Source organism: Furipterus horrens, unplaced genomic scaffold (assembly GCF_987537825.1).
Source record: "Furipterus horrens unplaced genomic scaffold, mFurHor1.1.pri manual_scaffold_15, whole genome shotgun sequence".
NCBI lineage: Eukaryota > Metazoa > Chordata > Mammalia > Chiroptera > Furipteridae > Furipterus > Furipterus horrens.
The window spans coordinates 610913-1727647 of record NW_028327185.1 but is presented as its reverse complement, the minus strand read 5'-3'; the positions used below and the strand labels follow the sequence as shown (position 1 = coordinate 1727647).

The following is a 1116735-nucleotide window of genomic DNA, read 5'->3' as shown; positions in this document are numbered from 1 at the left end:
CATGCAGAGAGTTTCTGGTTTGCCTACAACCCTCACAGTGATGCTGTGGAGGAACGTGTGTCAGGCTCCATCCCTGTCTCCCCTCCCAGTTAAGGACCCATGGGGGGTGGGGGGGCAGTGACCCTGGACACCTTGGCAACAAGGCAGCCATCGGTGCCTGAGTTGGCACCTGGCTCTGGGCCACCAACTCAGCTGCCTCTCTCTGGACACACAAAGCTATTTCTAGGCAAACCACAGCCAGCCCCTGTCTGCCTTCCTGACCATTAATCTTGCTTTTTATGTGTAAGGGTCTGGAAGTAAGTACTAATCGGCTTTTTCTGGAAGGACCAAAACTTTAAAGGTTCACACAGAAAGGGCTAGAAAGACAGGGGGGAAACCATAAACTCAAAACTGTGACTCTGTGGGAGGGACCCCCCCAAGGACCATGGAACAGAAGATTCCTGGTGCCTCTATTTTGCTCCAAACCCAGCTCATCGCTCCCTACAATAAAACATCCTGCAACATTCCTGGTCCTGTCCAGGGGTAAATACACCGATGGTGATAAAAGTGCATCAGGAAATCTCAGACTATGGGAAGAAAGGTGGAAAACTCTGTTTTTTAGGAATGGAATCGTTCCCACTCCCTGTAAACTCAATGAAGGCAAAGGCCGTCTACGCACAGATTCACCCCCGGTGTCGAGCGTAGTCCATACTGAGTCAAGTCAAATGGTCGATAAGTATCTGACAAAAAACTGAGCTCTGGTTCATAAAAACCTGGTCAATCAACACCGTAAACAAGCCGCCATGCTAAGTACTAAAAGGGACCCACGGCTGAGCATTCCATAGACTCTGCGGCAACCTAGAAAGAACATTCTTGTGAAGACGAGAGGCACGGAGGGCAGACCCTGGCGTTCAGCAGACACTTGACACACGGCGCCTTCACCTGTGGAGCGGGGCTAAGACGCTGTCTCATTGGCATTCACGACTGTTAAATAGTGGGCATTCTACTTCCAAGGCCTTTCCTCCAAAGCGCCTGGAGTCGATTGAACTTTGAGTCCCTCCCTCCTTAGAAGAGGCGTGGGCCCCCCTTCCCTCCAGCACAGGTGACCGGTCGGGCCCGCGTTGCTCGCAGGTAGACACTCGGAGCCCAGGTTGTCGAAGCGTCGCGAGCTGCTGCCTGGGCGCCGGCTCACGGTCCTGCCCCGTGTCCCAGGCCAGCGGCTCCGCAGCGTCGTGCCCAGGATGAAGCACCAGCCTGAGCTGACCTGAGCCTGCCCTGCCCTCAGGAGCCTCCCTGCAGGTGCTGGTGTGTGATGGGAGCACTAAACAGATGTGTCAGAAAAGCAAGGGACCCAACGCTACGTTTGTGAAACACTCGGCAGAATGCCTGCTTATAATAAGCCTTGGATGACGTTATCTAACTTAATAAATACTGTCTACTGAAGACCGATACAATGAAACTTTATTTTCATGTGTCATTTTGGGCCCCTGCTTCTTTGATAGATCGACTAGATGTGGATGAACACTTATAGATCAGATTAAAGTCACCTCAGCTTCGCAAAACGTGTGTAAGTATATGTGGAGGACAATAATGCAATGGGAGTTATCCTACACGGTGAAATTACAGCTGATTTTTAGTTGGTTTTATTTGCGTTTCGGTTTTTATATTTCTGGTGAACATGTACTAATCTTATGATTAGAAAAAATCACAGTTGACCCTTGAACAATGCAGGGTTAGTGGCACTGAATACTTACGTGGTAGAAATTCTCTGAAAATTGTTGACACCCCCAAAACAGCTATAGATAGCCCGAAGCCTTACCGATAATATAAACAGTCAACACATATTCTGTATGTTATATGTATTACGTATTGTAGTCTTACAGTAGCGTGAGCTGGAGAAAAGGACCAGCTGTGTACAGCGTAACAGATGTGCTAAGACGGAAGGACCGAGCGCGAGGTCCTAGATTCAGAGGCGCGTCACGGAAGGATGGAGTCGGAACACCCAGCCAAGCTCAGCACCTGCTGAGGTAAGGAACCCACGTCTCAGGCCACCCCCCCCCCACCCCGAACGCCTTGAGTGTCCGGCCTCTTCTTAAACTGGCTACACTGTCGTCACCGTGTGTGTCTTACCACCGCTAAGGAGGAGCTCTAAATAGGGGAAGTGTGTGCTCGGCCCTTTTCTTCCTTGTTCTGCTTTTATTCTGTGGTCTCCTCCACCGGCATTTTATCCCCAGAGTCTTTTTTTGGTCTCTTGCCCGTTGGGGAGGCTTTGTGCTTTTTAGATTCTGAAAGTATAACCCACAGCCGCTCAGCCAGGCACACAGACACGCGGTAGGAGGTGCGTCCGTGAGCCAGCGCGGGAGGAAGCTGTTAGGGCCGCCTGCCCGTCAGAGGCACCGAGACGCTGGAGTTCACGACTGAGGTGTGGGCTCCTTCCTGTTGGCAGTTCACGGCGGTGCCCGCGTTAGCTTCATGGACGTGGAGAAACCGTGGTGGTGGGGGGCACTCCGGCATCTTGGAATCAAGTCTCCCGTGTGGGGGACGCTAACGGGAGTGGGGCAGCCATGAGCTGACTTCCCCTCCCGGGTCTGAGCAGCTGTGGGTGCCCTAAACCCGACACCCCAGCTGGGCCCAGGCGTCTGCAGGCTGACGCTTGTGGTCACAGCCTCCTGAGAACCACTTCCTGGCTCTGCCCCCTGGGGCCTCAGAGCCACCGTGTTCTGTCAGTCATTCCGGAGGGCCACCAGCACGCCCACGGCCCCAGCACGTGCAGCAGTTCTGACGGGCTTCCTTCTGAGTCCCCAGAGACGCTTCTGCTCCCCTCGTGGAAACAGCACCCGCGGCTGAGGGTGAGCGGGGCGTCCACCAGAATTAAACGCTGTGAAACTGGGCAGAGGAGTGCCTCCGATTCAACAGGCTTCATTAAACTCGGTGCAAAATATCCATTTACGATGGGGTTGCAGGGAGAAATGTGGCCAAACTCAGTGGCCGCTGCCCAATTTCAAAATTTATGAAATAATTCCTCAGAAAAATAAGTGACTTCCAGTTACGAGGAACAGCTCGGAAGATTGTGCGTAGGGTCCTCGCCCATCCCACTCAACTGGAACGGATTTATCTCCACGAGCTCTTCATCAGCAGAGAAAGGAAAAGAAGCTTCCTCTGTGTGGCTAAACTCAGAATAACATCCTCGGGCCCATTCTATCAGAACAAGCCTTCTTAAAGACACAAAGATTTTATGGCTAACATATCTGATATAATTGTGATCTATACCACCTCCATCGGACAACCTAGGAATGTAAAATGTACTCTTTTCAGAACTTGCCATAAACATTCGGTGCCCTCAGCTCATCTCGGTTACGTATCGCTGCTATAGTTCAGAAAATATGAAAGAGAACACAAACGTGTGGCCTTTAAAGGTTGTGTTTAGTGTTTTCATGTGTGAGGATAAAATAGAGGAGATCCGTTTCAGGCCAGAAGCACAGGTCCAGCCCGACATGTAGCAGGTAATCAGTCATTACGTGTAGAATGAACGAGAAAATGGTTGGAAGACCGCGGTGGGCGGGGCTCCCCCCCAAGGTTTAAACCCAGCGCTGGTAAGCGGGCGTGATGCTGAAGAGGGCCACGCGTGTGCTTCGGGGCCAGTCGCCTGGCTCGGGTTCCCAGGTGCGTCCCTTATTCGCGAGTCGAGGAGCGCCCCCAGGTGGGGTTTCCTCGCCTGTGGAGGAGGGCGCCCACACTCCCGCTGCATGGTGGTGATAAGGGTCACGCAGCAAACGCCCAGGCAGGGCTCGGAGAGGCAGCACATAGGGTCCCATTCGACCCAGAAGGAGTCAGGCCAGGGGTCTCCGGGGGGCCGGCATCTCTGCGAAGCCGCCTCAGCCCCGTCGCTCCTTGGAAAGAGGACTGAACTCACCGCCACGGTGACTTCTTCCTGCAGCTCAGCTCTCTGGCACGTGGGACATCTCCATGAACAGGAAGAGAAGAGCTAGCACAGGAAGCCATTTCTGCTTCCAATCCACTCTTAAGGAGACGCTTTTTTCCACATTTTCAAACGTGTTGATGAAGGTTTGATGGCAAACGTATAGACATCGCACCAGGTGTGTCCACACACGTATGTCACTGCGTGTGTTTGCATGAAGGCTGGTGGGTCACCACACGGGACGTGGGGTGCGCACGTCCCCCGGGGACAGCCAGAAGGGAGTGCCTGACTGTGTGGTGAGGGGAGAGCTGGGAAGGTGGCTGATGTTCAGCATGATTTTAAAATCAACCTTCCAGTTAAAACTGCAGCGATATTCCCAAAACGCTCCACAGAATTTAAGACCTTTCTTAATTTATGAATTCTACCAGTTCACCCAAAGATCATACCAGATTCTGAGAGAACGTGGCCCTCACATTATCCAATGAAGAGCACAGCAATGATGAGAAGCAAACACACTTCAGTGTTTGGAGTTCAAGTCCAAAGAGCTCATTAAAGTAGAAATATCTAGTGTGTGGGAAGCGCAGGAGACCAGAGGAAAGTTAATTTACTCATATTTGCTTTCAAAATGCACTTATTAAAAATGAATTACTTATTTCTGCCCATTCCCACAACAATGTACATCCAAGGCCATTGAGGCTTTTCCTGAATCTAAATTTTTAAAATACGAGCACCCGTTTGAAGGCAGCTTTCAGCTATTTTCCTCATGGCAGATCCACACGGGACACAGAGCACAGTCACCGATGAAAGAAGAGGTAAAATTCACCCAGGACCCGTGGCACAAAATGGGTGCTCTTAATGAACTGTTAAAAAGCAATGAGGAGCTATTAATACACATATTCTCAATATGGAAGAAATTTGGAAGACGTGAAATCAACACCTGAATTGATCCTCACTTTGTACTGTGGCGTCTTAGTTGTCTATAAAGAGCTTATAGCTATATAATTATGTGATGAAGTTTGGAATGATAGACCCACTAGGCAGTGCACTGAATAATTAGTAAACTCAGGAATACAAGATGAGTTACGCTTTTGCAGAGAATTCAAGAAACCAGAAACAATGCAAAAAATTTTCTCATGCTGAGATTGTTCAAAATCTAACTCACACACACACACACACACACACACACATGAAGTATTTCACCCCAAATGACATTTTAGGGAAAAAAATGCATGGGGGAGGGACACTGGTATTCAGAGGACGCTCAAGCTAAGCGAGAAAGAATTGATGAACTCTCAAACAAGTGCAAATACACTTTCAAAGGACCCAGTTCAGGACGACTACATTTTCAGGCCCCTCAGTGACCTCGGTCTGCCCCAATCAGATGTTAATGACAGCGAGTGTCTCATTTGCTACCAGACCATACAGCTCCCTGGTCACAGCTCAGCGGTTTCTATTGATTGGCCAGAGCTCACTGTCACATGTGAGGGTCGTTGGTGTGAAAAATAATGCAATAATTAATAAGTAATAATACAAGCATAAACTGTGTTTTACACACTCGAAGCTGTAAACTTACTTTTGCCCCATCTCACACACACACACACACACAGTGGGACCTTCATCAGCGTTTGCATCAAAGACCAGCCGTTTGGATGGTCATGATAGTATCTATTGTATGTTATACGTTAGTGTGCGCGATCTAAGGACATCCCCAGCAGAGAGGAAATAGAGAAAAAAAACAGTTTTCCGGCTAGGACGAATGTTTTTATTCTAAGCTTAATGTTGTGATTAAAACAAAATTCTCAAGAATGGCATTTTCGCGATGCGAGGGACGTGAGCATTCTAAGCTACGAGAGAAGGATTTTTGAAAACCCACCACGCAAAGCCCCACGTCGCGTGACATCCCGCAGAGGCAGAGTCCGTGTGCAGGTATGAGCGCTGTGTTGCTGGCTGGGCTCACGGAAACAAGGCTGCTGGACACAGAGGGGATTCGCAGTCACCGGTTTCCTCTTTCCTGTCCTGTCCCACAGCTGACAGGCTTCCTCTGTCTCGTTTGCTGGAAAGCAACTAGGTGAAGATCATTGCCTCGAAGTCTGTCATAAAATACTGCAGTATTAGCACGGGCTAGCGTGAGAACCATTTTATGTTTCCCTTGCCTTATTTATGTGTGAACTCTCCACAGGATAGACCATCAGCCCGGCTCCAGACGGACTCGGAAAGTCCTCGACGCTTCTTTAATCAGATTTGGAGCTTTGGCAGTACTTCTACACTCCTTATGTGTGTACCCCCGAAGAGGTAAAATTACTGCGCTGAAGAGAATACTCGTCTATGTCTTTATATATCAGCATTCGGAGACGGTGCGTACTTCTCTGTCGGCATAATGAGAATACACGTATTTAGAAACTGGCGTTCTAAGTACATACGATTAGCATCCATAGGCATATTATACACACGGCTCATATGTTTCTCTAGTGAGAAAGCCCTGTTTCCTCGACAGCGCCCGCTCCAGCTCAGAGGCCCCCAGTGTACATGGGGGGTCGCATCCGCAGTACTCACAGCGCAAGGGGTTAGGAAAGATGCCCTAACAGGGGAGCAAAGGCAAGACCTGTCTTCTTACGGTTTCCTTTCCTGATGGAACCAAAAGCAAAAGGACTGAAAAAATAACGTCTTTTCCTAACGCTGCACCCACACTGGATGTCTGTATATGTGTAAATACTCGAGCTGAGTATGAACGTCTATGTTGTTCAGGCTTTCCTGTGTTTGCTTCCGAAGCATTTACATTACGGCCTGTTTATGAGGGGCTCTAGGTGGGGCACGTGAGAGCCAGTGCAGACAGGGTTTCTATTTGCATCTGAATGGCCACCCTCGAAAGTCTCATTTTGAAGGAGGGTGGGAAGAAAGACTAGCAAATGTAACTTATATTCCACAGGAGGTGACAGAGAGTCCCCACATATATTTTTCAAACTGGGGACAAGGGGAGGAGGTGAGTGGCTACTTTTGCCCTTGGAAGAAGACAAGGGCACAGCATGGCCACCACCCCACCTCGCTTCCCTGAAGGGAAAAATCAGTCCATGGTTACTGTCTTCATATGGTGGACAGTCATGTTGCAGAAAGTATTAATGAGGTTTCTCTTTTGTTTCAATGTGTACAAACCATCCAATCTCAAAGACGCTACATTTTATTTCCCATCTGATTCCCTCACATTTCAAACATGAAGATGAACATTTAAGCATAATCAATGTGCCAGAATTAAGTGGGGGGAAATAGATGATTGGATGTGCTCTGTGTCAGAATAATTGTTAAAATGTTAAACCATATTTCGCTAATGATTAAAAGGAAAAAATAAAAACTCACACTTAATGGGACCAAAAAAGGCATTTGTAAGCTCCGACAGTTGTTATGATCCAGATGTACATTTTCACATGCATTAAAATGAAAGTATTTATTATATGATTAGTATATATTAAAATGTATCCACTGATATTAACAACTATTAGCATTTAATTAATAGATTAATGTATCCACACTTGTTGTTTTAAAAGTGAGAATGAAGTTAGTCATAGTAAAAGCATATTCACTGGCTTCTTTAAGAAGACCTTGTGGGCGGTATAATGAAGAAACACAGTCTCTCCAGCTTAACCAGACTGGCTCACATGTGGCTGTTTATGTTACCATACCAGCTAATTAATGAGCAGTTAATAACTGTCATTTGATCACCATATGGCCAAACTAATTTCATTATTTCTAATGGCCAAAATAATGGGAAGAGCCATTTTTCTGCATTCTGTCAATCTGTTTAGACCTTATGTCCACGTTTGATCAGTAATGCAGTGACCCAGCTCTTAAACTTCAAACTGCAGCTTGCAGTGGTATCTATTTATTATAAGAAAAGTGCTAAATCTAAGCGACTTTAATGTCCTGCTCCTTCTACCCGAGAGCAGAGATTCCGCACCTGAGCGCCGAGGTTGCTGTCTGCCGGCCTCGGGAGCAGGCACGTCCAGACACAAGCGGGTACTTGGAGGATGTACAGACACTCAAAGGACAGTCTTCTATAGACGTAAAAATGAACGGGACTCTGCAAATAGAACTGCAAGGAAGCAGAAGAATCGGACCATAGAGACCTAGCCCCCAAGGAAAGACCTGTGTCCAGAGCTCAGCTCTTTAACCAGGACCGTGTACATCAGCACGAAGGCCACGTGGGCCACTCAGCTGAGACTCGCACCCCGAACTTCCACGGTCAGGGCACGTCTGTTGTATTTTGGTGACTTACACCTCTGTTCATCTGTCCAAATGGCGAAAGGCCTGATTCCAAGGTGCCAATCCATAGGAAGCAGGCACCAGATGCGCATGGGTTTCAAGGAATGTTTAAATAATAAATAACACTAGTCAGTTAAGGGTTTCTGGCCGTCAATAAACAGGTCAATAGGATGATCATTCTTTTGACGCCGAAGTAAATGGTGCACAGATAAAGGAGATCATAGTTCCTGGCAGGCGAAGGGACTAGATGGGAATGTCTCCTCTACATTTCTGTTTTCATCGTGGCCTCCTTTAAATGGAGATTTTTGTTTAAGGCCTTTTCTGTTCAATAATGAACCTACGTTAAATGGCCTGAATGGGGCATGCGGGTGGGATCCATGAAGGGAGACCTGATTTAGGGACAGAGAGGCATGGAAAGTCACCGGGCCCTCTGGGTTCTGTTCCCCTTGGCCTTTCGGCACATCTCTGAATGGCCCCACGTCTCATGCTCTTCAACTTGAAAATGAGGCACGTGGACTACGTGAGCGCTCCGGCCTTCTTCACGATCATACTTTCTAGAACGTGTAGAACGTTCTCCATTCCTCCGGGCCCATATCAAAGCTCTTCTCTGTGGGCTTCCGCTCTCGCCCGGTCGGGATTAGCCCCTTGGCTGTGCTGCTGCAGCCCTTGGTTTAGAAACCTCTTAGTGTCTCTAGCACCTTAGAGAGTAAATTTACATCTGTTTGTGATCTGTCCCTGTGAAATGTGTGGGGAGCGTCTCAAGGACAGACATTAATGTTTTTTCATTCCTGATACGTGGCATATATAATAGTACCTACTGAACAGATATTTATTACAGTAAGAACAGATAGATATAAGTATGCAAAACACTAAAACAACAGTAAATAACTTTAGAAAATATAATAGAAGCACCTGCACACACATTATGCATTTGTTTGTTTGTTTGTTTTGTTTTGCACACTTTAATACTCTGGGGTGAGTATATCTTGCCCTCAAGCATAGGGAGCAAATTTGTCCCATGATAAAATTTAGTGCTTTTAGTGCTTTTTAAATTTATGCATCAATACTAGCTTAGGAGACGTGTCCCTACCAATGTTCTATAATTAGGAAATGATTCTGATGTTGTTTGAGAGGTTGTACCTAATTATTGCTTTCAGACACTCTCTTCACAAAGATGTTTATGTCCAATCTGTCTTCTTGTCGATTTCAGCATAACTCGGCTGGGGTCCGTTTCAGGACAAGCCTGGCTCCTCTCTCATTCCCTGTCATCAAGGTCATTGTCTCAAGGGTGCCGCTGGGTCAGAACCACCCTATTCCCTCCTGCTCCCCCTGTGGCACCCACACCAGGGGCCTCCCGAGGTGATCGGAGACCCCGCCAGCCTCCTTGCTCTTGTTTCCTCACACGCAAATGCTTACGGGCTGACTTAGGACGCAGAGTCTCTTAACAAATTCTACTCTAAGGCTCAGACTTAAAGTGACAATTATTCCTAAGAGTCCATAACATGGGCCAGGAAAGGAGTTTGGAGAGCTGGCCTGAGCCTAAGTCCTGCCTCTCTGGGTTCTTTCTGCTGGGCGTCCTTTCAACTGTCCCACGGGGTCTACTCACAACAGTCCGCGTTATTGGCAGCACGGTCCCGCGACCGGTCCTGCCTGAGCCTACACACTGGGTACCTGGCCACCTGCGGTTCTCGAAGAGAAACAGAAGCCTGAGGTCCCTAAGATTCAGGAAGATCACTCTTTGGGAAAGAGCTGTGAGGCTGTTAGTCTCAAAACATCGTGAAATTCCTGCAGGTGTCGTCCAAGATGCAGGATCAAAGAGCAACATCCATTGTTGGATAAAACCATAAAACCTGAATAATTCCAAATTATTTACCTGAATTATATAGTTAACAGATGGAAGTGTGTTTTCATTTCCTAAATAAATATTTAATAAAATGACCTCACAAGCCTTTTTTTTTCCCCATTATGTGCTGAAGTTTAGTCAAACGTTGAATATTGAGCAATAATGGGTCCTCTGATGGAAAACGGTAATTTTGCCTGAAATCATGTTTTCTCTACAGCCCTTCTTTATTTAAGTAAGTTTGCTGATCTGATATTAGCCTTCATTCATATTATTTTTACTTTAATTTTTTTAATGGCAATGAGTTAAAGAGAATTTTATAGGCTAAATTACAAAAGCTCATATTGTACACGCTATTTGTTTAGTCTCACCAAATTTTTCTCAACAGACATAATCTATAACCACATAGAGTTTGTAGGATCTTTTTAAAGAAAAGAACAGAAAATACAAATCTGATTTGAGCTTGGCTCAGGATCTGAAATAAAATGTAGGAAAACCAGAAGTATGCCCATTAAACTAGAACCTGAGCTTTAGCTGGAAAACATGGGTGTCTATGAAGGAAATATCAAAGCTGCAAGTAAGTATATGCAGCTTTAGTTATTTAAAATTTTTAAAAGGAGAAATTGGAAAAGCCTATGAAGACCGTTCCAGAGATTTTACATCCCCTGGAAGGAAGAGTACCCCCCCCCCATCTTTATTTCCTTGCAATTAGCATCATGACATTGCACAGCTATTTATTACAAAAAAAATATGCCCTGTGGCCTGTGGCAGATAATTTTCCAGGTAAAATGGAATGTAGGCTATGGGCCAATGCATTCATTTATTTCCTAAAATAGTAACATCCTAAAATCTCTACAATGAACTTCGGGTCATTTCTAAACAAGGGCCAAGTTCAGAATAACTTAGAGGCTTTAGTGTGTCTGTCAGAAAATATGTTGGGGATATTAAATGCTTGGCACACAAATACCATTTAAAATAGTCAAATGCACATCCAGATTGACCTTTAGATGGATATTAATATTCTCATTATGCAAATATGAAAATAAACCCACTTAGGGTTTCTTCTTTTAATAAAATCAGGCGAAAGCCAATTACATGCAAATGTATTTAAATGTCTCTAAAGTGATAAAGAAGTGTGTGGCCCGACGAAGCATTTCGTGAGCCTGATGAGCGACACTGAAGGACTGGGCTGAACATGGGCTTCTTTTGCGCCTTTGTCCCCCTCCCAGGTTTTCTCTTTTTGTGCATTTTCAGAGAGATTTCGTCACCACGAGTCTGATTAACTCACCTTCCTTGCGTCAGAATGCTATTTCGCAAGAGCTGGGGATGTGATCTCCACGTGTCTCTTCCGAGCCTCTTTCTTTACATGGGGACATGCATGTTTGGCCAAGAGCAAATGGAAGTCGCGTTGCAAGAAGGTGTGAGTTTGGTACGAGGTTTGGTGGGTTCCAAAGTTACGTAAGTGCAGCTGTGAGCTGAAGCCCACGCCGGCTCCCCATTCGCGATGCCTCACTCTGGATAACGCCGGAGGCCGAGCTAACTCAGACCCCAGAAAAGTGAGCGGACGCCCGGTCTGCATCCACTGAGCAGCTCCAGGTGGTCTTTTCCATCCGTGGATTCCTTAAAATCCTATTTCATTTTGGTTTAAGCCGAAAAAGTGAAAATTAAAAACGTGAACTAAAGGTGTACAAAGAATTACTTATATAACTATTATTTTTTGTTTTTCCTATGTGAAAAAAGAAATAATACGATAGAGGAACTTTCAAAATCCATTGGCCTTCCGTGGGGTTGATGGAAGAATACGACCCAATGGAAAATAATTCTCTCCTAAGACTCTGCACACAGCGGCACAACAGTCGCGTTACCCATTGCGACTATCATAAAGCCCACAATGAGAATGCAGTGTTAAAGGAAGAAGACGCAGAGGCTATGGCTTTCTAGTCTCACGTCGCCCAGGTCCTTGAAGCCTGTCCTCTCCCGGGAGGAGCTTTATATTAAATCAGCGTGCCTTCCTCCTGCCTTTGCCGGGGACTTGCAGACAGAGGCAGAAGCCAACCCTCTCCCCACCGCGTGCAGATCCAGCCCCGTCCATGTGTTACCGTCCCTCCTTCCTGCGTCGGTGACGGGGCCACCCCACCAGCATTGGCTCCCCACGCAGCCCCGGGGCACGGTGAGTGCGTCGCGGTCCCGTGTGTCACTCCCGGCTCCCTCTGCCCCGCGCCCCAGCCGGGTGGGCTGCCTCGCCCCTCTGCTGGCGAGAAGGTCAGCCCGAGGTGTCTGCTTTCTTTCTCACGAGAACAGGCAAGCATTTATTTATGGGTTTTCCCTTAATGCGTTCCATATTACAAAAGGCCAAGAGTACCACATTTTTTTAAAAATTCAGATTTCTTGAGAAACAGGGAGGCGGAGAGGAGGAGGGAGTGTGAACTTGGCAGACTGGGTTGAAAATACTTTGCGAAAGGAGCCCCGAAGGGGCCGTCCGTCCAACTCCCACCATTTTGCCGTGAGAAGGGAATGTTTTTTCTGGCTCTGAACGTATGTGACTCTTAAATGTTCTCACAGGTTGAAGTAAAAAAGAAATAACTGAATGCATACACGATCATCCATGACGGAATTGTCTCTCTTGATTATAAAGAGAATTTTTTATTTTCCTTATGGAAAGCATCACGTACGGCTGGCTTTGCTCAACCCCCTGAGAATGCAGAGCAGGGCGCTCAGGACGGGGACTTTCCCCGCGTTTGCGGGGTCTGGGTCTTGGGGGGCTGGTCACAGAGCCAGGCAGGCACCGGCACCTGGGAAAAGGCCATTCACACGTTGTCCTTCTCGTGATTGTTTAAATTCGTTGCTAATAATGGGACTGGAGTGTGAATGAATTGTTAGCAAGGGGGCGCATTTTGGGGAGCATCAGGGAATATTACGGGGCAGTCGCTGAGACCCGATAGCAGCGCTGCACTCCCAGCAGATGCCCTGTAATTACTGTGTTTAAAATCCTGGGCTTCAGCGGAAATTATAGCTTTTACATTGTCTGCCTTTAGAAGTCATACTGGAAATTTATTCAGTTTATTCTCCTGCCCTCTCTCCTTTGTTCTGACTCTGCCACTTACGTTTGGATTTAAATATAGTCTTTTTATGAATTAAAACAAGTCGGCAGTTGGTAGGCCGTATAGATGTTTATGAAATAGGAAAACTGGCTGCAGGAAGATTTTAAATGGCCATTGATAAACAGTTTCTATTGATATTATTTACCGGTTACTCAATCCTTAGTTTCTGGAATTCGGATGCTTTCGCATCTCAGGCAGTCCTCGATCTGGCGTTTCTGAAAGCCGCGTCCCAGCTGACGCGCGCCCGGCCGGGCAGGAGAATCCGCTTCAGGGTCTGCTGAGGCCCGTGTCCGCTAGAATTCCGTAGCATCTCCTGATTTCTAAAAGCAGCGCTCACAGCGCACTTCAATTCTCCTTTCAACACTGGCCCATCGCAGCGGGCTTTGTTCCCATTCGCTTTAGAGACAAGACGTTAAAATGAGGGGAGTGCGAAACCCTCCCCCCCCCCCCCCCAGTGAGCACTTGGACTTGCAGAGAGAGACTGGGGAAGCGGCACGCTGTGTCCTTGACGGCCGCGGCGGGGACCCGCTTGACGAGCCACGGAACTGCATCGCACACGCAGGGGACGGGGCCAACGCGCCCCAAAGACTTCGCACGGGGGCACATGGTTCTAGAGGTAGCCCAGAGGTCACTTCGTAAGGGACGCAGATGTCAAATCGCCATGTGCTCCTGAAACCAGTGTCACGCTGAGCACCAACCATCCTGGAATTACAATTTGTGTCACGTACACTGAAAACGCCCCGTGTCATCCTCCTGACACGTTTGTCACCGCAAGGCCAAGGGCACTGTTTGGAGAGGAATCCCTGCTCCCGCCTCAGAGCTGCTCACTCAGCCACAGGGTCAGTCATTGCAGGGAAAGCAGGACTGAAGAAGAAGAAGAAATCCAGCCGGTTTCCTTGGGTGTAGGTCCCTGTCCTTCCCGAGCGATAGGGAAAGTTTAATCGGGTCAGGAAAACAGAACAAAAGCAAAAGGATGAGCGTTAAGAGAAACAACTCCAGCGTGAAATAGAACGATCTCCAGCCCAGAAGGAGATGCGCTCACTGCTCCAGCCGCCGCCCACGGCTGCAGACCATGTTGCTAATACAAAGGCCACTGAACATCCCCAAGGAGACCTTGAACTTTTTAATGGACTCAATTTTTCATTCTAACATATTTGGGGAATTTTAATTAGACTTCGTAATGAGCTCTGAATCAATTATTAAAAACCAATAGCTTTAGAACTTCTGAAATACTTCGATAGGTAATCTGAAGCCCCCGACAGTCGTCTGCTGGGCGCTGATTTTTGACACATGGCGGAGCCCAGGGGGCTTTGCTGGTTGGAATGCCGCGGCCCCCACCTTTGAAAGGCTTGTCGCATTCGCAGGGGATGGGCACGTGCGCCTGACAAGGTCGTATTCTGGGTAAAAGCCAACAGGCCATGCTGAGGTGCACCTCCCTGTGCACAGACGGGCGGCTCTCAGCAAGGCACAGATTCTCCCCTCCGGGAAAAGGGTGCTCTCTGTGAGTCAGTTAGGTGCAAGGGACAGCCTGTGACCCAAAACTCAATGTCACCAGTGCCCCTGGGATGCAGGTCACCGCACCTGGGAGAAGAACAGCCCGCCAGGCCCGGGTCTCAGGGTCTTCACAGGCAGAGCCAACAGAGGGTGGAGAAGAGACGACAGGCCTGGGGACCAGCGTGGGGCTCGTTAGAGACCTGCCTGGGCTGTCCCCGTCGGAGATGAGGAGGTGCTGGCTTAGGCCTCGGGTGGAGATTTATGCCCCCTGCAAAGATGTGGATTCAAGTACTCCATGGTTTTTAATAACTTCATGGGGGATAGGAAGTAAGCATCATTTTACACATTAACTTATTGGTGGGCAGACAATAAATGTTGTTTGATATAAGAAAATATGACTTTTTAAATGTTTTGAAATATGACTTAAGTGAGAATTTAAACTTTTATAAAATATATTTTCATTTCTCCAGAAAATTTAATTACCCCAAAGTTAGAATTCGCTATGCTTCTCTAAGAGCCTTCTGCTTTGCAAAATTATTGGAGCTATATTCTCTTTGAATCTTCATTTAAAATGTTGATTTTTTTTTTAACTTGCAAAATCTTCCAGAATATGGGCTTTCAGTAACCCGAGGAGTCGTCAACGGGAGAAACTGTACAAGAACGAACGAATTTACAACATTCTGAGACGGGAAATGACAGACCTCCCTCCCCAGGGCGCAGATGTCGGCGGGAGAGAGGGAGCGGGTCACCCCCCAGCCAGCCCCGCCTCCAAAAAGGGGCGCGGTGGGCGGGACTTCGGGGTGCTCTGAAGAAGAGAGGTCACCGCGCTGTCCCTAGACCGCTGTCCCTAGACCGTCGGCGGCTTTCTTTCGTAAAAACGGAGAGTTGCAGCTATAAACAGAAAGACTGAGACCAAGTAACGGACCCTTCACTACCAGCCCGGCAAAGCTCTCAGCGACGTTTGTTATTTTAGAAAAGTATATGTTCGCCCGAAGAGGAACCACGTCGTTCTGGCTCCCTTCCCTCCCCTCCTGCCAAATGCAACATGAAAGGCTTTACTGAGACGGCCGAAATAAAGGACAGATTGAATTTGTTATACTTTTGTTAATAAGCTCCAATAATTCCACTTCTTCTCACAGAGTTTAACGGGGAGGGGTAATGCCGTTCACGGCGTTTGGAACAAGCCAGGCGTTTCAAGAGCGTCGAGGTAAACGAATGGAGAAGAGCTGAGTTAGAAAACGTACAATTCTCGAGTTCAAACGCACAGCCCACCATGCTACGGGAAAAAGTAATGTATCAAATATTCAGATTATTTGTTGACATAAACATTCCAGAAGGAGACGTATTCCTTATTAGTAATAAGTGGTAGACACTGACTCTTGGTTCCTTTGGGGAACAAACTTGAGCAGCAAATAGGAGGAACATTTTGCAGAGTTTTTCTCTGAAATGACAGGCTACTGCCCCGTTGTGGATATGGGGCAGCTAAAAAGGTCCCATACGGCTGCAGCGCTCGGCCCCGGCCGGTGATTACAGGCTGCGTGGTGTCTCTGCTTAGCCAGGGCCCGGAACCATAATTACCGCAGGACTAAAGAGAACCAGAGCTCTCCTCCGGTCCAACCCTATCATTTCACAGTTGGAGAAACTGAGGCTTGGCGGCATGAATTTGCTCACCCACCGCCACTGGCAAGTTGGCGACGAAAGAATGAACCTACGTCTCCTGCCTCTCAGAGGGGGCCCCCTGCTCCCCAGCTCTTGGCCTCTCCTTGTAATGGAAACATTTCAGGTGTTTCATTGACATGTACTTTTTCCTTGTTTTCCCAACATCAACGTGGCAATGATGGGGACCTGGGATTAATCGTTACTTTCCGTCACACGTACGTCGTGACATCTGTAAGAATGCATCTGTTACCCTCACTGAAAATTTGCTTTATTTTTCTCTCTCACTTAAAAGTCACAGCAGCTAATAAATGAGTATCTCAGAAACATAGCTGTACAATGATACCGTTTGTTGTATTTCTTACATCGCTTGACATTGTTTTAAGTAAAACTCATCATCAGAATCATCCGAGCAATCCCAGGAGAACACCACCCTGCCCACCGCGGGTCGCGGGCACCGGGCGAGTGAGCAGACTTGAATATCATCTTAAATACTGAACACAAAGGCACACACACGTGTTCACTTCACATAAACGCACCGTCTCTCTCTCTCCTCACCCCAACCCCAATAAATTATGTTCTTTTTTTCTCATTTTATATCTTCACAGTTTTCTTCCTTAAGAACAAAATTCGATGGGTCTCTAACAGCTCACCTCAAGCAGCAATTATTTTCCAAACCTAAAAGTCAGGACGTGTAATTAAATACCTCAGAATTCAGAGCGTGCGCCTATTCCTTCTCCTTGCTGCCTCCTTACTTACTCATTCCTACTTTTTCCAATAAAGAGTTTTTAGTCTTACTATGCGCCAGGCACTGTCCCGGGGGCTCGGGGTACAGGGTGGTTAGAGGCTCCGGCACCTACCGGTGCTGTACACCCAGCGGGCACTCAATGTGGCAGTGCAGAAAAGATGGATTTGGGGGGATCACTTCAGTATGAAAACAGGGAGCCGCCCTCCACCCCTCTTAACATGCGAAGGACACCCCAACATGAGACATGTAGGAAAGGCTCCCCATAAAAAGTGCTCTGGGCAGATGTCATGATTCTAAGTGGGACACTTCCTGTGACTGAGTGACAAGGAGATAAGCAATCAGCCACCTGTCGCCGGCTGGGTCTTGCCATCTCTTGTCAACCACTGGAGAGTCTCAGCCACACACCGCACGCGTGTACATAACTGACTCTTCGCGAGGCTACACTCTGTTCATCAGCTCTTTCCCGCCGTGGGAGTAGCCACACAGTGGGTTTGTCCGTCCTGTGCATTCTGGTTTTGAAAGAATTGGGAAAAAATGGCCTAAAAAGTATGAATTTATTAGCTGCTAATTTTTAATTTTATTACTACAAATATCGCATCACACACCGCAGAGGACTAGATTCCCTGACACTGTCTCTGTGTGGAGAGGGCCGCACACCCAGCAACACTTCCTTGCGTTTGTCTGACCAGGACACAGCAGCCACCAGACCCTACCGTGGGCTCTAAGCGAGGCTCAGCAGCCGCGGCCGTGGCTGCCCTGGCTGCGCGGGCGAACTTCGATCCCCAATTTTCATCCTCTGAAAAAGGAAGCGACCGTGCGTGCAGACGTTCTGTGCGCTATAGCTTGAAAATATTTATAAAGTCTTTGGAAGAAACTGCAGCGACTATACATATATATTTGGACATTTTTCCTTTGACATATGTATATGTACATATGCACATATATTTATTGGTGCAAATATGATAGAAAAACCCCAGTATGAAATTTGAATGTGGAGTAATCGTCGTCGTCGGCAGCCGTCCATCTCGAGAGACGATGGTGTAGCTTCTTAAGAGTCTATCTGCACCGCCGAGAATGGCTGTGCAGTCCGACTCGGGAGTGACACGGTATCTGTCTCCTCCCGTGTTGAATCGACATCTTGCGATGACGCTGGAGTGTCCTCTCCAGTGAAGCTGAAGCTACAGAGCCTGGGCAGGGTGATATGGAGGGTCTGCTGTTGCCCATGCAGCAGACCCCCCCTCTCTTCGCAGCTGAAGGGTCCAAGGGAAAGACGGAGTCAATACAGCTTGGCTTCAGGTGCGCCGCAGGAGTTGCCGGTGTTGACTACAACGTCAAACCGCCTTAGGGACTCCGGCTCCGGATTTTCTGTCGGGGTTTACTCCCTTAGCCTTTCCCCTGAAGAGGTATGCCGCAAGGCAGCGGAGGTTTTTTGGAGTCAGAGTTTTCCTTCTCTGATGTGCCCTGACTGGAAGATCGAACCAGCGACACTTAGCTCGCAGGCCGACACTCAATCCACTGAGCCAAACCAGCCAGGGGGTGGAGTAATACTAAATATAGAATTTATCATTTATTTATTCATATGCTTCTTCCCTAGCCCCCAAATACTTAAAACATGTCACACTGCATTCTAGTGTGACATCCACAATGGGGTAAGTTTCCTGCACATGTAAAGGCCGTATGGCACATACGAACTCAGGCATGCGGGCACTGACTCCCTCCCACCTGCTCGTCCTTCCCCAGGCCCACGAGTGCTCAGCGGGTTTCCCATTCCTGCCACGAAGCATCTCTGGATCTTTAAGAGTGCCTTTCCCTCTCATCTAGAGGACATCCTTGGTGACCAGACGTATGTCATCAACACTGGAAAACCAAAGTCATTTTCAAGAACCTGGTAGACACGGGCAGGGTTTCTGGGGGCAGCTCTGTAGGAAAATTAGCTGAAAACGGTGGACTCCTTCAGCAGACGCTGAGCTGAATAATTGCAGTGTGGTGAGCTCTGTCTCCTCTGACACTAGCTGCCCCGCTGCACATTGATTAAAGTGTCATTAGAAAGAATGAGGGGCCACGCACATGTGTGTTATCCGCACTATTTCAGTCTTGGTTATCCTGAAAGACCAAACCGTTTTTGAGAGACTGGGCTTCCTTTGGTGCCTCTTCTGCTGCTTCTGGGAAGGCTTGGGTACAGTCCCCAGCCCCCCACCCTGAACTGGCCCGAGTGACAGCTGGCAACTCAGCAGTTGGCCGAGGGACGAACTAGAGCGCGGTCTCATTCACGGGCTTCTCTTGTGAGTCCGGCTCTCATCCCAGAAATGCTGTCAAGTGTTGAATGACGCTCAGGAGCTGCTCCACTGCCGTCACGGAGCATTCTGGAAATCAAGGCCCCATCTTTCTATAATTCCTCTTGGATTATTTTGGCAATGAGAAAAAAATACCTGTCTTGAATTCTTCTCTCCCTGCCCGCTTTGCCCTTTCTCTCTCCCCGAGAGCTAATCATTGCACAATCCAAACCACACACGCCGCTGTGACATGGCTCATCTCTGCTGTCCCCGTGTGTCTCTCTATGGTGGCCCGTGGCAGCGTCCTTGACAGACCTGCAGGTCCTTCCATTACGGTCCTCTTCAACCAGGTGGGTTACTGGTCATCTGTAGTGCGTGCCTCTAAGTGTGACATTCTCCTACTTCAGTACCCTCAGCCCGTGTTGCCAAAGTTTAAATTTGAAGTGCTTTGGCTGCCAAATGACACCTGAGTCCAGCAAAACCATCTCTTTAAAGGAAACCCATCACCTATTTCCTCCTGAGGCTCTCATTTTAAAATCTGAAACCTTTCAGGCAACATCGGCATCACTAAAAACAGTAACAACAGCAAAATCACAGTGTTCACAAGCACACGTCACCAGCCTCAGTCACGGTTGGCATCGGACCTCGCCAGTCAGAATCGTTCCTGGGACGTCCCCGTACAGACCTCGTCACAGTGTGTTCACAGGTGTATTCTGGGATGTAAACGACCAGAAGCAGTGACTGTGACCTCCAACCACATTCACATCTCCTGTCTCTACCAGGAGGCAAAGACTTTTTCCTCTCTCAGTGAGAACTACATGTTTAGTCGTAATAACTGGAAAAATTAGGAACAAATAACAGTCCAAACTTTGAAATTAAAAAAAATCACATTTTTGAAAATTAAAAATATCTTTTTTACAAATATTAAAAGTCTGTGTAATTGATGTACTAAAATCATATGGACACTTAGCAGTATTTGAAATGTAACCCCATCCATGAAATAGCACGCAAACCCTAACTAAGCATAAAAAGGAGAGAGAGGCAAGATGTTCAGAACATCTTAAAAAGTTATCGGTTGAAAATAAAATCGTTTTTAATACATTTTAGTCATATCAAGACAAGTGAGCACAAAGAAACAAATGTAAATGTTCTTGCTTATAGTAGCTATTATCCCTTTATATTATAGACTCGACAGATGACTTGCATGCATAACCTTATTTAATTGGTCAAAATATTTCCAAGTTAATATTACAACTTCTCTTTCTCAGCTGAACGGTAGACGCTCAGTGATGTCCAGGGAGCGCCCTAGATTCTGAGACAGACGCAGAGACAGAGGCTGAGCTGGGATACTAACCTCGGTCTTCTGCTGAGTAAGAGTAGAGTTCGCTCTCCTACCTAACTTACTTTAAAACCGGCTGATCAAATAACGGGGTCTAAATAACTGTCTTTTTTTTTAACTCAAGAAAGTAGATACTTTTAAAGTAACCCCAACTTTCTAGGCGCACACAGGCCGCCGGATCCCCCTGTGAGTTTTGAGGCTCACGGAGGGCTGGGTGAAAGGCACGGAAGATACTTCGGGGCAGGAAGGCACCAGAGAGCAGCCAGCAGCGGGGTTCAAAGGCCGTGAACTGTTACCTCCGTGAACACAACAGAGAGGCTGGGTGGGAGGGGGTGAGCAAACAGGGGAGAAGTTTGAAGAAGCTTAAAGAAGGAGAGACACAGAACCGAAGGCCCTTTGCCGGCTCTTCTCGGGCCTGGCCTGGACCAGAGGAAGTGCTTCATCGAAAGGGCAGCGCAGGGAAGGCGTGGGGGAGGGGGGAGCAACAGCCACGCGCCGGGCGTTCCACAGACTGCGCACACTCCCCGGCCTTCCCTCGGGGCTGCCGTCTGCGCCGTTCCACTGATGGGAGGGGGCTCACCCTAGGATCGGTCGTCCTCCGGAGCCCATGGGACCAGAAGGGTGTGATCACCCGCAATGATATTAAAGTCCTGTGCCTTCAGAGCAGAACTGTGTGTGAATTAGTGGGTATGGGAACGTCCGCATGTGACGTCCCGGGCCTGAGCAAATCCACAAACGTCACATATTTTCTCTGGAGCAGGAATCTGTGGGCGCTTAAAGGGCATCTACACCATTCTGACCACCAACTTGAATCTGGCCTGCGCCCCGTCACCGTCGCCTCACGGACTGAGCCCACTGATGGCCGCGCTGACAAAGCACAGTGCGTTGGACACCAGACACCGGCAGGGCCGTCCGGCCGCCCGGGCCGGGGCTCGCTCCCCCAGCTGTGCGAGGAGAGGCCTGGGTGTCTGCATGGCACCCCCCCCCTTAATGCTTGAGTCCTGGGAGCCAGCTACGTTTCAAAACCCAAAAGAGCCGCCGCAGAGAAACAGACGACAGTGTGGCGAGGGGCTCACAGGAAGACCCAGCGAGAATTCAGGGCTCGCTGCGCGGCTGTTTGCAGCCGAAAAGGTCGTTCCTGAAGCTGCTTTGTCGTCCTTCTCCAGCCAGCCTGGCCTTGTCCTCAAGACACCCCCAGTCAGCCCAGCAAAGCACCACGGGGGACTGGGCACGCTCGTAGACACACAGAAATGCGTCCCTAGAAACGCGTCAGCAAGCAAAATGCAAAGCCCACGAGAGAGAGTTTTGAATTGTCTTTAACCGCCGTCAGCTCAACGGGAGGACGATTCCCAAGCACAGCTCCGCTGAGGAAGGCGGACAGCGTCTGCGCTGTGGCCGAGGCTGACCTTTCCGGTGCCCGAGGGGGACGTGGAAGTGGTGGCAATGGCCAGGGGTCTGGGAAGCGGGCTGACCCAGGCGACCTGTGTGAGAGGCGGCAGGTGCAGGCAGCAGGCGCGCAGGGCGCAGGGGCAGCCTCCCTGCTCAGACTCCGGGCGCCGGGGGAAAGCCCACGGGGTAGCGTCCTGCTAGACCAGAGCACCTACCAAAAGGGAACCCATTAACCGGGCAGGAAGGTGGAAAGAAGACACACAGCAGCGCTCTGTCCGTGCGGACGGCCTCACGTTCGAGGTCACAGGCCAGGCTGTCTGCCTTTGAGGTCGGTGCCCCAGTAACGGGACACGAATCGCTGCAGCAAATTGCCAATCCGTTTAAACCCGGAGGAAGAGAACATTATGAAGGGCCCCCGTGTCACGCTGGTGGGGTTTAATTTCCACTCTCCGGGGCATTTGCTGCTTTTTCCTTCTTTTTTCCGCATTTCATGCAAAAGCACATAATTATTGCACCCGACTGAGCATTAGCGCTACAGCCGCGGTAACATTGTTGAAGCTTGTCTAGTTTCCAAATGTTTAAAACGAAATGACGCTATACGTCAAAATATTATGGAAGAATAATCATTTAAAAACATAGTCATGGACGAAACCGGCAGCCACGCCTTTGGAGGAGAGCACCTCCAGCGTTTCCTCGAAGGATAAAATATGGGGTGGGACGCGGAGGATGCATAGGAGATGCTGGAAGACAAAGTAACTAAAAATAGAAGAGAGGACTAAACAAAGCCAGGATGGAATTATTCTGACTATGGTTCAAAACGCTGCAGTGGGAGTCGCCGCGTATGGTTACCAAACACGAGCTCCGCACACCCGGGTCCCGGCCCCAAGCCCCGGGGGGCCGGCCGGGGGCGTCGGCCTCCCCAAGTGTGCTTGCTCCTCTCGGGCGTGCGGACAGCGGCCCCAGGCTCACAGGGTTTTCACAATAATTGAGTGGCAGCAAAGCAGTGCTCAGTCAGTGCACAGCACAGGCGACTCTGTTAGCACTTCTAACGCTTATTATGAATATTTATATTTGTTACATTTTAACATCTACCACTGAAACATATATCATACTATCTATAAAATGACACTTTTATTATTTACAACAAGCATTTCCATTTCAAGGCGTTCATCAGAGCCGGATTGTAAGATGTGAGCTTTGTTTCATTTTGAACTTCCTTTCCAGCCTCCGCCGGAACTCATCTAGTGTTTCAATGTGACGAGGCGTCGTCTTCACCTGAAACATCTTTTCCGGGAAGACCTGCAAAGTGCCCAGCGAGCAGCTCTTGTGGCCTTAAGATATCTGGGTTCCCCTCTCCCCGTCCCCAGGCACCTCCCCCTTCCTCGGTGGCCGGGGGAGTTGTGCAGACTCCCCGGCTTTCAAGTGTGATCTCTGGGAAATCTGCCCCCAGCTGGACAGGGCTCTTTGAAGAGCTGTTGCATTTCCTGTGCGGTGAGGCCGCCGCCCCAACGACAGCTCCGGCAGTGCCACCGCGACCTGCCCCCCGACCACCGGGCCAACGGCTGCTCCCCGCGGGCCCCCGGCTCGGGTCGCTTGCAGGGGAAGGAAGTTCTCACACACTCGGTGGCGGGCTGTTCGCGCTGATAGCATCTCCTGGGACCTGACCTTGGATGTACAGCTCTCATTTGGAAAAAAAAAAAATGCAACTGTCAAGCAGCAGCAGATAAGACCCCAAATGAAAACAAATGCGTCTCTCTCTCAGAGTCACAACAAGATAGTTATTTGTGTTGCTGCTCTTGGAAAATATAGCTCTTTACATTTTTCTAAAGATCAAAACTAATGCATTACTTGTCTAGTTGCTAACTTGAATCAAATTTTAATGTAATTAGATTCTCAGTTGTGTGTTTTGTGGATAAACGTACTATTTTTAAGTAGCAACTATCGATCTAAGAATAGAAAATAAAATTGGATTGACAAACATCAGTGCCATCATGACTTGTGACTTGTTAATGACTTGCTGTCTTATTAATGAGTACAGAGTTGTGGGGACCAAGTTCATGATCTCTGCTCCGCTGAGGGGAGACCACCCAGCCTCACCAGGGCCTCCCGCTGTGGCAGAGTCAGGCAGCAGCTCGGACAGCACCCTGACCTAGCTGTCAGACACCTACTCATTTCTGAGAAGCACCAAATAGGTTTCCCATGATGCCCTTGCAGACAAAATAGAATGAGTGGACGGCGGGCAGGTGATCACAACGTCCCGTGTTCGTTCAAAGGAACCGCTCCCAAAGCTTGTCAAGTTCTAAGCCACTGTCAGCCCAGAGTCAGCTGTCTTGTGACATGCATTTGGCTACTGTTTTAGTCAACAGTTTATCCAAAGACTTAAATAAAAGTAAAGGCACACTTATTATCAAAGCCGAGGCAGTAAAATATATTGAGATTAAAGATAGATTTAAAGCCTGGTACAACATTAATACGATACAGTTGGGAGAAGCGCGCCATGTTAGAATCACGTCCTGAAAGGCCATGCGGTTCCAGCACTGATTTTATGAGTCAGGAGACTGATGCCCATAGAGGTGACATCACCTTCCTGAGGTCGCTGAGCTGGCTTTTCCCAGAGACAGGCTGGAGCTCCGCACGGCTCTCCCTGTGCTACCTCCGTACCCCTTGGACTTCTCTTGAGAGCCTCAGAGTTACCCTCAAATTCCCCTCAGTGCGCACACACGTATGTGTAAAATAAGAATAATACGCCAATATCCTCAGAGAGCCTCAGAATTCCTCTCAAAACCTGATTTCTAATGTGCTGAATTCTGAGTAGACCTTGAAAACTACGCTAATCTCGTGGAATTCTGCATTCTACACAAAACACAACCGGCAAAGGCAGAAGGGAGAGGCGCAGCGTCTCTGGCAACAATGGCTCTCCAAACTGTGATGTGACATCCTTGGGCGCTAACTCGGGGTTTGATCCCATCAGCAGATGTGACGCATTCAGACTGGGTGGCTTTTCGGTGGTTTTTGTCCTACAGTGATCGGGCCTCTTCTGTGACACTTTGTCCAGGGCTGGGCTGTCCCCTGACAAAGAGACAGTGGTCCTCCCAGAGCCAAATCACCTGCATTAGCTATACTGTAAAATGAGTGTTTATTCATTATTTAAAATCAAAATTTCTCCTAAGATCTTAACTCACTTATTTATCACCATTCTTTTTCTTCCTGGCTATCTTTATAAAACAGAGAGATCAAAGGACATTTAATTGTCCCGAATGGAGTTGTCAAGACCACGTGCCACTCTTGTATGACAGGCAGAGAGGCCATAGTTCTTCGTGAACAGTTTGGACAAAGTGCTACACATTTTTCAGACTTTTCAGTAATATTTTTATTAAAGTTTGTCTTAACCATCTCATTCCTCGGTTGTACCTTCTCATTGCGTATTCTGTCCAGAGTGCTCAGGGACATGGTCATGACAAGCTCCAGAAGAAAGAAATCCCTCCCGGTCCATCCTGGCCTCGAAACAAGGCAGAAGCGTGTGAGGACCAGTTTTCGGTAATGACACCGCCCCTTCATTAGGGAAACACATTAAATTCACCTTAGACTTCCCACAGACTGCCATTACCATTATCCAGTTCTGGTAATGAGTTTGGCCAGGTATTTTTCTCTTTGATTCAAGCTGCTTTCCCCAGAGAAATCGCCTGTAGGGACGTAATCTTCTCTATTCAAGTGGCGGTGCCGGGACCGCTGACAATCCCGGCCCCCGAAACCTCTGAAATCATCCAGTCAGATAACGGCTATTAATGTAACGTTCAGGAGGTTGCGAAATTGACTCCAGATGTCTAAATCATCTGCATTCACACGAGCAGGAAGTAACTCAAATGTACGTGGGAAGGGTGGGGCAGAAGTAGGTGTACAGCTGTGAGTACATGAAACGCAGAGTTGATTCTTGTGTTATCATTTATTAATGATTGTATTACTTTCCATACAAACAACTATACACGTACTTTTGCCCGACCCTGTAGGCTTTCCGACGAGTGGTGGTAAAACAGTTGGGCCTCCACATGCAAAAGAAAACTAAACGTAGAGCCTACCTCTCTCAGAGAGATTAAGTCAAGACGCACTGCAGACCTACCTGTACCGTGTGACGCTAGGCAACTAGAAGATGCGTAGAGAAGGCCTAGATGACCTTGGATGTGGTAATGACTTTATAGGTGCAGCACCAAGACCTGACCCATGGAAGAAATAATTCCTACTGGACTTCTTTAAAATAAAAAACTTCTGCTCTGCAAAAGACATTGTCAAGAGGATGTGCAGACAAGCCACAGACTGGGAGACAATCCTTGCAAAAGACATAGCCAAGGGACGCATGAACACTTTTCCTGATTAAGCAACACTATTCAACATACAGTATGTAAACAACACATGCTCCTGGGCTCACACTGGGGTTACGTCCCAATACACCCATTTAAGTTAAAAATCCCTAAGTCAAAACTGCGTGTAAGACATTTGACCTACCAAACATCACGCTTAGCCCGGCCGACCTTAAATGCGCTCAGGACAGTCACCATCAATGCCTTCCTCTCCTTCCCACTAGAAGAAGACACAGGTGGGCATTTTGTAGACATGATGGGATACGAGACACAAAACACAATATCCAAACACTCTGGCCCCCAGTCCGGTGTAGAGTGTCAGGTGTTAACCTTCATGACCACGTGACGAACTGGGACCTGATACCTGCCCTGCTGCCCAGCCATGAAATACAGGTGGCCAGCCCTGGGTCACTTTTTGAAATAAAATGTTAGAATTTTTCCACTTTATTTGTGACTGGGGAATTTTAATGTATGAAGTTCAATGGACAAAGTGTGACCGGAGCAATAGTGAGCAGTGTTACAGATGTGTTTTGGGCAATCAACAGTTTGAAAGAAAAACAGGAAGTTCTGATGCTGGCCCGCGGCTGAGGTGTGTCACTGTTTCACAAGCAGGAAAGCATGTGGTCAGCCCCTCGGACCTGTCTCCCGTGTAAGGCCACACCCCAACTGCCCCATTTTCAGTTTTACTGGGGGACACGGGCGGTCCCACCCGGCTCTGCCGCTTCGTGCCATACCAATGAGGTGGCCAGGTTTATTGGGTTCCCCAAGCTCTTGACTATTTCTAGGTAGATCTCACACATAAATAGCATCATCATTTTAAGTGTGGGTTTATTGCTTACACACTGAAAAGTACAATTAAAGTCACTGAAAAGTCACATGAAAACCTGCACTGTTCCATGGTCCTTAACAGTCCTTGGTTGGGTGTGTGAGCTACATCTCGCCGTTCTGAGCTGCCGGCCAAGGCCAACCTGCAACCTTCGAAGCCTGTGTGCCAGGTCGTGCACTGGCGTCTGGACATTGATGAAAAGTGGGAGCCAATCTTCTCTCTGACAGCTGCTTTGCTCACGGAGGAAAGTGAATGCAAGGCTGTCTATGGGACATGCGCGTTTCTAAGCTCGGTGCGGTTTACCTGCAGCGACTTCCCTCGGAGACCATGGCCAGACGTGGTCCCCCACGCGCGGTACCCTTCCCAGTGTGCGAGGCGCTGTAACAGAACATAAGGCTGGGTCACACACTCGCCAGCCTCACGCCGGCAGCGGCTGAGAACGGCCTTTGCGTGCGAAGAGCTCAACATTTCACTCTTCCCATGGAACTTGGGTTCAGAATTTTGCGAGGCATGCCGTGTATCAACAGTGAAATGCAACCAACAATCTAAGCCTGTCTGGATAAATGTCTAATCAGAGATATGTAAAAGCATGTGAAGGATTAAACAGATTCATAATTAGCAATATTAACTATAGGAAAATGGCGACGTGTGTTCTATATTTCTGCTTCTTCGAGTTACGGACACACCATTTTGGACAGACACCCTCGGAGGCAGGCCGCCCCCACCGGCCTCACAAAGGCCACCCTCCGCGCTGTGCTGCTAAGCTTGCCGGCCTGGTCATCTCATTATGAGCTCAGCCAGCAGTGTCTTGGAAAGCCAGGAGAGACTCCAGCAATCGGCCTTCCTCCCCTTCTGAGAATCCCACCCCGTAGGAAGGACAGTCCGCTCTGTCTGTACACGCACGGAACACGCCTGCCTCAGCTTCCACGTGCGAAACTGGGAGTAATTGGCTGTCGCTACTACAGCCCCTCGATGTTTACTAAGGACACAGCCACTGGCCAGTCCTGACCCTTCCAAGCGTCCCCCCATGACGGCTGTCCCAGGATCTCTTCACTCTCGCCATCCTTCTCTAGAGAAATGGTAGTTCAAACTTATGTTTCAAACTCCTCCCCAGAGACCGTATCGCAGATAAACGTGGCATTTATCCTTCCCTCTGGCTGTGCGGTCCAGGTCTTCCTTGAGCTGAACCACCGGGGAAGGCACTTGGATTTTTTCATTAGTGGCCACATTACACGACCAAACATGCAAGAGCCAAAGCCACTGACACCCCAGGGTGGCAAGACACTCTCGCTGCTTGGCGTCCTAGCAAATGCGTGTCGCCACGTCCTTACTCAGGGGATACACTGAAGACGTGGAACGGCGCGCAGGGCCGCGCGAGTCACTGAAAGCTTCTCTGTCTACCCCGCGGTTCCCAGAGGGAGCTCAACCGTGAATCGAACGTGACGCCCTGAGCACCTGTGATGGAAACTACGCACTCAACGTCCAAAACGCGGCCACAAGGCCCCGGCGTCTGCGGTTCTGCTTGCGCCTCAGCGAGGTGCCTCCTTTCGGTCTCCCGCGGCCCCCAGGTGGTGGTGGCTAGTTAAAAGCAATCCGTTCCCCACCTTTCCCCCAAAATCTCACTCATATAAAAATACAGGGAGTTTTCATGTGGGGACATACAAAAACGAAGGCTCAGCTGCCGAATGCTCACCTCCCTTGTCATTTTACCAACCTTACCAAAGCCCTTGAGAAGGTCAGATGGACTCAGGACTTGAGCGTGTTCTTTAAAAAAAAAAAAAAGGTAGAAAAGGAATACAATCTCCCCATGTTCTGGATGCCAGTCAGGAGAAACCACTACCACAGCGAAGGGACAGCCACGCGGCCGAGACAGCTACCCTGGAACCTGCTGAAGTCCCCAAAGCCTGCTGGCATCCCGGGGACAAAACGTGGACGCGCCGGGAGCCCCTCCCCCGGCCACGTTTCAGTCCGAGAAGCCGAGGCGGTGGCGGCAGCACCAAATTAATAGGAGGGAAAACCAGGCACCAGCCAGCAAGGCATACCCAGCAATTTCCCGTCCGCTCCCCAACTATTTTTAAAACGTTTACAAGTAACGAGACCCCTCGTTCCCACCGCACCCTGCTCCGCGCAACTGAAGGCCAAATGGCCCCCTTTCCTTGGACAAAGAGGTGGTAATGCGCAGTCACGGGACGTGGACTGAATGTACGAGAATTTAGACAAATTCCTCCGGAAAAGCTTCGGAGAATTGAGGGTGAGATGAGGACCACCTTTCGAATTCCCCTCACATTTAAAGGACACATCTGGTGGCATCTGGTCACTGTGGGGGAGGGGTCTTCTGTCCCCACACAGCGGAGGTGACAGAGGTTCTGTTCCGGGGCCCACTGACGCCCCTGCCTGTCCTCAGCTGGCTGGTGACCACAGGCCTGACTCATGAAAGCCGAGCCCGGCTCCTAGGGCTGCAACCCTGGGCTCTCCTCTGGGCAGACGCTAAAAATAACGCCCCAAATTTGTAGTTTTCAGGATAATTCTGGCTCTGGTTTTGGGATGCCTTGAGTTGGACCTGTGTCTTCTACCCCCGATGCTGTTTGAAGTTTGACCTCTGGATACACCAGCCCTTAGTTTGGACTCAGTGAATTCACATTAAGTTATTTTGGTTTCGTAGCTCTGTGAAAAAAAGAAACGAGTGCAAATATTTTGAAGATTTTTAGCATACAGGTTACCTAACATGTTTCACTTAAGAAGCAAGGTCCGTGAGAAGAATGTACTAATTTACTGAGGCTTACCACATTGCTGCTGTAAATTAATGCAATATTTTATTTCCAGCAGCTCCCCTTGTGCTTCAGACATAGAAAAAAGAAGTGGAGTCGGGAAGCAACTGAAGACATTTTTAGGCTCTGACTAATTTTCCAACTTTCATCTTGTGGGTGCTAATTATATGCGCAGAAGGGTGAAAAGTCTCCCTCCGTCCCCCTGGGATCCTGTGACAAATAGGGGGAGACTCCCAGTTTCTCCGCGCCTCTGCCCAGCAGAAGGCAGGCACGTGGGCGGACGAGAAACCCGGGCTTTTCCTGGGAACCGGGAGGCAGCTGGTGCCATTGGAGGCATCGCCATCGGTCCCCACGGCCAAGGATGACCCGATTTGTGCCTCCTGGGTCACGCATTTGGATTGTGCGGTCCTGGATTCAGAGGCGTGATTAGACCTGCTGCGGACCAGGGCTGGGGGCAGGCCAGGGAGCACGATCTCTCCCTCAAGCCTGTCCCCAAAGCCTCCATCTAGAGAAGGTGGGAAGGGTGACGTGCACCTATGGGTGTGGCTTTCGGAACTGTGTGCATGTCACCAGTGAGTGGGTTGGTCTAACGTTAGATGCCAAATGTGGTCCAAACTCTCCTGGAGATTTCAGTCCTTGGAAGGGCACATGAGATGTACAACCTCTCACAGACACACCTGCCCAGTAGCCCCACAGAAGGACAGAAGTCCAGGCATCCAACTCCACGGGAGAGGCATGTGTCTTAAGGGATCGTCTCCCACCAGGAAAGGGTGGTGATCTTCATCCTCCCTCCGTTGTCCCCAGGCACAAAAAAGCCCCTTTCTGTCAAAATGGAAACGGATGGCTTTGCTAGCCCTGCCCAGCCCCGAAGAAAACGCATTTCACGTCATCTGTGAGTCCCCACACTGTGCCCAGGCGCTGTGATAACCCAGCCTCTTGGCAGGGAAGGGACTCTGTCCTCTGTCTCTGCTCTGGGCTTTCCTGCGGCAGGACAGTGCCTTATTTATCAGTAAGAAAGGATTTGCTGTGCTCAGGCACTCGGCGAATTTTCTCAGAGACCAGATGGGGAAGGAAAGGCTGTAGAAGCAGAGGAGGTGCGGAGGATAATGCGGGGGGAAGCCGACAGGTTATCGGGTAGCGTTTCATGAGAACAGAAAGGAAGGAGGAGACAGAAATGGAGGGAGAAGCGGGGGAGTGTGTGTGTCCAGGGAGAGGAGGGAGGCGGGGAAGGAGGCAGGGAGGACGGGCCGCCCATGGGAGACAGACAGACGGCAGCAGCGAGCCGTGTGGGTGCTGCTGAGCAAGAACCTCCGAGGGCTGTAACCTGAGCCTGTGGGAACGAAGTCGGAGGGAAAGCTCGTTACTTCTGCACACGGAGGGAAGGAAGCGTTCGTGGGAAAGCAGAGCAGGCAGTCCCCAAATGCCTGTTTGGAAATGCAGGCATCAGCAGCAATGCACTGAGCAGGATGCCGCTGGGTGTGGGGGGACAAGACCGGTCACGGGAGACCCGACGCGTCTGACGTCTGACCCGGACTTGGCGGGGCGACCCACGGGGCTTTGTTTCAGGATTATCCCATCTGGTCCTTGTCAGGGCCCCACAAAGACCACAGAGCAATTGCCAGGAAACTGAATTCATCAACGAGGACATCGGTCCTCTTCTCAAGGAACCGATCCCAAGTCAGGGTGCCAAAACGCAGAGAAGAGGGGACAGACAGGGAATGGGGGCGATGGTGGTGTGCGCGAGTGGTGACGGCCGCTGTGTCTGCTCCCTGGGGCGGCTGCCCTTGGCCTGCGCATGGGGGAAAGGGGCCAGGGATGCAGCTGCTGTTTCCACAACGCGCAGGCCCGCCCACACAATGAAGAACCCGTCCACTCAAATGTCACCAGTGCCACAGGCGGACAATCTTTGTATAGAGTCACCCCCTTATCCACGACGGAAATGTCCCAGGATCCCTGGTAGATGCCTGAAGCCTTGAGTGGTACCAACCCCTATGTGTATGATGTCCTTTCCAAGGAGACACACCTATGATAACGCTTAATTTATAAATCAGGCACAGTGAGAGGTTAACAGTAATAGCTAATAATAAAATAGAACAATTATGATATACTGTAATAAGAGTTACATAACTATGGTCCCCCTCCAACCCCCCCTGTAGTTGGACTGATGACCAGGAAGGCTGCTAAGTGACCAATGGACCGTGGTATCTACATCCTGGCCAGGCCAGACCAGGGGGACAAGGGAGTCCCTCCATCTACTAGAAATGGCGTATAATCTAAAACGTACGAATTGTTTATGTCTGTGATTTTCCATTAAATATTCCTGGGCCCCGGCAGACCATGGGAGACATAAAGTATAGGAGGTGATCAGGTGGGTCAGGGGGATATACTGTATAAAGTCTACAAAGGATATTTATTTAGGCAAAGTGCTCACTAAAATAGATAAACATTAGACAGCATTTGCACAAATTTCAAATGATGCTCTTCCCTTGCTGGTAAGGAGGTAACTATTGCCTTGTTGCGCTATCTAAAAAAAAATCAATAAATTTAACAATGTCTGTTTCAGTAGGAAATAGTCATTGCTCAAAATAACAAAATCAAAAGTACGGAACACCTTCCCGAGGAAATGAACCAGTTTCTTCAACAAGTGCATTGTAAGGAACACACACAAGAGAAAGGAAAGGAAACCCATTGACCAAACAAGACTAAAAGGACATACCAGCCAATCGCAATAAATACCTTTTGTTTGAATTCTAATTCGAACAAACACCTCTTTAAAATTGTATAAGACAAGAGAGAAACAACAATAAATGGACTTTTTATCATATGAAGGAATTGTAAGGTTTTGGGTGTTATAACAAAATAATATAGTATGTGATAAAAAGAGAATGTATCTTCTAAAAAGATACTAAAACACGGACTGATTAACTGATATATTATCTGGAATATGTAAGAGGTCCTGGTGTATATGGAAAGTGATTGGTCGTTGATAATTTTTAAGCTAGGTGATGGATGATAGGGATTTATTAATATGCATTTACAAGTTTCTTTAATTTTGGATATTTTTGATATAATTACTAAAATAGTTTTTAAATGTCACCTTTATATATATATATTTATTTATATGTCATATATATTTATATATATATTTATATGTCATATGTATTTATATATATATATTTATATGTCAACCCAATCTGTCACAGAACTAACACTGCCGTGTGGTAGAAAACGTAGTTGGTCAATAACTGGTGCTCCATCAATTGATTATTCATTTGAGAAAAAGAAAACTGTCTTAACCTCTGCCCGCAGAAGTCCATTGAAACTGACGCCAACCTAAGAGCGCGGGGTCACCCTGTGACAGCGTCAGAGGGAAGCACAGCGACCATCTCCATAGCCTGAGTAGTTCAAGTTTTTCTAAACACCACACAGAGAGCTGGAAAATTAAAAGGATAAATTGGTAACTTCTGTTGCTCAAATGGGGAAATTAAAAGACGAGAAAAGGAAGGTATTTACAAAACACTTTTCCTACCAAAAGTCCTATTGATGTAAAGAACACTGAAAATCGATAAGGAAAATAGAAAAGCGAGTGGAAAAATAAGCAAAACACGTAAGCAATTCACGTAAAAATACACCCACTGGCCAGAAAGAAGTCTGGGGAAAGGGGCCCACGCCTGTCGTCTGCCGGCCGACGAGAAGACACCTCAGGCGTTCACGAGGCTCTGCGGCAGCGGGAAGTGTCCTGGGATGCTGGCAGGGGACAGAGAGTCCTACCACCTCCGAGGACAGGCCCCTGGCTGCAGCCTCTGTGGCTGCGTGTACGCACACACAACCCAGCAGTCCAGAGCCTAGGCACGTACCAACACACACACGCGCGTGGGCACCAACACTCCGTGCCGGAGCGCGCAGAACGCTCGGGCCACGGAACACCACTCACAGGAACAAGTCACATATGACCAGCGGCGAAAATAGCCACCAGTCTCCCGAGCATGAGGTCAAACACGAAGCCACACAAAACAAAGTAAATGCAATATGATTTCATTTTAATCGACTTTAAAGACAGAGAGGAGCCTGGTACCAACTGGAGCTGAGAGGGTGGGGGTGGGCCCTGAGGCACTGGCCGCACCCCCTTGCTGGTGTATGTCTGGGTACACCACACATCTCTAGTAAAATCACCTCGGAGCCCTGCTAGCTCGACTCTGCGGACAGGCCCGGCACTCGCTCCGGAGAGACTGCCGGTCCCGGAGGAGCTGCAGGCTCAGTCCCTTCTCAGCAGTGCTGGGGACCCACGCCTGACAGCGGGGCGTGATGGCGGAATAAATGTGTCCTTAGAAGCAGAAAAACTAAATCACGGCAGAAAGTCTAATGTGGCCCCAGACTGGCGACGGATATCAGTTCTGATGAAAAAACTCAGAGAAACTGGAGGGAGAATTATTACTGTATCTTCTTGATTGTCAAGTAGTATCTCAAAGTAGAGCGAACCAATCAGGATACGCAAAGATGTACTTGATTAAACTATGGAATGTATGTCCCATGTCTGCGGAAATATAAAACTCGGATTATTCTTTGTTGTTAGCAAATGAGTCTGCACACAGCTCCCCAGGAAACGGCCGCGGCCAGTTTGCAGAATGAGACCTACTCTGAGCTCCAAACAGCTTTAAGTGGGTTTAAAACAAAAGTTCCGTCAAACACAGACTAATCGGAGCAGAACTTCCTGATTTGTTACTTGGATATTTGTTTGTTTTGTTGTTACTCCTTAACATCTTCTATCAGAAGATGATTCGTCCATTCACACGTTAAGGGTCCGGAAGCAGAGCCCCCTCAAACCATTTTTACAAGTAAATGTAGTCAATACTTTACTTTTCAAAACCAGATTTATTATTAGTGTTGTGCCCAGAGTGGCTTTGAGAGATATAATCATCTGCTCAGGAACGAGCCCACACGAGAGAAACTAGACCCTGAGTGGCCGCGGGATCTTCACTCTGTGGGCTCTTTGCAAGGCCCCTCGGTGACAGGAGGGACCTGTAACGGTGGCCCCGGGAAACCTTTAGCCCGACCCACTGTTTGACAGGCAAGAAGAGTGAGGAGGACCCTTTCTCGCAGTCCGTGAGGGCTACAGCGACGATTTACTCTCCATTTTCCCCACAGGGCACCAGACACCTGCTCACCTCTCCTGTAACCCTTGGCAGAGTCTCACGAATCAATACGTTTTAATGGACGGAGACTGTCCGTGTGGCTGTCGGGTTAGTAATCTGAGACCCTCATTCCCAGGCACCGGGGCAGGTCCATTCTAGTTTTTAAATGAACTGGAAAAGTCGAAAAATGTCTACAGCCTTCTCTATATAGATACCAAAGAACTGACTAAACACTAAACCAACAATGCGAATCACTATAAACAAATAAAAACAGAAAGACCTGAATTCACAAAGAAAAGCCTGTTTTGCAACATTACGCATTCCCTAGGGGTATTCCAGGCGCTTCAGACCCCATGACATCATTTACAGACGACGCCCGCTAACACCCCCGAACTCACAGACGCTGCGGACCAGATTCCCGGGGCTTCACGGCTCCGGACCCTCGTTCCCCGGTAGCGGCGGCTGTTTTTCCCAAGGCGGACGCTCTGGTTCAGATAAAAACTGAAAACTAAACAGGGAGCGAGGTGGGACCTCAAGGGTGCTCACTCATCAGCATCCCTTGCTTTGGAAGCCCAGGGAGTCCACGTGCGCACAGCGGAGGGAGACAATGCTCACTGGGCCTGTCCGCCTTGAACCTGTGACTTACCTTCGTGGTTCCCAGTTTCTTCACCTGTAATTGAGGAACGTTCCATTGGAAAGCCACCAGTGGCTTTTTATCTCTCCGAGAAATAATTTAAAAAACAAAAAATAAATTTTTAGAAATCCATGATTTTAGGTTCCTCTCTCTCTCAACTCTCTGAGTATTAATTATGCGATAGGTGGTTTTCTAACTGTTTTTCATGTATTAAGTCATAACATCCTCAAAAGATCCTTACCAGGCAGGTTACATTTTGATATTCTTCTTATAAATAATCTGAAGCATATACAGCTTAAGATTAATTTGTGGTAAAAGTGGGATTTGGACCCAGGCAGTTAAGTCTGTGTATTAACTACTTTGCTACTTTTCTCTAGATTCTTCCAAAGTGTTCGGTGAAACACTAGTTCTTCAAAATTATTGTGAAAAAAAAGGGATTCATGGTCTGTTGGTGATGACTATTTCATTTTTAAGGGACAGAAATACTCATCCTAACCTACCTAAACAAAAAGACAAATTTTAAGCTCAAGCAGCTGAAATGTCGGGGGTGGCGGTAACTCTGGTTTTAGGAGTTTGGACTTGGATTGTGTCATTGTGATTTGGTTTCTCTGCCTTTGTCTCCGGCGGCTCTGTGGGCACCGGGGACTAGAAAGATGGCGCCGGGAACCCTAGTCCCACACCCTCGGCCCTCCCCACCGCAGGGAGTCACGGGCTCTTGCATGAGTCCCAAGAAAAATATATTTGTGTCATCTGATCTCTGAGTGGTTCACATGTCCACCTCCGGATCAATCGCTGTGGCCGGAATATTCCACTGCCTGGTTTTGTGCCTGGCGGCCTTACTCCACCCTGGTTCTTGGTGGAATGACCTTCCCCAAACCCACACGGGTGAAGAGTGGTAAGGGAGTGTTTTCCCAGACAGACCGGGGTGTGGTTTCTAAAACTGGTTGATGGATGTCAATAAATGTCCAAGACGCTTAAGGATTATTTTAGACATATTTTATGACTCATTTCTACCTCACAGGTTATTAATGCATGTGACTACCCTCAAACCTCCAAGGGCTGCAAGACAGTAGTTGTTCAACACATCATTTTCCACATCTCTTTGTCATGGAACAAACTGTTCACACTACATGTAGTAACATCCTTTTGAACTAGTGTTCTGCAAAACGAACATAATAAAGGTGCTGCAAACCACTAGCCCGGGGCCTTATTTCAGTCATGTCTGCAAGACCTCTCAGCTCCGAGGCCCCTGGGAAGGAACTGGGCCCAGTTTGCAACCTCGTTACAATGCAAGGTCTCCTTCTGCCCACTCCTGCCCTCCCCACTTCCTTACCCATTTTTCCACACACACTGCCCATCTCAAAATCTGTTCTCAGGGACTCTTACCCAACAAAGCCTCAGCCACTCAAGATCTGGTTGAACAGGCCCAATCTTTTAAGCATATAATTAATTCCCCTCTATTTATCAACAGACATTATTTCAGGCCAGATTTCCAGCCTTTTAAATAGTTCGTGTGTATTCAGGACAATCGAAGGTTGTTTCTCCGTTTTCCATGCACACACCATTTCAGGCTATGGCTTGATTTTGCAATTCATTTGAGCATTTAACCCGTTTGCTCAACAAGCCGCCTGGGGTTGGGATGAGCAGATTTTAAGCGCGCTGTGGCAGATTATAAAAATGACCCCCCCCTTCTTCCTATCTGTCTGCATGCTCCGTAGGCCGCTTTGAATGGGCCATAGCAACTCTGTCATCAGGAGATGGGTCTGGTCATGTCACTTGCTTTGGCAACTGGAATATTAATAAAGAGCATGAAGGCAGAGGTTTGAGAAGTGCCTCCACTTTGATGTGCGCCCTCACATACTGCTCTTTTGAAACGTGAAGCAGCCCCATTAAGAAGGCCTGGCTTGCTTACCTGGGCCACAGAGCGCACACGGAGCACAGATAAGCCATGGCAGGTCAGCCAGTTCACCGAACACCAGACAAGAGGACGAGGCCGTCCTGCAGCCGTGGATGTGCCCAAGCCCAGAATAACCACATAGCTCACCCACACAGTCATAACAAATAATAAATACTTGTGGTTTTCAACCACGACATTTTGTTCAAATTTCGCAAAATCTAATAGAAACGCCTTGTAAATTATACAGACATTCAAACTTGTGATTCTGCTTTCCACCAAATATTTTTATAATCCCATAAGCCTATCTTGGAAGGGTTTAATGAGCTTCATGGTTAAAAACATTATGTCCTTGTTGAGTTTCATCTTTTAATATCGATCAATATAAGGCAGATTTATGTGAGTCAGACAAAGTCAGAGATGTAGGAAATACGAAACGAGGGATTATCTCAATGACATCTGTATTGGGTTAGTTTCTAAATGTCAGAAGTGAGTCTCCAGTGGAGCCCCCCAAATATCTAATTATAATATACTTGGTTCACCTTTTGCGAGACGTGGGACATAGTGTCCTCGTAATTTTGGACTCTTATTCCATTTTGTTATTAATTTTAAAAAACTATTTGTCATGAACTTCTCTAGATAACCCAGCTTCTAAATATTCCCTTCCTGCCCACACGAAAGTTAGAAATGGTCTCAGCTCTCCAACGTCTCCTCAGAGCTTATGTCCCCAATATGTCTCTCAACCTGGAAGGGGCTCCAAGCAACTGTTGTCAAAGGGACCGGGTAGCCCAGCCCTTGATTTGAAATGCATGTATGTCACTCACTCCCAGGCTAAAAATACTCACAAAGGTATTACCTCCTTTGCTTTATTTATTTTTGAATTGCGTCTCCTATAACCTAGAAGTGTTCCAATAGCCTCTACCTCCCTGAATTGCTGCGCGCAGGCCAAGCCTTCGTTGCAATATCACGGCTGGAGTTGGAAGGAGGGCGAGCAGCCTTCCGGGCTCTGCCTTGGGTCAGTGAAATGTATCCGTAAGCGCAACAAAGATCATGAGTGACCATCGACATATCCAGTGGTGCTGAATTTGGCATTAGTTCTGCTCACAGACGCAACAGTCTTAGATGTTTGGGATCATGGCCGATATCATAAACCGAAGTGGAGAATTCAGTTAAGCCACTAAGCACGGCTGAATTTCAGCAGCTTCTTAATTATCAGCTTCAGAATGGATTTCGGAGGTGTTGATGAATATCACTACCATGCGCAACCCGATTTCAGAGGAATTACGCAAATTTAATCTTACAGAAAGACAGAGTTTTAAAAATGCATTTCATAGCTTGAACATTTCTCAGCTACTCTATGGTTTCAAGTATCAAGCTTATTCCTAATGAATTTAACTTAAACAGTGCAGCTAGGAAAACTCCAAATTATTTACGTCTCTTTAAAATGCTTCTTGTAAACCTATTTCATTATGGTTAGGACATGGATCTGGGAAACTTGAACTCTTGTAAACAGAAACATATGACAGAAGAGAGGGCAGCTCATGAAGACGGAGCCTGAGGTTCCTTCTGTCCCCCCTCCATTCTCTCCCCCCACCCGACTCTTTCTGGAGAAGGTGCCTCCCTCTCTGGGTGAGTACAAAGAGCCTTTCAAATTAAGTTACGATGACTCGCTTTACTGAATTTTCTCACGTAGTTCTTGGATTTGGAGACATAATTTAATCTATAAAATAATAGAGAAGAATGCCATTTTATATTGTGTCACAATTGAATTACGTGGGTATGAAATGAGAAAAATGTGCGTGAATAATGACATTTGGGTCACTTATGCATCACCCGGTAAGAGTCTTGTTGCCGCATGACTGTGGCTCTCAAAAAGGCAAAACTCACGAGGCACGTCAAATAAACTCAATGTTCTTTCTTAAATAGTTTCTTTTCAAAATTAAAGTGACTGTCTAAGCACATGCTCAAGTTTACGTAAAGACCCCAAAGTAAATAAAATATAGGTCTGCTCGTGAGGTTGGCGACCAGTAACAGGTCGGTAATATGTCGGGTTACACGTGTTCGGAAATGGACATGGGATGTTGAAACAATAAAATAGAGACATTAAACTACCACTGTCAACAAGTCCTTATTACCCATATCTGTATGTCTCCTTGTGCTGTTTTTGAAGCGGGAGCTACAATAGCTAGGTCAGTCCTCATTGATCTGTGCTCACAAATAGACACTGCTCTAGGCAACTGTCCATTTGTTACATAGAGTTGATCAATTTGTAGCTAAAGCAGCAATTTTGAACAATATCCCTGCTAAGTACTTAGTCATCAATATGGGCTTGAATAGTTAATCTGACAGTTTTGTCTTAATGACTAAAACGTCTATTTGATCAATTCAATTTGGCCATTTATAAGGTAATCAGTTGTTTTAATTATTGATCTGTAAATGACATATCCAGGAAATCACATAAGCTCAGTCTCCGGCTCTTTTAGAATAAAATTCAAATGTATTTCTGGTCAACTACACCTCAGATTCACAGTGTGCCGCTGTAGACTTGGGTCACATAAATAATGGGAAAAAAATAAAGTTTTAATTCTTTAGTTTGACTTTTAATGTGGAAAGTACAATTGAAAGATTTTTGTTCTTGATTTCCCTTTAAATGTTCATGAAAAGAATCTGAACTGAAATCCCAGGGACATGAATTCACATTGTTCAGGTGCAACATGGAAATTCACAGTCACTTCCAGCACTGACGACCTACACGTGCCCCTCCCTAGCTTTAGACTGGACAGGAGTTTAGATGGTTCATTAGAAATCATTTATTCACTTCTTTAAATTGAACATTAAGTACATTTGACTGTAACTGATCAGGAAATAATTGGGTAAATCCTATATTTCCATTTAATTAATTAACCCAATTTTACTTATATTAGCAAGAAACTATAATATGCCAAATATTATTTGGGACACATGGGGAAAGACAAAAAGAATTAGGGCAATAAAAGTCCATCACAGTGTTTCCCTTAATAAAAAGTAGGCTGCTTTCCTTGAGCGTATTCTTCCGTCCTCCCAAATAGCCAACATTTTTTAAGTGCTTTTTCTCTCTGCTATAATGGAGGAGGGAGAGAGTTCTCTATAGATAGATACTAGAATAGTTTTTAAAGTTTAAAAGTTTATTTCTGAGAGGTGGGTAGGGCTATGGGAGTCATAAGGATATGGTGGAGTAGCTGATGGTGACTGGGAGACCTGTGTGAGGTCCCAAGGTGCTTACTCTGAAGAAGACTGGGGTGTTATTGTCCTGTGTACAATGTTTCTTGTATCCTGTATCTTCTTCAATAAGTGTCTCTGTTTTTCATATTATATGGCTAGCTACGTTCTGGACAAACCTCAAATAGTCAGGCCAGGAAACTACTGAAGTATCATACAAACAAGAATTGAGTGGATGATACATTTAAAAGAAAATTTATATCTTCATAACAATGACTTGACGTTTTTATTTGTAATTTTCCTGTGAAATAGCATGGCAGGTATTATTTATCTCATTGAATTTGTTTGGCATGTTAGTTATTCAATCAGGAAATTGAAGGTGGATTTGGGATAAAACTTAAGTATTCAGTGTTTATCTCTCTCCCAATATTGAGATGAGAATTATAACTGCTATTTTATCTTATTGAGTTCTGTTTCTTCAATAATATCATCTCTGCTTTAATACAGCGTTCTGTTTTGTTTTTTAATTTGTAGACATTTTAGTTATAAAAAACAACGTGGGAGATTTTGCGAGACTTCATTAAATTCGTGGCGCACAAATCCACTCAGTCTGGTAATTTGGAGGACGCGGTGTGATATGCTTTCCCTCCCAGCCTCCACGTACCACCTTCTCGGAAGGAGGAAGGACTCAGTTCGGATGAGTTGCTTTATTGTTTTACTCTTCTGCTATTTAAACTTTATCCTATTTTTTCCATTTCCATGTAGTGCCCTGATCCCCCTCCCCGGATACTTTGCTTCAAAAACTGTCAATTACTTTTAAGAAGGTGAGTTACTGAGACATGAGTAGTTATTGTGTATAAAAGAAACTTTCCATTCTATTTTGAAATAAGAGTCGTAGCAATTGATACTTTTTCAATAATTTGTGATTTAATCAGCAGAAAACAAGATGTACAACCTAGTAACCACCTGCATGTTATGAGACATAATGCCATTATAATTAGCAAATGCTCCCAGCCTAGTTCTGGTACTACAGACTTTAGTGGTTCTTAAGTTTATTATCTTCAAGATGCAAAATCTTATGAGATCAAGAGTTATAATGATAAAAAACCTTTCCATCTAAACTGAGACCACATGTTTAGTCTCTTCTAGGCTAAGCTTTGTTGATACAACTATACAGTTTGTGATCAGCTCGGACCAAGGACGGGAACCCTTCGGGACTCACTGGTTTCTAGAAGTGGTTGGACTATCCATCTAACCCCCAGCTCTGCATCCTGGGCCTGTAACTGGTTAAAGAAGAAAATAAAAATCTTTAATGAGTGTCTATTATGCACCTGGTGTTTTATATTTATTATCTTGATTAAATCTTAATTTAAAACTACAGGCTAGGTATTGAAATTCTAATATTTCAAATGAGGAAACTGATGCTCAGAGAAGCTAATTAACTTGTCCTAAGTCTTGTTTATAAATGGTGGGGCTGAGACATAAAACTAATTCATTTGTCTTTGAAGTCAGTGGCGTTTTCAATACATCAAACTCCCCCACCACCGCACAAGACCTACAAGGGAAAGCTGTGAACTTAAAAATTCTAGGGCATCAGAGCAAACTCGCTGAGTCAGTGTCTGACTGTGGTCCCCGAAAACCCTGCTGAGGTCCCCCCCCCACTGAGCCCACGTGCCCGGGACCCCCGAGCCCGCCCCCCAGTCATGGTGCATCCCCTTCCATCAGCCCCACCAGTAGGTGGTGAGATGCTCCTGGGATATTTTTTTCATTCTTTGTGGTCAATTTTTCATTCTTAATGACGAAAACCAAGACGCTCTTGGCAGAGAGAGCCTGGGCGTTGTGCAGTGGTTGGATGAAGATAGAGAATATGGATCAATCCAATGGCTGGCACTGAGCTGGGAGGGTCAACGTGTTGATTGACAGTGAGTGACACGGTCAAAATGGTCTTGACAAGAGAGAACGAGTTGCCACATCCAACAGTGTAGGAGGGAAAGATTCCGTATCCTGCAGAGAGGACCATCGCTGGCCGCTCGTGAGCCGCAGAGGGAAGAAGTGGGCTTGGCCGAAGACATGTGGAAAAGACCACCCCTCTCAACCACAGAGGGGAAAACCCTCAAAAAAACTTAATGCGGTCTTAGGCTTAGACTTAGCAGAATGAGGGAAAGCATAGCTTTGCGTTTCTGCCCCTTCGATTTTGTGCTGGCTGGGCACTGTGTGTGTGTTTAAAATGGGTCTTTAAGGTCATCGGAAAGGATGCGTAATAATAACAACAGGGAGGACCCCCAGCCCGATCGCAGGCTCACCGCACCGCTAGAGTTTACTTGATGAATGATGGTACCTGTTAACCTGACCTATGCAACATCTCGAGCAGGTGGTGATAAGAAGCTCCAGGCAGGATGGTTGGCGGGGACGATGGCTGGTGGGCTTGTGTCTCCTTTTCTGCCCCTTCTCCTTAGCACCTTAAACACAAATACTAACGATCAACACATCTGCTTGACAAATGCAGACTGGATGATGCCGTTAGAGGCGGAACAACTTCTCCCAAGACGACTGCACTGGGCACCGCAGAGATTTTTAAAAGATAGATATTGCACAGGTTGTGCGTGTTAGTATTATGCAGAGATACAACCTTACGTGCTGCCGAGGGCTGAACCAAGAGCTCACAGCCCCACCACAGATTTGATCTTTGCTGTGAAGACTTTTCTTCATTTGAAGATCATTGAGAGACTAATAATGAGACTCTTTTGTTAAAAACCCAGCAAGCTCCGGGTCTTTTTATTTTTTCAAGTTTTTTCTTTGGTTTCCCTTTCTTCTCCCATGTTCTACAATAAACAGCAAGAAGGGCGGTGGCCCCTTCAGAATCCTGCCTGGAAATCATAGCTGGCACCCCCACGCCTCCCCATCAGGCTGATCTTTTAGTTCCCCTGTGGCCGCGGGCGACTGTGTCACTGAGCATCCCCCAAGCTGCTCTTCCCTCCGACCCCCCGTCATGTTTCCTGCACCGTCCCCGCAGCCCTCACCAGCAGCTGCCGTCGGGGGCCTCGACCTTGAACTAATGGGCTCCTTGTGGCCCTTTGAACTTTCTCTGACGCTTTTCTCAAGCTCCTGCCAGCTGTTTTCTCACCTGCATCTGGCCTCTGAGTGCCACGTTGTAGGTTTGGTTACGGCAGCATCTCACGCCAAGCACCAGCGTCATTACAGGTGCGATGACCGACCGCATGACAAACCATCACAAATGAGCAGCAATACAACCCCGCGTTGTGGTCCTGGTGTCTCTGCATCAGGGTTTTAGGCAGGCATCCCAGGCAAAGACCCGTCTCTGCCACGCTCGGCTGCGGCTGGGGCGCCCAGCACCTGGGCCAAATATTTGCCAACCAAACCAGCAACATAAAAAGTGTAATAACGAGGCAGGATTTACCCGGGAATGCCAGATTGGTTCCACATTTGAAAGTCAGTATAATTCACCAAAGTCACAGAATAAAGGGAAAATATAGACCAATGGGTAAAATAATGCGGATTCATCCAGTCCATAAACAGACCTACGTGTACAAGGTCATTGATTTCCACAGAAGTTCCAATATTCGCAATGCTAAACATCTTCTCTCTTTCAACAATGGATGCTGGATCAACCGAATACCCGTAAGGAAAAAATAAACTTTGACCACTACCATGCAATGCATGACAAATTAATTTGAAATGGATCATAGACTTAATGCTAAAAGCAAAACCTCCAGGGCTTCTGGAATAAAACGTCAGAGAAAATCTTCAATGTGGTGGTAAATGATTTCGAGATAGATTTTTTTTAACTTTAAGAAATAAACATGTATTTTTACAAATCAAATGCTTAACCAGGGTTTTCTTACAGTGATGAGCAGTCCTTCTGGCTAGATATATTTGGGATTCAGTCGAGTTAAAATTAATACATAGAAACCAAATAAGCTAGAGAGCATCGTGTACTTTATTAGATTTAAAAATGTCATATCCATGAAAGATTAGTAAACAAAGATGTTGTTAGATATGAAGGAAATCATTTTAAGAGTCTAAAGAAAAATGACAGCATCTTGAAATTGGGAACCAAATATCTTCATGGAAGGTGAGTCGGTTGGCATTTCTGCATCTTGCTGGGCGGGCTGGAGCGGACAAAAGCTCCTCGTTCTGGTAATCCCTCGGCAGCTCCAGGCCTTACGGGGAAAGACGTCAGGAAAATAAAAAGGCAATGAGGGGAATTGCTGATATTTCTAGACGGCGTGTAACCCCATCTGGAGGGCAGAGGACGGAGCTTCAGCAGAGATGGGCTTTGCCCTGGAACACGCTGCAGCAGGAGGAGCAGGCAGGGCTGTGGGGAGCAAGTGAGCCCAGGGCGGACTTTCGGGAGTGTGCGTTTGGTGACAGAGGGTTCCTCCCTCCTGCCTCGACGGAACGGAACACGTGTCCATGGATAGTAAGGGTTCGCTGTCCTGTCCTTTCTGGCCCCCAGACTGAGGGCTGTGCTAAGCTCCTGCACTGGCTCAGGTCAGTGTTCTTTCCCCTCCACACGTTACGGTGCAGGATTTGTTTTAGGTCCAAACCAGGGGGACTGAGTCTAATTCATCAGCTAAGTCCACTTAAATACGACCCACGGACCCACTGGGCCGTGGTAAATCGGTTTTAGACTATCCAACGATTGTTCTTCAAATACTTCTCCTCTCTGAAAAATTAACACAGAAGCATTTTTCTGTTGCTGGATCTATCAGTTATTTATAGAAGGCTTCCGGGGGTTATCTGGTGAACGAGGGACCCAAAAAGACGCGTATGAGGAGCGGTACTGTTTTTACTTGACAGTGAACCTGGACGTCCACGTCTCTCTCCCCGTGTCATTGCCCTCACATGTTTCCTCTCAGCGACATGTCCACAGAGTCCCTCTCCCAGCCTTCTGCTCAGATGACCTCTTCTCCTCGCATTTGATTACAGAAGACACATTGGGGTTGGGTGGCCCCGTCCTGTCCTTTCTTGTTAAGGCCCTGTCACCACGCTCCAACGGCTTCGTGTCTGACTCCAAGGTGGCCTTTCACGGAGGCCACTCTTGCCTGCAACACACACATCGTGCCTACAGGAGGGCTGGGGACGAGCGCCCGCAGCCGCTGTCAGCTGAAGGGCACCCCGGCTGCCCTACTTACGGGACAGCCTTTGCCTTTCAACGCCACACGGGATGCGGGTACAGCAGAGTTGCAGAGAAGTCCCTTCTCGGGGGACGAGGACCCACGTGAGCATGAGGTGGGGGTGACATTTGCCAAGAGGCGAGCGCTGAGCGCACAGACAGGAGGCTGTGTGGCCGGCTGAACCCAGGAGCGTCCCCTGCTGCGGCGGGGTGGGTGGTCTGGAGCATTTCGGGGTGTGCTCAGCGTGTGCTAACGAGGCCATCGGTGGCACACGGCCATGTTGTTGTTACAGAACGAGGGACGCGTAACTGAGTAGGACCCCGAAGTCCCAGCCGCGCCGCAGAGCAGGGCTGCAGGGGCCACTTGCCAGTGGCAGGCTCCGTCCTAGTGACATGAGGGGTAAGAACACCACCTCCATCCACAGCAGCACAGCCTTGCCCTTTCCAATAGGACAAGTGTGGAGAGTTTGTGTGTGTGTGTGTGTGTGTGTGTGTGCACGCACGCACAGGCGCATGGGTGCGCACGTCTAAACGGATTAAATGAACGTTCACAACCAAGTTCAGCGAAGTCATCAGATGATATGAAAAAGAATTACCAACCAAACCCCCTCATTCTCAAAACGCAAAACTGTATTGACAGGAGCCAACTTTAATTTATCTTTCTTTAGAAAGTGCCCGTGATGCCTTATATTAGAGAAGGATTTTTTATCCTTTGAAAATATTTCAACTTATACATTTATCCTTACTTTTATTCTTTTCGGCATAAATGTAAATAACTTTTGACATATATGTTAGCGATAGACAATGTGCCTCAATAATACAGAAATCTAAAGAATTCATAATTTTATTATGAATATGTAAAAATATTCCAGAAATAAAAGTTAGCCCCATGCATCTGTTAACTAACTTATGCATAATCCCAGGCAAGAAAAACCTCCACCATCAAGACAAAAACAAGCCTCTGATTTTTGCCTGGAAAGGTAAGCAGTCAGTGAAAAAGGAGGTCAGCACATTCACTGGATTGCTGGACATAATCAGAGCTGACAGGCAGACAAGCCGGAGTCCAGGGCTGCGGGTTTGAGATTTGAATGTTTCTGGAAAGATGGCATTTCCTGGGAGACGGGCGAAAATTAATACGATTATGCTAATTTACAACATAACTAAAAATGTTTTGTAAGACAGATATCATGGAAGACTAGTGTTAAAAAGTTAAGTAAAATGTAATTATTCTAATTGTACATTTGTTGTGTATTTTTCAAAATCAGTAACCTTTCCCAATTCAGTTCCATTAATGCGATTATTTGCAGACGAGTATCATTGGAATAAGGTATTTTTTTAAGGCCTAATCTCAAAATGACGGTAACATTTCAAATACTACATAATATTTTTAGGTTCATGCAATAAGAGTATTCTAAATGATATAAAGAAAATAGGTCTCAGCTAGTGCAAATGGTATTTTGTTTTTGAAAAGACAGTTCTATGTAGATTTAATACTTCTGAATTATTATACTTTACAAACTTCACCGTAAGTTTAGAGGCTAAAATGAGAAAGCTAGAATTTCAGGGACGGGCGATCATGGATTTGCTCATGCAGGTCACGTTTTCAACGCTGTCTCGTTCTCAAATGGCTTCTACAGCCCTTGAAGGGCCACCACACTCTCTGGGTTTCAAACTGATGGCAACTGTCTCCCCCAGTTGAAGATCCCATGTCTAATATGCTGTCTGCAAAAGTAGCAATAATAAAATAAACGCATCCCTCTGAAGTGTACTTCAAATCTATTAGTAATGGCACTTTCCGCCCTGGCAATTTGCATAGAAACCCATGAAGCAAAGCAACTTGCAAATGCCTTCCAGTAAGATGCTAATAAGGCCACAGGGAAAAAATATTATTTAAAATATATTCTGCGTAATACCACGTGTCTTTATCTAAGACAGGCTGAAGGGTTCCTCTGTTGCTTATACTGCAAAACTTAGGAACATGTTCAAATAAAATATTATCTTCCCCCTTTTTCTGCAGGGAGTTATTACACACTGCTCTTAGCTAGTCTATTTTTAGGAGCCAAAAGCAGCGGGGTATGTCAGAAAGGGCTGCTTCGTGAATTACATATTTGTCCTTTTTCTACTTGGCTACATCCCCGTCGGGAAAACATGGATTAAAATGACCAAGAGACAGCACCACACACCTGTCGGGACCACTGAAGTCCAGATCGCCGGCGCGCCAACCCCTGTGAGGACGCCACGTGGCGTGGCCACCCCGGCAGCAGCTTGGCTGTTTCTTCCAAAACTAAACAGACGGGAGCCCACGCCTCAGCACTCAGGCTCCTCGGGGCTTCCTCAAGGAGACGGAAGTCTTGCGTCTACACAAAGCCCTGCACGTGGGAGTTTACAACAGCGTCATTCACGATTTCTCCGAACTTTGGGGCAACCAAGGTGTCTTCAGCGGGTGAGTGAATAAAGGAGCTGTGGTCCTCCCAGACAGCGGAATATTGTCATTTGGCACTAAAGGGAGACGCGCTATGAAGCCATGAGGACAAAGGGAGGGACCTAAAGTGCCCGGTACTGGGGGGGAAAGCCGGTCTGAGGACTACCTGCCGCGTGATGCCCACCACGTGATGGTCCAAAAAGGGCAAAAGGCCGGAGACAGGGAAAAGGTCGGTGGCCCTGGGCGCAGGGCGAGAAAGCGATGGAGCGGCGTGGCACGGGACTCTAGGGCCCTGAGGCTCTTCTGCACAGCAGATGACAGTGGGGACGTGTCGTGACACACTTGTTCCGGCCCGCAGACTGTGCCACACGAGTGACCCTGATGCAGACTCCGGGCTCTGGGTGATGAGGGCGGGTCAGTGTGGGCTCGTCATTTCCACAGAGGCTCCCTCTGGGGGGAGGGGGTTGGTAACGGGTCAAGTCCGTGGGTGAGGTCAGGGAACACACGCAAATTCTGCGTTTGCGGCTCAGCGTTGCTGTGACCCTGACGCGTCCCTCAAACAGAACGTCTACTAGAGGATATGGGGGGGGGGGTCACTTAAGCATGAACTCTTCAGGGCCGGTTACTGTGCATCTTTGTCGACCAGCCTTTCTGCGCAGAAGTCTGACTTGCACGCAAGGCCTGACGCCTGGATGGGGACGAGGCTCAGAGGCCCAGGTGACTCCACGCTCTTCGGTCGGAGAGGCCAGGCCGGGCCACAGTGAAAGGGAAGCCAGAGACAGACCTCAACCTGCCTCTCAGGAGCTCCGGCCCCTCCCAGAGGCCCCTCCCGTCTCCTCCTTTCCCTCTCTTTTCTTCCCATATTTCTCCCCAGTTCTGAAGAGAGCAAAGGGGGAGACGTCTCTGGCTGGGAAGCGATGGCAGGTGTGCCCGGCCCCGGGAAGGCTGCTGAATGTTTCTCTGTCTCCTGGTCGCAGCAGACCCAGCACTTCCTGCTTCTGAGCTCCGGCCGCATCTAGTGGGAAGCGGAAGGCCCTCCAGGCCTTCATGTAACCAGATCTCAGGTGCTCTCCCTTCTTCGGCCACCTCGGCAGAGCGTCTCCACCCTGTCTGTCCTGGGAAAGGCAAGGTCTCCTTTTTTCACTGGAATGACTCCCTTGGGGCTTGCGTGTCCTTTACCTTCGGTCAGCGCAGCAGATGGAATGTCACGTGCCTGGCTCGGGGCCCTGAGGCCAGCTGCCTCGCCCAGAGGGTGCCTTCAGGCCCGCCCCCGGACCATGTTTCCAGGGCTCTGAGCTCGTGCGAGAGCGATGAGGGACTGTCACTAAAATGTGGGTGCGGAACCTTGGACATCATGCTATTCAGGAAGCAATCGAGAAACTGTTTTTTCCTTTCCACCAGTTACACATGGCGGCCAACGTCTTAGAAAAAGGATGGAAGACAAGGAAGAGTTTTTGTTTTGGATATTTATTTCCTCTGCTTTTATCTTAGTTACATCAGAAGATTGGTACTAAACACCGCATGCTTTTCAAGTAACGTAACAGCCCGGAGAGAACCTAAGGCAAGCTTCACAAGTTCTCAAAACTAGTTGGGCCGGGGAGATGCCTTCACTTCCTGGGTGCACGCTGGGTGCCATGGGGTGTTTACAATGTGTTGTCATGTTTATTCCCCACAATCTACTGTGACCCCTTCTCTTCAGCCATCGAGACCTTGTAGACTTGGGATGAGGAGCATCTGCCCAAGTCGACCCGGCTGGCGACTGGCAAAGGCGGGATCCGAGCTCCGCTGCTGTCCCGACCGTCACACGACTGACAGGAGAACTCACACGCTGGCAGAGTTAGCACCAAGTGGCAGTGACCTTGAAAGCGGCGAAAACACACGTGGATATTTTGAACAAGGCTTACGTGGGTCTAAATCTCAGTGTAGCGGTGTAAGAGACGTAGGACTTGGGACAAATTATTTCAGGTCTCTAAGTCTCAGTTTCTTCCTCGTAAACCAATAAAACCCACTTCGTAGGACGAAATGGACATCACCCTGCAGCACGTATTCGCCATCGTGAAAAGAAAAACGCACATAAAATCTGTACCGGGGTATTTGGGGTCACCTGCTGCACACTCAGTCATAGATGGTGAATAATTAAGTCTCATCAATGTATTGGATAAATGTGGATCGAATGCCACTTATGTGCCAAGATTCTGAGACACTCTGGCATGACCGAGGTGAGTGAGACCAGGCCGGTCCCAGGTACCGTGTGGAACACGCGGTCCAGCGGGGAACACAGGCACCAATAAAAGTGTGTTCCTGGCGTGGGGGACAGAAGTGTGTGATATCACATCTATAGCCCAAGAAGGGAATAATCAACTTAGAGAGGACGGCAGGGCCCACCACCGAGCGTCCCTTTCACCGTATCCATCTCTCTCCCAAGCACGTGGTCAATACACACTTGTTGGCTGATTGCTGATGTAACCTGGCCTCACTCAACACAGCCCCTGCCATTTTATTGGTCCTGATATTACACTTATCAAACCATTCCCTTCCCTCTCCTAGGGGCTGTAGCACTGTGGCTTCATCTGAGCTGCTGAAATTAAGTTTATCTCTCTGGTACGGAGATGTCAAGAACTGCCGATGGGCAGGGATGATGCTCCAGATGGGACGTCCTCTGGCTACACGCAGCCACCACCTCTGTGCGTGGGAGCTAGGAGGCTGCCTTGTACCCAAGCCCTTCACTCTGAATGGATGTTCTGTCTCTCATCAGGGGATGGAGTGCTTTCTACACAAGAGGCGTCTGTCTCTTGCCTGATTTAGGTCTTTACTCTGTGTTCTGAGATTAAAGGTACATTTCTAAGTCAGATGAATCAGTGTGAAACAAGTCAAGATGCATGATTACTTAAAATATTCTGTGATCTCTTAGCGTTAACCACAAAATCCAAAATTAAACTTGGCTACACCAGGCGAAGGCCAGTAAACCAAGTTAACAGTCACCTGTTGCATGTTTCCTCCTTTGCCAACATTCCCTGAACATCTGCTTTCAAGCAAACTTTTTTGGTAATGTTTTTAAAGAGACAGCAGGAGAGCAAAAGCAATTCTAATTTATGCAAGTGTCTCGCTGCCCGGAACGGAGTCAAACACTTTGGACAACATCTATTTGCGGTTCTTGGAAATTCAAATAAAAGCATTCATGTCTGAAGCCTTCACTAAATCCCTGATGGAGCCATGGGCTTCTGGGACAAACGTGAAGTACTCTCTGCCCTTTGGGTGTGTTTCTTCTGCACCGTCCCTATTTCAAGAACTTCCTCGGGTCACTAACTCTGACGCTGCACACTGGCCTCCTGATAGAAATGAGTCTGCAAACCGGGCCACGTACAAACTGTGCTGGGTGCCCAGGTGCAAAAATTAAATCAGCCCCGACTCATCGCTGTCCTTCACTCTCCCCGCCCCCCCCCCCCCCCCCCCCCGTCCCACCCCAGCCTGGGCTTCCCCGCCTGAACAGTGGAGACCCAAGGACTCCAGCATCCATGTTCTTTTGGAAGGAGGAAGCCAAGTAGCCAAATGGATGGGCGGCATTGTCTGAGTCTTCCCTCAAGTGTTCACTGCTGCGTTCCTTCCTGCCCATGGCTTCTCTCTTCTTTCCGTTTGATGACTTCTGCCAAAACGTCTTCCCCAAAATGGGAGGAAAGGTTCTCCTATGGGGTGCATATAGAAAAGGCTTCATAAAAACCCTCCTCTTCTCCAAGAAGTCTATGCGAGAACCTACAATGTTAACTTGCTGAATCTTACTCTGAGCCAGGAGGTAAACAGCAGATAAAAGAACACCATTTTCTGTTTTTTGTCTCGGTCAGGTGAAAGCTGAAATGATTTGCGTTAAATCCACATGCAAATCAGCGGCATGACGGCCAGAATGTTCTTTACTGTCTTTTTTATGGCAGTAACTGTTCGCGCGGCCCTACTGGCCTGTGACAAGTGAATGCAGACACAGTCTAACTGGGCTTCCGTTGTTTAAACAAGTGGCAGATCTGGGACGAGCGTCTTGATCTTTCTGGCTCGTCACTCGTCAGCCTTCCCACTGTATTGTACGTTCCCTCTGAAGACTGAAACCCCAGATCGGGGGTTCCAGCTCAGGGGCCGCGAGAATTTGTGAAACATGCGACACCGGGCTCTTTAGTTGAGGACACCGACCTCCCTTCCCTTTGATCGTCAAATAAAAAAAGGACAGCAGCCAGCACAATAGCCGTCCCACGTGAAGGAATCAAAATTATACTTACTTTCTGTCAGATTGGCAAAAATATACCTTTTAGTAGGCTGCAGAATTTTAGTGACTAGTTTCTGTGCACCATGAGGTGAAAAAAGCTGAAAATCGTGGCTCTCAATCATTAAGGCTAAACACTTATATTTATCCTGGAGAACTGGTTATAAACTAAACATCCTTATTTAAATGAACGTGGACATGTAGGTTTGGAGAACTCAACTTCACAATATTATTTTACAGAGTGTTAAATCGCTACATCATGTAATTTTAAAACATGGCCACCATTTTTGTGAACATTCAGCTGCATTCAGTATTCAGCGTAAGTACTGTAATGCCGTCATCATCACAGGCCGACTCGCTGGGGACGCTCAGTCTCAAACACCCATGTGCACACGACGGCAGCTCTAACGGCCGATGTCACGGCAAGTGCCCCAAGGACCATAAAGGACGTTTTTAACGCCCTGCCCTGCGGAGCCGATAATGGAAGGAGGAGACACTATGAACACGAAGTCGCCTCTGACATGTGCTAAAGTGTGTACAGTTATGTGTCAGCCCTAATGCAGTTGTCCGCAAACGGGACATAGGGACAAGGACTAACTTCTCCAAGGCAAGTAAAACTTACACCATCTAATTCGGCAGCGCCTCCAACAGACAGAAAGTATAAATACTAATGTTTTCTAATCCCAATTCATACATTCAATCAGCACTTTTAAAAATCTGTTACAAGCAAGGCTTCATGTAATGCGCTGTGGGGAACACAAAGGTACGTGGGAAGGGAATCAACACGCCCACCGGGGGCACCGCACCAGTCAGACTGCGTGAAAGGCCCGCGGGTTCAGGGAAGGGAGCGACCCGTTTCCAGCTGAAGAAAAAGGAGGAAGTTCCAAGGCATTTGGCTCAAAACTGAAAGTGACGGAAAAGATGTTTTGAGAGCCGTCAGGGAAGGACGCGCGGGAAGGAGGGGTAAGAGCTCAGAGAGAGGAAGGAAACAAACGTCTTGGGGCAGTCTGAGATCAGGATGCCTTTCTGTGAAGTAACCAAGGAGCCCAAATGTTTCTCCTTTGCCTGCCAGCTGCTGGCTCCTGCCGGGTCACCCAAAGACACGTGCGGACAGAGGCAAAGGCCAGACAACAGATAATCTTTATTTCTGGGTCTGAACCAGGGAGCGCGAGGATGAAAACTCCGTTCAGTGTGTCCTGTGGGCTGGAGGGAGGTAGATCAGGAAACGAGGTGCAGATGAAGCAGACACTAAGCGCCTTCTCCAGCAGCAGCGCATGGGCGGGCGCGGCAGCCGAGGCCAGAGCCCCGGCAGAGCCGGCTGCTCTCAGGGCGGGAGGGCAATCGCTCACTCAGTTTCCCACTTACGTCACTGGCGGGAGGACCCCGCTTTAGCTGACACAGAGCCAGGGGGACGAGGGGGACTAAATGAGGGCAGGCGATATCAGAGGGCAGGTAGCAGGCACTGGGGGCTGGGCATGAGGTCAAGACTGAGCATCCATGTTCGTCAATCGGACCTAGACCAGAGCCTTTGAAAGCTGTGGAAACACATGTGGCCCTCACGAGGGGCAGAGGGTGCTTAAAGATAAGAACCTCTGGGAGCCCCTCTGTTAAGGGAAACGGCAGGAATCAAAACAGTGAAAAGGAAGGAGCCACCTTCCGGGACATTTTCCTCAGCCTGCCACCAGCTGGGCTGCGTCCTGCAAACCGAGCTTTCACAGACGTGTCCAAGAGAAGATGTGTTCCAATAAAATGCCCCGTTCTCGGCTATATAAATATAGTACCCACCTTTGTGACACAGAAGTGGGACTTTTCCATGGTTTCCTGAGGCCTGTGTCTAACTCCCTCCCATGAATATGAAACCAGCTTATTTCATCATCGACACCACTGGGAAACAGAGAAAAGGAAAAAGGAAAGTGAGAGAGAAGCCTCGGGATTTAGGGGGGAAAACGATAGTTCTCCTGTCTCTGCAAGTTACCCCGGGGTCTGGCAGTGAAGTGACGCCTACGGCTCGTTAAGGACGCACCAGGTAACTTCTCCCTGTTTATATTGACGGCAAGTTTTAGCCCATGGACTCTCAGTAGAAGAGACATCTGTCCAGTCAGGAGTGGGTTCTCTGTGGTTTCTTTTCCACAGCCGGGGGGATTTTAAAGTCTCCTGTTGCCATGGTGATATCACAAGATGGAGCGTCCCCGGGTCCCCCAGCTGCCAGGTATGTTAGTTACCTGTTCGCGCTCAACAAATTACCATCAAATAAGCATTTATTGGCCCCCAGTTCCGGAGCCTCCCCCAGGGCATTTGGATAAGTGCTCCAAAGGACAGTGAGCGACGGTCCCCAGGATGAAAGCCACGGTCTCTGCTCTTCCTCAGTGAGATGCTCAGTAACGTGGGCCAGTAAGTCCGGGGCTCGGGAACAGAGGACAAGCCAAGGAGATGTGGAGGGGTCAGCACAAGCAGGCGGGGTCCCTGGAGACCACCCTTAAGGCTACTTTCTACACCAAATGAAACAGAAACACCCGTTTCTCTGGTCTGGTGTTTCTGTCCCACCAAAAGCCATCTGTTGAAATTATACCCCCAGGGTGCAGTGTCAAGAGGAGGGACCTTTGGGGGGCTAGGGTAGGATGTGGCCATGGAGTCCTCATGAATAGGGCAGTCCCCTTAGAGAAGACGCCTGCGACAGCTCCGTCACCGCCTCCACCTGAGCGCTCCAGGAGAAGACAGTCGGCCACCCATGGAGGGTGTGGGCTCTCAACAGACACCCGGTCTTCCAGCGCCATGACCTTGGACTTCGAAGCTTCCAGAACTCGCGAATCAATTTCAGTTCTTTATAGGGTCTGTATTTCGTTACCAATGAATCAAGACACCCACCATGATGCAATGTCATGCAAGTAAGAATCTTTTTGCTGCGTGCTCTTGAGATTTCTGAGGTTATGGCTCCTTCTGTATCATTTTATCTGTCATGACCAATAGAATCGAGTGGATTCCTGGCAGTCCACGGAGATGATGGGGTATAACATGCGTCCAGGCTGAGGTCAGCTGTTATGCCCAGAACAAATCTGTGAACGCACCTTGGTACCCTGCTGTAGACACACTATGTGCACCGCCCCCATTCTCATTTTTGGTGTTGACTGTCCTGTACGTCACCAAACCCTGTCAGGGCTCCTCAGTGACGTTCTGTGATAGAATCTTTTTCCGTGGTTTCTGTGGCTGCCTGTGTGCATGGCTGTTGCAACACGTCTCAAGATTTTACAAACAGATGGTCTTTGGCTTCTCCTACAGACTGCCAGCGCGAGAGAGGAACTAACAGCTTTCTGGAATCTTCCATAAAACTCGACTTCCTCCTCTTCCTTACAAAATGGATTTTCTTTTCTTCCCTCACACCCCAAGTTCTGATCATCCAAAGTAGGTCAGGCGGCAGCATCTCAAAAGCTCCCAACAGCTCTGCTCACAGAGGGTGTGAAGTCAGACCCTTTTCAAGCATTCGGAGTAAAAACCAGCGCTCGGGACAGAAATCCAAAGTGGGTTCACACAGTTTCCTAATGAAGCCACACGTGGCCTGGGTCCTCTGACACAGGGGGACGTGGCGGTGCTTTTGGAACTGGTTGCCACGGACCTTGGGAGGTACAGTAGTCATGTCATTACGGGGAGTTTGCTGCTTTTCTGCGCCGGCCACGCCTCTGGGCTCTGAAACTTTATTCGTGTGACGAGGCCAAGAAGCGGTGTAAGAATCAAGTGAGCAAAATACGACCCCTCAGATACATCTGAAACGGAGCAGCTAGCTCACCAAATAACTTAGAATGCGCGCTCTTCACCGTTCTCTGTGAGGGCCGTTTCTTTTTCGTTTACGTTACAGAAAGTTGAAAACCAATGAGGACCCAGCCTCAGGACAAAGCGGGGGTTATATTCAGATAATGCTCGGTGTTGTCCCAAGGGTCCCGAGGTATGGTCGCTGTCGCCTGACCCAGCCACAGCTCTGCGTTATGGATGTTTATGTAGCGCGGTGCCATGTTCTCTGTAGGAAAAGGAATTAAAACTTCAAAAGAAGCTTGGGCTGGTAGCTTGTAATTCAAGCTCCTTGGGACCAAAAGTTTGCACTGTGTGCCCATTTTTTATTTTAAATGAAAATACATATTTTCCCAATATGCCATTTCAGCCCCACAAAGAGAAGCAGTCAGGAGCCTTTCTGGGGAAATATTTAAAGAGAACCTTGAACATTTGCCAAAAAAATGCCTTTAAGCTCTCTTAAAACAACTCAGATTCGGGAGTTTATTTCCTCATTAGGGTTGTAAGGGACTTGGGCAGACTTTTATGAAGAAAGAAAAATTCCTTTCTGGGTTTTGACTCTAATGGCTCCTTAAGTTATTATAAAACAAAAGCTATCACAAGAGAGGGACTCGGGGTTTTGCAAACAGCCCGGAAAGGCAGGCCGCACACTTCGGGAGAGAGAACGCAGCAAGGGTGTGGAAAAGGAACTGGCAGCCAACATGAACATACTTAAGAAAAGAAACTCTCTTTGCAGACAATGAACTAGGAATAAATCCCCCTGGAGCTCTTTGGATGACCCGAGCTACACGGGCACCTGGGACGGGACAGGTTTGCTCTCGGCCATGGCGCCGCCCTGGGAGTGAACACAGACGCCCCGCAGCTGCGCCGAGACAAAGGGGGCCCCCTGGGCCAAGGGCCGCGCCTGCTGTGACCTCGCTCCCTCCCGATTCCGGGTCCCCACCGACCCAATCCAGCTCTTCCTACACCAAGACTAACTCCGTTGTCAGCTTCCCCCAGGAAGTGCTGCTGTTTTCCCTACAAGCGCCGACCTCGGACCTGCGGGACCGCACTGAGCGAGCCGGCAGCTCTGTACGACGGGCCTTCATCGCCGGTGGTGCCCCCAGGGCCCAGGCCTGACCCGCCGAGGTTCTCAGAGTAGGGACACAAGTTTGTCTGACCACATGGAGCTGTTTCAACCCCTACTCAGGTGGGCCAGAACGCCACACGGGCAGCGTTGGAAGACAAGTGCCTCCCGACCCCACCGCCCTGGGGAGGACAGGGCCCCCTCCGCCAGACTCCGATCTGGCCCCCCAGTTCGCAAAGCCACATCTAGCCTGTGGCAGGGCTCCCGCTAGGCTGTGTCGGGAGAAAGCCATCAAATGTGGGACAGCTGGGGACCTCACTCCTCCCGTAAAGAGATTCTGCGGGGATGGACCACGGGGCCCCCTAATGTCTTGTGATCGAAAGACTAGCGTGCGTGTGCCCGGGGATAAAACTACGTGAGAGGCGGTGACAAACCCGCACGAGTGGGAGCAGTGAGCGGTCAAATGCTTCAGAACGCCGGAGGCCGGGGCCACCTCTCCAGGTGAAGAACACGAGGACATGTCTGAAGGGAAAATAATACATGGAAAAGCCCGTGTCGGATACGTGTTCCCGTTCAAAAACGCCACGCACGGTTCCGCGAGCCGTGCTCCGCTGCTGCCACAGGAAAATAAAGCCGCGGCAGGCGTCGGGGACGTCCGGGGAACACGGGTCTCCGGAGAGGCTCGGAAACACAGAGGGACGCCGTCCTGGTCACAGCAAGCGCTGCGGTCCCGTTCCCGTCATCGGTGACGCCGGCCACGCGTTTTCAGCCCGTCGCTCCCAGAACTCGAGGACGTCATCGCAATTCACAGATAAGCTTTTTAATCTCTTTTTAAGGACAGGCCGCTTCCTGCAATATCAGTGTGGTTTTCCTTCAGGCCTCCGTGAATCTCAGCGATCCTGAGCTTTAGGGTGCTGCTCTTTAATACCAGGGTTTTACATACGATAAGAACATGAGCGAACATGAGGTAGACATGCGGTAAAACTCTCCCTGGTGATATGCCGAAGTGTAGGAAACATAACACACATGCTCGTTTTATCTCAAATCCCTTCTTCTGCTCAGGGAACAGGTGCACCGGCCAGTTACCTCTCAGGCCTCTGTCCGGAGCTTTCTTGAGCAGTAAGGGCAGGGCGTATAGGCGTATTAAATTATTAAAACTATAAAGAATAACATGTCTATAATCATGTATTTCAAAATACCACTTTGGAATTGAGCGCAACATAGCGCTGACTACAGGGCGCCTGTCACTGCCCAGAGACACAGAACACACTGAGAGTCTGGTGGGTTTCTCCGTCAGCACGATGACACCCTGGGGGGGTCTCTGAAGCTGCCTGCACGGGGGCATTTCATGTTCTTTGCAGCGGATGGGGTGGGGGCGAGGAGAGGCCCGGCTGTGTGAAGGAGACTTGGTGGCTCTGTCCCTCCACCCGAGCCAGGAAAGAAGCCCGTCCGAGGTAACCGCAGACGCAACTTCTGACTTTTCGGTGTGACAACGACGTTATCTGGGTTAGCTTTAAACACACTAACACAGGCATGCTTTGCAGAACTCCCGGGAACCTCCGCGCCCGGGCTGCTGCCCTAACCGGTGACCTCTGCTGCCCCCCGCCTCCCATTCAGGAAGGGGAACCGTCCCCGGCAGAGCCGGAGCCTGGGCGGCGGGCAGGGCAGGGCGCGTCGCCGGGCGGGTGGGACGCGGTGCGCGCTGCGGCGCGGGCGCGTGGGTAGGAGCCGACAGGCCTCTGGACGTAGACGGCGGGAGCACGTTGGAAATAAAAGAGACTCAGGACAAACGTAATGCAGAATTCAAACACAGACGTTGTTACAAACCCGGTCCGCACTTGGCCGTGAGTTTAATTAAAGAAGGGAAAGCCTTCAGGGTTGAGAAGTCCAAGGTCCCTGAAAGAGTAAATGCTTCTTCACGCTTCTCCGCACCCACAAGAAGTTTTGTGGAAGGACATTTAACTTCACCACCCACTGCTCCTGGAGGGCTTCTGGATTCGAAGTTGATACCAGTCCATCCACTTAAAAATGTTTTCTAAAAAGGGTCTGAGCAAGGGCGGCCTAGGGCTTCATCTAGATCATGAAACCTTTCAAGGAATCCCGCGGGTGACAGTCCGCGGCCGCAGGTGCACAGATGGCCCAGGGGCGCCCCTTCCAGGGCTTCTCAGAGCAGCGGGGACACCGGGGACACATGTTAGGCGAAGTGAAAGGAAGTGAAATGTGGAGGCGACCGCAGCGCAAATACGTTAACTCCTGGGGTCTCGTCTACGTCCAGGGAAGCTGATTTATGCCATCCAAGGGTCTGCAGAGCCCCCGCCTCACCTACCTTAGAAGTCCCAACTCGGTCCCCTTCGGAATCGCTGCCCAAAGCCCCTGGGAGCACCTGCCTTCTCAGGGTCCCCACCACTCCTGCACGGTGGCAGGTCGTGCACCTGACAGGCGCCCGCTGGCCTCTTCCCAAATGGCCTCGCTGACCGGCTCTCCTGACCCAGGTCTGGAGCTTTGCCTGAGATCAGACTCTTGGGCGTTATTTATCGTATCATTTGCTACCTTCTGCTGTAACGACGGACCTTTCTCTCCGATCTTGGCGGCCAACAGTGTAGGGGGCAAGGGTACCACACCATCTCCCACCCTGCCAAGTCCAGCCCAGCATCCGCCATGTTTTGTAGTGGTCGTTGGGCTCTGCACGAAGAAGCGCTCACAGGGTGCTTGAAACACATCCCGTTTAACCGGGTGAGTCGGGCTTCTTTGCTCCAGAACTTCTGAGCAGCCTCGAGATGCTAATCTGCATCAGCTCACACCTAGTAAGCCGGGCGGTGGACTCCGCTGAATGTTAACTCCCGTGTGGACACATGGCGGTAGGTGCCTTCTCAGCACGTGGTAGAAACTCCCAGAATGTTCGTTGAGTAAATAAGTACACAATCGTTTGATGCTATAAGTTGATTATATTATCCTAGAGTTTAGATTTCTCTGTAGAAACAGCACTGCTCAGTGGTAAAGCTCTGCCCACGAAAAATTAGAGTCTCTGCGTCTGCTGGGCAGCGAGACACACGCCCATCACACACCTCGCCTGCATGTCTGTCCCCTGTAACAAGCACCTTGGCAGTGCCTGGCAATGGTCTTGACGCGCGTCACTGTGTTCACCTACAACTCGCAGGGGACACGTATGATTATTGACTGAAACCATTATAAAAAAATATATAGCAGCTTGCTTTGGGGTGGATAAAAAGACCTGTTCTGTCTCGTTTTGTCTGAGATGTAATCAGTATTTTGGGCCGTAATGAATAAGCCTTTCATTTTGGTGTAGTGGTAATTCTTATATGGAGCAAACCATTTCCTTGGAGGGAAAAAAAAAGGCTCCTTACCCTCAACTGTCTCCCATAACTAATTCCTTCCAAGTCATGGGAAAAAATAGACGTATTCTCTGACTTTGGTTTCTCTCTAAGTTCCCTGAATATATTTAATTAAAACCTTCCTCTAAAAGCCCATGAAACAGATGTTGGCAGCCCTGTAATCTGGGCCATTCGCGGGAGCCGTCACCTTGCGGTAGACGGACGCCTGGGTGGAAGGAGCCCTCTGGGTCGTCACCCTCTAGGGTCACTTAGAAGTCTGCCCTGCTTGTTTCACGGGGCTTTCCTGACTCCATAATTAGACATCTGTCCACCAGGGAGAAGCAGGCCGTGCTATTGAGTGTCTCTGCATTTTCTCACTCTGCCCCAGATTCCATGTGCATTTCTCACGAGAAAGATTAGACACCTCCTCCGTTTGGCTACCTCACACAAAGGGAACTTGTTGACAAGAATATCTGACCCCAGAGATTCCAACTGCCCACCTGGAAGCAAAGTTCCCACGTTGTTTATCGGCTGTCATGGCCTCTGTTCCTTGTATTTCCTGGCAACAGGTATCCATGGCGAGCAGTTGTTACAACAGAACAATAGAATTCCATTGTGCTCGGCACACTTTAGGGAAGGGCATTTGAAACCATCACATTCCATCCGTACTTATGAAGCAAAAACTACTAGTTTGGATTCGCTGATTTGTTCAGTGCGTCTCTACTGCGGGCCTGTGGTGCTCCGCGCCCTGAAGATGCAGCAATGGGCCAAAGTGGCGCCAGGTCCCCCTGACGGAGTGACATCCACGCCCTCAGCAATGCACGTGTGTCTCTGGCCCTCCTCCAGGCCTGTGCCCCCTTGCCAGCTTTTACGGGTACTTTTCCCCTGAGAAATTCTCCACTTCCCTGTTTGCTCTGAATGAAGTCAACTCTGGAATGAGAAAAACAGTAATGCTGACCCCCAGCCCCGAGCAGAGGAGGCTCACGTGACAACCGGTGGGGCGGGGAGAAAGGACTGTGCTGCGTTTCCAACGACTTCAACATAACACGTGTGTGTCCAGGAAGCTCACGGGCCCAGCGCCACCACGGAGTCAAGTCTAGCTTACCCTCAGTCCCCCGACCACGCAACTATGACTTCAGTAAAAGGTGACCCTGTGTGACATTTTCACCCAAAATTGTGATGCGTGCTTTAACTGATCTCTGGTGGGCAGACGTGTGCAGGAGAGGGGCGCTCATGGGGCGTGTTCTTGGCTCCCGACCGGCTACCCCACGATACAGACGGTGTTAGGGGAGGTCTGAAGAGCGTGCAGAGTCCGAATTTTAGAGGTGGGAGAGACAGCAGAGGACCTGCGACCCCCAGCTCGGTTCTGTCCACACGAGATGTGAGTCATGAAGAACAAGATACCCCACCGTTGCCTTTAGGGAAGTGCTGGCCCAAGCAGACTTTCAATAACAAACTTCCAATAGGCCACAGAGAAAAGAAGCAAGATTTTCATAAGGCAAAATGTATGAAATTTAAAAGACAGGTCTTTGTTCTAAAATTGTGCTTGTCATTTCTCTTCTGGGCCATCCAACTGATTTCTTCTTTTATTACAGGATGGCCATAAAAGATGGTAGCATTTAATCTGTGCTTGGCAGAATAAAAGTTGAGACTCTCTGTCCGATGGCATTTTGGGTTTTTAGTCGGGTGGGTTGTGAAATCACAGAGTCTGGGAACCGCTGATTCGTACCTTGAGGTCAGGCCAAAGGTTGACATAAACTCCGGGCAGTTGTCCCTTGTGTCCAGTTGACAAAGGAGATCGTCACCACCCTGAGCAGGGTCGCCGTGTTACCAGCCCACGGGTGCGTCACACCTGGTTCTCCCGGGTTCCAGAATGGAAGGGCATCTTTTTGTCTTTCCAATCTACTTCCCGGCGGGTTACGCCCGACTCTTGCAGCCCACGACTGTGACTGTACTGTAGGCAGCAAACGCCTAAATTAGAAGAACGGCCCATGCGATTTTCAATGAGGGAAAAGGTAATATATTTAGAATTAGCAAATTAAAAGTGAAGTGTGAGGTGATACCAGATCACCCCATTTCACAGCCTCCTCACCAGCTGTGAACTTGACCTGAGATTGAGAGGGAGTTTGGCTGGGGTGTGAGAGCCATTTACTGGGAAATTAAAAACCTGATTGTGATTGTCCTTCTCCCACCCAGTCAGGAAGAGAGCCTGGGTGACAGATCTGCTCAGACACGGTCCCCTCCCTGCCTGTCAGCTCTCCCCACCCTGCTGCGGTCCCCCCTTCACCCCGTGACAGCCTCACGCCGCGTGGTCTCTCTCCCCTGTTTGCCACTCGCCACGTCTGTACCTACTGTGTGTCCTTCCTCCAGCCACCTGCGGACACCTGTGAGCACATGTCTCTGGGGTGGAGACACTCAGGCCCCTCCATGACTACCTAGGTGGCCCACAGTGACCATCGGAGATGTAAGGCCTTTCCAATCTAATGCCACCCGCGTTTCTGGACGACCAGCTAAAATGTTCACACGCGGAATAAAAATAAATCGCTTTCCCTGAAAGGAGAGGGGAGAGGACACTAATCATTCCTGCAAGTCTCCCAGGTGCTGGAGCGGGTCACGCACATGGTCCCATGTACTCCTCCCTGAAACCACCAGACGCTGCCACTGTTAGATTTGCAGGGAGGAGTCTGGGGCCCAGAGACCACGGAGCACATGGAAGTTCATCAGCGTAAAGAGCGGTGCAGCTGAGGTTCCAGTCTGTCTGCCCCTCCGACTTCTGCTTTCTCCCCTAATTCAGCGCTGCCTCCTCTTATTTCAAGAAACAAACTTTTGTTCCCGACTCGAGTGAATACCAGCCCCAGGGGGTCAATGGGGACCATTTAGCAAAAGAACTGAACGCTTCTCGGAAGCTTCCAAAATCACAGCAAATATAAAAGTTTGGTGCAAAAATAATGTCCAATTTCGAGGTCTATTTTAAAAATGAGAAAGTCCATGATTATGAAAATATGTATTCGTTAACATAACCTCCTTTGCTTTCTAGAACTTCATTTCATCTGCCAACTGGCTTATAAATGTCACACTTGTAAAATTCTTTAGCTTTTGAAGCAAAATATGAATCCAACTCATTTTCAACCTCTTCTCTTGATGTCAACCTGAGACCATCAGAATGGTTCTGTAGTCCCCGAGACAAGTGACAATCAGAAGGAGCAAGTGTTTCTGGACGACCGTCTTTTGGCTCGTTTTTCTAACTGAAATCCCCACTTTGGAAATGGGAAAACCACCTCCTGCAGATTCTTTCAGTCACTGCGTCGTCCCCACAAGCGCTCTGAGTAGACTTTGCTGCTGTCCTTGCATTGGCACCTTTATGAAACTCACAGAGTAAAACATTTCTATGTGGTCTTTAGACGGGACGAACATGGGTGCGAATATTGCGGACGGTTATGAACAATACCTCAATAATCTGAAAAAATAAGGTATAACTCAGTCACTGTGACATCAAAAAATTATAAGAGGCACAAAGTTAATAAATACTGTCTAAAGCTTTCTTTTAGAGAAGCCGGACATTACTTCTGCACCAGCCTGCCATCGCTGGCCATTGACCTGCCCCTGGTGGGGACGGTAGCTCAGAAACTCCAACCCTCACCGATAGAAGCGCCCCAAGCCCCAGAGCTCTGCTACCGTCCCTCACGTTGTTTCAGCCTGATGTTTCGGAGCCAAGACTGGTGTCTGAGTGACCGCGTCTCCTGTGGCTAGGAGTCCACAGCCCAGAGCGGGAAAGCACCCACCAGTGGGATATTTTACCTCCACTCGGCAACGGAACCCAACGGGACCAGGGAGGTGAAGCAACCTTCTGAAGGTCACGTGGCTAAAGCAGGGCAGAGGGGCCAAGACCAGCCGTGTTGGTACGTGTGGACCTTCTCCGGGATTATTTGTTAACCAGGCGTTTTCCTAAAGCAGAAAATAAATGAGCCCCAGATTGTCTCATAGGACACAGAACATAAATGCATTATAAAGTTTTCATCATCGTGTTAATATTTAACAGCTTAAAAAAAAATTACAGATGCTGAGTGTTGACAAAGATCAAGGGCTGTAATACTGCAAAAACGTAATTAAATACATTTGGAAAACTTAGGAGTGTTAGCAGAACAGGGTCCCGAGGACGCACAAACAGGGACAGGACAGGAAGAGAAGATGCCGGCGGGGTACCAGACCCACCCCCTTGTCCGCGTGGACGGCGTTAATCACGACGGTCCCTCACTGCTGAGCCGAGTCCTTCACACAGGCCCGCAGGCACCACTGAGCAGCGGGGAGTCGGGGAGGGAGGTGACATGCGTCTCTTCACAGCACTAACCACAGAGGAAGGGGACCAAGAGGACATCATTGTGGGACTATGCGGGCCATTCAAGGGGACAGAGTCCACCGGAGCTCCCGAGCGTAGCTCACAGACAGCCTCGTGGGAGAGGCGCACCGGGGAGGCTTTGGCAGGAGGCTCAGTCGAACCCTATTTTGTGGTCACTCTACATTCCGAGTGTGCGCTCCTCAAGCCCGGGACCTGTTTTTGAGAAACGTGTGAATTCTTTTTCCCGGTTTCATCTTTCCCCCCACTTTTTTGAACGGGGCAGTCCTCATCCTTTGAACATGGGCTGAGTGGTCGCAGCGGGCCTCAGAATCACTTACAAATTGAGACGCTCAGATAATCTCACGTCAATCTGCTCCCAGCGTCTGCACATGCCCAGTTGCCTGCATACAAGCAGAGGGCTCGCTTTTTTTTTTTCCCTAAGAGCATTTTCAGCAGCTTCAGACTTCTAGGCCTGACGCATACCCAGAGCCCTTCCTTCCACACCGAAGCACTCTGGAAAATGGGAAGAGCTTGAATAATTTGAAATTGCCCTGTAGATGGCTCGGAGCTTATGTACTTCACAGACTGGAGGACCCTCTCAATTTGGGGAGCATGTCAATCATCTTAAATTAAGTATGTGCATCGAGACTTAATTCTTGGTTGAATTTTGACTTGCAGGCACCCTACCTAGGCCAACCGGAAAATAAGGACAATCTTTATCCGGAGACATGCCTAGGAACCCACTTTCATTTTCAAGGACATTGTTAGTGTGTTTCTCATTTCTGTCTGTGAGTAAATCAGCAGAGCAAAAGTATCACAGGTTGAAGAGGAATATTTGCTCCACACACAAGTTAACCTTGACTATGTTTGCTACCCTTGAATCTCAAAATATTAATACAGCAGTGTGCTTGGCTCAGAAAAATTACAGCCACGTTTCCACAAGGCTGACACTCGGCCGTTAGACTAAATATCGTGACTGGCAGGACTTGACAGCCGCAAAGTACTCCGCCTGTTCTTGAGCTGAACGCGCTCTGATAACGAGAGACGGAGACAGGGAGAATCCCCACTGGGAGGCACCACAGGGCTCTGGTTTTAGAAAGCACAGGTGATTGCATTTGGGGTGAAAAGGGAGCACCTGCTGGTATCTATCAAGTCTACAGGGTCGTATCCACCACATGCTTAGATGAGGGACAACGCGCTCAGGACGCTGGAATTCAGGGTGCACTGAATTAGCTAAGCCCCGCCCCCACGGCATCCCCTAAAAAGGAAAGATGGGTAAAGTGGAAGGGAAAGAGCCTGCCGTCCGATCTCACGGAGGAGGTCCGTGGGAAGTCTCCCGTGAACGATGACAGGATGTGACCTGCGTGGCACCTCCCCCTACACACTCGTAAATTACAGTCACCGTAACAGCCATGAGAACACAGGAGGAGGATGCGCGGAGCCAAACAACAAAAACAAGACCCGGATTAAGGGTATTGATCATCCGCCTCAGAAGTGACAACGCAAACATCGTAAAAAGGTTAGGAGGTGCCCCCCGCCCCCCTCCATTCCCCATGGAAACGGACATGACCGTCGCTGTGACTGACCTTAAATCCGCTGCACCTTTTACAGTCTCTCGAGTGTCCTGTCTCGTGTCTGGAGCATGATCGGGAATCATTTTTTATTTAATAGAAGGATTTATTTCAAGTAAGTAGGTGCCTAAGTTCATGTGCAGGGGAGGGGCTGCTTCCTCTACGTGGACTCTGCAGGCAACCGAGAGGAGTTTGTCTGAGGAAGCAGGAGAAAATCAAACCCACGCACGCTCTGTTCTGCAGCCGAGAAGCGGGAGAGCACCCTTCCCCACTCTGCGCCGCACGTGAGTGGCCGCGGGGCGCCTTTGCAGCAGGGACGAGGGGAAGAGACACATGGCGATCGTGCCTCTGCCTTGGACGAGAAGTTCAGGCTGGGTTTGGAGGAGGGGTGAGGGTCAGGCTGGGTCAGACACCCGACCTCCCGGTCAGGCCTCCTCGGTCCGCAACGCACCAAGGCCGTCCCCACGCTCCCGCTCTTCTCTGACAAAAGCAGCCAAAACAAAGCATTTTAATACCATCCGGACTAATTGGGCTTCCAAGTTAGACTAAAGGAACATGCAAACCAAAAAGACATACAGCCCCTCCCGTGTTAGAGCAGTTAAAAGGCACATTGTGCCCAATTCACGGCACATGTGAAAGCGGCGTGACGCAAATTATCCCGCTTTCCAGGCGTCAGGAGAATCACTTTTCCAAACGAACAAGATTACACAGCACAAAGAATGTTTGAATCGCTGCTGTTTTGTAGCCAACAAATCCAAGCACACATGCGCAGAAGAAAAAAGGAAAGAAAGAAAGAAAGAAAGGAAAACAGAGAGAACAGCCTGGGAGGAACCACAATGGCAGAAGCTCCCGGACTGGATCTGGCCCATTACGTGCAAGTGAAAAATTCCTTTGTGAGCGCCGCGTCCGGAGCAGACTTCACGGCGAAACCTGACAGACCAGTCCCTGCCCAGACAGAATCCCCGGCACCTGCAGGAATGTGGTGTGGGCGCCTCCAGGAGAGCTGGGTCTCAGGCCGCCAGGCTGGCAGGCAAGAAGTCCCCGTGCCGGGTCTGAATACAAACTAGGCGCAATTGGGTACAGGATGGACAGGCCAGTGCAAGAGGGCACACACCCCTCCGGGAACTTGAGGGTCCCATGCCCCAGAATTCCTGCTGTGCCTTCGGGGCACAGTTAGCACATATGAGCTCAAGAAACCCTTTGTCTATCTGTTGTGAGATCCCTATCGGGCTAACGCTTTCATTTTTAGGCAGTGAAGTCAGTCAGATCATCGCTCAGAAAACGTAATATTTAAGAAATGAACACTGTAAAATATACAACATAAATCTATTAGAAGAATAGCTGATATCCCACTACCCATAAGCGTCCTTACGCATCATGCCAGCACAACTAGTTTCAGGAAATGGCCTAAAAGACATTTTTAAGTTTATTTTTCTGGCTCCATGTTTCCTCTTCATATTCAGGCTCGGGAGGTGTTATTGAGAGAAATGGGTTATTTTATTTTTCCATTTGCCTGAGCTGAACCACGATTTTAGTTAAGCTCCCCAAACAGTAAGACCTCCCCGACCACGTGATACTCTCCCCCAAAGGTGCTGGTGTGCGGGCGTGGCCCCCACAGCCACCGTCCCGTGGTTCTGGTGACATTATGGAGAAGGCTCAGGGCTCCATGGCTAAGGCAGACTATGGGGTGCCCACATGACAGGCGTGTTTGTAAACACACAGCGCAGGCCGTAGTCAGGGGAGCACTGAGCCTCTCTGTGAGCTGTGTGCCTCTTGTATTTACGTGCTGGGCGCAGACGAGGACACCGGCCGGGCGGGACTGGCTACGGGTGCGTCCGGAAGGCCAAGGGTCTCCGTGACGGCGTGAACACCCGGGAGAGACGGATGGAGAAACCAATGTTTAATCCAAACACAGCATGGATCGGAGGTTGATATTAAAGGGAAAGAAAGAAGCACACGATGTTTACGCTGTAGAAGTAACCATTATGCACATGTGGGGACTGTATTGCCATTGCATCGCCTTCTAAGACAGGGAGTCTGAGATGCATTTGAAAACCGAGCCACAAGTCAGCGCGCAGAGGGAAGGGCTGAGTGAGGCCCCCCCGAAACTAAGAGAACATTTTCTTGGGTCAGGCACAAGCAGCAGCCACCGAAGCCCAAGCCCAGAGAAACAGACTGCGGACAAGCTGACCCGCTGACCTAACTCGGTGCCCCTTTAGCTGCCGGACAGAGTTCCCGAGAACAGATGGGAGAACGTCAGGCATCTTTCTGGAGATCCTCGCTGAGAAAATGCCTTGGATGGGTTGTGGGGCCACGGGAATATCGTCTCGGCACGCACCATAGAGCACCGTAGACACAGATGACTTGGCGGTGTGCTCCTGCTTTGGGGAGTCCTGGGCTTGTTAGGCTCTGGCCTCGGTGAAAAGGAGGAATCTTATTAACATTTGCAGACATGGTTTGCAGGTCAGGTTGGAACGCCCAGTTGGCCTCGAAATGGCTAATAACATTTATGGCTCTAGGTAACATGAATATATATATTCATATATGTGTGTGTGCCCACACACATGTGCACATGCACGTGTGTGCGTGTGTGTAGACATATATATCACGTTTATCTTACAGGTCACCCAGCCCGCTCAAGCATCACCCACATTTACCATAACCCCACGCACTCCCCTGCAAACCTGGGCCCACAATCCCCTCCTGGCTCTGACGGCTGTTCTTCCCATTTGCTCCCTTAGGCTCCGGGAAGTGCCCACCGGCTCCCTGCTGTTCTCTGGCAGACGCGGCCGCCTGGAGTCCCACCGCTCCTCCTGCACACGGGCGGACACCCCGGGCTGGCTGTGGTCCACGGGTGCCCTCTGCCTCTGTACGGTAGGGTCCGTCCGGCGCCTGAGTTTAGCTTCAGACACACTTCCCCGGCGTTTGAGGGTGTGCCGCCCTGCCCTGGCGGCTCTATTTCAGTGCCGGGATTTCAGGGCCATGAAAACACTGTCCCTTGCCCTCGTCTGCAAATTACCTTCCAGAGAAACGTTTTGCCTTCTTATCATTGCTTGTGTCAGTGAAAGATATTCAAAACCTGCACTGATCAATCTGTTAAACAGCTGCTATGTTGTGAAGGCGTTACATGATCCTTTCTTGTTTTCTTAGTTGTATCAGAGTACGGAAAGGACACTCACATTTCCATGCCTGTTAACACATATGCCTGAGCCTGTGTGTGTGTGTGTGTGCGTGCATTTATGCATACATGTCACAGAGGAAGACCACTGCGGCCTCTTCCTCCCCGCGCTGCGTTTACACTGGGAACGTCTTTCTCTACAACGAAATCCATCCGAGGGAAATCCCCCATCTGCCCGGAGGGAAGGCGGCAGACATTCTCGTTATTCGTGGTAATGGTGGGAGGCAAACTCAGTTTTAATACTTTCAACACCAGCTTTGAAAGCGCTTTTTGTGCAAAAGAGCTAACATATGATAAAACGATCATTTGGATAAACTAGGAAAAACTGCAGGACCTACCTGAATTTCAATTTTCTTTGATTGCCAGATGCAATCATGCTTTTCAAATTGGGAAACGTAAGCCTTTTTCCCTTCACAAGTGAAGCGGGAAGTCAGCTGTCTGCTCCAACGCCTGAAGCGGCTGATGCGGGCCAAGTCCTCCTTGGGATCCGTGTCACGCACTGACGCATGAGCCTGTGCCGGCGATGAATGCAAGGAGGCAACTTCACACACGTCGTCTTTAGAGATTTATATTAGGAATGAAAAGTAACCTGCAATGCAGAGGCACGAGCCGCCACCATCCCGCAGGCCAGCACGCAGAGCAGAAAAGAGAGAGCGGAGCGGCCCCTGCCCGGCACACACGCCCCGCACCCCGCAGCGGGTACCAGCTGCCAGGAGAGTGTCTCTGTGGAGTAGTGGAGCCACGGGATGGCCTCGTGCAAAGGGAGGAGGGGCCAGAGACCCAGGTCTTAGACCTGCCGCTGCTACTGAGCTGTGCTTCCCAGAGAGACTCACTGGAATTGTCACACTGACTCAGTTATTTCCTAGAAAATATGTCAGCTGTCACTGCGCTCCCCAAACGCTGTGACGTGGCTAGCCAGCACTCATTCCCGCGCTCCCAGTCCACGGGACACTCCCAGAGGCCTGAAGGCGGGACGTACCTCCTGCCCCGCACGCCTCAGCCCCCGGGAAGGAGGTGCCTCTGTTTACCCTCCGACAGTTAGGGGAGGCAGCTGTGGCTCCGGGTCAGGCCTCTGAGTCTTACGGGGAGGGGACTATCGACGAGGCAATGACTAGATATCATCCCTGCCACTGTGGTCACTTGGGAGCACCTAGGCGGTGACAGGCCCGCGGTGACAGCTGCTGACTTCCTGGCGGCCTCGCCTCCGTCGCTTCTGAAACAACCTTCTACGGTGGGCCCGCTTGCCTCTCCGTTGGTCCCGTGAGCTGCGGTAAGTCCTGCCAGGCTTTTCCCTCTCCTGCTTCCCATAAGCAGCCCGGGTGCCGACCACTGGCAACCATCCCCTTGGAGAATAGCACCTTTGTGGTATTCAACCCAGACCTGACGTGGACAGAACTAACCATTTAAGTGAAAAGTTACAAACCATCCATACAGACGGATAGCCGCAGGGGTGTGAGGGACAGCTCAGAGAATGCCGGAAATAATATTATAACCGAGTATGGGGCCAGGTGGGCCCTGGAGATACTGTGGACCCCTTTGTAAAGCACGTGACTGTCCAAGCCCGATGCTGCGCGCCTGAGACTCGTACAGAATAATATTGAGTGTACACTGTAATTAAAAGATTAAAATTAAGGTAAAGGGGAATTTATCAGATAATATCTGGTTTAAAGATAGTGGATCAAAGAATGGATCTTTCTGCTCTTCTTTTAGAAAATACCTTTGCCCCGGCATCACCGGAAAGGAAAGGTGCCCCGCAAATGGGATGAAGGAAGAAGGGAGAAGGAAGGTGGGGGAGGACTGCGGGGACCCCCGGGCTTGCTCTTTGTTGGGTTCCAGGCCCCTCTGCTGTGCCCTCTGCCACCTGCCACCTGCTACCACCCGCCAGGTGCCCCTCGCCCAGCTGCTGGCAAGGTCCAAAACAGCTGGCAATTGGCTCAGGTCCCGAGGACCCGCGTTGCCCTTCTCTGTGTCTGGGGCCACCTCACTGCACCTTAAACACCCAGGACAGCAGGCCACGACCCGGTGCGGGGCCCTCGTTCTGCCTCAGCGGGCGCACGCACATCGGTCTCTGCGTGGGCTGGGGCCTCCTAGCACCAGGAAGGCCCAGGATGCTGCTGCCCCTTTCCAGCCGCTCCTCTGTCCCTCTCCTCCGCCCCACTCCCTCATGCCCACTGGACGAGGGTCATGTGCCTGTCACTGCCCTACAGGCACCCGGACCAGACAGAAACAAACCACACCCTGTACATTTGAGGGAGATGGCAGTGACTGTGGCAGCTGCGGGCACATTGGTACCACTGAGTCACACGAGGCTGCGGCAGGGCAGGGGGACACACAGGCTGTGGGCACCTCCTGGCCACCCTAAAACCCCAGTCCTTTCTAGGAGAGAAAGAAAACAAAAAACAAAAAGCGCCAATGTGAGAGAAAAAGATCAGTCGGTTGCCTCCTGCCCATGCCCGGCCCGGGGATTGAACCCTCAAGCTCTTGACGCAGGACAACATTCCAGCCGACGGAGACCCCTGCCAGGGCTGGACCCCAGTCTTCTCAGAGGAAACATGTGCTGCGCGGGGGTGGATTATGAGGTCGCCTTGAAACCCACTCCCACTTCATATTTTGTACGTGCCTACGAAACATGTTTTTGTAACACGCGTGTGGTTTGGACACTGTATGAAGTAGCAACACCCCTCACAGGCGGTCGCCTGTCACCGCCCTGAAACCACGGCTCTAACGAGCTAAGAGGCCAGCACCCCGTGCGGATTACATCTGCACTTCAGACCGTGTGACTTCGCCCCGTTTGGGTTTGGTCATTGTCATGGGCTGAATCGTGTCCCCTCCAAAGAAACGCATGTGAACGTCCTACCAGCCCCCCACCTCCAGCTGCAGCTGCGTTTGGAAATAGGGCCTTTACGGAGGTCACTGAGGCAAAATAGCTCCCGTGGGCGGGCCCTAATTCAGTAGAGCCGGTGTCCTTAGAGGAGCGGAGGCCAGGACAGACACACGGAGAAGGGGCCACCTGAGGACACCGGGGGAGGGTGGCCGTCCACAGGCCGAGGAGAGAGGCCTCAGGAGACACCAGCTCGGCGGACACTTGTCCCCCGATGTCCAGCCTCCAGACTGTGTGACAGTAAAGCTGCTGCCCAGGCCGTCCAGCCTGTGGTCCTTTGTCACAACGACCCTCGCAAACTAGCAAGTCCTTCGATCTAAATGACCTAATGTTCCTATTGCCAGATTTCTGCTCCTCGTTTATGATAATTTACTGAAACAAATGTCTGGACTGGGAATCAGATGATGTGTGTTTGCACTCGTAGTTTCCCTACTGAAGACCTTTGGTAAACAAAGAACTTCTCTTGGCCTGAGTCGTTTCTCCTGTAAAATTAGAGATTTGTCTGAATGCGGATGCCCTTTGCCACTTCCCAGAACAACTCCGCTTCTATTAATATTTCATACCACGGGCTTATGTAAGGTTTCACTTGAAGAAGATGACTTAAATTACTTAGGAGATTTTGAAAACCACTGAACCAAAACCATCTCTAAGACCACAGCCGGAGTCTGCAATTCCATGTTTCAACCATCGACTCAGTTCACTGTCTTGTGATAACTGTCAATAATATTATATTTGGAAACATGGGAACTTTGTGAGTCTATGATAGGCCTGGTTTACAGTTAATAGCTGAGCGGCTTCGGCCTCATTTAGGACTTCATTCCTGAGTTAGCCAACAGGTATTTGATAATTAGCAAATAAATGGAAATTAGATTCTACAACAGAGTCCTTCGAACCCTCATGACTAATTCAAGATACATCTGTAGGGCAGCCTCTCTTTTATTACATGCTCTTCATGTTTAAAAAATAATGTGGGCAAGGCAGGCCTTGTAGAAACTGTTCACATTTACAAAAATGGCTTCCTCGGGTGCTTTCTGGAGTGAGTGACCTTCAAGGAAAATGCAAACGTCGTCCCCCTCTTCAGTATATTCTCATCGATTTTCTAAAGCTGGGAAGAGTCACAAAATCTAACAAGTGCTGCTGTGGCCTTTTGAGTCTCATTCAGTAACATGTCAGGGTGGCCAGGGATGCTTTATTTTTAACCTCATTTACCACGTGTCTGCCACGGGATGAGGACAGGTTTGGGAGCCACCGCGTGACTCAAAGCTGGTGGCGAGTCAGGGCGGGAGGAGGCGGGCAGCGGGGAACACCTTATCCCGGGGTGGGACTGCGGGCAGCGAGATGCAGAAAGGGGAGCGCGGGCGGACGCACCCCATCTGGGCCTCCCAACATCGGAATCACTCTCACTGATCCCCACGGCAGTGGCTAAGGTCTCCGAGGAATCATGAGCATGCAGATCCACGTGACGGCCCAGCGCCGGGGCCCCGCCTTGAACACGGTTTCCTTAAAACAAACTCGTCCGAGAGAATGCCCACTGACGGGCGCTGTCCACCGTGCCCGGGCACTGCCGCGATGACGCTCAGAGGGTCCTGTGAACCCCTCCAAGGATGTTTGGAATAATGAATGGACCGTGTATGTCCCTTGAATTTTTCTGGAACCTTTCAAAATGCCAGACATCTGGCAACCCCAGAATAAATCAAAATTCCCCGTTAGGCCACATTCCTTGCTGATGAAGCCGAGTTGAAAAGGTACCCCCCGCTGCACGGGAAAGTTGGGCGCAGGGCACCTCCTGCGGAGCTCTGTGGGTCTCCCCCCCACAGCCCAGATCAGCGTGGTTCCTGCTTCACACTCACACCCACCCACCCCGCCCATCACCCACGGACACCACACGCACGGGACACGCAGCAGCACTCAGATCCAGGTCTCCATCAATAATGACAAGCATGTCCATTCCCCTCCTCCGCTCTGCTGGTCCTCTACGCCATTTTGTCCATGTTTCTCTCTTCCATCACCACACTCTTCCATTATCTGGTCCAGAAATCCCCCCGATAAACAGAGCCGCCTCTGGGGAATTCTGTGCTTTGGGGTGAGCGCCTCGTTTTGCTATAGGAGCTGCACCATTTCACCTGCCGAGGGTCCGCAGCTACCTCCTGCCGCCCCAGGGGAAGGGTAGGGGCTCTGCCTCCCCCGCCCCCACCCCGCAGCCCAGCGGCCCTCGGGGTCCGCTCGTTACCAGACAGTAAGGAGCCCAGAAGTACTGCAATATCACAGTATTGACAGTGAGGAGCAGCTATTATTATTTTTCCATTATGTAAAAGCCATTATTGTAAGATATTTTAATTTTTTTATCCAAGCAATTTTATCATCATCATGAGAGGTTTTTATTTTTTAACCAGATCGTTTTACTCTCCAGGCCGATGGTTAGAAATACTATGTTCTGCCTCATCTGAGTCTTGCCGTTGCGTTTGCATCTGGAAATGCCTGTTCGTGAAGGTCCCGCTTGGTCATAATCTAGGGTCCTTCTGCCAGACTCGGCAGACCGGGGACCACACTCCTGTGGACCTGGTAGAGCAGGAAGGGGCGGCAGGTGGGCGTTCTCTAGTCACCGAGTTCCGTGTTTCTCCCAGGTCAGGCTCTGAGGACGGCGCGCGCTCCCTGCTTCAGTGTTCAGTGCAGCTCCCTTCCTGCCCCCGACCTGCTGGCAGGCACCTGTGGGGAAGTCCTTGGCCGTGTTATGTCTCAGGCAGGTCATTTGGAGAAGTGGGAGAGGTCGTTTCCACTAGGCTACACCCGCCGTGTGCTTCTTAATAAAAATGTTTTCCTTAGTTAATCTCCTCTGCAAAACAGTGAGCGGAACGTCTTCATGTGCAGAATGAGAGCATTTGCAGTCCAGTGAGGGAGTCAGCCAGCTATTTCCTTTATTTACTGGCATGTTTTAATCTCAAACTAATTTAGACTCTACTACTTTTAATTGATCATTAATACCACATATAAATTTAACAGATACACAAGCATATACGATGGGAAGGTGTTTACCTCTCACATAGAAAATAAGTTATAAAACCGCCTACAGCCCTATTTTTATCCCTGTATTAATCTCCCAATACCCTAATTAATTGTTAAAAGTAGTTCAGATGCAACTACTATATCTTGGTTTTTCTCATATATTAAAAAAGTATCACTCACTCAGGATTTTGTTAATTAAAATCAGTACACATTACCTTACCAAATAAAATTTTGAAATATTATTTCAAAACTTACTGGTAAACACCACAGCGTTTAGTTTAACGTGATGTTTACCATCAAAGAGTCAGTGTTCTGAACAGCATCTGCATGTCGCTCCTGAGTGCTGTGCTGGTTTTACAAAATTGGAAGAAAAGATTATTATATATAATGTATGTCTGTGAAACGCATGTTTTAATAACTAATTTCGGTTTGTTAGTAGATATTTTGTAGCTCAAGATAAACAGAATCTTAGAAATAGTAAAATGCATCTTGTTAAATATATCCTCTTCCCTACACTTGCCCCGGGCCAACCTCTGAAGCCAGTGTGGTTTTAGTACATGTGTAACCCAGCAGAGATTCACTTTTATAACACGCTGAACTTTTAGCTGCAGATTCCGTTTTAAAGTCAGCCTTCCAAAAATGTCCTGTAGTTCGTCTGCTCTGATCTTCCTACCCACTCCCTCCCTCATCCACGCGGCGCATGTTGCCGAGTGTCCGTTACGTACACAGCGCGGCTCGTTCCTGGGGTCCACACGGAAAAGAAACGGACACGCGCTTGCTCTCTCTTCCTGTGACGTGGCAGGTCAGAGGCGTCCAGCCCTAACCTGACTACGATGAGAGCAGGACGCAGGCAGCAGGCTGGTCTGGACTTAGGCGATGGAGCCCGGAGGAAGGAGGAGCGGCTGTGGGCCGTGGGGCCGGAAGGGAGACGCACGTTCACTCCGGCAGAAGCAGAGATGGGACAGCGGCTCAGGAAAGCCTGCAGTCTACGGAGGAAGTCAGAAGGGTTTCACGGGGCTGGGCCTCACGAAGCAGCAGAGGACAGAGCCCGGGAGAGCGTGGGACCGACAGAGAGGGCCCCGCATGCCCATCTAAGCTACCGGGACTTTGATGACTCGTGTGGCCAGCAGAAGACAAGCTCCTACTGTCACCCTGCCGTGCCCTACAGGCCTCCGCCCTGACCAGCTCTTCAGCTGCACCTAGAGTTGCTCCGTGCACATTTATAGGTGCTCACTGCACTGAAGGGGGTCCCACGGTGCCCCCCGGGTCCCCAGCTGCCACGGCAGACGTCCTAGCAGTCCACACGCAGCCTGGGGTCGCTAGCTCCATGCCTTCGCGTCCTCTCTGGGCTAACACACTCTTCCTTCATCGCCACAGCCCACTCACAATCCCCCAACTCAAAGTGAACCCCATCTTCTCTGCGTCCTCTGTCACGTTCCCTAAAGCATTAGCGATGTTCTGCAATGCAGCGCAGTAACTCGAGTTATAAACCCTTCTCGACGTAAAAGGGAGGGCGCTTACAGCAGTCGGTGAATTTCGGTGAAATCGCGCCAGAGTTACAGACCGACGCCGGAGAGGACGGGGTAGATTCGGCGGAGCCGATGTGAGATGAGGAGGCAGGCTCAGCAGGTAAACAGGGAAACCTGGGCTGTGCTTAAACCATCCAGAGAAATCAACACGTGCACTGCAGAGACATCAGAACTGCACAGAAGAAGGCCAACCCTGCTCGCTAGCTCCTTTCCCACAAAGAAGGGAAGAAGGCTACAACCCTGCGCCTGAGCCGTTCCCTAAAGCTGGTGGCGAACAGTGACTCGCAGGTCTCCTCTACCAGCTCCGCCGCGTGGGAGACATGTTTTCGCTGCCTGTGCCCGAAAGCTGGGGAGACCTTCGCTTTCTACAGCTCAGGGATCCGAGCGTGTGGCCAGGCTGTTGCCGCCCAGAAGTACCAGGTGACTCTGCGGGCCGCCACGTACGCACAGCTGGCCACGGCACGCCTCTCTGGGTCGTCCAAGTTTACCGCGTGTCGACTCAGCAGTTCCGGGGACTGCAGACGATCCAGGGACAAGAAGGGGCAGGCTGTGCTGGTGGCATCTGCAGGGGGCCTCCGGCCTGGGTTCTTGCTCCGTCTCTCCGTCAGCCGTTTGTGGCTTCTTGGTCTTTTCAGCCCTGGCCGTGGAGAATGCCGTTGATGGGGAAGTCGTCTGCCCAACCTGGGCAGGTCTTTGAAAGCTGTGCGCTCACGGAATGTGAGTCTGCAGGTGGCCAAATGTCAGCGGGTTCAGACCCGGCGTCGTTGCAGAAACCCTTCCGATTTGCAGCCATCAATGAGATGTGCCAGGCTTTTATTTTTAAATCCTTCACTGCCCACTCAGAGTGGCTAAATTTAGATTTGTTCCACTATCTGTTCTACTCATTTAAACAACCGAAATTACAAGTTAGCCTACAAAGTAAGGACCCACAATAGGGTGCTTCCTTAGACCAAACGATCTTCAATGTGCAGAAGTGGGGGTCTTCTCAGGGTCCTCAGCGGCACCAGGGCGAGGCCCCGCTGGTCCTACCTGCTTACAGTTGCTCCCCTGGGCTCCTCACTGGTCTCACGGGGTGTTTGATCTTCTTCTGTGATTGAAAGTAACAACCATTTTTTGCTCCAAACCTTGTTTAGTACTTAACCCCTTCCTCCCCCCCCCAAACAAAAAAATCTCCCATGGCGTCTTAATGTTCTCTGCCTCAGAGCTGTAAACATCGACCCAATAGCAATGCTGGTGCTCAGTTGAACGGCTGAGGCCTAGGGCAGCTTCTCTGCAGGTCTGGGATCAGGGAGGCAGGAGCCGGGCCAGGGCTCAGGGAGCCCCGCAGGAGCAGCCACCGATGCTGCCGCCAGCCACCTGCCCACCTGGCCACCTGCAGCCTGGACGGGACCTTTAACCGGAGAGGGCCCACGAGCCCCCCCGTCTAGCCGGTTCCGCCACTTCCCCGGACAACAGGGCAGACAGCGGGAGTCCTGTTTCTCCATTTTCTGATGTAAAAGGTGAAGAAATGTTCAAAGAGTTATGAAAAGTATAATAAAGTCTAAGGTCTGTGCTTAAACCAAACGTGGTGTGTGTGTGTGTGTGTACCATTCTCAGGGCTCTATAATGATTTAAGTAAATTTTAAGATTTTCAGATGTAACGATGACAATGTGAGGACTCTCTTTTGACCAATTAGAATTGAGTGCCTTTGAGGATCTGGACAAACCTCCTAATTCCTTTGAATTCTCCAATGTTGTTTGACATGTAAACACTCAGTGAAATTATTGGATTAGCTAATTAATTAATTGTTCCTGCCTACTGCAACAGCATTAGCCAAGAAAAAGGTTCTATTCTAGTGCTTCAAAACCTGTGTTCCCAAATTATGAACCTCATTTTTTCCCTCTTACTTAGAGAAGACTCGAAGGCTTGAGATCAAACCATGTACCTTGCAAGGCTAGACTGGAGTAGCCCACTGCTGTGGCTTGACCGTGACCCTCAGCCTCAGCTCCTCTCCAGATCCTCACAGAACCGCTGATGTGCAGGGCACAGGATCCAGACCAAGCCCATTTCAAGTTCCCTCAGTCAAATGCAAGTGGGATCATCCACCTCAGAGAGCCATCCTTTGATTTTGACAGCCAAGAAATTCTTTCTGGCTCCACTTTCAAGGAAAACCAAGACGTCAGAAAGAACGAGAGGTGGGCAGAGCATAAACACTTTAAAAATGTATTCATAAGCTCCAGCAGCGCATGTTGGCAGGACCGGCTTTTCTTTACAATAACAGGAGGGGGGTTGTATCATTCCCCGTGGGCTCCGTAACTGTACAGTCTCGGTATTGATGGGTCACTGGGGAGCATCAGGGCTGATGTTTCCCAACTTGGTTCTAACGCCACTCACCCAGATTTCCTTGCCTGCAAGGAATCTGATGGGCACAGGAAACAGGGACAGGAGTTTCAAATCCCGTGACCAGAGCGCAAAGGCCCTCAGGAGGAGAGCAGCAGCCGGGGGTTTCCCCGAGAGCTCTCCCCGCCGCCGGAGAAGAGGGCTGCGCAGAGCAACGGTGGCCAGTGGTGGGCAGAGAACCTGAGCCGTCGAGGTACGTGCCAGAGCAAACATGAGCTCAGGATACTGCTTTGTACTTTATGGGGTCATAAAAGCTTTCTTCTGGAAAGTTCAAAGCCCTCGGCAGACATTTCATTAGTCCTCCCTCGCTCCTTTGAGGTCCACAGATGGCAAGTGTAATTATTGTCATTTTTATGAATGGAAAAAACGGAGGCACCGGAGGTTAAGGAACGCGTTCAAAGTTACATAAAATCGCATGCACAGAAGACCGCAGCAGCCCTCCCCCCCACCCCCCGAGGCTCCCTTAAAAGCCTTATGACCTTTCTCTCTGGTTTGGTCTTGGATTTGCTTTTTCCAAAGAAACTGCCTTGAAAGACCTCTTCTACTCATGAGTTATGCTGTTTCTGCAGGTTTTTTCAATGGGGGGCAGGGAGTTTTGAAAATAACACGGTCTTGGCCTAAGTCCCAAATAGCCCAATCATTCTTTCAACGCTCCAGGGAGACTGCATGGATCAAATTTATTATGTTTTTCACCAAATTTTCAGATTAGTTTCCGGGAGCCCCTACTTCCTCTAGAAGCTTCCCTAAATCCACATTGCTCAGTCCCATCCTGGGATTTAACCTCTATCTGTTGACATGAACTCGCCACAACACAGCTACGCATCTTAGAAAAGATGAGTCACGTGGCCGGCCGGACGCGCCCAGGGAGGAGAAGGGAGCCCTCTCCCGTGACACCAGCAGGGACCGCCAAGCGGCCACCCTGAGCCACGCGCTGGGCAGCGAGCCCCGTGTCCTGAAAAGACACCTCTGTGTGCCGGCTCTCAGGGCCGAAGCACAGGAGAAATAAGTGGTCAGAGCAGCGGAGGGGAAAGAGCTGGGAGGGACTGGCGAAGGGGGCAAGGTTAACCTCTGAGAAGACCTTAGAGAGTGGGGGCTCGGCCCTTTCTGCCAGTCAGGATGTCAGAATCAGCCGGCGTGGCCACGGAATAATAGTAACCAAACCTGAGCGGGTCGGTAACGACGTAAGATTGTGCGGTGTGAGCATTCCTGGAGGGCTGTTGTTTTCTGTTGTTGGTTTTTTTCTCTTGAGTTTACCTCCCAGATAAGGGTTCTGGATAGGGCTGTTCGGGGCCCCTGGCTGCATGAGGCCTCGCTGACTTGGTATCTCAGCTCGGACGTGAGTCACGTCCAGTTCCATTTGTTAGGAGGCTGCAGGGTGACGTGCCACTTTTTCCACGCGTTTTTCGTCTAAGCACAGGGTGTAATAAGAACCAATGAACACATAGGAAGAGGGTTGCGTTTGAGCGTTAAGGATACTTTCGAGAAGGCGCATTTCATCTACTAATGGTCTATACAATGGAGCTAGGAAAAATGGCACGCAGGCAACCCTGGCCCTCTGAGCGCTAAGATATGAGTTGAAAACTAAACACTTGACCGCCTGGTAAGGACCATTGAACGGCATTTATACCGCCGGGGACCATGCAGTGTTTTCCCTCATCGGCCTCCATAAAGGAACAAAGTGGAAACCATTAGCCAAAACAATTGGTTTAGCTTTATCCCCTAGGTGACCGATTGCTCTTCTATCAATCTAGGAACATATTTTTAGGTAAAAATGCCATATTTCCCCTTTGGCGTTTGATATACTAAAATAAATACAGATTTCTAAACACTTGGACTTTGAAGCTGGACTCAGCCTCATTCGGCGGCTGTCGAATGTGATACTGATTTATTAATAACTCCCACATGGTGAAAAGAACAATCCTTTCCAGACCTTCAGCATCTTCCAACGTTGCCGCTCAGTGTCGCGATGAAACAATTTTCGTGGTCATTCTTACCTAATTCCTCTGTACAAGACTATACTGACTTATTTCACTTATTATCAAGTCACATTGCTCTGGAGTGCTTTTTTTTTTTTTTTTTTTTTGCTTTTGTTTTCTTTTTTTCTGCTAGAAACTACTTTATTCCCATGGGAGGGAAACACAGGGCTTGTGTATAACGCAGCTGCAAGGCAAACGTAAAACCCAGTGCTCTGCTGTAAAGAGACCTAAAATCTCACTTCCTGGACCCGTTGTGAATAATAGCTGCTTCTAGGCTTCGCCATCTTACAAAAGTCTTTCTTTTTCAAAAGAAAAAAAAGCCTGTCAGTATGGCCCGTGTTATGAAACACTTAGCAGAGCCCCAGAGCCGGGTTTTCGGAAGTAGTAACATTTGTCATATTCTGTTACCACCATGACTACGGCCGTGTGTAAGAAAAAAGGCTTATTTCACGAGGGGCATAACTGAGAAATGTAACTTCCTATGACTGACAGATGGAAACGCTCCCCATCGCACAGACTGCATTTTGATTTTTCTGCTGTGCCTTCTTTTCTTTCTGATACTCCTACAAGTACCGTCTGGGAAGTGACTCCTTCCCTGGGCGCCCATTAGTATGGCTGCTTCCCCGTAACACGGGGCGGGGCAGAAGCAGGTGCGCAGCAATGAGTGCGCAAAGCAGAGTTTATTGCTGCACAGTTATCCATTCCTTATTGGGTTATTTTCCACACAAACAGCCGTACACCTATTGGTGCCCCATCCTGCGTATAAAATATCTGCTCGGTTCCGGGGTTGTCTGCAATGCGCCTCCTCCTACCCCGAGGCCACTTCTCCCCTGGAGTCACCGAGGGCTCTAGAAGGACACTTCGCTGGTCCTTGTCTTCCGTCTTCCCAGTGTCAACACCTAATTCCTCAAATCGGCTTTCTGCGGAACGTGCAAGACTTACTCCTCATGTATGTCTTATGTGATATTTCTAATACAGTGAAAAATTATTAGGGGAACCCCAAATTATTTCAAAATTAACCATATTTTGACCCATAGAATATATTCTATTTCTTATCTTGGTAATATAGTATCTCATGCATGACATGGCAGGTTGTAAATTTCTGACAATAATAACAGAAATGATAATTACATCTAACACTTAAAACGTGTAATATGTATTTTATACTTTGCTAAGAATTTCTCATGGAACCCTTACAAAATCCTTACAACCATCCTTAATTTATAGGGGGGATAATACTGTTCCCACACTTCAGATATGGAAACTGAAGTTCAGGGCAGATGAGCAAATGACCGTGGCGGGCGAGCTCGGTCGTAAATCTGAGCCGCCGGATTCTGAGGCTGCGCCCTCGTCAGCATAAACTTTGGTCAGGAATTCTGTCCAGTTGCTTAACTGGTTTTCAGTACAACTCTGGAGTCCCAGCCCTCGGCCCGCACATTTGCTTTGCTCGTTAATTCTCATGATTAATTTTTATCTGGAAGTAAATGATCCAAAAAACGATGGCAAATACATTTTGTTTTTCTTAGTAACTGCATGTTATGGGGGAAAAATGCCTCTAAAACTTTCCTTAGAAGAATTCTGAGGTTCCGTAGAATGTCTGAGGGAAAGGCTCTCTCTCTCTCTATTGAATCGCAACCAAGTTCAGCTGCCAAGATGAAGCTGGTGTCGCATTAACGTCTCTGCTAAATGGATAAAACAAATTTATCGAGATATGTTGCGAAGGTGAAATTTATAGCTGCAGGTAACCAATAGGAAGATATGCCGCTCTCCTACTCCATATGCAACAAAAATACTCAGAGAAAACTTCAGTTCCGTTTCTAACCTTCAGCTTTCCAAGGACACACATCTTTTTGTACTTAATAATAAGCTTGTGAAACTTTGGTACAGATGTTGAAAGTAGACATTTTCTATTTCAACTCTAATAAAATGTGACTAATAATCTGGTTTACCAGAGATCGTTTAAAGCCTAAAACACATCAACACCGATGTTGAAAGCACATTGAACATAACTCATCCTCGGGCTCGGGACGTGCTCCGTGACTCCACAGTGCCCTCTGGTCCTGTTCGTGGGCACTGGTTGTAAAACACGGTCCTGAAAGCGAGCAGAGGCCGCCTGCCGAGCGGAGGGGGGTGGGGGGAGGCGCGACTTCTCAGCTCTGACCTTCACCCGAAAAGTGGGGATGATGGCAATATTACCCATGGTTCTTCAGACACCGTGGAGCACACAGTAAGTGCTCCATACGTACTCGTTACTACTGTCACTGCTATGGTATAAATTAGGGAATGGACCCAAATCCCTCCTGTTGCTGAAGACAAACACTGAGTTTTGTTTGTGTGTGTGCTCATATATGCATGCAAGTATGTTTATTTTATTTCGACAAATTCATATTTTTGCTTATTTTCTTATGTTTTTCTTAAGACTAAGAAAGGTCCTTCTTGCACCAAATGTAAATATTAATACGCCTGCTATGTGAGCTGTTCTAGGTATTTTACTGTTTATCCTGGTTTGCCACGTTGTGGGCTGAACACCTGTGCTCCCTCAGAACTCACACGTTGAAGCCCCGCCCCCAGGGTGGCAGCACTAGGAGGCGGAGCCTGTGGCGAGGTGTGAGGACTGGATGGGGTCAGGAGGGTGGAGTCCTTGCGAATGGGATTAGTGCCTTTCAGAGATTCTCCAGGAGACTCCCATCTCTGCTCCCCACCGTGGGGCGATGCGACAAGAAGGCGCCATCTGCGACTCAGAAGGGAGACATCACCAGGACCTACCTCGGGCACCCCAGTCTCAGCCTTCCAGCCTCCGGACTGTGAGGATAAAGTTTCTGCTATTTATCAGCCCTCAGTCTATGTACTTCGCCATAGCAGCTCAAACGAACATGCTGCGTCTTCATCTATATTGCCAGGATAATTAATTTAAATAACATCATACCTTTAGCATAAACTCTCCACCTTTAAAAAATGAGCAGGGAGTTTTGGAATGCCATCCATTGACTTTTTATAAATAAATTCTTTTTAAAAGTGTCAACTGATGGTCACCAGGTCCGTGAAAAGGTGTTCAACCTCGCTGATCACCAGAGAAATGTAAATCAGACCCACAATCAGCTACCACCTCACATCCGTTAGAATGACTGTTACCAAGAAGACAAGAAATCACAAGTGTTGGAGGCACGGAGAAAAGGGGGCCCTCGTGGCGGAATTATAAATTGCTACAACCACTATGAAAAACAGTATGGATGCTCCCCCCAAATTAAAAATGGAACCGTCCTATGATCCAGCGATTCCACTTCTGGGGATTTATCAGAAGAAAGTGAAAACATTAACTCAAAAAGGCCTCGGCATCCCCATGCTCCCTGCAGCGCGATTTACAAGGGTCCGGACATGGGAACAGCCGAGGTGCCCACTGAAGGGCCGTGGGTGAGGGCGTTACGTGCGTGCAATGGGATATCATTCGGTCACAACAAAGAAGAAAATCTGGCCATTCGCAGCGACGTGCACGGACTTCAGGGGACATAATCAGACAAAGACAGACACCGTGTGACCCCTCTTACACATGAAATCTAAAAAAGAACAAAACCCAGGCTCACAGATACAGACAACATTGCTGGTTGCCAGAGGCGGGCAGTGGGGAGCGGGGGAAGGGGGGAAGGGGGCCAGAACAGGAAAAGAGCAAAATCGCGGGGCATCAGGGGCGGCGGGAGGTAACCGGGCTAGCCACGCGCGTGCCGCTGAAGCTGAGTGGTGCTCAACTGGGTTCCCGGCCCTGTTTTTAAAGAGAAGTTCATGGGTCTCCTCTCTGAAATGCTGAAGGACAGCCTGCGCTCATACTACTTTTCTCGAGGGAGATCTTGTTTTCTACGTCTGCTCCAAGAGGGGAGGGCTCGCACTTTAGACTTCGTGCCCGAGCGGGGCGTTGGAGAGCGGGTGGAATTTTCACCCCGCGCGGACCGGCTGCTGACAGCTGCGGAGGAGATCAGCACCGGGGCCGCGCGCCCAACGAGGAGCAGACCTCGGTATAAACCTGGGGTTCTGTCTTTGGTCGTCTTCGATCTAAGCCGGCTGGAAGGACTAATAATGGCAGTTATAAGCAATTGTCTGTTAAAGATGGGCGCGTTAGAGCTTAAGACATAATCACTGACTCCAGATATCCAAACCAATTTCTAAAAAGAGCTACATTACTTAAGTGTGAAAATATTTGACTTTTCTTCTCTTGCCAGTGCTTTTCCTGCTATCTGTCAGCACAAGGAGCCCCGACATGCTGTGAAGGTCTGTGTTTTCAGTCTGCGGCCCCACGGGGAAGAACGGGGGGCCTCTGGGTACTGAATTTAGGGCTGGGTCTTGGCAGGTTAGATACAGGTCTGAGAAGCATTCAAACGCTCTGTGGATCAACCACATCAAGTCAGAGCTGCGCATCTAGCCCGTTACCAGGCCTCCCACGTAACGGGGATGAGATCGCTCTGTGTGAATCTAGAGGGGCTTGGGGCCTCACCTAGGACCCGGGAGATAAAAAAATAAAGAAAAAGGCAACCCCTCCCCACACCAGTGCTGAGTCCTGCTGCTGGTTTTATGCGATTAGCAAACAAGCCTGGGAACCCGGCCGGCAGTGCAGAGAGAAAGCATGCGCGCTGGGCCGACACTCCGCGGCCGCCTCGGAGCCAGAGACAGCAGGTCTCTGCCCACGTGGAGGCCCCTGAGACGTGAGGTCTGAGCCGGAACGATGGCCTCTGGCCCTGGGGGGACCGTCTAAGTGCTCTGCCCCCACATGCTGACCACGGGAGCGGTGGCGGGAGCGAGGGACGGGCCTTGCGTCTGGGAAGCCCGTCTCTGGCTGCGGCGGTCACGGGCCCCACGAGGCCCACTCTCCGGGGGTGGGAGGTGCAGCTCACTGCTGGTAAGGCTGACACCTTCTGCGTCCTTCAAACTGAAGGCTCGGGGGGCTGGCACATGGTTAGTGTCCTCCCCTCACACGAAGGTTGTGGGTTCGAGCCCCCATCGGGGCACAGACGAGAAGCAACCGATGATGCATCAGTAAGTGGAGCAACACATGGGTGTTTCCCTCCCCGCCTTTCCCTCCCTCTCTCTCTCTCTCAAAAAGAAAAGAAAATCAAACCAAAGCCTCAGAATTCCACGTTTCCTACACAGTACCTGCGTGACCAAATAATTTGAAATCTTTGTAGGAAATACAGCGGGTCGCAGGTGCCAGCTCTCGCGTGCACTCGACACACCTCACTGGTAGAATGCAAAGGCGGCCCCTCCGGGTCTGGAGCCCGGCTCGCAGCCGGTAAAGCCCGCTGGCCGCGGGTCTGCAGGAGCCCAGCCCCCTGTCGGCAGGAGCGTCCGTGTGCAGGACGAAGGGGTCTCGTGGCCACGGGCCCTGCCTCACGGTAGCGACCGGCCATTGGCATCACTCAGACATAACTTCTTGGGATGAACCACTGAATTTCACGTGCTAATAAATTACTCTATAAAATACATTTTTAGAAGTTTTTCTGCCACAGATGAAGGAGGAACTTGGCATTTAAGAACTGGAGGTACGGGACACTGTACATGTTAATGAAGCGATGTGGCCACTTGAAACTCTTATGAAGAATTAGTTCTTGGTGCACCCGAGGCTGAAGGGCACGGATGCAGCACATCCGTAACCCCGTGATTATTCTGAGCCCCAGAGAGGAGGGCTGAGGACAGCAACGTCGCTGGCATGTCACGGATTTCTCCAACCCAGCAGTTCTCAGAAATCCTGGTTTGCTTTCAATACACCACACCCACATTTCTCAATTTTCCAAAACAGCCCCACACTTTCCCAGCAAACCATCCCCACTCCTGCGTGTGCACGCTTCCTGCCAGGACGTGAGCTTTCTCCCCAAAGTGTCTGAGAGATACGAATGCATCGGAACTTTTTCAGCAGAAATAAATCCCTGACAGTCACAAGAACACCGTGACCCCGGCCAGGCCAGGGTCCCCATCAGCTGTCTCGGGGTGCGTGGAGGGATCAGAACCGTGAATCCTGCCCCCCGTACCCCAAACCTCCAGGACTGGGGACTGTCCACGTCCGTCAAATGTGAACAATCTGCCCAGAATCTGAAGACAACGAGGTGAAACCCTGTCAACACGGAAAAAGGTGTCCCCTTTGCAGAGATAACCCTTTTTATTTTTGGCTGTGTGCTTAAATATCCTTATTTTCATTCACCTACTGAACTTCTTCCTCCATTCTCCAGCTCAATGATTTAGTGGCTGCATTTGTCTGAGCTTGGCTGGCCCCCGACGCCCAGAGGTCAGTGCAGGGGTCAGGGGGGCACACTCACCATCCCAGTGACTTGGCATCAACCCCATGCTTTTCCCACCACTAACATTAATAGTGAGTGACATGGGATGGTGGCAGCAATATCAGGTGGCCCAGATTCCTCCCCCAACCTCATTAATTTCTTGTATTCTTGCTCCTTGATGGTTGTTCTAGGCTGGTGGGCTCCCCGCTTCCTCTTCTGCTGTTCAGTCTCGGCGCATCCTCTTTGATCAACTTGACCCAAAGAAGCTCTGGGTCAGACAAACCCCACGGCTGGCCAGAGAGGATGGGAAACAGCATTCCAGGGTGTGTCCCGCCTCCCAGACGGTGGTCAAGGGCATTGGGTCCTTCCAGCCATTCTAGGGCTGTGGATGGGGACAAGCAAAGCCAGCACTTGGAGGTCAAGTTCCTCTTAGGATTTCGGGAGATACATCCTTTTCTATATCCACCTCGCAGGCCAATCATGAAAATATTGTTACAACTTACTGATCTTTTCTAAGGATATATCCTATGACCGTTTCTGATCAGAGACATGGCTGGTGCCTGCATCAGGCTAAGACCCATGCCCTGGACTGCCACCTGCCCACGCCCGAGTCCTGCTGTGTCCCTCCACCTCCTCCTGTCCTGCCTCTCCAGTCGTCCCCTTCGCTCTTCTCCTGAGGGTAAATTAAAGACCCGTTCTCCCTACGAATTCCTTGGTTTCTGAGTGCTCTGCTGTCTTCGTAGCTCAGTGACACTGCCTCGTCTCCTCGCCTGGGCCCTGGGATCTTATCTTTCCGGGGAGCGTCACGTGGGTTGTTCCCCGACTGACCTTGCCCGCAACTGCTGTACAGTATGTGCTCACATTCCACGACCGTGTCACTGGGAGAGTCACAGACTCAAGGGTCTGCCTGCCGCATCCTGTACCTCAGTGGACACATTTACTGTAGACATGCAGCCAGGACGTTACCTTGGAGGCTCCTGTCCAAGAAAGCGCTCTGACCCAACACCCCAGGGCAGGTGCGCTGTGCCCACTGGAATGACAGGACACAGTCCTTGTCTGTGGTTTGCAGATGGGCCACCAGAGTCCCACGCGACCCTGAGGGCCGTCCCTCCCCATGAACACGGCGGCATTGTCTCCTTCTGAGGACAGGCCGCTAGCTCTGGCGGCTCCACCTTTACCGGCAGGTGGTTTGACACACACACACCCCCCACTGCTGCCCCCGCCCCCACCACGTCCCCGTACCTCCAGTCTACCCATATGCGTTGCTTTGCTTGGACATGACTGCTTCCTAGGTATTCAAAGGAACACCGCTCACAGGCCTCTGGGCGTCTTCTGAGCCTTGACTTGCTCATTTGTCCCAGGTGGAGGTGACCGAAGCTCCAAAGAGTCCAACACATAACGAACACCAAGTCTCCACGCGAGTCCTTACCCTGGGTCCATGCAGCTGAGCCTCAGGGGACTGCAACCTCATGTCGCCCCATGGGACCCCATGTCTCTGCATGGCACTCAGCTGACTTCCTCGAGGACTCTCCAGACTTCAGCAGGGTGATACCTCCAGGCTCTTGTATTTTCTCTTCCCTCTGCCTAAGGCTCGTGCCCAGAGACTCACAAGTCACTGTCCCCTCATTCACGTCTCTGGTCAGAGGTCTCCACCCAAGAGGGAACTTCCTGCCCAGCTTCCCTATCATAGCCCCCCACTTGCTGGTTCTCTGTCCCCTTTTCCTGATTCACTTTTTTTTCTTTGAAACACTCACCGCTGCACACTGTCCTGTTATGTTATTCTTAGCGCGCGGCCCGCAGCCACCACGTCTGAGCTGCGGGGACAGTGCTGCACCCGCGCGCTCTGCCCTACACCCGGCTCCCGGACCAGGGCCGGCAGGGGCGTGTGAGACGCTGGGCAGGTCCATGAACGACGGGCGAGCCAGACGCAGAACATGTCACGGCCATTGAAAAAGTGTGACGAGGAGGTGAAAACTGGCACCAACTGAGCATTTTCCATGAAAAGTTATCACAATGTGAAAAAAATCATATGGCAAGTAATTTGGTCATCCTACGCTTGCAAAAAAATTAATGTAACAAAACTAGCAAAAATGACAACTTCTTTGTAAGAATAGATGTTTAGTGATTCAAACCGTTCCCTGGACCTTTTCATTGTTGGAGTGGTTTTATTTTGTGTCAAGACTGTTAGGCCTTGGAAGGAAGGAAATAGCCATACGGTAGCTTTACCGTCTTGGGTTTTTCTGCTTCTTTCTTTCCTTCCATTTCCTTGGTCTGGGACGTCTCGGGCCACCTGTAGCTGACATTCAGGACCGCTGTAAAGGCCGGGTTTCTTCACCCTCATCAGGCCCTTCCTATTCCCGAGCGCCGTTCCTTGGTCCTACCCGGGAGATATTTCTCCCCGCCTTTATCTTACTAGGGACTGCAACTCCGATCCTAGTAGAAACTTCATTGATCCTGTTTTCTGGTGGCATGCTTACTTAAAAAGGAAATCCAAATCTCAGAACAAAGGACTGACTTTCAAAAGGTGGAACTGGAGAATTTTGGCTTGATAAACAGAGAACTCGGGCTTCCAGGGTCCCTCCAGGACACGGTCCTGCCTGGCGTGGGCGCGGAGCTCAGGGGTCGCTCAGCCACTGGGGCCCAGGTACACGGCTTCATCTGAGATACAAGCACGTAACCGTCACATTAGCCTCAACGCGCTTAAGGAGGGAGCGGGCCGAGCATGTTCAGTAGCCACAGCTAGACCCCCGATCTGTGATCACACGTCAGGCCTGCGAGCACATCAGGACATTTTCTCCGGGACAGGCAGCGCTCTCCAGAACGATGCCTGCTTCCCGCCCACCGGTGCGCTCGTTTCTGGCAAGAACCCTCCAGCCTGCTCACTGTTAACGTCAGCTGCGTAATGCGCTTTGACACTGTTTGGGATTTCCTGCTAAGGTAATCTGACCTCGCGCAAGTCAAAATTGAAGCATCCAAGAACACCTTGGAAATGGAAAAGTTCAAGTGCAATCTTGAGTCTACTTGACCCAGTCTTTGGTCCTATACCTGCTACAATCAGCATTATAAAAACAAAAACCTATGGCTCGGGTATCTTCAGGTCCACAATTTGGGAGGGAGATTGTTTTCTTAAGATTTTGGGTTCTTTATCCCATTAAATCACACTTTGTAAATTCCCCTACATTATTTTTTTTGGACTAGAATGGGGTGAGAATAAGTGAATACATATTCTCCTTTCTACTTATTTTTAATATTTTCCTTAAATTCTTTCGCTCCATCTTTTGTTTTTCAAATCCGAAGGTGAGGAGGTTGATGGAGTCCCTATTCTGATCTATGCTTACTCAAAAGTGATGATTTAATAGTCTCAATTATTGTATATGTTTTCTTAGTGTCACAGCTCCAGGTCCTAAGTGTGCCTCTTACTCAGTCGATGAAATAAGTGCCCGAGTGTGTAAGATAACCCGAAGTGTCCTTTCCATGAGGCAAGTTTCAGGAGGAGGCGGAATGTGAGTAAGAGCAGTCAGACCTGTTATGTGACAGATTCATTCAGCCTCTTTTTTTAATCAAAAAAGTCCACTTGACCTGCACAACCTAAAGCCAACTCTTATTGCGCTCAGGTCCAGCTACACCCAGATGCAGGAAGACAGCTCTTATGGCCTCAGGTTCTTCCCATCTCCGTGCAGGAGTTATTCTCAGATATAAAGAATATTCCTCAGCTCCATTAGATTCAGCAACTTGGAACTGGGCTACCTGTGGGGACCTACTTCTCATTTCCATACCTGGCGTCGCCATGAATAAAACTGCCCTGCACCACGTCTCCCTCGGGCCTCTCCCTCCAGGACATCAGGTCACATTCCTTTCTGCAACCTGGGACCTAGGGTGGGTCCTCCCCAGGCACGGACATGCAGGTCACAGGATGGGGAGGACAGAGGGGAGAAACTGGACAAGGATCCGGCGCCCCCCTACTTCCTGATCAGTATTCCAGCTCCTGCTGCCGAAACATACGCAGCGACGTGTTGAAATTTAGGGCCGGCTTTATGGTCCCATCTGGCCTTAATTCTGCATCCATGATCGTACATCAGGAATCGGTCTACGGTTCTGGTTTCTGTCCCTCTGTTCTGTTGATCTGAAAATGAAATTCTACTCCGCGCTAAATGAAGACGTTGGCTATGCATCGTCTTTATATCATTTTTAAATGAAACAGATAAAATTTAAATCTTTACGGTTATGTCTGGAGTCAAAGGATTGTCTTTGGAAACAATGAATCATATCTTCCAATGTGTACCCAACACCTGCTTTCTTCACGATCAGGTTTTTCTTTTTCCTCCATTATTAAACTTGGCGGGATCGGTACTGGTTCAGCACCTTTGGGGGGCGCGGGACAATCCAGAGCACACGGAAGAGGTGGCCCCTGGTGTCAAGATCCTGAAGAAACTGTGATGTGCTCTTGTGCGTAATTGCACGCTGGCCAGCGAGGAGGCGTTTTCCTCATCGCCTATCAGAGCTGCTGCTTTTGTTTACAAGATTCATCCACCTCCCTCCTTCCAGAACGGCCCTTTCTTGTGCTGAAATAGGAGCCACACAAGTTTCTGCAAAGAGCCCACCGGGTCCAAAGAAAAACCCTTTCCATTGGAGAGAGGAGGACACTGGAAGGTGTTTGGCCCTTGGGGGCTTTATAAAACCCAATCAACCACCCGAGGCTACATGTGGGTGTTTCTCAGTCACATCCAAGAACTCGGCCGCTGGCTTTTGTTTCGGGTTGGAATGCATTCCCACTGCTGGGGAAATTGAGAAGCTAGTCATTTTTTAAAAACTGACACCTTTGAAGCAATCCCTCTGTAACAGAAAATGAGATTTTTTCCCAAATCAGCATAACAATGGGAAGGGAGTAATTTAAACAAAGGACGTGAGTGTCTTCTCTGCCTTGTCCCGAACCCTAAGCCGCTCCGCTTGCCGCTGTGGGCATGAGTCGTGACCACAGTCACCAGATGAGTGGCAGCTGGCACCGGGCCGCGTGCTCGGCCGCGTGCCAGCCCGGCCCCGAGGCAGGCCCTGCTCAGGTGTGATTCCATTTATTCCCGCCAGGCCAGAGAGCAGGGCTAGGAAGCGGCCTGGTCACAATCCGGGCAGCATCTCGCCAGAGACCACGCTCTCTCACCACGACCGTGTCCGCCAGCAGCTGGGCTTTCACAGGAGCCCTTTCTGGCCCTGACCCTTCGGCTGAGCTTGGCCAAGGCCAAGGGAGAGGAGGGGAAACGGGAGATGCCCGTCCAATCACCATCTCTCACAGGATCGTGCCTGCTCCTACTGTCCTCACAGCAGACGGGGCGGCGGTGGGACTCGAACCTGGGACCCCAGCTCAGACCTGCACGTGGCATGAGGCAACAGCAGATGGGGCTCTCTGTGCACGTCCCTGTCAACTTTTTATTTTACAAAAGGAAAGCAAAGGACAGGGGATGATATTCCATTTTCAGCGACACACTCGGCCTTATGGCCCACCCAGCAAGGCTCTGGTTCACGCTCAGCCTCGTGGTTAAGTGAAAAGCACAAAAACAGCCACCCTCGTGGAAAGGAGAGAAATCGCCAGCAGCCTGAGGACGCCAGCGGGCATCTTGCAGGGATATTTGTAAGGCAAGGACATCAGAGTTTCTGATTCCCGTTTCACCCCCTTGTCAACCTGAACGAAAATCCTCATTAAAAACAGCATTTCCTGCGGTGCCACCAGGACGCAGTGACTACCAGAATGGCCCTTCCCAGCTGTCCACAGAAGCCCAAGGAAACTATTTATCATGCAATGACGTCCAGGTCTTCGTTTCTACGCTGTGATGAAACCCCGTTAGTCTGCAGGAGCCGCCTTGGTCCCCCCACTATGTTTGCTCCCATAATCGCTAACCCGTCAGATGTGATCGTCTACTCGTCACTGCAGAAATGTATTATGAATTTAAGTCAGAAGGGGGAGAAGGTGGCTATTCATGCTTCTGGAAAATGCATACACGTGTGTGGAAGTTTCTAGAGAGATTTTGTGGGACTTTTACGTCTTTGTGATTTGACATGAGACCTCGTTGTCCCCCATATTATCTGACTTAAAGGAACAGCCGTAGCTAACTCTTACTGAGCATGCGCTCTGCGCCGGGCAGTGTTCTGCGTGGTTTTTAGGTTAACAAAGCTCACGCCAACCCACATGGTTGGTACTACGGGCAGCCCCACTGCACAGACGCAAACCGTGGCTCCCCAGGGAGTAAGGGGACCGCCTAAGCCTCAGACCCCAGCGATCTATGTCTCCAGTGGGTTTGCCAACATGGGCACTGTTGACATTCGGGGCCCAGTTGGGGGTGTGTGTTCTGTACACCCTGCAACAATCAGCAGCCTCTCTGGCCTCTGCTCTGGATACCCATTCTCAAAGGGGGACAATATTGCCCCCAAGAGGTCAAAACTTGGTTCTGGGGTGCAAGATAAATCCTGCTTTTTAAACAGATAGGCGCGACGCATAAGCAGATGCGCGGGATACGCGTTGTAAGAGCGCTTCCCGGGAGGGCTTTAGGGGGGACACCTTACGAGGCTCCTCGGGAGAGAAGCCATGAGAACCCAGGGAGAGGAAGGTCAGAGCCTGTCATCTCTGTGCTGCGCGGGGACAGGCCGAACCCGAGCTGAACCCCAATGTCAACGCACCCCCCAAACGGTCAAGGAGACACTCGCCCCAGAAGGAGACCCTTCCCTTCACCTTCCTGCAGGGTCGACGCCCTCACCTCATCCCCAGGGGTTGGAAAACGGGGCATGTTGCGATCTGGGTTCAACCAAACACTTCAGACTATTTTTCAAACATTCTCATTCCAGCAAAAACGACAAAACGAGATTTGCCAAGAGCTATTTTTCTTAAACTTTTTAATCCTGGGTGTATTTCAAAGGAAATTTATCCATATGGTTCTCATTCATTTACTCTTAATTCATCAAGCTGTTGCTGGGTAAAGCCGCCTGGCGACCAAGGAGCTTGTTTTTCTAACTGGAACCAGGACGTGGGCTTTGCGTGGCTGAAGAGAATCGAAAACCCCTTAAGTTTTCTCCACTTGGCTAAATGTAATTTTCTCTCTTTGCTAATCATTAATTCAAAGTCTACCTTTTTGATGTGAAGTGTTTTACAGCAGCAGAAATAAGAGGGAAGAAAAGACCCTTTGCTAAGAGAGAGACTCTCAAAACTGGAACGCGGGAACACGGATGTGGCCGGAAAATTGCACGTTTGCAGACTCCACGGCCGCTGCAATCTGACTTGCGCTAGGTTATACTTAGCAATGCAGGAATTACATACCTCTCTCAGAAGGTGGGGTTGTAATTGCCAAGTGTTTCTCTGTTTGGGATAATACTGTATATTTAGGAGACTAGCTAGCAGCCACTGGCCCCTCCCTCCTCCCCTCCCCCAACGAGCTTCTAGCTTTCCTTTGAACGGACCCCAGCTCTGCACAGAAACAGTGGCCTCATTGAGAGCGGCCGTGGACCGTACTATGAAAGGTGCCATCGAAATCCGACCTGCACATCGCGCACAATAAATTATTCACCATCGACTCCAGAGGTAAATTTTAAACTTTTAGACATGTCATTTATGGAAAAAACACTCACTGGTTTGGAAAGAGTCCTTCAAAACCCTCAAAAAGTTATCTCTCGAGAGCCTTTATGAAGAGACACACTCTCTCGTCTGCGAGGGGACGGCGGACACTTCCCACCTCTGTTCCCTTGCCGACCTAGCTTCTACGTGGTAAGCAAATGTTTCAAAATAAGCAAAAACATCAAACTCAAGGAATAACTCATAAAAGGTATTTTAACACAATAGGACGACGTGGAATTCCACCCACATAAGGCTGATGTAGAAGCGTTTCCAAATCATTGTGTCCCACACACACTCGTAAGTTAAGAAATAGGAGGTGGCCCCGTCTCCAAATCTGCCGAGTCAGAATCTCGCCGCGGGGCCCAGGAACCTGCACTGGACGGGCTCCCTCGCTAACACTTGTGCGCAGTCATGGCTGGGCCTCGCTGATCTGGCGGAAACTGTGGGCCATCAGGGGCTGAATTCCCGACACAGACTTACGTGAGGCTGAGATCTTAGCCCGTACCATCTTTGCCAAACTATGACAAGCAGACAGGCCCTCAGCAAACGCAGCCGGAGCAGAGAGAGGACAGCTCCCAGGCCCCTCTGGCCCCAGAGGGGTGGGGTCCCTCAGTGAGGGGCAGGGGCTGCTCACACAAAGGGGGCATTTCAGCTGCAGGCGTCTCCGCTGCCCCTGCACAGAGAGAGCTGTAGGGACGACGGGAGCCATGTCTGGGCCCCGCTGTCTCCGTAACCCTTAGCTAAGGGGGTTTTCAGGGACAAGGTCTTCCTGCCGGCAAGCAGTACTAAGCTAGCCACTGGGAGTCCAGTAGGAATGGAAAGATGGCCCTTTTATTTCCGTCAGGCTGTATTCTAGTGACAGGAGGGAGTGGGCCACCGGCTGCTGCTTAACCCCCTACCCCCAAAATAGGAAGGTAATGAGTGCTCTCCAGCCGCAGGCAACCAGGCCTTAGAATACAGGGACATGGGACAGGCCCAGAGGGGCCACACGACAGGCTGGTGCTCCCGGGGGCCTTCTCCATGTCCTCTGCCAGGGTTCCCATCACCAGCTCTCATCCAAAGTTTCGTGGAACCGAAACCCGCGACATAACCAAGCTGCTTCTCTGGCAATATTTCTAATATTTAACTGTGGGGTTTTTTTTTCCCCCCAAAGGCGAATTGTTTCTGATCAATGACCGCGTCCCTTTATTGCTATAACCTCCAAGGAGACAGCAATGAAAGTACACAAGAATTAAATTAATCATTATCAGATTTTGGTGGTAAAAAGTAAATATTGTTGCTCTTTTCAGAATTTAAATTAATTCTAGACGTGATAGAGGCTCTTGGTATGTTTGTGAGATAATTAAGTGCAAATAAAATTTTCAAATGGTTTAAATACTTTCCTCTCGAAATGAAAATAGCACCCGTCCCTTTTATTTAATAGATAAAATTAGATTCATGGGGTGTCACTTCAGTTTGTTCATTTTAAAAAGTCTTAGGTTTCAAGCTTGGGAAAGTCCCACTTTGAGCTTATTACATTTCAAAGATTCCAAATGTCAAAACTCACAGTTTTCAAGGCTGACGAAGTCTATCGGGGGCCCCGGTGCCTACGGGAAGTTGCTGGAAGCCACCGTGATGATTCCGGGCAATCTCCCAGTGGCAACCCCTAACCCTGACCCTGACCCGTTAGGGAAACACCCAGAGACCCTCTGCAGGAGCCGACGGCAGGAGTACCACCCAGTGGTCGGGAGCAGCAAAGTCTGCAGGACCCGGCCGGGAGGCTCAAAAACATTCGTAACAAAGGTTCTCTTCCAGTTTTTATCTCAAAAACATTAATTGTCAAGGAGAGGTACAGTGAAGGAAAAGATTAAAGAAGCAGCCCCGCCAGGGCGACGTGACGAGGGATGTGAGGGTCGCCTCCACGGACATCGGCGCTCTGGCCCCTTCAGTCCTCTGAAGCCTCAGTCCAGGTCTCCGAGCAACAGCGTTTGGGTTCTCCGTGCATCTGCGGACATCCCTCCCCATCGTCTTCACCTGAACGTGGCTCGCTCACTACGTCACTCTCAGTAAAGCAAACACAAAGGATTATGGACACTGTCACCTGTACGGAGACAGAGCTTGGGGAGCTGCCCGCGTTTCATGGCCATAGAGCCAAGGGACCCTGCTGACAACCCGAAGGGACCCCGGAGGGGTGGGCGAGGCTTCCCCACCGACCGCACAGCCTGCGGGATGGTAGGGCCTGTAAGACCTACCACTCCTCTTCCTTTTCTGGACATCACGTCCCATTCGGTCCCTGAAGCGTAAGGCCGGGGTACTATACAAGGGCGACACAGGAACGGCTGGGCACCGGGACTCACTGGGGCGCACAGACATCTGCTTTTCTTCCCGGTCAAAGGGGTTAAAACAGTGGTTTTTCCCATCGCCGCCTACGGAGTCATTACCTTTCCCCAGGAAGTTTACCTGGTTCTGCACATATTTTACTTTCTAACCATAAGTCGGGCGGCTCACTTAACTTCACCTCTCTACAAGGCCAGGTCACGCCTTTGTCCCCCACTACAGACGAGACCGTTGTTGCCGAGAGAGGAAGAGAAAGAAAAAACCAGATGAGTGCCTCATCCAAGTCCGTGTGGCTTTTAAGTGACAGAATCGGGCTTCAAATCTCAGCAAGCTTTAAAGCCTCAGTGAGACATAATGTTAACCGAGCAGGAAATGAAAGCCAGAGAAAGAAAATAACTGTTTTTAAAAAACTAGAAAAAATAAATACAAAAATAAAAGAAATAAAAGATGCTAAGAAAAGTTGAGACGAAAACTAAAACATACAAAGTTGAGCTAAAGTTACGGAGAACCTGTGAGGCGAACACTGTAACCAGCTGAAAGCAGACTGGAAAGAAGCAGAGGTACTTTTCCAGGGTTTTAAACCCTTGTTGGGACTCTGAGCTGGGGTGTCTCCCGCAGCGTGCAGTCCCCGCTTTTAAGTGGCAACACCGACGTGACCCTATAGGTTTGAAAATCCCTCAGAAGGAAAATGGCCGCTCACACTTAGTTTGTTCTTACTGTGTGACAGGCAGTGTTCTTAATCTACATTTACGGCATCACCTGATTCTCCACTAATTCTGTCTGCATCATCCACAGATCTGTTTCACAGAGGAGGGACCTGAGGATGTTAAGGAACGTGTCCAAGTTTAGACCTTGAGTACAGGACGGGATTGGGATTTTGAGAGTCAAGTTCAAGATAACAGAGAAAAAGATGTGGGGATGCGGGAGTTGCTGAAAACTTGACCTTGAAAGGCAAGAGGCAGCTATTTAAAGAGAAACCTGAAATCGTGGCGGTTTGCCAGGTGAACACCCTTATCATGGCTCCGAGAAACCTGGGTGAAGATCGCTGTCACCTCGCAAGGGCGTGGCATCAGCTGCGTGGGGGGGCGGCTCGGTGTGGCCTGGGACCGACGGGCGTGTTCACGCTGGTCCACAAACAGCAGCAGCGCCGCACAGGCCGAGCGCGTGAGGCCCCTTGAAGATTAACGACGGCTGTCAGCACAGAACCACAGAGTAAAACCACGATGTTTGCGCAGATTTTCCGCCTCGCCCTCTTTTTAAATTAATCTCTGTTTTAGTGTGAATAAAATTATGCAAGGAAACGCAGCATGTCCTGTGAGTCCATCAGTAATGCACGGGGCACCCGCGTGCCGTGGGTTACGCTCCAAACAAAGAGGAGAAGCTGCTTCTTTCCCGGACAGGAGGGGCCGCGGGCCGACGGGACAAAGACAGGTGACGGAGTCTCGTCAAAGCATCCGTGTGTGCCCTGAGCCACGTTGTGCAGAGCAGCAAAGAACAATGAGAACAATGGCCCTCACGTCGGGTAAACAAACGCAGACAACAATCTTCCTGGTGTGACGTAAGAACGTTCCTTCCAGGAACTGGCTGTTCATCCTCGGAGGGAGCTTTGTATCATCATGAAACCAGAGTGGTTTCGGTGAAAGTCACGTCCTCAGACAAGAGCATAGCCTCTGCTTTGCCAAGACTTTGCTTTTATAAAGGAATTTTCTTTGCCTTAATCAATACAGAGCCATACAACTAATAATATAAGGCATTAAATAATAGAGTGTTTTCTCTCCTTCAACTCTTCTTCACAGTGACTTGTTGTCTGCGTTTCTTTAATTATATTTATGGGGGGGACACTGGTTAATGACATTATATAGCTTTCGAGTGTTCAGTTCGATGACACAGCATCTGCATATTGCATCGGGTCAGTGTGTTGAAGTCAGCATTTGAAAACCAAAATAAAAAGAAAGGTTGAAAAGATCAGCTGATTCTTGGATCTGTCATGTAAATGAACCCTTTCCAAGTTTGCAAAGTAATGTCTATTATTGTAATTAAGGCTTGGGAAGCAAATTCAGAGAATAACATCAAACCTAACCTTTTCCTGAACTGAACTGAACCTTTTGGGGTTCACAGGAATTCACTCGGAGCCTTGAAAAAACACTCTGTTTTTAATTAGAACGACTCTCGGCAACAGTCCGTTGTCATCATCCTGTGTGAACCCGGCGTGTGTCAGGCCGGCGCAGCTCAGCGCGGCGTTCCGTGCTTCTTGCCTTCTGACCTCCATCATTCCCTCGTGCTTGGGGTCTATTAGCGATTAATTGATACAACGATAGGATTCATTAACATAAATAACAACAAGTAGGAAAGATCAAGAACTTAGGACAATTTTTTAATTTAGAAAAATGACTTTATACAACCTAGAGGAGGCCAAGAATCCTCACAACAGTTGCTCTGCTCCCTCCTCCCAGGGGTCGGGGGGCAGGGAGCTTTGCCTGCTGCGTGGCTGTTCGTGCCGGACTGCGGGATTCCAGCCGCCTTCATTTCCAGTTCGAGGCTTTACCTTTAGAGCCATGTTTAAAATGGTCTTATTCAAAACAGTCACCTTCTGAAATGCCCCTTATCACTTCCGCTTCTTCGGGTCTGCTTCCCCCATGCCTGCTCTTGCTTGAAAATGTTGTTTAATCCCGCTGTTATCTCCGGTTGCTTGACCTGGCAGTTGATTTGGTGACAATGCTGACAGTTTCTCATTTAATATTCAGACGCAGGCAGAGCGGAAGGAACCAGGGGACAGATTGAGTGCACATTGTCTTTATGGAATAAGTGGTTAACATAATGGTCTTGCAAAGTATAATAAAACATGAGTCTCTCTCATATTTGTGTATATAAATAACATGTCCTGATTTGAAATACATTAAATATAGGATATAGATATTATATGTGATATATGTTATATATGTGGTATATATGATATATTTTACACACACACACGTACACACACAAATTAGAACAAATCCAATATGTCGCTCAAAAACTATATAACAAGTGCCTAGTGAGGCCTTCTGTTGCAGGAAATGGACAGAAACTTCCCGGATGCACCTTTTCGATCACAGAATTTCTCACCTACAAGGGGAGCAGAGCATCAGGGGGACAGGAAAGGTGTGTGACAATGAAGTACTCAGTGGGACGTGCCTAGTGAATGTGGTCAGAGCAGCTGTCCAGGGAGAAGTGGCCTTTGCCTTTGAACTTGATGAGCAACTAGGATCCAGAAATACAGGCGGGGTCGCTTCATCCCAGGAAAGGAGAAGAGCCTTACCGAGCACACGCGAGGAAAAGGCCCCGGGAGGCGAGCGCTGTAGGGTCCCAAGAACACGGGTTCGCCTCTTTCACAACATTTCCACGAGAGGATGTTTGCAGTGAGAGCCCTTGGCACCTCTAAACAGAGAACTGCCCTAAAATAACAGCACTAATAATAATAAAGAACAAGCAGGCCAATGGCCGACCTGCAGACGGCGCAAATGGCCAGTGCGCGTGTCTTGCTGGCCCCTCCACAGCCATGGAAAGTGCTGGAGACTGGGCCACCCCACGAAAGGAAGACCAGGGGCCCCTAAACTTGAGACAAGTTCTATCAGAGACTTTAAAACGCCCAGCCACAGAGATTCGAGCGTCAGTATGGAGAGCAGTAGTAAATATTAATACCAACAGTATTGTTGCCGTTGTAATATTAGAACTCGTCACATCAGTATCAATACTCCTACTAATGGCCGCGTGAAACATCGGTCCCAACAACAGCAGTCACAGCAGGACGTGAAGCCCCGTGGGGCCGGGGCTTGTCTCCCAGGATGCGGGGGGGCACGCCACGGGGGAGGCGAGCGCCGCTGACGGACAGGTGTGTTTCCCTGCACAGGACGGGACAGCATCTCAGGGACGGTTCAGGACCTTTTCCTCCCACCGGCTCATGGCTGAAGCCTGGGCCGCCCACGTGCGGAGCCAGACTCGAGGAGGAAGGCAGCTCGGGCAGCGAGCGCAGGGATTATTCCTGAGTGTCCGTAGCCGAGACTCCCACCCCGCCCTCTCTGCGTGCCCCTCACGCCCCCGCAGCCAGAGCCTCCCGTGTGGTTCAGCCACGTGGGCAGCTGACGAGGGAGGCGAAGATGGGGGTGGGGGGTTTAAACCGCTTTCCTTTAATCAATTCACAAAGGTGAGTCACGGTGATCAGGGGAAAGGGGACCCTGGAGGTGTGCCCGCGGTGGCAGAGAGAGACTTCAGCTTTGGAGGGGAGCCCGCCACCAAGCTCAGGTTCCATGAGCAGCCAGAGTCGGGGGGGTCCTGAAGGGCCGCCCGCCACCAGACACTGCCACCCCCTCCGTCTGGGCAGGGCTCCCTGGAGACAGCTTAAGAAAGAGAGATGCTGGCGGGGGTGGGCCGGGGGTCGGGGTGGGGGAGCTGGTGCAGCTGCGGGTCATTAGCGAGGATCGCAGCCGCCTCCTGAGAGGAAGCGGAGCGTGAGTATCCCTTTCCCTGCGAGGAGCCATCTGGCCAGGGCGGTTTCAAGCCAACGCCAGGAAGGGAATTTTATCCTTTTCTGACTCTCAAGTCCCAGCACGGACCACACCTCGGCTTTGGCTTTGATGTTTGGGGCGGAGGAGCCCCAAAATAAAAGCCCACCTGTGGGCGAGCAGCAGCGGCCGCAGCAGCGGCCCGGCGATGTCCTCAGGGAAAGTTCACGGCCAGCGGGGCGCCTGAGCCTCGCTGGACGCCGAGGGGGTGACTCACTGCCGCAGCCCGGGGCCCCGGGCCAGCTGCCTCTCTCTGGGGCCGACGGACCAGCCCTATCGTTGCCGTCTGGTAGACATGGTAATGTGCTTATAATCACCTCTTTGCTTAAAACTCCAGCCCTAATATTTATTTAGAAATAAAAGAAACTGAAGGAAATATTTTCAAGGCAAAGAAAAAAAGGAAGAAAGAACCACCTTCCAAGCCCAGCTGGCAAATGGGGCCTAAGTGAGCCAAGAACTCAGGCATTCGCACCCAGAAAGAACAATTTTGTCCGCAGCGAAGCCCCATCTGTCCTTCTGTTGAGCATTTAAGGTTGAGCTTAGAGTAACAGGACTGAAGAGGAACACAGACGGTGACACTGAGGGAGAGGACACTTTGTGCAATCCGAGCCAGGAAACAGTGTCTGTCTGCGCCATGTTAGTTCATAGCCTGTTTAAAGGACAATCGAGCATTTTAAATCAGTAGACGTTTGATAGCGAGACATCAAGTATACATTGGATAGAGGAAAAATAAAGCCCATGTAACTTTATGGGTGCTATTTTTAGACATTACTTAAAAGCGAAGGAGAGATTTTTGTTGTTGTCTCGATTGGAGCCATAAAGAACAGACGAGGTTTTATTTGCTCTCCTCGGAGGTATTTTTAAAGTTGCATATTTAGCCCTGCTTAAATTGATCAGTCAAGTCATGAGGCTAGAAGGCTGTTAATGCTGCCTTGATGTTCAAAACCTTTTTGTGGGAGGTTGACTCAGTGAATTATGTCAGTTAGATTTTTTTTTCCCTCAAGATCTAACTGGAGCTTGGTTTACAAAACGCAAGGCGAATCCAACAAAAATAAGCTGAGCACAGCCCGCTGTCCTCATTTGGCCCGCCGCGCTCCTCCCAGGCTCTCTCCCTCTGGTGGCAAAGGTTTTACTCCGGGGTTCTGAAATGCCAGGGCTGGCTGTGTTTACGTTTTGAATACCTAGCCATGTGGAAGCTTTAATTCTCTATTGACACAGCTTGGAATGACGTGCTTCTCGGTGAACGGTCCAGAGGGAATGTTCTGGATTCACAAGCAGCTGATGCCACCCTTTCTGCGCTGACGGGGAAGAAAAAAAAGAGGATCAAGTCTGCACAGTCACGTAACGGTCTCACTGCTGCTGGAAAAACTTGTCCTAAAATTGTCGGCTCGTTTTAGGGACAGTGTTGCTAGAATGAGGGACTCGGTGCCTGTTGTAGTGACCGTGCTCCAAGAGGGAAGACCCAGGCAAAAATAGTCACGGTCGTTGTCAAGAGACGTTGCAGCCCAGGACGGGATAAAAGGAAAGCGCGTCACCTTGGATTCCCCTGGGGAAGCCTTCGGAGTCTGCAGCGCCTGGGACCCGCTCACCTGCATCGCTGCTCCGGGGGCGCTGCCCACCTGAGCGGAGGCCGAGCCCAGGCCGATGGCGGCGCTGCCCCACTTCCTGCGCAGCCCGGTGTCGGGCTGACGCCACAGAGCCACCTGTCCGTGAAGAGCTGCGGGGAGGGAGCCATGCCCCGTCCCCAGGGACGCCCACACCTACTGAGACCGTGACCCCCACAGCCCAAAGGTCACCCCCACCCACTGTTCCTGTGACTCGCTCAGCTTCCATGCTGGGACCTGTGAGATTAGTCTGCTCAGCTCCTCCTGGAGGTTCCAAAAACACTTCACATGGCCCGAAACACAGCCCTTGGTCTTCCCTGGGGTTTCTCCCGGCCCTAATCTTTCCCGTGTCGGCACATGGCCCCGCGGGTCCCCTTCTGTCATGCACGGAGTCATCCTTCATCCTTAGCTCGCTCTCATGCCTCACATCCAGTTCGGCGCCAGCTCCTACCAGCTCTGCTCCCAGAACACACCCGGGGCCCCCCTGTCCCTGCTGCCACCTCTACGGTCCAGCCCATCACCGCAGACGAAGGCAGCAGCCCCCGCCGGCCTCCCCGGCGCCTCCGCAGCTGACTCAGCACCCAGGCGACTGTGCGGGTTCATACGAGCGGTCGCCTCCCTTTGCCTGGGCCTCCCAGGGTCCTTCCTGGGCCCTTAGGACCGGCGAAGCCCTCCGTGAAGCCTCCCTCACGGCCCCGCCCACTCCATCCTGTGCCCGTCTCCCCTCTGCTCCCTGGTCGCACCCACGCGGGGCTTCGTTCCCAACACAGGCCAAGTTTGCTGCTTCCTGGGACCCCCTGCGCTTCCCGGAGGGGGCACAGTGAGACCATGAGACCAGCGGGGCCGCGCGGGCCACCACGCTCCTCTCTTCTCGCAGCGGCGCCCGTGGGTCTGGGCAGCTTGGTGGCTCTGGACAGCGGGGGACTCAGCACTGCGCGGCCCGAGCGGCTGAGCTCTGTTTCTGGTCTCATCACTTGTTCAGCGTGTGACTTGGAGAAAGACAGACTCTGGAGGACTTGATTCTTTCGCCTGTAAAATGAAGAACTGCTTGGTGTCGTCCTGAACGCCATGTACGTTCCTGGCCCAGAGGGAGCATTAAGTGAAGATGCCGCGATGGTGACATGGTTTCACGGGCGACTTTCAGAGAAGAACGCCACTGCGGACCATCTCAGGAGACGCTGCAGTCCTCTGACTCGGGGAGGGAGGCCCTTCCAGGCGGCCGGCCTTGTTCCCTCTGCCACTGCGCTTTGTTGTCCCTCTGCACTTGAACTCTGAGTTCAGCACAGTTTGCTCTCAAAATAATGACTTAAACGAGAGAATGCCAAAAAGCCCAATCTCCCCCGGGCCATCATTGTGATAAATGCAGACTGTGTTCTGAGAGAGCGATCCATTGACCCAGATGCACTGAAGTCGGCGGCCTCCTGCTCGTGGTTATTGCTCTGACGAGTGTTTGGCCCCGGGACTGATCCTAGAAACAAGAGAGGCTTTAGTAACTCGCCGTAAATTTCCTCAAGAATGTGGGGTGCGTTTTGAACAAAACGTGCAGCTCCAGGGTGCACGGGTCTGCTTTTCAAAGCCCTGGGAAACGTGCAGAGAGACAACCCTCGCTCCTTCGAAGGTACGAAAGGACAGACGTCTTCTGTGGTTCCCGTGATGAAAAGAGGCAGCGCTGTCTGGTCGGAGGCTGAGAGACCAGCGTGCCTGCTTCCGCTGACTTTAAATAAACCGACTATGAATACAGTGAATTAAAACATGTTGAGATAGTGCCAGGATTTGGTTGGAATTACGATTCTGGAAAGTTGGAAGGAACTCTCCCTGACCTCAGGCGCCTCTCTGACAACAGTGGGCTGGAGGGCCATCGCTGCCGCACCTGGAAACTGGAGGGGACAGAGTCACACAGACAAAAATTCAGGATCTTTGCAGAGTGCTGCTCACTTCCGGGCTTCGGCTCGTTCCCGATAAGAACACGCGTACGAGGGAGCGTCCTGAGACCAGGCAAGGAGCCACCTGGAAGGAGCGGGCTGAAGTCCCCAGGGCTCACGCAGGACCTAGAGTGGCTGGGATCCTGCCAGCTAGCATGGTAAAATCTTGGAATACATACAGAATTGGGTCAAGCGCTCAGAGGATAACACCTCCATTGTGGGTCCAAACGATCCCCAGACCAAAAGCTGCTCTGATCCTGCCCAGGAAAGCTTAAAGCAAGTCTTGACTAAACCTTTCTCTCTCTAAGTAACTTGACTGTGCCTTAGAAAAAAATAAAAATGCAGTAATAAGTAGAACAACAGTAAAACATGGGACAACTTCAAGCAGCCTAATGCTCATGTAGCTGGGAGGCCTGCGGAAGAGGAGAGAGATGGGGACATAAAAAATACTTGAAGAAATACCAGCTAAAGTTTTTCCAAATTGGATGAAAATTCTAAACCTGCCTGTCGAGGAAGCTCACACCACAGCGTAAGGATTCTTTGGGAAACAACTCATAGGCACATCATTATCCAACTGCTTAAAGCCAGAGATAAGGAGAAAATATTAAAAGCAGGAAAAAAGATGTATAGAGGGATGAAAATGAAGTTCTTATCAAAACAAAACATGTTTAAGCAATAGAAAGCATTCAAAGGAGCTCCCGTCAGCCTGGAGTTCTGTGCTATGCAAAACTATCTCTCAGAAGGAAGGTGAAATACTTTCTTCCAACACACAAAACCTGGAAGTATTCTTTACCAACATGTGATACAGGTTAAGGAAAATTCCTCAGCCATGGGGAAAGTACTAGCCTATGGAAATCTGTAGAATGAAGAACATCAGAAATGGGAAATATATGGAAATTTTTTACCGAGTCTTTATTATAGTTTAAATAACTTTACCAGAGGATTGACTCTCGTTCGTTGAGAATTGACACGGGGTCAAGGCAACTCATGGGGAGAAAGGACGGCCCGCTCAACAGACGATGCTGGGACAGCTGGACATCAACACACATGCACGTGAACTTAGACTCATACCTTATCCCACCTACAGAACCAGACTCAAAGAGACAAGGTGAAACCGTAGAACTCGGAGTCAAGCCTGGGATACAGCCTTCCAGACCGTGAGCTAACCGAAGCTTTCTTAATTATAACAACAAAAGCAAAGTCCCTACAAGAAAAAGTGGAACACACTATTTAGGGTGCAGGGAAGAAAGAAACTGCCAACCTATCACTCTGTACGTTACAAATTTCCCTGACTGCAGGAAGGCTGTGAGAGCTTTTGGTACAATCTGCTTACATTTAATTTAAAGAGCATGTCTCCCGGTAAGTCCCTTCTGGAATAAATGTATAATGTGCACACAATAAAACTAGTTATATGACCGTTGCACCCTTAACTTATAGAGCATCTATTGGACGTGTTTCTAATTTGACCTCCCTTTGAGATTATTCTGATTCTTCCTGAAATACGGCCAGTTACAAATCCCTGCATTCTCTTATCTGACTTCAGACCCAGAGTTGTTCATAATTATCAAATGGGAAGCTATTTAAAAATAAACCAATAAACACAATTATCAGCAGGAGTAATAGGGGTTCACCCACAGCATCTAGGATCAGGGGCGTTCCCGCCCCAAAGGAGGCCTTGGTCACGGTCACCGCCGGCCCCCACTTGCCAGCTCCCTTCAGCAACAATACACCCGCCTTCCCAGCACCCCGCCCCGACTGGCGGCCGCCGAACCATCCTGCCCGATGAAAGAACACGAAGCAGCATCAATAGCCAATAAGATGCCTCTCGGCAGTTGCAGAAGACACGTAACAGCTGTGTCTGTGAGCACAGAAAAACTGGGTCGGAGGTGGCAGGGCCAAGACGTGCAGATGGACAACATCACAGACACTGGGTGTTTCCAGCCCACGGCCAAGGGCGCGCGCAGTTTATTATTCCCTTTGATGTCATTAAACACTTTCCAAGTTGCATTTCCGTATCCCAGCCTGTCCTCCCGAATTGATTTATCTTGAAGTCCAACTAATGACTATTCACATCCACTTCAAAAACAAAATCGTGTTCAGATACTCATTGTTCGTCTTAGAAAACTACGAACTGTGATAATGTCTCATTACCATACAAAGTATAATAACACGTAAAAACTGAAATCTGCGATAGAAGAGCAGATAACTTGTTTTGGACGAATGCTATAATATGTCGAAGTGACTATTCCATTTTTTAAAAAGTTAAAGAGAAGCCGCTAATTTGGGGATGATATTATTTACATATTTCATGGAATTTCTTTCTTTTTCTTTATTCAGACAGTTGCCATCGAAAGACACATTACAAGCTCGTCCTTGCTTCAGGAGAATAGATGAGGTGACATTGGCCCAGGGGGCAAGGAATTCTGGGTTGCTCATGCCTTTCCCTTGGCGTTGCCCCATGATACTAAACACAGGGTGTATTTTAGGGTTTTTTTGGCGGGGTGTTTTTTGGGAGGATTGGTTTTTGTTTTTTGGCCATTGACAGGCTAATTACTTCTGGAGTAAGACCAGCGCGTAGGTTTTATTTTAAAACTTAGCACAGCCCTTCCCTGACGCTCACAGGCAGAGACAGATGTTGACCTGAATGAATCAGACAGCGTAATTCCACTCCCAGGGCCAGGAGCCGGGGCTGACCTTTCCGCCGCTGCCCTCCCCGTTCAGCCATAACTTTTCAGTATTTGGTGTACCCCAGTCTAGACATTTACTAGAAATGCTGCTAAATCAAATTAGTTGAAATACTGCAATGTCATGTTTTAACAGCTTTATGGAGCTACAACTCAAATGTGATATAATTCACCTATTAAAAATGTGTAATTCAATGTTTTTCATGTCCTCACAGGAAAGAACCCACTCCCATCAGCAGCCCCTTCCATCCTATCCCCATTGCTAGACAAGCATTTGCAAGTTTCTAGAGATCTGCCTCCTCTGGATATTTTATAAAACGGAATCTTACAATGTGTGGCGTCTACTGACAGACTTCTTCTATTTATCCCAAAGCTTTCAAGGTTCATCTCTGTTGCACTTCATTCTTTGTTGACCGAATAATGTTCCATCATCTGGATATACCATGTTTTATTTATTCATTCATAAGCCAGTGAACGTTTGGGTCGCTTCCGCTTGTGGCTGTTACGAATAATAGTCCTACACTCACTCGTACAAGATTTCGTAGGAACGCAGGTTCTCGTTTCTCTTGGGCAGCCCCGAGGAGCGGAGCTGCTGCCGACAGCCTCTCTCTTTGACATCTTGCCACGTCATGCCTCAGAGCCGCGACACGGGTTTACATTTTTCCCACCAGCTGTTTGCGTCCTCCTTCCTCCACAGTCTCTCCAACACGCACCGTTTGACGGTGACCACACAGTGGATATAACGTGGAACTTCGTTGACCTTCTGGCTCGCACCTCTGTATAGACTCATGATGCTGCCTGTCCATTGGTAGAGAAAGGTCAGTTCAGATCCTTTGTGCATTTTTAAGTTATATTGTCTCTTTACGGTTGAGTTGTAAGAATTCTAAATATGTTCTACATACAATTCCTTTATCAGATAAATAACTGACCATTTTTTCCTTTTCTATGGGTCTTCTTTACGCTCTCTTGGTATGTGCACTATCACGGTCTCAGCAGGTACCACACCTGGATCGGAGGAGACCACATGGGAAGCAGCCGGGAGGCCCCTCCCATCGGAGGCCAATGGGACCCGGAACTCCCATCCCTGCTGCTCGGTCACATGGTGCCTCATGCTTCCCACGGAGTGGCTGGGATAGACGGGACGTCAGCTGAGTTCACGAAGAACAAAGAATGCTCTATTGAAATAAGGCTTTACACTTTGTGCGTATTATCTTCTGTTTTCCTCCATCAAAGTTTTTACCAGAAGGGAAGATGGAAAAGAAAATTACCCAGGTAAACATGTTCACACCAGACTCTGATGTTTTAAAAATTAATGCAAAGAAATAAGACAGTCTCAGGAGGTGTTAGCTTATACAGACAACGGTGTCTACCAACGAACAGATATGTTATGAGTAATACATGGATAATATTAATAAACAAGTTCACTAAAATAAACAGAGGCTTAGCCCAGCACAATAATAAACTTCAGAGGACTCGGGGTAGCTCAATGGGATGAGACTCCTGCTGGACGAGAAGTGACAGAAGTGAGACTCAAACGGGCGTGACCAGCGCTGGGGGTGATGTCCCAGTGGCCCACCCGGAGGAGCGATGAGCCTGCAGTGGGACCCCTGGGCCCCGGAGTGCATTCTGCCTGGCGCTCGTGAGAGGACAGCAGAGGGAGGATGAAGAGACCGACACGCGTCAGTGTAACTACCCGCGAGACAGGAGGGAGTGACGGACGCTTCCTGGACATAATGCACAGACTTGACAAATACAACGTGGAGATTCAAAAACAGCAGGACGGTGCTTCCGAGGGGAAAAGTGAGAATATTTCAAAAACTCTTTTCTTGTTTTTCTGAAAAATTTAACCCCCGTGAATGACCTTTCAGGGGGGAATAAAGGCAGTAAACAGTAAACAAATAAGAAAAAGCTGTAGGTATTGATAAGCTGCTGTAAAAGTCATAAAAGTATGCTAATAAAAAATCATACACAGCTACTGTTTGTCACTGGTAAGAGATGACAGAAAGAAAAACTGAGTTTTCTAATCTTTTGTTTCTAACTTCTCTGTCAAATAAAATTATTTTTCCTACCAAAAAGAATGAACAAACTTTGATAAAATGAATTTAAGTCTGAGATTAGTAAGATGATAATAAACTGTACTTGGATTCTCTCTTCTAAATCTCCAGAATCCATTATAAATGGAATGGAATGCCTTACATACCAGATAAATATGCTGTCATCAGGGCAGACTGATGAGTCAAACCTCATATGATATTATCTGATAGCAGTAAATATAAAAACTTCAGCTTGTGGCCAAAAAACACTACTGCGCGGTACACAAGAGGGAAGACATGCTGCTTTTCCTACCCCATTTCATCACCGGACAAGGTCGTTCAAGTCTGCGTGATGAAAGGCTAAGAGCAAAGACGAAAATAGCAACAGCTGTGCTGCGCCTGCGGGAGGGGACGGTCGGGACTCGGGTAGGAAGCCAGACTCTTGTCAAGGATAAGGCAGAGATGAGTTTGGTCAGATACCGTGTTACTTAAAAAGACACATCCGACTGCAGCCTGAAAACACCAGAATCATAATCCCTAAGATGATCAATAATCAAACCCCAAGAAGACAGAACACAGACCCCGAAGCAGCATGTAATCGATCCAGACAAATAATTATGAGCAGACTTTCTGTCTTCTAAGGACAGCTGGCGTCACCTCGTACCTAGAATTGCGTTATGGCCTCCGGAAGCCTAGCACGACCAAATCAGGTCTGGGGGTTCTAACTTACAGCAGCCTAATTTGAGCTAGAAGATGCAGACACCAAAAAAGTTACGACAATCATACCGGTACCATTCATAGGCCTTTAGGTCTCGGTACCTACGTTTAACTGGGACATCACGGTGCCCCTGGCGCTAAGCCAACACCGGGAACACATCAGTCGGGGTGCAGGGACCCAGGGACCGCACATACAGCCACGCGGGAACACAGCTCTGGCCAGGTCCCCGGGGGCAAGGGCGCCTTCCTCAGAGAGACGGAAGGTAAAGGAAAGGGAAGTGCCGGATTCGTTCCCCGTAAGGAGGTGTCAGCCTATGACACATCCGGTCCCCAGAACGGAAAGAGGCTTGTCCTTGAGTTAGTTTTAGGTCACCCGTTGGACCTCATGCAGCACTTCCCCGGGAATCATGGGGCAAGTCGTGGTAAGTTTGCTTCTTTCCACCTTCCTGCCCATCGGAGCCAGGGACCCCGACTTCCCCCCCGGGGGCCCTGCTGCAGCAAGGGCGGGCAGGAGGTCCTGGGAGACAGAAGTCCCCCGGCCACAGGCACTGTGAGGTCCGTACTCCCCTCTGGGGACTGTTCTCTTCTGCTCCATCTTCTGTTTCTGACCATTCACGGCTCCCACCCATGCCTGTCTGGTAACTGCAACCACCAGCCAGCCATGATCCCCAAGTGTGTGTGTGTGTGTGTGTGTGTGTGTGTGTGTGTGTGTGTGTGTGTGTGTGTGTGTGTGTGTGTGTGTGTGTGTGTGTGTGTGTGTGTGTGTGTGTGTGTGTGTGTGTGTGTGTGTGTGTGTGTGTGTGTGTGTGTGTGTGTGTGTGTGTGCGCACGCGCGCACATGCGTGGTGTGAGTGTGATTTTCTAAGGGTGTGTTATGGCTGTGCTGCCATTCTGCCTTCAGGGAAGGACACAGGGGGGTTCTTTGGCCTGAGCCACAGAACTGGGACCTGTTCTGTCCCAAGGGTTTTACCCGAAGGACGCAGTGACGTCAGATGTGAGTCCTCAGGAGCTGAGCGGGGAAACGGGGTGAGAGACCACGTGCACCCCTCTCTCCTTCCCTCCCCCTTTCTCTGTGTCACAGCTCGTCCTTCTGCCTAAATGCCTGGCCTGAGCCCTCACCGCGGGGCAGAACCACATTCCTGTGAAGGCCGGGGGAGCTGGGACTACATTCCTGGGGAGGGCAGAGCTGGAGGGTTGAGCAATTAAACATGGAAAGCTAACGAGTCCAAACAGCCGTAAATACTGAATACGTTTTTACTCTAATGAATTATTTCACATGTATTTAGCCTATAGATTCAATGCAATTGCAATATGTATTAAAATCCAATGATCTTTTTATAGAAATAAAAATTTAAAAATATACCTAACATCAAAATTATCCTAATGGTATCTTTAAAACAAAATACAACATAAAGACAAAAATCGAGATAAGAAACAGATTCATGGTTCATAAAAATGTGTCGGTTATTTTATTTTATTTTATTTTTTGCATCATTTGGGCCTCGTGTATTTATAGTTTTGGTCAAGCCTCACTAACTTGGAACATAAGCTCTTATTTTTGGCTACAAGTTCCTCAATAAAAATGCCTCTTTAGTGGTAGAAAGTATCTTCCTGTCCAACAAATACACAATGCATAAAATATTAAAGATCTTAAAATAGCAAAGTGGTATGATGCCAGAGAGAAGACTTCTTCTTGCCCGTGGAAGCTTCCTGATCAAAACAGACCTGTTCTGTCCTCACAGAAATCTAAGTGGGGATTAGCCTCCTCGTCCCTAACCAGCCTGTACCATAAGCCAATGATTATTTACGTAATGCTTGCGGCAGCTACAGCATTTAATATGCAAGAACTCAAAAGCCCAGCTCCCATCAGAAAATGCAACTTCAATATTAAAAACTCTTAAATAAATTTTCTAAAACCACATGAATCCAATGAAAAAGAAACTCTGTTCATCAAAACATCATTCGTGTAACTTAAGTAATTCTAGACAAGGGAGCGTGAGCGCTCTAAAACGCAGTTTCTCGTACAACGATAAAACAGTTATTGAAAAGATATGTGCTATTAATCACAAATAGCTGCCATTCCAGCAGCAGGAAGGGAACCTAAACGCTTAGACCACTAACTCCCACCACACAGAGTCTGGCGAAGTGAGATCCCATGCTTAAGAAGCCAAGTGAGATCGCCGCAAATCTGGGAGAGAAGTGAAGAGATTCTGCCTTTCTTCCCTAACAATGTGCCTGTTCGATCATTTTTTCTGGGGGGAAAAGAAGGTGTTAAGAACCAGAACAAGCGTGCGTTCAATTCAATCCACGACGGTCCCTTTTATGCCCACTCCATCTCGTGACACCCCTCCAAGACGGACGGCAGTCAGCAACGGCACCCCCAGCGCCTGTTTCGCCACGCTCTGTTCATGAGTGACCGCGGTCTTTAACCATTTTTACCATTTGGTCTTCACTTCCCGGTCACATTTTTGACTCTCTTGTGTTTGAGCTCAGTGTACTGGGGTGACTTTGGTTAATACAATGACGTATGTTCCAGGTGTGTTGTTCGGTGGTGCATTATCCGCACACGGCAGTGCGCGCCCCCTGCCCAGAGTCGAACCTTCTTCCGTCGCTACGCACTGACCTCGTCACCCTTTCCTACAGCCCAGCCCCTCCGCCCCCTGGTAACCGCCGCACCGGGGACCGTACCTGCGAGTGTTGGTTCGTTTTCTTGTCGGGGCACATGTCTTGACTGCAGGGCATCACCAGCGCAGGGTGATGGCACAGATAACTGCGCGGTTGCCCCGAGGACCCCGCTCCTCGGAAGGCAGAGCGCGGCGCCCCCCTGGGGGAGGGCGTGTGGCACAGGCATGTCCGTCACCGCTTGATCGAACAGTTCAGTGTTCTTGGGACTTCGACTCCCGTGTGTTCTGTGATGTGGGCACAAGAGTTGAATTGCTCTGCTCAGTGAAAGGGACCACCCGGCAGCAGTCACCAAAGCCACCACTCAGCAAAAAGACACCCGAAACGTGCTGCCTGGGGAGTTTTCGGGTGTATTACCGGGAAAGAATGAGTCCACTGGCTCGGATTCTGCCAAGATATATATATATCTACACTTATTCCTTCCCCATGCCCGCCCCTCACAAGTGAAGACACCCCCTCCTTGGGAGGAGCTGCAGGGCAAATCTGTAACTAATATTCGTTAAGCAGAGCATGACGAGTGGGTGCTGCTTACTCGGTGGGTACGATGAGACTGATTTGGGAACACGGGTGAGAACAGAGCACCTCCAAAACGTGCAGGTCAAGGGAGACACGTTCGATTAACACTCATGTAGTTCTAACGACATGCCAAGCCCTTTCACGCGTCACGTTTCACCAAAACTTCTCCTCTGCCCTCGGGTAATGGACTTAGCCCACAGAATGCAAGTGATTTCCCTAAGATCACACTGCTAACAATGGATAAACTCTATCTAAGCTCCAAATTCTACTCTCTTTCCCCCGAACCAACACAGATAAAATAAAGGCTCAATCTCCAAAAGAGATCTCAACTATGTCAAGATTGTTCATAACAGGGTCTTCGATGTTGAATGTCCATGACTGTCCCCATTTGAGGCAGAAACCCAGATGGTCTCCTCCTCTCGCTGGGGATGGGATGACAGAGCCATGGCAATGGCCCTCCTGAGCCTGTGTCCCCATCTCAGGCAGAGATCTGACCACTGTCTCTTGAGAACCACGCCTGGAAAGTGTAGGATCGCATAGAGCCTTCTCCCCTGACATACGCTTCTCTGACAGGGTTCAAGCCAAAGCCACAGGGACCTGCTTCGCATCTTGAAGTAGTTAGAAGAGCCTTCAAGGAGCAGAGAGGGACCGTGGCAGGCTGAAGCCGTCTAGTGCCACTGAGCCTTTCCCTCGGAACCCTCGCCCCTGGGCAACAGCACATTCAGCACCGTGGGGGCGGGGGGGCAGCCGTATTCAGCAGATGCAGACTCGAATAGAGGAAGAAAGAGCTGATGCAGTCATCCACTCTCCCAGACCCAGGAGCCAGGGATAAGACACGCTTTTTTTTTTCCCCTCCTTTTTCATTTGCAGGTGCGATCATTTCCCACTAAATGGCAGGAATGGCTCTCACGCAGGCAGTTACCACGCACGAGAATTTTCCCAGTCACCAGATGGCACGCGTTTCATACCCAGCTTGTGGAAATAAGAACTGAAATCATCTGCCAATAAGTTGCAGGGAAGTTTTCCACCGTCTCCTTAGGTGACCTCATTTAAGGTTTTGAATTTTTTTTGAGGTCAGAAAGCTTATAAATATTCAGGTCCTCGTGACTCACTTGCAGAGCTGTGGTGGCGGAATTCTAGAATAACACTAGTTAGCCACCACTGAAAATATTCCAACTGTAGCCTGCTGTTGACACAGTCCCTCCTCACCTGAAGGGAGACGCCGGAGCCTAAAAAGCCACCAACAATGTCACGCTCTCTGACTGGAGGCATCATCACTCACTGTGGGTACAACATGTTAGCGGATGGAAGCGAGTCTTGAAATTACACTTAAAATTTTTGTTCAGAGGAGTCGACATTGTTTTGGCCTCAACAGTACCATTACCTCACCCAGCGGCCACGTCTCCAGCCGCTCAGAGCCAGGGACACACAACCGTGGGGTTTTTGTCGAAACTGCTGGGAAGAACTGTCTCTCTTTCCCTAGCCCTGGCCGGGGAGCTCAATCCTTCAACACGGTAAATGTTGTTTTGGCCTCCGCAGGACTGTTACCTCGCCATCTGCTGGTGGGGTTCTAATCTCCCCTGGGACGAGATCCCTGTCCCCCACCCTCCCTAGCGGACAGAACACTCGTATCTGCGCGTGCCTCAAGGGGGGACCCACAGGGCACACCTGGTGGTCACATGCCCCAAGCCAGCCAATCAGAGCAACTGAAACACAACCATGAGATTTTCGTTAAAATTGTTAAGAAATGTCTTCCTTTTCCTGGGGACTTAAAGGGTATAAACGGTAAAAATGGAGATGCTGGGGGACAACTTGTTCCCATGTAAAGAAGCTTGTTGGAGAATAAAGCCAAAGAGTGGGAAGAGCCCCCAGAGACAGAGGAAGAGGGAGGAAGAGAGAGAGAGAAGGGGAGGGGAGAACCGCAGGCGCCGCTGGGGTCTGACTCTCCTCCCAGGGTGTTTTCAGTCGGAAGACACCTTACGGTCCCTGTCTACTTCGGTCGGTGTGAGCTGTGCTTCCCGCTGCTTGGAGCCAAGAGCCTTGAGTTACATGCAGCACATTACATTTGTGCTCCCTCTGACGCTGGAAAAACAATCCTATGTGCCCAGGCATTGATTAAACCATTCTATGGGAATTTACTGCTCAGATTTGGAATGGAATTCATTGTCTTAGAAATACAAATCAAAAACTCTCCTTCTGTCTCAATGAACCAAGACACGTCTGGTCTGCTGCCCCAGGCTCATGCCAAGAGCCGGCCTCATGGAGCCGGCGGGCCCTCGAGGAAAATTCTCTCCCCATCCACGGTTCTCTTCCTCGGGAACAGCTGGCCCTCTGTCGGTGCTCCTTATCACGTTCGTTGCACCTCTCTGGAGACTTGGCTCGGCCACTGCTCTCCTTTTCTCTGTTTACAGTGTCCTGTTTCCATTGCTGGCGCTTCTCCTTCTCCTTCAAGTATCCAGGCACTTGAACGTGCGTTGGGACAAGAGCATCCTGGCTGCTGCTATGGGGCGTCACCAGACTACCAGCCTACGTCCGGCTGTGTCTCCCACTGAAGCTCCTGTGATTAGGTTTGGCCACGTGACTCAGTGTGGCCAGAGTGGGGAGTGAAAGGGACAGGTGTTCCTTGAGCCAGAATACGCAGTCGTCAGGGCAAGGCTGTCCAGAGGCCCCTTTCTGTCCGCTGGGACTTGTCAGTACACGAGACAGTGCGTGGTCCATCACCTTGGGACCCGAGGTCAGGAGCCAGGGCAGAGCTCCAGCCGCAGCACAGGCAGCGAGGAAAAGCCGGTGTTGCCCGTCACGGCTGCGGCTTACACTGCCTCGTCCTGAGTGGCACGCTTTCCGCGTCACCTCCGTGAGGCTGCACACTCCCCCGCTGGCCTCTGCCCCTACAGTTCACTGTCCAATCAAGTGTTCTAAGGCTCTGGTTGTACGCTACTGCCCCCCCCCCCCACGGCTCTCAGTTTCCCTGTATGGTCTTAGGCCAAACTGCTCACTTTGGTGTTGGAAGACCACCATCAGCAGCACACACACCCCCATCACCCCCATGCTGATCTCTGCTCCCAGCCCGGAGCCCGGGGTCCTCGCCCCAACCACATGCCAACTGCCTCAGGCGCCCCCCCGCCGCTGCCTCGGCCACCGAGAACCCCTCAGCCTTCGCAAACACACGTCCGATTGTGCCTCCTCTTCTTCGGACTTCATCCTGCAATAGCCCCTTTGCCTTTAGAATAAAACACACCCCTCCGCTGTCAGCCACGCCCCCAGCAGGGGGTGAGGGCGTCCTGGGCGCGGGGTCCCTGCCTGCCTCTGGCCCATCTGCCGCCCTTTGCCTGATTCCTGGTCTTCAGCCCGAACGGATTAATTTCCGCCAGTTCTCCAAATGCACCTGCTCCCTCACCTTCCGGGGAAGGGATCCTGACTGCCGCCTCGCCCTTGCCCAGCTTGGTGTTCCTCCTCTAGGTCCTTAGAGAACCCTAGGGATTCTTTTATGACATCATAGTACCACAGGGGAGGTCTCCCCGCCGGGCCGGCCATGGGCACTGGGCCGGCTACTCCTGCGGTGTTGGCCAGGCCACAAAACGGTGGCATGGGGCTCCGTGCTGACGGCTGACAGTTACGTGTGATGCTTTGATTCTCTCCTTCAGGGAGAAAGGGCCCCATGTTTGGAAGGTATGCCCCATCCCTTCCTTTCTTCAGGGAATTGACCTTATCCCATAGGCCCCACCCTTCCCTTTTCCCATAGTCCTCTGTTCCTGCCCCTCTTTTTTTTTTTCAGTATTTTTTAAAGACTTTATTTATTTACTTTTACAGAGAGGGGAAGAAAGGGAGAAAAAAAAGAAGAGATTGCCTCTCGCACACCCCCAACCAGGGGCCTGGCCCACAACCCAGGCAGGTGCCCTGACCAGGAATTGAACCAGCAACTTTGTCATAGGGAAAGTGGGATTGTAAAGGCTGTCTTAAGAATCGCTGGGAGTTTTGAAGATGCCCTCCATGTAAGATGCCACAGTGGCCCAGGCAAGTCGGAAAAACCTCAATCTGCTTATCCGTCTGTCTGTCTGTCTGTCACGTGCTAGCCAGTAACGCTTCGTTACTCAGCTCCCCGTTTCCACCGCCGTCGCTGTTACAAGGATCACAGAGCTTGGTTTTGACCTCCTCACACTCTTGGGCAGACGGCTCCGGCAGAACTGGCCGCAGCAGAGACCGGTGCTCCGAGGCTCCCGTCGCTGAGCACATGAATAAATTATCAGAGCGTTCGGCTTCCTCCTGCACGCTCAGCAGAACCCTCGCCTCCTGCTGCCCGGAGAAGACGACGCCATCAGACTGGTGGGCCCGTGACACCTCACTCCCAGCCTCTGGGCCAGCGGCCAGCTGGCCTGGGACGGTGCCTCCCACAGCGTCTCCGAGGCGCCTGCACCAGGGGCCCTCATTCTCTCTAGAACTTGATCTCCTCACTCTACTGACCCCCAACCATCAGTAGGGATTGTCACTTAGCGCTGTGGCCTGAGTCCTCCTTCTGTGGCTGGTTCAGTCTGGTGGAAGCTGGGGAGCACTTGTGGTTTGAACACATAAATCAGAGTCCCCCAGTGCTAGAGACTGACCCTCCCTGGCTGGGAGGTTCTGCTACATCTGTGGGACTACATCGTCCTAAGCCAGATCACCGCGATCTTCTCCTCGACCTTCAGAGGCTTCCCGTTTTGTTCCGAGTCAGTAACAGCATCCTTACGGTGGCCTACGAAGACTTCGAGGATGCTCCTGCCTCGGGGCCCTGCTACCGGCTCCTCCCTCTACCGGGATGGTCCTCCTCCATCACCCCCTGCACAGCCTCCCAGTCCCCACTCGGCCCAGTGCCTCCTGCCCGGGGACGTCCAGCACCGCCAGCACTCTCTGGCCCTCTCTCCTGCTCCATTTTCCTCCATAACGCTTGTCCAGCTAACAGATCACCGCTTGTCCTGATTCATGGATTCACTGCCTGTCAACACAGGCTCGAACGTAAGCTTTAGAGACCGTGGTTTTTGCCGGGCGCATCCTTGCTTCACCTCCAGTGGTTAGAACGGCACCTCACACACCATTGGAGCTCAAAGTCTGTGTTGAATGAAGGAATAACTCTGCAGTTCGCTGTGCTTCATCTCATTGGCCCATTTTATCAGTGTTTCTGGGGACACACTGTGTGCAAAGCACAGTTCTATGGACAGAACAGGTAATGAACAGCGGTCGAGGGCCCTGACCCGCTGAAAATTCACGCTCTCCTTGGGGACAGGACAGAGTCCCGACCGAAGCCCTTGGAGAACACAGCCAGGGCGTTTCCACTCGGGATGCCCTTCTGGTGGGAGCCGGCTTCAGACACAAACACAGATGCTTGCTGTCGCCACTGACTTCATCTCGGGTCCCAGCCGTGGAGACACGGCAGCTCGTCATCAGTTCCCTAACTTCCGAGACAGTGTGTAGAACACGGGGACTTTCCCTGACACAGCCCCAGCCCCGTGGCACCCGCTGCTTCTGTTCTGCACGGTGAGGAGTGAGGGCCGGGCAGCAAGACATGCGCTTCTGCCATACACACGTCTCCGAGCGCAGAGACCCCGGGACGCTACCAACTACCAAGTGGGAGAATATATCCTTCTCTGCGAAATGGAACTTCCCAGTAGAAAAACCCAGCGCGCGTTTTCTCTGGTTCTATTCAGAACAGAGAGCTGTAACTCTAGAATATGGTTTTTTGAATCAATGGACTTTTTTGAATTAAAAATATACCCCACTTAGGTGTGTTAACTTTAAAAACCACCCAAGCCTTTTTAGGTCCGTGGGGAAACGTGAACATTGAACATTACTATTAAAATGCAAATTAGTTATGACTTTTACATTCTTTCTCTGTAGAAGAGAAATAAATAATGATTCCTCAGTGGTGTTTTCTTTGCTATCTCTGCTTGGTTTTCTTTGCCCATCGGTGGAGCGCTAACCCAGTCACATTCCACTCACGGGGCGCGTGTTAGTAACTGTCACGTTTCAGTAAGCACGTGAGTAAAAAGCACTGAACCATGTGCTTGTTCACAGGCTAACAGCGACCTCAACACGGACATTTCCTGAGTGTGTCATTTGAACATATCATTTCCATCTTGTTTAATTTTTTTACTTTTTTCTTTCTTTTTTTTTTTTTTTTTTTTTGGCTCACATTTTCGGACGCTGCTCACCTGTGCTTCCCAAATCCGCCCCGGGCCCACGTTCACTCACAGCGGGAGAACGGGCAGCGTGTCCATGGTAAAGCTCAGTCTCGGAGGTGGACTTGGCTCCGGGCCGCTGCCTTCACGGGAGCTGGTACTCGAAGCCGACCAGCCGATACCTTGTGCACAAGTTCAAGTTCATTCTCTTGTTCTTGAAGCCAGACAGAAGACCTGACCCCCCCCTCCGCCCCCCGCCGAAAGGCCCTCGAGTGGAGGGGCAAGCCACTGCATTACGGCAGCAGGGCTCAGCGCGGCTCCAGGGTGTTCCTCAAGGACGCGTTTTGGACGGTGGCCTTTACAGGAGACACTTACTTTGGGTAAAAGCACCAGGAAGGGATCCCTTCCGCTGACTTCAGGTGCGTCGTGTCTTTCCCAGGTGATGGTTTGTGCCTTCGGCTTATTTGTAGATGACACAGTGGGACGCGGTCCTGGGCTGTAAGCTGTAGCCTGGCAACAGCTTTGTCCTCTAACACCGTTAGGGTCCAGTTTCCACTCACCCTGTTCCCTAGACTGACCTTCTTCCCAGAATATATTTTGCTGAACATCCTCAGACACTCCTGTTGGAGCACAGAATATATTCAGCGGACGCCATTTAACCCTTTGAGGGCCAACGCCGCTGTGAGCGATGGGGACAAATTATCCCAGAAGTGCCAGCGTCGCTCCCAGCGGCTCTTGTTTCGGTGTCTATCCATGTCAATAGCAATGGAATAATTTGCATTTTATATTTTGTTCCCTTTTTTTGCACCTCGGGTTATATATTATTGTTATAACTTTTTCTCATGTTGATCCAGATTTCGAATTACACATGGCGCTCAAAGTGTTAAAAACAGACATAACTCAGTAAACTTTATTCGACACCCACTTTCGTGTTAACCACACACACAACTGCTGATGTCTGAATGAGGGGACCCCCCAATAATTCCCATATTTCTCATGTCCAGACCTTTTAACCTCAAAATACAGAACGTGGCTCCAAAGATAGGTTATTACTCCAAATTAGATGTTAAATTATATATATTAAACTTGTATCGGTCTTATAAATTTCTTTTAATTTGTTATTGAATTTACTGAAGTGACTCTGGTTAATGAGAGTATACAGGTCTCCAGTGCTCAATTCTGTGACCCAGCAGCTGCATATTGTATTGTGTGTTCACCACCCCAAGTCACGTCTCTTTCTGTCCCCGTTTACACCCCATGCCCCCTTCTCCCCCCTCCCACTCCCTTCCCCTCTGTTAACTCAACGAACAAAGTATTAATAGAAACGCACACATGGACACAGAGAGCTGACCGGCAGCTGTAGAGGGGAGGGGCCTGGGGGCCTGGATGGAAAAGGTGAAGGATTGAGAAAAACCGAAAAACAAGCAGCTCACAGACACTGGTCTTACAGATCCCAGCTATAGTCTTGGCAGCAGGGCCCAGAGAGCTGGCTGGTGGAAAGAAATAACAAATTCTTCCTTCCCTTGTTTTGTCAGAAGTCCTTCCTTCCTCTGTCACAATGACAATGCGCTCTTCAACCGGACGCACGTGAGTCAGAGGCCGGCTCTGGCCAAGGGCCGGGCGGCAGGACCCGCCCCGCTCCGGACCGGCTCCGATGGCCACGCCAGCAGCACCGCGCGCCAGACCCCGGCACCTCGCAGAGGCGGGGAGGGGACCTGACCGCCCTGCTCCTTCCTCTCCGGGAGACCAAAGTGCCCGCCTGACGGTTCAGAATCGTGTCAAAACCCCCAGAAGGAATTCTCTGCAAGAAGCGCACGTGGCCGGAGAGAAACGGCCCCGGCGGGACCCGGGGCGCGGCTGAGCACGTTGCTGGGTCCCCCGTGCGGTGTGCGCACAGGATACAGCTGCACCCCGACCCACAGAGGGGCTCTCCCGGGTGCCGGGCAGGGAGGGGCGCAATGGCTCCCCGCAGCAGGGGCATCCCAAGGCAGGGAGCCCGGTAACCCACCGTGGAGAGGGAACACCCAGCGCACGAGCGCAGGGGAGTTCCAGAAACACGCTCGGACGCGCACGCGGTGCTGATAAATTAATAACACAGCCTCGGGCGTCCTGCCAAGGAAACTGCCGACACCGTTGGACTGCCGTGAGGCTCAGTCCTGCGCTGAGAAGTCACACTCCACCCCCCTTCCCCAGCAGAAAACAAGAGGGATATAAAAATGTAAATATAATGTAAATTATAAATACATGCATACAAACCTCCCCATCGCAATCTAGCCCATGGGTTACATGAACTTCCTGTTTTTCACATGGTCTGTTTTCCGGTACACTAAGAAACTTTTTCTGGCTCATCGAGATGGAGAATTTAATTAACTAAAAAAATGGAATCGATCCCTCTTGGAAAGGGGTCATGGAATGTCCCCAAATTAAAAAGAGGAGCCCAGCTAAATCAGTTGTCACTTTTGGATTCTTTCTCCAACACTTTCTAGCAGACCAGGCTACACACCAGTCAGTCTGCCCGGGAGTTCTGGTCAGAAAGCATGTCCTTCAGACAATCACATGCATTACGAAGTGTTTCCCCAGAGCTTCCCAGTGCCCACCTGGCTCCGTGTGTCATTAACAGAACATTATTGACTAGTTCCCCTGTGTTTATTTTATGAAATGTTTTTTTTTAATTTTTTAAACCCTGCCACCTACCAAAAAGATAAAATCAAATCAACAAGTAGAATTAAATTAAGAAGTTAAAGAAAAGAAAAGAGGAAGAGCCCGTCCTGAACCCTGCAGGTCGTTAGTGGTTCCTGTCCGTCTGAGCTTGTAAATACTGCGCCTGTTCTTGGAGATAAGGAAGGAGCCCTCTGCCTCTGGCTTCCCTCGGCGTTTTACAAATTACTGGTTCATTCATTTACCCAACCAATATTTACTGAGTGTTTATTATGTGCGGGCTTTCTGAGAGGGCCTGTCCATTGTTCCTCAGTGTAAACTTCAGAAGAACGCGACCTCCTGACGAACCCAAACCTTGGCAGTTTTTTGAATGTGGAGATGCCGTTGACCGAATGCCACCGTTAGGACAAACCTCTGACGAGCGGTCGCTGTGTTTGCTTTTGTATCTGTTCCTTCTCTCTGAAGTTAGAAGCTTCTGCGAAGCAAGCGTGGATTCCAAGTTGTCCTCCTTTCTCCTGGTCACTGCACCGCACAGAAAGCTCTCGATGTTTTCTACAGATGTTGGCGCAGATGCACACAGGCAAGAATACAAAATATATTTATTTATTAGAGCAAAATGCAAAACATCGGTTGAAAGAGTAGAATTAAGTAGAAAATGTCTATTGTCTGTAGTCAACGCAACCGACCATCCATCCAGCCATTTAGCTCTTCATCCCTTCTTATGGAGGTCCTACTATGTGTTGAGAATGGTGCCGGATCTAAAATTAAAAGAGTAAATACACCAGAAATGGACTAATCTTGGGGAGAGTGTAATCATCTGAAGGAGAAAGTAAACAAATAAGCAAAAAACAACGTGTTGTGTGTGATAACTGTGAAGAGGGAAACCAAAAGGCGTCCTAGAGAGAACCACGGGGAGAGGGGGGAGGCGACGTCTCACCAGAACCGGTGGGACGATAGTATGTGAGTCCCATTCCGGAGTGCAGAGCGGTGGGCAGAGAAAGGACGTGGTGGCAGCTGAGGTACTGGGTTAAGCAGAGCCCCCTCCAGAATTCACATCGTCCCAGAGCCTCAGAGTGTGACTTTGTCTGGACATGGGGTCTTTGCAGACTTAATCAAGCTGCAGTGAGGTCCCACTAGATGACGTGGGCCCTCATTCAATGCTGTATCCCCATAAAACAAGAATTTGGACACCGGCGTAGGAAGAAGACCGCCCAGTAACAGAGGCAGAGATTGGAGCGATGCTGCCGCAAGCCGAGGAACACCAGGAGCTACAAGAGGCAGGAAGGATTCTTCCTTAGACTTCCAGAGGGAGCGTGGCCCTCCCCGCACCTTGATTTTGGACGTGTAGCCTCCTAAACTGTAAAAATAATAATAATAATTTTCTGCTGACATCAGCCATTCAGTTGATGGCCATTTGCAATGGCAGCCCCAGGGAAGCTACCCACCTCGGAGATGTCAGGACACTTCCGCTGGCACTGCTGGGAAAGGGGACCGGTCTGGGTGATGCTCGTCAGACTGTCATGCCATGACATGGGCTCAGGGACACAGATCACCGCTGATGGTTTATTGGAGCCCAAAGAGGAAGGAAGGAAAGCAGACAGAGAGAGAAGGGGAGGGAGGAAGGAGGAGGGGAAGGAGCCGGTGGAGGGGACACCTGCTCACCGCCCTTCCCCGCGCCCTACAACTGCTTCTGCAGAGCCGAAGCGACGGTATGGGCCCCAGAACTTCCCAAAGCAACACTGCGCTCGGTCAGACGGTGCTGACGGCGGGTGAGCACAGCGGGGCCTTGGACCCGAATGCAGCCGGGTGTTGCCCGTGCGTTGGTCACAGTGCGGCTATTGGCGTCACCCCCCACGCTGTGAGAAAATAACTTATAAAACGTTTCTGGGCACTTTCAAGGAAACCTCACACTCCAAGAAGGTGCGCAGCATAAAATGGCTTGTCTCAGCTTCTCGGTTCTCAGGTTGTAGCAGACGCTTCTTGACACTTTCAAAAAAAGAAAATCACGTTTGCCGTCCCTCGCCCAGCCCAAAGCTGGACTCACGTCTACAGAAAGTCCGAGCAGTTTTTACCAGTCTGGGTCTTGTTCAAGTACATTCTAACCGCTGCTTCTGAATCCTGTAGACCAGCAGTTCTCAACCTGTGGGTCATGCCCCCTTTGGGGGTCGAACGGCCCTTTCACAGGGGTTGCCTAAGACCATCGGAAAACACTTATATAATCACATATTGTCTTTGTGATTATGTTCAATTGGTAACAATGAAAATACACCCTGCATATCAGATACTTACATTACGATTCATAACAGTAGCACAATTACAGTTATGAAGTAGCAACAAGAATAACGTTTTGGTTGGGGGTCCCCACAGCATGAGGGAGTGCATTAAAGGGTCGCGGCATCAGGGGGGCTGAGAACCGCTGCTGTAGACCGTGCACGGGGTGCTTGATCAGGTCAGACGGGGCATTCTGAAAACGCCAGCCACACAGTGGGGCTGCCTGATGAATGCTACCCCAACCCCACCACCCAGGAGAAACCTTGTCCCCTGGAGTTCTCCCTGCAGAAAGCCACCGGGGCCTCTGTCACATGCAAAAAGGGAAACTTACCCTGCATCTGTGAAAACTGACTGGCAGGGACTCATGGGAGACCCAAAGGTACTGAAATACAACAAGGCAAGCAACTGTTTTTGCGTAAGAGCCCCCCAAATATAGGGTTATGGAGCTAGGGACAATGATGAACATACGCAAAACACAGCTAACCTCTCCCCTCTCTCGTGGCCCTCTTCAAATCTCAAAAGAAAAAAAATGAATCCAGCAAAACTCACGTTCATCCAAAATGATTTTACTCTGAAGATTTGTAAATATAAGTTCAATGCAGCAAATGGTCTTTACGATTTCTGTGCTATGGGTCGCTGGAGAAAATCACTACGTTTGAGCAATAAAAGCAAAGCTCTGGCTTTTAAAACTAAATTCCCAGGAAAATTCAGCACTGCCTTCTTACTCAACTATTTACTGAATCGATGTGGCTGGTTAATGTTTTTACTAGCAGGGAGAAATTCAATACAGAAGCTCTCTCAGGAGACTCTCATGGAGACGAGGTAGATAAAGTTAGGGTCACGGGGCCCAGGAACACGGAGCAGGGCTTTGGAAGCCAGCCTACGCTCTTCAGAAAGCGTCCCTGAACGAGAGGACTGCTTTAGGGCAGAGCAGCAGAGGCGGTTGGACGGCAGAGAGTCTATTTCCTATGAAGAAAATTAAAATAGCAGCCACGGTGACATAAATAGCCTGGCCTTTTTGAGAAACCACACAAGTTCTTTGGTAAGATGACACCCAACGGATAAGGGAGGTTTCGCTAGGGCGGCGTGGAGGGGAGGGTGTTGTGGGCAGGGAAACAGTGTGTGGGAAGAGTCTGGGGCGCGGGGGAGCCAGGTACCCCACAGACCTGAAGCAAAGCCACTGTGGTCGGAGCCAAGGAAGGTCACGGGGGGCGACGGGGAGGGGCCGGCTCACACTGTGTCCCCTGGGCACGTCGAAGACTGTGCTTTGTCCTCAGTTCACGGAGACACTATTCAGGGCCCTACAGAGGGGTGCTATTTTTAAATGGCCATTCGGGACACCAGGTGGAGAGTGGGTTCTGAGCAAGAGTGGCCGCAGAGGAGACAAGGGCAGGCCTTAGCACTCGCCCAGGAAAGCTGAGGCGGGGGTTGGGGCCAGGTCTGTGGGCTTGGGGTTGAAGGCAGACAGACGCATGGATACAAGGGACGGAACAAAGCCAATTCGGTGAGAGGGTTTATTTGTTCTCCAGCGATGGAAGCAGACTGAGGACTTCTAAGACTCGTAGTGGGGACGGACGGGGCAATAGTGGGGGAGACTGGAAAAGGGCGGGCAGTAGGGATTTTTCTTTAATCGGTCAGTGAGAAAACAAAAGAGAAATGCAAAACATACGAAGGTGTCAGCGAGCGCGTTCACTGGGTGACCACGAGCAGGGGTGTGCAGTGTTGGCTGAGCAGGGCTTTGGCCCGCAGACGGGGTGGAGAGCTGGGGCTTTGACGAAGGGATCACAAGAGACAGATGGCAGAGGATGTGGGGACGGAGTCATGGATCGGTTTCTGGCTGGTGGTGGTGACGGCGGAACGGCCAGGGGAGCGTGGGGATGGCCCTGGGCTCGGGGAGAGGTCTGGATGAGGCAGAAAGAACCAAGGTCACCACGATCCAGGGGACATTTGAAGTCACAGGCTTGGGTGATGGCCCCTCGTTTCCGGTCCTCCCCTCCAGCGGCGGTACCAACTGCGGCAGCTGCGCCCACAAGGGAACGTGAGACGCAGTCACGCCCAACACGAGAATAAACCCACGTTTCCCACGCTCTCCACCTCAGCCCAGGTCACCGGCGGCCGCTGACACAGACGCTGAAAGGCAGGCGGCCCTGAGGGACACCAAAATCACCCACGTCGCGGCCCCCACACCGTAGGCTCCCCCAAATGCATTCAACATTGGCCAAAACAACAGAACACCCCAAATGAGACTGGGATCGAAAACGCTTGAGGAGGAAGAAGGAAAAGAAGGAAAGATGGTCTCTGGAAGCAAAGAAATTCAAAACTCAAGATAAAAATGTTCAGACAGTTGGGGGTGAGTCCATCACACTCCAACCACATTTGCGTGGACGTGGACGCAGGAATGCGAAGGGCTTCCGAGGCTCCCTCTCCACGGGGTCTCGCATGCTCACTTGACATGAAAACGGCATTCGCCCTTCCAAGGACACCCTGAGTGCCTGGTCTTGGTAAGTCATGGGCACGCCAACGGCCTCCTTAAATGCCCATCACAGAGCTATTGCTTTGCAGGGTCCACGGGAAGAGCAGGAAATCGTCCTGAAACTTTCTAACGTCATGTCACTCAGCCCCGGGATCACGCGGCTCTCCAAGCCCCCACGTGATCCGATCTGGACGTCGAGAAGGAAGGCGTCAGGGAGAGCGCGGTGTTGAGGTGGCAATGGGAGGGAAGGGCCCGGGCAGCGCCCCAGGGACCCCCCAGGAGAGGCCTGAGGAGGAGCAGGTCACGAGCCGGAGGTGAAGGCTGAGCTGCGGGGCAGGGCGGCCGTTCACGGGCTCCTAACGAGCAACGCTTTTCCTGGGTTGCTTTCGAAGGCCACACAAATCTCTGAAGATGGACAACCTATTCCCGGTTTGTCCTGCTCGGAACTGACCCACCCTGTGTTTGAAGGATGGCCCTTTTGGGGTCTCTGGCAACTCCCCTGCCTTCCACCTCTCAGACACACACCGCGGTTTTGAATCGCAGCACCAGGGGCTCTCGGGACCCTGGCGGAGACCCTGTGTGGGCCCCGAGTCTCGCGTTCATTGGAAACGATGGCTCTTCAGCTCCCCACCTAGTCTGCGCTCTCATTCCCCTCTCACTGATGTTCGTTTCTTTTCAAAGATTGCAAGTTCAGACTCATTCGGTCTGGCCTTTGCCCTTCGGCATTTAGTTCCCGGGAGTAACATTGTTGGGTCTTGTTTTCGAGACTATTTTCCTTTGGCTGTGCAGATTCACAGATAGGATTTTGAATGGTCTTGCTACGGAGGGTCAGTTTACTGTAAGAGACTTTCTTTATACCATAAACCGCAGCTTCATGACACTTAATCATTATTTTAACTAGCAGGCCAGCAGTGAGTGTTTTCACAGCCACTGGTCACCACTCAGTGAGCCAGCCTGTGGCCCTCTTTGGGTGGGAGGGATCCACGCTGATAGGATCATCCTTGTTTTCAATAATTAAAAGAACCAAGGCGTCTTATTATAAGAAAACACAAGACGTCTTTGAAACACCTAACTTCTAATGTGTCTAGAAATCCAATCCACTGAGATGCTTTTCTCCAAATTGAAGAAAAATAGAACTGCTCCCAGACTGAGGCTTGGGCGTGTCAAATTTCAGCCTCCAGTAGATTTTTGATGGCAAACTTAGAGATCTCTGGAAATAAGGATGCGCGCAGAGTGGCTGACTCAGCCTTCTGCAGGGAGCGCCTTCCTGGCTCTGGTGTCCCTGGGTCTGAGGCCAGAGACACCGGATCCTGTGTCTTACTCTCAGAGGAAACAGGATGAAAATTTGATCAGAAAGTGCCTTTTGTCAGCTAATATGTTCTCCATGATGTGTTAGCTAAGTTGCTAGGGAGTACAGCATCCCCCAAAATTACTTCTCCACATCTGAGGGATTCCTGGATTCCTAAGCCAGTTTGGGGGCTCAAAACAGGATTTTTCAGGTAACTGTGCTATTTTAAACTGATAAGATTTAAAAAAAAATTAAAGAACGCCATCTTTGCCTGCTTTGTTTAGAAATAGAATACAAGCTCAGAAATAAAATGAATATCTTTACCATAGTATTGCAAAGCTTTTCTGCCTCATTTTCTGTTCTTGGGATGGTAGGTAAGTTAGTTCAGGAAGCAGAAAATAAAAATTTATATTACAATATTACTAGGAAAGCAAGATAAGCTTTTATCTGGACAATAATTTTGTTTCACCAAATAATTTTACTAGTAATAACAGGACATAATATTTGGAAATTCCACCCTCTATGAGCCAAAAAAAAAAAAAAAAAGAATATTGAACTCCAGACTGCATAAAACTTTTCAATTAAAAAAATAAAAGGCAAAGGCCTTCCTATGATTGTTTAATTGTAACTTACACAAAGTAGGGTTTAATTTGAAGAACTACGTCATTATTCATAAAATATACATCTTGATTTACGAAGAAATACAATCACTATAGAGTTCTATTTAAAGTTACAATCAATTTTTAATATTACGCATTATATTAGTTTTTGACAAAATTATTGGCTTGAAACCACACACCCATCATCACGCAACCGGATGTCAGCGTTTCGGGACAGGGCTCCCGAGGCGGACGGCCAGGTGTCGGGAGGGCCGCACTCCGTTCTGGAGACGTGGGGGCAATCCGCGGGCTGGGCTGGCCGCTTCCAGACGCTCCCGCACCCTTCGGCCCAGGCTCCTTCCTTCATCCCCAGAGCCGGCAGCAGGGGGTCCGGCCCCACTCCCCTCTCATCCCTCCAGCCTCTTCTTCCGGCCTTAAAGATGTCCGTGTTTGCGCTGGGCCCAGGTGGGAAACCCAGAGTCGCGGGAAGAGGCCCCGGGGACTGCAAAGCCACAGCTGTTTGGGAAAGCCCAGTGGACCGCGTGAGAAGTCGGGGTGTCGGACCTAAGCCAGCGAGTGGAAAATAAGCGTGCGTGTCCCACCTTCGTTCCTGAATGCAGTGCCTAGTAACCCTAACACGTGTGAAAGAAGCTGTAAAACAGCAGCGTGTGTTTATGTGCACCGGAGGCCAAGGGAAACACACAGATATGATTTTATGTGGTTCAACTTTTAAATTGAGGAGGGTGTCTTTGAATGAGAGGGCACGTTTATTGCCCCCCAGCTGTCTCCGGGGCCTGACGCCACATTCTCTGGGCTCTCTCCTGGCTCAGCGCACAATGAAGTCCTGGGGCTGACTTCCGCCTGCAGCAGACTTCCAAGGCTCGGTGTCCGCTGCTAATGTTAATGAACATACGGGCCTGTGTGCATTCAGTGTTGGAGTGCCGCACGGACAGGCTGGGGGGCCTGAGAATTCTGACTCCTAAATGTGCCGGCACCAAAGAGCGCTCCTACAGCCCCCGCCGGAGCAGGGCGCCGGCTCGCTGTCACCCCTGCAGTTACGCACACGTAAGAGCGTCACAGGGGCTGCACCACCGAGCCACGGGCGGGACAACGAAAGGCAGGGCACCACTGAGCCGAAGGCAGGGGGGCGTGTCAAAGCCAGGGAGAGCCCTCGCCCTCGTACTTCAGGGGTGCAGGGTCCGCGGTCCACCGATGCGCTTTGCTTTTGAACCAAGGGAACATTTCTTCAGAAAACCCAACTCAGCTGCTCGCGGCATTCTGGCCCAAGTGGCTAGATCTTAAAATGCATTTTGGAGCAGAAAGCAGGGATAATACTTGGGAAAACTGACCTTAAAAAGTTTTACAAATCCAAGTTCAAAGAGGGATCTAGAGGTTGCAGAATCCATCATGGTGGGCTCTCTCCGCCCCCCCTCCTTGCTCACACACACACACATAAACACACATACACACATCACGCACACACATACCCCTCAGGGGACAGTGCATACATGGATAAACGGTACCTTCGGAACCCCGGTTTTCTCTTCTGAAACATGTAATTACTACGCTTCCTTCCTCACAAAAACTGGTAAAATATTAAGAAAATGAGTCTATGGCGTTCTGCAGACGGGCAAGCACTGCACGAGTATGCGCCGTGCTGCGTCATCACCGGGAGACAGGGCCTGCTGGGGTGGGCTTGGTTCTAGCTCACGCACACGGGTGCGGGGCATCGGTGCTGCAGGGTGATCTAAACACGGTGTCACCGAATCCCCAGCCCACTGGGGCAGCTGACCTCTGCTGTGTCCCTGCTGAAATAATTCCGGTAATGGACATGACATTTTTAGGTCATTTATTCCATTAATGGAAACAAATTTTCTCCTTACGTTGAATTGAAATCTCCTCCGTAATTTCTAATCTGACCAGACTCAGAGCTCAAAAGGCTTCCTCTATTTTCTCTCTTCAAATGCGCTATACAAGTCCCTACGCCTGCCCTGGCCAGGTGGCTCAGTGGGTTGGAGCGTCACCCCTGCATCAGAAGGTTGTGGGTTCAATCCCCGGCCAGGGTGTATGTGAGAGGCAACCGATCCGTGTTTCTCTCTCACATGGATGTCTCTCTCTCCACCTTCCCCTCTCTCTAAAGTCAATAAACATATCCTCCGTGGGCATTATAAACACAAGGGCCTCTCCTGGCTCTGGTCTGAGGGAGGAGACATTGAGATGCTTGGTTGAAGGTGAAGGAAGAGGCCCTGAGCCAAGGGATGTGGGTGCCCCCAGAAACCAAAAGCGGCAGGAGACAGGTTCTCCCTGAGGGCCCCCAGAGAGGCGCGCGTCTGGGCTGGGAGCTCCGTCTTAGCCCAGAGGGACCCCTTTCAGCCAGCGCAGGAGGGGCGCTCACAGCCCAACTGCCCCCCAGGATTTCTCTTCTACGGCTAAAAGCCTTGACTCTAAATGTGAAATCCACTGACGGATTTTCTTCCCACGTTAAGCAGCCCCGACTCGCCTTTGGGCCAAGAAGGAGGCTGTGGACGGGCGTGGCCGCCTGTCACAGACCTTGGAGCTCCCAGCAGCTGAGACCCTCGCTTTGTCAACAGGACAACCCCGCTCGTTGTCCCTCTATTGAATTTAAAAACCCACCACGCTTGCTTTTCAGATGTTCCCTTCTATGATCTCAAGAAAACTGTAAAAGACATTTGACAGCTTTCCACCCAAAGGCCCCAGCCTGGGAAAGATATTTATCGTGTGACCTTTGGGAAGAGGCAAATGTTACCATTAATTAGCAGGTGTCCTCTGCTACCCCTTCTCGTGACCTTGAGAGCAGAGCAGGAAACATTTGTGTTTATTTGTCCCCTCGCGGGATGGCAGCAGCATGTGCCCGCCGTGGCTGCGGGCGGACACCCGCACGCGGCCGAGAATTCTCGCTGAAAACCCCGAACACTGGACACTTCCTTTCCCTTCCCTTCTGTGCAGGAAACCCCCTTTCCTACAAGAGGGGCAGCACCGCGCTGTGCCAAGCGCTTCGCAGCATAATGGTCTCCCTCCTTTCCTGGCTCCCAGAGGAGCATCGCTGAGAAAACCAGGCAGTAACAGCCACAACAAAAAAAAAAAAAAACTGCCCACTTTTCACGGAAACTGCTCTTCCTTTCTTCTAAAATTTTTTAGCAATTTTATCTTTTGAAATGTAAATACGTGTGAGAGTTCAGAAAAAATACCCAGTTATTAACATTTCAGGTATAATTACTACTCTCCGAACCCCCGCCTTCTCCGAGACTAGTTTTCTTTAAGAGCACGATTGCCTTCCGACTCGGGTGGGTCCTCGGGCAGCTTCGGTAAATGCCTGAGGCGGGACACCAGTGTCAGGCTGGGCGAAGGTGCTGTCACTGATGTCCCGAGGTGTGAATCTGGGACGCCGCTGGATTTCCGCACAGAGCGCCGCCGAAGTGTCGCGCCGGTGGCCTGGGACGGGCCGCGTGCCAGTGAGAGAGCGGAGCCCGTGACCCCTGGGGAGTCAGCGCGGACAAGCGGTCGTGGGCGTGGAGGGGACTGCCGGGTCTGGGGCAGCAGCAGACACGTGGCGTGGCCGCCTACGTAAGAACCAGCCCGAGAAGCTGCTGCCTTGCGAAGGCTGGCAAGCCCTTAAGGAAGGAGCAGGGTGCTCCCCGTCCCTGCGGGTGTCTCAGCTGCTGGGAAGGACAGACTGTGAGGGCCTCCGGGGGGCAGTCCGGCCCAGCCAGCGTCCTGGCCCCTGTCCGCGTCCCTGGAAGCCTTTCCGACTGCCGCTCTCCGCTGGAGGCACTTCCACGGATGCAGCTTTCGGGGCGCTGAGCGGAAGCTGCTCTCGTCAGTGCCGAGGGGGCCTGGGAGCTGAAGTTCTCGGAGCGCCTCCCGACCCTCCAGCTCAGGAATTCTTGTGCACTTCGGAAATCTTCGTTTTGTGAGTGATCTTCAACCCACGTAGTGGGTCCCAATCACTTCTGTATTGATCCGTTCGTTTGCTTCATGGATTCGGCGGGGATATCACCTGAGCATCTGCTGTGCTCTGAGGACCGGCTTCCATGCGGCACACATCCAGGCACATAGACAGCCCTGCACGGAGAACACGGGCGGGGAGGCTTTGACCAGGCCCCTCGGCAGCGAGGACGAAGGGCGCGCTCCGTGGGCAGCCAGGCAGGCTCCCGAGGGGACCGTGCCCCGAGGCCTTGGAGAACAATCCAGGCCCGCGCAGATCAGATCAAAGGGAGGATGGAAAACAAGCCCCTGGGTCTGGCTGAGCCCAGAGCATCCCACGAAACTACACCGTGAGCTACAGGCCCCAGGGGAGTTACTTCACTTCCACAGCAGATTCTCTCCAGAGACTTTGGTTTTATCAGGAACTGCCCTGAAGTGGCTGCCAGTCAAATTTCTTGACTCAAGTAACTGCGAAGAGAGTTTCCTCAGACTTCAGCCTCCTATGTCTGACCCTTAAGAGCTTCTGTTCCCAGAGACATGGCCTCCCCTCCGGTCACTGTAGCTAAACTGCCTATTTTCCTGTAAAACCCTCAGTTCCTCCTGCTCCCTGGTTCCGGGCACCGGGCCCAGCGACCCTTCCTCCCACTCACCTTCCCCGGACTCTCCTCTTTCTTTCGGTTCATTCCCACGAACCTACAAATTGGCTATGATTTCTTCTCTCTTAAAAAAATAAACAAGCCCAAGGAAACAAGAGAGCAGGTTTTCATCCCTGTCCCAGCCCAATGCTGCCTTATTGGTACGTTTCCTTTTACAGTAAAAATCCACGAGAGAGTTCCCGGTCCCTGTCGTCCTACCTAGTGACCCAAAAGTGAAAGGACGGTTTTCTCTCTGAGAGTCACCAAAATGCCAGGGAAGAACTCGGACTCGGCGGGTCAAAGGCCAGAACCAGTGACCCACTCCGGGTCACCGGGCCACTCCTCTGGGGCAGAGAATCCCAGTCGTGAGCCTCACCGGAACAAGAGGCGGGAGCTCAGTGGGGCTGCCGGGCTAGGGCCAGGCATCACAGACTCTCAGAGGCTAGAATTATCCAAGGATGATCATGACACCATCTTACTTCCTCACTGTTTCCTTTGCTCTTGGCCTCATCCTGATTTCACTTCATTCCCTCTTCTATCAGGCACATGGTGTTTGTTAAAACACTGTCTTTAAACAGAATATTCAGAACCCAGAAAATATCACCCTCAGCCCTAAAACGCCAAAAAAGGGCGAAAGTAAAAGCGGGGGAAGGGAGTGCTGACGCATCCGCCGCTCATGTCTAGTCAATGCTCCACGGCAGCCGCAGCCAGGACTCACCTGCGTGTCACGCCTGACGTGTGCACGCGTCCACACCTGCCAACCAGCACGCAGACCTCCCAGACAAGGTCTGAGCAGTAACCGCAGCTCAGACGTGACCAACCTGAGGGATGAAATGTTCGCTTTCTGGGGTCACGAGGCGACCAGATGGGTGGGTCCTGAGTCAAGTCCTGGATCTCTGAGTCTGCGCATTATAAATGTCTTCCTCTACCCACTGCTCACTCAGGAAAATTTTACTAGCAAGTAACGTTTTTTATCACCGGTGCTTTCCCAGTGGCTCTGTTCTTATCCAGCACCCAGTTAGCGTCATCCCAAGGAGGTAACTCCAGAATTCTCTCCCGCCAGACAGAGTCCCGTTCTCGGCAGTGCAGCCACACAAATGCCCGTTTCTTCCACGCTGTCCACACAGGGGAGTGATGTGCGAGGACCGTGTGGGCGTTCGGGGCGTGCCCCCCAGCCCCCATGGCCAGTGTCCCTAGACAATATTTTATCCACTGTGACGGAATCCGTCCTAAACCATAAGGCATGGAAATGCCAAGATTAACGCAAGACGGGACGTTCATCCACCTGTCCCGGTCTCCTCTCCCGCGGGGATTCATCAGCGTTCCCAGAAAGGGTTTCGTAAAAGACTTAAAAGCAGACTCACGCTGGCTCGGCTGCGAACATACACCTCCTACCAATTCTGGGCAAGAAAACACATTCTGTATAAAATTAGGTACTAGTTTCTAGATAACACTTCCCTTCCCACACATCAGTGACAATATCGTCACTAAAGCACTTGAAGTCACTTCAAGTGTATGATGGGGATTTAAGAACATGTCTCCTAAGACCGGGAAAACCCCCGTGTAGACTTGAGAGCTGTCACTTACGTCTGTGTGGCACCACGAAAGTGACTTGTCTTGTCACTGCCTGCCTTTCTTCGCCTGGAAAAAGGAGACGCGGCACTAGGTTCTACCGCTGAGCTGAGAGGGATAAGCCGGGACAGCTGACACCAGAGCATGGGCCCACGTGGTGAGCAATGCCGTTGGGACACCTGAAACAATGAGCTAAGACAGCAGTGACACCCACACTTTTCCACGGTGCTTAGTAATGAACTTAGGCTCAGGAGGAAGAGCAAGCCTTGGAAGACTCAGAATTCACGGAGGCCCAGGCCCCGTGGACAGGGCAAGAATAGAGCTGACCTCTGGGTCAAAGCACGGGCAAGTAGAAGGAGAAACCTCAGACATATGTGAGGACCAGAAGCTCTGAGTGACAATTAGGTCACCAGGCAGGGCAGGCAGTGCAGGGAAAACGGGGAGCGGAGGAGCCAGGTCGGGCCTGGAGCTGGCTGGCTGGAGGCAGATCTGGGTCTGGTGGGCCCTGCTGGGACAGCAGAGTGAGCTGATATCGTACCACAGAGGTCACAGTCTCCTGCCTTCCCACACCCAGCACCCTCCCTGGTTCCCAGAGCCTTTCACTTGACTCTTGGGGTACGATCCAGCCGGATGGTGTTCATTATAAAAATAAGTGTAGTGGGTAGAGTGGCGGTTCCCCAAAAGATGAGTCCACCATGAAGCTGTATATATGACCTCGTTTAGGGGGGCGAGGAGGTGTTTGCAGATGTAGTTAAGTGAAGGATCTCAAGATCAGGCCACCCTGAATTCAGGGGGACTGACAAATCCAATGACAACTGACCTTGGGAGACAAGGGAAGACAATGCCCGGGGACGTCCCACGTGAGAGCAGCAGCAGAGACTAGAGTGACGCACCATAGCCAAGGAACCTGGGGACCGTGGCGGCCACCAGGGGCTGAGCTGAGGCGTGAGGCCGACTCTTCCTCCGGAAGACAGCAGCCCGGCCACGACCGGTCTCGGACGGACTGCTGGCCTCCAGAGCCGATCGGGAACCCACTCCCGTGGCTTTCAGGCCCCCTCTGCCCAGTAAGTGTTGGCAGCAGCCACAGAAGACCCACGCCGTGGGCTGGCTCCGGCGGGTGAGTTAGCCCGGCCCACGGAGGAGGCAGGGCCGGGCCCGGCATTTGGGGCGTTCAGACTGCGTCTACGTGACTTGCTCGCAAATACAGCTGCGCCTTTTAATCCGAGGACAGAAGCAAAAGATTCAAATAACAGGGGAGTAGTTTAAATGCCCCTCTGAAAACCCGGGGCTGCGTACGTGAGGAAGCCCTGCCCCGGGTCCGTTTTGAGTTCTCAGACGGGCGAGTCTCACTGAGGTTCCGCCTCCAGGTCCGGGAGGAGAGACAGACCCGGAATCCAGCCTGAGCTCGCCGGGGGCAGGCCCGCTGCTGACGAGGTTGCCCTCCATGTTACTTTTACATGCATAACGACTCTCATCACCCCTTCTACTTGTGACACTCTTATTTGCCTCTAATTGACCCAATTAATCAGTGCGACGGGAAGTAGTCGCTCACTAGCTGTCAGGCGAACCTTGTCACTTTGTGACTTCCTTGGGCGCACAGCCACTCAGCTCCATTAGCTGCAGCGTTTCACCAGCAGCCTCTACGTCCCCCTGGAAAACTCCTCCCCGTGCGTCCTTTCTTCTCCCCCCCCCCCAGACAATGACACGTCTTAATAAACACAACGAGGACAGAGCCAGAGTCAGCTACGGCGAGCGATCATGCTGCTCTTGAAGGTTCCATACCATCTGCTTCGAAACCGCACAAGTCCCATCCTCTCCAAGTGCCCTTTTAATGGCTGGAGGAGAAACCAGATTTTCTGGTTGTCCGCAAAGATCGGTAGCTAACTGCCGCTAATTACAGTAACTGTCACCTCTCCTCGCTCACGAGGGGAGAACGGAGGCAGGCAGTCCCTGCGTGGCAAGTCTCCCGTGAGATTCTAGCAGGCCCGGGCACCAAAGGCGTTAGAGTTCCCGACTGTCCTCCCAGGTCTTTGGGAAAACTCCTGACTGCAGAGGGGGTGACTTCTAGATTGTCTGGGGGTGACACAGACATGTACACAGGACGCACTGGCCCCCATCCCAGCCGCCTGTACTGCAGGACAAAAGTGTGTCTCACGTCCCTGACCTGGCATGAGCTCAGGTCCCCGTCTTGGGACTCGGGACCCGCCCTTGGACCACCCTCAGTCATTAACGTCGACAACAGCAGTGGTTGCTGTCACCAAGTGCCTGCCACATGCCACGTGCGTCACCTCATTGCTCATCATCCCGGAAACAAGGTATTATCATCTTCACGGCACAAACAGGGAGCTGAGTCTCGGAGCCGTCCCGGGGCTGACCCTGTGCCACCCGAACAGTAGCCAGGGACACTCGCTAGTAGCCAGGGACGCAGTCCTGTTGGTTCGGACTCGACAGCTTGGGTGACAGTGTTCCCATGAGCTGCTTGGATGACATGAGCGGGTGATGCTGATGGTCACTTTGCAATGCTCCTGCTACCTTCCCAGGCTCCTGGTGTGTGTCCGCCTGACCTGAATGCCCAAACCTAGATGCCAGGCTAATACAGATGCAGAACTACCCCTCCAAAGCGCAGAACTATCACAGGACAGGTGACGCTTAAGAGTCTAGTTACCAAAACTTTACAAGAACCTAGTTAGACGATCGTGAAAGGCCATTCTACCAAGACTCTGGTGAATACACGGTCACAAGCTTCTCCCACGTTACGCTGACCCCTGCCCGGTTGAGTTCTAACCTAAATTCCCATCAATCAACTTGGTCATGGCTTCTCACTTTGTAAACAACTGTCTTCTAAACACACACTTTTCTTCTAAAGTGATTTCAAAAGTGGATATGCTAGATGTTAGGGGGAAGAAAGGTAAATATACGATTCTCAACAGGAAAGAAATGACACTTCTTCATAAGTCTGAAGAGTCGCAGTCAGCGGGTCCAGAGGGACATCGTTTTCACCGCAGACACGAGGATCCCAGAGCCTCGGCCACGCCTCCTCGGCTCGAGGAGAGAACCGCGTGGGCTCGGCAGCATTAGCTAACTGACAGACGAAGGGGAGTGACTCACGTATAAACGGGGAAGCACCCCAATGCCGTTTTTTAGATTAGCTCTCTGTACCCTCGTTTTCCTTTTAACTTGGGGTGCACGCTGTTGACTTTCAACATGAAACGGACTCCTTGCTTATCCTTCACTTCCAACTGGATGTACACACAAATCGAAAAGCTTTACCTACGTACTGGCATGTATGCGGGTGGAGAGCTGCAGGGATCTCAGAGGCTAAGGGTGTTTTCTTTGGAGAGAGAACTGGGAGGCGGGGAAGTCTTCACCTCAGGCTACTGCCGGCCCCGCTGTGAGCGTTTCAGCGGGAGCTGCTGCCACCCAGAGGCCGGCAGCCGGCACGGTCCCACGGGCACTCTGTCATCAGCCAGGAAGAATGGGGACGGCCTTGCAGTCTGGCCCATTCAATCACCCCAGGACGGGAAACCGACGCCCAGAGTGAGCGTCCCCAGGGCTGGGGACCCCTGCCACCGTGAATGACGAGACCCCAGCAGCAGCCTTCAAGGCTCTGCCCAGCAAAGGAGAAAACAGCTCCCGGTGGGAGAGGGCTGGCCGCGTCCACAGACCCTCCCAGGGCGAGTGGATGAAACACCTGGAAAATGAACCTTCGACATTTCTTCCAACGTATATTTTTTTCTCGCGTTGCGGCCATGTGTCAGCTCCATGGGGACACTGAACGTAGTGTTCCTGGTGGCTGAGGGAGGCGGCCCGTGAGGCCCTGGCACAGGCAGGGCACGGAGCTTCCTGGCTGTGAAAGTTGCCTTTAGACCCTCGTCGTCCGTCCTACGAAATGGTGCTCAGCGCTCGGATGCAGACTTCCGAGACAAAGCGTGATGTGTATACAGTCAGTGATTCCAACGCGTCCGTAAGTAAAATCCTGAGCGACGTCGCACGGCTGGAACGTGATGGCGTCCCTGACTGGCTCCGACGGAGAGAACACGGTATGTGTTCTTCTAGGACGAACACGTCAGAATCACGTGGCCGCCCGATTTGACTGCGGGAGGGTCAGTTCGATAGGCAAACCCCCTCTGTCGCCAAACAAATACCTTAATTCTGGAGTGATTCTGCTTGTTGACAGTTGGTTGAAAATCCAAATTCAAAACCTGATTGTCCTGTGTTTTTAACAACAGAAGTAAATAATGACTCCAAACTACACTGGCTGTTCACACACACTTTCCATTCCTGTGACAGGGAGAGAGATCACTTCTTTGAATAATACTTTTCAAAACTTTGAACACACACACACAATCGGATGATAACTCAAGTAAAAACACAAGCCCTGTGTTAACCAAGCTTACTTCGATTTTTTTACCCAACTTACTCTAACGATTTCAGTGTGGGAACATCTTGAATCAAATAAAAAATTTATAATTAGATAAGAAAACAGTACAGAACAACATTTTTACTCCACTAAAATTGTTTATTGCGCATGCTAGAAAGTTATTAGAAGCCCACATTCAAAAGGGGGAGCGGGAAGGGCTCCACCCGTTGGTAAACAGCTTTGGCTTCCAGAACACCCCAAAACTACCCTTCCGCAGCTGCGCGCAGAACCCCGGCCCGTTGGGGACCGCGTGAGCAGGGCTGACGGCGCCCTCTGCTGGTGTCCGGCTGAAGTTGAAAAGGGAGAAAAGGGAGAAAAGGGAGAAAAGGGAGAAAAGGGAGAAAAAGGAGCGAGGCCTGCCCTTCCCGTCCCGGGGAACCGCCCTCTCCCGGTGAAAGAGGCAGAAAACCCGTTCCTGTGTTTCCCGGCTCGCTGTCTTCAGACGCCGTTCCCTCCGAAGCCCGGTGGCGCGGTGGCTTCTTTCTGACAGGCTCCAAATGACGAAGGCCCGAGTCGGCCCCAGGAAAGGAGGTGGCCACATAGAATGGGAGGGAGGAGCCGGGAATTAGGGGCAGAAACGGCATCTGTTTACTTGCTTGATCCGTGAGCCATTTGCAGGTGGCACAGGAAGGGGTGCGGGGACCTCTGACAAGGGACAGGCGGCAGGGACAAGGGCGTGGGCCACTTCCCCTCCTCGCTGACTGCGCACCTGCACCTGCGCAGGTTTAGTTTCAACACAGACGTCAGGGGACCCTGACTCCCTGCGCTTCTGACACCTCCACGCACCCCTCCTGCTCCAGGCCTCCGTGGCCCTCATCAATGACATCGGCCTTCCTGTGTCCCCGCGTGCCTTCCTGGGGTCCGGCCTGCCGGCGGCGACCGTGAGTCCCCCAAAGTCAGACAACTGAGGTCGTGCCCCCCTTCCCCCCAGACAAAGCCAGCCAAGGGCCGTCCATTGTTTCTAAATAAAGCGGGTCTGTTTTGCTCCCCAAATGCCCCAGGAGCTGGAATAAGGCCGGCACAGAGTAGGTGCTTAACGCCACATTTTCAATGACTCAGCAACAGACAAGCAGGAATGGACGAAGGCAGCATCCGCACAGCTTTCCAAGAAAGGGCGTTCACCTCGGAGGAAGCGGGGACTGGGGGGTAACTCTCCGTCCACTTCCGTGAATTCACGTCGCTTCTCTGCATCTTACTTGTCACACGGACCAGGGGTCCTAGGTCTGAAGTTTGAACGGGTCGAGGTCTCAGGTCTTGCACACACATGTGTGCCCCCCCCCCACCCCCACACACACACACCCCAGATGTGTGCTTGGAGCAGAGGGGTCCTGCCTTGAGCTGTTTTCTGATGACACCACATGACGCATGCAACAGGCCCCTGAAGAGCAGACAGGACGCTGAGCACTTGCTCTGTGCCCGTCCCAGGCTAAGCCTTTACAGAATGATTTCCAACTTAAACCACGGTCGCTCGTTTACACTTCCATCTTGGTTGGATGCAGGGCGGTGTGACTGTCCTGAATGTACAGGTGGGGGAAGTGGGACACAGAGTGATGAAACGTCACTCCCGGAGTCAGGTAAGTTAGCAGAACCCCCAGCCACCCCAGGACCAGGGACATTCAGCAAAGGAATGGCGGGGGCTGACAGGCTCTGTCCGGCGTGTCCCCGCTGAGACCAGGCGTGAAGTCACACGGGAGATGTGCGTGTGTCGGAACACCAGGGCCCTGTCAGGAAGGAAGACAGGGGAATGGATGCCGTGTGGACAGACAAGAGCGTTGCCTACAAAATGAAGGCTCGGTAATGACAAATGTCCATCGCTAACAAAGGCACCGCTGAGCAAACGGTCCCACATCACAGAAGTAAGAGACGGCGAAGCTGCTACAAGTGAGGACAACGTGAGCCGGAGGAGAAACGCCGAGAGAGACCAGAAAGCACTGTAATTGTAATTACGCAGTCGTCCGTGCATATGAACGAGGAGAAAATTGTGTTTACTTTTTTATTTTTAGGTTCCCATTATTCCTGATTTATTATTGTTTGTGTAGCAAAGAAGAAGAAAACCAGCAATCAACATCAATTTTCCTGAAAACCTACACGAGACAAACGCTCTAAATATAAGATCGCCAGAGCCAGAGCCCCGGACAACGGCACAGAATGTTTCGCTCACCACGTGCTGAGAATACTGACCCTCAGGAAAAGCACAGGGTCCCCTCTACACCCCGTCCTCTGCCCTGCTAGCATTTGCCCGGGTGGGCATTTTCCTCCCACTGCCTCTCATTCCTCAGTTCCAGAGCCTGTCTCTCAGTCCACGGTCACCTCAAAGTCACACCCACGACGCTCTCCCGGTTGGAAACATCAGCAGAGTTTATCCCTCCGCTCGGCGTCTGAAAGAGTTCACACCGGAAGTCCTGGGAACACTCGAGCGTTCAGTAGCAGCTCTGCCCAGCTCAAAAGCTCACGGGTCACATATTTGGCTTGAGGAGGAGGAGGAAGTGGCTTTGGGGTGCACAGCGGGGGCGTACAATTCCTTTCCTGGCATTTCAGCCCATACACTGAAACTTTTTTAATTAAAAACTAAAATCCCATGGGCCTCCTGTCCTTTGCTGAACCGCACGTGTGGCTGAGGTCGGCACCTGCACACGTGGCGTGTGCTGCCCATCACGTCGTAACTGGTTGTTTATCTCTGTTTTGGGGACTGTGCTCCCCACACAGATGCACTTGAGCTATAGTTGATCGTCTTGGGGCTTTGGGATTGTTTTCCTCCCCTTGATGCTTCAAACTCAAAATACATCAGTAGCGCCCATGAATGTCTGCATGCTGACCAGGGTGTAAGTGGGACTGAGCTCATCCCAGACAAACCTTCCCACTGGACAGCGCTTGGCCGGGGGGCTCTCTGTCTTTCAATATCATTTGCCACAACATGGTGACAAGGCCAAGTGTGTATGACATTTATTTGGAACTATCTCATGAAGACATCACCCCTTTGCCCTGGTCACCCCACTCCTGGACGACTTCAAGGCCCGACCGAAGAAAACAGGGGCCTGAAGGTCGCCAACAATATCCAGTACGTGGATGCTACAGGAACACCTGCCAGGCGGAGGATGGGCGACAGTCAGTGGAGAAATAAAAGAGATGAGAAGGACCTCTGGTGTCCCCAGGGACAGAGCTCGCAAAATTGTGGAGCCAATCCCAGGAGGGCAGAGAGAGAACCTCTGCCGATTTCCCGCTTACGTGTTAAAATATTGGATTCCAAGCAAAAGGAAGATCAGCATAGGTCTCAGACGGCCGCCGGGGAAACAGCACAACATGAGGAGCTTGGGCAGGAACACGGGGGCTTCCACTCCGTTTGTGCTGTTTTTATCTCTAAGCTACAGTGTGAGACTATGAGTATCTATTACATCAGTTTTGTCATTTTTATACCCAAACTCCTTCATGGAAAAGATGGCTTATACTCCAGGATCCATGTGTGAGCACTAGGTCCCTCATTACCGGGTGACTTTGAACCAGTGAATCAGCCCATCTGAGCCTTATGCGCTGGGGAAAAGTAGTTAAAATAACGCCTGCCGTGCGGACTTCTGGAGAGGACTCATGCTCTGCTGTTAACACACGCAAGGCCCTTCCACGGTCCCCGACACGGAAGTCTCTCAGGAAGTGGGGCTCTCGTCACCGGCACCCACCCCACCCCCGGGGAGCTGTCTTTGGGACCAAATGATTCCAGAATCAGGCCGTACTGCAGCGCCACCCGAGGGTGCTCCCCGGCTGCCATAAAGCTCCCAGCCCCGTCCCCATCACACTGTTGCAAAAACAGGCGGTCCCTGTGGGACTCCGCATGGCACCACGTCAAGGGGACCCCTGCATTGAGTTAATTTGTGAGCACACGAGCAAAATGATCAGAAAAATCCCACTCCTTTGCTCACAGTGAAGAAAACATCTCTCCAGTAGAGCTAATTCTAGATGCGCATCTAAGTAAAGTAGGAGAATGAGCTGTTCCCAGCCTCAGAGGTTTTCATAATGCTCCTCTTCTCCAGGAAATGAACGCGCTGGCTGGGGAGGCCTTCGGCTCCGCGTCCACAGGCAGCATGGAGTTTCTTATTGCCCTTCCTACCGAAGAGGGAAAATAAACACACCTTCTAAAGGCAGGCAAGGGAACAAAGGCTATTCTGTCGGCTCTTCTGACCCAGTTCAGACCCCAGAAATATCTCACGGTGAAAAAGAGAAAAAAACGCATTCGTATGTTTCATCAGACTCATTTATGATTTTTGCCATTATATTTCACTTTTCCTTAAAACCAATGTTTGTCCTGGCTGGTGTGGCTCAGTGGATGGAGCGCCGGCCTGTGAACCAGAAGGTCGTCAGTTCAATTCCCAGTCAGGGCACAGGCCTGGGTTATGGGCCAGGTTCCCAGCTGGGGGCGTGTGAGAGGCAACCACACATGGATGTTTCTCTCCCTCTCTTTCTCCCTCCCTTCCCCTCTCTCTAAAAATAAAATATTTTTAAAATAAATAAAATAAAATAAATAAATAAAAATATGTTAGCATGCCAACTATTGTGAGGCTTTATTTCTTCTAGGTCTGTCCAGCCCCAAACAAATATCTGAAGCCGGAGGAGAAAACGATTAGGAACGGAAATGATGGCGGAGCCCCCACGGGAAAGTCACACCCCACAGGCAAGAATACCCCTACTGACCGGGGGGCCAGCCACGGGCCTAGTATTTGCAACGGTCCGCTTTCATCTTATCCTTTCTAAACACAGAGAAAATAATCGATAAAATCCTCAAAAGGACATAAGTGTTAAATAGGAAGTCTTAATTATTACTTTCCGTTCCAATATGCTTCTCTTCTCCCCGCCTTTCCCAATGGTTCTCTGCCAAGAAAAGGAGACTGTCTGTCCTGAGATAGTGCAGTCAGGTTAGAACATGGACCCAAACGGACTGGGATGAGGGGTGAGAACAAGGTCGCTGTGACTGTCCTGCCCAAAGAGAGCAAAAATGTCCCCCCTCCAGGAGGCCCTCTGGGGGTGGGGTGCCCCAAATGGGGATAATGCTCTTTGCTGCCAAGGCTTTTCGATGAGGCCTGGAAAGTCGTGGCTTACGGTCCAGATCTGCACGTCCAAGGTGCTACGTGACATTTTTGTCATCCCGCTTTACTTGACTTTGGAACGTTAGGAGACATCTGTCCTGAAGAGACGCTGGGACGACCTCTTTTGTCTGCACCATGATCTATGTCCTCTGAAGAAGAAGGAGTCCGGGGGGCACTCTGTGACTGATTCTGAAAGCCCTTCTCCAGCACAGTGGGGCGGGGTTTTAGGCAGGACCTGACACGGGCTGGTCTCGCGTCTGTCCCCATAGCTCTCCTGGGTGAGCAGACAGAGGCCGCCGCACAGAACTGAGCTCCCCCGCTCCACAGGAAGTCCCGCTGAGCATCCTATCAATGGCACAGAGCGACCCACCACGGTGAGGTTTAATAAAGTTGGTAGCTCGAAAGGACAATCCCAGGACGTGTACCACTAGACCCAATGCCTCCAGAGCAGCGTGGCATCAGCTCTGCCTCCACACGCGATGATCTATTTCAACGGCCTGGGAGCAGCCACGGATCTGGCAGCTCATGGACAACTGAAGAGCAATGGCCTCCCCGGAGAGCGGGGCAAAAGTGGCTGGGGGCCCACTTCTAGTGCCTGGGATTGAAAATGAGCTTTTGTGTGAGCCCGAACCCAAAAAAGGACGGGTTCTCCTCTTCCTGAATATCTCTAGAATCTGCTGCTTTAAAAATCTGTGCCTGTTGATCAAAGCAATAGATTCTATCACACGTAAGCCATGGCTGTGCTAACGCAGCCCACAAGATGGATGGGGTGATTCTCAAAATCCTAGATGTGATTTTCCACTGCATTGGACCAGCTAAATACGGGCATTATAAAGTGCTTTGGCAACAGTTTTCTCTTCATTGTCAGCGGGGATTTTTCTGAACACTGACAGAAAGAGGGAGGAAATCCTCCAAAGAATGAAATCATTGGAGTAAGTTCGAGTTGTATATTTTTAGACAATCAGAACAATTCTTTGAAGGTAGTTTGTGGTAATAATTTTATGCATGTTTCCTATATGGCCTGGAGTCTGCCTCGAGCCCACTTCCTGGCTGCCTGCCCTCCTGCAAACACCGTGAACGTGAAATGCTGCCACTCAGAATCGTCTGCGAGGCTGGCCACGCGCCTGGGCCCGTGCCCCAGTGGCAGGCTGACTACGGAAACAAACCCCATGGGCAGACTCAAGAGACTGCACCTAAGTGAGCCCTGAGCCCTCATCCCCCCAGGAGCTGCCGGCATGAAGAGGAGGGGACCGTGTTCTGAAGCCCCCACGGGCACCCCCGATGGAAGCCCCGAGCCAGGCACGAGGGTGCTAAACCCCGTCCACGGGACAGCCTGCGGGCCGGGCATTCTTCTCCCAGCTTAGCCAGGGAAACACACAAAGGTCAGCAAAGGTGAAGGTGCTTCTTGGACGTGTCCTAGCCAGAGGCAGCTCCCCGGTCCAGCACCTCCCTAGACGCGCCCACTTCTAACTCGTCCGGCCACCGGCTGGCTCACAGGCCCTCAAGTCGGCGGCAGCGGAGTCCGAGCAAAACTCAGCGCAATAGAACAGCGTCCCCAGCGGAGAAGGAGAGATTCCTGTTGTCACCCATCTTTGACCCCCACAAACATGCCTCCGGAGAAGCCACCCGGGCCTGAGCAGAAGCTCGGGGAAGGACCACAGCGAGAGATGAGTGTGACGTGCCATGTGGACAGGAAAACCAGAAAGAAGAACGTTTAACTGTGTTTGGAGAAATAACTTCCAATTCCATCTCTCCCGGTAAGTGCCATCCCTCTGAGTGAGTGGGGCTGACCGCCGCTGTCCAATTATAAAAACAGAAAAATGGTAAGAGACCATTTGAAATCAAATACACAGTGATGTGACCTTCAGTGCCTGGCAGAAAACCCTTGTTTTCAATATAAAATTATGCAATTTCCATCGATGCGAAATCGGCTTCTACCGAACAGCACGAGGCAAAGGGCGAACTAGGTGTGCAAACCTCGCTTTGGATGGGCCTCCGGGGGCAGGACAGGGAGCCACGTGGCATTCATAGACGATCCTGACAATGTGTTTGTAAAAGAAAAAAATGACTAAAAATAGGCATACCAGGCAGTCTACGATCTGGCTGCGCGTGAAGGGTAAAGCACTCGGCCGACTCTTCAGACGTTTTCTCCAGGCCGGGCTGTCCAGGAGGGGCCCGCCTCATGGTGGTGGCAGGGACGTCGCCGCCCTCCTGGGAGCGGAGGACTCGATATTTCTCTGTTACAGCCGTCACTGAGATTCTAGCATGACTGGCTTATTACTTCGGGTTAAGACATTACGTCTGGGATTTCTCATACAAGACGCAAGTACTGAGGGCGTTCACCGCAGGAAGCCCTAAGCCCGGGAGGGACTCGGGGGAGAAAGCACGCGGGTCAGGGGAGAGAAACCCACGGGGAAGCCCGGCGCGCGCAGCTGGACAGGGAGGCGTGCCCGGGTCACGAGGAAAACGCTGAGCAAGGCGGGCCACGCGGAGGGCGCCCTGTCCGCCCCCCGACGCCTCCGGGGAGCAGGCGGGCCGGTCCAGATGTTTGCCATCGACGCGGGGAGACTCGGAGTGATCTCCACCTTTAATCCCGAAACATTTTAATTGTTTAGGTCTGTTCACGGACACGTCAAGCGTGGTTGAAATTAAATGAGATATTGCATGTGAAGTGATTTGTATCAACTCTCAAGTATGAAACAGATGTTACTATTTTCACGGGCGGAGAAAGCAAGGGCAGGGGCTTTAGGGATGAAGGGTGAGGGAAGTGGCTCTGTAAATACACCCAATTGTATCTGGCAGCATAAGCTCCGTGGGCCCAAAGGGCAATTTCGTCCTCTCTTACCCGTGACAGGTATCGCTCACTGTGAGCAGAAACAAAGCGGGTCTCCCTGCATGGACGTGGCAGGGCCATTATGTCTGTCGTGCGGTGGGCTCTCGTCTGCCCAGGAGACACGGGGGCCTCACCTACGTCAGGTAGGGGAAGAGCGGCACAGAGCAAGGTCCACCAAGCCGCGAGGTCTCGTCGCGTGACTCAGAGTCCACCCCGGCGACGGCCTGGGAGGCACACTGATCGCCAGCCCCCCTCAAGCAGCCTCTTGTGAACCCTGGTTGAGTCTTGGCCAAGTCAATGTGTGGCTCCCAGAATGAGGAACAAAACTGTCTAAGATGACTCCCCTTGTGCCGCGGGGCTCCCCTGGAACACTGCGCGCTGACGAGGCCACCCCTCAGAGGGAGCTCAGGGCTCTGCGTTTGCCAGCCCCCTTGTCCAGGGCTGAGCTGAGGTCCCCCGAGCCCTGCCCCACGGATCCCTCCGCTGTCATGGCAGCGGAGGTGCCACACAGAGGCTGTAACTGCCCTCTAGCAAGGACAGCCTTCTTCATTCCCGCGCGCACCCTCCCGGTCTGCCCCTCGGCGCCTTTCCCGTGCCCCGTGGCGCCCAGGAGGACGTGGCTGGATTCTCACTCAGCCTTCAAGACTGAAGGCTGCCAGACCCAAGAAGCTCACGGAGCCCTCGCTCTGCAGTCAGGAGATGATCTGCTGTGGCTTTTATTCCCACCAGTCAGCGCACAGCGATGGGGACCTGCGGACTTTCTCTCTGTGGCTCCTCCCAGCAGCTGCTCCGTTCCCCACTCACAGCAGGAGCTCAGTCCCTGAGCAAAACGGACGTAAGAGAGCCAAGCGAGGCACGATCGGGGCTGGATTCACTTCTTCAGGTGCATTAATCCAGAGACTGCGTCCCAAGGACAGGACTGAGTGGTAGGTCCCAGCGGGCAAGGGCACCGCTCGGTTAGGTCCTCTCAGGGACAGCGGGGGGTGTGAGGGAGCTGGGGTTGCAGGTCCAAACATGGCGGTGACTGACAAGTGTGGCTTGGAAGCCAGAGGGGCAGTTCCTCAGATAACGAGCCTTGGCCACCAAACGTCACGCCCCGGGCAGGACACGGGATGATACAGGGTCAGCACACAACAGATCAGCCCCGGGTCCAACGCCAAGGGCTCTGAGCAGGGCTGTCTGTGAACGGAAAGCCTGTGACGAGGGCAGGTTTCGGATCGCGGGGCGACCCAAACTCCAAGCTCACAGCAAGCCAAAATAAGTTGCTAGTGTGGACCGAGAACAAACAGGTTTTGAAACAACGGAAGGAGCTCAGAGGGACTTCACTAAGACAGCACCCTAATATCTGTTAAAAGTGCGGGCGCTTGAAGGTCATATAGAAATACCACATAAGCAGAGTGTGCTCCTGTATCTGCCCACGTTCTTTCGATGCACGTTCCAATATGTGAAAATCATGCCGTCATTCCAGCACGTCCATGTCTCAGACCCACCGAGGGCTGCTGTGAGGCCCTTCAGGGCTGCGTGGGCGGCGGGCGAGCTTTCTGGCAGGGCCGCGGGCATCCGCCTTCAGTGCTGACGTGAGCGCCCTGCCCGCTCCAATCAAATCATATTGATGTGAGTTCTTTAATTCTATATTTCTTCTCATGTCTTAAAAAGGGATGCCTTTAAATCATTTGCTCTCAGTCTACAGATTTATTTACAAGAAAATCGAGCTCCGACGTGAAGCACAGCCCAGGGGCTTGAAGAGTCCTTCTTGCTGCAAAACTGGCTTCCTGCCCTGTCACCGCAGCCGCAGACTTTGCCGGGAGGTCGGTCCCTTCCCCGAAGCCCCCACCACTGTCGACGATGGCAAAGGCGCCACGTTCGTAAGATTCCACACTCCCAGCCCAGAGCGGGGCGTTAGGCAAACGCTGTCCCGTAAACTACTTTTCCATACTCTTTATAATCTCTGTGCGAGCTCATTTCAGTTTCTTTAAAATATTTTTTTCACATTAAGAACATTGAGAAATTTACTCAGACAGTAAAATTAGCAAATTACCTTGGATTTGCAATTCTATTAATTGTTCTCCTCTTGTGTTTCTTGGCAGACTCGGGAGGCCCTGTACAATGGAGCTCTACCTGAAGTTGACAAAATATTTTAGGCCACTGGAAATGTCACTAGCGTCATTTTCCAGGCCAGCTTCAAATTGAAAACATGTTCCGACTCGGCACACAATGTTGTCACACACAACTGCTCCTCGGTGAACTCCCGGCAATTCCAATGGCACTTTTTTAAGTAAAACTACTTGTGGGTATGACATGTGGCGATTTCTGACAGACCAAATGAAAAAGAGACTTGTTCAAAATTGCCCATTTCTTTTTGTTAAAAATATATTTCAACAGCAAATACGAATTTGATGTGGCACACTAGAAAACGGAGGTGTCCCCCGATGCTCCGTCTGGTGTCCAGGTCAGCCAGTACCCTCCTCGCGTTCACTGGGGAAAAGCGCAGAGATCTCACAAGCAGGACAGAGATGCGATCTTGTGTATTGGCTTCTAGCTTCACGTCAGGCTCACAAGACTTTTTCATTAGAATAACGGGATTCTATTGTCGTGGACCGTCTAGGTGGGTGGACCCATCTGTGACTTGAGTCCTCAGATAGCAAATGGGAAACCAGGAGACAAGAACATGAAGATAAGAGGAGGAGCCAGGAAGCGCCGCATGCAGAGGCCCAGCCCCCGATGTCCACGGGGGAAGGAGGCGCGCGGCGAGAGAGGTTGCGGGAAGCAGGGGAGGTGAGGGCTGAGAACGCCCAGTCTGACCGGGAGACACCTGCACGGGAACGCAGTGAGGAAGGGAGGGACTGATTGATTTTAGCGCGCTCTCTGGTTTATCCCTGCGCACATGGCCGCCCCATGTCTAAATGGACGTGGGGATTTGCAGAGGGGCGGTTTTTTATGAACTTTACTCTTCTGTTGGCCATAAAATCTTACTATCCCTTGCATTCCTTTCGTAAAGCTCTCCTTAACCTTTGCAGATATCAGCTGCCTGTCCTCAGTTCTTTTCTCCAAAAAGAACGGCTGATTATTGAAAAACCATAAAAATCTTAAACAAAGAGTTGAAGGAAAAAGGAGAAAGCCCAGTGAAATTCCAAGACACAAAACTCACGCAGCATCTGTAGCCTTAAGGAATGTCTGTCAGTGACAAACCCAGTAGAGGTGACGGGCTGAGTTTTACCAGAACATTCAAAACACAACACTTTTAAAGCCCCCCAAGAAGATGTCTTAAACTGATTTGGTTAGGCATCCTGAATCCAAGATGGAATAGCAAGTAATGACGTGCCAACACTCAGCCGAGAGAAGACATCTGATTGGATGGCAAAGGCCAGGGGAGGGGCTTGGTTTAGGGCGCACGTTCATTAATTCGTTGGAAGGGAGAGTGAACACTTACAGGTTATTGTCTGAAATGGCACTAACGCTGATGATACTACAGGTGCCTAAAGGAAGAAAATAAATACACCAGGGCCTGGGGAGTTTAGGAATGTTAGTGAGTGAAAGAAAAAAAAGATTTAAATAAAATAAATGAAGGTTTAAAAAAACTTTTTGAAGAATAAGTCAACTGTGAAAGTGATAAATAAAAAGTAGACATCGAGCTAGTCTTGTGGTAACTGGGCAACATTACAATTAACAGAGATCCTTATAATTTTGTGTTCTGAGTGTCTGCCTTATTTGAGGAGATTCCGTCAGTCGTCAGGTATTATTAGTGATTCTTTCGGGGACGTTTGATTCCCCTTGAATGCTAAAAGTGTTCTCCGTTCTGGTCCAACACACAGAGTTTCTAAAGTGAGTTGCTTAAACACACATCATCCTTTGCAACTACTTCTCTGTATGATTCGTGGTTTTCCTGAAACAGTTTAACCAAAACAAACACGGGAATCAACAGTCTGTTGAGATACAATGTCCGCGAGGGGAGAGGGCCGGGGGCAGCTGCCGACTCAGCTCCTGAACTCACTCTGTGCGCACACAAAAGAACTCATTACTTGATTTTTATTAAATAAAAGGGATCAAGTTCAACTTCTAAAAGGACGTTTATCCCGAAAGAAAGAGCACTTGTTATCCGTTCTGTGTGCTGAGGTTTCGATCAGCGTTTTCCTTGACAAAAGGAACCTGCCGTCGGAGAATTTAAGGATCATCTACTCCATCCGGCTGGAGCTCGGTGAGCAGGCAGCGGCCGCCTGCCGTGGGGGCAGAGCAAGCCTTGATCGAGGAAACTACTGCTTGGTCACTTTCTGTTGCAACAGCCTGAGGCAAAAATACCTTTTGTTTCATTCCATTATTCTCCAAAACAAAGTCCTAGCAGACACACTCACCTGTTCTCAAGGTCATTGGATCTGCAACATCCTTAAGAAAAGGGGGATGAATTTATCAAAATGAGGTCATGGTGGCCAGCACAGCGCTGCATATTTTATTACCTCCTGCTTATAAGCTGCAAGGAAGCTTCTGCGTTAGCCTGTGGTGATGCATTTGACCTTCTCCCAAACATCAGACTCAGTTACCCTCTGCCTGCCTGAGATTTCCATGGGTTTCTTCCACAAACAAATCAAGTCATCGACCACCAAACCTCCTCCACCCACAAAGTGCAGGATGGCAACCCCGTCTTTTTCAGCTGCTGGCACTAAAGTCCCTACTGTCCCCTTGGACTCCTCCACGCCTCTCCTCGTGTACATCCAATTCTCAGGAGATTCTGTTGGCTTTGCCTTCAAAATTGTTTCAAAATCCAATTCCATCTCACTTCTTCTAGTCCTCCCTGCCTGGCCCAGGTCACCAGCCTCTGTCCAAGACTCTACTCCAGGGTCCCATTGACTGAAAATAATAAAACAATAAATGACACTTGGACATCTCTGGCAGACGTGGAAAGGCTCAGACACGTTTGTCTGGGAAACTGTAGCTGCCGATTGGCGCGTGAAGGACAGGTGAATGCTACATACCAAATGTCTGTAACTCAGATAACCCATTAAAGGCTTTGAATGGAGAAGCCCAGGGAGAGGTCCACGTCACGCATCTATTCAGACAAATTCTGTACCTTCTGTCTTGTTTTTCTCATCTACAAAAGTGAGGGTGTTGGTGTAAAAAAGCTTAAAGGTCCTGCTTCCACTTGGGGAGCCACAGGGAAGAGGGTGAGGACTCAGACGGGTGTCCCCAGTGGGTCCTCCCCTGCTTGGGGGCTGGGCCGCCCATCCCGGCTCCCAGTCCTTCAGATTCAGAGATGATCTCTTATCCATGCACCCAGCCCCAGTTAAACTCAGCGAGACTTGCTCAGGCAAACTGGCGTTGCAGGAGCCTGGGCTGTAAACCAAAGGCCAACCACTCAACCTCCGTGGAAGGAATGACGGCGGACCGATTCACTGCGGAGGCTAAATGCAAGGCCGGGAGTGTACATGAAGAGCCCAGATTCAGAATAGCGGAGCTGAACTACCGTCAGAGAAGGAGAGCTTTGTGAGGCGGACGGCTTCCTGCCACACTGGGAACCTGTCCCGGTCTGCAGGGAGGACACCTTCTCCCTGTCCTCCCCTGACGCCATTCACTACCTGGGCCTCCTCCTCCTCCTCTCGGCCTCTGCGTAGAGTGTGGCGCCTCTGCTAACCTGCCCTTGCCTCAGATACTCACATTCTTGTATAACTGATGAAGTCTCTTCTTTAGTTTCATCTCAGACACGGAACTAGACCCAGGACCCATCTGTCGGCCCGGGCTTCCTAATCGACAAACATACAAATCCTCTTTGGGACAAGAACATCTTCAGACAGACCTGCTGCACAGAGACTCAGAACACTGGCTTTGGGACCAGACCGGCTGGGGTCGGTCTGTAAGCAAATGGGGGCGCATCTGTCCACCCCTCCGGGCCTCGAAACCCACACCCGTGCCATAGGAATGGTGGCACCTACTTCCGGGTTGGTTGAAAAGATCAGGACATAATGTGTATGAAATACAACGGCTCAACGCTGAACAGAGAGGGTCATCCACATTTTCGATCACTTCCCACTGTGTCTCTACAAACGTCAGTCTTCCACGTCGGACTGAATTCTCCTCTGTCTCAAAATCGGGAGACACCTGGCCAAGCTTCCACGCTGGCCGCCCAGGTCAGCACTAACTTCGTGCCTGTCAACCCATGAACAAGGCACGATCCTATGCCACATTCTCTCCATGAACCTGGCTGCGGGGAAGTCCCGCCACAGCTCAGAGCCCATCACTGGTTCTAGTTTTCCAGCCACGGGGACACAGCATTCCCCCCGCCCCCGACGCAGCATGTGGTCCTCGGCCGACCCCGCCCGTTCGCGAACACGAGCCCGGCCCCCCCACCCCACCCCACCCCCATCACATCCGATATAAACCCACCGCACCGTGCAAGGCTGCTTTGTCGGAGCTCGTGGGAGTTAGCAGCCTGGGCCACGCAAACGCTGGCCTTTTAACTCGCGACCACTTTTCATTACGTTTCTTTGTGAGCAGAATCTGTTTGTGGCTAATTAAATGTGGCTTTCTTAAACCTTTGCAGTTGGTAGCTTAATGTATTTTTGTTTTACTTCGAGTACAAAGGCCGTCGTCTGCTTTTGTTGGCACGGGTGTGGGCCCGCGGGCCAGCCCCGTAATTGCGTTCCCTGCACTGTGTCAGCGGGCCTGGCCGTCTTGGGCTCAACAGGTGGGGCCCGAGAAGGTTCTGGCAAATCAAAGAGGCGGGGCGGTTATTCCTCTTGTCAAACGGTAATTAAAAACAGAGGCGTGGAAAGTGAAACTTACATTTCCCGGCTTTCAACGGCGCTCGGCACCCAGTACAAATCATTTTCTGTAACAAAGGCCCGTTAGGGAGCAAGCATGTCGTCTGCCTGAGTGTGCGACCCTGTCGTCCGTGAAGTTCGCTCCGTGACCCTGGGGTGTCAGCCCTGCCGTGAGAGCTGTGGCCTCTCTACCTTCCTGGAATCCGGGAGAGGGGGCCACAGGCCATGCCACAGTTTGAAGAGGAGATTCAAACGTCATTGCCTACTGCCTTACAGAATGGTAAGAAAATCTGAGCGCAGGGATGACCTGCGGAAGGTATTGAAATACAGACTCCTGTGCGGTAAGCCCAGGACCTGCCTGCACAGAGAATGTGCATTTCTAACCAGCTCCCAGGTGACTCATGCTTCTGGTTCTCACACACACACACACACACACTTTGAGTGGCAACGCCCCGGTGTCCTTCTTGGACCTCACATTGGGGAAGACCAGAGCTCACAGAAAAACAGACTCTTCACAGCAAATTTATTAAGACAAACAAGATCCAGGACTACGAGGCTCCCTTTACTCTGCCCTTAATGGTCCATAAAATAAAATCTTATTTAGGATTACAACATGCGCCATCAAATACATTCAATTGACCTGTTTTTGCATTTGGGAATGATTTTAAAAACTAGAAAAACACTATGCATCCTTGATAAACCTTCCTGCCTTTTATTTCTCAGAGAGAATCAAAGATGCTAAGTATAATAAAAACGTGGGTCCGCATCGTCTGGAGACTGTGTTTACCATGTGTTGAACACGCAGGCTGAAATCACGCTGAAACATGTAATTTACTACAGAGCTTGCCAACAAATTACACATATTTTGTGAAAATGCTTGAATTTGCTTTGTTTTTACCTAAGACACTTTCACTTGTGAAAGGTTTTTCAAATAGCCTAACGCTTTCCCTCAGTAAAACTTTCTATGTTTACAAAATAATAATTTCTCAAGTCTCAAGTCACAGGGCGGGTCATGTTAGGAAGTACGGTAAACCCACATAAGTGTGTAAATGAATATGTACAAGCAATTGTTGCCCAGTTCTCGCGCATGTGGTATGTTGGCGGGGAATCATTCCATGCTTGTCGGGGCCTCCAGGAGCAACGCGTCTCCGAAGCTGTGCCTGTCGGCGGTCAGAGGGGAGGGGGACAGGGCTGGGTAAACACGGCGAAGGGGGTCAGCAGAAACAAAACACACCGAGAAGCTCGCAGACACAGACAGCGGCGTGGTGACGGCCGGAGGGAAGGGGGCGCGGGAGGAAGGAGAGGGTGAAGGGGCCTCCGTGGTGATGGAAGGGGACCTGACGTGCGGCGGGGAGCCCACCAGACAACGCACAGATGACGGGCTGCAGAACAGCATGCCGCAAACCCGGGTGATTTTATTAAACCACGTTACCTCCATAAATTCAATTAAAAATAAATACAAACATCAGCTGATGTCCATAAAAAAAAAAATTTTAAGGAATATATTATGGGGATTTTTCAACTATTTATATGCAAGCATTTAAGTCAAGTCATCACCTTAATTAGAACCGTCACCACATTGGGGTCTGGTTTTTAGCCCGATGTGATTTAAAACGATGCTCAGCTCAGCAATCATGGGATATAATCAAGGCAAAACTGCTTTTTATGTAAAAACATAATTAGCTGTATGATCAAAGGCGGAATGGAAAGAAAATGTATTGATTTTAGTTGTTGTTTTTTTTTCTTTTTGGAAGCATTAATTATATTTGCCTTTTAGCAGGACTGTAACTAGCAACTTAAGCTCATTTAAATTGTTACCAATATTTTAGCAAATGAATTGTTCAGAACTGACTGCTCTCCGCTTTACCCCCTTTGAAATCCCCTTTTGGTTTATCCAGGGCCAGTTAAAACGTTCAGCAGAATCTGGGTGTGGCGTGTCCCTCTCGGTGGATTCTGTTGTTCTGCCGACACTAAGTTTTGTTTGATTTTGGTCAAGACCTGTCTGAGGAGGATTGCAAAAGAAGTTGCTAAGCCGCTGTTTGGGGAGTGGCCCGGCTCTGTTCTCTCTCTCCTCACTTCTCTCCTCTCCTCTCTCTCCCCTTCCCCCCTCCCTTCCTCTCTCTCTCTCTCTCTCTCTCGCTCTCTCTCTCTCTCTGTCTGTGTCTCTCGCTCTGGGACCATCCAGGGCACGTGCATGTCCTCTGTCCCTCTCGCTGGCCACCCAGCCCTGTGCCCAGCACACAGGCCACTCCTTGCACGTGACTGACGAGCTCACGGAGATCCGCCCCATGGACCCTGCCCACCCCCTAGACTCACCATCGCAGCCAGGGCTGCCGTGGGGTTAGCGCTGAAATGGGCCAAGAGACGTTCACGCACGAACAGAATGTCTATGCTCTGAACACGGGCTTTCTCAAAGGGGCCCAGCCTTCAAGGGCTCACAGATCCTGCGGATTTAACACTGAGACCACGGGTCCAGCCGTCAACGTCGCGCATCTGCTGTGGGCTGGCTTCCCCAGGGTGAGCAGCTCAGCTTAGGGACAAGTGAGTCGCAGAGTGGCCGCCGCTGACCTAGCAGGCTCAGGGCAGACACTAACAGAGGCGCAAAGAGGACGCGCCGGGCGCTTTCTGGCTCACGTGCTGCATGCAGATTAACAGAGCAAATAAAAGTGAACTCAGGGGGAACTTGGGTCAATGTACTGTCACGTTTTCATGGAAATTTGCTGGAAATAAACTTTAATTGGATTCTTATTGCAGTTAGTCAGCTGTGTTTGAAACATCTTTGACGTGAAGGAGATCACTGACTCGCATTTTAGAAGAAATGAGTGGAGTGGAACATTTTTTTAAGAAGCCTCATGAATACAAATGGATTTTAATGGGGGTCTATCTTCACCTCGATGCTTGTATATAACTTCATTAATATTAATGAGGGGAGATATACACGTTTACGGGAGGTGAAGAGACTCTGGTGTTTACTGCAGGATTGTTCCAGAAGCGTGGGGCGTTGGACTTAACCAGCACTGCCGGGACGAGGGACGGAGCGCGGAAGCGTCTCCAAGAGCGACCCCTTTTTCCTGCTTCCTCTCTCTTAAGCTCACGCTGCTGCCTGCAGGAAGAGGGGATGTTCAACACGTGCGCTTACTTGTTTGTACAATTTCGCTCCAAGGGACAAGCTCGCATCCTGTATAAATGATGGATAAGAGGGAGGGGCAGTGTGGCAGGTGGCCTCGCGTCTCCAAGGGTTGAGGTCCATCCCTGTAAGTGGACTCAGACCCTCATTCAACGTCCGCGCATCTGGACGTCCTCTGCACCTCTCTCCAGGTGCTCTGAGGTCACCAGGGATGTGCTAGTCACTGACCTGTTGGGGTCGGACATGAGTCACATCAGTGAAAAGATGGCCTGGTCCTGCTGGGCTGGTCACCTTATCAACGTGTGGCCAGACCAGTGAAGGACACCTGAGACATCATTTTCCTTTATCAACCAGGGAATGCATGAATAAGTGGAACAACAAATTGATCACTCTCTCTCTCTCTAAAAATCAATCAATAAAAAAATTTTTGGAAAAAGAATAGTCCTTGTATTCCTTTGGTCATATTAACAGGTGTTGGTTTGAACACTGCTCCATACGGAGGGCTCAGACCGCTCAAAGGCTTCTTGTTTTGGTTTATTGTGGTTCACGCAGGACCCAGGAGGCCCATGGTGGGTGGGGGTCAAGGAACCTCTGTGAATCCAGGTGGAAAAAGCAGGAATGGGAGGAGGGAGCTGAGCTCGGCCGGAGAGAGCACACCTGTCCTCTCTCCCGTCCCCGGACTGCGCCCACGCTCTCGCGGTCCCTGACCATCATCTCCTGGACCTGGTTAGATGCAGTGTATTTGGGGGAACATTAAAAAGAGAAACATGCAGAAAATGTATTTAATTAGAAATAGAGAAGGATGAGGGGGATAAACGGTAATCAAAAAAATACAATCAAAAAATTAAAAACTAAAAGAAAGGCTCTGAAGTTTACGTGAAAGGTCTTGTCGAAGTCAAAGCTACGATGCTCGGTTTTATCACCAAAAGTCCAAAGGAACTTTTTTACCTTTCTGCCCCTCCCCACTCCGGCCCTGTCCTCCCAGAGCTCCTCTGGTTTGGGGACCAGCGATAACACATTAAATTTCCACCCAGTTACACATAAAATATATGGCCTGTGGCTTATTTATTAATAGCGAGTCCCTCCTTGAACAGCGTGTTTGATATTAGGAAACAGCTACATTTATTCTGGGTCCAATGTGCTTAATACATAGGCAAGCAAGCTACACAGTGTTGTTTAGATTTTTTTTTTTTAATTAAGAAAAAAGTGCATTCACGCATGGATTCCCTAACTTATTTAACAAGTACTCCTCAAGCTCATGGTGATTGCCAGGCTCTGTCCCAGCTGCCGGGGACGCAGCGCGGACAGAACGCAGCCCCCGTTCTCATGGAGCACGCGCTCACCACGGGGAAGCAGACAGCACACGGCAGGTGCTGGTGAGTTCAGGGAAGGGGAAGGAGTGGGGTGAGGGTAGGAGAAGGGCAAGGGGCTATTTTAAACAGCGTGGATGGTCAAGGAAGCCACCTCTGATGAGGGGACAGGGGACAGCGGAGGGAAGGATAACGGTGTCTCCTGCATCCCCGGGACGTGGTCCAGGCACCTGACGCCCGCTCGGCCACACCAGGCCCGCTGCCAGACCACAGCAGGGCTGCCCCCGCTCTCGTCCTGAGCGCTGGCTCCTTAGAAACTATTTCACGTTCACCGGGAAGCCAAGCCGATCTTCAGACCTTTCCGCCGCTGTCTCCAGGCTACAGCACCCTGGAAGTGTTAAACTTCGTAGAGAACAGATAAAGAGGTCGTCGCAGGAGGGTCTGAACTTTACTATTGGCCGTCTGCCTTTCTGGGTATAGTTTTCTAGACATGTCCTGCTGGAAATCTCCCAAAAGTGAGAATAGAGAGCTTATGAGACGCATTTTAAGCCTCTATTTCTTTCCTTGCTCTTTTCAACCCATCTGAGAAAGAGATCTAACCCTTTGTCGAATTGTTTGTTTAAACTCCCCAGAAGAGGCCCACCCGCCTTCTTATCCTCTGGCTTTGCCACAAATCAGGGCGTAACTGGTAACAGACACATCGGCCAAGTGAAAGCGTCATTCGGGGCTTTCTGAAACACACGGTGGAGACGCGCTCCTCGCACAATGAATTACGGGGCACAACTCTGTTCTGCAGCCCCCCTCGTTCAGAGCGGAGCGATCCCCACTTCCATGGAGTGCTCACCCTTGCCCACCGCAGACCGCATGGCGCAGGAATCGGGCCCCCCACATTCTAGACCAGGTGCAAGTTTCAAAGACACCCTTCATGTCTGAAGAGGCGCGAAAACACTCTGATTTGAGAGTTGAAACAAATTGGGGTGTTTCTCACCCTCCAAGCTAATTCTGCTGCCTTGATAAGGACCCATAAATTTGTGAGTGACCAAAGTGAGTCTCCTGTTTGTAAAACGCTATTACTATTCCTGGAACCAGTGAGAACTGTGTCCCTGACTCACAACTGTCGTCGTCCTGGGATTGGGGTCCGGGGCGGCTACTCTAAGACGCGGTCCTGCGCACAGCCGAGAGGGCGGAGATGTCGCACTGGTTTCTTGTTCACGTGTTCCTGCTCCTCGCTGCCGCTCGCTGTTCCTTCTGCTCGTCCTGTCCCTTCAGAGCCTGGGAGCCCCGGGCTGTTGAATCACATAACCGGACACAGGCGGGTTTTGCTCTGGCTGTTTAGGGAGCTGGGGCTATTTTTCATCTAGAAGATCACCAGGCAATTCCCTCCAGGGAAGCTGCCGCGTGGTCTTTCTCCAGGCCGGTTTCTCTGCATTCCGCCTTCAAATGGGAACGCGCACTGGGAGGACTGGGAGACGGGCCGCGGGGACTGGGTGACCTCCAGTGTCATCTGCAGGGTTCTATGCGGGCTCCCAAGCCGAGGAAACCCCGTCCGCATCCCCTCTGTCCTCCACAAAGACACGATCTTCTCTAAAATAGTTTGCTTTCCACGAGGAGGTCAATGGTAGAAACCAGACCTCAAGAAAGAAACTCAAGGGAATACTAACAAGAAAAGGAAGAACAAAGGCTCCTTTTCTTCACATACGTTCCAATGCACCCCTCTCTGCAAAGCAGCAATGACCTCGGCACCTCCCTGAAGTCCCCGGGACAGGCGCACCGAGCCTCCCTGTCCCCAGCCACACGCAGACTAAGCAGCAGCGGGCGCCGCAGGAAGGCAGGGCTGGGTGTGTCTGCGGAAGTCCACTCTCTCTCACCGCAAAGCGACAGGAACACATCTGTCCTCTGAGGACGCCCGCTGTAAAATACCGTTGGACACATTTTAAGCATGTCACCCTCAAACAAGAGCATTTTTCTTTTCCTTCGTGAAAATATAGGCATCACCAAAAATTTTTCTAGAGGGCCCCTTCATTCAGTCTCTTCCTCCGGGTCCAGGGGCCACCTTTATGCCTCTGACGCCCATGACAAACGTGTAAACCTCTTCTTCTCGCCCAAAACGGCACGTGAGTGGCATCTGGGGGCGGGGGCGGGGGCGGTGAGGGGGGATCAGTGACTCAGGCCCTTCTGAGCCCCCAGGATGCCACGCCCACATCTTACCCAGCGCGAAAGTGACTGGGAGGGTCCAGGAACACAAGACCACCTCATTTCCACGGACAAAAAGCCTTTCGTGACCTTCGGAACGTCATTAACAGAGTGGCGGGAACTGCCCAGACAGCCCCCAAATCCACCTGCACACCACGGTGGGCGTCCCGCTCGCTGCACCGTGTTTGGGCACCACCAACAACACCACGACAGATGGAGGGGGTGCCCTCAGGGCTGCACGGCCACTAGCCTCTCTTCCCTCCACCGGGACAGCCGAGCCACCGGCCGCGGTGGGGGCCCCGTCTGCCGTGCAGACAACTGATTAGACCTGACTGTCTCCAGCCTCTAATGGACTTTGGGGCCGGATCCCCCAAGAGGTAAAATACATCCACGTGAACAGAGGCCGGTTAAAGGATAGACCTGCTCTTCAGTGCGGCCCCAGCTCTCAAAGAGCTCCCCGGTGTTCGGGGCACGAGATTGAAAATGACCAATACCCAGATCATGTGTTTAAAGTGACGCCCTCACTCAATCTATTTTTTTTCCCCTGCCACGCATGGTCTTACAAACCTTGGGAAGATCCCTCTCCACACACACAGCTCTCTCTTCTGTTTATTTGGATTTAATTTTTCTTCGTCCATTCAGTCTACTGGTCGCATGGGCTGTACAAAACTTCTTTGGATTTAGGTAGTGAATTCCTCGCTGTTTGGGTTTGCCCTGAAGTTTTTAATTTGTGGTAAGAAGGCAGGCTATCAAAGAGAAAAACATGACAGGAAATACTTCAGACAAAAGAGAGAGAGTCATCAGGAAAGAGATGCTGGAGAAAGTACCCCACAGAGCAGAAGGCAGACATAAAAAATTGCGTTTCGGGGTGCCTTTTTTGTACTTCACATGATGCATAAGAAGAAGAACCTGTCACGGCCCCAGAAACGCTGACGGAGCTACTTCCTCGTGTGAGAAGCGAAGATCAATAAGGAAAAGAAAACTGTTAGCGTTTTCCGTGAAAACACTCAGAAGCCGTGACGCGGGTCCCTGGCCGGCCTTCGGAAGAGGGAGCGTGAACACCCAGGGAGACGCGCATGGGGACGGAGGAGAAATGACACAGAAACCGCCCGTCGCCCAGGAGAGAAGACGTCCATGCGGCCCTGACCCTTGGACCCTTGGATCGAGAGGCAGACGCACCTCTGAAGAACAGAATTTTAATCACGGTCTCCCCAGACACAAAGAATATCCCTTCTGAAGGGCGTTCTTCTCTGTGTTCCGGGAAGATGATCCTCGGGGCGGCCTTGTCGTCCACAGGATTCACCCCAGAAAGCAGCCTCCCAGGACCCATTTTCCTTAAAGACACAGGGAGCCGGCGGTCCCCGGCGTTCGCGCAACAAAACCCGGGGACGCTCTGGGCAGCACACTGCGCTATGCGGAGGGAGGGGGCACGAGACCCATTCCCGTTCCTCGAGGTGCCTGGAACCTAGAAAACGGGACAAGCAGGAGCGAGGACACCTGTCCAAAGCCACCGCCGTGCGTCCCCTCCCAGCACAAAGTGCGGGGTGTTTAGGGGCGAGAGAACCACCGTGCCCTTCTGGAGCAGAGAGAGCTTCGTGGGTGGCCGACTCTGAGCTGCATGCAGATGCAACGTGCCCCTAAAATTATCTTAAAGCTTCCAACATTTCTAGAAACTCGGTGTCTGAGGGGAATGGTTTTCCTAGGTTTGCTGTCCTGTGTGTGTGATGGTACAGCCTTTCTCAGACCCACACACTGAGTCTTAAATCAGGGGCTGGTGAAATTTCTCTAGGAAGATCCAGATGGCGCTTGCTCACGTGTTCGTGGGATGTATTTCCTCTGTTGCGATTATCCCACACCACCAGACACTGCGGAAGCAAGTGAGCAAGGCTGTGTTCCAATAAAACTTTATTTATAGACGCTGGAATCTGAATTTCATGTAACTTTCCCATGAAACAAAGTATTTTTTTCAACTATTTAAAAATGTTAAAAACTGTTCTTGGTACACAGACTGAAAAAAAAACAGATAGTAAGCTGGATTTAGCCTCCAGGCTGGGGGTCGTCAGCTCGCGATGCTTTAGAGTTCTAATATCTCATCCTAGACACACATTTCTTTGCAACTTTCTACCTATCACGTCTTCTGCAGATTTCATCTCGGTAAGTAATGTCTGTGGAGCACCCACAAAGAAAGAAAAACCACTTCCCTCCCTGCGCCTGTTGGTAGTGACACTTCTCTGAAGCATCTCGGCCCTTCCCGGGTGTTCTCGGAACGAATCACCAGTGTGCGCGCGGGACAGCGTGCGTTAGGGTTTTCTGAAAGGGCAGGGCCACGGTTTCTGGCTGCGCGTCACACGCCAGTGCCCTTCCGGGTGCTCAGCAATGTCGTGCTGAATTCTCTGAGCAACGGCAGCCTCCGGGCCAGGGAGGGCGCAGGCCAGCGTGTCGGGGGTGCCTGGAAGCACAGCATGGAATGAAGCACAAAGAACAGGCTGCCCCACCCCGACAGGGGATGGAGCGCCGTCCACGGGGACCGCCTCGGCACCGGCAGGGCGGCACCGTCTGGCGCGCGTGCGATGTCGTAGCTCTGCCCCATCTCGGTTGACGCTTACTTTACCCAGGGGAGGGACGTGTCACATTGTCTCCATTTCTAACAGTCTGAAGGGATCACATGACTCACTTGAGTTAATGTTGCTGCTGTTACATGACATTGAGTGGGCCCCGACTCGGGGATCCTATGAAGGGGGGACGCCCATGGGGCCCTGTCCTCACAGCCCTGCTCAGCCCTGCGGACTCAGCCCGTGGCTTCCCGCACGAGTCCGTCCACCTCCTGCTGCCTCTGTTTCCCCAGCATCACTGTCTTTTCCTAACAGCCCCGTCTCACCTGACGTACCCGACGGGGGGGGGGGGGGGGGGGCAGCGTCAGTGTCGCCAGCTGCCTCCAGCGACGCATCAGACTGCCCTGGCCCTGGGGCCCGCTCGCCACCCTCCTGGCGGCCCAGGGTCTCCGCAGAGCTCGCCTCCAGCTCCGCATTCCCAGCGACTCCGTGTGGTCCGCTCGGCCTTCCCCACTGTCCCCGTGTCACCTCCCTGTGTAGTAACCGGGGAGTGAGGGTGTGGGCGGCCTCAGCCTGGTGTCCACCGTGCGCTCGGCCACCTTTCGGACTCTCCCGTGGCTGCCCTTCCAAGTCTCGGCTGTCCCTTCAGTCCTCATTCCCTTGCTTTCTGCGTTAACTGAGGTGATAGCGTAGATGGGAAAAACGACACGTAACCCTACATCCCCGCCCCCGTCTCCAAATTCCAAAACCGTTTCGTGTGCTGTTTCATGTCTTCTTGAGTCACAGCTGTCTTAGCCTGTATGTTATGTAATTAATTAGTAAGCAACTAACCAAGCAGATGAAACGTTCACATAAAAGAAAATGCGTATCTATCATTACCCAAGGGCCACTCACTACTGAGCCAGTATGTAGATGTAGTGCTGAACACATACACTGTATCACACATGCATTGTACCTCACGTATGTGCATTGTATCTCATGTACATTGTATCTCACGTATGTACATTGTATCTCACGTGCATTGTATCTCACGTACATTGTATCTCATGTACCTTATAGCTCACGTATGTACATAGTACCACACAGATGCTGTGCACAGACAATTCAAACTTTTTTTTTCACTTAGTTTAAATGGGTAGCATCCTATTTCTATCCCCTGAACTTCTTAAGAGGAAAATAAGTGAACCTCTTCTCCTTTTGCTTCAGGTAAAATTCATAAAACAGAGACATCTGCAAAGAACATTCAACATCGCTGTTTCCCTTTGCCTCTTTCCTGGTGTTGGCGTGAAGATGTCATCTTTGGAATGGCCCACTGGCTCACTGCACAGGTCACATTAGGGGCAGAGGTGGCCCTGGGCCTCCGTTCTTGCATTTGGGAGTCCCTCAAAGGCCAAAGCCGCACGCCACATCATCTGGGCAGAGGACACCTTATTCTTACCCTCCACAATGCAAGCAACTCACAGCCCCTCTCGGTCTCTGTGAACACAAATGTCACTGTAATGGGGAGAGCGCTGAAGGGACAGCGGGTGACCTGGGGCTGAACCGAGGCTGGTGTCAGGTCTGAGGACAGCTGGCACCCCGCCTTCAGAGCTGGTCCCCTGGAGGCTCTGCAAACCTTCATGGGGCGGGGGGGCGGCTGGTGTGGGCAACAGGAAACTAACGAGTCGCCTGCAGGCTGGCCCAGCAGAAGCTCTGACTGTCTCGGCACGAAAGAATTTATTTTTTGACACCAATTTCTAAGGGCGCAGCATTTTTAAGGAGACAGTGACCGTTTCAAAGCCTAAGTTTAACGGAATACACAGTCCGAGCAGGAAAAGTGTGTATTAAACTCACTGCTACCCTCATATACTATTCGCCCCAGAGGTTACGCCATGTGGGTAGCTTCACCAAATGTTTCCTCCTTTCAACTTTCTCCATTCAGTCCAGTAAGACTTCACTTAGCAAAAGCTGGCTCTACATATTCCAAGTATTGTTCTTCAATAAATATACCTAAGACACGACTTTAAAATTGTACAGTGATTAGAAAATTATTCTAACTGGGAGCTTGCCTGCAGAAGCCCGATTTGAATGTTCTGTAAGGTTACAACCATGTCTCCAGCACAACAAGAAGGACCGATTCCAAAGCTGTGCTGGGCAGAAACCCTTCCAGGTCACAGGGAGGTAGGTTTGGTTTCACACAGTATCGGCTGATATTAGAACAAAATTATGGGGACACAAGGGATTTGTCACTTTCCCTCCACAGACTCAGGCCGAGAGCAAGAACAATAACAGCCGCTGGTACTGAGAGGAAGGTCTGCTCGGGGCCCCACCCTACAAGTCAAGGAAACTGAGGTCCCACTGGGGTCAGTCGCCTACCAGACTGTCGAGAATGGAGCCAGGATTTGAACCCAAGTCTGACTCAAGAACCCGTGCTCTTACGCACCCTTCCTCACCCCCGAGACATGTCATGGGTCACGTCACTGCTCAGAGACCCAGCAGAGCATGGACCTGTGGTCCACACGGACACCCCTTCAACCTGTGAGGTGACAAACGTCATCAGTCATGTCATTGCAAGAGACCCAGCAGAGCGTGAACCCGTGGTCTGCGCTGAACCTGGGAGCTGACTGACAACCACTGCGTGCTCCCTGCCGTGGGACAGTGACCTGCTCTCCCCACTCGCCCCTAGAGGTCAATCTGCCCAAGAGCCATCCCAGGGGATGCCGCTGCCCAAGCTGCGGGCACGGGGCGGTCCTACACTTTAGAGTGTCAGTCCCCAACTCCCTACTCTATCAAAGCTGTTTATACGTCGGAGAGAAGAGAGTGTGGTTATGGAGTCGGGGACTCCTATGAATTCCAGATCTGGAACTTTCTTCCAGGTGAATTTGCAAATGTGTAAGCTAGGAATGCAGCTGTTTAGAAATGTGCAAACATCGGTATCTCTCGTGTTTCCCTAGTTCACAGAAATCTAGCCCTGCAGGAGCTATAACAAGCCCTACGAGAGTTATAACACGCAACCTCCAATGGGGCCTGACGCCATCAAAAGCAGCGTTGACCAAGAATGGGATCCTGCCAAAGAAAGCTGCACGGGGCCCCTCGTCCGCTCCGTGGTCTCTGCATCCGAGAGCGGTTTGCGTAAAGCATCAGATCACACTCCGACGCTATCATCTGCAGCGCAGTCCCAGGACTAGCCGGGTCCCGGTACCTTCACGATCACAAAAGAGGCACGACTCTTCCAAAACATTTTGTGCTTAAAGCTCCTTGCTGCTGTGGTCAATGCCTCTGAGTATTTTTAATAGTAATAAGTACAGTGTTCCAGTAGGAAAGACAGTTACACCCGCCCCGTGTATCACTGAGTAGCAGCTGAGTCTCAGGAAGGTAGCATCGAGGAGATGCTTGTATCCAAACCCAGGCGATGCCTCCTACCAGAAGGAGCAGGCTGACCTTGCCCGGTGTCTGTCTGTCGGTCTCTCTCTCTCAAGCAGATAAGTAAAAATCAAAAGAGGTGAAAATTATAATAAGCACTCCAATGCTGTGCGGACACGTATGTAGCCCACACGCTCTTACTGCCCTGCCAGCGGACTCCAGTTCTGTCCAGCAGGCTAAGGAGACCCGAACCTTGGCGTGGCCTTGTCTTCGCGCTCAGCTCCTGGGGGTCCCTTCCTGCTCTGCCAAGTGCGCATTCTCGTCCTCAGAAGGCTCCCCTGTCCATCATGGATTCACACCCGGGCTGGGCTGCCCGGGAGGCAGTTTTTCCCGCGTGGAGAATCCACGGAGGGGAAGCAGCCGAGGCTGCGAGGCCGGCACTGCCCACCAGGGGTCAGTCACGCCGTTCGCACGGGCCACACCTGCGCCCCTGAGCACGGCGGGGTGCGGGGTGCTCCTCTGTCCCGGCACAGGGGGGACCCGCCGCCGGGTGCCTGGACACCCCGGGGCGTGGGCTGCAGCCTTGCACCCGCGAGAACCGCGGCTCTGCGCCCTGGAGGCCCGAGTTCTTGGTGAAACACAGGCTTCCGAGGGTGTCACTCTCGGCGAGGACAGCGGGGGGCACTTGTGAGCGACGGGTGACCCCTTGGGAAAGCCATGCGTCGGATGCCTGGGCTTGTGCAGGAAGAACAGTTCTGCTACGGGGGACTTCCAGAATATTCCAATGCACAGCTTCCCCCTCCCTCCCCCGAATGCTGACTGCATTGAGAGTAGAACGTTCTTGGGGGAAAAGACAAAACCTACTGGGTGGCTGCTGCCAAAATCGCAAGTGAGTTCTGTTCCTCCAGACACCTGATGGCCTCCCCTCGGGGAAACGGGGAGTGGGGTCTGTAGGAAAGACCCTTAGGATTTTCAAAGGAAAATGTCATGCAAGGAACTCACTGTTTCTGACAAGGGACTGAAATGACACCTTCCCGACTATCGGATCCTCTGGATTGTCAACACGATCCACTGACGGGTCAGCAACACGCTCGCTGTCACCAGGCGCTGTGGCTGAACCGTCTCCCCGTCACACCAGGAATTCCGCACGACTCCGGAGTGAACGTGGGGCGCAGAACTGAACGAAGGCCCGTGACAACCCTGGGGAGAGTCTCGCTTCCATCCGCAGCAAAACCAGGACTGACGTGGGTCGTCTCCAGTGTTTTGCTCACTCTGCCAGTTTGAGCTTCTGTGATGCAAGTGAGTTCTTTCCCACAAAACAAGAGAAACCCTTCCCGATGCCTAGCCTAGCGTGCCGGCTGCTCTCAAAGACAGAGAAATACAAATCTATGTCACCAATGACGCTGCTCCCCAGCGGCCCTGGCCCCTGGCTTCTGCGGTCAAAAAGTTTATCACTTTCCCTCTCACGATCAACACACGTCCAGGGTGTCCCTTCCAGAGGCCACTTCTCAACCCGGACCCAGCTCTCCGTCCCTGTCCCCAGATCCTGCGGTCCCACCCGCACAGGAACCCCCATGAAGAAACGTTCACTGGGGGCGTCACGTGTCCTCCATCATGGGGCGGCCGGGATGTAGATTCCAGAACCATCGTCTGGGGAGAGTGGGGTGCACAGACAGCCGCTCGGCCAGAGCACCCCTTGTGTGGTGCGTACGTCAGAATCCTGGGAGCCCCGGGGACCCAGGGGTTCTCTTGCTCAGGGGACAGAGTCCAGCCACCATTTCAGGGTTAATATTGTTTTATTCTCTCAAAAACCTTATTGCTGAGTGTTGCCCGCTGAGAGGGAGCACGCACGGAAGTAAAAAGCCAGCCCTGCTTCCTTTATGCCTCGGTGTCCCACTCCCCGGGAGAGAGTTCACGCAGAAAGCCCAGGAAGACACTCAGCCAGCTCAGCCCACGCAGCCTGTGGCCGGGAAAGGAGCCAGGAGGCCGTCTGAAGGCAGGCACTCACCAGCCCTCACCCTGAGGGGTGCGGTCGGGCTCTGGGCGGGCAGACACACACAGCAACTTACGTCTTTCCAAAGGCAGGACACAGCGTTCGGGGCTAGAGGACGCCTGTCTCGCACGTCCCACTCTGTAAGTGGGTCTCACTGGGTTGAGCAGCCCCTCACAGGAGCCCGGATAGTCAGAAACACGTCTTTCCGCGAGCCCCAAGTGCGGGTCACCGAAGTCTCCAAGTTCACGTAAACACAGTGACGGGCAGTAGGAGACTACTGAGCTACCCAGCGAGGTCACTCCCTGCCAGGGCGCCAGGGACAATGCAGGGCCACCAAGGACCAGACGGAGAGGGACTTCTGGGCAAGCGTGACTCTTGGAAGGCAGGAGGAGGAGGTATCAGACACAAAGGAGCCAAGGTCCCAGAGGTGAAGATGACGTGCTTCAGCTCCCAGGGCTGGATGAGTCACCAGTCACGGGAAGCCTAGCCCAGCGGTCGTTCCAGGGCGCCATGTTCTTCTGAGCGGCTGGGCTGGGACAGAAGGGGCGGGCCTTCGCCCAAGGGCCCGATGGACGGGAAGGTTCCGGGCTCCGTGCACACGTGACCCGTGCGGGTCTCATGGCAGCCTTTGGGTGGCGTGGGCTCAGTGGTACAGAGGAAGAAGCGGAGCCACGGGCGGGAGTAACTTTCTCACCTCGTTACCCGGGAAGACAGGGAGCCTGGCTTTGGACTCGGGTCTGTCTTTTCAAAAGTTCGCTCTACTTTTTAAACTATTTATGTGGCTGCCCGTTCTACTATGTTTCTTTTGTGCATGTGTTTTCATGGTACCTCTGCTTTTTCAGTCTTAATAAGCATTTTCCTAATTAGAACCGTGTGTGCCAGATCTTGAGATATAGGAGGTTGCTTCCTGCCAAGTTATCCAGGGGACATTGGGAAAACCACTCAAATACTTTCACCAAAAACCGGGGGACACATTGTCATGAGATGCTACCGGAGTGGCATTAAATGGGTCATTGAATAGACACCTAAACAGAAGACTGAGCAATGGGATCATCTAAATTTTAATTACCTGTCAATAAACTCATGTTTTTTACAATACTGAGCAAATACTTGGTTACCACCTTATTCACACCACCTCACTAATCTGATTAACACCCGAAGGCAATCTGAAGTCATTGATAACAGTCAAAATGTGCAAGTAAGAGATTATCTTTCTACAGAGAAAATATTGTTGGCAACATATATTGCTGTAGAAAAGATGACTGAATGTTCGTTTTCTTTAACACTTAAGTTATATTTTCATTGCCAACCAGGGGCAAATCAGACTGTCAGTCCTCTTAGAAAGTGAGATACTATGTCTAAAGCAAACATTTTATTCCTTAGCCACTGTCTTGAAGCAAACTGTTCAAATCCTGATTACATCCAGGCATGAGAAATGACCCACTTTCCTTTAAACAAAGGGGACCCTAAACTGCATCCATTCAGGCCCCCAAAGTGCTCAACGCAAAGGCAGACAAGCTGAGGATTGTTCCCTCTCCGGAAAACTCTTCATCTGCATCCTCTCCCATTTCCGCAATGTGCTGACCGCCCCGCTGGGGAGCACGCCCCGCGCCCTTGGACTCAGGAGTGCAGCTGCCCTTCCACTCCGCGCCAGGGCCCCCTGGGAAGTCGTCCCTCACTGCGGACTGTGGCACCTGTGCCCCTGACCACTCCGCCCTGTGCTGTCCCCACAAACGTGTGCCCAGTCCCCGGGCCCAGGCACACAAGCTGTCCTCTGCTGGAGGAATGTTAGAATTCCCCCAAGCGCTGGCAAGGAAATAGTTCAATGTAATCAGAGGATCTTTCTTTGTTCTGTTTCTCCCCCGAGGGGAATTCATCTCTCCGAGGTATTCCATGTATTCTTTTGCTCTTCCCGAGGTCACACAGTGGGCTTGGGAAGGGGTACAACTGACAAAGGCCACAGAGGGTCTCCTTCGCTGCTGACACAGCCCAGACGCGCCCCTTCTCCTCTGCAGCTCTAGTGGAATACGTCCCTCCATTTAAACTGTCTGAAACTTGGCTGTGACAGCTTCAGCTACGGCTGCCCTGCCCCTCCGCCACCCAGCACCCGGAGGGCACCTGCATCTAGTCGCTGGGCTCCAGCAGCTGTCCCACCCAAGCTGCAGCCCCCAGGCCCCACATGGCTCAGCTCAGTTCTCCCCACACACAGCAAGTCCTTGTCCTCCCGGGGCCACAGAGCTCCCAGCAGAGAAGCCAGCCTCCGCTGCACATCTGCATAAGGTTCTGGGCCCAAGGGGCTCAAAGCCCTGCTCCCCTCTGGAGCAGTGGGAGCTTACGCCAGTCAGTTGACCCCGCTGAACCCCAGGGTCATTGTCTATCAAGAGGTGGAGTCAGGCCAAGTGCCTGGGGCTGCTGGGAGCATTCACCCAGGGGGTGTGCATGCACTGCCGGCCTCATACCTTCCTGCCCACACTGGTAGGTGGCACCTACTGAATGTCCCCAAATCCCGATCAGAGCGAGTGGGCAAAGATGCAGACAGAGCCACTCCATGGCAGGGGGGCCGGCACGGTGCAGACAGCCGGGCGTGGGGCCACAGCTGTGGGCAGATGCGGTTCCCAGCGCAGCCAACGCCAGGGTCCCTGGGACAGCTGGGCGCACACAGGCTTCTGGGCCACGCGGGGGCTTGGGGGGAGCCCCCAGTGCTGTCGCTACGGGTGGGGGGGCCACATTTAAAAAGCACCACTTTCAAGACACGAAAATAAGCTGCTCAGAGAAACAGCGGGTATGAAAAATAAACAAGCATCTCACGATGAACAGAACCCACTGGGGGAGTTTTGGGGACTCCCTGCAGGGAACTGCGCCCCCAGCCCCGTCAGTTGTCGGGGCTCAATGTTAACACTTAAGATGTAGCTGGCAGAGGTTGACCTCCCTACACCCTCCTTTGGCAACCATCATCACCTCCCGTGCAGTGGGTGGTGACAGGTGAGGGGACCCGTCCCAGGCCCCCTGCTGACCAGTGGTAGGGACGGAGCAGCCGAGCTCTGTCAGAATAACCCCGTGCAGGGCCAAAACCTGAGTATTTCAAACGCTTCTCCCATCCCTGGAGTTGGTTCTTCTGCTCCTCCTGCCTGAAATGCCTTGTTGTGCACACAAACACTGTCTTTGAAGATGCTTGTCAGTCAACACTCTCCTGGAATTTTCTGAAGCACGTGCCTGCCCCCTGGAATGTGGAATGGACCACTCGCCCTTTCTCTCTCCTTTCGCCACTAACGATACACAGTTGTAGCGAAGCACCCATGAGCCTGTGTCAGACGTAGCTGTCACATCCAAAGCTGACACCGTGCTTAGTGGCAAAGACTGAATGCCCAAGACAGGGAGCAAAGCAAAGCCGTCCTTGCTGGATCTGGTACTAGGAGTACTAGCCAATGCAATGAAGAAAGATTTTTTTAAAGGCAATCAGATGCTAAAGGAAGAAATAAAACTTTCTATCAGAAGACAACAAAACTGTTCAAATAATCTACAAAGCTACTGGAACTGAGAGCTTAAATCACAAACATAAGGTCACTGTACATGAGGAAATTACACTGCTGTATAACCGTAATAAATAATTAGAAGTCAAATTTGTTTTTAACGTCTCATAGACGCCTTGACCTACACACGCATGTACGCATTTATAGCAGCTGTATTCACTCATCAAAGCCACTTGTGCTGTTCTTACCAGAAACGCATAACCTCAAACTAATCATGCAAAAGCCCAAAGTGAGCTGTGTTGCAGAATAACCGAGCAGTGCTTTTCAAACGTGTCAAAGTCATGAAATGCAAGGAAAGACTGAGAAGATGTAACAGACATAAGAAGTAAGGAGACAGACAACTCAGTGTGATGGGAGGTTCCAAGTGGGATCCTGGAAAGATAAAAGCGGAAAAGCTGGTGAAATCTAACTAAAACCTATAGTTTGTCTGATAATATTGTACTCGTGGTAATTTCTTAGTTTTGGCCATTTTACTGAGCCCACATAAGGTGCTAATATTAGAGAAATCTGGGTGAAAGAGAGACCTGAACCCCGTAAGCTCCACATGAACCAAATATCTTAAGCACAGATTCTCAAAAGCTTCCGAGTGGAAATTATTCAATGGTGAGTTAAAGAACGCATTAAAGAATGTATCCTTTTCTGTTTTCTCAAGCTTCCTTTTGGCTGGAATCCCACCCTTGATACCAGAGTAACTAGCAGGACAGAAAAAGGCACATTTTGAAGAGCAGGCATCAAGCCATTGCACTTTTTAGGTGAAACACACATCCAGGCTAATCCTGCCTTAAACACATCAGATCGGAACTGCAGAGAGTCCAGCATCACCGTCCCCGGCCTGTGGACAGCAGACGTGTCAGAGAAAGAATATCTGTCACCTGTCGGTCAGGCAGGTTATATCCGATCCTGTCCAGTCTCCTTGAATACTGACTGATTCCCCAGTTGCCCAGCTGAAGAGAGAACACACCTGACCTGACAGAGGTGGATCAGGTGTGGCATGTGCTCAAGTTCACAGTCACGGAACACGGAGCAGCCCGTGATGATCAGTTCAACTCAGAGGGCATTCCATGCGAGAGTCAACCTGGTTTCGTTCTCCAGGAGATGTTTGCGCTTCCCCTGGGCCCAGCCTCTGTTCCCTGGGTGCTCGGGCCTCGGTGGCCTCGCACCCCAGAAAGCCTGTCCCTGAGCGTCCACCTTGCCCCCCGCAAATGCGCAGCGCACGCTAAGAACACCGTTTCCTTCTCTGAAGTCACCAAGAGAAAAACTGACCGGGTGACTAGATCGTTGGGAAAGCTTTATAACCCACTGATTGTTTTCAGAAAACTTCTAACGATATTTTTCATACAAGAAAATGGTTTTTTTTCTGACTGTAGCTGATGTGGAACTTAAAATCTCAGCTCACACACAGATACCCAGTGATTAAAACAACCTCTAAACTTAGAGCTAGTATTTATTTAATCCACGGGGCAATTTCTTCCCTCCATATTTTCTAATTAAATTCTAAATTACTTTCTCTACTATTTTTCAAGCAGTCCAATTCAAAACTATGCAGACTACCATAGTCCTTCGGTATGCACTTTCAATGTAGAAAATTCTGACCTCTGAACTTCCAGTTCTAGTTAGAACCTTGAGACAAAGAACACTGGTCCCTGTCGCATTGGCAAGATGTCCGTGCATCAGTGGAATTAACTGTAATGCGTAGGGACCCTTCAGACACGCCCATGGCGTCCCTGTAGTTAAATGTCTGCACGTGGACCCGGGTAGTTTATTTCTGAGCCTCCTTACATAACCCAGTACTTGGCCAGAGCGGGGCCAGGTCCGCTTTCACTCTGACGGCGAGCGCACAGTTCGGCGTGCTCCGCGCGCGCAAGGACTCTGCTGCCGGTGTATTTACAGCCCAGCGCCCTGCGCGGCTCCCCAATCGCCGGCGCGTCAGGTGCTCCATCAGCCCGTCAGCTAAGGTCAGGCTCACCTCACCGGCTCATCACCGGCTTGTCTCTGCGCCGCGTGCAGGCAGGAAACCTGAATCTCTCCAGTGCTGACCTTACTGTTTTCCGAGCTATTGATTGTGGCTCTCCAGCCCCACCGCTCAGCGGGGTCGGTGTCTGGGACGGGAGAGGCAGGAAGGACGCGCCACATCCCTCTCCGTCCCCGACTGCCCTGACTTCTCCATCAGTTCGATTGGGGCGTCATTAGAATGAATCACTGCCGCCCGCGGGGCTGGCTCTCCCCCGCGCGCCCCGGTTCCGGCCATGCATCAGCGGCCGCCCCAGCGCGTCGCCGTGAGCGATGGGCGGCGAGGAGAGGGGAGGTCAGCGGCGAGCGGGCGGGTGCTCACAGGAATGATGAGCCAGTCGGTGAGAGGCGAACAGGTGGCAGGTCCCAGCGCCCGCAGCGCCCGACGTAAATCTCCCACCTGACGTCCCCTCTGGGGGAGACAGACTCCATGAATCTTGCTCCCGCCGCCGGAGCAGCTTCACACAAGGGTGCCCCGTCCTTACATAACTCTCAGCCTCAGAACGCTTTTCTTCTCGGAAATAGATCTATATTTTTCCCTGCGGTTGTTCCACGCATTAGATCTTTAACAGAATCATCATGAGAGGGAGGCGCCTGGGCTCATGCACACTTTCTCCCAGCCTGCCTCGTCCCAAGGCTCTGATTGCTTCGGAGACACTCGTCTTCCCGGAATGCGGAGACTCCTCCGGGCCTGGGGCTAAGCGAAGGGCATACGAGTCGCACTTGACCCTCGGCCACACTATCTTAGTGTCCCCACTTCATAGCGGAGAAGGAGGAGGCAAAGGGACAGTGAGCGCTTGGTCACAGTCACGTAACCCCCCGGGACCTGCACCACTGCGCCTGGGCTTCACTTCTGTTCAGGGCAAAGGGACAAGTGAATGGACAGACCAGCTCCCCACCCACCACCACTCAGCCTGCCCCTGGGCTGGGTGCTGAGAATGTCACTGTCCTCGGGGGTCACCGGGTCAGAGCCTGAGCCCACACAGTTTCATTGCCAGGGGGCAGCTGGGATAAACGGGCACACATGCCTTGCTCATTCCGGATCAGACACTGAGTGAAAGTCTTCGCCTACTGCATCAAATACAAACTGACAGCTCCCCGAGGTCCCCACAGCTGTTCTCCCCGTTTCTTGGATCAGAAAGACAAAATCAGAGATGTCCACTCGCGGGTCAAGGACAGCCATCTGTGACGGGGCGGGTGTGAGATGCAGTGCAGATGGCAAAGTGCGCAGCTGTGCAGATCACGGGCAAGATGTCCCAGGAGAGCAAGGTTCCCTCCAGCTGGGAAAAATCAGGGGAGACTTCCTGGCAGAAGCAGCATTTGACTTAGAGCTTGAGTTCTAAGGGGAAGGAAGAAAATGAGCTGAGACACAGAGGTGGAGAAATGCCGGCAAATGCTGAGAACCGTGAATAACACGAAGGGAACAGCAGCTGACCGGGGCAGTAAGTGAAGCTGTGCTGGTAGGTGTGGAAACCTTGAAGGTTGTCGGGGATAAAGGCCCGTTTTCTCCCTCCTTCAGGTCTCGGGTGGGTGGGCGGCACATCCCACTTCCTAAGCCAAACAGGAGCCAGTGGGCAGGGAAGCTAGCTGCACCGTGCGGGTCAGAGGGAGGAAGGGGGACCAGCTACCCGGAGGTCAGAGGAAGATACTGCGTTTACACACATAAAAATGGGTTTGGCACACACACCACCGCTGCCGAATCTCCAGAACTGGTGGTTTTAAAAATCAACCGAATATAAGCTCTCCCTGACTGATGCTGCATCTTGTAGATGACTACCCAGGACCACGTGAACTTAGCAAAGACCCTGAGAAATGGCTTCTGGTACTTAGACAGGGAACCCGCCCTCCAGGGACAGAGATACTGGAGCAATGATGTTGTGACTTCTGGGTGCAAACAAGAAAAAATCATATGACGCTTAGTTTAATGGTTGAAGGGGTTTCTGAAATGCGTACGAAGTTTTGCAGGAAATCTCAGTGGTTTGCAGAGCTTATAAAGACGAAATGAGCTGGACATGCCATCTCTCCCAGAGCAGGCACTCAGGAACTCGGAGCTCTTAGCGCCTGAGAAGAAATGCTTCCAAGGCTCACGATGTATGGAGTAACCAGTGCTGGTCCAACCAGAAACTGGCAGATGTCCAATGGCATTGCAACTATTCAAATATATTCCATATTTTTGCCTCTTAGAAAACTCAGCTACAAGCAGATGCCCCGGGAGGTTTGATTGACACCCCAGTGGCATTTTCCCCACCCTCCACAGTGGCTGTCCCCTGCCCCAGACAGGACCAAGCAGCCCAGGTTACAAATGGGGAGGTCCACTCTGAGGCCAGACAGCTGAGTGTTAAGTTGACAGCGTCCCTTAGAGCTGTGCCCTTTCTGTCCCCATGTCTCTGCTTCTGTGAAGCCGGAACAATGAGGTGCACACCTTAATAAGCTCCCAGGGTCACTGCCTGAGCTGAGGTGAGGAGCGGCACTTTGGAAGGCGTCTAGTGCAGGAAGAGTGAGGTAAGCGGGAGCTCTTCTTATCGGCCGTGAACTTGGATGAACTGGGTGCTGGGAAAGTCTTTTTCTCCGACAGGACTTTTCCCTTCACAGCACATTAGTTTGCCAGCCATGATTTAGTTAGCATGCACAGTCATCCAGACAGCCGGTTCTCAGCTTCAGATCAATAAATAGACAATCAAAAAGAAAAAGGAATTAAAGTTTTCATATCTATGTCGCCCTCTCTCGGAGGCGCCTTCCCAATAAATACTCACTGACGCTCCATCCATAGTGTGACGATCACACTTCCCAAGAAACAGGCGGCGAATGAGGAGATGTTCATTCCAGTCCTTGAGGACAGACGAGAATGAGGGCGATTTCTGATCAGAGCATTGAAGGAAGGTGGTTTGAAAATCTCTCATCGGTTCCAATAAGTGGAAGGTTTTCCCTTCGACGGGGACATGGCGCTGCCCTGCCCGCCTGCATGGGCTGCATGCATATCCTGTTCTTCGCTCGTGAGAGCTAGACACCTCCAAACGTGGACACCCGACAGGCCCCCTCCCTCGGCATGAAGGTTCCGGACATGAAGGCAGATCCCGGAGCATCCTGGGCTTCCAACAGCTGGTCGGACAAACTAGCACCTCCTCCACCCAGGGCAGAACTGACTTTCACTTTTCTCCCCGGTGGCCAAGAAAGAGTGAAGGAGAAAATCCCTCTGGTTTAATCTGCCCTTTGTGAACAAAAATATGAACACAGAGCCTTATCATCTCTGAATGGCTCTCCCTGATCTCTTCATTATTAATTGATCGGTTTTAAATGATCCGTGAAGTCAAGACCCTTTGGTCAAGTCCTTCGTCCTCACTGCAGAAGACAGACACCCTGGCTTTTAGAGTCAGCCCTGTTTCCCTTTGTGTGCTTCACCTGAGAGCTGTAACGCTGACCAACGTGCTCATCATTCGTCCGTACAGTCACGCATCAACACTACTTGTCTACCTTGGCTCTCCCAGGGCAGCCCCTTCGGGATCCGTGGGCTTCGTGCAAACATGGCCGAGTCCAAGGCCGCCCTGAGCACAACCGGCCCCGACGACAGCACAGAGAGGCATCAGGGAACCCCGGTCACAAAGATACCAGGGGCTGGACCCGAGTTCCCACAGAGCAGTGCTTCCCTTACTCAGCCCGGCTGTACGAAAAGCAAGCCCCCTTTTCCATGTCCACAGGGGTCCCGTGAGTGAGCTGAGGACCCCCGCACGCCTCTGGCCTGGAGGATGCAGGCCAGACGTTACACAGGGAGTAGCGTGGATGCTGACGTTGGAAAGGGAGCGCTTTTCACGGGCGCAAGCGAGGAGTCTACATGCCCAGAGAGAAAAGGAGTCAGGAGAGAAGTGCCCTGTGCATACGGGACAGACTAAGTCCAGCCAGCCTCCCCGGGGTGGCCCGGGCAGCCACGTGATCTGTGACCGCCAGCTCTGATGTCACCCTCTGAGATCCGGGACCTCTGATGAGTAAAGATACCAGAACTTACATCAAAATGGCTTAAAAATAGGAGGCAGTTCTAACTTCGCTCTGACCCAGCTGGCTCTGGGCAAGTTTAGACAAGAAGAATCGCGCTTTCTCTGGAAAGACAGTGTTAAAACAGGACACACTTCCTCGGCCCGCGGTGTCTGGGGGCGTGGGGGCGGGGGTGGGGCCGGAGAAGGACAAGATTAGTGAGTGTTGATAGACTGTGGCCCAGCGCCTGACTCGTGAAATCCAGTAGGAAGAGGAGATCACAGCGGCCCGTTAATGCAAACCACCCACGGTGCTCATGACCTTCTGGGGGATCAAAGTGGAGGCCCGCTCAGCCCGGGCGCTGCTGACAGCCGCCTGGCTTGTTAGCGTCCCCGCGCTCTCGAGGAGGGCGCAATGGGCCCTCTCCTTCCAGCCGGCGATCGTGGCGGCCACCTCGTTTTGAAGTGCTATTCCTTCCATAAACACAGCTCAGTGGGCATTTGCCTGGGGCTAGGGCCTCCCCGGGTATCATCTCCCACGGGGTGAATTTTTGTAACACCTCCTCTTACTATCAGGATCATAAAATCCTGGAAGACACAAGGCATGCCATTTTCCTTTTCCAACCTGCAGCTGAATCCGCGGGGGTCGGAAAGGCTGCCGCTCACCTGCCACCCACCGCCCCCTCTTCTCCTTCGCCACAGCGGGGTGGCTGCTCTGAATGGTCACCCTCAGGGCGTTGAGGACGAGGCCTTCTGGGTCTCAGGTCAACGACCCCTGAGTGGGGAGGAGGGCGTTTGAAGGCCCGGGTCCACGTACAGAGTCTGTGTGGCCTGCCAGGACCCCCATTCCCTTGACACGGGTGAACGTCCCCGCACCGTTCACTGTCTGAGGGCTTCCGTGCCATTGCGGACGCTCACGCCAGCTGTCAGCGTGGCGCACGACAGAGAAAATGCCAGCCGGCCTCCCGCTGCCTTTGCGACTGCAACACCACGTGGTCGCTCCCACTGGGACGAAGGCACTTCCCGCGTCCTTCTTTTTCTTAAACCAAGACTCAAAGTCCATCTTGTGGAAGGTGTTCACGTGTTGGTAGAAAAATAAACATCTCACCGTATTGAAAACGAATCCCTGCACGGTGCGATTAAAGGGTCCCCTGTCCCTCGACCTGCCCACTCCCAACATGTGACAGTCAATTAAATCCATTTTACTGACGAGCGTCCCATTATTAGCAGTGACGTGCCAGGCTCAGTGAGGCCCCGGGACACCTGCTCAGAGACCCTGGGACAACTGAGTCACCAAGGGGCCGTTCCAGCCACTGTCCTTGCGGCCACGTGTCCTTCCCCTGTGCACGTGGCACTGGGAACTGTCACAACCCCTCCAGGGAGCAATGGGAGGGAGCAAAAGTCTATGTTCTCCCGACGTTTCTCATTATGTGGTAAGAGCCTTCAGCTGTTGCTCTCTGGCATCTCTGCTCCAGAACAGAAGATGGGCCTGATGAGAAAGTAAACATGAAAACAGCGGATGACAACTGCCGATCGCCTTGGCCATGAAGCAGGCTCTGTCACCTCAGGGGTGGCCCGGAGCTCCTGCGGCCGAGGGACCAGAGGTTAAGGCGGGGGCAGGGGGGTGTGAAGAAACGAGACTGGGGGCCCCCCGCAGGGCCCGGCTGGGGTGCCTAGATGCGCTAAGGGAACCGAGGAGGCGCAGCTGCCCCCTCGGACCTCCCTTCGCCGTAACGGTGAGTCCTCCTGCGGGTCTCTCTGAAGGCCGCCAAGGGCCATCGCCTCAGTTTTATCCCACGGTCAGCGCGCGTCAGTCCCTGAGCACTGTCCTTCCCTCCTCGGGAGCACACTTACAACTGCCACTTCAGTCCAGCAACGACGTCAGCATACTCCCAGCAACCTCGACTCTTTTCCGAAGATTAAAGGAACAAAAAGCGCCCGTTCGCTCTTCATCCGTGACTCCTGGGGCATCTGGGAAAGTCCTCATGTTGCGTTTAAAAGCGTCTGTGTCATTTGCAAATATTTGCCCCGTGGTCCACGTTACTTTCCAACATAAACGGACCGCAGAGGCTGAGCTACGAACCAGACATTAGACTGCACCGCACAAACCAGCGCCCCCACGCCCGGCACTACAGTAAGCTCAAGTGTGCACGTGTGTGTTCGTGGGCGCATCGCCGAGCCCCCCACGGAGCTGACACCGTCTAACGCAGCAGAGCTCACAGAATTTGGTCCCATTTGCACTTTGGAAATTCCATCCTTTTAGAAGTTGTCAAGTATTCACAGAAGCTGAAAAGATGGGCAAAAATTTGCATCGATGGGTGTTTCTTATCCTCCATCAGGAAATGATGTACTTGAAACTCATTACAGATCTTCACAGAAGCCCGACGGCACGCGCCTGGGGCTTTGCGCTCATCAGCACAGCCTGCGCTGCCTGCATAATTCATATCTCTTGTGTCGCGTTTAATGTATCACATGAGTTTCCTGTTAATTATGGAAACAAAAGCACATCTCCTGTTCTAAGAGCATAATTACGAAAATGTTGCAAAAACTGGAGAAGTTGGACGTCGACCCGTGGACTCCTCTTTGAAACCCCTAACGTGGGAGAGTTATTTTCTCTTGCTTTTTAAAAATCAGCTTAACAAACAATGCCTCTTTCTTCCCTTCCACCTGACTCGACAGAATGATCTAGAGGCTCCCTAACACAGGACGCAGGAAATAATAGAGACGGAGGAGGAACCAGTTCTATCATCCCTGAACATGGAGACAAATAAATAAAATGGCCTCAGGACGTTCCAGCACAGACTGAGCTTATTCTGTGGGTAGGAGGACCAAAGCGGTTCGCTGATGAGTGATTCATTAATTTTTCTCTTGGAGACACATCATTTTTTATGTGTGTGCAGTTCATGGAAACACAAAATTCCAGAAGGACCCCGAATGTCCTGGCCGCCAGCAGTCCAAACTCTCTTCACGGACATCCCCCTTCATCGAGAGGAACTCTATCAGGCCATTAAAATTCTAACCGCTTCGTAATGGTAATCAGACTGGGGAGGCGCCTTTGTGAGGAGCACGCGGGGTTCATGCACCCCGGGCCGCGTGGGAAGCCGTTCCCACCTAGGGACTACTCAAGCTCCAGTCGTGGGAGGCGGCCTCCCCTCTTTGGTTGCTAATTAAACAGGCATAATATTAAAACTTAATTAGCTACACAATTAATATGGCAGACTTGTCGTGGGTGGTTTTTGTGCCTCTTCCCCTGACCCGCAAGAGAGACACTTTTTGGCATAAAAAGTTGGTGGTTGAATTGGGCTTTCTGCTTAAGAAATGGGTGGGGTAGGGTGACTACACTCAGCAGGAACTTTTCCACCTAGAAGCTGAAGAGACAGCCTTTCAGGTCCCCAAAGTGGCTCTTTGTTGCCACAAAAATCTCTATCTTAAAAAGTGGGGTGACTTGTTCATTAATGCATAAAACAGGCACAAATGTATCGTATTTTTGGCTCCATAAGACGCACTTTTTTTCCCCCAAAAGTGGGGGGCAGCGTCTGTGTGTCTTATGGAGCAAATATTGCATCAGAGACCGTGTTGTGTATTACCCAACCTGGGGTTCCCAGAAGAGCACCTGAACCTTAACGTCTCTCCTCATTTGTTAATGACAGTGATGATGGTTCTCAACACCCCTGTTGACTGCTGTTCACTTTACATGGTGGAAATATTATTCTGTGATATTTTGTTAAATATTTTAGTACACCATTTGGTTCAGATTTTTTTTTCTTGTTTTCCTCCTCTACATCTAGGTGCGTCTTATGGTCAGGTGCCTCTTATAGTGCGAAAAATACGGTCCCTACTCATTGATTCATTCATTTATCTGCAAGGACTGCCACACACTGACATGGTTCTAAAAACAAACATACAACTTTCTGTTTTCTTCGCAGGAATAGTGACTACATTTTATCACCGATCACTTCTAATGTGTTGGCAGGCGCTGCTTACCAGCTCACACGAGTTCAGCAAACATGAATAATAAAGCAATTATTATTAACAGTATTATCCTTAGAGGCCATAAAGGACGCAGGGGGGTTGCAATCTGTGTACAGGTAGGTGCAGCACCTGACTCAAGCATCACAGACTCCCTCCCAGAGGCTTGTACCCAAAAGAGAAGACTCCTCTCCCCGCAGGGGGCATAGGAAACGCGTCCTGGTGAGCTGAGGGCCAAGAATAAGACTGAGGACAGAGGTCTGAATGTGACGTGTGTCTGCGGGCCACCAGCGGGCTCATGAAAGGTGTGGAAGTGTTTTCTAGGTAGACCTGGCTAGAAAGACATCCCAGGCAAAGACACCAACTTGAATCAGGAGCATCCTTCCGGACATGTGTGTAACTCATCACGGTAGGGGCGCAGGCTGCATGGCTGGGTAGGGAGAGGCCCGTGACAAGTCCTTAGGAACTGGACTGGCTGGGCGAGAATGTCCACAGGGTTTTGTTCTTCATCGATCTGTGTTTCTCAGAGACAAGCTACGTCTCCACGCCTACGCGTTTGCATATCTGTGTTCCACATGTATATCTGCGCACTCCTAGTTCTTCACGTAAATACGTATGAAGTCCATGGACGCAGTGAACCCTCTGAAGTCAGGACTTCTCTTTATTCGGTTATAACTACTGCTGTGCGGTCCTCATGCATCTGACCGGCACCCGAAGTCCCCACTCCAGTGTGTCACTTTCGTTTGATAAAGAAAAGCCTGACTGATACTTTCATAGAGGTTTTCAAATCCGTGCCTATACTGAGGGTTTCCTCATCAGTGGAATTCTGGAATACACGTGGCCCACCAAGACCAGGGTGTCGGGGTCTGCGCGGATGTGCGGAGGCAGAGGTTTCTACCAAAAGGAGAAAAGCTGAGGCTTTTTGATGAAACAAACTTAGCTTCTCGGCCCGGGCACATGGCGTCACGACCATCACGCCTGCTCCTTCTCGATCAGAAAACCAGGGTGTCGTGAGGAGGAGGAGGAGGAGAAGGTGGAGATGCGGACACACCCCGACTCTGCGGAGCCGTGTGTGCGTTTGCTGACCCCCTGAGATGACGCCCTGAGGCTGCAGCGCCACACCCTGACGGGACCCCTGCCTTTAAGGACTTCACAGCTGCGCGATGTAACCAATAAAGACGTCAAAGGCCATCCGTCCGCACGGGGACGGCGACCAGCTCGCGATGCCGTCCACCCCGACAGTGGCCTGTCTAGAGTTTACAGCTGAGGGCTTTGCTGAGGCAGGAAAAACAGTAACACAATCCCCACTTTTTAAAAATGTACTTAAAGAGCACCTCTTTTAAATAATTTCAAAATTATGAGATTCGTGATTAGATTGGGTTCCATCATGAATTTGAACAGACGAACGACATGTGTGGCAAAGCTGTGAATTCCGGCTCCGACTCACAAGAGTCTGACTTTGCCGAGTGGCTCTGATTGAAGCCCGCCCTTCACGAGCCCCAGGAGAGGGGACGGCAGTTAGCAATAGCCTGGCTTGTCCTCTCCCTCTGCCCTTTCCTCCCCCTTCCTGCCAAGATTTATTCCCTAATTTGTTTCCTCTGCCCCGTGATGGATCATTCCAGGCCTGTGACTTCATGCTCACGCAGACCAGGCTGCAGGCGGCACGCACGGGTCACACTGTGGGGGACGCCGCTCCTGCCCCGCTGCAGGGGTCAAGGGCCTGGCTTCAGCATCCCTTTCTCGTCACCTTTGCTGTTTACATTTGGGTTCACGGCCCAAACACCCTGGGTGTTCATTCTCTGCAGAATCGAGCAAACCCTAAGATACAATCACTTTAATGCGAGGGGATCAGGGAATGACTCCCAAGCTCAGGATGGTGGGGCAGAGGTGGGCTTAACCCACCCGCAGATGGATGGGGGGACGGACACTCAGTCTCACAGCTTCCTGTACGTGGCACGCCCGCCCTGCAAAAGTACCCTGGACTTCGTTTGGGGAAGATGCCAATCCAGATTTAGCAAGGCCGCTGCTCTGACAGTAAAACACAAATTGATGCACTCAGAGGAGATGAAGCGGCCGGGTTTCCCCAGGGTCTCAAGTTCAGAGGCGAGCGCCAAGCTTGGACGCGGGGACCCGGAGCTCAGCGGAAGGCGGCAGAGCGGAATTTTCACTGAGTGGGAGGTTCCCTGAGACCTAGAAGTCATCAGTCAGTCTTTTTCTTCTTGGGGTCTGCTTTTAGAATAAAAGTAAACCATCCGGGGGTTGTTCCCATGAGCTTTGCACTGCAATACCTAAAAAAAAATATTGGTTACTAATTGGAAGAGTTATCTGAGCACTCTTTGAAATTCTCTCCCAGATTAATGAGGGCATGTAGGACATGGAGGCGCACAGAGGGAGACAGACGGGGACAGGAGACCCGTGAGCACCTGACACACACGTGGCATGAAGACGCTGTGAGGCGGTCCCCACGAGCGACCCGACCAGCTCCCATCCCAAGCAGCACGAATTCTGCCGCAGACTCTGGGGTCCCCTGTGACATTAAACCAACCCTGTGTGTCTGCACCCGGGGTTCGTTTCCTTCTTCTCCTTCCTCTTCTCTACGGCTGCTGACTGTGAATCTTGCCCTTTCTGAACGGGAAGCATGTATGTCTTTGTCCGTCATTCAGAGTTTCCGTGAATTCTTCCGACTTGAAGCAGATCCATGCCGTCACGTGCAGCGCCCCCGCTGCGTCTGTGGGGTGCCCCCCATGGGAGCAGGAGGCAGAATGACAGCGAGGGGACCTTGAACTCATTAAATGTTTTACGAGGAGGTTCCCGTTTCCAGAAAATGTATCAATTTGTTTTCCAGATCCTCTCCCTCCACATTCGTTCATGATGAAAGAGGCAGGTGTTCTTTTATCTCCCCGAGAGCTTTGTTTTATGGAAGACTCGGGAAACAGAAGACAGTTTGTAACCATGAAGTGAATGCTCCCCAGATCAAATTACTTGGTAAAGAAAGTTTCCGCCCTCAGTGAAAAGCATGACCGGAGTGATGCTGACGTCACAGGCTAATGCATCCCCAGCCAGCGGTACCCAAACATGTCACGCAGCAGGATTTTTGTCCACGTATTGATCCTAATAATTTACTTTTTCCCTGAGAGTAGAACGATCACTCGCTTCTGGAAAGTTCACCCACCTCGGTGTCGATAGATTTACCCCTGTCTTTGTGTGCATGGCCACAAACAGAAGAGCCCATATCTCCAGGGCCCAGTGGGCATCGGGGTACGCAGGGACGTGTCTGACTGGGCGTGCGGAACAGAGGCGGGAACACAGAGGACAGCAGATCGAACAGTGAGGAGAGAGAGGCAGTTTAAAGAAACGCTGGCTTTGGACCCAAACCATCCATCAGAAAAACAGCAAAGCTCCTCTACAACGTAGAAGATGCAGACCACTTTCCTGACGCCTAGCTGAGCCCCGCACAGCCTGTCAGGATCTGCAGACCTGGTGCTTTCACGACTCATGCGTGGTTGGCGTAATTACGACTGTGTGTGGAGCCCTGTGCATTCCCGAGCTCACAGAATCACCCTTTGCTCGTCCTCAATCAGGGCGATCAGGGGAGCAGGCTGCCAGTCGGTGCCTAGGTCGTCTGTTTTACGATTTACCTAATCCGTCCTCGTAGCCCCCTCTCCGACCGACTCCGAAACAATATTGATCTGCTCTTTCCCAAAGCAGGTGAGCCAGGTCCGGATTGAGCCTGTCTCTGCCAGTAACGGCTTCTCCAGGAGACAGTTCTATTCAAAATGTTTCAGAGGCCACGGAGTTATGCGTCCGTTGATGGGGACAGAGGGAGCAACGGGAACAGACAGGCAGCCTCAGCTGGCCGCTGGAAGCCAGACCGGGTCTGGTATTGTTGAAAGGGTGGATGGTAGATTCTCTGCCCTATGGAAAATAGTTTGCTAATACATCTTGACCCAGAACTTATTAAAAAATCCATTCCCTTTTTAATTCAAGTTCATAATGCCCTTTGGAATTTCCATTTAGGCATTTCTTACCAAAATAATAGGGAGCTTTAGTCCGGAACATGGGACACAGTCTCTCGTATTGACGACTTCCTGACATGAGGGCTACTCATTTGTCGTTGGCGGATCGTGTTCGTATTCTTCAGAAAAGGGAGGCGTGGGGGCATATCTGTTCCTTCAGAGCGGACCTCAGATCGGTTTTGCCTTCCTCGCGTTCATCTCGGGCGGTGCACACGCTCTGTTTACGGGGGTGCCTCCTGTGCTTTACAGGGTGAGGCTCCGCCCCGAAGGGGCTCATAAAACCCGCGCCCTGGGGACAGGCACAGGAGGGAGGATGCATAGTCTGGCCGCCTACACTTCCGTTGGCAACATCAAAGGTCGCCGGTGGCCACCACTGCTTGTCACGCACCAGAAGCAGCGGCCGCCAGGGACGGTCACCTGCTCCCCTCCTGACACACCCCCGAGACGAGCACACACGCTCCGTGGAAAACAGCAGCCCTCCGCTCCGACACGCTTCCTCCCCTGCGCCCGGCTTTAAAAACGCATCCGTGCCTGCGGTGCCAGCCTGGCTGCAGCGCCCCGCGACCTCTGCACGCAGCCTCCCGGAAGGCGTGGGTGGGCTGGCCGCGGCGGTGCCCCCTCCCACCCGCAGGGTCTCGAGAGCGCAGGCCTCTCCCCCACATTCCTGAGTCCTTGACATCCCCTGAGAGGCTGGAACAGCTCGCTCCCCGCCCCGAGGTGGGGCTGCCGGCAGGTGACGCGGGCGGTGCCCTCTGCCGTCCTGGACTGCATGACCAGGGGACCCGCTGGGACAGCCTGCTGCCCGGTCCTCCAGCCTCCTTCTAAAATACTCCGCTAGCCCAGGACTGCCTGGCCCCTGGCTGTGTTGGTGACTGTCCCGGGGGACCCGAGGACCCGGTGAGTCCACTCAGCAGACACGGCGTGCTCAACAGCCTTTGCTTTTACCATTTCGTGCCAACTAGGGCCACACATTCCCCGGATGGACCCCGCTGGCCAACGCAAGGTGACGATTTGGGGCTCAGCCTGGAAGTCTCCAAAGGGCTTCAATCCGTCACATATTTATTGCTACTTTTTCAAAAAAGCATCGAAGCAGCAGGTATGTCTCTATCTACAGAGACTGTAGGAAGTATGTGAATTACTACTGGGTGACCGCAGCTGCGGTGGGGGAGGGGCGGGGAGTCAGGTCTGTGGGGAACGGCGCCCTGTTACACCGGCTTTCACTTCTGGCTCTTTCATGAATGATCGCGTCTCCTTTCTCCACGTTTCAGCCCCGGCCTCTCCCTGGAGGTAACAGCCAAGAGGACGTGGCCAATCTCCACTTAGCGGGAGCGCCCCAGAGGCCGGATCAATGCCTTTTGGGGGGTGAGGCGAGCACTTCAGGCCGTTAGCACTTACGGATACATTAGCCTCTCTTCACTGTCCATCATTACAATGGTTTTTAAAAAAAAAAAAGGGAAACTGCTCTTTTGCATGAATATTTCTTTCTTCCTCGGTGTCTCACGCCATTCCCCTCTCGCTCCTGCTCGTCCTTGAAGAAAGCGGCTGGCGGCAAAGTGTGAGCCTTCCCTTCTCTTCCTCGCTCCCTCTCATGGGGGTGGGCGTGCAATGCCCCACTGCCCGTCGGAAAAAGACGACGTGGTTTCTGAACGAACAGGGTTTGTTTGCCCAGGTCACGGTGTCCCCGCTTTCCCGATAAGGGGACCGCGAACCTCGGGGCTGGTCCACGGTCGCAGGACCAGGAAGTGCGGGACCGGTGCGGCGCACGCCCGCGGGCTCCGGCGTCGGCCGTGGCTCCCACTGGCACGCGCGGCGTTTGAAACCGGCCGTAACCACCTGGGACAGCAGCGATGCTCAGCCTCTGGGCCGCAGGAATGTTGAAAGCATTTAACAGCAGACGACCTCGCCAGAGCACTGGCCTCCTTCCCCTCCGATGGTCACACTAGAAAGCGACAGCAGCCGGCACAGCAATGGCCGTCACTGTGAACGAGTCACAACGATATATGTTTTTGGTGTGCCACAGGATTTTAGCGGTCGGTTTACGAGCCATGAGATGGGAAAGGCTGAAAATCACCGTTACGTCGCACTGCACCTCTGGGAGCTAAAGAAAAACGAGGATCCTGAGCCTCAGCCCTTTTGACTGGTCCCTGATGCGATATTTATTGAAATTAATTATTCAATGGTTGGCTTCGCTGACCCACTCACCGCAGGACTGAGAAGTCCTCTCACCAACCTCCTTTGCCTCTAAAATCACACGGGCAGCGCTATACCAGACAGAGGGAAGGCGGGCGAATCCCCGCGCCAAGGACGCCGCTGGGCGAGTGACCGTCTCATAGGTCCCAAGCGCCGCAGAGAGAACACCTGTCCTGGGTACCACGGCCGGGGCTACGGGAACCGGACTCACAGCCAGGCACCGCGACGCCGAAGCCCAGCCTCTTGCCAAGGGGGTGACCCATTTTTTCCATAAAGAGCGAGACAGTAAATATTCTCAGCTCTGCAGGACCTACAGCCTCTGTCACAAGTCTGCCAGGGCAGCCATGACACTGTGGCAACAAGCCTGACACTGTCAGTAAAACTTCATGCACAAAGGCAGGCAGGCAATGAGCAGGTCTGGCCCATGGCTCTGGGGCAGGGCCAACCCGTTCCTGCGTGAACCATCTCGTTCTGAACCCCTGAAAGTTTGGGGTGGCTGCTGCACTTGGGTGGCCCCTGGTCATACACAGACCTCCTCATTCAGTTCGCAGCCCAAGCAGGCGGTCACTGAAAATGCAGGGTGTCCCTGACAGCGGCTCGGGCTGCAGCGAGGACTGCCATTTGAAGTATCTGTGGGGACAGCCCCGACTGCACGCCCTGAGGGGGACACCCAGAGGCTGTGTTTCACATGGTGGTCGCCTCCCAGGCTCTAAGTTACCAGGAAAACACACCCGTAGGCTCTAACCCAGCGGTTCTCACCCTTCCTAATGCCACGACCCTTTCATACAGCCCCTCCTGTTGTGGGGACCCCCAACCACACAATTACTTTCGTTGCTACTTCATTACTGTAATTTTGCTACTGTTATGAATCATCATGTAAATATCTGATATGCAGGATGTATTTTCATTGTTACACATTGAACATAATTAAAGCATAATGATGAATCACAAAGACAATATGTGATTATATAAGTGTTTTCCGACGGTCTTAGGCGGCCCCTGTGAAAGGGTCGTTCGACCCCCAAAGGGGTCGCGACCCACGGGTTGAAAACCGCTGCTCTAAAGGATGCCCCTCCGCAAAGCACCTCGCTTGGCAGTTCAGGTGTCCGTGTCTGAAGATCCGGCAACTGTCACACAGTCTGATGATCCCGGACAGATGTGGGGATAAAATCTAAGCTGAAGATATTCCTGGGGATTTAACCTAAGCTCAGAGGCACTTCCGCCAGCCATACAGCAAGTCAGAGTCTGGAAAATGCCCTGCCCTGGCCGGTCTGGGTGTCCCGCTGACCCCCGCCGTTGCTGGGGAGCACGTCAGGGTCACGAGAGCTCCTGAGTGCGGCGTCACGGGAACCCAAGGGCCTTTGGTCCCACTCCGCCTCCCCGAACCCTGCAGACCAGAGGGGAAGGGGCTTCTGCAGAAATCCTGAGGGGGCCCCGGGCGCATCCTGCCCCTGGTGTTGGGGTGGATGTGCCTGTTCTGCAGAACCTCTACTTTGTAGGGGGGGGGGTGTTTTGTTCGGGTGGCACCTTACAGACCCAAGTCCCAGAGAAACAGGCAGTAACAGTGAAGTGTCCAGACAGACGGACAGTCAGGCAAAGACGCAGGCCTGTGAACTCCTCAGGCCACTGTCCCCACATCCCAACGCTGGGGTGTAAAGGCAGCAGCTGGGATTGTGGGTTTTCCCCTCATCCACGGCCTATTTATCTGCCTTCCTCCGCCTACCCAGCCCCTGGTTACCTGTTTCTATAGCTACTGATAGCACAGCCCCGTCGGAATGCTAATGGAGCTCGCCTCTCTCGTCCTTACGTTACAGAACATAGAAAATTGCGTCCTTTAAAACTTAGTGAATTCCTGCTTCTCAGTCGCTCTCTTTCTGATGGAACATCTAGCTTACCACACCCGATGTTTCCGTTTCCATTTGCAAGGGGGCTGCTACTGGTCCGCGTGCACATGACAGGGCAGGTGACGTTATCTCTTCTTGAACTACATTCTGGGAAATAAACACGTACCCTCATCTCCCGTGCGGAGTGAGAGATAATGAAACATGCATGTCTTTGCACAAATCTTTTTTGCTATTGCTAGGTATTAAGGGAAAGTGTGTTATGTTCACTTTGGAAAGTTCAAATCCTGATTTTTAAAAAAAGTGTGACATGCACTATAGGTATTATGATTAAAAATGTTCCACCCTGGCCAGGCAGCTCAGTTGGTTAGAGCATCGTCCCAACACACCAAAGTTGTGGGTTCGATCCCAGTCAGGGCACATGTAAGAATCAACCAATAAAAGAATCAACCAATTATTACATAAATAAGTGGAACAACAAATTGATCTCTCTCTCTCTCTCTCTCTCTCTCTCTCTCTCTCTCTCTCTCTCTCTCTCTCTCTCCCCCGCCCCCTTTCTCTTCCTAAAATCAATAAATTAAAAATTGTTTTTAAACAAGTCCAAATGTTCTCCTTTTTGCCTAGGAGGCAGAAAAGAATTTAGCAGTTTTTTTCTACGACTCCATCCCCTGAGGGCATTAAGGAGTCTCGCGGGAGCTCCTGCAGAAGACGGTACAAAGACAGAGGAAGACTGTGGAGAACTGGGGGGAGGTGGGGCACCCAAGGTCCACGGACCCTGCACTCTTTCCAGATAATTAACTCACAGCACATTCAGCCTCGAGGGGACGCCGGCTGTTATGCCGCGGGGGAGACGGAATAAAGTGTTACTGACTTAGGAGTTCTGCTGGGCCAAGAATTGACAGCAAAAACCACCACACGTTCCACGTCGGGACGGAGCAGACCTCTGCGAAGGACAGCGGGGTGACGGAGTGCCCTCCGGACACACTTAGCAGACGCAACCCACCCCCACCCCGCCTCCCAGGTGTTTGGAGGGCGAGGGGGGCCGAGCAATTAGAACCAGCCCCCACGCCTCGTCACTATTGACAGGTGAGCACTCCAGAAATCAAACTCGGGGTGTGATAATGATCCTGCTTACAGGAAGGGTCTGAAATAGCCCCCATCCTCTGCCAAACCCAGCCATTAATATTTATTAAATAAAACATGAGCGTGCCATTAATTGTAAACGACTGACGTGAATCGAATATTTCTTCCTCCTGAAGCGTGGAAATCACAGTGGGGGGGCCACGCGGGCCTGAGGTCGTGATATTCTGAAGATGCGGAGAGAGCCAATCCCCAGGTTAAAATCAAGTGGCTTCTCTGACTGGTACCCCAGCACACGGGGGGAGAGACCAGACAATGAGCAAAGTCAACTGGATTCAAGTTCCCGGGGGCCAAGGACAGCTCTCTGAATGTCTCAGAAGCCACAGTCCTTGCACCTATAAAGCAGAAACAAGAACACGCGCCCTTCTTGACCCATAGGGCTGGTGACAGGAATACATGGGATAACACCTGGGGAAGCGATCGGAAACATTATTCAATCCATTCAATCCTACTTAACTATGTGATTAAAATTATTGTATTTGAACATTTCTTTTCGATAAGGACTTTTTTTTAAAGGTGATGCATTTCTAAGCATGGCTTCCTGACATAGGGCAACTGCTCTCCACTTTCCCTAAGTGACTTATAATAACCTCGTTTACCCTGAAACACCTGTGTTAGGGAGGGAAAGACAGGGGGGAGGTGTGCCTGTCGTGGGCAGAGCAAGAAACAAAATTCTAGGAAGTGGTACCTAAGCACCGGGACGCTCACGACCCCAGGGGCCAAGGCAGCGCAAGGTAAGTCCTTTCCCCAAAGTGAGGCCTCTGGGTGGCATGGAGGGTCCCATCGAGCGCCCTGCCCAACGTGATCTGTCTCCTTCCACACGGCTGCCAAGTCCTTTCTGGCCCTATCAGAGCACTGGTGGGACCCCCAGTCAGTACCTGCTGATCCGTAACAGTTCTTATCACCATAGCAATAGGGTTGCTGTAGCAACACAGTGTCCATCGGAGTAGCCATGACCATGGGCAGGTGTTTAAATTTAAAGCAACTGAACTTGTCAAACTAAAAGTTCGGTTCCTCAGTCCCCCTCCCATAGTTCAAGTGCTCGACAGGGACACGGGGCCGGCTCGTGGCCGCTGAACCGACAGGCGCAGACTCAGAACACCTCTGTTCTCACAGGAGGCTCCAGACTCAGGACACGCCCTCCTCGCAGGCGGTTCTAGCAGACTGCCTGTTTGCAGGGGGACGAAACGGGGTAGGACCCTAAACTCACAGTTTTCATCTAGTGGCAAAAAGCCAGTTACTATCTACAGACACAGGTTAAAACTAGAATTCAAAGATGAAATAAATGCTGTGAAGCTGAGCCAGAGAATAAGAAGTTTGGAGAAAGTGCAAGAATGGATTCGCGCACCCCAGGGTCCCACTCGGCTCTACCGTTCCCCTACATCCAGCTCAGACAACCTGTGGCCACTGGCCGGCCCCATCTCCCTACTCTCCGAGCCTCAGCCAAGTCTCAAGATGCCGGGCGTCCCCAGAAGCAGAGCCTGGCCTGGATATTCACAGAGGAAGGACTTAGTCACCGGCTGCTCTGGGGAGGGGCGGGGGGGGGGGCGGGGGAGGGACACAGCCTAGGGCAGAGGAGGACCCATGCAGCTCTGTCATCTGGATTGGAGGCCACCTCTCCCTGATCCACAGGGAGCTCTGGGAGCTGCCCCGCGAATCCACAGGGCCTCCCTCCCTCCCTCCTTCCATCCCTACCACCCACGGTCTAGGTGTTAGTCATGCAATGGTCACCGAGGTATGGTTTCCACATGCGTGCATCTCGCAGCATAGAGGGAACTCTGAATAAACTGTAACACAAGGAGAAAAGGCAGTCACAGGAATGGGAAGTCACAAAGAAGGAATAATCAACTCAACGTGAAGAGTGAGGGGCCAGGTGGGCAGCAGAATCCACGTCCCAGCTGGGCTGGGAATGTCAGCTGAAGTCCGCCAAACGGACCACAGGGAAAGCCCACCAGGCCAAGGGAACAGACGCGCAAAGGCTCAGAGGCGGCGCGCCATGGTGAGGCACGGTCGCTCGGCACCAGAGAACCTGACGCGTCTCTCTTTGGCCACCGAGTGGTCCCCCAGGCTAACATCAGCTTTGAATAAAAATTCTAAAACTATATATATATATTAAATATTTTTAGAGAGAAGGGAAAGGAGGGAGAAAGAGAAGGAGAGAGACAGCGACGTGAGAGAGAAACCTCAATCGGCTGCCTCTACCACACGCCCCAACTGGGGAATGAACCTGCAACCTGCCCTGTGCCCTGACAGGGAATCGAACCGGCAGCTCATCCCTTTGTGGGATGATGCCCAGCCAACGGAGCCACGCTGGTCAGGGCAAAAGCTATATTATTTTTCAAGTCCAGGACGAATAATGCATGTAGCATCAATAAGCTACACTTTCAGCTACAGCCTACCTCTACAGAGGCAAAATTATAAAATGATAGAGCATTTCAATTTGCTCATCGTTGCAAACCAGGCAGGGATCAGGCAAAAAGAGGGACAAATTTCATTTCTAGGCAAAGGCAAAGCAGAAAACAGTGCACTGTTTAATTTGCTTTTTAAAGCCGCTCTCTCCTTTCCCTCCCCCAGCCTATGGCCCTAAGTGCCCAGATCACGGCTGCCTCTCTGCCCGGCTCCCCGGCGCGGGGTCGTTGGCTGCCTTTGATGGCGGATGCGCCTGACGCTACCATGAAATGTTTGCTTGGGAAAGCGCCAGGGCGGTGCCCACACGGAGCCCACCCGCCCACTGCCCTCGAGGACGTGGGGGTCCTGCGGACATGCGGCCTGAGGTCACCCGGGGGCCACTGTCCACGGCCCATGCATGGGCGATTTTATGGGGCCTGCGGAGAGATAAGGGGGGCTGCAGCTCCCGCGGCCGCAAGGTCAGCCCTGCAACCAAAAGTGAAAACAGAATCCGCAGGAGGCGGCAGGATGTGGCCGGCGACAGGGGAGAGAGTGGGGGGGACAGAGACAGAGGGAGAGGAAGAACGTACTGGAAGAAACCACGGCTGCTCCCGAGTCTCCTCGCCGTCACGTGGAGCGGTGAAGCGCACGTGACGTGTTTGTCGGCAGAGAAGCCAACGGAGCGGGTCCCGTGCCCGCCTTTATTGCCGGGCTCCTGAGCATGATTAACTTTTACACCCCCCATAAAAGATGATTTACCGCCGGGGTGGTTTGCTCTGTGTCAGGGTTCAGTGTGCTTCAACACTCCCCCGCTCATTAAATGAGATATTTTTACTTAATGAGCCAAGGATGGCCTTTGTGTTTCACATCCGAATTGATTCCTAATGCTTTATTTTTATCACAGTTTGGTGTGTAACCCAAAAAATTGCAGGCTTCATTTCACGGCATCAAAGGAAAACAATTTCGAAGACGGTTCAGTCCGTGTGGCGTTTTAAGGGATAAGAAACGGCTTTAACCTTCACTGACCATAAAGACCGAAAATCTCCAGCGTGTGCAATTAGAAAATAATTCTCCTCACACTAGTACGCAAATCGTGCCATTTGGGGACGGAAGTGTCCACAGATTGCTTAAACCAAAGCTTCCCTCTAAGCCGCTCAGATACAAAGTTTCGATTGCATGTGAAACAGAAAGTCTGGGCACAGCTGTGAGGCTGGGGCCCGGCCTGCGGGAGCGCCACCTTCTGACCCAGGGCCGCGGGAGAGGCTGGCCGCCCGACCTCTCTGTCCACGCAACGAGCCAAAGCTGGAGAAGTGAAATCCCATGTTTTCTAAATAATTTCCCAAGCCTTTTGTGGTCTAAACAGCTAAGGGTACTTGGCTTTCACCGGGCAGGGGGAGAGGAGAAATAAGAGGTCTTTGGTCTGAGTCCTACAGACAGAAGTGTCATATGAATCCCTATTATTTATAACTCAATATATACATAAGTGTATATAGACCTTCATGTTTTGGAGAGCAGCACCCTGGATACACAGCTTACTGAGACCCTTACGACCCCACGAGGGAGCAGAAGACCGCCTTACGGGCAGGGAAGGAAGCAGGATGAGAAAGACTGGAGAGCAAACAGTGCAAGGCCCGTTCTCAATTCATAGTTTAGGAAGTCTGAGCACTGCCCCCGGTTCTTCCTCACTCTATCATCCTCTCCTACCTTTTCAGACCATGAACATGACCGTGGACTGACCAAGCAACCAGCCCTGTTAGTGTGGCAGCGGCCCCGCTCAGCAGCGCCCGGCGGCCAGTGCGCTGAGGAAGTGCCCCCCGCAGGGGCCTCACGGGCTCGGGGCACACCTCCGCATTTTTAAATGATGGGACATCCTACAGAGAAATAATGGGCTTGCCCCGGGGTTCCTCAAATTATTAAGAGTAGGGAAACTTTCGGTCCCAAACCACCTCGAAGCATCCCTTCGAAGGAGGGCTCCCTCCACCAGGCTTTGGGAGACCTAACAAGTGTAATCGCCAGTGGCTTCAGTGAGGGGTTTAGATTTTAGGAAACATCCTTCCTACGCCTTACACCCCGGCACACTGCGGGAGCCAGTCCCCTCTCGAGGAGCCTGCCGCCGTCCCTCCTCGGCAGAGCTGGCCGTGAGGTCTGCTGGCCGAAAACAAGGTCCGCAGGTCAGACCTAACTTTGCCGCCGGGTAAACTGAAGTTGAATTATGGTTGCCTCTCGGGGGTCCATCCTGTGATTTGAAGAACAAAGGACAGCCTCGTTCAAATCAGAGACTTCGTACCATTCAAACACCCACGAGCAAATTTGTCTCACGTCACGGTTAGGCTGCCCTCCAAGAGCGCCGGCTCTCCCGGGCACGAGGGTGGACATGCAGCCTCAGCAGCAGGGTTCGGACAAATTAAACCAGCACCCGCACCTTCGGCGGGGGCACGCTCTCGCCCAAGTCTTTGGTGGGGAACGCTGTGACTGCCCTGTCCAAGCCCTTCCCTGCTTTCTGGGAATTCGGCACGCACAGGAGCTGTGCTCCCCGGGGCTATAAACCAAAGAAACCGCTGAAGCCATACATGGGATAATTAACACGTGATTATGCTGACACACTCTTCTAGGGTCCGGTAACATCTGTATGGGCTGCGATAAGCATTGATTATCTGGAGTGATGCAAATATTTGAGGAGTTAATAACAACCAGGGATTCAGCGCACGCTACAGCGCCAGAGATAAATCACCGGAAATTCAGACCCAAGCAGGCTTGGGCATCAGCGTTCGCGGTTAATGACTAACTAGAACGCGCGCACACATGTCTTCCCTCCAGCGGAGCGCACGCAGACATGTCGGGAGGAAGCGGCCCGCCCGGTCTCCGCACATCCGCGGGGTTTCCGTACGCACGGAGGGGGTGCTGGCCACCTCACCACAAAGGCTGAATTGATCCAATCCATCAAGTACTTAACGTGCACTTTTAAAATCATTAAAAAGTTCTTTGAATTATTAAGACCTTTTTTCAAAAGAAAAAAAAAAAGCCCACCACTTATAAATCTTGCATTCCCTGCGAGGGTAATTTAAGAGTGCTGGGGTCAGCAGCTACCCGCCTCTACAGAGCGAAGACTCTGAAATTTCCCCTCGAGTAGGGACTGCTGGTGCGGGGCCCGTCCTTTCTCTTCTTCTTTTTCGAAGGAACTCTCACGCAGCCTCACAGTGGGGCAACTTCCATGCCTCGTGAGCCGTATTTTGAAGAGGGAACACATGCCTAATGCACCAAATGGGGTCTTTTTAACTTTTCAACATGAGCACAGAAAGACCTGGTGACTTGTGAGGACCCCTCACACATGTACAGGGGGGCGCGTGGAAGCACAGACCCTCCGCGTCACCCGCCAGCCGGGCAAGCCTTCCCCCAGCCTCCCCTATCACCGCTGTGCTTCTCCGTTTCCTTCCCCCCGGCCCCCCACGGGGCTCCCAGGAGGCCCCCCTGCCTGCAGCACACACCTCCCTCCCTCAGCTACCTGGGTCCCTCACAGCACAACCCAGTCTCCATATCCTCTGAACACCATTCCCTGATGTCCCCGCTCTGGGTCAAGTGCATTTTCAAGGCACTCCCACCACACGCTGGAAGCCGCGCCAGGCACGCAGTCACCAAGTCGTACTGAAGTGGCCGTCTGTCCTGTATGTCTGTCCCTAGGCCACAACTTCCTGTGAGCAGAGGCAAGTTTCCTCCGTCTGTATGTTCCCGGGGCAGCACATATGGCACCCACGCAACACATGCTCAGGGGATGGGGAGTAAGTCAATGGCTGGCATCTTGGTGACATCATGCAACTCTGAGGAGGACCCGACCAGCGGTGTCCCACGTCCACGCTGGAACGCAGACTTATCCTAAGAGAGCTTCAGGGACCCAGAGGGTCTGAGACTAGGTCTCACCCCTTGGGGACCTAGCTCCCCGGCGGCACTACAAGCAAAGCGAGAAGGAGCCAAGAGAAAAACTAAAGTCAGCCCAGACTGGCATCTTAGAACAAGACCGATAGGTGGGCCTTAGGAGAACCAATATTTCCCAAACTATCATGAGCGTCCCACCCCTGACCGATGCCACCCCCGAGTCTTTACTCCAGAGGCGGGGGTGGGGGGAACAGAAAACATGTCCGCAATGACACATACTAGAATATCTGCAGCAGCCTCACTAGTGAGAGCCAGGAAGTGGGGCCCACACCCCAACCTCAGTGTTTTTCTCCATCTATTGCCAATCGGTGCCTGAAATTCCACCAACATGGATGAAATGCACCATGAGGGAAAAGCAAAGAAGCCAGTAAGTCAATAATTTCCCCTCCGTGGCAAAATAATATAATAGAGCCATTTCAACTGGCAGGTATCTGAACATGCATGTTCGTGGCAGGTACGGGAGACCAAACACGGAAACAGAGCCCAACTGGCAGGGCATGTGAATGACCGTGACCGCCTGGCCGCCTCCGCTCCATGCCCGGAGGGTGCTGTGCACTGACAAGCCAACGCGGCTCGCTGGGATGTCAGCAAGGCCGTGTGACCCCTCTGGACCTCTGTGACGTCTCCCTGACGCAGAGGCGACCTTCCCGAACTGCATCCATCTCGGTTCCAAGAAGGGCCACCAGGTAGGATCCAGGCTACCTGGTTCCACTTGGCATTTGGACCAACTGAGTTTTCCTAGTGTAAGTACATCCTTCCTATTGCTCGATACAAACATACACTATTAAAAAACCACACCTGCTATTCAGATGCAAGTGGGCATTCCGTGTGTTATTGCTGTGTGTCTGTCTTCTGCTGGGTCTGCAGGCAGATACAGGCTGCCTTTCCGAGGGGACACCCACGGCCCCTCCCAGGCCCTGCGGAAGGGCAGCCAGGATGTGGGGAGCGAGGACTTTGAGCCAGGTGTGTGTGATGGTGGCCCAGGCTTTGAAATCTGGCCTACACCCCGCTGAGGTCCCGCCCCAAGACACAATGGTGTTTACCCCTAAAGGCAATCTCGTCTTCATAGACACACGTCGCTCACGGCTCGCTTTGTCTTGCCTGCGGACGTGAAATCCATTTCCCTTCCTTCCTAACACAAGGTATCATCTTGTGCTACTTTAATTTCTTCACGCTCATGCCTACCCCCCCATTTAGGACTCTTTGTTTAAGCTTTTTGTGTTTTTCTTAAAGACCACGCATCACGGGCTCGGTCTATAACCCGGCCGCCTCCCCGCTGCTGGAACGGTTTGTGCAGCTCCAGGGCTCGGGCTCATTGTGTCTTAAGTCATTATCCTGTCCTTGTTGTTTGCAGACTTGTGGCCTCTGAGATTTTTCAAAACAGCTCGGGGCCGAAAAAGACATCTTCACAATTGCATAAACCAGCAATCCGCAGACCCAACAATAGGGCTTCGTTGCATCTTACAAAACGACTTTAATTACCTTCCGATTGCCGGGTGTATTCAAATCGCCTCCTCCTCATCTACGGCCCGCGGCCGGCCCAGAAGGAATGACAATGGTGTTCTGGGAAGGCCGCTCGTAATCGCTGCCTCCGCTCCGTCAGAAATGAAACGAGGAGTGGATTTGTATGAAATGTTTTGTGAGCTTTATGCACTAAGGTAGCAGGGAGTGGTGTCGCTGGGGAGAATGCCGGCTGAAAGGCTGGCAACCGGAGACTCAGTTTTGTCCCGTGAGTCCTGGCCTTGGCCCCCGCACGGCAATCACATCGCCGAAATCAGCTCACGACGTCCCAGGCCTCTGGTTGACTCTGACCCACTTACTCTGATAACATCTTCTGTGTGCATTTCCCTACCCTTGGCCTCGCTAAGAAGATAACATGTGTGAGGACCTCTGTGACCACATCCCTTGATTATAAACTCCACATCACTGCAAAAAACAGGCCACTTGCAAATTCTTACTTTATAAATAAAAATAATGTAGCTGCTATGGACTGAACGTGTCACACATCAGACACTGTGTGGAGTGCTACATCTGTGCCCTGTCACGTCTCGATGAGACATTTCCATGAGCCTCACTCCACGGAGCTGGAACTGCGTCGGAGGGAAGTTCAGTCACTTGTCCAAAGTCTAAAGCAAGTGGCAGAGTCAGAATCCAAACCCAAGACTCCAAAGAAGCCCAGGGGCCAACCTGGACTTTGCAGTGGGGTTGGGGCAGTCTTGTAGGACTGGAGCCTTGCCCCGTGGGATCTGATGAGCTCCCCGGGAGATGGGGTTAATTCTCAGACATCCATCTGGGGTCAGGCCTCTCTTGCTATTGTGTGGGAAAGCCCTCCAAACATACACACACACACACACACACACACACACAGCGGAAATGGTCTCCAAACACCAAAAGATCCCTCCAACTCTTCTTAAGAACTCCAACTTCCTCTTCTAGAAATTTCTACCTTCCCTCCACATTTCCTTCAGAGCCATCCCCCCCTTGGTGGGGAGAACCGGCAGCAGGCTTGCTGGTCTCGGGCGGCATGTCCTTCTGGGAGACGTTGGGGCCCCAAGTCCATGCATCCGGGATGAAGACTCTCCTGCTATCGGTGCCCACCAGCCTCTGCCGCTGTGGTTGCTGCCTGGTGCCGGGGACGACTAAGTTAAGTCAGCATCGACCTCTCTTTCTTGTAGTTATCGGGGAGAGGAAAACACACCCTTGCCTTCAGCATTTCAAACAGAAATCAAAGTCAAGGGTATCTGCAGAAAGAATAAGTAGTCCTTTGCCAGACTTCATTCTGAAGTAAGAAACGCACCAACACTAAAAGCAAAATCACCAAATCCCATTGCAACGTTTGCAGAATTAAAGAGTAAAGAAGGCTCAAGGGACCCGGACGCCTACCAGACACAGCGCACACCCGCCGTGAGTTTGTAGGACCATCTGCCAGTGGGGGGTCAGGTGCCCCCTAACGGGCCGCACTGCCCTCGCCAGCTCTCACGCGTAAAGGATGAAACGAGAATGGACCGACAACTCTCAGCTCTCAAAGGAGAGCGTGTCCAGGCGCTTTCAGATGAAAGGCGATGAGTAACAAGTGGCTCTGGGAGTTAGATTCCAGCGACACATCTAAAAAAGTGGCGCAACAATTGACCTTCATGTGAAGGTCACTGCCCCCAGGCCTGCGGGTTCCCTATGCACACCCTCGAATGCATCAGCGGGAGGGCCAGTCCGCGGGGGGTGCCCCGCGGCTCTCCTCCCAGCTCTCTCTGCCCCCTTCACAAAAGAAAGGCCTGCTTCTCGCCCCTTCCAAGTCTTACCATGGCGCATCGTCCCGGGGGGGCCAGGGCGGGGGGCGAGGGAGCAACGGGACGACAGGAAACAAGGACGCCCGCGAAGCCTCCGTCCATCAGGACGGATCTGCCCCTCCCAGCGGTTCTGAGACCTCACCGCAGCCAAAGGCCATGAGCGGTGGCAAATGTTCCCATTCTTTATGTTTCCTGCGTGGTCACGGTGGCTTCGATGGCTTCCGTCACCAAATAAGCATCTAGCAGAAGACGTATGAAATAGCCCACGAGAGACTCAACGCGAGGGTTTACATTTTTCGAATTTTTTAATTCCAGTTTATGTTTGTCTACTTGAGATACCCAAAGCGAAGAAAGTTAACATCTCTGAAGACAATTTTTTATATGGATTTTTTCTTTTATTTTACAACTAAAAATGTATGCTCATGAATTGTATCTTTTACTGATTCTTTGTTCAATTCCACCCGTTCGTCTTGAACTTTAACAAAATCGAAGTCATCATCTCCTTCTTTTCTTAATCAGCTTTATCATGTCAGTGGGACCTTTTGTAGAAAGTATAAATAATATATTCGTGGGTTTTTTTAACTTATCTGAGAAATTTTACCTTTTCATAGGAAATTTCAGCTCATTTGTTTTTGGTTACTAGGAGATTTGCTCTTTCTTCTGACAATTCTTCTTCCCTGACTTGTTTCTGGCCGGGCCGGGAGCTGTGCGCGGTGGCCCTGTCTGCTGCGGGCCCCTCATTCGCGACTCTGAGGCCTGGGACCACCAGCCTGCTTCCTGCCCCCGTCCCCACGTGTGGTATCTTTTCCTTTTAAGGTCGTGTTTGTATCGGCATCGAGCTTCTCCCCCCAAGTTAAAAGCATTTATTCTAAATGCTGCAGCTCAATGGTTTTGAGATGCCCTAGCATTTCTCTCAGGACACAAAGTCTCCGCCTTGAACCCTGACTTCTGTTTCACTCACCAGGTGACAGATGTGAGCAATTGTTTTTCAAGATAGGAAGAGGAATCGTAGAATCTGGAGTGCTGGGCCATGAATTATGTGTCTGGGGACGTGGGAGTCAAAGTCTCTCTTCCGCAAAACCTTCTGATCCGTGACACCGTGGAAGGTAAAGCTGAGCGCGCCTCGGGCTTTCAGAGGCCACCTCCTTCCCTTCTTACGTATGTGCATAAAGGGCTTCTTTAACTTAACTTGCAATTAAGGGATAGGTTACTTGCCAAAATACATTAACGTTCCCTCCTCAGATACCCCCGGCTCCCCTCGCTGACCCCCCCCATGACAAGACCGAAGCCGGGCAGAGACAGCAAGCGTGAGAAGCGTCATGGGTCCACACGCGTGCTTGGGCCCCTCGGCCCCCGACCCAGGTCCACTCCCCGAGACCTTCTGGGGACCGTGTTCCTGCCTGATGCCTGCAGAAGGCTCTTTTCCTCTGCAAATTTGCCAGAGTCCCCACCCTGCCCTTCAGGGCAAGAACGCTAAATCAATATTCAATTACTTATGACTCTCGATGTTTAATTAACATGGGTCTCAACTGGAAGGCTCAACGGTCCTTTGAGAAGTCATTATCAGGGGTGTTATCTTTGGCTTCATGAAAGACACGCACTTAATTATTGATCAAGCGTGCGGTTTGCGTGGCGTTACACCTCCAGGCGCCCGGTGGGAGAGCTTATTAAGCAGACCAGAACCAACAGCTAAAATCCTGCTGTGGTCACTCTAACAGAGGCACAGCCAGGGAAGGGCCGGAGTGCCCACCCACACGCAGGAAGAGCTGGCCAGAGGTCGCCGCGGGAGCACCGCACGCCCCCACAGTCCTCGGGAGCCGCAGCTCCCTGTCAGGCTGCAACGCCACGTCTTCAAGAAAAAGTGGGACTCTTGAGGCCAGAATCCTTCACCTTTTAGAAACAGTTGACCCCCTTCAAGAAGCTAGACATCCTTTCCTGCACCCAAAACGCCACGTCCAAATGACGTGACAGGATAACAACACGGACGGGAAGAATATGATGACTTTCATCTCCAGAACAAGGAAGGCAAAGGATCGTCAGCTGTGGCAGGACACCCGCCATTTAACAACACCCCCCCAAAAAATAATAAAGCACTCCACGCCAGACGGCCTGCTAAGAACATCTATCAGTGGTACCCCTGTCTTCTTCACAAGGGCCCAGGCAGGGAGGTGTTACTGTCTCTGTTCTGGGGACAGGGGGGCAAGCGTGGTACCTGGGGTCACCAAGTGGTGAGTGAGAGAGGGGCTCCCACCCACGCGTGCTGTTCCCCCTCAGCCAGGCCCCTCCTCCAGCCGGTTAGGGGGTGCAGTGTTACAGCCACAGGTGGGAATGCATCTTTTAAATCCTCGTCTCGGTCCCGCAACTATCACAAGATGCGTGCGATGGCTGGCAAGGCCGTGTCTGCACCGACAATGTCTCCCCGTCTGGACGCGGCTACAGCCTCTCCGCGAGGAACCGCGTCTCCCCACGTCCACGCCGGGGGAGTGCATCCCGTCGTAGCCCGGGTTCGTATTTCTATCACTTGAAAACAGCTTTTGTCATAACCAAACTCTCCGTGCGTCTTTGTTTCTCCATCACAGAAGGACGGCGAAGGAGGTTAAACAGGAAATTGAGGAAGGGGGAGAACACAGGAGCCTCTGTGCGGCCGACCTTGATTCGGAACGAACCGTTGGGCTGCGAGCAAGCCTCCTCCCGGGCTCAGTGCGGCCGCCCGGCTTTGTTCCGGGCGCCCCTTCGGCCCTGACAGACGGGGGCCGGCGGAGGGATAATTAGTTCCCCGTCCCACTGACGACCTGGTGGGAGCATCTTCTAAACTACCTGCATCTCTCTGGCCAATGAAATAACACGGAAATATAAATGTTTCATGTTGCTATCAAACATTGATAATAAAGGTTTTAATATTCATGGCTACCTTTGGCAGGAGAGGCACAGAGAGGGAGGGATGGCCTTTGGGTACTGCTGCCTGGGACGGCGGGTATTAGGACGTCCCCGTGGGGACAGGGCCTGGGCATGGTGCCCTTAATCTTCTTAGCAGTCCCTTCCCTGCGTTCATCCGGAACCGGCTTTCTCTCCAATTCTCACAGATCCTCTTCTTCTCTTTTAATATGAGGCCCTGGGCTCCTTCACGACCGGGTATGAAATGACTCGGCAGTCTTCTGTAGGCCCACGGGAGGGGCTTCCCTGGCTGGGTCCTTGAGACGTCATCGTCGCCGTGGCTCCAGGCAAAATGTCTTCCTGTGAACATCAAAGTATTCTGAGCAGTTCTGCAGACACCTGATGAAGGTGAAGTTCAAATGCTGGCCCTCGAAGCAAGGTGGGCCAGGGAGGTAGTGTCCAAAACCCGACGGAGCGCAGGCTGCCCGAGACCAGCCGTCAGAGGGCACGGCCAGGAGTGGGGCGCCAGCCCAACAGTAGGCGCGCCCTTGCGAGGGATGGTGACACCGGGCACGGTCACAAGGAGGCTTGCTCAAAGGTTGCACGACTCCTAAACGGCTGAGCGGGGACTCTAACCCAGGCAGCCAGGCCCCAGGACCAGCCTCTCAAGTCCTGCACTACCAGACCCTGACCCTGGGAGAGGAGCGAAGCAGGGAGCCGGCCCACGGCACTGCACGCAGGATATCCCACGGCCACCGGTGACCACGGGCCTCGCCTGTCACTGCTGATGCAAGGGCACCCAGCCTGCGGCGGAGCTGCCCGGCCCGGCCCACTGACCCTCGGAGCCTACACACAAGAGTCCGGACTGTGGCCTCGGCCGCTCACCTGTGCCCAGCCGGCCGACGATGGGACCCACTGTCCCCGCCCTCCCCTCCTTCTTCAGGCCATCCCGGTCATCCGTGCTCTTTCCCAGAATCCTTTATGGGAACTTTCTGTCTACAGTCAAAAACCGTCACCAGCCACCCTCCTCCCTGGGAGGAAGGAGCCCCCTGTCATGGGAGCACCCACAGTTTTCGGCCCCCGTCCTGTGAGTTTCTGTCTTGCCTCAGGATTATGTAGGTTCACAGCTATCCCCCCACCAGTGGGTAAGCACCCCTCTTCCTTCCCTTCCCTCCCACGCTCCATAACCCCCGAGAAGAGCTGGGGCTTGACTTCCCGCAGCTCACCAGGACCTGTGTTCCCAGCCAGACTGCACGACAAAATTCCACTTTGGGAAAAACTGCCTCAATTTACGTTCAAAAAAATGTTGTGCTTTAAAGTCATGCTTATCATCCTTTGACCCTGGTGGGGTGGCACAGGGTGACAGGTTGCCACGGCACCCGGTGCTGTGCCGGATGGGGCCTGATTTCAGGCCCCACAACTCCTGTCACAGTGACGCGATCGGTGTCGGGACCGGCTGAGGTTAAGCCGCCGAGCGGTGCCGTCAGGAGAGAAAACGTGGGGACGCCCCTCCTCGCTCCCCACCGAGGACGTCTGCCTGGCGGCTTTGCGCCTGAAGGGCCCTCCCCAGATGGAGATTTAGGAAGAAAAGCAGGACGTGAGACACACTGAAATCATGCCCCGTGGCGTGGCCCCCGCTCCCCAGGGCACACGGCTGGTCCTCCAAGCTCAGCACGAGGGGCTCCGTCCACAACCCTGCTCCCCGGGTCCGCAGCTGGGACGGCACCGGGCACGGGGACCGTCGGCGCCTCGGTGGCTCCCAGCTGTGCAGCCGTCTCGTCTTCACACGTCCTACCCGCCACTAGACCCTGAACCCTCCGCCTCTGCACGTCGCTGGGACCAACGAGGAACGAAGAACGTTCAGTGAAGTGGAGAGCTGCCGTATTCATAGGCTGTTGGGAGGTTAAAAAGACCTCAGAATTGTTAGGTAAACCCCTGGCTTGGAAGGGGAAGAAAGTAAGTGGCACGGAAAAGAGACTTCCCAAAAACAGGTGTCTCTCACAGATAAAAACAGACTAAGAATTCTGGGTGCCAGCCCCCACACACAGTACGTTTTCTTCTGGACGTAAAATGCTACTATTAGAAGCCCTTATTAATAGTTACTATGGAAGAGCTTTCAAAATGCCACAAGCCCCAACTGCGGGTGGAAGGTTTTATTTTTCTACGTGGCTCTGAACCTACTGGGTGACTCAAACTCAGGTCACTTTCCGGAAGTCGTACAAACCAAGGTTCTTCTCTCTTCTCCTTTCTCTCCGTCAGCCTACAAATTATGCAGATGAAATAAAGTAGCCTGCAAATAGTATCTTCTTCATGTCTTCTGATCTCACCCTTGACCGTGACATATCAATGGCAGGAATACTCAGGGGACAAAGAAAGGGAATGAGGGTCGGGGCACAGAGCCGCCCCAGGAAGTGAGGAGTGTACCGCTCAGAGGCGTGAGTCTCTCCTCTGTGACCAGGAAAGCGGGTCACAGTGCAAGGACCCACAATCTGCCCGTGTCAGCCCCGGACTCACCCCCTCAGACCTCAGGCTGCTTCCTCCCCTGGGACGTCACCCGCCTGGGGCCAGCGTGCAGACAGACAGCACTTTGAGGTCCTTGGACGCCGACCAAACAATCCATCGAGCAGCTGATTTTGCCCCAATCGGGTGGCATTTTCTAGGCCCCAAGCAAGAATTTTAATGCCTCATGCGCTTCCTGACCAGCACCCAGAACAGAGTCCTCGTGGGACGCTGAGGGAGCGCGCAGACGGCCAGGAAGGAACGCTCGCCCGCAGAGCCGGGCTGCACCCCGTTTCCCTCCCCGCGCACCAGGGCGGCTCTCTCTTGGCATCTAGAGCCACTCAGGGTCTCTGAGAGACAGGTTGGATTACACCGTTTCCTGCCGGCCAATCAACACCAGCGGGGCTGAGTGCGGGGGTCCACCCTCCCCCTCCACCCTTGGGACTCCATCAAAGAGGCCACCCTGAAGTTTCCGGCCTGTGGGCCATGAGCTGAGACTCGTCCGTCAGTGACCTCAGCGTCAGCTGCTGGGGACACCGTCACCGCCCCTGCCGTGCTGGCACCTGTGCAGACCTGCTTAGGTTTCTGCCGCACGGACGGGTGGCCCGTGCGCAGCACGCAGGCTGGCGGCCCCACGACCCGGCTGTCCCGGGCCCGCGTTTTAAGCCAACAGAGCAATAAAAGCATCCCACTGTCAGATGGCGTCGTTTCTGTCTGGACAGGATGTCATAGCTGCTGTTCACCCTCATTTCTTCCTCTTTCCATGGTTTTCACTGTCTTGAAGGCAACTGCTCCCTTTTACTTTTTGATAAAAATTCCAATGTATTTAAAGTACCTGCATTTTCAGATTTAATACTAAGGGAATGAACTTAAAACAGTCGTTGAATTTCTACAGCTTTAATTATCTATATTCTCCTTTGTACGAATGCAGTTTTAAACATATTTTAAGAAGTTTCATTTTTTTAAATGAGTAAAAGTATTTCAACAAAAAGACATACTTTCTAGCGCAAAAATAGGTTGTTTTCTTGGAGTTTAAGAGACATAATCTCCTTACAGAAGTTTATTTATTATATGTTTTAATTTACTAAAAAAATTCATCTATTAGTAGAAGAAGACGATGCCAATAAAACCATCTATGTGAATTTTCTTTTGAGATTTTTTTCTCAATATTTTCATGTTTAGAATATTTTTAACTTACAATATAAAAATTTTTTTCCCCAGGGTCAAGATATATTGATGCAAACATAGTATTATTCAATTATCTATGGCCCTAGAATAGAATTTCTTTTGAATTAATTCCTGGAGGGTCCAGAAATTTCTCTCCTATCCCCCCAAAGAAGAGTGCTCCCCAAAACTTTTACAAATATGTCCCCGTATAAACACCACCTTTAAGACAATACGAGGGGTAAAAAAGATGAAAGTTCTCTGCAGTGTCCAGTTTCCCGATCAATATATTGAAGCTCTGGGATGTTTACACTGCGCGGGTCACTTCAGGGAGACGCAGAGGAGAGTCCGGGGCTGCCGTCCGGGGCAGAGACAAAACAAGAGGGCCCTCCGCTCCCGGGCACCAATTAAAGAAATACTGAGGGACTTTGATGCAGCCCAGAAGCCTTCAGGGACCGCGGGCTTTTAATGGACAGTAACAGATTTCAAACACAAGCCGTGCGGGGCCGCACAGAGGTCACTTCTGTTTTGAAAGTGTCCTCGAGTTTTTATTCATCGTGACCCGCCATGATCACTCGCTCATTCATTTCATCAGCAAGTCTGTCTTTAGCAGCTACAAGCATCAGGCGCGGGGCGTCCAGGGAGGAGAACTACAGCCCCCGCCTCCCTGAGCAGAGACACCACGGTAACGGGAGCCCCAAAGCAACAGGGGGTGCATCCGGTGTACGGCGGGAAATCCCAGGAAACCATTAAAAACACACAATAAAAAACGGCAAAAGGCAAACATGAGTGTCCCCAAAGGTAGCATGCTCTCCTTAAAACATTATCATTTTTAGATTTGGTTCTTAAGAAAAAAAGCAAAACTCGACTCTACTTGGCTTTATAAAAATGAAGGACAGAGGGTCCCCCAGGCCAGGTGGGGGCCCTGAGTCAGGTGCGTGGGGACCCCTGAGACAAGTATGTGGGTGCCCTGAGCCAGATGCGTGGGGCCTGGGACAGGGAGCCCCTTGCCACAGCCTTGCAGACAGGAACTGGCTTCACGACTAGATGTGAATCACCCCCACAAGGGCAGGACCCCGAAGTGCTCCCTTTGATCCTGGGGTGCAGGCCGCTGTGACACCCCCGAGGGCTACTCCACAGCTCGACTCAGACGCCGGACCATCGTCACGTGCATCTCCAAAGCACCGACGGTGGCGCAGGGTCTGCACAGGCGTTCTCGGTTCGCTCATTGACCGTTCTCCTCTATTTGGGCGACCACCTCCCGCGGATGGGAACCCGGCTCCCAGAGTGAAACGCGTTTTTTACCTCAAGCAGACGGACCGGAACTCACTCTGCCCGAGAGCAGAAGCCGCCGTTACAGCCACTTCAGTTCCCGTGAGTGGCCCAGAGCACTTAAACCGGCTCAGAGGAAACCCTTCCACACCCCACCCCACCCCCGGTCAATACCGAGGCCCGGTGGGGCTTCCCTGCGATCCAAGCTAACCCTTCCCCCTTCCGTGAGACTAATTAGATTTTTTCCCAAAACCATCCAGGCTATCGATTTGAGATCTGAAAACAGTATTGACGTATAGCGGTTACACTTGAATAAGAATTCACCACAGAACTGTTGTAACTGAGAGAAATACAAAATGCCCACAACTTTTACCGCTACAAGATTTTGATTAAAAAATAGTAATTCGCTTGTTCTAAGCCTTCTTACAAAATCCAGGCTTCCTAAATCAACGAAATTACACAAGAGTTTTTCCCAATGCTTTATAATTCAACTGAAGTGTCTTCTTACACTGAAATATATTTTGTTTATCCCTGAGAGTACAAGGCTCTTCCCACAACCCTTGTTTATCTGAAGGCTCATCATGCTAATCTGATGGCATTGAGCTGTTCTCTGCCTTTACTGTGTATATACTTATGCGCGTGACCCACGTTTACAAAACAGGAGCAGCACCCAAGGCCATCTGCAGACTCGCAGGCGCTCATCAGAGACACCAGAATAAAAACACGAAGAACACGCCGCACCCTGCTCCCGGGGTGCTCGCTCTGCCAACGCCAAAGCGCCTTACCGAGTCCCCGCCACCCCGGGTGAGGGGGTCCTGATTACGTCTCCATTTTATAAAGGAGCAAGTGGGTGCTCAGCGGCCCACGGGCCCCCAGCGGAAGTGTCTGACCTAGAAAGAGCCCTGCCAAGCCTCTGCCCCTCTCTTTCTAGAGCCAAAAGGGCAGAGAGATGCAGTTCAACACCTCAGCCCCAGTTTTGTCTTCTGTGAGCATCCCCAGCATTTGCTGCCAGAGCCTTCTTCAGGCATTTTGTACAGATTTCTTTTAATGACCCTAAAAAAAAAGAAAGGAAACACCCAGTCCTGCTCAGGAGGATTAAAAACCCCTCAGGAAGCTTCCCCCGTCACCGATCTGCCAGGAATGTGCTGCGGCCTCTGATTTGGTTCCCTGGGGCCATGAAAGGCTCCCCGGTTTCCACCTTAGAAGTGGGGCTCCCCCAGGGTGATGGCCCACACCGGCTCACAAGCAAAGCTGCGGTGACACTCGCTGACTGTCCCATCCATCCACACACACGTCCCCAAGAAAGACGGTCTGCTCGGGGCCAACTAGGACTCTGAATCGCAGGCACCCCGGGACACTTGACTCAGCAGGGCTGTGCGGAGCAGGTAAGAGGGGCTGCAGCAGAGATAAGGGAGGGTCCTAACAATGGGGTGCCTGTCTTCCTTCCCCTCCAGCCAGGACATGATGGCTGTCCCCAAGCCAGCACGAGGCACACCACTCTCCCCGCACCCAGACCTGCGTATTTTCCGAGACGGTAACCGGCCACAGAGACTAGTCCGGCTTGCCTCAAGGTTGCTATGGGATTCTGTCCTTTGTTATCTTCCCACAGAAGACAGTGACCGTCATTGTGGGCTGAGGCGTGTCCTTCCGAAAGACACACTCAAGTCCTGAGCCCCAGCGCTTCTGGAGGTGATCAGATTTGGAAACAGGGTCTTGGCAGGTGCCACTTCATTAAAATGAGGTCAGACTGGGTGAGGACGGGCCTCGATCCAGTGACTGGTGTCTCTGCAGGGGGCAGACAGAGCGGGGCTCCTAAGCTGCCATCAGCGACCAGACACTGAGGACGGGGTCTCCCTGAGAGCCTCGGAGGGGTCATCACCTCGCTTTCAAACTCCTAGCCCCACACCCCGTGGGAGAAGAAAATTCGGTTGTTGGCAGCCCCCCAGTTTGTGCCAGTGGGTGACAGCGGCCCTCGGGGACAGATCCAATGAGTGATCAGGAGATGTTTCTGCACCCAGACAAGCACTGCTTTGCAAAGAAGGGGGCAGACCTCTGGTGGGGGGGGCAGGGGAGGGGTCAGCCACAGGGGCAGGAAATCAGTCTGGGGCAGTGACTGCCGGAAGGAATATTTGAATTGGATCTTGCAGGGTAAACAGGAGGAGCACGTTGGGACGAGGAGACAGAGGAGGCTTCGCAGAGAGGGCTGGCCGTGACCCAGGCGTGGGGCCGCAGGGCTGGCTCCTGTGTCCATCCGTCCATCCGCTGCTGAGAGAGTCTCACTCCCCTCCCCGGCCAGGCCGGTGCCCTGCTCAGCTGGATGCGGTTCAGCAGAAAGGAATGCCAGGCTAATCGGAGAGTCTGTCGACATTGTGACTCTGAACTTCGTTATCACCACATTTACTTAATGTTCTCAGAACATTCTAACCCCAGACAGAAGCCCAGCCCGTCAGATGAGCGTCACCCTGTCTCTCATGGGGTGAGTTTGCCACCGTCCCATGTGACAGTTGCCTGGGATGGACCCCGTTCCATGACCGCAGGGTCCTATCTCACCGCTCCCACAAAGTAAACTGCTTTTAAAAAATAATTATGGTGATGATTCGTGGCAACCCGCCCAGAATCGTGTTCAGCTTTGAGCAGGAATAAGACCAGTTTCCCCCCCTGGACCTGTGTCAAGGCAACTGACAATGGGGAGACACGTTCCAGGATCAGGAAATAGGTGGGGACAGTCACAGCCCCTCAGCAGACCTGGCCACACGGCTGACAGAGTCATGTGCCTCCTCCAAGGAGGCCATGCAGACGCTGGGGACAGTTCTCCGAGAGACCGGCTGCTCTGGCTTCCCAGGGTCCTCTGTGAAACGCAGACACCGGAGAAAGAGCAGGCGTCCTGAGCACGGTCCTAGAGCAACAGCCTCCCCCTCATTCAAGTTCAGCTGGGCAGAGCAGACCAGCGCCACGAAGGGGCTGCCGCGGGCTCGGTCCGCAGAAGGCGCAGGAGGAGGTGCAGGGAGGAGAGGCGGGCAGGTTCGGACCCCAGATGTGCCTCCCTCCCAAGTTCGCATCATTTCATAATAAAATCTGCAGCTGCTTTCTGAAAGTAGAGTGAATTTACGCTTGGGGCACATGACTGATATTATTTATATCTGGAATATATACTCAGCTATTGTCCCTCAGAATTTAAAACATTTAGCACGTGGAAAACCACTCATACGTAGGGGACCAACAGCCAGAAAACCGGGGGCAGCCCCATCAGAATCCCGAAGGAGGCAGAGGAGGGAGGGGCACGCACCCTGTGTCCCTGAGACCAGCTCCGCGCGCCCCAAGGCCGCCTCGGCCCAAGTCCACGGTCACGGCTGCAGCTGTTCCTGGCACACACGGAGGTGGACCCAGGCCCCTCCCTTCATGGCCCCCCTATTGCCCCTGGAATGCGCACCCCGGCCAAGACCCGTGGTCTAGAACAGCGTGATGACATGGTCTGGAGGGGGATGAAGAGGGACTGAATGTCCCTGAGCCCTGAAACCAGACAGTTTGTTTTCACTCGACTCTGTCACTTAGTTTTCCTGAGTCCAGTATGAATCAGAGGACAGGAGAGACTCTCAAGCACAAGATTTAAAAAAAAGAGATCCAGAGACCTGGTGGTATTTATAGTTTTACAACCCTGAAGCGTGTATCTAAATATAAATACCCAGGAGAACACAGTTCTTTTATCTCACGCTATTTACCATCACAGACGAAACAAACAAGAAATGCAAGATAGTGTTCGGTGCACCTGTTGAAGGATGAGCTAAAGCTGTCTGGCGGGGTTTTAACCATTTTTAATATCCACCCCCCCCCACCCACACACACATTCACACATAGATATTACACATGCATGTATACACACGTGCCCATGTATACACATAAACACACTTAGATTTACATAGATACATGTTGGGACTTATCCACATTCCCAAGCTTCCATCTACTTCCTTTTCTGTGCCCAGCCCAAGGACACCAGCCTCCGTCCAGCAGATGACTTCCGACCCCACACACAGTCGGGGACGGTCCCCACTGAAGGCGCGGGCACGTCCACCCCACGCTGTCCAGCGGGTCCAGCCCACCACTGCCCCCTCCTAAGTCGGCGCCGCCCTGACTCAGCCACACGCCCGGCCCAGCGGAGATGTCCCCAGGGCCCCAGGGGCAGACCCGAGAGGCCACGGGAACCTCTGAGGGCCGCCGCTGCGGAACACAGGTCCTCACCAAGACCTGGTGGCTGGGCTCAGCTCCGAGACAGATGGGGGGGACGGCCCCGCCACAGGGAGCCCAGCGAACGCTGAGTACCCCCAGAGTTTGCTGCCAGAGCCTTCTTCAGGCAAGAGGCCAAGCCGCACAGAGCGCAGCCACGCACCAGACACAGGACAGAGGAAGCCAAGTCCCTGCGCTCGGCTGGGGCAGAAGGACATTCACGGCGACCCCGCAGGGAACACGCCCCTGAGAAACCGAAACGTCCCGGGAAACGGAGGCCGCGCGCCTGCCTCCCGGAGAGCGCTTCGCACAATTCTGCGTGACCTTCAGGGAACCGGGGTTTTCGTCGGCTTGCAGCGACTGGCCCTCGTTCTCTTCACGGACGCCGCTTTTCAAGTCACGGGCGCCATAGCGCCTTCGCCGCCCCCTGACCTTGGACGCTCTGCAGAGAGCGAGCTTTGGAACCGCGAACGAGCCAGGAGCGCTGGAGCCGCGTTCCCGAACGGCAGCCTCACGGCTTCCCCACCCACCAGCGCCTTAGCGCGGTCGACATCCGCCTGATGGTTTGAGATCCGTGACCCGGCGGGTAAGGAAAACGGCGTGGACTAAGGGCGTGACGTGAGATGTTCAAGAATCCGTGAATGAGCCTCATTTCCGAGGACCGAACGGGACCTACAGTCTTTAAAAAACTTCTTCCTTTTCTTGGTTTTTCAAGTGCTTTTTCTCCTCTCTAAGTCTCAAACTCCCTGTCTTCAAAACGCACGTGAACATCTGCACGTCCTCTGCTCGCCTCTTATTTGGGAGGGACGGTCAAGCTTATTTATCATCCTCTGTCCTAACCCCAGAGATGAGGAAGATGCTCGCTCGCTTGCCTGGTTTGGATGTTTATTTTTTACACTCTAGTGCCCGTTGGGAACCAGTGCCCTGGTGACAAGGACAGCAGGACCCCGCCCCTGACCACAATCTAGAAATCTCGGCGTCAAACGCCACACCATGGCGGGCCCCTCTCCGCCCCACGGGCCACAGCTGCAGAGCTGGCTGACGGACGGGCCACCAGCCCCGGGCGGCTGCTGGGAGGAGGAAGTGATGAGGGAAACAATTTGTAACAGGAAGAGATGGGAGCCCAGGGAGACTCTTGATGGATATTCAACCCCCGAAAGGAGGAAGCAGCGTGTGGAAGCCCCTGCCGGTTCTTTCCAGGCGCTGAGCGGAAACGCGACACAAGAGGGAAGGGATGCAGCGAGGATGCGTTTGGTTGCTTAGCGACAGAGGACGGAAGCCACCGGGCAGCGCTGAGGCCATCTGCCTCCTCAGTGAGACGGAGCAGAAGCGGCTGTTTATAACAAAGAAAACAGACGGCCGCAGAATAAAGGAGGTTCCGTGGTCCTTTCTGTGAGCAGGCTTGGTGGCACGGCAAACAAAATATTTCGATTAATATTTCAATGTTATTTTGAAGAGCTGATTTTCATACATGATTTGTGATGCCTCCACCCCTTGCTTCGGATCAAGCACTCACCCCAGAACTTTCCAGAAGGGCTTGGTGGGGTGAGGCTGGTGCAGGGGGTAGCATTCATGAACTTTGGGAGACCCAGTTCAGCCCTAAAAGTCCAATAAATAAAACACAGTGGTCAATGGGCTCTTACAGAAAAGTATATGTACCCCCATGGAACAAGCCCAGACCTAGAAATGATCAGAACTGGACTTGGCACCATTTCTGATGGGGAGACAGAGGGTCTGATCGGAAAGAACCAGAGCACAACATCAAGGAGGCAGAAGTGAAAAACAGGAGAATAAGAACGTGTGATTTCTATACATTAGCAGGAAAACAGATGTAGTTGGCTGATGATTATAGAATCTGTGCTTCGTCTTAAATACAGAATAGACAAGCCTGAGTGTGAGTGTGGCGAGGAGGAGGAGGGAGGGGAGGGAGAAGAAGAAGGAAGAGGAAGGCGGGGAACAGGGCGGGCAGGGCCACCCGGTCATGGGTTCCAGTCCTGCCTCTGGCCTTTCTGTGCTGCAGGCCCCGGGGAAGTGACCGGGGATGGTCGGCACCCGAGTCCTGCCCTTCGCAGTGAGAGTGATCGTGTCTGCTGAGGAAAGCTGTCCCGGAGGCCCCTCAGCTCAGTCCCTGGCACGGAGAAAATGCTCCACACACCAGTGACAGCTGCCAGCGTGCTCAGCGGTGAGTCACCCCTTACCTGTGCCAGCTACCGCCCCGCGCACCTCCCCAGAGGGCCCCGCGGGCTTGCGTGCACCGTCACCAAATGGTTCTGATGCTCCCATCCTAAAAGCCCGTGGCTGTTCCGAACTTTATAAAACTGAATGTGTGTCATCTGACACAACACCCTTCGTACGGCGGTACCCCCACGCCTCACACACAGATCGCTCTCGAAACCAAACCATAATTTGGGATTTCATAAAACTTACCTTCAGCCGGACCCTAAGGTCGGCAGGCGAGTTCTCTGGTTTTATGACAGCCCAAAACCCGACGGGTATAACAGGGAATTGGAAGTAACCTCCGCAGCCTCTGCCAGACAACATCCTAACAGAACAAGTCTGGCTTCTTGTAGACGTAGAACTTACCTCCCAACCCTTTCCCCAAACCACCCCCCATGGCAATAAAACTGAAAAACATTTTTTTAAAAGGGCATAAAGGAGTTTCTATAAGATAGACAACTAAAGAGAAGTTAAAATGGTCCATGGTAGAAAGAGAAATAAACAGAACTTGGAAGCAGAGAGCTAGGAGGGCAAGGAGAGAGGCAAGGTGCCCGTCAGGAGCAGCGCAAGGAGCTGGGGCATCCTCACCCGTGGCCGTGAGGGGCCGGGCTGGGCAGCCGCTGCTCATGGCTCACAACGCGGCTCATCCGCAAGGCCACCCCGTTTGGCAGAGGGAGACCCAGGTGATTCCATATCATTATTTCCACCAATACTCCACTCGGAAAGGGAGCAACACGAATCCATCTGGCTTACAGAGGCAGTCACAGGCAGTAAAAACACAAAGAAAAGCAAGGACGTGATGAGGAAGGACATCAGGAGAGTCGTTGCCGTAAAACCACAAAGACCCACGCGGGGGACTGGTGTGGAGCCAGCAATGGGCTACGTATGGGCCCGGCTGGCAGTGAGCCGACCGTCACTTTAAAACCAGCCGCTCTGCCACACATGACTACGGTCTGCTCCCTCCTGTGGGTGTGTGCTGGGGCGTTACTTAACGGAGACAGGCAAGGGATGACAAACGCAGACCGGAGCCAATGAGGCAACGCATTCAAAATTATGTTTTAGGATATATACCTTTTCCCAGGTAGACTTCTATACCCAGCCAAACGTGCATCCAGTCTGAAGGTCGCATCGAGACATCCCACACGCTCCAGGGGCCCGAAAGGCATTCCTCATGTAATCTCCCTCACCAAGCTACTCGCGTTTCAAAAACGAAGCAAACAAAAACCGCCCCAATGACTACGGGGAAAATTAGCCTTTGCCCAAGACATTTGATGGCTTATCGGCGAAAAGTATGAACAACCCAAACGATCTAAGCACTGAATTTAAATATCGCCGACACGGTGATACATCCCTAATGGAAATATTAAAATGCACTCGTGACCCCTGTTCTCATTTTCTCTCGCTGGTGAAGCAAATTCACACACATTGAGCTGCTTAAATAAATATAAGTTTGGTTGCTTACAGTTCTGGAGGTCCGAGTCCAAAATGGGTCTCGCTGGGCAGAAACCAAGGTGTGCCGCTGGTCTCTGTTCTTCTCTGGAGGTTGTAGGGGAAAAAATTCCTACCTTTTCCTGTGGACAGCAGGTCTACATGCTTTCTTGGAGGTCCTAGGAGGGGAAAAAATAAAGTCGTCTTACATTTCCCCTGGGCAGCAGGTCTGAAGTCTTTCCTACGGGTCCTAGGAAAAGTCTGCTTTCTTACTGTTTTCAGCCTCGAGACGCTGCCCCTGCCTCCGGCTTCCAAGCCAGCACCAGCCGGAGAGCACAGCACGTTACCGTGACCTCGTACCTCCGTGTCTGTCTGTCTCCCACGCGGAGGCTGCATTGAGCCCACATGGTTAACCCAGGTTTCTCTCCTTCCCTGGAACCAGCTTTAAGCACTTTGCCCTCATAATGGGGCCTTTGGATGGGAACATATTTGGGGGTGTTATTCCATCCACCCCAATAAGTAAAACTGAACATCGGGCGTGTTATTTTGAAACAGAGGAGCAAATGCAAAAGGGGAAACTGGAGCGGCGAAAGCGGTGGCAGCTCCAGGGAAGAACTTGGCGGCGGCGGGGAAGGAGCAAGGGACAGACTGCACCCTGAGACTTGCAAGCCTGTTTGATTTGATGAGCTCTATACAGGAATCACTTCCACATAAATAAAAAAAAAAAAAAAACAGAGAAATGAAAATACTTTGCACGTCTAAATCATTTCTTTTCTAGAGGAGCGCATCGAACCCGTGGACGTTGCTTTAGCTGCTTCGGTTTCTTTCACGAACTCAGCGGTTTTATTTCTGCATCTCAGGTGTGGAAGGCTCTCCAGGGCCCAGAGGGTAGACAGCTAACCTGCTCGCCCGGCCGCCTCACGCACCCCGGGCCCAGCACACTGACCTTCCGTGTTTCTGAGACATTCAACCTCAACGGGATGCTCTGCATTTCACCTGACAACCCTATGGGCAGGGAAGACCCTGAAAACTCCCCGCACACCAGGCTTTCTAGCAAGTCATTATTTAATGAGAAACCACTGGGAGGCTGCTCTTAAAAACAAAGAATCCGGGGAAGTAATTTAGCAAAGCAAAGGTTCATTCTATAAAACACTTATGCCCACGTTTGCACCCTTGAATTTTTGTAATACGTTTCTCAGAGTCTCCTTCACTTTTGAAATAGGGAGAAAGAGTCGGTCCTGCTTCAGTGTTGCAGACCCCAACCACAGAGACACACGTGTTCACAAAGAGGCGCGGGTGGCACAGGGGTGAGCTTCAGGCATCGAGACAAAGGCACTCCAGCGGCGGAGGGGGGGAAATTGCCTTTCGAGGACACCATTTTAATCAGCCGGAATGTGATCAACCCTGTGGTTGACTGTTCTTTAAACACAAGATACTAGGTCTGATTCTGTTCTTGGTTGAAGGCATAATATTTTTATTAGATAAGCTTAAAGATTGCAGAAGCCAGCAGACTCCCGGGTTGTCGCTGTGTTCTGGGGCACACGACCTGGGCAGGGGAGCACGTAAAAAGAAACCCCCAGCCCTGGGGAGCGGCTGCCAGCAGAGCTCTGTTTCTCACCCTTCAGAGTAGCCCCGCCGTCTATCAGCACCAATTCCTTCTCCAGGGCTAATGTCAAAAGAAAGGGAAAAAAATAGCTTTCCGTGTGATGTAATGCTGAGTAAGCCCGGTGTGAACCGCCAGCGTTTGGCAGGGGTTTGTTCTCAGATGAAGCCTCACCTTGGCTGAAACTGACGGTCCTGGAATCCTATCAGCCCAGCTGAGCTGGAGAAGTCATGACTGAGGTCACATTCACCTTAGACCCACACGGTGTTTAGGAAAAGATATGGGCAAGGATGTCCTTCGGACCCATCCTTGGAAAAGAACACCAGCTTCTGGGGTGCACACATGGGCCACCGCCCCCCACACCCAGCTGCAGAATGAGGGTCTGCTCAGCCTCAGTCCACGCCAGGGCTGCGGTCACTCGTTTGGAAGCTGAAGGCCATCACCCTTTTCTCTAAATGATCACCGTGGCGAGCGGCGTGGGCTTTAGGCCTCGTAGAAGGAAACGCTTAACTTAGGGTTTTCCAGAGACATCGCTTCTGAGTCTAGGGAAGTGACTGGGCCGGGTTTCGTGCCTCAGGTGTGGAGAAAACACAGAACGTCCCCACAGGGGGACAGGCTCAGAGGTCATGGATGGGGGAGAGGCACAGCGTGGCCGGAGGCAGACGCCGAGCAAGAGCGGGGGAGGCGCCCGCACGTAGGTTCTCAGTAACAGACAGAGCGCCCGGAGCAGTGGCTCGCGGTCTGGTTTTGGTTTTGTTCTGTTGTTTGCTCACCCACGGTCTGTTTCCAGCGTCCATTTCCCTGGTCTGGCCACAACACCCGACCTTTTGCTTCGGGAAACTTCTCCTCCCCAACATCGGCCGCTGCTCGGGTCGCGCCGAAGAGAGTGGAGGGGAGCAGGCACGCGTTCTGGGCGGGGAGACTCTCAGCGCTGTGGCATCTGCACCTGCGTGGGAGAAGGCACCTGTGAGGACGAGGAGGGGCTGCCGAGGGATGGGGAGGTCAGGAGAGTGTGTGCTGTGGAGGTCATGTTTCTAGAAGGCGTCAACAGCGTCTCAGCTGCTGAGAGACCAGGTGCAACGGTGACTGGAAAATAGTCACTGGCAGGAGGGTCTTCAATCATGGGAGAGAGCGCGGTGTCTGCACAGAGCACTAAGTCTAGACGCCACATGGACATGCGCTGGCAGGTCAGCAGAAGGTGAGCAAAGGAAGACCGTGGAATAGACACTTCTTCCAACTCTTGGGAGGTGTCAGTGGGAGAGAAAGACAGCCAATGAGGCGGGACTGGGAGGGACACAGGGCTCGTGGGAGGTGTGCTGGTTTTGAACTGGATGGACTCGGGCATGATGGGAAGAATCTAATGGGGAGAAGATGCTTGAAAAAATAGAAGTCATCAACAGTGTGCAGTTCCCGGGAGGTGGAGGGAGGGGGCCACAGGTTAGCAAGTCCTTCAGCCGAACGGGGGTGACCCACAGGTACACATGAAGACAGAACAAGGTGTTTGGTGTCCAGAAGAAGAGGACCTTCTCGGACAATGGCTTCCATTTGCTGTCTGCAGGAGTAGTTACGAGAGTGAGTGGCATCGGGGACCGAGGAGACAAGAGGTGATGGAGAAGCAAAGTTGGAGGAGAGGCTGAACTGCACCTGGCCGCTCCGCAGGTTGAGTGTTAAACTATAAGGATTTGTTTGCCCGTGGACTTGGCATGCCCATCAAAGCAGCTCAGTGGAAGAACCATATTGGGGACCATTAAAAATGTTTCACTCTCGAAAAGCAGTGAAGTAAAATGACACTCCTAACCCGCCAGTGCTAGGTGACAGTCAGAAGTTTGGGTAAATGCCGGTTTGAAAGACGACATGGAAAATGACTCCTGAAGCTGAACATGCATCTGTATTGACACTTGGTTCAGAGTCTCATCACGCATAAGAAGCATTCACTGTTATAAACCGAATCTGTGTAAGGAAAAAAGACGGGCTGTGCAAATACATAAGTAAAGCCATGGCTTTCTCTTTGTGCTTGGTTGTAAAAGCCTTATTCCATTGCAAATATTTTGAAGGTATCATAAACAACCGTCCCCTGACATAAATCAGACCATATACCTTGCAAAGCAATATTCGCTGATGTCTATTACCTGGCCGTGATTGATGATCTGCTGACCCCAGACTCACTAAGTGCTAAGCCAGGCCGGGCACAGAGAGCCGTATTGGTTCTAAAAATAGCGGGGAGCTGTTTTTAAGTCAATGCATTAGTGGTTTAGAGTGTTTAACTACTCATCCTAAACACATATGCACAGTGTGGAATAAAAGTAATTGCTCGCTGATTGCATCACTGTCGCCAAAGAAGCGTGGGAGGGGCCAAGGTACCCACTGTCAACGCTACACTGGTCCATCGATCTTCAGTAAAAGCCAAAAAGGGGGGAATCTATTGTGAGTTCCAAGCCCATATTTATCATATCAATTTTTCACGAAATCAATCATTTCATCACTGTTTTTTAGAAATCTGCCAATGGTGTGCTATTTTTAAACGTTCTGACTCTTCCTTTTTCTCTTTAGATTCTCCCGTCTAGCTTTCCATCCGTATCTTTTCTCGTGCATGTAGTTTCATCATCTGTCAACACCCACTTTAATTTTTTTTCATCAAACCTCAGTTTCTTTTTGTTTTTCAATTAAAGCTTGTATTCAATATTATTCTTCATTAGCTTCAGGTGAACAGCATGGTGGTTAGACAATCACATTCCTTACAAAGTGGCCCCTGGGGCTTCCAGTGCCCACCTGGCCCCACACGTAGTTATTGCAACATTGTCAACTATCTCCCCTGTGCTGGACTCTACGTCCCGGTGACTAGCTTGTAACTACCGACTGGCACTTATTAACCCCATAACCTTTTACCCAGCCCCCTCGCCCCCCTCCCCTCTGGCAACCGTCAGTCTGATCTCTGTGTCTATGCGTCCGTTTCTGTCTGGTCAAAAGCCCATTTTAAAACTCACCACCTCCATGAAGCCTTCCCTGATTCCAGTTAGTAACCTAACCCCTGTCTCTGTCTCCAGAGCTTTTTCTGCTTCCAGCACTGAGCACAGATCCTGAGATTGTCATCCCCATAAAGGGCGGGTTTTAAAAGGCACTAGACTAGAGGTGGACAGGAAAATAATTTTTCACTCCCTCTTCCTTTCTGGCCCCTGGAAACACCCACGACTGTGTGAGCACAGCTCAGCTTTAAGACGAGCTGCCTGTACCGGACAATTTGATGCATCCGTCGTAGGCGGATCTCTAGCTCCCACCGTGCGGGCAGAACCAGAGTTCTCCTCTGGTCCTACTCAGTAAACTTCAGGGGGGAAGTGTTTGTTCCCGTGGTTCTACCTGCTCCCCGCAGGCTGGTCAACCCCCAAACCCATGCCGCTGGTGTGGACGCCTCATTTTGGTTCCACAAATACGCTCCTTGCAGACAAGGATGCTTCCCACCGGAGAGCGCGTGAAGATCTCAAACTCGGTTATGTTCCCACTCAGACTCCATACTCCGTCCCATCTGGGGTTCTTCCCACTCGTGGTCAGGCCACCCCGTCCGCTCCCCACAGCCCGTGCCCAGAAGCCTCCTCGACGCTCCACTGCTCACTCCGGCAGCTCTGCGCCTCTGTCCCCAGAGGAGTCCCCGCCACACCCCACTGCCTTTCTTCATGACTCACTTTTTCCCAGGACTCCCTAGCAAGCGCTGGCCTCCCTCTCACCAGGAAAGACCCATCAGAATGACACTCTAGTCTGTAAAATCCAAAACAACCCCCCACCGCCGGTAGGACAGAGTCCACTCGCCTGACGTCAGGTCACGTCCTTCCGTGACGGGCTCCTCCCGTCCTCCGTCTCCAGCCCGCACCACGGAGGCAAGAACTTCTGGCCTTCACACCTCCCCGCACGCGCCCCGCTCTCCCACACCTCCACCTTCGCGCACGAGGCCGGGCCGCCCAGAAAAGCCCACGGCCCACACACCCCACGCGCCCCACGAGCCCTGGTCAGAGATTTCTGGGGCTGCGTCTGGGGTGTTGCCTCTCCGACAGCCAGCCTGACCTCTCGGCTCGGTCACCAGGCAGGGTGAGTGCCCGCTGAGCTCTCAGGGCCCGCGGGGCTAAATGCCACGTAGCTCGTCGTCGCAAAAAGAATGCCAGTGCTGTCTCCTCCGCTGCGCTGGGAGCCCCTTCCCTGTACCTCCCCTCATCCCTCCGGTGCCCAGCACGGCCCTGGCCCGCGGCCAATGTCCTGCTGACTCATGAGTAAGAACCGTCATACTTGCCATTTAAGCAAGACGCCACAGTCGCTGGGTCTCTTCCAGGGCTGAGCCCTCTGATCTTTATCATTGGTGAAAGGTCCCGATCGTTTTACCTGGGACTGTCCAGGCAACACACACACTCACTCCTTTCCTGCCTGGGGGCCCGATGTCACAGGCCTCCTGTCACGTAGAGGCCACTGTCCCAAAGGCTGCCGTCCGTGCGTCATCTGTTTCTCAGAACTCGCAGGGATGAGTGGGCATTATCTTCTCTTAGAGCAAATGGCACTTCAGCCAAAACAAGCTCAGCATCCACATAAAAGTCGGAAAGGCTACAAATGGAGCAGAGAAGCATCCCCAGTCCCCCCCTCGGGCTCGGTCTGCCAGCTGCAGCCTGCGCCGCAGCTCTCCCGCGCCCGACCACTCTCCGCCAGGAACCTTGTCCTCGGGGCCGACTCGAATGGGAGCTGATTACAGCAACGGCTGAAATGGCCCCGTGAGCACGCGCCCCGCACCGCGAGGACACTCGTGCCGGCTCACGTAGCCGGACGCCGGGTCTGCTAATGCTCTCGGCCGGCTCCCCCCCAGCGCTGCTCAGCGAATGTCAGCCCGCAGTTACGGTAAGAGGAGGCGCAGGGAGCCTGGAGGGACAAAGAATCAAATCCATCCCCGGGAAGATGTTTGAAAACCATCCACTCGTGGGAGGAGGGACGGAAGGGGCGCATTTCAGAGCAGATGGCTGTCAGGGGTCGGCTCAGGGTTCAGCTCTTGGCTAGGCAGCTCTCTTTTGTTGGACTGCAGTGAGACCCCAGCCCCCACCGAGGTCTGCGATGGGCCAGGAAGGGACAGGCCAGTCCCCAGCTCCCTCTCTCAGTTACCAGCACATGGCTTCCTGCTTCCTGAAGAGAAAATAGAACTCTGAAGACTTAATTCAGTAAGGTGTTGTCAGAGCACAGGGGTAACCAGCTGGGTCTTGAGCAAATTCCACCAAAACAGAAGGAAATATGGAATAAACGGACCATGACGGGCCGTCACGTCTCTGGACAGAAGGCGGTTTTCCTTCCCACTCCTGTCTCCCCTGTCGATACGACAGGTCCCCTCCTCGGTGGCCCCCAGGGACGCCCGCTGCTCCCCATCCTCCCTGCACAGCCTCCTCGGTGCAGTCTCTCAGCCGGCCCCCAAACTGTCCCCTTCTCCCCACCCAACGAGAGACCTGGATGCCCCCTCTTCTCCTCAGCACCCAAGCATTCCCACCGCAGCTGCAGGACTGTGCCTTCTGCCAGTAGGAAAGGGATAGAGCCTTTACCTAAGCTCCAGAGAACCGCATTCCTCAAGACGCTGAAATTATCTCAGTGTCTGCTCGTCGGCGGTGAAGGGACCAGGAAGTGTGTGAACAGAGACACCTGTTCTTTCCTGCTTCAATGGCCACCGCAGAAAATACTATGTGAACGTCGCCAGTTGGACTCAGTAACCAATGTGACATCCCTCTGAAGCCGTTACCCAGCCCTGGCCGGGTGACTCAGTCGGATGGGCATCATCCCGCAAAGCAAAATGTCGTTGGTTTGAATCGTGATCAGGGCACAAGCCTAGGATGCAAGTCTGAGCCCCAGTCGGGATGCTTACAAGAGGTGACCGATCAATGTTTCTCTCTCGTGTCAATGTTTCCCTCCCTCTCTCTCTCCCTCCGTTCCCCTCTCTAAAAATAAATAAATAAGGTTAAAACAAAGAGTCTGCCCAGACACGATCATCTGCTCTGACTCTTCGGCGGAGCCTGCCATGTTTCTAGCCGACGGCAGGATTTCCAGTTTATGCTACACAGACAGTACATTTGACATGATCTTTCTAAACTTCGGCAACATGTCGGTGACCTCCAAACAGCAACTTCCATCCTCCAGCAAAGAATCATCCGTGCTGAGCATGGAGAGCGATACAAAAAGCATTCTGACTCCAAAAGTCAAGTTTAAGTGAGGTTTGACTAGAAAACATTCTGGTTCTGTGAGTTTAGAAAAAAATACTGTACTCGTGGCTGTTTCTCATTTGAGTGGGTTGAGTAGGTTAGCACAGAAACGTTTCTCCATTGGCTGGTGGTTAACTGATCAATTTATCGTTTCAGAAACTGAAGTCGGTCAGCCAGGCCCAGGTTTGGGCCCCTGGTTCAATTCAGTTCAAGTTCCTGGTAAATGTATTCTCGGAAAAATATATGATTCCTAAACTACCACGTGCTAAATATCCCAGCTTCCTCAAAAACCACAAGTCTTCCACAAACGTCTCACTCTGATAACATAACAAGGAAATAGCCCAGCAAGAGGCCGCCGTGTGCCAGCCCGGAGTGGAGCAGACCACAGCGAGTCTAGGAGGAAAGAGTGCATGTCATTTAAATGCCAAAATGAGATCATGTGTAAAAACGTCTTAGTGCAGCGCCCAACACCAGTATCCATTTTATTCTCTTTTCCCTTTTGTATGAGTCAGACTGAAGCCTGAGACAATGGAGAGGTTTTGTGTGTCTGGCGTTGAGTGCTCTGTTTTATTATTACCCATTTTAAGTGGAGAAATTCCACTTCCTCCTTCATGTTCGCTAGGAACTTATCCACCTCTCTTATAATGAATCATGATTAAATCAATCTAGATGTCATAAGCAACCAAATGTTACAGAACCCTATTCAGCAGTTTTTGTGTGGGTGTTTCTGTATAACAAGATGTTCACGATGTACGCATATATACATGGTAAAAGTGAAGAAACGTACAAAAATATTGAACTTGTCTAAGGTCAAGAATATAATCAAGAAGTAGGAAATGAGTTCTTTTCTCCCCAGACATTTGCCTCAGCCTGAGACGTCACAGGAGCCCCGCCCCAGGGCGCTGTGAGTACTCGCCTACATCGGGGGCCGCGGGCACCCGGACTTGGGTGTTCCCGCTTTACGGTATATCGGACATAAATCAACTTACTCTGCAGCAACATTTGCGAGCGCACCCCTAAACATGAGGAACTACCGATTCTAACCCAGCGGCGTGGGGCAGCCCTACGGCCCAGGCAAAGGCAGCCGCGCCCTCGGGACGGTCCTGATCACAGACCGTCAGGGCGGCTCACGTGCATGGACCCAGAACAACCAAATGAACAACAGCTGCACGTTGGTAGTCATGACATAACCTGAACTCGCTGACCCAAGCCCGGGGACAGAGCTGCAGGGCAATAAGAGAATCAGACAAACACATTTTTCTGGAGCGTTTGCAGCCCGGCGTGAACCGCCCGCAGAGTAAGCACAGGCATCTGAGGGACGTTCCGCGGGGACCCGTCCGTCTGGTTCCAACCTAACTCCAGAGCCGAGGAAAGTCCAGAATCTCGCGCGCGGCTTCCCCTAAATTGCTCCCAAACTCCAGCGGCCCATGCCATCCGATGGGGGGATGGCAGAGATGCCACTGCGGGGAAGGGAGGGTCCCCAGAGCCTGTCCTTGGTCCAGCCCCAGGTCTCGCTGACGTCCGCCTCCCGCTTGGCCTGCGGCCCCAGCAGCACAGGGCACGGAGGGAAACGGGGTCTGCAGTGCAGCCTTCAAGGTTCAAAATCACTGTCCTGGGTTCTCTTCTCCCGAAGGCCAGAGGGTGCTTTCAACTCCTGATTCCGGGGAGACTCCCCTCTGCCTGTGCCGACTGAGTGGGGGCCACGGGCAGGCAGCTCAGCCTGGAAACTCAGACACCGCATCCTGCTCCCCAGCCCGTAGGGCCTCTCCAACTCACACACACACACGCACACTCACACACGCACACTCACACTCACACACACGCACACTCACACACACGCACACTCACACACTCGCACACACGCACACTCGCACAGACACACATGTGCACACACACTCACACGCACGCACACGCACTCACACACAGACACGCACACGAGCACACACACACACGCACTCACACACATGCACACACACACGCACACTCACACACTCACTCTCATGCCCCCGGGAACACTGGCCAGCCGCCCTCTGAGGGGATGGAGCCACCCTGTCCCTCTAAAATGACCTTCATCGTCCTTCCTTCTCTCCCACTTGCCCTGTCTAGTTCTCCACGGCAGGGCCAGCGCCCAGGACGGTGGCCGCTAAACTCTGGCCGAAGGACGCACCCACCCAGGTGGGGGTCCCAGAGCCTCCTGTCTGAGCCTCATTTTTCCAACTGCTCCATTTCCATGGGTTAAATCCCTCATAAGCAAGTCAAAGGCAAGGGTTGTCACAATTCCCCAGAGAATTCAGGTGCAAAATACCCACTTTGACCTCAAATATCCATTTCAAGAGAACACGAACCTTTCCAGTGTCTTCGGCTCTGGACTTTGCTTTTACGTGTAAATCTGGCCACACACACCTTCTTTTCTGCCTCAAGTGGGCACTGGGTTTCCCCGTCTCGCCGCAATGAGGGAGTTTCAGATGGAGGAAGCTCTGAGGAAGCAGGGATACGAGTGTGTGTTCACTGGTTCCCCAGGAAAGACTGAGAAACAGCCCAGTCTGCCCGCGGCTCGTGGCTGAGAGCGTCCGCCCACTTAGCTGCAGCTGTCTCTGCTTTGGAATGACCAGGTTTGGTTAATAATAGGTAGTTCCTGCCATTTCTCAAAATTAGATACTTTTCTATGATTCCAGGCTGATCTACAAGCAAAATCCTCCCTCTTTGCCTTCACATTAAGGAAGAAAGCATAGTCCTTTCTAAACCAAGTCTTAAGTGCGTTCCCACTGTTGGTTTCTGTTCACCACAAAGTCATGAAGATTTTTGTAGACAAAGCCTTTACTGAAAGGATTTTATCATCACCACGTGCACACCAAAATGCTGTCGTCAGATCGAAGAGGGACGCATATGGCCCAGCCAATATCTGTTTGCATAGCAAATACAGGGGCTTATGTACACTGTCCCTAAATCCCCACATCAGCTTTCAGAGAGGTCCTGGTATAACTGCGTCTGCTTTACAGGTGAGGAAACGGAGGCACAGCTGTGGGGAGTGGCGGGGGGCGGTGCGGGGAAGGACCTTGCTTCAGCTTATAAGCATCAGGTGCAACCCTGAGTTCTGGGCAGGACTGCGGAGCTCACAGCAGAGTCCCTGTCCCAGTCACTCCCATTGCAGGACTTCCCACCCTGGGACGGGGAGGAGGATGTAGCCTTCTTTAAAAAAAAAAAAAAAAAAAAAAAACATAAAATGTATGGATACACGGATTCACCTACTGAAAATGAAAATTGCCCTATGTCAGAAGACAGCATATAATTTAAAAGGCAAATAAAACCCGGGGAGAACACTGGCCACGTCCGTGACAGACGCGTGCGTCCCCTTCTCACAGAGCAGTCTGGCAGTGAGAAAGTCACAGTCCCCAGGAAGGAGAGGGGGCGGAGGTCCGAATGTGCCCTGCGGACAGAGTCAGCGCAGCCTGACTCTAGGATAAAGGCAAACTGAAACAATTTAGGGGTATAAAATTTGGTTTTTTACACTAATATTTCCACTAAGGCAGCTTGTGGGAATATAAACTGGCACATTTCTTGAAATTTTTTTTTCATTTTTTTTTTCAGAGTACTTGGAACAGTAAATCACTCATAAATGAGGAAAAATATTGAAAATTGTGAAACTCTTGATTATTGCTGAAACTAATACACAAGACACATTGTATTAGACTCAAGTTTTGTTTGTTTAAATTTTTCGTATTAAAAATGTTTTCAATTTTTTTAATTTAAAAACATTCAACTCTTTTTATGCAACAACTCAGAAAGCATATGTATAAGATGATTCATCTTGGCCTTATTCATAGCAGCCAAAAAAGTCACCAAAAATACATTTCTAACAATAGAACAATGTTTTTAAAATACTGCCAGATTACTATAATGAAATATTAAGCAACCATCAAAAAATTATATTTATGAAGAATGTCCCATGGCACGAGAAAATATTACTGGTAAACATCAAATAGGAACAAGAGAAAGCTACAAGATTTTACGTTCCTTTAAAACATATGTATGCCCCTAAAAAGCCTGAAAAAAATTTTCTCAAATTATACACAGGTTTTCTTTGACAGTAGGATTATAATTTTTAAAAATTTTTTATATCTCTAAAAATGTTTTCTACATTTTTCTACGTGTAGTAATATTACAACAAGGGAAAAATGAAATCTAAACATTGAAGACAGAAAAAAAGCAAGAAAGGCCCACAGATGTAAAAATTCACACATCGCCTGAGTTCATTCAGCTGAGTTCCTTAAACATGCGGCTACCCTCACAGAGGTGGGCAACACACAGGGGACCTCACGCCCTGTCTCCCTCACAGCCCACCTCCCCTGAAAGGACGCTTCTCCTCATCAAATCCTAGAACTTTAGAAGGCCTGGTATGTGACAAAAAAAAAAAAAATCTTGCAAACCGCACCTTCAAATGACTTTGGGACGACCACCTGAGACCCATGTGCCCAGCCCACACAGGGGAACAGAGTTAAGTTGAGCCGCAGGTGACGGAGGCCGTGTCACAAGCCTCCAGGGACCTGGGGGCTGGAGCACAGTGGGGACCCCGCAGGCTTTCCCAGCCGAGCACGGGGCATGGTTATGGAACGTTCTCTGGAGGTCCGAGACTTTACAAACCACATAAATAGTATCAACAGCTAATGACAGAAGTGGTCATTCCTCCTTGTAGTTCATTAGCATTCATGTCCACTCCTTTTTTTGTTCGTTTGTTTTTTAATGTTTTTTCTACATAGAAAGTCTGCGTGACCCCTCCCAGCGAGTTATTGCTTTTCTGCGGCCAGCCAGCCATTGATCGGGATCTGGAGGTAGACAAGATGGCCGGGAACTGCGTCTCCAGATGGAAGACATTTGAGGAAAATTCAACAGAATGTCAAAATGTTTATAAGAAATATGAGATGAGAGAGTTGTGTGATACAGAACAGAGAGACAAAATAAACAAATTTAGTCCTTTGCCACCTCCTGAGTCTCATTCCAAACCCCCGGACTCCCTGAGCTGAGAGCCTGCACTTGCCCCGCCGGGGGGACAAGGGAGCTGAGCCGAGAGCACACGGACCCACGGGCGGCGCTGAGCCTCTGCGCCCCGGCTCTGCCCGCCCGGCGTGAGGAGCCCAGCTGTGAGCGCCAGCCCTTCGGGTCCATGCCAGCGGCGGGGCTCGGTGACCATGCAGCAGGGGCTCGGGGTCCGTGGGGATTCAGGGGGTTGACTGCAAAGGGTGCTTGAAGGGGACGGACCAGCTGACAACCAGTAGAAATATAACCTTTAGGATATGACAGTTCCAGTTATTTTTAAGAGTGTGGTTTTAAACAAGCAGAGATGAGATTTTAAAACCACAGATGAAAACCCAAATACTTCACATAGTTCTCCCTCGCGAGTGGGCATTTCAAACATTTACCTTGCTTAGCTCAAATGACATTTTTCTAAAGGGAGGAAGCATACATGGGTCTGTTACTCACTTGTGTGTTTTTAAATTTTCCTTTAACCGACTTTTTTGAGCAGTTGTGGGTGTCCAGCAAAACCGAGGGGACGGAGAGCACTCCCGTGTACCCCTCTGCTCCCGCCCCCACACACACAGCCCGCCACTGTCAATGGCCCCCACCAGACGGTGCGTCTGTTGTCACCACGAACCCACACTGGCATGTCGTCCTCACCCAGCGTCCCTGGCTGACCTGCGGGCTCACGCCTGGTGGTGTCCGTCCATCCTGCAGGTTTGGACAGACGACCTGTGCGCTCCGCTGTCCTGTCACACAGAGCAGTGTCCCTGCGCTGACCTCCCTCTGCGCTCTGCCTCCCGTGTGGGCTGGTGTTGTTGTTGCTGCTGCTTTATGCTTTTAAACACCCACCCTCGCTGGTGTGGCTCAGCGTCCTGAGTGCGTATCTGCAAACCAAAAGGTCGCTGGTTCGATTCCCAGTCAAGGCACAGAACTGGGTGGCGGGCCAGGTCCCCCGTTGGGAACGCACAAGAGGCAATCACACATGGGTGTTTCTCTCCCTCTCTCTCTCTCCCTCCCTTCCCATCTCTCTAAAAATAAATAAATAATTTTTTAAAAAATCCAAGCACACCCTTCACGGACACCCTCCTCAGGAACACTATGGGGGCCAAATTCCAAATGTCCCCACAACGATGTCTGGCATTCAGCCTCAAAGAGCAGTTGCATAAGATTATTAAGTGAGTAAACGTAGTTATCTACTGCTGTTGTTTTGGGGAAAAGGTCTGGCATCCGAGGCTATTCATCATCAGACTCGTCCCTCCCTGTTGTTTCATGCCTGCCCATCTGGTTCTTCTTCTTCTTCTTCTTCTTCTTCTTCTTCTCCTTTTTTTTCTTCTTCTGTTCTCTCCTTAAAAAAAAAAATACAAGCCCTGGCCAGGAAGCTCAGTTGGTTGGAGTGTCATCCAAGAGTGACAGGGTTGTGGGTTTGATCCCTGGTCAGGGTCCATGCAGGAGTCAACCAACCAATGAATGTGTGAATGGGTGGAGTGCAGATCAATGTCTCTGTCTCTGTCTCTGTCTCTGTCTCTGTCTCTCTCTCCATCTCCCTCTAAAATGTAGAGAAAGAAAGAAAGAAAGAAAGAAAGAAAGAAAGAAAGAAAAGAAAGCACAGTCCCGTGCATAGAGACACAGCTCAACAAATTCCTTGCATTTTTAACTAAAAGACACCAACCCAAGCCTGTGCTACACCCACTGTAAGAAAAGTAGGCTACAGTCAGCAGACCACAAAGTCCATTTCTTATGCCTTAACTGAACTTGAATCATAAACCTGGATCAGTGAGGTTCACTCTGGCTAATCCAGGTTTGTTTCCCAAGCAAGGATTCCCAGTCAAGAACCACGCACACCGATCCCCACCTTCCCAGATGATTCAATGGCCCACCGCTGACCGGGCCAGCCTTCCCCAACTCCACAGCCCACTGGTGCACCGTATTCCTGCACAGGGAACTGGAATTGCATCCGACAGACCAATTATTAGCACGAGGCTGTATTTCCTCTGAAACCAACCTGCCCTGACATGCCTTAATGAAAGCCAGCTCCCGGTCCTGCCGGAAAACAAAGTACTTTAAAAATATTTCTGTACAAACAAATATATTTTCAGCATAATCCTGCTGGAGTTCTGTGCATGTGGAAGCAATCAGCACATGAAAGGACTGGACGGAGGAAGGTGTGTTTTGGGGATGAGAATAGCCCGTCTTGGTGGGCAGAAGGCTATTTTCTGCCTCAAAGCTACTTGAGTGCCGTCATAAGAAAAGCGCCCCTTTTCTTGGGGAAGCCCATCCCTCAGGAGAAAAGAAACTATGGCTGGAGATCATTAGCCAGTTTTATTTTATTTACCAAGATAAGATTTATAGCTTCCAAGTAAGAATCGGCTCATGTGCACTTCCATCTATTACCTGGTGACCCGGGGGATGTGACCGGGTCTCTTTGTCCCTGCTGGGCTCTCCCAACACAGTGAAAATTCCTGGACACCACTTGCCCCAGTGACCTCGATGGAACGGCCAAGTCCCAGCTCATTGCTGATCGGAACAGTCACAGGGCTAACGAGAGAAAAGTAAGGCATCCCACGACAGTGGGAAAGGGGGGGTTACTTCTAAAGAGTGTTGGGGGAACTAGACAGCCAGACGGGACACGGAGGGCAAGACACGTCCCGGAAAACCAGGGTTTATGCCTTGTCTGCCGGAGCGTCTCCCAGGGCCGCGTCGTGGCCTAGCCCGTGCACCCAGTGATACTTCTTATGTAAACGAGGGAAGAGACAGCAAGACAACAAAGACCTCGTATCACGAGCCTTTCCCGCCCTCTCTCAGGGTCATCCTGGTTACACCCAGAATGAGGACCAGGCAGGGCCAGTGCAACCAGTTTAAATCGGAAAATTCCATCACGAGCGCAGGCCCCGGCGTGACAAGAGCAATGCCTGAGGACTCGCTAGGAAAGCATATTTCAGGGGAAAACTATGTCCCTCCGAGCGTCCCTCTGACAGTCAGCTAACCCAAAATTCCCCTTGGAGCCAGCTCGCTGTGGCCTCACGCAGAATCGTCCTGGAGCTTTCCGGCCAACATGTCACTGTGTCCCAGACAGCAGACAAGGCACACTGTCCCCACAGTGCCAGCCTGGCAGTCCGAAGGCAAGAGCGAGACCACACCACTTGGTTTCGTTCAACGTATATTTAATAGCTTGTTCCATCTAGACTGACGCGGGAGGAAGGGGCATGGGACAAAGGGGAGCCCAGGCACCTGGAGGGCGGCCCCCTGAAGGAGCCGGCCACACCAACCATTGACTCCAGTGAAAATGGAGCCCAGGAAGCTCACGGACAGGTCCCCCACCCAGTGACTTCACACGCAGGCTGTCCTGCCACGCCTCCTCCCATCAGCCCCACACCTGAGGACCTCCTGGGTGCGCCCCACTTTGAGAAGGACGTCCCGTCCTTTATCCCAGAGGACGCTCACAACAGCCCATGACGATGTGGGCACTCTCCCTACCTCCACCCACAACTGTGGGCCCCGTGGCTGAGCGAAGCCACTCACACGGCTTTTCCCCCTTCCCGGGACAAGCAAAGTCATTTTCAGGGACCCTGATGCTAACCAGGTCGCGAAGGACCCCTCGTTCAGCGCCGTATCAGTTAACACCAGCAGATAAGTTCTTCAAAGCAAAAATCTTATGTTTTCTCCAAGTACCGACCGAACCCATTCAGGCTCCAGATCGCTGTAGGCAAAGCCCTGCGCTCTGGACAGCCTGTCAGGAATGAAAGGTCACAGTCTTTGTCCTTGAAAGACGCACACATTGGCACAGGTTTCCTTGAGGAATCCAGCTTTAAGTGCATGAGAATAAATAACAACTCAGTCAGGCTGGGAGACAGACTAACCGCAATGCAGAAGGCCAGCGAGAACGCTGGCCCGTTGCAGAAGCAACTGCCCGCTGAGGGGCACGGACGAGCTGGGCCGTTGAGCGGCAGATTCTATAACGTCACCTCTGCCCAGGCGCCGAAGACTTACCCGACGGCTCACTGCTCGGATGGGACCCGCCTGCTGACTCAGAGAGCGCGGCCAGGGTGGGACCCCGGGGCTGTGGCTTCTGCCGACGGGCGGGGCGGGCGCTCGCCTAGCCTCCCTGCGCTCCGACTTCATGACCCCTCGCTGGGGCGAGTCAGTTAACACCGCCTAGAGACAGACTCTGAAAAATAATTGTTCTCCTGGAAGGACAGGAGAAGGCTTTTCTAATGTCACAGGGAAAATCTTTACACTCCGGCATGAGTCCAAGGGATTCAAAGCAGCCTGTGGAGACCAGACCCCACGTGGAAGGGGGTGCAGGGGGAGACCCCCATTGGCCTGCAGGCCACTAGCGAGGGGTGTTTCATACGCAGTCTGGCAAGGCCAGGTCCGCCCTCCAATGGGACGGTCCCTTTATTTTGCATGAAATATTACTAAAATTAATTAAGCACTCGGGCATTACCTGATTGCATAGCTTCCTGGAAATCTACGCTTTTTTTCGAGTCGTTGCTCAATTAAAAATAGAAGAGAAGCTTCGTGGAGGTCGCTATGCAGCTGAGGAGGCCGGGTTTCAGCCATTCTGTCCGTCTTTTATGTCACTAGAGAAAACAATGACCGTTTGGGTCTGTACCTGCTCCAAGGCCGTGAAAATAGACACTGAACATCAATCTACACCTCAGTACTGTCAGATTGGGGGGCTTCGCTCACCAATACAAGATACTGCCTCCGCTTAATTTTATTCTCAGCCAAACCATCATCAGAAAGCCTGGTTGGGGACAGGGACAGGGACTGTCTGCTCAGCAGTGTCATCAGACCTGGTCAGAGGCTGGGTCCCAGGCCTCAGCACTGCCCGCTCCCGGCTCCATAAGCACCTAGTTCAGCCCGGAGCCTCCTCCTTTCTCTGGAAGCAGCCCGCGAGCGCCCATATAATTCTCATCTTATAAAAGAATTCATTTGAAGGTGCTTTGAAAGTTAATGGTTAAGCCCATTGTTTGTGGTTCCGTGAATATAGGTCACGATAGTCACCAGCCTTTAGACAGAAGGTACATACAGAAGTTAGAGCGGTTCAGGACCTTATTACAACATGTCTATCAAACCCAGAGGAACAAACAATGTGCCTGATTGATTTAAAAAAAAAAAAAAAAAGCCTGGCCGACAGCTCTCCATGCACCTTTAGCCCTAAACCTGGCCCCAGATGGAAACTGGAAGCCGAAGGGGAATTTTCCTGACTCACCTCCCAGGACCAGCCCCCTCCGGGGCAGTGCTCAGAGTCACATCCCAGAGTCCCATCTTCCCCCTCGCAGGTATAGCTGCTGGTGACCCAGAAACGTCCGCAGGTAGACAGTTGTCCCAAGACGCAGAGCCAGACAAGCCGCACCCACCCTGCCCCCAACAACACCCCATGTCAACGGTCCCTTCCGCTTCCAACTCTTCCGTCCCTGCCGGCTCTCGTCTTGTTAGGGGACCGGCCGTGTCCTGACGCTGCAAGTGAACAGGACCCTTTGGGAATCATGGAGAGAATAGTCACCTTTATTTCTCACCCTAATACTACAGCTGAAGTCACTCAGCAACAGTCACATGACTCTTTGAAGCCAGTGGGTAGCCTGATGGGGACTCATCACAGTCAACTGTTGTCCCCATGGGACCCTGAACCCTTTAAAAAGGGGGAGAACAGTAATGATACAATTAAACACTAGCTAGTTTTTAAAGTGATAAAACTCTTTACATTCCAAGATAGAACTTCAAGTGCTTTCACCACGCATCTACCGAGGCACACAAACCCACACACGCGTGTCTCCAGCTGTGGCGTGGTGTCTTAAGCCAAGCCCAGAAGACACGCTGTTTGGTGTAGATTATAAGAGCGGCAAAGGGAAACTTCATGAAGTTAGAAGGTACGGCTTTTATGTCAAATGTAGGAAAGCACATATTCCGAGAAGGGCGTTGGGGTGATGTCCCACCCCCCTCAATGCCTGAAAAAGCAGACTCATCATTGCAGCCGGTCTTTACAGATTCGGAACCGGAGCTGAGAAGGAAAAAACAGCATCACCAAAAATGTAAGGTTAAGGTCACGAAACTGTGCTCCCCCGTGTTTGGGCAACAGAGGAACCTGTTTTCAAATGCACACGCCTCTTGCAAAAGCGCCTTCAGCTGTTTAGATCACGGTTCAGAAATGTTTTTGAAAACTATTCCTCCTTTAAGAAGCAGCACTTCAGGCACCTTGGAAACTATCTCCTACAACACCCAGAAAGTGTTCATGGGAAAGCAGTTCCCGTAGAACTTCAAAAGTTGTTCGCACAATAGGGCTTTGTCCCTCTCAGTGACCAGAGGACTCAGCCAGATCCTTGTAGTAACTCAGAATCGTCCACCCGCCTTCCGGAACAATGATGGCCGTCCAGCTGAGGCTTAGCATGAGGTACAGGGTATTGTGGGTCCCTAAACTGGGCCAGCTTCTGATCGTGTTTTTACTGATGGCAAATAAGATAAAACCAGGCATTCCTAGCTTGTTATCGCACGGCTTTGAAGTCCATTCTGCAAGAAAATATGTTTAATCCTCAAAGTTATTTCACACACGCAAGCACTTCCCAGAGGTTTCTGCCCTTTGCCTTCCATTCCTAAACTCAGGCACATCTCACGTACCTTCACGGGTCGCGCCGTTAATGAGCGGGACCTTCGATTAGAGCCAGGACATCAGCATTTAAAAATGGGCGACATCTATAGTAGCCTGGGGTACCCTACGATGCTTCTGTGCTCTACCAGCCTCACCTGGTTCTCGAAAGTTAAGGCCAGGTCAAGCAGTCAGTGACCCCACCCCCACCCTGGGCCCCTGCGGGAAAACTCCGGGTGCCCAGCATCCCCCTCACCAGACCACACTCCATAGTTCACCTGATATCCCATCAACTGTGATATCAAAAAAAGACTTCAAAGCGGCTTTAGCGAAATGGGAACTCCCCCTGTTCCTCCCAAGGCGCCATTAGAAGTTTTTCTATCAGCACGTACGCAGGTTTAAGATGAGGAAAGGGTTGTTACCAAGTCCGGGCTGCTCAGTAGCTTTCTAGGTCTAGTCGAAAATGTCCAACATCCCTAGGACAGAGGGACAACTGCTGCCCTTATTTTGCAGTTGAAGAGACTGAAGCCCAGAGCGGTTAAGCAACTCAGCCAAGGTCATCCCGCATAGCTGGGCTGCAGTCAACACGGGTGTGGCCTTCGGCACGGAACCTCAGCACCTTGCTGTCTCTGGGTGACCACGAGCACATGCTACACAGGCATGTACGTACACTCACATACACAGAGACACGCATGTACACACTCACACACACGTATACACATACCCGCACACACATACAGTCAGGTAGAAAACGGTGCTGGCCCACTTCTCTGATCCACAAGCCTCCTCTCACCTCCTGCGTGGGGCTCTTCCCCACCTCACCCCCCAGCTTTGCAAACTCTGTCTCCCCTACTTCTGGGAAATCCATGCTGCTAAACGGCGCCGGTATTACCGGGCAGGAGGAAGATATAATCTAAGGGACGTTGGGACTGTACTGGTGGCTTCCCCACCCCCGTCCCTCCTCGCTCTCCCTGTGACCATATTGTGAGCTCAGCCTGAGGCTAAATCCTGAATATTCTCACTAATCACCATCCTTCCATTCCCCTTCCCAGAAAGTGACAGGTTTAGGACAGGCTGCGGCCAGGACCTCGCCCGGGACGAGAGAGGACTCTGTCTGAGTGTTAGTTACCGGGAGGGTTGCTTTCCTGATGACAAGAGAGAGAATAGGACACCGTCATTTCTCCCACGGGATGTGATTTCATCGTCTGATGTGATTCTTGGGGCTGCAGAGCCACCTGGCAGCAAGGGAAGCCCCCAGAGGGCAAGTCAACACCCCGGCAATGCAGGTCAGAGGCAGCAAGGGTCCCCATGACGTCATCAAGCCCTGCGCGACCCTGGAGCCGCCCGCCTCTCAGGATGCCAGAGAGACTGTTCTCCTTGGTGTTGAAGCCAGCTCCTGTGGCTTCCTGTCACTTGCAGCTTCACAAAACCAAGAAAAAGCAATGTTTTTAAAGAGATTTACTTTTGATGAATAAAAGAGGAGGCTTTCTTTGAATCTGCCCCCGTTTGGGCAGCCTCTCCGCAAGAACCTCAAAGCTGTGATACACCCCTGACTCTGAAGTCAGACCCAGAGACGCAGAGTCGGCCGGCGGGACTTTAGAGTCCTCGGTGCTTGAGCTGCGGCCACCCCGTGACAACACGTGGCCGCGGACGTGGCTGGAACTGCCATTAAAAACCCTGCTGCCTGCCACCCGAATCCTCCCGTCTCATTTTAGAAGAGTCCTCCCTTTCCTGATACGGTGGCATGTGGCTTTCTTGAAACTCACAAGTTCAGGGCTTTAAAAAAATATGTTTTCACATGTTTTAACCTTTAGTTCAACTGTTAAAGTTTTCCACATTCATCTGTTTAAAAACAAAGCAGGGTTTGGATTTGCCGTTCATTGCCTGGGTAACGTCCCTGCCTCTACGCGATGCGGGGCTGCCCATCCCCCACAAAGCACGGAAAAGACCACGTCTCGTCCTGTGTCCCCCTCCGGTCCTCAGTTTTCTTTCCACAGTGACTCACAGGCAATGAGATAACAGGCAAGACTCTGCAGACAGTCCCAGCCTCGGGACCGTGGAGGAAAAAGGGCGCGACCACTGCTGCCCTTCAGCCTGGCCCACAGAGTCAGGCCCACGCTGTCATCTCTCAGGGACATGTTGACCTTCTGGATCAGCCACAAGAGAATGTCAATTGCCGTGTGCCCAACTAGTAATGGAGCAGCCTAGAGTCAGGCTGGCTGTGCCATTTACCACGGTGACAGATGGGACACACTCGACCTTGTTGGACAAACGCTGAAGCCAGGCCTGGTCCAAGCTCCACAGAGGGTCAGGGAGGCGGGGTGACGGGCCCCGAGGCTCCATCGGAACCAGACAGACTCATGAATCACCGCTCCCTCCTTGACAGCGGATTGACCTCAGATTAACAACTGAACTTCACAAATCTCCACTTGTCCCATCCTTAAAGCAGTTCCACAGGGACACTTGCCCCATGGACGAATTAACATCACTTACCGCACGCAGGTGCCTGGCATGATGAAATGAGACAACCGGCATCAGAACTCAGCCCAGTGCCTGTTCCCCGCGCGGCAGACAATGCCACCCTGCAGCCTGCCACCGGGGCTACGGTCACCTCGCTCAGTTTCCCCCAGGTGACCAGCCCGGCCCACCACAGAGACCCCCGCCCCTCCCGCTACCTTCCGGTACTTTCCCTTCCTCTCCTCCGCCACCTCCCTTGCAGGTCAGTCTCGTCCCTGCAAGCATTGGTCTACGGCCTCTTTCCTCTCTGTCCCCTCAAACGACATTCCCGTGTGATCTTTCTCTGAGTGCTGCGCAGGGTGTGGGGCAGGCAAAGAAAAGACGCTCGTCTCAGCAAACAAGGACAGAGAACGGAAGCCGGCCCGAGACGTCCTCCAACCGAGGAAAACGCCAGGCGCTGCGTGAAGAGCCCGTCACCGGGGCCGAGGCCGCCAGGACCCAGGAAGAACGGGCCCGCCACGTCTCAGGTGCCACACCAGCCCCGCGCAAGACCTTACAAATCTAAAATACACTCATACCTAAGTAAGGACTGCTTGACTGCTGAGGGTATAACTTAGTAGATTCGCGGAAATAAAACGAACAGGAAAAAGGAAACCCACCTCTTAGAAACGCATGTTTATTCCTTTTTTCACATAGTAAAAGAGGACCTTTCTAAGTATCTTTGGTGTTCTTTTTTCCCATCTAATCCTTTCTCTTTGGGTTTTATTTTGTCTTCCTCAAAATGTAATAAAAACGATAACATATTTACGCCTTTATGTTGTTATAGGCAGTAGAGTGGTGTTTTGATCAATCACAGATTTCTAGGTGTTGAGAAACTGTATAAAGGATAGATATTTTTAAATTCTACCTTATTTATCATTTTTGATTATATATTTTCCTTTTTCAGCAAGAAATGACAGGTCAAAAACAGTGTCTCTTAGAATAACTGAGTACACTCAAGATCAAGTCATAGAGCCCCATATGAGATTTACCCACATACAATATTTCATTCTAGAGGAACAAACAATTTGAAAGTTTTATGCAGCTGGTCTCTCAGATAAGGTTAGGTAATATACAACACTCCACATCGTGAACTAAAAATGTCTGACGTCTCCTTCGCGGGTCCATATTTTATAAGGTAATTACTACGTGACCCCGAGGGATATCACATTGCATGCGCTATAGACGGTTCAGCTATTTGCCTAAATGTTTTAAAAGGTCTTAAATGAAAACAAAATGATCCTGAGTTGATTTCCTTTACTCTAAACAAAGAGGTGAGCCGTGAGACACCCGACACAGATTGCAGGTCATGATAACCGTGGGCAACTCAACCCAGGGCTCCCAGAGAGGCCAGCTGTAGGCATCGCGGTCACCAGCAGAGGGACCGAGGCTGTTTAATGATTAGTGCTATAAAAAGTGAGCAGTATTTACCTGTGTCCCGGTCACTTATCTCCCGGCCAGGTGCCACATTTCTCACAGTTATTAAAAAGCTTGGGGGTGAGGGGGTTGTTAAGGAAGCCAATTTTTTTTAAAGTGTCAACTAGCCCAGGTCCTAAATAAAATCAGTGGCAAACGCCTATTAGGTAAAAGGACAGGTCAAAATGCACCATTAAGCAATGGTTTGGCAGGAAGTAACTGGTTCAGTATTTATGTTCTTTCCAAACTCTCCAGGACCTGGGGCAATCAGTGCATTTGCATGATAAGCACCCAAATTATAAGCGCCCTTCGAGGTCCTTCTTGGTAGACGCTCTAGCACAATGCCCACCAGAATTCCGATTTTACAAGAACATCAGTTCCTGACTGGAATGTCACAGTGCCTCGGATGAGTGTTTTCCGGAAGTTTACAGTGACTGTAACTCATTAACTGAGCCTGAACATCATCCTGCAATATGGGCCCACATGACATAGTTAAAGGCCTTTTGGATTTTGGCAAAGATGCCTTGGAATCATTAGTTATCTGTCAATCATTGACGAATCCTTTCTGGAAGCAGTTAGCAAATACTGTTTTATGGTCCCAGACATGGAGTCAGTATAAAAGCGTTCCGTGGTGGTTCTCAGGTGCGTTCCGCACGACCGTGACAGCGTCCGAAACAGAACGTGGGAAGGGGAAATGCCCACCTTTGCCCAAAGGCGGTGGTCAGATGGTGCCCTGACTGAGAAAATCAGTCACTAAAAGCAGACGCTGTGACCTGTTTCGTGTTGGCCCCCCGCTCAGTGGGAACGTAAATCCACAGGAACTGTTGCCGGCGCTGAGTTCCCGGCAGCTGATATCTGTGTCACGTGTGAACGCTACTCCCGGCCCTCTTTCACAAAAACATGTTCCTTTCTCACAACGCGCTGAATATCTACTTCTATTCTCCTGAGAGATAAGCTTCAAAAGACCAGGTTAACTCATTAATGTGATGTTTCCTCAGCGTGCCAGTCTGCTCTGCAGGAAAACAAGGCAGAGAGCGACAAATAGCAAGTAGCGTTTCTACAAGGTTCTCGTAGGAGTCAGTAAGGACCTAGTACTGCTATCTGTCAGCCCTCGATGGTCTCCGTACATTTTGTAAAATTATTCTGTCTCATCAGAAGCATATCTCAAACCATGAAATTCAACCATTTTGTTGTTACATGTTTTATGAGCCACGTACAAAGAGTAAGAAGATCAAAGCAAATCACTCTATAATGCTATTAAATTCTAAGACTCCTAGGAGACCTTCTGAAGGGTGTCAAATAGCATCTGTGACTAACACAAAATAGAAAAAAGGAAACTTGGGAGTTTCCCAAAATTCCATTAAGGGAGATGTGTCTCTCCCGGAGGACCCAGGCCGCATGTCCACATGTTTTAATGACATCAATGTATGAATAAAGCACTTTCAGTCATGACACGGAGCACTTTGTATATGTTTTTTCTTTATTTCTTACAAAACACAAAAACAAAGCACTAGTGGAGTCCACAATTTTTGTCATTTTTATCCTGAAGAGCTCGAGGCTCAGAGAGGCCAAGCATAACAGGGCCATATGTGCTCTAACATATACAAAGGTGTATTTTTAGTGTTGTGCCATGTTACTGTTTGGTTCCTTAAAGAAATAACTACAAAGAACTGACATGAGTGAGTATAATCACCCAATTTTTTTAGTTTAAAATACATACTTACTTGCCCAGCTAAAATACTTCACTTCCCAGACTCCCTTGCAGCTAACCGTGAGTCGCTGTTGAATTTCTGCCTGGTGAGATGTAAGCAAAGCTTTTATGTGGTCCTTCTAGGAAGTGTCCTTAAAGAGAAGCATGCCTTCTCTCCCTTCCTGGTAGTGGCTGCTAGAACTCTGGCAGCGCTTTCGGAGCATGAGGACATGGGGGGTACAGTGGAAGGAACCAGGTTCTGGACAAATTTGTGGAGCCATTGTGCCACTCTTGGATTGTCTACCTCTGAACTTCTTTTATAAGAGAGAAACAGAAGTCTTATGTAAACCTTATTAAACTGTTATTCTGGTTTTCCTATTATATGCAGTCAATCTAACCCCCAAAATCTAATTTTGATGGGGAAAATGCTGTACACAAACATTTTGAGTTTTCCAAATAGAATATCAGGCACACACAGAAAAAGTTTGCTCCATTAGCAAAATCCAAACAAACAAGAAAACAATATCAGAAAACACAGGAGTTGTTCTAAGAGTCCAGGTTTTATCACTTTAGAGAACACCAGGGATATTCACAAAAACCTAAAACTACCCTTGTTTATTTGAGTAACCGTTTCTTCATGGTAAGGAGTGATCCAGATTTTTCCATGGATTTAAGCAAAGAATAACTTCAATTATGGAAAAGGTCCCACACATTCATCCTGTTGCCAGCACTAACCTCAACGGATACGTTTTCTTTTACTGGGGGTACAAAGACAGGCTGCCTTTTCGACCAACAGAGCGGCGCACGGACCGACCCGGGGGACCCCCTCGGCTAAGGAACAAGCCCGATGAATTCGCTGCTGACAAAACAGGAAGAGACAAGTGGCCCTAAGCATGGGACGGCTCCCTGTCAAGCCTCCAAGTGTCAACCCTATCTCTGGTCATCACTTCAAGGGTTGACACCCGCCAACGTTATCATCTAAAACATATTTACAGAGGTCAGCAGAGCAGCATCTGCCCTCCTCTATGCAAAGGGGCGATGACATCAGGGGGCTGAGTCACAAGCCTCGGCTGGGTCAAGGGACTGAAGCCAGCTCGGAGTTCCAGCCGCTGCAGCGTGGGGTGTCATCCCCTGAGCCCTCAGTCCTGCAGCCTCTCTCAGGGCCCAGCGAGCACCGCTCCACTTCGGAGTTAATCATTTCTTGGCCATTATCTGCAAAGAGTTCTTATCGGTTTTGCTGTCACTTTATAACAGGGTCCTCTTATCAACCTGCATGGAGTCACGAGGCCACGTCGAGCCTATGAGAAGTTTCCATCTTTCTAATTAGACACCATCATGAAACTGGGTACACGGTTTACAGCAGGTCACGAATGCTCCAAAAAGTACAGAGTCCAGGGAGAGACTTACTTGTAACTTTCTGAAATCTTGGATTTTATTTTGGCTTTTTTTTAACTTTCACTACGGGTCACTTTGGTCGTCTGAGTCCTCCCGCAAGCCCACAAACTTTGACAAGCTACACCTTTTCTTATGCTCAATGATTTCTGTGCTAAGCCAAAGGACTACTAAGAACTTCACTGAGAATGTCTTCTAATTTGGACTCTAGGGATTTACAAGAGCCTCCAAAGCATGGACTTACACCTGTTGGTAAGTAGGAGTTGCTCTATTATTTATTTATTTATTATTCTGCTTTTACATCAATATGTGTAATTTAATCTCGCTGATGCATTTAGTATTTTCACTGCTTTTCCTGCTGTGTTTATTAAAAGCTCATAAGCCCACATACACCACACATTTATCTTTTTTGAAGTTCAAAAAAAGCAAATGGATAACTCAAATATGATTTATTATACCCACTGTGTTTGGATATCATTTGATTTGTCTAAAATAGCTGGGAAAACATATCAATTTCACCCCAAATATTTTCTGATAATTTTAACAAGAAATAATAAGCTAAAATCTGAACAGTTTGAAACAAATTAACCATATGGACTGATCAGTCACTGATCAAACTTTACCGGATGACTTTCACGTATTTGTGAAGTTTCAAGCCACACCACAGTGCGATGTCTCGTTCATCACAGACACTATAGAAAATCTCTTCTTTTTCTGGCAAATAAAAGTCACGCCAAAAAAAAAAAAAAAAAAAAAAAAAAAACCACCACCACCATATGATGTTGGTTAAGGATTAGGAGTTAAGGATTACTGTCTGTTTTTCAAAATAGTGGCCATCTCTTGTTTTAATAAACATGAGTAAATACATAAGGATAATTTTCATTTTTTTAAAAAGTCACAAACTTGTTAATGTCACAGCAAGAATACATTTGATTAATCCTGAAAGCCAAGGGCCAGAGGGAAGTGAGTCCCAAAGGCCCGCAACTACTGGTCTCTTGAACGTCCTGTCCCTCTTCCCAACCCCAGTGTTTGAAGGCCGAGCCTTTCCTGGGCACTGCCCTGGGCTTTCTCGGGGTTCCCTGCGAACGGCAGGGCCTGTCCTGCGCTCCGCGCCCCAGCTCATGCGGGACGAGAAAAACCGAGGCTGCGGCTCTCATGTTGCTCCCTTGATAACCAGCTGACCCCTCTGAGTGCAGTGATTGCTTTTTTTATGGGTTCACTACACCCTACAGTATATCAATTGAGGAAATGGTTACCAAAAAAACGTCCTGTACCGACGGAAAAGAACGCCCGGGAGAGGCACGCAGGGTGCACCGGGGCACCGATTGCTCTGCAGATTAAAGAAGACACGGGCACGGGAACGGGGCTGACAGGGAAGCACGAAAAGATTCCAAATTATTTTCGCTGGCGACAGGTCCCTCCAGGCGGCACCCGCGAGGGGCGTTCCGTGGGCTCGGCGTCGGGGGCGCGCGGCGAGAGCGCGCTCAGCCGGGGACGTGGGCGGCGCGCGGGGGGCGCCCAGAGCGCACGGGGACGCGCGCGCAAGCCGGGAGGGGCCCCGGAGACCACACACGCCGACGGCCCGGCGCCGCGCTCAGACCAGGGGGTGGATTCAACAGGGTCCGGGGTGCGAGGAGGCGCGCTTGCGTTTCCCTCTGCTACCGCGCCCCGCGCCGGACACCTGCCAGTGGTGGGGTGGGGTCGGGGGGGCGTAATGGGGGCGTCGGCTGGCTGCAGAGGCTGGGAACCCACGGAACGCCCGCCTCCCGGGCAGCCTGCTGGAGACTGCGCCTCAGCACTCGGCCAGCATCCCCAACACCCTAAACTTGTCCAAGCGCTTCCCTGCGCCGGGTCCCGGGTGACAAAATTGCAGGCCATTTTCCGATAAACGAGACCTCTTTCCGGGTCTTGCGCGCAGTCACTCGCCCCTTCCCGGCCCAGGCACACTCCTGCCCACTCCTGGGAACTGCAGCCCTACAGGTGCTTGCGAGAGGTCACTGTTTGGAACCTCTGAGTCACTCAGGGGCCGCTGCCGGCAGAGCCCACGCATCCGCCGGGCAGCGTCGGAGCAGCGCTGAGGAGTCCCCCGGTCCCGGGCTCGTGGCTGGACAGTCACCCAGAGGCCTGGCGGAAAGGCAGAGGGGCCAGTGGGGAGTCACCAGCCTGAGCAGCTGACTGCAGAGACTGACCCCCTTCCCTGAAGGCGAGCTGCCTCCTGCCCAGGGCAGCCCCTCTGAACAGACCCCACGGGCACAGCTGGGCAGTGTCTGAGGTCACCAGGCAGCTGTGAGATGGCACAGGGGACAGAGTGGCTCTCAAAACTGAGCCCCAGGCATGGCGATGCCAGTCAGCGTTGCCCACTGGACATTAATTCTGTGTGTCTACCAGCCTGTGGGCCTGTTTGTTTTAAAAGCTGTCAGTGTGGGTCCCAGCTGGACAGGCGAGCGCTCTGCCAGCACACTGGCCGGTCCTGAAACACGTGCCCAGAGGTCTGCACTGACAGAGAAAAGTGGGAATGTGCTCCGCGGTCCCTTCTGCCTCCCCCAGAGACCAGCCTTCAGTGCCAGTGACGTGAAGGCAGCAGATGCAGGCTGAACCGCATTCTTGGTTTCTGGCTCGAAGCTTTTTCCTTCCCCAGACGGTGATCCACAGGGCGACACGCAGAACTAACTCAGAGAAAGAGAGAGCAAAAACAAAGCGCCCGTGCAGATCCACCGGAGCCAGACCTCTGCTAGGAAACAGGTCCTCGAACCAGCACTCAGGGCCCCACCCACCACGTGCCGAGGAGTGCCTTGACTTGCATTTGATTAGATGTATGCAATTCTTGGAGTTACGGGCACTTACAGGATCTGTTATACACACTCCGTATCAAAGGATGTATTATCCACAGGAAGTTCTGTGAGGTGAGGGGTGGGAACCCACCACAGGACATCAAGTCGCTGTCTGGTCCCCTCTGCATCCTGGAGTCTGATTTTATTCCAGTGACTGCCTCTGGGAAGCTGTGTGCCCATGAGGCTCTCTGCCATGGAAAGGGAGATAGTCCATGTGTCCTGCTCACCTCTAGAAAGACAGACGCCCAGGCCCAGGCCCTGACTCTGGCTGCTGGAAGCTAAGCTCTGCTGCCTCCTCTCCTTTCCACCACAGTGCACCCCCAAGACGGTGCTTCCAGGCACCTCTGCCCCAGCCTCCACCCACAGCTGCGATGTGAGTTAAAGGATTTCCTTCGTGCCTCTTTGAGTAAACCAAGACATTTGTGGAGGAAGGGAGAACCTCTAGAGAGGCTTGGCAGTGTGTTCTCACGTGGCCCCTCCACCCAGACACCCTGTCTGGTATTATCTGGGACTCGGCCTTGACCTTGAGCTGAGAAGGAGAAGGGCCCTGGGAAGGCTGCCACCCACCCACACGACCAGGGATGCTCCCCGAGCCCAGGACCCGCCCCCCCCCCCCCCCCCCCGCGCAGGATGAAGCTAGGTCTCTGCACTGCGCGGCCTTGCTCTGCACCTTCCCTGAGAAATCAGTTCGCTTCAGGAACTTGGGAGTTTGGGGGGGTACTGTGGTCTGGGGAGGCCCAGGGCAGAGGTCAGAGGTGACCCGGCAGTGTAAGCCCAGGAGGTCCTTGGGGACTATAAGGGACCAGACACCTTCCTAAAGGCTGCCTCCTTCTCTGTCTTGGGGGGTGGGGGGACTCTGGTAGGTGTGGTTTGGGGTGACTGATAAGAAAACCCACACCTACCTACGGAAGGGCACAGGCAGTTTGGGAAGCAGCTTCAGCTGGGGGAAGGGACCTGGCCCCAAGGGCTGGGAGCACTGCAGCCGGTCACCTTAGCATGGCTGCCCCACGGTTCCCTCCGGCCAGTTTCCTGACAGAGAGGTGCCATTTGGGGAAAGTTGGGGGGAAAGAGAGGAAACAAAGGAGGGCTCAGCTGCACCCCAGCAGAGATGCTGCTGTCCTGGCTCACTCTGGTGAGAGGTGCTGGTGAACTTTGTCCAAATGCTGTTTCCCTGGTGAACGTGCAGTCAGAAAGGTCAAGTGATTTGCTCAGAGCCACACAGCTCTCCGGAGAGTGAACTGTAAACAGAAGGCAGAGGTGTGGTTCTGACACATTTGCTCTTCCTTCGAGGCAGCCACTCACTCCCCCTTATTGATACGGTAATATAAAGCAAGTGGGTGGGCTTTCTCTGCAAAGGCATCTGGGATGAAGGCAGATGTTTGTCAAGGGCTCTTTATCTCCCTTTTCATTCCACCGGGGAAGTGAGACAAATCCCCCGGAGACCTCAGAATGGCAGGCGGGCATGAGGGTGGAGACAAGGCCGGGAGCCCCGGGGCCCAGCAGGGGGGGAGGAAGTTTCCCTTGTGTGCTGGCCGAGGGTGAGAGGGATTGTGGGGGAAATTCAGTGCCTCTGCTGGTTGTCATTGGTGGGTCTACGGAGGGAGGGACCCATCCAAACTGAGTGGCTGTGTTTAGAGAGAAGAGAACTTTCCCCCTGCGGAGCCAACCCCAGGTCCCATGGGGGATGGGACAGGGAGGGTCACCACCCTTTCCCTAAACACTTTGGACAAGCCTAGGTGTGTCTCCTGCAGAGATGCCGGTCACACACCCGACTCCCTGGGTGCTGATTCCAGTCTCTGGGCCCCACCTCTGCCTGCGTTTCCGACAGGATGGGAAAGAAAGCCCGTGGGGACCCCCGCCGGGTCCCCGAAGTGATTTCTCAGTTTCCAGACCAGAAACTCAGGGGAAAGTGAAAGACCTTGGCCCCACCTCAGAGCACACTGGCCACCATCTCTTGGTCGCACACGTTGTCTGTAGGTTGGAAGGCAGCGACACGCCCCGGCCACATCACGCTAACACGTGCGACACCCCCCAGCCACATCACGCTAACACGTGCCCAAGCCCATGGGGGCGGTTCCACAGCAAGTCTGCCTTTCCAAACACCCACTCTCTTGGCTGCCCAAGAGGGACTCCAATTGCTTGACGCCACAGCTCTGCTCCATCGTCCTCGCTCTTTGATCTTGACACCCCTGGCTTGGGGCTCTCCCAGGGCAGGAGCCCGCGGTCCGGCCCAGCATGGCCAGGATTCGGGAGCGTGCCCTCTAGAAACTTCCAGTCTGGTCGGGCTCCAGTAACAGGTAGTCTGGAAGAACCAGGCCAGGCTGAGGAGGGGCTTGGGGACCCAGGGAGTTGTACTCCTAGTGCTCAGTGCTGGGCGGCCTGCTGGCGCCAGGATGGGCCTCCAGAACATCCCTCATTGTCCCCACGGTGTCAGGGTGGTCCCAGTTCTGAGTTGGAGTTGACTGCGCATCTCCATTTCAATCAGAGAGGAAAAGGTGGATTAGACTGGGCCAGTGCCCAACATGGTGTGCCCAGCCGTCTCGACCCCCCAGGTCCCTCAAAAAGGCATGGGTGCTCCCAAGGCGGGAGGCACTGGGCCCCTGGGTGGATACAGCGCACCCCAGAGAAAATAAAGTCAAAAAGGGAAGCCTTCATCCAGGGAGCAGCAGATCACCAAAGTCGGGGCTACACTGCCCAAACTCACCTTTCCCAGGGGGCTGGAGGCGCTCAGGCCCCGGCAACATGGGCACGATCGGCCCCTGAAGGCTGCAGCCGCCGGGGTGGAGTCGGCGCCCCGCGGTGCCCCCAACAGGGTCGCGCCGGCCGCGGCCGTTATTTACACGGGCGGTAGACTGGGATTCTTTTAAAAAAAACAAAGCAGGACTTCTCACCTATTCAGGTTTATTTCTTCAAAGCCTCAGCCAATACAAAGTTCCTTGGAATTTACGGGTTTGAGCTGAAACTCAGCTCCTCTTCACTGAACATCAAGTGCTGGGGACTCGGGGCTGGGGGACCTGCTCAGGAGAGGACTCTGGAGTTCCTGCTGAACCTCATTTTCAGAGGAAAGCGAGTGCTTCTCCTGGGCTTTTGAGCGGGAAGGGCGAGGAAGGTAGGCGAGCCCAGGTCAGGGGGCTGAGAAGCGGCCCCTTCCGGAGTTTCTTCTAGAGATTTTGTGGGAAACAACCTCGGCTTTCTCTGCGGGGCTGAAAAGTAGACTCGTGCTACGAGAGAAGTAATGAGCTATACTGGTTTCTTAATGACACCAGAAAGTAGGACGGGAGGAGGCTTGAGAAATTGTTTCCAAGTCGTGCGTGGTGCGGGGGTGGCGGGCGTCCCGCGAGGCTTCTCCCCTAACCGTAGCCCCAGGCCCCCAGGCGCCGGAACAGGTGTATCTTCCACTCCCGTCGTCTGGGGACCAGGAACCCTGAACCACCGCTGAGGACCTTGACGGGTGTCCCTTTGCAGCCGGCAGCGCGGTCGGGCCAGGGCGGACTGCTCCCGGAGCGCGCGCGGGGAGTGCGGGGCCCGCTACGCGGAGCCGGGATGCAATGCGCCGGGACTGCGCTTCCCGCGCTCCTCAAGGCTTCGGGAGCCCCCACCCCACCCCGAGCCACCGGCTTTTGTAATTGCAACCGTCAATCAAAGCTTCCAGACCGCAGGAACCGCAAGGAGGAGCCCTGGAGACGCCCCTTGTCGGAAAGAAGGCCGGGGCAGGGGAGGGGAGTGGGGCCGAAGTCTGCAGGCGCGAAGGGCAGGCACTCGCATCCAGCACCAGTCCGGTGGGTGTCTGAGCTTGTCCCCACCATGGGGCGCTGTCCCGCGGAGAAGGGGGTGCCCTGTCATTTCAACCCGATCTGCGCATCTGTCAGTCAGTCCAGACCACCGCGGGCCTCAACGTCTGGGTCACACAGGCCCTGTCCCCCGGCCACCTCAGCGGCCTCCCCTTCCTGCTCACGCTTTGGCCTCTGCCACCGGGACCTCTCTCCCTGCCCCCACCCTTCCCTCCGGGACGAAGCAAGGCTGCACGAGCGGCGCCGGCTCCTCTTCTCCAGCGCTCCTGGGGAGAGTGTTCTAGAAGGCCCAGATTAGCCACAGGGCACAGGGCAAGTGGGTCCCCGGTTCTGAGAGGTGGGAGGTGGGGCGCCCAGCGGAATGGAAGGGTCAAGGGACCAAAGCTGAGCGGTCACAGCAGAAGGTGCTGGTGATGCGCCCTCCCTCTGCTCCGATACAGAGCGACCCGGGGAAACGGAGTGTGCCCTTCTAAGAAGAGCCAGCTCCAGCGGAAGACCGCCCGCCCCCACCCGAGCGCGCCTGATCCGACGCAGGAGGGGTAGGGGAAGCGGGTTCCGAGGTTGCTGAGTGGATCTGGAGGAGACCCCATGCGCTCTCGGTGCCCCGTGGTTTTGTGGCTCACGAAGCAAAGCGTCGGCCTGGACCTGACCCCCCTTCTCGTTTAGTGAGGAGATGGAGGAATGCCAGTTGTCCTTTCGTCCCCATCAGTCCCCGTCTTTGGGTTGGCCCTAGAAGATGCTCTGGGTTAGTACGGACACAAAGTTCTCCCCGGCGCTCAGCCTCAAGTCCAGACGAGGCGTCGGCCACATACCCAGGCTCTACTCCTTCCAGTTCTTCCGCCCCGTCCCCACCCGGCCCCGATGCCCTCCCAGCAGAGGACCCGGCATCTGGAGTCCCCAGAGCTACCAGCTTGGTGTTGGGGAGGCGGCGTAAGTGCCCCCATAAGCTCTTTGATCACATGAGGAGGACGAAGACCTAAATGAAGGCTTTGTACTAAACTGGTTGTCAGAGCTGAATCCACAGGCAAAGCCCTGATTTGGGCCCTGAAGTTAATTATATTACATGTAATTCCCAGTGACACTCAAAACAACTAGTCACCTACTATTGCCGAAAATAGATGGACATGTCAGGAAAATCTGAGCATCTTAATCATCACTAATTTTGGCAACTTCAGGCCACTCCCCTTTGCAAACTAATGGACACCCCCCCCCGAAGTTTCGAGGTTTCTCTGAAACCTGAGACTTATTGAAGCCAAAATTTCAGTAAGGCAGATGGTGACTATACACCGAGGAGCAAAGGGACAGGTCAGTGGAGGGAACCGGTGCCAGGCATGGGGAACGGCCCCTTCCTACCCAAGTGCGACTCTGCACGGCAGAGATTGGAGCATTTCTTAATTCACCACAGACTGCAGGCAGCCTGCATGTGTGGTCTCTGCCATCCAAACAGAACACGGTCAGACCTCTTGAGGTTCAGGTCCGCCCCCTCCAGCGTGGACTGCGGTAATGACCCGTCTCCCGGGGGCATTTCACGCGCAGTCAGGAGGCTAGAACAAAACGCTTTTCCTCTCGCTGGAATAGGATCTGAAAGCGTGTAAGATGAGGCTGGGCTGGAGGCAGAGGAGCTCGCTTAACAGATGGTTCTTTAAAACTTTACGAAGTGCTGGGCCTCCGGGCCTCACGGGGCTCGACCCACTGAAGGGACGCCAGAAAGGAAAGGGAAAGCCCTGACTGACGTTTGGGTGCCGCACGGACCGTGGTTCGCCCAAACTTGGGAAGCCTGTCGCCACCATAATCCTGGGCTGGGGAGCTGGGGGCGGGGGGCGTTTTTAAGTGGCTAAAGAAACTGGAAAAGAGCGGAGAAGCAGGGGTAGCTGTTCCTCTAAATTTCGGCAAGTGAGCAAACTCTGGGCGGCGACAACGTGGCTGTCCCCTCCAGGGGCCAAGCCGTTCCGCCACTCCAGGGCGCCAGGGACGCACGCGGACTGAGTGTGTCTGGGAATGAAGCCTGGAGACTGGCGAGGCGGTCCGCTCCGCTTTTGAAAAGAGCAATCGACTGACTTCAGCATCCTTCCCTTTAGGTTGTTGAATAGGGTGTTTAGCCCCCCTCCCCCCAGCTCAGCCCCTCACCCGACGTACACACGAGGGCGCACCCCCACACCCCATCCCTCCTCTCGGCTCCCGCTAGGCTCCCCCTCGGCTCACGGAAACCGCAGCCCTAGCCTCCCAGCCGCAGCAGCTGCTTTCAGACAGAGGTCGCCTCTCGCCCGCTGTTAAGACCCGGAAGCATCCAGGTCCCCCGCCCCGGGCCAGGGTGCGGTGGGAGGGGGGTTAGGCGGGGTGAAGAGGTTGGGGCAGGCGCGGGGACCCGGGCGTGCGCCGCCTCCTCATTGGCTGGAGGCTGGGGTCCGACCGGAGTCCGGAACCCGAGTCCCCAGTCACTGTCATCAGCCCTCACCGCCAGCTCCCCTGCCCCGACCCTACTTACCTCCCTTCTCCTCCTCATCCCCTCTTCCCTTCCTGCACAGCCACACGCCGGGCTGCAAAGGGCTGCTCGGGGACCCACGAGAGGCGTGAAGGAGGCGGGAGAGCGAGGCAGCAACTTCACAGTCCTCACTTGTGACTGCGCGCGCCGGGGAGCAGAGCAGGGAAGGGGCGGAGAGGAGGGGAGTGCTGCGCGCCAGGGAGACCCCTGCCGATCCCGAGCCCGGCGGTGCGCGCACGGAGGGTGGGAGTCGCCGAGCCGTCCGGTTGCAGAGACAGCGGCCCTGGCCGCGCGGCGGCATCTCAAGCCGGCTGCTCGTGCTGCGCACCAGGAGCTCGGCGCGTCGGGATCCGTGCCCCGGGCAGCTGGGCCCTCGCCGCCGCCGCCGCCGCCGCCCTCGCCAAGCTGAACCAGCGCGCCCGGGCTCCGCCGGGTCTCGAGCCTTCTGCCTGCTCCTCGCGGCTCGGGGCGCTCAAAGCTGCGGGGCTGGACGGGCGGCCGCGGTGCGGTCTCACAGCCCCGGAGGAGGTGGAGGCGCGCTCCTGAGAGGCGGCGGGCGATCGGACCCCCGCGGCGCCCTTTCCTTCTTCCCGCCGGAGCTGAATCTGTGCGGACGCGTCCAGGTGCGGGGCTTCCTGCCGACACCAAGCCCCGCTCCGCGCTCGCAGCCGCGTGTCATGCTGCCCAAAGTGGAGACGGAAGCCCTGGGACTGGCTCGGTCGCATGGGGACCAGGGGCAGATGCCGGAAAACATGCAAGGTAAGCGGCGCGGCCCTCGGGCTCCTGCTGCCTCCGCACCCGGGCTCCGCGCGCCTGGTGTGGCCGGGCCGGGTCGCTAGCGGGCGGCAGGCCCCCTCCGCAGGCAGGCAGAAAAGTTGATGGCTCTGGAACCACGAGGGGCGGACGTTTTCCGAGCACTGCCTAATCTGCCGCTTCTAATTAAGGAAAGAGAAGCTTGGAGCCCTCTGGCCACCCGAGCGGCGGCTTCAGGCTGAAGGGAGTTGAGAACGGAAAGGAGTGTCTCACTGGAAACCCGCGCGCATTCTCGGTCACCGGAATCAGTGGGGAGGAGACCGGTGCGCTAGTGTGGAGGACAGTCTGCCCAGGGAAGTCCCCTGCAGAAAGAGAAGGTGACCCTGGCCAGGCTTGTCTGAGATTTTAGAATGCAGATGCGCACCCCCAAAGCCCAGGGGTGTACTCTGGGAACTGGCTCCGGCCCAGGCAAGTTCAGAGGAGCGGGCAGAACTGAAGAACCAGCCGGCCCCGACCGCATGGTCTGCGCGGGTCCTGCCCGAAGGTGGGGGGGGGGGGCAGTGTAGCTTCACACCTCGTCGCAGCCCGAGAGCGTGGGGCACAAGGAGTCCTGTGTATTTTTCCCAGCTCCTGGTCGCTGACAAAAACAGCAGCTCTCCCTGGCTCTGTTTTCACCGAATTCCCAAATAGCGACTCTGGCTCTGGCGGCACGAAGCCCTTCAGAAGTGTGTGTCGCAGGGGCGCGGGCGGGGAGGGAACAATGAATGCTAGGAAGCGCTGCCCGGCTTCCACCCTCGCCCCAGCCGGCGCGCAGGATGTACCGGCAGGCAAGCCTGTGATCCCTGCACGCTTCCTGCGGCCCGCGAGCAAACTTGAAAGGGCCGGGAGGTGTGGGGACCGGAGTTCAGAGCTGGTGCGCTCACAGCTCGACCGCGCTGGGGAAACTGGGGCGGGGGTTGGGGAGAGCTGCGTCAGGCCTTGGGTCTCCAACCTTCCAGGAAGGGTCTGGGCTGAGGCCCCTGAGGCCAGCTTATGAGTTGGCTGCGGAGAGAACCGGGTTTGCCCAAAGAGGCCTTTCCTGGTGGTCCCTGGGGTCCCCGCGCAGTGGCGGCCTGGGGGCGCGGCGGGGAAAAGCCAGATCCGAGACCCTCCGCTGCCGGGGAAGCCCTGTCTGGGGACCCTCAGCCGCCAGTGCAGCGAGAGAGGATCCTTTGGGAGACCTTGAGGCCGGTGCGATTTTTGAGCCCAAAAAGGAAGTTTCTGCTTTTCATCGTGGCTCCTGTATTTCCGAGGGACCCGTGGAGACTCGGGAGCGTGAAGTCGGGGAGGCAGGAAGAAGGGTTTGAGGGGATGATGGGGGGGGAAATGCCACTGTAACATTTTTTTTGTAAAGTTTGACAGGAGCGTTCTTGACATGAGCTTCCGCGCCGAAGCAGAACGTTCATTTTCCCTGTGTCCCGGGCTCCAGAAGAGCCGCTGGCCGCGCGCGCACGCTTAGCCTTGGGCTCGAAAGTGCCTGGCAAGGCTTCCCCTAGGTCACGCGGCCCGAGAGGAGCCCCTGAGGACGCGGACCCCATTCCCACGTTTGCCCTTGTCTCAGCCTGGGATGAGCTATAGTCCGACAAGGAGGGAGAACCGGCCGCACAGCGCGGCGCGCCCAGCTTCGGGGAACTTCTCCGCGGGCCTCTGAGGCCCCAACTTTGCAAGGCCCCACCCTCCCCTCCACTTTCTCAAGATAGGGACTTCTTTGTCCCAACGGACTCCGTTCTCCAAGCGCCTACCCGGGTTACAGCACCTGGGAACGTCTGAAAGAGGCCGGGCGCGGCCCTTCGGAGTCCGTCTCTCAGCACGGCTTCCGTGTTTGAGTTTTCCAAGAAGGTCCCCACCCCAGCCCCGGTCTTTTCGGTGTAGGAGCCCCACAATGGGCTCCGAGTCCCTGTAAATCGTGGCCTCTCTGTGCCCCTTAGCTGCGAAGTCAGAGTTGACTTTGTTGCAAGACAGGGAGGTAGAAAATAACCGACTCGGTAAAGTGCACTTTTCTTCCGTCCCTAAAACATGCCTCAAACAATAGTCGCTAGTGTTCGGAGAGATGGGACTGCAATCGAACTTCAACCTTCAACCTCCCCAAGCCCCCAGGTTCTCAAAAGCTGAGCGCGGGCCCCTTCGGGCTGGCGCCGCTGGACCCGGCGCGCGGCTCCTTTTTCTTTTTCTTTTCTTTTTTTGTGCCCGAAGCCCAGCGCCTGGCTCTGCTGGAACATCCCCTCCCCTCCCCCTCCTCCCACCAAAACTCTGCCTGACTCCAGGTTAAGCCCCAGCCCGGAGCTCCGAGTCTGCGAGGCTGGACGCCCGCTACCAAGTTCCACCCCTCCCGGGGCCCGCAGAACCCTTACAGAAAAAAAAAAAAGAACTTTACTTAACAGAGAGAAAGAGCAAGTCACTGGCAAGGAGGCCACTAAGGCAACAGCATGGCCAATGGCCGGGCACTGCGGAGACGGGGGGCGGCCACTTCTCTTTCCTTTTTGGTAAACAAATCAGGAAACTTCTGCTCGGTCATCGGGTCCCCATCCCCCCACCCCCACCCCGCCCCCTGCAAATGCCACTGATTAACTTAAAACAAACTGAGTCGGTGTTTGCGCGCCTGTGTTAGGGAAGATTGAGCAACCCGAGACAGGCTGGTGCGCCCCGGGGGTTCACAGGACGGTGCCCGAGGGCGCGCGACCTGTCCGGGCCGCGCAGACTCGGAGTCTCGGGAAGGGGCCGGACCAGGTAAGGTCTGGGGCCGCTCTGGCCACTGCCCCTCTGCGCACAGACTATCCACCTTCGCCGAACGCAGACGCTCGGCGGGGCTTCGCGGCTTCGTCCCGGGACGGCGGTCACCCGATCCCCGCGGTGCGGTCCGCGGCCTCGTCTCGGTTTAACTTGAGCAGGGCGATCTCGGGCTGTTGATATTTTGCAGTGCTGATCGAAAGGTGTGAAGTTCATTTCGGGACTTCAGTGGTTGGGACGAAATCAAACCCTCCGGGGTCTCTTGTCCCCTGTTTTTCACCCGCTCCGGGCGTCTTCCTTTTTTCTTTTCATTTCCATAGAAGATTTTCAAATGGGTGGAGATGAGTATCCGGAACTAGAGTTCCGATTCGGTTAATCCCACAGATCCGAACAGTGGGAGCCGCGGGCTGTCGGGAAAGGGGGCTACTGAGAACCGGGTTTCTGGGACTTGATTGAGTTTCTCGGCCAAGGGCTTGCCAGTCGGTGTGGCTACGTGCTGGCCACAGACTTCATTCTACTGGGGGGGGGGGGTATTGGGTGTGCTTGTTTCGGTCCCTCAGGCCAAGGTAACATTTTTGGAACTTTTAAGGAAGTTTCAAAGAAATCCGAAGTTGTTACTTTAGACAATTCCTGTTTCTAGTCTGGTTGCTCTGTAGACTTGTTTGTGTTCAACCGTGGTCAGTGTAGAAATGTTTCAGACACTAGAATTATTTTTCAATTTAAAAAATATATGAGCTGCCCACTCCTTGATGCTGAAAGATGTTTACTTTCTCTGAAGAACACCTGGGTGAAAATTACTTTAATTTTGTATTTTCCCTGGTGGTATGTGCCCACACGTCACCAAAATGCTTTTCACTGCCGGGGGAGCACCTGCCTGGGGAATTAATTGGACCCGTGGGTCTCCTTCTCTTCTCTTTCAGCGTCTCAGTTTAAAATGGTGAACTACTCCTACGACGAGGACCTGGAGGAGCTCTGTCCCGTGTGCGGGGACAAGGTGTCTGGGTACCACTACGGACTCCTCACCTGCGAGAGTTGCAAGGTGTGCCTGCATGCTGCTGCCTGAGACTCTGGGCGCTCGGGGGTGACTTGTGGAAGCTAAATGCAGACGGTCTTTCTGGAGACTCGATCAAAACCCGAGAGAGAAGGAGTTAGTCCTGGGGAAGTGCTTCTTAGAAATATGTGTCTGGTTTAATTCAAAAGGCAAAGAAATGTATGCTGTTTAGAAAACTTTGCCAGTCTCATGGCTTTAAAGTATTTTATTGCGGTGGAGAGATGTAGCCAGAGCGATACTTCTATTTCTAACAGTCCTAAATATTGATTTTGCTTGACTTATATATATTTAAAGCATCGTTGTTCTTGAGCGGTGCCATGACGGAGTGCTTCCCAAATACCTTTTAACTTCAGAGGCTTCTGTGCTGAGGTTCCAACATTTATTATCCCCAGACATAAAAGTCTAACGTCCCAACTGGATGATTCCACCCTGATTTACTCCAAAAATAATTTTTAAGATTTTTGGAAATTTATATCCTAAAAGAACAAGAAACCAAGTCTTAGTTTATAACAGAATAGTTTCCCTAAATATACGACCTATTTAAATGGAAGGAAGCAATATGAAATGTACTATATTGTTGCTAATATCAGCTGGGCATTAAGGGTTTGTCTCAGACCTTTTTTATGTATTCCCAGTAAATTTGACACTCGCTGTTTTTCAATGTATTTTTTTTTTTTAAGTGGAAAACTCAGTACAATTACTTAAACCACTGCCAGGAAAATGCCTTCGTGCTCAACAAGGCAGATTGTTTCCCTTTGTGGCTGGTAGGATGGACATGCTGGTGCCACTGCCACTGTGTCCTAGAGCTGCTGGTTTCGTTTCAGGCGACGTTCTGAGTGCAACGCAGGGAAGCGTGTGCTCCGTGTGAAGCCCCATCGCCGGCTCTTCATGCTTGTTCATTAGTTTCACTTTTTTTTTTAAAACAGTTCCCACACTGCAATGCATTCCAGTGGAATTATGAACACTTTCCCGTTTTTACTCTTCAAATCCTTTTGCTTTTAACCACCTAATGTTGACATTTGGAAAAGATCTGAGAGGTTCTGCCGGTCAGTCCTGCCACCGGCATTCTGCGATGGTTTGTCTCTGGGGCTGTCCCAGGCCCCTCAGACCAGGCCGGTGGCCCCACTACCTCCCTCTGGATGTGAAGGGGGACAGGGGGAAAGCGGCGGGCCACACAGGATGTATTTTTCTCTGACTGTGGGGATGAAGTGCCGGGGAGCCAAGCCTTCCCCAGGGTGGAGGTAATTCTCCAGGAACAGAACTCTGAGGCCAGAAACCTCTGCGCTAGGCGCCGGCGCTGCTGGGGAGGGTCGGTCGTGTTAAAATCTAAAACAAACCAGAGCCCCACAGAAGGGCTGCGATAGTGCCATGGAAAGATTGGCCGGTGATTTCCTTAAAATGAAGCCATGGGAGACACGGGCGTTTGACTTATAATACGTCTCCCTATTTTCTCTGTCTTGCAGGGGTTTTTTAAGCGAACTGTCCAAAACAATAAGAGGTACACCTGCATAGAGAACCAGAACTGTCAGATCGACAAAACGCAGAGGAAGCGCTGTCCCTACTGCCGGTTTCAGAAATGTCTGAGTGTCGGAATGAAGCTGGAAGGTAAGATTCTTCTAAACCCTCCTGCCCGTTCCTTCTCCAAGGGCCTAGAATCTAAAGCAACACTGTATTTACAATAGAGTCACATCATTTTCCTGGTCTTTTAGCCCGACTGCTGGTGATGCAAGCCTTGGTGTTTTTGTCGGCAGAACTACTTAGTTTCATTTTAACCCTGGTGAAACCAACCAGGAAAAAAAAACTTAGTATCAGTTGTGCTCCTCCCCCCGTCCCCTGCTTTTTTTTTTTTTTTTTTGTTTGAGGAGTAGCTGTCTTTGATGCTAAAAATAAAAATCGGTTAGATGAAAATAAGGCTCAAGTGATTCAACAGAGAACAAATAAAAGTGAGCTGCATAAAAAGCCCTCAAGTTTTCAAATCAGAATAGCCTCGTACACGTATGACTGGAGTCCTTTTACATACATGTGCCCATTATAAGTATCAACCATATTATTGGGTTAAAGCCTTCGCTGTCCAAAGGAATGTCTCGTGGAGAGCGTCATTTTGTACAGTGTGGGAAAGCGGGGTTTTTTATAAATTTAAGATAATGACTGAGCCTGCAAAAATTTTTTTAAAAAGAAGTCAAGGAGTAGAAGACATGAAAAATAAGGAACGATTCAAAAGCCACATTAAACCTGACGTTGACAGGGCAGACCCAGGGCAGGTTGGCGGACAGTGAGGTCCGCGTGGGACCCACTGTGCTTAGCTTGTAGGTCGGGGGTGACAGTGGTGTGTGGCTGTCCTTCAGACGCACGCCTGCTGGCTCCTCACGGGTTCCACGCGCTGCAGATAAAGCAGTAGTGTGCGATGCAGACCATGGCACATGCGGGCACAAGGCCGTTGTCTTTGATCCGTGAGGCGCAGGCTACCTGTGTGGGGGGGGGTTCTGTTCTGTGGAACCCACACTGGCTAGAAATACCCAAACATTCCCAATGAATCTGCTGAATTGCTAAGAGAGTCCTTCCTAATAGAAGTAGCTGCTTGGGTTATGAGCGCTGTATGAAGAAGAGATTGAAAGGAAGTCATGAGTGTTAATTTCTGGATAAGTAATCACTTCTTTTTCAAAAGCCAAATGTCGTGATAGATGCTTACTATAGGAGGGGAACTAGAAAATAAAATGTCAAAAATTAAATGTTGTGATTTCCTAGGATGTCACTTGATTTTTTTTTTTTTAACAAAAGAAAAAAGTTGCATTTCTTTACCTAAAAGAAAAAAAGTACTTTCTTAACTGGAAGTCACTGGCATGTCTACTCATACTTCCTTACCAACGCAGTGGGAAACTAGCTATTTGGGGAATTCTCACCCACATGAGGAACCCTGTTATCCCGTGTGGTATTCTAGATATCTAGTATTCACCATAAATGTTTAACGCTGTACTAGTCCTAAGATAAAAAGCTCAAAAACTTAACCTCCAGCCGTTTCCACGTGTCACGAGCTGTCAGAGGTGGCTGGCTTCTGTCTAATCGTCACTGGCCACCACGGGCTTGGAGAGAAAGGCCAGAGTATTCAGTATGGCCGCAGACCCCGTGTAGCACTGTGACAGTGGACTGTCGTGACAGTTTCTGAAATGAATTCGCTTTCATTGCATCCGGTTTTGCAAAAATTAATAATAATAACCAGGGGTGATCTGATGTATATTCAAGTCCAGGTGAAAATAACTTTTTAAAGAAAAGCATGTTCCCAACCCTTTTGCAGCAAATTAGCCAACGTGACTTTGGAGGCGGAAGATGTTCTAAGAGAAAACCATCAGTTTAATCTAGAAATGGGTTGAGTTTTTCTCTCAGTAGCTTGGGTTTTCACAAAGAGAACACAAAGTAACTCTCAAAATAGCAACAGATACTTAGTAGATAAACTGACGCTCTTAAGCAACACAAAATATCCTCTATGAGTGGCAACAGTTAGGGGATCTCTGCCTGCACCAGAGAACTACGAGGTCCCTCCACATCCCAAATACTTTTTCGATGATAAACACACGTGGAGGAAACAGTTCATAAATAATGAGGACAGGGTTTTGGGGGAAGATCTTTGAGGACTATTGTAAAGAAAACAACCGCACATACCACTTCCGGTCAATTTTCAGTATTTGTAAACAGCCGGCTACCTGGGGAATGCTAATAACTGACATCTCATTTATACCCTGACTCCCCGCCCCAACAGCGGTCAGGGCCGACCGGATGCGCGGGGGAAGGAATAAGTTCGGGCCCATGTACAAGAGAGACCGGGCCCTGAAGCAGCAGAAGAAAGCCCTCATCCGGGCGAATGGGCTGAAGCTGGAAGCCATGTCTCAGGTGATCCAAGCGATGCCGCCCGAGCTGGGCATCCCCTCCGCCATCCAGAACATCCACTCTGCCTCCAAGGGCCTACCTCTGAACCACGCCGCCTTGCCTCCCACGGACTATGACCGGAGCCCCTTCGTCACCTCCCCCATCAGCATGACGATGCCCCCGCACGGCAGCCTGCAGGGTTACCAACCCTACGGCCACTTTCCCAGCCGGGCCATCAAGTCCGAGTACCCCGACGCCTACACCAGCTCGCCGGAGTCACTCCTGGGCTACTCCTACATGGACGGCTACCAGACCGGCTCCCCGGCCAGCGTCCCGCACCTGATCCTAGAACTGCTGAAGTGCGAGCCGGACGAGCCTCAGGTCCAAGCCAAGATCACGGCCTACTTGCAGCAGGAGCAAGCAAGCCGGAGCAAGCATGAGAAGCTGAGCACGTTCGGGCTGATGTGCAAGATGGCGGACCAGACTCTCTTCTCCATTGTGGAGTGGGCGAGGAGCAGCATCTTCTTCCGGGAGCTGAAGGTAGGTCCCCGGCTGCCCCAGCCGGCAGGGCCCGTTCTGGAGAGACCCAGCTCTCCTCCTGATTAGCGTCCGCTTGTTCTGATGTGGTCTGTTGCCTCCCTTCTTGGTGTGACAACAGGGGAGAGTCGGTGGCCTTGACCTCGGGGGGCTTCTGTGTTGCTCTTAATCTGTAGGGATGGCGTTTAAGGTAAAATGTGGGAAACGGGTTTCCTGCCCTGGAAAGTACAGTGTCTTTATTTATTCCCTTTAGGTCAGATGGTTGATGGCTAGAGAATGTAAGTCCATGTGAAACGGCACCCAGTAAACTTAAAAAAATAAGTGACCAAGCCAAGAGCTAGCTTATAATGATGTCATTTCAAACGAGAAGAAGGGCCAACACTGAGCTGTGTTTAGACCCTTGAGAATGCAGATGCCACACTGCTCAGTGGTATCAAGTCAGTATTTACTGCCTGTTTACCTGGACTTTAGGTTGGTGAAGCCTTTGTTTTGGGAGCAAACTCCAGGAGGGTGTTTACCGTCGCGGCAGGGGTGGACCGGGGCTGAGCACTGGTCTACTTGGCGCGGGTGCGAAGCCTCATAGCCTCTGCCTGCCGCTGATTTTAATGGATCGGTACATTGTAAACACAGTACTTGTTTGCGTAAGGATCTCTGTTTAACTACGTAATTATTTCATTTCCTGAAAGTTAAGACTGAATTAATATGGGGAAGTTATAGGGATGCTGGGAACCCCCGCAGGGCCACCAAACCCCACCTGGGAGCCCATGGTTTCGTCCTCTGGTTTGGAGACAAAAGGGCCTTCTGGACTTGATTTCTAGGTGTATCTGTTACAAAAACACCTTCCTTTTGTTGTTTGGGGGGGGGCGGGGGGCTGCCTACTTAATACTCGTGGTCTCTGATCACCGTGGATAGCTGGGGAAGTGTTTAAATCCGGGAGATGACGATACAAAGCAGACTTGTCCTTTCAAGGGTTTCTATTAAAAAACTGCCCATGTAGAACAACCAGGGGCTCTGTGAGCCATGCGTGAGCGGGACCAAGTGCATTCACAGCAGTCCCTAGTCAGCTCCGTAACCCGTACGTGGAAGCCAAAGTTATCTGAATGGATCCAAGTTACTTGATGGAACCCCAGCAGCGCGCTGTTGAGCCGGCTGAGGCTTCAGCTCTGTAGTCTCCGGTCCTCACTTGCCAAGTTGAAGGCGGCTGTACCCACACGGCGGTACCCATCAGCGCCTTTTCATTACAAACAAAACCCATTTGGTGTTCTCACGTTTACTATTTCTTCGTCTGTAAGGTAAAGTCTTTGAAAATGAAAATGATGATTTTAGATACACCTGAAAGGCCAGGACCTGAAACGGGGGGGGACGCAGCTTTGGGGTCCGCTGGACGGGGCGTGAGTGACGTCATCCCCGCTCAGCACCTGTGCGCGAGCAGGTGGCCAGCCTCTCCTGAAGGGTCGTTTTCTCCCCCGTTCGGCCGTGCGCGTGGTGTTGACGGGCAGGAGGTCTGGAGGGAGGGCACTACCAAAGGTTTTGCAAGGAGTGACTGAGACCCCGTGGGCGAAGCGCCCAGTGCCGGGAGCCTGGCACGCGGCACGCGACTCGAGAAACGGGGCTCTGGTGAAATCGTTCTCTTGCTGCGGAGGCTTCGCACACACCCTCGTATGTTCAGGAAGAAGCATGCGCGCGTCTCTTCCCAGTCTGACGTGGACTGTGTGTAGGGGGTGTGACTGTCATGAACAGTCACTCGTGACTCACCGGGACGCTCAGGCTGCCAGGCAGGGAGCCCGGTGCGAGAGGAACATGAAGTACAAGATGAGAATCGTTCCCCTCGGAGATCTGATGCAAAGACTGTTCTGTAAATAACTATGAAAGCTAAGTAAAGACACTGAAGTCGTAGCTCACATATCCACGGGGCAGGACATCACGCATATTGCCAGGGAAATTAAGCAGAGCCACGGCAGGGCTTCCGGGCACGGGGAGAATACTTTCTCTCCCGACGCCCCTTTTCCTCCCCGCCGCTAAATTCTGTGAGGCTTTTTATAGGGCATGAGGTTTGCTATTTGGCTGAGATGTAAATACCTTTGGGAACGGGCAGATTAAAGCAGCATTAATCGTTTACACGGCTGTGTGACGCGTGTATCGGTCTCCCACGAGAGCGTGATTTGAAAAGGCAGAGGGAAGTCCACGCCACGGCGGCTCCTACAGGGCGGAGGGAGGTGTCCCCCCAGAAAGAAAGACAAACTTGACCTCATCCGCCTTGGGCGAACATTGAAAGGGGTCGTTCAACTGAAGTGTTTTTCAGAGGAGGAAACGCAGAACTCAGGATAACTTAGAAATGATGAACTACAGAGTTGAGAGGGGACTGTCCCGTTTGGAGGAACTCCTTTGCCTTTGGTCTGGGAAGCTGCTTTGTCAAAAAGCCGAGCGCGGCGCTAGCCACTGGCAATGTGCGCGGACACAGCGTGGACTTCTCCAAGGCGTGGCTTTCGCGTGTTTTTAACTGTGGCCTGCAGTAGGAAACGCATTTTGCTCTGGAATCTGGTAAGCCGAGCATGTCACACACACACACACGCACGCACACGGTGTAGCCTCTGACGGCAGGCACGCAGGCCTTTGCCAGGGATGCTGAAGCAGACCTCGGCGTGAGCAGAAGTTCGTCCCCAGCATCGACTACTAAACCACGAGCGATCAGCGAGACTGGTTTCCTCTGAGCCCAGACGACCCCTGGAGAGTGCAGGGGTCACTTTAGAAGCCACAGTGATTCTTTCGGTCCACCACGGGTTCGTTCAGAGACTGCCTCTCCCCGCCAGCCCCTGAGCTTTGACTGTCCAGGGTCTCCACGCCTCACCCTCTGCCAGCTGCCTGTCCCTGGGAGGTTCTGGCCCAGCCAGCCCACGGGTCAGCTTCTCCGTGTGTTTATGAAAACAGGCAGGAAGAGAACACCGGGCTGTGACCAGGTGATGGATGAGCAGCAAGTTGTCAAAACCATAGGAATGTTTCAACAGTAACACTGACGGTGACGCCTTGCGGCCAGTGCACCTGCTCCTCTTAGCCCCAGTTCTGCCTGACGGTGGCCTCTGCCCTTGACTTCTTCCTTGGGTTGTTCCGGGAAATGAGGAGCAAATTCCAGAGCTCCCCACCACCACCACTGAAAGAGCTGTCTTTGTGAGTCAGGAAGCTCCCGCTTTCCTGCCCGTGATTTTTCTCTCCTCTGGGCCCCGAGCCCACCCCAAACACGCTGCTGACGACTAATGAACCTGCAGCCTCTATTTGATCTTCTAATGAGACCAGATGTCCTGAGAGGATTCTGGGAACGGAGTGAGAAGAACTTCCCCTGGACAGATGATTCTGATACGTGGAGGAATTTTTTTAAAAACTGAAATTAATCCTGTCTGAAACACATAACCCACGTTTCCGTGGAAAATAGGTCTCAGAGACTCGGGGAGGCTGCCAGAGGAATTCAGACGCGTCGAAGGCAGCTCCGCAGTGCAGCCTCTAAAGTCAGGAGGCCAGCGGGGGGTGTCTATTTTTCTGGTCCCTTATAAACAGTGGAAGGGCGCACCTGGCTGTGACGCGTGTCTCCGTGCTGTCCTTCGTGAAGGTGCCACCAAAGGCCCCCACAGCAGCCACCGGGATGCACTGGGGACCCTTGCTCTCAAGTGCCCCATTGGCTTCCTGCAGCGGGTTTGCCCCTTCTCCAGGGCGAGTGAGGAACGACTTTGTCTGACGCCTTCCTCTCCCTTGGGAAGCGGGTTGTACAAGTCTCAGAGGGCTCAGCATCCGTTTGCAGAAGGGCCGTACAGAAACGGGGCCTTGCAGGAGCTCTCCGCGTGCAAGACATTCCTCCCTGACCCGAGGACCCCACACTGCGTCCCCATTCAGACCTCATTCCCTCTGCTCGCGCGTGTCTCCAATCGGACAGCCAGGGGCTGGGCACCTCTGGAGATGCTGAGCGTTGGCTCTGTTTCCTTAACTTGCCCCCGCCCCTCCCCTTGTCTACCTGTCTGGGTTCCCTTGCTCTCTCCTCACTCAGCTTTCTCTGCCCCAGACTCCCACGGCGTGGGGGGTCCTGGAGCCACGCGGCCGCTGGCCCTGCCCTGCCCTCTGCGGCCCCTGTGTGTCCTGCTGTGCGGTGCGCGGGGGCGTGGCCGGCAGCCAACGTCTGCGGGTCTGAGCAGGGGCGGGAAAGGCAGAGAAAGGGTGGGCAGATCAGCCCCAGAAATGGGCCAGATTCGCTGACAGCAGAGAGAACTCGTTGGGTGCCGGCGGCATGCAAGGGGACCCCCATCCACAGTGGCATTTCTGTGGTGGCAGCAGGTCAGCACCAAGAGTCAAGAGCTGGGAAGGGTTCGGAGGCCGCAGGCTCCGCGGGTGGACAAGCATGGGCCCCGTGGGACTCCCGGGCAGAGACCGCGTCACAGCCTCTCGTCTTCCAACAGCGGTGGGGCGGTGGGGCGGCACCTCGGCCGCGGGCCACCACCCCATGCGGTCTCAGCGCAGCCACACGTGTTGTCTTCTCTCTTAACGTGCCCCTTGGAAATCACACGCACACGCCTGGCCCGACTGCTGGGACAGATTCCATGTCTGCCCACGGGGTATCCTCTGGAGACCCAGGACTTGGAGACGCGCCCATGCTCTCGGGCACTGTGACTGTCCCCTCCCCCCTGCCTCAGAAAACTAAGAGAAAACAAGGTGTCCTTGAAAATCCAGAAATGTCACTTAGGATTGCACAACACTCGGGATGAACTTTACCACCAAACTAGATCCGACTCCGAACCCTGTGAGGACGCTGCTTCTTTACGCAGCAGATGGAAGGATTGACCAACGGGTCTAAAGTCTGTCCTGCGTCATGCGGCAGGAGCCTTTCAGGGGCAGAGCGTCCCCTTCGCCCAGGCCCTTTCGGGGCACCAGCCTCTGCTCTGTCTTTCATTTGGGGAGCGTGGATGTCACTGGGCTTTGGTCAGTGGTGCCTAGCACTGGTTCTCCCCCCACAAGTCAGCTCCCACCTTCCTCAACAACCTGCTCACAGAATATTTTACCTGGAAGAGCAGTACAATTATTTTATTTCCACTTAAAACATACTTTTATGGGGCGGAAGTGCAGGAGACACAGGAGACCTGTTGAATTAATTGAAGACGTCAATGAGGGAGGTGCCTCCTCCTTGGGACAGGCAGCAGCAGCACCTGTCCCGGTTTTGCTTCCGAAATACCCCTTCTCGGTGATGTGAACACTCTCCAAGGAAGCTTAACATGACTTCTCCACTAGTCATGCACAGGGACACATGTTTACGCGCACGCACGGGTCTCGGGTCCCGGCGCGCTTCCCCGGCAGGCGTCCTGTGCCCATCACAGGAGAGCGCATCCCGCCTTTTCAGGCATGTTCTCTGAAATACTGGTGCGTTCTTTTATTTTTCAAAGATGTTGTTTATTACATTTCAGAGAGGAGGGGAAGGGAGGGAGAAAGAGAGGGAGAGGAACATCAGAAAGTTGATTGGTTGCCTCGGGCAGGGGCCCTGACCGGGAATCACACCCGTGACCTTTCTCTTTGTGGGAAGACGCCCAGCCCACTGAGCCGCACCGGTCAGGGCAGAAATGCTGCTCGACTTGAAGGCCCGCCTGCCCGCCCTCCCCGTAATGTCCTCTGCCACCCTCATCCTGTCCACAGGGCTGTGCTTTCTTGATCTCCAGTTGCGATAAGGAAGGGCCTGTGTTGATCACCTAATTAACAAAAAACCTAAGAAACAGGACATGTCCCCTGGTAAAGCCGCGATGCAGATGGGTGTTTGTGCCGGCGCGCCGGCCACGGGATGCTTCGCAGGTTTTCCTTCGGGTGATGAAAAGCGGCCGCGTCGTTTGGCCTCGCTAATCAGACGTGACGGGGCGGCTTGAAGGGTCTCAGGTTTTCCTTGTCCGGCATCAAAGCGGGACGCGCGCGCTCGCGGGGCTGATGAAAGGCGGCCGTCTTTCAATTACGGGCCGGCTCGGGAATGAAAGCCTCTCTGCAGCGGAGCGCGCCGGTCCGCCCCGCGCTGAGAGCCGCAGCCTTTGCTAGTTAACACCTCGCCGCACGTTTTAATTGGTTCTTGCTCCAGCTTCGGAGGGAAAACAAATGCTGGATCCGTTTGGCAAGTAAATGAAGCGGGGGGGACGCTTGGGCGCAATGAGGTGGCGGCTGGCATTCACATCTCGGCCCGTGTCTGCAGTGAAAACAACGGCCCTCACTTTGGGGGGCAGTGACTTGCTTTAAACGCAGTCACAGTCAGGCCCCGCGCGCCGGGGTCTGTGGCTCTGAATGGCTTTGAAGGCGTTTTCTTTGCCCACGAGAATCGCTTCGTTAGTTCTGTCCCTGACGCGTGGCCGCCTTGCACCCTTGACTTCATCCCAGTCACACGTTTGGGTGGGTCCGCTGGGGTTTAGCTTTTAAGAAGGATCAGAACACCTTCTGTGAGCCTTTCACCCCATGTGGCGTTGTCCTTTAGAGCTGAATCCGTCCCTCCCATGTCCCCCGGCGTCAATGAGCAGCGGTGACCTGGCACGAGGCCAGAGCTGGCTTCTATTCGTTCATTAGTTCACTTTCTGTTAGCGCACGCAGGCAACATGTGCGCTCCTACTATGCGTCCACCCTGTGCTGAAGTCCCGGGGGTGGGGACAGAAGCGGGGTTCCCCGGAGCAAGGGCGTTCTCCTGGGCACCTTCCTCGGCGGGAACCCCGCCTGGGGCACCAGTGTGTGACAGACACACAGACGATCCCAAGCATGCGTGCACTCATGGTCAAGATTCTGTCTGAACTGAAAACTGCCGTTTCATCCCCCTAAACAGCAAGCCGCCCCCTGAGAAACACGCCCTGAGTCTACAAATGACTGACACGGAGAGGGGCAGGTTTGCCCAGGACGCAGTGCAAGCCCTTTGGGTGCCAGCCCCAGCACAGGGGGCCGTGTGGTCAAAGAGGGGGACGTAATGCTGCCTCGGATCCCTGGGGGGCGGAGGAGCGGGTAGGAATGAGGGGCCAGGAGGCATTCCTAGCAGAGAATAATTTACACAAAAACACAGAGGCGCTGGCATTGAACTTGGGGGGAGCCGAGCCATCCCTGGGGCTGTGAGGGCACATGGGCCGGCACGCAGGGCCTCTGAGGTCAGGTTCTTCTGTGTGGTTTTATCTGAGGCAAAGGGACGTTGCGGACAGAAGACCAGGGTGCTGGAAATGGACCCTGTCACGTGTGTGCCGCCGTGAGACTGCATAGCTCTGGGTCGGGCACAGGTTTTCCCTTGTTCCCCAACATTTAGCTGAAAGCCCGTTTCCATAGGAACTGCTCAGCTTTGTTGTCGTTGCAAAGAAGGTATGTAGCTGTTGGTTATTCTTTGCAGTAGGGCTGCCTCCTCATGAGCGTCAGTTACTGTTTGTGATGCGGAGGTACCAGAGGGCTTGGATCTTGTTTCATGTTTAATTTAAACAAATGTAATGTTTCCCAGTGTCTTTGACATAACATGCTTGTTTTTGTTTTATTTTCTTTTAACCTTGGACTGATCTATTGCTGTTTATTTCATATTCACTGACACCAAACAGCCTTCTAAGTTATGCACACAAGGCGGGCGCTTACTCCCGGGTCCGTAAGGGGACCAACCACGTATCCACCTTTCAGTGATCTGTTCCCAGATCCCACTTTCGACCTGATGAATCGTTCATCCGCTCACTCAACAGTCGTCAGTTAAACACCCACAATGCCAAGGCCTGGCCTAGACTGGGGGTGGGGTGGGGGGCACCATAGTGACTGAGATCCACAAGGGAACTGCTTTTACGGGGGCTCACATTCTAGTGGGAGGGAAACAAAGGTAATAATAGTAATAAGATGGTGACGATGATGATGATTAATGGGTAGAACAAAAGAGCGAGCCCTGGCTGGTGTGGCTCAGAGGATTGAGCCCCGGCTTGCGAACCAAAGGGTCGCCAGTTCGATGCCCAGTCAGGGCTCATGCCTGGGTTGTGGGCCAGGTTCCCAGTTGGGGGCGCACGAGAGGCAACCACACGTTGATGTTTCTCTCCCTCTCTCCCTTCCTTCCTTCCTTTCTTTCTAAAAATAAATAAAATCTTAAATTTAAAAGAAAGGCGCGAATGAGGTGCAGGGAGGGTGGAGACTCAGAGAGGCTCACTGAAGTCAGACAGGAGGGGCTGACACTTGACCTGAACTGGAAAGAGGAGGAAAGAGCAGGAAAGAACCAGCCTTGCTGAGTCCAGAGACACGTCAGCCGGCACAGGGCGGCGAGTGCAAAGGCCCTGAGGCGGGAACCCGCTGGGTGTTTCCAGGACACCCAAGGCCAGCCAGGCCCCCAGAGATCAGCTCTGGATAAGGTCCGAGAGCCTGACCAGCTCAGCGGGGCTTGGGTTTTATTCTGTTTGGCCCAGGAAATCAGAGGAGGGCTTGAAGCCATGGGGCGGCTTCATCGGGTCCTCGTTGTGAGGCATGCTGCTCAGGCTGCAGGAGGGAAGTGAGGAAGGGAGAGGGGATGGGAGCTCCGACCAGGGCGGGTGCGCTCGGGATGCACGTGGATATAAACCCAGCGAATTTGCCTTAAAAGGCTTTGAGACAAACAGATGAGACCGGCGAGATTAGGTTTGGGCTTGAGCCCTGCGAGCCCCTTGTTAAGACGGGCACCAGAATCCCGAGGAACAAAGCCTGTGAATTCCCTACAAAGCTCCCCAAACAGCTGGAGCCAGGTGTCAGGGCTTGTCCTTAGAGGCCCCTTGGGGACCCAGTGATTTATCCCAACCCCACTTTTGTTCAAGAGGACACAGCTAAACGACCCTGTGCAGATAAAAAGTCAAGCTCTTCTCGAAGGCCAGGGTCCCCACAAGTCCCCAGCCACCCAGGTCAGATTCTAACAGCAGTGAAGACATTCTGCCCTGTGCAGCTTCGACCCCTCCTTCTGCAGTGTGGGCCACGCCCACCACACCTGTCACCCACGCCAGCACGGGGTCACCCTTTGCTTGGTGCACACCTTGTACATGGCTACTTGGGTGCAGCTACATGAAAGCCCAGAACCACTCGGTCACGAAGGGATCCAAACGTACTCCAGTAATTAAGTCCAAGGAGCCTCATCCAAACGGGACCCCCGTGCTGACTGACTGACCTGGTCACACGTTTGGTCATGGCACATGGGGAAATTCATGGCCAAGAACATGTGCTGGTCTCCCAGGACTCCCCACTCTAAGATGGCTCTGAGGTGAAGGAAGAGGGGAACCTTGGACGCCTTGGTTTAAAAGGGTAGAATGTTATGTCTGTCCAAGAATGTTCTTTTTAGTTCAGAATAGACTCTATAGAAGAATATGACTCAAAGTTTGAGTCAGCGCCTGGACACAGCTGTGGTTTCTCTTCCTCCATACTCATCTTTAGGAGGATAAAGTTGCTAGCTGCTTTAAGCATCCTTTCTAAGCTTTCCCTCCAATCCCTTAGTAATCTCTGTTGCTCTTTTAAGAACTCTCTCCATTTCTCCCCGCTACGGTAGCACAGGATAAGCAGGCTACACTTTTTCCAATGTTTCTCTCCCCGCGACGCAGAGCTGTGGGTGGTGTTTGGATTATAAAACAAATCCAGGGATTTATCTACAAAATTATAGATGAGCATGAATATGTCATACATGCCAGAATCAATAACTCTGCTAATAATGAGTGTTTTATCTATGCTAATTCTTAAAGCTCCCCAGATTCCAGAAGGACTGGGTCTCTCACTACTAAGTACCTATTTCATTGCCTCTAGCCATTGGAAGAAAAAAAACCTGATATGGAGTTGTCTAAGATATTTGTGGGTGAAAAACCTTCTTGCTAGTGTATTTATTAATAAGCCCAAGTCACTGGTCACTAACTGCAGAAATTGATCCCAGCTTCACAGACCTTGAAGCCTGTACCACTGAGAAAGCTCTTGGTGAAAGAGAATGGAAAACTGTACCTTCTCTTCGGCACATTTCACAAACGCATGAGCTCCTCAGAGAGAGGGGCTGACTTCCAGAAAACATGAGTCACCTGCTGTGGCAGCCCCTCCCTCGCACATCAGGAGGGGGGAACCACCCAGCTGCAGCCCAAGGTTCGGAGCTAAGGAGTTTCTGCTTAGCTCTGCCTTGATCAAAAAAGCAATCAGTAAAACACATTGAAATGACACAAAACAGGGGTGTCCCCACTCACACCTGAGCACAGGGCACACGGGCTGAGACTTGGTGAATAATGTCCACATAATGGCTCCCACTTTTCCTGACTCTCGCTGTGATCAGTTTTAGAGCAGAGGCGTCAACAGTATTTTCATTAAAAGAAAAAAGAGAGCGAGAAAGAGAGATTTTGAGGTTGAATGTTCGCATTAATGGTTGGCTGTTTCTCTCCATAGACTTTTCAATAAAAAACCTCATTATCTCCATCCCAGGGGGTTTGGAGGTTGTGAACACCAGAGCTGATGTTCAGTGTCACCTGTGTGGCTCAGCAGCTCAGCCCTGAGACAGAGCCAGTCCCAGGATGTAGCACCTCTCTGGGCCAAAGGTTTGGCAAACTGATACTTTTAAAGGGTGATGCCCAACCTGCTTGGCTTGGAGATTAAACCAGCCTAAGCAGGTACTGCAGGCTCCGTGGGTGTGGGCTGCTGTTAACAGATGTGCCTTCCTGGGGGGGTCCTCTCAGACCCGGGGAAGAAACTGATTTATCTCTGATGCGACCGTCTGCACGAGGAAGCACTTAGAAAGGGGTGGGGTCTAACTGCCTTACCAAGAACCAAGGTGCAGAAGTCGCAGAGACGTAAAGGGAGCAAAGTGGATCTTTCTGAGTTGGGTTGCTTCTTATATCAGAAAACACATTGGCTTCCAAGGGGATTCCTGTGTGGGACCCTTTATAAGAGGTGTGTTCCGGTCAGCAGTTTGGGAGGAGAGGGGGGGAGAGGAGGCACTTTTAAATATTATATTTTCTAACTATATTATAGAGCAACCCAATATATTTTTAACTCGGTCTGTTGATTAATAAGTTAATGGATTAGCTCTAATGGCAATTTTGCTTCAATATCAAAAGACAAAATTGGAGTGATTGGAGAATACATGACCTACCTCCAGAAAGTGAGATTCTTTTCATCAAAACATCTAAAGGTCAAATAATGTTTCATGTGAAATTTGGAAAGAAAACACAGTGGTATACCCCTCCCCCGCCCCCCATTGAAATCTGTTTTTAGTTCATCGGAAATGGGAGTAAAATATTTTATTGAGTCTAAATATAGGCTCTCATATATTAAAAGAAAAGCTATTTACAGGTGATTTGTTACTAAATAAATTCTTGGAGGAACACTTTTAATTACCAGAAAGGTAAGGTAACAAAAAACACAGGAACTATAAATGGATACAGTGTTCACAGAATCATGCTGCTCGGGGGACTATAAATAACCCCCCAGCTCCGCCACTATTATTAGCATGCGTGAACAAAAGAAGATTCCAGAAATAGAAAGGAAAGAGCATCGTGGCAAGCCTTGTAGTCCCCCGCATAGGAAATGTTTCTAGCAAGCTCGTGAATTGAGGGGGTTAATGGGTTTTTAAAAAGGACATTTCCATGCTGCCTGTTTGCCAAGGAAATTCTTTGACCAGCGTGTTTGTGAAACGGGCAGGCTGCTGTTTCCTCTGGTGCCATGAGGTGTGATAAAGAATTTTATCTGCACTTCCTCACCAGAGCCGGCACTGATTGCCACCCCGTTGTGAGCTTATTTGGTTACTGGCTGATTGCAGCCACAGAGGACCCGTGAGTTGCGGCCAAAGGCAGAAGGGGTACGGGACGAAGGCGCCAAGTCTCCTTTTCACCCGAGCCGCCGGGGAGCTCCGTGGCCTGGGCAGAGCGCTGTGTAGACCCCTGAGCCCACCTTCCCGATGGACAAAGGGGCGAACGTATATTGAGCCCCCACTAGTCCGGGCACACTGCCAAGCAGTGGGGATACAAAGTATATACCCCGGGGCCAGACTTGGGAACACACAGCTGCAATTTACGAAGAATGTATCGCCGGGGTGGTGCCTGTGGGAGAACTCGGCAGAGCTGCTCTGCGTCTGGAGGGGCGGCAGGGGCATCGACAGAGATGTGCCGTTCCAGGCGGCGTGGAGGACGCCTCTGATTAGACAGAAGGGCCTGCGCTCACGTTGGACGAGGCCCTCGTGCAGACGCGGTGTGAGGTGGTAAAAATGAGTTCAACGCAGAGCACACGGCGTAGGTACACACCAAGCGCTGTCGTCCCGTGTCACCTGCGACACATCCCTGTTTCATCCCATTTTCATAGCAAAGGGATCCAAGTGCATAAGTATCACGCAGCTTCTAACTTCTGATTGAGTACTGGTTTTTTTTCTTTTTTGATGACTACTAGGAGCGCGACAATTGGAGAACAGATTGTAAAGCTGTAGCGAAACGGGAGAAGAACATGAATCTCCGGTGCTTTTGTCTGGTGGCAGTTTGCACCAGTATAGACCAGAATCAAGTGAAAAATAAGTAACGTCCCCAAGTTCGGATATATTTTCCCATAAGTAGTAATTGTTAAAACAGTCGTGTTTTTGGTGATTTTTCAGGATATGAAATTACGTCGATGTGACACCCAGTAAGAAGGTCCTTTTTAAAGCATAAGTTACTTACTCACCAACCATATGTGTATTCTGGTAAAAAGAGATAACCTTCTAAGGAAAATAAGGACTAGAATTATCTCTCGCCCGGTGAATTTTATTTCCTGTGTTGGGTCAGACAGCTCTGTGATTATTCCGTGTCGTGATTTATTCCAGATATTTTTGAGAGCCTATGTGCAGTGTCAGACAGGGCCGACCGTATGTTAACTCCTATGTTCCAGTGTCTTAAAAACATTTTAAAAATACAGGCAAGTCAGACGTTGACTGCACGTCCCCCCTGCAGCGCCCCCATTAATACATGAGGCCGTGTTTAACCATGAAGTAGGAGGAAAGGCCTCTTACGCAAATTAACTGAAAGCGGCCCCCTGACTTGAGCAGACAGCGCTGCAGAGTCAGAACTGCGGACACCTCGCCTCTCCCTGTCACCTTTGCTGGAAGCGAATGCCGCACGCAGAAAGGGTGTCGAGAGCAGAAAGCTGCCCTGTGCCCGGGCTCAGTTATTGATTTAGAGCCCAGGTTCAAGGGCAGCGGCGGAGGCCCGCGCCTGTCCTGTGGCCGCCCCCCTGTGTGCCCCGTCCGGCTGGTTTTCTCCCGCCACCTCCGCGGGCGTCCTTTTGCCGCGTCAGACGGAGCCGAGCGTCCTGCAGCCGGGAGTCCAGGAGTCCCCCGCGGCCAGGTCTGCAGAAAATATGCGCTTGGTGTGGTTTGCATTTAGAAAAAACACAAGTGAATATAAAAGCTCTTCTGGGGCCGTTTGATTTTTGTCAGAAACAATAGTGTTTATTTGTCATATTTGGCTTAGAAAGCCTTTGGTATTCGGTCCTTTCAGTTGGAACAAGAAACTTGACGGCGCAGTAAGATCTTTAAAGCACAAACTAGTTTTCAGCGGAGGGTGGGTGAAGGCGTTAGGTGAAGATGAGCAGGGACTTCCACCCAAGGACAGAGCAGACGAGAACCCTTTTCTTCCTCCCTTCTCTTCAGAAGCAGCCCTGTGCGTGGTTTAACGTGCTCTAACATAACCCCGGCTCCCGTATTTCAAAAGATGCAGAACTTCCCGGCACGGTGACCAAGTTTTCCTGTGTTCCAATAATAAAACCAGCGTGCCCGTGATTTCCAGCTCCTCGGGGGCTCAGCGGCTTGTGAAGAGAGGCTCACTCCTCAGCGCCGCTGTATCAGTGTGGGAGTCGGAAACAGATGTCCCCAGGACAATGCTATTTGTTGTCACTGTCGATGCGATGTGGCAACTTCCCCACACGAAATTGTTTGTGGATGGAAAAGAATGTGAGCTGTGATTCATGCCCAGGAATTCTTTTTTTTTTTTTTTTTTTTTTGGCTGCAGGCTAACCATATTTTATTTGTTTTAAATCCTAGAACGTTAGTATAACTTAACTGTTAGGGTGTCTTTTTCCATTCGAGAGTCCAGCATTTCATTCTAAAAGGAGGGTGTATTTTTTGTGGTTTACTGGAAATATTAAATGCTCAACTTCTACCTGAGAATTCAGATAAAGGATGACATGTCCTGCTTCGTGTTTATGTCAACAACTCTGCTATTTTTTATCTTGTTAATATTGTGAATAGAGAAATCAACATAACCAGACATGAAGGGGAAACGTTTGTTGGAAATCGGCGGCGCTGCATGAGCTTGGTTTGAAATTTTCCTGACTCTTGCAAAGGGGCACGGGCTGACTGACATGGTCATAGACGGAGGATTTATCTGGGCCAATTAAATGTTAGTTTATAGAGAAGCTTAAAATGTGCTTACAATGAAACAGGCATGACAGAGCCACCTAAACATTAGACCCACCATGTCGTGTGACACACATGTCCCCCATCCTTTACAGGAAGCAAACTGAGCATGAAGTCAGGGCACATTGTCCATCATTCCCGTGCCACTTTTATAAAGACACATTTTAGTCCACGAACGAAGGTCTTTGCACACTTAGTCCTAACAACGGAGGCCCACGGTCATCATTAAAAGCATGTTGCTATTTTAAATGCATAGATAGCTCTTTATTCTAAGGTTTCTCTATGCATCAGAAAGATGACTTTAAGGGGCATGAAACAAAACCTGGCTTTTGAACGGCAGCTGCAGGGACGAAAGTGGCCTGTGTTGGGGTGGCTGGGAGTAGGAAGAACAGGCTGGAGTCCCACTTCCACCAGCTGTCCCTTTAAGGAGCGGGGGCATGTGGCTCCCTCTAGCTCCGCCTTTTGTGTCTCTGGAAGACGTTGGGTCAGGCTGGGTGGCCCTGGGGTCCTTCCGGACCAGTACAGTGTCTGGTTCCAGTTTGGTGAGAACGTTGAGTCCCTCCAGTCCTGCTCTTCTAGCCATCACTCTCAGTGACGTCTTTGAATGTGACACCTCTGGGCACCTGATGGAAAAGACACAGAATCCCCCATCCACGGGAGCACTGGCGTGACATCCTGGGGCTTCTCGGGTGGCCCCAGGCGACCGTCCGGTGGCAACGGGGAGAGGCTGGGCATCCCCGCGTTTCCGTGGCGGCGGAGCAGGCACTCTTTAGGACTCGGCTTGAGCATCAGAACTTTCTGGTGTTTTTCTTTTAAATTGATTACTTTTATTTCCTAACATTTCCACGTATTAGAAATTAGACGTTTGGGGTCGGCGTGCTCTAAAAATGAACACACGTGCTGGCTAACTAAAGACCCACGTGGGCTTGAAAGCGGTACCATGGGCACCCAGTAGGGTGCAAGGGGACAAGGACGCGCCTGTCCCAGCGGGAGTGCTTGCTTTGGGACGGGAAGTGGATCAGCTACGGTACTCGCACCTGTCACTCGGAGAGCCGAGGCTGGTGGAGGTGGCTGTGTTTAATTTACGGAAAATTCGAAATTAAATGCCCCTGTCACAGATGTCAAGGGCCTAGGGATGGCTGTCCCAAGCCTTGTTCACTCTCTGGACCCAACGCAGTGTGCGCACAAGGACGGGGGAAGCAGGCTTCTAAGTAACAAAGGCAAACCAGAGGTTAATTCTCATCCAGAGTTCAGAATATTTAAACTGGTCCTTCCATTCCAGTTTACATCTGGATTGTTTTGTTTTGTTTTGTTTTAAGCCATTCATCAGTAAGTCTACATTTTTCTAATTCTAATATCATCTGAAGAAAGCTTTGGACTTGGACCGTCTTGCACACGATCTCCTTTGATCCTTTAGTTAGTCTCTTTTTTTTTTTTTACAGAGAAGGCATCAGTAACGACACCGTGGTTCATTGCAATGCACAGGACAGCAACCCAGTTTTCGCCTGCCAGATGGATGTGCTTTAGTAAAACTTTCTTTTTCCCTCCCTAACCGTAGCTTTTCCATCCTCAAACTGACCGAGCCTTCGTGGGCTCACGCACCCCTTTTTCCAGTTCCTGGCATTTTTCCGTGTCAGGGTTCAAGTAGATTTGCATTGCCCCTTTCCGGCATCCACAGCCCGTATCGGGCAGTATCAGCAAAACAGAGACTCGAACCCTGGTGTCACCAGAGAGCCTCCGGCCTCTGTCCAAGGCGATTTCGGCAGAAGCCCCTGCGCCTGTCGCCCCAGCGTCACCTGCCCAGGTGTTCCTGTAAGAAGGGGCCGTCCCGGGGGACGAGACGCTGCCCCGGCCGCCAGGCAGAGGCCCCGCAGCCCCCGCAGCCCGCCTTCCGTCTCCAGCGGCATTTTTCTCTGCTGTGTCACAGAGGTCACCTGGCTCATGTGTGACAAACTGCCTGCATAAGTCACAGTGCCAGTGGCAGAGATTTGTAACCGTGCCCCTGGTCCATTGCCTTTGAATTATGTCCCGGGCCGGCTGCTTTACATGTACACTGCACCGGAAGATGAACAGGGGAAGGGAGGAAACCCAAGGGCAGGGTCTCATCCTGAAGGACAAGGGGAACAGGTGGAAGGTTAATGGTCCTGCAGCCATTCCACCAGCCTCTCAGGCTTGATGTATGGGCCTCGGGCCTGAAACGGGCATTGGCTTTCAAAGATATATTATTTCATTTGAGGGGAGACATTCTGGAGTTCCTGCGTTTGTCTGCTGATAGATGAGCCTCCGTCCACAATTGGTTATGGCGTGTGAGTTTTCCTTGGGCCCGCTCCTGTACATAAAAATTTTGCTGAGCTCCTCATCCTTTCCCCGGCCTTCACGAACGGGGCGTGCGGGGGCTCGGGCCCGGGCCCGGCCACTGCGGCCGCTCCTGTCATGCCGGGAGGCGACAGGGACGACGGGCACCTCCGTTCATTCGCACATGGCTTGATGAGGGTGGCCTGGCCCCCCAGAAGGGGGTGGGAGGGGCGTTGGGGATCAGACACAGGAATGGGTCTGGGTTTCAGACGCAGCTTATGTGGAAAGGGGGTCCTGCCCAATAGCTGTTTCGCCCCCCCCCAAGTTTTCACAAGTGGCTTTGAAGTGATTTGGGGGGGCAGGGAAGGGGCAGTTGGAAAAAGACGCTTTTACACAGAGACTGAAGACAGATTTGCCAGAACCACTGGGAAGTGCCACCAAAAACGCGTCTGAGGCCTCACGGGCTGCAGAGGACGTCAACTGGTCACTAGATTAATGGCACCGGCCTCTTGAATTAACCTCGTGTGGCCTCTAAAAAGCTGCGCTACATCTAAGGCAGCCACTGTCCCTCAGCCCCTGCCTCCCAGTGCGCACAGACTTAATGATATTCATGAAAGTATTAGGAATTCTACTGCGCCTTAATGTGTGAGTGTTCTGAAATTAATGATTAACTCCGGCTTGGGCGGTGTGCGTGTGTGTGTGTGTGTGTGTGTGTGTGTGTCTGTCTGTCTGTCTGTGTGCGTGTCTGTGTCTCTGTGTGTCTGTATGTGTGTGTGTCTATGTGTCTCTGTGTGTGGTGTGTCTGTGTGTGTCTATGTGTGTGTGTGTGTGTGTCTATGTGTGTCTCTGTGTGTGTGGTGTGTCTGTGTGTGTGTCTGAGTGTGTGTGTGTCTGTGTGTGTGTGTCTGTGTATAAACTTGCACTTGGTAAGCCCTGATGACGGATACCACTCTTGTTGGAGAGCTAATGCTGGTTTTTGTGGTAAGCATTAAGGGACAATGAGCTCCATACACTCACCATCTGAACAAAAGGTGAGTTTTCTTTCCAGTTCTTTTGTGTCCCGACGCGCTTCTGTGTGGTGACCACTCGCGCCACCATATAAAAGGTCAAGATCCCATTTGTGGACATTGCTATCCTGACTGGCTTTGTCCAAAGCAACGTCTTCCCATGGACACACTCCCCATGATCACCGGAGATTCCCTGGTATTTCTAAGCAGTTAATATTGGGCCACCAGCCGGATGCTCAGTGACAACCCACAGGAACTTCATTTTGGATGAGAGATGCCTTGCGGCAAATGACAGACACCTGCTCAGACACTGGCGGGGCACCCTCGTCCCGATCTGTATTCAGACAGATCGAGCCCAGCCCCCCAGGGGAAGGTGGGGCTTCTGACCATCTGCCAGAACAGTTAATAACATGCGGAGACTATGTCATAGTGGGTTATAGAGCTGTCCCTCCGAAGTGCGGCTGAGCCCGGGAAGACGGCAGAGGCATGGTCCCTACCTGCAGGAAGGAACTCTAACGCCCTTTTTACAGGAAAGTCTCAGAATCAGGGGCTACATAGAGAGTCGGGGGCGAGCATCTCAGTGAAGAGAATCTGCCTCTCCACTTGTTGCTGAAACAAGTGGATAAAAAATATCTGGCCCCATCGAGCCCCCGTTGGGGGTGCGGGGGTCAGGGCTGAAACGCTCCCTCGGAAGGGCAGGCCCCAAGCCAGACAGGCGTGCGTCTCGATCACGGAATATGTGTGGTCCTTGAAGGCTTTTGTGCCTGTGGCCTAAATGCCCCTTTTTCATATTAGAAAAGTTACCGACTTAATTTCAGTCATTTCGACCCTTCCTGGCCCACGGTCCTGTGGCTGCCTCCCTACCAAAGGCCAGGCTCCGGTCGGAGGAGCCGGCAGCATGGAAGCCCCTTCTGAACGAGAAGGGGACCCCACCCCCCGCATCTGTCCGATGCCCCCGCTCCGAGGGACCCCTCTCGGAGCTGATCCGCAGGAAGCCAGTGCTCACGCACAGGCGCTTAGTGCTCATTTGCAGCTGGACAACGTGCTAACTGCAGAGACTTCAAAGCCACTGCGACCAGGATCTCCGCACACAGAGTCGCTTATTGTTGCAAAATTAGAATAACAAATGCTCCCAATGGGAAGCCAACATAAACTTGCCTGTGCGTTTATTCAACCTGAGACACGGTCAACTTTTTTTTCCTTAACAGCCATGGAAGAGGCAGACTCTGCGCTTCGTTATTACATACGGGGCATGTTAATGACATATTTAGGTCTCTGCCACACTTTGTATTTGCACGTGTAATTACCCGTATTAAAAAAAAACCACTCATTAGTGTTCCGTTCCACTGACTTAATTATGCCCTTAATTAAATCTTGACTAACTGGAGGTCACGGTGGTGGCAGTGGGATTTGTCACTGTTTGTCAGCAGGTGTCTGGTTGCCTCTGTTTCTTGTGTCCCTGTGGTTTGACTCTGGTTAAGAGCTTTTTTTCCCCCGAAATGCCAGAGAGAGGCAGAAGGGTCTCATTGGAGGAAGGACCAGCATATATTTGATAGGCAACTGCTCCCCGAAAGCTTGTTTGTGAGAGGAAATTTCTGACACTGTTCGTCTGGGAACGTCTCTGGCTTACGGGAAAGATGCGGAACACGCATAAGTACCTTCGAGGAGAGGAATGTTTACATTCTAGAAATCTGGATCGTGTTTATGTGAACGATTCTGAACCTTCCCCAAAGAATGAAAAATGCTTTTTCGTTGTCGTCATGACAACATCGCATGAGATGCTTTGCACCAGATCACTTCGTGTTCGGTGATTATTTGGTTCGCGTTTGTCATCGTAAAACTAGCCAAGCACAAACCTAGGAATTCAACGGGAGAAAAACCCGTCTTCCAAGTGTGTAGTGTCCACATAAAGGTCAGTTCGTTGTCGGGAAGGAGTTTTAATAATGAATGAAGCTGCTCTGCCTGCCCATTTCATGTTGGAATGTTCTAGACTTGTGATTTTAGCACCTGATTTGGGGGAGACATCGCCCCCCCCATTTACATATGGAACAGGCATCTAAGGATCTGAGTCACTGATTCGTCCCAGCAAGCTTTTATAATTAGTTGTCAGCCTTTCAACATAAGCCCCCCCCAAAGCCCTCGCTGTGAATCTATGAAGCCTTTGTATTTATTCATCAGTTTTTAATCTAAAAATGCAGGCAAGCTATCTGAAAAGCATTACGTTTGTTTTGGGGTTGGTTTTTTTTTCTTCCTGAAATTAAGATGCTCCTCTGACATACGCCCTAAGAAACTAAATTCAGATGGGACATGTGCTTCTGAGTTTTTCAGTCTAGAGGGTTTTGGATTGAACTTCTCCTTTTTAAACATAATGACATTTATTTTCATCTAAAGGGGAAACGTCGCAGTTTTTCTACCTGTTATTTTCAGAACTCAAACTACCAGTGGTAACTCTATCCCAGGCCATCTGTCACCCACATTAAATAGTATCGTGACTTGATTGTCATATTTTGACAGCGCAGAGGGCTTTTTATTGCTTTATCAATCGGTGGAGTATGGCAGAGTAAGAAGGAATTTTAGAAGAAATGTATACAATAGTTCAATTTACTATGTTTCTGAAATTGAAACCAATTCCTATCATCCTAAAACATTCACTCCAAAGCTGCCTCTTCTGGAGTAACAAATATTCTCATTTGTAATTCAAATAATTCTCCAAGCAATTCTCCTCTGATGCTCCCTCTAAGTTTCTTATCATTTCTAAATAATTTAAAATTTAAATATGTGAGCATCCATGGTCTTGAAACCAATTCTGGTGGGGAGAGGGGGACTCTTATGCAGCTGGGGTCTCTGGCCCGTAAGTGTCCCTGGGCAGGACGGTCAGGGGGTGTGACCGCAAGTACTTGCTGACGCAGCAGGAGCCAGGTTTCCTGACACCTACGGGGCTGGAGCAGTCAGTGGACAGGTCAGTCACCACAGGCGGGTCAGAGGTTTTAAGATCCCTTGTTTGCTCAGTAAATTCTTATCCAGTGTCAGTGAACTTTTAGGACTTGGACCCTCAATACAGAGTACAGACAAATCCCTTTTCCCGAAGATCATGTTTTATTTTATACATATTTTATACATATTTTAGTGATCATGAATATTTCTAATTATGCTAACTCATCAAAAGCATTTATAATTTAGCCAACTGGCCAGTCATGGATTAAAACTGCAAATTGTGGAATGCTTCTGATAGGGAGAATAATAATTTTTTTCCTAAGTTTATGATTAGTAACTTTATGTAGGTGAGCTTGTCCCAGAGAAGGGTGGACGTCATATGAATAAACAATGATTTTAAAGCTTGACGGAACCCCTCAAAGTGTGTCCAGCTCACAGCTAGACTCACAAAGCCTGCCCCCACGCACACCCCGCAGACCCGCCGTTAGTCGGGACAAGACCAATGACAGCTTTCGGTTGTGCTGAAGAGGCACTGGTCCTTTTGTAGGAACGTCCCCAGCCCTGTGACTTGTTAACATGGGAACAATGCGGATTTGGGGCACACCAAAACACGGTGTCAAGGGTACTGTGCTGGAATCCTAGACGTCACCCGTGACCTTGGCCACACCTTCCCAGCCTGCTCCGCATCTGCATCCCTGAGAGCCTTCTGCCCTTCTGTCCAGACGCCCCGGTCCTGCCCTGCGCTCCTCTCCGCCGGCCCCCTGCTGGCGTCCCTCCCCCACTCCTCGCCCACTCCCTAGCCCGGAGACCCCGTTTTCCTCCCAGTTCTCTCACTGGCCCCCATGAGGGATGTCACCCACAAACGCAGGGACGTATTTCTCCCAGGCTCCACACGCGTCTGGAATTGCTGGCAAACCCCAGTGTTCACCGCCAGCATCACTTCCGATGTTCCCTCCTGTGCCCTCGGGGAGCACATCTGGCCACCTGTCATCCCAGGTTCCCTAACCTGTTCAAGGCCCTCTGCACGTCCGGGCCATCGACAGAGACTTAGGGCTCCCGCACGGGTTCCCGTCTCCATCACCTTCCCAACCGCCCCACAGCCCGTGCCCTGACCCCAGGCACGCAGACCCTCCCCTCGGTCCCCGTTCACAGTCCCCACACCTGTGCTCCTGCTCACCTGTCCTCTGCTTAGCTGCCCCGCCCCGGCGCCGATCAGACACCACTCAGCTTCAGCGCCGGGTCCAAGAAGCTCCGTCCATGGCCTGACCTGGAATGAATGGCCCTCTTTCCTGTGTTAACTGTATCTGCTGGTGCTTCCGTTTCAGCTAACAGAAGCTCAAGGCGGGGCCGGGGAAGGCTTACAGCTGGGAGTGCCTGGAACACAGGGCTCACGCGTGCATTACCGTTTGTTAACCGTGACATTATTTCCCGTGGGAACGACTGTAGCCCTACTCTTTCCCGCCCCGTGTATATGCCACCGCCGCCCGACGCAAAGCCGTTCGCTTGTCTACGTGCCGTCAAGGGACTATTTGAGGCTGGGACTCTGACAAAGTCTGGGGTGCAGGGTGATCATAAATGTATAGCTATGACCCCCTCCCCGCACTGGTCTTGCTTACGGACATGTCTCCCAGCTCATCTCTACCCCAGTGTCCAAGGACAGACAGCACCTTAGCATAACCGGGAAGAGTTTTAACCTCTGACCACACTATCATCAGCTTTGTGGGTCTTCACAGCTTCGCGGGGTTTCAAGTCAGAGTCGGAGCACAACTCCCAAGCTGGAAAGTTCCCTCAACAAGCAAGCAGAGCCAGGAGTGACAGCGGGGACCGGGATCCCGCCCCCAGGGGTGTGAGGCGCTGTCCTGGGCAGCCGTAGGCGGACACCGGCATGTGGGGGGGTCTCTGCCAGGCAGGCTGGGGTCTGTCCTGCGTGCATCCCTGGCCCCTCCCCCTGCACTCCCCCACTTGGAGCTGCCATGAAGGGGCAGCTGGGTACCTCTGCGCCCACCTTTCTGAGCCCCCCCGGGCCTCTCCAGTGGCTGAGTTTTCCATCTGGTCGGTCCCCGGGGCCAGTAAAACAAGCAGGGAGACCGTGTCCCAACAGAAGCCTGGGGTCGCGGCTTTGATTTTCAGTTTGGGCTGAGCTCTGGTTTGTTTGGTGACATTTGGTGACATGAAAGGGGGCGGGACGAGATGTGACCTCTACAGAACAGTGAGGTTCTCTCCTGGCAGCTGTTCTTGAGCCTGAGTTTTCACGTCGTTCCCTGGGTGGGTGTTTCTAAAGTGTCGTGGATAAAATACTGCTGTGCGTGTCAAATATCACCATTGCTTCACGCGGAAAATCGCTCGTTCGGTCTCCGGAAGACTCCATGTCGTGGGATGGATGTCTCAGTCCCCACCTTTATGAAGTGGGTGCTCACAGCCAGGACGAGGGTGAGCTCACCCCTCCGTCAGGCTCCGTCTGAGCTCCTTCCGAGCAGGGACACACGGGGGTGTGGGGTGACTCGCCCACTTCCACACCCCCCAGAAATGAGCAGGCAGCTCAGACCGCTGAATGGGCTTGGGGACCTGGGCGGGCCTGTGCTCACCGGGAGCACCTGGCTGGGTCCTGCCTTGCTGGGACATTGTAGGGACGCTGTCCTAGGAGTGAGTTACAGTTATTATTTGGTACCTCCCAGGTTCTGAATTGTAGTCCAGAAAGAGTTTAAACATATTTTTGGCAAGGGGAAGCCCTAATTGGTCGCCAAGAAATGACAGGGGAATCCTTACTGCAGGTTGGACCTGGGGACACTGCATCCTAGCCTGAGTGGAGCGGGCAACATCATTGGGACAAGGACAGGTGACGGCTGATTTTAAGAATGTGTGTCCTGGCTGCGGCGACTCTGTGGGTCCGTGGTCAAGACCCTGCCCACTCCAAAGGCTCACCCAGCCGGCGCTGGCAGCATGGCCAGCCGTGTGGACAGAACTCTGGGGCCATCGGCGTGGTGGCTTCTGTCCGTCTGTCTGCACAGCCGGGAAGTGGGTGGGCAGGTCAATTAAAAAACTAGCCGACTTCAAGAGTTGGCTGAATTACTTCCTCGTGGAAAGCAAGGGGCCGAGCAGCTCCACAGCTCCTTGGCGGCGCGGCCTGTCGCCCAGCGTCAGGAGGAGCCGCGAGGGGCCGGCAGGTGCGGGGCAGCCCCCGGCGGGTGACGTCTGACTGTTCGGTCAGGGCGCTGAGCTCGTGTCCCTGAGAGCGTCAGTAAGGGCGTGGCGACAGCCAACCCAACAGCAGCTGCCGGGGTGAATGAGCCAGAGGCATCCTTTGTTTCATTTTGTTTTTTTGGTCAGATCGACAAACCATTACTCGCCCCTCGTGTAGGACATTTTCCGCCTCCCACGGGCCGGAGCTGGGAAACAGACGCTGGTCAAAATGGCGGCCGTGCAACGGTGGCGCATAGCGTTCCCATGAGTCACGAAGGTCATGGTCCTGGTTTCTAGGTTGTGGTCATTTCGCGGGCTTGGGAGTCCTGTACTCCCCCCGGCTGAGCTGTGGGAAGGGCACCTGCCGCCAGCATCACCCAGAAACCCCAAGAAGCCATGTGTGTCACAGTGCAGAGGTGGGGGCCGAAAGGCTTGAGGGGAGGTGACCCCAGATGCTGGCCCAGGGGGCACAGCTGGCAAGTGTCCTGTATTCTGATGAAGTTACATGTGGGTGCCGGGGAAAAGGTACCAAGCTCAGAGGAAGGCATTATTCACCTAAATACCTTGAGAAAAGTCCAGGCAATCCTACCACGTGATCATCAGTGGGTTTTCAAAACCCAAAGAGAGTGCAGTGGGATTTCTCTCAGCTCTGCCTTCGTCCTGGCTCAGTCCGCCCAGGAGAACCTCGGTCCTGCCTCGGTTTCGGGGCTCAGTCAAAGCGACACCCCAGGTCACCCTTCTCCATCCAGGTCACCTCTGTGGTCTTTCCCCCCAGAGCGTGCAGAGCCTCTGTCTGTGCTTCACGTCCAGAGTCCGCCCAGCCTCTGTCGCAGGGCGGCTGTGTCTGCGCTTCCAAAGGACTCCGGTCCCCCAGTGACAGACCCGTGCCCGCTTCTAACACAGACACTACATTACCGCGAACGTGCTTCCTGCAGGAAGGAACCGAGGCACCGCTGCGTTTCAAAGATAAACTTGCAGAGGGAAAATAAGAAGATCGTTCTTTAGACCTCGGTGAAGAGGCCGGGAGACAGAGCCGGGGGCTGGGACCCAGGACACCTGGACGTCCGTTTCTTTCTGTCACCTGGGTCGCCCACCTGTCAGCCCAGGGCCAGGGTGGGGCTCCCCAGCATCACAGCTGGGGTGCCTCCCGCCCACGGGAAGGGGTCCCGCCCCCACACTTTAGAGACCCGCAAGCACTACTCCCTGATGTACACTTTCAGGGGATTTATTTGCACAAAGCAAAAACAGTGCAGTTTGCCTAAGAATCGCCGCCCTGCACTTGGGAGCTGACCCTGTAACTGCACTTGCTACAAGCCCGTGTCCAGGTGTCCCCGAGGTGCTGACTGTCCGGCCGCCCAGCCGGCACTGCGACCTGGAGGCAGAACTGGGCCCGTGCGAGGGAGCGTGTCCCCCACTGTCATGGGGCCCCGGGCAGAGGAAGGCTCCCAGGAGCCTTTGTACCCAGCGGTTCCCGTCACCCAGCCGCCCGCAGGGACCGCGCCCTTGCCTCTGCCCTCCTTTCGGTTGTATTTTTAATGAGCGACATTTAGGCCACTTGGGTTCTTTCCTCCTTCCTTTGGCCAACTGCCCGAGGGAAGCAGCCGGACAAAAGGACCCAAGGACGTTTTCGCCTCTAGGAACTTTTTTTTTCTGGCTCTGAAATGCAGTCAACAGCGGAAGAGGGGGCATCTTACGGGAGTCACCGAGCCGGCCCCCTCCCGAGGCCCTCAGCTGGGGGTCCCCCTCGCAGGGGTAGGGCAGCTGGAACCTGCCTTCCCTCCCGTCTTCTCACGGACGGCCAGGAGGTGGGCCGGCTGCACACCTGGACGTGTGTGTCTGGGAACTGAAGGTTCCAACCATCCCGCGCTGCCCCGGCCCCAAAATGGCAACCGTATGGACGCGCCTTCCGGACGCTCCGAGCCAGCAAGAGAAAGGCCGTCACCGTGAAGGGTTTCGCCTTCGCCGTGCGGGTGCGTCTGCCTGCTCAGGCCGCGAGCGCCGCTGTAATTAGCCAGGAGCGTTCCGAGCCAGAGGTCAGGAAGCAGGTCCCGGCCGTAAATGAAACAACGCCCGGCGAGGAGGAGCGCTGGGAACTGTGTCACATTAACACGCCTTGCCGTGTTTTTTCTTCTCGCTGGTCAGCCCTTCCGTGGCCCGCAGTATTTTCCTTCTTCCTTCATTTAGCGCCTCTCAGCGCCTGCCTCTCTCATTTGCTTCGATTTGGGTTGAACTACCGTTAATAGGTGTCCTATTTGGGGGCTGATCCTATTTTTGGCTTAACTTGTTTCCCTGCCGTTAGCTTCCCTTTATCCCCACTTCCTCATTTGTATCACTGTTGGCTCATCTTTTATCGTCTGTGTATGTAGCCGGGTTCAAATCTTTTTCTAAGGATGTAGGTGCACATGTATGTATGTATATATATATATATATATACACACACAAAGATAGAGCTAGGTATCAGATTCTAATTCCTAGTTCCACATAGTTAAACATTTTATATACTACCTGGTACACTAATTATGTATCTTGTTTGTTCAATTCATTTCTAAGTTCCTTGAGGGTAAGAACGAGGCTCTTTGTTTGTATTTTTAGTAATATAGAGTTGACAGACACAAGAGCTAGTTCTTATATTTATTCAAGTCTCAGTCATGCCCAGCACCGGTACCTGCTGTTTGGTTTATGGTTGGTTGGCACGTGGCCGTCACTGGACGAGATAAAACGCCTGCTAGGGTAACATGCCCACGTACAAACCTTCCTCTGCATGCTCGTCTCCCGCAGCCTGGGGCTGGGCTGACCCCAAAGCCCGTCGGCGAGCTAATTCCTCACTTGGTTACTTTGCAAAAGTCAGCAACCTCAGGACCCAGCCTTCCGTCCTGCTGACAGCACTGCCCTGGGGAAGCAACGCCTGGCGTGTGGGGGGCCTCTGATGGAAACCACCCCCACCCCGGGCCCCGACTTCCGATACAGGCTTCGCTCGGCCGGTGCCTGGGGACCCGCGGCGGTGGGTCCCTGCGGTGGGACCCTGGGCTCTCCATGCGTCCCCCCACTCCAGTGGGGGCAGAAGAGGTGGAGCCTGGTTGTTTCACGTCCTGCCTCCTCTCTGCCTGCAGCTCTCGCTGGCAGTCATGGCCCAACCTCTGTGCTCGCTGTCATGTGACACCCCAAGGTGTGGAGGCGGAGAAGGACCAGCGTGGGCCCACATCCCCGGAGACCGAGGGCATGTGCTGGGTGACAGCCCCTTTCCACCCCTCAGCACTGGGTTTCTGCTGCTGAGGACCCCTGGGGCCGCGGGGCCCACTCCAGCGCATGCCGGCTCGGGAGGGCTGCGCGGGCAGAGGCCTCCGAAGGGACACGGGGAGTCTGGAAGAAGTCTGTCCAAGGGCGAGCATGAACAAAGCAGGTTGTTCCACGGCCCGCATGCACGAGGCATCAGGGCACCGGGAGGGGCATGCAGGCCTGCGGGCTGCTGGCCGGGACCGAGACAGGAGCGGGCGGGCGTCTCGGGGCGAAACCCCTCTGCCTCCTGCTTCCGTCACTGCCAGCGAGTTCAGGCCCTGGCGGCAGAAAGCGCCCTGTGTCCCCGCTCCGGAGGCTGGAAAGGGGCCAGAACAGGCGGCCCCAGGCAAGGTGTTGACAGCAAAGTCCCCTGGACCCACGCGGTTATCTCCAGCCGGGAAGGGCAGCTGGCCATAAATCCACCCGGCCGTCCAACAACTGACGGGGAGTTTCCCTGGCTGTTATTTCTCTCGCGCAGCGTTGTTCTCCGCGCCTGTTTAATCATTGCTAACGCGAAGTCCTTTCTGTCCTGGACTTTGTCGCTGTTTGCAGGGAGTCATTAGGGCTCCTTGAGAAAACAGTGGTTCTCGCTGGGGCTGGTGACGCTGGTTTTGATTTGCTTTGGTTTATTTCCCTCTCCCTGCTTCCGCACAGACCTCTGTTCCCGTCACCCTCACCACAGAAGGAAGCATGAAGGAATTGGGGGGCCCTGGGCAGTGTGGCTCAGTGGGTTGGGCACGATCCTGCAAACCAAAAGGCCACAGGTTCGATTCCCGGTCAGGACACACGCCTGGGTTGTGGGATCAGTCCCCGGTTGGCACACATGTGAGAAGCAATTCTCTTTCTCCCTCCCTTGCCCCTCTGTGTAATTGATAAAACAAAGAAAATCTTTTAAAAAGAAAAGAAATTGGGCGTGGGGGGGGGCCCACCTCCAGGAACGTTTTGTTTTCCTTTTGCCAGAATGCAAAAGTAATAATAATAACAACTGGACTTTATTTGTGATGACTCTGAAGACTCTTGAGGTCACATGTGAGATGCTTGCTCCAAGATTCCTGCCGGGAGCCACACAAGGAAATGCCCTGAGTGACTCCACAGCACAAGAGCACACTCCCCCCTCCGCCCCCATCGGAAGCTTCCGGGAGCCCGGGGAGCCTGCCCAGGAACGTGCTCCGGCTGCCGGTGCGTGCGCCTGCGATGAGAGCGGCGGGTCCCCTCGCCCCTCCCGTGTCCCCGAAGGCAGCAGGTGTCTGCGTCGCCGAGTTTCTCACCTGAGACCTGGCAGGCCGGGCCCCGTGACCAGATTTAAGACATGGGTTCACGTCCGGCTGAAACTTTGCCTGCAGCATCAGGAGAGCCTTTGCCCATCAGCTGCCTTCACTGCCAGCAGCGGGTCAGGATGCCCCCTCTGAGCCCCAGCCAGAGCGAACCTGAGCTTGGCGCCCGGCAGGTTTTGACACGTGGAATGGGGGCCTGAGAAAGATCTACACATTTTTCTTCCTCGAAGTGTTTGCCCGCCGCCCCGTGCTTAGGAGAAAGGACGCGGCTCCTAATGATTAACCCCTGGGCCGTGGGAGCCGAGCGTCCGAACAATACGGGGCCTGTGCTCCGTCCCGCGCGTCCGGAGCGTCAGCACGAAACTTCAGCCCCGAGAGCGTCTCCGGTGAGAACTGGGTCTCGGAGATAAGCCTGCCTTTTATGACAGCTGATAACACGGGACGGTAGGAGGCGGGGACTGCTGAGTTCTAGTGAGTTCCACGCCATGGTCCCCCTTCCCAGACGCCCCCCCGCGTTGTTTATTGACAGCGTTAATATGTGAAGAACTGACTCCAAAATCCAGATGATTTTCCTCCTGTCCCCTCACCCCCTCTCTGCTTTCCGAAGAAAAAATGCCTTTCTAAATGACTAACGCTGCTTATCTCACGATAAGGAACAAGTCGCGTCCGATGGACCCTGTGCTTCTATTCAGAGCTGCAGAGAAACGGTGTCACCCAGGGCCCTGCAGCGCCGCGTCCCCGCCGGTTCCCAGACAACAGAAACTGTGACGACGTCAGGCGTGGAAGAGAACGAAACAGGATGCTGGACCCGAAACCCTCTCGGAGAGCAGTCAGGGGCTCGGGACAGGTGTCAAAAGCACCGTCGGTCGGTCAACGAGTTGTCACCAAGGGCCCCCGTGGGTCCCGCCCGCCGCCCTGCGAGTGTCCCCAGGCACGGGCCGGGGGCTCGGGGCCGAGATGCACTAACGAAATGAAAGCACCCAGGCCGGCCCACCCGAGGGCTGCAGACAGGACATGTGCAAACAGTCGTGGCAGAGACTCTCAGACGACGCCAAGAAGAGCTGAGGACGCTCCCAACCAGGTACCGCACCGAGCACCGAGCACCTGCCAAAGGACGCAGACACTCGCCCTCTGCGTGAGCAGGGGAGCCGGGAGGTGGCCCGTCCTCCACCCTCTCCCACCTCTGGACGTGGGCAGAAGTGAGCGGGAAAGTGCCAGCCTCTAGTGAGGAGCAAGAGGACTCGGGGGGACAGAGCCTGCCCTCCTGCCTCTCTGTCTCTCTCTGTCTCCCCCTCCTTCCCTCCGAACACAGTCAGGAATAAGGACTGAAAACCACGCCCCCCCACTCTTGTTCTGAACGTGACGCAGAAATGTACCCTTATTTGTAAGTATACGCCCAACGTCCCCAAAGAACCGGCGGCAAGGAAAAGTCAGCTCTTACCTCACACGCAGAAGTGTCGGCGTCACGGGACACGTGAAGGTCAGAAGACCGTCAGGGCAAACGAGACGGAGAACCTGCCATGAGGCTCCGCCCTCTCACGCACCTTCCTCCTGATCGGCGCGGCCGGCGGGGACTCAGCCCGTTGACTCTCCACCTGCGCAGGGGAAAGCAGACATCTCGCTGAGTGAGCTGCAGTGCACTGGCATGCCCCCGGGGGTTCCCAGATGCCCCCGAGGACTCCCTCACTCCCTCCCGCCTTGACACGATCTGCAGCTTTCACACATACGGCGGCTGTTTCTGGGGAGAGCGTCACCAAGTGCGGCATTGTCAGCGTCCCTGGTGGGTGGCCTTCTCGGGCAAGGCCGACAGGGTGTCTGCTGTCCTGAGGACGCCATGAAACCCGTAGAGCCAAGCGCTTTGATGTGGAATCACCCACAGCCTCTGAGGGAGATGGTTTCCTGGACCTGATCTGGGGAGCGGGGTGGGTCTGCCGCCAGGATGCGGGGCCACGGCTTCTAGTGCTGACTGTTCGCTGAGAACGTGGGGGGGGGTCGGTCTCTGTCACCACCGCTCACAGTCTGACGTGGGCATCACACGACACCCTGGGGCTTTTCCTTTAAAACAAGGAGCAGTGCTTGGAGGCGCTTTCACACGGCGGGGACAGCACTGATCCCCGTCCCCCTACGGCCAGGTCTGGCTCTCGTACATCTGTTCACGCAGAGAATGAAGCTCTTTGCATCAGAACAGACCAGCTGGGGGACGCTCTGGCGCCTGGTTGTAGCTTCGAAGTGTACAGTTGCCTTTATCCATCGAATGCGGTGTGTTTCTCCGTTTGTCGAGTATTACACTTTACGGAGGGAATGTAATCACCTCCTGTCCCGTTTCCTCCTCATGACGAGAGCCGCCTCCTATTTTCAGGCGAGGAAACGAGGCCTGGCCAAGCGCGCGCAGGCAGACATGGGATGGCTGAGCCCCGAATCCTTGTTGGAAGTCTGAGCTCAGGGCTGGGGACCATGGTCCCTGTGTCCCGGACTCATGGGAACAGCCGCGGGGTCCCGTCACTGCTAATATGTGAGCGGAAACTCCCTAAGAATCACCCAGTTTTATCCGAGTGCCATGGAGTGGCCGCTTAGAAGGGAATTTGTTAAAAGGGAGCTAAGCTTATTTGGTTTCTAAAATTTCCGCACCGCCGGATGCAATCTAGAGACAGCCTGGTGCTTCGGGGGAAGAGGCGTGTGGGCGTGCCGCCGGCCCTCTCGAAGACCCCGTGGTTAAGGGTCTGCTGAATTCAAAGGCCCTGTGAGTCAAAGCCAAAGCAATACACAAGAGTGCTAAAAACGTACCAATGCCGGGTGATTTTTATAAATGCACAGCGCATGTCTAAGCGTGGCCACCGCCTTCGGGGCATGAAGGCCTTTGCTGTAACAGATTACCACACAGAGTCAACCGTTAGCGGTCGCCGTAGCGATGGATGAGTACCGCTCCCTCCACGGAGGCCGCGGATCTGTGGACTGTCCCTTGGGTCTGTTTCTGGCATGCAGTCCCCTGTAGGGAGGACTGCGTACGGGTAGAAGGCCCCCCATGCTCACCCATTTCTTCAGACATGGGAAGTAAACTTCAGAGGGTTTGTGGGAAAATGGTCTGCGTCTTAAAGCATCGGCAGGGGAGCATCAGGACCACATGCTCCGCTCAGAGTCGGGCACCCTTTGGACCCTTGGTTCTGTAAGCTGACGGCAATCAAAGGCAGGTGCCTCCACCTCCAAAGTCACTGGGACGGTCCTTGGTGTAGGTCCTCCCAGGCTGGCAGCTCGCTGGGGTCTGTGTTATTTCAGCTTCGGTTCGGTGAGTCGGCCTCCAGGTGCATGAGCATGACCTTACCCGGGGTCCTTCCACAGTGGTTTGCTGAGGACAGGCTGGCGCACCTGAACCTCCCACAAGCAAACTGATCGCTCTGCTAACGTTAGGCAGACCGAGGTGATGGAGTACTGCTCCCAGCAGCTCATGGACTATAAATGCTTAGCTTAAGTATTCCTGTGCAGACACAAAAGTATTTGTCCAGAGGAAACTGATTCTCAAGAGCGGTGCCGTGAATTCTGAGCATCCCTGCTTTGGCGGCCGTTGGCGGAGACCTCCCTGCTTATAGGGCGCTCGCCCGTGTACAAAAACGATGCAAAAACCAAAACGTAGTGGGTAACCGTGTCACTTTTTTCCTGTTTCTGCCGCAGGTGGACGATCAGATGAAGCTGCTTCAGAACTGCTGGAGCGAGCTCCTGATCCTTGACCACATTTACCGACAGGTGGTCCACGGGAAGGAGGGCTGCATCTTCCTGGTTACCGGGCAACAGGTGAGCGCAGAGACTAAAAAGTGTCTTTTTATTAAGCATGTTCAGCGCAGCAGGAACGTAACTGGGTCAGAAGCGCTCTTGTGCTTTGAGAGGGCGAGATGGGCTGCAGGGAACTGAGAAAGCTGCAATGCGTTCCTACGCCGGGGGTCACCGCTGAACTTGACCGAAGCCGCGGCCGGTCTGCAGGGCTCTGAGGAGAACGATGAGGCCCAGGGTTCTTTCCTCGAGCCTCTCCCACCTTCACCGACCAACACTCGTTCCCGTCTGTGTCCGCTCCTAGGAGGCCGTATAAACGGTGGGATGTTTAAGATTTGGGATTCACACGGGTGGAAAAGACGGCTTCAAATGTCATATAGAAGCTCACCAGTGAGCGGAGCGGGAGGTTGTCACGCAAAAGGAAGATGGGGAGGAAACCTGCTCTTGGTCCCTACTCCTTTTTGCATAGATATTCGGTCTGTCAACAACTATCTGTGGGACAGTCTAGTCTGGGGCTTTGGCGTGTGTTAGTGCACGGAAGACGGAAGCCCTCGTGGAAATTAGGGCTGTAGCAGGGAGCAGCAGACGGTTAATAACCCCAATAAACAACCCACTATGAGGGCAGAGGCTGGGGTGCCCTTGAACAGAGCAAAAAAGGATCGTCACAGAAAGGGACATTGGCACCCCTCCGTGGCCCGTGACCGCCGCAGGCTGGACGGAGGGGAGACAGCTGACTGGGGGTGTCTGGGAAGAGGACATTGACTCATTGGACCCCGTTCCAACCTTCCGGGATTTGGCCATGCCCTCGTATGTGTGACCCTTCACCCTGTCCCTGAGGTGTTACTGAAATAAACGCGTAAGACACCCGGTCCCGTCGGTGGACGGCACTGCCCTTGCTCAGGCGTCCCGGACCAGGTGCTGGCTGGCAGCTGTTAACGTTCCTGTGCCGTGAAACCGCGGCGGCGCAGGCCTGGGAATGAGGGGCTCTCTGCGCACCATTGGCTGATAGTCCGTCCCTCACGTCTCCCCAATCAGACGAAAGGCAAGTGCTATTCCGGAGTCTTTGCAAATTGGATCAGTTCAAGCCTCTCGGTCACCACTGACCCTGCTTTCTGTTTCTGTCCCGAGAGAAGCTTCTAGACGAGGAAATAGTCTCCGTGGGTCCGACTTGCTGTGCTTTCAAATGTTCGCTGAGCGCCTCACCCCGTGACCGCAGGCCGCTGCAGAAAATGTGCCCGTTTCCAGAGTCTAATCGCTGGCGCGGCCCCAGCCGTCCCTCCCGCCCGCGCCCGGCGAGGAGCTGCATTAGAGGAGCAGGACTCAGCCCACAAATTAATGGGATTGCATTTCCTTCTGAGTTCCAGAAACTAAATGGTCTCTGCCATTCTCTCCCTGAGGCCTTTCATTCTGGCTCTTTAGAAATATTCCTTATTTCACATTTCATTTTCCCTTAAGTGCTGCCCCTGGATAGACGTAATTACTGTGTAAAAAGTAGCGAAAGTGCATTTCTTGTCTCTCTGCTCAGAACCAAGAACAGTCAAGGAAGAGCTGCTATTTGTGGTCCTGGGCCTCGGTCACCGCTCCCCTGGGCTCTGCCACGCTCGGGGAGGGGGCCTGGCCACTTCCTCACCCCCCGCAGCCGGTTCCCCTGTTCCTCTAGCTCTTTCCTCCCCCGCTTTTTAAAAACATCAGCTTTAACATTACAGCTGACATGACATGTTACATTAGTCTCAGGTGTACGACCCTGACTTGACACGTATGCACCTTACAAAGTGGTCACCTGTATACGGCTGGCACATGCCTGGCACCCCACCTAGCTGTTACGATATTACCAACTAGACGAATATTCCCTTTTAAAGGGAGTCACCCCTCTGACGACACCCCCACCAGCCCTTGTCCATCCCACCCACGTAAACAGCCTCATCATGATTCACTCCACCAGACAGTCCTCTTGATGGAAATTATGAAGCAAGTCTTTTCTTTCGTGGAATACGCTGAATAAAACATTCTAAACGGATCTCTGGGCTTCCTACAGCCTCTTACGGTGAAATTACAAAGGAAGACTTTGCGAAGCATGTGACCTTCCTAACAGCACGAGAAGACATTTCAGCCCAGGGGGCGGACATATTTCATCCCTCCACCACCCCTGTCTTGACGCTGAGTGTGTCAGGCACATAATAAGTGTTCGCTGACAGGACTGAATTGGAACTAAATGTATCCCGAACCTAATTGCTTAATTAAAACAGAATTAACTTGGACTTGAGACCCTGAGCGTTCACCCCACACCGCAGCCCAGCCTTCCACCACTCCCAGCTCCCTCTCACAAGGCCAAGATACCCCCAAGGTCCCAAGAAACAAACCCCCTAGGAAAAGGGGGGCGGATTACTCATGATGTCATCAACCTAAATCAACCATTTTTGTTGAGTTCTCTTCCAATCTTTAGAGAAAACATGCTAAGTGAGGGGTTTTCTTACTTTTCTAGATGAAAGAATCCACCTGCCGCAGGCATGTCACCCGCTCGCATGGGTTTGCACACAGTAGGAGCTTTGAAACGAGGACAGACCTGTTTCTGTGATGCGTTGTGTGTAGTCACGACAGCACTATCACAGGGAAACATTAAATGGCATCATTTCAAAAAAGCGTGCAAAATACCTTCACTGTCACCGACAGGACAGGAAGAACGTCCCCGTCTGCTTTAGGGCTGTGTCTGAAGGCCCGTCAGGAAGGGAAAGTAAGGTGTGAAGGGAAAACATTAGGCCCAGAGTCCAGGCGCATGCGGCACAGAATGCGGTGCGTTTATTCTAGCAAAGGAGAGGCGGCTTCCAGGAAAGCGCTGCTGGGAGCCTGAAGAGCGAAGAGAGAGAAAGCTGGCACCTACCAGCGCTGGCAGGACCGTCTCCCCCCGGTGCAAGCAGAGCCAGGCCACCGGAACCAGTGCCACCCCCCAGAGCAGCCCCCACCCCAGGGCCAGCAAGAGCCGGGGACACTGCGTCTCACACCGAGCTTCCGGCCCAGCCCTCAAGCTAGCGAATATGTTTTCATTCTGTCTATTGACCCGGCACCCATCTAAGTGTGTTCTAAATAACCTGCTCACGCAAGAAGGAAGAATGATGACCACCAATGTAAGCATGATCAAATCAGTTCCGCGTGCGCAGCATCTCAGCATTAAGACAAGGGTCCGTGTCTGCCCGACAGAGCACCTTGTGTTGAGGTTGCAATAGTATTTGCATATTGTTGCAAATGACCAGGCAGGGCAGCCGCCCCCGGGCTCTGCTGGCAACTGACCACCTTCTGTTGCTGTGGATCGTGTTAAAACGACGGGCATCTCACGCCGTCTGACTCCTCAGAAATCTCGGCTATTACAATGAAAAGCAATTTAGCGAAGACCGTCTCTACCCTCATGATGAGTGAATTTATCCAAAGGGGACCTCAGCTGCCTGCGTCTCTTCCAGACCTGCCTCGGGTCTCATGGCACGAAGACGGTGTGAACGAGGGCAATAAATTAATTTTACTAAGTACATAAAAGGCAAGGCCAGCTGCTCCTGAAAGGGGTGCAAACTCTGCATTCAGCAACGAAAATGTAATTATGTTTGTCATAAAACGGGGAGGACGTCGCGGCCGCGCGCGCCGGGCTGGGAATAAATCGCTCGGCCTCCTTCAGAGCCGCGCAATTTGATAAATTATCCTTGAAGGAAGTGTTCTCGGCGCCCCCATTTAATAAGCATGTTGGAACGCTCACGGTAGCATGTAAATACATGTCTGGCTGTAAAGGCGTCGGCCGCCCATTGAGTCCCCAGTTCGTCCCGCTGGGCCCCGGATCCCATGGACCAGACACGCTGCTCCACCGTCACGGGTGAACCTGAGGTGGCTGAACTTATCCCTTCACGCCTTCTGGAACGACACGCACATCAAATTTTAATTAACCCATCTCAGTAATAAAAAATTAATTAGGTTCTTTCCAGTTTCATTGTACTCCCTCTACAGGTACGATGTTCTAGCATTTGAATGGGCCACATCCCTGTTCGAACCACACAGAAAACTGAATGACCCGTGTCTTAATAATTAAGTTAACACCAACATATCTCCGGGGTTCGTGCGCCTACCTGTGTGGGGCTTCCCAGTGTCCCACACCGACCCCAAGCTTAAGCTAGTGGGATGGTCTCCACAGCGCTCCTTTCTTGGTAATCACAGAGGCGGGAGGCACCTTAGGACTGTCTGGCTAACGGCCTCATTTCAGGACACGGAGGGATGGAGACCTCGGCTGACTTGCCCAAGATGCTTCGTTGGGAAGTGGCTGCGTCGGCCGAGATCTCGTGCGCGGTCCCGGGCTCCTCCCGCCTCTGTGGCCCTACAGGCCCTCTCCCCTCTGTCCCGTTTGCTTCTGTAGGGTCTGTGTGACCCTGAGCCGGAGGAGTCAGAGCAAGAACAGGTTTGAAACGATTTAGAGCTCAGGCAGCACTTTACATAAGAAAACTTCCTTGGAGTGGAAGTTTCTGTAAGGGACCTGGCAAAACCATCGCTGACGGGTCCTTTGGTGCCGGGCAAATGGCCACCACGGGCCCCGCAGGGCCGCCTGCTCCCAGCTCAAGGCTCTTTCCACGCACACTCGGCGACAGAAACCACAGGTGCTCCGAGAGCCCGCGGGCCCAGATGTGCCGGGCAGAAGCCGTTTGTGCAGTTGGCAGGCGGGACCCGCTGTGCCGGCCACCAAGGCTTCCCAGCGGCCACGTGCGCCGTGGCTTTTTCATGCGCAGTTGACTCGCCATAAACTGATGGACACCTTCGGGGGTCATTTTCCGCCGACCTCATAATTTTTCTCGCTCTGGAAGAACGTTTCTGGGCACCCAGGATTCTCTAGTTCAAGCTGAAAATTCAACTCATCATATTTACACCATAAAAAAAAAAAATCCATCTGCCTTGTTTTTAATTGCAAATCCTCCTCAAGGGGCCTGTCCTCCTGCTCAGGAGGCGGCCCGGCGCATTCTCCTGGAGAGGCGAGCACAGTCAATTATGGTAATGAAATGTCAATAAGTATAAAAATTTCATACGCCCGCTCCGGCGGACTGGCACGTCAGCACTCGCCTCCCCGGCTGCTGCTGCTATTTTAAATGCGCCTGAGAGAGTCCATGTGCCGCGCGCCCCGGCACAAAAGGATGGAACGCCAGGTGCCAGCTGGGCTTTGCTTCGGACCGTAGCTGGTCACTGACAACCGCCCCAACATCTTACTCCTCTCCTGCTATGTCCCCAGAAACAATCCAAGATCGGTGCATGGCCGCGCCAATGTTTACAAAGAAGGAAATAAGCCTTTTTGGTTTCGTGTTCTCAGTCGAGAACCTCTTCTCATAAATAAGATTGTGGCTGTCTTTAGAGGGCAGTGTATCAATAATCACACGACAGTAGTAGCTGTAGCATTTGAGGAACCAGCAAGCTAAAGGATCATCTAAATGGGATTCTTCCAGTGCCCATAAGCATGCAGCCTTGACCAATGAGGACTTGATGATACCGTCTCTGAATAGAAAAATATGTCCGCCTCCCTGTTCCTCACGGCCTGGATGGCACCACTGTCTGCGCTGAGAGTGCTGAGCTGAACTCCCTCTTTACAGACAGGGTAGTTTTCTCTCAACTTATTCATGAGAGTTAAAATCTTAATCTTGTGTGATAATGCAACTTCACAATAGAAAGGGTATATGTGTGTGTGTGTATGTGTGTGTAAAATTTCGTCAAAAACTGGTTCCTAAAAGCTATCAAAATAATTCGATCTATCAGAATAATTACGGTACCTGATATACTAATAGAATGTGTCCCCAGCTCCTTTCACGGGGAGTCACCTATTCTATATTCGTGTTGCAACCTGGTTTTGCCCACACGTCAGGACGGCCTGGGGAACTCTGCACGTGTGAGCATGGTCCTCACCGGCGCCGTGATTCTGTGTTGCAGGTGGATTACTCCGTGATCGCCTCGCAGGCCGGGACCACTCTGAACAACCTCATGAGCCACGCCCAGGAGCTGGTGGCAAAGCTGCGTTCTCTCCAGTTTGACCAGCGGGAGTTCGTGTGCCTGAAATTCCTGGTGCTCTTTAGCTTAGGTAAGGAGTCTCGCTCTCGTACGGCGTTCCGCCAAAGGTGACGCGTGATGCCGCGCTGCGTCTTCAAGCTCATGGGTGTTTTTGTTCTACCAGGATCCTGCCCTTCTTTCCAAATCCAGCGTGAATAGGGGTACACGTCTGTGTGGTCCGGAGCCCTGTCGTGGACGGGCTGGGGTGTGGAGGGGGAGTTGTGAGACTGGAGTCCTGAATTTCCTTCCTCGGTGGGCACCACGGGGAGGTGGCAGGCGCGCAAAGCTGTGACAGAAGGTGTCCAGGGGACGCTTAGGAAAGACAGGCACTATCAGAGTCTCGGCATCTTTCTGCCATTGAGTGTCTGTGTGTCTTTGTTTCCACTTCCTCCCTGCAGCTGCTTTTATTCCTGTAAACATGGATGGTAATTAAGAGCCTGTTTCTTACATCTCCATCAGGATTAACCGGGAAGTGTTTCTAAGCAGAGGTACCCCTGTGGGGACAGTTGTGCAGGGAGAAGGATGCGCCTTCAGGGGCACTGCGGAGGAGAAGGATAACTAAGCAAAAGACAGATTAGCGAAACCAAGGTTCTCCGTGAGTCAGATGAGAAAAATCACCACTCCTTGCAATAAAAAAAGGATTAAGGAGATGGATTTTTATTGACTTCAAAGGAACAGATTTTCCTGCCTGTCCCGTACTTGATTTCTGTATTTGGTTGGCCCAATAAAGCCAACTTAAATAAACTTTTTGCCAAGTCCGTTTATTACTTATTGGCAGACGGCTGAGGGAGGCAACCTCCCTTGAAAGAAAAAAAATGCAGAAATCAGATTTACCAACATATGTTTTTTCTTTAGTCTTTAGTTATGAGATAGCTGTGAATTCATATCCTAAGAAATAAAATAAAACAAACTACAAAGTAAAACAGATGTGTCTACTCTCCAAATTGGGCACTTTGGGTTGAAAATTCTTCTTGACATCACTCACAACTGTTGCTAATAAAGGAATAGTTTGAAGTAATAGAACCAGAGTTAATTTTTCACATGTAGTCAACATTTAAAGTAGAAAGAACATTTTTGTATTTTGGAAAATGTGATAAATATAGAGAAAAGAAATGTTACTGAAAATTTGAAAAGACAACAGAATTCCATAGATGTAGTGTTCAAAGGTTTACAAAGCCGGGGCTGAATCCTGTGTGGTTGTCATGTTAACCACAAGAAATAGGGAAGTTCTAGCCAAGTGACTCTCCAACTCGTTCCCAAGAACAGAGTTTAGAAAACTCAAGAGAATGGGAGCGTAGGCCTGTTTGCTGTAATCGCACAAATTGTTCTGGGTTGTGGCAAGATATTCGTCTTTTCAACTCATGCATTTGATCAGTAATTAGATGGAAAATGTGGTAATATATGGAGAAGAAATCTAATACATCTCGGTGATAAAATATTTAAAGAGAGTTATCTCACTTCAAGGGTATTTTAAATTAGTTCAATCACTGCGTTACGTTTGAAGAAGCAGAGACGAACCATGAGCCATGTTTAGGTTTCTTCGCTTTTATCTTTCCTTTCATTATTTTTCAAAATTATTATATTCTCTGCCAATGCGATGAAATGGGGTTGGGCGCTCTGAACCCGACACATGACCCTCCGGAGTGAGTGGGCCACGCATCCACCGTGCGTGCCCCTGTTGAATGAATGTTGACTGTCCCATCAGGCTCGGCACCAGTGACTGACTAGCCTGGATACCCCTTAACGTTATGCCTATTATTTAAAGAAGAAAGAAAAACATAGCTTTCAGATCAGAGGTGAATAGTTTTGGCCAAGCGTTTATTTTTAAAGAAGGAGGAAAACTGTAACCGGCAGTAACGTTTGCATAGTTTCCAGTTTGTGAATGGAAGACTTTTTCCCCATAGCAACAACAATCAATCTTTTCTGGGGGGGTGGGGGGGCACCTTGGTTGAAGTACATGGATGATGAACCTCAGGCCTCCAAAGCTGAGCCCAGGTCCAAAGCCAGGACCTGCCTTGCACCCCAAGTCTGGGACCCAAAATGCTGTGACCCCAGCCTAGCCCAGCCTCTCTGACCCTGGAGGAAAATGAGGCTTTTGCTGACCCATCAAAGGTAGCGGTGGGGGTGGGAGAAAGTAGGGCGTGAGTCCCCCCAAGTGCAGTCAAATTCCCACGCGGGGTCTCCTGGAAATGAAGAGCTGGGGAGCATCCCTGGGTCTTGCAGGCAGCATGGGAGCGTGTCATTCCATGCCGAAGCCCACGGGGAGTATGAATATGGCCTAAGTGCTCAGAGTGACCACACTTGGCCAACTCCGATGTGGCTCTGGCCTTTGGGCTTTCGTAGCCTGGAGACTCAATGGCTGGACACTGCTGGGCGCCTGGTTATCCCAGGTGGCAAGAGACAGCACTGAGGCATGTCACATCCAGTTTCCCTGATGAACGGCCTCGCTGTGTTGTGAGTCATTCTCTTCTAGCCAGCGGGGCTTCGGAAGGCACTTCTGTGTCCTCAGGCAGTTACAGAGATGGCTGGAGGGGCGGGTCTTCTCTTCGAGGGGCTTCCCAACCCACAACGCGGCGGCATTTGCCTGGACTCCCTCTAACTTGAGGCCAGGTCCGCCGCCGTGGGTGGGCTCTGCTCTGCTCTGCTCTTAAAGCGCTTCTGGGCCGGGGAGTGAATGCCCGCTCTGGACTCAGGCCCACCTGGGCTTGTTTCTCCGCGTCCCAGGCGTCTAGCGCGTGGCTGGGCGCTCCCTGGGGACTTGGGAAACGCTACTGATAAGAGGTGCAGGGGGCTGATTTAATTTTAAACTCAGGGCAAAGCCTTCACCGAAGTCGTCTGTAATACATAATTGGAGGCAGCTCAGTCAGAAACATGTCTACTGAATGCAGGTTGGTTTTCCGGGCCTGGTTCTGCCAACAACTCACAGATTTCTCCTCAAAATTAAACTGTTCCTGTGACCAGTCCACATTCTCCCGACGTACGGGGAGCGGGGTTCCTCATAAGCCCTCGGGAAAGCGGACTTGCAGGAAGACCAGGGACAGTACTGGCTAAAAGCAGGTGATGCGCGCACGACCGTTCCGAGCCGGTGCACGCGCTGCGGCTTCCTGCGCGCGCCCGCCGACAGCCGGTGCGGACGGGGGGCGCGTCCTCGGCGCTGACTCCTGCGGGCAGAGCCACGGGTGGAGAGAGCCGTCTCTTTGGTCGCCGTGGCAGCTCTTTGCTTCACCAGATCTCCAAATTTTGAAGGTGGCATTGATCACATCCGCCCAGGTCGGGGTCATCCCCCTGGGAGCCGACGCCCAGGGCGCACGGGCTGCGCTGGCCTTAGAGAGGTCTCGCCTGGGAAAGCTGCGCCATCAGACGCCCTCGCCAAACTGCCGCCTGGTCCTCTGGGCAGCACGCACGGACGGAGCTTGTTTTAGGGTAGCCATGCTGTAACTACGGTTCACTGTGACTGCGCTCACACATGCTCACACACGCTCACATCACACACGCAAAGTCAAGGTTTGGCGAATGTGCGCCCCACACCTTCCCCCAGGTGTGTTGGTTCCCTGGTTCCCCGTGAGGTCAGGTGAGCAGAGCAGACCCCAGGGTTCTCCTCACCGTTCGCATCCCGTCTCCGTGTTTCCCTTCTTCTGTGAGATATTACAGTTTAGAAAAACCCTCACTAGACCCTTGTCACGCGCCCCCGCGCATCTTCCCCGCAGCGCCTCGCTGAGCACCCCGCAGACGGAAGTCAGCGTCGGAGAGGCAGGAGCATTGATCAGCGTGCAGGCGGGGCTGCCGCTCGATATGCGCGCCATCGAGAGCCGGCAGAGCAAATAACGGCGCATAAAGTTGATGCCTGTCTTAATTAAATGCGCTGTGATAGGTGTTTGTGGGGCTTGTTTGTTTTTTTTTTTTTTTTCCTCGCAATGAGCAAAGCAGTTTAGCAAGGACCAGAGATCATTCATTTCAGAGTCCTAAGTTTGAACTTAATCAATATGTCCTTACAGCCGCAGGAGCAGGGACGGCCATTTTTTATCTGCGGGCACAGGACTGTAATTGCCTAAATAGCACTTGTTCAGGCATATTTCTGAACAGCTTATGCCTGGGAATATTTATTATTTTTGAGGTGTTAATGCTAATGTTGTCTTTTCAGTAACCCCTGCTGTTTAGGGAGATGGCCCTTCAGAGACTGTGGGCCTGGGAAACGGGGTGTTACCGCCAAGGAGGCCCTGTGGTGCCTGCTTCTGCTAAAGAAACGGTCCTCTGAGTCTGGTGGTCTTAGGTGACACCAGCCCCGGGGATTACTGCCTATGTCAGAAGACGCTTCCGCCTTTTCCCTCCGGCTTTCTAGAATTGCAAATTCCCCAGTTAACTTCACTAAAGAGGTGGCGCATTTTCCTTTCTGCCTTATTAACACTCAGTCTCTGAATCGAATGGCTAAATAGAAATTACGGCTTCAAACATATACCATTAAAGGTTTCACGTAGAGAAGCCTGTTTCTTTGGGAACTACAATCCTGGATAACACATTCCTTCTGAGGGAACTGTCGGGATTTGAGAATTGACTTTGTTCTTTTACAAATTTTAAACAAAATACTGTGATGCCTTATTAATAGTTGATAATGGTAACTGTATAATAACATTATTAGCAGACTCTCTCCCCTCCGCCGAGCGCGAACTTCCGGCTCCAGGGAGTGCGCGGAGTGCGCAGTTATCCGTGCACTCGTGCCCGTTTCAGACTGTTTTCCTAGTTCAGAGGTGGGCTTTGGAGTCCCCCGTCCTGGGTCCTCCCAGTGAGAAGCAGCAGCCAGGGCGCCGGGAGACGGGGCGCGCGTCGGGGTCTCCTAGGCGGGGAAGCGCGCACAGGGTCTGTGCCTCGCAGGTGCTCGCGTGGAGACAGGCTTCACGTCCCGGCTCAGGCGCCCTGAGGCGCCTGCTCCCGCTTCCCGGCCACACCTGCGCCGCCTCCTCCGAGTCCCTGCTGCGACTGCAGGAACCCCCCTCCCACGTCACCTTGGACTCGCTGTGACCGTCCTGCCGCGAGCACCGCTCCTGTGAACAACCGCGCCTGCGTGTCTGTGCGTTCAGCACAAGAGCTGCGCCTCCGTGTCTTCGGGCAGCAGGGTCCCGATACACGGCATTAGGGGTCCCCACAGCGAGCCTCAGAGAACAGGTGTGGCTAATCATTCCCATTTCTGCCCATTCGGGAAACGGAGTCAAACAACCCTCTAGACAGGGGAAGGACAGAGAATCGCCCGCGTCACACTCGCGTGCAGACCCCACTGCTGAAGAGGCCACGAGTGTCACCCTGTGGCGCCACGTGGGGTGATGACGACACCCTTGACTGGACCCGTCAGCAGTTTGGAGGGAACCTCCTAAGGGTTAGCGATGCCCCTCGCCGACACCCCCCCAGGAGCCCGGCAGTGGGGCTCGGTGCATCCAGGGCCCCTTCCGGTCTCCAGCCTCAGGGACGGGGCGGTGGGGTCTCTGCAGAGTCAGGGTGGCTTCTCTTGTGCTGACCTGCCGATTCTGCAGATTTTCTCGTCACTGGGAAGACGGACCTGGTGCCCAGACACCTGTCTTCTTACAAACCTCGGTTGTGAACAGAAGGGCACTCTTGGCCAGCGCTTCCTAGCGTGGACTGTTCACAGCCCCCTTCCTGACGCTGCTAGCTTCCAGCCGTGGCGCGTGGGAGAGCAGGAAGCGGAGCTTGAACGAGGAATTCGTGCGCAGTTTTAAGTATTTCCAGGACACCGAAATAAAACTTGCGTCTTAAAATCCTCCGTATAGTTCTGACACTCAGAGTCAGGGTAGAGTTTCAGTAATTTGCAATTTCTTCAAAAAAAAATTTTTTTTAAGTTGTAGTTGTTGTTCTTGCCGGCCACAAGGCATGAGGACAAATTAGATGGCCAGATGTGCTGGCGTGGGTCCAGGACAGCCGTGGCGGGGCGCGGGGCGCGGGGCACTGTAACAGCATCGCTTCTAATTATAGCTTCAAGGAACTTCCTCCCTCGGAGAGGTGGCTGCAGAAGCTTGTTCTTATCTGAGACAAAAGCACGGCTTCCAGGATCGAAAGCGCCGTCCCTGGCCCTGCCTGCTCCTGACCCAGCGCCTGCGTCCCGTTTTCACTGACCCCGTGTTCCACGGTTTAGTGTTCCTGAGGGTGGATTGATTTGCGCTCCGGCGGGCGGGTCTCCGTGGCAAACAAGACAAGGGAGCCTTCGCCCACCGTCTTCCCGCACGTACGCGGCGGGGCAGTCCTTCCGATTTCATTCTCCAGGGGGCTGTGCGTCGTTGCATTCCTGGCCACAGCCACGGGGGCTGGGCTCCGGGGGGCTCCCATTTCTCCACCCGATCGGCACCACGATTGGAGTTGTGTCCCTCTGTGGCGTTCTGCTGACAAGCGTTTTATCTGTCTCTGAAGTGCCTGCTCCTGTCCTTTGCCCGTGGGAATTCATACTTTTCCTCATTGGTCTGAAGGCGCCTCCTCTACAGATGAGATGAGATGAGATTGGGCTGGATTGGCTCTTCTTTTCACCTTAGTCACACATCTGTTCTTTCACGGAAGTAGCCATATTCTGGGTTTTGTTCTTTGTGGTTTCTCTCAGAATCCTGCCTCTAAAGTCACGCAATTCTCTCTCCTCTAGCTTTTTCCCAAATAGGATAAAACGGTGCTTTTCCTCCTTAGGCCTTTCACACTTCTGAGGACAGGACGAGGCAGAGTCTAGCTGTTGCTCCCCTTTGTCTCGTTTCCCTACGGGCAGCATAGCTTGTCTTCCCGGTCTTGGTCATGCGGGGTTTTCTCACGCTCTGTGCGCGTGCGGATCGCTGTCTGGACTTCTGATTTTGTTCCACTGGTCTACTTGATCATCCCAGTGTTCACTGCACATTGTAGGCGTTCTTTTAATAAGTCTCGATAGCTGGCTGAGCAGTCCCTCGACCTTTTGTTTCAAAATGACCTTCCTTACACTTACCCTTGGCCTTTCCGTATACATTTCAGAATTGGTTTGCTGCAGCTCCACAGAGAGCCTGGTTGGGAAGCTGAATCGAATTGCATACAATTAGAGATCAGGCATCCTGACATCCTGCAATTCTCCCACTACCCATACGAGCACAGGCGTGCGTGCGCACACACACACACATGCACACAGACACACGCCAATCACTTGTGGCCTCAGTGTTGCCTCTTTGACGGTGCCTGCTTGACTCCCCTGGGACACGTTTATAGCATGGTTGGGATTACTTGTCTGGAGTCTGTACCCCAAAGCTGAGCACATAGTAGGTGTTCAAGTAGGTGCCTGGATGGATGATGGACGATGGATGGATGACAGGTGGATGGATGGATCCATGAACAGATGAATGACTGGAACCTTCAATGATTAGACGTTATACCAAGCAGCTGGCAGGAGCATGCTCTGCGCACTGTTTTATGCCATCCCAGGTCACTCACTCCACTCCCCGGAAAGGCACACGAAAGGAAACCAAGACCAAATGGAAAACTAAGACCCTAACACCCATTCCCTCACCCTCGGCAGCCACTCCTGGCAGGAAGTAGGAAAGGATGCCACGCATACGAGGAGTTGATAGGTAACCCAGGTCACCCGTCCCTGGTAACAATCCTGGACACGGAAACATATCATTTATATTTAATGCCTCTGTGTTCATAGCAGGAGAACCCTGCGTGATTATCGGCACCACTTAAAAATATGGCTCCATGTTAAATAATTAATACACGTGATGGGGCCAAGCTTTCAGACGATGCTCCAAGCTTCGGTAATTAATGGACTGATTACAAGATGCTTGTAAAACGGCTTAAACACTAAAAGAACAGCCTAGGTGTAATTGTTTTAGAGTTAACCCTGCGTGTATGAATGTGGTTAAATGCCCAGTGAAGGAGGTGGAGGGAGGGAGGGAGGGGAAGGGGAGAGACAGAGAGACAGAGCGAGGAGACACCAGTCGAGGTCTGTTATTGATTGTAAGGACAGAATGCAGGCGTCTCTGATGCCCGAGACATTTTTCTCAGCCTGTCTCTGATCAACTATGAGCATCAGCCATGAGTCACGGGGCTCCAGGCACCTTTCTGGGAAGCCCAACCCACTGGAGAGAAGTCCTCTTGGCCTGGTCGCCTGCCCTGACCCCGTCACTCAAATACCTTACTGCCACCGACACGTCCCGCGCGAGCCCCCGGTCCGCATCGCAGGCCCCTGCGCGGTCACAGTGAACGGCGGCTTGTTTTCCCCACCGTTCGCTGTTCTCGGGAGTCGCCCACGTGCTGCGCTTTCTTGACATCTGTGCCGTTTTGGGCTCTCAGAAGAGGAGGGGAAAGGGAAACGGTGCCCCTAATGGCAAGCCACCGAGCTGCAAGGACCCCACTGTCCCCCACGGGGCGATCCCAGAGATGTCTTTTGAGGGACGGCGGTGGGCCCTGAGTGAGCAGGAGACGTCCGTCTGTTCTAAGGTTCTGCTGTGATTTACTGCAGAGCGCCACAGATGCGCCGGTTTCTGCCCCCAGTGAAACACTGCTTTGCTTTGCTATGGATGTAGCAACCCTAATAGTTACAAGCAGCTGCAGGAAAATCAATAGCGAGCTTTCGTTACTGGGAGCACCAGGTCCAGAGCCCCAGCTGCAGGCGCACGGCTTGCTACATCCCCGCCCACGAGGCACGCTTCCCGAGACGGGTTTCTCCAGCCTAAAGGAAACACTGCAGAACCCCACCAGCCAACTATGGGGCATTTCAAATGCACAGCTTTATTCGAAATGGAAGAAGAGAGCCCGGGCGGGGGTGGGGAGGTGCCACGCACAGGCGGGGACAGGAGCGCAGCCTCGCCCAGGACATACAGACGCGAGGCCCGTGCATTCTGTTTTTCGACTGTCTCCATGGGCCTCAGTGCCAGGCTCATCTTCCCCGGGCGACACGCTCAACGCCCGCCAGCGAGGACTCTGGGAAACAGACGGATGGAGTCCACTTGCTGAAGTCTGACCCCTAGCACTCGGCACCCAGAGGTGCACAGGCACAAAGTTTAATTCTCCTTCAGCACACCCCGTGAAAAAAGAGAGAGATGGGTTTCAAAGGAACAAATACCTGTCTTTGCCTTGGGGAGCACATTAGCTGCCAATTAGTGCATGTAAACCAAGAACACTGGGGTAGAAAACCGAGTGTTCCTTGCTGTCTCAAGCACTGAAGCATCCGTTTGTCCACGGGATGAGGAGATCTCCGAAGGAGACCCCGCTGCGTCCTGACCCCGAGCCCCGTGCAGCTGGAAGTCCCGTTGAATCCCCAATCTCGGGACATGCGCACAGTGAAAGGCGTTCACACACGGACACACACATGCACACTCGCACGCACGCACACGCACACCCCTTTCTGACTGGAACTCTGCATATGCCCCTCTCAGATCCAGCCCCAGTGATACAAACTGCCTTTAGAGATGATACAGTCAGCAAGAAGGTAGAAACGGGACCCTTGCTAATCGCCTGCATTCATACGAGAGCCTTAAAGAACAGCAGAACAAACAAACCACCGATAGACCACCACGAACCGGGCACGCACCAGCCCTCCCAGACCAGACCCCGTCTCCAGACGCTGATGGGTCCAAGCCAGTGGGTGGATCTGCTCGGAGAGGGGAGGATTTTTTTCAATGATGAAAATTTCAAATGTTCCATCTTTTTAAATATTTTCCCTGACGCCTGCAAACAGAAATGTAAAGGGGAATTTTAAACTTCCCCTGGACGTTCGTTCGGATGACAAAAGGAGCTGTCCCTCAGCTCCAGCCACTACGTGAGGTTCACGACATTCCAGAACGCTCACGCCAGGAGGGTTGCGGAGAGGTTACCCGGGCACGCGGGCACAGTGAAAGCCACAGGCTATTCGTGTTTCTACTCGCCAAGAACCCAAACCATGATCCACGCGGTCCAGTCATGCATTGTGATCTTACTTTCATTTATTTCTTTTGCGATTTCTTTTGCTTGTTCACATATGCAGCATTTTTTTTTTTAACCTGTTTCACTGCGGTTTTTCTAACAGTAGCTGGAGGTCTGAGGATAATGGGATAGTGCCTGGATGGTTTTCAACCAGGCGGGATCACGGAACCTCCCTCCACGTCACGCTCAAGCTCTTTTTCATACGTCTGTCCTCTGGCAGCAAAGGACACCCTTCCCATGTACTTCACCTTCCTGGTGAAATAGAAAGCTTCCTGTGACGTGCTGACCCCTGACACGGAACTTGCCGGGGCTCCCTTCCCGGCTGCCCTGGAGAACCCCCGTTCCAAGAGCTCCACACGTCACGGCGTCTCCGCAACAAGCGACAAGCTCCGTCCCGTAGGACAGCCTGGAGCAGATGTTCAGCACTGGTGGGGAGCATTCCAGGCCGGCCTCGCTCAGCCCTGTAGGGTCGGATTAATGGGGAACCCCAGCACGCCCGCAAACTTGCCATCCACACACCTGGCTCCAGAGAGGCCGCCGCTGAGAGGGGGCCTTTTGCGCAGGAACTGAGAATCAGCGAGACCAAGATGATCACAGCAGAGCGAAGAATCAGGAGAGAGAGACAGAGGGAGGGCGTAGAAAACCCAACAGGGTCACGTCATTCCCTGATCACCAGATTTGAGTTTTCTTCCTCGTTAAGGAAAAGTGCAGGAAGTCCATATGCCGGGGGCCGGGGGGATGTTCTGAAATGGCACCAGCGTCAGCATCAGTCGGGGATCCGGCTGGCTTAGCGCGTGATTTATGCCGATTATTTCACAACCGTAGCTGGATATTTATATGTTTCCCAAGTGTGCTCCTCACTGTCCCTGCGTCACTGCAGCGCGTCCGCAGGGTCCCCTCTGCCCTGGCCGCCCCCAGCCCCCAGTGTATGTCCAGTTCCCGTGTGAGGCGCAGTCCTGAGGCCGCGTGTGTGCATGCGTGCGTGCGTACGTGTGTGTGCGCAGGTAATGAGTCCTGGTGTGTGTGTAAGTCCACAGATTTAAAATCGCCTGTTTGTTTTCATTTCTCCCAGCTGTGGAAATGCACAGGCCAGTGACTTGTCGGACTGAACATTTTCCAAGACTCGTACCTTAGTGCTAGCTGGGTGTGAAGAGTCATGGTAACCACCATGCTTACGCCCTTCCGGCCAGAGCTCAGAGCTGAGCGCCACGTTGTATGAAGCAGATATGATCCGATATAAGGTATTTCGGTATCACTGGGATCACTGTGTTAGCAAAATCCATAGGCGCGTGCAAAAAAAGTTTTTTTTTTTTAATTAAAGGAGAGCTTCCTTTGCAAAATCTTTTGAGCTCTCTGAAACTAAACTTTCTTGTTATTTTCTCTGTTGCATGGTTTAAAAAATACAAAACAAATTAGTAGTATGGATTTTCTGTCTTTCGCATAGAAATACATATCCCTGAGCAACAGGATGAATTATTAATTTCAGTGATGCAAAAAATTGATAAGTATTTGGCTTTAATGATCTTCTTGGGTAATTGGTTTGCTTTCTCCTTCTTTCCTCCAAAGACGTCTCTTCTTCTTACAGCCCAGACAGTCCAGAAGACGTACAGGTCAGCTGAATGATTTTTTTCCCCTTTATTTCAACCCCTGATCTCAGGGAGCCAAATTTTAATAAGCTGAGGGAAATGACGTAAAAGTAGCAAGTGTGTCTAGCTCTTCGAGAGCCGTTGTACTCTGACCCTGCAAACTCAACAGGTGCACAGCCGGCACCAACGTCCGAGAATTTCACTGGCTGTGACGCTACATTTCAGTCCAAGCAGAAACAGAACATGCAACGTACTGTGAGTGTCATGAATTCAGAACAAGCCTGCGTGGCAGCGAAGAGCTGAGTTTGAGTGGAGAAATGTGATTTGGGTGACCTCCCCCCAGTGCTTTCTCTGATGTCCTGGAGTTGGCACACTGAGGTCCCATCAAAGGAGGTTGGGAGCATCGGATGTGACATTCAAGTACCTCCTCTTCCTCCCGATTCTCTCATTGATTCATTGCATGTCTCTGTCAGAAAAGATAAGGCTAGACCTGCCAGAAGTCTGGGGAGAAGTCAGATTAATAGAGGAAAGAGCTTTGATACAAGTTCAAAGAACTAAGCAAATATTTTATCCTCAAATATTAATAGAGACAATAAGCGTACGTTTCATAAAACACCTCATGAAAGGTCTTCAGTGTTTAAAATTAGATTTTCCAATAGCTGACACATTAACATTCCTCCTAATTCCCTGGATTTCTGCTTCTACGGCTGGTTTTAGATGGAATTTGTGCCTCATGAGTTAGCTGCTCAGAGTTTGAGACAGACAGTCATTCTTCGGACTTCCTGCCAAGAACGAGGTGCAGACACACTGTGTGTTGGCACAGAGAGCACCATGTGGGTGCTCGTTCCTGGGTTCTAGTTTCCTTGCTACGCAGGAGGCGAAATGTCCTGCCCCGGGATGCATCCGTGTGTTGACTTGACTGTCATGTGCTTCGTTCTGTTGAAACGATCTGTTCTGATACGATCTGTCCTGATTCTTTCTAACGACAAGCATCTCATGCCCGTGTCCTGGTTGCAGCCATGTGTTGAGACGAGTGAGGTGAGACCCGAGACCAGGGCACCAGCAGCTCCTTCACATCTCACGGTGTGTCTGCAGCAGGGTCTGCAGCCGCGTCCTTGCAGAAATGTCCCCCAGGGTCACGTCACCCAGGCAACCAGGGTCAGGAGCTCCGTGGGGACGACTCCTGAGTGCTTCTGGCTCCAGGTGGCCCTACCAGGCCGTGGCCTTGGTGCCCAGAGACTAAGGCCAACAAAAGATTCTACGGGGTTTCCCACCCAGCCCGCCACGGCGTTGGGGTGTACAGAATGCAGGGACTGAGAACGCCTTCTTCATCAGCCCCAGTGGAGAAGACGTGTGACGTGTGCTCTGTCTGCACTGAAACTGCCCCTCAGCTTCTCCCCCGTGGACTCTGCTCCCCGCTCATCCCTGGCCCTCGTCTGCCCACGCCCAGATCCCTCACCACCTCTAAGACCTACGGGAGCGAAGACACGGGAGCCTGTGGTCCGTGGGGGCAGAGCCGAGAGGAGGCTGCTCCTGGCAACGCACCTGCCCCGTGGCTGCCGGGTCTTTCAAATGCTGAATTATGGAGCAGTATTGATTGAATGGGCGCAAATGCCTAGAAGCTGTAGACTAACCATAATGTGGAGGCCCCGTTTCCAGTCAACTCTTCGAATACAGTACCTTGTCTGCTAAATGCACGTTTCTATTCTCACACGTTCCTCTCCTGTTCTCCTGAAAAGCATCCCTTAGAAAGTCAGCCAGACAGTCGGGGACACTGCTGAGTATCTCACGGAGCGCCGGGCTCTGAGCCACCCACACACGAAGTCATACTTTAATTGGCTAAGCTAATATTTGATCCAGGTTCATAAAAGTTTGAAATCAGATAATTAAATGCAAATACAGTCTTCGGCCCAAAGACAATAAGAATGCCTTTAAGCTAATATTTTTAACAAGAACTGCTCCGCAGCCTCTCTTGTAAATTTTATCACACCTGAGGCGGTTTTCCCCTCCCGATTAGCTGGAACGCTGCGTGTGTCCCGAGGCAAAGCAGACCGCCAGCCCGGGCTACACTCAACAGCCGGGACTGAAATGTGGCTTAATATATCCCCACTTGGATCTGCCTGCTTAATTCCTTTTCATATGATAGCATTGGTTTATTCATAGTCCTCACTTGCCACCTGAACAAACTGAATAAGAAAACTTTGCAGAAACCACCAAAGTTTCTGAATGGAAATCAATGCAAACACGTGACTCAAAACCGGCGTTAGGGTGTGACCCCGAGAGCTGAGGGACAGGCTTCGCTCTGAGGAATGGCTGCTTTGGAGGAAGGGCACAGGGGGTCTTCATAATAAGATAAGGACTGTGACCCCCAAGGCCCATGGCCGGGGCAGCTGCCGTTCTGCGTCTCAGGGGCCCGTGAATGCTGCCAGTTTTATCAGACATCGCCTTTGCCCTTAGCGTGAAGTCTGTTTGACGACCCGCTCTACTGAAACTTGGGGGGAACCAGGAAGTTGCCTCACCCGGTGCCCCTTTACATTCTAGTTTCTAGCTCAGAATACTCCATCGAGTCCCAGCCAGAGACCGTATTTCTGCCTCCAATTCTACATGTGGTTTTTCTAATGTGGTTTCTCTATCATCAGGCATGTGGAGACTGATAAAACGTACATGCTTCAATCCATGACCTGCAAACCCCTTCCGCATAGCCTGCCTTCCTCATTTCTATCCCCAAGAAGGTGGAAAGTGGGAATGTTCCACACTGGCCACGCAGACGCTCACACAGCGCAGCGCCCAACAGACTCATGTCACCGGGTCAGAGCATCAGGCAAACCAAGATTCCTCCTTCTCCTGGGCCTTCCCCTCACTGTCTTCAATGTGGAACCAAAGTAGGCTTCTCTAGAGATAGACCGTAGGCGCGGCGCCCTGTTGGGTTTGACACGTGCTGGATCTCACAGGGGGAGCGACCTTGGCCCAGCGAGGTGTGGGTTATGCTCTTGCGGAACTCACCTGCGTGGTCTTTATAGTCACGGGAGCTTAATTCGGATTAGCAAATTGAACAGCAGGCATTGGGGGTCTTCCGTTGGTGGCTCTATACTCGCACCGGGTGCAAAGTTAAAATTAGAAGACAGGCTCCCTGCCTTCCAGGAGAACCCAGTCTAGTGGGGGAGGTGGGGCACAGACCCAGAAAAGCTGGACAAGGAAGATGGGCTTGAAAACATTTGGAAGCTCTTCCAGAAACAAGCAAGGGGAATGTATGAAATTATAGTCTTTCGTTCAGCAAGTGTGAACGGGGTTTCCGCTTTGTCCTGATGGGCGGAAAGCACTCTAACATGGAACACTACTTTTTCTTATGTCTGTGCACATAAATAACACATGCTCTCTGCCCACATGTTTACACCCGGCTCCTGCCCAGAGTTCTAGTTTCTTGGTAACTTGCATATGTGGGCACCCAATTGTATGTTCTAGTTGCCAAAACAGCTCTCGGGTGGGCAAGCACACGCACGCATTTTTATAAAGGACTGGGTGGTGCTGAGTTTAAAAGCCTGAGTTTCACATTTTCCTGGACGTGGCCAGTCTTAGATGTCCTCTCTAATGAGTGAATGAAAAGAACTAGCATATTCATCCCCAAACATGCTAACAAAATTAGCTGTATACATTATTTCACTCTAGCCCTTTAACATGGTTTTTAAAATGAATTTCTTGCAGAAAATGCATCCCCCCTCCCTCTTCCCGGTTTATCACAGCAAACGGTCTCTTGAGGACAAATTGTGCTGACCGACGGACTGTCCTCCCTCTGAAACCGCAAGGAGGAGAGGTCCTCATGTTCATCTCTGTGAGAGGGCCAGGGGGGATTTTTTATCCCCCACTCAGGTGAAAAATTAACAGAGAATCATCTTCTCTGCAGAAGACAGCCCACTCCATGGGGGCCGCCCAGACCCCCGGCCCCTTGCTGAGCAAAAAGCTGGAAAGCGCCCATCGGAGGGGTCACGGGCCGTGCCACCTGGCTCGTACCAGGACGGCACACACCAGCATCTTCCTCTTCAGACAGCCCAGACGCTGCGCGGGATGGCAGAGCCAGGGCTGTAATATATTCCAGAAGACCTAAGGGTTTACTTTCCAATAAGGATGGAAAACATCTGAGCACCCCTCTGCGAGCTGATCATAACGCGGCCTCACATAAAAAGTTGGTAATTAGTCCCTGAGTGAGTAAGGAGGACGGATAAGAGATGGATACTTAGAGGAGCGAAAGGAAACGCTCGGCCAGTCATCAAAATTTAAAGGCTATCGAGAAAGGGCTGGAGAAAACGCTTCTGTCTGTTTAAATAACCGTTCTCAACCCAGAATGCGGAATGATAGGGTTCATTACCTTGGGTTTTTAATTGTATTAAAATGAAGCTTACATCAATTTCAAAGGGTCACATGGCCTGCCAAACGCAGGAGACTTTGCAGTCCAGCCTAAGATGCCTCAGAAGAAGGGGGCTGGGGAGGAATTTGGGTTTCAGGACCACCCCTGGTCCTCCAGCTGGTGCTTCTTCTAGACTCCACAGGGGGTGCCTGCTACTTAAAATGGGAACCAGACAGCAGATCCCCAAAGCCTCCAGGTCTGAGACCTCCAGCACCTGCAGCAATTCATCCAGATTTCGTTCTCCGTGTCTGAAGGCCAGTTCGCTTCTGCACTTCGGTGCGACTGTCCCCTGCTGCTGGGTTTGCAGGAGGGACGTCCTCAAGGACACAGCCGCAACTCCCAGGGTGTCCCGTGTGCCAGTTCTCACGGAGGGGTGTCAAGGCGCAGGAAAACTTAATTCCGCAGGTATCGTGGGGCACACTCACATTTCTGAAAACTCCGGGTCTCCGGAGAGCAGGTATCATCTGTGTTGCTCTAGGTCAGGGAGGGCTGTAATCTATCAATCAGTTTTTGAAAGCTGGCTTCGAATTAGAAAAAGGAAATGGGCTTGTAAAATGGTTAACGAACAGGTCTTTTCGCGCCTGCATCCCCGTGGGTGCGTGTCCCCGGGATACAAAGCAGGCATTAGTTTTCTCCATGGGGGGCGGGGCAGGGGTTGCCTTGACGGAGACACAGTTAGTCCCCACCCCACGCTGGACAGGGAGACACGTGGCTGAGAGTACTCCAGAGCAGAGCGGCGGCCCAGACCACGGGGTCAGGAAGCGAGTAATTCCATCCAAATCTTTCTCTTCCTCCTTTGAAGCTCATGGCTTCACTATCGGGATTTTGCCACCAAATTACACATTACCTGAGTGGACACAGAAACAGAGTGGGCATTCGGTCAGTCAGTACCTTTGGGGCGATGAGCAGCATCACTCCTGTGACACTCTATGATACATTCACAGAAAGGGCTGAGTGGATAATTCATTCACTCTGATGAACTTTAGAGAAAATTTGCATAGATGGCCAAGTATGGGAAATCTATCCATTTTCCTTTGGAAGGAAACTGCCAATATTTTTAAACTTTTGGAAGCCAGGTGCCAGAGAATGCTGATCTGAAGACTGAATTGTTCTCTGCAACAGCAGACTACGCTAAGCCAGAACTTGCCCTCTTCCGGTTAAGTTTATTAGTACGTTTCTGTCTTTCTTAACCAAGTGGCATCATTTATGACGGGAGGTAGAACCTAGTTTCTCAAAAATGCATTTGCCAGAAAAAGAAAGTTCTAGACACAACGTCCTAAAAAGACAATTATTTGTGTATCTTATATTTTGCCCTGTGCAAATTTCCCCGTCCTCCCTCCAAATCTCTGTGACTCTCGTTACCTTTGCAAAATGGCCTCTCAGGTGTAAACACAGAAGTCATCGCGGACAGAGTTTATCAGCAGATACAAGGCAACCTTGTTGTCAGAGAATCCCGAGACTGCCCAGTAGACGTGCGCCGGTGCACAGGCTACATTTCACCGCGGACGTGCCTAAAACATTGGCTGGGAGTTACTATGGTAACTGGGAACTGAGTTTGTTACTCTTAGCCTTTGAGTCACAGTATGACGTGGTTTTCTTCAGACTCGTTCTTATGTTTGTCCAATGACAAATACAGCCGGGGTGGGGGCGGCTGCCTCGGTTTACTTCCTTAGCATGATGTGTGTGTCTGTATAGTTTCTCAGAGGCTTCTGTAAACGCATCGTATAAAAGCTGCAGGGTTAACCTCCAGAAACTTCCAAAGAGAAAGTCCACTGGGTCCACTTCCCCTCAGTCGTTCTCTGTGTGTGTATTTGCCTGTCCGTTTTCCTTTTTCTTGACTCTCTCCTTGTCATTCCATGATTGTAAGGACCTCAAGGGCAGGCTGATGAGCAGGCTAGTGTCCATCATCCCTGTCCGACAGGAGTGATCCAAGGGCGCAAAGAGAAGCAGGGTGTCACCGTCGGGTGAAAGGGCTCCGGCCATCCCGGCTGGCGTTCTGCCTAAGGGACAGGGTGTTCGTTTGATAAAGATCATTAGCCACGGAGACCTGTGTCGGAGCAGCCCTCCCCCGCCCCGCCCGGGCTCCCCGCGCGCACTGGAGCGCACCAGATGGCCCATTAGCATAGGCTCGGCGGGTCCGAGGCTTTCGGACTCATTTAGAAAATGTCAAACAGAAACAAGAACCCTGTCACTTTTTATTAGAATTAACCACATCAGACCCTGCACCCAGACTTCACCCTGGGTCAGCAAAATTAATACGAAATGACACGGACCCAGCACCAGCCTGGGTTAAGACGGCTTTTTCTCCGGGGACTCATTGGCTGGCACCCGCACAATCCCTCTTCCTTCGGAATCCTCGCCCTCGCCCTCGCCTTCTGCAAGGTCTGCAGGAAGCTGACCTTGCTCACAGCCCACTGGTGTCTCGCTGATGGAGGCAGACGTGCACGCAACGAGACCCTCTCCCCCCAGCCCTTTGCTGATCGCTTGCGCAGGAATCCGGGGCACGGGGCTTGCTGGCTCCTCTGTCGGGGGCGGGGGGGGTTGCCTCTGTGCCTTGAACCCGCGGCTGCAGGACCCAGACGTGAAACACCACTGAAACTGTGTGCTTTTCTTTTTCTTTTCCTTCCTCTTTCCATCCAGATGTCAAAAACCTCGAGAACTTCCAGCTGGTGGAGGGGGTGCAGGAGCAGGTGAACGCGGCCCTGCTGGACTACACCGTGTGCCACTACCCGCAGCAGGCGGAGAAGTTCGGGCAGCTGCTGCTCCGGCTGCCGGAGCTGCGCGCCATCAGCATGCAGGCGGAGGAGTACCTCTACTACAAGCACCTGAACGGGGACGTGCCCTACAACAACCTCCTCATAGAGATGCTGCACGCCAAGCGGGCCTGAGTCCCGCCCCGGCCCGGCTTTCCCACAGAGGCTGGCGGGGGTGGGGGCGGGGGGGGACAGGGCGAGAGGGAGCGCAACACTCTGAACCGCTCCAAGCCACACTGATTAAAGACTGGGTTTAAAGGGGTTGAATTTAAGCAGGCATAATAATCAAATACTTCATAGCAAATAAATGATGTATCAGGGTATTTGTACTGGAAACTGTGAATCGGATGCTTCATGTCCCCAAAGGAGTCCGCGTGAGACCCTGTCCCGCGGGGGAAGGAACACGCAGACGGACGCCGGCACCAGGTCAGAGGAGAAACGGACCCAGCCGTTCTTGCATCGTTCCGCCGGTCCCCACTATGAAGACATGGAGGCACCGATCGGTGTCACTCGTGACGCTTCTACAGCGGGGGTCGGAGCTGACAGCATCCCTCCTTGATGGAGCAAACCTGAAACATTCTCAAGAATCCATCGGCTGCCCCTGGAGTAGCCCTCCCCTTCCCTTCAAGGACCCGGCACCTTGTGTCCTGCCATCGATCGATAATCGATAGATCGATCGCAGAGTCCACACCAAGGACTCAGCCACACCCTCCGCAAGATCCGCCAAGTCTCAAAAACCCTGCTTTTCAGTGTCTGTGTCTGAGACCCACGGGCAGCTAATAAGAACAGTCTGTTCACATGTGAGCTTGCCGTGGAAATATGTTCTGGTTTGTTTTATCATGTGTGCATCACGTTTAAAAAAAAAAGCAGGCAGTATCCCTCTCCTGACCTTCTACAAACAGCATTCCTGAGCGTTAAGGGAAAGGACTACAGAGTTAAACAGGGACCACAGCGGAAGCAAGCGAGACCTTCTGTCTGCTACTGTTACTGACGTGGCTTTGGCGTGGTGGGATTTCACTTAAGATTTTCTGGCCAAAAGGCTTGTTAGGATTCATCTGTCTTTATAAGCATCAGAGTTTGTAGTTCATTTAAAAATAAAACACGCGACGTATTTTGCTGGGGTGTCTCATGGTCACTGTGGTAAGAAGTTGAAAAGAAACGGAAGCGCATGGGAAGCCGTGCGAACAGGAAAGACGGGCTGAGCTGATGAATGGATCGGCTCGATCGAACATCCCCTAACACAGAAAGAAAACTGTGGTTTTCCACGGGGCTGGAAAGCGTGTGATCTAGCTCCTCCAAGGAAGAGAAATGAAGAGAGTAATGCTGACCTTTCTAAACAATAGACCAAAGTCTGTAGAACAAATCCCGGAGGGCAGAGAACTGCCAACTGAGCCCTCTGACCGTCGCGCCCGGTGTTACTAACACGCAATGCCACAGGTATGGGATTCTTGCCTTATTTCACGATTCTAAAAGGTAGCTGTGCACATGCGAATCAGCATTTAAAATAAAGTATTAATACTTTTAAAGTCAAATAAAATAGAGTGTTTACATTCTTTAGGTCCTGTCGGGGCTTGGGGGGGGACCGTGATATAGGACAAAGTAGATCAAGCAGTAGTTCCCCTAATGTTATTTTTTCTGATTGGTAATTATTTTTAACAGTACTTAATTACTGTCTGTCGTGAGACACTAAAATCAAAAACAGGAATCACATTTAGACTTTAATTTTTTTGAGATTATCAGCGGCACAATCACTTGTAGAAACTAAAAGAATAAAATAAAAGTATCTCCTAGCCCCTTAATTTTTTCATAAATGTTTCTGGCTTTTGAATAGTTTATTTATATTGTATATCATAGTTTCAACTGTAGACTATTACGATGCTAATTTATTGTTCCTTGGTTTCACCTCTGTATAAGATGTAGCCAAGACTGAAGAAACCAAATATATGTGTTTACTGTAGCATGTCTTCAAGTTAGTGGGACGCCGTTCAGGGACAGAGAAGGGTCTTAATGAATTAAAATCACTCACTTGATTAAATGTCTGTAAATCTTCCTAATTATTTCTATAGTTTATTTAATGCCTATTGTAAATTATGTGACTTGTAGCTTCCTGTTTTCGAGGGACTTTCATGAGGGCGCCGTCCCCGATGTCCCTTTCCAAGCATTGTGCGTTGTATACCAAAGATGTTAGTTACCGCTTCTGTGTGTGCAAAGAGGGTCCTTGTGTTATTTTTATTAACCAGCTCTCACACTCATCCACGTGAAGGGTACCCACTTGCTAAGCGGAGCGTCCACAGCCCCCCGTGCAGAGTCTCGGGCCCCCCACTCACGGGACAGCAGAAGGAGCAGAGCGGAGCCGTGTCCAGGGCAGTGAGCAGGATGTGGCTGCATCGCTCTGTCCAGCTCAGACCCAAGCTGGGCAGAAGACGCGTGCAGAGCGGTGGCATCGACAGTCAGTGCGGTGACTCCATCATGTACGTGGGCCACTGAGGAGATTGAGGGCGGGGCTTATTTGGAGGGTCTTAAACATGGCCAAAAAAACCACCATATTTCCTGAGTTTAAATACACAGTACTCTGCAATGCCTCTGAAACCTAGAAAATGTCAGCGATGAGCATGCTGTTGACCTAGTGAATTACACCGTGGGCCCCACAGGGTCCCGTGCGTGCTGCTGGAGGCCCCCCCGGCGCGGCAGGTAGCGTGTCTCCCATGTGCACCGTGGGCCGCCTCCCGGATGCACGTCAGGGCGTGTCGGGGAGAGCAGGCTCCCGCAGGCAGGGTCTGGGCTCCGCCGGGCTGGTGCCAGCAGGTCTGTGTCTGTAAACACGACCTGGAGAGTCCGGACATCTGTCCCGAGACCTTCGCAGCGACCGTGGCCCTGAACCTGCACTGTGTTGAGAGTGTGAAGTCGGTTACGTGCTGACGTTTCCTTGCTGTACCAGTGAAATGCCATTGTCCTGTCCGTTCTTGCCAGGAGTTTCTCAACAAAATGTTTGGTTTTTTTTTTTTTTTTCAGTATTTCAATAAATATTGATATGCCCAGCCTGACCGCTCTTCGGTGTCTTTATGCGCTCATTCCCGTGGGGGCTGAAGCTCGTGAGTGAGAGGACGCTTGAGTGGGAACAGTGTCACAGGACTTCCACACACGCAGACCCAGTTCCTCTCCGGGTAGTTCCTGGAGCAATCCCACGCCCTGCGTTGGATACGGGGAGCATTCAGCTCGACGTGGGCATCCTACGTCCACACGCAAAACGAAACCACTTTGGTCACCCACTGTATACCTGACGGGCAGACGCTCCCCGCCGTGGCTAGTTTTGGGTGGAGCCCACTGCGCTCTGTAACCCTCCCGAGTGCTTCCTTGGTCTGATTTGGCCCCGGAAGGGCCCTGTGAGCTGTCCCTGTCTACCTTAAAGCTCCCAACTCCCAGCAAACCCCAGTGGGCGGCGGCAGGGATTTGAACGCAGGCCGCGTGGACCCAGGGTCTTCGCTCCTAAACACACCCCACCGCCTCCAAGCCAGGGTCTCCCTTAGGATTTGCTTCCAAAAGAAAAGAACAGAAAACCAGACATCGGGTCACCCCTGACCAGACAATTAACAACTTAGAAGCAGAAGCCTTCGCGCTTTGTTGAGGTTAAGCCTGTAAAGTAGCGCATGTATGTTCTGGAAACTGGCCCCTTCCGGCACCATTTAGGCTTTGGAGATGGTTGCAGCAGAAAGCACCTGCAAAAGCCCGTTCTGGACACGACTAACCACCTCTGACAAAATGGCACAAGAGCCGCGAAACCCTTCACAGTGCTTATGGACCCCGGTGGCCCAGCCCTCCCTGTCGCTCCCCTCCCCCGCGCGCACCCCCGCCCCTGCCCAGGCAAGCAGGGGTCATTCCCCACCTTCCCCCAAATGCGGAGAGATACCGAGGGATCAGATTCAAACACTGCACTGCACTTGGAGAGCAGAGGCTTCTTTTTTATTTTTTAATTTATTGTTTTAGCGAGAGGGGAAGGGAGGGAGAAAGAAAGGGAGAGAAACACCCATGGGTGGTTGCCTCTCATGCGCCCCCAATTGGGGACCTGGCCTGCAACCCAGGCCTGTGCCCTGACTGGGAACCAAACTGAACCACACCAGCCGGGGCCTAAGAACTGAGACTTTCTAAGTCCCCCGTGAGTGGCCTGCAAGCCACACCTCCCTCGTCAGTCTCTTACTCAGAAGAGGACCGTCCCAAGCTCGGCTATGGGGGCGGAATGCGCTTCTAGAAATAAGTGTGGAAACAGGGGTCCCATGGCCCCCGAGGGTTGCTGCGCCAGGTCTTGTGTCCCCTCCGCTTCTGCGGTGGTCTTGTGTTGAGAGTCCAGTGTTCCCGTGACCACGGTGTGGCCTGGACTCCGGCCGGAGCCCCTGGGCAGAGCCCCGCCAGCGCCCGCTCACCTTCCCCGCACCCCGACCCCAGGAGCCCGGGAGCCGCGGCCCCACCTGGGGGAGAAGGGGGAGCCTCCCCTGTCTCGACAGGGGCTGCCAGGCACCAAGCACCTGGGCCACTGTCCCAGCGCCGCCCACCCAGGCTCACCCAGGAAAATAAGGACGACGATGATGAACAATGACTGTGCCCCTAGAAGTGCCGGCTCGCCTTTGGTTCAACCGTCTCCTTAATTCTCACCACAACTCCAAGGAGGATGTGACCAGGGTCCCCGTGTCGATGAGGAAACTGCGCTTCAAGACGGGACGTTTCCTGAGGCCACACACGGGTCAGGGGCCGGGACACAGTCCCGCCCCCCAGCATGCGCTTCACTCTGGATGAACGCGGGGTCTACGGGCCTTCGGCTCTCCTCCCCTTGTTCCTCTGGCTGAACACCCGCAGGACAGGCCCTGGCTTTTCTCCTGCCTTCAGCTGAGGTGCACGGACGCAAAGAAAAGGCAGGAGAACTCACCGCTACCACAGGGTTAGCTCCCGTCTTTCCAGCTGGTCCCCTCGGCCTAACCAGGCGCAAAGGGAAGGCAGTGTGGCTCAGGGGTTCCTGCAGGCAGTGCTGTTTTTTCTTTGCTTTTTGGTGTTTTGGGGTTTTTTTATTTCATTTTGTCCTGATGAACACAGCACCCTAAGCAGAACCTGGTCTGTGTTCATCCCCAACGCGCAGACGCCGCCGCCAGCCAGAGGCCTCTCCGAACGGTCACCGTCCACGGAGACGCTGCTGGCGGGCGGTGCTTCCACGTGGGTGCGGGCGGAGAAGGCTGCACAGCAGACACCCAGCGACCATCAACGGGGAGCCTCCCGGCCAGAGAGCAAGAGACGGAAGGCCAGGCCCTGGGCATGAGGTCAGGACACGGAGAGGCTTAAAAGCAAACCAAACAGGCGGTGTGCTGAGGCTGTCCCATGAAACAAGAGAGAGCCCGAGGGGTGGGCCCAACCAGGTAACAATGAGAAGCACCCACCCTTTTTCCTCGGAGGAAGACGGCGCGGCATTACCTCATTCTGTGGAAAACTGTGGCCAAATAAGGTATCGATGTTTGGGGCTGGACATCAAGTGGTTTTACATACATGTCACTTTTAGCTCCTGAAACGTCCCCAGCACTTCCTGCGTTTATTCCACGGGCCACAGCAAGAGCTCCGATGGCACCACGAGGGACAAAATAAGGGGCTTTCCAGCCTCCACTGATTTACGACCTGCAGAGATGCCAACTTCCTGTTTTCCCAGCACGGCAGGAAACTTTCTCCAGCATAATGCGATGCTCGACAAAGCCGCCCGCAGAGGCGAGGATCCAGGGAGGACCTGGAGCCAGCGGCCCGTGCACACGTGGGACGCCGGAGCTCGTACGTGTGTGAACCCAGGTCGCTGTCATCACGGGAAACAGGAAGACGGAGAGCCTGCTTGCGAGCTGTTAGCAAAATGCTCGTCATCGGTCATCTCTGACGGCTCCTTCGCTCGCTGGGCAGAACAAAGCAGGCTCTCCGTTCTGTCTCCCATCAGGGTTTTCTCCCGAGGCCAGGCACGGAAGACACCTCAGGCCATTGCACCACACCCACGCGGGGGCTTGGCTTCCGTGGCTTCCTGGGTTAGGTGTGTAGAGCTCAGGGACGGGCATGATTATGACTTTGCCAGCATGGGGTGAGGGGCACATGGGCCTCATGTATATCTGGGGACATCCCGGAGAGACCATCCGGCTCCCAGAGGGGGAGGGGGAGGGGAGGGAGGGAGCACCTGTCCCCACTCCCTGTCCTCAGCTCCGTGGCATCCTTGGCTACCCTGAAATCAGCTCATTGCACCCCCAAACAGGCCCGTGCTTTGCCCCCAAAAAGCACATCTATCCCTGTCACCGCACCCACGGTGGCCGGAATCAATCACGTGGTTTCTCCCGCGTCAAACGGGGAGATTCCCCGCACGTGGTGCTGGCTTCACCTCTGAACCCCAGCATCTAATACACGGTGTGACCCTTACCAGGCACGCCACAAATGTTTCTTGAATAAATGAGTCCTATCTATTTTCTATACTTGCCTAAAAGGGGGTCTCCTTAGCCTGGTTTCTCAGCTTCTAGGTCCCTGCTCCTTGAAGTCTGCCCTGAAGGCGACCTGCGTCCCCTGCCAGCAGGTCAGAAAGGCAGCGCACCCGCCCCAGCCCCATCCTGCCTATCAGACCTGTAGGTTAACAAGGCCTCCAGGGGAGTGCTCACACCCTCACCCGCGAAAGCTGAGCTGCAGAGAACAGAAAGAAAGGTGATTTCCTGTCCTTTAAAAACGTCTTTACTAGAACTCTAGTACGCGTACTTGAGAAGTCGTCTACACTGAAAAGTACATTCGATACTACGGCAGATTCAGGGCCACTGGGGGCCCAGAGGGAGGGCGGGGCGGGCAGGGGGTGACAGGTGAGGCGCGCCTTACAATACTCGCAGGAGGAGGTCACAGAGGGAGGGACACCCCTGACGGACAGGCGTGCCGGGGCACCGACAGCGCAGACCGCTCGTGAACCCCTCGTCACCGCGAGCTGTTCGGGGTGACAGGGACCGAGTGCCGGCGGGGAGGGTGGGAGATGAGGCGGAGGGGGTGAGCGGGGAGGACCCCAGGTGACTGTGGGTTTTCAGAGAATCGGCGCAGGTGTTGTAGCGCCCACGCTCGTTCCAGGCCGTGGGGCGGACTCAGAAACCCAGAAGCCCAGGCAGGCTCTCGCTCCCTCGGGACACAAAACACGCACCTTTTTCAGGGAGTCATCAGTACACGAGAACTTGGGCGCAGGGACCGTCGCGCAGTGGGGGGTATGGACTGTAACTAACACGCCAGTGACCGGCAAAGCAGCCCCCACCTAGGGCTTGAAGAAGGTGTCCTCTCTACGGAGGACAATGGTGTTTTGAGTCCTGACACCACTGATTGGCCCGGGAAACTCAGGGTGATGTAAACGACACCTTCTCCTGCCTCCACGGCTCCGTAGCCACACTGTGCAGGGGCAGGCGTGACCTCAGCGGCCACAGCAGCCGCACCGGCCACACTGGGGTTGCTTGTCACCGCCGAGCACCAGGACATCCGCTCCAGGTCACCAAGGACACCATATTAGTGCTCACGTGACCGTTTGCATTCCTGTGAATTTTCAGGGTGGTGCAAGACTGGAATCTTTGGCCTCATAAATGGAGGAAAGAATAAAATGAGAAAACGGAAGAAAGGATCAACTAAATCTGCAGGCAAACAGTCAATATCCTGAGGTCGTGCAATGCAATTCGTCTGCAGGGACAGGAGCCACCTGGGGACCAGGAGGCCCCACCACAGTGTGGCCCTCGGAACAGAAACCCCTGCCCACCCGGGGCTTTCATCCAATGGGGCAAGAACCAGACAACGGAGAGAAAGGCTACATAACCATCGTGCGGACGAAGAAATCAGGCGTAAGCAATGGCTCGTAGGCAAGTTTTAACCTGGAAAGACCCCAAGTGCGCTCCGTGCCCTGGCACCGAGGCCACACTAAAATTCCAAATTGCATTTAGATCTTGTGTGAAGAAGAAGAAGACGAAAAGTGGCCACACAGAGCAGTAACCACAGCCCGCGTTTGCCTGGTTCGTCGCCTCTCCTGCCGAGGTCGCTTTATCTGTTCATCTGACCTGGTGGGAGCTGTTCTCTACCCATTTTACAGAGAAGAGAACGGAGGCCAGAGACAGGCACTGTTTCTAACCGCACCGCGGGAGTGCCTTTGCTTTCCCTGCTCACGGACGGCTCTGTGGGACACTGGGTTCTTGAGAAATCACAGGGTAAATATCCACCCCTTGTAAGCAAACCTGTGCTCTCAAAGTATAAACATAGTCATACCATCGAAAAATACTGGCATTTTTGACATAGTTTCCCACAGGTGGCAGTTCCTGCTCAGACTGACCGGCTTGCACGGCTTCCTTTCTGAATTGTAGCAAAGTTGGCAACGGTTAATAAACGGTTTAGAAAGCCATCTGCTAGAAAATGGGAACGGCAGGGCTCTAAGGGCAGAGCTCATGGAAATGCCGGGGATGGTGGGGTGTGGGAGACATGGCACCGGGATCCTGCCACCCCCATCCCAGCGTATGTCCTGCACCCTGAGGAGGGTCCCCTGACCCACCAGACCGCGCAAAGCCAGCTGGTCCTGGCTCACCTGAGGTGGGTGGATAAAGAGGGTGCCAGGTTGCCAGGACCCTTCACCCACGGGTCCCTCCACAGCCGTAGGGGGCGCGGGGGAGCCCGTTATTGTTCGATGCCCGTAGTTTCCAGTGACTTCACGGCTCTCCTTCCCTGGCCCATCCACACCCAGCCCATGTGCTGAATCTTCACACCTCTCCAAGTCCCCTCCTCCCGCTGGTCTGCGCTTAAACCTCAGACCCCAGGACCCCTCCCCTCACCATGGTCTCCAGTCCCTGCGATGGTTCCTTTTACGTGTCCCCTGGGCTGTTGGACCCAGTTACTTATTCGAACCGATCCAGGTGATGCTGTGAAGGGATGCTGCCGACCGGGAACCCTGAGAACACCCACCCACATGCCTCTGAGATGCGTCCAAGGATGTGAGCCACCATCCTTGACCGGCTTCGGAGGCTCGCCCTTCCTCACACCCCGAATCACGAGCGGCCACACAGCTCCCTCCAGCTCCCTCCGGACACCCACCTTCTCGCCTGTCCTGGTCCTGAAAGTGACCTCGTGAGCATCTCTCCCTCAATCTGCCCCAATCCAATAGACAACGTCGTCCGTCCACAGTCCGTTGTCCCCAAGGGTTCCGAGCCCCAAGGAGGCCCATCACCTGTCCAGGTTGTACCAGCCCACACCTGGCCGCCTCTCAGTCTCCCTCACCTGTGTCTTGCTTCCATGCATTTCTTAGGGGGACACCTCTGGGTTACCTCCGTCCTGGGTCAGCTCTGCAGCCCTGGCTGCTCTGTCCAGGAGAGCCCAGGACAGGCGTGTGACAGCCCCCGGCTGTGTCAGCCTCAGCCCTCACTTCTCCCTAGACATCAACGCTCTCGAGCATGTACTAAGAAGATCCCAGTTTGCCATTATTTTCACCAAAACTTAACTTCTGAAAGCAAGAGCATTTTTATTAGGGTTTAATAAGCTAGTTCCAAGTTGCATTTAGCTGAAACCAAAGGTACAACTCAATTGATTTAAACTGGTTCTTATGAATGTACTTGGTGAGAAGGCCAAAAAAACAGAATTTCCCCGTATCCACTCAGCTCCCCTTTGTCTACTCAGAAGTCAAGAACTTTCAGGTCTCGGGACACAATGTTCAGCATTCCAATAATTAACTGAACAGGACCTGGAATTGAAAAAGGAAAATAAAATAAAATAAAATAAAGTGACTCTCGGAGAACAGAAATAGAACACTTAGTCTACTCAGTACAGAACCCCAGCTGAACTCAACGTTTGCTTGAAAAGAAACAATGTGAGGCCACATATTGAAGGGGTTGCTATTCATTGCAAAATTTAAAATACACACACCCTATTTCTTTTTTCTATATTTGAACCTGACTTTATTTTATTTATTTGTGTTTTGCTTCCTAATAAGGATGATTGGGAAACATGCAGTATAAATATTAAACTGCCATTTATTTTTGTTTTGTTCAATTCTTTTCTTCAAAACCTTGTTTTCCATCAATCAGAAAATTATATTAATAATTTTACAGCTGAGAGGTTCGAACTTCTTTAAATATTTTTAAACGCTCCACTGAAGACAACAAGACCCAGATGTATCTAAATTAAAAGGATAGTGAAGTCTTATTCCTTTAGTAGAAAAAACCCTGAGTGCTCCATTAGAACAGGTGAGGGCTGGGTGCTCCGGATTACAGCCTGGGACACATCAAGTCTCACCTTTAAGTTTCCGCAATGACACACTCGGGTGTAGGTGATTATTTACAGGTCCCATAAGGAATGTAAGGAAGGGAAGATTCTGACTCCAAGATTGAAACGGAACTTCAGGAGGAACTTGGGCCTGCTCTACCAAATGAGCGTACAACATGGAGTTTCAGAATTCCCTTTTCTGGTAACTACTTCCTTGTATTAAATCATCCATGAAACCAGTAAGGAATGGCAGGGGTGAGACAAGTGATTTTTCTCAGGTGATTTGTCTTGAGTCAGTGCCGATGGAGCCCAAGGAGCCCCCACGCCCCCAGCCAGCCCGGCCGCGCAGAACGCGCAACCGCTGCCCTGGAGCGGGCTAGCCCAGACTCCGGGTTACTCGGCTGTGACAGACGCTGCTGAGTGACGCGGTGGCTGGAGACGCTGGTGCTTAGGGTCATAAGACACCCGTTGGGACGGTAATAGATTAAAATGAGCGGTGTAAGCTTCCCAGGCAGAGCTCCCGTTAGTACCCAGCAGGGAGGAAGCTCTGGCCAGCACCTCAGACCGTGCATGCTCTGCTTGTGACCCGTCCCTCATCTTGGGCAACTCGTTCGCTCCCCTGGGCCTCTGTTCTTCATCGTGTCGAAGAACGGATCAGGGCAGGGTGTCAGCTTCTTCCGCTCTCCCGAGCTGGGGTGCAATGAATGGTCCAAGTCCATGCCCAGGGCTAAATGAACACGAAAGGGGAACCACCGTGCGACGCAATCCAGCTGCTGACAGTTTAATGTGGGTGCAGGGGACAGATCTTCTAAGTGGCTCCAAGTATTAAAAGATGCTCAACTTTCTTTTTAATTTTACAATAAAAAGGAAAACAATGGTAATCCCTTTGCACCTGTCAGATGCGCGAAGATGAACAGTTTAGGCACCCAGGGGCAGAGCGGGCAGTCTGCTGCCGATGGCAGGTCAGCTTGTTCAATAAAACGCCCTGAGAACAAACATCACTCCCAGGAATGCAGCTTCCAGGTTCCCCCGCAGAAGGGTGAGGGCTGCGGGCCCAGGAATGTACGGGGCAGAGCCGTTGGCAATACAACCGTGACTGTGACGAAGTATCCGCCGACAGGAAAAGGGTTAAGTAAGGTACGGCGCATCCATTTTATGGAATATTATGCAGCTACTAAAAATAAATAAATAGCACACCTCTGTGAGCTGACCGTGGTCCACACGCAGGGACCAGTGTCTTGCAAGCCGGGGCCTGCCATGCATGACCTGGGAATCCTACAGCGCGTGCACCTCACTCCCCCGGCGTCTGAAATGCACAGCCCTCCCAGTCTCCGTGGGGATCTCTAGCCCTTGGCCAGCACAGCCGTCCCGCGAGGAAACGCCTCTGACCTTCGGAAGATGTCCACGCTGCGCTCCTCACTGGGGTCACATCGCACGCCTGGCTCGGCGGCCAGGGCCTCAGTGACCCTGTCAACGCTCGCTCACGGTCTCCCAGTCGGCCTGAGGGGGATTTCTGCAGGGGTGGGGTGGGGACAGACACCACAGTCCCTCGCCACACCTGCCACAGACTCATAGCCCTCACACAAGGCCTGCAGCAGAAAGAGACGTCACCACGAGGCGCCGGGCGGGGTGAGCAGCATCTGTTAGCTCCAAACAGGCTCCTGTCACTTTGCCTGTGGAGGGACAGGCTGGCTGTGACCCGTAGCAGCTCCAGCGGGTACCAGCTCCCTGGCTGCATCTGGCCGTCCAGACACACAGGACTCCTGGGGATCCCAGAGGTGCCAGCTTCATGTGTCCCTGTCAGGCCTTTTGATCTCAGTAAACTCAAAGGCAGGTGCGAAATGAGGGAACTGGGAAACCCAAAAGAGGCACACGCCGGCGTATTTCAGTCAACAATGCCCATGGCCCAGTGACAGTGGCGTGCAGCCAGCCCGCCCTGGCCTTGGTGACACCCTATGGACTCCTGATGTCCTATTCCCTGTAGGAGCTGGAGAAAACCCAGGGGTGATGACGAAATGCTGGCCCCAGGGGCCTGCAAGGAAGAGCTCTTGGCACTGTGTCTCGATCCTGCTTCTGCGTTACGAGAAAATGCTTTCCCTCCGAGGTGTGCCCTTCCTCAGTGTCCTACCCGGCTCCCCTCGAACCCCCGCATCCCCTCCCTGGTGCTGCTGCTGTTGCTGTCTCTGCTCCGGGGCAGGGGCTGAGGGCAGGGGTGCTCCTATTCCCCTTCCCCCACACTTCTCCCAGAACCACTGCCGCCAGCTGGGCACGAGGTTTGGAACCAGGCTGAGCTGGACTCCATGCTGCGTTGTTCCCCTCAAAAGATCACCGGTGGGCTCGGCACGCTGGCAGATCAAGTCCCGCCGGGCTCTGCCGGCCAAGCCGCACCCAGGTGCACGTCACGAACCTTCGGCTCTTCATGGGCAGGGTGGGGGGTGGTCATTGACACGTCACACCCCGTAAGAACAGAGATGGGGTTCGGTCTGGGTCCCCGCTGGGTCCCCAGCACTGAGCACAGGATGGTGCTTGGCAAATGTTGGTGTAACTAGATCATATGCTAATCAAGGTCTGGTTCTGTCAGGACCGCCCTCAGTTTTGGGGGGAGGGGGGCTCCCTAAGTGCGGCTGGGTTTTCCCTAGTCTATCGTGATCCCTCAGAGACCACGCTGACCACAAACCCCTCTGGGAAGGGTGACAAGTTAAATCAATAACATCTCAATGGGAGTTAATTTATCCAAGATTAAAAAGTCAGTGGCTTTACAAGACCCCAAGAAAATAAGACAAGGAGCAGATGAGTTACAAAGGGGAAGAAAGCGCCAGAAACAGCCGGCTTCCCCCCACCCCACCCCCGCCCCGGGCTCTGAGCGCATTCTCCGAGGAATAGTTCTAAGCAATTAGAGGGTACACTTTTTTCCCTTGTCAGATGGATGGATCGCTTGACATTGATTAGTTTTCTACCACCTAGATTGACCAAGACATCACACACCTCTTCTCCATTCTGATGTTTTCATGACATGTTTCCGACCAGGGATGGAATCCAGGTTGGGGGCTGGGGGAAAGGTGAAGGGGTAAGAAGAATGAGTCGTATTCTCAGGAGTCACGGGGACGTAAGGTGCAGCAGAGGGAACATCATCACTAATATTGTGTTAACTGAGGGGAGCCCGGGGGCCACTCTCTAAAGCACGTGGCTGTCTAACCCCTGCGCGCACCCCTGAAACGAATACAGAATAACACTGAGCATAAACTGTAATTGAAAAAAATTTAAAGCAATTTTTAAAAGGACAGAGAATTACGTACAAGTAGAAATTGAAACTACGCACGGTTGTTATGAACACAAAATGCTCATCGTGGCTCCAGCCTCCCCCAGCATGAGATGAAGCGTGAAAGTGGCCGTGGTTAAAATTTCTCGCTTTTCCAAATTTTGCACCAACCTCTGCCTGTCTGTCTGCATATCAGTGTCACCACATACGGCCGTGAGAGGCACGGAAGGGGACCCACCCAACCCTAGTCCCACTCCCTCTCCGAGGTCCTGCAGAAAGGGGCCCGCGGAGGCGGCTTCTCCGCAGAGACCCCTCCCAGGACCTGAGAGGGCAGAGCTGCCCACAGCCCCCCTGGCCACGCCTAAGCCCGCCCCCATCTCCCTTTCCGAGGTTCGCTACTGCCCGGAGGGTGCCGGACGGTGTGTGGAAGCCAGTTCCTTCTCCATTTCCCCTTGAAGAAGGGAGAGAGAGAGAGAGAAAAGGAATGTCTCAGATCAGGTTAACAGCCCTGACCCTGACCCGTGTGGCTCAGTGAGCTGGGTGTCGTCCCGCAAAGCAAAGGGTCGTGGGTTTGATTCCCGGTCAGGGCACGGGCCTGGGTTGCCGGTTTGGTCCCTGGTCAGGGCACCTGCGAGATTGATGTCTCCCTCTCACATCCATGTTTCTCTCCCCCTCTCCCTCCCTCCCTTCCCCTCTCTCTAAAAAGAAATAAAACCTATTAAAAATGAATTAATAAAATCACAAAATCAGGTTAACGATATCTGACAGCATTTCGGGGGGGGATTCCACGGTTCCGGCGGGGAGAGCGAGGCTGGAACCCCAGCGGAAGCGTGGCCCCCGGGCCCAGGTCTGTGGCCCGCCCCTCGCCACTGAGCACGTCCTCCCTCGGGGGTGGGCCCCTGCAGCCCGTCCAACCTCACAGACCCGCTTTTGTTGGCCGGGGACGCAAGGAAGTTCAACTGTGTTTCAGCCCCAAACCGCTGGCCATTTCCCTGTGCCGGACACACAGGTCCCTGTGTGCTGATCTAACCAGTCGGTGGGGTTTTGTGCGATAGATCACGAGGCCAATGGCGCCGTGACAATGTGTGACACTAATATATTATCAGAGCCGCGGCACTGTCGTGATAGATGACTTTAATCCATCACGGGACTGCCCCGGCTTTAATGATGTATCACGCAAAACCATAGCAACGGCTAGAAAAATCACGATAAGTTTTGTGTGTTTTAAACGTGTTCTTGGTAAATACGGTGCTTCCCGTCTCCACAACAGAATGTGTGTTCATGCGGCGGCCGGGAGGCAGGTTCTCCCGCACGGCTTCCGGAAGTTTCCTCGGGCGTCCGTCCTTCTTCCGCGGCTGACGAGGTACCTGCTCTTCAGTCCGGCCTCAAATGACTTACCCAGAGCTCACGGGACCCGGTGTCGCGGCCGCGTGCAGGATTCTGGGAATTTTCCAGGGTCTCCAGACGGATGTGGCCGCAGTCACAGAGAAGTCGTGTTTCCAGTGAAGTCCCAGCATTTCCCGGCCAACTTTCCAAAGGCTCCTAGACTGCATCTGGGCAGACGTGCCCTCGGGCAGCTTCCGGGTCAGCTGGTTTTCTATACCTGACACCTGAGCTCTCAGCCCATCCTGATGCCACGTGTGCGCACGTGTGCATGCATGCATGTGTGTGTGCATGTGTGCACATGCGTGTGTGTGCGTGCGCATGCATGTGTGTGCATGTGCACAGGAGGAACGTTCTCCCAATGTGTCAGAGGGATGTATATCTAAATCTCAAATCTCCCCCTATTTTTAGCATGATGGGAATTGGCAAAGAAAGGAGACTTCTGTCACCGTACCGACTGTGACAATACCTGTATCCATAACAGGGAAGCCTTTAGCCCAGATCCTCACGGCAAATCTCACCTGCTAACAAGAGTCCACACACTTGGGCATGACCTGAAGACCCTCAGAGACACACAGGCTCGCGTGGGGACACAACACAGGGTCCCCGAAGCAGGTCTTCGTAATGACATTCTAATAACCGCAGCCTATGGCATTCAACCTTTAAGAATGAATTTGTAAGACACTTCAGGACCCGTTAGAGAGGGGCAGCCCAGTTCTGGGCAGGGGCGGGAGCGTATTTCTGGAGTTTCTCAGACACACTGTTAAACTCTTAGCACGGGCCCGCTGAGAAACTTACAGGGATCCAGTCAACGGCTGTGCACCTGCCTCTTTTCTATGCCGGGGCATCTCTCACCCTTTCCCCAGCAGTGGAGTAAAATCTCTCACCCAGCCCTCTGAACTTTCTCGCGCCCCACCCGGGGCAGTCCGTTCTGAGGGCAGGAAGCTGGGACGGCGTTCTCTGTCCCCTTCCCTGTTCCTCTGGGTGAGGACAGACCAGGCGGAAGGATGCCTCAGCGCCTGGCCCTTCCTGCCCTGTGCTCAGAGGTCAGTCGCGTCTCCATCAGCAGAGAGAAAAGGAGAACACCTGGGGGAGGGAGTCACAATGCAAAAGGGGGGGGGTGACAGAGACCCCCCGATCAGCATCAGGATGTTGGTGGCAAGGCTGGGCAGGAGAAAACGCACACCACGCGTTGCTGTAGTTCATCCTTGCAGGGAACTAGGGAGCCCAGTCGCTCCTACACCACAACTAACCACAGAGCCGCCGGAGCCTCCACGATCAGAGTCCAATCCCTGGTCTCAGGAATGAGGCCTGTGACGTACAGGTGGCTCCTGCCATTCCGGAGGGCTCAGGTAGGAGGGTAAGACACACTAAACGTTTCTTTCTGAAGTTTCAGGTTCAATGGGTACAGTATCATTTTTGTCTCTGGTCAGGTACATGAAGATATCATTAGATACTTAGAGGTACAGCAACCTACAGTTTCTTGACCATAAAGAATACCTTGAAACACCCATACACATAAAGGCTACAAAGTACCTGGTAATTTATGTCTGGATTCTTCAAAGAAAATTAGAAACCGGTGGTTTTTATCAGAAATTGCCCACTCTCATCTTCTGCGCTTGGGCCAAGTCCTGCTGCTCCTTTAAAAGTCAAGCCGAAATCCCACCTCCTCCAGGAAGCCTTCCTGACTTCCCTGGATGCCATCTATCCCTTAACTTTTCTCATTCGCTGCTTTGCATTATCACTTGCCCTTTCTAAGCGAGGCCCTGTAACTTCAATGTCAGGAACTTCAGAACGAAGTTCAGAACCCTGCAGGGGGACATGTGAGTCTGCCCCTCGCAGGATCAGCTGTGGTGGTGGGAGGGGGCAAAAGCACTTGTTCTGGGGCAAGAAGCAGGCCTGCCACGTACCTTCCTCAAAGCATCTGTTGAATACAAGGGCCCCTGAAGGGAAACGTCACGTGCACATCTTCTGCAAGGACTGAAGAGCTTCTTGAAGCGTATTAGACATATTCGTCTGTTTCCTGACTTTGTGGATAGCCTGCGCTGCTTATCTGCAAAGAGGAAGGAACCTCTGCTTGCAAGTCCCTTAAATCAGGGCGCAGAACAGATACACTAATTGTTTCTTCCTAAAGTTTCAGGTTGAATGGGCACAGCATCATTTTTGTCTGTGGTTAGATATACGAAGATATCATTAGATACTTCCACCTACAGTTTCTTGACGTAAAGAATACTTTGAAACACCCATGCATATAAAGGCTACAAAGTACTTGGTAATGTATGTCTGGATTCTTCAAATGAGAAACTGATGGTTTTATCAGAATCCTTACTAGGAAACATTGTTACACAGTTTCCTGCGGAAGCTGTTCTTTTCCAACGCACAGAAATTAACGGCTTTAGGTCAACAAAAGCTGTCCGCACTCATCCAAACAGGACTCTCCCTGAGCTCTTGCAACTTCTCCCATCAACCAGGCCGAGATCTCTGCGCCAGCTTTTGACTTTTCATAACATAAGAAAAGGCACATTCCTTGCCAAGGACGTAGTTTTCAACTTTATAAGACGTGTCCTTCTGAGATAGCACCTGAGACCCAAACCTGCAGCTCCTCAGTTAAAATACTTCTCACATTCGCAGAAGACTAATCACTGGTCTAGCGAGACCCCACCGGGAGCTGGCTTCCCTCAACCGAAGTCTGCTCACACCCCGCGGCAGGCGCCCCGTCCTCTGCACTCAGACAGCCTCAGCACTTAACCAAAAATGCGCAAAGATTGCTTCCCACCGGGGTCAGGATGTAGCTTTTTTGTAGGGCGCAGCATTCTTGTTTTGCGTACAGCGGACACGTTCCTTCCCGTGCTCACTTTCCAGGGCAGTGTGTGCCAGGCAGATAGGACACGCACTTCCGGAACCTCGGCCCGGGCCGGCCACTGGACGGACTCAGTCGGGGCCATGTGACCCTTCTGAGGCTAAACTCTTCTGCCCAGGAAAAAAAACGGTGGCCAAGCATGCCCTGCTTCCCCACTTACTCGAATCTCTTCTGACCTTCCTTCCTGGTGGGGTTAGAGCCTTTGTGGCCGAGATAAGCTGTTTACGAAAGTGCGTGTATCGTTTACTGAAACAAGGGGCGCAGGCTCTACCTGGCGCGACGCAGAAGCGAATGCGGGGAGCACACCAGGAACTGAACTTGACCTCGCAAAATGGTCGTCTGGGTGTAAGAATCCCACCCCCGACCCCAGAATAAAACTTCTTACTCTGAAAACTACAGGCGCTTTAAATTCCTCCCCTCTCAATGGCCTTGCATCTTTCACAATATTTTGTATATTGTTTCTGAAACGGACGAGCAGCGGACGTGATCCCTAAATGCCTAAACATCTGAGCATGTGCGTGGAAGAGCAGGCGCATGTTCCCGCACGGGAAGCTGCGTGTTGAGAGAGCGCAGCTCCCTCCTGGCCCCCACGTTCCACTCCACGGCCCCCTGTCTCTCCCCTGAACAGGCTCAGCTCCTGCCTGCCCCAGATTTCACCCTCCGGGTCTTCAACAGGGTGGACGCTGCTGCCTGTCAATCAGAGCGCACCTGTCGGTCAACTCCTAAGAGAGGCCCCCTCGCCACGGAGTCTGAATTAACCTCCCTGAGTGACATCATGTCGTGGCTGTACTTCTCTGCCCGGTTCGTGCTCCTGGCCTGCCACTTCACACCTGTGCCTCCCGTTGTCACTCCACTGCCACCGGAGCCTGAGCCCCAGAGGGTGCAGACCCCATCCGCCTTGCTCACAGCCATATCCCCAGGGCCCAGAGCCTCACTGGCCCACAAACACACACTCTGTAAGTTCTTCCAGCTAAGTCACAACTCGTGAGTATTCAGAAAGTACTTCAAAAACAGCGAGAAGAACCACTAGGTTTACAAACCACGTCTTGTCTCAGGACAGCCTTTGAACAAGACTCAAAGACACATCCCTTTTGGGTCTTCCAAGAGCACCCAGCACCCTTGAGAGCGACAAGACCAGGGGCAGACACAGTCTCCCTGAGCCCACGCGCCGTCAGCAGCACCGTTCACCACCCCGACCGAGGCCAGGGGCACAGCCCCCCCAAATCTGGGTTCCTCTTCCTAACCGTGTGGCTTGCGGCGAGTTCCCAGAGCTCTCTGAGTGACAGTTTTCTACCTGGTGTGACATAATGGAGTAACGCTATCTCAGGGTTATTGGCAGGACTCAATGAGCAGAGAGGAAAGGCTCAGGCGTTGCTGGTTACTGAAATTACTGTTCTCACTAATAAAGAAAAGTGCTTGTTATAAAACACCAGTGTCACCGAGTACAGAATTGGGACTCGGAATTTTTAGTTCTGTGGCCCCACTTACAAAAGCTACCAAAGACTAGTTCAAAGTCCAAAGCTCAGGTTGCTCCGTGCAGGCTCTTTGCCAGGCCCCTTTTTAAGAAATCCCTTTGAAATTGTGGGTCTGTAAGCTAGTATGGAATGGCATCAACAGCATGTTATTGCTTCTCCAAAAGGAATTATATTGCATATCCGCAGGATGAGGCTCACCACTCCTGGGCTATAATTAGTTCACGGCCATTAAATAGTGGTTGCACAACTTCCTAGTCATTTACCGGTACCCCAAATTATAAGGCTGCTTTCGGAAAGTGTTCTTGCCTGCCTCGATCTCCCCTCTCAGGCTCGGCTGCTGTTTGGAGACCAGGAAACGGATTCTGAAGTCTCCCACCGAGCTCGATCCCAAATTCCACCACGGGAGCAAAAAAGTTCCCAGAGCATCCGAGAAAGTCACAGGCAAATGAACTCTGGTGGCTTTAACTCAGACGTGTCAATCGTACCCATAGCGCTGCAGAGACACGGAGGTAAGAAACGTCACGGGCATGTGCGCGACACTCCATGGTGTCAACTTGCTTCCAAACAACAGGCTGCTTAGGCAGAGTGAGCACCGTTGAGCGAGAAAACATAGGTCTTTAAAGAGAGCGTCGCTTTTTAATAAGAAGGAAAAAGGATGCTAGGATTGGTGTCCTTTCCAATGGCACTGCAAGAAAACAGATCTTAAAAATCTTAAATTAACCTGCCTGGTGTGGCTCAGTGGATTGAGCACCAGCCTGAGAACCAGAGGGTTGCTGGTTCGATTCCCAGTCAGGGCCCAGGCCTGGGCTGGAGGCCAGGTGCCCAGACGAGGACACAGGAGAGGCAACCGCACATGGATGTTTCTCTCCCTCTCCTTCTCTCTCCCTTCCCCTCTCTCTAAAAATAAATAAAATCTTTTCTTAAAAAAATATAAATTACTAAAAAACAAATCTATTGAAACTGTAAGTGGCGAACCAACTAAATCTTATAGCAGCCTTTATAATGAGGCATTGGAAACAGATAAAGTATAATAAGCAAAGAAACTGTGCTCCTGCATCCATGCAGAAGTTATTAGAAGTTATTTTCTCAAGAAGAGAGTCAGCAAAGATCTTGGCAGTGAGGTGGCAAAGTCAAATGCAGTTAACGTGACATTATCACAGGCAGTGGGGCGGTCTCCTGAAGCTCTTCATCTCCTCTGGACATCCCCTCTGAAGGGAATACGACTTCTCTCTGCCTGTGACCTTGATCACCACGGGGCAGCCTACTGTGGGATTCTCTCCAGGTGACAGATAAAACAGATGCTGGTGCATCCCAGGACTGGTGTGTTGGGTCCTTCCACAGCAAAGCTGTATTTGTAAACATGGTTGACTACAGTACTTGCCTAGACACTGAATTTTTGCTGCTTCCTACTCAAGTAGCCACAAACCCAGAACAAAGGCCATTCATGGCCATTTTCTTTAATAAAATTAAAAAAGGGGTGGGGGGCATGTGTAAGCAATAGTGTCTGGTGTTCTGAATATAATTTTAGAGTCGCCGGGCTCTAAAACGAGGGCATTTGGGAAAAGACACTGTGTCTCTACAGATGAGGGCAAGTCATCAGAGAGCGTAACCAAATCAGACAGTGTTAGACCTCGGAGAACCTTGCAGACCCCAAGGCTTTGATTTCCGACTGTACCCTACGCGAGGTCCAGTGAAACAGATGACAGCGTGCCGCGAAATTCCAGCTGCAGGCTTTTCAGTCCGTAGAGTCATAGATTTAGACAGGGATGCATTTCAGCCCCAAGCAGATGCCTAAGTGCTAAACGTGTATTCTCTGCACAGCTGCCACGGCTTGGTTTGTTTGGGTTTTAGAAATTCTAGCGGGACAGCCTCCCTTGAACTTATATTGCATGTCTAACGTTATCACACTATTTATCAGGCGTGTTATAGGGAAACCTCGTGTCAATTAATCCACTCTTCCCAGCTTGAACCTGGTGCTCTTTATAAGTCAGAGAGCAATGCACTGAAAGATCTCTCCATCAGTTACAACCAAGCAAAAATGCGGAAGTGCTAAATAAATATTGCCAATGTTATAGGAGCAACAACACACAGAAGCAATGACCTTCGATTAGAATGTTCATTTTTGTCAGCTTTTCGATCAGAGCCCACTGCCATTTATTTTATACTTTCATTCCCAAAATGCTTCAGTGACAATGATGCCCAGGTCACGTAAGGGCTGCTTCTGGGACTCTGTGACCAGGGGAATGTTGAAAACTGGAATGGCATTTAAGGCTTTGGTTAAAAAGAGGTCCTTTTTTAAGAAGTCAACAAAATTTAAAAATCTACATAACATGCATAAAAGTGAAATTCCAAAATGTTTGAAAGGATTGTATGTTTTAGGAGAAATAAGAAGAAAATAAATATAAGATACTCTTTCTGTGGGGATGGAATTAGGAAATAAGATCACCAGAGTCTGGCACGGGGGTCGGGAGAAAATAAACATTTTCCGTGAGGAACTTCTCATGACGAAAGTCTAAACGCGGGCTATATTTAATTTAAATTGTTTTTAAAGGTATGCCACGCCCTCTCACAAATGCAGGTGATCCGGCTTTGAAGAAACCATTTCTGACTTGACATGATCCCAGGGCACTAGAACTTTCAGTATGGCCCCAGAAATGCCTCTCCTTCCAAGCGAACTGAAGCTCAACTTGCAGAATTGTCTTTCCTTAGCATAGAATTCTGTCTTATTTTACAAGACAAGCAGCCCCGGGAAAGGCTGAGTGAGAACTAGTCTCTTTCCTACAGCCTCTGAAGTGTTGATAAGGGGCGGAGGGGAGGGGTGAAGGAGGGTCTGGATACCCAAGAGGCAGAAAACAGAAAAAAGCTGAACTGTAGCTAACTCTGTATCTTGCTGAAGCTACAGAGATTTCTAAATCTTGACCAATTTCATAACGCTAAAGTGCCTAAACCATCTTCACACAGCGAGGCAGGTTTTACTGGTGATTAACTTCAGATTTTGTGCCCAAAGGCTGGAAGGTAATGACCTTGGCATTCGCCCCATTTCACAACCACCTGACCAGGTTTGTTTTTCAAAAGGTCACTTAATTAGTGCTCTGGGTTACAGTTGTAAGTTAGCATTATCTTCTCCTGGATAATGATAGCATTTTGCATGTGCTAAGTAAAACAGGAATTAACAGAATTCCAATGGCTTACTTGAATGATAAATAATGAGCCACTTTAAGGAAGAGATCCCCTGGGGTGTGCGGAAAACCTGGGGCTGCCGGCGAGCCCGCAGGAAGCCGGCCTCTGCAGAGGCGTAAACAGGAAAACGGCCTGTGGACCGACAGAGGGATGCGGGCGGGAATGGCCCGTCCTCCCTGGGCGCAGAGCATGACCCTTGGCAGGCGCTGCAGCTCTTGTTTAGCTGACTGTATTTTCACGTCGGTACTATCTGTATTTTTCAAAATCCGATCCGATCATGCCGAGAGACTGACGAAAAATACTGTGCATACCAAGAAACAATGACAGACTCCCCTCAATTCAAATTACAGGGATGCCCCCACGCCGCCTGCTGCCCAGAGCCGCTCACAAAGCTGGGGACAGGGCCAGAGTTCATCATGGACACAAAAGGGAACTGTTCTCAATTAACTTTTTATGAACAATTTTTTTAACTTAATTAGGCAACCCAGTTTGCTGTCATGGCAAAGGATATTGCCCGATAGCAATCTTGATCCTAACTTAAAATAAAGGTTATTTCTGGAGAAAAAAAACCAGCGATCCATATTTCCTGAAGCACGTGAGTTTAAGCCCTTATGAGCTCCCCCGGGTTTAAAAACACATCAGAAAACCCAAAGCCTGGCACTTAGAGATGAGACCACAAACGCTGTTCAATTATTTTCCAAATGCATAAAATGGAACCCAAATATGATGAAAATTATGTTGAAATGATCTATCTAGAAAGATAACCATTATTCAAATAATTATGGCATTTGCGTGTGTGAGGGTCTTTTCTGTTTATTGGGTTGGCCAAAAAGTCTGTTACAATTTTTCCGTGGGAGGGCTCTAGGAGCGCTTAGTTGTCTTTAACTTCATTCGAAACAATTTCATTAGATTGTATTGTGACAGCCGTTGTATCAGCGTGCGTTTTTTAAAAAACTTATCAAAATTGGTGACTCTTTGTGCAGCCATTTTAATATTGAAGATGAAAGGACATACACAACATTTTCAGGGTATCACTTTTTTATTTCTAGAAAGGTAAAAATGCAAATGAAATGCAAAAAAAATATTTGTGCTGTGTATGGACAAGATGCTGTGACTGACTGAACGTGTCAAAAGCGGTTTGTTAAGTTTCTTGTACTGTTGACATTCTGGCAAATAGTTCTCTGCTGTGGGGCCGTCTTACTCATTGGAGGATGTTTAGCAGTCCCCCTGGCCTCTCCACACAAGAAGCCAATAGCGGGAGACAGCCGACATACTCAAAATACCCAAATCAATAAAGTTATTGGTGAAAATGAAAAACGTATCTTTTATTTTATGGAAAAAGCTAAACACACTTTTTGGTCTACCCTGTACTTTGAATTCGCAAGCAAAAGAATCAACAACCTATGTTTAATATGGACTTTTTTTTTTTCCTTCTTTTTTTTTTTTTTTTTTCCTTTGAGGTCCGTTATGACAGAAGAACTGGCAGGGGCTCACAACGCTGATAACAGATCCAGCTTTCCAGCGTCTCCGTCTCCATGATCCAGGAACCAGCCGGTCCCTCCCGTCCGCGTGCTCATCGCTGGTCGGGCACCACACAGCTTCACCCTGCAGCAGGGAGTGTGCACTTTGTACAGGAGGTCACAGGAAGAAGAGGGGGAAGCGGAGGTTTATCACTCAGGGATATTAATCCCCAATACGACAGGCCCTGATACCGCAGCAGCCTCTGGGAGGAAGCAAACAAGGGCACTCCCTGCAGAAACGCCCCCTGAGAGGAGCCTGCAGGGCCCGGGGCCTGTCTGCAGGGGCAGATAGCAGGGAACCCCCTCCCAGGCCTCCCTCCCGCCAGAGGAGAGGCTCTGCTCTGTGTTTATTAGGTCTGGGGCCCAGGAGGCAATAGACAATCAATAAACAGAATCGGGGCAAGTCACTTAGAAAGCCCGCGATGACTGACTGACATTACGCAACGTCCTTAGTGTCCAAGTTCACTTTCCGGGGGGCGGCGAGCGAGGCCGCGGCGTTTAAGGGGACGGCCTTGGTGGACGGAGCTGAGAGCCTCTGCGGTGACACCTTATGAACTTCGCTCCGCGAAACCCTGAGGCTGACGTCAGCATCTTTTAATAGCCTGGCCATTTGTCCACTTTGTTTAGGCCATCTGGACATGCCATTGTGTTCGGTTCCACACCGACAGCCGCCGGGCGATAGCTGATATATGTTAAGTCCCAGCAAAGTGCCCAGACCTGCTCTGGGGACCTCGCAGAGAAGCTTCCAGCGTGTGCTGGAATATTCTGTCCGATCCAGCCCAGCCGCTTGCATCCCTCCTGGCTGCGTGCCAGAGTCCTCGGGCTGTTTTTTTGTTTTTGTTTTTTTTTAAATCAAAGGCGGGTTTTGCTTTTACTGTTGGAAAGGGCTGGGAATCGGCGCTAAGCTCTCGAAGGCCGCAGGGCGGGGGTCTTCTTCGCACGGGGGGCACGGCCGAGAGACCCACAGCCCCGCGAGGACGCGGGCTTTGCTGACCAGCCCACCACCGGCGCAGCCCCCAGGGACAGCTCGCCAATAAGGAGACAGCGGTGGGCCCGCTGGGACGGAGAGACGCGTCCCCTGGCCACCGTGGCCGCACCTGCGCAGAGCCCTGCCCGCACGCACATCGTCTCGCCAGAGCGGCCCCTCGTGTCCCTCCAAGGGGGCCTGAGGCAGAATGATCCCCGAGTGACCAACGCCCCCTGAAAAGAGAGAGCGCACAGTCCACGGGCACAGTTCCCACAGGCGCGGGCGCCCGGCAGGGAGACCCACTGCCAGCCGGGCTGTCCCCCCGCAGAGGCCGCCTGCATGGGCGGACGGCTCGGGGGCTGCCGGGGCGGCCAGGGGACGGGGTGGTGCTCGCGGCGTCTGGTGTCCGAGGGCAGGGGGTGGAAGCGGCTCCATTTTTGGCACGTTGTTTTTTTGCCACGTCGTCGCAGAAGACACGGAAACTAGAGAACACGCCTACGACGACTTGACCTCAGATTGTTCCCATGAGGAACGTAAGGATCCCCCCGTGTTTGGAGTCCGGCCAGGGCTCACGGAAGAGTTGAGAAGCGGGGCCCAGATTCTGCGCACACGTGACATCTGTGGTCTCGGTACCCCGGACACACAGCTTAGACAACAGGTGTGGACCGCAGCGCAGCCCCCGCACTTCCCTTCCTCGTGTGGGCCGTGCGGGGCCGGTGAGGGTAAGCCTGCGGGGGAGGAAGGGGGCAGGGGACTCCCCCGCGCAGTCCCCCCGGCGCTTTTCCTAAGGGTTAAAGGGCACTGTGCACCCAGAGGTGCCGGACAGCGGAAGGCACGCCGACAGATGTTGGTTGAAATATTAGTATTAGAAAAGTTATGCTGAAATTTAATTCTGTGAAGTTGTTGTATTGGCAGATAAGGACCCACAACAATGTTTTTTAAAGTACATCAATTGATGGCTAATTAAGTGATTTTTTTAAAAGAGGTCTCTGTTCTATTGAACAATTTATACCAAACGGTCCAACTTCCGTGTATGGATTAATTATGTGCCAAGGCCAAGATAAACCTTCTAATCACTTCTAAAAGTTCCCTGTCCCTTAATTATTTTCATGATTCCAAATTAAAGAAACCCTATACAATGGGTCAAATGAAGAGAACACAGAGCAGTGTATGGTATTGGTTAGATAAACTGTGTATGTACCTGATCGTGTGCGTGGATAGTATCGCTCTGGGAAGAACTTCCGAGTTGGCTACAATAGTGCCTGGCTCACCGTGGAAACAAGAAATATTCACCAAATGGGTGAAAGCTCCCAGATAGGTCGTAATGCCACACGATGGAAACCTCAGATTTCAGCAAGTATCAAACAGGATCGTCAGGGCAAATGATACTATGTGTTACATTGTTTCCAACGGAACAACCTATGAGGACCGACCAAACAGTTAAAATTTTCTGAAACAATGTAGCTCCTTCTCATCAGAATGTAACTGATTTTCAAAGGATGGTGCAGTACATGCAGCCTAAGCATTGTTAAGGTTTCTTTTTTATTCCATGGTTTTTAATCCCCATTGTATCTTACATGATGGCTTGTAGATTTCAAAGTGCTTTCATACCCATTACCTCATTAAAAACCATCTCTCTTTATGCCTTTTTTCCCCTGAAATAAAAGACAACGTAGAGCATGCTGTTTAAAGAATACAGCTGGATTATTCCAATTACGCTTGATTTTCCATTCACTTTTTACCTCTCTCAAATTAAGTCATATCCCAGATACCACGTGTCTACAAAGGTGCTGAGCAAGCGGTTTCTGCAGCAAATCGTATCACCCAGCGCTGGCCACCCCGTCGGTGACCCACAAGCTCCTCCGACAGCCTGGCCTTGAAGGTCCTCCCTGCGAGGAGGAGCTTGAACATGAGTAAGACCCTTGTTGCTGCCTCATTCAGCCTCAACTATGGCTCAGGTGACGCTGTGTGACATCTGAGGCTCAAATTTTAAGGTGCCATGTCCTTCTGCATTGCTGGGAGGTAACCCAGGCAGCCTGTGGGGTGCCAACATGGAGCACCCCCAACCCCCAGCTTCCAGCTGACCGACAGCCCCAACCTACAACCCGCAGAATCAGCACCTTCCGCGTGGATCCCCCCAGCCCCTAGCCCGCCTCCCTCCCGGCAGGTGAACTCCGCCCAACTGAAGATTCACAGACGAGGTGCGTGGTCCCTGTGTAACTTTAGGGACGGCTTGTTATGCAGAAACAGGCATCGTCTCTAAGACTAGAGTTCTAAGATCCTGCCAAGTGGTTTCATGCTTATTATTTATAATATTTTGCTTAAGTGACCTCGCAGGTACTGCTTGGGCAATGTGTTGGAAGGAATGGATCAGGTTTTATACGAACACGCTCTGTTAGAGCTTCTGCCAGCTTCACGTTCCTCTTCGGCTACAAAATTTGAGGATGAGTTTCGGGTTTTCTTACGCGCTCTGGCAGCTGCCCACCACAGGACCGTGCACCAGCTCATGGTTTCAGATCAGGAGAGCGTGGAAGTGCCATGCAGCCAGTGAGAAAACTGAGCCAGAGGTCTACAGGAAGAAGAAATTCACTTTCCTGAGCTACAGAACTTGGTTGTTAATCCGACGAGAGAAAATAAGTAGAAAGAGACTTTGCAAATCACAAGACACGCTACTAAGAGAGGGCGAGAGTCCAAGATGAAGCAAAGCTTGTCATGTCAAAGTCTAACAGCGCCGGTTAGACATGCGTGAGCAGGACACTGTAAATAATGCATCTGTAAATTCATCAGTCCTTTTTAAAATTCTACACTAATGAAAAATAGTGCATTTTTAAACAGCTGCTTGGGCAGCCAGGGCGCAGGTTAGACGACCTTCCCAAGTTCCCTTCAGAGCCCCTGCGTCGGAGCCATGCAAGCACCCTGCCCTCTGAGCGGCCCCCGACAGAGGGTTTAATCTCATTTCAATGACTTATCCTCGGGGCCTTATACAGAAGCGCCCATATGTGTGAATTCCTCATTAGATCAAGTTTCAGAACAAATAGAATTCATGGAAAGAACATTTTTTCAGAAAAACATGAATATTGCTTGCCTCTTTTATAAATTATTATTATTTTTCATTTTTAAGATGTAACAATTCCATCATAGCGGCAAAAACAGGCACTGTGGTGATAAGTTAAAAGAATGCAGTCTTTCAGGGAGCAGAGCCCAGATACTCAGCTTTCACACAGATCCCAGAGACCAGCAGTGAAATAGTTCTTGAAATGGTGCTGCGGATCTCTTACAGAGAGATTTTTAAGTCTTTAATGAATCACATTAATATTCATGAGTGCATCTGCATAGGCCCGTGAAGAGCTTTGATTCCTCAATTTTCCGTATAAATATGGGTTTTGATATTTGCTGCCTCGGAAAAAAGAACAGCGACCACTTGGATCCTGAAACAATTAAAGCAAAACCCCAAAAGTCCTTCTGGGTCAATGGCCGCGGCAGGGGTGAGCCAGTGACCCAGGAGTAGGTACCTGAAATGGACGTCACCTGGTTTCTTAAGACACCCCGACGCTCATTCTGCTGATGAAGACGTTGTCCCCGGCGCCCCGTTTATTATGCAAGGGCTGCGGAGCGCACGCGGACGTGCACCCGGGCCCGCTAATGATCTCCCGCCCCCGCTCATCTGGCCCAGTTTTAATTAACACTCCACGGAGGTTTGTCAAGAGTAATCAAAAATATTGTCGCTTATAAAGCCATGGCAAGAAATCAATAGTTTTCATCAGGAAAGGTAAGGTCTGGCATAACTGAACCATTTAATTACTTCATTCCAATAAACAAAAACTGCACATTTTAATGACTTGATCCGGAGGATCGATTCCTGAGCACAGAGCGCGTTGCGAATGTAGCAACACGTGGGGGGATATTGGGAGGCACCCCCACCCCCACCCCCACCCCCAGGCCCAGAGCAGCAACCCTTTCTCATTTCACCCCCGGCGGCGGGCGGTGGCCGGGCGGGCGCGCTGCCCTGATTTATAGCCAGTGCGTGGCCTCTGGGGCCCCGAGCCCAGAACGGGTGACTGGCTCTCAATGGGGAGCTCCTGGCACTTGACAAAGTGCCTGCCGCAGAATGAATTCACTTCTCTTTCCTCGGCCGTCGGTAGGCGCGCCCTGCCCCCGGCGCGCGCGCCTCTAACAAGATCTCCTGTCGCCGCCTGAAAAATTTACTGCCGTGCGGACTTCTCTGGAGCTCGAGTGACTACCTCTGTCACCTCCAGTGACCTGAGCCCACAGGAGATTTAACTAAGCAGCAGCCCCAGTTTAAAAACCAGAGGAGCGTGTTTCCCCTAAAGCGGGCCGCGTTCAAAGCCGCCGCTCCCGGAGGTTTTCCCGTGCGCTGTGTACCCTGACGTCAAAGCAATGTCTGGGCCCCTCAAAACTCTTTTTTTCGTGGGGCTCAGGACCGTGACGCTCTCGTTAACACTAGACCCTGAGAACCACGGGCGTGACATTGGCTGCAGCGTCCGGGCCGGTGTGAAGGTTACCTGGAAACAGAAACGCGTCGCTGTTGGAAAGCGCTGAGGGCGGTGGGCAGGCACTGAGCACCCGGTCCCGGGGCAGGACTGACACACGCTTGCAGGAGACAATAAAGACATCAGGCTACACGTTTAAGCACCGTGGGGGGCTCAGGCGTCTGCCTTCGTAGCGTTACTTCAAGATACATTGTCAATAAGTACTTTCCAACCGTGGCTTCGAAGGTGCTCTGATCTCAAGCGTCAGCCTCTGACCGCCGTCACGAGTCAAACGCACACGTAAAGCAGAAACCCACACCGGCGGGATAGACCCGACTTAATCATCAGCTTAAAGCCACGAAGCCACCCAAGCCTGCGCCGGCAAAGCCGCGTCAACCAGGAGGCAATTAAAACACCGACACTGGACGCCGTTCCCTCTCCCTACAGCCTTACGCAGAATTTCCACTCCCTCTTTAATTTTCTGTGCCCCTACCCTCCCTGCGGCCGCTTCACGGCTCCTGGCTATTGGCTTTAACAATCTGTCCCCTGAGAGCGAGGAGTTATTGCTCCAGGCGATGGAAGAGAAAGGGATGTTATTCCCCGTCACCTCTCGGCGCCGGCAGGTTCGGCGCAATGATGGATCGCCTGCGCTGGGGCAAGGCGCCAAGACGCCGGGGGAGCTCAGGCCTGTGAGCCGCATCTACCTGTGTCCCTGGCCTTATGTCCTGGAGCCAGAGTGGCACTTGGCGCCCGGGAGCAAGCGCAGCACGGCCCCCAGGCTACAGAGGCGGGAACACCCACCGCAACGGTGTCCAGCCGGCAGCAGACGGACACCTGGAGCCTCTGTGTCTCCTGTGTTCAGGCAACGGTGGGAGTTTGCGGACAAGACCCTTCAGCATTGTCCCAAGTTTGTCCTTAATGCACTGAGTATAAAATAAGCATTGTGACCAGACATGAAGAAACTGGGGGAGCTCATTCAGAGCCCCAGGGGAGCCGGGCCGCTCGGTCACACCGTTGTCACCCGCTTCGCCCTTCTGGTTGCTGGGGTTTCATCCTTACACGGGACAGTTCAGAGACTGGAAGTCTCTGCCGAATGCATCATTTTCACACCCACGTATCTGTCTCTCCCCTCCCCCCTCTCTCGGTCAAAACAGGAGCAACTGCTCCCATTAAGAGTCAAAAGTCAGTGCTTGAAAATTATGTTTAAAATGTTATCATCAAAGTGGGCTCTCGACATGGCGAGGAGCTAAGGACTGACCTCCAGCACTCAGCCACGAGCGCCCCACCCCGGGGAATGTCCAGTCAGCTCCAGGCCACAGGACGTCCCTTACCCAGGGACGCAGAACCTTTTCTTCATTTTGGTGTTCGGTTTGCATGGCACCCCTGTCCTCTCCCAACCTGACTCTCCGTCCAGGCGGGCAGTCAAGGGGGCCCAGTGAAAGCCTCCACAGGGGGACCCCGCACCACGAGGCCCTCATCCTGAGTCGCGCGTCCCAGCTCGCTGGGCACCAGCTCCGCTGAGAACAAGCCCTTATCGGGAAAACCCCTTCCGAGCCTGCACCCTCAATCTGTGCCCATTCCTTCACCTACAGATTATACGCGACCGCAGGGCCCACATCCTCAGCATCGAACGTGCTGCAGACTTTTCCCAATTTTGACAAGGTCGTTGGGGGCATACACCACACAGCGCGTCACATTTCCGGGCGGCAGGGGTCCTAGGGCGGCACCCGGAAGGAAACGCGTGGAGACCCCTTTGCAGGGAGGTGTCTGGCGGGTCCCATTCTGCGGAATAAAAGCCACGAACAGCCACACCCCTGCTGCGGCTGTCCAGGCGTCACGGATGCAGAGTAACTTCACCACCTGGACACGGCATGGTGGACAAGGGACCGGGCACCTGTACTGCCCAGGCAGGGCATGAAACGCACCCCAAAGCAAACGCAGACAGAGGAGAGGGGATGTGGAGCTAAAGACAGGGAAGGAACCGCTGACGGTTTCCTTTGGTGGGAACACAGGGCCCTAGCCACCGCCGGCCCCTGAGTGAGGCTGGGTGGGGGGCAGACGCAGAAAGCCCCCTGAGAAGAGTGGGCATCTTTGACAGGCAGGACCCAGAGCCAGAGCCTCGGCTCCTCTCAGTCCCCGGGGAATGCGGACTGTCCCCTCTGGCCTGCAGTCCAGAGCCCCGAGGACAGTCACGCCTCCGGAGGAGGCTGCTGTGTGACCTGTGGCCATGGGAGAACACAGCGCCTTTGCCACACCGACCCGTGTGGTAATGATGGGGGGACCCGCCCCCATCGGTGCAATTTTGTGTTTGCTGAGACTCTCCCAAGCCCCGGCGATTAAAGGCAATTTCATTTCTCCAGGACTGACCCGGGCTGTTGTTGCTGGAAGCAATAGTTTAGGAAGAGCCAATCATCTATTTCCCAGGGTGACCTCTGCGCCCCACCAGGGCCAGGTGCAGTGAGGAGCGCCGTGGGCCGGAGCCCGTGGATCAAGGGTATGTTTTTTGAAATCCTCCAGGAAGGAAGTTTAAAAACTGTAACATAAAGCACTTTCCGCGAAGAGCGACCATTTATCACAAACGGCGCTTCTGCCGACCCGGGTGGCCAAGTCCCCACTTGGCCTGGGTCACCTCTTCCTTGATGAGAAGAGCCGGGAGGGCCCCAGCGAAGGGTCAGGGACGTCAGGCCGCCCTCCGCCCACTGCTAAGCGTTGTGATTGTCTTTCCTCTCTCGGTCCCTTTGGCTTGTACTTCTTTTGCCTCTGCTCAGACCACGAGGACAGAGATTTTCCTGTCACTGATTGACACCCCCCGGGACAGTACCAGGCACTCGAGCAGAGAGGGGACCCCACCACCAGCCCTCACGCACGGCCCCCCTTCCCTCCAGCCCTGCAGCCCAGGCAGGGCCCGAGGCCAGTGGGACCAGAGAAGCATCTTCGCTGACCACGCGAGTTCACAAGGCAGCGGCTCGGCTGGACCCTCCTGAGTCCAGAGCTGTTCTGACCCCAGTGTCTGCCTGTCCCTTGTGCGAGCACTTATAAAAACGCCGGGCTTCTCCTTCTTCTCAGCAAGGAAAGGCGTTTGACACCCAGACTTCTGAGACTCCGCCAGGGCCGGACCCACCTCAGGCCCGTGGCACAAGCCGCCCAAGAGACCTAGCCCGTCCCCGCAGCCATGAAAACAGGCGCTTAAACTCCCCCGTGAGACGTCCAGGAAAAAGTGAGGCCGGTGTCCTTGCGAAACATATCGCTCAGCTTATTCTCTTGCTGTCTCTCATTTATGTCACGGATGCAGCAAAAAAAAAAAAAAAACCCTCGCGGTTTGAAGATGATGACGCGATTCCCCCTGGATGGCCGGTGGGACCCCCGGCGTGGGCCTCTGCGCAGCGTCCACCTCGGGCCGGCCACCTCTGTGGGAAGTCACTCCGACCCCCACTGAGGACGCACAGACAAAGAGGCCTCTCAGCCACGCTGCGGCCCCGGGGACTGGAGCAGCGTCACCACCGACCAGCTCGTGGGGTTGTCCCCATTGATGGCTTCCTTACGGAGCTGGCCCTCGGCAGCTGCTCTGCCCGCCAGTCTGTGTCACGGGGGGAAACCGGTGGCTTCTTTACTGAGATTGTAAACATAGGCATTGAAGGCGGACGTCTCTGCCTCCTGGGTGGCGTGTCAGTCACCCTCCTGCGTCACGGTGCACATGCGCCCGCTGACCTGGCCCTCCTGCAGGGTCCTGTCACGCTAGCCCCCAGGTCCTGTGAAGCCACAGTGCGGAGGGGAAACCAGGCCTCAAGTTCAAAGCTGGAGACTCCAGCTCCAAGTCCCGCCACTGATGTCAGACTCTTCTTCTGAGTAAAGACCTGGATGTTGCCTTAAACGGTTCAATGTCACGGCTGTGTCCTCACAGATGACAATGACAGAAATAATAACACCGTCGATAGAGGACCTGCCATAACTCCACACTCCCCCCGGCATCTACGACAACAGGTAGGTGGTGACATCTAAAAAACGGATGGGCGGCAAGGGCTGGGGCAGGTCTCCATAAATCCTGCTTCTCTGCAGAGCCTGGGGAAGGGAGGAATGTCAGCGAGTCCAAGGTCGTGTTTCCTGATAAGAACCGGAGGGCGACCACCGGGGGGAGGCCAGCAGAGCGGGGCGCGCAGTTATCAGGTGAGGGCCTCTGAGCGTGGATGTTAAACAGGTAATGGGAGCGCCTTGGCCGGGACTCCTGGTGAGCAAAGCACATCTCCTCTGCTGCCCTCTGCTCAGACGCAGCTCCTTCTGCCCAGGAATTTTGCTAAAACAACCACGCGGGCACAAGCTCCCGTAGGTACGACGGGCCGCTGAAATGCCGCTTGGACCATGAAAGGCACCTGTGCAGGGGTGCGCGCCACGGATTCCTGTAAAGCAATGACAGGAGGACCTTCCCAGGAGGCACCATTAGAAATGGAAACCAGTCCCTTTATAAGCCAGGGCGCTACGTCACCATGAGGTTTGTAATGGCCCCTGCATGGTTTTTAATTGTCCTTTAATAGCCAAGAACACTGGATTCCAGGGGCGGCTGGTCTACAGAGACTGCCTCTCAGTCGATTCATTAAGGTCCGCGTTTGCTCACTAATCTGTGCTGAGCAGCCAGCCCATACCTGTCCCTGGACCAGGCGCGAACCCCGGCCCCCTGCCCGGTAAGACACTAACTTCTCTGATAGACCTGAAGGTGCTGATGGACGGGGCACGCACATCAGGCAGCCAGGCAGGGAGGACGTCTCTGCCAGAGACAGCCAGTGCCGAGGGGTTTTGCCAGAGGTGCACGGCCGTCACCCCTCACGTCCGCTCACGCCCACGGGCTGTGAGTCAGCCACCTCTGTGCCCTGTCACAGGGTCCCAGCGTCTTCAGTGGCCGTTGTACCCACTCCAGCTCCCCTTTTAAGGAAGATTTCTGCTACATGTCGCCTTGTGTTTTCCTAATTTACACCACTTGTTCCAAAGCAGAGAAACAAACACGCTGTCTCTGAAGACGTGAAACGCTGGGGGAAGCCCGCACCCAGCCCTGCGCACGCCGTGAGCGGCAGGATCAATCGGCGCGCTGATTAGTCCGAAGAGACCTCTGCCTGCACATTGATTTCAAATGCCAATCCGAATACAGCTAATCTTCACGTGCAGAGAACAGGTGGAGCATTGATTTCTTCCCCTTGCGATCATATCAAAAATTAACTCAAGTGATAGCGAGGAAGTAATAGGACGCTTGGAGGTAGGCAGACGGTGATGAGTTCAAGTGTCCACAGCAGCCGCTCACACACACACAGACACAAAGCGAGGCCCCGGTAAAAGGCAACAGAGGGGGTTAAATGCCAACTAGAAACGATCCCGTTTACCCAGAAGAAGGCAGGGAAGGAGGGAACCATGAACAAACCGTTGGGACAAACGCAGAGGGAAGGTGGCAGGCTGGAACCCACTGTATCAAAGCTCCAAAGGAAGTGGGGGGGAGTCACAAGGAACGGTGACAGTGGCCGCTGCTCACCATCTTGTCGTCACGAGCGATCTTCGTGAACACGCGGGATGTGTGTCTGTGTCTGTGGCACACGTGTTACTCGGTCATTGGTCCCACACGGAAGGAAAAAGGAATAGCTCGATGGACAGTTGTCCCCGAAGGCTTCCTCAGCAAAGTCGCATGGCGGCCTGTCCCCACGCTGAGGCCGCAGCCCTCGTCAGGGCAGTAGGGACTCATCCATGTGCTCTGGGCGTAGCAAAGAGACACCCGACGCTGGCACACCTGCTTTTGTGAATCTGAGACACCTGCTTTATGCCCCCAAAGGGAGATTGAGTACAGAAAGGGCACACGCTAGGCACATGCTAGGCACACACATGTGTAAACTGGACATTAGGAAGGAAGTTGACGTGCACACGCCATAGTTGCCAACGTTTAAAAATCAGAGTGTCTGGGTCCCACGAACACAATAATAAAACAACAGCTTTACAGCGAAGCAGACGGCGTCCCCGTGATAAATAATCCCCAGTCCCACACAGGCAGGAGGCTGAGCATTTCTGCTTCAATAAGAAGAGAGTTTAATTACAGACGAAGAGTTATGATAGACTCGCCTGCCTCCCCCGTCCAGCCTCCAGCCCCGGTGCCACCACGGCATGCAGTGACTGCACCGTGTATGGAGGGACAGGGACAGGGACAGGAGACGGTGCCATGTCCTCAAACAAAACCTGGGAAAGAAGCGAGATGCTGGAGTCGGGATTCAGCCCAGGACACCCGTCCCTGTCACAGCCCCTGGGACCCGAGCACCGGCCGCCTCTGACCTGCATTTCTGCAGTGACCCCCTGACACATGACTTCCAGCCCTGCCCTGACACGGGATCCTCCACACAGGCCCTGAGTGAGCCCCTAGATGACCGGGGATGGGGGGACTCTCTGCACATCCCTCAGAACCTCACGTGGCCTCTCGGTCCCAGGGGATGTGACAGACCCCTCCCCACACGGCTCTGAGCTCACACCCATCACCGCCCCGCCCACCCCAGCCGCACGTGATGCTGGCTCCCAGTTTGATGGGCAAAGAAGAAAGAAAAGCAGGGACAGACCTCTTGTTCCTCGTGTTTCATTTTCTACGCTGCCCACTCGGGCAGAACCCGCTGCCCCTCTGCCCAGGAAACATTATTAACAAGAGTAAACGCCCTGGCTGGGCCACTCACCTGTTACTGCAGTTTGGGGCGAAAACAAATGATTGTTATTACCAGGTTATAGACCCCTAAGAAAATCCCTTAATGGAAATGCTACCAGCTCATTAACTATAATGAGAGCCGTCGTAGAAGATGCATTCTGGCGGAGCAGTGGCCGCGGCGGCACCAAGGTCTCGGCCCGCCAGCGAGCTCAGGCGGGGATGGTCCGCACCAGGCGGTCGCGTCCCTGTGTCGGGGCCAACCAGCCCTGCGGTCCCCCGTGACGTCCCCGGTTCCCAAATCAGACCCCACAGTCCCAGCCTATTCACACAACCTGACTTGTACCTCAAGACAGCGATTTCCCACCTTTTTCTTTTTTTAAATTGATTTGAGAAAGAGAGAGAGACATCGATTTGTTGCTCGCCTGCTGATGCATCGATCGGTTGCTTCCTGTCTGCGCCCTGACCGGGGATTGAACCCACAACCCCGGTGCATCGGGACGATGCTCTAACCAATGGAGCTACCCACCAGGGCTCAACCTTATTCATCTTGGGCACATAAACTAATGATCGAAATTCTGCAGCTCACAAAAAATATTCTATTTCCTGCCGAGCTGACAACCAAACAGTTACTGTGCGCTGGCTGTGGTCATTTTTTAAGCTGACAATCTGAGGGGAAAGTGGCCAGTGCCCCTGACTGGGTACCACGCGATTTAAAAATTCTTGGGGCACGCGGGTTGAAAATCGCTGCATGGAGGGAATGTCACACATCTGGGGGACAGCTGACCAAGAGGGGAAGTCGGCTGCCCTCCCCGCCCCCACCCCGGGCAGCAGGACTGCCCAGGAGAGCGGGCTGCAGGCCATTGTCACAAGCAAGCTCCCAGCTCCCAGCTCCCAGCTCTTTCTGGAGGCTCTTTACCTCAGGACTGACTTACCCACTGGGCGATTTCAGCACTCAGCCCTGGGGGGACGCGTTCCTGGAAAAACAAGGAGGAAAGACCCCAGTCAGTGTAGGCCTGGGGAGACAGTCCCCTGCCGGAGAGGTCACGCGGCATGCATCAGACCACCAGCGAATCTCAATGATAAAAGTTCCAAGCCAATGTGTCAGGGAACTAATTAATAGCTAATGTTCTCCCCAGAGCGATCTCCCTGAAGGTTTGCTGACGGGGCCGGTCCCCCGGGTCCTGACAGGCAGCTGGCCCGAGTCCTACGAGGGCAGGTCAGGGAAAAGCCACTTCTGGTCCAAGAATGACACGCGGGAGGTCTCACCCCCTTCCTGAATTTCAGTTGCTGTGTCTCTGGGGACTGGCTCACTGGTCACCCGTGAATTACGACTGTGGTCCACCTTGAGTTATGCACAATGGAAAGGCTGGCCCTCAGTCCCGGGCGTCACTTGCCCCATGTGGCTTTTATAATCATTGTTCTTTCCCTAAGCGACCCTCGGGGAAGCACTTATGTGACTTTTCACCACAGGGGCAGAGAGGCAAGTCCCTCAGATGCCTCAATTCTGGGTGCATTACCATCACTGGTCAGTAGATGTGCTCTCTCCTAAATTTCTCCAATTCCCTTTTGATTTCCCTACTGGGTCCTGCCCCCCCTCTGCCCAGCGTGAGCCCCAGGTGCTCGGCCTCTGGCTGGGGGGTCTGCACATCAGGATCACGCCGCTCCGTGTGCTATTTGTCTTTTTGCTCAAAACCCGCTTCCCTACTGTTCCTTCCATCCCGCCTCCATCTTGCTCCCGTTCACTGGCATCGCCGTGGTTTATGTATCTTAAGCGGTACCGGAGGCGGAACGTTTGTGTCCCCGTTTTTTACAGAACAGAGCTATGGTGGGACAGTTTTCTCAGCTTTGACAGCTTTTCTCGTCTCCCTGCACCCCACCAGGCGATCAGTGCTAACAGCAGGGGCACAGGCTGTCCCTGCGCATCTCTGGGGCCCTTCGATCCCTTACACACTGTGTGTGTGTGTGTGTGTGTGTGAGATCCAGTTTAACAAAAGTGAGGCCCTAACTCCTCCCTGAGCAGTTTGCTTTTGTCTTTAAAGAACACGTCATGGTCCTGTTTCCAGGTTAGCAGATGCAGCGTGATGCATGCTTTGTCCTAGGAGGGTAATATTCCTTGGTGAAATATCTATCCAACGGCTCACCCAAGCTTTCCGCACGGGTGGGCCCGGGCTGCGCTGCATATTCACTATCCCTCAAACCAAGCTGCAGTCGGCATGCCGACGGGAAGTCCAGCGCACAGGTGGTTTTATTTCTACAGGACAGACCCTAGGAAAGGGACCCACTCACACACCACCGCCCGTGTCTTCCTTTTCTCACGATGTTTTGGAGGTTATCAACGTTATCATCAGTGGCGGTGCCCGCCACCGCCGCCTCCCATGCCCCAGTGACCCCCAGTCTCGCTCCCGCCCCCAGCTGACTGGACATGATAGCAGCACATTCACGGCGCTTTCAACACATTCCGGAAAAGTCAAAGCACTGAAAAGATACACACCAACGAGAAAGGGAACAATTGCAGCTTTTTCCAGCTCTCAGCAAACTCAACTTGGGATAGTTGCTAGGACACACCAGGGCCCAGGGAGGACGGGAAAATGGCGGGCGGCCGGGGCCTTGAATTTCTGGAGAAGCTACCACGTGCCAGGCACCTGAGCGTAATAAGTCACAACCCAGCCCGTCTGCACGGCCCCTAGGCACGTGGGCCAGGCAAAGGAAAAACACAAACGGAGATAAAATGATGACCCTCGGGAATGTTATCCTTGACCATCCCAGGGTCCAAAGGCAAAGCAAAGGCCCTGAGGTCACTTACATCTTTTAATGTGAGTGGAGGCCCCGCCCCTTATCAGCTCTGATTGGCAGGTCACCCTGCCAGCCCCAGTGAGGGGCAGGCGAGCTGACTATTTGCCAAGAAGAACAAGCAGAGGATGCTAAGGGGAGGGGGGGGGCTCAAATTCAAATCGTTGGACAAACGTTGGAGAATCCCCACCTCACAGAGCTCCGACGCGGACGCGCGGGGCCAGGGAGGCAGGTGAGCACAGGCTGCAGCAGAGCCATGCCCGGGACTGGCCCCACCTGGGGGCCTCCGAGGACACGCGCCCCGGCCTCCTGCCAGCTCCTGGGTGGCCAGGACCTGCTGCGCTGCTCAGCATGTGTCGCCTCATTGACTCTTCGTGTCAATCTGGGGCTCACTGATGGAATAGGCATTGTCTTTGTTATAGATTGGGGGGCGGGGAGGTTCAGAGGCGTTAATTAACTGGCTCTAAGTCCCCAGCCAGGAGCAGCACAGGAAATCGGGTCCAGGTCTTTTTCACCCCTGTGTCCCCTCGATTTCCCTGCATCCAGCCCTGCTCCGCCTTTCCCACAAAAAAGGGGGTGAGAGAGGGGACCCAGAGAAGCGGCTCTGAAGAGGACGTTCCATCGAGGGCCACTGGAGGGCGGCAGAGAGAGGAGCAGGGGCCCTGCCTGCCCGCCCCCCTGCACCGGCTCCTCCTGGAAGCTCCCTGGGCTCCCGAAGGCTCCATTGACCCTCCCGAGGGGCTCCGTGACTCCTTTTTGACGGAGGGACCGGCGGCAAGAAGGGTTTGGTGATGCCTCGGCCGGACACCGCGCCGAGTCCTAACTCTCTGTCTGGTGAAAACGCCGCCCTTCTCCCATATTCCTTGAAGATAATGTGTTCATTGTTACTAAATGCTTTTAATTTTTTATTACACGAGTCCCCAACAATGTGCTAAGTACGCGCAAGGGAAACTTGGGATTCAAGTACTTATGTATTTTTTAATTGCCCAATAAAAATTTAAGACGTTTATTAATAATATTCATAATCAGAGACCTTGATAATGTACCCTACAGGCCAAGAGCATCACCATTCCCGATTCTAAAGCAGTCTCCAGACATCACAAGATGGCTTGCTCCGTGGGCAGGCTGCCTGTCCCAGCATGTGGGAATTTCTAGCATGGTAACAATACTCCGTCGTGAAGCCAGCAGCGCAGAGGGTCATGCAAGGCCAGGCTGCGGTCCTGTCCAGGGCACCGAGAGAGCAACCAGCCTCCGTGGCGTCTCAGAGATAATCACTACCCATCCCACTAGCGACAGGGCTCCTTGCATTGTAAGTAAGTCAGCTGGGCTCAGCGGGTTGGAGCATCGTTCCCCAAAGCAAAAAAGCACCAGCTCAATTCCCGGTCAGGGCACGTGCCTCAGTTGCGGGTTTGGTCCCCGTCAGGGTGCATGCGAGAGTCAACTGATCGACGTTTCTTCCCCTCTGTTTCTCCCTCCCTTCCCCTCTTTTTGAAATCAATAAAAGAAAAAAAAACACTTTAAAATAAATGAAAATATAAAACAAATATGATCGCCTTCATAAAAGCCGTATAAGAAATACAATATCGAACTACTGCAGGACCTCCAGAATTTCCAAACTCCCTGTTCAGGTGAGGAACAGCTATTATCTGCAGGCCTGTTGTTCTCGAGTTAAAAATATCCTCCAAGCCCAGGTAGCTGGGAGACAGCTAAGTAGTCTCAATATTTACCTGCAATGACTCCTGCCCCTGTACGAATATTATTCTGAATTTGATGGCCTTGCTAGGCGGCAGCGAAAGATAGGACATTCCAGAGCATTTGAGCCACAAAGACTTGAATACGACAAATATTTGGATTCACCACGTGGTCAGTCATGTACAAATTAAAGCTACTGTGTCCTCAGGAGACAGTAAAATCGCTAGAAAGGAATGCGGCCAGCCAGCAGGAAAGGTAAACACTCAGTGCCTTCCTGGGGGGGCTCTGCAGATGGGGGCGTCGGGGTGGGGAACGGCTGCTCCACACCCAGACCAGCTCAGTGTCAGCGACTCACCCACAAGTTATATCAATTAGCACCACGACAGTCCACTTGGCAGTCTTTAAAACTAGCCACTCAACTCCCGGTATGTATTAACTCATGACTTTTCAGGTTGGACTTCACCCTATTAAAGAAAGAAAGAAAGAAAAGATGAGGGATAAAACCGCTCCCATAGCCTCATCGTGGCTGGACTGTGGGACCCAGCACCCAGCCGGCTGCTGTCCCCCGGCCCCTGGGCTCCGGGACCCCACCAAGTCCTGCAGGTTTCATCCAGCAGAAGAGGCCGTCTGTCATTCCACACGCACACCGTCTCCCTCGCCTCGAAGATCAGAAACCAGAGCCGGAGCGAAGCCTCACCACATTTCAGAGATGAGAAGAGGGAACCTCCATGCTTCAGAATCAATGTAACAGGGCACATATTGAATCCCAGTTCCTTCTGACCCCAACGTGACCACCTGCTCGGGCCCCTTCTGTGACCCCTGGACCTGAGTCATCACCGTCCCAGTGGTCCTGTCACCGCCTGTCCCTCTCATCACCCTCCATAGCTCCGCCAAAGCGACCATTTTTACGACACCAATCTGACCGTTCTTGGCTCCAAAGTTTTCAATGTCTTCCTACTTCGGGTACCGGCATGACTTCCTTCATCATCATCAGCCCAACCACGTGCCTTCTCAACTTGACATTCTATGATGACAGCCACTCATTGGAACCCAGACTGAGTCCCCCATGTCTGGCACAGGACCTGGTACCGGCAGGGCACTGTGTGTTTGACGGACCAAACACAAGTCTCAGGTGATGGCTCATGCCGTTCTCGCCAGCACGGCTTAGCAGACACTAGTTTTCCTGGAACATGTTCCCCGGTGTTCTAGGCCGAGCGTCCCAAGGAGCAGGGCTGGGCACCCGGCCAGCACTGGCCGGCCATCCAGTGTGTCGCCGCCGCTGGCCGTGACCACAAAGACGCAGCATTCTAAGAAATAAAATGTCACGCCTTTAGGAGGATTCACTGCTTCACATACTCCGTGACTGAGCTCTCGTACTTCCTACCCGGACGTGTGTCTAAGACGGGCCTCTCTTCCCTCTATTAAGCATCAATTCTAATATCCCAGGACAGGAAGACAATCCCAGGACCAGTTTACACGCCGAGAGGTTTCACTGGTGACAACTGCTGTCAGTGAAGCGTATTGTCTCCTCGGGTATAAGGATAAAAATTATCTGCAGTTGTAATACGAGAAAACAGGTTCGATGTGTCTCTTAAATTCTACCCCACAGAACACGTAAAATATAAGCCACAACAGAGAACAGCCGGCTTTCTCCCGTGCTCACTTGAATGAGACCTGGTGTTTGTAACAGAACAGGTGTTCTCCAGGTAAACATTCCCTGGGCACACGGCGTCACCATTTCATACCAGAGAGGCCCCAGCCGACCCTGGAGTTGCTAGCGGATTCCTCAGAAGTTGCAATAAATCCTCCCACGATGGCAAGTTCTAAGAGGCCGCCCTGGTGATTCCCACCCACTGGACCGTGGCGTGCTGTGGCGCACTGCGCATTAACGGGCTTCGGGCGCCGTGATGTGCGACACCGTGGATTAAACAGGCTTGATGGCTGCACTTTAGAGCCTGGACACATTCTCTAATGCGGCTTCTATAAGAAATGTGTTCCAGGGAAACTCAGAAGCAATGAAAATGCACTCGGCTCTCCCCCCCCAGGACTGCCCTCCAGCCAGACCCCCTTGGGCTCCATCAGAAAGGAGGCCCAGCCCGCGCTGCCGCCCCCCCCCCCCCCGCACTGCTGCTCCCGGGGTGGGCAGGGTTAAACCACTTCCAGGAAGAGAGGACAGTGAGCGCTGCTCAGCACTACCCTGTCCCTCAGTCAGCTGGTGCCCTTTTCCTTATCATTGCAGTAAGTCAACCTTGTCCCTTCTTAAAATATACGGTTTTCTTGAAGATGCATTAACGTCCGCAAAATGCAGAAGACAGTGAGATGAGCGGAAAAGAACTTCCTTCCTCTCCATTGGTCCCCTTCTCCCCAAACAGTCCGTCCGGAATTATTTCATGCTCAAAAGGACGCCACCGGGCATTATAAATAAAAAGCGGACGATCAAACACAGACGTCCTCGCCTGGGAGCTTACAAGGGACTCTGCTCAAAGGGGCTGAGCGTCCCCGCAGCTGGCTGTCATCTCGGGTGGGTTGCTGGAATCCCAGCCCGCGGTCCCCTGTGAGTGGCCCACAAGCCTCAGCCACACTGCGCCGCTGCCTGGCCTTCCTGCCGAGAAACCGCACAAACCACCGCAGGTTAAATCAATTCCTATCAGATCAACTGTCGCCTCCCCGCGGCGGGTCCCCAGGCCCCAGACCCACGCTCGGCAGACAGATGGACGCAGTCTGGGGCGCCCCCATCCCCCATCGCAGCCCACACCCCAGCCCCACGCCCCACCCCCATCAGTCACAGGTTGGCTGTGGGGCAGGAGCTGGGGGCTGAGGGCTGAGCCCCTGCAAGTGCAGATGTAGCTGGATTTGGGCACGTGCTCATCCGACCGCCTTGCCCAGAAGAATCTCGTCCACACCGCAAAAGCCACCAGGGATGCGCTGCCGTTTTCACTGCGCCTTCCATTCCCACACCCGGACAATTACACCATGAGAGCGGACCGTTGGGAAGGCGGCACTCTCTCCTCTAGAAACCCCTCCCCAGCAGGCCCACCCTCCCTGCGGTTGCCGACCTGCAGGCCCGCAGGGACAGGTGTCTGAGTCCAAGGTCGCCCAGGGAGTGAAACTTAGAACTTGAGTTTCCTTTGCCCCAGTCGCCGCAGCAGTGAGGACGCTCACTTTTCCCACACGCTGAGCGACATGCCTTTTCATCCATGATCTTACTATGGACGCGTATTCATAAGCCCCAGATCGGAGACGTGCCGGAGTCTCCCAGACTCATCCAGCTGGGGCAGGAGGCGCTCTGCCCTGCAGACGCCCAGCAGAGCCCAGGCTGCAGCAGCAGGGGGCGGGTCCGGCCTGGCCCCCAACCCGCCTGGGGCTCCCCAGCACCTGGACGGTGATGACGCCCATTAACGCGTGCCCGGTCTGCCTTGCACACTCCCATTCTTACGTGAAAATGTTCCTCTCAACCTCGTTTGCTACCCGAAGCGCCGTTTCTCCCTACAGAAGTCCCTCTGGAGACGGACCCTCCATAAAACTGCCTGTAAGGACCACGCATGTTCATCCCAGGGGGCAAGCTCTTCCTACCCACCCGTGGCCGCTGTTGAGGTGCCCGCAGGTAACCTTTACGTACCAGGCCCCACCTTACCAGCCTGCTTTGGGAAAAAAAAAAGCCTTTTCAGAACATAAATCTTAGTGAGTTCCCTCTTTTAAATTGTGGCTAAGACAGGGCCTTATTTTAGATGCCTCTTGATAGTTTCACCCAAATGCACTGTTTGAAACTTGCAGCAAAAGGCGATTTCCTCTGAGATGTTCATTCACTGCCTTAGACCGGCCTGTTGCCTTTTTGGCCTGAGGCAAGATGTGTGATTGAAAGAGGCTTTGCCCCTCAAAATAACCCCCCTCCCCCGGTTCTGCCCTCTGGGTCCAGGTTTCCTCTGATAAAGTCTTTTCAAAGGAGAACACACCTACAAGCCCCTGCAGCCCAAGTGAGGTCCTTAGCGCACCTGTCCTGCGCGACGCTCCCTGGGGACACAGGTGGCCCGTGCACCTGGGGCACCGGCACGCTCTCCGCTTCCTACGTCCACAAGTCACACGAAGGCTCGTGGCCAGGAAACCGGCTGGTCTGGGAGGCGCCCCGCGTGTCTCAGGCTTTCACGTGGCACCTCGGTGCAAACAAGACCATGAACGTGCGGTGGGACACTTATTTCCAGAATTTCCCTTTGGGACTTCATGATGTCAACATCCAACATATGGAATCACGCCAGGCCACATGAAACAGGTAAGCCGAGTGGCCACCGGAGCATATATTTTTAAAGGATGAAGAGAAAGCTATTGGTGAATTTCATAAAGCCACTGGTTCATTTTTTTTTTAATTGCTTTAGGTCCAGGTAAATAGACACTGTGTCAGAACCATGGGAACCATGTAGAATAAGAAGGTTCCAGAAGTAACGCTTTTCTCCCAGGGAAATTACCCCCCAAAGTGTGGTGGGGTCCACTGTGTGGAGTCAGCCTGTCTGTCACCCAACACACCAGACTGTTTGAAACAGGTCCCAAACAGAACCTCGTTCAGGGCTGAGGAGAAAGGGCCACCCTTCCAAACCTGCTGGAGTCTCACCTTTGTCCCCAAAGGTAACCTCGGGCCCCAGCGGGCTCCGTGCTGACAGACCTGCGCGGCTGACACGCCTTTTGTGCACTTTCCTTCCCGTGTGGCAGCACTAACAGAAGAAGTCCCCGGAACGTCACCCTGGAGAGCAAGGCACCTGAACTGCGGCCCCCCCGGACCAGGCTTTACCCAGTGGAAACACCATATAACAGGAACGCGGGTGTGCGGAACACCTGGACAGAGAGGAAGTGGGGGGGGGGGGCGATGAAAGGGGCCATCTTTCCAGAAAGTGACAGAGAAGCATTTCCATTAGAATAAGTAAGAAATTGCCCTCAGACGCCCCACCCACCATGGGCTCCCCACGGGGACCGTCTGCCACATGTCCTCCCACATTAAGACGCAAAAGGCACCGTGACCGTCGCTAAGAAATTATGCATGAAATCTGTCTCGTCTTCCTCACAGCACTTAGCAGAGCCCTGGCCAAAAAATAAATAAATAAATGTTCCTAAGGACTAATCGATTGATTAGTTAATTGATCAGCTAATGGCCCTTCTAACGTTACTTATCATCAGTAAGAAGCTGGGCTTCAGACTGTCAACATGTTGCTCCTCCTGTACCCTGGAGATTATTTTCCATTGCAAGGAAGCCTCGCCATGTAAATGGGACTGAAAAATACACCAAAACAGGCAGCAAGTATTTCTCAAATCGGATTCCGCCCACACAGTGTGCGTGACGTCTGATGCCATTCGTCACAGGCCACCTTCTCCCACCCAGAAGAGCCGGAAACGGTGCATAGTTGCTTTCTGTTTCCCAGGGATCGTGCATTTAATGGAACTTTTCAAAGGAATGGAGATGGTGGGCAAAACATATCTCACGGGAGCCCACCGGAGGCTCGCTCTCTCGGGGGTCCCCGACGTCCTACCGCCGGACGCGCGAGGCCCTCCTGGAACGGTGCCCTCAGAAGCCCCCGGGCCCGGGACCTGCTCCGTACGGGCTTCTACGCACGGGACCGGCAGGCGCGTTTAAGGCAGAAGACATCGTGGGCTGGTCACGCGGCCACGAGCCAGGAAGCGCAGATCTGTGCTTCTCACACGTCTCCAGAAAACGGAAGTGACACCTCCTCACCGAAATAAAAACTCTGAACCTGCACATGTGGAACGACGTCCCTTTTTCTGTCATGCTCAGCCCCCGGGGGAGGGGAAGGACGGAGAGATCTTGGGGGCTTGGTTCCGAGAAGCTGTTCACGAGCAGCGATATCCTAAAGCCGTTCACGTCGTGTTTAAACGATGGCACCGTGGGTATAATGGCGTGGGCCCGGGGTTATGTGAGGTCAGGGCTTTGAGTCAGCCAGGGGTCCTGCGCTTTGGGGGGGGGGGGTGGTTCTCTACTCCCTAACGGAAAGGAAGGAATAGAGAGGGAGGGAGGGAAGGAAGGAAGGAAGGAAGGAAAAAAGGAAGGAAAGAAGGGAAAAAGGAAGGAAGAAAGGAAGAAGGAAGAACAGTGCATTTAGCAAATGTTGTCTTTCAACGTGTGGGACCCTACAGGACAGAACCGCACCCCCAGTTCTGCCGTGCTCCCCCAGAAGCCTGTGGGGCGGCTGGATGGACACGCAGCCACCATCCTCCAAGCAGAGCGAGCTGGCGGGCTGACGTGGGGTCCCCTGGCCTCACCTGCCGGTGCTCTGGGGTCAGGCAAGGAGGCAGCCGCAGGCGGGGGTCGAGGCCTCCACCTGTCGGCCTTCGGAGGAAGCACAACCCAGGAGGGCGTGACGGGGAGGTCTTCGTGCTGGGTTGGGTTAGGGTCCCGAAGTGCTTCTCCGCTGTGGGGAGGGGAGCACACAGACCCCCCCGAGAACGTCGTTATGAAAGCCCCGGACCCTCCCCTGGAAAACCACACACACAGAAGGTTCCGGTGGACACCTCTGGGCGACCCGACCCTTCCCACCCACATGCAGGCGGGCAGCTTTTTCTGTGCCGTGACAAGGTTTCTGTAAAAGGGAAGAAAGCGGGCATTCTGGGAGGAAGGTTAAAATGCGAGATGCCGGAGAAAGATTTTGAAATAAAAGGATTTCTAGTTCAAAAATTGGTAGTTGTTGAAAGGAAAAAATAAACCTCCCTAAATGTTTCCCTGGGCCAAGACGTTCGGGTTTCCTTTCAAAGTTAACGCACGGGAAAGGCTCTCTGGGAACTCTGGGCCCTGTTTCCAGCAGAATCGTTTCACTTGGGAGGCCCCGCTGGGGACCGCTGAGTTTGGAGGGGTGGCCGGTCCGGTGCACGTGGCCTGTTTGTTTACTGAAAGGTCTGCGTCGCCACAAACCTCTCTGCAGCCCAGGCTCGCCCCACGGTGTTCTGCACACGGCCCGGCGGTGCCGTCCGGATCCGGGGCTCCCACCCCTCCTGGAAACGAAGCCAGGCCAGCCGCGTCCTTCAAGCATCTGAGAAGCTGCTGGAGCTAATCCAGCCTGTCTTCCTCCCTAATGGAGTGATTGGCAGATACCTAAAGAGGTATCGATTGGTCCCGTCAGTCATCACACAGGTCCTTTGTACCTGTCAGCGTGCCCAGGTGTTAACCCAGGGATGCCTGCGACTGGGCGCGCATCCCCCACCCCCGAGAAACCTCCCAGGTGTCTGCCACGGATGCCGGAGGGAGTTGTTGGCGCACCTGTAGTGACGACTGACCGCTCAGTCCCCACACAGAAACAAGGGGTCTGCCCTCTGCCTTTCGTCCTCACTGAGTTGATAGTCGGCGGCTCTGACGACCCTCCTGGAGAGCGTTAGTCCATCGACGTGCAGGGCACACCGTTGCGACGGTCCGCGCAATGCTCGCGCTCCTTTTCCGTGGCAGCAGCTGCGTTTCCCACATCAGTTATACAAAGAGTTAACGACAGCTGGACGCACGTCTGTCTGCAAGTCAGCGTTTAGAAGCCGTCAGGCCCAGCAGAGCATCGTCCTCTCTTTAGTCTCAGGCCTCGTTCCGAAAGGTGATCTGAAACACGCGTGTGCGTAAACGTGAAGTGTTGCAGTCCAGGGGGCAGGATGAGCACATGCATGAAAACTCTGTTTTCTAAGAGAATGGCAGATGTCGAACGTGTCGTGACGCCTGTAGAATTTCACCCGGAGATATTTACTCGTCGGCTGCGTGCTTTGTGTTACTAAAAATGCTGGCGACGGGGACCGCAAGCGTCATGGGTCCAGAATGGAGCCAGCACGGTGTTCTTCCAGGGCCCCCGGCCCCACGTACGCCCCACCATCATCCAGCCCCAAAACCAAAGCCACGCCTCCCTCGTCTCCCCAGTGCAGGGCCAAGCTTGGCTAGTGGCCCCTACGGGCCCCGGAATCTGTGCCCTTCTGTCCACAGCCACTGTCCCAGCCACTTCCCTGTGGCCCTGCCATCTTAAACCACAGACCCAGAGCTGAAATTGGGGTGTTTGTTTACTGAAGGCGAAAAGCTTCTAGACACTTCCATCCGCAGGAATGGGACAGACCCGGCCGGACCTGGAATCTGAAGGGAAGGCGAGGCTGACGTCTTCGGTTCAGGATGGAGAAGAGGGGGCGGGGCCGCCGGTACTTGTCAGGCAGGTGCCAGGGGTCAGCCGCCGTGCTGGGCGCTTTCTCCTCGGTCCCTTCATGTAATTCACACACAGGTACAGCCACCTCAGGTTAAAAACTGGACTCTAGGGCTGTGCATTTCTTTTGCTAAAGGTGCTACCGCTCTTAGGTGCGGGATGAATACGCGAAGCCCACGCTGACATCCGAGGGAATGCTTCTGCGTCAGTGGACACCGCTGCGAACTCTGTCCCTTCACCCATTCCAACAGGGAGTCTTCGCACGGAGACGCGACAGTCCCTTTCCTACCCTCCGCTGGGATCGTCGTAAAGTTTCTGTCAGCACTTTTGTCCCTGCCTCTCTTCCTTCTAGAATGCTAAAGCTGATCGCAGCTTGTCCTTGTTCCGGTGCCTTCTACCAGCCAAGGACACGTTTCCCTGGCTGTCACTGTCCCCAACCCTCTGCGGCGAACTCTGACCCTTCCCAGGATGTCTGGGGCCCCACCGGCACCCTGACATTTGACGGGAAAGCTGAGTGAATCACCAGCAAATGAGGCCTGGCCCGTTGATAATGACAGTAATTGCCATCTACACCAGCCCTGACGGTGCTTCACTGTCCCGCTTAAAGATACCACTTGGCAAAGTCAAGGTCAGGACTGAGGGTGCAGGACTGGCAGGTGTGACTCAGCCCCTCAGATACTCAGAAGCAGAGGTGTCCTCACACTCGCCTAGATTTTATTTATTTATTTTTAAAGATTTTATTTATCTAATTTTAGAGAGATGAGAAGGGAAAGAGAAAGAGAGGGAGAGAAACATCCATGTGTGGTTGCCTCTCGCACGCCCCCACTGGGGACCTGGCCCGCAGCCCAGGCCTGTGCCCTGACTGGGAATCGAACCGGTGACCCTTTGGCTCACGGGCCGGCGCTCCGTCCCCTGAGCCACACCGGCCAGGGCTAGATTTTATTTACTCTCCTTTGTAACAGTTTTAAAATATCTCAGGAGAGATTTTTTAAAACAACTTTTTCTTCAGGACGTTTAGCCAATACAGTCTTTATTTTTCCATTTTACGTTGAAAGTTTCTGACTACGGGAAGTTGAAGTTTAGGACCCCAGGATCGACTTTTTCAGGCCTAAAAGCAGAATCCCTTAATGTCTGACCAATTTCAACCCTATCCTGTGACTCCCAGTTATTAGGGGGAAAAGTCCGTTTAGATTTCTTTTTTAAAAGAAGCCAGAGTTACAGGCTCAGTGGCACGGAGCTGGCTGTGAACTTGGGCACAGGGCCGCCGAGCCCAGGAGCTCAGACCCGTTTTAAGGGGAAGAATGAGAGGGAAGTTTGTTCTGGGGGGTGGGGGGGCCAGGGCGGAGCTGCCCACCCACCTCTGCAATCGCTCTGGGTATGAACCGCGGGAAAGGTCGTTGCCATTCCAAGAGCCAAGTCTCACGCCAGATGACACAGGATGTTTGCAGATTCCTGGAGGGCCGGCCCCTGCTCAGCCCGCGCCACCTGCTGACCGTCACAGCTCCTGTTAGTCACAACTGCGCCTGATGCCTAGACAAGGCCAGCGGGGAAAGAGTCGCGGTGCCATGGCGCGGGGCCCCGGCGGTCACATTCCTGCGGGTGGAGAACAGCCGCAGCCGCCCTGACGTGCTCGCGCTCCTTCTCCAGGTCCAGACCGTTCCGGAGGAAGGACGGGAAGATGCAGCCGAAGCAGCCCCTCTGGTCGCCACCATTTACATGCCTCACAGGGCCCGAGAAATATGTAGCTTATTAATGACCAGTTCCCCGGCCCCCCACCACGCTTCCCTACCGCCCGGCGCTCCTGGACGTGCGAGGTGTCAGGCCCTCGCCTGCGCCCGCCCGAGCCCCCTCTGCAGCGTGTCCCAAACGGGGAGCAGGCGTTTGTATTCCCCGCGATCAAGAGGAGGATTGTTTTAAGGTCGCACAGCCTAGATGTGAGCAAGGAAGCGGGAGCCCGGCACCATGATAAATATTTTCATTAAAAAACTTTAAAACTAAAAGTTCAAAGCTATGTTCTCCTCTCCTATTTCTTGTCAAAACATGACTTAAGACCCAAAACTAATCTACTTTCAATTTTATTCCATATTTCAGCGCTGTCAGGGTCCTCAGCAGAGAGTATTGGAATACGATCATTTTTTATTTTGTTGATGTTACCGACAGCTTTATTTCACAAAGCAATCTCGCTGTGTCTACCAGAGCCGGGGCGCGGGGGTCAGGCCGTCCATCCTCTCAGGTGCGCGGCTTATTAAACGGCCCGTCTATGAAACCCGATGGACCCCATAAAGAAACATCCCAGCAAAATACTTTTAACATAGCTCAATGAAGATATGGCTCCAAAGGGCAGTAAATAATTTAAACAGAGACCCGCAGGGAATTTGTTATACTTTTCACAAGCATCTTCAAAATTGTATTTCAAACCAAGTGGTTAGAAGAGAGGAAAACACAGAGCCGGCGAGAACAGCCGGATGTCTGCGGCCAACGCGCGCAGCGCGGACCCTTCACGGCAATTCTGAGCCTCCGTAGATCAGCGATTCGGTGGCACGTTCCCTTAAAATAATCTCGGCATCAAGAGGAGGTAACTGTGAGCAGAGATCACCGCGTTTTTAAGAAAATCTTCCCGGCTGCCCTTTTCATGTCTTGTTCGAATTTTTAAATTCTGTGTACGACGGCATTTGTTCAGGACAAAACTTCATTTCTCAGAGGAAAAGGACTTTGGAAGAAGAAATCATTGTTGCACCATGACCCACTAGTTGTAAAAGGCTTCACGGGCTCCCAAAGGTGCAGGGAAAAAAACATGTGTTTGTGCAGAGCTGGGTTTTCTTTTCTGGTCTCAGCTCAAACCTGTGCCCCTTTTAGTCACAGCGCTGCCTCCCGTGTGCGCGGCACCACGTTCCCACAACACCCGGGAGCAGCGGGAACCCGCCGACAGCATGGACGCAAACTCCGTCTCTTATCCTCCCACGCAGGCTGCGGCTTCCAACCAAAAACTAACCAACGGAGTCAGAAACTTTAACAAGTGCATTATAAGCACCGTGGCGTGCCCGCGCCGGGGGGCTCCGCTGGGTGGACCCTCGTCCCGTGCACCCAAAAGGCTGTGGCTTTGATGCCCGTCCAGGGCGTCTGTGGGAAGCAGCCAACTGACGTTCCTCTCTGTCTCTCTCTCTCTCTCCTTTCCTCTACAATCAATAAACATGGTCTCGGGTGAGCATTAAAATATAAAAATAATAATAAGTAAACGCCGTATCTCTTCGCCTGGACACTGGGTCACTCCCGGCGCCCGGGGAATAGCCCCTCCCTGCTCGGAGTTGTTAGCAGACACTGCTGGTAGGATAAAGGCTCTGACTCCGAGACGCCCAGCCTGCGCCGTGACGTCCTCCCTCCCCCTGCCCTGCGGCCCACGTAGAGGTCCTGCCCCGGCCGCGGGACACGGTAAATCCTCTCCCTCCATGTGTTTGCACCCAATCATTTTTTCAAGTCACAATCTTTGCGGTGTCAACTCGTCAGGGGTCAAAGGGAAGAACAGGCGAGATTCTCAAATCAATCTGCTTGTAGAAGCTGTCTCGTTTCATTTCAAATTGCCTGCTGTGGGGGAGGCCGGCGGTGCGAAGTGCCTTCCTCCATAAACCGTGACAGGCCAGGTCGCGCTGACGCGGTCATCCGTAAGGGGCGAGTCACGCCGGCTCTGCCATTAACTACTTTTAAACGGCTGCGCAGGGTCAAGTGATCTTGCAGGGCAGCCACAGCGATAAATACCGTTCCGACAGTTTCATGTCGGGAGACAGCTCCTCGGGGATTAGAGGTGTGTGACCCAATAGGACGGCCGTCACCGGAAGGATGAAGGCGTTTTGGCATCGTTGCTTGAAGCCCTGCCTTCGCCTGTGTTCTGTGCAAGTAACCCCCTAGCAGACCCCAAATGTGGTCGGTCTACATCACATAGCCCCTAACCAGAACCCACAGAATATTCAAGCTAACGTCCGGCATGCAGGGGCCCACCCTCCGGGAGGTGTTCTCCAAGAGCCGACACAGTCCTCGTGAGGGGGACTGGAAAGTGCCCTGGGCTCCCAGACCCACAGTCTCGGGAATCCCGAAGGCCCAATGCTGCCCATAAAGCCAGGTGACTCGGGCCCCATTGCTTGTGCCCGAAAGAACCATGATCTGAGAAACGGAACAGAAACAGGGGCCCCGTTAGTAGAGCTCAGCCCTGGAGGCAAAACCATCACCTCTAAAGACGACAATCGCTAATGTTCACCCGGCAGGCACTGTTCGAAGGGCTTCTCCTGCGGGACCTCATTTAAATTCCACAGCAGCCCAGGGAGAAATCTATTGTCAGGCCCGTGCTGCAGGTGACAAAGCTGTGGGACAGGACAGGGGACCACCTGCCACGGGTCACAGGTGGTGGTGACAGAGAAAAGGGACGAATATTGTGCCAGACTCCAGAGCCCTCGCAACCGCGATGCTGTGACGACGCCTTCAGCAGGAAGTCCTCCTGGCTTGACTTCTAAGCGTTTACACCACATGCACCCAGCTCTTTTTTCTAGCTCTGCCAGAGAACAGTGTCGATTGCTCCAAGGAAAGAGTCGCTAAGTTACTCAGAGAGCCGGGGCCAGTGAAACCCAGCCCACCTACCAGCCCCCCTGTGGGTACAGAGCACGCCTGGCCACAGACAGCTCCAGGGAAGTCTGTTTCAATATCCTCAGGGCCGATTTTTCTTCCCTGAAACTGATGCACCGAAGAACATATCACACCGATTCCAATTTTCTACCCACATTCTCAATGCAGTTCTCCAGCCTCACCTCAAAGGCATGTCCCTCTCTCCTCAGACTCTCACCTGCCCCAGGTGATTCTCATGCTGCCGAAGACCACATCTCAGGCCCCTCAAGTTCCCGCCCCACTTCATCCCATGAAGAGATGCATTTCAACCAAGAGGTTTCTGGGTTTACAACTCACCTGTCAGCCCTGGCTGGTGTGGCTCCGTGGGCTGGAGCGTCGTCCTGTAAACCGACAGGTCGCAGGTTTGATTCCTGGTCAGGGTACCTGCCTAGGTTCTGGGTTTGGCTGAGGTTTCTCTCCTTCTTTCTCCCTCCCTTCTCTGTGCTCTAAAACCAGTAAGCATGTCCTTGGGTGAGGATAAAAACATAAATGTCTAAGAAAAACCCTCATCTATCAAATGTTGTAATATAAGTATGATGCTTATCAGTTTCTTCTTTTACTTTTTAAAAAATTTCTCGGAGTGATATTAATAAAATTATATAGGTTTCAGGAGTGCAAGTCTATAACACGGCATCTGCACATTGTACTGTGTGTTCACCACCCCGAGTCAGCTCTCCTCCACCTCCATGTCTGTCTGACCCATTTCTAATGCCGCCACCATGTGGGTGGAAGCTGTTACCCCTGAGAACCTTAGTCACAGGGTATTTGAAATTTAAAAATTCAATTTACACGCATAGTTTTGCAGCAGAAAACTACAGGGTAACTAATAAGGCTTTCAAATATGGAGACATTTTGTCAGGATAAAATTTTGTGGGGAAAAGAGAATGGAAATAATTTCAAGGGGGCAATAGGATGTTGTAGAAGAGTCTGTTTATGTGTTTTTTAATATTTTATTTGTATATTTTTAAAGAGAAGGGAAGGGAGGGAGAAAGAGAGGGAGAGAAACATCACTGTGTGGTTGCCTCTCGCACGTCCCCAACTGGGAACCTGGCCTGCAACCCAGGCATGTGCCCTGACTGGGAATCGAACCAGCGACTCTTTGGTTCACAGGCCCATGCTCCATCCAGTTAGTGACACCGGCCTGAGCCACACTGGCCAGAGATACCCTTTTTATTTTAACCGTACTCTCTGTACTAATCCCCGTGAGACACGCTGTCTCCTCCCGGTGACAGAGCTCTGAGTCAGGCGGGCATGCGTGAGCCTCCACGCGTCACCAGCAGGAAGGTGCCTGGAACCGCCAGGCCTGCATCCCCCCCGGCCCCCCCGCACCGCCCATCTCCATGGAGCTGCCCACGCGAGAACAGCTCCCTGTGAAGAAGCATCAGCTGGCTGAGTGTGCACTTGATATCTGAATCTTTAAAAGAAAAAGAAGCCGGGCGCTCCATCCTCAGACGTTCAAAACAACCTTTCTGGGAAGTGCCCCCGGGCGCTCCGACTTCCTGCAGCGTGAAGACGGGGCAGCCTGGCCGGGCAGGCGGCACAAACAAAGGCTCCAAGCCGGACGCAGCATACGAATGAGTGGCACACAATGCGGGCCACACACTCGATGACGGCACACAGAACAAAGGGACTGTCGCAGGCGGAGATGCGGCCACAGTCCAGGCTCCTCCGGCCGTCCTGCGAGGGGCCCGACGGGGCAGCCCGGGGCAGGAGCCAGAACTCGACGCGGGTAAAAGCCGCTGTACCTGTTGCAGCCCCAAGTCCAATGACGCCGTGTGGGCTGCGGCTTCTTCTGGGATAAAACAAAGGGCACAGCCAGTCCCCCATGAAAAGTTACGTAACATACCTAACACACACGGCCAGTAATGGGGGGGGCCAACCGACGGCACCAGTGGAAGCGAGTCTGGGCTGAGAGCTCACCGCATCAGCGGGCCTGCCGGGCCCCATCACCGCCGCCATCACGCAGGCGAGCTCATTAACGCTCCTCGTTTACCAGAATCCTGCTGTTTGGTGAAGAAAGGGAGACAAGTAATGCGGGAATTCGTCCAGGCACGTGCAACTGGGCAGGGGCTCACCATCCAAACCCAGGCAGTCTGCGTCCAGCGCTGGTGCCCTGACGCTGAACTGACCGCCGCCTGCCCGGGCCGTCTGAGTCCAAGTTCAGGATGGAGCAAGGAAGAGAGGCGTCTGGGGCTCCGGAGACGCCTACGCATCCCGCAGGGGTCTGTGTCCAGGGCCTGCTCACGATGCCCGCTCAGTCCCCCCGTCCTCTCGTCTGCTGCGTCGGAGCGGGCCGCACGCTCTCCCCGCCCCCGGGCTCACGCGTCAGAGCAGGAGAGGATTGCACCTGTGGGTGCTCGTGGCTCCTGAGCCTCGGCTCCCGGCCCAAGGCCGAGCCCCGCCTGCCGGCCGGGGCGGAGGCAGCACAAGGGAGCCCGCAGCTGTTCCTCGTCATGCACGTGGGTGCCTGCCCATCAGAGCCCGGCCTGTCCTGCACACACGTCCCCAGGCGGCTGTCCCATTCCCGAGCGACAGCCTGTCTCTGGGAGGGGGCGCCTGCCCAGGGCTTTCCAGGTGAATCTGAAAGGCGCCTCCTAGCCAGGGTCAGCCCAACATCACTGTCCAAACCTAACACTTTAGAGGGACAGGGGGCACGAGTAATAATCACGCAGGAACGGCCGGTCCCCAGGGAACGCACAGAGCCCATGGTCACCTGGGCCCCTGTGTCTGCGCAGCTCCTGCCCGGAAGGGCCTGGCGTCCCCGCCGGGCCAGCCTGTGTCACCTGACACCTGATCACATGGGCCCCACCCAGCCTCGGTGGAGAGCGCAACCGGATGTGACCACATGGCCAGGAGAGGCCCGGAGCCACGGCGCGGCCGGTTGGCATCACCGGGGCCAGAGCCCACAGCCAGCTTCCCCCGGACATGACCATGGCCGCGCGGCCAGGAGCTCTGACGGTGGCCTCCGGGAGCCCCTCCCGGTGCCCACGCCGCGCCCGCTTCCAACCACAGCGCAGGCCCGGGCGGGCTGTCCGCGAGGCTGGTTGACGGACAGTCGTCCCTGCCTGGTTCCCACGGCCATGCTGGGGGACCCGGGACCGTGACCCCTCACAATGTCAGCTCCCCCATCAACTCAGGCCTGACCCTGTCTACCTGGGGGTGCGGCAGGTCCCCCTGGGGAAGGGCTCCGGCTACGAGTGCCCCCCAACTTCCGGGGCCAGTGACCAGCCCGGGCGGTGTCACCTGTGCTGACTCACCGGCCACGACTGGAGGGCCCGCCCACAGCCTCCGGCCTCCGTTCACGGCGCTGCTGAGCGGCTCCCGTAACTCAGAGACACGCGTCACTTACCGGGGACCCCAGCGGCGCGGGGCCGGGCGCCCGAACCTGCAGACAGCCTCACGTCCGCCGGCCCAGCAGCCAGCGCTCACTTCCGGGGCCCGGAGGGTCCGGATGGAGGAGGGACCCTGCGCACGGGAAGGGGAAGCCGGGGCTCGGCAGGTGGGACTGAGTGGACACGTGTGTGCTGGTGCCTTCCTGCCGCGGGAGGCGCCCCTGCACCGGCCAGAGCAAGGCCAGCGCCGTGGACACAGACACGGGAGGGCGCTGGGCCACGGTGTCTAAGGTCACGGACACGGGAGGGGCGCTGGGCCACGGAGTCCACAGACACGGGAGGGGCGCTGGGCCACGGAGTCCACGGACACGGGAGGGGCGCTGGGCCACGGAGTCCACGGTCACGGACACGGGAGGGGCGCTGGGCCACGGAGTCCGCGGTCACGGACACGGGACGGGTGCTGGGCCACGGAGTCTGCGGTCACGGACACGGGACGGGCGCTGGGCCACGGAGTCCACGGTCACGGACACGGGAGGGGCGCTGGGCCACGGAGTCCGCGGTCACGGACACGGGACGGGTGCTGGGCCACGGAGTCTGCGGTCACGGACACGGGACGGGCGCTGGGCCACGGAGTCTGCGGTCACGGACACGGGACGGGCGCTGGGCCACGGTGTCTAAGGTCACGGACACGGGAGGGGCGCTGGGCTATGGTATCTAAGGTCACGGACACGGGAGGGGCGCTGGGCCACGGAGTCCACGGTCACGGACACGGGAGGGGCGCTGGGCCACGGAGTCCACGGACACGGACACGGGAGGGGCGCTGGGCCACGGAGTCCACGGACACGGACACGGGAGGGGCGCTGGGCCACGGAGTCCACGGACACGGGACAGGCACTGGGCCACAGAGTCCACAGTCACAGACACGGGACGGGCGCTGGGCCACAGAGTCCATGGTCACGGACACGGGAGGGGCGCTAGGGCACGGTATCTAAGGTCACGGGCACGGGAGGGGCGCTGGGCCACGGTATCTAAGGTCACGGACACGGGAGGGGCCCTGGGCCACGGTATCTAAGGTCACGGACACGGGAGGGGCGCTGGGCCACGGTATCTAAGGTCACGGACATGGGAGGGGCGCTGGGCCACGGTATCTAAGGTCACGGACACGGGAGGGGCGCTGGGCCACGGTATCTAAGGTCACGGACACGGGAGGGGCGCTGGGCCACGGTATCTAAGGTCACGGACACGGGAGGGGTGCTGGGCCACGGTATCTAAGGTCACGGACACGGATCGGGCGCTGGGCTATGGTATCTAAGGTCACGGACACGGGAGGGGCGCTGGGCCACAGAGTCCACGGTCACGGACACGGGAGGGGCGCTGGGCACAGTGTCCATGGTCACAGGGAACCAGTAAAAGTCAGTGTCCCCGTGGTGCCGTGGCCTACACAGTAGAGGGCAGCCGCATGCCTGTGTCTATCAGAAATACATTCACACATGCTAAGGGGAGCAAATGTACACCTGAATCATGTAGGATGTTCATCCTGGCTGGTGTGGCTCAGTGGATTGAGCGCCGGCCTGGAAACCAAAGGGTCGGCGGTTCGATTCCCAGTCAGGGCACAGGCCTGGGTCGTGGGCCAGGTCCCCGGTGGGGGTGCGCCTGAGGCAACCACACACCGATGTTTCTCTCTCTCCCTCCCTCCCTCTCTCTAAAAATAAATAAATAAACTCTGTAAAAAATGTATGTACAATGTTCAGTTGTCAACCAGACCTCAGTGAATCGGGGGGCGGGGGTGGTGTTATCTTTTGTTTTGAACGAGTCATACCAGCAGAATTCCAGCTGCCATCTAACGGGAGTATTTAAAATCGGTGGCCATCAGCATTTCATGGTTCGGGGAGATTCATTGAAAATAAAGCAAATGGAAAAGGGTATTAACGTAAGTGTAAAATTAACAGTATTTGCAACATTAAAGGAAGTCTGTATGATTAGAGTCCATGCTGCCTTGGCTGAGTCGTTCGCAGGTTAAGGAGTACCGTTTCACAGGGAAAAGTCCCACGTCATCCACCTGATGGGCTTTTTAGTTCGATGAACTTTTAACAGTGAAAATAACGCGTATGACCACCACCATCATGGTGCCCAGAGCAGTGCGGTCGACAGAACCCCCAGAAGGACCTCAGAGCCCGTCAGCGCGGGACGGCACCGAGCCTCCCCCTCTAGCAGCCCTAGGTGTTACCTGAATGTGAATTGTCACCTGCATCAACCCGCAGGTAAGCGGGGGACACACACGTGTAGTTCCTGCTGGTGATGAACACGTCAGCAGGAGCAGTGCAAACCCATGGTATGTATGCAACAATCGGAAACGTACCAGACTTGTGACTGCCGTTAGCTCTGTCCCGCAGTGCGGTTGGTGTGGATTTTTTAAGTTTTCCTCCTTCTGAATCTCTGTATTTTCCAGTTATTTCATAATGAATTTTTTTTTTTTAATAATCGGGACAAAAGGGCATTTTTCAAAAGAGGGGATTAATCAGGGTTAGTTTGACATTAAACAGGTGCTCTGAGCTTGTTCTGTTATGGGGCCAGAGGTCCCGGGAGGGGCCTGGGAGACCGTCCAGGCACACGCGGGGTGGGGGGGCTGTCCCAGGGACACTCCCACCGGGGAAGTTCAGGCGCACCTGCGTGAGAGTGGAGGAGGGGGAGCAGGACGGGGGGGTGCAGGGGCTTCGCAGCCACTCTGGTTGCTGCTCGTGCACAGCGAGGGGAGCCCAGACAGGCACCAGGACGCCCCAGAGCCTTCCAGGGGTCGCACCACCCCAGGGGAGGGGACCAAGGCGGCCTAGCAGAGAAGGAAATACCCTTAAAGGCATCATTCTAGGGCCCTAAAAATACCCCCAGTTTAATGTTAAAGACCAGTTTCCATACATGATGCTTAGTGTTAACTCTGCTGTATGAGCTGCTGGGCCACCGGGCGGTCCAACAAGCCCACTCCTCATCACCGTAACCGTAAGCTGGGACGGGGGCATCGCCAGCCAGCTGGGCGTTGGGGGGTTCTGAGCCTTATCTGTAATCATTCTGTTTCTCGTTGACCCTGTCCTGGGTAACTGTGGCATTTATGTAAAAGCTGATGTGGAAAGGAAGAGGGGTAGCTGACTGCGGTTTGCCTCGGATTAATCTACACTGAGCCAAATCCCAAAGGACATTGGAGAGCTTCCGTCTGACCCAGAAAAAGTACGAGCCAGTGGCAGTGAAATCGCTTTATAACCGTCCTTTAAGGAGTTACTGGGCTTTGTAAGAGGCGAAGGTCTCAGCCAACCAGGAAGTGAACACACACAGGGGGGGACAGGCCCTTGCTCGTGGGTTCAGCCCAGGGTCCTGCGTGCGTCCCAGCCTTGCAGGATCCCCTTGGGATATTGAATACGCAGCCCAGAAACATCTCCACCCTTGCCCCGTGTCCCGTCATTGATCTGGGAATCTCAACATCGTGGTGAGTTTTTGCTCTGAGCACAGCACGGAGGAGAGAAGAGCAGGCAGGGAGTTCCTCGGCACATGCAGCGCAGAATGGCCCCGGACCTGGCAATTCGCTCCCCGGGCAGACGCCCCCCAGGAACTTGTACGTGAAAATAATAAACATGAACGCAGTAACTTGCACGGGGGTGTAGCGGCATCATTGCCCACAGCCAGGATGTGGAAACAACCCAGGAGGAGGAAGGGCCCCCGAAGTCCGCTGATGGACAGATGGGTGCATGAGACGGAATATTACTCGGCCGTAAAAAGCAGCGCTGCGGGGGCTACACGTAGACGGCCTTCACATGACCTTGCCGGTGGCAGGCACGGGCCCTCGGCCTCCCGTGTGTGAAGCGCCCAGAAGGTCAAAGGCGTGGGGACGGGAAGCGGGGCTGCGGCAAGGGGGCAGGGCGCGTGTCGGCGGGCGGGTGCTGACGGGCTCCGGGCCTCCATCTGAGAGGCGCAGGGGAGCTGAAACGGGCGCCGGTCACAGCTGCACAACGCCGTGATTGGCTCAATGCCACTGGCCCCGCACTTCGACACGGCTGCATTTGCGAATGTTGTCATACTTATGGTACCAAATAGGCAGCTGGTGGGTGGTGAGATCGGGACAGCTCATCACGTGACCCCGGCTCAGGGACTTCAGTTCCAGCGTCTCCCCCGCGACCCCCAGCAGCCACCGCCATGGCTTTTCCTCCCCAGACAGCAGCGCCCCCTCCACTGCAGAGGTGTCTGTGTGTGTGCGTGTGTGCATCTGTGTGTGTGTGTGTGCGTGTGTGTGTTTTAAGAACTCTCTTATCAGGTTTTAAATCTCCAATATTTGACTTCTTCAATCACACTCAAAGGAGTTTTTGCAAAGCATCTCATTTCCTGATACTTGAAGGACAAACTACTTACTACATGACAGTCATCGGTGGATCTAGTCACCGGCCACCAGCCACCGGCCACCGATGCTTCGCCGTTTCTAAAGTCAGGCTTGCACCGAGGCACCAATCAAAGAGGCTGCAGGTAGGGGCGTCGGACGGCCACAGGTTGTAACTGCAGACCAGCTGGGATGACCAACTCTCGGGACCGGCGGCCATGGGAACGCCCGGGTGAGGGCGGTTTTCTGGGCATGGGACCCATCAGCAGCTCAACACAGGCTGTCCCTACGGTCACATCGGGTCCCCCCGCACACGCATGGGAAATACCTACATTGTTGCGTTAGGCATCACCAGAGATAAACATCTCATTTCTCGTCTGTGAAAAACATGGGAAGTTTTTCAAACACACACACACACACCAAGAAAGAAACACGCACACAGTTTGAGATTTCCTATAGATTCCTGAGTCAAAAATAACATCCGAGGCTGCTATTTTAAAACCACATCGGAGGGTCTTTTATGACAGGAAACCACCCTGACAATGACACTTTATTTCCTAGACACTACAGGCAAATTCTGCAGATCCCTGTGCTGATGCGACAGGCGCCCGAGCGCGGCGGTCTGGCCCGCACGTGTCCCCTGTTATGGCACGTCTGAGCCAGACTGAAAGGACCGGAGAAACTAAGCCACAGGAAACACCGGCCTGGGAGGAAGGGTCCTATCGTCCCAACGACGGGGATTTTTCCTGAGATGCGGCTGTTGTGTAATGGAAAGGCTCCCAAAAATCTCCCATCTCCTTCTGCACAGTTACTCCCGCAGCCTTTCCTAACGGTGCCCCTGCCGTCTGGGACACGGTGCTGTCTCCTCCCAAGACCCTCGCTCAAGTGTCTGGGACCTCGTACGCTGACCGGCAGAGAGGGGGCCTCACCCCGAGTCGCCAGCACCCCGTCCCGGGAGCTGGCCCTCGGCTCGCGGCCCCGTCTGCCATGGCTGTGCATGCCGGCCCCTCCTGGAGGGGCACCGAGGTCTGGAGTGGAGATGCCGCGCCCCTTTGTTTAAGTCCCCACTCCCACTCCTGCTGTCCAGGAACACGACTCACAGGCCACAGACGCCGGGGGCGCTGCCAGCCCGGGCCGTTCCGCCAGATGGTCTGGGCCATCGTGGTCTGAGTCGAGACGCCCCGCATTGTTGAGGTGTTTTAGTTTTGCTGAATTTTGCCAAGGGATGCTTTCCCCACGCAGCAGAACACAGGCAGCCGTCTGCCCGCCCGTCACCCTGCTTCTGGCCTGTAGGGACCCCCCAGCCCTTCAGGAGAGAACGGTCTGCGATGTGGGACAGAAGGCCTGGCAGCAGCGACCACCAATTTTCTCCAGGGCGTGTCCCTCAGGGAGCCACCCAAAATGCCATTACAAAAAACGTCTCCCCACGCTGCTTCCCTGTCGTGGAACGTGCTGGAAGGCCTGGCCTGCCGCCCTGGTGGTGAAGTGTGTGAGCCCCAGCGTCAAACTGCCTGCGTCCGAATCCCAGGCTCCACACCTGCCCAGCAACGTCCCCGTGGGCCACCTGCTCAGCGTCTTCGCCTGGGAAACAGGGGAGTAAGTACCTGCCTTTTGGGGAGCGCCTGCAAAGGAGAGATCAGAAGGGACCACGCTCGTGCACGCGCTGCTGTGACATCTCGGTCCCCTGCCCCCCTCCTGCACTCACGCGGCTGTGACAGCCGGGATGGGGCAGGAAATGCAGCCGTGGGGGGAGAGGAAGCGGGTGTTTGTGGCTGAATTCTCAATGTGACAGGGGGAGAGGGTGCGCAGGTCGGGGCCGGAGCCTCTGAGTCTGCCAAGTGCCGGGGGAGCCCCAGGAGGGAAGGGTTCGGACGTGCTGACCGGAGCACCAGGTGTGGTCTTGGGGAGCCCGCCCACACGCCCCACCGCTGGTCACGCCGCGGGCTCCGTGGGAGGCACGTGCCTTCCTCCTAGTTAACGGCCACCGCAGGCCACCGCAGGTCACCGCAGGGGAGAGGCAGGGAGCTGATGGGCTGCAGATGCAGTTGCCACCCCGAGGCCACGTCCCCCCATGCCCTGACCTCGCCGCCACCCACTCTGAGGGACAATCTGGGCTGAGCCCCTTGACCCACCTGATGGAAGAAGTGGAGGCTCAGTAAGTATCTGTGGGATAAAGAAACGTCCGAATGAAGGAGTTAAACGCGCAGAGGAACCACCTGTCTGCTTGTCCTTTGGGACAGGTGGGCCGAGGTCCCCCCAGAAAGAGCCACGTTAACGATTTCAGGCTCTGCCGCCTTGAACGGGCTTCCCTGCAACGACTCACCACGCCCGTGGACGGGCCCCGGCACAACTCCACGTTCTCTCAGTGACGTGCAGTTTGCCTGTGTCCGGGTTCGTCAATTTCAAAACGTCCCCCTCACTCTGCTCACAGGCTGTGTGCGAGCAGGGGGCAGTGGACACCTGGGGAGGTGACCTGGGACAGGACTGAGGAGCACCCGAAACTAGACACGGCGTGTCCAGACGGGGGGCCTGGTATGGAGGAAAGGGACAGACGGACGCTGAACTGGCCCCTAGAGGCCAGCTCCCAGAGGGGTGACCCCGTTTGACCCACAACCACCCTGGGGCGATGGGGAAAGTGCTCTTCAGGACAATTAAATGACAACTGGGGACTGGAGACACCCTGTCACGAGTCAGGTCCTCTGTCTCCTGATTCTGTGCTCTGGGAGCAGCGTGAAGGGAGGTGGACCAGGGTGAGGACGGGGACCAGGGTGAGGACGCGACCTTACCCGGCCAGGACGGTTTCAGAGGAAACTGGGGATAATGACTGGGATGCTTGTGACGTCATGGAAGAACACGTGGGCCTGGCGCACAGCAGGTGTTCCATGGGTGCTCTGAATAGTACCCCGCCTTTTCCCGAAGAATCCACCCACCCCGCTCCCCCGCCCCCCGTGCTCGAAGCCCCACGCAGGAAGGCAGGGAAGGGGCAGCTGCTCAGGGCTGGGGAGGAAGCCAGCGGTGAGGGTGTGGCCTTGGGGGACGTCTGTCCGTCCCCAGGGCCTCTGGGTAGGTGCCTGGGAAGGTAACTGTGCTCACTGAGTTTCCACACCTGTGAGAACCATGATGTGATGGGGCTGCTGCAGTGACTCCCATGTGACCCCGTGAGAGCCGTGCTGGGGCCATGACGGCACTCACCACGCGCTGTTCCTGGCGACTGAGCCAGGAAGCGACCGCTTGCTCGGGAAGGACAGGCGCCCGGGGCCGGCGGGCTGGGAGCTCTGGTGTCCAGGGAACAGGCTAAGGGGCAAAGGGCACGAAAAGAAAAAATCGATCCATCAATAAACCAAATAGAAGAAAGGACGAGGGCGGCAGGCGGATGAGCCTTCAGAAAGCTGCTCCCCAGGTGGCCCTGCGCTTCCAAAGAACCCCCTCACTGGCCCCACCATCCCTCCGAAGGCAGTAATAACCTTCGTAAAAATTCAGAAAAAAGTGTCCGTATAAAATGTTCGTGAAGCCTTCCACATGAAGACTAAACAGAGGAGAGGTGTGTACGTCGTGGTAAAGTCACAGGACGCGGTTTCCACCTGGGGTTGGGGAGGGGGAGGGGTGGGGAGGGCCGTGAGGCTCACAGACACAGCGCGTCACCTCTTGATGCAGATCAGACTGTACTTTACGAGAATTTCTGATTCTTGCCACTTCCTTATTTATTAGAGTAAGCATGCATGGTTCACATAATGCACACACGTACCCCCAAATCTCCCACCTGGAAAAGTAAATACATACAGAAAAGAATCACAGAGGCTCTTACCTGGGGCAGGAGGGGGACTCCCCTTGTTGCCAGCGTCACTCCAGAGAGACCCCGACCTGTGTTTGTGGTCGGTTCTGATCCTTCCTGGTCGGTAGCCTTCCCGCAGCCGAACGGGGTTTCGGGGCAGCCTGGGTTCTCCCATTTCCCCCCTTCTCAGACGGTCCCCTCGGCCTGGAAGACTGTCTTGCAGAGGCCAACCCCCTCACTGGGCCAGCCCGACATCAGATCACCGCGAGCCCCCCACCCCCAGCCCCCGCCCCCTGGATCTCACGTGTCCTCGCCGTGTAGTCGTGCCTGTGGCTTCGTGCTCCCCTGAAGGCCCGAGATTTCGGTTCGCCCCGCGGCCCCTCTCCAAACGCTGTCACATCGGTCGCTGCCAGGGCGCACGCACACGGGTGCCTTCCCCCGGGCGGGAGAGAGGGCCCGCACCTCCCACCAGGTCCTCGAACCTGCACCGCCTGGGGGCAGGGAGCCCCGCTTGGTCTCCCCCGGCACCCCTCCCATCCACTCTGCAGGCACCCCCAGGCGGGCCATGCGGTGTCTCAGGCTGTGGAATTCACCGGGTGGGAGCCCGCACAGACGCTGGGAAGGGGACATCTTAAGAAGGAAAAGAACAAAGGGGAAGGGAAAACACTGCACTTCCCTGAAACCCCGAGCCCACCAGCAAGCCCGGGCTTAGGGCTGGGGGGGCCCCGCTCACTGGGGCCTGGGCGGCCTTGGTCTCCAGCGCACGGCCGTCCCTGAACCACGGGAAGCGCTGCGTGCCCCCCACCTGCCCGGCGCGGAGGCTGTGAGGGCACAGGTGTTTCGTGTTCTCTGGCCCCCCGTGCAGGAGGCTGCGCCCACGGGCCTCTCCCTTCCCCCGAGAGCCCGAAGCTCGGCCTGAGCCGCGCAGACGCCCCAGGGGCTGCCTGCTGCTTCCGGCCTGAAGTATCACCCGACGGGCCCCCACGGGGCGGCTGCGGCCCAGCCAGCCTTGCACAGCAGCCTCCGACCCGCCCCGGCTGATAAGCACAAAAGCCCCCCTGGCTGGGAAAGTCCTGCATGAGGAGAACAGGGTCTACCCCCCCACCCGCCTCAGAGGCAGCAAGTGGACCTCCCAACATGGACAAACGTGCACCCCCGCCCAGCTCGTGTGCCAGCAAACCCCAGCCCTCCTGCGGCTCGTGGGCAAACCCTTCGCATCGAAGCCCATGACAACGCCTGCCCGTTCTGCCTGCAAGACGGACCCAGAACCTCCTGGCCATCACGGACCCTCGACAGAGCTGCCACCCCTCCTGCTGGGTCCCCACGGGGCTCTGACCTGCCCCTGCAAGGCAGCAGTGAGCCCGACCTCTCAAACCCGGCCGCGTCGTCCTCCGAACCGAAGATGGCGCCGCAGTCCAACGCCCTCACCTGCCCCACCCCCGCCCACGCGCCCCGCACGCCTTCGGGGCCAGTCACACCGGAGTCCTTGCTGGTCCTGCATCTTTCCGGGGGTCGATGTCTGGTTCTGCTTCTGCCGTTTCCTCCACCCGGAAACCCCTTCCACCAAGCCCCGCATGGGGCTGACTCGCTCCGTGGGCTCCTTCCTCCAGCAGAGCGGCCCCCACCCAGGCCAGGGCTCAGGCGCCCGGCTCCCAGGACGCTCAGGACTGGTGGCACCAGGCACCCGAGGGCGAGGAGTGAAACCGTCACTTTGCTGAGTGGGTCCTCTGGCCCCAGTCACTCGCCCCGGGCCCCCCAGGCCTTAAACAACTTGAGCCTGGAAACCAAGGCAGCCTGCGTCCACAGGTGCCTGCTGGGGACAGCGCTGGGGGGCCGGAGCACCCCGCGACCGAGTTCCGGCCCAGCACAGGCCAGCACCTACCTGCCGCACCTGCTGCAGGGTGAGCCCCAGTCCCAGCTCCCAGCGGCAGTGCCTGAGGAAAGGCGGGGGGGTGGGGGGTGGGGGTCCCGCGTGTTCCCTCAACACCAAGTCACTGTGTTGCGTCCCTGAGTCAAACCAGGGGAAAAGCACAGCAGAGTTTCCGTAGATTTCGCGTGTCCACCTGCAGGTCCTGGCTACGGAGGTGCTCAGGGCACGGAGGTGTGAGGCTGGACTCGTTCTCGGGGTCCCACCGGCCGCTGGGAGGCTCTTAGCAGCCTTTCTGCCCTTTCTCCTGGCCCCCGCCCCGCCCCTCTGAACTGTGCAGAGAGCCCAAACCAGGGCTGAGACACGGGCTGCTGGGGGCACGCTGCCCGGACTCAGGAGGGCTTGGGCGTGACGTCACCCCCAAGTTTCAGTGGCGGCAGCTCTGAGGCATTAAAAACAAATGTTCGTCTTTTACAGGGACGTCAGGAAGGACTGGGAGAAGGCAGGAAGCCCTGAGCTGGCAGGAAGCCACAGGCAGCGGCGGGGGGTGGGGGGGTGGGGGGCCTTTCCCGGGCTGGTCCCCTGTGCTGTCCCCTGTCCGCAGTGACGCAAGCGTGCGGAGGAAGCTCCCGCAGCTGCTTCAGTGGTGACTGTCCGCCTTGTGAAATGACCTCAGGACGTTTGTTAATTCTGTAAACAGAAATTTCTGACTTCCTCCTTGGAGGGGCGTTTGTAATCTCTTTGGTGGAACACTTACTCAGAAGGGAACCACTTTCGCATGACAAAGCTAAAACAGCAGCTCTGAATACCAGTTTATCTTTATCTTCAATCCACGGTCCCATCCAGCGTTCTGGAAACTTTCTTTGCAATTTGAAGGAAACTCAGAGACTTCCTGCCACTCCCTTATTAATACAGTTGAAGTAACCACCCTGCGTGTCCCACCCCAGGGTCAGCGGAGGAAAACAGACTCTCTGAGCTCTGCTCAAGTTCGGCCTCGACCCTCAGGGTCTGGGCCAGCACTCCTTTTATTTATTTATTCATTCATTTATTTGCTCTGCAACCTTCAAAAGAAAACAAATTCAAAAATCTTCATTGTGCAAAACTTCAAAATAACAGCAAAGACTAATTTTCTCCTTTTTACCAAACATTGCAAGACCCCCGCCTTACCGTGGACACTCATTTGCTGGGACTAAGAACAGCAAGAAATAAAGAATGTCCCCCACCGATCACTAACCAGAAACAGGCTCGCAGACGCCCAGAAACCCCGTTTCAAAGCTGACGCGTTGCCCTACGCGTCTGTGCATTAATCCCCTCGCCAGCCTCCTTCCCGACGTTTAAAGGACAACAGAGCAGCTCTCGGAGGGATTTTCTGCGGGGCTTTTCCTCGGTGCGCCCCCAGCCGACCCCCCGGCCGACGGGGGGCTCAGCACCTTCAGGCCGCAGACCTCGGGTGCAGAGGCCTCGCCGCCGGCCAGCGCTGCAGAGACGTCGGGCTGGACGGTCGGCAGGGTCCACGGGCCTCTCCAGACAACGGGACCAGCACTGGCAAGACAACGAGAAGGAGAGACAGGACGGTCAGGAGCACAGTTCTATGCGGCTGCTGCTGAACACACTGCTGTCCGCCTATTAGCATCTCAATGGCCCCAGCGGGGCGGGGGGCTCCCCGCAGATGCAGCTGCTGGGGAAGCTGCAGGTCGCACCTTTCCCTCCCGTGGTCCGAGGGAAGCCAGGGTTTGTTCCCCGAGTCGGATAAACAGACCAAGGACGAAGCAGGCACAAGGCTGCCCCGCGTGTTTACAGGAGGCAAATGAACCCACTGCCTTTTCACCGCGAGGACCCAGACATGGAGGCTTTCAGCCCGTGCCTCCCTGGCGGCGTCTGTGCCAGTGCGTGCCACACCCCACAGGACGGAAACCACTCGGGGGTCTTTGTAAATGCAGCCGGGCAGCCCCCCCGCCTGCCCCAGCCCTGACTGAAGGGGAGCGGAGCCCGAGGGAGCAGCCAGGTGCCCCCATGTCACCTCCCCAGCCGGACGGTGATCAGATGCGTCCTTGTCCGGGAATATTTTTAAAGTGTCTTAACTTCAAACTCCCAGGGAAGTCCTGACTTTGAGAAGTTACTTCGGGACGGGCCTGACCCCCACACACCTTTGTCTGAAACAAGACCCCTTGCCCAGGCCCAGGCTCTCCGGGCAGCCTTCCCAGCAACCGCGGGAGCGGCTACTCTGGCCCCGTTGCACCGGTGAGGCAGCGGAGCCTCCGGGAAGCCCGCAGTGCTGGCGAGGAAGCCCAGGGCTCCAGGCAGGCTGTCACTGGGGTGGGGGTTGCTTGGTTATCGGGAGGGGTTCGCAGGCGAGACTTGGGGCCGTTGGAATCTCCGCAAACCTCTGAGCCCCCGGCCGCTCCGGTCGCTCTCCGGCGGGGGCTCCTGGGCTTTGCTCCCCTGTCAGTCCCACTGTCCCCAGGAGCACACTCTTAGCTGTCTGAACGTCACTGCTGCACCTCCACTTCGGATTCAGAACTGTGTTCGCTTTCTGGGCACAGACCTGCCATGTGGGGTCAAGGGGGGGGGGCTGCCTGGGCCCTTTGAAAGGCTTTGCAGAAGATGTGGCTGCGAGCGAGGGAGGAAAGGGTCCGCCAGGCTCCCCGGGGACGAGGCCAGGACGGGGACTCTGTGCTACGTGAATTCAGACTTTGAAAGATGCCGCGGGAGCAGCCGAGTCCTGGCCCTGGACTTGGCCTTGAGAAAGTCAGCACCTGTCACAGGCAAAGAGTGGGTGGAAGCTGCTGGCCAGGCCCAGCCCAACACGGGCCGAGATCCTGGGTTGAAGGAGACGTTTCTGGGGCCCAGGGGCGAGCTCTGGGTCCGGCGGCAGACGGGCGGGCTGCAGGCCGAGGGTGAGGAGAGGGCAGGAGCGGGCAGATGTCAGCCAGGCCGGGGACGAGAAACGAGCGGCTGCGAGGGGACACAGGGCCCCCGCTCAGTTCCGCACACGAGGTGCTGCCCTGCCCACAGGTCCTGTCCCCTCGCTAGTTGGCTGGAGACACGGTTTGGAGCGGGGTCCACAGGTCCTTCGGGATCGTCGCTGTAGTCCCGGGAATGGAGTTCAGGGAACAGCATGGTGACGGGAAGCAGGGCGGCAGGGACTCCATTCAAAGCAGAGGCTCCGGTCCAGGCCGATCAGAAGCGGGCGCCGTCCCACAGCCCAGAGCCGGCCGCACGCCGGGCGCCAGGGTCAGGGGAGGCCTGCGGAGCGGTGACGCCTGAGCTGGCCTCTGAGCGACACCCACATCACCTGAGGGCTGACCCGGGGCGAGGCTCCTGTCCGGCCCTGACCCTGTGTCCCGTCTGACCCTCACAGCCCTGGACAGGACAGACACTCACCACCCCACCGCCTGGACGGTAAGGAAACTGAGCTCCACGGATGGCGGGTCGCCTGCCCTCACGGGGGCCGGCGGAGGAGACCTGGACCCTGAGGCAGCCCCGCGGGGAGCCCACGCGCACCTGCCGTCTGAGGAGCAGAGGCCCCCAACGAGGACGGACCGGCTGCTGCGCTGCACCTGCTCCCCGGCCACCGGCCTGAGGAGTCACCGGGAGAACACGCGCTGCCCTTACCGAGGACGAAGGAAGGGACTGGATTGTATCGGCCGCGTTAAAATCCGCAGAAGTTAAGGCGTCCGCTGGGGATGGAGTACCCAGCGCGGTGACTGGGCTAACAGCGCTGCACATGCGACAGCTGCTAAGACAACAGACCTTAAACATGCCCCCTGGCTGCTGTGGCTCATGGGACAGCACCGGCCTGCGAACCAAAGCGTCACCGGTTAAATTCCCAGGGCGCAGGCCTGGCTTGCGGGCCAGGTCCCCAGTGGGGGGCACGTGAAAGGCAACCACACATCGATGTTTCTCTCCCTTTCTCCTTCCCTTCCCCTCTCTCTCAAAACAAATAAATAAAATCTTTAAAAAGAAAGAAAGTTCTCATCACGAGAAAACAATTTTCAATAAGTTCAAAAAAATAAGTCTGATAAGTGCTAGGCAGTATTTGGAGAACGTTTCACACAGCGGAAAACCAATCTGGCATTAAACGCAATGCTCCTGCCTGAAGGGGTCTGGCCTGGGAAAGCGCTGCCCGCCTCTGACACGGGAACAATAACACAAGCGCTGTTTCTACCGGTGAAAGCATTCCAACGACCGACATGCCCACGGAGGGGCCATGACTCAGTGGTGGCATTATTCATACCGTGAGATACCAGACACTGAGTGACAATGGGGATGGGGATGAATAGCAGAGAGTGTCTACAGAGACACACAGGTCTGTCGCTCTGTGTGTACACACACCTACACACATGGCCAAAGACAACGTTCTGGGAAGCAAGGAAAGCAGAGAGCAATCGGCATACACGGAACCACTGCTACACACTTCAACCCGGAAGACAATCCTACAGATCACCATGGCTACATGCCACTCTCCACAAAACGTTTTAAAAGCACACAACAAACTGAACATGAACTCTGTGGGGTGAGGACAGAAGGAGGGGCTGGAATTATTCAAAGGGAACCTGACTTGATCACCAGTGTTTTATTTCACTGAAAAAGATCGAAATAGATATAACAAAAAATAACACTTAACTTCGGAGGATAGGATTACATATGCAGTTTTTACTGAGAATCAAGAGGATGGCAGAAATGAAAAAGCCAAGGGATCTCGGGACTGGCGGGGGGAGGCACTGGGAGGGTCAAACAGACATCAAGTCCCACTTCAGAAAGGCTGGCTGTGTTCATGACACGCCTAAGGGGCAGCCAGAAGGAAGGCAAAACTCAAAGCCCAAGGTGCTGGATCGCTGTCCTGGGAGAGCCAGGCAAGAATGGTGTCTCAATCGATTTCCTTAAAAAAAGAAAACAAAAGGACGTTTTCAGGTCCCTAGAGAATCCGCTGGCATCTGTGGTGTGTTCACAACCCAGGCAGAGACCCAGGCACAGTGCTCTGGACTCAAGGACCATTAGTCTCCCCGGGACTAATGGTTTTTTCACTTATTAATTTAAGAGACAGAGAGAGAAACATCAATTTGTTGCTCCGCTTATTGATGCTCTCCTTGGTTCCTTCTCGAATGTGCCCTGACTGGGAATCGAACCCCCAACCTCGGCAAATCAGACCCGCGCTCTAACCAATGACACCCAGCCAGGGCCTCAGTTGCTCACTCGAACGCACACTTCGAGAAAGCCTGAGCGGCTGCGCTCTGGTGGATGGTCAATGCGCCACTCCAGGAAGGCACCTTGTTTGTGAACAGTTTCCCCTCCGCAAATTACAGATCGACAGAGCAAACAATGACCCCAAGACACACTGTTTCAAATAAGAATTGCAGACAGAAAACTCCCTTGAAACCCAGCTCCCCCTTCTCACAGAAAGATGGGTAACTTCCAGCTACCAGCAGGTGGCTCCGGTGGGCGTGGAAATGGGCGCCTCCGAGGCAGGACAGGCAGGCGCTGACACCTCCCTTTTCCCAGCGGGTGGCAGCCCCCCAGAAAGTCACCGTCCGTCTGAGCGCTTCTCCAGGCCAGTGGTGCCCGGTCGGGGTGACTCCCGGGCAGTGGACCTTGGAACTCAGAGCGAGGAGCCTGGATTGCAGTTCCTCAAACGGCGCCGCTCCGCTGACCCCAGCGGAATCGACTTTTTCTCTGGACTGTGCCTCTCTGAGGCCTCGGGGACAGGAGGGGGCAGGAATGCGGGAGGGGTCAGTGTCCAGAGCTTTCTCCTGCCAGAGGGGCCCCCGGTCAGAAGCACAAGCCGGCCTGCAGGGCTTTGGAGGTTCCAGGGCACCTGACCCCCGCCCTCTGCTTTGTGCCAAGGCCACGCCACACTGCTGCCACCTAGGACCCCACGCCCGCCTGCGCCACCTTCAAACCAAGGGGCGCCGTGACAGCCACAGGGCTGGCCCGCGGGGACCGAGCCGACGAAGCCGCGGACAGTCAGCGGCCGGAACCCAGCCGCTGCGTGGCCGTCCCGCGCACCCGGCGTTTCTGGCCGTGAAGGAGCTGCAGAGTTCAGGGGCGCCTGCCGTCAGAGGCTCGGGAAAACAAACTCATCTGCGAACACGCAGGGTCCCTGACAGGATCGGACCTTTCCAGGGCTGGTTCCTGAGTGCGCCCTTCTCACGGGGCTTGAAAACACGTCTACAAATATTTCTTCATAGCACATATTTCTCATTCCAATCTTACAATTGAAAAAAAAAAAAAAGAGCTAGCCCTGGCTGCTGTGGCTCAGTGGATGGAGCACAGCCTGCGAACTAAAGGGTCGCCGGTTCAATTCCCAGTCAGGGCACAGGCCTGGGTTGTGGGCCAGGTTCCCAGTTGGAGGCCTGAGAGGCAACCACACATTCATGTCTCTCCCCCTCTCTTTCTCCGTCCCTTCCCCTCTCTCTAAAAATAAATAAAATCTTTTAAAAAGAGAGAGAGCTAAATAACACCCAGAGTCACACAGCCGGTTCCTAGCAGAAAACACGTAAGGGTCCAAATCTACTCAGCAAGTAAGGACCCGACAGAGGGCGTCCTGCCCACAGGTCTGCACGGCCTGCTCTGTCTCCCTCAGAAAGGAACTCACCGTCTGCATCTCCACTAACGGGGGTCGCACTGAAAAGAAAGCCACCACGGCTTCCACCCATGGGGCCTTTCCTGAAGCCACAAAAATCAGGTTTCTGCTCAAAAATAAGCTGTAAGAACAATGTTGTATCTTAGCGATTTCATCTACGAGGAGAAGCCTCCCTTGTATTCGCTGGTGAAAACGCCCCACGCCTGCCTTCCCTGTTGCGTGTGCGCAGGGCGCCGACACGCGTGTCGGGTCAGCCCGGCCCCTTCATCCGCCGGCCGGGCCGGGGGCCGCGTGTCCCTGAGACGTCCCCTTGGGGAATGAATGGGCGTTCTGTGCGGGTTATCTGTGCGGGCGGGCGGGCGCGAGGGGCGCGGGCGGACACAATCGGCCTATTCAGCCGGCACTGCGCAGACTCCAAGCACGAAACCCTTTGTGGGCTGCACTCGGTTCTAGCTTTTCTCCCCGCCCTCGGGACTCCAAGCCACGACCACAAGTGCGTCTGGGGAGCCTTTCCTGAGCCTCCCCAGAGCTCCCGGGACCCGCTGCCGGCGTTGCTGCACCTTCTGCCGTCTCCTGTCCCTCGGAGGCTCAGCCAGCTCCTACAGCGGCAGCACAGTCGCCCCAGCGATGGAGAAAACTCTGCAAACAACAGGGTGACTCTGGCTAAAAGCTGCCACTGACGCCATCAGTCCAGCCTACAAAGCCCCAGCTAGACCGTCTTGTTAAAAATTTACCTCTTACATTGTCCTGAGTTCTCTCCCGGCCTGGCAGAGAGAGGATGGAGGGGGCAGGGTGGGAGGGGCGGGGGGGGTCAGTCTGCCTCCTGCAGTCTCTCCTGATTAAACAAAGGCTCCAGCGTTCATCCCCACGCTGCGCGGCCCCGAGAGGGACAGCTCCGTCCGCCCGCAAAGGGGGGTCCCCTGCAGTAACCAGGAGCAGGAGAGCAGCACTTGTGGGCAGACAGAGTTGAACCTGAAGGCCACCAGGCTGCTGGGGCACGGTTCCTCTCAGCCGCTCAGGACCCGGTGGCCAAGGTTCCATCGTGGGACCCAGAAGCTGCCCTTCCAAGAGTTTAGTTAATATCCCAAGAGGTATTAACAGATAAACACTGGCACACTTGCAACGTTCAATAGGCAGGTAAGTCCCCAGGGCCACGTGGAAGGTCCGTGTTTGGGAAGAGGCTACGGGAGGCCACGGAGTCGCTGATTATAGGGTCACAGGGACGCAGCCAGCTTGAGGCCAGCCCTGCTGGGTCTCGGGGTGGCCAATCCGCTCCACTGAGGTCCATACGCAATGGCAGCGTATGGAATTCTGGGACTCCGCACGCCAGACTCCAAGGAAGGCGTGTACATGGACTGCAAAGGCCTGACCTTGTCACCACCTGTGACAGGACTGACTCAGGAGTCGGGGCGTGGATCAGCTTCTCTCCTTCCCACGGCTCTCGGAGACGTCACACTCCCTCTTCGCCAGCCCTCTGCCCTTCCCTCTCCTCCGCGTCTGCTGTGACTGCCCGTCCCCTCACCTGTGCTGGAGCCTCCACCCTGCTGGGGTGAGGCGTGTGTGGCCACCGATTCAAGGGGCCCCCAGCCCCGTCCAACAAATCTTACACCTTAAGGCTCCCTTTCCAACTCGCCTTCCCACAGCTGTTGGAAGGAAGCCTCTGCCTCAGACTTCCCACGCACCTCCCGTCTCCTGCCGCCGGAGGAGGGCTCTGTGGACCTCCTGCAAGCCCCGCCCCGCCTTCCTCCAGGTGCCCAGGATGGGGCTCCTCCTCCGTGTGCACCCCTCATCCTCACCCACAGATTCCATCAGTGTCTCCTCCCATCTCACACCGGTCCCGTCCGCAAAGCCTAGTGACTCTGCCTTCAAAGCATATTCAAAACCCAGCCGCCTCTCACCACCACCATGGCGCCCACCTCACCCCGCATCTGGGCCGCGGGTGGTCTCCCCGGGGCCACCACAGACCCTGCACGGTCCACCCCCGACTCAGCAGCCCGGTGCTCCTGGCTGGGCCAGCAGGGCTCCATCCCTCCAACTTCCCGTGACCAGGGAGACGGCCCGCATCTCACCGCCTGGTCCACGGGGCTGCTGACTGCTGGAAACACGGGGCGTGCGATGGAGGGCAGGGTTTTTCAACTTTTTAAAATTGTCATTAGCTCACATTAATTCACCTTACGATGACGTACATTAATGAATCACCATCGTTCCCTGTCATTAATTTCCCTGTGGCTGACCAACAGTGCCGTTCTGCGTGGCTCCTCCCCATCAGCCCTGGCCCCGGGGCCCGGCTCAGCATCACCCTGGAAAAGTCCCCTTAGTGAGAGACAGACGGTGCCGCACTTCTGCCCACAACGCCCTGAGGTGTCCCATCTTACTCCAAAGAAAAGCCAAAGAACATCCCTCCTTCAGGCCGGGCTGGCCGCCCCGCCCAGCTCTCTGGCCTCCTCCGCCCGAACTCCGTTCCCTTCCCTCCCCTCCAGCTGCCTCGGGCCGGGGCCCCTCCCAGTCATCTGTCCCCAGTATCTCAGGCTCAGGGTCTCTGACTTCCTCCCATTCTGATGAGAGAGACTGATGGGACCTTATCTGTCCTAAAACCAGCTTCCCCCATCACTGGTCTCATCCTCCGCTCTCTCTTCATAGTGTTATCTCCACCTGACAAGCCCAGTCTGTTTACTTACTTACTGTCTGGCTCCCCAGCAGGGCAAGGCCCCCAACACCTGGAGCAGCTCCTGGCTCATAATGGGCCCCGAAAAAAAGGGGGGGGGGGCAAATTTGATGAGATTGTGGCCGGAACCTTCCTGCTCCCTGCGGGGCAGGTCCAGGGCGGGCTTCCTCTCCAGAACAGCCCGCCTGGACAAGGGCTGCTGGGCGCTGGGTGACGCTGGCCGGAACCCCACATCCCCACTCTCCCACACAGCCGTCCAGCAACAGCGGGAAGCCCAGGCACCAGCTCAGCCAGCCTGGCCTTCACCTTCTGGGGGCAGCTCCCCAGACAGGCACCTGCGTGGCCACGTGGCTTCAGGGTTAACCCCTCTCCTGATGCTGCTTTCGCAGGAGACAGTGAGAAGTAGTGCTTTTCAGGATGGTAAGTGACGGGTCACTGGCCTTTGCGTGTAGGGTGTCGCTGCTGACAGGCCGTCTTTTATGCTAAAGTTTTTACAGCCAGCAAACGAAGTGGCGGTCAGCGGCTGGAGAGCCGCTCCGGCAGCCTGGCCACCCTCCCCCAACCCGCTGGACCCAGTGATCACTGCCTTTCCTCCCGGTCTGATGTTCCACGGACCCACGAGGGCAGAGGTGGCCCGGAACTGTCTGCCCACAGGTGGTTCAAAGAGCTTTACCATCAGTTCTAATTACGCAAGCCACAAAACCTTTCGGTGCAAAGGTCAAACTCTAACCGTGGGTTTGGGTTTCACACCTTGGCTTTTCTCCGTGGGTGCCTGAGAGGCCCCAGCGGACAGGGCGGCTGCCTCTCTGGCTACAGAAGTGAAGATCCAGTCGGAGTCGCTGGCCAGACAAGAGAACCTGGAAGGTCTCAGGGCCCTTGGGACTCCTGTCTCCAACACCCGTGCTTGTCAAGAGGGAAGACCGAGGTCTAGGGCCTGCTGCAAAGTGCAGGCACTGTGACCCCAGCCACCTGACACCCTGCTGGCTGAGTGTTTCCCCAAAACCTGTGGGTGATTCTCCCTCCGGTGCAGGGGGCGGGGACAGAGAGGGTTTCCACCAATAACCAGCCTATGGCTCTCTGAGGCTATTCACAGCTATGAATTGCAAATTACTTTTCAAAATTACTTCTCTCAAAATACCCAGGCCCCTAGCCACAGACCGCCGACCTGAAGCTAAAACAGGCAGCTGGGGCAGCTCGGCCAGGGGCGCCCCCCAGCTGCCGCCTTGGACCTCCGAGACGGGGGTCTCGGCCGGAAGAACCAACTGCAGGGCCGGGGCCAGCCCTGAGTCCTCAGAGGGCGGCCCCCTGTCCACGGCGCCGCCGGCCGGGACAGACGCCTCCCCAGGTCAGCTCTGTGAAATGAAAGCAACTACAGGACACACGGGTGAGTGCAGAACCCCTCTCTCTGCCTAATATGGGAATAATAATTAACTGTCTGGAAATGGGAGCACTGGCTCCGGGCTGATGAGTCACCTTCCCAGTGCCAAGAAAAAGGTCGAAACTTCGGTAAAGCAATTTGACAGCGTGTCAGGGGTCACAGAAGTCGCCTCCTGGTGCGTCCCAAGAGCTGGCCCTCATCCCATATACACCCCAGCACCCCATCCCGGCCCCCCGCCCAGTCTGCATTGTGAGTCGGGGGGCAGGGGGTGCAGTATGGGGAAACAGTCACAAAAATCTCCGGTCCTTTGGACACAGTCCTCTCGTTGCTGGGAACTTATCTTTAGAAATGAGAAAAAAAAAATCTCATAGCAAATCTGAATCAGCCTAAATGCCCAATACCGTAGTAGGAAGAATGTTAATTACAGTACATCGTCCCGGTGACAGAATCCACAGCCATTGCAATGAATTACGCTGTCACGATAGGAACAAAGGGCTGAGGACAACGTGCAATGAAGAGGCAGGACACCGGTCATATCTGTCCTGTGACTACACGCACGGCCAAATGGATTTCCGTGTTGAAAGACAAGGCATGATTTTGGGTCCTTTTTATCCCTCTTTTTCCATAACTTTCTGTAACGCTGAGCTTCTGTGCTGATAACTTTCAAAGGGAATAAAAGGTCATGTACAGTGCTTCATACTTCGTATAAATAAATCAGAAGATAAATACTTTTAAAATAGCAACAGCTCATTTCACACGTCTGTCCTCTAAAAACTAGGGTCCGGGGGCTTGTCCCGCGTTTGACGGCTGGCAGGACATTCACATCCACATCCAGTGTCTCCAACGCTGGCCCAGGATGGCCGGCGCCCAGGACGCCGTCAGACTGCGCTCGGCACTCGGCTCTGCCTGGGAAGACCCCCAGCTCAGGCCGCTCCTGCAGAAACCACTTTCCGAGAAAACAGTTTTGTGCAAAGCTCTGGGTCTGCCCCCTGCAGCCGCCCCCGGGTCTGGAACGCACGTGGCCCTTTCAAGACTGGACTTTGGAGGCTGGACCCAAAGGGAGACCAGTCCCCAGCTGTGCGACGTCCGTCTTACTGTTTCTCAGTCCCAGGTTTTCACATCCAGAGCACCTGGGGGGCAGCTCTCACCTAGACACCCCGAGAGCACTCCACAGGTGGAGGAAGGCGTGGGGGCTGCCCAATAAAGGGGTTCATCGCCCCACTAACCGTGCAGCTGACCAGCCCCCACAGGGGCTGCACGGCCTCCCAGTCCCATAGATCCTTGTCATACGTTTACACATGAAAGGAGACAGCTTTGGTTTGTTATTAAAAGCATTAAAAAGAAAAAATATTGACTAAACTCTAGAGGTTTGTTTCACTGTCTCCAAGAACTCAGAAGCCTGCCCAGAGAAGGACGCCTCCTGCTAAGCTGCGCTCCGTAAACTCGACAGTCACGTGAGCCAGGAGACGGCAAGACAGGTATGAGTTACACTGTTGCAAACAAACGCTATGCGAATAATTCTTCCAAGGGCAGGACTGGAAGCCCGCGAGGTTTGTGCCGCTCTGTGCAGCGCTTTCTAAACCACCACACCTGCTGAGACCTTGGGCCGTGGACACCCGTGCGAGCTTTCAACAGAACTGTGTTTCTCGAATCTGGGCCCGCGAGCAGGAAGTGGAAATGATTTCCCTCTGGGCGTGTCCCCAGTCAGAGCGTCACGCCCACTGCACCATGTGACGCCTTAGTCAGGGCCAAGCAGGACAACCCTCCTGAACAAAGAACAACCATGGCCCAAGAGGTGCCTCTCTCACGCACCGAAATTACCCAATCGGAGGTCAGTCGCCCACGTCCCAAAGAATGAACATGTCTGCCGATAGCAACGCGGAAGTGTCACCAATAGCAGAAGGTGTCACAGATCCACTTACGTCACATGAAGATCGTCTTCCACATAGGAGGCTGTCAGGCAGCGACGTGAGCAGTCTGCAGGCAGAGTCAGAGAGACAGGGGTCCGGTGGCGTCGCAGGAGATTGGAGCCACTGTGAGCAGAGATGACACTTCTCTTGTCCCTGCAGCAGCCCTGGGACCCTGCAGGTTCTCAGTACACCGTGCTGAATGCGCGAAAGCACGCATGCGTCAATGAATGAACGCGTGAATGAATGTATGCATGCAGGAATGAATCAATGAGTGAATCAATGAATGTGTGAGTGAATGAATGCGTGAATGTGTGAATGCATGAATGAATCAATGCATGAATGAATCAATAAATGTGAATGAATGCGTGCAGGAATGAATGAATGCGTGAATGAATGTGTGAATGCATGAATGAATCAATGAATGTGAATGAATGCGTGCATGAATGAATATGAATGAACGAACGTGTGAATGAATGCGTGTGTGAACGAATGCGTGCATGAATGAATGACTGTGTGAATGAATGAATGCAGGAATGAATGAACACGGGAATGAGTGAATGAATGCATGAATGAACGAACGAATGCATACATGCAGGAATGAAGGCATGCACAAAGGAGCGGCGCCCCTCGACAGAGAAGTACAGTTTGGGATGTGAAATTAAAGGGGTGTATACAAACCCCCTGTGTAAGTCCGCAGAGACTCTGCCCGAAGTGTGTACGTTTGCTGCCTGGGATATTTTAAAACGCGCATGAAAATGAAGGGATGGTTCCTACATGTGAACCAGGGCTCAAAGGTTAACAGAACCAGACTGGGGCCATCTCTGCAGACCCTTCGTGTCCGCATTTGGAGGCAACCGGTCACAGTGGCTGGAGTGGGTGCTGAGCACCCGTCCCCCACCTCAGTCGCTCCCACCTGGCTCCCCACTGCCGTCGCGGGCCTGGACGGGGCAGGAAGGAGACATGTGCCAACTGCTCCCAGACGCCCTGTCTAAGGGGACCCCACCCCATCCCTCCCAGCATGTCAGCCAGGGTCCCCGCGGTGTGGCACTTGTCACAGGCCCGTTACCTCGCCGGCTGCCCTGCCTGCTCGCTCCCACTAGAACGTCCCTTCCAGGAGAGCGAGACCTTTCGGTCTCTGTCTGTCGGTGTTTTCCAGCCCAACATGGGGCCTGGTGACCAGGAGGAGACGGCAGCTGACGTGGCTGGTGGGGGAATGCCGCCGGGGCTGCCACAGGACAGTCCAGAAGCCCGTTCTCCAGTGCGCCTGGGGCGGGGCTCCCCCGGGATTGGCACGATCCACAGGTGAGTAACCCCGGCCCCCGCTGCAGAGAGAGTCTAAGCAAGACCCCCTTTTCTAGAAAAGGCTGAAGGATTGAGGCAAACTGCACACTTTCCTCAGCCCTGCGAGGGTCCCGGTCAGGGCACAGGCCAGGGCTGCGGGTTCAGTCTCTGGTCAGGCACATGCGAGAGGCAACTGATCAATATTTCTCTCCCTCTCCTTTTCTCTCCCTTCCCTTCTCTCTAAAAATAAAATCTTTTTAAAAAATGAATAAACACGATACTGTGGCTTCAGCAGTGATGCAATTCCAGCCATGCTAGTCACCTGATGATGCAGAGGAGACAGTCACCCGTGGGCCAAGAGCAGCGCCAGGACCATGCCCGTGATCACACCCGTGAGAGACACGAGCCGCCATCAGCTGCTTCCCACCGGTGTGGCTGGAGAGACCCCGCGTTCGATCTCTCTCTAAAACCTTCCTTGAGGAAGAAGAGGGCGTGGGATTCACTGCCGAGCACAGGGCCATCCCGGCCGTATCCTAGTGGCACTGGAGTGACGCATCTCCTCCTGCCCCCTCCCCAAGGGACAGAGTCAGCACAGATGCACAAGCCACTCTGTCTTCAGAGGGGCTGGTACCGTCTTCCTCCAGAACAGTGTTTTTCAAGTCTCAGGTGGGTTTTCGGTGGATCCCATCCAGCTCTTTGTGAGAAACAAAACAGAATGTGTCCGAGGATGATGAAGAAAACGTTCTTTTGTGTGAAAAGCTTCTACCTAGTACAGGACTTGTGCCACAGGTGATGCGGGACGGTGGGGTCACAGAGCGAGTGTGAAACCCCCTGTTCTGACGGAGAAGAGAAACAGTGGCGTGTTCTCCTCCCCGCTGATTGAAAAGGAAATCCCCAGACCGAGCATCCTGGGGAAGCAGGACAGTCCCTCGGGCAGAACTCCCCAACCCGAGGCCTCCAGAAGCTTCCGGTTGCCTGAATCACACGAAGCCCGTGGGCAGCTCGAACCCAGGACCACCCGGTCTCCTTCCTAACCCTCAGTTTACCCATCGCACCATTAACATAAGCCTGTTCCCACCACAAAGCCCCAGGTCTGAGGCGGCCCTCTGCTGGCCCCACGCCTTCCCTCAGGGCCCCTGGAGCTGACGTCCCATAATTTACTGTGTCCTCACCCCGCATTCGTGTCCTCTCCCTGCCCCCCAACCCCGTCCCCACCGTCCTCTCAGGAGGCAGCCCTTCCCTCCCCCAGCTCCTCTCAGTGCGGCCCACGGTGAGCAGAGCAGGGCAGGCCGGGGTCTCAGGCCCTGAGCGCCTGCCTTCCGCCTCCGGGCAGGGATGGAGGGCGGAGGACGCCCAGGTCAGGAGAGGGGCAGGCCAAGGAAACGTGGCAGGAAGTGTGGGTTCTGTTCTCAGCGGCGGGAGCCGCCACCACTGCCGCGTCAGAAGCCGGCGTGAGTGACACCGTGGGAGAGAGTCTAGAGGAAGTGGGAGCAGGGCAGATGAGCTCTGCAGGTCAGACTCCGGGCTGAAAGGGGAAAAGAGAGGAAGACGGGCCGGGCCCACAGGCCTCTTCTCCCGCCCCCTGTGTGCCTGGGCGGTCCCTGTCCAGCCCTCCTCCTGGCTGACATCTCTTCCTGAACACCCTGGAGAGCCACGTGGGGCCGCAGCACCCGGCCCTCTGCTCCGGTCTCCTGCCTTAGTGGCATTGTCTCCCTGATGGCCACACCTGCCCCAGCAGACCAGCACTCCGCTAGTGAGCGGCCCCTGGCTCCCTCCCGAGGGCCTGCAGCGGCGCTCCTCCCCGCTGGGGCTCGGTGCTCCGAGACTGCAGGCTGGGTCAGCTCCCAGCTGCACTCACAGCCAGGGCATCCTCGCCTCCTCCTCCCACCTGCCCTCCCGGCCCTTCCTCTTCACGACACCTGCAGCTGGGAGGCAGGACTACGTCTGACCCTGAGCTCCGTGTCAGCAGCGGGAGTGCCTGGCACCCTACAGACACTGCTGTGGCGTGAAACCATGTTCTGGAGTTGGAAAGTGAAGTCGTAACACTCGGTCTTTCACCAAACTCACCTGGTCTCTCATCCTTTGTATGTCAAGGAAACACTGTCCCCTAGGAAAGTGACAGGACCCTGGCTCACCGCCAGCAGGGACCCGGGTTATGTGGATCAGGTCTCAAGACACCCTGTGACCAATGCTGCAGGCCTGCCGCAGACCTGGCGGGCCTGCCGTACATCTGCCTGGCATTAGGGTCTGTCCAGGAGCCCAGCATAGCTGAACATGGACTATGATAAACATTTGTGCAAATTTTTACTTTAAGCTAATGCTGAAAATCACCTCCTAAAAAGTACGTGGCATTAAATCCCCTGGGAAAGACGACCGGCATGTTGAAATGTGAGGCCTCGGCCATGGAGCACATCTGTGACGTGTACTTGGGCATGACTGATCTTATCAGGCATCTCTTAAAACTCCATTTGCTAAAAATCACTAAATGCACAAGTTCAATCCTTAAAAATTAAAAGGTGTGAGCTGCATCTTACGAGATGGCAACAGCCAAACACTGCTTCGCATTTACTTATTTTGTGTGTGTGCGTGTGTGTGTGTGTGTGTGTGTGTGTGCGCTCACCACCCCAAGTCAAGTCTCCTTCGGCGCCATTTTCCCCCTTCACCCTCCTCTGCCTCCCCGCCCCCTCCCCCCTGGTCGTCACCCCACTGCTTTGCATTTAGACGTGTCTGATAGTCTCCAAAATGGACTAACTGCCTAAACAGGGAGGGATCCCAGAAAAGCCACTCATCAGATTATAAACACCAGTGCAAAAAACCCACAGGGCACCTCTGGTTTTAAAAAAGTTTCAAAATAGTCTCCCATTGTCTTTGATTCCTCAGTTATGCCCAAATGAAGTCCTGCCTTAAACTGCTCCAGAACAGGTTCTTCAATAGACCACGGTCCAAAAACATAGGGTGTGTGTATAAACACTTGAGTTTTTACTCTGGAATAAATCATTATGTTTTGCATTTTTTCTCGGAAGCACTTATTCCGAAAAGAAAACAAAGCAAACTACATGGTATGTCAACAGCCCTGACATCATCGCACTGTTTCTGTTTCCGAGAAAACGCTTTCCTTCCACCGACTTGTGAGCATGTACTAAGCAAGACCGCTAAGGCCGGAGACCAAGAAGTGTCAGGCGCTTCCACAGACTGCTGCGTTCGGGGGAACAAAATAAGGAAGGTGCCAATTTGACACCAAATTTCCTTTATATTCATCTTTCCATGGAAACGATAAAAATAGCCAGAACATCACGGAGCCAGAGAACAACCTACTTTTTCACGGTACAAAGTCTGTTCTTCCTCAAAAAGGTCTTCCCCAGTGTGCGAACCCCAAGCATTCGCCCTCAAACCGCGCGCACTGACGATGGCCAAGTGTCAGCAGAGCCGCCTGGGGAGGGGTCGGGGAAAGCAATGACCACACATACAAGGACGACCGTCCCGACAGCCAGCCGAAAACCTGAATGTGCGCGAATCAGGTGAGCCCAGGGAGCTTTTTCTGGGGACATTCCCCCCCAACAGCTGCCCCGTTTTTAGTCACACCTGAGCCGCACAGTCCTGCGGGGAGGCCATCAAAGTGTCCCAGCTCTGCGCCCCCCCCACCGCCGCCCGCCCTCCGCGCACTGGGGGCCACGCCGGCCAGCAGCTCCCGCGCCCCCCGCCCCCGCCGTGGGGGGCTGTCCTGGGCAGTGTCCCCAGTCTCCCCCCATAGAGGCCGGCAGCGCCCGACCTGACCTGGCTCCGAGCTGACAGCCAGGACTGTGTGCCAACAACAGGGCCCCGGGGCAGAGCGCTCAGCTCCGGGGAGAAGCCCCGCCGGGCCCCGCCCCGCCCGGGGGCCCCGCCCCGCAGCACCCCGAGCGAGCGCACGCCCGCACTGCAGAGCCTGCCGACACCCCCGAGCCCCGCTTCACACCCACACAGTAGGGGCACCTCACAAACTGATGCTACAGGTCTGTCCGCTCAGTCACTTTAAAAAGGGAAAATAAGGGGACAAAGCTAAATGGGCGAAGCCCAAGTTCAGGGCCTGCGGGAACAGGGCGGACTTTGCCTGCCGACGAGGAGGCGGGCCGGGGGTGCTAGGCCGCTGCTGAGCTCTCGGGCAGAGGTCCCCCCATCCAGTACCACCTGGCCCAGACGCAGGGCTGACCCAGCAGCGTGGGGTGAGCCCCTGTGGCTCCCAGGTGCTGCCACAGGCCGGGTCCTCTCTGCACCCAGGCCCTCGACGGCCAGAGAGGGCACAGGGGGCGGGCACTGGGCGTCTGCTGAGGGGAGTCCAGGCCCCGTGCCTGCCCCTCCGGGGCTGCCGAGAGGCTGGGCGCCTTACAGGACGGCCGATCTGCAGATCCCAGGGTGAGAGAACCTCTAATATCGGGTGGCACCATTGTCATATGGCAATGATCACGCACGTTCTGGTTTTCTTCAGGACGTAATGTACTGAGATGATTAATATTAAAAAATGTATTGAGCTGACTTTCTGATTACCATCCACGCAGTAAATACAAGGTACGAATGACTGCGGTATCTGATTCCACGGTCGATCAGACAGGCTTCCTTTGCCACAGTCACCTGCTCCCACGTTACTTAGCTCAGCTGCGGCGGCCGTGAGCTGCTGAGGAGTGTGGCACCTCCTGAGCCCCAGGCCAGGCAGGCGCGCCTCCAGCCCCCGTGGGATGACGGTGTCATTGGGACCAACACCCACGGGACTGAGCATCGCCAGGGCCGGCCTAGAAATCACGCTCGTGTACACAAGCCTCAGCTACCGGCAAAGAGCTCGGCCCGCTTCCGTTACAGAGAGTACCGTGAAGTCGGTCAGCAACGTGCAACTGTAAAACACCGGAACAACGCCTACCGGAGCCTAACTTAAAATCAAGTGATGCTGTAATATGAAAACTGTGACCGAGGCTTAGATTACCGATGAGTTCATCAATGAAGAGGCTTTAGCTAACCTAAGGTTTCACAGAACAAGGGGCGGGAAGGACTAACCGAACTGTGAAGACGCCCATTTCCAAACTATAAGCTAAGTTTACGATTTCTTCACTCTATTCCACTCAAATACCCAATCGTGATCATTTCTAAAGGGTTCTTCATTTCACACGCTCACAACACAAATATTCAATGTTTAAATTTCACCTTTCAAGACATTTCCAGAAACGCGTTGTAATTTTCCCAAGTGAAAAATTTGTTCTCTTCAGAAAAAAAAAAAAAAATTTCTGACTTATTTTTATTTTAAACCCCACCCAGCGGTCCCTGTCCAATGTTAGGAAGCCTCCCTCCTGAAGTCGGAAGCGGCTGTTCCGGAATTACAGGGAGGCCCTGGCCGACCCTAAACCTCACCTGAACCAAGAAGGCCAAAAGCAGGATCTGTTCTGTGAAGCATGTTTACCAGAAACGAGCTTTTTCAAAACCCACGTCACGGCAGGTCCAGCCAGCAGTGCTGACAGGCGGAACTTCTTCCTGTCTCTTCACGATCTGAAAACTCTAAACACATTCATCTCATTTATTGCTAGGCGATGCCCCCACCATCTGCTCTGGCTAGTATTTCATCCGGAAATGGTTCTTTTTTTATACATTTAGCCTCAGTCATTTGTGTTCTGAATATTTTGTCACAAAGCAAGAACATGGCAGGGAGGGCGGTAGCGAGAATAGCCCGATCCCCTAAACCACTATTTGCACGAGGCTTCTAAACACAGCCCCTCACTCAAGGACAAGACAGTCGTACAAACAGTCTGAACTTCTGCTCCCACGTCCCGCTGCCCAACGCCAGCCGAGACCCGGCGCAGGGCGTCTCCAGCAGCCAGCCCCTCCTGATGGCCCTGTCTGTGGAGTCCCGGGGGTGGGGTCGGGGGGTCCGTGGGGTGAATGACTGAGGAGAGTCCGGAGTGATCCTTTCTTACTAAATTCTAAGATGCACGGTGTTTATTTTAGGTTTGGAAATCAGAAGAGGAATGTCCAGCAGTAACTGCCACGAGAAGCCTTGAAATGACTCTATAATTAGACAGCCAACCCTATAAAATTGGACTTGCACATTGTGTCAGAGTTCCCGTTATAATTCTTCCTCTAGGACTTGATGTTTAGCGGAGAAGGAAACTGTGCTTTTACCTTGTAATACGGACGAGTTGTGAGAGTATTTTTTCCCCACATTGAGATGTTCACCCATTGAGTTACAATAATCCAAATCTCAACAGTTCCAGGAGAGAACATTTAAATGTTCTTATTAGAAATACACTATTATGAAAGTGCTGCTTCTTCCCCATCTTTTCCTAAATAGTGTCTTCTCTCCTTTTTATAGGTCATATGCACTAGCATTATCAGCAAAAATGCCATTATTTCATTAATATTCCTTTTCTCTACTTGCCAAACATCAGTTTGAGGTCTATAAAGTCAAAGAGTGAACAAAATTAAAAACTCATTTCCTCTTCATTCTCCCCGTCTTCTCTAGTAATCTCCCCAACCCGCACTTCAATTCTGCCTTCATAGCACATTCCGGGGCTCCCGCAGTAAGCCACAGGGACCCCCAAAGCTGAGCGCGCTGACCACCCCCAGCTGGCCCTGTACCCCGCGGCCTGGTACACAGACTGTCCCACGGCCCACAGGTAGCCCTGACCTGCGGACACTTCCCTATTTCACAACCCGGGGCCTTCCTTCCCGTCCAAGCAACCCTGCCACAAGTTCAAACGCTTGGTTTTTTACACCATGTTCCACATGCACAGGGCTGTTCATGTTCAAATAAATCCCGAACAAGCTATGTTCAGTCCAGTCCTAACCTACTTTTTTCCTGACTGAAACATGAGGCAATCTGAAGAGTGTAACGGTTTCAGGTTACTCTTGCAAAGTTTCTAAACTCACCCTCTGAGAGAGCAGCTCAGTCGCGGACGGACGTAAACACAGACGTGCCTGAGGATGGAAACATCTGTATCTGAGTGGACTTCCCACACAAAAAAGGAAAACTAAAACGTCCGGCACTTCTGCAGCAGTGACTCCTGCCCGAGTGACATTCCAGTCCCTTACCAGCAGCGTGAGCCTCACCAGCACAGTTTCAGACGCTCGCTGAGAGGCTGTGACGTCACAAGAGGGGCAAACAGAACAAGCTGCCTTCCCGCCGCGGTCCCCGTGCAGGCGCCCGGGGCTGCGGCCCTGGCTCCATTCTCTGACCTCGTGCCTACGAATAAGTGAAGTATACAGACGGGGTGTATTAAAGGCAAACATTTCAAGGATGATTTTCATTCCTTCTCCTTATCCATTGGCACCTCAGCCTGCTCTCTAATCTCTGCTCAGCACGCCTGCTGTCTGGGGCACGAAGGAAGAAAACGCAGCCTCGGAAAAGCGTGGCCAGGCCCGCGGCCCGACTGATCAAGGTCACGGGTGCCTATTCATGGGGACCCGCAACGATACCCACTTACAGCTCCCATTATCCTCCCCAAAGAAGGGCCTCTCTGTCACCGCCTGCACTCGGCTTCCCGGCAGCAGAGCCTGGCTGACGAGCAACCCCACACACAACAGTTGCATTGCTGATGCTGTCATTCGGTTTTGCAATCCACTCTTTAAAAATTAATCTAAAAATGTCACTGCCAGATTTAACAAGCTGTACGGATCCCAGAACTGAAGACTAAAACTGTAACTCACAACGAAAACATTAACTTCCCAACAGGCCATGTTTACAGAACAACATTCTTATTCAAAGCAGAAGGAGCAAATGAGCGAGTCACAGGTTAAAATTAAACAATGCTTTTCAAAGCAAACCTTAAAAAAGCAATTATTAATTAGGGGGTTTCCAACTTTTGGCAATCGGTCCTGCTCTTCCTCGGCCGTCACAGAATGTGCCTGAGCACCAAGACTGGCTCCCGCCCCTTGACTGGGGACAGAAGCAGAGGTCGCCCCCAGCTCTCGGTGGGGTTATTGATTAATTGCTCCACAATCGCACCAGGTTCATAGCAAACCCAAAACCCAAGCACCAAAGGCGGACCTGAGGAACGGCAGGCACAGCAGGGAGAGCTTTCCAGGGTCCTCTGTGCTGCCCCCCAGCTCCTGGAACTCTCCAGGACCCCATGGCTGCTGGCGGGAATGTCCCCGCCCCCCTCTTCCTGCCCTTCTCCCCTCTGAGACGCCCCCCGCCCCTTATCACACAGATCACACCAGCTCTGCCTGCTGCTCTTGCGCTCGCCTTGGGAGGACAAGGTCCAAACCCTTCCATCCTCTCCAGCTTTTTATCTCCATTTCCTAAGAGACCCTGTTTCCCTCCAGGTCAAAGGTGTGTGCTGCTGGCCGCCAGGGTCAGGTGGGAAGTGACGGACTGGTGGGACGGGGTGGGCACGTTTCCTCGCAGTGGGAAACGCTGAGCTGAGGTCCCGTCCCGCATCTCCACGGGACCCACCCGCAGAGCAAGCGCAAAGAACCATAAATGCCCTCCAGCTCATCGTCAAGAACTACGTTCCACACGACCTCAATGTTTTCCACAAAGGCTGGGGTGCGAACTGCGGACGAGAAGATCTTTAAGTGCCCTCCATCCATCCAATACTGTTTAGTTTAGGTGCTGGCTCGCTCACCTACTTGGAACAACCTCGAGGCAGCCTCTGCAGGGGGGCTCCCAACCTGGTGCCCCGGGTCAGGACTGGAGACAGGGGCCGGCAGGGGTGTGCACATACATGGACTCGTAAGTTTCCAGATGAAGCCTGTTTCTGCTCCTGTTTGGGTTTGGGAGACCAACTCTCTCATCAGCGGCCCAGAGTCCATGGCCAAGAAAGCCCGTCTGAGCACTGACGTAGCATCTGCTCCTGGGGGTCACACTCTGTGGCGTGCCGTAAGGAAGAGCGACAGGGTCACGGAGAGCAGAGGTGTTTTTAAAGGGTGTATCCTGTTTATGGGAATAACGTCTTCTAAAACTCCCATCTCGAGATCTTTCTGATCAAAGGTTAGGGCAGCAGGATTCCCAGACACTGTCTTCATGCCACTGCTCATTTTAATAAATCAAAGATGCTGAAAACTGCAGGAAATGGAACTCACACGTGGCCCCTCAAGCCCGGGAAGACTCACTCACCCCAGAGGAAGCGGCTGCCGGTGGAGCAACCACTGTGCTCCCCAAATCGCCGGGAAGACCCTGGACAGACACGCTCACGGAACTGGGCTACGGCCTCGCAAGGGAAGCGCAGCCCCACCGCAGCGCCTGCGTCCCACATCACAGGAAGCCCAGACCACAAAACGAAGCAAAGGACAGTCTTCAGACGGACTGGACTCCGAAAGGACCACTTTGAAGCTCAGGAGGTGACTGTCTGAGGGACGTTCTCAGTGGAACCAGAACCTGCCACCCTGGGGGCGCAGGGCCAGGAAGCCACAGGCTCAGCCGGCCCCCCGCTCAGTCTCCATGCGACAGTCGGCTGGCAGGGACCCCAAAGGCCAGACACTGGGGAGGGACCTGTCACCTGAATGGCGTAGCACAGAACACTGAACCTGAGGTTACCTGCATCGCGGTTGGAAATTCTTTTAATGAAAAACTTAAGTGCATATTTTTTGTCCCACTCTTGTCGTTACTCAGTGACCTCACCAAGGACTCCCAGCCCTGCGAGCCCGCAGCGGGCCTCGCCCTGCACACACAGCGCAGGAGGAACACAAGGCCATGGCCCACTTCGCATCCTGAGACCCAAGAAGCGAAAACCCCGACTTCCAAGCGACCAGGCCGCAGCGGCCTGCACGAGGAAGGGGGGGCAGGGAGGCCGTAAGCCGTGTGGAGGTCAGTCCAGAACCGGAGCGGACCCCTGTGCAGAAGTCAGAGCTGGGCTTCACGCAGTCAGGGGGGCCGTGCTGGGCACCTGGGGTCAAGGAAACGACCAAGCGCCGGCAACACCCTGGACAAAGGAAAAGCGCGTTTGCCGTTCCTGATCCCGGGGGCCACGCGCTGACCCTCCTCCGCAGAAGTCCCTCCTCGGGCTCAGGATCAGGAACTGCGCGTGTCCGACGCCAGCGCCTGGTATGTCCTAATTCCACGTCTGCAGCCACCACGTTTCACAGCACGGTGACCTCGTGATTTTATGTGGCCGTCAGCAATTCCCTCCTCATCTTCAAAAGTGAACGTTTACTAATAAATGCCTGTTCTGCACCTTCCTTATTCCCACCCTAGCCCTTCCCTTCCAGCACCTGTACTTTCAACCCCTGCAAACATTATTAACTATGACTTAACAAGACTTTTCCTCCTACTCAAACTGCTGAAGCCCGTTCTCATTTTTGTCACACTTCTTACCACTTTTGAGGCAAAAAGGATGTTGTACCTGGAACCAAGATACTGGACTCTGATTTAAAATGAAGCCCCGACGGCAGTCCCTCTGGAGTAACACTGCGCACAGCTAACCCGACTTCAGTAAACCGTGTTCCGACTTACGTATTAAATTTCTCTTCTTCCATATAGGGCGCCTCAAACACAAAGCAAAATAGTCAACCAACTTCCAAATAAACTTAGAAACACGAAATACTTGAGTTTAAAGGAAAACACGAAAATAGCAGCCCCTGCGCGCAGGCTGGGCCGCGGGCACGACTGTTGTGGCGTGAGCACTTTGTGGGGTTAACAGAGGAGTCTGAGAGATGCTGCTGCGCATGAAGTGATACCTCCTTTCTTCGGTTGTGTGATTAACAGGTCTTTTATTGGTAGTAAACTAGAGCAAACAATCAGAATAATACATATGCAGTTTTCAGTACACACAATAAAAGTTAAAGAAATTCAAAACCTGTATAAAACTAAACACGGGAGGAAACTCATCCAGCGTTAAGATACAGTGGTGAAGGTCCTGCCACCCTGCGACTGCAGCTCGTACTCTGCACCCAGGAGAGCCCGGCCGCGCTCACCGACATCAGAAATACAGGCTTTTCAGAATCACGTGTATTTAAGAGGGTTAAACACATTTTCTAAGAAGCTTGCGGTGGCAAGGAGGCGACCCTTGAGCTGGCAAAGCACATTTAAGGGGGAAAAGTGGGGGAAGGAAATTAACTAGCATTCTGTAACCATTTTAATAATTTCTTATTTTCCAAACACTGCTTCATAACCGAAGTGTTTCACACTTGCACAATATTAATTACTTTATTATACACGGAGCCTGGGGTAGGCTGGTTACACAAGACGGCAAACAAACAGTGGTACTTTCCTGACGTCAGAAGAGCACGTGAGACCGAGGCATCACCAAAAGTACATGAAAACTCATCCGCAGAAACAGCAAAATACATGGAAAAATATAACCGGGGGGAAACACAACGGCTGAAGAGTGGGTTAGAGCGGAGCCGCTGTCACCAGCGGCTTCCAATGGCAACCAGGGCTGAAAGCAACTTGTGCCAACGTCACAAGCCCCCTGTGCAATACTGACGGACACGCCCCACCCCGGGGACGTCCGAGGCTGCAGCCCCACAGAGGCCCCGCGGGCACCCTCACCCCGCCGCGCTCCCGCTGGAATCACAGCCTTGTTAGCATCTCGGGCTCCCAGTGAGCGTGGGGCTTTGCTATACATGAAACCCTGTACAGGTCTGTTCTTTTCAGTGGGGGTTGGCAGATGTTTATCTTATTGTTTAGTATTTGGATGCCCACAGGCATATAAAATGCATAATGAATTATCTACCGGGATGTAACTCATTCTAAAATTTAAACTGTCAAGACCGGAAGAGAGAACAAGGCCCAGAACTCTTAGAACAGGGGGGAGGTTAAGAACAAAAAAAACAACAAAAAATCAAGCCAGAAGTGTGGGTGACAGACAGTAACTAACGTAAACAAGAGGACGCGTCCTCAGGCTGCTCAACACCACATACCCCGAATTTCAGAGAACTGTGTGATTCGGACTTAGGCTCTAATACTGGGCCCCCCACCGGGCCTGGACGGTGCGGACACGTGGGGCTGCAGCCTTGTGACAGCGGGGTGAGGAGAGGGCGCTTTGTCTCTTTTTCTTCTCCTTTCGTTAAAGCTCTCATTCCAGGCTTTGATCAAAGATCCAAGAATATTTGTTCTACCAGGCTGGAATGAATGTGGTCTGGAAGTTCAGAGTACACTTAAAAGCTGCAAGAGAATATAGGTAGCCAACATCTCAGAATTTTGGATCAGCCCAGATGGAGACAGCAATTTGAAATGTTTTCGATCCCTTACTCAGGTGATGAAACGTATCAGCCCAGACAAGAGCAATTTGAAATGTTTTCGATCCCTTACTTAAGTGACGAAACGTATCCCATACTATCTGTAAATTGGATATTCCATTACAGTGATAACGTATAGAATTCCCATGCGTTATTACACTTTCCTGAGAGTAAAGCAATTAGAATAACCTTAATCCTAGCAACAAAGTTTTTTTGTATTTTTACATTTTGTTTTTTTGTAGGTTTTTTTTTGTTTGTTTTTTACTTTTTTTATTTTTTTGCATTTAAAACTTTTGGGCTATTCCCTGACAATCTATACATGTAAATTTGATTGCTAAACATTGTCACTTGAATGTCAAACTATTTTTAATCTATTGATTTTGATTAAAAATCATAATAGAAACAGCTAAAATCACGCTAACAAAATAAACTAAATATGAAAAGTTGCATTGAAAGGGCATTACATTATTCTTAATAGGATCGTGTACAAACATTCCAATGGCAGTGTTCTCAAAACAAAACAAAATTACATTAGGAGACCTCCAGCCTGGTCACTCTTGGGACCTTACCTGTAACTCTGGCTGGTGGGTGTCTTTACTCTTGTACTACATGGCTCACTCACATCAGACATCATATTTGTGTACCCTGAGAAATCGGACACTGAAGTCCTGACTCTGTGGTCCACTTCTCCATTCGAGTTACTGACAAAGGTCATTGGCACCCTGCTGCCCGACTTAAACTGAGAACCGAACGCTTGTGCAAAGTTCTCGATCTGGTACGTTGTTCTAGGCTCTACGTCTTTCTGAGGGTCTATCTGGCTAGCTAACTCCTGAGATGGAATCTGAAAGCTGGTTGAGGACTCTAAGTTCTTCTGCTGTTCCTTCTGGCTAGTCAGTTTCTGAGATGAGGACTGGAAGGCCGACGAAGTCTCTAAGTTCTTCTGAGAATCGATCAGGTCATCCAGCTCCTGAGAAGGGGTCAGCTGCTGATGGGCAGCGTCCAACGCGGACAGGTACAGACCTGGCTGAGACCCGAACAGCATCCCGAAAGGAGGCTTTGGCAACGATGATGGTAACACTGAGGTAACAGATTGGCCGAAACCACACTCCAGGGGAGACGTAGTGTAGATCTGCTTTTCCGGGAACAAGGTGTGGTTGTGGAGAGGGGAGGACAAGCTGACGAACTGGAAGCCGTGTCCGAGCGCAAAGCCTGCGTTAGTGGACTTCTCAAACGCCTGCTGGAGGTATTTGGAGTATTCCTGCAACATGCTCGCCTTGTCGCTGGAAGCGGTCTGGGTCCCCGGGCTCAGACTCTCCTCCTGAGCCAGCTCCGAGTGTTCTCCTGAGGTGTGCAGATCCACCCGCGGCTCGGCGAGGCTGAAAGGATCCTCTTTCTGGCTCTCCGACTTGTTGGAGTACTGGTCCAGAATGCTCTGCAGGACCTCGTCGGGAATGCCAGACTTGTCGTGACAAGGCTTCATGTCCGCGCTGAGCGCCGAGGAGTCGATCAGCGACAGCGGGGCCTCGCTGTCCAGAACACTGACCCCCGCAGACTGGATGACGGACTGCTGGGAGGCCATGTGTCCCACGTTGATCGAGAAGGCACTGTTGCTGGTGGCAGTCGGTAAGTATCTCCTTTTCTTGGAAAACTGCATGGCATCATCATAGTTACTGTTCATCTGGCCTTGCTTGGCCCCCGCGCCCTGGAGGAGCCCGAGCGTCTCCACCCCGGCACCGGCCGCGATCCCGAGGGCGCCGCCCGGCTTCCCAGACAGGGCCTTCTGTCCGACGAGGTCCGGCAAGGGCGACACGAAGTTCAGGTAGCTTTTGTCGGTGTTCTTCCGGCCCCCCTTCTTGAAGATGAGCTTTGGCACCCTCTTCTGAAGGTCGTCCAGCCCGCCGCCCAGGACGCCGCCGCCGCCGCCGGCAGCCATGGCGGGCATCTCCACGGAGTAGGTCTGCAGGCTGAGGCCGCCGAGCTGCGCGTCGCCCGCCTTCGCGGCCTTGAGCTCCTTGTTCTCCGCCGCGACGCCCTTGGCCTTCGCCTTCCGCCGCGAGGAGCTGCTGGTTCCCTGAGACAGCGCGGCCAGGCCCCCCGCGTGGCTGTGGCCGGCCGCGCCGGGCTCCGCGCCGGGGGCCCCCTTGGCCACGGCGTCCCCGCACGTGCGCCGGTGCTTGAGCAGCCGGTCCGTGCGGGAGAAGAACTGCTGGCAAGTGTCGCACTTGTATGGCTTCTCTCCGCTGTGCGTGCGCTTGTGCCGCTCCATGTGGTACTTCTGGATGAACTTCATGCTGCACTGGTCGCAGCCGAACGGCTTCTCGCGGCTGTGGATCTTCTCGTGGCGCTGCAGCAGGTACTTCTGGATGAAGCCCATGCTGCACTGGCCGCACTGGAAGGGCCGCTCGCCCGTGTGGATGAGCACGTGCCGCCGCAGGTGGTAGGAGCTGCGGAAGGCCGCGCTGCAGTGGTCGCACACGTGCGGCTTCGGGCTCGGGCCCGCGTCGCCGTCGCCCCCCGGGGCCGGCCGGGCCGCGGCGCCGGGCTTCCGCTTGGCTTTGGTTCCCTGAGATTCTGGCTTTGGCCTCCTCGCCTTCTTGCCGGCCGCGGGGTCCTGCTTCGGCTCCTCGCTGCCGCCCAGCAGGGCGTCGCGGGGCTGCGGCGCGGGCGGCGGCGGGTGCAGCGCGCTGAGGTCCTGGATGACGCCCGGGCCCGGCGCCCGGTCCTCGGCGCCCGCGAACAGCCCCCCGTAGTGGTGGTGCTGCGGCGGCTCGTCCGCGTCGGCCGGCTTCTCCTGCTTGATGCTGACCAGCGGCTGCAGGAAGCCCCAGGAGGCCCGCGGCGCCGGGAAGGCCGCGCCCGGGGCCGCCGGCTCCTTCTTGAAAGTCATGTCCGGCGCCGGCGGCGGGGGCGGCTCGGCCGGGGCCGCGGGCGGGGCGAGCACGCACTGCGGGGGGGGCGCGGCCGGGCCGGCCGGCCGGGCGAAGCTGGCGACCGGGGGCAGCCGGTGGTTGAACATGACCAGGCCCTGCGGGAAGCTGGGCTCCATCTCCGCCCGCCTGCCGGGGCCGCCGCTCAGGAAGCCGCCGCCGACTCGCATGCCCCGGAGGAGGCCTGGCTGCGGAGGGAGAGGGGCCGGAGAGGCGGTGGGGCCGGGCCGCGGGACCCCGAGCCCCGCCGCCGCCGCCGCCGCCCGCCGCCCGCCCGCCCCGAGCCCCGCCGCCAACGCCGCCGCCCGCCCGCCCCCGCCCGGCCCGCCCGGCCGCGCCGCCCCCGCCGCCCCCGCCCGCACTTACGGTCCCGCCGCCGCGCCGCCGCCGCCGCCGCCGCCGCCGCCGCCGCCTCCGGTTAATAAAAATAACGCCGTCCTCTCCACAATGGAATTAAAAGCCTCCCCCGCAATGCGCAGGCGCGGCGCGGGGTCTGCCGGGAGTGGCCGGCCCGGCCGAGGGGAGCGCTGCGCCGACAGTGCGCAGGCGCCGCAGCTTCCGCCGGCCCGCCTGTCAATCACCGGGGCGGTTGGGCGCAGGGGGCGGCCCGGAGGTGGGGGGGCGGGGCCTGGGGAGGGGCGACCCTCCAAAGAGAGGCCTCCGTGGCGGACAGACCTGATTGGTGGGCGGCGGTGAAGGACAGGACGTGGACGGAAGGCGCTCTGGGGGGTGGACCTCCGGGGGCGGGGCCCAAGGGCAGGCTGCGGGGGGCGGGGGCGGGGGCGTTGGGGGGAAACTGAGGCCTGCACGGCGCGGCGCCCTCCACGCTACAGTTTGCAGCCCCGGTGTCCAATCGCAGTCCAGACCCCCAGGCCCCCCCCCCAGGGCTCCCCCCAGGGCACCGCTGGCTGCACCCAGCAGCGCTCCAGGCCGGCGCCCGGCGGGCACGCAATCACATGGCCGGTGCTCCGGCGCGGGGACCCCGCGTGGTGGGCGCCCGGCCTCTGCATTCGCAGGAGGAGCCTCCTTGGGAACCGCTATCGAGGTACCGTTGGAAAAAAAAAACTAAGTCGTCTCGCTGCCAACCCGCCTGAAGGCTACAGGCGCAGGAGCGGCGCGAGCCAGGTGCGGCCGCCGCGGAACACACGCCCACGCGCGGGCCCGTCCCGAGGCTGCGATCGGCCGGGCTCCGCGGCCGCCTGGCCCCGCTAAGGTCTCGGCGAGGCCCCGGCTGCCCTTCCCCGGGAGGCGCCCCCGAGACGCGCAGGCGGGACAGCGACCGGAGGAAGCCACGTCTTGGAGTCAAAGCCGGATCCACAGACCTCGCGCCCCAGTGGCCGCTGCACACGCAGCGCTCCCGCTGCGTTCGGCGTGTGCCAGCGCCTGTCCCAATGGTGTTGATAAGCCCCGGCGATGCCGTCATAAAACAGTCAGAACGAGAACAATGGGCACTTTGCACCGCTGTTTTCTTGATGAAATGACAGGTCCGGTTTTATCCCACTATTTGTGGCTACGTAACTTCTGATAGTTCAGTAATAAGTGACTTCTCAGAAATGTCACCGCTGGAACAGTAAAGACTAGTAACAAATCCTGATGGGCCTCTCTGAGTCTGCCCCCAAACTCAAAAGACAGCATTTAATGAGCATTTTGAGATAAGAAGTATTAGTATTATTCTGCCACTTGAACACTGTCAGGTGTAGTTAAGTGTTAAGAGAAAGACTGGAAATTCAGAAACTTCAGGCGGTGGTAAAATATGAGTCGGTGCCTATGAGAAATGAGGCTGCGCCTTTATTCAGGGTGTCAGTGTTTAATGGTGAGCCGGATGCATATAAGCCAGTCCAACCATGAAGGGCAGTCGGACACTCATATGAAAAGCCAACTTTGTTCCTCAGTTATCAAGATAAGAAACCTGTCACTTCTCTCATTCACTCCGTCAGCCTTGAAATACTCAGAGCAGACTTACCTCTGGGTTGTACACCCCATATATCAGGAAGATGGAGAGACCCTGTGAAATAAAACGGAGGGGAAAGCTGTTAACGCTAATCATGTCCGCAGTAGGAACACCTGAAATAAACTTTCCTGGGAACAGACAAAAGAAGACACACTTCATCAAGGTCAATTTATTTTTCTATTTTTCAACATTAGCAGCTGTACCTGGAGCATTTATAAGAGAACACACCAGCACGTCACGGAGAGTGATGCTGGTGTTCAGTCCCTGAGAAACAAAATAAAATGCCACCCCGGGTACATAGGATGTTAATGAGGAACATCGGTATGCCACCTGGACTCTGAAAGATAGCTAGGTGATGAACAAAATTAAACTCAGAAAATGCGAGCAAAGCAGTCCCAGCAATAGCCGTGTGCGTCAGTATTTCTAAGCACTGGTTTAGACAACGGCAATTTGAATGTATTTGGAACTGTCTTCAATGGGTTGCCAAAAATTTTAAGATTAAAGTACAAGGCAGCTAAAAGGATAAACTTAGGGTAATAAGTATGAGTAGTTTTACAATACCAGTGCAAGCTGGGATAAAATGTCACGTGATCGGCTGTTGTAAAACTGCATACATGTTTACTGAATCCTATATATAATAAAAGTTCCCCAAATCTGCTAGTTAGTAGTTCTTAGCTTTAGAAAATAATTAATTGTAAAATGTAAATTAAATCTCACTCTTAAATCTAAAATCTTACTTTTTTAAAGTAAATTAAACTGATATGGTTGAAACTTATTAGAGGTAATAGGGAGCAAGAAATTTTCTATGTGTTTTTGCCTTACAGAGGAAATAAAAATCTGCAGTGTGCTATTCTTGTTAGGTACCAATAAACCAAATATTAAATAAGGATCTGGATTAAAATCTGAAAGTGCTTCAAATAGGTGAGTAATACGGCACTTTCAAAAGGAACATATTACAGGAATATTTTAACACGTTTCACCTCTGAATTCTTATATCTTACGGATAATGGAGACAATCCTAGAACAAGGAGATTAAATAAAACAGAAACAAGTTTTGTTCTTGTTAGTTTCTTTCAACAGACTTTATTTTTTTTAAGAACAATCTTAGATTTACAGAAAGATTGAGAAGATAGTGCCAGAGTTCGCATCTATCATCCCACGTCCGGTTTCCCGTTATCAACATTTTACATTAACATGCACATGTAAAACTATTGCGGTACTTATGTATATTTGTTTTCAACAATAAAGAAATTTTTGCCCTGACTGGTGTTGCTCAGTGGGTTGAACACCGGCCTGCAAACCAAAAGGTCGCCGGTTTGATTCCCAGTCAGGACACAGGCCTGGGGTGCGGGCGGGATTCCCAGATAGGGGGGGCTGCCAGCGGCAACCGATTGATGTTTCTCTGCCTTTCTTTTTCCCTCCCTTCCTCTCTCTCTAAAAATAAATAAAATCTTTACACTTTTTTTCATTTGGGTCGTAATCTTTTGAAAAATTTAAGTGTCCTGAGAGTCTTGTCACCGTGTACACATGTCAAAGCTCAGCACCAACACTCCACTCCATCTGGCAAACAGCCTTCAGGCCCACAAGGCGCTCAGTGAATTCAGGCTGCGTAGACGGGTCTCATTTGATAGGCTACGTGTTTGCCCCTATTCTAGATAATTCAAGAAAAAAATATTTCTTCTCTGATGCATGAAAAGGGGGTAAGGTGATGGACAGTCCTCCTTTCCTTAGTAACGCTTAGTCTTCGTTTGGTATTGTGTGATACAGGCGCCAAATTACGAGAGGCCCCTCCAATTTTAATTCTGTTCATGGCACAGAAGTGCTCTGTTTTGTACTGTAGGTGAGTTCCCCACGGTACACAACAATTTCCTGTACATTGAACTATGTGCTCTATGCTTTCTATATGTTAGCTGTTCACACGAACCGTGTGTGATCTTTGGAGACTCCAAGAGCCATTCTGTGGTGTGTGACCACGCCTAGAATGTATCTGCTTTGTAAACTCAGTTTCCTCTGAAAGAAGGAAGAGCTTTGAAAACCGCACTTCCCAGTGTCTCCGTAAAGTGAGGAAGAATACGGACCACGTCCCAATATTTTTATTCTGTATTCCAGGTTGCCTGTTCTACGTTTTAACTTTTAATATGGAACCCTTTAAAGTGGTGTAAAAACGAGCAACAACAGAAGTCTATCTTTTGAAAGAAGGATTTAGACTGAAAAAGAGTTAAATAAAGGCTGCTTCAATCTTAAAAAGTTTTTTTTTTTGCTCTTTCTCCTTTTTTTTTTTCAACAGACACAGCCTTGGGCACATAATTGACCAGCCCCGGCAGGACGGTATCTAAGGATCCCGATAAGATAACACCTGAGGCAGGAAACCACCCCGGGGAATCTCTGCCTTCCGTTTTCCCCCTGGCCCACCCCAAGTGAAAGGTAAACCATGAATAATAATAAGTAAAATCATCTGTGCTTCACCCCTGGTGACTTTTGTCCCCAGATTTTACGGGCTGTTGTGTGCGGATTTCACACTCCTGAACCTTATAAACCCCTCACTCCTGGATACACTTCCCCTGTTTTCTATTTTCCAAAGGGAAGACTCAAAACAAGACATAGCAGACATAAAAAATGTAAGTCATAACTATGAGCCACTTGTCAACTGCAGAGAGACCGGCTCAAAGAACAGCCAGAAGCAGCCAACTGCCAGATGTCAACTCGCCCTGAGATTTCTGGAACTCTGTCCCCCAACATTCTGCCCTACCCAGGAGTGGCCGCTTCCGAAATGCACAGTCCCTCATGGGCGCTGGTCGTTTCTGCTAGGCCGGCACAGATAGATCCATCCGGAGTCTAGGAGGTGTCTGTCTATAGAGGTGCCAATTCCCGATGCCTTAGTCACAGTTGGGGTAACGGTCATGGGGGAGGGAACATCCCATGAGTGTACTGAATGGGCAGGAGCCAGGACCAGGGAAAGAACTCGGGGATGCTACATCTGATACTGTACAGGAGTTAGAAATAGAAATGTAAGAGCTCTGGCTGAGGGTTGTCCCACCAGGCCAAGGTTGTGGGTTCAATCCCCGGACAGGGCACAGACAAGAATCAAGCAATGATGCACCAATAAGTGGAGCAACAAATCGATATTCCTTTCTCTCTCCCTCCCTCTCTCTCAAATCAATAAAGAAAAATAAAAATAAACAAGCACTCCTTCATAATACCTCAGGTTGTCTTTTTTTTTAATAGAAACTTAAGGGGATGAGGGAGGGAAAAATCATACTTATTTCGTTCTCATTTTTCTATGAAACATTAAAAACTGAGGCGGCTTTGGAGAGTCCGCACCGTGACAGAAGCCTGTGAACGCTGTCGATCCGCAGTCCCAAAGGCTGACATCCAGTCTGCTGTGTTAATTGATTGTCCTGTTCTTCCGTAATGCACTACATGGCAGCCCCGACATAAGTCTCCTTTGAAGTGGTGATATGTCCTTCCCCGGCGGGACAAAGGACAGGAAAGTGCGGGCACCCGGGGCCGGCCTCCGCGAGCATCAGAATGATATTAACAATGCTGATATATGCACCGCTCCCTGAAAGCGCGCTGCATTTACATAACCCTGCCGTGCCTTTCTGTGGCGGCTGCGGCGGCGTGAATAGGGTTCACTTTATTTTCTAAACGGGGATTTTCAGGCTCGCTCCGTGCTGCAGGTTAGTGTTCTGCCTCCTCATGAAGGGCTCTCAGACCCCTCCTCACTCGTAATTTTTTTTTAAATTTATTGATCATTAGAGAGAGAGACAGACAGAGATTCTTGTTCCACTTCTTTATGCATTAGTTGGTTGATTCTTGTATGTGCCCTGACCGGGAATCAAACCCACAACCTTGGTGTGTTGGGACAGTGCTCTCACCCACGGAGCTACCCAGCCAGGGCCTGGGGGGACTTAAAGCTGAGGCTTATTGAAAGCATTGCAGTTCGATGAGCTCACAGGGTCGGGGCAGGGACTTGGTCTCCAAGATTCCTGGTTCTCTTCCAACCTGGGAAGGCCTCCCAGGTAGATGAGGACAGAGGCTTTGCCACGGATGCGCAGGGGCCGTGGTGTGCCGGGTTCTGTCTTTCAGACTGCTCCTTACAAATTCTCCTTCAGGGATGAACACTTGCTAGTTGCTGGGAAACGTACCTCTTCCCACCCAGAGGCTGCTAGGTAACCGTATAGCAAATATCCCTCTCATTATCGCCATTTCCTGAACTTCTCTGACTGCATGCGCTTGTTTATTTTTAAATCATACTCCCACCGACCTTCTGTGAACAGTTCCTGTCCGGGGGACTAATCCCCAGAAACAAGAGCGTTACTTAGCAGGGTGTGTGTGTCTGAGCTGCTGGTTCCACAGGGTGCAGTGGCAGGGACCTGGGAGCGACTCCCACACCCTCGACCACGGGAGGGGCTGGAAAAGCGTGGCCTTTCATGGGGGGGGGGCAGCTCAGAGGGGGCAAGAACTCTGCGTGTGAGCTGGAGGGAAGCCCGCGCGTTGTCAGGAGTGAGGAGCAAAGGAGAGAGACGGGAGGATCAGGCAAAAAACAAACAGCAAAACCTTCTGTTGCCTCTCCCCAAATACACCCGATCAAAGCGGGGAAAGTTGCAGAAAGAGGCACCCTTAACCATCACCGGCCTCCGAGTGGGAAGGTCGAGAGGTCACACCCAGGTGGGGCAGCAGCAAACTGGAACAGCATTCAGGACATCAAACCAAGAGGTGGGAGATGTGTTCCGTGGGGCACGTTACCATGGAGACGGGCACAGCACCTGCTGGGGCCAGGCCCTAAGTGTCAGGTAGACGCAGGCAGCCTTCATCTGACTGGGGGATAAGATTGTTCAGGTTTTTCTTCATTCCTATTATTCTAATATAAAGACTATAATAAATTTGAACAAGGTGCAAATAGGCTTATTTAAAGTGCATTCGGTTTTTAAACAAGTTTATGTCTTAAAAAGAGATGTATATTCATTCTGATGAACCACCCCTGAGACTTCAGAAGTTTATGCAGTAGAACAAGCAGTTTTACCAGGGCAAGAGGGCAGACTGCTGAAAGGGCGCTAGAAGCTTCGCAGTGATTGACTCTTCTGTGTTAGGTGTTTGATGGGGTTGCTTTCTGAAAATCAGATTCTTGAAGGAAGAATGACCAGGGAGACACCTGAGAAAGGACATTTCCCAGAGAGACCTGGAAAAAGCCCCACCTTGGGAGGCCACCCAGCTCTCCGGGGACCTGCCCGGAGCTCAGACCTGTTCAGCCAGTGGGTTTCACCGGATCCCTGAGGCCTCGCCTGTCCTGCCCCAGAGCTCGACTGGTCTTTTCTGGGAAAGGGGCCCTGTGGAAGAATTTTCATCTGGAGCATGATGTCATGAGACTTTTTCTCAGTGACGCCAGTGGGGATGAGGGAGGCGGGAAGAAGGGGCAGAGACCGGAGGCAGGGCACCCAGTAGGAGGTTTTCATCAGGGTAAGAGCCCCAAACTGAGGAGATGGCGGTGACGTGTGTGACCTCACGGATGCGGTTGCTGCGTGGCCGTGGCGGGAAAGGGCGAGAGCCGAGTTCCAGGTGATGCTCAGATCTCTGGCTCCAGGGATGGGCACCAGTTCCCAAGCTAGAGAATTACATGGAAGAATCACATGTTTGTTGGGGAAAATAAGACCTGTGGTATTTTATGTATGTTGAATGGGAGTCTGTCCAGTGGGCACAGAAGGCTGGGCCTTGGGGAGGCTCTCGGGCACAGGGGCAGAGCTCGGCATCTTCAGAGCCCCGGTGACGTCCAAGCCACCAAGCAGGAAGCGTGCAGAGTAAATAAAGGCGATGGCCTTGGCCAGAGTTGCGGGAAATACCACCTCTGCTTCAGAGATGAGCAGCAAGATCAGAAGCCCGGGAAGGAGAGTCAGAGAGGTTAAAGGAGGCCGTTTCCATGGAAGCCAAAGGAAAAGGTTTCGGGGAGGAACAAATGATCAGCAACAAACACAGACTCTAAAAGCAGTTGACCTGTCTTCCAGGCATAGCTCTGCCTGGATCTCAGGCATAGCTCTGCCCTGGATCCCAGGCGTAGCTCTGCCCTGGATCCCAGGCGTAGCTCTGCCCTGGCTCCCAGGCCTAGCTCTGCCCTGGCTCCCAGGCGTAGCTCTGCCCCTAGCTGGCTGTGTGACTTACTAGGCTCTGTTCCTCACCCTCATAGATCAAGCGCCCACAATAATTTTACCTGCCTCACCGACTGTTACAGGAAGTAAATGTGTCCATGTTTGTAAAGTGCTTAGCACCATGCCCAGCAGGAAGTCATTGCCGGAGGAACTCCAGCCATTGCCACCGTTAGATGAGATCAGAAAGGACCTGCGAACGCCGTGTGTTTGGGACTGGCTGGTTCCTTCCATTCACACCTGGGCGCCTGCCCCAGGCCGGGTGCTGAGGACACAGCCGTGAACCAAGTGTGGCGCTCGGATGTCAGCCTAGGGTGCAGGTGCCAGCATCACGGCCATGTCACAGACACGAACAGTGAGGGGCGCAGACGGGCTCAGCACGGTCATGGGGCCACGAGGCGGCAGAAGCAGGTCCGACCTGAGCTGGACCGGCTCTGGGATCACCTCCTTTACCTCTGAACCACAAGGTGTCCCGGCGGCCCTGTGACCTCAGCACCGGCGGCCTTAGGAGCCCGGTGGGGGCCACAGCGCACCGCAGTGGGCTGAGCACTGAGTGGAAGCCAGTTAAAGAGCAAGCCTGAAGCTGTTTCCACCGAGAAGCAGACGAACCAAATCCAAGCGAGGGGTTCGTGGCACGGTCACGCGTCTGAGTGACGGCGTGAGGGACGCTCAGGATGGAACAGAAAGCAGGGGTGTCCTTTGGGCAGGTCTTTCCCAGTAGGTTTCCATGAGTCCTGGGCACTGCGCGGGCTCGGTCACTTTCAGATGGAGCTCCCCCCAGCAGGCCCAAGGGGCATGTGCTTGCTACCATTTACTGAGGCAAGAGCAGCATGATTTCAATATCAGATCCACGTGCGGCAGCCTCTCATTCTGTGACAAAACTCAGAGACAGTGACGTCTGTCCTCCATTAAATTCAGGGTCACCAAAGGCTGCAGATGAGAGATCAGAAATGTTTGATAAATGTAAAAAAAAAAAAGAAAAGAAGGAATCTGAAGCGTCCCACCCTGACTCATGCAGCCCGCCGCCCGCAGTCCTGGGATAGAGTTCAGGCGCTCGCCCCAGCCCCCTGCAAACCAGTTCTGTGGCCGCAGGCGAATGACACAATCCGTCCGGGCTTCTGCTTCCTCGTTGTAAACAGAGATAATAATAGGACCTGCCTCAGGGCTAAGGAGCTGAATTTTTAGCAGAACACCTGGTTCAGAAGAAGACTTCTGGACAGTTTGTCCCGTAAAACAAACCCATCACTGTCTTCCGGGATGGTCGGCAAACAAGAGTCTGTAACTTCAGGGAGGCTGGGGTTTGCCTTCTTTGAAGGTGAAATACGGTCCCTCTTGCACCCACGTTCAGGTTGTAACCGAAAGGCTGTAGGGAGCCAAGACATGAGGAAGGATTTTAGGACAGGATTCAGAGGTTCAGCAACAAACGGGGTCTCCTAGAGCTTTCTTTCCACTGAGGCCGTTGGCCAGCTGCGGCCAATGCTACGCACGGACAGCAGATACCATTTTACAGACCTGGGCTGTCAGAATTGCAAACGTTTGTTTAAATGTTCTATGAATCAGGACCCTTTCCTCACCAAGGACGGAAACCCGACTCAAACCAGACGCAACCAGCAGAGGGGAGGAGTGTGTGGAAAGGGAGCTGGGTCGCTCCCAGAAGTGACAGACCGGCTGAGTGATTAAGTCTGGGAATGGCGAGGAGGGGACTGAACAAAGAATTCCCTGTCTGCTTCCGGTCACTCTCTGGGACTGTCGTTTGCTGGGAGGGGCGGCGGCGGGCAGGCCCAGGCCCCCTTTCCCGCAGCCCCTGGTAGGAGTCTGGCCCCAGGTGAGTCCCTGGCCCCCAGGGGACAGTCTCAGTGGGCTCAGGAATGGACTCTTGTGATTGGCTCAGACCGGCTGACAAGTCTACACTTCAGCCAACCGTGGGATCAGAACACCAGCTCGTGAAAGAAGGTGACCGCTCCCCGAGAGCCAGAAGAAGGGCCGGGCACAGAAATAGTCCCCAGAGGAAGGTCAGCTCCCCCAGCGACGTCACCATCCCCGGGCCTCGCAGCTCAGTGGGGGAGTAAAACAAACGCGTCTGCGCGTAAGAAACGAGGAAAGGCTTGTGAACGTGGACCCTGTATTAAAAAAACACAAAGTTAGGCACGGAAGGCTCCCTGGAGAGCTGGGTTCTGAATCTCAAGGGAGGAGGGAAATCATAGTGACCGACGAGAGGGCTCACAAAGAATAAACTGGTAGAGAAAGCCCTGCACAAGGAACGAGTGAGCAAGCTGTGGTTTCTTGGCTTGACACCATATTTTGCAGACACTTTAAAAAAATGGTTAGAAAAAGTTTTTAATCCTGAAGGAAAGTGCGTAAGACACATCAGTGAAGAAAAACAGGCTGCAAAAAGTATTATTTCAGCAATGTAAAAAAAACCACAAAAAACATTTAAATATAAAGAAAGAAACATGCCAAGGTATTGAGGTTGACACTCGAGTTGTAGGAGTATGGATTATCTGAGTTTTTCTTACAATACTATGGATTTTTCAAGTTTTCTATTTCTTTTGTTATCAGAAAATGTTTTCTATAAGTAGATTTTAAAAGATTTTTAGTAGTCTGGAACAATAAATATCCCAAACTGTTAAATAACCAAAAGCTACAACACAGTGGGTATCACAAACCAAACCAAAAGGTCACAGGTTCGATTCCCAGTCAGGGCACGAGCCTGGGTTGTGGGCTAGGTCCCCGCGAGGGCGTGTGGGAGGCAACTGATCAATGTATCTCTCACACACTGATGCTTCTCTCCTCCCTTCTTCCCTCCCTTCTCCTCTCTCTATAAATAAATAATTTTTTTTTAAATACGCATAGAAAAAAATGGAAAATGTACACCAAAAAAAGCTTAAATGTGCAGTAAAATTTGAGAAAGTGTCTTTCCTGACTTTTTAGTCTTCTTTCCTCTCTTGCTTCTCCAGTGGGTTTGTGCTGCTTTTATAACCTGAACGGCCCCTCTGAATAAGGTGAGACGGGCCCCGTCGACCTCACAGCCCACGCACGGGAGCCCCCCAGAGAGCCGCCTGCCTGTCCCCCACGAACCCGCATTTCCACGCTCGCCTCAGAGGCCGCATCACGTGTTTCCTGGGAAGCGGTTTTGAAAGAGCCTCTCACCCGCTGAGCAGAAACCAACGACCCGCTGAGCTCCTGGGACTGCCCGCGTTCCACACTTGCTGTTGGGTCTCGACTCTCACTGCGGACAGCACCCCGTCTCAGGGACACGGGGGCGCCGGGCTGCTTCGCCGTCTGGTGACGACACATGGGGCACAGGCGGAGCCTCGCTCGTGGGGTCTGGGTAAGTCCTCCCAGGCAGACGGGCCCGCTGGGCACGGCCACGGTCTGGTCCGCTGGCAGGTTTGAAAGACAAAGAAAGCCTGTGTGTCTTTTTGCTGCCGGGTGGTAAGAGTGCCGTAACGACTCCAGAAAGCAGTCCTCATGTTTGCAAGTGTTTTCTTCCGTTCCCTGGGCTGTCTCGTCACTCTTTGCTGTGTGTTCTTTGAAGCACAAAGGAGCCCGTGTGGACGAAGCCCCACGTCTTTGTTGTTGGCGGGGCTCTTGCTGTCCTGGCGAGGAAGCCATTGCCCAATCTAAGGTGACAAAGCTGTGCTCACACTAAAGAGTTTTCTCATGTTGGGTCTTACTTTTAGGTCTTTGACCCATGCGGCATTAATTTGGGGCTCGGTGCAAGGTTAGGGCCCAGCTGCGTTCTCTTGCCTGCGGCTAATCTAGGGTTGGTTTCCCCAAGAGCATGTTAGCTTTGCAATGAACAGCTCGCCGGAATGCAAGTTTGCATCTTCTGAAGCGATGTGGTTGGTGTCCGCCGCGTGACAAAAAGTATCCTTTCTGAAGACCCACAGAGGAACTTTTCCTCAGGCATCTGTTCTAGGAAACTCTCTGTCTTACGGACGCAGTGAGCATGCCGGAGCGGGGCGCTTCTTTCTCTGGCAGCGGACAAGGCTCGGACCCCAACATGCTGCCCACCGCCAGTAGGGACAAGGCGGACATTTCGGTACCAATTTCTTCTCCTTCCGCCACCTCAGCTCCCTGCTGTCCCCGTCTGTTTAGTCCCACTCTGCTGTACCACGTGAATCCCCAGGGCTGCCCCAAATCATTTTTACTGAAACCTAAGGAGATAGAAAGAAGTAAACAAAGACCTCCAAAAACTTGGTATCCTGATTCTTTGGTGCCCCAAAGTTTGAGAAATATGGCCTTGAGGTGATAACAGCTGGAAGGGGTAACATTTTAAGTGGTTATTGGTGCTGATGTGAATGATTTGCATGTAAAAAAAAAAAAGAAGAAGAAGAAAGAAAGAAGAGCAGGAAGGACATGTAAGGACCCCCAAAACATCAGTGCAAAAATCTCCAAAGACACGAAACGTCTTTCGCAAAAATTTGCCTAGGGTTAGTTTTGCGGGGAAATGAACACAATCTAGGTAAAACTCTATAACCTTGAAGAGTCAGGTGAGATAGTTCATATCTGTGAGAAATTCCATGCATTTTGTTGGCTTATAATCAGGACTAGCTTTATTGTAAGAAATATGACCCCAAAACAATAATTTTCAGGCGCAAAGGTTAGTCTGAGCGGCCCCCCTCTCGATAGCGTTAAAATGGCTAATTTGCTTTGAAAAGCGGGGTGAGGAGGTGATTTTGGCAGCCTGGTCCTCGGGTTCCGACCCTGGGTGAGGGTCTGCCTGCTGGCAGTGTGACATTGAAGAGAAACACCAGGCAGGTGGCCACAGTTGTAAGGATTGAACCAAAAGTAACTCTTTTTTCCTGACGCAGGACAGGGAGACGTAGGTACGCGTCCGCATGTGAAGGCGTGCTCTGGGCCCACTTTCACAGGCCTCGTAAATAACACTTTTTTTTTTTTACTGGAAAAAAACCCACAACAATCATACAAAAACCAAACCTTGTCATCTTTCTTCTTTCCTTCTGCCAGGGTGGGCCATCCATGCTTTGAAAGCTGCTTCAGCAAAAGCCCTTGGTTTCAGATTTATTAAGATAACTGTCTCATTCATTCGCGCTGATAAAATCTTCCTAAGCCACACTCTTCACCTCGGCCCCGGATACGTACCCAGGGAAGTCCAGTCCCCGGGCGGCAGCTGCACGGAGACGGCAGACGTGCCTCTCAGAATCCAACACGCCGAGACGCACCAGAACGCATCTCGTTCTGACCGACCGGGAGCTTGCTTCGGCCACTGGCTAAGAGGGCTGGAGGTTAAATCAGGCAAAAGGACAACAGAAACGAAAGGTCCTGTTCAGGCAGGACCCACGTTCTTAAATTCTCCTGGATTAAAATAGAAGCACGTGGACGATAACGCTGTCTACCAACCAGGCCCGCCTCTGTGTGTCCACATCCACCCCTTTTAAACTCTCGCCCCTCGCCAGGCTCAGGAGGGCCTGCAGGTTTTATATGTTAGATCATAATCCATAGCCCATTGGATCTGGATTGCGATTTTAATGCCCCTTATTGGAGATGTAAGCCGTAGCAGGACTTCTGTTAATTCAGGCCGGCACACATTTACTGACGAATAATCAGTACAGCGCCACCCAATGGGAGAAGTGCCCACTAGTTTCTAAACTGCTCCTGTTCCTTCTTTTACGTGAGGAGACCCAGCCCTCATTTCAAGAGCATCTGGGCCCGTTTCCCAGCCCCCTGGCCCTTGCCCCCCTCCTGCTACCTGAGACCGCGCCCCAGGAGCCGGCTCCGTCTGTCCGTCTGGCCTTGTTCTCGGGGATGTGGCTTTCCCGAGCCTCGGCACTCCCTTTTGTCTGCAGGAACAGCCGCATCCCTCTCTCACCTGGATCCCCGCCAGAGAGGTTTAAGCACGCTCAGGGGTTTCCGTTCCACAAAACCGGAAGCCTCCCTGCCATCGGGCGTCCCTCTCCAGCCTCCTTCCTCTCTTCCTCCCCACAGCCCGGTTTCCAAAGCACCTCCTGCGCGTCCGACGCACCCTTCCCTTCCCACTCCCCCGCAGCTCACCCTAAGCCGCTTCCACCAGAAGTGGTCTCCTCCACGCCACGGACCACTCCAGGCCGTCCACCTTGGTGGTGACCACAGCGCGATGACGCGTCTTCCTCCCGAGCCCTGACCGCGCACTGGGGCTTTGGACTCCAACGCCCTGCCGCCCGCTCAGCGCCTCCACTTGCTTGTCTCAGAGGCACGTCTGGTCCTTAGACAGGAAATCACAGTGCCACCCGCCCAGCTCCATGCAGCAGAAACTCTCTCGGTCCTGACAACTTCACAGCCTAAGCGTGTGCCTCGTCCGTCTGTCCCTCTCCATCATCACAGCCATCATGACCATCACCACCATCATCGTCACCCTCACCATCATCATCACCATCATTATCGTCACCCTCACCATCACCATCACCACCATCACCCCCATCATCACCATCACCACCATTACCACCACCACCACCACCATCACCCCATCATCACCATCACCACCATTACCACCACCACCACCACCATCACCCCATCATCACCATCACCACCATTACCACCACCATCACCACCATCACCCCCATCATCACCATCACCCCCATCATCACCATCACCACCATTACCACCACCATCACCACCATCACCATCACCACCATCACCACCATCACCACCACCATCACCACCACTCCCAGTACATTCTAGCTCCCACTTCCCCAACCTCTCGACCAGGATCCTGCAGCAACTGGTCTTCCTGGGTCCACCGAAGGCTTTCCTCGGTGGCTCTTCTTAAGCAGCAGGAGTGACCGTCACACAGCTCGGATGGTAGAGCCCATTCCATAAAGCTCTCTAACTGCCCCTCCCATGGGAGCACGTCTTGATGTTAGAGCAGACGAAATACACAGAACTTCCCAAACGGTTGCTTTTTTCCCACTAAGTCATGATCCGCTGTTATTACTAACACACATATTAAAGTTTATTTCTCCATCTTATAAGAGAAGGAAGATAAATGTGTTTACAAAATGGTAACAAATGACCTCAAATGGGAAGGCTCCGGGCATGTTTTATCGATCCTGGTTTGCTACAGCTCTGCACACTCCTGTCCCTGAGAAAGAATGCGCACTATTCTGGGGCAGGGACACTGTTTCACCACCACGAGGCTGGAAGGCGGGCACGTCACTCACCTCCTTAGTTTCCCCTCTGCTGGCCAGAAGCCGAGAGAACCTCACAAAGACAAGTTGCTCTTAAAAACCTGAAGTGTAATAATTCACGACAGAAACAACAGTGAACAAGCAGCATTTGAGAATCACAAGTAGGAACAACGCAAGGGGCAGACAGGAAGGCTTCACGGAAGAGGTAACCTTTCAGCTGGACCTTGAACAATTAGCAAGACTTGGACAGACAGAGGGGAGGCTATTCTCGGCACCAGGAACTAAATAACATCCACGGAAAAATCAATAAAGCCCAGGCCTCTGTTGACATTTCTGTTCTCTGAACGGTCACTTCAGTCACCTGAAGGCTGTTGCTCTTTCTCTGAGTTGTTAATCTAAGGCTGTACTTTGGAGTCAGGCTATTTTTATTTCCAGAAGGGTCGCCTCCCCAGCTGGAGCTCAGTCACTGTCACTGAATTACAGCCTGAAGACTGACTTCACACCAGACTCGGTGAGGTCTGCAGAGAATTTAAGTGTAAATTCCCCGAATTTAAAAATTTAGGAAATCTGATCGATCACACTGACAGGCAGAGTGGCAAAGAGTCGCAGGTGCACAGGTTCTGCAGCTGGGGACTGGGCCGTGGCCAGCCATCAAGATTTAACCTGGCGCAAACTCACGCTCCTTCTGGAAATGTGCACCAACTAGCTTTAATGCAGTAGGCTCTGTCGGCGCCTGACTCCAGCGGGTGTTCAGAAAACAGGAGCGGAATGACAGCTCTTCCCTCACATGGCATCTGAACCCACTTTGTAAGAAGAGCCGTTCGTGTATTATATAAAAAGAACCTGAATGCTCAATTCTGTATTTACTTAATATGCCCAGCGCATGGACAGTGTGCGCTCCTCCTCAGTCCACAGAAGGCTTTTCCATATTTCTGACCTGGCCCTCACAACAATCCAGAGGGCTTAGTAGGGCGAGTCCCACCCATTACTCCCATTTTGCAGGTGGAACCACCAAGACTCACCAAGGTCAGGAGGTGTGTCCAAGGTCAGAGAACTAAACCTCAGCTTAGCTCTAGATTTGCCCTCCACCTGCCCTGCACAATTTCCCACGGCTTCCGGAGATGCCTCCATTCCTTCTTACTAGTCCTGAGTGACAGTGCCTATATCATCTGTATTAATGTGGCCTGATTTATGTAACAGCCGATTATTGCCACCTGTCTGCGTCTATCCATCTGCCTCTCCAGAGAGGGACACACATACACACACACACACACACACACACACGCAGAAAGTATAAAAGCAGTTGTGTTTAGTTTTCAGATGTTAAAATAAAAACCATTCGTAGAAAATTCTAACGAGAAAGCATTGATTGAAGCTTAATATGATGGAAATATTCATGAGCACATCACAGAACAGTTAGAAAATATCTCCAGCTAAGTTTCCTGGTCTTCGCCAGAACTGGACCAAGGACTGATTTCTGTGCTTAAAAGGACGTGCATGCTAATTGTATTCGTGACACCAAATGTCCTCAAGTTTCCTTTGGCCAGCGGACCGAGAGCCCGTCTTCCATGTCATAGATCAAAACGATAATTTGACGGTTAGCTCGCTACAGGGCGTGTGGTGGTGGGAACAGCCATAGTACATCCATCTGGAATTTTAGGTGCTCCTGCAGAACCCTGCCACGATTTGTTTATGATGCAGCGATGATCGACTCTGTCAGCGACTAATAAATGGTGAATAAAAAAGGAACCCGTGATATTAAAGCACTACATTAGCTACATCGCGATGCAATTACAGTAACAGCACCCGCTGTAAACCTTTACAGAATCTTCCAGCCATGCGGCGTGTCCCCTAACTATACCATTATGAAGAGCACAAATACTTCTCTGTGAGTCGCGAGCCATCCATCAGGGGAGCGTTTACTGCCGGGGCCAGATTGAGAGTAAATGCATCTTGGGTCGCTATGAATAAAAGCTCTAGCTTCTCATTACTTTATGACAAGACACAGAAATTCACTTTACTTTTCATTTAAGCCTCTCGGCTTCCGTTTATAGATGTGTGCCTGCGTGCCTCTACCCCCTTCCTGCCGCGGCCGCGCGTAATAAATGATTATAAATTTTCACATTTGACCACCTCTCTGCTCATCTCCTGCTTAATGCACAAAGTTAGAGAGCTGCAGGTAAAATTTCACCGACGCTTTTATTTATGATGTTGTCCTTGGCAACGGAGATTTCGATGCGCCGAAATGAAAAGTATGATTAAAGGGATGCAGTGTCCTCACAAGGGTAGTGGGGGGCAGCCTTCCATTTCCCCCTGAAAATATATAATACTTTTTTGACATCAATTTCATAGAGAATAGACACGGGTTAGTCACGGGAGGAAAAAAAAAAAAAGGCACAAACATGTTTCTAACTTCTTGGAATTTCACTCCGCACTTCCATGAGAAGCACCCCATCTGCTCTGAGGAGCTGATGAGAGGGAAAATGTTCCGGCTCCATTACAACGCACAGAAATCGGGGAAGGACATGATTTAGAATGAAGGAACTCATTTTCTGGAAAACAGTGTACGTGGAAAAGTACTGATGTTTTTCCTGTTTCAATTATTTGGATAATTGCTTTTATCCTATTAAATCCCTATGTGGTGAAAAGAGAGTCCAGAAAAATGGGAAGAGTCAGAAAAATTCCTAAATAAACAGAACTTCCCGTGTGGCTCCCCCAAAATGACCACTAAGCAAACAGAATGCACCCCCTGTGTCTACAACTTCAACTATGTAAATGTTCAGTGGCCCTGAGTGCTTGGGGCTGGGAGGTGTCCTTTTCCGACCCTGAGACGGCCCTGGGTGGGCAGAAGTTCCCCCGGTACAGCCGCTCCTCAAATAAAAACCCGCTGCCGCAGATACCGGTTCGGGGCCTGGGAATCCAGCAGCCTGAGGCGCGTGGGTTGCACCCGTCGGCAGAGCGTGTCACCCAGGCACGGCCATCGCTGTGGCCCCTTCGGCCCCAGCGGCCCCAGAGCCCGGTCCTCCTCACAGAGGGGACGGAGAACATCCCGATTTCAGGTCTCCGGACACAAGGGATTGTGGACCTTTCCAACTATCTGTCGTTTGATTCCATATCTGTGGAGACCGGACATTTCCTCTGAGTGGCTGTTGGCTGAGGCAGGGAGGTGGCCCGTCTCTGAGCCTCCGCAACCCCGTCACCTTTGGGAGACGCCCTGTCCCTTCGGAATGGTCACGGATTCATCAGCCTGCACCCACCGGGCTCCCATGCTGAGCCCGGCCCCGTGCTGGGCTGGGGCCGAGGCAAGACCCACCCACAGCGCCAGGCCTGGCTCCTGCCATCTTACCGAGAAGATAAGCCCTGCACACCAGTGCCTAAAATTACCAGTCAGCAAATAATGAGAGCCACATGAGCAGAGAGGCCCGCGCCGCGGTCCCGCCATCTGGGAGCTGCAGGGCGTCTGGGTGGTCGGTGTGCGGGACCGGACATGGCCCGGGCAGCGGGCAGTCCCCGCAGGGGACCTGAGTGCTGCCACTTGGGGACCAGGAGCCAAGCGCCCTGTGTGCCCACGGTGCCCAGAGCAGACAGGACAGGAGAAGGAAGAGGGGACAGCGGAGAGGGTCAGACACCCAGCAACCGCAGCGCCCAGTGCCCAGCGGCGCTAACTGCGCAGGGGAGGCCTTGGAGAGACAGCCCGCGGCCTTTGCACGAGGAAAAACGAGATTGTTAAAGCCCAGGCAGAAGTTCACCGCCGTACGTGTCTGGGAAAGAATGCTCCTGAGATGTGGACTGAAAAAAACCGCAGTCTGTGCAGCATTTCACCAGCCTCACCGCCTCCTTCAATAACTGTTCCTGCAAACACCTTCTGACACCTTCCTCTTGCTCCCCGGCCGCTGCAGAACCCTGAAAAATACATTACGTCTCATGTCAGCCATAAAAATAACACCACAAATTATAACCCAAACAAAATTACCCGGTAATTATCATTTAGATGTCCGCTCGAATCCTGCTCAGCGCGGCCGCTCCGTGGCCGGCCCTCAGGAGCCAGACGAGTTAATGCGGGGCGCGCGGGAGGGTTTACTGAAAGCTCTCCCGCCACCCGCGGGCCGTGGGCACGGCCGAGCTGGGATCGCAGCACTCTGGGAGCGCTTGTAAACACTCCGGGGCTCCCCGCCTGGGGTCTGACAAAAGCAGACGCGGCAGACATGTGGGGTCAATTAGCGGGGAGCGCTGCGCAAAGGTTGGGGGGACGAGAACAGAGCCCACACTCGCTTTCAACTTGTTAATGTCTCTGACCCTTTCGTGCAAGAATCACTTTCATCAACACTATACACATTTCACTGTCGCTGCGCCCCTTAACGGCCCGTGAGCCGTGTTTGGCGATCAATTATGCCCATCAAGTTGAGACGCCACAGACCCGGTGGTCATTTTCAAGCACAATTAAATTGGAGGGGGGCTCGGGGGACCCTCGCGGTGAGCGAGACTTCCTCTCCCCACCCCTGCCAGCCTTTCTGAAGCTGCAGGGGACAGGGAGGCTTCACTGAAGCGATCCGAGCTCTCTCTGGCCACCCTAGGAATTGTAAAGCCACATGCATAGGTGACTGAGGGCCGCATGTGTGGCCACGTGCCTTCTCCCTGCCCTGTCCTCACAGATCACATAGTGTAATCACACGTACGCACACACATGCACACACACGCACACACACAGACGTGAGCTGTAAGTCCCACCTGAAACCACTTGCCCCCCCAGCGCCGCTGTTATCCACGGGCAGCACAGGGCATCCCACCATAACCGCGTGCCGGGGGTCAGGCCCCGCTGGCCATGGCACTGCTCACGACCCCTCCGTTCGAGGGATGTGCCTTCGAGAATGGCAAGGAGAGACTCCCCACTGGGGGGTCTCGCTCCCGACCTGGCCCGGCAGCCCCCGGTCTGCCCTGAAAGCCCACCCAGCAAAGGGAAACAGTCGCGTGCCCGGCGGTGAGCGAGTGGGCGTGCTTAGGGGTGTCCAGCGCCTCTGAAGACGAGGCTGCGGTCCAGCACTGGTCTAATCTGGCTTCTCTTATTGAACTTCATGGGTTTTCCCCTTCCCTCCCCTCTGCCCAGCCGCCCCCTGTCAGATAAGAGGACCCAACCCCTGGGTATCAAAGCAGATTTTAGGAGACCCCTCCCTCGACACCCACGCCCTCACTCATTCGCCGACTGCGCAGGCGTTTGTTGAGTGGCCACCACATTCAGACGTCACGCTAGGCGCTGGCTTCGGTTTGTTACTCAACTTTGCGGATGTGAACAGCGTGTTGGAGTCAAACGCCCCTTCACGTGACATAATCCCCACTCTCAGGGAACTCCCGCTTCGATTGAGCAGTATCAGGAATTGGGGAGATAATAACTCCGCGTGCTCAGGGGCCGCCATTCATCCCAGCCCGCGGGTATTTTGAGACTGTCTGCTGTGTGCACCGGCCGTCTGCGCTCCCCCGTAAATTCCCCGGGAACTCGAATGGGTAACGCGGACAGCGGTAGAACGGCGGACCCGCAGCTCCGCACAGGGAGCTCCGGGGGGTGGTGCTGGCTGCAGTCTGCCTGACGCAGGGACACAGACGGACAAACAGCTTGAGCTGAGGCTCCGTAAAGCGTGAGAGCTGGCCCTGAGCTCTGTTCTCCCCCAGCAGGGGGGTAACTGAAACTCACGGGGCTCTGGCAGAGCCGCGAGGCCGCGTCACCGGGTCCTGCTGTGCCACTGGCCGGCCGAGCAGGAGGTCCCAAGCCACCCCCAGAGCTAGAGGCGCTGATGAGCCGAGAAGCAGTGAGAGGCAGCTCGATCCAGCGTCACTGGCTCGGGGAGTGGGGACAGAGCTTTAGGGAAACCGAGGGAAAAAGAACAACAGGGCTATCAGAAGAAAACACCCGCCAGCATCCTGACCGTCGTGGACGCACGCGAGACGCCCCTCCTTCCCGGCGCCCGGTGGTCCTCAGGGTCGGGGGGCTGCAGCTGGGATGCTCTGTGGTAAGAGCTGCTGATGCAGGTTCTGTGATTCGAGGGCAGCGTTGGTACTGAAGCCTCGCGTACGGTGGTTCCTCGCTTCCGTCTCCGTGTTCGGGTCCAAATGCTTCACGTTCCTGCCCTTGGAAATCACGGGCCGCGGAGGGGAGTTCGGTTACTCGTGGCCGTGCTAGGCGATGATCGAGACTATTTTCATTTCACAGAACCCGAGCTTGCCGGGCTCATTTTTATACCATGAAGCAGCCATCTTGCCGGAAAACAAGAAAGTTTAGTAATAAATCATTCAACCTGTTCATTTAAAAAAATAGTGGGTCTGCAGGGAAGAGGAGAAAACGGGGAGCCCTCTTTCTTAATATTATCTTTCATGATGTGAGCACCTCCGGCTTTGCCACTCAGAGCACATCTGCTCCTTGTGCTTGTACGTGGAGGCAGGTTCCAACACCCCGCCCTCGTGAATAAGCCATTTCCGTCGGAGGACTTGGGATAGGCGAGCCGGACAGACCACTTTCCACCTGTGGGTTGAACTGTGGATTTCCTGTGAAGGCAACTCCACACAGAGGTCGTTTTCTAATAAAAATGGGTGTGTTTTTTTTTTTAAGGAAGTATTTTTATCATGTCTTGTTATAGATCCAATTGTGTTTAATAATTTTTTTTATTTTTAAAGATTTTATTTATTTATTTTTAGAGAGAGGGGAAGGGAGGGAGAAAGAGAGGGAGAGAAACATCCGTGTGTGGTTGCCTCTCGTGCACCCCCAACTGGGGACCTGCCCCACAACCCAGGCCTGTGCCCTGACTGGGAATCGAACTGGCGACCCTCTGGTTCACAGGCAGGCGCTCCATCCACTGAGCCACACCAGCCAGGGCTGAAGTGTTTTTTTAAATGTCAACATAGAGGATCTAACAGTTAGGCCACCACCACTCCCAGTCGTATCCTCATGGGCTTAAAATAGGTGCGTGTCCTGAAAACTGTTGACATGAAAGGGAGAAACTGACAGAGAGGCTGCGCGTGCTGACCCCTCCAGATGTTCAGTACTGTGGACGCGCCACAGACGTTTAACCCCCAGACAGGGCGCTGTGGTCACACAGGCGTCGCTCAGATCTAACTACAAACAATACTCCGTGATTTTATGCAAAAACAAACAAACAAAACAAAACGAAAACGACAAATTGCCTACAAATGAATTCAGAATGGTTTATCTGGTTAAAAAGACTACAAAGGAATCGTGCCCAGATGGGCTTGAAACACCTGAAACCGCGTGGTCAGAGGGGCATCGCAGAGGAGTTTCTGGGTCCCCTGTCCCCCCGGGAGAGGCGAGGCGCACGCCCGAGTCATCGTGCAGCGCTGATCTGACGCCGGCCTGACGTTACCCAGGTTTATAAGGCTGCGATAAAGCTTTCTTTGCATGAACCAGCCAGGCACATAAACATTTTAATGAGCTGTGCTCACATGGTCCATTGGGCAGCTACCAGGCTCCCCTGATACAAATCACCCCTTCCCCTCGGCCCGCTCTCTGCCAGGGGCTGTGCCGCTGCAGTTTGCAAATGCAGATTGAATATCGCAGCCAGGGAGCTCCTTCATCAAACCCTTGACTCCCGGAGCGTGGGGCGCTCGGAGCCCGGAACGCAGGCCGTGTGCTGGGGCTGCCTCCCCGAAGGGCAGGAGCCCGGCCGTTCCAACCTCCAGCTTCAAACCCGAAGTGAAGGTTGTGCTGACAGCCACAGGCACCCCAGCCAAACGACCCCTCAAAGTCGTACACGGGGCTGACATGGTTCCAGGCGATGACAGCAGTGTCCCACAAGGAGCAAGTCGCTGGATCAGCGTTAATCCAGAGATGGGGCCCCCGACAGACATTCTCTTAGTGACCCGAAGGCTTGAATGAATTATTGAACTCAGCCAGCGCAGAGCAACTCTCCTTGGAATAATTAAGTATCATTACCGGCAAACACTTGTCTGTGATCACGTCGACTCTTAAAGTAACACTAAATTCTAAAGTATTTATGATGCCTTCTGAGAGTTTTATGGCACTGTATGTCCTTTTATGGTTAGAGGTTGGCCCAACGCATAATTTAATAACGAATGCAAACCGTCACTGAATGGCTAACCACCCAGGCCCCATTTTACGTCCAAACCTCTCTCTGGCCACTGCTCTGGGAAGGCCTGATACCCCCCTGAAAACAGGGTGTTTTCACCTTGATGTAGCCTTTAAAATAAATTAATTTGTTAGCCCTTAAAAATGCAACAGATGACATAAAACGCTGGGCCATTTATGGCCCAACCAACCTGTTCTAATCCAATAATATTTATTAAAGCATTTTACTTGGCCAATCACTTCATGGCCAAGATTTGGAAATATTTGTTTTTCAAGTTGAGTCAAGGGTTTAGATGCAGCCATAAAAGTGTTATATAGTGTTCATATAACTGGAATATTAAAAATATAATGAATTTGCTATTTATGAGCCATTAAGTTTCAGCCCACCCCCAGAATAAATTTTCCATCATTACACACCTATTACTACACCTGCTCTCTGGTCGCCTCCCTAAGATAAATCTGCAAGCCGGACTTGTAAGCCTCTGAAGATAAGTCAGAATTTTTTTTAATTCTGGAAACGTTTGTTTTGCACACAAGGTAGGAAAGGTGCTTTTTCCCCCCCTTTAAGTTCTCCTGACGGTCGGGGCATCAGTCTTCTGAATGGCCCCAGAACCACACCACGCAGTCATACGGCGTGGGCCAGAGAAGCGGATCCTTTGCTAAACCGGAACCCAGAGAAACAGCTTGCCTTCTGTTAGTGAAAGATTAAAGAACCTCCGATTTCTCACCTCTGCAGCCTCCTTAACCCGGCGGCTGGGGGACACCCCCGGAGAGGGGGCCCTGGCCAGTCGGAGGTTTGTGTGTGCAAACGCATTTGCCAGTGAAATGGCTGGAAACCACCTCGGAATACGATCCGGGGCAATTCCAGGCCCCCCGCTGGATGGAATATTATACAGCCACCCACAATCTTGTCCTGGGACCACGTAGGAGACAGAGCGGCTGCCGTGCTGGAGATGAAACACAGAAATAGAACACTGACTTGTGCCTGGCGGCCGAGGAGTCTGGCAATAAAGGCAAGTCCTGAGGGGAGGAGGAAGTGGCAGGAAATAAGAGGAAGTAGGAGCAGCTACGGGCACGTGGGGCCCGGGGGACCACACTGCATGGAGTCTGTGAAGTCACTTCAAGCAAAGGATTGTTTTAAGTGACGTGAGTTTGAATTAATACTGCTAGCTGATGATACGCGTTCCTCGGCCCCCTTCCCCACCGTATGCGGGACAGTCTGGCGTGTGTCAGGGGAACCCTGCACCCCAATCTTATTTCTTGTAACTAGACCTGATCACTCAGGGATGACTTCTCCCTGGGGTTATGCACCCAATATCTATTTTTTGCTTTGCGATAGATCCCCACAAGCGGCCAGGAGAGAATTCCCTGGGAAGTGTCTGCCCTCGGGAAAGGAGCACCTGTCACGTCTAAGGTCAGGGCAGGATTTAGCAGAGGGGACCCACTTCCTCCAAAGCTCAGCTGTGCACTCACAGCAGAGTGTCAACCCCAGGGTTCAAGGGCATGACGGACCCAGGCTACTTTCCTGTCTGAGACGATGCCTACAAAGTAGACCTGGGGAGGGGAGTCAACAGCCCCTTTGCTGGAAGCAAACTTGCTGAGTCTTTCCCCTTCCCTTGAACTTGGACCCCCCCTGTGCTATAGTCAGCCCAGAACACCGAACTGTAGAAGGCATCTTTGCAAGCACTTTTCCCGTGGCCTATGTCCTTCCACAGCCACCCCACTGCACCCTGGGATGGGGAGGCTTCATGCTTGCTACCCTACACGCAACCGACTGCGTCCACTTGTGATTTCTCGCCCAGTCTTAGCCACAACTGAGAGTGTCACGTGCTCTGCATCAGCCTGACACGCAGCTCCCTTCCTTTAAAGCACATTCTGCAGCCCCACGTGGAGGAAGGCCACTAGAACCGGCACGCGTAATCCTCGGGCTTCCTGCAGAAAGGACCCCGGGTTTCGGGTGGAGACTCCGTCCCCTTGCCTCTGACAGCGGGCGCGTGAGCACAGCGTGGCTCTGCCGCTCCATGGGGGCAACCGAGGGCCCTGTCTCTCCACACAGCACTCCAGGAGCGTGGGGACAGACCCGATTCCCCCCGAGGTTCGTGCAGACAAAGAAGCCCGCCTGTCCCGGGAGCCTGATGATGAGCGATCGCTGCGCGAGGCAGGAGAGTTATTAGCTTAGCCCTGAACCTCCTACTTAATGTAGGGCCAGTGGCGATGCTTAACAGAGCCTGGCAGCGGCGGTGACAAGCCCAGGACCTGCGCGAGGAAATCCAATTGAAAAGCATCCAAGGGGAACAGCGAGCAGAAACAGATGTCCCGGCGACCAGGATGCGCACACACTCGACCCGAGCGTGAGGCCGGGACGGGGCGGGAGCCCTCGGCGCTCAGCACAGCCACTTCCCCGCGACCCCCACAGAGACTCTGTCAGGTTCCATCAGGGCCTCCTCGGCCGCTGTGTCAATTTCTTTAAGATAAGATGTCAAAAGCATCGCTATTAAGGGAGGTCAGGGGATTTGATTTATCTACTGAGTTTCACTACAGCCTTTCCCTTAAATCACACGCTTCTAAACGCCGGTCGTGAAGCCGTGGAGAACGGTGCGGCTCTTGGCTGCAGTGTCTCCACGCTGGTGAAATACCAGTGAGAGCTGTGCTTCCGTTAATCCTCGCTCAGCCCGTCCTGCGGCGGAACAGGGGCGTCACCAGCACCCACCACGCGCGCGGGACAGACCTCGGGTGATCGGGCTTGAAGGCCGGCACTCCGTGGCGCCAGGGCTCTGTGCCGCGCACATCGGAACGGCCCCGCGTCACGTCCACACCGTTCCCGCCGCCGCTAACAGCCGAGGCAAGAAGACAGAGACTCTCTCACTGCGTCGACTGGGCTGAATGAGAAAAAATCAGTACCCCCACAAGAGTTTAAGTAGATCTAACGCAGGACGGCAACACGCCCCGAGAACATACATGTAGGTAGAGGGTTTAAAAATGAATGCGTGGCTGCTCCCTGGGACCAGATCACCCCAAATTCACGTCCCTGAGGGTACGAAGCAGACAACAGCAGCAGAGAGATGTTTCTGGGGCCCTCCGTTATTTTACTGGTGGGTTTTAATCTGGCCCTTTTTTGGGGGGGCGGGGTCAGCACACTCCTGTTTGCCTTGGGATGCCGGGTTATGGCGTCCTGTAAAGGAGGAATTCTGAACAGGTCCTTCCGGGCTGAAATTTATGGACCACATTTATCTGGAGGGTGCAGGCTTTTAAAACCCAAGAACAGCAGCAAGACGGAATTCATCAGGAGCCCGCCGCTAATTCACACAGGCCTCGCTCACAAGCGAGGTACAAGGGGTCCGTAAATTACGCATTTGCAAATAAATCGGACTCCAGGACCTTGGGACGCCGTTTGTTTGGAATAAAGGCTTTTCTCTGAGCGGTGACGCGGGGTGACTGGCTCTCCTTCACTCCTCGGACTTCCCGACCATCTAGAACGAACGCGGACTGTCGAGCTTCGCGCCCTGAGCTGGGTCATCAGCAACGTTTGCGGACCGGGAGCGGCTGCGGGCGGCCTGGGGCAGGGCTCACGGGGCGAACGCGTTTCAGAAACCACGGGCGGCGAGGCAGAAGGAAACAGATGGACAGACGCTGCCTCTGCACCAGCCTGCAGCCTCGGCTCAGGCTGGCGACCCAGGGACCGCAGCCGCCACGGCCGTGTGCCCCTTCACTGCCCCACACTGTGGTCTACGGTCCAGGTGCAGAGCCCACTCCGTCCTCCTGGGACGGCAGGAGCAGCACAGGGAACGCAGCCGGCGTGATGGCAGCGTGCATCTGCCTGCGCCCCGCTGGCTGACTCCCTGCTGTGCAGACCCGCCACTAAGCATTTTATTTTCTTTTATCCTCACCCGAGGACACGCCTATTGGTTTGAGAGAGAAGGGAAGGGAGGGAGAAAAAGAGGGAGAGAAGCAAACACCGACTGGCTGCCTCCCACACGCACCCCAACCAGGGACTTAACCTGCAACCCAGGCCTGTGCCCTGACCGGGAATCGAACCCACGACTTTCGGTTTATGCGACGACACTCCAGCCCAGCGAACCACACTGACCGGTGCTGTCACTAAGCATTTTCAGCAGTTGAAAGAGCCAGAAACAGAGGGAGAGAGACATCATGGGCACGTTACGGCCGCACCGTGAATGTACGGAGGTGGCCAGAGAGCAGGAGCCATTTCCTGTGATCCCCACTCCTCATCCCCTGTCGGGGACAGACCCATGGCTGAGCCCGGGTGCTGCTCCCCAGCCCCACCTGAGAGAAAATCACCCCCCGAGGCGTGAGGTCCCTGCCCCAGTCCGAGCAGCGTCAGGGCCACGTGGGCGCGTGGGGGCTGGCCTGGCTTTCTAGAGGCACCTGCTCCAGGGCCCTGTGCGCTGGGGTTTCCTCTCTCTTGCTGTTTGTCCCCCACACACCGGCGTCTTCCCAAGGACCCCAAAGTGCCGTTGACCTTAGTAGATGCCACGAGGGACACGCGGATGGCTGGCACAGGGTCCCGGCATCAGAGGCTCACAGGGGACGTGGCCCAGAAAGCGGCAGCCGACGCGGTGGGGGGGCGGGCATTCCAAGCCGAGGGGAGGACAGGAGCCAGAGCCCTGAGGAGGCAGCAGCCGGGGGCAGGGCGGGGAGGCAATGGCAGGGTCTGGGCCGGAGGAGACGGGACGCGGACCGGGGTGGCAGCGCAGGGCCACGGGGGCTCGGGGAGGGGCAGCCACAGGGCCTGGAGACCCCGCCGCTGACTCCACCAGCCCCATGGGGAGGCGCCTGGGAAACCCACACCACGGCCGCATGTGGCTGGGGACAGCCACGCCCAGGCCCCAGGCCAGGGGCTCGGGGGTCGCAGGGACATTAGACTCACCTGGTTAAGACGGTGCTCGTCCCTCCCTTCCACCCAGAGATTTTTGTGGGTCCCCGCTGACATGCTCTGTGGTTCCAAAACAGAGTGACTTCCGGCCCAGATAAGGAGGCAAATCAAAACCACAATCAGACTAAATGGTAAGACCTGGCGTGCACCCCTCGGCCCGCAGCACCCCTGCCTGCTTTGCCCATCCAGGGCAGGGGCGCTGGGGGGAGCCTGAGGCGTGGCCCTGGAGGACTTCCTGGTCCCTGTCCGGAGTCACCTGTGTGCTTGGTGAGAGGCCAGGGCGCACATGGCTGTGCTGGGAGGGAGAAGATGTAGCTCCTCACGCCCCGCAGTGGGTCTCAGGTACGCGGGGTTGGGGGGGGGGCACCCACAGTGAGGCGAGCCGGTTTCCCACCTGCCCTTCCCCACGGGGTGCGGAGGGGGCCCAGGAATGGGCGGAAACGCTCCCTCGTTCAGACAGGCCTGTCCTGAGTCCCGGGCTTGTTCCAAGGCCTGAGGCACCGACAGAGAAAGCAGAGCGCAGCCCCGGCTGCTGTGGCTCAGTGGCTGAGCGCCGGCCTGCGAGCCAAGCGTCACCGGTTCGATTCCCAGTCAGGGCACGTGACCAGGTTGCACGTCAGGTCCCCAGTTGGGGGTGCGAGTGAGAGACACCCACACAGTGATGTTTCTCTCCCTCTCTTTCTCCCTCTTTTCCCCTTTCCCTAAAAATAAATAAATACAAATCTTAAAAACAAAACCAAAAACAAGTGCGTGCCCCTCAGGTAAGACGGACAATCGAGGCAGCAGGTAAGTTACAGCGCGTGTCAGCGGGTCTCAGGGCTAGTGGGGGGGGGGGCTGTCACTTCTGGAAGCATGGAGAGGGGGCCGGGGAGCCCCCAGGAGCAGACTCCAGGTAGGGAGTGCCCAGCGGATGGCTGAGGTGGGGGTGGGGGGAGTCCTGGGGACCAGGGGACGGAGGGGGGGACCCGTCTGGCCCCTGTTCCGAAGGCAGGCTGGCGTGCACAGCGCTCCGGGGACGCTCGCTGGAGTCAGGACCCCGGCCCCTTCGCCGCCTCCTGTCCCCGACCGCCCCCTGGTGGAGGCCTGGGGGGCTCAGAAGAGGAGCCTGTGCCCCACAGCGCACGAGGGACCCAGGAACCGGCTGCTGCCCAGCCTCCCCCGCTCGCCTCTCCGGGCCCTTTTCAACCCCCGCGGTGCCGTGCCCTGCAGCGACCCCGCACCTACGGGGGGGTGGGTGCCAAGCCCTGTCCGTCTGCGACTTTCAGTCACCAGGACGCTGTGGTGGTGGGAGGTCCCCCTTCCTGCCTCTACACTCCTGACCCCGTGAGGCCCCGTCAGACCGAGACGGCAGAGGACCCTGCAGCCGTCCACGGTCCGGAAGCCACAGCGCAAACGCGCTTCCCGGGCCGTGTCCCCAGAAAGCAGGCTGGTAACGCGACTAGATGGTCTCAGACATTCGGGAAAGAGTCCTCTCTCTGTTTAAAACCAGTGTCTGCACTGGTACAGAAACGAGCCGTTGATTCATCCTACCCTGCCGACATAATTCTCTTTATTCGTATTTAAAGATATCGAACACAAACCAGGGGAGAAATGATACAGTCAGAAATCTGCAGAAACCTGCTTCCATTACAGTGCCTGGCCTGCCTACACACATGTGCAGGCGCGGTCACACACACACACACACACGCACACACACACACACACACGCATCGTCCAGGCACACGGCCTCCGGGAAATAAAATGCATTTTTCTTGCCAATTACTGGCATGTTTAAAGTTCAGAGTTGATTGACACATGCTTTCGCTTAATGAAGGTAATTACAAAGAATAACAACTGCAAACAGCTCTGGTCAGTGTCACGGCCTGTCCCGCCGCAGAGACCCCGCCAAGAGCTGTCAGGAGGGCTGTTTTGCCACCACCCATGCGTGAGCGCGTCGGGAAGACGAGAAACAGATTAATAAGCGTCAACACTTTCCTCTAAACACTTGTTGAAAAGAATAAAAGCTGCCGGAGCTGCAGGAAACGACCCGGGGGGGAAGCTTTCTCGGGGTCACCTCCAAAGAGCGGCCCCACCGGGTTCGCCGCGGCGCGCAGGCAGCGGGGGCTTTGAGTAGGTCTCGGCTGCACCTCTACCTCCTCGGGCACAGCCCAGAGAGAGCGGAGTGTCTCTGCCCCACAGTCTGCCCTCGGTGGCACCTACTGTCTGGTCAAGTCCCATGTACCTACAACTCCGGGGCCTCGGGGTGCTGGGCCGCGTGGAGGGGAGACCCTGCCCCACCACGTGGGAACGGTCTCTGCTTCCGGAAAGGGTCTGTGATTACAAGTCCCCCACGAGGAGCCGGGCCTGGTTCTCACTTCAAGCCCCAAAAGTAGAAAAGAGCGTTCCACTCCCGTTAGGTCGATCCTGCCCAGCGTGGCGGGGAAAGGGGTGTCGTGCTTCGGCCACCAGGGAGCGGGTGTTCCCCTCGGCTTCTCACGGCCACGCATTCAGGGCAGACAGAATGCGAGGGGACGGACGGGGGGCATTGAAACAATCAAGCTGTGCACACCGTGAACTCTGTTACCGCGTCGTAATTGTGGGCCCTTTTATTCCAAAGCTGGTTAGGATTTCGGGTCATGTTTTTTATAGCAAGGGGGCAGAGAATTACAGCCAGTGAGTTATATGATCTCAGCCCCGTCATTAATGTAACGTGACTGTGTTTGCCTTCGCGTGACACGCGGCGTTACGAGACCCCGCTGACACGCCAGATGACGGCAGAGCAAATAAACAGAAGGAGGCTCAGGCCGAGGCTCCTCAGCCGGGTGCTCTCCGAAACCCACGTTTCACTTTTAAAATAGAAGGAAACCTTTTCATTTACATTTAGGAGTTGCAAAAAAAAAAAAAAGTATCTTCAAAAATGAACTTTCTCCCGTGGAAAACACGCCTGAAATGCTGTCTGAACGAAGGCGGGGGTTTGTGGGTTTTCCGACGTCTCTCAGAAAACGACCGGCCAGTTTTGTGCGGGGTTGGCTGCAGGCTCGGGGGGCTTCGGCCGCGTCCTGCTTTAATAACGTGAAACTCAACGGACCAGAGTTTCTTCAAAAATGTTCTGATTTCGAAGTTTTGCTTTCACCTGTGAAATAGCTGCAAAAAGGACCAAGAACTCTGTGTGTCTCTAACGCCCACTGTCATGTCCCCATGTGCTTGGAGACCACTGGGTAAGACGCGCTCAGTCGCCATAAAAAGACAGAACAGGTCCTGGTCGCATCTGCTTCTGCCTTCAGGGGCGCCAGTGACTTTGTCTCAACGAAAGAGTGTGTGACGCGGGGCAGAGTCTCTGAGGCAATGCCGCCCAGCGGCCTGGGTCTGAAGAGCCAGCTGCCGGATTCCAGGATCACAGACGCACGGAGCAGGGGCTGCGGGAGGCCTTCTCGGCCGGTGGCCAGCTGCCCCGTCGGTCACGTGAGACAGAGAAAGGAGAACCAGGCGCGGAGACGGGGGACCCTGCACAACGACGTCACCTACGGGTTCCGGAAAGAAAGACAGAGGGATACAGGGCAGCAGCCGGCATGTGCCGACGACACAGCATGTCTGCCTCGCCGGACCCGTCTCCAGGGAGTAAAGCAGCCGCGGCCCTCGCCGCAATAAGCTGAACTCTCGGGGGTGGTGAGGGGGTGAGGCCCCTGCTCACAGAGAGGCTGGATATTTGCACTGACCTGGACGCCAACAGGAATTTGAATCCGCAGCAGACACGGTCAGCACACACCCGTCCCGCATCGCTGAGAGCCCGCGACAGGCTGGGACATGGAGGTGAGCGCGACAGACTCGCATGGCGTGAGACCCCTGAGTGAATGAGATCAGCACGGACCATGATCCCTGCTCTGCAGGACGTCAAGGCGTGGGCCCAGGCAGAGTGCCTGGCAGGGACTGAACAGAGTTCCGGAAGGGTGATGGGGAGCCAGGCCCCGAAAGAGCTGCCAACCCAACGGAGGGTATGCAGAGCCCCCACCATTCCGAGCTCGGCCTGGGTTTGAGGAGGGCCCGTCGCTGTCACGGGGCGGTGGCCCAGGCGGCCTGGGTGGGGAGCCAGGCCACAGAAAGCCCCGAGGACATTTCTGGGACTTTGTCTTAGAATCTAAGGGCACAAGATGCACGAATCTAATGCAGCATCCCTCTCTTATCGCGGGTATTACGTTCTAGACGCCCCTGTGAAGTAGGAACCTTCCATTTATTCTACACTCTTAAACCTACGTGACTTTAACAACAAAGAAATACACAGGCTCAATAGTTTTAAATTGGCTTTGGAGCAGGACAAACCTATGTTCCAGTCCCGAGCCCGCCACTGCCTGGCGCCGTGGCCGTGGGCAGGTCCCTTCCCCTTCCTCTGCCTCCGTTCCCACAGACGACCAGTAACAACATCTTTCCCGTGCGGCTCAGGTGAGGGTGAAGGGGGAGCGCAGGTGAAAGCCCTAGAACAGCGGCGGCCAGAGCCACCTCAGTGCCGGCAGCTCCTGATCAGTGCGGGCAGCTCCCGAGAGAATTATTGGCAACACGTTCCCGTGAGGCAGCCCCACGCCTGTCTGAATCCCCACCCAGTGCTCACCGCCTGGCAAGAACTGTTTAGACGCGAATTAAATCAGGACAACCAGCCAACCAGCCAAGCATGACCTGGCTTCCGCCTCAGGCTGGATGGCGTGGTGAGAAGCAGCCAGGAGTCCCCGCCCGCTTGCGACGTCTCCATGTGGATGTCTCATTCTGTTTTGTCCTGTTTTCCCACCAGGAAAAAACGAGCGTCTGTACCAGCCGCTCCGGCAGGACCCGGGGCTTGGAGACAATGTTCAGGGAACACATAGTAACTACATGGTTCCTGTCGGCCTCTGGGAGTAAAAAATGGTTATAAAATGTCAGAAGATAACTTTTTGAGAGTGTTTAGAGAGCCAGTTCTTTTCACAAGATTAAGGGGGGGGGGGGGAGACATGTCTCACTGGTCCCTGTAGTTCATGCTGAAGTTCAAACCGAGTCCAGGAGCAAGGGAGACCCGCTCCGGCCAGATTCCTGGGAGACACCGCCACCCCGTGGCCGCAGCGAGCACTGCCGCGAAGGCCGGCCTTTGTTCCCCGAATTCTGGCTTTTATTTGGCAAAGCTGTGAACTTTCCCGGATCTTCCCGCCAGGGATGCTGACGGCAGCTCCCGGGCCCGCGGATGAGCTTTCCTTGCTCCGTAGGAGGAACACAAACGGGCCTTAATTAAACCCATAAACGATTTAGACTGTTATTTTTTAAAAACATTTGGATAAGTGATGTTGGGGTGGAAGCATTTAATTGGTAAACATTAAAAGTAGAAACGCCCCACTTCGAGGACCGGGAGGAAGGCGCCGTGGGGTGAACTCTGTCCCATGACAGCAGCGGCTGCCACAGCTGAAGACACTGAGACCCGAAGCCCCTGCCCTAGGCCGCTGCCCTGACCGGGTAGACGTGGGCGGGTTACTTTGTTTTCCTTAGACACGGGCCTCCCTCTTCACATCCAGCTGAACCTACTTGCTCCCACTCACCCAGGCACCAGTTTTTCAGTCCATTTAGTGGGATGCAAAAGCCTATGCACAGTACAGTATAAAGCCTTAAAATATACATAAATACTAAAATAAATGTGAGGTTCCTGCCTCTCGGATTCTCGCCTATCGCGGGACGGGGTGTGGGGCGTCTAGAATGTAACACCCGCGATAAGTGAGGGGTCCCTGTACTTCCCTTTGCACCTGAACCTACCTGAGCCTCCTCGGTTCTGGGAGGAGCTGGTTTCCGAGAAGCAGGGAGAGAATCAGGACTCCCAGCTGGGGGCTCCCAGACGCCGCCTTTCTTCCCTTCTGTTCCTGGTTCTTGAGTCAACAGGCGAGGTTTACCGAGACCTTTGGGGACCTCCCGCGGGGCAGACCCCCTGCCCGTACAGAAGAGGGTGTTGACTCTCCCGAGAAAGCATCACGCCAGGAACGACGGGGTCCTGCATGAGATTTGAGGCACTGGGATCGTTTCCCGTGTTGCCACCGCTTTGCCTGTCACCAAGGAACAGCCGCTGGAAGGAGGGCACGCGCCGAGGCAGCAGGGGAACAGGAGGTCAGAAGGTCCCCACTCCACCCCTCAAATCTCCACACACGGAGAGCGCGAAGGAGCCGAGAACATCGGTCCTGAACCATCACACAGGCGGGAGCTTACGAGGCCCGGGGCGCAGACCCACCTGCGGAGCCCGCTCCAGCCCCGGGCGCGTGGTGAAGCCCCTCCCGGAAGCGGCCGACGTGGACACGTGCAGCGCCGGCAGCCCTGAGCCCAGCGGCATGGCTGGCAGGGGCCTGTCCAGCAGGCTGCGCTCCGGGAACAGCCCAGGGCTCCCACCTCTGACCCTCGGGAGGCAGCGCCAGGTCTGGGGTTTTCCCTCCCGACTGGGGCCGGTGGCCGGACAATCGGAACTGCACCAGGACGTCCTCGTTCGCAGCTGTGCCGACCTGCCGCTCGGGTGGTACCATATGGAACCCTCGTTCGCACATCACGAGGGTCTTTGTGTGTTTGGGGACCTGGGTGTGAACATCACCAATGGGGGCCCTCTCCTTGTTTGGGGGGAGCACACTTCTGGTTTCCACCAGTGGCTGGATGGATAAAGTCCCTCCTTTTTCTCTCCAGTGTGTCTTTTGGCTTTGTTTACAGTATCAAACTTTTTTTCCTACTTAAAGACTTTATTTATTAGAGACAGGGGAAGGGAGGGAGAAAGAGCAGCAGAGAAGCATCCGTGTGTGGTTGCCTCTCGCACGCCCCCAGCTGGGGACCTGGCCCGCAGCCCACGCATGTGCTCCGACCGGGAATCGAACCAGGGACCCTCTAGCTCACAGGCCAGAGCCCAGTCCACTGAGCCACACCCGCCTGGGCTCCACCTTCTTTTCATTGAGACAAACTACAGACCACTTCCCCCTTGTGATAAATAATCCTTACTTTCCATAATGAGGCAAAACCTCAACGTGGTTGTCGGCACCTGGGCCCTGCAGTCAAGTATGCTAATTAGTCACCTGACGAGAGGGCGGGCCAGCGTGGGTTTACAGTTGTTCCGAGGGAAAAGTACCAACTCCTAAGTAACACCACAAACACAGACGCTGTTTTGCAGACCCAACGGCAAACCTGCATGTGCCCCGCCCGTATTTTGCTAAACATTTCAGAGGCCCCCACGGAGCGCACACCCCGCCACGCGGTGCCTCCCCCAAGTTTCGCTCTGAGTCATCACAGACCTAACGGGGGCAGACGGGTTTGAAGGGGCTGCGACAAGGCTCAGCACGTGCAGAACGTTGACTGGCACAGGCCCGTGCCAATTGGGACCTGTGTCCACAGTGACAAGGCTTTGCAGCGAGTGACCGAGTGACGAGGAGCACGGTGGCCTCGGCGAACATCTCCCAATGTCACCTGGTGGTCACTGGTGCCGGCTGGACACCAGCAGAACCAGGAGCGCAGTGCAGGGAACTCCACACCCTGCCGGGGGCTCTGCTGAGACCAAGCGCCCGCCGCTGCGCCAAGGGCCGGCCGTGCCCCGGCTCCGTCAGGAAGCAGCACCGCTCGGGCCGTGAGGGGCACGGGGCTGGGCCCCTGTCTGGTCTGACAAGACGCCTCTGTCTCAGCTCCAGTGGGGGAAACTGAGTCTTCTGCAGGAAGGGAAAGCACCCTGGCCGAGCCAGGAGGCTTATGTGAATATGAATCCCCACCCCCGGTCCTTGGTGGTCTGTCCTCACGCAGATGAGGACTCCAAACCCTCACCGTTTGATTGGCCCTGAAGGCTGTGTCCTGAGGGGTCAGTAAGGATGCGGGTGGGGAAGCCTCAGTCTTGCTGGCTGACACAGGACCCGGAGTCTTGTCTAAGGGCTGCTCAATGAATGGCAGGGACGGGACCGGCATGGGACAGGCTCCGCCCAGGGCAGCTGCTCCTGACGCGGGTGTCAGAGGCCCCTGGGCAACAAGAGCTGCTTGGCTCTGCTTTGAACTTGAGCCCAGGGCGCCAGCGGGAGCCCTCCTCGTCAGGCGGGACCTTTCTCAGCAGCCGCACTAACACCCGCTGCCGGCCAGGGCTGCGTCCTGCGTTCTTCTCACTTAAAGCTCAGACAGCCCACGAGGGGGTGTTACTCGGCCTCTGCAGATGACATGGGTGTGCAGCCACCGTGACTCAGTAGCCTGGTTGGGGGGGATCACGCTTCAGACGTGAAAACGCGTGAAACCTCAGCGCTGGTGGTCTTTCTACTAAAGCGCACGGGGTGGGGCCGTTCCAGGCACACCAGCCGAAAAGGGGCAGAACAACATGTTTTTATTTCTCAGAAGTTGTCGTCATATTATTTTTAGTGTTTCCTAGGTCTGTGTTTGAGCTGCAATACTTGGACAGCTATTACCAAGGCAGGGCTCCTCCTAGCAGTTCTGAGTCAGGAATAAAGTAAATTCAAAAGATCAGTGAAATGAAAACCTCAGGCCCAGAGACAGCCCTGCTGCTGACAGGGTTTATCCAAAGCATTCTAACATTTATTATGCACATGATTCCAGTAGCAAATAGACTTCACCCCACTCATTTACACACTGTATGGCTCTTTTCTTGAGAATATAAACATATATACATGTTACAAAGACACGAATAGTCCTGACCAATGAAGTCGTGGGATAACAGGAAGAGATTAAATACTGAGCACTACACTGAACACCTCCCCACTGACACTCGGTGAGTTCTTCAAACAGGAACCACCTGCAAGAAAAGCCCTTCTGGGTACGGAGCGCCAGGGCCACCCGGCAGAGACCGCCTGTCAGACGCACACAGGCCGTCACGGAGAGCGCAGCTCCAATGCCAAGCGCAGAGTTAAAAAGGAAGAACCCGCGGCAGCCCGCCGTCTGAAGCACCCGGAGACAGCGCACACGGTGAGCACGGCTGCGACTGCAGGACAGGTGTGCGCGCCAGCGTCCCTGACACGGAAACCATCCAATTCACTCAGGGCACAGGCCTCTGTTCCTGCTGGTCACGCCAACCGTGCACGTGGCGCCTGCCAGCAGGAAGGGCACCTGACAGGATCGGCTGTTTGGAAGAACTGTCCTCCAGAAGCCGCTCAAGGTCACCCAGGGAATCGCCACGTGGCTTTTCCAATTACGCACAGGCCCACAGTGCACAACGTCCACCAGCTCTTCTCTGTAAGGTCCCCGAAGTAGAACATCCTCTGTACAACTTGATTGCAGACACGAAGGTTTTTTAAAACTGTGAAACGGCACAAGAACCTTTCATCTTTATCAGATCACGCACGTATGCTTCCTTTGCGCCTTTCACAAAAGCAGCACGTGAAGACGAGGCCCAGCCTCCAATTCAGGAGACATTTCACGGGCTGGAATCATACTCAGCCTCGTATGGCACCGTGAGCGGCCACACCACGGCCACGCCATCGGCACATCGTGGCACCCCCCCCCCCCGGAAAGAACAGGAAGCGACGCACAACGCACACCACCCGCAGGGCGCTGAGCCCACCCAGGGAGAGCCAGCTGGCTGTGCAGGTCACCCCGCCAGCCCCGGCCGTGGCAGCAGGCGCAGCGGCAGCAGACCGCTCGGGGATCACACATCCGAGAAATAGCCGCTGATGAACAGGCTGAGGAACCAAGCAGACGGCAGATGGGAGACGCGGATTTAAACCTCAAGGCCGCGAGAAGCCGCAGGAACGCCCCCGCTTGGCTCCGAGGCCTCAGCTCGGTCCGTGCGCCACGACGGTCTCGCGCGGTGGGTGGCTGAGCGACTGCTGGGACAATTGGGGCACCCCCGGCCCCTGAACTCAGCTCCCGTCACGCTCGGGCCCCGACCAGCGGGAGGCCCGCAGCAGACCCGTGTCCTGGACACACGGACCCCGATGCCTCGCTCTGCGTCTTCCCTGGTGTCAGGACCACGGCCCCCGGGCCCTCCGGTCACACCCACTGGGCCTTGCCTGGCGCGCGCCCCCGTGGGCTCCGCGCGGCTCCAGACGGCAGCTCGTAGACGCGCCTGGGGACGCCCCTGCCCCCGCCGGGCCGGGACAGCCGCGGCCCTCCTCCGCTCTTCTGATGACAGACTTCCCAGGGTCTCAACAAGTCAGGTCTCTCCTCAGGCTCGAAGCAGAGCAGCAGCGACGTGGCTGCAGATGCCAGGTCCCCACAGCCCGGGTCACTGCCGGCCACCAAGGCAGCACACACGTCCCCGGCCGCACGGCAGACACTTTCCACACAGGTGCTGAGCAGGGCCCCGTCTCCGCAGCGTCCTGTGCAGGAGAAGGACATGTTCACCAGCCCCCCCCCACGCGCCAGGCCCAAGTCCCCTCACGGGACGCTAGGCCCTGTCAGGGCAACTGTGGGCTGTGAGGGTCACTCAGCTGATGGCTAAGCGGGCGTGCGGGGCGGGCTGGGTCATTGGGGCGGGAGCACAACCACACGGGCTCCTGCCGGGAATCTCCGTCAGTGAGGCAGCGCCCATCGGGCCAGTTACTGAGTTAGAAGCGAAAAGACGTCTGTGGTTCCTCAAACTACAGGACGCTGACCCACCGATTCCACTGGGAGTACATACCTCTCAGGGCAGAGAGGACAATCTGGGTCGTCTGCTCTAAGCCCTGTTTTAACTTCAGAAATTCGGAGGCACAATCAACCATCTTCTTCAAGTCCTCTAATCCAGAATTTTCTTCTTGTGCTGGAATTCTGGAACTTTCCTGTGTAAATACAGTGAATGTTTGTAAACATACAGAGTGGGCTACGAGGCAGTAAGGCTTAGCCGCCACGGTTTTACAGCCGGAACCTCATCTTCAAGACGGGGTGCGTGTCACTTGCCCCCAAGCAAGTCCGAAACGCAGTGTTACCAGTTACTGTTCTCAAAAGAAATAAGAATTCCTCATTTATCTTAAACCAACGTCTAATCCCGCCATCACAGGAGAATGGACCGGAGCAACAGCACGCTACCTAACATCACACAAGATAAATGGGCTTCATTAGTAAGTTTATCTTTACACCTGCCGTTTACATTTCCAGCCCATAAACACCCCTCCCCCTCTCACCCCTACATCACGCACTTAGTTTGCGTTTTCTGTCCACTGAGACGTGAGGACGAAGCCCTGCCTCCCTCGTCCGGGTTTCAGAGTCTGAGCTCATGTTTCAGCCCCGAACGACCACCCAGGTGAGCGCCGAGCGTCCCCGCCAGAAGCAGGAAGAGGCGGGCGTGTCTGTACTGAACGGCGGGCGCACACGGCTCGGCCATCGCCGACCCAAGAACCACGGCAGCCGGGGGGCCGCAGCTGCATGCTGACCCCGCCGGGAGGACAAGACGCCCCACCCGGAGTCGCACCCACCAGGGAAGAGCCCCCCCTTACTGTTCCACACGCAGCAAAGACGTCCTGCAGAGCCCCGACGAAGGCCAGCGCGCGGGCGCTCAGCTGCCGGAGAACCTGGGGAGGACGCGAGCGTCTGTCACACCGTGACAGAGCGACGCCAACAGCCCCTCAACCAAACACAACCTGACACGCACGTTCACGAAGCTCAGTTCCTGGAGCCACCCCGTCTTTAAAACCAGCTTCCCCGCCGTCTGCCCCGCGCGGCACGCCCTGCGCCCCGCACCTCGTCCTGTGGGCACGGCCCCAGGAGCTCGCGCTCAAGTTCTGCCGCCTTCTCTCGTCCCGAATCGAGCAGGAGCCGCAGCCCCGCGCCCACGCCATCCCGGACGGCGTCCGTGAACTCCCCCTAGGAAAGGGTTTTGAGCGTTAACAGGAAAACTCAGGTTTTAGACTTTTTAAAAATTATCCAATAATTGTTACATTTTATGTTTTAGAAATCAGTACATTCCGAGATTATTAAACTCACCGAGGCTGGCACAGGAACCGAGTCCACCCGGGAAGCCTGGAGCAAGCCTGTCCCGCTGTCCCCCCCCACCCCCGCCACACATACACAGTGCCAAGAACGCTGCCTGTCGCGCAGTACCCCCCGCCCCACCCGACAGCGGCAAGAGCGCTGCCTGTCCCGCAGGCCTCGTGGCGCCGGAGCGGTCACATTCCGACCCCGTCTCAGCAGCCCGAGCGGCCTAAGCCCAGGTCTGCCAGCTTCCTGACCTAGAGCCCGGCGCCGCGGGTCCGCTGAGCGAGCCCTCCGGGGTGGGTGGACGTTCTCGTCTGACCAAAGGCCCGAGGTGCAGCGAGGCCTCCGGAACCATCCAGCGCCTCCGCACATTCAGCCAACTCAGGCGGAAACCATTTTAACTCGTGTTGCCAAACCACCAAAGTAGAGCTACTCCCCTGTAAGGACGGGTCACGCTCGGCGACCCCACCGCCAGACGGCCCGCCGCTCGCGCAGGTGCGGCCTCCCGGAACCCACACGGCCGCTCACCTGGCCGCCGGCACCCTCGTCCCCGCCGCTCCGCAGGAGACGCAGCCTGTTCCCACAGAGGACCGCCAGCTGCCCCACGCACGTCACGGCCCGCTGCGCGGCCTGGAGGGCTCTCCTCTGCGCGTCCTTCACCACCGAAGGGACATCGGCCCAGCAGCCCTGTGGGAGGCGACGGGCGATGCAGCAGACACAGAGGTGACGGGGGGGGGGGGGGGGGGGGGGGGGCGGGCATGGAGGAAACGCAGCAGCGATGTGAAGAGAACGAATCTGCGTTCACTGATGTGGGACACGCTCACAGACGTCTCAGGACAGAGGCGGGCCAGCCTAGAGCCACCCTCGGTGACAGAATGAGGAAGACACTCAGCCCTCTCCCCTCCGGGATATCACACACAAGCAGGCGACAGAGCATGTACGCAATGACATGTAACACGGGGCAGGGACGCGAGCACCAGAGGACGAAACCGTGGCTCTTCTGCCCCTTCCTGTCCCGACAGCTCCTGACACGAGGCTAATACACTCCCCCGTGTCAGGGGAAGGGACAGGAGGGGACGGAAGGGACAGGGACACCCCTTCTCCTTCTGACCAAAGCCTAGCACGCTGGCGTGCACACCCCCAGGAGGGACGGGCGTCTCCCGAGCTTCGCTGTCCGCTAACTGTAGACTCGCAGCGCGCCTCTTGGCCTGCGTTACAGAACACGTTAATGATGCCGAAGCCACACTGAGCTACGACTGTTGCCAGCCTGACACAGGTCTCTCCTGAGCACGGCCTGCGGCCCCTTCAGCCACCTGGGTCCTCCCCCTCGATCCCTCTAGAAAACATTTCTCCTAGGACCACAGACCCTCAACCCCTAAGTCAAGTACAAGGTGTCCTTCCTGGCGAATGACCAGGAGAAACCACAGACAGGGACTCACAGGATTGTCCCACAGGATTGTCACAGTGGCCCGGCCAGCAGGCACCAGAGGCAGGACACGCAGGGCGGTTCACCCAGGGACACAGGACGGGCTCCCCACGTGCCGGCCGGGGCCAGGCCGTTCGCTGTCCCTGCACCGCCTCCAAGAGCCAGCCCCACGCCTCCCCCCTTGTTTCCGCCCCAGGCTGCCCTCAGCAGCTCCCTCCCGGGCTTGAGCCCTTGGGGCTGCGGCTCCGCCTCCAGCTCTGCCCCCGCCAGCCCTCTAACCTGGGGAGCTGGAGGCAGAACAAGGTCAGCAAATGCTTTAAACGACAATCAGCAAACCAACTCACCTGCAGAAACACCTGTAAGCAGCCGCCCAGCTTCTGCACCTGCTGCCTCAGCTCATCCCCGAGCTGTGCTGCGTGCGAGCCAGGAGGGGCGTCCCCTGGCCAGTGCGCGACGAGCACCACGAGCCGCCCAAAGGCACACGCGACCCGGACCGCCTGCGCCTGGGCGGCGCGGTCACAAGAGAACACTGGAGGAAGAGGGAACATTATCGGAAGGGCCGCCTCCAGGTAGGGGGGCAGACGCAACCCCACTCACGCACTAGCAGCAGGAGCGGCGCGCCGCCGGGACGAATCTGCCACACACACAGTGCTGCGTGCAGAGCCACCGCCGCGCGCGCAGCTTACAGTCATCCTGGCTGTCCTCGTCCTGGGCCGCGTGGGCCTGGGAGACGGCGAGCAGCGCCCGACGGACGTCGAGGAATGTCTCCAGCAGGCTGTCGGCCACCGTCATCTCCTCGTGACTCTGTCCAAGGACAGCCAGTGACGAGCCAATCACGTCCTTGCAAATCCCAGGAAGGGGGGACTCCGTGGCAACGGGGTAAAGGGCGCTTGATCTCTCCACGAGGCCTGTCCCACAGAAAAACCTGCCATCGTCAGCCTGCAGCTCGGGCCCGACCCCCTCAAACAGCTGCGCTCTAGACACTCTCTAGAATCTTCCGTCAGCACGCCCAGAGCAGGCCGGGCCCGTCTCAGCGTCCTGGGTTCGAGACGCCAGGGTGAGAACGCAGCCCCGTGGGAACCGGCCACCGGCCGACGACATCCGGTCTCAACCACAACAAGGACAGAGCACGCAGCTGCCCCTGGGCCTCTGTTTAATGGCCGTCTTTGCTCACCTCTTGGCAAGTCCGAGAAACTGAATCGGTGCAAAAACTGGTAGTTACGTAAGACAATGTGAACGTAAGAAGCACAATAACGTATGTAAGCCATCACTCGTTCCCAAGCGGGGGGGTGGGCAGCGTAGGACCCGTGGGTCGGCAGCCCTGCTCCCCACAGCTCCCCTGCAGCTCACGCCACAGTCAGGAGAGGCCGAAGCCGGGGCTTCCTGCAGCGAACGGCTCCCACCTCTGGGAGACGGACTCCCCATGATTTTCCCAGCACCGCCCGAACCACCGGAAGCGGACAAGCTTGGCTGGGGTCCTTCGAAGTCTCTGGAAGCCACTGCCCCAGCCCCCGGCCCGCAAGCACAGCGGTTCCCGTTCAATAGACAGGGCTGTGTTCTGGGCCAGTTCATGGGCGACGGGACAGAGACGACTGAACAGAAGGCAGAAGGAGGCACAGGCTGGGGGCCGGGAGAGCCGCGGGCTGAGGGGAGCCGGCTTTGGGAAGAGCCGCCGGCCCAAAGCTGCAGCACGACGGGTGCCCATCAGCCTCACCCCGAGCTGCCTGCAGACTGTCTGGGACCTTAACTGTATTCGTGCGTCCTGACACCCAGCCCGGCGCTTCGGGGAGACCTACACAGATCTAGTTGCAAAATAGGCTCCCTGGGTGGCAGGTGAGGAGGGCACGACCCTGCCCGCCCCGTCACGGCTGCCCAGGGCACTTCCACCTCCTGTCTGAGAGCTGCAGCAGGCAGAGCGCTGGGGGTGGGGCAGGGCAGCAGGAGCCGCAGAGCCACAGGGAGACGGCACGCAGGCCGCCAAGCCGGGCGTGACGGTCACAGCGGCGGCCGCTACCTAGAAGGTGGGTCACAAGCACGGACTGCAACGGGACCTCCTCTGTGCCCCTCCACATCTGACTTCCCCTTAACACACTATTTTTAAGTGGCCCTTAGAAACGGCCCTTCAAGTATCTGAAAAAATTTGCTTTTCTCAAACATGTTATTCTCAATACTGGATCCGTAAGTTGCTACCACAGATGGACAATGTGCTCTTTTCTTGGCAAATGAAACCCAGCAGCACATTTTGTTCTCCCTTAAGCAAACAGAGCCATCATCTTCCTGAGAGGCAATTTTATGGTAAACAAGAAATCATCATCTTTAGATTTTGAAGCCCAGATGAGACATGTCATTTCTCTTATGGCCGCTCGTGTCCCGTGGGCGCCCGCAGCGAACGCACTGCCTGACACAGTGGTTCCTGACCCCATTCACTGAGGTGGCTCCTACGCTGTGATGCGGGCACACGACAGGCAGGCACCTCGCCCACGTGTCCGCCCGCCTGGCCCACCACAGCCACGTGCACATCACGCACCCCTCCCGGCAGCCCCCCGAGCCCGGACTGCAGGGGGTCCCGCACCGTGCGCTCTCGTCCCCCCTCGCCACCCACGCGTCCAGGACTCGCCCAGACCGCTGAGGTCAGCTGCCCGTCCGTGCGGTGCAGTGGGCACCGGCTTCGGAACGACACCAGCCCACAGCGCCCCCGCCCCCCAGGAAGGTCGGCACCGTGACCGATGCTGGCAGGAAGCGTGCAGGGCGTCTGAAAGATGCGTTTACACTGCAGTAACTTCAGATCGGACTACAGCTGCGCACAGCACCGCGTGCAGGGGTCCCAGGTGGGGGCAGAGGATGCTCCCTGTCCGCCCCGAAGACCCCCATGCCCAGCGGCAGCACGGGGGTGCACCCCCCCCCCCCACAGGCAACAGCAGATAAGCTCCTGCAGCTGGCTCTTTCTCACAAGGAGTGACCTGTGCGCTTGAGCCACTCAAAGGTGCTGAGACAGACCACAGGGCACGGACTCTCACTGGGAGCGGGCAGCCAGGTTCTCATCTTTGAGAAATGGAAGCTTCGAGACGAAACCACTGGCTCAGGGACATGAACGTGGGGCTGTGGCGCCGGCACCTGACGTCAGTGAACAAGACCATCTGACGAAACGCACCTGACGCCCGTGAAGGTGCGTCCCGAGCTGCCTGAGCGTGGATGTCATGCAGATAGCCGGAGACTCTTCTGTTCTTCGCCAGGCTCCTGCTCCTGAGGGAGACACAAGGAGGGCGGGTCAGCAGGCCCTGCTGCACAAGAGATACAACCAAGAACATTCCTGTGTGTTCTGCACGGAAATATTCCAGCGAGGGCTCCATTCACTGGGCTCACCGAGCAAGAACCTCACTGTTTCCAGATACTGTTCTAAACATGAAGCTGATGAACCGAACAGGCTCTGAATTCCGCAGGGGAGCTCACAGCAGGCACGGCTGCCAGCCTCACTGAGCCCCAAGTTCACGGGGAGAGAGATAAGGCCAAGGACCAGTGACGAACGGTGTTCAGAGCGTGCAGCGCAGGGGGCGTTCGGACGAAGACAGCCCCAGGGACAGTGACGCAGAGCACAAGGAGGGGCAGCTGACCGGGAGGCAGGCGTGGGCGCAGGGAACAGTGTTCATTACTCTTAAATTACCTTTCCTCCGAAACGTGGCATAGGCTCCATTTTATTGTAAGTCACAGAATTAATGCAGCCCAGTTAGTGTGAGCACCACTAGAGAATAAATCACGGTGACAGGGAACTTCTGCAGCTGACAAATGCTGCTTATTAACTGAAAATAAGACACTTCCCCAGTGAACAGATGCTATTCTAAGTTGCTCTAAGACCTATATGGTGAAACACTGGATCTTTTTGTTCCTGTTTTAACTGACAATTTCACGTCCCAAGTGCTGTAATTTAACCAGCAACAGGCAACGCCTCCTCTTCTACTGGGTCCCCTGCACAGAGTTGTCATGATGGGAGATGGTGCCTTCAGACCCAGGAACGACACGCGTGTGCGGCCAGCAGAGCGCCCATCGCACAGCGCTCACCTCCTCTTAGACACAGAAGAGATGGGGGCCGCTGCGAGGTCAGGCTCCCAGCCGTCCTCCAGGTCGCAGAAAAGGTCCTCACACTGGCTGCCACAGTTACTCTGAGAGAAAGAGAGAGACAGTTCCTGCTCATGACGAGGTTAAGAATGTTCAGCACCAAGAAAACATCCTAAATACTTTGTTATGTTTAAAAGGTAAAATTAGCAAAATTACAGGTCATCTGACAAGTCTAAAAAAATCACATCCCTGATTCAAAAAAACAAAAATCAATCACATGAGTCTAAGGTTTATACAAAAACAGATCTAACAGAAGCAACAGAGATCATTAACTCGAAAACAATGAACTTGTGATCTAGAAGACAGCAAAAGCAAAAACAGTGGAGCCCTCAGGTAAGAAGAGAGGTAGTCCGGTGCCAGGACTCAGTCACCTGCTGGCTGAACATACGGATCGGGATCAGAATCTATATTTTAACTCCTTAACGAAGCTCTAACAAAACACTACGCGGCATGTGGGTCAGAAATACTAGTGCGATGACGTGGAAAAACTAAAGATCTACCGCGGCCCTGCTGGTGCGCTCGGTGGCCTGATCCCCGGCCTGCGAACCCAGAGGAGCCCGTAGCCGCCGCCCGGGTCCCGGGGGCTCTGTCTGACGCTAAGCAGTTCCCCGGGCGGAAGGCGGCCACGGCCCTCCTGCGCTGGCGGTTCTAGAGCAGCCGCAGCGGGCGTCTGGTCCCTGGGGCGTCAGAAGCGCTCGCGCGCGCCTAACCCTCACTGGGGCCCGCAACTTCGTTTTCCTTTTTCTTTTTTTGAGACTGGGTGTTGACGAACTTTTCGCTTTATTGCAGGGATATTCATCCACTGAGTCAACTTTTGTAATTTTTCCTTTTGAGAAAGTCTTCCTGAGAATTATAAAATTTATTAGCGTACAAGTTTATATGTAATATAAACTTCGATGTTCTTTATTTAAATGTCACCTTTCCAAAGAACCAGAGCTTGAGTTTACTAATTTCCAATTTATCAATCATTGTTTTTAATGATTCTCTCCTTTGCTTTCCTTTGTTTTATTCTATTATTTTCTAGACGGAACACACGCCTTTCCCTCAAGGGAACAGTCAGACCCTCGGACTGACCGGTCATTAAACACAGACTAAACAAACCGGTGGGACTGCTGACATGGCAGCCCCCCGCCCCCCGCAGTTTCGTCCCGAGCGGCGCACAGGGCGCGGCGGCCGCACCTCGCAGAGCTCCCTCAGCGCGGCGAGCTTCGACTCGAACGCCTCCAGGCTCCAGACGGCGGCCAGGCCGAGCCGCAGGTCCCGCACGCGGACTCGGGCGTCCCCGTCCCCGCCGCCTCCGTCGGGCGCCGCGTGCCTGCAGACACCGAGGCCGCGCTGACCCCCGCGCCGGTGCGCGGACGCCGAGCGCACACGGAGCGGACGCGGGGTGCACCCCCCCCACCCCCCGACCCCCGGGCTGGCCCCCGACGGGAACTTCCCGCGGGTGGCGTTTTACGACAGTGAAGTCCGCCGAGGGCTGGTCCCTCTACGACGGGGACACGGACGGAGTCTCCGCCCGCACGGGAGTCTGAAAGCCCGGGAGCGCGCTCCCCGCCCCGAGCCCCGGGCCCCACCTCCAGGGCGGACGGGCACCACAGCACACACGCCGCGCCCGCGGGGAGAGAGCGCGGAGGGCCGGGCCGGCACTCACCTGCCGAAAGCGAACCGGCGGCCGCAGCGGCTGCTGAGCAGGTTGGCCTCGCGGAGCAGCACCGACAGTCGCAGGGCGCCCCAGGTCGCCGCGGCTGGCAGGGGACGCGACAACGCGCGTGAGCGCCGCCAGCGGCCCGGACGCAGGACCCCGGAGTCCCGCGCCCCCGCCCCGCCCGTGCAGCGGCACATTCTCCGGGAACGAGGTCTTCCCGGCGGACACGCCCGAGGCTGAGTGGGGGGCTCTCCCAGGACGGGGCCGCCGGAGACTGCGCTTCCCCTCGGCGTCTCCGGAGGCTGTTCCCCTCGCTTGTAGGGGTACAGTCTTACCCGCACAAAACCCTGACCCTTTCTATTCTGCCTGGACATTTAGCAGAACGGATATGCGTATAAAAAGGACATAAAGACAAGAAAACAATTTAGCCCACAATTCCGTTCTCCTAATTTAAAGATTTTCAATAAATACTTTTTATATTGTTCACACTTATACAGCAGTGTTCCATCATAAGCACTTCTTTGGAAGGATAAAATTCATTATCCGTATGAATTTAAAAAGCCAAGTGATCACGCAAGACTGGTTTAGGCCCTAGAGAAGTATCTATTAGTACAATGTATTTCATTATTTCTTGCAAGAGAGAGAAAGAGCACTAAGTTTCAAAGTAACTTAAAAATAGAAGCTATAGAGCATTTAACAGGATCACCAGGTCCCGGGAAAAGCACCCCAACCCCAGGCCTGGAGAGACGACCCACGGAATGGGGGCCGAGGGGCAACGCTGGGAGGCGGGGGGCAGCTCTGAGCTGCGAGGGTAAACACAGTACGTGGGCCACATTTGTATCCTGAGTCGAGCAAACCAAGTAGTAAAAAATATTTGTGGAATTATCTAGGAACTTTGAATATGGACCAGGTAGCTAATGAGCACAAGAAATTCTTAGTATTTTATGTGCAGTGATAACACCAGATTATGCTTCAGAGACGGACAGGGGAGGAAGCTCGTCTGAAGCAGGGACCTGCAGGGACGTGCAGCGAGCGCTTACAGACCGGGTGCCTGCGGCCTGGGGTTTGCTGCCCGTGGTCCGGGGGCCGCGGACAGGGCGCGTCTGCCGCCGGCTGACTGAATGGCAATTGCTCCGCTTTTATGGACCGCACTTTCCGTGACGGAAAAAAGAGTTTACATTAAAAACATGTTGTGTTCAACATAGAAATATAAAAATAGACATAAAAAATAATGTCTAAGCCCTGGCTGCTGTGGCTCAGTGGAATGAGCGTTGGCCTGCAAGCCAAGTGTCGCTGGTTCGATTCCCAGTCAGGGCACGTGACTAGGTTGCACGTCAGGTCCCCAGTTGGGGGGCGCGAGTGAGGGGCAACCACACAGTGATATTTCTCTCCCTCTCTTTCTCCTTTCCCCTCTCTCTAAAAATAAAATAAATAATTAAAAATAATAATAATAGCGTCTAAGTGAGAAAGAATGACGTACCCACAGATGAAGCACAATCTAGATAAAAAATAAGGATTATAATAAGGAGGGATTTTTAAAAACATGTTACATACTAATACTTGCAATTTTCTTTACTATCTGCAGATATAACTGAATATTCTAAAATAATCAGTCATACAAATTTAGATCCAGAAAAGTCAGCAACATCTAGAGTGAAGCACCTGTGAGACGTGTGACGCGCAGTAATTACGTGAACAAGCCCCCGTGCTCACCTGCAGAAGGCTCCCCCCTGTTACTGTGCGTCTGCTGCAAAGCCTGCACCTCCTCAGCAAGTTTCTGCTTCTCGGCCTCCAGAGCTTCCAGGATTCTCGTGTGGCGGATGCTGTGGTCTTCCAGCGCCTATGTGACACGCAGCCCACAGGCCCACGTGAGAACACAGGGATCATGAAACCAGATCGACAGTCCTAACACGTTATCATTAAACCGCATTTTACAGCACGTTTTATTAAGCATAAAAGGCTACTAAAAAGATATAAACTACCTTTAGAAAATGATTTTCCCCCATAACAAAAGTAGGAATTTTGGTGACAAAGATTAATCTTTTTTCCACTAATAGAAAAAAAAAGAAAAAAAAAACTGCTCAAGAAAGCCCACATCCAAGGACCTTTAATGAAATAAAGAAGTTAGATCTAAAAGACAACTAAAAACCTTGCTGGACACAGATGAGCCTGCAACAACCCCCGCATGGCATTTTCAAGACTTAAATAGTCCTGGTTTTCCTCCCGAAACTCGGGGAGCGTGTTCTCTGGGCCCCAGAACTGACTAGTGATGCAGGGCCACGTTACTAAGTATCCGGACTTGGGGTACCAGGTCCTTTCTCCCACCCCCACCCCAAATTTGGAAAAGAGGGGAAAGAGCCTGCCATTCAGAGCCAACTGTGAGGTTAAGGTCTGAGGCATGGAACCGGAGAGGCCAGTGCGGCCACCACAGTGTGGCACCGTCAGAGCCCCCCCGACCCACGCCCGCTCTCAGACCCCCACGCCTGCCCGACTCCTGCTCTGACTCCCCACACCTGCTGACTCCGCTCTGCACGTGCTGACTCCCTGCACCTGCTCTGACTCCCCACACCTGCTGACTCCGCTCTGCACGGGGCCTTGGGACCTCAGTTTCCAAGGGGCCGTGGACGCTGCTGGCCTAGGGACCCCACTCAGAGACCACGACACACAGAGGAAGGAAAGACAAAAGGTTGACAGAAAGGTGACCCTGTGAACTCGGCCCCTGGAAGAAGCTCCGTCCCCAGTGAGAACGGAAATCAGTGCCCACAGCTCCTGGGAGCGACCCGGGTGAGCGGCTGCAGGCGCATCCCCGACAGCAGGGGTGGCAGGTGGCAGACGCTCGCACCGCCACGGCACCTTACCTGCTGTGCCACCAGACTCTCCACTTCCAGTCGCTTCCTGTTGATGTAGATTTCCTGCTCCAGACACTGCTTCGCCTTTTCCAATTCCTCAATTCTGTGCGTGGCTTTCTGGTTACTTATTTCTTGCATTTCCTTCCTCTGAGACTCTTCTTTCTTTAAGGAACAATAATAAAAATAACTAGGGCAAAAATACAAAGCACTTTTAAGCAGCTAACCCAGGGCACGAGAAACGGGCTCACCAGGAGAGCGGTACCCGCCCCCCCCACTAGCCAAACCCTCCTCTGCTGGGTCCCTGGGGACACAGGTGGCCAGGGACAGGGCCACACGAGCGGGGCTCACACCGCTGGAGGACCGGGAACAGCCCCTTAGACCTCCATCCCTTGGGCGCTTCCACACACGTGCACTCAGGGTGGCAGGTGAGCGGAAGAACCTGGGTGGATGTGGAAGAGGGGACACGCGGGGCTAAAGCAACACGGGGTCCAGAAGCGGCTGCTCCTCCTCCTCCTCCGCAGATTCCCTGCAGTGGCCACTGCCTGCCATCTGCGGGCGGACCCCTGCTGTGGACAGGACCTCCGGTGTCCGCACCACTGCGGGGACGCGGGGTCCCACGTGGCCCCTGCGGGGGCAGGGAGCCAGCCGGTTACCAGCTGCGCCTCCAGGGCCTCGATCCTGCGCTCGTAGGCGGCCCTCTGCGCGGAGAGCTCCTGCTCCGCCAGCTCCTTGGCGACCCGCACGCTCTGCAGCAGCTCCTGCCTGGCGCTCAGCCGCGCCGCCCGCACCTCGGCCTCCAGCCTGCGGATCAGAGAGCTCGGTGCATGCGGCGTCCACGCGCCACCACAGCGGTTTCCAATTTAAAACATTCAGTGAGTTTGCAGTCAACACGGTTTGACTGGTTTCAGGTGTACGGCTCTTAACCACATTCAAATGCTTCCCATTAAACAAAATTAAATCTCAAAGCTTAATCTGACTTTGTCAATAGTGCTTTTACCTTATTAGCTTTAGAACTGTTTACACAAAAATGATGAAAATTTGCTTATCTGTAACTTAGCTACTATTGCAGATGTTTAAGTACATTTTTCTAATGCTTAAGAAAAATAAGTTATATAAAAACATGACGCAGTCAAGATCATAGTGAATATTCTAGTAAACCCCAGAGGAGGGCATTTTGTGTTAAACCGGCACGATGACACCTGTCAGTATCCTGCACGTGCGGCTCCCGGACAAGGGAAATCTGACGTGGCTGGAAACGCACAGGACACGCATGACCAGGCGGAGGTTCGGCACCGTGTGACCGTCTACAGTAACGCAGCAACCGCACTGTGCAGGCATGTCGGCCCCGCTGCATGGGCCGGACCGGGCTGTGGGCAAGGTCAGGGGAGGACGCGGGAGCAGGCGGCCGTGGGGCGAGGGCTGCACAGCCACGCGGGACACAGACCCCCCCGACTGCACACTGAAGAGCGTGTTAGGTGGTGAATGTTACGCTTTGTGTGTTGTACCAACAAAGAGAGGGGGCGACAGCAAGCCCGGGCTTTGGACAGGTGCCACAGCAAGTGCGTCCAGCCCACACGGGCCACCCAGACCCCTGCTGCCCGTCCACCCTCTCGGGCCATCTCGCCGGTTCTTTCTCCCTCATCGTCCCCTGTCCCCAAGCACGATGACACTGCTCCCCGTCAGTCATCCCCTAACTGCACACGGCGACCGCTCTATAAAGGTGCCTCTTCCTGCCTGTGTCGTGTCTGCTCGAGTTCCTGCGTGACCCCGTAACCTTCAGGATGAAACCCACACCCAGCATTCCCTTGAGGCCTGTCCCTGCTGAGTATCCAAGCACACGGCGGAAGTGGGAAGTCCCGCAGCACTGTGCTCGGGGACCAGCCAGGCAGCACCCAGGCCTCCCCAGCCCATACCTCACGGTCCCAGGACCTCCACCCGGGTCGCCTCTCATCGTCTCACCCCCGCCCAGAGACACGGCTTCAACCAGCACCACTCACTGTGGCCGCTGTGCTGTGAGCAGCTCATTCTTGGCGAATTCAAAGTCCTTCGGACCCTCGGACAGGCTCTTCCCGCTCCGGACTCCCGCTGGATGGTTAAATCTGAAGTAGTGGTCGCCACCAAGGACCACACGGTCACCCTAAAGCGCACAGATTTCCCGCTGGAGGCGAGTCTGAACCAAAACCCACCAGGGCAGACCAGCGCGCGCAGGCATTCAGTGCGGTCCAGTGTCGTTACCGCGACACACAAAACCCCAGCAACCACCAGGTCTTCAACCCTCCTACACGCCAGGAACCGCGTCCACGTTTCACACACGTGCGTCTCCTGTGCGTCTCACAATGAGGTGTCACTGCCTGACTTTGGGGTGAGGGCAGTGGGGCGCAAAGTCCCTTCTGCAGTGACAGGCCCTTGGTGAGCGCCATCCCGTGGACACTGAGTCAGCAGCTAGACACGACCCCTCTCCCCGCTCCCCCCCGACAGGCAGGCCCCATGTGTGACCGTGGGCAACACCACTTCACGCATTCTCCTGGGTCATCACTAAAATGTGCTCACAGTGTCCCAGCCTTGGGGACGCACCATCAGCCAGTTCAGCAGCTTTTCAAAGGTCACAGGGCAGAGGGCAGAGGGCAGGGCTAGGCTCTGCCCGTCTGGCCTGATGTGCAACCCAGCCCTTGACCGACTAGAAGACTGATAGCGGTCAGCTCCTCTGGTCTCGGTCCACAGTGGCACATTTGTCTCTGCACAGAAGGCAGCTCATGAATTCACGTGAACAGGAACTTTCAGACTGAATTGCAGGTAAACTGAAAGATGACTTGTCCGGAACCGAACACCTCCCGCTCCGGCACCTGCCAGCTTACATGGTGCAGCACGGTGGGTTCCGAAACGAGCCTGCCATTCACATAGGTCGTGGCCTCCCCCGCGGGGGCGATGCTCACGGTCCCGCCGTCGTTGCTGATCGTGCTGTGGGGAGAAACACCCTGTTGCCACCGCAGGGCAGGTGGCAGCGGACGAGGGGGGACGGGACACAGAGAGAGACAGAGAGAGGGAGGCATCACGGGAACCATGTCTGTTTCGAGTTAAGGGTCAGATCAATTCGTGACAATAACTTAAAATGCTCTCGCTTCCCTGCAGCCAGAGTTTGGGGTGTTGGTGGAAAAGCCTGGCTTCCCCAGCCACTCTCCCCACCAGAGAGGAAGGATGTGCAGGTCTGCATTTCCACTTATAACTACTCAAAAAAATCCACATCCCTCCAAAATAGAAAAAATGTCAACCGAAACCAAAAATATCAATAACAGTTTACCTCTAAGAGGAACAGATTTACAGTGTCTTGCTGTTTACTTTCCTAACTCTCAGGGTCACACAAGTGGGGATAACGGGGCAGGTGTCACAGGCTCTCCCCCAGGGTGGGGGTGTGGGGGTGAAGGCGCCTCTCTGGACCCCACTGTCGGGTGAGACTGTGGAACAGCAGCTGCAGACGCTCGGTGGTCCTTTGGGTCTTTTTATTCAGAACAGGAAAGGACCCCAAAGTCCCACTCATCGGATTCACAGGAGGAAGGGCCTGGGAAGCGCTCTGCATGCACACGGCAGACCTGGAAAGCTGCGCACCCTTAAACACGCACCTGGCCCCCGGGCGGGCTGCACACACTCCATCACCCCAATGACACCTGCGGCCACTCAACGCACGGGACCAAGTGCACACAACACTGATGCTTCAATTCGGTCGGTCCAACCCAGTTTCACGCCCGTGATTACAATCCCAAGAAAGCTTATCCCTCAACCAACAGGTGGCGCCAAAAACAGCAGTGAGAGCGTCGGTACTTTAAACCCACAGGTGCTCACACACGCAGGATGGCACTTTCCTGGGAGACGCAACTGGAGAGGGACACCCGGGACCCGGCACCCGCGGGCCTCCCAGACCGGGACTGCACACCTTCAGAAACACGCCCGGGGCCTGTGCTTCCTGAGGAGGAGGCCTTACCAGTGGTCGTCGGCCACCAGCGCCCCGGACAGCTGGATGTCGGCGCTGGAGGCGGGGCCGCGCCTGCCCACTGTGGTGGCGCCTTCCCCGATCACGTAGAACAGCATCTCCGACAGCTGAGGGTCTGCACTGAGGTTGACCAGGCTTGGCGAGCGGCTGTCCACGTGAAAGGCAACTCCTGCTTTCTGGCAGAAGTCAGAGGAAAAGGGACCGTGACCACAGAATGAGGTTGTTACACTCCCTTAAGATGCGATGTCTCCCCAAACCCAGCTGCTCAGACTCTCCTGTGTGACGTCCCCGAGTCGGGCCCGCACAGCCCCCCGCTACGCGCCTGCACACGGCCTCTCTGCCCTGCAGCGTCCCTGCCACCCTCGCGCCGCGCCCGCCGCGGGCACATGGGGCCTGTCTCAGTGACCAGCCTCCCTGGTGTCGGCCTGAACCCCTGGAGCCCCCGCGGCTCCTCTTGGCCGTGCCCAGTCTCCCCCGTTTCCCGTTCGCTCCGCTTTCCACCTGAAAGGAGCTCCCAAACGTCCCCCTCCCGGTCCGACACTCAATGACGCCCCGCGGCCAACAGGACAGAACTCGGGTTCCCTGGCCTGGACAGGAGCCCTCAGAGAACCCTGACCGTCCCTCCAAGGTTACCTCCTTACGACCGTCCCCAGGCTGTGCCAGTGAAACGGAGCCGCGCCCGCTCCCCGGCACCTCACGCTCCGCGCTTCCCCGTCACACACTGGCCCCCCAGAAGCACACGCCCCGCCCTCCCCCCTCGATGTCTTGCCCCCCACCCCCCGACCACTCCGAAGCCCCACTCACACCCTGCCTCTCCGGGAGGCTGGGCGGACCACTCCCGGGGACACCCCCTCCTCTGCGCTCTTGCGGACTGGCCCACCGCCCACCTGAAACACACCCCTTACCGCCACCACAGCTGCCCCGGGCCGCCCGCCCCGATCCCCCACCGAACCGGGCCCTATGAAAACGTTCGAGTCCCTTCCGTCCCAAAGGAGACAGAAGCTCACAGCCCTTTCCGGTGCTGCACCCGCCCTGTGGCACCCAGAGTCTCCCGAGGCTCCGCGTCCTAATCTCGCGTCACCGCCAGGCCACCGTCATCGCCGCTTCCCTTGCGGCCACAATGGCCCCGTCCCCTCGGGACGCATGGCCCGCACCTGGGGAACCCCAGCATTGGTCCTGTGCGCTGTTTCTCTCGGCACCCACATCGGAAAAGCACCTCTCGGTCCCACCGACCCAATCCTGGTCTCCGGAACGCCACTCCCCCACCCAGAGTGGACCCTCCCGCACCCAAGCTCCTTGCTATGCTGTCTGAACCTGCCCCGCTGCACCTCACCAGCCACCAGCCCCGGGTCACGGCCCCTCGGTCCTCCGACACCCGAGCTGGGCGGGGGTTCCTCGCTCAGAAACAGTGGCCACCAGCCCCGTCAGGCCCTGCTCCCGTGCAGACCTCACATAGCTATCTCTCCTCCTTGGGGTCCCCGACACCACCCTCGTCAGAGCCACCTCCGCTCCTCCGCCCGTCCCACGCCTCTGACTGCATCTGGTGGCCCCGTGCAAAGGTGCCGACATGCAGCTGTGTTGTCACCTGAACACGGCAGCTTCCTGTGGCTCTGCCGCGTCCAGTCACTACGTCCAGGCGCCCGCTCCCTCTGCAAGCCCCTTGGGACCAGCAGCTCTCGGAGGGCCGCGCTCCCTCTCCTTCACCCCGGCTGCCCACGCCACACAGCAGAGGCATTCGATAAACATCTGTGCAACTAGATCATTCACGGTAAGTTTCCCACTAGCTTGTGGGCGGGGCAGCCACCACCTGACCCTGGCAGCGCTGCACACTAGCTCCTCACAGTCCTGCATGTGGACCAGGACATGCTAGGTACATACGTACTGGGACACGTTAGGTACATACATATCGGGACACGCTAGATAACATATGTACCAGGACACCTTAGGTACACACATACCGGGACACGTTGGGCACATGCATACCAGGACACTCTAGGTACATACGTACCGGGACATGTTAGGTACATGCGTACTGGAACACATTGGGCATATACATACCAGGACACACTAGGTACGTGCGTACCGGCAACCTTCAACTTTCACATCAGTTAGGACGTTGAGTCCATACCTGTAACTCCTTTATTTCCTGATGTTTTCTTCTTTCAGCTTCTTCAAATTTCTCTTTCCACACTCTTTCCAAAGACAAAATAACGGTTCAAAACGCATACATACACGTATATTTATACATCTGACTAAGAATCAGCAATCAGTGAAGACTATGAAACCACTGGGAATAAACCAGATGGTCTGGGGGACACCGCGACACGCCTGTTAGGGGCAGGGAAGGACAGAGCCCCCCACCTGGACTGCCCCCCACCTCTGCATTTCCGCCCCCCCCCACCGGGACTGCCCCCCACCTCTGCATTTCCGCCATGTCTCGCTCCTGCTGGTGCAGCTTCATCCTTAGTGATGTTATTTCTTGCCGACAGAGCCGGTATCGCTCAGGGTCAATGTTCTGACAGCTTCTTTGAGCGGCTTTTAGCTTTTCAATTTCTGCTTTCAATTCTAATGTTTGTAAAAGATGCACGATTGGTAACGTCAGACGCAGAGGAACTCCCATGGCGGGCGCGGAGCTCCAGTGCCCACTGCCTTGGCAGTTCTCAGGAGCAGTGGGTGGCACACGGCCTCTGCAGCGGCCCGCTTTGCCACACCTGCACTGTCTGCGTCCCCGCCGGCCTCAGCCCGAACAGGAGCGCCACTGCCAAGTGCAGCATGCGGGCGGCCCGCTCACCTCTGATGAGCTGCGCGCTCACGTCCTCATTCACGCGGGCCACGTTGACGATGCTGCGGGCCTGCAGCGCGTAGCGCAGGGTGCTCAGGGTCTCCTCCACGCTGCTGGCCGCCGGACTGACCGTGGCGATCATGGCCGTCTTGGAATTGCCACCCAGGCTTTCTTTCAACAGCCTTTGAGGGAAAAGTCATAATGGGGCTTTGCTCCTACAGGGAATACCAGTCACTTTCTCGGCAGCACAAACCAGCGGGTAGGGCGCAGAACGCAGCCTCACGCCCTCCCCCCCGTGAGAACGCTCCTAGTGTCTGCGGCTCCTTTTAGGCCTCGTGAACACTTCACCTTCTCTTACACTTCTATGTCGTCCCATGAAGCAATGACCTGGGCACAGACTTTACAACACGGCCAACGCTCCCACGTCCCCGGCTTCAGGCACTCCCGGAAGAGACATGCGTCTCGGTCAACCCTGTGCCCAGCGCTACCACAACCTTTGGGAGCAGATAGGTGCTCAGTAAATGTTGAAAACAATGAGCAGACCTCCAATCAAAATGTTTTCTACTAGATGCAAAGGCCTTATCTTAGAGGGGAAAAAAGAGGAGACTTAAAAAGTCTGCCCTTATTACTGAAGAATGTCACTACTCTTAATCTGCAAAAGAGTGACACACATCCCACACCCCCGGGCCTGCAGAGGCAGCGCCGGGACAGTCGGCAATGACGGCGCGCGGCGGAGGCAGCAGCGTGAGACTCATCGGGACCAGGTGCTACACCTACAGACGTGTTTCAAGGTGCGTATCTGAAATGAAATGCATCCTCGTCCCACGCCAGCCAGCGTGTGCTGAGCACACGGAACTCCACTGGTGCTGCTCAGTCTGCGTGGTGAGCCCCCTGGGCCCCGGCCCCGGGCTCTACCAACGGCTAGTGCAAGTTCAGCCGCTGACAGCAGCCGAGCAGGCTCCGTCCATCGCTTCAGCCTCACTACAGCCCCAAAGACGGGGGCTGCGGCCGCTCACCTCACAGCCAGGGAAATAGGCCAGGGACGAAGTGATTTGCCCAAAGCCACCAAGTTTGTAGGAGGCAGAGCTGAGTTCAGACCCAGGCCCAATGTTATACAACCCTTTCAAGGTCAAAGACACTTGCCATGTGAGCACCGAATCTCGGTAGGGAATGAACACGCCCTTCTGGCTCCCGTGTTCCGCGAGCGCGGATATCACCTTGCCCAGCGTCAGCAGGGACTTGTTAATACTCACGCCCTCCTGTGTGCAAGAGAAGAACACGCTTTAACGCCAAGTCGCTGCTCAGAATACTTGTACCGCACACAATGGACCTCTTCCCTCATATAACCATGGACTAAACACTGCCCGCCATACACCACCAACCTTCTTATGACTCAAACTCACGGACTTGATTGAAAAGCAATCATAACCCCAAAGTGCGGATTCCCCTTTGACCCCAGCAACACTGTCTGTGAGCAGCAGGCGGAGACAGACAGCTCTGTGGTTGTTCGTCTGTCCCGTCCGTCGGTAATCCCCTAACAACACGCCCGGGAGCACGCCCCTTCCCCTGGGACAGCCCCGTCACCCTGAGCTGCTGCCCGCAGCTGCCGGCCGGGCCGCAGCGCTCGCTGCCCGCCAGGTCCACAAGGTTGACGCGGCTGGTGGTCCGGTGCTCGTGCTCCTCCCCGTCCACACGCTCCGTCTGCGGCAAACGGTGCAAAAACGACGCATCGTAAGTCCTCGTGACGCGCCATCCGTACGCGCCTTCCAAAGGACAAGTTGTACAGAGCACCAGCCACCCGCCGACGAGGAAAGGGTCCCTTCCTGAACCTGGATAACGTGTGGCCCATAACTAATCATGGCTGCACTGAACGGGGCCTGGGTCACGCCAACAGGAGACACGTGGCGCTGAAGGGATAACACCCACAGCTCCACGGTCACGGGAAGGACACTGCCACCCAGAGACGGAAAGCCGGACGCACGGCACTGGTGTCTGTCATGGCATTAAACGCAGCGAAGGACTTAAAAGCAACATAAACGTCCAACAGTCGAGAAAAACTCAAGAAATTGTAGGTCAGGGAAATATTAGGCAGATATTAAAAATACTCTGCAAAGAACTTTAGCAGCATGAAATTGTTGCAAAGCACATACATTTGTTTAGGTGTAACCGTAACACGACTGAAACAGTCTTTACCAAAATGTTTAGAGGGGCTTTATTTGAATCATGGAACCTATGGATGAATTTTTAAAAATCTTTTACTTTCTGATATGATTTTCCAGATACTGTACAATAATCACTATGTATTATTGATAATACAGTATTAAACATTGCTCTAACATCACCGATATGACAAATAGTACACACTTTTTATTTTTAACAGTGAGAAAAACATACACCGTGTACCCCAAACTGATTCAGTGACTGTGCAGATTCCCTAAAACCCAATCACCTTACATGTCTATGCAAACGCCCACTAGCCTTTGATTAAAAAAGCAGGAGCCGCACAGGAAGCGTGATCCCCGGCGCTGACCCACCTGGGACCAGGTCACCCCCAGCGTGAGCACCGCGTGGGACCGGGAGCTCTTGTCGTTCACTCCGGTGGCAGCTGTGGCTCTCTGCTTGGCCCCCAGCTCCAGCCAGCCCTGGGAGAAAGGGGTCAACTCAGCCAAGGGGGGTCCCCGGGGACATACAGGAACACGTCCCCTGGGCACCTTGGTGACACACACACTTACTGGGTCATAAAATGAAACTATTAGTAAATGTGCGTCATTCAGTAATCAGTTCCCACTGCCTAGGTTTGTCTCACTGAAATCTGAATCAGAAAATAACGACTTTAAAAGGCAGTTTCTATAACTCTAAGTTGACATGATGGTCAATTTTTACTTTTACTTCAGAAGAGTAATTCTTATGATTAATTAAGACTGACTTTTTATTTACACAAACAGCAGTTAAGGAAAAACATTCTTACAGACATGTGTAGTTACAATCACCCTGTCTAGTGGAAAGAAGACAAAATACAATCCCTCTCACCTGGACATCAGAGTAAGAACTGACAGCGTTCCTGTTTTTAAAAAGTAAAAAGACAAAATCAGTTCTACTGATGATCACACTCTTGCTCTCGCACAGTGAACAGTACGGCTTTCCTTAATAAGGTAAAGGCCTGAGCATCTTAATGCGATCACATGCAAGTCTGAATCACGAGACCACGTGTATACGCACAGAGACACGGATGGACACGTGAGGGGGAGGACGTTGGGGTGCATGGGTCTCAGCACAAACCCAATTTATTAGATGCGCAGAATCCACACTGAACCACCTACCCGCCCTTTCAGAGAAGCTTCTGGAGCGTCGAAAGACAAAGGCAACAACTAAGCCATTTACTCTCAACACGGAGCTCACCTGAGCTCGGGGCCCCTCGTCAGCACAGAGGAACAGACGTGAAGAGCAGCGCAAGAGGGGAAAGCGGGGGTAAGAGGGAGAAAACCCGCTGCTTCCTGCTCAGTATAAGCAGCGCCCCATGCCGGGCCTTCACAGGGGCTGAGGAAGGTAGAGGGCCAGGAACACACACGCTAACACGCTACTTACACGGCCAGACCTTCGACATATGGCCCAGAAACGGGGTGCTCTCTGACACGCAGCTGGAGGGAGCAAACGGGGCGGCGGTGAGCGCGTGGCAGACAGAAGGCTGTTTCAGGGGCTGTCCCCACACTTGGGGCGAGACGTCCTCACTCTGCGCCGGGGCACACACGCGGCGTCTCCCAGCAGCGGACCTGGAGGCGCCGAAGCCGCCGCCCCCACAGGGGCCGCGTGCCCAGGCCTGGGGCTGCCCTGCCGCGTGTCCCCGACAGGGCCGTCCTGACACCCCACTCCGGTCGCGGCTCACCTGCCTTAAATACCTCTCCACTCTGTCCACTGCCGTCCACACGCGTAAAACTTTGTCTATTTACATGACACGCTTTACACTCTGTGACCAGAAACCTTAAACCACACAGAAGTCACAGGAGAAAAATGCCAACTTGAGTTTGACTCTCGGGATGCAGTCAAGTGTGGGGCCATGAGCAAGTCAGGCGCCTGCCCAGCCTCCAGCGTCTTGCTCTCCAAGGTCCTTTGCAGTTAAAAAGGTTCAGTTCTAACAGCAGTTTTTTACAAAGCTTATGTATTTGGGAAGTTTTCTGTCTCACAGGAGATGCTATCTATGGCACGCCAACTCGCTAAGTACCCCAGGGAAGCGCACTGCAGTGACAACACAACCCTCGTAAGCTTTCGCTGTTAGTTCAGCTTCACTGTTTAGGCTTCTTGGGATTGAGTGTTTAAGTTGTCCAGCTACGTCTTGGAACAAATACTTTAATCTTCAACTTACACAATACTTGCTTAAAATAAAAAGGTGAAATTTAATAACGAACTTAATTTCCACTGGTGGTATCACTCAGCTTATTCATCAAACAACAATATAGTTATTTAGATTGCAGAGCCCAGGACCTGCTATCATATGATAGCATTTTAGTAAAACTAAGCCATGTACGTCATCTTGGGAATTAATACACTCACATGCACTCACAAAAACAGAAGTTAAGGACAAATAATAAATGGTTTTAAGCTTACCGGCTGCTTTCTCTGACCACTTTCACCTTTACAAACCAGAAGATCGTGAATTTTTTCATTATATACTTCAAAGAAGCTCACTTCAAGGTGGTAGCGAACCTACTCAGAACAGAAACAGTGTGCAATTCACTCCTAAAATCCTTGCATTCTTTGCACATTATGTATCTGATAAGGGTCTCGTATCCAGAACATATCAAGGACTCTAACAACTCAAGGACAAGTTGACCCAATTTAAAACTGGACAAGGCTGTTGCCAGTGAGGTTCCAGCTCAGAAATAAACCCTCCAGCAGAAGATGCAGAATCACAGTGAAGGGTCACGAACATAAATAAAATGGCCCATGAGAAGGGGAGCAAGGGGGGCAGCCAGAAAGGCTGGGAAGGAGGAGGAAGGACGTGAGGCCTGAGGGGTGAAGCGGGCGGGACCCGAAGGTGCAGCCTGACCCGCTACGTTGGAATCTGAAATCAGGACCCCTTCCCGGATGGGGCAGACAGCTGCGCCCAGACTAAGGAGGGCTGACCTTCCACCTGACGTGACTTTTCTCGCCTGCTGTGAAGGCCTGCAGATAGCATGAAAACTTACCTCTGGGGTTTGTCTTTTGGCTACTTGAGCAAAAAGATCTTCACAGAATCTTGGAATTATTCCTGGCTCTTCACCAAATCCCATCATCCTGGAACACACATTGTGAACAGGACGGAAGTGAAACTCACTAGGTTTGTAAAATTCCTCGCTGGGGAGGTGGTCAGAGGAGGGAGTCGGGAGCAGCTAATCAGCCTCATCGCTCACGGCTGAGCACTGGGGCGCAGTTCACTCTGTGCCCAGACACTCAGCCTCAGGGTCCCCCCTGCAGCCCAGAGCCAGTGGGAGCTCTGACCCCGGGGCCGTGGGGAGGGAGCTTCGGCACGGCCCCGGGAACACGGCAACGACCGAGCCCAGCACAGTGCTATCGTGGGCTGACAGCCCCTCTGGGCAGCTTCTCGCACCAACGCGAGCTGGAGGACTCCCTGCCAGTTCTCACAGTAACACAGCAGAGCCTCTCCGGGCTTTGGTTACGTGAGAAATACCATTTACAGGAAAACGGGGCCCATGTCACTCACAAGGTCCCCAGGAACCGACGCCCGGAGGCTAAGCGACGGGACCAAGTTTGCAGAACTGGTTAGTAAAACCGATGAGATGTGAGCCCAGATCCATGTGGTTTCAAAACTACATGTTTCCTATCAGATCGCAACGCTTCTCACAGAAGATGGAAACCACCCCGGCTGGTGTGGCTCAGTTGGTTGGAGCCTCGTCGCGTAAACCGAAAGGTTGTGGGTTTGATTCCCAGCCAGGGCACACGCTTGGGTTATGGGTTTGGTCCCAGGTCAGGGCGCGAACGACAGGCAACCAATCGCTGTTTCTCTCTCACATCAAAGTTTCTCTCTGTCTCTCTCTCCCTCCCTTCCGCTCGCTCTGAAACCAGAACGCGTGTCCTCAGCTGAGGACTGAAAAACAAGAAGATGTGAAGCTTTCCGCGGAGCTGCACTTGCAATGGAACTTACGTGTAGGACTTCCCAGAGCCCGTCTGCCCGTAAGCGAAGAGGCAGGCGTTGTAGCCTTCCAGGGCGCGCGCAAGGAGGGGGGCCGCCAGGGTCTCGTACACTGTGGCCTGGCTGGCGGAGTGGGGGTGACCCTCGTCGAAAGACCAGAACGCGACATCGTAAGTGAAACTGTACACGTGTCCCCGGTCAGGATGTCTCACGGCGACTTCTCCCCCGTTCATGAAGACGACCTGGGGCGCGTCCTCGGCCTTCTCTCTTCAAAAGCAGCACAGGGGAAAAGACCAAGTCACGGTCATTACTTCGAGCATCCCTCCCACAGAACACGAGGACCTCAAAACCAGTTACATGCAACCTTCCTCCGGGGCAAGATGCTGCCTTTGCCTCGTGTGGGAAACGCAGAGGCGCAGACGGAACTCCAGTGCGTCTCCAGACCGAGTCCCTGCGGCTCCGGGGCCACCGCCCGGAGGCAGAGCGAAGCCCAGCCTTCTCGGCCAGAAAAGCGACCCCCTTCACAGCCTTTTCCATCCCTCCCTTCCCCTCTCGGGCTCTCCGGTGTCCTGCCCACTGCGACCCGCCTCAGTTCAAACCGGACATCTGTTTCTCATGTCACAAAGAAACTTCGGGGTACACACCCACAGAAAGCTGGGGGGCGTACACGTGCCGCTGCGGCCAGCCCCACAAACGTCAGTGCGGCTCGTGGGCGTCTGGTGCCTCGCCCGGCCCCCGTTCCCGCTCCCGCTCAGGTCCCTCCCGCCCCGGGCGCCCCCACGTCCACCCTTCATCCGCCTCGGGCGCAGAGGAAGCCTCTCGCTCGCTCTAGGTCTGCGGGGAGCATCAGGTCCTGGCCTGGCCCCGAGGTCACTGCTGCTCCCGACTCTGCTTTAGACTAGAATTCATCCTGGACGCCCCGCCTCATCGCTGCGACGTGCCCTCTGCCTGCGCGCTGACAGGCGTCTGCTGAGCCTGGGGACTGGCCCCCGCTCCCACCGGCTGTTCTCCCTGCTGCCTCGCTCCCTCCCACGGCTGGGAAGGCTCTTTTGCTGGGTTTCCCCCCTCCCCGACCAGTGCTCCCCCGTTCCCTCATCACTGACCCCACAGGCAGAGGGAATCGGCACTTCTGTGCCCCCAGCCTGGCCTCCGTTCCAAAGGCGGGACGTACCTCTTGCTGAAGGGCCTTACGCGCACGGCCACCGTCACCTGGCTGCTCTCCACTTTTAAGGGGTCTCTTTCGGCCGAGGGGCTCTGAACCGCAGCGTCTTCCTGGGGAGGGCGTGTGTGTTCTTGGGAAGGTTCCCTCTTCTGTGCGAGGATAAAGCCTTTCGGCCTGTGTCCGACCTGAACGCGGGGCGCGGCCGGGCTGCTCGGCCGAGGCGCGCCGCGCCGTGGGGCCGCCGTGAGCTCCGCCACTCGTTTTGTAGGCGTCCTTTTCTCGAAGCTCCCAAACTTAGCTGCGTTCCTCGCCACGTCCTTCCCAATACTTCCGTGCTGCCGGTTTCCTGGCCCTGGCGCCTTGGTGTCCGACTGGCCCCGCGTGGGTCTCGTGGCCAACTGTCCGGGTCGGGCGGCTTCCGTCTGACCCTGGGAACCGGTGGGCGTGCGGCAACTCCAGCAGCTCGGGGTCACGCTGCCGCCTGCCGCCCCGAGGGCGGAAGGCTCCGCTTTGCATGTTCCATCAGCCACCAGCTCAGTGCCCTCCGTGCCTTCAGCTGAGGCCCCAGGGGCGGCCGCGAGAGAGCGGCTTGCGTTACCGACAACCTTTGCATCCGCGCTCTTGTCCCGTGAAGCCGCCCCCACGCTCCGCGGGGTCGTCCGCGTGTCCGCGGAACCTGTCCGAGCACAACGTCGTAACGTGAGACGGGCTTCTGTCACCTTCCCAGGGGACTCCCCGATCTCACTTCCGAGCAGCGACGACTCTTTGCTCCTTGTAACTCTTCTCTGAAGGGTCAGCCTGCCTACAGGGTTAGGGGTGAGGGGTCCCCCGGGCGTGTTACAGGCCGAAATAACGTAAGTGCAGTTTATGTCTCGGCTTTTCGGGGCGGATCTCAGGAGTGGGTCATCGAGCTCCCGCCCCGACACATCCGACTTCACGTGCGGCTTCGGGCTGCTCCCGAGGCCGAGGCCATGCGGGGAGGAGCTCCTCTGGGACGAGGGGGCGCCGAGGGCGTCGCTGGTGCTGCCCCTGCGTGCCGTGCACAAGGACATCGTGGCGGCCAGTTACTTCGGAAGCGCGCTGCTGAGGAACCTCAGCTCCCCTCTGCACGCTGACTTCCAGCCTATCCGTTTCCAAGACACCTGCTAAATTACAAAAAGAAGAAAATCGTACTGCACAGGCTGCAGACAGGCTTTACACGCGCGAGAACCCTCCGCTGCGGAAGCCGCTTTCGGGAGGGACACACGGCACAACTGGGTGCCGTTCCCCAGCAGCTCCGGACACACTTCCGTCCTCGCAGCGCTGACAACCACTGACCAGTACTTACCGGGCGCCTGTTACGCAAATACTGTCACAGCGGCGGGGGTAGACGCCGGCCCTGTGAGCACTAAACCCCGGCTTTTCGCAAAGGTTCCTGCCTTCCGGCTGCGGGGCACCTCTCAGTCCACGAGAGCCGCGGGGGCCGGCCAGGCAGCACACCGGCTCCCACCAGGCTGCAGCCGACACGAGAGCACAGCCGCGTCTGGAACCGCGCGGCAGCGGCGCCCTCCGCCGTTAAAGCCGCGGAGGAAGGGCGCGGCCGTGACAGCCGGGGGCCCCGCTCGCGGCCGGCGACAGGCAGGGAGGCCCACCGCGGCTGAAAACGCTTCGCGGCTCCGGGGCGCTACCCCGCCAGGCGGGGACGAGCACAGGGGACACTGGTCGCGCCCTTCCCTCCCCAGCGTCCCCGGGTTCCGTCCTCGGCAGGTCCCTGCGAGGGCAGGGCTGCGAAGGGACCTTCTCGCGCCACCCCTGGGCGAGCCTCCCGCGGCGACGGCCCCGGGCCTGGGGTCCGGCCGCGGGGTCCGCCCTCCCTGCTTCCCTTCCCGGGGACCGGAACCTCCTCGGGGGGCCGCGACCGGGACGCCAGGGCTCGGGCGGGGGAGTCCCTGAGCCAAGACCACCGCCCGCGCCCCTCGCGGGACCACACCTCCCACGTCCCCCGCCGCGGAGACGCCCCGACACCACACCCACAACACTCACCGCTCGCCTCCCGAGTGCCCACAATTTGAAAGGGCGCCCCGTCTCCTGATTCGCTGCTGGATGTCGCGTCGGGAGCCGCCTCCCGATTGGCTGTTGGACGCCGCGCCGGGTTCTGCCTTCTGATTGGCTGGTCGCCGTCGCGTTATGATTAGCTATGTACGTCGCATCGACGTCGCCTTCTGATTGGGTGGTTGGGGTCGCGTCTGGCGCGGCGCCTTCACTTCCTACTGTCCCCCCCGGAAGTGCCGGTGGCTGGGTTGTCGGGAGCCTGAACGCTGGAGCTGCCGGGCCTCTGCGGGGTGCAGGGCCGCTGGGGGCCGTCCGTAGCGTGGGTGTTTAATGAGAACGGGGACAATGGCGCTTGCCCATCCTCAGTACGGAAGGAGAGGACAGTCTGCCCGCCTCCGCGGCGTAAACATGGCTGGTTGTCCCCGCGTTAACCGTAACTGCCCTTTTCTGGTGCTTCCGACGCCGAGCGCGGAGCCGGGAACCGGCCTGAATGTCTCAATGGGCCTCTTTCCGCGGAGTCTGAAAAGCCCGAACTGCGAAAACGCAGTGCCTGAAATGCTTAAAAACGGGGGGAAATGACAGTCACTACGACTGTGCAGCGCCCACTCCGTTATAACTGTGAGCTAAACAGGCCCCGACATGCGCGCACTCCCGTCCTGGCAAGACGGTTTCCCGGAAGTCCCACGACGAGAACTTCCGAGCAAAGCCCGCCCCAGATAGTCCGGCTCTTCTGGAAATAGAAGCCAGCCTTCTTCTTCCCGTCCGCCAGAGGGAGACGGGCGGAAGGGGACGCGCGCTCGGAGCCTCCCAGGTCGGGTCAGGGTTTACGGAAAAGCGCTCCCTCCGCCGATCGGCGGTCGCTTAGGATACAGATGCATCAGTTTACTTGATGTAATAACTTTTAAGCTATTAAACGCGGGCTGTACTTTCCTGCTTCGTAGGTGTCGGTATCGGGTTGCATTTGAGTCCGCTACACGGAGGCGCCACGGGTCGATGCAAAGGAATAACCAAAACCCAAAGGACAAAGTTGAGAAGCGCCGAGAGCGCCGCACCTGAGTGCCGGCTGTGCTCCATCGCCGCCGAATGGTGGGGCCACCCCGCCTCTCTCCTGCCGTTTCTTCCCCGGTGAAGCCCATTCACTGGGTTGAAGAGCCACGGCTGGCAATTATTGAGCCCCTTCCACGTGCATAACCCTGTCAGGGAGCTACTACAGTCACGATGATTGCTCCTTCACAAAGGAGGGCAGCCGGGTCTCCGGGAAGCTGAATAGCTTGCCTGATATTACACCCGCGTTAAGTCGCAGAGTCGAGCTCGGAACGCAGGAAATTGGGCATCGCTGCCCGGGGTCCGCTGCCCTACCCCGTACAGCTGCTCCTGCACAGACCCCGGTTCTCAAGTGGCTGTGACTTAGTGGAAGCACGGAGTTAAACAAACACAAAAGCAGGTTTAAATCGGTTAGATTGTGTACTTTCTACATCTGAATACCTGTTCAGACCAGGAGTCTTGGAAGTATGTGCTTGCACTTTTTGGTCCGGTCTGGGGATGAAATCTTTATGAAGTCAGTTGTGATCACTCAGTGATACAATCTAAATGCATTTAGCAATTCTGCCAGTAATTTGAAAAGAAACAATTACATTAAGCTAGTAATCCCTCTTCTAATACAGAAAGAAGAGGGCTCAGGGCTTAGCAAATGTTCCAGACGCTCTTTCCTCTTTGAATCATGCTGGTTTCATTCCAGAGAAGATTAGTAAGATTTAAAAACCATTGTCAACCCCAGAGCCTACAGGGTAACCTATTTTCACCTAAGGGAAGCTTCAGGGTTCCCTTAGGATGGACAGTTTCTTTAAGAAGCCAAGTCCAACCTTCCCTCAGGCGTCTTCTTCCCACTGTGCCCTGCCAACCTGGCCCAAGGTCATTTCTGACACCCTGTTGAAAATAATGCTGACCCTTCCTAGTGGAATTGGAGAATGAACCAGTTTCCAGGCATTTAATCAGTATAGATATGGGCCGTAGCTGGTCTCAGTAAGGATGTTGATGTGGTTCCGTCAGGCACTCAGCTGTCCATATTTGCCCCTAAATAGTTCATAATCTCATTTCTTTTATTGGTAAATATCAAAGCTAGCATGTCTAGAACGTCTAGAATTGTCTAAAATGATACACAGCAGCTGTTTTTAGAGTCACTTCTAGTTTGTGCATTTATATAAATCAGTTTTCTCATTCGGAAAACAGCAGAAAAAAAAAGATTTTGCGAAGGGATTGCTTCTCATAGTTGTGGTTTTCAAAGGGCAGCTGATGGCAAAAGCCAGCTGGGTGGCAGGGACTGCACATCCAACGTGTCCTGCGGGGAGCGAAGGAGCGTTTCTGCAGCCTCCCAATGCCATGCTTCATTCTACGCCCTTCCACACGCCTTTGCCCGTTGGCATAAGGCTTATTCACAGTCAGTGCTCTGACTCACGACAGAAAAAAAGAAATCCATCATCAAAAAGACTTCTGCTTTGTTTCCCAGATACAGCGGTTTGGGGCACAACAGACTTCAGTGTTCTATTTGGATGAACTTTCAGTTTCCTCTGGCACACGAACATGAACCAGCAGCGGCACTTCCCTGTCTTCTGGGGTACGTGGGGTCTCTGTAAGCCACGGTGTGGGTTTATATGGACTTTGTGGGTTTAATGCATGTGAAATTATGCCCCCAAAATTAGTCTTGTTCATGCCATCCTCAACATCTCCCAGCTGCATTTCTTAAATGCTATTAATTGAGTTTCTGTACCGCAGGCTTTCATGGGCCCCAGACATCCACTTCAGGTAACACTCAGGCTTGAGCAGTCGGATATATTCCTGAGAAAAGAAAATGAAAACGAACTTCTGGGTGATCGGTTTGCTCCCCACTCCTGAAATTTCACAAGGGGGATGCAAACTGCTACACTAGGAATCCGTCGGAAGCACAGGTCTTCCGTGTAACGTAAGCTACATGTGACTTCAGTCTCCTGGTGGCATATTACGAAAAGGGTAATTGATTTTAATATAGTTTATCCAATGCAACACATCAAAATATCATTTCATTTATGTGATTGACATAAAATTATTGTTTTACAGTTTTTGCTCTGGCGCCCAGGGTAGATAGGACCAGCCCTGTTCTGAGGCCTGGCAGCCACCATATGGGACTCAGGGCTCGCTCTCTGTCTCTCTTTGATTATAGGAAAGAGAGAAAGGTCTTAGGATGTGGGTTAGAAATGTATTTAGCTAATCCTGAGACCATTGCATTATAGCTGGACGAATAGAAACCAAATTCTCCAGCTCCCAGTCTTGGCCACACGCCCCGGGCCCGTCTTCACCCAGCTGGGCTTTGTGAGCTCCTTTGTTTGGGTGGGTTTGTGGTGTGAGACTGTTTCTGGTTTTATGAAGCTGAAGGCCAGCTGGAGCTCACATGTCCCCGAGCTTCACGGTGGCTGCATTCCTCTTCCCTCAGCTCAGGTCCCTTGCTCGCTCCCTGTAATTAACCTAGAAGCCTCGTCGCAAAAACACACAGCACAGAAAAGTCCCCAGTCAACAAAGGTGTGAGGACGAAAGCATGGGAAGGATTGTGGGGTCCCGTGTGAACTCCTGGCCCCCGAGCCAACGTGAAAGATGCTTTCTGTCCTCAGCTCAGAAAGAGGGCAAAGCGCGTCCCTGGGCCCTGGGCCAACCTTCCCTGTTTTCCTCTCTCCGTTGCTAACACGATGCTCACTCTCTGGGGAGCGACGGCCCAGGACTGCAGCCCCAATTCTGAGTGGGCTGCGAGGGTCTCATTCACTCACAGACAGGGACAGTCCCTTCCTCTGCTCCAGAAGGAAATCCCCCGTTCTCAAGAGAAGGCACTGTGACCGAGCCCCAGGGCGCTCTCCTCATTTTCAGCAGCTCTATTAAGCCTCCCTTTAAATGTGTCACAGATGGGACTTGAACGCGGGACCTTCCAGCTTTGTGAGGCTGAATGTCATTAGCCCCGTTTCTGCCCAGTTCCCTCAACTGTTTGAATCGTTGGTAATCTGGCCCATTCCTGGAATGTAGCAACCGATACGCCACCATCACGGGTTCATCTGAAACCCGACCTTCTTACCTGAAGTCACAATGGACTCAATGCTCCCGTTGTGCTGAAGGCACCCACATGGGGTAATGAGGATGGCACACCGACCACAGGGTTCTGCTTGTCTAGGGTGCTGGATGCGGGGCAGTGCGGGGGCCCCGGCCTGTGCTCCCTGACCCCCCACCCTGCACCAGGACACGGGGCAGGGGGCCTGGGCTCACATTCCCAGAGTTCTGTCTCAACCCCAGCCTTCCTGCCCTGCTTCACCCCTTGGCTCCGGCTGCGGTTTCGGTTCTGCCTCCATTTCTGTGGAGGGGAGAGGCTTTCACTGAGAAATGAAATAGGAGGTGGGCGTGGGGGGCCCTCCCCTTCATCGTCCCCCCGCCCCCTCCAGGTCCCCCTAACCCCCCACCACTGAGCGGCAGCAAAGACAAAACTGCCGGCGTCACCGAGAGCCAGTGAGCCTCCCAGCCCCACGTGGCTGCCGGCTGCCTGAGCGGCCTGAGCTCCGGCCGATGCTCTGCCCACTCACAGCTGCGGGCTGAGCGCGAGCCCGGCTCCGGTCTCACCCCACCTGTTCCGTGTCTAACCACAATGGCCAGGTCTGGCTGGTGGGAGGATGGCCAGACTGGACTTCACACCCAGGCCCTGGCGCCAGGTCTGTGCTTAGGGTTAGACCAGGCTTCGAGGAAGCTGAGCAGACGCCCAGATCCGGGATTTCGAGGAAGAGAGGGGGCAGGGAGCGGCGGGGGCAGGGGGCCCGCTGTGGCCACTGTGTGGGTCCCGTGTGACGTCGTGAGCAGTCTGGTTGACACCAGGGACAGAAGTGAGGGAATTAATGTGCCAGGCACTCTACAGTGAGGGCCAGCGTCCGGTGGTGAGCCGTCACATTTTTCGGGAAAGGGGGTGAGTTACTGACAGGGGGTGCCCCCCAGACCTCGGATCTGATGTCTCTGTCAACAGGGAACTGCCGGACTCCTCTGAGTGAGAAAACACCATTGCAGCAGTGAAATTATACTCTGCAAATGGTCCCCGGCTCCAGGTGGGAGGGACGCGGAGGGACAGGGTCCCAGAATTGGCACGGCCTATTGAATTCGGTTTGCAGCAGAGTCCTGGGCTTCTGGGGCAGTGGAGACACGTGGGCGTGTTGCAAGAAAAGACAGGGCTTGCTGACTCAGCAGACATGGGGAGCAGGGAGAAGTGAGTCAGGGATGACGGGGAAGCCGGGAAAGGGACATGACTGTCTGTAAGGAAGCCCATGGATCTGGCTGTCGATAGGCCGAGTTTGAGCCGAAAAGGTTCAGTGGGAAACTAAAGACATGCACCTGGGGCACAGGTCAAAGGGTCAAAGGGCAGGATAGAGATGTTACGTATCTTACGTGTATCTATGTTTTTATTACGGAACATTTCACATATGGCACATGACGAGCTCCCACATACCCATCACCTGGCTTCAGTAACGACCCACCTGCGTCCCCCGGAGTCCCCAGTCCACGTTACCTGACCGCAGACACGGACCCAGGTACGGAGCACGAAGCCGAGAAAATGCAGAACGGGGCAGATCTCAGAGAAGTTCCAGGCACACCTTCTGCCCCACGACGGGCAAAGCTAACGGGCAGAGGCCGGGATGACTTCCCCCGAATCGGAAAGCAAAACCGCTGGAGCCGAGCCCGGGCCGCAGGCACCCGCAGTGGCTCTGCCAAGTGCTCTTCCTCCCGAGATAAGGAGAACGGGGCGCTAAGCAAAGGTTTCAGGAAGCTCAGGTGCAAATTCTAAAACTGTGGGCAAACATCGTTTACATCACTCTGCAAACACAACCAATATAACATGCACCTCTTATTTCACGTGTCATTCTGTGCAATGACACCGCCCGCCGCACGTCACGGAAGGTCACTGCAAGGCAGGTCCTCGCGCGAACGGAACGGGAGAACTGTTCCCCTAATTATCACTGGTTGGTTTTCACGCTGCAGCCCGGACCCGCTGGGGTCACACTAAGTATGCCTGGGTGACAACAAAAGAGCCCTATCTGTGTGGAGTCGGTTTACCTGCAGCTGCCAGGAAAGTCACCTTGAATGACATGCCACCTCTTGTCCCGCACCTGGCTCCCTCGCAGAACAAACGCCGTGTTGACGGCAGTCCGCAGGACACAGAAGAGGCAGCAGAGGCGCGTGGCTGTGAAGCCCACCAGCAGCACCACGTGCGTGCCCTTCACCTTGCCGGACAAAACAGTGGTTTTATCAGAACACAGTTCACGATCCAGCTGAGGCTCACTGAAGGGAATTAACCACTGAATCAGTTTCACTCTGTGACAGTGTTCTTGGTAAAAATGCTGCGAAACCACATTCATCCACATGCACAAAAAATGGCTTTTTACTGAGCTCGGTGTTGGAAGCACTCACAGAACAGCATCAAATGTCTCTGACAGTCCCACGACATGGGGCAGAGCCTAAAAGCCACTTCCTCCAGGCACGAAGGGGTTTGGTTCATAAAAGATGTTTGCTTCGCTCTGGCCATAAAGCGGCAAGCGAGCTGATTCAGTTTCTCTGTCAAATACTCACGTTGCCGGCAGAATGAACCAAACGTCTGAGCGTACAGGCGACCTCTGTCAGCCAGTCAGAATCTCAGACTGGATAATAATCTCAAAGCCCTGTAATTAAAGCTGCAGAATAGCATTCACTGGGGTTAGACCGCTGTCGTTCCTTGTGAAGAACGGGCCCTTCCTCCTTGTTCAGTATTTCATGTTCTTTCCTTCATGACGTGCTGGATGGTAGCTTTTTTACTTTTTTAATCTTCTTTCAATATTGTTCTTTTATTGAAAGATGGGAACATCGATTTGTTGTTCCACTTACTGATGCATTCATTGCTTGAGTCTTTGGTCTGAAGGCCGACACTCAATCCACTCAGCCACACCAACCAGGGCCATTGCTTGAGTCTTGTCTGTGCCCTGACCGGGGATTGAACCCACAACCTCGGCGCATCAGGACCACACTTACCAACCGAGCTACCTGGCCAGGGCAGCAGGTAGCTTTCTAAAATAACATCTTTACTGGGGGAAAACATTAGCCACACTGAGGCAATTAGAGAAAAGCTTCAGGTTGTGACCTGTAAAGCCCATTGGGTGAGGAACCACGTCACTGCAGACCGAGACAGAAGAATATGAGAGACGGATGTCCCCAAGGGGAAGGCCGTGAGGAACGGGAACCCAGCAGCTGAATTTGGAGAAGCAGGAAGCTCCAAGAGGAGGAGGTGGAGGAGGGCGCCGAGGAGTCCCTGAGGGCACGGGGGCTTGACGGGCGCATGACCGGGACTCTGCCCCGTGGCTCACCCAGCGGCTGCTGCAGGGAGGCCCCCACAGGGCTGGCCAGCCGGGCCGAGAACACAAATGCAGCAGGCGGAGCCGTGGGGGGAGGGGGGGAACGGCGACCACCGAGCCAGACCCCCGGGCTGGCCCGCGAGGCTCCCCACAGCCTGGGTCACGTGTTTTTCTGTAAGTCAGGTCCTGTCAGGCTGGTTCGCAAGGCCACCTGACTGCTGTGGCCCAACTGCTTCAATTTACAGACAAGTCGGAGTCCAGCGAGAAGCTGCCCTGGCCCCGGGGCCGTGACCGGCGATTCTAAGGCGCTTACCACACGTGAGACACCGTGTTGTGCTCCGATGTCAGCCCCCCCACACCTGGGAGCGAACTGGTCGCCCATGCTGTTCCCGTGACTGCGCGCCACTCCCCAGCTGCAGGGACAGAGAAACAGGTGAGAGCCCAGAGTCTCGAGGGCTCACACTCTCCGGGGACCCCTGACCCCAGGCTCTCCCTCGGGCGGGGCCATGCCCCACACGGGACTCGGCTTAGCGAGCTGACGCTGCCCCCCAGCCCCCTGCGCAGTGCGGGGGCGCGAAGCTTGCGAAGCATCCGCGCTTACGGAGCATCATCACCACAGGTAACCCCCCAACAAAGCTGCTACGAACGGTTTTTAAAGCCAGGACAGTACTGAGGTGTCAAAGCACAACACCCTCCTTCCTCCTTCCTCCTTCCTCCCTCCAATTCTATCCACTGACTCGGCGAGGGGACATGACCATAAAGCGGCGATGGCAGAGCAGCGTGCGCACAGCGGCAGGCCTCTGATGAGCAGCCGGGCTCCTCGTAAAACCGATCGGAGTCTGCCAGGCCGGCAGGACAACAGCTGAGCATAAAAGGGAATTAACTTGCCACCTGACCTTGTGAAAGGCGCACAGCCCGTGCCCGCCCGTGGCTTCCCGTAACCACCATCCATTCTACAAGCAGCCCAGGCCCCGGGCCCGGCAGGACGGCGGGACGCTGAGCAAAGGAGCCGCCTGCCCGCCCACACTCCTTGCTGGTGTCGACGGTAGCTCCGAGAAATAAAATAACTTTTTTATTTACAATTCATTTTCTGAGGTCGTTTTAATTTATGAGCATTTAAAAGAAAAATAAATACAATGTCGCTGTATACGTGTGATATTCTATTAAAAAGTTAAAAATTTTTTATTTCGGGGACTCGCCCCGTTTACTTACAATCACAGGGAATAACGCACAGAAACCCACCGGCAGCAGCACAGGCAGCCGGGACTCCGGGGGGCGACAGGTCACTTCGGAGCGTTGCTCCTGTCGTGCTTCCGGATAATGTCCATGAGGTTGGCGCCGGTGACCAGCGGGTTCTGGGCCTGCTTGTCCTTCTGCTGCTCCCTCCTCTGCTGCTCCCGCAGGTACGGGGAGTGGAGGAGCTGTGGGGGCAGCAGGGACCCTGTGGGCTCCACTCTCTTTGCAATGTCCCAGAAGAGCCTCTTGGAGTTGTTATTGACGAAGGTGATCGCCGTCCCCTTTTGGCCTAATCTCCCCACTCTTCCAACCTGAAAGGAAGTGCAAAGGGGTCTTCAGGGTGTTCACCTGAAAGCTGAAGGAAGACGCTTTGCGGACGTGAACATTCAATCAGCTAGCGTTTTTTTAAAAATTATATCTTAATATATTAATATTTGGGAAATCCGTTTAGGGAGCAGTCACTGGCATGTTTTTAAGAAACAGACCAAATAAAAAATAAGAAAGTGATCACATATAACGAAAGTACTTGTTTGTGAGGCTCGTGTTCCCTTTGCGTGCGTGTGTGCGCACCTGTGTGAGATCGGGAATGGCATGGCTGCTGAGGGGCTGGCTACAGGGTTCCTCTGTGGGTGATGAACGCTTTCCAACACTGACTGTAGCCACAGGTGCACAACCTGACGGCTAGACTGGAAACCAAAGCACTGACCGACTGAACTGCAGACTTCCAACTGGAGAGTCGTATACGATGTGAATTACACCAATTAGAACACTGATACTGAGGTATTTTATACTAAGATACAAAGCTGTTACAAACATAACTGTCAGAGACTTCCGAACTCTAAATGACAGACGCTCCCCACCCGTGACTGCAGGACAGCCACACCGCACGGCCACGCAGCCACCGAAACAGGACGCGCGGAGTCAACAAGAGAACACACCGACAGCGCGCTGGCCACAGGGCCCGTCCAGACAGCACGCACTCAGTGCCGGCCGTCCACGCCACGCCGCAGAGGAGAGGTGTCTAGGCCACGCCTAACGCAGGAAGCCGGGCACACGCGGGGGGCGCCATGGACCCACCGCTGTTCAATTGCAACGGTGCCCACGCACACGCGAGCACACATATCCTCCGCGCCGGGAGCTCTGGTGGCCGCTCGCAGGTAAGAGGCCTCCCTTGCACTTGACCGGCCTTGTTATTGTATCACCTGTCGGAGTGCGCAGGTGCACTTTGGGGATTGAAAACAGGCAAACAAGAGCACTAGGTACAGAACGGGGGGGCCCAAGGTCTAAGCCGTCCGACACGGTGAGGAACTGGGCGTCTGTCACAGCCCCTGGGACGGCACGCTGCCCTGTGAGTATCTGAAAACCGCAGGGCTGACGTCGGGCGGCAAGAAAAGGTTACAGAATTACATCAGCACGCTCTCCTGAGGAAGCACAGGCGCTTCTCCAGTCCTTTAATATTGCAGAAAGACTGCCATCCAAAATCACTACAAGTTTGGAAGAAAATGTCACAGCCAGTTATCTGATGGCAGGTAAACGAGGCGGGACGGAGGGCGGGCACGGCCACGTTATTCAGTCTCGGCGCAGGTCACCGTGACAACGTTAAAGAGAGGCAGGCAAAGCGCCTCGCGGGGACCCAGCAGCCGGGGCGCAGAGCTGCCTCGGAGACACCAGAGAAAGGCTTTCCTTGAAGGGTCTGAAAGCGATGCCGGGGAAGGAAGGCAGGGAGCGTCGGGAGATAGCCTGGCCTCAGAGCGGGCTCTGTCTGCACGCGAAAGAAGAGCCCCTGGCCGGGATCTTTGGCAGCAAAGGAGAGAAGGGCACTTTAAAAGGGAAAGACTAGAACAGACACGGATACGGAGAGGAGATGAAGACAAGATTTCTAAAAAACAAACACTGTAATGGGTCCCCTTTATTTTGGCCAGATGTACCAACTTGAAATAAAGCCCTCTTTTTTTTTTTTTTTTTTTCTGATTGTAAAAGCCATTTCACATGCTCACTGAAGAAAATAAGAAGTATTAAGGAAATAAAAGGAACTCAAAACCAATGACTTAAAAAATTTTAGCTAACATTTTAGGTTATTATCTCTAATTTTTTAATGCATTTAAGGCATAGAGTTTTTAAAAACAAAATTTAGTATATATTATATATACACACACACATGTATCTATTTTATATATATATATATATATAATGAATATATATATATCTTAAAAGCAAAAAAGAATCAAGTTTTGAGTCCATTACAGAATCGCCTCTCTTTCACTCACCCCCATGCTGACAACGCCTGGCCCGAGAAAAGTTACCGCGCAGCACGGAACCCACCTCACCTGGTGCACGTACTCGTCCATGCTGGAAGGCATGTCGAAATTGACCACCAGCTTGACCCTGATCAAGTCCAGGCCTCGTCCCAGGACTCCCGTGCTGACCACCACCTCGTGGTCCCCGTCAAGCAAGCCCTTTCCGGAAAAGCAACGACACTTTCTTCAGATTGGGTCGGTGGTTTTATAGCACTGAGAGCGCTTTCCTCTCTGATGCTTCAATCTTTACCTTTCAGTGAGTGTGCCCGGGAAATGCCTGTGGCCTAAGTCCTCCCAAGACCCCGGGCGGTGTTTCCTCGGGCAAACCTTCGCCAGGGGTGAGCTGTGCTCGGTCCGAGCCCACACCGACCTGACGCCAGGAATGGGGGCTTCCAAATTTGTCCCCTCTCTCATAGACAACCCCCAGGGACCTGGCTGACCGCTCCCCAAACACAGAAGCCGGCAAGAGGAGCAGGTCACTTCAGTCACTGCCAGCCTTGAGTTCTTACTCGTTATAAAAAGGGTCCGTTTGAGACACCAGCTGGTAATACAGGGTCCTTTGAAAATGAAGCAAAACAGATTTGCAGGAAAGGGATGGAAATGGAGCGTTGAGTGTCAAACCTGCAGTATGTTCCTCCGCTCGGTCTGGGGCTTTTCCGAGTGCATGGACACACTCTTCAGGCCCGTGACCTTGTGGACGGCCTCGCTCAGCAGGTCCGCTCCGAGCCTGCAGTCCACAAACACGAGCACCGGCGGCTTGAAGAGCTTCTTGTCCTGGAAGCGCAACACGCTCACTTAAAACTGTTCAGAACATAACCGCCAGCAGCAGGTGCTCCTGAGGGCATCAGTGTGAGCCTTGGTACTAAGCAAGAGTACCAACAGGTTTACAAACATCAGTAAGGAGGAAAAAGGCATGTTCTAGTAAAATGAGTATTTAAAATACGCACTCACAGAAGCCAAATAGTCTACTGCCCTTCTATTGCAAAAATAATTTTAAAAATTATTTCAGTGCAATTAAAAATTTTAAATCCTGCTAGGACGTCAACACAAACCGTATTACTTCAATGCCACATTTTAAATGGACAACGCTTGCACGTATCACTTAACAGACTGCTGTTTAGTCATTACTAAAAATCCTATTTCTCGAGACAAATTAGCCAAGAAAGAATTTATCCTTACCTGACATATAAAACTACTAAAAATATTTTGAAACAAAAAGAAAATATTCTTAAAAGAACATTCTTTAGGAATAATCCTAATATTTCAATGTCTTTCTGTAACAAGGAAAAGCCAACTCTCTATATAGCATGTTTTCAGAAATAAAAATTCAGCTGATTCTTACAGAATTCTGAGCCAGGTAAAGCGACGTTTTATGAAACACCTAAAGCGAACCCCCAAAGCCGCATCGAACGCTCCTTCTCCTAAGACCTGTGAGCTGTGCAGATGTGACCTACAGACCAGGGCCAAAGGCTCCACGGCTCACATTTAAGACTTCAAATAATTTCTTCTTTTTGGCGGGTTCCTCTACCCACAAGATGATCTGCCGCACGTTGGCGCCGGGCAGGTTCTTTTCTCCGGCGGTGATCCGCACGGGCTCGCGCAGAAGCTGCCCGGAGAGCTGCTCTATGCTGGCCGGAATCGTCGCCGAGACCAGAATGGTCTGAGCATCGTGAGGGACGTTTTCCAAAATGTCCAGCACTTGCTGTTGAAAGCCCATCTTTAACATGGTGTCAGCCTGAAACGAAATCATTTTACAGTCGGTCTGATTTCACATGAAAACCCAGAGCCACCCAAGAACAGACTGCAGTAACAAATCAAAAACTCTTACACAGAAAGAGCTGCCGCAGTATCAAAGACAAAGCCCAACTGGGAAAAAGATACGTTTCTGTAAAATTACATACTGTGTATCTACGTGTTTATAATGATACACAACTCGGACACATTGAGAGAAAGAGCAGGTAAGACCAGGGTGTGAGGGGAACACACGTGCCCCCTAATTAAAAAAGAGCTTCGCCAAGCTTTTCTGGGAAACGTTCCGTTTTCAGGGCTGCCTACGCGTCTTTGCTGCGCGTGACGTCCTCAGCCCCCAACGACGACGTGACTTCTGTCCTTCCCGCCAACGTCCCTCCTGTGGGTGCCCAGGGCTAACCATCCCTCGGCAGGCCTTCACCGAGCAGCTAAGCGTGGCTGACGGTCACGCCGAGCGAGCATCTGCTCCATGCCAGACGCTCTTCCAAGCGCCACACACCCTCGTCACCTCTGGGAGGCAGCCCCACCACGACCCCAGCTCCACAGACAGGACACTGAGACCCTCACACGGTGGCCAGGGCGACGGGGAAGCTGCGGCGTCGACCTTGGTGGCCTGGCTCCCCAGCCACGCCCTGAGCCCTGCTCGGTGCCCGGTGCTCGGGGCTCACGAAGACACCGACCCTCAGAAACGTGAGGGTCTACAAGGGGCACCGTGGGAGGCCCCATGGACTTGACAGCGCGTGTAATTAAACAACAGCACCTGCCACTGACCAGCCCTCCAGTCACCACTGACCTTCCCTCCCTCGCGGGCGCCCTGTGACATCCCGTGCAGAGAAGACGCCGCCCAGGAGCCGGCGCAAAGACAAGCTAACTGCAAGGTCTACACAGGCCTTTCTCGGGCCTCTGAGTGGGGAGAACCCCAGGGCACGGCGCCCAGCAAAGGGGAGCCCGGTCCCCGCTTGCTGGGCGGCGGCATGGCTAATGATACCAGACGCCAGTCAGGCCGAGCAAAAGCCACGCCAGTACTGGCAGACGGAGCGCCGCGGTCTGGGGGCCGGTGAGCTGTTTGATTTTACACGGGAGCTCTCAGTCCGTGAGGCATTTCCACGACCACTGCATCACCCGCGGGCAACTCTGCGGGCGCCAACGACCGGCCCCAGGCCTCACGGGAGGAGCAGCACAGGCTCAAATGCTAGCCTTGTGGGTCTTGGCGACAGGATCTTTCCAGCGCCACTTATCTGGGGCTCACAGACGGCAGGCCAGTCGCCACCCCAGTCAGACCTGGCACCCCACATTTGTGATCATGGCGGGGTGACGCCAGGCCTCTGCGCGAGGGCAGCCGTGCACTGCCCGCCGGTGGGCCGCCGCACGGTCCCCTGCCCTCCCGCCGCCCCCGCGGTGGACGCCCTCAGACAACACACATTTCCTCGTTGCGTTAGGCAAGCCAGAGGTACCCAAATGCCTCTGTGCTCGTGCAAGAGAAAACCACAGCCATGGACGCTGTGTCCACAGAGAAAAACATTAAAAGGTCACCCGACTAGGCAGCATTAGCTACTTCCAAACCTCTTGATCGCTCTTTGCCACTGATTCCCTGGTTTTTGTAGGGACGTGGCAGCCAGCACGGCTAAGACACTTGTCCCTGAGGACGCAGGACGGCTGTCTGTTTTTTCGGCGTGTTAGGAACAGACGGTGGCGGGTCCAGGGCAGGCCTACGCCGGAGCTGGGCTGCGGTCTGCCCGGGCCCAGCTGAAGCGCTGCCTGAATGAGCAACAAAGTTACGTGACTGGAATACACCTCCCATGAACTGCACGACACGCGTGATTCACGCCTCTAACCACCATACTCACCTCGTCTACCACCACGACCTTCACGCCGCAGAGCCGGACCGAGCTCTGCTTCAGCACGTCCAGCAGGCGGCCCGGAGTCGCAATGGCGACCTGAGTCAAAGAGGAAGGCCGATAAAAAAATAAACGAGCCAGTTGGAGGTTGGATGAAGTACAAGAAATTTAGTGTGAAAGTACCCCCCCCCACACACACAAAAATACTTCCTAAGTACAGAGGGAAAAATAAACAGAGTACTTGGCAGAAAAGTCCAATGAAACTGTGTGTCATTTAAAAGATCAACAAAGTATCTCTTCTGTGATGTTCCTCGCAAAGGTACCTAAGTTCAATCTAATCAATTAAAAAACGTTCTTCAAAGTAAGTTGTTAGAATCCTTGAAAGAGTCAAGACCGTGGGAGAAAAAAGGACAGACTGAAGAACGTTCCAAATGGAAGAGGATGAAAGAGACATGAGGACTAAATGCATCACTTGATTCTTCTTTCTCAGTTTGGTTTATTTTGTTCTTGAGATGCCACATAAAACGACATCATACGGGGTTTGTCTTTCTCTGTCTGACTTCCTTTACTGAGTATAGTACCAGGTAGGCCCACCCACACTGTCACGAATAGTGAGACCACATTCTTTTTTTTACGGCCAAGTAACACTCCGTTGTACAAACGTACTGCGGCTTCTCTCTGCACTTGTCTATCAACGGGCACTCAGGCGGCTTCCCTGGCGGGACTGCTGTGAATAACCCTGGGAGGAACCTAGGGGTGCGTGTGTTCTTTTGTATCAGTGCTTTAGGTTTCTTCAGATAAACACCCAGAAGTGGAATCGCTGGGTCAATGTATGATTCTGAACTGGACCTCAGGCCACAAAACCTGAAAGGAAAACTGGTAAACACGAACGGTCTTGAGGAGGAGATGACAGTGACCAGCTCCCGTGTGCACGGAACGGATCGCTGTTACCTGCCCAATTCTGTAACTGTGTTGTGGTCACATGGGATAATGACCTTGTTCGTAGGAGTCACACCCTCAAGTATATCAGCGTTGGGTCCTTGGACAAAACCCATCTTTCTGAGAGCCCACTTCCCGATCACAAAGGTGACATAAGCCGACCCAGCCCCAAGGGCAGATGTAATGATTAAATAACACCTGTGTGAACATCCAGCAGCTGCTGGGGTACAACAGGCACCCAATAAATGTGTCCTTTCCTTTCCCACATAAAACAAGCTTGTAAAAATTTACCCTTGGTGCCCTGGCTGGTGTGGTGCAGTGGATCGAGCACTGGCCTGCAAACCAAACAGTTGCAGGTTTGATTCCCAGTCAGGGCACAGGCCCCTCCCAAAACCTGGGTTGTGGGCCAGGTGCCCAGTTCGGGGGCACGTGAGAGGCAACCACACATTGATGTTTCTCTCCCTCACTTTCTCTCTCCCCTCTCTCTAAAAATAATAAAATATTTCAAATAAATAAATAAAAAATTACCCTTGGCAAGACTTTAAAGGCCACCTAAAATCTCATACAAAACTCTCTCAAGGAAGAAAACGTGAGGCCGTACTGCTTTGGAAAGACGTTCCACAGAACTGGTGCTGCTCACCTTGACGTGCTGCCGCAAACGGTACAGCTGGGGGGGTAAGGGCAGGCCCCCCACCAGGAGCACGGTCTTCATGTGGGGCAGGCCCTTCATCAGCTCCTTGGCTTGCCGCTCTATCTGGATGGCTAACTCTCTCGTTGGGGTCAGAATGAGTGCTGACGGAAACGCGCTCTGCAAAGACAGAACCAAGTCTGTTCAGGCCTGCGGGGATGGACTCGCTCGTCGGTGACTCCACGAGCGTTCATGTCCCTCTTACCTGTTCCCACAGGCCCGACGGGGAGTGAGCCCTCCTGCCTCCTACTCACTAGAGTTTGTCTGCCTAAACCATCATAAAGGAAGCCCACATCTTACATAACGCAGACGTGCCACAGACGGTACAAATGCGGGCCAGGGAGGGGCCTCTACCATGACCGAGGTGGGAACACAGCATGTTTGCTCCTAGTCCCTCCAACTCCGGTATCTCCAGCCACACTCCTCACGTCACCGTGAAGAGCTGGGTCCAGCGTGCATGGCTGCCCTTGACCTTCCCTCGTACATTTCTCGAGGATTCACTTCTCCCTTTGTCCAAAGAACTGACTTGGATAACATCCATCCTATGTCCTGCCCTACTGCCCTGTTTGGGTCCTGCAGGAAATTTCACCTGAATCTTGACCATTGAGTGTTTTCTTTTATTCTCTTCTCATGGTATCTTCCACTACTCTTTAGTTTTTCAAATGCGTCAGAGAAATCATTTTATAAGGAAAGTAAATTTTGAGACCCTCAATGAGGATCTTTTGTTCGATGTAAGAAAATATTCCTTAAAATTATGTTTTTCTGACACACTACTAAATTCTAAATATTCAGTTTCAGGTTGCAATGCGAACACGGTTGAGTATAAAAGCTGGTAAGTGCTGCATTTGTTTTTGAGAAGGATCCATGTGAACTTGAACTTACCGCGAATAACGCTCGCACGATGACAGGAAGGAGAAAGGCGGCCGTTTTCCCAGAGCCAGTGTCAGCACTGGCCAAGATGTCCCGTCCCAGCAGCCCCACTGGGGTCATCTGCATTTGGATGGGGGTCGGCACTTCATAGCCGGAGGCCTTCAAATTGAGGTTTAAGGCCTCGGGGAAACCACAATGCTCAAAGTCAACAATGGGCTTGGGGACATCCTGCCCTTGAACCGAGATTCCCAGCTGCTGTTTGAGATTCTCCACCTGGTCCTCCTGAAGGCTCGCAATAAAGGGGTGCTCTTTATACGCATAGAATGGGTGGAGAGGGGACTCGGGCTGAGAGCCAGCTGCCTGTGGGCAGCTGAGCGCTACCTTTTCTTCCTTTTCCTTAACTTGCAGAAGATGCTTCGCTTTGCACTCCAGGCTACACACATCTCCCTCTGTCTCATCACAGATATACTCTCCATAACGGCCACAGACAACACACACAGGTTCCCCGGGCTCTGCCCAGCGCTGTGTCTTGGAAAACGACTTAATGGGCTCTTCCAGGAGGCGGCCGTCCTCGGCACCCTGCTCAGGTCCCACCTGCGGACTGGGTTGGGGACACGGTTCTGCACTGTGCTGGCCGGCGGCTGAGCCTCCTTCTGTAACAGCAGCATCAGCTGGGTGACCGCTGCCCCCGTCCCCCCGCAGGTCTCCTGCTTCTGTTCGGGTTTTCTTGGCCGCACAGCCTTTGCCGTCATCATGAGCATTCCTCTTCACTTTGAGAGATCTTGGAATAAACATCCTTCAATACGCTGTGGAGGAAATTATATCATGAGACTTATTTTACTCGCAATCAGGTCCACGGATAAAGTACCACCAACTGGCTCTCCTGGAGTCAGCCCAGCGTCCCTGGGCTTTGCCTCCAAGGGCCAGAGAGAGCACCATGACACTACCTGTATCACGCTTCCGTCCATTCACCAGCCCTGCTGAAAAGGCAGAATCCTCTTCCACGCGCCCATGCCCGCACTCACAGGCCCGCACGTGCGCACGTGCTCAGCCTACTCCGGCTTCCTGGCTACCTGCACTCCGAAGCAGCAGGTACAACAGAAATGGGGCGTAAATCCCATCGCACTGTCACAAAACAGGTACCTTTAAAATCACAACCACCACGCACAGAGGAAAACGCTCCTCTGGCCCAGTAAGGGCAGCCAGGGCGCTGGGATGATGCCCCGCGCAGGCTCTGCGCCTCCCGCGGGCCCTGACCCCGGGCGCTCCTGAGGCAGGTGCACCGGTCCGCGCGTGGTGCTGCGCCGCCTTGTCGCACGCACGTCCGCGGACGACCCCAGCCGCCCAGCACCGGGGACTCGGGGGCTCCCCTTAGCGTCGGGCCGGCCGGACTCCGCGGTGCCCGCCGTCACCAGACACTGCGCAGCACAGGGCAGTGGCTGGGAAATGGGGCCTTCCGCCCACGTTAGGGACCACCGAATACACTCATACACGCTTTTCTCAAAAATAATTCTTAGGACAGCGCACCGATTCCAACAACATGCAGCTGAGGGTCTACAACGACTGCCCTGGGGCTCCGGGGACGGAGGCTCCCTGGGAGCGCTGAGAGCTGGCAACGCAAAGTCCTCCAGGGGCTCCCCACGCTCCGCCGTGCCGCCCCCGCCCCCCACGCACCCACCCCCGCGCTCCCAGACCACGCGCGCCGCCCTCACCCGGACCGGGGCCCGCACCCAGGGCGCCTGCGCGTCACGGGGCTGCTAGGAGACGAGCGGTCAGGGGAGCGTCCAAGGATGGGGGGGGGCGCATTCCCAGGGCAGCGGCCTAGCGTCCGGGTCCCAGGAGAGACCGAGGCCGAGCCGCCGGGCCGCCGCGTCCCCTGCAACGCGAGCCTAGTCCCCTCCAAGCGCAGGGCGGGCTTCCGGCCGACAGGCTCGGCCTCCCCGCAGCTGGGCGGGGCGTGCGGAGGGGAGGCCACATCTCCGGGTTTTGGGAGGGGCCGCGGTGCGCCCTGGATCTACTGGGAGGGCGGGGCTAAGGGGCGGAGCTCAGCCGGGAGGGGCGGGGCCCGGCGGCTGTGTCCACGCCCCGTCCCCCCGGTTGGACTTTTAGCTCAGCGCCGGCGCCAGGTTTGGGCTGGGAGGCTGGCAGGGCGGGCGGGGCTGGTGTGGGGAAGCTGTTGCTGGAAGAATTGACGTGACGGCGTGGGCCAGGGCGGTGAAACAGTCGGACGGCCCCAAACAGCGGAAGGGGCGGCGCGGGGCCTGGCACACGCGCGAAGTGGGCAGTTTGCGTGAACAGGGAGGGGCGCTGGCCCCGGAGACCTGGACACGGCCCTGCTGCCCGGGGCTGGCTGGGTGACTCTAAAATTAAAACGGGGACCTTTCATGTGGCGTGTGTGATGTACCGGGTGGTATTTCCGCCCCTGCCACACCCATCGTGGCAGCAGAAAGAAAAGGACGCAGCCGCGGCCTGGGTCCCTCCTGGCCGACTCTGCGCGAGGTCCACGGAGAAGCACGAGGCTGAGGACTTGGGGAGTATTTTTAAATCAGTCTAACATTTGACGCGTACGAAAGAATGTATTGAATAGACACATTTTAAAGAAAACTGATCAAACCACCGTGTGGGCGCGCCACGTGGCCCTTACCGACCGCGCACCCGCGCCCTCTCGGATTCTGCTGCTTCCCTCAGCCACCGTCCCGAACTGGGTTTGTGTCTCCTCGCCGTTTTTAGCAGTTTTGTCATCGTTGGATACATTCCTAAATGATATATTTTTCATTTTTCTTCTTCTTGAGCTCTATGAAAATAACGTGTGTATGCCCTTGCCATTCAGCGCGTGTCCGATTCACGTCCGCTGAGCACACGTTTGTTTTCCCCGCTGTCAGTTGGTGCGCCTGTGGTTGTGTATAGTTGTCCGTCCTCTTCCCTGGGAACAGCTGCGTGGTCGCCAGTATTTTGTTATTATCAGAGGCGAATTTACCATGAAGCTAATGAAATTGGAGTTTCAGGGCCCCTCCCTCCCACGAGTCCCTTGGCGACGCGTTCACAGGGTCGTTTACTTTTGTAAACCCTGCAGAGGAATGTAGTGAAGCCCCGGAGGGTTAGGACTGCTTTCTGTCCACATTCCTTTAACACTTCTCAAGCAGGGTGCTGGTGGCTGCTGCGGCCATGGGGGGACCCAGCCACGGTGGGGTGCGTCGGGCACGGACTTCCTGCTCGGACCCCAGCGGAATGCCCTAGCGAGGTTCGTGGTCCGTGCAGGCCGGCCGCTGCCCTTCGGAAGGCCGGAGCAGGAAGGCGTGGGGACAGAGGTCCTGTCGGTGCGAATGAGTCCCGTAGCGCCCAGCTGGAAGCGGTGCATGTCCGGGGAGAAACCGGCTGAAATGTAGGCAGCTAGAGGCTCGTCTGTACAAATTCACTGCACGTGTAAAATCGTAAGCAGGGCGTCCAGCTCTGACCCATGACCAGTCAAATGGAAATTCTCTCTCATTGGGAGTGTATCCATGATTATACAGTTATAAACGCACCGTCCATTTTCACACAAAGAAATGCGTCAGACTGACTCCATGAGTTTGTAGGTCACAAACCTGTTACAAAACTTCAGTGAGACTGGATGTGAAGACACATGTTTTTTATAAATATTAATAATAAAAAGATGTCCAATAAACCACGCTAAAAGAAATTTCATCAGTTGTTCCAGTAATGTCATTTAGAGTAATTTTTTTCCCTCCCAATCCAGGATCCAGTCCAAGATCCTTTCACTTTCTTTACCTCTACACTAACTTTTCCAAAAAAAAATTTTAAATATGTTTATTGACTTTAGAGAGAGAGGGAGAAACATTGATGAGAGAGAGAAATGTTGATTGGTTGCCTCCCATATGCACCCCGTCTACGGATCAAACCTGCAACCTAGGTATGTGCCCTGACCGGGAATCGAACCCCCAGCCTTTTGGTGTACAGGACGATGCTCCAACCAACTGAGCTACACCAGCCAGGGCTGCACTAACTTTTAATGAATAACAAAGTTCTTAAGTTTAATGTAGTTCAGTCAAGGGTCCTGGTTTTAACCACCAATGTTAGTATCCACAGCACTTCCCAACCCTCTGGAAACCTCAGAAAGAACTCACACTGTGTGCTCCACCTCCCATCAGCATCCCCCAGCTTTGGATCTTGGCTCTATGCACTCATATGGTGACCTGTGGAAATCCAGTCAAGCCTGAGATGTGGGATGCTCCCCTCTTAATGTGCAGCCTACCGAGTTGCAACTCCCTTCTGCATGTGTGTGAGGGGTGCTGGGGGAAGCCTAACCCTGACCAAGCCCTTCAGCTTTCGGGGTCAGTGAGTCCCAGCTCAGAGCCACACAGGTCTCACCTGTCCCTCGGGCCCACTGTGTGCGCTTTCATCAAGAGCTCAGATTCAAACTCCCAATTAGGTGTCCCCAGAGCACAGTGTGGGTCACCTCAACAGCTCCGTGTCTTCACAAAAGTCTCCCCCCACGGACATACCATCTTTGAATGGCAGGCCGTGGGAAGCCTCACCTGAAGTGGTTCCCATGGAAACCACACACGCATTGCAAATACCTTTCTAGCCTGCACAGTGTTTTATGGCAGGGAGGGACAGGAAAATGTCCAGGGTGACTCAGTGAGACAGGAGCTGTGGAATTCATAACCCTCCTTGGCCCTTCTAAGAGTCGGCCCCAAGCTGTGCCGCAGGACAGGAAATGCCGTAACAATGTGGGTGGGCCTGCCTGTCATTGCTGTTGAGACCTGAGTAGCAACACTAATGCCTATCATTCTCTCATCCAGGAAACGGCACACTCACACCCGTGAGCTGGCAGCCACTCCTTACTCTTGTGACACAGGAGGCTTGGAAAACCCGCATACGTTTGCGTCCCAGGGAAGACAGCAGCACAGGCTGATAGCAATTGAGCACCATTGAATATGTTTCCACTTTATCGTCCCAATGAACCAGCCCACTACGAGGACCCTACCACTCTCTGCCTTTGGTCCCCTATCCTGATAAATAGTATGACAAATCTTCAAGGTCTAAATATTGAATTATTGACTCATTCAGCAGCTTTATGGGCTCCACCACGTGGCAGGCTGGGAATATAATGATGAAGAAACACAGGCTCCGCCCTCACCCCAGCTTCCAGTAGAGGAGGGGACAACACAGGGTGTCATAGGAATACACAGGACAGCACATACACCAGACACAGGGGGGTGGGGGGTCAGGAGAAGCTTTCCAGAGGAAAGGACAAGGATGCCGAGGTCCAAAGTCTGGACAGGAAGTGAGACGATGAGCACAGGAAACAGAAGGGGAGGAAAGGCCCCTGTGAGAACATGGCCCATCAGGGACTGGCTGAAACGAGGAATGTGTCCCCTTAGAGCAACTTATGCTGCAGTGACATGCGACTCCTGAGCCTCAGTGGCACATACCAACAAAGGCTTATCGCTCATTCGGGCTGCACTTCGGAGAAACAACGGTAGGGGCTAAAGCAGAGGGAGGAAGCCGAGGCCGCCGTCCCGGCTGGAGAGGACAGGGCCTGAGCTACGGCCGGGCAGAGGGGCCACGGAGAAGGGGCCAGAATCAAGAGCAGGCGACCGCTCGTCCTGGCTGGACAGGGGCGTGACAGGGGTCAGGGCTGACCTCAGGTCCAGCGTCATGCTGAGGCTTTACACTGACCACAAAACATCACGAAGCTGAAAGCTTTTATGGCAATGCATGTAATGCAATAGCATGATAAATATTTTATTGTTAACAATCTTAGAAATGTCTTCCTAGGCACCTCAAATACATTATACACATTATGATCTCAGTGATCAATATTTTCTGCCCAGACTCTGAACACAGATAATAGTCACAGATGTACATAATTCTCAACAGCGAAGCTTCTGAGATGCCTTGTGAAGACTATTTCACAACTCTACTTGCATCCTAAAACTGGAACTTACAAAGACGTCTTTCATGCTTAGGGAAAACAGACTGGTCATGAGCTATAAAGTCCACTTTTGTAAACCTTAGCAAAGCCAGGCACGTACAGGTTTCCAGAGGAAAACAAAATTGGATCCCTACCTCACTTCATACCCCAACATTAATTCAAAATGGAGAGACTCAGATGTCAGAGCTGAAATTTAAAAACGCTTAGGAAAAAACATGGGAGCAATCTTCACGACCTTGGGTTAGGCAAAACCTTCTTAGATACAATATCTAAGGCAAAAGAAAAATGGATAAATGTCAAAGTTGTGTTAGATATGATGCCATTAAGAAAATGAAAAGAGCCAATCACTCCCTTTCCTTACTTTTTATAGATTAATTAAAAAAGAAAGAAAGAATGGCCCTGGCTGGTGTGGCTCAATGGATTGAGCACTGGCCTGCCAACCAAAGGGTCACTGGTTTGATTCCCAGTCAGGGCACATGCCTGGGTTTCAGGCCAGGTCCCCAGTTGGGGGCGTGCAAAAGACAACCACACATTGATGTTTCTCTCCCTCTCTTTCTCCCTCCCCCTCTAAAAAACAAATAAATAAAAAGAAAAAAGAAAAAAAGAAAGAATGAACTAAAAAAAATGAAAGAGGAAAGACAACCACAGAATGAGACAGATGATTTGAAATTCATAGATCTATCTGATAAGGATCTAGTATTCAGAATATATAAAGAAGTCTTACAACTCAACAATTAAAAAAAAAAGTTTTAAAGGGCAAAACATTTGAATAGACATTTCTCCACAGAAGATATACAAACAGCCAATACACACATGCAAAAATACTCAAGATCATTAGTTATCGGGGAGATGCAAATCAAAACCACAGTGAGAGCCACTTCACACTAATTAGGAGCGCTATTAAAAAACCAGACAGACAATAACAAGTGCTGACAGGGCGTGGAGAAATCAGAACCTTCCTAGGTTGCTGATGGGAGTATAAAATGGTGAAGCCATTTGGGAAACAGTCAGGCAGCGTCTCAAAATGTTCAACACAGAATTGCCATGGGACCCAGAAATGCCACTCCTAGATTCCAAGAGAATTAAAAACAGTATCACACAAAAACGTGCATATTAATATTCACAGCTGGGTTACTTCTGATGGAAAGAGGAAGCGATGCAAGGCCCGTTGTGAATGGATAAAGAAAATGTGGTATATCCATCCAATGGAATATTATTTAGCAATAAAAATAAAGGACTGACACATGCTACAACTTGGATATCGAAAAGATGAAGCTAAGTGGAAGAGGTCAGGCACAAAAAGACCACATACTGTTATATCATTGACATGAAACATGCAGAATAGGCCAATCTGTAGACAATATGAGTGGTTGTTTAGGGCTGAAGAGGGGGGAATCTGTGGTAGGAAAAATAACCGCCAATGGGTTTCTTTTGGGGGCGATGAAATGTTCTACAATGATATTGTGGTGATGGTTGTACAACCCAATAAATACTCAACACTAAAAAATACTGAACTGTATACTTAAGGTGGGTGAATTGTATGGTATGTGGATCACAATAAGGCTTTTAAATAACACGTTTAAAGGAACTATTTTTGGACGGTGGGCTTTTTGTTCATCAATATCCTCTAGTAGTCAGAAAAAGAAACAGTTATTGGTGTAAGTGGTTTATCTCAACGAGGTAACTTCTTAGATTAAGTTCAACCATGGTCCCGAGAGGCCAACTTCCTGCCATTTCCAGTGTCCCCCACTGTCCCCTATGTAAAACACAGGAAGTCGTCTTTTTTCCCTTCAAATAACAAAATCCGTGGGTGTTTCTAGTTTTTCGCGTTGTGTGGTGATTCATTTCAGGCTGAACGCCTTTCCATTTTCAACTTTTCATTGTTCGCTGCTCACCAGAACCTGCTGACCTTGAACATGCCACTGGGGGCAGCCCTGCGTTGGGTGTGGCTTCGCGAACGGAGCTCAGTACTCTCGCCCACTGTAGCAGGTCGCACTCCTGCTCCTGGTCATCACTTGGTTATAATCCCCCAACAGCGATAAATTCAAGCAACGAGGAGTGTATGTTGCGAAAATATCTTAAATTTCAATAGGCTTTGGGAATGAAAATGATTATGTTAACACAGATTATAAAGTCCAAACGATGGCATAAAGGTATTTTAAAGAATTAGGGATTTTCTCTTTACTATTGCATATGTTAATATGTTGATTAATTACCTTATCGCAGGTGGCTGGAGCAGGTAGTATCAACTCAAATCAGGAAGGTTTAACTAAAGAATTAAAATAATTCTTAAAAACACAAGTAAGACGTCTGACTAGTTCATGTACTGAAATGAATGAGCTATTATCACATAACAAAGACACACAGACCTATTGTTCTACACTGCGCTTCAGAACCTGACGCGCTTGTCTGATCCCGGGCTGCAAGAACTCTTTCTCACGGGCTTTGTTAAGTAACTAATAGTACCGTAGATTTAAGAGCTTAGAGATTTGGTCATGATGAAGAATTCAGCCTAAGTCTTCCTGGAAGGAGGAGAGAGCGTAAATAAGTGGAAAAGGTGTCCAGCACTGTCTTTCTTTACTGAATGGCTCTTTGCTAGGAAGCCAAACTCCCCTGTCGCCCAGACAGACCCCACTCGCGTCCTGTGGTTCTTAACAAGCACCAGCACCTCTTCTTCTTGCCATTTGGAGCGAATCAATAATTCAGAGTAAGAGAATACCAAATGGAACAGAGAACCAGTCAGACGGCTTCCAAGTCCCTCAAGTGTCTGCAAAAGAAATCATTGAAGGACACTTTTGTGGATACCTGCGTTATTGCTGATAACGTCCAAATAGCCGGAAGCATTCATACTCCGTGTTGTGTGATGGACTGGCGGGTGGTGCTGGTGGTACGTGTTGCCTGGGAAGCCTGACACCTGCATATCCTGCCAGAGAAGAGGCCAGGCTGGGGGCTGAGGTCCCCCAGCCCCTGGCCTTGAGGGAGTGACTGTTCCAGCATCTTCCTGGAAACCAGGCGTTCCTCTCATCTCAAAGCCTGGCCGGGGTCGGGGCAGGAACGCATTCCCTTCCAGGAGCCCACGTCGGCTGCATCGCAAGCCTCCCAAGAATTTAATCAGTGAGGCCTTTTCCAAGTCCTTGGGCAGAAATCCTCCTGCTCTCGGTGGAGACAGAAAGCTGCTGCCCCTGGTCACTGGTGAGAGAGCCCACATGGGCGCAGACGCTGTAATTAAAAGCTCTGCTTTCTGCTGAACGTCTCCATGCCTTTAACCCAGCCACACTGGGGGGGGCGGGGGTTACCCCAGGGGACAGTATCTACAGACTCTGGTGTGTCACAGCTGGAGGGCTGAGTTCCAGTGGGGGGAGGCCAGGCATGCTGCTCAATAGCCCCCAGTGCACAGGACAGATGCACGCACACACACCGAAGGATTATCCCCAAGGTCGATTGATAAAGTCCCTTTTCTCACCCAGCTATATTTTCCAGACTCTTAATCACCACTTGAATTTTCTCTGAACCTCGTCTTCCACTTACACTGTCCCACTCAGACTGGAGCTGTGACTGACACGTGGGCCTGACCATTCCTGAAGAAAAAGGCCAAATGACTTTGGCCTTCCTTCCATCTAGGTCAAGGAAGAACCTAAAGGACATGTCCTGTGTGAAGATTCCAGACACAGCGCTTCCCCAGGGATGGCAATGAGCCACTTAGCATGAAGTGCTAGGTGTGCCCAAAGCTCTACTCAGACGAGACTGTCCCTGTCTGAGGCAGATGGCCAGGGAGGGGTGGAGGGTGTGGGACGGGGACAGAACTGTTTCCCGGCACAGTAGCCAGAGAACATAAGAGAGACAGAGGATGAACAGGGGGCTGGCCAGCCTTGCTCTTGCCGCTCCCAGGGAAAGGGGCCTCCCGCCTCCGGTGCCATTATGGCGCCCAGGGACACACACTTGAGATAATTTCTGGTGAACGCTTAAACTTCTGTGACTTTCCCAGTGTTGTCTGGGCCCTGTTTTTTAAGACTGTAAAGCAGGGAAACCCTAAAAATGGGAAGGGTTGTGTGCCTGCTTCAAAACTGGTAGGGAGGAGACCCCTTTGAGGTTAACCATGGTGGGGGGGTGGTTCTAGAAGAAAAACCAGGCTAGCCACAGCGAGGAAGAGAGTGATCTGGGAAAGTCCCGGGGGGTTGTGGGCCGAGATTCGGGACCCACGGAGGGCTCACGCGGGGTTTGGTAAAAACCTTCCCACTTGGACAACGGCAGTACACGGCGCTCAGTCACGAGGGGGTTAATGTCTGGGTTCCTGATTTTGATGAGCATTTTCTCTTAACTACTGCTCTTAAATTCAAATTATAGCTTTCCAGAGGGTTCAAAAAAAAAGAAGGAATCAGCTGAGGTTTGCATGGTGCTCATATAACCGTTCTGTTCTAAAACCATGGATTCTGCTGTTTGTGGCGCTCCCATGGCAACCGTGACCTTTCCCGTGCGTGGCGTCTCCTTACAAACATCCACACTGGAGGAGCTGGCACAGAAAGTCCCTCGGTGGGCTGGGTTCTGTGTGGCACAGAAGATGTGTTCCCTGAGATTTTAGTTCCAACTATGTTTTTTATGTAGATGACCCACAAAGACGTCAGCTGCACATTCCCCATTTAGCGTGAAGGCGGTCTGGATGAAGGTAAGAAATGATGAAATTCGACCGTGAGCTTCATGTGGGCCATCTTCCCTCTGCTTTGAGATCCACGTGCAGGGGCCCCTCAGGGGGCAGGAGCGGCCGACGGTGATGCTCACAGACGGGACCTGAGGCTTTCTTCACCGTGGGCAGGACAGCAACTGGGGCGGCAGGAAGACCCGAATGGGGGTCCACAGTCTGTCGGACCCAAGGGTGCCAGCATGTTGGTTTCCCCTGGCAGGTGCCGGCGGGGAGCGGGGTGTGAGGGGGAGCACAGGGCAGGAAAACACCAGAAAACAGTGACGTGGAGGGAGTTCAGCCTTTTAAAAAGGCTCAAGGGGCCTGCCTGTCCTGTTTTAGGTATTTTAACAGACAGATGATGGGGGGGGTTGAACATGGGGGGGCTGAGAACGGAAAATGTTGAGGACTGTTACCCTAACCCATCCTTATTCTATTTTTATTTCTGCTTTTCCAGCAGAACACACTCCATAACACATTCCTGAAAATCCAGGAGAGAAGGTACCAGGGAGGATTCTAATTAGGCCCTAGGATCAGATAAAGCCCACCAAGGAGAAGCCAGCTGTGCGCAGACGGCCCCGTTACAACGGCTGCGAGTTTTTATTTTTCATGTGAATTCAATCAAATGGAAGCAGTGAGCCACGGTTTTTAGGAGATGTTTGATTTTTCTAGCTAGTAGGGGGTTGTTTGCTTTAACACAGAATATGAAATTAAAGCAAACAAGAACCAAATGCATTGTGTAACGCACGGAGCTTGAAGTTTCTGGGTTTTGTTGATACGGAAAAGCACGCTGTGGCCCGAGGAGATACACGTGCCAGAATAATATTTGCTCTACAGAAGTCCGGTGAGTGGGAAGGTGCCAGGGACATTTTAATACATTTCTTTCCACGCCGGTCAGTTTTCTGGCTACACGCACTGACCGCTCCAGAGAGCTCATGTTAGCTGGCGACAGACGGGACCGTGAAGTGGCCGACAGGGCTCATGAATGCTCCTTTGTTCCGTGTGTGGCAAGCGAGGGCACTGTCCTGCCCAACACTGTCCCCTGTCCCTCTGCTGAGATTTATAACTTGGCTGGAACACTGTACTCAGCACACAGCTTGGGGTCAAGGGTTTTTTGATTTTACAAATTCTGCAAACACACACACACCACGGTAAACAAAACCAGCACTTTATGGACAGCCTTGTTTTCTGCCTCCCTAGGGTATGTTCTTACTTTTAATTTTAGTATGTTTGGGGAAAGAATGCAATTAGGAGAGAGGGTGTTTCGATAAGACCTTTGATCAAAAACCAATCCTACTCTTAGCAAGCAGTAGTGATGTCATATAGCTTTAGTTCCATCTAGAACCCGGGAAAAACTAAGACATGGACCTCAGGTGGGGGGCATCTGGTAATTTGTTTTCTTTTGGAGACCGTCTTACTGCATCCATTGAAAGATACTGTGTAGTAAAACCCACCTAATGGCTGTCCTAAAACTATAGGAGTCATATTAAAAAAAATACAATAAGACAGTTTGTAAAAGCTCCATGAGACTGAGTGACTGCAGAAATGTCACAGAACTGGAGGCTTGAACAAGGCTTCTGAAGTCACTGGGCCCGTTCCTGCAGGAGGGACAGTCCCCTCTATTGTTTTATTCTGCATTTTCCCCAGCCCCTTGGGCCGTCGGCAGCAACACAATACAGGCCTTTGAAAGACAATTGTTATTCTAGCATTTCACCAACTGGAGCGATGCTGAGTGGAAATGATTTTCTAAGTTGAATGGGGCTCCTGATCTTCACTGGGAGATTTAAGGGCAGTGGCACAGTGTGTTGTGGGGGGATTCTGCTCCGGGCAGGGTCTTCGCCTGGTACGCAGCTTATCCACTCATCAAACAGTCACTGCAGTTGCTACGTTTCAGAAGAGAGAGTGCTAGTGCTGGGTAGCGTCGTGCTACAATGAGGTCCTGCTCTATCACATCATATCTGGAGGGTTTCCTGCTTTATCACATGTGATTCTATAAAATGATAGGCTGTCCATTTAGAGCTCTGGTGGAAAAGTAATTATTGCTTTTCCTTCCTTTCCAACGCCAGCTTTCATTCTGAATAACATAAAGTAAAGTGGTCTTCACGTGGCAAAAATAACGTTGAATTATCCAAGTTCCACACACAATGCCATTTGGGATGACACAGGCTTTTGCCTGTTCAATTTCTCAACATCAAGCTGTAATTTTCCTCCTCTACTTTTGCCCAGGGACTTTAACAACACGAGAAACTAAACAGGAAGCTGCATTTCTCTGATCTAGAAAACGAGGAGGAAGATAGGGAGCAGACGAGAAAAAAAATCAGGAGAAGGACGCCACCATATTTTGTTTCTGTTAATCAAAATCATATATTCAAATTCCTCCTAGTATCCTGACCCCAACACCCCCCCACACACACACATACATGGCAGGAAGACGTGGAAGATATTTGCCAGCTGTCCCTAGGTCACGGTGAAAGGGATAAACAGTCCTGTCCCATGTCCACTGGTGGTCCACAATCTAGTTAGAAAGAGGTCCTCAGCGTTCAGCAGAGCTTCCAGCTAGAGCTTTAAAGAAAGGTCTGATTTCTATTTTTAGTGACTAACAAAGGAGGAAATTAGCCCATATGCCAGGGCTTATTCAAATCCCAGCATATCTGAAAATCCCAGCATATTTGAAGCCACAACAATAATTATTTCCATAGCAAACATGACACACACAAATAACAAGAGTTTTGCTTCATTTTTCCGAAGGCTGTCTGGGGCCAGTTTTGTTTTCAGAAGCTATTCAGGACTCACTCACTCAGTCCAGCTGATCAGAGCAGCGGCCTCGGGGCCTGGGGGTCACACAGAGCAGCCAAGGTTCCCAGATGAATGAAAACTAACTGAGTTGGGCAGGAGGAAACGCAGGGTTATCAACTTCTCATTTTACCAGAGGAGATGTAAGCGCTCCTCGGTCACCAATAATCCCCATTAGTTCATTAGAGGAAGGACATTTTCACAGGAAATAAAGCAGGAAGGGAATACTCTCATAATAAATAGTTCTTCAGAGGAAAAATAGTTTTATAAGAGAATTACTACATTTTCTCAACATAAATGCTTATAAAACATAATATACCAGGAACCACTGAGAACCACTTAGTTTATAGCATTATAGAGACCAACTTTCCATTTTTAATTCCCATGTTTAAGGTAGTTATGGTATACTGAAATATCTTATTCGTATCTTTGGTTACCTATTAATTCACTGATTCTTCCATTTATTCAAGAAATACTTCCTGTGGTCTATTATCTATTAGGCCCTGATGGAGATTATGAAGCAGAGTAAGATAGTCTCTTCCCTTATGGTGCACAGAAGGAGTCCTACTTCAACACAAAATGTAAGAGGGCACAAATAGATCGGGGAGCTAAAGCGGGTCAGGGAAGCTAAAGTGGGTCAGGGAAGGCTGCATGGAAGAGGAGGCATTTGATGTAGATATTGAAAGATGTAAAGGTTTCAATAGCTCATGCTGGTCTGGTGGAGAACATTCTGGAGGGAGGGTGATAAAATTATCCAAGCCAAGAAGCCTTGGAAAGGACTGAGTATGTTCAAGGTCTTGAGAATATTTGGCTTGATAAGTATAGGAGTAGTGGGGAAATGTGAATATAAAGATAGGCCCTTTTGAGAGGCTCTTCAGAGTCAAGGTGAATGTCTAGATGGCATCTAGTAATCAGGCACAGCCACCAAACAGATGAGTGGAGACAGAAAGATTCCAGACTTTGAAATCGGGAGCCTTGGATTTGGGTGTCAGCCCTATCATAGGCTGGTGACATTGGAAATGTCTTACACGTCACCTGATTCCACCCCCTTGTTCTTTAGCAGCAGAAGCCAAGGAGCAGAGAGGTGACATCATGCAGCTGAACAGTGCTGGAACTCAGGGTCCTCACTGCCAGTCAGTGTTTTTTGTCACCTACCTTCCAAGATGTTAAAAATGAAGGAGGCTTTGCCCATTCTTGGAGACTGGGGAACCTTGGTTTGTGTAGTGGGTACATAAAGGAAAAATGGCTTGGGGACCCAGGAAAATACAGAGCAGTACCTGGGAACCCGAAGGCCAGGTCTCACTTTTCGGTTTAGACACCGACTTTGTGTGACTCTGGGAGTTACGTGGCCTCTCTGAGTTCAGTTGCTCAGTCACACTTGGCATCCTTCCATCCTTGCTGAAATTGCGAGGCTGATGAAGTAATCCTCGTAAAATTCTCCTGGCTATTCAGATGAAAGCTGCAACTGTGTCTAGAAGTGACAGAGTGTTAGCTACACAGCACAGACCCTTCTAGCCCGTGTTGGGTCACCAGACGCTGCTATATTTTGTCTTCAGTTAGCCAGGCATCCATCCCTGCCCCACGCCGCCATGATCATTCCTAACCTGGTGGATTCAAAGTTTCATTATCCTAGTTCCTTGCGTTTCAAAGTAACTAAGGTTTCCATTACTGAAGTTCTCTGCACCTTGGTCTCTCCATTTGCCAAATGCAGACAACGATAGGGCTGTGGGGAGGATTAAACACATTAATAAATGTGGAGTAGGGCCTGGGACATAGGAAGTGTTAATATGTAGTAAGTGTTACTGGCTATTAATGTAACAAACTGAAAGTGGCTGATATATATGGATACAAGCTTTCCGTTTTAAAACATAACGTGAGGTTTCGGGGGAAGGGCGAATGGTTAAGTGTTTCTTTGTTTCTGAGATTTGTATGGACCTGACCAGGCTTTCAGCCTACAGAGATACGGGCATGACAATCAAGGAGAGCTGGGCCACTCTGGCCCTGGGATCTCCAAGTTTTTCCATTAAAAATTGGCTTCCTCAGCTGTCTCGTTCAACATTGCATCCTTAGCAGGCAGGCAGGCAGGCAATCAATATTGGCTAATCACTGAATGAATACATTTATGACTCTATCCAAAGACAGAGATGGAGGATGGCTACAAGGAAGGAAGTCTGCCTGAGATTGTGGATTTTCCAGGAGGAATGAGAGAAACATTTAAAACAGAGAAAAGGAGGGTCGTATGTGTAGGAATAAGTGTAGCTGTTGTCTGATGGATAGACTCTAAGCCTGAAGACAAAAAATAGAGGACTAGCTGTGCAGTCGAACAAGCTGGCCCAAGGAACCACAGGGTCTGGGTTTTGTTTTTAACAAAGTCAGATATCTTAAGGAGGCAGTGAAGGGCATTTCTTTTCGACTGGTATTCTGCAGAGATTTCCAGTTTTTAAAAGGGATCATTCTGAAGGTGTCACAAAGAACACCCTATTAGAATGTCTGTCTCCCTGGAAATGAATCCTTCTTTGTACCCAGGGTGTTTCTCTGTTAATAAGAGCCTCCTACTCTGACCCTAGGTCTCACAGCCTCCCGGAAAGTGAAAGATGCTCTTTGTGCAGGCATTTTGTTTCTTATTCCTAAACACACTCCTCCCCAATTGGGGTCACAGTCATGCCATCACTACGAAATGCATCACCACTGAATCAAAGGACAAGTCACAGCAACTATCTTGTCTCCTACTCTTCCTTATTGTGTTTATTTAGGTTGAAGTCATTTTCAATAAAATTCAGCAAGTATTTACCCAGCACCCACCGCAGCTGGACATGGTTTCTGGCCCCAAAAATCTTACATCAGCTTGCACATTATTATAATAACTGGCGAAATGGTTCAGTATCTCTTCAACCTTCCCAGGCTAGAGGTTCCTCTGAATTTGGCTTGTTACTCTAGAATGCAGTTGCAGGTGCAACTGAATTTGGGTGCATTAGGTTTATCAGAAGCCTCTGAGGAACCTTCCTGATCACATCACGTGTGTGTTCTGCCTGTGCTTTGTCGTGCCCCTTCTCCGCTGCATTATGGGATGTACACACCAGCCCCCATAACCTGGGGAGGGAACAGGCCCAGGGACTGGTGCCCGAGGAGTGGCGCCGGGAGACAGGGGCCTGTTTTTGAAGGCAGACTCAGAGATGAATCAGCCATGAAATCTTGGCCGTGCAACTCAGTCTCTACAACTTTCAGTCCCGCATCTAGAATTGAAAGATAATAACGATGCCGTTCCACAAACTGGGTGTGAGAATTTATGTAGTTGTCACATGAACCCACTTTGTGAGCTATTATCCATCTGTTAATTGTATTATCCCCTATGCGCTCTAGCGAAGGGCCTTGACTATGAGAAATACTCTAGTAATATTCATTAAATTATTTAAAATGACATCACCACCCTGCCGTGCATGGTTCTCCTCACTCACATTCTTTTCCTCGCAGACATCGCTAGCAAGGCTTATCCACAGTGCCTCCTGGGTTCAGGGAGAAGTACTTGTAGGGACTGAACAGCATCAAAGAGTTGAGCTTCCTGGTAGAGCTACCTACCCTTTTACAGAGCAGGTCCCTCTGCGCATGCTTTCTAGATCTTGCTTCTGTCTTAAGGGCAGGTAATTCCAGGGAGGCTCTGGTCGTTAAAACATGGGCTTTGGTGTACAACAGCCCTGGGTTCAAATCTTAGGTCTGCCAGTTTACTAGCTGTGTGATACGGGCTGATTAAGAAAACAATTTGAGCTTTAGTTTTCTCATCTGTGAAATGAAGATAACACAGGACTTGATAATAATTAGAATTAGATAATGTATTAAAATGAGATATTGTGAAGAATTAATGAGTTCAATAAACTGAGTGAGCATTAACTACAATACTATCCATCCTTAATGCCTAAACATTAATTGACCAACGACTATAATCTAAGCACTGTAGAGGTGCTGGAGACAGACCCTGTCATCAGTGGGAAAGACAGGCGAGTAGTTGCTGACTGCGCAGAGTGTGGCCAGTGTTACGACAGAAATAAAAACAGGATGCTCTGGCAGCAGTGGGGGAGGCACCTACGTGCCAGCCCCGGCGGGGAAGGTGTCAGGAACTGTCACAGAGGGCTTCCTGGAGGAGGTGATCGCCGTGAATTGGCTTGAGGGCGGAGCAGGAGTAAGCAAGGTGGACAGAGGGAGCACCCAGAGCGCGGCCCGGCTCTGCGAACGTATGTGTGCCTTGGGGAGCCGGGGAGCCGCGCTGTGCATGCAGTTTGCTTTGTGACAGAATTTATGCTGATTTGACGGGAAGGGGAAGGCACCGGCGGAGGAGCCCCTCGCCGAGAGGACGCGGGAGTGGAGGCACCCGGTTAGGAAGCGTGTCCTGCTGTCATGAATGCAGGCTTGCCGCGTCACAGATCCTCAAACCTGGCTGAACCGCGTGTGAGTGAAGGCACGCGCTTCACCTCCGCGGCTTCGTGGCCCGGCAGCGATGACACCCACCCCTTAGGGTCCCTTCGAGGACTCACTAGAATTGTGCACGTCAGGTTCGCAGCAAAGGGCGTGTGGTCACGTAACAAGCATTTAAATAAACACCCGTTCTCTCTGCTTACCCACCGTGTAGCTAACGTGAGAGCTCCCGCCAGACCTCCGTCCTTCCTTCCTTCCCCTTCTCCCAGCAGTGTTAGCGGCGGCAGCCAAGCGCCAGGGACGCGGAGCATGTCCACCCCGGCGCGCATCCAAGTGATGCTTACAAAGCGGCCGCACGGAACCCGGGCCCAGGGCGGGCGAGCGCGGCGCATGCTCCGTGCGCCCGGCCTCGGGGCCGAGGAGCCCGCAGCTGGAGGAAAGCCGGTCGGGGGCGTGGCTAAGGGCGTGTCCGGGGCGTGGCCGGGGCGTGGCCGGGGCGGGAGCGAGGCTGGGCATGCTCGGTGCTCCGGGGCCGAGATGCCTGCGGCAGGAGGGAAGTCGGCTGAGGGTGGGCACAGGGGTGTGGCCGAGGGCGTGGTCACAACCAAAGCGAGGCTGGGCATGCTCAGTGTTTCCGCCCGATGAGGCCGGGATCCCTGCGGGTGGAGGAAAGCCGGACGAAGGCGGGCCTGGGGGCGGGCCCAGGGGCGGGGCCTGGCTGGGGCGGGGCCGCGCGAGGGCGCATGCTCAGTGCCCGCAGCTGCTCCCTCGGTCCAGTGCCGCAGCCGGAAAACCGCAGCGGTGGCGGCGGTGGCGGCCGAGGGGCAGCGGCGGATCCGGGCGTGACGGGCGAAAGCAGACAGCGTGTCCCTGATAGGGCGGGAGCCGAGAGCCCGGGTTCCGCGGCGGCTCGCGGGGCGGCGGACGCGGGCGCGGCGGCGGCGGGGGGCGCGAGGGAGGGCCGGCCGCAGTGATTTTGACGTTTCCTGAGCGTCGTGCCGGCCGCCGCCCCCGCCCGCGCCCCTGCGCCCGCGGCCTGACGAGGGAGCGCGGCCTCGTGATGGCGGGCGCTGGTGCCCGACGCCAGGACTGAGCCCCCGCATCCCGACGCCTGCAGCCGCCGTCCCCGCCGCGCGGCCGAGCGCAGACAAAGGGGAGCGGCCTCGCTCACGCGCGCTCGCGGGCGGCGCGGGCGGCGGCCGGAGGCGGGGGCCCCCCGCGCGCGGACACCCGGCCGGCCCGCCGCCCGCGCCTGCGCCCCGGGCCGCGCACAATGTGAGCGCCCGCGCGCGGCGCCGAGGACCCCGCGACCATGGGGGACGCCGCGGACCCGCGGGAGCTCCGGAGGACGTTCATTGTCCCGGCCATCAAGCCCTTCGACCACTACGACTTCGCGCGGGCCAAGATCGCCTGCAACCTGGCCTGGCTGGTGGCCAAGGCCTTCGGCACAGGTAGGCGGGGGCGTCGCCGCCCGGCCGCCCCGCAGGCGCGCACCCCGGGGCCCGGGACTCGAGCCCGGGCGCCCGCGGGGCTCCGGGAGCGGACGAGCGCGCCGACGCGGCGCCCCGGGCTGGATCGCGGCGCGCCTGGCTCCCGGGCTCCGAGGCTGTCGCGCGGTTTTCCCGGTGCTGGCGGTTCCTCCGCCGACGCGTCCCCGCGCCCGCACCTCCGCGTGGACGGCTTTCTGCTCGGCGGCGGGGCGGCCCGCCGCATCCCCTTGGTTTTGACACCTGGGCGGGTGGCCGCTGCTCCCCGGACCGCGCCCGGCTTCCCTCGGCCGCGTCCCCGCGCGGGGGAAGCCGTGACTTCACTGGCGCGGGTGTGGGGCCCGCGGCTGGTTTCGTTTCCTATTGCGGACGGGACGGATGCCCTTTTCCAGACGGATGTCGGCTTCCTAAGTGAGGGAGACAAAAGCTCCCTACCGTGGGGTTCCTTCTTCTTTTCTTTTTCAACAGGAGGGTGCTTTTCGGGGCGTGTGCGCCGTGGCCAGTCTCAGGAAACAGCAGGAAAAGCGCCCGGTTGTGAGCCCTAAGCTGCTGCCCCGGGGCCCGGGCGCAGGGACACGGGAGGACACCAATGTCGTCCGACGACTCGCAGTCGTTTTGCGAGGTCTCTGCGCCCCAGTTAGCCCGTGCGGGGCGCCTGAAGTGTCTGGTGAGAAGTTTCTTAGCCTTGACACGCTTCTCTCCAGAGGTTAAGTGGGGCTTTGGAGGCGGCGGGTGAAGATTTAATCCCGTCTTGTTCTGAAATGCACACAGACTGCGCGTTTCAGTAACGGGCCGATGAACCTCCGTGTTGGGGAAATTACTTGAATTAGTTTTGGGGGAAACATCACATGAGCCTGACTTCACGTCTCTGACGGCTTTCATTTTATGTGACTTCTCCTGCTTTGATAGTGAAGTGGGAAAAGGTGTCACATGTTTTACAACTGGCTTCAGGAGTCTGTCATAAAGAGGTCACTGAAATAATGCACATTTAGAGAGTCCTTTGGAACTGGGCGTGTGGGGGACGTGGGAGGGGCACAGAGCGCCGGGGTCTGTGTGCCCTGGCCCCACCGACAGGGTGAGAACGGCGGATGCCTTTGGGTTTTGGCTGGAGCGGCTCGCCCGAGCTCACGTCCGCGTGGAGCGGGGATGGAGGCTGCGGCAGCCCGTCCGGAAGCTGGGACCGGGAAGCGGGTGCCGAGTGCCGAGTGGGAGGCAGGGGCCGCCGCAGTCTCTCTCCTCCCGAGCCGGCACGGAGGCCGCCGGCGGCCCTGGGTCCACAGAGCCTGGAACCGCCTCCTGGCGCACTGCCGGGCGCTCCCTGGGTTCCGGAGCCCAGGAGGGACCGCATGGGACGTGCTTCCCCAGGACGGGTGGTGCCTCTGGTGTGCCAGGCAGGCCCAGTGTTCCGGGCTGGGGTTCGCAGCAGCTCTGGGGCGCAGCTGCCGTGTTCCCTGCTCTACAGGCAACGCCTCCCACTCCTGTCACCTCCTCAGCAGGGCAGAGATGGGTGCTGGATTTGAAGGGTGTGCGGCGCTTGGCGCTGTGGCAGGCAGGCAGGGCGTGCCCACGGGGCTGGGTCCTTCAGTGCGTCGGCCGCCCTCCTGGGACCGTCCTCTGGCCTAGGTGAGGGAGCAGGCCCCGAGATGAAGCTGCTGACGCTGGGACGTCCGGCCCAGGCCTCCATCTCACTCTGCGGAGTAATCTCATCGGCAGATGTAAAAAATGGGCATATAGGGTGTGTGCAAGCCCTTTTTCTCTTTAAAGAGTAGGCTGAACCTAAAATGTCAGATGGTTTAAGTGGATATTGTTGGCACTTAGTGACACTTGCCTTGGCAACAACTTGGAATGGATTTTTAAAATCATGAAAAACAAGGTTATAGACCTTAGAGTGACATAGTAACAAGAAATGAATACATTAGTAACAAAGTTTTACTTATACATTTTGTTTATTCGTTAGGCAACAGTCTTTCAAAGTACAAATTTATATTGTGTGAATTTTAAAAAGTAGCATTTCTTTTGATGTCGGTATTCATTTGCTGGAAATACTGTTACGTAGCAAATGTTAATAGAGAACATGTTTTGAAGGTTATTACCTAATGGTATTCAATGAATCATTTGAAAGCTAGCCCAACTGTGTTCTGATTTACTAAAATCCCTGCTTTAATGATGCGATGTAGGGCCGTCAGGCACGGACTTCGTGTTTTCCTGTGGTAAACTTTCTGACTTTTGGCATACTGAAAAGTAGTCAATTTTAGAACCATGTATTGGAGAAGTCGTTTAAATGATAGCTAGAAATACGTTGTGGGCAGAGAATGAAGTCATTGAGCCATAAAAAACAAATAAAGCATGAGTCTGTAATACCTAGAGAGCAGATGGAGCATTTACTTCACTGGAAGTTTTATGTCAGAAGCTTTGAATTATAGTCTTGTCTTTATACTAAAAATATTCCAAATAGCCCAGATCTTAATAGTTTATTTTTGGAAGAATGCAGATACAGTTTTGATCAAATAAAGAATATGGTTGTTTGGATGCATTTTAACTAGTAAAGAGACACTTTAAGGAATTTTCAGAAGAGGCAGAAGTTAAACTGCTTTTTCTCTTGAGCAGCTTAGCTCATTTAAGCAGTGGTGTTAATGAGTTTGCTTAAAGTGTTCTGTCCCTGTAAGGCCTTTGGAGAAAATGGTGGATACAGAGCCTCTTAGGACACTATTCCTTACTGTTTTTTTTTTTAAATAACATATTTATTTGTTTATTAGAGGGGAAGGGAGGCAGAAAGAGAGGGAGAGAAACATCGATTGGTTGCCTCTCGCACACTCTGCATCCCAACGTGGGACTCAACCTGCAAACCCAGGCATGTGCCCTGACTGGGGATCGAACCCATGACCTTAAGCTTTGCAGGACGTTGCCCAGTCCACTGAGCCACACCAGTCAGGGCGTTACTGAGTTCTTGAATTAGGGATCTTAGCATGGAATTGAAAGCCCACTTCCTCGTGTCAGTTTATCTTTTCAACTTTATCAAGTAGCCTTCTCCCTTTCGTACATTTAGTTTAATAAACACGAAATCACATGCTCTCATCAATACACCTTGATGTGCTTGTGGTATATCCCAACACACACTGTGGTCCAGAGCCGCCTAAGAGCCGACTGCGTGCGAAGGCCACAACGGTGATGCCGGGGCAGCTGCCACCATTAGCGGGGGACTCACCATCAGGGGGCACTCGCTGCCGGGGCATCGGGGAAGGTGATGCCAGAGTCAGCAAGCCATCCAGTTCCGAGAGCCTGCAGTGGGTGGGAAGGAGGGGGAGCCTCACGGTAGCAGGACTGACATTGACTCAGTGTCAGGCACCTCCCGGTTTTACCCCACTTGATGCCTCATGACAGCTGAAAAGCTGGAGCCTATTCATCGTTCTGTTTTCCTGATCAGGAGCCTGCGGTCCAGAGGTTTGGGGTTCGTCCAAAGCCACCCGGAGCCAGGGTCTGAACCTCGGACCTGTCCTCTGTCTGGGCACTGGCTTGCGCCCTACATGATACAAGTCAAGTTCATGGGAAAGAGGCATTAGATGTGAGAGAGAGAATCCTAGCATTTTTAGATGACTGAATTGGGGGTGCATGGAGAGTGATTTGAGTTAAAGGGTATATAAGAGGATGAGGTGACCTGAGGTTTTAGGGAGGATGAGGTGACGTGAACTTTTGAGATTTAGCGACTGGGAGAATGCGTTGCGATGCCATTGGCAGAGGGCGGAGGTCGCAAGTTGGAAGGGCAAGTCACCTTGGCGTGCTGGCCGGATGTCTAAGAAGCGGAGTGCAGGCGCTCGCTGCAAGTGTGGGCAGGGCTTACGGCGGAGGAGAGGAGTCTGGGAATAACAGCGTGGAGTTTGTTCTGTGTGGAGCGCATTGAGGGCAGGAGAAGGCAGCCGAGGCAGACACGCGCGTGGCTGGGCTGGGGGGTGCTGGCGGAGTCTGGGCCCACAGAGTTCGGAGGAGCCCTGCGTACTTTCTTAGCTCTGGTACTTACTTTTCCTGCCCCAGCCCTGGGAACAGCCGTTTCTTCAAGAACCTGGGCTGCTTTACGTGGGAAGGGTGTAGCCACCAAGGGATAGGTGCTGTGCTCATGGCTGCTGGGGTCAGCCAGCAGGGCTGGGGACACATGTCTGTCCCTACAGCAAACGCAGCCACACCTGTTTCTCTCCAGCTACGGGTCAGTGTAAAACACCAGCTCTCCGCGCTGACACTTCCGCGCTCTGTCCCCGACACGCCTGTACCCTTTTCATGTTCGCGACTCCCTGTCACTCCCAGACCCGGCTCCTGCTTCCAAGTTGGGGTTGCTTTGGGACCGTCCAGGTGAAGAGCTGATGGGCTTGTGGCTCCTGAGAGGGGCAACGGGAGGGGGGAGGAGGGCATTTAAGCTCAGGGGCACTGTGCCTTTGAAAAGTGGGGGGAAGGAGGGCAGAGCTGTCTCGTTTGGATCGCCGTCACCTTCTTGTGGTGGGCACTGTTCTGGGTGCAGAGACCCTGGACTGCGAAGCCTGCCGCTGCCCTGGAGGCTCTGTTCTGGTGGGAGGGGGCCGAAGTGACCACACCTGCCCGTCACCACTGCGCTGTTGTGGAGAACAAAAGCAGGATGCCTGGTCGGGCAGCCAGGGAAGGCACGTCTGAGGAGGTGCCGCGTCACTGGGGTCTGACTGGGGAAGCCGACTTGGGAGGTTGGAGGAGGGACGGGAGAGGCAGAGAAAGCCCCGGTGCGCAGCGCGCACGGCGTGAACGTGGCGTGTTGTGGCCACAGAAAGACGCGGCATCTGGAGCTCAGGGGCAGGGAAGGTGGCGGGCGTGGAAGGCGAGAGGCAGAGTTACAGGCCCATCGGTGGAGTCAGGGACCCGGAACTCAGAGAGGTTGATCCTTGCGCCCAAGGTCCCGCATCCAGTAAGGGGGTGAATGAAGCCTCGTCCGTTCCAGTCCAGAGCCCCAGCTGTGCCCCCTGTATCACGCCGCCTCTTTGGAGCGAATACAGTTAAGGGACCAAAGGTTTGGCTCTGAGGGGACTAGCACTGCTGCAGCAGGGGGGCTGTGGAAACCCCTCCTTGTTTTACAGAAGCATGGAGCACTCACTGGTCTGGGGTGCAGGCGGTGGCAGCCCCAGCCTCATCGGAAACGGCCCTGCCCAGTCTGTACCCGCCGCCTGTGCCACCGCACTCCAGGCGGCTGCAAGTGGCAGAACTTAGGTCTCGTCGGGGGTACAGAGGCACAGTCGGGCAGGTCCCGCGTGAGGCTGGTGCACAGGAAAAACTTGTCTCCTGCCCTGCAATTCTAGGGGTGGTGTCCGCATACACCCGGCCCTTGCGTGGTGACTGCCTGTCGTTCTTGCCCTGGAGATTAGGGAGAGGGTGAAACCTCTTATCTTTGGCTTGGCCTATTTATCTTCTCCTGTGCTGTTTCGGTTCATTTGTTTTAAACTGTGATACATGTCCGGACTGTTTCTTAATAAACGAGTCTTGTACTATTGGTAGAAATGATAGACATTTTCAAAGTCTTCTAAGCAAAGACTGGCTTTGAAAAGTGACCTATTTTGTAATAGTCACTATGCAGTTTTGCATTCTTTAGGGGGTGGAAGAATCGTTTTATCAGAGTCATGAGGCCTTGTTTGACTTGCTCTGGATCCTTCCCATCTCCTTGCACTGGGATCTTTCTGAGGCTCGCGCTTTTATAACCTGGGCTGGTGAATGTGCCACAGTAAGACGCAGGGGGGATGCGCTGCCTGTCCCCCACCTCCTGGCCTCAGGACCTGGCTAAACCATTGTCACTTTTGGATGTGTTTAGCTCGATGGCTTGGAGCTAGGGCTCTGCATTGTCAGCTGTGTCCCCATGGGCAGGATGGCCTTTCTTGGACTCCGTACCTGTACAGTGGAAATAGGACTTGTTCGGATAGAATGATAGCACGTGTCTGACACCCAGCGGGGCCTCAGTATCTTCCCTGTAGTTGTCTGTGTGGGGTCTGACTTGCCGTTTGGACATGTGGGAATGGGTGCAAAGGCAGTGACTGAACGTTTGGTTGTACGCACAGGTGTGACAGAGACATTTGTCACTCTGATAATGCGCAAGGCTTTTCTTGCTCAGCTAACATCATAGATACGAGGAAATCAAAACCCATGAGTAGACATTTTATAGTAATTATCTTAAAATCAAGTAAGTTCCCTTTTAGCGTAGTTCTCCTAAACAGCTTCCCCTTGGTTCCTGTGCTGCCACCCAGCGTGGGCAGGAGCCCCGCAGCAGGTCTGGGCCAGGCTGGTCCCGTGGGCCAGGCTGCCGCGGCGGCTGGTGGGCGCTGGCACGGCGCTGGTTAATGCAGCTGTTGCGGAGGAGCGTGTTTTCAATTATTAAACGAGGATGATATTTTTAGATGTCACCCAAATCCCAAATTGCTGCCTCTACTCTTGACCTCTTTCCAGAGTCCTGTCTGGTCTCCAGCTGCTCTTCGAATAGTTCCACTTGGATATTTTTGCTGTCATTTCACGACTTGGTGCCTTCTGCCTTCATTTCCTTCTCCGTGTCTTCTAGCTCTGCTTTTTAGCACTCGGTATTGAATCCCAGATGAGTTGTCCCCAAACATCACTCTTAATGTGTCACTGCCCTTTGTAGCTGTCAGCGGTTTCTCGTTAGCTGTCATAGAAAGGCCTCCCGCCTCCCCTCCCAGCCCCACCTCTCCCAGCTCACCTGCAGGGCGGTCTCCCTCCCCGGCCCTTCTGCTGAGAAAGCCGCTTTTCCCCAGGAAACACATCCTGCCTGTCCCTCCTCTCCTGTCTCTTTAAGGCGAGTCTTGTCAGCCCACCGTTGACGATCCTTTCTCTGAACTTTAAGTACTTAATTGTTCGCGTCCTTCATTTGGTGGTTAGTCACTGACTGCTTAGTATTGTCTCCAGTTTCTGAATTGCTGAACTTTACCTGTCTTTCTAGACTTCTCGTAGATTGTTGGCTCCTTGAGGGTAGGGATCACGGTATTTCTAATTCCTCGAATTCCCCAGAACCGTGCTGCTGATACAGAGAAGGCGCGTGCAGTGTTTACTCTAATAGTGTTTGACAACAGATTGTTCTACGTGGTAGGGTTTACAGAAGTTGAAGGTGATAATTGCTAAAGACTGTTAATTCTTGTGAATATTTGTTTTGAAATGCTCTCTTGATCAGCACCATGCATCATTGATCTTCTATTGAAGCTACCTGTCAGGAGACCCCTGCCGCTCGTGACCTGGGGCAGCCACCCAGACCTCACTTGCCAGGAGGAGGCAGGCTGAGTGGGGCTCCATGTCCCCACATCCCTGGGCGGGACACACCTGATTCTCTCCTGGCTTTGATGGAGAGCGTGGTGCCCGGTTAGGAGTGGGACAGGAGGAAGCGATGCAGGTAGAAAAGGTGAGGGGACAGTGGCAAGTGTGTTGTGTGTCTCCTTGTTTGGTGATCTTGGTGCCATCAGATGAAAAGGAAGCCCCAGAGGTGGCTGTGGAAGTGGACCTGGGGTAGTGGGCGTGTTCTTCTCCAGGGGCCTTGCCTGCCTCAGAGAGGACGCTCTCGGAGGACGCTGGGTCTCCCTGCCAGGTCCCATGTGAGAACTGCCCTTTCTGCGTGGCCACTGAGTGGGTGGGTGGGTGGGGGGACGTGGACCCTGGAAGGTGGCCATACAGAGGTGCACAGGGTGAGGGGATTTAAGAGGACTTCCTGGGCAATGATTTTGTGCGCAGAGGTGACAAGGCCAGCCATCCCTTGAAATGCCTGGTATGCTGCATTTCCCGGCTTACTGCTTAAATGGCAGGGAAGTAACCAGAATTTGCTTTAAGAGGCCTCTGGCTCATCCTGTGTGCTGGAGCGTCCATGTAGGGATCACTTCCCCAGGGCCACTGGGCTGGAACCCGTCTCCTTGTCTGCACTGTGGTCCCTTTGAGGGTGCGCTCGGAATGGTGTCTTCTGTGAAGGAGAGTTCTGTCCCTCGTTTCAGATGCCCCACCAGACTCTGGCGAGTCATCTTCTCAGTCCGAGGGCTGCTGCTGTTTGTAGCAAGAGGCTTAACTTCTGTGGCACACGTGGTGGTCATTGGGTACACGTGTTCCTTCTACAGAAGCCCCGTGAGACTCTTTCCCCCTTGCTGTCCGCAGAAAACGTGCCCGAGGAGCTGCGAGAGCCCTTCTACACAGACCAGTATGATCAGGAGCACGTCAAGCCCCCCGTCGTCCACCTGCTCCTGTCAGCTGAGCTGTACTGCCGCGCGGGCAGCCTCATTCTCAAGAGCGATGCTGCCAAGCCCCTCCTGGGCCATGACGCCGTGATCCAGGCGCTGGCGCAGAAGGGCCTCTATGTCACCGACCAGGAGAGGCTGGTGACCGAGCGAGACCTGCAGAAGAAGCCCATACAGATGGTGAGTCTTCCACCCGGGGTCCCGGAGCCTGAAGGGTGTGCTTGTGAGCGTGAATGGGTTGTGTCACGTGCTTGGGTGACCTGTTGGTAAACTTCCACATAGCAGGTGCTGGAGTGTGTTTGATGAGCATGGACTCACCCTTGCGGGACACACACAGTGAAGGACCCTGCGTCGGCCTGCGAGAGTAGGCAGGGGCCTCGCAGGACGGCCTCTGGGGACAGAGCCGGCGTTGAAGCTCATCGTGTCCCGTTCCAGGCTGTCTTGCTTCAGCCTCGCTTCCCAGAATGTGGGCATCGTCACAGTGGCATCAGGAAGGCAGGCGGCCTGCACCTGGTGCAGTCACACCCCCTGAGGCTGCCTTACACGGAGGAAGAGGAGGGGTGTGTGTGTGAAGCATGTACTAGGAGGTGTGGGAGATGAGGAAGCTGAGGAAGGATGGGCAGAATCAGTCCCCCAGTCTAGGCCTGAGTGAGGCAATGGCCTACTTTGCTTTCTGCCTGTTTTCCTTCTTTTTAAAAACCACTTTATTACTTGCAAGGAATGGAGAATAATGTCTCTAGAAAAATCTAGTTGATGAATTTAGTTATAGGTTTATAATAGAATTATTAAGGATAATTAAGAATGTTCATGAACAGACAGCTTTTACTCCTCTGATTTTGGGGGACCTGGTTCGTGGGCACGTCATATGGGCAGGCAGGTGGCAGCGCCGGGGGCAGCAGTGGGGGAAGGGCGGGAGTGTGACTGGTGTCTGGAACACATGTTCTGGGGCTGTGACTGGTGTCCAGAATGCACGTTCCAGGGATACGACTGGTGCTGGGACGCACAGGCAGGAGCGCCAGTGCAGTGTGCGACCCTGTTCTTGCCTCCCGTTGCAGAGCGCCCACCTGGCCATCATCGACACCCTGATGATGGCCTACACCGTGGAAATGGTCAGCGCAGAGAAGGTCATCGCGTGCACGCAGCAGTACGCCACCTTCTTCCAGGCCACGGAGCTGCCCTATGACATCGAGGACGCCGTCATGTACTGGATAAACAAGGTAGGAACGGGCTTGTGCCCGACGGAGAGGACGGTGCACCTGGACGAAAGAAGGGGGTCGCTGGCTGGGCCGGTGAGAAAGAGCTGGTGTGCACGTCGATACGTGTGGCCGTAATCATCACTGGGCCTGCCTCTCAGGCCCTTTAGGAAGAACGGCAATTCCAGGTAAAATCCCACAGAGGAGGGGGGAGCTGATCTGAAGCAAAGCCTTTCTGATGTTTGTGCTCAGGAGCAAGATAAAAACACCGACTCACTTTAGACTGCTATTAAGGCAAGGATACGCATTACGATTTGATGTTTTAAACTGAAAAAGTTAAATAAAAACAAGTGCATATTTAAAAGTTAATGGCTACTGAAAGGTTAAGGTCACTTTAGAAATTTATTTTTAACTGATTTGTGCTGCCCTCACTTGAGGGGATCTATGGGGACCGTGTCCCCCAAAGAAACCACTTTACAAGTAGGTTCTATTCAAACTGCAGCCAAGCTCAGAGGTCCCAAGAAACTGTGCAGGTGCCCGCGCGTGAGCGGAGGCAGGGTTTTCTTGCCGTGCCGCGCTCGGGGCCTTCTGTCCAAGCGGGCGGCGGGTGGGAGCGCTGCAGCCTCGCACACACACCCCTGGGACACCCGAGGTGATGCCGTGCGTGGGAAGGCTCTTACTCCTGTTAAGTCTGTCAGATGTTAGAATTCGCCGACCGTTTTTTCAGGCATTAAACTGCATTTTAGGCAGTAAAAGAGTTTAGAAAAGTATTGATTTAGGTTAGAGTTATAGTGGGCGATAATGGCGTTAATATTTTCTAGAGTGCCATTATTAATTAATTTGAACTTTTATTTATTATTACTAGCGTGACCTTAAAATCATTAACTCAAAATCCCAAGTTGTCTAAATATTCTCAGTAAATATTTTATGCACAAGATAGACGGTCTCTTAACCTTCTTGGATTTGGGGCCATTTGAACAATCTGATAGGCAGTCATGAGGTTTCCTCAAAAAGTCCCACACAGACGCGTTTCATGCATTTCAGCTGTGGCCACGTGGCCACACACTCACACCCACAGGGTCCAGGGACACTGCTGAGGTCCCAGCTGAAGAGCGTGATCCAGTGTTTTCTCTTACTAAGGACCACGTGAATTTTCACTCGCAGCCCCAAGAGCGCTGCAAGATTTACTGAACAGAAGTTTTATGGCTTCCTAAGCACTGAAACAAGTTGCTGAGGGCCTTTATTTCCTCCAGCACTCTGGCCTCCTTCTGACGTGTAGCAGGTGTTCAATAGCATTTAACGAATTAATGAGTTAATTTTAGGTTATCAAATACACCCCCATGAAATGATTTTTTCTGGTTGGGAAAATGAAATGGTCTTCATTTAAATAGTACTGATGTTCGGCATCAGAAATCCGACCACAGCCATTTAAGGTGCACGTTATTATTATATTTGAAATAAATTTAAATTAATGTTTTTGTATTTTAAGGTAAATGAACATTTGAAAGACATAATAGAACAAGAACAGAAATTGAAAGAACATCACACTGTTGACGCTCCAGGAGGCCAAAAGGTATGTGTTTCAGAGGAGAGGAGGCACCTCTGTGGGGCTCTGTGGGCCGCCCCGTGTTAGTGTTTGGGAGACACTGAGGGAGCTCTGCGGGGAGCACCGAGCGGGTGAGGTACGAAGCGAAGGTGGCTCGGAGGGCAGTGTTTGGGGGCCTGTTCGTGACTGGGCCTCGGTTTCGGAGGCGGGCTTGGCAGAAACAATGGTTTTGACTTCGGTAAAATGTGTGCAACAGCAAGAAAACAGCCTTCGGGGGCTTAGCCTTGTGGTGACGTGGGGTAAGACCAGCCCTTAAACCTCCCCTCCAGGAATTGTAAGTTATCCGCACGTTTATTCTGCAGGGAAAGAAGAAACATTTTCAGCTTTGAGAATTTGTTTGTTGCATACTATGACCAGAAGTGTTTTCTATAATACAGTGCGTCTTTACATGTGTTTTTAAGTTTTTATTTAGTTCTAGAGAGAGGGGAAGGGAGGGAGAAGGAGAGGGAGAGAAGCATTAATGTGTCGTTGCCTCTCGTGCGCCCCCCAAGTGGGGACCTGGCCTGCGCCCCGGGATGTGTCCCAACAGGAGACAGAACCAGAGCCCTTCGCAGTCCAGTGCTCAAGCCACTGAGCCGCACCAGCCAGGGCTCTCTCTCCATCCCTTACAAGGCATTGGAATGAGAGCCCTTTAAACACGGTGTGTAGCATTTGAATTGAGTTATAGGAACTTGTAATCATTCAGAGACAGTATTTTCCATTCGGATGACATTCAGGCTCCTCACTCATATGGCGCTGCTCATTCTGGGTCGCGGTCACGGGCCGCTGCCGAGGAGGACGAGATGCTCTGTGGAAGACCCCCGAGTGCTTGGTCTGAAGCTGATGTTTGGGGATCGCAGTGATTTTCCTCGGTAGCTTGCGGACTCACTCGGGGAACCCTGTTCATGCTTGACCCTCACTAGTGCGGAGGCCCTTTCCCCAAAAGTTACATAAGACTGGAAATCTCCTTTTTCCCGACTTCATGTTCCACTTCCCACCTGCAGCCCTGTCCCTCCCTCCGCTCCCTCCCCTGGTCCCTCCTTGTTAGTCCCTCCCTCCCATCCACTAGGAGTTGGGACCTTTGCCTTGGAGATGAGTGTGATCCTGCCCCCCCCCCCCAGTTCTGCTCCTGGCTCTTGTCAGGAATAAGGTCAGTGTGGCATCATCCCAAGTTGTAACTCAGGACCTTTCCCATTGGAATCTGTTACACGCTGTATGATGAGTAAATTCCATAGGAATGCGCACGCATACAAGCTGAGTGGGGATCACGTGTGACAGAGGACTCGAGAAACGCTCCTTCTGTGGAGAACAAAGTGTCAGTTGTGTTGCAGACACCCAGACAGACGGACCGGGTGACGCTTGGCTCGCTCGTAGTGCGGGCCCCGCCGCCCTCGCTGCTGGGGTCTGGTGAGTGAGTCGTAAACGGATACACGCCTCTGACTCACTTCTCCATGTTGAGATCGGTACACATTTTTATTTTAGCACAGGGAGCATTTACACCTTCCTTTTCAAATGCCTTCTGTCCTGTCTCGTTGTTAGAATCTTTGTGAAAAGAAAGAGTTGATTTCTTGAGGTCTCGCTGCGAAGGATAGGTGTCATTTATGAAGGAGCATGGTCACAGCATAGCAAGGGAAGACCCTTTCTGTCACCTCACTGTGGGGTTTGGGGCATTGGAATGCGTGGTTTGGCTGGAAATAGAATCATCTCATTCTTGATTTTCATTCCTGTAAAAGCAAAATCCTTGATGCTCTTCTCCTTTGGGGGTGAGAGCTAGAGTTCCTCCTCCTCACCGCGTGGACAAGAGGCCAACACACCTTCCCTCCGCCGGAGCGAGCTGGCCTAGCGGGGTGGCCCCAGTGCCTGCCCTGTCACCGGTGACCTTCCTGGCTATGGACAGAGCCCATGCGATCAGGTGGTGACAGCCCCCCTCTCGTCCCCGTCCCGCTGCCTCCGCTCACGAAACCCCCTTCTGCAGCCGTGTTCTGGGTAGCACGCGTGCGCACATGGTGCCGCAGCAGGCAGCCTCGGGCCCCAGTTGCCATCACGGAGCTGCTCCTTCAGCCTGAGAGCCCGGGGGGTCGGGCTAGGCAGTGTCCTCAGAGGCCGGCCCTGGAAGCAGTGGCACGTCCAACGGACACCAAGGTTACTAATGCGGTTTTCTCTGTTTTGTGTCCAGTTGCTCTTTTGTCTCCTTTTGATACTGAAGTAGGAGAACCAGGGAAATTTGAATTTCAGCCAAACAACAAATACTTTTTCGGTTTAAGTTTCTTGAGCATCTCATATTTTCTGTTCGCTAAGTCCGGCAGCCCTGCTCTAAAGATCTCTAAAGTTTACGGCCAGTGACGCCAAGGCCTACGTTCATTCCCCGAAGATGAGGCCCTTGGCCTCTCTGGGGCTCATTTTTGTCATCTGTAAAAACTAGAAGTTGGATTAAATGGCTCCTAAGTTCTGTGACTGAAGTGATTCTCGTATTTTCTGCTCTCGCTCTGTTAGTCAGTGTTGGGTGCTGTAACGAAAGGCCCGTGAGAGCAGCAGGCTGGCAGCCGTAGGCCTCCACCCGGACACCTAGCCGGCGGTGACAGCTGTCAGGTGCGCACCTGGCAGGTGGCTGGAGGGTGTGGGCTTGAGCGCCGCCCTGGCAGGTTTCCCGGTGGTTTTCGCAAAGTAGGGCACTGGGTCACGGGGACACGTGAGCGCAGGCCTTCGGGGGGACGTGGAGGCACACTGGGAACCAGCTGGGAGACCCTGGGGGTGGTTTTTGAAAGAGCTATAAAGTCATGGGTTTGCAGGGCTTACAGCACTAACTACTGAGCGTCTGTAAAGGTGGGTGTCTACTCGACGGAACGGTCGCCATGTTTCAAAGAGAGCTGTCGGTGCGGTATTCTCCGGGGGCTTGGAAGTGGAAGAAGGAGTTCCTTTTGGAGAAAAGACACCCCCCCTTGCTCTGCTTGCTTTTCACTTAGAGGTACAGTCTCAGAACAGAGCAAGAGGCGGAGAGCGCTGTGCAAAACTCCCGCGCCCCTGCGGGTTTCCACCTTGACCCAAGGTCCTGAGCCGCTGAACACTGTCACCCCCTTCTTCGTTTAACGCCACTTCTTCACAGTCACTCTCTGAGACGAGGGTTCTGAAGGCAACCCCGTCTGGGGCATGCTGCCTCACCGGGCCCCTTTCAGGAGGTTCCGGCCCCTTCTAGGACAGCCAGGCCCAGTTCCAAGGCCCGCCTGTTTCCCAAGCGCATTTGATCTCTGACTCTTCTACAAACGGCCTGTACTAACATCCCAAGGACTCGGTCTTCCGAGCGGAGCGCTCTTTGGGAAACACTGATTTCTAACCTGTAACATTGTAACTGCTTCCGTTGTCTGTTTCATACATTTATAACTACGTAAAGCAGGCACTTCCATTCTGATACAGTGACTCGTTCTCAGATGCCTCCTTTGGTTTGACTCTTAGGTTTACCTTGGGTTCCTTTTTTTTAGTGTTATTTCAATGAAATAATTGTGAGGACTTGACCTGCCTGCATTAGGTAACTTTTGTTTAGAATGCTACCCCTAAGATTCTGCTCTACAATTACAATTTTTCTTGTGTGGATTTTTGTGGTCAATGCTAATTAATTTCTTCCTTTACACCTATTGCTGACACACCTTTTATCAGCAATACAACACCCCGATTTAGACTGCCCCTGTTTTATTACCAACTCATTCAACGTAGTTCAATGAGGAACTTGGCATAGTAAACATTTAAAGAATTCAGAGGTGGTACCATGATTCTTTTCTCCAAGCATTGTTATATGAAGAGGATTGGGCCTAAAAAGACATATGGTAGCTGTCCCAGTGCCATGATGTTCATCTCTGAGAGTCCTGTGACTGTCCTGTGCACTCAGCGCAGCCCCCACTCCGGGCTGCGTGTTTGCTGATGATCCCACCTCAGTCAGTTTTACCGTGATGGTTGCACCACGCTAACTTTCTCATGCCATCATCTCTGACATTTGTTACTTATGGTTCTATTAGAAGCAAGTCTGTCCTCATCTGTCGTCTCTTTATTATCTGTATGAATTGATGGATTCTTATTAATAGGTTGTAATCTATTTCTGTCTGTATGTATTTATTTTTCAAATAAATCTATATATTTTGAGCTAACATGTTAATTGGCATTTAAAAATGTTTACGAACTATAAATGTGGAACTCCACTGTCAGAAATTTGACTGTAACTTAATGAAAATAATTCTGATGAATTTTCCCTTTCCCTTTGCTTCCGCTGCTTCCTCTGAAGTCTCCTTCCAAATGGTTTTGGAAACTGGTTCCTGTAAGTTTGCCCAGTGGCTCCAGTTTGCTCTCTAGACCTGCAGTCGTAGCATGGTGCTGTTTATGTCTTGCTGGAACAGTCATTTCCTGTAGATCTGTTAGTCACTGCACAGATTGCATTTTAAGGTGTTTGATCATTTGTAAAATGGAAAGATTAAAAAATCCAGCCGAGGTTTGGGTTAGAAGCTGCAAAAATCTTTTGACGTGGAAGTACCTTTTGCTTGTAGTCACAGACCATCAGCAGTAACTATGTTTTAAAAAAAAAGCATGAATGTAGATTCTCATTTGTTTTACTAATGTTAGTAAAAGTGAGTATGAATTGCATGTGTAAATTATTTGTATTTTAAAGTCATGTTTTTGAAAGCATCATTTCCTCTTCAGGCTGGGTGGTAGGGGACACTTTATGTGATAAATAGTGGTATTCTCTGCCTCCTTGCCTGTACTGGGCATCATGACACTTGGTTCTGATTTGACCTGAAGGGCTGACCTCTCAGGATTCAGTCGGGGGGCGGGGGGCAGTTAGACCACCCAGGGTTCCACTTGCCTCTTGTAAACCGGGTGTCTGTTCCGAGCACAGATGTTTCCTGCTGAAGCCCAGGGAAGATGCGTGCATCCTATGCATGTGTGTTTGTGCGCACACATCCGTGCGTGCGCATGTCTGTGCATGCATGTTGTGCCCATGTGTGTGTCTGCGTGTGTCCATGTGTGCATGTGTCCATGTGCAGCGATGCTGCCCAGCAGAGCGCGGGAGAGCGAGGCCCAGCCCACGGCTCCTCGTCCGTGACGATGGGCTCAGGGCTCAGTTCCACGCAGGTCGCAGGCCCACCAGCTCGGAGGGCTAGCAGGGCTGAGGGCCGGAGCCCGGGGCTGGGGCTCCTGGCTTCCTTGTCCCCATCCCTCCTGCACCTGCTCTCCCCTTGGCAGGGCTGGCCTTTCAGCCGTCTGCTGGAGGCAGTTTTCTAGGCTCTGTAAGACCGGTAACCGATCAGAGGGTGTGTGCCGTGCACGTGTGTAATGTGTTTCTGAATATACGTGCTCTGTGAGTTTGGGACGCACAGGAAGCCCAGATTCTGCCCAGCCCGGGGTGACGGGGACGCGCACCCCTGGAAGCCTGCCAGAGGGAAGCGCCCCGCGGGTCCGGTTCCCGGGTGGCCGGGGCTGGGGGGCAGGGGGAACGCGTCCTTCATGAACGCACGGGCTCTTCTGAGGGGGCTGTTACAGGACAGCCAGCCCCGCCAAGCAGGCAGTGTTCTCTGTCAGTAGATTATTTTTATATATTTTTTCTCACAGAAGTATTTTATTTCATAATTTATATTTTAATTATAAGATATAGAGACAGCAGTTAGATGAAGTTAGAAGAAAAGTTAGTTTTGATTCTTTAAAAAGTTATTTAAATAACAGTAACCAATACAAACCTAACTTGTGCTGATAAAACACTGCAGCACACCTTCATTATGCCTTCCGCGCCATTTTTCTTGGCTTTGGGGGCGCTTGTAGCTTAATTAGTGCCTGCTGTGTGCCTAGTGGTGTGCATGGCATCAGCCCTGCAGTGTCCTTGTGAAGGTGGTGCCTTGATTGGCCCCACTCTGCAGATGGGGCCACTGAGATACGGGAGCTAGTAAGTGGCAGAACCGGGATTTGAACCTGGGTCATCTGACTCAGGAGCTTGTCTCTTCACCACCATGCTTAATGGCGCAGCTCAGTTTTAGAGAGCTGTCCTGTAAGTCCGTGCCCAGTCACGCCATGCAGTCTGTACCAAACCAGAGCTTTCTGTGTTTCTGAGGTTAACGAGACCGCAGCTGGGGCGGCGTTTTACTGCAGAGTTATTAGGCTTTGTGTGTGCCGCCTTCCCAGTCAGTGACGAGCCGGCCTGTCTTATGCTCTGGCCCGAGCTCCTCGGAGCCATGTGTCTGGTGGGCAGGCCTCCTGCAAGCCCAGTGCTCCCGCCCCTGCCCTGGCGGCACTGGCGGCACTGGCCACGGACAGCGGGCCCGCGCTGCGGACGAGCCGTGTGCCCCGCCAGTGACAGGCTGGCAGCGGGACGTGGGCCTCCCACGTGCACGTCGGGCCGCTTTGCAGTGGGAGCGCTCGGCTGGTGTCCCGTCCCGTAAACCGCCGGGCGGGGGGCGCTGTGTGGGTGGCATGGGCAGCGGACGCCTGGGTGCGGTGAGCGGCCCTCATCGCCCCGGCCGAGCTGCTGGGCGCCCCGTCGGAGCGCAGCGCTGGCTGTCCCCGGCGCGAGGGCAGCGCTTACTTGTCCCCGTCTCCGTTTCGCACGGTAGGCTCGTTACAGGAAAGAGCAGACGTTGCTGAAGCAGCTGCCCTGCATCCCGTTGGTGGAGAACCTGCTGAAAGACGGTACCGACGGCTGTGCGTTAGCTGCGCTCATCCACTTCTACTGTCCCGGCGTCGTCAGGCTCGAGGGTGCGTGTCCCGTGAGTTCCTCCCGAGCTGCGCGTGGACGCAGCGCGGGCTTCAGGCCGCACTTCCCAGAGAGCACGCCTTCCCTGAGGGGCGTCACTGGGGGACGGGGAGGGGGTGGCGGAGGAAGGCAGCGCCCGGGGTCTGCGGCTTCCCGGTCCCTCCGCCCATGGCCTGAGCACACGTGCGTGCGTTAAACAGACCCCGCCCGCCCGGCCGCCTCGGAGGCGCTGCTGAGGGTCCGAAACGCGTGTGACGGGCACCTGCCGAGTGTCCCCTCGCTCTCTCCCGTTTGCAGACGTCTGCCTGAAGGAGACGATGTCCTTGGCCGACAGCCTGTACAACCTGCAGCTGGTGCAGGAGTTCTGCCGGGAGCACCTGGCGCAGTGCTGCCACTTCAGCCTGGAGGACATGCTCTACGCCGCGGCCTCCATCAAGGTGCGCGTGCGGGGGGCGGGGCGGGGGGCGGCCCCGGGCGCCCACGTGGGCTGTCGCGTCGGCCGGAGGCCTTCGCAGAGACGCGCTGGGGGTTCTCCTGCTGTTTTCTCTCTTACGTCCACAGTAGCTACGGGCTCCTTCCCCAGCGCAGAGCTAGGCTGAAGTCCGCGTACACACTCGTCTGTCACCCGTGCGTTAGCTGGCTCAGACGCTGCCGTTTTATCGGAGCGGAAGATAGGAAGTGTTATTTTCTGGCACTTGCCTGTTAACCGATGAAAGCACTGCTTCTATAATCTCAGGGGAAAATGATCTCATCAAACACGTGGAGACGTACTGCTTAATGGACGTCCACTGAACAGCATATGCCCTGATGCTGAGGTTACCGTGGTCTGGGCAGGGTCCAGATAGAAATGCTCTTACCTCAGGCACATTTAAAACAGATGGCTGTCCACCGAGAGGGCTGTGGTCACTGTCTGGGCTCTGCTGAATCACCAGGACCCCAGCTGTGGCGTGACCCGAGTGTCGTGTGACGTCATGCCTCAGGAGGCTGCGCGGTCCCTGACGCCAGGCGCCTCGCTGTCCCTTCCACTTCCTCTCTGCTGTTCAGGAGGGTGCCGGAGCGGGCTCTCCTCCCCTGCTAGTGGAGGTGCAAACGGGGGGCGCGGGGGGTCTCCTCAGGGGACACGTGTGAGCCTTGTTCATGGTGGTGAAGAGTCAGAAACACGGCCTCTGACCAGGGACACAGTTTAAGGGTGTTGTAATACAGTTGGGCTGTTTAAAGGCAGGAGGTAGAGGTATTTCTGCTGATACCAAAGCTCTCCAAGGCATTATTAAGTGAAAAAAAGCAGGTAGAAAACATTATATATAGCGTGATGTCATTTATTTTCAAAAAATTGTTTTTCTATTGTACGGAAAACTATAGACAAATAGATGCGTGAGAAAAGGCCCGTAGAGGCCCAGACGCAGACCTTCTAACAGGGCTTTCCTCTGAGTGCGCGTTAGGGTCTGGGGGAAGGGGTCACAGAGGACTTCTGTGTGTTCTGTGTCTGGGCGCTGCTGCAGGGGAGTGGTCACATAGCTGCGGGACTGTGTTAACCACAAGGAGGAAAGAAGAGCATTAGTGAAATTGACTTGCTACTATTCCTGGAATAAGATGACAGATTTAGTCCTGTTGGAACCATCATAAATTCAGGGGAAAATATGATCTTCATCAGCTTTATTCACAGGGAAAATTGTTTCTTACTTTGCTGACATCTTGTGGCCAAACACAGTACAATTATATCATGACAGTTACCAAGGTGCTTAAAATATTTATGAAGATATAATTGACATAAAACATTGTGTGCGTTTGAGGTGCATAAAATGAGTCCCACTGTAGCATTAGCTAATGCCCGGACCACGTTATGTAATTACCATTTCTTTTCTGTGGGGAGACATTTAAGATCTCTTTGGGCATCTTTCAAGTACATAGTACAGTATCATGGACTAATCTTTAGAGCCTGAGAACTCAGTCTTCTTGTGACTGGGAGTTTTCCCCCTTTTTCCAGGATTTCCCCATTTCCCCTCCCCCAGTCCCTGCGACCCACCCCTGCTGTGTCTGCGTCCAGCCCTTTGAGGTCTCATGTGTCTGCATGTGTGACTGCGTGTAGCACGTTGTCCTCGAGGTCTGTCCATGTTGTTGCGAGTGACAGGGTTGCCTTCTTTCCTGTGGCTGACGCCCCAGGGTGCGTGCACACGCCACACCTTGGCCCGTTCGTCCGCGTCTGTGACGGACGCTGGGTTGTCCTGTCTCGGCCGCTGTGAGTGATGCTGCAGTGAGCCCGGAGTGCAGGGCTCTCCTCGAGGTCCCGCTCTTGTTTCTTTAGGAAAAGCGCCCAGAAATAGGCTTGCTGGGTCAGATGGCAGTTGTTTTTAATTCTCCGGGACCTGCATGCTGTTCCCATAGCGGCTCTTCCGGCTCACAGCCACGTGACTCGGCGCGAGAACGAGGTTCAGCCTGTTTAAGGTCCGGTCGTGCCTAACGTGCCCCCCCCCTCGCCCCCTGCCGTGCAGAGTAACTACCTGGTGTTCCTGGCCGAGCTCTTCTGGTGGTTCGAGGTCGTGAAGCCGTCGTTCGTGCAGCCGCGCACCGCCCGCCCGCACGGAGGTACCACCTCGGGGCTGAGGGGTCCCCATGGCACACCCCCGGGTGGCTCCTCTGGGGGGGCGCCTGCTACCTTTCATGCTCCAGCTGGGAACCTCGGGGCCCTCTGCGTCTTCGGTTCCTTAAAGCCCCTGAACGCCGAGATAGAGGCCGGAGGGGAGGGGAGGGGAGGAAAGGGGGGACGGGCCGGGAGGCGGCAGCCTGGGGCCGTGGGGCTTTGAGCGTAGCCGCCGCTCCCCTTCTGCTGCGGGCACCCCGCAGTGCAGCCCCAGCCCGTCCTCCCTGGTAGCTCAGATCACGGCTGGGCCTTAATCTGCCGTTTGAATTTGCTGTTAAACTCCAGCGTGGTCTCGGGTTCTGGAAGGGTTGTTGGAGACGTGCTTCGTATGTAGTTTGGGTTTTTTAACCTTGTATCGTAGCTGACCCCCTGCACGACCTGCCTCCGGCGCCCGGGCTGAACGCGACCTTGGACAGCTCCCCCCGTGCTGCCGACTCCACCAGGTAGGCCGCCCGGCTGCTCGCTGGCAGAATCATGCTGCTACTGCAACGCGTGTTCCGTAAACAGGCTGTCATGGGTCACGCTGCGGGGGGTGGGGGGTGGGGGGCTCTGAGGTCCAGGTGAGCCCCCTAAAACCAGACTTGAGTTGCGTAACTTGTTCATAATTGAGCATTGTTTAAATAATAGGTAACTCTAGGCTTGGGGGAACGTTCATATATTTTAATTTGAGTGTAGTGGGTGTACAGCCTTGTACATGTTACATTGGTGTCAGGCGTGCACCACAGTGACTTGACATTTTCACACCTGACAGTGTGATCATCCCACTGTGTCTAGTGATCTGTCCCCGTGAACTCGTCCCAGTATGACTGACCAACCTCGCGTTCCCCTCTTTACCCGCCCCGCCCCCGCCTTCCGGCAAGCTCCCCTTGGGTCTTCCGTGTTTGTTTTGCTCTGGATTCCATGTCTAAGGGAAACCACGCAGTGCTTTTCTTTCTCTGGCCAAGTTATTTCACCTGCTGGTTAATGTCCTTATTTGGCCGTGAGGTGACGTGGTTTGAGAGAGCTGGGGGAGTCCCTAGCCCTGTCCCCCAGTTTATTCTCAGCAGGTTGGGGGGTGATGCTTAACTTCTTCACCTGGCCCCACCCTGGGCCACGGCAGACTTCTCACCTAGAAAGAGTAGAGGTAAATGCTGGCCACGTGTTACCATGACTTGTGACACAGACCGTCTGACCCTGCATCGGTGGAGTGGGGGGGATTAAATGATGGAGGCGTCTCCCTGGGCCTGTCCTGCCGCGGCAGCGAGCGAGACCCCGCGGCGGGGGCTGCCGGGCCCCTGGGCTCACAACGCACAGGGAGTACAGACCGGCGACTGTTTAACCGTCTCGCTTCTGAAGGTCTGTAGTTGTAGAAAGAAACCAGTGTCCCTGTCTTCTCTCTCAAGGACACTGAGTGTGGATGCAAGTGCTCCAGGCTCTGTGACTAGAAGGCAAAGCAGGTGGGGACCGTGCCGGCACCGCCGTTCTGTGGCGTGGACGGTGTGTTAGTTTCCTCAGTTTTCTCTGTTTCTCACGTAGGATGGAGAGTCAGGTGACAGTGGTGTCTGTGACCCCAGCCGTGCTCTCTGCGGCTTGCGTTCAGGGGCTGGGGTGGTGCTGAAACTCCCTGACCTTGTGTTGCAGGGGACCAGAGGCTACGTCTCCACACGCGCGTCAGCCGCCCTCCAGACACGCCCGTCCCCAGGCGCGCGCTGCAGCCTCAGGTAACGCGTCTGAAAAAGGTTAGCTGGGGAGGTGGTTGAGGATAAATGTAATAAACAAAAACATCCAGTGTTTTCTTCTGAAAAAACGTTATAAACACACGAAAAGATCGATCTGTTCATCTTGGCTTGCTTTTCTTAATAAAATGATCTCTGTTTCCCCGTATGCACCTACTTACCTTATAGTGCTATTAATGAATCCTCAAATATGTGAAACCTGCCACATTGTTACAAGTTAAATTTTTTTACACAATTTCAGTGACTTTTTTTTGTATTTGAAGGAGGAATTCGAAGGTCTTCATCTATGTCTTATGTGGATGGCTTCCTAGGGACGTGGCCCAAAGAGAAAAGGTAAACGAAGAGCGGTATCTTAGTATGTTCACATTATCAGGAAATGCTGCCTCTGTCTCTTCTCTTGTTACCCAGATTGCAGGAGGCTTCGGCTTAGCGCCTCCGTCTGAAAAGGGCAGCCCCGGCAGGTGATAGAGGGGACGAAGGGGCACAGGTGGAAGGCAGCCTCGTGGCCCTGGCCTGACCCTGAGGGCAGGGTGGTCGAGGAGTCAGCCCTCTGTATCCACGGGGCCCACGTCCGTGGAGTCAACCAGCTGCAGATTGCAAATCTTCCAGAGAGAAAGTTACACGTTGCTGACGTGTCCTGTGTAGCTGGGCCTGAGACTGAATCTGTCCTGAGCACGTGCAGACTTTCCTGGTCATTATTCCCTACGCAAGAGTGTTGTGCTGACCTGGCCTGACCTTGTGTCGGGTATTCCAAGGATCCGGAGAGGGTCTCAGGTCCCAGGCCGGTGTGCGTAGACTGCACCCAAATACAGTGCCGTCTGCACAGGGACTGCAGCACCCGGGGACGCGGGGGCCCGCAGGGGCGCCCTGGAGCCAGCCCTCCAAGGGCGCCAAGGGACGGCCGTCATGTTAAATGGGTGTTGTTAGTGATGGATAATCATTTCTTCTCTGGGAGTGTTTGAGGTTCTCTCTTTGAATTTTTTTAGGTCATCAGTGCACGGAGTTTCATTTGATATTTCTTTTGAAAAAGAAACCACTGTACAGAAACCCACTCCAAGCCAAGGGCTCACTCGCTCCCTCAGCAATGAAGGGCTTTCTCTGAACAACAATCGTGTACCTAGAAACATCCGGAAAAGCCCATCCTTCAAGCCCACGAATGGAGAGGAGGAAGCAGCAAGCATTGAGGAAGAACTGACTGTCGACTCTCACAGAGACCTCCAGGCCTACGTGCCCCTAAATGCAAACGAACTCAGTTCCCGCGAGAAGACCCACTACAGGCTTCCCAACGGAGCCTTACAGAACAGGGTCCTGCTGGACGAGCTGGGTAACCAGATCGAGACCCCGAGCATCGAGGAGGCGCTGCAGATCATCCACGACACGGAGCACGCGCCCCGGACGGGCCCCCTTGCCAACGGCTTCTTCCTCCACGGCCAGGTGCGTGCGCTCAACGCGGACCTGCAGCTGCGCCAGCCCGGTCCCGACCCCACCACTGATGCCAGCGGCGCCGGGAGCCCCGTCACGGACGACACTGGGGTGGACACTGGCATCCACGTCCCTTCAGAGGACATGCCTGAGACCGTGGACGAGGAGTCATCCCTGAGAGATTACACCGTCAGTCTGGACTCTGACATGGATGATGCGTCCAGGCTCCTTCAGGACTACGAGCTGCGCCCTGGCGGCGCCCACGAGGCATTGAGTCCCTGTCCCAGCACCGTGAGCACCAGGTCTCAGCCAGGCAGCAGCGCGTCCTCGAGCTCCGGGGTCAAGATGACCAGCTTCGCGGAGCAGAAGTTCCGGAAGCTGAACCACACCGACGGGAAGAGCAGTGGGAGCAGCTCGCAGAAGACGACCCCGGAGGGCTCGGAGCTGAACATCCCCCACGTGGTGGCCTGGGCGCAGACCCCGGAGGAGGCGGGCCTGCCGCAGACGCGGGACAGCACGCAGCTACTGGCCTCCGAGATGCTGCAGCTCCGCATGCGGCTGGAGGAGAAGCGGCGTGCCATCGAGGCCCAGAAGAAGAAGGTGGAGGCTGCGTTCACCAGGCAGCGGCAGAAGATGGGGAGGACAGCCTTCCTCACTGTGGTGAAGAGGAGGGGCGACGGGACAGCCCCACTCCGGGAGGAGGCGGCCGGGGCGGAGGACGAAAAGGTGTACAGCGACCACCCACGGGAGAGGGAGCCACAGAGAGCCAGCGGGCAGCGGAGCAAGTTGCTGGCGGACATCAAGGAGAGCGCGGAGAGCCCCCCCGCCCGGTGGCCCAAGTCGCCCACAACGCCCGTGGACGCGGAGAAGCAGTGGGGCCCGGCCAGCCCCTCGGAGGAGCCTGTGAACGAGGGGGACATGCAGGAGTACACCCGGTCCATCGAGAAGCTGAACGCGTCCCTGCACTTCCTGCAGCAGGAGATGCAGCGCCTGTCGCTGCAGCAGGAGGTGCTGATGCAGATGCGGGAGCGGCAGTCCTGGGTCATCTCCCCGCCCCAGCCCTCCCCGCACAAGCAGGCCCGCGACCCCCGGCCCCCCAGGCAGGCCGGCCCCGCCCCGGCGGGCGCGCCCACCCCCTCCGAGCCCCCTCGGGCCGCGCACCCGTCCCCGCAGCCTTCGCACAGGAAGGGCCCGGCCTTCTCGGCGAAGAACCAAAGGACTCCCCGGCCCAGCGAGCTGAGGGTCGCGCCCCTGACGCGCACGCTGGCGCCCCCGCGCTCCGTGGACAGTCTGCCCCGGCTGAGGCGGTTCTCCCCGAGCCAGGTGCCCATTCAGACCCGCTCGTTCGTGTGCTTCGGGGACGACGCCGAGCCGCAGTCGAAGGAGCCCGCGCCCAGGGTGGAGGGCGGCAGGGAGGCGTCGGAGCGGCAGGGCCCCCACCTGGGGGACAAGGCGGCGAAGCCGCTGGAGGCCTCAGTCTCGGAAGTCTTAGCCCAGCCCGTCACGGAGACCGTGTGTCTGACCCCAAACGAGGACCCGCCGGGTCCGCCCGCAGAGGCCGCGACCCGGCCGGGCCTCCCGCCCGGCGCCCCCAAGAACGTGAGTCTCATCGAAGTGTCCCTGTCGGACCTGAAAGCCCCCGAGAAGGCCGACGTGGCTGCCGAGAGGGAGGACCGGGAGAGCGACCCCGAGCAGCCGGAGGACGAGCAGAAGCTGTGCTGCGGCTTCTTCTTCAAGGTACGCGGGCGGCGGCCCGGGAGTGCGCGCCCCGCCCCGGCCCCTCGGCCGCTCCCTCGCGCTCACGGGCGCCCCTCGCACGCACTCGGGTGCCAGTTTGCGGGGAGCTCGCAGCCGGGCGTCGTGCGTGAGTACGTTGGGGGGTTTAAAGGTCTTGAATATCTTCGTTTTTTAAAAAAACCTTAAAAACTGGCCACGTGGACTCCCACAAGTCGCTATTTGTGGTGCTTCAGAAGTTTTCTCTCTTGAGCATGTATCTTAAATACCATTTAAATGCAATTTTAAAAACCGGGGCGGGACTCCCCACTTAAATTATTAGTCAAAAAACTCCTTTTTTCGTTTTGGTGGCTGGCGGTTTGCTCACTTCCGAGGGTCAGAAGCCGGTGGGACAGTAGCCGCGGCCCCTGTCAGCCCATCGGACTCCGCTTGGCCTCTCCCTCGTTTCCAGGCCGTCCGCGTGCGGCGTGGGCTTGCGGCGCGGTCGCGTGGCTGTTTCCGATTTTCAGTTACAAGCACTAAAAATGCCTGATTAGAGTGAGACTGTTAGTGCCTAAAGCGGCTCACTGTTTTCAATGAAACTTGTTCTCAGGATGACCAAAAAGCAGAAAACGACATGGCGCTCAAGCGGGCCGCGTTGCTGGAGAAGCGCCTGAGGAGGGAGAAGGAGACGCAGCTCCGCAAGCAGCAGCTGGAAGCGGAGATGGAGCACCGGAAGGAGGAGACGCGGTGCGGGCGGGCGGGGCCGGCGGGGGCGGGGCGGGACCGGAGGGGGTCGGGGCGGGGCCGGCGGGGCTGGTGGGGGGCGGGGCGGGGCCGGAGGGGCGGGGCGGGGCCGGCTTCTCAGCAGCAGGTCGCTCAGTTTTCAGAGTTCGCAGTGTACACACAGCTGAGTTCATGCTGATTTTTGTGCTTTTTAGAAGTTAGTTTTGTTTTCCCAAAGTATTCTCTGATTGTATGTTTTTAACCTAAGTGTGAGGCATTTCAAAGTAAAGTTCCCCGGCAACCGCGTTAGTCTAAAGTACCGTCGCTGGGTGTCACGCACGCACGCTCAGTGTGGCAGGTGCCTATACAGACCGCAGCGCCCACGTTCCCTAGAGTCTGTTGTAAGTGTCGCGGCCTCGCGCGCCCGCGTGCGCCCGCAGTGCCTGCGCACAGAGCTGACCGTGAGGTTCCGCAGGCGGAAGACGGAGGAGGAGCGGCAGCGGAAGGAGGACGAGCGGGCGCGGCGGGAGTTCATCCGGCAGGAGTACCTGCGGCGCAAGCAGCTGAAGCTCATGGAGGACATGGACACCGTGATTAAGCCCCGGCCCCAGGCCGCCAGGCAGAAGAAGCAGCGCCCCAAATCCATCCACAGAGACCACGTGGAGTCCCCCAAAACACCCACGCAGGGCCCTCCGGGTAACTCAGCTCGTGACGCGGTCTATTCAGGAGAAGCACCGGCCCAGGGGCCCGTCCCGTGCGGCCGCCGCGTGGGCCGGGCTGCGTGGTGCCGTGTGCGTGCGTGTGCGTGCTCGCAGGAGACGCGTGAGCCCTTGCGTGCGGCCGCCCTGGCCGGCAGGCAGGCCGGCGTCCCCGCGACCGGCGCTGCACGGGAGCCCCTCCTGTGTCCGCGTGGGCGCCCGTGCTGCGGGGGGGCAGTACATGCGAACACCGGATCCGGGCCCACGTGGCCACCCGCGGGGCGGTCGGAAATCCCAGTGTATCGTTTTGGGGGTAAAGAGGTTGTAGCTTCTTTAAAATTCAACACGCATACTCACTTTTTAAGACTTATCTTGTGGAAACTAAAAACCATTGGATAGTTCAGAGAATTCCCATAGTTATTCTAAAACTGGGGAAAAAGACAGCCTAACTGCCTTTTCTAGCCAGTGGAACTTTTTGATACTCAGTATTGGCTAAAATCAGTTTTTCACCTAAATATATTTTATTCTTTTTGCTAATCTCTTTAATTTTTTTGTGTTCACTTTTTTTCAAATAATCACCGTATCCTGTTTCAAATCATGTTCCTTTGGAATAATTCATAACAGCAATTTGTTTTATCATCTTCACTGAAAAGTATGTCCATTGCCCATCTTCATAAATTGTGCGCATGTGCGCTAAGCACATAGAAGGGTTGCAAAGGCCGGTTTCCCTGTGAACAGACCTCCCTCGTCGCTCCTGTGAAACGTCTGGCTTTGTTTTCATTCCCGGTCACGAGTCTGTCTTTCGTTTCAGTCTCCAGCCTGTCCCTGGCGTCCCTGACCACCGGCGACAGCGAGAGCGTGCCCTCAGGCAAGAGGACCCCCAGGTAACCCGCAGGTTGCTGGGCAGAGGGAGGCGTGTCCGCCCGTCGCTCCGCCTTCTCGAAGGCGCTGTTGTAGTCACAGCTTTTGATGTTTTGTTGACTACAGTGGTTAAAAGAAATTAGAGCATAAAGAGGTTTATTCACCTTTCGCTGTCTGTCTTGTAGAATTTTAGAATTACTTACATTGATGAGACACTTTAAAAACTACAAACGTTAACAATTGCTGATTTAATTGTGGTAGATTGTAGTCTGTAGTTGTAGAAAGCACATTGATGAGACACTTTAAAAACTACAAACGTTAACAATTGCTGATTTAATTGTGGTAGATTGTAGTCTGTAGTTGTAGAAAGCACACTGGCCTCCCAAGTTTATTTCCCACCAGATACAAAGCGGCTTCCGCATCAGAGTAATCCCAGAGCAGGCTGCCTGTGACTCAGGGAAGCCCCCTTTTGTACCCGCTCCTGGCCGCGTGCAGATTGGGAGCGAAAGTCAGCGTTGCGTTGCGCTAGCGGCGGGCTCCTTTGCGGAGAACACGGCGCGTCTTGGGGGCCGTGCTCAGGGGCTGTGCTGTGCTGGGCACCACAGGCGACACCGCTGTGAGCTGTCACTGTGCGCGTTTTTAAGCCTCTGGGTTGGTCTTGGCTGGTGCTCTGCCACAGACCCCTCTGCTCCCTGAGTCTCCTTTCTCTGCCTGAGGCACAAAGACGCCCTGCTTGCTGTTTAGGTCGGAGTCTGTGGAGGGCTTCCTGTCCCCCAGCCGCTGCGGCAGCCGGAACGGAGAGAAGGACTGGGAGAACGCGTCCACCACGTCCTCGGTGGCCTCGGGGACGGAGTACACAGGTCCGTGTCTGCCCCTGTCAGGGAAGCGTCATATCTGAGCCCAGGACGGGGCACAGGCACGGAGTCCGCCAGAGAGTGCTCCGCGGGCTTCCCTGTGGTCAGGACCCGCAGGCACACGGGCAGCTCCCGGCCGGCTCCTCTGCGGTGATCGGGGCGGGCGGGGCTTGGCTCTGTGAGCTGAGCTGCTTCTGTGAATGAGACTGCACCTCCTGCGGCCCCTGCTCTGGCCACTCCGGTGTCGTGCGCAGTTTGGGTCTGAAGACGTGCCCGGTGCTTAGAGTCGTGCAGCTTTGAAAATGACTCCGTGGCTCTGAGAGCTGAGACACTTTGGGTGCAGGAGCGTGTCAGCCTCGCATGTGGACACGCCAGGCTCCGGGGGGGGGAGGGGCGCGGGCTGCCGGCCCAGGCCTTCCGCGCAGGCCAGTGCCTCATCAGGTGGGGACACGGGTGTCCTGCGCGCACAGCAGCACTCCTGACCCGGGAACGTGTCCTTCCGTTCCTGCCCCAGGACCAAAGCTCTACAGGGAGCCCAGCGCCAAGTCCAACAAGCACATCATCCAGAACGCGCTGGCGCACTGCTGCCTGGCCGGGAAGGTGAACGAGGGCCCAAAGAAGAGAATCCTGGAGGTGAGCGTTCGCCTGCGCCCCAAGTCCGGCGCTCAGGACGTCAGCTCCCCCCCCCCCCGCCACTGCCCAGAGTGAGGACTCCCCACAGAAAGGCCGTGAGGTGCGCCACTGGCGAACGGGCGTGGGGAGTCACAGATCCCGTCCTTGCCGGGTTCACCCGTTCGTGCGTCATGAATGCAGGTGACGGGGGGTCCTTTTCCGAGTGGCGCCCGCGTGGAGGAGGCGCGTCAGTGCCTGTGGGCTCTGGGGGAGGCGCAGTGTAGCAGCGGCTTCCTGTCTGCGTGCTTCCCGCGGGAGAGAGGAGCCCAGAGCTAGCGGGGCCCGGCCTGAGGCGCCCACGCACGTTTCTAATGACGGCACACTTTGCCTTCGTAACGTGCGTGTGACTTTAGCTATTGAGAGTTTATATTTTAAATTAAATGTCATCAGATTTGACCAAGAAACATAACACAATTATTCAGCAAAACGGTTAAGGGTTCCTCTTGTTGTTCTGCTTGTTTGGTTCTGGTCCTGAAGGAAATGGAGAAGTCAGACGCCAACAACTTCCTGATCTTGTTCCGGGACTCGGGCTGCCAGTTCCGGTCCTTGTACACGTACTGCCCGGAGACAGAGGACATCAGCAAGCTGACCGGGATCGGCCCCAAGGCCATCACCAAGAAGATGATAGAGGGGCTCTACAAGTACAACTCCGACCGGAAGCAGTTCAGCCACATCCCTGCGAAGACCTTGTCCGCCAGCGTCGACGCCATCACCATCCACAGTCACCTGTGGCAGAGTAGGAGGCCCGTGACGCCCAAGAAGCTGCTGCCCACGAAGGCCTAGGGCTGGCCCTCCAGGGAGCGCCCCCGTCCTGCCTGGAGGACACCCTCCCAGCTGCCAGTTGTCACTGAACCCAGTGACTGTCGTTGGAGCGGCCGGAATGTAAAGCGCAGAGTCAGGGACATCGGGGACAGAGGCCCTCCATGGGGGTGATGGAGACGCTCGGCTCGCCAGTGGGGACCGTGTCACCGGGCCGCCTGCCCGACCTCAGGCACGAAGCCCTCACGGTCACGCACTCGGTGGACTTAGGGCGGAGGTAGAGCTGAGGGTACAGATGATGGGTTTATTGGTTGCTTTTTAAACTGTTCATGTATGTGCTTGTCTTGACCTTCCTGTCCGTGGGGTTCATTCTGAGATACTGTCAGTTTGTTTCACGTGGAGATCGCGAGCATGGGATGCGCCCCTCCCGGGGCACTCAGAGGAGCACGAGGGTGCAGTTTGGCGGCGACCCCGGGGCTCGCGCTGTCAGAGCTGGGCGGGGGCGCTCGTGGGCACCTCCTGCCTTGCCCTCCCCGCCCACCCAGGTAACTGAGGGGTCGTGTCGCCAAGAGCGGCCCGTCCGTTTGCTTTAAGCCGGAGGGTGCTGGATGGAGCTGCTGGCCAGGCCAGTGCGGTGTTGGCGCCGCTCCGGGCGCTGGAATCACGGCGCGCCCCTCGGCCCTGCGGCCTCTCCCCCTGGAGTGCGTCACGTTCGCGGCTGGCGGGCACGGGACGCGGAGAGCCATCCCCTTCCCAAGGCGGAGGGCGTCCTGCCGGTCCTGGCTGTCTTTCCCTGGTATTTATAACTGATACGCAATGATATTTAGAATTTTTAAACATGTACAAAGGGCTACGTTTTAATTTTAAAATAGCTTCCCATTACTTTACTTATATTGAGTTCTTTCTTTATCCCGTTCGAGAAGAACTGCTGAGGCCGAGTGCGCGCTTGCAGTCTGTGTGGCGTGGCTGCAGCAGCGGGCGGAGGGCTGGGGGGAGGCGCCATTCTCAGGAAAAGACTCGAACGATCATGTGACTGTCCTGTGTCAGTGTCGTGACCTCGTGGGACGTAGGGGACGAGAGTGTCGCGTCACACATGAGAGGCCTGGTCCGTTTTCTTCCGTGGGAAGTAGAGGCTGCGGTGTATGCCTTTCTCTGGTTCCGTTGTTTAGAGAATTAGCTGACATCCCGTGGGACGAATGGACTGACTACAGTGCGGGCAGGCGGGAGGCGCCCGGGCTGCGCTCTGCTGGGGTCGCGGGGCCTCCGGGCGCCGCGCGTCAGCGTTCCCAGCGTTTTCTCACGGCTATCTATATTCTACTGTAATTTATGTTCTTATATTTATGTATATTTGTTAAAACTGTAAAAAAAAATTCACAGATTTCTTTCCAATATCTGTGCAAGGTATATGTGTAGCTCAAAACTATTTGTGACCTACTGTTTGCATGTAAGAGACCAGGCTATGTAACCCCTATATTTTAAGTGTATACATATTGTGTATATAATATATGAACATTAAAAATGGGAATTGCAGACTTTACCTCTCAAGTTCTATCCCATTAGAAGGAAATACTTGTCAAATAATGTTTAGATTAAGACTGGTTTGAAAAAATAGCAAACGAATCTAATTAAAAGGTGATAAATAGTAGGCATTACTAAGCGGTTTACATTCCTAAATTTGCTCTTTTAAACCAGTCTTGTTCTGTTACTTGGCCATTAAATGTTAAAAATGGGGTGCAAGCCAGTGGAGGGAGGTTTCACGAGTGCCCAGGGCAGCCGCTGCCCTCGAGTCTGGCGTCCGGCAGGGCAGGGGGGCAGAGGCGAGTGTGGCATTGCCAGGGGCCACCACTCTGCCTGGGGCTGTGCCCCGGGATCGCAGACGAAGCCGTAGGTGTGTCTGGACACCTGCAGTGTCTCATTACGGTGCAGCCGTTTCTAAAACCATGTTTTAAAAATCATACAAATGAAATGGGTGCCTGCAGATGTCATCAGCCTTAGTGACACGCGGGCTCTCGTCCCCGGGGGCCGAGTCCCTGCGACAGTTACTCGGTGACGTCTGCCCCGGTGCGGTCGGCGGCCAGGGCAGCCACCGTCTGCTCTTCGCCATGGCTTCGCAGTTCGTTTCAGAATGACTGTTACGGGGTTCTTTGGCTGTTTAAAGCCAAACGCGGCCCTTTGTGATGGTTTTGTGGACGCTGCGGGGCAGGGGTGTGTTCCTGTCCCCGCCGAGCGCCGCTGACCGGCCCGCAGCCACTGTGTCCTGGTGCCGCACGGTTGTCCCTGTCGTCTGGATAAAAGCCTGCACCAAGTGACGCCCCTCGAGGAAAGTGTTTTTATTGTAACGATTTGAACGCAGGGAAACTCACGGCGCAGCTCTCCTGCGTCCTGCCTCTGCTTTGATTTGATGATCTGAAGGTTTGTCAGAGGCAGGTTCCACCACCGTGGGGCGCTGTCTGCAGCTCCAGCTGCGCTGCGTCCCCGCAGGAGGGGAAGTCTGTGCGCGTCACGGCCTCGCGCCCAGGCCGCTTCCCTCTCTTCTGGGGAACCAGTCATCAAACTGCCTGAAGGAGCACCTCACGCCTTTAAACGGGGTGCCCCACAGCATTCCAGGCCCACACACCAGCCACAGGACATCGGTTCGTCCCTGGGATTCTCTGCGTTTCACGGGGATTTCCCCAAGTCTTCTCATTGAGACCAGAGCAACTAATAAAAGGTCTCAATAACAAAACAAAAACCAAATCTTCCCACGTGACTGTACCTGCACAAGCCCCTGCCGTGGCCGCGCGTGGCGTGGGGCCGGCCTTCCCTCCCCTGCCAGGGGCTCCCGCCCCAGAGCAGAGCCGCGTGCCCACAGCACTTGGCCGTAAACACGTTCATTTCCAACAATACGAACACTTGTCCACAAGACTCGGGCAACACTGGGGAAGTGTCCGCACACCTGGGCCCACCCCCAGTGGATGGTGCGTCCCCAGCTCTGGCTGACGGGGGCTCTGCCCAGTAGGGACAGATGCCGTGATGCCCTGACCTGTCTGCGCAGAGACCCCGGGGCACTGCCTCCATCGCGAGCGAGAGGCATGGGAAGTCCTGTCTGACCTCAGAGCCCGGAGGCTCCTGGGAAGCCGCACGTGTCTCCACCAGAGCAGTCTGCTCTCCAAAGGAACACATGACAAGTCCCTGGTGTTCTGTCTTTGGGGGCTGGGGTCGTCTCGCCTGCTGTCCCATCGCAGCCTGGAGCCCCCCAGACTCTGCGCCCTGCCGAGGGCATGCTGGGCTGTGGCCTCCGCAGCCCCATCCGTGTAGCTGCTCAGTAAAGACTTAAATTCAAAGTGCGACCTCGTGGTAGGAAGGGGCTGCTCACGGGGTCCCCCCATGTCAGAGCCGCCCATCTTGGGGAAGACCCCCCAGGGCAGGTGGCCTCGTAACAAGAAGTGTGCACTGACTGTGAAATAAACCACTGGGAAGTCAGGGCAGGGCCCTGGAGGAGCTCTATGGGCAGGAGAATGGCCACGGAGAGAGGAGGCTGTGTCCGTTCCAAATACTTCGGGGACACATTTATACTGAGGGACTTCCCCATGGCTCGTCCCTTAAGCCTGGGCTGGTTTTTACCTAGGAGATCCTTAGAGCTGTGGATGTGGAGAGACACAGCCCCGCTTTCCTTAAAGGCCCACCTTCCCCTCACCCTGGCCCTGCCCCTGCCCCCAAGGGCCACGGGGGGGGGGGGGGGGCACAGGCAGCTGCAGGCCACAGGCTTTCACACTGACTCACCCCGGGGGTGGGAGCCCAGTGCTCACCTCAGAGATGCCCTGGGGTTGGTACTTGACGTCTCTGAAATAATTGAGCCTCAACACACCCCCAGGTCCTGGGCATCCAGGGTGGGGCCCTCCCCCCGTGTGCCCTCCAAATCTTCACACTCACACACACACACACACACCCCACGGCGCAGGGTGCTGTCTGCGGGAAACCCCCGCCCTGGTGGCCAGTCACAGAGTCGCCCCAGGCCCAGCTCCTTACGTCCCCAGAGAGGATGGATACACAGGCGGGGCGGCTCTGCAAGGCCTTCCTCAGGCCCCTCCGTCCGCCCGTCAGCCATTCCGCCCTTGGGGACCCCATGAGCTGTGGCTTCCAAAGCCACTCACCGGCCACCCACTGTGTGCAGGGAAATCGGGTGTCCTGGAGGGACAACCGCGCCGCCCTCTGTGACACCTGACGAGGCTAGTGGCCCCCCTGCAGAGCCCCGGGGAGTGTACCCCTGCGGGACCCAGCGTGGACCCTGCCTGGGACAGGGCTGCCCCCGGGGCGGCCGGTTTCATCTCCCTCACACCCAGCAGGCAGGCAGGGCCCACGTTAAGAAGCTGCTGCTGAAGGCAGACTGGCCACTGATGCTCCGGCTCGAGCGGCTGTTCTCGGACCAGACGCAGACACGCGACCTGGAAGCTACGTGCACAGCACAGACAGCGGCGCTCTCAATGTATTTTTATTTGTCAGTTACAGCTGATCCTCAATATTATCTTACAGCAGTATCAAGTACAATCCATGCTTTAACAGTTTTGGGAAAGCTGGATAGAAATCTAAAAGATTGAGCTCTACAGAGACAGGAAGAAGCTCATTTTTAACAAGAACAGGACTGGATGTTTTTAGATCATTAAAGAGAAAGTAACTTTTTTTTTTAATCCTCACCCAAGGACACGCTCTTAGAGAAGCAGAAGGGAGAAGAGGGTGCGGAGGAACACTGATGGGTGGCCTCTGGCCTCTGGCAGGCCCAGGCTGGGGCCCGAACCCGCGGCCTTTCAGTTCTGGGACGCCGCTCCAGCCGACACAGCTGCAGTGGCCAGGGCGAGGAAGCTACCATTTTAAACTCTGAAACTGCTAAGAGCATCATCACATGGGACGATATGAAAATGGGAAACTGACAACAGGGAAAAGGTGGCCAAGAAAGGAGTCCGGGAGACTGTCTGAACCCAAGGGCGCCCGGTGAAGCTCACACACGTGGCGCAGGCAGAGCAGCACATGGAGGACGCGGTGAGACAGGCCACACGGGAGGGACGACCTGCGCGGACTTTCCATCTTGTCGGCAGCTGAAGAAACGCAAATTAAAACGCGGCCGCCTTTGACCTCATGACCCGTGAAGGTGGAAAAATATATTTTATTGCAGGACGTGCCGAGCCATCGTGCTGAGCCAGGAGCCCAGACGCGCAGTTTCTCGGCCCGGAACGCCTCAGAGCCTTTGCCCCGCACGAGGGGTATACACCGAGAAAACGGTGCCCAAGAAGGGGAAACGTGGCCACGAGTGCAGTTATTCATCACAGATTTCTCTAACGGCATAAATACCAGATACAACCTAAATGTCTGGAAGTAGGGCGTCAGAAAAGTAACCCTCCAGAAGGGGAGGCTACACAGCCCTCACCCTCTAATCACACAGGGAAACACATATATGGAGAATATCTGAACCAGAATGTGAAACACACAGAAAACCCCAAGAAGGACGGGGTCCCAAACGAATTCTCTACGTGTGAACAAGTCCATGCCAGTCGGCAGGACGCTCACCAGGCCCAGGGGGACGCTCTTGCTCCGTGTTCAACAGTGTGGCTGGACGGCTGTCATGATGAAAAGACAAACGTAGTTTTCAACAGTCTCCCCAAAGGGTTAACATGGCTCGTACAGAAAAATTGAAATCGGAGGGCAAGTCAAGGAGCCCACGAGGGGCAGAAGTGAAATAGCCCCGCTCCCCAGCGCTCCCACGCCTCAGGCACCGCCTCTGCCTCCAGCTCGCGCCCGTCGCCATGATGGACAGAGAAAATGAGCAGGACCCTTTGTGCTTTGTGGACACCTGTCAGCCGGTGGCCAGGCGCCTCGGGGACCCTCTCTTCCTGAGGGAGGACAGGGAGCAGCCTCGGGCCGCGGGCCTGGGCCCCTGAAACTGGGCCGGGCACCTGGGTCTGCGGCTCTGGCCTCTGCTGCTCCCTCTTATCCAGACACATTCAGAAGGGCACCCGGGGCCCAGGCCCAGCAGAGAGACTCCACCGTGTGCTCTGGGCCACAGGCTTCCCGTGGGTACAAGACCACAGCCCAGGAAGCCAGAGTCTCTGCGTTTCTCATAAACAACCTAGTTCCACTCGCCGGCCCCACCCATGTTCCCTCTTGGCTTCTCACCCCACTTCTCGTTCGCCTGCTGTTCGTCTCTCAACTTCAGAATCCCTGGGGCTAAAGGTACCCCAGATGGATGGTGCCCAAGGGGAGAGCTGTCCAGGATCTCTGGGCCTGGCAAGCAGGCCTGCAAGGGAAGGAGGCTCAGTCCCTCAGCCACCGGGATGTGGGTGCCACTTGCCAGCACCATGTGATCAGGCAGTGGAAGGACTTCCCTGAATCTCCAGCAGCCCGCAGGAGTCCGCCCTCAGGGGCGTGGGGTCTTTGGGGAAACCCATGCCTGAGGGCTGGAATGCCCATGGGGGAGGGACAGGAACCCTTTGAGCCCTGCCTTTCTTGGCCCAGGAGAGGACCAGAGGGCACAAGCAGCCCCTTCTCATGAGTTTCCAGCTCCCTGGGGGTTGCCATGGACTGGAGGGACCTCCAGCTGAGACAGTCTGTCCCACTGTGCCCAGAGCAAGCCCAGTTCCTGGCTTAAGGAGGTGAGGACATTGCTCTTAGACTCTCAGGGGGCCTTGGTTGGAATCATAAATGACTTCATCACCCGCCGTCAAATCAACACCAAACCCAATATGTGCGCACACACGCACACAGAGGCCTCCCTGCGGTCCCGGCCTCGGGAGCAGGGCGACCCGCTGGAGTCCCCAGCAGAACACCCAGGCCCGTCCCTGACGCCTCTCGGCTGAGACCATGGTGCCACACTTCTCTCTTGAATAGACCCTCTCCCTCCTGTCCCACCACCAGGCCTTCGCACCCCTGACCCTTCCAGCCCACAGTACGGCCCAAAATGGGTGTTGCGCCTACTCAGAAAATAGCCAGGGGCTCCTCGCCACACACAGGAGGAAATGCAGGCCTGCCACCCGCTTCCTCTCCCGCCATGCCCCTCCCACCCAGCTGTGGTCACCCGGGCCCAGGGCTGCTGCTCTATCTGCGCTCAGCTCCTTCCTGGACCACCCATCCAGTGCCCTCTCCTCTTGGCACCTGGAAGACTGTGTTTCTGGGGTCTCCACGGTGCGCTCTGCACAGTGACCTCTGTGCCTGGCCTGAGCCATGAACCGTGAAGGTCAAGGTGCACCCCTTGCAGGGGCCAGAACAGCGCCTGTCACTGTTAGTGACACAAATAGAATCGATGGTCCTCCCTTGACGTGTGACCCCACATGGCCCCACATGTCATCACTCATTCCCCATGATGGCGAGTGGGCTCCGGGAAGGCGCACACGCAGGGACGTGAGTGCCAATGGGGCGTCTCATGGGAGGGAGGTCGGGCCTCACCGGCACACCCAGAGGCCCTGCTGTGCCCCAGCTTCTGGAGGGAGGGCACGGCTTCCCTCGCCCATCCTTACCTCCTGGAGCCCACCATCCCTAGGACCTCTCCCCTGACTCTCCCTCCGTCCGGCAAGCTCCTGGCCCCTAGTTTAGGACAACTCGCCTGTGCTGAATGGGGTGCCATCTTAGCTGTACCGAGCTCCCGTCTGTGCCTGGCTGACTAGGCAGGTTCTGCCGACTGGAGGGAGCTGGGGACGGGCTTGGATTTGAACCCAGGCTCTGCGCCTTCCATCTGGATAATGTCACCCCTCACATCTTCGTGAGGACCTGACTGGGTCAGAAAAGCCGCACTTCACACTCAGACCTTCAGCCCGCATCTCAGGATGCTAACGACCACTGATGAATGCTCTGTGGCCTGAGGCAGGGCCCTAAGGGGGCTCCCCCGCCCACCTGACCCGGCCTTGTGCAGCGCTGGCAGCAGCTCTCCTTCCTGGAGGGCAGGTGGGTGGGACCAGGCTGAGGCCCTGTCGCCCAGAGGACACCCTCCTGCGGGTCTCTCTCCTCACTTCTGAAACTAGAGAACACAGCAGCACCAGAGTCTGGGGGTGAGGGACAGAAAGGGCTCCACCCCCCTGCACCCCAACACCAGGCTGCCCCCAGTGGGAGGCCAGGCGGGTCTCTAGGCGCTGAGGACTTTTCCTCCAAGGACCCAGGAATGAAGCTCCTCTGCCCTGTCGGATTCCCTTCCCTTCCCCTGTGCCACCCCAAGCAGTGGGCCCCCATCCTGCACCAGCGGAGCCGCCCTCTCCCCACTCCCTCCTCCCCTCCTCCACTGCCTTCCTGCCCACCCATCCCTTGGGCCCGCGTGGCAGGAAGGGAGGTGCTGGGCACCCGCCTGCGGAGCTGCTGCTGCCACCTGTGCCCGCGCTGCGCCGTCGGTGCGCACAGGCCATGCCCGCCACCGAGCCCTGGAGCCCCAGCCTGGGGACGGGGTCCTGGGACTACTCGGGGTCGGGGTCCGGTGCCCTGGAGGAGGAGCTGGAGCTGTGCGCGTCCTGGGAGCTGCCCTACGCCCGCGCATTCGTCCCCGCGCTCTACCTGGCGGCCTTCGCCGTCGGCCTGCTGGGCAACGGCCTGGTGCTGCGGCTGCTGGCGAGGCGGCGCGCTCCGCGACGAGCGGCGGACACCTTCGCACTGCACCTGGCGGCCGCCGACCTGGGTCTGGTGCTGACGTTGCCGCTGTGGGCCGCGGCGGCGGCGGGTGACGGCCGCTGGCCCTTTGGCCCGGCGCTGTGCAAGCTGAGCGGCTTCGTGCTGGCCGCCTCGCGCTGTGCGGGGGCGCTCCTGCTGGTCGGCCTGGCCGGCGATCGCTACCTGGCGGTGGCCCGGCCGCTCGGAGCGCGCCCGCTGCGCTCCCCGCGGTGCGCGCTCACCCTGTGCCGGGGCGCCTGGGCTGCGGCACTGCTGGCCGGCCTGCCCGCCCTGGTTTCCCGCGACCTGCAGCCGCTGCCCGAAGGCCCGGGCAGCCAGTGCGGGGAGCGGCCCTCTGACGCCCTCCAGGCCCTGGGGCTGCTGCTGCTGCTGCTCACCTGCGCGCTGCCCCTGGGCGCCACCCTCTTCTGCTACTGCCGCCTGGCGCGCCGTCTGCGCCGGACGCCGCGCCTGGGCCGCGCCCCGACCGCCCCGCTGCGCATCATCTGCGCCGTCGAGGGCGCCTTCTTGGGCTCCTGGCTGCCCTTCGGCATCCTGCGCGCCATCCTCCACCTGGCGCGCCTCGGGGCGGTGCCTCTGCCCTGCCGCCTGCTGCAGGCGCTGCGCTGGGGCCTCACCGTCGCCACTTGCTTGGCCTTCGGCCACAGCTGCGCCAACCCGCTCATCTACCTGCTGCTGGACCGCTCATTCCGCGCCCGGGCCTGGCGCCTGGCACACGGGCTGAGCTCAGCGTCCTCGCGTTCCGGAGACCCCAGCGCCGAGGTCCGGGGCACGGCCGAAAGCGGCGGACGAGCACGGACGGAGAGCCGAGCCCCGGCGGATCCGTAGCGGCCTCAGACAGACGGAGGCCCAGGGAGGTGGCTGGATCTGCAGCCGCGTCACCCCTGCCGGCAGCGCGCCGCTCCACCGGCACCTGGGACCGAGCCTCCTCCGTCGTCGGCTTTCCCAAACCTCAGCGCTTCCTGAACTCCCACAGCCAGTCTCCCGGGACCAGCGGTCTCTCGGCCCAGTGGGCTGCCGGGCGGGCTTTCTCTAGCCCAGCAAAGGCCCTGTGGAAGGAGCAGACAGCAGCCGGGACCCGGCCGGGCTTGCCTGGCGCAGGAGAGAGAAGTGGGTCTCTTCCCTGCCCCACCCGCAGCTGCACTGGCCAGAGTATCAGCCACGGACCCCACAGCTGCGTCTCCAGCCACGGTGACTACAGTCCCTACAACAGCCCACGTCCCCCGGGAAATACCTTCTCCGAGTCAGACCTGGGCCTCCCGATCTCCAGGAAATTCCCTAGACTGTGGGAATGAACTGCCCTTTCGCACATGATCTCTGCAGACTTGGCCATGTCATTTAGTCACTGTCATTTCAGATTTTCACTTTCAAAGCTCACCAAAGCCCTGGGGACCAGCCCCACTGTGAGCTGCCTGGTGTACGTCTTCACCCAGCAGTTTCCCAGAACTGCTGCCCTGGGCGGGCACCTTCTCCCCCTTCCCGTGGAGCCTCGGGACTCACCTGGAAGTCATCCTGGCACTTCCCTGGGACAGGGAAACCGGGGATCCCTCACCAGACGCTCAGATTCTCTGTCACACGGCCAGGGACACCAGAATCTTCTGTGTGAGTTCACCTTTCTCAATAAACGAGCCTGAGCTTGCCCAGGTGTCTTCACTGGAGTGTGGGCGTGAAATGAGTGTCAGGAGGTGATGAACTCGGGGTCGGACAAGACTCAGCTGGGGAACTGAGGCGGACCTCGGGGCAACCGGGATTTGGTGTGAGGCCGAGACGGGAGAGGCGGCTGCAGCCGCGAGGGTGAAGCCAGCCTGCGGGACGGTAACAGATCGGGTAGTTTTGTGATTTCAAAGAGCATCCACACTGTAGGTCACGGAGAGAAAGACAGAGTGAAGGGCGCCTGCCAGCCCGGGGCCACTTCAAAGAGGAAGTGTGTCCTTGTGATTTCACATATGCATCAGGCCTTTTCTGCTGTCCTTTCTGAGACCGTCCAGTGCAAGGGCCTGGGCGAGCCGTGTCCTGATTCGGTGGCTGGCCTTTGAGGCTTCTGGGGGGGTTGGGAAAGTCAGTGTTTGTACTGTAATATGTATTAAATATATATATGGGGCCGCTTTAGAATGCAGGTGGAGCCGTCCTAGAGGAATGGCCTTGTACGTCTTATGCCTCAAACCTTGGATATTAAAACTGGGCAGAGTAACCCCTGGCCTGAGCCTGCGGCAACATTGGGTCCCAAGGAGCTGTTTGCAAAGATATGAAAACAGCAGTTGTCACGACTGCCAGACTGAAAATTAAAGTGTTTAGAATTAGCGTCACGATGTTCCTATGGATGGCACTGGCCCCTTCCCTGTCTCCTAAATTCCCCTCATCTTTGTCTCCTCAGCTGAACACTATTTGGGCTTCCGCCTGATCAGATCAGGGCTTTCAGAATAGCTGTTCTTTCTTTCTTTCTTTCTTTCTTTTCTTTCTTTCTTTCTTTCTTTCTTTCTTTCTTTCTTTCTTTCTTTCTCTCTTTCTCTCTTTCTTTCTTTCTTCTCAAATAAATGCTTGTTGCTTTTCACTGTGGCCTTTTAGTTCCGGTTAACAGTACTTTTGATTTACGAGGATTTGCCCTAAAGGAATGCCAATCAGTTCGGGTAAAGGAACTCAGGAATTCTCCCCGAGAGGCAAGCCTGCAGCCTGTGGGGTCCTGGGAGCAGGCAGGAAAACTTCGCTCTCCTGTTGGCAGTCAGGCCCATTGGGTCCCTCCTACTGCCCCCCGCCCCCCCCCCCCCAGGAGACTATTTCACATGGCAAGAGCTCAGCTTCCAGAACAGGCCCTTCCCTGGGTTGTCTGCATTGAGCGCCCACCAGCTTCTACCGACTTACTGATGGTGCTCCCCGAAGACAGACAAGAAGCTTTGCTGTGCCCAGGTGGGCTTCCCTTCCCTCCCAGCCCCCACACCCCCAGCAGTTACTGAGACTCAGCATTTCCTTCCGATGTGGGCAGAAAGGCCCCTCCCTTCATGGGGTGGTTCCCCAATGGGGAAGATTAGGCGGCTTCAGCAAGGGGCCAGAGGAGCAAGCCCCCGCCCACACACGCATGGGGGTGGGGGTGGGGGGCTGGCAGAGTGTCAGCAACCTGCCCCAGGGCCTTCAGACGGTTCTCCCCCCCCCGCCCTCCGCAGCGCGGGACCTCAGGTGGCTCCCTCGCAGGCTCTGGAAGGACAGCCGACCACGGACTGCTACACGAATGTTAAGATGCTGCTTAAAGAGAGATGGGGAAATGTTGATGATAAATTTAAAAAGGTAACAAAATCCCGGTGAACACGGCACCCCTCAGGGATACACCGGGACCGTTCCTTTGGGTTTGAGGTGCCACAAAGCCCAGTGGATAAAAACATCTCTTGCTCTTTCCCGACTCCAGGGGTCCTGGGTGCTGCCTCCTTCGGTGTCTGAGTCCCGTCGGCACCCAATGCCCCTAAGCGAGAGGTTTAGTTCCATGGCACACAGTGGTCCCCACACCTGGAGCAGGGCCTGGCACGATGCGGGCACCTGGTGAAGGGACAGTTGGGAAGACCTTGTCACAATGTGAAACGATGGGACGCAGGTGACGAGGACAGGAAGGTGATGGCATCCTGGGGGTGTTTTAGAAAAGGGCGCACCGCACAGGCCGGAGGTGACCGGGTTAGGTAAGATTAGGGACCTTTTTTCCCACTTTCATTTCCTGATCCGTGACAGGCTCTCTAAGCTGGTTGTTTTCAAAGGCAGTTCACGAAGGGCCCTGGGTCCGGCCGTCCCGCCAGCTGCCCGCCTCGGCGGCTCCCCGGCCTCCTCCAGCCTCACCTACTTGTGCGAAGGGCGGACCAGACTACGCCTGCTCGGGCTGCCTCGCAGATTGTAGGGTTCGTGTTCTGGAACGTGCTGGTGAGCTGTGGGGTATAGACAGACATGGCCCAGCGCCGGCGCTCAGGATGATCTGGTTCCAGGCTCCCTGTCCGCTCTCTGCTGTCACCAGAAGAGGGGAGCCAGGTGGGCTGGGCTGGGCTCTGAAAGGTCAGCCCCCGGGCACCCCGGGCATGCTGGGTGTGGGTATTTCTGCTCTGATGCTGTGACTAATTCTGGGCTTCCTCCTCACCTCCCTCGACCCCGTGGTTCTTTCTCAGGGCAAAGTGTGGGAACCCAGGCCTGGGGTGATGAGTGATCTGGGGAGTTCAGAGGACTGGCAGGCTGGCAAAGCTGCACTTGCTGATATGACTCAGCCCCCTTGTCCCTCTGCAGGGCACAGTGAGGTCTCTGGACACTGGGGAGGGACTTGGGTCTGACCCCCTCCCGGCCTCGGCCGACTGACCTGCAGGAGGCCCCTGAGCACCCTGCACCCCCACCAGGCCCCTAGTGTCAGTGATGGGGGCTCCAAAAGGAAGGAGCTGGGAGCACCTGGGGGCCAAGAGGAGAGCGGAAGCAAAGGTGTGAATTTGTCCCCCTCTCGGTTCTCACCAGAGCCAGAAAGTGTTCATTTACTGCGCGTGAGATCGCGTCTTCCGAGGGCTGGTCCCACCGCAGCCAAGACGCACACCATGGGCATTAGGGCCATTCTGTCCACCTGAGGAGGACACTGAGGACCAGAGATGGGGAGTCGCCTGCTCAAGGTCACAATCCCCCCCACTTGTATCTCTGCCTGCAGTATACCCCACATTTTCTAAAAGCGCATGGCTTGGTCGACCCTGAGGTGGGCAGGTGGGAGATCTCCGTTTCCTGGACGCTGAAACGGAGGCTCCGGTGGGAAGTGGCTTGGTCAAGGTCGTCGGCACAGTGAAGCAGGAAGTGTGGGCCCCGACAACGGCTGCCATCATCTGGGAAGCGGCTGTGGTTAACCCCCAGAGATGTGCCAGACAGGCGCTGACTGATCGCACTCAGCCTGCTCTGGAAATGACTGTCACACGAAGACTGCTCCCTGTCTGCCCTCTAACGCAAGATTCCATTCACCCCAAACACCCTCAAACAGGCAGGCCGTGGGCACGCAGAGCCGCAGCTCGCCAAGTTCTTCTCCTCTTCTTTACCAAGCCTTATTCTTTATACACCCACCGCCCCAAATTTTATCAGGTCTTATTCGCTACAATTATTATTACCATAAAGGATGCAGATGTGATGTGAAGAGTAAAATAACTCAGGACTCTAATAATTTCCTTTTTTCTTCTTTTTTTTGCACATTCTTCTTCCGACCTTTCTCTACCATGTTCCCATTCTGTGTTGCTGGAACCATGAGACAGTCAGGTGTTTGGTTTTTTGTTTTTAATTGCAGAACATGTTATAAGCATTTTTCTGTGCCACTCTATAGATTTGCTGATGGTCCTTTGGAAGGCTTCCCTCGTGGGCAAACCCTAACTGCCTGGTCCCTGGGATCAGACATTCCATTTGCTCAGGAGCCTCTCCTGTCCGGCCCTGGGTGGGTTCCGAATGTCTCTTCCAAACCAAGTGCTTCTCAGTAATTGTTTATTATGATTTTGGACCCCAATGTGCTGAGTGTGAAAACCAGCAGAACCCAGGAGCCCGAGGGCTCAGTTCCCACATGTGCTCATGACCTGGGGGGTCACCCCCATTTCCCTTCAGAATCCCACCTGTGAGCGGGAACGATGCGCCTTCTCTCAAGAGCACCTGTTAAATGTGTTCATACGCAGAGGGTGTGGGAGTCTCCGGACCAGACTGAGCACTGCGTGGCCGCTATAGTTATTGGGGGTTAGATAAATAACGAAAGGGTTTGTGAAGTGAAATTGAATTCTTCCCTGAGCTCGGATTTCTCTTCTCAATGCGTTTTTTGCTTTGCATTTCCCACAGGCCTGTTAGTGCGGAGCCCACGGGTGATGTGGGAGACACTCAGTCCCCCAGGACAGCCGCTGACCGTTGGGGCCTCCACCCCACACAAAACGGGGGCAATGTGGGCTCCTGGCATCAGAGAAGGGAATAAAAGCCGGGTGGGCCTCTACTTTTCAGTAAAATGTTCTCTTGCTTTTCCTATTTCTTTTTTCCTGAGACCAGAGAATTCTGCATCACGAATGAGCTGCATCTGCGTATCCTTGGTTTCCCAAGAACTGGTCGGTCACAGTGACGCGTTAGGGAAAACCTGTGAGTGCCCCTGAGACGTTGTCTCCCTGGGCTGAGAAAGCCCAGCATGGTCCCCAAAATGAGTGGGACTGGGAGCCTTAACCCCAGATGAATGAGGGGCCCCTCCCCTGGTCCACCTGCCTGAAGACCCTGCAGTCCCCTGAGTGTGGGCCCAGCCTGCTCTCCAGACACTTGTCTAGTTTCCTGCTTTTCAAAAGGATTGAAAGTGTTTTATAAAATGCACCCATCAGAAGGCTAGAGGCAGGTGTCCATCCATTACAAGCAAAACGATCCAGGCAGAGCACCCCCACACACAAACAACACCCCCACCACACCATCCATCACTGTGGACCAGGCGTCAGCTGGAGACCAAGGGGACCCCAACAACACAGATCCTGTTCCTCACCCACTTCAAAATGCTCTGGACATGGAGAGGCCATTTCTTGGGTCCCCCGCTAGGTGAGTGATCTAGGAACCCATCCGTGTCAGTGTGCCAGCTGGCGTTGTTGTGAGAGGCTGCATTCAGCTTCAGTGACTTTTATTTTGAAGATTCTTTCAGTGCGTTTGCCCATTTCATGACGGGTGATTTATGGGCTCACCTGCCCACACCACACTGTTTAGCCGTTTTTGACCAAAAACAGCAGGACCCCCATGCCCCACCCCAAGTCACTATTTTTGTTTTCCTGGGTGAAAAAAGTCCTCAAAGGGAAACATTTTGCCCATGTGGAAGAGGTGAAACAAAAAACAGCAGAAGCACTAAAAGGCATCAGAATCAGTAAGTTCACACACTGTGCTGAACAGTGGAAAAAATGTCTCACTTGGCCAATTGCCTCCAATGAAGAGTATTTTGAAGGTGACTGAAGTTTAATCATGTGAGAATAAATACACAATTTTTTATAAATAAATTCCTGGTTGTTTTGGGGGCCCCCCTGTAACGTGAGGAGAACAGCAGGTATGACACAGAAGGTAAGACATTTCATGGGGCCACTGACCTAATTTTAACAATTCACTGACGCAAGAAACAAGATCGGGGCGGGAGACGGGATTGAAGAGCCAGACGCAAAATGAGAAAACAGAAAGACAGAAAAAATAATAATAAAGGAAAAGCCAACCTCAACCATCCTCTGCCTTATTTGAAAACCCCTTAAAAGCTGGCTGATATTTAGCTTTTGTCTTTGTAGTTGTATTATTTTTAACACAACTCACTATCTTAAAGTTCCAAATTGTCTGTGGGTCTCCAGAAACAAAAGTGGGAGTGGTGGAAAGACCAGGCTCTCTGGGGAAGTGACCCCAGAGGGGTGGAAGGTGGGCAGGAGGCTGGGGTCACGGCGAGGAAGGGCCAGGCTCTGCCCTCCCCAGAGGAGGGGTGCATGTCCTTCTCCAGCTGGGCCTGGGAATCAGGGGACAGGACAGGCTGAGCCAGAGCTTGCAGGCCTGGCGCTGGGCCCGCCATCACTCCCCCTGGGGTCTCCACCATGGCACATGGAGACCCACCTGTGGTCCAGACCCAAGGGTGGTCTACCAGCATCTGCCACCCCCTGGTGGTGGCACTGGGGAGAGCTGCTATCACTGGGCTTGCAGGTAGGGCCAGGGATGGATGCTCCAGGGGACCCCTGTGGGAGCCCCAGCCACCAGGATGGAGGGGCTGGACAGGACTGGAGAGGAATGAGAGAGGGAGAAGTGAGAGAGAAGAGAGGAGGCGGAGGGCGCAGGGCAGGACCCTGAGCTCTGGAGTGGAGCTGGTGGCAAGCAGATCCCAGAGCTACTGGCCACAGGGGAGGGGGTTCCTTTTCCATCTGCCACTCGGGCTCTGAGCCCCCGGGGCGGGGGAGCATCTGTCCAGTTCGCCCAGACGCTCTCCAGACTTGGGGGCCTGGCCCTGGGCAGTTGAGTGAAGCCCCTGGCTTGACCCCCTACATCCGGTGGACACTCTGCCCAGCCACACACCTGCCTGTGCCCAGCCGAGAGGGTGCTGGCTGACAGAGGCCCCGGGGGCCGGGCAGCGCCCTCCCACCTGCCCAGCTGGGAACTGCAGGATGCGGTCAGGGGAGGAAGCAGGGCCGGGGTTGCAGCTCACTCTGGGGTTTCCGGAGAGCTTCTGGGCCAGGGCATTGCTGGGTACTGTCTGGGCCTGGGAGTCTCCACGATCCTCATCCAGCCCATGAAGCAAGGGGGAGGGAAGCGGGGGAAGGCTGGGCCCAGGGCTGAGGATGTGGGTCCTCAGGACCAGCTTGCGGAGCAGGCTGGGACGAGTCCTCCGGGGTGTGTGCGGGCAGCCGGGCAGCTTGCGGGCACCATGCCGCTCTCAGAAGCCCAGCTAGGATGACCCTGCCTGTCCCTCTTCCTCCTCCTCACAGCAGGAACTGGGAAAGGTTTCCCCAAGGCCACCCCCCCCCCCCGCCACTGCCAGGAGACCCCATCGCTGGACCTCACCCGCAGGTCCTGCCCTGAGCACATCTTCGAGGGAACTTTCCAGCCAGACACCTGGGAATCCCCCCCACCCCCCCAGCCTCAGGTACAGAGTGAGGCTGCTCTGCCCCGGGAACAGCTTTGACTCACGGGCGGCGCAGCCCCAAGGCCACCCCATGAGTCACGCCCCGTCACCCCTGCCCAGGGTACCGTCTAGCCATGATTTTCCTGTTTCTAAAACACCATGTGTATATGTCAAGGTGAGTCGGCCCCAGTCAGCTCGAATGCAGTCAGTCTTCCAGGGCTGACGGGTCTTTTGCGTGTCAGCTTGGCCAGGCCCATGGTGGGTTAAACATTATTCTAGATGTTTCTGTGAAGGCATACCTCTTTTAGATAAGATTAACATTTAAATGATAGTAGATTACCTTCCATCATGTGGGTGGGCCTCACCCAATCAGTTGAAGGCCTTAACAGAAAAAAAGAAGGGACCCCCTCCTCTTCCATGGGTCCCCAGCCAGCCAGCTCACCCTGCAGATGCTGAAACTGTCAGCCTTCCGTTTCAGGATAAAGATCTCGGATCCTCAGCCAGCCCCAGGGCTCTGCAGCCCCTACACGTCAGAGAAAGCCGCCGCCTGGAGGCGGGTGGCTGGGACCCTGGGCTTGGTAGGTGGAGCGGGAGAGAGTCTTTCCTTTTGGGGCACAACCTGGACAACGCCCACCCCCAACGGCCCTGCTTCCCAGGGGCCCGCCGCCACTGCAGCGTGGTCCAGTCGTGGTCCCGCCACACCCGAGGTCCCTGCAGCTCCTAGCGCCGCGGTACTCGCTGGCCTCGGGCGTTAGTCCGTCCTGTGCTGCCTCGCTTCCACCTCAAACCTCCCAAATCCGCCTGGCTCTGCCTCCTGCGCCGGGCTTGCCCCCCACCCCCGCCCCACCGCGCCCAGGGTCCTGGCCCAGCCTTCACGTTTGCTATTGCGGCTTCATCTATGTCCGGGGGGGGGGGGCGAGGAGGGGGTGCACCGTGGAATGAACCTGAACTAGTTTATTGAGCAAATGAGAACAGGGAAGCCGAGTGAGGGAATGAATGATGGGTGGACGGGGCACGTGGCTCGCAGTGCGCAGCAGCAGGAGGCGGGCTGGGCTGGGGCCGAGGAGGGGAGGCCAGGCCGGCGCACGGGAGCGGGGAGGGGGCCGGCCTGCGCCCCCCGCCGCCTCGGTGTCCTCTCCCACCCCGGGGTCTCGGAAATGGAGCTGCCCTGTCTGGCCCGGCCGGAGCGCTCGGAAGAGGGCGGGGCACGGGCGCAGAGGAGCCTCCTTTCGCCAGGGACGCGGGAACGAGCCGCGCCGGGGGGGTCCCGCAGGCGGGCGCCCGAAATCGGGCGGAGCGGGACGGCCTCGTCCTTTGAACCAGGGCCCCTGCAGGCCGCCCATCCCCGCTGACACCCTCTCGCCTCGTACGCGGCCCCGCCCGACTCCGGGGTGGGAACCCGAGCCCAGTCGGGCGCCTTCCCCCCTCCTCCGCGCCTTGGTACGCCCCAGGGGACAGATGTCTTGGGATCTTTAACATTTGGGATGCTGCAAATGCCGAAGTTAAATGGAATACCTCTGGGGAGGGCGGGTCGGGGGGAGGGACGGCGGCCTGGACACGCGCGTCCTGCGGCTGCGAGGCCCGACCGGAGCGCGCGGGCGCGGGCGCGCGGCGCTGCAGCTCCGGGGGACAGGTAAGGGGGGAACGGGGGGCCGCGGCCGGACGAACAGGGGATCGGCCCCTGAACCCTCCGTCCTGGGTCCTAGTGTAGGGGGCCTTACAGGGGACGAGGAAATTCTCCCAGGGGGCGGGAATTCCGAGTTCCTACACCAAATGTCTATTTCCTGCGCCTCCACCTTTCTCCTTGGACCCTCCCCGCGCTCCGGATCCCCGGCCAGGTTCCGGGAAGCCCGAAAGCAGCCAGACAAAAGGAGCAAAGTCCCCGCCGCCGGGATGCGGAGGGCGCGGTGGGGGAGGGGAGAGGGTGGACCGGACAAAGGGGCTTTTAAGGAAAGTCCAGGGTTTGGTTTCAGGGCGCGTTCCGGGCTGGCCTGGGGCTCCCCGGTCCCAGCCACGCCACCAGCGCTTGCGGGAGGCGAACACCTTTCCCAGGGGGAGGGAGGAGAGGGAAAGAAGAAAACGGTGAAGGAGGGAAGGAACCACCCCGCCCCCTCGGCCTGCAGGGTCCCGGGGCCCTTTCGCTTTTCCACGGCGGGCTCAGCGCTGACCCCTGATTGTTAATTCATTCGATGGAGTTCTGGGCCCCGCGGCTGGTCCCGTACTGGGTGCCGGGGGGGTGTGGTGGACAGGCCTTGGCCTTAAAGGACTTCAGTCTCGTGGATCCGAACAAACTTGAAGACTGAAGTTAATACTGGAGAGCGGATGGTCAAGGGGCGGGACGCCTCTCTGATGCAGGACACCCTGAGCAGAAGTGGGTCTTCTCCTTTCTAAGTACCCTGTTGTGACCCAGGGAAACCGCGGGTCCTCACCAACTGCTGGTCTGGGTGACCATGTTCTGGGTTGGGGGCAGGGCACCCATCAGTGTCCTGATCTCTGAGACGGGGGGAGTGGGGTGCTGAGCCCCAAGTTCCCAGCCAGCCCCAGGATGCCCACCCCCTCTTGGTATTTTGAGTGGAATGGCAGGCCGTCCGATCCCGTGGGCCTGGGGGTCTTGGAGAGCTGGCTGGCCAGTGGGCTGCAAACCCCAGATTCTGCTCCTGAGTGGGGAAAGGCTGCCTGTGGCTCTGAGGGCGCAGGGGGGCCTCGGAACTCCGAGACGAGGGATTAGCCGGAGGCGGGGCACCAAGACCTCTGGAGATAATTGACGGTTTGTGAACTTAGATGGGAAACAGGTTCGCCACCTTTAGCAGAAATGTAGCCCTCAGCTCTGAAGGTGGGAAAGGGTGGCGGCGCTGTGACTTGGCCATGCACAGAATCCCGAAGAGTCCCATGTCACGCGGCGCTGGTAGCTGCCTTGCAATGTTGTCTGCATGCAGCACTTCTATGAGATTCCCACCGGTAGCTCCCAAACCACGTTCTTGTACCACTGTTCTTTTCCATGCATAGCACTGCATTCAAGCGTAAATGGTTCTCTTAGTGATTCTCCTTATTTTATGCATAAAAAGAAATACTGCTGTAAGCGGATTCTAGAAACTTCCATCCTCTCCCACCTGGAGCTCGGGGGAGGGTGTCAGTTATGGGCAAAGTCAACTCCTCTGTTCGCTGTTGGAAGAATGCGACACCTGGGAGGGGGGGCTGTTGTTTTTGGAGCTCCCGACCCTGCTGGCTCCTCACCCTGCAGGGGGCTGCCCCTTTGGGGGCCCCTCAGCCTCAGCCTGGGCAGGGGAGGTGGTCAGCAGGGGGACGAGGGCTTGCATTGTTTGGAGAGAGGCTGTGCAGGAATGTGAGGTTGAGCTGCGTGTAGGGGTGGGGGGTGGGGAGCTCTGTGGGCTCCACTGGAGGTGCCTGCCCTAGGGGACAGGGTGGGGGTGGAGCTGTGTTGAGGTGCTGGGATGCGGGGTCGTGGTGAAGAAGCAGAGCGGGAGACGGGGAGGTGTGTTCCAGGACAGGAAGAGCCCGTCCCCCACGCCGGCGCCAGCAGGGCTGCACGCAGGGCGGACGCCATGAGCTGCCCTGGGGGGACACTGGCGGCTGTGCTGGTGAAGGGCGCCGTCCAGGGAGCGGGACCCTAAGGCTCAAAAGCCCGGACTCCCCATGGCGTGTGGTTCCAGATCATATGGGGCGTGATCATAATCACAGGACGGGGGTGGGGGCGTGGTCAGGGTCCTGCTGGGAGCTGATGGCCTGAAGGTGAGGTCGGAGGGATGCATCACCACTTCCCGTCTGGAGGATGGTTCTGGGGTCTGTCCCCCGTGACCCTCTGTCTGGTTCTGAGGGAAAGTAGCCAGGGGGTCGGGCCCTCTCAGGGCTCCAGGGCTGAAACCTGACTTGGGCCTGCTCTGACCTTTGGCCTGCAGGGGTCGGTGGTCCTGTGACCATTAGTCAGGCCACCTGCAGTCTGCTGCTGCCTCCCGGATTGCTGGTGTCCCAGAGGCCGGGTCTCTGAGCTGGGGTTTAAAACTAAATGCAGTCACCGTCCCAGGACCCTGGGTTTCAGGGGTGCGTGAAGCCGGCTGGGGACAGACAGCAGGTGGCCTTAGCCCCTGCTTCCCCTGCTGAAACCGCTGAGTTTCCTTCCCCGGCATTTGGCTGAGGGGGGGTGGGGGTGGGGCGGGAGACCTGGAGGCTTATTTTTCGTAGGAAACAAGTTCCGTTTTGCCTCCGGCCCCTTGCATTCAGGCGTGGGCTCAGAGCCTGGGTCGCAGCGGCCCCCCTGTGGAGAAGGGGCCAGGACTGCAGTTCAGGTGGGTCTCCGTGGACCCTCCTGCGGGACAGATGTAAGTAACGCACAGGGAGGGGGGGCCTTGGTCATGACAGAGGTGTCTGGGATAGAAAGTGGGGAGCCTGGTCTTCCCGGGACCCCAGAACCTTCCTAAAGTTCTTAGCCCGATGTGGGGACGGAGCTCAGCTGTGGGGGACATTGGGACCCAGCCTTGTTCCTGTGGCAGTTTCCTGCCGGCGCTCCCTGTGGACAGTGGCATGCCCCCTGCTTCCAGGGGCCCCCATGCCCAGGTGCCTTGATTTCTGCAGAGGGAAGCGGAGGGCGGCGACCCCTGAGGCAGGAGCCGGGGCCAGGGCAGGAGCCAGGGCCAGGGCAGGGCAGGGCAGGGCGGCCCTCGGCCCCTCGAAGCTCAGGGCCTGCACCTGGGCCCTGCAGACCATGGGGACAGGACCCCTGTCTGCTCCCTGTGGGGTTCCCTCCACAGGGAGCCCGCCCCTGCCCCCCGCAGCCCCGGAAGTGCAGAGGCCCGCAGAGTCCCGGGAGCAGCCAGGGCAGGGCTGTGCAGGGAGAGACCAGCTCACCTGCTCCGCCCTCTGACTCAAGTCCCAACAAGCGACCTGGCTCCCCGGCCCCGCAGACTAGGGGAGGGACCAGGGAGAGCCGAGGCCAGGCTCCTGCTCCTGCGGGCCCCGCGGGAGGCCAGTGTGATCCAGGAGCAGGTCCCAGAGAGCAGCAGGAGACCCCCAGGTGGCATGTGACACCCGGGCCCCCTGACCTGGGAACAGAGGCTGTGTCCAGACCGCGGGACTAACCGCAGAAGCAGGTGAGGGCGGGGCGGGGTGGAGCAGGTCCTTGGAGCGGCCCAGGCAGTGGCCGCTCCGCCATCTTCTGCCCCCTCCTGTGGCCGGGGGGGACGGGGACCGAGGGGTGACAGGGGTGCTGGTGTCCCCTCGCCCCATGGGGAGCCTGTTCCTGTAGTTGTGAGGCCTCAGTTTCCACAGGAGGAGGGAACGCTGGACAGAGGCCCGGGACTTGGCTCCGGGGCCCCTTTGTGAAGGAAGGACCCCCAGTGCAGAGCCTGGGGGTGCTGTGGGTTTCTCCCTGTCCCTCCATGCTCTTCTGTTCCCTGCCTGTCTTGGGCTGGGGGCCCGGGGCTGAGGGTCCACAGGGCAGGGGGACCCCTGGGTTGGGGAGGGGTACGGTGCTCCCCAGACTGCCTTCACCTAAATGCTGTGCCCAGCCCCCGCCCTCCCGGGTGGGCTCCGGGGGCAGAGCAATGGGGGTGGGGCCCCAGGACGGGCCTGCTGCAGGGCTGTGTCCCACCCTGCCCAGGGAGCCGGGCGGGCCTTAGCCCCTGTGTCACCGGCTTGGTGCCCGTGACGAAAGGAGGCCCACAGAGGCACAGTGACTTTCCCCGGTGACGCGCGCTCGAGTCTGGGCCCTGATGTGGAGCCTGCGCTCTGGGCTCAGCGTTGGGCTGGGACCACCAAGGGCCGGTGCCGCCTCCTTGACCCGGCTGGCCTGGGGGGCGAGTGGGTTGTCCGCCTGGCCCCTGGCCCCTCGTCCTGGGACTGCCAGCTCTGTGTCCCCGCTCTGTGCCGGGTGCTGCAACGTCCCCAGGCAACTCCTTCCGGGTTAATGATTAGTGAGCAGGTGTGACTAATTCCCGGCTCCTCCACCTTAGCCGTCCCTGCCCCCAGCTTGCCGAGACCGGCCAAGGCTGCTGGCCTCTCTGTCTGCCCTGCCCCGCCTCTCGGAGCACGGGGGATGCTCGGGGCCCAGGGACCCCCTGCCATGTCCCCGCCTGCAAAGGCCCCTTTTCCTTTGGGAGTCCTGCTGCAGACCCTGTGGGAGAGCTGCGGTTGGCCCCGGGGCGGCGGTGTGCGCTGGGGTCTGGGGAAGCTCTCCCGTCTGCCTTGCTTGGTGCTGGCTTTCTCCCCGGGGCTGATGGAGGGGTGGCCCCCCGCCCCCACCCTGGGTCCCAGGCCCTGGGAGGCAGGATAAGCTCCTGATGGGAACGCAGGAGGCCTGGGCTGCTGTTGCTCAATGGGCTGACTCAGTGAGGAGGCGGCCCGGCTCTCCTCCCGGGCTGCCTGCCGCTCTGCCGGCTGCCCCACCCCCTCCCCACTCCACTCGCAGCGCCGCCTGCCTGTGGGTTTGGGGTGGGGAGGGGGCAGGCAGCAGGTGCTGGTTTCCTGACAGGTGCCAGCTGGGCCAAGACACAGCTGGGAGGGTCCCCCGAGCCACCTCTGCTCCTAAGCCGTAGGAACGCAGAGGCACGGTGATCTTCCTGTCCCCAGGGGGCTTCTGCTCTGGTCACGTCCACCGCTCCTCGCAACCCTGACACACTGCTGGGCTTGCCTGGCCGTGGGGACAGGGGATCCAGGCTGACCTCCCCTCGACGGGTCCCCTAGGCACGGTTGGTGGCTCAGGAGTTGGTTCGGGGCTTTGGCACAGCTCCCTGGCCCCTGCCTCGGTGAATACCCTGGTCGCGGACGGGGAGCAGGGCGGCTGGCGCTTTGTGGGCAGGGCCTTGGCTGAGCACCCAGTGTCTAGCCGCTCCTTGGAGAGCCCTCTCCCCTGGGGGGCAGGGTGGGCCTCATGCCTCCTGGGTTCTCTGGCAGAAGACAGAGAGCCCTGCGGGGACATTGTCCCCTCCTTGCTTCCCTCTCCTCCCTGTGCTGTCCCGGCTCTCTTGCTCCCCAGCGTCCGTGGGACCTGTGGCCGCCACTGCTGTGCACACCCTTGGGCGAGAGGACTCTCGGGGAAGGAAGCAGCAGGGGCTGGGTGTGCTGGAGGGACCCACAGAGCCTCCCCCTGTGCACCCCTACACTGAGACCCCCGCTCGTCCCAGAAACACACACCCTGCCCTCAAGTCTGATTCCTTAGCTCCTTGGAGCCAACGGGGCTTACACATAGCTTCTTCCTCTGCTGTCTCTTGAAAGGTGGGGAGACCCCTGGCCACCTATGCGTCCTAGCCCAGGCTGGGGGGGGCATCAGGCATCCCTGCCCCGTGTCCCCGCCCAGAATCCCGCCATGGAGACGCAGGACGAGGTCAGCGACAGTGACAGTGGCGTCATCCTGCAATCTGGTGAGTAGCTCAGGAGGCCGGTGTTCCCAGGCCGGGGCGGGCCGGTCAGAGACACTGGTGGGGGGGGCGGACTGGGAGGGCTGGACAGTTTTTCTCGCCTGAGGGGCCGGCCTAGAGTCGGATCCCCTCTGGAACCGGTGTCTTCAGTGTGGATGCTGTGATCACTTGGATGAAAAGTCTCTGGTTGGCCTGAGCAATGGGCCTAGGCTTGCCCAGTCCCGCAGAGGACGTGCGAGAAGAGGCGCACGTGTGTGCACATGCTTCCCAGTGGGGGGCTGGACCGAGGCTCCCCTGAGAGTGTGCCCTGCGCCCCCAGGACCCGACAGCCCGGTGTCCCCGCTGAAGGAGCTGAAGGAGGTGAAGGAGCTGACCCACGCCATGCGCAAGCAGCAGCGGGCCCTGGAGGAGCGCCTGGAGGCCTGCCTGGAGGAGCTGCGGGGGCTGTGTCTGCGGGAGGCGGTGAGGGCCTGGGCCCGCTGCACCCCTGCATGTGGTGGGGTCCCTCTGTGGAGCCTGGAGCCACATCGGGGTGTGGGGGCTGAGAGAAGGGGGAATTCTGGAAATGAGACATGGGGCCCCAGTGTCCCATGTACGGCAGAGGCTCAGGGGCTGTGGAGGAACCAAGCAGACAGACACGCAGCCTGGGTCAGGGGACAGCAATGGAGCAGGAGAGTGGGGTGGCTGAAGGGCAGGAGGGGGGTAGGGGGGCCTGGGGATGCCAGTGACACCAATTTGGGGACAGGGCGCGGTAGAGGCAGGTGATGTTGGCTGGCCTGGCTTGACCTGGCTTTCCTGCAGGAGCTGACGGGCGCCTTGCCAGCTGAGTACCCCCTCAAACCAGGGGAAAAGGCCCCCAAGATCCGCCGCAGGATCGGAGCAGCTTACAAGCTGGATGAGCAGGCTTTGCACAGAGAGGTGAGGAAGTCTGGCAGTCGTCCCTGGGTCCCCAAAGTTGGGTCCTGAGCCAGAACTTCACGTTGGAGGAGGAAGCTGAGCTTGGCGCTTGGCAATCTCCACCCTGGCACACCCATAGGGCAGCTTGGCTCCCATGGACGCAGGGCACCCACTGGGGTGTAGCCCAGGTGGCTGTGGGGAGGGTGCACCACCCCAGGAAGCAGGGCTGGCAACTCCAGGGAGGATGTGGCTTCGATCCCCAGTGGGCAGAGGCCACCGCAGAGCTCGGCCACCGGCCCGGAGTGCCGGTGGCCTGTCCAGACAGGTTGCCCTCGGCAGAGAGGAAGGCTGGGGCGGTGGCCTAGGTCTTCTGAGGAGCCCTTCCCTGAGCTGTGGTCGTGACAGTTCCTCCAGGGCTCGCCTACCCAGTCCTTTGGGTCAGGAGGGAAAGTGTCCCATTTCGGTCCCACCCTGCTTGGGTGGGTCCTGGCCAGCTTTCCAGGCTGACAGCTTGGCTCCTGGGCACCTCCCGGCACCGCACCCTCTGCCCCACGCCTGCCGGTGGCCCAGGGCCGGGGCTGTTCTCTGCGTCCCAGCTCCGCGCCCCCCTGCCCCCCCGCAGGACCCCCTGAGCGGCCTGGAGCAGGAGCTGGCCCTGCAGCTGCAGATCGCGGAGGCCGCGCGCCGCCTGAGCCGGGAGGAGAAGCTGAGCCGCCAGGCGCGGCGGCAGCGGAAGCACGCCATGCTGCGGGAGGAGGAGAAACTGCGGGCGCTGGAGCGCTGCCTGGGCGAGCGGCGGAGCCACCGCGCCTCCCTCCCCGCCGCCGCGCTGCTCCCGGGCCGAGGTGCGTCCGCGTCCGCGAGCCCACGCGGGAGGGTGGGCGCTGCCGCCCTGCCCTCGGCCCAGCCCGGCCCGCGTGCCCCCCACAAGCCTCAGCGAGACCCTGTCCCCAGCTCCTCAAAGAGCATCCCCTCTCCCCCTTCCTTCTGCATCCTTCTCAGAACCCCCCACTCTCCCCAGAGGACTTCCTGGACAGAAGGCGCCCCCCAGGCTGACCCTGAGCTGCTTCCCAGGGTCCCACCTTCCCGCCCTCACGGCCTCTGGGGCCCGTGAAGGTGCCTTACCCGGCCGGTCCTGTGAGCCCGAGGCTGCCGTCCCCTGGCCTGAACGAGGCCACCTGTGCGGGACGGATTCCGGGCTGATTTCAGGGCCCCGGCCTGCGCTGGGCTGCTGGGGTGCAGTCCAGTCCCACCGGCGCCCCGCCCCACAGCCCCTTAGCTTCCTAGATCCAGGCGGCCGGCTGGGCCTCCCTTCCCCTTGTCTGGGCAGCGCTTGTGGGGCTGGTGAGTCATCTGGTGTCCGCGGTGAGGGGGCTGGACTAGGGCTTAGGGGTGGCCTTGGGGCAGAACTGGATTCCAGGCCTGGCCGGGCTGGGACAACTGTCCATTGTCCCCTGCCCCCATCCCCTCGGGCTAATAATTAGCAGCTGGAAGGTGTTTTGAGTGAAAAAGGAAAAAAAAGAGCAAACAAATCAAAAAAGGAAAAGAAACAGGCACCCCACAGCCTTGAGGCCTTGTAACACCCGTCTGGGAACATAATTAGGGCGAGGAGACAGGTGAGGGCCGCTCCTTAGTGCTCCGCGGGTGGGGGTCTGATTGCCCACAGTCCCCCCAGTAGCAGTAGTGACAGCGCCAGTGTACAAGGTCCCAGCGCTGTCTGGACGGTCCCCACCTGCCCGTCAGTGCGGTCCCCGGGGAGCTGTGCCTCTGTCACTGAGGAACTGAGCCTGTTCATTTCATTTGAGTGGAACAGCCTCGCATAGCTGTGCCTACAGGTTAGCAAGCGGCACTTGGGCGCTCGGAGTTTGCAAGGCGGCCGCGCCAGGTCCCCTCCTTCTGGGCTGAGCAGCGGGCGCTCTGGGCCGAGGGCTGGGTGGTGGACCCGGGCTGGGGGGCAGCGTGGCCGAGCTGTGCCTGACCCACCCACACCTGCCTCCGGTGGTTTTTCTGGCCCGTGAGAGGCTGACCCGCCTGTTTTTGTGAAGATGGAGGGTGACGGGAGTGGGGGTCTTTCTTCCCAAACTAAAACACGGGGCTCCACCCCAGCTGCTGCACGGGCAGTGAGGGTCCCTGTCCCACCCTTTCTTCAAGTTGACATTTGCAAAGGAGCAGAGGCAGGCGGCCAGAATTCATTAAGAGGGTGTCTCTCTGATGGGGGCCCAAAGCGAAGGCCAGCGAGGCAGCAGGACAGACGCCCTGCGGGGTGGGGAGTGGGTCTGCATGAGGCCCTGGTCCCGTCAGGCTCCGCAGCTCAGGGTGCATGGCCTGCGTCCCAGCTGCGGCCGGACATTGCATAAGCAAACCTGGAGCTGCGTTTCAATAACACTTTATTTACAAAAATAGCCAGTTAACCAGCACTGGCCACGGACTGTCGTTTGCCCGTTGCCGTTAGAAAGCACCTAGCGGTGGCTAGATGGTTAGCCTCAGGATTTGCCGGGTCATGCCCTGGGCGTCAGGTCCAGCCAGTGGGAGAGCGGGTCTGGAGCCCGACGCGGTCAGACTGACCCTCCACCTGGTGGCAGGTGGTCTCTGTTACCCCCCAAGCCTGGGCTTCCTCGATGGCATTTACCCTACAGCGCTGTTGGGAGAAGCCCATGAATTAATACAGGGAAGTAGCTACACAAGTGTTGGCACAATGGAGATCCTAGCAATTGTTCCCTCTGTCCTCAAGCCCAGTTGAAGATACCTAGTGAGTTCCATCCGGGCACGCGAGGCAGATTCCCCATCACAGAAGGTCTCGGTGTGCCGCAGGGCAGTGGCCGGCATGGGTCCCTCTGCTTTGCTGGGGCCCGTCTGCGCGTCGCCAGCTGAAGACCCTCACCCGGCCGGCCCACCCTGGCCTGGGCTCGGTCCTCAGGCCCACTCGGTGGCTCCGGCGGGTGGTGCCTGAGTTCTCTGATTGGGGTCCTTGAGGAGACTTGCGTCTGATAGCAGAGAAGCCAGCAGGGTTTCTCCACGCCACGGGCCTTCCCGGCGGTCCTTCCCCTCTCTCCCCCTGCCCGCACGGAGACGGCGGATGCCTGGTTGCAAAGCTAATGTCACCAGGGTGAAAATCAGGTTTCCGAGTTCCTGGCTCCTCGCTTCTGATTTTTTTCTATTTCCAAGTGACAGATTCCCCCGCAGTATAGTATTTAACACACAGCGGGCACTTTCTGATGAGGGAAACTGGGGGCAGGGCGGGGCCAGGCCTGCTGCTCCCATGGGTGCCCGCTTCCTCACCGCCACCTCTTCTCTCCCCAGAGCTCTGTGCCTCCGATGACAGCTCCCTGTCGGATGGGCTGCTCCTGGAGGAAGGTGAGAGGGGCCGTGAAGGGATGGTCATCAGGGCCGACTCCTGCAGCAAGACCCTGAGGCTCTGGCTGACTTGACTGGCGAGGACTTCACATGGGGAGCGAGCCTAGAGTAGCTGGGGGATGCGGCTGCCCCTCCTACCTGCCGATGCTGGGATCTCTGGGCCCCTGCCCATACTAGGGAGCGTGGGGACACGCTGGCCCCTTTCCCTTCTAGATGCTCAGTCACTGTGACGAGGAGGGGCAGGGTCCGTCCCAGCCGAGCCCCAGGCCTCCCCACCTCTGTCCTGGACCTTTATTTTGATATGCGCCTGTCAGAGCCAAGGAGCCACCTGGCCGCAGGCATTGCCCTTGGGGAGAAGAGGGCAGCAGGAAGCAGGAGCCCGAGGTTCAGAGTGCAGCTTACAAACCTTAAGGATGTTGGGGGTCAAGGTGGCTGAGCAGGGGGGCTGTCCTGCCCAGGGGAGTGCCCAGGCCAGTAAGGAAACGGTACGTGGGCACAGATAACGGGAACAGACAGTTCGCTGCAGACGCGGCACCAGGGCAAAGGTTAGAAGGTGAGGTCATGTGAGCCATGGAGAGGCAATCTGGGTAGGCTTCTTGAAGGCAGCAGGTGCCCAGTAGGGCTGTGAGGCAGGGGTTATGCCCCAAAGAAGAAAAGTCATTTCCATTTTTGAGTGTCTGGGCCCAGAGCCATGGGTGGCCCCGGGAGGGAGGTCCCCGCGGGGCTCGCCCCCAGCCGCTGCCTTCACAGGTCTCTCTGTGTCTGCAGAGGAGGCCCGAGTGCCGGGGTCTGTCCTGCCATCCCCGCCCCAGAGCCTGGAGGGGCTGCAGCCCGCAGGACCTGAGACAGGGGGCCTGGATCCGGCCCCCATCCAGAACGGGCCCTGGAAGGAGACCAGCCTGGACCGGCCCTACGAGAAGCCGGGGAAGACATCAGACTCCAGTAGCGAGTCTAGGTCAGAGTGGGGAGCAGGGAGGCAGGGCTGGGAGCCGGGGTCTGCTGGGGGACCGCCCTGCCCCCGGCTGCATGCTGCGGGATTTGGGGGCCATTCCTGTGGACGGCATGAGCCCCGAGTGGTGGCATCCTGCCCTGACCCCTTCTAATCCTATTGCCACAGCCCGGCCGCCACGCCGCAGGACTGGCCTGCCTACCACGTGGTCCCTGTCCGCAGTGTTCCTGGCCAGAGGCAGGGCCGGACCAGTGCCCCTGCCACCCCTGACCTGGAGGGCAGGAGGGCCCAGTTACAGTCTCTGAGGTAAAGGATGGGTCACCTGGGAGGCACGGGGGTGGGGGGCCCCCCGCGGAGAGCTGAGTCGCAGGGTGGCAGCTCCTGGGTACAGATAGGCACCTGGGGGAGGCACTGGCTGGAGTCTTCTCGGGGCCTCTCAGTAGAGGCTGCACCAGAGCCCGTGACGCCCGTGGCATGTCTCTCAGGAAGCCTTTTTCTTCCCAAGACCCTGGTCTTGTCTTTATGCACAAGTCCCCTCCCCTCGCCACGTCCTCATGGCGACGGAGCATGGTGCTGGTGGACACTTGACCCCTAGTACCAGATAATGTGCAGCGGGTGCTCACTAGCTTCGGCGCCTTAACATCTCGTGATGTCGCTGCAAACCCTGAGTTCACAGAAACTGAGTCGTGGCCCCTGGGGGAGCACAGGGTTCGGTCCCCGAGAGGAGCTGCCCGTGACATTTTTGCCAGTCGATCCATATGTGACCCTGTGTGATGGGATTTTCTGTTCATGGCACTGTATTTAATATATGTCATTGCCTCATTAACACCGGACGCACGTCCGGATGAAGCTCATTCCTACATTCGGGGGGGGGGGGGGCACAAGTAGGTTTCCGGTTGTAAGACAAATAAGTAATACAAGAGTTAGAAACAGTGATGTAAGAGTAATCTGCATCCGCGGACTTGCAGCTGTAGACCGACGTGTGCCCACCCGTGTATTTTCTCCACAAGGCCCCGAGGCCATGCCAGGGCTGTTTAGAACAGTGAAGTCCCCAACAGAAAGCACAGAGGTGCAGAAACGCCGCATCGTATAGGCTGGAAAAGACCTTTGTGTGCAGTATGAGCTGAAGCGAGAGGTCAGCTTGCTCAGTGTCAGCTGGCACCGGGCCTGTTCTCCACGTTCTGTCCCCAAATGGCCACGGAAGTGCCAAGTGCGCTGGTGTTGGGGTTACAGGTACATTTTAGCTGCAGGAGGAGTTGCAAACACAGACCCCGCGGTTCATGAGAAGCAATGGCACGTCCCTGTCCAAGCCCGCCGCTGATCCGTACAGTTGTGAGTGACCGATCAGGACAGCGGCACCGCATGCCCGTCCGGCTCCAGCAGGGCCCGGCGGGGCCCCCTGTCGGTTTCAATTCTCTTGTCAGGCAGCACGACACGGGGAATAGCCTGGGACCACGTACCAAGTCAAGAATGGCTTTAGGTTCTCCCTTCGCCAGGCGCTCTGGCAAACAGTGGCTTGGTGCACATTAGTAACAGGTGTCCCCTCTGGACAGACAGTGCCACCCTGTGTCGCCGTGCGTCATTCCTGCTGGGCCTGGGCTGGTGCCCTCAGCCTGCATGAGCTGCCCTGCGTTCATCTGCTGGGGCTCTTGTAACAATACTACAGACGGTGGCTTGGGTGCCAGAATTCATTGTCCCGGCATTCTGGAGGCCAGGTGTCTCCAACTTGGTTTCTCTGGGGGCCTCTGTCCGCAGATTGTAGGCCACAAGTGGTGTCCCTCTGCACGTGATCTTTCTCAGGACAGCTCTTCCACGTTATGTTAGATACGTGACAGGCCCTGTGGGTGGAATGTCCCCGAACACAGGGTCCCTCACGAGGCCGAGATTACCTGACACTGAGGTGGCACGGGGAACACGGAGCAGGAAAGTGCATGTGGAGGGAGGGGACGTGAGCTTCCGGTCAGGCCAGGACGGTGCCGTCCATGTGGAAAGGTCCAAGCCGGGGCCCTGCCTGTCTGGGCCTCCGTCCCCATTGCTCAGGCTCAGGGTGTCTGTCTTCCTCCTCCCCCAGGATGGACTCCTTCCGGGCAGGGCCCCGCCGCCGCCTCACGCAATACACAGTCACCGTGCCCAGCTCCTGCTGGCCCCCGGGTGGGGCCCCACGGCTGCCCCTCGGCCCCCATTCCTGCTCCGAGGACAGTGCCTCTGACGGCTCCAGTGTGTCCCACGCCCCCTCACCCGGCAGCAGCAGCCCCGACATCTACGCTCTGCAGCCGCGGTCCCCACCCAGGATGCCTGGCCACCGCGGGGCCTGGGGCGCAGATGCCCCCCGCCTGTCCCTGCGGCTGCCCCCGGGGCCCTTCCCGGCCGAGCTGTACATGCTGCTGACCGAGGGCTCCCTGCCGCCTGGCGAGCTGAGCCGAGTGGCCCTGGATGAGGAGCAGCTCGCCCTGCGTCTCCAGCAGCTGCAGCAGCTCCAGCAGCACGTGCGCCCCCGAGGGCGCCCAGCACGCGCGCCCTCCCTCAAGGACAGCCCCGCCGGCCGGGCGCTGTGCCGCGCGGCCGTGAGCCAGGAGCTGCAGTCCTGGCACGAGCGAGCCCGCCTGCGGGGCGCACGCCCCCACTCACTGGACCGCCAGGGCGCCTTCCGCACACGCAGCCTGCCCCTGGGGCGGGCCCTGGGGCCCGGGACACAGGTGAGGGTCACCGGGCCTTCCTGCCGGAGGAGGGTGGCCGGTCCTGCAAGGCCAGGGGCAGAGTGACATATTCCCGCAGTCTGGCGGCCAGGAGATCCCCGGCTGGGAAGAACAGGCCCAGACCGTCCCCTCTTGGCTTTGGGGGGCACCCCTGAGTCCCCAGGGCGCCTCCTGACTTTGCCCCTGTGTGTCAGCCTAAGAGCAAAGCCCGCATGCACCACCGGAGAGGGTGCCCCCAAGATCTGAGGCCTCATCGAAGGTCTGGTTCACATTAACCCCGGGCGTCCGAGTCAGGGGCCAGGACAAAGGGAGAGTCTGGAAGCCAGAGCCTGGGACCGCCTGGCGGTCAGCGGCCTCCCGGTCCCCCTGCACGCCACCAAGCTGGACGTCAGGGTGGTGCATTGATGAAGGGCGCAGACCCTAGGTTAGATGTCCGGGTTCAAACCTCAGCCCTGCTACTTACAAGTGATGGGGCGGTGGGTGGGTGAACCCCTCGGCGCCACTTACCCCCTCTGTTATCCCGGACCCTTAAGGGCTTTTCATGAGTGAACATGAGTGAAATGGACAGAGGGTTGCATGGTAAGCACTGGACGGCTGGCCTGGGACTAGGAGCGCCCTGGTCTGTGATGTAGGAGCAGCCACCTGGGTTCCATGGCCCCGTTTCTTCACTCTGGGGGTGGGGACAGCACCCGCGGGTGCGCACTGCTTCCCCCTGGGACCGAGGGCTCCGTGGGGGTGTGTTCCAGAAGTGGCCTGTGGTTGCTTCTCTGAGCCCTCAGCTGTCCTGGGCCGCACCCTCGTCTCTCCCTTCCTGCGAGCTCAGACCTGTCCATGGCCCAGGCCCAGCCCATCCTAACCCGTCAGACAGGCAGGGAGGTGAGAAGGAGCTCAGGAAAGGGGCGTAGGAGGGGAGGGTGCCTGTCGCACCCCAAAGACAGCTGCAGTGGGAAGAGGGAGCAGGGTGATCCCTGGGGAGGCAGGAACTGAGGGGTGGTCCGGGTCTGCACCAGCCGGGAGTCCGAGGGACAGGAGTGGTGCCCCGGGCGAGCCATGTCACCCGTCTGCCCGGTCTGCTCACCCACCGCCTTTGTTCCCGACCCGGCAGGTGCCAGCCGTGTGTGTGCTCCGCAGGTCGCCTGAGGGGGCCCCCGTGCAGATCTTCGTCCCCGAGAACGGAGAGCTTATCAGCCAGGTGTAGCCGGGGCGCCCTGCGCTCTGCCCGCCGCCCGCCGCAGGGCTGAGACCCACCTCCTGTGCCTTCCACGGCTCCCGGTGCCCGTCGCAGGCCGACGGCCTGGAGCTGAGACTCTTTTTCTTTTTTTTTTTTTAACCAGTTTTTGTTCGGCAGCCCTGGTCTGAGGACTTGTGTTGTCATTTGTCCTCAAGCTCCCTGTCACGTGGTGCTGCCTGTCCCGCAGACTGGTGGTGGGCCCGCGGCCTTGCCTGTCGGCCGGCAGCACATCTCCTTACACAGCACAGGTGGCAGGGACACCAGCCAGGGCCCCAGCGGGTGCCACCCTCGTTCTGAGAGCAGCCCTGAGAACACCTGGCACCCCTCCCCGCTCCCGGCTCTCAGGGCACCCATGGGTGCTGGGCTGGGGAGCCTCTCCCCCGCAGTGTGCTCTGACACACCAAGTGAAGGTGACCTGTGTCCTGGTGGAGGACTGTCTTCCTGGCCCCCATTTTCCTGACCCCCTGAATCCCATGTAGGGCCCCCCCTCACTCTGCCCTCAGGGCCCAGTTGGCTCTGAGTGTCTGCTGACCTCTGAGTCTTGGACGCTAGGAGGCCAGCTCCCTGTGACCCTCTGGGCATCAGAATCCTGAAAACCAGCCCTCTGCAAACATTTTGGAAAGGTGCTGCCTCTGGGCACAGTCTCAGGCAGGGGTGGGGTCACGGCCCCTCCCACACCCCCCAGCGCTGCCTCTGCTCTGAGAATGGACGTCTCGTGACGGGCAAGTCAGGGGTGCCCACTCTGAAGGGCGGCAGCCAGCTGTCGGGGCCTGAGCAGACCCACGCAGCTGGGCTAAGACCGTCAGGGCCCCGGCCTGTCCTGCAGCCTCTGCTGCTGGGTGTGGTGGCCTGGTGACGGGTAGGGGGGTCCTGCCTCCAGGAGATAGGCTTAGCGCCCCCGGGGAGGACCAGGTTCCGATCTCACCCAAGCAGACCCCTCCTGTCCAAGGTCCCTGGACTTGGGCTACAAGCGTGGCTGCCGCCCCCAGGAAGTGGAGGCCTGGCCACGGGAGGCCCTGCGGTCCATCTGGACAGAGCGGAGCTGCCCAGGGGCCGGAGGGGGTGTGCAGCTGCGTGGCCTTCGGATGTTGTTCGTGTTCAGTTCGTCCCTAAGCCCCTGCCCGGTGTCCTTGGGGGCGCGGAGCCAGGAGGTGGCTGAGCGCCCACCTGCCCACACACACCTGAGCGTCCTGAGTGTTAACTTATTGGTCCCGGACGGTGCCCGGCCACGTCCTTGGTGCCGGGGTTGCCCCTGTGTGGATGTTGGCTCCAAATCCTTAAATAAAGTCTGTTTTCTGCGACCAGCCAAGCTGACTGGGTGGAGGGCTCTTTTGTATCAAGAAGCTCTGCCCAGCCCTGAGGGTGCCTGCCCAGTGGCTGCCTGCCCGGGTCCTGGGGGGCCCCTTGGAAGCAGGTCCCCCGGGGCCCAGCCTGCAGCTCCTCGGCTGGTTCAGGAGTGCCTGCTGCCCCGTCTCCAAAGCTGGGGCGGGGGAGGGGCCCTCCGCACCCCTCCTCCTCGCAGGGACCGCGCCCTGCCCGCCCTGCAGGGGTCTCCCTGGCCCGGGCACGGTGCCCCCTGCAGTCCTGTCCCTGAGGACTCGTTCCTGCAGCTGAGGTGCCAGCACGTCGGGTCAGGTAGCGCCTGCCTGTCCCTCCCGGCCAGAGGGGCGGCTGCGCAGTTCAGCCTCAGGCTCAGCCCTGGGGACCGGGGTCGGGGTGGTGGGGGCTGGGAGGGGGGCTGTAGACCACAGGGGGCTTGGTTAGGTAGCTGAGGCAACTGGGGTCCCTTAGGCCCGCCCGAGGGGGCAGCTCCCCACCCACAGTGTGGCCGAGACCAGCTCAGGGGAGGGGTCCAGGGAGCCAGTGCCCCCCCCCCTGCCGTGAGGGGTTTCTAAGGCGCGCGTCTGGGAACCCCAAGTGCAGGGCGGGTCAGCCAGCAGTTCCTGGCCCACTGCAGCCCCCGGCCCCGGGGAGGGCCGACCTTGGGGGGCCCCGCCCCACACAGACTGGGGCTCTGAACTGGCGGCCAGGGGCAGAAGCTGAGTACAGGGGCCACAGGGCCTCAGCGGCAAGACGCCCAGGGGCACGGGGTGGGCACCCTGCTGTGGGAGGTCACTTCTGAGTCTGAAAGGTCCCCCCCATGGGGCGGGGGGGCCTGAATGGAGGGCTGCTGGGAAGCTGGGGTGGGTCGCACCCGAATCTTCCTGCGGGAGGCTCAGCCCCGGCCCCGCTGAGCGGCGTCCTCCCCTCGACAGCACCAGGGCCCGCCTCCTGCCTCCTCACCCCTCCCGGGCACAGGCTGTGTCCCCATTGTCATCAGAAGCTGCGGCCACCGCCCCGCGTGCGCAGATGAACCCGAATCCCGACAGGCGAAGGCCGAACAAAGTGACCTTCGTGCAGTCCACTGAGCATGTGTCCTGGAAGCCGAGCCTGGCCAGTGAGCCCCTGGCCCAGCCATGTCTCAAGTCCCGGCAGCAGCTCGCCCAGGCCCCCCTCTGTCCCCTCCCCAGCTCTGCACACCTGTCCCTCTACAGACCTGGCTGCACAGGGAGCCTGGAGCTGGGCGGGGACCGGGCCCCTGCCTGGGCTCTGGCTCGTGAACCCCCACCCAGCTGACGGGTGCTCAGGAGCCCGGGCAGACCTTCGGCGCCACCGGAGGCCACAGCTCCCAGATCAGTGTCTGAGTCCCAGATTCTCAGCAAAATCCCCATTTGGATGCCTAGCAGCAGTCTCAAGTTTTGTTTTACTTTTAATTTAAATTTTAAAAAAAGATTCTTGCCTAAAGATACACTTATTGATTTTAGAAAAAGGGGAGAGGGAGACAGGGAGAGAAACATGGGTCAGCTACCTCCTGTATGCACCCAACGGAGCACTGAACCCACAACCCAGGCCTGTGCCCTGACCAGGAATCAAACTCACCGCCTTTCGGCCCACGTCATGTCGCTCCAACCCACTGAGCCACACGGACCAAATTTAATATGTCCCAAACTTTATTCCCAGCCCCAAACCTGCCCCACATCCTAATGAATGCAATTCAGTCCTGTTTCTTAGGCCAGGCTGGCTTCTGTCTTTCCCTCAAAGTCACCTCTGCCTGTCACTGCTCCTGCTGGCCCCCCTGCCTTCAGGACCTGACCCCTCACAGCCATGATAGACCTGCCTGCCCCGTCCCCCATTGCTCAGACAGGAAAAGAAAGCTGAGGCTTTAATGTGCTGAAGGCCACAGGGCAAATAAAGTGGAAGGCCTGAGCTTTGAACTTGGCGGTTTGCCACCTACCTGTGCTTCAAGCCCCGCCCCAGGGCACAATGGGCAGGCAGCGTGAGACGGCCTGGTGGCCCACGCTGCTTGGGGTCCCAGCTGACTCGTCCCCACCCTCTCCCTTCACCTTCTCCTGATGCCCCGCGGGGTGCACGGGTTCTGTTCCTGGCCTCCCCCTCCCCCCTGTCCCAAGCTGCCTGCTGTGACACCTAGTCCCTGCTCACGGAGGCATGTCCAGTGTGGGCTTCCCAGGCTGATCTGGGCTTTGAAGCCCATTTACGCTCAAGAATTTCAAAGCCCACATAGGACAACTCCAATGATCTGGGGGCCGCAGAGGGTGGCCCCAGGTCTCTCTCCAATGTTCCATCACTGGCCCCACCTGGTGCGGAAACCACTCAGCCAGGTCCTACATAATTGCCTTTCCCCGGGGGGCGCTGCTGAGGTCCACACAGGGCCCAGGGCCTCAGGAAGCTGGTTCCGGTCCGGGACTGACCCCACCAGACCCCGTCGGCTCCTGAGCCTTCTCTGCAGGGTGTCACCATGGGGAACTGATGATATCCACTTGCAGGGCTGCGTCAATCAGAGAGAGAAGCCTATTGGTTTATCCTGGAATTTCTAGAACAAGAAGACACGGTAAGGAAATTCTCAGGAACATTTTGAGAGCTGAGCAGGAAAACAGAAAAAAAAAAAAGCTCCTGCTTCCTTGGGTTTTGAATACTAGCCCTGGCTGGGGAGACACCTGAATTCAGCCTGTGGGCGCCCCCTGACCTGGGCCATCTCAGGTGGCCAGGCCAGCAGTCAGCTCTGTATGAGGGGACGTTCCTCACAGACCCGAGCTCACTGTCCCCAGAGGGCTGCAGGGGACCGGGACACCTGTCCGCGGCCAGGGCACTGCGCTGCCTGGTTTGTGGGCTGGGCCAGGCTGGGCGGGAGCGGCCCCCTCCGTGGGCGGCGCGGGCAGGCGTGTGTGCGCGTTCTGTCCTAGTCGGAGTCCGACAGCCTCAAGTTCCTGATGGCTGTGGACACTCTGAGCAGCGCTGTGCGTGCCCAGCCCAGCGGCACCATGGACGACTACTTACCCAAGACCGTTCTGGCCGAGACGATCAAGGTGAGGGGACCCGCTCTCCCGAGGGAGCGTGGCATCCGGCCGTGGGCCAGCCTCTCTCTCGGACGGCATGCTAGCTCCTTCCCGCCTCTTCTAGACCCTGATCCTTGAAGAGGCCGGCGAGCTCCTGACCAGCGGTGTGTGCCAGCAAGCCATGCTCTGTGCCGCCACCCTGAGGTGCCTCCCTGCTGACCCTGCTCTGAGCCCGGGGCCTCAGTGCTGAGAACATTTGGGTGGGGAGGAAGGGCATGGTTTGGGGACTTGAGTTTTGGGCTGCGGGTGGAGGGCCCCATGACTACCACCTCATCTACCAGCGTCCAGGGTGACAGGGGATCCCCCAGTTTCACAACTGGGAGCCCATTAGGACATGGTGCGGGGCAGGCTACGCGGGGACCCAAGGCCTCCACCCCTGGAGAGGAGGCCATGGGAAGGTGCTGGGACGCAGGTCCCCACTGTGCCCTGTGCCTGAGAGACAGCACAAGGGAGGTTTCTCCATGGGGTCCCCAGAATGTCCCCCAAAGCCCTCTGTCCTTCCTGCCCTCTCCCCCAGCCAGGTGGACCCGCCCTTCCACCTAGCCCAGAAGCGGGGCCTGGTGAGCGCGGCCGTCTCTCGCCTGTTCTCCCTGCCGCCCACCGCGCCCAGCCCGGACCGCAAGGACAGCGCCAGCCTCTACCTCCAGGTGAGCCCGCCGGCGCCTGCATCCTGCCGGAGGCCCCTCGTCCGGCTCCATCTCCCCAGACAGCGGCTCCTGTGCCCCGACCCCGGGCTCCCAGCTCTCCCAGCCTCTGTCTCAGGACCCATCTGTGGAATAACGAAACAATAGACACCAGATCCTCTGGTTTTAAAGCGGAAGTCTCCTTGATCTAACTGAACGCCTCTACTATGAGGGTCCCTGGGGGCCGCATGTGTCTGGGAGAACCCCCAACAGCGGCCTTTCCCCATTCGTCCCATCTTTGGGCGGGCCCTGGTCCCACCCACCGTGAGGTCGGGGAAGATGGGGACATGGCGGCTGAGTGGGGCCGGCCCTCGCGGTCCTTGCTCCTGAGGAGGGTCTGAGGGCACAGGGAGCGCCCACGGCTGCCCGTGCCCAAGCCCTGCGTGTCCTACCTGTCAGACAATCCAGGCCTTAGACGACATGTTACAAGCTCTTGTGATGGACCGTCTGGAGCCCGACATGATCATGCTGCAGGAACTGCTGGAGGTGAGCGGCCGGAGAGGCCGAGAGTGGGACCCCATGCCCCCCTGCTGGGTGATGTCCTGGGGCGGCGGGGGAACGGAAATGAGCCCCGGGTAGTCCGGGTGTCTGCCTCGGCCAAGGTCTCAAACCTCCGCTCAAACACCTGGAGATACTCCTCCGTGTCCAGCACAGGGTTTGATGCTCTGGCACAAAGGCTGCCCCTGAGGGCACTTGTCCTGCAGCTGGGAAGGCGGGACACACTTGTCTTGGCACCGGACACTCGCCCCCACTGTGACATTTCAGCCTGTACAGTAACAACAAAAACGGCTTCGCATCTCCCTGTGCAGAGAGGGCTCGGCCCGGGCCGGCCCTGGGCCGCAGGCGTGGCTCTGCCGCAGGGAACTTCTCTGTGCTCGCCGCACCCCTCCTGGCCCACTGCTTCACAATTCAGGCAGCACTGTCTTTAAACGTTCTTGCAGGAAGAGCCTGGGGACTCTCAAACACACCTTTGCTTTGCCAAGTTCATGGGCACTAGGGAGTCTGTGTGTCTTTTCGGCTGTGGGACTCCTTTCAGGGAGGAAAGGGGCCCTAGAAGGTGCTGGTGACCCTCCTCCCTTCCAGATCATCCTGCCTTGGTTAACGATGTCAGAGAAGGAGCAGGAATAGACGCGGGCCGTGTACACCATCTCCCATGTGCTGAGGTTTATCTGCAATTTTCCAGAGCTGGTGGTGAGTGTTGGGTGGGGCCGGCTGGCCCAGGGACCGTGAACACGGGCACGTGGCTGAGCCTGTGGCCCTGCGGGGCAGAGCCAGAGGGTGGTCCGAGCACTGGTGTTTTCTCCGTGCCCTCTCTGCTCCAACGCGGTACTGCCCTTGGCCTGGTGAGCGCCCAGGGGCCGGACACGTCTGGCCTTGGTGGGGTTGGGTACGCAGCTTTCCCCTGGCTAACGGGTACAGGGGTCTGGCTGCCCCCTTCCCTGGGACCTGGTTTGGAAGGGGTCTCCTTGTGCGGAACTGACAAGGTGGGGTCCCCTGCAGGCAGGTGATTGAGTGAAGGCTCCGGTCACATGGGGGAAGGGTGCATAGCGGGCAGCTTCTCCTTCCCACAGCACATGGCTGACTTCTCCATCAGCAGGAGGCTGATGGGCACCTTGGGGATCTTCTGCATGAACCCCAGCCATGATGTCAGCACAGGGGCCTCGGAGGGGCTGCATTACTTGTTCAAGGTCCTGGTGCTTCATAGAAGTAAGTGGTAGCGGCCTGGAGGGCTGTGTGGCACAACTGGGGGGACCCACTGACCAGCAGAACCAGCCAGCACCAGTCCCTGGGCTGGACACTGCAAGGGGCAGGTCCCAATGGCGGAACACAGGTTTGTTTCATCTGGACGAACTCCAAACCGCTGCTGATACAATACCCTCTTTTAAGAGATTCTAGGAGATTCCTGGGGACAAGGGGGGCTGGACTTGCAGCCATCTGTGAGATCAGCCTGATCCTCAGGACCTACCAGCTGTCGCATCGCGACTGCTGGGTGTCAGACTCAGGAAATGAACATCCTTTCCGGGGAAGAAACGGGGACAAACTGGACTTTCTCTGCACCAGGAAAACCAAGGATGCGGACAGCCACACGCACCACTGGGGGCGGGGGTGGGGGGAGGACAGAGGAATTTGCAAATACCCGCAAGGCATCTCAGAAACCTTGGCTTCTTGTGACTCAGGAGGATCCATTCCCCATAAGGGCATCTGCCTAGCAGTGGGGCGGGGGTGGGAACTGTCCACGTGCCACCTGTTACCGGGTGGCAGCTGCAGGGGGACCCAGTCGCCTCCCCAGACACAGCCCCCTCCACCACAGCCTGGCGGTGGGGAATGCTCCCCATTGTGTGGGTCAAACGTGAGTCTGCCCATCGGACCCTGCTGTTCTTCTTCTCTGCTGTGGAGGGGCAGTGGGGGGAGGTGTGTGTTCTTTTTTCCTGTGGATGCCCTGCCCCTAACAGTTGTTTTTGGATCAAGGTGGGGCAGAGAAGACAGAGATGATCCTGAGGGATTTGCAGAAGCATTTCCGCGGGGAGTGGCTTGTCTACATACAGGATCTCGTGATGGTAACCTTTGCTGTTCACTGTGCATGGGATACCCAGGTTGGGGGGAAGCATTTGCTGGGGAGAAATAGGGCCAGGCTGGGGCCACAGGGAGCCACCCCGCCACAGGGAAGTCCCTAAAGGTCAAGGCCCACTGCTCTTGCCTGCTTGGTTGACTGAAGTTTGAGGCCATACCATTTTCTGCACTGCCGTCAGAGAATTCTTTCGAGAATACAAATACCCACCTGTTATTCCCCTTCTGACTTTGCACTGACTTCCTGTTTTTCTTACACGAAAGCCCAAACTTCACATAGCCCCCGCGGGCTTACCTTGTTTACCGTCCTCACACTCCTGCCTCACTGGCCTCAACCCCCTTCCCGCCTGGCCGGGTCTCCCCGGCAGGACACGGTAGCCAGACCGAGCTCCTCTCCACGTCACACCTTTGCATAGTCTGTTCCCTCTGCCTGGAACTCTTCCCCGATTTTCTCCAGCGAGGACTTTGGAGGGACCTCCTCCAGGAAGCCTTCGCTGATTGTCCGAGTCTGGCTTCACAGGCCGCTCTGTCCCTCCTGAGCATTTCTCACCCTGACGGTCATGTCCTTGAGGGCAGAGGCAGTGGGCATTTGTCTGGGGTGCCCCAGCCCCTCGCACAGAGCCCGGCGGAGCTAGGGCTGGTGCTGTAGGAGCGGAAGAGTGTCACGGGGATGTGCAGGCTTGGATGTGAGCATGTTGCCCTAGACCATCAGGAGCTTTGCTTCGGAAGCTGTAAACTCACTGAACGTCACACCTCATTTCAGGGGCTCACCTGATAAACTGAGCCCCAAATTCAGCAGAGAAACGATGTTTGTATTGCCCTCTGTCCTGCGGTATTGGGACCATGACTCCTGCCTGGGGACTTCAGAGCGGGAGGCAGCCTGGAGCTTGGCCTCACACCACAGAGTAGCCAGACGCTGGCCGGGCCGCTTCTGCTGCCCCTGGTGGCTGGTCGCTGGGGTTCCCGAGGCTTCGGGAGAGCCCTGAGTGGGGGCTGCCACCGGAGAGACAGTGGTTATTTTCTTTCTTTAGTTCTCCAGAACGTACCTGACGCCCGAGGAGAGAGCAGACGTGATCGTGGTGTTGATGGAGGCCATGGTCAGTGCCGGCAGGAATGACGTGGGGGTGGCATCCAAGATACTACGGATGGTCCTGAGGTCCTCGGTGCCGGAAATCGGGAAGGTAGCCGCCGCGGGGACTGGGCGGCTCTTCCTTTCCATTTGGTGTTGGATCTCATCCCGTTTTCTGCTGGCTGGGGTTTAAGGAGTCCCAATCCTTGAACCCAGAGGAGAAAAAGGTTCAGTGAGGGAGGCTTTTTTTTCCTTTATGTGAAAGGCCCTTCCGTGGGAGGACCTGCACCTGGCGTCCATCTCACCGGGAGGGGACAAGGACCCGAGTGAAAGCCATAGAAGTCGATTAACATCAGCATGACCCTGGTCACCCCCATGGTTCATGTTCGGGCTGGGGGTGCCTTCTCCCTCCGGTGGGAGAACACACTGTGCAGATATGTGTACATGTATCTCACATGTGCGTGGCCCTGTGCGATCCTCATCAGAGGTGGGCTGGCTCTCCACCAAGTTAAGGCAGCGTGGTTCAGCTTTGTTTGAAGTTTACTTTCCAATTTCTGTTGGCCTGTGGGATTGTGTTTCAGACACGCACCCGTGTGCAGCCCCCGCCCTTCCCGGGGTGCCTGGTGGTGGGTCTCCTGATGTGCGGGGTTGAGTAGCCAGGAAGAACCTTCTCTCTCTCTCCCGACCTCAGGTCCCGGAAATCGTGGAATACATTCAGCACAATATGAGCCGCACCCCGGAGCCCACGGCGCAGGAGACCACGAGCGAGGTCTTGCAGCTGCTGGCCCAGGGCCGCGCCGACGACGTCATCCTGACCTTGTTCAGGCTGCAGGACCGGTTCCGAAGGTGGGCGCCCCAGTCCACGCCGCTCGGACCAGCCCCCGCCGGCTCCCAATCTGCTCGTTCTGGAACGTTTCCAACTTTAACGCACGTCATTCCCTTGCTCCTTTGGGGTGAGGTGATTGTAAAACTTACCTGGACTTATGGCAGAAAAGTTGAAAGCGTGTAAAATTTTGAAAAAGCCAAAAAGAAACACAGCACCCCCACAAAGCAACCTCTGCTATCACTTGGTTATAATTTCATAATTCATCTCCCTTTTCAGAATGGTTTTTAAAAATGAATAGTCAAGCTCAGGCTGTATCTACCTACATTTTCCTTTAACATTTGAGCATGGCATTTCCCCAAGTTAAAACCCTTTTGTAAACATAATTTTATTTTATTTTTTTAAGATTTTATTTATTCATACTTAGAGACGGGGGAAGGGAGGGAGAAAGAGAGGGAGGGGAACAACAATGTGTGGCTGCCTCTCATGCGCCCCCAACTGGGGACCTGGCCCACAACTCAGGCCTGTGCCCTGACTGGGAATCGAACCGGTGACCCTTTGGTTTGTGGGACGATGCTCAATTCACTGAGCCACACCAGCCAGGGCTGTAAACATAATTTTAAAGGCTGTCTAATATTATTTTACATGGATGTCTGCTGCTATGAATTTCCTTTACTCTGCTTTTTAACTTAATTCCCAGGCAGCGCGATTCACCCCTTTGCTGTAAGTTCTACACATGTTCTCACGTGTAGAGTTAACCAAGACACAAAGCACGTCCATCACCCCCCAAACTCCTCCTGCTGCTCAGTCCCCACCCCTCCCCTCACAGACTCCACTCCCACTGAGCTGCAGTCCCCGCTCAGCTAGGACAGCTCCTGACATCCCGCCTGTCCTCCCACTGGGGACAGGAGGCTCCCTGCCCGGGCTGTGGCCCCCGGGCCTCTCCGTCTGGCCCCACTGCAGCCCCTGGCTCTGCCACCCCAGGGCTCCACGTGCAGCTGCCCCTGCGCCACAGCTGCATCTGACGTCCGGGGACCCGACTCACAGCTGTCATCTGGGCAAGGGAGGGCCGAGCCGGGGCGGGGACTGGGCTGGTCACGGGAGCAGGGCCCTGAGCGGCTGGCCTGGGCAGACCCACGGCCTTGATGTGACTGAGCCGCGTGGCCCCCAGAAGGAACTGAAGCTCATATTTCAATTCTGCCAGCACCCGCCCACACCCCATTTCTCTGCAAAGCCACCTGGCGAGCCCTCACCCCCACCCTCGGCCCCGGGCCCGGCCTCCCGCTCGGCCGGGGGCACCTCTGTGCAGAGCACCCCATGTTTCTGTGCAGCCCTGAAGCTCATGAGGGAGGACCCTGACCCCGCCGTCAGCAGCCTCGCCACGCAGACCTTGCACGTCAAGGAGACCAAGGCCAAGCTGCCGGCCAGAGCCCCGGCCTCCTGCCTCTGCTGCAGGAGGTGCTGAAAGTGACTGAGGCCACACACTTGGGTGACGATGGTGACATGGGCCAGGCTCCCGAGCCCTGCGCCGCACAGAGAGCCTCAAAAATAAAAGGAGGAACTTCTGTGGAGCAGTTTCCTGGCCTTTCCACGCGAGTCTCTGCTTCCGGGTGGGTTGGGCCCCCTGCTGGGAGCTGCTTGTCTGTAGCCGTCCCCAGGGTGGGGGGCGGGCTGCTCCCAGCCACCCCTCTGCCCTCCTGGAACGTCCACTTGAACCCTGTCCTGGGAGGCGAGGGCTCAGAGCTGGCGGTCCGGGCGGGGCCCCTGGCGGTGGTGAGTCACGCTGCGGCCAGGGGGTTATTAAAGGGCTTCAGCGGGCTCGTAAAAGTTCTCGTAAAAATTCTGGGGGGATCAGCGACTTTGACCGCGGCTCTCGGGGGGCAGGGCTGGGAGGGAGCCTGGCCCCACTACCCGGACAGCCAGACGCTTCCCCCGCCACACCCGCAGGGCAGCTGGGTGGGACCTGCTGTGGCTTCCCTCCTTCCCTCAGCCAGGCCCGGGGCACCCACAGCTCTGGGTGCAGGGACAGTGTCCCAAAGCCCTAAAACGTAGGCTCCCCTGTGGTCAAACCTGCTGTGACTTGGAAGGAGCTCCGCCTGGCAGTGCCCGGCCCCTGTCCCTGCACCCGAGTCCCCGGGGACGCGCACCTCCCACTGCGGGTGCCTCCCTCCCAGCCTTGTTTTCTATAATAAGTGGCTATCAGTCTTATAATTTGGGGAGAAGACATTCCACATTAAAGGAGTAAAAAACCGATGTCCCTGACCCCAGTGTTTCTGCCCTCCCCCCGCACTCGGCATCTTCAGGATCCAGGGTGACCTGAGTGGGGAAGAGCCAGCTTTTGCGCAAACGCTCTGGGGTGGGGGAGGGAAGGGCGCGGTCCCCAGGTGGAACCCATTGGCTGGAGGCGGCTCCCGGCAGCCCCTGGCAAGTTCAGCAGCTCCTAGGCCTCTGTCTCCTGGTCTCACCCAGCCGGACTTTCCTCAGTCAATTGTGGGCCTGTCCCGTAGGGCAGGGTCCTAGGTAATGAGGAGCCTGTGGGGAGCAAGGGTGGGGTTCACCCCGGCACCCAAAAGCAGCATCCTCAGCGACCGCCTGCCTCCCGGGCGGGAGCAGCTGTGCCTGCCCGAGGGGTGTGGGCAGTCAGGGCTCCTCTCCCGCACCAAGGCCCCTGCGTCGGAGGACAGGAAGCCCCACCCTCTACCCCACGACTGTCTGCCGTGAGCTAGACAAGGAGCAGGGACTGTGTCGGTGACAAAGGAACCGGTTTTATATTTTGGTAAACAAAGCAAAGAGAGACCTGATTGTCCTCAGGACTCGATGATCAGCGGGCTGGTGACGCAGGTGGGACTGCTCCCCGGTGCAGCCTGTCTGCCCGGAGGACGGGCCAGTGCCTCGCGCTCCACTGGCATGGGCTGGTGCCTGGTGGCTATCACAGGAACGAGGACTCTCAGGCTTGGGGGGGCAGTGACATGTCACGATGCAGCCCCCCCCAACTGCCTGTGTTCTCTGCACCTCCTCAGTCACTAAGTACGTGCTCAGCACCTCTGGCCACAAAGAAAGACAGAAACAAACCAAGTGAAATCATTTAGCCTAAAAAGTGCTGTAGAAACGTCTCCTTACGAGTTAGTGTGACAAGCTAGGCAATGGGACCACGAGGACACCAGGAGCAGGGACTTCTGGAGCGCACCCCAGAGTATCGGAGAGGAACGGGCTCCTGAGCAACGCTGGTGGCCCCGAGTTACGGGGAGGGAGTGGCTCCGTTTTGGAGTCACGATTCTGTCTTCAGGGTGGGGCACCCATCACAGGCTGCCTGACACCTCACAGACTTAATGTTTTTATGTTAAAAATAATGGGACAAAAAGTCACAGCACAGGAGAATTTTAGGGGGAAAAAGGGAATATGTGTTTTGAAGACCGAAAAGCCCTGGACAAGAAGGGGAAGCCAGGCCCGCGCGGAGCTGTTTTCTTCCACGAGCTTCTCACATTTTCTCTCCTCGTCAGTGTGGCGCGGGAAGGCACCTGGCGCGCACACACCATGTCCACCCGTCACTGGAGAAAGGACCGGGGTGCTCTGGGCCAGCGACTCCGGGTTCTGATCCGATCCCTGTCCTTGCCAGCTGTGACCCTGGACAAGTCCCCTCCTCTCTGAGTTTTCTCATTTCAGAAAACAAGGACCCACCCATCACAGGGCAGAGGTGCCCCAGTGAAAAGCCGGGTACTGTGCCTGGCAGGTACCCAGGTGTGGCGCCCACCCCAGGAGGCAAGGCGTGAACCTGGGGGAAGTGCACACTCCTGATGCTTCAGCACTGAATCAGCCTCGCCCTCCAAGCGCAGGACACCCTCCCCGGCCCAGCCCCCAGGCCAGCCTCGCCCACTCACCCCCACCCCCACCCAGGAAGCTGCCATCAGTCCGGTCAGCGGGCTCGGGGGCCACACCACCGCAGACGTCGTTTAGGTTTTATTCAGGACACACACACCCAGGCTAGGAACAGAAATATACACCATGAGGCTTAAATAACTTTCATACATATGTACAGTCACGAGCAGAGGTACAAAACTCATGTACACCTTGTGCTGGCCGCAGCGCCGGGGAGCGAGCCCCTGACACCCTGCGGCCGGGGCAGGGCGGCGGCTAGAAAAGAGCTGGTGGGCAGGGCGGGGCCCCCACTCACTGCAGAGGTCTTCTCTGACCCTCGGCTCTTCTTCGGAGAGCGGTTCCCACTTCCGTGCAAGGTCCTCAGGACGTGGGTTCCCAGGACTGGACTAGGGCGTGGTGGGGCAGGGCTCACGAAGTGCCAGGGAGGGGCCAGAAGAAACGGACTTTCCTTGTACAGAGGGGGCGGCGAGGATCCGGGAGCCAGAAGAGGAGGGCCAGGCCCGGAGGCCTGTCGGGGGCACCAGCCAGGCCTTGGCTCCCAAACCTGGACCGGGAGGCTGTGCCCGGTGGAGACAGCAACTTGCGGCTCTCGTCTGGGACGGCAGGGGCAGAGGCCGCAGGTGTGGGAAGGAGCTCAGCGCTCTGGCACAAAGCTGGTGAAGGCCCAGGCCCAGGCGGGGGCCGAGCAAGCTGGAGGAGCGGTGCCCACACCCGGCCCGGCCCAGCCCGCAGGGGTGGGGCCGGGCAGCCGCGTGAAGAGCAGGGCACTTGGACTTCCCAGGAGCCGCCTGCGGCCCTGCCACGTGGTGGAAGAGGAAGGGTCAGCCGCTCCCAGATCCACAGGAGACCCTGGTGGGGGGCGGGGGTGCAGCCGCAGCCTGGGGCCTTTCCTCCTTCCTGGCCCATCTCGGGGCCACTGATGCGCCACCTTGGGGGATTCTGGCCGCCGCAGGGGAGCTGGCCATGCCAATGAAGCAAACACTGAACGGTCAACACTGAGAATGGGCAAGGGCAGGGGCGTGGGGCACCGTCCACCCCGGAGCTCGCCAAGCAGCTTTGACAGCATTTGCGGGGTCCGCTCCGGAGACGGAGGATGTGGGTCCAGGCTTGCAGGGACCTGGCGTGGGCTCCGGCATGGGAAAATTGGGGGCGTGGGGTGCAGACAGGGTGTTTCTCCAGGGCATGGCGTTCCCAGGGGGCCTGGCCTGCAGCGGCCCAGCCTCGCGTCCTCAGAGGGGCACAGAGGGGGAGGATGGTGACCAGGATGCGGCTGAGCCTGGGGCGAGCCGTGGTCCGAGGGGGGCCGGCCCCCTGACCAGGGCGCCCTCAGCCTCAGCTCACGCAGAGCCAGCCTGGGGGAGCCACCAGCCCTTGTGCTCAGACCACAACCAGTTTGTGCTTCCAACACTGAGGGAGCTTGTGCCGCGAGGGCGGGGGGCCTGCCCCCACCGTGGGCCCTGCACCTCCCTGAGGCAGCGGCTGAGACCCTCGCTCAGGGGCGCCGCTCAGAGAGGCTCTGAGGGGCTTCAAGTGTCAAGCCAGAGACTCACCGGGACAGCAGAGCCGCCGGCTGTGAGGTAGCACACCCGTCAGAAACCGCAGGAGAGCACCTTGGAGGCCCCGGGGACCCCGTGCGGGACGCCCGGCAGCCACCGCATGGTGACCCCGGGCCGGGCACCTGCCCGCGGGGGAAGGGGCGCAGCCGGCGGTGCTTCTGCGGCCTGTGAGGTCTTGCCCACGAGTCTTGGAGCTTTGTGCTCAGGGGGCCGGGGCCGGGGGTGGCCTGAGGGCATTGCCAGGTGACCCTGGGCGGCCAGAAGTTCCAGCGCAGAAGACAGGCTGTCCCAGGGGCCCAGGAGGGCACATCTGGCCTGCGCGTAGGCTCACAGGGACTTCACCGTGGCGCCCAGCGAGGCCACTTGCCACAGGACAGCTCCAAGCAGGGCGGGGACAGGCGGGGACAGGCCCCAGCAGGCGCTTTGCTGCTTCACAAGCCGTCTCACACCGGGCCACGCCAGGAAGCTCTGAGGGGCCCCCACATCCTGGCCAAACAGAGGAGGAGCCAGGGCAGCACAGAGCCGCCTCCAGAAGGTCCAAGGTCTCCCTCCTTGGGGCAGAGCTGGGCTCCTGGCCCCACACCGAGGGGAAGCACTGGGGCCGAGAAGTGTCCCTGGGACGGTGGACAGGCAGGGGCGGGGGGCACAGTGGGACCGGCTGGCACTGTGGGTCTAGAGTTGGCCCGGAAGCAGCCGGACTCACCGACAGCGTCCCTGGGGCCGAGCCCACAGCCCGCGCGAAGAGGAGCTGGGTGGGCCCCGTCGCCGCGGCCGCTCTCCAGCTCTCCCGGGAGGGCCCTCCCCTGCGCCGGTGCCACGGCTGGAGAACGTCTCCTGAACGACCGACCGTCGCTCCGGCCACAGTCCTCTGAGCTGCCTCCCAGGTGGCGCACGAGGGACGCTGGGGAGGGCACCCCGCCTTCCGGGGGCAGTGGGCCCGAGACCCCCGCACGTGAGAAGACAAGGCGGCTCCGCCCCCCGGGCGAGGCTGGTGTCAGGCTGCCCAGTGCGGGCGCTGCGCCCGGGCTGGACGGAGGAAGGCACTGGAGCGCCAGGCGGCCGAGTCGGGTGCGCCAGGGTGGCCCTGGGCAGTGTGGGGACGGCCTAAGCTGCAAAGTCTAGGGGGGCATTTCCCTCCTCTGCACAGCAAGAGGGGGCGGCCCTGAGGGCCGGTGGGAGTCCTGGCTCCCGAGAGCAGAGGGACAGAACATGTGGAAGAAACTTCAAGTCAGTTTCCAGGAGGCAAGAGCAAAAACTAAAATAAATAACTGAGTGTGCCTGGCCGTCTGCCCAAAGGAATCCTTCTAGCAGCCGCGCTGTGGCCCTTCAGAAAGGGACCCCAAGAATTGCTGGGGTCAACTGGGAATGGGTATTTGTGGCCTAGAGGTGAAAAGTCAGCTGCCGGGCCCAGCGGCTTTCACGGTTTCCATGGTTACCTGAGGACTACGTTTTGGGCTCAGAGGCAGGTGCAGTGGTCCCAAGACTGGGCTGGGGGCTGTGGGGGGGCTGCCTCGCCTCCCCTGCAGGGTCACCCCCAGGCCCGGGGCTCCAGGGGTGGGCCAGCGGGCTCAGCAGGAACGATATGGCCCGTCGGGGGGAGGCCAGGGGGCCACAGAGGAGAAAGGAGAGGGGAAGTGTCCTTCAGTGTCACAGCTTGATTCCCTGCCCCTCCCGGTTAGTGTCCATCGGCAGGAGGTCTGGGAGGGGAACGAGAGGGGGGTGTCCCCTCCACGCTGTCCAGGCTGCTGGGGGCCAAAGGGTGGGGCTGTCCTCTGACCTCAGTCCTAGGGAGGGCCGCGGGGTAACCGCCGAACACTCCAGAGCTTCACCGTCAGGTCGCTGCAGAGGACAGCGAGTGGCTGAGCCCAGCTGGCCCCCCCCAGGGACCCCCAGCCCCCTCGCCCCCCACGACGTGGCCGGGGCCCAGGAGCAAGCATGGCTGGGGGCTGGGTGCAGGGTGCTGGGCGGAGGGAGGGGCCTGCGTTTTCCTCTCGGCTCTCCCTTGCTGCGGTCTGGCCCTGTCCGGCCCTGAGCGCCCACCCTGCTCCAGCTGCCCGGGGCCCTGTCCTGGGGTCCGCCCGCCGTCCATGCTCCGGGGGCAGGAGGGAGGAGCAGCGGTCTCATACCGTGGAGAAGCGGCTCGGGCCGAAGTGCAGAGAGGGGGAGAGAGGGGAGAGCAAGAAGGAGGCAGGGTCAGGGCAGGGTGGTGGCCCGGCCCTTTATGGCCAGGACCCGGCGAGGAAGGCAGGGGGTTAGTCCAGGGATGTAAGTCCACAGCTTCACCCGGCAGTCACTGTGGGGCGGGGAGGGGGAGGCGGGGAGCGGGGGGAGTGGGGGAAGGGACAAGTTCGGAAACAGAAGGACAGAGAAGGAACAAGAGACCTCTGTGAGCGGCCCCCGTGGGACAGAGCGCCCTGGACAGGTGTAAGGACAGCCGGTGGGGACGGCTGTGTGAGGTGTTGGTGATGGTGGGCAGGACCCGGCCCAGGGCCCGGCACCTGCCTGCTGCCCACAGTGGACGGGGGGTGGGGGGGAAGCCCATGCAGACGGCCCTGCCCAGCGCCCACCTGGAGGCGGTGAAGATGTGCTTGGCGTTGGTGCAGACGGCGTTGATGGGGCTGTCATGGCCCTTGATCTCGCCGATGGGCGTGACGTTGTCCACGTTCCAGACCTTGATGATGCCCGCCCGGCAGGCGCTCAGCAGCAGGGGGCGGCCGGGGACGAAGGTCAGGGCGCACACCCAGTCCTTGTGCGCGTTGGGGACTTGCTGCGGGAGGAGCCGGCAGGTGAGGGCTGGGGCAGAGGACGCAGGGACAGCCCCGCACACAGCAGCCGCCCCTTTGTGTCCAGGGTCCCCAGGCGGGCGGGCAGCGCAGGTCCCAGAGAAGGACCCTTCAACCTCCTGGGCTCGGACCTCAGACCCTGACCTGGGGCGGGGGTGGGGGGCGCCCGTCAACCCCCGGAGGGGTCAGAGGAACTAAATGCTCCAGGAGTGGGAACAGAGACCAGCTCCGCAGTCTAGTCCTGGGCAAGGGGGGGGGGCAGAAAGGAGAGGGTGAGGGGCGGGCAGGCTGGGGGCTCTGGCCTGGGCTGGGGGAGTGCCTCCCCATCCCCCCACCTGGATGAGCTCCTGCTGCTCGAGGTCCCACTTCTTGATGCCGTTGTCCCGGGAGCCACTGAAGAGGACGTCTCCGTGAATGGCCAGGCACTCAATGCCATCGTAGTGAGGCGGCTCGAAGTTGTGGGTGGGGCCGATGGTGCCGGCCACGCCCTCACCCAGCTCAAACATCTGTGGGGGAAGGGCGCAGGGGGGCCCGTGAGGCACCCGCCGTGGGTGCAGCCAGGCTCCCAGGAGGGGGCTGCAGGCTGGGGTGTGGGGAGGCAGACTTAGGTAATGCAGGGGCACCCCTCAGCTCAGCACTGACTTCTAACAAATTAAACAGAACGCTCTCGGTACGGCAGCGACAACCCTCCTCCCGCCCTTTCACAGACCGCTTCCTGGCTTCAGGGACACAGGCAGGGACAGCAAAGCCAGGGCTGCGTGGGGCCCTGACTGTTCCACCCTCACATGTGTCACTGTGACGGCTGCACGGTGCCCTGTGCATGGCGTGTCCCTCACTCAGTGACTGTGCCTCTGCCCTTGACAGTCCGGGCATTTCTAAGGAGTCGCCATTTACAAAAGAGCGATCTTTACCTCCTCCTCGTGGTGCTGGCCTCCGGGGGACAGTTCCTCACTAACCGCCCCCCGCAAGGTCCCATTATTTTCTGTGAGTGCTCCCAGGCAATGGGGGGGCAGGGGGAGTGCGAGAAACGCCGAGAACAGTCCCCCAAGCCTCAAGGATGAGCATCTCGGGTACCTTGACGTAGTGGTCCTTGGAGCCGGTCACCACCAGGTCGTGCTGGCTGGCCGTCTGGGTGACCGTCAGGCACATCACGGGCCCGATGTGGCCAGTGAGCTTGCCAACAGGCTGGAACCTGTGGGAGGGCCCAGCAGGGGCAGAGGGTCAGAGGGGTCTGGGCTGGGAGGGGTCTGCCCTGGGAGGGGTGCGCCTCCTCTCCCGGGACAGAGTCGCTGTCCCCTGGGGGCCTCGGAGGATGGGGGAGAGAAATGCAGCCGAGGTCCCAGTGGCCCTGGGGCAGTCACCAGCTCAGAGACATCAGTGCCCCCCCCCGCAGCCCGGACCTGCTGAGCTCCCAGACGCGGACGGCGTTGCCCGAGGCAGCGTACAACATGGCGCCCGAGGGGCTGAGGGCGATCTGGTTGATCTGGTGCTCTCCTTGAGCGCTGGTGAGGGCGCGGGTGGATGTGGCCGCGCAGGCGTCCCCTGAGATCACCTGGCCTGAGGACCTGTCCGTGAGGGCGAGGGGCAAGGTCAGAGATCAAGCCGTTCCTCCGCACAGGCCAGGAAACCAATCAAACCTCGCTCGGAACAGGCCCGTCACCCACTTCTTCCAGGAAGCCTTCCCTGACTGACGGACAGGGGCAGCAGCTTCTCCTGGGAGACGACAAGTGGGGACCAAGGGAGACAGGCCCCTCCCCAACCCTTGCTGCCTGAGCCGGGGCTTAGACGCTGGAGGCTGAGTCACGACACTGGCTTTGAAGCTGGGTCCTGTGGAAATCACTGAACCCCTCTGACTGCAGTGACCCCTCGATCACAAGGGGCGAGAGCACCCGTCTGCTTCCTCAGTTTCCCTTCAGAGCAAAGTTGAGCGGAAGGTACGGAGATTTGTCGCCCACTCCTGCCGCCCCTCCAGCCTCCCTGCTGCCAATAACCCCCACCAGCCGGTGCATCTGCCACGACTGGTGAGCCTGTGTGGACACAGTTGTCACCCAGAGTCCACAGTTACAGGAGGGTCGCTCTCGGCGTCGTGCATTCTGTGGATTTGCGCAAATGTGTAGCCACAGGCACCCCTCCTTCCTGGGCCACAGAGGACTCTCCCCGTACCCTAAAAACCCTGTTTACTCTTTTTAAAGAATCAGGTGAAATAACAGACCCCAGCTGACCGTGGAGGCGCAGGAGGAAGCATGGCTTTGCTCAGAATCAGTGTCCCTGTGTCGGCCCGGCTGTCAGGCTCGGGGAGCAGGGCCCCACCAGGGGCTCCTTATGCAGGCAGGTGGCCAGCATGGTGGAGGCGGCCGCCTGCTGGTCTCACCCTGTTTCCCTAGCTCCTCTCTCAAACGCAGGCACAGCTCGGGGACCGGACGTGGGGTACTGGGACAAAGGTGTGACCAGCCAGACTAAAGGCTCCACCAGGCTTCTGCCCCAGACACTGCCACCAGGCCATGGTGCCGCTTTGTCCTGCAGAGGCAGGCTGTGCTGAGCGGGGCCCCGGGACCAGCACTGGCGGCCAGTCCCCTGCTGGGAGGAGCACTCACGTGAGGGTCCGGATGCACTTGGCCGAGTCCCGGATGTCCCACACCTTGATGTAGGAGGTGGATACAGAGAACACGAGCCCCGAGAGGCTGCAGTACTTGATGGAGACCACGTTGTTGGGGTGGCCCTTCAGAGCCGCAATCTCCTGCCCCGTGACCAGGTTCCACATCTTACAGCTGCGGTCTGTGATGGGAGAGGCGTGGGGAGAGGACAGGCGTCAGCACCTGGGACAGCGGATCCAAGGCTGGAGGCCCGAGTCCAGGTCCCGGGGCGAGGACAAGTCAGAGAGATGTGGCTCAGAACTAGAGACCGTGCTGGCTGGAGCCACTCCCTGCCTCCTTGCCACAACAGCGCTTGGTGGCGGGGCCACCTTGGCTAAACTCGGTGTCCGCTCCTCTGGCTGCCTCTGGCTGTCATCATCCAGGAAGACGCAGCCTGGACTCGGCCAATCACAGTGAGGCTGAGCGCCGCACGCCTCGTCTGCTGCGGAAACTCCCCTGACTGGTGGGCTCGGCGATGGTGACTCTATGGAGTCTTGCGGCAGGGCCACAGGCTCTGCTCGGATCTAAGTGCTGGGGACGTCGGGGTCGGTGTGTGTGGGGGGCACTGGGACGAGCAGGTGAGCTGAGCACCCGAGAAGCTTCCTGCAGTTTCTGAGGGAGGTTTGGGGGGAAGTGCTGGAGGAGGCCCCGGGGTTGGCCAGGATGGGAGCCTGGAGCCAAGGCAGAAGACGCTAGACAAGGTCACGAGTAAGCCGACCCCACGCTCTCAAGTCCTGGGCAGGTGCTGGCCCTACCTGGCCAGTCTGGGTCCCACCTACCTTTGGACCCTGTGAAGAGCAGCTCATCCGTGGCATCTAGGCAGAGGACAGGCTTGGTGTGGCCCTCGGCCATCGAGACACACTGCAGCGGGGCCGTCCGTCCACCTTTGGCTCCTCCAACCGGCGTGATGATTCCCCTTCCAGGACAGAGGGAGAGGGCACCCATCAGCCAAGGACACTGCAACAGGCTGAGGGGCACAGGGCGGAGGGCAGCCTGGGGCTGATGTGGGAGACTCCGGAAATGCCAGCTGGGCCAGCAGCCTGATGCCAGGAGGGAGGTGCCCGGGCAGGCGGGGGTCTCACACAGCCCCCGCCCGCCCCCACTCTCCATGCTTCCGGGGAGCGAGCCCTGTCTAGACACAGCCCTGCCCCTGGGGAGCTCCTGCCAATGCTGCCTGAGTAGGTTCCAGGGGCTGGGGGGGCTCCTGCACTCCCATGACACCCCCACGCTGCTGCAGGTAACCCAGGCAGGCAAGGGGCGCACAGGGTGGGCACTCGGGCCAACCCCCCACAGCACTCCATCCCAGCACCCACCATGCGGAGGGACTCGTGCACAGGCGCCCTACCCACGGACCAGCATGGTCAGACCCACAACTGTCATTTACACAAGGCCAAATCCCTTTAGGGACCCTGGGCTCAGATCTGGGTTGAGGGGCTCTGGGGCCCTCTGGCAGGAACCTCCACACCCCCAGAGTCCCTGCAGCAGCCTCCTATAGACTCTGGGGAGGGGGTTCTTTCCGTAGTGAGGGTCTCATGGGCACGGGCCCAGCCTGAAAACACATTCTAGCTCTTCTCCAAAGAGAATGCTGTTCCCAACACGGACACCGTGGTCGAGAGGATGCAGGCTTCTCAGGGCCCCAGGGACTCAGCCAGCCCTGCCAAGGATGCGGTCAGACAGGCCCAGCTGCCGGCCAGGGGTCACACACAGGGACAGCCCCCCCCTCCCCCGCACGCCCCAGCTCCCTGCTTCTGACTCTGCTCTGGGCCCAGCTATGTCGCCAGGAAGAAGCCAAGATGGCTGTGGGCATTTGCTAAAAAGCAAACCTGCCCTGGCTGCTGTGGCTCAGTGGATTGAGTACCAGCTTGCGAACCAAAGGGTTGCTGGTTCGATTCCCAGTCGGGGCACAGGCCTGGGTTGCGGGCCAGGTCCCCAGCTGGGGGCCTGCGAGAGGCAACCACACATGGATGTTTCTCTCCCTCTCTTTCTCCCTTCCTTCCCCTCTCTCTAAAAATAAGTAAATAAATAAAATCTTAAAAAGCAAACCCTCCTCAGTGAGGGGGGACCTGGCCAGCATAGGGGGGCCCCTGGCTCCTGCAGGAGGATCTGAAGGCAGCTGACAGCTGTGACCCCAGGCAGGCATGGGAAGCAGTGAGTGGGGGCACGTGGGCAGCTGGCAGGAGCTCTCAGCCCAGCCATGGCCCTTTGCTCAGGCCCCTCAAGGGTCCTGGGAGGTGCTCCTTATGGGGGTGCCGTGTGCGCTGGGTGGGGAGAGGGGCCTCCCAGCACCCCTGGTCTGGGGACAGAGCGGGGTCTCTGTGTGCACACACAGGCTCACTGAGCACGTCACAGGGACCCTGAGCACAGTCGTTGACACTCCTGGGCAGAGCTCAGCCAGCCCGGCCCGGCCCCCGGCTCCATGCTCAGCTCCCCACCCCGGTGACATGGGGCAAGAGGACAGCGCCTGTGACGAGCAAGGGAATGCCCTCCTGAGCCCCCAGCGCCAGCCGGCAGTGCAGTCAGAGGCCAGGCAGCCCCCCTGAGAGGAGGAACGGGGTGGGGGTGCAGGAGGGGGCCTGGGGAGGAGGGGTGCATGCCGAGGACAGGGTATGCAGGTGGGAGGGGCTGAGGGGAGCGGGAAGGAGCACCGGGGACAAGCGAGCTGCCATCTGTGTACCTCAGGACCTCCGACAAAGAGGAGTCGCTGTCATCAGACCTGGGGGGGGGCAGAAAATTAGCTGGATTAGGGGGAGGGCGGAAGACACAGGGGTGGCGGAGGCAGCAGCGGGCGGTCAGAGGGCGGTTATTCTCTTGGAGGGGAGCAGGGAGAGGCGGAGGGACGGGGCGCTGAGGGACAGAGGACAGGAGGTGGGGATGGGCTGGCCTGGAAGCTGGGGACGCTCCTCCGCTCACAGGGCAGAATGAGGAGGGCCAAGGGAGATGAGGGGACAGTAGCCCCACACCCTGGGGAGACCCTTCCTGGGCTGTCTGCTGGTCCCAAACCCTCCGGCTGCCCCATCGCACAAGCTGGGGGCACCCACCCCACCAGGCAACGCTGGGGCCTGCTGGCTGCCCCCATCCTGGGGGTCTGGCTGCTTCCAGCCACTCCTCAGGGAGTGACTTAGTTACAGAACCCACTGTCCCCTGAGAGTCCCCAGGGACGTGCTGGGAGTTGGCTGTGCACCTCACATGAGCCCCAAGGCTTGCACCCAGGAGAGGACCGCGGTCTGGTCTGGGCTACGACCACTAGGCTGGGACGCTGAGCCCACCCCACTGCTTCTGAGAAAGGGACTGGTGTGCGGGGCATCCTGGCTGGCGGGGTCTGGGCTCGGTGTGCTGCACCCACCACGGGAGCTGAGCCAAGGTGGGCTTGGGGGAGGAGCCTACATGGGCCCAGGAAGGGGCATTTCTGTGGGCAGGGCTGGTATCGGGCACCAGGGGCAAGGACTGGTGCTCTCCAGCTCGCAGAACAGCCCGGTCCCCATCAGCCCCAGGCAGGAGGGGCCAGGGCAGGGCCAACAGGGGTGCAAAGGGGAACTCTTGGAGGACAGGTCCCTGTTCCCCAGGCCGAGCTCCCTGTTAGGGACGCCTGCCAGCACAGGTCACAGCCCAGGTCCCCTGCCCAGTACTGGCACATCTAGGGGGATGTCCTCTGGCCTCCTGGAGGCTCATTTCCTGTTCTGGAAAGTAGGGGAGACAATCCCCACAGCTGACTGAGGGCTCATAAAATCATATGTGTGAAATGTCATGGGGGACCGCTGTTCACACCTATCCCCCGCAGGGGCTGGCCCCAGGGCCACGCGAAGGGAAGCGGGGCCCTTTCTCTGCTGGGACCATGCATGGGGCTGCCTGAGCATTTGCGGTGGGGAGAGGGCTGGCTGAAGGTGGAGGCCGGGGCATCACAGAATCAAAGCCTCAGACGAGGAGGCTGCTAGGGCAGTTCTCGGGTACCGGAGGGTCCCTGCCACGCCTGTGGCTTTCTGTTCGCTCTCCTGAGGTCCCCACTTGCTCCGGGAGCCGAAGGGTCCATGGTCAGGACAGAAAGGGTAGAGAGGCCAGAAGAGGCGCCGCCCCAGCCCTGCCCACGGTCACAACTGCCCCAGGCTCCCTTCCCCTCGAAGAGCCCTCCCTGGCCACCCGGCTCTTACTTGTCCAGCGCTGATCCTTGGCTCTGATGGCTGGTGAGCCGAGAGAAGACATTGCGATCGTTGCGTGGCCGAGTGGGAGGGGATGAGGGGGGCGTGAACCCCACGTCTGTGGACCTGGCGAGTGTGGACAGAGAGCGCATCCGTGAGAGACCAGCCCGGCCTGAGCCTGGCTCAGTGTGGCTCCGGGAGCTCTTCTTGATCTGACCATCCTCCCACATGCGTGCGGATCCCACGATTCCCCTTCTCATGGAAACGCATCTGTAGCACCGGAGCAGACCCTGCGGCGCTCTTGTGGTCGCCGGCAGACGAGAGGACAGTGAACCACCCGAGTCCCTGACTGCTCCTCCTGTGGTCTACTTAGTGCTACGGTTTTTGCATGTCTGTGCTTTTTGTTGCTGATTTCTGTGTAAATGGCCCCGGTGAGGGGTTGAAGCGCCATCCCGTGTCCCTGAGCACGACAGGGCAGTGACGGGCCTCATGCCTCAGAAAAGTTCGGCAGGGGTCAGGCAGCTGTAGTGCAAGGTCCGTGAATCACGGATGTATGTTCATAAACCGCCTTTCACCAGAACCCCACAGAATGAGGTTCCGTATCAACCGGCTGAAGAAGAGGCTGTGACCCGAGGCCCAGGAACCTCTGCCTGCACCTCCCGGGGCACGATGACGGCTCAGTGTCACCAATTCAGCGTTAGAGACAGAACCACTGTGTGTGACGAGGCTCAACCTCATAGGCCCATCCTGACACTCCAGGCGCCTCCCTTTGCAGGGCAGGTCATCATGAGCTTGGCCTCAGTCCCTCAGACTGCAGTTTGTTCCCACTGTTCATGGGGAAGAGACAGGTGTGACCCCAAATGGACGTGTCCTTGTGGCCCCCCACCTGCGGCCAGTATGCCAGGCCCTGGTGTGGCACCTGCCCAGGCTCTGGCCAGGAGGATGCTGGAGCTAGACTAACTCTTCCCCCTGCCTACCTCCAAGGCCAGTGGCGAGGGACATGCTGAGACCCTGCCCTTCCGCCCCTCAGCTTGTGGCCTGGGATGGTCACCCAACATCTCTGAAAATTCAGTGACAGACTGGAGGATCCCTGCGGGCACCGGTGGTCTGCAGAGGCTCCACAGGACGGGCCAGTGGGTGGCTGGCCCACCGGGGACTTGGCTGCTATCCTGCCGTGATCACTCTGGATTGCCTTTAAATTTCTGAACTTCTCCCAAATGACAAGAGCCTAAAGGGACTGAAGTACATCCGGGCAAGGACACTCCATCGACACAGGCCACACAGCCACCTATGGTTTCAGCCGTGGGCCTGGCCACTAGTTCTAGGTCTTCATGGAAGTTACGTGTCCTGAGCCCACACCAGACGGCGGGCAGATGAGTGACTTAGCCTGGCCCAGAAGAAAATGTGCCCACAACTGCGGCCATCATGCCGCCGAGGCCAAGACAGGGTCTGGGACATGCTCTCACCTGGTGGGCTGCCCTCGGTCGTATGACTTCCTTCGTGTCAGAGGGGACGTGTCGGTGCCTCGGGACTGCCGGGGGCTGCAACGGCAAGTCCGGTGAGGTGCAGAGCGGCCCCCCGGCCCCCCCGCCCGCCGCTGCCTGGCCATCCTCCTTACAAGGTGCTCCCTTTGGTGGGCAGGCTGACAGTGCGTGAGACCTTGTCCCGGTAGTAGGGGTCCCGGACAGAGAAGCCCACGCCATCCTCTGTGATCTCCACCAGCGAGGCCAGGGACTTGGTGATGTTCTTGGTGGTGGAGTCCAGCGGGGGACCCAGGCACTCAGCAGACACTGCCTTTATCTGGGCAGACAGCTTGGGCTCAGCCTGGAAAGGAAGCCCCAGGGTGGTCACAGGATGTCACATGAACGGGCAGGCATGCGGGGGGCTGGTGCGGCCTGGGTCACAGGTCGAGGAACCCCTGGAAGGACGCACCAGGAGTCCTCCAGAGCCCATCTCTCAAGGCTTCTGGACAACTCAAAGCAACTGAAATGGGTTTTCCGCCCCCACTTGGACCGTGCAGGTGGCCCACCCAGACGGGCCCCTGCCGTTCACAGAGATCAGTGCACCCTGAACTCTGCCTCTCTTTAGCGCCCGCTTCGTGGTGCGAGCCTGCTACATGGGTGCCCGCAGAGCGTAAAGCCCCTCGCTGCTGACCCTGGCAGGTAGGCAGCCACCAGCGTGTACAGGAACCAGAGATCCGGTCCATCTCTGGCAGAAAAGAGGGAGATTTTGAAAGTGGGGATCCTGCTATGGTGAGGTCACCAGGCAGTGGCTCTGGACATTTCTCCCACCCTCCACTAACTTCAAAAAGAACTGGCTGTGTCAGGTTGCAACCCAGCACCCCACCCCCTCAATTCCAGGCTAGACCCTTCCTGGGCCTCCATCCCTGCAGGGGGCAACACTGGGGAGGGGCTGGGGGTGAGGGCAGAGCTATGGAGGGCGGGAACCAGGTATGGGGAGGCCAGGTACTCCGTCACCTCATCTGCCTCCCGATGGGACTCACCTTGAACTTGAAATCATCGTGGCTGGTGGAACCTTTCATGGTGAAGGACTGGGAGAAGCTGAGGAAGAAGTAGAGGGAGGTCAGAACCCTGAGAGCCTAGGCCCTGGTGCTCTGGGACCCAGACTGTAGGCCCCGAAGAGCCCCCAGCCCAGGCTCAGCCCCGGACCCTGTGGCTCCCCCACCCCCACCCCAGGTGCACACTGATGGGACTCTCACGCCGATGTGGGGACTCACCTCCCCTCCGAGAACTCTGAGACCTCCTCATCCGTGCTGGCGTAGCCGTTCTCTGGGGGACGGAAGAGGGAAGGGGGGGTGTGACATGAGCGGCCCCAAAGTGAGACCTCCCTTCTGCACCAGGTCCGCGGGGATCAGGTGAGCTTCTGGTGCAGTGGCGGACAAGCGCAGGCCCCGGGAGCCCCGGGAGCTTCGGGCCGTGCCCGCCCCGCCCGCATACCCTGCTGCACGTTGTGGATGAGCGCCTGCAGCTCGGGGTGCGCCTCCGCCTTCTCCCGCAGAGCGTCCAGGAGCAGGTGGTGCTGGGAGGAGCCGGCGACGTCCGTCTGCCGCAGCCGTCCCTCCAGCAGCCGGATCTGGGCCTCCTTCTGGGCCACCTGCAGCCCCTGAGGGCAGGGAGGCGCCTGGGTGACCTTCCTGGGCCTGGGGCCGTGGGCACCCCTACGGCCCTCACACCACCTGCCCCCACTGAGGCACCCTGGAGAGCTCCCCATAACTCCCAGACGTCCCCTGTGCCTGTCACAGGCCTGAGATGCACCCCTGACCCCTGAACTCCCCTCACACACACACCTGTGGAGGTCACCTGAAACACTCCTGTTAGACTGAAATGTACCCCCTCCACCAAGTCACATGCTGACACTGTGACCCCGGAGCTTCCAGTGTGACTGTACTGGAGAGCGGGTCTTTGAAGAGATCATTAAGTTCAATGGGGGCTTTAGGGTCGGCATTAATCCATAGCACTGGTGTCCTTATGAGACAGGACATTAGACACTCAGAGGGACCACCAGGTGTCTGCAGGCCAAGGGGGGGCCTCACAGGAAACTGGCCCTGCCCTGACCCCCAGACGCCCCACCTCCACAACTGCGAGGGGATCAATCTCTGTGCTTCAGGCCACCAGTCGGTGGCACTTTGACACAGCAGCCCGATTAAGTCACGTGGTCCCTGAAGACACAAAGCAGAGCTGGGAGCTCATTGGGGACAGGTGAGGAGTCAGGAGGGCAGGCTGCGTACATGCCAGGTGGTGCCTGTCCCCACGGACCACAGTGCCGCCACAGGGAAGCACACCCTCTGCCCGGCTCTCTGCCCGGCAGGAAGGAGAGGAGCCCAGGACACACCCAGGGACACCTAGTACCCCAGCATGCGTCCCCCTGGGTGGAATGTGGCCCACTCCGTCCCTCTGTCTGTCTCTGCTGCCCCACCCTCATATACATACACACGCCTGCCCTCAACCCCCAGCAGACTCGAGCCCCGCCCCGCTCCAGGCGGCCTCGGGCAGCGAGTAGGGTGCCCTTGGACGGAGGCCCTGCTGTGAGCCAGGCACCAGGCCAAGCTCCTCACGGGCGTCATCTCGTTAAAGGCAGGAAACGAGCCTCAGGTGTGGCCTGCTGTCAGCGGGGGCCTGTCGGCGGCTGGTGGGGCGGCCGGGCCGGGGACCGCACCCAGGAGGCCCGCTGCGCCCACCTTGTCGATGGACGCCTTGAGGAAGTTGTCCAGCAGGAGGCGGGCTTCGGCCAGGGAGCAGGAGCTGATGACCACCGACGTGTCCGTGGAGTCCAGCTCCTCCTGGGAGCGGGGAGACCTCGGGTGAGCAGCTGCCCCGCCCCCTAGGGCTCTGGCCCCGCCCCTAGGGCTCTGGCCCCGCCCCTTAGGCCCAGCGCAGGGGCAGCGGCCGCACCTTGGTCTCCTCCAGCTGCACGATGGTGGCCTGGCAGTCGGAGATGCTGTCGTTGATGTAGTCGATGTTGGCCGCCAGCGCGTCCACCTCCTCCGCCAGCTCCTGCAGCCCCTTGTCCTGCGGGCTCTCCTCCTGCAGCCGCTCACGCTTCCTCCGCAGCGCCTCCTGCAGGAGGGACAGCTCCTCCCTTTTCTGGGGGGCGGGCGAGGCCTCAGTGTGCCTCCCAGCCCCGCCCGCAGCTGCCCCCCTAACCTGACCTCTCGGGACACCCCAGCAGCTCTGGATTCCAGAGCTCCCACGAGGAGCGGGGCCCTAGGCCGAGGAGTGGGCGGGAGAGCCCGAGCAGACAAAAGAGACAGCGGCCGCCCGCAGGGCGCGGAGACGGGAAGGGCGGGAGGCCAGCGCCCACCTTGATGAGCCGCTCCATGTCGGCCTCCAGGTTGACGATGGTCATCCTCTGCATGACGATGTCGATGACCCGCCGCTCCAGGGACTGCCACTTGAGCCGCGCGGTCTTGCTGAAGCTCTGGCTGGCCCCCTTCTTCTGGAACTTCTTTCTGGAGACAGAGGCGCAGGGGGTTGGGTGGGACCCTCGCTGGGAGCCGACCTCCCCAGGGCTCACCTCCTCCCAGCCCTGCTCCCGATTTCCAGGCCCAGTACAGCCCATCCGCTCACCTGGCAGGGCGGGTGCCGTGGACAGTGGACGCAGGGTGGTCCCCCAGGAAGTGGTTGATCTTCCGGTTCCACTGGCGCACGATGCTGGAGACAGAGCGGGCCCCGGACTCGGCCTCCGACGACGTGGTGCTGGCAGACACCTCGGCCCCCGAGTCCAGCATGGACGACTTCAGCCCCACGCGCCCCGCCACCCCGGTCAGACATGGGCTTGGCCAGGCGCCTCAGTGCCGACACCTGGGGGCCACGGGAAGCAGCACCCAGTAAGCAGAGTGCACAGCGCCCAGAAAACACCCCCATAGGGGGAGGGGCCCCTGCGTTCCCACCTGGGGCTGGGAAGGGGGCCTCTGTGTGTCGTGAAATGAGCACAAAAGAGACAGCTACCGCCCTTTCAGAAAAGGATTAAAGTCACAGGCATTGGGCACCAGGGCCTGCAGCCCGCTCTCCGGCCTCAGCCCAGCTCACGCCTGTGTCTGCTGGGGAGCCAGGGCCCAGGCCGCTCACTGGGAGGGGGGGTGGGGGATCCGCAGCAGGCGCCTCGCTCACCTCCTGGGTCTTCCTCCTCAGGACCAGTTCCTGCTGCCGCTTCTGTGATTCCAGGGCTCTAATCTGAAACTGCGGGAGGAACAGAGGGTCCGCGCTCAGGGCTGGGTGGCAGAGGCCTGGCTGGCTCGGAGAGGAACCCCCAGCCATAGGGCCAGCACCTGCTGATCCAACGTGCCCTGCTGCCTGGCCCCCGTCCTGGGGGTCACAGCAGCCCCTTTCTCCACATGGGCACCCCTCTGGCCTCTTGTCCCCACTATGGGCCTGTTTGCTGGTGGCCCCGGGCAAGTTCCCACCCATCGCTGGGGTTTCAGCCCCTCCTCTGCACAACACAGGGCTGGACGAGGAGCCTGCAGGGCCCGGGGTCCTCAGGGGCAGCCTCACCTCCTGTCGCCGCTGCTCCTTCTTCAGCTGCGCGATCTCTCGGTTCCTCTTGGTCTCCACCAGCCGCCGCCGCTGCTGCTCCTCGCGCATCTGCTTCATCAAGGCCACCTGGGGGAGGCACAGGGGGTGGCAGGACAAGGCTAAGCAGGTGGCCCCCATGCTGCAGGGAGTGAGGACGCTGGGTGGGCGATGGGCAGCCCACCAGGTCCACCCCCTACTCCTCTGCAGGGGCTGAGCTGCCCTGTCTCTGGGGCAACCTGATGCAGGAGTGAACTTCCTGCCAGCCCAGCACGTGCAGCCCTGGCCCCCACAGCTCCGAATGTGATGGGGCTCCCCCCAGGGGCCAGTATGGGGCAGGGTCCCCTGAGACCCTCAGCTGTCCTAGACAAGCACCCAGGCCCAGGCCAGGGGTACACAGGCCAGATTGCGTACTTGGACGGCCGTGACGGCTGAGCATGGGGACCAGATCCTGAGGTGACAGCCGGGGCCGGCTGCCCGGAGCCCTTACCTTGGCCTTCTTCATCTCGGCCACCTCGGCCTGCAGCTTCTTCAGCTCCCTCTCATAGCGGGATTGGTTCTTGAGCAGCCGCGCGTGCTCCTTCTGGGCAGCCTGCAGCTTCTGCAGGTCCCGGTGCATCTCCCGCAGCCTCTTCTCGTAGTCGGCCTTGATCTTGTTGGCCTTCTCCTCCGTGTAGCACTCCATGGTGCCTGGGGCGGCAGGGGGTGGCCGCGTCAGGGCCCGTCCCTGGGGGCCTGGGCCTGGGCTCCCTGCGTGACTGTGGGGGTGTCATGCCACTCCCCGCGGCTGCTTTTTCTATTTAAACAATGAAGGGGTCGGACTGGAAGATTCCCAAGGACCTTTCCGCCCAGCACACTAGGGACTTGGGCGGGTGTTTTCACCTTAAGATCACTGAGCCCCCGGCCACCAGCTTCCTGTGAGAGTCCTGAAGACCCTCAGGCTGGCTCGGTTCTGACCCAGGATTAGAGGACAGGGCCGGGCCAGTCAGAAGGGTTACAGTTAGTGAAAGACAGAGTGAAGTGGGCCGGAGCCACGGAAACAGGCTGAATCTGCACCCTGACCTCCCCTACTGCACTGCAGACCCTCCTCCTGAGGCTCACAGCCACCAGGCCCCCCCAGCCCTGAGTCTTCCTCGTCTCAGTGAGTGGGCACCACCACCACCCTTCCAGAAGCTCATGGCCCAGCGGCTCTCCTCTCTCCATACCCCCACCCCCAACCCCCGATCAGCAAAGCCTTTGCTTCTCCCTTCCAAATACACCCACAACTGACCACTTTTCCCCACGTCCCACCCAAGCCGCCTTTTACGGGATCCTTGTCACAGTCCCCAAACTGCTCTCCAGCTTCCACGTTTGTTCCCCTGCATGGCAGCCCAAGCGGTCTTTTCAAAATGCTTTTAAAATTTATACCAAGTCCTTCTCTCAAAAGTCCACCCTTTTCTCATCTCCCTCAGAAGACAAGGCAATGTCCTCACCAGGATCGACATGACCTGGGCCCCATTCTCTGACCAACTGTCTTGCCACTGTCCCCTTCCACTGTGCTTCAGCCATCTGTGTCCTCATCATGCCACCAACAGCCAGGCACACGCCCACCTCGGGGCTTTGCACCTTCTGTTCCCTCTGCCTGGAACGGTCTTCCCTGTATGCATTCTGTGCAAACGCCACCTCCTCCGTGAAGTCTTCCAGGACTGTCCTTTTAAGACTCCAACCCACTGTCCAGCACACCTGTCCTCTGTCCCTGCTGTACTTTTCTGTCACACTTATCATCATCTGACACACTAGGGTTCTGCTGATTTAACTTATTTCCGTCTGTCTTGCCCCCAGAACACACACGCCATGACCCCAGGGACCTCGCTCAGTCCAGTATCTGCAGCACCTGGAATGACATGTTCTATAAGGCGTATTCACTCAGCTGATGTCTGCTGAGTGCGTCAGTGAGTGAAAGAATGAATGGGCTGAAGAGCGGTGTAAGGAACACGGAGTGGGAACAGCAGGTTTGTAAATAGATTCAAAGGACAACACCCCAGGAGCTCAACGCAGAAAGAAAGGTTGAAAAGTGTCATGTTCGTGTGCCTGGGAATGTGAGGGATTCTAATACTTAAGATGATAGTAAAATAATAATTAAAAATGTGGCATAGAACTGGGATTAGGCCCAGGAATGCTTTGACTACGGGCACTGTCCCAGGATCAGAGATCCCTGTCCAGAAAATCAGGTAAATCCCTGCAATGTCAGGAGTGGGCGGGGCTTCACACGGGGGCGGGGCGGGGCCTCACTGAGGTTCTGCAGCACCCGGTCGCGCTCGAGCTGCGTGTCCCTGATCTTGTTCTGCAGCAGAATCAGCTTCTCCTCGTACTGGTGCTTGAGTGTCTGCAGTCGCCGCTGGCTGTTCTCCAGCTCATCAATCAGCTTCTGCTTGATCTCGATCTCGCATGTCAGGTCGGCCAGATCAGCCTGATAGTTCACCTCTGTGGGGCAGAGACCCACCAGCCTGACCCAGGGCTCCAGGATGAGGGGCGGGCGCTTTCCCGTGATCAGTCACCACCAGGTGATGACCAGAGGCTGAGGGAAATGACAAATCCCACAGTGGGTAGGGGCTGCCAGGTAGGAAAACACACTTAAGAGCAGCCCTGAGATGCAAGGTGAGGTGGGAGGTCCAAGCAGTCCCTGCTGTGACCCAGAGGCCACTATCCTGCTGTCTGGACGACACAGGAGGCAGCCTGGGTGGAGGAGGGGACTGGGAGTGCCTTGTGGGGGCAGAGCCGAGGGAGCACGAGTCCCACAGAGGGGGGGGACCTCAGCACCAGCCCGGCTTGCCTGCAAGGCGCAGCCTGCACTGCCCTTCAGGGTCACATGGGGGAGCCCCCGGCAGCTGCACAGGGAGGCCGTGAGGACTGGGAGAACCAGGCCCGCTCAGCGTCCCGCTCAGCACGGTGCCCGGCAGGCAGGAGCACTCAGTTATCACTGCTGGCATGCGCCGTGGCTCTTGGTTTCAGACCCGAGGTTCCAGGCCGTGGACGGCCACCGTCCCCGAGATCTGACTCAGGGCACCGGTCCCACCGTGGGGCATCCGGCTCAGGCCCCGACGACCAGAAGCTGCCTGAGCAGCGGCGGCCCCGCCCGCGCACACGCACCCTTCCCCTCGGCGTCCGAGTCTGAGTCCACCAGGCTCTCGTCGCTGCCCGAGTCCTCGTCCTCGTCCTCACGCCCCTCCTCCTCCTCACAGCCACTCTCGTCAGGATCTTCCTCCTCCTGGGCACCAAACGCCATTAGGGCGGGCGTCCCCAGCCCCCCTGAACTGGACCCGGCCTCAGGGGCAGGGCGCCCAGTTTGGGCCACCCGCAGGTGCATCACGGGGTGGGGAACAGGGTGGTCACAGTCAGGGCCCCGAGGGCTCACCCCCATTCTGGAAGAGGCCCACCCCACTCCCCTGGTGGCCTGGGGGGAGCCCCCTGCCCGCACCGGGACGAGGTGGGAGACCAAGGCATGGAGGTCACCATGGTAACTAGGTAGAGGTCTCAGGAGGCAGACCAAGCCCCTCCCCCCCACGCCCAGGGAGGTGATGGGGCCCCACCCAGCGGAAGCAGGGTGAGCAAGAGGATGGGAGTCAGGGGGCGGGCAGCTGGGCTCACCTCCTCTACCTCATTGTCCTCATTCTCATCTGTCTCCTCGCTATTGTCCGGGTGGAGTTTCGCCCTCTTCTTGAAGGCCTCCTTCTCTGGGCTGCCCAGGAGTGAAGGGCAGGCTGGTTAGGGGACCACACCTGCCTGAGAAGGCGGGCCGGGTGGTAGGGGAGAGGCAAGCCTTGTTCAGAGGTCAGAGCCCCCACCCAGAGCTACCCAGAGGGAAGGGCCTCTGCCCAAACGCCCAAGCCAGTTGGCTCAGTGCGTCCCCAGGGAACCCTGGGCAGCATCCTGGGCGGGGGGGAGGGCACCCAGGGAGCCCCCCAGGGTGCTCACTCACCTCTTTCTCCGCTGCCGAACTTCCTTCTTCTTGAGGCGCTCCAGGTCCTGCTTGGCCCGGCGGATCACCTCGGAGGCATCCTCCATGGCGCTGGCCGGGCTGCCAGTGAAGCCCGGGGCAGCCGGAGAAGCCCCCAGTGAGTAGGGGCCCCGAGCCGAGGCCCGAGTGAGGCTGCGGCGCAGGGACTCGTTCATGGCCTCGCTCTCCAGGAGCTTTGTCCTGCAGCGGGGAGGGGTGCACAGCGTTAGCCAGGCAACCCCCCCCCCGGGCTGGCCAAGACCCCCAGGGAGCCCCAGGGTGCAGGCGCCTCACCGCAGCTCTTCGATCTCTCGGATGTAGCTCTGGATCAGAGCCCCGATGGCCTCGTTGCCGTCACCTGGGGGGATAAGTCACAAAAGGACCTTCAGCTCTAAGCCCGTGGCCGTGCGTCTGTGCCCCGAGCAGGGCTGCACACATGGGCCGTTTCCAAAGAGGGGGGTCTGCATCAGGGAGATGCCTGTCCTGGGCACAGGTGTGTACCAGCATGTCAGAAACGGCGAGACACCAGACGCAGCCAAGTGTCCCTCCATCAAGGGCTGTCCCCACGCACGTGCGACTCATCACCACCACAGACAGAAGAGGGCCATTTAAGGGAAGCGTGCGTCTACACAACACACGTGACCGGGGGGGGAGCAGACCTCCACCCTGGGGCACGCGTTCGTTCAGAGGGAAGTGTAGGGAGGCTGCTCCCGAGGCTGGAAGCAATGGAGATGGGACAGGTTAACCTTTTGCTTTATACATGCTTGTTACTCAAAAACGAAGTGACGATCAATAGGACAAACGCATGAGGGAACTGATCTGTGAGCTGCTCTGCCGGCCCAGCCCCCGCCCCATATCCAGGCCGGGTGCGGAGGGGGCGCCCTCGCTTGCGGGGGCTCCGAGCCGGCCGGGCACCCGACTCACCGGCCTTGGCCAATAGCAGGTTGGCCTCCTGGCTCATGAGCTGGGTGACGCGGGCGTTGATGGCGTCGATGGCCTCCTGCATGGCCTTCACCCGCAGGCGCAGGGCCCCGTTCTCCTTCTGCAGCATGGCATTCTCCCGGAACAGGTCGCTGTAGCCCTCACTGCCGTCCTCTCCGATCACCCGCTTGCCCTGAGCAGGGGCAGGTGGGCAGCAGTCAGGGGCTGGAGCTCCCCGGGACGGGGGCAGGGTGGCCTGCTCCGGCCCCTGCCCCAGCGTTCCCAGGACACAGCCCCTGCCTCCCAAGCTCAGAAACCCTACACAGCTCCTGGTGACAACAGAAAAGGCCAAAGTTTGTGACTGGCCCTTGCAGGCCTCCCACGATGCTACCTCGACCTGCCTTTCCACTGCTCACCTTCCTGTTGCCACAAACTCTAACCCAAGGGTTAACCCCCAGGGACCCAGGCAGGTGGCATCAATGATTAAGTCAGTCTGGGTGTTATACATCAGGGAGTGGTGGGGATTGGGGCAAACAGAATCCCACGCATAGTCTATGAGGGGGAGGAGTTTTGTCCCCCCAGCCAACTTTATGCCCTGTGTAGTGACAGCTTCAAATGTTTAAAGAGAAATGGAAACTACCCAATTAAAAGAAGAAAAACAGTAACCAAGTCATACTCTTTTAAAATCAAGGACAGATCAAACCAAAACCCACTTATGTGACAGATCCAGGCCATGGACCACTAGTCGATGACTTCTGCCTTAGTCACATGGAACTGGGCACGTCACCCACAGCACCCATTTTTTCTGTCTCTGTTGCCTATGCATGGCGTATCCTCATCCTACAGTGCTCGCTGCACGTGCTCTTGCTGATACCTCATTCATTCTTCAAATTGCATGTAAAAAGCCTCCTCCTCCCTGAAACCCTCCCTGACCACCTGACGGTGTAGGGCCAACTCTCCCCTCTTCCTCCCCTGACCCCATCCAGCACAATGGACTGTCTGCTATCCTCATTCTGTGCCACAGCCTAGGAGACTCATCTGGTCAACACAGCAGACAGGAAGACCCCGCACAGAGCACCTGTCCTGCCTTGAAACTTGAGCAAGCCAGCTCACCGCCTTGTACTCCATGAGCTCCATCTGCAGGCGTGCGATCTCCGCCCTCAGCGCGCTGATCTGCTGGCTGGTCTTGTCCTGGTTCACCACCACCTTGTTCTTGATGTTCCGGGCGCGGTTGGCGTACTTGAGTGTGTTGAGTGTCTCCATGAAGTCCCGGTCCGAGGGGCTGACGCAGGCGATCATGATGGTCTGGCTGAGGGGCAGGAGGGCGGAGTGAGGCTCCAGGGGCCCAGCCGGCCCCCCGGAAGCATGGCCTCAGAGCAGAGCTCCTGCTCGACCCCTTCCCCACTGCGGGATGCCTGCGACCCACCCACAGAGCAGGGAGATGGTGAGGGGTCAGGGCCAGAGAGCCGGCTCTGCGTCTCCTTCCCCACCTGGGCTCTGTCACATCCTTTAGGACTGTCCCCACCCCCACCCCGCCATTGTACAGACAAGGAAAGCAAACCCCACCTCCGCGCCTCCCTGGCTGCTGGCAGGTACCTGTTGCCCCCCAGCGAGTCCTGGAGCAGCCGAGTGAGCTTGGAGTCCCTGTAGGGCACATGGATCACCTTCTTGCTCTGGTCCCCCAAGGCACTGATCACATTGCCCAAGGCCAACTGCGGAGACAGACCCTGGCACTGGAGAGGTGCTGGGAGGACCGGCTCCGCCCCTGAGCCGCCGCACCCCCAGCCGTGTGCCTACCAGGCCGCAGTTGATGGAGATGCCCTCCTTGGCCCGCTCGCCCGTGGCCCCCGTCCGCTTCAGCCGCTCCGAGCCAGCCAGGTCCACAAAGTGAAACTTGGCCGTCAGCGTCTCGTACTCCCTCCTGGGGGCTGTGCCCTCAGGGAGCCCTGTCACCACCTCGGTCACCTGCGGCAGAAGGCGGCACTGATCGAGGCTCCCGCGCACCTGCAGCTCCCGGGGCCGCCCCCACATGGGGCCCCAGGGCTCCTCACCAGGTCGGACTGGGCGCAGACACGCATCTGGCAGAGGTGGATGGTGAAGATGGCGTGGGAACGGGAGCTCTGCACGTTCATCTGGGTGCTGGCCGTGGTGCGGGACAGGGCGCCCTGCCGCAGGCACTGCAGCAGCTGAGGCGGTGAGAGGGGCAGTGGAAGTGAGCACCCAGACAAAGGGCTGGCCCTGCGCCCCCCGGCCTGACCCCCCCACCCCCGCCTGCAGCCCACCTCCTCCTGGGAGTTGATGAGGCGGGACGTGATGCCTGTGGTATAGATGCCGCCATTGGCATCCTCGTGGATCTTGACATTGGACCTGCGGTGGCGGGCGTCGGGGTCACGGGTGCTGTCGAATAGGTCCAGGATCTCCTCATTGTAGAGCTGTGTGGGGAGGAGACAGCAGCTAGGCTGGGGCAGGGGGGGTTCCTGAGGACTTCCTCCTGTCTGTTGACCTGCTCCGCGCTGCAGACGGGCAACTGTGGCTCTGGGCAGTCACCCGGCCAGCCCTGGCCCCTGGCTGGGACCATGCGGAGGTGATCTGGATGGACCCTGGGGGTCAAGGTGACAAAAACCCCCACAGTGGGAGAGGGACGTGTCTGTGTGCCCTACACTCAGGAGAGGAAGTGGCCCAGCCTCCTGGGGAGACCACAGGGAGGGGTCTGGCCTAGGCGCAGTCACCCTGTTTCAGAAGGAGTTGGCCTCGGACATACCTGCGTTTGGAATCACTAGCAGGGAAAGTACCACCTGCGGAAGGGTGGGGAGGCTCAGTGGGCAGAGCGCTGGGGCTGGGGATCGGGCAGGGGACGTGCAGCTGGGTCAGCAGCTGACAGAGTCCTGCGGGGGGAGGGGCAGGCTGCAGTCCTGACCTCCGAGGCTTTGTGGCCTTGAGGGGACAGAAATACCCACAGGAAGGGGAAAAGGAAACGGAAGGGAACGGGTGCTGATGTGGGTGCCATGGTGCCTGTCTGTCTGTCTGTCGGGACAAGCATGGCATCCTTTAACCCCTTGTGGTTCACCCTTGGATATGGGTTTTCTAGAAATGGCCTGCCATGTGGGGATCTCATAGCAACAGGATGGAGAAAAGAAGAAAAGAAAGATGAGCTTGTATAGTCACAGCAGTGGGAGAGACAGACAGAAAGACACACACACACAGAAGCAGTCCCTGTTTCCGAAAGTTCAGAAGGACAAACACACAAAAAACCTACAGCATCGCCCACGGGAAAAGCAGCCACCCTGTGTGGTCAGGTGGGAACAGCTGTGAGCAGGGCTGGGGCACTGTGACCTAGAGCCACCTCCCCCCCGCAGAGGGCAACCTGGGTGCAGGCAGACCATAGGGTAGGCGGGGTGAGGACTCAGGCCAGGGGGTCTTGGGGTTGGGGTACCAGGTGCTGAGAAGCAGAGCTGCTGGTTCAAGTGTCCCAGAGAGGACCCTGGGGACGCTTCTGAGATGCCCCTCTACAGGCCCCAAAGCTGCCACAGCCCCTGCCTGGATGCTCTGACACTCCCCCCAAGGTGAGCAGGCCCCTTCTGGAGCATCCTTCTTCCTGCGGTCAGAGAAGACTCAGACGTCAGGCTGCACGGGGGCTGGGAGTCCAGGAGGATGGGCGAGAACCCAGCTCCCACTGCGTGCCAGGCACGTGCTTCCTCCCACAGCCCCTAAGGAATCCGGCTGTCACCTCACTGTCCAGAGTCCTGAAATGACTCGCTCAAGGTCACAAGGCTAACAAGTGCCCACAAGGACAACCAGTCAGGGTGTGAGAAGATCCCATAGACCCATCAGACACAGGAAATGCCTTCGAGGGCCCAGCTCTTGTTTGGATGCTTGCAGTAACGGGGAACTCATCACCTGTAGATGCCTCCATGGCTCCCTCGCCTCCCTCCACTGCCCTGGAGGACAGCCCAGCTTCCATGGCCTTGCAGTCCTCAAGTCTCCCTCTGGCCCATTCTGTGAGGCCACAGTACCTCCAGGAACTGAGCGCTGACTTTGAACTCCGGCTCAGCCACTCCCTGCTCCTGTGCCCGCTGCTTGCGCTCAGCAATGCCCCCAAAGAGGTGCGCGATGGCCCTGGGGATGATGCCCTGCTCCTCCTCGGCCATCACCGTGTCGAAGCCGGTGCCCATGGTGTACGTCTTCCCAGCCCCTGTCTGCAGGGCAAAGATGGAAGGACGTGGTAGCCGGCACCCCTAATTCCCTCGCCATGGCCTCGCAGCCTGGGCCCCACCCCACAGTGGTCTCGAAGCCACACCCCATGGTCATCACTGGCTGACAGCCCTCCCTCCGCGGCATCCTCAGAGGACACACACCCCTGAGGCACCCCCAGCGGCTCTCAGGACAGCAGGGGGTGGGGTGGCTCACCTGCCCGTAGGCCAGCACCGTGGCATTGTAGCCCTCAAAGCAGCCCTCCACGAGCCGGCGCACGCAGGTCGAGTAGACGTGCTCCTGCCAGGTGTCTAGGTCGAAGACGAAGTCATAGGTGAAGGCCTTGTCCTTCCCCAGAAGCACCTGGGGCTCACCCGGTGTGACAGAGGTACAGATGTGACAGCCCTCAATCTTCTCCTTGGACAGCTGCGGCCGGATCCTGCCGGGAACAGGGAACAGGAGCGCACCGGTCAGCCCTCTGCCCCGGCCCCAGCCGACCACCCCCAGCTGGAGGAGCGAGGAGGCGGCTTAGGAGCGCCCTCCACGGGGCAAAGGCAGCTTTTGTGGAAACACAGCTTTTGTGGAAACACAGCAATAGGAAGAGTAACACCATCGGGGCTGCCGAGACAGCGGCTGTTGATGCTTACGGAGCACGCTGCCGGGGCTCTGTTACAACCATGTCATGTGAATGAACACATGTGTTTCTGTGCGGCACGTGTTTCTGTGCCGCACATACTGTCTACCTGACTTTACAGGGGAGAAAGCCGAGGAAAGCCAACCCAGCCTAGTCCTGCAGGACCAGGTCAAGACCAAGTTTGCTGAAAAGGGCAGGGACCTCTGGAAGGGACACCAGGCCAGCCACAGGAGGGGCCCACACCCCAGATCCCAGCGGTGGGGGGGGTGTCAGAAAAGTGGCATCATGGCTGAGGGGTCATCAGCCATGGACAGGGCTGTTTCCATCCAACCAGGCTTTCCCCCTCTCTTCCAAGCAGCCATCGCCATGACGATGTCACCATGGCAACAAGATGTGAGTCAGTGAGCATGTGCAGGGACTGGCAGAAAGCACCTCTCAAGTGCCTAAAGTAAAGGGGGACAGTGGGCTTGGCTGCCCCTGAGCCAGACAAGTGGCTCATTGTGAGCACCCAGCTGACCTCGCAGGGCAGGGCGTGGGGCGGGGGGTGAGGCAGGTGCTCCAGGCCCAGCTCTCCCACAGGAGGCAGCCCAGGTGTTCTGCAGAAGCGCTTTCCCTCAGGTGTGAATGGACCCTCACGGGGCAGGGCCACCCCCGACGGATGACAGGGGATGGCCGTCCGAGGAGGTCACCGCCCTCATGCACTCGGTCCCACTGTTCCCGGCCAGCTGCAGCCAGGACCCAGCTTCCCAGGGTCCCCCTGAGTGGTTTCCACTGGGAAGGGGGCCGTTGGTTCTGAGGGCCCGCCACTCAGACGTCAAGGCTCCTCCTCGCCCCGAAAATGGCGGCGCCAACACAAACGCACGCTCGCTATGTGCTCTTGCTCCGTGTGCCAGGCGAGCGCCGCGACCCCCGTCTGACCAAGAGGAAGCGAGAGGGGCGCAGGCAGCCGGACAGGAGGGCACCGGGTTCCGACCCGGGTGTTCGTGGCCTCTTCAGTGACTCTGCCCTACTGTGTGGCTGCGGCGCGGGGCTCAGCATGCCGAGGGGAAAGGGATGCCGCAGGGACAGAGCGCACAGCCCCCTGGGCGGGGCCGTGGCGCTGAGCACAGGCACCGGGCAGGACCTGGAGCTCTGGCCCTCAGGCCTGGCTCGGCCGTGCGCTTCTGGGACTCTAGACCAAGCGCTTCTTGCCCACACAGCCAGGTGCTCCCAGGTGGACGGGGTCTGGCTGGGGCAGCCTCTGGGGGCCCTGCAGCTTTGCTGGACAGCAGCAGCTCCCACGGACGCCCTTCCTCCCACGCGGGCTGCTTTTGATGGGATTTCTGGATCCAATTCAAAGACCATTTAATTACCCCAGGCAGCTGGCAATGCTGGTGATTGGAGGAAATCGAATCAGGGTCCCTGGAGACTGTGGGAGTGGGGGGGGGTGGTGCGTCAGAGAGACAGACAGTCTTCACCATCAGCCCCCAGGCCACGGGAAGCCCACCCGGCAGGACCAGGAGAGCAGGGTGGGAGGGGACGCGAACAGGGAACGCCAGGATGTCTGGGTCCGGGAGTTGTGAGGTCTGTAGGGCATTCACCCTGAGACCCTGCCATCTCATGGGGGTGCTCTGTGGTCAGAGAGCCAGCTAGCCACACAGGCCACCCTAAGCACCAGGGTGCTGTGCAGGACGCAGATGGGTGGGCGATGGAGCCCAGAGAAAAGGGTGCCTGGCGTCTGGGGGGCAGAGGGTGTGGCCCGGGTGAGTCACTAATTCCCAGAGCAGCCGACCTGGACAAGGGACAGAGTGCCAGTGCTGGGAATGGGGCTCACAGGGGTCACCGGAGACAGAAGCAAAGGGAAGTCAGCTTCCTGGGTGCTTTCTGCGCTTGTGCTGGGCTGGGCACCTGGTACATACGTCCCCTTTCAGTGCTGCTGAGCTGGGGACCTCAGAACTGCTTCCCCGAGAGGACGGGACCCACTCCTAGCCCGGGTTCTCCCCAGGGGGTAGTCAGGGCACAAACCAGTGTGCAGTTGTCCCAGAACAGACGTGAGGAGCTGTGGGCCAGATCCAGGATCGGGCTGACATGGGCGGGGCACTGGCTGACCTCAATGCACACAGCTTAAGGGGGCATGAAAAACCCCATAATCAGGGTAAACGGTCATTGAACGTAATGTTTGAAACACTCAAATTGGCTAACTATGGCCCGGGGGTCTGCTCTCTGCTTTTGTCAATACAGTTTGTGGACTCATTTTTGTCCCGGAATCTCCCTCCCAGGCATTGTCCCCAACCCCAACCCCCCACCAAGGCCTCCATCCCTTCTTGAGGTCCTGCAGGGAGGCAGCCTGACAGCCCCGCTCAGAAAGGCCCAGAATCTCCCAGAACAGAGCCTGGTCTATTTGCCGCTTGGCACCGGCAGCCCGAGCGTGGTGGGACCGGGCAGGGGTGCAAAGAAAGGACCAGAGCTTTTCAGATGCAGGAGTTGGCAGCGGCGCAGGAGCTGTGGTTGGTTGTTCTCAGATCCATCCCCCAGCGCACTCGGGTCCACCCCCCAGCTCGGAGCCTGCGGGAAGAGCTGAGCTCAGCTATTCCTTGACCCTCAGGGAGCCTGGAGGACAGGGCAGGAGGGGAAGACAGAGGAGACAGAGGACAGAGGAGGAGGGAGGAGGAGGTCGGGGATGCAGAGGCTGCCATGGAGAGAAGCTCCCTCCGCAGAGGGTGCCCAGGGCCCCACGCCCAGCCCCATGCTAGGGTGAGGATGGGGCCGGCTCCCTTCACCCAACCCCACTCTTAGTGACCGCACACAAAGACAGCCAACCACAGCCCCAGCCTCTGCTCAGTGACCTTGGGTTCCTGGGGGTTTGCTCCATGTCTCAGGTGAAATAGTCCCACCCACTCAGATGGCAAGGGCCCCTCCTTTGTCTTCTAACCAACCTGCGCCCAAATCTTGACCCTGAGCTCCTAAGGGTGCAGCCCAGGAAGAGTATCCCGTCTGACCTTGAGGTAACGGCAGGGATATTAAAATAATGAAGCAGGACAATGAGGGTGTGTGGTCTTGATTCCTGACCCTTTCTTTGCTGGCACCTGAAACCCTCAGCCTCTCTGACCTGCCCAGTTACTAACCCCGCCACCGAGGCAGCAGGACCGCCTCTCTGCCAGACACTGTACCTGGATGCTCTGCACACAGGGGGCCATCATTAGGTGTGAGGCAGGTGTTTTCTCCCCTAATTCACAAATGAGGGCTCAGAGGGGAATTCCATGACACGGCTCAAGCTACACAGCTAAGAAACCACAAGGTCTTGCAGGCAGACGCCTTTCCTCACCATCGGTCTCCGGGAGGAGAGCTCGGGGTGACCCGCATGCCTGCGGCTGTTCCTGTGTGAGAAGCCTGCACCTCGGGGACCTCCCGCTGGGCGGCACCCTCTCAGAGGCTGGGAAAAGAACCCAGCACCTGGATTGGAGTCCCCCTCAGCTGGCCCACATAACCAACTAATCCTTTTGGAAACAGCCCCAGGGGATGGAACCTGTTTGTTCTTTTCTCCTATGGGACTCCTGATGCCTTCCTGAATCCTGAAAGGGAGCCCCAGAGGCTAGTGGGACTGCCCAGGAGGGACAGAGACATGAGGACGGCCATCCCCATCTCTGAGTGAGCTGCCTTGAAGACTGAGAGACAGAGCAGACCCAGGCCCAGCCCACCGGCAGCCTGAAGCTGAGCCGCTGAAGGTCCATTGTGAAAGCGTGTGTGCGCACGCATGGCAGGGACACGGAGCAGTCCCGTGACCTCTAGTCTACCTGGCACGCTGTGTCATGAGCCACACCGTGGCCTGCCACGGAGGAGCCAGGTCCCAGGGAAACTGGGCTGCAGCAAGAGGGATTCAGACAAGCCAGCAGAAGGAACTTCCTGCCGGCACCTGCTAACGCTGGGAAGGGGTGCCTGGCAGTCTGCAGCCTCCTCCTCCAGATCGTAGGTACTGCTGTGACGAGAACCTGTGTCAAGCTCATTTATATACGTGAACCCCTGGAATGTGTTAGGACGACCCCCAGTTTACTGAGGCTCCAACACGCCCCAAGTCTCACGATGTGTGACGGTGGAGATGACATGGCCACCCGTCAGTGCGCAGACCTGCTGTGACTCTACGGGACCCTGCACCAGGCCGGGCAGGGCAGGGGCAGAAAAGTGACCCCCAGAGAATGTCCAGACTGACCCTGCCAGCAGCTGCCGCCACGCCAGGAGGGGAGCACGTAACCGGGACGAGGAGGCTGCTCCCCGGCCGGGAGGGCGGCTTCCGCTGAGGCAGAGAGCGCACCCCCCTTGCCGCCTGCCCCTCGTGGCAGCCTGCCAGCCCCAGGGAAGGGCGCTGGGAGCAGGATCCCCGCTCTCCCAGGGAAGTCTGGCGCACAGACGCCCGGGGCTTGAAGCCGACTTAGCCCAGAGAAGGCATCTTCCCAGAGGGGCCAGGCCCATTTAAAATGGCGGGGGGAGATCTGACCTGGGGTGCTCACTGGCCCAATAGCTGCCAGGTGCAGTGGGGGAAGAGCCACAGAGCCCGGTGGCAGCCAGAGGGTCCTCCTCTTGCCCTCAGACCCTCCCTGCCCACCATGCCGGGACTGCGCTCAGAGAAAGCACCGGCTGGCTCTGAACCCCAAACAAGAAGGCTTTGTACCAGGGTCAAAGGGCATGGGTTCACGAGGTCCTGGCAGGCCTGGTGCAGGGGTCCATCCACACTCTCTGCCTGAGTTCTGGCATCGAACGTGGTTCCGAGAGCACAGAGCGAGGGTGCAAGAAGCCTTAGGTGCCGGCTCAGGGCGCCTGAGGTGCAGGGCTGTGACCCCACACCCCCTGGGGGAGGCCCTTGAGCTCTCTCCTTCAGGTCACCCCAGAGTCATGCCCAGGGACAGGCAGTCCACAGAGGAAGGCACTGGGGGACAGCCTTGTCCACGGCCCCCACGTCTCGCAGGGAGCCCCCAGAAAGGCTGAAACAAGCCAGGGAAAGAAGCGGACCAGCAGAGTGGAGTGACCGTTCAGAAGCCGGGCAGCGGGACAGACCCCCAGCCTGCCGTTGGCCACACGTGGCCAGGCCTGGGAAGACACAAGCCCGGCTCAGGGACCCCACTCAGCTCTGCTCCGGCATCCTGTCACCGCAGCCCCACCCCCATGCCGGCATCTGGCAGGGGTTTCCCATGACCTCCCGGGAGACGGGGAGCTGCCGAGTCGGGCTGAGTGGAGCGCCCGGAGCCCAGAGCCGTGACGGCATCTGCATCTGGTGGGGACAGCACATGGGGACTGGGCCCTGGGGACCTTCCCTGCTGAGGAATGCAGCGCAACAGGGTGCTGGCCTGAGAGCGGCGGGCTGTGGAGGGCAGGGAGGCCGGCCCCGTCACCCTGGCCTGGTCCTCTGTCCCCGCGCCACAATCTTGGGGAAAAGGGGTGGAGATGCATGTCCAGGGAAAGGAGAAGCTCCCCTGACTTAGGGAATGGGGGGTTTAGGAGCGGGGACCACAGCGGGGACAGGCGGCCCCATGCCAAGCCACTCCAGGAAGGAAAGCCGGGGCCACTGGGCATCACCGAACACCTGCCCGGCGGTGCTGGCCTTCTGAGAACTCCCGCACGTGCGCATCAGGCAGTGTGCACAGTAAAGCCTCGCAGCAGAAGGCAGCGTGAGGAGGGTGTGCCTGGAGGTGGCAGCACCCAGGACTCAGAGTCCAACGGGGCTGCACCAGGCTGACGGGGGCGCCGCGCCTGGTGCGGAGGAAGGTTCTGGAAATAATGGAGCTTAGCCGCCTGAGGTTTGTGGCCTTCCCTTCCCAGTGGCCTCCTGCGATCACTCCATGAATGACGGGATGGGAGGGAATTCTGTTTCACCTAATGGTCACTATATGGCGATATCTCCCAGATGCACCTCATTTTACTCCGATCAGCGGCTGAGGATCCGCCAGCTGTCCCTGCTCTGCGGAGGGCAACACCGAGGCCCCGATGGACGAGCGTGACCGTGACCCAATCTGCGGAGAGAATGCGCTGGCCCCAGCTGCGCCCTTTGCCCCCAGAGCTGTAGGAGTGGGGTGCCACTTCCCCTGCCCCCCCACCTCACCAGGGGTTTTGAAAAGCTGAGCTCCAATCAGGAGGGCTGCCGGGCGGGGGCGGGGAAGTGGTTTCCGGGGCCTGTGGTTGCTGCAGTCCACTTCCTTGCGGTGACATAAGCCTCGTTTCCACGGCAGGAGGCCACCACCCAGGGCTCAGGTCTCTGCAGGCCCACAGGGCTCCTGCATGGGGCATGCGGGGCATTGCTTGGCCCTGGCGAGCCTGGGGTTCCCCACCCCCACACTTACACACCTGTTTCTGCCTTCTTCAGTCTCTCTGCCCCAAGTCACCAATTCTCTTGATTCAAAATTAAGACAGACATTGAAGATTTCAGAGCCGGGATGGGGGCAGGGTGGGGGGTGGACCAGGGAAAGGCAGCAGCGAGAACCTGGGGGAAGGCACCTGATGTGCTCCCCCAGGGTCCCTGGGGGGTCTGGCCAGTGCAGTCCTCACCCCCTTTCCAGTCCCTGCTCCACCCTGTGGAGTCCGGGGAAGGCTGCGGGGCCAGCCAAGGCGCTGCCCTCTCCCCAGCAGACTGCCGGAAGGAAGCTTAAGGAGAGCAGGCAGAGATAAGGGGAGGGGGTCAGGCCACACTGAGGGCGGCCCTCAGTGTGGGGGCTCAGAGCTGGGGGCTTGGAAGGGTCTTAACTAAGCACACCATATGATTGGCTTCCTTCCCCAATTTGAACTTCGCCAGCTTGCATTTCCTAATAGCTTCCTCCCTCCCCCCTCCCCCCCCAGGAGTCAGCCGGTGTTGCTGGGAGGCGGGGGGCAGTGGGCAGCTCAGGCTAACCTCTCTCCCACATACCCCAGGTGGAGGCCAGCCCTGGGTCCTTATTCTGCAAGGGGATTAATGGATGAAGGGGCAGCAGGCAGGCCCAGGGCTGGCCTGGCAATCTCTTGGTGCAGAGTTTAGGGGCAGAGAGACCAGACTCCAGGGGTGCTTGGGGTGCAGCATTTGTGGTTGGCTCACACCTAGACCTCTCCCCCTTTCCCACAGCCCAGGGCCTGAAAGTTTCCCCCTCTGGCTCCTCTGCCCACCACCGGCCTCCCCAACAGTGAGCTGCTGACAGCCAGCTTTGATCCCGTCCCCAGGGGATTACAGCCCCGAGCCGGCCCCCACCTCTCACCCGTCTGTCTCATTTTCTCATTCCTGGCCTCCCAGTCCCAAGAGCTGGATCCAGGGCTCACAGCAAGTTATTCTCATGGGGACTCAGAAAGCATTTCAGTTAGATACAAGAAAGGACTTCCAGAAAGTCAGAAAGACAGCTGCACCCGGTGCTGGCAGGCTCGCAGCAATCCCAAATCCTCGGTTCGTCCCACTCCACTCCACCACCCAGTCCTGTAGTGGAGAAAGAGGTTCCTGGGGGTGGGGCCGGGGGCTAGCAGGCGATCCAAAGGCACGAGGAGCTCCCCCCTGCAGCCAGTCCTACCCTCAGTTCTGATTAGAAACTGCCCTTCGTCCAGGCATTGTCTGCCTTCCACGGCCCGCTGCCCATTGAGGTCTGGCGTGTGCCAGGCTGGGCACTCCTGCGGGGGCGGGAGAGGGGAGTGGGCGGGCCCTCGCCTACTGGGAGCCCTGGAAACTGGCTCTTCTGATGCTCAACCTCCCCACCCCTCCACCCAGATCAGCAGCTCAGGCAAGGAGTGGGGGCACCCAGGTCTCACTGGGCTATCTGAGCAGGAAGACGGATGAGGCCCATCACCCTGAAGGACGCGGTGCATGGTCAGGCCCAATCTTCTTTCTGTGGAAAGCATCCCAGGGACCTCCTGGTGGTGGTGGGGAAGGGACACCAGCTAGTCCTCACTTCTCTCCACAAAGTGCCAACCCCGAGGTGCTTTCCCGCCCCAGGCCATGCGCCAGTCTAGCCTGGGGACACTGCCATGAGCAGGGGGCTTTGTTTGGCTCTCTCCTGCAAGATGGAGTCTAAAGGAAAGCCCCCATGGCAGGGCACCCTATGCCCAACCCTTCTCAGCCCTGGTTCCTGTTGGGGGACTTCTCTGTGCAATCAGACCACCCCCACCACCCTCACTGCAGATGCGTACTTACACCTCTCACTCCCACCTCCACCCAGGCACCTCTCTCCCTCACCTCCACCACTTCCTGCTGCAAAGTCAGCTCCGCAGCAGCCTGGCCCCACCCGCTGGCTAGCCCACCAGGCACCTGCAGGCTCCCCTTTGTCTGCTGGGCCAGCAAAGCTGTGCTCAAGCGTGCCTGCGTGCAGCCTGCGCATGGCTGAGGGCGCCTCTGTCTCCCTCCCTGGACTCCAGAACTGGGAGGAGCCCGCCTTCCTTCTCTCTGGGTGGCAGAGGGCTGGCGAGGGGGCTGGGGGCACGTGCCCTGGGGCAGGAAGGGCGATGCTTTCCCATAGTCAGCTCTGACCTGTCTAGGTGACCTCCTTGGGCTCCTGGAATATGGGTCACCTACCACCTGTCTCAGATTCCCACCCTAGACCTGGACCGCAGGCCCCCACCGGTCACACAGGGCTGGACAGAGCTGGACATTCCTCTCCAGCATCCCTGCCTGGGTGAGCAGTCCCAGACTGGCCTCTCCTACCCACGGACCCCTCTCCTCTCCAAGAGACAAACCCAAAGCAAGAACAGCCAGATGGGGGTGTGGTGTAAAGGGTATCCACCCAACAAAGGGCGTCAAAGGCTCAGTTCACCTTTGCAGTATTCGCTGTCCTGCATCCGTGCACCCCGCCCCGGGGAAGCCCCAGCCACGTCCTCTCCCCGCCTCAAAGGTCAGATAAGTCCAAGCAGCCCTCCCCGATCCATTTTATCGGAACTCCTGAGCTTGGTGCACCAGGCACGCCCTCCTGGCCTCTCGGAGGTGGAACCCCAGGGACATCTCTTCCTCTGTCCCCAGCCCCCTCTGCGTGGGACAGAGCCAGCAGGGTCCTCTGCCTCCCCACCAAGGCAGGGACCGTCCTGGCCCTGCACTGATCTTTGTCTGCAGGATCCCGGGTGGGGGTGCTGCCGGCCTGGCAGGACCCAGAGACAGAACCAGCCCGCTAGGGTAATGCGGGGATATTTCCCCTCAACATCCCAGTATGAGACAGCAGCCCCGTGGGGAGGCGAAGAGGAAACACACAGACGCTCGGTCTGGGCCAGGGCTGGGTGTGAAATACCGGATTTCCTTGTTTATTCGATTTTCTGATTATTAAGGGCTCCCAAGAGGGGCCCGAAATTATCACCCGAACAAAGCCACCTTCCAGCAGCCCGCGGGTCCACGAGGCTTCTCTGGGAGTGCGGGCTCCGGACGCAACGACCCCGTGCCCACAGGACACAAAGCCCGAGCCCCTCGCGCCCGCCGTCCCCTACCTGACGGCCACCTTGACGCAGCAGTCCCCTTGGCCGGCCATGGCCCTCCGGCGCCAAGGTCTCGGCGTGGGTCAGGGGCTGGGGTCCCGCGACCAGTGCCCCAGGCGGCAGCGGCAAGAGCGGGCGCCACAGTGCGGGGGGGACCGCGCGGTACCCGCGCACACACCTCCCGCCAGCGCGCACCGCCCACCTCGCTGCCACCCGCGCGCACAGCAGCGCGGACAAAGGGGGCGGGGGCCGGCCTGCTCCAGGCCCCGCCCCTAGCTGAGGGCCCGGCCCCGCCCCTAGACCCGCCCCTCTCCGGATTACCAATCGAAGGCCTGATCCAGCAGCGGGGGCGGGGCTGGAGCCTTTAAAAGGACCTCTTGGCGCTTGTCTCCCCGCGTGCTGGGAGCCGGCGGGAGTGGCGGACCCCGAGGAGGAATGGGGCTCGTTGAGCAGACCGCGCCGGAGCCTCGGCCTCGAGGGTACCCCCGTTTCATAAATGAGGAAGCTGGGACCCAGAGAAGGGAACTACCCAAGGTCACAGCGAGTTAGTGGCTAAGCGTGGGTGAGAACTCAGGCCTCCCCGCCGAGTGCTTCCCTTCCCAGCACCCACAGCGATCAGCCCTTCGTGTGTGAAAGCCCAGAAAAACTCCCTTTTATTCCATCGAGTCTGCCGACCTTCACTGAAGGAGATTCCGGCTCGGCTTTAAGGCGCCCTCCACCCCGGCCCTGCGGCATCATAAAGCTTCTCTTTGGGTTGATCCCCGGCCAGGCGCCCTGCCTTTCTGCGAGACCTCTGTGACCCCCAGGCGGCTCGGCTGGGTCTGGCTCACCCTCTGCTGGCTGTGCGGCCGGTGGGACAGGAGGGGACAAAGAGGGCCCTCAACCGTGGCACCTGGGTAGGGTCTGGGGGGCGAGGTGGGCGGGGGAGGGGGAGGAGCGCAGCTGCCTTGCTGTGGGCACAAAAGACAAGGGGAGCCCTGGGGACTTGAAACACAGGGCAGCGATGGAAGAGTCCAGCTGCGAAAAGTCTGTCCGCCCTGCCGCTGAGCCCGGGCATCTTCTCTCTGCCTCCTGATGCCCAACATTGGGGCTATTCACAGGCCCATCATTTCAACCAGCTCCATCTCCTGGAAGGGGCCCAAGCTGAGGACCCAGCTGCAGCCCCAGATGTGGAGGGCCCTCTGTGGGGGAGGGGAGGACGGGGAGTCTGGCTCCAGCCTCTTGCATCACCCTGGGATGATGAAACCAGGTCAGTGATTTGGGCAAGGGTGCATCTGTAGTGCCCCCCTCATTCCTCTCCCCACCCACCCCGCAGCCCCTGCTCTACCCAGTAGCCAGACCCCTTAATACACCAAAAGCAAAGGTAATTTCAAGGGCAAATCACCCCCTCCTCCACCCAATCCTGATGGAAAGCAGGAGTGCCACCAGCAGTGTGGTGGAGGGTGGGCAGGGAGTCCCGGTGGGGTCTGGCACCTTTTACTGCCATTGGAACCGACAGGAAGCTCTCTGGAGCTAGTAGCCCCCTCCTCCCAGAGCAGGGGGCCAGTGGCTGTTGAGTCAGATCCCGGACATTCTCTCTCCGACCATCAGCCAAAATAAGAGGTGAGGAGGAGCCCAAGTTTACGGACCGTCTACGTAAACAAGGTACTTCACAGGCATATTCTCACTGCATTCCCGCCACCTTTATCGTTCTTGTTCAGTTTTGCAGACGGGGAAACAGGGTCTCACCCAGCACAGAAGCAGCAGACCCAGGATCTGAACTCAGGTGTCTGGTTCCAGACTCCCCAGACCCCCTCTAGCAGCTCCCGTGGCAGGGAGGGAGCCAAGCCGGCCAAGGGCTCTCTCTGCCCAGGGGTAACCCTCCGTCACCAAGGCCGCATCCTGCAGAGGCACTCTGTGGCCGACAGCCTCTGGGCCCCAGCTCTGCTTTTCTGCTTCCAGGAAGTCCCCCTGCCTTCCAAGAGTGGATGACCCTCTGACTCACAGCTTCACTGCTGGGAAAGGGCACCAGGGCCACTGCCCCGCCCAGGGTGTCACCACCAGGCGGGTGCAGGAGCTGGAGACTCAGGCCTCCCGGAGGTCAGGGTCTCAGGTCAGCCACGCCAGCCCCTCGGCAGGGACTCCTGGGCCTCCGGAAAGCAGCAGGGCGGCCAGCGGCCCAGACCCCGACTGCTGGGCACTGCGGCCTGGAGGGGAGGCGGTAGCTGGGCCAAGAGGTCAGATGGGGCCCACGAGGCAGGAAAGAGGCTTAAACAGCAGCCCTGGGGAGATTCCGGTCAGCAAGGTCAGAGGGAGCCTGCGACCGTCCCTGTAGTCTCTGTCCAGCTGCCACACAGCCATGGCCTCCTCTCTGGCTGTTCCCACCCCACCTCCCCCCAGCTTCCTTCTGTCCTCCCGCCTTCCTTCCCAAACCTGAAGTCTCTCCAGATCGGCTGCCTGTACACACATCCCACCCACCCAACCCTCTGCTCTGGGCCGGACAGAAACATACACACACACAAACACACACTCTCACCCACGTCCTCACACTTGCATGCACACAGAAAGTCACACATACACAATTGTACATACTCTCACATACTTCTGCACACACACACACATTTACATGCACACACATACATACTCAAACCCCCTCCCCACACACACACACACTACCCTGTGTTTGGCCCTGAGCACCTAACTGGACTAGAGTTTGAGCCCCACTCTTGCCCTGAGCTGAGACCCCCCCCCCCAGCCTCTTGGGTCTCCATTGTTTCTCCTGCTGGGAGCTGTGGGCGTCTGGGCAGCTGGGAACCTGGGGGAGTCTGGCGGGGGAGGGGGCTCTCCAAGGCAGGAAGCTCCCACACTACTGTAGTGAAAGTTCTCTGCAGGGACCTGGGGCAGCCATCTGGCCCAGGTCCCTTAGCCACAGCCCTACAGGGACAAATCAAAACACCCAAGAGATCTCTTAGGCCCTAGAAATGTCCCTGGGGAGGCCTGATCCGGAGTTCTGTCCCCTTCACCTTCTTTAGGGTTAGCGCTATGCGTTGGCTTTTGCTGAGGCCACCTGGGCTTTGACCACACGTTCTGGGTGGAAAGTCCGGAGTTCTGCACCTCCAGTGCTAACCCCCAGCCCCTCCCAGCAGCTGTACTTGGCGTGTAGGCGCCCGTGCCTGCAGCTGGCTGACCACACTCTCCAGTGCTCACCTGGAGATAGAGCCCAGGTCTGTCTGCAGCAGGACCCCAGGACCCCAGAGAGGGTCCACTGGGGCGCAGACTCAGAGATCTTAGCTCAAGTGCAGCTCAGCCCAACTTCCCCTGTCGCAGAGGAGAAAGACTGAGCTGCAGAGGAAACCAGAATTTGTTATAAATAGCCAGGGAGAGGGAACTGCTGTAGATGGCAAACTCCCCAACCGGTCTTTAAAAAAACAACTATTTTTGGTTTCAAGTGTTACTGAGGGTTTACTTGCTATCCATACGGCCTCCAACTCAGCTCCTCGTGCGCTCTTCTCTGCGAGGACTCTAAGCCAGTGCAGGGCCAAGGGCAGGGGCGGCGAGTCCCAATGTCACAGCACCCCTGGTGGGAACAAACCCCGTCCGCCATCACCTAGTGCAGCCCCTTCATTGCCAGGTGAAGAACCTGGGGCCCAGAGAGGGAGAGAGACTTGTTCAAAGTTGCACAGTAGCCTAGGGGCTGAGCAGGGACTAAAGCAGGGTCCCCAGGCCTCCAGAGCCGGCAGCTCCCCAGCAGCACACCAGGGCCCAAGGGCAGACCTCTGGGCCTGGGCTGCGGGAGAGTTTACAGTTCAGATGCAGGTCCCGTCAGTACACAGAGCAGAAGGCAGCCCCAAAGCCCAAGGGTGGTGTGCAGATCGCCAAGATCCGTGTGGCCCCGGGTAGGTTACGGAACTATGCCACATGTTGGTCCCCTGTGCCCAACGTGGAGATGACCACACTCATGTCATCACGGGCTGTCATAAGGTGGAAGGAGGGCCCCCAGGCCGGGCGCCCAGCACAGAGCTGAGCACAAAACAGACGTGAATCTCCTTTGCATTCCTGCAGATCTTCTGTCCCTCTGCCATGGCACCCTGTCCTTGAACATACAGAGGGGTCAGTTGGTCACGATGAGGTCCCCTGGTGGGGAGAGTCTCAGAGATGAGTGTGGACGAGGCTGGGTACAGGGGACGGCGATGATGGCTGCCTGGCCTGCGTGGTCATCGACCCAGTGGAGTGGGAGCAGGTCGGTCACTGGGAGTGGCCCCGCCTCCGTTGGCCACTCGGCTGGGCCCGGGCGCCCGTGTGAGCATGTGCAGAGGCAGGAAGGAGCCCGGGCCTGCCAAACGCTGTTGGACGCGACGCCCCGGTCGCAGCCTCACGGGGGGCCGTCTGCAGGGGCGTCTGATTCTATCGCCCTTGCCCCGTGTGCTACCCGGGGCAGAGGATGCCACTCAGCCTTCAACTAACCCTCACGCCGGTCTCTGAGGTGCTCACGGTTGCTGTCCCTGATTGGCAGAAGAGGAGATGGGCTCCGAGGTCACTTGGCTGGTGTAGCAGTCGTTAGTGCTGGTCACCAAATGTGTCCACTCTGCCCTCTGCTCAAGGCAGGCCTGCATGTCCTCACTCTGCTGTCAGCGGAGGCCACGTGCCTGGCTCTGACCAATGTGAAGATGCCCAGGGGCCCAAGGAGCTTCCTGGACTCTCTGCCTGTCTAAGACACGAAGAAGCCCCTTTGGGCTCCATGGAGCCCTGCGGGGCAGGTGGAAGGGGCATTGGAGGTGGTGGGTAAAGTGCCCGCTCTCCAAAAACGCCACCTGACCGACGGAGGGTCTCCTGGCCGCTCCGCTGGCCCCAGGCATGTGTGCTTGATCTCAGGGGACGATTGTAGGGGCATCTCAAAGGCCCTCTTGGCCTGAGGTGAAACAATTTCTTGGAAAATTGCTCTGTGTCCTCCCCCGGAGCCCGTACTCCTGACACTTTGCTCGTGGACAGAGAGGACGTCCGAGTATGTGTGTGTGAGTGTGTGTGCAAGCTGCGGGACTGGTGAGCATTCAGAGAAGCTGGGGAGAGCTTTGCTCTTCTCTTTAACTTCCAAAGAGGGTGAAGGAGCCCAAGAGACCAGGACTGGGTACAGCAAAGGGCTTTAAGTCACAACCTGGATCAGAAAGCACCCAGCGGGAGAGACCAGCTCTGCCTCCCCTCCCCTCCCGCATCCAAGACCAGTGGCAGAGGAGAGGGGACGGAGGCCCAGACCTTGGAGGTCCAACCCCAAGATAGAAGACCAGGTGTGGGGTGTCCAGGCGAGCAGAGAGGTCCTCCTGGAGACACGGTCAGCCTCTGACAGTGGCTGGGACAGGGGCAGCGGGGGCCCCCCTGTAGACCCCGCCTCACTGTCAGAGGGGACATCTCAGGGATGACAGGAGCTGAAAGCCACCCCCTCTGTTAATGTCAGTCTGCACAGGAGGCCCACCTTGGGGAGACCCCATCCGAACCTGTTTGTGCAAAAACTAAGGGCAGGGGCCTACTCCCCAGAGTGGCCATGTACTGCTTGGGTGGCGCTGGACAGTGGGGAGCCCCCCACCTCATTGTACAGGTTAAATATTATAAAATGGTGACATGTAGACAAAAGGGATAGAAGACGGGCATTTCCAATGGTTCGATCCAGTACCTGCCACTCAGGGGCTGGCCTGCAGCTGCCCCCACATCCTCCCTTCCTCCCTCTGCCTCCCCCTCCCTCCCCTCCTTCCCGTCTCCTGCTGGGATACAAAGCTGATAAAGACACTCCCTGCCGCTGAGACCCTCACCACGTCCTTGGAAAAGCCCACTGAGTTCTTAGTTATGACACCCTGTCAGCCTTCCTGTCCATGGCTGGGGGCTTCGGGGTCTGTGCGGGAAGCCAACTCTGGCGCATGGGACACGGTCATGGCTCAGAGAAGGGGGGCCGTGGTGACAGCTGGATGTGGGGCTGCTGGACTCGTGCAAAGTGGCAGTCCAGGGGCCACTCTGGCCTGCCCAGGCCCCAGCCACCAGAAGGGCTCCTGGGAAAGGGGTGAGGGATGAACAGGAGACAAGCAGAGGCCAGGTGCCCACAACAGGGGCCTGGAGACTTTAATGTCCTGGGGGTGGGGTGGCCAACGGACACTGGCCAGGCCTGTCTGAAGGGCGCTGGGCTCTCCCTGTACGCGCCCTTGCTGGGAGCGGAGGGGCCGGCCGCGTCTCCCCGCTGTCTGCCGTGGACCCCATCCACCCAGCGGAGACAGGGAGGTGCTCTCTGCCCCAGCTTCCCCACCCTCCCCGGCTCAGGGCCTCGGGGGAAGGAGGGTCTCCTGGGAGCCCTGGGGCAGGTCGAGGCTGCCCAGGGAGGACCTGAGGCTCGGGGGTCCCAGGCTGCTGGCCGTGCCCCCTGGGGACTCTCGTCTTCTCAGCAGCTCCGTGGCTGCCACCTCCACCTCCTCTGGCTCCATCCAGCAGGCCTCTGCCAGGGCCCGGCCTGTCGCCCTGATGAAGGCAGCGTCAGCCGCCAAGGTGTCCAGGCCCCCTCGGAGCAGAGCCTGCAGGGAAGAGAGGAGCCAGGGGTCTTCCCGGGATCTGCCTCGGGGGTCTGCCCTCTCTGTCCCTCACCCAGGCCGTCCCAGGGCCAGTCCTGCACGTGGCCCGGCCTCACCTCCTGGATCAGCAGGGCGGTGGCTGGAGCCTGGCACCCGGAAGGGCTTTCTGGGGTCCTACTGCTGTGGGGCGCTTCCTCTAGCAGAGACCCTGGCGTGGGGTTCCTCCTCGCCTCAGGCACGGGGGGCTCTGCCCTGGATGGCTGTTCCAAAAGCAAAGACCCCAGAGGACGCTGGAGCCACTGGGACCCCACGAAACCCTGGCTCTTCCAAGGGGACCTCAGCCAAGACCCAGCTCTGCGGTACCTGGCAGCGGGCAGGAGGGGCCCGGACTCCAGGCCCAGCTCCCTGGCTCAGCTGTCCTCTCCGCGTCCCCTCACAGGGCGGGCCGTGCGGGCCTGTGGGCGAGAAGGGGGCGGGTGAGGAGAGGCATCCTGGGGGGACACACACACTGGGGGCAGTCCCTCCAGGCCTGCAGGACACGCTCTACCCCCACCCCCACTCTGTGCCGTCTCTGCGTTGGGGACTTGGGGGGGGGGTCAGGCCAGTCTGAGCAGCTCTGGCCAAGCGTGTGTGTGCATGCATGTGCGTGCACACATGTGTGCATGTGCGAGCACATGAGTGTGTGTACATGTGCGAGTGTGTGTGCGAGTGTGTGTGTGTGTGTGTGAGTTGTGGGGCAGGGCAAGTGCTCACATCTCCGTGGAGCACCCTTGGGGGCCCCGCGGTCACACACGGCGCCCTAGGACCTGCAGGGCGGCTGCCAGGCCCCCCGCTGAAGGGCCTGGGGCCCCAGAGTCAGGGCCTCGGGCTGTCCTTCGGGGGTGTGAGCGCCCCGGCTCGCTGGCCAGGGCCCCTCTGTCGGTGCACACACCCCTCCCGCCGGCCGCACTCGGCCACCTGGACGGCACCCTGGTGCTCTGCTGGCTCCCGTGACAGCGGGCTGCCCCACCACCCGGCGGCCAGGGCGGAGCGGCGCCCGGGAGCAGGCTCGGTGCCCGGCGCGCAGCAGACACTGACCCAGGGCTCCCGTGACAGCAGGCAGCTCTGTCTCTCCAGGGGACTCCGTTTCGTAGCGGACGCTGGAAGGGAAGCAGGGCCGTGGGCCAGTGAGCCGGAGCGGGCCTGGACCACCGGCCCTCGGCCCTCTGTGGCCCCCACGGCCTCCTCCCTCGGGGGCTGACCGTCCTCAGCAGCAGCCTGACTCCGGGGCGGGCGGTCCCAGCACCGCACCTGCCGCCCTGGCGCCCCACGAGCAAGCCGGCCCGTCCCGCCTCGCGCCTCGGCTTCCACGCGGCTTCTCCTATCGGAGGTGCCTGGCTCCATCCTCAGCCTCAGGGCCGCCAGTTCTCAGCACGGGCTGCACACTGGCCCGCCCCCCTGCACATGGGTCCCCCCACCCCCCACTCCGGGCAGCTCTCAGAACTTCGAGGGGACCCCTCCAAAGGAGCCTGGAACCCACTAGCCGTGCCTTCCCAGACCCGCCGCAGCGTCCCCACACCCAGGGCGGGCAGCCGCCGCCGGTACCTGGAAAACACCTGGCTGTCGCCATGGGCGCTGCTGCCGGCGGTGGCATTGTTGGTGTTGGTGTTGGCTCTAGCAAGCGGGCCGGTGCTGGGGCCCGGAGGGAAGTCCTCCAAGAAGACCGGCGATTCCAGCTCCTCCATCTCTATCTCGGAAAACTGCAGGGGCCTCTGGCTGGCCATGGCAGGCGCCAGGGAGTTGGTCCTGTCCAGGAAGTTGTCCACTTGGCCGAACAGGCCTCCGGTCCTCTGGGGGCACGGAGAGAGGAGGGGTCGAGGGCAGCGGCTGGGGGAGCAGCTCGTGGCCTCTCCTTAGGCCACCATTTTGCCACGAAAATCCCCAGAAGGTTTAACCAGGTGGCCCTTAAGGACAGACCTGCTCTACGGTGTCACAGGGACGTGGGACAGAGCTGAGGCTTGATGCCCCGTGAAATCATAGCTGGTGGGGCATTTGATGCCGGAGGGCTTGTGAGAGATGGGGGCTCGCTGGGGATGGGGAGGTGGGAAAGACCCCTCGAGGAAGTTGGGCCATTGATTCTGAGCCCCCGGAGATGTGGGTGGGGCTGTCTTTGGTTGGCGTGTCCCCTCCTGTATGGCTGGGCTCCCGCCCTCCCTTGTGTGATACGTGGCTGCCCCTGGGCCTAGGGCCGGTGGAAGGTCCTGCCTCCACCCACCCGGAAAATCCCTTCCTCCATGGCGGCCTCCATCATGGCTCTCTCCAGCTCCTCCTCGGCGGTCAGGTCTCCTGAGATGGTCCGACGGATCTCGGGTGCCGCCTCCTCCTCTATGGTCCGCAATCCGGCCTGGGGACGGAGAGGAGACCTGGTGGCCCCTCCGGTGCAGGAGGGGAGACCAGGCTGCCACCCATGGCCTCGTTCCCTCCTAACCCTTGCCACAGGGGCTGCAGCTTGGGGTGCACTCTCTCTCCAGCTCCGTCACTGTCCCTGGGTCTGCGCGGCCACCCAGGCCTGCCCTGGCCTCCGGGATAGTCCAAACCCTCACGGGCCCCAAGGAGTCTTTTCTCCACCTCATGGGTGATTTCATAGCCTCCTAGGCCTTCAGGTTGAGATCTCTTTGTACTCAGCACAGACTTCTGGACAGATGACCTCTTTGGATTGCACACACCATTAATGCAATTTTTTGAGCTGACCCGAGTTCCTATCACCAGCAATGAGACAAATCAAGACTGCTGTCCCAACAGTGTGCAATGAGGACACAGCATCACTTCTGTGACATTCCTGTCCAAGAGGCGTATGTACCCTAAACCTATCACAGGGGAGCCTCCTGTCCTGTGATCCTCGAAAGTGTCCAGGTCACGTCAAGGAAAGACCAAGAAACGGTTCCAGGTGGAAGAGACTCAATGCAACGTGTCTCTGGGTTGGATCCTTTCGCAATGACGAGCACTACTGGGCGAGGCCTGCGAGGGACTGGCCGTGTAGCGTGCTGAGTTCCTGAGTTTGGTGGCTGCATTGTGTCTTGGAGGAGAATTATGTAAGAGAATGCCCTCGTTTGCAGAAAACAGACCTTCAGGTGTCCTGGGTGACAGAACATCCTGCTGGGACTTAGTCTCAAATGGTTCCAAAGGAAAAAAAAAGGTGCTTGTATTATACATGCAACTTTCAAAATTGTGAGATTGTTTCAAACTAAAAATTGCAATTGAAATAAATTTTTGAGTACACAGCCCACGGGCATGTACATTTTTGAGTTTATAAATTATGTGCATCATAATTAACACCAAAAAATAGAAATAAAGAGCAGCTCCGATAAAACAAAGTTGTGAACTGCGTTGTGTGTCCAGGGGCTCATTTGGAGCGCGTCAGGGGAGAGCGGCCTTCTCTGGGGACTATTGCTCTTGTCTACTGCAGACGCCTCCTTTGAACAAGTCCTTTTCCTTCAGTCTGATCCTGCAGAGATGGAAGGGCTCTCTGCCATCGTGGACCACCCAGAACTGCCACTGCCCTTCTCTACCCGTCCTGGCTCCCTTCTCCCTTCTGTGCCTCCATCACCGGCCCTCAAGGATGCAGAGCAGGAGTGGGGTCCTGAGGCCCGGCTCAGCAGCAGGTCCCCTGGAGCTCAGCTGGCGCTTACCTGGATCTGCACAGCGTCCTTCTTGGGCCGATACCCATAATACTCCTCCTGGCGCTTCATGAACTTGCGGAAGTGCTCCTGGATGAGGAAGGTGGCATAGAACTTGCCTACTGTCACCTCGTCATCTGCAGAGGGGCCGACAAGGGGTGTCCTGAGGCTGGTGAAGGCCGGGTGGAGCCCCTGGATGGGGCCCTGGAGGCCACCCTCCGCGCGCTGACCCGGCCAACGACAATGTCCACCCTGATGGCTGCCACGGGGTCTATCCCAGGTATTTAGGGAGGCTCTGGGCCACGCTCAGACTGCCCTAGAGCTGCCAGGGGGACCCTGCCCCTCTCCCAGGGCCTCCCAGGGCTGTGCACACCTCCGATGGGCGGAATGACTTGGTCCAGGAGCTTCATGCTGGTCCTTTTCCAGATCCTCTTGATGATGGCCCTCAGCTCCTCGTTGGCCTGCTCAAAGTTGCCTGGGGACAGGGGACAGGTGCAGGTGGCCCCAGAGCCTCCCAGACCAAGCCAGCTGCACTCAACAAAGCCGCCAGGGCTCTGCGGGCCACTCACCTTCCGTCTTGATCTTGAGGGCCGTGCGGACCAGGGCGAAGAGAGTGGCGTTGAAGGTGACCGTGCCGTCGCTGTTGAGGGGCATGTTCATGCCCACGAGCCGCTGCATGGGGAGAGGCGTGGCTCGCAGCTGAGCGGGACCAGGCCAGGCCTGGCCGGTCACCCTCACCTGGTCTGTGGGCCCGGAGGCACCGGGACACGAGGGCAGGGGGGCCGGCTGGCCAGGGCCTCCTCACAAGGGGTGGCAGGATGAATGGGGGGATGTTGTCCAGATTGGAGGCCCTCAGGGAGGGACGTGAGGACCCCGGAGGTGACTGCTCTCGAGTGACCCCCCAGCTCCCCCCAGGATCCCCTGTGCCTCTTCCTGCTCCCACATCACCCTCCCTGGCCGCTCTCGTTACCTTGCACGCGACACGGTGTGGGCAGAACTTCCCAAAGCCCAGCGGGGGCTGGATTCTTCTGAGCAGGGTCACCACGTCCAGGTGTTTGATTCTGCCCCTGCAGGGGGACAGACGCAGCTGTGAGCCTAGCAGGACCCACGCCACCACCCCCCCCCCCCCCCCGGCCTTTTGCCCAGGGAAGAGAGCAGGGAGATGGGGGAATGCTTCCTCTATTCCAATCTCGGTCAGCAGGCGGAGGGAGCTCCCTTTGTAAAGAAGAAACAATGAGTTCACGGCTGCACACCCTGAGGAATGGGTTCTCTTTTGGGGGCAGATAAGAGGCCAGAACTGCCCCCAGGCCTGGAATCTGGACCTTACTATCTCTATGGCAGAGCCTTCCTTGGGTTTTGGTCAAGCTGGTTGGGAGCTCTTGGGCTGTATTAATAGAGGTAGAGGGTATGGATCAATGGAGGTGGGAAACCTCCTATGACCTGCCTCGTAGCTTGCTGTAAGGATTAAATGATATGATATCCGCAGTGGTTAGCACAGCGCCTAACACTGGGAAAGGCCCTGGAACGTGAGGCTATTCCTGGTTAGAAAGGCTGTAAGGCAGCAGTGCATGCGGATGCTCTGCATGGGGTTAGCAGCAAAGCCGACTTGGACCCTGTCAGTCTGGGGGGGGCTGGCCTATATTTTTATCAAGCTCCAAGCTGCTGCTCAGGTGACCACATTCTGAGTGGTCTGGTGAGGTACCGAGCTCCCTGCTCCTAGAAGTGTCTGCACAGAAGCTGGGTGACCGTTTCCCAATAAAGCCACAGTGGTTTCTGCCCTGGTGGGGGGTTGGGTGCTGGGGGGTTCCCTTCCGACCCTGAGAAACTCCAGTTCTCTGAGCTGTGGCCTGGATGTTGGAGGGAGAGGCAGCTGGCTGGCTCATTCTCAGTAACTGCGGCGTGACTTGCTGTTGGACGAGGATGGGGTCCAGGGTAGAGGGGTGACAGGTGAGGGAAGGCCTGGCACATATCTGCAGACTGGACTCACGTGGCCTCCGGGTCATACTCTGCCCAGATGGCCTTGAACTCGTCCAGGTGGTGAGGGCCCAGGATGGACCAGTCCCGTGTGAGGTAGTCAAAGTTGTCCATGATGACAGCCACAAAGAGGTTGATGATCTGTAACAGGTGACAGAGGCTCCCAGCGTGGAAGGAAGGTGGCACAGGACGAGGTGGGGGCTGGGGGCGTTGCTGGGGGCGGGGTCCATAGCATCTCCCTACCAGGCCCTTCTGAACAATCTGCAGCCCCCACATGAGCTGCCTGGGCCCTGTCTCTGTGCTTGGACATGGCCAGTGTCCCCGCCAGGTGCTTGGTGGCTTCCTGACCTGGCCTCTCATCCCCACTCCCAGGAGACGGTATCCCACCCATGTGCCCTCCCAGGACTCCACCCCAATTCTGCACCAGCCTTTTCTGCATATATGGGGTGGGGGGTTTCCCCAGAATTGCAGGGTTTGTTGACATGGGACCCCCAGCCCCGGTGCCTGGTGAGTGCCTGCCTGTGAGGCCAGGACTGGGTCTCATTCACGTCCCTGCCCCAGCACCAAGCCCTGAGCCTGGCACAGGTGAGGCTCTCAAGCAGAGGTCTGACCGAATTCAGGAAAGAAAACGGCGCAAAGGAGCGAGGGCCCTACGGACGCCGCCAGCTCTGCATCTCGACCGGAGCAGAGTCCAGCACTGTGGGGGCCTCGGTGGGGCCCACTCACAGCCCGAGGAACAGGGAAGGGCGGGAGCTCCCTCAGGTCTTCTGACTGCCCTCTGGGGGCCGGAAGGCGGTCAGAAAATGGAGCCACACCCGGTGACCTGCCTGGGACCATCCAGGCAGAGCCTCCCAGCCCCCGTTCCCCTGGCTCAGCCCCCGAGAGGCGGCAGCTGTAGGAGGGGCCGGGCGCCGCTCACCAGGAAGGCGCAGAGCATGTAGAAGCTGATGAAGTAATAGTAGGCGAAGCCGGTGCCGCACGTGTACTCCTCGCCCGGAGCGAAGTCCGACTCCGGGTCGCACAGCTTACCGTAGCTGCTGGCCAGCAGGACCTCCTGCCACGCCTCGCCTGTCGCACACCTGCAAGGGCGGGGCTCCCATTGGCCCAGACACTGGCGGGCTACTCCCCCAAGTCGGGGCCAGTCGTGAACTGGGCCTCAGTTCCCCCTCCACGCAGCTGCCCCCTAAGGGCGCAGCAGAAGCAGGAGATAAGTGACAGCAAAGGGGTGTTTTGGATGGAGGGGCCACGTCAACCCATGAATTACAGCCCAGGGAAGGGACCGGCAAGTGAGGAACGTGGTGCTGACCGAGGTGAGCCAGGGTCAGTGGTCATCGAGGCCTCACTGCCCCCCCTGGGGTGACCTCTGTCTCCTGGGAGGAGACTGGGGCAGCAGCTGCCCTGCACTCAGATCCAGCTACGTCACAGGTGGGGCCCCGAGGGGAGTGACAGGGACAGAGAAGCCTCAGGCTCTGAGCACAGGGGCCGTGGAGCTGTGCAGGCCACCCCGGCAGCCACCCCACCTCTATGCAAAGGCCCTGCGGTCAGGGGCGGGGCCTCCTGCCTGAAGAGCAGCAGCACGGCCTGGGGGAAGGTCTGGAAGTTGTTGTTGCGGTTTATTGGGGTTCCGTCCACCAGGGCGATCTTGCCGAACATCTGCGGATCACACAGGCCACCTGAGGACCCTGCCGCCACCCTCCTCGAGCTCTCCCAAGGCCCTCACCCTTCCAGACACCTCAGGCCATTTGCGAGGTGGGGTGGGGCTCTTCCCATCCATCCCAGAAAAGCAGGCGGGTGGACAAGTCCTCCTAACAGTCAGCCGAGCTGGGGACTCGGGCCAGGGAAGGGGGGGCGCTCTGGGGAGGTGGGCTAGGACCCCTGGGCCTCTCGTGGGCCTTAGAGACAGCGTCGGTCCCTGGGCTTGCTTTCCCCGACGCCCACTGCAAGCACGGGGGTTCGCGGGGCTGCGAGTTGAGCCAGGCAAGAGGGGAGAGCCCAAACCCCCTGGGACCCACGGATGTCCCTGTCACTGGCCAGACAGCCCTGTCACCTGCATGCCGATGACGGCGTAGATGAAGAACAGCATCACAATGAGCAGGGCCACGTAGGGCAGGGCCTGGGGGGAGAGGCCAGCATGAGACGCCCCTGCCCCCGCCCCACTCTGCGCCTGCCTCCCTCAGCTCCCTGGGGCCCCCTGATGGGACCCTGGGCAGGAGGATGTCCCTAGTGCCGCCGCCTCCAGGGTGGTGTGGCAGGCAGGTCCCCAGCCCTGGCCAGGGGGGCCGCGCACGCACACCTGGAAGGACTTGATGAAGGTCCACAGCAGAGTCCGCACCCCCTCGGCCCGGCTCAGCAGCTTGATCAGCCTCATGACCCGGAACAGGCGGAAGAAGGCGCTGGAGATGCGGGCGCTCTCGTCCGGGTCCTGCGGGGCAGCAGCCCCAGAGGTCAGTCTGGGGCAGCCCCTCCAAGGGGTCGGGGTCAGGACAGGCGGGGTGGGAGGGGCCGTGTGTGCGCTGGGGTGTGTCCCTGCATGGTGTGTGGTACCCTCAGCTGGACCTCCCTGGGCTCAGGGCTCCGGGCTAGTTCATCAGGGAGGAGGGGGGTGAGCCCCCTCTCGGGAGTGGCCCCAGGGACTTGGGCCTGGGGACCGGCTGTGGCCTCGTCTCACCTTCTCTTCAAGCTGCCACTCAGCTCTCCTGCCCCCAACCCCTGCCCAGGGTCCTCCCAGTGCAGAGGGTCCCAACACTCCCTCACTGCTCTGTTCGCATGACAGGGCCATGCCCCAGCCAGGCAGCCCCTGCCCTGTGCAAGCCTTGGAAGGGGAGAGACGCCCTGCCCAGCTTCCCATGTCCCCAGAGGCCTGTCACTAAGGTCCTGTGCCCGCCAGCATCACAGGCCTCCCTGGATGTCCCACCTACAAGGAGGGTGCCAGGGAACCCCTCGCCCCACGTCCAGGGCTCTGAGAGAGCCACTCGGTCCGTGCCTGGCCTGCCACAGAGCGCACCCCACCCCAGCCCGGACCCTGGGGCACTGCTCTGGGGAAGGGAGTCCCGCGTGCTGGGGCCCCGTGCCCCACTCCACCACCACCAGCCAGGCCCCAGCATGCGAGCAGCAGGAGCGCGCAGCAGCCTGGAATTACAACGTTCCCGCAGCCGCCACCCAGACAGTAGAGTCCCCCGCTGGAGGCCAGGAAGGTCTGCGGAGAGAAAAGATGGGGGCACAGAGGGGGTGCTGTCAGAAAGGACGGCACGAGGGGAGTTAAAGAGAGGAAAAGACAGAGAGGCAGGGGACGGAGACCCAAGTGGCTGCCCGTCCGGGGAGGGAGTGGTGGGCATGAGGACAAAGCCAGGGAGCTGGAGGCGGGCGTGGGGGGACAGGGAGGCCACAGGCTGGGGACCAGGGAGCTGGAAGAGAGGAGGTCCCTTCTCATCTCCAAGATGCGTCTGTGTATCTGGGTTACGTGATGCTGGGGACGTCCAAGGGGACACTTTGGAGAATGCCTGCCCACCGTCATGAGTGGGTTCACACCCCCACCTCCCTGGTCCAGGGGCAGAGACCCAGAGGTGGGTGGGGAGTCCCCAGAGCAGATGTGCTCCGCCCTGGTCTGGGAGAGGGCCGTGGCCGCCCTCAATGGCCAGGCTCTTGAAGAGCCGGCGGGGGGTGTGTGGGAGCAGCTTTCTTCCTGTTTACACTCAGCTTCTCCTTTGGCCACATGTCAGGAGCAGCCTGTTCTGGAGTCCTGGGACAGGGGATGTTCTTGCTTTATAGTATGACTATTTATGGGTGGGCTCGTTCCCACGACAGGGTCCCCCCTCCAGTATTCTCTAGGGCAGCTTCTTCCTGGACCACCTCCCTCTACCCAGACTCGACATCGGAATCAAACAGAGAACCTAGGAATGCAGCCCCTGGCCAGGTCCCCACCCAGGCCTCCGGGGGATGGGCATGGCTTTAGCACGTGAATGCATCGCGAGTGATTCTAACACGCAGCCAGTGTGATGGCCGCCTTCTGTGCCACTGATCCGGTGGCCCCTAGGCTCACGTGGCCGAGGAGCAGTGAACAGTAAATACAACCAGACATGTCTCCTTGGTTGCACTGCCCACATTCTAAGGGGCCGATAGCCACGTGCGTTTTGTGGCCTGTGTTCTGGACAGAGCACAATGTTGCTGCCATCACAGGAAGTCCTGACACACGGTGCTGTCCCCGTCTGTCCCCTGGGTGGTGTGTCAGGAATATACATCAATATTTGAAGCCCAAGTCTTAACGTGACTTCAAACAAACATGACTGGTCCAGAACATCTGACGCCCCTGACAATGACCAGTGACACCCCTAGCCCTCCACCACCAAGGAAACTAGATTTAGCCGGTGCCCCCCGCGCAGGCCGCAGGTGTCAGCAGCAGCTATCCTGGCCTGCGCAGCACGCTTGGAGTTCCCTCCAGGCTGTACTGGTGACCGGGCCCATGGGTGCTGTTTCCAGCAACCCCAGAGCAGGATGGGAATGGCACACACACACACACACACACACACACACGTGCACGTGAATGCACACACCTGCGCACGCTGGTTTTGCCCCGACCCCACCCACCCCTTGGGATCTGAGCAGGAGGTTCTCTCTGCCACTGTCTGTGCTGGACGTGGGTGGAGCAGGACTCTCAGGCCAGGACGTCCGGCCCTGGGATGGCCAGTGTGGCCTCTGAGTCCCCGGAAGGTGATGCTCCCGGACAGGGCTCAGCCTGCAGGTGGCTCAGTCCAGGGCTCCTTCTTCTCAGGCTCCAGACATTCCCCAGGTGCTCACGCAGTGCCCGCCCTCACCAGGGGTCTCTAGGGCCATTGTGTCCCCCAACGGCAGCCCCCCGTGAGGTTCCTGGGCTCACTGCCAGGCGTGGGAAGTTCAGAAGGACCCTGCTCACAGACTAGCCCCTGGCTGGGAGCTGGCCTCCTGCTGGGCTCCCGTGGCCGGAACAGCCCTCTTGAGCAGACTCCCACCACGGCCGGTCAGGCGCCTCCTGGGAGGATGGGGGCTCTCCCCAGGCGCCTCCCAGGACGCGCGGGCGGACACTGGCCTGAAGGACAGGGTCTTGGTAGTTCAGCCTCTGACTCTTGGCTCCCCTCCTCCCTGTCCTCCATGTCCCTCTACCCTGCAGGGACCCTCAGCTCAGACCCTCAGAGAGGCGCCTGCTGCCTGGGGGCGAGCTGCTGGGAGCCTCCTCCCACCCCTGCTGCTGTTTCTGCTCCACCCCAGGGCCTCACCCCCTCCACCCCACACTGCTCAGTCCAGCTCTGGGGGTCATCTGCCTCCCTCACGAGCCTGGGGTCCCCAACACCAGCCATGTCACCCTCGCCAACTTGTAACCATCACTCCTTTCCTAGGTTGCACTTCAGACTGTGCCACTGCCACCATGAAGCCTTCCCTGACCAGTCACCCAGAGGTGACACTGGCCTGGGCCAGCCTGCATGCCCATGAGGTCTGCCTGGAGCCTGAGCTGTCTGTCTGCTCAGCAGGACCGTCCTGCCATTCCCGCCCAGTCACCCCTGGGGTGCCAGGCTGCATGCACACTGGGTCCCCCACAAGCATCTGCTCACTGAATGAGCGCCCTGCCCAGGGAGGCTCTGCCCCCTGACACTCACATCAATCTCGCTCAGGATGACGTCAATGATGCTGCCGATGACAATCAGGAAGTCAAACACATTCCAGGGGTCCCCAAAGTAGCCCTGGGAGGACAGGGGCGGGAATTGGGGGAGCATTTCAAGGAGGAGCTCCGGAGGAGGCGGTGGTCCCGGCCAGCTATGGGAAGGCAGAACTGGGACCAGGCCTGGGGGGCTTTCCTTTCCCCTGGGGCTCCCATGAGCCCCCACTCCCATGCCCTCTCCCTTCGGCCCTTGTTTCCTCCAGAGCATGAAGCGGTCAGTGGTGGGGGGGTGGCCGAGAACTCAGGCTTTGGGGTCCTGGTCCAGATGGGGAGCGCTTTCATTCTGCCCCCTCAAAGCCCAGCCTCAGGCAGGACAGCGCAGGCCTGACGGGGGTGGCTGGGCTGGGCGTGCGGCAGTGGACTTGGGAGCCAAGGCCACCCGTGGGGGCACCCCGGCCCTGGGCTTGTCATCAGAAGCCCAGGGAGGGGCAGCCAGCACCCCTGCCTCTGAAGGCAGCTGCAGCCCCAGGGGCGAGCAGCTCTGGGAACAGGGGAGCCCCTCCCCCGCCCGTCAGGCCTCACCCGCTCCCCCGGCCCTCTGGCCTCGGCACGCACCCTGGCCTTGAATGCCACGAGCTTGAGGATCATCTCCAGGGTGAAGATGATGGTGAAGGCCACGTTGAGGACGTCTGAGATGTGGTTCATCTGCTCTGACTGGTTGTAGTGCTGTGTGGGGGGAGGGCGCTGGGAGGGTCTGGCTTCTCTTTTAAATCTCAAAACACTAGAGTCTGCTTAGCAATTCCCTGAATTCTACCCTGCCCGACAGGCTCCCTGCCCCGCCTGGAGGTGATGGGGTGGTGCCCATTCACAGTCCTGTGGCCGGGGCCACTGGGAGGACCAGCAGGGAGGTCCCTTCCCCTACCAGGGCTCTGTGACAGATCTCGTCTAGGCGTTTGGACACAGGACTAGGAGAGAAGACCCCTGGGCTCCCGAGCTTGTCTCACCCCCAACCACGGGTGAGTTGCTGAGCCCACCAAACCCACTGCACGTACTCACGGCCCCCAGGCTGGGGAGATGGCTCCAAACTATACACTCAGCCCCCTGACGCAGAGTATGACCTTCTGTAAGCCCCTGTCCTTATAACATCCCCAGGAGTCCCTCACCCTTGTTTTTCAGAAAGTGGATGACTTCCCACCTCTTCTACAAACCTCACCCCCCGGTAGTTCAGAGGGTCTGGAGGCCGTCCACCCCACCCCCTGCTGGCAGGGCCCCCAATTCTGCAACTGGGCTCAGACCCAAACTCCACCATTGCTCCTGACCGTCTAGACCTGCGCCTGCTTCCACTTCCCCACTGCCCGGCTGGCCTGGCCCTGGGGGAGCCTTGGTCTCGCAAGGTTCTGTTTACACAGGGCTTACGAGATCGGGTGCTTAATTAAGGCTCGATAACACCGCCGATGGTGACTTTGTCTATACCACGTGCTCTGTCCCGTGAATACTACATCCTTGCTTGGGACTGGAGCCAAAATCCCAGCCCACGGGGCCTCCCAGCCTTGCTGCGGTAGAAGGAAAGCAGAGAGAGCCCTTTCACTACCCCTGCCGTCCTCCACCCACCAGCCCTGCCCGCGGAACCGGGGCGAGCTGCACCCCGAGTGCCCGCCTGGTGAGCCGCCAGGTGCCAGGCGGGCGGCGAGGCCTGACTCAAGCGCACGTCTCTGTCCCACGCAGCGCCTCAGCACCCCGCAGGTGGCAGGGAGGGCCGCTGGGGGGCAGCCTGGACCCCTGCCCTGCCCTGCCCTGCCTGGTCCGTTCACGGGCCGACGGCCCGGGCCCTCACCTGCATGCCCAGGCAGATGGTGTTGAGCATGATGAGGGCGAACATCAGGTACTCGAAGTAGGAGGAGGTGACCACGTACCACACCTGGTACTGGTACGGGTTCTTGGGGATGTAGCACTTGAGCGGGCGGGCCTTCAGGGCGTACTGCACACATTGGCGCTGGGGTGCAATGCAGCGGGGCGTCAGCGTGCCGGCCGCCGGGGGCCACCCGGGGCCTGTGGCTCAGGCGGGCGGGTGGGCTCCCTCCGGGCTCTGACGGGCTTCCTTCCCTGGGTGTCATGAGGGTCCCACGAGAAGACCCCACCCAGCAGCTGGTCCTGCTGCACGTTGGCGATGGGCTGGAGACGGGTGGGGGGGGGCCAGGGGAGGATCTGGGGTTGCCCCGCCCCTGGACTCTGCACCAGCAGGGCCGCGTCAGGGGCCCAGGCACCTGGTTCTTGTTCAGCTCGCAGTTCTTGTACTCGGTCTCGCCCTGCTCCTGGAAGGTGACGATGACGAAGCCCACGAAGATGTTCATCATGAAGAAGGCGATGAGGATGATGTAGATGATGAAGAAGATGGCCATCTCCACCCGGTTGTTGTACACGGGGCCTCTGTCCTCCTCGGAGGAGTCAATGGCCCTGTACAGGAGCCTGGGGGGGGGGGGCAGGGCAGGCTGGGGGCTGGGCCGGGGCGGGGGCGCTTCAGCCCTCAGGGGAGCTTTGTGAAGGGCCGCATGCTGGACGGGAGTCAGGCCGTGCCAGGGAAGGCAGAATGGGCCCACCTTCCCGGGGCGCACCCTGCTACCCTAATCAATCAGCCGATGGGGGACGGGAGACACGTGCTCAGAGGCCCTGGTCAGGCTCTCTCTGGAGTGACAGTCGGCACCCGGTCTTCCACGGGCCTAGGGGCTGCAGAGGAGCCGGCTGGACCCAGGCCCTGCCCCGACCAACCATGCCACGTGGCCCCGCCCCACCCCCACTCACTGCGGCCACCCCTCGAAGGTGGATACGGTGAAGAGGGACATCATGGCCGACAGCACGTTGTCGAAGTGGAAGTCATTGTGCACCCACTCGCGGGGGTGCAGCTCCACCTGCGTGGGGTCCCCGTCCTTGTACACATAGTAGTAGCCCCTGGGTGGGGTCGGGGGCACAGTCACTGCCCTGCACGCAGCTCGCTGTTCCCCCACGTCCACTGGGCTCTGGGCGGGGAGTGTGCAGGACAGGTGGTGGTCCCGACGGGACCAGAGGGCCATGCTGGGCACCCCCTCCCCACAGGGCCCCAGGAAAGGCGCTCTGTGAGCACCCCTCCTGGGGCGAGGGCTCAGCTCCCAGCTCCCCCGCTAAAGGGCCACCTGCCCCTCACGCCCCTCCCCGTTCCTGGCCCTCCGCTGGACGGCACACCTGCACTCCTTCTCCGACATCTTGGACTGGTCAGTGCAGCTGAAGAACTTGCCCTGCGCCCAGGAGGGAGTGAGAGACACGTTGTCATGGAAACAGGAGTGAAATGGGGGTGGTGGGAGAACTAAGGCCAAGGCAGGCAGTGTGGAGGGGGAGCCTGCGTCTTCCTCCCAGAGCGTGGCCACACCAGGGGTGGGGGTGGGGGGGCCCAGAACGTCCTCCTTCCTCACCGCCCACCCCGCAGCCTGCTCCCGGCCCTGGGACTGGCCGGAGGGCTTTGCTCGTGGCCCCTCAGCCCCGCCGAGGCCTGACCCAGAGAAGGCGCCCCGTGCGGGCCCGCAGAGTGAATGAGTGCACCCCGCTGCACAGCCCGGCCTGGTGAGGCGCCGCCCCGTGGCTTTAGAACAGGACACATGGGGGGAGGGGGAGCCTGGGTCGTGAAAGGATGAGCCAGGGAGGTGGGTTCTATGTCCTGCGGGTGATCCAAAAGCCAGGGGTGTCCATGAACCCGCTCAGAGTGACCCCTAGAGAGGAGCTGAGAACAGGCCAGGACCGGGTCCCCTGCCAGATGAGCGAAGCTGGACTCCTCCCCCCAGAAGCTGCTGGGAGGCTGAGGGACGTGGACCAGCCGCACACACGGGGTGCGGAAGCCCAGGTGACTGAGGGCCCAACGGGGCTGGGTGGGGGCGTGTTTTGGGCAGGCCTGGCTGGTGGGGGTGGGGGGGAGTGCTGGAAGGGGGGGTGGTGACTGCAGGGCCCGGCAGGTGCGGGAGGCGCCTTCGTCCTCAAGGAGAAACCACAGCAGCCGGAGACAGCAGGGGCTGGGGTCTCAGGGACAGCTGCTCTCCAGCGGGGGCCCCCTTGGCTTAGACGGGGGAGCAGGCGGCTCTGGCCCGGCCCGAGGGCAGCCCCTGGCCGCGGCTCACCTTGAAGAGCTGGACCCCGACGCAGGCGAAGATGAACTGCAGCAGCGTGGTGACCAGGACGATGTTGCCGATGGTACGGATGGCCACGAACACGCACTGCACCACGTGCTGCGGGGAGGCCACGGGCCGGCTTGTTCCCCCGAGGGGACCCCGGGGCAGTCAGCCTCCCTGCCCCCAGCTGGCGGCCAGCAGCAAGGCTGTGGGACCCCGGCTGCCCCGCCTCACCCTCACCCCCGACGACAGGCAGAGGCAGACGGACGTGCCCGGCGACGGCCGGGCTGAGGGTCCGGCAGTGCCCTCTCCCGCCCCCCGGGGGCTGCCCGGGCCTCTCACCTTCAGCCCTTTGGCCCTGTTGATGGCCCGCAGGGGTCGGAGTACCCTCAGCACCCTCAGGATCTTCACCACGGAGATCGAGCTGGACCTGGGGAGGCGGCCGCGGGCCGGGCTGGGTGGCTGCTCCCGAGTCCAGCTCCGCCAGCCCCCCTGCCCTGGCCCCCAGGCCCCGTGGCCCGCAGCCCTCAGGGCCTCTCCCTGCCTGACACGCCCGCCCGCCCTGCCTGTCCCTGGGCTGGGTGTGGGCTGCCTCCTACTCAAGGGCCATGTTCTCATCACCTGTCAGCAGCACAGAACAGGCTTCCTGGATGGGGAGGGGAGGGGAGAGGGTGCAGCCTCGTCCCCCCATCAGACTGGGAGCCCCAAGTGCGGGCCCAGCTCCACAAGGGCTGCCGGGACTGCCTTCTGCACTCTGACTCCTCTCGTCGCCAGCGTGCGGCTCTGCCCCCTTGGCATTGTGGCTTCAGTCCCGTTGGTGACAACCCAAGGGAACCCGGACGCCTGTCCATGGCTCTGGGACACCCTCACCCTGGCGCGTGGTGCCCGCCCTCAGCCAAGGGGCGACCCCCGCTCTGAGGCCCTGGCAGGGGGCAGAGGGGCCCCCCGCCCCGCCCGCCCGGCCGGCTCACTCCAGCTTCATGGAGACGAGGGACACCGCCACCACCAGCAGGTCCAGGAGGTTGAAGTAGTTGCGGCAGAAGGAGCCCTTGTGCAGGAAGGCCCCGTAGGTCGTCATCTGCGGGGAGACGGGCAGCACCCCAGTGGGCACGGCGGGCACAGGCCGCACCCGACCAGGCAGGGCTGGGGGCGGATTCGCCTGGGCCTGCTCCGAGGAGGCAAAGCGGCGGAGGGACTCTGTGGGCCCCCAGCCCCCTGCCCCCTGTCACCCTGTCCTAGGGGGTGTGCTGTTTTCTGCTCCAGCTCTGGCAGCCTGGGGGCTTCTCAGGGCAGCCACGCCAGCCTTTGCCATAGGAGCCCCGGTCTCTGTCCCTGTGGGGCCACCGGGTGGGGAAGCCCTGGCCTCCCCTCTCCTGCAGGACACGATTCAATCCCCCCTCCACTGTGGAAGCTGCTTCAGAAGTCCCTTCAGCCCTAAGGAGGGCCGAGTCGGCTGAACCCCCCTCAAGGACTGGAGGACCTTCACTGGGACCCGGCCACTCTCTTTCTGGTCCCCAGGACTCCGGCCACGCCCCCTCACTCACTTCTCAGCTTTTTCTCATAAACTCTCAGGTAATCCCCCAGGCCCTTTGCTTTAACCACTTATGCGTTTCACGTGTGATTGGGCTGAGGCCTGGGCTGGCCCTATGTGACCGCCTTCCTGCCTCTGAACGGGCCTTCCCTGGGCATAGGCATCTCCCCACTGCAAGGGGCTGCTCTCTGAGCTCCTCCCAAACATCTCCTTATAATGCCCTCCTGGACCATCCTTGCTCTCTCTTCCTAATGAAGTCCTGTCCAACAGCAAGATTTAATGTGTATGTCACCACCTCCAGGAAGTCCTCATGGACTTCAGGGAAGCCACCATCTCCCTCCGCTCAACTCCTTTAATAGTGGGGACCCTGTAGCCTGCTCTGGGACTGCTCCTGCCACATAGCTCCCCTCTCCCCCCGTTAAGTTTAGGATGGTGTGACCCCAGGGTGCCCACCTGGAGAACAGACCCACAGAAATGTGCTGTGGACAAGGAGGGAGAGGGCAGGTCAGGGAAGAGATGCCAGGAACCTGCCCAGGGCAGCACTCTGGGGGGGTGGCCCAGAGGGGAGGCCTTTCGGTCTAGGAACCAGTCACAGCTGTTCAGGTCTGCTCTCACTCACCCTAACGGAGCCTTCAGTGTGGGGGGCGCCCAAGGTTGCATGTCTCCCACTGTTCATCCCTCACCCTTCACCCTGGCTCTGGATGCTGGTCTCCCGGCTCTGACTCTTTCCCAGCCTCTCCCCCCGCTGCTTTGGCCTCACCCTGCCATCCAGCCCCTGAGCGAGGGGTGTGTGGGGAAGTTCGAGCCATGCCCCGTCTGGTTCCCTGGCCCAGAGGCACCCACGCCCAGGCCGAAGCTGACCCCCGGCCTTCACGCACCTTCAGGATGATCTCCACAGTGAACACGGAGGTGAAGGCAATGTCAAAGTAGCCGAGGATCTGGGGACAGGGAAGGGGAGGAGCCAGTGAGAGGGACGGTGAGGCAGCAATACCGTCATCGCCGTCAAAACCGCCATCATCACCATGATAAGAGCCAGTCTGTGCCCCGTGCTGTGGCAGCAGCGTTCAGGAAGGGCCTGGGCAGTCTGTGCCCTCCGGGGACTTGACCTCTAAGAAACCCTGAGGCCTGTGGGCACGCAGAGGGCCTGCTGAAGGGAGCCGCAGAGTGAGGGGCTGAGGGACGCTGAGCTGGCAGAGGGCGCAGGGCACCGCCGTCACCTGATTCCTCATGGACTCGGCCCGGATGGGGTCCTCGGCGGCCAGCGCCGCGCTGCTGAGCATGATGAAGAGCAGGATGAAGTTGGTGAACCAGGTGGCGTTGACGATACGGTGACACAGCACGCGGATCCTGTGGGGATGGGAGGGTCAGGAGAGAGGCGGGGTGCTGGGCGCTCAGGCCTCAACAGCCTGTCCCGTGGGGGACGCCCTCCCTCCCTCCCTCCCAGGTCAGCAGAGAAGACCTTCCATCTGGACGGTCCTCTGGCTGGACACGCGGCAGCCCTGCCCCCATTCTGTCCCTGCAGCCTCAGTCGCATCCCCCAGCCAAGCCCCTCCCACCACCCTTCCTTCCCCAACACCCCACCGCCACCCAGGTTTCCTGCCAGAAGGAGGGGCAGGCTCGCCCCCGCCCCTGAGGCCTCAGGTGAAGCTATTCGGAGATTCTAGTTTGTGTGCGTTGGTCAGGCACAAATCTCCGAAGCCAGGAAGAAGGACAGCTTCCCCAGCCCGCATCCTCTGTCTAAAACTGCTCCCTGGAAGGAGCCAGTGACCCCAGGCCCCCTTGGTGCCAGCACCTGGTAAGGTTGAAGCATCCCTCCCCCGAGCCGCAGCATTTCAGACGGGGCACGGGACCCGAAGCTGAAGGGCTGCGCTCTCCCACTGTAAATGTGGGCTCAGATGGCCAGGAGAGGGGTCTCCTTAGGGCCAGGAACAGCCGCCTCCCAGAGCCAGGTCCCGCGCACGACAGTCCAGGTGACACCCACTTGTTGGTGGGGCTGAAGATAAAGAAGGAGCTGGCTTCGGGAATGGGCACCGCCTTCTCCTTCAGCTGCAGCTCAGCCAGGGGCCGCGGACGGGGGCTCACAGGGATCTCGGGCTCATCCTCCTCGTCATCCCCTGCAGGGAGGGGACAGACAGGCCCATATTCTGTCACAGATGCTCCCAAGCTGGGGGCGGAGGGCATCCAGGTTGGGGACACAGGAGAGGCTGGGCCCGAGGCAGAGGCCCCAGCAAACCCCCCACGAAGCCCCGGGACTCACCTGGGAAGTCGGCTGACGGGTAGGGGTCCTTCACCTCATTGACGTTCGACTCGAATTCATCGATTTTCAGCTGTAGGAGGAACATGAGGAAGAGGATGGTAAAAACAAGACCTGAAGTCTCCCCTTAGGGGACATTCACTGGGGGCCCATGCAGGCTTCTGCCTCCTGATCAGCCTGGGACAGGTGACACTAGGGGATCACCCCCATGTTTCAGATGACAGGCCAGGCCAGAGAGTCAGACCAACCGCCTAAGCTGCTGCAGCGCGGAGCCAGGGCCCCAGCCTGTCCGGGCCTGTGCACCATGTCCCCCAAGCCCTGATGACTTCTCCAGGACAGAGCTGGGCGCCTCCCTGGCCCCTGCTCCCTCTGGGGTCACCCTCTGACCCTTGGAGCCTGCTCCTCGGCCCCCAGGATGGGGGAGCCCAGAGACCGGGACAAGGCAGGTGGGAGAGAACAGTGGGAAGCCAGTCTGGGCCTCTCTGGGGAAAAGGGGTGCAGGTGGCTGGGGAGGGACGCTGGGGCTCTGAGGACGTCTGGGTCCCAGGCCAGGTACCTGAACTTCTCAGTCAGAGGGTCACCTGCAGGAGCTGAAGCCATGGGCAGTCCCCATGGAGTGGAGGGGGGTGTCCTCAACTGGCCGGGCGCCCCTCTCCTACCTCCCGCCCCACCAGCCCCCTCAGGCTGGGGGGACGCCGGGGACCAGGGACTTTCAGGGCCCCGCCCGCCCCTGCCTCTGCAAACACCCCTGTGCTGAGCGCACCTTGGCCGTGGTGGGGATCCCCTCGCCCTTGGGCTTCTGGTCTGGCTTCTTGGCCACCACTGACTTCTCCTCCTCGGGCTTGTCTGGGAGGCCCCTGTGTTGGAAAACCAAGAAAACTAAAGTGGAGGCCAAGCTAGAAAGTTCTCCAGGATCCGTTCAGGAGAGAGGTCCCTCAGGGGACCCTGGCCAAGGGCTCACGGGCTCTGTGGGGACGGAGCAGCGTGGCCACCAGACCGAATGGCCTGTGGGCCTGGGTGAGTCGAGGACTTGATGTTCAGCTTTGGCCCAGACGTGGCTCCCTGGTCAGCCACGCGCAATGCCGGCTGATCGGTGAGTGGGCAGGAGGAAGCTTGGCTCTGCCCAAGAAGCACGCCCACGTGGGAGTGCGGTTGGGTCTGAGATGGGGCTCCGGTCTTGGGAAAGTCTTAGGAGGTGTGTGGCCTCCCCGGCTGGCCATCCCGCCCGACCGGGAACAGGCCCCAGAGGAGGAGGGTCTTTGTCTAGAGCCACTTGGGGCAGCCGGTTCTCCAACCCACCGCTCTGGCCCCACCCCATCATATTGGAGGCACCTCAGCCACTTGCCCCAGACTCCCCAGACTGGATGCTGCACTGTGACGAGGTCCCCGGGTGACCAATTCACAGTGAGAGCTCCAGAGACTCTGCGGAGACAGCCCGTCCTGCAGAAGCAAGCCCCGCTTCCCAGAGGACGGGCCGGGCAGCTCCAGGTCAGCTGTGACTGCGTGGCTGGCCGGGAGGGGACCGAGGACCCTCCCCATGGCCTGGAGGCCCGTTTGCAGTTGACTCCGTCTCCGGGGCACCGTGCAGAACCGCAGCTCTCTCTGGGGGTGCTGGCCACAGAGGACCGCCCCCTGGACAACTGTCCCCAGGGCCTGGCCGCTATAAGCCAGGCTCCAGGGAGCCACCTGCCCGGAGCTGGGATGCCAGCCCCCTGGGCACTGCAGGCCCCGCCCAGGTCACCAGCCCTCACCTGGACATCTTCCTGCGCTTCCGCTCCTCAGCCTTGGCCTTCTGGGCAGAGGTCAGGCTCTCAGCCTCGGCAAGGTTGTCCACGGCAATGGCCAGGAAGACGTTGAGCAGAATATCTGAGGGCCTCCAGTTAAGGGGCCAGGGGCCGCCCTACCTGCTCCCGGGTGGGGTCATCGGAGACCCTCTGGCCAGAGCGACCCCACAGGAGGGCTTGGGCGCAGGGACATGGATGACCATCCTCAGGGAGCCCAGATAAGCACCACCCCTTTCCTGCCCAGGACTGAGCCCAGCCCCATGCCAGGCACACATGGGCCCCTCCCTCCCCCTACTCATCATCAAATCCCGTGGTGCAGGCATCCGGCCCGGGCTCTGCAGAAGGCCCTCCGCCCGCTTACCTTACCCTCTGATGGCCCTCTTAGCGCGCTCTCTGCCCCAGCACCCCGATTCCACCCTGTCTATTCCCCGCCTTTGCCCCAGGCTGCCTCACGCTCCTCACAGCTCCTCTGCTAAGCTATCCCCTTCCGCCACCTGCCCCAGGCTCGCCAACCGCCCCCTGTAGCCAGTCACCCTGGCTCTCTAACGGGGCTGGAGGAAACAATTGCCCTGCAGCTACACCCGCACTTGCTGATTGTCCTGTCCTGCCTCCCTCCTCCACCCCCCCAGGAGCCTGGGAGCCGCTCTCCAGCCAGGGGCACCCTTGACCTCCGCTTTAAGCACCTCTCCCAGCTCCCAGCACCCCCACTCCTCCCTGCACCTGCCGGGAGGGATACAGTTGCCGCAGACAAAGAGGATGATGAAGTAAATGCACACGAGCATGCCGGGGTAGGAGGGCCCGCCATAGGCCATGATGCCATTGTACATCACAGAGTTCCAGTCTTCACCTGTCAGGACCTGGGGGGCAGGAGGAATGGTGGGGTACACGAGGGCACAGAGAAGCTTTGTGCTCGGAGGTAGCAGCAGCATGTGAGAGACAGAACAGGAGCATGGGCTCCCACCCTACCCCAACTCCATTTGCTCATGAACTACTATCCCACTCTGGGCCAGCACCCTGCTAGGCACTAGGGACAGACACACAGGACTCGCTGAGCACAGCTCCTAGCTCAGGAGTGTGCAGGAGACAGACAAACAATGGTCACAATGGAGAGAAGCACAGGGGATGAGGGAGCCTGCAGGGGGACCTCAAACCCACAAATCTGGGAAGGCTACCTGGAGGAGGTGACACCTACTCTGACGCTGAGGAACTAGAAGGAGTATCGGCCCCTGCGGGCAGCCCACCTGGAAGACGCTGATGAGGGCCTGTGGGAAGTTGTCAAAGTTGCTGCGGCGCACCTCGGTGTCCTCGAAGTCGTACCTGCCCCCAAAGAGCTGCATGCCCAGCAGGGCAAAGATGATGATGAAGAGGAAGAGCAGGAGCAGCAGCGAGGCAATGGAGCGAATGGAGTTGAGCAGGGACGCCACCAGGTTGCTCAGCGATGTCCAGTACCTGCAGGATGTGGTAGCAAGGTAGAGGGAGGCAGCCCTTCTCCCAGGTGTTCATGGGGTCTGGGTGGGCTGGGGGAAGGCTTAGGGATGGGCGCATGCAGGAGGGAGGACTGCCTGGAAGGGGAGGCCCCTGGATTGTGGTGCCCCCCCTTTCCTTCTGTCACAGCATGCAACTTGTTCATTATTTCATTCTCCTTAGCAGCACTGCTGTCTAACTCCATGGGGCTGTAAACCCGGGAGAGCACAGACCACTTTGGTCTGCATGCCCAGCCCCTGTGCCTGGCACGGCACCCAGCTCAGGGGGCGCTCAGTCAACCTCGGAAACCCACGCATTGTCTCTCGTCCCTGCACCGCCCTCCACGGCTCCCTCACAGTCCCCGTTCCTTGGGTCCAGCCCCTTCCCCGCCTCATCGTCTCTTCCCTTCCTTCTTCCCTCCTCCAGCCTCTGCTTTGCCTGCTTCCGTCCTCTGTTCCACACCCCTCCCTCCTGCCCTGAGACCACGGGAAGAGGGCGGAATAAGCGAGAGGAATGAGGTCCAAAGAGGGACGTCGTGTCTCTCAGAGACAGGTGCTTCCCCGGGACCTGGCGGGACCTGGCGGGGCCTGGCGGGACCCGACACGTGGGCAATGAGCCAGCTGTGCCCGCCGGGGCCGCCCTGCTCACTTGGTGACCTTGAAGAGCCTCAGGAGGCGGATGCAGCGCAGCACGGAGATGCCCAGGGGGCTCATGGCGCCCGACTCCACCAGCAGGATCTCCAGGATGCCGCTGCACACCACGAAGCAGTCGAAGCGGTTGAAGACCGACAGGAAGTACTGGCGCAGGCCCAGCCCGTACATCTTCACCAGCATCTCCATGGTGAAGAGGGACAGCAGCACCCGGTTGGCCACGTCTGGGGGCCGCGGCGCAGGCTCAGCATCGCTCTCCTCCCTTCCCCACCTCCCCTGCCAAGCCGCGCCCGCCTGGCTGAGCACCCCCACCTCGGACTCTCTCCCACGTCCTCAAGCGGCCATCTATCTCCCGTCTCCTCCCCAGAGGATGGCAGTCTCCTCTTCTGGCTATCGGCCTTCTTTTCTCTCTTTCACTGTCTGAAACTGTCTTCTGTGCTGTGCTGCGACCTCCGGCTCTCGGCCTGCTAGCTCCCAGTGGCTGTGGCCGTGCCTAATACCCCCTCCTGGCGGTGGCCCCGTTTCGGCAGTTGGGGTATAGGCTTGTCTTTGGCAAAGGCTTTGCTCTGCAGGAGCTCTGCCCAGCTTGGGCTGCAGAGCACCCTTGGGGAGGGGCCCATGTGTGCTTCACTGGGCACCCTGGGGGTTTCCCTGTCAGAAACTAGGTTTTTATGTTACTCTCTTAGCTCAGGGGCCCTGCACCCTGTGGACAGAGCAACTTGGCCCCCACACCCGCACAGAGCACAGACGGGACCTGGGCTTTTCCTTCTTCCCAGAGGCTCCAGCTGGGATAACCCCCACCCCACTTCCTGGCCAAACAGGCAGCCCTTCCAGGACCCTGGCTCTACATGGGTGGTCAGCCCTGTTTCCCACGTCATGCAGACAGGGCTCTGTCTCCTGTCCCTGACACTCTCAGTCACACACAGAGTCCCATGGCCCCTTGAAGCCTCGAGGCTGCTCAGCAGCTTCATATCCTGACCACCTGGCTTGTCTGTTGATTCTTTAAGACCCACGGAGCCCCCCACCGTGACCACACAGTCTGGCTCCTGCTGGACGCAGCTCCACAGGTGCCCTCCCTATAGTGACTTGATGGGACTTATTGACAGCGGTCTTCGCCTCCGGCTGAAGAAGCTCGCGGAAGCATGTTTGTTCTCTCTGCACCCTGGGGTGTTTCTCTTTGCCTTACAGAGAGTGTGTGGGCAATGAGGCTTGGTGAAAATCACTGCTTCTGGAGTACAGTTTCAACCTGGAGGCTTGGACGCCTACCTGACTGACCTTCTGTATGTGCAGCGTGTGCAGTGGAGATAGTTTGCCCAGACACCTGCGCACACACCTGAGGGTCTCCCAAGAAGGAAGCCACCCCCAGCCTGTCCCTTCTAGGAAACAATGCCAATATCTAACTGACCTCTTCCGCAAAACCCATGGTGCCCTCAGCTGGCCCCGCCGCCAGCCACAGCGGTCCCCTCCCTCCCGGGCCCACCTCACCTTGCAGGTGCGTCAGCCACAGCGGCTGGTTGTGGTGCTCGGAGGCGATGGACAGCGTGTTCAGGGCCACGATCAGGATCACCAGCCAGTAGAAGGCTTTGGACTTGACCACGTCATGGCATTTCCAGCGGAAGATACGATTCCATCGCCGCCAGTGTCGGCTGGGGGGGCGCGGAGCAGGATGGCGGAGAGTGGCCGCTTTCACGGAGCCCCGCCTCCCAGCCCCACCAAGTCCGGCCACCCCGCCCCCCACCACACAGGCTGTGGACCCACGCGGACCTATGTGCTGGGCTCTCACCAGCCAAGCCCCACCCCCACCTGTTTCAAAGAAGCATAACAGCCGTGCCACTGGTAGACAGACAATCAGACACGGCACTCAGCACGGCGCCTGGCATCGGCCGGGCCACACACTCCAAGTTCAGGGAAGCAACGCTGGGACGCTGCCATTAAGAAAGCAGCTCCTGAGCCAATCAGCGGTCTGGGGTGCGGGAGGTGCGCTGTGGGCAGGGCCTGCTAACAGTCGGAGCTGGCTTGTCTGGCAGCATTTTCCCCAGGTTTGCAATCTACACACTCTTTGGCCCAGCAAGCCCTTTTTCGGGGAGGTTGCCAACAGAGGTATTCACACTTCTGCAAACCTGCTCCCCTGGGGAACTGTTTGCACACGCCCCAAACTGGAAAGCTCCCTTCTCTCCCTGTGTCTGAGCATCCACACCATGAGATGTTTGTAAGTATTACTAAGTATCCATACTGCAGAATATTTTCCGTCAAAAGATACACCAAAAGAAGGTGTTTATGTAAAGGCAAGGAGGACCCTCAAAGGCATGTTACTAAGTGAAAGAAGCCAACGGGAAAACTATGTGATGGTCTGGAACAGCAAGACCGTGGCCACAGCTGAAAGCGCAGCGTTGCCGGGACTTGGGCAGTGGAAGTGGGGTGGGGTGGGCAGAGCACAGAGGGTGGTCAGGGCAGGGACACTGCTCTGTGTGACAGGACAGCAGTGGGCACAGGTCATCTGTCCAGACCCGCAGGATGGACACCACCAGCCGTGAGCCTGCAGGTCAGCCAGGGACGCTGGGTGACGGCACGTCAGTGTGGGTTCATGGTGACAACAAATACCTGGCAGCACCTCCTCTGTGTGCGCCCTGCCCTGAGCTCTGATTTGACCGTAATTTTGTAAACAACCCCACCTTGGAAAAAGCCAAAACGAGGAAACCCTGGAAAATGCCTTCGAGGGATGCTCATCTGTTACCATGGTTACCTCTGGGCAGGGCAGAGGGGATCTTCATCTTTTCTTTGAAGTGTTTCTCTATGGTTTGATCTTCCAAAACCTGGGCTACTTTTGCGTTAGTACAAGGAAGCAGCCACCAGCCAAACACTTCGTCCTCTTGCCACAAAGGCCCAGCGGGGCCAGGCTCCCAGAGAGCTCCCCAGCTGCACCTTCAGGGTGCACACCTGCCCCCTCCCCTGCCTGCCCCGCTAGCCCCTCTCTGGGCAGAGGGAAGCAGCCAGATGTGACCCCGGGCAGCGGTCTATGAACAGAGCACCCGCCAAGTGCCCTCTGTCTGTGCTAAGGGACAGGGAAGTGGCTCCGGAGCCACCTTGGAGGGAGGTGGCCGGGTCTCAGGGAGCCGGGGCAGGGCGGACCCAGCAGGCAGCAGACACTCACACAAACTGGATGATTTTGTTCAAGCCCTCGATCTCATAGAGGCTCTCCGTGTCTGAGCCTCCTTCATCCAAAGACAGCTTCCCTGGGGGCGAGAGACGCAGTGGGCCAGGTTTCTGGGCCCCTCTTGGCTGGACACCCCAGGAAAGGGCCCATGGACTGGGCGCACCTGGGACAGCAGGCTGTGGATGGGCCTGGATCCCCTCGCCTTCCTGGGACCAGATTCCCAGGAGCGCTCAGGGACGGTCTGGCAGGTGGAAGCCCATGCTCCGGGAAGAGCCCCGGGCTCACGGGGAGGCCACTGTCTGAGCTGGAGGCCTGCGGCCGGTCACTCACCCCTAAGGGCCTTGGTGTCCTCACCTGCAACATGGCAACGCTGCACCTGCCCCACGGGCCTGCCGGGGGGTCCAGTGAGGTGGTGCCCAAAGTGAGGGGAACTGGGGGGTGGGGGCTGACAACTACACCCGTGGGCCTGAACCTTCTCTCAAGTCCTCCACGTCCATGACCTCGCCCTGCGTGATCCAGCTCATGTAGCCCCGGAGGTCCTCTTCCAGCTGCTGCTTCTCCCGGAGCTTCTGGAAGGTTCCCCTGGACTTGGCCTTCTCCCGCTCTTTGGTGAATTCCCTGCAACGGGGCAGGGAGGCAGGAAGGGAGGGGAAGAGGGGAGGCCGCGTGGGAAGGACTGAGCTTCTCAAGGAGGGGAACGTCCAGAGGTTCAAACCCACGCCTCTCCGTCCTGTGCCTCTTCCTCCTCCTCCTCCCCTCTTTCCCTGCTGCCTTTGGGCTTCCTTACCCGCTCAGGACACCAAGCACCAGGTTCAGGATGAAGAAGGACCCCAGCAGGATGAGGGTGACAAAGTAGATCCAGGGCCACTCATTCCCAATGGCATCGTTGACCTGGAAGGACAAAGGTGTGAACGTCTGACCCCCTGGCTGAGTTGCCCCCTCCGCCAACCCTGGGGGACAGGAGAGAGGCCGTCCGGACCATGGGAGGCCATCATTGCTCTCCTGCAAACCTCGGGCCTGGAGATACAGGGCCTCCCAAGCAGGGGCCTCGCTGACCGCCTGCACGGCTCAGGTGACGCTGACCCATTTCTCCCTGCGACCGGCCACCTCCCCGCCTGGCTCTCGCACGGAGTCCATCTCCGGCTGGTTTCTTTACAGCCAAAAGTTTTCAAAGAGCAGAAGCAGTGAGGAGTCTCAGCCCGGGCCTGGCCAGCTGCTTCACGACCGGCGTCTGAGGCCGGAGACATGTTGCGCAGCCTACCTGAGCACCACTGCCTCGTCTGCCTACTGGGGACAGTAATGCGCCCGGCTCCCGAGAGCAGAGGGGAGGCCACACGTGAACAGTCCTTTCAAATGGTGGGCGATCCGCTCCCACAACAGGAGCTCACAAGGACTAGTCACACTAACCCTCCCTATTTGCCAGGCGTTTGACAGCATTCAGCACGGGAGGCAGACGGGCAAGAGTTCTCGCCCACGAGCTCCGTGACTGGGTGCAGGTTACTGAACCTCTCTGGGCCTCAGCTTCCCTATCTGTGAAATGGGAACACTGCCTTCCATTACTGGGCAATGAAGTGGGAAACGCAGCCTAGCACTCGGTAACAGCAAATAAATAGCAGACGCCGCGCGAAGATTTCGATGGTGTTGCTACAAGCCGCTCGGTTGCAATTCAGTTACTCCTCCCCGTCACCGTCCCGGCTGCCTGGTGAGGTGGGCGGCGCATTCATATCACAGACCAGGAAACTGATGCCTACTGTTTATAAGACAGGAAGCAGTCTGCCCACTGGCAAGAAGAGAGACTCAAAGGGTCCGTCATCCCCCAAGAAACCCGAGACTCCAGGCCCTCAGGAGAGAGTCACACCAGCCAGGCTTAGGGACCATTAGGAAGTGAGGCCAGAGCCTGACCCGGACCTCCGGGCTCCCATTCCTCCTGAGTCCTGCACAGACAGGCTCCATGCCGGGGACTTCCCGAGGACACTGGGGAGCACCCCTGGGGACAAGAGGGACCATGCCCCTGTGCAGGGTTCCGGGGGAAGAGCGAGGAGAGGCGGTCCCCCGCCCCCACCCCCGCCAGCCTGGAGGACGGGCAGCATTCCGGCGGGCGCGGGCCGGACCCACCCAGTAGAGGACATCGGTCCAGCCCTCCATGGAGATGCACTGGTACACCGTGAGCATGGAGAAGCCGAAGTTGTCGAAGTGGGTGATGCCGTGGTTGGGGCCGGGCCAGCCACCCCGGCACTCGCTGCCCTCGATGGTGCAGGGGCGGCCCGAGCCCGTCCTGGCGCAGGGCGACGGCTTCTCGTTCTCCACCGTGGCCACGATGTCTGGAGGCGGGGAAATCAGAGAGCGGGCGACGCTGGGACAGAACGCGGTCAAAAGCGTCGCGTGACGCAGCTGAGACTCTCAGCTGGAGAAGCGAAGGGCCGTGAGTATGGGGCACAGGCAGCCTGGGGTCAAGGACCCAGCGGGGACACCTGCAGGCCGCTGCGCCTGTAACGCAGGCCCCAGGGCCCCGCCGGACGGTCGGCTTCTGGGATCCCTTGTCCCGCGAAGGGCACCCTGTGAAGCGGGTGTGACGTGACTGCAATTTGTACCCACAGAGCCTTCGAAAGGAGGCGGCTGCCCTGGGGGACAAGGGGTAGGGCTCACAGGCTCCCCCTTGAGACCTGCGTCTGGGGGTCTGGGGGCTGAAATGGAGGTGCTGTTAAGGCCTCCAGCTTCAGAGCCCCGGGCTGATCAGAGGGGCTTCCGTAGCCTTAGCCGGCAGCCCCTCTACGCCTGGGTGGGGCCTCATCGTCTCTAAAACGCTTCAGCTCTGGTGGCCCCTTTCTGTTGGGGTCTCTTAGTCCCCTTTGGGCTCAGAGGTCAGGGCCGTCACGGGAGCTGATGCCCTACCTGACCACCTCCGCTCAGTGCTCTGGATACGGGGCCGTCCTGAGCCCTGAGTGGGGTCCCCCCACTGCACAGGGGTGCTGGGTGCCCCTGGTCGGCTGAGGCGCTGAGGAGCGTGTCTGGAGACAGCACAGACCAAGCAGGCCCCGCGGCTCCGTCAGCCTGCCGAGCGCAACCTTGGGCGCGAGAGCTCGTCCCCACAGAGGCCGCCTCGTCCCCCTCCTGCAGGCCCCTCTGTGCGCAGCGGCTGCGAGGCCAGCAGCAGGTCCCAGAGGCACAGCCTTTCAGCGGGAGCAGCATGGAACTTTCCAGAGCTCAGTGACATGCGGCAGGGCAGGCCAAGTGCAGCCGCCCCGGAGCAGGCGTGAGCAAGACTCGGACAAAATGGAAGTGGCACTAAACACTTTGGGTTTGGGAAAATAGTTATTTTATGTAAAAATATGTTATTTATGTTCACGTGTGATGAGTTAAATGCTGTTCTTTTTAAATAAATTAATAAACTAACACTAGGATGTTTTTCTCAGTTTTCGTGTCTAACAGCACAAACATCAGTTGATAAAACCCCCATCGGCCACAGCTCCCTGGGGTCCTCAATGATTTTGTGAGTGTGGAGGGGTCCTGAGGGCAAACAGTTTGAGGACAGCTGGTGTAGAGGCCGAGTCAGGCTCAGCTGGGCCTCCAGGTGGGGTCTCTGTGACCACCATACAGGCGGCCGCTCCCATGCCCTACAGGCGGCTGCTCTGACTCCTGGGCTCTCTGTTTTATCTGGGGTGCAGGTGCTTCAGAACAAGCGATGGCCCAGGCCTGCCACCCTTGGTCACTGACCACGGCAGGGCTGTCTTTGCTCTGGTCCCCGGCCCAGGGGAGACCCTTCTCCAAGGCCAACAGTGTGGGGGCCAGCGACCCAGCCGGTGGCGTCTCCCCTTGAGTCGTCCGGGGCCACCCCGCCGCCGGTGGCCCCCGGGACTCACCGGTGCCGATGAAGAAGCACGTCTTGTGCATCTTGCCCTTGAAGAGCTCCAGCCCGATGATGGCGTAGATGATGACCATGAAGAGCACCAGCAGGGCGATGTGGAACAGGGGCAGCATGGCCTTGAAGATGGAGTTGAGGACCACCTGCAGGCCTGTAGCGGGGGCGGGCCGGAGACAGGGCGTCGGTGCCCGGGCCCCTCCCACTCCCTGCGCCCCGGGCAGCCTCTGGGACACCAGGGTAGGAGGAGGGCCCGGAACTGGGCAAGGGCAGAGGCGGGGGGAGAGGGGGGCCGCGGAGACCCTGCCACCCACTGGGCACGCCCGACACCAGCCGGAGGGGCCTGAGCACGCGGAAGGCCCTCAGAGCCTTGACGTCCAGGCCGGCGCCTTTGCTGCTCAGTGGCGCTGTGTTGCTCTGGATGACGTTCACCTGCTCCAGAATCACCGTGAAGACACTGAGTGGGGGTGGGGGGGAGGGCGCAGCTGTCAGGTGAGCCCTGTCCCAGGGACCCATGTCCCCTCTGTGCTCCCGGGACCCGCGGAAAGGCCGTGGTTCCCCCATGGCCAGCTCTCCTTTGGGAGCACCTGCTTGAGGTCCTTATCACCAAAGGTCCTGAGGCCAAGGTCAGACTCCGTGCAAAGAGGACGTCACCTCGGGGCACTGGAGGATTGACACACACACGTGTCACCTATGGCTAGAGTCCCCAGCCCAGTGGCTCCGTAACCCCACAGAGGGCTCCGGTTGGTCGCCAGCATCCCCTCGTCCGCGGGGACCAGGGAGAAGCACAGAGCTGCACTCCCTTCCCGGCCACCCCCACCCTTACGGGCTCAAACTTCCGTGATCTCTCCAAGTCCATCTCAGACAGGTCCTTACGAACTCCCACTTTTGAAGGCTGAACCTGGGGACCCACTGTGTGCAAAACAGCCATGCTCAGTGCGGGCTGCTTCTGACACTGTCATTCTGGATGCACGTGTCTTGGGCTCCAGACAGAGGCTGGCTCCCCACGGCCCTCTGCTCCCCCAAAGGGCCTGTGCCGGCCTTGGGAAATCAGCAAATAGTCAACGAAGGACCGCACAGTGGGGAGGCTGCTGCCCTGGGGCCGCGACGGCCTGGGTCTGGGCCCCAGCACTGCCCTGGGAGGCCTGTGACCTGGGGCAAGTTGCTGGACTCCTCAGAGCCTCAGTCTCCTCGAGTGGGGAGAGTAAGAGGGCGTTGGGAGAGTCCCATGAGACGTTACAGCAAGGTACAGAGGGACCACTGGCTGAATGCCGCCGCTATAAGGATTTGGTGGTTCTGCAAAGTTATTTTAGGGGCTGACCTGTGTCCCCCGAAAGCACAGGTTGAAGCCCTAGCCCCCAGGACCTCAGAATGTAACTGTATTTGGAGACGGGGCCTTTAAACAGGTGATGGAGGCTGCTGGGCAGGGCCCTAGTCCCAGCTGACCAGTGTCCTTAGAAGAAGAGGGAATTTGGACCCGCAGAGAGACGCCCGGGGGGCGTGTGCACGGGGCACAGATCCTCAAGGACACAGAGAGAAGGTGGCCCTGGCAATCCAAGGACAGAGGCCTCAGGAGAAGCCAATTCTGCTGGGACCTTGACCTCGACCGTCCAGACCCAGAATGATGAGAAATAAATTCCTGCTGTTTAAGCCACTGGCCTGTGGTCCTTTGTGATGGCTGCCGAGCAGATAACACAGGTAACTAAATACCCGTTTGGGGGACCCCAAACAGCAGACCCTCAGCGCGGTCCACGGGGAAATGACTAGATGGTGGAGGTTGAGAAATGGGCATCCTTGCCGGGGGGATGTGACCTGCCAGGCAGGGTGTCCTCTCGGGCCCCCCACGGAGGCCACTACCCCACCCCCCTGGCACAGCGCGGGCTTCTCTCTTGCCCTGGGATGCTGGCAGTGCTGGTGGCAGGTGCGGGGTCCCAAGAGGGCCCCTTGGAACGCCTGCCCTTGACCTCACCCCAGGAAGACAATGATGAAATCAAGCGCGTTCCAGCCGCTGCGCAGGTAGGCGTCCTGGTGGAAGAGGAAGCCGTAGGCGATGATCTTCATGGAGATTTCCACAGAGAACACGATGAGGAAGAAATACTCCAGCTTCTCCTGCGGGAGCAGGGCGGTCACAGTCACACCCCCGCTCTGCGCCCCGGAGCGCGCCCTGGTTCCTCTCCCAGGCTCCCTGGTCCTCAGCCTGGAATCCTCTAGCCCCGCCTCACGGGCACACACCCCTGCAGGTCTCAACTCAGAAGTCAGCCCCACTGAGGCCACTGCTGGCCACCGAGCTCTGTCTGCGCCTCCGCTGACCCTTAGCCCCCCTTTCCTGTGTCTGCGTTTACCCCTCGCTGAAAATCCCAGACACGCTTTTATCTCGCTCAGCCTCTCTCACGTCCACAGAGAGATAAGCTCTGTGCAGTGCGGGGACTGTCCACTCTGCCATTGCTCTTCCTCCGGGGTCTGGAGGGGCATGAGTGAGGGAGTGGTCTGGGCAGCCCTGGAGTGGTGGCCCCAGGCGGTCTGGGTCGGGGCCTCCCCCTTCTGCCCCCGCCCTGAGCACCGCAGCAGCAGGTGGGGCATCCCTGCGCTCTCAGGTCCTCCCTGGCTGGCCAGGGTCCTGCTTCCCTCAGTTCCCTTTTCCGCAAACTCCCCAGGGAGCGATTTCTAACTGAGAAAGGAGGTCCCCTGCGGTGCACAGGAGTCTGTGCCCACTGTCCACGCCCACCCGGACACTGCCCCAGGCCCTCCGCCCGCGCACTGTGAACTCAGCTCTTTAATACAGGATGGGTCACACAGCCATGATTTGGAAGAAAACTCATTTCCTCCTCCAAAGGGGGTGGGCACAGGAGGCGAGGGGCAAGGTCTCCCAATGACTCTGTACCCTGTCCCTGGTCCCAGAATCCTCCCGACTTGCTATTCAGAGAGTTTTCCTGAAAGGGGGCTAGTGAGGCACAGGGACGGAGCCTGTGGTCCTTAACCGGGCCCTTCTCTGGGTTTGTGATTCCAGCACATTCTCCGTATTTCACAGAACTACTGTGTGTGATCCAAGTGCCAAACCTCCCCGCCCTTCCGAAGGGCCTGGGGACAGGGGCCACACTTCACTTAGCCCTTGGGGGAGCCATGGGCTACCCTGCTCCCCAGAAAAAGCTGCCGAAGGCGGTCTGGGCACCATCCCCACTGGGAGGGGGGCAGCCCTGGAGGGTCTTCTGGGCATGGGCGGGTCCCATTGCTGTGCAGGGCAGGCTTCCCCAGGGCCGGCCCCGTGAGAAGGGCAGGGAGCAGGCGATGTCACATCAGACTTTACACTTTCAAGTTTGCTGCTGCCTCAGGGGCCAGACAGGCGAGGGGGCTGTGAGGAGGGATGACAGGGCCCAAAATAGCAGCAGCACGCCCAGGCAACAGCCAGCCCTGTGCAGGAGGGACAGCCCGCACCTGCCGCTGCCTGTCTGGCCGTTGCCTGTCCTGCCACCACCCAGAGTGAGCCTGTCCAGACCCATTGGCCACAGAGAGGGTCGCTCAGGTCCTCATCCGTTAGCTGCACAGCCCAGCTCCCCCATCGACCCCCAGCGCGACACGGAGCACCCGGATCAAACCCAGTGCCACAGGGACCCTGTGTGCGCACAGCAGATGGAGCACACCTCGGCCCTGCCCTGTGTTAGGGCACAGGGTCCCACTGGGTCACCCATGGTCCCCTCAGCCTGGGCTCAGTGTCTCCCAGGGTCATCTGTTCCAGAGGTTTGGGGGTGGGGGGGCAGGCACCCTGGGAAGACCTGGTTGCCTCTCCAGCATCCCCCAAACAGCGCTTCCTTCTGCCCTGAGAGTCGCCATCAGAGGGGTCAGAGCTGTTTAGAGCTGGTCTGAGCCAGTCTGAGTCCGTCTTCCCTGCCCTCCTACCCCTAGGCCAGGCTCTGGGACCCCAGCTATGGGCTGGGAGGGCTGGGAATGCAGAAAAGGAAAGAGACGAAGATTTACTGAGCCCCCCTGAGTGCCAGGCGGGATCCGAGGTCGGGCACTCATTGACAGAACTTTCCGGAAGAGTAGCTACTGTGGCCCTTGTGCGCAGATGAGGAGGCCGAGGCTCACAGAGGTAGAGAGCTGCTAGCAAGGGCCAGCTCCAGGCAGCCTGGTCTGGTCTGAAACCCCACGCTTCCCTGTGGCTCCCCAAGATGGCACAGTTGGGTCAAGTGCTCAGGGGTGAGTGCGGGCTGTGGGTGAGGGGTGGGGGTGCTAGGGCCCAGATGGGTGCTGGGTGCCTGCAGGGGCGCGGGCAGTTCCCAGGTGGGGCCTCAGGTCACTTCTCCAGGCCCCTGTAGGGTGGCCCGGGCTCCCCGCTGAGCCCTGCAGGTCCTAGGCCGGAGCTGCAGCCCCTCCGAGGCAGGCACGGGGGCCACTGGCCGCGGCCGTCCCGGGCACATTCCTGACCTATAAAAAGACAGCCCTCTGGATGCCAGAGGCTCAGGCCGCAGCCTCCCAGGGACTGTTCAGCAACCTGAACCCCAGGAATGTCCCAGGGGCCCGGCCCTGCCTGCGGACGCCTGAGTGGCGGGTGCCCCTGTGAAACCAGGTTGGGGGGCTGGCCCACCCCCACGGGCAGCAGCAAGGTCTACATGACACTGTTACTAGAAATCCTCCAAAGTTTGGAAATCGGGCAAAAGGAAGGTACCACGACCCTGGGATGTCAGAGCGGAGAATTTGGTGGCAGGTCCGGCCACGGGTTATTTCGTGACTAACTTACAGGGTGTCTCAACCACGGTCCTGCTCATGTTTCAGGCCGGGTGGCTCCTTGTGGGCGGAAGGCGGTTCTGTGCATCTCACAGTGTCTGCAGCCCCCCAGGTCTACCCCCCTGGATTCCAGTAGCACCTGCTCCCTCCTGCCCTCCGTCCTGGGTTCTCTTCAGCCCTCAGCGAGAGCTGTGTGTGATTGGCGTGATGCCTGCCCTCTCTGGGCTGACTGCAAATAGCCTGCCCAGCTCTGACATTTGTGGTGATGTCATCGCCTTGGAAAGGTCCCTGTCAGGTTTTCTCTCCTAGGGAGCCTGTCGCCCTGTCCTCAGAGCTCCAGGCCCGAGCCCAGGCTGGGGACTCCAGCCCATGGCTAAGGCTATGTGCACGGGACCCTTGGAAACATTTAGGGCCGTCATTGGAGAAGAGCGGACCCACCCTGGTGTGATTTGCTCTCCTCCTGGAGGGCAGACTCTTTCCAAAGGAGCCCACTTCTTAGGGAGCTGCAATGGAACCCAGGCCCCCAAATCTGCAACCCTGAAGGGTGGGTGGGGGTGGGGTGTGGGCCCAGGCCCCTCTCAGACTCGGGACCAGAGAAGAGCCTGCTGGGAAAGCCAGGGGCTCTGAGACACACATCCCTGCCGCACGGCTGTGTGGCCTGCCCATGGGTGCTCAGAGTCCCATGGGTGCCCAGAGTCCCCGCATAGAGCCCAGCACATGCAGAAGCGCCACGCTCAGGACCAGGTCCCTGGGAACCATGGGAGGAGAGCCATGGTACACCTTTCTCTCAGCCCCACCCCCGCAGGTAGCTGCTGGGACAAGCCTGCTAAGATGCATGTCCCTTGTCCCCATCCCCTCAGGACCACAGTGTCCAGGGACCCCCTAGAAGTCCTCACGCTGTCATTACGATGGCAACAGCGGCCATGGGGCAGGGCTGAAAGACACAGGCCTGAGTGTGAGGTCCCCGAGAAGTGCACATGGGGTGGCCCTTGGCCCAGCACCCCCACTCTGAGCCTCAGCTTCCTCATCTTATAATATTGCTCCCTCACAGGGGTAGCCATGGGGACTCAAACAGACCATGAAGTGAAACGTGTGACCCTGAACCTGGCCTCTGATGAGGACTCTGTCACGGGAAGTACTTTTCCTAGCTTTGCGTGAGCGCGAGCCGGAACTTAAGCCTCCGTTTCCTCCCCCATAAAACAGAGAGAGGTGGGCGGAGACGGGGCCCCGATCTGGGACGGTCCTTCCAGCGCCGCCTGTTCGGGGTCCACCACAGGTCATGGGCGCAGGTCAGGGAGAAAGGGCTACAGACTCTAAAAATGCCTCCCACCTGCGTTCCTCCACGGAGCCTCCCGGAAGGCGAGATCAGGGGGACCGGGCTCCTGGATCCTGCTTATCCCCCGTCAGCCCCCTGAGCCTTGGTTTCTGCATCTGCCACATGGGGCTGTGCCGGGGACCCCAGGAGCTTGCCCAGGACGGCGCCCGGGCGCAGTGACGCTCTGGGGCGGGCGGCAGGTGGTGAGCCGGCGGCGTTACAGAACCCAGAAGAGCGGTGGCGCCGCTGACCAGCCCTGCCAGCGGTTTGGGGGCGTTTGCGTCCTTGGAGGGGAGAGTGGCAGCGTCCCCACCAAGGGGCTTCCCAGCCTGGCACAGACTGGGGACAGGGAAGGGGGCCCCCTTACCAGGCCGAGGTTCAGGGAGTTGTTGTCATCCTCCGGCATGGGCAGGTACACGGCCAAGGCTACGCAGTTGGCGAAGATGGTCAGCAGAATGATGGTCTCGAAGGGCCTGGTGCCGGGGTTAAGGAGAGCCCTCACGTGAGGCGTGTGTGCAGGGTGAAGGGTCACCTGCAGGTGGGCCCCGCTCTCCTGCAGGTGGGGCGAGGCCCAGGCTCTCTGGGGAGCAGACCTTGAAGGATTGGTTCTGGCTGAGGCTCATCAGCTTCAAGGGCCAGAGTCTGAGGCTCCACTCGAGGCATGTCCGCCCCACCTGCCCTCACCCAGGAGCCCTGACTTTCTGAGGTTCTGGGGGCCTCCTGGGGGACATGGGGCTGATGGGAGGTAGGCTAGGGGCCCGCAATGCAGGGCCAGGAAAGGGGCCCATGGGAGGTGACTCCTGAGCCTCAGAGCCTGAGGAAGGAGTCGGTGACACCGCTGAGCCAACACCCCCAGAGCACAGCCCCGGACACACCCGCCCCTGCACAGAGTCTCCTGGGGGGACCCCGGCCAGGGCTGAGTGGAGTTGAGGGTGGAGGGCTCGGTGGGAACCCCATTCCCCATGTGCTGCAGGTGCAGAGGCCTTGGTGGGGGGGTCCGGAGGGCAGAGGATGGAGGAGGTCCCCTGTCCCCCACCTGACCCCAAGGAGCCAGGGAGGGTGGCAGCTGAGGCTGGGTGGGGTGAGCGCAGCAGCTGGTTCTGACCCAAACCATCCCAACCTGGGCCCACGGTTTCCCTGCTTATCCCTTCTTCTCGGGAGCAGCTGGTGGGCGTCTGCTCCCAGAAGCCTCCAGAAACATTTGCAATATTCCCAGTCTTCTCTAACAGCCCCGGGACACCGGCCTCCCCTCCGCCTGCCTCCTCCCTCCCTTCCCCAGGTCACCCCGACCCCTCTGTGGCTCTTCCTCCCAGAGTGGGCGCAAACACAGGAGGGCTTCCAGCCCCTGAACCAGGCGGCGTCTGAGCTCAGACCACCAGGCTACGGGCCTGCGCCTCGCGGTGGCCCCACCCCACCGCCAGCTGGCTGGTCCCCTCAGCGCCAGCCTCTCCCCGCTCTCCCCCCTCCCGTCAGGGCCCCCCCACTTTATTCTCCCCCCGCCTATACAAAAATGAGGCTGCTGCTCAAAACCCTAAGGGGGGCCCCACAATCATGTGGGCTTGGCTACACCAGCCCCAGCCCCTGAACACCCAGCCCTGCCACAGGTGGTCTGTGGGCACCTTGGGGGTCACCAGGACCTGGCTGCACACTTAGGCCTCAGAAGCCCCCCACCGGTCCTCCTCCTCCCCCTTGGTTGAGGCTTCCCTTCCCAAAGGCTCCTCTGGGACAGTCACCCCATCTCCAAGTCCCCTCTCCGGGGCCCCCTCTCTCCGCGTTGCACCCAGGCCCAGAGGATACTTCCACTCCACGATGCTGATGCAGGCCTTCCTCAGCGGGTTCTCGAGGGTCAAGCAGAACAAGGCCCGGGGGGGCCTGGGCAAGATCTCAGGGGCGGGCTTCTTGGGCTGTTTCTTCCTCAGGCCCTCATCCTGGGGGGAGGACGGCTCCATGTTCCCTGCGCTCCTGCTCTGCGCCCCACAGCCCTCTCCCCCCTGCGTCCCCAGTGCCCTCGTTTGGGGACTGGCCGCAGTCTGCAGGGCCAAGCCTGCCTGCTGGGCCAGCGGGGGTGGGGCTGGAGGATTACTGTCCCTGCTCAGGAGTAAAATTAGCCCCTCAGGCCAGGCAGCTGTCATTCCTTCCCAGTCCAGGGAGTGCCATCCCAGAACGTCCCGGGAGGGTGGGGGGTGGGGTGGACGGCACAGGGGCCTGGGGTGGGCAGGGGAACGGGATGCAGGTTCAAGGCTGGGCAAGACCCTCGACAGGGACCCCCGACTACAGACTGGCTCCCTTGTGCCAAGGTTAGCTCCGCATCCCCAAGACCCATGACCCTGTCCAGACAGGTGCTGGCGGCCCACTCAGCACTGTCCACAGCGCCCTCCCACCTCAGCACGTGCAACCACCAGGCCAGGACCCCTCCCCAGCCCAACCCCCACGCACATTGGGGAAGTGCACCCCGGCACGCAGGGTGGAAGGCTCCCCGCAGCCTGTGATGTGCCTGCTTCGGGTATGGCACCTGCCCGCTCTGGGGTGACTGTCTGCTTCATGCCTCCTCCCCCCAAGTGTGCGAGCGTCCAGTGCTTTCTCTCTGGGACTCTCACTGCACTCAGCCTGGAGGGCATGTGCCCAGCTCGTTGTGAGTGGGGGCCGAGAACACCCCCCACATCTCACAGCCAGGATGGCGTGGGCCTGAGAAAGAGACATGGGGCACGTGAGGAGGGGACCATGGTCCAGAAGCCACAAGCTCAACGCATATTTTATTTCATCCCTTGGTGCAAACGGTGCCACTGTACCCACATGGTCCCACCGCCGGCAGAGGAGGACAGCTGAGGGGGAAAACCCAGTCTTCACCACCCAACCTGGGGGTGGGGGGCCGGAGAAATGGCCACGCTGGGAGTGGAGGCCAAAGAGCGCCACCGCCGGGGCAGGACGGAGCTGCAAACAAGCTCCCGAAGAGGACGCTGGTATTTGAGGCCATCTCGTGGCGAGTGGAGCAGGGCGCATCCCGGCAAAGCGCGGCTCGTCTTCCAGGGAATCGCAGACCCTGGGCTGCGCCTGTGGCCCGGACGACTGGCACCGCGGCTGGCTGTGCACAACCAGGAGCTGAGCGACGGCTTTTCCCAGCGCGGGGCTGAAGCTGAACTGGAGCCAGGCCGCCCGCTGACTGTCCTGGGAAGTCCTGCTGCGGCCTATCGGACGGCGCGGCGAACACCGGAGCTCCCCCAGGCCTGAGCCCACCTGGCTCCTGGGTCCGTGTTGGCCCCTTTGCATCCCTGCCCTGCACCTCGGTCCAGCTGGTGAGGAGAAGACCGGCCGAGGGGCATGGAAGGAGAGGTCGCAGACAGGGAGCGTGCGCCGCTCCGAGTGTCCGGGCATGGCCGCCCCGCCGGGACCCCGCAGTCCCGGCGCTCTCGGCCGTGGGGCGTTCCTAAGAACCCCGATCACTGGCTGGATTCCTCGGACTCCAAGCCCGGTGAGGAGGAAAAGCGGGGGCCCTCGGGCGGCGGGGCGTCGCCGGGACGCTCGGGCAGGGGACCGTCGGGCGCGGCGCGCAGCAGCTCCTGCAAGTGCCGGATGTAGCGGATGGCGGCGCGCAGCGTCTCCACTTTGCTCAGGCGCCGCTCGGCCAGCGCGCCGGGCAGGTGGCCGCGGAGGCGCGCGTAGCCCTCGTTGACGCAGCGCACGCGGTGCCGCTCGCGCTCGTTGCGCTTGTGGATGAAGGCGGGCTCGAACGTGCAGTCGTAGCCCCCGAGGGCGCCGGGGCCGGGCGCGCAGGGGAACAGGCCGGCGTAGGCGGCGGCAGGGCCTGGGAACAGCAGGAAGGGCACGGCGCCCGGGGGCTCTGCGGGCAGGGGCGCCGGCCGGGGAGGGGGCGCGGTTCCCAGCTGCATGCCGCCGGGGGGCGCCGCGGGCCCGCGGTCCATCAGCGCCCGGCAGAAGTGACCGTTCATGGTGCCGCGGGGCGCTGCACCCAGAGCCAGGCCCTCCCCGAATCGGCCCTGCTCGGGGTTTGTGCCTCCCCACCACGGGGACGAGTCACATCGCCAGCAGCAGCTCTGGGGTTCCAGGACTGGTTAGGGTTTCTCTTCGTTTTCTGGGGTGGCTTCCACCGTCCCCCTAACGGGCGCCATCGCTGCGGACTAGGGTGGCACCTGGCAGAGGCTCAGAGCGCACAGCCCCGAGTCCATCTGGGAGCCGCAGGACTCGGGGCCCCCACTCTCCTCCGCGGACCATGGGCACCCGCCTTGCCTACGGCCCCGCCTGCGGGGGCCGCAGCGCTGGGGCCTGGTTCCTCACAGCGCTGGAGACCCCAGGCCACCTGGGGACGGGAGCGGGGGCAGGAACTGACTGCTGCTCTTAGGACCAAGCCGGTTCCGCAGAGCGTCCCGGGGAAGCGTCCTAAAGAAGAGGAGTGGACAGACAGATCAGTTAGGAAAGGCCCGCCACTGTGGGCCTGGGGTCACCTCGCCCTCAAATGGGACCATAGGCTTTGAAGCGGGGGCGGGCGCCTGCTGAAGAGCAGAGGCGCAGAGCAGGGCTCCAGCCTGCGGTCGCCCTTCCGCTCGCACAGCCGGAGTCCCGTGCCGCAGGTGGGAAGAATAAAACACCTCTCACGTGAGGGTAATAGTGTGCGGAATGGAGAGAGAAAAAATACACCCGAACACCTCCAGGGCCTGGCCTGTGACATGTGCCAATGACGCCATTTCCTCTGAGGGTAGGGATGAGTCTTAGCGTGACGCCTTCCAGGGCCTTCTAGCCAAGGGCTCAGAGACCATGGAAGTTCAGTGACAACCACAGTCGGCCAGGGAGTCTCCCTCGTTACTGAAGGACATGTGGTTGGGGCTTTGACAGCCACCTCTGGGCCCCGGCACCGCGTGCACTCATACCAGCTGTCCTGGGGGCTCCTCTGTAGCACTGCCTGCAAGTGTCTGCCCCGGGGGCCTGAGCCCAGAGCCCGGCCCGACCGCGGAGACGCCGCAGACACTGGCTGGAGGACCCAGAGGTGGGCTTGTAGCCAGCAGGACGCAGGGCCTTTCCCAGACTCTAGGAAGCTGCACATTTAGGAACGACTGGCCTGTGCTGGATGTAACTGCCACCAGCTCTCATCACCGTTGCACCCTTATCAGCTGCGCCCTTGGAAAACTGACAAGGAGCTCCCACGCCCCCCCCCGACCCCCCCCCCCCCCCCCCAAGCCACGACCACAAGGACCCACACAAACCCCGTGCAGAACCTGGTGGTCCAGCCTCTGAACTGGGCAGGACCGGCGGTCAACAGCGCCACCGTGAGGCCGTGGGGAGCGATGGCGGCAGCAGAAGGTGGAATTCCAGGTCCAGACCTGCGGCAGGTGGACCTTTTCACTCCCGGTTATAACTGCCCTGGGGATTGTGGGAGTCCCCAGGGATTTGGGAAAATTGAGGTGGCACCTAATAGGAATGGAGTTACTAGTGTCTAGTAGTGTCACCAAGTCAGGGGCAGCCTTGGGAAGAGCTCCCAGAGGCTCTGAGGTCCTGGGATGTGGCCAGGAAAGACCCCAGATTGCAGGTGCCACCCCTGCACGGCCCTGGGCACGGCACGGACATCTGCGTCCAGATGCTGCTCATGGACACACCTGTCCTGGAGGAAGTCTAAAGGAAAATGCCACCCTCACGGCTCGGGGTTTCTTTTCTCAGGACCCACTGTGGCTGGGCTTTGGGGACAAGTTCGGAGCTGTCCCTCTCTGGCTGAGAGCAAAGGGGGCAGTAGTACAGTGCCCCACCCCCACCCTGGGCTCCAGTCTCAGCGTCTCAGCCACGGACAGTGCCCCCACCTTACAGACAAGGGGGCGGAGGCTCAGAGAGGTACAGCCACTTGCCCAGGGTAGCACAGCTGCTCAAGGCAGAGTCGAGAGTCACAGCTGGGCATTTGGCCGGCTCCTGCATGCCCATGAGAGAGGGAAAAGCTAGACTGGCCTTCAGAAACAGACCTGCTGGCTCAGGGGCCATGGAGAGTTAGGAGTTGGCCTTCCAGGACCAGAGAACAGCAGGTAACCTGCAAATCAACCCTCCTCCTGGTCAGGCACGCTTCTAAATGCCACACATGCATGTGTGCTCACACACATGCTAGGCCATGTGATCCTCACTACCAGACAGGTTCTAGCATTACCCTTATTTCACAGATAGGAAAACGGAAGCACAGAGAGGTGCAGTAAGTTTCCCAAGGTCACACAGCCGATAAATGATAAACTTGAGCTTCAGGAGAAACTGGGATAGACCTTGGGGCTGGCTGGGCACCGTCACCCTACCCAGGGCGAGTCTCCCTGAACGGCCCAGAGCATGAGTAAACCTGAGATGGAGGAGGGGCCAGTTCAGGTGTTGCTCTCTTCGTCGGGAAGGACCGTTCTCGTAGGTGTTCTGTGCAGAAAACCCTTGGGGTCACAGGAGGTCATGTTTCCCGGGACCCCTCGCCATCCCAGATCCAGAGGCCCTGTAGGTGGGAAGGAAACCCCTGCCACGGGCTTTGGGAGATAGCCCCTCCTTGGAGAGAGCTAATGTGGCTTGGTCCTGGTGATAGTCACATGCTGGGCGTCCGGATGCGGAGGTGGCTTCAGTCCCACTCCACCGGCGGAAGCTGGGGCCGTGAGAACCTACCCCTGTGACCAGCTGGGACGGTGGCCCTGGCTTCTCACGACCCCACCCCAGGTCCGTCTCCTGGTGGCTGTGTTCCCCACGGCTCCCTGTGTATACAGTATGTCACTGGTTTGTCCCATCCGCCTCTCGTTCGCGTGGTCTCCCACATTTTAGAGGGAATAGGTGTTCTCTGCATCTTGTCGAAACTTAGCTGATGCCTGGGACACTGGGGCTTCGGACCCTGGGTTTGCCCCTGCCCAGCTCCAGGACCGTGAGCAAGCCTGTCTTCTGTCCCGTGGGTGGGGACAGCATCCACACTTTCTTCCTGCAGTTCCTGCACAGTTCGGGGAGACCGTGTCTGCAAATGACTGTGCCTGGCGTGGACCAGCGCTCAGTGGCCGTCGCTGGGGCCACGAATCCCCCAGGTCTGTCCCGTCCCACACAAGCTCTCTGGGTGCAAACAGCCAGGCCCCGCTTGGTCTGGGCTCACTTTACAACGAGACGACAGCCGCTGTAGCAACTTACTCCCCCGAGGGAACTTCCTGTCCCCGTGATACAGATGGGGACACTGAGGCTCAGAGGCTTCCACACGCTTAAATCAGATCATGGTTCCAGAAAACAGGGTTTAAAAAACGACAAGAAAGCTCATATCGACCTTCCTCTGGGCTGGATGCTGGCCTGAGCTCACGTGACTCCCACAACAGATGCTACTGCTGCACCAGGGGACAGGACAGAGACGCAGGCCAGCAGGGGCCCGTGGCCGCCCAGCTGCTCGGTGACAGGGCTGGGACCTGGCCACACGCAGCTCAGCGCTCCCTGGCCCCCCGCCTCTGCATCTCATCTCCCTTTCAGGGAAGTCCCCAGCTGACGCCCCCCGGGAAAGCCGTGCCTTCTCTCTGGGTGCATCAGGCCTGAGACATGGGGCCAAACGTGTGCCAGCAGCAGAGCCGCAGGAAGTGCCCGGGCGGCCCAGTGCATGGCTTCCCCCCGAGCCAGAGGGCACTGGCCTGTGTCCCTGCCTTGGGGGAGGAACGCAGTTGGCGACTAAGCCCCCGGCAAGCATGTTCCTGGCCTCACGTCCCCCAGCCACCCCCTGTGCGCAATTACCTCCTGGGTTGGCTCCTCCGGCACAGCGACCTCCAGGCCTCCGGGCAGGGGACAGCGGGACCTCTGTGCCACCTGCCTGCCCTGGGGCCTCGCAGCCTCTGCCTGGCTTCCTGCTGTGGGACCGGGAGCCAGGTATGCTTCACCTGAAGGAGCTTCAAACAGCGACACACCCAGAAGGGGAGGGTGGAGGGCGGAGGGGGACCCGCCAGAGGAGGAGAGAGGCCACTCCTGGCTGCCTGTGATTGGTCACCGGAGCCCCTGGGGGGGCAGGTGGAGATGCTGTGCCCCCTGGGATGCAACCAGGGTGGAGCAGCCGCCTGCAGTGGAGTCTGTGCCTTGGGGCTGAGGAGACGCCCATGAGTGTGCAGGGCAGGAAGCCAGGGTGCCCTGGGGGGGACCCTGTGGTCAGGGGAGCACACGTCTCAGGTGAGGCCTGGGCATCCCTGTGCAGGACCGGACACAGGAGGCTGAGGTGTGTGGGTCCCCTTGGTGCCGGCCAAGGCCCTTGGCCCCATGGCACTGGCAGAGCAAAGACTCCCGCTGAGCACTTTTCACCCCCCAAGACCCATGGGGAGCCTGAGGTGGAGTCAGCTGACAGATGTCATCTCTGCAGGGACCTGAACCAGCACAATGGCAGCAGGTCCTTCCCAGGTTCCCGTCCCAGCCCAAGGTGCTCACTGTCGTGCTGATATTTACCTACACTCGCCCCCTCACTCGTCCTTCACGTTCGTGTCCAGAGTCCTGAAGCGGACGTGCTAACTACTGTTTCTTCCCGATACTCACTAACCGGTCACATAACCACCAGAATGACAGCGCCCGCATGGGTGCCACTGGAAATGCCTGTGTGGGACCCGCACGTCGGGAAAGTGCGGGCTGGTTCGAGGTTCAACGCCCTCGCTGTTTCTGAGAAGACCTGCCGCTCCGGGGCGGGGACCAGGGCTCCTGTGTCGCAGCTGGGGCCCTACCCGCCACGCCCGCCCTGCTCGGAGGAGCCCCGCGTCTGCAGGGCCAGCCTGCCCGCAGCCTTGGCTCCCGCTCAGCTCCCCGCCTGGGAGCCACCACATCATCACCCCAGGAGGTCCCGAGCGGAGCTTCCCCACGGCTGGTTAGTGGCAGGTCTGGGTTTTCTGGCCAGAGAAGGAGGTCCCTGTGACCCCTCAGAGCCTGGACCGAGGGGTCGTGCTGTGGCCGGCAAGGGGGACAGCAGCTGCAGCCACACTGAGGGTGCATCCTCACGTGGAGGCTTGTCCTCAGTGCTCGGGACACGTCCTCTCTGTTCCCGACCACCGCCTGGGGCATGAGGCAGGCCTCCCTTCCCAGCAACGAGGCAGAGGTGGGGCAGGCTGCAGGGGCTGCGGCGGCCCAGCCGTGGTGGCAGTCGCCTCTGCACCCAGGCTCTGGGGAACACAGGTCTTGACTGGGCCACGCACTTTACTAAACAGGGAGGTTTGGGACCTGGCTCCCCACTATGGTCACCCTCCTCTGATGAGCACTTGCTACAGGTGAGGCCCTGAGCCCTGGGGTCCTCGGACACAAGGGACCGGGCTGGGGGCTGACTGCGTGGCCGCAGGGCTGAGGGCCTGAGGCGCCAGGTCCCCCTCGGCCTTCGGGCTGCACTGTCCACCCACCCTGCTGGCTCCTGGGACCCCTGGGGGCTGCCTGAGTGCAGCCATCTGCCCTCCAGCCCTTCAGCCCCTTCTGCGGGCCCTGCTCCCTCCTCAGCTGTGGGGTGTTGGTGGGGGGCCACCCGCCTCCCATTGCCCACCCATAGGCTTGCGTGGGCTCCCCCATCACTGCTGCCAAGTGGTTCGGGCGCCACAGGCCAGGGGACAGGCAGGTCGCAGTCTCAAGGCCTCAGCAAAGACCTCAAGCCTCAGGGGATGCGAGCCCTGGGTGGCTCTGTAGGACGCAGGTGACATGACCTCTGGTGGCCCCTGAGAATGGCAAGCACATGGGTGGGGACTGCGGTGATAGGGTGGAGGGCACGGGAGGGGACAGATGCCTCAGCCACCCGTGGGGGGGGGGCAGCTGCTGGGACTTTTTCACAGATGAGCTGAGGCCTGGACACTTATTTTGACAGGCTCTGTGGCACTGTGGCATCAGGGTGGGGGATGGAGTCCGCCCGAGAGCCGGGTGGACAGGCCTGGGGCTCAGGGGTCAGTCTGGGCTGGGGAGAGAGGTTCTAGCACGAAGGGAGGCCACAGCGCCCACTGCGGTTGAGGGGCAGAAGCGAGAGCTGGGACTCCCCGCCCGACCTTGCTGCAGGGTGCTTGGGACGGAGGACTGAGGTGGTTGGGGGTGGGGCACAGAGGCAGGTGGGAGGCTCCTGTGGAGCCCACAGGAGGCCCTTGTAGGTAGGAGGCTTGAGCTCGTTCACAGGCTGAGGACAGGGGACAAGGGACGTTGAAGCAGCGACGGAGGCCCAGGAGGGCCAGGTGGGCTGACTCGGAACAGGAGGGGCCCACTACCCCCAAGACCGTAGCGCAGAAGGTCAGGACCTGCACGAAGACACGTTTGCAGGTGGCATAGCGCTCAGCTCCTGGAGAGGCTGAGCTCACCCCCCCTTGGTTTCCTTGCAGGGAGGCCAGGGTCTGCAGGGGACAGGGCGCACAGGAAGGCTGCCCAGGGACCTGCAGGGTGAGCCTCAGGAAGCGGGTTCGTGGACCCGCGCAGGGGGTGGGCTGGCAGCCATGGGCCCGCAGAGGCTAGCGGTGTCCCCTGTAGGCAGAGCTGAGCTGCCTCTAGAGGTGAGAGCGTCGCCGTGGACGGAAGCTTCCAGAGCATGGCCGCAGAGCTGAGTGCACCATGCCCGTGGCGGTAGACGTGTCCTCGGTGCTGGCTGCTCGGGCCCAGCCCCGCTCACGCTGCGGCACAGGGGCCCCTCGCTGGCTGTGCTCGCCTGCTCGGGTCCCACCGTCAACTCCACCCCCCTCAGCTGCTCTGTCCCTCGCTGGCTTCTGTGCCGACCCCAGTCTCTGCTCCTCCTGGAAGCCCCAACTCCTCAGCCCGGGCACTTGACTTTGAAGACTGGACCCCATGAGGTCCCCAGGGTCATCTCCGTGGGCGACCTGGGAACAGACACTCAGGTCATGGGTCCCTCAAGCTCCCTACTTCTACCTGGGTCCTGGACACCCCACAGCACTTCCTAGGCTGGGGCGGGGTGGCTGGCGCTGGGGCCTCCGGTGGGCCCTAGATGCACCCACACGCCCTTCTCGGGGCTGCTTCCTGCTGCCCACGCTGATGCTGGCAGTTTGCACTGAGCACTGCGGGCTGTGTCTGAGGGACCAGAGCTGGGCCACTCACAGTCGGGCGGTGGGGGGCTGTCCCACAAAGGCCAAGTGGAAACAGGCTCCCAGGACAACTCCTAGGGCCACCCACCCTGTGCTCCTTGGAGAGGACGGGCTGTAAGCAGCAGCCTCCAGCAGCGGGGGGTGGGGGGGGCAGACGCATGGGCAGCACTTACGGGCCATGAATGACAGGCTTCACTCCTGAAATCTCTTGCAATCCAGAAAGTCACAGAAATAAGACGATTTAATGGTGGCTTCCTCGATTACAGACAATGAGGACACGCGTTTTCTCCATGCACCGGGACAATGGAACTCGGGGACCAGTGGGGACCCAGGGACAGGCACTGTGGTGCTCAGAGCCTCTTGTGTCCCATGATGCCACCACCATTGGCTCAGCGACTGCAGACGCAGAGGTGGGGCCGCTGGCATCCTGAGGTGGGCTGAGGGCCTGGGTGGTGGGGACAAGGGCACGGCCCTGCCTGCTCGGTGGGGGGCCGTGGGGAAGGAGGGGCTGGTGTCCAGGTGTGCTGACTGCTGGTGGCCGTCCCCCCACACTGAGCGGTGATGGCCCAGCTCTGCCCTCCGGAGGTAAGGACATTCAGACACATGGAACTGGAGGGGCAGCGCTGAACGCTGGCCTCCCTGCCGATCGGTGGGGATATTGCTACAGAGGAGGCGGAGGAAACGCCACATGCTTTCACAGGGGAGACCCGGGAGGGTGGCCCGAAGTGGGGACGGGCTCCGTCCAGCGGGAAGCCGGCACTGCGGCCCACGCCCGCCTAGCTGAGCATCTTGTGCCGGTCGAATACCGTCTTCCGCTGCTCCTGCACCTGCAGCTTCCACCGCTGCTGCGCGCCCTCCACGCGCTCCAGCACCGTGTTGGCCCGGGGGCCCCCGTGCGAGGCTGTGGCGGCCATGATGGAGTGCGCGTCCTGCAGCGGGAAGGATGAGAGGAGACGCTGAGCCCCTACCACAGGCCCGGCCCCCCGAGGCCCCAGCTGTGGGATCTGCAGGGTGACCCTGCCCTCTTTGGGGCCTGGGAAGGGGCCCCTTATGGCGGTTCCGCTCAGGGCCGGAGGCACTGCACTCGGGGCAGCGTGGTCAGAGCTTGCACGGCAGCAGGAAGGCCGGCTGGTGGGGGGGTGTCCACTGCAGAGCTGGAGGCCCTGGGGTCTGCCTCACGCAGGGCGTCGGCAGGGGTGGGAGTTCACAGCTGGAGCCGGTGCGCCCCTCCAGAGCCCACCCTGGACAGAGCAGGGCGGCCCAGCACCCTCCCTCTGCCCCCTCCTCCTCCTCTGCTCTGAGAGTCATCTCTGTCCTCAAAGGCAGCATCCGCCCTAATTACCACCTCGCTGCCTCTGAAGCCGCGCATTTCCTGCAGGACCCGAACCTGATCTTTGGGGGAATTAGAGCCGAGGGCCAGGCCCACACGCCCGTGGGGATTTCCTCCCTGCTCCCCCTGCCTCTCATCTACCGCCACCCATCTCTTAAGGGATTAGCAGGGCCTCTGAGCCGGAGCGCCCAGTAAATGCAGCCTTGCTTCCAACGCTGGGGCTGGCAGAGCATCTGTCGGCGCGCAGCTGCCAGGCTGGGGCGGGAGCGCTCCGCGGGGCCTGGGGGCAGAGCCAGCGGGCCGCTGCAGAGCGGGGTCTGGCCGGGGTGAGCTGGGGGGCGGCCCACTGTCCCCGCAGAGCTGAGTCACCCGTCTTCAGCGCTGCCCGCAGGGAGTCCGAGGTGACAGGGCCCTGGGAGGCCCGCGTCCGGGTCCCTGTGCCAGCTGCGGTGCCAGGTTGGGCAGGGCCCTCCTGCCTCAGACCCCCCTGGGCCCACGGCAGGGTCTGCCATGGGCACCAGGAGGAAGGGGCGGCCCAGCCTCCCAGCCGCTGGCTGTCCCTGGATCACGACTCCTCCAGGCTTCAGTTTACAACTTAATAAACCCCCTCTCCAGGCGTTCCTGACAAGCGTCAGCAGGGATCCCACGGCACAGAACGCAAAGGCTGCAGGAGACGTGGCAGGCTGCGCTCTGACACGCTCTTCTCTGCTGTTTCATATTTTAAAAATGCTGCTCGTGACACCAAGCTGATGTCGCCACCAAGCTGATGTTGTCACCAAGCTGTGAGCTGTGACCCACAGTTTGAGAAACACAGCTTATGACTGCCCTGAGAGGGGCGAGTTCAAGGAACAACGTAAGAGAAGGAGGCGTGGAGCACCCCCAGCCTCACCGTCCCGCGGTCCCCGCGGCCTTTCCCCGACATGCTGACGGCCTCGGCTGGGCCGCTGCACCTGCTGCCCTCCGCTGTCCCTTCTGCAATCACAGCGCCGTGAGCCCTGAAGACCTGAGCACACCAACTGGTCCTTAAGGACAAAGGGGGCTTTAAAGGCCGCCCACGCACCGTCGCGTTGGGTAAGAGCCGCTGCCGGGGTTCCGGGCTCAGAACCCGACCCGGGGGTTCAGCACCGCGGACAGCGGCCGGCAGAAAGGGGATGGCGCAAGCGGCCCCTTGCCCGCCACGTGCTGGGGGCGCCATGGCTGCTCTAGGACACGTGTTGGCGCCACACCTTCCTGTTCTGTCCTCACAGGAGACACGGGAAGCGTCCCTTCCAGCGTGTCTTCTCCAAGTTCCTGTGTCGGCTCCCGGGACCAGGGCTCTCGCACCCCACGCTGCCCACCCATCGCTGGTGGGGGCCCTGTACAGCCTGAGTCCTCTCCACCCGATCCACCACGTCCCCAGGCACTGCCGCCACCGTCTCTCCTCGATTCCCCGCTCACCCTCCCCACAGCCCCCAGCACTGTCCCCAAGCCCGGTGGGGAGATCTCTGGGGCCACGCTCTGAGCAGCAGACGCCTCAGAGAAGCCCTGTCCCCCCTCTTCAAAGGGGACCAGACCCACACATCTGAGCAGCTCTGTTTCTGTCCCGGCAAACACGCTTGCTTCCTCCTTTCAAAGGGCGTCTGAGCCCGGGGATTAGGCCTAATGCTGCTGGCATCCCGGGGGGGCAGCGCCCAGCGCCCAGCGTGGAGGCTGCCAGGCCTTCAAAGGGACGTGCCGGCTTTCATCTCCCTGCGAGGCACGGTCCCTGGCAGCAGAGTGCCTTGCTGCAGGAGTTGGGGGGTTGGAACCAAGGGCCCCCAATCCTGAGGCATGACCAACCTCCAGATCTGACCTCTGACTGGGTCCCAGACTCAGACGGGGTTGGGGGCATGAGGCTGGAACCCAGGGGCCTAGAGAGACCTTCCTTCTCTCGACCACTGAGTTGTGCAGGCTGAGGCGAACTTCCAAAGAGCCTGAGGGGTCTGTTCTGACTCTCCTCCTCTTGGGGCAGAAGCTACGTACCCCCAGCCCAGGGGAGTCCCCTTCCTTGTGTTCTTCAGGAAAACTCCAAACCACTAATAAACTCAGAGACATAGCTCTGCCTGCCCCAACCCCATACCCCCCCAACACCTTCATGTCCATGTGCCCTGAGAGGGGAGGACAAACTGGGTATCCTCACCATCCAGGACCAGACAGGACCCCTCGGCCCTACTCAGTCTTTGTGTCCTCAAGCAGCTGAGCAGTCACTGTCCTTGGAGCTGGCTTTGAAGGTCCCCTCTGCCAGGAAGTCCTCCCAGACTAACACAAAGGAAGGGTAAGTCCCCAACCCTGGTCTAGTAAGGGCCTCCCTCAGCCTCCTCCCTGACTGTCAGTCTCCTGGGCCTGACCCTGCCTATGCCTTCACGCTCCCTGCTCGCTCTCCCGGTCCAGGCGCTCTTGGGGCAGACGTCCCCAAGGCAGACACGGGTGTGTGGCCCCAGGCAGGGCAGCTGCGGAACTTCTGAGGGCCGAGGGAGGGAGAGAGGCCTGCGCACAGGAGAGGAGCCACTGGCCCTGAGAAGGGACGAGCAGGAGCACCTAAGCCGAGGCCCGAGAGGCTGCGCAGGGTAACGGAACAGCCCGGGTCCAGGTGGCAGCATGGGGCAGGCCCCTCGAGGCTGTCTAGAGGGCCTTCCTGTAACAGCGGCGCAGAGGCGGCGCCCTCCGGTCCGGCACCGGAGACTGAACACGCTCCTTATCTCCTCTAGAACCCCCCTTCCCCAGAACCCCTTGCCCTGCATCCAGGGCAGCCCAGCACACGGCCACAGCGGTCTCCCTCCTACTCAGCCTGAATCTGCCCCCAGGTGTCCACCCTCCAACTGGGTTCTGCTGCAGGAACTGCCCTGACCACACCTGGTCCCTCCCACGGGCGACAGGGGAGCCCTGCAGGGCATGGGGGCCTGGGCTCAGGCCGCCCCTCCTCCGGCTCCTGTCCAGGAGGCAGGAGCCTTGCATTCCGGGAAAGCGCGCCCGAGCTGTAATCATCAGGCATCTCTCAATTACGCCCCAGCCAGGACTGCAATTAGCACGTTACCCTAATCGCCGAGTGTTTATTAGCAATGCCCCCCGCCCCCGGAGCTGCTATTACTACGGGGCATTAATAACCAGGTAGGCACACGGACCACCCAACTGCAGCGCCACCACCTCCGACGGGCGAAGCCCAGCCTCCCTGCCCCACCTCTGGCCAAGCGCGTGAGCCAGAGGCCGCGGCAGCTGGCGACGGCGGGCAGGCACCAGAAGCAGCGACGCCCAGATCCACGTCGCTGGCAGCTTCACACTCAGGTCTGAGCCCCGGGCTCTCTCCCACCTCATCCTGCGCTGGACATGCTCTGACCTGGGACCCCAGTGGCAGTTCACCCTACAACTGGGGACCTCTGGTGTCCCTGAGCCCCGAACTCGCTGCCTTGCTCCAAGACTGCTTCTCACACGGCGTTAGGTCCCCAGCCCGGCCCCCGCTGTGGGCCCTGCTGTCCTGGCTTTGCTCAGGGCGCGGCCAAACTAGTGCCTGAAACGTCCGGACGCTGCAGTCATGCACCTCAAGTTCGGCTTTTTTAGGTTTTTTGGGTTTTTTAAGCTAAACATCTCTAGTTCCTTCAACTAGCTGTCCCAGGACATGGCAGAGACCCGAGACTCCCGGGGGGGGGGGGAGCGCCGTCCTCACAGTGCACAGCCCCGACGCCCTCCCCCCGCCCACCCTGCTTCCTCTGCAGGGCGCCCGGAACTCTTCAGCAAGGGGCGGATGGGAAGGGTGACAGTGGTCGTTAACCACGCTGAGCCCCCTGATGGTGGGGCCGAGGGGTGCGCAGGCTGCCTGGAGCCAGTGGGTCCCTGTCCACTGCAGCAGTGACTCCTCCGCCTGACGCCGCAGGCCTGGCTAACCTGCTGTGACCTACCGGCCGCACTTCCCACGTGCCTGCCTCAGCCCTGAAACGCCAGGGCCTCAGGCGGAGGGCCAGCCCGGCACCACCCGCTGCCCTCACTGTTGGTGCCCGAAACCCGGCTCCTCCCCCGAGCCCGCAGGGTCGTGCTCTGCACTGAGCGGAGTCTGCAGTCCCGGAAGAGAACCCTGCCACCTGCGGCCCACCGCCGCCACTGCAACGGGCCTGAGGCCGGCAGCCACCAGGACACCACTGCAACGGGCCTGGCGGGCTCCCACCCCCGTCGGAGCAGAGGAACGGGGAGACGTGGCCACGCCCTGCGTCATCTGGGGGCGCACAGGGCCGTCCTCACTAGGACACACGGGAGGCTGGGGGACGTGTGGGACACCACGCAGGAGGGCGAACGGGAGTGTGGGGGACGCGGGACCCGGGGCGGCCGCAGCGCCCGCTACCTCGTTCTCCTCCTCGTTGTGCAGCCGCTCGGTGTACGCGTCCGGCTTCCGGATGAGGGGGTCCACCAGCATCAGGAAGGCCATGTACAGCAGCAGCGCCCCCACCACCGACAGGTAGATGGCGATGACGACCTGGGAAGATGCCCACGCCGTGACCAGGCTGCGGCCGGCAGGGACACGGTGCCCGGGACAGCAGCGTGGCCCTCCGCCCCCTGTTCCCTCACTGCCCACAGGTCCTCCTGCGCCCAGAGACGGGAGACAATGAACTGAGCGATGCCCCGGGGTGGGGGCGAGGTGAGAACAAGAGCCCCCAGCTGCAGAAGGGTCCTGCACGGGGCGGTGAGCCGGGGACCCCGCGTGCAGCACAGGGGGGCCGCGGGGGAGGGGCTGAGAAGGCAGCTTCATTCTGAAGACCCGGCACCAGGTGACCGGGCCGGTCACCCTGCAGGCGGCGGAGAGCCAGGGACAGGATGGCGGCGGGGCGGGGGCACGCACGTGCGCTCACCTTGATGGTGGTGGTGCTGCGCTCCTCGTACTGGCACTCACACAGCAGGCAGTAGGCCTCCGCGTCGTGCCCGGGCACCGGCATGGGCTCCACCATGTGCAAGCAGTTGCTGCAACAGACGACGGGCACAGTGTGGGCGCCAGGCCGCCACGGTCTGCGCGGGGTGCCATGGCGGAGCACAGCCGGGGCCCGCGGGACGTGGCCTGAGCGTCTGCTGCGGGCTATCAGCTTACTCCCCGGTGCTCTCTGAACTGTGACCACGACAGACAAGGTCCCGGGGCTCCCCCAGGACTTCATGTCTGAGGGTTTCATGAACAAAAATCTTTGGGGGGATCGGATGGACCGGGCCCAGCAGCTAACAACACTGTACTGTCCACTCCAAAGCGGCTCAGAGAGCGGATCTCAAATGTTCTCACCACAAACACACACAGCAACTGTGTGAGGTGATGGAGGGGCTAACTCACCCTACATACATGGATCACATCACCCCCATGCGTCCAAACTTACCCAGTGCTCAGTAAAGCTGGGAAAAAGCCACCACCTCAAAAATCCAAACTCCTGGGGGCAGGAGGTGCTGGGAACTGAACCTGCATTTTCTCAAAGCCCACCTGACAAGCCCAGCGCACACCCAAGCAGAGGCAACACTGCCCTGGGCCCCCACCTGGCATTAAGCCCCTCTTATCACGGGATCCCCCATCTGTGCTCAGCTCCCTCCAGGACTGGGCAGGACTGGGCAGGACTGGGCAGGACGGCATGTCCCAGGTCCTGAGAAGCCTGGAGTAGAAACACTCCCCCAAGCCACATGGACACGCTGGGCCCCAACTCTACGCAACCCACAGGGAGCCTGACTGATCCGGCAGGCGCCCAGCCCCGCCCCCACCCCGCACGGCCTTACCAGTCCTTTTGCGACACATTCTGGTTGTAGATGTGCCCGCTGATGTTTCTGTACGGCGGACAGATGCACTTGCACCTGATGTCGTCCGAGCTCTGGGGGAGAAAGCACGCGTCAGGGGTGTTCTGGGCTCAGGTCCCCACGAGACTAAAACTCTCAGCTCCCTGCTCCACCAGGTGACTGTGGGAACGCTCTTGACCTTTCCCCGTCCCCAAGTTCAGCAAAGAAGGACTTTCACAGGAAAGATGCTACATCACAGGGGCTTCCAGACACTGTGCAGGTGGCAGGTGAGTCACAGGAAGCTGCCCAGGCTGGCATGCTGGAGGGGTTGGGGGGGCCGAGGAAAGTGACAGTCCTCTACCCTGTGCCCACACGGGTGCGTGCGCCTCTGTCTGGTAATCTGCATGGCTGGCCCCTTCCCCTCCCCAATCTCCCAACTTCCTAGGTTAAGACTAGGGGAAGAGGTAGGGCCAGTGAGCAAGAAAAAATGGGTCATTTCCATGGGAATACTCAAGCTGGCCCTCGGAAGCCAGAAGCCACAAGGTCACAAGTACTTTCACCCTAGTTAGGGATTCCTCAGGGGCAGTGGAAGCAAACCCTCGGTTAAAGAAAACCTGCAGGCCCCAGATGGTGTCCCTCACGCTAAAGCGCATGACTCTGAGCCTGGACTCAGCACCCGCCAGAGCTGCAGTTTCAGCCTTTCCCAGAAACACCATCTTAATCAACCAGCCCGGGATTTTCTGGCCAAGCACCAGGAAGGTCACCTGACACATGGTCCCTCTCCATCCCCCCCCACCCCGACAGAAAGAAGGGGCACCCTGCATGATAAAAACCCTTCCCTTTCTCTTCCCCAAAGGAAGGATGTCCAGGCCAGACATCTCTTGTCAATAGCTCCCTTGCCCATCCTTCTGCCTGTAAAATCCTTCTGTTCTGCAATCCCGCCCCCAGGAGCCCTGCAGGCTGCTGGGTGGGCTGCTGCCTGGCACGGGTCACTTCAAGAAGCCCCGGAGATCTTCAGATGGACGCGGCTGAGGTTTGTCAATCTCAGGCTTCCTTCTAAGCTTTGGTAAGGATCCCGAACTGCTCGGCCTACCCAAACCCAGGCCCTGTCCTTTCCCCTGAAAAAAACGGAAGTGGCCTTAGAAGTCCTAGCACTGGGGTGGTGACCCTCCGCGCAGGAACTCCCATCCGTGGAGGACCTGACACCCAGAGGCCACGGCGACAGGTATCAGAGCCACTACCGTGACCCAGGAGCAAAGGAAGCGGTGGGCCACGCAGGCCACTGCCCCAAACACAGAATCCCAGGCTGGAACCCACCCGTGCCCCCGGAGGGAACCCCCAAAGGCACGGCCCAGGGGAGTGGGGGGCGTGTGCCCCGTCCCCAGCGGGCTCGCCCCTCACCTTGTTGGCCTGGGCCGCGGGCGCCAGCAGCCAGCCGAACGCGGCCACCACGCACAGGAGCTTCATGCTTGTCAGCCGGGGGCCCGGAGACCGGACACCTGCGGAAGGACGCGGGTCGGACGCGGGACAGCGGCCGCGGCCTCCCCTGGGAGGGGTGGGGGCCGGGCTCCTGGGTTCCAGGGCCTCCTCGACCCGGCGCCAAATGCTGCGATCCCTCCCTCTTCCCTGTCTCGGGGCTCCCGGAAGAAAGGGGGGTGTCCCGCGGCTCCGATCCCCGCTCGGGCCCGCTGAACCCCCGCCCCGCGGCCCACCGCCCACTCCTTCCGCGGAGGCCCCACGAGACCTGGGGCGCAGAGTCCGGAAGCTCGGACCCTATGGCCGAGCCGGCGCCGCCACACCGGGGTCTGGGGTCACCTGGGACCCCCCGGGCTGCCACGATCCCGCACCCCTCCCCCACGCCAGTCCGCTCACCTGCGAGCTCCGAGTGGGCCGCGCGAGACCCGGCTGGCCCCGCCCCTCCAGGATCCCATTGGCTGGCCTAGCAGTCCCTCAGCCCGACGGCACTGTCGTCCCGGCAACAAGGCCCGCCTTTGCTTGGGTGCAGGGACTCCGCGCAAGGGACAGGGAGGCATTTTCCAACCCCGAGCAGACAAGAAAAGGGAGCGTCGGCCTTCCAAACGAGTAACGGGAGGGATCTGGCCCTCGTGGGTCCCTAGAGAAACGGCTCTCGGACACGCGGATTATAAAACTCGGGGTTCAGAGAGGGGCTAAGCGGGCCCTGCTGTTTTCAGGAGAAAGCACTTCATTCACAATTAGCAACGACGACAACAATGGAAGTGGATCAAAGGGCTTTGTCTTCCAATCTTGAAATGCTGTGTAGGGTTAGGAAGGATTCGATCCTAGCTCCGCAGGGGCGAGCGGACGTAGTGCTTTGGGGACGATGGCCAGCCTGGCCCCGACCTCGCGCTGACATCTCCTGCTGTCACCATCCTCATGGCTCCAGGTTTCGCGACACTTGCACGGTCTTGTGAGCAGACCTCTTGCTACCCATGCATTCCTGTTACCAAGAAGGGGCTACGTGCCTGACAAAAGTCTCCAAGACGTTATATCTAAAGTCAAAAGATACGTTACAAAGATGGTGTTCGCAGGTGGAGGGAGGGAGGTGGACACATCAGTTTACCTGTCTGTCACAAGCAACATCTTGGTCAGAGCATAACTTTACCCTTGTAGTTCGAGGAGATTTTCATTAGCCATCTTAAAAAAGAAAAAACAAACCTCTTCTGGGGACCTGGCCGGCCTGGAACCAAACCTACAACCTTTTGGTTTGCAGGCTGGCGCTTAATCCACTTAGCCACACCAGCCAGGGCCATGAGCCTTTAAATAAAATTGAAGAAGAAAAATAAATAAATATTCCTTAAAGAAATAATTTAAGGCAGCAGTTTTCAACCAGTTTTCAAGAATTTTTGAAACCTGCAACACCTGACTATTTAGGCAGGGGTGCTGGCCTTAGATTGTCAAATAAAAAAATGACAAGATCCAACACAACACTAGCTGTCAAGTGTGAATCAAAAGTATACCTGATTTTTGTCAGATCTTCAAAAAATATATTTCTTGTGTGCTGAAAAAGTTTAGTAATTAGTTTCTGCATTGAAAAGATTGAAAGTCCCTGATTTAAGGTTATCAGACACGTTCTGAACCAGGTGAACCTGTAAAATTCAGAAGTGGGTCAGTGTCATTGTCATGAGCAGCCCGCAGTGTCCTCTGCTGGCCATATGAGGTGTGGCATGCAAGCTTCCTGGCTCATGGTTCTGTCACCAATAGAAGACACCACACACGGATAGTCTTCTCAGGCTTGCTGCTAGACCAAAATTAATTTTGTAGGGGAAAATGTTTTGGGGTGCCTTCTAGTAGAAGTCACTGTTCTGCCATGTCACACCAGGAAAACACAGGCCTTGTCCCATGTCCGGTATTTCGGGGAGTATGTACTGAGCTCCTGAGCCACACCCTGGGTTCCGGAACAGAAAATGCAGGGACGGTCGAAGCCCCCAGACCCGCAGGGGTGGGGCAGGGAAGCATGGGGGTAATTGGTCTGCATTGCGGTGCCTTGTGTCCGTCGGAAGAAAATGGGACATGAACCCAAAGCATATTGATGGAAACCTTCAGATTAAACGATAAACATTTAAGAAAATCATAAAACTACCCCTCCACCTATTTGCTTCCTTTCATCTACACTTAGACATAGAATTATTCCAAAACTGAGATCACCTTATGTTCTCAGTCACTGTTCATTTAATGTTGATGATTATCCGTGGCCTTTCATATTTTTGAATCTATGATTTTCACAGCTGTGTAGTATCCTTGTTATACATTGTACATAACTGACTGGCTTCTGGGGTCCCAGCTGCCGTCTTCCTCCACCAACTGTACCTTCTCCATCTCTGAGTGGAGCTCAATGGCTGTGAGCTCCAGGCAGCCCCCAAATCTAGGATTGTTTCCCCAGCCTGAGAATACGCTCACGTTATCCTTTTCTCCCAGGATGCGGGGAACTTCCTGTCATCCCCTTCTCGAGGTCGGCGGCTTCTCCAGGCTGAGAGGCTGCTCACTCGGGTCTCTGTGTAACTCAGCACAGAGCCTGGCACGGCACAGACACTCAGTCAGGACTTGGAAACACCGCCATTCTCAATGAGCTACTCGGTGTATCAGAGAACTCTAATCATCCATCAGACTCCGTTGTCATCTCTGGATGGTATGTCCCAGCCTGGGTCCGGAGCACCCACCCTTGGTCCGGAGCACCTACCCTGGGCCTAAAGTACCCACACTGGGCTCAGAGCACCCACCCTGGGCCTGGAGCACCCACCCTGGGTCCGGAGCACCCACCCTGGGCCCCGGCTGGAGAACGACCAATAAGGCACCTACTGTCCCGGAGTGCCCGGGCTGGAGGGGGAGGGACAACACCATGAAAACATACACATCCGAAAGGAAAGAGCAATTGCTATGTGGACACACAGCAGGTGCTACGGGAGGCCTCTGGATGAGGTGACATTTATAGTCCCAGCAGCATGACCCGGAGGAGCCAGCCCGGCACTCACTCAGGTATATTTAGCCTGGCAGTAGGCCAGCCGTGCAGGCAGACACTTGGGGTCAGAAGGCGTCTGGACAGACGGGAGGTTAGAAAGGAGGTCGGTGCGGCTGGAGGCAGTTTGGGAGGAGACGGGAGGGAGGGCGGAGGGCAGGGGCAGGGCCGGCGCAGGACGGATGCACCAGCGACCTGCTGAGTGTGACAGCATTGCCCCTCGCTCAGTGGCTTAACCAGAAAATGCTGGTCTCCTCACAGTTTCCGAGGCCGAGTGGAAACTGCTGCCAGGACTCTCGGGTCACCAGGGCTGTGGCCTCTCTGCCTTACTCAGGATCTGGCTCAGCTGGGGGTCCTGGTGGGACTCTCTGTCTGCAGGTCTGTCTCAGCGAGGCTGCATGGGTCTCTGCAGATAGCACCTCCTGACACAGAGCCTCATTCCCCAGAGTGGGGGACCTGAGACAGAGACAGAGGGACAGAGAGAACACAGGTCCGAGTGGGCAAGGGGTCGGGGGCTGGCTTTCAATAACCGAATCTCAAAAGTGACCTTGGATCACTTTGCCATATTCTATGGAGTCACTGCTGTGAGCCACATTCAGGGGAGGGGGCACATCCGCTGTCCACAAGAATGTGCCCACCAGGAGGTCGGGGCCTGGGAGCCATTGCGGGGACAAAGGGAAGGCTCTGAGGGGTTCATGCCTACCCAGGACCCCAGGCTGGTCGGAGTGCAGAGCCAGGGATAGACCCAGCTCTGGGTCCTCACAGCGGGACCCTGGCTGTACCCAGGTGGTCTCAGGGGCCCCGGCGAAGGCTGGGCTGGTGTCACTGTGCCTAAACATGGAGATGGCATGGGGGGAGGGCCAGCATCTGGCGGCCTAGACAGGCATGTAGCCAGTTCCCGTCTGAGGAGGAGCTGGGTCGGGGCCACTAGAGTGCTCACCTGTCCACACCCCACCCAGGATGTGGGGAGCAATGTGCTGTTGCCACCTCCTGACTTCCCGGGGCTCTTGCTTCTGGAAACCCCACAGCGAGTTTTTCCAGATGCTGCAGATGTTAGTCAGCCCTCCTCCCCAACGTCTCGGCCACTGTCTGGGAGTCGCTCTAAAGAAATGCAAGGTGGACTCAGGGAGGCCCAACCAGGCCAGGTCACCTCGGGGAACCCCCCGGGCAGCCCCCACATTGGGGTGGGGTACAGGCCTCCAGCGGTCTCGCCCCTCTAATCAGAGAGGTGCAAAGACAGCCAGGAGGCCCTGGCTGGCCATGTGGTCAGAACACGCTGCTGTGAGGACGCATCATTGACACCCAGACCCACTGAGTCAGCCGGTGGAGGAGGCCCGGGCTGGGCACAGCCCTTGGGGAGACCTGGGGTCCTGTGAGCTGGCCCTGGGTGGGTCTCCCTCGTCCTTAGGCCACTGTCCCGTATTCGAAGTCCCAAAGAGGGAGTCAGGCCCACACCCCACGGCCAAGGTCAGCTCTCACTGGGCCCGGCCCTGCCCGCCACACTCGGGACAGCACCGCTGAGTGCGAGAGCCAGCGTGCAGACCTGATACCGCTGGGCCTCCTCCGAGACCCATCCCGACTGCACTTTAAAGGCAAGACACGCGGCCCTCCGGACGCTGACGTTTTTACGAGCGGCTCGTCAGACACTCGTCTTAAGTGCGTGGTGAGCATTCCGACAGGGCTGAGAACACGGCTCCCGGGCAGAGGGACAAGCGGACCGACGTGTGAATCAACAACCGGGCGTCAGGTGTGGACGAGGTGCCAAGCTGGGCCCGAGTCACTCAGCTGGTGCAAAAATGGAAAGGGTAAATGTTTGCCCCGTGTCCACGCAAAGGACAAGCGCCGGGGCCGGGGCTAACCGGGGTGGCGCGGCCCATGGGGGTCCTCTCAGGCCCGGACGTGGCCCCCCGCCCCACTCACAGTGACCTCACATTCCAGCCAACAGTTCCTGCCCAGCCCACCCCTCTGGGGGAGGTGGCGCCCCCAGAATGAGGACATGTGTGTCCCGGGCCAGCAGCTGTCATCTGAGAAACATGGAGATTACCCCACCAGGCGACAGCCTTGTTGTAGAGAAACAGGGACAGCTCAGGTTCCCTCCTGGGGTAACAAACCCGGGGACAGGAGTGCGGCCCATCTCCCAGGGCACCCACCCTCCAGCCAGCTGCCCACCCAGAGCAGGCTGAGCCGGAAGGGCCTGGGAGAGAAACCTGCTGGCGAGGGTGGGGGGGTCTCCTCACCTTCCTGGGGCTGCGGGGCAGGGGAAAGACTTGAGATGGATCCCCTGGGGACGTCCCGGGCTGCAGACCTTGGCCCCCTGCCCGGCCTGGGCGAGAAGCCGGGCCACCAGTCCCCGGGCACTGGCTGAGCCCTGAGGTCATTGCCGGGGCCCTGGCCCTGCTGGTCCCAGGAGATTCAGCCGCAGAAACACTAATCCAGTCTTTACACATAGTTTCTTCACGCTTACGGACCTCATGTCGCACTCAGCGCTGGGGGTGGCTGGCGCTTTGAGAAGCTTTGCACTTGGTCGCCTGGGCCTTGAGGAACGGCGCCTCGGGGCGGGGGTGGGGGTGACGGATCCCGGAGCTGCCACTCACCCTGGGCCCACGTCTCAGCCTCTCTCTGCACCTCGGTTTTCCCACCTGGGCAATGGGTTAAACTAAACCTGCCTCTGAGGGTAAACGAGAAGCCCCAGCGAATGCTGGGGAGGTGGGACTGGGTCAGGAGTGGAGAGGTTCCCTCTGTCCGAGAAGCTCACGCTCTCCCGGGTGCACCTGTGCTCACCCAGGCACGCGAAGCCCATTTTTTATACACTTACCCTCACCCGAGAGAGAGGAAGGGAAAGAGAAGCATCGATGTGAGACAGGAACATTGACCGGTTGCCTCCTGTAGACACCCTGAGTGGGAATCGAACCTGCAACCTTTCAGTTACAGGGTGATGCTCCAACCAACTGAGCCACCCTGGACAGGGTGCAAAGTTCTTTTTTTATTTATTTTTAATTTTTAAAAAATATTTTATTTATTTTTAGAGAGAGGGAAAGGAAGGGAGAAGGAGAGGAAGAGAAACATCCATGTGTGGTTGCCTCTTTTGTGCTCCCCACTGGGGACCCAGCCTGCAACCCAGGCCTGTGCCCTGACTGGGAATCGAACTGGGGACCCTTTGGTTCGCAGGCCAGCATTCAACCCACTGAGCCACACCAGCCAGGGCAAAAGTTAATTTTTTAAAAAAGGCTATAATTGACCTGAAGGAAAGCTGCCTAAACGCTGGGTCAGGAGGGTGGGAGGCCCGTGGGGGTGACGTGGGAAAGGGCTGAGGGTCCTCCCAGGGAAGCGGGGCTGCGAGCAGGCCCGGGGTGCGACGTCTGTCCAGATGGCCGCTCTCAGGGCCAGGGGTAGGTCCGCTGGCTAGAGTGGGAGGCCGGCCACCATTCTGAGCTGCCCCCCTCACATCACAGAGAAGGAAATGGAGGCCCAGGCAGGGTCAGAGGTGGCAGTTCAGCCTGGATCTGCCTGATCCAACCCCAGGGGCTGAGTCTCAGCTCTGATTTCTTTGAGGCTTGTGGGACTCCATCTTGCCTCTCCCAGCCCCCACCCCCAGGTGACATCAGGACCCGGGAGAGGGACCTTTTCCCAAAGGTGAAGGAGCGTTTCCGGCTTCTGGAGCACGCGGCCTCCTCCGGGATCGCACGCTGCCCGATGCTGCCTGATGCTGCGTCTCCCAGGCTGTGGAGGCGTGTGTGGGGTTCAGGAGGGTCCCCCGCTGTGGGCGCCTGCACAGGCTTTACCACTTGCCCTGAATGAAGGCCACTGACCCCAGCAGCTGCAATGGGCTCAGCCTGGGGCCCTTCCCAATAAAACTTTATTGGCAAAAGCCGACTGTGGCCAGTGGGCCCGCCGTGCTGAGCCGCCAGGGGAGGTGCCTCGCCCTCTCCTTGAGGGCTCCGTGTCAGGCCGGCCCCAACCAGGCTGGTGACTGCGGAGGTGCACGCTCGCTTCCAGCCTGCCGTGCCTTTGAGGGGATAACCTCTGAGAAATGTTCTCGGGGGCCACGGGAACGAGCGGCCTGGCAGCCCAGCCAGGCCGGGTTCCGAGAAGGTCATGCTGACGGGGCAGTAAAAATAGATTGCAAACAAATACATCGTTCTCTTTGCGTTCCTGGCCATTTGCCTCTGACCTTTTGTCCTGGGGCTCTTGAGACAAGGGCTTGATTGGCCCCGATCCCCTTCAACGTCGGGGTCTCCCTGACTCCCTGCCACGGGCAACTGACCGCCGTCCTCACTAGTCTGGGTGCCTCACTCCCCACTAGGGACAGCCCCTGGCAGGGGAGCTGATGGAGCAGTTAATGGCCGGCAGCTCATGAAATACTAGAGCTGAGAGGTGCTAAATCCTCCCCAACCTGCCAAGGGCACCGCCTGCAGGTCCTGCAACAGGGAGGGTCTGTCTCACGCTCTGGCCTTGGCCTTGGTGGACGGGGAGCTTAAGGCCAGCGCCCCTGGTCCCAAAACAGACGCCCTCTTACCATCCTGCCCGTGTGGCGTCACGTGTAAGTGTGTGATGGGAGGGTGCTCATGTCTCAGCCCGAAGGACCCTTTCTCCTGGCAAACACCCAAACGTGGGTCATTTCTGGGCAGAACCGAGGATGGGGTGCCCTGGGGGCGACCAGAGGGAGAAGGAGAAGGTGCTGTCCTGGAGGCGGGCACAGGCTGTGTGAGGGGTGGGGACAGGAGATGAGACTCAGGCCCAAGCCTTGGCCAGCCCCCTTGCATTCACGGTGGGAGCTGAGGGAGCGGAGGGAGGCGGCCAGGGAGCCCTGGGGATTGACCAGGGGCTTTCCGGCAGAGAAAGGCCTTCAACAAGCACCTTCTGGTGCTGGACAGAGAACAGAAACCAGTTAGGTCACCTCAAAACCGGGCCCCAAACAGCACAGCAGGCTGTGGGCAGCCAGGCTGGGAGAAAGGCACGCCGGAACTCTCTCTCCCCAGATCCAACCAAGGGGAGGAAAAACGGGGCAGGTGGGAAGGACTTTGGCTCGTAGGACAGTGTCCCTGGTGCCCCTGGTGATGGCTGACCCTTACCTGTCCAACGACCTCTCCCACCTGCCCGGTGCTGGAGGTAGCAGTTGAGCCTAGGTCTTCCTGATCCAAGCGTCTACCAGCTAACATCATCATCTGCTTCTGCCAACGAGGAAACTGATATTCAGGAAATTCAAGGCCAGGCCACAGCCACATGACTAGGAAACGTGACTAGAATCGCTCATTACATTCGCAATTATCTGTGTATCTGCAAATCCTGGGATAGCCCGCCTCCCCGCGCCCGCCTCTTCTAGAAGGTCATCAGTTTCCGCCTGTGTAGACTAGGAAATACTATCATTGGCCGTTCAAGTCCCTTATACCAAGTTCCTGTCGATTTTATTTCTATTCAGCGTGTGGTCTTGGTCATTTCAGCCCAAGTTCATTTTAAACTGATCTTGGAGAGTCAGCCAGGAAGTGACGATTCTTCTTCCTTTAAATTCTCACGCGACGCACAAAGTCTGAGTTGGTTTTCATTGCCCACAAGTTTCCTGCATGAGTTTTGTGAATAAGCTGAGGACGGCCCCTGGAGGGTCTGAGGTCACATCTGAGGTCCTGCCTTTGGCTCCAGCCTTCCACAGAGAGGTAACCTGGGGCCATGTGGAAGGGGGTGGGGTGGGCAGGGAGCAGCTCGTGACAGCCTTCTTGCGTCACTAGGGGAGGCGTCATGGGGGACAGAGGGTGACCCTGGAGAGCACCAAGGGGCCAGGGATGCAGCTCCCGCTCATGGGGGTCAGAGCCCGCCCACGCCGTGTGAAGTTGTGGGCGAGAGGGTCCCGAAGAACACTCTGCTGTGTGCACATGCACCCCAGTCCCCACCTCCAGGATGGGCAAAGATGGGACCAAGAACGGGCCTCAGGTCTTCAGGTCCCCGGTCCCATGGGGCTCCCACGCTGGAGCCCTGTCAACAGGTTCCTAACCGAGTTCCTCCAGGGGAACCGGTCAGTCATTAGACAGCAAAGCCCTTTTCCGCCTTGGGCATTAATGAGACTCAGGCGCCTCTGTCAATCTCCCAGGAGTCAGCAGCAAGCTAACGACCTTGGCTGACAGGTGGCCCCTGGGATGAGAGGCCTCTGGGGGAGCCCAGGCGCCGCTGGGGACATTTTCCAGAATTAACTGTGGGGAGCTGGAACACTAGGGAGTTTCAGGGAAAAGGGCGTGGGGCCACGGGGGAGGCACACACCCCGGTCCCGAGATCTCTTGTTGATGCTGGCTGAGCCTTTGGAAGGTGCCACTGTGTCACACACCGGCGGGGCTTGTCACCCTTCCTGTGGCTGATGCTGATAGTGTTTTCCTGCTGGACTCCACTCTCTCTCTCTCTCTCTCTTTCTCTCTTCCTTCCTTCCTTCCTTCCTTCCTTCCTTCCTTCCTTCCTTCCTTCCTTCCTTTCTTTCTCTCTTTCTCTCTCTCTTTCTTTCTTTCTTTCTCTCTCTCTCTCTCTTTCTTCTTTCTTTCTTTCTTTCTTTCTTTCTTTCTTTCTTTCTTTCTTTCTTTCTTTCTTTCTTTCTTTCTTTCTTTCTTTCTTTCTTTCTTTCCCCTCTTCTGCCTTTCTTTCACCCTGCCTTTCTCTCTCTCTCTCTTTTCTCTCTTCCTTCCTCAGTGGGGTCTTTGTCTCCCTCCCTTCGTCCTCGTTCTCCTGTCTCCCTGGCTGTCCAGAAGGAAATTCACAGAGGGGACCAGCAGAGCTGCACTCAAGGGGACGCGCTCTCTCTTGTTTACAAATGGGAAACATCCATGTTTTGAGGCCCAAACAGACCCGGCTCCCTGACCCCGCGCCCAGCTCTGCCACTGTCCCTTCACCTCCCGCTGCGTCCGGTTCCTTCTCTGCCCGGCATGGACAGGAACCCCGCAGACGAGGCAGCGGTGGGGACCCAGGGGTCGTGGGCATGAGAGCCCAGTGTTCTCGGTTCCTCCGCTGGTGAGGGCCCAGCGTCCACCTGACCACCCCGTCATCCACCAGCACCTGCCCACAGCACGCACCTCCTGGAATGTGGAATTCAACCTTTGGAGAAGAAATGAACATTCATTCGGAGCCACACTGAGATCAAATGGGTGGGAATCCCTGGCAATGAAAGCATTTGGAGGAGGTCAAGGAAAGGTTGTTTATCTGGGACCTGATGCCTGGCAGGCTTGGCGTCAGCACCGCGTGGGGACAGGAGCCTCGTGTAGCGCCCACCGAACGGCCCTCGGGACGCAGGGGCGGGGGCCGCTGTCCTCTGGCGCGCCACGCGGTGTCCGGCGGTTGCTCCAGTGTCTCTGTGTGAGAATATCTGATTGTGGGTGGGCCTCTAGGTGCTTCACCCCTCAAGTTCTGGTTGGGTCGCTAAACCCCTGATGGTTCTTTGTGACCGAAACCATGGAAAGCAGTTACTGTGATTTCAGGTGTTAACCAGCTCTCACTCCATGCGGAGCTGTGGGGTGGGGGTCCGTGTGACCATTCAGTGACACTGGCGTTTGCGCTGATGCCAGGAAGCGTCCCTCTGTTCGCCCTACATCTGACCCTCAACCTCCGCCCCTAGCTTGGACGATGACCAGCCACGCTTCCGACGGACAGCTGGCTCCCAAGGCGTTGTGTGACTCCCATTCCACGTCTCATTGCCCCGGTTGTGGATCTGGGACCTCTCCCTTCTGTTGTGTGGCGCAGAGACAGACTCACAGTTACCCAGCAGGCTCCAAATGTGCCCGCTGGAAGTCAGGTGGCAGTGGGGAAACTTGGTCCTGCCCCCCAGCTAGAGTCAGGGGAACTATTTGTAGATTTTCAGGCGGGGGTGGGGCAGAGTCACTCCAGACATGAGCGCCAAACACTCCTCAGCTCAGTGAATGAAACAGGATCTCTCTCTCCAGTGGGGTTTGCATTTCAAATTGAAGAGAGAATCAACAAACAAACACAGGACGCAGCCATTCAGGACCCGTTCATGCCAGCTACTTGACACCGGATTGTCACAGAAGCTTCCGACCAAGTGACAAGAAGTCCCTGAGGCAGGGGTACGCGCCAGCACCTCCCTACCACCCAGTGGCAGCAGCAGAGAGATTGCGGAATGACAGAATGACACCAGAGGCCCAGCGAGGTTGCCCCTGCTGAATGCACACCAGCCTCCGTCCTCCTCGTGCAGAGAGCTGGCGGTCCCGACTGCCACAGCAGACACCACTTACTGGGGCCTGCCCGTGAACACCAGGTCTCCTCCTCTCCTGGGGCTGTCCCGGAGGACTGGGCCTGTGCCACTGTCACCACGGAAAGGCAGGGGCTGCGCCCCATCAGAGGCGGAGTCCCGAGGGCAGGGACTGTCACCTTTCCTGTCCCGACAGGAGGGTCCTGTCCTTGAGTTTCTTAAGCAGGAGGCTGACCGTCAGCTCTCCTCCCCAGGGTTGGGCCTCCCAAGGACGCGAAGTGCCCAGCGGCCTCAGAGGCCCCAGTGTCGCTCCCTGCCCAGCCCTCGGCCTGGGCTCCCCCAATGGTGCCCGCTTTGGCGTGGGGCCCAAGGCCAGGCCGGGGGCTGGGATGGGGTTTCAGTCTGATCTTTGCTACCAGCTGTGTGTGGCCAGGCTGCTGGGAATTTGAGAAGCTGGTGCCAAAGGGAGAACAGCTGAGCCTAGGGAAGGGGACACCCTGCCCTCAGACCCAAGGCGGGGGCCTCGCACCATCCCTGGGGTCCTGGTCTCTGCTGGCCTCCGGGAGCACGGGGTCCCATGAGTAAGCAACATCCGCCTCAGGCAGCGAAGGCAGGGACTCACCTCGCTTCCCCCGGAGGAAATGCCACCAGGAGGCGTGATGCGGTTGTGCCGCAGGGGGCGGCATTCCCCTGAGTCCCGTCTGGGCCTGGGACAGGCCACAGGAGAATGGTTAGAACACCTGTCATTGGCTCGATGGGGTACCCTGGAGGTTCCCAGAAAAGCCTGAGCAACCCCTTCCACCCCCTCCCCAACCTACTGCCCATCATAGGAGCGATGCTGGCATCTGACCCAGGACCCATCACTCACTGAAGATGCCACCTTTGCACATTGGGCAATGCATGTCACCAAGGGTGGACAGAGGACAGAGGCACGTGGGAGGCACGTGAGAGCCGCCTCCGTTCCTAGAGGCCTGAACTTCCATGTATGGCAAAGAGAGGCACCCAGGATGGTCTGCTGGCCACCTCCAGGCTTCAGGGAAGACGTACCAGTGCCTGGGGGCCACGGGGCACCTGAAAGGCAGGAGGGTCCCTGTCCCTGTCCTGGGACTCAGGAAGTGCCCTGGAGCCCCGAGTCCCACTGTGAGAAAGAACCACCCCCTGCGGGGCTGCCTCCCGCTTCCGCCCCCTCCAGCTCCTTCTGTGCCCGGCCAGAGTGCGTTTTCTAAAGGCAGACTGGACCCTGTCCTTGCCCCCAGCGCAAGAGCCTCCTTAGCTCTTAGCCCAGACACCCAATTTCTCAGGTGGCTTCCAAAGCTTACCTGTGCAAAGCCACCCCAACCTGCCCTCCCAGCACCCTCAGCCCCTGCCCGTGCCACCCCTCAGAGCAAAAATGGCAGTTTGGAACTGACCATGTGACATTGTCTGCCCCGGGGGACAGTAAGCTCCAGAAGGGCCTGGTGGTTTGGCCACCTTCACATCCCAGGGCCCAACACAGGGCACAGGTGATCAGTGTGCATTTCCTGAATCCACTGAAACACCTGCATATGACACACAGCTTGAGACACACTCAGGGTCACCCAGACCCACGTGTGCATACGCCCACGCCTCCCCTTCGAACTCACACACAGCTCTGGGCTTACGAGGATGGGGGACTCTTCAGGGCCCCCCGGAGGCAGCCCGGCCCCAGTTTACTTCACTGGAACCCTCCCTCGAGCCTGGTTTATTGGTGGCAACACCCAGGTCTCCATCCTTAAGGAGAGAGCAGGTGGCAGAGAGGTGGCCTCTGTACCTCATCTCCTCCTGGGCCTCGTCTGCCCCTCACTCTCATTAAGAAGGTCTGTTACCAGCCATCTGGTCCCTAGTTTCCCCCTTCCCTCCACACATCCAACCATCTGTTCAGCTGGCTGGTCACCCCTTCTGTCCTGAGAAAGCTCGCCTCCTCTGGGAAGGCCTCCTGGCTGCGCACAGCCCCCAGACTCTCTTTCAAGGGAGTGCGCTCTACAGAGCTTGTGGTGTCATGACCTCTCGTCTGTCTGGGTCAGCGATTAGCTCCCAAAATGTGCTGGCTGTTTGGTAACACTCTGGGCTGTGATTTCCACAGGGCTTGGCTTTATGAATCTGTGTGACTGATGGCATCCTGGGCCCAGGGGACCTGCTCAGCTCGAGAGCTAAGACTTCGGATAATGAGACACCCAGCTAAGAGGGCTCATCCGCGTGCTGCAGCAGGGAGCAGGTGTGACCGAGCCGGTCTGGTTCAGAGCTTAAAGCTTTGCAAGACGCGGTGTTTGGGGAGCCAAATGTCACAGGACCCTTCCATCTCTGACCTCTGAGAGGCTAGGGCATTAACCCTGGGGGGCCTTACCCTGCCAAGCCCGGGCTAGAGGAGGAGGAGGAGGGAGGCGGGGCGAGTGGGAGGGGCCGGGGAGCCCAAAAAGGCCACCATGACCTACATCTGCCCCAGCACCGCCTGTCCACCACAGTCCCTCCAGAGGCTCGGGCCGGACGCAGCAGCTGGAACAGGGAGGAGGGAGCCGATCTGAGGTGGGAGGCCAGCTGTGCACCCAGGTAAGCAGGCACTTCACACCTGGCTGCCCACCTGGGGCAGGGGTAGGGCACAGATGGAGATATCTGGGGACACCTAACTTGTCTACTCAAGAAGGGGCAGGCAGAGGGTGAGATCCACTCAGGACATCCCCTGGCAGACAATCACACCCCAGGGGGCATGGTCACCCCTCGGGACAACTGCAGAGTTCTGGAGCAGAGGATCTTGGTGACCGGCGCTGCTGTCCCAGCTCAGCTTTTCCGGGCCGTGCTTGGCTTAGAGTGAGCAATGATAACCAAGCCAAAGATCTGACTAGCTGTCCAGAACGAGGCCTCGGGCCTGGACTAGGTGCCCCCCAGCACAGCCCAGAGAAAGCCTGGCTGCGGAGTGGGGGGCAGCAGGCACCTGGCTCTGTAGGCTGAAGCCCCCAGGGAGGGCGAGGGGGAGGGCAGGGGCAAGGTCTGGGGGCCGAGGTGGCCGCTCTGCCGCCGAGAGGCTATGGTGAGGACACCGTGCTGAGAAGGATCGGGTTCTTCTCGAAGAGGAGCGGGGGGTGGAGACGGGGCTCGTCTCTCCCCCACTTCCCTCCTGTTGAGGCCACAGTCCTCGGTCTCCAACGTAGTCGAGCACTTGCCCATCTGTCGTGGACCTTGCGCCAAGTCTGGCTCCTTCCTGGAGAGAATGGGGGTCCATCCAGGGGGCGGCAAGGCGTAACATGGGACCCCTCAGTCCCGTCGGTAGGGCTCTGCCTCCCTCCCTCTCGGCGAGACCTGCAGGCAGGAGGCTGAGGACAGGACCGTGTTAGCCTCCCCTTCTGGGTGTGACAGATGACTGTGAGTGACTGAGCTGGTGGGGATGATGACAGGTGAGGATGGTGACAACTAGGGGACCCGCGTAGCACGGCTGCAGGGTGGGGCCGTGGACAGGTGCCCAGCGGCTGCACTGGGCGTGGGGGGACGGTGGCCCCGCAGCCAGCTTGGCGACTGCCCTCATCCTGGCGCTCCCTCGTGACTCCCTGCCGCCCGGTGGCCGTGGCCGTGACCGCTCCAGAACGCCGTTGGCGCACCGTGGCATTCCAGAGTGTCGCGGGGCAGCGGCGGGGCTGTGGGAGGGGCGCCGTGGGGCGGAACTGCCAGGGGGTGGGCAGCCGTGAAATGTCACGTGTGCAGGAATGTGCTCAGTCATGCGAGTCCATTCTGAGGACAGGGTTCTTTGGGTAGGAAACAGAGTCCCCGAAACAGAACGCCATGGCCACGGGCCAACCGCACCAATGTGGGCTAGCCGGAGAACCCTTCCAAGACACCCCCTCCCCACAGTCCAGGGCTCCCCGTGAGGGTCTGTCCCGGCCCAGACAGAGCCCACTCCCTCTGCTGGGGGGCGCTCCCCTCAGCGTCGGCCACAGTAGACGGATGCAACCAGAGGATGGGAGACGGTGGCGGGTGGAAGAGGCTCAAAGACACTTGCCCACTAGCCTCTAAGGGGGGCAGATGGATTCATGGGACAAGAGCCTGGGTGCAGCCAAGTGGGGAGTCCTCCTGCAGACCTGGTGTTCAGAAGGACCCAGACTGGCTGAGACAAAGAGGCACAGACCTGCTGAGGCCCGCTGCAAAACCTGAAACTGTCCCGGGGACAGTGACGCCCACCGTCACAGGGGCCAGGCCAGTAGCGCTGGAAAAACCCTGGGTGCCGGCACCCTCTAAGTGGCGAGGCCACCAGCACAGTTTGCAGGCTCGGCCCCCGGTGTCTCCTTCACCTGGGCAAGCGCAGCACCCAGCCGCCTCCCGGTCTCTGGGAAATAGTGTCTTCAGTTGGGGTTCAACAAGCTCTCAGGGGGTAGAGAGGGGCAGCCACTGTACCCGGGTCCCCCAGATGTTGGCCAACACCCTGATGCTGTGGGAGGGACAGAGTAAGGGCGGCTGACACCCCAGGACCAATTCCACCTTCTGTTCTCAGGATCCATTGCCCGCCGTCCTCAGGAGCCCGGAGGAAGCAGAGACCATGGCAGGTGAGGGAGACGGGCTCAGGCCTCCGGGCTCACCTGCCTCAGCTTTGGCTTTTGAGTTTTGTTGAATAAAGGGTCCCAAGTCCTGGGGAAGAGACTCTCCTCTCTCCTTCCCCAGCTCCTCCCCGGGGACACTGCGGGAGCCCCATTCAGGCAGGACCTGTGAGCGTCTGTCCCACCCCATGCAGGGACAGCGAGCGGGTCAGAGCTCCCTGGGCTGGGGGCCGCCACAGGGCAGAGCCCATCTCCCGTCCTCCCGTGTCCCCAGGGAAGCCCCTCAGGAAGCACGGGGTGACCATCCGGCAGCTGGTGGAGGAAGTCCCCGAAGGATGCAGCTTGCCGGACTTTGAGCAGAAGCCTGTCACCATGGCACTGGCAGAGGGTGAGGCTGGGTGAGGCGGGGACCGCTGAGGCGACCCTGCTGCCCCGCCTCCAGCATGCATGGCCCGTGTCCCCAAGTCTGCCACCGGCCAACCACACCTGCCTACGTTGGGGGGTATCTGCCGGGGTTCCCCGGAAGGGCAGAGTGGGTCTGGGGAGCCAGTACATGCCACGCTATTCTGAAAAAAGACATGTGTGTGAACACGGAGCGGGACATGCTAGCCCGGGAGCAGGGAGAGGCTGGGGGTTCCCTCCTGCTGGGCTCCACGGCTTCAGGGCGCACGGGGGTCAAACCGGATTAGTTCACCTGGGCTCGTCCCAGCCCTCACACCCCGCTGCCTGCAGTTCCCCCAGCTCTCGGCGGGACTCCTGTGTGTGCGTGGGGCCGGGAGACAGGAGCTGTGAGCCCCTGAGCATGGGCGTGGGACTAGGCACCCTTCCTGAAGCGGGTGGGCGGGGTGCCCGGGCTGTGGGGCATCTTACATCAGCGCCTCAATGAAGTGTGACCGCGGGTCCCGCCACAGGGAGGAACGCTGTCCTCCGGGCAGTGGTCTGCGGGGAGCCCCAGCCAGAGGTGCACTGGGAATGCAGCAAGGGCGACCTCAGGAACTCCAGCAAGTACCAGGTCCTCTCCGCCCCGGGCAGCAAGGACCACGCACTGCAGGTAAGCATCCCGGGCGCCCCCTGCGCGTCTCCCCATCGCCTCGTCCCCGTGGGGGGCTCCTTGACCTCCCCCCGTCCCCAGAGGAGTAAAAGGTATTCCTGGTTGAGGCTGAGTCTAGTCAACTCCGTTCTGTGGCTCCAGATGGCCCCAGCCAGGTGTGGACCCGGCAGGCTCACAGGTGGCTCTGCGGGGCCCCTGTGGGGCTGCAGGCTGAAGGGTAAGGCCTCCCGATCTGGAATTGGGCTGAGAAGCAACACTTCCTGCACAGCCCACCATCCCGGATGGGAAAGTTACTCTCTTCCCTGCACCGCTCTTCCCTGGTCTGAGACTGGGGGCAATGACAGGACCGAGTTCACAGCCTTATAAGTTCATGTAAACCGGCAGCTGGCGTCTCGGCCCCCAGGGGACATCAGTCAGTGTCGGCCCATGTGAGCAGCATTTGCAGCCCCGGTCATGGGACATGTGCTATGTGCTTCAGCCTGGCCTGACCCCTGGGCACAAATTATGTCATTTAATCCTGACCACTCATCACTTTTGGAGGTATTGTTATCCTCACCTTGTAAGGAAAGAGAGAAAGGTCCGGAGAGGTTAGGTAACTTGCCCAAGGTCACACAGCCTGAAATGCGTGACAGAGAGGCCATTCAGTCCCAGATCTGCCGGCCCCTGAAAAACGCGCTCTCTCAGCCTCAGCGGCAGGGGCTGGTTCATCTGCGCTCTGCTGTGGTCACGTTCTGCCCAGGGCTGTCTCTCCGATGGCCGCTGCCAGCTCTCTGAGCACAAGGACAGGCCTTTGCGCCCCTAGCCCACAGCCACGTCTGCTGACGGAGGAGGGGAGAGGGCTAGCCCCGTGCCGCTGCCCTTGGCCTCTCTGCAGATCAACAAGCTGACCGGCGAGGACACGGACGTGTACCGCTGCTTGGCAGTGAACCCATATGGAGAAGCTCTGTGCTCAGCGAAGCTCACCGTCATCGAAGGTGGGGCTGTCCCCTGCCTGCTTTGTGGGCACTCAGGCCTTCAGAAGGGGGGCCGAGGGATGAGGGTGACAAAGAGGGCGGCTGTGAATGGCTGCAGGACCCGCCAAACAGCGGGCGGATGTGTTTGGCCAAGTGAGGCCCAAATGGGAAGTGGCCGCTCTCCAGTGAGGGCAGCTGCCCCTTCCAGTGTGACCCCAGGGGTCACATCCCTCATGCGTGCCACCACCCCGGCCCCTGTAGACATGGGAGTGGGTCACCCCTGCCTGAGATGCCAAATAGCTTGGCTCCATCCTAGCCAGGCTGAGGCTCTGGGGCGTCACACGGATGGACGGACGGCGGACAGACCCTCCGCCTCCTCCTCCCTGAGGTCTGGTCTTAGGGACGGGGCGGTCAGGGCCTGGGACACCCTCTGTGGGTCTCGTTTCCTTCCTGCCGGTCCACACTGACTCCCTCCCCTCCTCCCTGATGGTCCAGCTGGCTTCCGGAAGAAGAAGCGGAAGAGGGACGAGGAACCCCAGCTGGGTAGGTGGAAGGGTTGTCAGGGGTCTCCTTGGGGCCACTGGGTGACGGGCGCCCCTTGCCTGGCACTCCCCACTTGTCCAGGCCCCCACAGAGGCCTCCGGGGCCCTCACCAGTTCACGGGAGGGCCCCTTTCGGAAGTTCAGTCATTGGGCACAGGCCACATGCCCTCTTTCACCCCCCTGCCCACCCACCCACTTCCTGGGGGAGAGCGCAGCCTTGGCCCCTGGGACGCCCACCCGGGGGGTGGCAGCCTCATTCCCGCTCCTTTTCCAGACCTCAGAGCACAGCTGACGGGGCTGCGGAACACGCTGAGGTGGGTGCGGGCCCGTGGGCGGGGTGGAGGTCCCCAGGTGCTTCCATGGGCACGCAGGGCTCAGCCCCCAAATCTGCCCTGAGCCCAGGCAGGGGCCAGGCTGCAGGTGTGGGCGGCCGAGGGTGTGGAGAAGGGGTGTTCTGGGCACGCGCGCGGCCGCTTCTGAGCTCGGTCCCGCATGAATGTCGCTCCTTTAAAGCAGCAGGACAGTTGCCTCTAAAGACATGTCGCTCGTAAACCCACAGTGCAAGTCAGGCATAGGTCTCTCCTGGGAAGCTGGAGCTGGGGCCCCCCTTTCCTCAGGGCCGAGAGGGCAGCTCCCCAGACCCCTTGGGGTGTCAGCTCCCGAGGCTCCCCTGGCCTCTGACCTGCCGGCCCTGCTCCCCAGGGCCCCGCCTCCCGCCCCCATCAAAACGATAGACCCTCAGCAGGTGTTGCAGCTGCTGATGACCGCGGACCGGAAGGACTACGAGAGGCTGTGCTTCGAGTACGGCATCACGGACTTCCGCGGCATGCTGCGCAGGCTGGAGAAGCTGCGGAGGGAGCAGGAGGACCGGATGGCGCAGGTGCCCGCGGGCCGGCCCGGGAGCTGGGCCTGGCGGGGGGTCTGCCCTCACCGGGGTGCAGGCGGTGTCCCGGCTTTGAAACCTGTCTCTGCCCCTGAATCTGGGCTCTGGGAAAGCGAGGGCCACGGCGTCTCCATTTCCCTATTCTTCACACGGGGGGCCTGGGGTCGGAGGGGTTGGCGTGCCCGAGGTGAGCCCTCCTGGGGGGTTTGCTTCCCTAGTATGTCCACTCCGTCTCCAACACGCGGCACATCAAGGTGAACAAGGACGGAGTCGCGGTCTTTGAAATGGAGCTGGACCTCAAGGATCCTGACAGCAAGATTTACCTGTGTAAGGTGAGGCTGGGGCAGCCCCCGAAAGGGGCAGGTTCTGAAGGGGTGCTGCAGGCCCTGGAGGCAGGAACGGCGGGTGTCCTGGGCCCCTGACAGCTGACTCGGACCAGGAGGCAGGGCAGACCCTGGTGTGGACCTGCCACCGAGGCCTCTTGCCTCTCACGGGGTGGCCAGGCCCTCCAGCCGGGACCCGTGGGTAAAAGAGGCTCTGAGGAAGTGCACCCCTTCTCTCTGGGTTTCACCTCTAGAGCCTTGAACTTCCCTGCCTGGGACCCCAGAGTAATTTCACCTCTACTAGGTGGGCCCTGGGGCAGGTAGAAGGGGCAGCAGAGCACACCTCTGGTTCTGCGGCTCCACCACATCCTGGCTGTGCCTCAGTTTCCTCGGCGGTGACATGAGGGCACTATAGGCCCGGTCACAAGGCACACCAAAATGACACACGAGACAACGCGGGATCTGCCCTCCCTTCCTCTGCCCCAGGCCTCCTCCCTATCCCTGCGCTCTAGCCATGCCCTCTGCCAGCCATGCGTGACCCTGACGCCCACACGGCCGTTTCCCTGCCACCCTGCCTGTGGAACACTCGGCCCCCAGCCCCACCTGGCGCCCCTGGATCCACACCCTCCTCTCTCTCTTCCCCGCCTGATCCCATGGCTCCCCAACATCCCCGGTGTTACTTACGTGGGATGTTTAGCACACGCCTGTCTCCCGCGTAGGGTTTTAGCTCCCGGGAGCAGGGACCCTTGTCTGTCTTATCCCCGACATGTCTGCCCCGAGTACCTAAAGCAGAACCGCACACTATGGGCATCGGAGGCAGGCACATTCCGAGAGGGCTCCTTTCCCTCCAGGCCTGCTCTCCCCACCCTCCAGCCCCTCTGCCCGCCCCCCATCCTTTTTAAGGTCCAGGAATATGGGGCTGGGGGCCAGGATCACGAGGAGACACGTGCTGGCTGCTGCCAGGGTGGGGTGGGGGCAGGCGGTTCTGAAGACCCTTCCCCTCCCGGCCCCAGGACGGAGAGACGCTGCCCTACCGCTCCGACGACCAGGCCAAGCACAGCCTGCAGCGGCTGGGGAAACGCTACCAGTTCCAGATCCGGGACCTGTGGCCGGAGGACGCCGGCATCTACCAGGTCAAGGTGGAGGACGCTGACGTCTTCTCCACGGAGCTGGAGGCCAGCGGTGAGTGGGCCGCCCTGAGGAAGGCTGGGCGTGTGACGATAGATGGGACGGTGACCGTGCGGAGGGGAGCACACACCCAACCGCAGGGTTAGATGATAGCGACCTCTTTTCCGAAGTCTGGGCCAAGGTCTCTGTCCTTGGTCTCGGGCGCTGAGCTGGGCTGGATGGAGCTTCAGCCCCCCTCCCCCCGCCCTGCGCCAGGCTTCCAGCCGCCGGCGTCTGCAGCCCACGCTAGAGCGCAGCCTCCGGAGCTCGCTCTGTCCTGCCGGCCTCCTCTCCCGCGGCTCCTTAGCAAGACTGCTGCCCGTATGGAGCCTGGCCTCCCGGCCTCTCCCCAGGGACCCCTGCCCCTGGGCTCTGTCCCTTCCTGCCTCATCACACCGGGTCCTAGTCCCACAAGCAGCCGGGTGCGCACGACCCCCAGCACCTGACAGCCGCAGGGGCCGGCGGGGAGCAGGAGAGGCCGGGGAAGGAAGCCAAGCCTGGTGGGGAAAGAAGAAGAGGCGAGACCCCCACAGGCCTTGGGGGGCCTGGAAAAGCCTGGAGGCCGCAGCATGGGCGGGGCGGGGGCCTCCTCATCGCTGGGTAAGACAGGCATTGAACTTGGGGGGCCTGTGTCTCCTTACCTGTAAAAAGGACAGAACTGGGCCTGCCCCAGAGGTGGCCGCAAGGACCAATTAGGCCACGTGTCTACAGCACTAGCACACGGCCTGCCAGCACCCCCGCGCGCCCGCCTGGCCCCTAATCCGCTTCGGGATTTCCAGGGACAGGATTCCAGAGCCGAGAACAGTCTCCCTGTCCACGGCCTGCATACAACCCCCCAGCACGGGCGGAAGAGGGGACCCGTCCCAGGTGACACAGGGGTTTGTGGCTGAGCTGGCGCGGCCCCTGCTTCTCTGACAGCCATCCCGCCCCGAGTGGTGGTCCCGCTGAGTGAGGCCCGCTGCGAGGAGGAGGGCAACGCCGTCTTCAAGTGCGTCCTGTCTAAGGCCTGCCCGCAAGCCACCTGGCATTTCCAGCACCGGCCGCTGCAGCCCAGTAACAAATACAGAGTCTCCGTGTCCCGCGATGGGAAGACCCACCAGCTGGTGGTGAAGGGGGCCCGTGTCTCAGACATGGGTCCCTACTCCCTGGACACCGGGCTCCACACCTCCAGTGCCTGGCTGGTGGTGGAAGGTGAGTGGCCCCCTGTCTCTCTGCCTCTGCCACGGCCCGACCGCAGGTCGAGAGGGGCTCATGGGGGGCCAGGCAGTGCCCGTGATCAGTGCTTGCTTGGGGCGGTACCTCCACTGCTTAGGTCTGTCCTGCCCGACGCTGTGTGGGGTCTTCACAGCCAGCCCTGTCCCCCACCCCAGCTGCCTCTGCTCCACAGCGCCCGTGGGGTTACTCTGGGGACACAGGTCCAAGATGGCCCTGGGGTCCTGCTCAGGTTCAGTGGATAAGAAGTCACTGGGTCAGGCTGAAAAACACCTTCAACCACCAGGCTTGGGGTTCAAGGTGACCCCAGAAGACAGGGATCTGGGCGTTTCTAAGGCAACCAGCAGGGCAAGATCTTTGAAAAAACCATGCAGCCGCTCAGAGCATTTTGAGAAACACGGGACTGCTCCTGTACTTGCCACCAAAGTCCCCAGGAGCCACAGAGCACGGTGGGGGTGAGGTGCAGGGCCCGGAGTGGCCGCAGCACTTGCCCCTCACTGTGATGGCCCATCCCGGCTTCCCTCCTGGAGGGTCAGCTTGCGTCTCTGCTCCGGAGCCTGAGGGTCGGGTTTGGACCCCGACAACTGGCCTGATTTCACCGCTCTTTTTTCTCTCTCTCCATGGGGTGGCGACCTGGCACCGAAGCTGGGAAGGACAAAGGCCTTCTGACCACAGGTGCTGACCACCAGGTTCAGGCGCCAGGAGCCCCGGCCGCAGCAGCGGATGGGTCCAGGAACCCCGGGCAGGCAGGGGAGGGCTTTCTGGAAGCAGATGGAGGCAGAGCCGCTCTTCCTGGAGAGAAGCAGCTCCACGGAGAGCGGGGCTGGGACACGGGCCTTCCGGGGGGAACCCAGCCACAGGGAGAGGGCACAGGGTCGGGGCTGGGCATCACGGACGGTCACCAGCCAGACTGGGGCAGAGACAGTGATGGGGACGGACGCAGCGTGCCAGCAGCAGGCTGGGAAGCTGGGTCCCAGCGCGCTGCAGCGGGAGGACCGGGGGGCGGTGGGGAAGGACAGCAGCACAGCGCAGACAGTGGGAGCCAGCTGGACAGGGACAGCCGGGGACAATTCTGGGGGGCTCAGCTGGGACCTGAGGCAGGACAGGGGGCCACGCAGGGGTGGCTGTCCCATCCTGCGGGGCCGGGATCTGGAGGAGAAGGGATGGAGGCGTTACAGCAGGAGGGGGGCCTGGGCGGGGGGAGGGGAGGGGAGGGGCTGAGCAAGGAAGGGGGGCGCGGAGAGGCAGAGGGGGGGTGGGGCCCTGGAGCTGGCCCGGGGGAGGCTGGGGACAGCGTCGGGGCAGGAGGTCCTGGCGCCCTGCAGCCTTCTGAGGGCAGGGTGCCCGGCTCCGGGGCGGGCAGGGGCCCTGAGACCTGGGGTTCTCAGGGCTGGGGTGCTGGTGGCCAGAGGGAAGCACAGGGCTTCGGGGGCCCCGGGAAGTCTCCGAGACAGACCGCTGACGGCCAGGGCCCCCCGGGCCCTGCAGTGTCTGGGGGCGGAAGTCTCCTCCTGGGGCGTGGCAGTGCCGAGGGTTCCCGGCCGGAGGCAGGTGACCTGGGTCCGGGGGACCCTGAGGGATGGGGCTCCCAAGCTGGTCCCGGAGGCCCGGGAGGTCCTGGGGGCTGGGCCGGGGACAGCAGAGGCTTCCAGGGCTCCCCTGGCGGGACGGCGGGTCAGAGGGGAGCAGAGGGCGGCGGCAGAATGGAGGTTGGGAGCCCAGGGCCTTGGGGTGACACAGAGTCCAGTCTGAGCCAAGCTGGGGTGCACCCCGGGCCTGGGGGAGGGAGGGGGGACGCGGGTGGCGCCCAGGCGCCTGGGCTGGCGGGGTCTGGCCAGGAGGGAGGTGCCAGCAGCCACAGGCTAGGGGCTCAGGGGCCCTGGGGGGCACGGGAAGGCGGGGCTGGGACAGGAGGTCCAGGGGCCCCTGGAGACAGAGGGGGCGTGGCGGCCGGCTTCGCGGGGTCCAGGGACGGCGATGGCCGTGGATATTCCGGGGGCCCTGAAGGTGGGGCTGGCTCCGGTGGTGGCTCAGGGGTGCTGGGAATGGGCGCTGCTCCCAGACTGGGGGCCCCTGGGGGAGCAGAGTCTGAGGGGGGCGCTGGGCACAGGGGTGGCTCAGGGGTGCCCAGGTCAATGCCCTCTGGAGACCAAGATGGTGGTGTCCCTGTGCGGGGGGGACCAGGGACACTTGGTGGTCTCCAGAGTGGCCCGGGGAGCCCCAATGGATTTGGGGTGCACCCAGAAACCTGGGGGGAGGCTGGCCCTGGGGGGCGGCACCATTCAGATGGTCGCCTAGGGGGTCCAGGGACGGTGGAGTCTGGGGGCAGAGGCGGCCTTGGGGCCTCCGGAGCAGGAGAGGCTGCAGGGGGTGGACAGGTAGGAGTAGAGCCAGGGGCCTCTAGGGGAGTACAGCCTTGGGGTTCGCCTGGAGATGGTGGGGGCTTCCAAGCCCCAGGGGCGATGGGGGCCTCCAGAGAAGGAGGCTCTGGGGTCCCGGGAGCCACGGACCCAGGCTCCCTAAAGGCAGGGGCCACAGCAAGTGCTGGGCAGGGCACCGGGGGCCTAGGTGCTGGGGCCCCTGGAGCCGGAGCTGGTGGTTGGGACGAGTCCAGGCGCCCCAAGGTGCAGGGTCTTGACACTGAGGCCAGTTCTGGGAGTGCATGGTCTCGTGGGTCTGGCAGTGTGGTGGGCGATGCGGGTGGGTCTGGAACCCCAGGGCCGCAGCCAGGGGACAGTAGAGCAGGTTCTAGTGGAGGGTCAAGGGGTCTTGGGCCCGGGGGCGTGGGGTCAGGGGGTGAGGCAGGCTTTAGAGATGGTTCAGGGAGCCTCAGAGGAATGGCAGGTCACAGGGATGGGATTTGGGGTGCTGGGGAAATGGGGTCAGGGAGTGAGGCAGGTCACAAGGACGGTTTGGGGGGTCCTAGGGGAATGGGGTCAGGGAGTGAGGCAGGTCACAAGGACGGTTTGGGGGGTCCTATGGGAATGAGGTCAGGGAGCAAGGCAGGTCACAAGGACAGTTTGGGGGGTCCTATGGGAATGGGGTCAGGGAGCGAGGCAGATCACAAGGACGGTTTGGGGGTTCCTAGGGGAATGGGGTCAGGGAACGAGGCAGGTCACAAGGACGGTTTGGGGGGTCCTATGGGAATGGGGTCAGGGAGCGAGGCAGGTCACAAGGACGGTTTGGGGGGTCTTATGGGAATGGGGTCAGGGAGCGAGGCAGGTCACAAGGACGGTTTGGGGGGTCCCAGGGGAATGGGGTCAGGGAGCGAGGCAGGTCACAAGGACGGTTTGGGGGGTCCCAGGGGAATGGGGTCAGGGAGCGAGGCAGGTCACAAGGACGGTTTGGGGGGTCCTAGGGGAATGGGGTCAGGGAGCGAGGCAGGTCACAAGGACAGTTTGGGGGGTCCTATGGGAATGGGGTCAGGGAGCGAGGCAGGTCACAAGGACGGTTTGGGGGGTCCCAGGGGAATGGGGTCAGGGAGCGAGGCAGGTCACAAGGACGGTTTGGGGGGTCCCAGGGGAATGGGGTCAGGGAGTGCGGCATCAGAGGCGTCTGATGGGGGCACCAGCCCCATGGGTGGCCCCAAGAGGGGCAGGGAATCGGGCCTGGTGGACGGGGCCAGTCCTGGGGTGGGCTCGGGGCTGCTGGGAGCAGCAGGTGCTGGCCCCGTGAACTCTGCAACCTCAGGGACCCCAGGGCCTGCTGGGGGCCAGGGGGCTCCCCCTGGGGAGGGTGGGTCTGCAGACCGAGCAGCAGGTGTGGGGGCCGCTGGCTGTCGCGATGGTCGGGGGGCAGTGGGGGGTGGCGGCCGGGCAGGGGCCACTGCTCCGGGCCCCGGCTGGGAGGGCGACTCCTGGAAAGCAGGTCCGGGAGCAGCAGGCAGGCAGGGAGCCGCCGGCCAGGGAGGACCGGGGCCGCAGGGAGGGGAGGGCTCACTGCTGGGAGGTGGGACGGTGGCCGAAGCTGCGGGGACAGGCCCAGGCCAGGCTCCGGACAGTGGCCGGATGCCCAGGTCAAGGGGCGCCTCCCTGTCAGAGGCTTCGACGGGGCCGGGGCTCAGACACGCCCGGGCGCAAGGCCAGAGAGGCCAGCGGGCAGGGGCTGGGGCCTCACAGGGCTCCACGGCTCAGGCGGGCGGCGCGGGCCCAGGAGAGGCCGGCAGAGGGCGAGGCCCGGGGCTCCCCGACAGCAGAGGTTCAGCTGCGGGAAGGGCCGGGTCTGCTGGCCCGAGGGATGTGGACGGAACCTGGAATGGCCTAGAAGGGCCTCTGGGCAGCAAAGACTCTGGAGACGGATCCAGGGACATCGGGGGCCCAGGGTCCCAGCTTGGCAGAGGACAGAGAGCAGACAGGGGGCCCCTGGAGGCCGACAATGACGAGACCCGCGGCCCAGAGGCCCCGAGGAAGGACAGGAGACAGGGAGAGGCGGAGTCTGGAGGGGCAGACAGGCCTGGCCCACTCGGGAGCAGGTCCCGAGCACAGCGGGGCGCCAAGGTTGTAGCCGCAGCAAGTCAGGCCTTGAGTGAGGCCGAAGGCAGGGGACAGCAGCCTGGAGGAGGGTGCCCCGGGGAGACCCTGCGTGAAGACGGGCGCCAGGAGCCCCCGAGTCACCTGGGCAGGAGCAGAGGTGGCACAGAGGGCAGGTCAGACATCGGTGACCAAGGGAAGGACGCCACCCGGAGTTCCCGGTCCAGACGCAAGCCTGGCGCTGGCGGTTTCTTCGAGGAAGCCCAAGGTAGGTGCCCCCACCCGGCGAGCTCCAGCGGGGACCCTGCACACAGGAGGCCTGGCTCATCCCAGCTCTGCCCCCAGACCCAGGCGGTTTTCCCTGCCAATGGCCCCCAGTTTCGGGGGGTGGTCTCCTCCCAGTCGAGGAAGGAGCCTCCCCCTCCTCGCATGGGTGGGATCCAGGCCAAGGGGTGTGGGGGTCGCCTGAGCATCTGTCTGGACACACAGCATCCGAAGCCCAGAGTTTTGTCACATAACTCTGTGCGTCACCCAGACATCGGTCAGCACCGTGCACCCACGGGCCAGGGCCTGCGGAGGAGGGCAGGGATTGGCTGCTGCCTCTGTCAGGGCGCAGCTGGCGGGACCCAGTCTGGGAGGCAGGACGTTGGGGGCCCGAGGGACCAGCCCCCACCTCTGTCTGTCTCCCCAGTGCCCCGGGGCCACTTCTCCCAGGGCCTGGCCGACACCGAGGTCCAGCTGGGGGAGGCAACTGTGCTGTCCTGCATCCTCAGCCGCGACCTGGGACCTGGCACCTGGTTCAAGGATGGGGTCAAGGTACCGCCCCCCCCCCCCCCGCCTCTCCTAACCCGTGTGGGGCCGGGGGCAGAGGGAGGCGGAGAGGGTGCACTTGTCCTTCGTTTTCCTAATGCAGCTGGGAGCTTAGATGGCCAACAGCTTGGTGTGTTTACAACACCCAGGATTATGGACTCATGTGTCCCGGTCACCACCCCTCACATACACCCCCGGCTCTCAGCGGCCCCAAATGCCTTTTCTGTGCCAACACCTGTTACATTCTGTGCGTCCTTTACGGCCTCGGACAAAGGCCACCTTGTCGGCCTAACCAGGCGAGATGACTTGGCCCTGGGACACCACCATCTGTCCTCCAGCCTGGCTGTCATCTCGGGAGGAAGCACGTCACTGTGCTTCAGAGCTTGGGCACCAGTGACCCCGGCTTCCGATGCCACTTCTGTGGCCTCTGGTTTTGTCTGTAACACGGGCTGATCATCACACCTACTGCGTTAGGCTGTGGCGACCGTTCCGTGAGGCGGCAGAGCAAGAGCGTCAGCACGTGGCCGGCCCGCGATCACACACAACTCACGCCTGTGGCGCGGGCTCCTGGTCGCCAGGCCTGGCGGAGCCCTGGGCTGGGGGTGACTGGCTCCGCTGTGGCCTGTCTCCAGCTCAGCGCCCAGGACGGACTTATCTTGGAGCAGGATGGCCTGGTGCACAGGCTCCTCATCGCCCACGTGCAGGAGACCCAGGCTGGAAGGTACAGCTTCGAGGCCGGAGGCCATACGACCGAGGCCACCCTGACTGTCAAAGGTGAGCCCCCGCGTGCCCTTCCACACTCGGTGCTCTGCTGGGTAGTGCATGACATCCAAACGTGTAGCCAGTCTGTGTCTGGGGATCAAGTCATCCTCCCTCTGAGAGGTCAGCTTTAAAATTTCTGTCAGGAGGTCCCCTGTCCTTCCTGCTGGAGATCAAACCCCCTGTTAGTCCTCCAGAGGTAGGAGATGGGGTCCCCGCCTCTTAGCCCAAACGTCCATCTCTGGATGCTTCTTTGCCAGCCGCAGGTGCCCGGTGCCCTGGCCTCTCTCACCTCCTTGCTCGATACCTCCCCAGATCCCCCGGTCATTGCTCCAGATGTGACCGAGAGACTGAAGGAGCCGCTGGTGGTCAAGGCTGGGAAGCCGCTGACGGTGAAGATCGCCTTCCAGAGCCGCCTCCCGGTTCAGGCCTCCTGGACCAAGGACGGGGCCGAGGTGGACGGCTCTAGAGGCAGGGGAGCCCAGGTGGCCCTGGGCGACGACTTCACTCGGCTCTGCCTCCCCAGCGTTGGCAGTAAGGACAGTGGCCACTACAGCGTGACGCTGAGGAGCAAGGGAGGCTCCGCGCGAGCTGCCGTCACCGTGCAAGTCATAGGTGCCCGCCCAGCCTCCCGCCAAAGCCTGTGGCTCCCGGGCTCTGAGCCTGGCCTGCTGGCTGTCTAAGACCCAGGCCTGCTGCTGCCGTCCCCTCCCCCCTCTGCAGCCCGGATGGGAGGAAGCAGTTCCCATCAGTGAAGGGCTGCGAGGGGGGCCAGGCTTGGCTGACACCCGCCGGCCCTGAGCTAGTGCTGGGTGGGACGGGGGCCCGGCCTTGAATGGTGCCAACAAGGTGGGCGGGAGGCCAGGGCTGGTGCTGTCCATGTGCTGTCCTGGGCGTGCATGTGTGTGCGCACACATGTGCGTGTGTGTGTGTGCACGCTGCAGTGGAGACCAGGGACACCGCTAGGTCTTGCCTGAGGCTTCTCCGCTGACAGAGGTCCAGCCCATCTCCCCTCCAGCTCCTCTGACACCCCTTCTCTTCCTGCCCCTCTCCCGGGTTCCAGACAAGCCCCAGCCCCCCCAGGGCCCCATGGAGGTGCAGCACTGCCGAGGGGCTGGCATCTGCCTCCGCTGGCGGCCCCCACGGGACGACGGGGGCCAGGCCGTGGACCACTACGTGGTGGAGAGGCAGCAGACAGGCCGGAGCACGTGGCTGAAGGTGGGCGAGCCCCCCGCGGATAGCACCAGCTTCACCGATGCCCAGGTGGAGCAGGGCAGGAAGTACACCTTCCGCGTGCGGGCCGTGACCTCAGAGGGGCCCGGGGACGCCCTGGAGTCAGAGGAGGTGCTGGTGGCTCCGGAGGGTAAGAGGACAGGCTGGGGCCAGGGGGGGTTGGGTCCTTTCAGGGCACCATGGAGACCCCACATCTGTTTCACTAGGGACTTGGAAGCCAGGCGGATGGGGTCTTTTCCCAGCTGTGGTTCTCTGGGCGCAGGGGACAAACTCCCAGCGCCCACTCTCAGGTCCCTGGACGGGCGGGTGCTGCCCTCCACGGGTGCCCCGACTGGAGCGTCATCCGGGGCCTCAGGGCTGGCTGGACCCCTGAGCACCTGGCTCAGCCCCCAACACTCCCCCGGAAGGGACAGAACGTGTCCCAGCCCAGACGCCCCACTCCACCCCCCGGGACATCTCCTCAGCTGCTGGCTGACCGCCCCTTCTGTGCCCCAGCGCTGCCCGGGCCACCGTCGGCCCCAGCCATCCTGTCGGCCCGCAGCAGGAGCATCACTCTGACGTGGACAGCACCCCGGGGCTCCGGCAGCGCCCACATCCTGGGCTACCTGGTCGAGAAGCGAAAGAAAGGAAGCAACACCTGGACAGCAGTGACCGAGCAGCCTGCACCTGGTAGGCGGCCTCAGCCCCGGGGGCGCTGGGCAGTGTCTGGCCGTCTTGGGTGGTCACACCTGAAGGGGGAAGGTGGGCAGTGGCGCAGGGACACTGTGGTACGGGCCGTGGCCCTCGCTGCCCCCAGTCCGCCCGCGAGGAATCACATGGCTAAAGTGTCCGCAGCATCGGGGCAGGCGGGGACCCTGGCTTAGTAGGTGTTTCGGGACGGGACCTGGAGACGGAGCTGTTGCCCGACTTCCCATCGGCCCTGGGCAGCGGGCCCTGCGGTCCGGGTCTCAGCTTTCTCACCGGCAGCGAGAGGCTAAGGCACGTGCCCAGGCCCACCAGCGTGCCAGTGGCGGGGGCTCAGACCCAACACCCTGAGCCCTCCCCCTCCACTCGGGGAGGTCGGAGTCCCCCACGGGCCAGAGCAGAGGGCTGTGTCAGGGCCCCAGGGGCTTCTCCAGAACGCGCAGGCGCCGTCTGTGTCCGTGTTGCCCGGCCCCACTGGGCGGCACTAACGTGGCGGCCTTCCACAGAGCGGAGGTGCACTGTGACGGACTTGAGGCCGGACTGTCAGTATGAGTTCCGGGTCACGGCCATGGCTCCCTCCGGCCCTGGACAGCCAGGGCCGCCGTCGGACGCCGTCTTTGCTCGGGACCCCATGAGTAAGTGGGGCAGCGACCGAGGATTAGGGTGGCAGGGGTGAGCTGGGGGTAACCCTGGAACCGGTGGGACAGGACAGGCAGCCGCAGGTCAGGACAGTCCCAGGGAATGGCCGGGGGCTGGAAGATAAAGGCCAAAGTTGCATCCTCGGGGGCTTTGGGGGCCTGAGTCCCCACACTGAGACCACAGAGGCCCTAGGGCCAGGCAGCAGGGGCTCAGAGAGCTCTGGGCAGGTGAGTCCCAGGCTGGCCCACCTGCCCAGTCCTGGAAAATGCACTCGTCTGAGGGAGGGGTTATCCCCCTGCTGGGCGGGAGGGGTCACAGCGGGACCTCCTCACCTGCTGGGTTAGCATTGTGCCAGGAACAGGTGCCCTTACCTGCTCTCGGCCCGCGAGGGACTTCGGTCTAGGACAGAGCGTCCCTGTGCTCGGTCTCGGGAATAGCGAGGCCCGGGGAGGTGCCCACAGACACCGGGCGTGGCAGCCGCAGCCGGAGCTTTGGGACCAAAGGTGTTTGGCATGGGGCCGCGAAACCCCCAGTCCCACAGGAAGGAGACCAGCCCTGCTCCGTTGGGCCCAAACTTCCCACATTCCAGCAGAGAATGCCTTTTCCACAAAACACCCCCCAAAAACCTGTCTGGGAGGCACGGACCCTCCGCAGGAGACAGTGGTGACTGGGAGCTCAGAGCTAGGGATAAAAGGAGGCAGCGTTGTAGCCTGTGGGGCCTTGGAGCCTAGGAAGTCACCCAGAAACACCAGCTCGTAGGAGTCACAGAAGGATAGTTAGGGGAAGCGACTGGCCGGTTGCTGAGCCCGTGGAATGAGTTGGGGAGGCTTCCTGGAGGAGGTGCCATTCCTGACAGCTCCACGGTGCTTGGGCAGGACCCCCTGGGCCTGTGAGGAATCTCCAAGTCACAGAAACATCCAACACCAGTATCAGCCTGCGCTGGGCCCAGCCGGACGCTGAGGACGGGGACGCGGTGCAGGGATACGTGGTGGAGCTGTGTGCCTCAGACAGCCTCCAGTGGGGTCCGTGCCACGCGGGCACCGTGCCCGCCACTGCCTATACAGCCAAGGGGCTCCGGCCCCGAGAGGGCTACTTCGTGCGGGTCATCGCAGTCAACGAGGGGGGCCGCAGCCAGCCCACGGTGCTGGACATGCTGGTGCACGCCACGCCCATGTCTGGTGAGTACTGCCTCCCGCCTCGGCCCTCCCTGCGGGGGCCTCTGGGCAGCATCCCTATATGCACCGAGCCAAGATCCCCTGCTCCTGTTTGATCAAGTGGCATTTATTGAGGACCTACTATGTGCCAGGTAGGTCCTTTCAAAAACATTTTCTTCTTACAACTCATGAAACGCCCCCACAGTTATTTGTAACCCCAATTTACAGACCAGGTACTTGGCCCCGAGCCTCACACCTGACTGTGGCAGAGAGAGGACTTAAACCCGGCGGCTGCTCTCCCCAGCCCCCCGGCATCCCCAGCCCAGCCCAGGAAGTCACAGGCACTGCTCCACACAGGTGGCCCAGCTTCCTCCCCTTGACAGGTGGACTGTCTTGCTCCCTGGCCTGCAGAAGCAGCTGGTGCACCTTCAACTCCAGCTGGCCCTGGGCCACCGTAGGATCCCCTCGTTGTCACTGCAACAATAAGGGAGACCCATGCAGTGCCAAGCACGCTGCATCTGCGTCCAGAATCCTGGGGCCTCGTCCTGGCTCTGCCCCGTCCCTGTGGGCTGAGGCCAGCCGCCTCCTGTCTCAGATCTGTGGCGACCAGCCTTCGGAAGAGGGTGTTGGCTAACTTTCTCAGCTCCTCTTCTGCTTTGGCCCAGCCTGACCCTCTCTGCCAGCTCCCTCTCAGGCCTTGGAGGCCACCTGTCCCATCAGGTCTCAGCTTCAGCCAGACTGGCCTGCCTGACCCTGCCAGCTAGCCCCCCTGTTGGGTGACCGGGGCCCCTGCAGAGGGAGGTGACCAGCTGTCTCATGTGTTGCAGTCTCTCCCAAGTTCCTGGTGGATGCCAGCACTGAGGACTCCCTGATGGTCAGAGTCGGAGACACCGTTCGCGTGCCTGTCCGCTTTGAAGTGAGTGTGTCTCTCTGATGGGTGCGGGGAGGGAGCCTGTCGTGACCGAGGGAGCCAAGCTCAGCCCTGTGATTCCCTCTGGCTCCTGGTCAGTGACTGGGGCTTTGCTGGACGTCAGGCCAGAGCGAGGAAGGAAGGAGGGGGCCCCCCTGCAAGGCCCAGCCCCCCTGCACCCTCTGCAGCCACCCTCCCAGACCCCCGGTCCTCGCCATGTCCCCGCGGCCTGGCTCACGTGCCACGGCTGCCTCGGGACATTTTCTTCCCGCTGTCCCTTCCCGGCGCCCAGGCCGCCCCGGAGCCGGAGGTGGCCTGGCTGAAGGACGGCCTGCCCCTGCCGAAGAGGTATGTGACCTGCACCCAGGACGGTCTCACCCAGCTGCTGGTGCCTGTGGCCCGCCTCTCAGACAGCGGCGCCTACACCGCGGCGCTGAGGAACCGGCAGGGGGAGCAGGCTACCTACACCTTCTTCCTCAAGGTGGCAGGTGAGCCGGGCCTGGGGTGCGTCGGGCCCCAGCTGTCCTGCCTCCCGGGCCTGGCCGTGCCACGACCTCACCCCGACCCTCCCTGGTGCTCAAGACAGAAAGGAGGGGAGGCCCAGGGGGAGTCTGGGGCTCACTGTCCTTCTGCCCAGGAACTCAGGGACAGTAGCCACAGCCCCGCCCCGACTTCAGTCAGTCCTCCCTCTGAGTCTCAGAGGACAGTCGCCCTGACGTCGCTCAGAGCCGCAGGAAGGCGGGTCTGTGGTCCCCGTAGGAGGCAAGGCGGCTCCGCACCCAACGGCCCGCCAGGAGGCAACCTGTGGGGGGCAGGGATAAACAACTAGCGGGCTCTGTGACCCCACCTGAGGGAGCCCCGCTCTGTCCGCGTCCTGGGTTGTGTCACTCGCAGCCCGTGAGCTCTCTCTGTCCCCAGCTTCTGGCACATCAGTAATGCGTCCCCTGGAAGACGCAGGACCTGGGGAGGGCCGCGCAGACACCCAGGGGCCTGGTCAAGTGCCCTGCTGGGTTCCCCACACTCGGCTCCTCGGGCCTCTCTCCCGCAGTGACGCCGATGGCCCCCGGGCCCATCAGCCTGAAGGAGAACGTGCCGGGGACGGTGACGGCCGAGTGGGAGCCGTCCCCGAGCGAGGCGCAGGGCGTCCCGCTGCACTACACGGTGCTGACGCGCTGCGCGGGGCGCGGGCCTTGGCGGGAGGCGGCCAGCCGCGTCCACACCAACCGCTTCACCCTCCTGGGCGTCGTCCCCGGTCACGAGTACCACTTCCGAGTGGTGGCCAAGAACGAGCTGGGAGCCAGTGAGCCCTCGGACACCAGCCAGCCCTGGTGCATCCCGCGGCGGCGAGGTGGGCTCCGCATGGCTGCTCCGTGGGGCCGGGGGTCGGGCTGCGGCCGAAATGACCAGAGCGTGTTTCCATGTGCAGTGGGACCTGGGGTCCGGCCAGGTCTATCTCGTTTGCCTGCTCCTGTCCGAGGCACCTGCTCCGCGGTCCTGCATGTCCCCAACTCAGGGGGCCCCAGCCCCGTGGGGAGGACGGATGGGGCTGTGGGTGTCTGTGGCTGCAGGATGCGGACTCAGGGTGGCGGGGAATGAGGTTAACGCCTCTGAGAACAAAGTGTGTTTTAAGCCTAATAGATGGGCCTGCAAAGTGGGCTCTGGGAAGGCAGGTTCTAAAATCAGGTGCACAGTTTCCTTTTCTGAAGGACGAAAATGTCTGGAACGTCCCACACCGGAGAGTGAGATTATTCTTGGCTTTTATTCTTTCTCCTTCTGGCTGTATGTTCTAAGGTGTCCACAGTGGATGTGTGTTAGCGTACAGTAAAAAAAAAAAAAAAATCCCTGAAGTTCTTATAGAAAGGATAAGAGAGCGAGGGAAGCCTTTGGGGCCACACTCGCAGGAAGGAGATGCTTGCGTCCCCACAGCCAGCCTGTCACCTCTGACCCTCTCATCTGCCCTCGGATCCCCCGCAGACACGGTCACCGTGAAGGCCCCCAGCGTCCGGGAGCCCAGCCTGAGCCAGAAGCCCCGGTTCGCCGTGGGCCTGCGCTCACACCTGCTGCCGGCCGGCTGCGAGTGCCGCATGAGCTGCGCCGTGCGTGGCTCGCCGCGGCCCCGCGTCACCTGGTTCAAGAACGGCGAGGACCTGGAGGGCAGCCCCCTGGTGTACAGCACCGACACGCTGGGCGTGTGCTCCCTGGTCATCCCCAGCGTCACCCCCGAGGACGGCGGCCTCTACAAGGCCGTGGCCGAGAACACGCTGGGCCAGGCCGTCAGCATGGCCACCCTCATCGTCATAGGTAAGGTGCCGCTCAGACAGAGGCCCAGCAGGGAAGGGACGGAAGTCAGAGGAGCGACCACCTGCCTGCCCCTGGGGGCCCGTGGGGGACCTGTCTTCTCTAGAGTGATCCAGCCACAATGCCTGCTGCTCTGTGTCTTGCAGAATCCAGCTCCTAGCCGCGAGCCTCCTGTCCCCCTGGGGTGGCCCTGTCCAGCCACAGAGCCACGGATGGTGCCGGGGCCAGAAGCCTCGGCCTGACTCCCACGCAGCCCGGGAGCCAGTCCTCAAGATGGAGGGCACTGCCCCGAGCCCCAGGGAGAGTCCCCCAGGAAAGAGTGACTTTCGGGAAGAAAAGGAAAAATTCGGGATGTTCAGCCTCCCGGCTGCGCTGAGCAGCGTGACAGTGAACCCTGCTCTCCCCACCGGGGCTCCTTCCTTCTCCACTGAGGAGCCCCGGGGAGGCCTGCGTGCCGGGACATGGGGAGGATGCTGGGCCTGCTGTGACCGCAGGGAGGGCGCCTGGGTGGGGACGAGGGCCCGGAGGGCACGCGTGTGTGTGTGTGTGTGTGTGTGTGTGTGGGAAGGGGCTGCTTTCTGCACTTTTGCTCATTAAAACATTAGGCTGATACCGGCAAACCCGTCTGGAATGAACTGGAGGTTGGTGCGCTGGAGGAGAGGCGCCTGGGACAGAGCCCTTAGGCTGGGCTCCTGGGGGTGGGGGTCGGGGGAGGTGGGGGTGGGGGCCGAGGGAAGAACCCAGTCTGAATGGGGCCGACAGCCAGGCCAGCACAGTCCGCCGGGAAGGGGGGTTGGGCGCCCTCAGCCATGGTGGGCTGCCCCCCCCCCCCCACATGGCACATGAGTCCGTCTCCCCATCCACGGCCTGCTGTCCCCAGCTCGGCCACCAGGTGGTACCACAGGCCCTGCAGTGGCTGGGAAGGTGGCAGGTGGAGCAGTCTGGGGACAACCTGGGGCAGGGGCTCAGGGAGGCGGATGGAGGTGGGCTGGCGCTGAGGCTGGCAGGGGCCCCCCGCAGGCCCTCCTCGCCCTCTGCTCTCCCCCAGGGCCCTCGGGGGGAACTTTCTGCTGGGTCCAGAGCTGGGGTCTCCCTGAGGTCTAGGCGTGGTGTGGGGCACAGCCAGGGCAAACCCCCTCAGGGCCCGGCCTCTGCGGCCCGGACAGAGCTGCAGTGTCGCATCAAGGACACCGTGCAGCCGTGGCCAAGGAGGAGTGGACGGGGCTGGTGGCAAAGCACACAGAGGCGGAGCCCGGCCAGGGACTCGGGCTGCTGCCTGGCGCGGGGGCCTCCCTCCCCCCCTCGCCCACCTCAGTCGGGACTGGCAGGCCGGCCGGGCGGGAGGGAGGGAGGGCCTCGGGGTGCGGCCCAGCTGCTGACGGCTGCTGCCTCCCAGGACACAGTGTCCTGGTGAGGTGCCTGGGGTGTGGGGTGCAGGCCGGGCCCCCAGGGCAGGCGCTTCTCCAGCACGTGCCTGCAGTCGAGGCTCGAGCATCCGGGCGGGAGCTGCCCGCACAGCCCCGTGGGAGGGCCCCGCAGGGTCAGCGACGGTGTCCACCTGCCCTGGGCCGCGCCTGCCCGCCCAGCCACCTGCCCACAAAGCCCCAGGCCCTGACCGTCCCCGATGGAGGCTCCTCCTTGTGTTGCCCCTGAAACTCAGCCCTGTCCCTCTGGCCCCCTCACCTCCTCTTCCCACCCCCCACGCCACGGTCTCGGGGGCACGCGCTCTGCTCAGCAGGGCCAGAGAAAACGCACAGGTGTTCCTAAGGCAGGAGCCCCCCCCCCCCCCACCTGCCTCATGCTGTCCCTGCTCAGGGACCCGCTGGGACAGGGCCACAGAGACGGTCTGACACCCACAGGACAGGGCACTCAGGGGGCAGCGGACTCGGCACCCCGCTCCACCCCGTGGTGCTGTTCACATCTGCCAGCAGCCTCAGCCAGGGCGGCCCACCCCTCGTCCCCACGCGGAGCAAGCGTGGGTGCTGAAACATTGGCTCCCGCAGGTGTGTCCCGCCCTCCGCCTCTTAGCTGGGGGGTGGGGGGTCCCAGTTCTGCTGAGCTCACCAGGTTCACGCCCCTTCCTTAGCGGCTTTGTTTTTACTGATGAGGGATTGATTGGTCCCTGCTCCTCCTCCCGGCAGCGTCTCCAGACTCCCGGGCTGGGGCCTCTGTCTGGGCTCTGGAGGGAGGGGCGGGCCGGGGGGGCTGGAGGACCCGGGTCTGCCGTGGTACCAGCAGGCCGGCTGGCAGGGGCATCAGGGTGGTTGCGGGAGGTCAGGAAGGGCAGGGGAGGGGTCCGGCCCAGAGAGGTGAGGTGGGGGCTCTCTCCTGCTACAGGTGGGAGCAGTGCACGTGGCTTTGCTGCTTGCTGGAGGCTGCAGCTGGGGGACCCATCTCTCTCCCAGGCCTGGCCTCACCCCGGGAGCTGCCCCCAGGGGCCCTCCTGGTGTGGACCCAGGACAGGCCGCTTGGCATACCCCCCCCCCCGAGGAGGCCAAGCCCAGCTGTGGGGTCTGGACACCTTGGAGAAGGACACTGAGTTCGTGGGGTGCTCACTGGGGGGCTTCCCCCACCTCTTGGCCTGGGAGGCCGCAGGGTGGAGGCTGGCGGCCACACCTGCCCCCTGCCTGCATCAGCGGACCTGCCTGCACTTGCCTTGGCTTCCCAAGCGATGAGACAGCTCCCTGCCTGTGCCCGTCACTGGCAGCTGACACCGTCACCTGGGGATCCCTAGAGACCCCCCCCCACAAGTGGCCCTCAGGTTTCGGGTCCAAAGCCCTGGGTTCAGGGGAAGACAAGGAAGACTGAGGTCACTTTAGTGCTACTTGCTATATATACTAGGTTGGCCAAAAAGTTTGATCAGTTTAAGTATTACCTTGCCCAAAAAGTTCATTCAGGTGGCCAAGAAGTTCATTTGCCTCCTTGGTTTGGCCAAAAAGTCCATTCGTTTTCCCATAGGTGGCCCTAAAAGTCTGTTTGTTTTTTTCCCTATGATGCCTCTAGTAGCGTTTAGTTGCCTTTAACTTCATTCAAAACAGATTTGATTATATTGTGACAGCCGTCATATCAGCATGCATTTAAAAAAACTTGTCAAAATTGGCGAATTTTTGTGGAGCCTTTTTAATATTGAAGATGGAAGAAAATAAGCAACTTGTGCTTTATTGTTTCAAGAAGCAAAACCACAACTGAAGTGCGAAAAGAGAAACACCTGCCATGTACCGAAAAGGTGCTGTGACTGACTGAACATGTCAAACGTGGTTTGGGGAATTTCATGCTGGAGATTTCTCGCTGAACGATGCTCCATGGTCAGGTAGGCCAGTTGAAGTTGATAGCGATCAAATGGAGACATTAATTGAGGACAATCAATGTTCTGCCACATGGGAGGAAGCAACAGACTCAAAATATCCAAACCAAGTGTTGAAAATCACTGCACCAGTTGGTTATGTCAGTTGCTTTGGTGTTTGGATTACACATAGATTAAGCAAAAAAAATCCTTCTTGACTGTATTTCTACACGCAAATCTCTACTTCAATGTAACGAAAACATTTCATTTTCAAGACAAATTGTGCCAGATGATGAAAAGTGGATACTTTGCAATAGCTTCTATTTTTTGGAGTACTTGGTCCATTTTGTCTAAATTTTCAAATGTATTTAGGTAACACTGTTCGTGGGTTCCCTTACCCTTTCGATGTTTGAGGGTCTGCAGGAACGTCCTCTGTTTCAGTCCTGAGATTGCTAATTCTCGGCTTCTCTCTCTTTCTCTTTCTCAGGCTTGCTAGAGGCTGGTCGGTCTTATTGGTCATTTAAAAAATTAGCTCTTTGTTAAATTGGTTTCCTTTATTGTTTTCCTGTTATCACATTCATTGATTTCAGTTCTTATCTTTACTATTTCCTTGCTTCTGCTTGGCTTGGATTTACTTTGCTCTTCTTTCTCTGGGGTCTTGAGATGGGAGCTTGGATCACTGAGCTGTGACTGCCTTCTTTTCTAATGTGAACATTTTGGTGCTATAAGTTTTCCTCTCAGCACTGCTTTAGCTGCATCCCACAAAGCTTGATGGGTTATATTTTCATTTGAATTGAGTTGAATGCATATGTTCATTTCCCATGAGTTAGTTTTTGATTCTTAGATTATTTAAAAGTGTGATGTTAGTTTCCAAGTGCTGTGGAGAGTTTCCTGTTTTCTTTTATTATTGATTTCTAGTTTCATTTTTACAAGATTTTATTTATTTATTTTTTTAAAGAGTCAGGGAGAGAGGGAGGGAGAGAAACATCCACATTAGAGAGAAACATTGATTGGTTGCATCCTGAACTCAGACTGAACCTGCCACCCCAGCATGTGCCCTGACTAGGGACTGACCTGGCGACCATTTATTTTGTGGGATGATGCCCAACCTTCTGACTACAACAACCAGGGTGACTTCTAGTTCCATTTATCTGCATTCAGATAACATGCTCTGTATAATTTGAATTCTTTTAAATTTGTTGATGTTTGTTTCATGACTCATGACGTCGTCTGTCTTGGTACATGTTCCCAGAGTGCTAAGATGAATCTTTGGTCAGAACATAACGTCCCTTTCTGCCTCCGGTCCTTTTCCTGCTCTGAAGTCAATTTTATCTGATACTAATGCAGTCATTCCTGCTTTTCTTTCATTGATTTTGCATGGTGATTCTTTCCCCTCCTTTTACGTTCAATCTGCCTGTGCAGTGATATTGTATTTCTGTCTATTTTTATCGGCATTGATTACAGTGGTTTCCAGCCTTTGGGCCATTCTATGTTGTGCCTTATTGGTTGTTGTGTTTCAACCTTTTATTAGACCAGCGATTGTATTTTGTTCTCCATTTGTTTTCCATCTCTTTTCATCCCACGCGGTTGTATTATGACCCCGTTTGAATTCATGCTGCACTAACATGCTCTCTGAAACATGGGACACGGGTGAGGAATTTGGTTGTTTTTAGCGTGGGTTTTTTCCAGGCTGGACTCGGCCTACTTTTTCACACTGTTCCTCCCGTCCCCCAGCCACCATGGGTGTTTCCATAGCTGCTGTGCTTCTGCTCCCCTGGCAGCTGTAGCCACACCCCTGCGGCTTCGATACTGAGCAGGTGACTCAGCTTTGTCCTCTGCTCTTCCTGGGATTGCCTCATGCACGCAAACCTCCCCCTTCTGCTTCATCCTCTGTTCCCTGGCCCGCTGGGCCCAGCCCTCTGTCCAGCCCAAAGCCTGCGCTCGTCCATCCCAGAGTGGCCTTCCCAAGTGGGGCTGGGCTGAGAAGGGGCAAGGGTGGGCCCTGGGGGATGAACATCCAGGGGAGCAAGTGGGGGATGTGGCGGGGTTAGAAGTGAAAGAAGGGCCCAGGAGAATTGAATGCAGGGACCTGAGCAGATACCCATGCACCTGCATCCCTAGAAGCACCACACAAGGCAGCCAAAGGGTGGGAGCACCCCAGTGTCCATCCACGCAGAAATGGGCAAAGAAAGTGAGGTCTGTCGGTGCGAGAACAGAATATTACTCAGCTGAAAAAAGGAAGGAAGTGCCAGGCAAGCCACGACCGGCCGGCCACCTGGGACACATCGCACAGTGAAGTGAGCCAGTTCCAGCAGAACATGTGACTGGGACTCCACCTGTGTGGCCTGGACGCGTCAAATCCAGAGAAACGTCACATGAAAGGGTGGATGCCAGGGTGGAGAAGCGGCTCCCCAGGTTTCTGACAGGGGATGGAGCTTCTGCTGGGGCCGGTGAGAAGGTTCTGGAGATGATGGTGGCGGCGATTGCACAACAGTGTGAACATGCTTCACGCCCCAGGACCGTGCGCTGCAAAAGGGCACGTGTGTTGCGTCTCATCACAATTTTTAAAATGTACCAAAATGATTAGCTAGGCCTGGACAGCTCTCTACATATCACCATTCCTCGGCCTTGGCCCAGGCTTGGGCGGGTCCCTAAATGCGGCTCTGAAAAGAACTTCCGCTGATTCTGTGTTCTGGGGGGCGGGGGGCGGGGGGGGGCGCTGGCTGAGACTGTTCAGGATGGGAGGCTGGGTTGGAGGAGGACGGGGAAGTGACAGGCATCAGACCCCGGCAGGGGCTGCCCGGGAGCCTGTGGGTGGCCTCCGCCACTTCAGTTTTGACTGCGCCAGGACCCTGTCCCTGCAGACTGATCTCAAACCTAAGGGGGGGGGGGCAGCAGGGTTGACCCATTTCTGCTTTGACCTGACCCCTCACCCCCAGCAGAGCTGTTCCCTTAGAATGGGAGGCTCGGGGGTGGGAAGGGCCCACGGCAACATGACCCGCCCGCGGCTGGGCCCAGGCTGACTCGTGGCCCGCATGGGTTCGTCCCCAAGGAAGTGTCTGCAGAAGCGCCTGGGGGAAGCGGACCCTGGCTGGCAGGCAGGTGGGCTGTGCTGCATCATGGGGGCCAGGGCTGGGGACGCCGGGTGCTGGGGCTCTGCCGTTACTGCCCATTCCCGCTGGCCAGGTCGCTCCCTGGCTCCAAGCAGTTCATCCGCCACGGACCCCAAGCCGGGCGGGACTGTCCTCCCTCGCTTCTCTCCCGCCGGCACTCTCTGTGCACTGGTCGTCTCCTGGTCAGCCCGCGGGACTCTCGCGTGGGACCCAGCACCCACAGGGCTCCCCTGTGAGTCCCACCCATGGGTGTGCGTTACATGAGCGTTACCCGTCCTCAGACCTAAGCCTGGAAACGAGGCCAGAGACCCAAGGCCTGGAGTGCGGGGGCAGCTCTGGATCAGACAGCACAGGCTGGGCAGGGGGTCCCTCTGAGCCCCCTCTCCAGTGGCTCCCTGCAGACACACCCGCCCCTTGGCTCAGCCCCACTCTGACCATCCCAAAGAAGGTCAGCAAATCCTGAGGACTTTTCCCACTGAAGCCTCGTAGACCCTTTAAGGGGGCCAGATGGGCCTTCAGAACCATGTTCTTGGCCAGACGGCTGATCAATAACTTGACTGATTGCTGTTTCGATCCTCCTCCTAGACAGTCCCTCAGTTTACCCATCTGGGAAGGCAGTGTGGGCCTCCCGAGGCTGCCGGTGCTGCCCGGCTCTCAGAGCGAGAGGCCCGTGGAAAGACCGCATCCCTGTGTGTCCCTGTGGGACTGCTACCTCCCCATGCTGCCTGCCGAGAGCCACCGGTTGTGACAAAGAACGAAAAGGAGGGCGGCTGGTCACTACAGGCCGGGTCCCTGACTTCCCGGCAGACACGAGCCTGGCTCCCTGAATTCCTCCCGTGGGGATGACGTGGCTGTGGCTGCCTCCCTTTCTCACGCCCGCTGGAGCGTCACCCTTCTCCGTAGGGAGCGAACCAAAGCACAGAGGGCAAGAGGCTGGCAGGGTCAGGGGCCCTTGCCGGGCGACATTTCTGAAGGGCTGTGTCATTCCAGTGTGTCCCCTGGGGCCTGTCGTGGGTCCCCTCCCCCGGAGCCCCGTGCTGAGTAAGTTTGCTGAGAGAGGCTGACAGCTCCGACCAGGTGCCTGAACCCGTCTCGGATCCATGGCTGTCTCCTGGGATGGCCACACTGTCACAGTGTGCAGGGCATCGAGGCTCTGAGAGAGGACCGAGCTCCGCCAGCCCCGGACGCTCCCAGGCTTGGGCCAGCGGGGCTCGGGGCTCTGCCTGACTTCACGTGGCTTCACCTCCCTGTCTTGGCTCTCCCCATCTCTCTCTTGAAAGGACACTTGCCTTTGGATTTGGGGCCGAGGGCCATCTCACCTTGGGGTCCTTTACAGCTGTAAGGACCTTGTTCTAAATATGATCCTGTTTACAGAGTCACAGGCTCTAGGGGATGGACCACAGGCTGATCTTCTCCAGGGGAGGCCGGCATTCAGCCCCAGGTACCCCCACCCCGGGACCGCGTGTGGTGGGTGGTGTGTGGTGTCTGTGCGGGGTGTTTGCTCAGAGGCACTTGGCTTGTGGCTGCAGGACGAACATGACCGTGGCTTGCGGTGGTGACTGGAGGGTCAGAGTGTCATGGAAAGTGCCACCCCCCCACCCCCCGCCAATTCCTGGAGGGTTCTTTGTCTAATGCGCCCAGGCCTCTGGTGTGAAGCTGTGGCCTGGAAACAGGGTGGGGGTGGGGGCAGGCGAGGGCTGGGCGTCCGTCACAGACGCCATCAGCTGCGCTGTGAAGGCCGGGGGCCAGGACAGGCACCCAGGGAGCGACGCTAAGGCGCCTGGCGGGCTCGCCGGTGACAGTGAGAACTTTCTTGCGCTGGGGCAGCCGTGTGCCGAGCGGAGCGCAGAGGCACAGAGAGTGGGGGAGGGAGGAGCCATCGGGGGGCCCGCGCAGGCAGGGCGGGCAGGGGCCTAGGCACCCCGCACCTGACACACGGCCCCCCCACGTGGGCCCTGACCCTCAGCCGCAGCCTGAAGCCAGGACCACGGAGCACAGGCCAGGGAGGAGCCCGCCGATGCGCCGGGGCTTGGCGCTCCCCGCAGGAAGGCCCCCGGGCTGGGCTGCCCCCAGAGGCCTGGCCGACAACGGGGCCGTGCTGACCGGAGGAGACTCCGCCACTCAGCAGCTCCTGAGCCCGGCCCCAGGCCCGGAGCGTCCCGGCTCCCCGTCAGGGCCCATGTACCGCCGGGCAGGCAGCAGGCCCGGCAGCTCCGAGCAGAAACACTGTCTGGGATGCCAGCTGCCCTGGGTGTGGCCGCCCTGTCTGCGGGCGCAGGTGGGTGACTCATCAAATTACCACGAGGCCGTGAAAGGCTGGGGCTGGGGCTGGGCAGCTGACTGTGAGACAGAGGGCGGGAGCACAGGGGCTCTGCTCGCTCCCGGGGCACACACCCCGCGCTCCTGCCAGCTCTGCAGCTCTCACGGCCTTTCTGGATCTCCCAGCACCGGCAGCAGGAGCAACACCTCCAAGAAACTGTGCCTCTCAGCACTCAGCGCATCTTCTGACAAATCAAGGGCTAGACCTGTGCTTGGCGAGGCCCCTCCCTCTCTGAGGGTCTGAAGTCCCTGAGGGCAGTAACGACTGAGCCAGGATGGTAGTGGTCTAAGCTGGGCCGGGCCAGGAGGACAGGCCCTGGATTGTGCCTTCCAGAAGACAGGGCAGTTAGAAGGCCGGGTGGCGCTGCTGGAGGGAGGAAGTCCTGTTTATCAGTGAGCTCCCACAGTGGCCCCAACACTCTGCTAGACAGTTTATATATTTTTAAATATGTATTTATGGTCACAGGAACCCTGTGAGCTATTACTAACCTGGTGTTAACAATGAGGAAACTGAGGACAAGTGGCTGGATCAAGGCCACGCAGCCAGCAGCGGGAAAACTGGGCACACGCCTGCTCCTGTTTTCCTGGTCACCTCCCTGAGGATGCCCTGCAGTCGGGGCCCAAGTGCCATTTGGTCCTGCAAAGAGCCAGAGGCCCCCAGGACCCTGAAGCTGGGCCTGAGCTGGCGCCCTAGTGCAGCCAGGGGGGTGGGACGGAGGGAAAGGCAGCCCAGCGGTGCCAGCATCGGGAGGACAGGACTGGAAGTCGGGGTTGGCAGAGGGTGGGGTACAGAGCCAGCCTAGTGCTGACGGCAGCCAGTTGGGACGGGCTGGGTCGCTGCCTGTTATTCATCGCCACCCCGGCCGAGGCCCCACCCAGCCCACCTGGAGAGACCAGAAAGACGGCTCAGAGAGAGTGCAGGCGCGTCTTGGGCCGGGTGCACGCCCTGGCCTCGCCCCTGTGCTGGCCCGGCCCAGCCGCTGTCTGGGCCCAACCCGCCTTGGGGAACAGGCCAGGCTCCAGGCCCTTGCACCCCCTGCCCCTCCTGGGAGGGCAGCTGCATCTCATCCTTCAGGTCCCGGCCCACACGTCCCTCTGACGCTGAAGCAATGTCGCCCCTCTGTGTTGGCCACCGGCCCCTGGTGGCCTCCCTCACAGCACTGACTACAGCTCGCGGCCCTTTGGCTGGCTCGTTTGCAAGCCCCTGCTCTCTGGGCGTCCAGAGCGGGCAGCTGCAGTATAGTATGAGGGCTGGAGGCGGTTTGGTGAGCTATCCAATCACCCACGCAGACATTTGGTGCTGGGGACGGAGAGAGGGACTTTTCTAGCATCACGAAGCCAGCTACTGACACCCAGGAGCTGGAACCCGCGTGGCCCGACTCTCATGCCATGAGAGCGGAATGGCTGCTGCTAAGACTTGTCACGGAGACATCGCAGGGAGGCAGCCTTGCCTTGCCTGCCCTGGCCCTGGATCCAGGTCGCTTGTGCTTGACCCCATCTCGGCCACCGAGCAGCGGGGTGACCTCCCCGAGCCCCGGTTTCCCCTCTGAAAAATAAAGGTGATGGAACTCCTCCCCACTCCTAAGGTCACGGCAGACTCAAACAAGATGGTCGTCATGAAGGGCTGGGACCGTGCCTGGTTCGTGGGGACACAGCCATCGTCGGTCACTGTTGTCAACCCATCCAAGCAATGTCAGCGTCAAAGCAGAGTGGCAACAGCAAGAAACTCTGAGCTTCATACCTAGAAACAATTGTAAAGGTAATCAGAGTCTGCATCCAGGGCTACGTGGGGCCTTTTATAGCAGCCTGGGCCGGTCCAGTCCCCTCCTTCGGGCCCCTGCTACACCCTAAAGGTGAAATAATTATCATTCTCCAAGGACATAATTAACACTGACCATGGCCAGCACATCAGGGCTTAGATAGGCTGCATGCGTGACACACGCCCCTGCATTTTAATGTGCTGTTGTGTGTACTTTATTGCTCTCAGGGGCCCTCATGTAACCCATGTGCCATGTACTTTCATGACCACTTTATGGGACTTTTATAAGGGAGGCCGGGGAGGTAGAGGAAGACAGCAGCCTGCGAGTCACCGGGCCGATAAGAACGGAGGCCTTGGCACGTGTTCAGTGGCGGCTGCGGGCAGGCCACCTCCTCTCCCCACAGAGCAATGCGAAGGCCGGGCCGGGTGGTACCCACAGCTCTGTCAGCCCTGGCGGGCTCAGGCCAGAAGCGGAGCCTTCGCCTTTGAAGCCATGATCGAGGCTTACAGCGTTGAGCTCACTATGACATATTGTTGGGCATGTCTCTGGTTTATTTGACGCTCAGTTCTCAGGCACGCGGCCCTCAATTAGAAAACTATTTCTATTGGACATTCTAATGGCTTTACAACCTTCTGCTTAGCACGTGGCTGCCAGGAATGCCTTCTGGGGAGACGCTGGGGCTCCCTGCATAGAACACCCACTGCCCAGGAAGTGAGCGTGTGATCTCCACGTGGCCCCTGAGACTCCCTCTGGCTTCTCCATCCTTCCTCGACACTGAATTCCCAGCAAGCACATCGACTTGGAGGGTCCCTTCCTCTGCAGGGTGGCAGCGGCACCCACAAGGTGAGCGTGAGAGCCGTGAGAGGTGATGAGCAGCGGCAGCCGGGTGGAGTCCCGGACACTCAGGGCTGACGGCCGGACAGGCTGATCCCACAGCTCAGCCCTGCCGTCCACAGCAACCACGCGGAGCCATCAAGAAGTTTGTGTGATGCGTTCAGGGTCTTGTGCTTCAGGAGGCGACGCAGGGTGGGACGACTTCCCCAGACATTTCCATCAATGTCGTTAAAAATATACTCAGCCCCTGCCACTCACCCAGGGACCTGAGGTCGGCTCCTGGCGTGAAGAGGTGGCACCACTCACAGGCCCAGGGGTGACCATGGGACGAAGCACATGGGACTCCTGACTCAGAAGTCCGTCCTGGGGACGTTTAATGAGCGAGGTGGACTTGGAGAGTTTTGGGGGGGATCTGGGGAGATGCTTGCTAGACTTAACTTACTTAAATTAGCCTCTATTCATTCAGAAGTTTTTTTGTTTTTTTAACTGAGCCTCTAATATGTGCCAGGCACCATTTTAGGGGCTAAGCCTGGAGTTTGGGGAGGATCCACTGTTCACAGGGTGCTTCCTGGCGGTACCCTTGCAGGCAGGCAACCACCCCGTGGTTTCTCATCTCAGGTCTGGTCCCTGATCTCGCCAGGAGAATGGACCATCCCCTAAGATGGAAGACTCCCTTTGGACAGGGGCTGTATTTCTGCCACCAGCCTGGGATCCCCCCCGCCCCACCTGCAGGACTGGCCTTGACCTCAGGACAGGGGGGATGGGGTGTGGCTGCCCAGGCCCTCGGAAAAACTCCTTCCTGGAGAGAAGTCTCCCCGGGAGCTGAGGACGTAGCTTTCCCAGGAGCAGGAGGCGCAGGACAGAGGGGCGGGGCCCTGCCTCCCGCGCCCTGGGGGAGGGGGAGAAAGGGAGAGCCCGCAGCCCCACACCTGAGCAGGGCGGGCGGAGTGGGTGGTGCAGGCAGGGGCGGTATATCCAGTCTGACGGAGGGCGGGCCCCAGTGCCTGCAGAGAGGCGAGCCAGGGCGGAGGCCCAGCAGCAGCCCGAGCCCGCGCGGAGACTCACTCTATGGGCACAGGCGCCGCTGAGCGAGAACCCTCCGCCGCCGCCAGTCGCCCTCGCGCCTCCCGCCCGCTCTCCAGGCCCGGCCCGCGCCTCTGCCGCCATGAACCACTCGCCGCTCAAGACCGCCCTCGCCTACGAATGCTTCCCGAACCAGGACAGCTCCACGCTGGCTCTGCCCTCCGACCAGAGGATGAAGACGGGCACGTCGGGCCGGCAGCGCGTGCAAGAGCAGGTGATGATGACGGTCAAGCGGCAGAAGTCCAAGTCGTCCCAGTCGTCCACCCTGAGCCACTCCAACCGAGGTACAGTCTCTGCGAGCGCGCGCGGGCGCGCAGGTTCCGTGCGCCCCTGATGGAGGCCGCGGGCCACGCACGTCTGGGGCCGCAGGAGACACGGGGTACGGCTGAGGCCGGGGCTGCGCGGGGTGCGACCCAGAGCCACCGGCCCAGCCCGTCGGGGTGGAGCTGCTGCCCTGATCGGGTGGCCAGCTCCCGGAGTCAGCACGCGCTGGGAGCGCCAGGTCGGCTCCCGCGACGCAGACGGGAGGTCGCTCCATGCGGCGTTCGCTGTTCGCATCCTCTCTCTCCCCAGTCCTCCTGCTCCTTTTCTGCCCCGGTCCCCAGGGCGCGCCGCACCAGCCCTGTCCTTCCTGAGCCACGTTCCTGCGCCTTCAGCAGGTGGGATCCCGGCCCAGGTGGGGCGATGCGTGGCTGCCGGTCAGTGACGGTGTCACCAGACCGGAATGGGAGGGAGGAGAGGCGCTGCTGGGGCGGGACAAGCTCTTGTTGCCTCCGCAGCCTTTTAGCAGGTGCCTCACTCTGGAAGACGCCACCGCAAGGCTGGTGGCTCCCTGGGGACAGGAAGGGGGTCTGGGGACTGGAGGGGTGTCTGGAGAGGCCCTCTTTCCCGCGGATTCTCCCTATTGCACTCAGCGGAGCCGGCAACAGTGCCTGGGGAAGGGTAGGGACTGAGGCTGGCAAGTTGGGGATCCCACTAGGCCCCTGGCTGAGCTCTCAGAGGGGGACATTTGTCCAGTCTGGGTGTGCGTCTGACCAGACAGCCCCCCAAAACTCCCACAAAGTGTCCCAACTGGATGAGACAGAGGGGGATTAGGGCCCCTGAAACTCAAGGAGGGAGATGCAGCACCTGGTGGGCATTTGTGAAGAATTTTCAGCCGAGATGCTTTAGTACGAACAGTTCTCAGTAACAATGACAAGCAGATTGGCCAACCTTTTAGCTGAACTTAGTACAATGCTGATAAAGACTGAAGACCACAAGCCAGTAGAGGCCCATCTGGATTTGTGTATGGGGTCAGGCCTTCGTGAGCGAGATGGGGGTGGTACAGCGGAGGGAGAGGACGGGGCCGGTCCTCTCCCCACCTCCCTCTGCACGCATGCACACACCCCAGGTCTCACTCCCCGCCTCTGGGTTCTGTCAGCTTTCTTGCTGTCCTGCTCCCAAGTGTCCCCTGCCCAGAGCCCAGAAGAGAGATGGCCGGCTGAGGACCCCCCAGCGGCCCAGACCGCAGGCTTTGCGGCTCTGCTCTCCCTGGGCCCTGGGCAGGGCCTGTGGCTCCTCTCCTGCCAACTTCACACAGAGCATGCAGCCCCTGGAGCCTCGGCCCCTCCTCTGTGTGGTACCTGCTTCTGGCCTTCCCTGGGAGGACATTTGGGATAACCAAGTGCCGCAGTTCTGGCCTCAGCCCAGTCACAGCTGAAGCCAGCCCACTCTGTTCCTCCCATAAGACTCGCCAGTCCCCTCCCCACTCCCACTCCCTTTCTGGCCTGAGCTCCAGGCTCACGGCTGCAGAGAAGCCTCAGACCCGTGTCTGTGACCACAGACCCCCGGCTCTCCATGGCCTGCCCCTGTGCGTGTGTCCCCGATCCTGCAGCCACAGTGAGGCTCCCACAGGGGCAGCTCCCCGGCGCCATCAGGGCTGGAGGAGCCGTGAGGCCACCTGGAGCCGGTGCATCCGGTTTAGCTGGCTTGCCCTCCTCGCCCGGACCGCCCAGGTGTGTGCTGTGCGGCCACTCGCTCCTCTCCCTCTGGCCCGGGCACCGCTCTGTTCCTGCGAGGGGGACTGGGCGGCGCTGGAAGGGACATACCCCAGGCCGTTTCCCTTGCCCCATGGGACAGACTTGAGTTCTGCTCTCATCTCACTCACGGGGGAGGAGCAGGTCCCTCGGGGGTCTCTGATTCTCCGGGGCCCCTGGCTCCGTCCAGGGCTCTCCTAGCAGAACTGCGGCCTCGGGGAAGCCCAGCGGCACCGCCCTCCTTGGGCCCTGTGAAGGACAGCCGGGAGAACCTATGGGATCTCTTCTGTCTTACCTGTGAGGGGAGCCGAGTGGCCAGGGCTGGAGAAGAGCTCCATGGAAGGAGCTGAGCGCTTGTCCCTGCCCAGGCCTGACCAGAAACACGCCCTCAAGACAGACGCCTCGCCCTGGCCCAGCAGCTCCCGTGGGGGAGGAGGGTCCCTGGGGCCTGGAGACCCCACCGAAGGAGGCTGCTCTGAGCCCGCCCGCCCATGTGGCTCTTTCTCTGAACTGGCCCCTGCAGTTCCAGAGGGTCCCCGTGTGCACAGCGCATCTTCTAGGCCGTGTGGGAAGCAGGGCTTGTCGCTGCCCAGACAGATCTCTACGGGGGCACTTGACCTGCCCAGGTGGGAGAGTCCCTGCTGGGGTTGGTGACCAGCCGTCGGTTGGGGGTCAAGGAGACACCTTCCCACGCTTGAGTCTTTTGTACGTCACCAGAATCTCTTCTTAAAGCTTACCCCAAATCTCATTTGACCTCCCCACACCTGCCCCCGCTGCTGCACACTGATGCCACCCACAGACTGTGGCAGAATCTGCCTTTTCCTCCCCTCACGTCTCAGTCAGGAAGCCCTAACGCTTAGACAAGCTGTGACCTTTACCTTCAGCCTTGGGCCTCACATCTCCCTTCTCAGAACCCTTATTTTCACCCCGAATGGCCAAACCTGTATTTCTCCCTGGTCAGAGGTGGGGGTGGGTGGCAGTGAGCTGGGCGGGGCCTGTCTCCCTGTCCATCACGGGGCAGAGGTACCTGAAGCCTCCTGGAGGCACAGGTGAGGGCCACCCGCAGGTGAGGGGTCCTCCTGGCACTGCCTCCGCGTCTGTGTCTCAGCGTGAGTGAGAAGGGTCTGCTCACCTTCCTCTCTGGACAGCTGTCCTTCCTGGATCACAGACCATGAGCAGATACCCCATCGGGGGTCATGTTTTGGGGACCAAAGCTGAGATGGGGGATGGTGAAAGGCATCTGTGCCTTAGCTTGTTCCAGCAGCGAACCACTAATTAAACTTCAAATGGACCAATTTTCGTTCCCTTACAATGGATCTTGGCTTGACATGGAGGCTTGTCCCAGAATTGCCATCGGCCTGCTGTAACACATGCAGAAATGTCGGGCATTCCAGGGTGTTTCACGGCAAATGCTGCTTCCCTGGATCCTGCTCCCTGGCTCAGCTCGTTGGCAGGTCTTTTTAAGACACAGAATTCTTTCCCTCGACACCAAACTGTAAATATCCATAAGCCGTTGTGCTAGGGTTAAAAACCTGGGCGCTCCTTCTGCCATGGGGTACGACACCCAGAGTGCGTGTGATGTTTGTCCTAGTGTGACATCCTCCGTAGGCATGTCGCACATGCAGGCGCGTGCACACACGTGTGCCGACACCATGCACTGGCGCATGTTTGCACACACCTGCACACACCCCACTGTGGCCGGCACTGTGGCTGCGTTCAGCCTGCTGTCGGGAGGCCTGAGTTCTGTCTGGCTCCACTGCCGACTGGTGGGTGATCTGGGCTAGTCACTGCCTCCCTCTAGGTGTCGGCACCGGGGGCAGGTGGGATTGGATCAGCTCCGCAGTGCTCGGTGACGTGATGCTCTTGGGACACAGACGGCTTGATTCCCTAGCTCTGCACCCGGCCCCCAGCCCACCCCAGCTGCCCTGCAGAAAGGCACCCACTCCGGGCACATCGCTCATGCTTTCTCTCCAGCCAACATCCCAGAACACCAAAAGCACCCTCTCAAACACCGTTCACAAATGCGGCCTCCCGCGGGGACCACCTGGGAACTCTGAACGTGCCAGTGCCTGGTCTGCCCACCCCCCACGCACAGGGACCCTGCACGGGGACCCCACACGTGCGCCATCCCTGCTGGTGCACACACGCACATGCACACACACCACCAGTTGCAGGAGCCCTGGACCCAGCAGGCGGGTGGACAGGGTGCTGACGGGATTTGGCCGGAGGGTCTGCTGTGCCCAGAGCTGGGTGGGGTCCCCTCCAGGGGTAGTGCCAGGTTTTGGATGCAGGGAGAGAGCTTGGAGGTGGGGGGAGGGGTCGTGGCTGCAAAGGCTCATCCGTCCCCAGTGGAGAAGGAATCCCATGTGTCCTGATGAGGGAGCTGCCTGGTATTTTCCCAGTGTCTGTAGGTGAGAGAGCAGAGGGGTGTCAGAGGCGAGCAGGCTCCAGGGACGGAGCTGTCTGAGTGGCCTGCGAGGAAAGCAGGGCCTCCCCAAGACCTTTGTTGTTGGCACTTGGGGTTCTTTGGGGGGCCGAGGCCTCTTGGGGAGGGTGCACAGGTCGGGCCGGCAGCCAGCATTCCTGAGATGTGACATCCTTTGCCAGTGTCGGGTTTGCCCTTCTGAAGAGACAGTGGGATGGGTGCAGATTGTCACCTGGGGAGGGGATTCTAGGGGGTGAGCTGCGTGCCGGGGTCACCTCCCCTGACCACTCATGGACCAGGAATCCCCCTCAAGGGGGTGGTCTTGGCTCTAGAGCAGCACTGGACTGCTCTCTCCCTGGTCTCCCTGACCCACCTGGAGGGCCTGGCTGAGCAGGGTTCAATGACCCTGGCACCGTGGCTGGGCAGGGGCACCACGCTGCTGACGCCCTGTGCTGAGAAGACAGTCGGCCCAGCGTGATGGGATCGGGGACAGTGAATCAAGAAGGGCTTCCAGGAAGTTGGGGACCAGGTGGAGAAGTGAAAGCTGTCACACCTGGCCCCATTGCCCTCATGCAGAACCCTGTGTCCTGGCTGTTGAACTTGACTTTCAGAAGGTAGTGCTTACCAGCCGGCCCCCTGGGGTCAGAAGAGGGAAAGGTTGCTTCTGTTTTGTGGGAGCAGCTCTCTTCCAAACGGGGCTCACCTGCCCCCGCAGCCTTTGGTTAGGAGGCCCACTGCAAGGTGTGACTGCAGGTGTGTACCCTCTCCGGACTTCTCCCCCTCCCCCCGCAGCCCGGGGCCCAAACTCGGCCCCCTCTGCCACAGAAGCAGTGCCGGCTGCTGTGATGGCAGCCTGGTTCTCACACGAAGCCGAGCCAGCAGCCTAACGTGGGGCAGGTGGTCCGACTCCCGGTTTCCCATGGAACTTACGGGAGCCCTCGAGAGCTGCCAGGAAGGGCTGGGGGCCGGGCCCAACAGGAAGTCAGTTACACCCCCACGTTAGTCACCCTGGAACACGGGGCCCGGTGCTCCCCGCTCCCATGCCTCCTTCATGGCAGAGACTGCCCACCAGCCCCAGGGAGAAGGAGGGAGAGGAGGCAGGCTGAGGGGGAGGAGGAGCGCCCTGGTGGCTGAGAGGCTGTGACCGCACTGTGGAGGCATCCTCTGGAGGGGCTGCAGGCCCGGGAGCTGCCCCTCCCAGCAGGACTCTGTCCGCCACCCCCCCAGAGCTTCCCTCCGGGAGCCGCTGGCTGACCCGCACCTGCCCTGGGTGGGAACTCCCGGCACACGGACAAGCGTCGGCTGAACACGGGCTGCCGAGCCCTGCATGGCAGGGGCTGGCAGACAGGACCAGCCGTGTGCCCGGCCGCAGCCCCTTCCCTGGCGGCTGAGCCCCCAACCTTGCCTCCCGCCTCCTCCTGACAAAGGCAGCCTTTCCAGAGGGGCAGCTTCAGGAGAGAGGGGGCACCGAGCTGCCGGCACTCGGCACGGAGCGTGGCGTGCTCAGAGGCTCCGGGGGACGTCTGCTAGGGAGTCCGGGCCGGCCGGGCCTGGGGACGCCAGGCAGGCAGCCAGGGAGGTCACACGGCTCTGGTGTCTGCGCGTCTTCCTCGTAAGGAGCCTTGACCTCGGAGAAGGGAAGCCAAGCACCATCGGGCACGTGTCCCCTTCCTCAACTGGGGGACCCTGGAGCCGTGTGGGCCCCTGGGGGTGCCAAGGCTGCCCCTTCCTCATATGGACGAGGAAGCGGAGGCCCGCAGGGAGCACCGACTTGCCCAGATGCCAGAGCACAACTAGCCTGAACAGCTGTAGGCCCCCCTGGGCACCGCTGACGGCCCCGGTGGCCAGTCGGTCCTCTGTGACTAGGGGACAGGGTCACAGGCGGTACCCGGCCCCCGAGCTCTGGGTGGCCGTCTGACACTGCACAGAGGAGGTGGCACCAGACAGGAACATGGTCCCCGTGCCCTAAGGGTGTGGGAGTCTGAGTGGATGTGGCAGGTGGGGGAGGGGCCCACTCACCGGGTGAGACGACCCCCCCAGACAGGGCCTCCGGCACTGCTCGCCGGCTCTCACTTTAGGAAGAGGGGGTACCCCTCCCCAGGAGGCTCTCACAGCCCCGCAGAGCCCACTGCGCAACCAGAGTGCGGGCCAGCCCTGCCATCACGTCCCGCTCAGAGGCGTCCCTCCTGCGGCAGCCTGTGCTGGGAGGGGAGCTCCAGGCCTGGCGGGACCTGGGGGCTGGCAGGGAAGGCTTCCTGGGGGAGGCGCCGTCATGCTTGCCTTGGAAACACGGTGAGACGGGGGCCTGGGGAGCGAGCTCGTGGCTCCTCACTGCCCGCCCTGTTTCAGGACAGTGGGGACTATCCTGTAGGCCCCCCGCCATCTGGTGAAGAGCAGAGGAGAGGGGTGGCCCCACCAGGAGCCCAAATCCAGTCTGACTTCTGTGGTGTGAGGCCACTTTGCCGCTAATGACCCTAATGACACTCTGTCCTCCTGCGGAGCCTGTCATTTGTGGGTCTCCAAGCACTCAGAGAACATTAATTAATCCTCACCGGGGCTTCTGTGTGGGAGGGCCATCCCCTTCACTGGCTTGAGCAGCTAAGAGATGCAGGAAGGGGCGGGAGGTCCCCTGTCACCCGTGGGGGCCAGGCTGAGGTGAAATCAGAGTCCCACTCGCAAGTGGACTCCAACCAGCTGCCGCTGCGCTGCGGCCCTGACTGTGGGCTCTGAACCTGGCATGTCCAGGGCCTGCCAGTCTTCCCCGAGTGGGAAGCTCATCCTGGTGGGACACAGGCTCATGATTCCCTGGACCAGCACGGCGGTGTCCCGAGGCCCTGGGGGCCAGCTCCGGAGGTGTAGGTGTTGGCCTTGACCTTCACCAAGCACAGGGAGCCGGCAGGTCCCAGACTCTGGGGCTGTCCCTGCCCTTGGCCCCTGCCGTGGAGGGGACGGAGGAGGGAAGGCAGCACCCCGGTCCAGCCTCTCCTCAACCAGCTCCGACCTGGGCTCCTCAGGGGGGCGGGTGGACCCGGATGGGAGTGAGGCCCGGTGAGGGGGCGGGTGGTGACCCCCACAGCCACCCCGTTTTAACCCCTGCCTTTGCCTGCAGGCTCCATGTACGATGGCCTGGCCGACAATTATAACAACTATGGGACCACCAACCGGAGCAACTACTACTCCAAGTTCCAGATGGGGAACGGCTCGTGGGGCTACCCGGTAAGGAGATGCGGTCGCTCCAGGATGCCCAGGGTCTCTGTGGGAGATGGGGGTCGCCCTGTTGCTAAGAGGCGTGACACAGGGAGGGGCTGCATGAGATGAGACCCCCGGCTCTGACCAGGTCCCTCGGTGTGGCCAGTATTTCGTAGGGGCCTTCACACCCCTCCTGTGCGGGCTGATGGGGTATTTCCCAGTGTCTCAGAGAACAGTTCTTAAGGAGCATCAAGGAAAGCACACCGGTAAAGTCCATTTGCGGCTTAAATCAGACGTTTTCTGGGACACCCCCAAGGGATCTCTGTCTTCAGGATGTGCTGATGACCAAGGAGAGGGCTCCAGGGGGTCCCCTGAGGCCGGAGGGCGCTGGGCTGAGAGGGCGCAGGCTGATGGGCGTTGCTGGAGGTTGGAAGTCGGACACACGTGGGCTTCAAAAGGCAGCCCTGCTGCGGGCCGGAGCGCGGGCCGGGGTGCAGGACCCTCCTACCGCGGGGCCTCGGTTCCCTCCCGCGCAAAACGGGTACCACAAAATGCGCTTCACGGAGCTGTGACCAGGATCACATGGAAACCGATTTTCATCTGTCCTGAGGTTTTGTCTTTTTAGTTAACGTGGGCAGCAGTGATTCTAGACCCTCTAACCCGGGCCGCCCCCTGTCTTTCGGTGTGGCGCCCACCGTTCTCCCAGCCCCCCAATCCTCCGGCTGCCATTTGTGTTTCTAGTTTCAACACGAATCTATACTGTTGTTGGAAACTTTCACGAGGCCCCCAAGCATCGTGCAGCGGGGTGAAGGCTGCTGCTGCCTCTCCGGGGGCTCCGGGCTCTCAGCAGAGTTGCTCACAGGTGTCCCCCCGAAGGCTGGGGTCCCGGGGGGGGGGGACGGTGGGTGGTTCATGAGCCAGGTGCTCTCTGGCTGCTGGCATGCTTCCTGCCTCCCTGGGTTCTTGTTGGGGCTCACTTTGGAGGACTTGTGTTTCTTGCGTGTTCTCAGTCAGGGACTCTAGAGGAAGGGAACCAGGTCGCTGGACATTTACTTTTCTGTTTTTTTCTGATTGTTAATGTCAGTGGACACTGTTCGGGCGGCATAAGGACAGGCCCCCTGCTTCGCCGGCGGCTCAGGCGTAGATGTGAGTCAGGGGCTCTGACGTGCAGTGGTGGCCACACAGGCCCCAAGCATGGACCTGCTCATGCGGGGCGAGCATTAGGTGAGACCAGGGGGGGCAGACAGGTGCAGGAGACCAGCCTTCAGGTGACCCGTGGCGCTGATGATGCAGAGGGTACATGAAGGCTTGGTCCTGGCTCTGTGACTCCCCTGGGTGCCGTGGTTCTCGTCTGCGAGTGGGACTCTGGAACCCGGGTGCCCCTTCAGTCACAGGCCGTCCCCTGTTGCACAGTGCTGGAACGTCCCCCACGTCATTACAAGCAGGAAAGTTTGTCACCGAGCACTGTGACCATGGCCACTTGGCCCCTGGCAAGCATTTCCTGTCTTTATGAACTCAAACTCACCAGCTCTGGGTGCTCCCGCCTGCCCCCCACACCCGCCTCTGTTCTGACCACCAGGGACAACCCCTTCCCTTTCCCAGACCCAGAGGCCCACCCTCCTCGCCCCTCCTTCGCTGGCAGGGCCTCAGGTGTGACTCACGTCGGGGCAGCTGCCGGGGCACGTCCTGTCTCCTCTCAGCTCAGGAGAGGCTCTGGGAACAGCGAGGAGCTGAGCGCACACGGGGCTTTGGCAGAGGGAAGCTGACGGAGGAGGAGGAGGAGGAAAGGGAATCGTTGGGATTGGAGCGAGGCCAGCAGGCGGACACGGACCAGGCAACCCGCAGGGGCTGGGACCCAGGAGCAGGGAGAGCAGGGGAAAACAGATCAGGGGTCAGGGCCAAGGGAGCCCCCTGCCTGTGGGGACCCCAGGCGTGGCACGGCAGGCCCAGGGCGCGTGTCCCCCGCTGCTGCTGAAACCGGCGGGGGGCGGCAAGGGGAGCTGGGTCTCAGGGAAGCGGCGCAGCTCTCTACACAGGCCGCTCCCTGCCAGCTGGTCCTGAGCAGCGAGGCCCTGCCACAGCCGGCGGGCACGGATGCGCAGACTGCCGGCCTTGCCCTCAGTAGGCTGTGGTCCAGGTGGGGGAAGGCCACAGCCAGGCAGAACATGTCGGCGACCGTCCTCAACTGCCATGCCCTCACTGCCATTGCCCCGATCCTCCTAGGTCTTCCAGCGTTTTCCATTGATTGTCCACCGCGCCATCTTAGAAGCCAGGAGAGTGTTTTCCTTCCGGGACTCAGGCGGATGACTCAGCTGTAAGCCCCAGAGAGGGTCAGAGTGGAGTTTCCAGATAGAGTACAGTGTTTGGGACACAGTTGTACTAAAAAGTTATGAGTCGTTTTTCTGGTGCTCAAATTTATGTGCTACCCTAGGTCCGGGTATCTTCCTGCTCAGTCCTGGTGATAAAAACAAGACCCCTCCACGTGCCTCTCACAGGGGAGGGTCCCGGACTGAGCGGCTTCACGCTGCACGGGGGCTGGAGACAAACAGAGGCGGCTAGACCTGTTAGGGTTCTCACACTCACTGGCCCTCCACACCCTCCGCGGGGTCACTGAGGCCAGGAGGAGCTGCAGGTGGCGGAGGGCTAGGCCCTCCTTCCAGAGCTGAGAGCAGGCGTCTGTCACTGGGGTGTGTTCCCAGGAGGCTGAAGCACGTGGTTGGTTTTGGTTTCCCGGGGGTGTCCCCATCTGTCTGCCACGGCCCTAGAGGGTTTCCCTGTTTACAAACCCAAAGCATCCAGTCCTGGGATCTCCTGTCGAGTGGCACAGGGGATGGAGGGCTGGACATGCCCACCCCGCTCAGGGGTCACCAGGGGCTCCGGGCCAGTGCTCAGCGTCACTCACCAAGCTCGCACAGCCACGGCCGGTCGGTGCCCCTGAGGGACCAAGTCCCCAGGACTAGGCCTTGGCCTGGGCTTTTTGCTGTTTGTGGCCCTCGTGTCCCCACGGTGAGCCAGGACTCGCTGGCAGTCTCTCTCCCAGCCCTTCGCAGTTGCACGTGACACACTGGCCTGACAGTATTGGGTGGTCGCATCACGAAAGGGCCTGGATGGGACCAGAGGCCACCTGGGCGAGCCTCTCTTACAGATGTGAGGCTGCAGCCAGAGCAAAGCCCCGGGATCTCGTGCCCTGGAGCCGAGATAGCTCCGCCCACGGTTCACAGCCTGGTGTGGAGGAACTGGCCCTGGACTTAGGTCAGAAGCTTTGGGTCCAAACTCAGCTGGCTGTCGACTCCGGGCCCTGAGCACCCTCAGCTTGCCCATCTCTAAAATGCGTAGAAATCCCGATTTCCAAGGGTTCCAAGGGCTGTGGACGTCACACCTCAGACCAGCCGTGGGAGGCCGGGATCCTCGGCTCTGCCCGGCCGCTACAGGCCAGGCACCTGGGTGGCCTTCGTCTCCCTGACCTTGGCTTTCTATCCATGGAGCCCGGCGGCTGGGCCAGGTCACCGCTGAGGGCTCACTCAGCGCCCCCTTTTCAGGGTTCCCACTGAGGAGCCCCAGGGACCTGTAGCCTGGGCCCCCTCCCAGGGCCCCAGGCAGCCCCTCTGGCTGAGACCGCCCCTCAGGCCGGCACTTCTGCCCTGACCTCACGGGAGCAGCTCAGGGCCCAGCAGAGCAGCAGCTAATTAACTCCCAACCCCGCTGTGCCTCACTTCCTTTTGATTTGGAGAGAGGGAACATGGCTCCATCCCGCGGCTCCCTGATTCAGCCCCCAGGCCCAGCCTCCTTCCCTCCTCCCGGCCCCCCCTTATCAGCTCCAAATACCACCTCCCAGGTGTGCAGTGAGTTCCTAGGGCCGGGCCGCTGCTCCGAGGGCAAGTGATGGATGTGCCTGCCAACTCCGCGTCCCCATGCCAGTGCGTGAGTCACTGCCACCCAGCCCCGGAGACAGGAGGGCCCAGGCTCTCCCTCAACAAGAAGAGACAGCAATCCCACTTGCCGAGGGACAGCATGTGCCTGAGAGGGGGGAGTCGGGGAGCGGGGGATGCACCTGGCCCCCCCGTTGCCCCAAAAGGAGCAGCCTGCTCACAGCGTGTTTCCACGGACTCCTCACGGGGGCCGGGGACACTCCCTAGATTTAGGCTTCGGCAGAAGCCAGGGGCAGGCGCCTATGTCTGGGGTGTCCCCGGGGGTGGTGCCTCCAGGTGAGAAGCACCTGCTTGCCTGGGGCTGAGTGCGAGGAGCTTCCTTTGGGCTTATTTTCCCCGAATCTCAGAGGCCTGCAGCCCCTCCCCCTGGCTGAGGTGTGGGTGAGGCCTGGGCTCAGGGTCCTCCACCACTTCCCAGGGGACTCGCGGGCCACAGCTGTGTCATCGGCTGCTCGGGCCAGCCTCTCGCAGCTCTGTCCTCCTGCGTCATGTGTCCTTGCTCTGGGAAGTCAGAACACATACCCCAGTCAGCACCAAGCGCTGGCAGCGGGAGCGGCGTGGCTCCAGAAAGCAGATGCAAGTGCTGCCCAAGGCCAGGCCCCAGGGCCGGGGAGCCAGTCCTGGACGTGGGGTCGCGTGTGAAAGGAGGGGAGGCCGCCCAGAGCAGAGAGGAGGGAAGGGGGTGCAGGAGGAAGGCTCCCGGGCCTGGTGCTGGACTTGACGGTAGCCCTGGGACTTCCTTCCTGACGGGCCAGCAAGGGGGGCATTGGGTGCCCATAGCAGACTCCGTGGCCACGGGCCAAGCTGAGCGAGGGCCCGGTCGGCTCTGTGGGGAGGGGGACGGGGGTCGAGGAGCCACCAGGGCCCCAAGAGGAGTGAGTCACATGTCTCTCCTGCCAGGCGAGGGCAGATACTTCAAGGCCAAGAAGCAGAAACAGGAGGAGGGATGCAGACACAAAGCTTGGTGGGCCTTCTGGGGCCTGTTTTCTGGTTCCAGTTTCCCTTGTGTCACTGGGCTCAGGGAGAGCTGTCCCCACCCTTCGAAGGGAGAGGCTCCACTTCCCCCAGCCCGGCGTGTCTCTACAGAGGCACTCCTGCCGGAGGGAGTGCTAACTCAGCTGAAAATAAAATCAGATGCGGAGGGGGCGGGCAGGGGGAGTTGAAAGATAGCCAGGGAGAGCAGCAGCTTCGGCTCACGCGGGGGGCCCTCGCCTCCCACCCACACCCGCACGGACAAGGCTAGAGGTGGCCGGTGGGCTTTGTCCCCAGGCACTGAGCTAGGTGCTCTTGGGCCAGTAATGAGTAATGTCACACAGCTACACACCTGCAGCCTCCTGTCTCCCCACACGTCTGTCTGCAATCCCTGCAGAGGAATCGGGGGCGGGGGTCCTGCAGGCCGCCCTCCCTGCAGAGGCTCTTGGCTGTTCAGACTTCATTCATGTCACCAGACTTCGGTGGCCAAGTGGCTGGAGGACGGACGCAGGAGGAGGGAGGTTGGAGACAGTCCTGGCTGTGTGGCCTGGCCCGCCCTCAAGTCGTCCGGGCTTCATGTGCTCACAGAGACAGTGGACACTTTGGGGTTGGGGGGACGGGGTGCTGCGTGGCTCCCACAGGACTGGGAGTGGGGCAGCTCCTGGCAAACTGCAAAGCGCCCTGCCTATGGAGGTGTCCTTGGGGTAGATAAGCTCAGGGAACCTCCAAAGACCTCCCGCCCCAAGTCCACCCCAGCAAAGTGATGTGTGTCCCATGTAGGCAGGCAAGCATGTGGGGTTGTGTGTGTGTGTGTGTGTGTGTACACCCCACGCCCAGCAGGCATCGCAGCCTCTGAGCAGTGGGACACCGGGTCCCCCACACTCTGCACACAGGGAAGGAAGGGCGGAGCAGAGCTGCCAGCCATGTGCGGCTGCCCCTTGGCACCCTGTGAGTGGCCCGCTCTGCCAGGACCTGACCTGAATCCCAGGAAGGCCCCAGGGGCGCAGAGCGGGGGTCAGCAGGACAGTGGTTCCTGTCCCCAGGGCACTTCCAGTCTAGGCCCTCTCTCGGGAGAGCCCTCACCAGGACGAGAGGCAGAAGGGCCCCGTGGCACTGTGTGCCGGGCCGTCTCCCATGCGCGCCCCAGGAGGGCTCTCTGCTGGGTGTGTGAGCGGGCAGGAGGAGCAGGGTGTGCCCCCCGGAGAGCCGGTTTGGCAGCCCCGCCTTGCTGGCAGAAGCTTGGTTTCACCTGGGCTAATCGCTGGGCACCAGACAGTCTTTTCATCTGGGCCTGCCCAGCACACACCTGGAGCCAGGCAGCTCTGGCTGGTCAGCCAGGGCTCGACAGAGCTCTCTGGACACGGCCAGCCAGCTGCTGTCACCAGGTCGAGGGGCCTGATGGCCCGGTCCCATGCTGGGCCTCCAGGCAGCTCGCTGAGTGGATGGAGGCCCCCCACCATGCCCCTGGGGGCCGAGGCACCCACAAGGTCCACAGCCCGAGTCTCCAGGCTGCCTTCCACTGGGTCCTGTGAGCCCAGCCCTGCTCCACGCCCAGGGAAGGGCCCGTGTGTGCAGGGTTTGGGGCAATGACAGAGACTGGCATTGGCAAAGGGAGAGCACCCGCGGGTGCAGGGGGCTGGGTATGAGAGTCACCCGAGACTCCCAGGGAAAGGCTTGGGGCGGGGGGTTAGAGCAGGCTTTGCAGAAGCGGCAGGAGGAGCTGCGTCCCTGGAGAAATGCAGCCATTGAAAGGAGGGGTGAGGGAAGGTCTCCAGGACGGGACCCGTCTGAGCAGGAGCAGGGAGGCTGGAGCAGGCTGGTGTCACGGGCCCCATGAGCAGTGGGCTGGGAGGGCCAGGCCGAGGTGTTTGTCTGCCCCCCAGCAGACAGGGGCTAATGAGAGCTTTGTCTGAGGAAGGCCAAGGTGCGGGCACCTCCAGGCAGGCGCCAGGCCCGGCAGACTGGGTGTGGCCGGTGCGAGGCACTGGGGCGAGCTGTCCCCTGGAGAACTGACAGGGGGTGGGGGTGTCAGAAAAGCTCTCACACCGGATGTGCGTTAACCCTAGTCACCCTCCCTTCCAAAGGCCTGAGGCTGGTCAGCTGGGGGCCTCGGCAGACCCTGCGCACCAAATGGAACTGCCTTCAGCTCTCGGAGACCCTGGATCTTCAGCTAACTCCGCTTTGCTTTGGTCTGGTCACATCCAGGACTGTCCCTTGCCTACAACATGAGGGGTCAGCCTCTGAGATTGTCCTGGCTTAGCAGGACCAGGAAGAGAAGAAGGCCTTGGGCTGGGGAGCGCTCAGTTGGGGCTACAGTCCACACATTGAAGAAGGCAGGGGACAGGACAGAGAGCTGCGGGAGTGCCCAGGGCCAGGTCATTAGCAGAAGAGGGGGCAGAGCAGGGCCTGGCCCACCTTGGAAGACAGGGCCAAGTGTCGGCTTCCCGAAGGGCCCCTTTGGTCTCCCAGGTGGAGACACAATGGGGTCCCCCTCACTGTCCAGCCCAGTCTGCTCTGTGGGGCACAGGGCAGCTTCTCACCTCTGGAATGTTCTGCTGGGTGGCTCATCCCACCTGAGGCTGACGTTTCCCAGGAGAGCCTGAGATAACCAGACTGGAGGGGTGTGTGCCTCACTGTCCTTTGTATTCAAAGTGAGGACGCTGCCAGCAGATGCTATCTGTGTGAGGGGGTGCCCAGCGAAGGACAAAGAGCAGAGCTCTCCGACCTGCCGGGGACAGGTGCGCACATGCCACCTGCCTGGAAGGCAGTGTTTGGAAGGGAGGGGGCACTCTTGTTAGTCACTATGACCACAGAGTGATGAATTGTCCTCCCTGAGGCCTGGCCTTCCTGTGGGCCGTCTGGGTGGACCCCCAGCCTGTCTTGTTGTGATACTGCGGAGGCCTCATCTGCAGCCATGGGGTGAGCACGCCAGAGGGGACCCCTATTCGGGGCTGTCCCAGCTTCGGGGTTCGCCCCCCTCCTGTACCAGCCTGGCAGCCCCTCTGGGTGTGGCTTCGGCTATAAGACCTTCAGCCGAGTCCTGGAGGCAGCCAGCCTGTCCTGGTCAGAGTGTCAGAGGGACGCAGCGGTGCCTTCTGCCCGGACGTGGCGCGCACTGTGCCGAGCGCTTCACGAACATTTGTTCCCTGGGTTCTCTGGGCACAACTGTGACAGCAGCTTTCCAGACAAAGACATGGAGGCCCACTGGGTCTAAGTAACTCGCCGAGGCTGCCCATCGGCCAGGGCTTAGCCAGAGCTGAGCCGGGCGGCTGGGCCCCAGAGCCCTGTTCCTGAGCCCTGGGGCTCCTGATGTCCCACTTGAGGGATGTGCCTGGAGCCCCAAGGTGCCAGCCATTTCAGCCTAAAAGTAAAAGGGTAAGAGCCGCAGACCTCAGCCAGAACACAGGCCGTCGGTGCAGGGAGACCAGAGCTAGGGTGGGGTTCCCAGGAATGGAGGACACTGCTGGAGTGTGGCTGATGGGGGGCTGGGAAGGGCAGCCCCCAGGGGTGTCCCCACCTGCCAAGCCACATGTGCCCCTCCACGGGCACAGCCTGCCGCTCCCTGTGGGCACGGCTCCTGCCCCAGCCTGGAGAGCGAGGCCCCAGAGCCTCCCAGCGCTTACTCAGCGGGGTGTGGGCCAGGGGAGCCTCTGGGAGCCGGCTCAGGTGGCAGAGATGACGGTGGGACGTGTCACTGACTGAGAATGAGGCGCTTCTGTTGCACTTCCATTTAAGGCCTCACCAGCTGTCCTGCCTGGGAGTCCTCTGGTCTCCCTCCCAAGTGCCATCGTCACCTTCCTCCCCCGAGAGAATGGAGGCGAGGGGTGAGGCCTCACTGCATATTTTGTGTTATCTGCCAGGTGTACATTCCCCGTCCAAACGCTCACAGAACCACCACCCCCTCCCCTGCCCTCTGCCTGTCCCTGCTCCCTGGCCCCTCCCCACACCCACACAGCCGCTGCCTGGGGGCGGGGTGGGGGGGGGACCCAGAATGGGGAAGAAGATGGCCTACCTGCACCCCAGCGGGTGGGGGAGGCAGGGGTGCTAACCAGGGGCCACGGGGAAGGCCTGCAGTTCCAGCTCCTGAGTCCGGCTGCCACGTCTGACGGGGAGTTTGACCCACGGGTGGCCTCTTGCTCTCTGAGGCTCTACCCCCAGGGAGCCGGTGTGGCTAGGTCTGCTGTGGACGGGAGTGACCCAGCTGCCTGACTTCCCCTACACACACACACTCACACACACTCATGCTCACAGTCACACTCGCACTCAGTCACACACACTTGCACATACACCCACACGCACTCACTCACACACACTCACAGGTGGGGCAGGCAGGAGTCCCCGGGTGGCCCTGAAGGGAGCCGTTCCATCAGGCTCCGAGCTGACCCGCTGGTCTCAGGACAAGTCCCAGCAGGCAGAGCCCCGCCTGGGGCTCTGGGAAAGTGCTCCGTTCCCAGCTCTGTTCCCATCTCATTTCCTGCCGCCACCTCGCTGTGCTGGGGCTTTGCAGGCTCCTCCCAGGGAGACAGGCTCCCAGGGGGGCTCATGCAGCCCTGAAGGTGCCTCACTGTTGTGCGAGTTTCCGCCCAGCCACCCACTGCAAGCCCAGCACCCCACACTGCGGGCCCCCACCTCCACGTGTGCAGGCGTCCCCCGAAACAGAAGGCCCCAGAGTAGCAGGAGGACAGCCCCCTCTGGCCTTTGGTGTGATGCCCCCAGAGGGCCTGCTGCCCTGTGCTTCCTGCCCTGGCAGAGGGGAACCCAGCAGAGAGAGCAGTGAAAAGCGGGGTGGCCGGAGCAGCAGGCATTTCCACTCGCAGGGCGCAGCAGCCAGGGAGGGCCTGGGTCAGAGCTGCCAGTGTGGGGGTCTGGCACAGGGCAGCGGGGTGAGGGCCTGGGGTCACGGCTCAGGCCCCACTGTCGCCCTTCCCCCTGGGAGCAGCTGTTGGAAGGGCTACTCCTCTGGGGGCCTCAGGCTGTGTTCCCACGTGGGGCCAGATGCCTGAGGTCAGACGTTTTCATCTGCAGCCCCTGGTGGGAAACACATTCCACCAGGCAGCTGGCACCGTGGCACGTCACAGTCCAGGTTATATGGTTCTCGTCTGTTCTTTAAAATGGTGGCTACAGTCGGCTGAAGCTACTTCATAATCCGTAAGCGTCGCTGTGGGGCCCGGGGACCTCCACTGAGTCCTTGTCCCCCCTCTGGCCAGATCTACAACGGGACCCTCAAGCGGGAAGCTGACAACCGGCGCTTCAGCTCCTACAGCCAGATGGAAAACTGGGGGCGCCACTACCCCCGCGGCAGCTGTAACGCGGGCAGCGACATCTGCTTCATGCAGAAGATCAAGGCCAGCCGCAGCGAGCCCGACCTCTACTGCGACCCGCGGGGCGGCACCCTGCGCAAGGGCACGCTGGGTGGCAAAGGCCACAAGACCACCCAGAGCCGCTACAGCTTCTACAGCACCTGCAGCGGGCAGAAGCCGGCCAAGAAGTGCCCCGTGCGCCCGCCCTCCTGCACTTCCAAGCAGGACGCGGTGTACGTCCCGCCCACCTCCTGCAACAAGGACATGTCCTTTAGCCACTCAAGGGCTAGCTCCAAGTGAGTGCTGCTGGGCCGGGGGCGGGGCCAGGTGCACCGGGAGCTCCTGGGGGTAGGGGACCTCAGCCTGGTGCACTGGAGCGAGCTCCGAGATGGCAAAGACAGCCTCTGTCCCCGGGGCGTGGCTTGTTCCTCCTGGGGGCGTGCCCAGTGGCAAGGGGCCGCAGACGCTAAAACAAATGTGCTGAGCGTGTGGGTTTGGAAGGTGTCCCCGGGAGGCTAACTGGAGAGGGGGAGCTAGGCCAGTGGCTCGCAGGAGCAGCAAGCAGCCCTGGGAACGGGAAGGAACGCTCATTCTCCTGCTGACTCAGAGCCCTGGGGGCGGGGCTGGCGCCGGGTGCTGCCACTGGCCTGGCAGGGGCGTGACTCGTGCTGCAGTTTGAGAGCCTCCATCTCGGGCACCTGGATCTGATTCTGAAAGGGGGGAGGGGTGTGCCCCGGTGGGGAAGGGGCTCCGTAAAGACCACAGTCTTGCGGGAGCAGACCCTCAAGGGGCTGGGGAGTCAGGCACAGTGGAGCCAGACTTCTAGGTTAAACATAGGAAATTGCTGGGTTTGCGGCCCCAACAAGGCTGGCCGTCAGCCATTTCGTATGGTTCAGCCTGACAACTGCCCTTGGATAGCCATCTACACAGTCTGACCTGCACCCTGCAGCACAGAGAAGACGCTCATGGGAACAGCACAGGGAACTGGGTGAATGGGTGCAAGGTATTGGCCAGGGGAACTTGGAGGAGAGAGCCAGGTGTGGGGTTCTTCCTGCAGCCTCCATGACAGCAGTCATGGTCGGCAGGAAGGAAGTAGCCCTGAGGATGGGGAGGACTGGGTGTGAGAATTTCTGTGTTAGAAGAATTAGCTATACTTGGGAATGGAAGCAAGGAGAGATGGGTGGATGAATGGATGATGGATGGATGGATAGATGGATGGATGGACAGACGGATGGATGATGGCTGGCTGGATGAATTGACAGATGAATGGATGGATGGACAGATGGACAGAAAAATGGATGGATGGAGAGAAGATGGATTATGGATGGATGGATGGATGGGTGGAGAGAAGGTCGATGATGGATGGAGGGAGGCACAGATGGAAGGAAAGAGGGAAGATAGAGGAATGGATGGTGGACAGACTCACAGCCATTCTCCTCCATTTTCCCGGAACCAGGCACGGGGGTGAGAGGTGGCAGAGTGGGTGGGGGGCTCGCTTTGAGAACAGGGCAGTAGTACCTTACCTGCTTGGACACTAACCCAGGACCAGGGCGAGTGTTCACCATGGGGAGAGCCTGTCCCTCAGAGGTGTCCTCCAGGTGGGCCTGGGTGGCCTTGTCCTGGCTCTTTGGAGGGCAGGTGAGGCTGACACAGCTTGGGGGTGCAAGGGGCACTTCCAGGTCCCCTCACTGGGCCCCGTAACCCACGCCACGGCCCTTCCCGCAGGATCTGCAGTGAGGACATCGAGTGCAGTGGCCTGACCATCCCCAAGGCTGTGCAGTACCTGAGCTCCCAGGACGAGAAGCACCAGGCCATCGGGGCCTATTACATCCAGCACACCTGCTTCCAGGATGAGTCGGCCAAGCAGCAGGTACCTGGCTGCAACCCCCTCGCTCCCCCATTGGCCTGGGCAGGGCCTGGTGCATCAGCAGGACCCTGCGTTTAGACACCAGGGAGGACCTTTGCCGTGGGCGTCTCACCCCGCCCAGCTGCCTGGGGCAAGCGATGTGCTTGGCTTTGCCCAAGGTCAGAGCTGGGCAACGGAGCCTTCTCTGCAGAGCAAAGCCCTCTGGCTGAGTGGACATGTCCCCGGTGTTTCCTCCGTGAGCCGCTGTCACTTCAGTGACGACTACGGGGTCTCTCTGTCTGTCTGTGTCTGTCTGTGTCTCTCCAAATCATGACCCTCTGTCACCAGGCATCTGTGCCTCCCAAGTATGGCGGGCGGAGGATGCCCACTGGGCTCTGCTCTCAGCCTGGGGAGGTCACATCATGTGTGTCCTGGAGAGTCCAGGACTCGTCTGCACCACAGCTTCCAACGTAGAGAACGCTTCCGGGGGAGGGTCTGCGTTCGGTCTGCCCTGCTTTGAGGTCATGAAGTGCATTTACACCCATTTTCTCGGCCGGTCCTCACCCCAGAGGAAAGTCGGGGAGCAGGCAGGAGGAGCGCCAGCCGAGGATCTGCGCCAGGAGCTGGGGGCATGGGGGTCTGACCCCCCCCACACTGTGGCTCCTGGTCTGGGCCATCACCATTCTGTCCTACTGCTTGTTTACTTGGGCTGGCGTGGACGTGTCCAAGGGTCAGCTCCCTGACCAGCGACGTGGCACCCCTGTCCCCAGGTCTGTCAGCTGGGAGGCATCAGCAAGCTGGTGGACCTGCTCCGCAGCCCCAGCCAGAATGTGCAGCAGGCCGCGGCCGGGGCCCTGCGCAACCTGGTGTTCCGGAGCACGGTCAACAAGGTGGAGACCCGGAGGCAGGGGGGCATCCGAGAGGCCGTCACCCTCCTGCGGAGAACCGGGAGCGCCGAGATCCAGAAGCAGCTGACCGGTAGGGAGCCCGGCCATGCGGGCAGGGCAGCTGTGTGGGCGGCCACCATGGCTGGGCCAGGCACGGGTGCGGGCTCATATCCCGGGCGCCCAGCACGCGGGCTGCCGTGAGGCCTGTGGGCCCCAGAGGGCGCAAAGTCACAACGGGTCAAGGTTCCCGGAGAGCAGTGGGCCAGGGGTGGAGGGCTGGTGTCCAGCCACAGTCCATCCTTAGCACACCTTGGGGTTTGTAGGTGAAGGGACAGGAACAAACAAGTCTTCAGCCTCTACCCTGTGCCCACACCCATGCTCTGGGTGGCACAGATGCAGTCACTCTGCAGCCCTCAACGGGACAGGGGCCCTGAGGCCTTGGGCAGAGTGACCGTGATCCGTGGGCCTGGAACACGAGGAGATTGTGAACGTTGCAATTGGTACTGATCGCTGGCCTGTGCTTGTGACCACGTCCTGTGCATCGTTTGCCCCACGTGGAAAGTGTAGATGCTCCCTGCCCTGCAGGAACCTGGGAAGTGGGCTCACGAGACAGGGGGACAGGAGAGCGGGCTGGCCGGGCCCAGCAGAAGGCGGCGCTCCGGGAGGCTCCCTGGCCCGAGCGAACTGGGGTGCCCCTGGGCCCAGCGGCTCCCTGACCCGGCGTGTGTTGGGTGGGCTGTCCCCCACACAGGGCTGCTCTGGAACCTGTCTTCCACGGACGAGCTGAAGGAGGAGCTCATCGCAGATGCCCTCCCCGTCCTGGCCGACCGCGTCATCGTCCCCTTCTCCGGCTGCGACGGGAGCAGCAGTGTGCCCCGGGATGTGGTGGACCCCGAGGTCTTCTTCAATGCCACAGGCTGCCTGAGGTGAGAGCAGAGGCCGAGCTTTCGGGGTCTGTGTCCGGCCTTCCGCCCTCCCCGGCAGCTCCCACTCAGCTAAGGGCACCGGAGCATCCCCGCCTTCCTGCTGCCCCTAGAGGGACCCCACAGCCGTGCGCCTGCTCCTCCTCCACCCCCGAAACACTGCACTTCCCGCGCCGCCTGGAAGATCATTCCTTCAGACAAAAGCCGACCCTGGCTGCTAATGAGTCACTTCCAGGCTGTGGGGCTAAAACCCTTTGCATAGGCATCGGCGCGAAGTTGGCACTTCTTTGCCCAAAGTGTCCTGAGTTCCTCCCCGGGGTGTGGCAGAGCACCCGGGGGCAGGGAGGGGGGCCCTGGGTGTGCTTCTTTCAGGACAGGTTTACGAGCTGGGAGTGGGTGCTGGTCCTGGGTGGAGCAAGCCCTGTGGGGTCACACCAGCCCTGTGGGGAGCCCTGTGCAGGACGGGGCACGGTTGGCAGGGGCTCTGGGTCGCAGCTCGTGGGCCTCCCCCTGCTGGCCTCTGTGGCAGCCTCCAGGGAGCCGAGGCGGGAGGGGAAAAGGCCGTGCAGTTAGGGCTTCATGGGGGCATGTGGCTGCTTGGGACTGAGCCCGCTGCAGGGGGCAGAGCACAGCTTCCTGGGGACGGGGAGCCTCTGGCTCTATCCCAGATCCAGCACCAGCCCCTGTGCCACAGGTCCAGGGCCACCTTAGAGACCCTGTACCATGGGACACCCGTGGAATTTGGGCTGGCGGACGGAGTGGGTGGATAAAAAGGGGAAGAGACCGATCCAGCCTCGGCCGGGGCTGACCCGGCTTTTCCTTCCTCCACCCCTCAGCCAAACCCACACATCTGCCCTGCCCCCGGCCCCTGCTCCGCTCCGCGCGTCCCCCACTGCCACCTCTTCCCTCCCGCAGGAACCTGAGCTCGGCGGACGCGGGCCGACAGACCATGCGGAACTACTCAGGGCTCATCGATGCCCTCATGGCCTATGTGCAGAACTGTGTGGCGGCCAGCCGCTGTGACGACAAGGTGAGAGCATGTTCGCAGGTGGCACCTCCACTGAGGACAGGACCTGCCTCCTGGCTGCTCAGCCAGGTCCCAACGGGCAGCTTTCCTTTCTGTTCTGGGTGGCACGGCCTCCACTGCTGGGTCACCTGGATCCTGGAAGGCAGATCCCAGCAGGGCCAGATGTCTCTGCGGGCAACTCTGCCACCCAGGCCCCAATCTGACCCCTGGAGAATGGCGGACCTCTGGGGATAGTGGTGTGTGACCGGCGTTGGGTCTTCTGTTTGTGGGAACGTGGGCTGGGCCAGCACTATGGGGCTGGGGGCTGAAGACCAGCCACGAAAAGAGGGGCTGGTGGGGTCATGGGGCTCAGTGGCTTTTGAACCTGCAGAAGTCAGGGCTGCTCCTGACAGCACCGGTGCCAGGATGGAAGGCATGCCCTCCCTGAGCCCTGTGCGACTGCTCTGTCTGCCGTCCCACTAGGTGCTAGGCCCCCTGACAGGTGCCTTCTGGGCGCTGTGTCCCCCTAGCCCAGGAGCAGGTGACTTTGCCGCAGTTTACAGCTGGAAGCTGAGACTCCAAAGGGCAAAGCCAGCGTGTCACTCACACTCGCAGGAATGACGGGGTCACGTGCGAGTCTGGGTTCTGAAGGGCCCTGGAGAGGCCCCTGCTGTGTGTGTGTGCGGGGGTGGGGGGGCTACACTCACCCCCGCAGCAGCGGCAGGGCTGGGCGGGCCGTGAGCCGCAGCCAGACAGCTCTGATGGCGGCTGAGCCCATGCCCTCTCGGCCCCCAGTCCGTGGAGAACTGCATGTGCATCCTGCACAACCTGTCCTACCGCCTGGACGCGGAGGTGCCCACCCGCTACCGGCAGCTGGAGTACAACACCCGCAACGCCCACACGGAGAAGTCCTCCACCGGCTGCTTCAGCAACAAGAGCGAGAAGGTGATGGTGAGTGGGGCCAGCCCTCCCTGCCGCACGCCCGGGGCCCGGCCTGCTTCCTCCCTGTCCTCCGCCCGAGGACCATGGCCACAGTGAGGCAGGGCCGCGGGCGGGGGCCCCGTGGTGCCCAATGCACGGGGAGGGGGGCATGCTTGCGTCCGGTCCCTTCAGGGGCGGCCTGCTGACCTGCCCTTTGTCCCCAGAACAACAACTATGACTGTCCCCTCCCCGAAGAAGAGAGCAATCCCAAGGGCAGCAGCTGGCTGTACCACTCGGACGCCATCCGCACCTACCTGAAGCTCATGGGCAAGAGCAGGAAGGACGCCACCCTGGAGGCCTGCGCGGGAGCCCTGCAGAACCTGACGGCCAGCAAGGGGCTGGTGAGGGGCCCCTTCCCACGGGCTTCGCCCCCGCCCTGGGTCTCCAGCGCCGGCCTGGGTTGGGGGACAGGGACGAGGGTGTTTGTGGAACGAGGGATCCCCAGCGTGCTGAACAGACAGACATAAAGGAGAGAGGGTTGGGGGCATGGACAGGTCCAGAGGAAGATGTGGCAGAATCAGCGGAGCTGCTGAGACCAAACCTACTTGGAGGTCATGATGGGCCAGGTGAAGCCACAGGGAACAGCTCTGACACTCTGTGACCTGGACGTCAATTCTGGGCTGCAGGCTGGCCTGGGGGCAGGGTCCAGGCGGGAGAGGGGAGGTGCCTGGTTGCCTGGCGTCCTGTCTGTGGTTGTGTGGCCAGCGTGAAGGGGGGAGAGTGCCAGGTCTCTCTGCAGGGTCGCCTGTCCCCACGTCCCCTCCACGGGGCCCGGGCAGCCACGGGCTGGGCCCTCATGCGGTCCCTCTGTCCAGATGTCCAGCGGCATGAGCCAGCTGATCGGGCTGAAGGAAAAGGGGCTGCCGCACATCGCCCGCCTCCTGCAATCGGGCAACTCCGACGTGGTGCGGTCCGGGGCCTCCCTGCTGAGCAACATGTCTCGCCACCAGGCCCTGCACAGAGTGATGGGTGAGGCCCCGCGGCCCAGACCGCCCCGCCCTAGGTAGCGCTGGGCTGACCCCCCCCTTTCCAGAGGCTGCCAGGAAGTCACCCTCTCACCGCTCCCTGGCGTGAGCATGTATTGGGGGGAAGCTTGGAGGTCAAAAAGGGAGGTCACCTGGGACAGACAGCAGGTGTGCGAGGTGCCCCCCGGGTCGTGAGCCTCCAGTGGGAGCTGGAATGGTGCCTCAGGGGCCCCTCTCCCCCTCAGTGCCCTGACCCCGTGCCTCCCCCTCCCCCATTCTCTCTCAGGGAACCAGGTGTTCCCCGAGGTGACCAGGCTGCTCACCAGTCACACGGGCAACACCAGCAACTCGGAAGACATCCTGTCGTCGGCCTGCTACACCGTGAGGAACCTGATGGCCTCCCAGCCGCAGATGGCCAAGCAGTACTTCTCCAGCGGCATGATCAACAACATCCTCAACCTGTGTCGCAGCAGGTGGGCCGGCAGGGACGTCCCCTCCCCCGGCCCCACGCGCACCCCCCCGGGGGAGGCTCCAGCGCAGAAGCCAGAGCGCCTTGGAGCTGCGGGTCCGGCAGCCAGCCCTCGGGGCAGTGCGCTTCTCCGCCAGGGTCCCCGGGGGACCCTGAGTCCTCAGAGGGCCAGCAGGAGGCGGGGAGCAGCCGACCCAGCCGGGTGGGGGCTTTATTCTGCTCCGTGGGGCTCTCGGCCTGGGACAAGGGGCATGGGGGTGTGCCCGTCATGTAGGGCGCCCGCCAGATGCTGAACGCGGTTCCTCTCTCAGGCACCCCTGGGCCCCCGTGTCTCCAAGACCTGGAGGTGAGGGTGGGAGGGGGAGGGCCTGTCCACATGTGTCTTGGAGGGTCACTCACCAGTGAACTTCCCGCCTATCCAGCGCCTCACCCAAGGCCGCAGAGGCCGCCCGGCTCCTCCTGTCTGACATGTGGTCCATCAAGGAACTGCAGAGCTTCCTCAGACAGGTGAGGCCCCCGCCCTGACCCCGCTGGCCAGGTGCGCCCACACGTTCCCCGTGCGAACCGGGTCCCCGCGACTGGGGGCAAGCGAGCCCACGGGGAAATCATGACCTCGGGGACCCAAACGGTTGCCGTCTGCCCCCTTGCAGCAAGGTTTCGACAGGAACACGCTGGGGACCTTAGCTGGGGCCAACAGCCTGAGGAACTTCACCTCCCGCTTCTAAGAGAAGCAGCCTGAGCAGGATCAGCTTGCAGGTGAGGGGCAGCCCAGCCCAGGTCACGGGGAGCCCCCAGGGCCCTGCAGCCTCAGCCAGTGTCCGAGCGAGGGGCCAGGCCCGAGCGCCCGAGGGACACAGGGACAGCCGTGCGGACCACCTGCCCGGGGCGCTGGGGCCGGCCCACCCTGGGACATCGGGGACGGGTGATCTCCCGGCAGCGTCCGCAGGCAGGGGCGTGGGCAGAGCTGTGGGCACAGCGGGCCAGCTGTGCTCAGCACCATCCGGGGTCTCGGTGTGCGGCCCCTGCACTCACAGCATGTCCCCCTGGGTTTGAGCAGCCGCTGCCAAAGCTCTGCCCCGTGTCTGTGACTGAGGCTCGCAGCCCTGGCTGTCGTGAGCGCCGCCCAGGATGCCCAAACGCAGGCCCTGCCCCCCCCGCCCCGGCGATGGCAACGCTGCCTTGGGGGTTCTGGAAAGTGTGTTTGCAGACAGGCGGGCGGGGGTTACTGGTGCAGGAGAGCCAGGGCCACACTTGGACACTGCCATGGGCATTGGGGGGCACCAGAGGCAGCCCCCCCGTGGAGCCTGTGCGGAGAGCCTGGGTGAGGACAGGGGCCCCCCCGCACTGCGGAGGGTCCCAGTGGGGAGACAGCTGTAGCGGGAGAGCGGCCTGAGGACAGAGAAGGGGAAGAAACTCAGCCCACAGACTGTAACTGAGCAGCAGGGCCGCCCGGCTGTGCGGCACCGTGGGGGCTGGAGGGCCGGGCTGACTGGCCTGACTCCCCAGGAGCCCCTGTGACCGCGTGAGGCCACGCGCATCCGTGTGGTGGCTGGAGAGGCCGCAGCGTCCCCAGGTGGCAAGGGAGCCGGTCACTGCCCTCACTCACGGAGGGCCCTCCTTTTGCAGACACGACAGGACCCCGAGGCGGAGCCCTCAGCCCCGGCCGGAGGGCTGTTCTGTCCCCCTGTGCAGTATTTGGAAACGTTTGCAGCAGCCGAGAGGAAACTTGGAAACTGTGGATAACAGAAATATTTTTAGATTCTTTTTTTTTTTCCCCTTGGGAGAACTGGCAGCATGGGGGTTGGGGGAGGGTGGGGACCTTTCTTGACTTAAGGGGGCTTTTTCTGATGTCAATACTTCTTTTGCTGAGAGACAGTACAAATATGTGTGTATGTGTGTGTGTATAATGTGTCTGCGTGCACGCGTGTGTGTGCATGAGTGCCCACGGGCTTGACCACGGACAGACTGAGAAAAGGTAGGCCAGCTGTCAGATTGCAGCTCAGAGGTGGTAAGAGGCTGTCTCGTGTATCCTACTCACAGGCAAGCATGTGAGTCTGTGGTGATGGCCCCTGGGTCCCATGGGGACCGACTCCCAGGGGTGAACGTCCCCCTTCACGGGTGGCTTTGCAGGAAGGAAGGCCGGCCGTGGCGTTGAGGTCCATGGGTCTCATGGGAAAGGTAGCTGTCTGGCAATCCCACCATCCTGCAGAGCCACAGGATGGGGCTGGGCCAGGTCCGGGGCTCTGGGAGACGGGCAAGGACAGCCACACCTATCTCGCTGCCTGAGGTTGGTCCCGGGGCAGTGGGCTGTGTGCCTGGGAGCAGACTCGGCCCATAACTGTATTTACATTCTCCAGGGCTGGCCAGCACCTGCTGCGGGAGAAAGAAGGCAAAATGGTGCTCAGAGCCAGAGAGCTGTCCAGAGAGTGACTGTTCTGTCCCCGTCATCCCCTTGGGGAGGAGGATAGGCTGGGGCTGGAAAGGGGCCATGTCCTACCACGCGTGGGTGTCTGGGAGACTCGAGGGAGGGTTTGGGCTCAGGACTGTTGGAGGAAGGGAAGGACGGACCAGCAAAGGGACTGTCCTGTCAGGCCACTGATGAGCCCACGCCCCAGCCAGAGGCCTCACCTTCCCCTGAGCCCCCGCAAGGCCAGCACAGGGCACTGGCTGCCCCGAGAGCCCAGCCCCCCGTGCATTTCAGATGGGAAGTGGCAGGACCCCCCGGGAAACGCTTGCTGTAAATAGGCCTTCATGTGACAGTAGCCAGAGCAGGGCACTGGGGCCCAGGGTGCTTCTATCGCAGCCTCAAGGCTTCAGGCAGGAAGCCACCTCCTGGCTCTTCTCCAGTGGAGCGTGAGGTGCCCCTCACCACCACCACCCCCGCCCCCGTCCCCTTCCACTCCGCACCATCTCCGATCCAACCAGCAATCAGAACAGAGAAACACCTTTCTGAACTGAGGGTGTCCCTTTTCAGAGACTGGACAACTGGGACAGGCCTGTGATGATGGCCATGTGGCCAGGCGGCCTCGGTGCTGCAGGTCTGACGGGAGGTCCTGGCTCCCCCCTCCCCACCCCCTCCCATGGCCATATGTGAGCCCCGTCCCAACAGGACGTCCTGGAAGCGGGGTGGGGAAGACACCCTGCCCATCACCAGGGCCCAGAGGAACCCTTTCTTTAAAAATCAGGACACACGTCGACAGAACAGGTCACACCCCATCCTCCTGAGCAGATGTTCTCCTGGAGGAAAGAGGGGGCGGGGGCCCTGCCATTAGGGGTCCTCATGGTGATAGGACAGTCCCATCCAGCCAAAGGTGGCCCGTGAGGCCAGGCCTGATTTTGGCAGCCTCCCTCGTGCCCCGTCAGGCCAGCCAGCTGGCCTGTCACCTGGCCTCTGACCGGTGCCTGTCACTTTGGAATAGACAAGACTGAGGAGGAGCTGAGGATGCATGTTCCAGAGAAGGAGCGGGGCAGGGCTGCGTGTGACCAAGGCGCCTCTCACTGGTTTACCCACGTGAACCAGTGACCTTGCTCTCGAGGTCGACCCCCAAGTGAGGGAGGACGTGGGCAGTCAGGCAGTCCTGTCCCTCTGCCACGACCCCGGGACCCCTGTGTTTCAGACACGCCCAGTGGTGGGCCAGCAGCCCTGACAGGTGACAAGCAATGCAGCCCCCACGCTTGTCCCGGGGACTCGGGAGCAGTGGTGCGCTCTCTCGCTCACCTCGGAGCCCGGCAGAGCTGAGGACGGCTGGGTGACAGCGGCCGAGCTGTGGGATAAGCAGGGATGTGCCACGAGGTGTCTGGTGCCCCTGGCCCCACCCCCATGTTTGTGGGTCAGCTCTCTGCTGGCCGGGCCCCATTTGCCTGTGACATATGCTGTGTGTTTGCTTTTTTGGAAATAGAGGAAATTAATAAATTGCTGGCATTTCTGTGACGTTTGAAGCAGTGGATTATTTGGGGTGCCATGGAAGAAGGAAGGGCTACTCACTTCCTTCCCAGGTCCCTCTCACTGACCCTGGAGCAGGCAAGGACTGAGAGCACCACCTGCGGGGTCAGGATGCCGCCTCCCAGACACCCGCTCCGTGTCAGTTGGTCCACAGGCGCTCTGGGAGTCCTGTGTCCACCCTCACCTTGCAGACAAGGACAGTGAGGCCTAAGAAGGGAGCGAGTCCACCCAGCGTCCCACAGCTCGAAAGGCAAGACCCCCAGAGTGCAGGCCCCGGGGGGGGCACCTGCAGGGAAGCAAACTCCCAGGGTGTAAAAGATACCCCAGTTCCCAGATGCAGAAACCGAGACCCAAAGACGGAAGGGGACTTGCCCGGTCATGCTGCACATCTGTGGCAGCCCCGTGGCTGGGACCCAGCCTGGGTGGGCCTGGTGGGCTCACGTCAGAGCCTTGGAGCAGAGCAGATAGGTGGTGCTGTGCGTGCTCAGGGCCCATGACCATGGTCCATCTGGCGTGTTGGGTTCTGTGCGGATGGACGTGCGGGTAAAGAGGAAGTCCCAATTCACAGAAAGCAGACAGCAGAAGGGACGGTGAGGGTCCTCGGCCTGGACCATTGAAACCGGGGCCACAAGGTCAAAACACGGGTCAGTGACCCCCGCAGGCACCACTATTGGATCAGAGAATGAGAATGTCACCCAGGAGCCTGTCAGCCCCCAGGGAGGCACATCAAAGCTGATGGCTGGGGCTGGAGGGGCAGCAGACACCCCAGCCAAGCAGGGCTTCAGAAGTCCCACCCCTCAGCCAGCCCCTTGCAGTGTCCTGCCTGGGGGGACCGTGGGCAGGAAGGGGGCACTTCAGCATGCGAGCAGTGGCTTCACCCCTGGGTTGCTCAGACCATGCCCTTGCCCAGCTCAGAGGGGAGCCTTCCGCCAGCTCTCCTAGGCCTGGGGGCCACACTGAGCCCCCGGGGTCCTCTGGTCCTCTCCAACTCACACCCCTGCATTCTGGGGCCCCAAGTCTTCTGGGAGGACAGCTGAGCTGCAACTCAGGCTCAGGGCGAGAGAGGAGTGACCCCCCGTCACCTATAATCTTTCCATCAATGCTGCCACAGAGCAAGTGTGCCTCTCTCATTTGCCGGGAGGCAGGGAAGAGGCTCGGGGCCCCGTGTTTGCTTCTGCGGTTGCTCGCTCAGGAGAGACTGAGGCAATAAGAGAAGGGGCTTCAGAGCTTCTCCCCAGCCCCTCCCTGCCTTGGCCCCACCTTTGTCCAGGACTCCCCAAGTTTATGACCAGCCAGAGCCACAAGTATTGCGGTTTGTTTGCTTTTGAGAAACAAAAGACAAAAGACCAATGTCATCCCTACCCACCCAGTGGCCCAAGCGAGACGCTTCTCTTCCACGCGTCCTTTCCCATCCAGACACCAAGTCCTGGCCTCTCCAAAATGTCGCCTCGTCTCCACGCCCACTGCCACGGTCCTAACCTGGGCCACCGCCAGAGTCTTCACAGAAACAGCTCAGATTATACCCCTTCTTGCCTAAAAACACGGCCGGCTCCCAGCTTCCTGCAGCGAGCACACTGAGGCTGTGTCCAGCTCTCGGGCGGGCCCCACGCACCCTCTGTCTCTGCTCCGTCCCCACCTCTGGCTCACACCCTGCCCTCCACCCAGCCTCAGCACGTCCCAGACACGACGCGCCCATCTAATCCCACCGTCCTGGGCCCGCTCCTGCCTGTGGGCCCTTCCCTGCCCTGCCTGGCACGGACCTGTCTGTCCTGGTGGCCCACTCCCTTGAGCTCCCCCCGTGGGACCCAGGAGCTCACGCCTGTGCAGAAGCCCTAGTCGGGCCTGGACTTGCGAGCGTCTCAATCTTGCCTCTGTGGAACATGGAGTTCCCATGGATTGTGCTGTGACGTGGTGGCCCTGGTGGAGAACCCGAGAGTGCCCCAGCACAGGACTGGTCCGAGCGCCTCCCAGGCCTCCCTCCTGTTGACTAGCCTGGAGGTGGCCCGGCAGCCACTGACCACGTCCAGGAGGACGGCTGGAGCTGCCCTGCCCCTGAGACATGGTTCCTACAGTTTCTGCTCATTGGCCCTTGTCTGTGCCCCCCTTTGCCACGATCCTCCTCCCACACCTGGATGGTCACCCCAGGTCATGCATTTCCTCCTGTCAAGACACTGTGGCCCTCAGGCCTTCGGTGCCCTCACAGTCTCCTAGGCCCCCCAGCTCCCAGGACCCCCACACCCGGCAGCCACCCTGCCTGCCCACCCGCCTGCAGGCCCATGACCACCTAACCTCAGTGTACCCCTGCTGCCAGGGGACGGGCAGCCGCCGCCGCATCCTCTCCAGGCAGGCAGGGCGTGGAGCCGTCCCGCAGAAGCCAGGCCAGGTGCCGGGACCTGCAGAAGTCCCTCCCTCCCCACCGTCTTCCACGGCAGCCATCGGGCCTGGGTGCAGCTGCCCCCTGGCCTGGGACCCATCATCAGGACAATAGCATTGAGACTGAAAGCAACAGCTGGCGAGGACACCCCACCCAGAGAGCCTGGCTGAGGGCACGGGGCTGCCCCACACGGCCCCTGTCCAGAGAGGACAGGAAAGGGTCTCCACTAGACCCCCTGCCTGCAGCCTGCACCCCCTGGCTCAGCTCTCACCACAGGCAGCGGGGCTGTCTGTGCTCCGAGGAACCCTCCCTCTTGAACGGGGGTGACAGAGGGGGATGGAGGGTGTCTGTCCAAGTAAAGTTTCCAGAACCTGACAGCCTCTTCTCATTCTTTCAACATCATGGAGACCCCATGCTGGTCCCCTTCAAATTACCACTCACATGCAATCCCAGCACAGCCGAGCCTCAGGGACGGGTGGGGTCAGGGTGGGCGCCCTGGAGCCCGAGCCCCCCAAATGCATGTCAACCACCCCTCTGGGCACCTGGAACCACTGTGCTGTTGCTCGCTCCATGGGGCTGGACACAGAGCTGACCAGGCTGAGCCCACGGGCGTCGGAGTCCGCGGGTGCTGGGCTGGGGCCCGCTGCTCTGCCGCTGTCACACAGCGAGGCTCCCCTCGTCCCTCCTCTGAGAACTCTAAGACAGCTATTACACTGTTTCCCCTCCCGGCCCCTACCTGCCGTTCAGATGACCAAACCCTGGACAGGAGCCCTGAATGAGAACACCTTGGTCCTCCGTGCCTTCGGCGGGTGCGGGGGGCCAGGATCTGTGGGTGAGCAGGCAGGGGCCCTGCCCCACGCACCCTGTCCGGACGAGGGCGAGCAGGCCGTTTACCCGAGAAGCACCAGGGGCAGCGCTTCGCACCCTCAAGGCTGCCCAGCTGAGCGGCCACGTTTGCGGCTGACGGATGTGAACGTTCACACGCGTTTGCATTGAACAGTCAGCAGTTATTCAGATACAGTTGCAATGTCTTTAAAACGTGCTTTTCTTTGTTTCTATCCGCTCCCCGATTGAATTTGGTAGTGAGTGTACCAGGCAAGTGAAAAACCAAAGCATTATCAGAACCCTACATTGTGATCTCAGAGGTCACCTCCTGTGTAAAATGGGGTCATCTGTGTGGGCCCTAACTTTGCCGTTACTGTAGTCAGAGAATGCACAGTGTCCGGCACGCAGTAGGGCCTCATCCGTGGCAGATACGAGGTCAAGTTGGGAGGGAGAGACTGCTTGCCCCTTACCCCCAGGCAGCAGTACGTGACCTCCGCCTTCGTGCCCCCGGTGGCCGACCCCTTGGGGGAGTTGGCAGGGTAGGGGTGGGTGGGAACAAGGGAAGGGTGAGGCCGCTCACGCTCAGCAGGTCTCCCTGACCGCGTCAGCCCTGCGTCAGCACCGTCTCAGCCCCGGAGGCGCCTGGGAACCGAACCACCTCTCGCCCGCCCCCCGCGTTCCTGAAGAGCCGCCCGGCCCCGCCGCCCCCCCAGCACTGTGCTGCCCGGGCCTGATGTACCGGGAGCCGGGAGCCGGCTCGGGGCTGGGGTGTGTGGAGGGTGTGGCTGGTGTGGCCGAGGCCTGAGAGCTGGGCCGCGGGCGGGCGGGGTGCCCCGGGGCCTGGGCGCTCCGCACGGACGTGGCGATGGCGCTCCCCAAGTCTGCCATGGACAGCAGTTTTCTCCGAGTGCTGCTGGGGTGGGGGCTGAGAACCCGGGCTGAGCCAGTGGGTGGGGCCAGGGCGGGAGGGCAGGCTGCACACCCAGGCCCAGTTTCTGTGAGTCATGAGCCCAGAGAAAACAAGCCTTCGGTGTGGGTCCTCCAGGCCGTGGGGGGGGGGGCGGGGGCGTAGCCTGCAGAGGCCACATACTTGGGAGAGGCCCCCAAGACTTCCTGGAAAGCCAGAGAGGGGAGCAGGCCCTGGGGGCGAAGAAGCTGAACAGGCAGAGAGGCACGGAGGGGTGCTGAGGCCGGGAGGAAGAGCAGGCGCACGGGCTCTGGCCTGGTCTGCCCTGCCCTCCAGCCAGCCCCCACCCCGGCCTGGGACATCAGAGGGCCTGGCACCAGGAAGGCCCCCGAGAGAGGACCCACTCTTTCTAGAAAGCAGCTGCAGAGTTGGGGGCGGAGCCCACCTGGGCGTGGATTCTGGCCCCTCCATCCATCTTGCCCTTGCACAGACCGGGCCAGCCACCGGGGCAGGGCCAGCCGAAAGCAGCAGGTTCCTGGCTTCCTCCCCTCCCTCTCTGGACTCCGTCTCCGTCCCTCCAGGGGCCCCGGCATCTGGCACGGCGGTGGGGGATGGAGTGCTCTCCTCTCAGCCCCCTACCTGCTAGGGGAGCCTGGGGTCTCGCCTCAGCTTCTCTTTCTCTGAAGGGACAGTGACAGGAAGGCCATTCATTGTGCAGTGGCTTTTATTATGGGCACAGTGAGGGCACGCGGGGCAGCCGTGCGCAGCAGCGTCCAGCTAGGCCCATCCTGGCGTCCAGACAGGAGCTGCCCCTGCGCCGGGAGGGCCCGGGAGCCAGGAGCACACGGGGCGCAGACGCAGTGAGGAGCGGACCGGCTTCACTTCCAACGCCCGGTGACCTGGGCCTTCCCGCGGGTCTTGGAGCTGCAGGAGAAGCAGGACCCGGTCAGAGGGGACACAGGGCTGGGCGGGGGTCCCCCCAGGGTGGGGGGCGGAGGGTGGAGAGGGGCAGCCTGGATGGGCCGCCAGGGCCAAGGGGGAGGGGACAGGGAGGCCCTGAGCAGCCGAAGGGGGAAGCCTGGGCTCTGGAGACGGGCGTGAGCTTGGGCGGGGGCGGCCCAGGACAGGCCACCTGCAGAGACTCACACTTTCTGGTTGTCGTTGATTCTGTTTCGGAGAACGTTGATCTGTGTGGGAAGTGGGAGAGACAGAGTCACCCCGGAACTGCTGGGGCTCACTCAGGTCCCTAGTGGTCAGGGGTGGGGAGGCGGGAAGACACCTCTTCCCTCTGCACCGCAACCCCATGAAGTGGCACACAAGTCACCCTTTTGAGGGTCAGAGCCAGACCCGACCCAGGTGGTGTGGCTCCGAAGTCCTCACTGTCCCCAGGGGAAGTTGGGGGGGGACACTGTGTCATGGGCCTGAGGTATGTTGGGGGGGCAGCAAAGTGAACCCTGAGAGGAGGCCGAGCGGGTCCGGTGGGCAGGGGGCGCATGCAGGCTGGTGCTGGCTGGGCCGTCCTCCGGCCTGGTGTCGGGACTCCTGGGACCCCGAGACTGTGGGCATGAGGCTGAGCCCGGCTGTGCCCACCAGGGCAGTGTGAATGGGTGCAACGCCGGTGAAGCTTCTCTCCGCACCAGGAGGCCTTGCTCCCAGGGTCCCTGCCCCTGGCCTGGCTCAGCGTGTCTGGGCTGCTGCCTCCCTTCCTTCAGGGCCAATCACTGCCCAGCAAGCAGGGAGGGACACCCCAGGGCTGGAGCCCCGGGACCCCCTGCAGAGCCTCAGGCCTCTCCAGCAACGGCAGCCCAGCAGGGGTCACTGATCCCTGGCGGGGACGAGGCACTGGGCAGGTGTATGACTTGGAGGGGTGATGGGTCAGGGTGGGACCCACTCAAACCAGAGCAGTGGACTGGGCGGGGGGGTGCTCCTTGTGACGCTGGTCGGCTCACCTCGTATTTCTGCTGCTTGAACTTCTCCTGCAGGTCGAACTTCTCGGCCTCCAGGTTGTAGATGGCCTGCCACAGCTCCTTGGCCTTCTCCCTGCAGGGTCAGAGCGGGGCGGGCCTGAGGACAACAAGCACCAGCCCTCCTCTGCCTCCGTCCTCATGCTGACCCAGCGCGTGGGGGCTCAGGCCACCGTCTTCCTGCCCGACGGCTCACCATGGAGCCCAGTGGGCAAGCACCGGCGCTCAGGACCAGTGCGGGGAGCAAAGGGAGCCCGGACAGGTGCAAAGGCCGGCGGGACTTGGTGGCACCTGCTGACGGGTCCTGCCCGCCGGCCCGGGAGGGTGTGCGGGGCGGTGCCGCCCCCTGGTGGTAGCGGCGAGAACGCGCCCCAGCAGACGCCCTCGCAGAATGCATGCCCGTGGCCTGGCTCCATGGGCCCCACCTGAGCTGCTCTTCGTTCAGGTGGTCGATGGCCAGCACTTTCCTCCTCTCGGCCAGAATCTTCTTCTTCTTCTCCCGCTCTGTCTGCCTCTTCCCGCTTTTCCGCTCCGTCTGGCAAGCAGGGGGCAGGGCGTTAGCTAGAGGACATCCCTTCCTGTTCCCCAGCCCCCCCAAAACCCGGTGGGGAGTGGGCAAGGCTGCAGAGGGACCAAATGCTCCCCCCTTCCCCCAACGCCCACCTCATCACTGCCCAGATCCCCCCTCCAGGGAGCCCCCAAAACCAAGAGGAGGTGTTGTACCCACCTGTGCCTGCTAAACCAGGGCACCATGAGAGAAAGACCCCGAGAGAAAGGCGGAGAAGGCGACAGACAGAGGGGAGGGGCAGGCACAAGGCAGAGAGAGAGATGGGGACAGACGAGGAGCAGGTGACTCAGGAGCTCCCGGTGGACGACCTCGGTCACCAGGGCACCAGGACGTGAGGCTGGGGTGAGGGCAGGGCTGCTCTGACAGCAGGGCCAGGCCAAGAGGTGGGGGCAGAGGCAGGGAGGCTGGCCTGGCTCTGAGCTGGGGACTTGGGAGAGTCACTGTCCCTTTCCCTGCTCCGGGCAGCATGCGTCTCAGGGGCGCAGGCAGGGAAGTTAGGGCTGGAGAGGGAGTTCCCAGGAATAAGCCCCCCGACCAGGGCGCTTCCTATGGGGTCTCGATTGACCTCAAAGCAGGTGGGCAGATCATGTTAACCCTGTTTACCAATGAGGAAACGGGACCCCTATGCAGCTGTCCCCAACCAGAGTCTCCTCCAACGGGAGCTCTGAGTCCAGCCTCGGGGGCTCCTGGGAGCAGATGAAGTCTGGGGCGGGGGCAGCGGGGGCCGCAGGGGTATTCAGGTCTCGCCCACAGCCCCCTCTTAGTGAAACCACAGTCAGCCGAGTGCTGAGGGGGTGGGGGGCTGCAAGCCGCCTGCAGTCGCACCCGCAGCAGCTGGGAAGCTCCCCCTGTACCCCCGAACCCTCAGAGTCCCTCGGCCCCCAGGACCGCCGCTGCCCGCCCACCTTCTGGATGTAGCCTCCAAAGTGCATCATGTTGGAAAGTGCCTTCTTCTTGCGGGCCTCGTCCGCAGCCCGCCTCCGGTTCTCCTCCTCCTCCCGCCGCGCACGCTCCTCCTGGCGGCCGGGGCGGGGGCAGGTTAGTGCGGAGCCGGGCCCAGGTCCAGGGCTTTATGGACAGATGGACTGTGCCCTCTCTCCGCGAGGCCAGAAGGTTCTGAAGGTCCCTGCAGAGGCCTGACCCTTGGGGATTGGGAGGCCTTTGATTGAGTGAATGAGGCCCTGACTCCTGAGCTGAAACCCAGCTCATGGGCATTCCCGCCCTGTTCGCCGCATGTGGTCAGAGCCCACACCTGTCCAGTGGTCGCTGTCTGCCTGCTGTCTCTAGACCAAATCAGTTTCTGAATAGAGAGGGGCTGGGGCCCCCAGCAGCTGGAGTTGGGGGGGGGGGGCCCTGGCCAGGGCTCACTCACCGCCATGCGGTTCTGCCGCTCCTTCTCCCGCTCGCTCCGGATGCGCTGCTGCTCTGCCCGCTCCGCCCGCCGCTTCTCCTGCAGAGAGAGGCCAAGCCTGTCCCGTGTGTGCTGGGGAGAGTCCTGCCTAGATAAGGCCAGGCCATGCCTGACACTCGCAGACGATGCCACCAAACGTCCCTCACTGTGGGACTAGCCTCCGCGATGTGAGTGAGACCCCTGCCCTGCCCTGGCCTCTGCCCTGTGCTCGGAGAGATGGCCACAGAGAAAAAAAATCATCCAAATACCTCCCCACTGCCCGGCCTGACAATACGGGATTCCAGAGTCCCCTCACCTTCCCTTCCTAGCGGGAGAGTCGTGCCCAAAGGCGGGAGGCAGGGGCAGGACCACGGGCACCGACCAGCCACCCCAGAGCTGGGGTCTGGCTGCCCTCGGCTCCAGCCCGCATCCAGGCTGATGGAGAGCCCACGCCAGCAGGGTTAGGGGCTTCAGGGAAGGCTACCTGGAGGAGGTGAGGCCCCAGGATGGAGGGTGGAGGGCAGAGAGGGGCCTCGGGGGCCCTTGCTGGGGCAGAGGGACACCTACAATCCTGTCTTTGAGTGAGATGAGCTCCTCCTCCTCCTTCTTCCGGTTCTCGAAGTGAGCCTCGATCAGCGTCTGCAGCTCATTCAGGTCCTTCTCCATGCGCTTGCGGTGGATGTCCTGCGGGGACGCCAGGGCTCTGGGGGGGGGGGGTGGCAGGCCACACCCCACTCCTGCTGGCCTGGGGCCTCTGGCAGGACCTGGGGCCTGGCCCTGCTAACGCCCACCTGGCCTTGCTGGACACCCTCCTGGGCCACCTTCTCCCAGCCCATAGGCCATAAGGCCTCCCTTCCCCACCGGGGGCCCTGGTAACCACCCCAGCCCAGACCTGCCCTCCCTACAGCCCCCACTCACGTCGAAGTCCACTCTCTCTCCATCGGGGATCTTGGGTGGCACCAGGTTGGGCATGAACGGCCTGTGGGAGGGAAGGAGGAGCCCGGAGCACCAGCCTGCCAGGCTGGAGGGGCTGTGGGGGCCCTGCCTCCTGCAGAGTGTGGCCACCTCTGCGTCACAGCAGGGGTCCCCGTGCCCAGGATACCCACAGTTGTCACTGCCACTTCATTCTGTCCCCACACCGTCACTGTGGCTCCCATGTGACAGCCACGGACTCGGAGAGAGTGGCTTGCTCAGAACCATGCCACCAGGATGGGGAGGGACCAGCTTGTCTGAGTCCAGGTCCCTGTGGCTGGCCCCAGCAGACCTCCCAGGAGTCCAGGAGTCCTGCAGCTTGGCCCCTGTCCCAACACACACGTGCCGGGACACCCGGCCTGGTGGCCTATCTCCCCATCCACCCACAAGTCTGTGTGGGGCTGCTGTGTGCGCACAGGTGGCCAGGCAGGGGAGGGGCCTGGACAAGTGATGGAGTCGGAGTGTCAGGCTGGGCTAGGGTTGGTCTCCATCTGCCCTCCTGAACCTGGAAGTGTGTCCCCTGTGAGGATATTTGCCACCCCCAGCCCATGAACCATGCCCCGTTCCCTCAATGGCCACCTGCCCCCCAGGTCCTCATGGCAGGTGCATCCTGCTCACCTGGGCTTGGGTTTGGATTCTTCCACGGGGCCATCTGGAGAGGAGAGAGGCACACAGCCGTGGGGTCAGGAGACCCCGGATCTGATCCCAGCTCTGTCCCAATGAGCTCGGTCCCATGGACCTGTTTCCCTGCCTGCACAGTGCGTCCCTTCCAGCCCTACCCCTGGTTCCAGGAGCACCCATGAGAATGAAGGCCCCAGGGGTGGCACCACCACATGTCCACTGGGAGCAGCTCCCTGGACTGCCTGGGGACAGGGTTCTAGGCCCAGCTGGCTGCCCCCCACCCGGAGGCATGACAACAACCACAGCAGTGACCGCTGGATTTTACCCGACAGACCCCACACCCTGTGAGCGATTCTGCCTGAGCTCCAAGGACCTCATGTGTGGACATGTGCTTCTGGGAGCCCGGCCCTGAGCGGGGACCCAGGCATGGCCCCTCTCCCACAGGGCGCACCAGGCAGCTTCTCTGGAATTGGGGGAGCAGAGGTGGGAGCACAACATCCCAAAGCTGCAAGGGTACCAAGGCTGTCTTCTCTCCCGTGAACCCTTTCGCCCGCCCTCCCTGTGAGCTGTCTTCCCCAAAGCCACGGGGGGGGGGGGGGTTCCTTCACCACCCCAAACCTCTCTCTGGTGCCCAGCAATCCTCACCTTCTGCCTCTTTAACTTCCTCTTCTTGTTTGTCTTCTAAACAGAACATGAAAGTTAACAAAGGCCCTGGTTCTAAGCTCAGGTCCCCCTGCCATAGACAGGACAGGGCCCAAGTGCACCCTGCTGATTTCTGGGGTCACAGAGCTATCTGTTCACACATGCAAGAATGCAGGCACCCACCCATGCACATGCATGCACACATGAGTACATGTGCACACATACACACATGCCCTGGGCCCAGACTTGCCCAGCACAGAAGGAGCTCAAGGTCAATTGACCCCTGCGTCCCAGCCCAGATGGGAGGTGCGGCTGCCCAGGTGGGGAAGCAGGCCCAGTGGATCCCTTCCTGCCGGGGGGGTGGCGGCAGGGGTCTGACCACCCTGGGCACCCGCCCCCAGCGCCCCACCATCTGCGGCGGTCTCCTCGGCCTCCGCCTCGCCGTCAGCCTCCTCTTCCGCTGCCTCCTCTTCCGCTGCCTCCTCCTGCTCTGGATAAGCAACAGACAAGGTGAACACCCAGGTCCCCCCGCTTCAGACAGCTCCCAGGACGAGAGGGTGGGCCCGGGGCTCGGCAAACTCTGCCCAGGCGTTTCTGTAAACAGCGTTGGTCGGACGCAGCAAGACCGTGTGCGCAGCCGGCTGACGGCTGTGGTCCGGCTACAGCTCACAGCAAGGGGGGTGCCACGGGGCTAAGGGGACCGAGACCCGAAACATTTCCTCCCTGCTCCTTGCAGGAGAGCCTGCTGAGCCTGCGCATGCCAGTGGGGTCTGCGGCCTGGGAACAGGGGCTCCGTACCTTCCACGGCCTCTTCTGCTCGGAGGAGGCCACGGTCGCCGGAAAGGAGACAAAAGGAGGGTCAGTTCCAAGCCAGGCGGGCTTCGTGCAAATGCAGGCAGCACAGGGGTACGCTTACCTTCCTGCTCCCTGCAGGGCGGAAGGAGGCACTATGGGGCACGTGCACACGCACCTCACATGCACACATACACACACGCACACACACGCACACGCTGGCCTTTTCCTGACGCTGACCCGCGCTGACGCCCTTGCTGCCTTCTGCAGTGCTAGCACTGAGCTCTGAGGTGGGTTTTTGGAGGCATGACCCACTCTTGGTTCTGGGATAGTCACTGAGGCCCTGTGGATCCGTGTTCAGGAGACCCAGCTTCTGGGCTCCTCTGCCTGTGGCCAGTCCCCCAGCCGATCCCGGAAGGGGGCATCTTTACCTCCCAAGTCCCCAAGCCTGCGGTCGGCCTGGGCTCGGCAGCCGGGAGGTGCAGGGGTGGAAATGAAGGGGATTTTTCTCTTCTCAGTTCCCCCAAACAGGCAGAGCCACACACACACACACACACACACCCTCCTGCTCCCAGGGCGGCTCCAGGGACAGGTGGGAGGGGACAGGATATCTGACACGCACCCCTCGTATTCCTCCGCCACCTCTTCTGTGTCAGACATGGTCTCTGCTCTCCCTCCAGAAAGAGAAAGAGGTCAGTGTGGGCGGGGGCACCAGGCTTCCTCAGCTCAGCCCCCTTGTCAGGCCTGGACACGCATGGCTGAGCAGGACCGTGTCTGTGTAGTGACGTCCGTGTCCTGTGACTTGTAACCCAGCCGTGCAGATGTTACCACTGGGGGAGCCACTGGGAGCTGCCTCCTCTGTTACAAGCGCTCCGACCTCAGCATGAGCGGCCAGCTGAACGGCCGAGCCCCTGGGGTCTGGTGAGGAGTCTGTGGCCGACAGGCTCTGCCCACCACCTGGGCCCCGGGAAAACCACCGGAACTGGGGGCCTAGAGCCAGAGAAGCCGCTCCCGGAGCTTCTCTCCCCTCCCCTGCACCACCTCCCCCCAGCTCAGAGCCACTGGCCCTGGGGTGCAGCAGACGAGGGAGCAGCGTGGAGCCTCCTCCCTGCTCCTGGGAGCACCACCCAGCTCCCCCAAATAGCATGCCAGCCCCCAGGTGTTGGGAAGGACGGTCAGCCGTGGATGCGGCCAGGCCAGTTGCTGAAGACAGGGCTGAGGAAGGGACAGGGACAGGCTGAGCTGGGGGACGACCAAGAACATGGTGGAGCAGGTGTGACAATGTCCTGAAGCAGCTACTTCTCTCATCCATGCCCACCCCACCCCCACCCACTTCCACAGACAGCCCAGAGGTCAGGGTCACCTTTCTTGGGGACGACAGCAAATACAATAGAGAGCAGAAAGAATACTGGCCACAGAGTCAAAAACCTGGGTTTAAAAAAAAAAAACAAAAACCTAGTTGTTGCTGTGTGAGTTTAGTTCAGTTACTTAACCTCTCTGGGCCTCAGTTGACCTCTCTGTAAAATAGATGAGCTTCAAGTCCTAGTCTTGCAGAAAGTCTGACATTCTGAGGATACAGCCCCATCCCTCAGCCCTTGTCCTCAGCGCCCAGCAGGGACAGTACTAAGGCTGCTGCTGCAGGCCCATCAGGAGAGCCAGGGGACAGGGGTGGGGGTGGGGGAAGACTGGGGGCAGAAGGGAGGGGGCAGAGGGTCACTTGATCCTCACAGATGCCTCTTCTGCCCTCAGAGGAGGACTTGCCCTAGAAGATATGGGTCAGAAGAGGAACTCAGGAAGTCAGGGGCCTGGAATGTGCGGGAAATTCCTGACACTCCAGGCAACCCCTTCCCCCAATATTTTCTCCAGCTGCACAGGAGAAGCTGAAAAATCATGCTCTGCGGGCATGTTGTGGGGAGCTAGATTTGGGTAACCCTGTAACCCAGCAAGCTGAGCTCACACTGCCTACAAGGACCTTCCAACCCGCTCGCTGGGTCTGGGAGCTCAGATGAATTTCACCTGCAGGGAGAGCCCCCCGGTCTCTGCCTCTGGCCTATGGTCTCTGTGTCCCTGGAGAGATTCTGACCCCCCAGACAGCCCAGCACTCTGCACTCTGGGGATCAAGAAGGACCTCCCTGGAAAGTTTCAGGGGGACCTCAGCCTGGAGGGGGGCAATCTGGGGGAGACCCTGTGGTGAGAACTTCGTTGAATCCAGGCAGGCAGAGCCTGACGATGGCCTTGTCCATCCTCCGGATGAGGAACCAGAGGTCCAGGGATGGAGCCGGTTACCTGAGGCTCCCCACCCGCAAGGTCTTTAGTGGCAGATCTGGACTCAACCCCGAGGGTCCGGCTGCTGTCCTTGCAGCGCCCCCACTCCCACATCTCCTCCTCCAAAGCGTGGCCTCCTCACCAAGGGAACACAGACGCCAATGACCCCAACGGTGCTCAGAGTGGACGCGGGCCCTGGTCCTCTGCTCTCCGCTCCCCCCTCTAGCTTGCCCCTCCCCCGCCCCCCGAGTCTTACCTCTGCGCAGGAGCCACCGACAGGCCGCAGTGGCTGCTCCACCTGGGCAGGGACTGCGCGAGGGCAGTTCGGCAGGGCTTTAAGCAGCACTGGCTGGGGCCGCGTGAGCCCGGCCCTGCGGGGGGAAGAATGCGGGGGGCAGTGGCTGTGGGCTGCTTTGGTGGCAGGTGCCGGCGACAGGGCTGACAGGACGCTTACCCCACACCATATAAGCCCATGTGGTGGTTCAGCTGCTCAGATAAGCTATTTAAAACCAGACCAGCCATGCAGGGGCCGGGGGGCCGGGATGGGTGGCAGGCAGCTAACAGAAGCCAGCTGTCCCTCTTGACAATCCTGATAAAGCAGGTGCCAGCAGCCTGAGCCTGGGAGGTAGGCTGGGGGCACAGCTGGGGGCAGGAGGCAACCCCAAGACACTCCTGAGTGCCCGGTGGGCAGAGACATCACCCAGGTCACCGGCTGCCCCTTGTGGGCTGAGCAGCCTTCTCAGGATGCAGGTCCACAGACCTCGTGAGGACACCTGCCACGCAGGTCTTCCCCCTGACCCCAGAGCCACGCGACAAGCCCTGCTCCCAGGAAAGGGACTAAATTGACCCCAGGAGGTCAGACAGAAGGTCGCACTAACTTCCAGCTGAGCGGTGGTTCTCCCAGGGCAGGCGGCTGGCTGTGTGAGGACCTCGGAGCCCACCCTCGAAGGCTGTAAGACGGAGCCGTGGCCTGCTGAGACCCAGACGGCCGGGGCCCAGGGCCGCAGCCTGCTGTCTGCTCACTCGTGTGTCGTGGCCCTAGCCCAGCGCCCAGCATCTTTTAGGGCTCCACGCGTGACCACCGTGAACGGGTGGAAGAGACGCATCTGGTGGCGGCTGAGCTCTCTCTCTTGACCACTCTGAGTCTTCAAGGCCTCCGACCAGACTTGAGGAAGGGACAGCCCCCGTCTGGACCAGCTTCTCCTCCTGGTGCCCCCAGCCCTGACCCCTCGGCCCTCCAGCTCTTGCCTACCCGTGACCAGCCTTCCCGACTCTGCTGCCCCGGGGACCGTGTGCTGGGCCGTCACAGACATCCTCAAGAGGCCTCCATGGGCAGGACAGCCGCTTCCCGCTCACCCACTCTGCCCTCGGACTCCTGTCCCAGCTCTCGGCTGACACTGTCCCCTCCATAGTCCCCAGGAACCTTGGAGCCCAGCAGCCTGATCCCACCCCCACCCCATGCCAGGCTTATCTTGTCCCCTGCCATGTGGCCCTTGGGCCCTGTGCCTGCCAGCCAGCATCCTGGGAGTCAGGCCAAGAGGGGCGGGGGCAGGGGGCAGAGTCACAGAGACCAGTGACAGCTAGGCTCACCCTCGAGCCCACCAGGCCCAGCCTTGTGTCCTGGCCTGGAATCTTCTGGAACTTAGGAGCTGTGTTTGCTCGATGCGCCCTTGACTGGAGCGGCTTCAGCAGGTGACAGTTCCTCGTAAGCCCCTCGATGCTTCAGACCACCCCACACTGTGTGCAGCCCCCCCACGGAACCCGCCTGTTCTTGCGTGAGCGTGGGGGCTTCTCCTAATTGTTCGGAGGTGGGGATCAGACGCAGAAGCTGGGGCAGCCGCTGCGCTGGTGTGACTCCAGCCGGCCGCCGCCAGCAGCCGCCCCGTGACACGGCAGGGCTGCCCCTGACCTTTCTCGGTGCCTGTCCCCCTGCGAGGGGATAGGAAGCCACCAGCGCAGAGGATGGAGCGGCCCGTATCCAGGATTGGGCTGGAAGGAACAGACTGAAACGTGTTTGCGGACCTGAAGACCCTCAGAGAGGGTAGCCCCTTCCGAGGTCCCAGGCCACAGGGCAGGAAGCCGTCCCCGGGGACCCTCTCAGGAGCCTCCTAAGAAAAGGCGATGTGAGGACAATTGTGTCTGCTGACAGCTGGCCGGCCCAGGACTCTCCAAAGCTTATAATCTGAGCGTTCCAAGCCCTTGAGGCCCCTTGTTTGAACCCGAGTCTGGGCAGTGCCTGCCCCCACCACCCTGGCACGGTCCCCAAACTCTCCAGGCAGAGTCTGGTTGTGGGGGACAGGGGTGCTCAGGGCAGGGCCTGCAGGTGTCTGTCCCAGCTCAGGACAGGCATGAGGCCAGCATAGGAGACCCGCCAGCTGGGCACAGTCCAGGGGGTCACAGACGGGGCTCTGAGGGCGTCCTGTCTGCTAGACCACGGGATCCAAGACACAATGTGTCGCCCTCAGGGCTGTGTTCTGAGAAGCTCTGTTTCCCAGGCATGCCGGGGGTGGGGTCAGGGATGGGTCAGGGCACCTATGTATGTACATTTTTAAATTACAGCATTAAGAGGTGCGACTGGGCACCAGATTGTCATAGTCTGGTGCCCTAGCTTCTCAGAAGGTCCCACATCTCCAAGCTCACAGGGGCCACAATGTTGGGGACCTGGGGAACTGGATTTGGGGAGTGTGTGTGTTTGGGGGGGCTGGCAGTTCTGTCCCCAGAATCACTATGTAGGACAACTGAATGCAGCCCACCTTCTTGTGAGGAAAATGACGACTCACCCCCCCAGCCAAAATAATCCCCCCGCACGCGCATCGCAGATGACCCCCGTTAAAGAGCAGAGCCTCCGGGCGGAATCTGCTGGAACGTATTTTAGTCATTTACACCTGAGAGTGAACAGGTTCACCAGATCTTCCTGAGAACAGAGAGGGGGAGGGGCCACAGAAAGGCCCTGGGGTCCTGCCAGGCACTGAGAGGTGGGCGAAGCGGGCGGGCAGGGGGTGGGGGGGCTCAGCCAGCGGGGGCAGGCCCCACAGAAGGTGGGGAGAGCCGGGCCTCAGCTGGGAGCACATGGGACAGGTGGCCCTGGAGTCCTTGAGGGACAGTGTGCCCTGACCCCAGCAGTGAGTGAAGAACAGGAGCCATCCCTGGCCAGCATGCCGCGGCCCCAGGTGCTGGTCCGAGCCAGCGCAGTTCCGGGGCTGACGCGGGTGCCGGCTCCACCGCAGCTGCCCCAGGATGAGGCAGACCTGAGCCCGCCGGCCCGCAGCCGGCTGGGAAGCAGCTGCCAGAGTCTCCTGGACAGGCCGGCCCCAGATCTGCAGCAGAGAGGGATCAGGGCTCCGTGAGATGGGGACGCAGCTGTGGGAGGCAGGGCCTGGCATGAGGGAGGCCCCTGGAGACAGAACGGCAGCTGTCCTGGCGGGGCTTGTCACACCTGTGGGACGAGGGTGTATTAGCAAGGGAGGGGCCCCTAGAGCTGGGAGGGGAAGGGGGTCCCTGGACAGGAAGGCAATCCTGTGTCCAAGCCCCACACATACACACTGGGCCAGAGGCCCAGGCTGTGGGATTGAAGGGGGACTCACAGAGCTTTGGGGCACAGCCGGCCACGGCTTTGGGCAGTTTTCTCAAGGAGAGCGGGAGCAGGGCCTTCTGGGTATGCGGACTGGGCACCCGTAGGCCAGTTGGCATGGGCGGGCATGGGTGGGCGTGGGGCATCTCCTGGCAGCCCCTCTACGCTCCCCTCACCTCGGCATCCAGGGATGAGTCTGCTTTCTTCCCCCACTGGGTCTTCTTGGTGGCTGCCGAATCTCTCCGCGCCTCCTGGTTGAGAGTATCAGGTTGGGGACTAAGGCAGATTGCAGAGGGGCTCAGGACCCTCAGTGCCTCCCTTTCCTGGGAGGGAGGACCCCAGACCTGCCTCTCTCTGCTGCACCCCCCAACCCACAGCCCTTTCCATCAGCACTCTCCCCTCCTGGAACACCGCCCTTCTCTCTCTCAAGACCTCTGACCCGCCTCATCCAGGCAGGGGCCGGGTACCTGGGGGTCCTCATCCCCGGTCTCCTGGGTTCTGCTAATCCACAGATTGAGCCTTGATGTCACGACCCCTGAGAGCTTCAAGTTCTCCTGAAAAGAGAGGTTCTCATCAGGGATCAGGGCCACTGGCACAGCCATGGAGACCCAAGGCCACCACCCCTCCCCTGGAGCTGTGGGGACTTGGGCTCAGGACACAGCAGTAACTCAGGTCAAGGGCAGGTTCTGCCCAAACGGACACATGAAAACATGGCGCTTTCCAGGGGCGCCAGGGCCACGGCTCTGGGTCCCGAGACCTCGGGCCGCCCGAGGCTGAGCCCCTCACCTTACGGCCGGGGGCTGGCTCCGCGTGGCTCTGGCCTGCCAGCTCCTTCTCGAAGAGGTGGCGCTTGCTGGCCACCCCCACGGGCGCCACGAAGAACTCAGTGCGGGAGGAGCCGGGAGACTTGGTGGACTCCGACCTCTGGGAGCAAAGAGCACAGATGCTGGCCCGGGGGAGGGAGGGGCAGACACACCCACAGGCGGGCAGGGGCCACTGCCCCGCTCACCCGCAGAGCCCCGCCATGTCCACTGGGGGTCACCGCCCCGCTCAAAGGCAGGGCGCCGGTCACGCCCACCGCAGGGGCCCCGCCCCTCCCACCTGGACTGCAGAGTGGTATCTCTCCAGCTTCTCGCCTAACTTGACCGGGAGCCTCACGCTGGCGCTGCAGGACAGAAGGACAGGATGAGACAGGCAGGTGAGCCCCCGCCCCCAGGGGGACCAGGTGTGCCCACCTCCATCCCTGGGTGAGGCTGCAATGACTCGGCCGAGACAGCCCATTCATAGGACCAGAGCTCTGCCACTCTCCCCGGTCCTGCCACTTCTACCCAAACATGTCTCCCGAGTCTCCTCACCCCCATCTGCCACCCAAACTCTCCGCCAGTGAATCCCATCCTGTGCTTACGGCTCAAAACCTCAGGCCCCAGGACGGGGACCAAACTCCGGGCCCAGCCAACAAGGCTCCTGGGATCTGGTCGCTGGCTCCCGTCCCAACCCAGCGTCCCCCCCACCTCTCTCCCCACGTGCTTGTGCGCCCCCAGCCAGACACGTGGCGCCCATCACACTGCCTCTCCACAGGCTGCTCCCTCCGGTTAAGATGCACCCCCCTCCCATCTAGCAATCGTGAGCCCCACACGCGTGCCAGCTGCCTGCGACACGCTCTGCAGTCCCTCAGGCCCACTCTCGCCGTTTAATGGCGGTGTGAGTTGCTGGGGCGCACCTGCGCCACATCCATTTCTGCACCCCATGCCTCCGCCCCAGCCGGCCTAGGGTGGCAGGTCTCAGAGATGGTCCAGGGGCAGAAGGGTCCGGCGTGAGCCCCTAAAGCTCCTACCGCGCAGGACCACGGCTCTCCAGACCTGATTTCGGGGTTTTACAATGCACAGTCCTCACACTAGCTCCATCCACAAGCTCACTAATCAGGCAGGTTCCCAGGCCCCTCCCCGCCTCACGTCAAGGCCGAACCCTCCTCCAGCTGTGCAGCCCCACCCAAGCCCCGGATGCATCCCCTCCTGATGCAACTCCTGGGGCCTCAGCCCCTCCTGCCAATCAGTCTCCCTGCTGGCCCTGGAGCCCTGGGCTGGAGCGTGCTGCCCCCACTCGGGGACTAGGGAACACCCTGGCTCAGCGAACACCAGCCAAATGGGAGAACATGACCAGCCAGGAGAGGCAGAGCGTCCGGGCCCTGACCTGCGCGTTAGGGTTGCTTCGGAGTTGTTGACCCTGGAGCTCATCTGAAACGAGAAAGGCACTGATGAGTATGGGGGTCCCCCAGAGGGAGTCAGCTCTAAGAACAGTTCCCCCTCACACCTCCCACCCCTCCACTCTCAACCCCCAACCAAACCTCCATGCAGGTCTGGGAGACATCTGTCTCCACTCACCAGCCCCTGCAGGTGTTCTTGGGGTACCAGCTAATCTGCTTTCTTATCTGCCCCCCACTGTCCATGAGCCCTGACAGGGCCTCTAGCCCCCTCCCCAGAGCACCGCACCAAACACAGTAAAAATGAGTGAATGACCCAAGAACCAGAAGAACTAAAAGCGAGCATTGGAGTGGGCGAAGAGAATGTCCGCAGGACCTACAACCCAGACTATTGGGGCACAGCAGAGCTCTCTGCCCTCCTCTCCACTCCTGGGCAGGACAGGAAGTGGTGAAGGCTGCTGTGTGGCCCCACAAGCATCCCACCAGCATCCCACCAGCATCTCACCATCCTCCCATCCCCAACACGCACCTTCTTCCTGCAGCCCCGGCTCCCACCACCAGGTGGGGCTGCTCCTGCGTGTTCATATCCACCTTCAAGTCACTGCCCTGCCCTCCTCACCCCACTCAACTCCTCTGCTTCCGCCCCCAGGGGAATCCAGAGCCCCGCTCTATCCAGACAGTCTGCCTGACGTCCGACCCAAGACCCTGTGCTGTGACAGAGGCTGGTCCCCAGGCTGGCCCCCCACAGAACAGGACACAATGGCCCTGAGCACTCACTCACCCGGAAGGAGATGGTCCTGGGGCTAGAGCGCTGCAGGGAGCTGCTGTAGGTGGCCCTGGGGGACAAGGATGTGCCCTCCTCTTCCTCCTTACTAGGCATTCTCACCTGGGTGGATGAGGGAGCGTCACGCAGGCAGTCTGGCAGCCCCGAGCCCATGCTGCCTTGGGGACCCCAGGTGGCCTGCCCATCCCAGGAGCTGCAGTGGGGGGGCGGGGCGGTGAGAAGGTTCTGGGCTGCCTCTATGTGGGGATGGTGGACACAGCTCCGCAGAGCCAGACTCCAGGCAGAAGGCAGGGAACCTTCCAAGAGGACCCAGAGTCCGGGGTTCTGAAGTCCCTCTCAGCACCAGCAGCCTGCCCCCACCTCGGTGTCCCCTGTTCTGACAGTGACTGGGAGCAGATAGGGAGGGAGGCCACGGCCAAGGTCAGCCTGAAGGTGGGAGACAGGAGACAGCAAGGAAGCCACAGACCCCTGGGCAGGACTGGGGGTGGGGGCTCTGCCAACCTGGAGTGTGATGGGCGGGAGGCAGGGAGTCCCGGTCGGAAGGTTGCGTGTCTCTGGCTCAGTGGAGGGCAGGTGGTTCTTCCGTGGGAGAGCCCTTGCTTTCTGGCTTCCCCCGGCTGCTGGCTTCTCCCCGGCCTGGGGCTCCTCTGGAGGCTGGGGCTTCTCCCGGGGCTGTGGCCTCTCCCAAGTCTTGGGCTTCTCCTGAGGCTGGGGCTCCTCCTGAGGCTGGGGCTTCTCCCGAGGCTGGCGCCTCTCCCAAGGCTTGGGCTTCTCCTGAGGCTGAGGCTCTTCCGGAGGCTGGGGCTTCTCCCGAGGCTGGGGCCGCTCCCAAGGCTTGGGCTTCTCCCGAGACTGGGGCTTCTCCCGAGACTGGGGCTTCTCCCGAGACTGGGGCTTCTCCCTGGCCTGAGGTTGCTCCCTGGCCTGGGGCTGCTCCCTGGCCTGAGGCTGCTCCCTGGCCTGGGGCTGCTCCCTGGCCTGGGGCTGCTCACTGGCCTGGGGCTCCTCACTGGCCTGGGGCTGCTCCCGGGCCTGGGGCTGCTCACTGGCCTGGGGCTGCTCACTGGCCTGGGGCTGCTCCCGGGACCGGGGCTGCTTTGAGGCTGAAGCTCCCTTTGGAACCAGCTTTGTCTCTGAGACCGATGACTTCTCAAAGATCAATGTTTTCTCAGACACCAATCCCCTCTCTGAACTTGACGTCTTCCCTGGAGTCGGCAGCTTCTTAGAGACACCTGTTTTTTCTAGAATTGGTTTTTGCTCTGACCCTGCCCCCTTCTCCGACAGTGATGTTCTCTCAGAGATGGAGGCGGCCTCTGCGCTCAGCCTCTTGTCCTGAGCTGACTTCTTCTCTGGGACGGAAGACTTCTTCTCCGAGACTGGGGACTTCTCCGAGGCCCCCTTCTGCCCACCTCCTGGCTCTCTGCCTAGCAAGCTCTCCTCCTCCTGGGCCCAGGGGCCCCGCTGCTCCCGGCTCAGTCTGCGGCGAGGTGCCACCCCCACCTCCTTCTTGGGCGTGACGGATGGCTGCTGGGCCTGCCCAGCGCCTGAGATGTCCCTTCCTTGCTCCGCCTCCTGCCGCTCCGCGATGGGGGACTGCGATACCTCCGCCAGCCGCCGCCTCTGCCTGCGCTCCTGCCGGGTCCTGAGGCTGGCCGGCACGTCCTCGGTCTCATCTCTAGAGGCTGGGCATGGTGGCGTGGGGAGCTCTGCGTCTCCCTCACTCGGAGGTCTGGGCCAGAAGAGAGACAGTCAGAGGACTCTGGAGTGGGGAAAGGCCCTGGGCTGGTCTGGTGGGCGGACGCGACAGCCCGCGGGAGGGCCCAGCACAGTCCTGGCGCACAGGAGGCGTTCAGGAAACCCTGGGCCCTTCCCTTTCTGCCCTCTCCCCCAAAATCTAGGTGCCCAACTCGTGCCTGCCTCGCCCCCTTAGAAGGGAATTACAGAGTCTGAGTTTGGGGCGCAGCCTGGTTTAATGGGAAGAGCGGAGCCCCAGAGTCTGGCAGACCAAACAGAAATCCTGGGCCTGCCGCTCCAGGTGTATTATCACCTGTGTGTGCTCTGACTCAGTTTCCCCCCTGTAAGTGGGTGCGTGGTTCCTCTCTGGGGACATTGTAAGGACTGAGTGGGTTATGTCCATCAAATGCCCAGCAAAGCTCCGGCTCCCAGATGGGATCGAGGAACCGCAGCCATTGGAGCTGTAAGTGCGTGGAGCGGGCAGGTCCGGGAGGGCCTGGGAGCGGGGAAGATGACGCTCCTTTTCCTGCTCTGAGCCACATCCCCTGGGCGGGGCCAGACGCTGCAGGAGCCTCACCCAGGAGAGGACTCCACACCGGCCCCTGCCCCCGGCCCAGTCGCGCGCACCTGTCCCACCTGTCCGGGGCTGGCCGCCCTTCGCTCTGGGCCAGCTGGGGCGCCTCGTCGTCCGTGACAGAGCTGAGGTTCCGGTGGCGGCGCCGGCGCTCCCGCTGCTGCTCCTCCCGGTCCTCCAGGCTCCACTGCTGGGCCAGGCTGCGGGGCGGGGCTCGAGGTCAGCGAGGCCCAGGAGCCCCAGATCCCCTCTGTGGGGGCCACGGACGCCGGACCCACGCGCTGTCAGCGCAAATACGCGCTGTGGGTGGATGACGGTACGCAACACAGAACCCAGGACATCTCAGAAATAATTCCGTATGTGGGTCATATGTTGAAATGATATTTTGGTTGTTCTGGAGTGAGTCCGATGTATTATGAAAATTAAAGTTGCCTGGTTTTCTTTTTTCTTTTTGTTTTTTTCACATCACTGTGTGGTTGCCTCTTACTCCCAACTGGGGACCTGACGTGCAACCTAGTCATGTGCCCTGACTGGGAATCGAACCAGCGACACTTGGCTCGCAGGCTGACACTCAATCCACTGAGCCACAGCAGCCAGGTTTTTCTTACTTTTTTAATGGGTCAACCAGAAATTTTTAAATTTTAAATGTGGTTCAGACTCCACGTCTCTTAAGCGGCTCTTACATTTCTGCTGAAGCGGCTCGGCTGGCACTGTGGCCCGCGAGCTCCATGGGCAGGGCCATCCTGAATCGCAGGGTGTCGAACGGCGCCCAGCCCCCACCGCTGGATGCCAGTAGACCCCCCACCCCTCAGCTGTGACCATCAGAAATGTTCCCCGACATTCCTGGATGTCCCCTGGGAGGAAAAGCCACCCCCACTGAGACCTGTCAGGTCGGCCTTGGCTGTGGACCCCTCAGTGGGAGTGTAGCTGGGAAGGTGGGAGGGGGCAGGTGGACTTCACACCTGTCTCCTTCTTTCCGGTCCTGGGTTCAATGGGCAGTGACAGACAGAGCCCCGCTTTTCAAAGGGGAGAACCACAAAGACCAGCTGCCCCTGGAAAAGCTTCTGATGTCATTGACCCCTCACTTCCCAGGAGCTGTTGGGTCGCTTTCACCTTCAGAACCCGCTCTCACTTGTGCAGGAGCAAGGGGACCCCACATGCCCTCCACTCACAGCCACCGAGCCACCCACCAGTCCCCGCGCTGCTTCCTCCAGCCACTGACCCCGCCACCATCTGCCACTCAAACACCCCCCGTCCCACCCCATTCCCTGCCCATCCCAGCCTGCCCACCACCCACCAGATCCTCCTGTCCTTCCATCCCAACCAGAGAGCAAGTACTCCTTGAGCGAGTTCCACATCGGGATTGTGGGGTTCTCAGAACAAGGCAGGGTCCCTGCCCCAGAAACACCAACTCCCCAACCAAAGTCCGGAAACCACTCTGCAGAGGGAAGGCTCAGGATGGGGATGCACCCAGGGCGACCCTGGCTTGCCTCAGTGCCCTGCTTCAGGTGTGTCTCTGCTCCCCTAGTGGACATGAAGGACTCCAGTCAGGGCCACGTGGCCTTGACCACGGAACATGGACGAGATTGCCATGGCCCTCACATGATCCCACAACCTCTGCATCTCTTCATTCATTCACTCATCCATTCACCACAAATGAGGGTCTGTTAGGGACCCAGGTTCCATCCCAGGAAGCTTCTCTAGGCCAAAGTCCCCAAAAGGGTCACCTTCCTGGAGCCGCGGAGGGCATGGCACTCCCCACCCAGGACAGGCTGCCCTCGTGGACAGTCTGGGACAGCAGGTTTGGGGAAACCCAGGGGCCAGACCACTGACCTTTATAGCTCCAGAGCCAGACCCAGGGCGGAACCCGTGGGTCCCCCTGTCCGGGGAGTCCCAGCCACTCCCACCAGCTGATGGCCACCCCCTCCCTCCGCCTCCACCTTCATTTGGGGGCATGCACCCCTCTTGGCCGCCCTGTGGGGCTGCGATCCCCAGCCGCTCTGATTAAGGAGGGGCAGGTGTGAAGGTCGCGCTGGAGCAGTGTGTCCCAGGGTTCAGAAGCACGACCTGCCAACCTTGGAGGAGAAAACAGACAAGGGGCGCAGGCCCGGGCTGGGCAGCCCCACCCCGCTGGCTGCATGACCTTGGGCCAGTCTTCAGCCCCTGAGGGTTCCACCCAATGAGGGTCACCCTGGGTGGTCACTGAGCTCCTTCTTGGCCCTGATGGTCTAGGGAGAGGTGTGGGGGAGTCTGAGGGCACACAGGGAGGTGGGGGCACTGATTGAGGCCCAGGCAAGAAAATAATTAACCACAGGCTGCTTGGGACAGGAATTCTCAGATCCACCTTCACCCCCTGCAAACAGGCCCAGCCTGGCCCGGCCCCGCCCATGACCAGGCTGGTCCCGCCCCAACCAGGCCGGCCTGGGGAGGAAAGGATGGGGCTGCTGACCAGGGCGCCCAGCCCGTCGGCTCTGTGCTGCCCCCTGAGCCAGGCTGGGCCATCGGAACTTCACTCCATGCCAAGGGTGGGCTGGAGGCTGACCCTCCGCTCCCCACTGTGCCCCTAGACTGACGGGCTGATGGTGACTCACAGCCCTCTCCCTCCTGCCACCGAGCGTGTTTGCCAGGGAGCCGAGCGGGAGCAGCCCTCTGCACGGGGCGCCTCATCGGGGCCCCTGGATGCCGGTGGGAATGGAGCCTGGCAGCTGCTGCTGAGCAGATGACAAGCTCAGGCCGGGCCCCGGGCCCACCCGAACAGGCGCAGTGCCCACACCATGCGCACGCCCCGTCCACACGCAGGCGGGCGCCCCGGCATCACACACCCGGCAGACGGCTCCTGGGGAAGCATCCCACCTACTCTGTGTTTTTGACTCAACAGGCTGTGCTGGGGTCTTCAGCCAGCACTCAGACGGGACCGCCTCGGCCGCCCAGGACCCGGAGCTCTGCTCCTGCCACAAGCCCCGGACACGCCCGCGCCCACGCGTGTGCACACGCATCCCTGGATGCGCCCACTCTGAGGACAGAGACACCCCCACCCGCACCGCAGGCACAGTGACCCACATGCAGAGTCCAAGGCCTCGACTGCGGCCGCACCCGAAGCACATACCTCCCCTGGGGTGTGTCCACCTCCCCCGCCGCCTGAGTTCCTTTCCCAGAGCACGGAGATCCCTCCCTTCTTGGGGCTTAGCCTTCCCCGCCCAAGGCCCATGTGCCCCTCTGTGCTTCAGAGCAGCAGGGGCCGGACACCCCAGCCCAGGGAAATCAGTCACTAGGGGGAGGCTGAGGAGACCCTGCAGAAGCTCTGGACACCCCCACCAACAGGGAGGGGAGAAGGAGATCCCAGGGCCCCCTGAATGGGGGAGGCGGCACCTGCAATACCCGGTGCCCACCTGGGAGGGACCCAGAGGCCCGCTTCTCCCTGGCTAGCGCCTGCGGGCCAGAGGAGCAGGAGTCTGGGCCTCAGTTTCCTCGGGGGCAGAATGTTTGTGAGGCCAGGCAGCGGGGCCAAGAAGGTGAAGGGGTTCTTGTGGGGGCATTTATGGGGGGAGGGGCTGCAGGGCAGCTCCAGCAGCTCTGGGATGAGCCTCCCTTCTCTGACCCTTACAGGATGTCCCGCAGTGGGGCAAGGAGTGGGACAGCAGCTGTCGTGAGGTCAACCCAGCCCAGACAGCACCCAGAATGCCTCTCTCAGACCTGAGGCTCACCGGCCCCCACTCCTCCTCGCCCAGAGGGGCAGAGGGACCCCTCCGTGAGGCAGACGCTGCCACTGCCAGAGAAGCCCTCAGCCGGGGAGACTTCTCTCTGGAAATGAGTCCTGGCCCACTGCTGAGCTCCTCTCAATGCCCCAGGACCGGCGTGGGGGGCTCTCCAGGCCAAGGACCAGCCCTCCCCCGGCAGCCTATGCGCGGCCTCAACCCCAGAGGGAAGGAGAGAAAGCCTGCGGGAGCAGGAACGCCACCCTGTCCCCTGAGGGTTCCCCAGTTTGCCCCCAATTCTGTCCCCCCTGAGGAGCAAGCAGCAAAACCGGGTCTGGCCTCAGTGCCAGTCTCCCCAGACAGGACCCCCATGGGTGCGCCGCTGCCCCGCTCCCGGCCGCCTGGCTCACCTGGACAGCGCCGACCAGTCCTTCCTGACGGACATGCTGCCGCTGAAGACGCGCGCTCTGCGGGACGGCTCACCTGCGCGCCCCTCCCCCGCCGCCGGCCAGGTAAGTCACCGGGGCTTATATCCCCGCCCTCCCCGCAGCGCCGGCTGATTTGCCGCCGGGAGCGGCCGGGGTGTGGGATCCCAGATCGCCGCCCACGTCCCCGCCCCGGCCCCCGCGCGCTGGACAGGCTGCCGCTCGGACCGCGGGACGGACGCCCGGGCGGCGCGGGGCTGGTCGGCGGGCGGCCCCGGGCGAGGGCGGCCAGCTTCCTGCTCAGAACCAGTCGGACCAGATCGGCGCTGGGCGCCTCCTCGCGCGCAGGTGTCCCGGCCCCGGGTGCAGGGCGGGGGGCGGGCCCCGCAGATCGGGGTCAGGCTGAGCTCACTGCCGGGAACCGACTGCGCCCGGGAAACCCAAGGCAGGAAGCCTCGGCGGGAACGGGGCTCGGGTACCGTAATCTCCGGTGGAGAGCGCACAGCCGATCCCGGGCTGGGGGACCTGGGGCTGAGCCTGGGGCCACGCCCCTCACAGGCCCTGAGATGGGCTGGGCCGCGCCCCTCCCGAAACTCCATCCTTAGAGTCAATTCAGCAAGCATGCGAGCGCCCAGAGCACTGAAAAACGGGAAGAAGTCAAAGGCACCGTTCCCAGGCGCTGGTGACGGACTTTGGGCCGGAGGGCGGGTGTGTCACAGGCCAGAGGAGGCTTCGACTTCCCCCGAAGGAAGATGTGGACACGGATAACTGATCTGAGGGCAACTTGAGGCCACCTGGGCACCACCAGCACCTGGCTGCCTTTACCCACCCCTCTGGGCTGGTGGGTGCAGGTGTGTCCCATGCAGGAACCAGCCTCACACAGGCTGAGCACGGGGAGTATTATCGTCCCTGAGGCATCAGAGCTGCAGGTCAGCAGAAGCCTCAGCAGCCACAGTGAGGGGCCCGGTACTGGGAGGTATACTGGGCCCTGCTCCAGCCTGGCTTCCCCGTGGCACTGGCCTGGGGCGGGTGATTCTGAGATGTCCCAGTGAAGGTCAAGCTCCTACAGAGCAGAAGCCTAAAACACACACACAGCTATGGTATCTCCCGCCCCAAATGCCCTTTCCTCCAGGGAGCCCTCCTTCCTGGCACAGAAAGCAGGGACTGAGGCTGAATGCTGGACTAGAACCTGGCTCTGAGCTCAGAATCTGCCATGTATGAACTGGGACTTGGGTGCAAATCACCTGCGTCATGGAACTAAGACCTTGCCCTGCCTGCTTCCTATGGTGGGGATCAGGCGAGTGATGGCCAAGCATTGTGGTCACTAGGTGAGCAGTGTGACAGGTGACAAGGCCCAGAGAGCCCATGCAGAGGCCAAGGCAGGGCCATGAGCCTGTTCCCAGGGAAGGAGAAGAGGGTTAGGCCGCAACCTGCAGGCCTGGGGCCCCAGGGCCAAAGCCTGCCTCCAGGAACCTCTGTCATGCTGGGCACTTGGGGATACCTGGCTTCCCTTGGTATCAGCATCAGCCCCACAACTTAGAAGCAAAATTCTCCCAGGCACTTGGAGCCTGGCATTTCCAAGGACGTTTGCTAAGGCCAGGGGACAGTCACGTATCTAAAGGTCCAAAGTCCAACACTCTCTGTAGATATAAAAACCCACAGACATGGACGGGACGTGTGCAGGCGACGCGAGACATGAAGACAGGTAACTTACCTGCTGTACCTGCTGTGTGAGTGTTTTCTAGCCACTCTGCACCTGGCGCTGTCCCTACAGCAGCTCCTCAGACAAAGTGCCCCCAGCTAGAGCTCCATTTCTGGTGGCAAACCTCTGGAAACCACCCACACATCTCTCAACAGGTACGCAGAGGAATAAACAATGGCATTTTTGTCATTTTGTCCTTCCACAGCAGAGAAAATGAGCTACAGGTCAAGGTATCCACAGGATGTCCCAGCCTCAACCTCAAACAGATGCTCAGGACAGAGCAGGGAGCACACGTGTGTGTCAGGTGGACGAGGAGACGGGAGCGGCCGGGTGTTGTTTAGGAACTCGTACACGGGTACCCATGTTACCCAGACGGGACAGGGGACAGATACACAGCGCAGACCATGTCCTGCTTTGTGGGGAGGGGGAGGGTCCTGATGGGAGAGGGGCCCAGGGGCGTCCAGGCAGGTGCAACAGCCTGTTTCAGGTGTGAGACACTCATCCTGTGATGCTTTGCCCTGCATGTCCATTCAACGCTCCAGCGTCACTGCCCACTTCCCCGGGGAAAGTCTACGAAGATGGCCCATCACAGGGGAAGCCCTGGGTTGTCGCTGAGGGTTCCCAAGACTTCCCAGCAGTCATGGGAAGGGCCCCCTCTCTGATGCCAGAACAGACGTCAGGCTCTGGAAGCCCCCACCCCCAGCCCCTGCCTTCCATAGGGCAGCTTCTCCTTCCCCAAAGAGGCCAGAGTGGGCTTCCCAGGGGATTCCTGTCCCCAAACCAGCTGGGTCAGCCACACCAGACAGTCCCAAGCGCACACACACACACACACACACACACAAACACGGCACGCACGGTCCTCCCTGAGGCTCTGACCTCACAACACCTGCCCGGGCTCCCAGGTGAGCAAAGAGCAGGTCACCCAGCCCATGAGAGAACCAGGTGTGGGCACTGGAGCCTGGCACGCGCTGAGAGAGGCCAGAGGTCAATGCAGGCTCAGGTGTCCGGGCCTCGGCCTCTGGCTGGGCCACCAGGCTCCGCCCACACCCAGTGTTAGTGCCCCAGGAGTCCAAGGACCTGCGTTTCAGTCCTGGTTTAGGCCCGTGACCGTGAGCAAGTTTCTGTCCCTCTCTGGGCCTCCAGACCTTGACTGCAGCGCTCTGTACCAGGGGCTATGGAGCTTGGGCTGCTCCGGCCTGGCCTCGGGGACCCACGGGCCAGCTCAGGAGGGTGTCCTGGGAGTGAGAGAATGTGCTCGCGTCCAGGGCAGGGCTCGCAAGCTCCTGGGCTTTTGGAGGTGAGGGCCCCGCTGGGTCAGGAGACGAGGCTCCATCTGCATCGACCCCAGCAGCCTGTCCTGGGCTTTGGTAGCTTGGTCACCCACCTGGAACGGAACTGCCCCCCTGGCGGTCCCGCCCGAGTCTGCGGGGAGCCTGACTCACTCCGTGGGGGGCATTGGGGCTAATGTTTAACTGACTCCCTCCTCGTTGGGGCATGTTAGCCCGGGCATCCCTGGGCGCTGGGCCCGCTTCAAGCTGGGCTGCAGACAGGCAGCGCTGGCCTCCTGCCCCCTGCAGGCAGGGCCCTCCCTGGGGAGGGGGCTACTGCTAGCTCCCCAGGACTCCGACAGCCAGGGGTGGTGGCAGGTGGCATTCTGGCCCAGACGTTCCTACCAAGGAGCCCCAGGCCCACCTCCAGATATAGGGGGTGCTGCTGTGGTGGGCTTGCCACCAGGACTCCCCAACGAGCCCCTGCCCCTCTGCCCGCCTCACATCCAAAGTCATTTGCACACGCCCCGTGGAAAATGGCTGGCTAGGCTCTGTCGAGGCACGTCTGTCCCCAGAAAAGGGCAGCAGCCCCCAAGGCCGGCTGACCTAGGCTCCAGTTCCGGTCTGCGGCCACCAAACCCTGTCATGGAGGGCGGCCGACTGAAACCCCCCAAGCCTGCGTCCCCTCCCCCATCAGTCTGCAGTCACAGCCTCTCCTCACAGTTTCTGTGGGGACAGAGTGACGTGACTCTGGTCAAGCCTGCGGCATCCGATGTATGTGGTTGAAGCAGTGACTGAGCATGTGGGTGCAGACACGCCTCCTGGGCGAGCTCCTGGCCCCCCTGTTTACAGGCTCAGTGGCCGTGGGCGGCATTGACCTCTCTGGGCCCCAGTGTCCCCACCTGGGACCTGGAGCTCCTCCCAGCACTTTCTCAGGGGGCGGTTGTGAAGGCTGTTTGAGTTCAGTGCACAGAGCAGGGCCTGTGTGCAGGGAAGGGACCCAGCTCTGCTCTCTCAGTCCGGGTCTGGGTGCCGCTGCCCTTCCTGGGTGACAGGAGACAGTAGAGGAACAGGACTGCTCCCCCAGCACCGTGGCCCTCCATGGCTGCAGCTCAAGTCCTGGCCCCTCCCTGACTTGCTCCCCACCCAAGGGAGCCCTGGCCCTTCCCCAAGGGGCCCTCACCTTGGGTGTGTGCAGCCAGCCCCACCTCCCCCGCCCACGGGCGCTCTGCACCCAGGTGTTTGTTTTGAGTCAGGCCTGGGGCTGGTCTCCCATCCTGTCGAGCAGGGTACGGGCTGCAAACTGCCAGGGCCCCAGCTTACTGGTGAACTGGCAGAACGAAGATTTGCTTTGGAACTGGGGCCTGGCTCCCTCAAAGGCCTGAAAGGAGGCAAAGCGAGGAAAGCAGGCTCAGACCTGGGCCAGCCAGGGAGCTTTGGGAAGCCAGGTGAGGAGGTGGGTTCCGTGGCCACCTGGCCACCAAGCCCAGCCCCTCCCTCTGAGGCACGCAGTGCCCCGCGGTCCCCAGCTGAGTGCGTGCGTCCCCAGAGCAGGTTGCTGGGTAGGGTAAGATTGGAGTTCTTGGCACACGTGTCTGCCTTTGACCCGCTGAGCTGCCTGTAGCAGGGACCCTGGGCACATCGCTGCCTCCCCGGACGCACCCCACGGTGGTCCCTCGCTGGCTGGCACTGAGTGGCCCTGGGTGCCAGCCCCTCCCCTGGCAGGGAACTGGTCCTGCACTTCCCGGCTTCTGGCATTTATGGCAGACAATACACGGGGGCAGAGGGCAGAGGGCAGAGGACAGAGGGCGGGGCTGGGGCGCCCGGTGGGGGAAGGGGATCCTCCTCTCTTGGGGCCAGAAACCCAAGGGGACCAGGTCCGAGGCCAGATGCTTCCTCTGAGGGCTTAGCTCAGGTGTCTCCAGGACACACTCTGTGTGGGGGGTGCCCCAGTCCCCATCCATCCCCGCAGGCTGGCGCCTCACTGGGCTTCGGGTCCAGATGTTGGTGGGGTGGAGGAAAGACCACAGCTGCCACCACAGGGGGCGGAGCATGGGTCTGACCATGAGCAGGAAAGTACTGGGACGGGGGAGGGTGCAGATGGGTGAGCCCAGGGACGAGATGGAACGCTGCCCCCTGGCGGTCAGGTGCACCCCTGCCCTGTGCCTGCAGGACCCGGTGGCGGCTGAGCCCGGGATCACTCTGCCCAGGACAGTCTGGAAGGTGCGCACACCAGGGAGAGGGTCTGTGTTTGGAGGAAGACGACTATGAAGTCATGTTACAGAATGGGGGCGTCCAAAAAACCCCCAGAGCTTGAGGCTGGGGGATGGGGAAAAGGAAGCAGCTTTTAGAATGTCTTTGCATGCCTGAGGCTAGTGGCTGGTAACTTTGTTTCGCAAATGGCTTTGATGCTCCCAGGGCCCAGGAAGATAGGAGGGGTCTTGGACCATGGGATGGTACTGAAAGAGCTTACAGAGCCTCCGTAAGGTTCTGTGAATGGTCAGAACTGGTTGCCACGCCCACTGCATCAGAGGACGCAGTTGTGGATTTAAAAAGCAGCTGCAGACATTTTAGTGAGGCTCTCCATGCTGCTTTAAGAAGGACTCTCTCCATGCAGCTTGGTGAAGAGGTTCTCCATGCTGTTTTGAGAGGGAAACACCATGCGTGGCTTTGAGAAGGCAGTTTACAATGAGGTTGAGAATCCACCCGGTTCTGCATTGAGAGCTGGCGGGCACCACAGCACAGAAAGGACCTCCCCAATCAGAACTGAGTGATTGGCAGCTGCTGGTAAAGCTGAACTGTGTCTGGGAAGTAGGGAAACGGTTTCTCTAACTTTTCTAAAACTAGCCTGGTTTGGTAGGGGGAGGCAGAACTCTGTGTTTGTGGGTGTTTTAAAGAATATAAGACTTAAGAGCAAAAATCCACAAATAATCTAAATCTATATAACTATTACATAAACAATTCCTTTTCTTTTCACTAAACTCTGGTATTGAGTTATGATTCTGGCGGCGGGGAATCGGGCCCCTGACTCAACAGCCTGTGGGTTCTGTTTCAAATCCGAGCAGCCCAGGAGTTCTGCTACAGTCAGGCTACCGGGGTGCCCAGTGCCCAGGGCCCTCTCGATGGCTGGAGTCAGGGGTGGGGGGCGAGGCTGTTTCCAAGGTTGGGGTGGGGTGGATGTGCTGTGTGAAGCCACCGGGAGTGGGCAGACAATCCCAGGAGACCTTGGCAGGTGCCACTGATTCCTTAGACCTCAGCTGCTCGCTGGGGGGAGGGGACCACACAGCCCTCTCATCACAGACTCCCCGGGACTCTGGAGACACTGGGGGTTTAATGGAGAAGCCACCAAGCCTGTGGCCCCTCTGCCTGTCAGAGCAGCTGGAGGGAGTGGGGGGCAGGGGGGGGCTGCAGAGTGGGGGCTGAGGTCTTCAGACACCAGCCGTTGTCCTGGGCGACTGCTGGTCCCAGTTCCAGGGGACAGAAAACGTCACTTGTGCTGGCGGTGGGGGGTGGCAGTGGGGGTGCAGAGGCATGCAGAGGAAGGACCACGCAGGGCGCCCAGAGCCAGTGCAGCACGCGGCCTGTGAGGACAAAGAGGGGCCACCAGTCCCCATGACCTGCGTGCCTCTGATGGGTCCCTGACTCCCCTGAAGGGCCCGCAGCCCCGGGGTCTCATCCCAGCGCACCCCAGGCTGCACCACGCCCTATGGGGACCCCCACGAAACCTCCATTGACAGGCCCCCTCCCCTCCCGAACCTGTCACTCTTCCCCACACGGGGCTCCTCCATGCCTGGGCCCTGCAGCCTCCCCTGCCTGGTGTTCACACCCCTGCTGCCTGACCCCGCCCATCACTTCCTGCAGCCCCACCCCCTTGCACAGCCCTGGCTCCTAGTGGGTCCCCATGGGCCCATTTGCCATGCTCTCCAGCTTCCCCAGAAGATGGGAGTCATGTCTTCTCCGAATTGACCCCCAGGGACAGGCCTGGAGAGCAGGACACTTTCCAGGACTCCCCAGAGGTATTTGAAAGAGCTTAGACTTCCTGCAGGTCGGAGCCCAAGGGCCGTGGGTCACAACCACCTGGAAGGCTGGCCTGATCCCAGGCCCCTTCAGTGGATGTCAGGTGGGGTCCAGCCTGCTAGTCCAGAACCACAGGTCTGACATTCCTCTAATTGCAGGTAAAGGGAGCATCCAGAGGAGACCAGCCCAAGATCTCGGGGTGCAGAGCCATGACGGACAGAGCCCACAAGCACTGACCTCATGGGCACCCCTCACCCTGCACCATGCCGACTGTCCTGCCAGCCCTGTCCTGGGTCCCTATCACCCTCACACCCAGGTGTGCCCCAAGAGGAGGGAACAGTCTGCAGGTACCTCTAAGGGGAAGTTGGAGTCTTGGCGGCATCAAACATCTTTTTCCGGCCCTCCATCCCGGACATGGCCTCCACGTTCTTCCGCCAGTCTCCCACCTCCACAGGCCGCTCCTGCGGGCAGACCACACACTCAGAGACACGCCGGCTTCACCACGCTGAGGCTCCACAGGAGACGGAAGGAGCACCGGCCTGTGCCCACCCACGCACCAGCCCAGCCTCAGCTTCAAGCCCCGCTCAGGGGCCCAAGGTCAGCTCTTCTAAACGCCTCGTGCTGGGTCAGCTCTTTTTCTGTTCATCAGCCCTCTGCCCGCCTGGGCGGTGTGGGGTGGCTGGGGACGGCTCTGGGGACTCACCTTCTCAGAGTCCTCCTTCTTCACCGACTTCAGGTTGGCCCGCAGGTCCATGGACACCTTGTGCTTGGAGCCCAGCAGGGCACGCAGCATGGCATCAGCAGAGACGCGGACCCGGCGCAGGGTTGGGCGCTTGAACTTCCCACGGAGGTCCAGCACGGTGAGCTTCAGGTCCTTAATCTGCAGGAGGGGAGGGGCCCGTGCTCACACGGACCCACTTTCTCTTTGTAAATAGCTCCGTGTGTTGATGCATGAAGGAGTAAATGGACAGATAGAGCCCCTGGCCTCCCTGCCTAAGGGGCCAGGAAACAGGGGGAAGGGGGGCTCCTACTTGAAGTGTGGTGCTGCCTCCTTGTGCCGCTGCTCCTAACTTGTCCCTCCCTCCCCGCCTCTGTCCCACAGGTAAGAGGTGATTGACAGGCACGCGCGTCTGCGTGGTGAGTGAAGGGCAGCTCCCCATAGACGGAGGAGCAGGGGCCTCGTGAGGAGTCAGTGCTCTTCACCCGGGTGGTAATGCTCGGTCTACATCTCCGGCCCTGCAGGGCCAGAGCGGGGCAGCAACGTCCTGCAGAGCGGCCACCTGCAGACCCTGCGGAAGGAGCGGGACCGGGTCCCCAGGTGCGCATCGAGCCCCCGTCGCCGCGCCCCGGGCCCCCGCAAGCTCACCTCCCTGGTGTTGAGGAGGCATTTGGCCTCGATGTCATATCGCTCCTCGTCCACCGTCTCGGCCTTGGCATGCAGCTCCCGGCACAGGTCCTGGGGGAGCACATGGCGCAGAGTGGGCGAGGGGCCTCCTCTCCTGGCCCCCAGCCCCAGACTCGGGTCCACCGCAGCCCCTCCACAAGGCCACTGGCCCGAACAGGAGCCCCTGCTCTCTGGGGTCCATGGGGCCGACTACTTGGCCTGGGAGCCCTGTGTCCTCCTTCCTCTGAGACACGCTCTTGTGGGGAAATGACGTAAGCTCACCACAGACTTTGGGAGTCACGTATTAGCCAAAGTAATGAAATAAGAGTGACTAATGATGCCGCCACCGGGAGGGGACCATTGCTCATGTTTCACTGTTTCCTCCTCTGCAGCTGCTGCAGTTTGAACAGTTACCAGCGTGTGAACAAGAGTGAAGGCCCCTCGGGGGCAAGGGCGGGACGTCTTTGGAGAAGTGGGGCTTCCAGGTCCTGCCCCCTCCCCATGCAACAGCCCGCACAAGGTCCACAGGGTCCACAGCAGCATGCACACCGTTCACAGGTGGTATTGACTCAGCCCTGCTGAGACCTTTCCATTCCTGGGCCTGGAAAATGGGTTCTAACCTCCCCATGTTCAGGGCTCTGAGGATGGATTGAGGAAAAAGCTGCCCGTGATTCACAGAGCTGGCAGCCCTGTTCGGTGACACTCCTGCCACCTAGTCCACAGCGCCTGCCCACGGGCCCCAGCTGGCAGGCTCACCTGCAGGGCGCTGAGGGACAGCCCACGGGTCTCCAACTTGGGCACACGCTCGGCCAGGTAGCGGGACTTCTCAGCCTCGCGCTCCTCCTGCTCCTGGTCCCAGCACTCCTTGGCCTTGGCCAGCATCAGGCTCTGGACAGGACAGAGCGGGTCAGCCAGGCCAGGACCTGCTGCACCCACTGCCATCGGGGCCTGAGGGGAAGGCGGCCCCCCGCTGGGCCGGCTCAGGCCTCAGCTGCTCTGCGGGCTGCCTGTCCTCACCCGCTGGGAGCCTGTGGCCGGGACGCTCGCCGAGCGTGGCAGTGTGTGCGCGGGCCGTGGGAGGACAAGCCCTGAGCGGCCGTTCACACTCGTGGTCCCTGTGGCCTGTGGTCCCTCCCAGCTCCTTTGCCCACTTCCATGTGCTCTGCCCACAAAGCTCCAGGGAGACTCCTGCCAGAATGAAGCCAGTCCCTCGGCCCCGCCCCGGCCGCCATCCCTGCAGCTGGTCACTGCCACCTCTCAGGACCCGCAGCTCCCGGGGACCACCCGGCCCTGGCTCAGAGCTCACCTTCAGCTGGAGTCTGCGGGAGGCGGAGATCTTGGACTTTCCCTGAGGGTGAGAAGGCAGAGAGAGGGTGAGGCAGAGGCCACAGAGCCAAACACCTGGACTAGGCCCGGAGGAGGCCCGGCCAGAGCCCCTGTCGTCCGCCGAGGCCTCGCCTTAGGGCCCCTCAAAGCTCCTCACTGTGACTTAGCCGTGCTCTCAAGTTCAGACAGCGTGGCCGGCAGCCACCTTGACCTAGAGGTGATGGACCCCTCACTTCTGACTCTGGCTCTGCTGTGGCTGGGTCCCTGCCAGGTCCTGGGGATCACGGGGTTCTGTGCCCACCGCTCCCCTCTTCTGTGGATCAGGGTGCAGAAAGCCCCGACTCAGTCTCAGTGGGTGAGTGAGTGCTCAGGGCCACAGAAGGTGCCGGGCAAGAGCAGAGTGCTGAGTCTCAACCCCAAGGTCACCTTCCTCTGACCTTGTGCACGGGGCACCCCTCCCCAGACCCTGAGAAGCCCCAGGTCCATACAGAATCTCACCCAAAACTTCCATTCTGGGAACTTGCTAAGCCACCAGGCACCACCGATCTGGGGCCTTGGCCCAAACTGTCCCTCCTCTCTTCCCAGGTCCACCCCACCCTCACCAGTCCAAGACTTAACCCGGACAGAGGTACCCAAACCTGGCTCACCTCGCTTCAGGCGCCCATCACGGGAAGGATCAGGGAAAGAGCAGAAGACAGAGAGTTCGTTATTCCCACGGCCGCAGGCCCCCGTGGGCAGCTGTTGCGGGAGGGGCATGCCCACAGGGCACCAGGAAGAATCCAGCCTCCGGCAGGGGTCCCGTTCAAGGGTCCCAGGAAGGAAAGAAAACCCATGGCCCATGGGGCTTGGTAGGAGGGGCTTCCTGCTGGGGGGGTGGTTGAAGGCTGGGGGACCTGGACGGGGGACCCTGCAGTGAGCAGCTTTGCCCCTGGGGCCGAGGGTAAACCCCTAAAGTACCACCCAGCTGTGGGGCCAGCCACCGTCTGGGCTGGCATATGCCACTCCTATGATTGATGCGAACAGACAGATGCTGGAACAGGTCAGAAAGGTCCTCCTGAGGCCACCTGAGGGCTTGAGTTCTGCTCAAAGCTCAGAGGATGTTTGGGGACAGTGGGGGCCTGGGCACTGAAGACTGTTCCGGCCTTAGGGTCCCACCTTCTGGGGAGCTCTTTCAGGGGTGAGCAGATGACGCCCAGCCCTGGGACTTGCCTGCAGAGCCCGGATTGGGACGGGGTGGGAGTACTTACACTTCCGGCATGGTGGCGGCGGTGGCGGCGGTGGCGGGGGCCACACCTGGGGGCACAGAGGGATCATTAATGAGGGAAGTCACAGCTGCTGCGCCCCAACCCACAGCGCGAGAGCGTCAGACAACAGGAAGAAACCAGGCAGAATGGATCCGCTGGGTCGGGATGGGATGGACGCTGCGCATTCTTCCGGGGGCACCTTCTCTTCTGTGCAGGGTGTCTGTGCCAGCGGGTCACCGGGGGGACAGTGCGCCGGCACCTGGGAAGTGGCACCTGCCTCTGCCTGGGTGCTCTCCTTTCCCTCTGAGCCCATGAAGAGTCCTCCCCACCCCATGAGCGGGGCTGGGCAATGTCTCCTGAGTCCCCTCCCATCACAAAGCCCTGCCTCCAGCTCTGCCCCTGCTCGGCAAGGAGACGGGGGTCGGGTGCCACCAGGGGGTGCAGGTGACCCCGGAGTCTCAGCTGTCACCGTGGGCGCAGAGGGAGAGGTGGCGCCAATCCCTCCATGCATTCCCGAGATGCTTGGCTGGAATTAGATTTCCTGGCCAGCTGTTGGTCTGAGGCCCTGCTCCTCCACAGGCACCGAGAAAGCCCTGAAAGAATCTCTCGCTGTGGCAGAAGCACCACGGTCTGCCCTCCAACACCGCCCTTCCCAAACGCCAGGCCCGAGTGCGGGGGTCCACACATCATGCGTCCCATCTTCTTCCTGGGACCCGCCCCCTCGGTGGCCACCTGCCATGCTCACGCCTGCGCAGAGAGCCCCTGTCTCCAGGGTGGGGCCCACCTGCCCGGCCCAGGCTAGTCCTGGCCCCCTGCCAAGCTCCAGGGCCTGCCCCACTGACAAATGCCAGGTGGGGTCCCCAGGCTGTGCTGTGATACCCAGCAGACAGGACCCCTTGACAGGTCCCGTGGAGACAGGCGGGGACCTGATAAGGAGCCAGGATACAGATAGCCGCCAACGGGAGGTGGAGGCTGAATTCCTTGTCCCCCACAAGTGACTCAGGAGATAATCGGAAAACCCACAGGCAGGGAGGGAGCCGGTGTGTGACTCGGATGGGCCCGCCAGTCCCTGAGTCCCATGGGATGGCACCGAGAGCGTGGGACTGAGTGTGTGAGTGTGAGTGTGTGCGTGGCCGTGTGCAGGGAAAGGGCCAGCCTCCTCGCACACCTGGTAACCAGGTTACTCCCCTGTTCTTCCTCCTGCTCCCAGCCCTAGCCTTGGGCCCGGTTCAAGGGCAGCTGGTCCTTCTCAACTGGCCGCTGACAAGTGTTGTACCTCCAGCCTGACCTCAGGACCCCGAAGGCGCTGTCTCCAAACCTGCGGAGACCCTGCCGCGCCCCCAGCTCAGACCCCCACAGAGGCGTCCGTGGGCAGCCTCACGCTGCAGCCCCAGACGCTGCTGCCATCCATTCCATCCACACCACCCGCTCCTGTCCTGCTGCCAGACAGACGGACAAAGGCAGCTAAGTGTCCCCCAGAGACAGAGGAAGCAGGGCCAGAGGTTTCCTGGGTCGGGGTACCCGGGTCCAGCCTTCCAGGCTCCTGGGTCCCTCTCGCCAGACCAGCTTCTCTCCCTGAGGCAGGCAGAGCTCACTGTCGCTGCCCACCAGGCTCCTCCTAAACCTCCACATGGAGCCTGCGACCCCCACCCTGATCCCCAATGCACCCCCACCCAAGGCGCCCTCTCTCTCCTGGGCCCTGCTGGGTGGCCTGCTGTGAAGACAGAGCCCGCCAGGCCTTTCCCTGGGTGGCTGGAGCAAGCGCTGGGAGCTCTGCTCTGGGCTCCGGGCCTCCTGGGCTGGAGGGGGCCACCCTCTGGACTAGACGCTGTGGGGGTTTGCGGGGCTGCTCCATCAACAACCCCCTCACTGTGCAAGTAAGATGGGCCGCCTCCGCCTCTGAGCCCCCCTGGTCCCTGATGTCCCGCCCGACGCTGGGTCGCAGGTCCCGGACCGCCGGCTCACCTGGTCAGTGTCTGGGAGCTGGGCCGGCTGTGCCCCGCCGTGGAAGGCAGACTGAGGGGCAGCACAGAAGGGAGGCTATGAGAGCTGCGGCCCGCGGTGAGTGGCCGGTAAAAATAGAACAGGCCACTGGCCCTCCCGCCGCCCCCTCCCACCCTCTCGGCCCGGAGCCAGCACCCTGGCTCACACTCAGCAGGACCCTGGGCTACAGACACGTGCAAGGGCTTGGAGGGGACATTGATCCTGTGCACACAGAGGTCACCACCGAGTGACACCCAGGATCCAAGAGCCAAAGAGGGGAGAGAATGGACCAGCTGACCCGAGGGGGCCGGAGCAGCGATGCGACCTGTGTGGGGACCGAGCATCCTGGGGCAGCAGGGCCGGGGTGGGGAGAGTCTCCATGACTCCACAGCTCTGGCTTAGAGAGGGAAATGGACCGTCAGGATCCGAGACCATGCTCCACATCTTCTGGGGACCCTTGTGGTGTGAGCATGTGACTCCAGCAAGTGTCTGGGCTGAGCTCACATGGCCGCAGCCGCCCCTGTGTGTCTAAGGTTCTGCTGTCGCCCTGAGCCCTGGCCTGGTGGTTCTTTAGAAATGCATGTCTCCAGGTCCCGAGGAGCGCCCTGCACCCCAGGCTCAACCTCGGTGAGACTGTCTCCCCTCTCCCACAGCCCTCGTCCCCAGCCACACACCGACAGGTCTGCACCTGTTTACTGGGTATTTTTGGATGGTGGACGTCACCTACGGTCGGAGAAAGACAATGCCCGCTATGTTAATCCTGGGGCTATTATTGTCGGGCTTCTCATGGGCAGAACCCAGGCTGGGCCAGGACAAGCGGGTACTGACCCCTTTGGAGGCCAGGCAGAGCCCTGGCGGGTAGCCGAGGTTCAGGAGCTCCACCAGGTCCCTCACTTGAGGGGAGAGAGCTGGTGGACAGATATTTAAGGAGACAATCCCATGGAGCCCAGAAAAGAGTGATGACCAAGCCCCTCTCTCCGGTAAGGATAGGAGGTGGTAAAGGCAGGTGTGTGGCCCCACAAGCATCCCACCAGCATCCCACCAGCATCTCACCAGCCTCCCATCCCCAACACGCACCTTCTTCCTGCAGCCCCGGCTCCCACCACCAGGTGGGGCTGCTCCTGCGTGTTCATATCCACCTTCAAGTCACTGCCCTGCCCTCCTCACCCCACTCAACTCCTCTGCTTCCGCCCCCAGGGGAATCCAGAGCCCCGCTCTGTCCGGACAGTCTGCTGACGTCCGACCCAAGACCCTGTGCTGTGACAGAGGCTGGTCCCCAGGCTGGCCCCCCACGGAACAGGACACAATGGCCCTGAGCACTCACTCACCCGGAAGGAGATGGTCCTGGGGCTAGAGCGCTGCAGGGAGCTGCTGTAGGTGGCCCTGGGGGACAAGGATGTGCCCTCCTCTTCCTCCTTACTAGGCATTCTCACCTGGGTGGATGAGGGAGCGTCACGCAGGCAGTCTGGCAGCCCCGAGCCCATGCTGCCTTGGGGACCCCAGGTGGCCTGCCCATCCCAGGAGCTGCAGTGGGGGGGCGGGGCGGTGAGAAGGTTCTGGGCTGCCTCTATGTGGGGATGGTGGACACAGCTCCGCAGAGCCAGACTCCAGGCAGAAGGCAGGGAACCTTCCAAGAGGACCCAGAGTCCGGGGTTCTGAAGTCCCTCTCAGCACCAGCAGCCTGCCCCCACCTCGGTGTCCCCTGTTCTGACAGTGACTGGGAGCAGATAGGGAGGGAGGCCACGGCCAAGGTCAGCCTGAAGGTGGGAGACAGGAGACAGCAAGGGAGCCACAGACCCCTGGGCAGGACTGGGGGTGGGGGCTCTGCCAACCTGGAGTGTGATGGGCGGGAGGCAGGGAGTCCCGGTCGGAAGGTTGCGTGTCTCTGGCTCAGTGGAGGGCAGGTGGTTCTTCCGTGGGAGAGCCCTTGCTTTCTGGCTTCCCCCAGCTGCTGGCTTCTCCCCGACCTCGGGCTTTTCCCAAGGCTGGGGCTTCTCCTGAGGCTGGGGCTTCTCCTGGGCTTGGGGCTTCTCCCTGGCCAGGGTTATTCCCTGACCTGGGGCTGCCACGAGGCTTGGGGTTTCTCCCAGGCCTGGGCTGCTCCCGAGCCTGGCGCGGCACCCTGATCTGGGGCTGCTCCATGGCCATGGGGTCTGCATGTTGTGTGACCCTCAGAGCCTGGCATCCTCTGAAGTGACTCCCTTCCCTCCCTCCCAGGCAGGTTCTGGCCCAGAGCAGTCTCCTAGGTGTCCTAAGTGTTCCCAGCTTTGTGCCAAGACCTCGCAGCTCACCCGAGGGGACGTGGTCACCCCACGCCCTGCTGCTCAGAAACGCACCCAGCCCCTGCTGAAACACCTTGGTAAGCCCTTCTCGGCCCATCCTGGGCGTCGATGTCCTCTGAAGAGGGGGACGCAGGTAGAACTGGAGGTGAAGCAGGGGCAAAGGTCATCTCCAGGAGGGACCTCAGTGGGTGCACTGGTTGAAACCCCATCATGCAAAGTGGAGACTCAGGGCTGAGAAAGGGGCTTACCCCACATTGCAGAGCCCACCGAGAGCTGCCAGGTGTGTGTGTATGCGTGTGCATGTGTGTGTGTGTGTGTGTGTGTGTGTATGTGCCGGGGGGTGGGGCTCAGGGGTGTCTGGTGTGACTCCGACCCAGCTGGCTTTGGAACAGGGGTTCCCTGGGAAGCCCACTCTGGCCTCTTTGGAGAAACTGCCTCATGAAGGCAGGGGCTGGGGTTGGGGAATTCCAGAGCCTGATGTCCGTTCTGGCAGCAGAGAGGGGGCCCTTCCCACAGCTGCTGGGAAGTCTTGGGAACCCTCAGCGGGAACCTGCGGGCTTCCTCTGTGATGGGCTGTCATCGCGGACTCTCCCCGGGGAAGTGGGCAGTGACGCTGAAGAGCGTTGAATGGACGTGCAGGGCAAAGCCTCACAGGATGAGCGTCTCACACCTGTTGCACTGCCTCAGACCCCCTGGGTCCCTCTCCCATCAGGACCCTCGCCCTCCCCACAAAGCAGAACATGGTCTGGGGGTGTGTATCTGTCCCCTGTCCCATCTGTGTAACGTCAGTACCCATGTATAAATTCCTAAACAACACATGACCACTCCCACCTTCTCATCCACCCAACAGACACACGTGCTCCCTGCCAGGACCCCCGCTTACTGACCCCACTCATTGACCACAATGAGCAGGTGGAGATTTGGCTTTGGTACTGGGGGCCAGGCTCCCCAAAGGCCGGAGAGGAGGCAAAGCAAGGAGACCAGGCTTTGGACCCGGGCCAGTCGGGGAGCCCTGGGAGGCTGGAAGGGGGTTCCATGGCCACCTGGCCACCAAGCCCAGCCCCTCCCTCTGAGGCAGGCAGTGCCTCGCGATCCCCAGCTGAGTGCGTGCGTCCCCAGAGCAGGTTGCTGGGTAGGGTAAGATTGGAGTTCTTGGCACACGTGTCTGCCTTTGACCCGCTGAGCTGTCTGTAGCAGGGACCCGGGCACATCGCTGCCTCCCCGGACGCACCCCACGGTGGTCCCTCGCTGGCTGGCACTGAGTGGCCCTGGGTGCCAGACCCTCCCCTGGCAGGGAGCTGGTCCTGCTTCTGGCATTTATGGCAGACAACACACGGGGGCAGAGGGCAGAGGGCGGGGCTGGGCGCCCGGGTGGGCGAAGGGTATCCTCCTCTCTTGGGGCCAGAAACCCAAGGGGACCAGGTCCGAGGCCAGACGCTTCCTCTGAGGGCTTAGCTCAGGTGTCTCCAGGACACACTCTGTGTGGGGGGTGCCCCAGTCCCCATCCATCCCCGCAGGCTGGCGCCTCACTGGGCTTCGGGTCCAGATGTTGGTGGGATGGAGGAAAGACCTGACCCAGAGGACTGGCTGCCACCACAGGGGGCGGAGCATGGGTCTGACCATGAGCAGGAAAGTACTGGGACGGGGGAGGGTGCAGATGGGGGAGCCCAGGGACGAGATGGAACGCTGCCCCCTGGCGGTCAGGTGCACCCCTGCCCTGTGCCTGCAGGACCCGGTGGCGGCTGAGCCCGGGATCACTCTGCCCAGGACAGTCTGGAAGGTGCGCACACCAGGGAGAGGGTCTGTGTTTGGAGGAAGGGGACTGTGAAGTCAGGCTACCGGGGTGCCCAGAGCCCAGGCCCCTCTTGATGCCTGGAGTAGGGGTGGGGGCGAGGCTGTTTCCAAGGCCAGGGTGGGTGGCTGTGCCCATCGGGAGTGGGCAGACAGTCGCAGGGGACCTTGGCAGGCAACACTGATTCCTTGGCACTCCACTGCTCGCTGAGGGGAGGGGACCACACAGCCCTCTCATCACAGACTCCCCGAGACGCTGGCGACACCGGGTTTTAATCGAGAGGCCACCAAGCCTGTGTCCACTCTGCCTGTCAGAGCAGCTGGAGGGAGTGGGGGGCAGGGGGGGCTGCAGAGTGGGGGCTGAGGTCTTCAGACACCAGCCGTTGTCCTGGGCGACTGCTGGTCCCAGTTCCAGGGGACAGAAAACGTCACTCGTGCTGGCGGTGGGCGTGGGAGCGGCAGTGGGGGTGCAGAGGCATGCAGAGGAAGGACCACGCAGGGCGCCCAGAGCCAGTGCAGCACGCGGCCTGTGAGGACAAAGAGGGGCCATCAGTCCCCATGACCTGCGTGCCTCTGATGGGTCCCTGACTCCCCTGAAGGGCCCGCAGCCCCGGGGTCTCATCCCAGCGCACCCCAGGCTGCACCACGCCCCACTGGGATGCCCACAAAGCCTCAGTGATGGGCCCAGGGCCCCAAGACCCCTCCCTGTCGCGGCCCCTGTCACTGCAGCCCCTGTCACTGCGGCTCCTCACGGGGCTCCTCCATGCCTGGGCCCTGCAGCCTCCCCTGCCTGTTGTTCACACCCCTGCTGTCTGACGCCATCACCTCTGTCCCCGCCCCTCACTTCTCGAGGCCCCGCCCCTCACTTCTCGAGGCCCCGCCCCTCACTTCTCGAGGCCCCGCCCCTCACTTCTCGAGGCCCCGCCCCCTCACACAGCCCTGGCTTCCAGTGGGCTTCCCATGGCCCATTTGTGCTCAGTCTAGTTTCCCCAGAGGGCAGGAGTCTTGTGTTCTCCAAATGACCTGAGGGGACAGGCCTGAAGAGCAGGACACTTTCCAGGACTCCCAGGGGTATTTTAAAGAGCTCAGACTTTCTGCAGGTCGGAGCCCGAGGACCGTGGGTCACAACCACCTGGAGATGACCCCACCTGAGTATCCCAAGGTGGGTGTCAGGTGGGGCCCATCATGTGCCCCCCAGGTGGGGCCCACCCTTCTAGCCTAGAACCACAGGTCTGACATTCCTCTAATTGCAGGTAAAGGGAGCATCCAGAGGGGACCAGCCCAAGATCTCGGGGTGCGGAGCTACGACGGACAGAGCCCACAAGCATTGATCTCATGGGCACCCCTCACCCTGCACCACACCAACTGTCCTGCCAGCCCTGTCCTGGGTCCCTATCACCCTCACACCCAGGTGTGCCCCAAGAGGAGGGAATGGTCTGCAGGTACCTCTACTGCGAGGCTGGCGCCTTGGCGGCATCAAACATCTTTTTCCGGCCCTCCATCCCGGACATGGCCTCCACGTTCTTCCGCCAGTCTCCCACCTCCACAGGCCGCTCCTGCGGGCAGACCACACACTCAGAGACACGCCGGCTTCACCACGCTGAGGCTCCACAGGAGACGGAAGGAGCACCGGCCTGTGCCCACCCACGCACCAGCCCAGCCTCAGCTTCAAGCCCCGCTCAGGGGCCCAAGGTCAGCTCTTCTAAACGCCTTGTGCTGGGTCAGCTCTTTTTCTGTTCATCAGCCCTCTGCCCGCCTGGGCGGTGTGGGGTGGCTGGGGATGGCTCTGGGGACTCACCTTCTCAGAGTCCTCCTTCTTCACCGACTTCAGGTTGGCCCGCAGGTCCATGGACACATTGTGCTTGGAGCCCAGCAGGGCATGAAGCATGGCATCAGCAGAGACGCGGACCCGGCGCAGGGTTGGGCGCTTGAACTTCCCACATTGGTCCAGCACGGTGAGCTTCAGGTTCTTAATCTGCAGGAGGGGAGGGGCCCGTGCTCATTGGAGGGGGACCCCACCGGCTCCCTCAGCCTGAGCTGCGCCCCAGATATTCCAGACCCCCCAGGACACCTTCTCTTTGCAAATTGCCCCATGTGTTGATACATGAACACTGAGTAAATGGACAGACAGAACCCCTGGCCTCCCTCCCTCAGTGGCTGTGAACGTGCTGCCTCCTTGTGCCCCTGCTCCTAACTTGTCCCTCCCTCCCCGCCTCTGTCCCACAGGTAAGAGGTGATTGACAGGCACGCGTGTCTGCGTGGTGAGTGAAGGGCAGCTCCCCATAGACGGAGGAGCAGGGGCCTCGTGAGGAGTCAGTGCTCTTCACCCGGGTGGTAATGCTCGGTCTACATCTCCGGCCCTGCAGGGCCAGAGCGGGGCAGCAACGTCCTGCAGAGCGGCCACCTGCAGACCCTGCAGAAGGAGTGGGACCGGGTCCCCAGGTGCGCATCGAGCCCCCGTCGCCGCGCCCCGGGCCCCCGCAAGCTCACCTCCCTGGTGTTGAGGAGGCATTTGGCCTCGATGTCATATCGCTCCTCGTCCACCGTCTCGGCCTTGGCATGCAGCTCCCGGCACAGGTCCTGGGGGAGCACATGGCGCAGAGTGGGCGAGGGGCCTCCTCTCCTGGCCCCCAGCCCCAGACCAGGTCCACCGCAGCCCCAGGCTCACCTGCAGGGCGCTGAGGGACAGCCCACGGGTCTCCAACTTGGGCACACGCTCGGCCAGGTAGCGGGACTTCTCAGCCTCGCGCTCCTCCTGCTCCTGGTCCCAGCACTCCTTGGCCTTGGCCAGCATCAGGCTCTGCACAGGACAGAGCGGGTCAGCCAGGCCAGGGCCTGCTGCACCCACTGCCATCGGGGCCTGAGGGGAGGGCGGCCCCAGGCTGGGCTGGCTCAGGCCTCAGCTGCTCTGCGGGCTGCCTGTCCTCACCCGCTAGGAGCCTGTGGCCGGGACCCTCACTGAGCGTGGCAGTGTGTGCGCGGGCCGTGGGAGGACAAGCCCTGAGCGACCGCTCACACTCATGGTCCCTGCGGCCTGTGGTCCCTCCCAGCTCCTTTGCCCACTTCCATGTGCTCTGCCCACAAAGCTCCAGGGAGACTCCTGCCAGAATGAAGCCAGCACCTCGGCCCCGCCCCGGCCGCCATCCCTGCAGCTGGTCACTGCCACCTCTCAGGACCCGCAGCTCCCGGGGACCACCCGGCCCTGGCTCAGAGCTCACCTTCAGCTGGAGTCTGCGGGAGGCGGAGATCTTGGACTTTCCCTGAGGGTGAGAAGGCAGAGAGAGGGTGAGGCAGAAGCCGCAGAGCCAAACACCGGGACCAGGCCCGGAGGAGGCCCGGCCAGATCCCCTGTCATCCACCGAGGCCTCGCCTTAGGGCCCCTCAGAGCTCCTCACTGTGACTTAGCCGTGCTCTCAAGTTCAGACAGCGTGGCCGGCAGCCACCTTGACCTAGAGGTGATGGACCCCTCACTTCTGACTCTGGCTCTGCTGTGGCTGGGTCCCTGCCAGGTCCTGGGGATCACGGGGTTCTGTGCCTACCACCCCCCTCTTCTGTGGATCAGGATGCTGATCACCCCGACTCAGTCTGGGGTTATCACAGACTAAACGGGAGAGGGGATGCCGTGTAGAACAGCCGCAGAGACACGCTCTGCGCTGACGTTCCACACTCTCCGGACACGCTCTCAGTGGGTGAGTGAGTGCTCAGGGCCGCAGAGGGTGCCGGGCAAGGGCGGGGTGCTGAGTCTCAACCCCAAGGTCACCTTCCTCTGACCTTGTGCACGGGGCACCCTTCCCCAGACTCTGAGTAGCCCCAGGTCCATCCAGAATCTCACCCAAAACTTCCATTCTGGGAACTTGCTAAGCTACCGGGCACCACCCATCCAGGGCCTTGGCCCAAACTGTCCCTCCTCTCTTCCCAGGCCCACCCCACCCTCACCAGTCCAGGACTTAACCTGGTCTTAAACCTGGCTCACCTCGCTTCAGGCGCCCATCACAGGAAGGATCAGGGGAAGAGCAGAAGACAGAGAGTTCGTTATTCCCACGGCCGCAGACCCCCGTGGGCAGCTGTTGCGGGAGGGGCATGCCCACAGGGCACCAGGAAGAATCCAGCCTCCGGCAGGGGTCCCGTTCAAGGGTCCCAGGAAGGAAAGAAAACCCATGGCCCATGGGGCTTGGTAGGAGGGGCTTCCTGCTGGGGGGGGGGAGTTGAAGGCAGGGGGACCTGGACGGCGGGCCCTGCAGTGAGAAGCTTTGTCCCTGGGACCGAGGGTAAACCCCTAAAGTACCACCCAGCTGTGGGGCCAGCCACCGTCTGGGCTGGCATATGCCACTCCTATGATTGATGCGAACAGACAGATGCTGGAACAGGTCAGAAAGGTCCTCCTGAGGCCACCTGAGGGCTTGAGTTCTGCTCAAAGCTCAGAGGATGTTTGGGGACAGTGGGGGCCTGGGCACTGAAGACTGTTCCGGCCTTAGGGTCCCACCTTCTGGGGAGCTCTTTCAGGGGTGAGCAGATGACGCCCAGCCCTGGGACTTGCCTGCAGAGCCCGGATTGGGACGGGGTGGGAGTACTTACACTTCCGGCATGGTGGCGGCGGTGGCGGCGGTGGCGGGGGCCACACCTGGGGGCACAGAGGGATCATTAATGAGGGAAGTCACAGCTGCTGCGCCCCAACCCACAGCGCGAGAGCGTCAGACAACAGGAAGAAACCAGGCAGAATGGATCCGCTGGGTCGGGATGGGATGGACGCTGCGCATTCTTCCGGGGGCACCTTCTCTTCTGTGCAGGGTGTCTGTGCCAGCGGGTCACCGGGGGGACAGTGCGCCGGCACCTGGGAAGTGGCACCTGCCTCTGCCTGGGTGCTCTCCTTTCCCTCTGAGCCCATGAAGAGTCCTCCCCACCCCATGAGCGGGGCTGGGCAATGTCTCCTGAGTCCCCTCCCATCACAAAGCCCTGCCTCCAACTCTGCCCCTGCGCGGCAAGCAGAGGGGGGTCGGGTGCCACCAGGGGGTGCAGGTGACCCCGGAGTCTCAGCTGTCACCGTGGGCGCAGAGGGAGAGGTGGCGCCAATCCCTCCATGCATTCCCGAGATGCTTGGCTGGAATTAGATTTCCTGGCCAGCTGTTGGTCTGAGGCCCTGCTCCTCCACAGGCACCGAGAAAGCCCTGAAAGAATCTCTCGCTGTGGCAGAAGCACCACGGTCTGCCCTCCAACACCGCCCTTCCCAAACGCCAGGCCCGAGTGCGGGGGTCCACACATCATGCGTCCCATCTTCTTCCTGGGACCCGCCCCCTCGGTGGCCACCTGCCATGCTCACGCCTGCGCAGAGAGCCCCTGTTTCCAGGGTGGGGCCCACCTGCCCGGCCCAGGCTAGTCCTGGCCCCCTGCCAAGCTCCAGGGCCTGCCCCACTGACAAATGCCAGGTGGGGTCCCCAGGCTGTGCTGTGATACCCAGCAGACAGGACCCCTTGACAGGTCCCGTGGAGACAGGCGGGGACCTGATAAGGAGCCAGGATGCAGATAGCCGCCAACGGGAGGTGGAGGCTGAATTCCTTGTCCCCCACAAGTGACTCAGGAGATAATCGGAAAACCCACAGGCAGGGAGGGAGCCGGTGTGTGACTCGGATGGGCCCGCCAGTCCCTGAGTCCCATGGGATGGCACCGAGAGCGTGGGACTGAGTGTGTGAGTGTGAGTGTGTGCGTGGCCGTGTGCAGGGAAAGGGCCAGCCTCCTCGCACACCTGGTAACCAGGTTACTCCCCTGTTCTTCCTCCTGCTCCCAGCCCTAGCCTTGGGCCCGGTTCAAGGGCAGCTGGTCCTTCTCAACTGGCCGCTGACAAGTGTTGTACCTCCAGCCTGACCTCAGGACCCCGAAGGCGCTGTCTCCAAACCTGTGGAGACCCTGCCGCGCCCCCAGCTCAGACCCCCACAGAGGCGTCCGTGGGCAGCCTCACGCTGCAGCCCCAGACGCTGCTGCCATCCATTCCATCCACACCACCCACTCCTGTCCTGCTGCCAGACAGACGGACAAAGGCAGCTAAGCCGTCCCCCAGAGACAGAGGAAGCAGAGCCAGAGGTTTCCTGGGTCGGGGTACCCAGGTCCAGCCTTCCAGGCTCCGGGTCCCTCTCGCCAGACCAGCTTCTCTCCCTGAGGCAGGCAGAGCTCACTGTCGCTGCCCACCAGGCTCCTCCTAAACCTCCACATGGAGCCTGCGACCCCCACCCTGATCCCCAATGCACCCCCACCCAAGGCGCCCTCTCTCTCCTGGGCCCTGCTGGGTGGCCTGCTGTGAAGACAGAGCCCGCCAGGCCTTTCCCTGGGTGGCTGGAGCAAGCGCTGGGAGCTCTGCTCTGAGCTCCGGGCCTCCTGGGCTGGAGGGGGCCACCCTCTGGACTAGACGCTGTGGGGGTTTGCGGGGCTGCTCCACCAACAACCCCCCCACTGTGCAAGTAAGATGGGCCGCCTCCGCCTCTGAGCCCCCCTGTTCCCTGACTCCCCACCCCACGCTGGGTCGCAGATCCCGGACCGCCGGCTCACCTGGTCAGTGTCTGGGAGCTGGGCCGGCTGTGCCCCGCCGTGGAAGGAAGACTGAGGGGCAGCACAGAAGGGAGGCTATGAGAGCTGCGGCCCGCGGTGAGTGGCCGGTAAAAATAGAACAGGCCACTGGCCCTCCCGCCGCCCCCTCCCACCCTCTCGGCCCGGAGCCAGCACCCTGGCTCACACTCAGCAGGACCCTGGGCTGCAGACGTAGGTAGGGGCTTGGAGGGAACACTGATCCTGTGCACACAGAGGTCACCACCAAGTGACACCCAGGATCCAAGAGCCAAAGAGGGGAGAGAATGGACCAGCTGACCCGAGGGGGCCGGAGCAGTGATGGGACCCGGCGGGGGACCGGGAATCCTGGGGCAGCAGGGCTGGGGGAAGGGATATCTCTGACATGGAAAAGGAAAAGGACCTTGGTGACACTCTCTCCCCTCTCCCGCTGCCCTTTGTCCCCAGCCACACACCGACAGGACTGCACCTGTTTACTGGGTATTTTTGGATGGTGAACGTCACCTAATACCCACCCTACGGTCGGAGAAAGACAATGCCCGCTATGTTAATCCTGGGGCTATTATTGTCGGGCCTCTCATGGGCAGAACCCAGGCTGGGCCAGGACAAGCGGGTACTGACCCCTTTGGAGGCCAGGCAGAGCCCTGGCGGGTAGCCGAGGTTCAGGAGCTCCACCAGGTCCCTCACTTGAGGGGAGAGAGCTGGTGGACAGGTGTCTAAGGAGACAATCGCGTGGAGCCCAGGGAGGGGTGACATCCCTGCCATTCAGACACTGTCCTTCTGAGGCCCAACCAAGGCCACTCTGTGCAGCTCAGGTCAAGTCAACTTGGGGAACCTTCTGGCTGGATGGCTGCCCAGGGGAGGGCAGGGCCTGGATGTCACCGGGGCTGGATTCCACCTGGAGGGGCAGACGTGGAACTTCAAGGCCAGCCCCTGCTGGGGGGAGCTGGCGTCAGAGCCGGAACCCAGGGCAGGGCTGCGTGGACTGGAGTTTATGGCATTGGATATTATATGTATAATTTATACCAGAGCTTCCTTACAATGCCTTAATATGCACACGATAAATGAATTGTCTTCCTGGGTTACCTGTTTTTTGAAAATGAAAGGCGGAGAGAGCAGGCTGCCCAATGCACAAGCACAAGATGGTCAAACCGCCCACAAACCCGTGGCCCATGGGACCTGCCCAGGGGACCCCCCTCCACACAGGGAACCACAGACTCGAAGGGTCTCAGGTGCGATTCCTCCCTAGGTTCTGCTGGGGCAAGTGGGGTCAGAGTCCCTGTCCCTGGTCCAGAGTCCCCTCCCAGGACTTGGGAGGCCATAGGGCAGGCAAGACAGAGTCTGGCCAGAGGCCCTGAGCCTGTTAAGTCAGCGGGTGTCGGGTGAGGACCCCAGCCCTCTCTGACTGCACCTGTCAGTCCTGCTGCCCGGGCTGTGTGGGAAGCAAGGGGTCCAGATTAGCCAGTGACCAGGCTCAGCAGCATCTGTCTTCCAGCCTCCAGCCCTGCCGCAGGCCCACCCCAGCTGCCGGGGCCGTGGCCTCAGAGACAGCGGCCACAGCCCCTCTGCCTCCCCCACGCCTGCCCAGCGGGCTGCTGAGAGCTGGGTTTGCGTGCAGCAAGGCCCTGACAAATGCCGGCCCCTGGTGCTCCCGCCACGGCAGGTGCTGCTGTGAACCGCATTCTAGGGAAGAGGAGACAGGGCTCAGGGTGCCTGAGCAACGGCCCCCGCCAGCTGCCAGCAGTGGGCAGGCAGAGCCGGACCAGCTCACTCAGCCGGCCCGCCCGGTGGCCTCCCTGGGACCTTGGAATGAACATCTAACTCACTCCCACATCAAAACTGCCAGGGACGCTTTGACTGACGGAGTCTGTGTAGCTCAGTGGGAGCCGTTTGGTGTCAAAACTGAAGGTTTGTATCAGCGCTATTTTCAGGGCTGAGAAACCACAGGGGGAGGCCTGGGTGGGGCCAGGGGTGGGTGAGTGGCAGCTCCAAGGGTCAGCTGGGGTGGGAGAGGACAGAGGGAGGGCCTGGCCAAAGCCGCCTCCCGCCCTCTGACTTCCTACCACCCCCACCCCCGCCACTGCTGCCCGGACTTGCTGGCTGGGGCTGCCTGCCCCCCGGCTCTCCCCTGCCCACCTTCTCCCATCAGTCCTGGGCTGTGATGGAGGAGGGGACCAAAGGCCACCCCCCACCCCCACTCCTGGAACCAGGTCTCAGCAGATCCCTGCGAACCAGGCAGCTTCTCCAGAAATCTCCTAATAAGCAGGTGCAGTTAGGGCTGACGCTGTAGGGCACTGCGGTGGAGAGGAAGCCAGCAAACCGGGAGGGGCAGGGTGGGAACAAGCAGCACAGGAGCGCGAGCAAGGCCGGGACTGGGAGCCCAGCTCACTGTCTCCCAGAGCCGCTGCCCCTCCCCCAACCCGCCTAGTGTCATCGGCTCCAGGTGTCCCCTGCCAGCTCCCAGCTTGCCCGAAGTTCCACCCCTGCTGCCTCCCAGCTCAGGCACTGTGGGGCTTCTGCACCTGGGGGTGTGCAGGTTTCCACCCTCAGGAACGTTCCTCCCTCCCTCCTACCCCCTCTTCCTTCCAGGCCTGCTGGAAGCCACCACCTCCTGGAGGCCTCCCCAGACTCCACCTGCCTCCCCTGCCACAGGACTTTCTGCTGCCTCCTCTCTTCAGATGCACATTTTCCCTTTCTGCTGAGAAGCTGAGGGGCAGGGGGTGGGGACCCGTGCAGGTGACAGGCTTCTGCTCTCTGTCTGCCCCTCAGGACGCAGCCTGGTGTGGGGCAGGGCAGGTCTCTGCAGCCCCTTGGTTTTCAGCCCTTCAGATGCGCCAGAACCCCGTGGGGCTGAGGAAAACGCGGACTCCGCGCCCCACCCCAGAGGACCTGGTTCAGCAGGTCTCGGGCGGAGCCTGGAAATTTGCATTTCTAACAAGTTCTCAGGCTATGCTGCTCCTCTGGGCACCACCGCACTCTGAGAACCAGGACAGGTAAACCAGTTACAAAAAGACACCCCACACAGATGCGCCTTTTCGGTGACCTGGACCCCACCCTGTGCCACCCCTCAGCAGGGCCCTTGAGTTGGGCACCAACAGCCCAGCCCCCTCCCACACTGCGGCCCCGCACCCCAAGCTCCAGACTCAGAGGACTTGGCGGTGCCCAGACACCCCACATCCACGCCTTCGAGTGTTCGTTCAGCCGCGTCCAGCCGGCCCTGCCCTCCCCTCGGCTCCGGCCTGGTGGTGGTCTGGGGCCCCTCCCTTTCAGTCCCTCGCCCTGCTGGCACACTGTTCCTTCTTCCCACGCTGCAGACCGGGAGGGACAGAAATTGTTTTCATCTTTGTCAGAAGGATGAACTTAATCCCGGGGCTGAGCAAGGAGCGTGAGTCAGTGGGGACAGGACCCCAGCCGTCCCAGGGGCCAAGTCTGTCTGAGGCCCAGGCCACCCCCAGCACCCTCACGTGCACAGTACCTGCAAGCCCCCACCCGTGGGTCCTACCCTGAACCCAAGGTCTGCTCCGCCTCCTGTTTCCCACATCACAGAAGGCACAGCCGCTGTCCTCAAGCCAAACGAGAGCCCAGAGGGCCCCTCCCTCGCTCCCACGGTCTGCTCAGCACCCACTTTTGTCCTGCACCTGACGCGGGTCCCCAATCTACCCGTCTGCCATCTCTGCTCAGGGCCCTGCGTTCTCCACAGGCTCCCAGAAACCCACTGACCCATCTTCCTAAAACAGGGATCTACTTTGGTCGCTTTCCAGTTTCCCCTCAGTGACTGCGGGATAGAACACGGACCGTTCACCAGCCACACGCCCTGGGACATCCTCCCAGCTCCCCTGAGTTCAGCTGCACAGGAGTCTCCTCAGGGGACGCTTCTCTCCCACCCGAGACGAGCTGCCTCCTGCCCTCCCCCAGCACTCAGGGGAGCACCGACTCCTCCCAGAAGCCTGCCCTGACTGCCCCTGGGTGCCCGTCCCTGCACTTAATGTCAGTGTTGACGTCTTTGATGTCCTGTCTGGAGACACTTGAGTGTTGATGCCGTGTCTTTTTCCCGTGTGTATTCTCAGCACCTGGCAAGGCGCCTGGCATGTAGTAGGTGCTCAGTAAATGCTCACTGACTGGGTGCACATACAGACATGGAGTGGAGCCTGCTGACAGTGCTGTGGGGACCTGCATCTCAGGAGACATCCTTGCTGCTCCCTGGGTCCTGATATGAGGCTGGGGAGCTCGTGGCCAGCGGCACGGGGACAGGGCTGGGTGGGGGGCCATCTTCCTCAGCCTTGGAGCCAAGAGCACCCAGGCAGCAGCCACCCCCAGGAAAGAGCAGTCACAGCCAAGAACTGACCTTGGCATCGGTCACGGACCGCTGTCCCCTCCAACAATGTGCTCGGACATACATGGAAACAGCAGGTGGGCAGCTGGGCCTTTGTTGGTGTTAAACTTAGCCTCTCGGGTCACCCTGAGCCGTGACTCCCCTTCTGCCCACGTCCAGGCTGCAGGCGGGAGTGTCAGGGAATGCAGGTGCCAACACATAAAGGGCCCTGCTTAGTGCCTGGTGAGCACCCAGCCCCCCAGTCCTCTCCAAACCCCAGCCCTCGGCAGCCCTCAGCACCGTCCCCCTCTCCTGTCCCCACTCCCTGGCTGCTCACAGGACACAGCTGCACCCAGATGGAGCTGCTGGACCCGGGGCGGGACACGGCAGGGGGGCTTGAGGGGGGCTTGGGCGGCGTCCTCCCTCCGTGCACTCGCCGGGGCAAAGCCAGCCTCACTGAAGTGCGTCCCTGAGGGAGCAGAGGAAGGGTGTCTGTGCTGTGCTGGCACATACGGGTGGCGTGCACAGAGCGCGCATGGGCTGTGCACGGCGCGAGGGAGCACAGAGCTCCCAGCTGCGCTTTCCTGGGCGCCGCTCTCACTTGAGAGAATGACTGGGACACTGGGCGGTTGGACCTGAACGTGGGCAGATATTTTCTCAAGAATGAACCAAGCGGGCCTTCATCTCAAGGAAAACTGCTGAGCAGATTTGTGGCCAGTTCTAGAATCCCAGCTTTTAAGAGAAGATTGAAATCTCAGAAAAGGCACGTCTGGCGCTGTGAGCCCGACAGCTTCTCAGGCGTGCAGGTTTTCCAGTGAGACAGGGGGCAGACGAAAGAACGCGGGGATCACGAGTCACGGTGCGGCGTGGGGGACACGTGAGCACCTGCGCAGCTCAGGACTTGGCTTTCCAGGGGGACACTGCCTTGTGTGAGAGAGCCACGCAGGGGTGGCCGTCTGCTCACAGTGCCAGCAGGCCACTGGGGGTTCACGGAGGGGAACGAGAACCTCCGTGCGCCCCAGCCAGTGCGGCTCAGGTGGGCTGGGCATCATCCCCCTGATGACAGAGACAGGAATCAACCTGGAAACCCTGGATCTCCAAGTTACTGAGCACGAGACTGGCAGCTGTATGTAGTGAGCCCCGGGCACCATGTGGTCTCCTGGCTTAACGAAAGGTCCCTAAAATGACAAGCTAGGGGCATTTTCATACAGAACTGCATGAAACAGTTTGTGCTGCTGTGGTTTGCATTTCAGTCCCGCCCTGAACTCAGGTCTTAGAGTGAGAAACTCGGGGTTGACCGGCCTGTTCCCAGGAGCTGCAGATGCAGTTCTGCTCCTCGCCACCAGAGGGAGCAGGTGCACACATGCACGTGTGTGCGCGTGTGTGCGTGCGTGTGCATGCAAATGTGTACACACACGTGTGACAGAGAGAATGTGAATGAGATTTGCCTGTGGCCTACCCCCTCTGGACCTGAGATCATCTGTGTGTGAGGACTGGGAGTAGCTGCCAGTCTGAGGGCGTCCCTTCTCTCCATGCCATCCCTGCCCGCCCCACCCAGGTGAGTGACATCGCAAGCCTCCCTGCCCGCAATCCTTGTCGGCACAAGATGATCTGAGTCAGTTCCAGACCCGAAGCTTGGAGAGCAACAAACACAGCTTATCTGATGCAACTGTTCCAAAACAGTCATTGTCACCCCCATGGAGCCACTGGGAGTGTGTTTGTCTTTCTTAAAGAGCCTGGGCATTCCCCCTGAGGACCACCGGGGTCAAGTGGTTCCTCTGGGGTGAGGGTGGGGGGTTAGGACTTCCTTTGAAAACTTGCAAAATCCAATCCATTCACACCCTTTGGAAGGTCCTAAGCTTCCACAGCACCCATTCCAGGGGCTCAGAGACCCTCAGAAATGCATTCGGGTTCGCACATGGGCGGGGTGCCTGGACCAGTTGTGTGCTCAGCTGTCTCCAAGGGCTCATGGTCCCTCTTGCAGGGAGGGGACACTGTAGCACTGACCTGGGCGTGCGGTGTGATGCTGAGGAGGAGGAGCCGCACTGGAGGGTGGTGGGCACTGGGCGTGAGCGGACGCCCCCCCACTCCTGCCACGGGGGACTGATGGTGCGAACCAACAAGGAGCGGCCCCACCGTTCCCACTGTGCGAGGAGGCTGAGGTCCCCGGGGGGCCTGTGGAGGCCACGTTACTGCACAGTCGGTCACAAGGCGACGCAGACGCTCACTGACACCACACCCTCGTGTGCGATGGCAGCCCAGCGGCCGGGGAGAAGCACGCCTTTGCCCTCCCACCCCCCCCCGGTACATGTGAGTTCTTCATGACTCATAGCAACAGGCAGACAGAGGCAGACAGAAGGGAGCCTTCATCTCCCGCTTGGCTGCCCACACGGATATGCTGCTCAGCCATCTGTAATACACGCAACAACACGTGTGTTTCGGTACTGAGCAGTTATGATGAGTTCCCTAAGGAGGCACTCAAAGCAGCTTTCATGGAAGAGGGTAACCCCTGAGCTGGGTTTTTTTAGGAAGGAGAAGAGTTCCTCTGGCAACGGAGGAGAGGACATCATAGGCCCCATGGACAGGCTGAGCAGGGACGGGGTAGCAGGGAGGAGCGTGGGGGAGGGGGGACTGCGGCGGTCTGCTCTCCCTAGTGGGAAGGGTTACGCTGGGGACAGTGGCACGTCAGAGACTTTATGAAGTTATCAAATAGAGAAGTAAATAAATAAACCCACACCTTCCAGAACCAAGGGGACAGGGCCCAGCAAGCACCCAGCGGTGTTACCGCAGAGACCAAGGCGCCTGGGCCGAGAGAAGAAGAGAGTCACGTGAATCAATAGCTGTACTGGCACCTGGAACAGAAGAGGCAGCAACAATGTATCAAGACCACCCATTCATTGTAACAGACTCACTACTTGAGCGCGCGATGATTGTAATAGTAGGAGAAACTGTGTGGGGATGTGAGGGCGGAGTTTAGGAAAACTGGCCTTCCTGTGAAATCTTTCTGTAAACCTAAAATTACTCTAAAAAATCTGTTCATTAAATGAAAAAAAATGGCTTCAGAACTCTCAGGGAAAATGACCTCCGAGCCTGGCCGCCTGCGGCGTGCGTCCCCGCCTCCCAGGACCGCTCTCCCACCCCACCCCAGGGCCCTGGGGCCGGGACGGGGTCGGGGCGTCACCCTGGAAGATGGCAGGAGGGTGCACGTCACCAGCGCCGGGGGCCACCAGGATGTGCGGCGCAGACTCGCCACCAGGGGACGCGCACAGCTCCGCCCCGCGCACCGGGAGCCCCGCGGTCCAGGAAGAGGCGGGCGAACAATGGCGTGATTGATGCAAAGGCACATGAAAGACAAATTGTTCGGGGGAAGCGCTCAGGGCTCCTGCCAAACGCCCAGGGTGTGTGGAATTTCAAGGAGAAGCCCGGGCCCCCAGAGACCTGCCCGGGGTGGGGTGGGGGGCGGCACTGGAAGTGGATGGAACACGTGGGCGATGCGGGGGCCGCGGCTCTAGAACGGACCCGGACTCCCACTGCTCAGATGGCCTCCGGGAGGGATCCGAGGCCACTGGGCCTTGAATTAACTTATGGCACCCACCTGCTAACCCCACTCCCAGCGCTGGTGTGGCACCTGCTCCCCCCTCCTCTCTGGGTGGCCCTGGGTGAGGCTGCGGCCCCTTTGAACCTCCGTTTTCTCATCCATAAAATGGAAGTACCACCCCTTCCGTTTCTGCCTCCCACGGGTTGAGAGCATCAAATGAGAAAAATCTGGAGACCTCAGCCTCTGAGTTCCTCTCTGCTCAGAGGAGACCACCCGTGCGCAGCCCACCCCGCCTCCTCCAGGTGCCAGAGCCCCCCACCTGGTTCCCCAGCTCCCCCCAACCCCATGCCCCCTGGGACCTCCAGGTGACTGGCCCCATCCAGACTCTGCAGTGGGAGCTCCTGCCTCCTCCCACCCCAGGGCCTGACCTTCCCACCATCCCCAGGCCAGGGAGGGCGGAGCAGGATCCCAGGCTGAGGCACAAGGGCTCCTTGTCCGGCTGGGCAGCCTGGCACCGCCCGTCCTGTCCCCAGGAGGCGTCTCTCTGGCACTATTGTCTTCTGCTTTGGCCTGGGGGAGGGGCCCCCAGGGTCCATCAGGACCGGGCCAGTGGGGGCTCCAGCTGGACCCCCTCACGGGTGCCGAGGCTGCAGCTCTTCTTCCCTCCCTCTCACCCACAGGTGCCCTGGCCTCTGCTGGCTGGTGAATGGGGACCCTCCGCCGTGTCCCCTCTGAGAAACCTCCGTTCTGTCCCCTGCTGCCATCCTCACGGCCTCGTCCCATCCTGGTTCTTTTTCTGTCTTCAGTGAGTGAGTTACTGACAGTTCATACAATGGCCCCAGCAGAGGGCTCAGCCTCACCCTCAGCCACCCCGGGGTCAGGGACCGAAGCCCCTGCTTGCCTGTGGCCTGCGTCTTCCCGGCCCCCAGCGCCATCCCGCGGCCCCGCCCAGCCAGGGCACCGGACCTCACTCCCGCTCCAACACCGAGCAGCGGCTGGGGGATGCCCAGCTAATTACTGTCCCCGAGTCTCCATTTCTTTATCCACAAACTGAGAGGCGGTGGGAGGATCAAACGCGATGGTAGCTGGGAAGCCCGGGAACCCTCGCTCCCAGGCCGCACAGCAGGAGCTTGTTACTAGCTCCCTGCTCGCAGTGGGCCTTCCCACCCACCCAGCTCCTCCTCTCGCCCCTCAGCCCCTCTTGGCTTCCCCAGTGCATCCCCCGTCAGAAGAGGGAGGGAGGAAGCATCGCTTGGGACAGCTGCAACTGTCAGCGTCCTTCAGGTCATTTGCACGGAATTTGAGCACTTGGTAAACAGAGTTCATTTCAGCTGCCGGCCGTGGGCCGGTGTGGGGGTCTCCAGCGGGCCCGAGGTGCATCCGGAGCCTGGCGTGGTTCAGTTCTGAGCAGGCCTTGGGGGGCTTTGGAATGCTGTGACAACCGAAGAGGAGGCACATGTGCCCCTGCCACCGTCCTCTCCGGCCCTGGCAGGGGCTCACCCAACCCGGCCCGGCCCAGTTTCAGCGGCCTACACGTGAGCTGAAGCTCAGGCCCAGGGAGTGCTGGGCAGGCCTGGAAAGGGTTAAGTCCACAGGACCCAGCTGTTTCCTGTGGGCGTGTGGATTTACAGCCTCCAGACTGGGGGCTACCAAGCCTGTGCTGGAGCAAGACACGCTTTCAGGGAGGGAAAAGGCAGGGCCCTCGATCTGTGGCCAGATGCCTCTGTCACGCAGCCAGGGCTTCCCACGCAGGCGCCACCGGGGAGAGACAGGGAAGAGGGGCCCGTGGTCCAGAAGCGAGCAGGGCTCCACTGTGGACACCAGGATGGTCAAGGTCGGAACTGGCCCTGTCTGTCCTGGGCCTCTGCCCATCTGGTGACAGTTATCACAGCAGAGAAGTTGGTCGGAGGGTTCAGACTTGAATTCTAGGTGAGAACATGATGCTGGGCTGCTCTGTGCCTAGGTTTCCCCCCTTCTGGGCAGACCCTGCAGGGCAGGTTTAACAATGGTCCTCACAGCGTCCCCGTTCTAACCCCTGGAACCTGTGCCTGTCACCTCAGATGGCAAAGACTCGGCGAGTGAGGTTATGTTATGGGATTTTGAGGTCGAAAGGCATCCTGAGTTATCCAGGGCGGGCAGCAAATGCAACCACAGGGTTTTCGGAAGATGAGGCAGCAGTGTGACCAGAGGCAGAGAGGGGAGTGGGACGGCCACAGGCCCAGGAGCTGCCGAAGCTGCCAGAAGCCAGAAGATGCAGGGTCTGATGGTGACCCGGAGCCCCCAGAGGGACCCGCACCGCCTGCTCTGTGACCTCAGCCCAATCCCGATGTGGGGCTTTCGACTCCAGAGCTGGGAGATAATACATTTCTGTTGTTTTAAGGCACCAGCTTTGTGGCAATTTGCCGCAGGGTCCCCACGACCCTGAGGTTGCCCTCCCTGCTCCGGGGGCTGCGGAGTGCATGCTGGGCCTGGCCCCCTGCAAAGCTGCTGTTTCTTCCGCCAGCTCATGTCCCTGCTGTTAGATAGCACTTGTGACCAGCCAAGGACCATTCCAGCCCAGAGACATTGCAGGCTGTGCTGAGGTAAGCAACAGGGTGTCCAGGGCTAAGCAGGCCGACTACAGACGCTGAACTGTGCTTCCTGCCTCAGTGCTCAGCGACCTGCCACTCAGTCACCCCGGCCCTGCACGGAGCCTGAGCATGACCTCGGTGCTTGCTGGGTCCCAGGGCTCAGTCTCCCAGGAAACCCGACCCACTTTCTCAGAGGCAAACTGCCAGATCTGGGGAGGGGGCAGGATGGAGATTCCAGAATCTAGTGGCTCTGAGAACCCTTACTGAGGACCCCCCAGTCTGGCACGAGCTATAGCAGTGCAGAGGTGGTGGCCCCTCCCTAGAGAGGGAGCGAGGAACAGGGGTTCCTGGAGGGAGCCTGGCGGGCTCTGTGGTGGCATGGGCATAGCCCCCCCCCTTTTTCCATCTTTGTGACCAGTACCCCTTGAAAAACAGCGCTCCCCTTGGGCCCTCCCCCTTTGAGAATACCCCCAAAGAAGCAAACAGACAGAAACAGAGGTTTAAGTAGGCAAATGTATGTGCAAGAGCAAAAAACTGAAAAGACATGGTGTCCAACCAGAAGAAATTGGTTTGTCAATAAATAACAGTACCTACAGTAGAAGAACAAACAGGCATTAACATACATAAGGTCATGGCTTCACAACACGACATGCTGATACATTAGAAATCAGGACAGAACAGAATACACACGGGTGACCCCAGGCATGGATAATTATTACATGTCACATCACACGTCTTTGCATGGGAATCAGTGAAGGGCGTACACGGAGATGCGGGAGAGCCACGGTCTGCAGTGGGAACACCGAAGTGACAGTTGTCCCCTTCTTTACCGTTTTCTGTCCTTTCACAATATTCGTCAATGAATGTGTTTTATAATAAACATAAAGGTGTGAAGAACAGAAGCTTTGGGAGGTGCCGGTAGAAGACGCCCAGACCCCACGGCCAGCGTGCAGTGGGCTCACAGCCGCCCCCCGCCCCCGGTTCTGCCCCCGTCCTGCCCCAGCCCTGCCCCTTGGCGCAGGTAACTTCCTCCCTGAACGCCTCGTCTTCCCTCATCTCTGATATCAGAATCCCAACCGCCCTCGAAAGACCACTCCGCATGCTCCCCTGTGCAGCCCCCTCACAAGCCCACCTTCCCTCCAGGGCCCGGGGCCTGGTGGGACCACTGCCATGGCGCTCGCGCAGCCGCACCTCTGGGAAAGGTCAGTTTTGGAGTCCCACACCCCAGTGCCCTGTAGGTCGGCCTCCCTCACTCCCGCTGCCGTTGGGCCACAGACTCCTGGGGATGGGGACAGGTCCGCTCCCGGCCCAGCGAAAGCTGCCCCCTCTCCCCTTGGCCTCCCCACCCCCAGCCTCATGAGAAACCCAGTTGCTGGGCTGGGACTTGCCCTCTCATTGTCCCGCAGATGACTCACATGGCCGCAGCAGGCAGGCAGGGGTGAGGCTGGGCTGGCCGGTCCGGGGCAGAGACGGCAGCCACAGCCCCTCCCCAGCCATCCAGCGTCCACGGGCCCAACTGAGCCAAGTTTTCCATCTCGTGCGTGTCTGCTGGCACCGCCCGGCCTGTCTGTGCCCTCAAAGAGGACTTGACCCCGCTCTGCAGCCTGGCCAAGCATTCCCGAGGCCTGGGCCCCTTCTCCAGAACTCAGGGTTGCCAGAGCAGTGGGGGCACCCCTGACCCCGGGAAGCAGGCCATGCCCTTCCCGGGCAGAGACACACGCTCCCCAGAGAGGCCACGTGTCTTTAGGAAGGCAGAGTGCGGGGCGTGTGAGCCCCCCATCTCCGCACTCTGAGCCCCTGGAGCCACAGGAAGCCCTGACCCTTACAAACGCGAAGCCATTGTCCACACCACAGCCGCCACGCCTGTGGTCACGCACACCGAGGGCCACTGCTGGAGCAGGGCCGTGCGAGGGATCGGAGAGCAGCTCCCCCCGACGACAGCGGGGACCCTCCGAGCAGGGTGGGGAGACTGAAGCTGGCTTTGGACGGAGCCACAGCAACTCAGAACCAACAGGGCCGGTGTCCTCAAAGAGCAGAGAGCACCAGAAACCGGGGCCTGCCCCCCCCTGCCGTGCACGCCCCCCGACACCCACTGGCTGTGCCTGGTGCTGCCCTTTGCTGCCCAGCTCCCCAGAGGACCCTAAGACTGGCTGAGGCCAGCATGGTGCTGGGCACAGGCAGGGCCTTGTGCCCCTGGCTGATCACGACCAGCTCTAGGGGACTAGCTGGCATTTTACGTCCCCACTGAACTTGGCTTCTCAGGGCCAGGATCCCCTCCCTCCACATCGCCAGTGCCTGGCCGGGTGCCTGCCCACAAGGCAGTGCGTGTGTTGGCTGAGCGGCTGTGTCTTGCGTCCTGGTCCTACCTGCTCACTAACACTCTCCTCTCCTGAGGGCCTGGGGACCCCCTTTGGGCCCGAATCCCCGCCATCGGCCTCCTTGGGTTTAAATGGAAGAGCAAAAAAGATTCTCTCTGGGGGCCGGAGGATGGAGCTCGCCCTCTCCATGCCGTTCGCCTCTCCACTTCTGTGCGCCCTGTGTGAGTAGGCGCGGACCTTCCTCACCCCTCCCAGGACCCGCACACTGATCCCCACACTCCGAGCGAGCCCAAGCCTTTCTCGGAGCTGAGTGGGGCTGGCCTGGAAGACGCTGTGTACCGCACCGGAACCACGCGATCCACGGGACACATGAGCAGCCGAGTGAGACCACAGACGAGGTCTTTGTATCAATTCCCGGGAATGTGTCACTTCTTCACCTGAGAGATGTAGTTCATGTATCAGAGGAGAAGGTGCTCCCAGGGACTCCAGGGAGCCGGGCAGGGGCAGAGGCTCTGATGGGATGGCCACAGAAACGTGGTGAGGACCACATGGCTCGGCAGCACAGAGGGCGTTAAAGAGGCTTCGCCTTGAAGAGGGCCGACCAGCCTCCTCCCGCCCAGAGGCTCCTAAGAGGCCAGTGCTCTGCCAGAGGGAAGTGGACATGTGTGGCCAGTGGCAGACAGGAAGGCAGGCCATGTCGCCCCCCATTAACAGCTCCCACGGAACTCGGGGCATGTTTACTGTCCCTCCACTCCCCCCCTGATGATATTGCTCCCACTAAACCATCTGCGAGGAGGGGTCACTGTGTAAGTGTGCAGCCGGGTCTGTAAACTCAGGAGACAAACTCTGCCCAGGACAGCAGAGGCAGGCCGCCCTCCCGCAGACGGGGCAGCTAAGTGCCCTCATCCAGGCTCTGCGGTCGCCCTTCCCAGGACCACTGAGGCCGCGTCTGCTGGGGCTGCACTGCGCCCCCATGCCCCCCGCCCCAGGCCGGAGAGCTCAGGAAAGGCTGTGCCTTGGGAAGGCAGGCGTGAGGACAGCCATGCTCTGACCGCAAAGAATGTCACTCAGCAAACACGTGGTCACTGCCCTTTGCAGGGTGTCTTCATGTTGGGACAGGCATGAAATGGTAATGGCCAAACCCCCAGCCACCACCAGCACCTCCAGGCCTAGCACCGCAGTGGGGGCAGAAGGACCGGACAGGGGGAAGAAGCGTGCAAACAGAGGCCCTGGAGGGGAGGGGGTCCCAGAGGGACCAGAGCAGCAGGAGACCCCCAGGTGTGGGCCTCAGACCCATCAGCCCCCCCGCCGAGGTCAGTCCAGCGGTGGCCTCCTGTGTCCTGGGGCTGAGCGCCTAGGGAGCACTGCCCTCCTCCAGGCCCCGCACGGCACCGGGCAAACAGCAGGCTGCAGAACAGAGGGCAGGGCCCCGGGGGAGGGGCCGAGCCACCAGGTCTCCTCCAGGCAGGGCTGCGGCTGGGAGGCCCGGCGCTGCTCATCAGCGGTCAGAGCATGTCCAGGGGCTGAATCTTCACCCTCAGCCCCAGAGGCCTTCCGCCCTCCTCCTGGCTATCGGTCCTCAGCTCCAATGCCTCCTGCACATGACAGTGACTCTGCCTGGCCAGGAGGGGCACAGTCAGTCCCCACGTGCCAAAGGGTGCCAGGAAGCTGCCGAGAGAGAGAGAAGGAGAGAGAGAGAGAGAATCCACTGGGCGCTGCTCCACACCAGCGTCCCGATCTCTTCCACACCAGGACCAGCACAGTCAATAATGTTTGTACAACGCACTGCGATCCCGTCGCCTCCACCCTGAGGCTGACCCTCAGTCCGGTGAGGAGTCCTCTGCAAGGAGGCCCACGGGGGCATGTGGCCGGCAGGGCCCCTGGCTCACTAGTGTCCCCTCACTGAGGTGGGGAAGCTGCAGGGCAGGGAGGCGAGCAGTCAGGGATGGGGGTCGAGGGGGACTCGGGTTCTCATCAGGGAAATTAAACCTGGAGTGGTATGAAGCCTTCCCAGGCCCCGCTCCCCGTTCCCAGAGGAGGGACAGGGCTGGGAGCCGGGCCTTCCAGGTTCCATTCCTGAGCCCTCCCCTGGGCCTTCCGGACCAGAGGTCCGCCCCCCGCCCCCTGCCCTACTGCTCGCGGAAGATGAAGGCAGGACAGCTAACAAACCCTGACCCGCTTCCTGCCTCGTCCGCCCAGCCTCTCTCAGGGCCCCACCCCCTCCAGCCTCTCCTCCGGCCTCCCAGCCACTCAGCCCTGGGACCCAAAGCCCCCTGTCAACAAAGGGGTGGCGGAGCCCTCCCGCCGGCCGAGGCCCCAACTGGCCAGCAGGGCCCCTGGTCTTTCCACAGCCCCCAACGACCTCGCTAACAGAGGGAGACCATCCTTTTGCCTCAACCCCAGGCTCAAACTCTCCTGTAAGGAGCGGTCATTCTAGCGGGGGGGGGGGGCAACTTCGGGGTCCCCACCCTGGGCTCTCGCAGCTCCCGAAGGCACTGCCCAGGCACTGGGCACTGGGTAGCGCAGAGGCCCCGCTGCTCTGGGGACCATGTGGGCTTGTCTCCCTCATCTGAGCCAGAGCAGAAGGCCCCCCTTCCTCTCAGACACGCGCAGGGCCCCCGCCTGGAGCCCCCGGGGGAGGGGGACAGGCCTCCCAGGGTCAGATGCCTGGGCTCCTACTCTCGGTTGGCCGTGGGATGGTCCAGCTTTTAAGAGGAATGCTGGCCGGAGTCCCTGTCCTCTCCGCCTGAAAGCGCTCCGTCCCCAGGGGGCTTACCCGATGCGACCCCGGCGCGGAGTAGGTGAGGAGGCGGACGGTGAGCCGATGCGCCTGGCAGTTCAGGACACGAGGGTTCCGGTCCCCAGGCTCTGCCGGGCCCTCACTGTCTGGATAGCCTGCTGGTTCTTGAACTTGACCAGGCCCAGGGTGATCTGGGCGTTCCAGCCAGGGTCTTCGAGGGGACAGCGGAAGTCGATCTCGCCGCCCCCCTCGGTCACCAGCGTGAAGTAGATGTGCCGCCCGGTGCTCTCCACGCACTCCACGGCCTTGATGCGCGCGAAGCTGAGCTCCTTGGGCCGGCCGCCCGTGCCCTTGGCCTCGAACAGCTGCAGCCCGTGCTCGGTGAGCACGCAGCGCTTGCGCTTCCACTGCTGCAGGAGGCCGCCGCTGCGCTTCTCCAGCACGCCCTCCTTCAGCACCGCCGCCGCCGCCGTCATCGGGCCGCCGCGGGCCGCGCGCCCTGCCCGCCCGCCTGCTCACCCCGCGCCCGCTCCGGCCGCCGCGGCCCCGCCGCCTCTGCCCGTGCGCCCAGCCTCGCGGCCGCCCGCACCCCTGCCCGCCCGCTGGCTCGCCGGGACTCCGTCTGCGCGCTGGGCGGCAGCTCGGGGGACTTGCCCTTACTTGTCCCGCCGCTGCCTCCTGCGCGGCGCATTCCTGCCTCGCCGGCCCTCCCTCCGCGCAGCGCGCCGGCCCGGGCAGGGCCCGGGGGGCGGGGCGGCCCGAGGCTCCGTCACGCCCTGGAGGCACTAGGCGCCCGGCCGGAGGGCTGGTACCGAGAGGGGCCGCTTACACAACAGCCCCCGCCTCGGGCCTCCCGTCCGCCGCGTCTTGGAACCCTGCTCCCCAGGTCTTGGCCGCAGGGGGAGACGGTGGGGGCAGGAGGGAGCGGGCTCCGGCCGCGTCCCGCAGTGGCACCGGTTGGGACTGGCACGGTGGGCGCCAGGCCGCAGCGATGCCTTGGGCCTGCGGGAGGCCTGGCCTGCCGGCCGCTGCCCCCTTTCCCAGCTTGGCCAGCGCCCCCTTGGCACCGGCAATCAGAGGCACGAGGGAGATCCTGGGGTCGGAGCAGTGGGGGCGGGGGGGGGGTGCAGACCGGGAATGCAGCCCGTTGGGTTCCTGCCCCAGCGGAAGGGTTCTCTGTGCAGGGCCCTCGGGGGCTGCCCACAGCTGTCCTGGCTGGGCAGACCCAGCCCTTCTCCCACCCTGCCCTGGAGAGGGGGCGCGGGTCAGAAGGAAGCCCTGTGAGCTGAGGAGAGGCACCTCGAGGTCACCCAGCCTCCCCTTGGTGGAGGAGGGGCCTCAGGTGACCTTCTTGAAGTCGTCCCCTTCACTGGGCTTCAGCGCACTGGGGCGGGGGGCGGCTTCCCCCCTTTTCTGCCTACAGAGTGTTGAGGGAAGACGGCTGGGCGGACTTGGGTTCAGGCCTCCAGGCTCCTGCCAGGCTGTGCCCTGCCCACCGCAGTCAGCTTCACTCCTGCAATTTCCTCATCTGTCAAGGGGAGGATTAAGTTATTCTTATCTCATGATGGTTACGTTAGATAACGTTTGTGAAGGCCCAGGCTGGGGCCTGGTAACTCCAGCATCTCAACAAACAACAAACACAATTTCTCTCCCCCCGGCCCCATCTGCCAGTGCCTCAGAGGGCCGAGGCTGGGCCCTGGATGGTGGCCACTGCGCCCCATCTCGCTGAGCTCCTCCAGGTCCTCCCAAGTCCCAAGGGCCTAGTCACTGACGTGTTAATCGCAACCAATGATGGAAATCATGATATGCAGTAATGACAGTAATAAGATCTCAGTCCCACACTCGGGTTTCCACCCTCCTGCCCAGTGAGGCAGAGCCTAACGGCAAGAGGAGGGTCCATTGTGGGGGGGGGGGTGCCCTGCCCTGTAGCGCCCCACCCAGGAGGTGGGGGAGGAAGCTGCCAGGGTCCCATCCACAGTTCTTCATCTTGTGAGCGCAGGGAGCCCCCCATACCAGGGACAGCGAAGCCCCCAGCCCTCTCTGGGACAGAATGGGCAGCACCATGAGAGAAGGGGGGGAGCCAAGGCACTGCCCCCTGAGGCCCAGAAGGAGGCAGCAAAGGGAGCTCAAGGTGCCCCCAGCCCGGACGTAGGGACCGCCAAGGCCACAGCCCTCGCTCTGCCAGCGAGCCTTCTGTGGCTCCTTTCTCCACCCGCACCGCCCCCAACCCCGTCCCTCCAAGGGAGTCCCCTGAGTGCCCCAGGCAGCACAATCCCACCAAGACCCAGTGTTTGTCTCTTACTTCCTGCTCTCCCATCACTGGGCACTGGGCCTGGGACTCCCGACGCTCGTCAGCTGCTGGTTGACACAATCCAACACCTCTCACAGGTGTTTGAGTCTCAAGACTCAGAGAGGTCAAGCAACCTAGATAAGGTCACACAGCTTTGTCAATGGCAAAGCTGAGACGGGAATGTGGGGGGGCCAAGAGGATCCAGCCTCTGTGGATGGTGCCATGCTGCATCCACATAGGTGCTAACACACACCTGCCCAGCGGCCTCTGTGGGTCCTTGGAACCTGGGAGTCCTGTCCTCGGGTCTCATGGCCCCCTGGGATGAGAGCAGATGACTGACTCACTCTGAATCTTCCCCCCAGAACTGGCCTCTTCCTTCCCTGGGAGCCTTGTCTGGGAGAGGCTTAGGCCCCAGGTGGGTGACTTGGGCCATCAGAGGCCTTTGGGAGCCAGGAGAGCAGGGAGCTAGTGCCCCCTCCGAGCTGGGGCCACCTCCCTGCTGCGGAGCCCCTCTGCCACCCCGGGAAGGGAGCTCTAAGTTAGCCTTTTGCGAGGCTAGCCTTTTGCGGGGCACCTGGCAGGGCAGTGCTGGCCGCAGAGACACTGGTTCTTACTGACTTGCTGACTCCACACAGAACGTCCCCTGGTTGCCCCCCTGCCCCCTGCCCCTGAGCTGGCCCCTCCCTCTGGCCACCGTGCAGGAAAGCTAATCTGCCCATCAGTCAGTCCATCAGCATCCAGCTGGAACGGGCCAGACTGCACCATGGGCCTAGGAGCCTCCTGCCAGGTCCGAGCCTTCCTGAGTGCGGAGGACAGAGTGGAAGGAAAAACGGGAAGGGGAGGGATTCAGAGAGGCACTAAAAGGGGCATAGCTCACTGGGAGGCTCGTTACAAATTCTGCTCAGCGGTCACCCTGCAGGACCTGCCTCACTCTGACCTCTGTCCTCTGTCACCCCGGCTGCCTGGGCCTGAGTCCCATCAGAAGAGGCCCAGGGCTTCTCAGATGGAAACTTCAGATTCTTCCTCAGGAGGTCTGGGATGGGGCTCAGATGCCACATTTCTAGAAGCTTCCGTGTGATGCTGGTGTTGCCGGAATACAGGACACACTTCAGGGAGGGAGGGGCTTCCCCACTGCTCCTCAGTCTGGCCTCACCCTGACCACTGGGAAGCTGTTAGAAATGAACCTTCTAAGCTACCATGGACCTGCCAAGCCAGGAACTCTGGGTCTGGGGCCCAGGGCCCACCAGGGGAGGCTGCTGTGTGGAGAGTGTGGGGGACCTGGTGTGGAGGAAGGAGCCCTGAGCAAGGACACTGTGTCCTTGTCCTTAAAATGAAGCTGCTTGGCCCGCGTTCAATCTGCAAGAACACCTGGCTGGATTGGGGGAACTAAGGACCGACCACATCAATGGTCCCCACTTTGGGTAAGACAAGGAGGCTGCTGCTCCTCCCTCCCCTGCCTGGCGTTCCGGATCCATCAGCTCAGGTGGCTCCCCCTCACCGAGACAGAACAGGACCCCGGGGCTGCCCACAGCACCCCTCCCCCCAGTCTGCAGGCGCCCCTCCCCTGCCCTCCGCTCCCAGAAGACCCCCCTCAGACTTCCCCTGCCCCACCCCACCCCTTTGATGTGGAGCCTCCTGTCCCAGGGCTGTGGGTGTCCTCAGAAGGAGAAACGGATCAAGGCTGCAGGTCCAAGGATCTGGGTTTACGGGTTCCGTTGCAACAGAGCTGGAGTGGGCAGCGCCCGGGCCGACCCGCCCCAGCTTGCTCCTGGGCAGGGCTCTCTGGGTGGAAATCCCCTCCCACGCTCAGCTCTTTCATCGCTTTGCAGCCCAATTACTTTCCTGATTCACCAGGGATCCCTTTGGTCTTGGGGGCGCCCACTGCCCCCCTCTGACGGGAGGGCATTTGATCCCAGCTTGGGTCTGGCAGAGACTGGCTTGCAGGATGGGGCTTCAGGTTGGGGCCTGCAGAACGTTCTCTTTTCCCAGGTATGCTGGCATCGGGGCACCCACGTTGTAGGAGCCACGGGGCCTCCCTGGCGTGACCCTTGTCCTCAGGAACACTGCGCTGAGGGCAGGCACATCAGAGGACTGGCTGATCCCTGGGGACCTTGTGGCCTTAACCAGCCTGGCAGCGTGGCCGTGCAAACCTGGAGACAGGTGCGAGGTGAGTGCTCCCCATTTCACTTGGGACTGGTCCAATGGGGGAAGGTGGCATTCCTGTCCTCAGGGAGCCCTGTGCTACTGAGGAGGCTGCCAGAGCAGCCTTGCACAATCCTGTCCCCCAGGACGGGACACAGCCGCCTCAAGTGAAACCCCCATATCACCACGGACACTGGCGTGGGGGCATGTCAGGATGTCCCACTAACCAGTGTGGCCAACCCCACAGGCTGGATGCTGCCAAGGTCACCCACCCCACCCACACATCCGACACAGCGGGCGGGGTGAGCCGCTCACCTGTCCACGTGCTCAGACCATTGCAAATGGCGCAACAGTGGTGCCTACCCCTCAGAGGGATCGCGGGCCACTGCTTCCACATGCTTAAGGTCTTCATTGGGCTACAACACAGTCAGTGCATATGACAGGTGAATGACTCAGAGACAGATGGCTTACACGGGGCTCTTGAAGAGTTTTGCCCACAAGTGACACTTCTCATCTCAGCCCAGAGGCCAGAGCAAGCCACGTGGCCTCTTCTCATGGCAAGGAAGGAAGTGTGGCCTTACATGCAGCCACGTGGGGCACGGGTGTGGCCACCAGGGGACCAGTGGGTGCCCCCAGGAGGCAGGGAGAACCATCCCCCGCCCCCAGCCCAGGACCAAGCCCATGAACCCTCTGGAGGAGCCAGGCTGAGGTCAAGAATGGAAATGCAGGAGGCTCAGGGGCAGGAGCTTTAGAAAAGTCACCGGGGCTTGTCCAGGCACGGAACTGCCCGCAAAGGGCTTTACTCAGTCAGTCTGCTTCCTGAATTTTCCTGGCCTGTGGGGCGCATTGTCCCAGGCCCATGGACTCAGAAGCTGAGGGTTGGGTGGGTCCCCAAGTGCGGTCAGGGCCACAGCCCAGCCACCTTTCCCTGGGATCCGGGGCCCCACACCCCGTGCCTGGAAGCCATCTGCATCTTCACAAGGTCGCAAGGTTCCTGAGAAGCGCTCCTCTGGCATGAATCGAGGCCAACATCCCATTTCACACAGGAGCGGGTGACACCCAGGCGGGAGGGGCTGGCCCGCAGTCACATCGCTCGTTCCTATGTTGCCGCCACCGCTTGCCAGTGACTTTGACCAAGTCACTGAAAACTCACCAGACCTCACTTTCCTCTCCTCTGACGAGAAGATCATATAATCACCTCACACTGCGGATGGAGGAATCAAATAAGACACCGTGCAGGGCCGTGCCATCACACCGGCCACCTCCCAGCACACAGCTCCTCCCAGAGAAGACACGGGCAGGCGAGCACAGCTGGGCACTGGGGGACCTGGTTTGACCCTCTGTAATTGCTATGACAGCAGCACCTGCCTCCTGGGGCCACAGTGAGGGTTCAGTGACTGCATACGCTGAAGGCCCCCCACATGAGAGCACAGGATGGGGTTCTTCCAAAGTGTGCAGAAGAGGCTCGGGGTGGGGGTGGGGGCAGCCAGCCTGGCAGGGGCGGGTCCTTCTCCGAGGGAGCCGAGGCCGCTCTGCCCCGTGACCTGTTCATCACAGGTCCCCGCTCTGCCCCTCTAGCCTCTGCACAGCCCCAGCCCTGCTGGGTTTTGTTTCTTTTTTTGTCTTTTCTTTTTAAAAAACTTTAATTGTTGTTCTATTACAGTTGTCCCATTCCCCACCCCCCCAGTTGCTCTCCCCTGTCCCGCGCACCATGGGTTTTTCTTTCTCAGCTGATGAAATGGCCTCACCGGCTCCCTGGGCCTCCACGGGGAACGGCCGAGTGGCCAGGGTCCTTGTCCTGGAGAGGGGCAGGCTTGGTGGGCGGGCAGTGGTCACACAGGAGATTAGACCCGCTCTGGATGCCTCTTGGAACTGAAATGGAAGTCCCAGGGAGTCCGCCGTGAGCATCAGAACCGGTCAGAGCCCAGCTCAGGGCAGCCGAGCAGTTGCTTACCTACCCCTTGGTGGCAGGTGGCAGGCTTGAGGTGGGCGCTGGTCTGGTCCCAAGTACAAATGCAGATTCCCGGGCCCCGCCCAGGCCGACTGCATGAGTCTCTGGGGATCGGACCGGGAGGCCACTTTAAAGGCTCAAGTGACTCTCATCATTGGGGGATTGGAGGCAGGACCAGGCGGCAGAGCAGGGTGTGCTTGAGGGTTCTCACCTGGTCCAGGGGCCGCCCCTCTGCAGAGCTCCTGCCCTGTGCGGGGATCCACTGCCCCGCACCTGACAGCGGTTAAGCCCCCACCCTCCCTCCCTCATTCTGGCCTCACCCCTCCCATCCGGCTGCCCTGATCGCGGTCCGCAGCCCTCCGGTGAGGCAAACAGGCTGCTGGGGCTATGGGAGGAGGGGCCTTCCTGAAACCGGCCTCCAATCAGGGTGGCAGCTCGGTCCCAGGGCACCCCCAGAGCGCAAAAAGCAGCCATTCTCGCCCCGGGGCTCCCTGGCGCCAGCTCGGAGGTGGGAGAGCGAGAACAGAGATGCCTGAATGGACACGAGGAACCTCGCCGCTCCCTCTGGGTCAGTTCCACGTTGTGGTGTCCCGCAGGCCCGCCGCGGAGAGCCCTCCGAGGCAGAAAGCGTCCCCTGAGATTCCAGGTGAGCGCCCCCCGCGGGGCCAGGAGAGTGGGGCCAGGAGCGTGGGGGGGCGCCTGTCCCCTGCCCCCACCCACAGCGCCCCTGCCAGCGGCCCCTCCTCCCTGCAAGGGGCCGCCACCCTGCAGGCGCCTGTCCCTGCTCTCCCAGCCCCGCCCCTGCCTCACGACACGTCCCTGGGGCGCTTCCTGGCCGGCGGCCCTGGCGCGCCCCAGTTCCAATCCACGGAGGTGCGTCCAGCCGGCTCCCCACAACGGGGCTGGCGGGAGGCCTTGTGCAGAGATCCCTGGAGCAGCCAGCAGAGGGCAGCCTGTCCCCGACTTTGGGCCCAAACTCCCATTCGGGCCCCTCCCATGGGCCGCTCCCAGAGCAGGAAGCTGACCCAGGTGTGTGTGGCACCGTCCACGCATCCCTCCGCCCCGGAGGCCGCGGAGGGGCGCGGCGGGGCCGGACCCGGAGGCCTTGCCGGGAGGGAGCGCTCCTCTGAACTGCCGCAGCCCAGGGCCTGTCCCCATGCAGCGCTCACCTCGGTTCCGCGGCCTTGGGGGTCCCCCACCCTGCAGGTCCCACTCCCAGGGTCCAGGGGGGCTGCACCTGGGCCCGGGTGGTGTGCACAGGAGGCTCGCGGCTGTTCAAGCCGCTGCTTATTGTTTTATAAACACATAATGAGGGCAGCTCCCAACACCAGACAGGACCCCCCTCAGGGGGACCCACTCACAAAGGGCCAGCTTCCCTGGCGGCATGTCTGTGTCTCTGAATCCATGCTGGAAACTCTACCCCCAGGGGACGTTAGGAGGGGGGTGTTCAGGAGGTGACGAGGTCATGGGGGTGGGACTCCCATGGAGGGGACTAGTGTCCTTATAAAGAGGCCCAGGGGGGCCCCTGCCCCTCCCACCTTGGGATGCCAAAATCTGCCCATGCTCTTCTCTTGGACTTGCAGCCCCCAGAACAGTTGTTTACGGGCACCCTGTTTTGTTAGCACAGCCTGGATGGACTAAGGCAGGGGCCCCCCGAGCTAGGACAGAGTCAGGTCCCTCCACTCCGCCCCACCCCCACCCTGTCCTGCTGCCAGGCAGAGTGAGCTTTATATGTCCCCCAGGGAAGTTCTGTGGCTGAGTCCCTCCCGCGCTGGGGCCATCCAAGCCCCACAAACTCCGCAGCCCAGTTTCACACCCAGGCCTGGGGTTCGGGGACGAGTGGCTCCTGGGGAGGAGCAGGGCCCCCGCATTCCATCCCCCGGGCAGCCCCCCAAGCACAGGACTGAGCACCAGAGCGCTGCTCTAACAGCTTTTATTGACCAGATGAGGGATGCGCTTGAACACAGCTCCCGCCCGCAGCCCGCTGGGCAGCAAGGCCAACCTCCCAGCTCCTGCTGCTCCTGACCTGACCTGGGGGCCTGAGAGGATGGGGTGACATGGCCAGAGGCCCTGGGGAGGGCAGGGGGAGGGGGGAGGCACTGAGTGGTGGACAGGTCCAGAGGTCTGGGTGCAAAGGGGAGGGGTGCCTCCACATCTGGGGGACAAGCAGGTGTGGCAGTGGCGCACTGGCCTGGGTGTGTGGGGATGGGGGGGCCACTGTCACTGCCACCTCAGGACCCCGGGTGTTTCTCTGGGGCTGCCCGTCCCACAGGGAGCTGGTGCCGGGGAGCTCAGACCATGTCCTGACTCAGGTTACCAGACCTGGGCATCCTCCCGCCCAAGGGGAAGGACACCAATTCCCCACAGCCCCCAACTTCAAAGCCTAGACCAGCAGGCGGGTCCTGCAGCCCACGGCCCTGTCACATGCCTCTCTGGCCCCCTCGCCCCCACCCGGTGACTCCTGAGCTGGGAGCGGTCCCCAGGCCTGTTCTGAGGGACACCAAGGAGCCCGCCCTCTTTCCTGCACAGGAGACCCGGGCTCCGGGTCTTGGTCAGATGATGGTGGCCACTCAGACCAGGAGGCTAAGAACAGAGGTCTGTGGGGTGAGTGTGGGGGAGACAGCTGTCCCTCAAAACTAAAACCACTGAGGGGCCTTCGGGTGACAGGAGCAGACCCCAGGCAAGGGAGCCCCTGAAAAGGGGGAACCTCAGGGTGTCAGACACTAAGGTCTGTTCACTGGTGATGTGAGGCAGGGATGAGAGGAGGAGACGGGGTGGCCAGGGCTGCGGGGGGCGGGGGGGTGAAGACAGCTTATGGGGAGTGGGGTGGGGCGGGCGGGCCTCACTCAGAGTGGACCAAGGCCCCCGCTCCCTGGCCAAAGCCAAAACCCTTGGGCCCAAAGTTTTTCGCATAGCATCCTGCAGAGAGAGAGAGGGAGACAGGTCAGGACCCCTGCCCCAGGCTGCTGTCCCCGGCCCCACCGCAAACACACCACCCCTAGGGCCTGGTGGGGCCTCTGCGGCTGTGATGTCCCCAGTTCCACAGTGAGCAGGTCCCTGGCCCCACCCTGCCCATTCCCACACCACAGAGGGGACAGAAGCACTGTCTGTGGTGACAGCCCTGGGCCAGGGTCAGATGCTGGCCCTGCCCATCCAGCCCGTCTGCCCTGTGACTCTGGCCAAGTCACCATGTCCCTCTGGGCTTCTCTCCTCTGTGAGAGGAAGGGTCTCCACGATGCCCTGGAACTGACCCCAAGGCCACAGACTGGTTCACACCAGGCTCCCCAGCTCGGCCCCCACCCCTGGGCGCTGGAAGTCACACACCCACCTTTGCAGTAAATCTCGCCATCCTTGTCGGCCAGGGTGGTGGACTCAAGGCCTTTGCCACACTTGGCACATCGGAAGCAGGACTTATGCCAGGACTGTGTAGAAAGGGAACAGTCAATGCTGCCACCAGGGATGGGGGTGTCCCTGTCCCAGCCCCATACTCTGACACAGTGACACGGAAGTTGCTCAGCCAGGGCTGCGGGGAGGAGGTGGCTGGGCCTGGCAGTGGAGGTGCAGGCTGGGGACCTCACACCATCTCTCACCATCTTAGGTGGCTGCAGGGTCCACAGCACCAGCTGAGCCATGAAGGCCAGGCCCGGGCGTGGGGTCACCACCACGGTGCCTCCTCCAGACCCGTGGGGCCGGTGGTGCAGGCACGGGCTTGCCCGACCCTGCCCCTCACGAGCTGTGCGGCCCCTCCCGCCTCTGGAGGCCTCTGCCCACCTTGCGGAATGAGAACCAGATATACTTGCGGCCAGACTTTTGTCACTGGCTGGCCTCTGATCTTTCAGAACGGGTGGCCTCATTTGCCCGAAGGCCATCACCTCTCGGAGAGGGACCAAGTTCCAGAAGCCACATGTCAGGAGGCTGTATCCCCAGCCCAGCCCTCTCCCCTCTCGCGTGAGCCGCAGCAGCCCGCTTACCTTCCCGGCTCCAATCACCTTCTCGGCAGCGTAGACCGCCTGGCCGCAGCGGGGGCAGCGTTCGGAGCTGCCAATCTTCTGGGCAAACTTGGACAGGTTGGGGTTGGTGGTGGGCCTGTGGCCAGAGGGCCTGCATAAGGAAGGACACCATGACTCTCACCGAAACCACCGTGGGTACCACCCCGCCTCCTCTCACGCAGCGCAGGGGGCAGCTCTCCGAGCCTGCCCAGGGCCGGGGCTGCCGGGAGCTCTTGGGTGGTCTCCCACGTCGCAGAGGGAGACAGCCAGGCTCTGCACAGGGTTCTTCTGGAAACAGCCTGCCAACTCAGTCACCCACGTACACCTGGAATCACTCCCCACCTCACTGCGAAGCCTGGCCCTGCTGTCCCCATCCAGCAGTCCATCTGTCACCAGCTTCTTCCCCAGGACAAATCTGCTGAGAAGTCATTTCCCCTGGGTCACGACCTTGGCTGGAATGTGGCAGCTTGTCCATCAGTCATTTCCGTCCGTCCACCTGGGCCAAGGAGCCAGCCAGGGGGACTGCAGACAGCATCCCATTTATAGCTGGCCAGAGATCAGGGAGTGCCAGTGACCTAGTGACACCCTGTAGCATTTCCAAGGACGGGACAGACTTCCCGCAGCAGAGGCTGGCGGGGCTCAGGCGCTCACGGGCTGGGGGGCCCCCAACAAGTCGCTGACGTGGGGCTGAGCTTTCTTGTCTATGCAAAGGGAGATGGGATGCATTCTCGGGGCTCCCTCAGCCCTGGGGAGGCGCAGTGGCTTAGTTCTGCTGGGCCCCCAGCTCCCCTGATGGGCCAGGCACGACGTGGGGGTTCCAGGATGGCTTTGGACAGGGGCTCTCTGAGCGTGGCCGTGTGACAGAGGTGTGGGGGCGGGGCTGGTACTCACTCCTCGTGCCGGATGCCCAGCGCCTCGCCGCGGTCCGTGCTGAGCGTGCCGGCGCCCTGCCCGTACCCGTAGCCCTTGGGCCCGTACTTCTTGCCGTAGCAGGACTTGCAGTAGATCTCGTCCCCGTGCACGGCCACCGTCGTGCTGTCCAGGTTCTTCCTGCAGACCACTGCGGGGGCGGGGGCGGGGCGTGAGGGGCGCGGGGGCGGGGCTCCCGGAGTCTGTGCCACCCGAGCCCCGACCCCGGGGAGCAGCCCCTGAGCTGGAAGGTGGCAGGGAGGGGTCTGAGCCTGCTCTCCGGGGCGCCTGCGTGTCTCCAAGGCCCTGTGCCCCCCGCCACCCCGGCTGCAGCCCTGGGCAGGGATCCAGGAGGCCGCCGCCCACGCTGGTCCCCCGCCTCCTGGTGCTGCCTTCACTCTGCCCTTGAGAGAGAGACCACGTGTCCCGGCAGGAGTGGAGCAAAAAGAAAGGAAGGAAGAGGAGGGCAGGGCTTTCCTGCTTCCAGCACCGGGTCCAGAAGGGACGGACGATCTGTGCATACTTGGGGGCGGGGGGCAGGTGGAGCAATGTGTCCCAAAGGAACAGTAGTATTAGGTGGGCTTGCGCATGAGTGGCAGGTGCCACTGGCGCCACTTGAACTGTCCCCTCTGGGCCTGGAGGAGCCACGGTCAGACACTGGAGGAATGCACCCACTCCAGGGGCCCGGGCGCCTCCCTGTCTCTCCCAGAGGGGAGCTGGGCCCAGGCTTGCAGAGTAAGATGGCTCAGAGCCTGGGGGCCTGCAGCAGCCTCGGCCCTCAGCTGGAGTCAGCCCCCAGCTCTCCCTGACTCCGGCTGTCCAGCGTGTGACCTCAGGCAAGTGAGCATGATCTACCTTCTCAGCTGACAGCCTAGAAAGGCAAAATCTCCCCCAAGAGGGGGCTGTGACCATAAATGAGGTCTTACACCAGATGTTCTTGGCACAAGACCCTGCACACAGTAGGTGCATAATAAACACTGGCTACTTTCATTAGCATCTGATGTTAGTGCCGTGGGGACACTGGGAGGGAGAGGCGGGCCCAGGCTCCAGAGACTCCACTGTTTCCTCGGCTCCTGTGCTATGATGTCACTTTGGTTGCAGGATGCCCCTTCGATAAATACCAGGATGCGGTGCGCCCACGGACCGCCCCTCCCTCCCGTCCTCGCTCCCCGGAGGCTCTCAGCTCAGCTCCTTGCACTGGCCTGTCCTTCTCACGCGGAGCCCCAGGTTGGAGACTCCAGACTAAATAAGGCCCCACTTCTCCTGCCCTTGGGATCCCCACCTCATTCCAGCACCCTGGGCAGCCCAAATATGGAGCTCCCCACCACTGCCCCCGGACGGGGAGAGGGGGGAGCAGGCCAAGGCCTGCAGCATTCCCTTGTAGGGTGGGACATGGGGGGTTGCTGCCTGTAAGGCCCCGCTGAAACTGGGACTTCCAAGACCAGGGAAGGCAGAGAGTGGACACAGAGCTCAGCCCCAGGAGAGCCCAGGTGCCAGGGACTGCCTTGCAGACTGAGCCCCGACTTCTACACCCACGTCGGGACCCCTGCGGGTCTCTGCCAGCCAGGGGCCGCGGCCCTTCACTCGGGAGGGACGCTGCTTCCGCCCTAAACAGGGTGTAGTGCTCACTGCCGTCTGGGCACCAGACCAAGCACCTCGTGGAGCCGCCTCCGGCTGGGGGCCTCCTGGAGCTCAGATTCCCGGAGAGACCCCGAGACAGGAGACTGTTCCCCATGGCTGTTAGTTCAGAACCCCCCCCCCCCCAGCCTGACGTTTACAACTGTTTCTAATCTTTCGCACCCCCGCCCGGCCGGCTCCTTCCTCTGCGGCCCCTGAATTCCTGACTCGCCTCCACTGCCTGACCCACAGCTGCCCCCAGACGGCAGGCTGGCCCCTTCTCATTGGTGATTAAGCAACATCGGAGAAGAGAGAGGCCCCAGGGACCCCAGCAGCCTGGACGCTCCTCCTGGCGAATGCCAAGGCCTCCAGCTCCCTCTGGAAAAATAAACGTTCTGAGCATTCCTCGGCCTCAGCGCAGGGATGTGCTGGTAACACGCTGCTGCTGTCTGCAGCCCCCGGTGGGCTGGGGGCCAGCGAGTGAGCTCCCGTCCACCAGACACGGCCCTGCGGCCGCGGGGCAGGCGTGGGCTCCTGCTGACCTACCAGGAAGCAGGGAGAGACCTGGGGAGCAGGTGGCCCGTGGCCCAGCTGCCTCCTATGCTGGGTTGCAAGGCACCTGGGAAGATGCCACAGATTCTCCTAACGCTGCTCACGTGAGGCAGGATGCGGGACCGGTTCCTGGGTCCGCTGGATGGATGGGCTGGGCGTCTGGCCTCCCCTGGGGTCTCCTTGGGGACCCTGCCTTGATGTGTCAGCGGCATGTGTCACTCACACTCCCTTTAAAGGTTTTACTTCCCAAGCTTCCTGGACGCTGATGTCACAGCAACCTGGTACCATCATCCTCCATGAAGTAACAAGAAAACCCAGAGGGAGGTGGACTGACTTGTCCATCAGCACACAGGTAAGAAAAGGAAGTCAGATGCAAACCCCGCTGATGCGGCTGGCCCTGGAACCTGGGGTTTCACCGGCCATTCCTGCGCCCCCTCTGCCTGCCCTCAAGGGACACACATTGCTGATGGCAGGGAACCTGGGGAGGCCTCCCCGAGGTGCCCACTTCCTGGGTACTCTGAAAACACCCCTGGCCTGGCACCGGCCAGCAAAGAGCGAGGAGTCAGGGCCCCTGAGCAACCTGAGGTCTGGCCGTGTGGCATGGGTCACATGCCTGGGTCCCACTCCCGCCAGCTGTGACCAGAGCAGATCTTGCTCTGGGCCATTGGGAGAGGATGTCAGGGAGCCTGGCTCCTCCTGCCCCATCCCAGGACGTGGGGCCAGAAGGGAAGTGACAGGGTAAGGGCTGGCCTGGGGGGGGCGGGGGAGGAAGGGACAGCCAGCTCTTCACCCAAACTCAGCTCCCCTGAGGTTGCAGCCACTGCCTCGGAACGAGGGATGGTTCAGGCCTGCAGGCTGCTGAGACTTTGGGCTGGACATGCCTCCCTCAGAAAGGATGGGATGGGGCAGCATGAGCAAGGAGGGGAAGCCAAGTGGAAAGTTTTCCTAAGTGAGGCTTTGCGGCTTGGCACTCGGCCCCCAAGCCCCCACCCCTCCACCCCAGGGCTCTGGCTTCAGTGTCCCCTTGGAGAGCGGCTCCTGCCGGAACAAAGAGGCCCTGAGCGCTTCCCGCCCCAGCTGCTGCAGCAGCCAAATGTCAAGCTGTTTACATCCCACGGGGCCAGTTCCCTGGGGTGCTGACAGACCCTGCCAGCAGGGTGCCCCCTCCTGCCTGTCCCCACGGTGACCGCAGGACCTGGCGGTACTCACTGCACAGGAAGCAGGATTTGTGGAAGCTGCTGCCTTCACACTGAACCTCCTCGGCAAAGTACACGGTCTTCTGGCAGACCCCGCATTTCTTGCCTCCTCCCCAGTTGGGCATCCTGAAACTGGGCGCAGAGACGGGCGTCAGCGCACAGGGCGATGCGGACGCAGGTCACCGGGACAGGCAGAGACGGAGAAGGGGAGACAGCCAGGGGCCCCGCCTGGGTCGGGGAGGGGGCACAGGCCCCAGCCCCCTGCTCACAGCCTCCCCCACATGCTCTCCGGGGTCCCCTGGGGACTCTGGAGGCCACATGGGACACAAGCTCCGTACAAAGGGCATCAGTATGGACGAACTTCACACACCTTTGGAGCACGACTGGCAGACAGACAGGAGTTCAGGAACACAAGTCACCGTGTGGGGGCCAGAACTGGCAGCAGTCACATTGTTAAGGGGTGAGCACATGGGCACTTCCTCATGGGGATGGAGTGGCCAGGCTCCCTCCAGCTGAGGGGTCCTCAGGGCAAGAGGGGCTGGTGATCCCACCCATGGGGGCTGCCTAGGACCCTCTGAACAGTGGACATTGTCACTGCTTTTTGTCCCAAGGCTTTGTCCCCTTGCTGAGCTCCTGCAGGGAGACCTCGACCATGTGGCCGGGCTGAGCCGAGGGGCATGCTGGGCAGGCTCCTCCCTGGTGGTCCCGGGTCTCACTGTCCCCACCATGTTCCTGCTCCCTGGGACCTGCAGGATGTGGCCCCCGAACTCATTACCATTTTCCTTCAACTTGCTTGTTCCCCGACTTCTCAATTTTCATTCCCTGCACCCCCATCATTCCCTCTCACTCAGGAACTCCGTCCCACCCTGTGCTCCCCACTATCCAGCACCCCAACCCTGGGTGGAGCCCCACAGGTGCCCTCTCAGACCCCCCTGCCCTCCACCCCAGTCCCACCCCCTGGAAGAGGACGCCACGTGACAGCCACTTCTCATGGCAGGCACCCCAACCTCCAGCCGCACAGCGTGGCCTGGACTGACCCTCCACAGTTCCTGGCTCAGGGAATGGCCAGGGACACATTTCAGGCCAATTACACTGAAGAAGGAGGTTGTAGGGACACAGGAGAAAAAATATCCCCATGGTCTGAGAGAACCTCCTGGAAGGAGCCCCTCCCCTGAGCGCGGACAGGGCAGCCGGGGCTATGGGCGCCCGTCCCCGGGCGGCGGGCAGGCCCAGGACGCAGCTGGCGGCCGGGAGCACAGAGCCGAGAGACAAAGAGACCCAGTGTGCCGTGGAGCACAAGCCACCGCGCTCAGGCTCAGCCACACTCGCTCAGAACCTCCCAGTTAAGGAGACCAGCAAAGTTCCCTTGCTGGGTAAGCCTGTCCAGGGGACTGCAGCCCCGGCAGCGATTCCCCGGGAGCTGCTCTGGAACCTCCATCGCGATCTGTCCCCGCAGAGCCGCCAGGTCCTCTGCTCTGCAGCCATCGGTGACTCCCTCGTGCCTGAGGAAATCAAGCCCCCCACCCGGACCCCCCACAGCACAGCCCCCACTCACTGCCCAGCTCCGCCGCTGTTGCTGAGCCTCACACACAATCGATCGATCGACTGATGGATCGGGGCTGGGGATTTCACACCCGTGCCCGCCCCTCCAGGGCCTGGCCGTAGGAAGCGCTCAGCCAGGCCTGTGCAGAGCTGGGTGGCTGGAGCTGGGGCCTGCTGTCCCTTCCCACGTGACTATGGCGGGCTGGTGACCGCGGCACGCGGCCAGCTCCCCCTCTCCGGGTCTGGGCCAGCTGCAGCTCCTGCGCGTCACAGACACACCCACAGGTAGGGTTTCTGCACCTGACCTCTATGTGCCTTCCTTGGACACTGCCCCCCCCCAAACCAGGCCTGAGCTCACTGATCCCCAGGGATAGTCCTCGTGCCCCACACTCCTTCAGCCTCTTCCTGCCCTGGGGACTTCAGGAGCCAGCTGCCTGGAGGAGCCAGAGCTCAGGGCTACAAACCCACCCATGGACGTGGAGGACAGTCCAGGGGAGCAAGTGTCGCTGTCTGCCCCCCCACCAAGCTCTCCCCGTTCCTCCTTACAGAACCCGGCTCCATTCAGGCAGCCACCTCTGCACCGAGCGGCTCAGGGAGGTGCCCCTGCCCCAGCCCCAGGGCACAGCCTCGTCAAGGCCAGGGCACACCTAGCCAAGCATGGTGGCTGCAGACGAGCACAGGATGTGCAGGGACTGCTGGGGAAGCTTCTGGGGAAAGTGCGTTGGTTCCCAAGGAACACCCAGGCTGTCTTCTGCCTCTGACGGGGTGACCAGATGTGGCGCCCACGCAGTGTCCTGGGCGGGGGGTGTCACCTCGGCCATTTGCAGAACAGGCTCAGGGAGGCCGGCTCCACACCCGTCCGCAGTCCCTCAGCCCCAGGAGATGGGCCTGGGGTTCCAGTGCACAGCAGCACGTCTGAGCCCCGTCACCCTGACCGCCACGGCCCTCCCCCCATATATGAGTGCCTGCATGCGGTGGGCTCACAGGAACGCTGCTCAGCTCTCCTGCCTTCTCACTCCTGGTTCTCGACGGCCCAGGTCAGGGGCCCCAGGGAAGCAGGCACGTGGTGGGGAGGGTGATACCCAGGGACCCACCAGGGAGGGTCCTGCTCAGCATGCCCCTCAGCTGGGCCGCCCCTGGTTGGGGGTCTCCCTTCAGGAGCCCAGCAAAAGGACAAGCATGGAGAGCAATGATGGTGCCCACTGCCAGGAGGGTCCCAGGCAGCCCCTGGACATGAGCGCACCAGCCCCTCTGTCCCTGCGCGCCCCTCCGGAGCTCTGCACGTGGAAAAAGGCTCAGCCGGAGGGGGCGGGGCCACTCTTTGCCCCACCCCTGCCCTCTGCCCCGCCCACATCCCTGTTGCCAGGAAGCTGAACTGCCTTAAAAGGAAACCTGCTGGTCACTTTTGCCTGGAGGTCCAGGGCCCAGAGGCCCCACAGGAGGCTGAGGTCAGAGATCAGAGGTCAGCATTCCAGCGGGGGGTAGCTCAGTTAGGACAATGGGACCTTCCCAGTTGAAGGATTGTGGGAAGGTTTCAGTTTGCCTGTCTCTGAGCTGGACAAGCCTTCAGTCTGAGGATTAAAGGAGGAGAGTGGACAGATGTGACAGCCCCCTGTGGCCTCTGCTCACCGATAACAGGCCAGCCCTTCGCCTGCCCGGTGTCTGCTGTCCTCCCAGCGGGTCCCCACTGGAGCAGTGAGGTTTGAGAGGAAACACTCCTGGTCCAAATAAGGACCAGAAATGTGCAGCCTGTCTGCAGCTCAGCACATGAGTCAGGGACAAGTGCCCTGTCTTCTTTGGGGAGCAGCCCCCCAGCCACCTGAGAGGCCAGCTGCCTGTGTCCCTGTCCCCAGGCCCTCTGTCCATAGTGGGGTGACCAGGGGCCGGGGTGTGCAGTGGGCTCCCACCAGAGCTGCATCCGTGCCGGAGCTGCCCTCTGTGATCCGGTGTCTCCCGCTTCCCTCCGCTGATCATCTCCCAGACAGCGGAGCCAAGTTTTCTGCTGAATGGCTGGAACTACCTGGCAGCTATTGACCCAAAGTGTCACAGTCCCCAGGGCTGGAAGCTAGAGGCCCCGCAGTGGCCTCTTGCAATAAGCAACCCGCTTGTATCTGTTGTCCAAGTTGTCCTATCCAGTTGCCCCCTGGGAGCTGTCTTCTGATCCTCAGCCCCTGGGACAGAGCCAAGGTGGCCCAGGATGTCCTTCTGATGGGCCATTCCAATGAGCCCAGCCCCCTGGTTGGGGGTCTCCCTGCAGGAGCTGACACGGGGCACAGACTCCTGTTCACCCCAAATCCCGTGCGAGCTGGGCTGAGGTGACAGGTTCAGTGTGGGCACGTCCCATGTTTGAGAAACCAAGCCAGAGGCGACAGTCCTTACGAGCCCGAAGGAGACCCTCTCGTCCAACCAGTAAAGTGACAAACCACTCCATGCCCTTAAGTCCAGTGGAAAAACCCCATCTCTCCAGGTCCAGCAGCTCATGTTCCCTGAGGCCACAGAGGGACTTCTGGGCAGAGCTCACGTCCCCACCCACATGTTCTGGTCGAGACCTGTCAGGTGTTTGCTGAGCTGGAGCCGGGCTCTTGCGTCACCTGAGCTGCGTGGTACCTGGCCAGGTACGCAAGAGAGCGGCTGTCCTTCCCAACACCACACCAGCCTCTTCCTGCCCGGACAGGAGGCAAGGACGGGGCCCAGGTCTTAGAGGTGACACCTGAAAGCCCAGGAAGAAGCCCTGCCCTAAAAGTCATGGTCACTGGCAAGGACACATGGCCCACGTGCAGACAAAGGTCCACCTCCTTCCCACATGGCCCTAGGATTGCTTCGGAGCCTCGAACCCAGCTCGCCTCTCTGAGCAGCTACCAGCATCACCCCAGGCCTGTGGCCCCCAGCTCTGCCGGCCCCTCCAGCTCAGCTCACTCTCTGCTGTGAGTTCTGTCTCTTGGAGGCCCTGTCCCACGGCCCCTGAGGGTCTGTGAGTGACAAGGCGGGGCTATCTGTGTCTCTTCCTTTCCTGCTGGCCCCCAAGCCTTGAACAGCATACAGCTCTTCCCCCTTGGGGTCAGAAATCTGAAGGTCACCCCAGGTAGACGCTGGGGTGTACAGTTTCAGTATTTTAGGACTCGTACGGGAAACCCTCTACATTATCACAAGTTCCCCAGAGTCATCAACGGATCCAGCTCCTGTGCCCGGGCGTGGAACGATGTCAGCATGGCGTGGTGACCCCAAGCTGAAAAGGTCTCGTTGGTGGCTCTTTAACTCATTTGAAAAAACAAGCTAGCACCCTTTTCTTATAAAACAGGCGGTTTGCAGCGAGCATCTCAGGAAGCTGCATCCCAGGCCTCCAGGTGAAGAGCGCGGGTCACCCCGGCGGGAGGCTCTGGCGGAGCGACGCCCCTGTGGACCCTCTTGGTGGCTTTGAGGACCAGGTGCCTGGCGGCCCCAGGGAGGTTCTGCACAGCCCAGTCTGAAGGCGGCCGGCTGCCGCCTCTGTATTTACACACTTTACCATACATGGGAATCCCTCAGAGCTGACGTCAGAGAATTCCTGGGGAGCTGCGTTGACAGCCAGTCATCACTAGCAACTACTGACAACTGGAAACCACAGAGGAAGGGCTCCCGCCAGAACCCAGGACCCCTCCCCATCCCCGACCCGACCCCCGTCCCCCACAGCTCCTCTGGGTATGTGTGTGTGTGTGTGTGTGTGTGTGTGTGTGTGTGTGTCTTTCCTCAAACAGACCCTTTCCAGGCATTTTCTTTCCTGCAAACTTGGCACCAAAATTCAAACACACATCAGAGCTGCAGAAAACACCCAATGGGATCAGGGACCCACTTTCCAGGGTCCCCTGTCCCCACCCTGGCCGTGTAGCAGAGTGAAAACCTAGAGGTATGAGTTATAACACTGATCCATCCACATGCATCCTGAAAGCCACATCGTTTACAATAGTTTACAAGCTGCTGTTACGCACTTCGCCAAGCTTTCCCGTTTCAGGGGTGCAAGTACTCCCTCAGGGAGTCGCCCCACAAATAGGAGACGGAATAGCAAGGGAAGAGGTAACACAGGGGCTGAGGTGGGTTTGGAAGACGCCCTGCCCCCAGGTTTGAGTGGCAGCTCCTGCCACCCTGAGCAAGCAACTTAGCACCTCTCAGCCTCAGTTTCTTCCTCTGTAAAACAGGGCACATCAATACCTACCTCATAGATTGTTCCAGATCAACACACATAGGGCTCAAGCTGGTGCTAGTGCCTGCTTACTATTCTCCTACGGAAGGACCAGCTCGAACGCTGTTTGTTCGGTTTTGGGTCTCTTTCAGGGTTTGCCAGTTTGCCTGAGAGCTGGCCAGCGGCTGACTTGGAGAAAAAAGTCCCTTTACACTCATTAGCACCTCCTGACCCTCAAACAAGCCAACTTTTCACAATAAGCGGGAGAGCACAAATGTTTAACCCTTTAGCGGCCCGTCAAGAATGCCTTCCCAATCAGCTTTGCTACCCAGAGAGCCTCAGTAAGTAAAAACAGAGCCTCTCCCCCTCACCCGGCGCCCACTGCTGCTCTCGTGACCGTTTGCAAGGGTTAGGAGCGCCCGTCCAGCGGGGCAGCTCAGCCACCAGCCCATTGCTACCACATTTGTCATTCATGGCCAAATATTTACCAACGGTCAACACTCCACTCCCAGGCCACAACTCTGGCCAGACTTCTGGCTCCAGAGGGAGGCAGACATCTGCCTTTAGAAGAGAAAACACAGGCCGGGAAGAAGGAAGGGGCCAGGAAGGAAGGACCCAGAGAGACCAGACGCAGAAGGCTGTGGCCCTACTGTGTGTTGGTTTATGATTGGCCCAGCAGGTGGGTCTTCACTGTCTCTCCTGCATCTACCCCAAGCCCTCCAACTGGGCAGTGCGCCCCTCCCCCTCCTCTGGCCCCACCATACTCTCTGCCAGATCAACTTCCTTCCTTCTCGGACTGTCCCTCCCAGAGGCAAAGGGTCATCCCCAGCGTCAGGGTGCTGAGGGCTTGGACCATCTCTGGCAAGAGGCCAGAGCCCAGCTAGAGTCAGGAGACCACAGGTGAGTGAGTGCAGGGAAGCTCAGCACCCGCCCCCCTCCCAGACCACACCTGCACCCCGGCCTCCTCAGCTCTGGGAGGGAAGACAGGGAGAAGACAGTGGCTGGCCCCAGAGTGTTCCCGGTCTGTGCACTGTGTCCCCGAAAGGAACTGAGCAACGAGAAGTCATTGGTCCATGGTCATCCAGGTATGAGGAGGCAAAGGGCAGCCAGGCTGCCTTGCAAACCATCTCGACCCGAGAAGCCTGGCTGCCTCTTCCTGATACACCTTGTGCTGCGCCCCAGCGGGTAACCCAGTGCCGCAGGATCCCAGAGCACAGCCCTCACGGCTGGGCAGGGCCTGTCCCTTTACCCACCCCAGGGAGCAGGGGGCAGGGGTGGGCAGCTGGAGTCTAGGCCTCAGGGAAGGGCCTGAGCTCCTCTCCTGGCCCTGGCCTAGACCCAGGTCCTGCGGAGATTCCCCCGCCTGTAAGTAGACGAAACACCTGCCCAGCAGCTGCGTGTTGGGCAACATATCGCAACTTGCTTTAACTGTGCTCAGTATCAGCCCCCTTCCTGTGCCCCGGCCTTCACGGACTGAGGCCACGAAGCACCTACTGTGGGTTATTTTGGGATTTGAAATGTCCCCATTTGGCACCAAGTCGTGTGTGGCGGAGGTGAAACGTCGCACAGATGTCCCAGGCCAAGCCACGCGGCCAGATGTCCCCACGCCCCACCAGAGAGGACGAGGGAGGGGGTGGCACGGATGCTCTCACCCCACTGCCGTACCATGAGCATCAGAGGCGGGCGAAACCGCCCATTGTTCTGTTGTGGGACCTGCGGGTCAGGGCACCTGGGAGCCCGAGTGTGGAGGGACCCAGCGCCTCCCAGAAAGAGAAGCGCTAACTACAGCCACTTCTCTCCACTCGCGCCCACGACCCGACCGCGCAATTCTTCCTTCCAACTTTTCGGGCAGCGGGAAGCACCTAGAGGCGCTCGGGACGCACGGTGCCAGGGGCGCAGCAGAGGAGCCAGAGCGCATTTACGAGGAGCCGCCTAGGCTGGGGGTCAAGCAGCGGGGGGGGGACGCGCTCAGCTGGTGCGCTCATCTGAAGCACTCGCCGAGCGCACCCCCTGGCGCACTCACCTGCAGCGGGCCGGATCCGGTGGCTGGGCGGGAGCGCTCAGAGCGGCTGCGGGGTGCGCCCGCGCTCCGCCGTTTTGTTCCGCTCGGACAAGGCGTGTCCCGGCCCCGCCCACCTGCGGGCTCTGCACACAGCACCACAGCAGGCTGACGTCAGGGCGCCCGCCGGCGGCGCTGCCCCCCCAGACCGGGGCGCTGAGACTGGAGGCCCGCTCAGCCTGCGCCGTGGACCCACTGTGCGCTCAGAACCTCTCAGGGTTTTCCTGTCAGCCAGATGGTAAGGTGGACATGTGATCTGACAGTCCCGATGAACTCGTGCCCCAAGGGAATGGTGGGAGTTGAGGGTCTCACTGTTCCGTGTCCTGGTGGCAAGGTGTGAGGGACACGTTTGGGTGCCCGGCTGAGACAGGTCTGAGCTCTGATTCTGCCCCTTCGCTGACCTCTTGTCCTGAACTCGGGGGAGGTGATCCTCAGGAGTGTTGAGGGGGACAGACAAACCCTGTAGGACATGCTGGCCCCGTCCCATGATGGGTGCTTGATAGACATCAACTCACCTCCTCCCTCCAACAGTTCTGCCCCTCAGGTTTCCCCAGCCTCCCCTTCTATCCAAGGGAGAACACTGCCCCCACCCCCGCCTCCAAAAGCAGCAGTTCTGAAAAGTGGAGGTCTCCAAGCTTCAGCAGGACAGACGCACACCTACCAGCCTGAGCTGCCTTTAAAACCCCAAGCTGCCGAGTTAGCTCGTCTTCAAGAGTGAAGCCAAGCCTCTTATAACGCAGAAAATAGGTACAGAATTCCCTCACTTATGGCGGGTATTGCATTCTAGACCCCCGTGATAGGCGAAAATCCTCGAAGTAGGAACCTGACGTTTATTTTAGTATTTATATATATTTTAAGGCTTTATAAACCCTTCCCACACACTTATAAACTGTTCCCAGTCCTTATTAACTTTCCCACTCCCTTATTAACCTTTTCCACACTTTTATAAACACTACTTATGTTCTTAAACATATTCTACACTTAAAGCTACGTAACTGTAACAACATACATATACAGTACCGCAAAATCCCACAATATGGTGAAAAATCTGCAATAAATAATTAAACATATTTTTTTTAATCCCACAATACAGTGAGGCCGCGGTAAGTGAACTGCGATATAGAGAGGGACTGCTGTATCGAGTGTTTCTTGCTTTCTGCCATCAGAAACTCCACTCCTTTGACAGGCCCTTGCTATGCACACGGCTCTCCGAGATCAGAACGTCTGCCAGCACCCAGCCGGGGCTTCTTGGAAGACGTAGGAGGAGCAGCTGGGAGAATTCCTGGTCGTTCCCGCACTGAGCAAGCGATAGGTGAGCAGGAAAACAAAATTCAGGAACCAGTCAGTATCCTACGCCTGCACCTAAAGACCACGTTCATGAGAGATCACCCCTCCCTTCAGGTCTCCGCATCCTGGGGAGATAAGCTTCAGAGCCCCGGTCACCCCCCCTCCCCTATTTCACAACACGACAGACTCCTGCATTGTCTTCTTTGGTCTGGGTTTGTCCTCGTGGAGTTGTGGGGCTGACTCTGTGCCGTGCCTCCTGTGCTGCGAAGTGTCCCAGAGAAGGTTCAGAAAAAGAGAGGGTGCTGCCCTCTCCCTAGGGTTGCTCCCACAGGGTCTAAAGCCCCTGGTAATGGAGGGGGCTGGGCAGCACATTACCCAGCCTGCAGTGCTTTGCTGTGACCACGGAGTGACAGGGCTGGCAGGCCTCGCAGCTCTCAGGGTTCCCTTCCAGACGGCCGCCATGAAGTGAATATCGCAACCATGTCAGGCACATGTCAGGCAAATGTCAGGCAAATGTCAGGCATGTATCCCAGTGCATATAAAGGTTATGTTTACGCTTTACTGTAGTCTGGTAAGTGCCAATAGCCCTTTGTCTAAATAACAATGTGTACACCTTAATTTAAAAGGTACTTTGTTGCACCCTGGCTGGTGTGGCCCAGTGGACTGAGAGCCGGCCTGAGAACCAAAGGGTCGCTGGTTTGATTCCCAGTCAGGGCATAGGCCTGGGTTGCTGGCCAGGTCCCCAGTTGGGGGTGCACGAGAGGCAAACGCACATTGAGATTTCTTTCCCTCCCCTTCTCCCTCCCATCCCCTCTTTCTAAAAATAAGTAAATAAAATCTAAAAAAAAAAAAAAAAAAAAAAGATACTTTGTTGCACCCTGGCCGATGTGGAATGTCGCAGATTCTCAGTCAGAGCACCTCTGGGAGGGAACCAATCACAATCAATGCATTTCTCTCAAATTGATGTTTCTCTCGGTCCGTTTCTTTCTCTCTAAAAGCAATGGCAAAAAAAAAAATGTCTCCAGGTGAGGATAAAATAGTACTTCATGGCTAAAAAATGCTAACCATCACCTAAACCCTCAGCGAATCGTCATCTTTTTGCTGGGGGAGCATCTTGGTGCCCGCAGTGTGCAGGACGCAAGACAAGCCTGTCTCCACAGTTCTGTGAGTCACAGGACTGCCCCAGGCAGACCAGGACGTGGCCGCCTGCACGTCCAGGCACCGGCTGCGTCAAGGCAGAGGTCCTGGGAATGTCCAGGCAGAGCTGGAGATAAAGGAAGCCTAGCAAGCCCTGCCTGCTCTCCTGTTTTTCCAGAACCTTCCGCCTTTAGGTCATGCCACCCTCTGCGCTTGCTGCCGGCCCTCTGGGCTTGGCCATCTTCTTTCCACGTAAGGAAGACTCAGGGGTCAGGAGGGACCTTGGGGTCGAGATGATCAAAGGTGTGTGAGCATTGTCACCCAGGCACACAGGCACGGACAAGCTGGTGAAACTGCAGAAAGGCCCTCGGCAGCTGGGACATCACACAAGCTGAGAGATCCCCTGGCCAACCTCAGCCCCACAGCTGTGCCCAGACTGCCACCCAGCCAGCAGCACAGGCTGCGCAGGCAGGGGCGGCGTGGCATCTCGTAGGCTCTTGCCACCCCTGGGTCTTCCTGAGTCTTCCTGGATCGGCCATGACAAGGCAAGTCCAGGGGGCTGTGGAACGGGCCCAGCACTTCTGAGTGGGACCCTCAGTCTCTGTATTCATGTCCCCGAGGACGGGTCCTGGAGCCTCGGGGTCTGCAGGAGGTGAGCCCATGGCTTTGCAGAGACCGGGACGTCGGGGGCCACATCAGGAAGATAAAATATTTGAAGGCAAGAAACGGGGAAGTTCCTCCACAAGGGAACTGAGGGGAGATGCCAGGGGCCCGGATCCGGCACACGGTGGGGCCACGGCTGGCCCAGGGCCGCTTACAAGGTGATTAGGGAGCTGCTGGGGGAGGCTAGGGCCTCTGGGGTAGTGAAACCAGCTCAGCGCGGTTTTCAGTGACCATTTCCTCTCCTCGCCCTGGGCCCGAGCCAGGGGCCACTTCCGCTCCTGCGCCCTCTGCAGCCTGCCTGCTGTTCACGTGTCTGCAAACAGGCCTCCATGGGAGTGGCTCCGCCTCACCTCTCCATGGGTGGGCAGGGACAAGAGTGGGGCGAGGGGGGCGGGGGGTGTCAGGGGGGCCAGGAGCTACGCACCCTCTGAGACCACAGGCCTGGGCAGACGGTGGCCACAGGCAGCCGGCTGAAAGCCAAGAGAGGGTCCCCTGATAGACACGGTTCTGGTGCGTCCCTGTCATGGCTCCTGACTGATCCTGTTCCTTGCAGGACTCACCGCCTCCTCTGTGGTCATCGGGCAGACGGCGGAGGGTTAAGGCACCAGGTTGACTGGAAAGACTGACTTGAGGTGAGACTTTGGTCAAGTCTGTTCCAGCAGGCCGCTATCCGGTGACATTAGAGGCGGAGCCTGCAGTCCAGGGACACACTTGAGAGATGCTGGGAAGGTCTCGGAGGGCAGGGACCATGTCCTGCTCTGCTCAGCGGCTCACAGGGTGCCCCCTTGGGAGCGGGTGTTCAGTATTTAATATTCAGGATCTCAGGAATCAATGCATCGCCTAGTTTGCCAGCTGAGAAGCCGGAGCAGAGCTGCCGCCTGCTGGTGCCGTTCTGAATGACAGTTCCCCACAGCCCCGGCCACCAGCCCTGAGAAACCCGGGTTTCACAGCCCTTTCTCCCAGGATCATGAGACGAAAATGTTTGACTCTCACTGAAGACATCCTAGGTGTCCAGCAGAGAAGCCAAAAGTGTCCTGGGACACTGGCCAGGGACGAGGCCTCTGAATGCAGTGGGAGCTCTCTTCTCCCCCCTGACAAAAGCCCTCTCCCCAAGATTGTCCCTATTGTCTGTCCAGGCAGAGACATGAGCACTGGCCATGCCAAGCAGAGGGCGTTCAGGAGGGGGACCCCCACGGTAGGGATCGGGGGAGGCGGTACTTCAGCGGAGGACCCATGCGAAGGCGCAGGTCATGAGGTGGTCAGGCACTGGATGTGTGACCGTGGGCAGCATTCCAGTTACCAGTGGCTGGAAGTCACCCCGAACTTAGCAGCTGAGCTCAACAGCAGTCAGTGGTTCTGAAGTCTCCTGAGGTCAGTGGACAGTTCTCACCCAGGACCTGTCCTGAGGCCGCCGCACTCCGAGGAGCATTGGCTGGGGTCACGCAATGGCTTCCCCACCCCTGGGGCCACAGTTGAGGCTGCCCGCCAGGACCCCTGCCATTCTCTCCCTGGTGCCTGTACTCTCTCGATCGGGAGTTGCGTCCCCAGAGGGAGTCTCAGAAAGCAGGACTTGGCCTGGACTCTCCTCCTGAGACAGACACGAAGCCCCACCCAGCCTCAAGGACAGGGGCTTCCACAGGAAGCCGGAGTAGCAAGTTCTGGAAGAGCATGTGGGATGGGACATAGTACCACAGCCTTTCTTGGGGAATACAGTCGCCACAGGCAGGAAGGCCATCCCGGGTGGCCGCCAGTGTTGGTGGCAGCTCTGGAGATGCGTGTCCTAGGATAGAGGAGGCTTTGCCAGACAAGCGCTGCTCAGAGGAAACCTGAGGTTTTAGATGTGGTCACTGGCCATCCTGCTATGACAGGTGAGAACACGTCTCTGAAGGGAAGAGTCTAAGAAAGGACGGTGGCATCTCCCCAAGGGTGGTGGCAGGCTGAGACCGAGGGCCTGTGCTTCTCGGCCAACGTGGGCCTCGTGGTCACCGGGGGGCCCATCGTGGGGGTTCGGCTGGGACTGATTCTTAGAGTGAAAGGACTGGCTTTGTGTCCCCACAGCAGGCGCCCAGGAAGCTGGTTGTGGAGCACAGCCGTGTGCAGTGACCAGGAAGCAAGTGACAATTACCAGAAAGCTGTCACACGTTGAGAGATGAGATGGATGCACAGGCCAGCTGTCAGTTTGGGCCTCACGGAGGCAGGAAGCTATCCTCATGCCGGGAGGAGCGCTTGGTCAGAGACAAGATGCAGCCCCAGGGCTGGGAGGCAGAGTGTCACCGAGATGACACAAATACCATGTGAGTCAGAACAGAAAGGTCTAGAAGAACAGACCCCTCGAGCTGCAGTCACATGGTGCCACTGCACTGCAGACCTGGTGTGCGGCGTGGTGGGAGCTCGGAGGAGCAACACGTAAAGTGAGCACCGGGAAGTGCCTATTAGGCTTTGCTTCTAAGGGGCCAAGGCTGACCTTTGCTGGGGCAGATTCGCGGTGGTGCCCAGCGCGCAGGCGTGAGGGGCGCGAGGGCCAGGACGCCCCCGGCCCTGAAGGAGTTGGGCTCACGAGAAGAAGAGTGTGCGTCTGCACTGCAGGCTGGGGCGTACCCACGAGCGGCCTCACTTCCTGATCTTTCCAGTTTAAGGCTGTTGGAATCGTCGGAGCCCCATGTTCCATGGGTCCCTGGGACTCTTCCAGTAAAGACTCTGGAAGGCTTGACTTCTACCCCTTGGGTGAGCAAAGTGACTTCAGAAACCCCGAGTCACAGATGGAAGAGCTTCAGACGTCTGCTTTCTCGGCAGTGGTTTTCCTAACGTCTCTCGTGGAAGGAAAGCAGCCCCGGGTATAAGGGACACAGCAGGACCCACTACAAATTATGGGGGGACACAGAGAGACTTCTTTTTTTCTCTCGGGTTGTGTGGTTGAGCTTGCTGGGGCTGCGTTCTGAGGGTTCCCAACTGTAGGTTTGGGGCCACGGGCGGCAGGGAAGTCTCCAAGCCAGGAGGCCGGGGACAGCCTGCTGGCCTGTCCCACTCAGTCCAGAAACTGCATCTGGGCTTCACTCTCGTTTCTTCTGGGCCTCACCAAAGGTGCTCCAGACTCCCCAGGAGGGACTCCGAGCGGGGGGCCTTTCTCCCGCCCCTCCCAACGGACCTCACGGCTTTTCCAGCCCTCTGCCCACCCTGGCCTGAGCTGCAGAGAGCTAAGCACCGGTAGGGGTCAGCAGCGCCCCACCACTGGCTTCAGCACAGCCCCTCAAGGGGCTCCCCTGGGCTCCCCAGGGCTGATGTGGAGCTAAGAGCCCCTCCTGTGGAGGACTTGGCAGCACCCTGTGCAGAGGCCCCAGCTGCCTGGCCCTGAAGGAGGGGGGGGTGGGGAAGGGCAGAGACGTGTGGGCGTGGGCGGATCCCAGACAGCCGAGGCCAAGTCCCTGTCTGGTTCTTGACGGGGAGGTTTTATGTGGGTTGGCACGTGCGACGCATTGTGCAGGCCTGGTCCGGGTTGACGTTTTCTCAGAGACCTGGGGTTTCTGGGTTTGCTCTGGGGACGGGCTTCCTCAAGCCCACGCAAGCCTGGCTCCCATGGTGCGCGCCCGTCCACACCCACGCAGGGAACGGAATCACCCCGGCAGCCACCCAGGAGTGAGTTCTGCTGCTGTTTCCAGGCTCAGGCTCAGCCTCCTCACCCGGCCCCACGGCAGCCGCCTCCCAGCCCCAGTCCCCGGGCCACACTGCTGCTCGGACCCACAGCGTCCGCCCCTGCCGGACACCTGGGGTGTCGGGGGGCCGTTCAAGACTCCGACTGCTCTCTTGTGTGTGTGTCCCCCACCGCCATGTGCGGGTGGGGTGGCCAGAGAACCATCAAGAGCCTAAGAGACAGCGGCACAGCTGGAAGGGGGGCCCGTCTGCAGCTGAGACCCCGCCCCAGCACCCTCCAGGCAGCCCCCAGGCACTGCCTTGACTGCAGACACCACACCTTCCCACCTGCCTTTGGAAAGGGGGCCTGGGCCAAGCCGGGGCACCTGGCCTGCTTTCCCAGGGGTTCGTTATGGCAGCTGATCCAGGCAACAGGTGTGGGCCCCACGGCGCAGCTGCCGCTGGGCACACGGTGCCACGGGGAGGAGCTGCCGCAGCCGGCGCGTCAATCACCGCACACGCAGAGCTGGGGCCGGGCGTGTGAAAAGGCTGGGGGGTGACAGTCCTTCCTGGTGCCCATGAGGCCACCGGAGCCCCTCTTCCTGCGTGCACCCGGCGCTTGAACGCAGGGACCCAGGAGCCGGCCGGGTGCAGGGTTCACACCCTGGCTGCGGCAGGTACCAGCCGCGAGACCCAGGCAGCCTGACCTCAGTTTCTTCTCCTGTACACCAGGGACTGAAGGGCCGCGTATTTCCTGGGGGGCTGCCGGAGTCAGGGGGCTGACATACAGCAAGCACTTAGAGCAGCGGTGGGCACACAGCCATGCAGGGGAAGCACCTCTTAGCACCTTCTCCACCCCTGCCACACCAGAGCCAGCTTCTTAAAGGGGGCTGTCAGTCCCTGCAACCCCACCCCCGCCTGCCCGCCCCGAGAGAACACCTCTCAAGAGCCATCTTTGGACAAACACTGGCGGCTTCCAGCGCATCTTATTCCTGGTAACGGAGAGAGAGGGAGGAACGCAGCTTCCCGATAAGGCAATGACTCGCTCCCTCTCGTAACGCACTCGTCCCAGCGCCAGCCTGTCCCCGCAGACTGCCTCGCCCAGGTCCTCGTAAGTGCCAGCAACCAGCACAGAGGGCCCTAGGCCAGTCCAGGGCCAGAGTGGCTGCAATGGGGACCTCGGCTCTGCCCACGCCACACGCCAGCCCCCTGCCAGGACGCCCCTTGCTGGGTAGTGAGTGGAGCCAGGAAGGACGAGGCTCTTCATGGACGGTCAGAGCTCCGTCTCGCTGTCGTGGGTTTTGAAGCTCTGAGCCCACAGCCAGAGAGTGCGTGAAGTGGGGTGGGGACAAGGGGCTGGGGACAGGAGCTCCTGCTCCTGCTTCTGCATGGGGCAGACCTCTTTCTCCTCTTATCCCACCGAATAGTCCCTGAGCCTTGCTGGGTGGTTATTGTTGCCCCCCGGGGCGTCAACACCCCTTCTACCGATGAGTAAACGGAGGTGACGCACTTCGGCGTGGACTCCCAGTGACTTTCTGCTGTGCCCAGCGGGGAGGTCAGCGCTCCCGCAGACTCTCAGGGAGATAGGGCAAGGCGCTGTCTCTACAACCTCCCGAGGGCCTCTCTGCTCCGGGAGCCAGAGCCAGAGCAGAGGCGGGCGGGGTCCCTGGTCCCTCCTGGCTACACGGCTCCAATCCCCAAAGTCCGACCAGAGTCCTTGCCTGCTGAGGCTGGTCAGCACAGGCCCACGGGCCTCAAGGGGCAGGGAAACGAGCGGGGTCCCAGGCAATGAGGCTGGGCCTTCCTCTGGCTTCCGCCTCTCGTGCCCACCCAGGTCTGGGAGGCTGAGGGGCGACAGCAGGCTCCTGAGCTGATGTTTAAAACCCATTTGTCACTCTGGCTTTAACCCTCTTATTAACACTGCCTGCCCCCACCGGGGAGTGGCTCTAACTGTGGGCGGAGGAGGGGAAGAGGGGAGCTATGGAGTGTTAAGGAGCCTCAGGAAGGTCAGCAGGCCACCTTCTAGGTGACTGGGGGGGGGCATGAGAGTGACCACGGTCCCTCTGTAGGAAGCTTGAATCCCAGTCCCCAGCTATCTCACTACCCGCCCCCCCCCGGCCCCCACTTTCCATATATTGATCTTCATGTTTCAGGAAAATCCATTTGCTTGATTCACAGCAACTGAGTCATCACTGTGCTCCGAGGAAAACCGCTCGCAAAGGAGGCGCTCGGCCGCGGCCCCTCCCAGGACGGGTGGGGTGCTCTTGCCCAGCAGCGCTCTGTCCACAGCCACAGCCTTGGGGCTGCTGCTCCCGGCTCCGGCCCATTCCACCTCCTTTGGGAGCCTGCCCTTCCTCTGCCGGTCAGCCAGCCAGACTGGCCATTAGGCCGTGCCCCCAGCCTGCCCCCCGGCCACTGTGGATTGTCACTGGGACCCTTGCAGCAGGGGCCACCAGGGCTTGGACGACAGCCCTTCACACATGGGAGACTGAAGCCCACACAGCTGTGGTCCGGCCTCCTCTCCCATTCTGGGCAAAGGGCGTCGTCCGGACAGGACCAGGCGGGTGGGGGCCCGTGTCCAGCCCTCGTCAGGAGGGAGCTTACTCAATGTTACTGGGAGTCCAGGGCTTAGTGTCCCCAGGTCCACCCTCACTGTGACCTGACTGGACCGGGCTCCCATCCCGCCTGTGCTCCCTGCTGGCTGGCGTCGCAGGGAAGCCTCGCTGCCTCCTGGGGAGTGGGCTGCCTGCTGTCCACCCTTCAACCCCCACGACCTCCAACCTCCGCACCCCACCCCCACCCCAGGCCTGGAACTGGCCTCCTGTTTGTCAGCTGGAGCTGCGAAGGCTCTGATCCCAATCTGCGGGGTCCCTTTCTCCCTGGTCGCCTTCCGCTCTCCTCCGGCCGAGCCGGGACGCCCCCCCACGGCCCTTTAAGGGGGAGGGGCAGAGGCAGGGTCAGGAAGTGGGTAGAAGTCGCGTTTTCCTGAGCACCTATTTCTGCCTGCACTTCTGGGGCCTGCGCTCTGCTCTGACCGAGAGCCCCCTACTCAGAGAGGGGAGTGGGGGCCGGAGGGGCGGAGCCAGGCGCCACCGCGAGGCCGCGGTCCCTCTGTCCCCCTTCTCCGCTGGGCTGCAGCGGCGCGGCGGGTCTCCAGAACAGGAAGGGCTCAATTGTGCGCAGGCTCCCGCCCCACCAGCCTGGACCCCAGCCCGCCACCGAGCAGCCCCCTTTCCGCGGCCGGGAGGCGGGGCGGGGAAGCGCAGGCGGAAAGGGCCGGGGGATGGCTTTCCAGTGACCAAGTCTACAGGGACCCGGGCTTCCGCCCCCTCGGCGGTTCCGCTGGCCCCGCGCTTTAGGCTGGCGGGGCGGTACCGCCGTGGAGAGGCAGCGGCGCACGCCGGGGGCAGCGGGTCACCAGGCTCCGCCCCGGCCCCGGCCCAGGGGACGCACTTTGTTCAGGACGCGCCTCCCTCCGTATTGTGGGCCAGCGCCGGTGGCCCGAGTGCGCGCGAGAGGCCGGAGCGCTGCGGACCCCGAACCGCGCGAGGAGCCCCCGCCCGGAGCCATCGGGAACTTTCTCAGCGAGGCGAGGCGAGGGCCAGGGCCGGCACTGCCCGGATGCGCCACTGCGCCCGGCGGCGGCGGCGGCGGCTCGGACCCCGGGACCCGAACGCACACGCACCGGTGAGTGGCCAGCGCGTGGTCATCGGGGCCGGGGCCACTAGGCCGGGCTCAGCCGGCAGGTCCTGAGGGGCCAGGACCAGCCTCGGGAGGTGCGCTCGGTGCCCAAGGAGGCTGCGGGCGGCCCGGGAGGGGCGCCGGAATCACGCGAGGCGGAGTGGCTCCCGGGGAGTTGGGTCCCCACGGCTCTACGGGGCTGCGCGTCCCATCCAGGAGCTGACTCGCCGGAGTAGCCGTCCCCAGCTTTCTGGGCCTCGGTCTCCCTTCCTGGGAAACACGTGCCCCTGAAAGTGCGCTGAGACCCTGAAGTCAGGGACACCCAGTGCTGCCTGATGTCACGCCCGCCAGCATCCTCTCGCATCCCAGCGAAGCGAGCGGAACCTCCGGGGCAGGTGACCTTGGGGGCCGACCCACGAGCTCCCTGGGCGCCAGCGTGTGCGGAGAAGGGCTCCCCCTCCAGCGTCTCCCGGAGCTGTGCTCCTTGGCACGCGCCCAGAGAATGCGTTCTCGGAGGTGACCCGGGAGGAGGAGGGAGAGGTCAGTTGATCCCGGGGAGCTCACCTGAGGGCGCTCCGGGCTTGGGCCCCCGCGGTCCCCTCTGTCCTCTGAGCCGACAGAAACTGGTCACAGGATGAGGGATCAGCCATGTCTGCAGAGGGCAGAGAGGGGAGGCTGCGGGTGGGGGCGGTGGGGGCGCTCCGCAGGGGTGAGGTCCACCAGCCAGAGAGGGTGCCTCGTCCGCGCCGGCCCCCCCACCCCCCAGGCCAACACAGGAAAATCGGCTGCTGAGTCAATGGGACTTTGTTAGGCCGGCAAGGGGCGCAGCTGGCGCCGGCTTAGGGAAGCGCTCCCGGTCCGGCCTGCTGTTTATCTGGCTTCCTGTTTCAGCCATGGGAGGCCATTGGCTCCTTCAAATCCCAGGCCGAGGCGCTGCAGCCTCTCCGCTCTTACAGCCGCGTTGCCAGCGTTTCCTCCTGTGGCCTCGTGTTCACGCCACATGGGGTCCCCCACAACTCACTCGCAGGGGGGCAGCGGGATGCACACAAGGGACTCTTCCAGGGGGGCAGAGGTGTTACTCCAAAGATGCAGGTGACTGCAGCCTGCGGTCGAGAGTGTTTATCCAGCTCGGGTGTGCCCTTGGAGTAGGCTGGGAGGGGAGACAGGGCCTGGCTGTGGCCGTGGGTGCCCCCCACAAGATGGGCTCAGTGGGGTGCTTCCCCGTGGGTTCCTAGGGGAAGTTTGCTCTTTGTAGCTGTGTGTTGCCCGGAGCACCGGAAACAAGTAATTCCTCACTCCCTGGCCTCTGTTGTCTTCCGTCACACGGAGCCAGTGGAGGGTCACCTCTGCGCAGAGCAGCCGCTCCAGCCTTTGGGGTCGATTTCCGGAGCTCCCCAGGTTCGGAGGGGGCAGCCTCACCCAGAGCACCCTCGGTGCAGGTTCCACATTCTCCTTTGTGTGTGGGCATTGGGGTGTTTGTGTCTGTCAGTGACTTCCAGCCAGAGATCCTCTCTGACCGCTCCCCATGCCCAGCACATAGTAGGCACTTTATAAATGTCTGCCGAATTAATGAAAATGGAAAAACCTCAGTACCGCCCAGAGGCCTCCCATCTAATGCAGGTGCCCGTGTATTCGTTGTTCGGGGCTTGTGTGAAATGTCTCCACCGCCCCTCCCCCCAACATGGTCCAGAGGGAGGGTGATTTGTCTGCAGGTGAGTCAGCATTGAGCATGTGGGCCTTTTCTGGGACCTCCTTGGGGAGCCCAGGGAGACTGAAAACAGGAACTAGCCTTCCTTCCTCCCTCCCTGGCCCCTCCTGAGTGCATAGAGGCCCCCGCTGTCAGCCCTGCGGTGGCCCCGAGAGTGGCCAGAGGAGAAAATCTATCTTTGAAAATCTGTCTCTTCATTTTCCTTTTTTTAAAAAAATTAGTGCCACCTCCCACTTCTGTTAAAGTTCTTTTGAATCCTTAAAGGGTTTGGCCGGAAAAACTAGAATGTCCAAGCCAAAAGGGCGTCTTCCCCTCTGCCCCGTCCCCTTGACAGAAGGGACAGATGGGCTCAAAGCCACAGGCCTGGGCCCTGCTGGCGCCAGTGCAGAGCACAGGTCTCCTGGCTCCGGGCTTGTGACCTCCTAGCCCTCAGGATGCCCACTCCTGCTGCTTCCCGAGGCTCCGTGCTGCTGAGGACGAGGACTGGAGGGGACAGGGGCCATCTCTGCAATGGGACCCGCTGCAGCTGGGTCTGGAGACAAGAACGGAGTCATGTGGCTGTACTTGGCGAACGCTGATCCTTCTGTCCTCTCGTCACAAAACAATAACTAAGAATGCTTTTAGTTTCTCCTTCAACTTAAAACCCCCACCAACTTTTCTAGTGAAAATCACCCTCTTTAGTTCACAGCTTCCTGGGTCTTATCTGCGCCCTCTGCCTCCTAGGAAGGCTGAGTCAGGCCAGCTCCTCCCAGGGGCTGGGGATTTTGTTTCCTGGTTTCCTGTGCCTCTGGGGACGTGCAGGGAGGCAGGGTGGCTGAGACCCAGGCCCTGCTGACCTGCGCCTAGAGGTAGTTTCGGTTCTACGGTTCTACGCACACCCTGTGCTGACCACCCCGCCGCTCCCATCTAGTCTGTCTGCTCTCCATTTTCCTTTGAGATGTGCTCAGACGCCCGGAAAATCACCAGCCCTGCTGCGTGTGCCTACGCAGGGACCGTGAATAACAAGATGTTTCCGCTTCAGGGGACCAAGACTGCCCCGCTGGCCAGTCCTCAGAGGCTGCGAGAGCTTCATAAACAGGGCCGTTGTCTTATTTCTCCCAGATTGTTCTTTGCTGGAGTAGAGGCACAGCGGATAGGTGTGTGTTTATCTTGTTATCCGGATGGCTGCTGGATTTGATTTTTGGCTCTCGTGTGTGCGCGAATGGATTCTTTGGGATTTTCTACGTATAGGATCATGTCAACCGTGAGTGGAGATCGTTTTCTCTCTTCTGCAGTTCGGATGCCTTCTATTTCTTCCTCTGGCCTCGGTGCTGTGGCTGCACCTTGCAGTGTGGCATTCCGTCGCAGTGACCAGAGCAGGTGTCCTTGTCCTGCCCCTGCCGGTACAGGAGGAGCTGTATGTCCATCTCCCCACAGACGGGACATGTGTGTAGCTTTGTCTAAGTGCCCTTTATTCAGCTGAGGAAACTCCCTTCTTGCCCAGGGTTCTAAGTGTTTTTATCATGAAAAGATGTTGGAGTTTCTCAAGTGACTCTTTTCTCTGAGTCAGTTAGGGGAGTCACGTGTCTGGCTGTATGCCATTCATTATTCTGCTTGTGTTGCACTGCCCTTCACGTCCGGTGATCAATCCCTGTGAAAGCTTGTTTTTTCTTAATCTGCAAAGTTTCTGAAGAAAAGCTGACAAAGTGCTAACATTCTGCTGTTGGGTAGATTGGTGCAGGCTTATTATGTTTTTCTTTATAGTGACTGTACTTGAAACTTTTAAAACATGTTTATTGTGGTAAAATGTATATAACATCAGCTTGCCTGTTTAACCCCTTGAAAGTGTGCGGTTCCGTGGCATTACGTGTATTCATGTTGTTGCGTACCATGACACATCCGTCTCCAGAACTCTTCCCAAGCTCCGGGAGCCGGGAGTTTCCTTTCCACACTAAAACATGTCACCCAGGGCGCACTAACCACCATCCCCGCTCTCCCAGCCTCGGCCGCCGCCGTTCCACGCATGCTCTGTGTGAGCCTGTGAAAACTTTGTCATCACTAGAAAAGTCGGGATTCTGAGGTGTGGGCAGCAAAAGGGCCTCAGAGGGGGCTTCATGCTGCTCAACGGCTGCCCCTGTTGAGACTCCAAGGCGTCCTGCCCAGACGTGGTGACGAGCGGACTCCTGGCCACCTGGGTGCAGGGGGCAGAGCGGGGCAGAGCGGGGCACCCCTGGCGGCCGCGCTTGCTTCCTCCGGCTCAGCAGTTCTCCATCCTGGCTGCTCCCTGGGGGAGCCGACCCGCTCCCTGGGACCCTGGACAGGTCACAGACTTCCTGGCACATCCTGGCCCCACCAGGACAGCGGAAGCAGCCCACTCTCCATCCCTTTCCAGAGTTTGAGATCCATGTGTAAATAGAGTTGCGTGCCAGCTTCCGGCGGTGGAGAGAACCAGCCGATCCTGCAGCCTGACCTTGTACGTGGGCACCGGCCCCTCTCCTGGGGCCCCTCTGTGGCCGGGGAGCCCCCCCCCCCAGCACGGTGCTGAAGTAGTTTGTATTTGGGCAGCTCTGTCTTTCAGAATCCCCACCCCCCGCAGCAAGTGGACCTGTCACGGTTGTTACAATTTTAGAGGCTTTTTAGGCCCTGGATTGAGCAGCAGCCTGTGAACTGAGAGGTCGCTGGTTTGATTCCCAGCCCTGGTTGTGGGCCTGGTGCCCAGCTGGGGGTGTGTAAGAGGCAACCAATCCATGCCTCTCTCGCACATCGATGTCTCTCTCCCTCTCCTTCTCCCTCCCTTCCTCTCTCTCTAGAAGTAAATACATAAAATTAGAAAAAGATTTTTATAATTTTGCTTCTCAAAATATCTGGACATTGGACACTTATTTCTCCATAATTTAAAACTGGCGTTTTTTTTTGCTAACCCTGAACATTAGTGGAAAGTATTGTGAAGGGAGGAAATTTGACCTGCAAGTTATTTTCAAATATAACGAACGCTTATGAAAAGTAAGTTTATTGACGTGATTGGCACAATGTTACATTTTACAGATGTTTAACGACACCGTGGGTAGTTTAAGTAGGCAGCTTTACATCTGGATTTCAGACCCACGACTTTTTCGTCCATAGGTCCCTGGGCCTCCCGTCCTTGGAGCAGGTGGGGGAGATGGTCCCCCAGGGCTCCATGGTCTAGTGTCTGGGCCCACACGCCCTGGGACCATCAGGGCCTGACCCTGACGGAGGTCCTAGGGCCCAGACACTGCCCTCCGACTGAGGTTCTGTGTAAGTCACTCTACTTCAGGGTATGACACCCAACATCCCGTTCACTCCACGGTGAGACAAACATTCCCTTCCTACTGGCCCAGAGAGGCCAGGTCACGTTCCTAGAGCCACACAGCATCAGGGAACCAAGTGGGGGGCTGACTCCGGGCCTGTCCCTCTGAGTGCACCCCACAGCCGTAGACAGCAGAGGTGGGCAGTGTCCAAATGGCCTGTGGCCTTAACTACAGACGTCGTATCTGTCACACAAATGCAGAAATCATGTGGAGGTTTTGTCATTAACTTTGCTCTTGCGTTTATTTCAACAAGTCCTTCGGGTTTATCTTGTAATGAAAGGACGTCCCCAGTGTTGTCACTGGGGCTAGTTTTGCCAGCGTAAAGCTGCCAAGTGACAGTGTCGTATGCTGAGCCCTATTTCCCACTTTCCCCTCGGAGTTGGCCCTACCAGTCGTGCGTGGACCGAGGCCTGGGTTAAGCTGACTCTGCCGCTGCTCTGGGCCTCCTTTGCTGCCCCCTCCCCATTGACACGTCTCTCTGTCACTCACTGCCCTTGTCACCACGAAGACCCAACTGTTCAGGCCACATCCCGCCTCTGAGTCATCTCCCGACGCCCAGGCTGGCCACGGCCAGGAAGACACCAGAGGCCGCTAGGGAGGCCCAGAAAGTGGCCGCAGGGCGGGGGTGGCTGTGGGAAGCAGGCGGGAAGGCCGCTGCTGAGCTGGCCACAGCGACAGGGACGCTCCTGCAGCCATATCCATCCCAGACAAAGACATCTGTGTTTGGGAGGCTGGCCGGGCCAGATGTCGCGCGGGGCTGGCGTTCAGATAGGGGCAGGCGAGGCTGCCTGGGGCAGAGACAAGCACACAGGCTGCGCTTGGCTGGACGTGGACCTGAAGTGGCTGCGCTGGTGTCCTGTCCATGGTCGGGGCTCAGTGACTCCTCGGGGGGCGGGTAAGGGATGCGTCTGTCCTTAAGCTGAGAGATAGGTTGGAATGGATGTCGGTTCCTTTCTCTTACCAGGGGAGCTCTCATCTGAACCCCCGTGCTCCTGGGTTGTCTGCGGTCAGCCTGCCCTGGGTCTCTGTGACTCTCAAGCTTCAGTTTCCTCGCCTGTAAAATGGGACACTGGTGCTCACCCCAGAGTTGTGAGGGTCGTCCCGAGGGTGTCACAAGCGTTAGCCGCCCTCCCCATCCTGACCCAGGTGCCCCATGATTCATGGCACTCTGTCCTTCGAGACATTCAGCCCCCGGCCCTGCAGACCACACTTCTGGGTGTTTCTCCCCAGATGACTGTTGGAAGCGCTGCCCTGTCTGAGGGTCAGACAGTGGGGGACCCATGGTCCCTCAGGCCCCCCTGGGCTCAGCTGCAGGCCCCTTCTGGGGGGAGGGGGTACACTTGGCTGTGGTTTGGGTTGGCAAAGCGGCTCATCATCTGGCCCAGCTGGGTCCAGGGCCTTATAAAAGCCCAGGCTTCGGAGGAGGGGCCGCAGATGTGGCCGAGGCACAGTGCACGGGAAGGTGAGAGATTTGAAAGGAACCCAGCCCCATGAGCCAAGAGGCGGGCTGGGGCCATCTCTGCGGTGGGAGGTCCCCACAGACGGCCCCACCTGGACGCCTGGCGTCTCAGCCAGGAGGAGCTGCGCTCAGCGGCCCGTGGGCCCCAGCTGCCTGCTCCGTTCACTGCCATCTGCCTCCGTGCAGAGGCCAGGCTGTGCCTGAACCCAGCCAGGGCCCGAGCAGAGCTGGAGCGAGATCCCCGGCTGCGGCCCCACTGTACGCCTGCAGTGGGGTGGGGGGCACTTTTATCTTTTGTCCTTCTGTTTCTGAATTGAGGCATAATTTACAAACACCTTCAGAACCCACACCCCAGTCCCCGTAGAGAACGTTCCACCCCCCCCCATGTCCTCCTGTCCTTCCGTCAGTCGCCTCCCCTGAGCACCGTGTCCTGACTCTCGCAGACAGGCGGTCCCTGCTCTGGGACGTCCTGCACGGGGACTCAGGCTGGCTCTGCCCCGTGCGCCTGGCTCCTGCAGCTCAAGTGCTACTTCTGAGGCTCCTCGCGCTGAACGAGCCTGCACCGCAGTCTGTGTGGCGGCTCCTTGCTCCATGAGCCACGTCGCCCCTGTGCCCATCCAGAGGGGGTCTGCCCGGGTCCTGAGAGGTAAGAGGAGCCGGAAGTCTGACAGCCATGCTGTCACCTCCTTTGTTCCGAGATCACTGCCCGTGTTTGGAGCATCTTGTAAAAGGTCACAGTTCCTCTTCTGTCCTTTGTGGACGGGGACCTGCCCTTCCCTTTGAGGTTCCTCATCTGTCAGATGGGTGTAACCATGTGCTGGTGTGCGAGAACTGTCCTCACACAAGACGGGCTGGGCTGAAACAGCAGAAAAGGGCGGTCGGTTCTGGAAGCTGGAGTTTAAGGTCATGGTGTGGGCAGGGCAGCGCTCCCTCTGAGACCTGCAGTGGGGACCCTGGGTGTGGCCAGGACTGCTCAGCTTCCTTATCAGGAGAGGTGGCCACCTTCTCTCTGTGACCTCCTCTCATCTGCCCTCGGGGCCTGTCTGTGCCCAATGCTCCCCCTTCCTGCAAGGACACCTGCTTGTCAGCCTAACTCACCTGTGACTGCGTCTTAACTAATTCCTAACGACCCTGTTTCTGAATAAGGTCGCGTTCTGAGATGTGGAGGGCCCGCACGTCACCTACCTTTTATGGTGACCCAGGTCAATCCATAACATGCCGCCTGCCTCCCAAGGGCGACTGCTGGTGTGCATGAAGTCCTTATAACTGTGATGTGTCGGCACATGTCCGGGAAGACTGCCCTAGGGACCTGAGTTTATCTTCACGTGTGTCCTGTGTGAACCTCTTCCCCTCTCCGAGTCTCTGTGCCCTCGTCACATCTGGGCTCTGAGTTCTTCTGCAGGTCTCAGTTCTCAAGTCTGGCTCTGCGGCCCGTGGAGAGCTGGGGTCCCTGGCAGGCGGCGGAGGCGGGATGGGAGCCAGAGGGAGTTTCCTCTGGGTCCTGCCCCTCAGATAGGCGCCCGGCCTCCCTCCACTGGTGGCTGGGACCCCGGCAGGTCCTGAGCACCTTCTCTGGACACCCCATCGACCTCACCTCAGTGGGGCCCAGAAGGAGAAGGCCACTCTAAATAGCTCTCGAGTCAAAAGGTCCCCCTCCTATTCAGGAAGCCCTGCGGCCTGACCGGCAGGAAAAAGGCGTTTCGGAGAGAGAGGCCAAGGAAGGGAGAGGGCGAGTGGGAATGGGGAGGCAGCCGTCCAGGGGGCTGCTGGGGGAGGGGCCACGGGAACAGCTCTGCCGGGGGTCACCCCTTCAAGAACCAGGAGAACACCCCGTGAGAAGGCCCAGGAGGGCTCTGGGCAGGGAGACGGGGTTTTACACTCTGACTCAGGGCTTGGGCCCCTGGACGTAAACCCTCCACGGTGACTTCCCGCCAGCTGCAGCCGGAGCCCTTGCGGGCCCCAGACAAGGAGAGCAAGGAGCAGGGGCTTGAGGTGACAGGTGAGCTGTGGCCCCGGTGAGGCCGAGGGGCCGTGCACAGGAGAGGGCGCACCACCTGGTGGGTTCCGTTTACAGGGCGCTGCTGTCCGGGTCCTGCTCCAAGGACGGTGACCAGGGCCGCCGCCAGCGGGGCGCCGTGAAGGCACCAGGTGAGGTTCTGGGAAAGGAGCCGGGCTGGACCCCTTTGTCCGCGTGTCCTGTGCTTCCCGTTGCCGCCACCAGAGGGTGCAATTGCCCAGCAGAAGCTGGCGGTCCCCGCCCTGCTCTGCGCGCCTTCGGACGGACTGGAGGGCGCGACAGCGAGCAGGCTCAGGGCCGCGCAGCGCTGGGTCGGGGTGCTGGGCTCCGCGTTTGCCTCCGGTTCTCTGCCTTTGTCAAAATTCTTATTCTTGCTGGCGGGTCCGTCTCCCACTAACCACCGCCCTGCCACCCCCAAATCAGGATTCTAGCCCTTCCCCCGCTCAGGTCTCCTCTTTCAGGACGCGGAGCCCATTTAGGGTCTTGGGGGGCTCTTGGTAAGAGCAAAAAGGTCAGAGGGTTTCCAGCCTGGCCAATTCTTCCGGAACCTTCTCTCCTTTGGGGATGAGGCCCTGAGCCAGCCCAGCTTGCCCAGGACAGGCGGGCAGAGTGTCCCCAATGCACAGCAGGGAGGGCTGTGGCCTGGCTGCATGGGGTGGTTTGGGTGCCGTGGGGCCAACCCCCGCATGAGGCCGAGAAGGGGTGACTGGAGCTGGACCCAGTTCCTTGTCCCCCATGGTCCCTGAGAGGCGGGACCTCCTGAAACCTCATCTCCTGTCCCTTCAGGGCTCAGTCACTGTTTCCGGGGACAGAAGCCAAGCTCTCTAGGATCTGGAACTTGAGCTGCATGGCAGCTTCCCGCCCCCTCTCTGCGGAGCGCTCTCCTGGGCAGAGGAGCCACAAGCGCTTTAGGACGCATCCCCCGCGCCCCGCGGCCCAGCAGGCCTGCAGGCTCCCGCACGAGGACAGGGCGGCCAGGCTCCTGTCCCGGGCAGCTGTGGGCATCACAGAGCAGACAGTAGGTTGGGGGCATATTTTCAGCTTTTCTGGGGGGCATTTCCCCCCAACTACCGCCCCAGGCTCTCCGAGGCTCCTGGTCATGCCCCTTCCCAGAGTCCTGAGCTTCACTGGGGGCTGGCTGGGGCCTTGTCACTCTGAGACCCCCAGAGTCCCCGCCTTGACCAGAGCCTCCCAGTGGGCAGCTCTCAGGGTCCGCAGGGTCCTCAAGGTCCTCAGGGACAACGGCTCTGTTTTAAAGGGACATTGTTGGCAGCCCTGTGACCGGCTGGCACTGTGGGATGCTTTTGGGTGTGAGGTTGTCTGAGCACAGGGATTTGCCGATGTCCTGGGAGTGGTGATTGGAGGTGGTGAGGACCAGCATCCCCGCTGCTTCAGGGCCGGGGAGACGGCGTGGGGTTCCGCCCGTCACGTGTCACACAGGGGGTCTCAGAAATGGCTGAATGCGCGCCCAGCCCAGGTTTGAGTCCTGGTCCTGCCACTTGCCAGCTGGGTCACCCACCACGGGGGCCTCGGGAGGATCACAGAAGACTGAACCCCTGAGCAGCAGGTGCCGGGCGGGCGCTGAGTGATGCTGGGTTTTCCTGGAGTCCCTCCTCCCAGCCCCTGGAAGCCACTGTCGCCTGTGAGGTGCAGGCCAGGGGGGGGCTCTGTCTGTTCCATTCACTGGGCCAGACAGAGCAAAGGCACCAGGGATGAGGGGAGTGAGGTTTGAAATCACTGATGGACTGAGGAGGGCAGGTAATAGGTGCCCACACCTGTAGGCTCTGAAGGCCAGATGTGCCCCAGCATCAGTGCTGCTGGGTCATTGTCAGCAGAGGGTCTCTGAAGGGGCGCCAGCTGGGGGACAGATGTGGAGCTGCTGGGGTGGGGGAAGGCCCGCATTCCAGGCTCTGTGACTCACGCCCCATCCCGGCAGCCCCTCTGCAGCTGGGCCGCATGGCTTGGTGGGTCCCCACCCCAGACACAGCTGCCTGTTAGCCAGGAAAGTCAGCAGGGGTCCTGGGGGGCCGACCACTCTGGGAAGCTGCATCACAGCTCCAGGCGCCCCCGGGTGCCACTGAATGCATGTGCTCAGCTGGTCACCCTGGGAGCAGGCCCCGGCCAGCGGCGGCCACCTCTGTCTCCTGGGCAGGCGGGGTCAGGGGGCTGGCAGGGTGCGTGGCAGTTCCATTGATCAGGGGTCACCAGAAAGGAGGGCGGGTTGTGCCATCGAACAGTGCAGTCCCGGGCTGGGTGTTGGATCGTGGACCTGTCGTGGGCTCTGCCTGAGTGTGGGGCTCCTCCTCTGGAAAAGGGGGTGGTTCCGGCGCGGGGAGGGGTGGGCGATGAGCTCACACCCAGGCAATGCCCTGGCAGCAGTTTTGCCAGAACAGATGGTTGTGGGCAGAGGAGGGCTCGGGCCCTGGACGGAGTGTCCTGTTGTGGGGGGAGGTGACAGACTCACAGGGAGGTGACGGGGCCATTGGAGGGTGCGGACAGGCTGGGCCAGTGGCTGCAGGAGTGGGGCTGCTGCCGGGCCTCCCCCCACTGCACACCCACAGGAGACACCCGAGACCAGCCCGGATGGCACGGGGGTCCCCACGTCCAGGGCTGGGGTTGCCTGACAGGGTTTTCTCTGGGGGCTGGGAGATGTTACAGAATCTGGGCCGGGGGAATACAGGAGACTGCTGCCTTCCAGATGCTGCTGGCCGGGGTGGTAGTGCCTCCAATGTCGACTTCACATGAACCCCAGGACCCTCAACATGGAGGAAGGGGGACCCCATGAGGCTGCCCGTGACTGGCATTCCCTTCTCTGAGCTTCAGGGTCCTCTCTGGACCTGTGCTAGTGGGTGCTGGCGGTACCTCGAGATGCCCGGGGAGCCGTGATGGCCACCGCAGAGGCCTCGCCAGCAGACCGGCCTGGCTGGGGCACTGTCCCTTCCCCACGGACCCCTGGGCCCTGTCCAGGGTCTGGTGCCCCGGGGCTGGCAGCTCCTGTCTGAGAAGGAAGGTTCTGCCTGAGGGGCTCCCCTTTCCGAGGTTCCCTGCCCTCACCTGCTGTGCGATGACAGAGGACCGTGAACGCAGTGGCCTGCACCACACACGTGTGTTCTCCTAGGTCGGAGCCCGACAGGCGTCCCAGGCTGATACCAGGTGTGGGCAGGGCTGCATTCCCGTCAGTCCCCTGGCCTTTTCCGGCTTCGTGGGGACACTTCTGCTTTGGTTCAAAGCCAGCGACAGCAGGTCAAGTCTTTGTCACACTGGCTTCTGCCTGGGTCTCTGCTCGCAGGGCTCATGTGAGTGGACGGACAGGCCAGGACAGTACATTTCGTCTCAGAGTCCTCAACCTTGACCTCACCTGCAGACAGCCTCTTGCCGCAGAGGGCAGTGTGCCGGCAGGTTCGGAGCCTCCGTGGGGCCCGGATTCTGCCCCTCGCTGTGCCCCTCACAGAGGCCCAGCGGCCAGAGTGAACATGCGTGTTTTAGAAAGGTAGTGTGTGCTAGTGGCCGGGGCAGACAAAGTGCTCGGGGAATGTCTGGTGTCTGCTGTGACCCTTACTCCGCTTTCTGAGTGAGAGGAGCACGCTCTGGAGCTGCTGGGCCCAGTGTCTCTCCCTCCGCCGTCCCGGGAGACGCCGGTCCTGCCCTTGGCAGCCTGGCTCCAGGCTCGGGAGACACAGTGTCCCTTGTGCTGGGCGAGGCAGCTGCCAGCAGCAGGCACGGGGCTTGTGCTCCCCGGGGTCAGCAGTCACGAGGCCACAGGGAACAGAGGGCCCTTCTTCCGGGCCCCGGAGTGCGCAGCGGGCCGGCGGGAGCTGCGCACCCCGGGAGAGAACGGCCCCGTCCCCGGCCGCCGCGCGCTTTACAATCATTTGTACAGCAGAGCCCCCGAGATCCGAGGGTGATAGAGGCGCTGCCCCTCACCCCCACCTCTCAGGGAAACGGAGGTGCACACAGCGGAGGCAGGACCCCAGGCCACAGGATGAGGGGGATTTGACCCCTGGGGGCTGCGGGCTTTGGAACAGCAGTTCATCCCATGGGCACCGCTCTCCTCCAGCCCCCAGATCGCTGGACGGAACCCCAATGCCCCCGGCACCTCTCAGGTTCTCCTCTGAAAGGCACATTCGCTGCCGGGTTCGGCCAAGGGTGCTGACTTACATGAGCCTCACCCAGGGCCCTGACCGCAGGGTGGCCCAGCTGTGGCCCACCGTTGTCCCTCTGTCGAGGCCCTGGGTACTGAGCATGCCCCATAACCTCCTGGTTCCTGGGAGTCGCCCGGACACAGGCCATCGGCCACGTGTCAGAGGACTCATGGGCGGCAGTGAGCGGGGGGGCAGCTGCTCAGAGCTTCTCCCTGTCCCCCAGCGTGGTGAGGGGCTGGCACCAGCCCACCACAGCCCTCAGCGCAGGCATGGCCCTGGGGCAGCCCCTCTTGTTCCTGCTGGCGTCCCTGCGGGGACCCGAGACCATTCCCACCAGGCTCAGAGCCCACTCAGTGCCGGAGCCTCTGCCCCTCCGGCTGCGCCCAGGCTCTGCGGAGCGCTGGCTCCAACTGAGTCTGGGTGGAGGCACATCAGACACATGGCCTGGACTGTTCCTGCGAGGGTCTGCTGCACACACATGTGTGACACGTGTGACACACGTGTGCTGCCTTCTGGGCTCAGGCAGATGCCGCCCAGGAGGCACTGTGGCGTCAAGCCTGTGGTGTTAGCTCCATGCCTCCGTTTCCCCATCAGTACATGGTGCTGCCAGGCACACGCACTCACGGGGCCGGCCTGAGGCTGCGGTGTGGGACGCAGGTGCATGTTTGCAAGGGGTCTGTCCCAAGTGTGCCCAGGAAAGGGTGCTCCAATGTGGGAGCCCTTGGGCGCCTGGCTGCTCTGAGGTCCCCCTCTTCCCCAGGGTGTGTGTCTGGTCTCAAAGTCCAGAGGTGCCTCGTGTGCACACAGAAGTATCTGGGGGTCCCGTAGGACACAGGCATGGGGGGAGGGTGAGACAGGAAGGCTCGGAGAGTGGGGCCAGGCTGGGACAGCTGTGCACATGGACCCCTCCCAGCTGCTTCCTGTTAGCAGGACAGGGGGCAGGCAGCGCGTTTCCTCCCTGCACTGGGCAGCGCAGGCACCTCCCTCGGCCCCGTCCGCAGTCCTGGGGATGAGGAAGAACTGGCAGGAGGCCAGACCTGGCCGCAGATGCTGACACCCATCTGGGTCCGTGGCAGGTCCCAGTAATCTGGGCCACAGCCTGACCCCGTGCTGCCAGGGCCCGCCCAGGGGACTCCGGCTGAGGAAAGGTTTCCGTGTCCAAAACTAACACCACCTCCAGGTCCTGACGCAAGGACTCCAGGCCCCCTCTGTACGCAGCCCCAGGACATGCAAGGGTGTCCTTCATTTCAAGGTCATGCACACGGGGACCATAAAGGCCAAGAGTGTGCCTGCACTTAGACAAACTTTGAAAAAAATGAAACAATGCACTTTTTTTAAATTGATTTTTTAAAGGGAGGGAGGGAGGGCGGGAGGGAGAAAGAAACATGGATTTGTTGCTCCACTTTTTGAAACACTGTTGGCTGACTCTTGTCTATGCCCTGACTGGGGATGGAACCCACCACCTTGGCCTATCAGGCTGATGCTCCAGCCACTGAGGTACCTGGCAGGGCTGCACTTAGAAACTTGTCTAGGAAGAGACAGGACAAGTCAGTGCAGCCCATGGCCCCGAACAGGGTCTCTTTGCCCTGAAGGACACTCTAGACAAGTGGCAAAACCTGAAAACGACAGGAGGACTCAGGCGTAGCGGGTCCCTGTTCCCTTTCTGATGGTGCAGGTTGTGTGACGTATGCAGGAGGCGTGACTTGTGGTAAATAAGACAGCAGGGATGGGGGTCAGGGTGTATCAGCAGCTAACTCAAACTGGATGGGGGGGAGTTCCTCGTATGAAAACTGGAAACTTTTCTCTGATTTTAAGATGATTTTTAAAAAGTTAACCAAAAACAAATTCATAAATAGAAAAGCTTTTGGAAAACCAGCCAGCCTTCCGTGGGCCCGGCCTGAGCGCTTCTATGTGGGGCATCTGCAGGTACGTCAGGAGGGTTTGCACCGCCGTTTCTATTCTCGGCCCGGTCTGAACTCACAGTCTCGATGGCTGACACAGGCATTGTGGAAGGATATTTATATCCGAATCTGTCGCACCAGGTCAGCCGGCTTCCACCCACAGACCCGAGTTAATCCGTGAAGAATTGGAGCAAGTGGCGGGGGAGGGGTGTCTACGGGGACAGGGTCTGTCCCCAAGCTTGAGAGAGGGACTTATGCCGAGCAAAGGGGGCAGGACACAAAATAAACCCGTGTCCCAGGAAGGCACAGAGGGGCTGGAGCTGCCCCATCTGCCCTGCTTGGGTGGCACCTGCAAGGGGGGCTCAGCAAGTGAGCCCAGGTCATCTGTCGGGCCACGTCAGTCCCCAGCCCACCTGGCAACCTTCTGAGCCCCGGAGGCGCTGACCAGCAGGATCCGGACGGTCTGCTTCCTCCCCATGGGCCACAGCAGGTCGGGGATGAAGGGAGGCTCCGGGGTCACTGCGATGGCCGATGAGGTGACCACGGAGAAGGTCCTCGGCCTGAGCTCCTGTGTCCACGTGTTCATTACGATTTGTGTCATTATTATGGCCATGGCACCATGGCCATCCTGGTGGCAGCCCCTCTGGCCTGGCCCGTGTCCTGGTCAAACCGACCCGGAAACTGTGAACAGAGGAACCGGCGCAGGCGGAGGGAGGTGCCCCCCCTCCCCCCAGCTGTGCCCAGGACAGACCCAGCAGCCCCGGAGACCAGGGTCTGCCAGGGCCGCCAGAGGGTGCTCTGTCCCGTCCCAGGGACGGCTGGTCACAAGCCCTCCCTGACCCAGCCTATTTGAAGCACAGGTCAGTGATGGCGGGAGGTGGCTTCTCCAGCCAGCCGGGTGGCAAGCCCTGGGAGTACCTGTCCTTGGAGGAGCCACAGGGGGGCTGCGGAGTGCTTGCCTGGTGCCCCGCATCCTGTTCGCAGCCTGGCTTCGGCTGGAGGTTGTCCCCAAGCTGACCGCACGGCGACCGTGCTGAAGCCACCGCCAGGACTCAGGAGGGTCCTGGCAGCAGCTACCCAACCTGAGGCCAAGTGCGGCCTACTCCCAGGAACCCAGGTGTAAGGGAACTTCGCCTTGCAGGGTGTCCTCTGATGGGTGGCCTGCTTTCCACCGTGAGGCCTGCAGCTGCTTGGGAGCCCTGTCGCCTGTTGCTAGGGCAACAGAGCCCCCAAATTCCCTGAACATCACAGTCTCTGCACCCATGCCCACCCTGGCCACAGCCACCCCACCCCACCAGGCAGGTGCCCTGTGGCTGCCCTGTCCTTGTTGGGGGCCACGTCAGGCCTGCCAGGTCACACACAGGGTGAGCTTTGTGTGGTCCTGGGTGCTGGGGCCTCATCTCTGGATGGGCCAGTGGGGCTGACACCTGCGGGGGTGGCCAAGGCCGCACTGTCACCAGGAAAGGGCAGTGATGGGTGGTCGTGAGAACCACAGGAAACAGTGGATGTGGCGGCAGGGAGTCCCCTAGCCTTCTGCTCAGCAGCCGTCATCCCCCCGGGCTCTGGCTCCCTCTCCCTCCCACGCCACCCTTTCCAGTCAGACGCCCAGAGAAGTCTGAGCCGAGGCCGGCAGCCCCTGCCCGGGGCCAGCACTGTCCAAAACGCTGTCATCCCCGGGGAGGCTCCATGGCCGAGTCCTCCCCTTCAAAGTCCATCATCAGACTTTGTTTACAGCCCTGACATGGTGGTGTTCATGCCTGTCGGTCAAGCTCACATTGAATGACATGGGTACAGCGCTTGTCCCTGAGGGGTTGGCCATCTAGGACAGACGCCCCGACTCATTCGGAGACCACACAGACGGCTGGACATCAGGCCGAGACAGCCCACAGGGCGCTGACCCTGAGCTTGGCGTTCCCAGAATCCAGTGCTTATGGAGTTCATGCAGGCAAAAAGTTTGTTTGGCTGGCCAGAAAGTTCATTCAGCTGGCCAGAAAGTTCATTCAGCTGGCCAGGAAGTTCATTCAGCTGGCCAGGAAGTTCATTCAGCTGGCCAGAAAGTTCGTTTGGCTGGCAAAAGAAGGGAAAAGAACAAACAAAAGGGAGTCCATTAGGTGACCATAAGGTCATCAGCTGCCTAGAAACTTTGTTCCTTGGCCAGAAAGTTCGTTTGAATGACCAGAAAGGCCGTTCGTGTCCCCCCCCCCCCCCCCCCCCCGTGGCTGGCTTTAGGAGCCATCCGTTGTCTTTAACTAACTCGGAATAATTTTGTTAGATTGTATCGTGACAGCTGTCATATCAGCGTGCAGTTTAAAACATCTGATCAAAATTGCTGAATTTTTGGGAAGCCATTTTAGTGTTGAGGATGGAAGGAAATTAGCAACGTTTTTGGCATGTGTGCTTGTCAGTTCCAGATAGGTACAAGCCCAACAGAAATGCCAAAAATAAAAAAATAAAAAACAAAAAACGATTTGTGCCGACCGGACCCGCTACCCCAGGATGCGCACTGGCTGGAAATCGGTTGGCGATCATGTGTTTCGTGGGACGGCGCCCAACCTCCTGAGCCACGCCGGCCAGGGTGATTTCTAGTTTCATTCCACCGTAGTCAGGGAACATGACCTGTTCGATTTCTCTTCTCTTAAATTTGTGGATTGTGTTTCGTGACTCAGGACACGGTCTGTCTCGGTACCTGTTCCAAGAGCGTTTGAAAATGCTGTGTTCTGCTCTTGTTAGGTGGAGCGTTCGATACATGTCGATTCTATATTGCTGGTTAATGATGTTCAGTTCTTCTCTCTCTTTGCTGATTTCTCCCCCATTCTGTCATCATTGTTGAGAGACAAGGCTTAGGTCCCCCCCGCAATCGTGGTTGTCTATTTCTTTCAGTTCTACCAGGTTTTACTTCAGTGTTTGGCGTTCACACAGTGTGGATTGTGTCCCCTCGTGCCTCTGGTCATGTTCTTGCTCTGAGGTCGACTTTATGTGGTGCTCATGTAGTCATTCCTGCTTTTCTTTCACTAATTTTGCATAGTAATTATTTCCCCTCTTTTTATGTTTAACCTGCCTGTGTGGTTATATTGGGTTGGCCAGAAAATTCGTTCGGTTGGCCAGAAAGTTGGTTCAGTTGGCCCCAAAAGTTGTTTGTTGGCTTTCTGTAAGATGGTAATTTCATTTCATTCGAAACCATTTGGTTTGATTTTTTTTGTGACAGCTGTCGCATCAGTGAGCATTTTTTTAAAAAACTTACCAAATTTGGGAATTTTTTGTAGTTGCTTTAATATTAATGATGGAAGAAAGTACGCAACTTTTTTGGCATAGTATGCGTCGTTGCTTTATTATTTCAAGAATGTTAAAAATGTGCTGCAATGGAAATAAAGATTTGTGCAGTGCATGGGGAAGGTGCTGTGACTGGTTGGACATGCCAGGAGTGGTTGTGAAGTTCCGTGCTGGAGGCTTCTCGCTGGACAGGGCTCCACGTTCGGGTATAACAATTGAAGTTGGTAGCGATCAAATGGAGACACGAATTGAGAACAACCAACATTCTACCACACGGGAGTTAATGACATACTCAGAAGATCCCAATGTTGAAAATCATTTGCACCGCTTGGTTGTCCATCGCTTTAATGTTTGGGTTTCATGTAAGCGAAAAGAATCTTGACCGTTTTTCCACATGCGATTCTCTACTTAAATGTCATGAAAATGTTCTGTTTTTAAAACAAATTGTGATGGACCCTGAAAAGTGGATACTGTACAATACCGTGGAACAGAGGGCTCTGGGGAGACAAGCATTTCTGCGTGAACACACTGGGAAAGGGCACCCCAGCTGGAAGACAGCGAGAGAACCGAAAGGGAGGGCAAAGCTCGCCTGAGCCTGTATGGGTCCAGCTCACAAATCCTCCTCCATGTTTATGAGAGGAAACCTCGTGGACCCGCCCACACGATGGAAGAGCTGCGGAGCAGGAGGAGCAGGCGGGGGTGGGTGGATAGAGGAACCTGCAGCAGCCGGAACCACAAAGGCTGGTCTGCAGGTGCCTCCTGTTGGCAGACTTCAGCTAGAGCCCAGGCCCCTGGGAAGAGCCGGAGGGGGACAGGGTTGGGGGCACCAGGGCCACCACAGGGGCCAAGGGAAGAGGCCCAGGATGGGCGTGCTCGGCAGCATCCATGCCTCGGAGGAGCCCGCTGAGCCTGAACCGGATCCCTGTGCTGGGACAGGGGACTCAGGGAAGGTGCTGAGGGCCGGTCTGGTCGCCAGCCCCAGCTTCCTAACTGAAGAGCCAGTGACATAGGCCCAGGACCATGTCACTTTCTGAAATCTGAACCAACACCCTGCTGATCTGAAGCTCTCGCCCTGGCGGCTCCACGCTTCTCCAGACTTTGGAGACGGTGTGTATAGCTCCCCTCAGTGTCCCCTGTCACGCCCCTGAGATCTGGGCCTCTGGCCAGGGCAGCCAGGGCCCTGGTGTCTGGTGTCGGAGCTGGTGAGCCATGGCTCTGCACTTCTGGGGCTCAGCCTCCTTGGGGGTTCCTCTGCCCCCTCCCTGCCGCCGATTTCTTTGTGTGCCAGCCTGGCTTGCGCGTGGGCGTCCCTGGGAGAGAGGAGGCAGCGGGCGGAGGGAGGGGGCAGCTGTGCTGATTGTCAAGCCCCCAACAAGCGACTCTGTTTCTCTTCTGCAATTAACACAGAAGCTCTTCTCTCTCCTGCTGAGGGACTTTTCTGGAGACAGGCACCTGCAGAACCAACAGGGGTGGGTTAACTCCTTCCGGGCTGTTGCCAGGAGTCTCGGAGCCAGAGACTCGGGCTAAGGAGGCCGCGGGGCCTGGGCAGGGCCCTGATACTCGCTGGGCAGCAACCCTGGGCCAAGGCTGACCTTTCCTGGGCCTTGGAGAGCCCTCCTTTCCCTTCCACCCAGGGCAGCTGTGCACATTGTCAGCTTTCTCGGTAAATGCACAAGCCCTGTGTGTGTCCACAGCTGACAGCACCCCCGGGAGTCAGAGTCCTGCGCAGAAAGCATGCAAAGCGCTTGAGAACCCGCCGCTTAACAGCCAGTGGTGTGGTTTTCCCGGGGACGGGGGAATTAGGGGTCACACCTCCAATGCCCAGAGGGGCTGGATTTCCCAGGTTTGCAGCCCCGCTTAGCCTTGGCGGTGGGTCCCTTGTTCCCGCCTCTGAAGAGGGAGGGGGTCCACCCGGACAGTCTCCAGGTGCTTTTCAGCTGAGAAATTCACCCCTTGTGGTGACGCGCGGGGACATGCAGCTGGACAAGGAGGGAAACCAGGGTTTACTGAGCCTCTGCCACCTCCGAGTCTTCCACGTCTGTCGTTTTCTGGCTCAGTGAGCCATCTGAGGCTGAAGGCCCAGTCTGCGGGGCCTCTGGGTTCCAGTCCTCGCGTACAAGGCTGTAAAGCTGTCTCTTTCCATGACACTGTGTCCGGGGCTGCCCCTCTAAGTGGCTCCTTGCAGGACCTGTCACCTAACCGAGGCTGCCGCTGGTTTTTCGTCAGCTTGGCTATTCTTAGTGGAATGCAGGATGGGCACTTGGCCAGAGGAGGGAGAGTGTGGGAACTTGGGGGACTGGGAGATGCATGCATGCAAATATATGCAGATATATGTAGATGTATGTAAATCTGCAACTCTGCAGCCCTCTGCTGGCTCTGGGAGGGAGTGAGAGCCCTGGGCACCTCCCAGGTGAGACCCTCCGCTGGCCTCAGAATCCGGCTGGTTCTCTGCTTCTCCCTCCCAAAGCAGTGGGCCAGCCCCAGCCCCACAGGAAGTCTGGGAATGTGAGAAAGCTTAGTCACCTAGTGCAGAAGGGAAGGCACAGGGCCTGAAAGTCACAGGCAGGGCCACTGTCCCCCAACCTCTGGCTGCGTTTCCTGCTCAGTCACAGAGACCAAAGTGCCACCCTCCAGTCCCAGCCACAGGCTCGGGGCCTGGGGCCGTGTCAGGCTAAGCAATGGGGGGACAGGCCACCTCCACCCTCCTCAATCCCCACCCTTCCCCCCCTGCAGAGCCACTGGGGAGGGGACGGACCCCACTGTGGGAATGGGTGCACCTCCGTGTGAATGTCCTACATGCCACCTGCCATCCCCTCACGGCCTTCACGTTCCTCTCTGTTCCCACGCATGTTCCCCGCCAGCCATCAGCACTCATGTGACAGCCACGGTCCCCTGAAGCGAGAGGGGCAGGCTCCAGGAACAAGTCCAGAGGGCAAACACAGGCCCAGCTGTGGACAGGACTCCCCTGGGCCACAGAGCTGGGTGGCGGTGCTGGGATGAGAGCTGCGGTCCCTCAGTTTCTGGGATGTGCTCTGCAGGCCACCACTGGCTCAGTCCTCCTATGGAATGGCAGTAAGGGGGTTGTCGGTGAGTTGGGCTCATGGTTGAGAATGGGGCCTGACCCGGAAGGCTTCCTGGAGGAGGGGGCATTGGGATTTTGTTCTATAGGCTGAGTCCCAGGAAGAGTGGCAGGGAGGATGTAGCCAGTGGAACCTGGTGGGGATGTGAAGGAGGCACAGGTCCTGTGGTCCAGGTGGCAGCGTGGAGGTTCACAGCGGGAAGGGGCAGAAGGTGCCACAGATGACGGATGAGTCGGCCTCACCCCCCAGCTTCCCACTCTGCTCCTAAATCGGGGACGCGCCCAGCGAGGCCCATGGTTTCATGGGTGGCCCCCTGCCGTCCATCCAAGCCTGGGGCCATGTCCTCTCCGGATCACACTGTCTCCCTCTCTTCCGGTCGGGCCTCTGCGGACACTGTTTAGCGTACACAGGTCCCCGGCGTCACAGACACGGCCCCGCCCCCCGACATGGCCTCAAACCCGGAGCTGTGTTGTCCCATCTGGAAGGTGGGAATGTGGGTGTCTGGGGCTGAGCAGGGACTGTAGCCAAGAGCCTGGGGCCAGGGTGGGGACAGAGGTCTTCCCTCGCAGCTGCTGTCTCTGGCTCACTGGGGCCAAGGTCAGCGACGGCTTTCCCAGCCCGGCTGGTCCCCAGAGGCAGGCCCGCTCATCCATCAGGCCCAGAGCCTGTCAGCAGTCAGCCTGACTGAATCCGCTCCAGCCCAGACCGCTTCCCACCGCGGGTCGGGGGTTGGAGCAGGCGCACAAATTGAGACGTCTGCTTTCTCTCCACGCCCGGGAACCCAGGCACACAGCATCTGCCCTGCTTTCTTTGGCCCCATGAACCTCCCTCTGATTTGCCCGGCCCTGGACAGGGGGTTGGGGACAGATGAGCCAGGAGGGCAGAACCAAATCCAGGACGTAGACTTTATCCAAATGCCCCTCCTCTGAGCAGTTCCGTGGGCCGGCCTGACGCATCTGTGGGCCTCTCTGCTCCTTTGATGTGTCTCAGCTGGTGCTCTGTGGGCTGGGGGAGCAGGTTAGCCCGGGCCCACCATCCCTGAGTCCCACCCCCCAGCTCTGCACCACGGCCCTCCCAGGACTGTCCCTCCAGCCCCTGCTCCAGCTCCGGGAGGCTCACCCGGATGGTGATGAATAACCGGCAGGGGTTAGGGCTTGACATTTGGCCCTGGCGGTCAGTGCAGTGGCTCAGAGCCACCTGGGCCTGGCAGTCCCTAGTCCCTTCATGTGGGAGTGTGTCCGGCAGTCGGGGGCCCAGTTTTCCCCTGCTGCAGAGCCCCAAGGCTGGAAGGCTGGGCCTCAGGGTGGCTCAGGGGGAAGGGAAGGAATAAATGTGGCAAGCCCACAGCTGCACCGGGCCGGCGAGGCTGCTGGGAGGTGGTAGGAGCCGGCTTGCAGACAGCTCTGTGCACAGGCTGATTTTGAGGGTCCTTCGGTAGCCAGAGGCAGGGCACTCTTTCTGCAAGCATCTGGGGCGAGGGTCTGGTTGCTACAAAGGGCAGGAGGGAGGAGGAAAGGCCGGGAGGGAGGATGGGAAGTGGATTCCCTTTGTGGCATGTGGGGGGCAGTGGGGGGCCGTTGGGGGGGGGCGATAGGGATGTCAGCTGGCCATCTTCAGGGTGGCTTGGCTGGCAGGCCCTGGTGGGACAGCCACTCCGCCTGGGCCCTGGTGCCCCGGAGCTGGGAGCTGTCCAGCATGGGAACCTGCTGAAACCAGCAGGGCCTGAGGAGGCCTCTGGGGACAGGTGTGGCGGCTGTCCCTGGGCACCCTCTGCTCCCGCCCCCTCTCTGCTCCAGGGACAGAGAGACGGGTGTAGAGGGTCAGCCCTGAGGCAGGAGAGAGGCCTGGCACCCCCTCTGCGGGGAAGGCTTGGGGTGGGGTGGGGGAGAAGCACGGTCCGCAGGAGGCTCAAGGACCAGTGAGGTGCTGGGCCTGGGAACTGAGCACCTGCCCTCTGCGTGGAAGAGCCTGTCACAGGACCCTCAGAGCGCCCTGATCTCTCCCCCGCCTCCTCTAGCCCCAAACGACAGCCCTTTCTTCACATGCTTCCTTGAAGCCTCTCCTTCCCCAGGTGCCAGGGACCCTGAGTCTGTTTCTCACCTCCACTCACCCGGTCCCTCCTGTCCAGACCTTCCGGGCCTCTGTCATCTGAGGCCGTGACGGAACAGGTGGGGGCAGGTGGGGGCCGCTGCGCACGCTGTCACTGCGCGTGGGCAGGTCTGGGAGTCGGGAGGCCCCCTCACCTGGCCCCTGTCTTCCACCCCGGGGAGGGGAAGGGATTCCAGCCCCCCGCTTTTGCTCACCTGAGAGCAGCGCCTCCTGCGCCCAGCCTCTGTATGAACAGCTGTGCCTGCCACCAGGACGTCCCTTCTCCTGCCCAAGCCACGTCCTTCCTGACCAGCATCTCCCCCTCCAGGAAGGTCCGCCTGCTGCGTGGGCCTGTCCCCAGCAGCCTGGGCATGGCTGGTGTCAGATGTACCTCGAAGGGCATCGCCTGGGGCCAGCAGCCTGGGGTTAAGCCGCGCCCACCCTGCTCCTTAGTGTGGGACTCCCGCAGGTGCCCCGCCTGCCATGGGCGGAGACCCCGCCTGCCCCTCCCACTCTCCAGGAGCTCTGCCCAGCCTTCCACCTGCTTCCTGTTTAGTGGGGACGCTTCCTGGCCATCTGTGGCTCATTTCCTCCTCCTCCCCCTCCCCCAGTGTGCCACCTCCTGCCTGCACCCAGCCCACCCCCATGCACCCTCCAGCCCCGCAAGGGAGTGGGGCGCTCTCTGCAGGGTGCCGGGCACCAGGTGGCTCAGCACCTATGGAGCATCTGCGGTGCGCCAGACGCTGTGGGTGCCGGGCGTCCGGGCTCCATGATATGACGTCTTCCAGGAGGGCAGCCTGGGAGTGGAGCCGAGGAGACGGGTCTGAGAATCCAGGGCTGTGGAGGCTTGGGGGGCCACTTAGCTCCCCACGGCAAGTCTGGGAGGCCTTCCTGGAGGGGGTGATATCTGAGTGTCCAAGCTGAGCATGTTGGGAGACTAGAAATGAAGTGAAGAAAGGCCTGAAACCGCTGGTGTGCAGATGCCTGATAGCTGATCAGTAAAACTCGAGGCAGGGAGGGCCGGGCGAGGAGGCTGGGAGGCAGGGAGGAGTCAAGGGAAGGAGGGTCTCAGGGGCCCCCAAGAAGCCTGATTTTATTACGCAGGGAATCGTGGTCAGACTGCAGACCGACCAGGGCCTTCTGGCCTCAGGGCAGAAACGGTGCGTGGGGCATGGGGCCCAGATGGGGAGTTGGTGAGAAACACGCCACCTGACCTAGCACTTGGCACTCAGGGCAGGCTCTGGAGAAACGGCCGGACCACAGGTCTGAGCAGACACCTGGTCCTGGCATTGGGGACTGGGCCTCTGGCCAGTTGGTGGCTTTGTGACCTGGACCATCTCTTGCCCTCTGTGAACCTTGGTTCGTCGAGCATCAACACCCGCCCCACGTAACAGGAGGAGCGGGGCTGGTGGCAGGGAAGCAGAAGCGGGGACAGCCGCCGCGTTGTCACTCCGTGACTGTGAAGGTCTGCTGTGGCTCCAGCCACGCACCCAGCCTTCGGCTCCGTGGCGGGCACGTGGCAGGCGGCATTCGGTGGCGGATCCTGAGCTGGCAGGACCTGCTGAGGGTGATGAGTCTCCACGCCTCCCCCAGACAGGTGGGGTGTCAGATTCAGGAGGCACCCGCCTTCTGGGAAGCACTCTTGGGAGCTCTCGTGGGGCTGGGCCTTGGGGAGTCTGCCCCCCTGGGCTCAGCCTGGCCAGGGTGGGCCCCCACGAAACAACACCCACAGAGGGGAGCCTTCCTGGATCACATGCCTTGGTCCCTTGCCCTGTCCTCTCCTGTGTCCAGCCCCACCCTTCTGGCTGGAAGGGGCTCCCTTCTCCTGGCCCCGTTTTCATGAGGACGAAGAACAAAGGCTTCAGATCTGCAGAGCCCTCGGGCCTGCCTCCCCTTGGCCTGCTCTGTGGCGTGAGCCCTAGGCTGGCCTCCGCCCTGCACCCCACCCTGGGCACCGTTTCTTGTCCCCCCTGTAGGGCACAGAGCACAAAACGAGTAGATGTGCAGGTGACGCAGGAGGTAGACTTCTGGCAGCTCCACGTGCGTGGCAGCTGGCCAGCCAGGGCGGGGCTGGCGGCTCTGGGGCCTGGGCGCGTCTCTCCAGCAGTTGTGTCCCCAGGAACCCAGAGCCCCTGACGAGGAGGAGGGGCGCCAGGCAGGGGCCTGTCACCTTCTCTGAGGCTTAGTCAGTGCCACTCACGTAATTGTTACTGAAGTGGCTCGGGACGGGGAGGAGGGGAGGGCGCCTGTGTCGTAAACAAGACGGGCTATTTAGCGGTTTTTAAGTGACAGAGTCACCTCCAGGGAGAGCTTGAGAGGGAAAAATAACACTTTATTTGGAAACAATTCTGCCGAGACACGGTTTCATCTCGGCTTCACTTTCCCTGCTGTTCATGACAACGTGCTCTGTGCGCTGACGTCACAGGTCACACTCTGGGCCCAGAGCCAGGGGCAGCTCAGCCTGGGTTGTCCATCCTGGAGTTGTGGGGTTCAGAGCAGGGACATCGGTGGCGCTGGCCGCCTCATTCTTGGGGATCCTGGGGACAGAGGCCCCACAGTCATCCCTAAAAGCCTCTGTACCTCTGCATGGGCTCTGTGGGGAGGGGCCCGAGGCAGGAGCCGGGGTCCCCCAGCTGTGTCCCCCCTCCCTTTATTCCAATAGCCCAGACAGTCCTGCTGGGAGGGGGTGAAGCGTGGTGGGGGCAGGCTGCAATTTGCAAAAGGACATTTGCGTCTGAGAAGGTGATGGGTTCTGGATGAGGTGCCGGAGCAGAGGAGGTGAGTGGGAGCCTGGCGGACGCCTGTCCCTCAGCCGTGGCTGCTGCGGGTCTCGGGCCGAGGCAGGTGATCTAGTCCTGACGGAGGTGCCACCGTTCTGCGGCACTGCAGCGCCAGGGGAGCAGGCGAAGGCGCGTTGGGACATGGGCTCCTTTGCAATGTCGCTGCGTATCTAAAATAACTTGAAAATAGACACAGTTTATTTTTTTCCAAGCTGCGGGGAGGAACAAAAAATAGACAAAGATGAGTCAGAAAACTCAAGAATAGTGAGGCTTACGCACCGAGGGGTCTAACCCTCCCTCTGGGGCAGGAGCCAGTAGACCAAGTTCATCCCGGAGAAGCAGCCTCAGCCCATGGCGGGTCCCCACCTGAAGCCGCCTCTGGAGCTTCTGCCTGCCCCCCTGGGTTGCGCCCCTCCTTGGGCCTCTGCAGAAGCGAGTCCAGCCTCTGTTCTCTTTCAAAACAGATAAAGCTGCAGTGACCACTGTCTCTTATGGCTCTGGGAAGTGACCCACGTGGAGGGGTCTTCAAAATGGTTTTAGCGATGTCGCTGGCCGGGGTCCCCCATCAGGCGGAGGGCCGAGTGGAGCTCACGCCCACGCTGGCCGGAAGTGCCGGCTCTTTCCACTGCCCGGTCTTCCTGTTGAGTTTTCCCGCTCTGATATTTGGGAGCCTCTTTGTCTGATCCCCGCCACAGAGTAAACACAGCTATGAAAACATGTCACCGCGTGTTTGCTTTGCCTGCCCGTTTTCGCTGAGGGCACCGTGGCAGGTGCGCATGGGGGCCCGGCCCTGCCGTCTCTCCTCTGGCTCGGGTTTGTTTTCCCTGCTGCTGTTCCTGCCTGTCCCCCCAGGGTGCTCCTCCTCCCCACCTTCTCTCCTCATCCTTTCCGCTCCTTGAGACCTCGGCAGCCAATCGGGGACCTCCTGCATCTCGTTGCCGGGCAACAGGCTTCCTACCTGCCCCATTGTGTTAGCGTCGCCATGCCAACAAGTATCTCGGAAAGAGAGGGAAATAAAGTTCGGGTTGTAGGAGGGGGAGGTGAGACCATGTATTTCGGGACATTTGTGCGGTTTTCCCCGCAGCCACTTGCTTGCTGTCAGCTCCCTAGGGTGTTCCGTAAACAGCATGAACCGATCTCAGGAGATAGCGGGTCTGAGGCTGGCAGCTGCATGGGGAGATGTAGATTCTGGCTTGGGGATGAGCATGCCAGGGCCCACAGTGAGGGCCACCGGCATTGTCGTTTAGATAAAGAGGGACCAGGGCACGCGGTCACTGTCTGCGGGTCACTTCCAGGAGGCAGCGGACCGGGGAGCGTTTTCCATGGTGGCCTGAGCTTGGGAACAGAGTGATTTCCAGTAGGACGTAGGTGTCTGAGCAGGACCCTGTCTGAATCAAGCAGCGTCAGGGACGCGCTAAGGCCAAGGGGGAGGGGTGGGGACATATCATACCCGAGATTAGGGGCCCAGGGGCTGTGGGTGCGTGGGCGCCCCGGGAGATGTTCCTGGTCTGCCCGGCTGCAGGGGGCGGCTGGTCTGAGCACCTCTGCGCTCCTCCCTACACTTGGCCTTCCTGCTCCCGAGGCCTGGAGGGAGCCCTGGTTTCTAGGTGGCTCTTCCAGCCACAGCCCCCGAGGGCCTGGCAGGTGTCCACCAGGGGCTACAGGCCCCCTAGGATGAGAAATCAGGGGAAGATGTCAGGAAGACGAAGGACTGAAAGAGGGAGGAAGCCCTCGCGGGGAAGCACCTGGAAGCAATCCACCCGGACAGACGAGTGGCCGGGGACCAGCCAGGACCCTGGGAAGGGCAAGGACCTTCATTCTGCAAAGGCCCCTCTCCCAGGAGGGGGCAGGGCTGTTTACTGTTCAAGGCCACCAGCTCCTAGCTCCTGCCTCCCACCCCACCCCTCACGTATTCTCAGTCCTTGGTGGAGGTCAAGACTCCGACCAGTGTAGCCAGCCTGCCGCTGTGCTGGCCCGGCAGGCAGTGTGGTTTGCGTCTCCCAGCCCGGCCCCACCAGAGCCCAGCATCCCGAGTGCCAGGGAGGAGTGGCCCAGGCAGTGTTCCGGGCCCCTCATCCCCCGGGGCAGGGGCTACAGGCTCTAACTGCAGCCCAGCGCCCCCAGACCTCGCCTGCCGCAGCCCAGTAATCCTGGACTCGGGGCTTGGGAAGTACGCGGGGCTGGCCGGCGACCCCTCCTCCATCTGACTGGCTGGAAAATCCATCCAGGAAGAACACTTGGAGGATTGGAGTTGAGGGAGAAAAGCAATAATCAGGTGTGAGAGAGACGGAGCTGACAGGTCTGTGAGGAGACGGGTCATCTAGCCAGCCACCTGGGGGTCTCCTTAGGCTCCAGTTTCTCTGTCTCGATGAGCCCTTCACCCCCAAGGCTCCCTTACTCCTGCCCTGCCCCCATCCACCAGCCCCAGGGCCCATCTGGAATCTCAGCTATTGCTGGGGAAGCCAGACCTCTGGTAATCCCAGCCAGGAGGAAGTAATGAGGGAGAGGGAGGGAATGAGCAGGACTGACGTCGGCCTGTCCCCAGGTCCCTGAGCACTGTGCCCTGTGATTTAGAACCACTGTGCACGACAGGGGGGCCACTCCTGCTGGGGGCCGTGGTGTGGAGGGGCTGTGAGCGCCGCCTGCCTCCTGCCCAGCTCCCCATCCTGAGAGGTATTTATAATGCTAACAGAGGCCTCCAGCCCCCTGCGATTTGTGGGATGGCTTTAAACCATTGATTTCATTAGCACTAAATCATTTCTCTTGGATAATTGACAAGGAACCATGGAGACTGGTAGTGGGCTGTTTCCAGTCATCGAATCAGTGAAACAGGACAGTTTGTTGACACAGCCCAGGTCTTTGGCTGTGGGCCCCTCCCTGAGCTCCAGATCCACTTCTCGGTTGGTGGCCGGAGTCTGGGAGAAACAACACCCTCCCCCCCGCCCCCCCCAGAAAGGAGAACCAGGAATTTAACTTGACTCTTAGCAGGAAGAATGAGGTTGAAAGAACCTCTGGCCTCGGGGGGTGGGAGGAGAGGTTCTGTGAGGAGTTACGGGGATCTCTCTCATGCCGGTTGTCTGAGGTCACCGGGGTCCTGCCTGTCAGCCTGGACGCAGCCAGGATGGGCATGGGCTGGGCACGGTCCCCGGGATGCAGAGTGAGGGACTGGGCGGCATGGCATTTGGGCTTGACAGGTGGCATCTGGCACGATGCCCCGCTGTTCGTGCCAGCAAACTGACCTACTTGCCATTCCCTGAGACAGCCCTGGACGGTCCCATCTCTGCTCCTCGAGAGTGCACCGCCATCTGGCCAGAGCGAGGGTTGGTCATGTGAGGGCTAAAGGGGTCCCCGAGGGTGTTGGCAGAGGCCTGGGCTTCGGGGGGGTACTGCTCACCCACAGACAGTCCCGGTCCCCATCCTGAGCCAGGAGCCAGCTGGACAGGTATAGGGAGGACTGTCCCCTGCCCCTCTCCTGCTGGGCCCAGTCCGGCAGCCCCCAGTCTCCTCTGCACCGCTGCCCACGCCCACCCCGAGGGGCCTGCTGGCTGCCCCTCCTGCCCTCCCCTGCCAAGGACTGAGCCCAGGGTGACAGGCCAAGAGCTCAGGGCAGGGGGACAGCCTCCAATCCCTTATGCTGTGCTCCCCGGACCTTCCTTCACCTGTCCTGAGAGAAGGACAGAGACTAGACGCTGGCTGAGAAGGAAAATGTTCAGGAAGTGGCTTCTGCATCCTCAACCCTGGGATATCCCCATGATGCTCCATACTGGGGTCTTATTGGAGGGGAAGCTGTGTTGGCAACGGCCCAGGAGTTAAGTAACTTGCTTAGGATCACAGCGGGGAGGCAGCTGGATTTGCACTGGGGGGAAGGGGTGAGGAGGGAGGGATGGCCCTGGCTCCGGCTTCTGGACCCGTGTTCTTGACCCCCCACTCCACGGGACTGGCGTCCAGACACACGCATCCTTGGCCACAGATGGCCAGGTTTTCCCTCCCTCGTTCAAAGCTGGTAAACGAGGCCCCAGGGGAGAGAAAATGTGCCCCGATTTCTTCAGCCCATGATGGAATCATGGGACCCAGCAACCAAGAGTCCCATCTTCAGACTTTTCTGTTTTCTTCCTTTTTCTTTCTTTTTCCAGATTAAAAAAAAAAAAAGCATAGTCAGCCTCTTGATGCTGTGGTTACCTTGTCCTGACCTTTGGGAATGGGTCCCAGTCCCAATGCCCAAGTGCAGGTGGCCCCTTTAAAGACGGAGGCCAGGGAGCTGTCCCGTCAGCACCACGGAGCCCTGCCCGCCCTGCCCTGCTGTGGTGCCTCCAGTACGGAGGGATGGTGGCTAGCTGGCTGGACCTGCCGCCTGAGGAGCGCTCCAGACCTGGGGGACCCCAAGTGCGGTGCCCGCCTTCCCTGCCCTCACCCCTCCTGGCCCCAGAGCTGAGCGAGCTGATGCCTCAGCCCTGCCGCCTTCTGAGCTGCAGTGAAGTATTTATGGGCCAAAGCACTTTCTGGCTCTGGGTTTGCAGAGCGACGAGCCAGTAGCCTCCATTTGTCCTGATGGGGCTGGAGCCAGAAAGTTCTTGCTGAAAGGCTGGGAGCCCAGGGAGGGGGTGGGTGCGGCAGGGTGTGGAGGGGAGGCCTGGATACGGGGCAGGGTAGTCTCAGGCGTGGCTGGAGCCAGACTGTCTGGGTCCTGCCTCAGCTCGGCCACCCACTGGCTGTGTGACCAGGACCAAATTCCTCAGCCTCTCTGGGCTTGGAGTCCCAGCCTGGGACACGGGAATGACAGGGATGGCACTGAACACGGGGCTTTGCAAGCAAATCGAGGACAGCACTTAGTGCCTGCCTGTGCCAGCAATGCAGCTAAAACCAAAATAGAGCCAGGCAGGAGAGAGAGCTGACATGTCCCAGAGGGGAGGGAAGTGCAGGGTGGGGCTGCACCCCGTGACGGGGCCGGGACCGTGCCACCACGCCCTGGATGCCACCCGGCTGTCCACTCTGTGTCTGACCTTGGCTCCTTCCCTTCACCAGGTTTCTGCCATTTCTCTTGCTGTTTTATTTTCCTCACCCAAGGACGTTCTCATTGCTTTTAGAGAGGGAGGGAGGGAGGGAGGGAGGGAGAGAAACATCAATGCAAAAGAGAAGCATCGCTCCTCCGCCTCCCGTACACGGTACCCAGACCAGGGGCCAAACCCACAGCCTAGGCATGTGCCCTGACCAAGAATTGAACCCGCAACCCTTCAATGGCAGGATAACCCTGCAACCACCTGAGCCACACTGGCCAGGACTCTGCCATTTCTTGAGCACCTACTATGTGCTGGACACCATGCTAGGTGTTAACCTTTATGCTCTTGTTTAATCTTTACCAAACTCCATAACCGCTCATTGCAAATGAGGACCTTGGGCTCAGAGAAGGTCAGTAGCTGGTCGAAAGCCACATGGTAAGAAGGAGCAGAGCCGGGGCTTGAACCCTGCTCTTCCTGAATCAGAGGCCTTCACCCGGTCCGCTCCGTGTTCTCCTGCCCTCCTGCTGGTGGGCAGTGGCATTTTCAGGTCCAGTGTGCACTGTGCTGCAGGTTCTGGTCCTCTGTCCTTGCAGCCCCAATGACCACACTGGGTGAGTCCTCACCATGTGCCAGGCTGGGCCTGTGTGGGGTCGGTGTGGCCCTGGGGACCTATCCTCAGCCTCAGAGTCGTGGCTCTGCCCCTTCCCAGGTGCAGGTGGCGCTGGGCAGCTCCCTCAACCTTCCCAGCCTTGCCCTCCCGACCCAGGACGCAGGGATGCTACACACGACCTTGGGAGCTTGTTGCGAGGGTGAGGAACAATGTCTCAACGAGGAGAGTCACTGTTGCTGTGTCCGGGCAGGGCTGTGCCGGGTCCCCTCTGAGACCTGTGCAGGACACGAGCACCCGTGGGCCTCCTTGTTGCTGCACGCGCTCGGTGTGAGGAGCCTCTGGTTCCCAGGTGCCCGCCTGGGACGGTGGGGCTGCAGGTGAGGGGCTGGGGCTCCATGACCCAGCAGAAGGCTGTTTTCAAAGCCTCCTCCCAACTGGCTTTTGAAAAAATGATGAGTCGAAGCGGCCACTGCACCTGCGCCTTTGGCCCGTGAGGGAGAAGCAGCCTGCCGGGCCTCTGCGCGGTCCAGCCGGGAACCTGGCCAGCCTGAGACGTAGGGACAGGGGTCTGAGCCAGGGGAGCTGGGGGCGCATTGAGGACGGTGACGGTGAGTGGGGTCTTGGGAGATCCCCGGGCAGGAAGCTGGGTGGGGGCGCGGCTCCCGGGAAAGAGGGTTCTGGGCTCTCACACTGAAGTTGCTCCCAGAGGGCTGGTCTAGGGTGGCTAAGAGGCTTTGTCACCGCACTGGGACTTGGTGGAGACCAGGACTGAGGGACAAGCAGAAGTGGCCTGGGTGGTCATGTACCATGCCGGAGATCAAGCTTGGGGACACTGATGTCACAGAGGTGAGGCTGCAGGAGGCCAGTGGGCTTAGGCCCTTCTCCCAGGTGATCAGCTGGTCAGTGCATGGCCCAGCTCTGCGCTGAAGGCCAAGGTCAGCAGCTCAGGCCCAGGGGGGCCTTTGAGCAGGTGTACCCTCAGGTCTCGGGTTAGAGATGCTGGTAGCTTACTGGGGGGCAGGCGGTGGCCAACAGAAGGAGCTGGCAAAGGAAACCTAGTCTCCAGTCCGTCCGCTGGAGGAGGTGGGCGGGCTTCAGTCCATCCAATAACGCCCTCCAGGGATTAAAGCCCAAAGGAGAGGGAAGGGGAGGGCGCAGCGCTTCTGTCTCTTGGGGAGATGACTTCTGCTGTGAGCAGCCGTGTCCTGTGAGCCCCTCTCTCACGGCGATCTCCGCTGTGGCTCTGTAAATCTGTCCTTGCTCTAGGGTCCCACTGACATCCTACAGTTGACCACAGAGTCAAGGTCAGGCAAGGTCAGCCACAGCCACAAACCACCCTGGTGTGGCTTTCTCCTTGGCCATGGCCCCAGGGGACCAGCCATGCTCGGGTGGACTCTCCTCTGCTCTGGTGCCCACCGAGCGCCGGCCACCCTGCTGGACTTGTGCGTAAACATACGCCCGCCTCACTTCCCTCGGGGCACCCGCCCGCCAGCCCTGTTCCCACAGCCGTGGGCCTGGGGTCGCCGCCGCCCGGGGTCAGGCCCACTGGATATCACCATTTTCTAAAGGGCGGTGACTTGGATAGCACAACGTGAATCTTCGGTTTTAAGGAAGCCTTTGTATTTGTTACGTTTTTGACCAGTTTGCTTTATTTTTCTGTGACTTTCCTGGCCAGCCTTCTGCCCTTCCTTTGACGGTGTTTGCTTTTCAATATTGATTTGGTCACGCTCCCTGTATTTAAAGGTTTTAACTCCTCTCTCTCATAGGGTGCGAATATTTTTATAGTTGACTGATGGCTTGCACCTTTTGCAAGTGCTTTTTGTCCATACAAAGATGGTGATGTTTGTGCCCTCAGGTGTGTACACGCTCCCTTCTGATGCGGTGCTTACACAGGCCTGTCCCGGACAAAATGGGGGAGACATTCCCACGTGTGTTCTGCAGGTTCTCTTGTGGTTGCATTTTCTAAGGTCACTCTCTCATCGGTCTGGAATTGATGGCTGATGTCTTCGTAAACTGCTTCAAATTCCCTTTGAAATGAAAATGATTAACATCAATTCATTCATTCCTTAACATGGCAGGAGGGGGAGCTGAGGACAAGGGACACAGACTGGATAATTAATGGCTCAGGGTCTGGAGGGCAGGGGGCTGGGTGCGAGGAGAGGGGGCAGGGGCCCTAGGGGATCTGCCTGTATCTAAAGGTGGGACAAGGTCTCTGAGACCAGAGGAGTGGGTGGCAGAGGTCAGCCTGCCAGGATGGGAGGTGCGTCCGGAAGGCAGTGAGTGTGCCCAGTGGCTGAGGGGTGGGGACAGAGGACAGAGCCAGGAGGGAGGGCACCTTGAGGAGGACAAGGAGCTGGTACAGCTGCAGCGGGAGGGGACAGGGGTGGGGAACTGCGATCACTGCCCCGCCTTTGGACCCAGTGGGATCCGCTGGGGGACCGTCGGGGGCCAGGCAGCGTGGTGGGTAGAAGGGACTGACAGAGAAAAGGCTGGGGCACAGGCAGCAAGCTCACCAGGGACTCGGAGGCAGAGGAGGCCTGAGAGGGAGGGGCCGCGAGAAGCAGGGTCTGTGCTGACCAGCGGACAGGGACGGAGTCGGGGGGAGGGAATGAGCCCCATTTGTCCAGCGCATTCACTGCACACCACAGAGCACGTCACCTGTGTTTCCCAGGGTGCGGCCCTCTGGGGGGGCCTCCCAGCTCCTCTCTGAGCAGTGAAGAGACTCCCCAAGTCAGGCAGGGAGCCCAGGAGCCCACGTCCAGCCCAGGGCCGCGGCCTCCACCCCCCAAAGTCCTCTCTGTCCACCTAGGGGTGGGAGCTGGGGGCCTAACGGTCTCTCCTCCTCTCTCCTCTCTCCCAGGACAGCAGCCTGCCCCACCGGCCTTGCTGACCATGAGCGCGACAGCCAACGTGAGCTCCGCCAGCCGCCCACACTACGGCTCCTCCATCCCTGTGCCTCGGGCCGCCTCCCAGACCCGGACCCACACCCCGGGCACCTCTCCCCAGCTGCAGTCACGCCAGGCCGGCCTGGCCCTGAGCCCACAGCGAGCGGCTTCCCCGAGGCGGGGCAAGGCTGTGGAGCCCCCCAGGAGCTCCTCTCCGAGGGCTTCCTGGGGCAGAGGCTCCCCGAAACCTTCTGGGATGGTGAGAGAGTCCACCGAGGGTGCTGATGGCCTCCCAAGCTCCCCATGGGGTAGCCCCCGGGCACCCCCCAAAGCAGCGCTGTCCGGTCGGGCAGGGCCCAGAAGAGCTGGGAAGACACAGGGCTCGCAGGGAGGGAGAAAGCTAGCCCGGGAAGGGATTCCAGTCCTCCAGACCCGGGGCAGGAGCCCAGCCCGGACGCCTTCCCACGGAGAAACCCAAACACCGGGGGCTCCTGAAGGTCAACAGCCTCCCGAATGCCCAGGAAAAGAGCAAAGAGACAAAAACTGCAGAAGTTCTGGGGTCCCCACGTCTTTGGAGCTCGAGGCTGGGGCAGCTTCGGGGGCCTCCTCCCCGGCCTGCAGCCCCGTGCAGACCAGACGCCCCGTGCCAGCCCCGGGACCCATCAGCTTCTCCTGGGCGCACCAGCAGGGTCAGCCTGTCACAGCCACCGTGGCTCCCTTCCAGCACAGGTGAGTGGGCGGCGGGACGGGGCCCTCGTGAGCAGGGCTCTCGCTGGCGAGGGGCTGGGGGGCCCGGGGGGCCCGCGTGCAGAGGTGTTCTGAGCCCTGCCTTGGGGGTGGAGACATAAAACAGGAACCGATCCAAGCTCTGGTCTTTCTCCAGAGCAAACCGAGGTGCATGAGGAAGGCACCCCTAAATGTCCCTGTCTCCTCTCTGGTAAGTGAAGAGACCTGTATCGGGGTCTTTGGAGGCTTCAGCAGCTCGCCGGGTGGGTAGGCAGGTCGGTCAGTCTTGCCCAGCTCTCCTGGGACCTCGTGCCTCAGACCAGCCGCGTTGTCGTGGGCACTGTGACGTCAGCTCACTGCGAGCGAGATCTCTGCTGCTCCTCCTTGGGGGCCATCATGCCTGTGTCTGTCTGTCCATAGGTCTCTCTCTCTCTCTCTCTCTCTCTCTCTCCCCGTTTACCACGTTGCATCATGCATGTCTGCCTTTGCACCTAGCACACCAAAGACAGTACGTAATGCTTCTGAAATGGCCGTGCGGCTCGGCCAGCCCTGGGGGGGGGCGCTGCTCACTGTTCATAGCAACGTGGCCGACCAGCGGGTCTGTCCCGCTTTCTTCAGACACGGCAAGCCAGGAGCATAGAAAACAGACACTTCCGTCAACTGCGCTTTTCCAGGAAAAACATAACTCTGTACGAACATGACCACATTAAGTAAACTAAATTTTAATTACTAAGTATTACACAGGCTAGAAACATTCACATGCAAATCAGGGGACTTCCGGACTCAGCAGACTCCCTGGGTTTTTGCCCTGGGCTGATGGGGGGCGAAACTCTCCCATTTTGGGTACAGGAAAGCTTTTCCGTCATTCCCTGGACCCTGGGGCCTCTGAGGTGGCCCAGTGTCCGGGGTGGGGAGTGGCACCGCAGGGAGGGTTCACTTTCACACAAGACTCCGATGGCAAGATGGGGTCTCTGGAAAGCCAAGGGGCTCGCGTGCCACCATCAGCACCAGGGGTCCTGTCCCGCTGCCTTCTGCACACACTCAGGCCTCGTTTAGTGTGTTCGGGCCGGACGCCACACTGTGAAAGGACGTTGGCGCTCAAAACCAGACGCAGAGAAAGACGGCAGGTTGGTGGGGGGCCATGAGAAGGCTGGACCCCAAGAGCGATGGGAGAGGCATGAGCCGCTTGCTCTGGGACAGAAAGGCTGGGAGCGGGTCTGCAGCTGGTCCTCGGCTTAGCCGGGCGGGCGGTCGCCTGGTGAGGTGGGTCACCTTCACTTCGCCCCACGCGGCGCAGAGCAGTGCAGTTGGCGTCCTGGGGCTGCCGAGTGAGCGGCGCCGGACTGGAGCCCCATGGGAAGCACTTTCCAGACAGACAGGCTTCGAAGTGACCTGCCTGCCCCCTCGAGCAGCAGCGGACGATCTTACCCGGGGTCCCTGCATTCCAAAGCATGGCCCACTCCTGTCCCTTTTCCTGAGGAGCCGCTCCCTCCTGTCCCTGGTGACCCTCTCTGCCAACAGGGAGTATCAAGGAAGCAGAAAGGCAGGACAGGCCCTCCTGCCAGGGCCGGTCTCCAAGCGGAAGATGCTTCCCTGGTGAGTTGTCGTCCTTCTCCTACCTGACGTCAGTGTTTGAAGCCGATCTCTGGGAGAGACTGTCTAGGCGTTAAGTTGTTTCAGATTCGCTGTCCTTTGCCCTGCAAGTTGCTGCTGCGTTGAGGATCTGACATTTTCCAAAGGGGCAGGGCTTGCTCCTCTGAATATTTCGATGCAGCCTAAACAGAGCCACGCAGCAGACAGAAGGGCAAGGGTGTTGGGGTCCTCTTCAGCATCCACCCCCAGATCCAGCCCTTTTCAGGCCCTGGATTCCGGTGCAGGTCAGGTCTCAGCTCAAGCAAGGGGAGATTAGAGCCAGGGACACCCCAACACACAGCAGGCAGGTAGGCGGCGCCCAGCACGCCCTGCGAGACCTGGACCTGGAGTCAGGGCAGCGCTGCCAAGGGCCATTTCATAGCCAAGGACGCGCCATCTGCCCCCTGGAAGCCACAGACATCCTGCTTTCGTGGAAACCTGCTCCGCACTCCAGCACCTGGGCTTCCTCTGAGCTCCAGCCTGGTTGCCCCGACCTGCCTGTCCTCACAGCCATTCCTCGTCGTGGATCTGGGTCAGAACAGCCCTTCCCAGTGAAGTTTCTGTCCTGCCTCCTCTGACCCAGCACACCCTGCTCCTGGGACCCCTCCGTCCCCTGCGTGTGGTCCCATGGGATCTACAGCCTTGTGCCCTCTGCCCTCCTGGAAAGAGCTTTGCGACTTTGAGATCTATTCGGGTGAAGGCAAAAAGCTTCAAGAAACTATTATGTGTCTTAGAGCCCATATCTTGATTCTTGGCACCACGTATATCAAGATAATTATTATAATAATGTTTCTACAGCTGAAATATTATTAGAAAAGAAAACACTAATCTGTGGTACCATAAGGGAGAACCATGGTTTGCCAACGGTACTAAAATAAAAGTCAAAGAATCTTCAGAGAGGGGAAGTGACGTTTTTACGGAAAGGACCTGTTGTTCTTATATCATGGAAAGACAAAAGGCTAGTGAATATGGTATCAACTACCCACAGTGCCTCATGAAACCCACCGGAAAGCGAGAGAGGAATTCTATGGAAGACACAGTTAAGCCTGCACGCACATTAGACCACACCAAATACATGAAAGGAGTCGGTCACGCAGACCAGTATTTGGAGAACAGCAGTATCTTTCGAAAAGTATGAAGTGGTATGAAAAGTAGCATTCTTTCTGATCAATAGCACTTTATTCAGTGCATTCAAGATTTACTATAATTACAATTTTCTAAATAAAATAAGCTACGAAAAATTTCTACTAGAAGCAATGGGGGAACGGATGGCTGCTGATTCAAATGAATGCGGCAGAGAACCTGGCGTGTCTTTGGGTGCCTCTAAAAGCACTCGTTACATTGATTTACCATTCAGACTTCCAGGACAACTGAAAGACCACGTTTTAGATAAAATACTCACTGGTGTGAAAAAGAACCCAACTAGAACGTGCAGAGCATGCTCTTCACAAGGAAAGCACAGCAAACCAGATATGTCTGCAAACCTGTTGTGTTCCATTGCACGTAGGTGATGGCTGTACAGTGTATCATACCAAAAAAACTACTGAAATTGATATAGAAGACATGTACCAAGTTTCATTTCAGTTGGTTATGTGTAAATAAAGTATATACTGAAGTTCGTTAGACTGGTTCACTTTCATACTCAACTACGAAGTAACTGCCGGTTACACGAGACAGCTTCTGCGTGAACCTGCCGGTCGGCAGTGTGTGAGGCCTCACCTAGGCTGTCCCTCTCCCTTCTAGAATGTCCCGGTGCCTTCTCGCCGGGGCTCCTCCCTTCTGCAAACTCCCAGGTCTACACTCATTGCGTCCAAGACACCGACCCCAGACTGGCAGGCGGGCCCGGCCCCGGGGGTCATGGCTGCCACCCCATGATGAGATGTGGAGGCGGAAGGAGACCGTCTCTGTGTTTCCCAGCGAGCGGATGGCTGGGCTGAGCCAGAGGCCGGGTTGTCTGGGTGCTGAAGAAGTAAAAGCTGGCGAGAGAGCCATGCCAGGAGCCGGGTGCCCTGTCCTGGCCCCCCCCACCCCAGGACCAGACCGGTTTCCGCTCTTGCCTGCACAGCCCTCCCCTCCTCCTCCTGCCCAGCGGCCAAAGGGCCCATTTAGCTGGAGACAGTGAGCGCCAGAGTGGGCGGGGTAACTGCCTGCAATGAAGGCTCCCTCAGCCTTTCTTCCTGGGAGCCATGGGGGGGGGGGGGGCACAGGGCTCGTGTGCACTTGGGAGCTGGTGCCCAGAGACCACCCGGCCGGCTGTGACCACTGGCGGCACAAGGCACCTCCCGGGGGTCCTGTCGCCTGAGCTGAGCCTGCCCCTCCTTCCTCCCGACCTCACTGCCTGGACCAAGGATGAGGGGCAAGCTGGGGGACTATGTCCCCCCAGCTGGGAGCTCTCCCCTCTGTGATGTGCAGGGCTCTAACCCACGTACAGCCCGAGGGCAGTGGCCATGGCCTGAGGCCCCCATGCCCCGCAGGTCATGCTCGTTTGTGGGGACCTGTGCCCTCAGGGCCTCCCCCCATTGCTCAGCCCCGCTCTGCCGGGAGACTGGCTGCCCCACCGCATGCACACACGTGTGGTCATATGCCCATCAGGGAGGCCCAGCTGCAGGGGCGTGGGTACCAGCAGAGAAGACCCAGGCTCTAAGGAGGCGCCCTCAGCCCACGCAGAGGCTTGAGGCCGTGCGTGACGGTGGTTCTCTGTCCCGCAGGTTGCAGACAGACCACGAACCCGGGCCCCTGTCCCCGGGCAGCTGGGCCTCGGATGGCTACGCCACCCCCCCTGGCGGGACAGAGGATGGCTTCTCCTGCATGGGTAAGTGGCCTGGGAGAAGGACGCCCTCCTGGGGCGGGAGGCCCGTGTGCACCTGACCAGCAGGTCCAGCTCTTCCTCCACTCGGGGGCGTCGGCTGCGGAGGCACTTTGAGCTTTGGCTGAGCTTGACTCAACCCAGAGACAGGCCTCCAGTCTGAGCACTTCAAGGTCAGGCTCAGAGAGGGGCCAGTGGGCGCCATGTTCCCCCCGTGCCGAGGCTGCGGGGCCACTGGGGTGGTGGCGGAGACATGATCTGGGAGGGCAGAGCCCTGGGCCCCTCTGCTCCCCGCTGGCCGCACTTCCCGCCCCTGGACCGCCCTCACCAGGCCCGCCCAGGCCGGCCACCTTCTCCGGGGCACCCTGAGTCGCCGGGCATCACCCGGTGTGGGCAGCGCTGCAAACTGGGCCTCAGGAGCCAGGACGGGAGACCTTCCCAGAGCAGCCATGTTCTGAAAGGGCAGAGCCACATCGCTCAGCGGCCATCGCTGTGAACGAATTAATGAGTGGGCGAGGGAATCATAGTTAAATGGGTCAGGTTCTTTTTAAACACTTTTTTAAAGATTTTATTTATTTTCTTTTAGAGAGGGGGAAAGGGAGGGAGAAGGAGAGGGAGAGAAACATCAATTGGTTGCCTCTCCTAGACGCCCTGACTGGGGGTGGAACCCACAACCCAGGCCGGTGTCCTGACTGGGAATTGAACTGGTGACTTTGCGCTTTGCAGGATGACGCTCCACACACTGAGCCACAGCAGCCAGGGGTCAGGGTCTAAACTCTTAGCAGGGTTTAAGAGTGTGTGTTGACCTTCTGGCAACCTTAGAGAAATACCTGGAGGACAGGTGAGACGCACACCAGGGTGACAGGAGACCCCACATGGCGGGGAGCAGCTCTCCTCTCCTTTTACAAAGAAAGCGACACTTGTCTTGGGAAAGGACCGAGCTTGCTCTTGGCCACTGCTTCAGCTTGGTGTCCTGCTCCAGTGGGCAGAGCTGACCCAGACATCCCTGGACACAGTGCTGGGTCATTCTTGACACATTGTCCTCCTCTGGGCAGGGGCTTGCTGGCCCCCACAGCCTGGGAACGGGGTCCTTTTGAGCCGTCTTCAGGCCTGGTCTCCAGGAGGGACCCCAAAAACAAAGCAACCCCTCTCGCTCCCCCCTGGCAGGCCTCGGGAAGAAGGATGATGGGGTGGGGACTGGACATTGAAACAGTAACCTGCCGCCTCCCATGCGAAGCAGGCACGCAGGGGACCGGGCGGCGGGGACAAAAGGAAACCCAGCCCCACTGGCCCTGGGAACCATCCGGATTAGAATGTGGTTAACCAGGAAACTATGCCTCTATTTTTACTTCTGCAGCTTTGTTAGGGTAATGGCTTCCTTATGTGTGCCACATGGCTGCAGCCACTCGGCCAGAGCCAGCGGTCCCTCCCACCCCAACCGGCTTGTGTCCCTAATTACCACCTGGTGAGTGGGGCACCCTAGGAGCCCTCCAGGCTCGTCAGCGGGGAGACCCCTCGCCAGCTAGATCTGAAAACGTGCGTGACTCTGGAGGGTGGGCTGGCTCACGGCTCCTGGTGATGGGGGTGGGTCCACAGCACTGCGTCCGCTCGGGCACCACCCCCACCCCCAGTCCTCATGGTGACCCCTCAAGGCCAAGGACAGGCCGGCTCTCTGAGCAGTGGGATGGGGGGGCTTTGGGGTCGACCTGTGCTTGGTGAGGAGCCTGTACTCTCTGCTGAGCCACAAGAAAATGGCTGAGAGAAGAGCGGAGACACGCCTGGTTTGGCTGACTCAGTCGTCCATCCATCCATCCATCCATCCATCCATTCAATCGGCAAACTGTCAGGGAGTGCTCCCTAACCTCCCAGAGGCGCGGGCTGCCTGAGGCAGGGCCCAGGCGCAGCCGCCCCCAGAGCTCCATTCGGGAAACCCAGGGCAGCCAGGCCAGCATATCTGTGCCGTCACATGCAAGGCCATGTGTGGGACTCAGAAAGGTCACCCGAGGTTGACACAGATCCTTAATTGCTTCCACTCCACTCTGTGGCACGTTTGAAGAAGCGCTGAGGGGACACGCCTCGTCGGAACATGTTTTCACCAGGGACAGCAGGGCCCCATCCACGTGCTGCTCACAGAGGCAGCTGCACGCCCCAGCCCGGTGCTCTTCCGGGGGCTTCGGGCCAGATCCGAGCATCCCGGGCTGCGAGTGACTCCCCAAAGGACACAGGAGGCCAATGCTCTGATGAAATCCACGTGTCACCCCGTGTGGGCTCCTCCTCGGGGGGAGGGGGAGGCGTAGTGAGGAGCAGGGGACCCGGCACCGTGTGAGCAGGTGGCAAGGAGGACGCTCATGTATGGAGCACCTACCGTGCACAGGACGTGATGTGAGGAGCAACCCTTGAAGTCCTCCTTAAGCACTTCGCACAGCCCTTGGCAGGCGGCTCTGTTCTGTGACAGATGAGGAAACGGGACTCAGAGAGGCCACGTAAAATAATTTGTCTGGGACACACAGCTGAGGACTGTGCCAGGATTTGAGTCAGAAATTCACATTCGCCGGTGTCACTCCCTTGCCCCCACCCGCTGCCGGCACGGACCAGGTCACCCTGTCAACTGTTCAAGCCCAGCTGGGTCCCCCAACCTCTGCCACGCGAGGGGAGGGCAATAGCTACAGCCTTGCTGACCCTTCCCTCCACCCAGCAAGCCCCAGGAGGTCACTGCAGGTCTGTCCTCCCCAACCTGTCATTTCATGCTGAGTTCACCCGGCTGCATCCCCTGCCCTCTGGGGGCTTTCGGGCAGAGCAGAGCCTCGTGTCCCAGCCATCCGTGGAGAGAGGACACACAAACAATTGACTAGAAAACACAGACCTCGCTCCGGGTCAGTGCCCCCATGGGGTGTCTGGGGACCCAGTTCATAAAACTGTCTGGGACCAAGTGGACTTCCGGGAGCTGGGACAGAGGCAAGAAGAATCTGGAGACCGGGCTGACTGACAGTCACCGCGGATTCCTCGGAACCAGCCGGGCCGCAGCACCTTTGACCCGTCCACATTGTGGGCATCAGACCTCCCCCTCGCTCTGTCAGAGCTCTGCCAGGTGCTCTGCGCCTCTGGGGTGGCCTCCTGGGGGTAGCTGTCCTGCCCTCCCGAGGTTTTGTGGGAGATCAGTGCACCCTACAAGTGTGTAGGGGAGTGCCTGGCGCCTAGTGCCTGACTGCTCCGTGGGGTGGTGTCACCTGTTACGACACGCCCACGTCCCAGGAATTGCGGAGGGCACCGTCCAGGGGCAGGCATGACCCCTGAGCTCACTGCATACTTCCTGCCAGAGCACCTGGGGTCCATGGGGACAGGAAGCATGGGGGTGTGGGGGTGTGTGTGTGTCAGCGCCTGGTGATGAAATCTGGCTGTGGGGACTGGAAGTTCCCACCCTGCACTGAAGCGCCCACCCAGCACACCCGCGAGTGTTCTAACATTTGCGCGGCCGTTTTTATATGCTGAGTAATTGCCAGCGATTATTCTGTTAACGCTCATGGAGCTACGGATCTGTGGCCTACCTCTGGGAAGTTCATCGTCTCGTTTGAAAACCTACGAAACCTCAAGAAGCACAGAGGTGCCAGCTGAGAACGTGAAGGCTGCCGCAAACAGGGACCTTTCCCCAGGGCGGTAGCAAGGCCAGCTGTCTGTCTGTCCCCGCTGGTTCAGGTTTGGGTGCGTCCAGGGTCTCCCTCTCGCAGTGTCTGGCGCCCAGGAGCGCCCTGAGAGCCGGGCAGCGTTCCGTGTCCCCGACACAAAACTTCCGTGTGATGGCTGGCTTCCCCGGGCCTGCTGCATCCAGGGAGCCCTGGCGGGCACGCCATTGTGGGCAGGCCAGACAACCTCAGGACAGGGCCTGTGGTTTTTCGTGCCGGGTGTTTGGGTTTCCGGGGCCACAGCAAGGCGATAGGACAGTATAGACAGGTCAGCTCTGTGCTAAGGCAGAACGTGGGGTGCGATTGTCTTTGGGGTCCACTGGGCATTATGATTCTCTGCGTGGACATGGATGGGGCAGGTTTGCCGTATCGAGGACTCACCCACCGGCAGCTTGGCTGTCTCCAGTCAGCCTCCCACACTCTCCCCTCCTCCCGCCGGGAGGCCCCTCACAGGCCGGCGGTTCCGTGACCTGCTCTGGGCTGGTCCTGCCTGAGAAAGACACATCTGGGTGCTGCAGAGGGGACCGAGGGGCCGGAGGCTGAGGGACGGTCACTCCTCTGGGCTCAGCTCTGGTCCTCGGACTGAGCAGTCTCTCAGCCCAGAGCACCAGGCCCTGAAGGGAGGGCCTCCGTCCCTCCTGCTGGGGCTACTGTCCCCCAAGCTCCATCCTGTTGCCTCCTGTGACCAGAGGGGCCTTGTTTTCAGTCCCAAGCCTGGTGTGCACCCCTCCCAGTTCACACCACAGGCAGGCTGCTGAGTGGAGGCTGGGGTGGGGTGGGGGCTGCCTCCAGGCTGCCTGAGCTCCGGGTGTAGGTTGCTGGTTAGTTTCTCAGCACTCCCACCCTCCTGGAAGCCGTCCCCGAGGCCGCCGAGCGGAGTCAGAAGGCAGATTGAGACCCACGACTCCTGGCCCCACTCCCACCTCCAGTTTGCTGCACCTCCTGTTCCCCACCAGACAGGCTGACAACAGATCTCTTCTGAGCCCACATGCCTGAGCTTGTGGCCCAGAAGAAAAGTCCCCGACCCCTGAGCTCAGGGAGCCTCCTGGGACAGAGCCAGGGCCCTGCAGAGTCCACAGACATGTGTCAGTAACCAATTCCAGGCAAAGGGAAGGAGGTGACTAGGCTGTGAGGAGGCTGGTGGGTCCATCAGGGAGGGCTTCCTGGATGAGGTGTGAGCAAGTTGCTGCCTCTATGTTGGACCACTGTGTCCAATGGCCCCTTTTCTTCCCCAGGTGGCAAGGAGGGTGGGGCTCAAGGTCCAGTTGGGACTGCCACATGTGCCAGGTACCTCAAGGTCACCCACCCACTCTTGCCCCTGTCTCCCAGAGGTGTGGGGGGGTCTCTGGGGCCCCTGAAGGCCCGGGGCCGCAGAGGAGGGAGGGAAGGTGTTGCTGGGGCTCCATCCCAGAGCCTGGCTCCCCCCCGGCACACCAGCTGGCCGTGGGTTTCCGAGAGGTCACTGTTGTAGACGTCTCCAACACGTGTTTTCTGAGTCACATGCCCATTTCTTCACTGGCCATCCCTGACCAGCTAGTCTGAGAGCCCCACTGTGTGCAAAGAGCCACTGGATTTGGAGAAACAGCCCATTACCAGGGACCAACCAGGGATGGAAACACAACTGAGCAAGTTGAGTGTCAGCCACAGGCTTCTGGCGGCTGTCTGGTGGCTGCCGAGCGGCATGGAGTCCGGGAAGGCGTCCTGGAGGCCGGGCACCGAGCGCACTAACCCTTCCTCCAAAGCCAGCTCCCTGGAAGTCTCCGTCCCTGGAGAGACGCCAACCCCACCCCCACGCTGTCAGGGCCAGACTCCCGGCACCGTCAGCCCTCTGTCCCACTCAGCCACCTCTGCGCCGTCAGCGGATTCTGATGGCTGGCAGCCGGGTCTGGCTGCTCTTATTCCTGCCACCGGTCCCCACCCGCTCGGCTCCCAGTCACCTGCAGTCACCTGCCCGCTGCCCTCATCCTCAGATCCCGCCTTCTCCGCAGGTTGCCTTCAAGGTCAAATGGGTGGTGGCAGCCCTGCCCTCCTTCCCACCTTTTCTTCTTTTTCTGTCCCCACCCACAGCAACCCTAACCCAGGCCAGTGGGCAGAACCCCCGGACCCCACCCCCCAGACAACCGGGGTCTCCTCCTCACAGCCGCAGGGGCAGAATGTGACATTTCACAGCACGCCTCTCCCTGGCTCTGTGCCTGCATCTCCATTCCTCAAAGTGCTTCATGTTCTTGCTCAACAATGGGGTCACGTCACTCAGTCGACCCCATCACAGAAACGGGGAAGGGGGTGGGACGAGGCGCCGATGTGGGGGAGCCGGTGACAGGGGACTCGTGTGATTCTAAAGCAGCCTCTTCCCGCCTCCCCTCTGGATACTGGGCAGGACCCAGTCCCCGCCCTGGCCCATCATGTAGCTCCTTTTGATCTGGCAGCATCTCTATGCCATGGACCATTCACAGCCTGTCTGTCCTGCGAGTGGAGGGGCTGGGTTTGGGGCTGGGGTGACAGGGGAGGCCCCTCTTTTTCGGGCTTACCGAGGATCATGCTGCACACCCTGGCTGTGGCTGGGGCTGGGAGTGGCTGTAGCCGTGAAGCAAGGCATGGTGGGAAACTCGGGATGTGAAAGGGTGGGAAACAGAGAGGGAGCATCTGCCAGTTCCAGCGGGCCAAGGTGACTGTTTAAAGGGACCACCACGTGACCGTGACAAGACCCTTTAAAGAGGGACAGGGGGTCCTGCTGTGCCCAGGCATCTCCCTCCCGTCACGTCTGCACTCAGTACACACACACTTGTGTGTGTCTCACCTGTGATGCACGCATTGACGTGTGGGACGCTGCTTTTCCCTGGGGACAGGTCTTCCTCGTCTGTTGAGTGTTCCTGTCACACAGTGGCATCTCGAGGGCAGAACCTGTATCTCCGAGGCCCAGCCCGGGGCCCATGCTTCTTACCCGACTTGGCTCTGCTGGCGAGCTCTGGGCGCCGGTCCTGCAGGGTCCTGCAGCTGTGGGTCCTAAGGTCTCCGCCCGGCCCTGGGGCTAAGGAGGCAGTCTGTGACCCCACTGGGAACCGGGGTCATGCCGGGGCCAGATCTAGTGCCCAGTGGCCGGGCTTCCACATCCATTTAAGCAGCCCAGGTGCAGGAGCCACCCAGTGCAAGGGGCTGAGACGCCGTTCCGCGGGTGGGCAGCCCCAGGGCTAGTAGGGAGACAGGGGGGCCCGTGTGAGGACCGGCACTAGGAGAGGGGTGGGCACAGACACACGGCCTCCTCAGATGCTGGCGAAGGGGGCAGAGCCAGAGAGGCGCAGCTTGGGGGTGGTGGGCAGACAGTTTGATGACCAGGGCATGCTGGCAGAGGGCCCTTGGGGTCTTACCATCGGGGCTCCCCCCCCCCAGAGGAGGCGTGGCCTTCAGAGTCACCCCTTGAGTGTCTGCAGCCCCTTTCCTGTCTAAGAACCTCTGCTCAGGCCACTTGGCCCTGACGTGGGAGGCCGTGGAAGGGTGGGCAGTGTCCCCTCACTGAGGCACAGCCCTGGGCAAACTGCTGTCCCCACCTCTTCTCTCTCCCCTGGCCCAGGGGCACCTCCCTTTCACTCTGGCAGGCAAGGAGCCTGTGCTGGGCTTCATTCTGCTTCCCTGGGTTGGACCCTGCACGTCACGGTTCCAGTCCTTCCACGGGGGTAGCTGGTATGACAACCAGGGGCGCGGTGACTTTGACAAGGTCACACAGTCAGTTGGAATGGGCACCCGATCTCTGATCCTTCAATGCCCTGAACCCCCTCCCCAGTCAACCCTAGGCCCTGCCTCTCCCAGCCACCTAGTGCTCCGAGGCTGAACAAGGTGAGACCAGGGTCTCCCGGGGGGAAACCAGCTTCAGGGGGCGGGAACCAGCGACCTGGGTAGTACTTCCCCGCCCCTTCCCAGCAGCCGTCCCCGGGCCCTAGGGCCCACCCTGGCTTCTGTCCAGAGCTGCTGGCTCAGTCCTTTACCTGCACCCCGCATCTCAGCAGATCCTCCCCACCCCCCTCCAGGCTTGGCGGGAGCCCACCATGTCTGCGCCCAGAGCGAGGAGAAAAACCTGCGGCATCCCTAATCTCTGCCCCCCCAACTACGGGTACCCCAATTCATCCGCCCCTGCATTTCTGCTGCAGATACCACCCCCTCTAAGCCAGAAATAGACTCGGCCCTCTCCCCACCCCCTCCCTGCGCACACTCCTCCCCTCCCTGATGCGCCGCCTCCCCTCCCTCCTTCCTGCCTCGGAGTCGGAGCCGCTGCCGCAGCCCCTGCTCCAGCCGGTGGGCGGCCGGCGGAGAGAGGAGCGAGCGCTGCCGCTGTGCGCCCCAGAACCCCGGGGCGGGGGGCCAGACGGACCGGGCTTTGGGGCGTCCAACCCTCCTTGGGTTGATTTTTACATTTTAATTTGTATTTCCCCGCCCGCCCCTTTTCCTCCACCCCCCGCCCCTTCGCTGCACGTTTCCTCGCTCTTTCCTTTCCCCGGCTTCCTTCCTTGCGTGTCTTCTCCTGCGCCCGCTGCTCGGCTCGCCTCCCTCCCTCCGCCCTCCGCCCTCCCCCTTCCTCTCCCTTCTTCCTCGGTTTCTTCCGTCCTTTCTCTCCCCTCCCCCGCCTCCTCCTCCCTGCGCTCCCCCGCCCCGTGCCTGCAGACGCGCGGATCGTCCATGCGCTCCTCGCGGGCAGAATGCTGGGCAGCAGCGTCAAGAGCGCGCAGCCTGAGGTGGAGCTGAGCGGCTGTGGCGACGAGGGCGCCGACGAGCCCCGGGGTGCGGGGAGGAAGGCGGCGGCGGACGGCAGAGGCATGCTACCCAAGCGCGCCAAGGCGCCCGGCGGCGGCGGCGGCATGGCCAAGGCCAGCGCGGCTGAGCTGAAGGTCTTCAAGTCCGGCAGTGTGGATGGCCGAGTCCCCGGCGGGCCACCCGCCTCCAACCTGCGCAAGCAGAAGTCTCTCACCAACCTGTCGTTTCTCACGGACTCCGAGAAAAAGCTGCAACTCTACGAGCCCGAGTGGAGCGACGACATGGCCAAAGCGCCCAAGGGCTTGGGCAAGGCGGGGTCCAAGGGCCGCGAGGCCCCGCTCATGTCCAAGACGCTGTCCAAGTCGGAGCACTCGCTCTTCCAGGCTAAGGGAAGCCCCGCGGGCGGCGCCAAGACGCCCCTGGCTCCTCTGGCGCCCAGCCTGGGAAAGCCCAGCCGGATCCCGCGCGGACCCTACGCCGAGGTCAAGCCGCTGAGCAAGGCTCCGGAGGCGGCCGTCAGCGACGATGGCAAGTCGGATGACGAGCTGCTCTCCAGCAAGGCCAAGGCGCAGAAGGGCTCCGCGCCCGTGCCCTCCGCCAAGGGCCAGGAAGAGCGCGCCTTCCTCAAGGTGGACCCCGAGCTCGTGGTGACGGTGCTGGGAGACCTGGAGCAGTTGCTCTTCAGCCAGATGCTGGGTGAGTCCGCCCCGCCCGCCGCCCCTGCTCTCCTTTCTCCTAGCCCGCTGCGAAGGGGGGTGTGGGGAAAGCGAGCGCCCCTCCACCCCACCCCACCACCGCGGCCTGCGCGGGCTCCAGATCGCTGGTCGGTTATGAGAGGGCATTGCGCCCAGATGTGCAGGGCTGGCCCACTTCCAGATGCCGTTGCTAAAGTGCACCTTCCTAAAAATGTCACCAGGAGGAATCCCTGCTCTGGCCTGCCTGCGGTGAGGCTGACAGTGGAGGTGCAGGACCTAGAGTCTGAGAAATAGAGCCTCTTGGCTGCCTCGAATCTGAAACCCCAGGGTCTACAGCGGCGGAAGTGTGGCTGATGGACACCTCCATGGATGTGCGGTCTGTGCGCCCTAAGCGCATCCAGCCTTGCTGGGAGAGCCCGGGAGAGCGGGGTCCAGAGGACACATGTGCGGGAAGCAGATGTGAGGCTGTTGGCCCCGAGCAGAGCTGAGGCCCCACTTCCTCTGTGGGTCCTCGGTGGGATCGCGAGTCGGATGTCCCGGGTGTGGGGGTTCTGGCAAGGGGACGCGTCTGGGGCCGGCCAGGGCGGGCGCGCAGGCAGCTGCGCGCATCTGGATGCGCGTCCTATCCCTCCGCCCGGCGCTGGCCCAAACCCCTACCCCGGGATTTTAGAGAGTGTGGAAAGGTCTGGGCTTTCGCCCGAGCCTCCCGGTTGCCTGGGAAGCCCGTGCCTTTCGGCTAGTGGAAGCCGAGCCACGGGAAGGGAGGAACAAAGCTTGCTCTGGCGGAGGAAGCCCGGAGAGCAACTCCATTGTTCTCCGAGCCTGGAGTCTATGCAGAAAACCCGAGCGGCCCCGGAGCTGCGCTGGCTTTCGGGGGATCCCCTGCCCGGAGAGGACAGATGGGCCGTGCAGGACGCCAGGTTCCGGGGCCTCGGGAGCCCGCACGGCCGCGCTGGGGTTGCGGGAGGACGGGGACCCGGCCTGGATCCCGGTGGGCCACCTTGGCTCCACGGACTTGTTTCGGTGGTTGGGATGTGGGTTCTGGGCGTCCGGGGACTGCGCTGCCGGGTACCCGGCTGGTGCCCGCCCCGCGGGGGCTGGGAAGGGGGTGTCCACGCACTTGTGCAGGGGCGGGGCCGGCGCGGGCAACGTCGGAGTGACCGGCGGTCCGAGTGACCGGCTCGCGGAGGAGGGGCGCGTGGGCATGGACGGAGGGAGTGACGCTCCGGAGAGGGCCGCCGCCGGCTGCCAGGGTCCCGGACTCCGGCGTGGGCCAGGGGCAAGGATTTGGGACCTCGCGGAGGAGGGGGCCGCATGTGGGCTCTGCAGGGCCGAGCGGGGACAGGGCTGTGGGTGCAGACCCGGACCGTGACCTCAGGGACGCACCAGCCTGTGCTGAGCGCTGCTCGTGGGTGAAGCCGACAACAGAGAAATAAGAAATAATTCTAGGCACGAAGGACTGCCGTGGAGAAAAGGAGAGGGGCCAGCCGTTGTGATGGAGAGGGATGGGCAAGGGAGGCAGCTCTCCGCTGGCCGCTGTCACCAGTGAATTGTAGCCAGGCCTGAGGAGGAGGCCCGGGGATTGGGAGTGGGGGCAGGGCAGAGGAGGGGAGGGCACCGGGTCTCAGGCCCGTTATAAGAGAGCGTTGCGCCCAGATGTGCAGGGCTGGCCCTCTTCCAGCAGTGCAGAGGGCGCAGCTCTGTTTTCAAGGTCAAGGCTTTGCCTGTTTAGGATGACGTGGCTAATCTGGGCTGTCCCCAGACCCAGAGGCCTTGAACGAGGCCTCCTTAATTGCTGTTCGAGAGGCAGTAGCCACAGACACCCTGACAATGGTCCTGGGGCTGGCTGGGGGTGGGGTGGGACAGGTGGTGGTGGTTGGGTGGCTGAACTGTGGTCCCCACTCCTGCTCAGCATTGTCACCTCTCAAAGCACACTGATAGGAGAGCCTCACAGCAACCTGGGGGGTCATGGGGGAGTACCTCCTCCCAGCTCCCAGGTGGAGAAGGCAGGGCAGAAGCTTCCAGAGCCTCTGAGTCCTCTGCAGTCCTGGTGGAAGGCAGATTCCTCAGTCCAGCTCTCCTGAAGGGGCCAGATTGAGAGAGGAGCCTCACCAAGGCCACCAGCCCTGCCTAATGACCCCACAGAGGGCTAACTCTGGTAGGGTGCGAGGGCTGGGAAGTCTGGCAAACTTGCTGTCCCATCCAGCGGAGAAGACCCGAGGTGGGTGGGGTGGAGGGTGGACTGATGGATGGGGGATGGAAGAGCCCCAGAAGGAGCTCTGGGTTGCCAGAACGGGCCTCTGTGGGGAGCAGGGGGGCCTCTGGGGCTGGGATGGCTGCTGCCTTGGTGTCTCCTGATGGCGGCTAAAGACACAGGGCATTTGTTCCCCTCAGTGAAGCTCCGAGTCAGGTTACACTCCCGCCCTGGTGCCATCCCAGCCCCAGAAGCTGCCAAGACCCAATTTCCAAGGGAGGGGGATGAGCAGCTCCACGTAAGAGCCTTTCTGGAATGAAAGGGAAGAGCTGGAGCTGACTGCCCCTTCCCCGAAATCAGCTGGGGCCCAGATGGTCCCTGCAGGCACCCTGCCCCACCCCCGCCCCCACCCCCACCTGGGGAGCTGCCAGATCTCTAGGATCCCGCTGGAGAACCCAGGAGGTGGCTGAGATGGCTGCCCTAGGGCATGGGCCAGCCCCCAGCCCCAGAGGCCATTGGGCTCCTGCCGAGAGGGCACATCAGGCAGCTTGGCTCTGACCTGGGGCAGCCTGGGAGTTGAAATCCCAGGTTCCCTGCCCACAAGTCCTGAGCTCTGTGACCTCCTCCGGGACTCAGTTTCCCCATTTGTGGATGGGAGGGACCCTGCCTGGCTCTTCCTCACAGGTAGGGCTGGGGGAGGGGTGCAGAGTAAGTGGTCAGACCTTGGAACTGCCCCAGCCCAGGCCACCGTCCCTGCCTACCCGGCCCAGGCCACCGTCCCTGCCTCCCCGGCCCAAAGCACACCTGTCAACTCCCTGAACATTCCCCCTCTAACCTCCTCCAGGGAAAGGGACAAAGTGAGCCAGTGAGGCAGCCCCAGCTCTGGGTGCAAAAGACCCTGGGATGCTGGAGGTCTGGTGCCACTTCCTCTCCAAGGTGTCAAGACCCAGGAGAGGGGTTGCCATGGCAACAGGGAGGCCAGCAGAGGAGTCAGGAAGTGCTCCACTTCTAAGCCAGTTGGTTGGTGTGGGTTTGGGGGACGTGTGTGAGGGTGGGGTTTGCACTGCAGAGTTTGTCCTGGGTGCTCTGAGGAGGGGAGGGAACATATGGTTTTGAAAACAGTTTTCTTTCTGTTCCCTGTCTTGGGGTGGGGGGCCCAGGAGGTAGAGAGGTCACTGATGAGGAGAGAGGCAGGTGAGGCGGGCAGGTTCCCCCAGCACCCTCGTGTGGATACTCCACACACGTGGACTGCCTGGTGCCTCCCCTGAGTCCCTGAGGTGCAGCAGGAGAGTGGGGTTCACTGCTGCCCCACCCCAGGCAGAGCTGGAGGACCTTTGTAGAAGCCAGGCTGAAGGGGGTGGTGGCCGTGGTGTGTGCAGGGGAACTGCCTCAGGCCCTTCAGGCTGTGAAGTGTTGAGGGGAGCCCTTATCTTCTCCGCTTGCTCAGAAAGTTTGCTTCCTCTCTCCTGCCCTACAGGGGCTGGCCCGGTCCTGCTCCTGCCTTCAGGCAGAGCCTCCTTTGCACCCCTGAGCGCAGCAGTTCCCCAGAGGAGGTTTGGGCACAGGCCCTCTGTGCAGGCACACGGTGCCCGAGGGCCCGGAGTGCTGCTGCCTCCCTGCAGCATGACCCAGCCCAGGGAGAGCCCCATTGCAGTGGGGCCTGAGTGGGGAACAGGGACAAGGCGCCTGAAATCCCAGGCTGTCTTCTGACGCGTTCATCTTGTCCCACATACGCCTGCCCTGTCTGTTACTGTGGGGGCCTCACTGTGACCTGTCCCCAGCCCCAGGCTGCCAGCACCGAGCACTTTCCTTTCCACTCACCTCCAGCCTCGCCCTCCTCTGCACCTGTCCCTTTGCGCACATGCCAGCCCCTCACGGCCTCTGACCCCGGGGTCACAGGTGCAGGTTGTTCCGTGGGGCGCAGGTGAGCCAGCCCTGGGCCCAGGTTGAGCGAGCCCCCAGGGCGCATTCCTGCAGCTCAGTGCCTGCCGAGGGTAGCCGAGGCTGCGTCTCCCTGCACAGCCCGGCAGGGTCCCTCCCTCCTCTGCACAGAGCATGCCGCCCCGCACCCATCCCTGGGATCTCTCGTAGCTGCACAGTGGCTGAGCCGCCCACCTACAGCTGAAATGAATCCCTCTGTGGCACCACAGGCAGGTGGGTGTTTTGTTTACACGCTCCTAGTGGCAGCAGGCTCACTACCTTATTTTCCTGGAATGCGCTCGTTATTGGAAAGCTATGGAGTCCAGGTGCTGTCTCCTGAGAGTGTCCGTCTGTGGGTACAAACCTGCTGCTCTTCACAGGCCCCTTTCCTGGGACAGCGGGCAGACCCCTGTCCATTTTCCATCCCATCTTTTCTTTTGAGATAAGATGGAAGGAGGAGCCGGACCTGTTGCCCTGCCTCCTGGGCCCGGTGTTGTTCGGCCCCCGACCTGGACCCCGGTTCTCTGCCTCATGTCTGCACCGAGCACCTGGCCCGGCCGGGCCCTCCGCCCTGTGCCTGGAAGCCGGTGTGAGCCTCCAGCAGAGGGAAGTGCACGCCACGTGTTTCTCGTTGGTGCCACCGACCTGCTCCCCAGCTCGTTGGGGCTTCTCCAGATGGAGCCTTGCGTCCCCGTGCAGGGAGGGCCTGGTCAGTGCTTGAGGCCAGCAGCCCACACCCACACCTGCCCCTTACTGTCGCTCCTGTCACGGAGAGGAAACCAGGGCCCCCCGGTGCGTTCTGCCTGTCCCCGGGACACAGGCCCCTGCAGGGTCTGGCGTGCAGATGGGACGAGGCCCCAGGCGCTGGTTCTGTCCCCAGCTGGAGGCAGAGGCAGGATGAGATGCACTGGCGTGGCCGCTGCAGGGAGCCCAGCGTGGGCACAGCGGGTGGCTCAGGGTGTCTTGTCTTCCACCCGCACCTCTGCCTCCAGCAGGGCAAGGAGGAGGGGGAGCGCCCGGGGGGCGCCCCCAGGTTCAGAAGCCCGCCCTGGTGCCGGGTGGGGGTGGGAGTACACAGCTCCGTCCGCCCGTGGCTCCAGGTTTGGCCCAGGAGCCTCGGCTCTCGCTGCTAACACTGTGCTCGTCCACGCGCGTTTGATACACGGCTCTTCTCCAGCCCGGCTCCAGCCAAACCTCAGCCAGGCGTCCAGGGCCCGCCGGGCCGGAGCCGCCAGCTCTATTTTAGATGCTGCAATGATACATTTGGTGGCCACAGGGCAGGCAGCCTGTCCACAGAGTTCAGTGGGTTGTCCGAGCGGCAGCTCTGGTGCTGGTGAGGAGGCGCGGGGGCCATAGCAGGGGCAGCTCCCTGTGATGGGCACAGCTGCACTGTTCCCGGGGCCCCGGGGGGGCCTGAAGGGGGTCCAGCGTGGCGTTGCCCTCGGGTGTGGTCTGGTCTGGGAAGCTGGATCCTGTCGTGAATTCCAGGCGTTTCCGGGGAGAGCCAGCCTGCACCTGTGCCAGGCTGGGCAGGAAGATGGCAACTGTGGAGAGAAAGACTCGGCACGTGCGTGGGGAGGCGTTACGCTAATGGGGTGTGTGGCCCACAGATGTGAACCCCAAGAGCTGAGTGAGGCTGGGAGTCGGGGTCTGAGACAGAGCATGTGTGCCATGGAGCCATGCATGTAATTGCGGGTACACTCTTTGGTTCCCCGTAAATACACACACTAAAGTTGTGTGCATGTGTGTGCATGTGGACGGGTGCACGTGTGTGCACATGTGCACAATAACTAGATGAGTTCTAAAGAGTCTGCAGTGTGACAGCGGTGGGACAGCGTCCCCTCAGCAGGGCCCCAGGCAGAGCGCAGGGGTCCGGCCTCCCTGGCTCCTCTCCCAGAAAGCACCACACACACACTGGTTTCTGCTCCCACTCACAGCCCCCTTTGCCCTGGTGGCCGCAGCCCCAGGAGGCCCTGGTCTCACGCGGCCGAGTCCCTAAGCTGCCACGGGCCAAGGACTCCAGTGTCTCCAGGCTCACGAGCCACCTCTTCGGAGCCCTGGGACCCGATGCTCCCAGAGAACACGAGACTCCAGTAGTGATGCGGGGCCCGTGTTGGTGCCTTGGTATGTGAGAGGCGTTGCTCTTGTTCCTTATGGGTCATGAGTCACTGTTCCCAGTAACCCTCCCACCCGGTGCCTGGAAGTAAGGAAGCCGAGGCCCTGAACCACGGGAGCAGGCGAGCAGCTGAGCCGGGCTTTGAACTTGCCCAGTGACCCTGCATCCGGAGCCTCCAGACCCTTCCTCCCAGGGGCTGAGCTCGGTTCCAGTGTCCAGCAGTCCCCTTCTGACAGGATGGACGGCAGCCGGGCAGCTCTGTGCTCCGTCCAGGAGAGGCAGCATGCAGTGCGTGCCGTGACAAAGTGAGGGGGGCGCTGGGGACAGGCAGTCTCCTGGCACTGGAACCCATGGGAGAGTGCACGTGTGTGCGGGGCAAGCGAGGGACAGGAGTGATGGGGGCTTGCAAGGAAGGTTGGGGTTCTGGCAGCAGAGGTGGGGGAAGGGAGGGGCTTGATGGGGATGCTGTCTGGCTGGAGGAGGGACTGGAGAGGCAGGCCGGTCATGACAGGCCCAAGTGGACTGGATGGGACTGATTGTAGGCTCTGGACAGAAGCCTCAGCAGAGGGGCTCACTCCCAAAGGGCCCCCAAGAGGATCCTGTGCCCACTGGTCCCCACAGAGGTTGGTGACGATGAGATGGGCCCGCCTAGGGCTGACAGGGCTCGCGTGGGAGGCACAGGGAGAGGATGCCTCTGTGTTGGAGGCCGTCCCTGGTGAGCAGTGCCCTGCCCAGGGGTCGGGCTGCCCACGGCCGGCCCGGTGTGGGAACAGACAGGAGGGTTTCCGTCACATGGAATTTAGAGATGGGCACCAGGGGTGTGGCCCTGTGTCAGCTCCCGGCTGCCTTGTTCCCGAAGGAGCTGGAAGTTGGGGAGCTGTTTGAAAGACTCACAGGTGAAAAGGAGGAGGCATCGCATCCCCCTGCTTTGCTGGATGGAGGGGGCTGAGCAGGGACCACAACCTGGGAGCCCTTGGAGCCGGGGGCCCCGGGAGTGAGGGTTTCGGAGGCTCACCCAAAACTCAAGTCTTTCGCCTCCTCCAGTCTTGGGGTGCTGTAGCTGCTGCGGCCACCCTGCCCTGGGCATTGCTGAGGGGTTCCACTGCTCAGGAGCTCAGCTGCTTTGCCAGAGAGGACTGTCCCCAGGGGAGGTGCCCTCGAGTTCAGGGGTTGCCACAGGGTGTAGGCGCTGCCCGAGTGTCCTGGCGTTTCCATGGAGACTCAGTGACCCCCAGGGCCTGGGGGTTGTAACAAGGTGTCCAGGGCGCACTGCAGTGGTCACTGCAGGGCCTTCCTGCTGTCCTGTCCTGGTTGCAGTGCAGGTGAGGTGGCAGGGCCGGTCGGGGTGCGTGGGGATGGGCAGCAGTGCCACCGTGGCGGCTGGCAGCACCGCACGGGTGGCTTTCCTCAGCCAGAGGCAGGGTTCCGTCCCCATGCCGCCCGACATGTGGCCAGCTGGGTGAGTTCACAGCGCAGCAGGCTGCGTGGAGAAGCGGTCCCTGGGGATACCAGGACAAGGCCTCCCCTCTTGGCGCTTCAGCCTCGGGGCCCCAGGGGCCTGGTTGCAGGGCCAGGCCCCCCAAGACCCAAATCAAGGCTTATCCTTCACGGGCAGGTCAGAACCTCACCTGGGGACCTGGGCGCCACATGCCCTCACAGACTCAGTCCCTGGAGCCCAGCAGCAGTAATGACTAATGAGTATTGAGCTCCCTGTTTGCCAGCTGAGCTAACCCCACAGTGAGGTATTATGCAGGGGTCTATGCAAACCGTTCACTGCCCTGCAGGCTGCTGAGCTGGAGGAGCCCCCAGGGGCCTGTCCTGCAGATGTTAACCCTCTGGGGGCTGGATCGTGGCCTCCCAGAGTAAGGGCCCGAGTGGCCGTGTGGTGGGGGGCTGTTCAGCCAGCACGGCCCCCCTGGCTGGTGCCTTCCGTTGGTGGTCAGGGCAGGATCACCAGCCTTCCCGGGAGGGGAGGGGGCTTGCTCCATCCAGCGTCTGCATCTGCTCAGTGTCTTCCTCTGTCTGTTCCATGTGCTCCTCACATCTGGTTCATCTCCTTCATACTACAGACCGGCGCTTGTGCCCCGGTCCACGTGGTGAAACGTGGAAGCCCGCCCACAGTTCCGGCCCCTTTGCCCATGAGACCAGCCAGTCTCCCAGTGGGGCGGGGGGACCCTGACACCCCACCAGGACAGAAGACGAGCACTTGCCCCAGGAGCTGGCTTTGTCAGAACTTTGTAAGCTACAGTGTCGGGGCCTCAGGTTGGTCAGATCCCTTGGGAGGGTCAGGGCAGAGGCACTGTGAATGCGCAGGCTGACCTGGAACGGGGGTGGAGGAGGTTGCTGTCCCCCGCCCCTTCTGTTCCGGTTTCTGGCGCGTTCCAATCCGTAGCTCAGGCGCGGTCCTGCCCGGATCCGGGTGAAACGGTCAGCGTCCTCATTTCCGGGCAGGCATGGGGGCTCAGGTCCGATCCAAGCTTGACCCTGGGTCTGTCCGTCCCCCATCCACCCAGGGCCACTGTTCCAGGTCCTTCCGTTGGCTGGCAGCCTCCCTGGTGTCTTGGAAAGGCCCTCCCGGGGCTGAGGCATGAAATCCTCCCCGCTGGCCTCTTGTCACACAGCTGGGAGGACATCTGGGGAGGAACAGGGCCAAGACACTTGGCTGCCGCCCTATCTCAGGGGGGAACAGGTGCACAGGCGGGAGGATGCTGACCTCTGTTTCCCACAAGCTGACGGGGGCCTGGGCCAGGGTGCCTGGGCAGGGAAGCCCGGGGGCCGCACTTAAGGGTGGGGTGTCCAGTGGGGGGTGGGAAGGAATTTGCCACAGAAGACCCGGCCACGGGGCGGAGTCCGGCCACGTTCCCACAATCTGCCTAGAGACTGGGTTTCCTGCTGAAACGGTCTCTGTCACAATCTCCACTTCCCCAGCCTCTCAGTTCAAGCTGTCGGCAGCAGCGCTGGCTGTCTTGAGTCACCCCCTAATCTCTTTGGGTCCTGGCAGGAAGGACACAGACTTCAGGGGTCAAACGTATAGGGGAGGGGCCAGACAGGCCTGTGCTCACCAGCTGCGAGGCCTGGCCTCTCCGAGTCTCCATCCCCTCACCTCCTAAACAGTCAGGCCATGGCTACCTGCCCAGGTGCCGGGAGCCACTGTGTGTAATGCAGGGAGGACAGTGTTTGGCACAGGACAGCACCCAGGAAATGGCAGCTCTCTGTCCACCCCTGCTGTGTGGGGCTGTCGAGGAAGAGATGTGGGCCCTGCCCTCCGGGGGCCCCCGTCTGATATGGGACACGTAGCTCTCAGCCTCTGTGCCACCAGTTTACCCGCCTCCACTGTCCCCTGAAGTCGGCCCATCATCTCCTTCTGGTGTCCTTGGGCCCTGGCTCAGTCATGCTGCCTCTGCCAGGCAACTTGTTCGGGGGTCCTTCTCTGTGTCCCCAGGATCCTCGTTCCCTCCCGAACCTGCCCAGATGACGGGCGCAGACATTAGACGTATCAGTGTGCACACATCTGCTCTGAACCTGCATTCGATCCAAGGCACCCACCCCTTCCGCCCCATCGCCCCTCCAGACCTCCCTCCCCAAGGGCACCCCCATCACTTTGCCAGCTCAGGAAGCTGTCCCCCGGGCTCCTCCTCATCCCTCAGGTCTGGGTGACAGGCTCTGCTCCTCGCCTGTTTGGGGGCCAGCTCCGCAGCGTTTGCTTGGGTACAGCCAGTTCTCGGTGCGCCCAGCACCAGCCGCTCCTGAGTATGTGTCGTGTTCAGCTGCTAGTGCAGAAATCCTGTGCAGGGGGCTCTCCAAGGCAGGGCGGTGCCCACCCTCCACCCCCATCCACGGGGCGGGGGGAAGCCATTAGGCACCAAATGACCTCAGAAAGGTGTCTCTGTCTCTGGAGGATGGGGCCACAGGGGGGCAGGTAGAGGGCGCCCTCCTGGGGACAGCCAGGCGGATGGATGAGGAGCGGCGGCCTGAGGCTCTGTTTCTGCGGCTGGACTCGCTGTTGGAGGACCTTCCCTCAGAGGCCAGAGGGCCTCGCCTCTCCGCCGCCCAGCCTGACACCGACCTGCTGCAGTTTGGGAGCCCACCGCCCGGGGGGGCAGATGCGCACATCTGTCCGTGCTTGCGTTGGTGTAAACGTTGAGAAGAAGCCATCCCATCAGCCTCGCCGTCAGATTCGGGGACGGGGGTTTTACTTTCTGGCTTCTCAGCACTTTTGACTCTCGTGTCTGTTTGGAGCCCCTAAAGTCACGTGAGGATGCGGAGGCACTCAGTGCCTGGGCAGGTGACGCTGAGTCCCTGTAGGTGGGTCGGAGGCCACTGGGAGCAGGCCCAGGAGGGGGCAGGGGGCTTCAGAACCCCCTCTCCTCCCCCGCGGACCCTCCGTTCCCAGCCCACGGCCCTTCGGTCTGCCCGTGGGGGAGGCCAGCGCCCCTCCCCCACTCCTCCTGCCTCCCTCTTGCTTCTCGTATGTTCGGGGACTACAAACTGACACTACCGTCAGCCTGAGCCAGACAAAATTGGAAGGCAGTCTGTCCCCACACCCGCCCTCGTCTTCCCTCCTCCTTCCAGAAAAACGCGTTGTACATCATCTCCAGCAGCTCCGTGTGTAGGAAGCGCGAGTCTGGGAGCAGGACAGATGGGGTGGGGGGTGGTGAGCGACTGTCCTTTGTACCCACTGGGGGGGGGTCGGGAGAAAGTGAGCAGGAAGGACTGGGGTTCGGCTTGGGCGCTGGCGCTGGGGACAAATGAGGCCTCGCTGTCAGTGCCCATCCCCCGGGGGGTGGCCCCTGGGTCCTTGTTGCTGGAGGGTGTCGCCCACCTCATTGGCCATAAAGAATCCGCAAGACAGCCTAGGCCCTGGGAACCCACAGCCCAGCAGACGCCTGAGCCGGGGGTGCCCGCCGACCGACGGGCGGGTGCCGGGCCTGAGTGCGGGCCTCTGCCCACTGGCCGGTGGGCAGCAGGGCCCTTCCGAGGGGAAGAGAAACCCTGACACTGGCCTTTAGGAAGAAACAGTGCTGCTCATTTAAACGTAACCAAACACTTAGCCAGAGTGCGTGTAACCGAACACTCCCCGGTCCTTAGTGAACTCATTGTCTCAGGCTCCACGAGGAAGCGGCCCAAGTCTTGACACTTCACTTCAGAGCGCCGTCAGAATGTGCCCCCAGACTCGGGGCGCTGCTTCTGCGCTGTGAGGCCGCCGTTGGTCTGTGGCACGTGGGCAGGGGGCGGCCCCGGCTGGGGGACCATGGGGAGCAGCGGCCTCCCACACATGCAGATTGCGGTTCTGCCGTCTGCCCCCGGGGTAGTAGCTGGCGGGAGATGCCACGCGGCGGGGGGTGGGGGGGGCGGTGAGGTTCAACTATGCGCAGCCGCTGTCCACGGGCTGGATCTCCAGGCCCCCAACCATGATTCTCCCAACCAGCCCTCCTCCCCCTCACAACTAGGGGTGTCCAGCTCACGGCCGTGGGCCACGCCCAGCCCCCCCACTTCTTCCGCTGTGCCCGGTGCAGAAATTCAGCGCCTGTGGACAAGCCAGGGTCCACAGGCTGCAGACAGCGGGGGGCGCCAGTCCTGCCCGGGGCCTGGACAGCCCTGTGGCGCAGGAGCTGCAGGAGCGCCGCGCCAGCCGAGTCTGTAAATACCCGGGGTGTCCGGGAGTGGAGGTGCTGGACCCTGAGGGCGGTGGGGAGGGCTGCGCAGGGCCGGCAGAAGCAGCGGGAGAAGGTGCGCCGTGCGGACGTGGCCGGCAGTGCCTTGGAGCGGGGCCTGAGCAGGAGAACAAGCCCGGGCCCCGGTCCCCAGCCTCCCGCCGTGCTCGGCACCCGCCGCAGCCCGGGCCTCCCTCCTCCTTCACTCCGTTTCCTGTGAGCCTTGCTCAACAGATACAGTTCAAGGACCCTCCTCCTTAGCTGTGGACACAGAGCCCAGTGAAGTCGCCATGGTAACTCTCGGGCTGATAGGGACTTCAGTTGCTATGGAAACTTGTCTAAAACCAAAAAGTATTTTGGGGGAGGGGTTTCGGCAGAGAAAGGATGGTGGGGACCATCTGTGGCCTGCGTCACACTTCCTGGGATTCTGTGTTTCCTGCTCAGGTCTTTGGAGGGGTGGGGGACTTCTCTGGGACCTGCCCCGGGCTCCTCACAGCACCAGGGCCTCAGAGCCGGACACTTCTCCCCTTTCCCTGGGGACCGCCTGACAGCATCTCTCGGGCCCGACCTGCTTCCTGACAACCAGGAAAGCAGCCACGCTGGCATCCCTCAGCGGCCTCTCTCCCGAGTCCCTGCCTCGGCCACCCAGGCTGCCTCCCTCCGACAGGGCCCTTCCTGTCCAAGGCTGGGACCAGCCTGCCGCAGCTTCCTGGCTACCACCCAGGGTGGGGAGAGACTCGTCCCCCCTTCTCGGGGATATGGGGAAGCCCCTGTGCGCTGTGACCCGGGCTCCCTGAGGCCTCAGGAGGGCAGTTCTGCTTGACCTGCACCCAGTTCCTTTTCCTCCAGGTGGGACAGTGACCGGAGGGGCCTGGTTCTGCCCCAGGTCATTGCTCATGTTACATAACTCTTGTGACACCCCCCCCCCCCGCCCCCTACACACACACACTCCGAGGCGGCTGGGCTTGGAGTTCCCCTTGGGGCTTTGACCCCCATAACTGTCTTGTGAAGCTGGGTGCCCGGAGAGGCCTCGAGGGGAGGAAGGGTCAGCACCTCATTGCTCATGTTCAAAGTGTGTTCCCTGGTCACCACGGGGCCTCCCCACTCCGCCCCACGGGGATGTATTCCTGCCCCTCTGCAGAGCTGGGTCCTCGCCTGGGTCCTGGGGCCTCCTCCAAGCCAGACCAGCTGGTGCAGAGTGGCAGGAGGCCATGTGAGGTACCCAGGGAGGTCACAGGGCCAAGCTCGGGAGACCTTGGTGTGTGGTCGCTGGTGCCCGCCTCCTGAAAGCCACATACTGAAGCCAGGCCAAGCTCGGGTGACCCAGGGATGCTCTTGGCCTGCCTCTCGCTCCTCTCCACCCAGGCCTGCGGCCGGCGTCCCAGGCCCAGCACAGGCCCAGCTCTGACCCCTCCTCGGGCTGCGCCCTCCAGGGGAAGGAGGGCAGGCAGGTGCACGTTCTGGGACCTGTGGGGACACAGAAATGCAAGGGAATGGCCTCACCTGTGCGGTCAAGGCCAGGGTCCCCGTGGCCTCCCGTTGCTCTACCCCAGCCTGGCCACCCCGCCAGAAAGTGAGCCCAGTGTCGGGGCCTCCAGCCCAGACCCTTTCTGGCCCTGGCGCACCTTTTCCTGTTCTTCTCCAGCCAAACATTTTTATAGCAAAATAACTAGGTAATTAATAATCCTGTCGGGGCCGTGTTCCGGGCTCTGCACTTTCTGAGCTGGAATCTGCATGGAGTAGATTCGTCGGTCAGCCTCCGATCGGGCCTTCACAGCAATTCAGCTCTCATGCTGAGCCCCGCTCTCTGGGGTGGGGGAGCTTTCATGCCAGCACGGCCAGGTCCTGTCCCGACCCCCAGGCTGTGGGGGACAGGACGGCTGCAGTGGGAACTGGCAGGGACAGCTCTGCCATGGTCCCTGCAGGCCGCCTCGGCACCCAGGGCCACAGGGGCCGAAGCCAGTGGCTGGCCTGTTCTGCCACCGTCACGGAACTTTGCTAAGACTGGGGGAGCCCATGCCCCAGGCCCCCTCCTCTGCACCACTCCGTCCTCCCCCATGATGGGGTGGCACCCTGGGCGACTCACTCTGGGACTCGCAGCCTCTTTGTTCCTTGATCTGGAGAGCCCGGCCCCTCTCTGCTTCTCGAACGCGGTCTCTCTTCTTCCCCTACGACCTGCTCGCTAGTAGCCTGCCGTCCTGGCTGGTTCCGCTTCCTCCCTGACCAGTGTTGCTGAAGTTCGGGGTTCTGCGACCTGGTGGCCTGCTCAGAAGGGGGCCAGGGACAGCGCAGTACAGGGAGAGACAGAGCTTAGGGTCTCTCGGAGAGGTGTCCTGCCACCAACTGGCTCACTGCTCTTACCTCCCATGAGCAGGCAGGACAGTGTTTACGTGACGGGTCCAGGTCCCACCTCCGTGAGACCGCTGCAGCGATCTGGGCATGCACAAGCCAGGCCAGGTATCCGTGCTCCCTGTGCACGCATCCCGTGTACTAACTCTGCATCGCAGGCCGACGGAATTGGAATTACTTTTGTCCCCCTCCCACAAACAAGGAAACTGAGGCAGAGAGGTTGAGTAGCGCGTGTGATGGCACCGGCTGGTGAGTGGTGGGAAGGGCGTGTGAACAGGTGTCCGGTTCCTGGCCACTCCACACGGGGTCCTTCCGGAGCCGTGCCAGATGGTGGTTGGGACGTGTATGGGTTCTGCCTCGTGACCCAGGTCGTGTTCTGCGGAAGGGACGGGAGACTTGTCTTTTCCCCCCTGTTTATTTAGTGAACCTTTAGTGTAAAGCAGTATCTTAAGCTCTGAGCGATGACCCAGTACTACGTGTTTTATTCTGTTGTGGAAATTTTAATGATTTTGTTGTGCCCTTTGTTTGGTCGGGGTTTGCAGGTGCTGCTTAGGTTGGGTCTCTGGGGCTGGAGGAGGGAGGAGAGGGTGGGAGGGCCTCACACTGATGCTGGGTCTGCCTCACGCCGTGGGGTCCCTGTACCCCATTCTCCCACCTGTTCCCCTTCTCTGCTGCCCCCGACACCTGACCCACCCCTAGTACAGCCACTGTGGGCCTTGTTGCTTCTGCCATGAATATCACAGCCTCTTCCTCTCGCTCATCCCTCGCATGGCCCTGCGGTGCCTTCTTCGTGTGCAGCTGAGACTGTCCCACCCCAGCTCACCGTGACGTCCTGATGCCTTGTCCCGAAGTTCAAGACCCCCACAGTGGCGCTTCCCACACCCCTAGCTTCCCCCACTCCTCCTTCTTGCCCAAACCATCTGCCAGCTTCTCCCCACGGAGTTCTTGCTAATTGACATTAACTTAAAAATAAAAGACCCTGTGGTCCCATAAATCTAGGAAGCCCTGGGCTAAGAAAGGTTGAGCAGTGTTCTGTGCTGCAGGATTTCTCCGCATCTTTATCTGCTCTCGGGCTTTGGGACCCCCCAGGATACGGTTTCTCTGGAGTGTGTGTCCACAGAGTGCCACGCAGGGCCTGCGGTCCATGGAACCGTGTGGGCAAGCCGGGATCCTTGCTCTTCCCAGGGCCTGCCCCCGATTTTCTGGCCTCTGTATCTTGGGTTAAGCCACATCGTCCACCTGAAAACACCTGCTTCCTCTGTTGTCACCTATGAAATTCTGACCCATCCTGTAAAAATGTTTTTTGTGACTGTCCCCCTGCCGCCAACCATGACCCTCTCCTGGGTCTTTTGAATCTTCCCAGCGGCACTTCTCACCACAGTTGAAATGATTCACTTTGCATTTTGTCTCTTGTTGGGCAGCGGTTCCCCCACCACCACCACACACACTGGGCGACTGAGCGCCTTGGGGGCAGGGGCTGCTCCTCCACTTTATTCTCTTCGGTTCTTCTTCCAGATCCAGGCGGGTGAATGTACGTTCACAGCTGTGAGGCTGCAAGACACGGAGTTTGTTTGTATTATGACTTATTAACTATTATTTTCCATACGAACAATGGTACACCTGCTTTTGCCCCACTCTGTGTAGCACCCCGGCTGTGCCTCGCAGTCGTCTGGGCAGCTTTTTCAATCACCGTAACATTTTTGGGGTAGGAGTGGACTTCCCGTGACGATTCAGGGCTGTGACAGAGAGTTGCCCGTGGCTTGGGCCCCGCCCCGCGCTCTGCTGATACGTTTGTAGCGGTTAGAGGCAGTGCGGATACACTGTTGCCAACTGGAGCTCCAGCCTTATCTGCAGGTTCTTAGTTTTCCCCTGGTGCCCCTTTTCTGCTCCCGGGTCCCGTCCGGGAGACCCTGTTATCGTCCAATCTCAGGATCCCATCCTCTGGGACGGTTTCTCAGACTTCCCTGTTACTGATGCCTTGGGACAGTTTCGAAGAGCCCTCGTTAGGTATTTTGTAGAATGTCCTTCAGTGTGGCTTTCTCTGGTGTCTTTCTCGTGCTGGGACAGGGCCCCCCGGGGCTGGGGGGAGGAAGAGCACAGAGGTCCAGGGTCATTCTCGTGCCCCCACGGGAAGGGTGCACGCACCACCCCCGCGGCTCGCCATTGTGGGTGTTAACCTCGATTGTCTGGCTAAAATCGTGGGGGTCCCGTTCCCACTGCAAAGTCACTGTCATCTCCTCTTTTCCCAGTGGGCTCTTCAGCAGGAAGCCACGTTCTGGGAGCAGAGTCATTGACATAAATTCTCTGTTTGGGAGATTTGTGTGTCTCCCTGCACCCTGATACTTCCTGGGGTGAGGCCAGACTGTGTGGGGTCCGTGCCTGCTGGCGGCAGCATCCTTGGTGACAGCGCTGCCTGTGCCCCTGGGCTTCCTTTCCCTCCGTGACAGCCAAGGCTCGCACATGTCTGAACAGTACACGGAGCTGGAAATGACTCCCGATCGTTTTACAGATGGGAGCAGGGCCAGGAGGGAGCTGGTTAGATGTGGAGCCTGGCCTGCTGTGCCCGCCCCGTGCCCATCCATCCACCTGTCTGGGTGCCCTGGGCCGGAATCGCAATGCCACCTGACAGACACTACGTGGAAGCCCCCTGCCACGTGTGCCCGAAGCCACTGGGAACAGGATGAAATGCCCCAAACTCTCGGCCCACTTTCCTCAGACCATCCCCGGAAAGAGTGAGGGCCTGGGACTCCACTGCAGGTGGGCAGCTCCCTGCTCTCTTCCACACCCCCCTGAGGCTCTGAGTCAGAGGAGAGGGTGCCCTGTCCTCGGGGGAAGGGCTGCCACTCCTAAGCAGAAACCCGGCTCCTGTCTAGCACCCCTCCCCCACCCCGTATCTTCTCCTCCTCAACCCCCACCCACCCTCCTCCCGGCCCTGCACCTGCAGCCAAATGGAGCCTCACCGCCCCTTGTCCAGCTCAGCCACCCCAAGTCCCCGTTCAGCCCCTCACTGCCCCACTCAAGGTGTCTGCAGAGCTGTCCGACGAAGCTCTAGAACCAGAAGCTTTCAAATGCCCGCGATTTGTGAACCCGTTTGCCCGTCCCGGGTGCAAGCCCTGGCTTCCCTCCGTGCACCTCGTACTTCGGGCCCAGTGTGGCCGCAGAGCCTCCTAACCCATAGCTTCCTGTCATTACAAGATGCATTCACTGAGCTAGCATCCGCTCCCTTCCCGCCCCCCACCCACTTCCTTCTTCCAGTGGCTCCTGGGGGCAGGCTTTTCTCGGCTACTTATCTGCCACCTTTCTCCTGAGGAGCCCTTAAACGGGCTTCCAGCTGGGCGGACTGTCCTTTCCTTCCTGGAGAAGAGCTGCTTCTGCCAGTGTCCAGCCAGCCCAGTGTCTGGTCTGCCCTCCCCGCCCACCCCCCACCAGGAAGCTTCAAGGGCTGGAGGAGGCGGCTTTGTCACTCAATTCCAAAGCTCCTTCCTGGAGTGCAAGGTGTCCTGCGATTATGCACAGTGACCCATTAACAAGGCTTGCAGCTCCTGGCTTCCTCTGGTGCCTCTCCTTTCCTGCCTTTGGAAGTCGCTCTGAGCAAGCAGCCTTCAGGGGGGTCTCCCAGGCCAGCACGTACCGATGGAGGATGGGGAGGAGGTGGCCGGCAGGTTAGCTGTGGGCCCGGGAACCTGTCCTGCAGGAGGGCGACATGCATGCACGTGGCTGTGGCCTCCCACTCCTGGGGAAAGTGGCGTGTTTGGAAGAACCTGCTGCATGAAAGCAAGGGGACAGTTAAGGGAAGTTTTAAGAGTAGATATTAGAAGTAGGACGTTAGAAAGGATAATATTTCCCTGAATGAAGGGCTCCCACAGGGACCCGGCGACCAGATCAGAGTTGACGCTTGGCCGCTGTGGTATTGACATCCAGCTCACCGTTCGAACCCCGGATTCCTTTCTGTGCTCTGCGCACACGGGGGAGAGGCTCAGATATCACACTCACCCCCCCGATAGGAAATAATTATTCAGGGGATTCTGAGAGCCAACATAATTAGTCCAGTTAATCTCTAGCGATGAATTATTCCGTCCCATAATTGTCCTTGGAAGCAAAGGGTTCATTAGCGTCCCTGGCTGACTGCAGGGGTCCCTGTCCTGCCTCTCTTCCCCTCCCTGACATGATAGAGCGATAGAACGAGGTTGGCTCTCACTTTGATAAAGTCTGTCCCCATGAACAAGGAGCTGGCGGGGGCGGGGGGGAGCAGAGCCTGGGGTTGGGGCTGCCACTCATGCCACCGGCTCACTCATGACCTCGAGTGTAGGACCTCACTTCATCCAGGGAAACTTGGGGAGAACTGAGAGTGAGTTTGTGACCAGCTAGCAGGTTAATGGGGGTCTCCGTGGGAGGCCCCGCAGCAGCCCCAGCACCAAAGGAGGCACGCCCAGCGTTACTACCAGCGCTTGGAGTCTCAGCAGCACGTGCCACCTGCTTCTGCGCCCTGGGCATGGTCCCGGGCCTGACAGCAGACTTGGGCAGCCCCCCAGGGTCACGCCCAGCCCCGTATCCACGCTGTCCTGGGCTGGCCTCCCCGCGCTGGGCCAACCCCGTTCCTCCTCGGCCAGGGAGTGGCTCTGGGGCCGTGCCGCCTCTCCTGTCCTCGTTCCCTCTCACACACGTAGCAAGCCTGCATGCTGCGCACCTGAGATGTCAGCGGACATTGCTGTTCATCTGGGGGTCTGTCTCACTTATGAGCCCCCCGGTGTGGCTTTGAGGGTCCTTTCAGAGGAAGGATCACTGGGGCGGGGTGACAGCAGCTCTGGCTTACACGTCTGGAATGTCAGTGTGACTGTCATTTTCTCGATGTGTGTGAAGAGTTGTACGTCCAGTACAATGTGTGTGTCCTCCTGCCCTGGGAAACCACTGGCTCCCCGGTGACAGGAGTTCGTCAGGGCCGAGAACACGCAGGAGAATCCTTAGAGCGCGTTCCTGACCTGCACACAACGTGTTTATGGTGTCGGGGGGCTGTTCCCGCTGACGTGTGCCTGATGAGGGGGAGCCGAAGCCAGGATGTCGGGAGGCAGGCATAGGCCGCGTGTGACTGGGAGTCGGGTGTCTGCAGGCATGCCGTGAGGAGTGGCCATCTCCAAGTCCGTCTGCCCGCAGGACCTGGCGGAGCCCTGGGTTAGGCAGCTGCAGAGATCGAATTCAGGAAAACAGGGTCCCTGCCTCTGGACCGGGCAGACACAAAGAATCCGGAGAAGCTGGCAGAGGGAGCAGTGGCCAGTGTTTGGGACCATGGGCTGGGGAACGGGTGGGAGGGATAGCAGTGCAGGAGGGGCTGCCGTCAAGTGGCAGTGGGGTGCAAGGTTGCCTCCATGGCCATCTGTGAGCCTGGGTCAGGCACGACAGGTGGGGTGGGAGTGGGGGGAGAGGTGTGACCTGACTACAGGCCCAGGGGATGCGTATGCGTCACCTGCTTTCACTGAGGACCCGCGCCAGGCACCGGGCATCGAGGGTGGGTGGCATATGGTCCTCACCCTGGAAAGAGGCGGAGGTGACAGGGAGATGCAGAGGCCCCATGGATGTCTGTCCCAGGCGCCAGAGGGGACTCCGGGACTAGTGAGCTGCACCTGAGGGGGGGGAGGGCTGTGGTATTGTCTGGGGACAGGTGGCTTACTGTGGCTCACACCTTGCCTGGCACCTGCTGCGTGCTACCCAGTGCTGCTGGGGAGCAGGTGGGGCTCCGTGAGAAGTGTTGTGTCTAATGGGGGAGGCGAGGCAGCTGGGGCCGGGGGTCGTCACAGCACAGCTGGGGTGTGCTCAGGCACCAAGCGTCCGTAGCTTGAAGAAAGCTTCCTGGAGGAGGGGTGATGGGCTGGAGGCCTGAGCGCAAGTTGCCCCGGGGGGGAGCAGAGGTGGGGGTGGCGGCAGCGGTGACCAGCCGGCGGGGGCGGAAGGAAGAGGTGGGGAAGTTATGGAAGATGAAGCTAAACATTCACCGCAGGGGCCTTGGACACCAGGCCCAGGACACGTGTGTTTTCTGAGGGACCCTGGAGTCTTAGGCCGTCGGGACCCATGGTGGCCGGGTAGCGTGTCCGCAGGCTCCTTGGGCTTAGGGATGGGGCAAGGGCCTGTCTGAAGCTCCCTGAGCCACGGCCCCACCTCCAGCCAGGGCTTCGATCTCCCGTGCAAAACTCTCTCCATGTGTGTCCCCTTGGCTTCCCAGTGGGGGAAGGGACAGGCACAGACATTCACTCACGTCTGCTCACTGGTCCCCAGGAGCATCCTCAGTGCTGTTCCCATGGCAACCGACAGTCAGTGCCGGGAGCAGGAGAAGGGCAGGCCTGAGTCGTCACTGAGGGCGCGGGGAGCAGGTCACTGTCACACAGAGATGGCCAGGACTCCTGAGGGCTGAGCACACCCTCTGTCCATTGAAGGAGAAAGAAGTGACGAACTGACTGGGGGCAGGGCGCTGGCCTCCATCTCTTCTCCCAGCCCTCCTCTGAGCCCGGCGTCCCCTCTGCATCCTCCATCTCATTAGAGATAAATGACCCAGGGGGACCGGGCAGGGGTCACCAGCTGCTAGGGCCTCTTGCCCAAGATGGGCTGAGGATCATTTGCTGGGAGAATATGGTCGCAGCAACTGCAGGGAGCGTCCAGGGACGGTGGCCTTGGCGGGTGACTGTCAGCATATCCTTAAGAATAGGTCCATCCTCTTGACCAATATTAGAAGTGAATCAGGAGACCCACAAATCGCGAGGAGACCATGTTCTGGCTCTGTGTTCCTTGAGGCTGCCTTGTCCCTGGAGATCCGTGACGGGCACCGTGCAGCGTCCCCAGAGTGGTGCCCTGGGGGCCCGCAACGGGGTTGCAGTTGAGATGCTGGGCCCCAGCCCCAGCCCCAGCCCCGCTGCCCCGGCGCCCAGGCCCAGAGCAGGCTGCATCTCCATCTCTGCGGCTGCAGGAGCGCTCACAGCCCCTGGTACACAGGAGGCGTTTAATAAATGTCCGCTTGCCTCCTTGCTTCCAGGGGTCAAGGGACAGATGAGATAATTTCTGCCCAAGGGGTCTATGGATTTGGCAGTGCCAGGTGGTCAGACCCTCAGCTCTGCGTCTCCTGTCCCTTCTCCCTGAGCCTACCCCCAGGAAGCCCCTCCGGGCTCAGCCTCCTGCTCCAGCCTGGAAGGCCTGCGAGCACCCATCACCGCCCAGGGGCACCCCGGCAGCACCCTTCTCTCCTGGCCTCCTGCCCAGACCCTCACTGCTTGTGCTCACATCCCCAGCCCCTGCCTCCACCCTGAGGTCTCCCCCAAGGCTGGCCTCCCCCCAGCCCCCCTTCCCAAGCCCCATGTGTGCTCCCGGGTCCGAGCTGGACCTCATGCAGCACCCAGAGAGGGGCCTTTCCCTGTCCCCCAGCAGAAAGAAGCCCCGTGGGGCTCTTCTCAGAACCCTGGTGCCGGCAGTGGGGGGCGTGGATGTGGGCCGGGGGCTGAGCACGCCGTCACTGGACATGGATGGCTTCGTGGCGCGGCAGACCTGGGGCTCTCTCCTGGGAAGGTTTTTCCGTGGGAACCTGGCTGCGTCCAAGTGGTGACTAATCCTGAGCTGCCTGGCGGCTGAAGCTCAGGGCTGGGGCCTCCGTGGGCTGTCCTCAGGCTGGTCGGCATGGCCGGGGCTCCCTCCTCTCCTCTTCCTGGCCCTCTGACCCTCCTGGGGCCTCACTCTGATAGGGTCTCCAGAGAGACCCCAGCCCTCGCCCCCTTCCACCGGTGGCCTGTGGCTGGAGCGCAGGCTGCTGCTCACGGCCTGTCTCTCCTCATACCCTGCCCCCGCTCTCAGCAGCATGGGGGTGGGGTTACTTCTGTCTCAGAAGGAGAAACTGAGACCCAGGAAGGCTGGACAGCTTCCAACCCGTTGCTCAAACTGCCCTCCAGGGGAGTGGGGACCCCTGACTCCTCTGGGGGGGCCAGCTGTGGGACAGGACAGGATCAGGACAGGGTCAGGGGGTGGGAGCCCCGCCCCCACCTGTGCTGTGCAGGAAGGAGAAAGGGAGGGCAGGAGGAGGGGCGTGGGACGGAAGCTCTGCTCTGGCTGCGGCTGGTTCCCAGGCTCCTGCCTTGGACTTGGACTTGGACTTGGATGGGGACGAGGAGAGTCTTAGGGATCTGATTAAGCAGCAGAGCGCAGCCGTGGGTCTTGGCAGGCAGGCCCCACAACCTGCCTGCCAGACGCTCTAGGAAGGTTCTTCCAAGGCCAGAGATGTGCAGCTTCCAGAGAGGGGACGAAGCCTGGGGGGAGGGGAAGGGCCCCTAGGAAGCAGGAGTGGGGACGGCCAGCAGCTTGGACTGGCTGGAGGCCCCTTCTCAGAGGGAGCGAAACCGGAGCTGGCCAGGCGCCCGTCCTCCTCTGTCTCCTGGCAATGCCGCATCTCATTCATCCCAGGGAGGGGGGTGCTCTTCCTGTGGCCTGGAGGGAGTGCCGTCCGGGTGTCAGCCAGGCAGGCCCCTGGTGTCCAGCTGCATGGCCTTTGTTGTCACTTACCATGTATCTTGGACAACGCATGGGTGTCAGAGTCAGACTGGGACTCAGATGCTCCCGGGGCAAGTACACAAGCTGTGTTCTCTTGGGGGACTGCCGGACCTCGCTGGGCTGAGCGTCTGTGAAGTGGGGGTGACCACGCTCAGGGCCACTGTGTTGAAGGGCGGGTGGATGTGCGTGTTTAGCTCATTCTCAGCCCAGAGCGCACTGAGCAAATATTGTTTCCTTTCTCCCCTTCTCTTCCTGCCTCAGAGAACATTGCCTGTTTGTTTTATATCCTCACCTGAGGATATGTTTTTATTGATTTTAGAGAGGGAGGGAAACAGAGGTTGCCTCCTATACTCACCTCGACCAGGGATCGAATTGCAACCTACCTATGTGCCCCGACCAGGAATCGAACCTGAAACCTTGTGGTGGACAGGACGATGCGCCAACCCATGGAGCCACCTGGGCAGGGTTTGCCTGCTTTCAATTAGTAAATTTCACTGTAGGGTTTGGCTGTCTTCTCAGTGGGAACCCGGAGACCTTTTGCTTCAGCTTGTGCCCACGGGGCCCCCACGGGGGCCCTGGGCCTTCGTCCAAGCCTGATACTTTCGCTGGGTGGTGGGACCGTCCTGGAGGTAGGGAGACATGTGGGTGGCAGATGGGCTGAGCCTGAGGGTCCTCAGGGTTGGGCCCAGAGGGTTGAGGGGATCAGTGACATAGAAGTCTTTTCCAGAAACAGAACCTCCAGGGAGATGGCTCTGGCTCAGGAGCAGATGCTATGCTGGGAAGCGGGAGGTCTGAGGGGCTCCTTAGGCAGAAGGGCCTCAGCCACCGCCCACCCCACCCCTCCCCAGCTCCTTCCCACCTCCAGCATGTCCCTGCCCCTAGCAGGTCCTGGGAAAGGAAGTGACATCAGGGAGGTAGGAGCAGGCCTGGGCTGGGGGCCTGGACAGGGAGGGCCAGTGGCCAGTGCAGGCGCAGGACAGGGCAGAGGAGCCCCCGCCGCGATGGTGCAGCGTCTGGGCTCTGACCAGGACGCCTCTGCCCAGGATGCCAGGCTCTGGAGACTCTGACCAGCTGACCTCAGTGTCAGGCCCCCAGAACCTCAAGGCGGGCCCTGAAGTGCATGAGAGGCGATCCCTTCTAGAAAGAGCCAGGGACTTCCAGATGCCTGCTGGGCTCCAGCAGGGCCGCCAGCAGACAGTCAGGTGATGAAAGTGCCATCGGTGCTGTAGCGGTCACCGGCCAGCAGGACGGCGTTGCTGCCGAGCCCTGGAAATGTGGCAGCTGCAACTGAGGATCTTACTGCGTTGTAATTGATTGAAATATAAACGACGCTGAGCCTCATTGGTCATTAGGGAAATGCAGATTAAATCTGCAGCGCGGTGCCGCTGCAGCCAGCCAATCAGGCATCGCTGTGTCGTGGCAGCTGCAGAGACTCGGCCTCGCACGCTGCTGGTGGGCATGTGGGAAGCCCTCCGCCGGTCCCTTAGCATGTCACGCATGGAGTCACCGTGTGTCCCAGGGCCCCAGAGGGTGAGCACAGATGTCCATATGAAAACTCGTGTGTGAATTTTATAGTGGCTCTATTCATAAAAAAGGCAAAACGTGGAACTGCCCCCCAGTGCCCATCAAATGATGAGCAGGTAGGTGGATGTGGCCGCACACTGGGAGAGGATCCAGCCAGGAGAGGGAGTGGTGATGTGCGAGGCAGCGTGAACGGGCCTGGACGCATCGAGCTAAGTGGTCGCAAAAGGCCATGTGTTATGGATACTTCCATGTGAAATGTCCAGAACAGGCCAATCCCTGGAGACAGGAAGCAGGTCGGGGGGCCCCAGGGGCTGGGGCCGCCCAGAGTGGAGAGTGGTGAGTAATTGTGCACGGAGTTTCTTCCAAGGGGGTGATGAGAGTATTCTGGAATAAGATAGTGGTGATGGTTATACAACTTTGAAAATGCACTAAAAGCCACTGTACTGTACCCTTTAAAAGGGTGAATGTTACGGTAAGTGGATCGTATCCCGGTTTTTTATATCCGTGTTTCTGTGTGCAGATGGAGGTAGCTGCAATATTAAACAATACGTCTCTAGAGTCAGAGGATCTGGGTTCAGATTCCAGCTCTGCCATTTACTGTAACAGTGTTAGGCGGCTCACTGTGACCTGTCTCCTCAGCTGTAGAAGGGGGAGTCGCAGGGTTGTTGTGAAGGTTATTAAATGGCCTTTCGGGTGCAGCTCCAGACTAGGGCCCTTGCACAGGCTGTTGAAGAATTGGCTGATAGTAATATTAGTGGTTTCACAGCCAGAAATTCCGCAGGACCTCCCCAGTGGTCAGCCAACCTTGGGCCCAGCCCCTCCCGACTCTGCCTGCAGGTTCTCTGCTATGTCCGCTGTTGCCATAACAACCACTCCCAGCTCCCAGCAGCCAGGCTTCATTGGAGCAGGTGTCAATGAAGGGTCTGAACGCTGTCACGGATGAAAACGTTTCCAGTAAATCGGGTGGTCCGCTGGGTGGGAGCGACAGGGCCCATCAGGGGCTGGGGACCGGGTCTCTGGCTGAGGCGGGCAGGCCATTTTCTGCAAGGGGCCTGTCCCCTGAGCTGAACCTGGAGACCAAGTCCTTGAGTGTGAGAAAACTGGTTGTACGCCAGCCACCTCCCTGATCCTGTGCAGACGGGGTGGGGAGTGGAAGGTAGGAGCAACCGGTACCCCCTTCCAAACAGGAGGCCCGGCGCCCCCTCCTAGTCCTGCAGCCCTCGGCCCCCCAACCAGCAAGTCCTTGCTGGGCCACGGGTTGCCGGATGTTAGATGGGTCTGTGCCATGTCACCTCCCCCGGAGCCTCCTGCTCAGGCTGCGCGTGGTCTCCCAAAGGCTGTGTTTGCCCACAGGCCGGGCGAGGCCGGCGCTGGCTCCCGCCCTGCCTTCCGCCCACTGCAGGGCCAGGCTTGGCCTGGGTGTGGTTGGGAGGGGCCCCTCCCTCCTCATCAGACCAGCTCCTCAATGATGAGAACACGGCAGAGGAGCCCCCCCGTCCAGTCCCCGCGCTGTGTGCAGGGCAGCGGGGCAGAAAGGCCAGCCATTCATTGTCTGACACGCTGGCTCCGAGCCTGACTTGTCAAGTGGAGCCCATAGTGCCCTGGCCTCCCTAGCGTTTCGGGGGGGAGGGGGGAGTCCCAGATCCCCAAGGGGGTGCTGCAAACTCGTAGCTGTTCTCTGGGGTGCAGCCCGAGGCCCAGGTGGGGAGTGCAGAGCCCCAGCGAGAGCAGCTGTGCTGAGCTGGGTGCAGAAGTCAAAAGCTGTCTGGGCCGCGGCTCCCCCAGCCTGACAGCTGCCAGGCCATGCCCCGCGGCTGAGGGCCGCCGGCTCCCCCTGGTGGCCCTTCTGGTGGTGGCTGGACGGGGCAGGACGTGGGGGCTCCTCTTCTCAGAAGCTGCAGAGGGGCCCGTGGGGTCCCCCAGAGAACAGACTGTGGATCTGTGCCCGGGGAGCAGGGACGGTCCGAGGGCTCAGGACACTGCCCAGCAGCCAGGCGTCAGGAAATGCAGCCCCGGTTTTGTGAGGAATGTCCTATCCTGGGGGATGTGCAGCACTGGACCAGTGTTTCTCAGAATGTGACCTTGTGTGTCACCTCACCCTCAGTGGGAGCTCGCACCGTTGCCGACTCCTGGGCCCTGTCCCGCCCGCTGACACGTGATCTCTGGGTGGCACCTGGCATGTACCTTCTTAACGCACTCTGGGAGAAAAGATGCTTCCGTGTGGGCTTCAGCCATAGCAGAGCTTGGGGATCCCCTACCCCGACTCCCTTATTTTACAGATAGGGGAACTGAGGCCCGGGGAGGGCAAGTAATTTACACAGGGACCACGGCTAATTGGTGGCCTCAGAGAAACGCCGCTAGCACTCTGTCTGTCCCCAGCTGCCTTCTTCCCATCCTGCCTGCTTCACACTTCCTGTCACAGTGCCCTTGGAGACACAGGACTGAGGGTCTCACTGTGATGACCGTTTTGCAATATACACAATGTACACAGCAATACAATGTATGTGATATATACAATGTATACAAATGTCAAGGCATTCATGTGTATAATGATACAATGTATGTGATATATACAATGTATACAAATGTCAAGGCATACAATGTATACTTGATACAATGTATGTGATATATACAATGTATACAAATGTCAAGGCATACAATGTATACTTGATACAATGTATGCAAGACAAGGTTTGCAGTGATACAATGTACCAAAGTCCAGTCCTTATGTTGTAACCTCCCCCCAAAAAAGAAAGAAAAAGAGAAAAGGAAAAAAATCAAAACTGTTGGTGGTCGGCAAATATACCTGTTTGGCAATTCCGGGCCGGGGTGACCGACTGTGCATGGCTCTTTCTGGCCCCAGATACGCTTTCATCTCCGAGCTCCCCCGTCCTTGCCCAGCACATCCACGTTGCTCTGCCTTCATCCTTCGGTCCTGGCTCTGTCCAGGTGTTGCTCCCCACGCTGTGAATACTAGGAGGGCCGCTGGACGCTCAGCTCCAGTTTGCTTCACTTGCTGGGCGGGACGGATTCGGGATTCTTGGCCAAGGATAGAAACTTCCGGGAGCCTGTCTGGGGAGCAGGAGATTTCAATAACGAGAGGCATACGATTTGTCACACTGCAGGGTTCGGTGACAACCGCCCCAACAATGTTGTGACTTATGTGGGTGGCTGAGTGAAATGATAGGATTAGTAACGGAGTAAACGGTCCCCAGCTGGCGTGTTCCATGGAAGTTGGGTGTCTCTTGCACAGAGGCCCCCCAGCCTACTTTCTAGGGCCTCTGGGGTCATCAGAGGGGTGGGCAGAGGGGGCGGGACTATTGTGGGGAGGAGTTGCTGTGCTTTGCGGGAGGGCGAAGAGATTTGTGTGGGTTCATCCAGCTGAGTCCAAGTGCTCCAAGGCCAAGAGCCTGGCCAGGAGACGCCAGTCCCCAGTCACAACGTGGGTGACACCACAGGCCTGCCCTCTCTGGGTCTGAGGGATACGTTGTTCCCCCCCATGTGCAAAGTGAGAAAGGTGATTCTCTCGAGCTCTGAAATGCCACCGCTTGAAACGGCCCTTTCTTTGACTCCCTTGGGGTCCTCCTGTTGGTCCCCCAGCCCAGCCATTCACAGCCAAAGCCAGCCTGGCTGCTGGTGCAAACCCAGTCCTCCGCAGCCTCTGCCCTGGGAGGACCTGCTAATGTGGATTCTGAAACATGGGTAGATGTAATTAAGAGTTCAACAGGCAGTCATTCAAGTTGACTTAATTGCCAGCTAATAATTAAGTTGTACAGGACTTGGGGAAGTTGGCCTGCTGGGCGACAGGTCCGCTTGGGGCCCTCCTCCATCCCTGATCTGTCGGGGATGCATCCTTCCAGGGTAGGCAGCAACCTCAGGTTTTAGGCTGATGGCCAGAGAAACCCCGGGGACCCAGCGTTCCCGCTGCTGAGATCCGCTGCAAGGGGCCCAGCTGATGATGTGACCTCAGTACAGAGGGGGTCAGGCCTGAAGACTCTGGGACGAGGTCTGTCACCACGTCATGCACCCTCTACCCCCGAGTGTGGGGACCTCCCCCAGCCAGCTGCTGGTCCCAGGGTCTGATAATGTAGGGTCCTCCTGAGCTGGGCCTGGTGGGAGTGGCGCCTGCAGGGTGTGCCCGCTGTTCCCCGCCCCTCTGACAGATACTAGCTGCCCTCTGTAGGGCACCTACTATGTGCAGGCCCCAGGTTAAGCCCCGCGCATGAATTGGCTCCTTAAGCCCCACACCAGCCCTCGAAGGCGGACACCATCGCTCCCCCACGTCACAGAGGGGAGGGAGACACCTCGTGCAAGGTCACACACGCTGGCAAGGGCAGGACCAGGATCTGAACTTGGGTCTTCCCCACTCCAGGAACTGCTGCGGTCCCTTCCCACCTCTCAGAACTTGGTCAGCACATTTGTAGCCTTGCTCTGCGGGGGAAGCCTGCCCCTGCTCTGATGTCAGAGTGGAGAGAAGCACCCTGTTTACTCTCCCACGCACTGTGGACCGCCCTCCAGATGAGTCTCCCTCTGCACTGGGGTTGCCCCCCCCATCAGCTGTGTGGGAGGCGTGGCCACATGAGTCCCTCCGGGCCCACCTGCAGAGGCGCTGGGCTGCGGGTGTCTGATGCTGACGGGCGGTGTCCACAGCTACTGACTGGACCACGGGAAGGGGCCCTGTATTTTGCGATGCTGCACTATAGTGGAAGGAAGAGCAGCCTTGGGGTCAGACAGAGAGGGAAGTGCCCAGCGTGGCTTGGTCGCGGGCTGGACGTGCAGCACCGGATGTTACTGCACCTGCGTCCGTGTGCACCTGTGTCAGGGGTCCTTCCTGCTGGTCCATGGCCCCGGCCGCACATCAGACACTGTGTTCTCTGTGGTCCTGTGTAAGCAGCAGCGGTGTGTGGGGAGAACCCCGCCGATGCCCGTGCACACCGCGCAGCTGTCGTGGGGACTACGAGTCACCGTGGTGATGGCTGGCGGGAGCCACTCTTGCTCTGCATGTGCACACACACCTTGATGCATGTACCCACACGTACACACAAGAGCTTTTAGGTTGGGTAAGGGTGAGGGGGCCTTGGATTCTTTTGCAAATGCCCAATAATCATATTTTTACACTGCTCTCCCCACACCTGGGCAAGTGTCAGCAGCCTGTTGAGCTCAGGAGCCTTTCCTGCATGTTCCCGTCACTCCTCCCATCCTGGGGCTATGCTGCAACCTCACAAATGTTCTGTCACCCAGGAGTGTGGACACAGCAGAATCTTCAGGGGCCCCCAGTCCACCAGACCCGCCCCGAGGGGAGCCCTGGAGAAGCAGGGTGGCGTGCCCATCATGGCCACCAGAGGGCACTGCTGAGCACAGGGATCCTCCAGGCCCCACCATCCCAGCCTGGCCCTCCGTGTGCCCCCAGCTTGCACCTGGAGGAGCCTGTCCTGCCCCACTGTGCTGACCTGCAAATGGGACGGGGGTGGAGGGGCCGGGGAGGGGCTTCTGGAAGGAAGCGAGATGGGAAAGGGGCACCGTGCTCAAGGCAGTGAGAAGTGAGGAAGTGTGACCCAGGAAACCCCGGATGACCTTCCCAAGGCTGGCCACTGGGAATTAATACTTTTTCCTTAAAAAAAGACATCTCCCTGGAGAGATCTGTAGGCACCATTCATGTGTGTGTATGTGTGCGTGTGTGTGTGTGTGTGTGATTGTGGCAGCCGTGTCCACTGAGCCCCGGCTGCGTGGCGTCGCTGACACGCATGTGCAGGCGCAGTGATGCGTGGAGAGGGTGGGCATCCTCAGTCTCGGGGCAGCTCCCGGTCCCCCCTCGGGACTGCACGCCCTCTGGAGTGGTGTCCTCTGTCCAGGCTTTTCCCTCCTCCCTGCCAGACCCAGAGACAGCACCGCCCTGGCCCAGAGCCGACGCCTTGGCACCGTGCTCTGGGTCCCCACCTTGGTATTTGAGAACCAAGCTTTTAAAATACATACGTAAACTTCCTGATCCCCCGTGCTGCCCGCCAAGCCATCAGTCAGCCACGGGACCACTCACAAGGTGGCACATGCCAGCATAAACAGGCACCGCGGCCAGAGAAGTGACATCGGCCTGGCGGATCTCAGGCCCCTGCATGGAGGCCTGGATGCGTGGCGCTGCCCACAAGAGACACCACCCCCGACCGCAGCCTCCTGCGTGTTCCCGGGGACGGGACAGAGAGGGACGGGGCTGGGAGTGCAGCCGGTTTTCAGAAAAGGTGCTGCCGGGCTCCCTGCCTCCAGAGCAGCCGCCTGAGCTGAGTCTTGGGGGCGATGCCTCGTGAAGGGATTCAGAAACATTCCCTGTGGCCGCCAAGGAGCCTCCTTCCCCTGCTCAGTTATGGCGGGGGCTGGGGTGGACGGCTGGAGTTCCTGGGACCGCTCCTCGCAGTGGGTCCCCGACCCCCCCCCCCCCAAACGCATTGTCTCAAGGAGGCTTTGGGAACTTGATTCCATCCAGTGACCAGGGTCCCAAAGTCAGAGAGAAGCATGGCACAGGGTCAGGCCCCCCGCGTTTTAGTGTCCCGGGCCTGCGGTGCTCTCTGGCACACAGGGTGTCTGACAGCGGTCCACCGGATGGACTGACGGAAGCATGCTCTCTGTGCGCAGGAGACTGTAAACTCTGGCAGACTCGCTTCTGACCCAGCTAACACCCTACGCGCAAGCCAGGGCTGGATACGGCGACTGGATTGTCTGGGCTTCTGAGGGTGGGACCGTGAGCCAGGGGTCCGCACAGCCCGGGGCTCAGTTCACGCCCCAGAAAATGGCTCTGCATCTCCCCTCACCTCCCTCTCCGGCTCTGTCGGAGCCGGATCCCTGGGACGCTGGAGTGTGGGTGGCCCAGCCAGCTCCCACCAGCTCCCCGGGGCCAGCTGTTCGCGTCTCCTCCCCACAGCTCTGTGTCCTCAGGTTAGCAGCTTCAAAGCGGTTGTGGCCGTCTCTGCATCACAGAAGTTGGGAAACGCCACACACCAGGCGTCCCTACCTCTAAGGGCCTGGCGTTAGACTTTCACTGGCACACCACCAGAGACAGGGCTCCTGCTGACCTCACCCACGGGAAACCGGGCCCGGGACCTGTGCTGTGAGGAACAGCCCCCCCCACCCCCAAATGAGACAGGGACAGAGGTGGCCCCTGGGGGGTCTGGGAGGAGGACATAGCACAGCAGACCCCAAGCCTTCAGCCTCTTCCCAAAGCTGAGGCTTCAGAATGGTCAAGGGCGTGTGTCCGGGGCTTCAGAAGGCCTGCCTGAGGGGCAGGGAACTGTGTGTCCCGGGACCCGCCCCCAGGGAGACGGTCAGTCACTCTGCTGCCCTGTTTCTCCTGGTCCGAGCAGTGAGTCCTCCCCTAACCAGTTCTCTCTTTCTCCCTCCCAGACCCAGAGTCCCAGAGGAAGAGGACAGTGCAGAATGTCCTGGACCTTCGACAGAACCTGGAAGAGACCATGTCCAGCCTGCGAGGGTCCCAGGTGACTCACAGGTGAGCTGCGAGGGGGTCATACCCTCCACCACCCGCTTCTATCTCTCATGCCTGGAGGCAGGGCGCCGGGTTCTCTGCTGACTCCCTTGTCACGTGGTGTCACTGAATGCTTTCCTGTTCTGGCTCCGAGGTCTCCCTCATTCTCAGATTCTGGGGTGTTGCCCTCTTAGCTCCCAGGGCCTCTGCACTCCGTGGTTAGGTTCCCTCTCAGCTCTTCAGCCTGAACCTCATAATGTCACCCAGACTCCGTGCCAGGTGGGTGCCCCCCCACCCTCCTCTGCTTGGGCACCCCCCCACACCCACACACACACACACACACCCCCACACCCCCTGTGAGGCGTCCTGGCCACAGCCACTGTGACTCAGAGTTTCCCGCTTGCTCCTCGGGCTGCCCAGATGAGCTCATGCTGTGGCTCTGAGGGGGACGGAGGACTGGGCTGCACTTGGTGGGGGGTGGTGAGCAGCAGCCAGGATTGGGAAATCATGGGACTGCGACACAGGAAGGCACAGAGAGGGACTGGCAGCCTCTCCAGCTGGCCTGGAAATCAGTTCCTCCCCATCTCCTGAGGCTGCAGCATGAGAGCAGAGTTGGGACATAGGGACCATGGGGAAAGGACTTTCTCAGCCCAAGTGTGTGGCCAAATGGTATCCAGACTAAATTTACATACCTCCTGTGACGGAGGACTCATTACCTCTCAACCATCGCAGCCTCCTGCAGAATTGCCACATCTCTGAAGCAGGCTGCAGTGGCTTTACCCATGGGCTCTAGTTCTCCCTCCCAAGACCACCCTCTCCTTCCTCCACACTCTTCCCCGTTGTCCACCCCATCCTCCTCCTCAGCCCTTTGCTTCTGATATCTGCCATATTGTCCATGATGAATCAGAGCCCCTACTCTCTGGTGCCACCCCTTCTCAGGCCAGCAGGGCCCTGACCACTGAGGGGATGTGCCCAAGGATGTCCGAGGAGGCCCTTCCCTCTGCCACCATCCCATGTGGGACTGGGTCTTGAACATCCTCCTTCCCCATGCAGGGACATGGCTGGATCAGCACTCAGCCCACACCAAGGACAGCAGAAAGCACTTAGTTGTCAAAAGGGTCACACCCCAAGTGACTCATCCAAGGGAAAGGACAGAGGCAGCAGCTGCAACCTCCTGGGGCCACTGACTGGGCAGCCAGCCCCCCGATTTCAGCAGAGCCACTTGACCCCAGGCAGGCGCTGTGGGGAAGGGGCGGGCAGGGAGGCAGGAAGCCTTTTGCACACAGCTGACTTATTTGGGGGCATCTCAGGCCTCTGGCTTCTGTCTGCCTTTAGGGGAAAGGGAACTGAGATCCCCAGCTCCGATTTTCTGTTTACATGGACTGAGGGCTACTTCTGCTCTTAGCCTGGGTTTCCATTATCCCTGCCCCACGTGGGGGTGGCAGACACAAGGTTTTCATCCCCTTGTGCTCTGTGTACTGCTGTCCCTCCCTCAGCCTTGAGCAGAGAGGGAGCATCCGGGCCCAGCAGACGAGGGCTGGTCCGAGTCTCACAGGCTCAGCGCTGTGTGGGCTGCCTGCTGGCACCATGTGGCGCTCCTACCTGCTGAGCACCCATGGGCTCCATGCCAGCTATAGGTTGTCCTCGCCCTGGAACCCCCAGGCTGATGGATTCAGTTCCTTCCAGAAACTTCTGTTCCTGCCCTGCTTCCCCTATTTCCCCAGCAAGGGGAACGGAGGGTCAGGGGGCTGGACTGGGGAGGAAATGAAACTCCCTCCCCCTGCTCTGCCCCCCCCACCCCCCCGCCAGAATGTGCTTCCCAGATGGAGGCCCAGGTACAGGAATGGAACCTTGCCCTCCCCCACTGACTCAGGAGTGCAGAAATGGGTCCGGGGGTGAACAGGGGCGGGACGTGCAGGAGGGGGTGCTCAGTGTGAGAGCTAGACCGGGAGACAGGCACCGACCCGCAGATCCGGCACCCGGCACAGCCCATGCTCAGCCCTGGTTCATCCCCGCCGTGCGCACTGGCTACACACACTGGCTGCCCCTCAGCCGCCATGGCCCTGTCCCCACGCTCAGGCACCACCTCCTGCCAACCTGACAGGTTTCCAGGTCTGGCCAGGCCTGAGGCGGGGACCCTGGACCGCCCGCCTCCTCCCTTCCCTCCCCGGTCCAGTTAACTGGTTCTCCGGTGAGGCTCCTCGCTGCTGCCCTGGCCTTTGGCTAGGGCCAGTCTCCCTGGGAACCGGCCACCCGTCCCAGGTTCCCAGAGCTTTGTCTGCGCTCCCTGTACCCCACTCCAGACTTCGCTGTCTCAGTTTGGCATGAACTAGCCCTGCGCTCATCCGTAGAAAGGAGGCAAACAGAGTGAGTGAGAGACTTGGATTCTCCGGTGACCAGTCCCCCAGCCAGGGCCTCCCGTGTGTGAGCCAGGAGTAGCTGCTAGCTGTTGTCCCCACTTTACAGCTGAGGAAATTACTGTCCTCACTCGCTTGCTAGCAAATGGTGGTCAGCTCACATTACAGAGTCTTTGCTGTTAGTGCTGCATCAGATTCCGTCCCAGCACTGAAAATCACTTCCTCTGACAACCTGAGAAAACAACCGGAGTAGCACACACAACGGAAGGCCTCCTGGAAGAGGCGGCCTTGGGCAGCGGGTGGGTGGGGGTTCTAGGGAGCAGCCTGAGGGCCTCCTGGAGGAGGTGGCTTGGGCAGGTTGGCAGGGCCGAGGGCGGCTGTGCCCAGAGTAAACCGATGCCTCCGCTCCCCCCTCAGCTCCCTGGAGATGACCTGCTATGACAGTGACGATGCCAACCCTCGCAGCGTGTCCAGCCTCTCCAACCGCTCGTCCCCACTGTCCTGGCGCTACGGCCAGGCCAGCCCACGGCTGCAAGCGGGCGACGCGCCCTCGGTGGGCGGGGGCTGCCGCTCGGAGGGGCCGCCCGCCTGGTACGCGCACGGGGAGCGCGCCCACTACTCGCACACCATGCCCATGCGCAGCCCCAGCAAGCTCAGCCACATCTCCCGCCTGGACGCGGATGACACGGACCTCAAGTCCGGCTACATGAGCGACAGCGACCTCATGGGCAAGACGATGACGGAGGATGACGACATCACCACCGGGTGAGGGCGGGCGCTGCTTGCAGGGCGGGCTGGGGCGCACCGAGCAACCGCGGGCTCGCGCTGCTGGGCTGTGCCGCCCGCCCAAGAGGCGCGCGGTCCTTCTAGACCTGGGTGGTGGGCGGGCCGATGGCTGGGGGCTGACAATGCCGTTTCTCATTGGCCCTCGGGGCTGTCATTCTGTGGTGTGTCCCCGTCCCTGGTCCTTGACCCTCAAGGCTGGCAGGAAGGGCTCTGGAAAGTGTGTGGATCTTGGATGAAGCCCTCTGTCTCCCCATTTGTGAAAAGAGGGTGGTAAGGCCGTATCTGTCTTTCTCGAGAGGCTGCTAAGGAGGAAAAGTGGAAGTGCGTGGGTGAAAGCGGGGGCAGAGGCCCCTCCTCCTCCGTTGACCCGGCCCCTGTCCCCGTGGTGCCCGGGGCCCTGGTGTCTGCTCCTCTGCTTCCTGCCTCTGCCAGTCCTGGGCCCTCCCGTCGCTGCCGCAGCCCGTCATGCCCTCGCTCTACGGGATCCCCGTCTCCTTATCTTTTCCTCCCCCAGTTGACAGGGTGGGGTTTGCGGAGCAACTTGAACATGACATGGGGGACAGCTGGGGAGGGCGGGGGAGCCTGGGAAGAAGGAGGAAGGAGGGGCTGGCCAAGCCGCCGGGCTCTGGAAGCTTCCCGGGCGTCTCAGCTGACCACCCTCCAAGGGACCACACAGGTAGCGGCAGGGGCGCCCTCTCCCCAGGAAAATCTCCAACTTGGAGGGAGTGGAAGGACGGGAGTGGGCTCAGGCCACCCACCGCTCCAGCCCAGGGGTGGACCAGGAGGGACCTGGCAGGGCCCGTCCAGCGGCAGAGGCTGCTCTGGAGCAAAACCGCTGATGCTCGCGTGGGGTTGTTTACTGCCTGCGACTCCCAGGGCCCGCCCCCCGCTCAGCATGCCAGCCCGCAGCTGGGCTGGGCGAGGTCAGACAGCCCCGCCTGTGCGCAGGGTCTGGCCAGCTGCCCTGCCCAGGAAGCCCCCTGTCCTCTGGGACCACCCGGCCAGGTGGGGACGAGGGAGGCACAGCCCCTGTGGGGAAACTGTTCCTGAAGCCCCCCAGGGAGCTCCCAGACCCCCCACCCCTGTGTGCCCAGGACCCAGGGCAGATAATTCCCCAGAGGTTGAGGGGCAGAGGACCCTGTCCTTGGACCTGGCTGGACATCTGCACACGCCGGGGCCGGTTGGCTGACGTCTCCGTGCCACGCGCAGGGGACGGTGGGGCCTGTCTCATGGCGGCTGTGAGCGTGAGAGGGATTCATCCACGTGGACTAATTCCCGGCTCATGGCAAAGGCTCAGCAAATGCTGGTCGTCGTCACTGTGCTTACTGTTGTTCTGTGTGGTCTTATTGAAGCGGCCGAAGGAGGGCAGGGACTGCACCTTCCACAGGCCCCAGACTCACCCTCAGGGTGTACAGTTTGGCCTGATGCCGCGGCAGCCGGCCGACCCCGGGTACAGAGCTTTGGGGTGTGAGAGACGGGCCGCAGGGCGGGGAGAGGTAGGTGGCCTCGGTGCACCCCCAGCGCCCTTTCCTCATCCTGCTCCTCGGGACAGTGCGTGCGCCCGCGTCCGTGGAGGCTGCGGGGTCACTGGCACGTGTGACAGCCCCTGGCGCCCCTGGCTCAGGGAGCACAGACCGGTGCTGACCTGGCTGATCCACAAAGGGGACCGACCGGACGGACGGCAGTGCTCGTTCCCACGGTGCCGTCGCGTCGTTCATGCGGTCCGTCCACAGTGAGCAGCGGCGCTCGACACTTGACTGGCTTCTCCACGGGTAATGTCGCCGCAGGGACTGGGAAGCACCCACATGCCCTTCTGTGTGCCGGGGAATTCGGAGCTGAGGGCCCAGGGGTAACCCATGTGAACTGTCACCTCCATCCTGTGTCTCCTGGTCACGGTGTGTCGTCATCGGAATGGGCAGCCTGGACTCCAGCCCTTTCTGATGGGAGCAGCCGCCCAGGCCGCTGTCACTTAGCCTCACCTCGGTCCTCAGTCCCCACTGTGCCTTCCACTCAGGTTTTTAGTTTAGAAAACGTCCTGTTCCTAAGAGAGCGGGTTTGATGAATGCAGTGGGCCTGCAACGCCTCCCGCCACACAGCGACACCTATCCCTGTCCCCACGGCCACAGCCGCTCACCTGCCTGCCCTCCCTGAGCTCCTGGCCCAGGCCCACTGGCTGCAGGGCTCCATCTCCCCACAGGGGGTGCCACCAGCCCCAGCTGCCATTCTGAGGGGGTCTCAGTGCCCTTGGTGGCTAGCAGAAGGTCATCCCCTAGGGCCCCTGCAGCTGACTTTTGTCTCCGTCAGCTCCCCGTCCTGTGCAGCCTGTGAGCTCTGAGAAGGCTCGTTCTTCTCACCACCATGAGGAGGTCACTCGGGCCACTGCCAAAATAGTCATGCACTTAATAATTATGTGTCACTGCAGCAGCGCTGAGGTGTGCTTTTTACATGTGGGCAATACGGCCACCGTTGCTACGTGCACAGCGCGGGGACTTTAAACACACGCATACCGCTCTGCAGCCGTGAGCACCACCGCCACCTCCAGGGCCGATGTCATCGTCCCAGACTGACACGTCCCACTGAACATTCCCTCCAGTCCCTCCCCCCAACATCTTCTTCCTGCCTCTGCGACTCTGAGGACTCTGAGCGTCTCCTCTGCGAGGAATCAGATGGCATTTGTCCTTCTGTGACCGGCTCATGTCACTCAGCAGTGTCCTCGAGGCTCCTGCGTGTCGTAGCCAGTGCCGGCAGTTCCTTCCTGCTGTGGCTGAGCGCCGTTCCACGCAGAGACAGGCCCCTCTGGGCTGTGCCGACCTGTTGGCCACTGTGCGTGACCTACTGTGAACACGGGTGTCCACATACCTGTTCAAACCCATGGTTCTGATTCCTTAGAAGCAGGGTGACTGGGTCTCACGGTGGGTCCCCTTTCCGTGTCCAGAGGAACCAGTGAAATTCCCACTGCCCAGGGCCCCGGTGTCTGACTGGACGCCTCTTCTTTTCTCTGCTGAACGATGGCTGGCCGCAAGAGTGTGGATGGTTTCCCATCGTGGGTTGACCTGTGTTTCCCTGAGGCTGGCCATGTGGAGTGTCTTCTTGGAGAAATGTCTGTGCAGATCCTTGGCCCGTTTTTACTTTTATCAGGCAGTGTTGTTGTTTAGTTCTGGGAGTTCTTTACATGGTCTGGATGTGAGCCCCTGGCCAGTGTGTTCTCGTCGGCAGGTTTCCGGTTCACTCTGTTGACAGTGTCCTTTGATGCACAAACGTCTTTCATTTTGATGAAGTCAGATTATCTATTGTTTGTTTTCTTGCCTGCGTCACAGCCAAGAAATCATCGCCAAGCCCAACTGCACGAGCCTTTCCCCCAGGTTTTCTCCTAAGAGTTTTATAGCTGGTGGGCCTTTGTAAAATGCAGGTTCCGAATCTCACCTCAGACCTTCGCCCGCAGATCTGGGGCCGCCCCAGGGCCAGCCCGTCTTCCCAGAAAGTACCAGAAGCTTCTCGACAGCAGCCGCTCTTGCCACCTGGACTTGCCCAGGCACAGTGTTGGGGAGCTTATTCCATGTCAAATAAAATTAAATTGTAAGAAAGTTTCTAAATAGTCACCTAAACTCTGCTGCGCGGTAATTTCCGCAGGGTGGTGACTCAGGTGTTGTCATCTGGGGAAAAAGACAGAGTGGAAACCTTCATTCAGATATTCCAACATCCTCCTCATGCCTCTGTTCTCTTGTCTGGACGCCCCCCCCCCCCCCCAAAAAAAAAGTAGGTCCCCAGTTTGTTTTAGTATTTTCTTAAATGATCCAGTTTTTCCTGCTTCTCCTGGTCGCCCTTCTGGAAGCTCCCAAGTTATCCATGATCTTCGTAAAATTTGGCACCAGACAGGTCCCCACCTGACCCTGTCTGCATGGTAATGTCCCCATCAGACACTGCGGACAACTTCAAGGTGGCTGCTGACTATCCTAGAGGGCAGCTCGGGACATTTTTACCTCTTGAAAAGAGAGGTAAAGGAATTCGTTTTTCTAAAAATAGGAAGGTCTGGAATTTAATCTAAGAAGAAGATAAGGTCCCCAGCCATTGGTCCCCCGGTCTCAGCACCCTGGCCGGAGGGGGAGGCAATAGGAGGGCGGCCCTCACTGAGGTGGACGCGGCGCAGGTTTTAGGGCCACCAGTGCCCAGAGGGGAAGGAGGTCAGCCAGGCCTCCCTGTGTCCCCTCCCTACTCTGACTTGGACGTGCCTCCCAAGGTGGCCGTTTCTGTCTGTGCAAACGGCAGTCTGGGCGGCTGTGGCCCCGCTCTGCGGGGGTGGCGGCAGGAGCCCCAGGCTGAGCCTTCGCAGTGTGACAGGTCTCACACCTCCGCAGGGAGACACTCACATGGTACAGTGGTGTCCTGGCCGGACTCTGGTCCAGGGTCCCTCACCGAGGGCCACAGGGCCTTAGGCCCAGCCACAGCCCGTCTTGAAAAGGCTCCGGGGGTGCGTGTCGGGCACGGTGGGGTCCCGTGTGCGGCTGAACGTCCCCGCTCCGCGTCCTCACGCTGCCCCTCCCTCCCCAGCCTGTCCTCTTGAACTGTGCCTGGGGGCTCGGGAGCAGATGGGATTTGTTTCCTCCTTGGCTCTGAAGTGCCCTGATGTTGAAAAATGTCAAATAAAATAAACCAGAGGCGCCTGCCTTCTCCCAGGCTGGCTGAGCCCAAGTCTTAAAGAGACACCGCCCAGCCTGCCGAGCAGCCTGGGCCTCTGCAGCCCCTCCCAAGACGGAGCTGGTCACCGCTGTCCAGTGTGGCGGAGGTCTGACCCCGCACGCCCACCCACCCTCGGCCACAGGTGCTCTCTTGCGTGGGCGCCCTGAGTCTGTAGGTTTGTACAGGGAAGAGAGCCCTTCTGAGTTCAGAGGAGCCGGGAGAAGAGTCTTCTTTTCCCTCTGCCTTTGTCTTCTGTTTCCTGGGAGCTCTTCAGGTGGCCCACCCAGTGGGCTGCTGGACCAGGCCTGGCTTTGGCCTGTGGAACACAAGGCTTGGGGTAGAGGGTGGTGGGAACTACCCTGGGTATGGGGGGGATTGCAGCGTTCCAGTTCCGGGAGGAAACGGTTTCTGTCCTTGAGCCGGGTCAGGTCAACAAGGAGGAGGGACCCAGCCCCCCGTAGCTGGCCTGCCTGTGTTCGAGTCCGGGCTCCTCTCGCTAGCTGTGGGTTTGGGTGAGTTCTTCGCCGCAACGTCCTCGGCTGGCGATGAGGAGGGAGCTGCATGAGGGTCCTGTTAGCTACGTTTAGTGTCAATATAACAAGCGCTCTTGTTCCTCGGCTGTTTGATAAGCGAGGCTGGCGCGTGCAAACTCTCAGTGATGATAGCATTTGGGAAAGTGTGTGTTAACCTCTGTGCTTGGCAATGATGTTTCTGGGCCTCACTGGGATGGCCTCCTGACATAGCCCAGCAAAGCAACTATGTTCCGACCCGGGGACACCTGTCCGGCAGCACCCTTGTGTGGCTCGAGGTGCCTACCTGTGGCCTGGGCTCCGGGCCGCGGTGCAGAGGGTGGTGGTGCAGGACAGCTGAGCTAGCTGCAGCCAGGACCCCACAAGGGAGCTGGCCTCTCCCCCATCGCGGCCTGGCTAGGGGGGTTGTCTGTCCCTTACTCAGTCATGACTGTCATACATGCAGAGTGTCTTGGGCAGGGGTCCCACGGAAGTGACCTAAAGATGGGGATTTGAGAGCGGGGGGTTTATTTGCCCCAGTGGGGAGCAAGAAAGTGGGTTGGGGAGAAAGGACCTCAGTGAGGGGCAAGTTCCCGTGCGGTGGCTGCAGGGCAGTGGGGCTCGAGGATTTCTGGGACATTTTGTGGAACCCAGAGGGCAAGGAGGTGCTCCACTGGGAGAGGTGCCTCAGGCTGTGAGACCCAGGGGCCCGCAGGGACACCAATGGCACCAGGTGTAAGGAGGGAAGGTGGGGAGGAGGGTGTAGAGTCAGACTCTGGGGTCTGATGGGAGGAAGGGGTGGCTTCAGAGAGCCCCCCAGCTCTTGAAACACCCTTTAAGTCTTAAACCAGGGGAACGCTAGTGCTCCCTGGTCTGTGTGGGATTCATCTGCATCGGCTGGTGGAAGGCGCTGGTAAACAAGGTATTCCAGAGGGGTGGCTGGCTGGATGCTCGTTGCCATGGCAACAGATGCAGGCTGAAGCTGCCAAGAGGCCCCTCCCCCATGTGTCCTAGTAACCTACAATTGAGCTGTCGGGTTTTCACTGAGTTTGATGACATACAATTTGGTTGATAATCAGGAGGGGATGGGGGTTGCAGAGGCCACAGAGCTGGGTTTGGCTTTTCCCACCAGTGCGCCTACCTGCCTGTCCATCCACTGCTTCTCCTCATCTGTCCACCGTCAGCTGCCTGCTTTCCTCACAAGCCCTGCGCTCTATGGTAAGCTGGCTGGGCTCGTGTGGTGCCTGGAAATGCTGAGTGGTCTGATATTTCAGGAGGAGCGCATGTGTGGAGGATCGCAGCTCCGAGGCTTCTGAAGAACTGTCCCCATTCTGGTGGCAGTAGTAGCGTGAGAGTAGGACTGTTGTTCACACACTGTAGAATGTCATGTTACATACACCAGGCTTGTGTTAATCCACGAGGTACACAGGAGAGGCTCAGGAAACGTTACCCCCTGCTTCTGGTTGGCGCCTCGAAAACCAGACCTGTAAATGTCCTGAAGACTTTAGAATGGAACTTTCCTGCCCAGGTGGTCATGCCCAGTCGCTCACTGGTCTTTGCTAAATCCCCTTCCTCCAGGAAGCCTTCCATCATTTACCCCTTGCAAATTATTGCTGTCTGATCTTGGAGCCTGTTTCTCTCATTTGTACTACAGGGACTTGTGATTTCATGATTCTCTAATGATTGTGTGGCACACGGGGTTTACATGATCTTATTCAGTCTTAACACTGTGAATTAGACGAGGAAATTGGAAGCCAGTTTAACTCACTTGCCAGGATTCCATAGCTTAAACGTGGTACCTCCAGAGTAGAACCCAGGCCTCCATCACGCATGGCCTTACAGTGCCAACCATGCAGCCTCTTTTCTCTGTGTGTGGCCCACGTGTCCCTAAGTCTGTGAGTGTGTTTGGGGCAGGATCACGCACTTCCCACTGGAGCCGGAGCTTCCCTAGGACAGAGGCCCTGTTTTCTCTTGCCCTCCCCTCCACAGAGAGTATAAGGCCACGCTGGGGACTGAGCAATGGACTGTTGTTAGAGAGCCCTCCAGGAATGCCCCTAAGTGACCCCTCAATTTTCCAGGACAGGGGTTTGCTTTGGACAGCCACAAGCAGCCACACAGCCCAGGGTGGAAGGCGCCCCCTAAGCCTCTGTGAATACAAGTCCTTGTGGACTCTGCTCAACAGCTCCGCTGTCCCGGGACGAGCGCGAGGGGCCAGCTCCGGCCTCCGGGCTATCAGATGTCTCTGGCCAGGCACTGAAGACAGGCCAGCAGGACAGGCAGGGAGGGGCCTTGCCCGTGGAGCTGTGCATGGGGTGCCCACAGGGGTGGAGGACTGACTCCTCCCTGAGACGTTACAGCCCTGATGCCATGTGGACAGGCAGAGGCATGACAGTCACAGCTGAAAACCAGGCAGAAGGAGTGGGGCATAGAGACCCAAAGCACGGAGCTGCCTGATAGACAGATTGCCTCTCACTGAACTTGCAACCAGGGCTCGGAGAGACAGGCAGGAGGGGCTGACGTGGGAGGCCTGTGCCGTGGGCAGAGCCAGCCCACGTGTGGCGGGCACCCCAAGGAGGGTATCTATAGTGAGGCCCCCCCAAAGCTGGTGTGAGAGGCAGCTGGATAGAAAGAGGCTGTGTGCGCCCTAGGGCCGCCGGGAAGGGGCCGGGGATGCAGGGCGCAATGGCAGGGTGTGTGCAGCCTCCGCGCAGGCGAGTGGCAGCACAGGGACTCCTCCAGGCTGAGGTGAGGGACCCCAGGTCAGGGCAGGCATCCTTAGCAGCCTGCCAGCTTGTACTCAGAGGGGTCTTTCCTGTCCCTTTGACCCTGTGGGGAATCTCCAGCCTGGGAGACCGGGGCACATCTCCGACCCCGTCCCCGCCCTCTTTTTCTGACGTCTCACCCTCTCCCAGCCGCTCTCCCAGAACCCCCTTCTCACTGTCACCTGCCTCAGTCTCACCTCGCTCTGTCCGATGCCTGGCTTCTGTCTCTGTCCCTGTGGGTTCAATGACAGGGCCAGTCTGGGAGTGACAGGGCCATGTGGACAGACTCAGGTGGTGGGATCCCCAGGACAGCTGACATTCTGCCGAATGTTATTGGAAGGGGAGGGACAGAGCTTATCACCCAGCTGACACTGTCCCTTTCTGAGCCCCAACGGCCTCTGCAAAGAGGCGGGGGGACCGCCAGCTGTCTGTGCCCACATGGAGCCAACCTCCTCAGATGACCCTTGCTTTCTGGATTTCTCCAGAGCAAGGAGTGCCGTGTTGGAGGCTCCCACTAAGAGCAGGTGCCCTGCGTGGTGGAGGCGGGAGCTGCCCGGTCTCACCTCCCTGCCAGTCCCCATGGATGGTTTCCTATTCTTGGGAGGCAGGACAGCAAAGTCAGTGGGATGTTCCGGAGCCCAGCTCACCTCGTTTAGTTCTTGGTTTGCCCCTTGCTACCTGCGTGACCTTGGGTGAGTCACTTAGCCTCCTGGGGCCTCATGTTGTCTGAATGGAACAGTGATGATGATGTCCTCCTCATGGCATATACTCATAGAGCCAGTAAATATTTGTAGAGTAACCACTAGGGCCGACATTTGGGGATATGACAGGAGGAACAGAGATAGCATTTTTAAACTCACCTACGAGAAAGATGGCAAGCAAGCCATATATTGGAGTAGTGTAGGCAGCTCTGTGTGCCATCTGGGAAAATCAGGCAGGGAGGGGTGGAGTTATGGGAGGCCCTTGGAGATGGGGGTCAGGGAAGGTGTCTCTGCACAGGCCAGCACGTGCAAAGGCCCTGAGGTGGGGGTGGGCATGTGTGCAGGGCCCTGCAGGGAGGTCAGCGTGGCTGAACAGTGTAACAAGGGGAAAGTGGCCAGAAATAAGTTCGGGAGGTAGCTGGCAGCCTTGGGTGAGGACTTGGGCTTTTCTGCCATTGCTTCTCCCCCTGACGCCTGCCCGTGGATCCCCCCCCTCACTCCGCAGGAGAGCCCGAGAGAGAGCGAGGCGCTTAACCAGGGCGGTGCAGGATTAGCTGCTGGGAAGGATCCTGAGCGTCTCAGCAGACGGCAGGTTTACGGAGCCTTCTCAGACCACGGGAGCCTGTTCTTCTCTGCGGAGGGTGGAGATGCGAGTCAGTGGGGACTTAGGTGGCTCCAAAATCATGGCTTCCTGCCTCAGGGTCCTGAGCTGGAAGATGACAGACACGTGTGCACACCCATGCACATGTGGACACGTGTGCTCACACATACACAGCCCAGGGAGGCCAGCTGAGGGTCCATCCACCTTCATCCCCATCGTCCCCTCTGTCCCGTGTTCTCAGAGCCACACAGATGCTGAGCTTTGGCTGGTGGGAGGAGGGCACTGGGCTAGGACGGCTGGGACAGGACAGTAGCTCACTTGCACGGCCTGGGAGGCGCATCCTCTCCACTGCCTGCCCCAGCGGTGGGGGTGAGAGGAAGGCAGGTCTCCTCCGAGGTTGTGTAAATATTTGCAGAGCAGTAACAGCTGGAGTGGGACTCCTTCCTCCAGCTGGCCCATGTGCTCCCCAGAGGCATTGCAGCTGGGTTAGGGCCGTGCTTGGGGACACTGCCTTGCGCCCCTACTGTGCCACCATCCAAAGTGTGCCACCAACCCTCCACACTTTTTGTCTGAGCCCCAGGCTGCCCTGGGGAGGCAGGGGCACTGGCCAGTCCAGACAGCGCTGCCCTGGGCCAGTCACTTGCCCTCTGAGCCCCAGTCCCCCACCCTGAGAACATGAGGGAGTTGAGCCACGTGATCTTGGAAGATGTTTCCGGCTCTGACATCCCGGATCTCGGACCACGTGAAGGAGTCTCTCCCAGGCTACCTGGCATGTTCTTGGGGAGGGTCTGGAGGTGCGAGGGGTGGTGCAGCCTTGCTAGGTCCGGGGCGAGAGAGGCTCACTGGGGTCATGCCAAGGAGCTCCTGACCCTGCAGCATCCCGGAGAGGTCAGGAGACACACTGGAGGTCTAGTGGAGGGTGACGCCTGCCTGGGATTCATGTCACCGTGGCTCCCACACCCGGGGCCAGACCACCAAATGCCACTCTCAACCTTTCCAGACCTTGACGCTCTAAGTGCATAAGGACCCCGCCTCCCCAGGCCCCTGGCTGCTGGGAGCAAGGGCTAGGCCGGGCGGTTGCATACATATTTCTGCCAAGGTCATGCAGGGGCTCCCCGAGACACAGTGGGGTCACGGAGGTGGGGTGGCTGGAATCAGAGATGTGGTTGGGTCATCATTCCCCACCGAGAGTGGAAACCATGGGGCCACCTCACCGGGGACCTGCCCCAAGTCCTTTGTTCTGTCCCTGTCCCTCCTTTCTGCCTGGATTCTTTCTTTCTTGTTACTCCCACCAGACGGTACAATGCTTTGTTCTGCCCCGGCCACCGCTGCCAGCTCAGCCTGGCCAGGACACACCCCAAGGGGAAGGTGGGTCAAAGGTAGGGGAGAGTAGGCAGCCGCCTTCCTCATCGAGAAGGGCAAGGACTGTCGAGGGCCGACTCCGGTTCTGCTGATTCTGCTGGAATCCGCCGGCTCGGCCCAGGACTCGGCCCCGGAGAGGAGGGGGTTGGAGGTGTCCCCACACAGAATCCTCTTAGGGGCTCAGAAGGCTGAGAGCCCCGCCCCTGGGCTTAACTGCTGCCTGGGACATCCTTCTCTCTTTTTATTTAAAAGAAAATTTATTCTAGTTGACATACAATACTGTATTAGTTTCAGCTGTACAACATAGTGATTCAACGTTTATATACCTTGCAACATGAGACTCGTTCTGTTTGTGGCCTGTCCCCTTCCCGGTGGGTGGGGGGAGGGGCTGCCAGGTGTGAGGAAGCGAGATGGGGCACAGGGGCTCTGCAGGACTGGGGAGCAAGGTCGGGACAGCGAAGTCCCCTGGCCTCACCCTGTCAGGCCTCCTCTCCCGCCCTCTGGGCTCCACGCGGGTGGCAAACGTGCACAGCTAGACCCGGAGGAAAACATCCACATCCCCTGCTGGTGACATTCCTCAGGCCGAGACAAAGTCGATTTACTCAGGATTCCACACTGGCTAGAGAGAATCCCTCACGGTTTCCTCATATAAGCTGTTCCCCAGATGAGCCCACCAGCTCAGCACAGCTGCGCAGGCCGAGCCTGCCCCACACCAAGGTGGGGGTGGGGTGGGGTGGGCGGGGACAGCGCCAGGACACTCCTGGGCTCCGAAGGGAGACCGCGAAGGACACGACCACCTGCCCTGCTCGATCCCTCTCGGAGCTGATCTGCCTGGGACCTGGTGGTCTGTCCTGCCTTACCCCACAAAGCACTTAGGGTGAGCAGGATAAACGTCCATTTGCGCCTTTGAAATCAAAGCATGTGTAGACTATTGGCCCGCAGGGACAGACCCTCCCCAGCACACGCAGGCGGGGATCTAGCTTCCTCCTTCGGTGGGCTCGGCCTCTGAGGTCAAGGGTTCTCTGGGCCCGCTGCAGCCGGCTGACCGGTCCCACTGCGGCCGGGTCACACAGGACGCTCCTTAGGACGCAGCCTCGCCGGGTGCGGGAGTGTGAAAACTGAGCCCAGAAAGCTGGAGGGGACGGCAGGATGGGTGGCACCCTCACAGGAGCAAGGACGACTCTGAGGTCCGAGGTCATCTTAGCTCAGTACTTGGGGGCGGGGGCATTGTCGTTTGTGTTGCTGGCATCCCAGGGGTTAACCGCTACGGCCCAGGTGGGGCGCCAGGCCCCGCCCCGCTGCACCCCGGCTCCCGATGGCCTTCCCCCCTCCCAGCTCTCCAGGCTGGGGGCACCCGGCTCCGCCGTACCCCTGGCTATCGAGGGTCAGGCCCCCCCAGCCCCGCCGCCCCGGAGGGCAGCCGCAGCGCCTCTTTGTCTACCTGCCCGGGCGTTAAAGGGCCCGCTGGCGGCGCGCGCCGCGGGGCCGGGGCGGAGTCAGCGCGGGGAAACGGGGCTCTGCGGCTTTAAGGGCGGCGGGCGGGAGGGGGGGCGGGGCCCGGCCGGCTCGGCTCGGCCTCCTCGTGGCCGGCTCTCACCTCGGTCCCGGCGCGGGCTCGGGAGTTCGGGGGTTCGGGGCTGCGCGCCCGCCGCGAAGGACCGCGGGCGGAGAAGATGCTCCACCTGCCCCCGCCCAGGGCGCGGAGGACCTTGCGCCTCCCCCGCAGGTAAGCCCCCCGCGCCGGGGCGCGCTCCTGGGGTCCGCTTTGCAGCCCCCGCGCGGCTGCAGCCCCGGGCGGAGTCGGGGCGGGTCTTCCCTGGTCGTGTGGCCGTGGGCACCCGCGTGGGAGGTGGGTGTGTGCAGGGGTCTGGGAGGGCAGCGCGAAGGCGGGGCGCTGGGACTCCCCAGGGACGGGGACAAAGCTGAGACAATGGCGCAACTTGTTGAACTTGGATCGTCGCCACCCGTGCGGGGGGTTTGGGGGGGCGTAGACCTGGGAGCTCAAGGAGAGCTGCAGCCCTCCAACCGCGCGAGGGGCCCCCACCCCGGAAGCTCTTAGGCCTCCTGGGGTGAAAGGGGGAGACCTGAAGGGCTCAGGGTTGAACCTGTGACCCCAGCCGGTTGAATCCCTGCGAGAGGAAGTGAAGCTGGGACTGGAATGGGGGCAGCCGGGCACTGGGGGCAGCGGGGTGGGCTGGGCGTGGAGGCCGGTCAGTGCTGAAAGGTGAGGGCTTTGCACAGAGGCTCCCCATGAAGTGAGGGAAAGTGACCACAGACCCCCCCCCCAACCAGGGGATTCGGGGGTCCCAGCCGAGGCCTGAGAAGGAGGGCTGCGGCTTCCTGGTTTGGGGGGAGCTTCCCACCCCAGAGCACATACTCCCCCCTCTGCCTGGCCTGTGGGGGGCAGCTGGGTCAGGGCGTGCACAGGAGGGGCGCTGCCCGGTGCCGTGGCGTTCCCACCCCAGAGCCCAGACTTGCGCCCGGTAACCTGCTCCCGCTTCCCCTGGCTTCCTTGGAGGGGACCCAGATCTCCACAGGCTCAGCGTGGGAGTGAGAATGGGGCAGGTCCTGGGAGGGACAGACTGCAGTCCCTCTGGACTGTGACTTGGGACCCTGGAGTCACTGTGCTAGCACGACCAGTGGGGATGTCTTCAAGACCAGCTCATGAGCAGAGAGTAGATCTCTTTAGGAACTTCTGGGGGAGGGGGTATCTTCGGGTGAGATCGAGGGCCGAGTCCTGGGTCACTGGGCCCTGGAGAAGGTGGAGAGAAGGGGCTGTTTGCGCCCTCCCCACCGCTACAGCCGCCCAGTTCAGAACCTACTTCAGGCCCAATGGGTGTGCCCAAGGAAAGTTATAATTGGCCCACTCTGCTGTTCTTCCCTCGCCGGCCCTCGGCCCCCACCTCCGGAGGGTGTGACAATCCCTCAGTGGACTCCAGCGCCCTTGGTGGGGGGGGGGGTGCGCGACCACACCTTCCTTCCCTTCCCGTCCACCTTTGCTAGGTGAGTCCTTCATTTCTTTTGAATTGGTTTCCCCTGCCCCTCCCCACCGCACCCCAGGAGACCAGAGCTTAGTGCCCTGTCCTGGAGCCACGGCTGTGGGAGACTCACCTGGCTCTTTACCAGAAACCACTTCTGGGCAGGTGTGCCCAGGCGGGGACCTGTCTGCCGAAGCCCAGGGAGGAGGTGCCAGCAGCGTCACACTCAGGCTGCTGCCTGCGGGGGTGGGGCTGGGGGCCTGCGTTTCCTTTCCATGGCAACCTAGGCTCTCAGGATCGCTGTTCACGTGGAGATCCAGCCTTGTCCTCCAGGTGCCCAGGTTCAAATATAAAACTGAGCTCCCCTGGCTGCGGTCCACAGGGGGGGCAGCTCAAAACCTTCCTGTAAATGATGTTTGATTGGGGCCCGCAGGGATCAAAGGGCCGCCTTCCCTGCCGGCTGCGGTTCCCCTTCTGGTTCCCCTTCCACTGCAAAGGAGGCCGCTGGGGGTGTGAGGTGCCCGGAGGTGTGAGGTGCAGGGTGAACAGCCCCCCAGTGTCTCCATGAGGAGCTTTTGGTGAGCTGAGCTGGGATCAGCCCTGGGTTCCCCCCCTTGGCCTGGAAGCAGATGGCTTTCCTCCCCCACACCTCTTGTTAGCTTTATGGGGCTGGGCACGCACACCGCGGACGGCCACCCCGGCTGGCTCACCCTCGTCCTGCAAAGCCCCTGCCTCTGCGTGGGAGGAAAGGAGGAGAGAGGTGCCAGCGGGAGGCATGGCAGCCCCGAGCCAGCCACCTGCTCACTCTGGGACACCTGGAAATGTGGCTTTCTAAGCACTGAACCCCCACAGCAACCGTAGTGGGGATATTTTATGATCACCCCATTGCCTGGATGAAGGAACTGTGTGTATTTCCCGTGTTCATGCATGATGTGGTGGTTGTGAGCCCTACGTCCCTGTGGGCCAGGGACTCATGCACACGTGGAATTTGATAATGGCTGCGATGATGACAAGTGGCAGACAGGACCCCGTTCTCAGCTGTGTGGCACCACAGTTTGGATAGACCCCATGGACGCTGGGCCATGTCCCCAGAGCCCCTTGGGTGGACCAGGCAGCTGCAGAGAAGCAGACCCATCCCGCACCAGCAGGTGTTCCCAGCTCCTGCGCTGCGCCCATCACCACAATGGCCACAAGAGGCACCTCCCGTCAGCCCCGTTGCGGCGTGATCAGCGTGTCGTGGGCAGGGGGCTGGCTTCTGAGCTCGGAGCAACAGCGGCGGGAGTGGAACGCTAGCAGGTCGGAAGGACACCAGAGGCTTCGTGCCCAGGCCGAGGCGCATGCGTTAGGAGGGCGGCGATGGCGTGGAGATTTGGGCAGAGTATACAGGACAGAGGTGGCTTTCAGGTGGGGCAATGGGGCAGGGACGGCCCTGGGTCCAGGTGCATCTCAGGTTGAAGGGAACTTACGGGGCCGTGGACCCGCAGACACAGGCCACGCTGTCGCCTTTGCCATCCGGCGAGGGCGCTCCGGAAGCTGCGTGTCAGTCGCCCGGTACCCACACGTGCCCCTGTGAGTGTGCGTGTGGGAAGCTGTTATTTGCCAGGTTTAGCATGTCTTCTCGGGGGTTCAATTATTCTGTAGGTCTGTCTTGGGTGACCAGGTTTGGATCCTGCTGATCTGCCAACTGCATGATTTTAAAAGTGGGTTTTTGACGGCTTTACAACAGTAGTTTTCCTGCCGGTGGGTGGAAATATGCTCAGAGACGCACCAGAAGGCAAATGCTTGGGATTCGCCCCCGGCTGTCCTGGGGTCCCGGACGTCGGCCCCGAGCTCAGTGGCTGGGGCCACAGCAGCATCTGCGCGCACAGCTCCAAAACATGGTGAAAAGCAGTGCCCAGGCGGTGAACTGGGTCCCAAGACGCAAGCCTCCTGTTTGGAAAGAGTCCGCCGACACAATCCCTGTTTACGGGGCAGTATATACACACCCATGTTGTGAGAATCTCTGCCCTTTCTCTCCGTTTCCTACATTGTATACATACTAGGGTCCCATAATCTGTCCTCTTTCTCCCCCTTGAAGCGTCTCTGTGATAAGTTCGAGGTAGACATCCCCGTTGCTCCCAGGCCCTGGGCTTCGGCCCAGATTTCCACACCTGCTGCTACCAAGGGCTTATTCTCGGAACCATCTTCCAAAACCCAGAGCTCCCGCAGTGAGGCGCAGGACCGGGGCCCCCACCACTCGGGTCCCTGCAGAGCAGCAGAGCAGGTGCCTTTCAGCCTGGCCGGGAGCCGATCTTGGGGAAGGCTTGTGTCAGCCCGCCCTGAAAGGGTGACTGTCTGGCTGAGCCAAGTTCCCAAAGGCCACTATTCCCGTGCTCATGATGCGTTTTCGGCCGTTACCGTGGAGGCACCGTGAATGCTAGGTCAGTGTACTGACTCCCTCCGCGTGCCTCTCCCACCTCGTCAGTTCCCTTCAGGGAGGCAGGTGTGCGGTTTGCCACGTGGGGGCTGAGACTGCTGTCTTCCTCCGTGGCCGCCCCTTGCGTCTCCAGCTCTTTCCGTGGCTTTCTTTTCCCGAGGCCCCATCTGGGAATTAGAAAGGCAGGTGGGACTGGGCTTCACTTCAGCCTCCCCGGGGGGAACTCCCCTGGCCCCCACCTTGGACCCCAGCAGGTAAAAGACCCACCGGACCTCCCTCCATCCGAGAAGCACCGAGTGCCTCCTGCAGGAGGGGAACCGCGGCTCGCTCACGCGCAGTGGACGCAGGAGCTTTTCTGCCCCCCGGGAGGCTCATTCTGGGACTTCGCACACAGCTGTTCACGGGGCAGCAGCACTGATCGCCAGGGAAGCCATGCCACCTGTTGGGGTCCCCCAAGGACATCGAGGCTCCTGCCTGGGTTTGGTGTCTGGGTTCCGCACAGCACTCTGCGAGCTCCTGAGCCCCTCCTGTGTCTTGGATGAAGGTGAACCCGGACTGCCACCCCGAACACTTGCACCCGCGAAGCAATGCCGTCCCAGTGAAACGATGCTGGCCGTGGATTTGAGCCTCAGGATGCAGACGGAACCAAGTTTCAATCCCATCAGCCCGCATGCTCATCCTCACCTCTGCCGTTTACACGGAGTGCGAAGTATTTGGAGAAGCAGGAGGGGCCAGAGTGGAGTGTGGTGACGTCTTGTCCCCCGGGCATGAGCAGGGCATCGGGGGCAGCAAGCCCTCTCGGCCAGCTCTCCGGTCCTTTGCGCACTGGTCGCCACCAGACTGCTGTCCAGGGGGCCCCCGATCTGCACCCGTCCAAGAGCTGTTTGTCCCCAAACCCATGTATGCAGTTGAAATTGTATCTCTTAATTGTTACACACACTGCTGGACCGGGAGTATGAGAGGTGGGTTCTGTAAGAGCCACGTGACTGATTGCAAGCTGGGGGACGCCTGAAAGGCGAGTGGCCAGGACCCCTTTCTGAGCCGGGGCGGCACTGGCCTGGGGCGTTACAAATGCTGGAAGGCTCTGCTCTGCGCCATGGACGTTGTTCCACTTGAAAGAAACGGGTGCTGGGGGTCTGCGCACGCCGTGGGTTTAGGTGGGAAGAATGGATTTGGAAAGCGGAAGGGTGTCGGGAAATCCTGCCGGTTCGAGGACTTGACTGGCACACGGCTCACGGGGACCAGGACTTGGGACCCTGTAAGGAGTTAGTGCCTGAGGAAGGCGTGGACGGGCTTCACCGGGAAAAGCACCCATCTGTCAGGGAGACTGTCAGTGACTGGGGAGGAAGTCACCAAGACCAAACTGTTCGCGGTTTGGGGGGACCGGGGGGCAGGGACCTTGGACCCTGAGCTTTGCCTCCCTTTCAACCTGCACAGCTGGGTTTTTGTTGCCCTGTTTTATACGTGGGGGGCTGTGGTAGCAATGTGAGTAAAAAGGGCACCTCATAAAAGGGGGGCTTCCAGACAACTAAATTAGGTCGATTCTCTGTCTCTCCAAATCTGCGTGGATGGCGCTGTCCCCAGAGAGACTGAGGACGTATTTTTAATGTCCCCATCACATCTTTTGTCATTCATTTCCGGGTCCTTTCAAATGCTCATTGATGAATTTCATCTTTCTCAAACCTAACTGTTGGTGGATGCTCAGGGCTCCGTCTGTCACCTGCGGGGTGCCCCCCGGGCCCTCTGGACAGCGGAGGGGACCGCAGGGGGTGGAGCTGCCAGGCGCCCTTCCGAGTTGAGAAGGGTCGGAGCAGGACCGTCCTGCACCCTTGCAGAAGCGGGTAAGAGCGGTGAGTGTCTGTTCCTGCTCCTGCCTGCAGGCACCTTCCCAGAAACAAAACCAGTTTGATTTTGATTAACTCTTTTTATTTTTTCATTTCCGCCTTCCTTCTTCCGACTTCTTTGAGGATTAAAGCCCCAGACGCTGGTCCCAAAGCCTCAGAACCCAGATTCCTACTCCGAGCGGCCCAAGAAAAACATGTTAATACCCAAAGTAATTTCCTAGGCAGTCACTTCCTGTGTTCTCACGGTTGTTGGTTTTGTCCTGAGATCTGTCTCTTCAGATACCAGGAATGGCTGTCCCGCTCAGCCCGGGGGAGGCCAGGCGGCAGAGGCATTTGGGGCGGGGCTGACGCCGGGCCAGGGCAGCGGGCTTTAGCAAGAGCACATCCCTGACGTGGAAGCGGTGAAGCCCCCAGAAATAAATGTTGCCTTTGCCACTGACCTGCTCCAGGCCCCAGGGAGGAGTTGCAGCCTCTGTCTCCGCTTCTTTGATGGAGAAGGAAGGCTTCAGGAGCCGATTCAGAGGGAAGGGGCTCTTGGCTGAGCGCCAAGGGCGTCATCGTGGGTTTGCTGCAGAATTAGGGGAGTCCAGCCTCGTGGGGCGCTGAAAGCAGGCACACTCACAGGCGGGGCCTGTTTGCAGAGTGTGGCTGGTACGTCAGCACCCACCCCTGTGAACGCCGGGCAGGACACCTGCCTTTCAAAAATGCTTAGTGTACCTGGTCCGCGCAGGGAGCATTCAGCTCTTCTCAGTTCCCTGTGGTTTTTTTCTGCCATTCACCTCGTGCTTCGCTGGCCAGGATGTCACGCCCCGGGCTCAGGATGGCTTTTCACCGTGAACACCTGCACGCAGCCTGTTACTCTTCCTAACAGCTCCCGTTCAGCCACTTCTGGTTCAGAACCGAGAGTCCCATTCCGTCCCATTCTTTTTGTTCACAGCAGCGTAACAGGTGGGAGGAGATGCATGGCTGTCCCAGGCACGGAAGGCCAGCCTGTAAACATGAAGGTCTTTCACGAGGCCGAGCGGGGTTTCTCTGTGATGTCGACCTCTGACCCCTCGCTCAAAGTGGTATTCAGCTGCCCTGTCCCCTGAAGTGAAGACCCACAGGGTCCCCCACAAAGACATCTCAGCAAGAGGGCGCCGTCCCAGAAGTGAATGACTTAAGATCAGAAGGAGGTTCCTTTTGAGATAAAGCTGAAGGCAAGAGGTCTATAAAATTTACAGCGTCCACCAGGACCAGATCGCTGACCCCCTCCCCGCCCCGCCGCGGTTTAGTGGGGGGGGGGGGGCAGCTCCACCTTCCTGAAGACCTGGGTGAGCGAGACACGTAGCTTTCTCTCCGGTGGGGTCTCTCCCTGTGCACATCCCTCCGGACAGACCTGCCCCATGTTCCTGGGTAGCGCTGATGAGAGAAGAGTAGAGACTCCTCGTGGGAGAGGAAGCCGTTGGGATGCGGGACTCGAGAAAGCCCCCCAGAGCACGTGTTTTGGAACCCTTCACAAGAGTTCTGATTCTTAGGGTTTCAGGGGCGTGTGCAAGAAAGGACACTTCACCCCCCCCCCCTCCGCCCCATGGGCCCGGTCGGCACCTTCGACAAAGGGCTGAGAAGGTCACAGGCTCTAGCGCTGCCTTTCTGTTTTCCCTTCCTTATTGCTCTCTAGAAATGTAAGAAAAGCCTCAGCCTTGGGAACAAGCCTTGGGTGTTTAATTGTAAGGTTGGTTGAGAGGGAGACAGGGAGGCGAGGTAGGGGAAAGCCAGGGTTCGGTTTACACAGAAAAATCCTTTCCGAGGACTGTGTTCGGAATGCGTGTCTGCCAGCGTGCGAGGACATCCAGATTTCCGTGGTGTGAGCAGACTTCTGTGCTGCATCTGGTAACTTGCAAATTCTTCCCCCATGAAGCTTTATTTTTGGAGACCGCTGTTACTGACATGTTGGGACCTATTATTAACTGCCCGTTTTATGCTGTTATTGGAAATCTTTACATTAGGAAAGAATGTATGGGTTCCTCGGGGAGGGGGAAGGAGGTTCAAATGAAAGGTTACCTTGTATCGTATCTCAGATCTGTCTGGGATCAGAGGTTGGATTAGAAACTCACGTGTCCCCAAGCAAAGAAGGTTCTCTTGGTCAGTTGCCTGTAACTGTCTTCATGAATGAAGAGAGTTCACATATCTTAAGAAGTGGCTGTTTCAAAGGAAAACATGATAATGCACATGCTTTTTAAATTATCTATTTGGGAGCCGCTGTGTGTAAGTGCTGAATCCACCCCGAAGGACCCAACGGATGAACCCCTGCCGCAATGAAGTAGGCTTTTCCATCAACGGGAAAAGCAGAAGCGTGCTGCTCCGTGGGATTCCAGCCCGTAACTGGGCGACTGAGGAAGCCTCCTGGTCCGTTCGTCCCACCACCCAGATGACAGGAAATGTAGTGGCTTATGTTTGACCACTGCCTGGGGTTGTGGAGGGGTTCAAGCTGGTGTCCGAATGTGCCTTTCAAATGTCCTCGCTAGACAGGGGTCGGGCTGATACACATTTGCCAGGGTTGCCTGTGTGTGTTCAAGGGCCCAGCAGAGGGCTTGGCGTGTGGTCACGTGGTAACTAGTGTTTTAAGGATGATCTGCTGATGTTCCCTAAGGGAAGTAAGAATGAGCTGTTTGTGTGGATCAGCACCCACCTGGTGTCTCCACTAGAAAATCATGGGAAACGCAGGTCCTGGGGACCAAAGCCGTGGGCCAGCACAAAGGGCAGAGCGTTAGACACCTTTTCCTGGTCAGTCTCCATGGAGAGTGGGTAGAGGGTGCTGGGCTTGGATGGGTGAGGACAAGTGAGCAGGCAGAGAGGACATTGACCGACAGGCCGCTGGGGACCGTCCCCCAGGCCTTGACATTTCTGATGCAGAGACCCAAGTGTCTGTTCCCATCATGGCCATCTCCTCGGGGTCCCTCTGATACTGAGGTGGCCTTCCCGGAAGCCAGGCGTCTTCAGGAAAACTGCAGATGGCCCTCGGGCTGGGTGTGGGCCTGTGTGTCCACCTGGAGAGGTGGCTGGTCGTGGGAGGTTGAGGGGTGGTGATCTCAGCCCGTGGTGACTCAGAGCCCAGCCTGGCTGCTGACCCGGGGACCAGCGGCTTTCCAAAAGGCCGTCTGCTTCAGTTTAGCCGATGTCCGGTTATACCGGGGCCCCCGACTCCCCTGCCCTCCCACCACTAGGCCACTGAAAGGCTGGAGTCAGTCAGTGAGCCTCCAGGGACAGCTGATGAGCCTCCCTGGAGAAACGCGGACCTCCTCCGTGGACAGAGGAGGAGAAATGGTCCCCACCCGCTGCCACCCGCAGGGCTGACGGCTCAGTCGGGGATTTCACTGTGGGTGGACGGTGACGAGGGCTTGCTCGGGTTCTGGGAGTGGAGGAATGTATCCAGTCACTGGGTCGGGGCTTCAGAGCAACCTAAGACGGCTGCAGGAAAAGTTCCACAACCTGAAAAACACCCTTTACCTGTGACTTTCCAACTGGCCGGGGGTATTTATTTTTCTTTATACTTAGTGAAGGCACAACTACTTTGGGGTGACCTGCCTTCGCCTTGTATTAGAGTAACCTTCATCCAAGGTGGCCCCGGAATTTCTCCCGAGGGATCCCAAGAGGGTATGACTCCCGGAGAAGCGGTGGCCTTCGGTTATGGGTCTGGTTCTCAGTATCGGTTTGGAAAGGGACGATCGATTAAGAGTGGCCACGGGGCGTCGTGGATGTGGGGACACTCCTTTAGGGTCGCGACTGAGTGTCATGGGGTCACACACCTTGCTTCCGTCCTGGGCCCGTCCCCCGAGGGGCTCTGGCCTCTGGACCTGGGCAAGCACTTGGCTTTGCCGGTTCACTGTGAGGGTTCGCAGGCGGACAGACATGTGGACAGACAGGCCAGCACCTTCCAGGTTTTAGGATTTGGGTTTGTGGTTGTTCCTGTCCTCTGCATTTCCTGTCCTAAGTCCCACATTCTCTTTTTCTTTTGTTAGTAAATATGAGCGGCATTAAGGTAAAGACGGGCAGAAAGCTGGGGGGGTCGAGTGCACCCTCCATGCTGAGTCAGGGTTTTTGACTGAACAGGAGGCTCAGTGAGCAGAAAAAAGATCACCTCCCAGTTCCCGTGGAGACAGTAAGGCAGCTGGAAAGCGGACTTTTTATTTCAGAGTGAGGGGGGAAAGCTGATTACGGAAGGCCGGGTATTCTGGAGCGAGAAGGCTCCCTGCGATGCGGGGAAGTGAGTGGAGGGGCCGCAGCCATGGGGCTGGCCCGCCTGGGAAGCCTCGCTCCCGGGACGGCCGCCCGCCCACAGCTGGCGGCATTTCCTGCCAGCTCAGCTTTTCACACCCGAGGTCTGGGCAGAACCCCGGAGCTGCACAGACTCCTAACCTGGGTGTGCGGATCCAGGGCCTGACACCCCCTTTGTCACCTGGGACTCCTGCCCTCGTCACCTCCTGATCCTCTAACGGGGTGACTGACTGGAGATCAAAGGGGAACGGCAGCTTGTTAATATCAAGGACTGTTCTCTGTCACCATGATCATACCAGGGACACACACAGGACAAGTGCACTCTGTGCGGCTCCTCCCAGCTGTCTGTGACGCCTGGTCAGCCCAGTACCAGCCGCCCAGGACGACAGCTGTGTGCGTCCCGTCCACCCCGAGGCCCTGCCTGTCCCCAGACAGAGCTGCCAGTGCGGCCAGCAACCTGGGATTCTTGTCTTTTTCCCTTTTCCTCCCCTCCCCCACCCCCCTCTTCTCCTGAGTCAAGACAGCCAGTGGCGTAGCTGGTAGAAAACTCTTGTTTTGACTTGTGAACTGAACTGGTTAGGTCAGAAAGGAAGGAAAGGGGAGGCCCAGGGCTTGTCCACCGAGGGGCAGTTACTTCGCTTCCTGTTTGCTTCTAGTTTGGTCTCGGCGGGCCGTCGGCAAACCTTGGCTTCCGGGGCCGAAAGCGGTCCACCGCCTCTTCTTGTCTGGCCCACAAAGCTATGGGCGGTTTTCACATTTTTAAGTGATTGGAGGGGAAAAATCAAAGAAAAACAATACTTAGCACCACGTGGAAGCACAGTCATCTGGACGTCGCTGCCTCCAGCTGTCTGGGTTCCAGCCACACCGGGTTCGCGCCCCAGCGCGGGTGGAGCGGGGCCCCCAGGCCACGGGCCCCGGGAGCCCTCACTGCCGGGTGCTTCGCAGGAAGGACGGCCGGCCCGGCACTCGCGGCGCTGACCCCGGCCCCTTCCTGGCTGTTCTGGCACCTGTTGTCTCTTGATTCCTTATTGGCTTAAAGAAGGGGCATCAGCGGGGAGGGAGTGGGGGTGTCTCCTCGAGTTTCGGGTTGAGCACCGTGGTCATTCCTTCCAGAGATCTGCAAAAGGGGCGTCGGTGCCAGTTCCAAATGGGGTAGTGCTCCTGAGCCCCTGATAAAAACCGGGTGACTCCCGTCAAGGTCACTGTTACCAATGGGCACCTTAATTTTGTGATTTTTTTCCATTTTTGTCGAGATGGTTTTCTGTCCAAGCTAAGAATCAAAAGTAGGCTCCCTGGTGTGCAGCTTTGCAGACATTTGGTTCCAGGCACTGGTTGAGCTGAGACAAGAGAACTCACTCAGCTCCAGAGGCAAAGACCCCCCAGAGGGCTCCCCAGCCAGTTTTCCAGAGCCTGCGTGGGGGGCGTGGGGGGGCATCTTAACCCCCAGGCGGGAACTTGCCGGCACCCCTGAGAGTGTCTCTGTTTCCTTCTCTGAAGAGTTCGGATGTCCCCACTGGGGAACAGTGAGAGGAGGTGCTTTGTCCCATTGGCTCCCCAATTGTGACAGTTTCCTCTGACCTGTCTGGGAGAATTAAATCTGACATTTGGGGGCCCCGAGCCCCTGGTCATCAGAACTCAGCCTCAGTGTTGGAGAGTTGAACACAAGTATTCAAATAGTTCTGCAGTTCCCGCCGGAGTTGAGAAAGCGTCTTTAACAAGTTCCTGATGCGTTAGTTTTTCTGGGGGCTGGGTGGGAGCCTGGGCTCGCTGCCAGATATCCAGGGGGCCTAGCACATGTCCCTAGTTGGACGCACCCCCGATCTTGTATCTGTCTCTGGCTACAGAGTTCCTTCTTCTGGGCGACCTGTACCCCTGATTAAGACTTGGCCAACCCTTAGCTCAAGAAAGCTGCGTTGGCTGCTTCTCTGCGGCACCTCTTCCTCCAAACCTCCCACTTGGAGCCGCTCACCCCCTCGCCCGGCTCTGTGGGCCAGACCCCGCCGGCTTGCTGCGGTCTCCGCCAAGCCACAGGCGTGGAATGAAGCCGACGCTGTCTCCCACGGCTCTCGGGGGGCTGAGGCCGCGTGTGGTGGGAACAGGAGAGGTTTCAACGCTGAGGACGCTTCCTCAATGTGGCCTGGATTGGTTTTCAAAACAGCCTCACAGAATCGCCCGGTTCACCCCAACTCCTCTATTGTCCTTTTAAAAACCACTCACCCCCCTTCACCTCCTGAATGCGCCCCAAGGCTTCTGGCTAACCGTTCCACGCCACGTCCAGCAACTGGAGCAGGTTCGGTGCCGCTGGGAGAAAGACAAGCTGAGTGGAACTGCAGCCTGCAGCCTCTTCCGGAGACGGACCGCCTGGACCGAGTGTGGCCGTGAACGGACCCCGCGCATCAGCACTGGCGCTTCGCTGACCCGAGGTCCCCTGAATGAGGCCTGGCGGACACCTGACGCAGGTCCCAGGGGCTCTGGTGCTTCCTCGCAGACGCAGTTTAAAAAGGAAGGTGAAATTAATTACGGTGTTTTCCTCACCCCGCTATAGCTGAAGTATTACTTTAATATGTAATCCAAAATTATTAATAAGCTACATTGCATTCTTTCTTCTTCATACTCAGTCTTGGGATTGTGTGGCTGCTGCGTCAGGAGAAAGCGGGGTTCCGCGCACAGAGCTCGGACCCATTAAGTGGCAAATAGTCAGGGGCGCTTGGTTGCTGACTCACCAGGCAGGTGCACCCCAGACAGCAGGAGACGGGCCCAGAGTCCACGTCTGACCCCCGAGAAGCCCGCTGTGCTGGGGGAGCAGCAGGAATTTTTCCTGTGTGAGTCCAACCCCACCCGCCGGCTCGCCCACACGCTTGGCCCTTGGCGTCTGGGCTGGGCCTGCACTGTGGGGAGGGGGGACCGTGGGAGAGAAATCTGGGGGGGCATCCAGGCCCAGCGCAGAGCTGCGACCGGGCTGGGCCTTTCCCAGCGGGGAGGGTGCTGCCTCCTGCGTGTCTGCGCTGACACGGAGCGGAGCTCCGTCGGGCTGGCCTCCTCATGGCCCTGTCTTCACCCTGCAGAGGAGCCGGGGGGGGCCCGCGTGTCCCCGAGACCATGGCATCAGCGCTAGGAAATGGGCGGGAGAACAAGAGGCAGAGTCACTGCCGTTCTTTCAGGCCTCGGCGAGGTGTGAGGAATCCGCACTCCAGGCCTATTTATTGAAAAGGACGGTGCAGTGTTTCAATGCACCCTCGCTCCGGCCCTGACAACAAGAAGAGGCTGGGTGGGTAACACGCTAGGAAAGGAAACGGATGTCTTGGGATGCTGAGTTTCCGCTTCAGAAAGGAGTGAGCCCTTCCTAGGAGAGAAGCAAGCGTGACGCGTTCACGGCTGGCGTGTGGCAGGAGAGGAGGAACCAGCTGAGCGTCACGCCAGCTTTGAAGGCTGCACGTGGACAGGGTGTCAGGAGACTCCATCCCAGCGCCAGCGTGTTCCCACTGCCCCTGAAGTCCCGTGAGACCCTCGCTGACCACGTGCAGTGGCAGTGAGCAGAGGCTGAGGACAGAGCAGACAGCAGAGCCAGACACCTGTCCCCTGCAGGGTGCCCAGGACAGGGGCATGGGAGGGCAGGGCGCCAGGGTGGAAGAAGACCGCTCCCAGCACAAGACCCTGCAGCAAGTGCCTAGAGGTGCCCCCAGAGCTGGGTGCCACGCGGGAAGGCATGGAGGGAGCCCGCTGTCTCGCTGCGGTCGGATCCCAAGCGCCAGAGGAAGGACGGTGGGTCCTGCCCTCAGATCAGGGGTGAACTGACTTCCATGAAAGCAGCAGCAAAGCCCAGACCGAGCTCTGCCTCAGTTCGGACCCAGCTCTCAGGTCTGGCAGCCGGACTGAGGAAAAGCCTGTCTCTTCTCTGCGTACGGAGCGCCCTTCTCGAGAGTGGTGATGAGCGTCATGAAGATGTCGGGAAATCTAACCAAGAGAAAAGGAAGTCAACCGCAGCAGACCCACAGATGACTCCGATGTTGTAGCTGCTGGGCGAGGATCGTGAAACATTGTTCTGTAAACAGTCTCAAGGGTCCAGTAGAAACCGTGGATTGCATTTTTGAATAAATGGAGAATTTCAGCACAAAACTGGAATTTCTAAAAAGAGATGGCAAAGTTGCGCCTCCGAGGTGACTGGGGGGACGAATGTCTCAGGAGAAGAGATTGCATCCTTAGAAGAAGGAACAGTGTGCTGTCATTTTAAAGAACCCTTGGAAATCAAAACTATGAGAGCAGAAACGAAACTCTCAATGTAGACGTGGAGACCACTGTGCAAAATGTAGCGTTTAATGTGTATACGGAAAATAGCAGAGAAACTTGGAGTATCAGCTGTCTGAATAACAGATCTTCGAGAAGCAAGAACTGAAAAATGGAGAGGGGAAAATAATTAGAGGAAATGTCCCAAAGCCCCGGAGCTTCTAGATTAAAAGAGCTCTTAAGATATCCAGTTCAGTGGGCAGAGACCGGCTGGCACCAGGCCACATCGTGTGGGACGTGTCGGGGCACCAGGGAGGTGCCCAAAGTTCCCAGAGAGAACACCAGCCGGTCACGGACTGGGCGACGGAGCAGCACCTCTGTGTTCGGAAAAGGGGTTGCTGTCCGCTAAGGACTCTGTGCCCAGTCCAAACCTCACCTGTTAAAATGACGTGAAGGCATTTTATAACCTGTGAGATCTTCCACAGTTTGCCTCTCAAGCATCCTTTCCCAGGAACCTGCCGGAAGAGGCGCATCACTGAAACAGGAGGAAACTCGCCCGCCGAGAAGAAGGCCGAGGTCCTGCGTCGGGGCCAGGCAGAGAGGCTTCAGGGACAGCGCGGGGCCCCCCACGCCCGCAGCGTCCGGCCGGCTCGGGAGCAGACAGCCAGAGGACAGATGCACAGGCACATGCTGGACGCAGGAGCAGAGGGGGGCATCCTGCCCTCTCCCCTCTGCGCTGGTGTAACGGGTGCGTCTGAACCGCGGCAGCACGTGCACTTCCTGAGCATCTGCAGTCTGTGAACCCTCCCCCTACCTTCCCGGTGGGAGCGGAGCTGTGACCAGGAGGATGGTCACCAGGCAAGGAGCCGTGCTCCCAGGAAGACGGAATGCCTTTCCCTCCAGCGCCAGGCTCCCCATCCCTGCGGGGCTTCTCTTGGGCTGGCGGACAGCGGTGGTTCTCTGAGCCGTGGGGTCGGGGCCTTCCATGAGCTTTTTCTCTGCTCCAAGACCTCGATTACCAATAATTGATCTCAGATGGCAGGTTCAGAGCCCCAGGCTTCCTCTGTCGGACCCGAGGGAACTTGCTGGGAAGACTCGGTTTGCTTGCCAGAGAGCTCGTCTTAACCAGAAGAGCCGATGGGATCATAAAGCCAGAGCTGACCTTCCCTCCTCGGGATTCTTTCTCTGCAGGTGGGGTGTGACGTCTCAGCCTAGGAGGTGTGGGATTTACCGTGTCGTGAATGGGGGGGCAGAGGTGGGCTGTCGTTGAAACCTGGCTGTATTCCACAGCAGCAAAACCGCTCCGTAGTGGTTAAATCCTCTGCTTTCTCTGCTCTTCCTCCGTGTGTTTGGATTAATCACTACAGAGCAACAAGCCAGGCGTGGAAACCACCCACCGCCCCGACCCAGCGCGTGCAGGAGAGGGAGGCCAGCCGAAATCAGGGCCAAGCCCTTAGATGACTTGCTTGTCTGATTTTTTTTAAGATCTTACTTATTTATAGAGAAAGGGGAAGGGAGAAAGAAAGGGAGAGAAACATCCATGTGTAGTTACCCCTTGCACGTCCCCAACCTGGGACCTGGCCTCCAATCCAGGCCTGTGCCCTGACTGGGACTCGAACCGGCGGCACTTTGGTTCGTAGGCTGGCACTCAGTTCACGGAGCCACTTTGTAACGCGCCTTTCTCTTGAGGAGACAGAACATCTTCTTTTGCCAGAACAGTCTGCTCCTTGTACAAACATCGCGAAACCACGAGCAACAAAAGTCTGTTGCACTTGGAGTTACCTGCAGACCCGGCCCACCCCACCCCCCTTTTTCCTTTGGTCCTCCTTCCGTCCCTGCGAAGTGCCCCAGCCGCTAACCTCCCCCCCCACCCCCGCAGCTGGGACGAGAGCAGCTCCATCAGCAGCGGGCTCAGCGATGCCTCCGACAACCTCAGCTCGGAAGAGTTCAACGCCAGCTCCTCGCTCAACTCCCTCCCGACGACTCCCACCGCGTCGCGCAGGAACTCCACTGTCGTGGTAGGTCGGGGCCAGGCCTGGGGCAAGTTGCTCACACACACACACACACACACACACACACACACACACTCTGTGGCCCTGGTTGCCCGGTGCCTTGGCCACGTCCTTCCCGAGGCCTAAGATATGAGCTGCTGTCGTGAGCGGCGCCCCGAGGGAGTGCCCACACCCACGTGGGGCCATTGCACCTGGAGAAGAGAGAAGTCAGAGATACATGGGTCGTCTTCTCTCTGACACCCCAGGTGTGGGTGGGAAAACCCCGGGTCGATGTAAGACTCTGGGTGGGGCAGGGCCACCCAGCGGCCAGGACGAGTCCCCTCGGCCAGCTGCCCCGCCCCCAATAAGCCTTCGGCCGCCCCTCCCCCCCGCAGCTGCGCACGGACTCGGAGAAGCGCTCCCTGGCGGAGAGCGGGCTGAGCTGGCTCGGCGAGTCGGAGGAGAAGGCCCCCAGGCGCCTGGACTACGACAGCGGCAGCCTGAAGATGGAGTCCGGCAGCTCCAAGTGGCGCCGGGAGCGGCCCGAGAGCAGCGACGACGCGTCCAAGGTCGCGGAGCTGAAGAAGCCCATCAGCCTGGGCCACCCCGGGTCCCTGAAGAAGGGCAAGACCCCTCCCGTGGCTGTCACGTCCCCCATCACCCACACGGCCCAGAGCGCCCTCAAAGTCGCAGGTGAGCCCGGACACAGCCGGGGAGACTGGCCGAGGCCCGTCTGGAGGTCCCTCCTCCTCGCGGTCGCGGCAGCCGCTACGATCTCGGCCTCCGCGCGCGTCTCTGCTGGCCTGCGCCCCGATCCTGGTGTGACCGTCTCCACTTTACACACGTGGGGGAAGCAGCCCAGAGGGGCTCAGTGGCCGAGCCAGAGGGCACAGCCAAGAACGGGGCCGGGGCGGCAAGACTGCCATGTCCAGAGACCCGTTTGACCGGCCTCGCCCACGACTCTCGGGTGGGAGACACGCAGCACGTCCTGGGGAGGCCCCAGAAGCCCCCAGTCAGACCTGCATGGCCTCCAGAGGCCCCTTGGCGCATCATCCGTGGCCCCTCTGGTCTCCGGTGACCGTGGACATGGCCGCCCTCTGCCATGCGCCTCCCTCCTTGCCCTCCTTCCCTGACTCGTTGCTAGATTTTCCTTCCTGAAACATCTCTGTGGTTGTTTCTGCCATTTTAACCAAGATGGAATGTTCTACTCTGCAAGCAGAAAACAACCAAAAAACAAAACAAATACGTGAAAACCCCCAGGCCACCCCCTCCGGCAAGCAGTGCTATCCACGCCTGGGGTGGCTGCTTCCCGTACATGGGCCCTGGAGCCCTGTGACACGCTGACGTGTCCCCTCTCACGGGGAAGAGAAGGGTGTTCGCGTGGTTGGCTGATTTTACCTGCTCTGACCCGTTTCCCGCCTCTTGCAGGCAAACCCGAAGGCAGAGCTGCCGACAAGGGCAAGCTGGCGGTGAGGAGCGCCGGGCTACAGCGCTCCTCCTCCGACGCCGGCCGGGAGCGCCCGGGTGATGCCAGGAAGCCGCCCTCGGGCACTGCCCGCCCCTCCACCTCGGGGTCTTTCGGCTACAAGAAGCCTCCTCCTGCCACGGGCACGGCCACCGTCATGCAGACAGGGGGCTCCGCCACGCTCAGCAAGGTCCAGAAGTCTTCGGGCATCCCGGTGAAGCCCGTGAATGGACGCAAGACCAGCCTGGACGTGTCCAACGGCCCGGAGCCCGGCTTCCTGGCTCCCGGCGCCAGGTCCAACATCCAGTACCGTAGCCTGCCCCGGCCAGCCAAGTCCAGCTCCATGAGCGTCACCGGCGGGCGGGGCGGGCCGCGCCCCGTGAGCAGCAGCATTGACCCCAGCCTGCTGAGCACGAAGCAGGCGGCCCTCACCCCCTCCAGGCTGAAGGAGCCCTCCAAGGTGGCCAGTGGGCGGGCCACGCCAGCCCCTGTCAATCAGACCGACCGGGAGAAGGAGAAGGCCAAGGCCAAGGCGGTGGCCATGGATGCAGACAGCATCTCCCTGAAGAGCCTCGGCTCCCCCGAGAGCACTCCGAAGAACCAGGCCGGCCACCCACCAGCCCCCAAGCTGGCAGAGCTGCCACCGACCCCTGTCAGGTACTGCACGGCGCCGTCCCATGTCCGTCTGTCTGGCGTTCTCCCACCAGCCCCTGCGCCCCTGGGCTCGTGAGGCCTGGCCTGGCCGCCACTCTCTGCGCCCCACTGGGCCTCTCCCTTCAGCTCCCGCGTGTCGGCTCCCCTCCCTCTTCCGCACTGCTCTCGAAGCTCCTGCTCGTGCAGCCCCCTGATCAGCCTCTACCTGTGTCTTCAGCACCACGTGCGGGGGAGTCACTACGTTCTTTCATGGTCACACGCGCCCTGTCTGCGTCTTCTGCTGTTGAACTCAACGGGGCCCTGGGCCAGATACCCATTTCCTCCTGGGGTGCCGCCCCTTCTCCGGGATAAGCCTCGGGACTCGGCAAACAGCTGGAAAGCGAGGCAACCGGACGAGGACATCCCTCTGAGCGTTGGTCCGCCGGCGGTGCCTCTGACCCCACGGTTCTCAGGGTTTCATTGTGTCTTTGCTCCTCAGGGCCACTGCCAAGAGCTTCGTCAAGCCGCCCTCCCTGGCCAACCTGGACAAGGTCAACTCCAACAGCCTGGATCTGCCGTCCTCCACGGGCACCCACACCCCAAAGGTGCCCGACGTGCACGCCGCCGGCCCCGTAGCCGGGGGCGCCCTCGCATCCTGCTTCTCCCCCAGCCCCGCCCCCATCCTCAACATCAACTCCGCCAGCTTCTCCCAGGGCCTGGAGCTCATGAGTGCGCTCAGCGTCCCCAAGGAGCCCCGCATGTACCCGAAACTCTCGGGCCTGCACAGGAGCATGGAGTCCCTCCAGATGCCCATGAGCCTGCCCAGTGCCTTCCCCAGCAGCACCCCCGTCCCCACCCCTGCCGCTTCCCCGGCCGCGCCCCCAGAGGAAGACGCAGAGGAACTGGCCTGGAGCGGGAGCCCCCGAACCGGGCAGTTAGACAGGTGAGTGGACAGAGACCGAGCAGAGCCCGGGCCTGTCCCGTGCCCCAGCGTCCTGGTCTGGCTGCCACTTGGTGGCTTCCGATTTCTTTCACCTACGCGACGACCTTGCGTCTGCTTCCCAGCTCCGTGAAACAGGATGTTTTTGGTCTTTAAATTATTATCTCATTGATTGGGAGACCAGTGCCCAAAGACTTAGTTCAGTGACTTAACCAAGGTCATGTGGCTGGTTTGACCTCGAAGCTCCTGCTTCCTGTGATGTCATTGCTTTGGCTTCATGTCCTGGTTTCATCGACCACAGTCTGACCTTCTCAGCAGTTCCCACATCCGATTTTGGTCCGAGAAAAGCATCGAACATTTCAGAGAAATGTCTCAAGCTGGGCCGAGAGGCAGCGCTATCTGGGTCTGTTTGGGGAGATAACAGGCCAGAGTCCCATGTCCTACGCTCAGGGCACATCCCTCAGACGTGGGCTCCCAGCCTCTAGCTTCTCTGACCAGCCCTCACGCTTCTCCTTTTTCTCTACAGTAACCAGCGGGATCAGAACACGCTGCCCAAGAAAGGGCTCAGGTAACCCTGACACACCCCACCCTGCCCTGCCCCTGTGCCTGGTCTCCGTGAAATCCTTAGGTGGCCTCGCCCAGGCCCGGCCCTCCCTCGGGGGTCTGGCACCCCACCCATGCTAACTGTGCACCTGAGTCAGCTTCAGAGCCACTGTTCTCTCCTGGGGACAGGGAGAAACAAGTTGGCACATGGGAGTCAGACCCTCGCCCGTCCCCGCCTGTGCGTCCCCTCCCGGCAGCACCTCCTCTGTAACTGTCCTGCCTCCAAGCCCAAGGGAGAACAGGCAACCTCAGGGTCATCCGGAGGGTGGGACGCAGCTGGGCATCCACGGTCCCTGCAGCACTGGCCCCTCAGGACCAGAGGCTCTGTCCTGAGCACTAATGCCTCCTCCATCACTCAGCCCCCTCGGGACTCCTGCAGCCCCTCGTGGGGGTCTGTGGCTCCCTCCGTGGGAGTCCTGCCTGCCCCTCTTCTCGTCCTGCTCAGACCCGATGCCACTCTGCAGTGGCCCAGGATGAGCTCTGCTGCCTCCGTCTGACAGGTACCAGCTTCCGTCCCAGGAGGAGGCCAAGGAGAGGCGCCACTCCCACACCCTTGGCGGGCTGCCCGATCCCGACGACCAGGCAGAACTGCCGTCCCCCCCCGCGCTGTCCGTGTCCCTGAGTGCCAAGGGCCAGCTCACCAACGTAGGTGAGTGTCCCCGTCACGCGCCACGGCCGGGGTGAAGCGGGGTCACCAGCAGGGCGAGGCCGGCCGGCGGGGCTTCGGGTTCTCTCTGCTCCTTGCCTCGCGCAGCATTGGCGGCCTCATGATGCGTCCGTTCCTTCGCGCAAAGTAAGACTGAAGGCAGAGCACTGCAGGATGCTGAGCTGACCACTGCCCCTGGGCACATGCTGTGGGTCTGCCCGGTGGCTTGGAGCCTCCAGAGCGGAGCCCACGCCCCACGCGGCACCACTGGGCTGTCTGGCCACTTGGGGGGAAGGAGGGGCAGCTGCGTGTCTATAGGGGATGGGACCTGCCTCCTAACTGGGAAAGCCGGGGTGCCGCTGCTGAGGCTGGGCCCGGGCCATCCCAGCCCTGACTGCAGATTGCCTGTGTGTCCTAGTCCCGTGGCCACGCCCTTCCCAAAGCCTCCAGAGGTGGGAAGGCCAGGCGAGAACGGAGGGCTCTGATTCGGACGGGCGGGAAGAGGACCCAGGCGGGCGTGGAGGGTGCCACCGGCCCAGTGGGGGCCGCTGCAGGACGGCCTGCCCAGGCCTCTGTTTGCGCCCTGTGGCTCGGTCCACCTCCTCTTCCCGCCAAGGCAGGGACAGCCTGGCCCGTCCTGTGGCGCAACTGAAGGGGACTTGAGGGAAAACTAGGAAGCGGGACCATGTCGCCTCGAGAAGGGAGTGGTTCTTAGGGAAAGGTCGTCTGGTCCCTGAAATGCCATCGCATGGAGGACGGGGCCAGCTTGTTCTCTGTCTCCGCCGAAGGCCAAACGGGGAAACGCGTCTACACTGCCAGGCGAGGGGCCGGGCTGGGCAGTGACCAGTCCGCACTCAGAAGGGCTCTGCACAGATCTGTCCGGAGAGACCGCCAGCGTCCACTGCCTGTGCGGTGCTGAACCGGGCTGGGGGGCTCCATGTGGGGGGTGCCCCGAGCTGGGACCCAGCAGGGTGGTCGGAGCAGGCTCTGCCTGAGCTGACACTCACCTGCTCCATTGCCTCCGACTTCTCGCCAGGGAATGCTGGGCAGAGAGGCCGAGTTTCTTGCTGCTTAGAGTGACAGTGGCCTATAACCTGGGGGTGAGGGGAGCATCTCAAGTCCCGCCTTCCTGCCCACAGGCCCTTGGTGGGACCCCCTCTCGCTGGCCCTTTTCATGGCTCTGAGTCTTGGTCTGACTCTCCGTCTGCCCAGCTGGCTGTGTGTTTTAGTGAAAATATTCATGTTCGTGGGCACATCCAAGGGATGTGAAGGTTTCGGGAGACGTGCCTGGCCCCCAGCCTGACTCTCCAAAGCGACAGCACCAGGGCAGGCAGGACACAGGAAACAGTGTCCACCCTTGACTGCCGACAGCAGGGTCCCCTGTCCCCCTCCAGCCTGCACAGCCCACCCCCTGTCCCCCCACCACCACCTTCCTGCCCTCTCACTCCTGGAGCTCCGGTCCCCACGGCCCGAAGTGCTGACCACCCTGCCTCTTCTCCTGCCCCCTCCCGCCCCTCCCTCTGTCCTTCCAGTGAGCCCCACTGCGGCCACCACGCCAAGAATCACGCGCTCCAACAGCATCCCCACCCATGAGGCGGCCTTCGAACTGTACAGTGGCTCCCAAACGGGGAGCAGCCTGTCCCTGGCCGAGAGACCCAAGGGCATGATCCGGTCAGGATCCTTCCGAGACCCCACGGACGATGGTGAGACTCCATGCAGCGCGGCTCACACTCATCCAGCCCTGCCGGGCTCTCCCCCGCCACCGCCTGCGCGGACACATACGCCCCTGACTCCCGCCACATCGAGCCGGGCCATATCAGCTCTCTCCCCCGATCCCTTCGCAGGGTTTGGGGGCCCAGAAACCTTTGGGCTGGGGAGGGGCGTGAGCGTGGAGGCTGGTGGCACCCTCAGAGCGCCAAAGACCCAGCCGCAGGCTGCGCCCGTCTCTCGGGTGTGCCACGCGCTGGGACAGGATGGTGGCTCTGAGACCCTGACGAAGAGCTAGGCGTCCATCCTCCTTCCACAAACGCTTGAGACCAGCCTCAGCCGGCCCGGGGTTGCCAGCTGTTGGGTCTGCGGTCAGCCCGGGGGCCAGGCTTCCGGAGGGCGCGTCCTTCCTTGCTTGGGGATGCGCCTGGGTTGTTTCCACTGGGCTCCACCGAGTGATCAGGACGAGGGTTTTACATCCCCTGGTTTGTCACCTGCGGGTCCCCAGGGCTCCAGCACGTCTCCCGTGCTGAGAAGAGGCGGTGCAGGCAGACGGCAGGGATTGTTCTGAGCAGCTGGGCTCCCCTGGGAGGGAGGACGGTCGACACCTACCTGGGAACGTCCCCTCTCCCTTCGGGAGTCCTAGTCCCCTCGGGGCTGCAGAGCCAGGGCCACCACCCCGGCCAGCGTAGACCGAAGGAGGAGGCCCCTCTGCTCGACAGGCCGGACCCGCTCTGGGCTGTCGGGACCAGCTGGGTCCCCGTTCGGTTCTTTCCGTTGACTCTGGATTCTGTCCCGGCGGCTGCCTCGGGCTCTTCCCGGGAGCCCTGCCCTGTCCCTGAGCCCCGTGCTGACGCTCTGCTCTCTTCTCTTCCAGTGCACGGCTCCGTGCTGTCCCTGGCTTCCAGTGCGTCCTCCACCTACTCCTCAGTAAGAGCACTCGCCTCGCCCTCAGGCCCCCCGCACGCTGGGCCCCGGGGTGGGGAGGGAGCCTGAGCTGCTCGAGGTCTGTCTGGCCTCACCGCCAACCGTGGGCTCCTCTGGGCCGTGGGGGGCGGGGGCCTCTGCGGTGCGGTGGCACGTGTGTGTTTCTAGGGCTCCAGAACCGGGTGGTGTTTCCCACGTGTTCTTTGTGGGGCAGCCAGTGCCCCTCCCCGGGCTCTTAGGCTCCTTCATATTTGGATTCATTCTGTCCTTGGTTCCAACTCCTTCAAGTTCAGGGCAGAAAGGCTCAGTTCCAATCGGCCAGTGTCATTTCCCAGCCTAATGGCTGGACTTCAGCCCCAGAGAAATCTTTGGCCAAACCTGGTGTAGGGTCAGGGCCAGCCCTGTGGGGACCCCGGGTCCCGCGTCAGCCTCCTCGCGCCTCTGGGCTGCGCTTGTCCGAGCGCCCTGCCCACCGCGGCCCGGCCTCCGCGCCTGTGTGTAACCTCCTCCTCTCTCTCCCCTGCGCTCCCTTCTCCAGGCTGAGGAGAGGATGCAGTCCGAGGTAGGGCGCCTGGCCTTGGTCTCTGCTTGCTGACCCCTGCCCTCCCGACGCCCCCATGCCTCCCACTGCCGCCGCCATCAGCTGCCTCTCTCTTCCTTCCGCAGCAAATCCGCAAGCTGCGTCGGGAACTGGAATCGTCACAGGAGAAGGTGGCCACCCTGACGTCTCAGCTGTCTGCCAACGTGAGTGCGGCCCAGGCAGTTAGTTACGCGGCCGGTGTTAGAGCAGCTCAGCCAGAGGAGGGGCGTCATTGCTCACGCGTCCCCCGGGCTCTGAGGCCAAGGGAGCAGAGGGCCCGAGCATCCCCCGCCCCGTCTCGGAGTTTGTTTTGGGGAAGAACGACTCTGTCCCACGCCTAGTCAGTAAGTGTGGGTGGGCCATGCCCGATGGTCTTTGAAGCCCCTAGAGAAAGAGGGGCAGGCTGCCCGCGGCCCTGCATGGGGTCGGCACAACCCTGCCATTGGCCGTGGACCGCGGTGGCCGTGGCAAGTGTCACCCCTGCTGTGACTTCGTTCACGCCACATCACGGGGCAGGCCCTGAGCCGGCTCCCAGAATCTGTCTGGTGACTGTGACACTGCTTAGGACCCACCCCACCCCGCCCAGCTGCCTTTCCCAGGAGTCCCTTGGGCAGCTGGCGGGGTGGGTCCGAGCCCCGGGTCGGGAGCCAGGACTCTTGCCGGTGCCCTCATGCCGCCCCACGGAGCCTCCACGTCGACGGAGCTCCCTCTCCCTCAGACCTTGGTCTCCCCACCCGCGAGGTGAGGACAAGCTCAGCCGCTGCCCTGACCAGGCTGTGGCCTGCGAGCAAACAGAGAACATAAGACTCATTTTCCCCCGAAGCTGTAAACACCAGCTGAGCCGGATCTGCGGGAGCGATCCAAGTGCTTGCACAAAAGTGGCCATGTCTCTGGCTTCCGCAGTGGTTTCTGGCTTTTCCTCTCCGGGGACCCCAGCTGTCGGCCGTGGTCTCCCCTCGGGATCATGTGGGAGTCTCTTTACCAAGGTCCTGCGTGTTTCCAATTTACTTCAGCAGTGGCCCCACAGATGCTGGCTCCTCTCCTTCGTCTCTGCCCTAAGCCCTCGATTTAGACACTGAACTTGGTTTGTTTGAAACTCAAAGCAAGCACTTTTTTTCCACTCCTGGGACTTACAAGGATTGTCATATAAACAAGAGTCATTCCTCCCTCCGTGTACTCCACCCACCGAGGCGGTGGCCTGGGTCAGGTCCTGCACAGCCCAGGACACAGACTGCAGCAGCGTTGTGATCATTCGCGGCCCAGTCTGTGCGCCATCGCGCTATCAGGGCTGGGCAGGGGCCAAGAGGATGAACTCAGAGCGTGATTTCTCTTAGAACAGGAAGTTCCCTGTGCTTCAAGACAGAACAAACACCCAAGCGTGACAGGTTTTAAATTTCCAAGGCCAGTTCTTACTGAGGTCGGGGCCCCACTTTTGGGCAGGAGGCACCGCCAGAACTGGGGGAGGTTCTCCCGTGCCCTTCGTGATCCGATGCCCAACTGAGCTCTGGCCACGTGCCGTGAGCTGCCTGCTGCCCGCGTGGAGGGCACAGACCGCTGACCCCCCTGATGCCGGCCTCTCCCCGGCTCCTCCTCGTAGCCACTCATGGCGCAGGTTCCCTTACGAGGGTCACGGCGGGGAGGGCTCAGGGGAATGGGGAGGAAAACACCCGGATTTGCAAGGGAGCCCGCAGTCAGGAGAGGCCAGCACAGAAGCTGGGCACCGTGGGGGCCGTGCCGGGCAGCTGTCCAGCGTCCACAGACATGGACCGGGATGCAGAGAACATACAAGGCCTGAAGCCATGGAGACAGGAGCTCCCTGCTCAGGAGAGGAAGCAAAGTACCTGGAGTCGTGACGTGCGTCCCGGAGCCCACGCCTTGACGGAGTTGAGTCCAAGAAGACGCAGCAGAGTTTCGCACGGGACCAGAGGCACTGCCAGCCACCAAGGTCAAGTGAAAGTGCGGCCAGGGGCGCGGGCAGCAGGTGGAAACTGGCTGACCCACCGGGAGGAAAAGCGTCAGCCGACAGGAAGCAGTGAGAGCGTCGCGGATGGCGTCCTAGAGCAGGCAGAACACGCCGTCACCTCCTGCTGGGCCACCGCGTGCTCGCACCCCCGCGCAGATGGCGGTTCCTCCGCCCCAGGCCCCCCTTTGCCATCCTGGCCTCATTCCCTTCACCTGTCCTCCCACCCTCCACCTCCCGGCCCCAGCTCGGGCCCTGCCCCATGTGGCCTTGGCCGGCCTCTCACCCAGAGGGCACGGGTGCCCTTCCCGTCTCACACCCAGCGGCCTGGCCGTGGGAGACCCCGCTGCACCCTGAACTCCTCTCTCTGGCCTGCAAGAGCCTGAAGGAGCAGGAGCAACGAGCCACAGCGACGCACTTAAGAACAGGGAGTCCCCAGGAGCTCTGGAGGAAAGATACAGCTTCCACCAGACGCGTGGGCAGCCGGCTGGCCGCTACGCCCTCGGCGCAGCAGGGACAGCCCACCCCTGGTAGAGGACAGGGGCAGCCCTGTGCCCCAGGAGCCCCGTGTCAGGAACTAGACTGCGTCCCCCCGAAGGTGTCACAGTGCAGCTCCTCCACCCAGAGAAGTCTTGCCTCAAAGGCCCCAGGAGCTGTGTCGGCCCAGGTCGGCTCCGAGACGGAGGGCCAGCTAACCCGTGCTGGCCGCAAGCGACTTCAGGGCCTCCTGTCTGCTCCTTTCAGGCGAACCTGGTGGCGGCCTTCGAGCAGAGCCTGGTGAGCATGACGTCCCGCCTACGGCACCTGGCCGAGACGGCCGAGGAGAAGGTGAGCGGCCTGGGCGGGGGCGGGCCGGTCACGGCCACCCCCGAGGTTCTCCCTCCGTCACCCTGAGTTCTCAACCTGCCCCTTAATAAAGCTGTCCCGATGCCCTGCACTCTGTACCGTGTCTGGCAGGCACATAGTAGGTCTCCAATTCCGACCAGTGATGCTGCTCCTTTTTCTGTCCAAGGATACCGAGCTGCTGGATTTGCGGGAAACCATAGACTTTCTGAAGAAGAAGAACTCAGAGGCCCAGGCAGTTATTCAGGGTGCGCTTAACGCCTCGGAATCCACGCCCAAAGGTAGGGGAGCAGCACCAGACAGAGGGGCGCGGGTGGTGGGCGGGACGTGATTGCAAGTCTCACCCATGCCCACCGGGCACCAGGTCCCACGTCAGCTTCCTGGCACCCGTCAGAGTGATGCTCTGGACTCTGCCAAGGACCCTGCTGCCCCGGGGTTGGGGAGAGCAGAGACCTGTCGTCCTGTCTGGTCCTCTCCTGCACCTCAGGCCGGAGCCAGGAGGCTACCCGAGCTCCTCATTAAAGCGGCCCCTGATTCTCTGCCAAATGAAGGGGAGTTTTACCAGACAAACCTGTGGTCCCTCTCCTTGGTGTTTATCCAGAGGAGCTGAAATTTGGTGTCCCCAGCAAAGCCTACACAGGAATGTTTATAGCAGCTTTAGTCTCATCGCCACAACTTGGAAGCCAGCATGAGGTCCTTCAGTTAGCATGTGGGGGACTTGGCGGCGCTGAGCCAGACAAGGAGGTTTTATGACTCAGCGCTCGGAAGCCGTTAGCTGTCGAGCAGTGAAAAGGTATCGAGGAATCTTAAATGCACGTCACTAAGAGAAAAACGCCAACTGGAAAAGGCTGCGTGCCGCTGGATTCCAATGATGTGACATCCAGGAAAGGCAGGACCGTGGCCACAGCAGAAAGTGCAGCGTTGCCGGGATTTGCGAGGCAGAGGGGCATGGGCAGAGCACAGAGGTGGTCAGGGCAGGGACACTGCTCTGTGTGGCAGGACAGCGGAGGACACAGGTCATTCGGTGTGAGCCCGCAGGTCAGCCAGGGACCCTGGGTGATGACGACGCGCAGTGTGGGTTCATAGTGACAACAGATGCACCATCTGCTGGAGGATGTTGACGGTGGGGACACAGGGGACATGGGAGCTCTCCGTGCCTTCAGTTCTGCTGTGAACCTGCTACTGCTCTAGAAACATAAGAAATCGGCACGTTGCATCCTTACATACGTGTGTGTATGTGCACACACACATATGTAGTCCGGTTTGATCCTTGCGCTAGTTCTCCAAGGGAATGCCGTCCACTCCTCAGACCAGGCACCATCCACACAGGTTAGGACATGGGCCTTGGCGTTTGACAACCGCGCGGTCAGTGTTGCTGAGGTCCAGGCCCCTGGCGGGTGGATGCTTCAGAGACCCCGGCCAGGCCTCGGGGCAGCTGGCCGGCCGTGTCGCTCACGGTCAATGTCTTTCTCGCCCCCCGGCCGTGATGTCTCGCTGTTGGCAAGGCCCTCGTGACCTTGACTGCCCCCGTCTGAACATCGACTTGGCCTCCTCCTTCGCCGAGAACTCCGCTCAGTGTTCCCCAGCCACCAGTTTCCATTCATTGATCCTCGGCCATTTCTCTCCCATTTGTCGGGAGCAGCTATCCCTTCTCGCCGAGAGTGGCCCCTTGCCTGGCTTTGGGGTGATCCCTCTGGTCCTTACCACCCCCCCACACACACACACACGCTCTCCTTTCTGCATCTCTGACCTCTTCTCTGTAACAACCCAAACACGGGTAACGTGGACGTGGGAGCTGGTTGGTTGCTTCTCCTGCACCTCCTGCAACTAGACTTGCCTGCGCCCCTCATCTTTAAATGCACCCCATCTGTTCCGCCCCCAGAGCTCCGGATCAAGAGGCAGAATTCCTCAGACAGCATCTCGAGCCTGAACAGCATCACCAGCCACTCCAGTGTCGGCAGCAGCAAGGATGCGGACGCGAAGAAGAAGAAGAAGAAGAGCTGGGTGGGTGAAGGGTCATGTGGAGGGTCACGTGCCGCCTGGCGGGCCACCTCCCCCTCAGCACAGGGAGCGGCTCCGTCCAGGAAGAACCCCAATGCTGAGCCCCCGGTTCACGTCTGCTCAGAGCAAGGTCTGCGGACTCACGCCCTCACGGTCCCTCTGTCCTGTCCCGAGGCCACGTCTCCAGCCACCCTGGCAGCTTTCCCAGGGCGCCCACACAGGTTGGGTCCAGTGTGTCTGTCAGCAGAAGGGGATGTGCTGTAGTCCCCGGCCCACCCTCCCCCACCCCCCCCCATACACCATGCGAAGAAGAGTCAGGGGCAAAGCCATTCCCCTAGAGGCTCCGGGCGTCACTGCGTCCATTTTTTGGAGAGGTCTTTGTGGAGCTGGGTTTTGTTTTTCCCAGGTAACCCTCACCTGCCCTTGGCTGACTGTTCAGTCCTCTGCGGCTGGTGGGGGGGAGGGGATCCCCAAGTGCAGGCTTCTTGCCCTCTGCCCCGTGGGTAGGACCGGCCCACAGACCCCAGTGCAGTGCAGACAGGTGTGCGCTATGCAAACGCGTGATTAAGTCTTGCTTTTTTTTTCCCTTCAAAATGCCGACTTCAAATCCCCATTTTTTTCCAGGTCTATGAGGTAAGAGATGTGGTTCCCCTCCCCCATCTTCTCTTCCCCTTGCCATGCCCCCCATTTCCACAGCAGCTCTCTCCCCTGAAGGCAGACTGGCCGCTCATAGCACTCACCGGGACAGTCCCCCCAGAGCTCCTGGCTAGCTCCACTGCATGGCCCCCCGCGGCTGTCCCTGTTCCAAGCAAAAGGAGGTCACAGTCCCACTCTGCTCCCTCCTATCCACAGTCAGACTGACTCCCGTTCAGAAGGGGGGCTTTCTTGTTTTTGTTCCATCAAACCCTAGAAGCCCCCAACCAGACAAGAGGAACACTCACGGCCCTGCTTTCCAGGGGCTGGCTGTGGTCTAGACTCAGATGAACCTGAGGTGGGCGAGGGCTAGGACCCCGTACAGGGCACCTGGAGTCTCCCTAAAGCCTGCAGCCCTCCCAGCACCCATGGGGATGGGGTTTCCAAAGAGGGTTCAGGGATGAGAGCATGGCCCACAACAGGCAGTGGGTGAGCCCGGAACTTCCGTCCCAAACCAGACGTCTGTGGTCTGTGCTCACACCCTCCCCGTGCTGGGCTGGATGTGGTGGACGGTGGGAAAGTGAGGTCTGGTCTCAGCCCCCAGGAGCCTGCAGATTTGCTGGGGGGACAGAGAACGTGATCAGGTCCTTGCTAACAGCCTGCATCAGTCTGGGGGTGTTCAAGGGCCAGTCACAGGAGGGGGGACGTGGGAGGGGCCGGACTGAGGGGGGTGGGCAGATAGAGACCACCCCGTGTGGACGCTGCCTGAGTAAAGGGAGCCCTGGGCAGGGAGGCAGTCGGCCCAGCCGAGCACTGACCGAGGGGGGCAGATGGGCCTTTCCACTTGACCCTCAAGGTCAGCGTTTCTCGCTCCACGAGGTGCCCCCGCCAGGCCTCCGAGATGCTCCTTAAACAGTGGTGCCGTTGGCAGACCCGAGGCCCTGCGTGTCCCCTGCGGCACGTCCGCCCAGGGAGACCTCTGCGGCGCCCGCGGGAAAGAGCGCTGGCACGTTCGGCTCAGCCCAGTTTCCTGACACCATTTGATACCGCAGAACCCCCCGCGTGTCCCAGCAGAACCCCATGGGAGCGCACTTCCCACAGAGGGTCCCAGTGACCAGAGGGGACCCCTGCTTCAGGCACCTGTGCCACTGGATGTCTCTGCAGGCACACGGGCACACATACATGCACACATGCGTGAGCGCACAAGCACATACATGTGCACTCGTGCACACATGGCTTTCTGGGAGGCGGTGTGTAGAGAGGACGTCCTTGGATTGAAAACCCGGGAGCCTGAGTCCGAGCCCCCCACCCCCCTCAGCCATGCCAGCTCGCGGGCCTTTCAGCCTTGGCTCAGGGCCTTGCTTCCTCGCGGACGACAGTCCCCTGCACGCTTCCCCTCTCGCTCGTCACGCGTGACAGCCGGACAGGTGCTCCCCCTCGTCCGATGCAGCAGGGGCCCCGGCACACAGTCCTGCCAGCTGTGCCCTCCTGGGCTCTGAGAGACACGGAGGGTCCCTCAGACCCTCCCTCCGGGCCCTTCTCGCTGTCCCAGGTCTGGTTCGCCCTCGGCCCTTGTCACCTTCCTTCACTGTCTGCCGCCCTCCATCTGTGTCCCTGTGTGCCGTGCATGCTGTGTGGGTGCATGTGAGCGTGTGCGGGGCAAGGCCCTGTCGGCAGCTCCAGCTCATGCCCGTACCCCCCAGACCCAGCACCGCCTGAGGTCGACACGTGGCAGGCACGTCACGGTGTCCCCGGTGCTCCGAGGGGGTGCGGGAGACGCCCCTTCTTCTAGGCCCTTTGAGGGGAAGGGGGAGAAAGTGCCTGCACCTGGTGGCTCCTGCCCTTCTGGGACGTGCTGAGCAGAGAGACACTAACGGAAACTCGGGGCCACTCTGTTCTGTTGACGTCCACAGAAGCACGTTGTCAGCTTCTGGTTCACTGGTGCATAGACTCAGATCCGATGCGCCTGGTCGGGGGGCTGAGCTCTAGACGGACCCATCCCTGGCCGTGAAATATGCCCTCTGTGACCTCGGGAGACTCCTCTGTCCCTCTCCATCCCCCAGGGGAGAGGAAACCCAAGAAGTGCCCACAGCCCACAGCAGCAGCCGCCGGAACCAGCCCATGTCTCAGCCCCAAACTCTAGGCGACGCTGCTTCTAGCCCATGAACAAGCGAAGCCCTGGAGAGGGAGGCCGAGCCCCAGCAAGCGGAGGCCCCGCCTGTGCGCTGCTCTGGCTCAGAAACCCCAGACGCCCTCCCATCTCCACGCGGAGCCCTGACGCCTCTCCCCTTGGGTCTGCTCTCTTCCAGCTTCGGAGCTCCTTCAACAAAGCCTTCAGTATAAAAAAGGGCCCCAAGTCCGCATCCTCTTACTCCGATATCGAGGAGATTGCCACCCCCGACTCCTCCGCGCCCTCATCCCCCAAACTGCAGCATGGCGGGTCCACAGAGACCGCCTCGCCCTCCGCCAAGTCCTCCCACTCGTCCTCTGTGGGCGTCGAAGCCCCTGAGTAAGTGCCACCCGTACCTGCCACCCAGCCTGGCACCTGCGTGAACCCGGCCACCACTGGCCACCAGCCCTTCCCACCTGGACACGCAGTGGCCCACACAGACCTCCACCCAGGCCTCTGAGACCAGCAGGGGACCGTCCCTGTCCCTGCTGAGCACCCAGAGGCAGAAGCCGGGCCCCTGGCAGCCAGCGCTGCATGTAGCTGGCTTGACACCCGCTTCCTCGCAGGGTCCCCACTCACCCTGCCCCCCACACGCGGCTGTTCCACGCCAGCGAGGAGGAGGAGCCCGAGAAGAAAGAGGTGTCGGAGCTGCGCTCCGAGCTGTGGGAGAAGGAGATGAAGCTGACGGACATCCGCCTGGAGGCCCTGAACTCCGCCCACCAGCTGGACCAGCTCCGGGAGACCATGCACAACATGCAGGTGAGCCGGGCGCCGGGGCGGGGCCGCGGGGGTGGGGACCGGGGCCAGGGGCCCCGCTGAGGCCTCGTCGGCAGCCCTGACCCTGCCTGTCTCTTCTGGCTGTAGCTGGAGGTGGACCTGCTCAAGGCGGAGAACGACCGGCTGAAGGTCGCCCCGGGCCCCTCGTCGGGCCCCACCCCAGGGCAGGCCCCTGGGTCCTCGGTGCTGCCGTCCCCTCGCCGGGCGCTGGGCCTGGCGCTCACCCGCTCCTTCAGCCCGGGTCTCACAGACACAGGTGCCTTTGTGAGCAGAGCCTGCCCAGGGCGGGTGGGGCGAGCAGGGTCGCGCCCACGGTTCCACACTCCACGCCCTCTGGTGGCGAACTCCCTGGGCCAAGGAGGTGACGAGGCGGCCCCAGGGCAATGCCATGAGACCCAGTCGCTCTGGTCCTTGGCCACAACCGCTGTTCAGTGCGGGGCTACCGCCTGCCCCACCCCCCGGGATGCTCAGAGCATTACCAGGAAGGACGAGGATGGGGAGGCGGGGGAACACCAGTGGGTGCCCCTGACACCGCCCGTCCCTCTCCGGCCTGCAGACCTGTCGCCCATGGACGGCATCAGCAGCAGCGGCCCCAAGGACGAGGCCACCCTCCGGGTGGTGGTGAGGATGCCCCCACAGCACATCATCCGAGGGGTGAGAGCTCCGGGGGCCCGGGGCACGCAGTCCCGCCCGAGGAGGCCTGGGTGCGAGGTGTCTCCCTGTCTCCCTCCCCTGGGCATCGCCTTCCCGGGCTCACGTGCTTCTATCTTGGCCTCGTAGGACTTGAAGCAGCAGGAGTTCTTCCTGGGGTGCAGCAAGGTCAGCGGGAAACTCGACTGGAAGCTGCTGGACGAAGCTGTGTTTCAGGTGTTCAAGGTAAAGGGACACATGGACTCACAGAGGTGGCCTGTCCTCCCCTGGGAGACGGAGCCACGCAGACACTGGGTCCTGGGGACCTGGGGTCCCCTGTGGAGAAGCGCTAAGTGGGAAAACCACGTGCCGCTCCCCCTTCATCCTCCTTTGTTCCCTCGAAAGTTTCTTTTCTGCGTCCTTTTGCGTCTGTGTCCCTCCTTGGTGTTCCCCACCGTCACCGCGTTCCCCTGCTCTGCCAGGACTACGTCTCTAAGATGGACCCAGCCTCCACCCTGGGACTCAGCACCGAGTCCATTCACGGCTACAGCATCAGCCACGTGAAGCGGGTGTTGGACACGGAGCCCCCAGAGATGCCTCCCTGCCGCCGTGGCGTCAATAACATATCTGTCTCCCTCAAAGGTCAGTCCTGCCTCCGGGTGGGATGGGGGGGAGAGGGGAGGGATGGATGGTCAGACACCCATTGTCGGCTCACTCCGCAACGACCCCTGAGAAACTGCCGTGAGAATTTCACGGTCAGCCCACCAGGTCTCCCGTTCTGATTTCGCATCTTTGGATGCTAACACACCTGGGTGGAAAATGTTTGTGGTTCTTTGTTTATTTATTTATTTATTTTTAGAGAGAAGGGAAGGGGGGAGAGATAGATTAGTGTGTGGTTGCCTCTTGTGTGCCCCCAACTGAGGACCTGGCCCCCAACCCAGGCATGTGCCCTGACTGGGAATCGAACCAGCGACCCTTTGGTTCACAGGCTGGTGCTCAGTCCTCTGAGCCACAGCAGCCAGGGCGGAAAATGTTTTCTTAATGTTACGTTGTTGCGGACGTGTCCTTTGTAGTTAGGCCTGTGACTGAAACCGCGTTTTCCTGTCCTGATTCCCTGAATGAGACGGTGTAACAGTTACATGACATTTACATTGTATCGGGTGTCCCAAGTATCCAGAGATGATTCGAAGTGCACAGGAGGGTGTGCGTAGGTCACATGCAAACACTGCATCACCTACACAGGGACTTGAGCATCCTCACGTTTGGTATCCTCGAGGGGGAGGGGGTGGGGGGGTAGGCGGGTCCGAGAGGCTGATATCCTGCAGATATCAGGCACCGAAGGTCGATGCGTGTGAGATATTTTAGGCCCAGCCCTGACTCTTGTTCCCAGGGAAGCTTTTGCCATGTCACCCCTGTACCTGTAGCTTACAGCAGGTCCCTAAAAATACAATCCACGTGGGTCAACCCTCTGGGTTAGGGGCTCCCTGCAGGCCTTAGGGCGAGGGGCACTGAGCTTTTCCCCAGGGTCCTGGACAGAGAAGGAGGCGCCCACAGGAGCCCCAGGTGACCTCACGCTCTCTGGGGCTGGGGTTCAGGTCTGAAGGAGAAGTGCGTGGACAGCCTGGTGTTCGAGACCCTGATCCCCAAGCCCATGATGCAGCATTACATCAGCCTCCTGCTCAAGCACCGGCGCCTGGTCCTCTCCGGCCCCAGCGGCACGGGCAAGACCTACCTGACCAATCGGCTGGCCGAGTACCTGGTGGAGCGCTCCGGCCGCGAGGTCACCGAGGGCATCGTTAGCACCTTCAACATGCACCAGCAGTCTTGCAAGGTGGCCGCCTCCCCCCACCAGGCCTGGCCAGGCACCTGCCCCGCTGCCCATCCCGGCCTCTCCCTCCGTCTCCCTCTTGCCCCCCTCCCTGCTGCATCCTTTCTTCCCAGACCTCCATCCCCTGGCCTGCCAAGCTCCTCGAACGGACCGCTGCCTCAAGCACAGGCCCCTCATTCCCACCCCATCCCTTCCCTTCCTTCCCCTTCCCCCCACCTGTCTTCCCAGTGGGACCTGCTGACTTGGGGCTTTCTGGGAGGAGCCCTTCAGAACTAAGTGTTTCACACTGTGTGGTCTCCTGCCGGGCCCTGGTGTCTCTGACCTTGGCTCTCCCAGGCTGGGGAGTTCATGGTGCTGACCAGTGAGAATCCACTTTGGTTTCGCCACTTTGGGGCACCTTTGGTACCACTGCTTCAGAGGGGGGCTCTGGAGCCCCGGGACCACAGTTTGTCTGTGTGGCCTCTGCCCCCTGTCGGGGGCCGCTGTGCGGGGTGGGGAGCAGAGGCCCCTGCGGATGCTGAGCTGGCAGAGCCCCTCTGGGGCCGTGGCCTGGGCGCTGAGCCCCGCCTCCCGTTCCCGCAGGACCTGCAGCTGTATCTGTCCAACCTGGCCAACCAGATAGACCGGGACACGGGCGTCGGGGACGTCCCCCTGGTGATCCTGCTGGACGACCTGAGCGAGGCGGGCTCCATCAGCGAGCTGGTCAACGGGGCCCTCACGTGCAAGTACCACAAGTGGTGAGCTGGGGCGGGCGCAGGGCGCCGGGGGGCCGGCCGGCAGCCTGTGTCCACAGGGGCTGAGCGAGTCCTTCCGCTCTTCACTCCCGCAGCCCCTACATCATAGGCACCACGAACCAGCCCGTGAAGATGACACCCAACCATGGTTTGCACCTGAGCTTCAGGTGAGCGCCGCGGCCCTTGGGGGCCCTCCATCCTCCCCCCGAGTCTGTGAACTAGCTGTGCCCCAGGGCCCGGCCAGACAGCCATAGGCGGCAGGACAGACAACCCTGCAGAGCCGTCGGGGCTTAGGGGGAGGACAGGTGTGACCGCCGTGTCACTCACAGGGAGGGGAAGGGCTCTGGGGGGAGGGGAGGGAGGAGAGGCAGCCCGTTCGGGCCCTGTGCCCGCACACCCCCTCAGCTGGTTGTCCGAAGGGGGTCCCTGGTTCAGGAAGCAGCCCTGCCTGCCCGGGCAGCGGCCCCGGGGCCAGCCGACTCCAGCGGGACTTGGGAAGGAACCGAGCGGGCGTGCGTGGGAGGCCGGCGGGGGCAGGGACGGAGCCTGACGACGACCCCCCCCGCCGCTCTGAGCCCGCTGCCCCGTCCCTCCCCGGCGGCAGGATGCTGACCTTCTCCAACAACGTGGAGCCGGCCAACGGCTTCCTGGTCCGCTACCTGAGGAGGAAGCTGCTGGAGTCCGACAGCGACGTGAACGCCAACAGGGAGGAGCTGCTGCGGGTGCTGGACTGGGTGCCCCAGCTGTGGTACCACCTGCACACGTTCCTGGAGAAGCACAGCACCTCCGACTTCCTCATCGGTGCGGCCCCGCCCCGCCCTCCTCCCTGGGGCTCGGGACCAAGGCCTCAGGGTCCCTTAGCAAGCTTCTGAGCACAGGCAGCACCGCGCCTCGGGGGGCTCGCTTCCGCCCTCTGGACGCTAAGCCCCCTCCCTCATGTTTTCCCCACGATTCCCGGAAACCAGGAGGGGGGGCGCTTGGGGGTTTCGAAGCTTCCCCTCGCGCCCTCACCCGACCCCATCTTGGGAGGTGTCGTTCAGGAGGGTACCAGCCCGGCCGTCGGCACCTACAGCTCCAGGGCCGTCTCGGCCTCGCCCCACACTGACTTCCCGTCGTCCTTGGCTCATCCGAGCCCTCTGCTGGGTGTTAGGGAGCCAGAGAAGCGGGTCCCTGGGACAGGGGCTCCCGGTCCCCTTCACAGCCTTGCGCCTTTCCGCAGGCCCTTGCTTCTTCTTGTCCTGTCCCATTGGCATCGAGGACTTCCGGACCTGGTTCATAGACCTGTGGAACAACTCCATCATCCCCTACCTGCAGGAGGGGGCCAAGGACGGCATCAAGGTGAGCTCTGCTTCGTCCCCGAGGTCGGCCTGTCCTCTCCCAGAACAGTATTTCTTCAGCGTTAGAATCAGCTGCTGAGATGGGTTAGGTTCTCTTCCTGATGGGCAGACTGAGGCCCTGGGTGGGCAAGCCACCTCCAGCAAGAGGCGGAATGGGCGCTGCCCGGGGCCACGTGTCCACCGAACTCGGACGTCTTCAGGGATCACGGCAAATCCAGAAATGGTGGCTCTAAGAATTAAAGCCCTGTGGCTGCCTTAGCTCATTACTGACAGACACATCGCTCTGGCCACCTTACTTCTCAACACCCTCGTGTGAAAAAGGCAAATCACCGGGCGGTCCCGAAGGCAACGAGCTGTGCGGAGAGGCTTCTGAGCGTCAGAAGGAAAACTGTGCAGAAGGAAGGTGTCTTTTTTCCTTTAAAACGCTTCAGTTTTTGTAGCCTGTGAGTTAGGGCACGGTGACCACACTAGTCCCTCCCTGCTATCTCCCACGATGGCGCTCTGGCTGGACCCTTCCGTCACCTATTGTCTGTAAAAAGTCATTGTTATTGTGACAGCTCTCCTGGGGGTGCGGTAAGTTTCTAGAGACCTTGTCTAGCAGACTAATGCCGGAAGTCATTGTTTCATTTAATTCCACACGAGTATTTGTAGTTTCCCCATTCAAAAGCATTTTTTACCCTGACGACCTCCGGTTTCGAGCAAGTCAACAAATTTTAAAGGTATTATTACTAAAGTAGAAGAGTCTCCTACTTGAGAAGTAAAATCATGAGGCTGTAAGATTTGTACATGTTATTTTTTAAAAGATTTTATTTTATTTATTTTTAGAGAGAGGGGAAGGGAGGAAGAAAGAGAGGGAGAGAAACATCAGTGTGTGGTTGCCTCTTGTGTGCCTCTAACTGGGGACCTGGCCCGCAACCCAGACATGTGCCCTGACTGGGAATCAAACCGGCAACCCTTTGGTTCGCATGCCAGTGCTCAGTCCACTGAGCCACACCAGCCAGGGTTGTACATGTTAAGTTTTAACACCATCTGCCAAGTTATCCTCCAAAATGCTTTTACTGATTTACACCCACTTACGTCCCTGGTTGGGAAACACAAAGGGGGTGCCCTGGACTCAGAGTGTCAGGATTTGCATCCGAGAAGTGCAGGCTCCCTTGGGGGCAGCACGACCAAGCCTCTCACCCATGGGCCCTTCTCCCCTAACCGCCCCCCTTCCTCCAGGTGCACGGACAGAAAGCCGCATGGGAGGACCCGGTCGAGTGGGTCCGGGACACGCTGCCCTGGCCATCGGCCCAGCAGGACCAGTCGAAGCTATACCACCTGCCCCCGCCCACTGTGGGCCCTCACAGCATCGCCTCGCCTCCCGAGGACAGGACCGTCAAGGACTGCACCCCGAGTTCCCTGGAGTCGGACCCTCTGGTGAGTGGGAGCCGCCTAGCCTAAGAGTGCCAGCATTACCGATAGCCCGAGGGGCAGGCTAGCGAGCGCCCACAAGGCCAGGGCCTGGATGCGGCCGGAGCCCTGGGGGCTGAGGCCTGTGCCCTTGCCCTGGCTTAAGTGGAGTGAAGCATTCTCGCAAGGCCCAGGGTCTCAGGTGGGTGCCAGGCCAGAAGTTCCACCAGATGCGTAGTGAACAGAGCTGCAGGCAGACACTTCAGCACAGTCTGCGGCTACCTGTCCTGTCTGCCAGCACCCGTGGACAGCATCTGTCCAGGCGCTTCGTGAACCTTGCAGGGAGCAGACCGAGGTGAGGGACAGACCAGGCGAAGCAGCAGCAGTGTCGCAGCCCAAGGGGATGGAACCTAGAGTACAGAAAATGTCCCCAAACACTGCCAAACGGAAGAGTGGACAGAGCTACAGACGGGCATCTGACCAGAGGGGAATGCAAGTGACCAGTGAAAACGTAGGGAGATCCCACCTCGCCAATAACTGGGCAAATGCAGGCAGAAATGGGGAGATGGCACGTCCTTGGCCAGCACTGTGCGTGGAAGGAAGCGCAGGTGTCCCACGCGATGGTGGGCGCGTCCACGAGGAAAGCCCTTTCAGAGGGTCCTGCGGCACATCCTGTGACCCACCAGTTTGACCTTCCGAGTCGGAAATTCTTCCACTGTGGTCACAAGATGTATTTATTTACATTTTGACTTTGTTGGAACCAGGTAGAAAATACTTTTAAGTTGGAAGGCTTGGGAGTCAGGTCAGTAGGGTGGAGAGCAGACGCAAAGGAGGGTCAACCAGGCTTCACTGAAATGAGGGTCATAGTCTTGAAGCAGCCACAGAACATAAGGGGCAAAAGGGACGGAGGGGAAGACCCTGCAGGGCTTAGATCTGACCTGAGCACTGGGGTCTGGGAGCCAGGAGGGCAGCCTGCAGGGACCCCAAGTCCCGCTGTGGGCTGATGCTCCTCATGGCATGGCCCACGCTCCTCCCAGCGTGAGCTGGCACACCCAGGCCTTCTGTCCTCTCCTGGAGGGTCAGTGCCTTACACACAGAGGCACCTCGTTCCATGTGTCACCTCATCCAAGTGTGGCACCTGCGGCCAAGACGCCCCCTGTGCACGTGGACAGCGAGGGCGGACGCAGTCACGGCTGCTCCTTATGAGCCACGTCTACACTCTGGGCTCTGAGTCCCGTACAAACCAAGGCCCAGACTCAGGTCCCCACGTTCATGCACCCCTCTCTTTGTCCCTCCCTAGATGGCTATGCTGCTGAAGCTTCAGGAGGCTGCCAATTACATTGAGTCTCCAGATCGAGAGACCATCCTGGACCCCAACCTCCAGGCGACGCTCTGAGGGTCCGGCGGCCCCTGCCACCCCGGATGGCAGGACGCTGCAGCAGCTCTGTTGGCTTCCCCTCGCCCCTCCCTCCCCGCGCGCTGGCTCTCCAGCGAGGCCACAGCGGGATGGGGAAAAGGCGCAGGAGGCGGCGGGTTCTCGGTGCTGCTCCTTGGAGAACTTCCCAGTAGGGACCAGTGGGATGGCATGTGGAACTGGTGTCCGTCCCCCACATACATGAATTCTCCTCCTCTCATGACTTTGGGGGAAAGATGAGGCTGGGTCTTTCTCCTTGATTTCTTGTCTCAGTGACAGACTCCTGGGCTTTCCAGGGAGGGTTCAGAAGCCACAGATGAGCCCGCAGTGGGTCCTCACCAGTTCTCAGGAGCAACTCTGAGAGAGACGGTCCCTGCGGGGACCCTGAGGGAGGCGGGAGCCCCCAGGACTTCTGGAGACCCCTCTCGACCCCATCGCCACTGCCAACAACACTCCCCCTGGAGATCTGGGTGGAGCCCAGACAAAGAAGCATGTGATTCTAAAAATGTTCTAATCAATCTGTAAAAGGTTTTAAAAAACAGAAAAGATGAATCTGGAGACGGGAACCAGGTGCCAGATAGAGAGAGCATTGGCCGCCCCGGGTAACAGGACAAGACAGCGGCCAGCCTGAGGAGTCCCCAGACCACAGAAATAACATGGCAGCCTGAGGAGAGAGGTGGCCAGCTCTGCCTCACACCCTCTGGTTCAACATGCATGGGAGTCAGAAAACCTCCTTTTTCTTTTTTTCTTTTTTGGTTTCTATTTTTTCTCCCATTTGCCTATTTATTTTCCTTTTTGGGTTTTTTTTTCTTCTTCTTCTTCTCTTCACATGGTCATCAGATGCTGGGGCAGCTCTTCCAGGGGCTGGTTCAGCTTTTCCAGCTGGGTTTTGTTGGGAGCATCTGACGCCATGTACTTGGCCTCAGCAAGGCACCTGCCACGCGTCCATCCCCAGCGTCCTTGGGACTCACGTGGGACACGCAGCCTTGGCTCAGCAGCAGTGGAAGGAGGGGGACTTGGGCTTCCCTTCTGAGAAAGCACACATTCTGTGCAGGTGCTCGGCTGCCAGTCTCCAGCATGAGAGCCTGACTCCCGTTGATGGAAGAGGGACTAAGAGGAAACCAGGACACTGGGACCACTCTGTCTAGTGCCCTATCTGGCCCACTTGATGGCACCCGCTTTGTCCAACAAATCCAAAGCTCGAGCTGGCCTTTCCTGTTTGTGTGTGACAAATGACAGACTCCCAATCAGAACACAAGGCTCAAAGGTCTGCCCCCCACGGGGACCCGCCTTTTGCCAAAGCCACCTGGAGGTCTGGCAGCCTACGTTCCTTCATTTGACAAGCACTGACTGAGCCGTTGGAAAGGAAGACAGGACTTGGGCCCTTAAACTCACAGTCCAGCAGGAAGTGCTCAACTCCCGCCCGCCACCTAAGCCTGCTGGGCCGTCTGAGAAACACAGCCAGAACCCAAGGAGCCAGCCATAAAGAAGCCTTTGCTGAGACGCACGGCACATTGTGGACAGGAGATCCAGGAACCCGTGATCATGGGCTGCAGGACGGCGGAACCTTGCGTCTTTCAAATGGGTAGTTGGCTTCCTGCCATTTCCGAGCTGCTAAGTGAGGCTGAAGCCTTAGAGCTCCGCAGACCAGGGCTCCGTGGTGGGCTCAGACCCCGGCGTTTGCTCCTCGGGCTCCTAAGCACAAGACCCTCTCAGAACCTCCAGGCACCCAGTCTCCTGGCCTGGATCCCTCTGTCCCACCAACTGAGGAATGGAAGCATCTGAGCCTTCATGTCAGAATATCTTCATTTAGGTCCAAAAGGCCGCCCGTTCTGTCCTCTGAGGAAATTTATGCTGTCACCTGGCCACTCCCAGGGGTGGTGGGGTCCTCGGTGTTGTAGACCATTGCTGCTGCCACTGCTGTGAAGACCCCCAACAACTCAGCTGTAACATCTGCAGTTCTGCGGTGGGAAGAGGCTGCTTGTCCCAGGATGGTGCTGACATCACTGCCTTAAGGTCCCTGCTGTGTGGACGGGGAGGCCCCAGTGCTGGAAGTTCTCACTGGGAAGGAAGACTGGGTGGCCCTCCTCTGAACCTCGGCCCCCTGCCCCCGTCCTAGCTGTAGTCCCATGGCCGGGCTCAGACACTTAGTGCCCTCTCCATCGGTGGCTGAGCCCCTGACTGCCCTCTGGTGCTGCCCAGCCAGTGCCTTCTCGTGGGTGTTACTGGCTACTTGAGAAAAGGGAAGGGAGAACCCTTTCCTCCATTCCAACTGCCTCAGACCCCCCAGAGGGAGTCTTGTCTCCCTGGTAACCATGGGTACCACCGTGAACTTTATCCAGGTCCTCAGCAGGTGGATCCGGGAGGTCTCTTGCGTTACGAATTTTCTTCTGTTCGTGGGACCCACCACTGCCTGCTACTCTCAGCTGGGGGCTGCGTTGCGCCCAGGTCTCCAGCCGCTTTCCTCCAGGAGGTGCATTCCTGTCCAGCTGGGGACCCTGGCCGCGGGGTCTGGCCTCTCTCCGGGGAACCCCGGTTCTGCGGCCACGGCAGAGGGTGAGCCTCCTCATGGTGCTATAGCCGCCCATCCAGGCTTCTCTGAAGCAGAAAACCGGGGCTCCCCTCCTTGCCCCAGAATTCACAGCAAGAGCAAATCCATAACACTCCTACCTACGCACCTGCATCTGGCTGGAGCCCACTGGGATCCCCCCAAAAAACAAAAACTAGGTTCCGCAGCTCTATCCTCGACCCCCGGGCACCTTCAGGAGAATGCTGCCTATTTAACTGGAGTTTCTGCCCCCTCCTCCCTCCCAGCACCCCAGCTCCATTCCTGACCAAAGCTGGCTAGCAGATGATATGGCTCCATGCCCGACGTCACCCGGGGACAGCCACCCTCCAGGAGGGGCGCCTCCACAGAGTCCCTCTCACTTCCGGGTGAAGAAGACCAACCTGTTTCGTTCAGTGTGTCTGTTCCTCGAACCCTGCCAAGGCACTACCAATAAAATACTAGGAGATTGGAGGCTCATGCAGGACCCAGTGTGTGTGTGTGCGTGCGCACGCGTGTGCGTGCTGTTGCTGTTTCCTTTCTTCCGTGGCTTCCTAGGCTACTTTAATCATCTGTGCTTTGTGGCACCTCTGCGGTGCTTCTCTGTCTCTGAATCCTCCCACCACCGTCCTTTTCAGGGAGTCTGACCTTTGGGAAGCTGGAGGCTGCTGGGGAGGAAGGCTTGTCCAAAGCCCATGGGGAGGCCCGACCCCGCAGTCCTTCCTAGTTGGCATGCTGGCTCTCAGATTTCCAGCGTTCTAGCTCGTCTGTCTGTACCCCTCAAGGACTCCACACAAAAGAGCGATATTTTGGTTTCATTTCTTGCCATCTGGTTCTCCTGGTTTGCAAGACCTGTCCTTGTCTTTCCCTGCTCCCTGAGACAAGGGCCACCCTATTCCCATGCCCCCCACCACCACCATGTTCTGTGGTCTGAGAACGGTTTCCCGTAGTTTTCCAAAGAGTGGGAGAAAGCAGCCCCTTTTCCTCAGACACTGTGGCATCTGGGACAGCGCCATGGACAGAAACCCTGCGAATGAGTGCCGTTTGCCTGACCCAGTGCACCTGGTCCCCGGAGCCAGGATGAAGGGGAGACCCCATGAAACTTGAGGGAGGTCTCCTGTCTAGGGCAGCGGGTGGTTCTGTGCTAATCACACGTTTGCGCAGGGCTCAGGTGCAACATCACTCCGATCACCGTTAACCACCATGTTTCCCTCGCTCCCTCCTGGGCTCCACTAAGCTGCAGCTGATGAGTAGACCTCAAGCCAACCCCACTGCTGGGGTGAAAAGAGCTTTGGCCAAGGGCTCACCAGTGGAGATGGAAGTGGGGTCCACTCTTACGAAGACTAGTAACTGCTAACCAGCTCAGCTCATGGCTCCACTGTGGAGGCCGTAAGTTCACAGTGCTCTTAGGAACACTGTTCCAGAAGGCCAAAGCCTGAACACACTGCCCTTTTTCATGGAATCCACTTTCCATATATATGTACACATTCATGCGTCCTCAGGCAACCCGGTCGGGGACCTGTGGGGCCACCACGTGGCTCTCCCCTCCGCCAGGTTCTGTGTGTGCGCGTCGGCTCAGCCCAGTCCTGAGAAAGTAAACTTGGAAGACGGGTAGAGTCTCAAAGTGAAGACAGTGATCAAAATGTGGAAGCTTCAGGGAGACCAGCGCAGTGGAGAATGGAACCTGTGGATCCCCAGGTGAGGGCCCGGCTGTTCTGTTAGCAATCGTTCCCTGGAGAAGCTTCTGTGATGCCAGGGCTCACGGGGGTGAGTGAGTCCCCAGTTCCCCAATTTGACAGCTTTCACGTCTGGGAGCTTTGGTTCCCGGTGTGTGTTTTCAGACCAACAGCTTCTGGGAACTTGTTAGAAATGGAATTCGCAGGCGCCGTCTCAGACCTCCTGAACCCCAACTCTGGGCCAGCGCCCAGCAACCTGTGCTTGCACAAGCCTGCTGGCCATCGTGACGCACGCTGCGGTCTGAGCGGGGCTCTTAGAGGGAAAGCCGAGGGTCAGTCCTCCCACCGAGGAGGTCCTGGATGATGATCCAGCCTTCGACATTAATTTCAGAGTCCCCTTTCTTGTGCCTCCTTGTGTTTACTTTCCCTTTCCTTTGACACCAGAAGGGAAGGCATGTCTGCTTTTGGAGTGCTTGTGTCCTGCAAATTGAACACAACCTTCAGAGAAAGCTCACACGGCCCTGAAATTTGTACCTTGCCAGCTAAGGGGCTTCGACAGGCGAAGTGGTCCGAGGGCTGGCCCAGATTGCTGGGTGATTGGTGTCCGTTCTGAGCCCTTTTCGTGTGTGACTTAGGAAGGGCAGTGCTGGGAGGCCTGAACCCCTGACCAGAGCCCCCTCCCCCAGGGCAGCCAGCAAGTGTGGGGCCCCAGTGTCCCAGGAAGTCCCCTTCCCTTGCTCTGCTTGGCTCCCAGGACCGTGTCCAACATAACAGAGGGACAGTACTGGAAACTTCAGTCCCTGGGCTCATTCTTTCCTTTCTCCACGCCAGGACTTGGGCACGGAACGACTCAGCCATGGGGACAGGACAAAATCCTTGCGAAAAGGAACTGTGTCTTTTGAAACTCACAGACTGTAGTTGGTGGGGCCAAGGGGGCGACGAGGCGGTTGACACCGGGCTTTAAGTCGGTCAGTTCTCCGTGCGAGAGTCTGTGTTGTGGGCGGAGGACAGAGAAGCAGGCTAGTACTCAGCCTCTGGGCTTGGAACCTGGCCTTTGGGAGGAGGGACTAGAGCTGACGAAGGCGGTGAAGCCATTGTGTTCACGTCACACGCACCCGCCCCCATCCCTGGAAAGCCGGCAGTGGGGCCTTCGGTCACCTGTGGCCCTTCAGCCTCCCCCATTTCTCTGAGACTGAGGTGCGGGGTGTCAGGCAGGAGCCCCCACGTCCCCTCCAGTCTGGCTGCTGCCATGTAGTAGCTTCCATTTCTTAACCGTCTTTTTTTTTTTTAATAGAACAGTCTTTTAAAAAATGGATTCCAACCCCGGCTAGATGCCACCCCCCATCCTGCTTCAGGCAGCACCGTTCATGTGATGGACTCTGTTTCTCAAATGCATGACGATCCTCAGGGGGAAGATGGCGGGGTTTTTGCAACACTTTTAAAAATAATTTATTGGGCAGAAAACCCCAAACCAGGCCATGTGTGTGTCTGCGTGTTTGTTTTTTCTCTCATCTGACCCCCCCCCCTCACTCAACCCCCTTTATGTCTAAGGTAGAGAAAGCAAACTGAGTCTGGAAAGCAAAGCGATGTATATAATGCGGTAACAATCGTGGCGGGAGCTGGGCTGTCCCCATGGTCATTTGTTTTAAATCATAAATTGGTTGAAAATTACATCCGAGCCAGGGCCGCTGACGAGGCCCCCGAGCTGGGCCCTCTGTCCATCCGGCACGTCTCCTCCCAGCAGGACTCATCTTGCGTTTCAATAAAGTTCTCCTGATTCGTCCACGCGACCTCTAGCTCCCCGTCTGGTTTCTGTGCCCGTGCGAATGGTAGCCCAGCCCCTGGTCTGGAAGGTGACACCCCTGTGGCCACCTGCCTCTCGCGAAGGTAAAAGCACCTGCTCCGGGCTGCCTGATCCCTTTGGGTGGGGGGCGGGGGGCTCCTGCTTGCACACTGTGGACCTCGCACCCTTCGCCAGACCCCGACCCGCCCAGCCCAGGGGCGGGGTCCCTCAAGCCTTCCACCCACCGCCCCAGCAATGAAACGTGCCGGCCCCTGGGCATTGCTGCGTGGTCTTGGGGCAAAAGCGGACCAATGGGAACAGAAGCTGGTCTAGCGGAGCCCAGCTTCCGGCCACCGGCAGAAGAGCAAGTCCCACAGGGCCCGTGTGGGGCTTCAGGGTCCTGCACGCACTGCCCTGGGACGGCTGGGGGAACACGAGTCACCGCTCCCCCGCCCCCAACACGGGAGGTGGCAAATGCGCTTGGAGTCGCTGGGTGGGAAGAGGGTTCAGGCGGTGGCTGTCATCGGCTCAGCGTCCACAGCTCCAGGCCCGGCAAGGCCTTGCCAGCGGTTTCCTCCGCCGCGCGGGACGAGAGTCGGGGCTCCTGGAAGCCTTGCTAGGAAACTCCCGGGCCTCCGCGCTCCGGAACCTCCCCCAACCCCAACACTATACTCCCTCCGTCCCTTCTGCCACCACAGGCCGCCCTGCCCTTTTTTTAACCCCTCTGGATAACGCTCTGCACTCGCTCCGGTGTTCGGGAGCGTCTCTGCCCCGGAGCCCGGCGAGAGCGGCCCGGGTCCAGCCGCAGAAAACGACCCCCGCCGCGCCGCCCCCCGCCCCGTACGTGTCCAGCCGCCGGCGGACAAAGGCGCAGTTCTTGCCCCTGCCGCACGAGGCGCTGTCTGCGGAGGCCGGCGCGCGCTGCCCGTGCCGGGCGCTCCCGCAGCCTCCGGTGCGCAGGCGCGGCTTCGCGGATTGGCCGCGCGCGGGAGCCGTCGCCGCGGTGGGCCGGGCTGCGGGGCTGGCGCGCTTGCGGGGGAAGATGGCGGCGGCGGCGGCGCCAGGCGCGGCCTCGGGGATGCCGGGGCCGGTGGCCCAGGGCTTGAAGGAGGCGTTGGTGGACACGCTCACCGGGATCCTGTCCCCCGTGCAGGAGGTGCGCGCGGCCGCCGAGGAGCAGATCAAGGTGCTGGAGGTGACGGAGGGTGAGTGAGAGGCGGGGCCGCGCTCGGGCGCCTGGGGCTGGGGCTGGGCCTGCGCCGCGGAGGCCGGGACCCCGCTCAGGCCGTGCGCCCCGCTCGTGGCGCGTGTGCCGGGGCGCGCGGAGGCGGGCGGGCCAGTGCGACCCCGCGATATGGTCGTCGCGGGCCCCGGGGTCCGGCGGGAGGCACGTGCGCCGCCCCGCGCCCGCCGGCTCCCGTCTGCGCCCCGGGGGACGCGCCGCCGGGCGGGCGCCCGCCGCCCTTGGTCTGGGCGCTTTGTCCCCGCGCCCCGGGCTGCTGGCGTGCTGTGAGCCTGGCGCCGGCGGGAGGGCAGGGCCCATGTCCCGTCGCTCCGGAACGCGCTGCTTCGGACCCTGTGGAGGCTTCTTGTGCCTCCTCCCGCTTTCGGAAAACCCGTGGGAGCCCCGTCTCCTGTTCTCAGACGGAGGCGGCGGCCCCCGCTCCCCCCCACGCGGCAGGAGCGAGCGGAGCTTGTTCGCAGGCGCGGAGAGCCCTCCGGCCGGCCTCTGTCTGAGCCCGCGCGTTCCCGCCCGGGGCCCGCCGTTGCTCCCGCGCCCTCGCGTGTCACACCGCGCGGTGGCCCCTGCGCCCCGTGCGCCCCGCAGGCCGGGGCGCGAGCCAGTGCCTTCCGCTCCTGGGCAGCTGCTTTCTGGGCTTGGGAAACGCGCCTCCTTGAAACCCGAAGCTGGTGCTCATCGCTGGCGTCGGCGCCCTCCTGGCTCCAGGGGCTCGGCGTCACACGCAGCCAAGTGTGGCCCCTCGGCCTGGTCTGTGGCCACGCTGTCTGCCCGCCGTGGCCTCCGAGGGCGCGCGGGGTCGGGCGAGCAGCCCAGCCGCCCTCCTGGCTGCCCTGGGGTGACCCCCGGCTCGAACATCAAGTGGGAGAAGCTCTGATGAAGTCGGGGGCCGGCGGTGTCAGCTGTCAGCGCCCTGTCAGACGGACAGGAAAGCTGGCAGGCTCCGGCCAGATTTTAAGAAGCGACTATCTTAGCAGATCCAGGTTGCAGGAGCCCAACGCGCACCTTGCTCACTGGGTCCGCAGCCAGTGCTGTCCGTTCCCCAGAACGGGCTGTTCTCCCGAGCCAGGCACGCACGTGCGCGGGAGGCACGCGCCTGGCCCTGGCGGCTTCCAAACCAGAGTTGATCGTGTGGTCACTGTCTTTGGAACTAGCCCCGTGTGCCGCTGCCTCCAGGGCCTGGCAGCGGAGGGAAGCCCGCCAGCACTGCTCGGGCCTTATAGCCTCGCTCCAGGGGTTGGGGCGACGCTGACCCCGTCCAGACGCACGGCGCCCTGCGTCCCCACCGCCGGCCAGCAGGGTTTGCAGAAGCTGCGCGGCCCCCACAGAGCGGAAACAGCCTTTTGATCTGTTAGAGCATTTTTTTCATTCCATGTTGTGGGATGGGCAGGTGAGACCAAGCATGTCATAAACATCATGATTAAAAAGACAGGAAGACTGTGACCTGCCGGTGACCTCGTCCATCTGAGCCACGTTCTCAGCTCGGCTCCATTGGCTCCTTTTCCTCCAACTTGTGAGGTTATGACTCTTGAGAATGTCACTCTTTGTTTGTGGTGTGTTTATGCTTGACTTCTATATCTTAGAATAAAGGTTTTTCCTTCTTTTTCTTCTTTTTTTCTCTACTTTTCCATGAAGAGTAGCGTCGTCCAACTGGTGGAGGGAGTTGGTTTCCTTGACAAGCCTTCATGCTCCGGTCCTTCCACAAAACCAGATTCAGCGCCTGCGTCCTTTTCCCTTCGGTTGCTTCTTTCCACCTGTGAGAAGCGGCCTTGACTTGGTCTCTTCTGTCTTGCTCCCTGCAGATGCGCCACAGAGGACGCGTGTGTCTTCCCTTCCACCACTGTCATTGAACTGGGGGTGCCTCACCCTGCTTTTCCTGGCGTTCAGATGCTGCCCAGGACCTGCTGAGCCTCTCATGGAGGCCCAGAGAGACGGTCCTGCTGGCGGGCTAGGTTTCCGGTCTCACGGGCGCTTCTCCGGCTCTCGTACAGCATGGCCGGGGCAGTGCCCCCCGAAGGCCCCCCGCGCAGATCCAGACGCACTCCTGGGCATGGGGCGCCGAGCCAGGCGGAAGGCGGCTGCACTCGCCAAGAGGCCAGTGGTGGGGTTTCTTTTCCTTTCTGCTATGGTTTTGTGGTGATTGCCAAACCCCATGAGAAAAGGAGGCTCCTCTAGAGCTGTGCTTGGGGCTCCCGCTCCCCCACCAGGAGCTTCCCTGCCTATGGAAGCCCAGCCAGGCCCCCGGTCTCTAGCCAGCCCCACGACCCGTCGCGTGCTGCTCATCCTTCAGCCCCGTGCTCTCCGTGGACCGTCCATCTGAGCCAGTTCTGGACAGATGATGCTGTTGCCCGGTGGGGAGAAAGGATGACAGGAGGGGACAGAAGGCTGGAAGGCACAGAGGTGGGGAATGGGCACTGCTTTCCCGGGAAGGCAGGCGCGCTGCCGTCGGACCAGGTTACAGAGACGGCCAAGAACCTAGGCCTAGGGCAACTGCACAGGCTGCCCCATTTCTCCTTGGAGAAGGACCAGGCGAAGCTCAGTTCTGTGGCAAAAACGGCCTCCCCCGCTTGGGAACGCTGTCCTGCGGCCGACGCGGGGACTGAGTTTTGGGTTATTCGGAGTGGGTCCTTTCCAAGAACATAAAAATACAGCAGTGTGTGTGTCTATCTCTTTGGTTTTCCTGCCTAAGCATCTCAAAATCAGTTCTTCAGCTGTTCTTTCTAGTGCTTTCCAAAGAAGTGACGTTAAAGACGCGACAAGCCGCACAAAGTCCCCCAGCACACACCACGTAAAACAACAGTGCTTTCTTCCTTACAGATGCACTTAGTCACATTTCTTCCAAAAATATTGTATGTTCTCTGTTAAGTCAGTTTCTGGAAATAGGATTTCTACTACTTAACAGAATCCAGCAGAGATGAGGAGCGGCTGTGCTGCTCCGGTTTAAAGTGAGTCCAGAACTCGAGGTTCTCTGGTACTTCCTCCCAGCGCCAGCTTCATGGCCTGGCGTCAGCATCAGCACCGCCGTCGCCCCTGGGGAACGGCCCTCCTGTGGCTACAGGTAAACTCAGGTTTCACGTATGAAGGTCTCCGGTGACTGTACTCCTGTACTTTCGACAGGTATCACTGGGCGAGAGAATAGCCATTCATAGTTTTCCTCTTATGCCCCGCCTACGGCCTCATGCAAATGAGTTCTTTGTCTTTGAATGGGGGGTGTTGGGGGCGGTTTCCAAACCAGAGTTGATCTTGTGGTCGCTGTTCTTGAAACTAAGCACCTGTAGACGAGAAGACCCGTCCTCCCACCCATCCATGTTTCACACGGGTCTCTAGCACGCAGTGATGACAGTCAGTGCAGATTCCCTTCCCCGAGAAGGCTTTTGAACAGTGGCACGCCGCATGGACTCTCAGAGAAGACCCGTCGGTCAGGGCTTGTCGTAGGCACCGACCCGCTGGCTGACACGGCCCGTGGCCCCTTGTGGGTGGTAGTCTGTGACCACCTTTTGCCCCCCCTGCTAGTCTCAGGGACAGGGAGGCGGGGTGATGCGCGGCAGTGGGGATAGGATCTCTGCAGGTTACTAGACACGATTCAAGAGCTCCAGAGCGGCGATCCTCACGACCCTCACCGGAGCCCTGCCTGCTGGCACGGGCAGGGGAAGTGTGTCCACACCAAGCTTTTCTCTAAAAAGGAGGCGTGAAGCTCTTGGGCAGGCCCTGCATGTGGAGTCTGCCAGGTCTCTAGGCTTTGATGGCTCTTCCACCTGGTGCCGTGGTTTCTGTCCCCTCCTCTGACCCTCGGGGTCAAACAAAAGACTGAAGAATGGCTTGAATAGGTACCCAGGTAGGACCATGCTGACATTATAGGCGGGAAGCAAGCGTGGAAGGAGAACTGCAGAAACACTGGAAAAGGCCACTTACAGGAGGGACAGGCTCTCCCAATGTGAAAACACTGTGAGCCTCTGTCGGGAACACAGCAGCGTGGCGCTGGCTCACGGACAGTCAGCAGGACTGGGGGGAGGACACGACAATGGACTCCAGCGCCAGTGGAGCCGAAGGCAGCGTTTCACGTCATCGGGTGGAGATGGACTCCTAGGAGGGGCGCTGGCACGTGCTCACTTCCGTGAGGCCTCAGCGTCCACCCACGCTGCTGCTTTCCCACGGCTAGGGGGTGCTACGTCGTACACACGCGTGTTCTCTACCCTCTCGTCCGTCCGCACGCAGGCTGCTTCCCTGCCCAGGTGTCGTACGTAACAAGGCTGCGGGAGTGTGGGGTCCAGGTGTTGTTTTGAGTTTGTGTTTTCGTTTCCTTTGGAGAAGCCCCAGAAGTGGCATTGCTGGACCTGCGGTGGATGCAGATGTATTTAATCCTCACCCAAACTGTGTCTATTGACTTGAGACAGACATCAGTGTGCGAGAGTAACAGCATCCCCCTCCCGCATGTGGAATCCAGTTCTCCCAGTGCTGCAGGTTGAAGATTCCTCTGCCTGGGGCTGACCTTGACACCCCCGTCGGCTCCTCTGGCCGCAGACGCAAGGGTCTTCCTTGGGCCCTGCCCCGTCCCGCCGGCGGCACGCCTGTCTGTGCCACAGCCACCCTGCTTTGGTCACTGCACGTTTGTAATAAGTTCTGAAATCAGATAACGTTAGTGCTCCAGTTCTGCTCTTTTGTTGGCTATTTGTGGTTCCTTGAACTTCCAGGTGAATTTTAGGATGGGTTTTTCTATTTCTGCAAAAAAAAAAAAAAAAAAACCCCACATTATCGGGACTTTAGTAGCATTGCATGTAAGGGTCTAAATCCTCGCTGGAGTCAGAGTCGCTTGGCCTCCAGCCGCACACCAGGACTCCCGCCCGCACTGCTCCCGGGCGCTGCACTTGCAGGACTAAGCCTGTTACAGCCGGGTCTCCTCAGACTCCGCCGTGTCTTGTCCGGGGCCGTGTGTCTGTGTGGCTCCTGAAGCTCCGCCTCTCCTTTCCTTGGCGTTAGCTAGTTCTGCTTCTCACACCGCCCTCTTGGAAGGGAAGGTGGCTGGAAGACGCGTTGTGCCGACTGCAGGAGGAGAGCTGGTGCGGGCTGGGCCCTCCCGCCTGCCTCTCCTACCTGGAGGAGCTGACCTTAGCCTGGTCGGTGTCTTTAGAAGCAGTGGATCGAGCTCCTTTCTGACACCGTCCTTGTTGGCATCAGGTTAGAGCTCAGTACGTTGCTGCGGCTTCCCTGCGTGCTCTTAGGCTCACGATAAAGTCTTCTCTTTCAGAATTCGGTGTCCACCTGGCTGAGCTGACCGTGGATCCCCAGGGGGCCCTGGCAATCCGTCAGGTAAGTCCAGCCTGATTGGTCCCATTTAGACATCATTCCCGCTGCTTGGTGATGAAAGCACGGGGCCAGTCCATAGACCACCTGGGGTGTGGGGCCCGGTCTCGCCGTGCTCGGGGTGACTGGGTCAGGCATGTGCGTGGCTCTCCCTGTGAAGGGCGTTTGCCAGCTGCGGACCACGCGCCGTTCTCTCTGCAGCTGGCGTCCGTCATCCTGAAGCAGTACGTGGAGACGCATTGGTGCTCGCACTCGGAGAAGTTCCGGCCTCCAGAGACCACGGAAAGGGTAAGGTGGGGACAGCTGGCTGCTGGGACGGCCGGGTGCAGCCGGAGCCCTGGGCAGAGAAGGGGGCGGACAGGTGTCCGGCTGGCATTGTGGGCACCTGCCATGGATAAGGGGACATCAGACATGCTGGCATGCAGGCCACCTGCACTCAGTTCCAGTCTGCCATGTTGGAAAAGCACCTTCTTCTCAGCTCCAGTTTCCTAACTATCTAAACGTAGACTTAGAATCCCAACTTCCAAAGGCTTGTTTGAGGGTTAAATGAAGTCACATTTCCTTTTAGCCTAGCACTGAGTGGCCATCCGGGCCCTGAGAGCCTCGGAGGTGGCAGGTGTATGGGGATTGTCCCCGACTGTGCTGTCAGACAGTGCCGCTGGGCACACCTGGCGCCGAGCATGTGCAGGGTGGTGTGGCCATGCCACTGAGGAACCGTGGCTTTCACGTTGTCGCTGTAATTAAATGTAAGCAGCCGCGTGCAGCTGGCATGGCTGCAGTGGATGGCACAGGTGTGGGGCTGCGGGTGCACTCGAGGGGATGGTCTGTCTGGTTTACATCCTGGAGTTTTGAGAGACCTGCCTTGTTTAGACCCGTTTTGCTAACACGTAGACTGGGTGGGACTCCGCTAGCCCCTTACAACCCGTTCTAACAGCAGGTGGGCTTTTCTCCTCTGCAGGCAAAAATGGTTATCCGGGAGCTGCTGCCCAGCGGCTTGCGGGAGTCGATCAGCAAGGTGCGCTCCAGTGTGGCCTATGCGGTGTCGGCCATCGCCCACTGGGACTGGCCTGAGGCCTGGCCCCAGCTCTTCAACCTGCTCATGGAGATGCTGGTGAGCGGAGACCTGAACGCAGTCCATGGAGCCATGCGCGTGCTGACAGGTATCAGAAGCTCTCCCTGGTCTGGTGCGTGGGTCCTGGGTGCCACAGCACTCGCCGGAAGCTGTGTGACGGGTGGGCTCTGAGCTGCAGGGCTGGCACGTGTTGGTGTCCCTGCTGCGGTGCCCTGCCAGTTCTCCATCTGCATGTGTGTCCCCTGCCCCATCCACTCTGCAGGGAGTTCAGCCAGTGTGGCGTCCGCTGCTCAGGCCTTGGCGCTGCGGATGGGGGCAGCGTGGTGGCTGAGGCTCTGAGGTCCGCTCGTGTCTGGCTTCCCCACGAGCCCAAGTCCCTGTACAAAATTAGGATAACACCAGTGTCTGCCTCAGGGGAGCTTTGGGTTGTTTAAATGAGCGAATCTCCATGAAGTGGGTATTTAGCTCAATAACTGGTATGGTGCCCTTGAAAACGTTAGCAGTTATAATTATCATCATTATTATGTATTACTTTTCTAGTTAGTTCAACCGTGACAGAGTATAGTCAAGTAGAATAAAAACTCTTGAACTTTTAGTCCAAGAAGATCGGGTGGTATCTCTTCTGAGCTTGACTGATTAACCTGTCGGCCCTCCAGAACCTGCTGCCGCCGTCCCCAGGTGGGACCGAGTCTCCCCATCTTGCAGGTGCTGCCTTGCTTCCTGCCCCAAGGTGAACTCCCTGCTCTGCTCCACCTGGACACTGGCCATCTGGTATTGACCTTGCATTTCTGGCCATGAGTCCCCCTGAACGGGTCCCAGCCGACTCGCTCCAGTTCTGGGGCTGATGTGGAAGAGCAGGGAGGAGCAGGATGAAGGAACAGGCGGGGACTTCCCACATGAAGTCCCAGCTCCTCTGTGCTGTCCCAGTAGCTGTGGGAGGTTTTGGAAGTGAAGAGAAAGGGGTGGCCCATAATTCTCTCACCTTCTCCAGGTCTCATTCACGTGCTGGCTGCATTGGGCACACAGAGTGGTGGGGCTCCCCTTCTATCCCAGGGAGCAACAGGCTCTCCCTTCTAGGCCGGCAGGTGTCGTTCCCTGGGGAGAGGGGCGCAGAGAACAGAGGGGAGCCTAGTCAGTGTATTCTGTGCATCGAGACAACTTGCCGAGGGAGGTGTTGAACACAGAACCAAAGGCGGGACACCTGGACGTGCACCGGAGGGGGTGCGTGCCACAGGCAGGACTCACGCAGAACTGTTCTAGGGGCCCCCAGGACTTGACCCGCTGCTGTTGCAGCGTTTCTCCCAGTGCTCATATAAGGGGCTTCTTTCTGAACCTCAGGGAGTTCCCTTTATCTGTGCATGGTTCTCTTTCCTGTGCTGCCAGATCGGCCACTTGCTGCTTTTCCTTCCCTGGGACAAGGCTGCCTGGCCAGCATCCTCTCCTGTACCTGAGCGTCCTCTGTTGTGGGACTGCCTCTGAGGAGCAGCGTGGGACTTTCGCACTCAGGGCCTTTACGGAGCAGTGTTCATTTTCTTTACAGTGCTCCCTTTTCTTTTGTAGAATTCACGCGAGAAGTGACAGACACACAGATGCCACTTGTCGCTCCTGTCATCCTCCCGGAGATGTACAAGATCTTCACCATGGCCGAGGTGCGGGCTCGGAGCCCAGGGCCGCAGCGCCCAGGCCGCGCAGGCTCCGTGGGAGGCGTCTGTGCTGCGGGTCCTTTCCCTGAGGACCAGCACTGGCAGAGACTGTGCCTAGATTAGCTCGAGGCCGCGCATTCGACCCAAGACTGGGGGAGCTGCCATCTTCCGCCTGCGCCCTGGGGCCCGAAGTTCCGGTGCCCGTCCGCCCCTCCAGCCTCTGGCTGAGGCCTTGCCCCAGAGCTAGCTCGCCCCCTGAGCACTTGGAAGTAGTCGGTCCCTGCATTGCTCACAAAGACATTCCTTCCCTGCCCTGCACATGGATGTGCTTAACGAGCACACAGGTGGGACTCATTCCCACACAGCCAGACGGGAGCTCCTGGCGGGTGACATTCTCACCGCCCTCCTCCCTGTCCCGGCCAAGGGTCTGCATTTGGAACGGCACGCGTTGGCTGCGCTGGGTCTCCAGGCAGTGAGGTCGTAGTTTCTCCCCAGTCACAGGTGCATAGTCACACACCCGTCTCACGGCGGTGCTGTACCTTCTGCAGGTGTATGGAATCCGAACCCGTTCCCGAGCTGTGGAGATTTTTACCACTTGTGCCCACATGATCTGTAACATGGAGGAGCTGGAGAAGGTACTGGAACCCTCACGTCCCTGTGCACACCCTGTGGACAGCGCGCCGCCCGGGGTGGGTGCATCAGACACTGGGGGGAGGCGTTTCCAGTTGTACGTGGCTCCGTTTCCTTCTGTTTGAGCCTCGTTCCTTCCAACACCTTGTCCCGCTCCTTCCCCCGGTCGCCGCCTCAGAACCTGACTAGTGTTTAATGGCCTCCCGTGCGAAACAGCTGCGGGTGTGGACCCTGCGGCTCAGGAGCAGCTTGGAAAAGTTGGTCTTGTGTAATGGCTCTGAGAGGCCAGAGTGGGCAGTGCCGGGGACTCAGTAGCCACACCCATGTGATCGGAGCCTGAGCCTGAGGAGACCTTCGGGTGCCGCAGGCCCTGCTGGGGGGCTGCGATGCCACAGTGACCAGCGGCGCGCCTGGCACTGAACCCACTTTCTGGCGTCAGGGCGCAGCCAGGGTCCTGATCTTCCCCATGGTGCAGCAGTTCACCGAGGCCTTCGTGCAAGCCCTGCAGGCGCCCAACGGGCCCACGTCTGACAGCGGCTTCAAGATGGAGGTCCTGAAGGTGAGTACCCACTGCCGGCATGGCCCTGGGGTCTGAGGGTGGTTGCAACCCCTGATGGCCCATCGTGGGCCTTGTTCCCTGTGGCGCACAGGCTGTGACCGCCCTGGTGAAGAACTTCCCCAAGCACATGGTGTCCTCCATGCAGCAGATTCTGCCCATCGTCTGGAACACGCTGACCGAGAGCGCGGCCTTATATCCTTTGCAGGCAGGCGGGCTCTGGGCGGGGCGCGCGTTCGTGTGGTCCTTCAGGTGCCTGCTCTTCGTGTCGGCTGGGTCCCCCTCGGCTCCTGCCGTCCCGTGCAGAACTTCTGTGAGGCAGGCTCCACGTGCTGTTCCTTAGCTCTCGTCATACTTACGTGAGGACAGAAGTCAACTACACGGAGGAAGTGGAAGACCCTGTGGACTCGGATGGTGTGTGGCGCGTCTGGTCGTGGCAGGAAAGGCATCTGGGGGGCGAGGAGCCAGAGGCGGGAAAAGCGGCTGCCCGGAGGCCCACTGTCTCACGCGAGCTTGCGGGCTCGTTTCCTTCTGCCGTGTTGGGAGGGGGGACGGGCCCAGGCCGAGTGCCCCGGTCACGGAGCCTCACGTTGAACAAGGTGCTGCCAGGTGTCAAGGGCAGCCTGCTCTGGCATTTTGTCTCTTTTAATTTGGGGTCCCAGGAGATGACACTTCCCTTTTTAAGTGTTTCAGATCACAAACAGACATACCAGAAAATACGTTGTTTCTGGTTCTTGAAAAACCAGAGTGTTTAATATCCTCAGAGTTGCTTTCTTTGACTCCCTGGGGAGCCATGTTCGTGACAAGTGTCACATAATGTCGTTTATTCCCAGCACATGTGCTGTCCTCCTCTTTCTTGTCATTAAAGTCCTCTCTGCACTTCCCGTAGGTGAAGTCCTGGGCTTTGAGAATCTCGTCTTCAGCATTTTTGAGTTTGTCCACGCTCTGCTGGAGAACAGCAAGTTCAAGAGCACGGTCAGGAAGGCGCTGCCGGAGCTGATCTACTACGTCATCCTGTACATGCAGATCACGGAGGAGCAGGTAGGACGGGGACCGCGGCCAGCGTGCGCACACGGGCTGCGGGCTGTGAGCCGTGCGGCTGCGAGCCGGCGCTGGCAGGGCCCCCTGAAGTTCGCTCTGGGACCGCGGCGCCGGCGTGGCTTCGCTCGTCCCTGGGCGCTGAGGTCACGGTGCTTTCAGAACACGCTGACCTTGACCTCTGTAGGGCCACTAGCCAACGGCCCTGATGCCTAGAATGGTGTGCTGCTTCTCCGTCAATGGTGAAACACAGTGACCAGGTCACCAGCCTGGTTGGGGGTCATTGGACCAGAAACGAGCATTTAAACATAAGGTCGTGCATCTCGTGTGAACCACAGACTTGACGTCACTTTCACGTGAACTGTCCCACGACCTGGTCTGTTCGGAGAACTCACCTGGAAGAGCAGCAGCTGATGGGCAGTGAGCAGTCCCGTCCACACTCCACAGGGGTCGCAAGGGAGCAGTGGCTGTTGCCGCTCCCCTTGATGAAGGACTCTTCTCTGCGTCAAAGAGGAAAGACCAGAAGCTCCCGGCTTCTGCTCACACCACAGAAGGCTGGCGTCCTCCTGTGCCCACCGGGGACCGGGCCGTGTGCCCCGAGGGGCAGCCTCCCAAAGACCTAACCTGCTCATCCTTTCAGATCAAAGTGTGGACGGCCAACCCCCAGCAGTTCGTGGAAGACGAGGACGATGACACCTTCTCCTACACGGTCAGGATTGCAGCCCAGGACCTGCTGCTGGTGAGGGGCCTCCTCGACTGCAGCCCTGAGCAGACCCTCCCTCCGCTCCGTCTGATGTCTGAGCAGCTTCATCTTAGCCAGCTTGGGGTTGACACGGGGGCACCCCAAATGGGGTTTCAGCTTCGAGCTTCAGGAGCTGCAGTCATGCTGGTTCTCACTCAGCCGTGCACATTGGGGACCGGCTGTGCAGATGGCACAGTGTTGTCACCTGAGTGAGGCCACGCCCAGCTCCTCTCAGTCGATTAGCCTTTTAGCTCCAGTCAGGGCACCCAGAGAATGACGTCTGGTACGTTGTCACCCAAAGTGCAATTGATCATCGCTCCCGTATGCTCTGCCGAGGGGTCGGTAGCTGCCGTTAGCGCCCCAGGGCCAGGCACTGCAGCCAAGGGGTGCTGCTCAGGTTCCATCGGACCCGGAACCGGGAGGCTTGGCGCGTGTGTGAGAGTTTGAGCCCTCAGACTGCGTCCAGTTTGCAACCAAAACGGGTTCACGTTGCACAGACAGACGTCTCGGCCCCTCTCCTGCCCCCCCAGGCTGTGGCCACGGAGTTCCAGAGCGAGAGCGCAGCCGCCCTGGCCGCCGCAGCCACGCGGCACTTCCAGGAAGCCGAGCAAACCAGGAACAGCGGCGCTGAGCACTGGTGAGGGGGCCGCGGGGGCGCTGCCGGTGGCCCGTCTCTCCAGGCTGCTCTCCCCGGCCGGCCGCGGGCCGGCGCCGGCGCCGTTGTTCTCCCCGTTCTGCAGAGCCTCCGGGGAAGGACTTGACTTTAAGTACAGAGCAGGGTGTTTCGACCGTGGCTTAGGTGGGGGCCCGGGCGGGTGCGGGGCCCTTTCCCGGGGCTTCCTCCCCCGGGGACGCTCCTTTCCAGCAGCAGGCTTGTGCGAGCGCCGCGTCCCTCCCGCAGGTGGAAGGTGCACGAGGCCTGCATGCTGGCGCTGGGCTCTGTGAAGGCCATCCTCACGGACGGCGTGAAGAGCGGCCGCGTCCCCTTCGACATGCACGGCTTCCTGACCAGCGTCGTCCTGGCCGACCTCAACCTTGCAGGTATGCTCCGCAGCGCCGGGCCCCGGCCGCCCGCCCCCGGCCTCTGCGTGTCCGTGTGTCCCTGGGGAACAGTCCTTTCCACCCCAGAGCTTGACCTCGTCAGCCCAACGAGACTCCTGTTGCCTCGTCCATGACTCTTCACAGCCGGTCGCGCTGGGCTAGGACGCGGGCCTGGCTGCTGCCCCTGAGACTCTGGCTTGAGCTCCGCTGTTACCGTCGCGTCAGGACCCCTCGGGCAGCCTGAGCCAGGCTCGTCCTTCCTGTTGGCCGCCTGTCGTTTTTCTCACGCTTTATTCTTGGCCAGCACCCACATAATGCAGTGTTCTGTTCTCGGGCCGTGTCAGCTACTTGCCTTAAAAGAAAAGTAGCCTCTGGCACATCAGGCCGATGGCCCCCGCACTGTGGAGCAGCCGCGGAGCCGCGTGGCGTCTGGCTGGCGTTTCAGCCCCGTTGCCTCTGCTGTCCTGGGGCTGAGTTGTCCCCCTGCTGGACGCGAGGCCGTGCAGGGCAGCGTCACATCTGACACCGCTTCTCCCCATGTGCCTGCGTGTTCTGGGCATTGCAGTTACGTGTTAAGTGACGTGTTGGAACTTCCCAAAGCCATCAACATATTTCTATAGAATCTGCCTTAGCAAACAACCTTCAAAATTTTATGCAGACTTGAGGATACTTAGGGTTAAGACTGGGGAAGGGTTTACGGTGGAACGTTTACCGTCCTGCCTGAAGCTAAGAGCGTCTCTGTGCCAGCCATTTTTAATGATCAATGATCTCAAAGAGGTTTCCTCTGTGAATTGTGTCTGTCCAACTTAACGTGTTAGCAGTTAAAACCAAAAGGCATCTGAAATACAAGCAATGCGAGCGCCGGTCCCATGGCGTCGCACATGTGTGACCTGGGAGCCCATGCCCTCGAGGAAGACGGGGCGAGAGGACAGGCGGCGCCTGATGCTGCTGGGGAACTGCTGCCCCACGTCACCCAGAGCAGTGGGGGCGCCGGGTGCGGGCGTGCGGGGCTCTGCTCCGGAGACCCCGTGCGCTGAGTGTTCACAGTGCACGTAACCAAGGGGGGCTCTCTGCAGCCAGCAGGTCGGGCTCTGCCCTCTGGTAGCGTGCGGGGGCAGGGGGCCATCCTCCCCACAGTGGCTAGAGTGTCACCAAAGGGCAGGTGGGTGACGGAGCTGAGGACGCAGCACTGCAGGGGGCAGTTATGGCTCCTTCAGCCCAGCGGTCTGCAGGCTGAGGTGGGGAGAGCAGAGGGGTGGGCTTGAGCAGAATCCATAAAAGGAAATTGTAGGTGACGCCCCAGTCCCTGAGCTCGGGGACCTTGAATGCCATGCTCACTGAGGAGCTCTTTGTTCGGGACGTGGTTGAAGTGAAGGGGTGACAGCCGTGATCTGTAGTGTCCAGCATGGCCCTGGAGTCGGCAAGGCCTGGCCATGGAGAAGGTGTCAGGGGCTGACTGGCAGTGCAGGCGAGGACTCAGGAGAGCTGGGGCGCGGGGCGCGTCTTCAGTCTGAGGACATTCCCAGGCCTGCTCCCTCTCTCGCCTGAGCTGTGCAGGGCCTGGGACGAGCTAAGGGGCAGGAGGCGGCGGGCGAGGGGCAGGAGCACAACGGTCCTGCCCTGATTGCTCTCTCTTCCTCCCAGTGTCTCCCTTCCTCTTGGGCCGGGCCCTCTGGGCTGCCAGCCGGTTCACTGTCGCTATGTCCCCTGAATTGATCCAGCAGTTTCTGCAGGCGACAGTCAGTGGCCTTCATGAGACGCAGCCCCCCTCGGTTCGGATCTCTGCTGTGAGAGCCATCTGGGGGTGAGTGGGCACTGTAGGGTGGTGAGTGCTGTCCTCGGGGAGCACCTCTCGGGGCGGGGGTCCCCTCTGCCCCTACAGGGAGGGCAGGGACGCAGCCAGACCAGGAGCAGAGCTGGGCGCTCTGGTGGTCTGCCTCCAACTTGGGGTCATGTTTGAAGGAATATTTTCAAGGCCACACTGGAGTCTCAGCTGAATTCTAAAACCTGCCTAAAAGCCTAAGAGCAGTTGGCCTTGCCCCTGCCCACGCCGTCTCAGTGTGGACGCAGAGGCTGGGAAGCTGTGCCCTGGACCCCGTCACTAGAGAGCACCGCGGGCACTGACATCAGCACGGGGACGCACAAGACGCTGCTTGCTTGCGCCCCTCCATCCGGACAGAAGGGCCCCGTGGGAGCTGTGGGACCAGGGAGGACGTGGTGAAGCCCCAGAGGTGCCACATCAGCCCCTGAGTAGTTGGGGAGCAGGCTGGTGCCGGGCGGTGCATGTTCTGAACCAAAGGCCAACCTGGGGTCCAAGCCCTCGGTGTCACCGGTCGGCAGTGGCCTCTGAACCCAACCGCTGACACATAATATGGTTATAAGACACTTAAAATTAAAAAAAACATTTATAAAGTACTTGGGGATGCCCTTGTTTCTGTTGTAGGTTTTTTAACACAGAGAAACAATGTTTTTATTGACTTTTATTGTCGTTCAGAAGATGAACAAAAGTAAGGACTTGCTCATTGTTTCCCACTGAGCGTGGTAAGCAGCGTACAGTAAGGACGTATTAAGACGTGAATAAGGTAGACCCGTATATAGCAAACTTTAAACCCTACAAACTGTACATCAGTTTTATAAATGTGTGTAGAATATTTATAAAAATTGATCTCATGTAAGATGCAGAAAATCCCCGAAAAGCACAAAATTTTTATAGTGTGAAAGTTTAAAAATAGTCTCTTGCCAAGTAACATTTATGTTGGAAGAGGTGTCACAACACTAAGTACTTGGAAAACGTGAGAATCTGGAGCCGGATCTTAGGCCCGTGAGTGAAGCAGGGGTCTAGAAGCATAAGGCGTTGAACGAAATACCTTCATGACTTGAATATAACCATACGAGGGGATTCACTGGAAACGGGGGAAGGATGGAAGGAATTTTGAAGGAAATGGGGAAGACCCTGAGCAGGCACGGAAGTGGTGGTCCTGATGCTCAGGAAGCGGGCCCAGGAGCTGCGGCTGGAGCTGTGCCTGTGAGCACCGCAACGTGCTCTGGGTGGGAAACCGGCCCGCGGGGAGTAGCCCGGCCTCTCTGCCCCCCCAGGCACTGCGACCAGCTGAAGGCCTCGGAGAGCACCCACGTCCTCCAGCCCTTCCTCCCCAGCATCCTGGACGGTCTGATCCACCTGGCCGCGCAGTTCAGCTCCGAGGTCCTGAACCTGGTGATGGAGACCCTGTGCATTGTGTGCACGGTGGACCCGGAGTTCACCGCCAGCGTGGAGAGCAAAGTCTGCCCCTTCACCATCGCCATCTTCCTCAAGTACAGCAACGGTAGGCACGACGGGGGGGACACCCAAGGGGCTGGCCAGCAGGGACGTGCGCCAACAGTGTCCCCGGTCCCTGGCCGGGGCTGAAGGTCTTCCGCACCCTAAGCAAAGGCACTGGCTGTCAGCAGAGCAGAGTCAGGCGGAGGCCCTGCAGCAGCCGAGCGTCGGCTCCTCCTCTCCTCATCGAACGCCGACGGGGCCGGGAGCGAGGCCGTGGGGGGCTCGGTGCAGCTCAGCACTCCCCGAGAGCAGGGCGCAGCGCCGCCAGCTCCAAGCTCCCTGAGGGAGGAGGCCTGGCCTGGAGTTCAGGGAAGGACGAGCTGAAGCAGGGGAGGTGAAGGGCCCCCGCAGCAAAGTGCGGAGATACCAGCGACCGTGTCCCCACCACACAGCGTTCTGTGCGGCTGTTGAAAGTGAGGTTCAGAGGCCTGTTTGTAGTGGTGGGAGCGCGCTCGCCGTACAGGGAGTGAAGAGACGCTCTCCAGACTGCCGGGGTGCGATCTCTAGTTTGGGGTTTGGTTTAGAAAAGGACGTCTGTAAAGAGACATATGTAGGAAAACACCGAAGGAAATACACCCCCGGACGTCAGGGAAGGGGTCTCTAGGTGGTGGGGTCACGGAAGTTTCCCTCCCGTCCTGCTCCTCGGCCTTCTCTGCGCTGCTTTTCTCAGCACGAGCACCCAGGCTTCTGGGTGCACAGAGGGTGCCAGTCTGCAGCGCAGAGAGCCGTGCTGAGCTGGGGCGCGGCGGTGAGCGCTGACGGCACGCAGCACCTGCACCTCGTGGCTTCGTCCTGGATGGGCGTCCCCGCCCCTGCAGCCATCGCGTCATGGTCTGTGAAATGCCACCATTGACCTGCCTGCCTGTTAACGGGCAGCTCTGTGTCAGGGCTCTGTGTCACGGGCTCTCTGGTGGAGGGGACGCTTGTCACACAGGTGACAGCTCACGCTGAAGAGCCTTCCCGGGCCTGTGTCCTGGAACAGTGGCCTCGGGAGCTCCTGCTGCCTCTGGCTGGCAGAAGGCTGCTCGTCCACACAGCGCGACAGTGGCGCTGCTTCCTCCTCCCGCATCAGGTCTCACGAGATGAGAGATGTTGAAGGTTTGCCCCAGAGAAGGAGCCAGAGTTTGTGTGCGAGGTCCCTGAGCTGGGGACGCTGCCGTGGGGGTGCGGCACCTCCTCCTCCCTGGTAACTCGTGTGGCCCCGTGAGGTCACGGGGGTGTGACAGGCACTGAGCAGAAGGTGCTCACTTAGGGTGGGGCCCCGCAGCGGCCACCCCTCGGCCAGAGGTGTGTGCAGACGGGCAGATGGGGTCGTGTGGCCTTGTCCCCCCAGACCCCGTGGTCGCCTCGCTGGCTCAGGACATCTTCAAGGAATTGTCGCAGATCGAAGCCTGTCAGGGCCCCATGCAGACGCGGCTGATCCCCACGCTGGTCAGCATAATGCAGGCTCCTGCGGACAAGATCCCCGCGGGGCTGTGCGCGGTGAGTGCACGCGGAGCCGGGGGAGCCGGTGGGCGGGTGTGAGCAGGCGTGAGCTCACCCTCTGCCGGTGCCCACACGTTCCGCCCTGCTGGCAGGACACAGCGACTGCTGGGTTCAGGGCACATTCGCTGGCAGGTTTGCCCCAGGGGGTTCTTGAGGCGTCAGGAGCATGACTCCTGGCCCAGAGGCACCGTCGTCACTGAGCACGTCTCCTGCTGCGCAGTCCCTGCCATGCGCCCCCAGCCTGCCCCGGCCCAGAGGCGACTGACCGCTCTGTCCCCGCAGACAGCCATCGACATCCTGACTACAGTCGTGCGGAACACAGAGCCCCCCCTGTCCCAGCTGCTCATCTGCCAGGCGTTCCCCGCGGTGGCCCAGTGCACGCTGCACACGGATGACAACGCCACCATGCAGGTGCCGCGGCCACGTGACTGGGGGGGAGCACAGCTGCCATGGGCGTGCGGGAGGCGGGGGCAGCTGACAGAGCCATGCTCCGGACATAGGTCTCTCACATCCACGGTCCCTGGAAGGACCAGGCGGCTCAGACTGCAGAAGCCTGTTCTGGGCTCAGGGGGTTGCTGTCCTGGAAAGGGGGGCGCCCCTGTGTCCAGGCGTCACCCTGTGGGAGAGGCGGCGGGCAGTGCATGCTGGGCATGTCTGCTGTGGATGAGGTCAGCGAAGGGGGTGCTGCTGGAAGCCTCCGGGTGCCTGGAGCTGCCCCAGTCACGCTGTCTTAGCCACGGTCCCGCACGAGCCACAGTCCCTGGTGATCAGAGTGCGTCTATGAGGTGGCCGAGTGGGGCGGGGCGGGGGGCTGTGGTGCAGCTCCGGGTCAGGAGCCTGCCTGCACCCCCCAGCTCACCACCCAGAGGAGGCCTAGCCTCTGGGACAGCATCTGCCCACACATGCCGAGGGCCTCCCGGGTGTGTTCCCGGCTGCTGACCGTGCCGGCCACCTGTGTCCCCAGAACGGCGGAGAGTGCCTGCGGGCCTACGTGTCGGTGACGCTGGAGCAGGTGGCCCAGTGGCATGACGAGCAGGGCCACAACGGGCTGTGGTACGTGATGCAGGTGGTGAGCCAGCTGCTGGACCCCCGCACCTCGGAGTTCACCGCGGCCTTCGTGGGCCGCCTCGTCTCCACCCTCATCTCCAAGGCCGGGCGCGAGCTGGGGGAGAACCTGGACCAGATCCTCCGGGCCATCCTCAGCAAGATGCAGCAGGCCGAGACGCTGAGCGTCATGCAGGTGGGCGGGCGCCCGGTGGCTGCAGGGCACGTTGGGGGCTTCCAGCCTGCGGCGGGGGTGGGGCCAGCACCTGACAGCCCCGCCTTCTCGCCGCCCTCAGTCCCTGATCATGGTGTTCGCGCACCTGGTGCACACCCAGCTCGAGCCGCTGCTGGAGTTCCTGTGCAGCCTGCCGGGGCCGACCGGCAAGCCGGCCCTGGAGTTCGTGATGGCCGAGTGGACGAGCCGGCAGCACCTGTTCTACGGCCAGTACGAGGGCAAAGTCAGGTGGGCCGCCCGCGCTGTTCCTCCTGCACTTGTGCCCTGGACTTCGTTGCATGTGTCCACGGCCCCCTTGTCCCCGTCCCCAGACAGTCGGCTGTGGGGTTGGCTCTCTGTCGGCTGAAGGTCCTGCTCTGCCGATCACCCCGCCTCTGACCTGGCTCAGGACCGCTCTGCCCTGGGCCTCCTCCCAGCGCACCTCCCAGCCGCCCGTGCTGTGCTCTGCAGCTCCTCCCCTGGGCCTCGCACGGGCACTGAGTCCCACCCTCAGCCGCACCCGCCCCTCTGCGCCCAGCTCTGTGCGTCTCAGGACAGACCGCTCCTGCTCGGAGTGGCGTCCGGGTGGGTGGCGGGTGACCTGCTGCTGCCCCCGCAGCTCCGTGGCCCTGTGCAAGCTGCTGCAGCATGGCATCAACGCGGACGACAAGCGGCTGCAGGACATCCGCGTGAAGGGCGAGGAGATCTACGGCGCCGAGGAGGGCGTGCGCACCCGCGCTAAGGCCGCCAAGAGTGGGTGCCTCTGGGGACCCAGGGAGGCAGGGCTGCGCTGTGGTCTCTGCTCTTCAGCAGAACTGCTAGCGGCAGGCTTAATGCGGGGCAGGAGACGGGGGGACAGGGTCAGAAAGCTGGCCATCGGTAGGTGTTGTCTCGGGCACCAGGGGCCTCGTGTCCAGCTTCGTCCCGGGGCTTCAACACCGAGTCCAGCATGTCTTGATTCTCAGGTTGCCTTTGGCCAGTGACCCAGTGACTTGTAGGCAGGGAGGCCATGCCTTCGGGTGTTGCCACCTGGGCAGCAACTGTAGCTGCAGGTCACGGGGTTAGACACCGGGCACGCACGTGGTGTCCGCGCAGTATTCCTGGCCACAGCTGGTCCCCTTCCACTCCTGGCCGCCTGTCTGTCCTGACCTCTGCACTCCGGCAGCACAGGCCGAGGGAGGGAAGTGACCGAGTCGTCCTCGGGTGGATGTAGTCTGTGGGGTGGCTGAGCACCCCTGCGTGATGGGGGGCATTCCAGGGGAGCTCGGCGAGGCTGACGGGAAGCCTTTTCTCCAGACCCTGAGCGCTGGACCAACATTCCTCTGCTGGTCAAGATCCTAAAACTTATCATCAATGAGCTGTCCAGCGTCATGGAGGCCAACGCCGCCCGCCAGGCCACGCCCGCGGAGTGGGGACAAGGTGCCCGCCCCCCACCCCACCCCCCAGGCATCTCGCAGCCTCTGGCAGACTAGCGCCTGGTGGCCAGAGGCCTGTGTGGCTCACTGAGTCAGGGCTGTTGACCACACCTGCTCTGGCCGGCCCTGCTGGGCCTGTGACGTCATCGGGCTGGGTGGGGAGCAGAGAGGCCACCCGCCTGCCTCGCGGCCTTCACCTCGTCCCTCCAGCCTGGGAGGCTTGCCCTGGGCCCCTGTCCCGCCTGGTGGGGCTTGGGGCCATAGCTGCTCCTGTCTCCAGCAGACGAAGCCAATGACATGTGGGAGGACCAGGACGAGGAGGAGGAGGAGGAGGAGGACAGCCTGGCTGGCCAGCTCCTGTCTGACCTCCTGGCCACAAGCAAATATGGTAAGCCATCTGCGCAGAGGCCCCGGCAGCCGCCTCTGCTGAGCCCGTGTGACCCGCACAGGGGACCTGTGGTCACGGGGGCCCTGCCCTGACCGGCTGTGTGGGTGTGTGTCTGACAGAGGAGGACTACTACGAGGACGAGGAGAGCGATGACCCCGACGCCCTCAAGGACCCGCTCTACCAGGTCGACCTGCAGGTGAGGGCACCGCAGAGCCGGGGCGAGCTGGGGGCAGGACTCGGCCTCGCGCTTTCTCCCAGGGACGGCTCGGCTCCCTGCGGCTGTGGTCGAGGTCCTGGCGGGACGTCCTGGGGAGAGGTGTTCCTGGGCATTTCTTCTCCAGGTGGAGCCTCAACCAAGAACCTGCCAGGGTGCCGCCATCCGTGTAGCATCTGTGTGTCCTTGACCCCGGTGGGCTTCGCACAGGGCCGCGGGGTGCCGGCCCCCCGTGACGCCCCCTCTCGTCCCCCAGGCCTACCTCACCGACTTCCTCTGCCAGTTCGCCCAACAACCCTGCTACGCGGTGTTCTCCAGCCACCTGAACGACAGCGAGAGGCGGGTTCTGCAGACCATTGGGATCTGAGACGCGGGCCTCTGGGCTCTGGTCCTGCGGCCGGAGGGTGCTCGTCCACCTCTGCTTGGAGGGGCCTCCTGCCTGGCCCCTGGCCTCTGTGGGGACCCTGACAATGTCAAGGCCAAGCTTGTGGTGCCGCTGCTCAGCTGTGCTGGGACAAGGACGTTCCTCCTCTCCCCTGAGACGGCCACCTCGAGCCCTGTCTCTCCCCAGCCGTGCCCGCTGCAGATCACAGTCCTCTGCGGGCCGGCCTGGAAACCTGCTGCCCACTGGGTGACCCGGGTCGTGGGCCCACCCCAGGAGTGGAAGCCGGGCCCGTCCGTGTTCTGAGGCGGCCTCTTCGCGATTACGGGGCCTCTGACATGTGCAGACGGGAAGGCCATGGAGAGAGCCGCGCCTCTGCCCACCAGACACGCTGGGTCTCAGGGCGGTTCACGCGGGACGAGCCGGAGCTGCTGCCGCCAGCCTCGGGCCCTGCCTGCCCCTGCAGCACTAAGGCTCCTCGGAAAACGTGTCCCTCCTGTTTGCATGACGGCCCCTCCCCCAGCTGTCCCGTGTACACATGTGCACACATGCAGAGGAGGCCAGGCAGATGGCAGTCTGTCTTTCCTTTTTTAGGGGAGAAAAGAGGAAAAACAGATGTTTTTAAAGTCCACCTTTCCCAACCATATTTAATGTGCTCCCCCCACACACACATTGATGCTCCCAGGTCGCCCTCCCCCTCAGGGACACGGGTGGTGAGCTGGAGCCCTCCACGGGCAGCGTGTATTTTTATAGGAGAGTAAAGTGACCTTTACAGACGAATGAGTCCGCGGGCCGCACAGCCTCTGCCCCGGAGAAGGGGGGCTGGCGGAGGGCTGGCGGCATGTCTGGACCCTGGTGCCCGCTGACCTGGCTGCGGGCTGTTGTGGGTTCCAGGGCAGGAGGAGGGCTCCTGTGTTTGCTGTACCCACTCTGCCCGTGTTCACAGCCACTGAAGGCCTCAGGGTAGGTGGCCTCACACACAGGAAACTGATACGCAGTGAACTGTTTCCAGGGAGGTTTCGTGCCCCCAGCCCAGCTCCCGTTGGGTCAGGAAGGTCATGTCTGCTGCTGGCTGCTCTGAAGTCACCCCCGCCTCCACTCTCCCTTTTGAGTCGGGGAGTTACTGACGCTGGGAAACAAGGGTCTGGCCGTGGTCAGAGTCAGCTGGAGGCACCCAAGGCCGGGGCAGCCCTGGGTGGGCACAGGACCGCCATAGGCAGCAGCTCACTGCTGGGCCTGGGGCGGCCTCAGGAGAACTTGAGTCCCAAAGGAAGGGGCCCTGGTAGCAGGGCTGGGACGCCTGGCTGTGGGACTCGTGTACAGAACGTTCACGCCTGTCCCACCTCACCGTCCCCGTGGGTGCTGTTCCGGCTGCTGAGGGGTGTGGAGCTGTACCCTGGGTCAAGGCAGGAAGAAGACGAGGGGCCCGAGGCCTGAGTTGCTACCGCCAGGGGAAGCGAGCTCCTTCCTGTCCGTGGGCTGGAGAGGGCAGGGCTGGCTGGCTGGGAGTTCAGGACAAGACGGGAAGGAGGAGGGCGCTGGTGCAGGGCCCCACAGGCTGCCCCTGGATCTGTGAGCCCGGTGAGCAGTGGAAGAGACACTGGGAGACGGGAACGGAGGTTGGTCACTGCCTGAGGGACACTGAAGCACGGGTGAGCCCACAGCAAGGAGGCTGACGGAGTGCAGGCCCGTTGTCCCATTAACAGACGAGAAGGACCTGGACGTGGGGACACCAAAGCGCTGGGCAGACATCAGCTGGCAGGTCCCATGGACCAAAGTGATAGCCTTGGGGACTGCTGTGTTAGTAGTGAGGGGCGGGGTTCTTGATGCCTTCCCTGCTCCAAAGGGGATCTGCAGCCAATTAGAACAGGTCACCTTTGGGAGTGGTGACCGTTTAGGATCTGCCAGCTGTGAGGACGCAGGGAGGTTCAGGAAGGCCAGGCAGACGAGGCACCTGGAAAGAGCAAGGACATGGGTCCTGTCTCCTGCTGACAGCAGTGCCAGGGACAAGGGGAACAGCAGCGTCTTCACGGAGCTCCAGGTCAGCCCCGCCTGGGGTGGGTGCACAGTGCCTGTCAGTGGTGCTCCATACCCACCCTGTCACCACTGCTGCTCAGACAGGGCCCCCCAAACCTAAGCCATCACAAGAAACCAAGCAGCCGAGGGCCCTCCTCAGTGCGGTGGAAGCATTTTCATGTCCACACGTGACTGGACAGTGCTGTGGGCGGTGAGAGCCCGGCCTGGTCCTAAGGAAGCAGTGGCCCCAAGACCCTGGGGGCAGGACCTAGGATGCCCCACATCTATGATCTTGGGTGGGGCGACCATGGTGCAAAACAGGCAGGCCCCTGTCCTCCCTCAGGGGATGTGGGCCAGGGCCAGGGCGGGGGTCTCCTCAGTCCTTCCCTGGGTTGTGTAGGGTCTGCGGGGCCCTCATGCCCCACCTTGGTCACCTCAGCTCAGAGCACCAGAGACCTGTCCGTGTACACCATTCACTCAGGGATGGGGACCGGCCTGGATCCAGAGGGCGGCCCCACTGCCGCCTGCCCTTTCCCGGGTTGCCTGAGCGGGTCCTTGGGCTCACTGGCATGTCAAACGATGCCTGTCAGCCTCACTGGGCCCACGGAGCTGTGGGTCTCCAGTGGCCTATGTCCACGTGCTGGGTGAGGGCAGGAGTCTGCGGTTCGCCCTCGCCCAGCCTGCAGCCCTGGCCAGGGCCCCCACGTAGCATGAGGCGCAGTCCCCCATACTGTGTAAACCTGTAGACTGATGGGCCCCCCCAAAAAACCCTGTGCACCTGGTGGCCTCTGCGCCCCTGCGGCACCTCTGCGCGCGGCCGTGCGCCCCTGGCCGCCCGCAGGGGAGGGGCCTCGTGGGGCCCGCGCAGCTGCGGACAAAAGTGCTCTGAGCCTCCTCTCAGTAGGGCCTGTGTTCTGGGAGCGGGGGCAGTGTGAGCCCGGCCTCTCCTCCCTGCCGGGACACTGGGCCACAGGGGAGCCCGTGTTCCTGGAGGAGGGGCAGACACGAGGCCGGGGCGTGGCCCCTGGGCGGGGTCAGTCAGGCCGCGGCAGGCGCGCAGGCAACTCCGGTTCCCGCAGCGCCCCTGTTCCTGCCATGGTGCTCCTGGCCGTCGCCCTCCTAGTGCTGGGGGCCCCCCTAGGTAAGGGGTGGGTAGCCAGAGGTGGGGTCCCTGAGACCCTGGGGTGCTGGCCGTCGGCAGGGAGCTGGAGGGAGAGGGTGGAGCCCAGGCCTTGGGGAGCTGACCTCGGGGTCGGGTTGAGCGCCTCGGCGAAAACAAGGGCCAGCTCTCAGGTTGCAGGCGCCAGCAGGCTGGGGACAGCCAGGGCGCGGGGTCTACTCGGGGCCACTGGAAGGGGCTCGTGGGAGGGGGCCAAGCGCAGACAGAGGACCAGCTTGGAGCCCCAGGCGCCCCACCCTGCCCACAGCGCTGGCCAGCTCGAGGTGCCTGGGGCATCTGGACGAGAACGGCACCTGGCACCCAGGCTTCCGCTGCCAGCCCTCCGCCTTCTGCTGTGGGACCTGCCACTATCGCTGCTGCTGCCGGGACCTGACCTTGGTCATCCCGGAGTCCCAGCAGAAGCAGTGCCTGCGCCTCAGGTGGGCTGGCCTCCTCCCTCCCTCCCTCCCGCCTCCTCGCCTCCCTGCCCTGAGCGAAACCCAGACGCCCTGCGGGGACAGCTCCCTGTCAGCAGGGCGGGGGCTCCCCTCAGTCCCACCAGGTCCTGTGGTGGGAGGTGGAGGGTCCGCACCCAGACCACAGGGCAGGCAGCCTTGTGGGAGGAGGTGTGGCCCGAAGGAGGGGACGGGTTTGACCTCCAGGCCCGCTGCTCTCTAGGGGGTGGTGTTGGCACACAATCTGTGGTCCCCTGGGAGTCCCGCAACGTGCCAGGGCCCATTGTTGTGTCTCAAGTCCCAAGGTGGCAGCAGGCATCGCCTCAGCCCTGATCCTCTTTGTGGCCGTGGTGGCCATCGCCCTCTGCTGCTTCTGCTGCACCTGCCGCTACCTGTCCTTCCGCCGCTAGGTACGCACAGGTACACACAGTGCTGGGCACGAGGGGCCGGGACAGGCTGGGCCAAGCCCAGGGGTGGCAGGAGCTCTGGGTGTGTGGATGCCACACACACCCCAGCCAGGGGTGCACGTGGGCACCGGCACATGACCTCAGACATGCACAGAGTGACACCGGTCAGCAGCGTGTGTTCGGGTCCTGCAGGCACAGGACGCCTGCCACGTGCAGGGTGTCTGGAGTCATGAGCGTTGAGGCCGTGTGCCGGCGACGGGCCGGGAGGTCAGTGTGGGCGGGAGGGGGGGGCTGGGGGACCCTGGGGGCAGTTCTGCGAGGTGACAAGATGCCACCAGCCCCGAGCTGCCCAAGTGGCATGCTCCACAGGCTGTAGTCTCAGGCTCCTGAGGTCTCAGACACCTGCCCGGGGAGCGGCCGAGCCCAGACACCAGACCGTCCCGCTGGGGCGCACTCGCTCCCTGCCAGGTCTGAGACCAGCCAGCAGCTGCCGGTGGGCACACCTTGGTGCTCTGGGCAGATGGCCATGGCAGTGGGGCCCCCAACATTGATCCTTGTCCCCCATCTGGGCCAGGGGATTCCAGTGACAAGCTGCCTAGTGCAACCGGTGTCCCGGTAGCCCCAGGAGCCGGAGGCTGACCCCCGCCCCCCGCCCCCCACCGCCCAGCTTCCCCTCTACCCCGCAGGTGAGTGAGCCCTCTGCGCCGCACCGCTGTGCCGGGGTCTCCCATCCCCTGACTCGCCGGGCCCCTGTCCGACTCCCTGGGCCTCGGGCTGAGACTCCTCGGCTGGCTCTTCCCCACACCCGTGTGCCGGGCGGGGGGCGGGCACTCCACGCGCTGCCGAAGCTCCCACCCTCATCCTTCTTCGCTTCCGCTGTTCCCCCTCACGTGCCGCCATAGCCCACCCTCCTTGGAGCCCCCGCATAGATGTCCCCCTGCTTCTGGGGATGGGCAAGCGTCCCCCACACAACAGGCCCCCGACCAAGCCACGCCCTGGGTGCCGCATGGGAGTGAGCCCGGGACAGGAGGGGGGCTGGCCGTCGGCCGGAATGAAGGTGGGGGTGCGAGGTCTGGGACGGCCGCACTATTTCATGCGGGGCCAGGGCAGGGCCGGCGGCGTGGGTCGCAGCCCCTCCCCTCCTGGGACCCCCTGTCTGGGCTCTGGCTGCTGGAATGAAGCCCGAAGAGGTGACTCGCGTTGCCGCGTGGACCCCGCCTTCCAGAGGCGCGGCCGCCGCCTGGCCGGCACAGCACCCCGCTCCCACCCTCAGGCGGAGCCGCAGCCATGGCCTTCCCCGGCAGGGGCGGGCACGGACCAGAACAGACCCTTTCTGGTCCTTGCGCCCTGGGTCTCACCGCGGGAGGCTGGCCGGCCAGGCTCCGGGAGGGTGACGTCACAGGGCCGGGCGCTGCGCGCGGTAGTCCACCAGGTGGCGCTGCGCTCCCGTTTCAACGGGGCGCCTGCGGCGGTGACGACACAGGGCCGGGTGCGCCCCGGGCGCTGGAGGGAGCGCCCGCGGGCTGCAGTGTTGCTGGCGGACAGCGGTTTTCTCAGTCCGGCTACCTCTGGTCTGCAGTTTGGGGGGAGGCGCCCCAGGGGACGGGGTCTGAAGCAGCCCTAGACTCGGAGTCAGCGTGCTGCGGCCGTGCGGGTGCCCGGGAGCCGGGGGCAGGCGCGGGCCCCTGCGCTCTCAGTGGTGTGACCCTGGGCTGCTGGCCCACCTCGCTGGCGGGACGTGCCCTGCAGAGCGCGGGCGAGGCCGGCGTCCATGACGGAGGTGGGGTCGGCCAGCGCCGCCTGCACCCGACCGGAGCAAGCGTGGCAGGCTCAGGGGCTGGGGCGCGCGCCCCTCCGGACCCTCCATGGAGGGCGGGCCTGGGCCCGAGCTCCGCTCCCACGGTTAGCCTGCCCTCTGATCCTGGCCAGACCTAGCGGAGACCCCACCTGAACCCCGAAGATGGGGAGACTGCCTGCTCCCCGCCGTGGCTCAGACCCAAGGCGCAGCCCCACGGCGCCAGTAAGCCACCAGACCAGGAGGCCCGCAGGGTGCGTGATGGAGGGCGCGGGGCCCTCCCTGGTCAGGACGGCCTGCAGCCAGGGCGCGGGGGGAATGGGGCCCGCGGGCAGGGGCGCTCCTTGGGCCTTTGGCTGCGGAGGAGCTGGCCACAAGCCCAAGTCAGGGACAGTCAAGGACTGGACATGCCTGATCTGGCCACCTGGCCCTGGGCCCCTCGGCCACCCCTGGACAGGCTCCATAGGTCCGGAGCACATCGGCCTGGTCCGCTGGGCTGGTCCCCAGCTCTGCAGGGAGGCTGTCCCTACATCGTCCTTCCCGGGACGTGAACTGGGCTTGGGCCCCCAGGGAGCCCAGGTGGGTGTTGGGGCCCCTGGCACAGGACAAAGGTGGGCATAGCTTCTCGCAGCTAAAGGCTTGTATATATTATCAAAATCTTATGGAAAAAGACAGCCATTCACAACAGCAGCGGTGGGTGTAGGAAAATGTCTGCTTTGGCATCAAACCTTCAGGTCCGGCTGCTGTCCGTTCCCCCAACGCCCAGGCACATCCGTCCAATCCAGCTATCCTGCCGCCATGCCCCCTGACGAGCCTGGGGGGGTTGGGAACCCTCGTTCTCCCCCTCCATCCTCTGCCCCTGCTCCACACAGAACGCCACGGCCCAGCAGCCCTGCCCAGGGCTCCTCAGAGGCCTGAATCCTGGCCCTGGAGGGCGGGGGGCTGGGCTATGACGTGGACCCTGTGGGACATCCTTCCTGGACCCCAGCAGCATGCCATCTTCTGAGGAACGTGCGCGGAAAGGACTCGATGTGTCCAGAAACGCCAGCTCCGGGAGCAGAGGAAACACCGGACAGGAAAGCGTGGCCGGGCCTTGAGGTGCCCGGCGGACGGCAGCCATTGCAGCAGGCCGGCCAGGGCGGGGTCTGCAGGCCCTGGAGGGCGGTCCCGGCAGCCTGTGCTACTGCAGCAGTTTGGGCACTTCCACCTGTAAGGACAAAGTGGAGCATCAGGGAGGCAGCCCTGAAGGGTCTGGAGGCAGACACTGCAGTCCAGGTCTGCGGGGGACTGAGAACAGGGTGTGGACACAGGGCAGTGCTCCTTTCAGGAAGCAGTGGACGTCATCAGTGACCACTGGGGTTACAATGAGCTTGTCCTTTCCCTCCCGCTGACTAGTCCCAGGTGATGTTGTGGGTTGTGGGCCAGGTCAGCTGCGTGCCTCTGTCCTCAGGGAGCAGAGAGTCCAGGATGCTGATGGCCCTGGCCCTGTATGTCACAGTGGGGCTCTGCTGAGGGCTGAGTCTCCCTGAGACCTTTGCGATAGATGGGCTGGGCCATCCTGAGAGGGAGCTGGAAAATTGGGGGCTGGCGGTAGGAAGGGCTGAGGCCGATGCTCTGTGGGAGGCTGCTTGTCACTTCCAGGAGGAGGCTATAGGAAACCCTGTAAACAAAGGACAGTCCCCTCTGAGGGACAGAGGTGCCCACCTGGAGGCAGGGCGACCGACCAGGTGACCCTGAGCATCTGCACTCTGCCTGTCCCCTCTGAGGTCCCCTGCCCGGCTGGCCCACCCCCTGAGACTTAACTTCTTGAGCTGCTTCAGGTTGCTGGAGCGGATGGCGGCCAGCAGCTGGTCGCGGGAGTTCTTCTCCTGGATGGGGAGGACTTTGTCCCCCATCTTCCTCTGGGTGGCTGGCGAGAGGGAGTCCCTCAGGTTCTCCACCATGAGGGGTGGGGCCAGGGGAGGCGGCGGTGGGGGTGGGGCAGCCGGAGTGCCCCCTCTCTTAGGCGAGTTCTTGGGCGAGGCCTTTGGAGACGGCTGGGGCGAGGGGCCAGGGGAGCCCTTGGCCGCCGCCCCGACCTTGGGCACGGCCAGCAGCCCCTTGGGCTCGGCGCCGGCCTCCTGCGCCTGCCGCTGCTGCAGGCGCTTCTGGCGCTGCTTGTCCATGTTGCGGCTGAGCAGGTTGGTGACGGTCATGCGGGGCCCGGCCAGCTCGAAGTGGTAGCCCAGCTTGAGCAGGGTGGTGTTCTCCCGGAGCAGCTTGGCGATCTCCATCTCTGTCTTGCCCCCGCAGATGTGCCGCTGGTTGTGGAAGCGCAGCTCGGTCAGCGTGCTGTTCTGCAGCAGCGCCCGGAAGATGGCCAGGATGCCCTTGCCCGTGATGTGGTTGGAGTCCAGGTTGAGGCTGGCGATGGCCTTGTTGCCCTTGAGCATGGCCGCTATGGCGAAGGCCACGTGGTCGTCGGCCCGCGTGTTGGCCAGGGCGAACACCCTGACCACGGTGTTGAGCTCCAGCGCCTCGGCGAAGCGCACCAGGATCTCGGTGGTGATGCAGTCGGAGTTGTTGACGTTCACCTCGGTCACGCTGGGGTCATTGTTCCTCACCTGCTCCAGGGCCTCGTCAAAGATGCCGGGCGCCGCCTCCTCCTCCGCCTGGGCCAGCCCCTGCGAGGGCTCGGGGGGCTCCCCGGGGACTGGCTGCTCGGCAGCCTCCACCTTCCTCTCCTCCACGGGCCCCCGTAGGTGGGGGGCCTCCTCCTTTCTGACTTTCTCATCATCCTTTTTCAGGCTAGTGCCCCCACTTTCCCGTCTCAGCTCCTGGTCCTCCCGCCTGGCAGCCTCTGTGTGCTCACCCCCTCCTTTCACCTTCCCGTCTTCTTTCTTATCCTTGTCCCTGTTCACCCCAGGGCTCCTGTCCCTGCCTCGCTGCTCCTCCTCCTTCCTGGGGGCCCCCCTGCCGCCCCCCCGCCCGTCCCCGCCAGCCTCGGTCTTGTCCACGACGGCCCTGACCCGGCCCCGGTCAATGCCCCGGACAAGCTTCTCCTCCCTGGGCTGCTGGGCGCCTTTCCCCTCTGCGTCGTCGCGGTCTCTTGAGAAGCTTTTCTTCAGGGCCCCCCGCCGGGGCTCCCTCCCCAGGTCCGAGTCCCGCCGGGGGCCCAGGGCTCGTCTGCCAGCATCGCTGCCCCTCTCCGCTCCGTTCTTGGCATCTGTCTTGGCTTCCACTTGCTTGCTTTCCTAAGAATTCAGAAAAGAAAAATAAACATTAGGAGCCAGCCCCAGGGGGACAGGGATGGCCACGGGGACCAGCATGGGGGGCACTTATGTAACTGCTGGGGGGTGGGGAAGTGGGGCGGGACCAGGCGCGGGGGGGGGGGGGGCTGGGCTGTGGCAGCCCCCTCCCCGGGGCCCCAGGCCAGCGCCGCCCTTTTTGGCCGGGCATGTAGGTTCGCGTCCGGCCGGGGCCCCGCTCTGCCAGGCTGGAACCCAAGGCAAGAGGAAAGCCCACGAATTCTGGTCTTGTCTTTATTTACAACTTTGTGCACTCCTCGTGGCTCTTCGCATTACATTCCATTTTTTACACTAACCATGAAAATATCGGTCATCTCAGCCCCGAGGCTTTCTGGTGCCCCTGGCAGCCTGGGCTGCGGCCAGCGGCTCCTCCATCCCCCCCTGCTCCTGCCCTGCCCGCAGGGGGTCAGCGGTCCCCAGACACAGGCATCGACACCAGCACCTGCTCAAAGCAGGGACAGAGGCTAAAGGGACTAACGTGACACTGCTGGCGTCTTATCCTGCCCACTAAGGGCGTGGTGCCTCCTCTCTGCTGTGCCTGTCTCGTTGAAACAGGAGTGGCAGGCCTGTGGTCAAATGTGTGTGGCTTTCTGATAGGCCACGACATTTTCCTTTTCCTTTTTTCCATAGAAACTGACCAGCTACGCAGACCCCAGCGCAGCGGGGTCTTGGAGGCTGGGCATGTCCTTCCTTAAAGATTTGTCACAGGGCAGACTGTGGCCTGATCATTAGAAAGCCTTCCTGTCGTTGGGGTGCTGGGGAAGAGGGGGCAGGGGAGAGGAGGGTCCCATGAGGACAGCTTATACCTGCGGCAAAGCACAGGCCTCAGGCACCTGCCCCAGGGCCCATCCAGCAGCAGCTAGAGTTCCAGCCAACCTGACCTCCCGGGGCGCAGGGCCTAGTGAGACAGGCCCTTGGAATGTGCCTCCCTCCTCTGGGGGCCGGAGCAGCAGCAGGGGCTCCTCTGGGGCTGTGAGGAGGAGGCGCCCTTCACCCTCACTCTGGCTCCCAGCCACCAGCTGTGAACCCCCTTGGTCACCTCCCAGGGCTGGGGCAGAGGGGCCATGACGTGGCCACACCTTGATTCAAATGAAGGACAGGAAGCAGGAGATGCACAGACAGTCACAAGGAACCTGATGGGCCACCTTTCGACTCAGGACATGCCCGTGACCTGCCCACGGTCTGACTGGTAAACTGCCCCTCCCTCCCCACCCCCCGGGACGATGGCCTGGTCCCAGGGCCCCTGCAGGAGCTCGCAGGGGGCCCGCACTGTGCACGCGGCAGGGCCCCTGGCAGCTGCGCCCTCTGTGAGTTCCCGCGCCACAACCAGGCCTTACCTAGAGGAGTCTGGGAATCCAGAGAGATGAAAACTTAACCAATTTCACTCGTAAGTTCAGGAAAAACTAGGCCTCAGACTGCTGTCACTAGCAGCAGCCAGGTCACCCCCTCTGGCCTTCCCCAGCCTCCCTCCGGGTGCCCCGCTGCCCACAGCACACTGAGCCTGGCCTTGTCCCCTCCCAGCCCAGCCAACATCAGACAAGGTCTCGCCAGGAGCACCCCCATTCCCACAGGGTACACCCCAGCCCTGCGGGATCCGCCACGGGTCTGTGCTTGGGGAGCGGTGCCAAGCCTTTAAAAAGAACCTCATGAAAAACAGGCTGGGGGCGGAGGGCTGATGAATCGGTTCCACCAAACGGCGGAATGAGTGGGGCTGGGTGGCTGCAGGAAAGTCCACGTTGCCTTAAAAGGAGAAGGTGCCCGTCCTGGGGCTGGGACTGCGGCAAGCGCCTGGCCCAGTGGAGCCCCGCCGCCTCCTCCTTCCCTAAGCGGGAGTCCGCCAACGGCTCCACTTCCAGAACCGGCGGTGCCTCCCTGTGGCCCCCAGAGGTTATTCTTGGACTGTGTTCCTGCCTCTAGGCTCACTGGACTACTTGCCTCTTGTGGCAAGAAGGGCTCAGGTTAGACACTACTAAGAACTTCCAGAGAGCGGGGCCTGTGGCCGAGGCTGAAGCAGCAGCACCCTTCCATCTGGGAAAGCATTAGGGTGGGTGCGCAGTCCCTCCTGGAGATGGGGTGGAGGGCAGGACCCCGGGAACCGCAGTGGCCCGTGGTGCAGGCAGGGAACTAGCTGTGTGCCGCGTTCCTTCCCCGTCTCCTCCAGGCCCTGTGGCCCCGCGGTGTGGCTCTGGGCCTGCCACTGGGCTGGGACCCCTGTGAGGCGTTTGGCAGGCTCCGATGAGCAGAACGCGGCCCTCTGCGGCCTTGGGCGCCCAGGCCACCTCCTCTGCGAGTCTTGCCTGACTCAAGAGAGAACACTCACCCCCTGCATCGCCAAAGGGGCGGAGGAGAAGAGCCGTCCTCTAACCAAAGTCCCCAAACTGCGAGGACTTGCTCTACGTGAGCTCAGGCCACACTGAGGCCCCCTCCTTCTACCTGGGGACCTTCACCGGGTGGCAGAGGTCTCTGCAGGGGAACGCTGCCCCGGGCGTCTACAAAGGAGGGCGTCTGCGGACCCCACTTCCTAAGGGCAGCGCCAGGCCCAGCCAGACCCTGGCCCGGCCTTGCAGGGCAGAGCCCGGGGCACAGGGATGCGTTTGTCCCTTCCCCTACGCAAGGCTGAGGTGCGCCGCTGGGAGACCCAGGGCCCGAAGCTTCCTGCAGGGCAGGAGTCCCCGCCTGAGGCTCACGGGGCACAGCTTCAGACCTGGTGGCTGAAACTGCCCCTAGAAAGCCACCGGCCCCCTCGGCCCCGCCTGGCTGTGGGGTGTGACTGGTTCCCTCAGGACCGTTGCCACCTGAGCAGAACGGAGCGGCTGACCTGGAAGGGCCAGGCACCTGCTGGTATCTGAGCGGAGCCGCTGGGAGCCGAGAAGAGCTGCCCCCGCTCAGCTGTCCCTGGCCGCCCCGGGGTCTACAGGAGCCGGTCGCCCCTCAGCTCTGGGAATGGCACTGCGCTTTCTCCCCCTACGAAGAAACTGGAGAAACTTGAACACAGAGGCGCTTGCTCCACGGCTCTGAGCGGATATGTGTCCGGCGCAGGGTCCCTGCCCCAGCTGTGTGTCCCGTCCTTCCTGAAGCCTCAGGCCAGGGTGCCCAGGCACCTGCCAGGACTCCTCTGCAGCGTAACTGCCACTGTCCTGAACGTGCGCGCTCCACACGCGGTCCCCTCCCTGCCCAGAGGGTGCTTGAATCACGTGGTGGCATGACTGCTCCGGGCAGTTGTCACAGAAGAAACAGGCCACAGTCACACAGCCACCGCAGAGGAAGCTGGGACTCAGCACAAGGCTGAACCTCCTCTGTATCACGTGCGCCACTGAGGGGCCGCACGTGGAGCCACTCGGTCACCTGCCTGCCCAGTCCGGGGACAGCCCACCCCGCCCAGCACTGAGGTGAGGTCCAGGGCCCCCACGCTCAGCGCTCACCTGTGTGGGGCTCCGCAGAGGCACCCACCCTCCTCAGCCCGCCAGGGGGCCCCCCACATCAGCGTAACTTCCCCATATCAGCTTCCCTGGGTGCTCAGCACAGACTCGCAATGGCAGGGGGTCTGGGTGGGCAGGGCCTCATCCTGCAAAGCGAAAGGTCGCCAGTTCGATTCCCAGTCAGGGCACAGGCCTAGGGGGCGGGCCAGGTCCCCGGTCAGGGTGCGTGTGAGAGGCAACCGATTGACATATCTCTTGCTCTCCTCTCCCTCCCTTTCTAAAAACAAACAAATAAATATTAACAACATAAAAAAAAGAAAGAGCCTGTGGGCTCCCTTTGCAGACAAAAGTGAGATAAGGGGGGGTGGGAGGAGAAACACCCCGGTGGCCAGCAAGGGCCCGGGCAGAGGCAGACCCTGGAGAGACCCCCGTGGGTCCTGACAGAGGCCAGCACAGCGTGGCCCGCAGAGGGGACGGCGTTGGTCCTGTCTCTCCGCTCCCCAAGCACTGAGCAGTGGGGGCGGGTGGTCAAGTTCACTTCAAGCTGAGCAGGTCGGTCCTCCAGGGGCTTCTCCCTGGCCTGCCCAGCCCCCGGAAACCCGTCCTCCGGACCAAGACCGGGGCCCCAGCTGCTCGCCCAGGTGGCCCTGGCCTCCTGCTGCGGGACGGGCGAGAGAGCATCTTGTAGCCCGTGGCCCGCATGGTGTCCCTGGCCGAGGGCAGACGCGTCAGGATGGATACATGCAGAATGCCCCTCCTTCTTAAGGCTGGAGGCCTGCCAGGGTGCAGACGGCCCCATCTCAGGCACCCCCACATCTGCAGACGGACACTGGGGTCGTCGGGACCAACGCCTCTGAGACCCTAGCCATGCACTGACTGACCAGTCAGTCCGCCCAGGCCCAGCTGTCATCCCCATGGGCATGTTCGCAGCTCGGACCTGTCCACGCCACCTGCCTTGGCCGCTCCACCCCTGATCCAGTGTGTCCGACCCACCCTGGTGGGAGCCCAGCCCCCTGTCCAGTCGACGGCACGCGCTACCCAGTCCGAATGCCCGTCCTTGTCTTTGCCCCGAGGAGCACGTGGGCCACCACCCTCCGCAGGAAGTCAGCTGCTCTCAGCTCTGTCCCTGCCCTCAGGTCTCCTCCACTCCACCCACCCCCGGAGGATGGGCTCCTCTACCTCCTTCCTCGGAGTCAATAGAAACCAGGACCGGATTTGCCAGCTTCCCAGCGCCAGGTGGCAAGTATCAGTGCTGAGCAGAGGGCCTGAGAGTCTCAGCCCCGCCCCCAGCCGTAGGTTCACCTTTACCTCCCAGGCCCACCGCCCTCTCCAGCCGCGTGATGGCCAAGAGAAGGCCAGGGGATTGTGACCCTGGGCCGCAAGGACGTTTTCTGACGCCGTCCTCAGACCTGGCTCCCCCAGGGAGTGAACACCACTCCAGCATCCGCTTTGCTGCGTAAGTGGGGGTAGCAGGGTGTGTTGGGTGCTTGGGCTCTTGTATGAAACGTCCCATCAGCCAGAACCCCTGCGTCTTGGAGGGTCACCTGGCAGTGAGGGACGCAGTGTGGCCCTCACTGCCTCTAGTGCCTGGGCAGAGGGGGCAGGAGGGCTGTTTGTCCAAGGCCCTAGCCCCACCCCACATGTCTCCCAGCCCAGCTGCACCGCCAGCCTGGTTGGGGGCCCTGGAGCACCTGTCTGTGTCCAGGCTTAAGGGCCTGGCGGCTGGCAGGTTCCCTCTGTACAAAAGGTCCATCCCAGCGCCTTCTGCAGCCAGCAGGGCTGGTGACTCATCCTGGGAAGCTTGCAGCAAACCCATTTTTGGAGAAACTGGGAAATCTCTTCATAGAAACAAACAAGTCATGTTAGGGCTCCACTCCCGGACGTGCCTGCTGCTCCCCTCTGCTCCGCGTGTCCGGGGAGCGAGCCGCAGAACGCCGGCGGAGCCGCTTAGATGGAAGCTGTTTGTCCCGAGGGCGGTCCGCCGAGGTCCCCAGGGTGGCGGGAGGAACAGGGCGTCCTCGCGCTGTGTGGGCTGCGGTGGAGCCCTGCTCCCGGCCCCCCCCCGCCCCCTCGCTGCCTCTGCCAGCTCCAAGCAGAAGGGCTGCCGGCCTCTCACGCAGGCCCCGCACCCAAAGGGGCTACGTGTGGTTTCATGCTCACTGTTGTCATTGCAAAAGTGTTAACAGTTCTTGAACAAGGGTCCTGAAAATCTGTGGCCAGCCCTGGGCCTGAGAGGAACACTGGACAGAGGAGGCTGGGCTAGAGCCCCCTCCGCCCCTGCGCTCACCCTCTCGGGAAAGGCACACAGGCCCCGGGGCTTCATGGAGTCACTCCAGACTTCCTGCTTCCTCACCACGCAAGGCCCCTCGGCCCCCACCCCGTCGCAGCTCAAATCAGCCCCTCACCAGCCTGCTGCCACTGCTGTGCCCGCGGGACCACTGCCACCGCAGGCCTCCTGGCCTGGGCTGCCTCTCTCCAGGCCGTCTGCAGCCTGGGGTGCATGGATCTTCCTAAGATGCAGATCTGAGCCAGACAAAGTCCAGACCTTTGGGCCCGCCACCCTCCTGTGTCAGCCTCTGCACCCCAGCCCTCTGCACTTGACCTGGTCACAGCAAGGAACACGTGCCGCCCCGCCAGCTCACTGCCTCGAGGGCACGCGCGGCTTCAGCCCTTAGGGCACCCCCCCCTTCTCTGCCTGCCTCCTGTGGGGAACGGCAGGTGCACACACCTCCGGGTGCCCCCGCCTGCTGCCCACTGCTGACGTCTGTCTCATCTGCAGGCAGTCCCAGGCGGGTCCCCTTGATGGCCCCTCCACGCTCGGCCCACAGGCCCCTGCCAGACCTGCAGCAGGCAGGGCGCCCCTGCTCATCCCGTCTGCATCGGTCACAGCGCACTTGCCTGTCCCTGGACTAGACGGTGAGCAACGTAAGGACAAGAGCTGGCCCTTTATTGTCCCCAGCACCAGGCCTGGAAGAGTGCCATGCACGTGGCAAGTACTTGCCAGGGTGACATGAAACTATTTCCGTCCTACCTGCAATGACCCTACCAGGCTGGCTGTGCCTGAGTACTTCCAGTGCCAGGGAGCTCAGCTCTTCCTTTTTACAAAAAAACCTGACCCAGAAAGTCCCTCTGGCCGGGTTCCGTCCCTGGGGCCGTATACAAGCAGGTGCCCTCTCAGCACGTGAGCCTCTGGGGGGGTCTGTTAGGCTGAGCCCCCCCCCCCCACAGCCCCCGTGTGCTGTGCTCCAATTAAGTCACATGTGTCCTCTTCGTTCCCTCTCCTCTGCCTCCTCTGCCCAGTGGCCAACTCAGAAGGGGCCCCTCTGAGCTTCACTCCCAAGCGCTCCAGAGCTCAGATCCCACGGAGGGTTCTGGGTCCTCCCTGTGGGGGCCCCCGGGAGCCCCGATTTTGTGGGCTGGCTTCCTGGCTGCTGCCTCTCCCCCTGCACCTCGGCTTCTCTTTCCTGCCCCTCACTGGAAGGACCAGACCTGCCTCTGGGCAGCCCCCCAGCGAGCATGGGGTCCCGTCTCTGTGGCCGCGCTGCAGGGGAGCCTGTGCCTCCTTGGACCTGGGCCGCGGGCAGGGAGCCGCGATGGCCCTGCTGTGTGACAGCAGGACCCTCCCAGAACACCTGCCACTTCACTGGGGTGAGACTCCCCCAGAGCGGCTAGCAGTGGGTGGGGGGCACTGAAGTTGGCCCCCGAGACTGGAGCATACGCTGGACAAGGCTCAGCGGCCGGGATGGAGAGAAGTGCCAAGTGGTGGGCCCCTGGCGGCCTCCGGTCGGGTCCAGGGAGCTCTGTCCCCCACGCTGCCCTGTCCAGTGGGCACAGAGGCCTGGAAGGCGCACCTACCGGAGTGCAGACTCTGCTGCCCAGAGTCAGTGAGCTTTACAACAGCAGAACCGGGACCCAGTGGCAGAGGAGACAGGGAGAGGGGACCAAGAGGAGCCACATGGCCCCCTGGGGTGCAGCCCCTGGCGTGTGGAGATGCTCCCTGTCCTTGGGGGGCTGAGGAGGCAGTGGTGAGAGATGGGTGAGGACTGCAGGCAGCCAACCCAGCCGATGGCAATGGAGAAAGTATGGATTCTTAGCGAGAGGGGCCATCAGCCTTGAACTTGACAAAAAACCCTGGCAGCCGTCTGGGGAACGGACGCGAGGGAGAGAGGCTCGCTGGAGGCCATCACTGAGGCCCAGACGAGAGGAGACGCGGCCCAGGCTGCACTGTGAGCATGAGGAGGAGGAGGAGGAGGAGGTGAGGTCCAGGCTCCCGTGGGGCGGCCCCTGAGGCCCCGCACAGACAAGCAGGCGTGTGGGGGATGGGCTCCTGGGGCAGCTCTGCCTTCTCCCTGGAGGGAAGCTACTCTGCTTGTGATGGGGCAGCTTGTGGGTTTGTCACAGTTGGGTGGGGACCCTGGAAGCAGAAGGACAGTCTAGCCGTCCTCCCTGCACCTGAGGTTCTCCGAGGCTGGGGCCCCGACTCTGGTTTTAAGTGGTAACAATTCTTTCCTCCCAAGACAAAGGGACCCAGGCCCATCCGTTCCATCATGGTCTGGACAGACTGATACCTCTCCCAGAGCTACAGGGAGCGGGGGAGAAGGCAAGGTAGGGTCTGCTCAGCACGGTGGCCCCTCGGACATCAGGAACTTGACCCTGGGCTGTGGGGTCTCTGCTCTGTGCATGGCCACCAGCTTCATTTGCAGCTTCAGTCAGTGTCCCTGCATCTCGGCAGGGGACACCGTGCCCAGGGTTCTGTTTATCACTGGGCTTGGCTGGCTCCCTCTCCAGGGATGGGCGCCAAAGGCCACAGCCAGGAGCCTGTTCTGCGGGTGTGTTTGGGCCTCGGGAAGTGTATTTGTTGGGAACCATGCAAATGTCCAAATATAGACAAATGGCCCAGCCCGGCCCCACGACGGCCGAGGAGGCTTCTTCGGAAATGGTTGTAGGAAGAAGTTTTAGTGACACGGGGAAAAAACTATAATACGATTTTTTAAAAAGTAAGAAACAGAACATATGCAGACGTGTGATAAATGTCGGCTGTAAAGGAAGCATGGACCCAGAAGCCACGACACTGGTCGCTGCAGCTAACAAGACCAACGGTTACCGGCTCTGCCTCCCTCCCGTCGTCCACAACGCGCCCGAGTGCCCGGGGGCCACAGGTCACACCTGCAGCCGTCGCCCCCCGTGCTGCGTGTCCCACTGCACAGCCCCGTTCAGGTGAAGAGGGCGGAGCCTGGGATAAACCAGAATGTCTCCCCTTGACCCCTTGGTCCCTGGGGTGCTGGAGTCTCCCAAGCTCTGGGGACTGAGAACTGACAGCCATTCTCAGTGCGCAGAGGAGCAGGGCCAGGCAGGCCTGCACTGCATGGAAGGAAGAGGTGCTGCCGTTCTGTGGTGAGTCCCGGGCCCGGGACCGCAGAGGCAAACCAGGCCCTTGGGCCCTACAGCACCCTCTAGGAAACAAATCAGTTTCTTCCCTGTGTGTCTAGAATGGGACCTGCTGTTCAGCATCTTTGGGAGGATTGAGGAAACAGTCGCCCAGCTAATTGTCCTGCGGAACCCTGGCTGGGGGGCCAGTCCCAGCTCTGCTCCCCTGGGCTCCAGCCTCGCAACTCTGAGTGCGGTCGGGCGCAGAACTGGTCCATCCAGACCTCTGGGCCATTGGGCTCACACCTCCATGGGGTCTGCTTCCAGCAGGTCCTCTGCTGGGGCCATAGCACATCCTGCAGGTGTGGGGGCAAAGCTGCATTTTAGGGAAGGATGCAGATGATGGGAACCGGCGGCCTCAGCAAATTATTAGTATCCTCTTCAGGGTCTGTCTGTGGCCCCAGGGATCACAGGCCAACCTGAGCGGGCCAGGCAGGAAGTGCCAGCCTATGGCCTCAGGTCCCCAGAGGACTGGGAGTGTGGGACCCAGAGAAGGAAGAAGAAACAGTGAGCCCTGCAGGCTCTCTCTGCCCAGGACAGACCGACCGGCCGATCACCAGAGCCCCTCGCGGGAGGCCTGACCCTGACCTCACTGGCTGTTTACAAAACTGGAGCAAAGACGTCGCTGCCAGCTCTCCCTGTCCTTGAGGATCTGGACACAAAGCCATTTTCAAATAGCCTCAGAGGAGTGGAGGTGAACTTGTCACTTCTGTGGATTCAACCAAGTAGGACAGGAACAGTACTGGCCGCCTGCTCATCCTTCATTCGTGCAACAGACACCAGCAGGGCCGGCACCGTGCTCGCCGCGGGGACCTGAGACGACACAGCCAGGCCTTGTCCCCAACGCGTGTGGAGAACGCACAATGTGCAGTGACAGGATACGAGAAGGGAGCGCACATGGGGGGGGCGGGCATGTCACCCAGACCGGAGGTGACGGCAGGAGCGAAGGCGAGACGCAGGACAGAGCCCAGGGCCGTGGAGAACCAAGGGTCAGGGGGAAGCTAGAGAGACGGGAGCGTTGGATGGTGAGGGCCTCCCAGGCCACGCTGAGGAGCGTGGCCTTGACCCCAGGGGCTGGCCGTGATCAGCATAGGATCAGGGTGGCGCTTTCACTCAACAATGAGGCCCTGGCTGCTGTGGGGAGGCTGGGTTGCAGCGGGATGGGACGCTGGGGGTCGTGGCCTCCTTCTAGCTGGTAAGGGACACGGGGGATGGAGTTGTAACAACGGAGGGCAGCAGGGACAGGTTCCGGGGTACGACCGTCAAGAGAGTCCGGGAAGCCCGGGAGCAGGGCTGGAGCAGGACAGCCAGGTTGTGACCTCAGTGTCCCTCTGCATAGCTTCTCTCCCCCACTCTGCAGGAGGCAGCAAGAGAGGCGGCTAGGGGTAGGGGGCGGGCTGATGACTAATTTATTTTTAGACTAGCTGAATTTGAGACACTTGAGGAGTCCAAGAGGCAAGGGAATGATCTAGAACTCAGAACAAAGATCTAGGCCAGAACTGGAGAGAGCACCTGGGGGCAGCGGATCATGGGCTGCAGGGCGCCGCCCTGGAGGGTGACAATGTTTAGGTCAGAGGAGGAGACGCCCTGAGGGAGGGGACAGGAAGGAACAGCTGGAGACAGAGAGAAACCAAGAGTGGGGTGTCCTGGCAGCGCGTGCTTGACCACCACAAAGCCAGCAGGCAGGGCAAGACTGAAAAGTGCCCCCTGGATACAGCACCAGTGAGGTCGTCGGAGACCTGCCCAGGGCTGACGTCAGCCAGCGAGTAGCAGGGTGGCCTGCGGGGGACGGCCTGGGACCTGGGATGGGAGGGTTGTCCGCCCAAGAGGCGAGCGAGTTGGGGGTGGGGGGCAGCAATACGGAAGCTTATCTGTCTCCAGGTAGCAGCGGCAGAATTGGAACGCGCTCTCCCCGACAGCTTCAGGTTTCTCCGTGAAATCGGACGCCAGGCCCTCTGCTGAGGGTGAAAGCGGAGCCGGGACCAGAGGGCCAGAGACAGGGTCACGAGGGTCCTGTGAGGCTCTGCAGGCAGCCTGGGCTTGAACCCCCAGCATCGCTCTGTCCAGGTGTGATGGGCAGCTCCGGAGGCGGTCAGGTGCCACCTGTTTACTCTTGTGCAGGTGGGGGGGGGGGCGGACAGGGTGGGTCTGAGAATGACCACAGTAGGGACCTGAGCTACCCAGGTGGGTAAGTGAGGTCTGTCCTCGAGGGAGTCAGCACCGCCGAGGCGGGAGGAGGCCTGAAGTCAGAGTCCTGGGCGCAGCGTCTGGCGCGGGTTCAGTCAGGGCTCCAGCTGTTAACGGGGCCAGGCAGGTGGGCGGGAGGCAGGATGTGTCCCAGGACAGGCCAGCTCCCTGGCTCTCTCAAAGATGGATTTCACTGGAGGCGACGGCAGTGGCAATCGACTCACTGAAGGCCTCCTGCCTGCAAGTCACTGCATTCCACCTTCACACTTGCACGCGAGCCTCAGAGACTCCAAATGAGGCAGCAGCACCTCCATGTGCAGAGGAAGAAATTAAAGAATCACCATGCGTTTTCCAGGACCCAGCATTTCCACTCTGAGGTACACACCCAACAGACGTGCCGTAGCGAATACACCCCAAAACGGACAGAGAGGTCCCCCAGCTTTGCTTGTGATCGCCCCAGCAGTCCATGAGCGTGGAACGGACGGCGAACAGGGAGATGCCGCGCAGGCCACAGGCTGACACACAGGGAGCCCCGAGGTTCTCTGCGTCCAAGGCTGACCCGCAGGCGAGACTGGCCTGGGGCCGGGGCGGCGGGCGGGCGTGGACAAGCCCAGGACGCTGGGGGCGGGCCCTGCCGGGCTGGGAATTCCCATTTCTTGTTCACTTGGTGCGAATAACGCAACTCCCCATCGGTGTTCTGCACACTCTTGTACGTACCTTGTAGTTCGGCAAAAGCGCACAGGAGAAAACTCCACACTGTCAGGCCAACATGTGACATAAGGATACATTAAGGATAAAAATAAGCATCTGTGCTTGTGTGAGCCACGCAGTTCCCACCCAGGCCTCGGCCTGGCCACGCCTGCCGCCCCACATGGGAGGGGCCCCGCAGCTACGGCCAGCCCTGCTCCCTGGGCAAAGGGCTCCTGTCCCTTCCCAGCGCCACCGGGGCGCCCTCTTCACGGCACTGCCCCCGTCCGCACACCCATGTGTGTGTGAGAATGCGCCCCAATTCCACATTCCACTCTAGTCCCGGCCCTCCTCCCCCCCCAACCTCTTCACTCCCAGGAACAAAACACAGAGAAAAAGGAGCCGGGTCCACGCTCTGTGTCCAGTCACGTCCAGCACTCGCTCTCACAGGTCCAGGTCCCTGCAGTGGAGGCGCGCCTCCTGCCCCTCGTCCCCCGCGCCCACATTCTCGCCCGGGGCTCGGGGGTTCAAACGTCCCAATCACCTGCCAGCCCTGCCTCCCCACTGAGCACCAGACTGGTCACCTCTGGGGCCCCGCACGCCCTCTTGGAGGAGCGGACTTTGCCCGAATCAGAGTTCTCACTGCCTCTAACCCTCTCCTCCTCTGCCCTCTCCCAGCTCAGCAAATGGCATCAAGTTTGCCCAGGAGCTCGGGCAGGGCCGGCCAGCCCAGCTCCTCGCTCCCCAGGTGCCAGCCAGTCCTGCCCGTGCTGCCTGGGTCTGGCCACCCCTCACGCTTCCCTGAGCTCGCGCCTGCACCCTGTCCCCCTCAGGTCCTTCCTTCTGGTGCTGGCGGGTCACACGGGCCCGGCCGTCCCACCGGAGGTGGGCAACCCGCAGACCCCCTCACCGAGCTCGCCGGCCTCACCTCCTTCCACCGACCAGGCCACCCTGCTCCCCTGCCCCCAGGAGTCTGTTTGCTGCCCCCTCTGCCCGGCCGCCCGTGGCTAGCTCCTCAGGCCCCTGACTGGGCTGCCGTGTTTGGCAGCACTCTCCCTGGCCAGCTGCGCTCTCTGCTGTAACTGCATTGTTCTTCTTTATGACACATGTATGTGCTACACATGATCTCTGAGAGGTGAAGTGACCTGTTCAGGTCACACAGCCAGTAACAGCAGAGCAGGATCTCACTCAGGTCTGGCTGGGCTGGGAAGACACTATTCTAAGCACGAGACTCAGTACACTCTCACCCAGAGCTTCATGGGAGTCCTGCCCCCCCCCACCGCACCCCCACTCCTGCCCAGAGCTCCACTCTGGCTTGCTCAGTGTCTCAGGGGCAGGAGGGGGGCGGTGTGTGGGAGCAGGAGGCCTTCCATCCCCCACTGTTTGTACACAGTGTCCCGGCGACGGAGCTGCTCTGCCGCCTGGCCTGCCGCGGACCCCAGGGACGGCCGGGGCGCGCCCTGCCCGAGCGGCCCTGCTTCGCGTGGACAGGCAGACATGGAGGACCCAGCCCGTGTGAGCCCTGCAGCCTGGGGCCTACAATGAGCTGGGCGAGGGGCACAGGGTGGCACAGGGGGGCGTACCGGCCTTCCTCCCTGAGGCAGCTCCCTCAACCCACTTGTGAGCATTTTTTTTAAAAGGTTGACTTGGCGCAGAGGCAGGAGTGCGCCACGCCGTCACATGCCCTCCAGCGTCACCCGAGCCCTGGGCAGCTGCTGTCCTTCCCCCTCGACAGGCCGAGCAGTGTGGGCCACAGCTCTGCTCACACCACGCACGGAGGCCCTCCGTGCAGTTCCCACGCTTCCTCCCGAGGGGACCCGCTCCGGTGCACAGGCTCAGGGAGACGCGGACCCTGGGCTTTCGCTCCCACACCGCAGGTGCTCCCCAGCCCCCAGCTGAGTGGAGCAATGCTCTGAATCCAGACCCCCCCCCAGGGGGCGGGCCAACAAGGTAGCAGGCTGATGGGTGGGGCCTGCATGCTATGGCCCAGGACGCTACTGTTCATCACCCTGGGCAGGTGTCTGGTCCCCCGCCCCCAGCTCTGCCCTTGTGCCTGTCACGTGCGCCCATGCATGCAGACTTCAGGCAATCGAGGGCGACACCCCAGCCTCTGCCCGATGGGCCTCCCAGTGTCTCCCCACGCTCCACACATGCTCGGCCACAGGGCGCTGCCATGAACCCCAGTCTCCTGGGAGATGGAGGCTGAGGCCTGGAAGACAGGCTGGCTGAGGGCTTTGTCCCCACTGGGAGTCTGCTCAGATGCTCCTCTTCCTGCCTCAGCCCGGGGACCCCGAAGCCTCCAGGGACCATCAACAGCCCCTCACTGTTGAGCTGTGTCCTTGGCCCTCTGCATCTGCCCCACCTCCCTGTCTGTGCCAGTCTGACCCTCGCTGGGCACCTCTCCTGCCCTCTGCAGTGGCCTCCAGGGCTATCTGGGGTGCCAAGCAGTGTCAGTCCCCCAGCCAAGGGCGGCGCTGCCCAGTGCACTGCAGACAGAGCTCAGCCCTGCAGGACAAGCGAGAGCAGGGTGCCCGGCCTTCCCAGCGCCCCCATCCCTATGGAGAGTCTGGAGACGCTGGGCCGTGGTCTGGGGCAGGTGGCGGAGGTAGGGGCAAGGCCGTGCGGGCCAGTGAGCAAAGGGGAAGATCAGCAGGCCAGTGGTGGTGGGTCAGTGGGGAGCTTCCGGTGAGTTTTCCCCGGGGAGCCCCTGAAAGCACTCCCTGCACCCCAGCTCGGTCGCCTGCTCCAGCTGCAGCCAGTGCCAAACCCCAGCCTGGTAGCGCGGGAGCAGCCCGGGGAGTCAGGCTGGGAAGGAAAGAGGACACACCAGTGACCCGCTGGGGATCCGGTTCCAGAAACCTGAGCCAAGGACAGGGTTTCAAGCACCGTTGGAGGTGCACCTGCCCAGGGGCTGCTACCTGCGGGCCGGTGAGGACCAGGGTGGAGCACACAGCCGAGTGATGAGAGCTCTGCCCCTTTAAAGGGAGGAGGGAAGCCAAGCCCCATCCGCCTCACCTAGACCCCCCCGCCCACTCACTCACGCCACAGCAGAGGCTGAGGAAGGAGACCGGCAAGCGGACGAGGTGCCAGCAGCACAGGTTGGTGCAGCCCAGCCCTGTGGTGCCGGGGCCCTCACCCCAGCGGTGGTCCTCGCCCGCCCAGAGGAAGGGGGCCTGAGACCCCAAAGGCAGAGAGGAGCCCGGGGTGGGGATGGGGGTGACATATGTGTGACGAGGTCACGACCCTCCACAGTCTAGACCCACCCAGCATGAGAGCCAGAGCGTGAATCTTGGGGGTCCCCCTCCCCAGGAAGACCCAGAGCTCAAGATACAGACTGGTTTCTGTCTGTGAAAACATGGGTACCAGAAGGGTCAGAGGTACACAGGAAAAGGGGAGAACCCCCCATCTCGCCTCGGCCCCCCGGCCGCTACTACTCCCCTTAACACGTTCTTTTCAAGCCAGTTCCCCGTCCTGTCCGTTTCCCAGGGCAGTTCAGTGTTCTGTCCGAAAGAGGAGCACGCTTTGCAAAGGGCAATGTCGCCGAGGCCTCGTCTGGCCTGCAAGGAACTGACCAAACGTTCTGAGTGCCCCCAACACGCAGGCAGGACGCGCTTTCCCTGACCCACACCTGGTTCCACTAGTCCTAGCCCCTGACCCACACCGGGTTCCACTAGCCCTAACCCCTAGCCCGCACTCGGGGCTAACAGTCATGCAGCTGGTCCCAGGGGCTGGGGACAGGCTGTGTTACGGCCCTGTCCCTACAACAAGTCGTGACCCTGTAACACTGCAACGCTGGTCCTGTACATGTGTCTTGTCATCCTGATTAGGTGACAAATTTGGGGCAGGGGCTGGCCCTGGTGTGGCCAAGAGGAGGAGGGACGGCCCTCAGCCAGGCCGGCTATGTACTCGATGGGTGACCTCAGGCCTCGGTTTCCTGGCCTGTGTAATGGGGGCGAAGAGGCCTGCTTCCCCAGAACTGCAAGGCTCCTGCAGAAGAGAAGGGGAGCACGCTTGGCAGCAGCTGGTTCTCTGTCAACGCTCAAGTCAGGGGACGTGGCCTCACAGCCACTGCTCACACCAGCCACGAGCTCCTCACGCAGAGTCAAGGGGGGGCCAGCAGGCACTGCTGGGGGCCCAGGGCCTACAGCCAGCAGCCGCTCCGCATGCGGGACACACCCGCGCCCAGCACCCAGGGCCTCACGCCCGGCACCCGGGACCCCGCAACCGGCACCCAGAGCCTGCGTGTTTCCTCTGGTCACCAACTGAGCAGACGGTTTGGCCTGCCCCGCCTGGGGGCGCACCAGGCGGGGGGCAGCTGCCCTGTGCTCCCTTCCCCAACTTCTGGGTCTCCTGACTCAGCTGGATGAGCAGTTTGCAGCTGCGTTTACTGCGTGCAAACCACCTGCCGAGCACCGTGCACAGGCTTCACGTCCTGTCCCTGCAGTTTACATGACAGCCCTCTGCGATGGGGGTTTATAGATGGGAGGGGGCGAGCCAGGTGGGGTGACCTGTGGGTTACTTTGTGACACAGGCGGTAGCTGCTGCTCAAGCCCCAGATTTAGCTGCATACCCACATGTTGCGAATGTTGCTACAGAAGCCACTTGTTAGGGTTCACTCCATTCACCCCGATTTACAGAGATGACTGCCCATGGCTCAGGACACGCCTGCATCTCTGGCCAGCCTCACGTCCTTCATAGGCCCTTGGCCCAGGTGAGGACAGCAGCCCCAGAAGGGAAAGTGGCCCTGAAGCTGTCCTGACACAGAGGACGGACACCCCCACGTGAGTGTGCCCACGCGTGCGCACATCCCCCAGCTCCTGGACGCGGGCTGCCTGGTGGGGCGATGGGGCTGGCGGGGAGCGGAGGTTTGCCACGGTTTTCATTGGCTGAGGAGGAGCGGTTGTAAGAAGACTTCCAGAAGCGCCCAGTTCCTCCCGCGGTCCTGTTTTGGGGACGGAGTGGCAGCTGTTTGCCTGCAGTCTGGGGAGTGTCTGTGGGGCACCAGGCGGCACAGAGCACCCAGCAGCTGTGGGCACAGAGCCCGAGGCCTGGGAGAGCCAGGGCCTTGCTGCGGGGGGGCCGGGGGGGACTGTGGGGGTGCTGAGGGCAGGGACGAAGCCTTTGGGTGTGTTTCCTTTCTTCCCCTGTGCGCCCTGACCAGGCCCTCCCCGCAGGGCCCCCGCCCCGCTCGCTTTTCCCACAGATGTTTCAGTGGCTGCCTCACACAGAGGACAAGGAGTGCTGAGCCTCCTGGCAAGGCCTTAACTGTGGGCCAGGCAGTGGGACAGAGTCTGAGCCCCGGGCTCCCCTCCCCCCTCCCAGGAGCCAGGGCTGAGACCACAAGGTGCTCGGTGACTTGCGTCTGACCAGCTCGGGCCCAGATGCTTTGCAGAGGTTTCCCAGTGAGAACAGACCTGCCACCCGGAGGTCTGCGCCTTGGTCCCCACGGGGGTAAAATGCAGGACGAGAATCGAGGGGGCTGAACTTTCTCTCGCCAGAACTCACAGTAAGGGACAGTGTGCCGGGGCGGCCAGCAGGTGCTGAGACTCAGGGCCAGTTCCCTGCTGTGCAGTCTCCACGGTGGACAGGGGACCCTACAAAGTCCTCCTCAGGGGGAGCCAGCCTGGTTTGTTCCCAGAAAACTCACACACAGACCGAGACAGAGAAAGAGAACTCCATCCCAACCCAGGACGACGGAGAGCAGGTCTGCCGTCGTCCACCCTAGACGTGGGCCGAAGCTTCCAGACCGGTCACCCTCCCCTCCTGGGGGGCAGGCTGCCGGGGGCCACCTTCCTGGCCCAGCAGAGCTGCCTGTGCAGCCCCCCATTCCTGGGAATGACAGGAAGCCGCGGTCTCCCATCCCCAATCGCGGTGGGAGACCCATCTGCCCCGGCTGCCTTGCGGGGTGGAGGGCTTAAACCGGAGCCCCTCTCTGCAGGAGGGCTTAGCTCCCCTCCGGGCGGGCGGCGGCATGAGGCAGGGAGCGTCCTTGGCGTTGCCTCCTGCGCGCAGCGGGGTGGGGTGCATGCCACCGGCTCAGGGGCACCTCCCGCTCCCAGGCTGCCCACAGCCGCTCTAACCCGGGATGCTGCTGCGTTCTGCCAGCACGCCTCAGCCCCGCTTCTACTGGAAATGGGGGTGGAGAGTCAGAGCGCCAGCCACTGCACGGCGTCCCCGTGCCCCGTCCTTCTGAAGCAGTGAGCCCCGGCTGCCCGCGCTTCGCCCACCCCTCTCCCCTGCAGCTCTGCTCACTCACGTCCAGGGACAGCTCCCTCTGGAGAAGCTTCTTGGTCTCCTTCTCGCAGAAGCTGAGCATGGCTTCCCGGTTGTAGGTGCCTGTGGACAGCCTCTCCGTCTGGTTGCGCTGCCGCAGGCCCACGGGGACGCTGCTGTCGGGGTCCGCCCCGTCCAGCTCCTTCTCCAGCTCCTCCATCTCCTCAGGAGACAGGGCGGACAGCAGGCTGTCGATGTCAGGGTCCTCGCTCACCTGCCGGCGGTACTTGGCTACCTTGGACATCTTGGCAAAGTGGCTGCGGCTCTTGCAGGGGCTGCAGGGGAGTCCCGGTGGGCCGAGGCGGGCGGGGCGGGCGGGTCTGGACGCAGCAGAGTGGGCTCAGGAGCACAGCCCGGGCTGCCGAGGACCCGCTCCTCGGCCCTGCACGCCACAGGTGCTGGACTGTTCACTGGAAGCCGCAGGGCTAGTGGCCCCGGCTGGTCTGCCCAGCGGCCAATGAGCCCCAGCGACGGCCCGGCCCTGAAAGGAGAGGCCAATCCCCTGGCGGGGGCGGGCCAGCCTCGCTGTCAGAGCGGTTTGAAACTTGAGGACATTCCAGGGAATCTTGGAGCGTTGTGTGACCAAATTTAGTCCAGAGCATTTAGCCTTTTAAAGACAAGGGGGGCACGCGCTGAGGAAAAATACAAAAATGCACCGGCCGGCAGCAGCAGAGCAGAGCCAGGGAGAGCCAGGAGCGCAGGCCGGCGGACGGGGGGCTTGGGGCCGGTTCAGGTGCATACGCTGCGCCTCGCCCCCACCCCCACCACGCGCCTGGCCCACTGACCCCCTTCTCCCGTATCTGGTCCTGTGTGCGGGGAGGTTCTCCCAGCTGTTTACAGCCCCGGGAAGCACATTCCACTGAGGATCCTGCCAAGGAGAACTTGGGTGCTGAGCCCCGAGGCCTCCGCTGCTGTGGCCTTTCTTGAGCTGAAAGCGGGTTGGCTGTCTGGGGAAGAGGGTGGGCTGTGTGGTCAGGGAAGCCCTCAAGGGCTGTCAGTTTCCACGAAGCGCTGGGCTCGTGGGAAGACAGCTTGAGCCTCCCTCCCCTTCTGCCTGTTTCTTCCTGTGATGGGCGGGAGCACCAGCACCGAGTGGGGCCGGCAGGTGGCCGCCGCATCCAAGTCCAGAGCACGATCCCCGTGTCTTCAGGGAAACATAACTCTGGGCTGCTGCTGGCATGTGTCCTAAGAGGGCCGTCCACGGCTCGCCCATCACACTGCCGTGCAGTCACAAGACACTCAATCTCCTGCCCCTCCCTCCTGCCACCAAATCTCCTCGAGAAGCCCTGGCGTAACCCATTGGGGTAGGTGCTTCGATCTTTCCTGGCGTCCTTCCATCCCGAGCCAGAAGCAGTCACTTGATCAGTACTTGCCGAGTTCAGGGGTCGCCCAGGACAACACTTGGCCCCGCACTGCATGCCCACAGTCCAGCATCAGGGGAAGGCTGAGGAGGGTCAGGCGATGGCACGTGGGCCAGCCACGCAGAGGTGAGGCAGGGGGCCTGGGAGGTGGGGCGGAAGGAGGGCCTCGCGCATCCTGGGTCATAGGCAGTGCGTCTATGAGTCAGGGAACATGAGCGACGCGGGTCAGCCCTGCTCGGGGAGCCAGCGCTACAACCAACGACAGAAGGGCATGTGGCCCTGCCTTCTCGGTGCTTCCGTGCAAAGAGGGGAGACACTTAACCCACCGATAACTTCAAATAAGTCATCAAAACCTGAGAGCCTGCATGTGGCTGTGCGGAAACCACGGGGGAGGCTGGAGAGCGGGGCGGTTCTCCCAGAGACCAGCCTGTGTGGTCGCACGCGTGGAACCTGAAACCGAACCAGCTGATGCGCGGACTCAGAACAGGCGGAGGCAGCTGTGGGGAGGGCGAGTGGGTGATGGGATCCACGCGTGACGGTGGGTGGTGAACGCCGTGCAGTGCAGACAAGCATCGAATTGTACTGTTGCGCACCTGAAGCGTGTACAACCTCACACACCACTCTTAACACAATGAAAAACAGAAGCGTGGGCTCTCCAGGCAATTGGCCCATGTCGGGGCCTCTTTTGCCGCATACCGGCCACCTGACTCTGGGCCCGGCAACTTCTCTGGCTGTAAAGTATGAACAGCAGGTGAACTCTCCTTGTACACTTGTTTGAACGTTAAATTTGAACATTCCCACAAAACGCTTAGTTGTCATACCTGGTGTGGGCAAACACCCAGGAATTATCAGAATTTATTCTGTCCCTGTCCCCTCTCGTCCTGGCTCCTCTCCTCCCTGCCCCACCTGCCCTCCCGCCTTTTCCCTTCTGCCCTTCAGCAGCGACCGCCCTCAGCGCACGCGCACGCACCTGGGCCTTACCTGGCTCTCCCTCACTCATGAGGCACTGACACAGGTGTTGCCATGGGTACACAGCGCCCTGCCACGCATGATGGGGAGAGAGGTACAGCAATAATGATGATGTGGTTATTGTCTTTTAAGTGTATCATCCAATGGGGAAAAGGTAATTATACTAAAAGTCCGAGTCAAGCAGAAGGGGTAGAAGCAATTGGCAAGAGCCCAATGGGAGACACATGAGTTCTGTGGGGAGCTCGCCTGCTGTGGAGGGGGCCCCTGAATCCCCCATCCCACCGCACCCCTCACCCCTACTCTTGCCCCTCCTCAGGCTCACTGCGGCCCAGAAGAGCTTCCAGAGCAGGCGTCACCTTCTGGACCCCCGGCTCTGGAGCCACTGAGCCAACCTCTAGTCCCATCTCAGCTGAGAACAGCTCTTTCCAGCCCCCAAGGCCTCGTCTTTCTCAGGCTTTTTGCCAAAAACGTTCACTCCTCTCGAAGAGCAGTCAGGGCCTGACTCTTCCCAAATACCCGCTGCAGCCCCTGCACCACCTGGTTTCCGTTCTCTTTCAGTCTTGGTCGTCTCCGCTCGAGGGACGCGCTCGACAGCAACCACAGCGCCCAGACCCGAGGGGAAGGACTCAGGCCTCCCAACCAAACGTTTCTGCACCTAACCCCGCGTCCCCGTGGCCTCAGACCCACAGCGCCGAGCAGCGGGCCCGTCTGACCCGTGCCCGTCTGAAGCCTTGGCCCCCTCAGGCCCCGGGGCTCCCTCCGTGGCTCAGACTCCCAGCGTCTCCCCTCTGGAGGCATCACAGTAGGCTGGACGGTGCAGGGGCCCAGAGCCCGGAGTACGGCTTCCCAAGCCCCTGCCAGGAGGGGCCGAGGCCAGCCCGGCTCAGACTCCACTTTCATCTGAAACAAGATCCTCTCGGGGTTCACGGGGTGCTGGCCTGGCCTGTTCACCAGAGACACCAGCACTGCTGCACTAGAGGGTTGGGGAGACGAGGGGAAGAACAGACCCCACGCTCCATGCGGCGGGGGGGCTGGAACCGTGGAACTAGTGCTTCGGGTGGTTCTCAGCGGGGCTGCGCCCCCAGGAGAGGACCGATGTCAGGGACACAGGGTGGCGGAGAAGGCCGGGGCCCTGGAGTCAGGTGATGTGGACTCAGATCCGAGGTGTGTGACCTGCAGCGCCTGGCCCGGCCTCCCTGTGCATATTCGGGAACGGACGGGGAGGACAGCCCAGGTCCGCAGCGAGAGGGAGGAGAACCTGCTGCCCAGGGGTGTGGGGTCACTGAGCACACAAACAGGCAGCACACACGGAGCATGGAGCCCAGCACAGGCGCCCTGAGTGCTCTTGGGGTGTAACCCCACGGGCCCCCTTCTTGGGAGGGGAGGCGGAACGCTCCCGGACGGAGCTGCTGGCGTTCGAGGCCGGCGGACGGAGCACGGGCCACGGACGACGTCCTGAAAGGCTGGCGAGAGGCGCGAGGAGGGCAGAAGTGGGGAGACTGCCTCTCACCCCGCCCCGGCCTGGGCCCCCACCCAGCCAACGGAGCAGACACAGGGGTTTCCGGTGAGCGGGCCAGGCGGGACTCGGGGGTTGGCGCCCCCGTCACAGCCCGTGCCCTGCTGGGAGGGCAGCTCCCGGGGCGCCCAGGGCCTGCGGGGGGTCCAGAGACCCCCAGCGCGGGAGAAGCACGTCTGGAGGGGCAGAGTCCAAGACGCCTGCGCCCCTTCCTCCGCGGTTGGGCGGGGTGTCGGGGTGGGAAGAAGGGTTCCCGGTCCTCTCAGTCACTTGGGTGGGTGATCCGGCACCTTCCTCTAAGGCGACACTGATGCAGAGGGACGGCGTGGGGGGGGGGGGGGCTCCCGATGACGTCACCCAGATTGTCTCCGCTTCGCGAAGTTTCTTGCGTCACTTCCTGTTCTCCAGCGACTTCCCTGCGGACTGCGCGGTGGGGTTCACACAACCCCCGACCGCGGGCCAGGGAAGTCGGGGGTCAGCGGTCGCACCCGGACTCCGGGTGACCCTGGACGTGTTTAGACCGTTTACTAAGTGCGGCCCGGACTGCAGCGGCTGACACCCTCTGCGGACACTGGAGGGAGGCTGCGGTCGCTGCCCCTCCCGTCGAGCGCCCCGAACTGGGCCCCGCGCCTCGCCCGCGCCTGTGGGACCCATGCGACGTTCCAGGCACCGGAACCCAAGCGCCGCGTGTGGTCGCTGAGAGCGTCTGTCATGTCGAACTGGGCGACGTTAGCTCATCGTCCAAACTACTAAGGGAGGGGACCGCATCTGGGGAGTTTGGGGCCCCCGCAGGAGGGCACCAGACGCCCCTCGGGGCACCGCGCCTCCGTGACGGGACCGGAACCCTCGCCGCCCGCAGCTCCAGCCCGCTGTCGGGCCCGCCCCCCAGAGGACCGGGGCGGGGCCAGCCTCACGCTACCGGGCGGCCATTGGCTGTGGGCGGAAGCGGCGAGCCACTCCACAGACCTCAATGCCCTCTTCTTCGGTTACTTCCGCCTCCGGGTCAGGCCCCGCCCCGATCTCCCGGCGTCTCTCGCGCGCTGGAATCAAGATGGAGGAGTACGCTCGGGAGCCCTGGTGAGTAGAGCGGCGTCCTCGCCTTGCTGCTGCCCGTCTGCCCTCGCTGTCCTCGGTGCCCAGGCTCCCAGGTCGTCCAGGCGGGCACGGTGACCGTGGGCGGCGCGGGCTGCCGCGGCCCGACGGCTCCCCAGCGCGGGCAGCCCGCACCCAGCCCCCCGTGACCTTGCGGTGGACGGTGAGAGCTCCAGGCATGGGCTTGAAGCAGCGTCGGATCTGCCCCCACCCGGGGCCCCGCCCGCCTTGTGCGAGTCATCGTTGCCCCCGCTGCCCGAGTGGAGGAACGGAAGCCAGGCCTCGCGGGGCGCCCTTCCCGCGGCGTTCGTGTCGTGATGCGCGTCCGCAGGGCAGAGCGTCTCCAATGAGCCGCCATCAATTTTCCCCGAAGGGTCTGGATGCGCTGCCGTAGGCGGGAGCCTCGTTGTCGTGCTCGGCATTCTGGGGGACACGGAGGCAGACGTGGCCAGGAGGACCGGTTCGCTCGTTCGCGGGGCATTTGCGGAGCCCTCAGGCCCCTGAGGAACTCGGGCACGCGGGCAGGCTCGCTGTCGGCAGCCTCGGACGGCCCGACGTGAAGGGTTCTGGGCTTAGAGGCGACACCTCCGATCTTGTTCTTGGGGTGACTCACCCGGCAGGAACCAAGGTGTCTTCAGGTTGTGAAAGTGCCAGCGGTAGTGCTTTTGCCCCCCCGCCCGGAATGGGGTACAGGGTCCGTGTGTCAGTGCCTCCCAGCTCTTCAGAGTGTCCTCCTGAGGCGGTCCGGCGGGGCCTGGACTGTGCTCAGATAGGCGGCTGCTCTCACCAGTGGCTGTTAGACGACGCGGCATGACGGGTTGGCCGGAGAAGGACTCGTCCAGCTTGAGTTAGAGGTGTTACAGGAACAGACGCGTAGACCAGACGGCTGTCAGGGAAGAGGGGCGTTGGGTGAAGAGAGTGAACCGACTAAGCAGGAAACAGACAGAAACCTCACGGACACGACAGCAGCCTGAGGATGGCCAGAGGGGGCGGGGCGGGCGGGTAGAGGAGGGGGAGGGGCGTAGTCGGAGACCTGACCCAGGATGGCGAACCCACATGCAGTATACAGATGCTGTGCCTGAAAGCTGGATGATTTTATTAACCGATGTCACCCCAGTAAGTACAAAAAAGACATCACGAGAATGATGAGGTGGCTCCTTTGCAGGCTCTTGGGCACGTTTTGAAGCAGCAGGGTAAGGTCGGCCGCGGGGCAGTCAGAACTGCGTTCGTGTGCGGGGCCGCCCCGTTCGGTAGGAGCGTTCTCCATCCAGGCCCGGAGGAAGCCGGGTTCCCCGCCACCGCCCGCTTCCCTCCCCGGGCGCGGCCTGCGGTCCTGGGGGCGGAGCTCACCTGGGGTCCTCAAGGCCGTTGACAGTCCTTACCTCCAGTCCTTGTTACGTTAGGGCTTAAGCATCCTAAATACGGTCTTTTGTCATTTTAAGAAATAATCCTTAGTCTATACAATACAGTGGAAAGAATTTGGGGGCTTTGCAGCACTACCTTTTATGTTTAAGTCTGGTTCTCTAGTTACTCCTTGAGCAGGTTACTTAGTCTCTGAGCCCTTGTTTCTCTGTAAAATGCAGACGAGACAGACATAGTCCTGCAGCATTAGAAGGTTAGGTGTTCTAGGGGAAAGTAAGCTGGCTTTCTTGAGAATCACAGGTTGTATGTGCATTCCGAGGCACGGAAGCCTCATGAACGGTGGCCTGTGCTCGTTACTGTGGCCGGTTCCCTGTGAGCTGCGCTTGCCTGGCTCTTTCTGGCTGAGTCTGGCTTCCGCCTTCTCCGTGGTCCGTCACCTGGTTCCCTGGCAGGAGCTGCTGTCTCGCCCTGGGAATCGGTGCTCCTGCACTCTGATCGAGCTGCTGCTCCTCCCTGGGCTTTGATGCTCGTGGGTTTCAGCCCCAGCACAGGAGAAGGTCATTTCAGGTTCCTGGCCCACCACTCCGAGGGAGCCCCTGTCATTCTGACTTTTCTCTTCACTGTCTATTCATGTCGCCACAATTTCAAGGAAATTGCACTGTTTTTCAAACTCCTACAGTGAAATCAGGACACTTGTAGGCTCTGGTCAGCAGGTCCTGGGCGGGGCCCCTAACCAGCTTGGGCTTTGCAGACTGTGCTCCTAGGCCCACAGCATCCCGCTGACATGGGGGTGGGGGGCTGGCAGGCAGGTATCTGCTGCCTGAGCCCGTCGCTGTGGGGGAGGCCTGAGCTGCCTGGTGCTTGGGGGGGATATGCCGTTTTGACTGCAAGGTTTTCCTATCTGTCAAAATCAGAAATGACTCAAGTTCCCCAGGAGCACGGACACATCGCATTCACAAGTTTACCTGAGCAGGTCGGTTGCCCTTTGCTCATGGCCTTCGACCCTGACACTAGAGGAAAGAAAAATCGTGCCCTTACAGTGAAGTGGAGGTGACTGGCAGTGTTCAGACGTTTGTAGACACCAGGGTCCTGAAATAGCAGCACCGGTCTGCTGGCGCGTGTGCTCGGGTCCGGTGTCTCGCAGGGTGAGGGCTCCGTGTGGAAGCGCGGTTTGTTTGCGCGCTGATGTTAGCGTGTGCCCGGGTGCTCAGTGGATCTCATGGGAACCAAAGTTCTGAGTGTCGACTTGAATTTAATAAACCCTGAAAGAATTTCAGACTTTAAAAAATTTAAAAGATTTGTCTTTCTTTGCCCCCACTGAATCTTTATTCTTTAAATCTTCATTCATTCAGCTTTAAATTTTCCTGCACCCGAAAAGCTTACCTTGTTCCCAGCAGAGTAGGGAACATCCTTGATGGTACTGGAACTCCCCAGACTTGCTGGTGCGCTTTTGCACGGGTACCGACTCAGCGCACCCACTGATTGTCAAGCACTAAGCAGCGCGCCTGCAGTGTGGTGTCCGTGCCTGGGCCATTCCTTCCCGCCTCGAGACTCAGGGCTGGACGCCTGTGGCTGAGCTCAGAGTCCTTTGTTGTGACCTGCAGGTTCTGGGCCACGTGTGTGCTGGTCACAGGGGCCCCGCGTTGGGACCTGCTGCATCCCTCACTGTGTTAGCAAAGGTGTTATGGTTCAGGAATGAGAAATAAGGTCTCTCTCTCCCCCGTGCTCGCAGCCCCTGGCGGATCGTGGATGACTGTGGCGGGGCCTTCACCATGGGCACCATCGGGGGTGGTGTCTTTCAAGCAATCAAAGGCTTTCGCAATTCTCCAGTGGTGAGTGGGGGTCTTTATCTCGTGTGAAGCCCAGGTTTGTGGATGTCACAGATGGCCCCATCTGGGGCTGGAAACGTGCTTGTGACATATGCATGTTGCTCTTTTGTAGGGCGTGAACCACAGACTGCGAGGGAGCCTGACAGCCATCAAAACCCGGGCTCCGCAGTTGGGAGGTACGGACGCCGACGGTTTCCTTTTGTGCTCCAGATGCTCTTCCTGTGTATCCGAAGAGGGCCTGGGGTGCGTCCCCCATTCTTCTTCAAGCACTTCCTCGCCTTTTGGAGCGGGATGGCCCAGGCCCCTCCTGCAGGGCCCCATGCTCGCCACACAGCCAGCCGTATCTCTGGGAGCCCTGGCTGCTCTTGGTGGAGAGGGGTTTAGGGCTGAGTGTGTCATTTCTGTGGCGCTTCTGTCCCCAGGCCTCTGTGCGCTGGAGCACAGAGTGACCATGCCTGTGTCAGAGCGCACGCCGACCACCTCGCAGACGCAGGCTTGGTCCCGCATCTCTGCGCATTGTAACGCGTTGAACACCACAAGCTGGGCAGGGTGCATTGCCGTCTCCTCCCCTTGCCTATGACTCCCCACTTCCTGCAGCGGCCCCCACGCCAGACCTGTTCCCACGTGGATGTGCCAATGCTTCCTGCCCAGCTGTCCTCCTGTGGACACTCCTCACCCTGCCTGAACTTGAGTCTCCACGTTCGTCCATAAGCATTGCTGACTGCAGCCGCTGTTCTCAGGGGTGGGAGAGTCTTGTTGGAGTGGTTGCTGAAGGGACTCCCGTGTCCCCAGGCACCGTCCTGTAGGATACAGATGGCTGAATGAGAAGGACGAGCTAGTCTCCCTGTATGTGGTGTGTGGTAGCCAGTGTTGGACCTGAAATGGGGGGCTTAGGCTGTACTTCAGCAGGTGTCCCCCGGTTCCGCAGACAGTGTGAGAATCGGAAGGGGTGCTGCTGTGACCTGGTGTGGATGGTTGGTGGGACCCAGCCTCCTGCGCCATTGACAGCACCGCTGGGAAGTTCAGAGGCTGGCGGAGGGCGTGGCGGGGCTCCTTGGTGCAGGTTTTCTTCCTTCTTTCACCTGCTGAGTAGAACAGCCCTTCCCGTGGTGCAGGCCCTGCGTGTTCACTGCAGAAAATTTGGGAGAGAGACGCCCAGAGGCATCACATCTCCCCGTTATGTCACCCAGGGACACGCGCCAGTGAAAATCTTGCGGCGTCTCTAGGTTTTATGTGTACTTTGACGGGTGTGTGCTGCAGTTTTATACGTTGTCACTGCGTTCAGGAAGAGTTTCTTTTAGGAGCAAGTGACCTGAGACGGGGTTGCTTTAGTTTCGTGCTTGAGGAATAAAAGGTAGAAAGGAACGGTGGCTTCTGTCCCTGCGGTGCTCCATTGTCCTCACTGCGCAGCTCACGTGCCACACGGGCAAGTGCGGGCTTACTCCTGGCACAGCGATGTGCTCCAGAAGAGCCGGGCCTCTGGTGCGCCCGTCGGTGCCTCGCAGAGCGGGAGCTCAGCGGCGCTCGGGGACGAACAGGACCAGTGCAGGCGGCAGAGCCACCAGAGCGGGAGCAGGGAGCGGCTGTGTTTGCCGCTCGGGAAGCAGGGGCTGCCCGACTCTCCGGCTCCGCCGGCTTGTTTAGGCTTCGACTTTTTCAGATGATGGGATACAACGTGAGCTTTGTTAACAAGGCGAGTCTTCCAACCTCTGTGCAGGGCTTCTTCCAGCTGTGTTTGCATGTGTCTGTTTGGAGTGTGAGAGCTTTGAGAACATAGTGAGTGTTACTTAAACTTATCTTTTATAACATTTTAGGTGTGAGATGAAAAGCTAAACTTTGGGTTTTTTTGTTTTTCTTTTTAAATAGGTAGCTTTGCGGTCTGGGGAGGCCTGTTCTCCATGATCGACTGCAGCCTGGTCCAGGTGCGCGGGAAGGAGGACCCCTGGAACTCCATCACCAGCGGGGCCCTCACGGGAGCTGTGCTGGCCGCCAGAAGTGAGTGCTCGCTGGGACCCTCCTCTGTCTTAGCTTCCTGAGCCCTGGGACACATGAAACGAGCGTTGCTGACGTGGGTGCAGCGTGGATATATGTAGTGATTTGGGGGGAAGTAGGAGGACCTATTGGGGTGCTTGAGAGTGAGCACGGGTGCTCTGCTGTGTCGCGGTGGTTAAGAGCCCTCGGGTTCCAGGCCCGCTGGGCACTTTGCGAACTTCCTGTTCGCCACCCTCTGGGTCTCAGGGACGGGGCAGTCCAGGACTCCCCGGGCTCACTCGCTGAGGCCTACAGTTTCGTGATGAGCCAGGCAGTCAGAGCTCTAGGCCCATGGGTGGGGGGCCCTGGTCACAGTCCCTCAGCTCAGCCATCACCACGGGAGGGCGCCCGACGGCCCTGGAACAGGCAGGGCGGCTGCCCAATAGACCTGCTTGGTGTAGACGGCGGGCGGGGAGCTGCAGGTGACCTAGAGGCCTCTGTTGTTGACCCCAGACTCAGCCAGTGAGAAAGGGGGCTGGGGAGGGGGTGGGTCGCAGGCAGCGGGCACCTTCTCCCTTGGCTCCACTTCATGTGAAACTGGATTCTGTTAACGTGGCCTCTCTGCCCTCCTGTGCCAGACGGACCGGTGGCCATGGTCGGGTCGGCCGCGATGGGCGGTATTCTCCTGGCCCTGATCGAGGGGGCTGGCATCCTGCTGACGAGATTCGCCTCGGCACAGTTTCCCAACGGTGAGTCTGCCTTCTCGCTGCCTCTGGCGTGCGGTCTGCGCCACGCGCTGGCCTGGGGCGCTCTGAGCAGCCACTGCTCACTTCCGAGGCTCGTGAAGATGGGCCCCTGAAGGCGTTACAGCAAGAAGGGCTGTCAGTCAAGAACCGGCCACTGTCCGTGTGTGGCCCGCCACGGCTCTGGGGGCCGGGGACCCAGGGTTGGAGAATGTGGATGTGCTTCCTGGTGGGAAGACAGAGCAACCTGTTAATGGATGGAGGAGATCCTTCCACTGTGCCCCTGGCTCTGAGGGGGGTGGGAGGTAACCCCTGTTGGGGAGGGTTGCTCTGGGTTCTTAGGGAAAGGGTTTCCGGTGGTAATTGTCCCTGGGGTATCAGGAGAACGCTAAGTCATGTGCTGAGCGACCCTTGCGTTGTCACGGAATAGATGCTCAGCTCCTCCCTCGCGCAGTTCCCTGCAGCTGCAGACCACGTGGTGGACTCAGTGAGAATGTTCTGGACGTTGGAGGAAGCAGGAGTATAGCCGTGAACCTTTGGCTCAGCCTCTGGGGAAGGCCGTGTACAGAATACTGAGGGATGCCAAGATTGTTTTTGGAGCTTGGAAAAGATTCGATGTACAGTTGGGGGTACCTCCCTGTTTGATTGGGTCCCCCAGGTGCCCAGCCAGAGGGGCCGTGTCTTTGGGCGAGTTCCAGGCGCGCTGCTGGTCGGAAGCCAGTGAGATGTGGGGGGCCCGGCCCCTCACTCTTGTGCTGTCCCCAGCCGCCACGTTGGAGTTCAGACTCGGTTACACTGGCCACTCTGATTTATTCCGAGCACATCAGAGCTACTCGCTGTGGCGCACGAGGGCCGCCCCTCCCGCACCGAGGCGAAGGGGCTCTCGCGGGAGCGGTGCAGGGTGACGAGGAGGGGCAGGTCACAGCGCCCACGGACACAGCACTTCACTGCGTTGGTTGCTCTGCTTCTGCAGAGGTCTGTTCTTAGTCTTATAACGTTAAAGTGGTTTATAAAGTTCTCTCCTCTTATCTGCAGGTCCTCAGTTTGCCGAAGACCCCTCGCAGTTACCTGCAGCCCCGCTGCCTCCCTCGCCGTTCGGAGACTACCGGCAGTACCAGTAGGGCCCCTCTGTCAGCCAGAGAGCCGGAGTTTCAGCGGCGCCCAGAACAGCAGGCTGCAGACTTCAGAACCAGAGGTGGGACAGCTGCCGCCAAATAGGCCACAAAGAGACGTTTAGCACTTTTTTCTATTTTAAAGGAGCGTGGGGGTGGGGGTTTTAAAAGAAAATCCACGTATTTATTCACCCGTGATTGCATCTGTGACCCAAGTGGGTGCCGGTATCTTTAAAGAAAACACGAAGTGCTGAGAAGACGAGGACCGCGGGGCAGACAGCAGTGCGTCCGCCCCCCGCGGGCTCTGGGCTCCTGCCGGGTTCTGTTCCGCTCGTCAGACAATAAAACTCCTGGCACTTGCTCCTCCTTCTAAGATGACTTGCAGACTGTGCGTTTTATCCTCAGACACTTCAGGCGAAGCCGGGTCCATGGAAGGTTGCGTGTCCTCATGAAGTAACGCGTGACGGGGAGGGTGGCCCTTCTCTGCATCCTGTCCGGGGAGGGGGAGCCGTCGACCTGACCCCTGGACGCTGGCCTTTCTGCTGTGGGATTAGCATTTCTCCCCTTTTAAGTTCATATCTGGGGGGAAATACTTGGTAGGCAGGTGCCTCTCCAGTTTCAGGTCTGAAGCTTTTCCGAGAAGTACACACGATTTCAGGCCTGCATGTGGGGTACGGGAGTGCCCACGTGCCAGCCCCACGGGGTGCCGTCAAAGCTCCACGATGTCACTCACCCTCCTCCCCACGAGCGTGAACTGTTGCCCTGAACTCGGGGCTTAGCGTTTCCATGTATTTCTTCCTATTTTTGATTACAGAGCAGTTGCAAGGGCAGTTTCAGTCACACCTCTCCCCGGCTTCACCGTAAGCCAGCGTCTGACCCACCACAAAACAGCGCTCATCACGAAGACACGCACGCTGGTTACAGTCACAGACCTGCAGCGTTTGTGTGACTCTCACGCGTTCCCTCACGTCCTTCCTTTTCTGTCTCGGGGTCTAATTCGTGACCCCAGTGTCATGGCTCCTTGGCGCCCTCCATCCTGTCTTTCCTCGCTTGTGACCTTGGGACTCCTGAAGAATGGTGATCTGTCCCTTTAGATAAACCCTCGGTTTGGGTTTGTCTGATGTATCCTCATGAAGTAACGCGTGACAGGGAAGGTGGCCCTTCTCTGCATCCTGTCTGGGGAGGGGGAGCCGTCGACCTGACCCCTGGACTCGGTGCTGTCCGCTGGCCTTTCTGCTGTGGAATTAGCATTTCTCCCCTTTTAAGTTCATATCTGGGGGGAAATACTTGGAAACTATGCAAATACCACATTTACGGCCTAATTTTTGCCCACTGACTTGACGTGTGGTTTTCTGCTTGTTCCATGCCTTTCACGTGTATCAGCCAGAACCATTTGTTCGTTCAGTTACTTACTGATATCGGTATAGACTCGTGGGTATTTATTGTATTTCAGCTGCCCAGGTGGTCCAGCCTGGGCGTCGGACGCTCTTTCAGGTTGGCCCGTAGGCCCTTTCTACGTTGCTTTTGGGAAAGCTGAGTCTTTGCTGTCACTGTGTCTCGTGTTCTCGGGGGAGCCTGGTGCCTGTGTGTAGAGACACCAGTGAGAGTGGGAGCCGCTGTGTGTGCTCTGCTGTGCTGCTGGGGCCTTTGGGCGGAGGAGGCCGGGGCTGTGTGCCGGACCAGGCCCTACACGTGCTCGCCGTTTCTCCTGGGCCCCTGGGCCCCTGGGCCCGTCCCGCCCAGCACCGCAGCGTCCGTCCATGCTGGCTGGCTCTCGCTCGCTGTGACAGCAAGAAACCCGACTCCCATTAGCTACAGCAGTTGGCCTGTTTGTTCAGTCTCAGTCACATGGAAGGTCGTTGCAGAGCCACCGAACCACGCATGCTCCATGCCACACATTTGCCGCCGAGAGTCTGGTGTCGCTTTCGGTTCGTCCACACGTCCTACAGCTGTTGAGGCTGCTCCTCCCCACCCACAGCGTGGCCGGGTGGCACACATGTAACACAGGCGCGTCCCTGGCTGCTGTGCGTCCGTCCACCTTTCTGCCTCCCGGTGGGTTTGTAAGAAACGTCTGGTAGAATCGCGCTTTGTAGTGTGCACGTCTCTGGAGGTTGACAAGTGTGTGCAGATGGGTCACCGTCACCATAGTGTGAGCCACCCCCAAATGTTGTCACGCTTCCCCCTCCCCTCTCTCCACCATTGCAGTGATGCATAGGCTTCTGTTTCTGGTTTTATCTTTTCAAGAGTGTCATGTCACACGACACAGGCTCGGGCCTGGTCCCTTGCATTCAGCGAGTGCGTCGGGCTTCGTCTGTGACATGCGCATCAGGAGTCTGTCCCTCTTCGTTACTGAACATGGGCGCCCACCCGCTGAAGGCTACAGGATGTTTTCATTTTGGGCGACTGAATAAAACTGCTATAAACATTTCTCTTGCTGATTTGTGTGCAAACATTTTTCATTATCTTGGTAAATCCCTAGGATTGCTGGGCCATAAGGTAGGTATATATTTAATTTAGAAGAAACTGCTCAAATACTTAGTCTGTTTGCATCCTGACCAGCACTAGGTACCCAATTTTGTTCTTGTTTCTCACATGTTCTTGTGGTTGTGTTTCTCGTGACCAGTGGTGTGCAGCAGCTGTTCGTTGTATTTGCCATCTCCATATCTTTTTGATACACTGTTTGCTCAGACCTTTCACCTATGTTTTGATTCTTCTTTGGTTTTGAGAGTTCCTTTATATATGTGGATACCAGTCCTTTGTCACACGTGATTTGCAAGTATTTTTTGTGCTTTGTCAGAAGTTAGTTGTGTGGGTCTCTTTTGTGGGTCTGCTTCTGGGTTCTCTGTTCCCCTGATCTGGGCGTCTGCCTGTAGCAGCACCACCCTGTAGCTTTACAGTATGTTTGAAGGTGGGCCTCCTGAGTCCTCCAGCTGTGTTCAGCTCTCTCACAATTGGGGCTCTTCCAGTTCCTTTGCCTGTCCCTATAAAATTTACAAGGAGCTTGTTGCTGTCTACAAAAAAGCCTACTGGGATTCTTACTGGGATTAAGTTCTATTAGTGTTTCATCTTTTTTAGCATGAAGATCCTGTATATAATGTTTTGTTAGATTTAAACCTAGGTATTTATTTTTGAGAATGCTATTTTTCAAATTTTATTGTCTGTTACTAAGAAATTCAATTGTTTTTTATGTATTGATCTTGTATTCTGAAATCTTGATGAACACATGCTTGTCATCAATTCTGGAAGATTTCCAGCCATTATTTTAAATGTCCACGACGTGTTACATTCTGAGCCATGTTACATTCATAATGAAAGCGTTTTAGGAAACAGGGGGGTGGGTAGTCAGGTCTCCTCTCTACAGCTGAGCAGGTTCTCCCGTGTCTGCTGTGAGGAGGAACCAGGCGGAGCAGCACCCCCACCAGAGCAGGAGGGGGCGATGGGGCGAGGCCGCTGGTGATCCCAGGAAGAAGCCAGCGCTGAAAGGAGAAACCCCGTAACTCCAAAATCGTTTACCCTACAGCCAAGGGTGAAGGGCCTCTTCCTCCAGCAGCTCTTAATCTGGAAGACCCGCGGGGTGTCTCCGCCTTGAGTCCCCGCAGCCCTCTGTCCTTCCAGGCGTTTCAGGGGGTGGGACTGTCGTGACCTCCCACTGCAAGCTCAGGGCGAGCTGCGCTGAGCAGGGGACTGGGTCTGGGCCCGGCTTAGCGACGTCGCGCCCAGCACCCACCCTGACGGCGGTGCGCGGCGTCTGAGAACGCATCTTTGCAGGGCGCGTTTGTGTGACTGGGGGCCGCGCTGTGCTCCTGCCGCAGGAAAGGGGTTTTCCCAGGGTTCGGGCTTCGTAACCAGCAAGGTGGGAAAGAGAGGGAGAATGACCTAATACGGAATTTTTTTAAAAAAGCATTTCGTCAAATAAAAGGTATTTTTAAAAAGATTTTATTTATTTACTTTTAGAGAGAGGGGGAGGGAACGAGGAAGAGGGAGAGAAGAGCAATGGTCTCGAGATGCGTGGATCTTGCCTCGCACGTACCCCCGACCGGTACCGGGCGCAACCCAGGCCTGTGCCTGACCGGGAAGCCAGCCGCTGAGCCACAGCAGCGGGGCTAAAACGCATGTGAACGCTGTGAAATTAGGAAACACGTGCTGGGATGCGGTATCCTTCCATGAAAAACTCCAGGACGGGAGTGGTCCCCGTTCAGACCTCAGGAGGGGGCGTGGCCCGCCTGGATCCTCGGGGGGCGTGGCCGCTAAGGGCGGGGCCTTGGGGGCGTGGCCGCGCAGCGCGCTCGGGGCGTGGCCTGCGCTGGGGTGGTGTCTGGCCAGCCCGGCCGGTTTCCCGGCAGTCGGCAGGCACCATGGCGAGCAGCGGGGCTCCGGGCGGCTGCGCCGACCGGCGGGTACTGCACTCGGCGAGGGCGGTGGACGTGGCCTCGGCGTCCAATTTCCGGGACTTCAAGGTGCTGCACCTGCACCTGGACCTGCGGGCTGACTTCGCGAGCCGCTCTCTGAGCGGCACGGCGACCCTGGACCTGCGCTGCCTGGTGCCCGCGGGCGCGGCCGAGCTGCGGCTGGACTCGCATCCGAGCCTGGAGGTCACCGCGGTGGCGCTGCGGCGGGGCCCGCCCGGCCCGGGGCAGCCTCCTGGCCCCGATGAGCCCGTGAGCTTCCACACGCGGCCCTTCGCGCGCTACGGCTGCGCGCTGTGCCTGAGCTTCCCGCAGCCCCGACCGGCGGGCGAGCGCTTCCAGGTGCTGTTCACCTACCGCGTCGGTGCGGGGCCCGCGGTGAGTGCACAGGTGTCCCCAGCGGAGGGAGAGGAGGAGATTCCTATTGCCCACCCACCCCACCCCAAGGCCTGGCTTCCGCGTCCTCCGCTCCCTGCCCCCTCCTCCTCCAGGCAGGCCGCTCAGGCTTCCCCCTGACTCCTGGGCGGTTCACCCGCCATACTGGGTACCGCTGTCCTCTGCATCCCTCCCGTCTCTCCTGGCAATTGCAGTGACCTCTCCAGATTGTGCCTCAGTCTCAGTACCTCCCAGGACCTAGCGGGTCTAGTTTCCTTTTCTACCAGAGGAGAGAACCTTGTCCTCTGTGGCTTTCTGCATAATATGAACTCTTCATAAACTGAATTTAATGTTCCAGGGCTTTGAGGCCCAAGTCCAATTGATTTCTGCTTTATGACAGCTGGTGAATTAGCCCCAGTGCTGACTCAGGCCTCTGTTCTGTGTGTCCTTCGGTGCCACAGGCTGAAACAACTCTGAGCCCCGATAGTTACATTTTTTTGCTTCTGTGAAGTCCTGGTTTTGACTAAGAAAAGAATTACAGGAACGTCAGAACTGGAGTTAGAGTGTGTGAGACTTTATAATAACGTGGCCGTCTCACCACTGATTGGCTCCTGAATTTTCAAGGTGGGGACAAATATTGGAAATGAGAGGATGATGGAAGGTGAGGTGGCTGACGTCTGCAAGAGGCAGAAAACCCTTTGCGGAGAGTTCTTCTGGGATGGGATGGGCCACAGTTCTGCAGTAGGTACCTTGCCCGTGACTGAAGTGGGTTTATCTGGCTGGCTGTTTGCCTTTGGCTCTTAGAACTGGCTGAAGGGACAGTTCTGTTTCCATCTTTCACCACTTGGGGAATAAATGAATCTTATGATAGAACTTGTTTCAAAATTGAAATTCCAAAGCAATGCAAACTGACCTCTATGGCAAAGGGAAACCCAGCCTCCTGCATCACTTGTAGAAATGTGTTTGGTTGCTCTTTTATATTCCGGTTCCTGGTTTCTGGCAGGAACCAGAAATTAAACAGGATAACTAGGAAAATTAAGCCCTCCTTGAAGTTGCCTACTGAAAGGGGCACCTGAAATTAAATATCAGAACAAAGTAGCTTTCATGTAAGACATCATGGCAGAGAGCCATGCTTTGCAAAGCGCTGTCCCTGGCACCATCCCTGTGGGAGCTCCATCCTCAACCCTACTGGCCGTGCCCCTCCTGGACAGCAAGTGCTTTCTGCAGTGTGTATACTGCCTGCTCTTGAATCCCCTCGTCTTTGTATCATTGAAAAGAAAGCCAGCCAGCAAAGACGATGAGGAAGGACTGGGGGCCAATATTTGTGACAATGTACCAGGGCCGAGTCTGTGCTTGAGAAAAGTCCAGTGAGTTGTCTGTTGGTGCCCACTGAGTACACAGTGTCAGCTCTTGGGTTCAACTCCTTCAAGGTTTTCATTAATAAGATTTATTTATTAAAAAAGACAGTTGAAATTAACAGAAAAATTGGGCCGATAGTAGTTTCCATATACCCGCTCCTCACAGTTTCGCCTATGAGCTTTTTACAAGTATGATACATTTGGTACAATCGGTGCTACAATGCTGATACATTGTGATTAGTTGAAGTTTGTCATTTTCTCAGATTGCCATACTTCTTACTTAGTTTCTTTTCTGTCCCAGGAGCCCACCCAGAATGCCACGGTGTATTTCGCTGCCATTCTCCTTGGGCTGCTCTTCCTATGATGATTCCCAGACTTCACTTGTTCTGGAGACCTTGACAGTTTTAGGGAGTATTGGCCCAGGGTGTGGTAGTGTGCCCCTCTACTGGGACCTGCCTGATGGTTTTCTCATGGCTAGACTGGGGTTGTGGGTTTCGGTTTTAGAAAATAGACTATTTTTTAGAACAGTTGTAGGTTTATGGCAAAATTGAGTAGAATTTCACAAGGTAGACTTACTTTTTACCCCATCACATTGAGGGAACGTGGTGTGAGCATAGCCGGTGACGGTTTGGTGCTGACCCAGTCACCTGCAGGAAGCAGGGCCATCTAGTTTCTCCACTGTGACATTGCTCACCTCCCCTCCTTCCATCTCTGCTGGATGCTTTGGAAGGAAACTCACTGAAATGTTCACAAAACAAAAACTGGAGCAAAGAAACGCCCACGATTCCCGTGTGGTGACCTAATGCCTCTTTAAAATAGGCCCCCAGCACGTCTGTGCCCAGAGTCCCTCCTGACAGCTGCCCAGGCAGGCGCCCACCTCCGCCGTGACCCTCCGGTGCCCAGAGCTCGTGCCCGTTCCACGCGATTCCACCTGGTGCTGCCCAGGACGGCTTCTCCCTTCCTCTCCAGGCTCCAGATTCTGCTTGCTTTGGAGGCCCGGCCACACAGTGTTGCTTCCCCTATGAAACTTCCTGGAGCTCAGCCCTTTTCTGAGCTCGGAATGGCCTGGCCCGGCCACACAGTGTTGCTTCCCCTATGAAACTTCCTGGAGCTCAGCCCTTTTCTGAACTCGGAATGGCCTTTGGTGCTGACATGTCCGCCTCTGCCCATGGCTGTGTCCGCGCCACTCGTGAACTGAATGTGGCCGTAACCGTCCCGACCTGCCCCCAGTGAAGGGCTGACACAGAGCGACGAAGGGCCGTAGCCAGTGCCTGGGGTCCGAGGGGCATTTATGCTGAAAGGGCGCGTTTAGAATGGAGAACATGTGGGAACCACAGACCCCTCCCAGGGAGGTTCTGCTCTTCTCTGTCTCCTCCCACAAGTTCAAACACAGCTGCTCCGCTTCTCAATATGGGATGAAGAACTACTGAGGAGGAAGGCACAGTGACGGTCAGAGGCCAGCTCTGCAGTGAGCAGTGGACCCGCTGGGGTGTCTGCCCTGTGAAGTGGACACTGCACCTTGGCTGTGCCAGTCCACCAGACGGGTGCAGGAGACTCTGGGGTGGCCCGAAACCCTGTGCCTGCCTCTCCTCCCTGGCAGGGCTGAGCTGTGCAATGTCTTGTCTCCTAGGTCTGCTGGCTAGCCCCCGAGCAGACGGCAGGAAAGCAGAAGCCCTTCCTCTACACCCAGGGGCAGGCGGTCCTAAACCGGGCCTTCTTCCCCTGCTTCGACACGCCTGCCGTCAAGTGCACCTACTCGGCCTTGATCGAGGTAAGGGCTGGGGCTGGGACTGAAAATGTAGCTTTTTGTTGGTAAGCGATTACATCCATCCAGGAGAAATTCCTCCACCTATAGAAATTTCATCTGGCCCTGGCCGGGGGGCTCAGGTGATTGGAGCGTTGTCCTGTACACCGAAAGGTTGTGGGTTCGATCCCCAGTCGGGGCATGTACAGGGGAGTGGGGCAACTGATCTGTGGCTCCCTCTCCCATCAGTGTTTCTCTTTCTCCTTCTTTTCTCTAAAATCAGTAAACATATCCTCAGGTGAGAATTTAAAAAACAAATAAATATTTCATCTGTGCTAAAGCCCATCAGTTTAGTACATTCAGATTCTTGAAGCCTTTGGGGACCAGGTGGATGCAGGGTCACTGCCATCCCGGGGCAGGTTGCTGGTTTGGCTGCCCTTCAAGCATGGGAATGGCCGGGGCTCCAGGCAAAGCCTTGCCAGCTTTCTTTGCTCTCAGGTCCCGGACGGCTTCACGGCTGTGATGGGTGCAGATGCCTGGGAGACTAGAGGACCGAACAGGTTCTTCTTCCGCATGAGCCATCCCATCCCCTCCTACCTCATCGCCCTGGCCATCGGAGACCTGGCTTCTGCAGAGGTGGGACCCAGGTAGGAGACAAAGCGCTGCAGGCAGGGTTGGTGTGACCCCCGTGGCAAGGAGGCTCCTGCACCTGGGCTGCCAGTGGAGTGTGGGCGGTCATGCCCTCTGCCGCATGTGCCTGCGTCGCTGCAGGCCACACCGCGCCTGCTCCCGGCCTCCCTCCATCCAGATCTAACATGGTGTTTGCCATGGCATCCCTGGCCCCACCCATCCCAGCTGCTGACCTGGGTCACCTGAGAGGGAGGTCGGGGCTCAGGCAGCTGCCCTAAAGAAGGCTCTTTATCAGAGGCTGCAAGCTCTAAATACCCTTATAGCGGCCCAGCCCCGGCCCTGACTTCCCCTTCCCCTCCATACCTGAGTGCGGGCAGACGTGAATGTCACAAAACTGTGCGCGCCAATGCCTCCACACGTTTGTGGTTTCGTGGGGGAAAGTTGGAATGAAAAAAAGGTGAAATAGACATTTGTTAGGATTTCCCAGAAAAGCTATGGTGCGCGTTCCACACTGCTCAGTGCCTCTCATTGTCTCCGTCTCATTCCCCTGCAGCTGCCCGGACATCACTCCCTGTCCACTTCCTGCCCAAACCCCAGCCTCACCCCACGCAGACCACTGGTCTCCTCTCTGTGCAGCATCTGTCACCGTCAGATGGGTGACGGCGGCGTCTGGTCCTCCGCCCCTTCCTTTCCCCTCTGGACCCTGCAGAGCCTGTGCCTTCACCTGCTGCAGCCCCCACCCTGACACCTCTTTCCCCAGCCCCTCATGTGCCCCCGTCCCTCGTACCCTTAAACGACAAGCAGACCCACACCGGAGCTGAGGCCTTCATGGCCTCCACCCAGCCCCCACCCCCAGTTCCTGCGTCCACCCCACCGGTGTCCTCAGGTGGGGACCAGCCTTGTGTCCCTTGGCTGCTGTCCCCTTTATTGGGCTCAAACACAAGACCGAGGCTGGCTTTGTGTGGTGGTTTCAGGACCGGGCCTGGCCGGTCGTGAGCAGCCTTCTCCGTGTGCCTGTCCCCAGGAGCCGCGTGTGGGCCGAGCCCTGCCTCATCGAGGCCGCCAGGACGGAGTACGACGGCGTGGTCGAAGAGTATCTGGCCACGGGAGAGAAACTTTTCGGACCCTACGTCTGGGGAAGGTACAGTGCCACTGACTGTGAGGTCCCTGGTTTCCCGTCTCCCACTCTGTCTCCTAGAGCAAAGCTCTCCCGTCCCGGGGTTGGGGGAGGCATGAGCCAGACCAGGCCCCCTGGTGCTGAGGAGGGGACCCGGTGACAGTTATTGAAGTGATACAGATGGCTTGGTGCTTGGTGGGTGTGGAGATTGGGACCTTCACTGAGTCGCCTCTGGTGCTGGGAGCCGCCTGCCCCCGGGTCTCCTTTGGCCTCTTCACTCTGTAGGCTCCTTAGGAAAAGGGCTCCTTTAGGTCACTCGGACCCCCTGTGGCCACCAGTGCTGCTTGGAAGCAGCTCAGGGGCCAGCGGTTTTGGAGAACAAACTCAGAGAAGAGCGTCCCGGCGAGCTGGCTGGGACTGAAGAGCCTGGCGTCACCTCACCCCTGTGGTTGGGTCGTTGGCTGCCTGTCCTGTCCGTGTCTGCAGCTCCGGCAGGCAGGGAGCAGGGTCTCCCCGAGCTGGACTGTGACCCTGCGCCTCCCCCAGGTATGATGTGCTCTTCATGCCGCCCTCCTTCCCGTTCGGAGGGATGGAGAACCCGTGTCTGACCTTCGTCACGCCCTGCCTGCTGGCTGGGGACCGCTCCTTGGCAGACGTCATCATCCACGAGATCTCGCACAGTTGGTTTGGGAACCTGGTCACCAATGCCAACTGGAGCGAGTTCTGGCTCAATGAAGGCTTCACCATGTACGCCCAGAGGAGGATCTCCACCGTCCTGCTGGGTGAGCCGGCCCGCCGGGCGCTGCTCCGCAGCCCTGAGACTGGCGTGGGTTCCGGGGGCCACAGGGCACGAGGGAAGGGGGCAGTGGCGCAGGGGGGTCTCGGAAGCGGCTGCTGACTGGTGAGCTCAGCTGAGCTGCTGCTCCGGGGAGACTTGCCCAGCGCTGCGAGCAGGTGCCCGCCACGGAGCGGGTGAGGCGGGCCCTCGGGTTGTGCCCAGGTGCGCGTTTAAACTGCTTCTTCAACAGTCCCGTTACAGAAAGCCCCCAGGCACCAAGTGCTTTAAAAATGTAACATTTATTACACATTTTCCTCTTTCTCTGGTCAAAATCTATTTTGGCATGTATGGAAAAGCAGAGGGAATATTTCCCTGTAATCTCCCTGTTCAGACATGGTCAGGGGGACCAGGTTCTGCATGTGAACCCCAGCCCCAGGGAAGTCTTCCAGCCGCCTCTTCCACTCCATCGCTGGCAGATTTTCCCACGTGGTTGAACTTTCTCCTGCAGCTGCAAAGATGGCTGTTGCCTACCACTGTTAGATACGTCGTTTCTGTTTCCCAGAAAATGTATTCTGACAAACATCTTTACATGTAAATGTTCATCCACACCTGGGAAGATTTCCCTACATCCCTGGCAACATAACTCCCGGATGGGAACATTGTAAAGTGCAAACTGCCCACTGCCTCCCAGAAGGCTTGTGCACACTGACGCTTCCACCCAGATTATAGAGGGCGCGGGCCTCAGGGGGAACTCCAGGCAGGAACCCTGCAGGCTGCTGTCATCCCCCTGCCGCGCAGCAGGGAAGCTAGGCTGGGAGGGGCTGGGAGCGTGCCCGGAGTCAACACTGGTCCCCTCCTCACCCACCCTTCCCGCAGCCACTTTTAGAGCCAGAAGGAGACGTGGGGGATAGTTCCTCTTGTCTGAGGGGAACAGCAAGGTGAAAATGCTGTTTCATGGAAGATCAAGTTCCTGTCTCTGAAACTAAAAATGCATTGAGAGGCAGAGGGACCCATCTGGGGACAGGGGTGCTTCCCTAGCCTGAGCTGACCAGGCCCCTGTGACCGGCGCAGCAGGGAGCTGTCGTCCTTCATCCGGCGGCCACCAGGGGGCAGTGCTGTTGGGACAGCAGCTTGAGGTGCTGACGGTCCCCCGGGCCTCTGGTTTCCTTCTGCCCAGGGGCTGCCTACACCTGCTTGGAAGCGGCCACAGGGAGGGCACTGCTCCGCCGGCACATGGACGTCAGCGGCGAGGAAAACCCCCTCAACAAGCTCCGCGTGAAGATTGAACCAGGTCCGAAGGCTCCTCTGGGTGACCCCCACCCTGCAAACGCGCGTTGGTGGGTGGGCTCTGAGGACACGCCCCTGGGGACGGAACCCAGCTGACTCCTCTGGGACTGGTGCACCCGGAGCTGGGGGACAGCCACAGAGGTGACAGCGTCTCGGCTGCCCTCTGCCAGGTGTGGATCCGGACGACACCTACAATGAGACCCCCTACGAGAAAGGCTTCTGCTTTGTCTCCTACCTGGCCCACTTGGTGGGTGACCAGGATCAGTTTGACGCGTTTCTCAAGGTATCATCCACTCAGATGGGGCGGCCAGGGCACAGGGCAGGCGCGGGCGCGGGGACGAGGGGCTGGGGGAGGCCCGAGGGACAGAGGGTGTCTCCTCCCCATGGGACCCCGAGCAGCTGAGAACTCCCTCCTCACAGGCCTACGTCAGTGAGTTCAAATTCCAGAGCGTCTTAGCGGAGGACCTGCTGGACTTCTACCTGGAGTACTTCCCTGAGCTGAAGCAAAGGAGAGTGGACTGCATTGCCGGTGAGCAGAGAGCCGCCCCGGAGGAGCCACTGTGGGGTCGAGGTGGGCTGGGGACGCTGCCTCCAAGTCCCCCAGCAGGTGGCTCTCGGGAGCAGATGCATGTCCCAGGCTTGCATCCTGGCTGGGCCCCGGAGCCCACAGGGGGCAGGAGTGGGGGCAGCCCTGCCCTCCAGCACAGTCGCTTCGCGCAGCCTCCTGAGCGAAGGGACGTCCGAACGCTGCCCAGGAGAGCGGAGGCCCCCCTGTCACAGACGAGAGCCCGCTGGGCACAGCCCCCTTGGCGCCACAAGCCCTGAGTCCCCCACCGTGGGTTTGGTGGAGGCGGCGTCCCGACAGCCCAGGCCTGCACACCCACGCTCAGCTCGCGGGCCCACATTTCAAGGCTGTGAGCCTCTAGCCAACAAGAACTGATAATTACCGCGAGAACACTGCCCCAGCCGCCTGCTGGCTCCGAACGCATGGTGGTGTGTTTCATCCTCACTGCCGCCCCTGTTTTACACGGAACAGAAGTGCAGAGAGGTGGGGTGCATGCCCGGCCTCCCATGGGTGGGGGACGGGACGGCAGGGCCTGGGTCCAGAGCCGCTGAGTCTCAGCCCTGGGCTGTGGTCCCACGTGTACTTGGCTCCGACAGCACAGTGTTGACATGGAGCCAGTAGTGCTCAGTGGGAACAGGCACCACTGTCTGACTGTGATGGTCTCGTCGTCAGCACAGCAGCGACCCAGCAGGTGCCCGGCGCCAGGGCCCAGACGGGTGGGGATGGCAGAAAGAGCGTGTCGGTGCAGAGGGGTAGCGGCAGAGGCCACGGGTGCTGCTGAGGCCTTAACGGTGTCTTTCCTCCAGGTTTCGAGTTTGACCGATGGCTGAACACCCCGGGCTGGCCACCATTCCTCCCGGACCTGTCCCCTGGGGACTCGCTCATGAAGCCAGCGGAGGAGCTGGCCCAGCTGTGGGCAGCCGAGGAGCCAGACCTGGAGGCCATTGAGGCTGTGGCCATCTCCACCTGGAGGACCTACCAGCTGGTCTACTTCCTGGACAGACTCCTGCAAAAATCCCCTCTGCCGCCCGGTGAGAGACAGGGGGCTGCTTCCGCAAGGCGAACTGAGACTCCTGCACGCATAGCTCCGTGTGGTGCCAGAGGGAGCTTGGAGAAGAAGCGGGACACTTGCCCTGGGCAGCAGCCAGGGGTCAGGGCAGTGGCTGGTGGACACAGTGCCATGTGGGGAGTGGAGGTTACGTGCAGGGAGGCTGTGGGGATGGGTGGCGAGCCGGCCTGTGTCCAGTCCTTTGGGCCCCACGGCATTCTCAGCCGGCTCATCCTCATGGCTGCTCGTGGGGTCAGTGCTGTGACTCTGATCCCCCAGTAACAGAAGGGAGCTGCAGGCGCAGGCAGGTGACAGCCGGGGACGCTGGGGTGACGAGGCCCTGTGCAGAAGTCTCTGCAGCGCTCAGGCCTCTGGCTGCTCAGCCAGCGGTCACAGGCGCCCAGGCTGCTGAGCAGGAAAGTTGATGTTGAAATGACCCAGACTGTGGAAAGGCCAGGGCGGGGTGTTTCGGGGAACATGTGCTTTCCTCGGGAAGGAAAACGGGCAGATTGCTATCAAGGGGCGTTTGCTGGAAGGGCCCTAGGGACTGAGGTGGCTGTGGGAACAGGACGTTGTCACCGTTTCGGGGTAGCGAGTGCTGAAGCCACCCCCAGTGCCAGAGGTTGACACGCCCCAGGAAGGAGACCCCTGCCGGCACGGCCACTGACCACCGTTTCTGTGCTAGACGAACCAGGGGCCACTGTGTCAGGTGTGAAATGTCCAGTCACCGTGTCGTATGCCTGAAAGCACGGTAGTGGGTGTCATTGACCAAAAAAGAATTACTTAGCAAAAAAAATGAGCCATTTCTTTTTCCAGGGAATGTGAAGAAACTGGGGGAGATGTACCCAAAGATCTCACATGCCCGCAATGCGGAGCTGCGGCTGCGCTGGGGCCAGATTGTCCTCAAGAACGACCACCAGGAGGACTTCTGGAAGGTGAAGGACTTCCTGCAGAGCCAGGTGCGTGTCCCTCCACGTCCCTGGGGCCACGCAGCCCCCAGCCTGCTCGCTGGCCCTGTGGGTGAGCCTCGGCCTCACACCCATCTCTGGAGTGTGTGTCGGGGGGGGGGGGGGGCGCTGTGTGTATGGCCAGGGCTGGTGGCCATGTTGCCGGGGGAGCAGCCAGTCAGAGTTCACCCCAAACTGGGAAGGGAGCAGTGCGGGCACTGGCCTGGACGGCGAGGCCAGAGGACGAGAAGCAGAGCGACCCCGCGGTCAGAGCCCACTCCCCGGGAGCTTGTGCCTTAGGGACGTTCAGGCCGCTGCGCATCTCAGGTCACCCCGGGGAGCTGCCCTGCTGGGGCCGGGCCGGGCCGCCCAGGCGACCGTGCTCAAGACCAGAGCCAGGTGGGGGGCTCAGGGTGCAGAGTTGTGCTTGGTCCGCCAGCCCCTGCTCGGGGGTCCCAGCCCGCAGAGGCCCTCCCAGGCCTCTGGGCGTCACGTGGGTGCATGTCTGGGTCTGAGGCTTGGTTCTGCACCCCCACAACCCGGCCTCCGTGTCCCTCGGCGCCACGCTGAGCCTCTGCTGTGCGGTCGCTCGGCACCCACCCCCCGACTGGCTTTCTGAGCGTGCGGAGCCACCTGTTCTGTTGCGTGCGTCCCTGTCCTGCCTGGGTCAGGGGGATGCTGGCTCCTCCATGTGGGACTTAAGCCCCAAGGAGAGGCTGGCGTGGGGATGCCCGTGCCTGGGAACCTCCTCACGCCGGCCCTCAGGCACCTGCCCACGGCCCATGGGACAGTCGTGGGCAGGAGCCGGACGGACACCGGCAGGCTGTGTGGGTCACTCATGTCTCTTGCAGGGGAAGCAGAAGTACACCCTCCCACTGTACCATGCGATGATGGCCGGCAGCCCGGCCACCCGGGCCCTCGCGGAGGAGGCCTTCGCGGCCACTGCCCCTCAGCTCCACGGCAACGTCGCCCGCTACGTCCAGCAGATCGTGGCGCCCACGGGCAGCTGAAGCCTGTCCTCGGCGGGGCCTCTGCCTGTCATGCCGCACAGGATCTCGAGATAATCGGCCCATGTCCCGCTTCTCCTCTCAGCTCCCCAAGCTTGTGACCCTTGGAGGATCTGTCCTCAGGGTGGTGTCTGTGACTCGTGGGAACCCCTCTGGCCCCCAAGAGCAGAAACCCCCGGAGCTTGTGCAGCCTCCATGGGCAGCCACCAGCCCCGCTCCCCACTTGAGCATTGGGGGAAGATCACAGAATCCTTTTTCTCTTCGGGCTGATTCCTGAAGTGCAGACGGCTGCATTGGGGTTCTGTTTTCAGATTTAATCTTCATTTTAATAAATCTTTTTATGTGAAAAGTGTGAGTTAGAGTTGTCAGTTGAGTGACTGAAACTTTTTCCCCCAGGTGTCCCCCTGTGCAAGTGCCCTGAGACGGTCACAGAGGACCCAGAGGATGAGTGGCACCTGTCCTGACAGGGCTCCAGACTGCGGGAGGTGCAGGTCCCACACAAGCATGGAAACATATGGCCATGCGGTGACTGCATGTCTGTCCGGGAAAAACGTGCAGACGAGCGGCACCTGGGCCCCATGTCCCCACCTGCACTGTCACCTCTCCCCTTCCTCTCCGGGGCTAAAATGGAAACGTGCATTTCCTTAGTCTTTCCAGAGCCTTCTCCCATGCCCCGGGGCCCCGCTGGCCTCACCTGCCTGAACCTGAATGCCTATCAATGCAAGGACCTGGCGTCTGTTCAGAACGCAGCAAGGCGGCACGTCCCCTCCAGTGTGGGATCAGAGCTGTTCACTGGGGGGTGTTCAAGGTGTGGGAGGAGGGGGGGGTTGCAAAGAAATATTTAGGTGGAGGGGGGAAGGGGGAACATTGGGACAACTGTAATAGCATAATAAGATATATTTTTTAAAAGAAGCATTTCAATACACATAAGTTGCCTTTTAAAAACATTTTTTAAAGATTTTATTTAATTTTAGGGAGAGGGGAAGGGAGGGAGAAAGAAGGGAGAGAAACATCTATGTGTGGCTGCCTCTCGCACGCCCCCAAGTGGGGACCTGGTCCACCACCCAGGCCTGTGCCCTGACTGGGCATTGAACTGGCGACCCTTTGGTTTGCAGACTGGTGATCAATCCACTGAGCCACACCGGCCAGGGCCATAAGTTGCATTTCTCACGCACAGGGTGCCCTGTCCCCGGCCCGGCCCGTGCCTGCACTGACCTGGGGCGAGCCCGGCACCGCAGACTTGTTCTCTCAGCAAAAGCAAGCGAGTAGTGTGGCCACATGCTGTGACAGACTAGCGTGCGCCTCTGTCCCACGCAGAGCGTCAACGGTGGCGAGGGGCCTGGGCGTCCTCAGGGTCACGTGCTGCTGGCGTCCTGCTCCTGGTCCTTGAGACTGCAGCAGCTCTTCCTTCATTTGCGCAGAAGCCTGACGCATTGGGGAGCCCCAATCCTGGGTGACTGGGGCCCTTCCTGGCAGCCACTCAGACCCACGAGCTTTCTGAGCTCTCACATTCCACGGTGTGGGTGTCCGAGTGGTGGCTCCTGTTCCCCACACACGGGCCACCCCCAATCCTCCGCTGCGCCTGCCTGGTCAGGGCTGTGGACAGTGCTCTTGACAGTCCCCATCCCCTCGAGGAGGCTGCGCCCTGTGCGGCCCCCGCCCCGCTGCTCCTCTGACCGCTGTCCTGGGAGCTTCTCCCCACCCGACCTGCCCTCCAAGGCGCTGACCAGCCGCCCACCTAAGTCCCCACACGTCTCCATGGCTCCCAGGTGGGCGAGGCGTGAACACGCGGGATCAGGCACCAGCCCACAGGCTCCCCTCTCCCACGAACCCCCTTAAAGGCAACGGTGCTGACACCCTTTGTCCCGTGCCTTCGTCCTTCTGTCCTCTCCCAGCACAGAGCACGTGAGCGGTCGGGGCTGGGAGCCGGTTCTCCCACATTCCAGGGCCAGTGACTGGGTGGAGGGTGTGCCCGCCTCAGGCTCCGTGGTGGAGGCCCCGCGGGGCCGGGAAAATCCAGAGCCTGATCCCCTGGGCCCTTGGAGGGAGCGGACCCCAGCCCCTCTCCCGGCCACCCGTGACTTCTGTCACAAGGAGGGTGAGGGGTGGGTCTGGGCTGGACTCTCAGTCCTCGGGCTGCAGAGTTGGGGGGCAGCCCTGGAGATGGGTCACCCTCCCCCTGAGGAACTTCACCCTCGGAGGCTGCTCTTGGCATGAGCCTCCTGGACTGTGGCCCTGACCGAGGACGTGGGGAGACTCCATCAGAGGTGCATGAGAGACCTCAGGGGTTCTTCAGTGCAAAGCACCTGGCTTTCACAGGTGGAGAAACCGAGGTGCGGAATGGCAGAGTTGGGGAGAAACCAAGAACAGTCCTCTTGCCTCTGTTCCACCCCTCAACGCCACCCTGCTCAGGGTCTCGTGGGCCCCGTGGGGCTCAGGCCGGACTCTCGGGGCTGAGTTCCTAGAGGGACCCCCAGGTGTGAGGACGTCCCTCTGCAGGTGGAGCTGAGCGAGAACCGGGAGCCAGGGGCAGGGCAGGAGCTCCCGTCAGTGGCTTTGAGTCCCGGCCCCACCACTTAACTAACGAGCCCCGTGTGGTCTGGGCTCGGAGCTGCAGTTCCCCGTGAACAAAGTGGGGATGACCATGCCTGCTGACAGGGCTTTGTGAGGATCAGCGGGGCTCTGGGGAGCGGTGCATGAACACCAAGCATCCCCTTCCTTGGCCGAAGGGTGCAGGCAGGCGGGCTCTGACCAGCAGGGGGCAGCAGACGGCGCAGGTGAGCGGCTCTGAGCCCAGCAGCGGAGGCAGACCAGGTAGGCCAGACGGAGGGGTAAACACAGCCTGGGGGCTCCCGCCCCCCAGGCAGCCAGAGGCGCGGAGGACCTGCGAGCCGAGCGAGCCCGGTCTGTCCTGAGGCGCTGCAGCAACCCTGACGCTTGGGTGGGGTCCCACAGGCAGAGAATGCCAAGACCTCCCCGTTGGGGTGCGAACAAGCAGGCCCTAAGGCTGGGGACGCAGGGGACTCGAGGGACACGCGAGATGTGGCCCTAGGGCTAGGCTGGCAGGCCCTCCCCCCCGCCCCCAGGCACCGTGAATGTCACCTGGAGAGCCTCCCAGCTGGAATCCTGGACGCCCGAGCCTGGGCGTCTTCTCTTCCTACCAGGCCCCTTGCCCCCGGATCTCCAGACACTGGGGCCAGCAGCCTCTGGGGTCAGTTCCCACAGTACCCTTGCCCCTCGCCAGCCCGTCCCTGACCTGCCCCCAACCCTCTCGAGGAATTTTCTCAGCCTGAGGGAGGTGGAAAATACATAGTCCCCCGCCGACCCGCGGCGACCCTCCCGCCGCCCGCTCAGGCCAGTGCCCTGTGCCCAACCCCAGAGGGTGTGGGACGACCATCTGACAATCATTAAACCAGCTGGGCCTGATTTCCCAGCACCCCAGGCAGGACCTGGGCCAAGTGGCACAAAATATGCAAATCACCTGGGCCCAGGAGCCCAGTGTGAGGCCAGGAAATCCCCTCTGGCCAATGAGCCGCCAGCTCAGGTTCCGGCTATAAAGGCCTAACGGGGAGGAGCTCCCGGGCCTATTTAGGGCGGGCGGGGGAGCCGAGGACACAGTGCCCGGTGAGAGCGTTGCCTCCTGGATTTCTGGCGCCTGCTGCCCCTTAGTCCTGCTGGCCTGACTGCCACACCCGCACAGCCACTGTGGTAGGTCCCACCTGCCCTGCTCCCCAGCCTGGCTGGGGAAATGGGGGTGTTTGCAGTTCTGAAGTCCCCAGTAGGAGTGTGTGGTGATGGGAGTGGGGGGCTAGGGGGGTGGGAGGAGAGGGTCCTGAAGGTCCGAGAGCCAAGGGACTGTCCCTGGGAGGGACAGGGTGGTCATGACTCTGTCAGCCCCCTTGAAGGGCCCAGGCAACTAAGGAGGGAGCCCAGTAGGAGGCCGGGTACCCCCCACGGGGTTCTGAGATCCTGGGGCCCATCTTAAAGATGAGGTGTCTGGAGGGATGGGGACCAGCGCACCCCAACCACACCTGCCCAAGCTCCTGGAGCAGAGTAGCTGCTGGGCAAGGGCAGGCCCTTCACCAGCCCCCTCCCTCCAGGGAGCCTCATGGCAGCAACCTGTGAGATCAGCAGCGTGTTTAGCAACTACTTCAGCACCATGTTCAGCCCCGAGGAGCCCTCCCTGGCCTCTGCACCCCCTGCTGCCTCCTTCGGGGCTGATGACCTCGTGCTGTCCCTGAGCAACACCCAGATGCCGCTGGAGGGCCCAGGTGGGTCTTGCAAGGAGGGGTGTGATTGGGGAGGGGCGTTTCCTCTAAGAGATTAGGTAGCCTGGGGGTCGGGCAGGAGGAGGGGCCCTGCGGGATTTGTAGGAGGTGGAGGTGCTGGGGCAAGGGACTGTGAGCCTTGTCCCTGGGTGGAGGGTGGGGCTTGCAGTGGCCGGCTGACCCTCTGCTGTGTCCGGCCCCTTCTAGAGAAGGCCAGCTGGTCGAGGGAGCAGCCCCAGTTCTGGTCCAAGGCCCAGGTTCTGGACTGGATCAGCTACCAGGTGGAGAAAAACAAGTTTGACGCCAGCACCATCGACTTCTCCCGCTGCGACATGGACGGGGCCACACTCTGCAGCTGCGCCCCCGAGGAGCTTCGGCTGGTCTTCGGGCCCCTGGGGGATCAGCTTTACGCCCAGCTCTGGGACCTCAGTGAGTGCAGCCCCTGGGCCTGCGTCCCTTCTCTGCTAGGGAGGCCCCAGGTCAGGGATCAGCGAGGCTGCGGGAAGGCCCGGGAGCCCCAGGCCAGGGCGGGGGCCCAGCCACCAAGAGCCCCTGAGGGCGAGGCGAGCCGGGCAGCCAGGACCCTGACGCCCACGCCTCCCTCCTCAGCATCCAGCTTCCCCGACGAGCTCGGCTGGATCATTGACCTGCTGGAACAGGACAGCGTGTCGTTCCAGGAGACCCTGGGGGACCCGGGCCCCTTAGGTGAGCACCCACGTTCTCTCCGCGCCCCCCACACCGCCCTCCCCAGCTAGAAAGGTCAGCCGGTCACTGGGCACACGACTGGGTGGCCTTACCCATCCCTGCCCAGCCCTTGGAGCCCTGTCTGAACACTCACCTCCTCGCACAGACCAGGGGAGTCCCTTCAGCCAGGAGATGCTTGAGGACCGGCGGCAGCCCAGCCCCTACACCCCGGGAGGCCACAGCGCCGGTGCCCCGTCCCCAGGCTGCTCTGACATCTCCACCGCAGGTGAGGGCTTGCCCTCCAGTCCCCCAGGTGCCCGTGCCCTGGGTCCCCTGCTCTCTGGGGCGAATGGAGCTGGCCAGCAGCACGCGGCCGGCAGGGGGTGCGGGCTGCGAGGGTCTCACTGGGAACCCCCTCCGTAGGAACCGGTGCTTCTCAGAGCTCCCAGGGCTCCGACTCCGGAGGGAGTGACGTGGATCTCGACCCCTCCGATGGCAAGCTCTTCTCCAGGGGTGAGTGGAAGGTGTCGCTGCAGGGGTGCCGCCCTCCCTCGCCGCCCCACCCCTCGCTCTCCTGACCTTCCCCTGTCCCACAGATGGCTTCGCTGACTACAAGAAGGGGGACCCCAAGCACGGGAAGCGGAAACGGGGCCGACCCCGGAAGCTGAGCAGGGAGTCTCGGGATGGCCTGGAGAGCAAGAAGAGCAAGCATGGTGGGCACCGGGGCCGCTGCGCCGGCGGGGGCAGGTGGGGGGCAGGGCTGTGTGGCGGGGGTCCGCCCAGACGGCAGTGGCAGGGACACCGAGGCCTCTGGAGGAAGGCCCGGCCACGCCCATTCTCTGTGTAAGGGTCCCCGCCCTGCAGGCTCGGGGGTCTGCACTTGCTGACTGTCCCCAGCCGTTGGGTGTCTGTTCCAACTATAGCCCCGCCATCTGGTCACTCTTGGGCCCTGGTATTTGAGCGCTAAAGCCTCCATGCTGTGAGCCGGCCCTCCTGGGCTCCTGTGCGGCCACAGCACGCGGCGTTCACGGGGCTGGGTGGGGGACAGAGCCCCGGCTGCTCCTCATGGCCTGGCCTCGCAGCCCCCAGAGGCACCCACCTGTGGGAGTTCATCCGGGACATCCTCATCCACCCCGAGCTGAACGAGGGCCTGATGAAGTGGGAGAACCGGAAAGAGGGCGTGTTCAAGTTCCTGCGCTCCGAGGCCGTGGCGCAGCTGTGGGGCCAGAAGAAGAAGAACAGCAGCATGACCTACGAGAAACTGAGCAGGGCCATGAGGTGAGCGGCCGTGAGTGGCGGCCTAGAGGCAGTGGGAGGCCTCCCTCAGGGGCGCAGTGAACGTCTCACGGCATTTCTGTGTGGCCCACAAGGCTCGTCCCAGCAAAGGCCACTTCTTAGCACACCCCCACCCGCCCCTGTTGGAACCATTCAGTTGCTTGTCTCTGGGCCTCGGTTTCCCTGGATTATCACCCAGGGCCCTTCCTGCCCTGGAACGGTGTGGGTTTGTGACCAACCCCGCAGCACAGCCCCAGACAGAAGCAGCAGCCGGTCCCCGGGATGCAGTCTGGGCCAGAAAGTGTGTGAGGTGTGGGGTGGAGGGTCCCGAACCCGGTGGAGACAGGTCGCCTGCAGATGGGCGGCAGGCATGTCCCCGCCGGGCCCCTCTGACCCCGCGTCCCCCCAGGTACTACTACAAACGGGAGATCCTGGAGCGGGTGGACGGCCGGCGGCTTGTCTACAAGTTCGGCAAAAACTCCAGCGGCTGGAAGGAGGAGGAGGTGAACGGGAGTCGGAACTGAGGGTCCGCGGGACCGAGACAGACACACGGACTCGAGGACGGTGGCCCCTGTCGAACGGCCGCTTTGCTGCAGAGGACACAGAGGCTCTGGGCTCTCCCCGGCCACCGCCTCGGAATTACAAGCCCAGGGTTTGAAGCGACTTGTCCCTGACAAGGCTGCCAGTGTGGGCTCCTTCGGTGTCTCCTGACGCCCGATCCAGACCCCAGCTGCAGACGCTGCCCTCACCCCTCCTGGACGGAGGCCGGGAAGCCGGGGTGGCCCCAGGTGCTCTGAGCGACGGAACGGCCCTGCACCTTGCTTCTGGACCGGCTCCCGCCTCCCTCCCTGTGCTCGGGCTCCGCGGGCGGGGGTCAGAGCACGCCCTAACTTATGTGCTGTGGATACGTGAGATGTACATAGAGATCTATTTTTTCTAAGACATTCCCCTGGCTCTTCTTGGCCCTGGACTGGACCAGTTGGGGGGCAGGGTGCGGATGCTCAGGATGGGGCTCCGGCTCCTTTCTCCCGCGTGGAGGCAGAGACCTACCTCCAATAAAGTGCCTCCTGGGCTGTTTGTAACCTTTGTCTTAGCTCCCCGTGCACTGGCTCGCAGGCCTCTGGATCGGATAAGTCAGGGTGCGGGTGGGGCCCCCCCTCTGTGGGTCAGACTGCGGGTCACAGGTGAGGGCAGAGGCAGGTGTGGAGGGTGGGGTTCCTAGAGCCAGGAGGGCTGGGTGTAGGGCACGCTGGCTGGGGGCTGGGAGGAGAGGAAAGGGGACCCTGTCCATGACTGAAGGGGCTGCACAGGTTCCCGCCAGCAGGGCTGGGAGCCCCAAGGGCCGAGCTGGAGCTGCAGGCTGTCACAACACAGAGCTCACTGTGAGGCGGGGTCCGTGCCGATGTCTGCGAGAGGCCAGAGCGCATGTCCTGCCTGCGGAAGGGGCACTTCTGCATTTGGCCACGCTGGCCGTGAGCAATTGTCTGAGATAAGATCGGCCTCTGTCATCTGACGTGGCATCAAAGTGGTGATCTGGTGGAGGGAGACGCGGGCACAATGGAGAGGAGACTTGAAGAGGAGGGACAGGCAGGGTGGCCATTTGGAAGTCTCACTCATCCCAGGCGCCCAGGCCCTTGAACGTCCTCCCAGGATGAGACCGAGTGAGCCTGTCCCGCAGCTCCCGCAGGGATGGCTGCAGGGCTTGGCCCTTGTGACCTGACGCAGCAGGCCCCACTGTGGCTCCATCTGCTCAGGGACAGTGCCCCCAGGCTGAGCACCGGGCCTTGCTCTGCTCTAGGTTCCTTAGGAGGAATGGCTGCCAGTGGGATGTTCCAGAAGTTTGAGACGTCAGATTTTGAAAGTCTGAAAGGCCACTTGGTTGTCTGAGAAATACCAGGTTATCCGTCGAAGGGACGCAGGCAAGGAAGGGCTCTGAGGAGAAGGTGGCTGTGAGCAGGGGGCGGGCTTGCCCTGCAGAACAAGAACAGGTGGGACAGTGGGGTCCTGGAAGGGCCGAGAAGCCCTGCAGCCGTCGGGAAGCTGTGTCGCTCTGAGGCGGGTGGTTGGCCAGAGGTGACGGGCGAGGAGGCCACACGCTTCACCCCAGACACACCTGCTGCCATGCCGGCCAGGCCCTGTCCCTGGGGGCCCTTCGGCAGCATAGCCTTGTCTCGTGAAGATCCCCACGTGCCAGCTCTGGGCTCATTTCTGCACCCATGCTATCTTGGGGACCCCTACAGAGGTCCCCTTATTGCCACAACTGAAGGTACCTCGGGGCCCCAGGGCCCTGCCGCTCCTCGCACACCCGTCCCGCGTCTTCTGCTTAAAGGGGTGCCAGCGTGAGGCCGCTGCGCGTGGACAGGCGGACGAGCGTGGGAAGGGAGGGCCCGGGCCCCGGCCCTCTGCCCGAGGGAGGCACCGTCCGCTCCCCACTGTGACCTTCGTCCTGTTTCGGCTTATGAGCTGCTTTCCTCATGCCGTTATCGCACTGGGTCTGCGCGCCAGCCCCTGGAGGAGACGGGGAGCGCCCGCATGCCTGGTGGGGCTGGTCCAAGGTCACCACAGGCGGGTGAAGAGGGGACCGGAGCCCAGGACTCCTGCCTGCAGGTGGGAGCCCGGAGGCAGCACCCTTGCTGTGGCTCCTGGGGCCCCTGGGCAGCCCCAGGGAGGGCAGGAGGGGTCCTCAGCACCCGCCAGGGCACATGTCCTCACTTAAGATGTCTTTGCCCAACGTTGCTCTCCATGGGCCTCCGACGACCCTGCAGAGCCGGGCACACACCCCTAGGCTGGCTTTTCTCACCCTGTCCTGGGCACCCACTCTGTCGGGTGCCAGCCCCCATTGCTCCCAACTGTCCCCAGCCCAGGAACCACTGCAGGCTCGTCCCAGAGCTGGCCCCTGGCTGCTGGGCAGCCGCTCCCTGGGTGTGGCCTGCAGCAGCTGGTCACCTCTTATCTGCTTCTGTGGAATTGGTGTGCTGCTGGGCAGGGCCGAGGGAGGCCCCCTCCCACCTGTGGGCGTGCCTGCCCCCCAGCCAAGCCTCCGGGACAGTTCCTGGATTCCCACCCCCCACCCCTGCCCCCAGCCCTCCACCCGGTTCCGGTTCCGGGGAGCTAGCTTCACCTGCTCTCTCCTGGGCGAGGGGGGTAGAGGGGTTACACTTTTTTGAGAGGTTCATGTCAGTCTGTGCTTTTATTCCAGTTACCTGTCTACACGGCTCCCTCCCTGACGAGTCGTCCGCGCAGCTGGGCCAGGACAGGCTCACTGACTGCAGCCCCTCCTCGCCCAGCGCCTGGCACAGAGCAGGTGCTGCACAAATATTTGTTACACAGCCGGCTGCCACCTCTCCCTGTGCGCCTACTCACACACGCACCTCACGCCTCACAGCCATGCAAACGCGCACACACGCACAAGCCCTGCACACTCACATGTGCCCACACACACCACACGCACACACAGCCTCCCCCGGGACCCCCACCTTCACTGACCCTGCTCACCTCCCAGGGCTCCAGCGGACCCTCCCTGGGCCTGCCCTCCCGCCAGGCCCTGATGCAGAATGAACACGTGGGCCCTTGTGAGGGGTGAAAAGCTCCAGGGTGGATGCCAAGCCCTGGGCCCCCCGAGCGTGCTCCTGATCGAGGGCACAGCTCCCCTGCCACCGCCCCCTGGACCTCCACGCTCCGCAGGCCAGCCCTGCTGTCTGGCTGCCGCCTCTCAGAGCTCACGGGGCCCCCTTGCCCCCACCCCCCGCCTTCTGCAGGAACTACCTCGGTCACAAAAACAGGAATGTTGCCAACGTTTCCATCAGGAAAATCCTGAGAATAACTTGGATTTGTGGCTTATCTTAAGAAATCAGAAGATCTGGACCCTGGCCCACCCCTGCCCCTGGGAGGGCTGGGGTGCGACCAGAAGCCCCGCCAATCACTGGCCCACGCAGCGAGGGGCCTGGCACGGGCAGCGACACAACGGGAGCCTGTGACGACCTCCTGGGCAGGCCACGCGGCTTAACCCAGAGCGCCCAGAGGCCACCGCCAGCCCACAGCCTGGCCCAGCCGGCCACCGCCGTCCTCGTCAGAACCCGCTCTCCTGGGCAGGCTTCCTGTACTTCCTCCCTTCACCTGTCTCTTTGCAGGAATTGCCTGGATTAGCCCCTTCGGTTGTAGATGAGACCCACAGATCCAGTGCACAAGCCCATTTTATAGGTGAACAAACGGAGGCTCAGAGAAGGAAGGTGATTTGCTCACAGTCACACAGCAGGCCCCTTATTACGCACCCACTGGGTGCCAAACAATGTGCCAGGCAAGTGCTTAACATACATCCCTCACTCCTCATCTGAGTGTCTGCTGTGCGCAGGGGCCGGGCAGGCAGAGGGCGCGCAGGGTGGTAGGGAGACTCGGCCGGAGCCTGAGAAGTTCCAAAGACCCCACTCAGGGCTGCCAGGCAGGACGTCCCCTCACTTCGCAGGTGAGGAGGCTTTGCAGAGCTCAGGAGGCAGCTCAAGTCTTCCAAGCGGGTCTTTTTAGGAAACCTAAACTTGAACCCCAGCTTCCTGACCCTCTTGCCACAGCTCTGAGCCACAGAAGCGTCTCCTTGAGGGCCAGTGTCTGAGACCCAACACTAGCTGTTCATTGGAGAAGGGCCCACAGCCAGACAGACAGACAGACACGCCCAGGGCAAGGGTTCCATTAGATCTGCTTCCTGGGGACGCCTTGAGCCTGTGGCCAGGGCGGCGGGGGCGGCAGGCAGAGGGGGTCTTCATTTCTGAGATCCTCATTGAGCTGCCTCTTGTACACCCCTCTCCCCCTCCCCCTCCCCTCCCCCCTCCCTCCCCCGCTCCTGCTACGTGCAGGGCTGGGCCAGGGCAGCAGCAGCAATTAGCTCAGCTCAGCCACCCGTTACTGGAACCTTCCTGTCAACTCTGGAGCTGATCCAAGGAGCCACGCCCCGTGCTCCCACATGACTCAGCCTCACCTGCCCACCTCCACACCTGCCACCTCAGTGACCCAGGCACAGCACCCAGGGGAAAGTCCCAGCATCCTTTGTCTACCCTCACCTGCCCCATGCGTCTGTGTGCAAGGCATGCTGGGACTGAGCGCTCTTACGTCACCGGCCTGGTCTGCCGGTGCCCAGCCCCGGCGGAAGCTGCAGGCTGGCAGGGGCTGGGCTGGGCCACGGAGGGAGGAGGACTGCTTGAGACGGGAGCAGCTATGACCGTGGGAAGTGCTCACGTTACGCGTCGGACCGGCAAAGAATAAAAAGAACGTCCTGTGGTCTGGAGCTGGCGGAGGCGCGAAGGAGCTCAGGCCGTCCCCAAACCCGTGGTCTAGCGCAGGGTGCACTGGAGACCCTTTCTCAAGAACAATTTGACACATTGTTTAAAAGCCTTAAAAAGCGTGTGTGTGGGGGGGTATGAGGGTGATGAATTGTCATGGAAATAATACAATTGAAATGTGACTGTTAAAAAAAGTTGTACCTTTTCACACAGCAATTTCATGTCTGAAATTTTTCCAAAGAAAATTGTTGGCCAGGGGCACAAAGAACACAGGCAGGCAAATGGCAGCCACCTCGGTGTCAGCCTGAGAGGGCTGGGGACGTTACTGCAGCAGAGATGTTGACTCACAGGCTCGGCAGCCGCTCCCGGGAGGCCTCTGGGCGGTATCACGAAAAGAACTTCAGGTCTTTTGGAAACAAAGACATCGTGTTTATATCACTATGAAAAAAGTTAAACCATTTCTCGTTTTGGAAAAAAAATAATAGTATCAACAGAGTCAGAAAACACTGCTGTTTACACCCCCGGCCCTTGGAACACGCCTCCAGGTGTTCAGCCGCTCAGGGGCAAGAATGGGTCCTTCCAGTTTGGCGGGAGACCTCTGGCTCCGGGAGATGGGGTCACTGTCCAAAGACTCACAGCAAGTGTCTGTTTGTTTACTCTCTGTCCTCAGCTGGGCGGGGTCTCCTGATGAGCCCACCGAACAGACGGTTCATGGCGGGTCCCTCCTTCATCTCTCGCACCCCTCCTCGACTTCGACAGTTCTCATCGCTCTGCTGAAATTCCCCATCTGCTTCTGCATGTTGTTCACCTTTTCAATGAAAGCCTTTGACGTGTGAGGGCTCTGTGAGCCTGGCTGTGGTGACTACTTTGTTTCTTGACAGCAGGATTTTTTCATTGACCTTTTTATATGTTTCATAATTTCTCATTAAATGCTGGACATCTGTGTGGGGCAGTAAAGACTGAGATGAGCAGTGTATATGGCTGGTAGGCCACCAGCACATGTGTGTGCATGTGTGCATGCACGTGCATGTGAGCCCATGTACGTGTGTGTGGGAGGCAGGGCCTTGAGTCAGTCTGGTCAGGGCTCCGTTCGGGCTGAGCTTTGCGGCTGGTCTGGCTGCCTGCTCTCAGGCACCACGGGCCCCGTGAGTCTCATGCTGGGTTCCCTCAACGCTCCGGCTCCGCCCGCGGCTTCAGTCCTCTCGCACCCTGCGGCACCTGCGCCGCAGAAGGGCTCTCTCACGCTCCTCCCTCCCCCAGGGTGGGCGCTGGACGCCTGTTACCCGGTGCCTGCACCCTGGAGGCACAGGAGGGTGGGCCAGAGGTTCTGTCGCCCTGGCCCAGGCTCTGTCTCAGGCAGGGCATGTGCCTGGATCTTGGGGGGCGGGGTACTTTTCGGCCGTCCTGTGCCTCCTTCCTGTGGCACCGCTCTCTGCTTTGGTCTGTGGCAGGTGCTGCGTGGGTCAGGGTCCCTGCCTGTCCTCCTGCCCGTAGACTCGTAAGTGCAGGGTTCCTCCCCTCCCCCGCAAGGCTGCCACTGGGCCCGGGCCACTCCCTGCCATGGGGCCCCCGGGGCTTCATGGGACATTCAGCAGCATCTCTGGCCTCCACCCACCAAGTGTCCATAGCTCACCCCTCCCCGTGTTATGACAACCAAAAACGTCTCTGACATTGACGCATGTCCCCTGGGGAACCAAACGGCCCACCCCCAGAACCGCTGCTCTAACAGGACCTCGGGCCCATGAGGGAAGCAGCTCTTTCTTCCGCTGCCCCCACTGAGGCCTGGAGGCACCCGAATGGGCTGCACCTGCCCCGACAGCTGAAGGTCCTTTCCTCCTCCTCCTCCTCCTCCTTTCTGCTTCTTCTGGGGGATGGTCTGGGAGGGAGTTCCTGCTTTCTGCTGGCAATGCCCCCGCCTGCCCCCAGGGAGGCTCTCTCCAGTCTCCTACGCCCACACGGGACGGTGCAGGCCCCAGGGACCCTCTTCTCCTGCCAGCCCTCCCTCGGCCCAGAGGAGTTGTTGAAACACCAGCACCCTGCTTCGGGCCGGTCCTGCTCCCCCCCCTCGGTGTCAGGTAAGTCCCTCCTCGAGGGCCTGTCTTTCCTGGGGTTCTAGGTGACTTGGTTGCTCTGTGACCCCAGCTCTCTGATGAGTCCAAGAAAAGTTATGATTTTGTTGTTTATCTGACATTTTTGGTTTTAGGAGGGAGTGAGGCGTCTTCCAGTCTCCCACACCCTCCTTGATCCTGTGTCCAGAGCGAGGCTGTGCCCTAATATGTGCTGAGCAGGTTGGCTCTTGGGGTGCTTCTCAGCCTCCTTGAGGGTCCTGGGAACCAAATCCTCTTGTCCGGACCCCAGCACACGTGTATGCAGGTGATTTTGCCCATAATCTTGCCGCCGATGGCGCCTCTTCTCGGTGCCCAGGAACTTCTCGCTAGCGGCTTTTCCTCCAGATAAACTGTCTTGTTGGTGCATAGATTGTCGCGGCAGCACTTTTTGGAAATAATACAACACTAGGGACAAGTTAACAACGAAGCCGCTCTTATTAGAGGTTCTTTTGTGCCAGGTGTTGTTAGTATTTTACATGTGAAGACGGTAAGGCTCACAACCACCTGCTGGCTGTGAGGTGGGTCTGTAACACCTGCCTTTTCTGGTGAGAAACCACAGCACAGAGCACTCAGGCCCAGCCGCTCCGGGTTTCAGAGCTGGCGGGTCTGAAACGACCGTCCAAATTCAGGCCCCGCGAAACGTGCCCGTTTCTGACCCCACAAGTCAACATCAAGGACCAGGCTGTAAGCAGGGAAGCAGATGAGCACACAGGAGTGTGTCTACAGGGAGATGCGTGGTGCCTTGATAATGTCCACAGAGAGGGGATTTGTTAATCAAATCCTTCTTCAGGGATGGTGAGGCTCTGCGGGGTCACGGAGAGTGACACATTTCATGGCGTGGAACGCTGCTTGTGGCGCATGACTAGGGGAGCAGGCTGCTAGGACGGCAGGGTGACCTGTGTGTGTGTCGGTTTGCAATGCGGGGCTGGCGAACGGCCTCCGCCTGCAGGGCCGCAGCGGGAGGAAGCCTGGCAGCGTAGGCGGAGGTGTGAGGCTGCTGGTTTTCACGCCTTTCTGTGTGCGAAGTTTCTTGTACAAAAAACCTGTATTGCTCTTAAAACAAAAAAGGAGACAAACACTTTTTCTATTTAGAAGAAGACACGTTAGTGACTCGAAAGAAGTAAAACATGCGCCTAATATATGGGGCACAGGAACCTCAGGGTGGACCGTCTCCTTGGCGCCTGGAGACTCTGTCCCGGGGACGCACCTGGGAACTGGCGTCGTGGGTGTACCCTCCCCGCCTGAACCCTTAGGAGTAAGCACACGCTGACCACTTGCTGGGGGTGACATTGGTCATTCGCTGGGGGTGATAGCACCATGACAGTATTTGCTAAGTGGCTTTGAAACCTCAGAGCAGGGCGCGAACTCTGGAACCCAGCACAGGGAGGGGCGTGGGGACGTGCCTGGCCACAGACAGGGGCATCACCCAGGCAGAAAGGACATCGCTGGGGAAGGTAAAGGTGCGTGAAATGGCTGCGTCTGTACAAAGAAAGGGGAGAAATGGGCTGGGATCGGAGCCCAGCGTTCCAGGCAGCGGCGGCAAAGCCGAGGCCAGCAGGCTCTCGGCCGTGAAAAGCTCTGTAGGGTCCTGAGGGGGACAGGCAGCCAGTGTCAGGAGGGCTCTCTGGAAACACCTCACTGACGTCGGTGTGGCAGTGAACGGACGGGACGAGACTGAGGTCGGTTCCCAGGAAAGGCGTGTTCAGGGTGACTTCAGCCCCTGCGACCATCCTGCCGCCAGCATGTGAGAGCCCAAGTGCAGGCCACTGAGCTGCGCTCCGTGAACCCCAGGGCTGGGAGAGACGCTGAGTGACACTGTTGTGTTAAGTCACTGGCTGTGGGACAGAGCAGGGGTGTGATGCCGTAAACACAGGCAAGCAATATGCCTGAACCAGTGGCGTGGGCTTCGGGGCCACGTGGCAGGTAGCCGGGGGCACGACGTCACGGGGGGCTGTCCATGACAGTCCACAGGGTGCTAAAGAGACTGTGAGTGGAGCCCCGATGTCCTGGAGGCACCGTCCACGGGGCAGAAAGGGAACCGAGGGACACGCGGCGGCCCCTGCAGGGTGTGGTGATGCCGTCACCTGCAGAAAAGTGAGAAAAGTCTGAGCGGTAAACGAAGGTGGCCACCACCTCCTTCATGGAGAAGTGAATGGCCATGGGCGTCACCTTTGACTCTCTCCCCGGCGACCCTGGCAAGGCCACGCACCCCCGGCTCTAATCCAGGCACAGAAGGGTAGGGCCGCAGGCTGGCTGGGAGCCAGCTCATCGCGGGCCTCGCTGTCAGACCTCTGACCGGGCCGGGGTTCGCCGGGACTGGTGGGAAAGGCGGGGGGAGAGGCAGGAGGCTGTAGGGTGCCAGGCCGGCAGACAGGACCGGGAGCAGGGTGACAGGGCCACCAGGCATGCAGTCACTGTGACTCTGAGGACCAGGATCCTCAGTCCTCGGCTGCTGGGTGCTGGGGGTCTAGGGTAGGTGCCCTCAGCTATGTTCCTCGGCTTCCCGTCTGGAAAATGCAGCTGAAATGCAATGCTAGACACGTACAAGCCACCCACGCTTGCAAAGGGGTCCCCCCTGTGCTTAGATCCTGCTCTACGTGTGGCCTCCCCTAATGACTCCGATGCTGGCGATATGGGTCAGCCAGCCACTGGTCCCCAGCGGCTCCTTGGACGTGTCTGGGTCAGCAGGAGTCCAAAGTCTCTGGCCTTTGCTCGGGCCCTGTGCACTCGGACAGAGAGCAGAAAAGGGCCGCCGGATGCCTGGGGAGGAGCCAGGGCACTCGGTGGGGACGTCGCCCACAGACTGAGCCACCACTGCCCATCAGACAACCGCCGAGGGCCCAGCCAGCCCTGCACCGAGGGCTCTGGGAGTCCAAAGTCTCCCCGGAGCCCGGGGACACCTGCTTGTTCTTGGGGGCAGAGTTTGCATTTGACCCCACCCACCCCTTTGCGCTCTAGCTCCCCACCCGTAGTCTCCTGGTGTCACTGCATCACCTGCAGACCCCTAGACAGCAACCTAGCCTAGCGTTTGCCCTTGAACCAGGTGTCCCTCTGCGTGATGGTGAAGGACGCCAGACACAAAGGGACAAACTCGGGGAGGGAACGAGTCCACTTACCTGAGCTCACTGGAGTCGAGGCCTCAGACACAGAAAGTGGGTGGGGGTTTATCTAGACATAAAAAAGAAAGGAAGAAAGAAGATGGTGGTGGCTGGGGGCAGGAGGCAGAGAGAGTGTTTCCTGGGGACAGAGGTTCAGTCTGGGAGCAACAGAAAGTCCTGGAGAGGATGGGGGTACCTCAGCGCAAACAGGACTAACACTCCCAACCTGGACCTTCGAAATGATGATAAGGGTAAATTCCGTGCTACGTCTATTCTCCCACAACTTGGGAAAAATGAAAACTCGTAGTTAACATTTAACATAACACGTTGATATTATACAACGGAGGTGGTCTCCTCAGCCAGGAGCCCCTCCAAGGCCCCGCCTCTCCCCACTGCACCCGCACGGACCTCCTGCCGGGGGAGGCTGCCCAGGAGATCCTCCCCACCCCTCGGCACCCACTGCGACCTAAGGCACCTTCCGTCAGCACATTCCCTTGGCGTCCCCGGTCCCTCCTGACATCGGAGCACGTAGGTCGGCAGGGCCTCATTTGTGGGCGAATCCGGCACCCGGCACTGGTGCACGGTCAACATACACTTGCCGGAGGCCCAAGTGCTCATGAGCATCTCCTTAAAAATTTATTTTAAATTGATTTTGAGAGATAGAGAAACATGAATTTATTGCTCCACTTCTCTGTGCATTCATTGGTTGCTTCTTGTATGTGCCCTGACCGGGGATCGAACCCGTAACCCTGGTGTATTGAGACAAGGCTCTCACCAACCAAGCCACCAGCCAGGGCCCTGTGAGCAGCTGAAATGCACGCATGTCCCAGGCGACCGTGGCGGAGGACACCCTGGCCTCCTCTCCTCCACCCCCGCTCAAACTCCTTAAAATGGAAAATGAAACCGGACATGCCTCCCCATCTCCCGGCAGCCTCATGCCACACTCTGGACAGTGGCTGAGCACCTGTCACTCTCTGGCTGTGCCTGGCCGTCGGCTGAGCCGTAGGGCCTCACCTGGGGCGGAGGCTGCGGCCGGGAGGGAGGACAGGTTGTCCAGGTAGCCCTGACAGATGCAAAGGGGGAGCTGTGGGGGGCTCCGGGGGAGCTCCAGGCGGTGTGTGCTGCCCCTTGCGGGCAGGTCCCGGCCCCTGGGGGAGATGTGACAGCCTCGGGCTCAGCGAGGCACAGACGAAAGGCCCAGCCACCTTTGTCCTCCACCTGCCCCTTGTCCCCTGTTTACATATGTTCCTTCCCGTAAGTGAGCTGGTGGCTGGGCCGCACTGGCTGTGAGCCAGACACACCTGCCGGACAGGTTGGGCAGAGCCCGTGGGGGTGGGGAGCAGGTGATCTGGGCCCTTGGGGAGCAAGCTCTGTCCTGTGTCGCCAGGGTGCCAGGCTGCGGAGGACGAAGTGCCTTCAGGGGGCTCGGAGGCCAGGAAGTCCCGTCCAAATCACCGGAGGCCAGAGAGCCACGACCCACGTCCTGGGGGTGGGGGGCTTTCCTAGCAGGAGACTGAGGTCAGGGAGACAGAGAGGAGAGTGGGGTCCACGCCTGAGCCACTGGTCCCCGGATGAGAGACCCCACGTGACGTGGTGCCCGGGAAAACAGTGACTGCACTGGTGCAGCTCAGTCCCTCCCTGGGCTTCCCGCCACAGCCAGGGCAGTTGGGCGGGTGACAGTGACGTGCCGTTGGCAGCTGCGCTGGAGCCAGGGGAGATGGTGTCGGTAGTGGGGAGCCGGGAGGTAGGACCTCTCTGCCCGCCCCAGGGCGTCGGCAGCCCCAGGTGCATTCCTGGCAGGTCTAGGTCAGGTCAGGGCCCATGACTCAGTCAGGGGAAGATGTCTTCCTCCCAGTGGGATTAACAGCCAAGTTCACGTAAGAGGTGTCCTCACCCAGCCCTTCTGTCCTCGCACAGCGAGGACGGGACACGCCGTCACTGAGGCCCTGCTGACGGCATGCCGCACGCCCAGCGCTTCACTGGTGACTGGACCCGTCAGCCCCGCCGTTCCCCCTCACCCCCATCCCCACACCGGGCCCCTCCCGTCCTCTCTCACGATCCATACATACTGTGGGCTGTGGGGCCGCTCCCGGTGGACGTCTGAGTGAGGACAGCGGGGAGTGTGACGCGGGCTGCGCGCATCAGCCGTCCCTCCTGGTTGTGACGCTTCGTGGAGCATCGTCCACTCACTGTCCTTCGTTGGCTCAGGTTCCCGAGGGGGCGTGTCATCGTCTTCAGCCATTTTCCAATGACTGTCCATCCGTCTGTGCACAGAGAAGTGGCGATGGGGCCCTCAGTGAGAACTAGGCTACCGGCGGTCACGTCTGGGGGCGCTGTAGGAGATGATCGCTCTTTTCTTCTTTTACTTTCTGGCACCGTTCAAATAATACAGTAACCGTGCTCCCCTTTAAAAAAATATCGGCCTTAGCCCTGGCTGGTGCGGCTCAGTGGATCCAGCGCCGGCCTGCGAACCAGAGGGTCACCGGTTCGATTCCCAGTCAGGGCACAGGCCTGGGCTGCGGGCCAGGTCCCCGGTTGGGGCACTTGAGGGGCAACCACACATGGATGTTTCCTTCCCTCTCTTTCTCCCTCACTTCCCCTCTTTCTACAAATAAATAAATAAAGTCTTTTTTAAAAAAAATCAGCCTCACTGAGATTTAACTCACACGCGGTAACGTGATTGGCAGCGTCCTCCCTGTGGTCCCGACGCTGTGCGGCCACTCAGGGCATCGTCATCACCCGCGCGGGACCCGGGCGTAGCACCCCTCCCCCACCTGTCCGGGCCCCTCCGGTCCGAGGCCCACGGTGTCGCCTTTGGGGTCTGGCTTCTGTCGCTTGGCATCAGGGTCCATCCCTTTTTATGGCCAAACATTTGAACCATGTGCTGCCATTGCCGTATTTCAGAGACCCGTCGGCCTCCAGTCTGGCGTGATCATGGACGTGGTACCGGAACTGCCCGCGTCACTAGTTCCCAGGCAGCAGCTCATATGGGACCGTGACAGAGAGGTCTGTGCCCTCAAGTGCCTTACAGTCCAGTCCACAGGGGACACCAGGAGAAGCAGGTGGCAGGGCGACATGCTGGCGCGGCGTCCGGAAGGATCTGTTTTCGGAAGGGTGAGGTTGGAGGCCTCTGGAGGTGTGAGGTTGGAGCTAGGACATGTCTGAGGGGAGAAGCCTTGGGAGGACGGTCGGGAGTGGGGCCTGGGCGTCTCTGAGACACAGAAGCGCTACCACCAGCGGGTAGGTAGGAGCCTGTGGCCCGGGTGGATGGGGCCCAGAGGCACATGGCAGTGGGGGCTGTCATTCTGGGGAGAGGCCAGAGTAACAGTGTGATGTTTGCTTTCAAAGCTCACTCTGGTGGCCACGTGGAGACAGCGTGGAGAGCGGAAGCGGGGGGCAGACACCAGGCAGCGGCTGTGTGGTGGCCGCGGTGGGGGCAGCGCCACGCATCTGGGGACCAGAGTGGAGACGGAGGTGCTGGGCGTTTGCTCAGAGGATGGTGATGCTTCTGTGGGCCAGGCCCAGTGACAGGTGGCCACCGATGTGACTCCTGAAGCTCTTTCCCAGGCCTGGGGGTTCAGCAGAGGGAAGGGCGGGGCGGAGGCTGTCCCAGGTGCGCAGAGCAAGTTTGGACAGGCCCAGAGGGGCCTGACGAGGCCCCTGGCCGTGGACAAGGGGCAGGAGGCTGCTCGAGACCCTGGCACCTGTGACTGCCACAGCCGATGGACGTCTCACTGCTCTGAGGCCTCAGCCGGGCTCTGCTGGGTTGCTCCTGCACCCAGGCTTCCTGGGGGGTAGGGGCAAGGCTGCCCCCCCACCCGTAACCATGGACACACTGTGAAACCTGAGCTGACCTCCTTGGGAGCAGGCGGGTGTGGTGCTGGGAGCTCTGGTGGCCTTGAAGCCCAGTGACAGCGCCCTGCAAACAGACTGGAGTCACAATCCAATCTGAGCAAAGCCCTCAGCCAGTGTCACCTCATCTGAGCGCTCAGGGCAACTGTGGCAGCAGGGGACAGGGCTGGCCCCACTGCTGACCAAATGTCCTTGCTCTGGCCGGTCAGGGTCATCCTAGGAAACAGGGTCCCCAGGAGGGCAAATTAACAAGACCAGCATGGGTGGCCTGGGGACCCAGGGTCCCTCCTGGAAACAGACCCTGGGGGAGTGCAGGCAGGTGGGGAGCCAGTGAAACTGCCTCTTCTGGTTTCCTTCCCCAGAGCCCTTTCCTGACCCTCAGGCCCTGTTCACCCTGCAGGGCCCACCTGGGGGGGGGGGGCTGCGTGGATGCGGCTGGGCAGGCTGCACGGCAGCCCCTGAGGCACCTGGATGAGGCTGCAGCAGACACCCGGGCAGCACTGATGCAGAGGACGGGCCCCATGGGGCTGAGTCCAGAAACTAAGCCCTAATGCCTGCTCCTCGGCAGTCCCCACCGTCCTCTCTCCCTCCCTCCCTCCCCTTCCTCCCTGGGTCCAGATGTTTAGTCCATCCATCCACCCCCCCATCTGTCTGTCCACCTGTTCATCCACCTAACCATCCACCTGTCTGTCCATCCATCCATCCACCCCCCCATCTGTCTGTCCACTGTTCATCCATCTAACCATCCACCTGTCTGTCCATCCAGCCAGCCAGCCAGTCAGCCACCTGTGTGTATGTCCGTCCATCCATCCATCCACCCGCCCATCCATCTGTCCGTCCGAGCCCTCGCCACCATGCTGTGCCGTTGCTGGCTGGTGCGCCCGTCCCCTCCACCACAAGTAATCAGGCCCGTGTCTTGGGCACTGCTGTGCGCCCAGCACCTAGGGCAGTGCTGGCACTTAGTAGGCGCTCAGTAGAAGTTGTTACGTAAATGAATAAATACATGCCTCTCTTAGTCCTCAGCGTCACACAGTGAAAAAGCACATTGTTGTCACTTGGCTGTCCTTGTCCTTCGCCACACCCAGGGCACCTTATCTTTCCAGGAGCAAGGCTTTGAGGTGTGAAAGCATGTTGCCCCAAGCTGCCTGATAGCTTCTCTGTTTCCCCGGAAACCGGCGCCATTTCTGCCCTCAGTCCCCACGTGGACAGGAAGCTGAGAGCGCCCAGGTGTCCCTAGTGCTGCAGCCGGCTCTGGACCTGGACTTGCCTGTGGTCCCCGGAGCCCCCGCTGGCTGCGGAGAGTGTACTGGGGGACAAGGCAGAGAGCAGACCGGATCTCTAGTTGCTCAGAGGGAGCGGGAGGGGTTCACTGGGAGCGAACCTGGCTGGAGACGGCGGGGGAGCAAGCTGGTGCCATGCTAGAGGTGTGCGCCCCGCGCCCTGGCAGGTGACAGGGTGTGACTAACTCCGCAGGCATAAAGCAAACACCGACCAGGAGCACGCCCTGTGCCGGGTCGTAGCCACCACTGAGCCAGGACTCAGGAGGGAGCGGGCACCTCGGGCAGCAGGGAGGCAGGGCACTGCGGTCACCGCGTGGAGGCCACTTCCCGGGGGGCTGCGCAGCCCCGCAGGGAGGAGTTTGCACTTCACCCTGTAGCCCGGCCTTTGGGGGTGTGCAGGCCCTTTAATCAAAAACAGTCAGTGACCGTGGGAGGCTGCGAGGCTGGTTTTCGGCGTCCTTATGCTGAGAAAATGCGGGTGCACCTGTGGACCCTCCAGGGTGTCTGCTTCTCCTCTGAGGGCCATCCGCACTCATGGCAGCCAGAGCACCTCCCAAACCTGCCAGGCTGCTTCTGTCCGTCCCTTCTTAGACTTATGACAACTTTCCTTTGTCCTCAGGGTCAGGTCCAAGCACCACGACCCAGCTCAGCTGGCTGGGTGTGACCTGAAATGACCCCGTCCCCCCTGTGCCTCGCGCCTCTCTCTGATGCAGCCTCACTGGCCTTTACTGACGGACCAGCTGTCTGAGCACTGACCCGGCGTTCCTAGTTCCGCCTGAGAAGGGGCTTCCCTCCCTCCCTGCACCAGGTGTCCTGGAGCTTGGAGTGAGGGGCCAGCCAGCTTTTACAGGGACCCCTGGGCAGTTCGGAGCCCCCAAACCCACACACGTAGCCCCAGTAAATGGAGGGCAATGGCCAGGGTCACAGGAGATACAAGTCCTCGGGTCCTCGGACTGCACCCCTGCCCAGCCCATCCCCTGTCTCTCCCCCTACCCCAAAGTGGTAGTCAGGATCCTTCTCTCCAGCCTCAATGGGACCTGGGCTGGCCACCACACGGTGTGAAATGGTGAGGCCAGGTCCATGGTGGCCTCAGGGACTTGGTTTGAGCTCCGTGGGGGTCTGTGTTCCCCTGGGGACAGTGAGGAGGCCAATCCCCGAGGCCAGGAGCATGTGGCATGGTGCCCCACACCCTTGCCCACTTGGCAGCAAAGTCCTGGGCAGCTGAGAGGTGACTTCTCAGGGCCTGGCCTGCTTCTTCTCCTCACTGAAGGGGATTGCGGGTGGGAATATTCTCAGAGGAGGTCTGACGTCAGGCCAGTTTTGGGGTCTCCGGGGACCTCCTGTAAAGCGTGAGGTCATGGCTCAGGTTTTGGAAGGAGGCCTGGCACCTGTCCTTTACCAAATTTGTCCGACCGGTGGACCCTGGCTAAATTGCTTCATGGAGGTGTCTCCCCAGACAGTGCGAAGGGCCCTGGCAGGCTGGGCATGTGGCCTCAGTGAGTGAAGGGAGGGCGGGCACCCACACCTTCCCCACCCTGGGCTGTGAGCCTGGCTCTGGGCTGACAGCAGCCTGGAAAGCTGCTGTTCTAGGGTCTCGTAACTGCCTGGGCTCGGCGAAGACTGGAAGCCGTTGATTTAAGTCCAGGGGGCCGAGAAAGGGGTGAGATGCTCTGGCTGGAGTCGTCAGGCCGGCCTGTTGTGAGGTTCAGTCACTTCACCCCCAAGGCAGGCCCCCAGCGCAGCAGGGAGCCCCGGTCCCCAGGTCCCTGCCGGACCCACCCGGGGCCGCTCGTGTATCCAGGCAGCCAGCGTTGCCCTCCCGCCGGCTTCTCTGCTGAGGGCACTCACATCCTCACTCGCGTAACAAATGTCTGACAACTGCTTTACAAGTGCTGCTTTGTGCCAGCTCAGTGCTGGGCGCTGAAGGAATGGTGGGCCAGTCTCTGGGCAAGGCCCCGGGGAGGGAAGGGCCAGGGGGGCAAGGACAGAGCCTGCCTCCAGGCTGGGCCTGTGCCCAGTCACAGCTCACAGGACCCCGTGTGGCCCAGCAGCTCGGGAGCTGACCCGGTGCAGGGCGGACGGAAAGGGACTGTCGGAGAGGAGTGGGCGAGCTGCCCCTGCTGAGGCTCCGCCGTTTACCTGCCCCTCCCCGGCCTCCCACAGGCTGCCCGGGCCTCGCCTGCTGAGGGGAGTGGGGAGCTTTGAAAGCCCCTGTGTGGGTGCTCACCCAGGCCCTCCCGCCCCTGCCCTGCACCCCACCCTGGCCCTCAGCAGAGCCTGGGAGTGACCCGTCCTCTCCCTCGCACCTCTGCTGTCCTTGACCCCCACAGGAGGGCGGGGCCCCCAGCATGCCCAGCCAGGGCCCCCAGTCCAGCCCCAGGGCGGCACAGAGCCACAGGCCTCCCTCCTGCCCACGTGTGTTTCCCGTGACGCGTGCAGGCCTGTTTCTCATGGGCCCTCGGTACGTTTCAGGGGGTCCATGTGTTTGTTCATCACCCCTCGTTGGCCCTCACCTGTTCACCTTGGGTCAGTGTGCGTGTCCACAGGCCCGGAACCAGGTCACCCGGACGTCTGAATCAATGTTGACCTTGAAAAGTCATCAACCTCAGGGGGTGGCTGCTATCAGGGAGACAGGTCCCACGGGGGACAGAGGAGGGCCGCCTCCATGGCCAGAGTTGGGAGGTCCACCCTGGACTTGCTGGGGCTCCGCCTCTCTGAGCCTCAGTTTGCCCACCTGTAAAGTGGCGTGGACTGGCCTAGATCGGTGGTGCTTACGTTGTTTCAAAGTACATGCCGGCAGAACCTAGGACCCTGCCCGGAGTAGGGACAGAGGCAGGAGAGGCTGCTGTGGCCCGGAGGAATGCCGTCACAAGCCCCCACATCTGTCCCCACAGCCTCTTCAGGCCAGGCTGTGGCTTTCTGTGCTCTGAGGGGAACGCTGGCCCGGGGGGCTCCAGCCTGGTTTCCACCCCCACAGGACCCGGGGCTTGTTTTTGCCGGGTTCTTAAAAAGGCGTGTGGGATCCACTGGTGGAGGCCACGTCTGGACCCGGTGTGTCCTCAGGCTCCGCAGGGAAGGCTGCCTGGAGGCCAGTTCCCACGTGGGAGATGGGGGGGGGATGCAGGCTTGCAGGTGGGGACCAGCAGGGGCCGCAGAGGGGGGCCCGGGAGTCTGGGCAGAGAAGCGCAGGTGCCAAAGCAAATGGGAGAAGAGGCCCCTGGGAGTCTGAGGGCTGCCCCCCCCCCCCGACGGGGAATCTGGGAGGTGGGGGTGGCCCTGGGCCAAAGCAGGCACCACCTTTGTCACCAGGCCGTGCCTTTCTGCGTGTTCACACCCAGTGCCGCGCTGGCAGGGCTGTGTGCTGAGCTGGGCTGCCAGGGCAGGGGGGACCCACCCCGCCCTCCTCGGCCCCCCAGCTCCTTTCCGCTGCATGGAGCCCAGGGCCCGGCTCGAGGAAGAGAGGGTGCACGCAGGGGGCTCGGGCCGGTGCGGATTAGGGACGATGACAGGTTGTCAGCCCCACAGTCCCCCGCGCCCGCTGCAGGGCCCTTTGATCCGGCCTCCAGAGCGCCTCACCGAACCGGCCCACGTCTCCATCACGGGGGGAGCAACTGTTTGCAGCCCAGACAAAGGGCCCTCTGTGCAGCCCTGGGACCCGCGCTCCAGGAGGGAGCCTCTGGGGGACAAGAGGGACAGCCCCGCCCCAGGAGGGAGGGCCATGGTGCTGGGTGAGGCAGCTGCCGGCTCCCCCGAGTGTGCCCGATGGGCAAAGGGCACCAGTAAGGCCCCCCTGCCTGCCCGAGGGCCACGGCACACCCAGGGGGGCAAGGGGGCCCCTTCCAAATTATACCAAATGCACACATCTTCACCCCTCTGGGGGCTGTGGGAGCGGTTCAGTGGCCCCGTCTGTTTGGGCAAAGGGCTGGCTCCTCACTGCCAGGTTCCCACCCTGAGCAAACACATGTCTGCTGGGGAGCGAGGGATTTGGGGCACTGCGTGTCTGGGGGTGGGGAGCACTGGGGAACAACTGGAAGCAGGAAGGATGAGGGGCACTTGCAGGAGGCCATGATCCTGCATGCGTGTCTGTGCAGTGAGGAGTGGCTGCCATCCCCCTCCCCCCACCCCAACCGGCTCTCTGCGCTCTGGGCCTGGGCGCAGGACAGTCAGATTTTGCAAAACAAATCAGGCTGTGAGAGGTGAGAATTTGTCTCCCTTCCCGAGCAAGGGAGGGAAGTCCAGGCTGGTGGGACTCCTGTCAACCCCCAGGGCACCCCTCCTCCATTTGCAAGGTAAATCCACCCCTCCTATCCCTCTGCGCCCATGGGAGTGGCCTCGATGGACCCTGGTCCTAGACCAGCCTCCCAGTTGGGGGCGACCTTAGGGCAGGGAGCTGGGCCCGCAGAGGATCCAGGAGACATCCGTCCAGGGCACAGGGGCCGGGGTTGGGATCTTACTGCGGCTGCACCCGCACAGGTCAGCATGGCTCATTTCGGGGGAAGATAAGCAGAAACCGTCAGAAGCCTGCTCTCCAAATAGCACAGCACAACCTCCCATTAACAGAGCCGGGTCCCCTGGTCACGTCCGGGAGACTACGCACCCAACGCCCAGGGCCATGACAACTCCCAAGCGGGAAAGGCAAGGCTGGAAGGCACTGGGGGCTGAAGTGTGGGGAAAGACAGTGAGAGAAAAATCAGGCTAACGTGGCCATTGTCTGCACGGGGCAGGCAGTTTCTGTCCTCCATGGAAGTTCGCAGGGCAGCTCTGCCACTGGCTGGTCCGGGGGCTGGGGGCGGCAGCAGGTCAGTGGTCCTGAGGAACAGTGGCCAGACTGTGATGCAGATGGAGATTGGGGGGACGGGAACTCCAGCTGAGCCAGGAGAGGCCCGACCCCCTGGCACGTGGGCGGAGGGGGGGAGGACAGGCCTGCAGGTGCCGTGGAGCGGGGTGTCCGTTGGCAGTGCTGTAGCAGGGCTGTGGTCGCTCCTCCCACCCCAGGAGGCCTGGAGCCGACTCGGGCCAGCCACAGCAGGCGGTGGTGGCCTGGGCAGGGGAGACACCGTGGGGTGTGTTCTGGGGGGCCACTGCCTGGGGGTCCTCAGGCATGGTCAGCCCTGTCACTCTCCTCTACTGCCTGCTGGTGACTTATTTTTTATGTTTGGGGACCTGTACCTGCTCCGTCATCCTGACATCACCGGGTGATTTCAAAGGCCATGGAGAAACGCCGTCCCATCCAGTCACCTCACTGTCCCTGGACTCAACTGCAGAGACTTCTTCCTTCCGCTCAGTGTCAGCCACCCACTTCCATGACCACAGCCTGTACTTGTCACCCCTGGGACCTGCTCTTCCACTTAAACCTTAAATCCAGGCAGCTGTGCCCCTCCCCTCCCCTCACAGCATCCTCTGGTCTTTATTTCTAAGAGATCATTTTGAAACTCCCAGCCCAGGTGACTCTCACTCAATCTATCAGCCCCTTCCTTCCTTCTTCTAAAAAGATGTTATTTTATTTTATTTTTTTGGAGAGAGGGGAAAGGAGGGAGAAAGAGGAAGAGAAACATCCATGGGAGAGAGACATACCAGTTGGCTGCCTCTCGTACACTCTCCAGCTGGGGACCGAGCCTGCAGCCCAGGCCGGTGCCCTGCCCGGGAACTGACCCTGGAGCTGCTGCTTTGTGGGACGATGCCCCTCCCACTGAGTCACACTCGGTTCCTTCCAAGTCCAGTTCACACCTGTGAGCCTGTCATTCCACCCCCCTTGCCCATTACCTGCCCCTTTGCATATATCTTATGTGTTCCTAGCTGATGGAAATATAATCTGTTCTATTTTAAGCAAAAGGGGATTAAAAAAAAATTTTTTTTTTTTTTTTAAGAATAAAGAAAGTTCCCGGATTTGCTGGGAGGCCCAAACACAGAGTTGAGGCTGAGCTTCCCACAGTCCTCTGTGGCTCCCTCGTGCCCTCAGGATAAAGCCCAGACAATGCCCTTCACAACTGGCAGTAGGTCCCCCACCCCCTGACCATCGCTGCTCCACTGGGTACTCACCCAACTTCTCTTACATCTCTGGGCTTTTGCAACTATAGGCCCTCTTCTGAGAAAGCTCATTTCTCCACGTTTTCCCACTTAACCCTACGCTGTGCCTAAGGAGCTTTTGACATTGAAGGCACCTCCTCCAGGAGGCACTCCCTGATCACATACCACCTCCTGCATTAATTGCACATAAAAATTAAAATAATAACATCAAATAAATGTCAGTGTTGTGTATGCCTTTTCTCCTGTTAATCTGTCTTTTGGTGGTTTGGTTTTCCCACCCCAGTCACTGAACTAAGAGGGTAGAGAAAGGTTTTTCCTCTTCTGCACTATTTTTATCAGCAGCAGCCACACTGCCCAGAGAAACAGAAAATGCCACCAGAACGAGCCCTCAAGGTTCACAACCTGTATTTAAAGAGCCCCCAGCATCAGCCGGGGCTCCCCACCTTCCACAGGGCGAGGACTGCCCTGTGACCACACGGAACACACGTGTGGACATGAGGTCCCCATCGTTGGGGAACGTGAGCCGGTGCACACTAGGTCAGAGCTCCAGGGTGGCCTCACCTACCCGCTCACAGCCCTGGCAGTCAAGGGCTTTCAGATGCATGTGCCGATTTCATCCTCACAGGAGGCAGGGGAGGGGTTAATACGCCCGCTTCTGGATGAAGGACCTAAGGCCTGGACGGCTCTGGGAGTCACAGTGGTGGTGGCAGTGGGGGCAGATGAGGGAGCGTCCTCTGTGCCCGTGTGGTCTGAAATGCTATGTGTTTGCATCACGCAGGAGGTGGGACCTGCCGAACCGCGCCGGCTCCCACTGCGGACACTGGGGGTCCCCCCTGTTAGACAGGACGGGGTCTCGAGGTCTGGGCAGTTCTCGCTCAATGTTATTCTTGCTAAGTGTTAAAATGCATCACAGTATTCTGTGAACTTGACAGGAACGCACCAAAGGGTCAGTGTAGCAGACTGCAAAGAATCAACATGGGATGGACCGGACAGTGTGTCTGGGCTGTGGCTAAGCCTCCTACATGCCCCCTAAGTTCCCTCAGCTCCCCCCACCTCTCCTAGCCAGTCGCTGGTCTTCCCTCGGTCCCTACAGTTTAGTCTTTTCTAGAATGTTGACGGAGCGATGTTTCCGAGACCTCCGTGATGATCCACACAGAGCAGTCATCCCCACTGAGTCTGCTCCGCCGCGTGCTGTGCTGTGTGCGTCCCCGCCTCGGGCCACTGGCGGGCGCAGGCGGGCCCCGTTCCCGGCTGCTGAGATAATGCCGTTGTGCACAGCCCCGGGCTCGTGTGGGCTCCCATGGCTCCCGGGCGGGTACGCGGGGCGGGCACAGGCTGCGTAACAGGGTATGTTTCTGAGGAACTGCTAAAACGGCCTGCTGACGTCCCCTTAGGTCAAACCCTCCTCTGTTCTGAGGTGACACAGAAGCCCTCCCGTCCCACCGTGGCCTTGAAGGCGCGCATCCAAGGCTCCTTTTCAGCACGCGAAAGCCGCGGGTCGCCCACATGAACGGGATGCGCGGGCAGCGGGGATGAAGTCAAACGCAACTTCTGTCCTCAAACACCGTGGTCCTCGGGTCCGCTGGGTGCTTTCAAAAGACCAGCCTGCCATTTTTTGCCTCGTTCAGACATTTCGGGTAACTTTTCTGAACACACAAGCGGAAATGCTCCGGCTTCTATAAATAGCCCGCTCTGCCCAGTATTGCTTTTCTGTCTGTGCCGAGCTGGAAGCCTGTCTCCTCCTCGGGGCTGGGCTGACCTCTCCCTCCACCTGAGGTCAGACAGGGCTCCTGTCTCGGCAGGTTCGAGCGCTTCCTGGTCCAGCAGTCCTCTGGACGGCCCTCTGTCCCAGCTCGCTGGCCTCCTCCTGAGTCTGGTGTCCACGGCAGGACAGCCTTTCATGTCTGTGTCCCCAGGGCAGGCCTTGCATCTGGCGCCCTGCGAGGCTTATGACTGTTTGCCGAACCAGTGGAATGAGGTGTGGGTCTGATGCCTCCTCTGGGCCCCTCTGGACACAGTGGGTCTCCATGGTGGACTGGTTGCCATGGTGACCCATTCCCGCTCTCGGTCTCTTTCTGAGCTGGGGGTTCTGGAGAAAGAGGGGCTCTCCTTTGCTCAGCCCTTCCTGTGTGAGCGCCGTTGGCGGTGGGCATGTGTGGTCTGGCCCTGGTGGTTTAGGGCTGACAGCTGCTTGGATTTGGGAGTGGCGTTTGGGGTCTCCACACCTTTACCCAGGGACCCGTGGGGCTGGGAGCGCGCTCTGTCTAAGGGACTGTGGGGATTTAGATCCACAAAGCACTTCATGGCCTGGTGACGTGTCATGGACGCCAATACTGGGCCTATCGAGCGTCACTGCTTTAGTCTTGGCTTCCTTAATTAAATAAACCCAGGTACCCCATGTGGGCTTTCCTTGTGGGGGGCCCTGTGGGACCTCAGCCCCCCTCTGGTCTTCTCTCTTTATTGTCCGTTCCCCTACAACCGAGCCCAGGCTGGGCAGAGCTTTGCACCAGCGCCATAGCCTGGCTGGGAAAAGGCGCCAGGACCGGTTCCCTGTTAGGGTCACTACATGTGTCCTCCAAACCCAACACTGGTGGGCGAAAGGGGGGAGGGCATCATGAACAACTGTGACGGGACGTGGGTGTAAGCCAGAGCCCAGAGCCACGGTCACCCAGACAGCCTGAGGCCTTTGCAGGGCGTCCCCGGCCCGGGGAACTTCACAGTGACTGGGGGACGGCAGCGCATCGCAGGAGCGTGGGGACGCGGGGCAGGCCCTGTGGTTTCGGCAGGAGGGGGACGCAGACGGTTCTGTGAGTGCCCGCAGACACCGGCCCTGAGCGGGGCGTGCGTCTGGGGGCTCCGGAGCTGGCGCAGGTCACCTGCGGAAGGTCTGCAGGGAGCAGCTGAGTGCGGCGTGCCGGCCTCCCTGGGCTCCCTCTCGGGACCAGCCTGACCCTCCGCTCCGCCGAGCGGGGCCTGCGTTACGCCCCGACCCTTCCTGGTCAGAGGGGCCCCTCTTCACAGGTGCTCAGAAAAGTTCGTTGAACAAACAAGAGGCGAGACTCTGCGGACTCTGTGGGCGCTCCGCGCTCAGGCAGGAGCGCCGGCTTATCCACGCTCACGCCTTTTCTGCAGCGTTTGCCTCTGGCCTCCCGAGGACCCAGCCCATGCCGTGACGCTCCCGGAGCGGTCCGTGGGGCCCCCGTTAGAGGTTCACAGCGATCCTGCTGGGTGGGTGGGGGCCTGCACCCCGATTTACAGTTGAGGCGCAGAAACCGGCTCAGGTCTCTGCTGACCTGGAACAAGCTGGGACCTGCCAGGATGACCCGAAACTCTGCATTCTGTAAATTCCACCCTCAACCACAAGGCCGCACAGTCCGGGAAGGCCTGGCAGGATGCTGTTCACCGGCCCTGGGCACTGACTCAGTCCTCACGGGGGCAGCGCCAGACCAGGTTTCAGGGGGTGGGAGGTGGCAGCAGGAAGGACTGGGAGTTTCCGTCACCCCAGAGTGGAGCTGAGCAGCCCACAGCCTCAGGCGGGGTGGGGTGGGCTGCGTCTCCTCACCCTCCTCCCTCCAGGGCGGGACTTTCCTGGCCTCCAGAGCAGGTCAAGCCCTGTGACATCACTCCGCTAGGCAGGCCTTCCGGGGACCGCCAGCCCTGCTGACGTCAAGGGCACCGAGGGGCTGCACGTCCCCCTGTCCCTAGGCAGCTTCGGGCTTGACTGTGTTTAGCAGAGGCTGGGATGACTGGTCTTTTCCCAGCAGGCAGGCAGGACAGGGCAGGGCCTGCCTGTGGGGACTGCTATTCCTGGCTCTGGGATTGCAGCCACCGCTCCCAAGTCCCCAGGCAATCACAGGCTGTGTGTCCCCAGACAAGTCCCATGTCCTCTCTGGGCCATCTCTAGGGCGCCGCTCCTAATTCAGCCAAAGGGAGCGGTTGGAGGTGAGGAGATTTGCAAGCATCTTTCAGGGGCCCCAGAGGAAGGGTGTGGGGCCCAGCTCAGGCTGTGCTGCGGCGGGATCTGTCCCCCCTCCTCCCTGGTGGCTCCCTGTTGAGAATGTGACTCACCTGCTCCTGGCACCCAGTTTCAGCCCTGCCCCTGCCCGCGCCTCCCATTTGCTGTTTATTCCCAGAGCAGGTGCACCTGGGTCAGCTCTTAGAGGGAGGGAGAGATATGTGAGCTGGAGGCAAGGGGACACTGTGACCCCACCCCCTGCAGGGGGCCCAAGGCCAGGCCGAGGGACTTGGGGCTTCCCAGCAAGGTGGGAGATTTGGGGGCAAGCAAAGGGCTCCAAGTGGCTCTAGCTCCCCCTGCTGCAAGGCTCGGCCCCTCCCTGGAGGCCGGTTTCAGCACCCCCTGCCCACTGCCCTGGCCGCAGGTGCTAATCTCTCTGATCTCCTCCCCGGGAGTGGGAGTGGTCATTCGAGCAACCGCACCCCCCACCCGAGGCTGCTGGGTGGAGCTCCACCAGCGGGGTGATGGGGGGGGGGCCACCCTGACTGATGGTGGTGGGGTGACCTCAGCTGCTTCTCACATGAGGAGGTGTGGAGGGCTGGCCGGCCCCACAACCCTGTGCAGGAGGAGAGGCCGGGTGTGTGGGGGGTTGGGCTGGGCCTGAGATGAGGGGAGAACGTTGCAAAGGCGGGAAGGGGCCATCCCCTCTGTGACCTTGGGATGTCCATTGTCCCCTTGGTGCCTCAGTGTCCCCATTGGAGCAAGGCAGGGGTCTGGATGGGTGAGCCAATCTCCTGCTGCCCTGGGGCTCCCGTCACCCAGGCGGGCTCTTCCACCCCACTTACACTCCTGCATCTCTGCAGGCGGCAGTGGGAGGCTCGGTGGCCGTTGTGGACCAAGGCGGGAGCTGGCATTCCTGAGGGAAGCAGCACAGTGCCTCCCGGGAGCTGTCCCCGCCAGGTCCCGCTCCAGACCACAGAGCAGACAACAAAGCAAGCAGGTGGAAAATTCCCCCTGGCCTTCTGCCCAGGCACCCTGGATGCAACCGTGCCAGGCTGGGCGGGCAGGAGCCCAAAGTCCAGGGCACCAACAGCCTGGCAGCCACAGGGAGCTGGCGGGGGCCCTCCAAGCTCTGACTCCATTGCCCCCCAGCGCCCAGAATGGATGCTGCATTCTGCCAAGGGGGAGACAAAGGGGGGAGGTGTGACGGGGACACGCGTGGCCATCTAGGGGAGGCCTGGGGCTTCTCAAAGGGTGCAGCCCTGAGTCTGGATGATCATCCAGGCCCACCCAGTCCTGAGCGGAGGGGCCCTTGAGACAGTCCTGGGGGCTGCAGCCAACTCAGTGACCAGGCAGGCAGCGAGCTTCATCAAGTGCCGTGGGGGGCAGATGGCCCTGGGTCCACTCCCGTGGTCTCTGTCTTGTGACCTTGAGCAGAGTGTGTCCCCCACAAGGCCTTGCTGTGTCCACCTCAGATTCAGGAGGGCGGCTGGGCCCTGCCCTCCTGGAAGGGCCTGAAGCCCCACCCACAAGGGGCCTAGGAGAAGCCAGCCGCTCTGTGTGCACCTGGAACAT

General features: G+C 57.8%; 28 protein-coding genes, 5 long non-coding RNA genes and 1 pseudogene across 54 annotated transcripts; 18 read left to right on the top strand and 16 right to left on the bottom strand.

The window, feature by feature from the left end:
- Positions 1-243985: 243985 nt before the first annotated feature.
- Positions 243986-319060, top strand: NR5A2 (nuclear receptor subfamily 5 group A member 2). Of its 3 annotated transcripts, none has more exons than XM_090263327.1 (7): positions 243986-244278; positions 257570-257688; positions 259164-259305; positions 261455-262101; positions 294087-294206; positions 300120-300267; positions 318774-319060. In XM_090263327.1, the coding sequence occupies exons 1-7, from the start codon at positions 244215-244217 to the stop codon at positions 319019-319021; spliced, it is 1488 nt and encodes a 495-aa protein (XP_090119453.1). In that variant the 5' UTR covers positions 243986-244214; the 3' UTR covers positions 319022-319060. The 3 variants fall into 3 exon arrangements, with proteins under 3 accessions (XP_090119453.1, XP_090119452.1, XP_090119455.1); XM_090263326.1 differs by lacking the exon at positions 243986-244278 and adding an exon at positions 253100-253889; XM_090263329.1 differs by lacking the exon at positions 243986-244278 and adding an exon at positions 256536-256649.
- A 62098-nt stretch (positions 319061-381158) lies between these two features.
- LOC149992289 (uncharacterized) lies at positions 381159-382092 on the bottom strand (the record flags this gene model as incomplete). Its single annotated transcript, XM_090263483.1, has 3 exons — positions 381159-381388; positions 381485-381525; positions 382036-382092. Coding segments are annotated over 3 exons (312 nt in total), but the record flags the coding sequence as incomplete, so codon positions are not given.
- A 4432-nt stretch (positions 382093-386524) lies between these two features.
- ZNF281 (zinc finger protein 281) lies at positions 386525-414924 on the bottom strand. 7 transcript variants are annotated; one of them, XR_016508265.1, is made up of 5 exons: positions 406802-406927; positions 406410-406560; positions 406248-406295; positions 392686-392764; positions 387036-387084 (listed from the first exon to the last, which is right to left on the bottom strand). XR_016508265.1 is itself a non-coding variant. In XM_090263311.1 (3 exons), the coding sequence occupies exons 2-3, from the start codon at positions 414592-414594 to the stop codon at positions 386877-386879; spliced, it is 2736 nt and encodes a 911-aa protein (XP_090119437.1). In that variant the 5' UTR covers positions 414595-414612; positions 414791-414923; the 3' UTR covers positions 386525-386876. The 7 variants fall into 7 exon arrangements, 3 of the variants coding, with proteins under 3 accessions (XP_090119437.1, XP_090119438.1, XP_090119439.1); XR_016508264.1 differs by lacking the exon at positions 387036-387084 and adding an exon at positions 390316-390424; XR_016508263.1 differs by lacking the exon at positions 392686-392764 and having other exon boundaries at positions 387021-387084.
- LOC149992288 (uncharacterized) lies at positions 399261-400085 on the top strand. The gene is made up of 2 exons (XR_016508278.1): positions 399261-399380; positions 399652-400085. It is a non-coding gene; the product is annotated as an uncharacterized LOC149992288 (long non-coding RNA).
- Positions 414925-452405: 37481 nt separating the features above from the next.
- Positions 452406-479595, bottom strand: KIF14 (kinesin family member 14). Its single transcript, XM_090263335.1, has 29 exons — positions 478553-479595; positions 477394-477648; positions 476438-476525; positions 475857-475955; positions 474840-474892; positions 474285-474315; positions 473789-473896; positions 472839-472955; positions 472398-472513; positions 471264-471436; positions 470890-471037; positions 470601-470664; positions 468464-468648; positions 467343-467445; positions 466485-466624; positions 465141-465288; positions 464497-464649; positions 463352-463478; positions 461645-461738; positions 461173-461308; positions 459937-460037; positions 459032-459123; positions 456567-456788; positions 456225-456409; positions 454995-455141; positions 454221-454337; positions 453977-454051; positions 453184-453322; positions 452406-452881 (listed from the first exon to the last, which is right to left on the bottom strand). The coding sequence occupies exons 1-29, from the start codon at positions 479593-479595 to the stop codon at positions 452553-452555; spliced, it is 4788 nt and encodes a 1595-aa protein (XP_090119461.1). The 3' UTR covers positions 452406-452552.
- A 154-nt stretch (positions 479596-479749) lies between these two features.
- PKP1 (plakophilin 1) lies at positions 479750-768187 on the top strand. Of its 2 annotated transcripts, XM_090263469.1 has the most exons (15): positions 479750-479759; positions 739368-739638; positions 746904-747010; positions 757092-757480; positions 758910-759054; positions 759801-760008; positions 760669-760843; positions 761756-761870; positions 762642-762797; positions 762992-763168; positions 763643-763796; positions 764079-764265; positions 764684-764768; positions 764912-765017; positions 765888-768187. In XM_090263469.1, the coding sequence occupies exons 2-14, from the start codon at positions 739437-739439 to the stop codon at positions 764984-764986; spliced, it is 2175 nt and encodes a 724-aa protein (XP_090119595.1). In that variant the 5' UTR covers positions 479750-479759; positions 739368-739436; the 3' UTR covers positions 764987-765017; positions 765888-768187. The 2 variants fall into 2 exon arrangements, with proteins under 2 accessions (XP_090119595.1, XP_090119594.1); XM_090263468.1 differs by lacking the exon at positions 479750-479759 and having other exon boundaries at positions 739251-739638.
- DDX59 (DEAD-box helicase 59) lies at positions 489030-515781 on the bottom strand. Of its 3 annotated transcripts, none has more exons than XM_090263279.1 (8): positions 515585-515781; positions 497577-498370; positions 496647-496814; positions 495077-495166; positions 492964-493215; positions 492102-492254; positions 491511-491639; positions 489030-489494 (listed from the first exon to the last, which is right to left on the bottom strand). In XM_090263279.1, exons 2-8 carry the CDS (start codon positions 498357-498359, stop codon positions 489231-489233), a joined length of 1839 nt encoding a protein of 612 aa, XP_090119405.1. In that variant the 5' UTR covers positions 498360-498370; positions 515585-515781; the 3' UTR covers positions 489030-489230. The 3 variants fall into 3 exon arrangements, with proteins under 3 accessions (XP_090119405.1, XP_090119404.1, XP_090119406.1); XM_090263278.1 differs by lacking the exon at positions 515585-515781 and adding an exon at positions 498512-498573; XM_090263280.1 differs by lacking the exons at positions 491511-491639; positions 515585-515781 and adding an exon at positions 498512-498573.
- On the top strand, positions 516623-547289 carry CAMSAP2 (calmodulin regulated spectrin associated protein family member 2). 2 transcript variants are annotated; one of them, XM_090263459.1, is made up of 18 exons: positions 516623-516828; positions 525004-525263; positions 526139-526300; positions 527766-527849; positions 532132-532164; positions 534446-534587; positions 534883-535022; positions 537075-537168; positions 537585-537666; positions 538844-538923; positions 539202-539271; positions 539925-542097; positions 542687-542823; positions 543275-543495; positions 544309-544381; positions 545103-545218; positions 545727-545845; positions 546362-547289. In XM_090263459.1, the coding sequence occupies exons 1-18, from the start codon at positions 516690-516692 to the stop codon at positions 546665-546667; spliced, it is 4431 nt and encodes a 1476-aa protein (XP_090119585.1). In that variant the 5' UTR covers positions 516623-516689; the 3' UTR covers positions 546668-547289. The 2 variants fall into 2 exon arrangements, with proteins under 2 accessions (XP_090119585.1, XP_090119587.1); XM_090263461.1 differs by lacking the exon at positions 532132-532164 and having other exon boundaries at positions 537585-537649; positions 538878-538923.
- Positions 554947-556150, top strand: GPR25 (G protein-coupled receptor 25). The gene has a single exon (XM_090263371.1). It carries the CDS (start codon positions 555002-555004, stop codon positions 556088-556090), a length of 1089 nt encoding a protein of 362 aa, XP_090119497.1. The 5' UTR covers positions 554947-555001; the 3' UTR covers positions 556091-556150.
- INAVA (innate immunity activator) lies at positions 565123-580412 on the top strand. Of its 3 annotated transcripts, none has more exons than XM_090263318.1 (10): positions 565123-565268; positions 571056-571201; positions 571518-571660; positions 572000-572116; positions 572718-572940; positions 575396-575449; positions 576218-576404; positions 576567-576704; positions 578470-579094; positions 580200-580412. In XM_090263318.1, the coding sequence occupies exons 2-10, from the start codon at positions 571078-571080 to the stop codon at positions 580290-580292; spliced, it is 1704 nt and encodes a 567-aa protein (XP_090119444.1). In that variant the 5' UTR covers positions 565123-565268; positions 571056-571077; the 3' UTR covers positions 580293-580412. The 3 variants fall into 3 exon arrangements, with proteins under 3 accessions (XP_090119444.1, XP_090119441.1, XP_090119443.1); XM_090263315.1 differs by lacking the exon at positions 565123-565268 and adding an exon at positions 565313-565461; XM_090263317.1 differs by lacking the exon at positions 565123-565268 and adding an exon at positions 568679-568933.
- LOC149992281 (uncharacterized) lies at positions 582621-585981 on the top strand (annotated as a pseudogene).
- On the bottom strand, positions 597340-630170 carry KIF21B (kinesin family member 21B). The gene is given in 36 exon segments (XM_090263480.1): positions 597340-597587; positions 597862-598061; positions 598413-598583; positions 599152-599269; positions 599478-599642; positions 600672-600852; positions 601490-601626; positions 603385-603423; positions 604856-604969; positions 606310-606384; positions 606462-606667; positions 607347-607404; positions 607581-607632; positions 607801-607966; positions 609042-609143; positions 609256-609447; positions 609665-609812; positions 609931-610121; positions 610123-610164; positions 610474-610542; positions 610855-610962; positions 611363-611562; positions 613144-613335; positions 614002-614119; positions 614500-614590; positions 614831-615049; positions 615143-615206; positions 615773-615962; positions 616883-617078; positions 617366-617481; positions 617567-617734; positions 617821-617955; positions 618052-618201; positions 619783-619965; positions 620177-620399; positions 629979-630170. Coding segments are annotated over 36 exon segments (4920 nt in total). The 5' UTR covers positions 630020-630170; the 3' UTR covers positions 597340-597487.
- Positions 630597-633232, bottom strand: LOC149992279 (uncharacterized). Its single transcript, XR_016508301.1, has 2 exons — positions 633153-633232; positions 630597-631197 (listed from the first exon to the last, which is right to left on the bottom strand). It is a non-coding gene; the product is annotated as an uncharacterized LOC149992279 (long non-coding RNA).
- On the bottom strand, positions 636020-674646 carry CACNA1S (calcium voltage-gated channel subunit alpha1 S). The gene is made up of 44 exons (XM_090263155.1): positions 674410-674646; positions 672980-673085; positions 668545-668684; positions 666890-667032; positions 666577-666729; positions 664832-665037; positions 663504-663607; positions 663189-663334; positions 662714-662795; positions 661048-661208; positions 659561-659786; positions 658690-658897; positions 658185-658305; positions 657416-657530; positions 656428-656521; positions 655668-655737; positions 655392-655524; positions 654628-654757; positions 654289-654348; positions 652851-652957; positions 652222-652309; positions 651889-651996; positions 650966-651018; positions 650549-650695; positions 650014-650215; positions 649584-649742; positions 648365-648475; positions 647748-647831; positions 645260-645316; positions 644414-644542; positions 644168-644233; positions 643682-643773; positions 643040-643199; positions 642134-642261; positions 641117-641213; positions 640716-640818; positions 640520-640621; positions 640159-640283; positions 638745-638873; positions 638075-638319; positions 637568-637629; positions 636854-636945; positions 636607-636750; positions 636020-636493 (listed from the first exon to the last, which is right to left on the bottom strand). The coding sequence occupies exons 1-44, from the start codon at positions 674559-674561 to the stop codon at positions 636242-636244; spliced, it is 5592 nt and encodes a 1863-aa protein (XP_090119281.1). The 5' UTR covers positions 674562-674646; the 3' UTR covers positions 636020-636241.
- ASCL5 (achaete-scute family bHLH transcription factor 5) lies at positions 675360-676590 on the bottom strand. The gene has a single exon (XM_090263156.1). It carries the CDS (start codon positions 676557-676559, stop codon positions 676050-676052), a length of 510 nt encoding a protein of 169 aa, XP_090119282.1. The 5' UTR covers positions 676560-676590; the 3' UTR covers positions 675360-676049.
- TMEM9 (transmembrane protein 9) lies at positions 683836-692634 on the bottom strand. 2 transcript variants are annotated; one of them, XM_090263267.1, is made up of 6 exons: positions 692560-692634; positions 692089-692186; positions 690691-690782; positions 689796-689904; positions 689291-689422; positions 683836-684541 (listed from the first exon to the last, which is right to left on the bottom strand). In XM_090263267.1, the coding sequence occupies exons 2-6, from the start codon at positions 692152-692154 to the stop codon at positions 684389-684391; spliced, it is 552 nt and encodes a 183-aa protein (XP_090119393.1). In that variant the 5' UTR covers positions 692155-692186; positions 692560-692634; the 3' UTR covers positions 683836-684388. The 2 variants fall into 2 exon arrangements, with proteins under 2 accessions (XP_090119393.1, XP_090119392.1); XM_090263266.1 differs by lacking the exon at positions 692560-692634 and adding an exon at positions 692432-692552.
- On the top strand, positions 707836-727573 carry IGFN1 (immunoglobulin like and fibronectin type III domain containing 1). Its single transcript, XM_090263263.1, has 24 exons — positions 707836-707884; positions 708150-708263; positions 708787-708926; positions 709801-709900; positions 710375-710422; positions 710696-710735; positions 711124-711301; positions 711523-711636; positions 712641-712809; positions 713713-713985; positions 714652-714703; positions 718628-718743; positions 719167-719291; positions 719918-720059; positions 720360-720659; positions 721108-721407; positions 721773-721946; positions 722468-722596; positions 723476-723778; positions 724582-724670; positions 724957-725152; positions 725713-726012; positions 726639-726965; positions 727109-727573. The coding sequence occupies exons 1-24, from the start codon at positions 707878-707880 to the stop codon at positions 727120-727122; spliced, it is 3750 nt and encodes a 1249-aa protein (XP_090119389.1). The 5' UTR covers positions 707836-707877; the 3' UTR covers positions 727123-727573.
- LOC149992275 (uncharacterized) lies at positions 715710-718269 on the top strand. Its single transcript, XM_090263383.1, has 2 exons — positions 715710-716895; positions 718022-718269. Exons 1-2 carry the CDS (start codon positions 715710-715712, stop codon positions 718267-718269), a joined length of 1434 nt encoding a protein of 477 aa, XP_090119509.1.
- A 4902-nt stretch (positions 768188-773089) lies between the features above and the next one.
- Positions 773090-1096898, bottom strand: TNNT2 (troponin T2, cardiac type). Its single transcript, XM_090263475.1, has 14 exons — positions 1096891-1096898; positions 779266-779282; positions 778877-778957; positions 778471-778506; positions 777823-777856; positions 777151-777211; positions 776800-776916; positions 776215-776292; positions 775748-775858; positions 775002-775007; positions 774700-774809; positions 774260-774350; positions 773457-773497; positions 773090-773234 (listed from the first exon to the last, which is right to left on the bottom strand). Exons 6-14 carry the CDS (start codon positions 777202-777204, stop codon positions 773189-773191), a joined length of 654 nt encoding a protein of 217 aa, XP_090119601.1. The 5' UTR covers positions 777205-777211; positions 777823-777856; positions 778471-778506; positions 778877-778957; positions 779266-779282; positions 1096891-1096898; the 3' UTR covers positions 773090-773188.
- On the bottom strand, positions 784894-794772 carry LAD1 (ladinin 1). 3 transcript variants are annotated; one of them, XM_090263513.1, is made up of 10 exons: positions 794493-794772; positions 790441-790587; positions 788581-789808; positions 788077-788181; positions 787286-787329; positions 786197-786260; positions 785882-786019; positions 785563-785649; positions 785272-785346; positions 784894-784960 (listed from the first exon to the last, which is right to left on the bottom strand). In XM_090263513.1, exons 1-10 carry the CDS (start codon positions 794525-794527, stop codon positions 784955-784957), a joined length of 1929 nt encoding a protein of 642 aa, XP_090119639.1. In that variant the 5' UTR covers positions 794528-794772; the 3' UTR covers positions 784894-784954. The 3 variants fall into 3 exon arrangements, with proteins under 3 accessions (XP_090119639.1, XP_090119640.1, XP_090119641.1); XM_090263514.1 differs by having other exon boundaries at positions 790450-790587; XM_090263515.1 differs by lacking the exon at positions 790441-790587.
- On the bottom strand, positions 801834-804254 carry LOC149992271 (troponin I, slow skeletal muscle). Its single transcript, XM_090263390.1, has 5 exons — positions 804185-804254; positions 803635-803766; positions 802861-802950; positions 802198-802374; positions 801834-801955 (listed from the first exon to the last, which is right to left on the bottom strand). Exons 2-5 carry the CDS (start codon positions 803758-803760, stop codon positions 801848-801850), a joined length of 501 nt encoding a protein of 166 aa, XP_090119516.1. The 5' UTR covers positions 803761-803766; positions 804185-804254; the 3' UTR covers positions 801834-801847.
- LOC149992270 (troponin I, slow skeletal muscle-like) lies at positions 811761-814767 on the bottom strand. Its single transcript, XM_090263183.1, has 6 exons — positions 814723-814767; positions 814173-814304; positions 813995-814084; positions 813303-813479; positions 812951-813060; positions 811761-812031 (listed from the first exon to the last, which is right to left on the bottom strand). The coding sequence occupies exons 2-5, from the start codon at positions 814296-814298 to the stop codon at positions 812953-812955; spliced, it is 501 nt and encodes a 166-aa protein (XP_090119309.1). The 5' UTR covers positions 814299-814304; positions 814723-814767; the 3' UTR covers positions 811761-812031; positions 812951-812952.
- On the top strand, positions 819931-824655 carry LOC149992269 (uncharacterized). Its single transcript, XR_016508249.1, has 3 exons — positions 819931-819964; positions 820826-821049; positions 821794-824655. It is a non-coding gene; the product is annotated as an uncharacterized LOC149992269 (long non-coding RNA).
- Positions 831874-834268, bottom strand: PHLDA3 (pleckstrin homology like domain family A member 3). The gene is made up of 2 exons (XM_090263441.1): positions 833571-834268; positions 831874-832462 (listed from the first exon to the last, which is right to left on the bottom strand). The coding sequence occupies exon 1, from the start codon at positions 834008-834010 to the stop codon at positions 833633-833635; it is 378 nt and encodes a 125-aa protein (XP_090119567.1). The 5' UTR covers positions 834011-834268; the 3' UTR covers positions 831874-832462; positions 833571-833632.
- Positions 841837-856003, bottom strand: CSRP1 (cysteine and glycine rich protein 1). The gene is made up of 6 exons (XM_090263255.1): positions 855902-856003; positions 848194-848312; positions 844798-844966; positions 843889-844018; positions 843246-843339; positions 841837-842836 (listed from the first exon to the last, which is right to left on the bottom strand). The coding sequence occupies exons 2-6, from the start codon at positions 848303-848305 to the stop codon at positions 842760-842762; spliced, it is 582 nt and encodes a 193-aa protein (XP_090119381.1). The 5' UTR covers positions 848306-848312; positions 855902-856003; the 3' UTR covers positions 841837-842759.
- LOC149992267 (uncharacterized) lies at positions 845768-846847 on the top strand. Its single transcript, XR_016508254.1, has 2 exons — positions 845768-846042; positions 846685-846847. It is a non-coding gene; the product is annotated as an uncharacterized LOC149992267 (long non-coding RNA).
- On the top strand, positions 855990-857423 carry LOC149992265 (uncharacterized). Its single transcript, XR_016508255.1, has 2 exons — positions 855990-856175; positions 857124-857423. It is a non-coding gene; the product is annotated as an uncharacterized LOC149992265 (long non-coding RNA).
- On the top strand, positions 866305-1002715 carry NAV1 (neuron navigator 1). Its single transcript, XM_090263256.1, has 32 exons — positions 866305-866338; positions 900553-901306; positions 905644-905747; positions 914075-914860; positions 946523-946625; positions 949376-949723; positions 977955-978093; positions 978462-978759; positions 979495-980188; positions 980664-981107; positions 981631-981672; positions 982208-982356; positions 983886-984056; positions 984938-984990; positions 985526-985549; positions 985654-985731; positions 988272-988355; positions 988540-988651; positions 990253-990374; positions 993314-993513; positions 993741-993933; positions 994039-994207; positions 994508-994605; positions 994732-994827; positions 995064-995223; positions 996177-996412; positions 996992-997146; positions 997239-997310; positions 997748-997944; positions 998363-998481; positions 999702-999899; positions 1001173-1002715. The coding sequence occupies exons 2-32, from the start codon at positions 900585-900587 to the stop codon at positions 1001266-1001268; spliced, it is 6462 nt and encodes a 2153-aa protein (XP_090119382.1). The 5' UTR covers positions 866305-866338; positions 900553-900584; the 3' UTR covers positions 1001269-1002715.
- On the top strand, positions 1008298-1029794 carry IPO9 (importin 9). 4 transcript variants are annotated; one of them, XM_090263224.1, is made up of 24 exons: positions 1008298-1008495; positions 1013776-1013837; positions 1014033-1014119; positions 1014790-1014991; positions 1016464-1016552; positions 1017095-1017181; positions 1017616-1017735; positions 1017827-1017927; positions 1018088-1018146; positions 1018622-1018773; positions 1019411-1019509; positions 1020043-1020149; positions 1020414-1020553; positions 1022198-1022357; positions 1023650-1023876; positions 1025206-1025354; positions 1025640-1025768; positions 1026322-1026597; positions 1026737-1026864; positions 1027235-1027368; positions 1027912-1028034; positions 1028311-1028418; positions 1028538-1028614; positions 1028889-1029794. In XM_090263224.1, exons 1-24 carry the CDS (start codon positions 1008333-1008335, stop codon positions 1028997-1028999), a joined length of 3090 nt encoding a protein of 1029 aa, XP_090119350.1. In that variant the 5' UTR covers positions 1008298-1008332; the 3' UTR covers positions 1029000-1029794. The 4 variants fall into 4 exon arrangements, with proteins under 4 accessions (XP_090119350.1, XP_090119349.1, XP_090119348.1 ...); XM_090263223.1 differs by having other exon boundaries at positions 1026698-1026846; XM_090263222.1 differs by having other exon boundaries at positions 1026698-1026864; positions 1028314-1028418.
- On the top strand, positions 1032064-1033059 carry SHISA4 (shisa family member 4). The gene is made up of 3 exons (XM_090263385.1): positions 1032064-1032171; positions 1032458-1032629; positions 1032943-1033059. Exons 1-3 carry the CDS (start codon positions 1032126-1032128, stop codon positions 1033052-1033054), a joined length of 330 nt encoding a protein of 109 aa, XP_090119511.1. The 5' UTR covers positions 1032064-1032125; the 3' UTR covers positions 1033055-1033059.
- LMOD1 (leiomodin 1) lies at positions 1036017-1057285 on the bottom strand. The gene is made up of 3 exons (XM_090263154.1): positions 1056110-1057285; positions 1036651-1038079; positions 1036017-1036055 (listed from the first exon to the last, which is right to left on the bottom strand). The coding sequence occupies exons 1-3, from the start codon at positions 1056368-1056370 to the stop codon at positions 1036027-1036029; spliced, it is 1719 nt and encodes a 572-aa protein (XP_090119280.1). The 5' UTR covers positions 1056371-1057285; the 3' UTR covers positions 1036017-1036026.
- On the top strand, positions 1060965-1068454 carry TIMM17A (translocase of inner mitochondrial membrane 17A). The gene is made up of 6 exons (XM_090263200.1): positions 1060965-1061049; positions 1064159-1064258; positions 1064368-1064431; positions 1066122-1066250; positions 1066865-1066975; positions 1068005-1068454. Exons 1-6 carry the CDS (start codon positions 1061024-1061026, stop codon positions 1068088-1068090), a joined length of 516 nt encoding a protein of 171 aa, XP_090119326.1. The 5' UTR covers positions 1060965-1061023; the 3' UTR covers positions 1068091-1068454.
- RNPEP (arginyl aminopeptidase) lies at positions 1072409-1083695 on the top strand. The gene is made up of 11 exons (XM_090263272.1): positions 1072409-1072865; positions 1075851-1075991; positions 1076463-1076611; positions 1077619-1077735; positions 1078258-1078493; positions 1079667-1079780; positions 1079947-1080059; positions 1080197-1080305; positions 1081148-1081372; positions 1082206-1082348; positions 1083188-1083695. The coding sequence occupies exons 1-11, from the start codon at positions 1072437-1072439 to the stop codon at positions 1083344-1083346; spliced, it is 1935 nt and encodes a 644-aa protein (XP_090119398.1). The 5' UTR covers positions 1072409-1072436; the 3' UTR covers positions 1083347-1083695.
- Positions 1086920-1090656, top strand: ELF3 (E74 like ETS transcription factor 3). 2 transcript variants are annotated; one of them, XM_090263356.1, is made up of 9 exons: positions 1086921-1087051; positions 1087444-1087614; positions 1087819-1088040; positions 1088221-1088316; positions 1088462-1088581; positions 1088719-1088808; positions 1088892-1089008; positions 1089378-1089573; positions 1089980-1090656. In XM_090263356.1, the coding sequence occupies exons 2-9, from the start codon at positions 1087452-1087454 to the stop codon at positions 1090092-1090094; spliced, it is 1119 nt and encodes a 372-aa protein (XP_090119482.1). In that variant the 5' UTR covers positions 1086921-1087051; positions 1087444-1087451; the 3' UTR covers positions 1090095-1090656. The 2 variants fall into 2 exon arrangements, with proteins under 2 accessions (XP_090119483.1, XP_090119482.1); XM_090263357.1 differs by lacking the exon at positions 1088462-1088581 and having other exon boundaries at positions 1086920-1087051.
- Positions 1096899-1116735: the final 19837 nt, after the last annotated feature.

Bases quoted from the DNA above. Each gene is read 5' to 3' on its own strand.
- NR5A2 (XM_090263326.1), top strand. From the start codon at position 253,808: ATGCTGCCCAAAGTGGAGACGGAAGCCCTGGGACTGGCTCGGTCGCAT. The intron at 257,689-259,163 runs GTGTGCCTGCAT...TCTGTCTTGCAG, and splicing joins TCACCTGCGAGAGTTGCAAG to GGGTTTTTTAAGCGAACTGT. The intron at 262,102-294,086 runs GTAGGTCCCCGG...TTTCTGCCGCAG, and splicing joins TCTTCTTCCGGGAGCTGAAG to GTGGACGATCAGATGAAGCT.
- ZNF281 (XM_090263311.1), bottom strand. From the start codon at position 414,594: ATGCGAGTCGGCGGCGGCTTCCTGAGCGGCGGCCCCGGCAGGCGGGCG. The intron at 387,085-412,066 runs GTAAGGTCCCAA...TTGTCTTGCCAG, and splicing joins CCCACCAGCCAGAGTTACAG to TGCTGGTCCCGTTGTCTGGA.
- KIF14 (XM_090263335.1), bottom strand. From the start codon at position 479,595: ATGTCCTTGTGCACGGCACGCAGGGGCAGCACCAGCGACGCCCTCGGC. The intron at 473,897-474,284 runs GTGAGAGGGATT...CCTTTCTCCCAG, and splicing joins GTTCTTACTCTGATGTCCAG to GGCTGGCTGGAGCTGGGGGC. The intron at 466,625-467,342 runs GTAAGCTGGCAG...TGTGCGCTTTAG, and splicing joins AACCCACCGTGCTGCACCAT to GGTGACCGTGTGGTCCTTGG.
- DDX59 (XM_090263279.1), bottom strand. From the start codon at position 498,359: ATGTTTATTCCAAGATCTCTCAAAGTGAAGAGGAATGCTCATGATGAC. The intron at 492,255-492,963 runs GTGAGCCGTGGA...TTGCGCTTCCAG, and splicing joins AATTATTTGAAGTCTTAAAT to GACAAGAAGCTCTTCAAGCC. The intron at 489,495-491,510 runs GTGAGGTGGGTT...ACTTCCTTTCAG, and splicing joins TGGACGAGTACGTGCACCAG to GTTGGAAGAGTGGGGAGATT.
- CAMSAP2 (XM_090263459.1), top strand. From the start codon at position 516,690: ATGGGGGACGCCGCGGACCCGCGGGAGCTCCGGAGGACGTTCATTGTC. The intron at 526,301-527,765 runs GTAGGAACGGGC...TTGTATTTTAAG, and splicing joins TCATGTACTGGATAAACAAG to GTAAATGAACATTTGAAAGA. The intron at 532,165-534,445 runs GTAAGTTTGCCC...TTCGCACGGTAG, and splicing joins GGTTTTGGAAACTGGTTCCT to GCTCGTTACAGGAAAGAGCA.
- GPR25 (XM_090263371.1), top strand. From the start codon at position 555,002: ATGCCCGCCACCGAGCCCTGGAGCCCCAGCCTGGGGACGGGGTCCTGG.
- INAVA (XM_090263315.1), top strand. From the start codon at position 565,313: ATGCTGCAAATGCCGAAGTTAAATGGAATACCTCTGGGGAGGGCGGGT. The intron at 571,661-571,999 runs GTGAGGGCCTGG...GCTTTCCTGCAG, and splicing joins GGCTGTGTCTGCGGGAGGCG to GAGCTGACGGGCGCCTTGCC. The intron at 579,095-580,199 runs GTGAGGGTCACC...CCGACCCGGCAG, and splicing joins CCCTGGGGCCCGGGACACAG to GTGCCAGCCGTGTGTGTGCT.
- CACNA1S (XM_090263155.1), bottom strand. From the start codon at position 674,561: ATGGAGCCGTCCTCCCCCCAGGATGAGGGCCTGAGGAAGAAACAGCCC. The intron at 657,531-658,184 runs GTATCCCTCCCG...GGAGGCCCTCAG, and splicing joins CCTCTTTGTCTGCGGCAACT to ATATTCTGCTCAACGTCTTC. The intron at 640,284-640,519 runs GTGTGCACAGCC...GCCCCTCTGCAG, and splicing joins AGTCATTCCGCCCATCGGAG to ATGACGAGGTGACAGTAGGC.
- ASCL5 (XM_090263156.1), bottom strand. From the start codon at position 676,559: ATGAACGGTCACTTCTGCCGGGCGCTGATGGACCGCGGGCCCGCGGCG.
- TMEM9 (XM_090263267.1), bottom strand. From the start codon at position 692,154: ATGAAGCTCCTGTGCGTGGTGGCCGCGTTCGGCTGGCTGCTGGCGCCC. The intron at 689,905-690,690 runs GTAAGGCCGTGC...CGTCTGTTGCAG, and splicing joins AATGTGTCGCAAAAGGACTG to CAACTGCTTGCACATGGTGG. The intron at 684,542-689,290 runs GTAGCGGGCGCT...TTCCCGCTGCAG, and splicing joins ACAACGAGGAGGAGAACGAG to GACGCGCACTCCATCATGGC.
- IGFN1 (XM_090263263.1), top strand. The intron at 709,901-710,374 runs GTGGGGCTGTCC...CTGATGGTCCAG, and splicing joins GAAGCTCACCGTCATCGAAG to CTGGCTTCCGGAAGAAGAAG. The intron at 719,292-719,917 runs GTACCGCCCCCC...GCCTGTCTCCAG, and splicing joins GGTTCAAGGATGGGGTCAAG to CTCAGCGCCCAGGACGGACT.
- LOC149992275 (XM_090263383.1), top strand. From the start codon at position 715,710: ATGGAGGTTGGGAGCCCAGGGCCTTGGGGTGACACAGAGTCCAGTCTG. The intron at 716,896-718,021 runs GTGAGGCAGGTC...CCGGATGCCCAG, and splicing joins TGGGGAAATGGGGTCAGGGA to GTCAAGGGGCGCCTCCCTGT.
- PKP1 (XM_090263469.1), top strand. From the start codon at position 739,437: ATGAACCACTCGCCGCTCAAGACCGCCCTCGCCTACGAATGCTTCCCG. The intron at 747,011-757,091 runs GTAAGGAGATGC...CCCTCTGGCCAG, and splicing joins ACGGCTCGTGGGGCTACCCG to ATCTACAACGGGACCCTCAA. The intron at 764,266-764,683 runs GTGGGCCGGCAG...CCGCCTATCCAG, and splicing joins CTCAACCTGTGTCGCAGCAG to CGCCTCACCCAAGGCCGCAG.
- TNNT2 (XM_090263475.1), bottom strand. From the start codon at position 777,204: ATGCCCAACCTGGTGCCACCCAAGATCCCCGATGGAGAGAGAGTGGAC. The intron at 775,859-776,214 runs GTGAGTGAGCCC...CCCGGCCGCCAG, and splicing joins AGCGGCAGAACCGCATGGCG to GAGGAGCGTGCGCGGCGGGA. The intron at 774,351-774,699 runs GTGGGGCCCATG...CTGACCCTGCAG, and splicing joins CTGAACGAAGAGCAGCTCAG to GGAGAAGGCCAAGGAGCTGT.
- LAD1 (XM_090263513.1), bottom strand. From the start codon at position 794,527: ATGTCCGTCAGGAAGGACTGGTCGGCGCTGTCCAG. The intron at 789,809-790,440 runs GTGCGCGCGACT...CTTCTGGCCCAG, and splicing joins GCCCCGGACAGGTGGGACAG to ACCTCCGAGTGAGGGAGACG. The intron at 785,650-785,881 runs GTGAGGGGCTCA...CTCTCTTTTCAG, and splicing joins AGCCAGCCCCCGGCCGTAAG to GAGAACTTGAAGCTCTCAGG.
- LOC149992271 (XM_090263390.1), bottom strand. From the start codon at position 803,760: ATGCTGGCCAAGGCCAAGGAGTGCTGGGACCAGGAGCAGGAGGAGCGC. The intron at 802,951-803,634 runs GTGAGCCTGCCA...GTGCTCCCCCAG, and splicing joins TGTCCCTCAGCGCCCTGCAG to GACCTGTGCCGGGAGCTGCA. The intron at 802,375-802,860 runs GTGAGCTTGCGG...CCCCTCCTGCAG, and splicing joins GCCTCCTCAACACCAGGGAG to ATTAAGGACCTGAAGCTCAC.
- LOC149992270 (XM_090263183.1), bottom strand. From the start codon at position 814,298: ATGCTGGCCAAGGCCAAGGAGTGCTGGGACCAGGAGCAGGAGGAGCGC. The intron at 813,480-813,994 runs GTGAGCTTGCGG...CCCCTCCTGCAG, and splicing joins GCCTCCTCAACACCAGGGAG to ATTAAGAACCTGAAGCTCAC. The intron at 813,061-813,302 runs GTGAGTCCCCAG...GTCTGCCCGCAG, and splicing joins AGAAGGAGGACTCTGAGAAG to GAGCGGCCTGTGGAGGTGGG.
- PHLDA3 (XM_090263441.1), bottom strand. From the start codon at position 834,010: ATGACGGCGGCGGCGGCGGTGCTGAAGGAGGGCGTGCTGGAGAAGCGC.
- CSRP1 (XM_090263255.1), bottom strand. From the start codon at position 848,305: ATGCCCAACTGGGGAGGAGGCAAGAAATGCGGGGTCTGCCAGAAGACC. The intron at 844,019-844,797 runs GTGAGTACCAGC...TTCCTTATGCAG, and splicing joins CTGGGCATCCGGCACGAGGA to GCCCTCTGGCCACAGGCCCA. The intron at 842,837-843,245 runs GTGGGTGTGTGA...CTCTCTCTGCAG, and splicing joins TGGCGAGATTTACTGCAAAG to GATGCTATGCGAAAAACTTT.
- NAV1 (XM_090263256.1), top strand. From the start codon at position 900,585: ATGAGCGCGACAGCCAACGTGAGCTCCGCCAGCCGCCCACACTACGGC. The intron at 994,606-994,731 runs GTGAGAGCTCCG...TTGGCCTCGTAG, and splicing joins CACAGCACATCATCCGAGGG to GACTTGAAGCAGCAGGAGTT. The intron at 995,224-996,176 runs GTCAGTCCTGCC...GCTGGGGTTCAG, and splicing joins CATATCTGTCTCCCTCAAAG to GTCTGAAGGAGAAGTGCGTG.
- IPO9 (XM_090263221.1), top strand. From the start codon at position 1,008,333: ATGGCGGCGGCGGCGGCGCCAGGCGCGGCCTCGGGGATGCCGGGGCCG. The intron at 1,018,147-1,018,621 runs GTGTGTGGCGCG...CACTTCCCGTAG, and splicing joins AGACCCTGTGGACTCGGATG to GTGAAGTCCTGGGCTTTGAG. The intron at 1,025,769-1,026,321 runs GTGCCGCGGCCA...CTGTGTCCCCAG, and splicing joins ATGACAACGCCACCATGCAG to AACGGCGGAGAGTGCCTGCG.
- SHISA4 (XM_090263385.1), top strand. From the start codon at position 1,032,126: ATGGTGCTCCTGGCCGTCGCCCTCCTAGTGCTGGGGGCCCCCCTAG. The intron at 1,032,172-1,032,457 runs GTAAGGGGTGGG...CCCTGCCCACAG, and splicing joins AGTGCTGGGGGCCCCCCTAG to CGCTGGCCAGCTCGAGGTGC. The intron at 1,032,630-1,032,942 runs GTGGGCTGGCCT...TTGTGTCTCAAG, and splicing joins AAGCAGTGCCTGCGCCTCAG to TCCCAAGGTGGCAGCAGGCA.
- LMOD1 (XM_090263154.1), bottom strand. From the start codon at position 1,056,370: ATGTCCAAGGTAGCCAAGTACCGCCGGCAGGTGAGCGAGGACCCTGAC. The intron at 1,038,080-1,056,109 runs GTGAGTGAGCAG...CTGAATTCTTAG, and splicing joins AGAGGGAGCTGTCCCTGGAC to GAAAGCAAGCAAGTGGAAGC. The intron at 1,036,056-1,036,650 runs AGTTAAGTCTCA...CTTTGTCCTTAC, and splicing joins CAACCTGAAGCAGCTCAAGA to AGGTGGAAGTGCCCAAACTG.
- TIMM17A (XM_090263200.1), top strand. From the start codon at position 1,061,024: ATGGAGGAGTACGCTCGGGAGCCCTG. The intron at 1,064,432-1,066,121 runs GTACGGACGCCG...CTTTTTAAATAG, and splicing joins CCGGGCTCCGCAGTTGGGAG to GTAGCTTTGCGGTCTGGGGA. The intron at 1,066,251-1,066,864 runs GTGAGTGCTCGC...CTCCTGTGCCAG, and splicing joins AGCTGTGCTGGCCGCCAGAA to ACGGACCGGTGGCCATGGTC.
- RNPEP (XM_090263272.1), top strand. From the start codon at position 1,072,437: ATGGCGAGCAGCGGGGCTCCGGGCGGCTGCGCCGACCGGCGGGTACTG. The intron at 1,072,866-1,075,850 runs GTGAGTGCACAG...CTTGTCTCCTAG, and splicing joins GCGTCGGTGCGGGGCCCGCG to GTCTGCTGGCTAGCCCCCGA. The intron at 1,081,373-1,082,205 runs GTGAGAGACAGG...TTCTTTTTCCAG, and splicing joins AAAATCCCCTCTGCCGCCCG to GGAATGTGAAGAAACTGGGG.
- ELF3 (XM_090263356.1), top strand. From the start codon at position 1,087,452: ATGGCAGCAACCTGTGAGATCAGCAGCGTGTTTAGCAACTACTTCAGC. The intron at 1,088,582-1,088,718 runs GTGAGGGCTTGC...CCCCCTCCGTAG, and splicing joins CTCTGACATCTCCACCGCAG to GAACCGGTGCTTCTCAGAGC. The intron at 1,088,809-1,088,891 runs GTGAGTGGAAGG...CCTGTCCCACAG, and splicing joins TGGCAAGCTCTTCTCCAGGG to ATGGCTTCGCTGACTACAAG.